Source organism: Ascaphus truei, chromosome 1 (assembly GCF_040206685.1).
Source record: "Ascaphus truei isolate aAscTru1 chromosome 1, aAscTru1.hap1, whole genome shotgun sequence".
NCBI classification, from domain to species: Eukaryota; Metazoa; Chordata; class Amphibia; order Anura; family Ascaphidae; genus Ascaphus; species Ascaphus truei.
In genome coordinates, this window is record NC_134483.1 from 479,274,096 (window position 1) to 480,427,528 (window position 1,153,433).

The window sequence follows — 1,153,433 nt, forward strand, 5'->3', positions numbered from 1 at the left end:
GGCCAAATCCCCTCCATCGCCACAGTGCCCAAACCCCCAGAACTCTGTATAGAGGTTCAGTGTCTTTCCCACCAGGTATCAGGCAGCGAGAGAATTTTTTTTTAAATACTCAGCGCTTGAGGAATAAAAGCGGCTGTGTGCTAACTTTGGTTAGAAAGCTCGCAGCGCACTGAAACTTGCTGTGCACGCATTTCAGGGAGAAACATGAAAAACACCCATAGCGTAATTTTTATAAGTTTGTATAAAAATTGATGAATGAAAGTCCCCTTCAAATAGTGTATCAAATATGTTAGACACATTTTGGCTTTTCTTCAGACCACCGGGGACTGGGAATTACGCATTTATTGTAGCCCCCACTTAGTATGCATCTAGTGACTCACTAAAGCAGATAAGAATGTGCAGCTCCGGACTTCTAAGACATCCCCCTGGCTTGCCCTGATGTCTGTAAAAGCCCAAAGTTGAAAGGGCTCAGTATCCCCAAGGTGTTAGTTGGGGAAGGGATCCTTAAGTATCCCATCCTAGTGTAAAGTCCGGGCAGTTTGGCAAAAGGTGGCCTGCCCTGACTTAGTGTCGCCAGGGAGCGGGGCTGGGTCTCATATGCTAAGGAGCAAAGGTGCTAAGTTGGCACATGCTCTTAGCAGAATGAGAAGCCCCTCTGCCAGGTTTCCAAAGTATTGGCAACTCCAGAATAGGTGGGAAAACTTATAACTACAGAGGGAATGGCTGCACTAAATAGAGATAGGGATTTAAACTCTATAAGAATGCATGCAGCCCATCAAGAATAAGATTAATCTAAATTTCTACAAGATTAACAAGATTCACCTAAGATTAATGCAAGGACCCTCTAAGATTTCGTAAGGGTTAAAGATTCCAAGTGCCATTACAGTTGAGGCAGAATGAAAGAAGCAGCTCCGTTGCAGTACAAAGCAGTTGCAGGTAGCGCTGCTGACCGAAGACCGTTTCAAGCCATTTTGCGAGCAACTCCCGCTCCTGGGAAATTGCTCCTAGAGACTTTGTTTTTCAAGATTTCGTTTTGGGAACAATTTATTCCATTTGGCCCCATCCCAATCATTGTATTTTGATTGTAATTGTGTAACATTGTGTGCATGTCCATTCGTGAAATAAATTACAATTTATTTTATCTCCTTGCTTTGCTCAATCATATGATCCCCGTGTATAAATCTGTTAAAAGTGCTGGTCTCCCGTGACAAGGATGGACAGCAGCAGGTTACAATAGTCGAGACAGGAAAGAATGAGGGCCTATGTCAGAGTTATAGCAGTAGAGCATCAGAGGAAAGGGCATATCTTTGTAATATTGTGTAGGAAAAAACGACAGTTTTTAGCAACCTTTTGAATATGAGAGAGGAGTCGAGTGTGACCCCTAGGCAGCGTGCTTGTGATATTAGGTGTATAATAGTGCTTCCAACAGAAATGCAGGAGGAAGTAGTAGGGCCAAGTTTGGGAGGAAATGTGAGGAGCTCAGTTTTTGACATTTTAAGTTTAAGTCAGCGGAGGGCCATCCAGGATGATATAGTGGATAAACATTCATAAACTTTCGTCTGTACAGCAGGTGTAATGTCAAGGGTTGAAAAGTAAATGTGTGTGTAATCAGCATAGAGTACAGAATAATAATAATAAATAATAATAATAAATAATAATAAAAGTACAGAATAATCACAAACAGTTTTCAGGAACACTCTACTGTATCTGAGTAACAAATAATAAGTACAGGCTTATATACAGGTAGTAGAAACTCTGATGAAGGTCCTATTTGACCAAATGTCAGTTTACAATGAATTAACATTTACATTAACTTCTTTCTGCTCTTAAGATTCTGTGTGCTTAATTACTTTTTCTAGGCATTGTACTGTCAACTTGTTTACCAACTAACTAAAATGTTGAAATGATTATATAAAAACAAATATAGCAAGTCTATTTCAAACATCTTGAAGCTGATATTTATATTTTGACATCTAAAGTTCTATAACTATATAAAACAGGCAACACTGACCTTGACCTTTTATTAAATTAAACTAATGTGTTGAAGAGCTTTAGGGATTTTTTGCAGAATATCAAGTCTGACCTTTTAGCACAAAGTACAGAATTTGATATGCAAAAACATTGGGATAAAAAATGGTAATATATGTATCACAGATTTTCACTGAATTTTCATTTATTTCATGAAAAAAAAATCAATGCAAATCAGTCATCTATATTTAGAATAAAAAATGTTTTATTCTCAGATGTTTGTTATTCTATAATATACTGTAGATGTTTCAGCCTTTAAGCATTAGTTGCTTCCAGCCCTCTCCAGATTTAATCAGTCCAGCAGAGTTTTTAAAGGCAGCCTCTCTCCAGGCTTCACCACCAAGTGTTCCAGGTTCAGCCTTTTATCTCCAGTGATTTATCAACACACAGCAGTGCACCTGTGCTGTGCTTGTGCATCCACATATGCTCTGTGACGGTAGGGGTTGATGGCATCAAAAAACTGTTATGAAGCCCAGCTAGTTACCCCTAAATCTATGTAACTTGGCCACCTTTGTAAGGCTTACTTTGGCCAAATGTATTTAACATATGGGGAAGAACAGGGAATGTAGAAATGTATTTCCATGTCTATAAGAATGTATTTCAAAGTCTGTATTTGTTATCCAACAGTTTAGCGAATCAACATTCTTCTGTAAATGTGCTTTGTGCATCAGCCCTGCAAGAAAGCAAAAGAGATATTGCATTGTTACTGTCAATTTTATGGAGAATGCAATCCATTTAGTTGAAGCTTTCTATAGAAATGATAGGATTAGGGACAGCTAGGTGTCGGGACTCCTGGGGGGAGGTGAAAGACTGCTGATCAGATCTGGAAGTAAGAGCATTGTATTGCACAGACTCTGATTTAATCAGGGATGGGTTTTAGCATGCCCTCTGGCTGTTGTGGCATTAACTTCATCTGTGCTTAATCTGAGCTTTGATTATCCAGTAGAATCTCCCATGAAAAGGATAGCCACAGAGGGCTATATAAGGGGTGCTGCTGATCAGAGAATCAGTTCTGCCTTCAGAGAGTCTCAGAGCAAGAGAGGCTAACAGACAGAGACACTCTGGGAAGGAGTGTGGAGATCTACTTTCAGAGAGACACTCTGGGAAGGAGTGTGGAGATTCCCTCAGAGAACCATCTGAGAGCTACCTTCAGAGAGACACTCTGGGAAAGAGTGTGGATATCTCCCTTCAGAGAGCATCTGAGAGCAGAGAGGCTTACAGGCTGAGAGACACTCTTGGAAGGAGTTTTGAGATCTACCCTCAGAAGACTATCTGAGAGACAGAGAGACATTCTGTGAAGGAGTTTGATCTTTACAGTGACCAGCTGGAGAGATATCTCAGAGGGGCTGCTGTGTGTGATGAGCACTCTGAGATCCTGGACGAGATTCGGCCCCTGCACCTAGCGAGGCTAGAGTCTACTCCCCAGGCCCCCAGTTGGTATTGTATCGTGTTTTGTACATCTTTTTTTGTCTGCTGGCGTGCTAGAATAAACCCAATTTTATTCTACAACTTTGTTCTGCCTGGTGCTAGTGATTCCGGTGGTTTTGGTGTTAAAGTACTGGTCTCCTGTGCCATGCCCCTCATTGTAATGTAATTTAAGTCTTTATTAATAAAGCACCATTAATGTATATAGCACTTCACAGTAGTAATACACGTGACAAATAATACAAATAACAGATCATTGGAATAAGTGCTTTAGACATAAAAGAAACATTTTGGAAGAGGGGTCCCTGCCCCAAAGAGATTACAATCTAATTGGTAGGTAGGAAGAATGCACATAGAGAGTAGGAGGTAATTCTGGTAAGTGCGTCTGCAGGGGGCAAAGGTTTATGTATCATGTATAAAGTCTTCGCCACAGTGCTACTCATATGCTTCTTTAAGCAAGTGTGTCTTAAAGGTGGGTCTTAAAGGTAGATAGAGAGGATAGAGAGGGTGCTAGTTGGGTATTGAGGGGAAGGGCATTCCAGAGGTGTGTGGCAATCAGTGAGAAAGGTTTAAGGTGGGAGAGGGCTTTAGATACAAATGGGGAAGAGAGAAGACATCCTTGAGCAGAACGCAAGAGTCGGGATGGTGTATAGCGAGAAATTAGGGGTAAGGAGGGGTAGAAGAGTGTAAAGCTTTAAAAGTGAGGAGGAGAAATGAGTGCGAGATGTGGGATTTGATAGGAAGCCAGGAGAGGGATTTCAGCAGGGAAGATGCTAAGACAGATTTAGGAAAGAGTAGAGTGATTCTGGCAGCAGCATTTAGGATAGATTGTAAGGGAGACAGGTGAGACGCAGGAAGGCCAGACAGCAGGAGGTTACAGTAATCGAGACGGGAGAGAAAGAGGGCCTGCGTCAGAGTTTTAGCAGTCGAGCAACAGAACCTGGGTGAATGATAGTACTTCCAACAGTAATGTGGAAGAAGGTAGTAAGGCCAGGTTTGGGAGGAAGTATGAGGAGCTCTGTTTTTGCCATGTTACGTTTAAGTCAGCGGAGGGCCATCCAGGATGATATCGCAGAGAGACATTCAGAAACTTTGGTCTGTTCAGCAGGTGTAAGGACAGGGGTTGAAAAGTAAATTTATGTTTCGTCAGCATAGAGGTATTGTATTGTATGTCTTTATTTATATAGCGCCATTAATGTACATAGCGCTTCACAGTAGTAATACATGTGGTAATTGAATAAATAACAGATAATATAAATAACAGATCATGGGAATAAGTGCTTTAGACATAAACATAACATTAAGGAAGAGGAGTCCCTGCCCCGAGGAGCTTACAATCTAATTGGTAGGTATGGAGAACGTACAGAGACAGTAGGAGGGAGTTCTGGTAAGTGCGTCTGCAGGGGGTCAAGCTTTATGTATCATGTGTTCAGAATATTCACAGTGCTATTTGTATGCTTCTTTAAGCAAAAGTGTCTTAAGGTGGGTCTTAAAGGTGGATAGAGAGGGTGCTAGTCGGGTACTGAGGGGAAGGGCATTCCAGAGGTGTGGGGCAGACAGTGAAAAAGGATTAAGGCGGGAGAGGGCTTTAGATACAAAGGGGGTAGAAAGAAGACATCCTTGAGCAGAACGCAAGAGTCGGGATGGTGCATAGCGAGAAATTAGGGCTGAGATGTAAGGAGGGGCAGAAGAATGTAAAGCTTTAAAAGTGAGGAGAAGAATGGAGTGTGAGATGCGGGATTTGATCGGAAGCCAGGAGAGGTATTTCAGGAGGGGAGTTGCTGAGACAGATCTAGGAAAGAGTAGAGTGATTCTGGCAGCAGCATTTAGGATAGATTGTAGGGGAGACAGGTGAGAGGCAGTAAGGCCGGACAGCAGGAGGTTACAGTAATCAAGACGGGAGAGAATGAGGGCCTGAGTCAGAGTTTTAGCAGTCGAGCAACAGAGGAAAGGGCGTATCTTTGTTATATTGCGGAGGAAAAAGCGACAGGTTTTAGAAATGTTTTGAATGTGAAGGGCGAATGTGAGAGAGGAGTCGAGTGTGGCCCCTAGGCAGCGTACTTGGGCTACTGGGTGAATGATCATAGTTCCAACAGTAATGTGGAAGGAGGTAGTAGGGCCAGGTTTGGGAGGAAGTTTGAGGAGCTCTGTTTTAGCCATGTTGAGTTTAAAGCGACGGAGGGCCATCCAGGATGATATAGCAGAGAGACATTCAGAAACTTTGGTCTGTATAGCAGGTGTAAGGTCGGGTGTTGAAAAGTATATTTGTGTGTCGTCAGTATAGAGGTGATATTTAAACCCAAAAGATGTTATTAGGTCACCTAGAGAGAGTGTGTCCAGAGAAAAGAGGAGAGGTCCCAGGACAGAGCCCTGGGGTACCCCCACAGAGAGATCAATAGAGGAGGAGGAGGTGTTAGCAGAAGAGACACTGAAAGTACATTGGGAGAGGTAGGATGAGATCCAGGATAGAGCTTTGTTCCGAATACCAAGAGTATGGAGAATGTGAAGGAAAAGAGGGTGATCCACAGTATCAAATGCTGCAGAGAGGTCGAGTAATATGAGCAGAGTGTAATGACCTCTGTCTTTGGCAGCATGGAGGTCGTCAGTTATTTTAGTGAGGGCTGTTTCCGTGGAGTGAGCAGTGTGGAAGCCAGATTGTAGAGGGTCTAGGAGAGAATAGGTGTTGAGAAAATGGAGCAAGCGAGAGAATACAAGACGTTCAAGGAGTTTGGAGGCAAAAGGCAGGAGGGAGACAGGTCGATAGTTAGAAAGACAGGTAGGGTCAAGCTTGCTGTTTTTGAGTAATGGTATGACTGTTGCATGTTTGAAGGAGGATGGAAAGGTTCCAGAGCAGAGGGAGGAGTTAAAAATGTGTGTGAGCATAGGGATTATAGTAGGAGCAAGAGGTTTTAGGAGATGAGAGGGCAAGTTGTAGAGGGAGAAGAGGCGATCAACAGCGACACATCCTCCTCTGAGACAGTGGAAAAAGAGTCAAGGAAGGCAGGAGGAGAGTTAGGAAGAGGTGTAGGATGGGAAGAAGAAACAGAGGGGATGTTCTGACATATGGATTCCACCTTTTCCTTAAAATAGTCAGCAAAGTCCTGAGCGGAGATGGAGGAAGGAGAGGCAGCTGAGGGTGGTTTGAGTAGAGTATCAAAGACAGAGAACCGTCGGTGTGGGTTAGACTTGTGCATGTTGATTAGTGCAGAAAAGTAGGCTTGTTTAGCTTGCGAGAGGGCAGAGTTGAAACAGGATAGCATAAATTTGTAGTGAAGGAAGTCTGCGAGAGTGTGAGACTTCCTCCAGAGGCGTTCAGAGGAACGAGTGGAGGAACGCAGCATGCGTGGGAATTTAGCCAGGGTCTAGGGTTAGAAGGGCGAGTGCGGCAGAGAGAAAGCGGGGCATGTAGATCAAGAGAGGAGGACAAGACAGAGTTGTAGTTCCTGACCAGGTTGTCGGGGTCTGTAGCAGAGAGAGGAGAGGGAGGAGCGTAAAGTGGACTCAAAGTCAGGTAAGTGAATAGAGCGCAGGTTTCTGCAGAACCGGGGTGTAGATTGATGTGGAGAAGGGGAGAAGTGAGAGAGAGAAGATGAAATGAGGTGATGTCAGAGAGAGGAAAAGGGGAAATGGAGAAATCAGAGAGAGAGAGAAGTTTCTAGTGAAAACCAGGTCTAAGTAGTGGCCATCCTTGTGGGTGCTGGCTGCAGTCCACTGTTGAAGGCCAAAAGAAGAGGTTAGAGAGAGAAAGCGGGAAGCCCAAGGGAGAGAGGTGTCATCAAGGTGGCAGTTGAAGACCCAAGGAGAAGAACAGGGGAGTCTGAGGAGAGAAAGAAAGAGAGCCAGGATTCAAAGTGTGAGAGAAAGGCAGAAGGGGATGAGTAGAGATAGGTGGGCGATAGATGACCGCCACATGGACAGGGAGAGGAGTAAAGATCTGGACAGTGTCAGCCTCAAAGGAGGGAAAAGCAAGAGAGGGAGGAATAGGAAGGGTTCAGTAATGGCAGGGAGAGTAGAGGAGGAGCCCCACGCCTCCACCCCTGCCATCAGGGCACAGAGTGTGGGAGAAAGGACACCATAAGAGAGGGCAGCTTCCAGAGCAAATTCAGACTGAGTGAGCCAGGTCTCAGTTATAGAAAATAGGATCAGAGTGTGACAGAGAAAGAATTCATGCACAGAGAGGAACTTGTTAGAAAGGGAACAAACATTCCAAATGGCACAGGAGAAAGGGAGGGAGATGGAAGAGTGGCAGGGGATGGGTATGAGGTTGGAGGGGTTGACATCAGAAGGAGTAAAAGTTGCATTTGACAGGCGAGGGCGAGAGCATTTAGAAACAAGGCAGGGACCAGGATTGGGAGAGATATCCCCAGATGCAAGAAGGAGAAGTATGGATAGAAAGAGAATTGGGAGGATGTTTTGTAGGAGTGTGTTTTAAAGCAGGGGTGAAAACAGAGTGTAGTGAAAGAGGGTGCAGGTAATAAAGTAGTTCATGTGAACTGAGGAGTGGAGAAGGAAGGAGAGATGGAGATATATGAATAGAGTTGGAGACATAATGAGGCTAGTTGAAAGAAGTTCATAATTTGAAAGGAAGTGAGGCCAAAGCAAATATAATTAGTAAAGGTGGCATTACAGCAATAGTAAAGTGCTGAGAAGTGCAATCTGGGCTAGATAATATTCTCCTTTCCAGCGTAGATCAAATTCAGGAATCAGGGCCAGTAGGTGTTGTCCACTTGTTCATTCCTTTTGAACTCACTTTTAACCTCTAGTACTAACATGATACTTTATACCTGGCTACTTCAAACATGGCTGCAAACAGCAAGGCTGCTGTGCTTTGAGTTTTATACCTCCCACATACCCGATGTTGTTGTGACCAGCCTTGCTGCTACCACTGGCAGTGAGTCGCTTGTTTTCTCTTCATATCCCCACTGGGATCAAGCCCAGAAAGCTGCGGAGCTGTACCTGCGGCGTCAGCAGGAGATGTGCGAGGCCTGCGCTCGCGCACTCTCCTACATGTGAGCTGCTGAACGCCACTACGACGAGATGCTGTTGCAGGGTCCCCTGACGGGAGAAGTGCCGGCCGGCACCACCCCTGATGACTGCATCCACTCTTCTACCGTTGCTGCTCCACCACCGGGAGATGAGAAGGCCGCCGAGTGGCCCGTCCGGGGGAGCTCCAGTGATATCCAGGCCGCTCCGGTGAGTGCTAAAGATATGAACGTTCCTTTCCTCCTACGCTGTAGGGAGAGGAAGGAAACCCGAGATGCTCGCCAGGACCAAGAGCTGGCTGTAGCCCGCTTCATTAAGGCCAAAGGGAGGGGCAAATTGAACTTGACCCAGGACTGTGCCATTGCTCCTCCTGGGCAGAGTTCCCTGAATGTGCCTGTTGCAGCGTATATGCAACTACACATGTGGGTTTCTTGACAAGGCTTATTTATTTAGCCTTAAAAGATATACAGCACACAAAACAAAAATAGCTTTTCATCAGCAACAAACGAAAATGGCTTTTTCTTCAGCAAACCAAACAAAACAGTTTCTCTTTAGCAGACAGTTTATATATAAGGTAGCTACCCTTTTTCTATGCAGGGGACAGACAGTTCACAATTCAACTACTTTGCTACTCAGACCTTGTTTCAGTAATCTCTTTTAGCAGCTTACTCCTCTCTCATCAACAACCAGGCTCCATGTGTCTACAGCCTGGGTTTTTAACACACCTTGATTAGGCAGCTGGGATCCAACTAATTGTCCTGAGGTTCCCAGCTGAAGTTAACCTAGTCAGTGCTGCACTGCAGACTAGACATAGGTTTTCCAGGCATATAACTGGTGGCTTTTATTTACCCTGTCACAGTGCCCCCTCGAGACTTTGGTGAGGCCCCCTTGTCAATGGCGGCCCCAGTACCTTTGTCATCTACCCCTTCTGCCCCGCTCTCCCCATCAGTCACTAGTCCCAGGATACGACCCCTGACCCCCAGGACTTTATCACCAGTGAGTCCTGTGGCTCCAAATGAACACTATGATTTATTGTCTAATATGCCTGTGACACTTTTGGAGGGGTCTGTTCAGTGGGGGGATTGTGATGATGAGGGGATGGGCTTAGTAAAATCCGAGAATGTATTGTCTCCTGTTAGGGAGGAGGCAGAAGGAACCCCTATGTGGGAAGGTCCTATTTTCTGGGTGCTACCAGGCACCGCTACTGATAGAAGCCTGGTGACGTTTTGCCGTGCAGCTCGAGTAATAGTACACAGGTTCAGGAAGATGGGATATGAGTTCCCATATCTCCCTGAGAAATTGATGCGCAGTGTCGAAACTCACCGCCTAGAGTGGGTGAAAGAAGCCATTATTGCCCATCTAGAGACCTATGCTAAATACCCTGCTTATTTGGATCTAGATAGAGCTCCACAACTATTAAAATTATGGATGGTAGACCGAGATATTTACAGAGACAGGGTGGAGAATATTTCAGAGTATGGAAAACACAGGTGCTACTCCATAAAAGTACCTGATGGCAATGGCAGAATGGTCAGGAAGCCCGACCCAGCTCATTATTATTAATGTATTTCTATTACTACTGTAGTATCAAATGGTTCTGTTCTATTCATTCACTGTGTTGCCATAATATGCCATGTATCTGTGTCTATGCTGTGTTTATGCCGGTCCTGTTATGCTGAAGTGCATTTCAGCTCATGTTAAATTTACAGGTGTTGCACAACAAGGCAAGGTTATAGCTGCTGTAGTCCAAGCCGGGATGGTTGGAGTTTTACCAGAGGGAGAATGTACTGTCACGGCCAAGCTGAGTCTCACACTCACCCGTCTTGTCCCGCGGCTGTTTTCGGGCTGGCACCGAACTTGGCCGCGCGCCAGCTGGATCTTTCCCGGTCGTTCCTCTCCCCTCGCGACCTCTGTCTCTGCTTCTCCAGGTCCCCCGGGTCCCCCTCTGCCTTCCCACATCCCCCCTTACCCCGCCACCACCTTCGGGGAGCCCTGGGCGTGCGCACCACGTGCACACGCACCCTGTACCGCGTGACCACGCATCAGTGACACGAGGCACGCAGCGGGAAAAAAACAAACAAGCCGCGTCTTCCCGCGAATTGCGGTGGTGGCCGAATAAGACTCAGCTCGGCCGCCACTGTAACATAGGATAAAAGGGTTACACATTTTTCAACTGCTTTTTTGTCTGTGGAACCACACATTCTTTTACAGACTCTACTTTTTTTGTTTTTGTTTAGCATGTTCTTGTATAGCGTTGCTAGTTTTACATAGCGCTTTACAGAGACATTTTGCAGGCACAGGTCCCTGCCCCGTGGAGCTTACAATCTATGTTTTTGGTGCCTGAGGCACAGGGAGATAAAGTGACTTGCCCAAGGTCACAAGGAGCCGACACCGGAAATTGAACCAGGTTCCCTGCTTCAAGCTCAGTGCCAGTCAGTGTCTTTACTCACTGAGCCATTCCTTCTCCCTACTTTCCCAAGAGTAGTCCTCAGTATCCCATTGCCTATCATGTAGCCTAGGTACTGTACCTTTATTCAACCAAAAAATCACTACAAGGGTGTGCTGACAACTTAACGAGATGACTCTCCAAATATGTACTATAGATAACAGTGTTATCTAGGTAAGTAGCAGATAACTCAACACCTATAACACTTTGTCAATCAGCCTTTGAAATGTTACAGGAGATCTGTGTAGCTCAATTAGCATCCTAGTGAAGTGAATATCATTCAAGGTGTACTGTAGCAAATGCTAGTTTGGGGAAAGTATAGCAGGGCAGGTAGCACTTAAAGTGTTCACATTTTAAAGTGACAATTTATAAGTGTCTATGGAGTTATACAGGAGTTAGACAAGAGGTGGACTTCAGTCTGTCTGGATTCTTCAGTGACTTAATCTGCATGAGGATATTACTGGACAGCTTTCGTGAGCTCACTTCTCTACATTAATATTCTACACTTGTTAGCATGCACCATTAACCCTCTCACTCCCCACTTTCATCTACTGCAGTCTCTCCGATACTTCTCCTTGTTCACACACAACCATCGCACCTTCCACTCCTGACTGTACAGTCTCCCAATTCATTCTGTAAGATCTTTTAACACATCCTGGCACTGACTAATGCGGCAGGATTTTGGCAGCAGCCGAAGGACAAACACACTTTGCTTTTTGTACACATGCCAATTGGTAAAACTACAGCTTCATGTTAATTAATGACTATCATGGGAGACAGGCGACCTGCACAGGGATCAAAGCACCGAGGCAGAGTAAGGGGTTAAATAAACAGGGCCTTATTTTGGAAAAAGTCAACAGTGAACACCACAAACATAAACACAATTAAAAACAGACAACAACTGTTAAACACTTAAAATAGTCAGATTCATCATTTACGGAGTTAACTCAGGGTTCCTATCTTTCTAATTTCTGGCCACAACATAAACCATCTTACCCAGGTTATCTCCCACAAATCAAGCCTAATCTACAGTCTCCCTTAGACCCCACACTACCAGACCAAGGATTAGGCTGAGGCCCCAGTAACTCCGCTGCACGCGCGCCCGCGAGACTGGCGGTGCGTGCAGCCGATTCCCCGGTCTGCAGGGAGTTGCAGACCAAAAGACGGGGGGGGGGGGGCGCGTGACGGGGGAGGGACGCGGGCGCAGCCGTGACATCACCCGGCAGGTTCACCCTCATTGGCTGAATCGCCGGGGGGCGTGGCTTAGCGCTCCGTCGCGACTCCTGATCACAATTCTCTTGTGAGCAGGAGTCACTGTCGGCAGAGCGCAGCGCCCCCCCTCGCAGCGGGCTCAGTCCCATTGTGCAGCAGCTATTGTCCCTGCAGCGTCACCAACAGCAGGCGCTGCAGTAGCCAGTGGGGACCTGGCCTTAGACAGGATGAAGGAGATTGCATACTACTTTTCCCATGCTGCAAATTTCCTGTCACTCCCCCCTTTCCCACCCTCTCATTCTTCAAAGTTCACAATGTCCGTCTATTCTCCCCCCTTTCTCTCTGTAACTATCATCCTGGACCTAGATCTCAATTTCTTAACAACTTTTCCACCTGGCTCCGCCACTTCCTCTTTTCTGATACACCTACTGTCTCCCTGGTGACATTAACATGCCTATTGACAATCCCAATGCCACATCAGCTGCCCATCTTATCTCTTTAACCTCCTCCTATGGTCTCTCCCAGTGGACCACCTCTCCTGCTCACTCCCTTGACCTAGTGTTGTCCTGCTTCTTTATTGGTCTATAACCCAACACTGATGGTAATTGAACAATTTCTATAGTGACACGTGAATCTACTACTAGAATGGCAGCCAAAAGGATGATAAAGCAAGTCTTCCCAGTGACGTGCACTGTACAATAATGCAACAGAAAAAGAGAACTAAGTCCTTGGCGCAAAAAGTTAATAATTCCAGTCCCGAAATTAATGCTCTGACCAGTCCCAAATGATTATCGTTGATCCTGAATATTCGCTTCAATAACTGGTAATTCTGTGGGTACAAAAAAGAGAACAGACCATTGCGCAGTAACTTCCACAGCACAAATTGCTGCACAATTCAAATGCCTATTTACAGCAGATGAATGAATCATGTCAATGGGTTTTGTCTTTCAATTCAATCAGAGGGATGAATCCTCGAGTCTAACGCCGTCTCCAATAGATGTGTACAAACGAACGAATAAAATAAACATAGCATGGTACAAAAGATAACATTTATTAAAATGAGAAGACCAAAAATAAGGAGATCGGCGCTAGCAGCTGGGGTCGGCGTTTCGGGCGAGTTCGCCCTTTCTCAATGAGAAAGGGCGAACTTGCCCGAAACGCATGGGAGGAGGTCTTTTTTGTTGTGTTCTAGTATCTGTTTTATGTAGACTTAATAAATTGATTTTATTTTACCTACCTGGTGAGTCTGTCATCAAAGGAGCAGCGCTGACATCGATCATCTTCATTCTCGTTTATCTCTGGATCGTGGTTGTGCAGGAAGTGCGTCATACATCACTTCAGGTACCACATGACCACGAGACACAGAGGGGACGGACTATCGTGAGCTGCATGAGCTCTATCCGTGGGCTGCTGAGATTGCGGCCGCTGGCCCCACATGGGAAGCGGGTCTGCAAGTGGCTCTTACCCCGCATCTCCAAACGGTCTTTTCCTGCTCCGCATATATTCTTCATCTTGCTAAGACAGCTATGGGAGTACCCTTGAGTGGACAGACGGTTCCCTTCGATATATGTTTTTCTAGCCAATCAGCTTTTCCTTTTTTCAGAAAAGTTCTGAGACAGGGCAGGGGAGAGTGTGTTTGTAGCTGCAAATAAAGTGTCTGTCTGCAGAGTTTGTTTGTGTAAGGAATCCGCTGCTGGGTTTGGCTGGAACTCTTCCTTAAAGAACTGTGAAGTTTCCAGACGAACCCTTCCCAGCTGCAAGCAAGTACACTCACTTGTTCTCCTGTGCCTTGCAGCCAATCTCAGTCTCTGCGGAGGCCGCACCTCTACTCTACCTCTCAATCCCAGTCATGCATCTCTCCTATTTAAACCCTGCCCTTTCACTTCCTCATTGCTCATTGCTGGACATAGACTTTGCAATCCGTTTGCAAGTAACTGTGCCTGTCACAGACTCCCATGCCTGGCCTGGCTTGGCTTAGTTCAAGTTTCCTGTTCTCTACGGTGAAGCAGCACAGATCAAGATCCTGTTCACCATGCTGAAGTGGTGCAGTTCAAGTTTCCTATTCTTTACGCTGAAGCAGCTCAGTTCAAGTTTCCTGTTCTCTACGCTGAATCAGCTTCACCCAAGACTTCCGAGGATGACCTCAGCTCGTGACCATCGCTCCTATGCTGCCTGCCCTGACCCCGGCTTGTCTCTTGATTATTCTACGTTCTCCAACCATGACCCAGCTATGTTTGACGACGGACTGCGCAACCCTGAACCGGCTTCGAGGTCTAAGTTCGGTGTTTCCATATCCCCACCTCAGCCCCGCGGTCTGGTCCTGGTTTGTGGCGAGAACGCCTGTTACAGTTTGTAGCTGCAGTTTCTATCTAGTGTGTCTCTGCTGCAGAGTTTGAGTGTGTGTGGCTGCTGCAAAGTTTGTGTGTGTGTGTGGCTGCTGCAGAGTTTGTGTGTGTTGCTGCTGCAGAGTTTGTGTGTGTGCGTGTGTGTGTGGCTGCTGCAGAGTGTGTGTGTGTGTGTGGCTGCTGCAGGGTTTGTGTGTGTGTGTGTGTGTGTGTCGCTGCTGCTGCAGAGTGTGTGTGTGGCAGTTTCAGAGTTTTTGTGTGTGTGGCTGCTGCAGAGTTTGTGTGTGTGTGTGTGTGGCTGCTGCAGAGTGTGTGTACATGCAGTTTTTGTGTGTGTGTGTAGCTGCAAAGTTTTTATGTGGCTGCAGAGTTTGTTTGTGTGGGTGTAACTGCAGAGTTTGTGTGTGTGTAACTGCAGAGTTTGTGTGTGTGTAACTGCAGAGTTTGTGTGTGTGTGTGGCTGCTGCAGAGTTTGTGTGTGTGTGTGTGTCGCTGCTGCTGCAGAGTGTGTGTTTGGCAGTTTCAGAGTTTTGTATGTGTGTGCTGCTGCAGAGTTTGTGTGTGTGTGTGTGTGTGTGGCTGCTGCAGAGTGTGTGTAGCTGCAGTTTTTGTGTGTGTGTGTGTGTGTAGCTGCAAAGTTTTTATGTGGCTGCAGAGTTTGTTTGTGTGTGTGTAACTGCAGAGTTTGTGTGTGTGTGTGTGTGTGTGTGTGTGTGTATAGAGCTGCAGTGTGTGTGGTGCTGTGGTGTTGTATGTGTGTTTAGCAGCAGAACAGTTTGGATGTAACTACAGAGTTGGTGCGTGTGTGTATGTGTGTGTGTGTTGTGTGTGTGTATGTGTGTGTATGTATGTGTGTGGAGCTGTTGTTTGTGTGTAGAGGTCGTGTGTGGTATGTGTGTTTAGAGCTATTGTCTGTGTGTGTGTTTGTGTGTACACAGAGGGGGCGGCAGTGTGTGGCTATAGATTGCTCCAGTGTAAGTGTATATAGAGGTGCTTTAATGTATTTACCATTTTATTTTATTAAAAAAATCTATATAACTATACAAAGTGTCTATTTATGAAAAAAGCCTACATTTAGCCTATTATAGTAATAATCCCCTCAGAACAGGGTATTACTGGCCAATAATGCCCTGGAAGAGATGAAGGCCCGAGGTGAAGTTTAATTTGTTAGTGGAAAAAATACCCTTACGCAAAAAATCTAGAAATACTATACCCTTAAATTGTTAAGTGGTTAAATGGTACCTAAAATAAAAATGCAGTTGCTAAAGTGTAAAAAGTTTATTTTTAAAAATAATTTAATTTAACACGGTTATACAAATAATAATAACAACGACAAATACCAAACTATAAATTTATTAAACCTAAAACCCTGTTCACTCTTGTACCATAAACCCTAATTATATTCAACACTTTATAAAACATAAATATTAATCAAAAAAACAATTTTTTACACACACTAATTAATTAATGCAGTATTTTGACATTCCAGGAATATATTCCCAATCAGTGTGTGTGTTTTCAAATAAAGTGATAGTACAAATTGAAACACCATAAATATCTGCAAATAAGTATGTTTAAAGCAACAGTTCATGCACTACATGTGTGTTTTTTTTTTTTAAATAAATCAGTTTTGTACTATGAGAAAATACTTGTAGCATTTAAAAAAAATGTTTTACAGACATTTTTAATGTTTCTAATGTTGGAAGCATTTCCAAAGTGACAGCCCCCTTCCCATTTTGATAGTCTGTGGCTCTTGAGCCCATCCCTCTCTCTAGCAGTGAACCAATTGTATCTAGTAACTGCCTAGTCAATCATATTCTAGGAACTACATTGCATAAAATGCTGTGCAAGAACTGAATTAAATAACCCTGAGCAAGCAATCTATTACAGTCGATTACAAGAGAATGAATCGATCTGCAGCTTAGCTAATCACTTGCCAGTGTGCAGATTGTATTGATGCACATATTGAATGGGAATATATATATATATATATATATATATATATATATATAAAAACAAGTTTAAAGACAGCGCACTTTCTCCAACACACACAAAATGCTGCCCCGCTGGTGACGTGTGGCAAAATGTTGCACCAGATACCAGTAATGATTGTAGAATGTTACATGAAACAACCAGTGTTAACCTGTAAATGCCAATAATAATTGATTAATAAAAAATGAAAAAATAAAAATATAATTATATATATACTAGACAAAAAGTAAAAATGTGCCAAAAAATGTAAAAAAAGAAATTGCAATAAACTTCTAAACAGTACATAAAAAATGTATAGTAAAAAATCAAAAGTAGAACTATAAAAGGAAAAAATATATATACTTAAGTCCAAATTAAAGTCCGTGAATGAATAAAACAAGGGTCCAGGCAGCTTCTTCTTGGGCTCACCAAGTTCCCATGGTACCTATTAGAAAAAGAAAAGAGAAAAAGCGCCCGATCCTTGTGTAAAATCAGATGAACATTTTAATATAACACGGACAAGACAAATGCACACTTACAATTTGTCTATTAAAAACAGGCATTTTATGGGACCTGCCCATGCACCAAACGAAGACTCCACGGTCACCTCCGCTCTGTGATAGCCAGGATGGTTCTGTAGCCAGTGTCTGTGAACGCCGTGAGCTCCAGGATAGATGGAATCCACTTGTATGGAGCTGTTAGCAGCGTGCGTCCGCCATTCCTCTCACGCATGTGATGCCGGGACCCGGAAGAACTTCACTTCACAATATCTCTCTGGTGCTATAGCAGGTCAACCACGTCAGCCACCGTAGTTCCAAATGTAACTATCCCTACGCGTTTCTTCCGCGTAAGCGGATTTCATCAGGGGATGGACACCAATGGGACTGTCTGTTGTTAAATAGTCCCTCACATCAGTAAACATTATGTGACTCACAGGTGTATTAAATTCATTGGGTGTCATTAAATCAAGTTGATATCTGGTGCAATGAAGTTGATGACTAAAACATATTTGGACATAACAGAATTTAGAACATAAATGCATTTATTAACAGTAGAAGAGGATAATGCTGCAGATAGGCTTCATACACAATTCATATGCAAATTACATATTGACATGAAAAGGATGTGGAATTCACGACTTGTTCCAGCATATGTGCATTACAAACAATTATATAACTAAGTGAATGAAATAAAATAAATGACATATAAAATGTGCCAATAATCTTTAGACCTTAATTCTATACACATCCTAACTATAACTAATACATTAATATTTTAGTTGTGTAATTATAGATAAAAAACGTGCTGATACCTAAAAAACAAACAATAAATAATTAATTTCATACGCAGTGCTTTATATAGTATGTAATTGTAGTAAACCTAATTAAGCTTGAAAAAGAGAGGATCATTTAGTAGATCCCTCCATATATAGACTAGAAGGAAGAGATGAAACAGTGGTTAGCGATTGCAAGATACAAGTCTATGTGGCTATAGATTGATATATCAAATCTAGACTTGGTTATTGAGAGACCTGATTGATTGAAGATAGAAAATCCTAATGTATATTTGAATGTTAAATATTAAATGTAGAGAGATGAATAATGTGGGTATAACTAGGGGCAAAAAATAGCTATGTATGTTCTAACATACAGAAATAAAGGGGACTAGATAATAACCAATCCCAATAAAATTATTTGACTAGTGTTAGATCTAAGTGTAATTTCTGACCTATGTGAAGAATTGATATATATTTCTGTATTGTTATATACATATAATGGAATATTAGCCATATGGCAAAGGAATGGAGCTCAATTTGAGCTTCAAAACGAGAAGTACTAGCAAGCTAAGAGGCAGCAGTCCAAGTGAGTTATAATAAGGCATATTTAAATTAATGTGAATATAAGTGGGTATTAAATATAATGTATTATTTGTGACTTATGTGAACTAGTAATTATTTGTACATTAATTTGTGAACTATGTTTTGTTGTGATGTGTCAAAAACAAATGTTGTGTGTAAATGAAACAGTGCTGACCAAGGGTCCCCCATAAGCACTGACTGGGAAACCCGGAGGGAGCATGGAAAACATGCTCAACCCAGACCTCTGGGATCCCGTCACTGATGGTGGATCTTAATTATTACACTATAGTACTTGTGTCGATGCAGTCATTTAGACCCCCTGGACTCAATGTCTCTAACATGTAAATCCAGAAGGTCTCCCTTAAGTTCAATTTTTTGACTCTGTCACCACTTAATAATGCTAGAGGGATGTGTTCTAAGCACATAACCGTCAATGATGATGGATCCTTGTTGTGTATTTCCAAAAAATGCCTAGATAGGTTATGAGTAGTAAATATATATATATATAACAATACAGAAATATATATCAATTCTTCACATAGGTCAGAAATTACACTTATATCTAACACTAGTCAAATAAATTTATTGGGATTGGTTATTATCTAGTCCCCTTTATTTCTGTATGTTAGAACATACATAGCTATTTTTTGCCCCTAGTTATACCCACATTATTCATCTCTCTACATTTAATATTTAACATTCAAATATACATTAGGATTTTCTGTCTTCAATCAATCAGGTCTCTCAATAACCAAGTCTAGATTTGATACATCAATCTATAGCCACATAGACTTGTATCTTGCAATCGCTAACCACTGTTTCATCTCTTCCTTCTAGTCTATATATGGAGGGATCTACTAAATGATCCTCTCTTTTTCAAGCTTAATTAGGTTTACTACAATTACATACTATATAAAGCACTGCGTATGAAATTAATTATTTATTGTTTGTTTTTTAGGTATCAGCACGTTTTTTATCTATAATTACACAACTAAAATATTAATGTATTAGTTATAGTTAGGATGTGTATAGAATTAAGGTCTAAAGATTATTGGCACATTTTATATGTCATTTATTTTATTTCATTCACTTAGTTATATAATTGTTTGTAATGCACATATGCTGGAACAAGTCGTGAATTCCACATCCTTTTCATGTCAATATGTAATTTGCATATGAATTGTGTATGAAGCCTATCTGCAGCATTATCCTCTTCTACTGTTAATAAATGCATTTATGTTCTAAATTCTGTTATGTCCAAATATGTTTTAGTCATCAACTTCATTGCACCAGATATCAACTTGATTTAATGACACCCAATGAATTTAATACACCTGTGAGTCACATAATGTTTACTGATGTGAGGGACTATTTAACAACAGACAGTCCCATTGGTGTCCATCCCCTGATGAAATCCGCTTACGCGGAAGAAACGCGTAGGGATAGTTACATTTGGAACTACGGTGGCTGACGTGATTGACCTGCTATAGCACCAGAGAGATATTGTGAAGTGAAGTTCTTCCAGGTCCCGGCATCACATGCGTGAGAGGAATGGCGGACGCACGCTGCTAACAGCTCCATACAAGTGGATTCCATCTATCCTGGAGCTCACGGCGTTCACAGACACTGGCTACAGAACCATCCTGGCTATCACAGAGCGGAGGTGACCGTGGAGTCTTCGTTTGGTGCATGGGCAGGTCCCATAAAATGCCTGTTTTTAATAGACAAATTGTAAGTGTGCATTTGTCTTGTCCGTGTTATATTAAAATGTTCATCTGATTTTACACAAGGATCGGGCGCTTTTTCTCTTTTCTTTTTCTAATATATATATATATATATATATATTTTAAACGGCAGCTTGAACTGCAGCTTTAATTAGTTAATTATACTGTATTCATTTTAGAACAGCAAGAACATGTCATAAAACATTATTAAATCTATTCCTGCTGGATTTTCCAGAGACATGGTTTTCTTAAAATAGTATTTCTCCATCTTTGTTTATAATATTTTACACTATTCAGAATATTTGGAAGAGAAGGTAACATTACAATGATGGACTGAAACAGACTTTTAGCAATCTTCTCTTACAGGGAGCTCTGAGTCTAGACATAATTGTAACTCGCTTTTCCCTGTGGCAAGAAAGTTAAATGGCTTGGATGCCCTCCAATGATCTATATGAGACTGCTGATTTTTTCTATGGTCTAGCTAAGCAAGCAGGCCATAATCTATGAATGCAGAATATTTTTGTGAAGGTGACATTCTTTGTTCTGTCATTTTTATTGTCTATAAAACCATACTGATAGGGAAGCTTTACTGCACCTGTTTCATTAGTGAAAAAGAACAGTATGCTTGCAATCAAAACTGCAGGCATTGATTGACCGTTCTGGGAATATAAAGCATCATAATCACAAGCAAAAATAAAGAGCAGATACTAGAACACATTCTTATACATTGAAGTAAACTGATATTAAATATTTCCTCTAACAAGAGTACTGCAAATTTAAGATCGGGGTCCCTATTTTATTATCAGTAAGATTGTTCTTGTTAAATCCCACAATATGACAAGGCAACAAGGTGCAAGGAGAGGTGGTGCTGGGGGTGGAGGGGGTTGGATCTCAACGTATTCTGGAAGATCTTTCACGCCTAAAAAAATCACATATTGAAATCTAACATTCCATGCGAACATACATACAGCAGAAACCACACAATGTCAACTTATTTTCATTTCAAAAGAAGGAATTTAACATCAGGAGATTACTCTTCACAGCCACACTACTTAACAAGCATACTCCAATGTACATCCAATACCACCAATTATTTAGTTTATTTCTATATTTTTTTCTTCATGTAGGAAACACATCCAGCGATTAAGTAATAATCCCTGAAGAACAGGGCATTACTGGCATCTCTAACAAGCGATCCCTTAGGCCTCGTCCAGGGTTACTGCTTGCTAGCGGAGGCGCGCTGAGGCGCTCTTCCGCTCGGCACTAAGCCCCTACAGCCGCAATTAGAGCGGCTTTAGTAGGGGCTCGCCTACGCTTTCGCAAGCGCACGGAAGCGAAGGTCTTAGGAAAATGTAAAATTTTCCCGCTTGCCGGAGCGCAGGGCCGATGAGGGCGAACCAGCTCCGTGACGTTACTGGCCTGTCCCCGACACGCCCCCAACACGCCCCCGGACGGCACGCTGTCTTAGGCCAGGGAAAGCACCCGCTTTCCCTGAGCCTCAGCACGCCTCTGCACGCCAGCAAGAAGCTTGGCCGAGGCCTTAACCTGACATAATCCACCAGCCAGGATCAGACCAAAGAAGAGAGGGGGAGGGAAAATGGAGAGAGAGACACACACACAGGCAGAGAGGGGACTGGAAGAGGGGTAGGGAGGAGAGGAGAGACATACGAGAAACGTGAAGTGACAGAGAACTGGGAAAAAAACATTTATTATATGAAACAGAAACAGAAGTGAGTTCCCCCAAAACATAAAACTCCAGAACGGGGTAAATAAAACCAGAGTTATGGTGGTAAAAGAGCCTAGGGAGGGGAGGATGGGAGAGGCATCATAAGGATATATATATAGATGTAGCCAGATATATTATCCAGTATTCTGCCAGAAAACCACCTTTGAAAGCACTCCTCCTCGTAGCTTCCCCACAGCCAGATTAATTGCCCATCAGGATTAAAACAACAGGGGTCCCTGCTTCTGAATGCGACTCCTGATGCGGTAATCCTACCGGGCTGCACCAGTCCATAGGACAATAAGAAAGTGCATATATTCTGTGTAGGTACCTGCTAAACTGCGTTTTCTGGTTGGCAGGCTTGAATCATGTTTTGATCAAAAGATGCAACCAAATGACTCTTTTGTTATCCAGATTTAGGGTCTAAATGTAAAAATGTCACTAGTATATTTTAGCCCAATTGGAATGAGCGCAGGAATTGTTCTTTGTTTTTCATAAATGTAAGGCAAAATCCTTTACCAGCAGCATACTTCACACTTATTAACAGCAGGGATTAAAAAGAACAATCATTATGTAAACTCAGATCTTGCAGCCTTTTTAAGTAGACACAATTTAATTAATTATCTCCCACTTTCAAATTGAGACCCATGATTAACTTTGGTCACTTTTCTTTTTACAAATTTATAGTGCATCTTTTGTACCTGATGTGTAAAATCAAGTTTGCTGCAATTTCTTTAGTCTTTTTAATTAGGCATTCAATAGTTCATTTTGCAGACTCATAAACTGCAACATTTATATGTAGCCAGGTATCCCCAGGGCTACTAATCTGCCCTGCCAAACACACAAGCCCTGGTACCAGCACAGGCAGTGATAGGGTTATAGTCTCCTTGCTGCAGCAGTAAACAACTCCCTTGAGTGACAAGGGGGGTGAGCCTACGGCCTGGGTGCTGCTTATCAGGGGCTCAGACCTAGGACCCTCCCCTAGGTACAAAAGGGTCTGCAACCTAAATTTAGTCTGTCTCTGCAGAGTTGGAAGTGTGGAGCCAGGGCTCTGGTTTTCCTTCCTTCCCCTCCCTCAGGGGAGTGGGAACAGCTACCCCATATTCCAACAGGGGATATGGGAGTCAGGGATAGACCTGTAGGGCCTCAAGCCCTGGGGTTTAAGTCCTGTGATCAGAGAATGAAGAGTATGGTGTAATGTATGCTGTGTACGGCTGTACAAGAATAATAAAAACCGTTCCTGTTTTTATACTCCTCCCTGAGGCTACAGTTCGTTGGGGAGGGAGTGTTTTCCACAGGGGACTTCAACTATCCATTATAGGACCTGTGGAAATGGAGTTGCTGCACCCAGAAGAGAAGGTACTAAGCATGAAAAGCCTGTCCTGATTATCCCCACTACCACCGGCGGAAGCTCAGACCCTCCTGTGAACCATACAGGTAGCACCATCACCAGGTAACAGCAGTGAATCTCCCTTAGGGTGGAGGAACATGGGTTACATATAGAACAACTCTGTTTGGGTAACTCTATCCACTGGGTCACAATTCTCATGCTAATGTTCTCTTATGATAGCTATTATAGAAAAGTTATAGCGAAAAAGGTAGAAGGCGGTCACAGCAAAAAAGTCTAGTTCAGGAACAGGTAGACTTAAAATCAGCTTTAATAGTACATGCTGTACATCTCAGAAGGGGCGCTCTGATGCATTTCGTCCCTCTCCGGGACTTTATCAAAGAGTATAACACCCTTATCACACAGACTCCTTAAATAGGTGGAGACCCAATCTGATTGGTAGTTCAGATTGCAAGGGCTTGTAAGGCTCAATTAGGTTAATGCTGAACCAGTGTGAGGGTTTAACCTATTCATTGAGTCTGCATGAAATACATGGTTAAAACATATATATATACAATAATATACAAACATAATTAAAAACAATGATATACAATTGGAAGTAAAGCACGGACCAATATATAATATAATTTTGTAGCACACATATGGTTGTGTAGACAAATGGTTATACATACTCTAATATGATGTAACAAAAGTTACAGTCTTAGTTGCAATATTTCTAAATAGACAATATATAATGTATAATAAGAATAGCTACATAGAATCACTAATAGGTTAATGTACTAATTAGTAAAGATTATATTGCAAACAGTGTATAATATCCATACATGGACATATGTTGGAGATATACTTAGTACAACAATTTAATCATAAGAATTTAGATCTTGATTTATGTCATATAGATATAATTATAATCCAAATCGCAATATGTGGGATCACAGTAGCGTGGACACACACCCTCTCTACCCCTCACTCCTCAATCTACATGGCTAGAGGAAATGTTTTAACTCCCAATCGATATTTATGCCATGTGGGTGAAGGGTATCGAGAGTGTATATCCAAAACATCTCCTGCTTATTTAGTGTATTCTCCCTATTACCCCCTCTAGGGTGGCAATGTATATGTTCGATAGCAGAAAAGGTGAAATTTCTAATGCCTCCCATAAGGCATTGTGTAAAGTGTCTTGATACTGGATGGAGTAAATCGCCCTTCCTAATAAGGCGGACATGTTCTGCTATTCTTGTTTTTAGCGGCCTTGTTGTACGGCCCACATAGCTTAATCCACATTTGCAATGAAGTACATATATGACATAACTGGTATTACAATTTAGAAAAATCTTAATTTTATATTTATTTAGATTATATTTACACATGATGCTGTTTGTTGGGGACGCATGTTGACACATGGTACATTTTCCACATTTGAAAAATCCCTTTGGAATACTGCCAATATTGGGGAGACCACACCTACTATCATACATGCTAGGTGACAAATGGAATGCCAATGTTTTGGCTTTTCGATATGTGAACCTAGGTCCACTTTCAACAATTGGGCGTATATCTTTATCCAGTAATAGGGTGTGCCAATGCTTATGAATGATGTCACAAATCTGTTTGGATTGTTGATTAACTGTGGTAATAAAGTAAGGACTTTTTCTTTCATTAAAGGCATTGGCATTCCCTCTAGTGGGGACTGGTTTCTTCCTTTTACAGATAAGGGTTTTTCTATCTGTCGCATTTGCTTTGTCAAAGGCTGCTCCAATGTCTTTGGCGGAGTACCCCCTGGCGAGAAATCTTTTAGACATCTCTCCTGATCGAGACAGAAACACCTCATCTTCAGAGCACAGCCTTTTTAATCTCATAAACTGAGCTCCAGGAATATTTCTAATCAAAGATCTTGGATGGCAACTTTGTGCACATAGGAGTGTATTCCTGGAGTTCTCCTTTCGGTAAATATCTGATTGTATATGCATGTTGTTGTCAATGTACAGGACCAAATACAAATAGTGAATGTGGTTAAGATTTTGTTCAAAAGTGAGTTTAATATTTAGGTCATTAGTGTTTAAATAATCCATAAAAGAAAACAGTGTTTGTTCATCACCTTTCCAAATTATTATAAGATCGTCAATATACCGCTTGTAAAAAACGATATTTTGACGAAAAGAATTATCACTGTGAAAAATAAACCGTGATTCCCAAAAACCCATAAATAAATTTGCTTATGATGGTGCAAAACTCGTGCCCATTGCGGTACCCAATAACTGTAAATAAAAAAGTGAATCAAACATAAAATAATTGTGCGTGAGCAAAAATGAAATAGATTCTAATAGAAAAGTGCAATGTGAGGAAGATAGAGTGGAAAGTTCCAAGTAATATTCAATGGCTGCAAGTCCATGTTTATGTTGTATAATAGAATACAGGGAGGCCACATCAAGTGTGACCCACCTGTATTCCTTGTGCCAAGTGCAGTCCTGCAAATTGACAATCAAATCCGCTGTGTCTCTGACGAATGAGGGCAACTGTTCCACCAGTGGCTGCAGAAATTTGTCGACATACCGTGACAATCCATCTCCCAAAGATCCAATGCTCGCTACTATTGGCCGACCAGGAGGGTCGACCAGCGATTTATGGACCTTTGGGAGATGGTGAAATATAGGAATCACGGGGTGTATACAGTCAAGGAATTCAAATTCCTTACGACTGATGACATTTAAAATTCTGCCAAACTCTAACAACTCCACCAATTCATTATGATATTTAGATGTTGGATTACCCCTGAGACGCCGATAAGAGCTAGTGTCCTGTAGCTGCCTTAATGCTTCTTTTTGGTACTGACTAGAAGACATAATTACAAGGGCACCCCCCTTGTCCGCATGTTTAAGTACAATATCGTGTTGCTTTTTTATACAATCAATCTGTTGAACCTCAGTATGACTCAAATTACCAGAATTAACGTTCGAACAGGTAAAACCTTGAGCTAATAAGCGTAAGTCCCGTTCCACCAAATGTTCAAACATAGAAATGGAAGGCCCTCTGTTATAATTTGGGCAAAACAATGACTTCTTACGATAGCCTGAATCTTCATGACCAAAAAATGGTTGGTTGAATGTTAGTAAACGTTCACCCTGTGATTCAAGCAATGTGTCCAGGTCAGAGAGGGCACAACATTCATGAAATGTCAATAAGTCTGTTTCTTTGGTGGGAGACAATTGAGAATGAGTGCTCACGTCCGAATTATCGGATTGGATTTTTGAACCAAATATTTTCTTTAAAGTAAATTTTCTGGTAAATTTCTGGAGGTCAATTACTGTTTGAAAAAGCTGGAAGTTTTGTGTCGGTGCAAACCCAGGTCCCTTATTGAATAGTGTCAATTGATCAAGTGAGAGATCTGTACTGGACAAATTGATTACATTACCCGGATCATTTATTCGTATTTCTTCCGCTTGGCCTTGCCTCGTCCCTCGTTTCCTTTTGGATCTCCTGGTTCTCCTCGCCCTTTTGGGCCTGCCTGTAAAAAAGCTGATGATGGTTGACCAGAAGTTTTAGACATTTTAGTTTGGGAAAATGATGTTGAGGCTTTTTGATAATAGTTAGAGGTTCCGCCGTTCTCTCTTGTATAGTCAGCAGTCCTATCGAATGAGACTATACTGCACCGACACACTTTATTCGAGCAAATACCCAGTATGTACCTGGCAGATACCTGGAATGCGCCGCTCCTCACCTCTGACAAGCCCCGTTGCGTTTGCCTTCCCAGCCTGGGTTCATGCCTGGCTGACGGGCGGCTGATCTGTTAAATGATAATGATTAGGATTTAATAGGCTGCAATGCTTCGTGTGTCTACCAGATGGCATAAATTCATGAATTGTAATGCATTATATATATATATACTGTGCAGTTTTGCAGCCAGCGGGAATAAAATGCTTCAATCCCTGCTTGGAAAATACCTCAATGCACTCGGGCAGAAAACAGTCACAAACCTCAATACACCCGGGTATACCCGAATTCGTGGGACTAGCCGAGCTCGAATAAAGTGTGTCGCCAGTGTATGTGGTCTATATTCTTGATCAGAGACATCTGAGTCAAAACTGGAGGTCTCTACTCTGGAATTTTTTAGAATGGATTTATTTGAGGGATTCTTTTGCCATCCTTTTTGACGGCGTTGGCCTTTAGGTGTGCTTGAACTCGTAAATTCTTTTATAATTATAGGTTTCTGACAACAATATACTTGTCCCTTAGTGTAATCAATACGGTCTCTTTCAAATTTAACATGTTTTTTGTCACTAATATTGTCTTCAATCACTTCAATATTGGACAATAAAGTCTTATCATTTTTGACAAATTGCTCCATTTTTGATATATATATATATTCGGTGCCTATTTTTTACATTGGCCAAACACTATGGAAGAATCAAGTGGAGATGAAAATGTTATATCTGATGTGGAGAGTACTACTTATGTACATATGTGTAGTGACAACACACGACGATCTAGAAAGGCTGCACATTTATTTGACGGAATCTCTGACATTGTATGTGACGAACCATCTGACCTAACCCATTATTTTGTCAAATTGGAAAAGCTTTTGGTTCAGAACCTGAGACTCTGGTGGGATATTACCTCACTAGAGAACTACATCAGATGTAATAGAATCCCTAGAGGACTGCGAATCAAAAAAGTACCATCATTTGGGTTTCTAAATAAACAGTTTGAACAGGACTGGGTTAAGGCCTAAGATACGTGTTCATTACAATTAATGGATCTAATTATACAACAAAAAACTGCAGAAAAATCACTACTAATGTCAGAGATCACAATTCTTCAGCCAAAATTGCAGCCATTTTCAAAAATGGAGCAATTTGTCAAAAATGATAAGACTTTATTGTCCAATATTGAAGTGATTGAAGACAATATTAGTGACAAAAAACATGTAAAATTTGAAAGAGACCGTGTTGATTACACTAAGGGACAAGTATATTGTTGTCAGAAACCTATAATTATAAAAGAATTTACGAGTTCAAGCACACCTAAAGGCCAACGCCGTCAAAAAGGATGGCAAAAGAATCCCTCAAATAAATCCATTCTAAAAAATTCCAGAGTAGAGACCTCCAGTTTTGACTCAGATGTCTCTGATCAAGAATATAGACCACATATAGTCTCATTCGATAGGACTGCTGACTATACAAGAGAGAACCGCGGGACCTCTAACTATGATCAAAAAGCCTCAACATCATTTTCCCAAACTAAAATGTCTAAAACTTCTGGTCAACCATCATCAGCTTTTTTACAGGCAGGCCCAAAAGGGCGAGGAGAACCAGGAGATCCAAAAGGAAACGAGGGATGAGGCATGGCCAAGCGGAAGAAATACGAATAAATGATCCGGGTAATGTAATCAATTTGTCCGGTACAGATCTCTCACTTGATCAATTGACACTACTCAATAAGGGACTTGGGTTTACACCGACACAAAACTTCCAGCTTTTTCAAACAGTAATTGACCTCCAGAAATTTACCAGAAAATTTACTTTAAAGAAAATATTTGGTAAAAAATCCAATCCGATAATTCGGACGTGAGCACTCATTCTCAATTGTCTCCCACCAAAGAAACAGACTTATTGACATTTCATGAATGTTGTGCCCTCTCTGACCTGGACACATTGCTTGAATCACAGGGTGAACGTTTACTAACATTCAACCAACCATTTTTTGGTCATGAAGATTCAGGCTATCGTAAGAAGTCATTGTTTTGCCCAAATTATAACAGATGGCCTTCCATTTCTATGTTTGAACATTTGGTGGAACGGGACTTACGCTTATTAGCTCAAGGTTTTACCTGTTCGAACGTTAATTCTGGTAATTTGAGTCATACTGAGGTTCAACAGATTGATTGTATAAAAAAGCAACACGATATTGTACTTAAACATGCGGACAAGGGGGGTGCCCTTGTAATTATGTCTTCTAGTCAGTACCAAAAAGAAGCATTAAGGCAGCTACAGGACACTAGCTCTTATCGGCGTCTCAGGGGTAATCCAACATCTAAATATCATAATGAATTGGTGGAGTTGTTAGAGTTTGGCAGAATTTTAAATGTCATCAGTCGTAAGGAATTTGAATTCCTTGACTGTATACACCCCGTGATTCCTATATTTCACCATCTCCCAAAGGTCCATAAATCGCTGGTCGACCCTCCTGGTCGGCCAATAGTAGCGAGCATTGGATCTTTGGGAGATGGATTGTCACGGTATGTCGACAAATTTCTGCAGCCACTGGTGGTACAGTTGCCCTCATTCGTCAGAGACACAGCGGATTTGATTGTCAATTTGCAGGACTTCACTTGGCACAAGGAATACAGGTGGGTCACACTTGATGTGGCCTCCCTGTATTCTATTATACAACATAAACATGGACTTGCAGCCATTGAATATTACTTGGAACTTTCCACTCTATCTTCCTCACATTGCACTTTTCTATTAGAATCTATTTCATTTTTGCTCACGCACAATTATTTTATGTTTGATTCACTTTTTTATTTACAGTTATTGGGTACCGCAATGGGCACGAGTTTTGCACCATCATACGCAAATTTATTTATGGGTTTTTGGGAATCACGGTTTATTTTTCACAGTGATAATTCTTTTCGTCAAAATATCGTTTTTTACAAGCGGTATATGAACGATCTTATAATAATTTGGAAAGGTGATGAACAAACACTGTTTTCTTTTATGGATTATTTAAACACTAATGACCTAAATATTAAACTCACTTTTGAACAAAATCTTAACCACATTCACTATTTGTATTTGGTCCTGTACATTGACAACAACATGCATATACAATCAGATATTTACTGAAAGGAGAACTCCAGGAATACACTCCTATGTGCACAAAGTTGCCATCCAAGATCTTTGATTAGAAATATTCCTGGAGCTCAGTTTATGAGATTAAAAAGGCTGTGCTCTGAAGATGAGGTGTTTCTGTCTCGATCAGGAGAGATGTCTAAAAGATTTCTCGCCAGGGGGTACTCCGCCAAAGACATTGGAGCAGCCTTTGACAAAGCAAATGCGACAGATAGAAAAACCCTTATCTGTAAAAGGAAGAAACCAGTCCCCACTAGAGGGAATGCCAATGCCTTTAATGAAAGAAAAAGTCCTTACTTTATTACCACATTTAATCAACAATCCAAACAGATTTGTGACATCATTCATAAGCATTGGCACACCCTATTACTGGATAAAGATATACGCCCAATTGTTGAAAGTGGACCTAGGTTCACATATCGAAAAGCCAAAACATTGGCATTCCATTTGTCACCTAGCATGTATGATAGTAGGTGTGGTCTCCCCAATATTGGCAGTATTCCAAAGGGATTTTTCAAATGTGGAAAATGTACCATGTATCAACATGCGTCCCCAACAAACAGCATCATGTGTAAATATAATATAAATAAATATAAAATTAAGACCTTTCTAAACTGTAATACCAGTTATGTCATATATGTACTTCATTGCAAATGTGGATTAAGCTATGTGGGCCGTACAACAAGGCCGCTAAAAAAAAGAATAGCAGAACATGTCCGCCTTATTAGGAAGGGCGATTTACTCCATCCAGTATCAAGACACTTTACACAATGCCTTATGGGAGGCATTAGAAATGTCACCTTTTCTGCTATCGAACACATACATTGCCACCCTAGAGGGGGTAATAGGGAGAATACACTAAATAAGCAGGAGATGTTTTGGATATACACTCTCGATACCCTTCACCCACATGGCATAAATATCGATTGGGAGTTAAAACATTTCCTCTAGCCATGTAGAGTGAGGAGTGAGGGGTAGAGAGGGTGTGTGTCCACGCTACTGTGATCCCACATATTGCGATTTGGATTATAATTATATCTATATGACATAAATCAAGATCTAAATTCTTATGATTAAATTGTTGTACTAAGTATATCTCCAACATATGCCCATGTATGGATATTATACACTGTTTGCAATATAATCTTTACTAATTAGTACTTTAACCTATTAGTGATTCTATGTAGCTATTCTTATTATACATTATATATTGTCTCTTTATTTAGAAATATTGCAACTAAGACTGTAACTTTTGTTACATCATTATACATCACATTAGTATGTATAACCATTTGTCTACACAACCATATGTGTGCTACAAAATTATATTATATATTGGTCCGTGCTTTACATCCAATTGTATATCATTGTTTTTAATTATGTTTGTATATTATTGTATATATATATGTTTTAACCATGTATTTCATGCAGACTCAATGAATAGGTTAAACCCAAACACTGGTTCAGCATTAACCTAATTGAGCCTTACAAGCCCTTGCAATCTGAACTACCAATCAGATTGGGTCTCCATCTATTTAAGGAGTCTGTGTGATAAGGGTGTTATACTCTTTGATAAAGTCCCGGAGAGGGACGAAACGCGTCAGAGCGCCCCTTCTGAGATGTACAGCATGTACTATTAAAGCTGATTTTAAGTCTACCTGTTCCTGAACTAGACTTTTTTGCTGTGACCGCCTTCTACATTTTTCGCTATCGCTTATCATATGGCTGGTGCACGCAAGCACTTCATCGTTGGATTTCCTAGCCCGGAGGGCTGACGTCATCACTCTTCCCCCACACACGTGGGCATGCCGGAGCGCAGTGAACGCAGAGACACGCCAGCGCTCCTCCCCTCAGCTGGAAACAGCGTGTGCGCGGCGGATAGCTGAACCCTACACGTACCTCGTGACGGCGTCCACATCAGAGGGAGGACACCTCGGCTACACGCGTAGGGAGCGACAACACGTCAGTGACAACACTCCAGCGGGTACCTGGCAGCACATTGTGGATAGCTTACGGCGACCACAGAGAAGATATCTGAGACACCGGGTCGGGTAAGGGCAGCATCTCTGGCCCAAGGAGGTTCATGAGTGGAGTGTTCCTGGATGCTTCATCTCCTGCACCCGGTCACAGTCTGCACAACGGGCCCCCACCCAGGGTGAGTTCAATCATAGTATCTTTCAACAATTGATTTCAATGGCGATTTGCTATATACTTTTTAGTGGATTGTGGGTTAAATTCCCAAACTAAGATATACAAGACTTTGGCAGCATCAGTTTCTTCGGGTTCACTCCCTTAGTTTTTTTACATTATAGAAAAGTTGAAAGGATATCAGCTTGAAAGGTTGCTTATTTCGCCTATCGACTTTGTAAGAAATAATAACGTGCTGTGGTATTCTTATACTGTAGGTGACACTTGTCACTGCTAGACATTGTATTGAGCAAAATAGAAGCAGATGTGTTATTATATTGGATGAGACACAGATGAATCATCATTGCACATTTGTCTATTTCCAGTATAAGTACTAAATGCCTTTACTGTAATTGAAATAAATTAAAAACATTTTAAAGAGTTCTAAATGTTTTTTTCATTTGAAGATATGCCTATTTACATTTTCATAATGGAGAACATTGAAAATTGAAACAAGAACTATCGACCTTGTGATTCAAAAACAGCATCCCTTTGGGTCTTTTTTAAATATTAATATAAACTGCACTGTATTATTTGCTTTTCTCATTTTCAGAGATATACATGGATTTATTACATTATAGTCATTACATTACATTACATACATTACATACTGTACATATTGTACATTACATTATAGTCATATATTACAAATGTATATGACCCCAAGTAGGAATGTTTTCTTAGCTAAAGATTGGGTCAGCCTGATAAGGATACCTCATGTAGAACAAGTTGTTTAAGTAGAAGATTCCTGAATATACTAAGGAATAGTATGCAACCAGGTTTATCTAAACATGATCAGTATTGAACATACACATTAGATGCATGTAAGGAATCGGGGAGCGCGTCCCCTGTGGCGCACTCCCTCCTTACCTGATGTCTCGCACAACCCCACTCTCCTTACAGCGCGCGCGCTCCCGCAGGAGCTTTTCTGATGTCACGGAGTCTTGCTCCGCCCCAGCGCTTGCAACGCGCATCAACTTCGTGCGGAGAGCACACATGACGCATGTGCACCCCTCCCAAGCTGCGTGTCAACTGTCTTTATTATGCCCTCCTGTGTTTCTCCTCCTATCCATGCCTCCGCGGAGGCCGCGCCTCCGCTTCACCTCCCTCTATAATTTGTCATGCTCTCCCATATATGCTCAGCTGTGCCACTTGCACTTTGGCTGAGCATTGTTCCAGTTAGCGCTGTTCTCCCACTTCCTGACTCCTTGTCCTGCATTGTCTTGTTCCCTGCTGCCTTGCTTTCAGATTGACCACCTGTGTACCGACCCGGCTATTACTTTGGACTCCTCACTTCTGACTTACCGACCTGGCTTACCTCAGACCTACAGCATCTCTCCAATCCCGACCACGGCTTCTACTGGCTCCAACCCCTGGCCACGGCTAAACGGACACTGACCATTCTACCAGCTCCTACCTCAGACCTCGGCGAGTGCCTAACCATTCTACTCTCTCCAATCGTGACCCGGCTGCCTGACCACCCACACTCCGGATGTGCCCCTGTGGCTGTGGTTGCATTTGTACCCATTCCCACCTCAGTACCGGGGTTCCGCCTTGTTTGTGGTGAGGACAGCGTTACAATACAACATTGCAGTGGACTTAAAACACCCAGGTCAAGAGATAGTGGATGCATGTGAATTACATAGAAGCTGGACTAAGTGAAGCTATAAAAGACAACCTGATATTAGAACATTACCCTATTCTAGTGGCTCTTCCATTTGGACTTTTGAATAAAAGACTGCCTTTTCTTTTCAACCTTTCACTCGGTACCATCTATCCTGTGTACGATCCCCTGCTGAAAACTTTTTAGGCCATGTTAAATCTGCTTTTTGTTAATAGATGTAGCACGACTATGTTTCTAGAGTCTGCACCCAGAGTCGGTAGCGCACAAAACCGCACATACCCTTAGAAGGAATGGAAAAAAGGTTTTTCTTCAAATGTTGTATGGCTCTGGGAACAGTGAGTAGAGATGATCGAATTTGGCAAAGATGAGGTATAGTTTCATTTCCACTTCCTGCTCGGACTTGAGAAGAATTCCAAGAGAATGGGTATTATTGCTGTATTTCCTTGCTTAACTTTCCCCCTGCCCCTAAATGGTCCCAACTACCTCTGGTACTTTGGTAGAGTCCGCAGGGGATTGTACTGCTGAACAGACCCTTCTGCATTGCTCTGTGTCTAATGCATATATTATATATGACATACTGTAGTAAACATATTTAATTATTTGAAAGAAACAAACCAAAAGTAAATGTATTGAATAGTGTACATATTAATTAAATAACATGTTACAAGAGACCCAAGTATAATTTTGCCAAATTAATATTTCAAATGTAATTTGTATTTATAAAACAACCAAGATTATGCCAACACTGCAGAAGGAGGACCGCTGCACATGAGCAGGAAGAAGCAAAAATCTAACTGGATCCCACAAAGTGGGCACAACCCCAAACTGGACCGGTACATCGAAAGCTTTAGACACAGAGCCAAATCCACCATCCTGGACAAAGTAAGGAAACAAACGTATTAGATTGAGTAGAGAGCTATAGAATCGCTAAAGGCCAACCACAACATAACAATCAAACCTGCAGACAAGGGAGGAGCAGTGGTCATAATGAACATGACAGACTACCTGTGGGAAGCACACAAAAAACTCTCTGATGTAAAGTATTACACCAAATTGCAGGAGGATCCAACAAAAAAATACATGTGAGAACTCAACAGTATCATTAAAACACTCCCGATCCACACAAGAGAACAAATTCTGGACCTTATACCAGCTAACCCAAAACTTGGCACATTCTACATGCTCTCTAAAATTTACAAAGAGGGTAACCATGGGCGCACTATTATCTCTTGATCTGGCACACTGACTAAGAATATTTCTGGCTCGGTGGAAGGCACTCTAAAACCGCTTGTCAGGAACACACCCAGCGATATCCAGGACACCACTGACCAGCATAACAGACTTAGGGCCTCATGCAGTAAGCGTTGATAAGGGAATTATCACCATTTTATAGCCAAAATTGGGTTTGAGATTCAGTAAGCGCCGATAAGTGCTTGATTTCGCCAGGTTTCGGAGCCGATTATTTTGTTATGGCCAGTCGGCTGCCGATAAGCCTGTTTTCGCCACTGATCGACACTTTTTTAAATCGGCTGGATTCAACAAAAAAAAACAGCTTATCGGGCCTGATCGGCACTACGAAATTGAGATGTTATGGCCAATTTCTCCCGCCAACTAAAGTTGGCAGTTTGGAGGGGAGAACGATCGCTAAGGCTGCCGCAACGGCACTTAGAAAAAAAAAACTTCTGTACATCAATGGAGTCAATGGAGCGGGGACGTATAACAGTATAGTACTGTTTACGTTTCATTGCTCACAATACAAACGTCATTTGCATTACAGTGTGGGGGCATTCCCTGCATTGTGTCACAGCTGACGTGTATTATTTGCATAACATTATACTTTTACATGTTTGCAGCATTTGCGGGTCACATTACTCATCATGTGATGATGTGCCAAGGGAAAATACTATACTCAACTCTTAAAGGAGAACCTCACATCATATCACACATTTTAATGAACTGAGCGACAATTATTTACATGATGTTACACATGTCACACATGTCACACATACACAGTATATTCATCTTCCTTTACATTACACAATGCTAGTAATGTGTCACGCATCTTTAAACGTACATGTACATCTGTCTTCTCATGTTTACATATAGTTTTGGGTCCTCCCTATTTTCATGACGTCACTTATTGGACGCTCAATCACATTGCATGTTTAGATTGTAACCGTAACATTACAAGCACTTCAACCTAACTTATACACACATGTACAGTAATTCAGCATTGGGACACCTTGTTAACTCATTCTATACCAACTATCCTCCTTACAGAAATGCATGCATATGCACACGCCTATTCATTGTTGTCAACATGTCACAATAACATGCCTAATTACACATGTTACACAAAACTTTTCCCACGTCAATCTCAGCCTTTTTGCCTAATTACATGACTGACTGTTGCGTTCACAAGTGTTACATGCATTGCACATTACACTATTTATTTGCAAGCAATGTTTCTACAAAGGTTCACGTCACATCATTGCCAAATATCATCATTCCCTGCAGAATACACACAACAAATACTTATAACAAGAACTGCACACAGCTTGCCACAGAAGTACTTTATTATGTTAATGTAACACCTTGCATTTTACTATGTCACCTGACATCATCACATACCTATTTAAAGGACGCCCATTACCTGATCATTCACAGCTACTCATTTCAAAATGTTGAGATTGTTTAGGAGACGGAGGAACATTCTTTTCTATGACATGCTTGATGATGAAGACAATCATATAGGGCAAGGGAGGGACACACCGAGGGACAGTGACAGTGACAGGGACAGAAACGCGGATACGACAGAGACAGGGAGAGGGACAGGAGATCAGAGGAGAAGACAGAGGAGACAAGTTGTGCCTCGTCCGCGTCTGTACAGGGAGAGAACCCTGTTAGATGGGATGAGTGAGGAGGAGATTGTAAGTCGCTATCGTTTGAGTTCAGCAGCAATCTTAGCTCTTTATCAGGAGATAAGGGGAGATTTAGATTTTTTCACAGCCAGAGGTCGTGCAGTCCCTGGGCTTGTTAAAATGCTGTGCTCATTACATTATCTTGCTTCCGCGTCATACCAGACAACTGTGGGCATAGTGGGCGGGGTCTCGCAATCTACATTCTCGCGGGCCTTGACCCAGTTTCTCTATGCACTCAATAGACGCGCTAGGAATTATATTCATTTTCCTACAGAGGCGACAGAGTGGCTGGAAGTCAGGACTGGCTTTTATAATATAGCAGGGATACCATGTGTGCTGGGTGCAATCGATTGCACACATGTTGCTTTGATTGCACCTAGTCAGAGTGAGCATGTGTACCGCAATCGGAAGCACTACCATTCACTCAATGTACAGGTGGTATGTGATGCCACGATGAGGATAATGCATGTGGTACCCAAATTCCCTGGTTCCAGTCACGATTCCTCCATCCTGAGGAACTCTTCAGTCTTCCATGCGTTCGAAGAGGGACATTTTGAACATGGTTGGCTGCTGGGTGAGTACACATTTACATGTTATAACACAAAACACTTTTTTATTTAGGAATGTTGGCATTGTACAATTTGATCACTAATGTCAGCTTATGTGTGCTCCATTCATTATAGGTGACTCAGGATACGGAATTAGGCCGTGGCTCTTGACTCCGGTGCTAAACCCTCAAACTGAAGCAGAGGAGAGGTACAATGCAGCCCATATCTCTACAAGATCTGTTATAGAGAGGACATTTGGCCTACTCAAGACCAGATTTAGGTGTCTGGACAGAACTGGTGGGGCTCTTCTATACAAGCCTCAAAAAGTGTCTGATATTATCCTTGCCTGTTGCATTTTGCACAATGTTGCACTGAGGCACAATGTACAGTCAGACCTAGCTGAGCCTGTGGTAGACGAGCATCCCACCCATGTAGCTGCTGAAAATGAACAAACAGCCAGTGGTGGCCAGACACGCCAGAATCTCATCAATTCATTTTTTTCTTGTAAGTACAAACATATATGTTCCAAGTTCTACTTTTATACTTACATTATGTTATCTTAACAATAATGTTTTTTTATATACCCTTCTGGTAGGACACAGATGAAGATGGGTTGCACACCTTTCTTCTCTCTGCTGTGTGCACAAAGGGATGTGGCACCGGTATGTTATTGTTGCACAGGTTATATAATCCCTCTTCAATTTTACTTTAGTTGTGTGTATGTGAATACAACTGGGGTAACAAAGCACTAATATTTTAGCATTGTGTTGTTCCTTATGCTAACACAATACACATATTATGCCCATACTCATTCATGCTTCTAGTATGCTTACATACAATGTTATTGGTGCAGTGTAACATGTACATCCATATGATGTGTACACCAGCCTGATTTACATTTTGAATGTCATGAAATATACATGGTGTTGCACATTTAACACCAAATACACACTTTGCTGTGTTGTTTACGGTACTGAAGATGGCATGTCAATGTTTGCAATTTATATATTGTTCCTTTGCATTATAGGTATATCTCCAGTATGACTGATCATGGTATGTATATTTGCTGACATCTCTCATAAGATGTGCCTACATCAATCTTCCTATAATTATTTGAATTCAAAACCCAACATATTGGTTTAAACACAAATGTTACATATATGTACTTTCTGTATCATGTATATGCATTTAGCTACTCTTGAGCTTTCATGTGCATTGTATTAGAAAATGATTACTCCCATTTCATCACATTTTATGTATGTTTCCTTATAAATTCCATTCATGTAATATAGAGGTGTTTGGAGACAAGGGGATAACTGTAGTTATTTCTTTACTTACGGGAGATCATTCATCACGGATGAAATTGACTGATCATAACACTCCATGCATAAATGCCTGCAATCACAACAATGCGTACTACATCTTATATTTAGCAATGTTGGTGTTTTGTAATGCTAGGAATTAATAGTCAACATTAATTTACATTTGTGACATGTGTATGTATAAGTCACACGTGTGTGGATGTGTCCTACATGTACCAAGTGTTAAACTGTTAACAGAGAAGACAAATTTGTCACTAATGTTACTGTCATTTAGCATTTCTAATTTACCAATATGACAATGTTGGTAATATTTTTGCAATATAAATCACGTCACTTCATCATTATCATGATGATAATTATCAAGTATTGTCACAATTGTAACGTCAATCACGTGCACATTAGCATAGACACACTTTGTAAGACAACTGTTTGTGTCTGTATCAATTTGTGTAGGATCCATGTATAACACCGACAAATGATAACACCAGCTTTATTATGGTAGCTTATATCATCATATTGACTATACTATGTATTTTTAGAACGTTTAATAAACACAGTAAACTATAGTTAGTTAGGTTAATGAAATATACACAGAAACGTACTTCATTACATGATGTTGATGTCATAATCAGAACATCATGCATTGTAGGGGACCACAACATCTGGCCAATAACATTATTTGCTACAGTCCCAAACCATTTTATCAACATACCCATGTAACAAGAGATTTTTAACAAGAAATGGCTAGTTGGTTGTAAGTGTCCTTTACATTGGGAGAAGGAGTGGCTCAGTGAGTAAAGACACACACTGGCACTGAGATTTTGAAGCAGGGGAGTCTGGTTCAATTCCCGGTGTCGGCTCCTTGTGACCTTGGGCAAGTCACTTTATCTCCCTGTGCCTCAGGCGGCAAAAAATACATTGTAAGTTCCACGGGCCAGGGACCTCAGCCTGAAAAATGTGTCTGTAAAGCGCTGTGTACAACTAGCAGCGCTATACATGAACATGCTCATATTATAATTATTATTATTATTATTATTATTATTGTTACATAGTTTCGACAGTCATACGTTCCATTACACAATAGAATTCACAAATGTGTTAGCAGAGTGGGAATGGTTGTTATATATAAAACACACCATGCCATAAAATGATAGTAGTCATTAAAGAACACTCAATAAAAATTCATGAGGCACTATTTTGCAACATCATTATGTTAATTAAGTGCTTATGCAATATAGGCATAAGGGTATCACATTTTTAATTGTTTGTTAATAAGCGCTGCAAGCAATATAAAATTAGTTCCATATGTAGTATAGTAGTCGGTGGCTCCTCCTCACAATCATCTCATATAAAAGTAGACTCTTCTGAAATCATACATTGATCCGATTGTATCTTCCCCGACATCTCTGAAATACAGCAAACACATGAGGGTCAAATATGGCACCTTACTATATATGTATCCGTGACAACGCATTACACAGCTCTATATGATTGTGTACATACACACGTCACTCACTTATATGTTAGAAGTACAAGTGTACATCAGTATGTAATGTTTCTTTAAATTTGTAGCAGGCATAACTATGTATATGATGTGAACGTTGCCTGTATACTGAAAAATGTGCGCGCACATCTTAGTGTGCGCACGCACTTCACGCTTGGCTGCACTAACTGTTAGCGCATGCGCAAAACAAAGCGTACGTTGTGCGTTCAATACATCTTGAAAATACCATTAAACATAAAATCTTTATTTCAAATACAATGAATACGAAACTACATTCGTTCTAAACGAGTACATCTGTATTCTTTTTAAACAGACGTGTTTGGACAGAAAGGACGGCCGATAACACAATGCGCAAATGCAATACGTGTGACGTCATGTTAAACCAGCGTGAAACGCACGCTAACACTCCTCCCACTCAATTAACATTCAGCTAACGCCCAGTTGACGCCTACAAACACTGAGCCGCACACATGACACACTGCAGTTACCGTTACTATAACAAAACATGACAGCCAATAGGCTTTGAGGCGCGCACGTCGCTTGGGGGCGGGACTTACATCCGTAATCCTTTTTAAGGACGCCTTGGGCCATGACAAGAGTCCCACGTCATACGTGGTGGACCCGCTTTTAAATGTTGTAGATGTAGCATGATAACAAAACAGGTATGTGTTAGAGTTATGGTAAAATGTTGCTAATATGGTTAAAGGGATAGGAAAGTACGTATATTTATTCCGTCAGCAATGTGTACTACTCTTTCAGGTTATACTATATTGTATTCGGCAACAATTTCTTTGTGATCGCTACATGTTATGCAGTCTGCAATGTTACGCTGTATCCACGCATTGGAAGGGAAAATGGTGGTTAAAAAAAAAAAAACATTTAAACGCACAGTCAACGCATAACGGTTGTTATATTTACCATTCTTCTAGAATTAACTGTTCGTCTGGCTGCAACTGGTCGCTCCAGAAATGCAAGGCATTTTCATCCACGCTTGACCCACCCGCTGAATCCAGTATGACACACATCTCCTCCATGAAGCGCTCATAGGAATCGCCACTGCTTTCTTCAAACAATTGGTCGGGAGGTAGGTTCATTTCTTCTGGTTCCCATTCCAATGCATTTTCAGCTGAAAGGCTTGGTACATAATCATAGTACTTTTGTTGTTGTACAATGTGGGTTTCAGGAATGGAGGGTGCAGATATTGCAGCAGGTATCGATTCACACGGAACAGTAGTAGCGGATCCATTGCTATTGGCATTAGGAATAAATATGCCTTTCACAACAATATATGTGCCCTCTTTCAGGGTAAAATGCTTTTCCTTTGCAATCTTCCAGAAACCATAGGTGTGTTCTAGCTTATCCTGCACACGTTCAAAAAAGTCATTAGTTGATAAAGTGAATCTTATTGAGGAATTTAAATTCCGCGCATGCCTACGGTCTTGGTAATAAGGATATTTAGCTCGAATCAAATCATAGATTTGGCGTGTGCTTGCTTTGTGTCCGCGACTGTTTAAAATTGCTTCGGAAACCATGTACTTATAACCTAAGAGGGGATTCATATTGTTAACGAATTCATCAGCCATGTCAGAGTAGCACAAAAGATGTGTGCAGTTCTGTCTTCTTTGCTCATCAAAATGATTCTGCTCAATGGCTAACAAATTCCTGTGTTTCGTTTTCAAGGTCAACAAAAGTAACTACTTTTACTCCTTATTTCAAAGGCCAATTGGATGTGTCCTTTTAATTGGTTTAAGTTTTGTGGTTAGTGATAGGCGAATGTGGGAAAAACATGTATCATTTTTTTATCTCGTTTGTGAAAACATTCCTACACTTATTTCAGTAACATTGAGTTTTCTTGCAAAATAACAAAGAGCAGTGTGTGAAAATAGTGCTTAGACAGCCATATCAGTAAATACACACACCTGCAAAATGAAATGTTTTTTTCCCACATACATTTGTGTGTATTTGAAATTCTGGTTAACTACCTGTCTGCATGAGTTTAAATACGTGTGTATCTATATATATATAATTATATCTCTCTCATAAAAATATATATATATATATAAAGTGTATATTGTACTATATGTATATATATATATATATATATATATATATATATATATATATATATATATATATATATATATATATAATGTATCTTTTTTTTTTTTTTTTATATTGCAGGAGTACACACAACATATTGATGGCAGTAAGTAGGCCTTGTATGAAACCTATTTAAATGGTGATAAACATGAGTGAATTAAGTAATAAACATTTGTTTGCACCCAATAATGTTAGAGGCTCACACTTAGTATAGTTGTCAAACATTAGGCCTGTATTATTAAAATAGTGTGTTTTCACAAGGAAGCATGAAGTGTATGTTTTTTGTAAATACATCTATACCAGTTTAGATAGTACTATATATACACACACACACACACACACACACACACACACACACACACACACACACACACACACACACACACACACACACACACACACACACACACACACACACACACACAGTGTGTGTCTGTGTGTGTGTGTGTGCATATATCAATACATACTACATATATATATTAGTATCAATTCAGAGATGTTCTTGAAACAAGAACACATAAATGATTAAAGGACAAATTACAATGGCCACCAAAGGTAAGTAATATTTAACACAAAATCCTGCTGTACACGTACAAGAAAGATGTTTGCAGTTAAATTGGTGCTTTTATAATTGCATGAAAATAATATGCACATGCAATGATTACATCAATTAACACACCCAAATGCAATGTTTTGCTGCAAAGTCAATGTCAGCTTCTCTAAACTTAGCAACTGGCTCCTGGTGGACCATTACTGAACAGACGATTAAAACATAAATATTTATAACACTATTCATTAATTAGGAGTGTTAACATTTCCAAAACTTCACGTGTACAAAAACATACTTGAAAGTTTGGAAACAACACAGTCTTCAGCATACATACAATAGTAATTAGATAATCTGAAGTCAACAAAACAAGGCCAAAGACATATTTTCTGAATTATAACATTTATTTTTTTTGTTCCTTTTGCGAGCGAGTAACAGGCCTGCTTGTTGTCTCTTGAGCTTTCCTTTTTCTTTTGCCACCAACTTTAGGCACAACAGAGCCACTTTGAGTGGCCTCTGGCACTTCACGGGCAGGGCTTGTGGCCAGTGACTCACCTACAGGGCTTTTGGGCAGTGACTGTTCACCTACGGGGCTTGTGGCCAGTGACTCACCTACAGGGCTTGTGGCCAGTGACTCACCTACAGGGCTTTTGGGCAGCGATTCACCTACAGGGCTTTTGGGCAGTGACTCACCTACAGGGCTTTTGGGTAGTGACTGTTCACGGACAGGGCTTGTGCCCACTGACACATGTGAGCAAGTTGGTAGACACTGCACAAGTGATGGTTGGTCTGTTTCATGTGTGTCTTTTGTTGTTTTTGACCAAAAACTGGTCAGTAGTAACTGCTTGTGTTTTCTTTTTGTGGCCTCCTTTGTAGGTGTCAGCTGCTGAATTTGTACAGATGGCAGCGGTAGGATGTCGTCAGGAACCTGCACAGCAATGTCTGCTACTTGACCGGTAACATTTGGGCCTGGTGAATGAATATCAGATGAATGTGGTGAAAACTGACCTGCATGAACAGATCCTGGCTGTGAGGTGTTGAATTGTGGTACATTAGTCATTCTCCAGTAATTAGCTTGTGTTTGCTGAACAACTAATGCTTCGAATGAGGTGTTGATTTTTTGCAACTGTTTAGGCACTTCAATGAAGACTCTGTGGAGATGTGCCAATTGTGAAACTGTTTCTTCCTGCAGTGCAATCATCCTTTCCAGCACTGTCATCAGGTCAGAATGGCGACGATTTTCTGCTTCCACAATTTTTCCCTCAGAAGCTACAATTGCATCATATGTGGTATTTGCTGGACGTTTTGGCGGTAAAACAGTTTCAATTGGAACCTCTTCATGGTCACTTGCTTGTATTTGTGTGTCTATGGCGGCGGCGGCGGCATCATCATCATCATCATCATCATCATCATAATCCTCTTCATCATGTTCTACAAATAAATGTACACATTATTAAATGGCATGTTAATCTCTGCTGTGTTACTATGTAATTGTACTGTGTCATAAGTAACAACTAACATGTTTCCATACGTTTTATAACCTCACATTAAAAACTACCTTGACTTAAGAATAATGTTTGGACTCAGTATGAAATATGAGTGAATGAAAACTTGCTGTAAACTCACAACTCCTACATGATAGTTAACATCACTAACACAATACAAGTTGGCTTACACTTCATTTTCACTGACACTAAGTAATCCTATTTAAAGAAGATGTGCAAAACAAATAATGAACATGACAACATAACATATAGAAGAGCACATATTATATGGCCACCAACTGATACACTCACCTTCTAGGTGTGTTGAGCTGGCTGACCCAGGTGAAGACACTTGTTCAGTCTCAGGTGACACATGTCCTTCAGGGGCAACTATATATAACAATAACATAAGTTTTACATTTACATGTGTAAATATTGAACAAACAGTTATTGTATTTTCTGTATTTATGAGTACCTAACAGCATCATTTCCTTAACCCAAAATGTGTGTGTGAAAGTGAACATAAATAGTTGTAATAACAATGTACATGCCTGTGTACTTAGAACTTTTGAGTTCCCTAACATAAAACATACTATGTTCCTGCAGTAATGCGTGAGGATAAATAGATTAAATTTGAACATAAAAATCATATGTTGTGTAGTGATATCAGTATCATAATGTACATAACTATCATGAGATGACCATTCACAATGGTTATCATGAAGGTGGTCATATTGCACAAAGTGTTGTTTTTGGTAGAGGATATGCGTGGTACATTAATATAAGATGTGGCACACATGAATGTGGCTGTGACTAAACAAGACAACACATGCAGTGTGTGATAATGTGTCGTTGATAGTAGTAGTTCAACTATAGATATGAGTGAACTAATGTGTGACGTACGGTTTGATAAGTAATGAGTTGTTGGGGCATTTAGTAGCTAAAGTGAAGCTTTCAAATGAGTGTGATTAACTTCAGTTGTGCTAGTCAGGTTGTAAGAACGGTATTCCCTTCCCCAAAAAGCCTAATCAGCCACACCTTTCAATGACTTGAAACAGGTGCAAATGGTGTGAACTAAGTTGACCCTAAAATGAGGCTGTAATTAGTGTGTGTGCTGAACCCCACCCCCTCTGTTGAAGTGTATGCTGTGATGAGATATTAATTGCAGCTGCTTTAACACAATGGTAGATGAGCTAAATAGTCGTGTGCAGTTTTTAAGTTATGAAAACAATGACATAAAATATGATACGTGTGCCTCATTATGCTGTCTGTATATGAGTTAAAGCAAAAATGGACCTTTTCATAAACAACTATAGATGTGTTAGTGCAAGTGATGTTTGTAGGCCGTTGCATGCAATATATTTGATGCATGCTTAAATAGGCAGTAATGTCATGTTTGTCGGAGTAAAATAAATAAAATACACAATAATATTCTACATATTTCTGTTCTGTACCTGTAGCTAGTAATAATTTCTGATTAACATGTGTTACACATGTGTACTACCCTGTTGTTCCCCATCTTCGCCCACCATCAATTGCTTCCACTGCAGCAATGCATTTTGGGAATTCACATGTAAATGAGCACGCAATGGCACGTGCTATATTAGTTACTGCTTTTAGTAGGACTACAACATATATGTCTATTTTGAGATATATATATATACAGAATCAGACATATACATATATAGATGCAGGTATGCTTATATTGTGAAGACAGTATAAAAAGCAGTGTAACTATGCAAAATAACTGTAAGCAACGACACGCCTAGTACAGTAATATTTCTCACCTGGTGGAAATTGTGAGGGGTAAATTCCTATATCACGGTCACCAGGTAAGCCTTCCACGACGACGGGAAGTAATTTTGCCCGAAGCAGCTCCTCCAATGGACTTAATATGAGACGTTGTGGTGTCGGCCCACCTCCAGTGCCAGTAGCATGCACGCGTTGGTGTTGTATTTTCTTTTTCAATTTGGACCTAATATCATCAAATCTCTTGTGACAATTCCGCTTGTCCCTCACATGATTCCCACACGCATTGACACCAATGACTATTGTGTCCCACATTTCTTTTCTGCTTGCTGAACTTGTCCGCCCTTGAAAAACATATAAAATATATGAGGTAAATGATTAATAATAGAAGCACCAGTTTCCTACACTGCTAGCTGTTCCAAGAGATAGCAAACATGCTGTTTTATGTGTAATATGTGAAGCACATGAGCATTCACTACTAAACCTATACATGTAAGCAAGGTTGCATTCATATTGTATGCAGTTATGGCAAATTGACCGCCTGTGTTTAGTTGTCCTTGTAAGGCATGATAAAAAGCTGTGTTTCCAGACTAATTAACATAGAAAGATATTGTGAACCCATATTTGCATATGAACAAAACTCAGATGACCTAGGATCCCATGTATTTGAATAATAAATGTAAAGGTACACTTACCTAGTAAATGTCCAACTGTCACAGTGCTCCAGAATGCCAGTGACAAGAGCTGTATTTTCCTGGTCATTGAAGCGAGGATTACGTGGCTTCTCCACACGTTTCTTCCGAGCAGGTTTAGGGTCAGAGCTTGGCTGGTGCTGACTGGACTCTCCTTCTTCCAATGGAAGAGCCTCCAAAAGCTGCCCACCAGCAAGCACGCCACCACCATCCACCCCATCTGCAACTGCGCCACCAGCAGCACTCCCAGCACCAGCACTCCCACTCCTAGCACCAGCACTCCCACTCCTAGCACCAGCACTCCCACTCCTAGCAACAGCACTCACACTCCTAGCACCAGCACTCCCAGCACTCCCACTCCCAGCAACAGCACTCCCACTCCCAGCAACAGCACTCCCACTCCCAGCAACAGCACTCCCACTCCCAGCAACACCACTCGCAGCACCAGCACTCCCACTCCCTGCAACACCACTCTCACTCTCAGCAACATCACTCCCCTGAACAGTACGTTCACTCCGACGTGTACTCGCACGAGTAGCACTCCCACTCCCACCGGCATCACTCTTCCCACGCTTTGCGGGCATACTTCCAGCACTCACAAAAAACAGACAATAAATGTACAGGCAATCACACGAAACACTTCCACATATAAAACAAGACAAAGATGTAAACAAAACAACAAAGGACAAAGCTCACCCAATACACAACAAGTCTCTCAGTCAATATGCAAATCTTCAATCGTCCAGCTCTGTGCGTCTCTCTCTCTCTCACTCCCAACAACACAGAGAATGATTAGCAGTACACGTTGCCTTTAAATATGGCGCGCAATCAAAAACATGCTTGTTTCGCCTGATTCAGCAAGATTTGTGATTGGGCAACCTAACAGCACCGCGCCACGCACGCCGATACACCTGTGTGTGATCGGCTAATCATCGTGAGAGTGGGCGGATTTTTTTCGGGTTGATTTTGAATGTATTCGGCACTTACTGCATACGGAGAGGAAAAATCGCCAATAACATGACTAATCGGTAAGATTGCCGATTTCACATAATCGATGCTTACTGCATGAGGCCCTTAATGCCATTGGCCACCTCCCAACAGTAAAACTACTAGCAACCATGGATGTAGAATCATTTTACACAAACATACCCGCAAAGATGGAATTTCAGCCTGCAGATACTTTCTGGGACCGCAGGAGCCACTCAAAGAGACAGCGACTAAAGGCATCAAATTTATTCTGACCCATAAATTTTCACATTTGAAAATGACACATACCTCCAGACAACCGGGACCACTATGGGCACTCGGATAGCGCCACAGTATGCCAATCTGTTCTGCGAAAAACTGGAAAGTGACTTTCTTTCCACTTGTTGTCAGGAAGCAGGGCTCACGCAACACCTCCTTACCTGCCTCGGAGGTTGTTGCTGCCTCCCCTCGCTCCCTGCTGGTGTGTCCCTCGCATGGTGCCCGGCGGTCGCGATCGGCGCTGGCTCTTCCGGCCGCCATCTTGTCGGGGCGCGTGCAGGAGGACCTTACACAGCGCGCGCCTCGGGCAGTAATTTATTCACCTCTCTGGGCTTCTGTCAACGCCCCCCGTCTACATCTGCAGCCCCGCTCCTGCCTTTATGCTCCACAACTGAACACAGTCAAGGATAACAGCCTGCACCAATCGCAAAGCGCTCCATGGCACCCCCCCACTCTGCCTCCTTCCCTGATTGGTTCCCCCACATATATTACCCCTGTTCTCCCTGGGAATCATTGCTCTGCATAGCTTCTGCTAGTTGGGCTGGTGTTCGTTTGTGCTCTTGTTCTTTCGTGTACTTCTGGTTTGACCCGGCTTGGCTTTCGACTCTCCCTCTGGCTCTGGACCCCGGCTTACTCCTCACTATGCAGTCTCTCTCCGCCCCGATCTTGGTTTGCTCCTCTACCTCCCGGACCTCTGGCACCCTTGACCCCCGGCTATGGTAACCACCACGATTCTTCTATCTCCGGACACGGCAAGTACCTTTGGTTACCTTACTAAAGACTCCTGGCCTGGCAACGTATCTACCACACTCTGGACACGCTCCTCTGCTGCGGGTGCGTGGTATTATACTTTCCACCTCAGTCTAGGGACGGGTCTGGTTTGCGGGCAGCACTACCGTGACATTATGCAGAGCCCAACCGATGCAGACCAGATCGAGACTGATGAACCTACCTTAGACCAAATTCTCTCGGCCCTGGTGGTACAGAATCAAACCATGTCTACCCAAATCTCTGACTTAGCTCAACGGCTAACAAACCTTTCTCTCCAGGGTGCACCACCTAGCGCTTCCTCTCCGTCTTAGCCCGGACCTCTTGGCGCAGCCGCACCAGAGACCAAGATACCCGCGCCGAAGCCTGGTGATCCGCAGGCCTGCCGCAGCTTCCTAAACCAGTGTGAGGTCCAGTTCGAGATGGCGCCTCTTCAGTTCACAACGGGACGTAAGAAAGTGGCGTATGTTTACTCCCTCCTGACTGGTGGCGCTCTAGCATGGACTTCTCTGATTTTGGAATTACGCCCAGAGATAACCCAAGACTTCGCTCTCTTTCGACAGGAGTTTCAGCAGGTGTTTGACACTCCCGCAAGTAGGGATACGGTTTCCTCTTCCCATCTTCTTTGATCACAGGGGCACCGTTCTGTGGCGCGATATGCTCTGGAATTCCGGACCCTAGCAGCTGAGACCCGTTGGAACCAGGAGGCACTCATCGCCGTTTTCAGGCAGGGGTTATCGTATACAGTAAAGGATGAACTTGCTGCTCACCCCAGGCCAGGAGCATTGGAGGAATTGATTGCTCAGGCTATTCGGATGGATCAACGCCTCCAGGAGAGAGGCTCCGAATGCCAACGCCCTCGTTTTGTGCCTTTGGTCTCCCCCTTTCCAAGGTTTCTCCCAGCTCCAAGACCTCTGTCGTCCCGGTTCCCAGCCCTGGAACCCCCGGAACCCATGCAACTGGGGGCACAAGAGACCCATCCACCAATACAACAACTTCACAGGGACCGCGGGTTGTGCTTCTATTGCGGATCTCCTGAACACCTTATTCGAAATTGTCCCCTGCGTCCGGGAAACAACTCCACCCAGTGAGTATGAAGGGGCTCTCCCTGGGTGCCATTTCTCCTTGCCCCTTTCCAAAGACAAGCTCCCCAAGAAGCTTTTGATTCCGGTCACTCTTTCAGGTCCCCCATTCCGCACCTCTGCGGCCACCTTTGTTGATTCCGGTGCAGGAGGGAACTTTGTGGATCAGGAATTCACAAAGCTTAACAATATCCCATTCACCAGGAAGAGAGTACCCATCGGATTAGAAGGGATCGACGGTCGACCCTTGAACCCGGCCTTCATTTCCCTTGAGACGATTTTCCTCACCTTATCTTCCACCGACGGTCACACTGAAACCCTTACGTTGGATGTTATTCATTCCCCCGGGATCCAGGTCACCCTTGGCCTACCCTGGCTCCAGCATCACAATCCCCGCATTGACTGGCGGTCGCACACTCGTATACAATGGGAATCAAGACCGAAGGAGTTACTCATCTCTAGCACCATTCCTCCCATGCAACACGTGGGGATTACGGTTCCGTCTACTCCTATGATCAACCTACCAGAGCCCTACTCCGACTTCCTGGACGTCTTTTGCAAGACTAGAGCTGAGGTATTGCCCCCCCACAGGTCTTACGACTGCCCTATCGACTTGATTCCTGGCGCTACACTTCCTAGATCCAAGTCCTATCCTCTCTCCGTACAGACCAAAGCCATGGACGAATACATTCATGAAAACCTCGAGAAGGGTTTTAAACGCCATTCATCTTCCCCCACCGGGGCCGTTTGTTTTTCATTAAAAAGAAAGACAATTCGCTTCGACCTTGCATCACTACCATGGCCTCAACCGGATCACGGTCAAAAACCGGTACCACCTCCCCCTCATATCCGAACTGTTTGATAGACTGCAGGGGGCTAAGTTCTTCACGAAACTGGACCTCCGTGGGGCGTACAACCTTATTCGTATTCGGGAGGGTGACGAATGGAAGACCGCCTTCAATACACGTAGCGGTCACTACGAATACCTGGTGTTGCCTTTCGGGCTCTGTAATGCCCCAGCGGTCTTTCAGGATTTCATAAATGAAATTTTTCGAGACATACTCAATTCCTTTGTTATCGTGTATCTAGATGATATTCTCATCTTTTCCAACAATCTTCAGGATCATGTTCAACACACCAGGCTCGTTCTTTCCCGTCTCCGTTCCAACCACTTGTACGCCAAAATGCAGAAATACCTCTTTCATCAGTCCCTTCCTTGGGTACATCATCTTGGACAAGGGTCCCGAGAAACTTAAAGCCATTCTCAATTGGCCGCAACCCAATTCCCTCAAAGCCATTCAACGTTTTTTATGCTTTTCGAATTACTATCGAAGGTTTATTCGGAATTTTACCACCATAATTGCGCCCATCACCGCTCTCACGAAGAATGGGGTTGACCCCTCAGCTTGGTCTCCTGAGGCAGCCTCAGCTTTCGAAACTTTAAAATTAATTTTCGTTTCTGCTCCCATTCTTCGACATCCTGACACGAGTCTGTACTTTATCCTGGAGGTTGATGCGTCGGGTTGCGGAGCAGGTGCCGTGCTCTCACAAAGATCTTCCCCGCAAGACCAATTGCACCCCTGCGTTTTTTTCTCAAATTTTTTTTCTTCTGCTGAGAGGAACTACGATGTAGGCAATAGAGAACTGCTGGCTATTAAGATGGCTCTTCTGGAGTGGAGGCACCTTCTGGAGGGGTCTAGAGAGCCAATTTCTATTCTTACTTACCATAAGAACCTTTTATATATCGAGACTGCACGTCGCTTGGCTCTCGCCAGGCTCGCTGGGCACTCTTCTTCTCCAGATTTAAGTACACTTTATCATAAATCCCAGGCACCAAGAACGTGAAGGCGGATGCCTTATCCAGACAGTTCTCCCCAGAGGAGAAATCCGAAGAAGTTCCTGAGACTATTCTACCCAAAGGACTCATAATTTCTGCGGCCTCGTTCAATATACTGGACAAGACCCTTAGGGCTCAAAGGAACATTCCGGGTGGTCTAGAGGTACCAGAAGGGAGGCTTTATGCTGCCCGTGAATTTCTTCCCAAGATCTTGTAATGGGGTCATTCTTCACGCTCTGCAGGACATCCCCGCTTCAGGAGAACCCTTGATCTTATCCAACGCACCTTTTGGTGGCCTAATATTGCTAGAACCATCCGGGAATTCACCAGCGCCTGTCCCACTTGTGCTCAAAGCCCCCTGACAGAAACCCTCTGGCTTACTTATGCCTTTATCTATTCCGGAACCCCCCTGGTCCCATATCTCTATGGACTTTAATGTTGAATTACCCAGATCTAAGGGGATGAACACCATTTTGGTAGTAATAGATCACTTTTCTAAGCAGGTACACTTTATTCCCCTCAAGGGCGTGCCCACTTCACCCGCCCTCACGGACATTTTTTCCAAGGAGATTTTTCGGATTCCCACTTCTATAGTTTCAAACTGGGGCTCCCAATTCGTGTCCAGGTTCTGGCGAGCCTTCACCAAAAGACTCGGAATTTCCCTATAATTTTCCTCAGGATATCATCCTCAAACAAATGGACAAACGGAGAGAGTCAACCAGACGTTAGAGCAATATCTATGTCTGAGAACCAAGATAACTGGTTGGAACTGCTGCCTTGGGCAGAATTCGCTATTAATTCCATGAAGAATGAATCTACCCGTGAGTCCCCATTTTTTATAAATTAAGATTCCATCCTGCTCGTCTTCCCATCTCCAACATTCCCTTGGGAGTGCCGGTTTCAGTCATCTCTCCAGGAGTCTGCAGGAAAATTCAAACTCCAGGCTGATCGACGTCGTCAAGCTTCTCCCAGATACAAGCCAGGGGATAAGGTCTGGCTTCCGGCAAAAAATATTTTACTAAAAACTCCTACCCAAAATTGGCACCTAAATTTCTGGGACCCTTTTCCATACTGGAACAAATTAACCCTGTCTCCTTCCGTCTGCAACTTTCACCAGCGATGAGGATACCCAAAGTTTTTCATACCTCGTCATTGAAGTCTTTTGTACAGAGTACTCTCTTTCCAGATTATACCCGTAGACTTGACCCTGTGATAGTTCAAGGAGACGAGGAGTACGAAATACAGTCTATAGTGGACTCACGTCTCTCCAGGGGGAGTGTCCAGTTTCTCGTACACTGGAAGGGCTACGTTCCGGAGGAACACACCTGGCTTCCCGAGGTCATATTCACGCCCCTACACTCTTGAAACGTTTTCATAAGAAGTACCCTTTAAAGCCTTGGAAGGATAGTCCAGAGTCCAACCCTCGAGGGGATGGGTACTGTCAGGAAGCAGGGCTCACGCAACACCTCCTCACCTTCTTCAGAGGTTGTTGCTGCCGCCCCTCACTCCCTGCTGGTGTGTCCCTGGCGTGGTACCCGGTGGTCCCGCCCGGCGCTGGCTCTTGCGGCCGCCATGTTGTCGGGGCGCGCGCAGGAGGACCATACACAGCGCGTGCCTCCGGAAGTAATTTATTCACCTCTCTGGGCTTCTCTCTATGCCCCCCGTCTACAGCTAGAGCCCCGCTCCTGCCTTTTTGCTCCACAGTTGAACACAGGCAAGGATAACAGCCTGCACCAATCGCAAAGCGCTCCATGGCACCCCCCCGCTCTGCCTCCTTCCCTGATTGGTTCTCCCACATATATTACCCATGTTCTCCTGGGAATCATTGCTCTGCATAGCTTCTGCTAGTTGGGCTGGTGTTTGTTTGTGCTCTTGTTCTTGTTCTTGTTCTTTCGTATACTTCTGGTTTGACTCGGCTTGGATTTCGACTCTCCCTCTGGCTCTGGACCCCGGCTTACTCCTCACTACACAGTCTTCTCCCCCCCCCGATCTCGGCTCGCTCCTCTACCTCCTGGACCTCTGGCACCCTCGACCCCCGGCTACGGCAACCACCACGATTCTTCTATCTCCGGACACGGCAAGTACCTTTGGTTACCTTACTAAAGACTCCTGGCCTGGCAACGTATCTACCACACTCTGGACACGCTCCTCTGCTGCGGGTGCGTGGTACAGGCAGTCCTCGTTTTACAACACTTCATTTTACAACGAATGACTTATCCAACGCTATGCAATGCATACCTATGTTCATTTTTACAATGCCAAAACAGCTTTTTGCAACGCTCTTACGACGCTTTGCAAAGTTGTTTATGTGTATATAATATATATTATACTATATTATACTAAATAATATATTATATTTTTATATTCAATTATATATTATGTTATATTATATATATATAAGACAGTATATGCACTATATAATTTATGTGTGTGCTGCATATCTTATTGTCTGCATAAAACATTTTGTGTATTTTAGCATTATTAATGCCTTCAGGAACGGAACCTTTCATTTAAACAGTGTTCCTATGGGAAAACGTGTTTCGATTTACAACGTTTCGCTATCCAACGCCATTTTGAGTAATGCATTGTGTCGGATAACCGAGGACTGCCTGTATTATACTTTCCACCTCAGTCTAGGGACGGGTCTGGTCTGCGGGCAGCACTACCGTGACACTTGTCACTTGAAACCCTTTACATACCTTCGGTACATCTATGACATCCTCATGATTTGGACCTCTTGTGAACAGAACCTCCTACAGTTCCATGAGAACTTCAATACATTCCACCCGACCATCAACCTCATACTCACCCATTACCTGGACGAAGAATATTTCATAGACACCACCATTACTATAAAGAACAACCAACTACAGACTTCTGTATACATCATAATAAACATCAGGGACAACATCGCATCCACCGGCACAGTCAGGCAGCAGAAACATGTAACCATGACTTAATAGTTAAACTGCTGGCTGCTTGAAGCCAGATCAGGAGTATATATGGTAGGGAGGGACAAATCTAAAGCGTGCAAATACATCTTGATACATAAAAAACAAGGGAAGTGAGTTTGTGCAGGGGAAGTGGAGCTATGGTGAACATTTGAAATCACAGATGATAGAAAATAGTTGATGTTGATTATGACTAGTGCGCATACGCTAGCTGTTCGCTGGCGTCTGAGGTTGCCAGTGATGCTGCCTGTGTCCTGATTCAGCCCGCAGCTTCGTTTTTTCCACTGGCTCCCCGGCTTACAGCATTCTTGGATGCGCATGCGCGATAGGTGATGCGCCGCGAATAACGGCACAAGTCGCAAGACAATGACGTCAGAACGGGCCGTTCTGATTGCAGAGGGGTATATATGTGGGTCACTCACACTTGGTGTGTGCATTGCCCTGAGGAAGATCTCCCTGTGGGACCGAAACGTTGGCTTTCGTGTAACTGTTTGTTTTCAATACAATTGCTTTTTGGATTACTCCCTGCTGTATGCTGTCTCCTTGACCGGTTCTTGGACTGGTAACTATGCTGTGTGTTCTCCTATGGGACTAGCATCTGACTTATGCTCTACATTAGTGTGCTGACTGTCTCCGTGATACTATATAGATATATAGATATATATTATATCTATAGATATCTATAGATAGATAGATAGATAGATAGATAGATAGATAGATAGATAGATAGATAGACATACTAGTTACATCACTGGTCACCATGTCTACAGGGGAAGTGGTTTCGATTTTACTTAGGCTAGCCACCTTCCAGAAGGTTGGTTTGGCTAGGTTTCTGCCTAGTATCCCTGTACCATCTAATGGGAGAGGGTCGTTACACTTTCTGAGCACATAATGTTACCCCTTTAAGGCCCTTGTTTAAGTAAAAAATAGTAATATCAAAGGTGAGTTACATGATGTTCTAGTAAGATTTAGTATTATCAAAGAACACAGAATTCCAAGTCACTGTTTTATCAAATCTGCTTCCAGCCTGATATCAAACTTCAGAGCTAAACACTAAAGAACAATGTGAGTGTTATTGGTTCAGAGATCATCCACATAAAGTCAGTAACTATGCTACTAGTTACTCTCAGTCATGGAATCCTCTGTAGTGCCTGGGGGAAAAGAGAACAGCTTCTAACAGCACGTTTAGCTCCTTTTTCAATTAGTGGTGGATATTAAAAGTAAAATAGTTACTAAAGATGGACAGATAAGTGAAAAGATCATCTACACACACAAATCCTAAAAGGCAATAAACAATTTGGGTGGAATCCGCCATAGGATTCCTTCCAAATGGATTTTTTAAAATCTGCTATTGGATTTAATATTAAATCATATTTGCCCAGACCTTGAAATATGGGTTTTGCTGGAGATGGAGAGATACTTATTTGAATATAGTCGCAAGTGGTATATATATCTCCTTAACCTCCCTTCGAACAACATGTGGAGAGACATCTATGCTCAAAAAAGAGCACACCTGCAAGATATATTAGTGGGATATGCAAAGTATATTTGTAATGATACTCATCTCAAGAAAGAAACCGACCCACAGGGCTGAGGTAGGAAATTAAATCGCTGCCCAGAACCGTGAATCCTAAATTGAGTATAGAGTACTTGGGGTCACAGGCAGTGATCAAGGCATGTGGCAGAGGTGCAAGGTCGGGTTACAGGCAGAGATCAATAATGGGTCTAAAAAAGAACCCAGTAACCCTGGAGTCTAACCGGAAACCATGCCCTGGCAGCTTTCTGGAAGGTCCTGCCTTTTTATGGGCAGGATGCCAATAACCAAGATGGCCACTGTAGATACAGTGTGGGAGGAAGTGAGAAACAGATTGCCAGGAAACAATATGGTTATCAGAGCTTCACTGTGGGGGCTAACAGCACTGAAGCCTCATCGTACTCCCCACACCCTCCTCCCCCTAAGGAACAACCTCCGGGCGATCCAAAGCAAACTTGACAGGATTTTTTTAATGGAAACCCTGGACCATAGAAAGGGAACGGATGTTCTTGGAATCAACCCAAGATCATTCCTCAGCGCCAAACCCCTTCCAATGCACCAAATACTGGAGCTTACCACGAGCGTTACGGGAGTACGAAATTCATTAAATTTCGAATTCCTACTGACCATCCACCATTACAAAACTGGGAAGAGAGAGAGGGGAAGAGAAGGAATTTTGAAAATAGGGTTTGAAGAGAGAGAGAGATATGAAAAACAAACTGTATTCTTAGTCTGGCATTAAGTTACAATTTGAAGGCTACAGGGTTAATTTGCTGCAGAAATACCGATGCATTTGGGATCGAGTTTGGCCAAGGGTAGCTTTATGTGAATATTTCTGGTTGAGAGCCAGACCTGATCACCTACAGTGAAGGGAGGAAGGGGTCGCCTGCGTTTACCCACATGTACCTTCTGTTGAACAACTGCTTTAGCAAGAGAGGTGTGGGCCTGTTTTCAGAGGTCCTGGAATTCCTGGATCTTGAGGTCCACCACGGGAACCCTAGAGGGCATGACAGAGGATGGAAGGATGACAGGGTGGTACCCAAAGCCACAGAAGAATGCAGACTCTTGAGAGGAGTTGTGTTTTAAGAAGTTTCGTGCAAACTTAGCAAAAGAGAGCAGTTCCGCCCAATTATCCTGCTGTTGAGATACAAAGCAATTAAGGCACTGTTCAAATGACTGGTTGGTCCTTTCAGTTAGGTCACTTGACTATGAATAGTAAACTCAGGAAAAATTACGATTATGGTACAGAATGCTCTCCATAACTGGGAAACAAACTATGATACTGTAAGTGTAACCACTAGATATTGACAGACCGCTCTACCTAAATTCAATGGTATTGTTAGTATATACAGTATATAGAATACAGTGGTGCAATGAGGGGAATCAATAGCAACAGAAATGGTGTGTGGATAAGGTATTCACACAAAGTCCCTCAAAAATGCATTCAGTGTATATCAGTAATCAATTATTTACATAGGACTCAGTGACTCTAGGGACACCAATGTCCCTACAATATCAGTATCTAATGTTTGGCCCTTAGAGTACAGATCAGAAAATGACAAGTAGTGTATCCCACTATTATCAATAAAAATGAAAACAATAAAATGTTATTTAATTATCATAAAAATCATCGGCAAAAGTGATATATACACAGTGAATAATGGTTAAAAATCCCCACAAATGGGGATATAAATATATTTGACCATATATTGGTATATGAAGGAACCATTAGTGCAATGGCTAGTAACCAGATCAAGTGTTAATAATGAGTTTTTTGATATGTGTGGTAATTCCCTTTATATTGGGGATGGGTGTATCCAAAGGTAATATGACAGCTAAAGATCCTTTGCTACAAGTATCTGTGGTGTATTGGAACAACAGTTCCTAATACAATGTAATGTATATCTGTAAATACAAGATGGTTTTATGTATATATCACACTGAGAAGATATCACAGTACAGTATATATCACCAAAGGTGATCACAGGTGTATCTCATTGTAAATGGATACCCAGTATAGCACTGAGTGTCCTTGTTAGTTCACAAAACAATTGTGTATGTATGAGAACACTAAATGCTGATCCATATGTTACATACGTAACCAATGACCAAAAAAACAAAATTGCCACAACTAGGTATCCCATTATCATCAGTAGGTAATCTTCTCAAAGTAAGTACTGTAATATGGTATATAGTAATAAACTCAGCAGTGCTTCAGATCTATGCTCTTAATAATATTAGCATGTTACACCTTGCTGTGTTAATCCAATGGTCCATTTAGTCTGTAGCGGATCATCTTGGACCACAACGCAATATATTGCATTTTTCAAAAAGAGAAATGGTCTTATAATGTCCGCAGCATCTGTACCACAACGTGGCCTAGTCCAGCCAGCTAGAGTTCTAATCCAGCCCACAGATGCTGGATGGCTTTGGAAGCCGACCAGGTCGCCCCGGTCGAGCTGAGTAATCTGCTGTGGTCCCCTGTGAGGAAAAGGCTTGATATCATCCAGATCATTCAAACTATACAATAGCTCACTCTCTCAAATTTTGGGACTGGTCACAGTTAGATATCTTCTTACAACACGTAGCTTTCTAATTATCCCACTCTATGAAAATCCAGATTTTGGCCCAGGACTGGGTTGTAGCAGATTTGAGAGCTGGAAAGTAGCAGGTGTTACGAGATTGAGGGATTTGGGTCCAGAGTGGTTCCCCAGGCCCTTCGAATATTTTAACAAAGAAAAGGCTATGCCAAATAACCAGTTACTTCAATATCTTCAACTAAAGGCCTTTTACAATAAACCCCAGCCCCCTGATTCTGTAAAAGAAAATGAGACTCTCAGCCTGGGGGACAGAGACATGTTAGGTCTTATATCAAACCTTTTATGATTGCTTTATTAGCCCCTCCCCCGATGCATCAAAAACAGAAATGTATGTCCCAATGGGAACAAAACCTGGATTGGATTTGGAGAACTAGGATGGCATTTTCCTGTCAGTGGCTAGATCCTCCATGTGTGTCACTATCAGAGAAAATGCCTACAATGTTCTGATGAGGTGGTACTTGACCCCCATGAGGCTAGCCAAGTTCATCCCAGGATATCTTTGAACATGTCCAAAGGGATGTGGGGAATAGGCCACATTCCTGCATATGTGGTGGAGTTGCCCACTTGTGTCCACTAACTGGGCTAAGATCAAATAGTCTGCCCAAAGATTTTTTGGTCTTGATCTCCCACTGGACCCCTGGTTGTTTCTACTTAACAAACCATGCCAACTTCTCACGAGACACAAGAACAAATTATTGTGCCATATGTCCTCAGCCGCAAGACGCGAATTGGCAGCAGTTTGGAGACAGTCAGTTATCCCATCGGTCTCCAAAATTAAAAATAAAGTCTGTCAAGTCTGCTGCATGGAGAAGTTGATTAGTCTTAAGAACGACACCTGCACAGAGTTCCAGAAGGTCTGGTTGCCTTGGATTCTGGGTGCAGGCCACCCAGGTGTAGACTCAAACTCAATTCTGCTGTAAAATGGAGGTCGGGGAAGCTATACTGTTTAAACTCTCCTTCCAAAAAACCTCAGGTCAAGTTAAACCTCGGTTCGGGCTCTAGCTCTAGGCTTAGGGTAGAGATTTGCTAACTAAACCGACGGTTGTTAATTTCTCTCCCACCAGACTGTATTCTGCTCTTCATCTGCTATGTGAATATTTGTGATGAGGCATTTTGCTCTGTAAGGCCCCGGACATGTTTGGCTCTTGCTGGCGGAAGCGTGCTGACGCGCGCTCCCGCTTAGCACTGAGCCCCTACAGCCACAATTAGAGCGGCTTTAGTAGGGGCTCACCTGCGCTTCCGCGCGCTTGCGGAAGCGCAGGTCTTAGGGGAATTTTACATTCCCCCGCTTGCCGGCGAGACAGGCCGGTTACGTGAGCGGTTCGCCCAATGAGGGCGAACCATCTCCGTGACGTCACTGGCCCGCCCCTGGCCAGTGATGTGCACGCCCCCGGCCCGCCCCGGCCCACCCCCTGACGGCTGCTGACAGCGCATGCGGTAAGCAACCGCAAGGCCAGGGAAAGCACCCGCTTTCCCTGCGCCTCAGCGCGCCTCAGCACGCCAGCAGGGACCATGGACACGGCCTAAGAATGAACCTGGATATGTACTGTACACATCCCTGTTTTATTTTCTGTACCCCCCCTTTTGATTTATCCCATCCCTTCCCTCCCTTGAAAAACTTCAATAAAAATTTGAGTTTCAAAAAACAAAAATACAGATTCTTCCCTAAGGGAAATGACAATGCAGTATACAATTGAAACAATTATTCAGTTCTGAGCATAAGAATTAATTATTTTAAATACTGAAGGTTTAATTATATTTGTATAGATGTATTCATTCTTCACAGCCTACCCTAATGTCATGACACTGATGTGTCACTTACAGTAGTAAATAGTTGTTGCATACATAAGGGTCTTTAACTGACCATGGATCACATCTAAATAGCACATACTGTAACTACTCAAGGCATATATTTAATTAGTAAAACAAGGCTTTTGAAATGAACAGAAATGTGCTTATCTGATTTTTATGAGACTGATTATCCTGCCTATGAGTTTGCTTTAACACAACTTTTACATTAAACTGTGCCCCAGTTTCTTCCGATCTGGCACCTGGCTAAATTCCAGGATATAATACATAGAACAAAACAAAAAATACTTCCTGGAACACTTTATGGTTTGGTCTTCCAGCATTTTTTAGACTAGTAATTATTCTGATTTAGTTGAAGTCAATTATTTGGCAAGCATAAAGCACTATGAAATATGACATCATCCTTTCAATGATTAGAATTTATTTATCGCTCTTGCAAATTATAGAGGACTTTGTCATGGAATGATAAACTTAATGATGTTTCAAGGCATTTATTTCTGTGTTTTTATTTAGCTGCAAGATTTTAAAATACAAATGCATTCCAGCAAGCATTAATAATAATAATAATATTTTTTTTATAGTGTGTTGGCGGTGTTCACAGCTCCCTACAAACTGATACATTTCCGAGCACAACACATTCTTCTCCAGAAAACCTTAGCAAACAAATGTTTGATGTGTAGCCCCCCTCCAGGATTAGTAATTCTATAAGGGGCCTTAATGGGTTAACCAGGTGGGCTCAATCTGGTATTATCCCTCCCCAGTATGTCTTATGACCAGTGATGTCCGCATACAGAGATAGAAGGGTATATATAGCTCCACCAATGTTTTAAAAACAGGTTCTTCAGAGTTCTGACTGAGATCCTCACTGTGAGTCCCGGAATATAGGTTTGTGTGGGTGTGTATAGCTAAGTGTATTTAAAAGTGTCCTGTCACAGTTTCTTGTTTTCAGTTAGGAAACATGTCCTTTAAGTAAGCACAGTAGTAAAGATCCAAAATTGTTCTCACTATTGAAAAGGAGGAAACATGCTCTTGATATGAGTTATTGGCATAGTAATTCCAGAACATGTTTGGATCGACCCAAGTGGAAGGTTCCTATTGTAATCCTGATCACACAGATATGGAATACGTATGAGTTGCTAAACCTACAGCCCAAAGTGTATTCCTGAAAGGCCCATTCGTTATGGGGCATTACTAACTCTATGCAAGAGACTGCCAATTTATCCCTTACTTTGGGTAACAAGTACTTCCCCAGTGTAGGAGTGAGAGATGGCGATAGAAAATGCCCGGGCGCTACCACTGAATTGAATGTGTGGGGAAATGAAAAATTATTTTTAGAACAAAACAACCTTATAGAGTAAATAAGGTTCCCATCTACTTTGAACTCTCTTCCTGCGGCTCAAGACCCCAAAAGGACCTATCCAGGATCCTTGATAGTGCAGAAAAACAAGAAGAACAGGGGGAGCACAGATTGAGGGACAATACAAATGTTTATAACACTTTGATGGATTTTAAGGTCATGTGATCCTAGACTATTGTATGTAATGAAGTGTAAAATATCATAAACACTTACACTGCCTTGTGTAAATGCTTTCACATCAAGGTTTCTTTGCTTTACTTCTTTATCTTCTATGTTCTCTCGTGCGGTCATTTCTTCTCCTCTGGTCCAAAGGAAGGCTTCTCCAATCTTTCTGAAGGGCTGACTTGCAGTGTTGTCCTCAAAGTACAAAAAGAGTACAAAACAGATTTGTGAGGGACAAAACAAATAGGATATAATAATTTCTGAAACCGACGGTTTAATAAATCAAATGCAGAGAAATACTGCATACACTCACACGGGCAAGTGTGAGTGTCCTCTGAAGGGAAGTGTCTTTAATTGCACTTCTCTGCAGAGCTGTCATATGAGGCTCCTGTTTTTCACACTGAATAATTGAGAAATTGAGAAAACAGAGGTGAGTGGGGATATAACCAAAAATAATTAGAAAATTACTCACACGGCCATGTGTGAGTATACACAAGAATTGGTTTCTCTTCCTCCCTCTTTGAAACTCCAATAGGCTTCAGCTGGATGGGAATCACTCAGAGTGCCTTGTTAACGCAGTGGATCCAAGGTAAGGTAATCGTGATCTTTATTAAACTAAAAACACTAACAATACACAAAATCACAGTATAAAAGGTTTAAAAAGCGCTCAGTCAAAGCGACATGAGAGCTGGGTGAATGTAAAAACAGCCAGTCTGTCAGGAAAGTTCTTGCAGGATGCTTAAGTGTGCAGCTAACTCTCCGCGTCCAGGTGTTGTGTTGCGCTCCTACTGTATCTCCTGCTCCTGACGGTGGCTGAGATGGTTCAAAAATACTCAGGGATTGTAGCAACGCGTTTCACCCTTCTTGGGCTTCCTCAGGCTCTGTAGAAAAGTATGGCAGGGCTCATAGCAATATATAGGCAAGAGCCAGCCAATCTAATCCTGTCCCCGAGTAACTCCCTTCCTGCTTTGTAGTGAGTCCATTTAATCTTCTTGATGGTTGTGAAATATAAACAGTGAGCACACAAAGATCGTGCTTGTGTGGGTATCAAATTAGATTAATTGTCACTTGGTCAATATACTGCCATAATCGTAATAACAATAAAGTTTTAAATTCAATAAAATTTTAAATTCAAAACATGGATAAAATAAACTCTATGTTCATAAAATCGAGTCTTTAACTTTAAATGTACTCTGCTATCAAAATCCCAATGGGATGCAGAAATGTACACAAAAGATATTTCACAAGCATTAGTCTATTGGTTACAAATGGATATTTAAAGTTACAGTTATAAAACATATATAGATAACTATTGCAAATTTAATACACACAAATTAAAATCATAAGAGCATAAAAATCAAGTTATCATAGTTCCTAATCGAACTCCTTATCTATATTTTATATTTTAAAAATACTAAAAACACTGAGTTCATAAAAATCAACCCTTTATAAATGCATACATATGTATGGTAAAGAACCCATATTGTTAGTTCTGATAGTTGGGGTCATCTGAAAAAGATCACGACAAAAGAGAATAAGATCAGTATATTATGAACAAAAAATTGTTAACAATATTACTAATAAAAATGCCGGAATTTTTTTTAAATTCAAACCAATATAATAGCACTAATGCCACTTGGAGACTGTAAATCAAATATTCAGGGTAACAACCCAAAACAAATTTCAAGTGTTCCCTATGCCTGCGAGACATACTGGCATTTAGATGAAGGCCCCGAGGTCTATATCATTATTCAGACCCTTCGGGGTTAGAGTCCTCAATTTGTAAATCCAGTATGTCTCACGTTGGCAGAGTTTCAGGAGTCTATCCCCACCCCTCCAGTGTGGATCTACTCTCTCGATCCCTTTATAGCTCAGGCCTTCAGGATTTCCTCCATGACACAGACTAAAATGCCTTGATACGCTATGCGTCATCACCTGCCTGCGTATGTTGCCCATTTGCTCCAGTATTCGGACCCTTAAAGGTCTTGACGTGCGGCCCACGTACTGGAGTCCACAAGGGCAAGCAAGCAGGTAGACAACATATTCAGTGTGGCAATTTATCATTTGTTTTATTTTAAAGTCCCTTTTCGTGGTGTTCGAACTAAAAACTGCTCTGTCCCCTTTTATCGCTTGTTTGCATGCCTTACAATCCTGGCATCCAAAGAAGCCTACCGGGGGGGGGGGGGGGGAGGGGGTAACCACTGTTTCTCGTTCATTGTTTTAGTTTTCTTAAATGTGCTGGGTGCTAATTTGGCTTAAAGGATGGTGCTTTTCTAAATATTACTCTAGGTATATCTGGAATATGTCCTTTTAAAATGGGGTCCTTCTGAACCACATGCCAGTGCTTTCTCACAATATCTCTTACTCTATTTGCATCCATACTGTATGTTGTGATAAAAGCTGTGTTAAAACTGGTGTTACTCTCTTTTATTTTTGTTTTTAATAAATCGTCTCTTGGGATTAATTCTGTTTTCTTTACTGCTGCACTTATGATTTTAGGCTGGTATCCTCTTTCCAGAAATTTCCCCTCTAGTGTCAGTGTTTGTTCATTGAAAGTTTCAATATCTGAGCAATTCCTTTTGATCTCCTGAACTGACCATAAGGGATATTGTTAAGCTACTTTGGATGGTGGCAACTTGAGGACAACAAAAAATTGTTGGCATCAGTGGGCTTGAAGAAAGTTTTTGTTTTGATTTTGTTTTGTTCTATATAAATCGTTAGGTCTAAAAAGTTGATTGTTTCTTTGCTATGTTCAGACGTGAATTCTAAATTAATCTCGTTTTTGTTTATATAGTCAATAAAATCTCCTAATAGTTTTTCGCTTCCTTTCCATAAAAACAACACATCATCGATGTAGCGATGCCACGAGACCAGGTTGGCACTGAAAGGATTGTTCTTCTTATTTTAGGAGTGAGAGATACCAGGGTGATGAAGTCCACAGTAATATGTTTTGCCTAGAAGCAAAGAAAAGAAATACATGCTCCCATAGTGCGATCTATTTTATTTGTAATTAGATCAAAATTATCTTTGTGCATGAGATGCACTAAAATATACTAGCATAGGTATAAAACAAGATAAAAAACATATGTGAGAACAAATGAATAAAATAGCAACAATCCAGGCGCTGATGAAATGCGTCCTTACTTGATGTTGCTTGTTCATATGCATGAACTGGAAATCTTTCTCCAGTACTTTGGAATTCCCCGGTGGTGACCAATATCGCGGCATCCCAACATCTGTATCCCACGGCCGCCCTGTTAAACACTCAGCATCTCGTCATTTCGGTGTCTCGTGACTGCCTCACCAGACGTTTACAAGGAAACGCCCTCGATCTCCATGGTTTAGGGGTGCGTCAGCTTCAGTGACGTGATACATAATGAACGTCCCAAACATATTAATCTGGACAACACATTCTGTGACATGTGAGCAAGGACACCTTTAAAGTAAAGGGCAGAATTAACTGTCTGAGTACCCCTGTTATGTTCCTATTATATATTTCCTGTGGCCCACAATATGTGGAACGTACAATATGTACTTTAGGCACCAGATTTTTAGAGCAGAGGTGAAACTTCATGAAAGGCCTAAGTACACATACTGTAGCATATCTAGGCATTTTTTGTCTAAACACTTAACATTTTTTGTCCCTTAAACATATTTCCCCCACTATTTTAGGGGGTGAATGATTTAAGGCACTGTGCAGGAGTTAATCCTGTGGAATATATCATTTAGGTACTTTAATTCCAGAAGGATTCAATGAATGCCTTGACACAAGCACTTTAATTTAGTGTCACATGGGTTTACTTTATGGTATCCTTTCTTCGTTTTTTTCTTTCCTTTTCATTCCTTTGGATTATTTATGGGTTAATTTTCACCAAGTTTTATGTTATTTAGTTAATTTAGTATTCATTATTGTGTTCTATTTTATTACAGCTTTATTTGTATTAGTAATATTTATGTTATATTTTAAATATCTACTGTGAAGTATTTAATTAATAAAATATATACTTAATAATAATATTATATGTTTTTGGGGCGGTTTAAGTACTTTTAAATCCAATTTTTAGATTATGACTCATCATGTGGTTAATTATATACCACTTACTTCTGTAATAATCTTCATTGGTATCATTCTGTATAGGAGTATCTGACTCCTGTTTATTTATTCATGTTGCTCTGCCCTTCATTGTTTAAGTTTTTAGTTTTGAATTGTGGTGTTGCTGTTTAGCAACTATGGACTATTTAAAGGATTAGGAGTTTTGATTTGCAACTCCTGATGAAGTCACGTGTTGTAACGAAATGAAAAGGACAACGACACTGCGTTCACCACATTCTCCGCCCTGGGACAGAGTTTTCGTGCCATGGCCACTGCCACTGCTTTTACTGTGAACTTTCAAAATTATGGACTTTAGTCCAATTCCACTGACCATGTGAAAAAGGGTAATTTACATAAACAGAAAACAAAAGCGCAATAATTATGTGATAATTAATAAATGTGCAAGTCTAAGTGATGACTAATATCATTGACTCAGATGCTGCCCAAACACCTGCTGTCTCCCAAACCGCAACGAAACAGAACTTAGCAACAAAGTGATAACTGTGCAACTGAAAGTGAATAGGATACAATGCAGTGAATAAAGTGCTATAACCAGTGAATATAGATAAAAGACTAGTACTGTATCACATGTAAACTGCAGCTCCGTGGAACAAGATCCTCAGAAAGTGGATGCTCCTTGGAAACATCATATAAAAAATAAAGCACAAATGCATGCAGTACATTTTACTCTCAGCAGACAAACAACACAGAGGGGAATAGGACAACTCACAATTTCCCCACTAGTAAAAAAAAACCAGAGAGTGACTTCGGGCGCACTCCAACCCTAACTCCGGACTCTGCAGCTCCTCGTTGTGGCGCGCTCACATGCATGTCTTCTCTGGTTTGCGTCTCTCACTCGCACATTCTCGGTCGCCTAGCATCAACTGGTCGAGTTCCTGGTAGAGTGGTAGTATACTACGTGGCCTCAGAAGTCCAAAAAGCCTAATGTGCTTTGCCTGTGTGTCAGCTTCTTCTGGGGTTGGACTTCTGAGGTCACTTTATCAATAACTTATTATTTTTATAAGTCCCTGTTATTCTTATCTTATTATTGTATTTGCCTTAACATTAGTTGCGCATATATATATATATATATATATATACCAGCACAGATAACATTCCAATAGACACTGTTTATAGTATAGCTTTTGCTTGCTTCATTCATTGTAACATCGCCGGAAGAAGAGATCAGTGTATCTCGAAAGCTCGCACAATTAAAAGCATTTCGTTAGCCACAGAACGGTATCATCTATTTATTTTTTGATTATTGAAGCTCGGCTAACACGGTACTGATACCTCTACATGTATATATATATATATATACACAAATCATGAATATCTGTCACTCCTGTAAGGATACAATGACCTGGTGCTTATGTCATAAAAAATAATTAAGCATACGTTACCAGCAAAGGTAAGGAGACAACAGCACTCAAAAGGTATAAGCAGCTATAAACTGTATTAAAGAAACTTGCACATACAGTATATCCAACGTTTCGGTCCACTGAACGGGACCTTCCTCGAGGGGCTGCACCCTCCTGAGGAAGGTCCCGTTCAGTGGACCGAAACGTTGGATATATGTGCAAGTTTCTATAATACAGTTTATAGCTGCTTATACCTTCTGAGTGCTGTCGTCTCCTTACCTTTGCTGGTTATGTATGATTATATATATATATATATATATATATATATATATATATATATATATATATATATATATATATATTTACACAAATGTAAATACAACTGTATGCTCATATGCATGTCTTAGGCAGGTCTGCAACCCCGCACTTTTTTTAACTCACCATAACTTAACTCAGTATATATATATTTAAATTTAATAAAAATTTGATAATGCAAAATTTTTCTTAAAGATGAAGTGAACACACAAAAAGATATACTTGCTTCAACCTTAGTATTTCAGGTGGGTGCATAAATCCACCAAAAAAAAAAAAACTCCAAGTAAAGTTGAGAACAAAGCCTCTTCATGTGTGCACTCAATACCCATTAATCACTAATTCATATAAATGTAGCCGGGATCCCATTTTCTCCCTCCAATTGTTGTTGTGCAGTGGGAGATGTTGCACCTAGGGAACGCTCCGATAACGGAGGTTCCGCGTAGAGGGAGCCGCCATGTTTAGGTTGGCGCCGGCGCAGACCTGGTCCGGCAGGAGGTTGCGCATGCGCAGAGCAGGGTAACAAAACCCGCGAAGGAGGAGAGCTCGGGGAGGAGGGGAGTTAGGGGACTACGGGTCCCAGCAGCTCCCGCAGTCCCCCCATGACGCGCCAGAACCAATCAGGTACGAGGATAGGGAGGAAAAGGAAGTGGTGGGGCGAACAAGGAGTGAGAGCTAGCTGTCGGAGGAAGGAGAAGGAGCTCCAGTGTAGGGAGGCCGTCCGCCCCTACCTAGGCCACATGCCCCAGTCCCAGTTAGGCCCTGAGCCCCAGTAGAGTGCAGCTGAGCTAGGGACTGGCCAGAGTCAGGTTCCGGATCCCCTTAGGTGATACGATTGCTACCAGGACAATTCTAAATCAGCGGGAAGCCTGGGATCAGGCCCCGCTACTAAGTCGCAGCGTGTCTGGGTGGGATCGCCCCGGACACCTACGGGTGACGTCATCTACGCCCATGCCGATCCTTTGTGAAGATAGTTGCAGAACCGGGTACAGGACACGGTGGCTGTGCAGTCACACACTTATACATCCACTGACTCACTTGGGGGTGGGGGAACGTATTCCAAGTGGGATCACCCGGTGAAGGGAAAGGGAGAGTGAGCATTCAGCAGGACGCTGGTAGTAGTGTCTCCTCTAGAGAGGGACACCTGTTAATTAAGCTGTTGGTTGCTACAAGTAAAGTATATTGGTTAAGGTATATCGCTGTGTGTGTGTTGTGAAGGTACTTGACCGATTAGCTCAAGAAGGACTCAAGCTCTCCTTAGATAAATGCCGGTTCTGCCGGACATCGGTGACTTACGTGGGACACATAGTGTCCGCTGAGGGAATTGCCACGGACCCAGCCAAAATAGAAGCCGTCGTCAATTGGCCCCGACCTGACAACGTGGGGGGGGTTGCGATCGTTCCTGGGGTTCTGCGGATACTATTGCAGGTTTGTGGAGGGGTACTCCCGACGGGCCAAAGCCCTCAACGGCCTCCTCAAAATAGTGTTTCCAGAGAGAGCGGAGGTTGTGATTGGTGGCTGCTGTTTACACATAGGGCGCATCCACCCCTTAAGTTGGATGACTGTCTAATTTGATTACTTAAAATGTGAGTAGTCATTTTGGATGAATTTTCACCTTTTTCACTGTTCAAACATTTTTGCACTATGATATGTTTTTCTATTTTATGACTTCGAGACGAACTCCCCATACGCTTTGAAAATTATCCACGAGAAGACAAGGGAAACAGTCTTTTTTCAAGGGTTGTAGTTTATTTTGAGGTTTTTTTTCACCTTACATATGCACTTTAAGTAGGCACGTGCACTATCACTGATTTTTTGCACTGTCACTGATTGTATTAATCACACTATCACTGCCACAATAGTGGTCGTTATTATTATATTTTGGGTTTGTTTTGAGCGCTATTGTTATTGTTTTCCTCATCATGGTATGTAGAAAGCCCTAAATATCTGTGATAGCAACATTTTTTTAAATGGCGAGTAGCTGGCGGTGTGATGATCGTCTCTGAGAACTAGGAAATGGCATGGCGTGTTTAACAATATTATTGTGGCATTGGGCGATAATCTCGTGAGACAAACAATTTCTCAAGCTACCTATTTAAATGCTCCATTTATTTGTAATCTTTCTCTGTTGTTGGGAGTGAGTGAGAGACATACATAGCTAGGCATTTGGAGCATTTGTGATTGCTACAGTTGTTGTGTATTTTGAGAGATTTGTCTTGTTGTTTTGTTTACACATTTGTGTTATTGTGAGTTTGAAAGTGTTTTGTCAGTGTCGTTTAATTTGTTTATCTGTTATTTGTGAGTGGTTGAGGTATGGACGGGAGGCTTGGGAGTCAGAGGAGTGATGATGGCATGACTGCTGGGGTGAGTGGTGGTGCTGAGGTGAGTGATGTTCGGGTAAGTAGGTGTGGAAATGCCCATGTGAGTCAGGGGAGTGATGGTGGTGTCACTGGTGGTGTCACTGGTGGTGGTTGTTTGACTGGTGGTGGTGGGGTGACAGTGGTGGTGGGGGGAATGGTATTGGTGGAGTGAGTGCTGTTGATGTGGTGAGTGGTGGTGCTCAGGTGAGCGGTATTCATTTGAGTAGGCGTGGGAGTGCACGTGTGAGTCAGGGTAGTGATGGTGGGGTGACTGATGGTGGGGGGACTGGTGGTGGTTACAAATACATAATATATGTGCATCAATACTATGAGAATACTGACAAGTGATTATCTACATTATAGAAAGATAAGTTCACCTACAATCGATTGCTTACAATTCAGCATGTAATAATATCAATGCAGCGTCATCATGTGATGTGGGTACGTGGTCATGTTACGATGCTGACTTGACACTATGCGAAGCTACATTAATATGCCCAGCTCACGTGCGCGCGCAACAGAGCTTGCGCGGGGACAGAATGATGGCCTCTGTGAAATACGCTCAGAGCTAGATAAAGCCGTGCAGCATTTTGTAACACATATTACAATGTTCAAATGTTGACATTGCAATGATCTATAAGCATATGTCTACGTTCTGCGTTAACCTCTAAAGTAATAGATGCATAATATTACAGGGCACGCCTGCTTAAAGCAGCATATTCGTATTTGTACAACATTTTCTGAATATCTTATTTATATTTTAGATATCTACTTTAGAGATCGACTGTCCCAAGATATGAATTGACGTCGAAAAAAACAACTTCAAATCATAATTTAAGAATGCTTTCAAACACTGTAGCGATGATTTATGCAGTGATGCTTATTTCCGCCTGTGGTAAATGTGTTACGAATAACACATAATCTACGTAATTATTCCAAACAAATTATGTACTCATACTCATAGTTAAAAATATATTCATACATAGCAATGCTAATATGTATTTGAGTGTGATATGATATTTAGAAAACTTACACAAAAATATGTTAGATATGTATATCCACGATAATGTTGACAACATTTTCATTATCTATATTAAAAATAATTTTAATCCAAATTAAATATGTAAAATTAAAATATAACAACTAGATATAATGTTTTGTTTAAAAACAGTATTATGTGTTGTGATAAATGGTGGTTTAATATCGTACTATATACATACCATTAATGATATAATATTTTTGAGGTAAGGATGATAACTAGGCAAAATTGTTTGAACACACAAACATCTGTCATATGTACATTTAAAAAAATGAAAAGACATTTTATAAAGTAATCAATTCACATCTCATGTCAACAACAAAGAATTTAATTCATGAAGGATGCTCTTAAATATAAATAGCGGTACATTGTCAGGCTTAATACATTGTCTAATAAAGTTGGGTTGGATTGTGTATATATATATATATACAGTGGTTGACAAATCACCAAAAAATCTACTCGCCACACAAAAAAATCTACTCGCCACCTAGTACCAAACGTGTGCTGCTTGGGCCAATATTTACTCGCCCGGGGGTTAAATCCACTCACCCGGGGCGAGCAAATGTATAGGTTTGTCGAACACTGTATATATATATATATATATATAAAAATATATATATATAAAATAGAAGAAAAAAGCGCCCAATCCTAGTGCATTACTGTATAAAAAGGTATTTAATTCCCAAAAAGGCTCATAAAATGAACTCACAAACATAGAATATAAAAAAGCATGTTATGAGATAATACTCATGCTCCAAAGGATCAGGAAATGCCGCAGCTCTGCTACACTGCTCCGTGATTGCACTACATCCGATTTGGCCCTAGTGAATCACCGCACGCATGAACTCACGACATCAGGCTCTCCACAGATTTCCTTCCCCGGGAACACACCTCCAGATGATTTAGGTTCCCACCAGGGACACTCGATGTGGCGGAACAAGCGGTTGATGTCACACGTTGGATAAAGATGCCGAGCAGGTCTTGGAGCGATGCTAGGAGATCCACAGCACACCTAGCCCTACGCGTTTCATCAGCTAAACTGATTTCATCAGGGGATGGACTCTGGGTATACTAACCCCATCTATATACCCACGAGTCCAATTAGCTATATTGAAGGTTATTAAAAGGTCATGTGCAGACAATTAACTTAATAAAGATAATATAAAACCACATATATCTATAAACATCATTAACTAATATATGAAAAGCAAAAAAAAATCACAATTATACTTAAACAAAACGTAAACTGTGTATACAATGCATGACATGGTTAACTATCATAGATTCTTTGCTCTCCAAGATTATAGACCATGATATATGTGTAAATACCTGAAATCAACTGAGTAAACAGTGAAAACCAATAGATGATATTTAAAAAATAATAGCTTTAGGAGAACGGACTTGATATTTATAGTATATAAAAAAAATCATCATAATAACAAATATATTTAAACATGTCTTATTGTCAAAATGATTAATACATGAATAATGGACATGTTATAATTGGAAAGAAATTGAACCCGAAATGAAAAGAAGCCAATTAGATACATAAAAATAAAATAATAAATGATAAATAAATTAAACCAATATGTTCTGTTAAACAAATTAAAGATAAATCCCCCTTGGCCTCTATTTTTGATAATGCAAAAAAAACACATACATATGTATGTATACATTATTCCAATATACATATTAAAATGTATCCAAAAAGAAAGGGAAAAAGAAACAACGAGGAAAAAAAACAGGAATGTATGCAGAGACTAGATATCTGCCGAAATATTACAAAGAAAGATACTGTATGTGCGCAGACCAGACAACAATCCAAGGCCACTAGTGCCTCCAACTCAACCAGACTGTGCAATACAGCCAATCACACCCCACCTCTCACAAGGGAAATGTCATTAGGTAGTGATATGAATTGAACAAAATGAATGGATAATTAATATAAATTAAATCACCAAATAATTGTGAGAAATAATTGATCATAATATTATTTATATGTGAAAAATGCCTATACATTATTAATAAACTACAAATACCCATACCCATTTGTCTAATATGGAATAAAATAAACTCCCCAATGTGGATGGACACGAAGGGAACATGTCTAGCATGTTCAACCCAGATCTCCGTGTCCATCCCACATGGGGCAGGAAGACAATGAGAAGAAAGGAGGGGAAAGTAGGGAAGGGGGAGGGGGTGGGAAAGGGAGGGAGGGGGAGGAAAGGGGAAAGGTTTACATTCGAAATGAACAAGTGCAAAATTAATTTTTTGGATTTAGAATTGATGGTCAATACTGAAAATCGGAATATTACCAAAACATTTTTTAAAAAAGTGTCCACTAATGCATATTTGCATCACACTAGTAACCACTATCATAAGTGGTTGGAGAACGTCCCCAGGGGCCAATTTCTTAGAGTCAGGAGAAATTGTTCTCTTGACTCTGACTACTTGGCCCAGGGGGACATTCTGGTAAATAAATTTTTAGCTAAAGGATATGATAGACATACGGTTCTGGAGACTTTTAAACAAGTGGGTCAATTGGAGAGACATACCCTGTTGAAAAAATCAAAAAAGAATACACTTTTTATGAAAAAGAAAACACCAGTACAGAATAAAGATCAGATGGGTTCTCCCCTCTTTATTACACAATTCAACTGTGCCTCTCAGAAAATAAAGAACATACTCAACAAACATTGGGATATATTGCTCAATGATCCTACAGTATAGGGAAGAAATAACCTTCAAGAATACCAGTGGTCTTTCAAAAGGCAAGAAATATAAAAACCATTGTGGCACCTAGTAGAATAAAACAACTAAAAAACCCTGCTGATGACAATACCAATATGAGAATGAAAGATGGTAATTTTCTATGTGATCGTCCGAGATGCCTCACGTGTAAACATTTGAATAAATCCAACATTATCACATCCTATTCAAATGGATCTATACACCAAGTAAAGGGCCATATCAATTGTTTGTCCACCTTCATTGTTTATGCTATCACATGTCCCTGTGGGATTCAGTACATTGGTAGGACAAAAAGGGCCCTGTCTACACGATTCCTAGAACATAGGCGAAATATTATTCACGGATTGCAAACACACAGCCTATCTAGACATTACAAACTTAAACATAATAAAGATCCATCCTCTCTGACAGTTATGGGTATTGAGGCCATCAGTCCGACACTTTTAAGTGGAGATAGGTATAAACTTCTTAATCTGAGAGAGACATACTGGATCTACGAACTTAATACACTTAATCCAGAAGGTTTAAATGACTGTATCGACATCAGCACCGTTGTATATACTTCAATACTCACCTTCTCCCTGTCACCCCTTAATCCCCTTTCCTCCCCCTCCCTCCCTTTCCCACCCCCTCCCCCTTCCCTACTTTCCCCTCCTTTCTTCTCATTGTCTTCCTGCCCCATGCGGGATGGACACGGAGGTCTGGGTTGAACATGCTAGACATGTTCCCTTCGTGTCCATCCACATTGGGGAGTTTATTTTATTCCATATTAGACAAATGGGTATTTGTAGTTTATTAAAAATGTATAGGCATTTTTCACATATAAATAATCCTATGATCAATTACTTATCACAATTATTTGGTGATTTAATTTATATTAATTATCCATTCATTTTGTTTAATTCATATCACTATCTAATGACATTTCCCTTGTGAGAGGTAGGGTGTGATTGGCTGTATTGCACAGTCTGGTTGAGTTGGAGGCACTAGTGGCCTTGGATAGTTGTCTGGTCTGCGCAGCTATCTTTCTTTGTAATATTTCGGCAGATATCTAGTCTCTGCATACATTCCGGTTTTTTTTCCTCGTTTTTCTTTTTCCCTTTTTTTTTGGATACATTTTAATATGTATATTGGAATAATGTATACATACATATGTATGTGTTTTTTTTTTGCATTATCAAAAATAGAGGCCAAGGGGGATTTATCTTTAATTTGTTTAACAGAACATATTGGTTTAATTTATTTATCATTTATTATTTTATTTTTATGTATCTAATTGGTTTCTTTTCATTTCGGGTTCAATTTCTTTCCAATTATAACATGTCCATTATTCATGTATTAATCATTTTGACAATAAGACATGTTTAAATATATTTGTTATTATGATGATTTTATTTTTATACTATAAATATCAAGTCCGTTCTCCTCAAGCTATTATTTTTTTAAATATCATCTATTGGTTTTCACTGTTTACTCAGTTGATTTCAGGTATTTACACATATATCATGGTCTATAATCTTGGAGACCAAAGAATCTATGATAGTTAACCATGTCATGCATTGTATACACAGTATACGTTTTGTTTAAATATAATTGTGATTTTTTTTTGTTTTTCATATATTAGTTATTGATGTCCATAGATATATGTGGTTTTATATTATCTTTATTAAGTTAATTGTCTGCACATGACCTTTTAATAACCTTCAATATAGCTAATTGGACTCGTGGGTATATAGATGTGGTTAGTACACCCAGAGTCCATCCCCTGATGAAATCAATTTAGCTGATGAAACGCATAGGGCTAGGTGTGCTGTGGATCTCCTAGCATCGCTCCAAGACCTGCTCGGCATCTTTATCCAACGTGTGACATCATCCGCTTGTTCCGCCACATCGAGTGTCCCTGGTGGGAACCTAAATCATCTGGAGGTGTGTTCCCGGGGAAGGAAATCTGTGGAGAGCCTGATGTCGTGAGTTCCTGCGGGCAATGATTCACAAGGGCCAAATCGGATGTAGTGGAGTCACGGAGCAGTGTAGCAGAGCTGCGGCGTTTCCTGATCCTTTGGAGCATGAGTATTATCTCATAACATGCTTTTTTACTTCTTATGTTTGTGAGTTCATTTTATGAGCCTTTTTGGGAATTAAATACCTTTTTATACAGTAATGCACTAGGATTGGGCGCTTTTTTCTTCTATTTTCTATGCAGGTGGAGAGGGAGGTCGTTGTGCCCTTTAAAGAAGCTGCCCTTATCCTGATAGTGCCTTTTGTTTCCCTTGTATTGGACATATTTGGACTTCAAATGACTTAATATATAGTATGGTATTGAGTGGGTCCACAGCACATCTCTATGCAATTATTCATGCATTTTTTTATTTAATATCATTGATTTCACAGTTAGTTAGTATTATTGTTTTATAGATTATTATTTTTATTTTGTATTTTGTATTTAACTTTAATTTTTTGCTGTCATACTACACCCAAGCGCTATCCTTAATTGTGTATATATATAAATATATATATATATATATATATATTTGTAGCGGGTGTACCCCTAGGGTACTATAACTACTGGTACTGCTGTCACTTGTGAGGCTAACAAGAGGCCTGAACCTCCGCTACTGGGAGCCTGGGGTATACTTACACTCGGTGCAGCGCCTCCACTGATGAGGGATCCCAGCATGGTGGGAGTGTGCCCTCACCAGACCAATCATACAATAAATACACACAGTGGAACGAACCAGTATTTACTAGGCAAACTTATCAGTGCATAACATCAATACATCAAAAGCATCAGAGTATCAACCCACATGTCAATCATGGCATTACATCACATATCAGTCCTTGCATCACCCTTTGTCATCGGTGTACCAATGTGCCAGGGCACTTAACCTCTGAGTGTCCACCAGTTATAAAGTTAATGTGAATGTGAGGGATAGCGCTTCCCTGTGTTGGGGGCCGTTGGGGCACTTATACTACCTTCCTGATTACTGTCCTAACCAGGATGATCCTTATGTAGCCAGGGTCCCTCCTGTCCCCTTGTCTGCCGGTTTCTTTCCCCCTTGCGTGCGTGCTGCTGCGGGGGCAAGCGCGTTCCCGGGGGCTCCCAGTGGCAGCTGCGGCAGGACGCCGCCATGTTTAATGTGTTAGCGCATGTGCGGAGGCTTGCGCGTAAGCGGAGCTGTCGTGGCGGCCATGTTGAGGTTGGCGCGGGAGTTCGCGCCTGTGCAGTGCAATGCACAGAGGTTGGCAAGGGTAGCGGTGGCCATTACATGTGTGCAAGAGCTCTTGGACGTTTCGCATGCACAGTTAAGAGTAGCGGTGGCCATTACAGCTTCAGACATGCGCAGTAGAGATCGCGCACGCGGCGCTAATAGAGAAGAGGTCCTGAGTGGACTACAATTCCCAGCAGCCTCTAGGGACAGCCCTTTCACCCCTATCACCTGCTGCATTGAAGCCAATAAGGCTGACAGATTCTCATGCTGCATTTTTAGATACATTGTTGTGTGCAGACAGGGAGTGTCAATTAGGAACTGGGACACAGAAAGGGGAGGGTGTGTTTGTGCAGGGAGGAAAGTAGCCTCCTGCACTAGGCCAGAAGTCTCCCTTTAGGCCCCAGTTAGGCCCTACTCACCTCAGCTTGTGGTTTGCTGCAGGGACTCCCCTTAGGATAGGGACAGGGTCCTGTAGAACCAGCATAGTGAGGGTTACAGCCAGGAAGCATTACATCCTGGCCCTTGGAAGCAAGAGTGAATCATTCTCTGCGGCTGCAGAGATAAGAGACTTTCCAAAGGTGGATCACTCCAAGCAGGAGTTCTTGTTCAGTTCTTATTCAGTTCTTGTTCAATTCTTGTTCAGCTAGTCTTAACTGATTGGAGGGTGGCAACCTCCTACCTAATTGAAGCTCACCTCCTCCCACATATAAATGGTTAAAATCTCACTCCGTAGCATATCCCACTCTCAGGGGAACTTGCTTGCTTGAAGTATGATTGTGACAAATCTAATACAGGGTGCTTTTCCTGGTAATGTACATGTTAATAAAAGCTTCAATCAGACTTAGAACTATGCAACTAATTTTTATAGATTTATTATAAATCATTCTTCCTGGCAATGCACAGGTTATTAAGAATTTATATTAGTGTTAGGGACCCTTGAGATGTGGTCTGCCGTGTAGTGGCTCAGGGGCTTACAACAATTTGGCCAAAATGTAAAACTAAAAGACCATTTTATTTTATTTAATAGATATCTATAGATATATATTTAGGCACTGTACCGTATATAGGTTTCACTGGATGTGCACTTAGCTCTGTCTGTGTTTTATGTTCTGTCTCTGGTTTTAAATATATATTGCCATGCTCAGTAGCACTCCTCTGTGACACTTATATGATTATATATATGTTGTGGTTTTTTGGGGGTTCAATATGAGCTTGTAGGTGTCCTGTATGTTTTACAATTCTTGTTCAGATTGTCTTAACTGATTAGAGGGTGGCAACCTCCTACCTAATTGAAGCTCACCCCCTCCCACATTTAAATGGTTAAAAGCTCACTCCACTGCATCTCCCACTCTCAGGGGAACTTGCTTGCTTGCAGTATGATTGTGACAAATTTAATACAGAGTGCTTTTCCTGGTAATGTATAGGTTAATAAAAGCTTCAATCAGACTTAGAACTATGCAACTAATTTTGACAGATTTATTATAAATCATTCTTCCTGATAATGCACAGGTTATTAAGAATTTTTATTAGTATTAGGGACCCTTGAGATGTGGTCTGCCGTGTAGTGGTTCAGGGGCTTACAACAATTTGGCCAAAATGTTAAACTAAAAGTCCATTTTATTTAATAGATATCTATACATATATATTTATTCACTGTACCGTGTATAGGTTTCACTGGATGTGCACTGAGCTCTGTCTGTGTTTTATGTTCTGTCTCTGGTTTTAAATATATATTGCCATGCTCAGTAGCACTCCTCTGTGACACTTATATGCTTATATATATGTTGTGGTTATTTTGGGGGTTCAATATGAGCTTGTAGGTGTCCTGTATGTTTTACAATTCTTGTTCAGATTGTCTTAACTGATTAGAGGGTGGCAACCTCCTACCTAATTGAAGCTCACCCCCTCCCACATTTAAATGGTTAAAAGCTCACTCCACTGCATCTCCCACTCTCAGGGGAACTTGCTTGCTTGCAGTATGATTGTGACAAATTTAATACAGAGTGCTTTTCCTGGTAATGTATAGGTTAATAAAAGCTTCAATCAGACTTAGAACTATGCAACTCATTTTGACAGATTTATTATAAATCATTCTTCCTGATAATGCACAGGTTATTAAGAATTTTTATTAGTATTAGGGACCCTTGAGATGTGGTCTGCCGTGTAGTGGTTCAGGGGCTTACAACAATTTGGCCAAAATGTTAAACTAAAAGTTCATTTTATTTAATAGATATCTATACATATATATTTATTCACTGTACCGTGTATAGGTTTCACTGGATGTGCACTGAGCTCTGTCTGTGTTTTATGTTCTGTCTCTGGTTTTAAATATATATTGCCATGCTCAGTAGCACTCCTCTGTGACACTTATATGCTTATATATATGTTGTGGTTATTTTGGGGGTTCAATATGAGCTTGTAGGTGTCCTGTATGTTTTTCATCTCCCAGCAGGCAGTAGTCCTTCCTTCCTTCAGAAGCAATCCAGTCATTCCATTGGCTCTCGTGAGTCACCAGGCAGCTTTCTCCCTAAGCATCATGGGAGTTGTAGTCTCTGAGCTGCCTGATTAACATTGTGACCGCGTGCGCATAGGATACTGCGCATGCGTGACTCTAATGGCCACCGCGACCTTGCCCCGCTCATGCGCAACCTTCTGTGGCTCTTTCAGACGCTCGCTGCTTCTGCACATGCGCTACTCTGCGTGCTTGCGTACGCCCAACATGGCGGTGCCCTGGGGCGAGAACCACCGGCAACTCCTTTGCCCTGCATAACATACTGAGGGCAAGGAGGGGGGAAACGGGAGTCCGAGGAGACCTGGGAGAGTACCTGGCTACATATATATATATATAGCAAATGGAAATATTACTGTATGCTCATTTGCATGTCTTAGATAGGTCTGCAACCCCGCCTTTCACCATTATCACCCAGCACTTCCACTGCAGCAAGGGATTCTGGGAAATGACATGCAAATGAGCACACTGTGCAACCTTTTGCTTCAAAACCATTTTTAACATGGTTCCCTATAGGCTTTAGCTTGCTGCATGGTCACAGCTTTGAGCACAGCCAGGATTAATATGCATAGCCAGTAAACCCACCCACAGACAGCCGTTTTGACATTCATGGGTCTCATCAGTGTGGGGTTGATTATACCGGCTATGCAAAAATGAAGCAATGAGTATGGGATTTACCATATTTAGTTAGTTGTGGTGGGTAAAAAAAGTGACAAAAACATCCACTGCAAAGCATATAGCAAATGGAAATATTACTGTATGCTCATTTGCATGTCTTAGACAGGTCTGCAACCCCGCCTTTCACCATTATCACCCAGCACTTCCACTGCAGCCAGGGATTCTGGGAAATGACATGCTATATATTGTAGTACTTGGTCCAAGAATTCTGAGATCTTGTTGCATGACCAGAGACAATGTTTGAGTTATTTAGATCGCATTTTGGACATTTGGTTGTGTCTGTCTCAATGCATTTTATTTGTCTGACAAGGGAACATATGCTCTGTGCATTATACTACATTGCATTTCTCTCCAAATTCTCTGAGACTATTATTTTGCATGTTCTTTCATATCCCATCACTACATACTCCATTCTCTGTACTTCCTGGAAGTCCTGTTGTGTGTTGTAGTAATGTATAATAGTACAGCACAGTAATAACCTGATGTAAATTACAACATGATAACAATAACAACAATAACATATGTTGAACTTGATCCACGCATGTCTTTTTTCAACCTCATCTACTATGTAACATGTCGATATTCCTTACAGATTAGTGCATCTGTACTTCTTTGTGGGTCACCCCTCACTTCTAAACCCCTTGTGCCTTTTGCTTTCTTGTTGGGTGGTCTGGAGAGTTACATAGTTACATAGTAGATGAGGTTGAAAAAATACATAGGTTCATCAAGTTCAACCTATGCTAAATTTAGACTACAGATACTTTATCCTATATCTATACTTACTTATTGATCCAGAGGAAGGCAAACAAAAAAACACATTAAGGGGAAAAATTAATCCTCACTTCTAAACCCCTTGTGCCTTTTGCTTTCTTGTTGGGTGGTCTGGAGAGTAACATAGTTACATAGTAGATGAGGTTGAAAAAGACATAGGTCCATCAAGTTCAACCTATGCTAAATTTAGACAACAGATACTTTATCCTATATCTATACTTACTTATTGATCCCGAGGAAGGCAAACAAAAAAACACATTAAGGGGAAAAATTAATTCCTTCCTGACTCCAAGAATTGGCAATCGGATTAATCCCTGAATCAACATCCTTCCCATGGATACTTATTTGGTATATCCCTCTATACCTTTCCCATCTAAAAAGATGTCCAACTTAAGCAAACAATTAGTCAAACAATCGATTACCTAATTATTGGGGTATTTTGGTCTGTTGATCTATTAGTCTGTTGCTCTATTGGGGGAGGTCAGATCTTGTCAGCCTTGGCGTTGGATGTTTTTCTCGTCTGATTTCTTTCCTCTAACTCCACACTCCTGCCTCCCCTTCTCAATTTCCCTAAGCTCATTTGTCCCCTATACCCGTCTTTAATTTATTACTTTCTCAGGGGTGCTCTCCCCCCAACCCCCATCACCCCTTCATACTTCACTCGCTCTTCAGAAATCCAGGCTCGCCTCCTCCCCCATCCCTCCTGACCTTTTCTCAATCTCCCCTCCCCTGGTTAGCTATCGTTCCTCTCCCTTTTATCCCCACAATATCCCCTACCGCCCTGTAGCCCAGTGTCATATCACATCCAACAAGTCCTGGCTCCCAGGTCCACTTCCATCAGATAGGTCTGCAGAGGGCATGTAGGGCCCCCAGCTGCGGCATATCCCTGTGCATCACTGACTCAGCACGCCTAATCAGCGTCTCCGGAAGATCGGCATCCTGCCCATAAGAAACTAAAAAAAGGTAAGTGCTGTGGCCCACCCCTCCAAAAATCCCACCCTCTCGATCCCCAGCCGAAAAGTCTGAAGAGTCTCGAGAATCTCCCCTCTCCCCTTCGATTCCCTCCCCTCTTCTCCGGGAGGCCAGTTTAGGCCTAGAGGGATTGGTCATCAGGGAGGAGAGAGAGGAAAAAGAAAGCAAAAAGGAAAAGTCAGGTCAGATACTTGGGATTATTCCCTTATGCCGGCGATACTGCTCTCATGAACTCTTCCTCTCCTCCTCTCATAGCAGTTGTCATTCAGGTTGAGGATGGTGATCTGCCATCTCTCCTCTGAGGATCTCCGCACTATTCCACTGCTTCAGCCATGACTCCCACGATCCCTTCCGCCTTTTCGTATGAGGTAAAGAACTTAGTTTTCATGTCAGTAAAGATTTTTAGCGTGGCTGGGTATGTCAGAGCATATTTTCTCTTTTGGTTGTAGAGTTTTGTGCATACAGTACCCACCCAAACTCTTTCCTTTTTTGGGAGATTGTGGTGGAAAAGTCCTGGAAAATGATCAGTCTCTTGCTATCATACTGCAGCTGTTCATTATCTTTGAAGGCTCGGATAATATTAGTTTTGTCGTTGAAATTGAGGAATCTAGCAAAGATGGGGCTAGGTTTAAAGGTTTGCTCTTCTTAATGTTATCCTAGTCTGTGGACTCTTTCAACCTTGATGTGTTCCTATTTGCTTTTTAGTCCCAATTTTCTGGTAGCTATTTTTGGCAGAAATTTTGTAGCTCGTTTTGTTTTATTGTTTCTGAGACTCCTAATATCTGGATATTATTCCTCCTAGACCGATTTAGTTTTTCTTTCTCAGGTCTTCCACTTTCTTATTTAAGGATCCCAGGTCGTCCTCCACTGTACTCACCATGTTCTCCGCTTCCTCCACTCTAGAAGCATGCGAGGTGAGTTCGCCTCTTTTGTCGTTTATTGCTTGCAGAATTTTTTCAGAGTTAACCTCTATTTTGGGCATTAATTCCTTGGCTACTGCTTTAGCAATAACTTCAAAGTCTATGCCCTGCAGGTGTGTTCAGGGTTTGAGGATTCTGAGCTCTCTTCCCATGAGTCAGATCCCCATTCTCAATCCTCTGTTGTTTTGGGGCCATATCTCCAATTTTCAAGAGATATTTCTCCATAAACTGGAGCGTGATTGTAACACCTCTGTGGTGGTTGCTGTTTTAGGCGAATTTTGGCTGATTATCTGCCGATATTTTGATTGTCTCCTTAGGAGCCACCGGAGCTAAACAGCAACGTGATTCACTGCCCTGGCATTATACCAAAAGTCCCCAGCCAATTTTCTTGATCTAGCGACACACAGTATGGGCACAACCTATAATCTAGACAATATTAACACAAATTCACCCAGTGCAACCTCCCTCCTGTTCCACACATTGGCCTACTGGCAAAAACATCTGCACTTAACTTTTTCCCAAGGGTCAGGCTGTTGTCCTTGGCCCCAGTTATCCTGTCTGTTCGATCTCCTGTTGATCTCCAATCCAGGCCTATTTAGATACCCTTCTTTATAAACTCCATCTTCACCAACCTGCCCAGACTGATAGGCTTGCATATTCCCCACCCCTGTACATAACATTTGCCAGGTATTGACAGTAACCTGAGTTTGTACTAATGTGAGGTAAAATCCCCTCCAAAAGGAATAAGTACAGATCTGCAAGTGATTAATAGAGATGGGTGATTTTTTTTGGCGAATTTGGATCCCTAGTATATTCGCCAGTTCCTTTAGTCCACAGATTTCAGTGGATAAATGTCAAAAAGGGCAATTCAAATTTTGCAGATTTTTTATTATTATTACAAATACACTCCACAGATTATGTAACTGTGGACAGATTTGTTTAATCCAACCCACGGATTCAACAATTCATTGGCGAATTCTTAAGAATCCACCAACAGATTGCTGAATGGCGGATTGGATTCTACAAACCGTCCACGGATTGTATCAAATGGTGAATTTTGATGAATCCACGCTGATTGAAACTGCCGAAATCCATTTGCTAATTTTACACCATGAAACAGATTTTGGGGGTAACAGCAGCAAAAATCAGAGAAATGGATTTGGGCAGATTTGCCAACCTCTAGTAGTGACCTTGCAGCAAGTCCTCATATGGAGATACCACTCTTTGCTCAAGAAAGGCTTCTTACAACTCAGAGAATATTCAGTGTCCTCACTTCCACTCAAGAACTTGCTGGGGTCCATGTCATGGCTGAATCCTGGACTCCAGCATCCTACCCACTTAACTCAACAACTCGCTGTGAACATTTCATTGCTTAATCCTTGGCCTCACCACCCTCCCCAGACCCTGCTACCTCTTGCCATCTCCTTAGAAGGTGTGGACAACCAATCCAAAGGTTTATTTCCATTGGGGGAAACGGACAACAGGCACCTGTTTCTGCTCTCTGATACTGCCTGGGTCTATATGCCAGGATACTGAGGGGCTTCTTCAGACCCTGTTATGAATGTACAGGTATTAAAATATCACTAATTGCAAGAACAAATGTGCCTGATATAGCCTGGGCAGTGCTATTTCCCTATCAATGTTCTAGAACTGACACATGAAAAACGGAAAAGAGTGGCAATTAAAGATACAGTAAAATGTAAAAATATTACACCAAGCAATTCTTTCACTATGTACTCCTCTTACACATCCACTACATATAGTTATAGAGTGTGCTAGTATAAGTGATAGAGACAATTCAGCATCTATCCCTACATGTGTTGCTAAGGAATAAGTCTCTTCACTCTGACCCATCCCTCAAAAGTAGTTCTGATGATGTCCTTGCACACCAAAGGTTGAGGCCTGTACAGATTCAGAAAACTACTCCTCCTCATAGTCACCCTCCTCCTACTGAACCTCTCACTCATACTTCACACTTTTAAAATATCTGTTATCTCTACTGTGTAAACAAATCAATAGTAACACTTGGTCATCCCAAAAATAATCAGTAATGTAGTACTCTTATTTTACAAGTGTAGCTTGAAAGATGGTGAAAACAGTGCACACACTTTTTTTTAATATCACATACTGTATCCTTGTTGACTACACTAAGTTCAGCCCCAAAACTAGTACATTAGTACACTTGTACTTATTTTTCACCTTTTAGATTTTTTTGTTGTTGAGATTTCTGAGTACGTTTTCCTGTGCTATTTGTTGTTTGTGACTGCTTGTGTGTTAATTTTATATTGTCATACTGTATGTGTGAGTAATTTGTCTTTGTTGTTAGATACAGTAATGCTACTGTATCTAGTTATTGAGTTCAATTGTGAGTATGTGATTGTTGTCTGAGATGGAGTAGAAGAGGATCAGTGGATTGAGTGTTGGTGATAGGAGGAGTGATGGAGTGGAGGTGGGAAGAGGCGTGGTGAGAGGAGTAGTAGTAGATGGAGTGGAGGTGAGAGGGGGTGTGGTGAGAGTGGTGAGCGGAGGCATGGTGGGAGTAGTCAGAGTGGTGAGAGGAGGTGTGGTGGGAGTGATGAGAGGAGGAGTAGATGGAGTGGAGGTGAAAGGAGGCGTGGTTGGGAGTGGTGAGAGGAGGAGTAGATGAAGTGGAGGTTAGAGGAGGCATGGTGGGAGTGGTTAGAGGAGGAGTGGTGAGAGGAGGCATGGTGGAGTGGTGGGAGGAGGAGTAGATGGAGTGGAGGTGAAAGGAGGTGTGATGAGAGGAGCAGTAGATGGAGCTTTAAGGAGGATTTTTGGACAGATATAATATATAAGGAAAACAAATATATATATTCACCACGCTTCGCCATGTAAGGAGCATGCTGCTGATGAAAAGATTGGCCATACATATGTAAAAAAACAGAAAGTGAATCCTTGCGCTTCTCTCATTGGGCTAACAATAAATCGGGAATTAAATATACATAGTGAAACCTACGTCTGTAAGACAAAGGAGACTTTTGGTTACATCATTTGATCAAATAATGACAAGCCTGCAAACCAACGTCAAGGTAAGTCTCAATAGCAGGCCCCTATGCTAAATGCATACAAATGTTCTGTAAAATATACCCTGAAGGGGTTAATAAACTAAGCATAAGCTTAGTAAATTAGTGCAGTTAAAAACTGGTATATACCAGTAAAGATTCTTAAATGTATGCAAGTAAAGTGAAAAATGAATTTACAGGAACCTTACTGGGAGATTATATACCTTGAACAGAAGGGACTAACCTCCCATAAGCTCAATAAGTAGTTAAATGTGGATTGGCTAAATACATTAATCACACCCTAATAGTGGTGCCCACTGGAAGCGTGCTGCTTGGGATTTAATTCGGCCCGACAGAATTGGGCCGAATTAAATCCCTAGCAGTACACTTTCGGCCTCATGCTATAAGCAGCGATAAGCCACTTATCGCCAGCTTATCACCAAAAAAGCCTACTGCTATTCAGTAAGCCCCGATAAACTGGCGATAAGGACAAAAATCGATGATTTTTTTGGCAATAAAAAAACGCCAAACGCGTGCAGCCAGGGTACCTGAAGCTTCCGGTTACCTCCGCACTGTGTGGAAAGCTGTGTGGGGCGACCGAGTCGCTGGGGGCTCCCGGAGATATTGCTGCAGGGCGCCACCATGTTGCGTGTGGTTGCGCATGCGCAGGAGAGTGAGAGAGTTGCGGTGACCCATTTCGATGGTTCGCGCATGCGCAGGATAGAAGCGCGCAAAGCGGGACCAATCAGGTACAGGCTCTGAGCTGGGACTAAAATTCCCATAAGCCTCAGCAGGATCACGAGGTGCCAGGCATCCAATAGGGCTAGAGAGTTGCTGCAGACAGGAAAGGGAAGCAGGGGGAGAGGAGGTGCGTAGAGCAGGGGGTCAGTGATCCACTGCGTAGGCCAGGATATTCCATTAGGCCCCAGTACAGACCTTGAGTCACCACCAGCTTGTGGTACTGCAGGGAACAGCCCTAGATAGGGAATTGACTCACTTATTGATAGTGGCAGTCAGGGACACAGCATCTTCCTGAGCTGCATGGTGATCTGTAGTTTGGGATCAGACTACAGTGCTGAGTCAAGACTCGTGAGAGACCTCCCTGACCGTGAGGGATTACTCGTGAGAGACGACGCTGAATCTGCGGATCCTTTTCGAAGTATCAGCGACCGGGTGCTGGAGCGCCCGGCAGGTATTATTATAAGTGCACCAACACCAGTACCTGCAGGCACGAAGTACGTTTTGGGGGTGGGTTCTTTGGGGACACTGGGGGTTGAGTGACCAAGGAGCTGCCCAGTACATTGACACGGTGTGGGGTGCACACGGTGGTGGAAGAGGGACACTCTCACAGTGGTGTGTATTCTGGACTACTGATATACAATCATGTCAATCTAGAAGTGTATATGTTCTTCATAGTTGTACTTACCATATATGTATGTATGTTATTCTAATATCACTAAGGTTTCTGGTTAGTCATATATATATACTGTTCACTGTTATATGCAATACATGTGTATTCATGGCCACAAGTATATAGTAAAAGGTTACAGAGTTGCGGATTGTCATTCTTGTCCAGGGGAATCTCACATAGCGGGGATCCTGGGCAAGTGGAGGCGCTGCCAAGTTACTTATTGTTGCCCCAGGCTCCCAGTTAGCGGAGGCTCAGATCTCTATCAAACCCTCCACACGAGCACGAGGAGCAGAGCCACAGAGGGTTTGATTACTGTTTTCATTTGCTATTCCCATTAACCTTTTATTGACTGTTGTGGACTCCTGATGCTTTTTTGCAAGCTGTTTTTTTTGCAAGCTGTGCTCAGTCTTTTCTGTACTATTGCCAACAGTGTCTTGTGGTACTTGAAGTACTGGCATTGACTTTAGTGGATTCTTGTTGCCCTGCTATTAGCTGTATTTAGCCTACACTGCATGATTGCTATCTATTTTCAGGGGTGTCTGATTTGACCAGTTATAGGGGAAGGGAGGCTTAGGGAAGTACCTCTGGGACCTTTTGGACCAGGGGGAATGGGCCAGATGAGAGGTAGTCCCTCAAAACGTCGCCCCCCTAGCATACTTTCCGTTCTCCGTTTTTTGTATATATTCCTTGTGTTTCATTTTTTCCCCCCCTTTTCCTTCCCCCCCCCCCACCCCTCACTTTGTGACATGCCCATTTGTGACACTGGTTTCTGCAAACACATTTGATTTATTTCTGGTTTGTTTTATTATTAAATGTATTTTCTGCATTACAACTGTTTTCATCATTTAGCTAATAGACAGTGAGTGCTGGTACTTACGTATTTTTGTTAGTACTATACAGGGGAATAAGGGCCCCCTTTTGTTCCGTGCACCCTGCAATTGCATAACTTTAACACTATCAGTGTGCTGTCTATCGTCCCCTTTTACCCTTAGATTGGGGATACAGTTCTCACAATCTGATTGCCTGAAGTACCACGTGAGGACAGCCATTTTGGATTTAGTAACGTCATGTTAAAGGAAAGGAAGCGCAGCCATTCTGATTGGCTGACTTCACTTCCTTTGCATCACGTCACTTCCAAAAAAAACCAAAAAAACCTGATTCTCACAGCCAATCAGAGGCGTGTAAACCATTTTACAATCAAATGTGACATCACAGGCCATATTTAAGGCCGTGACGCCTCATTTGAGCTCAAGATGCCGTCATGTCAACATCGTGGATTTAACATAGGGTTATTGGATTGACAGATGAAGAAAAAAGAAAATAACGAAATAGTCACAGATGAAGAAAGAAGAAGACAATACAAGATGAAAGAAAGAAGATTTTGGTTACCTGGTCCAGATCTTCATGATGGATGGTGATGGATTGAGTCTCGTGACGTCAACGGGCGAGAGCTTCTTGATCCACCAGGATTCTGAGGGCCAACGCTTCTAAAGGTAAGATAGATATTGAATGTATGTACTTTAATTTTTACAGGTTTTTTCATTGGATTTTAATTTTTTAATGTATTTCATTGCCTATTGACTGCTAATGTATTAATCTGTACCTGTTTAGGGTACAGATGAATACAGTAATAGCCAATGCATTTTTTGGCAAATGCTTTTGTTCTTTTGACTGTTATATTTTCTATTTATTTTTATTGTTTAAATTAAATTCTTTTGTTGTGATGCTTGAATTTTCTTTTTATTTAAGATTGTTTTGCATTTTTATTGTATTTTCTTGGCTAATGGTTTAAATTGGTACTGTCTTGTTGTATTCATTAATTGTTTTGTTGGTTAATGCTTTTAGCTATTACATTTAATTTGGGGCTAGTGGTGTGATTTATTTAATTGATTTGTTAGTGGTTTTATTTATTTAATTGATTGACTAGTGTTTTATTTATTTAATTGCTTGGTTGGCTAGTGCTTTGAATTTTGTTTATGGGTGTTTATGTGCTTGTTGTATCTATCTTATTCTTGTGTATTTTTGACATTCATGCTTTTATATTAGTGTGACCATTGGCTGCTATAGTAGCTTATCAAGATCATATTATATGGGTATGATGTACTGCTATACCACCTTCACCCACTCCCGCTACCCACAATAAACATGGCACTGGTGTTTAACCCCTTCATTACCTTAGCGGATATCTGCCAAGCAAATGAAGTTGCTTTAATTTAATTTGTAATAATAGTGTGCGGGAGCAGGGGTTCTCCTGAGCTGAATCGCTTTGATTTCAGCCTTGGGGACCCCCTGCTTTTTGAGAAACAGGCCCCGTTGGGGGGTGCCAGTATATCCTATGCATGGAAATGTCATGATCACGTGACTGGGACATTTCATGCATACGAGATACTGGCACCCAATAAAGGGGCTGTATCTCGGGAAGCAGGGGGTCCCTGGACCTCAAATCAACGCGGTTCTGCTCTGTAGACCCACTGCTCATCTACACTATTAATAAACTTAAAATGTAACAACTTTAATTTCCGGCGAGATATGCGCAGAGAGAGAGACAGCTCCCTCTCTCTCTGCAGCAGAAACATCTCGCCAGGTGATCCCTTTTCGGAGGGGCGATCTTCTCGGCGCCGGCTACTTGCCATTTGTTGAAATGTTGCTATCACTGGTATTCAGGGCTTTCTGCATACCGTGATAGCAAACACTGGGGATTTTTTCTATCAGTCTTTAGTGCATGAGGCCCTTTCTGTTTTTTTTTCACATAATATATAATGAGCCTGCGAGGCTACCGGGTTTGTGCAGCCTACTATTCGAGCCCCAAACACTACCACTATTGCCGTTAATGATGCCTATATCCAGACCTTCAGAGTCAGATAATCTGAGTAATTTACCTTACCTCACATCACTCGCTCACCAACAATCATAGTTTGCGATGAAGAGTGGCAGACATACACAGCTTCAGAGTTTCTTTTTGAAACCTGTGATCTACACAAAGCAGTGCACATTTCATGTGGATACTGTATATGCACAATAACACAGAAATAAATCAACGAGCTATCTTTTCAAAGTTTTTATTTTGCTACAAGCCATTATAGAAATTTTAGTTTATTTTTAAAGTAATCTTGCTGCAAACATCTGTTCACAGCACTGTCTAGGATATCACTGTTGCAAAGTGGTGCTTAGTGACTAAGCATGAGGTTTACAGCAGAACAGCTTCTGTGGGGCCTTGTAGGGAAAAAATACCCAATCTGTTAGCAGAATCTCCAGAATGTGAATGCATAGTGTGACATAGTCCCAGAATATTATGCAGCTGTCTGTCCGACTTAAGGCAGAAAGTGCAAAAAAGGGAAAAAATGATCCATTCCACAGTTTCACATTTGCTGAGACGGTGGGATGGAAACTCCAGGCCAGAGTTTACAGTGGTTCTGGTTTTCACTCACCTGCTCACCTAATTGAGGAGCAGGAATATATTGCAGTTAGTTTGGCTGCTTCATTCTCTCTTAGAGCCTGGAAGCTGGGAGGACGCTGCTCCCCAGTTCGGGGTAGACGTTTTGCAGCATCTGAGTATTTATTGGGATGCTGTCCCCATCTGACAGTTAAGGAGTCAATGTTATCTATGTCTGTTATGTAACGTTGGTAACTGGCTTACCCAGCCAACATTGCAGATAGGGATATGCATGTGAGCTAGACTCATGACAGGAGTAGATGTTATTTTTATGATTTCTTTTGTTTCTTAAAGTGACAGTGTTTAAAATGTTTTGTGTCACTAATGGAAAAATAAACTGCTGAAGGTTGAGGGCTGAGTGCCTCTTGTGTGTATACACGTGTTTGCCCTCCTTTTCTACAAATTATACCCTAGAACAGGGTTCCCCAAACTTTTTTTAAAAAATTGAGCAGGGGGGACGGGAGACACCGCGTGGCCAGCCTTGCTGTGACCCGGCAATTTTGGTGCCGTGGCCCGGTGCCGGGTCGCGACCCACCATTTGGGAAACGCTGCCCTAGAAGACTGTGTCGCGAAGAGCCTGGGCAAATGGCAGAGCTACACAAAGGGAGCCGTTTCCCACAATAGATAAATCTTCACAAGTCTGAATGCATAATGCAACAAACTAATACAACATATCTGAGCACTCCCCTTGTGCTCTTTTGGTTGTGTTTTTGCTGAATGTTAACAATTCATCTTCACCTGCATGCTTATCTCTCATGGGTACCTTTCTGGACAAAAGAAGAAATCCTAATTAAACCTAAAGTTCAAAGAGAGAAAGGGAGAAAAAAAGGAAACATTCCCAGATCCTCTTGACAGATGTGGAATCACTTCTACCATCACCATATCAGGAAAATACAGGCACTATTAGTGTACCAGAAGAAACAGCAAAGGCATTCCTAACACATGATGACACCAATCCTAGAGGAAAAAACATTGAATATCAAAAACACTATTGAAGAAGCTCTAATATAATTGAATTTGCACAAAGAACATCTACTGTAAATCAAGCAGAACCCTGCACATGTGTGTGACATCAGGGTTGCTGACAGATTTCCTGGGGCCCAGGACAGAGTTTTGACTGTGCCCCCCCTACCCCCTACCCTGTGTCGGTGGCTGGTGAGCCTCCCACACTTTCACACCTCCTCTCGAGTCACCTCCTCTAGTGCCCCCTCTCCCCATGTATTTCTCCCTCTTTTCCCCCCTCTCTTCCACACTCATTCTCCCCCCTCACATCCCCCCTTCCACTCTCTCATTGACCCACCTCCCTCTTCCTCGTCTTCCCTCATTCTCCCCCTCTCTGACATCCTGGGTGTTTCGCGACGTTAGGCGCTTTATCAAGGTGCAGTCTTAATAACCCCAAATTGTTCAGGGAAGCATCTAAAGCAATTCTTGGAGGAACATTTACCTCATACAGTACTGTACATGACCAAACAAAACAAGAAAATTCATGCTAGACTAACTAATACACTTTTATATACCAAGTGCAACTTTCAAATTGATCAGACACAGAGAAATCTATGCTAAATAAACTTATATCTCAGGTGGAAATCAATGCAGCTATTAAAGACTCCAAAAATTGAAAATCACCAGGTCCTGATTGACTTATAAGTTTTTACAAAACAACCTCTCACCAAACTTCGTCACTCTTTACAATTATATCTTAACTTCTGGATGTACTCCCTCAGATTTTAATTGAGCAACAAAATTAGTTATATCCAAACTGGAAGAGATTTGGAAAATGTGAGTTCATACTCATACAATTTGACTATTAAACATAGACTTCAAACTGCTGAAAAAACCCATGGCCAGTATGCTGGCTACAATAATGCCTAATATCATCCACTAGAACAATCAGGTTAATAAAAAATTGACATTCTTTAACAAATGTCAGGGCAGCTCTAGCCACAGTGATGGTTTACCAAAAAGACCCCTCAAACTCAAATGTGGTCACAAACCTTGATTCAGGGAAAGCTTTTACTAAAATATCATGGCCTCATCTTACATATAAAGAACTTGAACATTTCAGAAATTTCGTGACAGCTTTATTAATCTTATTCAAACAGTTAAGAAACAACCTAAAGCTTTCATCACCACTAATAACCTGAACTTAAAAAAATTACACTGAAAAAGGGCATGCGGCTGGGATGTCCTCTTTCGCCTCTTCTTTTTAATCTGGTGCTACATCGTCTCATAAAACACGTGAACTCACTGGATATGTTCAAGGTCATGAAAGAGGTAAAGGTCTCATATTTCACAGATAATTTGTTACTTTCATGCCACATCCAGAAATAGTTATCTCTCATATTATAGAAAAGATTAAGGAATTTGGAGAAATCTCAGTATTCACAATTACAGTCATTTTGACAAGTCAGAGATGTTATCTCTGACTGCCCAAAATGAGCCTGCCTGCATGGAAAACTAAATCTCTATTCAAATGGAATAAAGAGTCTTTAAATAATCTGGGGATCTAGATACCTAGAAATATGTCCAACATTTATAGGTTAAATATGAATCCAACTATTGATATGGGTTAAATTGTCTTACTGTATATTGGTGCTGTAATGTAATCAAAATGGTGGCTTTTCCTAGACTTCTCTATTCAATTAGAATATTACAATTATATATAAGATCACAAGGTCTTAAAAAGCAGAACAAAAATGTTAAAAAATGAATTTGAATTTGAAACTGTAAAAAAATGAGAATTCAAATAAATAAATTGCAACCTTCAAAAGAGAGGGGCGACCTTAACTTTCAAAATGTATGATTATATAAAATCACTAATTGGGTGAGATTTGCCAGAGACTGGGTCTTAGACATGAACACTTTCTCAAATATCAAACAAGATCAATAAATGGCAGGCGAAACCAATTTAAATTGTTTTAAATATATATGCTGCTATAAGGCGTATAATGAAGGAGAATAAATACAAGTCAATCAATTTACTTCTGAAAGGTAATACTAACTTTCAGGAAGGAAAATTATATACTGTACTTCTTTTCTGCAGTGGGAATAAAAAGGAATACAAATAATTATAGATATGATCAATGTTGTTACAGATGAGATACACACTTTTCAAGAAAAATTCAATGTATCCAATAATCAGTTATTTATTAACTTACTAGCAAGACATTATATTGTGGAGCATAGAGAAACTCAATGAATCATGTTACAGTATTTGTGAGCCTTGATTCCCATCTAATTGCCTCAAATACTCTGTGAGCTTCCACTTTGTACTTTTACAAGCTCTGGTGCACAGAGGTGAACAAAACAATGATCAAAAGTGGGATAAAATCATGGGTAGGAAGATTAACAGACACAAAAGAGGAAATTATTCTAAGCAGTTTTAAAATGGATTAAGAGCTGCTCCTTCTGCTCAATTCCATGAGATGTTTATACTGTATTATATGAATTCCTTTGCCCAATCTCCCCCTCTTAGAATGAGAAGGTGAGTAGAGTAAAATCATGAATTTTGATAAGGCTTGAATTAATGTACAGTTATTCGAAATCTGCATAGTATGATGCTCCTGTAAATTATGCTAGCTGTGTAAAACCATAACAGGGTGGATGAATGACAGTAGTCATGGTCAGAGCTTGGTCGAAGGCCTTGTTTTAGATTGAATTTTTATTTTATTTTTATTGTATCGGATTGAAGCCGGGAGTCTCCGGAGCTGATGCACGTTAATACCAGCTCTGGAGACCTCCTGCTTCCATCCAATCCAATACAAACACATTTACAGGCAGCTTCATTACCGTAGCGGCTAACCGCTATGGTAATGAAGGGGTTAAACACCAGTGCCCAGATTATTGGAGGTAGCGGGGGTGGGTGAAGGTGGTATTTGGCCCATGGAGGTTGGTTAGGCTTAGCGGGAGGGTAGCGGGAGGAGTTAACCCCTTCATTACCTTAGCGGTTACTACCAGGGATAATACAGTCCTTAACTGTAAATAAAAGGCTTGATAGGTATGAAAATAAAAGGGCGGCTTTATAGGAATATTTGCAATGGCAAATTGAGGTACCAGTACTGTATCCTAAATGACAGAAGTTCCTTCTTGTATGTTTTTTTCACCTTTAATAATACTCATAGGAGGTCAGTTAGTTTAGATGCCAGTTGCTGTGTACACTCAATTTTGTGACAGGCATAATATTTAGTTTGTATAAAAAGATGACATATTTTTGAGTTGGAATATTAGAATATTTTAACATTTTAACAACTTCAATAAGGGAAACATTGGAAAGTTTTCCGGTCTTCTTTTTATTGTTATTGACAATCATCACAAAAGGAAGAACACAGCAAGAAATGTGTTTTATTCTCAAAACATGTTCATTCAATATAGAGTACAGATATTTGAATTCAGGTACTTCAATAAACAAATTAATGACAGTAGACATTTATATAATGTGTTCCTTGCTGGCAAGCATCATATTAGAGTATATCTGAAAAGAATGTGTCTGTTTTAAAAACATCCTGTGCTTATTTCTCATTCTTGTAGTGTACTTTGCATTTACAAATTAACTAATATTATTATTATCATCCCTTAATCATTTCCTATGTTTGGATGCAAGAAATTGAATGAATTGTTAAACAGATGTCTTACAATTTTCTGCCAAATCTATAACAATTGAAATGAATGCATTTGTAAATGATGTACAGTATGGGAACATTCATAGGAAAATAATATCAGTGGTAAACAATGATATAAATGGACAGGAACAAGAAGCATATCAATTGTGAACACACAACAGCCAGCATAATTACCATTGTGGTTCTAAATTGTTGTGCAGTATGCTAATTTAATTTAACTCAAACTGTCAAACCAAACATTTATCAGACACACACCAATCATGATGAGCTATTTTCCTTAAATACATGAATAAATCAGGAATGCTACAGTACCTCAAATCATACACAAGTAGAAGGCCTTAGAATGATTTTTTTTGCATTGTTGTGACTCTCTCTCCTATGATTTTCAGCCCCTTTTAGAAGCTAAAAGACTAAGAAATGTCTAGTAAAGCAGTATAGATATTTATCAAAGTACCTGTATAACACTGTTTTGTTTTATCCACCATAAGGATGACATGTCACATTGTATAGTCATCTGTTCATTGAAAATGATCTGGAGAATCTTGTTGCAATTAATACTATAATTGCTGGCAGTTTTAGAATATACCACATGGATATGCAGGGTTCAACAAAAATCTTGAGGACTACCATAAATGTTTTTTGTGTGTGTTTGAAATAACTGAAATTATTAAAATATTGAAGTGGCTGTCACTTCTTTTTGACAGTCATCATGCCTACTTTATATAAATAAGCAAAAGTATCTATTTACAGGCAAACAAGAAATCCCCATAATATACAATAGAGCTATATAACTTGGTACACAAATCTCAACTTTCCTTTGGTCTAGGTACTTAAGTCCCATTATCAGTATTCAATAGATATTTATCTGAGCTCCTGGAGTGGATGAGTACCAGGTGGTTGAGGTTGAATCCTGATAAGACCGAATTGCTTGTGTCGGAAGACTACAGGACTGCAACTAGGTCAACTAACTAGCAACTAGGTTAACTAACTAGCCTTAGCTTGGGGGTTCCCAGTTGCTAAACTCTGTCCATGTGCAGAATCTTGGTATTGTCCTTAACTGTAACTTTACCCATAAACATCAGGTGTTAGCGATAATAAAATGTTCATTCGTCCACCTAAAGAACATACAGTAGCTAGAAATAAGCACTTGATCCACCCTAGGATCTTACTATGTTTGTCCATGCCATCTTGTCCTCACACCTGCAATACACTCTACCTGGGTCTTCCAGAAAGAGAGCTGAGCCACCTACAGCTGGTACAGAATGTTGAAGCCAGGCTATTAACTAACCAGACCCATTCTAGCCACATGACACCTGTTCTCCGTTCTCTGCACTGGCTGCCTGTAAAATGGCAAATTTATATCAAGGTTGGTTTAATGACATTCACAGCACTGCATGATCAGGGTCCCGCTATCTGAAAGAGCTTTGAGTTCCTACATTCCCATTTTTTTACTTCGATCTGCAGGTTAAGGACTCCTAACAGTTCCCAGAAACTCCTTGACTTCTTTTGGAGCCCGAGCTTTTAGCCACACTGTTCCCACACTTTGGAATAGTTTGCCTCCTACAGATCGAGCAGCCCCCTCTCTGGAAATCTATAAAATCAAGATCAAGACCTACCTGTTTCCCCGGGCATTTAATTAATGAATCACAAACTTTCTGGCATTTAATAGCTATGAACCATTCCGTCTTGTATTGTATCTTTCCTTGTGTCCATCTCTTTTTACAGATGTTTCCAGAGTTACTGTTTTTGGTGCTGTGGACCAACATGTGAAAATCCTCAGCCCCCTGTCTGCGACTCCAAAAACAACATGGTTTGTGGCCCAGGAGGATTAAACAGTGTTAATCGTCCCGGGCCGACCAGTCTGGAGGAGATGCATATCTCCCCAAAAGAGCTGACGAATGTATGTGGTAGTGAGAAGTAGTCTCAGTAACTGTCCTGCCCCTTGATGACAGTATATGGTCTCCCCTCATGCCATAGGTTTCCATATATCTGGTCACCTACATCCTCAAAGGGAAGAACAGATACAAAACTGTTTTTCACCACCTCTTACACTTCCTTTGCTCCTCTAGGGAGACACCTAGCTCTGTTAGCTACATTAGCAACTAACCGCTAAAGTAATTAAGGGGTTATCTCGTTCCATTATCTCATGGAAGGCCTAACCAGTCACCCTAGGACAAATACCCCTTTCACCTGCCCCATCTACCCCCAATAATGGTAGCCACTCTGGCTAGTGTTTATAGCTTCCACGTCATGTGGATCAATAGGAAGCTAGCCAAGCTGGATCGGCTACTGGCTCCCCCCTATGGAGGTCAATATCTATGGAAAAAGGAGGTCCAGAGAGCTGACATTAATGGAATTCAGCTCCAGAGACCGCCTGCTTCAACCCCGTATATAACAATATAATAAAATAAAAAACACAGTAACAACATTAAACATACACTTAAAAAAAATGTTCTAATTATGTATTATTTAACTACTATAACCCCAGACATATTTCAATATTTTGAATGTATCCCTCCATACTGTAAATATTTTTTATTTTTGCAGTTTTATTTAAATATAGGCTATTCAATTTTATGCTTGCCAGATGTAGAAAAATTAATTTGCCTTGCATTCAAGGTAGGTAATTTTTCACTCTAAATTTAATGATTTTATCAAGTCTTTCTAGTCATCTCAAGAGAGCAATTTCCTACCATCAGATAATAGTTAGCAATTACATTTATTATAATTGAAGTCATACTATTTCACGGTATTCCTGACAAATAAATAAAAAATACGATCAAGTCAAATTAATTTTGACTTGATCACATTTTTAGTGCTAAGACTCATCTGTTGCATTATATTAAATTGTGTCTAAATTTCAGTATGACTTACTGTGTCATAACACTTTGGTCTTTATTTGTATTTGGTTTACAATTTCCTTTGATCCCATTGATTATTAAAAAGTTTTACCCCCCTTAATAAAATATATTATTACATATTCACTATTTAGAAGGGGACCCAGTAGAGTTTGTGTAGGGCCTGCATTTGCTGAAGGAGAATAGGGTCAGTATAATTGATTTAAAACAAAAAAGGGATACTTTCAGTATTGTGCAAGCCTCAATTTATGTAAACTGCAGTAGTTATAATTCCTAAAGTGCTTAAAACATTGCTACTTTTTTATCTGCATACTGAGATTGTAAATAAACATCCTTTTAGCAACTCAGATTGGGTTATACCTTCATTACACAGTTTAGAATTGTGCAAGGAGAAGGTAATACAGTATTTGGAAATAAAAATAAATATTATTACTAAGTAGCATTTTTAATTTATTTTGATATGTACATATAAGATTTATACAAAAAAATCCCAGTGTTAATAATTAACAATAATTTCCACGTATCTTCCCAACATTTTTAAAATGTACGTGTGTAAAAAGTAAAGAACCAACAATTATATAAAAGTACAAATGTGTTAGTAAGGAGTTCATTAAATGTGATAGGCCAGAATTGAGCATGTGATTCTACTGTAAGTAAAGACAATCAGCAGTGCTAGGAAATATGTTGAAAGTTATCATATATTCTGCAACTCTTAGTCACATTGACTTTTATATTTTTTGAAAACCAGATAAATTATTTTGAATAGAAAAGTGATATCCTGTTGGCAGTCATTGGGGTAAAATAATACACCATTATATGTAAACTTGTTGGGCATGTATTTCCAAACAAAAAGACCAATGATAAAATTAGAACAATGCTCATGAGATGTATGCCACCTGTTGTTTATGCATATAATTATCTTTGTAAATACACGTTAACCTTAGGGAAAATAACATCCAATACTGTTTTACGTAGCATCACATTATTTGCCCTTTGACCAGAGCTTGGTATATCTGGGCCTTAGAGAGCACCTTTGACCCTAACTCTTGCAAACATTTTGAATTTTTTTTTGCACAAGTTGGCAAGACAATTGAGAATTATGCATTTTTACCCGGGAAATCAATAAAGAGTGTTCGCTTAAATCTTGTAAAAAATGTGAAATGGAAAAAAAAAATGGCAGAATTTTTCATGAGCAGAGAAGCAGGGAAGTACCGGGATATCAACTAAGTTCTGAAAATGTTAAATAACATCTCACATGAGTGTATTTATCTCCTTCAAGCGTCAAAGCACAAATGCAAAAGAATGGTATTGCCATGATGACTAGCTCAGAAGATGCTCATCTAAAATGTCTTCAAAGCAACCATAGGTCGAGCCCGCTTTCATACTATTTACAGTATTTATAGTTCCAACAATACTTCTTTAACTTTTAACTTTAACTTTCTAAAGCTGCTCGGTACAAAAAGGTGAAGCACTTTAATCTAATTTCACATTGAAATAAATTCACAAAAGTCGATGATCTATTTCCTGTAGTTAGTATTAGTTTTTATTTATTTATTAAATGTTTAACTAGGAAGTAATGCATTGAGAGTTTCCGCTCGTTTTCAAGTATGTCCTGGGCATAGAGTTAAGATGACAAATAATACAGAACATGGTTACAAATACATAGTTATATAAATGAACAGGGTATACATTATATACAAGACATTGCATGTTAGAAATATGCTTGTTTATAGCACAATAAAGTGTTACATTATCACTGTCTGCTTGTGGTTATTGTTCCTGTTTGAATGCAAAACTATCAAACACCACTTTTTCATTTGGATATATGTTCTGTTTTAACAACATATCTCTTTTTGGATAATACTCCTTTACCCACATTAATTTAGTCTCAAGAAAAACTATATTTCGGTTCTTCCTTTAATAAAGAAAAGTACAATCCATATTTTTTAAGTGTATTGTATTGTATGTCTTTATTTATATTGCGCCATAAATATACATAGCGCTTCATAGTAGTAATACATGTTTTAATCATATAAATAACAAATAATATAAATAACAGGTCATGGGAATAAGTGCTTCAGACATAAAAGTAACATTAAGGAAGAGGAGTTCCTGCTCCGAAGAGCTTACAATCTAATTGGTAGGTAGGAGAACGTATAGAGACAGTAGGAGGGAATTCTAGTAAGTGCGTCTGCAGGGGGCCAAGCTTTATGTATCATGTGTCAGGATTATCCACAGTGCTATTCATATTCTTCTTTAAGCAAATGTGTCTTAAGGTGGGTCTTAAAGGTGGATAGAGAGGGTGCTAGTCCAGTATTGAGGGGAAGGGCATTCCAGAGGTGCGGGGCAGTCAGTGAGAAAGGTTTAATGCGGGAGAGGGCTTTAGATACAAAGGGGGTAGAAAGAAGACATCCTTGAGAAGAACGCAAGAGTCGGGATGGTGCATAGCGAGAAATAAGGGCTGAAATGTAAGGAGGGGCAGAGGAGTGTTAACCTTTAAAAGTGAGGAGGAGAATTGAGTGTGAGATGCGGGATTTGATCGGAAGCCAGGAGAGGGATTTCAGGAGGGGAGACGCAGAGACAGATTTAGGAAAGAGTAGAGTGATTCTGGCAGCAGCGTTTAGGATAGATTGTAGGGGAGACAGGTGAGTGGCAGGGAGGCCGGAAAGCAGGAGGTTGCAGTAATCGAGACGGGAGAGAATGAGGGCCTGAGTCAGAGTTTTAGCAGACGAGTAACAGAGGAAAGGACGTATCTTTGTGATATTGCGGAGGAAAAAGCGACAAGTTTTAGAAACGTTTTGAATGTGAGAGGAGAATGTGAGAGAGGAATCGAGTGTGACCCCTAGACAGTGTGCTTGGACTACTGGGTGAATGATCGTATTTCCAACAGTAATGTGGAAGGAGGTAGTAGGGACAGTTTTGGGATGAAGTATAAGGAACTCTGTTTTTGCCATGTTAAGTTTCAGTCGGCGGATGGCCATCCAGGATGATATTCCAGAGAGACATTCAGAAACTTTGGTTTGTATAGCAGGTGTAAGGTCAGGGGTTGAAAGGTAAATGTATGTGTCGTCAGCATAGAGGTGATATTTAAACCCAAAAGATGTGATTAGTCACCTAGAGAGAGTGTGTAAAGAGAAAAGAGAAGGGGTCCCAGGACAGAGCCCTGGTGTACCCCCACAGAGAGATCGATAGAGGAGGAGGTGTTAGCAAAAGAGACACTGAAAGTACGATGGGAGAGGTAAGAGGAGATGCAGGATAGAGCTTTGTTCCGAATACCAAGAGTATGGAGAATGTGGAGGAGAAGAGGGTGGTCCATGGTGTCAAATGCTGCAGAGAGGTCGAGTAATATGAGCAGAGTGTAATGACCTCTGTCTTTGGCAGCATGGAGGTCGTCGGTTATTTTAGTGAAGGCTGTTTCAGTAGAGTGAGCAGTGCCGCAGCCAGATTGTAGAGGGTCTAGAAGAGAATAGGTGTTGAGAAAGTGTAGCAATCGAGAGAATACAAGTCGTTCAAGGAGTTTGGAGGCAAAAGGCAGGAGGGAGACAGGTCGATAGTTAGAAGGACAGGTAGGGTCATGCTTACTGTTTTTGAGCAATGGTATCACAGTTGCATGCTTGAAGGAGGATGGAAAAGTACCAGAGTAGAGGGAAGAGTTAAAGATCTGTGTGAGCATAGGGATTATAGAAGGAGCAAGAGGTTTTAGGAGATGGGAAGTAATGGGATCAAGAGGGCAGGTGGTAGAGGGAGAAGAGAAGATCAGCAGTGACACATCCTCCTCCGAGATAGCAGAAAAAGAGTCAATAAAGGCAGGAAGAGAGTTAGGAAGCGGTGTGAGATGGGAGGAGGCAACAGATGGGATGTTCTGATGTTTGGATTCCACCTTTTTCTTTAAAAAGTCAGCAAAGTCCTGAGGTGAGATGGAGGAAGAAGAGGAGGCAGCCGAGGGTGGTCTGAGTAGAGAGTCAAAGACAGAAAAGAGTCGACGTGGGTTAGACTTGTGCGTGTTGATTTGTGATGAAAAGTAGGTTTGTTTAGCCTGAGAGAGGGCAGATTTTAAACAGGACTGCTTACATTTGTATTGAAGGAAGCCTGCGAGCGTATGGATTTCCTCCAGAGGCATTCAGAGGAGCGAGTGGAGGAACGCAGCATGCGTGTGTTGGAATTTAGCCAGATTCTGGGGTTAGAAGGGCGAGGACGGCAGAGAGAAAGTGGGGCATTGAAGAAGTGCATTGAAGAAGTGTTATCCGTTTTTAATATTGCTGGAATGCCATGTTTTGAGTAGACAAGTGGTTTTACCTACAGTACATAGCTAAAGAGTGCGCGTATTTAGGAAAATAAATATTGTTAGATGTATCGCAAGTGATCCACTTTTCAATGTAGTCATAGACATGTAGAGTATGGTAAAATGTACTGCTGCGGCCGAGTTTATTCGAGCATTTGCCCGTTCTCGGCCGCAGCAGTAACCTGGCGCTCTCTCCCTCCCGCTGCCGGGTCCGCCGGGTCCCCCGGAACCCCCTGCCGCCGTCCCCCACATCGCGGGACACCAGGGCTCCCTCGGGGAGCCCTGGACGCGCGTGCAGGGGGCGCTGGCACCTGATGACGCGTGACCGCGCATCGGTGACGCGCGGCACGCCGAGGGAGTGGGGCTAGCAAGCCGGGGCATCCCCCGGCTTGCGGAACTAGCCCTGCTCGGATTAAGTGTGTCGGTAGTGTATTACCAGAAACAAAGGCATTTGATATATCAAATAAGAATTGTAATGAGTAGGTTAAGTAACATTTGCATGTCATACTGCACGATTATTAACTCATGAATGTGTTGTGGTTCAAGTTTTTTATACAGTATGTAAATCACGGATTTCTGATGCATGTCGAAATCGCACAAAAATGTGAGTGAAATGTTTGCACATCTCTACTGCTCATATACTGTATAATGTATTATGAAATCTCCACTGATAATTGGGGCCTTGAACAAACCACATATCTATGATTAGAGATCTGACTACTGGTGCTGATTTTCAGTTCCCATATACATATTGTAACGACTGGGTTACATTATTGGCAATAGATTTATAAATAACCACTTCTACAGATGCAGAGGCCATTATTTTAACAAACCGCGCGGTGTATACCTCGGAATACACATATCATGGCGTGGGATTTCTTCCAACCATGACGCCTTAAGACGCAAGTGCAGGCGAGTGCATAAAATGGCATTTTAGTGTTCTGGCTTTTAAACACCTGAAATTGACACAGTAGTACAGTACTGTACATATTACAATTCATTCATTTCATTGCATTTAATTACACACAATCCCTGAAATTCAAACAAAGCAACCGCGAAAAACACGTGTGCCTGGGATGATTGGCCGCGTTCATGCCGCGTGGAGTACAGCAGCGCACACGAAAACGGCGCCGTGATTTGTTAAAATAATGGCCGCTGCATCTGTACATATGAAAAGAAAATATTTTCTTATTTTCCACAGTTTTTTAAGCTAGAAACATATGTTTAAATTCAGGAAGGAACTTTTCCCCTTCCTGTGGATATTAAACTGCCCCATCGACTTACATAAGTATCCTGCCTGCCATCAGTTGACCATTGAAGAAGCTGTTTACAGCATCCCTTGTAGTGAAGCTTAAACAATTTTCTCAGTGTAGCTCAGTAATTTTAACATTTGTTTAGTAGGTTTTTCTACTAAAATACCAGTTATGTGACAATGGTCTTATTTATAACAGTGTCGCACATCACATCAACTGTATGAGAAAAGCAGAAAAATATGTGTTTCAATAGTTTTATTTAATGGAAGGTGTATATAGCAGCTTGAGAAAACGCTTGAAAATAATATAACTTGAATCACACCTTCATGGTCATCTTTGAAATTTCCTGAACAGTTTTGCAGAATGTTGTAAATGCAATGTTTGTTTAGAATCTGGAGATGAAACAATACAGTATATATGCTGTTGTGTAAAATGTATACACATGTTTATTTTTCTCTAAACAAATATTTCTTGTTTATAGAGAAACTAGTCAGTCTGATACTTAATCCGTGGTAAAGGGGAACTCATTGTGCATGTTTTCCTAATCAGTTTTAAAAGTGGGGCTTAGCTTATCCTTTGGTCTTGTGTGCCAGGACTTACTGTACCACACTCCAAGTGCCCTCAGTTTCTTTTACATGGAGATGAGAGATGATTAAATACAATAATTTTTTTGGTCTCTTCTTAAAACAACACAGTGTTTACAATTTTCAAGGAAACAATATTTCATTTCAGAATGTCTGAATCTTTTAAATATAGTAAAGTAACATATAATAATAAGGAGTAGGTACAGTAGCATGATACCTTTAATTGGACCAGCTAAGATAAGTTAAGTTACAAGCATTAGAACATCAGATGGTTCTTCTTCAGGTTTGAATAGCAGTTGTACAGAAACAAAATATATTACACTAGCTGTACGCGGCGTAACATATGCTGATCTAGCACATCTTAAAGGTTATTAATTAAACATTACTCTTTTTTTCACCCCTCCCTGAAATGCCTTGCTGTGCCTTGTCCCCTCTTTCCTACCTTACTCTTTCTTCCATAATGCCTTGCTCCTCTTTGCACTTTCTCCTTCCCTCACTTTGCACTCCCTGCCTTACTGTGTCTGCTTCTCTCTGTGCACACTACACTCCCTCATCTAATCTGTTTCCTCCTGTCCTTTGCTGTCAATGTTTCCTCCTCCTACTCACCTGGCTGCCTCTTCTCCCCACTGTTTGCCCTTCTCCTACCCCATGTGCACACTGCTCTCCAATCCTTCCTCCTCATCATTCCTCTGTTTCCGTTTCTCCTTGCTGTCTTTTTCTATTTCCTTCTCTCTTTGCTGTCTCACCCTGCTCGGTCCGGTAGTACTGCTGCGGCACATCTGAGTCTAACACATCGCCGGTTTTTCCCTGGCTTTTTCTTGGAATGCGACGCACTTCACTTGGAGCATGCCGCATTCATTTTACGTTCCCAGCCACGGGTCATGCGCGGGTCATGTGCGGTTGACGCGCGGTTGATGCGTTTATTGAGAATGGTTCGGATTTAATAGGTTGCAATTCTTCTCGTGTCCGCCAGATGGCAGATATTCATGAATTGTAATGCGCATGCGCTTCAGTAATGTGTCAACTTGCAGGTGTTTCGTTTAAAAAAGATACCACAGTGTGCTATTGTAACTTGGCCTTGAGACTGAAGGAAGAGGTTGCAAAAATGTATCAATTTAGGCTTTTCATATTAAAGAAAGACAAAGACCAGTTTCGGTTACAGTATTGTCCAGAGACCCGCCGCCCGTCATGAGTGTTCAAGTGCAGCCCTCTTTCCAAAAGCCCGACAGAAGTTACGCGTATTTCATATGGGCCGCGATTAATGCAACAGAGGATAAGATGGCAACAGTTGTTCAAATTGATCAGTATTTTATCGAAAACTATGACTTTTACACATTTTTGCCAGCTCCTCATACATGGAAGCGTGCAATAAGGAAAAGGTTATATAGAGATCCCTGTTTTTATCGTATTGAGCCACAATTTGTTGGAGGGTATTGGTGTGTATCACCGGCTTTTTCCTGTATCTATGATCATGATGACGGCAAAACGCGAAGGGTCATGTTAAAACCAACTAAGAAATGACAGTCGCTGCCAAGCAATGCACCAGCACCGGCTTCCAATAACGGTCCCACCATCAGTGACAAGCCTGAGCCGGATTTCGCATGCAGTTTCGATCAAGCTTGCATGTACCTAAGCAATTTCCAGTCTCATCAGCTCACTACAGGTGGACTAGTCCCGCTGCAAACTATCGACGTGGATGATCAAGAGTGCTGGACTGGCAGTGGACCGGCGCTGGCGCCAGCTGAATGGGAAATTCTATGGTGAGTATTGTTAGTATTGTAGCCATATTATTTTCTGTGTTTTTTTGATTTTGACAATGCAGTATCAATATCGGTTCGATTCGAAAGTCAAGCGGTTCTCCTGTAAGAAATATCATTGGCTGAGCGGCTTCTACAGTACTGTACTGCAGATACTGAACAATTGGTGGAACGCTAGGCGCATGCGCATTGGAACCTTCTTGAAACGCATATGCGTGTCATTACATCGACGGTAGGCACATGCGCATGTGAACAGGAGACGCCCCCCGAGAAAATTATTGGTGGGACTGGCTGGGAGCGTCTTTAGGGGGCTGACCATTACAGTAAAACTTTTCTTTTTGTTTTTCCTCAGAAAAGAAAACGGCTAATGGAGGGATTTCTACGGCTAATATCGCTTTGTGTAACAATGCCTGCACATTGCTGAATCGGATTTAAAAAGCCACGTACTGGAGGTTTAGTGGCCGTTGTTATTGATTAGGATAGAATACTGTACCTGAAACAGTATGCTGATGTTTTCCGGCCGTACAGTATACAATACCTTTTTATATACAGTATACTGTGTAATAAACCTGAAAAAATAAAAACTATGCATTTATTCTACATGTATTACAGTGCCAGTACATACAGTACAGTACAGTATGTGTCTTCTATTTTTTTTTACTACTCTTATACTGAGCATGCCTACAGTATACAGTGCAGTATGCCTCGACATTCTAGAAACACTGTATTTTGTTATAGTAGCAAAGGAGCCAATGGAACAATGTAAAACAAATAAACATGTTCTTTTATTGGTGGAGTAAGTACAAAAACATTTATTTACAAATGCTGTATAATGCAGAAACATTTTAAGTGCACAGCAATTCAAGACATCAACAGGTGTATGGTTTACTGCTATAGTTGTGAAAACATTTATGTCAGTCATTAGGGTTTACAGTCACATGTTTTAAAAACAAATTCTTTATTCATAAAATAAACAAAATGCAACATCTCCTTTATTAAAGAACGGCAAGTCAAAACATATACTGTACAGTGGGATGGTGTGCAAAACAGTCTGCACCAGTACAGTCCTTGAGGGCAGCCAACAGGGCGGATTTTCAGGGTAACCTTTGAAAACCGTGCCTGTTTGTGGCCCTCAGGGACTGGAATTGTGCAGGTCCTGTGTGTGTGTACAGCAAGTTAAAACATTTCTGTATAAATACAAGTTAAAAAACACACAACAACATCTCCTTTATTTAAGTACAACAGGTCAAATCATGTAGAGTACAATACAGTTCAGCACAACAGTATGGTCTTACCTGTGATTACAAAAAAAAACTTTAATCATAAAATACAGTATACAAACGAAACATCTCCTTTATTAAAGAAACATATACAGTATAGTGTAATGGTGTGCAAAACTGTCAGTCAGACCTGCACCACTACAGTCCTTGAGGGCAGCAAACAGGGCAGGTTTTCAGGACAACCTTGAAAACCGTGCCTGTTTGCGGCCCTCTGGGACTGGAATTGTGCAGGTCCTGTGTGTGTGGACAGCAAGTTAAAACATTTCTGTATAAATACAAGTAAAAAAACACACAACAACATCTCCTTTATTCAAGTACAGCAGGTCAAAATATGTACAGTACAGTGCAATACAGTTGAGCACAACAGTATGGTCTTACAGAAAGTCCTCCGCATTGTCCGTCCATGGCCGATTCCTTGCATGGCGCAAAACGCCATTAATGCAGTCTCGAACTCCTTTCATTACAGGATCTGTAATTGGATAAAAGCGCAGCATTTCATCCAGAATGTTCTTTCTTAAATTGGCAGGAAGCACCTTTTTTACGCGATTTCCTTCGTAGTTCACTTTGAAGGCCCAGTCGCAGTACAACGAGTAGGGAACATGGTGCTTAAAAAGTAACAAGGCATACTTGTGGGGTGCACCAACACTCTTCAGCCTATACTTCTCCCTGAGCGCCGGTGGCAGATCGCACATGGTGATGTCGGGCACCATATCGATGCGAGGGAATGTAGGTCCTTTGGGAGAGGGTGTGCTTGAGGTGACGAGCGATGGTAGGTTGTCTGGGAGGATGCTTTCCTCCGGTCTTGGTCACCCTGTTGTCTCCTGGCATGGTCTTGACGGGGTTGTCATGTCCTCCTCAACGGCATACATGTTCACTACATCTTCTGGTGGAGGGGGTGCGCTTGGTGATGGAAGGGGGTCGAAGGTCCGATTCATCACATCCATGTCACCCCCCTGCTCCAGCATTGGGGAAACAGGGGCATTAACACCGAGCAAATAATGTATACCCGCCATGTCAGCCTCTATCTTCTCCATCCGTCGATCCATCCGTTGATCCATATCTAGCATCCGTTGATCCATATGTATCATCCGTTGATCCATATGTATCATCCGTTGCTCCACATTTAGCATTGTCTCCAGAAGCAAATCTATCTTTGCTAGCACAATAGAGTTCCCGGGGAGATCCACAGTTATCCCATTCAGCATCCGGTCTAACGAGCTGCTTCTTGTGCATGGCGTCTGGATATCTGGCTGGATGGGTGCAACGGAGGATGAGATGGGGGTTCCATGGAGAGAAGCGGCAGCGACGTCAAAGAAGGGTGGAGGAGGTGACCTGTGGATATCCGGTAGAGGAGAAGCGGCAGCGTCGTCGAAGAGGGATGGAGAAAGTGACTTTTGGATTTCCGGGCGAGAAGCAGAGTCGTCTAAAAGCAAAGGAGAAAGTGACCCATGGATTTCAGAGGCAGCGTCGTCGGATAGAACTGGAGAGTATAGCCTGTGGGTTTCCGGGAGGGTGGCGCAGCGTCGAGGACGAGGGGTGGAGAAGATGGGCTGAAGATTTCCGGGACAGCGGCGGCAGAGTCGTCGAAGCGTATGTGAGGAAGTGGTCTGCGGATTCGATGGGTTGGCTGCCAATCGTTTTGCGTCGAGAGTACATCACCGTATATTTTCTTGACATAATAAGGCTGACGTCTATGAAAAACCTTAGCCTTTGGGGTCAGCAGAAGGTTTTCTTTATTGGCCTTAGCCTGTAGCTTTTGCCTTGGTGTGGAAACGGCAACCGCCTTTCGCTTTTTCTGCTTGACAGGCACGGCAGAGGCGAGTGGGTTCCTGCGTCCGTAGAATCGGGGTTGATCCATGGAAGCAGATGGCATACAGTAATGCAGTATCTGGACAAGGGCAAGTTCAGATAAAGATCATCGAGTGGTGGGCTACAGTATGCAAAGTGTGTAACCTTTTATGCATGGCAGCGAGGTACAGGTGTTGAAAGTGGGCGTACTCTAATGTGAGTCATTACCGTATAAATACACCATCCATTTTGTGGATTCACTGCACATTGAATACACATCGACTAAACATCGAATAAACATTCTTGTGTTTGTATTTCTTTCTACTCACAGCAATGGTTGTTAAAAAGATTTCCAAGGATCTCAGCATGCGAATTAAGGATATGTACACGAGCGGACACCGAATTGCTGCTATCCAACGCTGGTTAGCTACATCTGGCCTCGTTGTGCCAGCAACCACCGTGAGCTATCATGCACACGGAAAAAACAGAGACCGCAAAAGGGGACCAAGGGTAACTAACGCGTAAGTATATTTATACAACTTTTTTTAAATTTTAATTTAAATCGAATATTTTTGTTATTTCTGTTGATTTATATTACAACAGTATATATATTTTGTATATTTATATTACAACAGTATATATATTTTTTATATTTATATTACAACAGTATACAGTATATATTTTGTATATTTATATTACAACAGTATATATATTTTGTATATTTATATCAGTACAGTATATATATATATTTTGTATATTTATTTATATCAGTACAGTATATATATTTTGTAAATTTATATTACAACAGTATATTTTTTTCATATTTAAATTACAACAGTATATATATTTTTTATATTTATATAACAGTATATATATTATTTATATTTAAATTTCAGTACAACAGTAAATATAATTTTTATATTGCTGCATATTAACAAAACAATATATTTTCTTTACATTGTAGGGAGACAACTCTTCTGGTGGACAAAATAAGTGAGGAGAATGATGAGAGGAGTGCATTAAGGGTCAAATACACTCTGCAGGAAAATCACAATCTCGCTGTATCCGAGACCAGCATAAAGAAAATGGGACGCAGCATTGGATGGAAATATGGACGTGTGAGGTTAGTACTGGACAGTACAGGAGGTAAAAGTGTTGTTTAGGAAACTGTACTGTACCGCTAAAATTATTTATTCCTTGTCATTACAGAGCGTACCCCATGATACGGGACGCAAACAAAATCAAAAGAGTGGTCCAGGCCCAGGCATGGATCGACAGTGGGGAAACTTTCCAGGATTGCATCTTCACTGATGAGTCTACTGTGTCGCTGGAGAGATTTGCAAGCTTTGCATTCCACAAAAAAGGCCGCATATCTTTGAAGCTGCGGCCAAAACACCCCGTGAAGCTGCATGTGTGGGGTGCCATTTCTAGGCGTGGACCAGGATGCATTGTCATCTTTGAAGGTAAAATATATCAAATATAATGTAGCCTTATGCACTGTACTGTACTATTGTGCAGTTTTTTGAGCACTTTTCTTTTCTTGCTATAGGAATCATGAATAAAGCTTTCTTCCAAGACAACATTGTCCCTGAGATAGTGCAATACATCACACGCGAGTTCCCGAATGGTCACTGCTTCTACCAGGACAACGATCCGAAGCTCACCGCGTCAACAGCGCATATCCTTGAGCGCGGTATCAACTGGGTGAAGACGCCAGCGGAGTAAGTGCGGTAACCGTGTCTCATAGTTTTCCCACTGTTTATACTGTGTACTGTATCTCTTAAACTAATTGTCCTTTGTTTCCAATGACAGACCGCCAGACTTCAATCCAATCGAAATGGTCTGGCATCAGCTGAAGGACCATATCCAGAAAGTGGCGAAACCCTCCAAAAAGGACGAGTTGTTGAAAGGCATAATGAATTTTTGGAACGATGTACTCACCGTGGAACGCTGCAATAAATATATAGACCATATTGCCACTGTGTTGCCCATTGTCATCACGCGTAATGGGCAAGCATCAGGAAAGTAGTAATGTGCTGTAGGATTGTAAGTACAGTATGATACAGGTAAGTATGGCACAGATTTTTTCTTTCCCAATAGTCAGAGTATACAGTAGTTACAGTTTTTTCTTTACAGAGAGAGCAGCACCAGCCATCAGGTTACATTACATAGTATTTAACAGTTGTCAGAGTATACAGTAGTTCCAGTATAGACTAGTTTGACAGTAGTACAGCAACTGCCTACTAACTGCTCAATTTTTTTCTTTCCAGAGAAAGCAGCACCAGCCATCTACAGTAGTACTACACATCACACAATGCCATAATACAGTACGCACATAACTGCACTAATTTTTTGTTGTCTTGTCGTTTCAGGAAAAAAGGGTGGCCTGGGGGGAGGTGGGGTTTTGTGTCCAGTCTAATCTGTTTGTACAGTAAAATGTACAGTATATAAACAGCAGTATTGATGTACACAAAACCTCTCCTCTCTCAATGAACTACTGTACTGTACACGGAATGAGGAACAAGATAAAGACGGAAAAAATAATATTACTGTGTATACTGTATATATATATATATATATATATATATATATATATATATATATATATATATATATATATATATATATATATATATATTATACATTACAGTATATATATTATTAAATAATATTCTTATAAATGTGCATAATTCCTGTTACTTCATGTTTTACAAATGTTTTCTAAATGTTTATCCAATTTCAATATGCCAGAAGAACTTAATAAAGACTGCATTATGTATTATTCATGATTATTTTTATATTTGTATTTTTTTGTTCCTGAAAAAATTAAATAAATATTTTTTTCACATTCCTGATAATCATAATCATTGACAACAACCACCCCCCACCCCTACAGTATAAGAATGAATGACAAAACAACATGAATCAGTTAATGTTTTTTTTTACTCTCAATTCTCACAATGCTGTGCAAATCAGATTTACATTTCAAATTCGAGAAGGGATTTTCCAAAGCGTTACCGTAAACAAAGCCTCAAAGGATTGGGGGGAGGGGGGGTTGGTTGACTCATGCGCAGTAAGCAGCTAGCTCCCATCTCAAAGAGGCTTAGAGTACACGCAGGCGCAGTGAGGCAATTGACGCTCGGCCAGGGACGGATTAAAAACACAATGACTAACTTCAGAAAATGAATGACTCTTTGGAGAGGGGGGGGGGTTGGGTGACTCATGCGCAGTAAGCAGCTAGCTCCCATCTCAAAGAGGCTTAGAGTACACGCAGGCGCAGTGAGGCGATTGATGCTCAGCCAGGGACGGATTAAAAACACAATGACTAACTTCAGAAAATGAATGACTCTGTGGAGAGGGGGGGGGGGGTTGAGTGACTCATGTGCAGTAAGCAGCTAGCTCCCATCTCAAAGAGGCTTAAAGTACACGCAGGCGCAGTGAGGCGATTGACGCTCGGCCAGGGACGGATTAAAAACACAATGACTAACTTCAGAAAATGAATGACTCTGTGGAGAGGGGTGGGTTGAGTGACTCATGCACAGTAAGCAGCTAGCTCCCATCTCAAAGAGGCTTAGAGTATATGCAGGCGCAGTGAGGCGATTGACGCTCGGCCAGGGACGGATTAAAAACACAATGACTAACTTCAGAAAATGAATGACTCTGTGGAGAGGGGGGGTTGGGTGACTCATGCACAGTAAGCAGCAAGCTCCCATCTCAAAGAGGCTTAGAGTACACGCAGGCGCAGTGAGGCGATTGACGCTCGGCCAGGGATGGATTAATAACACAATGACTAACTTCAGAAAATGAATGACTCTGTGGAGGTGTCTGTCGAAAAGAGTTTGTGTATGCGTGGGGGAGGGATAAAGGATTAGTTGTGCAGCAGTTCAAAGAAATTACATACTGTAGAGTAAAGTACAGTAATTTCAAAAGACAGTTCATCATAATAATTTGATCAATAAACCCCTAATATAACCCCAAATACAGTACATAAAAATCAAGTCACTTTATCTCCCTGTGCCTCAGGCACCAAAAACATAGATTGTGAGCTCCACGGGACAGGGACCTGTGCCTGCAAAATTTCTCTGGAAAGCGCTTTGTACTGTATACTGTAACTAACAGCGCTATACAAAAACATGTTATTATTATTATTATAATATCAAGGTGATGCTCTGTGCAAATAAAATTCGAGAAGGGATTTTCCAAAACGTTGCCGTAAACAAAGCCTCAAAGCTCCCGTCTCAAAGAGAATTACACTCAGGTGTAGTGAGGCTTTGTACTGTAGCTTGGCTATGGACGGATTAAGAACACAATGGCAAGATTCAGAAAATTAACGACTCTGTGGAGAGGGGGGGGTTGGGTGACTCATGAGAAGTAAGCAGCTAAGCAGCTAAATAGCTCCCATCTGAAAAAGGATTACACGCAGGCGCAGTGAGGCTTTGAAGATCGGCTATGGACGGATTAAGAACACAATGGCAAGATTCAAAAAATTAAAGACAGCCGCATGAAGTTCAAAGCTAAAGACATTCTTTAATTTCAAAAGGCAGTTCATCATAATAATACACCCCCAAATACGTTACGTAAAAAGCACACAAATCAACCATGTGCAGTAAATGCACAGGGTCGCAGACAAAAGCTACAGCACAGATTGAATATCATAATACAGTAAGATGGTTTTTGCAGGCTTGTGGAGAAAAAAAATGACAATAAAATTTTTTTTTTCACTCACTGAAGCAAGCAGTGGTGGGCGAAGTTACAGGCGCATGCGCAGTAAATTCCTGCTGTCAAGCAGGAATGTGATTGAAACCAGACACACATTCAAAGGAATGATGTGGGAGAGATGTACTGCATTGCACAGAAGATAAGAAGTTGCAATACCCTGCAGTGCAGTTAATTATCCTGAGCGAGGGGAGAGCCCTGTATATACTGAAATGTGACACTGTTACAGTACAGTGCACGCCTATGCGTTTCAACAATTTTCAAATGAGACATACTGTACTGTACTGCAGAACAGCACTGCAAATGCATGTATACTTTAAATATGCAAATTTACAATTACTGCGCGCGCGCGCACACACAGACTGTGTACAGTACTGACCTAGGTTGTAGTGGGTCATGATGTTATTAGATCCGGGTGTCTCCTTTGTGATCCTGTATGGAGTAATTGTCTGATTACTCCAGTAGAAACATCTGAGTCTGACATGGTTAGGGTGGCATATCTTCTTGCACAAGGTTACATTGGAGTGGCTTAATTACTCCAATGACATTGACAGTGTGTGATTCATAGAGGGGCAGATCCTCTCAATTTCATGATTGGTGATATCCTAATGGTGATGCCAAAAATCCAAAAGTGCACTGCCCACTTTCTAAATAAACCTAGTTCCCTCATAGTGTGTGTGAAGTCTTAAGAAGTGCTATAAATCAGAAATAAATAAGTCAAAAAGCTTAAACACACTGTATACAAATAAGTACAATATTAGATCAAAACATAAAGTTCCAATGTAATGTACACAGTGAGAGATTGATCTCGTAGTTAACAGAGCTAGCCAGTATCTACGCAAGATGAGACAAATCAAGTGTTCACCTTTGGTAAAAAACATAAACTTATCCAATTTCTGCATATTAATATGTTATATATTTATTAATAAAAGATAATAAAATATACTCACTCAATGAAATGTTAATTTAAAGGTACAACTTTGATGATCAATGAGTTATAGAGCAGCAGCAGCAGCAGTAGCAGCAGCAGCAGCAACAGGATAAAAACATTTCATGAATGGCACGACAAAACCTCACCAATTATCTATTATTTATAGATTGTCTAGTGTTTAAAAAACAACTAAATTGTAGTTATTCATTAAGGCATTGAGGGTGTAGAGAGTTGAAGGAGAAAGCCCCCAAAGCTTCTCTCACCAGTAATTCTCTTTCTCTATCTATGACCCCAGATGAATTGTTAATTTGTTCAATGTCCATTATTTTCGAAGTGGAGGCAGGATGCTGGTGTTGTATGCAGTGTTTTATTAATATTGTTTCTCCTGTACCTTTCCATATAACGCTCTTGTGTTCTATAAATCTCTGTTTCAACATCCTTGCGGTTTTCCCCAGATAAAGCAGACAACAAGGACATGTTATGATGTTAACCACATTAGTGGATATGCATGTGTGTGTACTAATCTTAAAGGTTTTTCCACCATGTGTGCGAAAAAAATCTCCTGTAATCAAGCTTCTGCATACAGTGCAACCACAGCATCGTTAGTAATGTTTGTCCCTGTTCAAGAATGTATTTTGCTCGAAAATATTAATTGTTGTCCTAATTAGTCAGCAATATTTCTTCCTCTTTTAAAGGCCATGAGTGGAGATTTTGAGCACCCTTTGCCCAACATCTGGTAATTTTGTGTAAATGCCAGAGCATGCGCACAGTGGCTCTAAGGAAACTGCTGTCCCTCGTGAATTTTGTGGCAAATAGCAGTCTTTTATCACCTATTTTGGTAGTGGTGGGTTCGAGTTTCTTTATGAGTGACTCATCAAGTGCCTCCTTGCATTAGGCTCTGGTCTCAAAACATGCTCAAAGTGTATGAGTTCCTTTTAATTCAGTCAGTCTATCTACTATTTCCTCTATTTGTACTCTTGTGAGAAAGGTGGGAAATGTTTGAGTGAATCTGGATGATGGCTAGTAGCATGTAAGTTAGAGTTTCTGTCTGTGGGTTCATGGTATGTCTGCAAAGTATGTACCCAATTGTCAATTATACTTACTAGTAAATCAAGGAATGACAATTGGCTTCTGCTCCTGATTTTAGTACATTTGAGTGGTGTTTCTAGGCCGTCTAGATATGAATATAATTCTTGTAAATTTTGTTCTTTGCGTTCCAGAGAAAAAAATATATGTTATCTATATAGTGATTGTGTCTCAGAATATGCTGGCAGTTAGAGTACAGGGTACATGTAGAGTACTTTTCTTCAAAGTCATTCATAACAAGATTTGCATGTAATGGAGCTACATTGCTCCCCATGGCTGTCCCAGTAGTTTGAAGAAATGTCAGAAACTAATACCTATTTTAGTGAGGAATATAATAGAGATCATTTTGTACAACTAAATATAGGGGTGGAAATTACGCTGTTTTCCAAAATTTACATTTTCCCATGATTTTATTTTAGAACCAGCAAAATGTGGTAGGTTTGATCTAATCTACCTGGTGACAATGCATCTACAAATAACTGCTGTTTGCTGTTAAAATGTTGGCTTGTATGTTGATTATTCTCTTATTTATGATATTTACCCATCCGACAAGCTAGGCTATGAGCCCTTTTTTTTACAAAATCATTAACACTTAATTTATTTGATTAAATCTACCATTCAGAACTAAACACTAAATACCTCGAGCTTTTTAAAAGTATGTATTTTATGCATATATGAAAACAGATTGGCTTCCTGGGAAGTAACGGTGGAAGTGCAATAGATCCAGAATGGTGTAACGGCTTATGACTATTAAATATGTCTTTTCTCAGTGGGGTTCACAAGCTACAAACAGCAAGTGTCTAAACTGTAAACAGCATTACCAGTATGATAAAAGGTTGTGAAAAAAAGGACCATTAAAATATTATTAGCAGAAGGTCATACATTTTCTGACCAACTGCTGTGTATTAACCTTTAATTCCTATGAATAGCTAAAATAAGGAATAAGGCTATTACAGAAGATCACTTCAAACACACCCTTTCTTTAAGGAGAACCAACATTGTGTAAGATAAAAATAAAAAGTATGACATTTAAAAACACCGAGGTATTTCCAAAATAATAGCAATTTATATCAGTTTATGATATTTTAGGGGCATTCCTTAATTTAAAAGGTTATACATTTATTAGATTATCTTCCTAACAAACTTTGAACTCTGCAATACATCAATGACTTTACTATTGGCTTATGTTACTTGCAGATGATTGTCTTAGTACTGTATATTCTGGATAGTTTCACTTGTTAGGAATAGTAAAGATTTACTGTATAGTATAGGACCTGCCTGCTGTGATTTACCTTAGCATTGTGGCTAGGTTTCATTTTTTAGCCACAATACTGTATATACAGAAACATCTTCAGAAAAAAATAGTTGTATTAATTAATGGTTATGTTTTTGATGAACTATCAATTCAGATTTGCGATTAAAATATTTTGCACATAAAATAACTTTTCAACCCTATCATTTATACTTTATGTATTGTAAGACAGGCTGATAACATACATCTATATTGATGAGAAATACACAACTTTAGCGCTATACCCCAAAAATAAGTACATACAATATATAAATTATATGTTACAAAATAACGTAATGACATACAATCAAATATAATAAATCATATATGTGCAAATAAGTGCTTAGTGACCACCTAATCCTCGAAGGCTGCAGCCGAGAGGTCTCTAGGATCATCCAAATCCTATAGCAAGGGTCCTTGTGGAAAAATAGTCCTCCTTTGCGCTGGTCTTCACTCGTGCTCAGTGCAATATAAAAGGTACAATTTTGGTGACAAAAACAGCTCTGCGGGTCAATGTTGCAATCTCAGCAATGTTATCATGGAAAAAGAAAAAATAACATACCTGTAGCACAGATCTACTAGGAAACTACAATTTAATAAAAGAAGAAAAACAGACATCTGGAATTCCACTCACATACTCCTTCATCCTTTCTGCGCCTTCATTAAGCCTGGTTTAGGACCCTTGGATTTACCTCCTCTTCTGCCCATTTCAGTCACCACTCTCACCGGAGCCTGTAAACCGAGTTTGAAATTGGCCTCCATGGTGAGTTCCTTCCTGTTCTTGCCACTCCCGCCTCTGACAGTGACGTCACACGTTCTGTCACGTGATGACGTGATGACGAGAATTGTCGATCAGCTGCTGGGGATAGGATCCTCTGTGTTGCTTGTATCTCGCAGGCAGTCAGTCCTCCGCTTTACATCACAATGGACTCTCACAGGCAGTTAGGTTCAGAAAGCAGGATGTAGAGTAGTGGCTAAACTCACCCTATGCATTTCGTGAGTGTCTCATTTCATCAGGGGAATAATGACCACAAGAGGGAGCTTCCTCCTTTATATAGGCTCTCAAATCAGAATTCATCACAGACATTTAAGGATACATTAACCCTTACATTGCACAAGTCTTTCTGCAGCATTGGGAACGGTGATGAGACACCGCTGTTCTCAGAGGCGCAGGGAAGAATACATCTGATACCGCTGTTCACACGGAAGAGTGTCCCTTCCTTTCATATTAGGATACTGACTAAGAGGAGGATGTCTCTTATGTAAGCCCAGAAATGTGACGCACCCACAAAATACCCCTAGTAAGGTGGAGCTGCCTGAACCATGTACGCCCCGAAAAGACAGGTCTCTACAACCATACAGTATATATGATTGGAAGAAGCAAGAGCAGGAGCAAATGAACGCTGAATATTTCCACCAGCATATGCCACTGCAAGAAAAGCATTGTGGAGGCAATGAAACTGCTGAAGTTTTAATTAAAGGGACCCCAGTATGGAGACATCCAATTTGCTTAGGAGTCATCCAAAGCAAAAAGGCAAAAACAGAAACGAGTTTGGCCGCTTACCATGGAAGGTTCAGAGAGGTCCGCAGATCCATGGGAAAAAGGGGGGCTGAGATGCCATTCAGCCTAAAGCAAAGGGTAGATTCATCCTGGGTATGATGGAATCCCCAGAGGGCCCAAGGTAGAGGTTGTGTACCCCCAAAAATTGTTTCTCAGGTCCTGATTAAGAGAAACCCTCAGTAAACAATACCAGGAAAGTGGTGCCGGACCAAGTGAGTGACGATCCCTTGATCAACCCTTAAGATGCACTGCACACAAACTAGGAACAATTGTTAAAGAGGTTCTGAGCAAGCAGACCACAAACATTGGCCAACTACAGCACCATCTGTTCCAGCAGGGTGAAAGACAGATGCAACTGTTGACATCTCTGGAGACTGCGAACACTGAAGTTACTTCCATAGATAAAAAACAGGAGAAACTGTTGATGGCACTGGATACAGTGAACACTGAACTTACCGCATGTACGAGAAACAGGAGGAGGCTCAAAGGGAGACACTCCATCTCAGTATAGAGCTGGGATGCTCTTAAAATGCAACCTCAGTACAGAGCTAGAAGTCTCTTGGGAAGAGATTCGTAGACTATGTGCAGTGCAGCAGTCTCCTAGAAAGAGTTTCACGGTTTTAGTACCGAAAGGGAGTCTTCCAGGAAGAGGTTCAAGCTTCCAGTACAGAGCTGGATGTCTCTTACCAGGAAATGAGCTTTCTCAGGACAGAGTTGGACATCTTCCAGAATGAGGTTTACACTCTCTGCATAGAAATGGAAGCCTCACACCAAGAGGTTAGCAGTCTCCACACAGAAATCAAATCTCTAAAAAGAAATTTCACAGTCTTGCTGCAGTCTTAGTACGGATTTTCAAGTTTGCGTTGAAGAAGTCACAAGTAGAATCCAGGAAGGGTCAGGCAGCAAGGAGAAGACAGGCACTAGGCAGTGAGTCACAGTGTCACACAAACAAGGTAATGCTCGGCAAAGGCTGAGAGTTCTGTGAGCATATTTATAGGACCTCCCACCAATGTGAGGCGACCAGGAAGTGGAACTGCGGTTCTTGATAGGCTGCTGGAACACGTAGGTGTGTCCTGTGGCACCGCCTATTGATATCGCATCAGAGCGTGTGCTCGCGCCACGAGCACCCTGCGCATAATGTTGGCGACCCAGTCACGCGTTGTCACTTCGCGTCACGACGCCATTGCTAGTACGGGGCGGAGACCAGAGGCGGGACCCATTGGTATGGAGGCACCGCACATGATGTCAGAGCGGGGGTGGGACCTTGGGACATAGACTGCAGACCGGCGGAGGGGTCACGCACCATGCATGTGTCGTGCTTCATGGGCGTAAGAACGGACTCGAGCATTGCGCCCAGTGACAGGAGAAGGTGAGGGAACACGCGCAGTACCCGTGCACCGTTCGTACGTGCCCCTGCTACATTGCCACTCCTGAGTACCATGGGGAACAGATGAGCGCGGGAGGGTTAAGGGGAGAGAAGCCCCAGAACGGCAAATCCTCACACAGAGATTGGTAAAAGGCTTATCCTTCCAGCCCTGAAGACAGGGAAAGTGTGAGTTAGCCCATACAAAGGGATAGGCTGTTTGTTTATTTGTGTGCTGCCTTAAAGATGTATTGGTTGAAACTATGGACTTAAAAGCCATGGTTTATTTTCCCCAAATATGTTCCGGTGGTTATACCTCTGAACTCATCTCCTATATTAACTCATCATTGTTTTTATCAAGAGGGTGATTTATTTTTACAAAAATGCAGTACGTGATGGGCACAACATTTTAACCTAGCTACGCACATTAGTTTTTAGGGGTTTGGGAGAAAAGCACCATCTGGAGCAACAACCATTATGGAGGTAACCTCGTTATGTGGAAATGATACATGGATGATATAATTTTTATCTGGAATGCAGTAGCATAGGATTGTTTTTTAACTCCTTGAATTGTATGGACTGGGGCCTTTCCTTTAACCATTGCTCCAGCAATATCAGCACTTACTTTCTAGATGTTGAAATATTTAATAATTCTGATCTCAAGATTCACAGCAAACTTAAACCATTATCAGCCATCACCTCAATTGGATCAGAAACTGTAAGGAACTGGGAGTCATGCCGCCCCCGGCGCGCTCCCACCTTACTTCCTCCCTCCTCCGCACTCCCCACTCCTGACAGCACATCCTCGGGAACCGCGCAACCTCCCCGCAGAAATATGCGTGGACGTGTGCCCAGCTCCCTGCCGGGGACACTGGCGTAAGGTCCTGGCTCCGGTTTGCACTCGTGCACCAGCACGTGATGCGTGTGCAACGCACACAAGCTCCAACAGGTATAATCTTCTCATACCCTACACCTGTCTCCTGCACTCTATCTATCCCTGCTCCCACTGAGGACACACCTCCGTTCCACCCTTTCTCCCATTGGTCCCTCACTTCCTTATATGCTCAGCGGTGCCACTGGCACATTTGCTGAGCATAGTTCATATTATGTTGCTGTTTTCCTCTTCTCTGCCTCCCCAGTCTTGCCTTGCTGAACCTTGTTTGTGTACCGACCCGGCTTGTTCCTTGGTCTCCGCACCTCCATACACCTGACCCCGGCTATTCCTGACCATCCTCTTCTCTCCTACCCTGACCTCAGCATTTGGACAACGTCAACTCTCCACTGCCCAACCCTGACCACGGCTAATAGTACCTCCAATGATCCAGACCTCTCCTACCCTGACCCAGCTACCTCGACCAACCAACACTCCAGAAGCGCCCTCGTGGCTGTGGGTGGCATTTATACCCATTCCCACCTCAGCTCCGTGGTCCCGCCTTGTTTGTGGTGAGCACAGCGTGACAGAAACCTTCCCTTTGGGCAATTCCAGAGAGTCAATCAAAATTGCTTTAGGGAAACAGGCTTCATCAGAACAGTTTGTGGAGAAAAAATATGGTTTACAACTGGTTCAGGACTCTTGAAAAAGCAGCGAAAACATACAGTAGAAAAAACACATTCAACAGAAAAAAGTTAAACATCAGAATAAGAATTTTCGAAAGATCCTTTTCATTACTAAGTTTAATGAAGGAGCAAAACAAATTGATAGGATCCTCAAAAAAACATTGATACATCCTGAGAAGTGATGCACTCTGAAAGAGACTTTACCAATACACCCTAGAGTTAGCCGGTAGCAGAAAACAAAAGGAATGTGGAAAAATGTAATCAACTCCAATCTCTGCCAAAACATTTTTTAGAATTCCACAACAAAAACCAAACAGCGTGCTTCTTAAGGGAATAGAAGTTATCACTATGAACCTTGGGGGGGTGGGGGGGAATACATTTTTAAAACTATGTCGTTGATAACCATTTTTGATACACAAATGGAATACTCTGTAATCCCATGTCCTCAATGTGGACATAGGCCTGGCGGCTTTTATCAATTGAGGCAACAACTCATGAATATTCTTTCTTGAATCTATGTTCCCTGGTATATCATTCCTGTCCTGCCGTGTCCCTCATTCCCCTCTGCACCCCCCACCCCCACACCTCCCCTTTCACATTATTCTTCCATCCATGATTTGATCACACCTTGCCCCAACCTCTTTGACGGTCCCATTAAAATTCCATCAGTATTACAATCCATAAGTTATATGTTTTGGCTCTAGTGTTCCATTTTTACATTTTAATAGTTTTTTTTTATAAATATATTTTTACTTTATTCTATAAAATCTTTATTCTATTTTTGATATATTTTTATGTTTTTTATATATATTATATACAGTATGTATATTTTTTTATATATATATATATATATATACATATATATATATATATATATATATATATATATATATATATATATATATATATATATATATATATATATATATATATATATATATTTTAGATGTCGCTTATCCACATCAATCAACAATGTGTATCCCTCATGCCCAACAGCCTCTGTGCGTTCTTTTGGTACTTGCATTTTTTTTCTTCCCCACACCCTTTTTTTGATCTTCTTGCTGGCCTCTGGTATTGTTTATGATCTCAACCTTTTTTTTTATAGTTTTCTGTATATGCCTTACGTTCACATATGATATGCTGCTGGCTTCTGTACTGTATGTTTCTCTGATTTCAAACATGTTTTTGGCAATATCACCTTTAATTGTGTTAAGGGACAATTTGTCCCCCTATAAAAACTCCCTCAAGTGCCCCACTATCCTATGCTCCTGATGAATCAAGAATAGCCTTGTAATACGCATAAAGGATATCAGAGTAAGCTGGACTACTTATTGGAAGCACGGGCAGCCAATTGACTGCCAGCTGCTTGCCGTTACAGCCGTTGTGCCTCTGAGCATACAAGCAGGGGAATTCAGAAGTGACGTCATTCCAACATCACAAGGACACTGGTGAAGACGACAGCAGCTCAGCCCAATCATCCAGTGTCAGAAATGAAACAGTGAAGGTACTGTTCCAGAGATTGATTGGTTCTTTCTATCTGACTGTTGGTTTGAGGATGGTATCTGTAACGCCTGTATGCCCGCAGACCTGGCCAGTCCCCAGTACTGAGGTGGGTAGGGTTATAACACGCACCCACAGCAGTGAGGGCGTGCCCGGAGTGTGGTAGTGCATTGCCGGGCCTGTAGAAAGAAGGTTAAGGTATACTTGCAACGCCTTGGGATTCAGAGTTCGGATAGTGATGTCCATGTGCCAGAGTCTAGGGCAATAGAGAGCAGGATAGTGATGTCCGTAAGCCAGAGTCCAGGGATAACAGAAGGCAGCAAAGTCGTATCCGTAAGCAGGGTTCAAGGGCAGGAGAGAGCAGGGTAATCCAGTACAAAGCAGAGTTCAAGCCAGGGAGATCCAGGGGTAAGTAGGAGCAGGAACAAACGCTGAAAGACACAGGAGAGCCAAGCATAGGACTGCACACACAGAGGTTACAAGAAGCTATGCAGAGCAATGAGCTAGAGGACAGACAGGGGTTATAAAGGAGGGAACACCAATGGGAGAGAGAGGATAAGTAGAGGGTGAAGTGAGAGGCAGGTAGGGATAGGTGAGAAGGAGAGAGGGAGGAGACAGGTAAACCAGAGAGGGAGATGGCTTGTACAGCATGGGAGGCAGAGCCAGAGGTCTGGTGAAGATTACAAGAGGAGCATGTGCGTGCGCCCTCTGTAAGGTTGGCACCGCCGAGGGAGGAGAGAGAACCAGAGGAGAGACTGCAGGAGGTAAGGGGACCGGAGGGGAGACAGAGGGAGGCCACGAACCTGGAGTACTGCAGAAGGGATCGGGTGTTTGAGAACATGCGCACGCACTGTGGGGAACGCAGACGCTGGGAGAGCATCAGGGGATGCCGCAGAGGGAGGGATGCAGGAGGAGGAAGGGAGAACAGAACGAGGAGGCAAGGAAGGGAGATCAGAGGCAGGGGAAAGCGCAGTGCCGGGGACACATGGAGAGGAAGGAATCCCCTGAACCGTCACACCGGATGAGAAGAGAAATATTTATTTTCTGGGCGAAGGCGCGCCAAAATTTGGATATGAACTGAGTGCCTTGGTCAGAGACTATAGATATAGGGACACCATGGATACTAAATATTTCCTTGACGTAAATGTCGGCCAAGGTGGAAGAATTAGGAAGGACTTTGAGATGTATGAAGTGAGCTTGTTTGGAAAACCTGTCTACGATGACAAGTATAGTGTTCATCCCCTGGGAGATAGGAGGCTCGACTATGAAGTCCATGGATAAGTGTGTCCAAGGCCGTTCCGGGATAGGTAGTGGGCGTAGCAGACCAGACGGTTTATTGTGTGTGGACTTATTGGGGGCACATGTGGAACAGGAGGTGGTGAGTTCTTTAATGTCCTTCAACATGTTCGGCCACAAAAAGATGCGTTGGATGAGATTAGCAGTCCTCTTGGTACCAGGGTGGTCGGTGGACTTTGAGGAATGGCCCCATTCGAGGATTTTCTTCTGGAATCTGGTGGCAGCATAAAGGCATCCATCTGGTACGTGGGTTCCTTCGGGAATGTGAATTTGATCGTCCAATATTTTATCCAAAATATCAAAAGAATTTGCGGCAAGAATATACTTTGATGGCAGGATGCTCTCGGGAATGTCTTCAGATTATCCTTGCAGAGGAATTAACGAGATAGGGTATCGGCCTTCACATTCTTAGTACCTGGGATGTACGAGATAATATAATTTAACCTTCAAAAGAAGAGAGCCCAGCGGGCCTGACGTGAACCGATGCGGCGGGCACCCTCGATATACAGCAGGTTCTTATGATCCATGAGAAAAGATATGGGATTCACGGTGCCCTCCAAGAGGTGTCTCCACTCTTGTAACTCTATCTTGATGGCTAACAATTCTCTTTTCCTCACGTCGTAATTTTGTCTGCGGATGAGAATTTTTTGAGAAAACACCCGATGATGTCATGGCTTCCTATTGGTCCATTATGTTCTAACATTACAAATCATAGAACCAATCTGCTTATGCCCATTAAAGAAAATCATCCCAGGAACAGGTGGTGAGAGAGGCAAATACTCTCTGAGATTATCATATAACATCATTAAAACAATATACAAAAAACACTATGGGGCCTATGCAGAGAGCAGCGAATTTTAAAATTGGCGAATTTATTAAAAAGTAGCTTTTTTGGAGAGTTTTAATCTCCATATGCAGAAAAGTGCGAATTCTGCTATGTTTAACATGGATGCGTGTGGCGAGTTTAAATTGGCGAGATGCGCGCTTCAGAAATGTGTTAAAACAAATTCGCGCCTTTTTTTTTCCCTTTGCAATGGCCGCGAGCGGCAGTTTTTTTTGGCGAGGCAAAACGGAGACAATCGCGCCATTTTATTGGCGCGAACAGCCGCTAGATGCCGTTCGCGCCTCTCTGCATACGGATATTTTTTAAACTGGCGAGATTGCGGTTCTCGCCAGCCGCGAGGCGAGTTTTACAAATAGAAAAGAAAAATTGGCGCGTTTTTCGGAAATCTCCATTTTCTGCTGTTTTCTGCGCGATTATCTCCAAAAAATGGCGAATTTCAAAAATTCGCTGCTCTCTGCATAGGCCCCTATATACAATTTACTCCACAAATCTACCCCACTTTTCAGGGTTACAGTGGCAATATTTTGTGAGTCCTCCCTGATATATTTGTAAACCAGTGATGGTGTTACTGTATTCAAATCAATATTGAATTTGTTGCGGCTCTCCTATGTGCATCTCTTTTTATGATACTCTGTGGAGTTGTGATGTATGGAGTCTTTCAGGATCAAATGACATACTTACTAAGTGATGCTCAGCCATGAGACACAATACACCCTAAGACATATTTAGTAACACCTTAGCACCAAATTCCTTGGCTCGGGCAGACACTAAACTTTATTGACAATCTTCCCATATAAATGTCACTGTAGGAGGAACGCACACAGAGGTATGCAAGGGAGACTGGTTATGGTGAAATTAAATAAGGCTTTTATTTCGCCTGTTTCCTTAACATCAGAAAACCATCCAAACAAGGGGTCAAACAAAGCTTCTATTCACTTGGGAGTATTTATAGTGAAACCTATGGTCCACAACTCCCTTTAGATAAGCATGTCTCTCAGCCCCAAACATATATCTTGATATAAGCAGGTATACCAAAAGTCTGATAAAAGGAAAGTCTTATCTGTTTGTAGTGGTTGGAGGTAAAGTCTTCTCTGTTCCTAGTGTGGCAGGACGGCCTCGCGGCGGGGTCAGTAAGACACTAGACATGGTGGGAAACGTTCAACTATAGTGGTTTATTAGCCACAACCAAAATAAAGTATGGGTGCACTGTCCCTTTAAGAAACTACTTTCTTGAAAATTAAAGCCTGTTCCCTTTAGGGAAACTAACTCACTTCTTGAGCCCTTACTAACAAGACAGCCAGCTAATTTGGTCATGCCCAAAACATATGCAACACAAAGTATAACCAATAAGTGTAATAATAAAGTCTTATCTGTTGCAGCTCCAAACAGCAAACAGGAACACGGTTCCGGGGAGCAGGCTGTGTCCAGCCTCGCAGCAATGTTTATCTTTATCCTGGGTTGGGGTCCCAGCTGGTCCCAGCAGCAAAGCTCCTCGCAGGACTGGGGACCAGAGCAGCAGCAGCAGCTGCTACGGCTTCCAAGCCGGGAGAGTTCTCTCCACCTTCCTGTGGAAAAACAAGCTCACCTTGTGTGAGCAACTTCCTGCTTTTTAAAACACTTGTTTCACTCATGAGTTCAGCCCCTGTTTAATCAGTCTTCAGCTGTGCTTTCTCTGTCTGAGGAGATTAACACTCAGTGATCTGGTTGCAGCATCTCTCCATTCACTGTCACAGCCTACTGAGTCAGTGACTCTGTCACACTAGGTTGCTGCCTTTTTCCTCAGGTTTTGTCAGCATTCAGGTTTAGAGGTGTTTTCCCCTCTGTCTTGAAAGCAGCTCTGCTATTCTTCTGGCAGGCTCAAGACCTCTGTTCCCATGGTCAGTCTCACAAGTTGTGAGACTCAGGAACAATCTCCCTCCCTGTCTCAAAAGACCGGCTTTCCTAAGAAGCTAATCAGGCAGGTGGTGTTGGCTAATTGGCTACCAGCAGTTAACCACCACACTGCTGGATTAGAGGCACATTTCCTGCACAGGGATAACTCCCATGTTAGATATCTCCCCTGTTTGTGGAAAGCTCGGGCTTGCCACGGCCAAAGCCCATCCTTCCACTCTCATTCTAGATATCTCTGTGACTTGAATGAGAGTGGATGGAGGAAGAGAACCCTCAGTCCTGCTGGGATCGGAGCCCTTTCTCCAGTTCATTCGTGTCTCCTCCCGAAGGTGCTTTAGATCAGCACTCCTCAGTCGCTAGAGGAGGACTTTTTCTAAGTATAGTCTTTTTGCTATGTGCACGGTCATGAGATTTCCCTCGCGTCGAGTGCTCGTTTTATTGTATGCAGACTGTATGGCAGCAGTTGCAGAGCATTTAAAAACAGCCCTTTAAGTTTTCCGCTCTTGAAGCTGTCTCTCGGCACTTTTTCCACTTAATGGAGTTGCTAGTTCAGCCTCTTTGGGATTAAGTTGCAATTCCATATCCACTTCCAGATAATGCCCAATCTTTTCAGCTTCATCAGCTAAGGATTCTTCTGGTTTTGATTCAGCATGTGTACCTTCTTTTATTGCCTGTTGGGTGGCTGAAGGTTTTGCTAGTGCTTGTTTAGATGGTTCAAATTTTGCAACCTTGTTTTTCAGACGAGCATATTCCCAGCTCTCACTGTACCCTTGTCTTCATGGGTTTTTGTGGCTGTGGGATACTGACGCTTAGTCAGGGTCAACACTTGTTCTTGCAGAACTGTAATCTCATCCGCGAGATATCCCTGTCCCTTGAGTGCATCCTGCAAGTCTCTTCTCAGGGAATTCATCTGCACCCTTTGTTCTCTCTGAGCTTGCTTCCACATTTTCACTGCATTGTGAAGCACTATGAATTTGCTCGGCCACAGTTACTTGTTTCAGTTTCTTTACCTTCTTGTGCTCCCTTTTGTGCCGGGTCACCTGGGTTCTAAGCTTGGCCTCTAGCGATGCTTTGGTGAGGCTCAGAGTAGCCTTCGGTTTCTCATGCTGCTTTGCAGGGACATACTGGATAATCAGACGTTCATGGAGCACCTGTATTTCTTTAACAGCCTGCAGATTGTCTTCCTGCAAAGTTCGCTGCTTCTCCTCAGCCATCTGGAGGTGCGTACACAGACCTTGCAGTTGTTCCTGCAGTCGGTGCTCTGCTTCAAACTTCTCACCTTCCAACAGTCTATTTATTTCTTTAAGCTCTGGAAGCTTTTCATTCGTTTCCTTGACTTCGTCTGTCAAATGAAAATTTTCTTCTACCAGTTTTAAGTTTTGTCTTTTTAATCTTAAATTTTCTCCTTTTTCAGTCTCTGTACTATTCAGGGCCTCCTTGCAGTCCTCCTTCCATTTATGCACATCTGCTTTGAGAATGACAGTCTCCTGGCGTGAGACATCCTTCTCTAGGTAGAGGGTCTGAAGCTCCTTCTGAGAGACTTTGAGATTTGTATTAAGATTAAAAATAGTTTCTTTAGAAATGTCCAGCTCCTCAGTGAGACTGTGTAGTTCCTTTCTGGAGACTTCCAGGTCTGTGCGGCAGCTGTTGGTCTCATGATGTGTGGCATCCAGTGCTCTGTGGAGTGTCTGAACCTCTTTCTGAGATATGTCCACCTCTGTCCGGACACTGTTGACCTCTTGTTGTCAGGCATTCAGCTCTACGCGAAGAGTGTGAACCTCTTGCTGAAAGAGTGTCATCTGCGTCAGTGTCTCCTCATACTTCCGCTTCAGCTTAGCCATTATTTTATCAGATTGGCTCTGCTTTTCATCCATGGCGGAAATAGTAGCGTTTGCAGTATCTAGCTCAGTCTTGAGATCGTCCAATTCTGTCTAGCCAAAGAGTAAATTGTGAGCACATCTTTCTGTAGCTTCACGTTATTTTTCTGTAGCACTGTGTAACCATCTTTCTTTTGTTTCAATTGTTCACGGAGCATATCACAGTCATGCCTGGAATTTTTCAGGGCATCTTCAGGGCTGGTCAAGGGATCGACACTCACTGGTTCCGGCTCCGCTTCCCTTGGATGGTTGGTTGAGGGTTCCTCACTGTTGGCACCGGACAGACACTTCTTTGGGGTACACGACTTCTGCCTTGGGCCCTCTGGATATTCGGTTAACCGCGGGACGAATTCTCCATTTTCTCTAGGCTGCAGGGCAACTCGGTCCCCCTTTTTCTCCACAGGATCTGTGGACGTGTCTGTTCCTTCCACGGTAGTGAAGAACCGCTTTTCTTTTTCTGCTTTTTTGTTTTGGATGACACCGTCCCATCAGGAAAACTGGGGTCTCCTTCTTTATTTGATACTTCAGCAGCATCATTATATACGCCAGGCTTTTCTTGCAGTTGCTTTAGCTGACAGAAATATTCGGTGATCTGCTGCTCCCGCTCTTTCTCTTGTCGACCATATTCGTCATCATAGAGCGCGGTCTTTTCTATTCATGCCGAGTTCAGGCACCCCCACCATTCTTGGGGTGTTTTGTGGGTGTGACTCAGTTCGGGTTTCCCGTAAGAGATGTCTTCCTCTTTATTGGACTGGAAGGGCCACTCTCCCGTGGGGTAGGGTTCATTACAGGAACGCTGCATCTTGTCCTCCATTTTGGGGCTATCAGGTGTAGTTTTCTTCCTGACCTCAGGAGGTGCTATTGTAGCTTTTGCCACTGTATTTTCTAAAAAACCCAATTGTGGTAGTCCTACAGGTGGGCATATTTTGCTTGTAGAGATCTTGGCTCTTACAGGCATCTCTGTCGACTTTTCTTTTTCTTGGGTAAGTTTTATAATATTAGCAGTATTGTGCATGCATTCTCTCCCTTTAGGTATACTGGATGTGCAGTTGCTAGGTAAAAACTTCTATTTGCTTTACACCATTTACTTGCTAGGTATAATCTCTCATTAGGTATACTGAATGTGCAGTTGCTAGGTAAAAACTTCTGTTTGGTTTACACCATTTACTTGCTAGGTACAATACCCTCCGCTTCAACCAAATAATGTGGTTTTCTGATTGAGTTCAGTAATGTTCAGTCTCAACTTTGGGTATTTATGGCATTCACTCTTCACACTTTGGGATACCTTTTACACAGCTCAGCAATTCCTTTTTCCCCTGTAGGGCAATTTAACCTTAGCACTTGTTTACTGAAAGTTCCCTTGCTCCAGCACAGTCTTGCATCAATTTTCACACTTTTCTGCATATACTCCATTCACAACTGGTAGTCCTATGCGGTGTGGCAGCCTTTACTTGCAGAATCAGTACCGCTCGTGTGTCACCATCTGTATTCACTGCGTCAGCGAAACATTTGAAAACAATAAACGCCTATCCCTTTAAAAGGGCTAACTTACTTCTTGAACCCTGACTACAGCTGGAAACCCCTATTTCAATGACCATATTACACTTTATTTGTGATAGGCAAATAAGGTTTACCTGCTTCAGCATGGTCTCTCTCTCTCCTCTTGGAATCGGGGAAAAGAGTCCATCTGTGGTTTTGTAAGTTTTAGTACAGTGTAGATTTCCTGCCTGGGTGTGTCCCTTTAATTAACTCCGGTCTCTGCTGCATGAGATCCTTTGTTTTTATGTTGCTCAGGTTGTTTGTAGGCAAAAAGCACAAAAAATTCACAGGCAAACTCCAGGCCCCTTTTAACTTCAAGGACCACCTCTCGTCCCACTTCTGACGACCATATCTAGGAGGAACGCGCATAGAGGTATGCAAGGGAGACTGGTTATGATGATATTAAATAAGGCTTTTATTGCACCTGTTTCCTTAACATCAGAAAAACATCCAAACTAGGGGTCAAACAAAGCTTCTATTCACTTGGGAGTATTTCTAGTGAAACCTATGGTCCACAACTCCATTTAGATAAGCATGTCTCCCAGCCCCAAACATATACTGTATCTTGATATAAGCAGGTATACCAAAAGTCTGATAAAAGGAAAGTCTTATCTGTTTGTAGTGGTTGGAGGGAAAGTCTTCTCTGTTCCTGGGTTGCTGCCTTTTTCCTCAGGTTTTGTCAGCATTCAGGTTTAGAGGTGTTTCCCCCTCTGTCTTGCAAGCAGCTCCGCTATTCTTCTGGCAGGCTCAAGACCTATGTCCCCATGGTCAGTCTCACAAGTTGTGAGACTCAGGAACAATCTCCCTTCCTGTCTCAAAAGATAGGCTTTTCTAAGAAGCTAATCAGGCAGGTGGTGTTGGCTAATTGACTACCAGCAGTTAACCACCACTCTGCTGGATTAGAGGCACATTTCCTGCACAGGGATAATGCCCCTGTTACAGTCACTAAGGTTTTAATTAATGTCTAGATCAGTATACAGTACCAGTAAAAGTAATTAGTTATTGCTATAAAAAAAATCAGTTGTATTAAATTTTAATGACAACTAGAGCAAAGGATGGTTCTCAAATATATCAACATCACTATGCTATGCAAAACAAATCCTGAAAAAAGGTAATTAGTATCCAGAATTTAATGTTCCCCTTAAAAATGTCTGCACAGTGTGCAACGTTCTCTACTGAGTCATTAACATAAGCTAGAGCACTAATATAAAAAAATTCTAAACAAAATGGGCCCAAGTACAATATAATTAGGCTTGTATTGAAATCCTGCAAATAGATCTACAAATAATATTGTACTGGCAGTGGCACCAAAAACACATGGGTTTGCTACATTACATCTATACAGTGTGTATCCAATAATACACTTCTTTTGAAATATAAAATTTAAGGACAAATATAATTAATCATTTAATGATAATTCTTAGTTTTTTTATTATATTTATGTAGCAGGGTAGTCCGGTCTCACCTCTAGGGGGAGCTGATGTAGCTCTTTGGACTCCTACGCAGAGGTGCGGTGGCCATGTTGGTACTCCCAAAGACTAGAGCAGTGATTCCCAAAAGGGTTCCGTGGAACCCTGGTGCTCCTTGAAGCAGTCTCAGGGGTTCCTCCTATGGACCACAGATCCCCCCTTCCTTGGGGTGGGGTTTTTTGGTATGTATTTTGTAGGGTGGATTGAGAGAGAGTGGGGTAATTGACGGAAGGTAGGGGCGAGTAAGAGAAGAGAGGGGGCAGGAGGGAGTGAGTGAGGAAAAGAGGGAGTAAGAGTGAGACTCAAGGGATAAATACATGCGAGGCGGGAGGATGGAGAGTTAGTGAGATGGATGGGAGAGAAAAACATGGGTAAAGGGTGGGAAATAGAGGTGGCTCGAGAGGTGTGAAATGTTGTGACTGACCCCTGTCGAACCTAATATGTTTTAGCCAGATAGTGGTTCCCATAGATTTTTCGAAATACTTCAAGTGTTCCTCCAAACAAAAAAGGTTGGAAATCACTGGACTGGAGATAGAGGATATCCTTGCAGGTGACAGGATATCCTGGGGACTGGAGACCGCAAGGTCAGAGCTACCTGGAACTGCAGAGGGGAAGGTTGTGTCCTGGGAGCCAGTCAGGCTCTGTTGTCAACATCCAGTGCTCCCCTAATTTTGGATATGTATGAGCCAGTCAGACTGCCTGGGACAATGCCAGAGAACACCCCATAGGCCCGAGTTAGTTCTTGAGCCACCCTAGCGAAGTTTTATAGGGATGGTCATACCTCAGGGACTTTCCCATTAGGCCAATCACTAGCGGAGTAGCAGATCAGAACAAACTGCAGGGGAGGATTCCCCAGGCCTGGAGTAACGACCGCATGGCTGCCAGACGTAAGGCAAGAAGGGATATTGTTGGGAGGCCCTGCATCATGGGATCACGGATGCAGTTGTCCTACTGCAGAAGGATTCCCTGATTGACCGGGTGTAACCAGGAAGGTACCTACATGCACCACAATACACAAGGAAGTGTAGCGCTGCCCTCCCACATACATTTGGGGATTTTCTTGCCAGGAATCTGTGGTTCTAGGGTGCCCAAGGGATAGGTGCCACCAGGATCCTTCAGGGTGTAATTGCTCCCTGGGATAGGAGGAAGGGATTGGGTACTACTGCGATTGTGTTGTATGATATATGTGTATCTGTGGGGGACCCTGCAGTAATGAGTTATTGTTTATTACCAAGTGGAAACTATGTCGAGCAATGAGTGAGTGGGAGGACAGGCAATATAAAGTGCGGCTGACCAATCGAAAGTGGAGGCAGGCCTGGAGGAGTGCGTGGAGCTATCTTGGATAGGTCCACTTGATTGGCAGGCAGGTGAGAACTCTTATTTTGGCAGGAGGTCCTATTCGTCTGCTGGGGGCGTGGTTTCACTGCTAGAGCAGTGCGGCCCGGGACACACGGCAGCCGCATGGGAGAGGGAAGAGCTAGCAGGAGCGAGAGACCACCGGGGACAGCGGGGAACCCCCAGAGCAGCAGGAGGTAAGTGGTGCCAGCGAGGGGCACGCACCTCAGCAGCAGGCGCTAAAGAAGATGAGTTGGGGCCGGGCCGTGATCCCTGAATCCTCACAGTACCCCACCCCCCTCAGGGTCGGCCTCAGGACGATCCTTCCATGGTTTGGATGGAAACTTCTTTCGGAAGCGTTTGAGGAGTCCGGGGGCATGAATGTCTTTAAGGGGTACCCATGACCTCTCTTCTCCAAAACCCTTCCAATGGACCAAGAAGTGGACCTTACCTCTCGAAAGATGGGAATCTAGTAAAGCCTGGACCTCGTACTCTTTGTTACCCTGTACAATCACAGGGTCTGTTTTAGAAGTGTGGTCCGGAAAGAGGCTACAGGAGATGAAGGGCTTGAGAAGCGAGGTGTGAAAGACATTCGGGATTCTCATGCTTTGAGGTAGTTGAAGTCGGAAGGAGACCGGGTCTACTTGTTCCACGATGGAAAAAGGACCCAGAAACTTAGGTGCCAATTTGGGGGAAGGAGTCTTGAGATGTTCTTGGAAGATAGCCAAACCATGTCCCCGGGTTTGTAGTTGGGTGCCGGTCGGCGGTGACGATCAGCCTGGGTTTTAGATGTCAAGGAGGCTTTTTGCAGTGCAGATTGAATTCTGGACCATCCTGAGTGATGTGCTCGTCCACGGCTGATACTCCAGAGGAGATTTTTGAAATAGGTAGGCGAGTCGGATGGAATCCGTAGTTGATAAAGAAGGGAGTCTCACGGGTAGACTCGTTCCTGGAGGAATTAAAGGCATACTCAGCCCAGATAAGTAATTCTGCCCAGTCATCCTGAGAGTTAGAGACGAAGCACCTTAAGTATTTCTCGAGGGATTGATTAACCCTCTCGGTCTGTTCGTTAGATTGAGGGGGATATCCAGAAGAAAAGGAAGATGAGATGCCAAGTCTCTTGGTGAAATTCCTCCAGAATCTGGAGACGAATTGAGAGCCCCGATCAGATAGGATGGATGTAGGAATCCCATGGATCCGGAAAATCTCTTTGGAGAAAATATCAGCTTGGGCGGGTGAGGAGGGTAATCCTTTGAGAGGGATAAAATGTGCCACCTTGGAAAACCGGTCCACTACTACTGCACCGACACACTTTATTCGAGCAAATACCCAGTATGTACCTGGCAGATACCTGGAATGCGCCGCTCCTCACCTCTGACAAGCCCCGTTGCGTTTGCCTTCCCAGCCTGGGTTCATGCCTGGCTGACGGGCGGCTGATCTGTTAAATGATAATGATTAGGATTTAATAGGCTGCAATGCTTCGCGTGTCTCCCAGATGGCATAAATTCATGAATTGTAATGCAGTATATATATATATACTGTGCAGTATTGCAGCCAGCGGGAATAAAATGCTTCAATCCCTGCCTTGAAAATACCTCAATGCACTCGGGCAGAAAACAGTCACAAACCTCAATACACCCGGGTATACCCGAATTCGTGGGACTAGCCGAGCTCGAATAAAGTGTGTCGCCAGTGTACAAGAATGGTGTTCATACCATTCGACCTAGGCAACTCCACAATAAAGTCCATCGATATGTGTGACCAGGGACGCTCCGGAATAGGTAAAGGTAAGAGAAGGCTCTAAGGTTTCTGACGAGGAATTTTGTTAAGTGCACATACCGGACAGGACCCTGTAAATTCGAGAATGGTTTTGGCCATATTGGGCCACAAGAAGGTGCGACGGATGAGATCCAAGGTCTTCTTGAATCCTGGATGTCCTTCCGAGCGGGCAGTATATCCCTAGTCGAGTATCTCAGGAACGAACTTGGCTCTACGTACAAGGTGTCTTTCGGAACCTCAAGACCAGTCGGAAGATGTTTTTGTGATTTGATGATCTTCTCAAGATTCTTGAACGCCGCAACTGCTGGGATCCTTTGTTTAGGAAGGATGGACTCAGTGGTCTTTTCCGGTCTCTCTTCAGAAGAGTATTGTCTAGAGAGAGCATCTGCCTTGACGTTTTTTGTGCCGGGAATATATGACAGAATAAAATTAAACCTGGAGAAGAATGACGACCAGCGGGCTTGGCGAGGACCTAAGCGGCGGGCATTCTTGATGTACAACAGGTTTTTATGGTCCATGAGAATCGTGAATGGCACTTTTGACCCCTCCAGAAGGTGCCTCCATTCTTGAAGAGCCAGCTTGACAGCCAAAAGCTCCCTATTGCCCACGTCATAATTTCTCTCCGCTGGAGAAAACTTTTTAGAGAAAAACCCGCAAGGGTGAAGTTTGTCCTGGGGAGAAAATTTCTGAGACAGAACCGCACCAGCCCCACAGTAAGAAGCATCAACCTCTAGGGTGAATGGAAAACTAGTGTTCAGATGTCGAAGGATGGGAGCAGAGACAAAGGCTTGTTTCAATGCTTTGAAAGCCGTGGCTGCCTCGGGTGACCAAGATGCAGGATCTGCACCTTTTAGGGTCAGTGCCGTGATAGGAGCGATGATGGTGGAAAAGTTGCGAATAAATTTCCGGTAGTAGTTGGAAAATCCTAAAAATCGCTGAATAGATTTGAGGGAATTGGGTTGTGGCCAATCCATTACGGCTTTCAGTTTCTCTGGGTCCATGGCCAAGCCTCTGTTGGAGATAATGTACATCAAGGTAGATCCCAAGGTAGGATCAAAAAGGTTCCCTCACAGTAGAGCACTCATTGTATGGAGTGTAATAAACAGACCAACATTGGTCTATCAAAATGATATTGTAGATAGGTCCAATTGTCCCATCTAAACCAAACTGGCCAGGAAAAACAATAAAGTTTTATTCAAATATATACATTAAAAACACATAAATCACATTCAAACATTAAAATAACCCCGTAGTGAAGTTGCAGGATCAGCAAAATCTATGGATATTTTAAATACTGATTCTAATATCAATATACTTGCAGTCAAACAAAGCATCTAATTATACAGACTCAAGTGTCTTACAGTAGGTAGGAAAACAAGCAGATAGTGTCATACAGCATGTCTCTCTGGCATAATACTATTCCTAACGTATTTGGATGAGCGGTTGTTTTTCCTTTATAGTTTATGGAGATAATGTACCCAAGAAAGGAAGTGGTAGACTGGTGAAAAAGGCATTTCTCCATCTTGGCAAACAACCGGTTTTCTCGGAGACGCGAAAGCACAAACTTCGTGTGGATGATATGGTCCTGTAAGTTTTGGGAAAAAATAAGGATGTCACCCAGGAAGACAATTACAAAGCGATTAAGGACATCCCGAAAGATGTCATTGATAAAGTCCTGAAAAACTGCAGGTGCATTGCACAAACCGAAGGGCATCACTAGGTATTCGTAGTGCCCACTACGGGTGTTGAAGGCAGTTTTCCATTCATCGCCCCCTCGGATACGGATGAGATTGTATGCCCCACGGACGTCAAGTTTGGTAAAGAGATTGGCCCCCTGAAGTCTGTTGAAGAGTTCGGAGAAGAGTGGGAGTGGATAACGATTTTTCACCGTAATATGGTTCAGGCCCCGATAATCAATACACGGTCTGAGAGTACCATCTTTCCTCTTGACGAAGAAGAATCCAGCCCCCGCTGGAGAGTTGGAAGGACGTATAAAGCCCCGCTTTAATTTCTCACGAATATATTCATCCATGGCTTCTGTCTCGGGCAACGAGAGGGGATAAGATTTGGACTTTGGCAAGGAGTAACCAGATACCAGGTCAATCGGACAATCGTAGGAATGATGAGGGGGTAAGAGCTCAGATTGCGTCTTGCTAAAAACGTCCAAAAATTCTGCGTAAGGGGAAGGTAACTCCCTCTTAGGATTAGATGTGTTAGCTAGTAGGTGGAACGGATGTTCCGTAGACGAAGAAGATTCCTCTGACCTTGACCTCCAGACAATGGGATTAGGGGATACCCAATCGATGCGCGGTTTGTGCTTCTGCAACCAGAGCAGGCCAAGCGTGACCGATGTACCCGGGGCATGAATCACGTCAAATCCCAGGGTCTCTTTGTGGGAGTGAGAAGAAAGGGTGATTGGTCCGGTCTCCAAGGAGATACATGCCGGAGTGAGTGGCCGATTATCAATCCCGACCAAGGCAACGAGGGGACTTCTTCTTAGAGAGTGGGATCTGATTTTGTTCAGAGAAGGTCTGATCCATGAAGTTCCCTCCTGCACCGGAATCGATAAATGCTGCTGTGGAGGTGCAGAAGGTAGGGCCAGAAAGGGAGATGGGAATGGTCAATTTTTTAGGGAGTTCCCTTCTGGATCGAGGACAATGAGATTTAGCATCCAGGGAGAGCCCCTTCGTACTCACTGGGTTTGGTCATTTCCCGGAGATGGTGGACAGTCACGGGTACGCTGCTCAGAAGATCCGCAATGATGGCACGACTCTTCGATTGAGTGAAATTGTCGTAAGGGTGCCCGAGGGTGCTGGACTCCGAGTTGCATTGGCTCTGGGGCTTCCAGCGCAGGCAGCAGGGAGAAGACGGGTCTCGAGGTAGTAGAGAACCTGGAGAAAGGAGCATGGAAAATGTAGACCGGGGTTGCTGACGCTGAGCGCGGTGTACCTGAAGACGCTGGTCCATATGAATGGCCAGGGTGATGAGGTCCTCCAGAAGTCCTGGCCTGGGTTGAGAAGCAAGTTCATCCTTCAGGGAGTCTGAGAGGCCTTTCCAGATGACGGAGACTAAGGCTTCCTGGCCCCAACAAGTCTCAGCTGCTATGGTCCTGAATTCCAAGGCGTATTGGGCCACAGATCGACGTCCCTGTGTAAGCTGCAGCAGGGAATCAGAAGCAGTCTCTTGTCGTGTGGGGGTATTGAAGACCTGTTGAAAGTCTCGTCTGAAGGCTGCGTAATCTCGAGTAATATTGGGGCGCAGTTCCCAGATCGGGGAGGCCCATGCCAGTGCATTACCTATGAGTACACATAAGCTACCTGTTTCCGACCAGTAGAATATAGCTGCGGAGCCATCTCGAACTGGATCTCACATTGGTTGAGAAAACCACGACAAGCGTGGGGATCCCTGCGTAGGATTTCGGAGCCAGAATCTTCGGACCTGAGGATGAAGTGGATGTAGAATCTGACTGCGCCGGCGGTGCAGCCACAGGTGGTGCCTGTAGAGAAAGGTCCTGTATCTGTTGGGAGAGGAGAGCCACTTGATCCATTAAGGCCTGGATTTGTTGGTACATGGCTGTCATCATAGAATCCACATCTGTCTGGTCTGCGTCTTGTGGGATCGACATAATGTTACGCCGGTGCTGCCCGCAGACCAGACCCGTCCCTTCTGCTGAGGTGAGGAACGTATATGGGCACGCACCCGCAGCAAAAGGAGAGTGTCCAGAGTGTGGTGTATTAGGCGTTGCCAGGCCAGGTGGTGTTAGCTAGCAATACTTGCCGGTACCGGTAAAGAAGTGCCGTCGTCGTTGCTGTTTAGCCAAGGTCAGGGATTGGAGAATTCCGGAAGGTCGTTTGTCCAAGCAGGGGTCGAGAGCCAGAGATAGACGTCCACCAAGCCAAGTCGTAACCTGAGAGAAATAAGGGAGAGAATGCCAGAGTAGTTATCCAAGTGGAAACTATGTTGAGCAATGAGTGAGTGGGAGGACAGTCAATATAAAGTGCGGCTGACCAATCGAAAGTGGAGGCAGGCCTGGAGGAGTGCGTGGAGCTATCTTGGATAGGTCCACTTGATTGGCAGGCAGGTGAGAACTCTTATTTTGGCAGGAAGTTCTGTTCATCTGCTGGGGGCGTGGTTTCACTGCTAGAGCAGTGAATAAATTATCTTCACCCGGCACGCGCTGTTCACGCGCGCGGCCGGGACACGGCAGCCGCATGGGAGAGGGAAGAGCTAGCAGGAGCGAGAGACCACCGGGGACAGCGGGGAACCCCCAGAGCAGCAGGAGGTAAGTGGTGCCAGCGAGGGGCATGCACCTCAGCAGCAGGAGGTAAAGAAGATGAGGGGGGCCGGGCCGTGATCCCTGAATCCTCACACTAATACTGCATAGGTGACAGTGAGTACATTCTTTGCAGCACATTTTTTAATATATTGTAAGGAGAAGTCCTTGGAGTATAAAGGTAAGTTAGTAGTAGGATTCAATCATCAAGATGAGGAGAAATTAGCGTTTCCACAACAGAGGTTTAAAGAAAGTGGCAGGTTGCAACACTGTCATGGAGGAAGTAACAGCAACCTATAGCAAAAGGCTGAAAGTGAGGAAAGTAAGAGAAAAAAGTACTATTGAGCATATTATCGACTTAACTAAAGGGGCCTAGGTTAGATAGACAAATGTGATACATTTATTGGCAAGTACACTATGTTAAGTAACCACAGTACATGTACCCTCTTGATAACCAAGGTCTGGACTGCTGAAGAAAGGTCAACAGAAGGTAGAAGTGGGAAAGTAGAGAAGGAAGCAAAGGAGATACTCAAGAATATATAGTTAGAGGGAAATATTAAGAGGAGAATATCATGAAGCCCAAAAGATTGCAAAGTTTGAAAAAGAAGATGAGGTGAAGTAAGAGCAGAAAAACAACAAAGGGCATTTAGAGACAGGAAATCATTTGCATTTTAATGAGTTTAGTTTCAGCTGAGTGAATAGGAAGAAAATGAAACAGAAGTGTGTCAAGATGGAAATTAGATATAGGTAAATTACTTAAACATTTCTACTCAAGCATATTGAAAATGGGAGATGAAGGGATTTTTTCAAGGGGAGTTGGTGAAAGGGTTTAATGGGATTAGATCAGTGGGGAGAAATCTTTCTATTTTAAACTCTACCTTTAAAATATAAGAGTTAAATAGATTGTAGAAAATGTCATGATCAGTTGCATACATTTCTTCTTTAATTAAGTGTAACGGCTGGACCCCCCTTGTCTGACCCACCCAATCTCACATTGGCCCATGTGGTCTAACCGGTCCCCTTTACAAGGTTGTGTGTGGTGGTGCACCTGCTAGTAACAGGACTCCTGAGTCTCCCGCTTGGTGTTATAGAGGATGGCAGCAGGACAGGTATCTGAGGTAGTGGTTACGAGTCCAACTTACTTCATGTGCAGCGCCTCCACCTCATCAGGATCTATGCTTCCGCAGGGAGATGGTCCTGGTGAGGAACTCCTTCTCGGTGGTGACTGCCACTGCAGAGTAATCTCACACTCACACAGCGGGGGTATCTTTGAACATGGCATCTTTATTGTGGTTTGAGATGTAGCAGACTGCCCCATGCAGCTTCCGGCTCTAGCCGCACATCTCGTCGTGCTGTCCCTTTGCCAGGTACGCCCTCCCATATTGAAGTGGGATTCCCTTTCTCCTAGGGAGATCACCCCTGCGCCAGGTCCCTGGACACAGTGTGGCTTAGACAGACTTGATTGTTCACTCTGCTACCGCTAGTTACAGCACTAGGGTCACAAAAGTATTCCTCCAATCCCTTATGCAGGAGCATACATTTTACCAGTTGCTTCACACAACTGCTGGTCAACAACTACTAACTAACAGTGCTGTGCCCTTTATACCTCAGGGGGCAGGCACATCTCTGATGTCACTATCCAGGGACCCAGAGCATACAGCCACTCCCTTCCTTACACAGGGCACCACACCAGGGTGTGAGGGAAAACCTCCATAACTACTGTTGGCAGGACTGTACTTACCAGGACTTACTGCCAACAGGGAAGATGTACGCAGTCATTATTATGCATGGCTACATACTCCCCCTGGTTAATACCCACCGTCCCGGCTGGGACCTAAATTTGGTGTACCTTGCGCCAGGAAACACTGCAAAAGAACACACAAATAACATGGCAAACATTATCACATTGTCATAATAATGTAAACACATCTCACTCACTGACCAGCAGGGAGCGCTAAAGAAACAGCAGACCACTATATTCTGGGACTCAATAATAATGTCGAGGGTCTGGCTTCTTCACCTCCCGCCCCGCGGCATCATGCACAGTCACGCTGTATTCCCGTGGTAACCCTCGCTCGTTGCAATATACCACTTTGTGCATGTACACACTGCGTCCTATCTTCCAGACCCGCATAAGTTGAGCCACCCTCTGCTCAGCCTGCATTCCTTTAATGGCTCCCCCCTTATCTACGATATAGTGCTGAATATCGTTTTTAAGCCACTTTTCTCTATTCTCCTCTATCTCTGTCATTAGAGGTTCCGGGACATAGGGATAATCAAGCCCATGCGACCTTCTGTATTGAGCCACAATAACCCGTTCAGCTCGGCAAGTCCTGGTCAACTTACTTCTGCCAGCCGACCCAGGCAGCACCCATGATAGGGGCTCATCGGCCTCTACCGGGTCATCCAACCCCTCGGATCCCCGTGGAGTAATAAGGCCTGCCCGGATACGGTCCCACCTTACCCTTAGGGCCCTAAGATATGCCTCGTCATCAAAGTCACCGGCAGCCCACCAGTGATCAACCACCCCTTCCCTTTCTAGGATAAATCGGGTGCGGTCGAACCAAGCGACATACCCCTCGTACAACGGGGCCCACCACATAGTCTCCTTCCGTTCTTCAGAGCTAGTTCTATCGACTCCTCTATCGACTCCTCATCAGGCCCACCCGAAGATACCCCGGACGTACCCTCAGATCGCCCCACTTGGCTCTTACTCTGTGACCAGTGTCCACCCTCCAGACCCAGCGCACTATAACTCTCGCTGACCATCGACCCACGTCGAGAAATCCTCCCTCCACCCTCCGATCCATCATCGGACGTTCACCAGTCCAAGCTTCCAGTCCGTTCTTGGATAGGACCCCGGGAATCCCCTGACGCCCCCAAACTAGAAGTGGACCCGAATGACGGGGTGACAGGGACAGGGGATTTAACTAGGGCCTTGGGGCTAACTTTGGGAGTGGATGGGGTTGAGGGACGGGACCGAACTGTAGGTATTGACAGGGTTACGACCTGCTCTCCAGCAATACCTGCCTTGACTTCGCCACAAAGTCCTTTCTTGACTCCAGCAGCGGGGCTTCTTGCTCTCCGACTCGAACGCCCGCTCCCCCTGGTAGTAGGGGATCGACTTCCGCTGCTCGACCACAGAGGCGCTAGCACCTCCCACTCGATGCCGCTCTGGTCATCCGGAATCTCCTCCGCGCACGCACGTGCTTCGACGCCATCTTGGGTTGGATCCCCAATCGGGATCTCTTCTTCCATGAGGACATCCGGCAACGCCCGTCTGCTGCGCGATCCAGTCTGGCTCTGGACTCGCTCTTCCTTCTCCTCCACCCCCTGGTTCTGCGATAGGCACGGTGTCATCTTACTACATCGCAGGGTCGGGGTGGATCGACCTCCCTCCGATCCACTAGTCACCACGGCAGTGGGACTCCGGCGATCGGGTGGTCGCGGTACTGGAGACACTCTACTCCGCGTCTCTACACCACGGGGAATGGCATCTCTCCATGGCGTACCAATAGTATGACAGTCTATCTCTCTGACCATCGCACTCGACAGCCCAGCACACTCCTCGTCCGAGGATTCCAACCCGCAGTTCGGCCTGGGCATCCCAGTAGGAGACCGGCGATGGACTCCTCGGTGATCACCTCTCCGATGGCTGGGTTTCTCCGTCGGAAGCACCAAACCTGACTCCGACTCCACGGGACCGGCACTCTCGTTCCATAGTGCTCCCGGCTGTTCGTCGATCGGCATCGGGACATTTCGTGCTACTCCCACAGCTTGTACCGGTACAAAAGTGGTCATGGGCCACATGTACTGCAGTCCACAGTGGGGGCATCGAGCCTCGCTGCCCACAGCTCCGCCCGGCAGTCTGCACTGCAGGCAAAGACACGCCACAGTCTCCACACCCTCTACACGGATGATCAGGAAGCCTCCTGGAGCCGAGTAGGGATGAGTAGAGATCAACGGACTCTGGTCCACTTTATCAGCAACTTCAGCCATATTCACCAGCGGAGGCACTCGTTTCAGAGGTCTGTACTGGTCAATGGCTCTTCGCAACTGAAGGGCAGGGCCGGGTTTGTCAACCCCTCCTCCTTCTTTCTCCATCGATATCCGGTGGAACTGCAAACCACTCCCCCTGGTTGAAACTAGGGGGATGTCTCGTAGACTTGTAGGCTGACCCAGCACAGGGGCGGAGTGAGTCATAGTCCATGAGGGCGCGGCTCCAGCTTTCGCGCCAAACTCCCCCTCGGGGTGGAGTTTTCTCGTTGGTGCCAATCCTGGCCAACAATTAGCAAACTGCAAAGTTGAAAGACTTTCTGCAGCTGGCCCACGCGGTATCCCGGGAGCGCGGGAACCGCCATCTTGGTAAGTATTGTCCTTTTTCCTATTTGAGGTAGCGTCTGGCTGTTTGTCAATTGGGGTATAACAAAGTCCATTTCGTTCCTCCCATCTGATAATACTGTCAGGCTCATTATTCTCAGGGGTATCATCCCGAGAACAAAAACATGATAAACACGGCTCAGCCACGGCTTTCACGCCATTCCACAACAAACTCACAAAAGTCTCTTCTGTAGCTTGTTCTTCACCCACGCACAGTTCATATGCGTGTTCTTCCTCTGACCGCAATCCTGGACCTTCTACTCTATGCAGATCCTCCATTCTTGCGGTTCTCTCTCCCCGCTATCCTGGACCTTCTACTCTGTGCAGATCCTCCATTCTGATGGGTCTCTCTTGATCGTTGAACGCGGGGTTCTTGTACATGGAGCTCCGCTCTGCGGGGCAGCTACCACATCCGTACAATAAACATGCCTTGTGCACCACCTTGTGTACCTAATGTAGATCTGACTCGTGTTTGCACTACCTCAGGCTAGGCTCACTCTTTCTGTGTCTACTGTAACGCTTTCCTCTAGTCTGTGCTCCTTGGTAAGTGGTCTGGAATGGAGACTAGAGTACTCTGGCTCTTCCATGCAGTACTTTGGGCGTCGACCTACTGTTGGCTAGCCTAGTGCGGACCCTTCCAGAATTCCTGCCCTAAGTTACCAGTTTACCCCTTCAGGTGTCCCCCGCTAGCGCTACCTCAAGGCGACTAGAACAGCAATAGCCCCCTGCTCCAGACTCACTAACCCCTAACAGATCCCAAGGCGTCTGTGCGGCCTGCAGCTCCAGCAGCTCCCCGACTACCCCTGGCTCCGTCCCACGCAGCACAAAGTGGCAGCAGACACTTCCCTGTTTCCTAGCATGTGCCTAGCAAAAGCCTGTCCTGTTAACAGGGATCTCAGCAGCGCCTCCAAATGTAACGGCTGGACCCCCCTTGTCTGACCCACCCAATCTCACATTGGCCCATGTGGTCTAACCGGTCCCCATTACAAGGTTGTGTGTGGTGGTGCACCTGCTAGTAACAGGACTCCTGAGTCTCCCGCTTGGTGTTATAGAGGATGGCAGCAGGACAGGTATCTGAGGTAGTGGTTACGAGTCCAACTTACTTCATGTGCAGCGCCTCCACCTCATCAGGATCTATGCTTCCGCAGGGAGATGGTCCTGGTGAGGAACTCCTTCTCGGTGGTGACTGCCACTGCAGAGTAATCTCACACTCACACAGCGGGGGTATCTTTGAACATGGCATCTTTATTGTGGTTTGAGATGTAGCAGACTGCCCCATGCAGCTGCCGGCTCTAGCCGCACATCTCGTCGTGCTGTCCCTTTGCCAGGTACGCCCTCCCGTATTGAAGTGGGATTCCCTTTCTCCTAGGGAGATCACCCCTGCGCCAGGTCCCTGGACACAGTGTGGCTTAGACAGACTTGATTGTTCACTCTGCTACCGCTAGTTACAGCACTAGGGTCACAAAAGTATTCCTCCAATCCCTTATGCAGGAGCATACATTTTACCAGCTGCTTCACACAACTGCTGGTCAACAACTACTAACTAACAGTGCTGTGCTCTTTATACCTCAGGGGGCAGGCGCATCTCTGATGTCACTATCCAGGGACCCAGAGCATACAGCCACTCCCTTCCTTACACAGGGCACCACACCAGGGTGTGAGGGAAAACCTCCATAACTACTGTTGGAAGGCCTGTACTTACCAGGACTTACTGCCAACAGGGAAGATGTACGCAGTCATTATTATGCATGGCTACATAGCAGAAGGTCTTGGGCAGGATACACAAATTGCAAAATCAGTAAGTAAATTAGCTTGGCTAGATATAAAACAAAATTGGGGAATGAGGGTGCTCAATCCTCTCTTGCACGTGGATAAATAAATATAGTTTGTATCTGAACAAAATATTGGTTGTTAGCTCCAATTTTTTTTGTCTGGCATAGGTTTTAAACCCACTGGTATAGGGAAAACAATATAAAATATTATTTTCTCTAGTGGAGTCCTTTACATTATTTTTGTGGAAAGTTTAACATTCAGCAAACAGTACAGATTTATCAATGCTAACTGTCTTCGGTGCTGCTGCCACCAGCAGTAACACAACCATGGTGGTCACAGAACTGGAGGATTAACACTGTGGAGGGTTTCTTTAGGATGCAAGTACTTACCCAGAGCAATCTACGCAGATACTGTCTCTTGCGCTGCAGACCTTTGCTGCTCTGACTGGGGCGTCGGAGACAGTGAGACTTGCTATATCTGTAAGTTCAATTGTTGACAGGAGAAATAAATCAAGAAATAGAATGAGTACAGGTTACATCTGAGTCTGCACTGAATAATGGGGAAAATAGAATGAAAGACCATGATAAGAAGTCCAAATAGCCCTCTCCATATGAGAAAAAATGCAATTATTATTTAAAGAAGAGTCACTGGACCAAAATGTTATCTTAGTCTGACTCTTGAGAAAGGGCCATTTAGAAAGAATGCATTACCGTAATTAAACACTGTGTTGCTGTGTCAGAACACCACTGTACATGCACAAACTATGTATACTATATGGAATTCATATGTGTTCTACTGAATTTGTGCACATGCATGGTACAGTACAGTATATGCTAACTGAACCAACTGAATGGAATTAATACGTAGTTCATTCAATTAAATTACTGCGCATGTGCACTCTATATCTACTGGATGGAACGCATGCATCATGAATTTCATCCACAACGCAAAGAGATGCAGAAAAGAAAGTTGTTACCTTTTAACCGTTATTCAATAGTGATGTTATGTGTCGCTGGATGTGGTTTCTACATGATTATGGTGCTGATGTTGAAAAACGTTGACAATCTGTAAAACAAGGAATGAAAACAAGGATTAAAACAATGGCATCATTGGAGCATTGCATGGAATCAACAACAAAATTATTACGTCAAAAAGTGCACACCCAATCTAATAAACTTGAACACGACTGAGTTAGACTCCTGACATAAATAAACAATAATCTGTATTTATTTAAAATGTCGTGCTTTTATCAGTTTCTGTCACTGATTAATTCAGCGCAATGTCAACAGATGTCATAATAGTCCATTAATAGTGTTTTTGACATTCTTGAATTCTGCAGTATTGTACTGCTTCACAATTGCATTTAAAATTGCACACCTCAAATTGCTCAGTATAGCCTCCTTAACATGCTAGCCTTCATAGTTCACATTTCTGTCCCACTCAGGCATAGGATGAAAAGGAACATGATGTTAGAATATTAACTGGGCCAATTGATGTGGCTTCCCCTGCAGCATGTACCATACTATAACATTCCAAAGTTTCTCTGAGTATTATGAAAAGAGGGATTTACTGTAAGCTACTGGATCAAAAGCTACAGGAGGCCACTTTCTTGCCGGTAAATTTAAGTAGGCACAATTTCATCACTGAATGGGACTATGTAGGGGTTCACAGCATCTGGGTATTGCTTAGAGGCACATGGGTGGGAAAAGACACAAGGTCAATATTTTTTATCCATTAATTATGTCCAGTCTCTGCTCCTGCTCAGGTGCATGATCAGTAGCAGGTCTGGTCACAGGTGTGCAAGGTATACCGGCATCACAATTGTAAAAATGTGTAAAAATTGTGTGTAAATGGGAGCATCTGTGTGTGTAAGTGGGAGCGTGTTTGTGTAAGTGGGCGTGTGTGTAAGTGGGAGTGTGTGTGTGCATGTGCATAATTATGTGTGTGTGTGTGTGTGTGTGTGTGTGTGTGTGTGTGTGTGTGTGTGTGTGTGTGTGTGTGAGACTGTGTGTGTGTGTGTGTGTGTGTGTGTGTGTGTGTGTGTGTGTGTGTGTGTGTGTGTGTGTGTGTGTGTGTGTGTGTGTGTGTGTGTGTGTGTGTGTGTGTGTGTGTGAGACTGTGTGTGTGTAAGTGGGAGAGTGTGTGTGTAAGAGTGTGTAAGTGGGAGTGTGTGTGTATGTGTAAGTGTAAGTGTATGTGTAAGTAGGAGAGTGTTTGTAAGTGGTAGTGTGTGTGTGTGTTTGTGTGTGTGTGTGTGTGTAAATGGGAGAGAGTGTGTGTGTGTATGTGGGAGACAGTGTGTGTGTGTGTGCGTGTGTGTGTTGTATGTGTGTAAGTGGGAGAGTGTGTAAGTGCGAGTGTGTGTGTGGATGTGTGTAAGTGGGAGTGTGTAAGTTGGAGAGTGTGTGTGTAAGTGGGAGAGTGTGTGCACGTGTGCAAGGGTGAGAGTGTGAGTGGGAGAGGGAGCGTAAGGGGGACAGTGAGGGGGAGAGAGACGGGAGATGGGGGTGTGGGGATAGATGGGGTGACAGGGGGGAAGGGGGCGAGGATTGGGGTTTCCCTTAATTTCAACATTGAATTCGGGGGTTCACTAACCAAAAAAAGGTTGAAAACCACTGTGTTAAGGTGTCAAAAGTTTGTCACTGTTAGGATCGCTGCTAGGCTCCGCCCCTCTGACGCGGCACATGGCAGTACCTGCGGCGTGTGCAAACAAGAAATACAACCACGAAGGGGTGTCCACTGGCAATGCGCTAGCCCCACGCCGCGCTCCACCTTCACGAGAACGCCGTGCGGCAGCTGATCCTAAGAAAGGTATCAGCTGTCTCTCACCTGCAGCCAATCTATTCCCCTCCTATCGGCTGAAAGCCTTTGTCTGATGTCCCTCTATCTGCAGTCTCTGGATTGTTCCCACCTCCTTTATTTACCTTCCTGGTTCCTGTGAACATTGTGAGCATAAACTAAGCTTTATGTGCTGTGCTCGCTGCTTGTGTCTTGCTTGTTTCTTGTGCCTTGCCTGACCTCTGTTGTGACCCCTGATCGACTACTCTTCTCTCTCCAACCCCGAACCACGGCAAGTACCACAACATACCCAAACTCTCCTACCCTGACCCAGCTACACGGGCGTCAGTTATACCCACCGGGTCTGGGAATGCTGGGAGAGTACTCAGCTTTCCCCCTCCGGCAGACGCGGTACCACCACAAAATAAATAAATAAATTCGGCGGCCATTTTTTTTCCGCGACCCCGTTTATAATGCGGTGGTCGCGGGTGGCCCCCGAGGACCATGCTATAACGGGGTTAAGCTGTATAATCCCAACTTCAGCCCCGTGGTCTAGCCCAGTTTGTGGTGAGCACAATTGACAGTCACTTCTTATTCATATTACAATACATGAGAAAAACATAAAAGCAGTGTCGCTTGGCGATGTTCTAAAATGGCCACATACAGCTGTTTTATAATCAAAATACTGGTATAATCCTCAAAAGAAAAGCAAAGACTAGATAATATGACCCAAATAAAAAAAACTTGGATCCATGCAAATCTCCCAATTTTTTGCCATGGAAGGAGAGAGAAGCGGAACATCTCCACATGGCAAGATGATGACAGAAGAGATCCTCAACTCGGAAAAGTCTCCTTCCTCTGAAAGAGACTCAGAGGAACCCACCCTGGTCACAAGAGAAGAGATGCACAAATTATTTAAAGAATTTAAAGTCACCCTGCAAATTGAAGTGCAGAAGGTGGTTGCCGAGCTATGAAATGACCTCACAGCTATTAGAGACTGCACAGAGGTCCTTGAAATAAAAATGGAGATAATGAAATAATCCCAAATGAATTTAGAAAAAACTTTTTTTTATTTAGTAGAATGCATGTCCAAAAAAAAGGAAAATCTCGAAAATTGGTGCAGAAGAAATAATCTTCGACTCAGAGGTTATACCATTAAAATGTGTTGTTTTTTGTTGCTGAATTCTTCAAGGCACTTTTATTTGCAGCAGAATATATGGAAATGATGATGGACAGTACCCATCACACTATACAACCTAGAGTGTCTACTAAAGAAGCCCCTAGAGATATCCTGACTCTAACTACTTCCAAGTGCAAGAAAATATATTAAATTCCATATGATTGGAATCAGAGCTCCGCGAAAGATAGAGAAAACTACAGGTTTCTCCAGATCTGTCATCACTAACTTTGGCCAAGAGAAGAAGCCATAAAGCCATAGTAGTAATTAAGAGAGAGAATCAAATGCCATTTTCTGCACTCGATAAAAACACTAGTAAACATTCATATTAACGGGGTAAAGTTTGAAGAAATCACGTACCATAACCTGGATATGCCCAGGTATACAACCCGTGTATGTACACTGTCGGCCGCTTATAATTTTTCTGCTGCGTTTTCTAAAAACGCGGGCAAATTGGGGTAAATCGCGGGATGATGCGGCCCGTTCACGGCCGTTTCTCGGCTGTTTTGTGCGCCTGCAGGCATTGCCATTGTTTAGCGCTAAGCGCTTTCTTTGTCTAGCGCTATTAGCGTTATCAGCTGTTATTAGCTGTTCCCGCGCTTTCGGGCCGCGCAGAGAAGGCCCGTGACCATCAGCAAACATGCCGTAAATTTTCGGGTATGTTGTAGGATAAACGTGATCGCAGCAGTATGTTCGAATAACGGCCGCTGCATCTGTATGTTATTTTTATTTTTCAGGGACCTTGATTGTATTTTTTATTTTTTTGCTTGCCCATTGACTGCCAATGTATTTATCTATGCCCCTATTGATAAATACAGTAACAAGCAATGCATTTCTTGGCAAATGTTTGTTTTTATTTCATTGGTATGTCTTTTTGTTGATTGTTTATTTTAATTCTGATTTATTTTTGTTGATTGTTTATTTTAATTCAAGGTGTTTGTTTATTTTAATTCAGGTTGTTTTTTGGTGTTTGTTTTTTATTGTTGTTTATTTTTGGTGATTGTTTTATTTAATTGTTGTGATTGGTTTGATTTAATTTTGTATTTCTGGTGATTGTTTTTTTTTAGGTTTTCCATTGACTGTCATAGTGGCAATTCATGCCCATATTATATTGGCATGTTTAACACTATGCCAATCAATAGGTTTCTTGGCAATTCTAATGTTTTTGTGTAATGTAATGTGTTTTATTTTATGACTGTTTTTTTTTAGCTTGCCCATTTATTGCTATAGTTGCAAAGCATGCCAATATTTTATGGACATGCTTTAACACTGTGCCAATCAATGGTTAGCGGGGGTGGAGTGTGGGGGTAGTTGCCCTTGGGAGTGTGGTTAGGCCTCCCGGTTGAGTAACAGGGGAAGGGGTATAACCCCTTAAGTACTAACCGCTAAGATGATTAAGAGGTAAGTGGCCCCTAGATTGTATTTTTTATTAACGGAGACAAGAATGGTGATGAGGACGAGGATGGCCTTTATCCTGCAGGGGTAAGTGCAAGTTTTATTTACTTTATGCTGGCTGGTTTTATTTGTAATAGGCAAATGAGCTATTATCCATATCTGGATAATAGTAATTTTGCCCATTACTGTACTGTATGTTTTGGGGTTGGGGGGGGGGGGGATTATTAGTTTGAATGTGTTTCACTGTATATATTTTTTTAATTGTTAAACGTTCTATTAGCCATGTTTGGGGGTGTTTAAGCCTTGCAGCAGAGTAGCGCGAGGGGTTAACCCCTTCTTTACCTTAGCGGTTCTACTGCAGCCTCCCGCAAGGCCTAAATCCCAACCCTGGGGCAACTACAAGTTTCACCCACCCCCGTACCAACAACTATGCAGTGCCTTCTTTTTAAACCTTTCATTACCTTAGCGGTTAGCGCTCCAAAGAGTAGTGCCGTGATCCATCAGTGCTGGAGGGTCCTTGGCCATGAAGATGGCAAGACAATCTGGACTTGAAGGGAATAAAACACATTTTTAAACTTTCAAGAAGTTGTTACAGTACATGGCTAAATGCTTTATCTAACTTTATCAGACTACAATGTTAACAACTCCAACCATAAATTAATGAAAATTTATTTTTCTAAGCAGGCTTTAGGAGCATGATTTTCAAGTCCTGTAACATTACAAAATGTGTTTATAAGCATGTTTTTTTAAGGCTTAGGTAACCTCCATTTTTTCTTTTTCAGTTTAATATTTGTGAATAGAAAGAGACAGATGGACACAACTGTTTTTTTCATTTACAGTACGTCACGTGCAATTCTTCAAACATCAATAAGCAGCAGACCATAGTACTGTACAATAAAATCAAGTCAAACCCAAATTGGAACATATTGTAAATGTATTATGTTCATTATTCATTAGTTTACAATATGCACTCTAATGTAATTAATCATCATGTTTTAAGGAATATGATTGCTTATACACTAAGTAGATTTTTTTATAGACTACATTTTATTTTGTTAATCAAAACTGGAAATCTTTTTTTAGGAAACAGATGTTCATACATAAGGCAAATGTGAGTACATTTACATAGGAACATGCAATGGTCTAGAAATTGTAACATACAGTGATGTGGATTTACAATACGACAATATCTACAGTAAAACAGTACTGTATTATATTATTATACCGCAAGGATTGTATTCCATAATATACATTATTTATTAATGTATATGCTAGTTTTATTTATGGGGTTAAGGAGTAAAAATCTTCTTTGAAGATTAGTTTCTCTATTTCTGGAAATATATCTCATCATAGCTCTCGGGAGTTTGAGACAATATTTCACACATCTAGTTCACCAACTGTTTACTGGACAGAACAAAACTAAGGTAGAAGTTATACCTTTAACTAGTTGTTAAACAGAATGCACGCTGTCATGGGAGACACAGTACGTTTAACACCTGTACCTACTGGGATCATTCACTAGGCAAAACAAGGTAGTGGAATACAATCAGGGTTATTCTGGTGAGACCAGCAGACATACAAATAGTACACATAATACAGAGAATATACACTTACTGGGGGCCTGAGGGGAGACACTAACCTAACTAGGTGCCGGGAACCTGCTTCAGGAGGCTTACCCTGTCTGCTCCTGGTCCACAAACTTCACGGAACCTTCCTCCGGGAAGATATCAGGCTATACCCCACTAACTGTGAGCAAAGCGGAAAATAGAACTTGGCCGCAAAATGCAGGACTTAGTCAATCAGAATGGGGGATCGCCGGCTGCTGACTTCAGAGAATGGGGTGTGTCAAGTCGGTTCAAAAAGTTGGGTGAACGGGAAATATAAATTGGCCAATGGAAATTGTGCCTACGAGCAGTGGCTTTCCCCAGTCAACCCATTGCCTCCCGCTGGGCAGGCTCCACCAGATCTAGCAGTCAAAGTGTCTTCCCTGTGGGAAGCCCTTGTTCTCCGCACCCAGTATTCTGCCCTTCCCCGCTCACCAAACTGTTCCGACACCTCTGGACTTCCCTTCTCCCCTGTGATCCACGATCTCTATGTAGACATTCCGTAACCATGTAGATGCCTGGGCTGACTATATAGAGATTAATACATACAGTATAAAACATAATACATTGTTTAATTTAACTTCTAACTTGTGGGGAACATTATACATATGGGGGGAATGGGTCTGAGATACTTGTGGTCGAAAACCAGGATTCTGGGGGGGACACTGTATCCCCGGTGTATTTCACCTTGTGTACACGCAGATCCTGCTTGCACGTCGGGAAGAATTACAGGACTTCAAGTAATTTTGTCCCCCGAACTCCTACACAAAATCTAAACACACTTTGACCCAAATATCCCCCCTGAAACACCAACTCCTGAAATCCTATGTTTATTGTATAAGTGGAAAAAGTAAAACACATAATCAGGACAGGTTTTTGGTATACTTACAGTGTCCCTGGCCTATGGTGCTACTTTGCTGCCAGGGACCCACGGTTTTCAGGGGTAACCAGTTGGGAAACACCTTTATTATGAAGACTGGCTACCCCCTACCATCACACACGCTTTCAGGACTACTAAGGAAAGATCCCTTCTTCAGGCAGTTTAATGGTATCACTTGTACCTTTCCTTTATTCTGTCTAATCTTTGAGCAACATGTTATCATCCTGTATCTGTTTAAACTGTTTGCTGTTGAACCCACATACATATTCAGCTTTTTCGGCATATCCTATCCTACTTTAAACAGTAAAATCTACCTCTGCCATCTTATGGTGACACACTATATAGCATTTTATGTACTTTGGGTCATATGCCTACCTCTCTATCCTTACTCACCTCACTAAAGCTTGGATACATCAAGCTCCGATAAGCCAAAAATGTGGTATTATTGGCCAAAGAAAATATAATTTTTATGGTGCGATACATCAATGTTGCAATCTTAAAAAAAACACAGATGGAAGAAATATCAGGACTGGCATTAAAATGATTAAATTCCGCTAATGGCATTAGTGCCAAAAAATACTGCATTATTTTATCACCTACTCAAGGCTGGAGGTAGCCCTATCTTGCCTATGTATAAAATGACCAATATATTGATCGGAGTCTTCTTCTGTAAGTATTTATTTTCTTCTATCTTTATTTAGTCTTCTTTTCTTTTCTTCTTTAAATCTACATCCACTGGATGTGGCATCATTGCACGTGGTCTGTGACAGCCCAGGCAACTATAAAAGGCCTGGACCATCGCAGAACATAGGAAGTTACAGAAGAGCCAACATCTGGCTGAAGATTCTAGATGGAGATAGAATACATTCAATATGGAAATATACATTAAGATATCACAAGAACAGCAAAGTGTATGTTCAGTATTTTTAAGTAGTTGCATGACCCTGAAGAAGTGTAACCAAATTTCCAAGCCAATAGAAAAAGAAAAAAGGGGGGTAAGCACACTTGAAACTCACATATTCACTGTTTCAGGATCTTAGGTCATGTAGAGAATGATCACAAAAAACTTTAATTGTTGTAAATAAATGCCTTTACTGACAAGGAATCAAGCAAACATACCAAAAAATGTGACTGTTCAGGCCCACATGGCCTTTCAAGAGGTAGGTATTTAACAAATAACATAACATGCAACATTTATACAGTACATGCCCGGCAATCGCCACAACTGCAACTGATGTCATAGTATTTCCAGTCCAGAGGGGAGGGGGAGAGAGAGACATGGAGAGGTGGGAGACATATTGAGGGGAGGGGGAGAGAGAGACATGGAGAGGTGGGAGACATATTGAGGGGAGGGGGAAAGAGATATGGAGAGGTGGGAGACATATTGGGGGGAGGGTGAGATAGAGACAGGGAGAGGTGGGAGACATATTGAGGGGAGGGGGAGAGAGAGACATGGAGAGGTGGGAGACATATTGGGGGGAGGAGGAGAGACACTGGGGGGAAGGTGAGAGAGAGACACTGGGGGGAAGGTGAGAGAGAGACACTGGGAGGAAGGTGAGAGAGAGAGAAACTGGGGGGAAGGTGAGAGAGAGACACTGGGGGGAAGGTGAGAGAGAGACACTGGGGGGAAGGTGAGAGAGAGAGACACTGGGGGGAAAGTGAGAGTGAGACACCAGGGGGAAGTGAGAGAGAGACACAGGGGGGAAGGTGAGAGAGAGAGACACTGGGGGGAAGGTGAGAGAGTGACACTGGAGGGAAGGTGAGAGAGAGACACTGGGGGGAAGGTGAGAGAGAGGGACTGGGGGGGGGGAAGGTGAGATAGAGACACTGGGGGAAGGTGGGAGAGAGAGACACTGGGGGAAGTGAGAGAGAGAGACACTGGGGGGAAGGTGAGAGAGAGAGACACACTGGGGGGAATGTGAGAGAGAGACACTGGGGGGAAGGTGAGATAGAGACAATGGGGGGAAGGTGAGAGAGTGAGACACTGGGGGGCAGGTGAGAGAGAGAGACACTGGGGGAAGATGAGACAGAGAGGCACTGGGGGAAGGTGAGAGAGAGACACTGGGGGGAGGTGAGAGGGAGACACTGGCTGGAGGGAGAGACACAATGGCTAAACGGAGGGATGAAGGTCAGGCAGAGATGGCAGAATTGAGGGGCTTGGGAGGATGAGTTTTGGGGGGCTAAGGGTTCTTCTTTGGGTCAGGGGGGTCACTTTGGAGTATTGATCTGCAGGGGAGATTCATCAGCACCCCCCTTGAGTTTGGTTATGGGGGTCCCTGATCCCTGGGAAACATTTAAAACTGGAATAAATAAATAATACATAAAACTGGTAGGTAGGAGTGGATGACACTGGGGAAAGCAAATGGGAGAAGGAAAAAAGGGAGGGGAAAAAAAGGGGGGCGGGAGAGGGAAGGGATGTAGCAAAGAGGTGGATGAATGTCCCCTCAAATGGATTGCCTTTGTGCACCAGAAAAAAAACATATTACCAGATGCCAGCAAACAATAAAATAAACAGTGATCCAATACCAGTATGCTGCCTGCGTGCGCACGCCTGCTGCCCAAGCGATTTGTGAACTTGGCTGCAGGAGATTGTAGATGCGTGGCGGACGCGTCACAAAGCTGGTTCGCCCTCATTGTGTGAGGATTCTGGAGTCACGTCGCTCACGGCGTGCTCCTCACTTACCTGCAACTCCGTCTGGGTCTCCCACGGCGCACGTGGACTCCGGAGGCAAGCCGCCGACAGCTGTTCCTCCTATGCGCGCGCGCGCACGTCTTCCTCTCTCTTCTGCTCTCGGAGCAGGGCGTGGGTCCGCGCACGCAGCCGATGGCACTGATTCACGGAGGCGCGGCCACACGGAGGCGCTCCCGCCTCTTAAAGGCACAACACCTCTTTTGATGGCCATCACCAAATACAGTCAGGCTGCTGGGCTTTATGGCTCCTCCCCTGGGACTCCTTCTGGACCTATACCTGCTGTAAACTGGCCTTTCTACACACCTCCACCTTGCTGCGCTGCTATTGGATCCTCTCTCTTATATATACCTTGCAGAGTCACTGACTCGTTGGCTGAGCATAGAACCAGTTGTTCTCACCTCTCTCTGCCTCCTTAGTCTATTTCGCAGACTTCCTCGTGAACTGTACCGGCTTCCGCTACGTCTTCCTGTACCTCTGGCATCCCGAACTCGGCATACGGCTACACGACTCTCCGCACCTCTGGCATCCCGATCCTGGCTTACGGTAAACGACAACGTCCCTCTCTCTAACCCCGGACTTGGCTAACGGCCTCTCTACCTACCGTACCTCTCCTACCCCGATCCGGAATCCCAGACCACTCTTCAATCAAGACGTGCCCTCGTGGCTGTGGGTGGCGTTATTTCCTATCCCACCTCAGCACCGCGGTCCCGTCTCGTTTGTGGTGAGCACATCCTTACACATTGGCTGAACCAGCTCACGTGCGCTGATGTCATGTGATTTTGATTACATCAGGCAGGGGGGGCGACAAATTTCATGGATGAAAAGGGGGGCTCGGCATAAAAAGTTTGCTCACCCCTGACCTAGAACAAAGGGATAAACATTCATCTGTAGACTTTATGAAATAGAGGTATTGAAGAAAGGACTATCCTTAGTTCCTTACGAGGAAAGTTCCCTCTTTCAATTACTGTACCTCTAATTTAACTACAAGGGGGGACATCAAACAGCTAGCCACAAAGAAAGTTTTTCAAGACCTGGTGCCACAAATTAAACATACAATACCATTAAAAATGAAATACAAGTGTAGCCATGGCTGGTCCAGACTGCCTCTCTGCTTCCTGCCATGTAAGTCCTGATAGCTACAGGCGGTGGCAGGCTATCCTAGGGCTTTGACCCACCCTTGTGCTACTCTCTGAGTGACCGAAGAGGTGGTACCACAATAGTCTGTTTATAGCCAATCATGTTACAGATCTTGTGCCCACACTTTTTGGAGTCTCAGAGAGGGAGTGCCAAATTATAGTGAGTCCAGCTCTCCCCCTCCTAGGGGTGAGACGTGTGAGTTCTTCTCCCACCCTCTGGGGTGAGGAGGCAGATAAATCCAAGTCCTCCATGCCAAGAGAGCCAAGCACCATTCAGAGGCCTGGAATCCTCTGTGACCCATCTGCATCCACTGTGTGTACCATCTACAGTGACTGCAAATAAAGCCCTTGGTTTTATATACCTCTGCCTGGGTCTACAGTCTATTAGGCAGAAGTGTGAAATAAGTCTGTTTTGGTGGGAACTGTCTTTGGGAATCTTGGAGCCCACTTAAGCTGGAGGCGCTGACACTATGAGCGAATTCACCAGAAGCCTGTCCTGTTCCCCACACCATCGCGGACCACTCAGCTCTCCTGGACCCTCACAGGTATGACCGCACCACAAACATCAGTAGTAACACATCTTCCAGAGAGGGGGGGCATATGCTACACAAGACATAAAAAAGACATTGTAGAGCTGTGGCACAGAGTGGAAGCCATTGAGAAAGATAAAGTCAAATCTAATAGTACACAGGAAAGCTTTGAAGTGAATAAGTTTGTTTCATGTATGAATAAATGAGTAGTTTATTTACAGATATACATAGGAACTCCTATTGCCTATTTATTGCTTGAAAAAAGTAATCCTTGTGCAAACGAGCCCATTAGTCCATAAAATAAACTCCAGTTCAATGAAAATCGTTGCAAACGTAGGATCTTATAAGTATAAAAATATTCCACTGAGTATATAAATAATTGTTTTATTTACTAAACATGCTATTGTTTGTTTAATTGAGGTTGATGAATAATAATAGACCAAGGAGCCAGGGTGCTCAAGATAATTTATTAAAACACCAGGGTCCTCCTGACGAAGCACTACATGTGAAACGTGTAGAGGTTGTTACGCCGGTGCTGCCCGCAGACCAGACTTGTCCCCTGTGCTGAGGTGGGATGTAGGGATTCCCGCACCCACAGCAAAGGGAGCGCGTCCGGAGTGTGGTGTTAGTGTTACCAGGCCAGGTATAGTAAAGAAGACAATACTTGCCGTTACCGGTAGTAGAGGAAGAGTAGTTATTGCCGTTACCAAGGTCAGGGAATGGAGAGTTGCAGAAGGTCGAAGGTATAAGCCGTGTGTCACAGATATCAGAAGTCACGAAGTCCAAGTAGAGCTGAAGTCGAGAGCCAGAGGGGGTAGTTGTCCAAGCCGCGTCGATACCTGAGGAGTCACTGAGAGAGTAGTCAAATGCTTATATACAGAACTATGTCGAGCGACGAGTGATGGGAAGCACAGGCATAATAAAGCTGGAAACAATAAACATAAAAAAACAGCGCTCACTGCATGGTGAAGTATATCAAAACATTATAATTCCATATAAAAGGTAAGTATTAGGCGTACATAAAATAGATTCCCTGATGAAGTAGCGTGAGCTACGAAACGCGGCGTAGGAATTATTGATTTTATTGTTCTACTTCTACCTTTTATCATTGGCATTATATTGCCGTTTGTTTACCACCTGGTGGTTCATTGAACTTTGTACGCTATGATTGTGCAAGTCTATCGGATCGGGTACATTGGGACTCCAATACTTGCTGGACTTACCTTACATCCATCGTTTACCACGTGGACACGGAAGCCTGTCGCTGTGACGTCATCCAGACGCGAACCCGGAAGTGCGACGGATAGACGCCTGCAGACACCGCGGAGAGGAATCCATCTCCGTGAGTGACAGCTCCATTGGATAGAGCTGCCTTCCCTAAGGACTGCGTACCAGAGGGATGTCACAGACCGCAGGAACCTCCACTGCCGAGTGATCCAGAGCCATTTCTCCATCCGTTGCCGAGTGGTAATCTGCTGTGCTATTAGCACTCAATGCGTTTGATCTACCTATTTTATGTACGCCTAATACTTACCTATTATATGGAATTATAATGTTTTGATATACTTCACCATGCAGTGTGTGCTGTTTTTTTGTGTTTATTGTTTCTAGTTCTGTTGGAGTGCTGAGCCACCCTGACCATCTACAGCTGCAGCTGCTATTATTTAACACAGATTGTATGTATTGACCCTTAGGTTAAGGGTTTTATTTCTTCTCTCACTCTGAGCACTATTTCACTGTATTTAGGGTTGTGGTTAAATGATTTATTAGTTGTGCACTATTCTTTTTATATAATAAAGCTGGGCAGGCCAATGGGAAGAGGGGGCAGGCCTGGAGGACTGCAAGGAGTCCTCCCTGATAGGAGGGAGGTGTTACAGCCCAGCTGAGTGTAGTCATTGAATTGCATGGAACCATGTGGTGCTTGGAGGTGGAGGAACCTGAGTGCTAGTGGCAGACAACGGAGGTATGTGGGAATTGCGCTGCAGGCGCTGGGACGCCTGAGTACCGACGGAGGTTGGGCAATGGTCGCGCTGACGGCGCTGAGACACCGGATTCCTTACAGAGGTTACGTGAAGCTGCCCCTGTGGACCTGTGTCCCTGCGGAGGTTGTGTTTTGAGAGTGCGGTATCCCTGCTGTTTTAAAAGTGAGTATATCGGGTCCGGACCCTATTGTTATACCAGCAGTGAGATTACTTGCCCCTCCACCTCCTCTATGTTTTTTGTTTTAATATGTTCATATCCCCATTCTTTGATTTGTGTACCATTGTTATTATTCCCTCATTGCATGACCCCCGGGGTTTTAATAAATTACTTGCCATTCAGTGCGCCATTCTGCCTGCTGTCTTCAACAGGTCAGTGTTTCTTTTGTATCGATCCTGAGCCTTCTGAAGAATCGTTTTCAAGTTGTCCTGGACCTCTTGTAGGGAAGAAATTCTCTCAGAGACAGCAAGTATTGAACAGGAGATCGGTATGTGAGGATGAATGAAATTGAGTTGTTTTATGCTATCCAGAGCATTTTGAAAGTGAATTCTGGAAGAGCCAAGATCCTGGAGATAGCCAACAAAACAATGCAAGTATTGTTCCAAGGTGCCACTTGAGCGAGAATGGGGGGAGCTGTGAGCCTGCAAGGCTTATGGCTTATCATTGCTTTGCCTTTATTTCGAGTCTGTGAGTGAGATCTATTTTTGTTACCAGTATACTTTTTTGAATGGACATATTACACTATTGGTTTATTTTTCTTCTCCTCCCCTTCTCTCCTGTTGTTTGTTTCTTATGTTATATGTTGTGTGTTACATAGTTAAATAATGTAATAATGTAAATAAATCTAATTTAGCTAGCCTCTCCTCATAAGTTAGATTGTCCATCCCCTTTATTAATTTGGTGGCTCTTCTCTGCACTCTCTCTAGTTCCATAATGTCTTTTTTTAGGATTGGTGCCCAAAATTGTACTCCATATTCAAGGCGTGGTCTTACTAATGCTTTGTAAAGGGGCAAAATTATGTTTACTTCCCTTCCATCCATTGCCCGTTTGATGCAAGATAAGATCTTGTTTGCCTTTGCAGCTACTGCATGACTTTGGGCACTATTGCTAAGCCTGCTGTCTACAAGCACTCCTAAATCCTTCTCCATCAAGGATTCCCCCAATTTATCCTCATTTAATTTGTAATTCGCCTTTTTATTCTTGCATCCCAAATGCATAACCTTACATTTTATTATTATTAAACCTCATTTGCCATTTACCTGCCCACGTTTCCAGTCTCTCCAAGTCCTTCTGAAGAGAAATGACATCCTGCTCTGATTCTATTACCTTACACAATTTGGTATCATCAGCAAAGATGGAGACTTTGCTCTCGATCCCAACCTCAAGGTCATTAATAAACAAGTTAAAAAGCAGAAGTCCCAGTACCGATCCCTGAGGTACTCCACTCACGACTTAGCCCAACCTGAAAAAGTTCAATTTATGACAACCTTCTGTTTTCTGTCCTTTAACTGTTCTTTGTCGTTGGTTCCTGTTTGGTCTGTTTCTATTGCTATAGAGTAGCCCACTCTGAGACTTTTGTCGACTTTGGACTTTTGCTCAATTGGAGGGCAATTTAGAGTGCTACACCATTGGTAAGGTTAAGGGGTTGCTAACATTTATATATTTTCTATTGCATCTATCGGTAAATATTTTTTACATATTGAGCACAGATTGTTTGTATTTTAGATTGTATTGTCATTTGATATAGATCACTTCGTTTATACTGTAGTTGTGTATTTTCACCATTGTATTCCTATTGTTAATTTGGAAGAGTATATTGTTTTATATGTGTAGCCAGGTCCCCCTTTCAGTGCGCACCCCCCCCTACGGGTACTCACAGCAGCTGCTCTTGGAGAGGTGCGGGGGCGTGTGCGAGCATAGCGCACCTCTTACTGGAATGCGGCCGCGGTCACGTTGCGGAGCTCCCGGCGGCTCTCGGTGCAGGGCGCTGCCATTGCCAGTTGCATGCGCATGCGCAGTGAGAGCCAAGCGGCGGGAGGCACACAGACAGCTTGCGCATGCGCAGTGATCGCACGAACGGCATGGCCAATCAGGAGAGGGCTCACAGAAGGGACTACATATCCCATGAGCCTCAGGAGTGCCCCACGTGACCCCAGGGAGCCAATAGGGCTACAGCATCTCCCTGCAGAGGAGAATAGATACTTTTTGCGGTGTTTGGAGCACGTTAGTCGGCGTCAGGAGCAGCTAGGGGAAAGAGGTAGGGTGCAGGAGTCAGTGACGCCCTGCACTAGGCCAGCAGCCCCCCAGGCCCCAGATAGCCCTGAGCCACCAGTAGCATTGAGTGTTGCAGGAACAGGCCCCAGGTTAGGGACCCTGCCCTTTACTATTCAGAGTCAGTTAGGGACACAGCGGACGCTGCGCGTCCATTCAGAGGTTTGGGCTCAGACCTCCGCTGCCGCTGCAGTAGCCATCCGGGTGGGATCGCCCCGGACGGTAATTCCTGTATTCGATAGTCGTCGGATCCTTTGTGAAGCTCCTTGGCAGACCCGGGCACTGGAGTGCTCGGCAGGTAACCGTCACCAAGTGCACCAATGATCCTACATTATACTCACACGGGACCAGTGGCTGCGCAGTCACACATATCATCTCACTTTAAGGGTTTGGGACATATTGTGTGGGGCTACTGGACACGGGGTGGGATCACCCGGTGTAGGGGGGAGCGTCCTGCGAGACGCAGTAGTTAGTGTCTCCTCTAGAGAGGGACACCTGTTGATATATGAATAAGTATTGCTGCAGTAAAGTCATTGGTTATTTTACATGCGGTGTGTGGAGTGATATATATATATATATATATATATATATATATATATATATATTTGTCCTGCGAGGAACCACTCCTACTCTGGTGGGAGCCATCGCAGGTGGAGGCGTTGCACCACGAGATTTTGTTATATGTATGTACCCCAGGCTCCCCGACCGGAGGCTTAGGCTCCTGAGAGCCACACAGGTATACACAGCAGGTAGTAGCATCTGTATTCACAGGGAATACCCGTTACATATGTAATCTTGTTGATTAGATTATTGAATTTATTAGATACAGTAGTTGCTGCAGAGTAGCACTACAAATATTTTTTTTCTGTATTGAGGATGACAGACAGGCCTGGAAAACCCAACAAGATCATATGCTATCCAGAATGGAGGAGCAAGATAAACAATTAAAGGACTTGCACTACCAATTTAAAGATGTTTACAATAGAGAGAGATGGAATAATATATGCATATGGGGCATACCAGAGTCCATCCTAGCCCAAGATATACAGTTGTGTGAAAAAGAAAGTACACCCTCTTTGAATTCTATGGTTTTACAGTACATATCAGGACATAATAACAATCATCTGTTCCTTATCAGATCTTAAAATTGGTTAAATACAACCTCAGATGAACAACAACACATGGCATATGTGTCATGATTTATTTAACAAAAATAAAGCCAAAATGGAGAAGCCATGTGTAACAGGGACTTACCCCTGTTAAGAAACTTGCCTCTGATCCAGCAGTGGGCCGGTTAATTGCACACCTGCAGTTAGCCAACTCCACCTGCCTAATCACAGCTCTGGGGAATAGCCTGTTCTGAGACAGGAAGAGAGATTCCTGAGCTGACATTTGGAGCTGACACAGGAAAGCAGAGAAGCCTGCACACAGGCACTGTCTTGAGCACAAAGGGGTGCTGAGATAAAGACACCCAGAGACCTATATTCCTGGACACAGGGGACCCAGGAACCTACCAAAGACTGATATGAAGGACCCCCTGCTTTAAGGTATCTCCTGAGACTTTGGAAAATAGGGTGGTAATGGGATTATCCCTCCAGCTCTGCAGATAGGGACTGGGAAAGTAAGTTAGCCCTTTCACAAGGATAGGAGTTTGTTGTTTTTGTTATTTTCATACACTGGCGACACACTTTATTCGAGCTCGGCTAGTCCCACGAATTCGGGTATACCCAGGTGTATTGAGGTTTGTGACTGTTTTCTGCCCGAGTGCATTGAGGTATTTTCCAGGCAGGGATTGAAGCATTTTATTCCCGCTGGCTGCAATACTGCACAGTATATATATATATATACTGCATTACAATTCATGAATTTATGCCCTCTGGTAGACACGCGAAGCATTGCAGCCTATTAAATCCTAATCATTATCATTTAACAGATCAGCCGCCCGTCAGCCAGGCATGAACCCAGGCTGGGAAGGCAAATGCAACGGGGCTTGTCAGAGGTGAGGAGCGGCGCATTCCAGGTATCTGCCAGGTACATACTGGGTATTTGCTCGAATAAAGTGTGCCGGTGCAGTATGTTTGCTGTGCTATTTAAGGAAACAGGCAATAAAGCCATATTTTAATTTCACCTTAAAACAGTCTCCATTGCGTACCTCTGAACACGTCTCTTACATATGGTGAGAGGTGAGAGGTGGCCCTTGAAGTTCAAAGGGGCCCCGTAGACTGCCTGTGAAAATGTTTATGCTTTTGCCTGCATAGTTCCTGCAAACAGCCTGAGCAACAAAACACATGCAGCAGTGACCAGATTTAAGGGGCTACACATCCAGGCAGGAAATCTACAGTGCACTGAAGAAAGCCACAATGCCACAGTTGGACTGGGAGGACTGTGACAGACGATGTCCCACACAAGGGACTGATGCTTGACCAGCCCTGAAGACGCCCTGAAAATTGCCAGGCGTGACTGTGATCTGCTCGGAAACAGTTGAAACTGGAGAGGGAAGATAATGCTGAGCTACAGAAGACTGTTCTCGCAATGTACTCTGAATCCGGGACAGAATTGGAGGATCTCAAGACTGAGCTAGCCACTGCAAACACTACTAATGCCACCATGGTGGAAAAACAGAGCAAATCTGGTAGAATGATTGCTAATCTGAAGCAGAAGTACGAGGAGGCACTGAAGGAGATTACAGTTTTTCAGCAGGAAGTTCACAAGTGCCATAGAGAGGTGGAAGTCTCTCAGAATGAGGTTCACACTCTCCGCATAGAACTGAATGCCTTACACCAAGAGGTCAACAGTGTCCGGACAGAGGTGGACGTATCCCATAAGGAGTTTCATACTCTCCACACAGCACTGGATGCCTCACACCAAGATATCAGCAGTTGTCGCACAGAACTTGAAGTCTCTAAAAAGGAACTTCACAGTCTCACTGACGAGCTGGACATCTCAAAAAGCTATTCTCAGTCTTAATATGGATCTCAAAGTCTCTCAGAAGGAGCTTCAGACCCTCAACCTAGAGATGGAAGTCTCACGCCAGGAGACTGTCATTCTCAAAGCAGATGTGTGTAAATGGAAGGAGGACAACAAGGAGGCCCTGAATATTACAGAGACTGCAAAAAGAGAAAATGTAAGACTGAAAGAAGAAAATTCTGATTTGACAAACCAGTCAATAAAAAGAATGAAAAGCTGCACGAGCTTGAAAAAATAAAGAAACTTTTGGAAGATGAAAAGTTTGAGGCAGAGCACCGACTCCAGAACTAAGTGCAAGGTCTGTGTACACACCTCCAGAATGCAGAGGAGAAGCAGCAAACTCTGCAGGAGGAGAATCTGCAGGCTGCTAAAGACTACAAGTGCTACAGGAACATCTGATTTCCCAGAGTGTCCCCGCAAAGCAGCATGAAAGACTGAAGGCTACCCTGAGCATAACCAGAGCTTCGCTAAAGGTCAAGCTTAGAGGCCAGGTGACTCGGCACAAGAAGGGGCACAAGAAGGTCCAGAAACTGAGACAAGTAACTGCGGCCCAAGCAAAGAAATTCACAGTGCTTCATAATATAATGAAGGAGATGTTGAAGCAATCTCAGAGAAAGTACAGTGAGGAGATGAATACCCTGAGAGGATACTTGCAGGATGCACTAAAGAAACAAGGATCTCTCGTGGATGAGATTACAGTACTACAAGAAAAGTTATTGACCCTGCCCTAGCGTCAGTATCCGACAGCAACTAAAACCCATGAGGACAAGGGTACAGTGGAAGCAGGGGACACCACTCAACTGAAAAACGAGACAGCAAAGTTTGAACCGCCTGAGCCAGCACTAGATAATCCCTCAGTGGCCCAGCAGGCAACAAACAAAGGTATGAGTGCAGAATCAAAACCAGAAGAATCCATATCTGATGAAGCTGAAAAGATAGGACGTTCTCCTCTGGAAATAGATGTGAAATCGCAACTCAATTCCAAAGAAGCTAAATTGGCAAATGCATTGAGTGGGAAAAGTAAGCCAATAGAGGCTTTGCAAGAACTGAGCAAGGGTTGCAAGGAATGGACATTTAAGGCTAAATTGGAGTCCATGGAAAAAGTTATCCTCGAGCGACTGAGGAGTGCTAACTTCAAGCACCTTTGGGAGGAGACACGAATAAACTGGAGAAAGGGCTCCAATCCCAGCGGGTCTGAGGGTTCTCTTCCTCCATCTATTCTCATTCAAGTCACAGAGATATCTCGAATGAGAGTGGAAGGATGGGCTTCGGCCGTGGTAGGCCCGAGCTCACCACAAACAGGGGAGGTATGTAACAGGTACTTACCCCTGTTAAGAAACTTGCCTCTGATCCAGCAGTGTGCCGGTTAATTGCACACCTGCAATCAGCCAACTCCACCTGCCTAATAACAGCTCTGGGAAATAGCCTGTTCTGAGACAGGAAGAGAGATTCCTGAGCTGACATTTGGAGCTGACACAGGAAAGCAGAGACGCCTGCACACAGACACTGTCTTGAGCACAAAGGGGTGCTGAGATAAAGACACCTATATTCCTGGACAGAGGGGACCCAGGAAACTACCAGAGACTGACATGAAGGGCCACATGCTTTAAGGTATCTCTTGAGACTTTGGGGAATAGGGTGGTAATGGGATTATCCCTCCAGCCCTGCAGATAGGAACTGGGGAAGTAAATTCGCCCTTACACAAAGATAGGCGTTTGTTGTTTTTGTTGTTTTCATATGTTTGCTGTGCTAATTAAGGAAACAGGCAATAAAGCCTGATTTTAATTTCACCTTAAAACAGTCTCCATTGCGTACCTCTGAACACGTCTCTTACACCATGTGTGAAAAACCAAGTTCACCCTTACTGCTTCCATAGGAATTAAGATGCTAAAGATCACCAAAAGCCTGTCCTGTTACCCCACAACACCGCGGACCACTCATATCTCCTGAACCCTCACAGGTATGTACACACTACAGACAGCAGTAGCCAGCAGTACATCTTCCAGAGAGGGGGGAAGCAGGGCTACACAGTACACTGTGACAGTAGGTAATTAGGATCTTACAATCTATAAGGAAAAGTAAGTGGAAACATAGGGTATATGGGGATGAGAAGGTTGATGTATTTCAGATTGTAACAGAACAGCTCTAACATCAGCAAATGGCAGCAAACTGCTGACACCCTTTGACTGCCATCAAAAGCTACCGCCTTTGGAGCGATGCAGATGTAAGCTGAAGAGGTTATGAATTAATTCCAAGTCATGTAGTTCAGAGCTATAAAAACATGGAGAGGATGTAGCTAAAGAAACACTGCAAGTAAACCCATATGTTAACCATTAGCACTTGATTTCTGTGCACAGGGGAGCAGCTCTTGGGGAACCCTTTTCCGATATCTTCCTTTGGGGTGATGCAGATGTAGGTTGAAGAGGTTCCGAATTAATTAAGCTATGCTATGCAAGTCCTATAGTCCAGAGCAATAAACATTGCAGATGTCAGGGCTAACAAAACCCAGCAAGCAATCCCAGATGTTTACCGTTAGCAAGTGTTTTCTGTGCAGAGGGGAGGGGAGCAACTCTTGGGGAATCCTTTCAGACATCCACCTTTGAGGCAATGCAGATATAGGCTGAAGAGGTTCTGAATTATTTCAGGTATGTTCTGCAAGTTCTGTAGTTCAGAGCTATAAAAACAGCAGATGGTGGGGCTGACAAAACACGGCAAGCAATCCCAGATGTTAACACTTAGCATGCTGTTTCTGTGCAGAGGTGAGCAGCTCTTGGGGAATCCTTTCAAACAAATCAGAGCCTTTAAACATATTCCTTTTCCAACACCTAGTTAATCAACTGATGAAAAGTGTCCTCTTCAAATGGAATAAATTAAAAATTAAGTATCTCTGTGTCAATATAACACTTCAAACTAAAGACTTGTGCATCCTCAACTATCCAATACTACTGGAAGCCATTAAAAAGATCTGAATAAATGTAACAAATTCATTATATCCTGGCTAGGCAGAATTAATGTGATTAAAATGAATGCTCTCCCAAGAATTCAATATATTTGCCAAGCTATCCCAATTAAACGACACGAAACGCGTAGGAGAGCTGTACTCTCTGCTGTTTTTTAATGCAGCCTGAATAAACAAGTTCTTATTGCCACATGACCTGATTCTTGCTGCTGTGCACCCAACACAACACTTTTGGATACTCTTGGATCAAGGATGCGGTTGCATGCCTGAGGACCTGCAGGGGAATAATAGTGAGTACATTTTATCTATGGAATTCCCTAGGAGAGGAGAAATGAAGACTCACTCACCAGATGAATCTAGGGATTGATGTGTCTACACTATATGACATTGGAATTTGTGAATTTCATTACAGCTATTTATATTTACCCTGCATGGTAACCTCTATATACATACTGACTATAAAGGACCAAGCATTTGAGCTCCTACAGGAACCTATACGTGCTGCCAATTAAACATCCCCCCATTCATCAAAAATGTACAAATCTGCCTCCACAAATCTATTTGGCAACATAATCAACCTAGAGTAAAAGCTTTAACTCTCACCGGGCCAAAGACGTCAGGAGGCCTATGTATTCATGTTTAAACTATATAATGCAGCGGCAAAACTGTCCAGCATGTTTGATTGGCATGCTAGTGAAAAACATAAGATTTAGGCACATCTCAAAATAAACATACCCAAACACATAGGGGGCGATTCACTAACAGTGATAACTGATTTTAAGTACGATAAATTGCTTTTAAGACCGATACTGCCTGCTGCGCGATTCACTGAGCAGTGATAACAGTGCTTTATCGGCCTTAAAAGTCATTTTTTCATTCCCCCCCCAAAAACGTGAAAAGAGATAAGTCCAATCAGGCAAAAACGGCAAACGTGCCGTTTTTTGCCAGTCAGCCCGATTCACTAAGCAGTGATAAGTGAATCGTACTTTAAAAGCATGCCAGATATTTGCACCAGCTAAAGTCTGGCAAAAAGAAATGGAGCCATGAATAAAATCATTGTTTACGTTTTTTTCACAAACAATTAATGCAACAGGCCGGCGGGTGTCCCCGGGTCATCCCCACTGAAGTCCGGGGCTCAGGTGATCCCCGCGGGAGTCCAGGGGCCTTCGGGTGATCCCCGCTGAATCCAATGCATTCAAAACAATCTCAAAATAAAACAAATAAAGAAGTAAACAGAACAAAATTACCACCAATCAATTAATCAAACCCCAAATAAAGACTAGAATAAACTATTAAAACACCAAAACAAAACCATGAATAAATAAAATAAATATCTAAATAAACTGCATCATTCAAAAGTAAAAAAATAATCCAACATTAAAAAGCAAACACCAATAAAAAGCCAGAAATAAATAATTTAAACACCAGCAAAAATTCCTGAACACTACATCAATACAGTATGCAATATAAATAGCATACAAATTTAAAAACAAAGAACCAATATATTACAAAAAACAAAACACAGAGGGAGCCCAGAGCTACTTCCAATATGACAAAACTACACAGTGAAATACCTATGTATCGCTTGAAAAAAGGGTAATTTAGTTTAACCCTTTGGCCAAAGCATTATAAGCCAGCGAGCCACTTCAAGGCATGACCATAACATCGCAGATCCTAACACTAACTGATTTAAAATTCTTATTTACCTGTGTAGCGGGGTACCCCCTGACTACTATTCTACCCAATGGGCTGGCAGTAAACCCTGGTACTAACAAATTGCCAGTAGTTGGAATGGGGTTTTCCCCTTCAACTTTGGTACTGCACTTGAGTGACTGCAGGGGGTGGTACATCCTGTTGTAGCTGGGACAACGGGGTGCCCGCCTTCTGGCTGTACTTAAGGGCAGGACTGGACAAAAGTTAGGAGGTTGTTCCTTCCCACTTGAGGAAGGAAGGTCACACAACTGGGAGCCTGAGACTCGGGCCTACCCATATGCTCTTCCCTACGGGGAGGAGTGAGTGTGGACCTATACCTCTGGCTCGGCTAGGGAGGTGGGGAAGTGCTAGGACAGCTGCGGGTGCCCTTTGCCTGTAGTGGCTGTCCATGGACCATCTTCAGTGATAGATGACTGACTGTATCTGGCAGAAGACTGCTGAATACCTGTTACTGCAGAAGTGTAGTAATAAACTGTTCCTGTTTGCACTATACCTCCTGCCTGGTGTGTGATCTAACTGGGGGGAGAGGAATCAGTTCTACCGTGGGAGATCATCTCCATTTCCCTGGAGCCTATGGCAGATGGAGGCGCTGCACTGCTAAGTATTATGTGGGGTATGAACCCCAGAAGCCTGTTCCTGTGTCCCCAAGTCATCACGGATGACTCAGCCCTCATGTTGCCAGCAGGTATATGCACTATACACCCTGTAATGGCCCCTATTTTTGATTGGGGGGAAACACCGTTACACCTGTATAATTACTGAAAGAATGATCTGAATTGGATCTGTCACAAACAGCTGCATGAAAAGACCTGTAAATATGGAAAGTGGGGAGGGGCAAGCTTAAAACCAGGGGAGGAGGGGCCACTAACGTCCAAAACAGCTGAGACAAGCTGGACAAAGTTAATAAGCACACAGATACCCAGTAAGCTCATATAACCCCCAAAATTACCACACAAACATATATATATATAAATATATATATGTATATATATATATATATATATATATATATATATATATGTGTATATGAGTGTCAAAAGGAGTGCTATTGAGCGTGGCACTGTATACTACAAAAAAAAAAAAACACAAAGGGAACCCAGAGCTACTTCCAATATGACAAAAATACACAGTGAAATACCTATATATCTCTTGAAAAAAGGGTAATTCAGTTTAACCCTTTAGCCAAAGCAATATAAGCCTGCGAGCCACTTCAAGGCATGACCATAATATCGCAGTTCCTAACACTAACTGATTAAAATTCTTATTTACTTGTATAAGTAACTACAGGAAGAATGATCTGCATTGGATCTGTAACAAACAGCTGCATGTTTGCTTTGGTGACGTCATGTTAAAGGGAAAGGATGCACAGCCATTCTGATTGCTGGCGTCACTTCCTTTACATGACATCACAAAAACAAACCCATGGTTTTAACAGCCAATCAGAGACGTGTGAACCATTTGCACTCAAATGTGACATCACAGGCCTATAAAAGCCTATGCAGCCTAATTTGACGGCAAGAAGCCGAGGAGGGAGGACCTCCTCCTCCAATAGGATTAAAAGGGCGTGCCTGCTGAAGATGGGTGAAGGTGAAGAAGATGAAGAAGAATATACAGAAGAAGAAGAAGAAGATAGAAGACCCGAAAGAGCCAAATTTGATTACAATTTACAGATGAAGAAAAAGAAAGAAGAAAGGGACTTTGGATTTTTTCTTCCTGTGGCCTGTTGCTGTTTGGGATCGTGGATTGGTTCGAGAGCTTGCGGTAACCAGGGGAATCAGAGGGTGAAGACATCTAAAGGTAAGGAAAAAATTGAATGTATGTTATTTTTCATTTACAGGATTTTTTAATTGTATTTTTTTGTGATTGCATTTTTTTCCACACATTAATTCCAAATGTATTTATGTAGGCTCTTTAGGGCTATACATACATAAAGTAAGAAGCAATGGTTGTTTTGGCAAATGCTTGCTTGTATGTATTTTAAATGTATATTGGTTCTCTGTTTTTAAATTTGTATGCTATTATATTGTATATTAATGTAGCTTCATTTTATATTGTGGGATTAAAAATTTCCCAACCGGGCGCAAAAGCTCACTTAGTGATCTTAGTGAATCGCCCCCATAGATTTAAATAATAGATTCCAAAAGGAAATAAGATCATAAACACTCAAATATCACCCACTGATAATGGCTATACAGCAAATTATAAAACTATTCATAGTGCTCCTCTACAAGTATCCAAGTGCTAGTGTAACTAAAAAGTAAATAGAAAATAATAAAATACAGTGTTAAAAATATATAAATGTTATACAAGTGTTAACACAAAAAGTTACAGTGGGATAATAGAATACAGACAGGCAAATATACTCAGCTGGTACTGCACAAATAATTCACCCTGCACTTAGTGTAAAAGCAAAGTCCAAATAAGTTACAAACTTGTGCGCTCCTCGCTGATGTGAATGACAAACAGACAAATTCACATATAACACAGAAAAAGGGGACTGAAAATAAAAAAGGGACGAGAAGAAAAAAAGACCCAATAGTGCAATATGTCTAATATAAAACATATAGGGGCCTATGCACTAAGGGCCGTATAAAAAAAAAATTGCCGTCCTGTTTAAATTGCCATTTTTTACAGCGTTGCAATCACAGTATGCAAAAAGCCCTGAATACCTGTGTTTGCAACATTTGCAAAATTGATGAGTAGCCAGCAGCGTGATGATCTTCTCTCTGAAAACTAGGAAATGGCGCAGCGTGTAAAAAAATTAAAACATTTTTCCCATTATGCGCCAATCTATGAGCCTATTTAAATGGTCTATTTATTGTAATCTTTCTCTGTGTTGTTGGGATTGAGTGAGAGACAGACAGAGCTAGGCATTTGGAGGATGTGGGATTGCTAGAGTTGCTGTGAATTTTGATAGGCTTATCTTCTTTTGTTTTGTTTTCTTTACAATTTTATTGTCTTGTGAGTGTGAAAGTTTTTTGTTAGTGTGTCATTTATTTTATTTCTCTGTTATTTGTGAGTGGTTGAAGTATGGACGGGAGTAGTGGGAGTAGGCGTGGCAATGCACGTTGGGAGTCAGGGGAGTGATGGTGGTGTGACTGGTGGTGTGAGTGGTGGTGCTGAGGTGAGTGGTGTTTGGATGAGTCGGTGTGTGAGTGCACGTGGGATTCAGGGGAGTGATGGTGATATGACTGGTGGTGTGATTGGTGGTGCTGAGGTGAGTGGTGTTCAGTGAGTCGGCGTGGGAGTTAGGGGAGTGATGGTGGGGTGTTTGGTGGTGGTGGTGGGGTGAATGGTGGTGGTGGTGGGGTAAGTGGTGGTAGTGGTGGGGAGAGTGCGAGGCTCTCAATCTCTTCCATTGGAAGCATGGGAGTCCAGTCAGCAACAGAGCTCAGTGGTTCAAGCTCAGCCTCAACGTAAGAAGCGTTTGGGAAAAAAAGAAATATACGTTTCAACGATGAGGAGAATAAAGTCCTTGTGACTGGTATATTGGAGCATTATGACCGGCTGTATGGGCATTTAGTAGGTAAGAAAATCATTAGCAATTAGTGTCCCCATAATGATTGCCATCTATTAGCTAACATTTCTGCATTCACATAGAACGGACGTATGTATAAATGTAATTGTTTATATAAACACATGCTATCATTAGTGTTGGCAACCAGATAACAATTATTGTATGTCTTTATTTATATAGCGCCATTAATGTACATAGCGCTTCACAGTAGTAATACGTAACAATCATAAATAACAAATAATGTAAATAACAGGTCATGGGAATATGTGCTTCAGGCATAAAAGTAACATTTAGGAAGAGGAGTCCCTACTCTGAGGAGCTTACAATCTAATTGGTAGGTAGGAAGAATGTACAGAGACAGTGGGAGGGCATTCTGGTAAGTGCGTCTGCAAGGGGCCAAGCTTGATGTATCATGCGTATAGTATTAACCATGGTGCTTCTCATATGCTTCTTAAAGCAAGTGTTTCTTAAGGTTGATCTTGAAGGTGGATAGAGAGGGTGCTAGTCGGGTATTGAGAGGAATGGCATTCCAGAGGTGCGGGGCAGTCAGAGAGAAGGGTTTAAGGTGGGAGAGGGCTTTAGATACAAAGGGGGTAGAGAGAAGACATCCTTGAGAAGAATGCAAGAGTCGGGATGGTGCATAGCGAGAAATTAGGGCTGAGATGTAAAGAGGGGCAGAAGAGTGTAAAGCTTTAAAAGTGAGGAGAATAATTGAGTGCGAGATGCGGGATTTGATAGGAAGTCAGGAGAGTGATTTCAGGAGGGGAGACGCTGAGACAGATTTAGGAAAGAGTAGAGTGATTCTGGCAGCAGCGTTTAGGATAGATTGAAGGGGAGACAGGTGAGAGGCAGGAAGTCCGTACAACAGGAGGTTACAGTAAACAAGAGAATGATGGCCTGAGTCAGAGTTTTAGCAGTCAAGCAACAGAGGAAATGGTGTACTGTATCTTTGTGATATTTCGGAGGAAAAAGTGTCAGGTTTTAGAAATGTTCTGAATGGGAGAGGAGAATGTGAGAGAAGAGTCGATTGTGACCCCTAGGCTGCGTGCTTGGGCTACTGGGTGAATGATCGTACTTCCAACAGTAATGTGGAAGGAGGTAGTAAGGCCAGGTTTGGGAGGAAGTATGAGGAGCTCTGTTTTTGCCATGTTAAGTTAAAGGCGAAGGAGGGCCATCCAGGATGATATAACAGAGAAACATTCAGAAACTTTGGTTTGTACAGCAGGTGTAAGGTCGGGGGTTGAAAAGTACATTTGTGTGTCGTCCGCATAGAGGTGATATTTAAACCCAAGAGATGTGATTAGGTCACCAAGAGAACGTGTATACAGAGAAAAGAGAAGAGGTCCCAGGATAGAGCCCCGGGGTACGCCCACAGAGAGATCGATAGAGGAGGAGGTGTTAGCAGAAGAGAAACTATAAAAGAACAAAAACACATAGTGTAATACTGCAAACACTTTTGCACTATTACACTATGTGTTTTTGTTCTTTTATATTTCATATTTGACTGCTTCCTGCGGAGATTATCCTTGGATCTGCCAGTACACCATTTGGTTGTATGAATTTATTTATTTATTTGTTGTGAGCGCCAGAGATATAATTTCCAGTTCCACTGCTTCTATCTGACCAGGGGTCAGAGCTATATTTAGGCTGCCCATTATTCATTCATATTTATTTTTCTGTTATTTTATTAACGCTACCTATTGGTTTATACAGAAGAGAAACTGAAAGTTGGGGATGGGATTGACGTAGGATTCCACCTTTTCCTTAAAATAGTCTGGGAACTTTGTAGGCAACTACGCGTGCTGCTGTACCTGTAGCTCACAGGAGGCCTAAGCCTCCACCTCTGGGAGCCTGGGGTGAGCTCTTACTCCTTACGTGCAGTGCCTCCACCTATGAGGATCCAAGCGTTGATGGGATATCCCCTCACAGGAACCAATTCACAGTAGTAAGCAATACACCACATGAAGTATATAACTAATCTTTACTGTACACACACTAAACACAGATAACACAATAAACGGTATCCACAGTATAACACAGTAACCCAACACATGGTGTTTCCACCAAAGTTCTTAGGGTGCCGTGGCACAAATAATCCCTGGTGTCCTGTCCCAGAAATCCTACCCAAATGTGATGTAGCGCTACCCCCTGTAAATGTAGATGCATGATGGGTACCTGCCTGGGTACTCCAGTACCCAGGTGCTGCTTGCCACAATGGGTTGGAGCGGGTCCCATGTAGCGGGGCCTCCAGCACAAATCTCATCTCTCCTAAAGGAGTCAGGATCCTCCTTACCGTTTGAGCTCCAGCCGGAGGGTCTCACAAAATGTCTATGGGGGTCTGTGGCCTTGTCCCAGGCCACATAGTGCCTCGTAGCCATCTGGTCACCAACGCAGTAGTATAGTGCTAGTATAAAGGAGAGCGTCCCTATCTGGGGCCTTCCCTACAACACTGTCTCTGATATGGCTCAGGGCCTAACTGGAGACTATGGGCAAGATCTAGGCCTAGCCCAGGATGCTATTGCTCCCTGGACACTACCTGTCTCCTTGGTGCGTCTGTCAGACTGATTCACAGGCTTTCTGTGTGGGGAGGATATCATCTTCCTCCAACTGCAAGACTCTATTGGCTGGGTCAGCCCCATGTGAGTTTTCCCTCCCCCTAGAGGATTCTGGGACATGTAGTCCCACGGTGGCCAGTGCGAAGCTAGTCCAAGATAGCCGCCGCACTATTATCCCGCAATGCCTTGTGGGTCTAGTAATCTCTTATGGATTTTAAAGCCATTCCAAGATGGTCGCCGCACTCCTGATACTGCGCATGCACGCCTCACCGCACAGCACATGCGCGCCTTGCAACATGACTGCAACCACTCTCCCTATTGACTAGAGCTCCAGAGGACAACCCAGCAGTTCCCCCTCACCGGAGGTAAGGAGGGGGACTCTGCTACATATATATATATATATATATATATATATATATATATATATATATATATATATATATATATATAGACAGATATAAGAAGTAGACAGAGAACATTGAATTGCCTGCAACAAGCAGTGAAACTTGGTAAATATTTATTCTAAATAATTCTAGCAATACAGTGAAATACATGTAATTTTGACTCATAAAATGAGAGAAAACAGAAGTGACGTTTTAAATAAGAGGCACAATACTTTTCATGCTCTATAATTATATTCCATTCAAACCATTGACAATCAGTTTTTACTAAGGAAAAGAGAAACAAAATATCTTGATTGAACAGTAAACCTGAGCATTTATTTCATATTCCCTTAAAATTAACTAAAGTGCTGTCTCAGCTGCCTTTAATCAATAGGGCATCTAATTAAGTGGAATGTCATGCAGCATACCTATTAAGTTGAGTGCATTGGTTGGAAGATACCACATCAAAGATGTGGCAAAGTGTCCTGCTGACTTTATGGCCATTGATAAATTGGTGCATTCCATTTGCAATCACAAATCTTATGTATTGTTCTTAAGAAATTTAATAAACTGCTTGTTAAGCATTCAAAGCATGCCAAATTATATTTTTTGGATTGCCTAAACCATTTTCATCATAAGCTACAGTATGCACATCATGAAGTAAAGCCAGTGTAATAGGATTTTCAAAGTAATAATGATAATGGAAGCTAGATGCTCAGGCATAGCTGAAAAAGATGATCCTTGCTTACCGTACATTAGCAGAATCTGGATCCAGCATTGTAATATCTTGTAATGATTTCTTATGAGGGCTAAAAATAAAGCAGACATAAAAGGATTAGTGGCTTCAAGGAGACTTTAAGATATTCTATAGAGAAAATGAATATGATATTTCCTTCGAATTTAAATATACTGTATTCTAACTACATTGTTAAACAAAAAATATAAAATAATATGTTGGATATGGCCAATGTGGTTGCACATGACTTTCATACTGTATAGTGAAGAAAAAATAGATAATATAGCTAGAACAAAGACACCGTGATTTTTGAAATAATGATTCCACCATCATTCCATGATTCATGATTCCATGAAATAATACAATTCTGTTGTACCTTTGCTGATGTTCAGTGCTTTAGTCTGTCACTTTTGCTGTCACCTTGATCACATGATCATGTACAGTATACTAATCAAGAATTACAGCACAACCTCCAAGAAGAAACAGGGCAAGTTTAAAGAGCTCTGATCACATTGTAGGTACTGTTTAAAGTTGCTTTGGGTAAAAGCTCAGAGCAGATTTGCCTTTTGTCTTTTGAAAGGCTGTTAGAGGATGCACAGACCCTGAAATATCTTCTGAGGATATCTGATCCATGTCAACTATTGTACAGCTATAGCAAGGGTTGTTGTTTCCGTTGGTGGGATATGTTGTGATATTATGTGTTATCACTACAATTGAATCCTTTGTAAATATTGTGCTATTTTGCATTATAAAGTGAAGTGTGTTATCAGCAGGTAAAATAAAGCTTGCTTTATCAATATCAGATTTTTTGCTCAAAATTTTCTTCCGCAGCAGCAGTAAGTATTTTCAGGAATGGTTAATGTGGGGGTTAGGGAAAAAGAAAATCTGCACTTTATTATAGCGTTCCTAACCCTGATCCAATTTGTATTCATATTTGTGTGAATTAAATGTACTAAGTTTAAGCTGCTCCTAACGGGCCTGTGCAAAATATTACATGGAAGAGTAATTTTAAAAAGCACATATGTACAGCTGTTTCTTAATGTAGGTCTTTTCTCATTACTAGAGAAGCTTTCCACGTGACATCAAAACGTGTATTGGATATCAGACCAACGGGAAGTCCTCGTAGCTAAGATGGTGGCAAAAGACTCTAATTTACATGTAGATCAGCGGTGCGCAAACTGGGGGGCATAAGATTATTTAGGGGGCGCAGGCAGCATACAGCAAAACTTGGGGGCGGGTAGATGATGTGCGCGGGTGGCCAAGAAGCTCAAGCTCCATGCTGCTGCTACTATGTGCTGTGGCTTGCTGTGGGGCCTTGCAGCGGGGGCGGGGCTTCTCTCTGCACACTGACAACCCCTCCTCCTGTCTGTTTGTAATATCACAGGGGGGACTTGAGCATGCGTGTACTTCCCCCCCAGGTGAAAGTGTGTCACTGTTATGATTGTATATTGTGTTGTGTGTGTTATGAATGTGTTGGTTGTGCTTTGAGTGTGTGTTATGATATGAGTGTATGTTTGTGTGTGTTGTGTCTGTGTTGGTTGTGATTGAGTACGTGTTATGTGTGTTGTGCGTGTTTGTGTTGGTTCTGATTGACTGTGTATTGTGTCTGTGTGTGTGTTGGATTGCGTGTGTGTATTGTGTCTGTGTGTGTTGTGATTGAGTGTGTGTTGTGATTGAGTGTGGTGTGTGTTGTGTCTGTCATCTGTGTGTGTGTGTTGTGATATGAGTGTGTGTTCTGTGTGTGTTGTGATTAAGCATGTGATCTGTGTGTGTTGTGATTGAGTATGTTTGTTGTGTCTGTGTTGTGATTGTGTGTGGGCGTTGAGATTGAATGCAGCAGTAGCAAACTGGGGGGCGCAAGATTATCTAGGGGGGGCGCATGTGGCATGCGGCGAAATCTGGTGTGTGCGGGCCAGCAGACGCAGATTGCTTGGTTACAACATTTCTTGCCTACTTTTTAAGCACTTGAAATAATGACTGTAGCCGGTACCCGTTTTACCACCATTGGTTGTTGTGGGGTGGGAGAGGCTCACCTAGGGAACGCTCCGATAACGGAAGTTCTGCGTAGAGGGAGCCGCCATGCTAAGGTTGGCGCAGGCGCAGAACTGGTCCGGGAGGAGGTTGCGCATGCGCGGGACAAAGTGAGAAAGCCCATGAAGGAGGAGAGCTCGGATAGGAGGGAAGTTAGGGAACTACGGGTCCCAGCAGCCCCGCGAGTCCCCGTGACATGCAAGGACCAATGAGTGCGAGTAAGGGAGGAAAAGAAGGTAGGGGCGCGCACGTTGTTTCAGGCTGTAGGAGGAAGGAGAAGGAGCTTCGGTGTAGGGAGGCAGTCCGCCCCCTACCTAGGCCTCATGCCCCAGGCCAGTTAGGCCCTGAGCCCCAGTAGTGTGAAGCGGAGTTAGGGACTGGCCATAGACAGGTTCCGGATTCCCTTATTGGTTAGGTGAGTGCTACCGGGACAGTTCTAAGTCGGCGGGAAGTCTGGGCTCAGACACCGCTACCAAGTTGCTGCGTGTCTGGGTGGGATCGCCCCGGACACCTACGGGTGATGTCATCTAAACCCACGCCGATCCTTTGTGAAGACTGTTGCAGGACCGGGTACTATAGTGCCCGGCAGGTAAACGTCAAGTGCACCAACGGTACCATCATTCACTCAGGACACGGTGGCTGCGCAGTCACATACATATACATTCACTGTCTCACTTGAGGGTGGGGGACTTATTACAAGAGGGAACTGGACATGGGGTGGGATCGCCCGGTGAAGGGAAGGGGAGAGTGAGCGTTCGGCAGGACGCTGAGTGTAGTGTCCCCTCAAAGAGGGACACTGGTTTCTGATAGAATAAAAGAGAGGTTGTGTCATTGAGTTCGTGCCAGTAAAGTTAATTGGTTAAGGTATATTGCTGTGTGTGTTTATGTACATAAGTTCCTGCGAAGAACCACTTACCCTGGGGCGGAAGCTGTCGCAGGTGGAGGCGCTGCACCAAGTTATAAGTATTGTACGTACCCAAGGCTCTCCATGGCAGAGGCTCAAGCCCTGTGAGCCTACAGGTTATACAGCATATGGTAGTGGTCTGTGTTCGCTAGGAACCAGGGCTACATTTGGAGGTGCTGCTGAGATCTTAGACCTGGGGTGCCCCTCGAGCCAAAAATACCGCCACCATGGCCCTTCCCACGCGTCAGGAAATACGCGACTTGGCACTCCAAATACGCACGCCCGCCGCGCAGTGGCGGTGACCCAAGTACCCATGGCCTTACCTTTAAAGACAGTGCAAACGGCCCTACGACAACTACCGGGTTTTGCCAGAGCCCGATTGGTAGATGTGCTCATATATCAAGATGCTAAGTGGAACCCTTGCTAGTAGATTGCCGGCGAGATCTAGTAGTCCTCGAACCTGCAGTCTCTCAATATCTGCCGCTTCCCAACTCCCCGCCCGGCGGCAGCCCCTTTGTCTATCCACTTCGGGATCCCTTTGTGGGGGAACGAGGGGACGACGACCCTACGCTCCCCTTTGCTCACTACCCCACGAGTGAGGCGGGTTGCTGTCAGTCAGAATCTAGCTATCCCGGGTCTAGCGCATCCGAAGAAGCAGGAGTGCGTAGTGACATGCTGCAGAAACTAAATGATAAGATAGACCAGTTAACCACCCCCTCAAGCTTACCGCGGTTAGTAGAAGCACTTACCCTTGCAACGCATTCCCAAAGCTACAGGAAATTAAAGGCCTTCTCGGGGACTCTACCTGTACCCACGGGGGAGGATGGGATAGACCCTTGGAAGGAGCACACTCGGGGAGTAATGGAAGAATGGACTTGTACAGATGTCGTGAAACGCCAATGGCTCATGGAGTGCTTGAGACCCCCGGCATCCACCTTGATCAGCATTCACCGAGAACAGTATCCTGACCTGACTTCTCGTATGATGATCAAATTCCTCGTCGAGGCCTACAGCGTGACCGAGGATGATGGGGCCTTGTGGGCCAAATACTATGCCATTAACCAAAAGGATGGAGATTATTTGTCTGCCTACATCCACCGCATGCAAATCTCCCTGGGACCCCTGCTGCATCATAAATATGTGACCGCCTCACAGATGGACGAATACCTCCGCAAACAATACCTACGGGTGTCCAGTCCTACTCACCCTATTGCAAACATGATTCGCGATAACCTCACTTGAGGACCTCCCGCCTTGTTTATCAAACTCTTACAGCAAGTCAAAGAGCACGAAACACATCTCATGCTTCACTCCCCACAGAAGGCTAAAGCGGCCAGCAGCACTAAACCCAAAGGGAGTGCTGAGAAGAAGGAGGATCCTCCGGATCAACCTGGCCCGGAAAGGCCGAAACACGCCGGACGAACCTCGCCTCCGTATGACCGCCGTACCCCACCCAGGGATATGTCATGCTACAAATGCGGGAAGAAGGGACATATCTCCTACGATTGTCGGATGGGAGAATCTCGCCACCGGAGCCCGTCACCCAAGAAGTTCACGCCCCAGGCCATGATATGCGGTGTTTATGCGGCCAGCCAAGAAACTCCTGTTCCCCCCCCCCCCAAGTGGCGACTGGTCCGAGGATGAGAGTAACCGCCTGGGACCGGTAGCGCTGATCCGGGTGCTAGTGGACGGTATCTACTCCTCCGCGTTACTGGACACGGGATCGCAAGTAACCATTATATATCGAGGATTTTATGACCGACACCTCCAGAAGCGGCCTCTGAAATCGGCAGGGCATATCAAAGTAAGAGGCCTAAGCAATGACGACTACTCCATCGACGGCATAGTAACCGTGGCCCTGGAAATACAACAGCTCAACACTGGAAAGTCTCACCCCATGAAGGTAGACACCTTGGTGTGCCCAGAACCCAAAGATCCACCTAAGTATCCGATCATCCTAAGCACGAATGCGGACATTGTACAAGCCGTTATCCGGACCTATCTACAAGAAACTAATGAACTGCCCATGTCCAGCCTACAGCTGCAGCTTGTCCGGGTGGATCCGGATTCTCCTCCGCCACCCTCGGAGGACTATGGACTGTTGTTCTGCAGCTGGGGGGGACTGACCAGACTCTTACCAGGAGAGACACAGAGGGTACCCACCTGGTGTGCATACGCTGAACGAGTAGACGAGGAGCAGCTCTTTTCCCTAGAGAGCACGCCAGAAGAAGATGTACGCCGAGGATATCGGCTAGTACCGGAATGCCGGGATTGGCCGACCACCATTCCCCGTTGGATTTATGTGATGGTCCAGAATCTTTCACCATTTCCCATGGCCATCAACGCAGGAAAGAGAATAGGGAGAATTTACCCCGTCAGCTCGGTGGATGAAGCAGTACAAGTAAAAGCTACCCGAGTGGAAGATCCCGGTTCGCCATTGGACTTCGACTTTGGCTCGTCCGGACTGTCCGATGCCTGGAAGGAACGGCTGCGAGTGCAGCTGAAAGAAAGACGATCAGTATTCTCTACAGGGGAGATGGATGTGGGGTGCAACCGCAGTGCCCAGAACACCATTCGGGTGACTGATACAAAGCCCTTCAGGGAACGTTCACGGCGGCTCGCTCCTAGGGACGTAGAGGATGTACGGACAGTTCTCCATGAGATGGAAGAAGCCGGAATCGTCACGGAATCACGAAGCCCTTACGCCTCACCCATAGTGGTAGTGAGAAAGAAGAATGGGACAGTGAGGTTATGTATAGATTACCGGACACTGAACAATCGAACGGTACCGGACCAGTATAATCTTCCCCGCATAGATGAAATCTTGGACACACTACATGGAAGCAAATGGTTGAGTGTACTTGATCTCAGGTCTGGCTACTACTAGGTACCCATGAGTCCCGAGGACCAAGAGAAAACGGCGTTCGTTTGACAACTGGGGTTCTACCAATTCACCCATATGCCCCAAGGCATATGTGGTGCCCCTGCCACCTTCCAGCAGCTGATGGAGAAGACTTTAGGGGACTTGAATCTCCAAGAATGTCTCGTATATTTGGATGATATCATAGTCTTCGGGAAAACCCTGGAGGAACACGAGGCTCGGCTCCTGAAAGTACTTGACCGATTAGCTCGAGAAGGACTCAAGCTCTCCTTAGATAAATGCTGTTTCTGCAGGACATCGGTGACTTACGTGGGACACATAGTGTCTGCCGAGGGGATTGCCACAGATCCCGCCAAAATAGAAGCCGTCGTCAACTGGCCCCGACCTGACAATGTGGGGGAGTTGCGGTCGTTCCTGGGGTTCTGCGGATACTATCGCAGGTTTGTGGAAGGATATTCCCGGCGGGCCAAAGCCCTCAACGGCCTCCTCAAAATATATCCGGAAGACACCGGCCGGAAGGCTATGCCTGCCCGACAACCCTTCGGGGACAAATGGATGACAGAGTGCGAACAAGCTTTCACGGACCTGAAACAGAGTTTGACCGCGGCCCCCGTGTTGACCTATTCAGACCCCGAGCAACCGTGTCTATTGCATGTGGATGTTAGCCTGGGCGGATTAGGGGCGGTGTTACATCAAAAATATCCAGAGGGACTGCGACCCATAGCTTATATCAGCCGCAGTCTTACCGTCAGTGAACAAAATTACCCCGTGCACAAACTCGAGTTTTTGGCCCTCAAGTGGGCCATTGTAAACAAACTTCGTGATTACTTGTACGGTGTGTCGTTCAAGGTGCGGACCGACAACAATCCACTTACCTATATCATGACCTCAGCCAAACTCGACGCGGCTGGACACCACTGGCTGGCCGCCCTGTTCAATTACAATTTCACCCTGAAATATAAACCAGGTCCCTTGAACATTGGGGCTGACGCCCTATCTAGATGGCCAGGGCTGGCCACAACCCCCGACGACGACCAATGGGAAGAGCTCTGTGTTTTACCGCTGCCATAGTCAATGATAAAATAGCGTTCTCTGAATTAAGGGTGGCTGATTCTCTAGGATGTGCATCCAACGCTATCCTGGAATCCTATAGAGACCCAAGTGGCATGCACGTCACTCCGGACAAGATCATAGCCTGGAAATATATGGTACGCTATCAAGAACAAGACCCGGTCGCGGGGGCAATTCGCTATGCTATCCGGCAAAACCGCCCGGCCCTCCTCAGACATGTTCCGGGTGATGTAGGAGGTATACTGATGTGGGAAGCCGACAAATTCGAAATGCGAGACAATTTGCTAGAGTTGTAGAGTGCCATAACCACCCGAATAGGAGACAATTAGTACTCCCAAAAAGATAACAGTACTTGGTACTGAGGGCTCTACACGATGAACGTGGTCATTTGGGGGTCGACAAGACTTTTGGACTAGTGATGGATCGTTTTTTCTGGCTGAAAATTAGAGAAGCAGTAGAGCATCACTGTCGACGGTGTGTGTGGTGTATTCAGTGGAAGACATTGCCAACCAAGGCCGCCCCAATGGGCCGCTTAAAAAGCACCGGGCCTATGGACTTAGTATGCATGGACTTCCTATGCATTGAACCCGATAGGTGCGGCATCGGCAATGTGCTGGTCATCACGGATCATTACACTAGATACGCCCAGGCCTTTCCGACGAAAGATCAGAAAGCAATTACGGTGGCCAAGGTGCTCTGGGAAAAATACTTCATGCATTATGGGCTTCCTCAATGACTACATTCTGATCAAGGAAGAGACTTTGAAAGCAACTTAATAAAAGAACTACTAAAAATCTTACATATCTCTAAATCCCGAACTACCCCATAGCACCCCTAAGGGGATGCACTGCCAGAACGATTCAACCGCACATTACTGGACATGTTAGGTACAACGGGGTAGAAAAGACTGAATGGAGACGTCATGTGGAAACACTAGTGCACGCTTACAATTGCACGCGACACGATTCCACGGGGTTCTCTCCGTACTTTCTCCTGTTTGGCCGAGAAGCTAGATTGCCTGTAGATATATGGTTGAGAGTCTCCACAGATGGGGTGCATAATACTACTCATTTCCAATATGTACAGCGATTGCAAGAGAATCTATAACGGGCCTATCTGCAAGCCGAGAAATCTACCGAAAAACTGAACGCCGGGAATAAACGGCGGTATGATCATAAAGTTAAATACAGAGACATTAAACCAGGCGATGCAGAACTCCACCATAACCTGGGAGTACAGGGAAAACATAAATTGGCTGACCGATGGAGGGAGGGAGTGTACGAGGTAGCCTCACAAATGCCTGGCCTTCCGGTCTACCGCATTAAGGACTCGGAGGGTCGGGTGAAGACCTGGCACCGAAATCATTTGCTCCCTATTCCCCGAGTGGAGGAGGGGGATTTGGAGTGGCCTGCATCCCCGTTGCATAGGGAGACGTCAAGGGAAGAAGACGAGCCAGGGAACTCAGTATGTCAGGAAGATTCACAAGAGGGAACCTCTCAAAGGGGCCCTCATCAGAGAGCACCTCCCGGCAGAGCTACGGGTAAAGGGCTCGGGGAGCCTCGCCCCATGGGGTGGCTCTGGAAAATTCATCACTGGACCCGCTGAGCCCGTGCTTTGTACCAAGTTCTGATCAATTAGAGACTGTAACCCCCTCAAGGGAAGAACTCGAGATTCAAGACCAAGATAGTCACTCTCCCAAGGGAGTGACCGAGCAACAGTTAAGGCGAAGTCAAAGGAGTGGGCAACCTCCAATGAGGATGACCTATGATCAGTTTGGGGCACCCCATTATGAGGCTCAGCAGTGGGCTCGCAATCGAGTGAAATCAGTGATTGTGATGTTTAGCGAAATGTACAATCTGATTTAGAGGAAAGAGAATGTTGTTGTTATGCATTTTTCATTATATAATGTTGTACCAGTTTAAAGGTATCGTCCAAGCGGGGTCGTTGGAATCCACAGGGGGGAGAATGTAGCCGGGACCCGTTTTACCACCATTGGTTGTTGTGGAGTGGGAGAGGCTGCACCTAGGGAACACTCCGATAACGGAGGTTCCGCGTAGAGGGAGCCACCATGCTAAGGTTGGCGCAGGCGCAGAACTGGTCCGGAGGAGGTTGCGCATGCGCGGGACAAGGTGAGAAAATCCGCGAAGGAGGAGAGCTCGGATAGGAGGGATGTTAGGAAACTACGGGTCCCAGCAGCCCCGCGGGTCCCCGTGATGTGCAAGGACCAATGAGGTGCGAGTAAGGGAGGAAAAGGAGGTAGGGGCGCGCACGTTGTTTCAGAGCTGGCTGTAGGAGGAAGGAGAAGAAGCTTCGGTGTAGGGAGGCAGTCCGCCCCCTACTTAGGCCTCATGCCCCAGGCCCAGTTAGGCCCTGAGCCCCAGTAGTGTGAAGCGGAGTTAGGGACTGGCCATAGACAGGTTCCGGATTCCCTTATTGGTTACGTGAGTGCTACCGGGACAGTTCTAAGTCGGCGGGAAGTCTGGGCTCAGACCCCGCTACCAAGTTGCTGCGTGTCTGGGTGGGATCGCCCCGGACACCTACGGGTGATGTCATCTAAACCCACGCCGATTCTTTGTGAAGACTGTTGCAGGACCGGGTACTGTAGTGCCCGGCAGGTAAACGTCAAGTGCACCAACGGTACCATCATTCACTCAGGACACGGTGGCTGCGCAGTCACATACATATACATTCACTGTCTCACTTGAGGGTGGGGGACTTATTACAAGAGGGAACTGGACATGGGGTGGGATCGCCCGGTGAAGGGAAGGGGAGAGTGAGCGTTCGGCAGGACGCTGAGTGTAGTGTCCCCTCAAAGAGGGACACTGGTTTCTGATAGAATAAAAGAGAGGTTGTGTCATTGAGTTCGTGCCAGTAAAGTTAATTGGTTAAGGTATATTGCTGTGTGTGTTTATGTACATAAGTTCCTGCGAAGAACCACTGCCCCTCGGGGGGAAGCTGTCGCAGGTGGAGGCACTGCACCAAGTTATAAGTATTGTACGTACCCCAGGCTCTCCGTGGCAGAGGCTCAGGCCCTGTGAGCCTACAGGTTATACAGCATATGGTAGTGGTCTGTGTTCGCTAGGAACCAGGGCTACACTACCTTTGGATTTTTGTAACCCAAGTGCTCTATTTTGCACTTTTGGAATTCAATTGTAGTTGCACACTCTTGTCCACTCCTGTACCCAAAATCATTAATCATTTTCTTTTACCATACCCTAAAGTTTCAACCTTGTTTCAGATTTTTGTGGAATCTGCAAAAAGGCATTCAGTACTTTCTCTACTACTATGCAAACCGCATGGTACAATAATAATTACGGTATATAAATCTTTTGGATATTGTGCCCTTGAGAACATTTCAATCATATACTGTACAGTACATAGCTTTCGTAATAAGCTTTATGTGCTACAAGCCATCTGTGATTAATTGTTTTAATGGATTGTTTGTTTATGTATGTAATATACTTGAGGGATAAATTTATGTGTACTAATGTTTGCTAAGTAATCAAGTGTTTTGTATAGCACACATACTTTTGTTTTTATTATGATTACATTGTTTTATTGTTGTGGAGACTCTTCTTTTTCTCTTTATTTTGTTATGAAGTAAGATTAATAAGCTACAAACATCAGCCAATGGCATAAATTGATGCAAATCAGAATGCTTGCTCTGTGTTTTGAAGCAAATTGTGTTATCTTGATACATTCATCTCTCCGGTTTAATCAATTATTGACTCTACTTAAGTTTAGTGGCCTTCACTACTTGGTGATATTTACATACATTCTTGGAGAGCTTTCATAGGTATCCTGATTGGTGTGTAACAGGATATGTCTCTTTATACCTGTTTTTCCCCTGTTATGTAAGTCCCTGTTAGCTGCAGGCTTTAACAGGTTAAATCTGTGGGATTTTGACACCCCTTGTGCTCCTCTTTGATGGACAGAGTGTGGTGATGACTCATGGGCTGTGTACGCCTATCAGGGATAGGTACAGACCATGAGCCTGCCCCTGCTTCCGGTGGAAGAGGTAGAGCCAAAACTTATTTCAGTCTTGTCCCTGCTCTGGTGTAGAGAGGAAGCCGAGCTGTCAGTCTCTCCTATGGCAGGATGAGCGTGCACACCCTCAGCTTCTGAGCTGGGGGAAAATCTGATCAAGGAAGTTGGCCCTATACTATCAGGGTCAAGCACCATACAGAGGTTGGAACCCTCTGAACCCTTGCACAGCTGTAAGACCATCATGCAGTGACTGCCAAATAAAGATCCCTTTGTTCTATTATACGCCTGTCTGGACTGAGTCAGTAGGAAGGTGTGTGAGAGTGCTTCAGAGGGAACTGCTCCTGGTACTTCCAGGATACCCACTGAAGCTGGAAGCGCTGACACCGGACTAAGATGACATCAAAAGCCTGCCCTGGTCTCCACTACAATGCAGATCAGCTCAGCTCTTCTGACCCTAACAGGTATTGCACTACACACTAGGTAGCATAGGCTGTGTGATCTCCCAGAGAGGGGGTGGGGGGGGGGCAGTGCTACAGGTGTAAACAATCTTTCCAGGTGAAGACATTGATCTTAAACTTCAAGAACGTTCTGGCAAAAATCAGGATGAAATCTGCTGCGGCTGAAGAAACGCATAGGGAGTTTCTTGCTGCTATTTGCCGTTTTATTGCATCTCCACTTGCGACACCAGAGGAAGAGGTCAGGCGCTTATCCAGACTAGGAAACTAAAAACACATGGCAGAACTAACATCATCCATCACAAGTTGCCGGTTGATCATATTACGAGGCGGCACTGCCTGCAGAGATCTCTGGTTGACATCCGACATCTGGTTCTGCAGAGTGTGAGGATTCAGGGATCGCGGCATCCGCGCCCTGGTCCCCCTTCCCCTGCGGTTACTCCCGCTACCGTGGCACGCGCCTCTCGCTGGCGTCACTCACCTTCGGCGGTCCTGGGGGTTCCCCGCCGTGCTCTGCGTCCTCGGATGCCCGCGGGATCTGCATTCCCGCATACGGCCGCCATATTCCCCAGCCGCGCGCCTGAACAGCGCGCGTCGGGTGAGGTTAATTTATTCACTGCTCTTGCAGTGAAGACCCGCCCCCAGCACACTAAGAGGACCTCCTACCAAGACAAGAGTCCTCACCTGCCTGCCAATCAAGGGGACCTATCCAGGATAGCTCCACGCAGTCCTCCAGGCCTGCCCCCACCTCTGATTGGCCAGTCACACTTTATAATGCCAGTAATTCCTCTTACTCATTGCTCGACATAGTTTTCACTTGGATTACTACTCTGGCGTTTTCTCTCTTATTCTCTCAGGTTACGACTTGGCTTGGCGGACGTCTCTCTCTGGCTCTAGACCCCTGCTTGGACAAACGACCTTCCGGAATTCTCCAATCCCAGACTTTGGCTAACGGCAACGACAACGGCATTTCTACACCGGTACCGGCAAGTATTGCTAGCTAAACACACCTGGCCTGGCAACGCCAAAATCACCACACTCCGGACACGCTCCCTTTGCTGCGGGTGCGTGCTTCTATACGTTCCTCACCTCAGTGAAAGGAACGGGTCTGGTCTGCGGGCAGCACCGGCGTAACACAGAGTAACTTCCTGGAGCATCGAATGGAGCATGAGCTTTGCTCATAAAACTCACCTTTTCCACGGATGTTTGCGAGTTTATATCTGTATCCTGTCCAGTAAATAAAAACGGTTGCACTCATTTTACACAAGGAGTGGGCACCTTTTCTTCTGTTTTTTTATCTAGGTTTCGTTGTGTCCACGAAGAAAGCTGCCAGGTTCCAGAGGACGCTCAAACTTTTTGTGTTACAGTTCAACTATTCATGCTATGCTTCTAGACTCTTTGATAAAGTCCCTTCCACTGGATAAAAAGCGTTAGAGGTTTATTCATGTTGATGTTAAAGAACCAATAAAGTTTTTTTGATACTACCACGCTTGGTTGAGACTACGGAGTGATAGCAGTGACCGCTTGGATTTTCGTCCTGCTAATGGACTTTTTATGGTTTGTATTATTGGCATAGCTGTTTACTATAGTTTTTTTTATTGTAGCCACCTTGAAGTTATTTGCACTGTTACTAGTACTGACCAGTATTTTTTTCTCCATTTTTTTTATATATTTACTAAATATCAGCCACAAGAGCCATATTAATTATGTTGCTGAAGTTGCCAAATCACATAGTTTTGCCTTAATATAGATGTTTTCAAATAATTATAAATAATCTATATATAGTTTGATTCAATAATAGAAAGCCTAAATGATTGCACACACATACAATAGTAAGCACACAATATGCTATCGATAATAAAGATATTCAAATCAAACAATTAATTGCTGTATAATTGTCAAATGTCAGATATAATAGAAAATCCAGACAGGAGCAGACTGCAGCTTCAATGATGAATTTACCACATCAAGAATATCTAAAAGAAAAAAAGAGAAAAGAGAGAAGCGCAAGCTCCATAGCGTGATACTCTATGGTAAATTTATTGGTAACAAAAATTAAAAAGTGGGGTCTCTTGGACATGCACTCACAAGAGAATAGAATAAAACAGCATATATGAGATAAAATCTCAATGGCAGTGATGTCAGTAACTGTAGAGGACTTCTTTCCAGATGTCAATCAGATATTATGCTCAATAACACCGCCTGTTGGTAAAGGGCTAATCTGTACTGTGCTACTGTCACAATACAACCTTAGTGTTCCCGGGTTTGATCGCCAGGGACTTGAATAGTGATCCACTGGAACCGCTGGAACTGCTTCACACCACACGCTGTCTGTGTAGGGTTGAAGGGACTTGCAGCATCCCGTTGTGGAAAAATATCCAGGGATCGCCAGGAGCAGTGGTTGAGTCCACGGGCAGAATCTCCTTTGTAGATTGCTGTATGCTGTGAGCTGCAGTATGATGACGTCAGAGCCTGCGTCGCAACATCCTGACGCGTTTCGTCACGTGTCGTTACATCATCAGAGGTAAACCACTAAGCGGCAGGATCACACCTAAATAGCCTGCGTTGCTGAGCAACAAGTATAGCAACGCCCAGGACGATTACCTGATCTATAATAGACACAGAAATGAACTAATGAGAGACTTATGCTCAGAGTGATTCAAAAGGGAACAACATGCTACCCAATAATCGGGAGTAAGAATGAAACACATATAGTAATGCACATATTTATCCCCCTGAGACACTGTGAGCAAATTATACTACAGATAGTGGGGTAAAAATATACCAATAATATTAAAATTATAAAATGTACTGTAGAAAGTAAATAATCTTAAATAAAGAAAATGTATCATAACAAAGTGGAATGACAGAGAGAAACAAAAATAGTTAGTTAATTAACTAAAAACTTGCAAATAGAGGATGTCATAATCTCCTAAATTGAAATCAGTTGAAAGTAATATATATATATATATAATATATATTATATATAAAACTGATAAATTAATTAAATAATCAAATAATCAAATTCATGGAACTTGAGTGAGAGGAACAGATTAAACGCAAAGCTAGACAATAAATTATGGTATCTACCCTATACCAAAGTTCTGGTATCTATGCACTCATTAAGACCACAAGGGGTCAACGTACCTAGGGTATAGATCTAAAACAATTCAGGCATACAGATGGCTTTAAACCGATCACCTCCTAATTTAGACTTGTTGATGGATTCAAGACCTATTATCATAAGTCCAGAGAGATCACTAGAATGAGCCTCAGCAAAGTGTTGTGAGACACTATGTGTAAGTACTCCCTTCGTTATTGCTCGGCGATGTTCCAAAAATTGGACATTAATGGGTCGCTTAGTGCGCCCTACATATTGTATATTACAGGTACATGACAGTGCATAGACTACATGTGTAGTAAGACAGTTGATGTTACTATTAGTCTTATGTGAGGAACCATTAGTGTGAGAGGTAAATGCACTACTGTACCTAACACAATGTGTCTACACATGAAAAATGTTGTTCTCCCACTCTTGAAGATACCTTTGGGCAAGGTGGAAAATGACCCAGGTTTCTCTAGTTGTCTCAATCTGCTAGGTGCTAATGTATTTTTAATGTTTTTCCCTTTACAGAAAACAACTTGATCAGATTTTGTCAACTGGTCCTTCAAGTGTGGGTCACAAGAAATAACATTCCAATATTTATTTAGTATTTGGATTACTTTATTTGATTGGCTGCTGTATCTGGTGATACATTTTGCACTGCTTACTTGATTGGTTTTAGGTGCTTTGTAACTACCAGTGTGGATATTACCTACTTGGTGTTTATTTTTGGATTTATCCAATAGAACTACCCTATCAATAGATCTAACCTTATGATATGACTTTAGGGCCAGATCAGAATTGTAACCCTTCTGGACAAAATTGTTGACTAGCTGTTCTGATTGTTCATCAAAAACAATATCTGACGAACAATGCCATATCAGTCTATTGAATTGGCTGAGGGGAATATTTTGAAGCAATTTTGGGTGGTGGCTGCTTTTTACATGAATGTACCCATTGGCTTCACACATTAATGCACAAGTTCAACTAGCGCTGTACGCTAAGTACTGTATCACTCCATTGCAAATTCGCCAGATGTGTTTACTCACATGTACTGTAGTTGGATTAAATAAGCAAATCCCATACTGTGGAAAACTGTGGGTCAATCTGTAAACTGCAATCGATCTCAGGGGAAAGCAGAGAATAACTCAATAGTGCTGATAGTATTAACAAATGTTATCTGAACAAATGTAAAATATGTGCACTCACATTGAAAAAAACTTTTTAAACATTGCAGAGAAAATCTCCAAAGTGACAGCCTCTCCACTATCTCACCACCTTCACTGCCTTTCGACATCTCTCTGTGTCTCACGTGACCGCGATCTACTCAAAAGTCTTTGGCGGACTCCGCCAGTTACATCCGACTCGCAATGGTGCCACACTTTCGGTCATGTGTCCGCAGTCCTTCTCACTTCTGGTTCCTCCTCTAGACTGGACTGGGTGGATGGTCATTTCCTTACCTCCAGTTCAGTTTGATCCAATGCATTTTGATAACTAATTGCTTCCTAAGGAATTTTTAGGAGGCCATTACACCCCCCAATTTTCATCTACAGTAGTATCACTATTTCATAAGAAAAAAACATTTATTTCATTGTTTCAATACATCATATTTGCCATTACTTTAACATGTTCAAAGATATAAGAAGTTAGAATAAACAGTTTTATATTTTTTAGCTGGTATATTATGCAATGGATGGTAAAATATCATTAATTGGTTTCAAAATATCTGAAGCCTAGTCTGCCACAAGCGTATCATGTATTTTCAATATCGTGACAAAATTAAAATATATATAAATAAACTATTTAAATGACTACAGTGTAAATGTTAAAATGAATTCCTATAATTAATGAAAGAGCTGCCTTCCATTAATTATATTTTCCACTGTTCACTGACAAGTTCAAAAGATGAAATGACCTGTCATTTAATTTGATATAATGAAAGGGTTTTAATTTCATTACTGTCATCAGGGCAGCTTCTTTAAAAATGTTAATGGATATCACAAACTTTCAATTGGACAAATAATAATTAGGAATGCTAGCAATTGAGATGCATTTTAATAGCTGTTTACCGGTGTGAAAATGGTCATAGGTATGTTGAATGCGAAATAATTAAAGTGACATATTTAACTTCATACAATACATTGTACATTTATTCATTGCAATGTTCATTTCACTAATCATTTTTAATTTTGAAGTTCGTAAGACTGGAGGATGTGGAATGTTAAATCATTGCGCCATTCAATTCAACGTCAAATCTTATCCATGTGAGTATGGGTTTTATTTTTGGATATTTTAATATACTTTATGAAGGGTTATATTTATTATTTATTTAAAACATGTTTTATCAGTAAATAATGCATTGAAAGCTACCTCTCATTTTCAAGTATGTCCTGGCACAAAGTTTTATTTTGACAATACATGGTTACGTTATATGAATAGAGGTTAATAGCTATATTTAAAGATATTTCATGTAGAGTAAGAAACAATAATTGTTATGGGCATAAATAACAGTTATAAACAAGATTAAATTGTGAAACAGCTGAAGTCTTGAAATAACTTAAACATATACTAATTTTGTGGCAACTACACCTTGCTATGCTCTACGTGTCACTATACTGTAATAATTCCTACATACACTTATATGGTATTATAGAAGAGGACACGTATATTACTGTCTGAGACGTACAGTACAATTCAGCAGCTAAGCGCTACATTATAGGTTTTAATAGTTCACGTTTTATGTTTTCTTCTAATATTAATAACATTTAATTATTTTGCATATTTGTGGAGATGTGTGCACCAATAGGGATCTTTCTCTCTTTCTAAACAGTCAAGCCATATACCCAAATATTTAAAACTAGTGACAGGGTCTAGGATGTTATCATAGTTGGTTCTGATCTGAGGCTTGGTAGCTTTATAAATGTAGCCTTAGTTCCAAATACAATAGTTATAGTTTTTATCAAGGTTTCAAAACAGTTTCTTTTGGGAATCCAGTATTCAAGTCTTGAAAAATCAAGGTTACCAACGATTGGGATGTGAGTCTATAAGAGATTGTGCAATCAGCATAAATGTGCATTAAAGCTGCCTTAAAAGCTCAGTAGATCATTTATGAAGGCTTAAAAGAATAGGGGCCCCAGAACAGAGCCTTGCGAAACCCCACAGGTGACATCCAAGGGGGTAGTTTAGAGCCTGAGAGACATAAATTAAGATCTCCAAAATAGGTAGGAGTGAAACTAGTTTAAAGTGTGTTCCCCTATTCTAGAGCACTGAAGCTTGTTTAACAAGATAACATGGTCAATAGTATCAAAAGCATGTGCAAAATCTAGGAATATTGCACCAGTAAGTTGTTCCAGTTCCACTCCACACTGAATCTCATTGCAAACTTTTAAGCGGGTAGTTACCATGGAGTGGTTTGGGTGAAAACTGTATTGGAGTTGGCTAATTACATTTGTCTTGTTATAGTACGGTAATCGATTGGGAGTGGTCACATTGTTTCTTGATTTTGGATAGTATTGGGAGAAGAGAGATTGATCTGTAGTTGGAGACAATTATCCCACTTTTGTAAACACATTGGTTGTTTAGTTTTAATGTAAAGAAACTTGTGTAATCTCCGCTTCAAATACTCGGCCAAATTGAAAATTGTAATTATTGCAGGGAGAGTGTGGGCTATATGGGTGCTCACAGAATGAGCTTCTTGATTATAGTTAAGGCTGTGAATTGATAGTAATGAAGTAGCACACTCCACAAAGTATTAATTAGATGTGTTTGCAATGTCAATGTTATTGGTCAGGGTAGTATAATGTTTTTATATTAGATTGTTGTTGTGTATGAGAGGCTGTAATATATTGTTAATTACCCTCTAGAAGTTTGCAGGAGTTGATGTTTTTGATAAAGATTGAGAGTAATATTTGGTTGTTTTTGCTAGTCTTACTTGCTTTGTATGTATTCCTCAGGTATCTGTAGTTATTAAGATACTTGGTAGTGTCAGTTACTTTGTATATTTTCCACAAGGCATCCCTGTAGTAAAAAACAGAAAAAATACTGTGCGCTACTATCTAACTAACTACTAGGATATGTAATAAATGGATATACACAGTGCAGTGACTAAACCATAAAAATATGTGATAAAAAATTATACCACAGCTCCCACAGTGAGATATGTAAAAAATATAAATAAATTATATCACATATCCGTGTTGAGGATACGGGCGTCTGCTGCTATAAACACAGGGGGTGGCTCAGCACCCCACACACACTATAGAAAATGGAAACAAAAGAAAACAGCGCACAACGCCAAATAGTGAAGCAAGTACAACAATATAATTCAAATTAAAGGGGTAATATATCTGCGTACATAATAATGGTTGGTTAAGTGCATTTGGTGTGTATCACACTGTTTACCACTCGGCAGCTGCTGTCAGGAGAGTCAGGTGCTTGCTTCTCTCAGCTAGTGCCACTCCGTTGGTTCTGGGACAGGGCGTCAGTCTTTTGTTCCCAAGGGGGTTTCCCTTCAAGCAGCCAGGTTCAGCTAAAGGTATTGGTGCTCAGTGAGATCACTCCGGCTTCCAGGCCGTCTGGAGCAGCTCCTGTAACTCAGCAGATGGATTCTCTGCACGGAGGTTAGACCGCAGCTTGCAGGGGCACACTCGTCGTGCCACGATGCCGCTCCGTCGCGGGACGCTGTGTGATGACGTCACTGTCTCCACAGCAGTGATGGAATCGGCAGGGAGGTGATACAGTCTCTCAGAGTCTCTCAAAAAGGCCCAAAACAGCACACAGGATTGATAAAATCAGGGCAAAGCCAATGAATAGGCAATAGCCAATATAAGCAAATATAAGGCAATAGAAAATAACATCCAACGCGTTTCGTAGAATTAACTACTTCTTCAGGGAATAATTAGGCCATTACCCAGAGATCATATATACCTCACAAAGATACCTTATTGGTTGACCAATTAAGAATCAACCAATCAACTAAAATAGGTAATGGTCAGTGTGATAGGGAAGATGTGTAATTTACTTTTAAAACAACAACTTTATTAACAAAAGGAAAAAAATACATATTAAATTAAAACTTACATATAGACAAAACCTAGCATAAATAATTAAAAACATGCTGGAATAAAAGAAACACAATATTAGTTGACTTAAAATAGACACCATCATTGATTATATAAAAAGATGTAACTAGAAATAAAGAATAGAACGAAGCAGGGAAAACAGAGATACACAGATCAATAGTACATCCCCTAGGTTCAAAGGGGCGGAGGGCTAAAGATTTAATAAAGTGCCCAAATGTCCACATCCTCATGTAACCCCTTAGGGGACATAGTATCTAACTTGTGTATCCAATATGTCTCTTTGGAAGATAGTGTTTTGACTCTGTCCCCACTTCTTCTATTTACAGGAATAAACTGAATCCCCTTAAAAGTGAGACTTGACGGATCTTTATTATGGTGTACCAAAAAGTGCCTGGATACACTATCTTTTTCGAAACCATTTTTAATATTTGTAATGGTAATGTATTCCTCAGGTATCTGTAGTTATTAAGATACTTGGTAGTGTCAGTTACTTTGTATATTTTCCACAAGGCATCCCTGTAGTAAAGCTCAATAAGGTCAGTTGTAACCCACAGAAGGTGGCCACCCCGTACTCTTATTCTGAGTTGTGGAGAATGGGTATCACAGAGTTTTAAGAACTCTGTTTAAATATAATCAAGTGCAGAATCAGTGTTGGGTATCAAGTTGAGTAGCAAGGGTAGTTGATAAGATCAGCCAGCATGTGTTGTGGGTACATTTTCTAAATGTTCTAGTTAGTAGAACTTTGGGGCTTTATTTGAGTAGTTTGATTTTCCTTACACACAGTGGCGGATTTCTCATTAGGGCCTGGCCTAGGGTAGTAAATTTTTTTGGGTTGCCCCACATACATTTGCCGCGCTCTCTCGGGCCTGATGGGAAAGCACATACATGTGGCAGTCACCTCTTTGCTGCCGCCTTCCTTCTCCTTCCGAATCGCAACATCAAATGATGTCATCATGACATCGTGTTACCATGGAAATGCAACGCAGTGTGACGTCACAATGCTAACACTACATTTCGGAAGGAGGAGCGCGGCAGCAAGGAGTCGACCGCCACATTTAAGTGCGTTGGGGCAGCGGATCATGAAAGCCTCCGCTGCTTAAACAATATACTGTTTTAAGATCACTGAAAATGTCAGGTAGGATAACAAAGGTTTGAATTGTTTTGGGACAACAGGATAAGATCCAATCTAGTATGGAATGGTTGCAATATTTTAGGTTTGCCCGTGATGGTTGAGAAATTTAGCAACTTTAAATATATCTAGAATTTGTTGTTTTTAGGGTCACACATATTGAGGTTGAAATCCCCAAGTACTCACTCTTAACATACAGGTGTAGATCTTCAGAAGTCGGTCACATTTGCGCTAATAACGATTTTTACAGAAATCTGGAATGAACGTTAATCTTTAGTTTAACGGGTATCCTCAAAGCTAATGAGATAAAAAATTATGTCTGTTAGCAAAATGACCATTGTAATGTTACCTGTATGAACTGGGATTATCATAGTGCTAAATCACGTTAAACAATACACTGCATGTGTTCATTGGTAAAAAAATCAAATTAGCACACCTGCGTTTTGATGCTATAAGCATGGGAGTTATCTAACATACAGGTGCGCCGGCGAGTATTCTAAAACTTGCCTTAAAGTTGCCTTGGAAAATCTGGGGCTATCACCAACAAGATCCAGGTTCATGCTGGGTACATGCTGGATACATGCTGCAACATTTCAGTGACATTTCTGCAGAGACTAATGGCCCATCGGATTAACAAAGCAGGGGTCCCTGGCAGTCCCATTGAGTTTGAATGGGACTGCAAGGGACAACTGCTGTTAATCTGATGGGCCATTAGCCTGTCTGCAGAAATGTCACTGAAATGTTGCAGCATGTACCCAGCTCATCTGATACCATGAGGGTCAGTCATATCTCAGCCCCGCAGCAAGGAATAAAGTAGCTCTGATACCATGCCCATGATCTCTAGACACATCTGAGTACAGCAGCAGTGGTTCCTATTTACTGGCACTCCAAAGATAATAGCACCAGTCCTGGTGCCAAGTCCAGCTTGAGGTTATAACAGTCCCCATCTCAGCAGCGCCTCCAAATGTAACACCCATATCCCCCACTAAGGGAGATTTGCAATTGTGCTGTGGTGCTCACCTGTCGGCTCACAGAAGGCTGAGTCTCTGCGATGTTGGAGGGAGTTTGGGGAATAGCATCTCTCTTAGGATGGTGCAGCACCTCCATACTGCAGGGCTCCTGCTATAGACAGGGGTTTATTCCCACAGGAACTTCCATGATGTAAAGAAATGACTCTGGAGTACCAGTATCAATGCAACAGGTTTATTGTAAAACATAATAGCATACCAGCAGTTCCATATCTTCAGATATTTTAGACCATGGGGTACCATCCCTTCCCTGGACCTAATAATAGCATGTATCTTGTACATTCTATGACTAGTAATTCCAGGGGCTTGAGGCCCCTAGGCTAGTGTAGGATTTTCTCCAAGGCCATGCAGAAACACAGCACTACACACAGGTATAATAGAACAGAACTCAGATTGAACTAAATATATTTGGATGGGAGCCATCTTTTATACCAGGTGTGTGCCCCACTCCTAAGCCCCAGGAACTGAACAGGACCACCAGAATGGGACTGTCAGGGACCTCTGCTGTGTTAATCCGATGGGCCATTAGTCTCTGCAGAAATGTCACTGAAATGTTGCTGCATGTACCCAGCATGTACCTGGATCTTGTTGGTGATAGCCCCAGATTTTCCAAGGCAAGTTTTCGAATACTCGTCAGCACACCTGTATGTGGAGTTGTCCAGGTGTGGATACTTGAAAGATAGAACCCACAAGAAGAACTGCCCATGTGTACTCCCCCACATTATACTGAACTGTTGCTGGGCTGAGACGTGACTGACAATCATGGTATCAGCCGAGTACATGCAGAGTTGCTAGGGTGTGGATGTATTGAAATTGAGAACCCCCAAGATTGGGACTACCAGCGTGCACTCCTCAATGAAAGAAAGTGCATGCGGAGTGTCCAGGAGTGGATTGTGATGGTAGGGCGTAGCTACTCTTCATAATAAAGGTGAAGACTGACAAGTTACCCCTGAAAACCATGGGTCTCTGGCAGTTAAAGTTGCACCATAAGCCAGGGACATGTTAATGTATATCTAAAACCTGTCCTGTTGTTTGTTTAACCTTTTCCCCTTTCCCAATAAACATGAGACTTTGGGAGTGGGAGTTTTAGGTGGGATATTTGGGCCAAAATGTGTTTATCTTGTTTGCAGGAGTTTGGGGAACAAATTTACCGTTAGTCCCATAATTCTCCTTGACGTGCAGGCATGATGTGCGTGTTTGTGAGGGGAATTATACCAGGTCTACACAGTGTCCCCCAGAATCCTGGTTTTCGAGCCCAAGTATCCCAGACCCATTTCCCCCACATGTATAAGGTTCCCCAAGAGATATATGTTTAATAAAACAGTGTAGTATGTTTTATACAATATGTATTAATGTCTATACAGTCAGCCGGGCATCTACATAGGTGCCGGGATGTCTGCATAGACATTGGAGTTCAAAGGAGAGAAAGGATGTCCAGATGTGAGAAGACCACTTGGTGAGCGAGGAAGGGCAAAGTACCAGATCCAGAGAACAAAGGGCACCCCGCTGGTGTACCTTTTGGACTGCCCAGCGGGTGGCAATGGGTTGTCTGGGGGAAGATGCTGCTGGTAGGTGCGTTTCCCATTGGCCCATTCATATTTCCCACACGCCCGGCTTTTTGAGCCAGCTTGGCATGACCCCTCCTCTGACATCAGCAGCCAGATGAGCTCCCATTCTGATTGGCTGGCTGAGGTACAATCCATTCTCTGATTGGTTGCTAGTCTCCTTTCCATGTTAAACATAGAACAGCAGGGCCTATGTAAGGAGACTGACCAATCGGAGAACCAGATGATCTGAGGCTTGAGTCAGTGAGGCAAAAGTGGACTTTTCAAAGTTGCTGTGTTTGCAAATAACCTGCCGAGCTCACCCAGCGGACTGTCAGACGCGAAGTCCAAGTTCTCAGAATAGACTGTAGCATTTACTGTTGAGTATTCTACCTGAAAAAGAGTACAAGTACACTCTGGACGAGGTCCAATTCAGGGTAAGCCTTGTGAAGCTGGCACCCTGTACTTATTTGAGGCTAGGTTTCGACCTCAGGTTCCCAGTAAGTGTGTATTCTGTTTGTATTTTCTGTATTAATTGTTTGTCCACGGGTTTCACCCGAATTAACCTCCTTTTATTTCACTACATTGTTTTGCCTAGTGAATGATCCCAGAAAGGAAAAAAGTGATAAAAGTGCTGGTCTCCCGTGAGATGGATGTCTTAAAAATAGAACCCCCAAGAAGGAACTGCCAGCATGCACAGTGTGAACTCAGGGTCCACGAGTAGGATCCTGATTGCTGTAAACGGTTCCCGCCAAACCCTAATTGTCACAATTATAATTCATTTGTATCAATATATTGTATGTATTTTTATTATATAAAATGCATTTTTATCACAGATCATTACAAGGTGCCAATTTGCCTATTAGTGTCCTCCAGTTGGAATTCATGCTACTGGCTATAAATACCATTTTAGCCCACCCCGGGGCTTTCCCTGATGAAGTCGGCGTACTAGCTGATGAAACGCTTAGGGTTGCGTCATCACGTTGGAATCAGTGGAACAGCTGTTGAGGATTTCCCTGAGGGATCGCAGAGAAGTTGTCTGCACAGAGTTTGAATTTTCCTCTGAGGGAGGTGTGTTTTGCTGCTGTCATGCGTCGAAGTTAAGTTTCAGCTGATCTTTGCTACGGAGCCCTATGGGACCTGCTTGTGCTGCCGGACGCCATTACCAACCTTAATTTGGATGATGGGGAGGTGTTTCACTGCCAGATGAGATCGGAGCTGAATTGCCCCAGCTGATCTGTTACAGAGCCTCACGGGACCCGCTTGTGCTTCCGGACGCCACTTCATCTCCATTTCGGCTGATCAGGTACTCTGTATTTGCACCTTCTGCTACAAACAGATTCCATTGTCTAATTCAGCAATTCTCTCCCAGCTGATGGGCGCGCTCACAGCGTTGATCCCGAATCGGCATTGTGTGGGAGTCAAAGGATCTTCATCTTCCATGTTGGAAACTGTTTGAAATTATTGCAGGACATTGCAGGAGTTAACATACTAGCTTAACTTATCACACCCTTTAGGACTCAATCTCCTTATTGACATTATTAACCCTCAAGTTTCCCACAAACCTATCCTATGAAGGACTACAGCATCCACTGATATCCATTTTTATATTGTTTCATCTCCGTTTTATATACAATACATTACTAAATACATACTTATAAATTGTACATTTAGGAGTCTGTGCTCATCATTCTTTTGTTTTACATATATAACATTTCTATATATTAGCATATTTGCTCTAAATAGATTGTAAATTACATAAATAATTACATAAGAAGCAAAAAAAATTTTTAAATTAATTTATGTTATGATAGCTTTTATCAAATTAATTTTTTTTTGCCATAATATTTTGACGAGTTTTGTCAAAACCAAAACACAGGCAAGTGCACATCTTTAGTAGATAAATGACTGAGAATTAGGTTAAAATTCCCAAAATGAAGTACACATTTCTTTTGAAGTAGGAACTGGTTAAAGGCACAGCCTAAATGTAATATAATTGTCACTAATTAACAGCTAACAGACTGATGACAATTCAGGCTGCTTTTAAAGCAAATACATCACCAACAAATTGTTAAAGAAAATTGCAATTATAGAAATTATTATTAATAATTATTAGTTATTATAGAAATTATTATTAATAATTATCAGTTATGACAATATGGAATTTTTATTTTTTTTCCCAGTAGCGCTTACATGTTCTTGAATACACACTTTAAGCGGTCTAATTTTTCCTCTTGAACTGAGATCAATCTCAGTAAGATGAATAGTATCCATTGGAGTCATTATCAGCATGATATCTATTAAAATTACATGTTTGACCTTTATCTGAATTCATAAATTATTGATCACAAAATAAATGATGGTGACAAATTTAGAAAAAGCCTCCACAGTACAGTGTAGAGCATACAGCAAATAAAAATATCACTTGTGAGCACATTCACATGTCTCAGGCAGATTTGCAGCCCTGTCTGAGACATGTGAATGTGTTCACAAATTATATGTTAATTTGCTGTATGTTATTAAACAAATTAACATTGAGTGTGACTGTAAAGCTTATGATTTTCTTATCATGTGTGCAACATACAGTAGTAGCACTTGCTAAAATCGGCTAATATTTTTAGCCAATATTTTTTGAAAAGACACCTCCTGGTCTTTTTTCCATTGTAGCCAATGAGGCCAGAAATACACTATAAAATCCCTCAGGTTAACTGGTGACTACAAAGGGGATTATTTATCAAAGTCTCCGGAATGCAAAAATAGGAGATAAAACTGCTCCAGATTTATTAAGGAGAAACATTTGCATTGAAACGAGTGAAAAATCTAGTGCAGTGTTTTTGCAAGGAGACTTTGATGAATGAACCTCAAAAATGGACTTCAATCTCTTTTTAAAATGTGTTTGAATTAGTAACTTTTGGAATTGTTTCCACAGTATTAACAATTGTACACAATATATTGAAACTTTTGATGTTATAATGAACATTTCAGTACTATTATTGCTCTCTGCCTTTTACCCATGGATTTAAACTCTGTTAATACCTTAATATCTGCTTTCTCATCTCCGTTGTTAAAAACATAATCTGCAAAATTAAACCCCTCTCTCAAAAGTTTTTTTTTACAATGAATCAAATGGAAAAAATTGAAACAAGCAGGGCTAGAAATATATTTGTACTGTATGCTCTAAGACTGGTTTGAACGGGGGAAAAAAACCTATCCATAAATCCATTTGAAATATAGTAATGTTTGCAGACACGTTTTTAACTTTAGCATTCATAACCTATAATGATTTTTATCAGCCTGTCAAATGTTATTTCAATCGTTTTACAAACATAAGGCTGTGATACACATTAGAGATGGTAAGTAGTTATTATTGTTGCCATCTGTCTCGGGAGACACCACATGCATTTTATTGATTCATTTGAAAAAATGTATTTGTCTCTGAATGAATTCTCTGAACGTTCACACAACTTCTCATTTTTAAACAGTCATCTTTGTCACCTCTAAAGCCTTAACATCACAGTCAATTTTAATTGTAAACTTTTTGGAGTGGGCATTTGGCATGACTGTAGAAAAGTGCCCAGCAAACACCAAGAATGTATATTTGATGGAAGTTAGTACTGTATACAGCACCAGAGTGAGACAGCTGTCAGCTGGAGAAGAGGATCATGTCAGCGGAGGAATGGAATTAAGACAGCGGGCGGCGGTGGCAGAAACAGCCAGGAGATGACAATCAGACCCTATGCGCAGACCCTATGCGCTCTGCTCCTGCTTCACATATAGCATCTGATGGTCTTCTCCTGCCTGCTTCTGCCGCCGCCCGCTGTCTTAACTCCATGCCTCTGCTGACATGGTCCTCTTCTCTGGCCGCCAGCTGTCTTCCTCCTGTGGTCTGCAGTCCTCCTCTTCTTCTGCCACCGGTAAGCGAGAAGGGGGGGGGGAATAATACTTTTGGTATTATCTGTCATTTTCGGTAATCCACCACAGTCTCGTTCCCGTTTAGGGGCCTCATGCTATAAACAGTGATAAGCCACTTATCACCAGCTTATCGCCAAAAAAGCCTACAGCGATTCAGTAAACCCCTATAAACCGGCGATAAAAGCTAAAATCGCTGGGTTTTTTTGCTGAGAAAAACAAAATCGCCAAACGTGAGGCAATAAGCCACTTACTGCCACTTATCGCCAGTTTCTCAAACGCACTCAATTCTAGTAGCCCCGATCAGCTTATCGTGGCTAATCGCCGCTCTAGAATTGAGATCTCCTCTCCAAATCGCCTCGCCAGGAAAAGTTGGCAAGAAGGTGGTGAAAAGCTGCCGATAAACGATGAGACGGGACATTTTTGTAAACATATGTTTTAAGCATGAAGTCTATGGAGCTGAGACATATTACTTTGCATTTGTGATTCCGTGGTCTTAAAAAGAACGATTTGTAATAAATATGTGTTTACCTAATTGACCTGAAAGTGTCACTGCGTACGTTATTTATGTGTTAAGATGACTTGTTGATGTTATGATTATATACGGGGTACATGAATATTTCAATTCAGCGGGGTCGCGGGATAGTCCTATCGTAACCTCTTAAAGGTACAGTTCAGACAATATCAAATATGTTTGTAAAGAAAAATACATACATTTTGTGTCCTGACAAAAGTGTTTCTACTAACAAAAATAAGCATTCCATACATTTTGAATGTAATTTGACAATGTTTATAATGTATAAAGCATTATTAAAGTTACATCCCTTTCCTCTTCTGATTGGTTTGTCATTTTCATCCCCAGACTCTCTCTAGCAGGGTACCAAATGTATCTAGTAACTGGCCAGTCATAGTATCTACATGGACTTAATGTCCCACAATGCTTTGCATTAAAATATTTTAATAACCCGAACAATAGAATGAGTACATGAGAATTTGTAGATCTGCAACGTTTCTAATCAATTGTCAATGTGCACCAAGTATTGATGCACATACTGCTGCGGCACATCTGAGTCTAACACATCGCCGTTTTTTCCCTGGCTTTTTCCTGGAATGCGACGCACTTCACCTGGAGCATGCCGCATTCATTTTGCGTTCCCAGCCGCGGGTGATGCGCGGGTCATGTGCGGTTGACGCGCGGTTGATGCATTTATTGAGAATGGTTCGGATTTAATAGGTTGCAGTTCTTTGCGTGTCTGCCAGATGGCAGATATTCATGAATTGTAATGTGCATGCGCTTCAGTAATGTGTCGACTTGCAGGTGTTTCGTTTAAAAAAGATACCACAGTGTGCTATTGTAACTTGGCCTTGAGACTAAAGGAAGAGGTTGCAAAAATGTATCAATTTAGCTTTTCATATTAAAGAAAGACAAAGACCAGTTTCGGTTACAGTATTCTCCAGAGACCCGCCCGCCATGAGTGTTCAAGTGCATCCCGTTTTCCAAAAACCCAAGAGAAGTTACGCGTATTTGATATTGCCCGCGATTAATACAACAGATGATAAGATGGCAACAGTTGTTCAAATTTATCAGTATTTTATCGAAAACTATGACTTTTACAAATTTTTGCCAGCTCCTCATACGTGGAAGCGTGCAATAAGGAAAAGGTTATGTAGCGATCCCTGTTTTTATCGTATTGAGCCACAATTTGTTGGAGGGTATTGGTGTGTATCACCGGCTTTTTCCTTTATCTATGATCATGCAGACGGCAAAAGGCGAAGGGTCGTGTTAAAACCAACTAAGAAACGACAGTCGCTGCCAAGCAATGCACCAGCACCGGCTTCCAATGACGCTCCCGCCGTCAGTGACAACCCTGAGCCTGAGCCGGATTTCGCGTGCAGTTTCGATCAAGCTTGCATGTACCTAAGCAATTTCCAGCCCCATCAGCTGACTACAGGTGGACTAGTCCCGCTGCAAACTATCGACGTGGATGATCAAGAATGCTGGACTGGCAGTGGACCGGTGCCGGCTCCAGCTGAATGGGAAATTCTATGGTGAGTATTGTTGCCGTATTATTTTCTGTGTTTTTTTTATTTTGACAATACAGTATCAATATCGGTGCGATTCAAAAGTCAAGCGATACTCCTGTAAGCAATATTATTGGCTGAGCGGCTTCTACAGTACTGTACTGCAGATACTGAACTATTGGTGGAACGCTAGGCACATGCGCATTGGAACCTTCTTGAAATGCATACAGTATGCGTGTCATTACATCGACGGTAGGCGCATGCGCATGTGAACAGGAGACGACCCCCGAGAAAATTATTGGTGGGACTAATTGGGAACATCTTTAGACCATTACTGTAAAACTTTTATTTTTATTTTTCCTCAGAAAAGAAAACGGCTAATGGAGGGATTTCGATGGATAATATTTCTTTGTGTAACAATGCCTGCACATTGCTGAATCGGATTTAAAAACCCACGTACCGGAGTCTACAGTTTAGTGGCTGATGTACACTATGCTGATGTTTTGCAGCCGTACAGTATACAATACTTTTTTATAAACAGTATACTGTGTAATAAACACGAAAAAATAAAAACGATGCGTTTATTCTACATGTATTACAGTACTGTACATACAGTATGTGTCTTCTATACAGTGCCAGTACATACAGTACAGTACTGTACTGTATGTGTCTTCTATTTTTTTTAATACTCTTGTACTGAGCATGCCTACAGTATACAGTACAGTGTGCCTGGACAGTAGTGTACATTCTAGAAACACTGTATTTTGTTACAGTAGCAAAGGAGCCAATGGAACAATGTAAAACAAATCAACATGTTCTTTTATTGGTGGAGTAAGTACAAAAACATTTATTTACAAATACTGTACAATGTAGAAACATTTTAAGTGCACAGCAATTCAAAACATCAACAGGTGTATGGTTTACTGCTACAGTTGTGAAAACATTTATGTATAGAAAGTAAATGTATGGTTTACAGTCACATGTTATAAAAACAAATTCTTTATTCATAAAATATACAAACCGCAACATCTCCTTTATCAAAGAACGGCAAGTCAAAACATATACAGTGGGATGGTGTGCAAAACAGTCTGCACCAGTACAGTCCTCGAGGGCAGCAGACAGGCCCGGTTTTCAGGACAACCTTGAAAACTGTGCCTGTTTGCGGCCCTCAGGGACTGGAATTTTGCAGGTCCTGTGTGTGTGTACAGCAAGTTAAAACATTTCTGTATAAATACAAGTTAAAAAACACACAACAAAATGCTTTATTTAAGTACAGCAGGTCAAAACATGTATAATACAGTTCAACACAACAGTATGGTCTTACCTGTGATTAAAAAAAATTCTTTATTCATAAAATACAGTATACAAAACGCAACATCTACTTTATTAAAGAAACATACAGTATACAGTACAGTGGGATGGTGAGCAAAACAGTCAGTCAGGCCTGCACCACTACAATCCTCGAGGGCAGCAGACAGGCCTGGTTTACAGGACAACCTTGAAAACCGTGCCTGTTTGCGCCTCTCAGGGACTGGAATTGTGCAGGTCCTGTGTGTGTGTGTACAGCAAGTTAAAATATTTCTGTATAAATACAAGTTAAAAAAAACACAACAACATCTTCTTTATTTATGTACAGCACAGTTCAGCACAACAATATGGTCTTACAGTTCCCGTGATTAATCCAGAAAGTCCACCACATTGTCCGTCCATGGCCAATTCCTTGCATGGCTCAAAACGCCATTAATGCAGTCTCGAACGCCTTTCATTACAGGATCTGTAATTGGATAAAAGCGCCGCATTTCATCCAGAATGTTCTTTCTGAAATTGACAGGAAGCCCTTTTTTACGCGATTTCCGTCGTAGTTCACTTTGAAGGCCCAGTCGCCGTACAATGTGTAGGGAACATGGTGCTTAAAAAGTAACAAGGCATACTTGTGGGGTGCACCCGCACTCATCACCCTATACTTCTCCCTAAGTGTCAGATCACGCAGGGTGATGTCGGGCACCATATCGATGCGAGCGAATGTAGGTCTTCTGCGAGCGGGTGTGCTTGAGGCAACGGGCGATGGTAGGTTGTCTGGGAGGAAGCTTTCCTCCGGTCTTGGTCGTCGTGTTGTCTCCTGTCGTGGTCTTGACGGGGTTGTCTTGTCCTCCTCAACGGCATACATGTACACTACATCTTCTGGTGGAGGGGGTGCGCTTGGTGATGGAAGGGGGTCGATGCTACCATTCATCACATCCATGTCAACCCCCTGCTCCGGCGTCGGGGAAACAGGGGCATTAACACCGAGCAAACGATGTATACCCGCTATGTCAGCCTCTATCTTCTCCATCCGTCGATCCATCCGTTGATCCATATCTAGCATCCGTTGCTCCACATTTAACATGGTCTCCAGAAGCAGATCTATCTTTGCTAGCACAATAGAGTTCCCGGGGAGATCCACACTTATCCCATTCAGCATCCGGTCTAACGAGCTGCTTCTTGTGCATGGCGTGTGGACATCTTGGTGGATGGGTGCAACGGAGGATGAGATGGGGGTTCCATGGAGAGAAGCGGCAGTGACATCGAAGAAGGGTGGAGGAGGTGACCTTTGGATTTCCGGGCGAGACGCAGAGTCGTCTAAGAGCAAAGGAGAAAGTGACCCATGGATTTCAGAGGTGGCAGTGTCGTCGGATAGAACCGGAGAAGATGGCCTGTGGGTTTCCGGGAGGGCGGCGACAGCGTCAAGGATGAGGGGTGGAGAAGACGGGCTGAAGATTTCCGGGACAGCGGCGGCAGAGTCGTCAAAGCGTATGGGAGGTGGTGGTCTGCGGGTTCGATGGGTTGGCTGCCAATCGTTTTGCGTTGAGAGTACATCACCGTATATCTTCTTGACATAATAAGGCTGACGTCTATGAAAACCCTTAGCCTTTGGGGTCAGCAGAAGGTTTTCTTTATTGGCCTTAGCCTGTTGCTTTTGCCTTGGCTTGGAAATGGCAACCGCCTTTCGCTTTTTCTGCATGACAGGCACAGCAGAGGCGAGAGGGTTCCTGCGTCCGTAAAATCGGGGTTGCTCCATGGAAGCAGGTGGCACAATGCAGTACAGTATCTGGACAAGGGCAAGTTCAGATAAAGATCATCGAGTGGTGGGCTATGCAAAGTGTGTAACCTTTTATGCATGGCGACCAGGTACAGGTGTTGAAAGTGGGCGTACTCTAATGTGAGTCATTACTGTTTAAATACACCATCCATTTTGTGGATTCACTGCACATTGAATACACATCGACTAAACATCGAATATACATTCTTGTGTTTGTATTTCTTTGTACTCGCAGCAATGCCTGTTAAAAAGATTTCAAAGGAGCTCAGCATGCGAATTAAGGAGATGTACACGAGCGGACACCAAATTGCAGATATCTAGCGCTGGTTAGCTACTTCTGACTTCGTTGTGCCATCAACCACCGTGTGCTATCATGCACACGGTAAAATCAGAGAATGCAAAAGGGCACCCAGGGTAACTAACGCGTAAGTATATTTATAAAACTTAACAAAAAAAAATATATAAAACTGTACGTGCTGTACTGTTCATACAGTACAGTACATCTACAGTACAGTTCTGTATCTACTGTAATACTGTTGTTATTTCTGTTGATTTATATTACAACATAGTTTGTATATTTATATTTATAGTACAACAGTATACATTTTTTGTATATTTCTATTTATCGTACAACGGTATATATAGGGTGTATATTTATATTTATATTACAACAGTATATATGTTTTGTATATTTATATTTATAGTACAACAGTATATATATTTTGTACATTTATATTTATAGTACAACAGTATACATTTTTTGTATATTTCTATTTATCGTACAACGGTATATACAGGGTGTATATTTATATTTATAATCACATATTTATGTGAGTCATTAACGTATAAATACACCATCCATTTTGTGGATTCACTGCACATTAAATACACATCGACTAAACATCGAATATACATTCTTGTGTTTGTATTTCTTTCTACTCGCAGCAATGGTTTTTTAAAAGATTTCCAAGGATCTCAGCATGCGAATTAAGGAGATGTACACGAGCGGACACCGAATTGCTGTTATCCAACGCTGGTTAGCTACTTCTGGCCTCGTTGTGCCAGCAACCACCGTGAGCTATCATGCACACGGAAAAAACAGAGAACACAAAAGGACACCAAGGGTAACTAACGCGTAAGTATATTTATAAAACTTTGAAAAAAAAATTTGTGCAAAAAATGTACTGTACATCTACAGTACTGTATCTAATATTTTTGTTTTATATTACAACAGTATATATATTTTATATATTTATATTACAACAGTATACAGTATATATTTTGTATATTTATATTACAACAGTGTATATATTTTGTATATTTATATTACAACAGTATATATGTTTTGTATATTTATATTACAACAGTGTATATATTTTGTATATTTATATTACAACATTATACAGTATATATTTTGTATATTTATATTACAACAGTGTATATATTTTGTATATTTATATTACAACAGTATATATGTTTTGTATATTTATATTTATATTACAACAGTATATATATTTTGTATATTTATATTTCGACAGTTTAATATTGCTGCATACTGTATTAATAGAACAATATATTGTATCCTCTTGATCTACTGTCTCTAATTTTTTTATTTACCGGAATGTTTTTCTTTACATTGTAGGGAGACAACTCTTCTGGTGGAAAAAATAAGTGAGGAGAATGATGAGAGGAGTGCATTAAGAGTCAAATACACTCTGCAGGAAAATCACAATCTCGCTCTATCTGAGACCAGCATAAAGAAGATGAGACGAAGCATTGGATGGAAATATGGATGTGTGAGATTAGTACTGGACAGTAAAGGAGGTAAAAGTGTTGTTTAGGAAACTGTACTGTACAGCTAAAATTATTTATTCCTTGTCATTACAGAGCGTACCCCATGATAAAGGACGCAAACAAAATCAAAAGAGTGGTCCAGGCCCAGGCATGGATCGACAGTTGGGAAACTTTCCAGGATTGCATCTTCACTGACGAGTCTACTGTGTCGCTGGAGAGATTTGCAAGCTTTGCATTCCACAAAAAAGGTTGCATATCTTTGAAGCCGCGGCCAAAACACCCCATGAAGCTGCATGTGTGTGGTGCCATCTCTAGGCGTGGACCAGGATGCATTGTCATCTTTGAAGGTAAAATATATGAAATATAATGTAGCCTTATGCACTGTACTTTACTAGTGTAGCCTTACTGTAAGCACTGTACTGTACTATTGTGCAGTTTTTGGAGCACTTTTCTTTTCTTGCTATAGGAATCATGAATAAAGCTTTCTTCCAAGACAACATTGTCACCGAGTTCCCGAATGGTCACCGCTTCTACCAGGACAACGATCCGAAGCACACCACGTCAACAGCGCATATCCTTGAGCGCGGTATCAATTGGGTAAAGACGCCAGCGGAGTAAGTGCGGTAACCGTGTCTCATTCGTTTCCCACAGTTTTTACTGTGTACTGTATCTCTTAAACTAATTGTCCTTTTTTTCCAATGACAGATTGCCAGACTTCAATCCAATCGAAATGGTCTGGCATCAGCTGAAGGACCATATCCGGAAAGTGGCGAAACCCTCCAAAAAGGACGAGTTGTTGAAAGGCATAATGAGTTTTTGGAACGATGTACTCACCGTTGAACGCTGCAATAAATATATAGACCATATTGCCACTGTGTTGCCCATTGTCATCGCGCGTAATGGGCAAGCCTCAGGAAAGTAGTACTGTGCTGTAGTATTGTAAGTACAGTATGATTCAGGTAAGTATTGCACAGAATTTTTCTTTCCCAATAGTCAGAGTATACAGTAGTTACAGTTTTTTCTTTACAGAGAGCAGCACCAGCCATCAGGTTACAGTACATAGTATTTAACAGTAGTCAGAGTATACAGTAGTTCCAATACAGACTAGTTTGACAGTACTACAGTAACTGCCTACTAACTGCTCAATTTTTTTCTTTCCAGAGAAAGCAGCACCAGCTATCTACAGTAGTACTACACATCACACAATGCCATAATACAGTACACACATACTGTAACTGCACTCATTTTTTGTTTTCTTGTCGTTTCAGGAAAAAAGGGCGGCCTGGGGGGAGGTGGGGTTTTGTGTCCAGTCTAATCTGTTTGTACAGTAAAATGTACATTATATAAACTGCTGTAATGATGTACACAAAACCTCTCCTCTCTCAATGAACTACTGTACTGTACACAGAATGAGGAACAAGATAAAGACGGAAAAAACAATATTACTATATATATATATATGAGAGAAAATGAGAAAAAAACAGGCGCACACCTAGTGCATTAAAGTATAACAATCATTTTATGGAACATTAAAAAATAGACAAATGCCCACTCACAAATCAAACAATAAAAAAGAGCAGTTATGAGATTGGCCCTCATAAGCCACTGGCAGCGTCTCGATCAGCAATGGAGTTTTCCTCCTCCACACGTGTAGTACAGACTCCTTCACCGGAAGTGACGTCCTCCCGGTGTGTGCCCCGCAACAGGAAGTCCCTCCGGGAACCAAAGATCTTGCCTTCTTTCTTCTGGCTGTTGTACCATCAAGAGTAGTGGAGATCTGCCCGCTGCTTCTTGTCTGTCTCGCCACTCACGATACATCCCCTGATGAAGTCATCCTTGATGACGAAACGCGTAGGGCGTGGCTGAGACGGAGGAGGCACTTTCCCACTAAACACAGCAGATTGCGGACGCAGTATCGTGAGTGGCGAGACAGACAAGAAGCAGCGGGCAGATCTCCACTACTCTTGATGGTACAACAGCCAGAAGAAAGAAGGCAAGATCTTTGGTTCCCGGAGGGACTTCCTGTTGCGGGGCACACACCGGGAGGACGTCACTTCCGGTGAAGGAGTCTGTACTACACGTGTGGAGGAGGAAAACTCCATTGCTGATCGAGACGCTGCCAGTGGCTTATGAGGGCCAATCTCATAACTGCTCTTTTTTATTGTTTGATTTGTGAGTGGGCATTTGTCTATTTTTTAATGTTCCATAAAATGATTGTTATACTTTAATGCACTAGGTGTGCGCCTGTTTTTTTCTCATTTTCTCTCATAGGTATTTCCAAGGGAGTTGTGTCCCTTTCAAACGGGCTGCCTTTACCTGGATGCACTCTATTGGAACGGGACTCTATGTTTTTTAAGGTTTTTGGTATACATCTAAAGCTATTCATTTTTATTTTTTAGTATTAAAGTTTTTTTGTTACTTTTATATATTTTTTATAGCATTTTTTATTAAAATTTTATTAGTCATTTTTTAACATAGGATCCATCTTATATTATTAACCCCCCCCTGGCCACCCCATTGGTTGTTTCAACACAGTAGCTAATTCACTCACAATTTATAGGTTGTTATAGTAGGCGCTCCTTAATGTTTTTGTTTTGTTTTGATATATATATATATATATATATATATATATATATATATATATATATATATATATTATACATTACAGTATATATTATTAAATAATATTCTTATAAATGTGCATTATTCATGTTTCTCCATGTTTTACAAATGTTTTCTAAATGTTTATCCAATTTCAATCTACCAAAAGATCTTAATAAAGACTGCATTATGTATTATTCATGATTATTTTTATATTTGTATTTTTTGGTTCCTGATAAAATAAAATAAATATTTATTCACATTCCTGCTAGTCATAATCATTTACAACAACCACAACCCCCCCCACCCCTACAGTACACCAATGAATCAGTTAATGTTTTTTTTAACTCTCAATTCTCACAATGCTGTGCAAATCGGATTTACATTTCAAAATCGAGAAGGGATTTTCCAAAGCGTTATCGTAAACAAAGCCTCAAAGGGTTGGGGGGGGGGGGGGTGATTACACGCAGGCGCACTGAGGCTTTGTAGGTCGGCTATGGACGGATTAAGAACACAATGGCAATATTCAGAAAATTAACGACTCTGTGGAGAGAGGGGGTTGGGTGACTCATGCGCAGTAAGCAGCAAGCTCCCATCTCAAAAAGGGTTAGAGTACATGCAGGCGCAGTGAGGCGATTGACGCTTGGCTAATTACGGATTAAAAACACAATGACTAACTACAGTATCTTCAGAAAATGAATGACTCTGTGGAGGTGTCTGTTGATAAGAGTTTATGTGTGTGGGGGAGGGATGAAGGATTAGTTGTGCAGCAGTTCAAAGAAATAACATACTGTACTGTACTGTAGAGTACAGTTATTTCAAAAGGCAGTTCATCATAATACTGTAATTTGATCCCTACACCCCCCAAATAAAGTACATAAAAAGCACACAAATCAACCATGTGTAAGCAAACGCACAGATTTAATATCGTAATATCAAGATTGTTTTTGCAGGCTTGTGGATAAAATAACAGTTAAAAAATCATAATTAAATTTTTTTGTGGGGGGCACTCAAGCAAGCAGTGGTGGGTGAAGTTACAGGCACATCTCAAAGAGAATTACACGCAGGCGTAGTGAGGCTTTGTAGGTCGGCTATGGACGGATTAAGAACAGAATGGCAAGATTCAGAAAATTAATGACTCTGTGGAGAGGGGGGGGGGGGTTGGTGACTCATGCGCAGTAAGCAGCTAGCTCCCATCTCAAAGAGAATTACACGCAGGCGCAGTGAGGCTTTGTAAGTCGGCTATGGACAGATTAAGAACACAGTGGCAAAATTCAGAAAATTAACGACTCTGTGGGATTGCAAATCCTTAAACTAGTGTTCGTGGGGGAGGGGGCTGCAGGGTACAGCTGCATGAAGTTCAAAGCTAAAGACATACTTTGATTTCAAAAGGCAGTTCATCATAATAATACACCCCCAAATACAGTACGTAAAAAGCACACAAATCAACCATGTGCAGGGTCGCAGTCAAAAGCTACAGCACAGATTGAATATCGTAATACAGTAAAATGGGTTTTGCAGTTTCTTGTGGAGAAAAAAAAATTACAATAAAAAATTAAAAAAAATTTTTTTGGTGAGTTACTCAGGCGAGCAAGCAGTGGTGGGCGAAGTTACAGACGCATGCGCAGTAAATTCCTGTTGTCAAGCAGGAATGTGATTGAAACCAGACACACGTTCAAAGGAATGGTGTGGGAGAGATGTACTGCATTTCACAGAAGATAAGAAGTTGAAATACCCTGCAGTGCAGTGAATTATTCTGAGCAAGGGGAGAGCGCTGTATATGCCGAAATGTGACACTGTTACAGTACTGTACACGCCTATGCGTTTCAACAATTTTCAAATGAGACATACCGTACAGCAGCACAGCACTGCAAATGCATGTATACTTTAAATATGCAAATTTACAATTACTGCGCGCGCACACACAGACTGTGTACTGACGTAGGTTGAACCGCAAAGGTATTAGACTTTCAAGACAACAGCTCGCAAACGCCCCCCTGAGTTTTTACACAGCTTTGCAGTATTGCAGACAGCGAGAATAAAATGCTAATATCACGACCGCGAAAATAACGCAGTTCACACCGGGCGAAAACGAAAAAAAACCGCACCTAACCGGGATAATCTGAGAACCGCGGATCTAGCCGTCTTAGACTCAGATCGGCCGCCACTGTATGTAATGATATAAAATCAATTTAAATTTTTTAACACGTCACTTTGACTAGCACCATTAACATATGATTTTAATTTGTGTGAGAGTGTTGACATATGCTGTCACAGGTTACAGGGACCCTGTGGGGAAATCTACGTGCATTGCCAGGTGTGGTGTGCTACCTGTCAGGCTCACCGGAGGCCTGAGCCTCCGCTGATGGGAACCTGGGGTGTATCCTAGAACGTACTCACATAAACAGCGCCTCCACCAGTGCAGAATTCTAAGTGTAGAATAACACCTGACACAGGACCCACATACAGTAACCACATACAACAGTGTATAGGTAAAACTGTTTACTATGTGCAGATAAGTATAACAACAACATTCAACACATCACAATAGTGTCCCTATATGACACTAGGCCTCACTGGGCCATAACCCCACCACCATCTACCCAAGTGTCCCAAGAGTCCTACAACCCCACCCAAGTGGGAGCAGCGCTGCCCACTAAGATAAGGTGTATAGTTGGTGCACTTGGTGACTTGATTGTACCTGCCGGGTGTGTCCACACCCGGCACGCAGATGATCTGTACTTGGGATCCCTTTCCTGAAGGACGATCCCATGTCGCGGTACGCCTCTGTGATGGATGACTCCCGCATGGAGTTATCCACCACTGAACAGTCTCTGCCTCCAGTACTACAGAGGATGATCCATCTTCAAACAACAGTGGCCAGGATATTCGCTCTTCTTGGCTGGACCCTCACTTAAGCTGCTCTACAGGACCCTGTCCCAATCCTAGGGGACGTCCCTGTAGCAGCCACAAGCTGAGGGTGAGTAGGGCTTAGTTGGGGCCTAAGGGGAGACTTCTGGCCTAGTGCAGAGGCTACTTGCCTTCCTGCACATTATACACCCTCCCTTATCTGTGTCCCAGCTCCTACTGACTCTTCCTGTCCTGAGCACACCAAATGTATCTCTCCTCAGGGGAAACTGTAAGGAGAGCTCCCTGGCTCCCTAAGCTCCCTGGTGTCAGGTGACCTATCTGCCCCTAAGCACTTTGGTTGTTGTAGTTCCACAGGGACATCATTAACATTGGGACCGCGTGCGCTATCTCCAATACGCATGCGCGATCCTGTAATGGCCCCTGCTACTCTTCTCTCCACATGTGCAACTGTGTAATGGCTGCCGCATCGCGAAATCTCCTGCACATGCGCGAACTGTCGCGGCAACCCCAACATGGCTCCCAGATGCCTTCTGCGCATGCGTGACCCTTTAAGCATGCGCAAATACTTTAAACAAGGCGGCGCCCTGTAACTGATGTCGCCGGGAGCCCCCGACGGCGCACTCGCCCCCGCAGCAGCCCCCACCGGAGCGAGGGTAAGGGAGGGAGAAAGGGGAAACCGGGGAGCATGAAGGGACCTGGCTACATACATATACAACCTTTAACCAACATGTGTAACTTATTCAATACATGTTAGATTGTTAGACTATAAAAACTATACTTTTTAGTACTATGGTGAATAGGCATATTTTGTTCCCCAAGAGTCCTTCATATGTAATTTTTTTTTATTTACAAAATTAATATTTCTGTTTTGTGTGTGTGAATTTAAAGCAGCAGTTGAAACAATATACTACATATATTTTTTTTTTAAACATCAGTTCTGTACTAAACGAAAATAATGTTAGCATTTAAATAAAATGATTTAAATACATTTGGAATGATTCTTATGTAGGTAGCATTTACAAAGTGACAACCCTGATGAAATTAGTATACTAGCCAACGAAATGCGTAGGGTTGCATCATCACGTTGAAATCAGTGGAACAGCTGTTATATTTTGCTTGTACAGGTTTTAATTATTTTTTTTAATGTGATTGATTTTTTTTTTATGTCCATTCATTGCCCCTGTATTTATGTATGTCCCTATGGATCTTCATAATACAGAGCTAATAAAAGCTTGTATTGCTCATGTTTGCTTTCTTTTTTTTAAATGCATTTTTAACTGTATTTTGCAGCTTGGTGTGCAAATGTGTTTGCAATAGTTTATTTCAGGGGGGGGCTTGCTTTTTAATAGTGGTTTTTTGTTGGTTAGATTTTGTTGATTGATGGTAAAAAAAATTCTGTTTACTTGTTTTGTTTCTAGGATTTGAATAGTGAATTGTGTAATTGATTTGGATTGTATTTTAATTGATTTGTGAATGGATTGATCAATGGTATTTTATTTTATTTAGAGCATTGCTTGGCATACTGTAGTGTACAGTAAATGTTGCACAGATTATTTGCATCATGTACTGTACACATTGTAAAATTACATTTTTTGATAGCGATTTGTTAGATAATGATTTGCCAACTGTACTGTACTGTAGGTGCTGTGTTCTTGGGAGATGAGATTTATTTTTGAAGTGAAACTTCTTTAGTGGCACCTATTCTGATGGGGCAAAACTGGAGAGATAGGGACGCAATATGAAACGGAAGTGACGTCATGGCTTCCTCCCCCCACCCGCTTCCCCCACATGCCTGCTGTGACATGCGGCGTCAGCGGCGATAGCCGCCGGCGCCGCTCCTGACGGGCGCCGCTCCCCTCACACGGCCGATCACATATGCGGCGGCGATAGCCGGCGCCGGCGCCGCTCCTAACGGCCGCCGTTCCTCGCCCTCTGCTAACCTGCTGCCATGCCGCGCATGCGCAGTTGTGATGGCTAACCCCTCCCCTCAGCCCCGGCCGCTCCAGCACATGCGTGCCGCCATTCCCCCCAGATGCATTGCTACAGCGTCTCCCCGGGGGGCTGGAGGCCGCTGACCCGGCTGCCGGAGGAAGCCAACACCAAGGGCTGCGGGGTCTGCGTGCTGCGCAACTGTTCTGCCATCTAGGGCGACTGAACGTCCGCCATTGCCGCTCCCGCTCCCATGCCGCGCATGCGCAGCAGTGATGGTGGCAGAAGAGGCTGTTGGTGTTGACTGTGCAAGGGATTGCGTCCCCCACAGCACCATCAGAGAGGGGGGGGGGGAAGGAAGAAGAGCGCCCCACGTGCATTACCGTGCCCTTCTCTAACCCCATTTTGGCCCCGTACCTCCGCCGGGGAGCTGGTTGCAGCAGGACACGCAGCTCTACCGGGGGTAGAGAATGGGGGCTGCTCCGCGGTCATGTACCTCCGGGGGGGGGGCAGGAGAGAGGGGGCAGGACACAGACAGAGAGGCATACACACCACACAAACACTGACTGACACACATACACACATACTGACTGACACACACACACACACACACACACACACACACACACACACACACACACACACACACACACACACTGACTGACACACACACACATACACACACTGACTGACACACACACATACACACTCACTGACTGACACACACATACACACTCACTGACTGACACACACACACAGACTGACACACACATACACACACAGACTAACACACACACAGACTAACGCACGCACAGACTGACGCACGCACAGACTGACGCATGCACAGACTGCCGCACGCACAGACTGACGCACGCACAGACTGACGCACGCACAGAATGACGCACGCACGTACAGACTGACGCACGCACAGACTGACGCACGCACGCACAGACTGACACACGCACGCACAGACAGACTGACACACGCACAGACAGACTGATGCACGCACGCATAGACTGACGCACGCATGCACACTCTGACGCACGCACACTCTGACGCACGCACACTCTGACACACGCACGCACACTCTGACGCAAGCATGCACACACTGACACACGCACGCACGCACACCCCCACTGCTTCCAATAAACATGACCCCACCAATCAAATTTACTCATCCTCCAAGCAGTAATATTATTATTGTTACTTTATATGTTGCTATTGTATAGTGGTAAAGTGAAATAAGGCGCAAACAAATAAAAAGTGAACACTAATAATAAGTGACTAATCAAAATCTTAAATAGGTGATAATGTGATAAAATTTAAATGAATACAGCTTCACCCCCTGCTCTGGAACCCACTGGAAGGGGTAGTCTTCACTCTTCCCCCACAGTAACAGCAAAACACACAAAATCCACGGGGAGCATGGGGAGGAAACAAAAATAAATTTAAGTGCAGCAAAAAAAGGCAACGTGGAAAAAAGCCTTCAAATGACTTGGCTCTAATGAATTAACTACTTACAAGATGTAAGAGTCAAATAGGCAGGGTTGACTCAAACAGTCACAGGTAAGTGGATGATGCAGTTGTCATCAGAGTGGATCGGGTCCCCAGGATCACGTACCCCAATGTTGAGAGAAAAACTGGCATAGAACAGATCACTCGAGATAAAATAGCTTTATAACAATAAAATATTATACTCACATTCTAACAATAAAATACGGGCATATCACACTGCATTAGTGTAGGAAGATTTTAGCCAGCTGGCTCACCGTCCTGCAACGTTCCCCCACTCCTCTGCCTCAGCCCCCGGTCAGCTGTTACACTGCTCCGACTGGCGTCTGACGTCACTTCTGGGTTCGTCGCGCGGTGAGTGCTGGATCTTCCTGCAACTTCTCTGCTGTATGCTCCGGTCTGAATGAAAACTCCTACTCTACGCGTTTCAAAAGCAACTGCTTTCTTCCTCAGGAGTGTGGAGCCTTGTGACACATTGCATGCTTTTATATCTTGGTGATCTGATTAATCAACAGGTGTAAACCATTCCTTAAAGTGCTACTGGTGTGGCTAGTACAGATACAATTGCTCATATACAAACATGGGGTTAAAATCTTGATAAACACATCTTTTGTAAGGGGATACTTGGTAAACGGGATAGGGAATGAATCTTGTTATGAGAATATAAATTTAAATATAAAATATAAGTGGTGGTACATGCTATAAATTCAAACATATTTAACTCACTGATATCACTGGGTATATATACACGATCTGCAATATGCATGATCTACAATGGCAGACAATTTATACAAATTAATTATAAAATTATGACAAACTTGCAAATGCATTTTAACAAATTAATTATAAAATCCTAAAAACCTACAATTGGATGATGATGAAATATAAATGATCATGGAGGTAATATAACACTTACTACCATACAAAGACACTTACTACCATACAAAGAAACCTAAAGTGCACAGATAATAATGGCTATTGGATAGATACTGAGGAAATTGGATGAAAAAACTCCTAAAATGGGGGAGACAAAATCCACATTAGAAACAGATACAATTATTTCAAAAATGGAAGAATATCTAACTCCATATTTAATCCCCTTGGGGTGAGACTTCCTAAACGATGGATCCAAAAGGATTCTCTCCTCAAAAGTTCATTCTCTCTATCTCCCCCTCTCCAGTGTTGTTTCACTTGTTCTATAACTGTGTAAGTCAAACCTGTGGTATCTCCTTGATGTACTGTGGCGAAATGATCAGAAACACTGTGTGTTTTTATTTGTCGTTTAATGCTGCTAAGGTGTTCTAGGATCCTAGTTCTAATGGGTCTTGCAGTCTTGCCTACGTATTGCAATTTACATGGGCACTCTAATACATATACGACGTGATCTGATCTACAGGTAAGACTTGTTTTTATGTTAAAGCGTTCATTAGTGACATTGGAGCAGAAGTTTGCGGTGTTCGTAGATTTAAACTGGCACGCCCTGCAGGTTTTGCACCCATAGAACCCCGTGTTTTGGCTCAACCAATTATTCTTACTTGGGTTTCTCTCTCTTAATGCACTGGGCGCCAACTTGGTCTTCAAATTGTCAGCTTTTCTAAACAATACATTTGGTCTCTCTGGAATCACACTTCCCAATATAGAATCATTTTTCAGAATATCCCAGTGTTTATTTAGAATCTTTTGAATGTTTTTAGATTCCTTATTATAACCCGTGATGAATGCAAACTCTAAATGTTCTTTTTTCTTTTTGCTTTTAGGTCTCAAAAGCTCGCTCCTAATTCGGCTGTCAGCTTCTACAATTGCTCTATCCAATAACTTCCCATCGTACTCTTTATCCAAAAATCTTTGTTTAATAAAATCAGCCTGTTTTACAAATTGTTCTTGGTCTGTGCAATTTCTTTTAAGTCTGTTGAACTGTCCCAGTGGCACATTGTCCATCCAACGTGGCAAATGTCCACTGGTTCTTAAAATATAATTATTTTTGTCAATTGACTTAAAAAAGGTTTTGGTCTTGATGTTATTGTCCTCTATATATATCTCCAAATCTAGAAAGTGAATCATATTTGAACTAAAGGTACTGGTAAAATTCAAATTTTTTGTGTTTGTGTTAATATAATCAAAGAAAGAGTTTAGCTTTTCTTCTCCTCCCTTCCAAATTAAAAACACATCATCAATGAAACGGCGCCAGAGCACCAGGCCCGACCCCGGTACCTCTCCCATGGGCCAGATGGTCTCCTCCTCCCAAACCGCCATGAAGAGGTTAGCGTAACTGGGGGCAAACCTGGTGCCCATCGCCGTTCCACAATTCTGCAAATAAAAATCACCACCATACCAAAAGTAGTTGTGGGTTAATATGAATAATATACTATCTACAATGAAGTCTGCCTGATCCTTTGGTAATTCTGAATCCTGTTCCAATATATATTTGATGGCTGCGCAACCTTGTTCATGATTTATTGACGTGTACAATGATGATACGTCGCAGCTAGCCATAATGAAATGGTCTTCCCATTTTAGTTCAGTGAGTGTGTTTAAAATATCCATAGTGTCTCTCAGATAAGATTTTTGCTTTGATACATATTTTTGTAAAAATCTGTCGATGTACATGGACAAATTTGCTGTGAGGGAGCCAATCCCCGAGACAATAGGTCTGCCTGGGGGATTGGCTACACTCTTGTGTATCTTTGGAAGATGATAGAAAACTGGCATTCTCGCCTTATATTTTATATTTAAATTTATATTCTCATAACAAGATTCATTCCCTATCCCGTTTACCAAGTATCCCCTTACAAAAGATGTGTTTATCAAGATTTTAACCCCATGTTTGTATATGAGCAATTGTATCTGTACTAGCCACACCAGTAGCACTTTAAGGAATGGTTTACACCTGTTGATTAATCAGATCACCAAGATATAAAAGCATGCAATGTGTCACAAGGCTCCACACTCCTGAGGAAGAAAGCAGTTGCTTTTGAAACGCGTAGAGTGGGAGTTTTCATTCAGACCGGAGCATACAGCAGAGAAGTTGCAGGAAGATCCAGCACTCACCGCGCGACGAACCCAGAAGTGACGTCAGACGCCAGTCGGAGCAGTGTAACAGCTGACCGGGGGCTGAGGCAGAGGAGTGGGGGAACGTTGCAGGACGGTGAGCCAGCTGGCTAAAATCTTCCTACACTAATGCAGTGTGATATGCCCGTATTTTATTGTTAGAATGTGAGTATAATATTTTATTGTTATAAAGCTATTTTATCTCGAGTGATCTGTGCTATGCCAGTTTTTCTCTCAACATTGGGGTACGTGATCCTGGGGACCCGATCCACTCTGATGACAACTGCATCATCCACTTACCTGTGACTGTTTGAGTCAACCCTGCCTATTTGACTCTTACATCTTGTAAGTAGTTAATTCATTAGAGCCAAGTCATTTGAAGGCTTTTTTCCACGTTGCCTTTTTTTGCTGCACTTAAATTTATTTTTGTTTCCTCCCCATGCTCCCCGTGGATTTTGTGTGTTTTACTTTATATGTTGCTGACAACACACAAAGAAGTTTCACTTACTATGCGCTTGCACAGCACACACAGTTTTTTTATTTGCATTGTGCTGTTTTTATTTGGAGATGTTACTGTATGTGTCAGAATGTATTTGCTATGTATTTTTGGCAACGGAGGACACTGTATTGCAGTGGTAAGTAGAACTGTATCTATTTTATTATGCTACGGTAGTTAATGTGTTTAATAATGGGCCATATAATCTATTATCCATATTTGGATAATAGTTAGTTGGCCAATTAATATAATGTACTGTATGTGTGTTTGGTGGTGCGGGGGGGGGGGTGATTTATTTAAATGTACTGTACTGTGTAGGCCATGTTTTAGTTTTTTTACACACACGGTTGGCACCTGTGCCTTAACCCCTTCATTGCCTTAGCGGGCATTGTATGGCCGCTAAGGTAATTAAGCTGCTTACATTTTTTTATTTTATTTATTGTGTGCGTGAACAGGGGGTCTCCTGAAATGAGCAAAGTTTATTTCAGCCTCGGGGACCCCCTACTTCCTGAGATACAGGCCCCTTTATGGGGTGCCCATATCCCTCTAGTCCCGCGGTCACGTGATCCCACAATTTTAACATGCAGGGATACCAGCACCCCATAACTGGGCCTGTAACTCGGGAAGTAGGGGGTCCTTTTACCTGAAATGAACTTTGTTCAGCTCAGGAGACCCCCCGCTCACGCACACTATGAATAAAAATAAAATGTAAGCAGCTTCATTACCTTAGCAGCTACCCGCTAAGGTAATGATTTTTTATTTGGAGGCGAAGGTGGTGTTTGATACTATTGTGGGGAGCAGGGGGTCTTCCAAGTTAAACAAAGTTGATTTCAGCCTTGGGGACACCCTACTTCCCGAGATACAGGCCCTGTTATGGGGTGCCGGTATCCCTCTGCATTGTTTAGATTCGATCCACAGGATTTTAACATGGCGGGTGTACCGGCACCCCATAATGGAGCCTGTAACTCGGGAAGTAGGGGGTCCCCAGACCTGAAATCAATGTGGTTCAGCTCCGGAGACCCCCTGCTACAAAACTATTACACAAAGGCAGACGCCGGTATGATTCACACAGCAGGGGTCCCTGCTTTGGGCATCTAATGCGCCGCGGTCATTTCTTTAAACACAGCGAATTTTGCCCCCGTTGTGATCACGGTTTCCTGCAAAAATTACCGCGTGAAGTGTTCGAATAACGGCCGCCCCATCAGTAGGAAACATTTACAAAGTGTCAGCCCCCTTCACCTTCTGATAGGCTCGGGCCCTTTAGCCCCACCCTCTGCAGAAATGGTATCTAGTAACTGACCACACAATCAGATTCCAGGAGTACATTGCCCACAATGCTGTGCAATAAGGGAATGTAATAACCCTTATCAAGCGATCGATTACAGGAGAACGGATCGATCTTGAGTTTAGCTAATCACTTGTCATTGTGCAGATTGTATTGATGCACATATTGAATTGAAAAAACAAATTATGTTTCTTTTTAAAATGCTTTTAACTTGAAATGCAGCTTTACACGTCAACATGCTTCAATGATTTAGTACCAATTATCCTTAATCACAAAATGCAACTCCTATTGCTGACTGTTGCGTATGTGACAATTAGTGCATTATAAAGATCTGTTTTACTTTGGCTAACCAAGGTATATGAATATTTATGTCACGTTATAAAAATATCAGGTTATTATGATTTAGAATGACTAATTAACACATATTCATTTTTTGTAGATACACATGGAGATTATTACATCATTTTTTTTTAACACCTTTCATTTTTTGAAATCACGTGCCATAATGACATAGCTACTTAAAGGAAGCCAATTGAACACTTACTTCGAGGTTGAAATGGCAGATTAGAGATGGAGATGAGATATATTATGATGAGAAGGAGAAGACTGGCTTTGGAGGAGAGTCAGAATAGAGAGGAGAGTAGTGGGACAGGATAGGAGAGGGAGAGGGGAGGGGAGAGAGGTGGTGCCCCGTCCACATTTATATCATGAACGAATACTTTTGGAGAGGGCTTACTGAGGTAGAAATTATTAGCAGATATCGCTTCAGTTCAGCAGCTCTTTATGAAGAGTTAAGAGAAAATTTAGATTTTGTCACAGCCAGAGGTCGTACAGTCCCTGGGCTTGTTAAAATGCTGTGCTCATTACATTTTCATGCTTCTGTGTCTTCTCAGACAATTGTGGGCATAGTAGGCGGGGTCTCGCAGTAGGCATTCTCGTAGAACAAATAGTGAGGAAAATTTAAACTAAAAGCATGTGATCAGCGCTCAAACCTATATAACTATACCTAAATATTAACTAAAATAACCAGGTGCTTAACAATAATAAAATGAATATTTAAAGTGTCCCCTATAAGGAAAAATCTAATGTGAATTCCTCACAGCCTGTTGTGGCAGGTTGGGGAATGGCTGCCTTGGGAATATAACAACCCTATCCACAAGGGCTGTATAACATACACAGAGAGATAACAAATGACACAGATAAAACACAGACAACAATTCCCTGGCGCACTATCAGATAATAAACCTGACGAATCGGAGTAGTCCCATGAATCAAAAGATGGTATAAAGAAGATCCACAGTCCACAATGTCCCGTTCTTTTACACAGAATGCTGGTCTGAAAATACAAATAAAACAACCATTGCGCAGTACCCTATGGTCAGTATTCCAAGACCCCACCGTTGCTATCTACTTACTTAAAAATAGATAAGAATGGGCCTCAAAAGGTTTCTTTAAGTCCCCCCACGATTGGCTCCGACTGATTCCTGCTGCTGGTATCACGCTTTACACTTCCAGCATCAGCATCACCATACCGATTGGGAACAGAAAGGGGCACCAATAGTATAGCACTATAACATTTATTGTTAAAAAATGACAAGCATAAAAACATGCACTCACATGCGAGAATGCCCTATGCGTGTCCTACAACGTGCCGTCCGCTTCACATGGGAGGATGTCGAGGGATTGCAGGGGGAGGCTGGAGCCGGCTTGGGTCCCCGCTTCGTGGCCGCGACTCGGAGCGCCTAGTCCCTCCTCCGATGACGTTCCCCGTCAATCAACCTCCTTTCCTTCCACAGGGTCTGCACGTTGCAGCACGTTCAACAGGCTCCACCCTACGCGCACCCTTCATTACCCCTGAAGAAGTGACGTCAGAGTCACGAAACGCGCGTAGGGTGGAGCCTGTTGAACGTGCTGCAACGTGCAGACCCTGTGGAAGGAAAGGAGGTTGATTGACGGGGAACGTCATCGGAGGAGGGACTAGGCGCTCCGAGTCGCGGCCACGAAGCGGGGACCCACGCCGGCTCCAGCCTCCCCCTGCAATCCCTCGACATCCTCCCATGTGAAGCGGACGGCACGTTGTAGGACACGCATAGGGCATTCTCGCATGTGAGTGCATGTTTTTATGCTTGTCATTTTTTAACAATAAATGTTATAGTGCTATACTATTGGTGCCCCTTTCTGTTCCCAATCGGTATGGTGATGCTGATGCTGGAAGTGTAAAGCGTGATACCAGCAGCAGGAATCAGTCGGAGCCAATCGTGGGGGGACTTAAAGAAACCTTTTGAGGCCCATTCTTATCTATTTTTAAGTAAGTAGATAGCAACGGTGGGGTCTTGGAATACTGACCATAGGGTACTGCGCAATGGTTGTTTTATTTGTATTTTCAGACCAGCATTCTGTGTAAAAGAACGGGACATTGTGGACTGTGGATCTTCTTTATACCATCTTTTGATTCATGGGACTACTCCGATTCGTCAGGTTTATTATCTGATAGTGCGCCAGGGAATTATTGTCTGTGTTTTATCTGTGTCATTTGTTATCTCTCTGTGATTCTCGTAGCCCTTAGCCAGTTTCTAAGTGCACTGACTGTGCTAGGAATTATATTAATTTTCCTAGAGAGCAGACAGTGACTGGAACTGAGAAATGGCTTTTATACCATAGCTGGGCTACTATGTGTGATGGGTGCAATAGATTGCACCCATGTTTCCTTGATCCCGCCTAGTCTGAATGAGCATGCTTACTGTAACCGCAAACACTTTCACTCCATCAATGTGCAGGTGGTATGCGATGCCAATATGAAGATTCTTAATGTGGTAGCCAGATTCTCAGGTTCCAGCCACGATTCCTCTATCCGGAGAAACTCGTCAATCTTCCATGCATTTGAAATGGGTCATTTTGGGCATGGTTGGCTGATGGGTGAGTACATATAATATACTAAAGTGGTAAAATCACGTTTTTTTAATGTGTATTTATTTTAGATCAAAAATTCTTATTATTATGACATATATAGTGTTTCATATACACATCTATATTTATAAATACTTAAAGTTAATTGGTATAATGTTCAATAGATTGTTGCTAAGACAAATGTTCATGTTATTGATTGTATCACATATATACAGACTCATACACATGCAGCAACACATTTTACATACAATGCAGCTGTTATGTGAAACATATGATTACCTAAATTTACATACAACATAGCTAACATTAAATCATGCCATTTATTATTGACTATACTATGGATGTATAGTTTAATAGAATACAATTATGTCCTAATGTTTAAAATACAGATATCTGCATGTTTTATGAGCCTCTCATATATGGATTAACACCTCACATGTGATATATAGAATTTGTTTTACAGCTATGTCATAATTGTTGCAAATAACAATATAACCATTCACAGACATGTTTCAACCTTAATGGGTATCATCAGTGTGAAGTTGGTTGCTGCAGTGGAAACACTTTATGCTGGGTGATAATGGTGAAAGGCAGGGTTGCAGACCTGCCTAAGACATGTGAATGTGCTCATAAGATAACTTTTTATTTGCTATATGCAATACGGTGGAGGTTTCTTGTTGCCTTTTTCACCATAACTTAAAACATGATGGTAAACCCTACAGCCTTAAAAATTGCAAAGCCCGCAGTACAACCAACTTCACACTGATGATACCCATTAAGGTTGAAACATGTCTTTAAATGGTTTCTCTGGCTTTGCATCTGATTCCCATGCTGTGCTTTAAAGCTGTGTTAACAGTGAGCATTAGCTTTCATGGGCTCCATGTAATAATGGTTTGTCAGGCAAAAGGTGATTAGATAGAGATCTTGATCTTTATACCAATTCAAATCCAAGAATGTTTTTTTAAGAAAGCAAAAACGATTGGGAATCATGTATTCCCTAGCCTATACTGCTCAGCTAAAGATAATGTTAAAAAACTACCTAAAAGATTTTTTGCTTGTGGGAATTGCAGTCTCTGCAGATATGCGAAATCAATAAAATCTGTTAAGAATATTTAAACTAATCAAATATATCGTATTGAGTCATTTTTGACCTGCAATACGAATTTTGTTATTTACTTGCTTAGATGTGCCTGTGGGAGTGGCTATATAGGCAGGACGATTAGAGCACTTAAAGTTAGAATAAGTGAACATATTCGGAGTATCAAAAATCATGACGATCGATTTCCCGTAGCACGTCACTTTACCATCTGCCCTCTAGGATCACTCACCACATTGTCCTATAGTGCTATAGAACACATAAACATTTCTCCTAGGGGAGGAGACAGAGAAGCTTTATTAAATTGTAGGGAGATGTTTTGGATTTATGCCCTTGGGACACTAGCACCCAAGGGCATGAATCAGGATTGGGAACGTAAGCACTTTCTTAAGTAGTGTCCCATTCATATGCATTGAATATCTGCATTAGTGTTAATCTCCCATAAAACCATATTAAAAATGAAGACTGTTTATAAATGTATTGTTAGCCTTAAAATGATTTATATTGATAACTCATTTGGGGATATCAATATGTACTATGATAATATTTTATTTATTATTTTCTAATTTTTATTGGTTATACATCTCCTTACTTTTCTCCTCTTTCCTTCCATTATTATGATGCACTTGAAATAGATAGATGTTGTTTCTCCAATTACATTTATGTGATTTTATAGATATGTGTGTTCTGGATAAGTTGCATTTATCTTTGAATTTTCCCATTGGTCCTCACCTATTCAAGAAACTGATTCGCAGATTAATTCCATTTGTTCTTTTAAATGTTTGTTATTCCTTTTTTCTGTTTTTTTATTGATTTGTTCTTATTTTATGTTAAATAAGTTTTTCCCCACTGTCAGTCTTTGTAAGACTCCTCGCACCCACTGTTTATAGAGACCTGATTGGAGGAGAGCTCCAATATTTAGATCCATTGATATGCTCCCACTCCTAATATATACAGCGTCATTGTTGTTTATGGGCGGGGAGTTGTTCGTGAGACCGTGAGGTCTGCGCGTCACTCCTCTACCATACGAGACGCACCTACCATACTTAGAGATCCTATTGGAAGAGAGCCTGTCCAATGATATTGATTCTCATGTGTTCGCGCCAAATTGACGCGGCGTCACTACTGTTTGGGGCGGGGATCCGTCTATAAGACTGTGGAGGGGAGAAGACGCGGATCACCTCTTTAATAAAGGGCGTTTTGCCTGAAACGCGTCAGAGTGTTTGTTTTTGTCCCCCGATACCATGTTCTTTAATAAATAATTTTTTAACCCACACCTCGCTGGTCCCCCACCTTCTAGCTGTGCTCCGCTCCAATCCTAGGATTTTCTTTTACATGATCATTATACCACATACGTAACACTGTATTATACTATTTGTTCATTTGGTGCTCCCCTATCTTCTGTCTTTTCTTCATGTACTGAGTATCCGGAATAGATCCTGTTTGGGGTTGACCCTCAGGAGGGGACCTATTTTTCTGGGGGCACCCTGCGCACCCGGTCAGGTAGTATCTTTCTGGTTTATATTTCCACATTCTCTATCTATATACGTCACCTACGTATAGGAGGTAGCGCCCAGGTATTTTCTTCTCTAGATCTGAATGCATCATGACAACAATACAATATTTTCTCCTAATTTGTAATGTACCATAATTGTAACTGTTATTTGAATATTTCTCTAGTGTATATTGACACATTTAAATCAAAATAAATAGATGTGGGTAAGAACACACTTTGATTAAATACAAGTTAAACCTTCATTTTTTACATATGCAGTAGATAAAGCGTACATAACATTCCTTGCAACTGCATTCAGCCATAGTCTTGTTCTCCTGCCAAGCTGCAGCACATTTAATTTTCTTAATGGTATGCTCCTGTCACCAGTATGTCAGGACCAAGGACCATGACGAAACACTTGCTTTGCAAGAAATTTTAGGTGGGCTGCCTCTGTATGAGCTCTTAAAAACAATCATATCCTTTCTTAAGGGCATCAGATAAAACAAATAACAAAATAAACCATGAAAGATGAAGATTACAAATAGTGGTATGTTAACCCTTCAAATGTTTACTTTTGATATATATTTGACCAGGAAATCCACCCTTAGAAATACATCCAGATTTCAAGCAAGAGGACTGCAATAAAATATATAGCACAGCAATAACTGGCTACTATGGCGCTCATACAGGAATAACTAAAATTAGAATATGAAGAATTTTTACATCTTTGTTTTCTGTTTACCTTTTGTATGTAGACCATCAATAGATTAGGATGATTTCTTACACATTTCTATAATTGTCGGATTTGAATTGACTTATATACAGTTCCGAATTGACGTGGTATCTATACCTTGGAGCATCAGTTAGCAGAATTGGATGCACTCATGCTTGTGTATTATATAAAGATAAGAGCTTGCACTGAGGTCTTGCCAGGATGCTTATCTATGCATGCAGCTGTAAACATTACAGCCCTATGGATATTTGAAAGCCAGGATGTGGTTCAACAAAATGTGCATGTATTTAGGAACCTACATAAATTTAATTAGAAAATATTTTAGCAGGAAAGATACAGTACCCTGTAAAGTACACTTTGCATGCATGTTCTGTGGTTATAAGTATGTTATGTTTTTGTGTGATCTTGCATTCCAGACAATAAAAATAACTTTAAACAAGGATTTGCACGTTTGTGGGTTCAAAATCCAAATTTGTGAAACTTCAGTACGAATTTTAGAATCTGAACAAAATAAAAACCTGCATTTTTTTTTTTAGAAACTGGGAAAATGTTTGAGCTCATGAATAAATAAGCTTGCAAAAATTGTGCAAACATGTTAAAAGTTTGGAAATGTCAAATAAAAAAAATCCAAAACCAGCAAAACCAAAATAGTGAATGTGCTGTATTTAGTAAAATAAATACATGGTACAATATTAGCAAAAATAGTAGAAGTTTAACAACTGCTCATGTCTTCACCATTTATATGATCATCATTAAAAATATTGATGAGCTTTGCTTAGCTGTACTTTTTCGAGTCAAATGCTTTCAAGCTCATAAACATCAATAAACATATATTCTAATAATACTTAAATCTAAACATTTTAGTTGAATTAATATATAAAAAATGTGCTTCTATGCAAATAATTTTTCCAATCATGCAGGGTGGTTTTATACGGCTGCTAAAATGATTAATAGCCTGAGCCAATTTCCATATAAAATTAGTTTAGATGAATATTTCACCACTGTTAATGGAGTTGGCTCTTAGAAACATCTTGATGTGAGTACTCCTGTCACTTGGAATTAGGATTACATATGAAAGTTATAATACATTTTGTTACTAATATAAACCGGTTGCATAGAGACTAGATGTACTTGGATTATAACAAGTATTTCTTGAGTGCCATAAGTGACAGAAAATAACACAAAATTGAAAAAAATAAGATGTAATTTAATTTAAGAGAATTAAAAATTATTTGCTTCTATGATTAGTTGTTTAAATTGATCACAATTTGGTCTTTTCTATGACACATTTGTGCAAGGCTGTTGTCACTCATACAACAGAAAATGCAGAATAACATCTCATTACCAATATAAAAATTTGGCCTGATGTTTTGCTTTTGCCTAAAGTAGGTTGTTTTTGTATTATAGGGAAAATATGAATTCGATTATAAGATAAATCACAAAATCACGTAATCTAGAGCTGTTTTTGCTTCCTATTTAGGTACCCTACCCATGTAATTCACAAACTATGTAACAATGTTAATAAAAATACATTTGTTGATTACTCTAAACAATTATAATACCAAAATAAATTAATTCATTCTCTGGGTAATAATTGTTTTCAATCATTGTCACTGTTCTGTTCTAAGGAGCATGGTGATTTTATTTTTTAATTATCACGTTGATTGATAGATACAAGTTGTCATGAATGGCACACCTGTGAGCAGGTGCCTTGTATACGTGACATGAGTTGTACACATAGTTATCTAGCTGATACATCCTTCACCTAGCAAGGTCCCACAAATTAATATCTCCCCTCAACCTGTCAACCACCCAAGAGATATGAAGATTTCCTTGCAGAGTATTTGACCCCTATTTACTAAGCAAAATATGTAATCAACGCACAAAAATCTATTGTAGCAAAAAGGGTCTGAAAATGTAATTACAATACTCTGTACAAAGCTTGCAAAGTTCAAATAAGAAAAATACTTATTACATTTTAGATTTAATACACAAAATAGTGCAGCGCTTATGTTATAGAAAAACAATATTACAAAACATGCAGGACAATAAATGCAGACAGTTTCCTAAAATAAAAAATTAACAAACAGAAATCCTATTCGTTAGCCCATAACATGTATCATATTCTTCAAAATAGGTAATTGGAGCATGAAAGATGTTGAATTCTTATTTTATATCTCAAATGCATGGTTTATAGCCTTAACTTCCTGCATTGAAACACAGCATAAAAACCACCTTCTTGGAATATCCTTAGTCCCCCTCTCATCCACCTGTAATTAAACTTTAATGGTTTAAGGGGGGGAAAGAAAACCCTTTCTATTGAACATATCAAATGTCCCATATCTTTATTCCTATAAAACGTAGAAGAACGCCATTTTCACAGTTGCGTCTGTTTAATTAAAATGCACACATGGATATGAAACTTGATTTGATCGGCAAATTGATATCTAGTCTCCACATTCTTATTTTAATGGATTGTTTAATATAATGTAATTATACTAATCGCAACTGGTACAAAAGATTCCTCTGTAATTCTCGTGAATCATTTGTTAGAACTATATTTCATATTCAGAACATTCAAACCATTCTGTGGGCTGTCTTCCTGGCCCCACCATCAGATATTTTCAGACCCCTTAAATCATGGTTTTAAGATCCATTAACAGGTTGTTTATTTATTTCCACTGTCAGAAATGGTGACGCCATATTTCAATCATCCAATTTCCAAAAACAGGCGTTTACCATGGATAACCTCATTTCTGAACAAACACATACATCTAGGCATGGTCAGTGGCTTGACCTGATATAAAAACAATTCATGTGTAACACCCCTTCCCCCCACCCCCTCTGACATGAGGGATAGGTTGTACATGTAAAAAGTGAGGGATAGAAAGAGTCTGTGCTTTGACAGGGTTAAGACTTGTTCAAAAGGGTGTTGGTGCTCAGGGGTTTACATTCTGTATCTCAGGGTAGATGGTGAATTTGTGCCCGCAAGTATAAAGGAAATAAGACAATCAACCCCAGGTCCCTACTTAACCCTGAGAATGGACTGCTCCCTACAGCAATGTAGATTTTTTCTGCACCTCTCAACGGGGCCCTTAACATTGGGACACTCTCCCTATACTGAAAACAATAAAGGGGTTGCCCGCTGCTTTCCTGCTTTACAGGCTGGGAGAGCCTGGAGACATCCCCGATGTAATTGGAATCTGGGGGTCTTCCCTGGTGTTATTGGGATCCTCCCTGGGGTCAGGTCTTCCCTGGGGGTCTGGTGGTCTGAATATAAAATTATGGATCCCCACCTTTTATACTCAGGGCATGGCCAATGATTAGCTAGCTCCACGTGGATTTTTAGCAGAGGTAAAGATGTAGATTATTTGCCGTCTCTCTGGCTCATCATTGTTCCCAGTGAACAGGAGCAGCAAACCTTGGTCATGAACTTAGTACTGCAAGAGTAATTTGTATAATCAGTGTAGTTTGATTTGGATTCGTATTAGTATACAACAAGTTGGTACTAGTCTCAGAGAAATTGGCGAATTTAAAATTTGACTGGTATTTGAACAAAGCAAAAATGGCCATAATCGGAGTAAAACTGATGTAATTATAGCCTATTAGATATGGATATGCACTGAGTGAGTAACAGGTAGGAGGTTATAATACACCAGCTTTGCCGTTGATGTTATGCCAGCTCCCCTCCTGTTGCTGACTTTGTGGCAGTAGGAGCAATAAAGTTGGTAGGCTGCCAGACGAACTCAGATACAAATAAGTCTTCTAGTTCAACTCAATCAATATCTCTGCCCTCATAGCAAGCTCTCTTAGTAAGATTGTAGTTACTATGTATAATTATATAGCTAGCTCAACTGCTTGTGTGACACTTGTAACCAAAAAATCGAAGTTAGAAGCGAGTTTCTGCCTAGGTACTGTAGAGATGCTCTGTATGTTCTGCTGCAACCTTTCTCACTCAGTGCTGACATCACTGGACAGCGAGGCGCACCAATTTACGTTCCAAGTATGTATTGCGCTTTTTCTAGTGTAGCTCTGCCTCACTGCTGGCTGCTGGTTATGTAACCGATCATCGACATGGGGATTGGAAAGCTCTAGAGCTTGTATCCCACTTAGATAGGAATCATGTGGTAGTCTAACTATTGTGGCATTGATGACCGTTGTTAGTGAGGAGGCAACACAGTTCTTCTAGTGCAATAATATGCTGGTGGTTTTATTGACAAAAATAATAGATGCATGAATTACATAACATTATTTGACAGTATCGCTGGATGTGTTTCTTGCATGAACAAGGTGTTGATGCTCGTCAGCCTGCCAAACCTGCAAAACATGAATGAAAACAAAAATTAAACAATGACTACAATATGAATTTTTCAAATAATATAATCTTTTTCAACGGAAAACTGACTTATTGCTATTTCTTTTACATGTTCAAATGTTAAATAATTATGACAATGTTATTTAGAGAAGAAATTACTGATGCTGCATGAATTACAGTAGATTGCCTCACAGTATAGCTTGATGTGTTTCCAGTGAATACAATGTTGTCATCATCCCGCCAAACCTGCAAAACAAGAATTAAACAATGACTAGAATAAACTATTTAAGTAAAAAACATTTTCTGTAAAACTGTATGTAACAGGGTATGTCCCATACTACCTCTCTTTCCCATAGTATATCTGTTATGTAAGTCCTTTTAGCTGCAGGCAGTAACAGGTTAAGATCTGTGGGCTCTTGACCCCCCCCCCCTTATGCCCCTCATGTGAGTGATTGAAGTAAGGTGGTGACTCATGGCCTGTGTAAGCCTTTCAGGGATAGGCACAGTCTATGAGCCCACCCCTTCCAGAGTCTTCCAGGAGGGTGTGGAAAATTAGCCTTTGTCTGCTTCCTGCTCCGGTGAAGAGAGGAAGAAAGAGCTGTGAGTCTCTCCTATGGCAGGGATGAGTGTGCTCCTCCTCAGTCCTTGGACTGAGGTAACATCAGGCTCAGCCACCAAGGCCTGTAAGACCCGGGCCTGCACCATCTAGAAGTCTGGGACTTCCAAGACCTTGTACCACTGCAGGGAGAACTGCAGTGGCTGCTACCATGCATACCAATAAAGACCTTTGTTCACCATACAATCCTGTCTGAGTATCAGTCCTTGGGCAGGAGGGAGAAGAATGCAGCAGTGGGGGCTGACTTCCGGACACCCTGAGACCCACTAAAGCTGGAGGTGCTGACACCAGAGAAAGAACTACAGAGTACAGAACCTAAGCCTGTCCTGGTCTCCACAATACCGCAGACAGCTCAGTATCTCCTGCTCCAAACAGGTATTGCACCACATACACAAAGCAAAGGCTGTGCAATCTCCCAATCTCCCAGAGGGGGGGGGGCAGTGCTACATTTGGAGGTGCTGCGGAGATAACAGGGCAGGCTTTCAGGCTTAACAGAGCAGGCTTTCAGAGATTGAGGCTTAGGGTGTAACTGCATGCTGGGAATGAGACTCAGTGTGTGGCAGCATGCTGCCAGCAAGGGTGCCTGTGAGAGGAGAGGCTAGTTGATAGTTGCACAGGGGGACCCTGGCATACAATAACCAGGGCCCACATTCCCCTGCCTAGTGGAACTGGAGGCTATGCTGACCGAGTAAAAGGGCACTTGAGCAGTACACAGTATGCTGGAAGGAAGTTTCATATAGCTGAAGGAAAGTGTGTATGAGCTATCTGCAGCCTGTAGAAGAAAAAGTGCAGGAGGAGTTTAGTGTTACCATTGCATATGCCATACAGGGTGAGCTCAGAGAAGCAAGAGTGTACACAGAGCAAGTTCCAGGAGGAGGGAATCTAGGGGAAGTGTTACCTCACAAAGACAACCTAGATCTCCCTAAAGAGTGAAATGTCAGGAGAAATGCGGCTATTGCTGTGTAAGTCGCCATGAGGTGGGTTCGGGATGCCTAGGGGATGGGCTGGTTAATGCAGTTAAGAGGGACCCCTAGATAGGATCTGCAATACTGGCAGACAACAGGGGCGACATAGGAGTATTGTATGGGAAGGAACCCAGAGTACTTCTAGCCAGTAACCAGATCATAGAGCCACAGAGTAGTTGCACTGTGCTGTAATTGTCTGCAGTGTAAGAATGGAGTTTTGCCTAGCTGAGGGATAGTGCTGTGTTAGACTATCTGCAGCCACAGGAACATTTACATACACAAAACAGGGTCTCAAAATGGCATCCACCGCGTGGTGGTGTGTGCATGAGTCCAAAATGGTGCTCCGGCCAAGAAAACGGGTCCGCATGGGATGGTGCGCAACATTTGCAAAAGATCTGCAAAATAGTTGCAAGCTTTCGTCGCCAAACGAAGGGTGCCGTCCCTTATGCTGATTGGCTCACGCTGAGTGAAGTCATGCTACATAGAAACGCCCTGCCTCTGATTCCATCCAGGGGAGGAGCTATCTGTCCAGCTATTCGGAGAGTGGGTGTGCTGGGAGAAGTTTAGTACTGTCTACGAAGTGATCATTCATCTGTGAGCTGCCAAAGATAGAGGAGCTGCTGTATTATTGTGCTATACACTTCAATATGGTGAAGCGCTCGACCTAGCAGTCTCCAACTACTCCCTCCCAGGTGGCTACCTGATGTGAGGGTCGGAGGCCAAGTCCATCTGCGGTGCCTATGCACGCACTGCCGCCTGCCTGGCGGCCCTGTCAGCCTCGATGCGCGGTGCATTCACTATGGCACCTTCAATCTGCGGACTGTCAGCCCATTGCCTGCGGATGTGTGTGAGCCTCCTTCAAGAGCCATTACCGTGACTGGTGCGGTCTCCTTTATCTTTCCTGCCTGTGGGCCTGTGTGCCCTTATCAATGTGGCCAGATGCCCAAGTGGTCCGGTGCCACCTACTACCTCAGCTGCTGCTGCGGACCCTGCTGTGGGCCCAAGCTTGGGATCAGTATCTACCAACGCCAAAGAGGGTGAGCTGACTGCCCCCGGGGTGTCGGGTGTGAGTCCCAAGGTGACCGTGGAGCAAGGTAGCTCCATAAGTATGGTCACCCAGGCGACTGAGTCGCCCTGGCATCGCATCCTGGAGGAGGTGTCCCCCTAGACAAGGAAGAAGATCTCTACCGGGCGGGACCTGTGGAGAAGAGCCCACAGCCTACCTGCCGTGCAGAGAGAATAACCGATCTGATTACGTCCATCCCCGAAGCTGCGGAGGTTCCGGAAAGGCCTAGAAGCTCAGCGACTCCAGATGATGCCGATGCTGCCCGTATGCTGCCTGCGGAGGAACTGGTGAATGTCCCCTACCTTGCTGTGGGTGAGCCGCCATATTCCTATTTCACAGCAGATCTGTTTGCGCCCTACCTGAATGAGGCGCCGGGTGCGACCTTGTCCAGTGCGCAGCTTTGTGACGAACTTCTGGTCTTACCGGAAGTGACATCATCACAGCCGCCAGGCATGAGCTGTTCCGGTGGTCTCGCGAGATTGTCTCTCGCGGATGACATCACTAAGTTGGCACCCACAGAGCCAGTTGCACCAACGCTGGTTCCACTTGCGGTGAGTGTGGGCCTGCATCTGCATGATGTCACCTTTAAGGTTGAGCGTGGCACAAGCATGGATCAGCGCATCCCTACACCGACACCGCTCCCTGTGGGAATGGAAAGGGGCCCTCGTGCCGCGGATGTCCCCAATCAAAGGCAAAGAGAAGCCCCTTTCCACAGGACAGATTATGGAATTGCTTAAGCCCTAGTAGTAAAAGTCACATCTCATGCTACCCTTGTGCTAGACATTTTGGACTTTTCCCAGGCCTATTCTGCCCCTGCCACTGCCCCATCCTCGACCAGTAGTTCCCAGGGGATAAAGTATAAAGACCCCGCTGTGACACTGTTTCGATTAACAAAGTTTCCTAATACAAATGTGGGAAATTGGTTATGTGGGGGTGGGAGAAATTCCAGTGTCTAGCTGTGTCAAGAGACCTGGGAGAAGAGGCTCATATCACTCCTTTAGGAGGTCCTCGGGATCTCAGTCCCTAGTATCAGACGAATCAGTATCATCTTCACTGTCTTTTCCCTCAAGAGCATTTTCACCTGTGTGTGCCAGACATGCTAGTGCGGGATCTGAATCCTTATCCCAGGAGATCTGTAAATGGTGGGATCCCATGTTCCAGGTTTATGCCCCTGAAATTAAGTACACAAGGTTTGTACTAATTAATGGCCACATACTTGACCATTGGTGGGAGGAGGGTTACTTTTCTCCAGAGGAGTCAGCAGAGGCTCTCTGTAGGAGAGAAGGAGAAACTTAGGTGTCCATATACCTAAGGGTCCTTCTATATTGCGCCAAAAGGTGAACCCTAAGGATCCCTGATTCTGGGTACTGGCCGGCCAGGGAGCTGGTCGGAAGGTTCTAAAGTTAAGCAGGGCTGATCGGACCATAAGATATTGGTACCCGCAGTCTCACGGTTATAAGCTTCCTTATGTCCCTGAGCCAATAATGCAGTAGATAGAGGATAAGTGGCTAAAGCTAGCAGTCACAGATTATCTCCAGGCCAAGACCAGTTATAAGGAGTTCATAACTTACTCCCTTATTTGTTCGATCATGAGGGAATGGCTCATAGGAACGTGTATCTATATGGATAGAGTGGAGGTTTGCAACAAGCAGGTGCCCCTAAGGTATATTCTGTTTGGGTGGAGGATTTCGATGGACAGCCTGTTCAGAAGCCAGATCCTAGATATTATATATAGTTCCACACTCTATCTGGTTAAGTTATTGTATGTTATCACTGTAGTCAGTGGATGATATGGGTTGTTGTGTAATGTATCATCTGCTGGTATATGTACTAATCTTGTGCCAAATTTGTGTCATTTTGTAGGTTCCAGAATGACAGATGGTACATCACATTTGGACCCCAAGCAAGGGCGTTTGGATTTTCACACAGGGGAGAGTGTAACAGGGTATGTCCCATAGTACCTCTCTTTCCCATAGTATATCTGTTATGTAAGTCCTGTTAGCTGCAGGCGGTAACAGTATGTAACGGGTATTCCACCCCACCCAATCGCATATATAGTGTGGGTGAGTAGAACATGCGGTGTTACCGGTGTGGTGCGTCTACCTGCAGGCTCACAGGAGGTCTGAGCCTCCGCTAATGAGAGCCTGGGGTGAATCCTCTGGAACGGATCTTCTTTCAGCGCCTCCACCTATGTAGGATTCTAGGGAAGTGTAGAATGACCCTACATAGGAACCCAATCAGAAACCACACTCACAGTGATTATATAATAACTAAGGACTTTACTTATGAACATATAAGACATTACACAACATCATAACCTTATGCAATACTGGAGCACCTTCTGCCCAATGTCTGGTGTTCCCACCCAGTGTCCTGTAACCCCCACCCAATGTCCCGTACTCCTACGGAGATCGTGGGTGACTGCGCAGTCACTAAATTAATAGGCCTGTTGGTGCACATATAATACAGAGGTACCTTCCGAGCACTCCGATGCTCGGGCCTGCAACACTCTTCTCAAAGGGTCAATCGACGAGGACGACTCCTCCAACCGAACTCCTGCCTTTGTGGACCGCTAGGGCGGTCCCCGCGGGAACACAGTCTCTGTGGACCCCAACGTGGGTCCAACCGCTTTCCGGGAACAGCAACCGCCGCTGAATCCCTATCTCTCTAATGGGCAGTAGCGTGACAGGAACCCTAACCTAGGGCCTGTCCCTGATGTACCGCAACCTGAGGTGACTTGGGGAAAACTCCTAGGGCCTGCGGGGGTTAATAACCTGCCCCACTCTCCTAGCTACCCAAGTCCCTAATCCTCCCTATAACTAGCTACTCGCTACTCCGAACAGCCTGCAGCAGACACATAGCTCTCACCGTCCGCCTGCAGACATTCACACACGCTGCACACACTGCGCCCAGCACATGCAGCGACACATGCAACACTCAACACAGCAACCTGGAACCCGCAGCAATAACCCACTGCACACACTGTGCCTATTTGCCAGTGCGCACAGCACTACCCGCTGTGGCACTGCCAAACCTGCACCTTACACACACTAAGGGTGACCTCCCTATCTAGGGCCGTCCCTTTTCAGTTACCCACTAACCTGGTGTGGGAGTTGGGGCCTACCTGGAGGGTGTGGGTACCTATCTGGATGCAGGAGCTGCACTCACTCCCTGCATCCTTCCTTCCCCTTCAGCTCCGCTGCTCCAACTGACGTGACCAAAGCCCGGGAAATGTATCTATTCTCCCGGGCTGAGAATCCTCCAGCCCTATTGGCCGCTATGAGGCACCTGGTGCCTGTCTCCCTATGCCTCCCGGGAGTTGTAGTTCCCAGGAGGCTGCTATACCATTGGGGCCGCGTGCGCGCTTCTCCCGCGCATGCACGATCTACTAATGGCCGCCTCACTGTTTCCTGCTCCTTCTCTACTCTCGCTCGACTCTTCCCTGCCTGTCGCAGCCTCCCTGCGCATGCGCGACTATCTCGGGCCGCCGGGGACTCACTGCGCATGCGCGACCCGGCGCAACATGGCGGCGCCCTATCCGCCCGGCTCCGGGAGCGCCGGGAGCCCTGAGATGCGTGTGCGGCCTTGGCAACCGGCCGCACACGTCCCCGGCAACCCCCGAGCCGGGACCTGACCGCCCTCTCCCCTGCCATCGCCGAACGGAGCCGCCATTGGACGCGGCGGCCCCCGCGATTGGCAGTCAGGTGAGGGGGGTGCGGACGTGCTGGGGAGACCTGGCTACACTCTCCCCCTGGTGGAAAATCCAACGTCCTCGCTTGGAGAACGCCATACCCTGACATAAGGTTACACAATAAAATACGGCATGTCATATTTGTTACACTTATCAGGTCGACTTTACACCTCAGATTACATGGTACATCACACTCAATAATACCCGAGACTGGCTGAGACCATGTGTGGGGCGCCCCGAACTGATCATGTGGGGGTACCTCACTTTTGCGTCCGTGAGCCTCCCCGGGGTGAATCTCTCGGAGAGCACACCCTAAAGCGACAGCTACTGGCTCTTCGCTACTTCCTCCCCCTGGTGGAAGGAGTAGCACAGTGTCTCTGAAGCAGACCTTTACCCGGTCATTCGCGGCAGGGATGCGTTAGACCAGGAGGCCAGGACCTTTCCCGCGGTCCACTACCTGGCGAATGGCACGCTCCTTTTTGGGCTTAAAGGAGGCCAGTCTCCCTGGATCTTCCTTTACACAGTCCTTGTCCCTATATTTCTGCGAGGCTTCCACTGAGAAGCGAGCACTGGACAATGTCTCGGTTTCACCTGGCAGGGGGAAAAGAGTAGACACCTTACCCCTGCGGTGATTCACGGTGGCCAACAGGTCCTCGGGGACGCTGTCAGTTCCCACCTTGGTGGTATCGGGACCTGCCCCCAACTCTTCTGGGACAGTCCGCTCACTGACTCGAACTTCGGGAGCGTTGGATCCCAGTCCTGGGACCACTTGTGTCGGAGCGCACGGGCTCACACTCCACTCAGGAACCGTAGCTTTGGCCTTCTTCACGGCCACCTCCATCGGAGTCTGTGGGGAACAAGGAGGTTCCTTACCACTCGGCTGGCTGACGATGGGCTTCCCTTCTTCCTGAAGGATCGGCGGTAGACACTGGTCCACTCTCTTCTCTGGACAGCTACCTTCTAATGAGGACACCTCCACCAGGACGCGATGCAGAGGGGAGCCCTTCGCCCGGGCGACCAGACTTAAGGAGCCATCGTGCTCCGCGGTCACCTGGAGGCTCACCCCCAACACCCCTGGGGCAGTCGACTCACCCTTGTCGTCTGTAGGTACTGGTCCCACACCTAGGACCGATGGCACCTCTGTAGTAGGTCGGACTGACCATTGTAGGGCACACGGGCCCACAGCAGGGTCCGCAACATCGGGATACACCTCTTCCAGGGTACACGGACCCACAGCAGACTCTGTATCCTCTGCATCACCGCTGGGGTGGTTTGCCGGTAGGCGCATCGCCACCGATGGGACTTCCACCTTTTCCCCGGAAGATATCATGACAGTATCCTCCGCAAGGTAGTCACCTGATTCTTCTGTAATACCGCCAGTGGTTGTGGGTACGAAGCTGGCGTGCTCCGGTACCTCCACTGCAGTCGCGCTCTTCTCCGCCAAGGGTTCACTTGGCTCCTTAGCTGGCTCTGTAGGCTGGGGTACAATAGGCATCAAGAAAATTGCACCGCAACAATCACATCTGGGCTCCCACGCCAGTGCTCCCCTAGAACAGTCACAGGTGGGGCTAAAGCACTGTGTACATGGCTCCCCATCTACCTCGGTGATCCTGAAGTCTAGTGGCACTTGGGACATGACGGCTCCCTCGTAATAGGCTTCTTGCAAGCAGGGGCACAGTAGCATAAGGAGATCTATTCCTGGCGCTCGCCAGGGCACATACACATTAGGGTGTATCCCCTGACAGTCTATCTCATCCTCATGCATCATCTCATCCTCAGAGATCAGAGTGTCTATCACAGCGTCCACTTATGGTTGAAGATAACCGTGCTGGCTCCCCCTGGTGGAATCTAAAGGAAGGGCACTTTTTACAAGGAATTGTTTTTCGCTCTGCTCTGAGTCACTCACATCACAGGGGAGGGGCTCTGACTTTCGCGCCAAACCCGGACAGAATGTTGCGACATCTTTCTGTGCAGGCTTGCAGTCAACAGCACGTGCGCTCTCCTGGTTTGGCGGGAGACGCCATTTTGCTGGGTCGGCATAGACTAGGGGGTACCCTTCTGAGGGGCCCCCGGGCATTAACAGTGCGGACGGTGCCTCTGCCAGGCATATATCCTCAGTGTGAGTTACAACAAAAAGTATGGATTTCCATATAGACTTGGGATCTTGTTCTTCCTCTAAGACACATGCCCACGGCCACCCAGGAATTTTACACATATACTCCCGGACTTTAACCGCGGGTATAAGAGCGGGAAAGCCTCCTACCGCCACTACCTGGCCAGGTTCCATATACTGCCTCAAAGCCCAGGCAAGGACCTCGTCTCCGGACTTTACAAACATGGTGGAAAAATAGGAACGGGACAATTTAGAAAAAAATGGACAGGGCACCCCAGGTGGTATCTCAGCAGCGCCTCCAAATGTAACGGGTATTCCTCCCCACCCAATCGCATATATAGTGTGGGTGAGTAGAACATGCGGTGTTACCGGTGTGGTGCGTCTACCTGCAGGCTCACAGGAGGTCTGAGCCTCCGCTAATGAGAGCCTGGGGTGAATCCTCTTGAATGGATCTTCTTTCAGCGCCTCCACCTATGTAGGATTCTAGGGAAGTGTAGAATGACCCTACATAGGAACCCAATCAGAAACCACACTCACAGTGATTATATAATAACTAAGGACTTTACTTATGAACATATAAGACATTACACAACATCATAACCTTATGCAATACTGGAGCACCTTCTGCCCAATGTCTGGTGTTCCCACCCAGTGTCCTGTAACCCCCACCCAATGTCCCGTACTCCTACAGAGATCGTGGGTGACTGCGCAGTCACTAAATTAATAGGCCTGTTGGTGCACATATAATACAGAGGTACCTTCCGAGCACTCCGATGCTCGGGCCTGCAACACTCTTCTCAAAGGGTCAATCGACGAGGACGACTCCTCCAACCGAACTCCTGCCTTTGTGGACCGCTAGGGCGGTCCCCGCGGGAACACAGTCTCTGTGGACCCCAACGTGGGTCCAACCGCTTTCCGGGAACAGCAACCGCCGCTGAATCCCTATCTCTCTAATGGGCAGTAGCGTGACAGGAACCCTAACCTAGGGCCTGTCCCTGATGTACCGCAACCTGAGGTGACTTGGGGAAAACTCCTAGGGCCTGCGGGGGTTAATAACCTGCCCCACTCTCCTAGCTACCCAAGTCTCTAATCCTCCCTATAACTAGCTACTCGCTACTCCGAACAGCCTGCAGCAGACACATAGCTCTCACCGTCCGCCTGCAGACATTCACACACGCTGCACACACTGCGCCCAGCACATGCAGCGACATATGCAACACTCAACACAGCAACCTGGAACCCGCAGCAATAACCCACTGCACACACTGTGCCTATTTGCCAGTGCGCACAGCACTACCCGCTGTGGCACTGCCAAACCTGCACCTTACACACACTAAGGGTGACCTCCCTATCTAGGGCCGTCCCTTTTTAGTTACCCACTAGCCTGATGGGGAGTTGGGGCCTACCTGGAGGGTGTGGGTACCTATCTGGATGCAGGAGCTGCACTCACTCCCTGCATCCTTCCTTCCCCTTCAGCTCCGCTGCTCCAACTGACGTGACCAAAGCCCGGGAAATGTATCTATTCTCCCGGGCTGAGAATCCTCCAGCCCTATTGGCCGCTATGAGGCACCTGGTGCCTGTCTCCCTATGCCTCCTGGGAGTTGTAGTTCCCAGGAGGCTGCTATACCATTGGGGCCGCGAGCGCGCTTCTCCCGCGCATGCGCGATCTACTAATGGCCGCCTCACTGTTTCCTGCTCCTTCTCTACTCTCGCGCGACTCTTCCCTGCCTCTCGCAGCCTCCCTGTGCATGCGCGACTATCTCGGGCCGCCGGGGACTCACTGCGCATGCGCGACCCGGCGCAACATGGCGGCGCCCTATCCGCCCGGCTCCGGGAGCGCCGGGAGCCTTGAGATGCGCGTGCGGCCTTGGCAACCGGCCGCACGCGTCCCCGGCAACCCCCAAGCCGGGACCTGACCGCCCTCTCCCCTGCCATCGCCGAACGGAGCCGCCATTGGACGCGGCGGCCCCCGCGATCGGCAGTCAGGTGAGGGGGGTGCGGACGTGCTGGGGAGACCCGGCTACAAGTATAAGATCTGTGGGCTCTTAACCCCCCCATTATGCCCATCTTGTGAGTGATGGAAGTAAGGTGGTGACTCATGGCATGTGTAGGCCTATCAGGGATAGGTACAGCCCATGAGCCCACTGTCACAATGGACGCACTTATTAACAAATTTATATTTTGTGGATCCCAATTGAGCAGAGCAAGTTGAGCAAAATAAACTGAGATGTATTCCCTTGATAGGCAAACACACGACAACTGCAGAATACACTTAATAATTACACTTACTGGTATAGGAACAGGGGATAATGTCCATAAAGTTGCAAAGCACCAGAAGATTGTCTTTTAAAATGTAGTCCTTTTGCAAGGGCATACATTTCCAGCCCAATCCTTCTGTGAATGTGCAAAGTGTTTTCTGGTCCGTTGGGGTTAATCAGATAACCCCCAGCAATCACAGTGTCCTAACGCAGAGTTTTGTCCTTGGTTACCGATGTAATAAGACTCTTTGAGTTCCAGGAATGTGCTGCTGCTCTTATCCGCTATTAGAAGCGTGTTGGAAATACGCTCAAATGGTAGAATAAAAAACGAAAGACAATGGGGATAGCCTGGGTGGGATGTATATAGGGTTTGGAAGCCTATCGCCACCATACCCACCCAATCCCCCTCATGGGAAAGTTCTCATTCCCCAATCCCCTACTTGCCCAAAGTTTGGAGAGTGGCCACTCTAGGGATTTCCTGTTCACACAGAGCATGTGCGACAATGCCTCCTTAGCTACTTAGCATAGGTGCACTCCCCTCTTTACCTGGCCCTTCTCAGGCTGGAAGGGGGAACTCAGGATGTGAGCTAGCACAAATGGTCAACAGGATTTCCTATTTAGCATCCATCTGGCCAATTCACACCCACCTGACTCTGGATCTTTTGATATTCAACTTCCAGAGAGACTTACAGGCGTGGGCCCAGCATGTTACCTTTGAAGCTTGCATAGGCAGGTGACCCAGCTCAAAGGTGTCAAAATATTTGGTTCTTGTGTGCATTTTAATGACAGGAGAAAAAAAAAACCTCCTACTGCTTGTCCCTATTTAAAACCTGTAGCAAAAATACACTTTATTGAAAATACATGTTCCCCTTAACTCACACTTATATTTTCCATGTGTGTGTGCTTGGGGTGTACTATACTGCAAGCTCATACAATCCTGCCAAATGGGGACAACAAGGGACAGAGGGAAAAATGTACAGTGCATGAAAAATTAACCTTTTCATCCCCAATACGAAATAGGGGTAACCAGACGAGCACACTGCCTTTATTAATGCGCTGATTACCCCCATTTTTGCCACACCCACCCCTTCCAGAGTCTTCCAGGAGGGTGTGGAAAGTTAGCCAGTCTGCTTCCTGCTCCGGTGAAGAGAGAAAGAAAGAGCTGCGAGTCTCTCCCATGGCAGGGATGAGCGTGCTTCCCCTCAGTCCTTGGACTGAAGGAACATCAGGCTCAGCCACCAAGACCTGTAAGACTCGGGCCTGCACCATCTAGAAAGTGGGACTTCCAAGACCTTGCACCACTGCAGGGAGAACTGCAATGGCTGCTACCATGCATACCAATAAAGACCTTTGTTCACCATACACTCCTGTCTGAGTATCAGTCCTTGGGCAGGAGGGAGAAGAATGCAGTAGTAGGGGCTGACTTCCGGACACCCTGGGACCCACTACAGCTGGGGGCGCTGACACTAGAGAAATAACTACAGAGAACAGGAACCTAAGCCTGTTCTGGTCTCCACAATACCACAGACAGCTCAGTATCTCCTGCTCCAAACAGGTATTGCACCACATACACATAGCATAGGCTATGCAATCTCCCAATCTCCCAGAGGGGGGGGGAGGGGGGAACAGTGCTACATGCATTTACTAGATAAAAACATTTTCTGTGAAACCTTATTTAGTCAGTTCATAAATTTGTCTTCTTCAATCCAAAGACTCCAGACCAGAGTTCTCTGATGCCACAAAACTGCAACAATGGTGTCTTTGATGGTCTTGAATTGTGCAGTGCTTATTTTAAACTGCTTCTTCACTACGTCTACAATGGCTTTCCTCAAATTAAGGGGAATCGCCCTCTTCCCCATCGAGTCATATAAGTTCACTTGTTTTGCACCACTGGAAATATTGCCCAAAACTGACATGGTGTTTGAAAATAAGCAGTGCAAATCGATTCTGCTGTCCTCAACTCTTTGTTACATATCTTTACAGAATTTCCGTATAATGTAAAGTGGGATGTCATCTATTGCATTCCATTTCCATGGATCGTCTCTGGTCTTTGCATCTGTGGTGCCGCAGGTGTGCTTTTCAAAATAGGCGTTGCTACAACTGTGAATAGGGTCTGCAGCTGGGGACAATGTGAATGGGGGTACCTGGTGCAGAAGAAAGGTATCGTGGACTGAAAAACTTGAGTGGAAAAGGTTTTGGCCATCTTCTTTCTCCATGCAATTCCTGGATTCTTCATTTAGGAGTTTTGGGTGCTGCTCTGTTTTCTTTCTCCACGTTAGCCTTTTTGTTTTTGGTGGTCTCCGTGCAGCTTTTATCTTTTGCTTTCTAAAATTTTTGGCTGGATCAGCAGGAGCAAGCAGGTTCTTGCATCCATAGAACTGGATTGATGCATTGTTCAAGCACAAGATAACAAGAGTTAGTTCTGAACAGGAATAGAGAGTGTGGCAAAGCAATTTATGTGAGATATTATATATAGTACCAGCTGTGTTGGGCGGGACTGCTTATATATATATATATATATATATATATATATATATATATATATATATATATTTGGATATTATTTACTGTATTGTTTGTGATATTCATTGATATGGTTTATATTACTGAATATTGTATACTAATTTTATGTATATTTTGAGCCACATTTGTTGGAGCTAACTTTACTTTTTCTTATATATTATCACATTTTTGCACATCTTTGTAGGATTTGTTGGCGCTTTTCTTTTGTTTGTTTTGTAAATTTATATTAACCTTTATTATAGGCTAAAGCTTTAAATTCCGAGCATTATTGAAATCCCTGCTCTCTGATTGGTTAGAATTCTGGGAGTTTTTCATTCAGTAATGCCCGGAATTTTTGGCAACTTGCAATTCGATATTGACTTTAGGGTGTAAACACACCCCCTGAAGAAGTGCACGTATGTGCATGAAACGTCGTTGGGAGATTATTCTGTTTTTAGAGCTGTCTGTTTGGTTGTGGAGGATATTGGCAGCAGTTGTGCAGGCTGTGGGGGGAAGGGAGAGGAAGAGGAGCAGCGATTTCAGTAACACCGCAGCATGTGATGTCACATCCACCAGGAAGTTCCGGTTTTCGTGCGACTCAACATCCATCCCCCACACGAGGCAATCCCTAGGGGAGCTCCAGTTATCATCAGAGAAGAGGCTGCCAGAACAGAGACCTCGCCTGAGGGAGCAAAGACAGACTTCAAAGGTCTTGGTTAACCCTTTGAGTGCTGCCTGAGTGCAGCAAAGCGTAGTGGGGATAATATCCTCTGTTCAGGACATTTTTAGGGTGAGCGATCTTCAGCTTTACTGCTTTTACCATCCACTGTCCTGTAAGTAGGGTTTCAATTTTACCCCTCTGGACTTAAGTGCTGTATCCTCCGGAACCCAGTATTTCTATGTTAATAAATAGCTTTTTGTTAGGATTATAGTCTTGCTAGTGTCTGTCTGTCATTGTGTGTTATGTTTGTCATGTGTGAGTTTTTAATGTTTTAATGTCAACTTTTTTGGCGTACTGCACCATTATCTGTTTGTTTTCTTCTCTTTTTTACATTTTGCACTATTATTTGGTGTGAGCCGTTCGTTGACCCCTTCACTGCCTGTTTGCTCAAGGACACTTTTGGGACTTTGCAAGAGACGGTTTGGTCTTTATTCGGATTTATTATTATTTAAAGGACTGATTTGGCGCCGGCAATTCTTTCTTTTCTCTGTGGTTCATTTTCTGACTGTACAGTCAGTATTTGCCAGGCTGCCTGCAATATTTATTTCAAGTATTGTCATTATTTATATATTTTTAGCGCTGTTTTGCACCGTCTTTTTTCGGTAAACACTACTAGTAATACTGCAAACTTTTCGAGCAGAGAACTAATCAACTGTGTAGATCTAGATCCCATTGTAAGCACATACTGTAGACCATCTCAGGGCACACAGCGGGTGTCGCTTCCTATCACACTTGCCCCCACAGACTTCTCTCTTTGCAACATTAGTCCCTCCCCTATCAAAATCCATACGGGTGGGCCTGGTTCTCTTTCTCATTAGATTTTTATTGGACAGTCCTGTATAGGTATGGCTATATTTTTGTGCCACTGGGCGTCCCCCCTTTATGAAAAAGGCTCTCCCCTGTTGGATGACACTGGCGCCTTCATGCAGACCTTCCAGACGATCTTCGATTCTCCATGTCATGCAACTTCTGCCGAATCTGCACTCCTGCAGATTAAGCAAGGCTCCCGCACCATGGGACAATATACGATTGAATTTAGGACCCTGGCAGCGGAGATTGATAGGAACAAGGGAGCCCTGAAGTGTGCTTTCCATCAAAGCATTGAGGGGAGACTGAAGGATGAATTAAATTACAGGGACATTCCCACTGATCTAGAAGGTGAAACGAAGAAAAAGGCAGAGCACTACATCTCCATTGAAAAATTATTATGCAGAGAAAACGTTTCCCAAAGTAATAGAAAATGTATTCAATCAAGGATACAGACAGACATGTAGGCCTCTAAACAGCACCTACGCGTTTAAGGCAAAAAGTACTTTTATCAAGGTAGCTAGAGGACACTTACCGGAATGTTTAAATACTGAGGTTTGGCGCCAAGCAGTCCCCTCCACTTCCTGGTTCATCAGATGACGCGTGGTCTATGATGTCAGCGCGCAAACGTCGGTATTCAAAGCAATGGAAACTTTATTTACAAATGCTATTCACAAAATGAACAAGCCCGCAGTGTCCTATGGGCAGTGATTTTAAACAACAAACAAGACATTTAGACACTGAGTAAAATAATAGAGCACTTATAGTTTCTTTAAAAAAGGAAAAATCTTACACCTATGATTCCTTAGAAAGAATAAAAACAAAGCAACTGAAAAAACAATATCTGTATGTTTGAAAAAGCCACTTTTTTTGTGTGAAGCCTATTTTTAAGAAGCAGACAACCTGGGAACTGCACTATTAATTAAAAAACTAGATATGAATTATTTAGTAGCAGTTCCATTAAGCTAATAATATTCCTAATTGAATCTAATCAATAAAGACATTAATGATCATTGCTCAAACAATATAAGAGCCAAGGCACAGAAAAAATTGCACTCTGACATGTCCTGAATTGGCAAAATGAAGAGGAATAAGAGAAAACATTGATCATAAGTATAATATATCTGTGTATAACACAGTACATATAAAAGAGAACATGAGTCATGAACTATATATATTTTTATGAACTGTGTATATTTCTGTGTAACACAGTACATACTGTGCCGACGGTTATTCTAACACAAACCAGTGGCAATCGCCAAAAAGACCCAGGTACATGCTGGGTACATGCTGGGTTTAGTTTAAGGCAAGTTTAAGGCATTTCTGCATTGACTAATGGCCCATCAGATTAACAGCGGGTGTCCCTGGCAGTCCCATTCAAACTGAATGGGACTGCCAGGGTCTCCTGCTGTGTTAATCAGATGGGTCATTAGTCAATGCAGAAATGCCTTAAACTTGCCTTAAACTAGCCAGGTTAGTAGCATGTACCCAGCATGTAACCGGGCTAGTATAAGGCAAGCTTTAGAATACTCATTGCCTCGTCTGTAAGTGGATAAAGTAAACCTAAGAATATTCATCAAAATGTTCCCTATTGTAGAGTGAAGGGGAGGAGGGGCATGGGGGAAAAAGGGGGAGGGGGAGGAGGAGGAAGGAGGGAGGGGGGGGGGAAGGGGAGGAAAAGAACCAGGTACACATTCACAGGGTATACAGTAGATTTGTAGAATACCAGCGCATCAGAATATATAAGGGTCTGCAATCGGATCACTCCCCATAAACTGTATATATATATATATATATATATTGTGACAAACGCCCCTCTTTTGTAGCGCTGACGTCTGTCTGGGTTCTTCCCGACACAGTCTTCTAGGGTTAATTATACAACAAACAGGATCATGCAAAGTATTATATTGCTTAACTCAGGCTTCTGCCTGCTTTATTTTCATCCAAGTAAGGGACTGCAGCTTTAACATGTGTAGGCAAGAGGCACTCAGACATTTTCATTCAGTGGTTTACTTATATCAGTGTCATAGCACTTCACATAGTGTCACTTTTAAGAAATAAAAACCAAATCATATAAAGAAATCCTATCCCTTTCAGGGATCTAACTACACATCAGAATCAGCCCCTAACTGCTGCTGGCCAACTTACCTGGTTCCCCAGCTTAAAACAATGCCCTCTCATTTAGGGTCACTAGATACAGCACAGTCTTTTAGCAACAGGAATAAACATTTGTTTTGTCTTATCTGTTCATGGTGGAAACTCGGTCCCAAGTGTCCAGGCAAATCCTCTGGTACTGTGATACTTGGAGGGGCCGTCCACCCTGAAACTGGAAACAGGGGAGCAGCGATACCCCCAGCCTCCAGGCTCTAAGGAGAGAGAGTGAAATGCAAACCTCTCTTTTCTACATACCTGTGTTAGTGATTAGGAGAGCAGGTGAGGGAGAACTAGACCCATTGTAATCTGTGGTCTGGATTTTCCATCCAGCTGCCTGAGTTAATGTGAAGCTGTGGAACGGATCATTTTTAACTATTCCTGCACTTTCTGACCTAAAACGGGGCAGAAAGCTGCCTAACAACTTTGGACTATGTCACATATCCCCCTCCCCAGCTCACACCTACTGGGGTGAGCGGCCATGGACCTCACTGGGGTGAGCGTCCTACCTGAAATTCTTGAGCTAACTCCGCAGTACAATATTAAACATTCACATGACCCGAATATGAACTTTTTTTTTTTTTCACGGCAATTATGGACAATAGTTTTCGTCATAAGAGACTATACTTGGCAACCATATTTTGTTGCTCTCTATTAGGGAACTATTTTGAGAAATAAATGTCTAGCACACATTCTTATAACCCAGGATATGCTAAATATACTCACAAAACTAGACAGTTTCTATTACCTCCCTGGGTTTTTCTACTCTAGAATATGAACCTCATTATATATTTACCAACCGAAAAGGGCATTTTTCCCTATATTGTAAGCTACCAATATATATATATATATATATATATATATATATATATATATATATATATATATATATATATATTATTATTTTTTTTTATAAACTACAGCCTTGTAATCTTAAGGGCCATCAACCCTGTATAGTAATTTGTAGTTTAGCTACATTTTCAACACAGAGAACCAATATAAGATTGCAATATTTCAAAATGCTTATTCTAGAGGCCTAATATAGCATAACTACACTAGCTTATTTGCAAAGTTAAGTGACATAGTCCACTCATATAACATAAAAATCGGTCATTCCCAAACATTTTACCTTTTTTTTTTTTCTTGACTTCCAGTCCATTACATCTTCTGACTTCATTTCAACACCCGCTGCAACCTGCAAATGACTGGACTGTTTCTTTAGCTTCTGACAGATCTCTGGGGCTGGATAGTCTTTGTCTTTATATTGTGGCCCAGAGTGGCGAGATCCGGAAAAATTCAAGGCCAGCGTTGACCTTCATCGCTTTTGCTTTGCAACCTTTGAACCTTTATGGTACTTCTTACTGCCATGTATTTTCTCACGACCATCACTCTCAGAGATTTGGGATTTTCCCTTTGGGGCAATTATATGGTACTTAGAAGATGAAGCACTGATTACCTGGAGCACCTTCACATTGATGGAGCTCTCACTAACTCCGGCTGTACCCTGTGGCATTTTACCTTTGCAGTCGGCAGGCATGTAGTCTTGGGCCTCTCTTTCCTGAGGCCTACATTTATTCAGGCGGAAGTACCGCTGGATAACCAGTGACGCATTTCTCAGGGTTTGATAGCGAATCCTGTTCTGTGTCATCCTAGTCAGAGACTGAATTTTTATAGTTGCTCCTTTCATAATGAGGAATCTGTTTCATACCATGCGGGCACGGTAGAATGATTGAAGAACACAGGCTACTTTATTCCGGCGATTGAACTGACGAATTTTCATCCCTCTATAGGCAGCCTGTAGAATGATAGTTGTGGCGCGTTTACGCCGATAATTTTCTCTTTCCCTTCTTCCTTGGATAAGAGCTTTGCAGTGCTTCTGAATTATTCTAATGCTTTTCTCCTTTTTCAAAACGTTAAGTTCCTCCACGAGAGAATTCTGTTTTGTGAATACATGTCGCAATTCTGTTCTCAGAGAGTCCATTTCTTCCTGGTGCTGGCTCTGAGCGTGCATCAATGCATTCTGTAGTGCTTCCTGCACTTCTAATTTTTCCTGAGTCAACTGTTTCTTTACTTTTTCTGCTTGGTCAGTCAAATTTGAATTTTCCAATTTCAGACTCTCATTTTCTTGCTTTACAGTCTCTAACTCACTTAGGGCAATCTCATGGGTTTGCTTCAACATTCCCAGCTCTGTGTTCAGGCCGTGGCCCTCCAGGCGTGAGTTTTGCACCTCTGTGCTGAGCGCGTGAACCTCTTGTAGAGCCTTCCCGTATTTCTGTTTTAGGATAGCAATCGATTTGTCAGACTTAATCTGTTTTTCATCCATGGTGGCAATTACGGTGTTGGCCTTTTCCAGCCTAGTCGTCACCTCTTCCAGCTCACTCCATAAGAGAGACTCTGTTTTCTTCAAAGCCTCGTACTCCTGTAAAGCTGGAAGTATACACCTCTGTAACTCGGCGTTCGCTTCTCGTACCCTATTGTTAGATTCTTGCTCCTTCTTCCAACATTCTCGCTCCTTCACCAAATCCTGCCACAGGACTTCATAATTATGGCGGGCAGCTTGGAGTGCAGAAACCAAAGCCTCTTTATCCTGGTTCAAGGATTCAGCTTCCCTTTGTTCCTCCTTTTCCTTTGCCACTGTTCCCGTGACAATTCTGCCGGTCTGCAGCACATCTCGGCGCCTTTCTGACGCATGTCCTGACAGCGCAGGTTCAAGTGGCTCGGTCACTTCCCCTGTGACTTGAGGAACAGTTTTCTTTTTCTTCTTCTTTCTTTTTGCTTTATTAGCTCCAGAGATATCAGTGGTACTGGGCACACAACTCACTGGTATCAGCTTCCACATCTTGCTTGCACTCATAGGGCGTTGCTTGCTTTTGCAGCTGTTTGTCTTTTAAAATTTTGGGGCACACATCTTCCATGTGACCTACTTTATGACAGGCCCAGCATACTAAATTCATCTGTGGCTCTCCTCCAGGGGCCACATACGAGTCGTCGTCATCATCATCGTATGGCCTGAAGGGACACTGTTTTTCATGATTATGTACATTACAAAACAAACATTTCTTGTCGGCCATTTTAGAAACCCAGCAGGGACAATTTGCTAGCTGCAATTTCACTCACTTCAGCAACTTACATACAGCACTTGCTAGCTGCAAATTCACTCACTTCAGCAAAAGGCATTAGCTTTACAAACAGCACTTGCTAGATGCAAATTTTTTTTTTTTTCTTCAGCAAAACATTTTGGTTTTCTGTTTGGGTTCAGGGTGCTATTGCATCCACATTTTGCACATTCTCTGTGTATGATAGAAGCACAACTGATATACACAGTGGGACAGACTTCACTCATAGCATCTGTATTTTACTTCAGCTGGGCGGCCATTTTAAACCCCCGCATTTATTTGAAAACCCACAGACTTTAGTGTCGACCCGCATTCTCCACCATATGTGACAAACGCCCCTCTTTTGTAGCGCTGACATCTGTCTGGGTTCTTCCCGACACAGTCTTCTAGGGTTAATTATACAACAAACAGGATCATGCAAAGTATTATATTGCTTAACTCAGGCTTCTGCCTGCTTTATTTTCATCCAAGTAAGGGACTGCAGCTTTAGCATGTGTAGGCAAGAGGCACTCATACATTTTCATTCAGTGGTTTACTTATATCAGTGTCATAGCACTTCACACAGTGTCACTTTTAAGAAATAAAAACCAAATCATATAAAGAAATCCTATCCCTTTCAGTGATCTAACTACACATCAGAATCATACCCTAACTGCTGCTGGCCAACTAACCTGGTTCCCCAGCTTAAAACAATGCCCTCTCATTTAGGGTCACTAGATACAGCACAGTCTTTTAGCAACAGCAATAAACATTTGTTTTGTCTAATCTGTTCGTGGTGGGAACTCGGTCCCAAGTGTCCAGGCAAATCCTCTGGTACTGTGATACTTGTGTAGCCCCGAGTTTGTTTTACCCTCCTTGACCCTCTCTGTAGCGTGGCGAGCGATTGCGGGTGCCGCTGGAGCCAGCGACGGACCCGCCGGGAGAACGTGAGGGTGGGGGCTAGTGCAGGGAGCTGTGCGCTGTTCCCTGAGGCGGCCGGTTGCCGGGGACGCGAGCGGCCCGTTGTTAGGGCCGCGATCGCATTGCCGAGGTCCGGATGGCTCGCGGAACAGGGCGCCGCCATTGCGCGTTAGTTCGCGCATGTGCAGTGACAGGCAGAAGCAGGAAAGGTCCCAGAGAAGTCGCACGAGGGTAGGGAAGCAGAGGGAAAGGTTGAGGGCAATTGCGCACACGGCCCCAATGCTTTAGCAGCCTCCTGGGAACTACAACTCCCAGGAGGCATAGCGAGGGAGACACCAGGTGTCTCATAGGAGCCAATAGGGCTGGAGGATTCCCAGACAGCCCGATTGATACATTTCGCGGGCTTAGAGGAACGGCAGTTGGAGCTGGGAGCAGGAAGGGGAAGGAAGGGTGCAGGGAGCGAGTGGCTCCTGCACCAGGTAAGGATCCCCAAGTCCCAGGCAGGCCCCAAATCCCTGTTAGGGTAGGGGGTAATTGATAAGGGACGGCCCAAGGTAGGGAGGTTGCCCCTTAGGTGTGAGAGTGTGTGCAGCGTGTACAGTGTGTTGCTGTCTGCAGGTTGACTGCGTGTGCGGTGTGTTAGTGCTGCATGTTGTTGCTGCAGGTTGTTCCTGCGAGGCTAGTGCTAAGTTACAGTTAGGATTGGGACTTAGTTAGTTAGGGGAGTGGGACAGGTATTACCCCTGCAGGCCCCTAGGAGTTTCCCCAAAGCCACCACAGGTTGCTGTGCTATAGGGACGGCCTGTAGTGTAGCGAATGCCACCTAGATAGTTAGGGACTCAGCGGCAGCTGCAGTTCCAGTGACGGAGTTCGGACCCACGTTGGGGTCCACGGAGAATATCACCAGGATAGGATCAGACGGATGCATCGCACGTCTGACCCTTTGTGAAGATCGTTGCAGGCCCGAGCACCGGAGTGCTCGGCAGGTAACTCTGAATTATAAGTGCACCACCGGGCCCTTAGCTTAACTGTGACTGCGCAGTCACCCACGATCTCTGCGAGAGTGCGGGACATTGGGTGGGGGATTACCGAACACTGGGTGGGATCGCCGATATTGTGTGTAAGGTTATACAGTTATAGTAAAAGGTTATGTTGTGTTATGTTTTCTATGTACGTTAGTAAAGTATTAGTTATTATCTATACTGTGTATGTGTTTATTGATTGTCCTGCGAGGAACCACTCCCCCTTCGGTGGGAGCCATCGCAGGTGGAGGCGCTGCGCTATGTAAATGTGTGAGTATTACCCCAGGCTCCCAGCTAGCGGAGGCTCAGATCTCCTGGAGCCGCAGGTGTTATACAGCAACCAGTAGTCCCTTAGGAAGGTGTTCAGAAAAAGGGCTACATTTGGAGGCGCTGCTGAGATATCAGACCTGGGGTGCCCTGTAAAAAAAATTCGAAATTGTCCTATTTTTGTTTCACCATGTGGGCGCTCTCAAAGCAGGAGGTCTATGCATGGGCCTTGAAGGTTAACGTGCCTCCCAACCGCGCGGTTGCCGTCGGGGCAGTCCCTGCTGGCGTGTCTCTGCAAGATGTCCAGACGCAGGTTCGAAAACTCCCTGGGCTAGCTTGTACGTGGGTCAGAGGGCGAAGGTATGATGTCACCTTGCAATGGAGTACCGTACTGATGCATGTGGGCCAGGCCATAAGCGAGGAAGACGGCCCCCAATTCTTGAATCTGCCCGGGGGTATGACCGATGGATACCCCTTTATTTACCCTGACTTGACAGTTTCCTCCTGTATTGATAGCCCTAGTGTAGTTGACGGGGTTGTAATCAAAATGGAGACTCCTGCAGCAAGGGATGCTAACAGTGAGTCCCACCTAAAATGGCGGCTCCCGCCAAATCAAAATGGCACATGTGCGGCTGACTGCCAGCCAAGCACAGCAGAATGTTGCAAGCCTCTGTCCAATACTGGCGGGAAAACCCGAGCCCCGCCCCCACACTGTGAGTGAGCACCGTGAACAGCGATCAGCCATGTCTGTTCACCATGATGAGAAAAGTGACGGCTGCAGTAAAATACACCCTCAGTTGCATAGAGCCTGGCGAACAAGAGGAGTCAATGTAACCGTTATTTTGTGTCCATGCTTACAAAGGGACGTGACTATACCTGGTAGTGAGGACTTTGATGCCTATCAGCTACCGCGTGGGGTGTTCGTGACACAAGTGGAAGGGAAGAAGTGTCTCCAAGGTCCCTGTTCTAAATGTGATTTCCCAGGTTGTGAATTGACCTGGGGACCCCAGTGTGCCTGCTGCGGGGCACAGTTCCTGCTTCCTAAGCTGCTGCAGCCTACAGAAACCGCAAAGGAAGAAGTGGTCGATTTCAAGACTGGATCAGTCAATACAGGTACTCAATCTACCCATCTCACGGAAGTTTCGGAGGGCTCGTGCACTCTAGCCGTGGTTCCAGAGTCGGATCTAGAGCCGGAACCAGAAGAGAAAGGTGTGATTGGCCTCCACACACAGAAGGGGGGTACCACCTGCTCTGACTTTCACCCCCAGCTGTATAGAGTCATACGGGCTCCAAAGACAAGCTTGCCAATGGTAGTATGCCCGTGTACCTTAAGAGACTGGAATGTGACTGGTGGCTGGACGGACGGGTCACCTATGTTACCCGTAGCGCTCACGACGACAGTGGTAGATGGGGAAGAATGCCTGCACTGCTGCCTGAGCGCATGTGATTGCCCCGGGGTGAATTGACCCAAGGGCCCAAGTGTCCTGACTGTGAGGCGCAGTTCCTGAAACCCAGACTGCCGCAGCCTACAGAACCGCCAGAGGAAGACGAGGAGGAGCCAGACCCTCTCAAAGGGGACATCCTAATGCTAGAGCAGGAACCTCTGATTGTGGAACCCGCAGAGAAAGAGACGCCTGATGTCTCCACCCTGCCGGCCCACGCCGTTGCTAGTCCACCTACCTCAGCTGTGGAGGTTGTGGAGGGCCCATGTGCCCAAAGGGACATTCCAGACCCGGTTCCCGAGCAGGAACCACGAAGCCCAGAGCCAACTATTTCAGCTGATACAGAGCCTGCTGTGGGTCCGTGTGCCCTAGAGGAGGTGTATCCGAATGCTGCGGACCATGCTGTGGGCCCGTGTGCCCTGCAACGGCCAGTCTGGCATACCACCGAGGTACCAGCAGTTCCAGGCTTGGGATCAGTACCTGCCAACGATGACGGGGGCAAGTTGACTGCCCCAGGGGTGTCGGGTGTGAGCTCCCTGGTGATCGTGGGGCCTGGTGACTCCAAAGGTAGGGTCACCCCGGCGATGGGCTCACCCCGTCATCGCGTCCTGGTGGAGGTGTCTCCCCCAGAAGATCTCTGCAGACCCGGGAGCGGATTTGACCTCATCAAGGTATCCGGTACAGCGGCCCGGAGCGACACTTACTCCTGCGCGAGGAATCTCCAAGCTTGGCCTTCTCAAGACACGGGCCTGCACGATGAGGTTGTGCTGTCCACAGAAGATGTTACCGTTAAAGGGATTGCTGGAGCGGACAAAGACTGTGCTGAAACCGCTCTGGTAGTTGTGGCCTCTTCCATGCGCACGATGGAGCGTTTTGTTCGCCATGTGGTGGACCGAGGCAAGAGACTGAACCTCCCTGTCTCCCGTGAGATGAAACCGGAGAGTCCGGCGAGGGTCAATACCCAGGACCCCTTACTATTTTTTCTACGAGGGGGAGGCGGTGGTTTGGTGGTAGAGACTGATATTGAGTTCCAAAAGACTCACAGGAGTCAAGGTGGGATACCCTCACCCAATCAGTTAGGGGCACTCCACTCTGAGACTCAGCTGGCCTCGGGTATCAATGCAAGTATGTTAGATATCGGTGAACAAATGCATTTTTCATTATATAATCCTCTGTTGCATGGTTGCTACCCAAGCGAGGTCGTTGGGGTTCTACAAGGGGGAGAATGTAGCCCCGATTTTGTTTTACCCTCCTTGACCCTCTCTGTAGCGTGGCGAGCGATTGCGGGTGCCGCGGGAGCAAGCGTCGAACCCGCCGGGAGAACGCAAGGGTGGGGGCTAGTGCAGGGAGCTGTGCGCTGTTCCCTGAGGCGGCCAGTTGCCGGGGACACGAGCGGCCCGTTGTTAGGGCCGCGATCGCGTTGCCGAGGTCCGGGCGGCTCGCGGAACAGGGCGCCGCCATTGCGCGTTAGTTCGCGCATGCGCAGTGACAAGCAGAAGCAGGAAGGCCCCAGAGAAGTCGCGCGAGGGTAGGGAAGCAGAGGGAAAGGTTGAGGCGGCCCCTAGGCGTTCGCACATGCGCAGGGCAAGTGCGCACGCGGCCCCAATGCTTTAGCAGCCTCCTGGGAACTACAACTCCCAGGAGGCATAGCGAGGGAGACACCAGGTGTCTCATAGGAGCCAATAGGGCTGGAGGATTCCCAGACAGCCCGATTGATACATTTCGCGGGCTTAGAGGAACAGCAGTTGGAGCTGGGAGCAGGAAGGGGAAGGAAGGGTGCAGGGAGCGAGTGGCTCCTGCACCAGGTAAGGATCCCCAAGTCCCAGGCAGGCCCCAAATCCCTGTTAGGGTAGGGGGTAATTGATAAGGGATGGCCCAAGGTAGGGAGGCTGCCCCTTAGGTGTGAGAGTGTGTGCAGCGTGTACAGTGTGTTGCTGTCTGCAGGTTGACTGCGTGTGCGGTGTGTTAGTGCTGCATGTTGTTGCTGCAGGTTGTTCCTGCGAGGCTAGTGCTAAGTTACAGTTAGGATTAGGACTTAGTTAGTTAGGGGAGTGGGATTACCCCTGCAGGCCCCTAGGAGTTTCCCCAAAGCCACCACAGGTTGCTGTGCTATAGGGACGGCCTGTAGTGTAGCGAATGCCACCTAGATAGTTAGGGACTCAGCGGCTGCTGCAGTACCAGTGACGGAGTTCGGACCCACGTTGGGGTCCACGGAGAATATCACCAGGATAGGATCAGACGGATGCATCGCACGTCTGACCCTTTGTGAAGGTCGTTGCAGGCCCGAGCACCGGAGTGCTCGGCAGGTAACTCTGAATTATAAGTGCACCACCGGGCCCTTAGCTTAACTGTGACTGCGCAGTCACCCACGATCTCTGCGAGAGTGCGGGACATTGGGTGGGGGATTACCGAACACTGGGTGGGATCGCCGATATTGTGTGTAAGGTTATACAGTTATAGTATAAGGTTATGTTGTGTTATGTTTTCTATGTACGTTAGTAAAGTATTAGTTATTATCTATACTGTGTATGTGTTTATTGATTGTCCTGCGAGGAACCACTCCCCCTTCGGTGGGAGCCATCGCAGGTGGAGGCGCTGCGCTATGTAAATGTGTGAGTATTACCCCAGGCTCCCAGCTAGCGGAGGCTCAGATCTCCTGGAGCCGCAGGTGTTATACAGCGACCAGTAGTCCCTTAGGAAGGTGTTCAGTAAAAGGGCTACACTTGGAGGGGCCGTCCACCCCGAAACTGGAAACAGGGGAGCAGCGATACCCCCATCCTCCAGGCTCTAAGGAGAGAGAGTGAAATGCAAACCTCCCTGTTCTAAATACCTGTGTTAGTGATTAGGAGAGCAGGTGAGGGAGAACTAGACCCATTGTAATCTGTGGTCTGGATTTTCCATCCAGCTGCCTGAGTTAATGTGAAGCTGTGGAATGGATCATTTTTAACAATTCCTGCACTTTCTGACCTAAAACGGGGCTGAAAGCTGCCTAACATCTTTGGACTATGTCACTATATATATATATAGTTGCCCTAATAGGGTAATGGACTAGTACCTAATGCTACATATACAGCACCAATAAACAGTACAAACATTGTACTTACACTCATTGTAAGTTGTGTGAATTTTCAATAAAGTTACATTCGTTGATGGAATCATTAACCAATCAGAAGGTCCCTCCTAAACAGCTTACACATAACTGTTGAAATACATGGATGTGTTAGTATCAATAAAGCTTTTTCAATATGACACTACTCCCTTAGCCAATAGGAGTAGGTGCACGTAGGAGATGGCAGCCGATTGGATAACGATTTTCTTTTGCATCCGTGGGCCTGCTCCTGTTTTTTCAGGCAGTGCACTGCCTTTTTCCACCATCTGTTCACACATTCACCAGGCCATGTGTGCTAACTTGCAGAGCTATAGTGACCACTTGTTCTAATGGAGTGCCTCATAAACACATATACAAATAAATGAATAATCCTGGCATTTTCAGAATATATATGAACAGCTATATACACTTTAGTGCAAAAATGGGCCAAGGTCCCAATCTGAGTTGAGACCCTATGGGATCCCTGTTTGGAGAGTGAATATACAAAACAACTCACGTCTGTCCAAGATATTCACTCTATTGCCACCCCTTACAGGACATGGTACATGCTCTATGCCAAATATATGCAAATGTGTCCAAGTTCTCCAAATTGCAATTTGCTAACTGTTGGGAAACGGGATGGTTAATATCACGTTTGGTGATGAGATGCATGTGTTCTAATATGCGGACCTTGAGAGCCCTCGTGGTGCGTCCCACATATTGTTTGCCACATCCGCATCTTAAGAGATAGATAACGAATGTGGTATTATAGTTGATAAATGATTTGACACTATATTTTAGTCCTGTTGAATTGGATGCAAATTCAGAGGTAGAAAACATATGTTTACATGATTTGCATTTAGCACATTTGAAACTGCCTTTAGGCAAGCTACTAGGAACATTCTTCTGAGCTTGAAAAAAACTAGGTGAGACATGATTGGCAATAGTCTTTGCCTTTTTAAAGACAAACTTGGGGCCTTCCGTATATACTGATTTTAAGACAGGATCTGTGGATAAAATCCCCCAATGCTTATCAAAAATCTTTTTGATTTGATTAGTTTGTGTATTATATTTTGTGATAAAGAGTGGGGATTTGGAAACTTAGCTTTTTCTCTGCTTGTTTTGTAACAAGTGTTCTGTCCATGGCCTTAACCTCTTCAAATGACCTCCTGACATTATGAGCTGCGAAGCCCTTGGCTTCAAAGCAAGCTAACAGATCCTGGGACTGTTTAAGGAAGTCATCATTATTCAAACAGCTGCCCCTTGGGGATCCCCTTCAATAAGGGTTTGGGAGGGAAGCTGTATGCCCTTACAAAATGTTTCTAGAGTTGCATTTGTGGAACACATCTGTGTTAATAATCATGTGCATATTGATAAACAAATATAAATCTAAATAATGGATGTGATGAGGGTGATAAGTGTGAGTGAATCGCAAGTTTAAGTCATTATTATTGAGAAAATCAATAAATAATAAAAGTGTATCAGTGTCACCACCCCAAATAAAAATGAGATCATCTATATAGCGTTTTTAAAAATAGATGTGCTGTCGGAAGAGGTTTCCATCTCCAAACACGTGGACCGCCTCCCACCAACCTAGGAACAGGTTGGCATTGGAGGGGGAAAAACTGGTGCCCATGGCGGTCCCACGTGTTTGGAGATAGACAACCCCAACAAACAAAAAATAGTTGTGAGTGAGTAAAAAGTGTATGGCATCCAAAATAAAAGTGCTCTGTGCAAGTGATAAGTGAGAGTGTTCTAAATAAAACCTGACAGCTGCCATCTCATGATGGTGTGCTATGAAAGTATATAAGGATGTTACATCCATCGTGAGCCAAATATATTTCCTTTCCCATTGAATGGAATTTAATTGTGCCTGAAGATCCCCACTATCTTTGATATACGAGGGCAGCTCATGGACAATACTTCTAGATAATGATCCACGTATCTCGATATACCATCTCCCAAAGATCAAATGCTGGAGACCATTGGCCTCCCAGGAGGGGAGACCAACGTCTTGTGGATCTTCGGGAGATGGTGAAAAATCGGGACCTCATAGAGAAAATCCAATTCATTTGCATCCAACACTCCCAAAATGGAACCCTCTTCTAACAGGCCTTTAGTTCCCTTAAAAAGGGGGCTGTGGGATCTCCATGTAAGATTGAGTAAGAGGACATGTCACTTAACTGACGGAGTGCCTCATGTTTGTAATCTGTCTTATTAAGGAGGACAATAGCACCCCCTTTATCAGCACTTTTTATCACCAGAGAGGTATTATTTTGAAGAGTGTTTAATGCAATTTTTTTCAGCTGGTTAAATGATCAATTTTGTGCTGTAGAGGTAGTGTGTGAAATATGTAACCCCTAGACAAAAAGAATAAATCATGTTATATGAGTTTCTCAAAAGCTGCCAAGCAGTTGCCATTCATATGTATAGGGTAAAAAGCGGACTTGTTTTTGAACCCAGAGGCTTGTCTGCACATTAGTGGAGAATTGTCAGGTGTATTAGTGTGTTCATTGAGTAACTCATCCATGTCCTGTATGACACATAATTCACTGAAACTTCACTGAACATCATATTCAATAGATGCAGGAAATTCCTGGTTGTCCTTCATAGATTGTGAACCATAAGAACTAGATGGTTCAAATTGACTCGAGTTGCCTTTGAAGCCAAAAAAACGTTTTAGGGTCAATTTGCGCACATACTGTATCTATGAAGGTCAACAACTGTATCAAACAATTTGAACTGAGTATCCGGTGCAAACGTGAGCCCTTTATTGAGCAAAGAGAGCTTTGCCTGTGTAAGAAGAGCACTTGATAGATTAATGACTCCTGTGACATCAAAAAAAGTAATTTTTCCTCTTCTGAGGGTTTCTTGTGTCTTGTTTTCTTGCCTCTCCTTGTGAGCTTGAAGTGGCCGGGTTTTTTGAAAATCCAAAGAAAGTCCTTGTTTTGTATTCTCTATCTCTATTTCCATCCTGATTTTGATGGTCACCATCATGCCATCCTCCTTGTTGTAGATCCTCTCTCTGGGCTAATTCTTGTCCTCCTATATAAAGAGAAGTGGTTGCGTGGGAGAAAAAATCACCATCTGAAAAATCGAATTCACCACTAGCTGAGTGTGAGAATGAGATGTTCTTTTTTAATATTGATTTCTGTTGCTGTTCTTTGGACTTCAAGGGTTTCTGAGGAGTTGAGGAATTACATTTCATAGCTGATGCTATTTTTTGCCATATGTACACCTGATTCCGCAAATAGTCTTGTTTGTCCCTTTCAAATTTTACTTGCTTTTTAAGCATTCGATTTTTTTTTTCATTGAAATTATGTCCTTCGCAAGAGTTTGGTCAAGATCATTAAATCCTTCCATATCTTTATGTATATATGTCTTTATTTGTATAGCGCCATTAATGTACATAGCGCTTCACAGCACTAATAGTTACAATTATATAAATACTAAGATATAAATAACACATAATGAGATATAAATAACACAAAGGGAAGTAGTGCTTCAGACTTAAAAGTAACATTTAGGAAAAGGAGTCCCTGTTCCGAAGAGCTTACAATCTAATTGATTGGTAAGAAGAACGTACAAAGACAGTAGGAGAATATACTGATGTAATTCTTTATGAAGGATTTTAATTTCCTTTTGAAAACCTACTATACTTTTTCTTTTGACTTCAATTTTATGATTGTCCACTAATTTGAACGAGCAAACATGTAGGACCTCTTTCCATTTATTTTCAAACTCAGGGTCACTAAATTCAAATGTTGGGGACTTCTTGACACATAGTGCGTGGGGTATTCTTTGGGACTTCACATAATTCTCCAATGTAATTATATCCCACCAGACCCGTATATCAGTAGACAAAAGCTTTTCAAACTTGGTAAATTGTATCTTTAAATCTGAAAAGTCCTCACATTTTGATTCTAGTGTGTTGTCAAAGACCTATTGAGCCTTTTTGGCTTGTAAAGAATTGTCTGAGCAGATGAAAGCATATAGTGGGAGGTTGTGATAATAGATTGGAATTAACCCTAACTAAACAGCGCTTAACCTGTGATGTGTGATTACACGTGCAACAAATAATATAATACCGTGCATAAACAAATTGTGAAAAAAACAAATGTGTTAACAAAAGGAATGAGCTGCCACAGGCTTCCCACAATGCAAGTTACCTCCAACCTGCATACAATGATATGGTAAAGAAAAAAGGATACCTGGCGCTTAAAATTACACTGTGTCCATAAGAACTAAAAAACAGTCTCTTGAAAAATCCCCCAGAGTCCAAATCTTGAAGTTGATGTCTGAAGATTATCTTCAATGCTGCAACATCCCAATCTACCTGGAAATGATAAAGAGGCACACCATTGCGCAGTACTCCTGGTCTTTAATAGCTTCCCCTTATATAATATAGTTCCCAATGCAGACTGTGCCTACTTACAGGAATGCCTCTTTCTGGATACAGTTGAGACCATCTGTGCTTTAACCCCTTGCGTGTCCACTTGTATCACGAATCCCCCGAATACTTCCTCTATCCCTTGACTCGAAGGGTGAGCTCACCCTTCACTGATTTCCCCCCTTTCTCTGCAAAACAAACAGACATATGTCAGTGACTCGGAGGTGTGTGGACCCCCTGCTGAGTGAAGGACACATGAAGACCCTTGAATCACGGAACTTCAAGGGATAGAGGAAGTATTGTAGGAAGTACACCAAACCAACAAACATAGAAGCACAAACAAACAACCTGGGGGGAAAGAACCACAAGAAAACACACAAATAATCGAAAGAGATAATAAGCTAATTATTTAGGCTACCTACTCCTCCCCCTTGAGAAAGCGCGTGATGACGCGCGAAACGTACGTCGGGGAAACGTCGTGACGTCATTACGCTGACGCATGTGCGATCTGTGTTCTGGAGTAACGGCAGCCCCCAATGGTATACGGAGCTTTTAGGCTGCAGGCTGCAGGAGATTCAATGCTATCAGGTTGTATTGCGCTCAATTGGGACCCACTCTGAATGAATATTTTGTTTCAGGGATATGCCATTCTTCTCCTGTAGTGTGCCTTACCTGTTTAACATCAGCTTCATGCGGGTATCTCTATGATCCACTGCATACTCTATTGAGTACATGCTGTAGTACATACTGCGTTTACTCACACAGTCTCTGCTGGGTACACTCATACACAGCGGGTTCCTTCTCCCGCTCCCGTTTGCCTGAATGTTTAATCTTGCAGCAGGGACTTATATTACTGGGGTTATATGGCTTGAGCCGTGGGCTTTGTTGGGATCCCCTGTCTGCTGTGACACTATTGAGTTGGTCTAATGATCCTAAATGTATAAGCTTATTATTACATACAGGGGTTACCATATTACTGGGACCCTCTATTTATTGTGACCTTATTGAGCTGGTCTAAGGATCCTAAATCCTAGTAAATAGGTTACCCACAGAGGCTCTATAAGGTGTATTTCTACACCACAATACCCATTTCCTTTGAGCTCACCTGTAGCATCTAGTATGCAGCCTAATACATAGCGTTTATTACCTGATAGCTATTTGGACCACATACTGTTCATCTAGTACCGTTACCCAACACATTTGGGGATTTTATGTATGCACGCTTATGCATTTTTATAGTGTTTCGTCGGTTTTTATTATATAGATTATTAAAGTTTTGTTATTTTTTTTATATAGTAGTTTGACCCTTTTGTTTGAGTATCCTATACTGGATTTGGCTATTCATTGCCTTACATTTCTAGTGACATCACGTTCATTGTGTCACCTTCCTTGAGTGCAATTATAGGGGGCTGCTATAATCTTTCGATTATTTGTGTGTTTTCTTCAAATGTGAGACAGCCTTAGTTTTGAAAGAACTTAAACTGGTGGTGGATGTGAGAGTCTCCGGTAGGTTGTTCCAGTTTTGGGGTGCACGGTAAGAGAAGAACGAGCGGCCGGATACTTTGGAGTCAGATCTCAGATGATAAGTGCTGTATGTGGTAGGGATGAGGAGCTTGTTCAGATAGATGGATAGCTCGCCCAGAAAGTATTTGATGGCAAGACAGGAAAGGTGAACTTTGCGCCTAGACTCGAGTGATGACCAATCTAGTTCTTTGAGCATTTCGCAGTGAGGTGTGTTGTAGTTGCATTGGAGAACGAAATGACAAATTGAATTGTAGAGGGTGTCAAGTTTGCCAAGGTGGGTTTGGGGTGCCGAGCCATATACTATGTCTCTATAGTCGATAATTGGCATTAGCATCTGCTGTGCAATACGCTTTCTGACCAGCAGGCTTAGGGAGGATTTGTTCCTGTAAAGTACACCTAGTTTGGCATAGGTTTTGGATGTCAGGGCATCAATGTGCATTCCGAATGTTAAGTGGGAGTCAAACCATATGCCCAGGTATTTAAAACTAGTAACAGGAGTTAGGGTGGTGTTAGCGTTGGATCTTATCTGGAGCTCAGTCACTGGAAGCTTTAAAAATGTAGTCTTTTTCCCAAATACCATTATTACAGTCTTGTCAGTGTTTAAAAAACAGTTTGTTTAGGGAAATCCAGTTTTCGAGTCTCAAAATGTCAGACTGAAGTATGTGTTCAAGGTCAGAGAGGCTATGGCTGTGTGCATATAGGATTGTGTCATCTGCATACATGTGTATTGAAGCTTCCTTACAAGCTGTGGGAAGATCATTGATGAACACTGAGAAGAGTAGGGGCCCCAGAACAGAGCCTTGCGGGACCCCACAGGTGATATCCAGGGGGTTGGAGTTAAAGCCTGATGGACACATATTGGGATCTACCTGATAGGTAGGACTGAAACCAGTTTAAAGCATGCTTTCCTATTCCAGAGCTCTGGAGTTTGTTAAGCAGGATAGCATTATCAACAGTATCAAAAGCCTTTGCAAAATCTAGGAATATTGCACCAGTGAGTTGACCACGTTCCATTCCACACTGGATTTCATTGCAAACTTTTAGCAGGGTAGTTACGGTAGAGTGTTTGGGACGAAAGCCAGATTGGAATTGGCTAGGGAAATTAATGAAGCTATCCAAAACATCTCACGTCTGTTCAATTGAGCTATCCTATTACCTCTTCTGATATGTGGAGAAATATGTTCTAATGCAGAGAAGGAAAAGGTCTGTGGATTGGCTAAATTGCACTGTGTCCAGTGGCGAGATACTGGGAACCTTAAATCATTGTGTCTAATAGACCTGAGGTGCTCTAATATTCTCAATCTCAAAGGTCGAATGGTACGACCTACATACCCCATGCCGTATGCACGGCGTATTAGGTATACAACATTAGATGTGCTGCAATTGATGAAGGACTCGATCCTAAGTGTCTGATTTGTATTTACATTTTTTATAGTCTTCATCTGATTAATAATATGGATGTGTTTTAATAAATACATTTCCATGTGTTAAATATCATAAATGCTAAAGACCAGGTAAAATGTATACCCAGGCCTTGGTTTGGCATGAAAGGTGAATAATTGTCTTTATAATCCTTTACCTTTTATTCAACCCTGACAGGGATTAATAACTACATATACCCAACCTTCAATATGAGCATATGAGGTTCAAGTGGGTACAAAAAATATTTGAATCTTCAATAAAAACTTTCTTTTAATATATGTTTTATTTAGTTTTATTAAGAATGTGTGGACAACATGGGTATTTCTTGTTTTTGCAAATACTTATGTTGAATCTGCATTTACCATTGCTAATTTTGTTTTGTATAGTGTCAATGTTTGTAAGCACAATAAAGTTTGTTTCGTTACATGGGTTTGTATGGCGCAAATCTGGGGAGTTACTTCCGGGTTCTGCGATGATACAAAAACCTGTGCAGGAAGTAAGATTCTTATACATTTTGATAAAGCTCCACGGAGCGAAACATGTCAATGTAATTTTCTCCCGTTTTTTGCTTTAAATAAATCGTTTTATTTTTCGCCCTCTTCACTTATTTATTCAAGTGGTGCAGCGTTTTTGCCATTTTTTCTCCTGACTTTATCTACCCTCAGTACATTGCACACTAAGGACTACACCCAGCAAGTGAAGACTCCTGACTAAGTGGATTATACCAGGAGGGGACTTTCATTCATTCAAGCTGTGAGTACTCTTCCATTCAATTTTGGACTGTCAAGAAACTAGGAGGGTGCCCTTGGATATTGGAGCATTCATTACTCATTGTTCTTTGCATTTCACATTGAGTGGGATTCCATCCCTATCCTCCAAAAGACCTACTCTAGAATGAACTTATCATAAGACTTGCATAGGGTGCATTCCATATTTAATTTATTGATTACTGGAGGGAACACATTGGAAGTATATCCAGTCCAGAAGTGTTCTTTCTCCATCTAGTGTATCCCACACTTTTGAGCCCCATTCCCTCCCTGCTAGGAAGATTCTATTGTAAAAACAATATGGGACCACGCTGCTGAGGTGGGGTAATATATATAACACCAACCCACAGCCGCGTGATCGTGTCTGGAGTGTAGAGTAGTCGAGGTAGCCAGGTCAGGGTAGTAGAGGTGAGAATGGGCGTGATACTTGCCGGGGTCAGTAGTGGAGGGGTACGGATCATTGTGGGTGCTTTAGCTGAGGTCAGCATTGGAGAGGTGAGGATCGTCGAGAGTAAGCCAAGGTCAGGGATGGAGCGATGCAGATGGTCAAACAAAGCCGGGTCAGGAGAGGAGAAGAGCGGAGTCCGAAAGCAAGCAGGGTCAGGTAACAAGGCAAGGCCGACAAGGCTGGAACAGAACAGACTGTGGAGAGGCACACGCACAAACAGAGATTATGCTCAGCCAATGAGCATCTGGCTCTGCTGAGTATTTACAGGAAGCTGTGATGAATCACAGCAGAGGCGTGTCATCGAGCAGGTTCTGATAGGAAGCTCCGCTGCAGGAGGCAGGTGTGCGTAGTCTTCCTGATGATATTATTAATGTGATACAGGTGCATGCTGCATGCACGCCGTGTGCTAATGACGTCATCAAGTGGACGCAACCGAGAGGCGGGGCCAGAAGAGTTGGCATTTAGGTCAGCGTGCGCTCCTATGATGATAACAGGCTCCGGGGTGAGGTTTGAAGTGATGTTGGTATTTAGATGTATGGAGGATAAGTTTTGCATGCGCCGACTTACAACACTCCAATGACACACCATCACCATACACCTCATGGACACACACAACTTCACCAAACACACCTCATGGACACACACACACACACAAACGTTCCCTGGGGACTGCATTATATACAGGGACCTAAGTGACATTTATCTTCACCCCACACACCTCAGTACACACCTCAGTAACACACCATCACCACTCACCTTATGGACACACACACACCTCAAGGACACTGAGGGACCCCAGTGACATCTACCTTCACCACACATACTGCACACACACACCTCAATGACATATACCCCATACACACACACCTCATTGACAAATACACCCCCCCTCCCACACACACGTATTCCCTGGGGACTGCAATATATACAGGGACCTCAGTGACATATACCTCCACACACCTCAGTAACACACCTTCACCACACACACCTCATGGACACTGACATTTACCTTCACCACCCATACACACACCTCAATACCATATAACACACACACACACACACACACACACACACACACACACACACACACACACACACACACACACACACACACACACACACACACACACACACACACACACACACACACACACACACACACACACACACACACACCTCATCCCAATCCCCTCCCCCCCCTTGGGTATATATATATATATATATATATGTGTGGAAATACCAAAAATGTAATAAATGGTGCATTGTAACTCAAACGTCTTTGTATTTTTCACTAAAATACTACTATGATTGTTATGATTCTGATGGAATGAAAAGCTTTTCCAATTTATGCAGGGAAAAAAATGAATGCAATCAAATTCATTCATTGGAAAAAAAAAATTACTAATTAGATTTTCGCTATAAAAGTTACCAAGAAGTTTCACTTACAACGCACGTGCTTGGCACACACACCCTTTTTTTATTTACTGTACAGTACAGTATGTGGATAAAATAAGTAATTACTCATTTTCCTACAGTGTTTATATTGGAAGGCAAAATCTATACATTTTAATTTTCATGTGGTTGTTTTTTATTTTATTCTGACATTTGTTAATCTGAAGTAATTTAGTGCTGTATTAGAAGTGACACACAGTATTTGTGTAGATACTGTACACTATGTAAGGCTATGAGACGTTACAGTATGGTGACACTCTGGTTGTTTTAAATTGAGTGCAAGAAATTGAAGTGACAGTTAGTTTTTCACCCCAAGCAAAGTTATAGCGACACACATATTTTCATCTCATATAATGTGGACATTAGACGTCATTCCGAGGTGTATGTAGATGACTCCACGTCATATTGAATAAAAAGACTGTTGTGTTGTGGAACAAAATGTAGTAGTTAGCTCATGGTGTCAGTTCCTTATATAATTGATGTTATATTAATTGAGTGATAGAAAGTAGTTCTATTTTGATAATCAGAAACATGCAGTAACTTGTCAAGAAAAAATACAAATCACAGATAAATATTAGAACACAGAACAATTTAATTTCTGTACATTATGTGCTGTATGTTCCCTGTAGCAGTAACCAGTAATAAAAACAGAAAAGTATGCTATCAAGAAACAGTATTCTGAATTTACCAATGGTGGGCAATTTGACTTGTGTTTTGGTTTTGTTTCTAAAAAAAAACAATATTTTGTATATGTAAACATTTTTATCTGCTCTTGGTTCTGGTTTTGCGGAAACTCAATTTGTTTGGTTTGGGATTTTTACAAAATGTTAGAAAAATACAACAAAGATGAAAACAATAAGAAAAATATTTAAATAGCTGTTAAAGTTTGAAAAATTCTTAACATATATGGAATCATGAAAACTGTTGGGAAACTATAATATAACGGAATAGCTTAAAATTATTTAAGAAGAAACACCTCCACACACACCTACTGTAGATATCCGCTTTCAGCCTGATGTTCTGGATTTTAATTTTGAGGTTTTTGTTCTAAATAGGGTTTGGTTTTGGAATGTTCAGTACATTTTTGGTAGGTTCCGTTATCAGACACCTATTTTTTTTACAGTTCTAGTATTCACTCCACAATGACAATGGGGAGCATTTGTAACATTGCAGTATATTGTATGTAATAATTTAAATGAGTGTGTTACAAGTATGTGGGATAAATATGAAATTGCAGATGGTACATTTCATGATCCTTTAACTAAACTAATGAAATTTCTTATATCTTTATTTAGAGCCCTTTCCTTTTCCACTGTCGGTTTATAAAACATCAAATAAGATTGAAAGAATGGGAATATTTGTAAATAGCTATAAATAATTTGTAGTATTTATTCTCGTTCCCTAAAATTGCACTATTATTTTGAATATTATAGAAAATATTACCAATAGTGGTTTATCAAAACATATTCTACTCTTTAATATTTCTACGGTGAAAATCTACTCTTTGTAGTCTGTACTATATTTACTGCAAGCTTGCTAAGAAATACTGTTATAATGCCTTTTTATACTGCCATTATCAGTTTCTTTGAAGGTCCATTTCAACAAAAACAGAAGAATAAGGTAAAATTACAAAGACCGTAAAACTGTAAGACATATAGGATCCCCAGGATAATAATGTACCTCTGCTAAAAACTAATTATTTGCTGAAGAGACAAATAACCATCCCCTGAGTGTTAACTCTCAAGTCTACTGAAGAGAAAAGGTTAAATCTGTGAACTTGTCATTTAAGTGACTACATGGTATATAAAAATACATTAAGTTACAATGTAAAGGCAATTTCTGGTATATGTAAAATATATTTTGCCAAATTTAGGAATTTTGCAAAATAGCAGTGTACAGAGATTTTAAGAGAGGAGACGTGGTTTTTAGAGGAAATAAAAATATACTTTTATCAGCCAATGAGCTTAAACAACAAAAACACTGCTTACTGTGTGTTACTGTAACAAAAACATGGCTTACTGTATGTTTCAGCAAACAGGGAGCAGCAAAACAAAGAGTCTTTGCTCCTATTATATAGGGAGCTCTGACTAACATCAGTGTTTAGTCACTAACTGTGGTTTGGAGGCTAAGCCCTTTTCCAACAACAAAAATACAATAGTTCAATGGAAGGTGAGTTTTATCTTTGGGTCCCGGCTTTGTCCAGGCTGGGGTAGTTCAAAGGCAGGGTGCTCTCTACAGTGGTTCAGGGTCGAGTACCTTTGTGGATCAGAGTGACGTGGTTCCTGTGTGATCTCTCTAGCAGAACAGGATGTCTATATAGCATAGTATAGGTCCCTATGTGTTTGTACTCCTCACTTTATATTGTACTGCTGCGCCAGCCTTTATTCTAAAACTTGCCTTGGAAAATCTGGGGCAATCACCAACATGACTCAGGGACATGCAGGCGGATGGATGCATATTTCGTGTCTTCATCTGCGATCGGCCTCCTGTTGTATGAGAAGCTGTAGGTGCATGGCTCCACTCCGTGAGTGGCTATTCTCTTTCTTATTTCCCATATCTCCCTACCTGTACAGTCGCTATGTGGTCGTGGACCCAGTTGGTTACCGGAGAACGCATTTCAAACGATCATTGCAAAATTGTAGTGGCGTCTACCCCCGGGATGTCTGTCTGGGCCAGCCAAGGCGACCAGACTTTTAGAAAATTAGGGCCGGTGTCTTTGACCATACTCGTCAACTGCTCCATCCGGCACACATGCCAAATCCTGTTCCTGATTTTGGGAATAATTGTAAAATCTGTTTGCTTCCACAATGCTGCAATCTCGCACCTGGTGGCGGTTGCTAAATGTTCTATCAGTTTATGTGTTGCGTTCGACAACCCCCGGACCCATCTGCCCAGCAAGAACAGCCACGGGTCCAGGGGGATCTCCACGCCGATCAACCTTTGCAGCCAAGCTCTAATTTTCACCCAAATCGGTGCCACCCTCGTGCACGACCACAGCATGTGACGCAAGTCAGCACTTTCCCCGCACTGTTTTGGGCAGAGCGGGGAATATTCTCTGACAAATTTAGATAATTTGATTGGGGTATGGTACCATCTCATCAGGACTTTGTATGCGTTCTCCTTTAACGTAGTACACATAGAGCTTTTAGCAGCTACCTGCATGATCCTGTCCCATTCCTCGTCCTCTAACGTCTCCCCTAGGTCTGCTTCCCACTGTCTCATGTAGCTAAGTCTGGGTTCGTCTATTGTCTCTGGACAGATCACTTCCCTTTACATTCTAGAGATTAATCCCCTTGTGCCCGTACCTCTAGAACACATCTGCTCAAAATTTGTTCTGGCTGGCCGAATTGGGGCTTTGTTATAAAACGCTCTGATCTGGAGGTATCTAAAGAATTCTGCATTTGGCATATTTTTTTCTTCTTTGATGTGATCAAATGTTTTGATGAGTTTTCTACCCTCCAGATCTTTTAGTTGCACGTAACCTGACTGAATCCATCTTGAGAAATTAGAGCTGTTCAAGCCCGGAGCAAAGTCTGGGTTACCTATTAGAGGTGTCATCAAGGAACGGGATGTTGTGAGAGAGGAGTTTGAGATGGCCTGCAGCGGCGTCCGAATCCTGGACCTACTTTTTTTTGGAAGCCAAATTAGATTATTCAGCTCCACTGGTGTGCAACAGGCTTTTTCCAGCGCCACCCATCGCCGGAGACCCGGGTCTGAGTGCTACTGTACAATTTGGCTCTATTGGGCTGCTTTGTAGTAAGCGAACAGGCAAGGCACCCCTAATCCTCCTCTCGCGGTCGGCCTCCTCAAGATATCTTTTTTTATTCTTGGGCATTTTTTATTCCAGATAAACTTCATTATCCTTGACTGCAAGGAGAGGATGTCATCTTTCAGCAGGGGGATCGGGAGGGCCTGAAATAGGTAAAGCACCCTTGGAGGGAGATTCATTTTCACACTGTGAATCCTCCTGATCCAAGATATGCCATACTCTGCCCATCTCCTGAGATCCTCTCTCAGCGTTTTGAATAACCTGGGATAATTCGCTTTATATAATGCCTTGTAATCTTTTGTTATGTTAACCCCTAGGTATTTGATCATGGAGGGTTGCCACTTAAAATTAAAGTTTAATCCAATTAGTTTTTCTACCGCTTTTGGTAAATTTATGTTGAGGATTTCTGACTTGGCCTGATTAATTTTGAACCCCAATATTTGCTTAAATCTCCCCAGTACAGCAAAGACATTGGGCAAGGAGGTAAGTGGATTAGATAATGTCAGTATGACATCATCTGTGTACAGAGCCACATTGTCGGCTTGTTCTTTTAACGCTATCCCTGTTATATCTGGGCATAGTCTCACATGTGCAGCCAGGAGTTCAATACAAGGGCAAACAGCAACGGGGACAGTGTGCAACCCTGCCTCGTACCACTACGTATTTGGAATAGCTCTGATGGGAAGCCCTGATGTCGCACCCTCGCTGTCGGCCCGTCATACAGTGCCATAATAGCTCCCAATAGGCGTCCCCCAAAGCCAAACACTCTGAGCGTCTCTTTCAAATAGGGCCAGTCGATCCTATCAAAGGCTTTTTCCGCATCCAGACTTAATACCATTGACAAAGTATTTTGTTTTTGGGCCAGATCAATCAAATCTATTATTCGTCTGGTATTGTCTGATGACTGCCTTCCCCCTATGAACCCGACCTGATCTGGATGAATCAATCCGGGAAGAAAGCTACCCACTCTGTTAGCTATGAGTTTAGAGAAGATTTTTATGTCCGTATTGATCAGAGAAATAGTCCGGTAGCTTTTACAGTCTGCCGGGTCCTTTCCCGGTTTATGGATCAGGGAGATAGTGTCACGACTGTGCTCGCCACAAACCTGGGTCGGACCGCGTGGCTGAGGTGGGGTTGTAAAAGCACCGACCTTAGACCGCGCAGGCTGATCCGGATTGCGCAGTTCGTAGTCGTACGTAGCAGGATCAGGATAGGAGAAGACAGCATCGTCGGTGGACACGCCAGGGTCAGGACTGGAGACATCAGGGTAAACGTTGTTCAAGCAGGAGTTTGGCAACAGGTAGTCAGGAGAGCCCCGCTTCAGCTTAGGAGCGCGGGAGTGGCCTCTGCGCGTGCGGCGACCATGGCCCATGGTACTGGTCTCAGGAGGTGGTAGACAGACCAGAGTAGCACACCGCCTAGCTGCACTGGTAAACCAGTGCTTCAGCGCAAGAGTCCTGAGAGGGCTGGGGAATCCTCCGTTTCAGCGTAGGAACCAGGACGCGGCCTCTCTAGATTAGGGAAAGAGTAGGCCCCAGGAACCAGGAAGCTGAAGATACACAGGGAAACCTCCGCTTCAGTGCAGGAAACCAGGAACAGACCGCTGCATGAATATAGCAGCCGGTCACAGGAAACAAGGAGCTGAAGTAACAAGGAGAGTACTCAGCTTCAGCACAGGAAACAGGAACTGACCGCTGCATGAGACTAGCAGCCGGTCACAGGAATCAGGGAGCTGAAGACAACAAGGAGAGTACTCCGCTTCAGCACAGGAACAGACCGCTGCGTGACACTAGGTCCCAGGAACCAAGGAGACAGACAAGACAAGGCTTATGGCAGAACACAGAGACATCCAGGAAGGACTATGCTCGGCAGGGAGCATTGTGGGAAGGCAACACTTAAAGGTCAGAGAACCAATGGCAGAAGGGGCGTGTGGCAGTATTGCTTTGGTGAGTGAATCCAGGCTGCAGTAAATATCAGGGGAAGTGTTCCGGGACTGCAAAAATCTGCAAGGTAAGGCAAACATTAAACCGAGGAGCGGATTCCTTACAGATAGACGCCTGAAATATCTGTGCAGGGAATGAGGCCCCTAATAGGATCGAGTTAAATAGTTTTAACAGGTATGGTTAACAGGTTGCGTGTACTGATTGATCTGTGTGGTTGATTGAAGTGCTGGTTGGTTAAAGTGTGTGCAGTTAGAACCAGAAGCAGTTTGAACAAGGAAGCAGTTAAAGAAGGTATAGTTTATTGAAGTACAGTTTACTGTTAGTACTTCTAAACTTCATAGTTGCTAGAATGAGCAGGATTGAAAATGCCACTCAATGCACATCTTGCCACATGTATGTGCACTTGGAGCAGCTATTCCAAGGAGCATACCGCTGTGAGAAGTGTGAGCAGGTGGTCTCTTTAGAATCAGAGATTGCTGATCTGAAGAGGCAACTTGCAATATTGAGGGACATTGGCAATCTTGAAAGGGAATTAGAGCTCACTGAGCAGGCCCTTGCTTCGACTAGTGGTGCAGATGGTGGCGCTTTTAGTGAGGAGCAGGTAGGTAGCTTAGTTGCTGTTAGTGAGGAGCAGGTAGGTAGCTGGGTGACAGTTAGAAGGGGAAGCAGGGGCAATAGGGAGAGGCAGGTCGTTTCTGAGCTGACACATCCCAATAGATTTGCCATTTTGAGTGAAGATATTGGGAATGTTGGGGCAGAAATGGCAAGGCTGGGGGAGACTAATTCCTCTAGCAGCCAGGGGAATAGTTCCTCCAGCACAGTGGGGACTCAGGATGCTCAGATGCAAAGAAAGATTGTGGTGGTAGGGGACTCCATTATTAGGAAGGTAGATAGGGCTATCTGTTACCGGGACCGCATGAACCGAACAGTTTGTTGTCTCCCGGGTGCTCGGGTTCGGCACATTGCGGATCGGGTAGACAGATTGTTGGGGGGGGGGCTGGGATTGACCCGGCGGTCTTGGTACATGTTGGCACCAATGACAAAGTTAGAGAAAGATGGAGGGTCCTAAAAAATGATTACAGGGGTCTAGGCCAAAAGCTTAAGGCAAGGACCTCCAAGGTAGTATTTTCTGAAATACTACCAGTGCCATGCGCAGGGAGACAGTCAGAGATCGGGGAGGTTAATGCATGGCTAACAAAGTGGTGTAGAAAGGAGGGGTTTGGGTTTTTAGAGCACTCTGACTCCTTTTCTGAGAGGTGCCATCTATATTCTAGGGACGGATTGCACCTCAATGAAGAGGGATCTTCTGTGCTAGGGGGGAGAATGCTAAAAAGGTTGGAGGAGATTTTAAACTAGGATGGAGGGGGGAGGGGAATGAAACAGATAATGAACTAAATGGAATAGATGAGGATACAAGGTGGTATGGAGGTAGAATGGGGACAAGTGCAAGTTTGACAAGCAGTGAGATACCCATAGTAAATAGAGATAATACTAGAAAACTTTTAAAGACTAAACCAAGTGGAAGCAGAAAGGAAGGAGCAGATAAGATAATAGTACAGGCTGAAAAATCTTAAATGCATGCTTGCTAATGTAAGAAGCCTGACAGATAAAATGGGGGAGCTTGAATTAATAGCTACAAGGGAGCAGTATGATATCATAGGCATTACTGAAACATGGTGGGATGAAACTCATGACTGGACAGTTAATTTAAAGGGGTATTCTCTTTTTCGGAAGGATCGAACAAATACAGTAGATGGGGAGGTGGAGTGTGTCTATATGTTAAACCAGATCTAACACCTATTATAAGGGATGATGTCTATGAAGGGAATGATGAAAATGTAGAGACCTTGTGGATAGAAATTAGCAGTGGAGGTAAAAGTATAAAGAAAATGTTTGCGGGAATATGCTATAAACCACCAAATATCTGTGAGATTGAGGAAGCTAAAATACTTTTGCAAATGGAGAAGGCATCAAAACTGGGTCATGTTTGCATAATGGGGGATTTTAATTATCCAAACATAGACTGGGGCAATGAGATTAGCGTTACAACAAAAGGAAACAGGTTTTTGGGGGTGCTTAAAGATAATTATATGACCCAAATTATTGAGGAACCAACCAGGAGAGGGGCAGTTCTGGATTTGGTCATATCAAACAATGTAGAAGTAATAACAAATATTGAAGTCCTGGAACATTTGGGTAACAGTGATCATAACATGGTCTCATTTGAAATAAATTATCAAAAAACAGATTACTTGGGTTCAACAAAGACTTTAAACTTTAGAAAGGCAGATTTTAATAAACTGAGGTCTAATCTAGTAGTAATACAATGGGATGGTGTTTTTGCAGGGAAAAATGTAGAAGATAAATGGGCAGTCTTTAAAACATTGTTAGAAAAGCACACTTATCAGTGTATACCCTTGGGTAATAAGTATCAAAGAAATAAGTCAAAACCAATGTGGCTAAATAAACAGGTAGGGGAGGAAATGGACAAGAAGAGGAAGGCGTTTAGATTCTTTAAGTCAGAAGGGACAGAGACATCGTATCAGAATTATAAGGAATGTAACAAAAATTGCAAAAGGGCAATTAAATTAGCAAAAATGGATAATGAAAAAAGGATTGCAATAGAAAGTAAGGTCAACCCTAAAAAGTTCTTTAAGTACCTTAATAACAAAAAAACGAGAAAAGAAAATATAGGACCCTTTCAGTGTGAGATGGGTAGGCATATTATTGGAGATAAGGAAAAAGGAGAGGTATTAAGCAAATTCTTTGCCTCTGTGTTTACCAGGGAAGAATCAAGTTCAATAGTAGCACCACAGGATTAAGCCACAACCTCCATATTAATGACCAATTGGTTAACTGAGGAAGAAGTTCATAAGCAACTTGAAAAAATTAAAGTAAATAAGGCACCTGGCCCCGATGGCATACATCCAAGAGTTCTCAAGGAGTTAAGCTCAGTAATAGCAAAACCATTATATTTAATATTCAAGGACTCCATTTCCACAGGCTCAGTACCACAAGATTGGCATAAAGCAGATGTGGTGCCTATATTTAAAAAGGGAGCTAGATCACACCTGGGGAATTACAGACCTGTAAGCCTGACTTCAATAGTAGGGAAACTACTTGAAGGTTTAATACGGGATAATATTCAGGAATACCTAATGGAAAACAAAATTATTAGTACTAGTCAGCATGGATTTATGAAGGATAGATCTTGCCAAACTAACCTTATTTGTTTCTTTGAGGAGGTAAGTAGGAATTTAGACCAGGGTAATGCAGTTGATGAGGTCTACTTAGATTTTGCAAAGGCTTTTGATACGGTTTCACACAAGAGGTTGGTGTACAAAATAAAGAAAATTGGACTCAGTAATAATATATGCACCTGGATTGAAAACTGGTTAAAGGACAGACAACAGAGGGTTGTCATAAATAAACTTTTTCAGGTTGGGCTAAAGTCGTGAGTAGAGTACCTCAAGTATCGGTACTGGGACCCCTGCTTTTTAACTTGTTTATTAATGACCTTGAGGTTGGGATCGAGAGCAAAGTCTCCATCTTTGCTTATGATACTAAATTGTGTAAGGTAATAGAATCAGAGCAGGATGTAATTTCTCTTCATAAGGACTTGTAGAGACTGGAAACGTGGGCAGGTAAATGGCAAATGAGGTTTAATACAGATAAATGCAAGGTTATGCATTTGGGATGCAAGAATTAAAAGGCGACTTACAAATTAAATGGAGATATATTGGGGGAATCCTTGATGGAGAAGGATTTAGGAGTGCTTGTAGACAGCAGGCTTAGCAATAGTGCCCAATGTCATGCAGTAGCTGCAAAGGCAAACAAGATCTTATCTTGCATCAAACGGGCAATGGATGGAAGGGAAGTAAACATAATTATGCCCTTTTACAAAGCATTAGTAAGACCACACCTTGAATATGGAGTACAATTTTGGGCACCAATCCTAAGAAAAGACATTATGGAACTAGAGAGAGTGCAGAGAAGAGCCACCAAATTAATAAAGGGGATGGACATTCTAACTTATGAGGAGAGGCTAGCTAAATTAGATTTATTTACATTAGAAAAGAGGTGTCTAAGAGGGGATATGATAACTATATACAAATATATTCAGGGACAATACAAGGAGCTTTCAAAAGAACTATTCATCCCACGGGCAGTACAAAGGACTCGGGGCCATCCCTTAAGGTTGGAGGAAAGGAAATTTAACCAGCAACAAAGGAAAGGGTTCTTTACAGTAAGGGCAGTTAAAATGTGGAATTCATTACCCATGGAGACTGTGATGGCAGATACAATAGATTTGTTCAAAAAAAGGTTGGACATCTTTTTAGATGGGAAAGGTATACAGGGATATACCAAATAAGTATACATGGGAAGGATGTTGATCCAGGGATTAATCCGATTGCCAATTCTTGGAGTCAGGAAGGAATTAATTTTTCCCCTTAATGGGGTTTTTTGTTTGCCTTCCTCTGGATCAATAAGTAAGTATAGATATAGAATAAAGTATCTGTTGTCTAAATTTAGCACAGTTTGAACTTGATGGACGTACGTCTTTTTTCAACCTTATCTACTATGTAACTATGTAACTATGTAATATGGGGCTAGAATTTTCAAATATTTTTTATAGTACAAGTTTGAGAAGCCATCTGGGCCTGGTGCCTTGGCTGGTTTGAGTGACTTTATAACCTCCGCTAGTTCTTCTAAAGAGAAGTCCTTTTGTAACGTCTCCCTCTTCTCCCTGCTCAATGTCGGCAGCTTCGCATCTTTTAAAAATTCTCTCAGATTGTCCCTCGTTTTTTGGTTGTGTACGACCTTATCTCCATCATAGAGCGATTCATAGTAGGCTTTAAACTCCTCTACATTTCGCCTAGGATTTGAGGTAAGATCCCCCCCCCCCCCTGCGTGCGTATAGATTGGATATGATAGTCTGGTGTCCTATTCCTAAGCTTGTTGGCAAGAAGGATATCCGGCCTGTTCGCTTTCTCGTAATACCTACGTTTAGTCCAGCTCATCTTCTTTTCAGCCTGGGAGGATAGTAACAGGTTGAGTTGATGCTTAGTGTCTAATAAATCTTTCAGGGTATCGTTCTGTTTGAGGGTTTTATGGAGCACAGTGAGGGATGCCAATTTTTCCTGTAGCTCTTTAATTTTTTGTTCTTGCTCTCTTTTGCGTCGTGACGCTAGACACATCAGAGTACCCCTGAGGGTAGCCTTATGGGCCTCCCACAACGTCGAGTGTGATGACACGCTACCCTCGTTCTCTTTAAAATACTCTCTGATCCTCTCCCCCACCTCCCTCTCAATGGCTGGGATTTTTAGCATTAGCTCATTGAGTCTCCAGTTTGCTCCAGGCTTGTCCAGTAAATTTAAGGAGCACCGCAGCTCTATCGGTGCGTGGTCTGATCACGAAATATCGTGTATCCCTGTATGGGAGACCACTGGGACCATTCTATTGGATACAAGAAAGCAATCTATCCTGCTGTATCGGTTATGTGGATGGGAGAAAAAAGTAAAGTCTTTAACTGTTTGGTGTTGCTCTCTCCAAATATCTACCAGTTGGCAGTCTCGTAGGCCTTGGGTAATGTTTAGTATGTCCTGTCTAATGGGAAGGTTAGAAACAGTGCACTATCCAGGTCAGAGTTAAGCGTCCTATTGAGGTCCCCCGCTACTATCGTGTTACCCTTTGCTTCGTTACGTAACTTCCGAAAAAAGAGGGAAAAAAACTCTGGCGCTAGTTCGCATGGTGCGTAGATTGAAGCTAGAGTGAGTTGCTGGCCTTGAATGGACCCTACTAGGATTAAGAATCGTCCCTCTTTGTCTGATACTCTCTTCTCAAGTTGGAACGTGATTCTATTATGTATTGCTACAGCTACTCCTCTCTTTTTCTCTCTAGCTGATGCCATGTACACTGATTGGAAGTCTTTATCTATGAAGTGGGGATAGCTGACAGTGGAGAAGTGGGTCTCTTGAAGAAAGATAATGTCTATGTTGTGTCTCTTGTAATCTTTCAGAGCCAACTTACATTTAGCTGGGCTATTGAAGCCTTTGACGTTATGTGATATGCACCTGATTTCTCTACTCATCTTGACTTTTTCGAACTGCCTTTCTCCCGATGTAATCTACAGATGCGATGTTCTTCTTATTCGATAGATGTTCTGCCTCTTCCTCCTCTCGACAGCCCACGTCGCTCTACTGGGGTGGGGTGTGGAAGGGAAACCAAGAGGGGAAACATGACATGAAAACATAAACAGGTATAACAAATACAACTTGTCGTCGGCGACAGGGCCTACATGCCCTGCAGCCAAGTCCAGTGCCTTTGGGGTGAGGTCTATAGTGACAGCGCTTCCCTCCTGCCGCCTTCCTCCCATCCCCTGACCCTCAACTTGCCCCCAAAGGACTTTGCTGGTGTCTGAGGGAGCCATCCTCCCGAGATCCATCCGGAGGCCCATACAGACTCCGGAGTATGTGTCTCCTCCTCTCCCCCAGCCACGCTTTCTAACTGAACCCACAAAACTTTCCTGACATAAAGTTACCCACGCTTGCCCTCTGTAATGGCTACTTCAGCTTGCTGCCTCCTTCCCTCCATGCTTATGCCCGACTAACTCCTGGTCCAATATATCTTCTAATGCCAAGATTAGCTGAAGTTTCTGTCTTTCTGCCCTTGTCCTGGTAATTGTTAACTGTGGTCTCTGCACCTCTCCTCTCTCCTCCCTCTGATTCCTTATCCTCTCACTGACATCCTATTTTAGTTCGGAGTTGTCCATCTCCCTACTGTGCATGAGCACTGCTGTTCTGCCCATCCCCTCATGTTACCAGCAGTCTCCTTATCTCCTCCCCCTGACCCATACCTGTCTCTCTATTAGAACATTCCCGCCCTTTCCTCCTTCCCCCCTTAACCCCCTCCTCTCTCTCTATCCATATGTATTTACGGTTTGTGCTCCCTCTCCCCCTTCGCCCCAAAGATATTGCTTCTCCACCCGCTCTCTGGATACTTGTGCTGATCCCCTCTCACTTTACACCCCCCCTCTCCTCCCTGCCTCCGTCCAGTCTCTCCACCCCGCCTCCTTCATCTCCCTTCTCCCCTTGGCATTCATTGTCTTAACTTCCGGCGCATCCCCCGCCACCCTCTGGGGTCTTTTCTCTCCGTGTGTCGCGTTCTGACGTATGTCCGGGAGTCCTCCGTTGCTCCTGCCCACTCCAAAATGGCACCGCTTCGCCTGCCCCTGGCTATGACGAACTTCCGGTTTCCGGCGGCCGCTATTTTGGATCCGTCGGAGCTGCGAAGAGGAGGGGAGCGCGCGCTCTCTTCCCGCACTTTCTGCTCTTCCGGGTTCTGCGTCCCACGCTGGCTCCGAGGGGATTCTACTGCCACCTCCATCTTCTTTTCTCCTTTAAGGTGAGGGACAAAGGTAAGTTCTGTTTTCTTTTGGCACAGGGGCCTCTACAGGTCTGCCGAAAATGCCGGGGCTCTTTATAGGCAGCATAGCAGCTTCTTTTTCCCATCAGGGCATCAGGGACTGTCCATTTTGCAAACTATCCAGGCCTAAAACGACATCAGGCAAGGTAACTTGTGTAACTTTTATAACTTTAATACAAATGGTAACTCAGAGACTTGCATCTGCGCCTAGTTTGGCCTTTCATTTCTTACTCCCTTTCGCTTTGGGTGGACCTGCGCCCCCGGTCCACTCGGGCTCCAGTGGGTCCTCTGCCTCTTCCTCTCTGACTGGGGCTCCCTTGAGGCCCAGTTTGGCCATAAACGCCGCCCCCTCCCCCGGGTCCCTCATCGTGATGGGCCTCCCGTTCCTCACAACCATCAGGCCGAATGGGAAGGTCCATCTGTAGCGGATGTTCTGCTATCGTAAGACCTTGGTGACAGGGAACAAGTTGCGACGCCTGGCCAAGGTGGCTGGCGTCAGATCCTGGAATATCAGCATCTTGTTGCCTTCAAACTCCACCGTTGGTAGGGCTCTCGTCTGGTGAAGTACCGCTTCTTTAGTGGTGCAATAGTGCAGCCGGACTATAACGTCCCTGGGCTGCTCCGTCTGCATCGGGCGGGATCGGAGCGCTCTGTGACATCTATCCATTGCCAGTGCCTCTTTGGCGATGTCAGGTAGCAGGGACTCCAGCCATCTTGCTGTGAATTCTTCACAGTCCCCTATTTCTTTGGAGACCCCCCTGATCCTTATATTGTTCCGCCTTTCGTGGTTTTCCGCATCCTCCTGGCGTTCTTTTAGCTCATCAATTTGTCTCTGATGCTCTCCCGACCTCTTCTCTGATTTTTTTCACCACCTTTATTGTTTGATCAACTTTATTTTCTAAATCATCAGTTCTGGCCCCTAGCTTGCCGACATCTCTCTTTACTTCCTTTATTTCGGCCTGCAGAAGTGACTTGAGATCGTTGTATAGCCTCTCAAAGTCACATCTCCTCACTGGCAGCAGGGCTTGATTTCTGGCCCCTTCCTCTTCTCCCTCCTGCTCAGTGTCAGAGCCGGGATTTGAAACGAGTGCCATTTCCTCTGCTGCACTGCCCACTCCTGCGCCGGCAAAATAGTCTCGAACGTCCGATCGTTTCTGTTTCTTTTGGCTCGTCGGCTTTCTCAGAGCCATCTCTGCTGGTTTATTGATTTAATTGTGCTCAACTGAGGCAAAATGACTGAGTTTGTGGGTGGTATTGCTATTGTTTACTTATAGTGCGGCATGGAGCTAGCTGATCAGACCTCCATACTCTCAGCCGTCGCGCATGCGCCAGAACATGCTATTATTATTATGTCTCGCTCTTACTACGTGTCTCTTACAGACGGATGAATTCACACAGTGCGAGTCCCATTCAGACGCAGGTACCCACTGCTGTGTTAATCCAGATGGGCCATTACCGACTGCTATTCACTGCGTCATGGACGATCAAGGCTTTGCACACTGTGCACCAGTACATAATCAATAAACACAAAAATAGATACAAAACCTGGCGCATACTGTATGTGTGTAATGAAAAAGTCCCAAATGAATAAGTGATAAGGTGATAGTTCCAATTTTACAACCTTGAGTGGCTTTTGAGAAACGAACCCAGTTCACAGTTCATAGGGGCAACAAGCAGTTCTTCTCATGGGATGGACTTGATCCTGCATATGTGAAATATCAAGCAAAGAGAACACCAGTACATGCTCTACGACAGCTGATACATACAAGATGATATATCTGTAGCATCTTTTCTACAGACGCTTCCTACCGTTTGATCGGACAAAAATTACACATTGCTTCAAATGTTTATACTGTATTTCTTTGTTATTGCATTCAACATATTTATTCTGGCGATAAATGCGACAAGTTTTCTTTCCTCTGTAGGCAGAATGTATGACGACCATTGCAGAGCTTTTATGTTAATAACTTTCTCTCACCAATCTTTCTTCATTGGATAAGAGCTTTGCAGTATTTATAAAGTGTTAGAATACTTCTCTTTTTTTCTTTCAGGGTCTGATCTGATCTGTGAAAGTTCAAATTGAAGACATAGGGATTTGGTATTTTCCTGCCACAAAAGCAACCTCTGCTTCTATCGGTGTTAACTGTTATTTGAACTTTTCTTGTTGTATTTGTTTGTTCACCTTTTTTCATGAAGCATTTAATTTCCTATACTGATTTGATAAATCAGATCTGAAACCTCCTCTTTCAGGTTTCTGTTCTCTCTTTTTGAAGTCTCTATAACACCTTTTCTTAGTCATCCTTCTATTTACACACCTCTGTGCTCAGACAATGGGTTTTCTGATGCAAGACTTCTAGTATCTGTTGAGATTGTAAAGCTCTTTCTGAGGGACTTACAGACTAGTACTAAGGCTAAGGTCCCGTTGCATGCGTCCGCACGGCTGGCTTGCTTGCCGGCGGCGCGTGCAACTCGCTGTACCACGATCTGCGGTCTACAGGAAACTTCAGTAGTAGAGGGGGGGCGTGGCCAAACGGGTCGGGGGGAGGTGTGGCCATGACGTGAGGGGGCGCGGCCATGACGTGGGGGGCCGGAGCGGGAGGTGGGCGGGAGTGGGAGGATTGACAGGGAGGGGGGGCGTGGCTTGAGCGGAGGGACCCGCTACTCTTCCCCCCCTCCCTCCACGGGCTGCCACGGGCTGCAGGTAAGTAAAAAAAACACACACACGCAGGCACTCATACATACATACATACACACACACACACACACACAGACAGGCACTCACGCACTCATACACACACATACACACACACAGACAGAGACAGGCACGCACGCACTCAGGCACACACACACAGACAGGCCCGCACGCACTCAGACACACACACAGACAGGCACTCGCGCTGCTTTCACTCCACACTCCTCCCCGCTCCCCGAAGCCTCTCCTCCTCCCGCAGCCTCCCCTCCCCATTGGCTCACAGCCACACCACGTGATGCGTCGAAGCTAGGAAACACCAGTCTCTTGTGTCTCCTAGCGGCTGACGCGCCACAGCGTGTAGTCAGCTGTGCCGCCAGGGGGGACCAGGACCTGCTCGCGAGGATTCCCCTGCTGGTGGGGAACTCGCGACATTGCCGCCCGTGCCAACGAGCGCAGCGGGTCCCAGGCCTAAGACTATGAACCTCTTTCTGAGAGATCTCTAGCTCTATACTGCAAATCTCTTTCTGAGAGACTCCCAGTTCGGCACCAAGACTGTGAAATTCCCTTTGAGAGATTTAAACTGCTGACTTCCTCAGGAGTGACATCCAGCTCTATGCTGAGAGTGTGAACCTCTTTCTGAGAGATTTTTTTTAGCTCTGCACTGAGACTATAAATCTCTTTCTGAGAGACTCCCAGGTCTGCACTGAGATTGCAAACCTTCTTTTGAGAGATTCCCAGCTCTGTTCTGAGACTCTGAGATTCCTTCTGAGAGAGTTCAGATTTTATACTGAGACTGAGGGCTTTTTTTCTGAGTCTCCTAATGCCTCGGATTCCAGTCAGCAATAACTTCATCAGGGCTCCTATTTTTCTTGACCATTGCGGTAATAATAGCGTTTGCTGTCTTCAGCTCAGTTGTCAGGTTTTCAAAATCATTACACAAGTGATACTATCTATTCATCAACGTCCCACACTCAAAGGCTACTGCAAATAAATTCCTCTGTAGCTTGGCGTTAGCTTCCATCTCCTTTTCCAATCGTGCACTGTCATGCCTTGCAGTTTTCAGTGCATCTTTGGTATCGGTCAAGGGATCGTCACTTATTTGTTCCGGCGCCGCTTCTCTGGTATTGTTTGTTGAGGTACAGACAATTATTTGGGGGACACAACTTCTTGCTTGAGCCCTCTGGAGATTCTGACACTTCCGAGACGAATCCGGCAGCAGTTACTCTAGGCTGCAGGGTCTCTTGGCCCCTTTCTGATGTTGCAGGATCTTCTGCGGATGTGTCTGCAACTTCCACGTAAGCTGAGAAGCTCTTTTCTTTTTCTTTCTCTTCATATTTACTTTGGAAGACTCTGGCGCATCAGGGATACAGATGTTCATTTTTAGCCTGAAATAACTGCAGTTTTACTGAACCCGCCATGCTCTTCTTGCAGTTGCAGTAGCAGGCAGCAATATTTGGCGTTCCGCTGAGCCTGTCCTTGTCGTCAATGTTCATGTTCTCGTATGTGGGGACATGACTCTTCCATGTGCTTAGGCACCCCCAATATCCCAAGAGTGTTTCGCTGATGGGTCTAGTTTCTGGGACCATATAAGAGACATCCTCATCATCAAAGGCCTGAAAGGACACTCTTTTATGTGACCAGGTTCATTACAGACAAAACACATTTTGCCCATTCTGGCACTTTCAGGTGTATTCTTCACACTAATCTCGGGAGGAGCTATTGTGCCAATATTCTCTGTATACAATATGCTACAGTTGGTAGTCATACAGGTGAGGCAGACTTCACTTGAAGAGTTTGCTGCACTTGCACAGTTTGTAGCTCTCACAGATGTCTGTAGACTTTTTATTTTTGTTGAGCAGCCATTTCAAAACCCATGTGTTTTTTTTTCTTTCTTTACTTACACGAAAATGGGTAGATTTTCTTAACAGAATCAGTACCTTGTGTGGATTACCATCTGTAGCAGTTCCTCTAGTCTAGTCAGAATGTGGCATTTGTGGCTTTATCCAGCGCAGTGTAGCTTTGTTTTCTACCTGGATCTGTAGCACTTTATTTCTGGTCACCTCTGCACATGGTTCATTTGTTTTGCTCCTGTTGCTAAAGCTGTTGCAGGAACTGTTGCAAAAAAAGCATAACAAATGTTCCCTTGTGGTCTCCAGAGCCCTTTTGAAATTCAAGGGACACCCCTCATCCCACTTCAAAAACAATATGTAGGAGATGTGTACAGAGGTTTTAAAGCTGCAGTTCAGTCAATATCCTGCATGTGTGTTTTTTTTAATAAATCAGTTCTGTAGTAAGAAAAAATACTTTTAGCATTTTCTGTTTTTAAAAAAACAACTTTGAAAGACCAATTTTCTTGTATTCTATTTTAACAACCATTTGCTAAGGCACTGCCCCTTCATGTCCTGTCACAAGCCCTGGCACATCCCTTTGTCAGCCCTGCCCTCCCTCTTGCACATGTAAGTGCAGGATTGCTCATGAATATTCATGAGCTTCCACTGAGTAACAGAAGCAGAAGAAAAACATATGCCATATCTAAAGATCTTGTCAAATTTTGCAGATCAATACATGGAGAACGAATTGACTGGCAGCTATACAGTTATTTAGGTAATTAGAGATTGCCCACATGAAACTATTGAAGTAAAAAAATTAATTAAAAAAAAAAAAAAAAAAAAGACTTAGCTGCAGCTTTAAAAGAGGAGACAGTTTTTTGGGGAAATACCATTATGCTTTTTTTAGCCGACGGGTTTAACCAACAAAAATACGGCTTATGTTTCAGCAAACAAACATTCCTAGCTCCTACAGTATAGGGAGCTCTGACTAACATCATTTTTCAGTCCCTATCTGAGGTTTGGGAGGCTAAGTCCTTTTCCAACAACAAAGACCCAATAGTTCAATAAAAGGTGAGTTTTACCTGTGGGCCATGGCTTTGTCCAGGCTGGGGTAGGAGAGGAGTCCAAAGGCAGGGTGCTCTCAACATGGTCCAGGGTCCAGTACCTTCATGGATCAGAGTGAAATAAAGTAGTTCCTGTGTGATTTCTTGAGCATTACAAGATGCCTCACTGGACTAGGATGTCTACTTGGACTAGAGATCTCCCTGGAGTAAATGCTGCAGGCTTTTTAAACTCTGTTAATGAGCCAGTTGGCTGCTGGTTATTGGCCTCATGCTGATATGAACCAGCTCCCCACTTGACTCAGTAGCCAGATATTGGCTTTTTTTGCAAAGCTATTTATACAGGGAAGGCACCCTGTTACAAGCAGTATATAAAGGGCCAATGCACATTAACTTTAAATGCTTGGCAAATTGTGGTGAAGTTTGCTGGTTTCTGTAAATAAGTGAAAAAAAAAGGCTGTGAATTACCAGGAATGTACAGAAAAGATATATAGTCAATTTCAATGTAATATTAACCAACAGAGCAAAATGTAGAGTTATAGGCACTATTGTGAGGTTAATAGAGGGTGAAGGACTGGGTGGACCCACAGTTACTTTACTGTATGCCGACACAGAGATATGTTGTCCATGGTAGTCAGCTGCAGCTATCACAATAAACCTGTGTCGTATTCCTTCCATTGTGGAGTAATAACACAAATATACTCATAAGGGTTCACCGTCCCCTCTCCTCAAGGCCATGCAGTAACTTGGTAAGTATACAGCATCCCTCATCGGCATCTTTCCGATCCGTGTACCATCCAAGTAAAAGAGAAAAGATCCGAGGCACTGCCGCTCCATACAAAATCGGAACTCACCAGCCAAAAAAGTAAAAAACTATTTATTTAAGCTACATAAAAGATACAGCTTCCATGGACACACAAAATCCTCCTCCCACACGATTCACGCCCACTCAGGTGCTTTCTCAAGGAGTAACTTAATTCTGTAAATAGTTTGCAAAAAATATGAGCACAGTTTGTGGTATTTGCAAACTTTGGAGAACATGTTGCACATTTCTACTTCTGAATCCACATGTTCATGTATATTATTAACGTAAACACAATGATTACCTCCTCAAAATAATTTATCATCCTATTTTGGATATATAGTAGATTGAGATAAACACACATGAGTCATCACGCTCCGGTGCAGGGTATGGCATCCAAACCGGCATTAACTTAGATTCAAACCATTGACTGTTAATGCCGGATCAGGGAGTTTAACCCTGCATCAAAACTTGATAAATCTGCCCTAAAGTCACTTTCCTAAAGTGAAAAAAAAAATCTGACTCTGGGATTCAAACCTGATGCACCTGCCTATGACAGTGACATACCACCAGGCAACACCATACCACCATACCACCAGGCACCATCATACCACAAGGCATCACAATACCACCAGGTACCACTGGTGCACTCCCATACACCACCATACCACACCATACCAACAGGCACCACCATGCACACCATACCACACAATAACACCATGCACTACACCATACCACCATGCACCATCATACCACCAGGCATCATCATTCCACCTGGCACCACCATGCACCATCATACCACCAGGCATCACAATACCACACCATGCACACCATACCACCATGCACACCATACCACCAGGCACCACCATGCGCCACCATACCACTATGCACCACACCACCATCCACCACCATACTACCATGCATCACCATACCACCAGGGACCACAAGGCACCACCATACCATTAGGCACCGCCATACCACCATGCACTGCCATACCACCATGCACAACCATACAACCAGGCACCACCATACTACCATGCACTGCCATACCACCATGCACAACCATACCACCAGGCCCCACTATACCACCAGACACCACCATGCACCACCACACCACCACCACACCACCATGCACCACTATACCACCAGGCACCATCATAGCATCATGCACCACCATACCACCAGGTATCATCATACAACCAGGCACTACCATACCACTATGCACCACCATACCACCAGGCACCACCATACCACCAGGCACCACCATACCACCAGGCACCACCATACCACCAGGAACCACCATACCACCAGGCACCATCATACCACCAGGCCCCACCATACCACCAGGCACCACCATACCACCAGGAACCTCCATAACACCATGCACCGCACCACCATACCACCAGGCACCACCATACCATACCACCATACCACACCATACCACCAGACACCACCATACCATACCACACCATAGCACACCATACCTCCAGGCAACTCCCACAAAGTACAGTTTAGAATTTGTCACACCAAACCAACATCACCAAAAAACACCCGACAAAATACTACTCAGCAAAATAGAAAAATAATAATTTAATCCAGGCACTAGGACAAAGCAATTTAAGTCAGCCAAGAAAATAACATTGAACATTATACTGATGATACTGGTCTTCAAGACGAGGACTTAAAACAGTTTGAATGTGTATGGCAAATGTGTAATAATAATAATACTATAGTTGTATTTCTTGACCAACAGATAAAAGGTAAACACATTACCTGTTGCATTTAAAATGCAAGGTAAAACAACATCATTCAAATGGTATATATTTTTTAAGGCAACAGTATGTCTAGTGCATTCATGACAAAAGTGGTAGAATTACACTACAAGTAATTTCCATAACTATGTGCCTTTGCTGTACTGTAATGACCCATTTTTGTCTCCCGACCTCACTGTTAAGTAGAGATGAAAAACATACTAAAGTGGAAGCTATTCATTATATTACATTTAAATGAATCTAATGTACAGGAGATTTATACCGGTGCGGGTATCACTATTAAATATAGTATGTATTCAGGCAATAAAAATGTGTGCATTGAATGATTGAACCAGCCACTTTATTTGAATAGCCTTAGAATATTGATTTACTGTGAAACTAAATGTATGGATATCAAATAATACTACCAATATGTATATATATTTTAGAAGAATATTAATGCGTATCAGTGGCATATTTGTATATGTACAGTAATGAAAAGGAAGCATTGGTATTCATTAAATTCAATCCATGTCAGTGTTTGTGCAGCAATGGCATATTACATTTTTCCTGTCAAATATTGATATAATTTTCCTATATTTAGCCTTTTTATTTTGACCTAAAAAAATGTGTGAAGCATTCCAACTCAAGCTTATCATCTTTATTATAATCTGTCAAAAGTGAATGTATCTCAAGGACCATATAAACATTTAAATTCAATTTGAGATGGCATATTTCTTTGTTACATTTATTCTGAAAGGTCTTTCATTTCACAAGAAATTATGGAAAACCTCAATCATGTTCTCCTCACTTAAAGGTATATCAAGACTTAAAAACACATTTCCCATTATTGCTACTACTGTACACTACACATGTCTCCTTTTCTGTTTTAAGTCTGCCCTCTCCCATATAATATTTTATACAAGTTCTCTTTAGTTCACATTAATGATTGAGTTGTAGGATTCCATATATTTGACTACTCTTCCATGTAAATTATCTGACCTAATTATTTCTCCAACTGTTTTATTTAATGATCCCAAAAATTATAATCTATTGGAGGTAACAATTGGTTAACATATGAAGTACTCTATGCTCTTGATGTTCAACCTCGTTGACAGAGTATAATGGTGCTCATCTCAGATCAGAAAGGGGACCCGCAGGGCTATGGTAGGGATATATATTCCCTGACCAGAGCCAAGGGACAGAGTCCTGTTAGAGTAAATATAGTCAGGTTGCAGTCAGAAGATCAAAGCAGGCATCAGAGGTGCAGAGTTGCAGGCTGGGTCAGCAACAGGGAATCCACAGACAAGAGGGCAGGAGATACTGAGGAACAAAGCTAGAACTGCAATAGAAATAGAAACCTTGCTCAGCAAATTCCTGAAGGAAGTTCAGCCTTAAATAGCAGGTTGCTAGGAAACAAAATGGTCAAAACAGCAAGTGAGGGCAAGCTCCAGACAAAAAGCAGGACTAGAGTGCTTGAAACATGCAGAATCCTCACACAGAGATATTGAAATGGAATGTTATATATTTTGGGGGAATTTGATCATGTAAAATATCTAATGTGTAGATATCTCAAAAATGCAAAGTTTGCCATTTTGAATTCAACATGAAAAGTTTCACATATTTTAATTGTATTGGTAGTGGCTAAACCAGCCTGCTTGTTTCCAGAGGCTAAAAGCTTCCGAATGGATGTCTTGATTAAAGTATAAAGTAATATACAGGACAGTATATTGGGATTAGTAGAGAAGGGAAACTACTTAGCCTATAAATGGAAACAAAAGAAAACAGCGCACAACGCCAAATAGTGAAGCAAATTCAACAATATATTATAGAATTAAAAAGGGGGTAATATATCTGGGTACATGAAAAAAGTTGGTAAAAGGCATGTAGTGTGTATCACACTGTTTACCACTCGGCAGCTGTTAGCTGTAGATTCAGGTGCTTGCTTCCCTCTGCTGCTGCAGCTCAGTTGATTCTGGGGCAGGACGTCAGTCTTTTCACTCCCAAGGGGATTTCCCTTCATGCAGCCAGGTTCAGCAGCTGGTACTGGGGCTCGGTGAAATCGCTCCTGCTTCCTGGCCGATATGAAGCTGCTCCTGTACCTCGGCAGGTGTATCCTCTGCACAGAGGTTAAAACGCAGCTTGCTGGGGTGCCCTCAGCGTGCCACGATTCAGCAGTGGTGGATTCAATAGGGAAGTTTGAACAGTCTTACAAAGTCTCTCACAAGTGTCCAAAACAGCACAGCACAAAACAGGGAAGAGGCCTGGCTGTTTCTCCGATAAACCCTCTGGAAACCTGCTGCCTTGCAGGCTTGCAAATCTCTTCTCAGGGAGCCTGCTGACTTCCTTTCAAACCTCTAGTCCATATCAAGAGTTGATTGGCAACAATCTAGCCATCCTAAAAGCTAGGGCGTGGTCTCCTGGACCTGGAAAAGTGGGGAAGCTTAACCCCTTCACTCCCGATCTTCCTAGATGCCCTATACAGTCCTTCAGATAGCTCCCCCCTCAGAGTGTTGCTCCACGCATACACGGGGACTCACTTTATTCAAAGTACATGTTTGGATTCATGATTGGAAGCTTGTTTGAGTCACCCACCTTTAAATCATAAACAGGAGAAAGGGATGTACTATTTACTTTTTTTTATTTTTGGGAACCGGACAGAAGATGGGGTTCATCCCCTGAAATATTCCCCCCCTTATTTAATTTGCTCCATTTATGTTTGCTCCCTCCTACTCTGTTTGTATAATTCAATACTCCCTTTTGCTTTTCCTTATGGGACTGTTTAATGATGGTTCGAGAACAGATTTGCTGAGACCCGAGGCACTCGCTTGGCTGGATACTGTACTGTAAATATCTCACCATATTACCAATCCTCCCCTTTTTTTTTTTAACCTTATGTCCTTTTTTCTATTTTTGGTTCATAATATCACAATCTGAACATCTATGCATTTTGTGATTGTTTATTCACTTCTCACTTCTGTATATTTTGATTGCTTCTTTCCAGTATATTCTTCTTCTTTGCAATTTACTTGTTTCTTCAAATATTTTTTCGTTGGGGTGCTGTGAACTTCACTTATGTTTGTATGACATTTTAGAGAGGCTAGGGCCTATCTTTTGTTCCCAGAGCACCATACACAGACTATTGCTGTAAATCTATGTTTTTGAGGGTAGTGCTGAATCTCACACCTTTTAATTAACCTAGATACCTAGTTTCATTGTTTAATTTTTCTCAATTGGGCATTTTGCCAGATTGGCAGTTAGTCCTGACTCTCTAAGGGACTTTAACACTGCTCCTACTTTGGCTAAATGTAATTCCCAATCTGTGGAATAGATGACTATGTCATCAAGGAAGGCCACCACATACTTGCTACGGGGTAACAATGCCTTATCCATAAGCCTCTGGAACGAAGCTGGGGCACCTTGTAACCCAAAAGGCAGGGTCCAAAAATTTAACAAACCTAAAGAAGTGTCAAAAGCAATTCTTTATGTGACTTTTTTGTTAAAGGTATCTGCCAATACCCCTTAGTCAAATCCAATGTTTTGATACACTTGAACTTCTTTGTCTTCTCCAACAATTCCTTAACTCTGGGGAAGGAGTTAGCGTTGAATTTAGAAATTGAATTAACTGTCTAAAATCGATACAAAATCTTGCAGACCCATCAGGTTAAGGAACTAATAAAATGGGGCTACAAAAGGGGTAGCCAACTCCTGTCCTCAAGGGCTAGCAAGAGGTCAGATGTTTAGGATATCCCTTTCCTCAGCATAGCTGGCTCAAACAGTGTCTCGGTCTTCAACTAAGCATCTGATTGAGTTACCTGTCCTGAAGCAGGGATATCCTGAAACCCTAACCAATTGCTAGCCCTTGAGGGCTGGAGTTGGCTACCCCTGGGCTACACCATTCACTCTTTGATCAGTCTACCATACCCAATTTGAGCATATTTCTTGTTCTGTTTTTACTACTTCCCTTAATTTTTCAGGAATACAATAAGGTCTTTTTTTTACTTTCTTACCTGGTTCAGTTTTCACATGGTCTGCAATTACAGGAGCTTTCCCTGGCAACAGAGAGAACACATCAGAAAATTGTTTAACTGTATTTTGTGCTTGAATTTCTGATCCAACTAAAGATTCTACCCTAGTTGGACCCTCTCCCGTTTTTGTACGGGGTCTGCCTTTGGCCCCAAATCTACCTCTTTATTTCCTACTGTAATAAATAGATTTTCTTGAGCCATCCCGGCTTCAAAAGATGATATTTTCCCTGGTTGTATGTAATTTAGTCCACAGTCCCTAAGGTTTGGGTTATTTGAAAGCGGTCTTGCCATTTTGCCAGTAATTTTGACTCCGAAGATGTGTCAGAAGAAGGGGTAGTATCCTATCTCCTCGCTGAAATTCTTTTACCAGGACCCATATGTTATAATGCATCACCTGTGCCTTTTGTGCTTCTTGCAGGTTTTTCTTAGCAAACACCCATAGACTATTTACCCTTTCGCTTAGATTCAACACATACTGTATTGAACAAGACTATCCACTCTTGTATTTGTGCTTTCCACATTTCTTTTACCAAATCCAGGACCCCTCCTGGTTGTCTTTCATAAAATAATTTGAACGTTAAAAACCCTGTGGAAGACTGGGGAACTTCCTGAATAGCAGAGAAATGTTGAAAGTAGTTTATCCCAATATTGTGGATCAGTGGAGATAAATTTCCTTAACATATTCTTATGGGTTTTATTGAAGCACTCAATGAGAACATCTTTTTGGGGATGATAAACACAGGTTTGTATCAACTTCAATTTTAACTGGCCACAGACATACTTTATTTATTTATTTATAAAATGTTTTACCAGGAAATAATGCATTGAGAGTTACCTCTCGTTTTCAAGTATGTCCTTGGCACAGAGTTATAATGAGACACAACGTGGTTACAAATACATAGTTATAATGAGTGAAAAGGGTTATACATTACATTGTATACAAGACATTGCATGCACAGTTAAAGATAATATATACTATAGGCTTATATAACAGTTACAGACCAGATTAAAATGTGAGGCAGCTTTAGTTTTGAAAGAACTTAGACTGGTGGCGGCAGTGAGAGTCTGCGGTAAATTGTTCCAGTTGTGGGGTGCACAGTAAGAGAAGAAGGAGCGGCCAGATACTTTGTTGAACCTTGGGACCATGAACAGTCTTTGGTCAGATCTCAGATGATAAGTGCTGCATGTGGTAGGGGCGAGGTGTTTGTTCAGATAGGTGGGTAGCTTGCCTAGAAAGTATTTGAAAGTAAGACAGGAGGTTAATTTTGCGTCTAGACTTAAGTTCTTTCAGCATTTCGCAGTGATGTGTGTTGTAGTTGCATTGGAGGACAAAGTGGCATATAGAGTTGTAGATGATATTAAGTTTGCCAAGGTCAGTTTGGGGTGCCGTGCCATATACTATGTCCCCGTAGTCTAAAATTGGCATCAGCATCTGCTGTGTGATGTGCTTTCTGACCAGAAGATTTAGGGAGGATTTGTTCCTATATAGTATACCTTGTTTGGCATAGGTTTTGGATGTCAATGTATCAATGTGCAACCCAAATGTTAAATGGGAGTCAAACCATATGTGCAAATATTTGAAACTAGTAACAGAGGATAGTATTATAGTTGGTTCTGATCTGTAGCTCCTTCATTGGAAGCTTTACAAATTTAGCCTTGGTCCCAAATACCATTGTTACAGTCTTATTAGTGTTTAGAAACCGTTTTTTTGGGGAAATCCAATTTTCAAGTCTCAAAGTCAGATTGAAGTACGTGTCCAAGGGCAGAGAGGTTAGGGCTATGGGCATATAAGATTATGTCATCCACATACTGTACATGTGTATTGAGGCTCCCTTACAAGCTGTAGGGAGATCAATAATGAACAATGAGAAGAGTAGGGGCCCAGAACAGAGCCTTGCGGGACACCGCAGGTGATATCCAAGGGGTTGGAGTTACTGCCCGAGATAGACACATGTTGGGATCTACCTGTAAGGTAGGAATGAAACCAGTTTAAAGCATGTTTCCCAATTCCAGTGCACTGGAGCTTGTTTAGCAAGATAACATGATCAACGGTATCAAAAGGCTTTGCAAAATCTAGTAATATTGCACCAGTAAGTTGTCCCTGTTCTATTCCACACTGGATCTCATAGCAAACTTTTAGGAGGGTAGTTACTGTGGTGTGTTTGGGGCAGTTCCCTGCCGAAACGTTGGACCTTTTGGTGGCACATTAAATATTCTTTGCATAAGACCGTGTGCCTGCTTTCATTCTCTACACTGTTCTCCACTGGGATGTCTGGACCTCCCTGTATCCTGTGCACCGGCAGATAAGTACCCCCCTCCAGCAACATATTGCAGAGTGCATGTACTTTCCTCTATGAGTGTTTTGGGCAGAAGCAGATTGGAATTGGCTAGGGAAATTTGTCTTGGTATAGTAATCGCTTAATTGGGAGTGAACACATGTTCCATGAATTTGGATAGTATTGGGAGACGAGAGATTGGCCTGTAGTTTGAGACAGTGGTTTTGTCCCCACTTTTGGAGATTGAGACAACTCTGGCAGTTTTCCAGGTACTAGGGATATGGCCTGAAGACAAGATACACTGGCGACACACTTTATTCGAGCTCGGCTAGTCCCACGAATTCGGGTATACCCGGGTGTATTGAGGTTTGTGACTGTTTTCTGCCCGAGTGCATTGGGTTATTTTCCATGCAGGGATTGAAGCATTTTATTCCCGCTGGCTGCAATACTGCACAGTATATATATATATACTGCATTACAATTCATGAATTTATGCCATCTGGTAGACACGCGAAGCATTGCAGCCTATTAAATCCTAATCATTATCATTTAACAGATCAGCCGCCCGTCAGCCAGGCATGAACCCAGGCTGGGAAGGCAAACGCAACGGGGATTGTCAGAGGTGAGGAGCGGCGCATTCCAGGTATCTGCCAGGTACATACTGGGTATTTGCTCGAATAAAGTGTGTCGGTGCAGTATAGGGCTCTATGCAGTAAGCGCCGATAAGGCTTTTTTCAGCATTTTTTGCCCTCCCGATTCAGTAAGCGCCGATAAGTGGGAACTGCATTAGGCAGTGAGGCATTTAAAGTGAGGTTTTTAAGTGAGAAATAGAGTTAGACTACAGTTTGACTAGAGGTGACTGGGGACTGGATCTACTGCACACTCTTTAACTCAAGACAACAAACGGTAAGCTACTCAGATCACACTATGATACTAAGCTTGCTAACCTGCCTATTTCAACCCCCACCCCTTTACAACTTATTTACTGCAGTCTCTCCCAAAACTGACTGCACAATACACTGAAACCCTGAACTGACTCTAGCATTGCAATGCAGCTAAACATTTGACAAGGAACAGGCACACACCTGCTGTTAGTCTGCTCACACTCACTCTGCTCACAACAGCTCCTTGCAGCACTGCCTACCTCTGGCATCATGAACCTGCTATGTATTTTAACTTTTTTCTTTCTCCTGGCCTCATGGAGATGTTACTCCCTCTATCCACTACAAACTCCTCCATCCTGGCCCACACCCAACATCACCATACACCCTGGACTACTCAAAAGCCTTGCACTATCTAATGAATGTTGGTGGAGAACTCTAAAAACCAGCACACCAACCACTGCTGACTCTAATGGCAAACACCACAAATCTACAACTTGCAAACAACTAACCAAATTTCTACTCATACTATTACTCTCTTTAGTAGGTGATATTGAACCTAACCCAGGTCCTCCCATTTCAGCTCTGTCCCATGCCCCTGAGAATTCCACCTTTAAATTCCAAAAAGGCCTATCTGTCGCCCATATAAACATCCGGAGCCTGCTGCCCAAACTGGATGAACTAAGGGCATGGTGCCTTATGCATAAACCGAAAGCCATCGTTCTTACAGAAACATGGCTAACCCCTAAAACTCCTGATGCATATATTGCCATTCAGGGATACTCCATTTTTAGGAGAGATAGGTCAAAGAGAGGAGGAGGGGTGTTATTTTATATTGCAGACACCTTACAATTTCCACTGTTAAATTGCCCACCAAGCCCACCCTCTTTTGAAACTCTAGTTGGCAAAATCTGCCTCCCCTTTTCTAAGCCCATCTTGTTCGCTGGCATCTACCGCCCCCCTAAAGCCCCTCTACAATCCCTGACTTATATCACCCAATTGCTTTGCTCCATTTCCTCGTTGAATGAGAAGAGTGAGCTGCTAGTTCTTGGGGATTTCAACTTCAATTGGCTTGACCCTAAAAACCACAAAATCCAGATACAACTCAAGTCACTTAACCTATCACAACTCATTTCCCAACCCACACGGATAAACCTGAAATCACATAACCATTCCTTGCTAGACTGGATTCTCTCCTCAAACCCCAGCAGAATCCAATCCTCTGGCATCCTCCTGACATTTTCAGTGACCATGCAATAGTGTACTGTGTAAGGAAAATTAAACCGCCCCAATCATGCCCTAAAGTTCTCCTCACTAGAACATTTAAAAACTTTAACCCACAACAGTTTCTGGAATACCTTACCAACTGCCCATGGCACAGAATCGATTTAATTCCCGACCCTGATTCTGCGCTCGACTATTTCCAATCCGAGTTCTTAAAACTCTGCGATACCCATGCTCCACTACGCAAAATAAGAATACGGGGGGCCCACCTTCCATGGGTTACAACTGACCTTATAGCACTCTACCAGTTCAGGGATGCCTTGTGGAAAAGCTACAAAGTAACTGGCACTACCAAGGATCTCAATCACTACAGATGCATGCGGAACATGTGCACAAGGCAAACAAGGCATGCAAAAGCACAATATTACTCTGACAATATCCACCAAAATACATCAAACCCAGCTAACTTCTGGAAGGTTATCAACAATATATTCCAGCCTCCTAACCATCAACAACCAAGTAATATCACTAAGGGGGATATTACTCTGACAAACCCCACTAACATTGCAAATGCATTCAATGATTACTTTGTGGGGTGTGCCACTAACTTATTAGCGAAACGCAGCACAATCCCCAAACATGAATCTCATCCTGGGAGTATCCCTACAGTCCCACCCCCTCCCAACACTGCCCACAATTTTCAATTTAGCCCAGTATCTGAAGAGGAGATTACACAAGCGCTCCTCAAACTAAAACTAAGCAGCCAATGTGGACCCGACTTACTACAATCTAGGTTCCTACGACTTGGTGCCCAAGCCATTGCCAAACCAATTGCGTCCATAGTCAACTCTATCCTATCTGCAGGCCATATCCCTAAGACCTGGAAAACTGCCAGAGTTGTCCCAATCTTCAAAAGTGGGGACAAAAACACTGTCTCAAACTACAGGCCAATCTCACTTCTCCCAATTCTATCCAAAGTTATGGAAAAATGTGTCCACTCCCAATTAAGCGATTTCTACACCAAGACAAATTTCCCTAGCCAATTCCAGTCTGGGTTTCGTCCCAAACACTGCACCGTAACTACCCCGCTAAAAGTTTGCAATGAAATCCAGTGTGGAATGGAATGGGGACAACTCACTGGTGCAGTATTCCTAGATTTTGCAAAGGCTTTTGACACAGTTGATCATGCTATCCTGCTTAACAAACTCCAGAGCTCTGGAATAGGGAAGCATGCTTTAAACTGGTTTCAGTCCTACCTATCAGGAAGATCCCAACATGTGTCCATTTCAGGCTCTAACTCCAACCCCCTGGATATCACCTGTGGTGTCCCGCAAGGCTCTGTTCTGGGGCCCCTACTCTTCTCAGTGTTCATTAATGATCTTCCCACAGCTTGTACGGAAGCCTCAATACACATGTATGCAGATGACACAATCCTATATGCACACAGCCATAGCCTCTCTGACCTTCAACACATACTTCAGTCTGACATTTTGAGACTCGAAAACTGGATTTCCCAAAACAAACTGTTTTTAAACACTGACAAGACTGTAACAAGGGTATTTGGGACCAAGACTACATTTTTAAAGCTTCCAGTGACTGAGCTCCTGATTAGAACCAACGCTAACACCACCCTAACCCCTGTCACTAGTTTTAAATACCTGGGCTTATGGTTTGACTCCCACTTAACATTCGGGATGCACATTGATACCCTGACAACCAAGACCTATGCCAAACTAGGGGTACTTTACAGGAACAAATCCTCCCTAAGTCTCCTGGTCAGAAAGCGTATTGCACAGCAGATGCTAATGCCAATTATTGACTATGGAGACATAGTATATGGCTCGGCTCCTCAAACCCACCTTAGCAAACTTGACACCCTCTAAAATTCAATTTGTCGTTTTGTTCTCCAATGCAACTACAACACACATCACTGCGAAATGCTCAAAGAACTAGATTCGAGATTCCTAGAGTCCAGGCGCAAAGTTCACCTTTCCTGTCTCACCCTCAAATACTTTCTGGGCAAGCTACCCAGCTACCTGAACAAGCTCCTCACCCCTACCACATGCAGCACCTATCACCTGAGATCAGACTCCAAAAGTCTATTCATGGTCCCAAGGCTCAACAAAGTATCCGGACGTTCCTCCTTCTCTTACCGTGCACCCCAAAACAGGAACAACCTACCAGAGACTCTCATATCCACCACCAGCTTAATTTCTTTCAAATCTAAGGCTGTCTCACACTTTAATCTGGTCTGTAACTGTTTCATACGCTCATAATATATATTTTCTTTAACTGTGCACGCAATGTCTTGTATATAATGTATACCTTGTTCATTTATGTAACTGTACTTGTAACAATGTATTATTTGTTTTACTCTGTGCCCAGGACATACTTGAAAACGAGAGGTAACTCTCAATGTATTACTTCCTGGTATAATATTTTATAAATAAATAAGTGGGAATTATCGGCAACTTTTCTTCCCGATAAAAAATTATCGGCATCCGGCTGCCGATAAGCAACTTATCGGCACTTTTTGAACCCGGCTGAATTCAGGTAGCTGGATCAGCTCTTCGGTGCTAATCGGCACTCCAGAATGGAGAGTTTATCGGGAATCCAGCCCACGAACTAAAGTTGGCAACTTGGTGGAGGAGAAGCATCGGCAAGGGCGACACTTAGAAAAAATCAGCCCTTTTTCCTGCCTGTGATTGATGCCGGGGGTCTCCGGAGGTGATACCCGCACCGGAGCCCCCCGGCATGCATCCGAGGCAGGAAAAATGCATGTACAGCCCACTTCATTACCTTAGCGGCTAACCGCTAAGGCAATGAAGGGGTTAACCCACCGTGCCAGCTTTATTGTGGGTAGCGGGTGTGGGTGAAGGGGGTATTTTGCCCTGGGTGTGAGTTTAGGGCTTGCGGGGGGGGTTGCGGGTGCACTTAACCCCTTCACGACCGTAGCAGTTAATACCGCTACGGTCATGAAGGGGTTAAGCCCTCCCACTACCCACCCGCAAGCCCTAAACAACCACCGTTGGGGCTAATATCCCCTTCACCCACCCCCACTACCCACAATAAAAAATAATAACACACACCAGCCCCACAATAAATAAATAAATAAATATCTCTATATAAATAAATAAATAAATAAATATATATATATATATATATATATATATAACCCCAACAACCCCTAACATACACATATATGCACATCAATGATACTATAGGCCGGCGGGGGCCCTCGGGTGTTACCCGCAGGCCTGCAGTACCAATTATGTGCCCCCCAAATTAATGTCTAAACACATAAATACTTATAAAGAAATAACCCCCCCCCCTTAATACATACAGTATAGTAATGGCCACAATTACTAATATCCAAAAAGGGATAATAGTGAATGTGCCCATTTTAAATACATAAACAGCAATAAATACATTAAATACATATAGTACTCACCACCCATCTCCGGCTGCCACGATGAAGGCCATCCTCCTCTTCATCCTGCCCATGGCCCCCTCCGCTGCTGCAAAACAGACACAAGAATGAAAACATCCAAAGTAATGTCCCCTAACCCCTTAATCAGCATAGGGTTATTAACCCCTACAGTCATTAAGGGGTTAACCCACCCTCACCCACCACTCGGGATGCCTACATACCCTCCCACACTAACCCCCCACCCCGTGAGGCCTAACCACCCTCACCCACTACCCACAAGGGAGGCCTACCCACATACCATTGGGGGACCCCCCCCCACCCCCATTTCCCACAATAAAAACAATACAGTGACACATAATAAACATCATTATATTTATTAAATACATTACCCACCCCCTGTGCCCCCCCATAAATACAAGATTTATCCTTTTACATACAGGGTTCATAACGCAGCCCCACGCGAGTCCCCGGTGGGCTGGCGGGGCACCTGACAGACCTACAGGGTACCAGCAGCCCTTTTCAAACAGGTTCTGGAGGCCTGTTGGTGGGTCCCGCCAGCGCCATGGCCCCCAGGTGGTCTCCTTGGGTCACCCTGGGCCACAATTGGGTCCCCACGGTAGGCCCAAGGATGTCTGGGAGCCCCGGGTCAGACCCACAGGTGTCTGCGGGGCCTCGGGTGGTTCCCACGGGAGTCTGGGGAACTCACGAGTGCTCACTATGGGTTCGTTGTGCCCCCACGGATGTGGGACCACTGCTTCATCCCCGCAGACTACGGGTCCGCGGTGCCCCCACAGATGTGAGGCCACCGCTTCATCCCTGCAGGTGTCACCCATGGAACCACCAGCCTGATACCCGTGAGATACCCGAGGAGACCACAGGTGGTCTCCAGAGGTCTCACGCAGAACCACGGAACAAACCCTGAATGTAAAAAAAATAAACCTGGCCTATACATTCAATACATACACCCTCCCCCCCCCCCAACACCTACAGTACAATAATGTGCAAAATAACTATTATCCAGATAGGGATAATAGATTATTTGCCCATTATTAAACACATTAACTAGCATATTCAAATAAATAAAGTACTACTGACTTCATCAATAAGAAGCCCCCGTCGCCAGCAACATCCTGGTCTTTCGATGCACACCAAATACATAGCCAATACAAAGCCAATACATTGCAATTACATTCAGATATCAATTAACCCCTTAAACACTGTATCGGATAATAACCGCAAAGGTAATTAAGGGGTAAAGCCACGCTGGCCCGATACCCACCCTTCACCCATGAATGTGTACAGTGGCTTCATCATGCAACTATATATATATATAATATATATATATATATATATATTATATATATATATAATATATATATATATATATATATGTATATATATATATATATATATATATATACATGTAGAGGTATCAGTACCGTGTTAGCCGAGCTTCAATAATCAAAAAATAAATAGATGATACCGTTCAGTGGCTAACGAAATGCTTTTATTTGTGCGAGCTTTCGAGATACACTGATCTCTTCTTCCGGCGATGTTACAATGAATGAAGCAAGGATTACTTAAAAACAGTGTCTCTTGGAATGTTATCTGTGCTGGTCTTTCCCCCGGTGTGGATGTGTTTTATGGCTAGAGGTGTCAAAGGGTAACTGAAAGCAAGTGAAGAAAGAGTGTGTATGTGTATCAGTGTGAATAAAAATGAATGGAGAGCCCACAGTATAAACAGTGCTCTACACAAGGTGTGTGTGGAGTGAGAGGGGATATAAATGGTGTGGGTGGGTGTGGAAATGTGAGAGTTTATAGCACAACTAAAAGTGTGTGTGGATACTATGTGGTCCCTATTGGTGTATAGGGATGGAAAAATAAGGAGTATTAGTATGTGTGAGAGACAGCTGTGTGTGCATACATATAGCACAGTATGTACAGACACATTAACTAGCATATTCAAATAAATAAAGTACTACTGACCTCATCAATAAGAAGCCCCCGTCGCCAGCAACATCCTGGTCTTTCGTTGTACACCAAATACATAGCCTATACAAAACCAATACATTGCAATTACATTCAGATATCAATTAACCCCTTAAACCCCGTATCGGATAATAACAGCAAAGGTAATTAAGGGGTTAAGCCACGCTGGCCCGATACCCACCCTTCACCCATGAATGTGTACAGTGGCTTCATCATGCAACTATATATATATATATATATATATATATATATATATATATATATATATATATATATATATATATATATATATATATATATATATATATATATATATATATACACACACATGATGAACCAATATACAAATAAATGTAGAAGGGCTATCAAAAACATGCTGTACTACAAATAACACTTCGGAGCCGAGGAGGAGAGGGGGTGCGAGGCAGGATTTAAGGAGGCAGGGGGGTGCAAGTTAAAAACTTTGCATACCCCTGCACTATTGAATGGTCACTGGAAATGTCTGTGTGAAATGAAATGTCAGGTAGGAAGCCAGAGGATTGGATTCTGCTGGAACTAGAGGAGAGAATCCAGTCTAGGAAAGGAATGGTTTTGAGATTTCAGGTTTGTCCGTGTGGGTTGGGAAATTATTTGCGTTAGGTTAAGTGACGAGTTGTATCTGGATTTTTGTTGTTTTAGGGTCGAGCCAATGGTAGTTGAAATCCCCAAGAGCTAGCAGCTCACTCTCCTCATTCTGGGAGGAAATTGAGCCAATAAACTGGGTGATATCAGTCAGGGATTGTAGTGGGGCTTAAGGGGGTCGGTAGATACCAGCAATAAGAACAGGCTTAGAAAAGGGAGGCAGATTTTGCCAAGTAGGATTTAAAAAGAGGATGGGCTTCGGAGGCAATTTAGGAACGCAAATTGTAAGGTGTCTGCAATATAAAATACTGCCCCTCCTCCTCTCTTTAACCGGCCTTTCCTCGAAATGGAGTATCTCTGAATTGGGATAGTTGCATTGAGGGTTTTAGGAGTTAGCCATGTTTCTGTGAGAATGATGACTTTGGGTTTATGCATAAGGCACAATGCCCTTAGTTCATCCAGTTTGGGGAGCAGGCTCAGTATATTTATATGGGTATTTATGTGGCTGACAGATAGACGTTTTTGGAATTTGAAGGGGGTATTCTCAGATGTATGTGACAGAGTTGAAAAGGGAGGGTCTGGGTTATGTTCAATATCACCTGCTAAAGAGAGTAACAGTATCAATAAAAATTTGAGTTGTTTGCAAGTTGTAAATTTGTGATGTTTGCAATTTGAAAGAGTTGTGGTTGGTGGACTGGTTTTCAGAGTTCTCCACCAACATTCAGTAGATTAGATAGTAGAGTAGCTTTTGAGTAATCCAGGGTGTATGATGATATTGGTTGTGAGTCAGGAGGGAGGAGTTTGTAATGGATAGAGAGAGTAACATTTCCATGAGAAAGAACAGAGTTGAGAGAACAAGCATGTTCATTATCACAGAGGTAGTATTGTTGCATGAAGCTGTTGTGAGCCAAGTGAGTGTGTGCAGAGTAAACAGCAGAGGTGTGCATTTTCCTTTGCAAAATGTTCTGCAGCATTTGTAATGCTAAGGTCTGTTCAAGGTTTTCAGAGGGATTTGTGGGGAGGGGAGGGGATGGGAGAGCCAGTCAAGTGTTGGGAGAGGCTGCTGTAAATAAAGTATATAGAGGGGTTAACTGTGCAGACTAACAGCATGGGATAATAGTGTGGTCAGATAGCTCACCATATGTTGCTTTGTGTCAAAAAATGTGCCTAAAGTTTCAGTCTCCAGTCCACATCTAGTCCAACTACATATCCACTTAAAATACCCACTTTAAATGCAATGCTCACCCAGCAATACTCTCCCTTAAGTGATTTCAGATTTATACATCTAACAGTCACATGACCTCCCTCCAATAAATCTGCCTATTACAACTTGGACAAATAACAGCACACAATTAATAAATAAAGTTTGCTATTCTAAACATACCAGAGAACTAATATAGGCAAGGTGGGGGATGAGTCCTATATATGCAGGGGATCAATGAATTAAACATACCCAGCAATGCTCTACCTTAAATTGTGTCCACTGGTCTGTTCAAATGACAGCTCCTGATATATAGTAGAGTCAGGTTACTCAGGATATATAGAGGTGTGTGTCCCTGCAGGTAACTAATCAGAGAGCAGAAAAAAAACACTTGGGTATTAACCCGTTGAGTACCGAGTCTCCTGAACCGCAGCACTATTGAATCTGCATGTGTCCCATAAAGCTTGGAGCTGACACCACTGATATATAAGCCATACAGTCATTAGTTTTTGAGGAAAGCAGTGATAATGCAGGCAGTGGGCTGGTCAATCCATAGAGATACAGCGGAGCCTCTTCAAAGAAAAGACCCCAAAGTAAATCACAGTGCGGTGCCAAGTAGCCTCACAACTGCCTAAAACATAACTGCATGTATTAATGTGTACTCACGACACCCGTTCTGCACTGTAGCTACAAGAACGCTCCGGTGGCCATCTCTGCTCCTCGTGGTGTCGGCGTGCTCCTATCCGGATATGACGGTAATATGTATTTGGTCCCTTTAATAGGATGACGTCCAAATCTGACTTTGTGTTAAGATATGGGAGGCCCTTGCCAATTAGGGAGGTGCCTATTGTATACGTCATTTCCTATATAAGATCCGGTACTGTGTGAGGATCTTCACTCTTTGAAAAAGTCTTTCTATAGACGAAACACGTCAGAGTGGTGCTATGTATGCTCACTGTGGAGCTTAATAAAGTTTTTTGAATTTTCCAAGCGTTGGTTGTGTGGAGTGCTGTGACCACGGTTACCAAATCCTCCCTAATCAGAGAGCAGATAGGTAGCTTCTGCACAGAGTTTAATGAGCATCTGGCACATGCGTGGAATTAAAACACAGTAACTGTTTGGTGTTAATCAGGATAGCAGCTAATCTCATATTAGTACCTGAAAGTCCATAGATACATAAATTATAGTAAATACTAGGTTCCCAGGTATGTAGACTGCAGGGATCAGTACCACTAGATCATGGGTGCGCAAACTTTATGCCCTGCACCCCCTGTCTGCTCTCTTCCATTTCTCGCGCCCCCCTCACCTTAAATCAAGTGTCAAATGATGCCGTGGGTCATGCGCCACCCCGCAGTGTTGCCCCAAAGCCGGCTTAATCAAGGTAAGTGAATTACAGAGGCCTTACGCAGTCCCCCGACATTTAATTTAAATGCCTTGGAGAAGAGTGCGGGGCCTCTGTAAACGCCACGCCCCCCCAAATAATCTTGCACCCCCCAGTTTGCACACTCTTCCTCCAATATGGTCTTGTTCCCCTGACATATATTGAACATTACTGCTTATGCGCTTCTCAGTGTTGCTGTTACTAAGCCTATCCTCCTTATACCTTTTTTTTTTTTTTTTAGTTTTATAAATGTTAAAAATAAAAAATAAGAGGAGACTTCCGGGTACGTCAGACCGGATGGTTGCCTGAGGAGTTAGCTCCTGAGTCCCCACGACATTAAGCACCCAGAAAAGCAAAATTACCAAACCCTTGGAGCATAAAAATACACCAAAGTGCAGGGGAAACCAGGGAGATGAATTCCAAGCTCAGCAAAAAGAACCCGCCGAGTGTTTCATCCTATTTCTCGCCCGGCCCAAAACTTCCCCCCCCTCAATGAGGTTCCACAAGATGGCGCCGCCGCGTGCTCCCTGGGGGGCCTAGAAGATGAAACTATGCCGGAGCCAGAGATGGACAGCAGGTCCCTGAACATGGAATACATAGAGGACCTCTTTGCTAGGATGCGAAGAGGTTTTCAAGAGGACCTGTCAGTGGCACAAAGAGAGATAAGAACTGAACTGACAGAGCGCACGGAAAGTGTGGAGCAAAGGGTGGAGGAGGTTGCGGGCTCACATGCCTCCATGGAGGAGGATATGAATCGTATGGGATTCGAAATAAGGCATTTAAAAGACCACATAGAGGACCATGAAAATAGGGATAGGAGACAGAACCTCCGTATACGTTTTCTCCCCGAAACAGTCCCGCCTGAATCTCTGGAGGCTTACCTCAAAGACCTGTTCATAGAGCTAGTCCCTGAACTAAACACAGACCCCATTGTAATTGACAGGGCCCACAGAGCTCCTGGCCAGAAATCCATGGATCCAAAGAGAACCCGGGACATTCTGGTAAAATTTCTCCCTAAGGAGAGGATTCTCACAGTAAGTAGAGGGAAAAATGAAATGACCTTTTGGGGAGCGAAGATCGAGATATACAGTGACCTCTCCAGGGTTACGATCGATCGCAGAAGAGAACTGAGACCCGTTACCGAACTGCTGAGGAAGAAGAACATCCGCTACAGATGGGGCTTCACCTTCAGACTGATCAAGGCGAGGAATGGAAAGATTACCTCGGTATCCTATCCAGAAGATTTGCCAAGGTTCCTCAACGATCTTGGCTTGTCTCCGCCCGAAGCACCGGAGGAGGAGCAGGGGGTTAGCGGTCCACAAGAGCAGCAAAGGCAATGACGAGCATCAGAAAGGATCGCAGGGATGCATCCCTCCAAGCAATGAAACTAACCTGCCCGAGTCCAGCTGAACAGCCTCGCAAAAAGTTAATAATTTTATACAGGCTTGGGCCGCGGTTCCCACCCCATCCCCCCTCTCTCCCTTCCCCCCCATCCCCCCCTCTCTCCCTTCCCCCCCTCTCTCTTCCCCCCCTCTCTTCCTTCCCCCCTCCCCCCTCTCTTCCCCTTCCCCCCTCTCTCCCCCTTCCCCCCCTCTCTCCCCCTCTGTCCACCTTCCCCCCTCTCTCCCCCTTACCTTCCCCCCTCTCTATCCCTTCCCCCCTCTCTCTTCCCCCCCTCTCTCCCTTCCCCCTCCCCCTTCTCTCCCCCTTCCCTCCTCTCTCCCCCTTACCTTCCCCCCCTCTCTCTCCCTTCCCCCCTCTCTCCCTTCCCCCCTCTCTCCCATCCCCCCTCTCTTTCCCTTCCCCCCCTCTCTCCCTTCCCCCCTCTCTCCCTTCCCCCCCTCTCTCCCTTCCCCCTCTCTCTCCCTTCCTCCCTCTCTTTCCCTTCCCCCTCCTTTCCCCCCCACCCCTCCCCCTCTTCGCCTCTTCCCCCCATCCCTCCCCTATTCCCCCTGCTCCTCCCCCCACCCCTCCACCTCTTCCCCCACCCCCTCCTCGCGCCCATCTCCCATCCCAGCCTGCCCCCCCTCCCCCTCCTACACCCCCGCCCGCCCCTGGTCCCCCCCTGCCCTTTGGTGTTCCCCCAGCCCTTCCCGCTCCCTCCTCCCCCTTCCTGGGATTCACCCCCCCCTGCCCCCTCCCTTCTGTCCCACCCCTCTGTCCCTCCCTGCCCCCTCCCCTCCATCCCCCTCGCTCCTCCGGTTGCATCCTTTTCTCGCCCCCCCCCCTCCTCATGTCCCCCACCCGGGTTGCGGCCCCCTCCTCGGCCACCCCCTGAGACTTCTACAATCCAAACAGTGCTTGTCATGTTGATCTGACAGAGGGGACGCACAAGCAGGATCCTCACCAGCGTAGAAGAGATCCGAGATTCGAATAACTGTGTACATGCTTAAGTTGCCTATAAAATATGTTTCTGGTTTGGTATTAATATTAGAAAGTTGGGACCTGGTTCTTCTCTTGAGTTCTCCAGTTTCGGAGCGTACAGGAAGGTCTTCCAGGGTAATAAGCCCGTTTCCTTCACCACTAGGGCTATGAAGGATTTTTGGATGGGGCTCTCCAAAAGCCCTTCTATTTCACTCTCTCTATCTCTGTCTCTCCCACCCTCCCTTCCAAATTCCCTCCACACCCCTCCCTGGGTCCTCTCAGGTTCTCTTTCAGGATCTCCAATTACACTGGTGAACATATACGCGCCTAACGAGGGCCAGAGAGCATTCACCAGGACAGTACTGGAGATCGTGAGTAAAAACCAACACAAGTCAGTTTTAATAGCAGGAGATTTCAATATGATCAGTTCCCCAGACCTCGATAGAGGATGTGCCCAGGGTATCAAACCTCCCAGGTCCACTCTCCTTGGTGCTTAGGGCCTTAGAGATATCATGAAAGACTTCTCTCTGTTTGACATCTGGGGTCCCAGCACCCAGGACAGAGAGACTTTACATTTTTCTCCAATCCACATCAGACCTACCCGAGGATTTACTTTTTCTAGGTTCCAGAGATGTTCTCCAGGTGTCCCCCCAGTCAAATATTGGCTCAATTTCCTGGTCTGACCATGCCCCCAGCGATATGCTGCTTTCTTTGCCCTTCTCGAAAAATTCTCTATCAGTGGAAACTAAACGACTCCTTACTAAACTCCACGGAAGTGGTAGATTCGATTTCCCAAAAAATCCCTGAATACTTTGTCATAAACAAGGGCTCAGTGAACTCTCCGGCCACGCTGTGGGAAGCCCATAAGGCAACAATTTGAGGTTCCCTCATTTCCATAGCGTCCAATCAAAAGAAAAAAAGGAGAAAATCTATAAGGAACTATTAGAGAGAGTCCGAGTGCTGGAGGCCGAACACAAAATCAAACCTACAAAAAAATTATATAAAAACCTAGACAAAGCAAGGTCGGAATTAAGAACCGTCCAACTTGAGGAGGTAGAACGGGCACTAAGGTGGACAAAGCAAAGGTTTTATGATAAAGGCAATAAGGCGGACCGGATTTTGGCCAATAAACTTAGAGGTCTAAGGGTAAAATCCCAAATTACAGCAATTCGAACTAAAGCTGGATCCAAAACATTTAAGGAAAACGAACTTGCCCAAGAATTTTCGGATTATTACACAAAATTATATAACTTGAATCCCCCCAAAACGCTCAGTCTGGGTTGATGGCTATCTCAAAATATCTAGAGGAGTGCAGCCTACCGGCCCTCCCGGAAGAAACCGTCCTCAAATTGAATGAAAAAATAAAAGATGAGGAATTAGTGGAAGTTTTAAAACAGTTAAAAACAAATAAGACCCCAGGCCCAGACGGTTTCTCCATTTTATATTACAAGAAGTTTAAGGCGGTGTTAGCCCCCACCTTCTAGCAGTTCTCAATTCTTTCATGGAAGGGGAAGCGATTCCTGCCTCGATGTCCTCATCGAACCTAGCGATAATCCACAAAGAGGGACGAGACCCGTTGAACTGTGGTAGTTATAGACCAATTGCTCTTCTTATTTCGGACCTAAAAATCTATAGCAAAATATTGGCTAACAGGTTAAACCCAATAATACCGAGTTTGATCCACAAAACCAGGTGAAATTTATTCCGGGCAGACAAGCCTCGGATAATACTCGCAAAATTATAAATATTGTCGACCACGTACATCTCGCAAAAACAAAAGCTTGCTTACTGAGCTTAGATTTAAAACCAGAGACATAACATAAAACACAGACAGAGCTCAGTGCACATCCAGTAAAACTTATACAATGTACAGTGCCTAAATATACATGTATAGATATCTATTAAATAAAATGGTCTTTTAGTTTAACATTTTGGCCAAATTGTTGTAAGCCCCTGAGCCACTACACGGCAGACCACATCTCAAGGGTCCCTAACACTAATATAAATTCTTAATAACCTGTGCATTACCAAGAAGAATGATTTATAATAAATCTGTCAAAATTAGTTGCAAAGTTCTAAGTCTGATTGAAGCTTTTATTAACCTGTACATTACCAGGAAAAGCACTCTGTATTAGATTTGTCACAATCACACTGTAAGCTAGCAAGTTCCCCTGAGAGTGGGAGATGCTATGGAGTGAGCTTTTAACCATTTAAATGTGGGAGGGGGTGAGCTTCAATTAGGCAGGAGGTTGCCACCCTCCAGTCAGCTAAGACTAGCTGAACAAGAATTGTAAAACATACAGGACACCCACAAGCTCATATTGAAACCCCAAAAAGTCCGACTTCTGTTGGAGGGGCTGTGGCCAGAAGGGAGACCTGGTACATATTTGGTGGCTGTGCCCTGGTATTCGGCCGTTCTGGAGTATGATACAGTCCCTGGTGGAGGAGACGTTGGGATTAGAGGTTCAGCTGAGTCTACTGACAATCTTATTAGCAAAACCTATGGAGGATCTCCCCAACTTATCCGAAAAACTGGTATCGTTCATCCTAACAGCAGCTCGCTGCGCAATTGCTGCAAAATGGAAGCATATCAAACCGCCTAACAAACAAATGGTACTAGCTAGAATAAGGGAGGTCAGATCAATGGAGCTGCTATCAGCTCTTTTGAAACAAGATGTTGATAAAATCAACAGAATCTGGGACGAATGGCCCCACGACTAAAAACGAAAATGCTGGATGTTGGCGTCATTAAGAAACGTCCTGGAACTTGGCCGGGGTGGGCATCCAGGGGGGTGTCTCATCCCCCTCTCATCCTCCTCCCCACACCCATCCCTTTCCCTCCCTTCCCCTTCCCCTTCTCGTCTCTTCTTGTTCTCCTTTTTCCGTTTCTTTCCCCCTTTAGTCCAACCTTCTATCCCTCTCTTTCTCGTAAAAAAGGGAAAACATAGAACTGGCTCCTTGGGTGCGTGCCCGCCCGGCTGTGGGGGTGCGCGGCAAGGGGGCATGGTCGTTAGATCTGGGGAAGAGATGCGCTTCTTCTGAAATCACTCAAGCTATGCCTCCTCCACTCTGCATATAGCCATATGTCGTGTCGATTTTCCACCCTCTACCTAGATCTGTAATATATTATCATGTATGCTTTTCCCTGTAAAATCTCAATAAAAAAGTATGAAACAAAAAAATAAATGTAAAAAAATATATTCAAAGGTTTAATGTTACAATGTTACCATTTTTTATTTTAATCTTGGTTACTAAAACTATTCAAGGGAATACTGCGTCAATGACCGTTATTCCAATCACATTTGTAAAATTAGATTAATAACGTTTTTCAATTTCAAGGCTGCGTTATTGGCCTTTGTTTTAAATTCATATCTAATGTGCCAAATTGCATCTATATACATTTTAAGTCTCCTCCACAATTTGGCATGCATATTGGATAATTATGATTATGAAACAAAGGTCATACAATAACACTGCCTTTGCTGAAATCAAATAATGTGATTGATGATAGAGGAAAATCGTAGATATAGTTAATAATTACGACAACTCTTTAATTATTTATTACATTAGTGAAAGACCGCTTTAGAATTTGTTTCCAAATCATATGCCAAATTGCATCTACTTTTTCCTTCATCATTAATCCTAGCCATAATTAATAATAACAACTCATCATTACATTGTTATTATGGTTTTTTGTATTTCAAGTTTGAGTGAACAGTTTTTAATAATTTAAATTAATATGCAATATGCCAAAGTGCATAATATTTAATTAATGAATGAATCCTAGACATATTTGATAACAGTAAGAACTACAGCTTAACCCCGTTATAGCGTGGTCCTCGGGGGCCACCCGTGACCACCGCGTTATAAACGGGGTCGCGGAAAAAAAATGACCGCCAAAATTTTTTTTTTTAAGTTTTTTTTTTTTATGGTGGTACCGTGTCCGCCGGAGGGGGGAAGCTGAGAACTCTCCCAGTGTTCCCAGACCCAGTGGGGCAGCGGCAACAGCACACAGCACTTACCCAGCATCTGGCAGCTCTTCTCCCTGTCTCTGCTTCCTGCTTCTGCTTCCGTCTTGCGAGAGCAAGCTCCCTTAAAGAGATAGTGTCTGTGTGTGTGTGTGTGTGTGTGTGTGTGTGTGTGTGTGTGTGTGTGTGTGTGTGTGTGTGTGTGTGTGTGTGTGTGTGTGTGTGTGTGTGTGTGTGCAGTGTGCTGTGTGTGTGCAGTGTGCTGTTAGTGTGTGCAGTGTGCTGTGAGTGTATTCAGTGTACTGTGAGTGTGTGCAGTGTGCTGTGAGTGTGTGCAGTGTGCTGTGAGTGTGTGCAGTGCGCTGTGAGTGTATGCAGTGTGTTGTGAATGTATGCAGTGTGCTGTGAGTGTGTGCTATGAGTGTATGCAGTGTGCTGTGTGTGTCAGTGTGTGTGTGTGAAGTGTGCTGTGAGCATGTGCAGTGTGCTGTGTGTGTGTGCAGTGTGCTGTTAGTGTGTGCAGTGTGCTGTGAGTGTGTGCAGTGTGATGTGAGTGTGTGCAGTGTGAGCAAAAAAAAAATTGAAAAATGTTTTTTTTTTTTTTAATTCGGGGTCCACGCTCAAACCGAATTATAAGCGGATCCGCGTTATAGCGGATCGCGCTATAACGGGGTTGAGCTGTACTAGTAATAGAAGTAGACTAGTTAAATTACTACTACTACTTGCATTATTTATTACAACAAACACACTGTAGTGGTACTCTTAAAAGTAATTGATTAACAATTATGTTAAAAACCAAAGAATAGGCGCATGCGCGAGGACAAGGTGCATGGAAGCCTAGAGTGTGAGTTCCGCATCCCTCGACAACTAATTAAACACTCAAACACGTAAATCTCACCCAAAACCACGCAAAATACAGAGATTGCAGCAGGGGAAGCACTCGCAATGCCAACTAAACCAAGATCAGGCCGTGCATCCACGGTACTCACCAAATACTTCAATAAACATGATGCGGCCCGCAAAGATGGAACGGGATCCCCGACGCCACCCACAGGCTCAGATTCCGAGGAAGATCAGGCACCGGAGGACTGCACGGCCCCAAAAGATACAGAATCGATCACCCGCAGAGTGATGCGAGAATTCTGCAACGAAATGAAAACATATATGCACAACGAACTTGCAGAACTGCGACGCGATATTAACAACATTGGCGCCAGAACGGACGAAATGGAGACAAAATTAGATTCCACAATAAAAGCTGTGTGCAGACAAGATAAAACCTAGGCCAATCTCCAGGAGCAAATAAACGAGATAGCCAGTAGGCAAGAGGACGCCGAGAATAGAGACCATCGTAATAACATAAGGATACGAGGTGTCCCTGAAGAGATTGCAGACCACGAGGAGTTTGTCACAAAATGGCTGACCAGCCTCTTCCCTGACAAATCTGAAGCAGAGCTACACTTGGACAGGTGCCATAGAGCCCTGAGGTCTAAGCCGCAGCCTAATGATCCCCCAAGAGACATTATTACCCGCCTTCATTATTTTCGAATAAAGGAATCGGTTTGCCAAATCGCCAGAGCAGCAGGCACAGTAGAATTCGAGGCAATTAAAATGTTAATATTTCAGGATCTGGCCCCCCACTACCATGGCGAAGCGAAGGACCCTACTGCCAATAACCAGGATGCTGAGAGACAAGGGGGTACGTTATCGCTGGATTTTCCCCTTCGGTCTTATGGTCCTCCGGAATGGTGCTGCCGTTACCCTGCGATCGATTGAAGAAAAGGGCCAATTTCTGAAAAAATTGGGCCTACGGGGCGAAAACACTGACCTGGAGGGAGCTGCTGCGTCCATGTCCTCCCCTGAGCCGAGCTGGAGCAAAGTGACGACTTCGGCGCGAAAATCCCAAGAAAAGACACACAATTGATACCAATTAAGGATCAATTAAGGCTTAAAAGGGCAATACCAGTAGACTGTCCGTTTGTTCGCAAAATGGTGGAATAAAGTTGGTCAATTCAATCTGACATCCAGACGTGGCGGCCATCTTGGTACACCCAGCCGGACTTCCAGGTACCAGCTATAAGCCATTTAGACTTACCCTAGGAGGCAGGAGAATCGACAGACAGCACAACGAGGAAGAGGCACAACACCACCCCCTCATCCCCCTCATCCAACAACCGGGAATCTGCTGGAGGATCGACGAAAAGCTGCGTTGCATACCTAGACCCAACAGGACAGATACCTCTACATAGAGTTATGGACACTTAGAAAATAAAATATTGCAAAGGAATACAGGCCCCCCAATTCAGGACTATAATGTGAATGTAGCAGTTGTATATAGATCCCTATTTTGTCAGAGTAATAAAAGGCAGGGGTTGAGGATAATACAGATCTATGCCACGTAGTCAAATTTATTAAGATATATAAATAATGAGGGAAGACATATAGGGGAAGGGGAGATCATGCCCCAACGTTAATGCCAATTCTAATTCTTAATATAAGGCTATGGGGTAATAACGGTATATAAAAACCAAACGGATGCCAGGACACATAGATCTAGCCATGTAACCGGGATGATCAGAGCTGACCAGGACAGTCTACAACAAGAGATGTACCTGTTATAGGGACACATTCTGCCATATATATAGCCTTAGATATGTTATGTTAGCACAGTTAACCACGTTGGTTCCAAAATAGTCTTACCCACCTAATGAGTTTTTAATAGTGATGTTGCTATTTCTCTGTGACTGTTCTACGAGTGTTATTTAACGTTTTTAAATTAAGCAAAGTCGAGGGAGGCCGGCTCCCATCCCCGGCCCTCGCTATGTTGCCGAAAGAGAATGTCCTGGATAGAAACAGGACACTCAACAAAGTCCTTTGTGGTGAAAAAGACTGGTCCTACCCGGTCACCCTTGCGCCAGACATTGGCATATGGGCTGCAAACTTTCACCCAAAGGCAAGAGATCCGACGGGGACGTTGATCCCAAAAGGATCTCCCAAGTTTTTGTATTTTGTGTCTTACCTTGTGTTTTCTTTCCCTACCCCTCCCTATCCCAGTTGGCCATGTGACTCACAATACTTCAAAGGACACCCCAGCCGTCCATCTCCAAATCGGTGGGTCGAAGAGAAGGTAATACATAAACACCCACCCCTCACACTCAAAGATATGGTTACGACAGTTCAGACAGAGATATTAAAATGGGCCTGATAATCCTATCACATAACGTAAAGGGACTAAACAGCCCAGGGAAACGTCGCATTGCTTTTGCTGACTATCAACGTAAGCAAGCAGATATTGTACTCTTACAGGAGACTCATTTTAGCTCGACTAGCGCCCCAAAATTCTTAGACAAAAGATTCCACCAATTCTATCTCTCATCATCCACAAAAAAGACAAAGGGTGTAGCAATTATATTCCATAATAAATGCCCATTTAAAGCAGATAAAATATTCAGAGACACAGAAGGTAGATACATAATCTTAATCGGCTCGATAAATGGACAGATTCTTACAATAGCATCCATATATGCACCGGGAGATATTGAACCTAAATTCTTCACTTTAGTATTTAATAAATTGAGCAAAGTCGCTAAAGGTCCACTAATAGTAGCAGGAGACTTTAATACAACCCTCAATCCCAAGCTAGACAGATCGGGCTCACAGCTTCGCAACACGAAAACCACCTCCCGCACACTCCGCTTGGGCCTAAAAGAGAACAGTCTCCTAGATATATGGCGGGAACAACATCCCCATGACAGAGATTATACCTTTTACTCGCACCCTCATTCTTCCTATAGCAGAATCGATTACTTCTTTGTTTCTAGTAGACTGGTCCCGAAAATCTCCCATACTGGGATCCATGATATTTCATGGTCAGATCATGCGCCTATAGAGCTAAGGTGCTCCCAGCTAACCCTAGACAGACCTAGATCAAATTGGAAACTAAATGAATCCCTATTAAAAAACCCTGAGACAGCCCAGGTAATAGCCGAGGAAATTGATCAGTTCTTCATCCTAAACAAGGGATCTGTTAACTCCAGCCTCTCACTGTGGGAAGCCCACAAGGCAACGCTAAGGGGCGTTTTAATTAGTATCGCCTCAAGACGGAAAAAGGAACGAGAGGCAAAGATTAAGCTCCTACAATCCAAATTAAAAAACCTCTTGGATTCCCACAAACAGTCTAACGACCCGGGCTTACTCAAACCAATTAAAGACGCCAAAATTGAACTTAACTTACTTTTAACTTCCCAGGCTGATATTTCAATGAATTGGTCAAAGAGGAATTTTTTTGATAAAGCAAACAAGCCAGATACTATGCTCGCAAACATATTAAGAAATAGACCCCCTAATTACAGTATACAAGCCATCAGAAGACCATCTGGTGCCATATCCGGTAACCCTTCCGTAATTGTCGAGGAATTTAAGCTATATTACGAGAAATTATATAATGGAGATAAAACGGTACAAAATAAGACTACAGAGCAAGCGCGTGACTCATTTCTCGCGAGCTCAAATCTGCCAAAGTTGACAAGGGAAGAGAGAGAGGAATTGAACTGCGATTTCTCCATGGAGGAACTTATTAGCGTCATCGATAATCTAAAACCCTCAAATGCCCCGGGCCCAGATGGCTTAACAGGCCTTTACTATAAGAAATTTAGCGAATCCTTGGCCCCGTACCTGCTTACCATGTTTAACGCGGTGTTAGCAGGAGATCCATTCCCTGAAAACATGCTCCAAGCGTCAATCTCTATAATTCACAAACCTGGCAAAGACACATTAGATTGTAAAAGTTACAGACCCATCTCGCTTATCAACACGGACATAAAGATCTACGCTAAATTGATTGCCAATAGATTAAGTCAGATCCTACCTAACCTAATACACCCAGATCAAGTCGGTTTTTATTAAAGATAGACAAGCGGGAGACAACATCCGACGAATCATTGATCTGTTAGAAATAGCCAATTCACAAAAAGTACAAATTATGGTGTTAAGTCTAGATGCAGAAAAAGCTTTCGATAGGATCGACTGGGCATACCTAAGGACCACACTTGGAGCATTCGGTTTCGAGAATAAATTAATACACGCTATCATGGCGCTGTACGCAGGGCCGACAACCAAAGTCATACACCAAGGCTTTCCTACAGAGCTATTTAAGATTAAGAGTGGGACGAGACAGGGCTGCCCCCTCTCGCCCCAACTCTTTGCCATGTGCATGGAGCCGTTAGCAGCCAAAGTTAGGGACAATCCTGATATTTCGGGACTCCAAATCGACAACCAATCACATAAAATAGCATTATATGCGGACGACGTCCTGCTGGTTCTGTCGAGGCCACTTACCTCTCTCCCTAACCTCTTCAGCCTATTAGACCAATTTAATAAAATATCCGGGTTTAAAATAAACCAGACAAAATCCGAGGCCCTAAATGTAACTATACCAAAATCAGACGAAAAATTAATCTCCCTAAATTTTAACTTTTGCTGGCAACGCACAGCAATCAAATATTTAGGAGTATTAATCACAAACAACTACCGATCACTATATAAAGCAAACTACCCTAAACTAATCAAAATAATGAAGGAGGATATAAGGCGCTGGGTGAAATTCAAGATCTCATGGATCGGCAAAATATTTAGTGTAAAAATGAATCTCCTCCCGCGCATCTTATACTTGTTCCAAACTCTCCCGGTACCACTGAATCTGAAAGATATTAGCGAGTTACAGGCCTCCATCCTTAACTTCATTTGGGGGGGGCAAAAAAGCCAGAGTTAAAAAGCAGACCCTACTGAAACAACCAACAGAGGGAGGCCTAGCAGTACCTTGCTTGTTATCCTACTATCAAGTGGCCCAATTATGCCAACTCTCCCAATGGCAGATACACCCAGAATTGAAAAGATGGGTTGCATTGGAGAATAAAGCTTGCTCCCCACTGGAGCTAAGCAACTTATTATGGATCCCAAAAATAGCAAGGAAAAATGCTATACACCCACCGCTATCCTCAATGACCAATTCCCTAGCAATCTGGGATGCCACTAAATTCAAATGTGGACTTACAACTAAAAATACCTTCATGACATCCCTATGGGGGAACCCTCATTTTGCTCCAGGGATGCTTAGCTCAAATTTTCAAATCTGGAAACACAATAATATAACAAGATTAAAGGATCTGGAGGACGACAACAAAATTATAACATTTGAACAAATTAGAGAGGATAAAAATATCCCACACTCAGAATTCTATAGATACCTCCAGGTTAGAGCCTTTTACTCTAAACCACATCCACCGTTGACAACATTCGAAAAGCTCTGTCTCAGAAAGACAAATACAAAAGGACTTACATCGCAGTTGTACAGAGAAGTGATCGGTTCTAGCGTTAAAGTAACACACAAACTAGGCTATATGTTAAACTGGGAAGCAGACTTAGGAGAGAACATAGATATGGAGGACTGGACCCAAATCGCAACCTCTGCGGCAAAAAGCTCGATTTGCACAACATTAAAGGAGAACGCATATAAAGTCCTTATGAGGTGGTATCTCACCCCGCTTAGATTATCTAAATTTGTAAAGGGAAGCTCCCCATTGTGCCCTAGACAATGTGGAGAACCCCGTTGTGGGAAAAGATCAAAGATTGGCTGCAAAGGATACTGGACATAGAAATTCCATTTGATTCCGGACTCTTCTTATTAGGCAGAGCAATTCGGAGTATCACAAAAACAGAACTCAAACTAATAGCTCATTTTGCTACAGCCGTGAGGTGCGAGATTGCAGCATTATGGAAACAGAGTGAAATTCCTATAATCCCCAAGATTCGGAACAGAATTTGGTTTGTATGCCAGTTGGAAAAATTAACGAGTTTAGTTAATGACACTGGCGAAAATTTCCTAAAAGTCTGGACTCCTTGGCTGGAACAGACAGACATCCCAGGGGTAGAAAGATCCACAATACTGCTTTAATAATCAGTAGATGCGTTCTCCTATAATGCGGTTGCTAACGAAAGTCCACAGTCTGGAGGGCTGTTAGAGATTACTAATCAATATATTAGTAATACACTACTCTCGATCTCCACCAATGCGGATTGACAAATTCAGGAACCACAGATTTAGCAGGAGTTCATGGCCCCCTCTTCCCTCCCCCACCCCTCCCTGGCTTCCCCCTACCCCCTCTCCATTGTCTTATATTATTTAATATATACTATGTAATACTTGTTGTATATCTTTTTGTTTATACCACCCTGTTAAACTTTGATTAATGTTTGCATTCTGCTAAGATGCACATATGTTATTGATATTGCATGACGCAGTACTGTTTATAAGCTGTATCTTGGCTGTGCCTTCAAAAATAATAAAAATTACAAGTTAAAAAAAAAAAAAAAAAAAGAATAATAACAAATAAAAAAAAATTGTTAAATTGCAAATCATAAATATATATAAATATTTGAACATTATTAATGGAAAAGATTTGTAACACCTGGCAGCCTGCTGTAAACTAATAAGTACTCACTCTCCTATATATATATTTTTTGGAGGGGACGGGGGGAGGTCATAGTTATGTTTTTGTAGCTTATTGAAATAATAATATGTTGTAGTCTGATATCAGATTTCATGATAAGGCTTAGGAAAGATGGACTAAGGATTACTTTGAATCATTTTTTAAGTCTATCTCTCTCTGTGAATGTGTGCACTGGGAATTGGGCATTACAAACTGAGTGATTTGATGATTAATAATCCTTCTGTTTGTTTCAGTCAGTACAGTACTGGATAGAGACAAAATCACTGTAGCCGAATGACACAGAGTAATTCTGCTGGTAAAAGTTGACCTGACCCCTGAGCCCCTAATAGAAACCCACTCTCTGTCTCAAACAATTAGGCAATAGAATTAAAATGCAAAATCATATTATTTGATTCTGACATCAGAATAATCAGATGTAGCCAGGTTCCCCTCTTACCTCCAGGCTGCGTGAGGGGGGCGGCTGTGTTGTTGCTGCAGGGAGATTGTGAGCCAGCGACTGCCATTACAACCATAGATCCACTGGGAACTACAAGTCCCAGCAGCCTCAGGGGCTGCAGACCACATGTTGACAGGCAGCCAATATGGCTGCTGCATTTATAACAGTTAGAACAATGATAACAGTTAGGGCAGTTGGTCAGTTGGGACTAGGCCAGTTTTCCCCAGCAGGCCCCAGTTAGTCCCCAACACAGTAGGCACCTGCAGCTGTATAGGGAAGCCCATAGTTAGGGACCCTTTTTCCTGTGTTGTGCAGTATCAGGGATACAGTGTCTATGCCACGCGGTGCTGCGTAACTTGTGGTCTGGGATGTGACCACCTACGTTCAGAGACTGTCCATGGTGGGACACTCCTGCTGGAGATTACCCCACGCAGAGGCGGAAGGCATCGTTAGAGCAGACTGCCCGTTGACTCTTGTTCAGCTACACCAGGGGGCTGTAGCGACCGGGAAGGTATCCGCATAAGTACACCAACATTTACGTGTGCAGTGCTGTCTCACATTTGGGGGTGGGAAAGGCCATTGGGGTCTGACACTGGTGCACCTGCACCCAAGTAATGTGGGGATATTCCGTGAGTTGGTATACACATATGTCTATTGCTGTTCCTATTGATGTCATTGTTTATTACCTACCAGTAAATACTGTTTTCATACTCTGTGTATGTATTACTGGGCATCTTGTCTTGGGAGGGGTTATCCTACTATGTGAGGAACTGTCTCAGGTGGAGATACTGTTTAGTAGGTATACATACACCCCAGGCTCCCCAGAGGATCAGGCCTCCTGTTTGCCACACAGGTATAGCAGCACACATAGGGCCTCATGCAGTAAGCACCGAAAAGCCCTTTTCGACATTTTCTCGCCAATATTGCCTCTCCGATTCAATAAGCGCCGATAAGCTCCAAAAACCGGCATTTTTTCAGCTGAAATTTTTTTCCGCCAGCCGGGTGCCGATAAGCCACTTTTCGCCACTTATCGGCACTTTCTGAAACGCGCTCAATTCTAGTAGCCCCGATCAGCTTTTCACTGCTGATCGGCACTCTAGAATTGAGATTTGTATAGCAATCCAGCCCGCCAACTAAAGTTGGCAAGTTGCTGGGAAAGAAGCATCGGCAAGGTCGACACTTAGAAAAAATTAGGCCTTTTTCCTGCCTGGGATTGATGCCGGGGGTCTCCGGAGCTGATACCCATTAATACCAGCACCGGAGCCCCCCGGCAATGCATCCGAGGCAGGAAAAATGCATATAAGCCCACTTCATTACCTTAGCGGCAAACCGCTAAGGCAATGAAGGGGTTAACCAGCCGTGCCAGGTTTATTGTGGGTAGCAGGGGTGGGTGAAGGGGGTATTTGGCCCTTGGTGGCTGTTTAGGGCTTACAGGGGGGTTGCAGGTGGACTTAACGCCTTCATGACCTTAGCGGTTAATACCACTATGGTAATGAAAGGTTTAAGCCCTCCCCCTACACACCTGCAAGCCCTAAACAACCACCAAACAAAGAGAGATAGTCCTTGGTGCACCACCAGGTATTAAACCTGATGTATAAGTTCCCAATTCTCTAAATGGAGGAACAGTTCGTAGAAGTCACAGATGGTCTTTCAGAATTTCTTTGTTAATGAATGTGTATCTGAAATCAGACAAAATGAAAAGACCATTGAGCAGTACTCTCTGATACTGAAGATCACACCCACACAGCTACTAACTACTTACATAAAAGTAGATAGAATAAGGCCTTGAAAGGTATCTTTAGCTGGTACTCTGGTATATGGGACTGGAAAGCAGTGGGTCTTCGGATAGTAGTAGCCCTCTTCATCCCAGTCACAGAAGGTACATAAAAATAAAAATGCCAATGGTGTAGTACCGTAACAAAATTTAATAAAACAAAGGACCAACAGCAAATACACTCACATGCTAAAGGACCCTGCAAGCAGATTACAACGTGCCGTCCGCAGGCTTGGAAGGACAGCTGCGTTGTGTGTGCAGAGGCTAGGTCCCGCAACAAGCTCCTACTCGCGGCCGCGACTCGGGGCTCCAGGTCCACCTCAGATAACGTCACTGATACACTGCTGCTACTCTCCTCAGCCGGCTCACGCACGTAGCACCACGTGCAATCTAGACTCCACCCTACGTGCGTTTCGTGACTACTGACGTCGCTTCCCCAGGGGTAATGGAGTGATAGGGTAATGGACTCCACCCTACGTGCGTTTCGTGACTACTAACGTCGCTTCCCCAGGGGTAATGGAGTGATATGTGATAAGCACATAGAAAACCAGTCCCAGGGCCCTCATTGGATGGCTAAATCTAAAAGGGACCAGCTGACTGTATATAAATTGGATCCACAATTAATATAGGGGTGGGGATTATGATGCAGGGCTATGCCAAAATCAGAACCCCCCCCTCTTAGGTACATAGTAATCATACATGTTACACAACACTTAATAAAATGCATAATATACACGAATACATAAACAATAAAATAAATGCTTCTAAGTATGTATGTGTTTTTAAATTAATTTGGGGGGCCACAGAATTGGTACTGCAGGCCCGCGGGTAACAAAGAATGGATAATAGTGCATTTGCCCATTTAAAATACATAAAGAACAATACTGCACCGACACACTTTATTCGAGCAAATACCCAGTATGTACCTGGCAGATACCTGGAATGCGCCGCTCCTCACCTCTGACAAGCCCCGTTGCGTTTGCCTTCCCAGCCTGGGTTCATGCCTGGCTGACGGGCGGCTGATCTGTTAAATGATAATGATTAGGATTTAATAGGCTGCAATGCTTCGCGTATCTACCAGATGGCATAAATTCATGAATTGTAATGCAGTATATATATATATATATATATATATACTGTGCAGTATTGCAGCCAGCGGGAATAAAATGCTTCAATCCCTGCCTGGAAAATACCTCAATGCACTCGGGCAGAAAACAGTCACAAACCTCAATACACCCGGGTATACCCGAATTCGTGGGACTAGCCGAGCTCGAATAAAGTGTGTCGCCAGTGTAAATACATTGAATACATATTGCACTCACCCTTGTCCGGCTGCCACGATGAAGGCCATCCTCATCTTCATCACCGTCCATGCCCCCTCCGATGCTGCAAAACAGAAACAAGAATAAAAATAGCCAATGTAATGTCCCCTAACCCCTTAATCACCATAGCGGTTAGTAACCGCTACAGTCATTAAGGGGTTAACCCACCCTCACCCACCACTCGGGAGACATAAATACTCTCCCCCACTACCCTCCCACCCCGTGAGGCCTAACCACCCTCACCCAATACCCAGCCGGGAAGCCTACCCACATACCCTTGGGACCAATACCCCCTTCCCCCACTCCCAGTACCCACAATAAAAACAATACACAGCCCCACAATAAACATCATTATATTTATTAAATACATAACCCACCCCTTGTGCCCCCCCACAAATACATGATTTATTATTTTACATACACGGTTAATACCCCATGCCCACGGGAGTCCCCGGTGGGCCTGACGGGTCACCTCACAGACCTCACAGTAGCCCAGCACCAGGTTTTAAACAGTGTCTAGATAAGAGAGAGAAATGGCAGAGCACAACCGGAATCATCCGAACTAGAAATTTGAATTTATTCCCCCCCCCCTCCCCACCCTCCCTTCTTTTCTTTCTTTTTCTCTCTTTTTCCTTTTTAGTTTTGTTTTTTCCTTTTTTCTTCCCTCTTTTTCTCTCTCCCCCCTCCCCCCACTTCGTCGCCTCTTTCTCTATTTTCTTTTTCTGTTTCTCCCCCCCCCCCCTACCTCAGGCAGCGCTCACCGCGGGACCACGGGGAGTCCACGGGTTGCTACTGCGCAAGCGCGTTCACCCGGGGCTCCTGTGTGTGTACTGGCAGGCGCGCGGCAACAGGGAGGGGCTTACGGATTTCCTCTTTCTTTCCCCCTTCTCCTTGGTGGTGCGTGCGCACCAGGATGATGTGGTGGATGACGCCGACGGGCGCGCTCGCATTCGGCGCGCTCCCCTGCCCCAGAGACACGCTCCATGGTCACCATGGTAAGGAAGCCCTTTGCTGGCTCTGCGCAAGCGCATTTTAGCTGGGTTTTTTTTCCTATCCCTGCTGGCCCAGGATTGTGTGTGGGAAGCCGGGGCTGCCTGCAGGGGCGCGTGTGCACGCTCTGATGACCCCACACCAGAATCTCATTGCCCAGAAAGCAGGAAAGATCCCAGATATGGTTCAGGATTGGTAAGCCAATTATTTCTTAGTCTTTAAATATGTTAATGATGATTGGATGTGTATGCCTTGATAAAGTGCTCTGTGTAGCACGAAACATGTTGGTAGGGTAATGCCTTGACCTTTTTCCCTCCACGACTATTAATTTTGTTATGGATAACGCACTTTCCTCCTAATTTCTTGTTCAGATGATTCCGGTTGTGCTCTGCCATTTCTCTCTCTTATCTGCATCCATCTCCAAGGACGGAGGCACACCCAGAGGTCTGGTGGGATCAACGTGGACGCTGCAGCAGACTCGTGAGTTTTCTTGCTTGCAGCATGGTCATATCATTATTCCACAAAAGGATTAGGGTACTATTCATTGGGGTGATCATTAGCCTTTGGGTTCCTGGACAATTTGGGTGCCATCTATGGTGGTTTATCAACTAGGATACCGCAGCCAGTACCCCCTTAAAATCAAGAATATATCCCAGACCTCATACAGGATTCATTATCTTCATAACATTATCATTATAGCTGTATACAGTTCTTAGCACCACGCATTATACTTCTGTTCAAACAGGGTCTGGAGGCCTACCAGTGATCCCCGCCAGGCACCGTGATCCACAATGTGGTCTCTGCGGGTCACCGTGGGCAACAATGGGGTCCCCACGGGTGGGCCTGCGGATGTGGGGAGCCCTAGGTCAGACCCACAGGTATTTGAAGGGCCTCGGGTGGTTCCCACTGGGGTCTGGGGGCCCTCGGGTGGTCCCTACATGTCCACGGTGCCCCCACAGCCGTTTACCCGTGTCCTCCGTTGCCAACAAAATACATAGCCAATACATTGCAATTACATTCGGATATCAATTAACCCCTTAATCACCTTATCGGATAATAACCGCTAAGGTAATTAAGGGGTTAAGCCACCTTGGCCCGATACCCACCCTTCACCCATTCATTTGTACAGTGGCTTCATCATGCAACTATATATTGTATATATTATATTATATATATATTATATATATTATATAATATAATATATTATATATTATATAATATATTATATATACATAATACATATACACATGATGAACCAATATACAAATAAATGTTTAATGGTTAACAAAAACATGCACAAATAAAAATACCACTTCTCCATATCAGCCACAGTAAAACAAAATCCTATTTCCTAATCAAATCATTCTCATCTTCCAATCAAAAGCATCAAATGCCAATCAAAACATTGAATTTACATTGTATACATGATACATAAAATCTGTGCACCATGTACACTCTGCCAATCAATGTTAACAATAAAATATTCCAAACAAAATACCATGAAATCCAAACAAGTATACTATTTAAACCAAGCAAGGCAACATAAATAAATTACCATTAATTAATCAAATCCCAAAAGAATTAAAATACCATCCAAATCAATTACACACGTAACTATTGTAATCGTTAAAAGGACCAAATATAATCCACTATAAAAAAACAAGCATCACCCTGACCTAAAGTACAGCATACAACACCAAAAATTACATCTATCTAATTAAAAATTACATTACACACATTTAAGCATATCAGCATAGCAAAATACATTTTAAATACAGCAAAACAAGCATTTCCAAACTCGGGAAGCAGGGGGTCCCTGATCCACAAATCAATGCGGTTCAGCTCAGGGGACCCCCTGCTCCCATACACTATTATTAAAAATACATTACTGCTGCTTCATTACCGTAGCAGATAGTCGCAAAGGTAAGGAATGATTGTTTATTTATATGTGTGTTTTACTCATAGTGTAGATGTGCAGAGGGTCTCCGGAGCTTAACCGCTTTGGTTTTAGGTCCCGGGACCCCCTGCTTCCCGAGATACTGGCCCCTTTATGGGGTGCCGGTATCCCTCTGCTTTGTTTACATTCCGCAGTCCCGTGATTGGGACATTTAAATGCAGAGGGATACCGGCACCTCATAAAGGGGCCTGTATCTCGGGAAGCAGGGGGTCCCCGGACCTGAAACCAATGCGGTTCAGCTCCGGAGACCACCTGCACATCTATACTACACTGGCGACACACTTTATTCGAGCTCGGCTAGTCCCACGAATTCGGGTATACCCGGGTGTATTGAGGTTTGTGACTGTTTTCTGCCCGAGTGCATTGAGGTATTTTCCAAGCAGGGATTGAAGCATTTTATTCCCGCTGGCTGCAATACTGCACAGTATATATATATATACTGCATTACAATTCATGAATTTATGCCATCTGGTAGACACGCGAAGCATTGCAGCCTATTAAATCCTAATCATTATCATTTAACAGATCAGCCGCCCGTCAGCCAGGCATGAACCCAGGCTGGGAAGGCAAACGCAACGGGGCTTGTCAGAGGTGAGGAGCGGCGCATTCCAGGTATCTGCCAGGTACATACTGGGTATTTGCTCGAATAAAGTGTGTCGGTGCAGTATGAATAAAAATTGATTTTAAATATTTGTTATTTTGCCGATGTTTGCGCAGAGAGAGCAACGGATCTCTCTCTGCTACAGACACATCTCGGCAGGGGACGGCCTATCACCAGGTTATGGGCAGACAGACTGTCTCGCCACTGGCTACTCGGCGTGTTGCTTTCGCAGTGATTCGTCAGGAATTCGGCCCTTCATGAATACTGCGAGGGCAACACGCCAAAATCATGCCAATATTGAACCCCTGCCGAGAGTGCTTTTTCGGTGCTTACTGCATCGAGCCCATAGTTGCCCTGACACAGGGGGAAAGGGGGCTACACAAAGGGGGCTACACAATCATGAAGGATTACATTGAATTTTAAAAATCTGAATCTCTCTCTGTCTCTCATCTACTCTGGTCATGTCACTCAAATCAGATGTAACCCTACTCCGATTACTGTCTGTGTAAAGGATTTTAAACAAAACTGTGTAAAGTGATGCCAAGTCAAGAGTCTGCTAACAACTCAACAAGTGCAAACTAATAGCATGTTTGACAACCTACTGTAGATGTCCCATTGTTTTCTGTTCTACACACAAAGACGATAAGAAACTGATATTTAATGAATTATCATCAAGTGCACTGTAAGTGGAATATACAGTGCACTCAATCATGAACTGTGAGCTAAATGAAGAATGCTAAAAGTCAAATAATACAAATGGGTGTTTAACATCTACACTGCCTATGATATACACTGGAAGGGAGGAAAACTGACTGTAATCCATCCCAGTGCACTCTGCGTGGCTAGTCTTCCAAATAAGGGACAGGCCCAGTGCCCGCAACAATTTTCATCATTACGCAGCTCACCATTCAAAGCAATACTCTTCTCATTATCACTGACTACTGTATGAGCTTCAATTATCTACATTTCATGCCATCATCACCCGTCATCACACTACTTATTGCTGCTACTTGGTGCTACTACTTTTCATACAGTGACGTAGTTGTCAATATGATTGTCAAAGCTAACAGAAAATGTGCCTTAAATTTTGATAAAGTGACAGCGAAAAACTGAACAACTCAACAAGTGTATTAGGTGTCTGCTCATGATGCTAAGAAGGCACTTTGTCTAACACATGCGAATCAGCCCCATTGTCCTTACACCAAAAGCCTGTATTACAGAATGAGGTAAGGTCAAAGTGTTGGTGGGGACAGCTACTGGTTTAAAAAGATTGAGCTGCACAAGATGCACCCAGCTGGTTTCAAAGACAAAGAAAAATTATACTCACAGAGTAACACCAAGAGATGAAATGGTGAGCATTAATAATTGTTTTTATAAGAGGCTAAGGGGCCTATGCAGAAAGGTCCGAAAAATTGCATTCACCAGGGTTTGAATTCGCCATGTTTTGGCGTGTTAACTTCGCTGTATGCAGGAAGGGCCGAATACCTGGCGAATGAATGCGCCACCACCATTTGATAAAATGGCTAGTAACTGGTGGCGATACGGCTGCCTGGCGAGAAACTGCCGAGAAGACATCCCCTGGCGAGATGTGTTTGCAGCAGAGAGAGATCCGCTGCTCTCTCTGCGCAAACATCGGCACATTAAAAATTATTTCAAATACATTTTTATTCATAGTGTACATGTGCAGGGGGTCTCCGGAGCTGAACCGCATTGGTTTCAGGTCCGGGGACCCCCTGCTTCACGAGATATAGGCCCCGGTATGAGGTGCCGGTATCCCTCTGCATTTCAAGGTCCCGATCACGTGACCGCGGAATGTAAACAAAGCAGAGGGATACCGGCACCCCCTAAAGGGGCCTGTATCTTGGGAAGCAGGGGGTCCCCGGACCTAAAACCAAAGCTGTTCAGCTCCGGAGACCCTCTGCACATCTACACTATGAGTAAAACACCCATATCAATAAAGACTCGTTCCTTACCTTTGCGGCTATGTGCTACGGTAACGAAGCAACATGAATGTATTTTTAATAATAGTGTACTGTGAGCAGGGGGTCTCTGAGCCACAAATCAATGCGGTTCAGCTCAGGGGACCCCCTGCTCCCACACAATATTATTAAAATACAGAAATGCTGCTTCATTACCATAGCGTATAGCCGCTAAGGCAATGAAGGGTTAAGGCAGAATAGCATGTTTATTGGGGACAATTGCCCCCAATAAACATTGCAATAAACAACATACACCCCCTGTGTATTTAAAATACATAAACAACATTAAATACATTAAATACATCTAGCACTTACCCATTTCCGGTTGCCACGATGAAGGCCATCCTCATCTTCATCCTGCCCATGTCCCCTCCGCTGCTGCAAAACAGACACAAGAATGAAAACATCCAAAGTAATGTCCCCTAACCCCTTAATCACCATAGCGGTTATTAACCGCTACAGTCATTAAGGGGTTAACCCACCCTCTCGCACCACTCGGGAGGCCTACATACCCTCCCACACTAACCCCCCCACCCCATGAGGCCTAACCACCCTCACCCACTACCCACAAGGGAGGCCTACCCACATACCGTTGGGGAACCCCCCACCCCCAGTACCCACAATAAAAACAATACACTGCCCCACAATAAGCTCAATTCTATTTATTAAATACATTACCCACCCCCTGTGCCCCCCCATAAATACATGACTTATCCTTTTACAAACAGGGTTCATAACACAGCCACACGCGAGTCCCCGGCGGGCTGGCGGGGCACCTGACAGACCTACAGGGTACAAGCAGCTCATTTCAAACACGTTCTGGAGGCCTGTTGGTGGGTCCCACCAAGCGCCATGGCCCCCAGGTGGTCTCCTCACCGTGGGCCACAATTGGGTCCCCACGGTAGGCCTGCGGATGTCTGGGAGCCCCAGGTCAGACCCAGAGGTGTCTGCGGGGCCTCGGGTGGTTCCCACGGGGGTCTGGGGAACTCACGAGTGCTCACTATGGGTCCGCGGTGCCCCCAGGGATGTGGGACCACCGCTTTATCCCCGCACCTATGGGTCCACGATGCCCCCACGGATGTGGGACCACCGCTTCATCCCCGCAGACTACGGGTCCGTTGTGCCTCCACAGATGTGAGGTCACCGCTTCATCCCCGCAGGTGTCACCCATGGAACCACCAGCCTGATACCTGTGAGATACCCGAGGAGACCACAGGTGGTCTCCAGAGGTCTCACGCAGAACCACGAAACAAACCCTGAATGTAAAAAAAATAAACCTGGCCTATACATTCAATACATACACCCCCCCCCCCCCCAACACCTACAGTACAATTATGTGCAAAATAACTATTTTCAGATAGGGATAATAGATTATTTGCCCATTATTAAACACATTAACTAGCATATTCAAATAAATAAAGTACTACTGACTTCATCAATAAGAAGCCCCCGTCGCCAGCAACATCCTGGTCTTTCGTTGCACACCAAATACATAGCCAATACAAAGACAATACATTGCAATTACATTCAGATATCAATTAACCCCTTAAACACCTTATTGGATTATAACCGCAAAGGTAATTAAGGGGTTAAGCCACACTGGCCCGATACCCACCCTTCACCCATGAATGTGTACAGTGGCTTCATCATGCAACTATATATATATATATATATACATATATATATGTATACACATATAATATATATTAGCCACAGAACGGTATCATCTATTTATTTTTTGATTATATATATATATATATATCTACAAAAACACAGAAAAAACAGGCGCACTCATAGCGTAAAATTGTATAACAATAAATTTATGGAATAAGGGATAAAAATACACACTCACAAACAGAGCTGAATAAAATGCATTTTTGAGTACAACTCAGCCCGTTCAGACGCAGGAACCCAAAGAGGAGGACTTCGGTGTGATGTCCGCGGTGTGTCTTGCCACAATAGCCCCTCTATGTCCCAGCCCAATCAGGGCCGTGGGAACCATGACGAAAATGTGACGTCATAGGCCTTTAAAAGCCAATGTCGTCTCATTTTGAAGCAAGACGCCGAGGAGGAAGGACCTCCTACAGAAGAAGAAGACCAGGGCGTGGCCAAAGACGGGAAGAAGACCCGGAAAAAGATAGAAGAAAGAAGAATACAGATGAAGATGGATTACAAATAGAAGACCCGTGGATTGATTTGGATTTTTAGTGTAATGTTTATTTTTTTATGTTTTTTATTTTATGGGTTCCTGTGCCTGGTGGATTGGTTCGTGAGTAAGCTGTTCAAGGGGAGTCGGTGGGGTCAAGTACTGGTAAGTGAACTAAAGAAATTTATTTTATTTAACTTGATGTTTATTTTAAAGGCTTTTTACATGTGTATATTTTTGATTCTTTGCTTTATCATTTCTTGCCACTGTATGTATGTATGTATGTCTAGAGAGATATATACATACAGGGTAAGAAATGATATTCTTTTAAAATCTTTATTTGCTGTGTTTTACATTAATTTGGCTATGCTGCTATGCTTAAATGTGTGTATAATGTATTTTACAATTAGATAGAAGTAATTGTTGCTATTGTATGGTGTAGTTTAGGTCATGGCGAGGCTTGCTTTTCTATATTGTATTCTTGTTGGTACTTACATTTTTTCACAGGATAAATTGTTCTGTTCAACGCTTGAATTAGTTAATTGTTTAATTGTTAGGGATGGAATGTAAATTGTTTAGGGATGTAATTAATGAATGCTAATTGATGTATGTTTACTGGAGTGGTTACAATAGTACAGTATACTTGTTTGGAGGTATTATTATTTTGTGTTGAATGTTCTTGTTAACATTCATTTGCAGAATGTATATGGTGCATAGATGTATGCATCATATATACAATGTAAATGCAATGTTTTGATTGTCATTAGAGGTTTTTGATTGGCATTTGAGGATTTTGATTGTAAGATCAGATAGGATTATTAAAGGAAATTGATTTTATTGTAGTGTATCTGTATGGAGAAGTGTTATTTGTAGTACAGCATGTTTTTGATAGCCCTTCTACATTTATTTGTATATTGGTTCATCATGTGTGTGTGTATATATATATATATATATATATATATATATAGTTGCATGATGAAGCCACTGTACACATTCATGGGTGAAGGGTGGGTATCGGGCCAGCGTGGCTTAACCCCTTAATTACCTTTGCTGTTATTATCCGATACGGTGTTTAAGGGGTTAATTGATATCTGAATGTAATTGCAATGTATTGGCTTTGTATTGGCTATGTATTTGGTGTACAACGAAAGACCAGGATGTTGCTGGCGACGGGGGCTTCTTATTGATGAGGTCAGTAGTACTTTATTTATTTGAATATGCTAGTTAATGTGTTTAATAATGGGCAAATAATCTATTATCCCTGGATAATATCTGGATAATAGTTATTTTGCACATTATTGTACTGTAGGTGTTGGGGGGGGGGGGGGGGTGTATGTATTGAATGTATAGGCCAGGTTTATTTTTTTTAAATTCAGGGTTTGTTCCGTGGTTCTGTGTGAGACCTCTGGAGACCACCTGTGGTCTCCTCGGGTATCTCACGGGTATCAGGCTGGTGGTTCCACGGGTGACACTTGCGGGGATGAAGCGGTGGCCTCACATCTGTGGGGGCACCGTGGACCCGTAGTCTGCGGGGATGAAGCGGTGGTCCCACATCCGTGGGGGCACCGCGGACCCGTAGTGAGCACTCGTGAGTTCCCCAGACCCCCGTGGGAACCACCCGATGCCCCGCAAACACCTGTGGGTCTGACCCGGGTCTCCCAGACATCCGCGGGCCTACCGTGGGGACCCAATTATGACCCACGGTGAGGAGACCACCTGGGGGCCATGGTGCTTGGCGGGACCCACCAGCAGGCCTCCAGAACCTGTTTGAAACGAGCTGCTGGTACCCTGTAGGTCTGTCAGGTGCCCCGTCAGCCCGCCGGGGACTCGTGTTGGGCTGGGGTATGAACCCTGTTTGTAAAATGATAAACCATGTATTTATGGGGGGGCACAGGGGGTGGGTAATGTATTTAATAAATAGAATTGAGCTTATTGTGGGGCAGTGTATTGTTTTTATTGTGGGTACTGGGGGTGAGGGGGGGGTTTCCCCAAGGGTATGTGGGTATGCCTCCCTTGTGGGTAGTGGGTGAGGGTGGTTATGCCTCACGGGGTGGGGGGGTTAGTGTGGGAGGGTATGTAGGCCCCCCGAGTGGTGGGTGAGGGTGGGTTAACCCCTTAATGACTGTAGCGGTTAATAACTGCTATGGTGATTAATGGGTTAGGGGACATTACATTGGATGTTTTTATTCTTGTATCTGTTTTGCAGCAGCGGAGGGGACATGGGCAGGATGAAGATGAGGATGGCCTTCATCGTGGCAGCCGGACATGTGTGAGTACTAGATGTATTTAATGTATTGATTGGTGTTTATCTATTTAAAATGGGCACATGCACTATTATCCATTTGTGGATAATAGTAATTGTGGCCATTACTATACTGTATGTGTTAAGGGGGGGGGTTCTTTATAAGTATGTATGTGTTTTGACATTAATTTGGGGGGGGCACATAATTGGTACTGCAGGCCTGAGGGTAATCATTGATGTGCATATATGTGTATGTTAGGGGTTGTTGGGGTTATATATATATGTGTGTGTATATATATATATATATATTTATATTAATTTATTTATTTATATTCATTTATTTATTTATTTATTTAGATATATTTATATTTATTTATTTATTTAGTGTGGGGCTGCTGTGTGTGAGTATTTTTAATTGTGGGTAGCGTGTGTGGGTGAAGGGGGTATTAGCCCCAACGGTGGTTGTTTAGGGCTTGCGGGTGGGTAGCGGGGGGCCTTAACCCCTTCATGACCGTAGCAATATTAACTGCTATGGTTGTGAAGGTGTTAAGTGCACCCGCAACCCCCCCGCAAGCCCTAAACAAACAACAAGGGCCAAATACCCCCTTCACCCACCCCCGCTACCCACAATAAAGCTGGCACGGTGGGTTAACCCCTTCATTGCATTAGCAGTTAGCCGCTAAGATAATGAAGTGGGCTGTACATGCATGTTTCCTGCCTCGGATGCATGCCGGGGTTGCTCCGGTGCTGGAATTAATGGTATCAGCTCTGGAGACCCCCAGCATCAATCCCAGGCAGGAAAAGGGCCTTTTTTTTTTTTTATGTCCCCTATCGCCGCTCAGCTCCAGCTTTTTGCCAACTTTTGTTGGCGGAGCGATTTGGAGAAATTCTCTCCATTTTATAGCCGCGATCAGCGCCGACATGCTGATCGGGGCTACTTGAATACGGCGGGTTTTAAAACTGGCGAGATATTGCTTCTCGCCACCACAAGGTGAGGTTTTTTTCCAAAAAACAAAAACTGGCGGATTTTCCTCATCTCGCCAGTTTTTCGCCATGTAATAAATTGCTTTAGGCATATTTGGCGAAACACTGGCGAGATAGGGCTTCTCGCAGCTCTCTGCATACACCCCTAAGACTCTATCATTAACCTGGAGTGTGGTATATATGATATACAGACCTGACTAATATGGATATATTATACACCTCTACTCATGGTCAATAAAGAAATATTGTGGCAGAATAGCTTTCTTTCAGATTGAGTGGATAGCTTTTTTTCTTCCTTCAAATTATTCTACTAATATTCCAAGATATTGCAAATTTGTTTTGTATTATTTGCAGGAGTGATATGCTTCAGTTTTAATATATATATATATATATATATATATATATATATATATATATATATATATATATATTGTGATGCCGTCACTGCCCTCTAAGGGCTAGAATTGGGCAGTTGTGGGACTTTACAGCTCTCATAGAGTTAATCCTCCTGGAAAGGTCTGTTCAGCTAGGCTAATTAGCCTAGCCTGTATAGTCAGGAAGTGATACAGAGACTTCCCCCCCCCCCCATGCTGCCAGAGACACACTGTTGAGTGACACAGAGAGGGTGAGAGACGCTGCTGCTATACTGATCTGAAGGCACACACAGACAGCCCTGTGAGAGACTGAAAGGGGAGCTGCTGCAGGTACACAGGGTAAAGTGGGGAAAGAGTTTAGTTCTCCCACGGTTAGTTAGGGACTAAGCAGTATTAGTCAGTACTCCTGGAAGGAGTTAGGTCTTTTGTTTCTGTTTTGTGTTATGAGTTAACCCCGTACCTGCTTTGTACTCTCTAAATAAACCCCTGCTTAGAAAGTACAGTGTTTCCTGCTTTTGATCTGGTCAAAAGATCCGGCGCTGGGACTGAGACGTCACAATATATATATATATTACGTCACCTATGGCAATAACAACAAGAAGCTGATATCTTAGCACATGCGCACTTGTGTGGGAACCCAGAGTAACTACATCAGCTGGGACTTCCTGCATCTGATGCATCAGCAGTAATCACCTCATCTCAGGCACCGGTGCGAGTGACGTCACTCACTGAGCAACGCGATCGTGACTGGCTGAGAGGATCTTTGGGCAGTGCAGTAAATCAAGGGAAATCCTTTAAAGACTAGCTGACCTCTACCTGTCTGTATCACTCCGGGATGAAGCCCACCCACGGGCGAAACGCGTAGAGTGGTGTCCTTCTGGCAGCTCCCCTTTAATTTATTGCTGACATGACTCTCACTGCATGCTGCGGTCTCTGTGGACATTTGATCTTTTAAACCAGCACGCATTGGAATGCCTACTACCAGCAACCGACCTCCCTTGTCACGACAAGACAGCTGAGTATCTTTCTCTCCTGTTCTGGGAGTCAGGGTTTCTCATGGCATTCATGCACACCTGTGTTGTTTCAATTCCAAGCGCATTGGCTATCAATATCTTTATTCTCTACCTAGACATTTGTATTTTGTCTGCCTCTGTGCCTGGATCCCAGAGACTCTATATATCCATGCTGTGTATATATATTTTTTATTTTTTGCATTTGCTGGCCAGGGTGTGAGTCTTGCATACATCTTTTTTCTCCCCTGTGCTTTTCCCTTGGTATTAGTTTCATTCATGTTTTGTTCTAGACACCATTGCATGTGTCTAGGTTTATTAAATGATATATTTTTCCCTGTGCATCTAGATGTAGCATTCTTTAGTTAGCAAGGGTTTGTTTGCTTTAAGGTTTTTTTTCTGTGTATTTAGTAACTTAGATTTTGTGTAATACTTTAATAATTTGGACACATCATAGTTATTAGATTATCAGTTAGCATTTAATATATATTTTCCAGTGAGTCATTGTTTGTTTATCTTTTGGAGCTGCCATTTGTGTGTTTATGTTTTTAAGGTAGTACTTATTGTTGTTCTATTAATAAAATCTTTTTCATTTTCTGCACTTGAGAAGCATCCAGTTCTTTTCACCAACAGTTTTACATTAATATTCTTGTGGTATATTTTAGAGTGCTATTCAAGGGATTGTCTTTGTTCTTCTCTGTGTGTTTTATATATATATATATATATATATATCAGAAAAATATGTAAAAAATAAAATATGTAAAAACTATATTCAAATGGTATATTTGCATACAATATTTACCAAAATAGTGCAAATGGTCTACCATCATTTAGGCAGTGAAAACTGTGGCTTAAAAGGGCAGTCTCATGTACAGTGGCGGCCGCCCTTAGTCTACGGCGGCCGCCTCCACAGTTAATTTTCAAATGCGTTTAGACAATGATCTATTTGGAGGTCTGTCATGTCAACCTTTGATTGTAATTTCTGTGCCTAACCATGGTAATGAGTTGATCATGAGTAGTTGGGAATCTAGGGGCTCCATGACATAGTATTTATGTCCTAAATTAATCTTTCTGGTCATTTTTCTAGGGGAAAAAGTGAGGAGCACAGAAATATGAAGTGAACAGAAGAAGGACAACTTCTCCCGTTTTATCATCGATCCTTTGGCGAGTATAGAAAACCTCCAGGTGATTACACATGCCCTTGACAGCGTCGCCTACGATCCATTTCAATATCTGTCTTATCCACTTTTGACTGTACGTTCTGTGCCTAACCATGGTGATGACCACGGATAATGGGGAATCAGGTTTCGATTCTAGAGAGAGGGAGACATTAGATAAACAGCTAATACATCCAAGAAAGGCATCAGGTGCGCAAATTACCCACTCCATACTCGGAGAGTTAGTGAAAAAAAAGCTGTGTTAGGATTTGTGTTGCCTCTTTACCTCACTGCCTGTACCAAGATGACCACCTATTCAGTAAGCAAGCTTGAAAGGGCAATTGATTGCACCTAGCTGTGCTCTTTTTAAAAGACTATCATTCCCAATTAGTATTTGCCCTTGCAAAGTACTATTTACCTTGTCTCCTACTCTGTTTCCTGTCTGTAGTTCTGCTTGTCTTTGATACCTGCCTGCCTTTGGACTACTCTACCTCTCTCTGGCTCAGATCTTGGAACTGTGATCTTGATTACTCTGCCTCTCTCCTTCCCCAACCTTGGAACCGTGAAATTGACTAAGCTGCCACACCCTACCATGACCTCGGAATTGGACCCCACTATTTATACTCATTTAGGATCCAGATTCAAGGTATGGGTTGGACTATACTCCCCACCTCGTCCTAGCAGGTTTGTCTCCTGGACACAGCAATGTACACAAATGTAAAAAAACATATTTGAGGTACATTGTCAATCAGTGGTTGCTATAGAACTGAGGTTCCCCATGCCCAGGCAGGCAAAACATTCCACTCCTGCTGTGAGAAGTTATCCTGTTGATTCTCTGCCCATTTCATTGCCTGTGGAACCTCCTCCTTCTTGCCCACATTCACCTCTATCGCCCCAGAGACAATGTGGCTAGGAAGTGAGAGAGAGACCTAATCAGATAGCCAGGCTTAAGCATGAGACCGGATATTGTGCCACACAATAGACACTGATACCTTCTCATAGCATTATGTGAGAGTCCAATGTCTGTATTTTAGCTCTGTGGCCATGTTGTTAGTAGTGGTGAGGGATTTGAGAGTTTAAACATAATTGAAAACTTTCTGACTCATGTCGACCCCAGGGATTACCAAAGGCAACTGACATGTCTTATCCAGGTTTTTTTTTAAAAGAATCAGGATTTTACTTCAGGACGACATTACTGGGAAGTGGACTAGTTAATCAGGGATCTGAAGGGTAGGGAGGAATGTCCTTTCCCAGTATTGAAAGGAAGGTAGACCAGTCCTTCCTTGGGTTTTATAAGAAGTCAAGGTGTTTGCGCATTTGTGATAAATAGCATTCAGTGATACAATACATGACTAACAAACACAGATATATCCTGAACCTCCCTTGCAGAGATTAGGAATATACCTGGACTATGAGGCTGGCAAGATGTATTTTTATCAGTTGTGTTACTTGATTAGACATTACAGTACACACCTTCACTGCCACATTCACTGAGCCTCGTCTGCTGCATTCTGTGTATATAATTATGGCTGGGTCAGAATCATGAGGTTGGAATACTGATCACTGACCAGCAGAGGAAAGCCATATAAAAAGTATATATGTAGTTGCTGGATCTATCTGAGCACTGATTTCAGGGGTCTCACCTAAAATTCAAGGAGTCGAATCCCTGCCTGAAGTAACAGTATCCGCTTACAAACTGCGGTGATGCTAAGGCTCTGTGGAACCAAGACTATAGATTTTGGGCATCCTTCATGCTAATTCAAGCTTCAATATTGTATATTAAAATGCATGCAGTTAAAAAACTTGTATTTGGATCTTGGGATTAAGATGGTGGTCCAACGTGATGCAAAATACTACATGTCCCAATTTCCAGAGGTCCGAACCATTTACTTTGAAAAATGAGATACTTCAGCTTTTTCTGGGGTTTCGAGCCAAATTCAGCAGGAGTCTGATCCCTGGAGTAACTTTACACTACCCCATACCCTCATCATGCTAGGGCTCGGTGGATTCAGGAATAGGGACTCCTAGTTTCTCAAACCTCATATTACACGTGGCATTGGAGATTAATTGGCCCACTTAATATAAATTAAATAAGGACTGGTAAGACAACAGGAGTCACTCAGAAGTGAGGAACAAGACTCAAGAGTCAGGAAAGGCCAAATGATACAGTAATTCTAAGTAGGAAAATGAAAAAAATCACATGAGATAGAAAAGATTGAAAAGTTCAGAATTGTTTTATTTTTGTTATTTATTGTTATTTTATTGGCACAGGTTCAGCTAACTGAGCGTCATGCAGAAAATGAGAAGGGAAAATGAATTAAAAGGCGTACAGAGAATAATAAGTGATTTGGGGACTACGACTGGTCCAAACTCCACAGCGGAGTACAATATATTGATTAATTTAATAGAAGTTAAAAGAAATATATTGATTGTTGCCACCGTTGATTCAGCTAACTGAGCCTCATAGATTGATTGAAGGATGGGAAAAGGCATTAAATAGTAACTGAGCAGGGGTTTAGACTAAGAGAAATGTTCTGGACTCAGCAGTGGAGTACAAAATATTGATTATTGATGATAAATTGAATTTGAAATTCGAAGAAAAAAATTGATTGATTGCAAATGCTGGTTCAGCAAACTGAGCCTCGAACACAAATTGAGATGGGAAAAAGCATTGAAGGAGTATAGGGTAAATGAGCAGGGGTTTAGACTAGGAAGACTGCTCTGGACTCCGGAGTAGAGTACAATATATTTATTATTGATGATTAATTTAATAGAAGTTAGAAGAAAAAAATTGATTGTTTCCACTGACAGTTTAGCTACAGTAAGTAAGCCTCATATATAAATTCAGAAGGAATGTGTTTCAACCAAGGTCCATAGAAACACCCTTGTCTAGGAAATAAAGATATGAATATGCGTTTCATTTAAATTCTATAGTACACGCATGCACATAAAATTCTTCTCAATTATTAATAAATAACATTCTCACAATTATTTTACAGGTGAAACTGCACAAGAGCCAGCCCGAAGAAGATGTTAGTTGAAGAATATTGTTTATTTGGAAGAATATTGACGAACATTGTACTGTATTATTTCACAAAGTTTTTTTTTTATTTATCTCAAAATCGTAATTTTCTGTAATCTAGTATAAAATGTCATACTTTAAAAACTCCCTCACGGGAGATGGGGAGCAGCACTGAAGAGGGAATCTAAAGAAAAAGAAAATTGCAGACGGCCAGCGCGCATTTTATACTATACTTTAAAAAACATTTAGTCATCTGAAGTTTTTAGGGGAATAAGTGGTGGGTTACTTTGAATTAAATGGAATATCATATGAACGTGAATAAGGGATGGGTTGTATTGCATTTAGATTACTACTAGCGCCACCTATAATTACTGCAGAGAACTACGACTGATGCTAAAAACTACATTTTTTGTGGTCACGGCATTGAGTGACTTTCTCACTGAGTTCAGTAATTGATATTTAACACAAATAGTGGTCACAGAGTCTGACTGTGTCTGAAATTAACTCAACGTAGCTAAACTTTGCAGCAGCATCATTTGACAGTTATTTTACAGAGTGTGACATTTCTCATTTATGTTACTCAGCTTCAGGTTCCTCTGTAGTGCAGGATACTCCTGGACCTGTGCTCTGCATCCAGGATAGGTATAAACTCAATATCCCTCCTGGGAAGCCAACCAACACATTACTAATTTAGTCCTGGCAGAAGTTATATGTTTAGAAGAAAAATGCAGCACTCTCATGGTCTTCGTGCAAAGGCTAATTTAATCACAGATCAATGTTTCAGTCCTAAAATGTGGACCGTTCTCAAGATATGGAAAAGCAAACCACAGAAATATCCAGAAACCCTCAGGAAGGGGAGGAGTTCATCAAACAGTGGTTGCTAAGAGCCCTGTAAACACTCACCGGGTTCCAATCTAATCACCTATCTATGGAGTGTATGGAGTTATGCTTCATCTACTGCATTTAATGTTAGTGAATTCTGTAAGCTTAATAAAACCTGTTTATTCACAGACACATTTTGGCATTTTTATCACATATTATAATCTAAATAAAAATAACCATTAAATTGGGTTTTACTTTTTAGAACAAATTACTCTGTGCAAGATTACTCCTGTTCAATATATTGTGTCTTTTTTCATTACAATAGTATTAACCAATTTTGGCTCTTGAGGAAAAGTAAAATACAAATCCTTATTAAGATGAGGACTTATATGAATTCCATTTCACAGTCCATTGCGATCAAGCTGCTTAAAATCATAACACTGACAAGAGCATCTTTCCTTAAAATTATTATAATTGTAATAACATGCTCCTGCTAAAGACTTATTTAATTAACAGTACTTCTAGAATTGAAGTAGGTGCAAAAAAAACGTTGTTTTTTTTTTTTTGTAACTTAGATTTTATTGCATTGTTCCAAACAAGTGATACAGAATACAGTATACATTACATTCATTTTTAGTGTTAATCTCCGCTATAGACAGTACCGTATGTCAGCTCGTGAGACATATCAAAACGTTGTTTTAATGGTTAAACAGCATTGTGTATATTTAAATGTAACATAGGTCTCCCCCCCTCCCCCCCACACCCATTCTGTGAGATGTACTACTGGTTAGTGCTGTTTGTGGTGTGGTCATACCTTCCAGGAGAGCTGAGTGGTCCGCGATGGTGTGGGGAACAGGACAGGCTTTTGGTGAACTTTTGTGTACACTCATGGGTGTCAGCGCCTCCAGTTGTGGTGGCTCCAGGATTTCCAGAGACAGTCCCCACCAGAACAGACTTCTTTCACCCCCCTGCCCAATAAATGGAGAACTCTGGCAGGGGTATATAAAACAAAGAGCTTTTTTTGGGCAGTCACTGCAGATGGTATACAGCGGATGCAGATGGATGTCAGAGGGTCCCAGGCCTCTGGGTGGTGCTGGGTTCTCTGCGATCTCTTTTACCAGCCAGCCCAGGAGGGACTGACTGACATGTCTCACTCCCAGCCGGGAGGAGCAGCACACACCTCCTCTCCCTAGGAGGGGTGGAAGAGAACTCTCTATATTTTGGCACTTCCTCTCTGAGACTCCAGAAGGGGAGGGCACAAGGACTGTACCATGATTGGCTGTACACAGACCCTGAGTCACCACCACTTGTCACTCAGAGAGTCAGCATGAGAGGGGTGGGGGGGGGGTCAATGCCCCTAGGATAGCCTGCCACAGCCTGTAGCTATCAGGGCTTACATGACAGGAGGCCCAGAGGCAGTCTGGACCAGCCATGCTACATAAAATAGCAGGCTGATATACATATTACACAATCTATTGTTGCAACTTTATTTGTGCCGATTATACATACTGAATCAGTACTTGCTGTACACAGAAATATCTTAGTGTTACTTTAGCACTAGTAATTTCTATATATTTTGGGAGCTAAATAAAATAACAATTCCAGCAAATGTTTCCTACTACTGTATATGTTTTTTTTTAAGAAACAAAAGGAAAGTAACCTTTTATCTGACAAAACCAGTAAGAATATATGCAACAATTCACATAAATACATTTGTAGTTGATGTTGTCATACAGTATATTCTGATGCATAAGGAAATTGTATCCAATAGATTTTTTACACTGTATTAGTTCTGTACATACAAAGTACAATTTCTTTATCACTGGGACTTTCAACAACTTCATTTTTTAAAGGCATTATAATGCAGACAAACAACTTTGTTACCCACTTTACCTTGGCAACTGATTTTTCTTTTGTCCATGGCTTAATCTGTAGATTGCTGGTGCTGATTGATCCCAGCAGCATCCCACACAAAAGCCGCCTGCATCTCAAATACTTGCCGAAAGAATTCCTGCTCAATTGGGTAATTTGCCACTAAAGCGATGTTCACTATATTTATTTAATATCATAGAATGAAGAGAAATTGCACACAACATTTTGAGGGGATGACCCTTTCTCTGACAGGTGTAAGAGAGGGCCACCCCACAAAATATTGTGTGCAATTTCTCTGCATTCTATAATGTGAAATAAATACAGTGTTTATCGCTTTGATAGAAAAGTAGCCAGTTGTACAATGATGCTTTTGTAAGGCATTATAATGTAGCCTGTAAAAAGTGGCACATGGTTAGAGTAACAATAATTAATCAGAAGAATATACATAATTGTATGTGTAGCCAGGACTGGTTCTTGGCTACAAGTCTGCACTCACTGGCAGTAAGCACTGGTAAGAGCAGGCCTGCCAGTACTTATTATGGGTTTACCTCACTCCCAGCAGTGCCCTTGAGTGACAGGTGAGGAGGTACAACTAGGCCTGAGTTCACCCAATCCTGGGTCGGACCTTGTGCCCTCCTCCTGGCTGTACTTAAGGGGATTGCCGCCCAAATTTAGTCAGTGCCTCTCCCCACTTGAGAGAGGCAGGTCACACACAGGTTGACTGAATACTGGCATTCCCTGTTCCTCTTCCCCTTGGGGGAGAGTGAGTGTGCACCTTTCCCATGATCCTAATAGAGGATCAGGGAAGAGTAAGGACTGTTGTGGGGGCCCTTGACCCATAGTTTAGGTCCAGGTACCATCCTACTGCTGTATATAACACCAGAGACTGCATAGGGAAGAAACCTGCTGTGACTGCATTGAGCTGAACAGAATAAACCATTCCAGTTATTATACCTCCTGCATAGTTTGTGATCTTTCTGGGGAAGGAGAGGGGATTGTATTCTACCGTAGGAGATCGCCTCCATATATCTGGAACCTACGGCAGATGGAGGCGCTGTACCACTAGAGATCTATGTCGGGTATGTACCTCAGAAGCTTGTCCTGTGAGCCCACAAACATCGGCGGACAACTCAGCCCTCCTGTTTACCAACAGGTAGCATGCACCAAATACCATTACATATGCATATTTATATATACAGTCAAATAATAGGGCATTGACTTAATTTGCAAAGAAATTCAATGAAGGGTGAAAGCTGTCCAGATGTGGTTCAGTACAAAGATAATTAGATGAGTCACTATGGCAATTTAGAAGCAGGGACCCCCACTGAGTTAATCCTCCCAGGCAGTTTACTGCTTTCTTGGTCACGATCGACCCTGGCCTTGCCGCGTTTTGGCGTTGCTACCTCGCGCACCAACAGAGGCAGTAAGTCTTGATACATCTTTCTACACACGTGCTGAAAAGTAATCTATTGCATCTCGAACAAACTTGTTCCTTTTGCGTGACTCAATTTCCCTGCCAAATTCACAGTTTAGTATCTAATTGCTGTCAAAAGGTATTAATCTCTATCTCACATAGATTTGATGTGAGTATCGTCAAGATTCATAATCCGTACCTGTTTTGAATGTTTTTTATGGTTTGTATAATTAAATCAAAGGAACATTTATTATGTATTTCTTTCCATTTAGTACAAAAATTCTTCTGGTCAGCAAAAAATATTGGCCTCAACAAGAGTTGCTGCATGCAGTTCTAAATTTGTTCTAAATCCCTAGGGTTATTGGGACATGATCCTCAGAAATAAAATATGTCTTGCACCCTTACACAAAGTGGCTATCCTAGCCTTATCAACATCTGTATATTTAAACATATGAGTTTCAGTATCACACATACTACTGTACTTTTCCGTGACAGGTCACTTCTCTTGATTTGGATTATCTCCTTGTCCTCAGATCTCAGTATTTGCCATAGGTTATACTTCACTTGGTCTATACTCACTTGGGACCATGGAGACCTCATGAGTCTTTTCCTATGAACATTCCACTCATGTTTCAGTACCCTGTGTTAAGTCATTCCCTTTGCAATCAGAATTTCACTCTCTGTCCCTGCATCATATTGCATATTACAGTATATTCTATGATACTCCTCTAATGTTGTGTTGTCCCTTATGATCTGGGTAATCTCTCATGTTCTAACCATGGACAGCTGTCTTCTCTACAGTATATGGTGACGGGTTTTTATGATTTGATGTTTTTGACTCCCTTTACCTATTTTTTTTTGTCTTGGACTTATCCATAAGAGTATCAACTTTTCCTTTTACCCTCTACCAGTGGGTCAGGTATTGTCCACGTATATCCTTTATCCTCACTTTATTCCCTTTTAGTACATTTAAGTCTACAACTTCTATGCAACATTATATTAATACCATTTTCTGTTTTGTCCTGTTTCCTGTCTGAGTCCCACCCTTGGATTTCGTGACGGATCGACTCTGCTAGTGTCCTTATGCATCTACCTGTTGCTTTGAATACATTTGAATCTAAGCAGCCACCATCAATAAATGAAAGAAAAAAATGTGAAAAAGCGCCAATGTGATATATCATAAATAATAACTTTAACATAAAGGTAGGCTGCCTGGTACCTACTGCTAGTACAAACAGATAACAATGTGAAAAAGAAAAAAACCTGGCGCCAAAAGTTCAAATGGAAAGTCCTGTGATCCTCAAGGAATCTACACGCATGCTTGACAGGCCATGGAATGAGAAAAAGAAAAACAAACACAAATCATTGCGTAAAATAGTACTACACTAAAAAACATAAAACAGTGAGACTCCTAGTGACAATTATAATATAAACAATTTATTAAAACTAGAACTATGCTATAAAATAAGCACTGAAATAACATGAGAACAGCTGGTCATCCGGTGGTGGAAAAATCAGAGCCCTACTTACAAAAAGCAGGGTGAAATCACGCGATGGAATAACAGAGTCCTCTCGGCGCAGGAGGTATTCCTTGCAGAGTTTGAGCTCTGTTCCGCCGGTACTCACGCCCGAAATCCCTTCAGAGGTACACAGGAACAGTGCCGGTGATGGAGGCTGGTCTTCAGGGTGCACAGCGCAACAGCACGTGTGGCCGGCTCCCCTCACTTCCTCCTCATGGTTCACAGGCTGTCTCAGCGCGCCCGCGCGCGAGTGTGCCCATACACTTAAAGGGACAGGGGCTGCGGTCTGATTGCCGGGAGCTACCAGAATTTGAAAGCTCCAGACCAAATGTCCAACATAAAATTCAATGCCAAACTCAGAGTGACTGTGTCACCTGCCCTACGCGTTTCGTAGATGTGAATCTAGTTCCTCAGGGGCTACAAACTGATACCTCATGACACACTAATATACCCTATCCAATTAAAAATTAATTAGCCATTTAAAGCGACATCGCCTACATGTCATAAATATCAAATCACTATGCTCGCTTAACTCACACAACCTGACAGACATACAGTACATAAACATTACATAACATAAAATAAATGACCACATACCATTTTAATATCAGAACATAGTGCCTAACTATATACAATTTAAATACCAAAAATTTGGAATACCAAAAACTGGCCAAGGAACATTCAAAACTCCCACTGTGTTTCTAATCCAATGATTCAAACCCTCAGAAATTCCAAATGCCCACTAGTTGGACTGGGACAGACAGGTATGATATTACCCAATTTACTTGAAGCAGCACATACTACTAATTATAACCTTTACATATATGTTAATAATACTTCATTTACCCAAAAAGGAACCCAGATCAAAATCAATATTAAGCCCATTAGGGGAAAGAGTTTTAAGTTCATATATCCAAAAGGCCTCTCGTCTATTGATGTGTTTAAACTTATCTCCACCTCACCAATTGGGTGTACACAATTCAATAGGTTGACAAAAAAGGCCTTTGGGATTTTTATCATGGTGAACCAAAAAATGGTGGGACACACTATGTGTCGTTAAACCCTTCTTAATGTTATAGACGTGTTCATAGATACGTCTTTGAAAGGTTCGACCTGTGCGTCCCACAAATTGCAAGCCACAAGGGCACTGCAATACTTAAATTATAAACTCAGACTTGCATGTAATATGGGACATAATTTTATAGACTCTTGCAGTAACATTGGATTTAAATTCTGTACTGCAAGTGCTATACTTGCAGGCTATGCATTTTCTGCATGGTCTAAACCCATTTTTGTCTTGAACGTTTTTCACTTTTCTATATCCTTGATTTAAAGGGCAGCTGGGTGCCAATTTATTCCTGAAATTATTTGCTTTTTTAAAGACAATAGATGGATGTGGCGTTAATATCTGTGATAAAATTGCATCTTGCAATAATATTGGCCAGTGTTTGGCAAAGATATTCCTAATCTTAGGGGCCATGGCACTGTATTGTGTAATAAAGGACATTTTATTGTTTCCTTGTCCATCCCCATTATCTCTATATTCTAGGAGTTTATTCCTGTCCATTTTTTGAACTAAGATATAGTATTTTCAAGTTCATCCACTGGGTAATTTCGTTCAATAAATTTGTTCTTCAGTTCATCCGCCTGTTTGGAAAAAGATTCCAAATTGGAACAGTTTCGCCTCAGATGGATGAACTGTCCTTTAGGAATATTCCGAATCCATTGTGGATTATGATGACTATTGGCCATAGTCTTAATGTTATAGACGTGTTCATAGATACGTCTTTGAAAGGTTCGACCTGTGCGTCCCACAAATTGCAAGCCACAAGGGCACTGCAATACTTAAATTATAAACTCAGACTTGCATGTAATATGGGACATAATTTTATAGACTCTTGCAGTAACATTGGATTTAAATTCTGTACTGCAAGTGCTATACTTGCAGGCTATGCATTTTCTGCATGGTCTAAACCCATTTTTGTCTTGAATGTTTTTCACTTTTCTATATCCTTGATTTAAAGGGCAGCTGGGTGCCAGTTTATTCCTGAAATTATTTGCTTTTTTAAAGACAATAGATGGATGTGGCGTTAATATCTGTGATAAAATTGCATCCTGCAATAATATTGGCCAGTGTTTGGCAAAGATATTCCTAATCTTAGGGGCCATGGCACTGTATTGTGTAATAAAGGACATTTTATTGTTTCCTTGTCCATCCCCATTATCTCTATATTCTAGGAGTTTATTCCTGTCCATTTTTTGAACTAAGATATAGTATTTTCAAGTTCATCCACTGGGTAATTTCGTTCAATAAATTTGTTCTTCAGTTCATCCGCCTGTTTGGAAAAAGATTCCAAATTGGAACAGTTTCGCCTCAGATGGATGAACTGTCCTTTAGGAATATTCTGAATCCATTGTGGATTATGATGACTATTGGCCATAGTCTTAATGTTATAGACGTGTTCATAGATACGTCTTTGAAAGGTTCGACCTGTGCGTCCCACAAATTGCAAGCCACAAGGGCACTGCAATACTTAAATTATAAACTCAGACTTGCATGTAATATGGGACATAATTTTATAGACTCTTGCAGTAACATTGGATTTAAATTCTGTACTGCAAGTGCTATACTTGCAGGCTATGCATTTTCTGCATGGTCTAAACCCATTTTTGTCTTGTATGTTTTTCACTTTTCTATATCCTTGATTTAAAGGGCAGCTGGGTGCCAGTTTATTCCTGAAATTATTTGCTTTTTTAAAGACAATAGATGGATGTGGCGTTAATATCTGTGATAAAATTGCATCCTGCAATAATATTGGCCAGTGTTTGGCAAAGATATTCCTAATCTTAGGGGCCATGGCACTGTATTGTGTAATAAAGGACATTTTATTGTTTCCTTGTCCATCCCCATTATCTCTATATTCTAGGAGTTTATTCCTGTCCATTTTTTGAACTAAGATATAGTATTTTCAAGTTCATCCACTGGGTAATTTCGTTCAATAAATTTGTTCTTCAGTTCATCCGCCTGTTTGGAAAAAGATTCCAAATTGGAACAGTTTCGCCTCAGATGGATGAACTGTCCTTTAGGAATATTCTGAATCCATTGTGGATTATGATGACTATTGGCCATAGTCTTAATGTTATAGACGTGTTCATAGATACGTCTTTGAAAGGTTCGACCTGTGCGTCCCACAAATTGCAAGCCACAAGGGCACTGCAATACTTAAATTATAAACTCAGACTTGCATGTAATATGGGACATAATTTTATAGACTCTTGCAGTAACATTGGATTTAAATTCTGTACTGCAAGTGCTATACTTGCAGGCTATGCATTTTCTGCATGGTCTAAACCCATTTTTGTCTTGTATGTTTTTCACTTTTCTATATCCTTGATTTAAAGGGCAGCTGGGTGCCAGTTTATTCCTGAAATTATTTGCTTTTTTAAAGACAATAGATGGATGTGGCGTTAATATCTGTGATAAAATTGCATCCTGCAATAATATTGGCCAGTGTTTGGCAAAGATATTCCTAATCTTAGGGGCCATGGCACTGTATTGTGTAATAAAGGACATTTTATTGTTTCCTTGTCCATCCCCATTATCTCTATATTCTAGGAGTTTATTCCTGTCCATTTTTTGAACTAAGATATAGTATTTTCAAGTTCATCCACTGGGTAATTTCGTTCAATAAATTTGTTCTTCAGTTCATCCGCCTGTTTGGAAAAAGATTCCAAATTGGAACAGTTTCGCCTCAGATGGATGAACTGTCCTTTAGGAATATTCCGAATCCATTGTGGATTATGATGACTATTGGCCATAGTCTTAATGTTATAGACGTGTTCATAGATACGTCTTTGAAAGGTTCGACCTGTGCGTCCCACAAATTGCAAGCCACAAGGGCACTGCAATACTTAAATTATAAACTCAGACTTGCATGTAATATGGGACATAATTTTATAGACTCTTGCAGTGACATTGGATTTAAATTCTGTACTGCAAGTGCTATACTTGCAGGCTATGCATTTTCTGCATGGTCTAAACCCATTTTTGTCTTGAATGTTTTTCACTTTTCTATATCCTTGATTTAAAGGGCAGCTGGGTGCCAGTTTATTCCTGAAATTATTTGCTTTTTTAAAGACAATAGATGGATGTGGCGTTAATATCTGTGATAAAATTGCATCCTGCAATAATATTGGCCAGTGTTTGGCAAAGATATTCCTAATCTTAGGGGCCATGGCACTGTATTGTGTAATAAAGGACATTTTATTGTTTCCTTGTCCATCCCCATTATCTCTATATTCTAGGAGTTTATTCCTGTCCATTTTTTGAACTAAGATATAGTATTTTCAAGTTCATCCACTGGGTAATTTCGTTCAATAAATTTGTTCTTCAGTTCATCCGCCTGTTTGGAAAAAGATTCCAAATTGGAACAGTTTCGCCTCAGATGGATGAACTGTCCTTTAGGAATATTCCGAATCCATTGTGGATTATGATGACTATTGGCCATCACATAATTGTTGGCCTGTACAGGTTTAAAAAATGTTTGGGTCTGAATAAGATCATCAACAATACTTATATTCAGATCCAAAAGTTGATAGCAATTTTATCGTATTCGCATATGAATCTCAAATTTTTTTGGTTATCATTAAGGTACAAAATGAATTCATCCAATAAATCCAGACTACCATCCCAAATGAATATAACGTCATCAATGTAGCGCCGCCAGAGCACGAGGCTTGCACCAAATGGGCAGTTGTTCCAAATGGCTTCCTTCTCCCATTGGCCCATAAAAAGGTTCACATAACTTGGTGCAAACCTCGTGCCCATGGCCGTACCACAAATCTGCAAATAATATTGTAAATTAAAACAAAAATAATTATGAGTAAGTATAAATCTAATCCCATCCATTAGAAAGGCCTTAAGAGCAGTTGACATAGTGTGATCTTCCTCAAATGCCTCATTAATAGCCTGACATCCCAATTGGTGGTCTATTATTGTATAAAGGGATGTCACATCCCCTGTTACCCATACATCACTTGAGTTCCAATCAATCCCACGCAGGATTTGTAAGACTTGCGTAGTGTCTTTCAAATGTGATTTCAACTTAACTACCAGTGGTTGTAAATAATAATCAATAAACTGGGATAAATTAGATGTAAGTGATTGAATACCAGAAATAATGGGGCGACCAGGTGGGTTGTGAAGGTCTTTGTGAATTTTAGGAATAAAGTGAAAGAGTGGTGTAGCCCCCTGTAAAAAGTACAAGCTATACCTAGCTTCCTTCTACTGTGGTAAGTCCTGTTAAGATCAGGCGCCAGTAATCATTATGGGTTTTCCCCCGTCATAGCCCTAACCTGAATGGTAGATGCCGGCCTGGACTCTGCTGCAGGCGTGAGCAAGAGGGAGGTTCTGCTGACACCAGGAGGGGAGGGGCTAGCTCTATATTTAGCAGCCCACTCCGGCGAGTGAGAGTAGTTCTTCACGATTGCTGTGTGCCATGTTGGTTTTTATTGAGTGTCCGCTAAGGAAGAGTTCGAGCGAGCAGAGAGACCAAGGGTCTAAAGCTGCTGAGTATTAGGCCGTAAGCCATGAGTCCTGCAGAACGGTCCGAGGAGTATCGGGAGGATACGGGCTATCCAGCGCAGCATGCCGGTTGAGAGCGAGAGGAACCAAACCCATCAACGTCTGTAAGTAGAGCTGATAGAACCATAGACTGGTGGACCAATGCCCTCACCCCGCTGCCAGGGGTGATGGGAATCGAAATCCAGACCCACCCCAAGAATAACCTCGGGGGTGGGCCACGGGGGATTGCCGCCCTAGCTCAGACCATCCTGTCGGCCGAGGGACTTGGAGGGAAGGAGAGGGGAGGTTGTGGGGAGTTGAGCAGGTTGTACTTGGCTCTGGCGATTGTTTTGTGGCTGCTGGAAGCCTTATCGTTGGGATATCGTTGCCCTGTCAAATAAAAAGACTGTTCTGCACCCGTAAAGACTGTGTGTGATTTGGAGAGTATAACCCTGGGACCCGAGGGGTTCTTTTATACCGGTCCTATCCCATTACCCTGGAAGTATAGAAGATGGAGGCGCTGCACCACTTAGATAATATGGAGGCTACCACCCCAGAAGCCCGGTCCTGGCTCCCCCACAACATCACGGGAAGCTCAGGCCCTCCTGTTCCTCACAGGTACGCACCACTACATCTGTAACCAGCCGCCATGCATCCCTCACACTCCCGTAGAGATTGGGGGGGGAGGGAAACAGGGTTACATTTGGAGGCGCTGCTGAGATCGATATCTATCAGACAAGGGCCGGCTTATAGGGAGGCGGAACAAGTAACAGACTAAGATGCACTCTCCCGGCAAGTGATAGTAAGCAGGTAGCGTGAGGCAACTGGGGGGGTCATAGCGGTAACCAATCCGGGGACCATGGCCCAGGGCCGCGTTATGGTGGGGTGGATAGTTGGAGCTGATCAGTCCCTTGAGGCGGGAAGCGTGAGTCACTGGGGGTTCAGCCTGGTAACCAGATCAGGGACCATAGCCCGGGGCCCGCTTCAGCGACCAAAAGCAGGAGATGCCCGTACCTAACCAAGAGGTACCTTAACTATCACCCACACCACCGAGCATTTGCAAGTAGATATGGGGAGTACAGTGCATAGGAAAGAAGTTCCATTGAGCTTGGGGTACCAGCCACCTAAAATTAGTGGGTCACACACAGTATGAAGATGCAGAGTTCACATTTGGAGGGAAAACATGGTCTAGGTACGAGATACCCGTTAGACATGGAGAGTAGGGCACAGGTACATTTGGAGGGAGTATCCAAGAGGGCGGCCATCCCTACATGTGCTCCGCGGAGAGGCGAGCTAAAATGGCGGTTCCCGCCGAACCTGGAGCAAGCACGTGAGGTTTGCAAAAGGACTGTGAGACAGTTGTGGCAGTAAATGTGCAGGAGTCTGGCGCCAAACTCGGATTCCTTGCAGGAGGAGCTGAGTGGCGCGAAAGCTGAACGGCCACGTCATGCTGACAAGGAAAAGACCCCACCTCTGGATTCCACCAGAGGGAGGGGGTCCACCCAGAGCCAATCAGGAAGGTTCTCCCCCGTGAAGGGAGGGACCGGAGTCCTGAGCGAGGAGCGTGACTTGTTTCTGGCACTCGAGGAACAAGGAGCTAGAAACTTGTGTGTGTCTTCCCTCTGATCGAACTATGTCAGAAGTAAACACCGCTATTCACCAAGTACCTGGAGGCCTACTGGTCGTGGCCGTAGCGGAGCAGGAATTTGTCCGGTGCTTGTGTGTGCACTGCGGACTGCCTGGCGCAGTACCGAGTACCAAGGCCCGATGTGCCAAGTGTGGCACGTTTTACTTGTGGCCAACCGAGCCGCGGGATTTGTTCGGTACGCCACGGGTGCCTCTCCCGGCACTTTGACGGAGTTGGCGGATGACAAAGACAAGACTGCCCTGGAGCCCCGTTATACCATATCGGGAGGAACAGAGGCTCAGCTAGTTATTGAACTAAGCAAGCTGGCCACTCCGGCAAGCGCGACCACGGTGGAGGTACCCAAACGAGGACATTTTGTACCTATATCCACTGGTTGTATCACTGAAGGGCCAGGTGACTCCCCAGCGGTGGAACCGATCGTAACCGAGGAGGAAGAGATGGGTGTGACTTCGGTGGCGATGCGCCTACCGGCGAACCACCACAAAGGCATCAAAAGAGAACAGACAAGTCCGGGGGGCATCCGACGGCGAACACTGGTGCGGCCGGAGGCCCGTACGAGTCCCACCGCCGTGGTGACTCCTAGTGCAACGGAGACCGAGGCGATCCTAGCGGAACCAGATGTCGTCAAAAAGTAGCGGAGTGGTAAGGAGACCCCACCACCCCCATTACTCCCGCCAGGCACCGGCCGCCATCACGGTGAACGAGAAAGAGAGGCTTGAGGCCTACTTGTTCGACCGTGTACCGGAGGAGTCACCGCCGCCCCCGCCGGTCCTCGACGCACGGCCGGTGCGTGACCCTGGGGAGGGTGGGAGCTCTGCAGGTGATTCAGATAACATCAGCTCCGGTTCCACTGAACAAAAGACCAGGCCTGAGGGAATGTTCTCCTCGCAACAGAGAGCCTTTGCCATGGCGAGGGCTATCCTACAGAGTCGTAGCCCCTCTCGAGAGACCCAAAGCCTGAGGGGGAGTGCCGCTAAGAAAAAGTTCATTGGGCGGGGTGTTACCCGTTTGCTGGACAATGCTCTGGACATTTCCACTACCCCGGCCCTTAGCCCCCCTGCCCCGGCCACTGCCCTTGTCCCGTCACGAGTGGTTCCACCGGGACCTACCAGGGATAAATTATGTAAATCCCCCAAATACGCTAATGACTTGTGGGATTGGGAGTTGTGTGAGGAGGGCTCTGAAGGAGAGATACCGTATTCAAGCGTAATACCTGTGTCTAACCCTGTACCATTTTGTCCTACAGCTAGCGGGAAAGCCCGTGGGTCACCTACTCCAGCAGAGGCTGGGTCTCCTAGTCCAGTGTTGTCCAGGATGAACCCCACCCGGTATTATAATGCCAAGGGACGGAGAGACTGCTCGCGATCTACTGATGCGGGTACATCCGGGGTATCATCACAAGTAGATTCGGATGCCGAGCGCACTAGTCAGGTTGCTAAGTAAGAGCACCGCGATAAATGGTGGGCGCCTTTGTTCACTGGTTACCACGAAGGGATGGATCGTACTCGCTTCTTATTAATTAAGAACGATGTAGTAGACCACTGGTGGGCGGCTGGTTCTTTCACTCCGCAGGAGACGGGGGATGAGTTGGATCACCGGTTGAGGGAGATAGAACAGAAACATATAGTACCTCAAGGTCCTAGTATTAGTATATTGTATGACGAAATAGCCCCCGAGGAACCATTGTTTTGGGTACTGCCAAGCAGGGCAGGGCAGCGTACGCTTACCAAGCTAAGTCGAGCTGACCAGGCCATAGTCGCCAGATACCGGCAGTCACACGGTTATGAATACCCCTATGTGCCGGAGCCCATCATGAGAGAGGTTGAGGATAACCGAGACAGTTGGGAGGCAGTTCAGGAGTACCTACGGACCAAGTATGGTCGGGCGGGGTATCACAATGAAGATAAGATTAGTGAGCTAGTGCGTATATGGAGCATAGGGAGATGTATTTATATGCATGGTGTCACCTACAGGCCTGAGCATGGGGCGGTTCAGTCGTTCGCAGTGACTGTCACTGACCACAATGGACAACGGGTAAGGAAGCCTGATCCAAGGCACTATCTGTAGGGTTCTCCATATTGGGAGTACCCGGATTGTATGTACAATTTCTACCTCATGCATGTATTATATGGTTATTTGTGCTGTTTTCTAGGTGGTTCGCCGCAGGATGGTACTGCTAAAAGATAGGTCCAAGTGGGGACCATTGGATTCCACCATAGGGAGAGTGTAGCCCCCTGTAAACAGCACAGGCTATACCTATCTTCCTTCTAATGTGGTAAGTCATAGCCCTAACCTGAATGGTAGATGCCGGCCTGGACTCTGCTGCAGGCGTGAGCAAGAGGGAGGTTCTGCTGACACCAGGAGCGGAGGGGCTAGCTCTATATTTAGCAGCCCACTCCGGCGAGTGAGAGTAGTTCTTCACGATTGCTGTGTGCCATGTTGGTTCTTATTGAGGGTCCGCTAAGGAAGAGTTCGAGCGAGCAGAGAGACCAAGGGTCTAAAGCTGCTGAGTATTAGGCCGTAAGCCATGAGTCCTGCAGAACGGTCCGAGGAGTATCCGGAGGATACGGGCTCCCCGGCGCAGCATGCCGGTTGAGAGCGAGAGGAACCAAACCGATCAGCGTCTGTAAGTAGAGCTGATAGAACCATAGACTGGTGGACCAATGCCCTCACCCCGGTGCCAGGGGTGATGGGAATCGAAATCCAGACCCACCCGAGAATAACCTCGGGGGTGGGCCACGGGGTATTGCTGCCCTAGCTCAGACCATCCTGTCGGCCGAGTGACTAGGAGGGAAGGAGAGGAGGAGGTCGTGGGGAGTTGAGCAGGTTGTACTTGGCTCTGGCGATTGTTTTGTGGCTGCTGGAAGCCTTATCGTTGGGATATCGTTGCCTTGTCAAATAAAAAGACTGTTCTGCACCCGTAAAGACTGTGTGTGATTTGGAGTGTATAACCCTGGGACCTGAGGGGTTCTTCTATACCGGTCCTATCCCATTACCCTGGGAGTATAGAAGATGGAGGCGCTGCACCAGTGAGATAATATGGCGGCTACCACCCCAGAAACCCGGTCCTGGCTCCCCCACAACATCGCGGGAAGCTCAGGCCGTCCTGTTCCTCACAGGTACGCACCACTACACCTGTAACCAGCCCCCATGCATCCCTCACACTCCCGTAGAGATTGGGGGGGGGGGGGGAAACAGGGTTACAGTGGTAAACGGGGGTGCAAATTATTCAAAAAGTCATACTCATCCTGCGTGATAGCTTGATTGGCAAGTCCCTTATCCAAAAGGGTAACTAATTCAGAATAGTAAATGTCCGTGGGTCCACCATCAATAGCTCCAATCCAGGTTGAGCTTTGACTTCATCCACAACCACGTTTATCTACCTCTGCCCTTACCTTATTAAAGGTGGGACTTCTTCTGAGCAACAACAGATACAGACACTCCTGATATCACAAATTTCTGCTATTGAAGGGAAATACTACGGTTATATAGAAACTGAGATAACAGGCCTGAAGATGGGGGGTTTCCATGTAACGTTCCCCACTTGTCTCTGTTTTTGTATATTTTTCCTAATTTTCATGTTATGTAAGTTTTGTTTCTTTTTTTCTCCTGTTTTTTCTATTCATGCCTTTTTTTTAGCCAGCTCTTGTGTCACCACACTTGATTACCAACTTTTTGGTGTTTATGTACAGTATATACCAGTTTTGGAGCTCTAGATAAGTACTCTCAGTTTTTGATCTTGTATTTTTGATTATACTTTCTTTGATTTGAGCTCCTGTGTTGCCTTTAGATTAGTTTTTTCATATTGCTGTATTTTTTTCATTTTGAGTAAAACTCCTATTCTGTTCATCACTATATGGATCTCTTTTACTGTAGTTCTTTCATTAATAAGTACGTTACCACTATTTTGTCTAACATTTACTCCAAGGGATATAGGAGTTACTTTGGTTCCCTCGCACCTACTGTATTCATACATACTCCTATCTGCTGATTTGCCGAATCCTACATTATTTGTGTTATTCTAAATTATTGTTTTCGTATCTCTTTTTACCTAACCTGCAGAAGGGATAATATGTGGAAAAGTTTCAATATTACACTGAGGCATGGCTATTTCTGGAAGTACTACAATTTATTTTTAAGAGAAATTGAACCTCAGGGGGAGGGGGATCTTGCTTTCACATGAATGAATGCCTGCAAATACTGTAGGAACATTTGCCTCGTCTGTCTGTGTTTGCTTTTACTGTAGTCGCGGGAGATTAGAAGCACAATGGGAGGGGGAGGGTATTTACTTGACTAGAATATAAAGTGCAAGTTGCATTATGCATGTTACTGTACAGTAGGTTAGTATTGTGTCCAAATCCCTAAGTTCAAAAATAACAAAGAAGGACACTAAGGCTTAAAGATACAGAGCTTTAAACTTTTTTATAAGCTTTGTTTAAGTGAAACATCCATAATTTTGTATCTGCCAGAATTTTATAGTAGAAAAGTATAACATTTCAGTAGTGTCAATTAGAGAATAGAGTTAAAAAAAAGATGTCAACCGACATCTACTTCTTGCTTCTGTATTTCTTGTATAGATTCATTCTGTAAAAGAATTGATATTGAACTGTGCTCCTGTATTTACGGGTATGTGAACACTATGGAACGCTTGTGCCCTGCCCTTCATTGAATATGTGTGCATGCACATGCGTATGCTTCCAGTATGTGAACTGTATTGAATGCGCTTCATTTGTGTGCATGTGTTCTATCTAAACTGAATTTACCTAACTTATCCATGGATAGAGACAGTAAATTATGTGGCAGCATGCCATAGTTGTGAGTCATCGCATTATAGAAGTTATATGAGTTGTGTTTCGAGGAGTGTAGTCGATCATGTAGTTGTGTTTCATCGTTTTCAGAGTTGGTCTGGCAAAATTCATACTGAGGCAGTACATACTTGAATATGGCGGATAGGCGGGAGAGGTTCGGAAAGGCCTATTCAATCGCTTTCATTAGTTGAAAATGCAGAGATGAAACATCCATCCAAGAAGGGTGTAATGCCCAGAACATATCGGATTACGGTATTCTTAAATCGCGGTATGCTTAAAGCGTGTGTAAAATATTTTTTCCATCTTGTTGTGCTACTGTCATAGAAAGGATAGTTGCCACTGATTTAGAGATATATCCAAGAGAGGTCTACCCTCTTATCAGAACTTTCCGGAATTACAAAATATATCAGCAACATGTCGCTAATAGGTTGTATAATCAGTGGTTCCTCATTGCATTTCCTTGCCATGTAAAAAAAGGTCTAAGAAAAACTGTAGCTTATTTTGATTAAAGTATATACCTATAGCTTTCTTTTTTGACAGTACAAGGTCAGATTGAACAAAGAAAAACTGTCTCAAACAGACATTTCTTTCTGTGCTGTTCCATTGTATCTTGTAAAGAAAAACATGTGACGTTTTTGGCAGGTGCAACACGGCATGGGTAAATATACTGATTTCAGTGCGCTATCTGTCGTATGCAATAAAAGAATCATACAGGATTCATACTGTGCATTCATACAGGATTCATACAGGATACAGTGCACGTAGGCAAATATATTTAGTGCACCATCTGCTGGGCACATACTTAATTGCAGTTTCATAAATAACCCCACAAATAATTCTGACGGTTGAATTCGGTCGGCAGGTGGACAAGCCACATTGAACAAATTATTGAAGAAACTGGCATTCATTAACTAAAAAATATATCTACTATAACAGTGTGTAAAAAAATTAATTAAACTAAACATAATTATATGAAAGAAAAAAATGTGTTAAAAACAAATGAAAACAGAACAAAAACATACTGCATAAGGACATAACAATAAATATATCTTCAACTATATATATAATATATCAGTGTACATTAATTATGATTAAATATACTCCATTACCTAAGAAGTAGGAATAGATATCTAAATGAATACTTCAATTGTTTGGGGGACACCAATATAAAAAACACAAAAAATATGAAAAAATAAAAAATGAAAATAAAATATATAATACCGTCTGGGACTAAGTTTTTTAAGGAAAAAATCCAAAACATCTCTTGGCGGTTTAACCGAGCAATCCTATCACCACCTCTTAGGTGGTGAGATATGTTCAAGAGCAGAAAAAGTAAAGTATTTACAGTAGGATCTCCTAAAGGACAATTTTTCCAGTGTCTAGACACAGGGTATCTTAAATCCTTGTGACGGATAGATCTAAGATGCTCCCTGATGCGAGCATTTTATTGTCTGAATGTACATCCTACATAACCTTTTCCACATTGGCAGCAAATAAATATACAACGAAAGACGTGTTACAATTTAGGAAAGATTGAATTTTGTAAGATCGCTTAGTATTTATGCATTTTATCACTTTAATCTGTTTCATATATGGGCACACTGAACATGTACCACATCTGTAACTCCCTTTTGAGATATTAAATTTACCCCTATTGCTGCCTGAATCAAAAAGACTGGGTGAAAGGTCAGATCCTAATGTCTTTGCCTTAGTGACCACAAATCTTGGACTATTAGACACAAAAGGTTTCAATTCATCGTCCAATTTTAGAATGTCCCAGTGTTTTGCCACTATTGCCTTGATTTGATTGGCTTGTTTACTGTATTGTGTAATAAACAACAGGGGGAAATGTACACTATGAGCACTTGTTGAAGCATTGAGTCTGAGCTTTTTATTAGTTTTGGTATTTTTTTGAACCGATTGTATAAGATCAATTCTATTCAGCTGATTTGCATGGTCAAATGCTTTTTGAAGATCTTCCTTTTTGTAACCTCTTTTTATTAATCTTAATGTGAGTTCTTTAGATTGAGCAATAAATGATGGCTGATCTGAGCACAGTTTCTTAAGTCTTAGAAACTGGCCTTAGCGATGCCTCTTAGTGGACATCCTCAAGCTCTCCTAAGAGACCATTTACATTTTTAGTTTAGCAGAAATGTTGCTAATATTTTATATATTGCTAGTGTTTTGTATTGGATGTCCTAATTCAAACTTGTCAGGACTGCAACATGTCCCACATTTAAAGCCAATTGTGTTTGCTGGATATTGATTACATTTAGTAATGTTCCAGTGTGAACTGTGCATATAAAAAGAAAGTAGTTAGATTAAATGGGGGTGGGAGGATGGAAGGCGGGTCACTTTTTTAAGGTTTGAATTATCAGACTTGGCACTATACAGTAGATACATTTACATCAATAATCTTACAAAGTCCACATACACTGTAAATTATGAAACCAGTTCCCAGAGGAAACTATTCACTTGAAATGGGTTTAGTATATTACTACTACATTTAAAAGTAAATATCATTCAGTTAGTTCCTTATACAGTACTGTACTCAAGCTCAAATCAGTATAAAAGGTTATTAACCTAAAGTGAATTTACTGCAAATAATGTACTACATATGTGTATCCATTATCAATTTACATTCAAGTCAAATTAGCTGGAAAGACTTTGGAACATTGTTACAAAGAAATGGTATTTAGACCCCCTAGGGCAGCTATAAAGGATGGTATGGCTTTGCAAGAAAAGCTCTGTATGGTCCTTTTTTATGAATAAAAGCACAATATTGCTTTTGATATGATGAGTTCATTATGAAGTATGTTCTACTTTTTCCAGATAAAGGACACTGCTGCTGTACAAGTAAGAATCATTCATATTTAAGTAGTTGATTTTTTCCTGTAATGTGAGGATTTTATGTTTTTATAATAAATTAAAGCTTTCATCTTTGAAGTTTTTGTTGTATTAATGTCTAAATCGCATACTGGTAATGTTTTGACTTAATTTATTTGTTAATCGCTTTAGAAGTTTCAGTTTATGAAAAGTATGATAAATAAACATTCTAAAATGCTTACTACTGTAATACCACCTCATGGGAGATAAACACAACCTTGCCCTTTCAGTTAATAAAAATGGTGTTATTTACAGAGATGTAGGTTATTCTGAGTTCAATAGAGCAACCCCCATGATAACCACATTTTATGATAGTCATAACTTATATAATATTTTCACATCTTATACTATATTAGTGAAAGCACTGTATGCCTGCCTGCCTGCCTGCCTGGATGTCCGGTGTCCCAGGGGAAATCTCATTGGTCCCTTGGCCCGCCCCCGCACACCTCTCATTGGCCTGAGGCGGAGTGACGGGCCAAAGGACACACAGGGACACACACACACACAGGGACACACACACACACGGACACGGACGGGGACACACACACACACAATCCCCTCCCGGTGCCCCTCACTCTCCCCCGTCAGCTGGACCGCACCTCAACTTCCACACCCCCCCACCCTCCCTGTACCCGAACTTACCCGGAGTCCCGTGTACACACACACACATTCCCACCCCCCCCCAAGCTCACACACACCTCACTCCCCCCCCCCAAGCTCATCCCCCCCCAAGCTCACACCTCCCCACCCCCCCAAGCTCACACCCCGGCGCCGCTACAGTCAGCGGGGGAGCGGAGCGAGCGCCCGGGACACACGCGGGGGAGCGGCCACAACACGCGGCCTCCCGCCTCACATCCACGTGGGAGCGGCCGGATGAGTGAGGCAGCGGCCGGATCAGTGAGGCAGCGGCAGGATGAGTGAGGCAGCGGCAGGACAGGTGAGCTCCCCCACCCTCCACATGCTACGTGCTGCTCTTGCCCCTCCACTCCCGGCTCCCCCCTGTCACCGCGTGACAGACCGCGGGACGTGAGATGGGAGGGGGGATGCCCCTCCGGTCCCGGCTCCCCCCTGTCGCCGCGGGACGTGAGATGGGAGGGGGGATGCCCCTCCGGTCCCGGCTCCCCCCTGTCGCCGCGGGACGTGAGATGGGAGGGGGGATGCCCCTCCGCTCCCGGCTCCCCCCTGTCACCGCGTGACAGGCCGTGGGAAGTGAGATGGGAGGGGGGATGCCCCTCTGGTCCCGGCTCCCCCTGTCGCCGCGGGACGTGAGATGGGAGGGGGGATGCCCCTCCGGTCCCGGCTCCCCCTAGGCCGCGGGACGTGAGATGGGAGGGGGGATGCCCCTCTGCTCCCGGCTCCCCCCTGTCACCGCGTGATAGGCCGCGGGACGTGAGATGGGAGGGGGGATGCCCCTCCGGTCCCCGCTTCACCTTCTCCCCACCGTTGTCCCCGCTGCCTGCGCAGGAGGAGGGGGGGGGAGCGGGTGTTGGTGCTGGTGTGTGTAATTGTGTGAGACTGTGTGTGAGTGTCTGTGACTGTGTGTAAGTGTCTGTGACTGTGTGAAACGGTGTGTAAGTGTCTGTGACTGTGTGTGACTGTGTGTAACTGTGTGTGACAGTGTGTGTAAGTGTTTCACAGTGTGAGAGTGTGTGAGTGTGTGTAATTCTGTGTAAGTGTCTATGACTGTGTGAAACTGTTTGAAACTGTGAAAGTGTGTGTAAGTGTGTGTGACTGTGTGTGAGTGTGTGTAACTGTCTGTGATTGTCTGTAACTGTGTGTGTGTGTGTGTGTGTGTGTGTGTGTGTGTGTGTGTGTGTGTGTGTGTGTGTGTGTGTGTGTGTGTGTGTGTGTGTGTGTGTGTGTGTGTGTGTGTGTGTGTGTGGTGCACTGTGCAGTGTGAGCAATGAGCAGTGTGTCAGTGTGTGCAGTGTGAGCAATTACCACTGTGTGTGCAGTGTGAGCAGTGTGTGTGCAGTGTGCAGTGTGTGTCAGTGTGAGCAGTGTGTGTGCAGTGTGAGCAATGAGCAGTGTGTGTGCACTGTGTGCAGTGTGAGCAATGAGCAGTGTGTCAGTGTGTGCAGTGTGACCAATGATTAGTGTGTGTGCAGTATGCAGTGTGTGTCACTCTGAGCAGTGTGTGTGCAGTGTGCAGTGTGACCATTGAGCAGTGTGTGTGCAGTATGCAGTGTGTGCAGTGTGAGCAGTGTGTGTGCAGTGTGCAGTGTGTCAGTGTGAGCAATGAGCTGTGTATGTGTGTGTGCAGTGTGAGCAGTGAGCAGTGTGTGTCAGTGTGACCAGTGTGTGTGCAGTGTGTGTCACTGTGAACTGTGTGTGCGCAGTGTGCGTCAGTGCAACCAATGAGCAGTGTGTGTGCAGTGTGCAGTGTGTGTGTGCAGTGTGCAGTGTGAACAATGAGCAGTGTGTGTCAGTGTGAGCACGGTTCACATCCCGGGCAACGCCGGGTCTCTCAGCTAGTATGTAATAAGAAACACTTATGTTTCAAATCTGATTTATGGTACATATAACAATTTAAAAGTATATTTAGGTCTCTGAGGATATATGTATTAAATGAGATACTGTTTATCAACTTCCCTAATAAAATAACTTTCTAACCCATAGCTTATTGGTCTTTGGGCCCTAAGCTATTCTGTAATTCATAGCCAATATAGAAAGCTGTTTGGTTAAGAAAAAGTAGCATTTTAAAAATGATTGTTAATAAATGTACTATGTAATTTCATAAATCTATCAAATGTAATTAAAACGGGAATATTTATTAGGGAATAACCAATTTATCAGAATTATTGTTATTCAGACCACTCATATACAGTTATATAGTTTAATTAAATCAATGTATTCCTAGTAGGAAAAGCTGCAGAAGGTGATATGAAAATGTAATGATCAAGGTACAGTTGTAGGAAGCATGCTAATTGGCCAATAAGTTTAAAGTATAATTAACTGGTGCACTATTCCTAGATTTTGCAAAGACTTTGATACTGTTGACCACACTGTTATGCTAAACAAGCTCCAGTACTCTGTTATTGAACCACATGGTCTAAACTGGTTCAACTGTTATTTATCAGATTCTTGACATGTGTCTCTTTCAAGCTTCACGTTCCAACTCTAACCCTTTGGATGATACCTGTGGGGTCCCCCAGAATCGGTTTTGTGCCCTTAGTTTTTTCTGTCTTTATAAATTACCTGTAGAAGAGAGCCAAGCACACCAAGCAGTAGAAAAAATCAAAATGTAGCAAAAAAAGTAATTTAATGACTAAAGAGTCAGAGTTGCATCCCTGCTTTTTTTTTTTCAATTGCTAAATAAGGACTTAGAGGAACTAAAGAAAAAAGAAAAAGATTAAAAATGAAAACAAATCTAAATGAGAAATTAAGTATTACAAAGTTTGGTGGAAAATAAGAAATATAGTAATAAAAGACGCTGATAAGGGTGGAGGATTAACCTTATGGACAAATGCAAATATATGAAAGAGTCTATTAATATTTTGGGAGATGAGAAACATGTAAGCAAATTATTTTCTGTTTGAGCACAAATTTTATTTACAATTAAAAGGCACAGCAATGGGGATGAGTTTTGCCCCCTCATATACAAATTTATTTATGGGGTGGTGGGAAGCACAGTTTATATATAGCAGCACTAATCACTTTAGAAACAATATTATTTTTATAAATGTTATATTGATGATTTAATTTGGAAAGGGGATTCCAAAACTTTAAACACCTTTTTTGAGTACAGTATATTAATACTAACACTTATGATTTAAGATTCACTTATAATTATAATATACAACAGATACAATTTCTGGACCTTCTGTTTTATATAGATCTTGACCAGCAGATCCAAACAGATACTTATAGGAAGAAGAACTCAAGGAATATGTTTCTCCGAGCCGACAGCTGCCACCCCCGGTCATTTGTATCTGGGATACCTAAAGGCCAGTTCCTCAGACTAAGGCGGAATTGCTCCACTTTGAAGAGATTCCTCGCTCAGTCTGAGGAGCCGAAAAAACGATTTATTGAGAGAGGTTACAAATCTGAATTATTGCAAATAGCCCTAGATGAGGTCTTGAATATCGATAGGAAATCTCTTATCGGGCCCAAGGATTCTGGGATTAAGATGGTCAAAGAGAGGAATAAGAGGGGTACAAATTCAGACAATCCTGATAAACCATTGTTTATATCGCAGTTTATTAAGAAGAGCATTAAATCAATCTTATGTAAACACTGGAGTCTCTTACAGATGGACTCGGGCCTAAAAGACTATGTTAAGTCAGGTCCCAAGTGCGTTTTTCGGAAAGCAAAAACAATAACTGGTTATGTCTCTCCAAGTGATATTTCAAAGGCTAATAAACAGGCCAGTGTTTTTGTTACCAAGGGCTCCTCCTGCTGTGGTACATGTAGTGTATGTAGATATATGAAGCCATCAAGTTCTTTCTTTTCCTACACTCCACATAAAAAGTATAAAGTTAACAATTTCTTCAATTGTAAATCCATATTTAATATTTATTTACTTACATGTGGATGTGGGAAAAAATATGTTGGCAGGACAACGAGAAACTTAAAAATGAGAATACAGAAACACATTAGGTTGATCAAGAAAAGGGACCTACTACATCCTGTTTCAAAGCATTTCTGTAATTGTAAGGATGGAGGCATTGCAAACTTTAGCTTCATGGGAATTGACTGAATTATATTGAAAGAATGAGGAGGGGATATTATTGGACCGCAGGGAGGCACAGTGGATTTTCCTATTAAGGACTCGAGCCCAAGAGGGCATTAATATTGAATGAAATCTGAGACACTTTTTAAGATGAACTGTGGTCATTAATATATATCTTTTTGACCTTCTTCATCCTTTTTTCCTCTTCCCCTTCCTCCCCTTCCCCCCTTCTTTTCATTTCCCTTTACCTTTACTTTGTAGAAGTGTTCGATTTAGGATTTTTTCACATATATTGCCTTTCAGAATTTATTATTAACAAATTCATACTATAAAAATGTTCGATTTAGGATTTCTTCAGATATTTGTTTTCCATGAATATATACTATTCCCATATTTAAGGTATGTTATAGAAATACACTAGACCAAATTTGAACCCTTTGCATGCACACTGTATTCATATTACATGCATTTTGTCTTTCATCTCTTCTCATGCCATTGTCTCAGGTCTATATGTGTATGATGAACCATACTTGATACTCCTTAAGGTTTAAGAGGCAATTGATCACTGAGGCTTATTATAAATGAAATAATGTAATTATGTTGGATATGATGACCCTTGCCGAATTATTCGGATGACAGAACTTTTAGATGTTCTGTTTGAGAGATTATCTCTCATATACATGCTGCTGTGACTGGAGTATTACTTTGTAGGCATACATGCAGCTACCTATAGAGGAATAATCTATTATAGTTGGAAGATACATTCACATAATGGTAGTTAATTCTGACCCTTGGGCTAAATAGACAAAGTAGTTAATAAAAGTAGATCTAGTATAGACTTTTTTGTATTTTCATTTGGAAACAATTTTCATTAGAAAATATTTCATTAGAATATGTTACACTTATTCATATTTAACATTTTGCAAGTATAATTACTTAATTTTTCCTCTATACTGTATGTGTCTGCACTTTTGCTGTTGAGGTTGCTTTTCATTTTGATCATAGTTATATTCATTTATTATTGCTTAATTTCATATAATTGGTCAATTTGGTTCATTAGGATTATAATTGGTATGATTTATGAGGGTTAATAACAACTTCAGAAGGTTAAATGTTATCTTTATAGTTTTGTTAAGTTATGATTCTAATGTAATAACTGACTGTGTCTTAGGAGGTATAGTTAGGTTCATAGAATCTGTTTTATATTTATTTATTTCTGTGTCAAGGATTTTCATTACGGGTGTTTGTTAGAAAAGTTTTCTGATTTTATTGAAAGTTTTTTTCTACCTCTGGGTACCCAGAGACAGAATTTAGTTGTTTACTTGGCTGTTTCCGTGGGAACGAGTGATGTCATAGGAGGCAGGTCCCGCTCGAGCATGCACACTGATCCCTTTGGACTCAACTGAGGGCAGATTATGAACATTCTGTTTGCCCTTAATGGATTTGGATCCGTGAGCATGCGCTGTTGTACGTGGCATCATCGCGCATGCGTGGGATGCTCTGGCGTCGCTGCGTTTTTGAGCGAAACAGGCAATTTGAATATTTACTTAAAGGGTTCTATGTACATGTCGTGGTGACTCTTTGATAAAGTGCTGTACACATGAAACGCGTAGGAGGGTGTTTACCTCTGTTTTTTTTAACCATGGACCAATAAAGTATTCAATTTAACTTATTCCATTTTTGTGACCCACTCTTTTGGCTGTGCGCCAAAAAAATTCTATTTTTGTCCATCGAGTTGAGAAACATACCTAAAACTCAAACAAAATCCAACATCAAATTTTGAAAGGGATATTAAAAAAATATTATTAGAAGCCAAGGAAAATGGGATAATAACAAATGATGAATATAATTTCCTACATATTAAAAACCCTAACATAACGGTTTTCTATTTTTTACCAAAAGTGCACATTGCCTGCCAGGACACCATATTATTTCAGGGATTGGTGCAAGTAGCTCTAATCTGTCCCAATATGTTGACTTTCTCTTGTAAAAATATGTGCCAAATCTCAAATCTCATCTAAAGAATAGCACTCATTTATAAATGTGTTAAAGGATATAGAATAGAATTCTATTGGGCTAGACTTTCCCCTTAGACCCCAGCTTGGCCCTGAGTCAGTTGAGTAAAGTGTGAAAAACAGAAAGTGAATCCCTGGCCTTCTGCCTTTGGGATAGCAATAATTGGGGAAAATATATAAATATATGGTGTAAAAATCTATAAGATAAAGGAGACTTTTGGTTTACATCCTTTCATCAAATAATGCCAAGCCTGCTAACCATGTCAAGATAAGTCTCTATAGCAGGTCCCTACACTAAATGCATACTAATGTTATGTGAAATAAACCAAGAAGGGGTTAATATAGCCAAGCATATGCTATATAACCTAGTGCAGTTAAAAACTGGTATATACCAGTGAAGATACTCACATGTCTGTAAGTAAAGTTAATAGTGAAATACAGGGACCTTGCTGGGAGATTATATATCTAGAAGAAGGAGGGTCTGGCCTCCCACAAGCTGTAAAGTGTTGTAGGGAAGGCGCCAGAGGGGGATGCTTTCCCATTAGTGCACAGCAGTACTATTGCCTCGGTGACCGGACGGCCACGCGGTGCTCTGTGGTCTGGGACCAGGCCATAGGCCTACATAGACATTCTGGTGAGACACTCCAGCTGGATCTCACCAGGAGGATCAGGACTCTTAAGGGGTGAGGGGATTGTTATTGGAGGCCCCATTCTATTGGACCTGACTTATATGACAGCGACACCTGGGTACAGGAGTGCCCATGCAGGTATCTTAAATGCACCAATGGCTCATAACACTTTGGGGTAGCGCTATCTCACACTTTGGGTGGTATTGTTCTGTGGACACCGGGTGTTTAGGGGCCCATTGCACCCTCAGTACTTTGAGGGACCACCACGTGTTTAGACATTGGGCATACACTGTGGGTACCAATGGTAATGTTTCTATATGTGTTCAGTATATGTTATGGTGTGTAGGTACAGTAAAGATCCGTTATATACAGTGTATGTGTATTATTACTAAGTGGTTATTGATTCATATGTAGGACCATCCCGCCCTGCTGGTATACCTCATAGTGGAGGCGCTGCACCAAACAGAGAGATCGAGCTCACCCAGGCTCCCAGTGGTGGAGACTTAGGCCTCCTGTGAGCAACAGGTATAGCACACATACATACATACACACACATACATACACATACACACACATAATCAAGAGAGATAAAAATATTTTACAATAAGGTTGACTGCAATTGTTACATTTTTTCATCAAGCAACCATCATTCAAGACGGATTAGAAACATCCCTTTGTGAATTTAAAAGTATCCGACAAAATTGTACAAAAAAATAAGTAATTATAGAACAATCAAAAGTTTGATGAATGAAAATATAACATTATTAATACAGCACAAAAACAAGCTTTAATAGAGCATAAAAATAATAATAATAATAATAATAATAATAATAAATAGAGAATTATTATTAGAAAAAAGAGCAAGAAAAGATTTGGATATGGGTGGATTGGTTCCATTCAGCACCCAATTCAATTGTCAGGGTCTCCAAGACATCCTGCTCCTAGCCATAGTTCCTTTCTCTGTCCACCGGGTATGCACTGGTTTCTGTCTGCTCTGGGGTTCCTCTGTCTGTCTCCTCTTGTTGTACCTGTCCTCTGTCCTTAGTTTCCTGTTTCCTATTCCTCCCTTACCTTTGTTTTGTGATCTTGACTCCTTCTGCTGCTGCCCTGATCTGACCTAACCTAACCTGTTCCCTGTATCCTGTATTTCTGATTAGTTATTAAAAGGCCGTTGCCAGGATGTCTTATTTAAATTCTTCTCCTTTCCCCTCCCCTTGCTAACAAATGGTTAACACCCTCATATCCTGGATGGCCTTTGAAGTCCAATTATATATGCTTTGCTCACCTCACAGGAATCTCCTGCTGTACACGTCTAAGCCCAGTACTTAATACTTAATAGAAGTTGAAATCCAAAGATTCCTGCGGTGCACAGCAAAATAGGGTAGAGGACCAGCAAGGTGTAGTTTAAAAATATACTTTATTGAAACAGCATGGTACAGGGGACACACACTCTGACGCGTTTCGGACTGGTATTGTCCTTAGTCATAGAGCTGATCCGCGCCATTCATCCCCACTGATTTAAAGGGCTAAGCCCGCCCCCCTACGTCATCGCGCTCCCCGTTTTTGGCGCGAAAATCGCTGATATGTGATCCAATTGGCTTGGACTCCCAGCGCATAGAATGACTACCTGCCGTATGTATGTTTGAAGGGGAGTGATGTACATACCCCTGCGTCATCGCGCTACTCATTTTGGCGCGAAAATCGCCACACTATAGCCTCATTGGCTGAGACTCCCAGCCAATAGGAACACTGACTGCCCTAGGTATGCCTGAGGATAAGGGGAATGACGCGCATCTAGCTTCAGCGTCCAGACCCCTCTGCCGACATGTAACGCGTCGTTGCTGGGCAACGACTATAAACAATAACAAAAGAATCCTCAATTCTCCCAGAGCGATACCAGGCTATATAGTACTAATGGGGTACCCAGGGAGGCGAGGAAGGAAAGGAGGGGAGGGGAAGAGAGGGAGGTGAAGGGGAAGGGAAGTGGGGGGGAGGGAAAGGGAGGGGGGGGGAAGGGGGGAAGGGGGAAGGGAGGGTAGGGGGGGGGAAGGGGGGGGTAGACTTGCAAGAAAATCATGTGGGGATGAACTAAACAGGTTAAAACTAACATAGTAAAAACATATTAAATAAAGTACAACAAAACATGAATAACATACAAATACATAATGTAGCGAATCTAAAATCTGAAATGGAGGTTACATGTATAGATTGAGGAAAAAAGTTGTTCAACAATATTTATCATATTAATGTATTCAACTAATGTTATTGTTGATAATTAACTTTTAGTAATGCATAAGTTTTGATCTATGAATAAACATATGTAATAAAAACATATACAATATTATAAAGTATCCATTTGAGACAGTTATTTTCTAGCTGTGTGAACAATAGACCTGGTTTCTAACGCAAGGCAAGCAAAATTGTTATATGAGAATACAGTGGATATTAGATATTCATATTACATGTTATCTAATACATTTAAATAAACGAAAGCTACTCTAATTTTTGTGCTTTTATACATTTTTTGACCAAAAACTAGGGCAAATCAGTTAATAGAATGGGCTCATTCATCCCTTTGAATCAAGTTAAAAAATGTTTGAGCTCCCAATCTTGGTTCATGCCCCTGGGTGCCAATGTCCCAAGGGCATAAATCCAGAACATCTCCCTGCGGTTTAGTTTAGTTCCTTTCTGGAGGAGGAACTTTGAGGCCAGATAACTCTGTATGAGATGGAGTATGAGGCGGTCCAAAAACTGAAGCAAGAGCTAGAGGAGCAGAGACACTGCTCCCTCTCCAACAGTCAGTACACCCAGGAAGAAAAAAACCTGGAAAAGGCTAGCTGCTGGGACCCTAGCAAAGGAATTGGCAGAGCTCAAAAAAGTAATGTTGGATGCATGGAAGCAAGCTCAGAGTGAGCACAGTGAATAGATGAAGATGGAGATATGGAGATGATGATGATGATGATGATGATGATGATGATGATGATGATGATGATGATGATGATGATGATGATGATGATGATGATGATGAAGAGGCCTGGCAGAGGCCAGGCAGTTAGTGCTAAATTGAAGTCTGAAAAGATGAAGTTAGAGAGATTCCAAAACTAAAAGAGATATGTTGGTCACAAAAAGAGACCACGGAGAGTGAACTCAATGTCCCCACTGACACGTATTGCGAGTCTGATGCAACCGTTCCTGATGCCCTTGTTCCTGATGTCCATGCCCCTGCATTTAAGTTAAACACAACCATCAGGAAGTAATGTCAGGGTCTCCTAGAATCCTGCTCCTAGCCATAGTTCCTTTCTCTGTCCACAGGGTGTGCTGCTTGTTTCTGTCTGCTCTGGGGTTCCTCTGTCTGTCTCCTTGTTGCTCCTGTCCTCTGTTCTTATAGTTTCCTGTTTCCTGTTCCTTCCTTGCCTTTGTTTTTTTTATCTTGACTCCTTCTGCTGCTGCCCTGATCTTACCTGAGATCTGTACCTTGTATCCTGTAGTCCTGATTACTTATTAAAGGCCCTTGCTATTGAAAATAGATGGCCCTAGTCTGTTTCCTGCTAGCAAGTCCTGTATATGCTTCCTAGTCTCAGTCCCTGCTCCCCTTCCTTGCTCCTATCTTCCTGTTGCTGTCCCTGCCCATGACTACGATGATCCTGCTTGCTGCCTGCCACCGAACCCTGCGTGTGACTCTGATGATCCTGCTTGTGACCACGATGATCCTGCTTGTTGCCTGCCACCAAACCCTGCTGTTGACCCCAACAACCCTCGCCTGCTCCCCACTGTTGTGGCCACCGAGGTCCTACCCACTCTAGGAGTCTCCCCTTGACAACAATGTGCTTTATAGAAAATAGAGGGAATTTTGAAAAAACACCAGCACATCTTACATCAAACACTTTGCTGCAAAAATGTATTACAGAAAAAAGCCAAGATAATATACTCAAAGGCCGATAATGTAAAAAAAGAAAATGGCACCTAGCATTCCAAGAATGAAGGAAAAAGATAAGTGCTGGCTAACAAGTAAGAAAACAGTAGATTATTACAATTGTCGTAAATGCAGATTCTGTAAATATGGGGGGGGGGGAGGAGGGGGAATGTATCGGTATATGTTTTAATCTAAAGTAACAGGAGAAGTATTTGAAATAAAAAAAAGATCAATTCATTACTTGTGAATCACTGTCGGGTGGCCGAGTGTTCTTGTATTGTATTGAACATGGAACATCAGAGAATATCTCGTATGTTTAAGAGACTGTATACTTTTGATCTCTTATCAAACCATTTCAAGACCATGTACTGCATATAATTGCATGGGTTGCTACAGTTATGATTCTCCGCAACAATAATGGATGAAAGGCAACTTAATTGCAGTGTTTCACTATTGCTACAAGTTGAAGGATCTGCATCCCACACAAAGCTTTACCAAATGCTGCTATTCTTAGCTCTATGTATTTTTCCTTGACACAACTATCAGACAGACGAGGAGAACTGGCAGCTATTGTACCACTGCTTTAATGGAAGGGAATTAGGAGTGTCCTGGAGACCAGGACATCTGCATCCAGTTCACTGAATGGCTGTAAACAGGATTGCCGACCAATACCCGACCCTTTTTATCATCACATGGAATCCATTTATTAACTGTAGGACCCATTTCACTGAAAATAATAACAGACTTTTGTTTCATAGTTATAGCCAGGTAGACATCGGTATGAATAGCTGTTCTGTGTGTATGTCTACCGCTTATGATGATTTGGTTGCATTAACCCCTTGGTTATATAAGACTATGCTACACTTCCTATGAGTTATCTGATTGTCTGATTACCTCCTTATTACTCCTACAGTATACATTCCTACGAATATCAGTTATATGTATTGTATAGTGAGATTTCTTATGGTATCCTTTAGGGTAGCCTTCTCATAGATTACTGTACACATAGGTATTTTTCCCTTACCCCATTCCTTCAGTAGGCACTGTTGGTTTCAGCATACACAATTTGTGGGTTTGTGGACTGAGTTTTGCTAGGCAATGGAAAAGCTGAGCTCCATGGCCCCTGTGATTTGCGGTCTTTTCTGCACCATACACATCCATGTTAATACATTGTATATAGGTTTGCACTGTCTTCGTAAGTGTACACTACCCTGAGTAAGGTCTCTGAATGGAGCGAAACATCGTTTTTTGTTTGGACTATAATATATTATTTTTTTAACATCTTTCTGCAGTGCTGTGTATTATTCATTGAACCTTCATTGGATGAAGTATTTATTTTATTGATCTTGTTTTTGCATGCATGCAATGGCCATTTATGATTTCATACATGCTTGGAGTGCCGGTTATTAGCTATGTGTTAAAAGAGAAAAAATTCCACAGCAGTCCGTCTCATTTAAAAGTAACAGTTCAATTGAAATCATCAAAACAAAATAGAACATCAAACACTCATTCATGTTAAAAAAAAAAAAAAAAAACATAGATAGATAGATGGATAGATAGGATAGAATAGATAGATGTAGGCAGGTCCCCCTCTTACCTCCGAGCTGTGTGAGGGGGCGGCTGCCGAGATGGCCTCGGTGGGGATTGCGGGTGGCGCTGGGAGGTTGCAGCTGTTCAGGGAGCTGCTGGAGCTCCGGGCAGTTTGGCACAGCAGGTGACGGTCATCTTGGTTGCAGGCGCATGCGCAGAAGACATCGCACATGCACGGTGAAGTTCCCAAGTTGCGGCAACCATCTTTGTGCAACTTGCGCATGCGCAGTATAGCGCAAACGGCAGCCATTACACCCATGGCTCTGCAGGGGAACTACAGGTCCCATGAGCCTCTGGGTTGCAGAACACAAGGCCCACAGCAGCCAATAGGGAACCCGGAATCCCCCTGCAAGAGATGGATACATTTAGTGCGCTCAGGGGGACCATGCCAGTTGGATGAGGGAGCTGAATCAAGCAGATAGTGTCTCAGAGCCAGTGACTCTGAGACTAGGCCTTGTATATCCCCCCTTAGGCCCCAGCTACTGTAGGCCCTGACTCACAGTAGCTACTGGTTGCTGCATGGAAGGCCCCTTAGATAGGGATGCTTCCCTATTTACTGTCTAGTGTCAGGGACACAGTGAAAACGCTGCACGATAATTGTTGTAAGAGACCCTGTATGGTGATATTATGCATGCCGGAATTTACCCCACGTGGAGGCAGACACCATTGCAGACAACTACAACATTGGATAAGACGGATCCCCTTGTTAATCTGCATTACCCGGGTGCTGGATCCGTAGGCAGGTAGCCAAGTGCACCAACACAACAGGATAGTGCTATCTTCTACACTTCTGGGTGGGTCCTGACATTGGGGGGAAAAGGAAAAGGAAATCAGCGTATTGGTGCCAAGCACCCTATGTACTTTGGGGACACTCATTGGTGGTACGGGGCTGGGCCTATTATACTGTGTGGTACAGGGTTCTGTTATGTGTGTTCAGTAAAGGTTGTTATCATATAGCTGAGTGTGTGTATTATTGCTACTTTTCTTGTAAGGGGCTTATCCCACCACGTTGGGATCCCTTCCAGGTGGAGGCGCTGCACCGAGACAAATCAAAATCACCCAAGGCTCCCAGTGGTGGAGGTTCAGGAATCCTGGTTGCCAAACAGGTAATTGCAGCATTGGTAGTTCCTTCCCTGGTATGGGGGAACAAGGGCTACACATATATATATATAAAAAAAAATATATATATATATATATATGTATATATAACATATGAACCAGCCCAAAGACCAGTAAAGAGACAGCAACCAGCAAGGAGTAATCCAAAATAAACTGTATTGAAGCAAACAGTTACACGAAAGCCAACGTTTCGGTCTCACAGGGAGACCTTCATCAGGGCCCTCAGGAAGGTCTCCCTATGAGACCGAAACGTTGGCTTTCGTGTAACTGTTTGCTTCAATACAGTTTATTTTGGATTACTCCTTGCTGGTTGCTGTCTCATTACTGGTCTTTGGGCTGGTTCATATGCTATGTGGATTCCTATGGGACTAGCAACTGCCTTTTGCCCTACATTAGAGTGCTGACTGCTTGTTTTGTGTTATATATATATATATATGTATATATATATATATATATACAGTGCTTGACAAATCACCACAAAATCTACTAGCCGAACCAAAAAATCTACTCACCACCTAGCCCTGCCCCTAGCCCCACCTCCAGACACACAGACACAGGGTGGGTTGAGACACACAGACACAGGGTGAGTGGGTGAGTGAGACACACAGACAGAGTGGGTGGGTGGGTGAGACACACAGACACTCGAGACACAGACACAAGGTGGGTGGGTGACACACACAGACACAGGGTGGGTGGGTAAAACTCACAGGCACTTCGAGACACAGCCACAGGGTGGTTGGGTGGGTGGTTTTGAGACACAGACACCGGGTTGGTTGAGACACACAGACACCGGGTGAGTGTGACACACAGACACACATTAGACACACAGACACACATGAGACACACAGACACAGGGTGGATGGGTGGGTTAGACACACACATGAGACACACAGACACAGGGTGGGTGGGTGAGACACACAGACACAGGGTGGGTGAGACACACAGACAAAGGGTGGGTTGGTGAGACACAGACACAGAGTGGCCGGGTCGGTGAGACACACAGACACTTTGTGGGTGTGTGGGTGGGTGAGACACAGGGTGGGTGGGTGAAGCACACAGACACAGGGTGGTTGGGTGGGTGAGAGACACAGACACAGGGTGGGTGGGTTGTTGAGACACAGGGTGGGTGGGTGTGTGAGACACACATATGAGACACACAGACACACACACAGGGTGGGTGAGACACACAGACACACTGAGACACACAGACTCAGGGTAGGTAGACACACAGACCCAGGGTGGGTGGGTAAGACATAGACACATGAATTGGTGGGACAGAGACATTGAGACACACAGACATAGGGTGGGTGGATGAGACACACAGACACAGGTGGGTAGGTGGGTGAGATACAGACACAGGGTGGATGCGTGAGACACACAGACACATCGTGGGTGGGTGAGACAAACAGACACATGTTAGGTGGGTGAGACACACAGCACAGGGTGGGTGAGACAAGGGGGGCCATGTGAGGTGGGGGGACTATCAGGGTCAGTGGGGAGACCATCGGTGGAAGGGTGGGAGGACCATCGGCGGCAGGGAGGTGTTTTATCAGCGGCAGTTGAGGGGGGTACCATCGGCGGCAGGGGAGGGAGGTATCATCCATGTGGGGCAGGGGGGGCTATCAGCAGCAAGGAGGGGACTATCGGCAGCAGGGCGGACTATCGGAGGCAGGGGGGCCATGTGAGGCAGGGGGGCCATGTGAGGTGTGGGATGACCATCGATAGCAGGGGGGCCATGTGAGGCGGGAGATGATCATTGGCAGCAGGGGGCCATGTGAGGCAGGGGGACTATCAGCAGCAGGGGGAGGGACTATCGGTGGCAGAGGGGTCCATGTGAGGCCGGGGGGACCATCAGAAGCAAGGGGGCCATGTGAGGCAGGGGGGGGACCATCGACGGCAAGGAGTCTATCGGCAGCAGGGGTAACTATCGGCGGCAGGGGGGGCCATCGCTGACAAGGGAGAGAAGGGAGAGGCATGGGGCAGCTTATCTCCTTGCAGGATCTCGGCTTCACAGCGCGCAGAATAAAATCCTGGCAGCGTGCCAAGTCTTCTTCCCAATCAGGAAGGGGATATTATTTTTATTTTATTTTTTTATCGGCGCCAGCAACCGCGTGCACTGCCTTGGCCATGAGGGTCGCCACCGGACACAATCTTGTCGCCCATGGCGACTGGGCGACTGGGTTTGTCGACCACTGTATATATATATATTTGTTTTATACATCCTCTTTATTAGTATGTGTTTATGTTAGCACATGGTATTTGATTGTTCAATTTGCCTTTTAATATATATTTTATAATATTATATTCTCCTTGTCCCTTGTTTTTTTGTGGTCACATTTATTTTTGGTCTTTTGTGATTTTTTTGTAATTGTTTATGTTTGTCACTACTCACTCTATCACCCTTATCCCCGAAGACCCACTCTGAAGGGTTAACTTCAAGTGTGCTATTGATCTAGCATAATTACCAGGGAGTATATAAGAGAGTGTAGTGCTTCTATATTTTATCCCCTGATGAAGAAGGAACCCTGCCGACGAAACGCGTAGGGTGTTTGGACATTCCATAGTGTCATTGTACTACTGTTGCTGGGGGAACCAGGATATATTATAATATATTATTATTATTATTATTTTTGTTAATGTGTAAATTACAATAAAAATAAAAATCTTTTGCACCTTGAAATACATCACATTGTTTTTATTCTGTCCATCTGCATAAAAGAGGAAATAAAAGTTTGATGCATATTTTTTTGATCCAGATAGATGTATGCCACCTGGTGTAGCTTTTTTTTTTAAAAAAAACATCAAAGACAAATTATGACCCAGGCTGCAGCAAATACAAATATCATGTGAGTACATTCACATCCGGACAGGTCTGCAACCCTGCTTTTCAGTATTATCTCCTAGCATACAATGCTTTCACTGCAGTAAGGGATTCTGTTAAATGAAATGCAAATGAGCACACAGTGTCACCTTTTGCTGCAAATAAGTTTTGACATGGATCCCCTAGCTGCAGAACCTGTTAATTCCATCGAAACGAAATCACGTTACCCTTCATCATCTCTGTTACTAAGTATAACTACTTTGCAAATCATTCACACAAGAATGGCTGTGAAAATTAGCAACAATTACCTCTTGATAAAATACATGTATTCATAATTACAGTACTCTCTTAGTATTACTCGATAACAATTTTAGGGCATTTACACCTACCGTAGTATGTATTAGCATGAGAGTTACATACTGTACCCTATACTGTATGTAAGCTAATTATTTGAGAACCTTTTTAACAGCTTTATCCGTTTAGTTTTCTCCTTTAATATTGGAAACATTTCTAAGGAATGTAGGATGAAGGGTGGTATTTTCAATTTAAAACCAGATAATAATTGAAAAAATATCTATTTTACTCAGCTCTTTACATTAGCCTTATTATTGTGTTTTTCTTATCAGCAAAGCTTTTATTATCTGCTTCTATTGCTCCATGGTTCTGTTCAATTTGTTTTTTTCCGTTTGAATATCAATCAATGACCCAATTTACACCTACTGTCTATTGTGAACTGCACTACTCTGATTACATTTGAAAGAGGTTTCAGTTTTAAAAATGCAGAAGAATGAATAAAAGTCCTAGTGCACCATCTACTGGTCAAGTAGCCCTAATTCCAACAGTAATAAAGGTCTAAAAATTATTGTGGAATGATAACAGAAGACTGCAGCAATACAGGAAATGTATTACTTGAAATTTGTAAACTTGCCTAAGTTTGATTTGCAAAGGTTTTTCTCACATTTTTTTAAAGTTGAAAAATTGCAACCAGACACAAAATAAATAATGGTGAGTTAAAAAATGTGACAAAAAGGGAAAAAAACCTCCACCTTACCATGTACACCAAATAAAAATATCTCTTGCGAGCACATGCACATCTCTCAGATAGTCTGCAACCCTGCCTTTCACATTATCTCTTAGCTACAATGCTTCCACAGCAGCCAGGGATTCTGGGTAATAACATGCAAATGATCACTCAAAATTTACATAGAACTTTTAAGCCCAGGAAAAACTTACATTTTGGCCAAACTTTGTAGTTTAATAGTTTCAGAGGTATTTTGTAAATTTGGTCCCATCAATTGTACTTGTTAGTGGCATTATCTGATTTTTCTTTTTTTTTGGCACACATGGAGACACCTGAGAATGTAAATCACTTGAATATACATTGCAAATTTAAATGAGCATATATACCTCTATTGGGAGGTATATGTCAATTGGGACTCTTATAAAGAGGTCTCTTTCTTTGCCTCTATTGTTTGTTAACTTTGTGAATCTCTTGCAAATCCAGTCAATTTCACCATAATAAAAAAAACATTTTGCCCTCTTTCTGAACTATATAACAAATTGGCACATTTATATATACATTACTTTATGTAACTGTGTTTCCCCCGCCCGGTGGGAGATTTGTCCATTACTATGGTGTATGGAGCATATACGTGCTGGTAACAGGAGTCGTCCGCCGGTGGTAGTGGGGCACAGGACTAGGCTTCTGGGGTTCATACCCTACATCGCCTCCATCTTCCGTAGACTACAGGAACTGAAGGTGATCTCCCACGGTAGAACTATTACCTCTCCCCCCCAGTAAGGTCATGCACCAGGCAGGAGGTATATAGGAACAGGAACAATTTATTGTCTTCTGCACAGCACAGTTACACGGCAGGCTTCTGCCCGATGCAGTACTCTCAGCTCTCACTGAAGGATGGTCCCTGGACCGTCACTACATGCCAAAGGCACCCTCAGCTGTCCTAGCTCATCCCCACCTCCCTAGCAGTGGCAGAGGTATGGTCCACACTCACACTCCCCCTGAGGGAAGAGCACAAGGGAAGGCCCCAATATAAGGCTCCCAGTTGTGTGACCCGCCTTCCTCAGTGGGGGAAGGACACTACTAAATTTAGGGTGGTCCTGCATTTATGTACTGCCAGGAGGAAGGCACCAGGTCTGGATCATGATTGGTCATGCCCGGGCCTGATGTCACCGCCTCCTGCTGTCACTCAAATGCGGCTCCTTGGAGGGGGAAAACCCCATATCAACTACTGGTAACCTGATTGTACATGGGTTTACTGCCAGCCCAAGGGCAGAATAGTAGCCATCAGGTGACCTGGCTACACATATTAAACAATGCTTTAACATTACCTTGATTTTATAAATGTTTTACTTTGCATAGTGAAGATGTTGTATAGCAGTACGTTAGCATTCATTAAGCAAAAATGTAGAGAGAGCATACATATTTATACAGCAATATCATCGCTATAAAAAAATCAAGTGTAACTGGTTACTCGTTAAAATCAGAAATGCTATACTGAATACTATACCACTTCCAAGACTTCTAATGAAGACCATTAAAACATAATAAACAGAGACTTCCGGTGACGTCAAGGAGTATGGCGGTTTGAGAGACGAGCTCCAGAGCCCATCCAAAAGAAGATAATAGCACAAGCACATACCACGTCAAAAACACACCAAAAGTTGAGAAATGTTTAATTAAAGCTTCCAGGACATAATTCTACAACATCTTTCCAGGTTGTAGGAGCGATTTTGCTCTACCCCCCAAAAAGAGGTGGTCGGCGCCGAGGAGGGAAGAAACCGCCATTGCACTGCGGAGAAAACTAACAGCAGTATAAGCTCTCACAGGGTGAGCTGAGTCGACATCGCAGCGCTGCAAACCCTGCGGCCCCTCCTCCCTAAGCTAAAATAAATTAATTAACATACACTACATATAACTAACCTACGGAGCAAGCTGGACTGCAAACTTGTGGAGCATCACAGAGGGAGATCGCAGAGAAAACCAGCAGGTTGAGCCGGATCAGCATTGCAGCGTTGTGGACCCCGCGGCCCCTCCTCCTTCCGGTGCATATTTAAATAAATAAATAAACAATAAAATAATAAAACTAACCTGGATCTAAGACGGGAGGAAGGAACTCTGGACCAACTCCAATTAAATAAAGTCCCTTCCTATCCCGGTCGCAGGGCTGAGGAGGAGGAACCACCATTTTGAGCTGCCCCAACCAGTAGTGGCCTGTATCTTTTCCCTGGTAGCTCCGTGGGGGGTGCTGGGGAGGAGCCTTGGGGCCTCGTTGATTCCAGCCTCCAAACTGAGAGGGGGGGGAGTGTCAATAAATAAATAAATAAATAAATTAAAAAAAAAAAAAAAAAAAAAAAACACAACAGTAAAACCTTTAAAACACAAATTATTTACTTTAAAATACACTGAACAGGAGCAAGGAGTGAAGATGTCAAATAAACATAAAAATAAAACGCCAAGTGTCTCCACATATTTTTCGCCGGGTCCACGGCTGTCCCACCTCAATGAAGCCTCACAAGATGGCGGTTACGAGTGTATACCTGAAGAGCCCGCTGAGGTCTCGGTGATAGAGGGAGGCGGATTGAGGGGGGAGATCAATCGAGAATACATGGAGAGGTTATTCTCCAGAATGAGAAAGGGGTTTCAGGAGGACCTAGCCTCAGCAATTAAAGAGGTGAGGTCTGAGATGCACTCCCTTACAGAGCGCACAGATACGCTAGAACACAAGATAGAGGAGGTGGCAGGAGCACAATCCTCCATGGAAGATGATATGAGCCGGATGGGGTTCGAAATCAGAGCACTGAAGGATCAAATTGAAGACCAGGAAAATAGAGACAGGAGGCAAAACCTCCGTATCCGGAACGTTCCTGAAAATGTTTTAATGGAGGCCTTGGGGCCATATCTTAAGGATCTCTTTATAACAATAGCTCCAGAACTAGCTCTAAAGGACATTGAAATAGATCGAGCACACAGGGCGCCTGGACCAAAATCCCCGGATCCAGGGAGAATAAGAGATATCCTGGTAAGGTTCCACTCTTACACTGTTAAGGAGAAAATCCTAAATGCCAGCAGGCAAAAAAGTGTCATAACTTTTCGAAGTGCCCAACTCCAGATCTTCAGTGACCTCTCCAGGGCCACGATAGAGCGAAGAAGGGAAATGCGTCCAATTACGGAAACGCTGAGAAGCCACAATATACGCTATCGTTGGGGCTTTCCCTTCAAGCTAATCGTATCCATCAATGGCAAATTCCACTCAATTACTTATCCAGAAGACGCACCACGCTTCCTTAAGGATATAGGCCTGCCCCCAACGGCGGTCGCAGAGGAGGAGCAGGGGGTGGACGTGGACTCGGTGCAAACGAGGAACAGGCGAGCATCTGTTCGAATTGCATTCAGGAATAACTCCAGGCCTGGGGGCTGGCAGGGGAGGGGGGAGAGGTTTGGGGACCCCACGCTGCGATGAATTGTGAAACCACGAAGGCTAGGCGCCAAAATCCTACTAAAAGAATGAGAGTCCAACACATGAAGAAACCAGATCTGGCGTATAGGAAGCAATGGTGGACAATGAGGGTCAATTTCGGGGTTGGGGTAATAGGCTGAATATTTTAAGTCACATATATGTTGAAGAGTTAATTTCGTTTATAAGATGTTAATTTGTTTAAAGTTAAAAAAAAAGGGGAAAAACTGCAATGCACAGATGCCTCCTAGGACCTGGAGACAGGGAAAATAATATGTATGCTAGAAAAAGTTAAAGTGCCTTTATTAATTAGTTTATGTACATAACTGGTAGAAATGAAGCACGAAAGGAGGGCTCGGAGTCCTCTCTCAGGGAGCCGTTGCGGGGGCGCACAGGAAGTTCTCCAAAGAGCAATAAGCTCTTACCTTCGGCCACTAGGGCACCGGAGGATCCAATGTTAGGGCTCTTTAAAAGCCCATCTGTTTCCTTTCCTATCTTCTTACTCTATCTCCTGTCCTATACCCCTCTCCCTCCTTCCCTCCCCATCCCAGACCTAAGCTGCCTTGGGAAAGCGGCCGAGTCAAGGGTCTCAAATCCAACAGCCATGAAATGACTAATACAACAACATTAAAACTTATATCCATGAACGTGAAAGGTTTAAACTCAGTGAGGAAACGAAGATTAGCTCTGCAGGAACTGAATAAGCTCAAAGGAGATATCCTTTTCCTGCAAGAGACACATTTCAACTCTATTTCACCCCCCAACACTTTTAATAACACATATCCTCAGGCGTACTATGCATCAAGCTGCAAGAAGAAGAGAGGAGTGGCCATTTTATTTCGTAGTAACACTCCTTTAGCGATAGATAAATCCGTTGCAGACCCGGAGGGAAGATATTTAATCCTATTGGGTTCTCTTTCAGGGGTGCCGATCACCATGGTGAACATCTATGCACCAAATGAAAACCAGGTTCCTTTCCTCGAGACAGTGTTGGAGATAGTAAGTAGACACAATCACACATCAGTAATACTTGCAGGTGATTTTAATATGATCAGTTCCCCGGAACATGATAGAGCCAATGATCATGGCACAGTCCCACCCAAGACTACTATCCTTAATGCTAAGAAATTTAAGGAAATAATGAAAGATTTCCCACTGTTTGATATCTGGAGGTCCCAACACCAGGGACAGAGAGATTACTCCTTCTTCTCAACCCCACATCAGACCTACTCGAGGATTGACTATTTTCTAGGTACCAGGGATGTTCTCCAGGCGTCCTCCCAGTCGAATATTGGCTCAATTTCTTGGTCTGACCATGCCCCCATCGAAATGGAGCTCTCTTTGCCTTTTATAAAGAATTCCAGCTATAAATGGAAACTAAATGATTCCCTGTTAAATTCCCCTGAAATAGTGAGCACATTTACTCAAAAAATAGTAGAATATTTTGACCTAAACAAGGGGTCAGTCGAGTCTCCGATCACGCTGTGGGAAGCCCATAAGGCATCTATTCGAGGCTCTCTCATTTCTCTAGCGTCATATAAAAAGAAAAAAAAACAAAAAGAATATAAAGAATTAATGGACAAGGTCCAGGCTCTGGAGACTGAACATAAATCCAAGCCTACTAAAAAAATATATAAGACCCTAGTTGAAACAAGGACTGAATTTAAAAGAGTCCAATTAGAGGAGGTAGAGCGGGCACTTCGATGGACGAATCAACGTTTCTACGATAAAGGAAACAAGGCAGACCGGTTATTGGCCAATAAATTAAGAGGTCAAAGGGTCAAAAACCAAATTACAGCAATCCGAACCAAATCTGGTCTCAAAACATTTAAAGAAAGCGAGATTGCCCAAGAATTCTCAGAATATTATACGAAACTCTATAATTTAAATCCCTCCCAAAATACTCAGTCCGGATTGACGACCATCTCAAAGTACTTAGAGGAATGCAACCTTCCGGCCCTTCCAGAAAAAACTATCTCACAATTAAATGAAAAAATAACGCCCAAAGAACTATTTGAAGTAATAAAACAATTAAAAATAAATAAGACTCCAGGGCCAGACGGGTTCTCAAACCAATATTACAAGAAGTTTAAGGCCGTGCTGGTTCCTCACCTAGTGGAAGTTTTCAATGCATTTATGGGGGGTGAAGATGTCCCGGCCTCTATGTCTACAGCCAACCTGGCAATAATTCACAAAGAAGGTAGAGACCCACTGCAATGTGGCAATTACAGGCCGATATCTCTCCTAAATTCTGATCTAAAAATATATAGTAAGATTTTAGCAAACAGACTAAACCTGATTCTTCCGAGCTTGATTCATAAAGACCAGGTTGGATTTATTTCGGGCAGACAAGCTTCAGATAATACTCGGAAAATAATAAACATTGTGGACCACGTGCATCTCTCAGGTACAAGAGCATTTTTGTTAAGCTTGGATGCCGAAAAAGCATTCGATAGAATTAAGTGGGACTTTTTAGACCAAACATTGATTAAATTCGGCTTCAGGGGCCCCTTCTTAGAGGGGATCAGAGCTCTGTACAAAAACCCAACAGCGGTTGTAAAACTCCCGGGAGGAGACTCAAGTCCCATAAAAATTACGAATGGTACAAGGCAGGGTTGTCCCTTATCTCCACTTCTGTTTGCATTGTCGATTGAACCACTAGCGGCCACAATTAGAAATGACGATGATATAAAAGGGATTGTTATTGGAGAGCGAGAATACAAAATATCTCTTTTTGCCGATGATATCATTTTGTCATTGTCGTCCCCAATGACGACTTTACCTAACCTCCAATCACAGCTGGAAAAATTTGGCCGGGTATCAGGGTATAAAATTAACAGCGATAAATCTGAAGCCCTGAACCTATCTCTCCTCGACCCCGAGGTAAAACTATTGCAAATTAATTTTAGTTATAAATGGAGCCCTAACAACATTAAATACCTAGGGATCAGAATCGCAAATTCTTATACTACCTTATATAAATATAATTTCCCCCCCTTATTTACAGAAATTAAAAAAAACCTCCAGTGCTGGAACAAGTACCACATTTCATGGCTCGGAAGAGTGACATCTGTTAAGATGAACATCCTTCCCAGGCTACTATACGTCTTCCAGACACTCCCGGTCTGTGTTCCGCTGGCAGACCTCAAAAGCATTCAAAATAGTATTTTCCAATTTATCTGGAAGGACAAAAAGCCGCGGGTGGCTAGATCGGTAATGTTGGCACCACGGGAGTGTGGAGGTCTGGGAGTACCAGATATAATTAATTATTATCAAGCGACCCACCTAAAACAAGCGATAGTTTGGAACAACGATCCAGTGTCTTGTGGCTGGTTGGAAATTGAGTCCTCCTGTGTCGCTCCCCTCTCACTCGGGGCAATACTTTGGTCCGGAGGGGGAGAGAAGATAATATCGGACAGAACAGGCCTGGGAGCAATGAGATGCACGTGGAAAATTTGGACAAAAACAAGAAAAAAATATAAACTGACGTCTTCACCCTCCATACTCACTCCCATTTTTGGTAACCCAGAATTCCCTCCGGGTTGTGTCCCAGGGAACCTTAAAGCATTTAGTTTGGCTAATATGAAATCAGCAAGAGATCTAATAGACAAAGGGACTATTATTCCGTTACTTGATTTACAGGAGAAATGCCTCCCCTTGAAACTCCCACTTTATGGTTATCTTCAGATCAGACACTTTCTCCTAACAATTTCCCAAACATCCAAATTTGAAGGTCCAACGTCTTTTGAAAAGATGTGTATGGTAGGCACATACCGGAAGGGTCTGATCTCAGAGATTTACGCGGGGCTAGCACGGTCCAGGAGTCCCGTCAACCACAATTATATGATGAAATGGGCTGAAGACCTCAATCTTGATATAGACAGAGATGAATGGGAGGATATTTGGGAAGCAGCAGCCAAAACTTCTATTTGCACTACTACTAAGGAAAATATATATAAAATTCTATATCAATGGTACTTAATCCCGAGTAGGCTGAGCCGGATCTTCCCTGGCTTGTCTGACCTCTGTTGGAGGGGGTGCGGCCAGAGAGGAGATATGGTGCATATATGGTGGACATGCCCAAAGATCCAGACTTTCTGGAATATGATATGCTCATTGGTTGAGGAGACGGTAGGAGTTGAGATACGGATGGACCCGCTGATATGCCTACTCGCGAAACCCATCGAAGATATCTCTGTCCCTCTTAAAAAATTGGCTTCGTTCATCCTGACTGCGGCTCGCTGCTCAATAGCAGCTAACTGGAAAAAGATTAAACCCCCTTCGAAGCAAATGGTCCTTCGCAAGGTAAGCGAGGTCAAGCTTATGGAATACCTATCGGCGCTCCTGAAACAGAATATAGTACAATATGAGAAAGTTTGGGCACAGTGGCCTTATAATTAAAGAGATTAAAAATGAGATATGGGTTCCCCGTTCCTATCCCGTCTCTCCACTCTCCTTCTGTTTTTCTCTCTTTTCCCCCTCTTTCTCTCTGTCTATCCTTTACAGTACTAATATAAGGGGTTTGATCTAAGATCCTCCTATAACTGTTAATTCTCCCGGATGGGGATCTACATAATAGAATCTAAATGCATAGGAGGTTACAAAATACTAGGAGCAGATCGACTCTTCTTGATCAATCAACTTTGAGATGCTTCGGGTTGTTCACTTTTAAATGTATATGTTAATTAAGTTTACTGTCTATAAACAACCATGTGATGTGAATGTACCCCTGTCAGAAAACAATAAAAATGTTTGAAATAAAAAAAAAAACATAATAAACAAATATAAACACTTTGCATTGGCTGTTTTATCTTTGCTGATAGTTTTTTGTTGATTTATCCGTGATGACTCAATGGGAGGGATTCACTAAACTCCCATAAAACGTATGTGAATAAAAGGCTCAAAGTTCAATCCAGCATTAAACTGCCATACAAGTGGGATAAGGGTTAGGCTTGTGAAACCAATCATGGGTTATAAATTATAGGGTACTGTAGCTCTCCTCAGTGGGCTACCAGGGCTTAAACCTTGTGAGGTACAGTAGCTCCATCTGAGGGCTACATAGTATTAACGTCTATGAGGATAATCATGGATTCAAAATAGCATCCTTAATCTTGCCCTTCTAGTAAGACAATATGTTAAGGGATGGAGGAGCTAGTTAGCCCTCGACCGAAGAAATAGTTCCACCTGAGCTGCAGTAGGAGTTCTGAGTTTTTCAAGAGCTCTTCCTGAGATATTCAGCTACTTTAGTTATGAGTTAATATTCAAGTTAGTAAATGCTGCAGCAATGACAAGATGGAGGCTAACCCAGTTAGGACTTGACTAGAGTAAGATGGGGAAGTAACGCATGCTACAAGGCTGTGTTTCAGTCCTAAGACTACGGCCCTAGTGCTCCCTGCCGCACGCATGCTCGCCAGCCTTGCGACAAGTGCACAGACTACAGCCACGATCTGCAGTCTGCAGGGGAGCTATAGGATGCGTGAGGTGGCTCAGCCATGATGGGTGCATGGCCATGGCGGGGTATATCTGCCCTTCCATTGGCTACCCGGCGAGCACATGACCACATCGCGGAACGGGAAGACAACATTCTTGTCTTCCGTGCCAGCGAATGAGTCACAGCGCTTTGCGCGCCACACACACGGCCACTGGTGCCTGCCTCATAGAGTGCTGTGCTGTGGTGTTTGGCACTCATGCCACAGCACGCGCCGCAGCGGCCACTGGGGACCTGGCCTAATGATTGCTCTTCTGGAGGAGTTTGGGATCAATCTGGGAATGCCATAGAGAATGTATCCCTGAATCCTAGTGTACAGTGCCAACATCCATAAAATTACTAGCCCCTATCCATCAGAGAAAAACAAGTGCTCCCTCTGGTTTGATGCCCAGGGAGTAACTGGATTAATGGAGGGAGTGAAAAAAATAATTTACATTTGCTGGTGTTGAAGAAATCACTGTTTGTGTTACCTAAAGACTGTTCAATAATTTTTTTTTTTTTTATAAAAAAACTCCTAGGTGCCCAATATCTTCTTTGGTCCTCTGTATGCTCACTAGTCCCTGCCCTGCAGAACCTGCAATAGAGTGATAACGTCACCCCTGGGATACACCTGCAGAACTGGTTGCAAATATCACCTACCTACACTGAGCGTAGCCCCTAGGCCAGAAGAAAGGTGTCTAAGCAAGACAATGGCAGGCAATGCTAGAAAGAAAAGTATTGAATTTGAACCAGGGACAGCATTTGTACGTGCTGTAAATTGTGGAGCTCTGGGTTCTGCCGTGTGTTAAACATTGCTAGGGAATATCACATTTATCTTTTTCACCCTTTTTACTCATTAATTTTCCACTGACTGTAAAACTACAGCGGAGCAAATTGTTATGGCTAAAACAATATCACAAAACCATAAGGAAAGCACATCGTTAATAAATTCCCTGCTACAAGATGGATCATTTTTACCACAATATTGAAATATATCAAGTAAAACGTGGAAAGGACACTATATTAAAACTTCCCAAGACAGTACAAAATCCTGCCTTCACTAAATATCAATTCTACCCATTGAACTGTATTAAATATGTGACTTTGGGCATTGGGTTTCATGTCATAGCCACTAGGTAGCAGAATGTAAATTCTATAAGGAAATAAAACTCACAGGACAAGCGCAAAACTGAAAATAAATGTTGCCTAAGGCAGCGGTGCGCAAACTGTGGGGCGCGACCCCCAGGGGGGGCGCGAGACTGCAGACGGGGGGCGCGGGGTTTACAGAGGCCCCGCGCGCTTCCCGAAGGCACTTAAATTAAGTGCCGGGGGGAGCTGCAGGGCCTCTGTAAACCTAACTTACCGTGGCTCCGGCGGCTTCCTCCCTGCGTCGCCATGGCAACGCGGCATTAAAATGACGCTGCGAGGTCATGTGACGTCCCGTTGCTATGGCAACGTGACGTCATTACGCCGGAGCGCGGGTAAGTTGGGGTTGGGGGGGGGCGCGGGAGTGAGGGGACAGCCGGCAGGGGGGCGCAGGGAAAAAAGTTTGCGCCCCCCTGGCCTAAGGAACGGTGGCATAATTAAGGTTGGCGGCTCAGCATCGAGGTGGTTAGGGAAAAGCTATTACAAGAAGTTGAGTTTGATAGAATGGCAGGCCCCTTTGAGGAGACCCCAGTGAATAAACTGAGGGTGTCCCAAATAAAGTTGTTCTAAAGATAAAAAAGCAAAGTTCTGCATCTTTCAACATTTATCATACCCTCTAGGTGGGCATGGTTAATGATATTGACAAAAAATTGGGCAAATTGTGTTATACTATCAATAGGGCAGTGCAACTTTTGGGAGAAGTGGGAAAATGGTCCTTGTTTCCCAAAACTGACATTGAGACAGACGTTTATTTGTTTGTTGGAAGTTCATCCTGAATGTCTTGTGGGGCTGTCAGTTTGGTGATAGCTTTTTTGTTGTTGTAGATATTTGTTTAATTTCTTCTTTTTATTCTGAGGTGTTGGTTCTTTTATGGATGGGTGGTTAGATTTTAATTAGGTTGTTATTCAGTTATTAACTAACTTGATGCTTTGTTGTGCATCGTGCTTGGGGGATCCATTTGTGTTTTTGTTTGCTGGAAAAAAGAAATTAGGAAGTTGCTAAATGTAGTATACCCATGTAACGGGAGAAAACAGAAGGGCCAAAGATATCAGACATTTTCGGGTATTGAAACTGATTACATGGAAATTATATATCATTTACCACCACAAAAAAATGTGCATTGAAGGGATTTATTTGGACGCCTAGGAAAGCAAAGAAAGTGACATTAAGGAAGCTTCAGTCCTTGTTAGGCAAATACAATTTTGCTTGATGTTTTTTACCCATGGGTGGGATTTTCAACATGTGATTAAAGATGACATCGATGGGGATAAAGCTGCAGTATCATTTTTATCAGATTGAACAAAGGTTTGCAGGAAGATTTGGATGTCTGGGAGTCTTTTATTTAACCTCATACAGATGTAGCATACATTATTTCGCCAATTATTGCACATTATAGGCTAAAGCAGTAAAATTCTGGGCATTACTGAAATCCCTGCTCTCTGATTGGTCAAAATTCTGGGCATTATTTATTCAGCAATACCAGGAATTTTTGACAACTTGCCAACTCACATCAAAGCAGAGATGCAGGGGCTTACGCTGAGAAAAAAAATGGCAAGTTTAAAACTTAACTGCAGCACCTCCGCTCCTCTCCTCACTAAGCACACTGAACACGGCAGCACAACCAGCCTCTCTCCCTCTCTGACAGCTGCTAGTGCTGTCAGAAGCTGCTGGTAACTTTGTTGCTTGCAACAAAGTAATATTTCTCAACACATCTATTGCCTGTTCTACTGTAAGGTCATTTGTATTTCTTTTTATTTAGTTGCAGTTAATATCACAGTCCCCCCACTTCTCTCCCCCTTCTCTCACACATCTCCCCTCCCCCACCTCTCCCCCTCCATTCCCCCAATTCTCCCCTTCACCCCTTTTTTTCCCTCACCTCTCTCTTTTCTCCCCTCACCTCTCTCTCTCCCCCACCTCTCTCCCCCCTCACCTTTCTCCCCCTTCACCTCTCTTCTCCCCTCACCTCCCTCTTCCCCCCTCACCTCCCTTTCCCCCCCTCACCTCTCTCTTCCCCCCCTCATATCTCTCTTCCCCCCCTCACCTCTCTCTTACCACTCACCTCTCTCCCCCCACCACTTCTCTCTTCCCCCCTCCATCACTTCTCTCTATCCCCCCTCCTTCACTTCTCTCTTTCCCTCCTCCTTCACCTTTCTCTCCCCCCCGCCTTCACCTCTCTCCCCCCTACACCTCTCTCCCCCCTAAACCTCTCTCCCCCACCCCTCAGCCCTCTCATCTTCTACTTTACTTCTTTTTCCTACACAGGTATATACACTGATAAAATCAATGACTACAAAAATGTATCTTTTTATGAAAAATTCAAAACAATAAGCCTATATTTAGCCTATAATAGTAATAATCCCCCCAGAACATGGCTTTACTGGCCAATAATGCCCTGGCTGGGTTAAAGTCCCTCGGTTTCGCCTCGGGCCTCCAACTCTTCTAGCCAGGGCATTATTGGCCAGTAATGCCCTGTTCTTCGTGGATTATTACTTAAATATTATGATATTTATCGTGCAATTGATTGCAGCTCCATTGAAACAATGGAGCTGCCAGTAATAATATTGTTAAATATTGTTCAATTTCTCAAACAAATTTGTGGTAATGGGTCACACCAGATAACATCTGTCACCACTGCAATGGCAGGTCATAATGGGAAATCCTGTATGTCTAACTTGGAGCTGGAACTTTACTCCGATGCAGCAGGTGCATTTCTGAGAAGGCAGTGGTGCATACTGTAGAAGGTTTGCTGGATTGGTGGGTCACGTCCCGTTTAGTTTAGAATGTGACATTCCTGTAATCATTTCCGATCCTTGTTGAGAAACAGGCAGGTTGTCATTTATTCGGACAATATGGGAGGCCATTAATAAGCCATTAATTATCTGATAATAGATTATACTATGTAGGATTACACACAGTGACATATTTTATTATAATCATCACCATCTCCTCTTGGTAGCTGTAGAAATTTGAATTGTCATGATGGGAGATTTATATATTCTTAATCATTGACATTATGGTTCTGATTTGCATGCTGAATATATAATTATGTTGGTTTTCTTTGCAAGTGTTGGCATCCATCTGATGTTGATGCTAGGACGAATAGTAGTCAGGATAACCAAGCCCCGGGACTAAGGAGCTCATGCAGTAAAGTCCGATAGAAAAAATCACCAGGGTTTTTAAATCACAATTTTGACAGCGTTGCTATCACGGTATACAGAAAGCCCCGAATACCGGTGATAGCAAAATGGCGAGTAGCCGGCACCGAGATTATCTGCCCTTCTTAAAAGGGCTCACCCGGCGAGTTCTTTTTGCCACAGAGAGAGAGAAACGCCTCTCTCTCTCTGCGCAAATCTCGCCCGAAACAAAAATATTTGAATTTTAATCTTATTACTAGAGTAGATGAGCAGGGGGTCTCCAGAGCAGAACCGCGTTGATTTCAGGTCCGGGGACCCCCTGCTTCCTGAGCTACAGGCCCCGTTATGGGGTGCCGGTATCTACTATGCATTGGAATGTCCCGGTCACGTGACGCAAGACATTTAAAGGCATAGGAGATACCGGCACCCCATAACTGGGCCTGTAACTCAGGAAGCAGGGGATCCCCAGAGCTGAAATTAATGCGCATCTGCTCCAGAGACCCCCTGCTCATCTACACTAGTAAGAATATATAAATTAAAATATGTAATAACCACCAATAGACAACCCACCCCCTGTGACCCCACATAAAACCATTATCTATTATTTTACACACAGGATTAATACCACAGGCCAGTGGGGGTCCTGGGTGGTCCACATGGTTGTCCTCAGGCCACATAGGGCACCCCATGGGTGTCTGTGAGAGCTCCGGTGATCCCGCTAGGCTCCGTGGACCTCCATGTGGTCCCCACGGGTGTCCGTGGGCCCAACGGGTTCCAAGGGTAGTCCCTGCGGGTGTCTGGTGGTCCCCGGGATATCCCCACAGGTATCTGCAGACACCCGTGGGGACCACCTGGAGGCACAAGGAGCCTAGCAAGGACCACCAGAGGGCCCCCAGACACCCGTGGGTACCTTTTGGGGTGTCCTGTGGGGCCTGCGGACACCTGTGGAGACAACATGGCGACCCCCGCCGGCCTGTGGTATTAATCCGGTGTAAAAAATAAATAATGGTTTTATGTGGGAGCACAGGGGGTGGGTTGTGTATTGTTGTTTATTAAATATTGTCATGGTTTTTTGTGGCCTAGGAGGTGGGTATTAGGGTTGTTGTGTGTATTTGTTTTTATTGTGGGTAGCGGATGTGGGTGAAGGGGGTATTTGCCCCAAGGATGGTGTTTAGGCCTACCGGGTGGGTAGTGGGAGGGGTTAACCCCTTCATTACCTTAGCTTTATTAACAGCTAAGGTAATGAAAGGGTTAAGTCCACCCGCATGCCCCCCGCAAGGCCTAAAATCCCACCAAGGGCCAAATACCACCTTCACTCACCCCCGATACCCACAATAAGCATGGCACTGGTGTTAACCCCTCCATTGCCTTAGCGGTAAGCCGCTAAGGTAATGAATTTGCCTGTAAATGTATTTTTCATGCATCAGATTCATGCCAGGGTCTCCAGTGGTGATATTAATGGGTATCAGTTACACCTACTTGCCAACTTTTTGTGGCGAGATGATTTGGAGAGGAAATCTCCATTCTAGAACGGCGATCAGCCTCGATAACCTGAACGGGGATTCCAGAATAGAGCGAGTTTGAGAAACGTGCGATAAGTGTCAATAAGTGGTTTATCATCGCACGTGTGGCTGTGCCCCTATGACCTAAGCATCCTGTAGTAAGGTTTGGGAAGAATGGTTCGATCTGATTGATATATTCATTACTGTAGAAAGCCGTTTTCTATGACTATATTAAATGGTTTAATGGAGGAAACCGTTCAGGTCTGCAGTTTACATTTTGAGCTTGCTTTATATAAACTTGATTGTTTTCCATTTTTTGGTGTGATGCATATTAGGGTACTGGTCATCTGGTACTAGTCAGCTGGTAAGCTTTACCCAGATGGCATTTAAAGGAATCATGTTATTCTGAGGACTGAGTACAGCTTTAAATATGGAAATCAAAACTGATCAGTGTGGAAAATGAATTTGAATGTCTTTGTTTAAGATTAGGGATTTGTAATTTTGTCTAGTTTCTCTAATGAAAAACTATTTTGGGGTACAGGTGCAGTGTTATCTAAATTGGATGGGGGTAGTAAATCAGTTATTTATATGTTACTGTGTTGTGTTAGAAGCTGTTAAGAGAATGCTGGGGCCTCTTCACTCAAATAATGGTTGCTTGCTTGATAATTGGGTTGGGGCTTATGTCAAGAGAAAACAGAATACACACTGCACTAGTCATGGCACAATGTCTCCTTTCAATCAATTTCTCCAATACTTACATTAGTGGTCCTTAGTTCGCCTCTTAATGCCCAGCTGTGCAGCTCCTTGTCATTGTTGATTCAAAAGAAATACTGCTCCAGACAATAGAGAGGCACAATTGACTATGTTCAATATCTGAATTTATTTGCACAAAAACCTCAGACACTTAAATGGCTTTTATTTATTAATTTAATTGTTAGTATGTAATGCAGTGGTTCTCAAATAGTATCTTTTCACAAGGAACTACTGTTCATATGATCTAATTCTCAAAGTCCAAATGATAGTTTATGCAATTATACATTTCTATGAAACTAATACCGCTGGGTATATGTCTGTAGTACTGATTTGAGGAACTACAAGGAGGCACCCTGATTGGGAAACATTGTTCTAAAAGAAATACGGAGGTATTGCTAACAACTGCTGAAAGCACAGAGGTTAAGACAATGCATTTGTAGATGAGAAAAGTCAGATAATTTCCCTTAAAAGGGAAAAAAATAGTGTTGTGTAACTGTATTTAAATCTGATTCTCTCCTTTATAAAATGCACAAGTCTTCTTAGGAGTGCACGTACAGTAGGTGTTAAGAATATTTGCATTATAATAGACATTATCTTACACTACATTAACTTAATAACTTCTGTGTTAGAACTTATAAGGTATGTTTTTTTTATGCCTGTTACAGAAGCAATACTGTCAAATACAGTTTTATTTTAATATGTCGAGAGTATATATTTTGTATTATTTTAAATATGAGATCATACTGGAAAACAGTGATACAAATAATACATTTATCTAATATCTAACTGGCTAGCAAATGGGATTTACACTCTGTTCAGAATTCAGGTGTGACAAAGTACAGTATGTGTACTTTATGTCTGCTAAGTGTTGTATGGATGAATAATATGGAACATTCGTTTTTGGTATTTCTAATAATGCTATTCACACTTTTGTTGCTGGAATGAACACCTTGTTCTCCCACTTAAATTTAAGCTGCTCAAGCAGATCACTTCGGCCACTTTTGCGCAAATGACGAGCTAAAAGACGTAACTTGTCTGCTGATGTCGGGAGGCTCTTTTTCCAAAAGCTCAGGAGTTCATAGATCTGATCAGTTAGGCTCTCTGGGCTTTTCAGTTTTACAAGTTGAATAGTGCTGCGGCGAATAGGAAGAGAAAGTACTAACAATGAAGCATCTTCTTCTGATAGCTCTTGAGCCAACCAGTGCAGCAAATTGGACCATAGGATATCTGTTATTCAAATGAAAATAATACAGTGCAGCAGTCAAACTCAAAAAAAAGGAAATCATTCAGTAAACATTTGTTTTGAGTTAACAAAATAATCACATTTTCTACTATTTTAGAGAAGATATAGTTTATATATGGGAGCAAAAGTTACATTATTATCCCTGCTTCCTGTTTGCCTTTTTGCAATTGAATTTACAAGATTCAATGTTTTAATTTATTCTCTTGAAAATAAAAAATGTACTCTAGCTCAAGCCGACGTTTCGGTCCCCTATATTATTTGATACCGCTCAATATCTTTTGGTGATTTTTATACAGAATAGGGTACTGTAAGAGACGTAAAAAGCTGAAATAAAAATGCTAAACATCTCATAATATACTTGTTGCCGTGTCCCCTCTTACTTCCGGTGCCAGAGAGGGGGACGGCTGCGGTGCATGAGAGCGGCGGATCACCCTGGCATACCCGGCAAGCGGGGGCCACCATCTTGTAGTTCGCACATGCGCAATTGCAGCCGTGCGCAAGCGCAGAGAGGCGAGAAGTTGTGGCGGCCATTTTAGGTTTGCACACACGCAGTAGAGTCTTTGCACATGCGCAGTCCCCAGAGTTGCGGTGGCCATCATAGGAGAGGCTCCGCAAGGGACTATATGTCCCAGGAGCCTGAGGGACATGCAGGTAGAATGTTGACACAGTTTGGCAATTACAGGCAGTTAGAGGCAATTGCTGGAGTTGCTGGAAGTTACTGGCAGTTGGAAGAAGGAGAGAACAATGGAGGTAGTGTCCAGGGAGCAATGCTCCCCTGGACTATGTCAAGACTTGTCCCTTAAGTCCCTGCTAGGTCCTAAGTCCCTTTCTAGATTGTGGCTGCTATAGGGTAGACCACAGACAGGGACGCCACCCTTTAGCCTTTTAGTCTCAGATGTAGAACCAGTGAAGAGATGCCACGTGGTAAGCTGCAGCCTGCGGTTTGGTATCAGACCACAGGCAACTATAGACTTTGGGGGGGGGAATGCCCTCCAGCTGGAGCTCCATCAAGAGGCGGACGCCTATGCGGACCAGAGAGAGGATTCAGCAGATGTTGTGGGATGAGACGGATCCATTTAGCTCATTCAGCGGTACCTGGGTACAGTAGTGCCCAGGGAGGTAAAGTGCACCAACGGTCCACAGGGGTAGTGCTACTACCTACACGTGGGTGGGACTGACTATCATTGGGGAGGACACAAGGGGTATTGGTGCCACGCACCCTAGGTGCTTTGGGGGACACTCACCCTGTGTTATTATTGTATTGTGTGTGTTATATTGTATGGTACTGTTATATCGTTATTCTATCGTTAGTAAACCAATTGTTATATACTGGTGTGTGTGTCATTTCACTGTAAGTGAAATGCGCTGGGCTGGGATCCCTCTTAGGTGGAGGCACTGCACTGAGGAGAACAAGAGCTCACCCCAGGCTCCCAGCAGCGGAGGCTCAGGCCTTCTGTGAGTCGTTGTTTAATACCATCTATTGCTCATGATAACAAGATTGACACTGAAGCCCCTATATAATGTGCTGTGAAGTTGTTATCTCTCTGTCAAGGAATCTTGAGTGCTCACTCAAGAGTACTTTTTGAGTACTGCACTGTACTACAAGTTTCCATGCCATAGCTTCACTGAATAGAGTCATAAGAGATACATTTTGACATTACCTTCATCAACATCAAAATTAGGTTAGAAATAGATTGCATTTGTTTTAAGGTATAATGCAGACCTATTATTTCCTCAAATATGGGTAAACCAAATGTATTATGCAATATCTACATATTAGTAATACAGCTAAACCCTGTTATAACGCGCCTCGTTATACCGCGATTCGGTTATAACGCGGTTTTCCCGTGGCTCCCGTTTTTTTTTTTTGCACACTGCACACACTGCACACACTCACTGCACACACACTGCTCATTGCTCACACTGCCACACTGCACACACACTGCACACTGCACACACACTGCACACTGCACACACACTGCTCATTGCTCACACTGCACACACTGACACACTGCACACACACTGCACACACACTGCACACTGCACACACACTGCTCATTGCTCACACTGCACACAATGACACACTGCACACACACTGCACACTGCACACACACTGCTCAATGCTCACACTGCACACACTGGCACACTGCACACACACTGCACACACACTGCACACACACTGCACACTGCACACACACTGCTCATTGCTCACACTGCACACACTGCACACACTCACTGCACACACACTGCTCATTGCTCACACTGCATACACACTGCACACTGCACACACACTGCTCACACTGACACACACTGCACACTGCACACACACTGCTCACACTGACACACACTGCTCATACTGACACACACTGCACACTGCACACACACTGCTCACACTGACACACACGTGTGAAAACAATATTTTAATTCTGGGATTTTTTTTGGAGATCAATTAAAGGTCAAAGTCTCTCTTTGGACACAGCCACAACTCCCTTCTACGCCCCATCCCCCCCACTTCACATCGCTACCATTGACTATTTCCTGCTATCAAATGTGAAACAAAAGAATATATATGGGCAGAGTGTTTGGTATAGAAGTAAACTTGATTTTAATGGGCGGAAATGGACAAGTATGGGATGCCAGATGTATTTTTTTTATATGAGATAGTTGCAAAGGAAGAATTGCATACGACGATGCAAAGTAGCCCTGATTTGCTTATCCCCTCCCTTTGACTGAGAGAGACAAGGTATCACACCAATCCATGGCCCTTTCCCTCCTCTGTGGTTTATTGTTGCTCCATACGGTGTCAGAAAGACCCAGCTTGTGTTTCCCAAGCTCCCAATCTCTGAGGCAATAACTCCTCTGTATTTACATGTACTTATCACTGTATCATGCATCATCTGAACCTGATGGCACAAACACCAGCCACTTTCTGCGCAGACAAAGAAGCGGACAGGGCTTCCAGGAAGTTGACACACACACACACACACACACACACACACACACACACACACACACACACACACACACACACACACACACACACACACACACACACACACACACACACACACACACACTAAATCCCCGGTACTAAGCCTCTCCGGAAGAAAAAAAACACTCCGGAAGAAAAAAAAAAACACATGGCTGCCGGGGGCTGAGAGAGAGGAGCCTATGAGAGGGAGGGGAGAGGGAGGGGGCTGTGAGAGGGAGGGGGCTGGGAGGGAGGAGGGATGAATCGTGCCGTTTTTTTTAAACATTTTATTTATTTATTTAACTGGCGCCCGTCATTGCGGGCCCCACAGAGAGGCCAGACGGGCCCGCATGTTGTGCAGGCCTCTTCCTTCCTTCCCTCCTCACTCCCTCCCTCCCGATCAGGTGCGCGGCGGCCATTTTTAAAAAAAATTAGCGCGACCCCGTTACTAACGCGTGGTCTCGGGGTGGACCCCGAGGACCGCGTTATAACGGGGTTTAGCTGTATTTTGTAGTGTAATCAAATATAACTTGCATATTGTTGAGTGTTTGCCTAACTGGCGAAATAAATTAAATGAAGTACTATATGCAATTTACTTTATGTACCTGAATATAACAAGGCCCTTGAAGAAGAGAGTCATTATAAAAATTGTTTTATTATCACAATAAGGGGCCTATGCAGTAAGCGTTCATAAGCCACTTTTCAACCACTTATCGCTCAAAATGCCTACTGCTATTCAGTAAGCGGTGATAAGTGGGTGATAAAAGACTGAATAGCTCAAAAAAAAATTGGTCATAAAAAAAATCACGAGGCAGCGGTGATAAGCCACTTATCAAAGCTTTTCGGCATGTTCATAAACTCACGCAATTCTAGTAGCAGTGATTAGGCTATGAACGCCTATCACCGCTCTAGAATGGTGATTTTATCACAAAATCCTCACGCCAGAAAAAGTTGACGTGAAGGTGTTGGAAACCTGCAGAGATGCGGCAATATGGGACTTAGAAAAAAAAAAAAAATTCCTGCATAGGATTGATGCCGGAAATCTCTGGAGCTGATATACATTAATATTAGCACCAGAGACCCCTGGCATGAACCCTATGCAATAAAAATGCATTTACAGTAAACTTCATTACCATAGCGGATAGCCTCAGGAACACTCTACTTCCCGAGATACAGGCCCCGTTATGGGGTGCCAGAATCTCCTATGCATTTAAATTTCCACGTCACATGACCATGGGAATAAAATGCATAGGAGATACCGGCACCTCATAACGGGGCCTGTATCTCAGGAAGTAGGGGGTCCCGAGGCTGAAACCAATGCAGTTCAGCTCAGGAGACCCCCAGCTCATCTAAACTATTATCAAAATTAAAATTTATACACATGCATTTCGGGCGAGATTTGCACAGGGAGAGACGGCTCTCTCAGAGCAGCTCTCTCTGCAGCAGATACAAATCACCGGGTAAGGCCTTTCCAGAGGGTCGTTCATCAGATCACCAGTTAATCGCCAGTTTTGTGAATTTTGCTATGACAGGTAATGAAGGTTTTCTGAATACCGTGATACGAACGCTCAAAAAAACGGTGATTTAAATGGCCTGGTGATTTTTTTTTATGAACCTTTAGTGCATGAGGCCCTAAGTGTTCATATGGTTACACACAAATTCTCTGTACCTGTGGGATTACTTGAAATAGTTTTTGTACTTGAGGGACGACTGATATTTTTTTCCATCTGGGAAAAGAACAAAAAGAGAACAAAATGTATAAACAATAATTTGCTGGTAATTTACAATAACATTTAGATTTTCAGGAGGGGGGGGGGGGACCTGGAAACAGTAATAACAAAATAACAATAGTAGAGGTGGAATAAAAGTGAGGTAAATGTGGGGTATGTGGAATATTGCACATACAATACCAGTTTTGAGGCCGTGAAAGGGCTAAAGATAATAAAAAAACAAATGTGATGAATATACACATTATTTATACCTTTCTTCCTTATAATAACTATATGCATGTGATTTGTTGAATACATTTCTCATGACAGTACATTTTTATTTCAATATGTATCAGTTTCCATTATCTGATCCCAAAAAAACCCAGAATGAATTCAAACCTTGTTTAAAAATTTGCAATTTTATGTACAGTATGTGAAAGCTATATGTTGTTTAACTGAACCTTCTAAACAACCTTTATGCATAGCCCCCTTTGTTGAGAATTGGCCCAGGAGAGTTTATCTGTCTTCTATAGCAGGGGTGCTCAACACCAGTACTCAACCAACACCCCCCACCCCACGCCACCAGGGTTTCAGGATGTCCCAGATTCAGCACAGGTGTCTCAATCAGTTCCTGCTTCAGCACCTGTGAGGCTCAAAGACTGAGCCTCTGATTGAGCCATCTATGCTGAAGCTGGGATATCCTGAAAACCTGACATGTTGTGTGGGGGCTTGAGGACTGGAGTTGAGCACCCCTGTTCTATAGCTTCAAGTGAAAAAATAAATGGGGACAATGTACAGTATAAAGCGTTTAAGTGAATCATTGTTGTTAAACAGACATACTGTACGGAAGAATAAGTTAGTGCGGTGTATGCATCAACTTCTTTCTCGAAGATAATTATAGGGGTTGGAGTTAGATTTGCAGTTTGGATGTGGAGCATACAGTGTATGTAAATGATATATAATATTAAACTTCATAGATGCGACTACTTGGATGCGCCATAAATGTTTTAAAATTGTCTGTCAGGTTTTTCTTGGTGTAAAAGACAAAACAATGTTTAATGCATTCATGTTAAAGCATGACAAACACCTTTCACAGATTAACATAAAGTGCGGCAAATGTAAGAACATGCATAAAGACATACAGTATCAACATATGCCACCAATGATGTTAGATGAGAAATGTATTTTGTGACGCAATTCACTCTTTCACTTTGTTTTCAATCAACAATTCTTTATACATGGCCCCAATGATTATTAGTTTAAAAGGAAGAATCAAAAATATAAAGCCTATCAATTCTTTCACACCACCTGCTGTCAAAAATGTATTGGAAAAACGTGCAGTTTCTTCATCTTACCTTTGGTAGAGTTAGAGCTAATTTGCAAACTGGAGCCCGTTCTTCCACATTGATATAAGTGTTCAGATCACTCTGATAATTTGCAGCAATGTCTTCTCTGGATAGTTTGTAGATTGCTACAGTACCTTTATAGTGTGGTGAACAGTAGTTGCCAAATTCATCAACAACCCTGAGATTAAGTGATAATCTTTGTTTTCTTTGAGAATGAAATATAAGTTTAAAGGTTTTCCCAAAATCTTGGCCATCTAAAATTCAAAATGAAACAATAGTTTATATTAGAAATCATATTTCAAAAATATGCTAAAGTGATATATTTGGAAAATGAAATGCTACAGTAGTTCAACAGTGCCATCAAAGTTTGCAAAACCTAAATATACAAATAGTGTACAGTATATACTGTAGTGCAATGATTTGGATAATGTATTTTATACTATTATACATGTAACGGTATTTCAGGCCCGGCCTGACCCACCCAATCTCACATTGGCCCCTGTGGTCTAACCGGCCCCCATTACAGTGTGGTAGTGTCTGGTGGTGCACCTGTTGGCAACAGGACTCCTGAGTCTCCCGCATGATGGTGTGTGGGGAGGACCCGTCCAGACAGGCAGCTGAGGTAGTGTGCTGAGTCTCACCTAGTTCCAGTGCAGCGCCTCCACCTCATCAGGGTCCCTGCGTCCGCATGGGGATGATCCTGTTGAGGAACTCCTCCGTGGTGCTCCTCTCTGTACATTCACTCCACACATGTACACGAGAGGGTTTGTGATTGAGAACATCTTTATTGTCTGAGTGGGCTAGCTGCCCCTCGCAGTAGATATCTAGCCACTCATGTCCAGTCAGTGCCTCCCTTTAAAAGGTGTATCTCTCCTTAGATAGGGATTCCCTATCCCCGCAGGGATCACTGCCCTGTGCCAGGTCCCTGGACACAGTCTCCTCTTCAGTTACTATAACATAACTAGAACTCTCAGTAACTCAGGCTAGTACTAGAACTTGAACTCCTGCCAGAACTCCTCCTCCTCTTAGCAGAACTGGACGCAGATCTAACTTTAGACTCAGTGCTGTGCCTTATGTACACTCTGGAAGCTGACACACCTCTGACATCACTAACCATGGAGTCAGAGCATGGGACCACTCCCATCCATACACAGGGCACCCCACCAGGGTGTGAGGGCAAACCTCCATAATTACTGCTGGCATGCCCACAACTTACCAGGCCTTACTGTCAGCAGGAGAGATGACTGTAGCCATTTTACATGACCGCTACATTCTCCCCCTGGTGAATCCCATCGTCCTCGCTGGGACCTAAATTTGTATACCCTTTTCCAGGAAGCACTGAAATACAACACATAATTAGGTTAACTTCACATACAAATTTCCATAATATCATAACAAAATGTCTACAGTACATTCCGCCAAGCCCGCCCCGACCAGCAGCCACGAACCCGCGTAATGCGTTAGTACCCCCTAAAAATAGTGACTCGGGTCAGGTTTCTTAACCTCCCTACCGCCCATTTCTAGGACCGTGACGTGATAGTGCCTAGGCAATCCCCTCTCGGGCCTATATGTCACCCTATGTTTGTAAATGTTCCTTCCTATGCCCCATATGCGTACTAAGTGCTCTATACGCTCCTCGGCCTTCTTCCCTACCACTGCACTTCCTCTTCCGACTAAATGCATTTCAATGGCCTCCCTAAGCCACCTCTCTCTGTTTTCCTCTATTTCATCCATAAGAGGCTCAGGGACATACGGGTACTCCAACCCGTGGGATGATTTATACCGAGCCATTATGGTCCGCTCGGCCCTACTTATCCTAGTCAGGTCAGCCTTACCTGCCCTCCCAGGTAACACCCATGATAGGGGCTCATCAGGGTCCACGGGGTCTGATAGGATACTAGGACCCATGGGTTCTATCTCCCTATGCTCAATCTGCAGCCACCGCTCTTGCAACTCTCTGTCCCTTTGCTCAGGTGTAAACTCTCCCACAGCCCATCAGTAATCCACTACATCTTCTCGCCGGATGAGGAACCGAGTGCGGTCCATCCATGCAGAGTACCCTTCGAATAGTGGGGCCCACCAACGGTTCTCTCTAAATTTATGTGACCCCCCTGTCTCCCTATCATCTTCCAGGGAAAATACCCCCAACGACCTTTCAGATCTCGGTACAGACCACCTATAAGATCCCGGGGCCTTTTTCACCATGGCAGGAACTGCAGGGGGCAACCACCGGCCTACCGCGGCCACTCTCAACTCTCCCCCTCCCCGAGAATCGCCCTCCGTAGCGCCACTGCGCTGTCTTTCCCCAGTCCGTCTCTCCTCCCCCCCCCAAAGGTATGTCCATAAGTTCCAGGCAAGGCGGGGATCACGTGGAACAGGTGACAGGGGCAGGGGCTTTATCTAGGCCAGGGGATGGGGCATAGGGGCGAGTGATAGGACCCCACGGGGTTACGACCCGTTCCTGGCTGTCCGTAGACTGGTCCAATGAGGACATCTCACCCTCCTCAGTCCTCGGATCGCCCATCCAACTTCTGGGCCTTGGAGGTGATCGGGGACCTTCCTGCGATCACCGAAGCGTCGCTGCTTTTTTCCCCAGCGGTTCCGCTGTCGCCACCGGAAGTGATGTCCTCCCCGGAACCGGAAACGCCGCCATCTCGGGTCGGATCCCCATTCGGGATCTCTTCTTCGATGACGACATCCGGAAGCTCCGCCGTCGTCTTCACCGGAAGTGATGCCGTCTCTCCACGTGCGCCTCGGGCCTAGCACGGCCCTTCTGCTCCCATACCGTCTGCTGGGGCAAGGTAAGTGAAGGGACTCCTCTTACCCGTCCGCAGGGGTGCCGGCGTCTCTTGTCCATCGCCGCCACGTTCTGAGGCGGAGGGACTACGTCTCTCGGCTCACCGATCTGCGGTGGACGTTCTGTCTTTCTGACAGCTACCACTCACCCCACGGGGTGTCGTCCGTCCTGGGTCCCTCTTGGATCCCGATTTCGCCACCGCTAGTTCACGGAGGTCCTCATCTGAGTAATCTCCCTTCCTGGATCTCGGGGTCACCGAGCGTGGCGAAAGTCTTTTCTCTGCGTGGTCGGGGAGCGACCCGACCGCCTCGGTCGATACTGACCCAGCCGACTTGGTCGACTCCAGTCCCCTTTCGCCGGGACTCGCACGGTTGAGCCATAGTGCGCCAGGGGACTCGGCGGAGCGCTTAGCCATGTCCCCCGGGGGGTCAGCAGGTTGAATGGGTATAAATGTGGGCATGGGCCACAGATATAATGTCCCGCAATGTGGGCAACGTGCCGCCGTGTTGACAGTGCCTCCGGGCAGCCCGCATTGTAGGCAGAGCCCGACCACCGTCTCGGTGTTAGCCACCCTTACTACTAGTAGCCCGCCGGGTACTGAGTAGGGCTGGGTGGAGACCATAGTTCCCACAGCGGAGGGGCAGGCCATTCTCTTTGTGGGGACCACTTTCAGTGTGGGTCTCTCCAGATCAGTGGTTCCTCGTGACTGACCGGTAGAAACTTCTGGGCCAGCCACTTCCTGCTTCGGCTCCTCCTTCCGCTGACATTGCTGGAACCCACCCCCAGGGGTTGCAATTATGGGCGGGTCCCACAGGGGAATATCATGCCCCTTAATTAAGGCCGCGCCTTTCTCAGTCCTGGTGGGCGCGGTCTGCGTTTTCGCGCCAATTTCCTCATCAGTGTGGGATTCTTGGGCGGCGGCTAGTTCCCGCCTTCTCCTAGCTGCTGCTTTTCGTGCAAAATATCCCTCCTTTTTGCACGTTACCTCCGCGGCCGGAACTACTTCTTGTAGTGGCGCCGTCTGGATATCAGTCCCTGGGCCCAGTGGGTGCATTCCCACAGGCCATAATTGAAAGTCACTCCCCCTGGTGGAAATCAGGGGAGGGTCCCATAGACTAAGCGGTTGACTCAGCACAGGGGCCGAGTGAGTCACTGTCCATGCAGGCGCAGCCATAGCTTTCGCGCCATGCCCCCCATCAGGGTGGGGCTCTGCTGTTCGCGCCATTCCCAGCCAGCTCTTTGCAAGTCCTGTATCAGCCATTTTCTCTGCGACTGGCCCATGCAGTTTCCCTAGCAAGTGGGCACCGCCATTTTGGTTGGCTTTTAAGCCCAAAAAGTCAGTTTGTTTGCTCTCCTCGCGGGGTTCTCCCCCAATTATCACAATTTCCTCACACTCTTCAAGGGTGGCCCCTCGATGTCCCAGACAGGATAAAAACGGGGCAGCCACGGCCTTCGCTCCACTCCAGAGCAGATTGGTTAGAGACAACTCGGCGACAGTTTGCTCTTCAGTGGGGCGCACGCCACAGGTGCCTTCCCCATCAGCCTCTGGTCGCCATTTTGTGTTCTCCGCACCACGCGGATCCTCCATTCTCTCGTAACAGTTATCATACGTGGGGCTCCGCTCTGCGGGGCAGCCTCCACATCAGTACAATAAAGATTGCTCAGATGCACCACCACATGTGTACCTGATCTAGGCTGGACTCATGTTGCACTACCTCAGGCTAGGCTCACTCTCTCAGTGTCTGCTGTGACTCCTTCCTCCCAGTCTGTGCTCCTCATGGTAAGTGTCTGGAATGGGCTAGAGTACTCTGGCTCTGCCATGCAGTACTTGGGGCATCTACCTCTCCTGGTCAGCCTAGCGCAGACCCTCTCCAGGATTCCTGACCATGTTAACAGGCTATCCCTTCTGGCGTCCTACCAACTAGCACTGCCTCAAAGTGACTCAGTCAGCTATAGCCCGGCTCCAGACCCCTCACTCCTTTCAGGCCCCTAGGTCGTCCCTGCGAACTGACAATATCCCGTCAGCCCCCTGACCACCCCTAGGTCCGTCCCTACGCAGCACAGAGTGGCAGCAGACTCTCTCCCTGTTTCCCAGTGTGCCTAGCTAGAGCCTGTCCTGATGACAGATCTGCTCTCAGCAGCGCCTCCAAATGTAACGGTATTTCTGGCCCGGCCTGACCCACCCAATCTCACATTGGCCCCTGTGGTCTAACCGGCCCCCATTACAGTGTGGTAGTGTCTGGTGGTGCACCTGTTGGCAACAGGACTCCTGAGTCTCCTGCATGATGGTGTGTGGGGAGGACCCGTCCAGACAGGCAGCTGACGTAGTGTGCTGAGTCTCACCTAGTTCCAGTGCAGCGCCTCCACCTCATCAGGGTCCCTGCGTCTGCATGGGGATGATCCTGTTGAGGAACTCCTCCGTGGTGCTCCTCTCTGTACAATCACTCCACACATGTACACGAGAGGGTTTGTGATTGAGAACATCTTTATTGTCTGAGTGGGCTAGCTGCCCCTCGCAGTAGATATCTAGCCACTCATGTCCAGTCAGTGCCTCCCTTTAAAAGGTGTATCTCTCCTTAGATAGGGATTCCCTATCCCCGCAGGGATCACTGCCCTGTGCCAGGTCCCTGGACACAGTCTCCTCTTCAGTTACTATAACATAACTAGAACTCTCAGTAACTCAGGCTAGTACTAGAACTTGAACTCCTGCCAGAACTCCTCCTCCTCTTAGCAGAACTGGACGCAGATCTAACTTTAGACTCAGTGCTGTGCCTTATGTACACTCTGGAAGCTGACACACCTCTGACATCACTAACCATGGAGTCAGAGCATGGGACCACTCCCATCCATACACAGGGCACCCCACCAGGGTATGAGGGCAAACCTCCATAATTACTGCTGGCATGCCCACAACTTACCAGGCCTTACTGTCAGCAGGAGAGATGACTGTAGCCATTTTACATGACCGCTACATACAGTAGTACACAAGGCACCCTATATAATATATGGAACAGAAAATGGTAGTATGAGAAAAACTCAGACTGTAGGAATAAAAATAATAATACAAAAAAATATATAACAATATTAATAAAGCAAACAAATACAATAAAATAAAAAAAAGAGAAAAGGGCCAAACACCTGAGAAATCCTCTACGTTTCAGGATACACCCCTTTGTCAAGAGGAAATCCTCAAGCTTTTTTTATTTTGCTTTGAATTATTTTTGGATTTATATAAATCTTTTGATAAAATATGCTTTATGGGAGTGCCAACTCTTATTCCTATAGTCTAAGAGTTTTTCCTATACCACTTGTTTCTGTTGCATATCTTGACTCTAGTGTGGGAGGAATTTTTGGGTTATTACACCCTCCATTTCTAAATGCCTATTTGTATTAGTTTATATCAATTAAGAGTGCAATGCTGCCTCTTTTTTCCCTACATATCTAAACATATTTCAGGTATATCGTATAAACATTTTTTCATTTTTTTTTTAACGCATTAGAATTCTAAACTTTTTCTAGTTCCAAAATGTATTTTTTATTGAGTGGTGCCCAGAACTGTACACCATATTCAAGGTATGGTTTTACAAAAACTTTATACATTGGCATAATTATAATCACTTTCCCTTCCATCCATTCCACGTTTAATGCAAGATAAGATCTTGTCTCCCTTTGCAGCTACTGCATGACATTGGGCACTATTGTTAAGCCTGCTGTCCACAACCACACCTAAATGCTTAGCCATCAAGGATTGACTTAATTTTGCCCGATTAAATTTGTAAGTAGCCTGTTTATTTTTGTTTCCCAAATACAAAGCCTTACTGTACATTTATTTGTATTAAACCTCATCTGCAATTTATCTGCCCAAGTTTCCAGTCTATTCAAGTCCTTCTGGAGAGAAATTACATCCTGCTCTAATTTTACTACCTTACATAATTTAGTATGATCAGAAAAGATGGAGACAACTTCAAGGTCATTAATAAAGAAGTTAATGCAGGGGTCATAGTACAGATAATTGAGGTACTCCACTTACAACTTTAGCCAAACCTGAAAAGGTTCCTGTAAGAGATGTGTGCAGAGGTATGCAATGGAGACTGTTTTTAAGGTGAAATTAAAATAAGGCTTTATGCCTGTTCCTTTAAACAATACTGGAAACAAAAATTTACATAAAACAATAAACTCCTATCCCTGTGTAAGGTCTAACCTACTTCCCCAGTCCATCTCTGCAAGGCTGGGAGGGGGGGAGCCCCTTACCAACTTATCAACCCAAAGTTTCAGCGGTACCTTAACGCAGGTGGCCTTTCAGGTCAGTGGTATTGTATTGTATTGTATGTCTTTATTTATATAGCGCCATTAATGTACATAGCGCTTCACAGCAGTAATACATGTGGTAATCAAATAAATAACAGATACTATAAATAACAGATCATGGGTATAAGTGCTTTAGACATTAAGGAAGAGGAGTCCCTGCTCCGAGGAGCTTACAGTCTAATTGGTAGGTAGGGAGAACGTACAGAGACAGTAGGAGGGAGTTCTGATAAGTACGTCTGCAGGGGGCCAAGCTTTATGTATCATGTTCAGAACAGCCACAGTGCTATTCATATGCTTCTTTAAGCAAGTGTGTCTTAAGGTGGGTCTTAAAGGTGGATAGAGAGGGTGCTAGTCGGGTACTGAGGGGAAGGGCATTCCAGAGGTGAGGGGCAGTCAATGAAAAAGGTTTAAGGCGGGAGAGGGCTTTAGATACAAAGGGGGTAGAATAAAAAGACATCCTTGAGAAGAACGCAAGAGTCTGGATGGTGCATAACGAGAAATTAGGGCTGAGATGTAAGGAGGGGCAGAAGAGTGTAAAGCTTTAAAAGTGAGGAGAAGAATGGAGTGTGAGATGAGGGATTTGATCGGAAGCCAGGAGAGGGATTTCATGAGGGGAGATGCTGAGACAGATCTATGAAAGAGTAGAGTGATTCTGGCAGCAGCGTTAAGGATAGATTGTAGGGGAGACAGGTGAGAGGCAGGAAGGCCTGACAGCAGGAGGTTACAGTAATCAAGACGGGAGAGAATGAGGGCCTGAGTCAGAGTTTTAGCAGTCGAGCAACAGAGGAAAGGGCGGGTCTTTGTTATATTGAGGAGGAAAAAGCGACAGGTTTTAGAAATGTTTTGAATGTGAGGGGCAAATGTGAGAGAGGAGTCGAGTGTGACCCCAAGGCAGCGTGCTTGGGCTACTGGGTGAATGATCGTAGTTCCAACAGTAATGTGGAAGGAGGTAGTAGGGCCAGGTTTGGGATGAAGTATGAGGAGCTCTGTTTTAGCCATGTTGAGTTTAAGGCGGCGGAGGGCCATCCAGGATGATATAGCAGAGAGACATTCAGAAACTTTGGTTTGTACAGCAGGTGTAAGGTCGGGTGTTGAAAAGTATATTTGTGTGTCGTCAGCATAGAGGTGATAATTAAACCCAAAAGATGTTATTAGGTCACCTAGAGAGAGTGTATACAGAGAAAAGAGAAGAGGTCCCAGGACAGAGCCCTGGGGTACCCCCACAGAGAGATCAATAGAGGAGGAGGTGTTAGCAGAAGAGACACTGAAAGTACGATGGGAGAGGTAGGATGAGATCCAAGATAGAGCTTTGTTCCGAATGCCAAGAGTATGGAGAATGTGAAGGAGAAGAGAGTGGTCCATGGTGTCAAATGCTGCAGAGAGGTCGAGTAATACGAGCAGAGTGTAATGACCTCTGTCTTTGGCAGCATGGAGGTCGTCAGTTATTTTAGTGAGGGCTGTTTCCGTGGAGTGAGCAGTGCGGAAGCCAGATTGTAGAGGGTCTAGGAGAGAATAGGTGTTGAAAAAATGGAGCAAGCGAGCGAATACAAGACGTTCAAGGATTTTAGAGGCAAAAAGCAGGAGGGAGACAGGCCGATAGTTAGAAAGACAGGTAGGGTCAAGCTTGCTGTTTTTGAGTAATGGTATGACTGTTGCATGTTTGAAGGAGGATGGAAAGGTTCCAGAGCTGATGGAGGAGTTAAAAATGTGCGTGAGCGTAGGGATTATAGTAGGAGCAAGAGGTTTTAGGAGATGGGAGGGAATGGGGTCAAGAGGGCAAGTGGTAGAGGGAGAAGAGGCGATCAACAGCGACACATCCTCCTCTGAGACAGTGGAAAAAGAGTCAAGGAAGGCAGGAGGAGAGTTAGGAAGAGGTGTAGGATGGTAGGAAGAAACAGAGGGGATGTTCTGGCGTATGGATTCCACCTTTTCCTTAAAATAGTCAGCAAAGTCCTGAGCGGAGATGGAGGAAGGAGAGGCAGCTGAGGGTGGTTTGAGTAGAGTATCAAAGACAGAGAACAGTCGGACTGGGTTAGACTTGTGCATGTTGATTAGTGAAGAAAAGTAGGCTTGTTTAGCTTGCGAGAGGGCAGAGTTGAAACAGGATAGCATAAATTTGTAGTGAAGGAAGTCTGCGAGAGTATGAGATTTCTTCCAGAGGCGTTCAGAGGAACGAGTGGAGGAACGCAGCATGCGCATGTGGGAATTTAACCAGGGTCTAGGGTTAAAAGGGCGAATGCGGCAGAGAGAAAGCGGGGCATGTAGATCAAGAGAGGAGGACAAGACAGAGTTGTAGTTCCTGACCAGGTTGTTAGGGTCTGTAGCAGAGCTTAGAGAGGAGAGGGAGGAGTATAACGTGGACTCAAAGTCAGGTAAGTGAATAGAGCGCAGGTTTCTGCAGAACCGGGGGGTAGATGGAGGTGGAGAAGGGGAGAAACGAGATAGAGGGAATGAGATGAGGTGATGGTCAGAGAGAGGAAAAGGGGAAATGGAGAAATCAGAGAGAGAGAAGTTTTTAGTGAAAAACAGGTCTAAGTAGTGGCCATCCTTGTGGGTGCTGGCTGCAGTCCACTGTTGAAGGCCAAAAGAAGAGGTTAGAGAAAGAAAGCGGGAAGCCCAAGAGAGAGAGGGGTCTCAATGTGGCAATTGAAGTCCCCAAGGAGAAGAACAGGGGAGTCTGAGGAGAGAAAGAAAGAGAGCCAGGATTCAAAGTGAGAGAGAAAGGCAGAAGGGGGATGAGTAGAGGTAGGTGGGCGATAGATGACAGCCACGTGGACAGGGAGAGGAGAGAAGATCTGGACAGTGGGAACCTCAAATGAGGGAAAGGCAAGAGAGGGGGGAATAGGAAGAGTTCGGTAACGGCAGAGAGAGGAGAGCAGGAGCCCCACACCTCCACCCCTGTCATCAGGGCGCGGAGTGTGGGAGAAAGAAAGGCAACCATAAGAGAGTGCAGCTTCCAGAGCAGAGTCAGACTGAGTGAGCCAGGTCTCAGTTATAGCAAAGAGAAGCAGGGAGTGAGAGAGAAAGAAGTCATGCACAGAGAGGAACTTGTTAGAGAGGGAGCCAGCATTCCAAAGGGCACAGGAGAAAGGGAGAGAGGATGGAGGGTGGCATGGGATGGGTATGAGGTTGGAGGGGTTAACACCAGAAGGAGTAGAAGTTGTATGTGGGAGGCGAGGACGAGAGCAAGTAGAAATAAGGCAGGGACCAGGATTGGGAGAGATATCCCCAGAAGCAAGGAGGAGAAGCATGGAAAGAAAGAGAATGTGTGCGGATGATTTATAGGGGTGTGTTTTAGTGCAGGGTGTATAGCTGTGTGGTGACAGAGGACACAGAGGACAGTGAACTGAGAAGTGGGGAAGAAAGGAGAGATGGAGATATATGAATAGAGTTAGAGACATAAGGAGACTGGTATCCGGGTAGGTGTCTGCTTGAGGGTCCAGGCATAGAGGTCTGGTCCCCTTTTGTCTTGCTCCCAGAACACATCCCTCCTTTTCCTAATGTCAGCTCCCTTGTGAGCTAAGAAATCTCTTTCCTGTTTCTCAGACCAGGCTTTTTCTAAAAGTCCTAATCTGCCAGGTGGAGTCTGGTTGATTGTCAATGTGCAATTAACCAGCACACTGCTGGATTTAGAGACAGTTTCTCTCCAACAGTGATAAGTCCCTGTTACAGTTCAATTTATGACAACTCTCTTTTGGTTACCCTTCAATCAGTTTTCAATCCAGGTGCAAATATTTTTACAGAGACCAATTTTACTTCATTTTATTTTATTGTGTACACTAACCATTTGTGTTTAACCGTATCAAAAGCCTTTACAAAATCGAAGTAAAACAATGGAAAATAAAAGAAAAAACGCGATGCACCACCAGTAAATGATGAGCAAGAGGGTGACTTCAAAAATAAGAAAGATTATTGGATCAACAGCAGTAAGACCAACATGTTTTGCGCAGACTGCGCTTTCTCAAGGTCCCTCAAGGTCATTTAGTGGTGGTGCGTCGCAGTTTTTTTTTTTTTCATTTTTTTTCTAAAGCAACCTCATTGTAGACAGCACACGGACCACAATCCTGCCTGGACCAAGGAGGATAAAGAGTTACTTCACATGCAGCGAGTTACTTGGTGCAGTCATTATTGGGGAGTTTGTGTTAGGATAAGAATATCGGGCGTCATTCATCATGATTCCTGGATGTTGCTGGCTCTGATTAAAAGTGAGGCCAGGTAGGCACCAGCTTATCTTCATTTTCCAATATTGGACACCCCCAGGCTGACACCCTCCCACATTTGAAATACAGGTAATACAAACTATGGACTTGATCGGCTTCTTATTTTAATATATATTTTGCACATAGAGGTGAGACCTTATTAGTCTATTCTTTGTTCGATTACTTTTTTGAGACCCAGTCTCCTATGGACTGTTCACAAAACTTAAGTAGACCAAATCAACTGCATTTCCGTGTTTTACATTTCTTCTTAACTCCTCAAAGAAGCTAATAAGGTTAGTTGGGCTCGACCTATCCTTCATAAATCCATGCTGACTATTACTAATAATTTTGCTATCCATTAGTTATTCCTGAATAAACCATTAGTTATTCCTGTACTATTATTAAACCTTTAAGCAGCTTCCCCACTATTGATGTCAGGCTTACAGGTCTGTCATTTCTTGGTTGAGATCTACTGTAGCGCCCTTTTTAAATATAGGTACCACAACTGCTTTAAAACAATCTTGTAGTATTGAGCCTGTGGAAATTGAGTCCTTGAATATTAAATATAATGATTTGCCTATTACTGAATTTAGCTTCTTGAAAACATTTGGTTTGAATGGTTATAACCACAAGTCCCAGCACTCACTGACTTATAGAAAAATATAGTACCACGGATTATGCCACTAGAGAAAATATTTAATATATGCACAGGATAATGCAAGGAGCAATGCAGCAAAAAAGCAAATGAATATACACACACAACAATAGTGATTGGGGTGAATACACTAGGGAGAAGGGAGTGAGACAATACACAGACAAAAAAAACTTAGGACAAACCACAGCAGGGGTAGGGTAATCAGGGGGGAATGTTTCGGGGGACACCCCTTTCTCAAGCCCGTTCCCTCAGGTCTTGGATGACCATAAGGTACTTCTCTTATACCCTAGTGCCCCAATGACCAAAGCAGAACTCAGAGACCTAAAGAATATCAGTACAAAGCTTAAATCAAGCAGAATCAATCCTGGGTGCATCAGAGAGAGTATGAATGACAGAATCAGGTAAAAAGACCATGAATCACTTGCAAGTTTGCTGTCTGCCTCCAACGGTGTGCTGCACACAGAGAGACCAGTAATCCAGAATACCTACTCTATAGTAGAGAGTAGTTCCCTATTTTAGGGTTTCAAGAGGAAGTCCTGGAAGTCTGATAGGAGTTTCAGAGGGTAATCCCTGATCTGTCCTGGGCAGGGCAAGATACTCTAAGGCCAGCTCATACACTCCGCTTGCTTGCGAGAGTGTGAGCTCCTTACCTGCCGTGCTGCTGTAGTACAAGCAATCTGTGATCATATTGTTTCAGGCGATTGGGGGGCATGGCGGAGGCATGGCTATGATATCACGGAGCTGGTTTACCGTGATTGGCAGAACCACTCACGTGACATGGCAGCGGACTGAAAAGACAACATTTATTGTCTAATCAAAACACTGCCACGTCAATGCGCTACTTCGCTTGCAGGCACTTGGCAAACAAATAAGGGAAACTACTGAAGTATGTTTGACGTGCATGCACACGCACGCAGCAACTCCTGAACTATGAGCTTGGCCTAAGGGACAGTGAGCCATTACAAATCTCATAGCAGGAGGAAATTGGTGTCCAGAGTCCCAGAATACTGAAAAACAGTCCTGTTATGATCGGAGTTTGCTATTCAATTAAACCAGTTGAAAAGTTCCTGGCGCCCTCTCTATTTATTCATCATTCCTTGTACAAGGCAGCGCGATCCATCTATCCTGAGATGCAACCAGGTAACTGCTAAGCACCTACACAGGTTTTTGCTGGCACAAACCCTGTTTAAAGTGACAGAGACACTTGAGACTGTTTATAATTCTTCCATTTTCACTGTACACCCTATCCTTCATGCTGGAGGGGTGGGAGGTAAGGGGGTAAAGTTACTGTATACAGTAATGCTAATCTCATTGCTCCCGTCTATGTCTGGATAATTGAAATGACTCATTATTAAGACATAACCTAGTTTTTCTACCTTCTCCATTTGCAAAAATATTTTAGCTTCCTCAATCTCACAGATATTCAGTGGTTTATAGCATATTTCTCCAAACATTTTCTTTGTACTTTTATCTCCACTGCTAATTTCTATCCACAAAGTTTCTACATTGTCATCAATCCCATCATAAATGTCTTCTCTTATAATAGGTTATAAATCCGGTTTAACATATAAATATACTCCACAACCTCTTCTACAGTATTTGCTCAATCCCACTTCAAAAAAGAATAAGCTTCAATCCCACTATGTTTCAGTAATACCTATGATATCACATTGCTCCCTTCTCACTATTAATTAAAGCTCCCTAATTTTATTTGTGCTGCTTACATAAGAAAGCATGCACTTAAGTTTTTTTTACCAGACTATGCTATTGTTATCTTATCTGCTTCTGTCTTTCTACTTCAATGAAATTTAGTATTTAGAAGTTTTCTAGTATTATCTGTATTTAATATGGGTGCCTCCATGCTTGCCAATTCCCCAGTTCCTATCTACTGTATTCTAGTCTAGTACATTACCTCTTGCTTGCCACTTCCCCTCCTTCCTACTGTAGTTTAAAATCTTCTTCAACCTTTTTAACATTCTCCCCCCCCCCCCCCCAGCACAGACAAAAATGATGTATGCTCATTTTTACTAAAATCAAGATGTGTTGTAGTTTGTGATCATTTTAGCTAAACAACATGAGAGTTCTGCCTAGGTTCAATTATAGTTTACTGAGACCTCAAAACGTAATACATTCTATACTTCTTTTTGAACCGACACTTCTCCAGGACCAATATCTCTGCCAGATCTTTGAGCCACATCATAAAAATTGAGTCATTCATGTTGTTGTATATGTATATTATATAGAGAGCATGTGCTTTTTCTCACTGTGAATTAATTTAACCTCGCCCAGCTGAACAGAGATGGTGATCATGTGTAAGACAAAAAAATATATAATTGTAAATTAATAAACCAATATAGCAAACATTGACCAAATAGCATCTCTTACTGTTGTAATGGGCAGATGACATTATCATAAATTAGATATGAATAACTCATTTTCAACATATTTTCAGACAGTGGATCTAGCATGTATCCTGTCGTGCATACTGGAATAGAAGTTAAGGACTTTATATATACTGTAGTATATTAATAAAAGTGCATCCATCATTCTAAGTTTGGATAAGAACAAACATTTTAACAAGTTGTTTTATTAGAGATGTGCAAAATGTCTGCGAGAGTTTGTGAACCAACTCTAAAAGGTTAAGCAAAAATTGGCATGCTTCGCCTCGCAAAATATTGCTCACTATCTACTAGTACTGTATGAACATTTGCTTAACTGTTGCGAACAAAACTTTAAAAAATCACAAAACAATTCACAAAGCATTTATTCTTAATTATACAATCATAACAAATTTGTTTCATTTACAAAAATATGGTATTCCTCTATGATATGCACAATCCCGTTACATTGAAGTACAAACTATATTTTTATTTTTCATTTGGAAATTAGTACATATTCTCGAACATTTATGTTTAAGAGTTCCACTTTACTAAACTTAGTAGTCTATTTAATAACAAGGAGAAAGTAAAGAACACCATGTGCTTTAATTAACTTAATTAAAATATTTACTACATAAATATAAACATTTTGTAAAATTGGCAAAAATACCAATAAGAGCATTAATGAAAAAAAACTTTTTTAAAACCTCCACTGTACAGTTTATACTACAGACAAAAATAATTGAAGGGTGTATACAGTAAGGGCTGCCAACAAGGGGGGGGGGGAGAGCCGGTACAAGTGTCCAGGGCCCGGCGGCTATGGGGGCCCAGCCGGCACTTGAAGTTGGACCCAGCCAGACTCAACTTCTGTGATTGGCTGCCGGGCCCCTTGTTGCTGGCCCCCAGGCCCCTGATCTCCCCAGCTGCTGCTGGCCCCAATCTGCCAGGCTCGGCCTCTCTCCCATCGGTGCACTCTGGAAGCTAAGCGCGACTTCCTGGCGAGGTCAGCTTTCGGCTTGCACAGGCGGAAGAGAGGCCCGGTCTTTCAGAGAGGAAGGCCCGGCATGGGAGAGAGGCCCGGCAGCAGCTGAGGAGGGCTGGGGTATCAGAGACCTCAGACCACACTATAGGTAGGTAGGGGTGTGTGTATGGTATGTTGTGTGTGTGGGGAGGGGTATTATATTTTATGTGTAAGAGGAGGTATTGTATTTTGGTGTGTGGGGGTATTGTATTTTGTGTGTGGGGGGAGGTATTGTATTTTGTGTGTGGGGGGGGGTATTGTATCTTGTGTGTGTGGGAGGGGTATTATATTTTCTGTGGGTGAGGGCATATTGTGTGTGGGGAGGAAGTGTGTGTGTGTATGTTAGGAGGGGGGATTGAGGAAGTGGGGAGGAATTAAGTGATAGCAAAGGGGGGAGAGTGTGAGAGGAGAGAGGGGCTGGAAGAGGGAAATGGGGAGAGGTGGGAGAGTGAGTGAAAGAGAAGGGAGAAGAGTGAGAGACATGGGGGGATGAAAAATAGGAGTGAGTAAGACAGAAAGGGGCACGCAAGGAGGTGTGAGGGGGTCTAGAGGAGGGGGCTCATGAGGAGGTGTAAGAAGTGGGGGTAGAGGAGGTGTGAGAGGGGAGGGATAGAGTAGGTGTGAAAGAGTGGAGTTTGCAAGGCCACCGACATGAGGGGGGGAGGGAGGCAGTTGAAACTCTAGTACTGGGCCCTGGGAAATCTGTTTGCGGCCCTGCATACAGTATATTTCGGACATATTTCACAATCTGGTTCCATTGTCTAAAACGTCTTACTGTACAGTGTTTAAACTGCAGTTATTCCAATTCTGGGGGGAGACTTGCAAATACAGAAAACACACTGAATGTGTCACAATTACCGTTATATCACTATCTCCCTATTATTTAGCAAGTACAGAACCACACATACCCACCCTGCAAGTCCCTTTTTATTCTTTACTTTTGCTGTAAAAGTAACAGACAAACATCACCAGATTCATCAAAGAGCTAAACCCAATTGATTACAATGGGATTCCCTTTCTTACAAACAAAATGGCATTATGTTTTCTTTCACATATTTGGATGTTTACCTGATGCGGTTATGTTGCCACAAAAACGGAAATCAATTTGCTCTCCTTCTCGAAGTGGTATTTGCTCAGAAGGTTCAGGAGGCCCAACATAACCTTCCTCACGCAAGCTGAGGATTGCCCAATTTAACTCCTTGGAAGGTACCACTTCAACAATAGCTTTTTGCAGATTGTCTCGCTTTCTGTACAAAACCACATTTACCATAGTACTATGTGTAGCTTCTTCTAGACTCTGAATAAAACTGATCAAATGTGCATTGTCCATAGCTGATGAAAGCCGAATTACAATTAACCTGAAACAAACAAAGAAGATGCATTCTTTTTTATGATGTAAAGAATAGAGATGTAGGTACAAACATAATTTGATAAAAGGTGTTTTTTTAATACAGTTAACAATTTGGATTTCATTTACAAAGAAAAATATTGAGGCAGTACTTCATGTACCAACCTAACTTAACCTTTTCACTGCTTTTTTCATGTAGCACCTGGCACAGCATTGGTTGAGGGGCCTTGTGATCAAAGGTTCAAAGGTTCAAGGGGCCTTGTGATCAATGGTTCAAAGTACTATGTACAAAGCCTCTCTCCTTGCAGTGGAGGAGTTAGAAGTCCATATGAGCAGGAATAATACAAAAACAATCAACATTAGGAACCTAAAAAAACAACAGCAGAGAAATTCAACTACAGTTGAAAACTTGCCTCAGCTTGCTCTAGATGAAAACACATACTTTAACAGAAATTTATGAAAAAAAGATTGGCAGCAAAAACAGGATAAGAAAAATATGAGGTGAGAAAATACAGATACTGAGGAAACACATTAGTAACGTTTAGAATACTTTATTTTGTATTTTTAACTCATTGTGTGTGTGCACCCTTTCCCCCGTTTCAAGGGGAAACTACCTGTGGTGCGTTACCTGAGTGGCTCACAGGAGGCCTGATGCTCCGCTGCAGGGAGCCTGGGTTTGTCGTTGTCTATCTGATGACAGCACCTCAACCTGGGAGGGATCCAAGTGCAGTTGGATAACCCCTTCTCAGGAACACACAGTAAAGAATAAATATACACATGGTGATATAACAACTTATCTTTACTGGCAACACATACTGGCAACCGAAATGCTCACTTAACTTCGTCAAATGTGAGTTCATTACTTTCTCTGCTATAACTGTGTATGACACAGTATTACACTATTATGTGCTTTTTTCTTTTCTCCATTCATTTCCCATTTTGATGAGATTGTGCGCGTTTGGAACCTCCTTCCTCAAACACATATAACTCTGCAATAACATACCACCAACACAATAACGCCACTGTGGTGAGACCCCCAAAGTACTGAGGTGCCCTAGGCACCTTACCACCTGGTGTCCACAGAGTCAAACCCAGCCAAGGTGTGTGGAGTAGCGCTACCCACAGTGTGTGTGGCCATTGGTGCCCTTAGATGGTGATCCCTACCCGGGCACTCCAGTACCTGGGTATCGCTGCACAACACAAAGGATCCGTCTAATCCACCGACGTATGTTGGTCCAGTCTATCCAATGAAGGCGTCCGCCTCTGCATGGGTTGAACTCCATCTGGAGTATCTAACCATAAAGAGTCTCTTAGTAGATATTGGTCTGGTCCCAGTCCACGGGCCGCAAGTCACCGCGCGGTGCTTCTCACTGCTGCTGTGCCTGTCACTATCAAGGCTAAGGTGAGCGTGTCTATCTGATGGCCTTCCCTATAGTATCACTGGGGCCTAGAGCCTGTAATATAGTTTGTGCGGCCGAGCGCACGTGCATGTCTGTGCGAACGTTTGTGCACGTGCCGCACACTTTTTTTGTGTATGCTGTGAGCGACAGTGATGTACTGTGTGTTTGTTTGTGTGTGTATGTGTGTGTGTGTATATATGTGTGTGTCTTTGTGTGTGTGTGTGTGTGTGTGTTAAATATTGTACGTTTATAATAAATAAATAAATTATTTATTAACATTGTACATACATACATACACACACATACATATATACACACATACATACATGCATACATACATACACACATACATATGCATACATTTCAGCGGCGGTAGGGGCACGAAATCGTTATTTTCCCAGTCTTCCTCCCTGTCGGCTGGCTCAACGCTCACTGCTGTGCGCGCGTGTGGCACCATTAAAGAACGGCTGATTAACCACAGCCAATTATAACTGCCACGCGCACGGCGCAGCAAGCGCATCCTCTATAGAACAGCTCTAAGGGGCAAACTAGGCCAAGTCAAATCTTGTTGCCTTCTGGTCTCCAACTGGTGTGGTGTCTTGCTTCATGTCAAATGGTACTCTCTGGAACTTGTAAATGCAGCAGCCTTATTGGCTGTGTTGCATCACGTGATCGGGCCACCCCTTGGGATCCTGAGGAGGGGTGTTACCTTGAGGAGCATTTAATAAGATGGCCACCACTACTGTGGAACCTCTGCACATGCACAAGCTTCCTGATGGCTGCCAAAATGTCAGGACACTTCTGCACATGTGCCAGTTGCCTTTGTGCATGCACGTCTGATTAAAGATGGTGGTGCCCTTACCGGCATTCCATCGAGGAGCTCCTGAAAACTAAAGCAGCTCCCTAACTGCTCGCAGCCCCCACTGGAGTCTTCCCTTTAGCCGTTCCCCTCCTGCATGCCAGGAGGTAAGAGGGGACCTGGCAACATATGCAAACAGGATTTCAAGGAGCCCTGTGTCCTCAGAGATTGCAGAGTACTCATTGGCACAAGAACTACATGCTTGTCTTTAAAGTGGCCCTGACTCCCTGTGTTTGTCTGTAGTTACCGGGAAAGGTGGGAGGTTGCCCCTGTATATCAGGAAGAAGCTATTTGGTAGGTTCCCCATCTATAGCCTGGTTGCAGTCAATGCTACCTCCTAGTGAGTTTATACTAAAATTATTCATTTGCCTGTGCACAGTGCCTGGTGGCAAGTGCAGCATTCCCTTGTTGTCTGTGGGATCAAAGCGATATCCTGGCTGGTTGAGCCTTGGTAAAGACTTCAGATAACAGGCTGTGGTGTAGAGATACCCCCCATTTTTATTAATGACAATGGTTGGAGAATCATGCTAAGTGAGTGGACGTCTTACATTTAGTCTCCCACTGAGTGGGTCTAGGCAGTGATAGCCTCACCCTAGAGTCTCAGCCAAGTAAATTCAGCAGACACCAGTAGGTCCTTTTCTCTGTTTTATCTTTCTTTGGCTTACAGCCGTAAATTGCCACAGAAAATTACAAGCCACTAAAAGACCATGACCAAAGAACTAATAGTTCACTTGTGTCAGGAGCAAGATATACCCTGTGAGGATTTTACAAAAGTGTACAGTAATGGAAATGGCAGAAAGTATTAAGTAATTTAATCAATTTGGTACACGAGAGGTTAATGTTACCTTGCAAATTGTCTAAACCAGGGGCGCACAAACTTTTTCGTCTGCACCCCCGTGCCTGGTCTCCTCCCTGCTCGCCCCCTCTCCCTTACCTTTTCTCCAGTGTTTTCAGACGTCACAATGTCACTTAATATCATGTAACTCCGCTGCGTCGCTAGAAAACCACCAGGGACAAGGTAAGTGACATACAGAGACCTCACACGCTCCCCTAACATTTAATTTAAATGCTTTGGGGAAGAGCGCAGGGCCTCTATAAGCACCACGCCCCCCATAGAAAATATCATGTCCCCCAGTTTGTGCACCCCTGGTCTACACCAATTTCTGGGGGGGGGGGGTCGTGGTGGTTAGAGAGGCCCTGCGCTCTTCCCCATGGCATTTCAATCAAATGTCGGGGGAGGCGTTGGGCCTCTGTAGCTCACTTACCTGTTCTCTTCCGGGTCTTCGGCGACGTTTCAACATAGCAAATGGCGTCAAATGACACCATGGGGTCCTGGGAAGTCATTCCTCCCATGGCAAAGTGCGTCAAATGACGTGGTGGGGTCACGTTACGTCACATAACCCGCGACATCATTTGACGCTGTGGCTTTGGGGGGGGGGGGCGCAAATGCTGTGGCTCCCGGGCTGGGGGGCGCAGCTCAAAAAGTTTGCGCACCCCTGGTCTAAACTATACAAGAATTATTTCGTAATCAGGCATGCATACAAAGTTATTAAGTCTTTTATATATGGAGACAAAATTTTAAAGTCAAATGAAAGGCTTTTTCTGGTGGCTGATTGATGAAAAATTGTGAGTTGAGGACAAATGCTAACAGGTGTGCAAATTACTTTAAGCCATGGATCAGTCTAAAAAATGCACACTCATTTGACAAATCAATTTGCAAATGTCATAATATGATAGGGAAAGAGAGATGAAGAATGGGAGAGTGCGAGAATATACTGTATGTCCCAGGTATCTGGATCAAAGCACTATACTGCCTGTCTAAGGGGCCTATGCAGAGAGGATCGGCAATAAATATCCCCTAGTATCTAAAATCTCCCAATTTTTGTGTATTTTTTGGTGCATATGCAGAAAGCTCAATGTGGCAATAAAATCTCCATGTGTCGCGATGGCGAGTATTAATCGCCGTTAATCTCGCCATCACGAACGGAGCAAACTAGAATTGCCGAGAAATAGCATTACTGCTGTATTGTCTTGCACGCGCGAGTCTTCCGAGACCTGAAATGAAATTGGCGGGCAAATTTCATTGTGTGTGTATCTGTGTATCTGTGTCAGTGTGTATCTGTGACTGGTCATGCACATTGGCAGTACACATATACACAGTACTGCTGCCGAGTGCAGGGCTTCAGATCGCGATCAGCTGCTGGGCTTGGGGGAAGGGAGGGGGGTCAGTACTGCTGCCGAGTGCAGGGCTTCACATCGCGATCAGCTGCTGGGCTTGGGGGGAGGAGGGGGGTCAGTACTGCTGCCGAGTGCAGGGCTTCAGATCGCGATCAGCTGCTGGGCTTGGAGGGAGAGGAGGGGGGTCAGTAATGCTGCGTGGAGAATGCCGGGTAAATGCGACATTGGACCTTACGTACAAAACTATGTTGTCGGAAATACTCAGACATTCGAGCGGAAAGGGATAAAACATCTAACAAGTGCTTCAGACACGTCAGCTGTTTATTTATTTATTAAACTCACTGCCAGTACTTCTCGCCATGTAAAGGCACGGTTACTGCCGCTTTTTTGTGGCGTGCACATTTGGCGTATAAAGCGCTAAAACGGACTGGCGAACTGGCGAAAACATTTGAAAGTGCCTCCCTGAATATGACCAAATTTTAAAAATGGCGATCTGCTGAAAAAAGCCACTTCTCGCCAACGCATCGGCGGATTTCTGTCTCCTATAAATTCTCCTGGTGAATTTCACAAAACTCGCCACGATCTCACACCTTTCTGAATACAGGTAACCAAATTTGGTGAATACATGGCGAACACCTTGTATTCGGAGCTCTCTGCATAGGCCCCTGAGTCTTTGTTAATACATAATATAACAGCCTGGGGGTGTAGAGATACCACCCATTCTGTAACATACAGTATATTTAACACAACCAAAGGAACATTTAAGATAATTATGTACTTTACCTCTGTAAATGTTCATCTACTTCAAATGAGACAATACCATTCTGTACATTTTTCACCACAATGTCATCAAAAACATCCCACTGATCTTCTTTGAGTGCCAGCAATTTCAAGAATTCACTGGGATTATCTCCGTGTTTCCTCACAGAAGCACTAATTGCTCTAAAAGATTATGAAAGATAATAATAATTAATAATAATAATAAATATAATAACAATAATAGTATTAATAATAATAATGATGATGCTAATTATAACGTGTTGGATTCTCTAACCTGATCATTTATATATCTACTGTAGTCTATTGTTCTTCCAAATTTAATTCTTTGGATGATCTGGAAGCTTGAACCTTTAACCATATGCACTCATGGGCAGCATTTACATAGGATAAACATTTTACCGAGTTAAATACAGAACTAACTTCAAATTGCATTATTTAACATTCTGACTAATGTTCATTTAAAATATTAATGTATTACAAGTTTTTTTGCATAGCATTCTATTTTCTTATGTTTTATGATGACAGAACCTATTGCAACACTACTGTATTTGAGATTTGTTGTTGAGCATTAGCATTAGACAATGCGTTTACCAATATATGCTACAGATGTAGCCAGACTAAGGCTCGTTATATACTGTATGTGACCGCGCGCGCGTGCCTTTGGGAAGGCACGTGCACGTGCCGCACGCTTTTTGTGTGTATACTGTGCACGAGTGAGGTACTGTATGTGTGTGTATGTATGTGTATGTATATGTATGTGTGTGTATGTATATGTGTGTGTGTGTGTGTGTGTGTGTACAGTATCTATGTGTGTGTGTATATGTGTGTGTGTGTGTATATGTGTGTGTGTGTGTGTGTGTACAGTATGTATGTGTGTGTATGTATATGTGTGTGTGTGTGTACAGTATGTATGTGTGTGTGTGTATATGTGTGTGTGTGTGTACAGTATGTATGTGTGTGTGTGTTTAAATACGTTTTGAAATAAATAAATGAATACTTTAATAATTTTTTTATTAACATTGTAAACACACACATACATACATACATAATACATACATACACACATATACAGTACATATATTTCAGTGGTGGTAGCGGCGCAAATTCTTTATTTTCTCCATCTTCCCCCCCGTCAGCCGGTTCCATGCTCCCTGCCTTGCGCGCGGCACCATTATAGAATGGCTGACTAACCTCAGCCAACTAAAACTGCCGTGCGCGCGCACACGGCATAGCGCACGCACGCAGTATAGAACCGGCCTGGCCGCATGGCCGCAAGCATGTAGAGTCTCGTGACCACGCTAAATGCGGGCCAGAAGGATTAATGCTGCTGGATGTCCCATTTAAAAGAATGGACACCTGGCAGCCACCCCTGTGTCCCCCCCCCCACCCCCCCCCCCCCCCCGGCGCCTTGGCTTTTCAGCATTTCACCTGCAGCCACACGGACGGTATGGCTGGCTACATCTGTATTAAAGTTATGACAAAAATAAAATATAGATGTAACAGATGTTACTACCCCCTTAACGCTAATAACAATAACACACAAACCAATGTTAAATGATACATGTGTTATCGCCTTATCCACTGTTTATAGCACTGCTGTTAAATAATTTGCCAGTGTTAACACAACACATTGAGTTAACGGTTGCAATTTTGTCTGCTACATCTTTACTTCCAGATAATGGTGACTGCGTCTTTTTTTCTCACTGTTGTATGTATTTATGTATGTATATACAGTTTATCTTTATTTATATAGCACCATTAATGTACATAGCGCTTCACAGCAGTAATACACCTGACAATCATATGTAGCCCCCTTTCCATATGCTTAAAGGAAATACGTGGGCAACTACACATGCTGCTGTACCTGTATACTCACAAGAAGCCTGAACCTCCGCCTCTGGGAACTTGGGGTGAGCTGTAGTTCCTTACTTGTAGTGCCTCCAACTATGTGGGATCCCAGTGTTGGCGGAATAACCCCTCACAGGAACCAATACAACAGTAGTAAGCAATAACACCCCACCAGGTATATAACTGAGCTTTACTGTACACAATATATATATCACACACATGGCAGGGCCACAACAATATAAGGCCGTGACCCCATGCAATGAGTGGTTCCCCCAAAGTACTGAGGGTGCCGTGGCACCAATAACCCCTGGTGTCCTTTCCAGCAAACCCACCCAAATGTGAGGTAGCGCGGCCCCCTGTGAATGTTGGTGCACATTGGGTACCTGCCTGGGTACTCCAGTACCCAGGTGCTGCTTGCAGCGATGTGTTGGAGCAGGTCCCTTGCAGCTGGCCTCTGACAACAATTCGCCTCACTCCTAAGGGTTCCGGTCCTCCTCGTGGGGTGACCTCCAGCTGGAGTGTCTCACCCAAGTGTCCCGGAATACTGCAGCCTGGTTCCAGGTCCCAGAGTGCTGTGTCACCAGCCGTCCACAGGCGTAACACTGGTACTAAAGGGGAGAGTCCCTATCTGGGGCCTTCCCTATAGCACTGAACTTAAGTTGGCTCAGGGCAAAGCTGGGGCCAAAGGGGCAAGATCTAGAAGGCCTATTCCAGAAGGCACTGCTCCCTGGACACTACTTACTGTCTTGCCGCCTCCTCCAGCACTAAGCACGCTGGCTCCTTGTCCCAGAGGATATCCTGTTTCTCTAACAGCTCTAATCCCATTGGTTGGGACAGTCCCATGTGTGCAGTCCCTCCTCCGGAGGATTCTGGGACATGTAGTCCCGCTACTGTGTATGCGAAGCCAAAACTAAAATGGCCAACGCACTCCTGACTGCGCATGCACGCCTTGCTGCACTGCGCATGTGCAACTAGCAATATGGCCGCCCCCATACTCCTGATCGCGCGGAGCCCCGGCCGAACCAGCACAGTTCCCCCTTCACTGGAGGTAAGGAGGTGGACTCGGCTACACATATACATAGCAAATAATACAAATGACACATAAAGAGAAGAAGTGCTTCAGACATAAAAGTGGCATTTAGGAACAGGCGTCCCTGCTCCGAAGAGCTTACAATCTAATTGATTGTGCTAATCTAATTGTGCTGTTGCACAATAATACATAGACCTGACAACACTACCTGGTACAGTATTAGCACCACGATTACAATGTGTGAATGGATTTATTGCCTAATATAGTGCAGCAGTATAGCTAATTCAGTGCTTGCTTTTGGCTATTTATAAAAACATGTACATTTTTTTTTAACATGATAGTACAGGTACAAAGGAATACATGATCTGGCAGTAGAAAATCTTAGCCCAAGAACAAAAGTGAAATATGTGGTTTAAAAATGATCTGCCATGGTGACGTCAAGAGGAATGGCTGCCTGAGAGACTTGCTCCAGGGCCCCCTCCAACGAATAACTTAAGCTTAAGCACTCAAATAAACAAATCCCCCACCAAACCTAACATACCTAAACCCCAAAGATTAGCTGCCTGCGTTCCGGAGAGGGGTTGCCGGCGTTCTGGGAGGCCTCCTGTGAGTCCCGAACCGCGGTGGAAGTCCCCACCTGACTGACGCGCAAAATCGGAGGAGGATTCTGTAAGAGTGGGCCGGGAGGTAGGAGAGGCAACGTGGCTAGGCTCTGGGTGTCCGCCGGAGTCCGGTCTAACTGCGGGGTTCGGGGATCCCCTCCCCCCCACATTCGCAGTGTCTAAAGGCTCCCGCGGCCCCGTAGGAGAGCCTGGGCAGCATCTCTCCGCTTGCCCCCCCATTCCTCCCCGAGACGGAATCAATTAAATAAATAAATAAAAAATAAATCAAGCTCCATACCCCATCAGGAGATCCCGGCAGGGGAGAGTACCCACTGGCTGAAGCACCTGCGAGTCACACCACGAGGCTGCAGAGGAGGAGGCGGCCATCTTAGAGGAGGCATCATCTCCCCTTAAAGGGGTATACGGCTGGCTATCCCAATCACCAGGAATTTGGCCCTGCTGCCTGAGCCTCAGGGTGTTACAATCTTCTACCTCCCAAGCAAATGTACAGAGCCAAATAAATAAATAAATAACTATTCAGTAGCTCCAGAAACACCCTAAAAGGACTGCAACATTCTCACCCCCCTCCTCCTCAAATAAAAACAATAAAGAGGGGACTATCAGACCACAGGTGACGTCAGGTGGCAATGCTGCCAAAGAACAAGCGGACCCAAAACACGGTCACTAAGTTCTTTGCACCCGCGCAACGCCAGATGGAGCCGGCCGCCAAGACCCAAGATGGCGTCGCGGACCCGACCACGCCAGGATAAGTGCGGAGCAGATCCAATTTTAACTCCCTGAACATGGACTGCACAAAGATTTCTTTGAGGCCCTATTTAATAAAATCAGACTGGGGTTCCAGGAAGATTTGGCTTCAGCCATAGAAGGCCTCAGATCCGACGTAGATGGCCTCACCGCACGCGCTGACACACTAGAAGCAAAGGTAGAGGAGGTCTGCCACACTCAATCGACAACAGAGGACGAGGTGAACAGGCTTGGTAACCTCGTGAACGAGCTAAGGGATGCCCTCGAAGACCAGGAAAATAGACAGAGGAGACAAAACATCCGCATCAGAAATGTGCCAGAAACAATCCTGCCGGACGCCATACAAGCATACCTGAACAAGATTTTCCTGAAGCTTGTCCCGGATCTGCAGGAGCATGAGCTACTGATGGACCGCGCCCATCGTGCCCTGGGTCCCAAATCCCCAGACCCCAACCGCCGCAGAGACATCATAGTCAAAATGCATACTTATACCGCAAAGGAGCGAATCATGGCGGCTAGCAGAGGGGTGGGTGACATCCAAATAGGTGAAGACACCCTGCAGATTTTTGCTGACCTGTCCGCTTACACAATCAACAAACGCAAAGACATGAAACCCTTATCTACTATACTGAGGGCTCAAGGCATCCGCTATTGATGGGGATTCCCCTTCAAACTGGTGGTCCCCAGAAATGGACGCTTTCTAACCATTGTGGACCCAGAGGATATCCAGGACTTCCTTAAGGCTCTCGGAATACCCTCTCCACAACCCCAAAAGCCTCCCCCAAGAGCGGCCAACAAACCCGCCTTCTCTGAGACCCCCCGTGCTTCGGAACGGCTGGCGAGCCAGAAGCAACACTAGAGCCAACTAACCTCACCTCCCGCTACGGGCTATACTGCCGCGGCGGACCCGCTGGGGACCGACGATGACTTGAGGAAGGCAGCCAGAGGAACCCCCCCCGAAGAGAGGCCAAGTCCACCCACCCACCTGATGATCCTGCTACCTCCAATCCCGGCAACTGCCGCCGCAGCACCGCATTTCCAGCGGAGAAACGCCGAGACAATCAGCGACAGATCCCCAAGCACACTGCCGTCTTGAACTCAGCCACTCCACTAACCTTCATTCCCCCCCCACCACAACCCTTCTCTCCCCTCATTCTCCCCCCCCCTACCCCCACCCCCCCAACCCTCTCCCCTCCCCTCAACCACTCCCCCCCCCGACCCACCCACCCGACCCACCCCCCTCCTGAATCCCCCCCCTCCCCTACATGTCCCTCCAGACCCCCCCCCTTCCTCCCACCACCTACCAGAGCCGCAGCGATCGTGGTACAGCCCCCCCGAGAGAAAACCCTGGCTATCGAAGAGGACTATGCAGACTATATCTCTAACCCAAGGGGGTTCCGCAACAATCAGGTTGGATCAACCCTTTTCCCACTGACCCTGATATGCCACCAATCTACTCCTACCCCCGCCCCTCCGCCACCACCACTGCCCCCCATCCCCTTCCCCCCCTCTCCGTTCCCCTGTACCCCCTCCCCCACAGAGGGGCCCAGACCTGGGTCCCCATCGCCACGCCAGCTCCTATACAATTCAAAAGAAAAATTATTTACCCCTGAAATTGCGAGCAAACCATTAGCCCCCCCACACACACACACACCCCTACCCGCAGCCCCCCCCTACCCCCCAGCCCCCCCCCCCCACCCACTTTCCACCCCCCCGCCAAAGGGAGGCAAAACCCAGGACAAATATCACGGGACAGGACGCACAGAGAACCTATCAATGTCATGTATGAAAATGCTTCCATCTATGTTAAAAATGTTGTGGTATGGATCTCTTCCCTCCCCCATTTCCCCCCCTTTTCCCCGCTCCGTTCTCCCCCCCTTTTTTCTCCCGCCCCCCCTCCCCAACCAACAGAAAGGGTAACGCAGCCTTCAAACCCCTCCCCCCACTCCCTCCCTCCCCCCCCCCCCCAGGGCAGCCGAAGGGATGAGTAGGAAAATGTAATAAAGGCTTAAAAAAAAAATTAAAAAATACGCAGCCGCAAGGCAACCACCCCCCCCCTCCCACCCAACCTCTGCCCTTCTCCCACCCACCCTCTGCTCCTCTCCCCTCCCCTTCCCCCCCAACCTCGACCCCCCCCCTACCCCCCACTACAAATCAAATTAAAGAGTACTCTACGAGAGTTGAATATACCACTAAAATATGACAAAGCAGTCAGAAAGCATAACCCCCCCTCTCCCCCCTCACTCAAAAGGGCACAGGAATATGTCACCAATGAGTCCCATAGAAGGTATTTTGAGGATGTATATAACAATTGTGGGACTAGAAAGATGCTGAAATGTTTAGAGTAATAACCTGATTAGACTACTGTCGCGGCCGAGTTTATTCGAGCATTTGCCCGGTCTCGGCCGCGACAGTAACCGGGCGGGCGCCGGGGTGTCCCGAACACGCGCCGAAGCCTCGGAGGAGCGGCCCTCCGATCGGGGCTTCTCCCTCACCTCTCCGAGTCCGCCGGGCCCCCCGGAACCCCCCACCGCCGTCCCATAGATCACGGCATACCAGGGCTCCCTCGGGGAGCCCTGGGCATGCGCGCAGAGGGCGCAGGCACCCGATGAAGCGTGACCGCGCATCGGTGACGCGCGGCACGCTGAGGGAGTGGGGCTAGCAAGCCGGGGCATCCCCCGGCTTGCGGAACTAGCCCTGCTCGAATAAATCGTGTCGGTAGTGTATGTCTGCAAAACAACAACTGTGGAAAGAAATGTTTTATATGTTTGCACACAGGTTTTTCTTCGTTTTTTCTCTCCCTTTCCCTCCCCCTCCTGCCCCCTATCCTCCCCCCCTGCCCCCCTCCGCTCTATATCCCTCTCCTCCCTAGTTAGTCCCATGCCTTCAGCCCACAAGACCCAAAGGCCACACTGCGCCGCAAATTTAGACGGGAGGCAGCTTTCCCCTCATTTTACTGGGAGTCTCCATTAAACACGGTATGTTCGAAGACACAGAGGGTGTCGGACCATATACCTGGTTCTCTCTCCCATTCCAGGCTTGGTGTCCTGGAAGGATCTCCAGGGGTGTTTGACCCCGCTACCTTTCTCACTGCCGTGAGAAAGGTTACCCTTTTGGGGCCTGGCAAAGGCCCGTATGTTCTTTTCTTCCCTTATGTGTCCACCCTTCCCCCCTCCAATCCGATGCCCAGAGACGTCCTATCCATTCCCATCCACACCGATTAGGGACCTTCGTCCTATGCCTGAAGAATGAGCTCTTGTCATGGGAAATCCAAGAGCAATAGAGCCTGGAGCTCTGGGAATACCCCCCATGGGACAATGTCTTCCATTAAATTAATCTCACTTAACGTCAAAGGACTCAATTCAGTAATTAAGAGGAAGCTAGTCCTTCAGGACCTAAAGAAATCGAAGGGAGACATTGTCCTCATCCTAGAGACTCACTTCAATTCCCCAACCCCACCCAACACATTCAAAAGCGTATTCCCCCAGGCATATTTTGCATCCTCGCCAAGCAAAAAAAGACGAGTAGCCATCCTTATACGGAATGGCGTCCCTTTTGTTTTATCCAAGTCACTCCCAGACCCCGATGGTCGGTTCCTGATACTACAGGGCACCCTGTCCGGCACCCCAATCACACTTGTAAATGTCTATGCCCCCAATGACAACCAACTCCCTTTCCTAAGAACACTCCTCCAATCCCTAGAACAGCAATCCTTCTCATCTCTGATTATCGGAGGTGACTTTAACATGGTGGCCTCACACGCGCTAGACAAATCGAACCCTGCCCCCACCCTCCTCCCATCCTCTCCCACTCCATACACCATCCAATCCCATAAGAAAGCTAAGAAATTTTGTGACATCATAGAGGAATACTCTCTAGTGGATATATGGAGGGCTCAGCACCAGGGTCAGAGGGACTATACCTTCTTCTCCACCCCTCATCAGTCCTACTCGAGGATCGATTACTTTCTAGGTACTAGCAACATCTTTCAGGCGTCCTCCCAGTCAAACATAGGCCCAATCACCTGGTTCGACCATGCACCAATTGAACTTAAAAAAGAGATGGGAGGTGGAGCGCAGAGAAAGAAAATACCAGGGTGAGATAGGGTCAATTTATTGTAACAACAAAACACAGAATTACTTACAATTGGTAAAACAGCAGCATGTAGATACTCCCACAGAAATTTGCTCTGCGTCTATTTGGTTGCCCCCGTCCTGACTACGACACACTGCTTCAGTCACACAGGGTCCCTGACCCGGAACCGGAAGTGTAGCAACCGAGTGATAGGCGGGCTCTCTCAGGTCGTGGCAAAAGCTATAGCAATAACAACAGCCACTCCAGACTGACGGGGGGATTTCCGAGCAAATACAGAAAAAAGGGAGATTCTACTGTGCTAAAAAATGCACTCCTACCCAGGAGTGCCACATAAAAGTATTCAAACAACCCTCTACGCGTTTCGCGCAGTATAGCGCTTCGTCAGGAGGTCCAATTGAACTTACCCTATCCATACCCTTTGTGAAAAACACCCAATACAGATGGAAATTAAATGATTCCATGTTAAACTGCCCTGACACAGAAATGGTACTCTGACAAAAGCATCAATGTTCTTTCAAATTAATGCAGGTTCAGTCTTCACCCCAGTCATGCTCTGGGAGGCCCATAAAGCCTCCATCAGAGGAGACCTGATTTCAATCGCATCACACAAAAAGAAAACTAAACTCAAGCTCCAAAAAGAGATCTTAGACAAGATCACCAAGCTAGAACAGCAGCATAAAACCACGGCATCTAAAAAAACGCTTAAACAACTAAATCTAGCTAGATCTGCCCTCAAACAGACCCAACTCGAGGAAGTAGAGAAGGCACTATGGTGGTCGAAGCAAAAATTCTTCGATAAAGGCAATAAAGCTGACAGGCTTCTAGCCTCAAAACTCAGGGGCACGAGAGTCAAATCTCAGATAGCCCGCATACAGACACGAAGCGTACAGACCACATACATAGAAAAAGAGATAGCACAGGAATTTGCAGACTTTTACTCGGACCTTTATAACCTTCACCCCCCAACCCAGGACCCGGTTAGCTTTAACACTATCTCACAATACCTAGAGCAATGTAACTTGCCCACCCTATCCCAGGAAGAGGTAGAGAAGTTAAATAAAAATGTCTCCCAAGAGGAACTGTCTGAAGCCATTAAATCACTCAAATTAGCCAAAACCCCGGGCCCAGACGGTTTTTCAAACTCTTATTATAAAATGTTCATGCCAATCCTTTCCCCATACCTATTAGATATGTACAACTCCTTCCTCCAAGGGGAACCAATCCCCGCTACGATTACAGCGGCAAATCTGGCTATAATCCACAAGGAGGGTAGAGACCCGCTCCTCTGCGGCAACTATAGGCCCATCTCCCTGTTAAATACCGATCTCAAAATCTACAGTAAGATCTTGGCAAACAGGCTAAATCCAATTCTCCCTAGACTCATACACATAGATCAAGTAGGTTTTGTGTCAGGAAGACAGGCTTCCGACAACACCCGCAAAATCATGGATATAATAGACCACGTGCATCTCATCGGATCCAAAGCAATGATTCTGAGCCTCGACGCTGAAAAAGCGTTCGACAGAATCAAATGGTCTTTTTTAGACCAAACAATGCTGAGGTTCGGCTTCAGTGGCCCTTTCCTAGAGGGAGTGAGAGCCCTCTATCAAAACCCAACAGCGTATGTAAAACTATCAGGCGGCTTCCCGGATCCAATAAAAATCAGGAACGGGACCAGACAGGGCTGCCCGCTTTCCCCCTTGTTATTTGCCCTAACCATTGAACCTCTTGCGGCCAAAATTAGAGCCGAAAAAAGTATCAAGGGGATCCAAATTGCGGACCGAGAGTACAAAATGTCCCTATTCGCGGACGATGTGATTCTGACCCTCGATGACCCCCTTTCCTCCCTTCCTAGCCTTCAAAGGCATCTGACTCAATTTGGGCAGGTCTCTGACTATAAGGTCAACATAGACAAATCGGAAGCCCTAAATATCTCCCTTCCACCCCAGACGTGGAAACTTATCCAAGCCCACTACAAATACAAGTGGAGCTCCACCTATATAAAATATCTGGGGGTCAAAATTTCAAACTCGTATAACTCCCTTTATCAACACAATTACCCCCCCCCCCCTATTTGATCAGATTAAAAAAGACTTGGAAACGTGGCAAAAACACCAAATGTCCTGGTTTGGAAGAAAAGTGTCTGTAAAAATGAACGTCCTCCCACGGTTACTATATTACTTCCAAACCCTCCCATTCGTAGTGCCACGCCCAGCTCTAAAGAACATCCAGTCACTAATACTCCAATTCATTTGGAACGATAAGAGACCTAGGGTCCCAAGGTCAGTGATGCTCTCATCAAGAGCAAGAGGAGGCATGGGGGTCCCCGACTTAGTCAGATATTACCTCGCTGCACAATTGAAGCAGGCTGTAGTTTGGAATTGCGACCCAGCCTCGGCCTGTTGGCTCGCAATAGAGTCACATTACGCACAGCCTCACTCCATCCAAGTGGCACTCTGGACCACAGGAGGGAGAGGGAGTGGGCCACAGAGGCTCGGCCTCAGAGCAATAAGATGCACGTGGGACGCATGGCTCAAAAGCAAAGGGAAGTATGGTCTGTTAGCTTCTCCCTCCCAGCTCACCCCACTCTTTGGGAACCCCAACTTCCCGCCTGGGTGTTCCACAAGACATTTTGACCAATTCCAGGTTCACAATATTAGGATGGTTGCCGATCTACTGCAGAAGGGAGAGATCCTAACTTTTCAGGCATTAAAGAACAAATTCCAGATCCAAGACCTTCATCTATTTAAATATCTACAACTTAGACACTTCCTACACTCACTGTCCCCAACCTCCAAATTCCCCCCGCTGACCCGATTTGAAACCCTATGTCTCAAAGACATATACCAGAGAGGCCTGATATCACAGATCTACAAAAGCACGGAACCGTCATCAGACCCCCCGAAACACCGCTATATGCAAAAATGGTCGGACGAACTAGGTCTCCCAATAGACCTGGAAGACTGGGAGGATATTTGGGAGCAAGCCCCTAAAACCTCAATTTGCACGACAATAAAAGAAAATATCTATAAAATTATATTCCAGTGGTACCTGACCCCGGCTAGGCTGAGCCAGGTCTACGCCGGCACACCGGACCTGTGCTGGAGGGGATGTGGTCAAAAGGGAGAAATGGCCCACATTTGGTGGTCATGTTCGGAGATCCAGAAGTTCTGGACCAAGATCCAGACACTAATCTACGAGATCACTGGAATCCCCCTCCCCCTTGACCCTCTGACCATGGTGCTGAGCAAACCCATTGACGACCTCCCCCCACCAATGTCCCGGCTGATCAGGGCCATGCTGACAGCGGCCAGATGCTCTATAGCGGCAGCCTGGAAACAGATTAAGCCCCCCTCGAGAGCCACAGTAGTGAGAAGGGTTAATGAGGTCATGACTATGGAGAAGCTTACGGCCATGCTCCAAAAGAAAATGCCCCAGTTCTGGAACACATGGGACCCCTGGATCGAGAGATAAACCCCCAAAAATTCAAAGCACCTAGGTCAAGCAACCACCCCCAAACAATTGGAGAGCTACACCGGCCACCTCTGGGCAAGCCCACATTCCCCCCTCCCTCTCCCCCCCCATGTTTGTCTCCCCCTTCCCCTCCTCTTCCCCTTACTCTTTTTCCCACTGAAAACGGAAAACTGTTATTGGTCCTTCTCTGAAAGTAACAAGCAGAAATGTTGTGGGCCCACGACACTATTGTATGGAAAATTATCTTTGACTGTGACCAATAAAAAAATTGTTACAAAAAAAAAATGATCTGCCACTGAGAATCATTTTCAGCAGATCAATTCTTACCGAATTTGGTGTGCAGTTGTGACTCTTGACACTGTAGCACTAGATGCCCTCTTATTTTCTGCATTATCTCCTTGCTTCTTTTTCTCTGGGTTAGGAGGGCATGGAAGGAATACTGTAGCAGGCTTCTGAAAAAGCTGCACTGAAGGGTGCTTTACATGAATCAAGGGGCTGGTAGATACCACTGAATGGTAGATATCATGTTTTACTTTTAATAATGAAATCAATGATGAATCAACTGGCTGGACCTGCATGGGTAAGAAAAATGACATTCAAACAATATCCATGATTAAGAACATTGTATAAAAAGTTATTTTTTAATTAAACTGGCGTGTATCTAGTTCCAGGCAAGGCTGTGTACCGTGTCTGAGCTGGAAATTGCTGCCTATAGCGTCTTACAAGTCCAGGATGCAAAGGTGAGTGCCCACATAAACAACGCAACATACACCCTACGCGTTTCTTCACATTACGTGAAATGAAATCACGTAATGTGAAGAAACGCGTAGGGTGTATGTTGCGTTGTTTATGTGGGCACTCACCTTTGCATCTTGGACTTGTAAGACGCTATAGGCAGCAATTTCCAGCTCAGACACGGAACACAGCCTTGCCCGGAACTAGATACACGCCAGTTTTGTTTCCGGAGGACTATCTGAACCACAGTGTCGCTTCCTGAGTTCCTGCTGGACGGAGACCCAGAGGAGCACTGCGATCCCATGCGGTGAAGACACAGAGTGAGCTGAGCAGCTGAATCCTCGTCTGGTGCATGAGTATACCTCATAAAACGCTGTTTTTACTTTGTTGTTTGTGAGTTAGCATTTTGTTGGATTTTTTAGGGATAATAAATGTGTATTTTTTGGACATATTGCACTAGGATCGGGCGCTTTCTTTTTGTGTTTTTTGTATATTATATATATATATATATATGTATATATATATATATATATATATGTATATATATATATATATATATATATATATATATATATATATATACATATATATAATATACCTGACATATAGAACATGTACAACATTTATTTGTTTTTAGGTCAAAAAAATTGATATAGAACAGATAGAACGCACCTACGCGTTTCGTACAATAGTACTTTATCAAGGTGAAGCAAGAGTAAAATAACAGCCTATTTATACCCACCTTAAACACTTCTAATCAACTGGGTTGCGGCGTCATGCGCCGACAGCTGCAAGCAGTCGCGGCAGAGTGACGCGCATTCACAGGGATCAGGGTGTATCGGGCAGTACACAGGGGCTGCCACGTGACCTCCGTCGCATCATAGGGATGACGTCATCAGCGTGCGGCACGTAGGCTAATCACGCTGACGCAGCGTCCATCACCATTAGTTCGGGATATGTCACGTGATCCTAATAGTTTTTTTACAACACAAAACTTTATTAGTGAAACATAATATGTAAACAAACAGTGAAAAACCAAATCAATGGCTGGTTAATATAATTTCACAAACCGAGTTTTACCAAGAGACTCATTAGAACATTAAGTCACAGACTCCCAGTCTAGGTATAATATATATTATTGTAAAGATTTAATCTATATACTTTCATTGAATAATATATTATAATAATAAACAGATACAATTACAATACCATACCCATTCCTGGGACCAAAATAGAACCTTGCTAGTTCATGGAGGCTTGCAAAACAGATGTATATATAGTACTATTACATCATAATCAAAAACAGTTTGTTGAAATAGAAAACTTGAAGTACAATATACATTTGAATTTATAATACATCTAAAAGATGTGATACAAAAAACAGTAATCTAAGTTATGATGAATCTATAGCTCTCAATAATCTTAAATGTAATAAATCCTTAATAATAAAAAATGCCGACAAAGGAGGAGCAGTGGTAGTACAGCATAGGGAGGACTACCTTAAGGAGGCATTGCGCCAACTTTGGGATGTGTCTTCCTATGCTGTACTACCATCTGATCCTACCATAAGATACCAGAGGGAACTCAGACATTTGTTAGACTTGGGTTCAATGCTAGGAGTCCTGAACGATAATGACATGGATTATCTGTACAAACCCTTCCCTGTCACACCCGTGTTTCACCATCTCCCGAAGATTCATAAGACATTGGTCTCCCCTCCTGGGAGGCCAATTGTCTCCAGTATTGATTCTTTGGGAGATGGTGTCTCACGGTATGTGAATCACTTTCTCCAGCCCATGGTACAAGAGCTCCCGTCCTATATTAGAGACAGTACTCATTTAATAAATACACTGGAAGACTTTAAATGGAAAAGTAATCTACTCTGGGTGACATTAGACGTTACGTCTTTATACACCGTGATATCCCACGAACATGGTTTGACAGCTGTGGATTATTTCTTAAATAAATCGGATTTATCACCAGCACAAAACACTTTTATTTTGGATGCAATTCACTTTTTACTCACTCACAATTTCTTTTTGTTCAATGGGGTTCATTATCTCCAGACACGTGGAACGGCGATGGGGACAAGCTTTGCCCCCTCTTACGCCAACCTTTTCATGGGTTGGTGGGAGCGGTTCCACGTGTTTGGAGACCTGAACATTTATAGGGAGCACATTTTATTTTATAAGAGGTATATCGATGATTTGTTGTTTGTTTGGGAGGGTGACGTCACCACTTTGCACAAATTCATTTCATTATTAAACACTAACAGCTTTAATCTCACTTTCACCTATTCGTTTCATATACAACACATCAATTATTTAGATCTCTGCTTATATGTGGACACAACTTTAAATATTCAAACTACACTATATCGGAAACCCAACTCCAGAAATACTTTTCTGAGACCCAGCAGCTGTCATCCCTCAAACATGTTCCGGGGAATACCCAAGAGTCAATTCATCAGAGCTCGGAGAAATTGCTCGAGTGAGTCTGACTATAATCATCAAGTAAATGACCTATATTCAAGGTTCCTCAAGAGAGGTTACAAAAAAGCGGATCTGGACAGATCATTAAAGGAAGTATCCAACTTAGACAGAAGTTTATTGTTGAGGAAAGAACAAAGACCGAATAGGGACAATGTTAGCCTCTCATTTATTACCCCGTATAGCAAACAAGCACCAATAATTAAAAATATCTTAAAAAAACACTGGAATGTGCTGACCCTAGATCCAGTATTGAAACCACACATCATTTTGGGTCCCAACGTTGTGTATAAACGAGCCAAAACTTTGTCCAATAGCCTGTCCCCAAGTCTCTTTGAATCTAATGATGACAAAAAAGCAGTCCCCAATTTACCCCTCGGTACATACTCTTGTACACATTGCAAGGTATGTTCAAAAATGAAAAATGGCAAACAATTTTGCTCATTTAATTCTGGTTTAAATTACAATATAAAATCTTTCATAAATTGTAACTCCACATTTGTAATTTACCTTCTGCAATGTGGATGTGGGCGACAATATGTCGGGAGAACAACAAGATGTCTAAAAGTCAGAATTTTAGAGCACTTACGTCTTATACGGATGGGTGATCAGAATCACCCAGTGTCTAACCATTTCCATAATTGCTCACAAGGTAATACTAACTCCTTTTCATTTCAAGGAATTGAAAAAATACCTATCCTCCCAAGAGGTGGTGACAGGACTAAGTATCTAGACAGACGTGAATCCTATTGGATTTTCACCCTAAAGACCAGAACACCCCTGGGTATGAACACAGAGTGGGATCTAAGTCATTTTTTATGATTAATTTTATGAATATATCATAATAATTGATCTTAATCCCCCCTTTTTTTGATTAACAAATGTATTTACCAATTAAGAAATTAATATTAATAAGTTAACAATTCTGATTGATTATACCTGTATTTTATTAATTTTTTCTTTAATAGATCATTCTCTAACTAATCAATTTTTCATTAATCCCAATTTTATAAATATTTTTTATATTGATTTCGTATATACATGTTGTTATAAAATGGGCCCTCATTGATTATAGTTATATTAAATATTGTTTGGTATTGTTTAATATTAGTTATGCAATCCCAGTCTGTGTTCATGTCGTAATTAAAGTATATAAGACACATAATAGGTATCATATTTCTCCTCTTTTAGATGTATTATAAATTCAAATGTATATTGTACTTCAAGTTTTCTATTTCAACAAACTGTTTTTGATTATGATGTAATAGTACTATATATACATCTGTTTTGCAAGCCTCCATGAACTAGCAAGGTTCTATTTTGGTCCCAGGAATGGGTATGGTATTGTAATTGTATCTGTTTATTATTATAATATATTATTCAATGAAAGTATATAGATTAAATCTTTACAATAATATATATTATACCTAGACTGGGAGTCTGTGACTTAATGTTCTAATGAGTCTCTTGGTAAAACTCGGTTTGTGAAATTATATTAACCAGCCATTGATTTGGTTTTTCACTGTTTGTTTACATATTATGTTTCACTAATAAAGTTTTGTGTTGTAAAAAAACTATTAGGATCACGTGACATATCCCGAACTAATGGTGATGGACGCTGCGTCAGCGTGATTAGCCTACGTGCCGCACGCTGATGACGTCATCCCTATGATGCGACGGAGGTCACGTGGCAGCCCCTGTGTACTGCCCGATACACCCTGATCCCTGTGAATGCGCGTCACTCTGCCGCCACTGCTTGCAGCTGTCGGCGCATGACGCCGCAACCCAGTTGATTAGAAGTGTTTAAGGTGGGTATAAATAGGCTGTTATTTTACTCTTGCTTCACCTTGATAAAGTACTATTGTACGAAACGCGTAGGTGCGTTCTATCTGTTCTATTTTTGTTCCCTGTATGTGCTTGCTGGCTTAATACACTTTTTGATAATACTACTGCGGAGTGTCCTGGTTTTGTTTTCCCTGCTTCACATTGCAGGGCGTCTGCAGCTGTGCTCTATCTTCACCAACTACCCTCCTGGACTTCCTATCTGATGGACTGCACGCTACTGATTCTGAGAGTGCCCCCCTGGATGCGCAGGTAAAGTGCCAATGTGCCTTATCTAAACCCTGCTATTCAATGGACATAGTTCCTTCCTTTATATACTGTTAGGGCGATTATTGTGTACATCACAGTGGCTGTCCCAACTGACTCCACTTGTCACTTCCCCTACAGTTATTACGCATTATTGCTTTATTGAGGGGCACTCCGTCGTCGCCAGACCACCAAGCCTATGGTCTCAATTACAATTATGTTACAGAAGTTACCGGTCTGATTCTGAGCACCACACATACCACATCTCCTCAAAAAAATTGATATGGAGTTTAACCCACTGATAACAGAATTGAAGGGGAGGAGTCATCCCCCTTCATTCTTCATCAGTGTACTGTAGATTGTGTCCTACAAGCCAAAGTACAATTTTTTAATGTACAGATGTAGCAGATGTTATTGCACCTGTTAGCGTGTGACCTCTCGTTGCCACAGTCGTGAGGTTTACCGGACTAATTACGTTATCGGGTGATCTGCAGTGCAATTCAATGAAACTGCCATTTGCCAAATCATGCAATTTGCATACTGCAACATGCCATTTAGTGCCTTAAAGCATGATACTGTAGCTACTGGGGTGCCAAACCCCATGATGTAGTATATACTTCCTGGGGCTTTCAAAGGGTTAAAAAGTCCAATATAGTATTTTATGTCCATAGGCAAAAATCAACTTTGTAAACATCAATCACGCACTGGTAGTCACTGCAGAAAATCATTTTTCATTCAAATGGCCAGTTTCAGAAATAATTTTAATTATAGTATTTTTTTTAAATAAATATGTAGCGTAAATGTCAACCATTCAGCTCTATTAATCCTCCATTTACCTTTTTCTTCTTCTTGTTTCTTAGCAAGTATGATTGGTATCTGATTATTTTGTTTTATGTGAGCTTTAATACAGAAGGATTATGAAAGTTAAAGTGTTTAAATCACTTGAGTGTACTGTGCAAAGTACTGCACAGTACACACAATATTGTTTTTTTAAGAAAGCATTCACATATTTCCCACGGGTTTGCTGTACCATACTCACTACAGAGCAGTACTTTAGCTATTACCAGTATATAATGGCCACACCAGTGAATTAAAATGGCTTTTCACTTTAATGCAAGGAAGATGTTTTAGAAATGTATAAAAATGTATGCTCCATGTGTTATAATACTTGTAGAGAAAGATACAAAAATCAGGTTTACCTTAAACTGCACAATTACTGAAGAGCTAAAGCAGCCAGGGGGATAGTTTAAAGATATCCTTGAATCCATGCTCAGCTTTAATGATAATCCTTTTTTCAGAACAGTAAAACTCTCTTTCTTCAAACATGACACCACAGAAAATATGCCAAGCTTGTAAACTTTAACCTCTGCAAAACTCCCCTGCATAAAATAGTCAAAGCAAAACACACGTCAATGTACAGTACTGCAGGTGCTTCAAAAAGTCACTCTTGGTTAATGCTAAATTCAAAATATCTAATAAAACCTTTGCTTACCTCCAATTAGTCCTCCAATTTCTAATGGGGTGAATTGTATCAAAAATAAAGAAAAAATGTATTATGAATTATTATTTGTGAAACATAAGAATTCAATCCTCGTATCTTTTCCGTCTTCCTTATCATTCTCACATGCATATCTGCTACAGTATCTTAACAGCTGTATCTACTGTACAGTATAGTCAGAAAAAATAAAATCATTATCTACTATATTGTATCAGAGTAAGCACACACTAAAACCACCTTTAACTTAACGTTAATTTAAACTTTTGGGAAAGTACAAACATTCTTTAGTTGTAACTTGACACATCACATTAATATTTAATTGGTAGTTAGGCTCACCAACCTTGTGGTTACCATAATACCCTTCCAAAGAAATGGGTGTTAAGTAACTTGAATGAAGTTTCTCATCATTTTCTTTTACCATAACATCTTTGTAGTTTCCTCTGTAGCGGGAATTGAATGGAATTGCAATGCTCAGTGGAAATGGAATTTTAAGATCAGCATCTAGGCTCCAAATACCCAAAACATTGCTGACCAGTTCTTCTGAATCAGACACCACCAATGAACTGATGTTATCCAGAAGTCGACATTGTAGTTGTTGCAAAATAAATGAAGGTGCTTTGATGACACAGCCTAACCTCTGTTCTTTTTCACCCTCCATTTGAAATAGATATCTATGAAAACAGTTTAAAGGTTACTATTTTGTATAGCATTCCCATATATTCCATAGATACTGTAAAAATAGTCATATTTATTTATAAACATTCTTAAATTACATGTGCAACAGTGAAGTTTTTCACATCTCCAGGCATTGCATATTTTAAATGTTATGCAGTTCTGTAAATTCTGATAGTGATTGTTTTTTGTGGGACTATATAAATTATGTGTAAAACTGCAAAAGTGCTGATTGGGCCACTATCGCATGCAAACTCCCCATGCCTTTCCTGGTAAGTGCGAGAGTGCCCTGAAAGGCAATATTGCAGCTTAAGGAATATCTCCTATCTACACTACCATATCGAGGGGGTATTCATGAAACTAAAACAGTGTCCTGATTTGTCACTACCTTCATTTAATGAATAACCCACTGAAATAGAGAAGATAAAAATGTTTAGCCAAAAGATGACGGGAAAGAGAGTGAATAAATGTTAAAGTAATATCATTGGCCCAAGCACTCACTTTTATTACTAAAATCAGATTGGTACAAATATGGCCAACATTATTGCAACCTGTGGCGCTTCCACAGATTAAATAGTGTGACAGCCCTCACCATTTCTTGCGTGCGGCTAATTGAAAACAATGTCTGCTTCTCCCGCTGGAGTGATGTCCTGCTACTGTGCACCACAGATTACATTAATGTTGGCTACATCTGTGGCTCTCATAAAAGTGTTAAATATGAATAGGTTTATTTGTTTTGATTCCTTCCCTTATAAAATGTACTGAATTTTCTTGGTTTTAATGTTCTTCTATATCTCCAACCTATACTGTACATACTGGTATCTTAACAATAGAAATGTCAAAGGGGAAGGTGTGGTATAGCAGATAAAGGGTTATATTGATACACAAGGTATTGAACTGTCACAAGAATCACACGTTTCTTCATCTTTTTTGGTATATAAAGAAGTCAATAGAAACATTAAAGCATGAAGATTATGTTTTGGCTAAATACATCTTCTTTAATATACCGTATTTCCTCAATTGTAAGACACCATCGATTGTAAGACACACCGTCGATTTGGCCCTTACAATTGAGGAAAATTACTTTATCACTTACCATGATTCATGAGGGGTCCCATGTCAGCAGAGGATGAAGCGGGCGGCGATGGCAGGAGAGGTCCCACGTCTGCAGATGGTTGAAGATGGACAGCTGGCGGGAGTGCGGTGGCGGCATGACAGGTTTCAAGTCTGCAGGTGAATGAAGATAAGACAGAGGGCGGTCATGCGGTTTTGGTGAAGACAGGAGATCATAATAGCAGGAGAGAGGAGCAGAGCAGCATAGGGGAACGGCTTGGGAGGTGCACATTGTAATTGGAAGTCAGACACCAGTCAACTTCCAGTGTTACAGTGTGCACCTCCTAAGCCATTCCCATATACCACTCTGCTCCTGCTATTATGATCTCCTGCCGCCGCACGCCTGCCCGCTGTCTTCTTATCTTCATTCACCTGCAGACTTGGAACCTGTCCTGCCATCGCCGCTGCACACTTGCCGCACTCCCGTCCGATGTCCACCTTCAACCATCTGCAGACGTGTGACCTCTCCTGCTGCCGCCCGCTTCATCCTCCGCAGACATGGGACCTCTCCTGAAACATGATAAGTGAAAAGAGGGGGTTAGTACTGCAGACACTTTTTTTTTTTACATTTATTAATACATCTATTCTAAGACGCACCCTGATTTCAGACATGTGAAAATTGGAAAAGAGTGCGTCTTAGAATTGAGGAAATAGGGTATAAAAAATAATCAAGCTGTTTAAAACCATAAAAGTTACTTATGCTTTTTATCAATGTAGTAATGTCCTCTGTGCATCCACTGACAACCAAATCGTGTTTTGGGCTTGAAGGACTTTCATGATGGTTGATGTTTAAAACCAAATTAATTTACAAACTAAAAGAACATAGCTTGGGATTCACTATGCGCTGATGCAGGGTAATTCAACACATAAACTGCCATTAACTTGAATGGCATTTAACAAAGTATCAGAGTGGGAAACCGTGCATCCGAGCTTAGTGAGTTACTTACTGAGCCTCATAAAAAAAAACTAAAATCTTAGTCAAGCAACAACATAAAACATAGAACTTTTTCTTACTCTTTGTAGGTCCAGCTGTCTGATTGCAATAAATGTTCTACTGAAAGATTTAACGTTGTTCCTTTACAGTAAACTTCAGAATTAGACAGTTCTATTCTGTCTACTATACCAGAGTCCAAAGTCCTACAGTGTTCCTTATGTTTTTTTCCAACTTTCAAGTCATGGTTATGATTGTCTTCTTTTTTCATCATTGTCTCTGTTTGCTCTTCACCTTTTGATTTGTGATCCTTGTTTTCTGTATGCTTTACAACTTGATGTGAACCGTCACCCTTTTCTACCTCATGGAAAGCATAGTTTGCATTTCTTATAGATGATTCTTTAGCCATTTGTAAGGTGTGGTCAGTTTCTTCATCTTGTGCATTGCTTGCGATTTCACTTTTGTCTTTGCTTGTGCACTCCTGGAGTTCAAAAGACTGCGTAATATTGCTGAACACTTTATGATTCATGCTTCCATCAACATCATAATTATTAGTAACATTTTGGACAACATTGGCTGTTTGTGTTTGAGCTCCAATGTCTTTGTATTGGGTGTTGATATTGTTCAGTTGTTCTTCGACCAGTTTAAGATGTCTTGCTGTATCACAAAGTAGTTGGTTGAATGTGATAAGGTAATTGATATGTGCTGCATTTACAAAACAAACAATTAAACTTTCTTTTAAAAGATAAGTAGGTGAAATCAAATAGTTTAAAACATACATATTATTTACAGATTGTGCTTATTCATGTATTTATATACTATTCATACCTGCTCTCATATTTCAAGTAACACACCACAGCGTTCCACTGCACATAGAAAGACTCGGCAAAATAGCCTCCAGGCAAGCAGAGCAACCTAAGGGGTGTTTATAGAACAGCGGCTAAAAGTAGAAGTCCTATGGAGTTCCTATACTAACCAGCTGAATACAACTACTTTGAGATATTTGGCTACACTGTTCATGTATACCTATCAACAGAGCCAGTTTTTCAAGTGGACACATTCATGGATACTTAGTATAATGGATCTGCTATTATATTATATATACTTCGGGAATCATCATTATACTATACAGAATATTGCCACCCTTTAAGGGGTTAACATTTGGTGTTAGTAGGTTTGCACCTAAACCCCACTATTTCCAGCAATAGAGATCATATGGGTACCAGGCAAGAACTACTATTTTATGATGGCTAATACATATGATACAGTACACAGACTACCATGTTATTATACTAGTGGCATTCAATGATTGAACCCTATAGGGCTATGCAGATTTACCCTGGTACATTGACCAGGAATAACCTCAAGAGAACTATAGTTTGTGTATTAACAACCTGCATTGCCTTAATAAGTATGATCTACGTATAGCTACTAAGATTAGACACTATTATAGGGACCTCACTTTGACCTGTGCCTATAGGAATAGGACATACAGTATAGTTTATTTGTCCAGGTTGATTTGATTTTGGACTATTATAAGTCTTGATCACATGATACAACCAATGGTATTTTGAGTACTAAGAATTACATTATGACTTAGCTGGTAACATTTTAAACAAACATCTGTATGCAGCAATCAATTGTCAAACAGTCTAGATTACTCTAACTTGGAACTACTATACCGAGTCCTTTAACCCTTAGGCATTTTTGGTAATCACACTCTCATATCCCTGCCCTCATAGACGGGATATTAGGCTAGCAACTACTGGTTATTATTCCTAAGGGGATGAGCATTATAATGCACTTTACTCCTTATCTCTGTATAGATTCCAACACTTACAAAGGTGATTGAGGAATCCAATTCTGCGTCGTTTTTATACTGTACCACCATTATTTTAGAGGAATTATGTTAATAAATTAGTTTTTAATTATGTCATAATACATTAATTTAGGGGGATTTGAGTGCCCAAAACTGGGTTTACTTGTCTTGCTGTAGTTCTCATTTTACATACAGTACAGTCATTGATAACATATTGGTGGAAAAACAGGTTTATTCATCAATGTAAATTATTTTGCCCGCGTCAGCAAACTTCAACCCTTTTGGTTTGGCAAAAAGTTTGCATAATGTTTAAAGTTAATGGGCATCACTGTTGATTAATTTTTATTATTTTCCAAGTTAAAATTCACCAATCTAAAAAGTTAAATAGTACATTTTGAACAATTTCGGCTGTTTCACTGGAACTTTTGGAAAGTTTGATCGAAACAGCAGCGAAGCACGTCTTAGTCTTCACTTTTTTATTTTTCAGCAAATTACTGTTTAGTTAATCTCCCTCTAAGGGAAACCTCAGAATATTTTTACCCTTGTTCGACCCACCTACCAATATCTCCCTGCAGTAAGCCAGTAGAAAATGTGTGAGCCGTTGCAACAAGCTAACAAATATGGTGTGAGTACCTTACAGTAGCTTGTGAATAAAACTGAAACTTAAAAAGTTCTGCATTCGTTTTATTGATAGCATTGTCAATATTCTAATTATATTGACTAGAAAACAAGGTACTGTATGCCATTCTAAATGTTACACTGGAAATGGGAAAATATCAGATCTCTGCATAAATTATCTAATTAGAAATAAGACAGTTTAGAGTTGCAGTAATTTAGTATTTTCTTACCATCATTTGAGTCAAAATTCTTGAATTTGTTCTGAAGTCCTTTTAAAAGATTAAATGTGGACTGTAAACTTTCTGTAGTTTCAGATAACTTCTCACAAAAGGTCCTGCTAAGGTCATGAATTAAGAAGGTTAATGAGAACATCAATTCCTTCAGGTCTTCATTATTTTTAAAATCAGATCCTTCAAGAGCATTTTTCACACTCTGGTTGTATTGTTTAATCTGTGTCAGAATCAGAATGAGATCATCTTCAGCACCAGTGGGTTTAGTTGCTGCTAATTCCATTCTTACCATCAAATATTTTATCCTGATGCCACTCTATTTTTACCCAGATTCCAGGTAAATATAATGCTATTTGACACAGTTGTGCCTATTAAAATGAACCAACTATGCCTGCTTCCCTACCTGCAGCTCTTTAGGTTACTATTGACTTCATGTTACCACAGCAACCTAAAGGTGTGGCAGGGACTGCACAGTATACTAAGTTAATATGAATTCTGCTCTTAGATCTGTTCATTTGATTGACATAAGCTTTCTCCTGGGTGTTTACTTTTACATTGCAACACTGGAAACATTGCGGAATACATGTTTTTGTAAACAGAACCAAGTAAGTTTATTTATTTATAAAATGTTTTACCAGGAAGTAATACATTGAGAGGTACCTCTCGTTTTCAAGCATGTCCTGAGCATATAGTTATGATGACAAATACATGGTTACAAATACATAGTTACTTTAAGTGAACAGTGTTATACATTATATACAAAACATTGCATGCACAGTTAAAGATAATACATCTTATAGGCATATTTAACAGTTACAGACCAGGTTAAAATGTGAGACAGCTTTAGTTTTGAAAGAACTTAGACTAGTGGCAGCTGTGAGATTCTCTGGTAGATTGTTCCAGTTGTGGGGTGCACGGAAAGAGAATGAGGAGCGGACGGATACTTTGTTGAACCACAATAGTGTCTGCTCCAATGACAATATCCGGGGGTTTAAGGTGTTTCACGTGCATTCTCCCAGCCACTTAAAGGGCCTCTGTTTAGCTGTTTCTACTGCATATTCATGAGGTGCTGAGAAATATGACTTCTCAAGCGTTTCCTTAAACCAAGATGGAACCACCTCAAACCGAAGCCCCACAATGGAGAGTGTATCCTGTCTTCCAGGAAATCCACTTGCCAACACTACCTTTTTTCCTGCCAGCTTAGAGAAGAGTGGGTTCAGCAACATATCTCTTCTGGAATGGAGAATTCTAGATCCTAAACAGCCTGCTGAAGTGTTCAGTACCCAGGACACCAACTAATTAATCATAAACTATGACATTATTATGATGCTTTCTGTTGGTAACCTATTTAATATACTTTTGTTGCATACTGTTTTTGTGTTGAGTTATGTTGCTATATTTTGTTTTGGTTATCATTTTTCTCATTGCAAGTTCACAAGCAATATAAGAAGGGCTATCTTGACCCATTCCCTCCCATCCCCTAAAACATCTTGTTCCTACTATAACCCCTGTGCTCACACACATATTTACATCTCCCTCTATTCTTGTACTTTTCCCTCCTCCTTCAAACATGCAACCGTTATACCATTACTCAAAAACAGCAAGCTTGACCCTACCTGTCCTTCTAACTATCAACCTGTCTCCCTCCTGCCTTTTGCCTCCAAACTCCTTGAACGTCTTGTTTTCTCTCGCTTGCTCCACTTTCTCAACACCCATTCTCTCCTAGACCCTCTACAATCTGGCTTCCGCACTGCTCACTCGACTGAAACAGCACTCACTAAAATAACTAATGACCTCAATGCTGCCAAAAGACAGAGGTCATTACACTCTGCTCATATTACTCGTCCTCTTTGTAGCATTTGACACCGTGAACCACCCTCTTCTCCTCCACATTCTCCATACTCTTGGTATTCGTAACAAAGCTCTATCCTGGATTCCTCTTACCTCTCCCATCGTACTTTAAGTGTCTCTTCTGTTAACACCTTCTACTCCTCCATAGATCTGTCTGTGGGGGTGCCGCAGGGTTCTGTCCTGAGACCTCTTCTCTTTTCTCTGTCCACACTTTCTCTTGGTGACCTAATCACATCCCTTGGATTTAAATATCACCTCTATACTGACGACACACAAATTAATTTTCAACCCCTGACCTTACACCTGCTGTACAGACCAAACTTTCTGAATGTCTCTCTGCGATATCATCCTGGTTGGCCCTCCGCCTACTTAAACTTAACATGACAAAAACAGAATTCCTCATACTTCCTCTCCAAACCTGGCCTTACTACCTCCTTCCACATTACTGTTGAAAGTACCATCATTCACCCAGTAGCTCAAGCACGCTGCCTAGGGGTCACACTCGACTCCTTTCTCACATTCTCCTCTCACATTCAAAACGTCTCTAAAACCTGTCGCTTTTTCCTCTGCAATATTACAAAGATTCGCCCTTTCCTCTGTTGCTCGACTGCTAAAACTCTGACTCAGGCCCTCATTCTCTCCCGTCTCGACTACTGTAACCTCCTGCTGTCCGGCATTCATGCCTCTCACCTGTCTCCCCTACAATCTATCCTAAACGCTGCTGCCAGAATATCACTCTTCTCTTTTCTAAATCTGTCTCTGCATCTCCCCTGCTGAAATCACTCTCCTGGCTTCCTATCAAATCCCGTATCACACATGCAATTCTCCTCCTCACTTTTACTGCTGCGGCCGAGTTTATTCGAGCATTTGCCAGTTCTCGGCCGCAACAGTAACCTGGCGCGCGCCGGAGGGTGCCGGGCGCGCCGAAGCAGCGGAAGAGTGCCCTCCGATCGTGGCACTCTCCCTCCCGCTGCCGGGTCCGCCGGGTCCCCCGGAACCCCCTGCCGCCGTCCCCCACATCGCGGGACACCAGGGCTCCCTCGGGGAGCCCTGGACGCGCGTGCAGGGGGCGCAGGCACCCGATGACGCGTGACCGCGCATCAGTGATGCGCGGCACGCTGAGGGAGTGCGGCTAGCACGCCCGGGGCTTCCCCCGGCTTGCGGTGCTAGCCGTGCTCGGATTAAACGTGTTGGTAGTGTAAAGCTTTACACTCTTCTGCCCCTACTTACATCTCATCCTTAATTTCTCACTATGCACCATCCCGATTCTTGCGTTCTGCTCAAGGATGTCTTCTCTCTACCCCCTTTGTTTCTAAAGCCCTCTCCTGCCTTAAACCTTTCTCACTGACTGCCCCGCACCTCTGGAATGCCCTTCCCCTCGATACCCGACTAGCACCCACTCTATCTACCTTTAAGACTCCCTTAAGACACACTTGCTTAAAGAAGCATATGAGTAGCACCGTAGATATTACTAGACACATGATACCTAAAGCTTGGCCCTCTGCAGAAGCACTTATCAAAATACCCTCCAACTGTTTCCGTTCGTTCCTCCTACATACCAATTAGATTGTAAGCTCCTTGAAGCAGGGACTACTCATCCTAAATGTTATGTTTGTCTGAAGCACTTATTCCCATGACCTGTTATTTATATCTATTTATTATTTGTTATTTATATTTATATTTATTTATATGATTACCATGTGTATTACTATTGTGAAACGCTATGTACATTAATGGCTCTATACTTGTATTGTATTGTATGTCTTTATTTATATAGCGCCATTAATGTACATAGCGCTTCACAGCAGTAATACATGTGGTAATCAAATAAATAACAGATAATATAAATAACAGATCATGGGAATAAGTGCTTTAGACATTGAGGAAGAGGAGTCCCTGCTCCGAGAAGCTTACAGTCTAATTGGTAGGTAGGGAGAACATACAGAGACAGTAGGAGGGAGTTCTGGTAAGTGCGTCTGCAGGGGGCCAAGCTTTATGTATCATATGCTTCTTTAAGCAATAGTGTCTTAAGGTGGGTCTTAAAGGTGGATAGAGAGGGTGCTAGTCGGGTACTGAGGGGAAGGGCATTCCAGAGGTGAGGGGCAGTAAATGAAAAAGGTTTAAGGCGGGAGAGGGCTTTAGATACAAAGGGGGTAGAATAAAAAGACATCCTTGAGAAGAACGCAAGAGTCTGGATGGTGCATAACGAGAAATTAGGGCTGAGATGTAAGGAGAGGCAGAAGAGTGTAAAGCTTTAAAAGTGAGGAGAAGAATGGAGTGTGAGATGCGGGATTTGATCGGAAGCCAGGAGAGGGATTTCATGAGGGGAGATGCTGAGACAGATCTATGAAAGAGTAGAGTGATTCTGGCAGCAGCGTTAAGGATAGATTGTAGGAGAGACAGGTGAGAGGCAGGAAGGCCGGACAGCAGGAGGTTACAGTAATCAAGACGAGAGAGAATGAGGGCCTGAGTCAGAGTTTTAGCAGTCGAGCAACAGAGGAAAGGGCGTATCTTTGTTATATTGCGGAGGAAAAAACGACAGGTTTTAGAAATGTTTTGAATGTGAGTGGGCAAATGTGAGAGAGGAGTCGAGTGTGACCCCAAGGCAGCGTGCTTGGGCTACTGGGTGAATGATCGTAGTTCCAACAGTAATGTGGAAGGAGGTAGTAGGGCCAGGTTTGGGAGGAAGTATGAGGAGCTCTGTTTTAGCCATGTTGAGTTTAAGGCGGCGGATGGCCATCCAGGATGATATAGCAGAGAGACATTCAGAAACTTTGGTTTGTACAGCAGGTGTAAGGTCGATTGTTGAAAAGTATATTTTTGTGTCGTCAGCATAGAGGTGATAATTAAACCCAAAAGATGTGATTAGGTCACCTAGAGAGAGTGTATACAGAGAAAAGAGAAGAGGTCCCAGGACAGAGCCCTGGGGTACCCCCACAGAGAGATCAATAGAGGAGGAGGACATGTTAGCAGAAGAGACACTGAAAGTACGATGGGAGAGGTAGGATGAGATCCAGGATAGAGCTTTGTTCCGAATGCCAAGAGTATGGAGAATGTGGAGGAGAAGAGGGTGGTCCACGGTGTCAAATGCTGCAGAGAGGTCAAGTAATATGAGCAGAGTGTAATGACCTCTGTCTTTGGCAGCATGGAGGTCATCATTTATTTTAGTGAGGGCTGTTTCCGTGGAGAGAGCAGTGCGGAAGCCAGATTGTAGAGGGTCTAGGAGAGAATAGGTGTTGAGAAAATGGAGCAAGCGAGCAAATACAAGACGTTCAAGGAGTTTAGAGGCAAAAGGCAGGAGGGAGACAGGCCGATAGTTAGAAAGACAGGTAGGTCAAGCTTGCTGTTTTTGAGTAATGGTATGACTGTTGCATGTTTGAAGGAGGATGGAAAGGTTCCAGAGCAGAGGGAGGAGTTAAAAATGTGCGTGAGTGTAGGGATTATAGTAGGAGCAAGAGGTTTTAGGAGATGGGAGGGAATGGGGTCAAGAGGGCAAGTGGTAGAGGGAGAAGAGGCGATCAACAGTGACATATCCTCCTCTGAGACAGTGAAAAAAGAGTCAAGGAAGGCAGGAGGAGAGTTAGGAAGAGGTGTAGGATGGGAGGAAGAAACAGAGGGGATGTTCTGACGTATGGATTCCACCTTTTCCTTAAAATATTCAGCAAAGCCCTGAGCGGAGATGGAGGAAGGAGAGGCAGCTGAGGGTGGTTTGAGTAGAGTATCAAAGACAGAGAACAGTCGGCGTGGGTTAGACTTGTGCATGTTGATTATTGAAGAAAAGTAGGCTTGTTTAGCTTGCGAGAGGGCAGAGTTGAAACAGGATAGCATAAATTTGTAGTGAAGGAAGTCTGCGAGAGTATGAGATTTCCTCCAGAGGCGTTCAGAGGAACAAGTGGAGGAACGCAGCATGCGCGTGAGGGAATTTAACCAGGGTCTAGGCTTAAAAGGGCGAGTGCGGCAGAGAGAAAGCAGGGCATGTAGATCAGGATAGGAGGACAAGACAGGGTTGTAGTTTCTGACCAGGTTGTCAGGGTCTGTAGCAGAGCTTAGAGAGGAGAGGGAGGAGTGTAACGTGGACTCAAAGTCAGGTAAGTGAATAGAGCGCAGGTTTCTGCAGAACCGGGGGGTAGATGGAGGTGGAGAAGGGGAGAAGCGAGATAGAGAGAATGAGATGAGGTGATGGTCAGAGAGAGGAAAAGGGGAAATGGAGAAATCAGAGAGAGAGAAGTTTTTAGTGAAAACCAGTTCTAAGTAGTGGCCATCCTTGTGGGTGCTGGCTGCAGTCCACTGTTGAAGGCCAAAAGAAGAGTTTAGAGAAAGAAAGCGGGAAGCCCACGAGAGAGAGGGGTCATCAATGTGGCAATTGAAGTCCCCAAGGAGAAGAACAGGGGAGTCTGAGGAGAGAAAGAAAGAGAGCCAGGATTCAAAGTGAGAGAGAAAGGCAGAAGGGGGATGAGTAGATGTAGGTGGGTGATAGATGACAGACACGTGGACAGGGAGAGGAGAGAAGATCTGGACAGTGTGAACCTCAAAGGAGGGAAAGGCAAGAGAGGGGGGAATAGGAAGAGTTCGGTAACGGCAGAGAGAGGAGAGCAGGAGCCCTACACCTCCACCCCTGCCATCAGGGCGCGGAGTGTGGGAGAAAGAAAGGCCACCATAAGACAGGGCAGCTTCCAGAGCAGTCAGACTGAGTGGGCCAGATCTCAGTTATAGCAAAGAGAAGCAGGGAGTGAGAGAGAAAAAGGTTATGCACAGAGAGGAACTTGTTAGAGAGGGAGCGAGCATTCCAAAGGGCACAGGAGAAAGGGAGAGAGGAGGGAGGGTGGCATGGGATGGGTATGAGGTTGGAGGGGTTAACACCAGAAGGAGTAAAAGTTGTATGTGGGAGGCGAGGACGAGAGCAAGTAGAAATAAGGCAGGGACCAGGATTGGGAGAGATATCCCCAGAAGCAAGGAGGAGAAGCATGGAAAGAAAGAGAATGTGTGCGGATGATTTATAGGGGTGTGTTTTAGTGCAGGGTGTATAGCTGTGTGGTGACAGAGGACGCAGGTAAGAAAGGAGTTCATGTGAACTGATAAGTGGGGAAGAAAGGAGAGATTTATACAAATAAAGACATACAATATAATACAATACAAAAGGATTTGCAGTTTGTGGCTCTAATAAGATTTTAGTGTGTGTGTGTGTGTGTGTGTGTGTTCCCTCCCCTGAACTTTCAGATTTTTTGGGTATTATAGCCCCTTTCTCACTCACTCCCTCTCCTCATCCTCTTTTTCACCCCCACTCCTCCACTTTTGTCTCACCCCCAACTCCTCAACTTTCGTCTCACACCCAACTCCTCCACTTTCATCTCATCTCATCTACCACTCCTATCTTACCAAACCCATCCCCTCCTCCTCTTCTTCTCCCACCCCCTCCTCCTCTTCTTCTCCCATTCCCTCCTCCTATTTCTCTCACCCTCTCCTTCTCCTCCCCCCCTACTTCTCCTCTTCCTCTCTCCCCCTTCCTTCTCCTCTGTCACCCCCTCCTTCTCTTCCTTTTGCATCCCCTCCTTCTCTTCTTCCTATCTCATCCCCCTCCTTCTCCTCTCACCCCTTCCTCTTCTTCTCTCACCACCCTCGTCCTCCTCTCTTACCCCATCCTCCACCTGTCGTCCTGGCTTCGGTAGTCTTAGGTGGAGACAGAAGGAGCAGGGCAGTAGAGGAGGAAGTTGGTGGGCTTGGGCAGCAGGAAAAGAGGACGGATAATGGCAAGAGCAGAGGAGGACAACGTCAGACAGCGGGAGAAGAGGACAGAGGACCAGAGCAGTACTGCCAGGGAGGAGCTGCGCTGTAGCATCAGCAGACACCGGAAGTCAGTGAAGACTTCAGGTTCAGACTGCTGACGTCCTCTGTCCTCCTCCTCTTCTCATGCTGCTGCCTGCCATCCTTCTCTGCTTCCACCATCCTGTACTTGCCACCCTCTTCTGCCTCCCCCCAAAATGTGTCACCATAGGCGCCCGCCTAAGTCGCCTAATGGTTGAACCGCCCCTGGGTGCCATTATCTCCTGCTCAGGTTTAGCTGTACCATCAATGGGCCGGCTTTAAAGCGGAGCTGATAACGGCACCCCCTAGGTGGTAAGACTCTCAGGAAGCAGGGAGTCCCCGGAGCAAAAATTAATGGGGTTCAGCTCTGGAGACCCCATGCTTCAAACCTACATGTATTTTTTTTTTTAAATCCCTGAAACGTGCCACCCCTAGGTGGTGCCTTACCTGCTTACCGTTTAGGGACGGGCCTGCATGTGCCCCTTTGTATGATATGTTAGGGTGTGCATTCTGATGAGTCAGCAAACATTCTCAGCTTTTCAATTCCTAGCCCTCATACACTATGCTAGGGGTGCGCAAACTGGGGGGCGTGAGATTTTCTGAGGGGGGCGTGGCAGTTACAGAGGTCCCGCGCTCTCCCCCAAGGCATTTAAATGAAATGCCAGGGTCCACGCAAGGCCTCTGTAACTAACTTACCTTTGCATCGTCATGGTATCCTAGCATCAAATAACACCGCAGGGTTACGTGACATCACGTTGCCTTGACAATGTGACATCACATGACCCCACCGCGTCAGTTGAGCTGGGGGGGTGGGGTGGGGAGGGGAGCAGGCAGGGGGGCATAGGGGGAAATGATTGCGCACCGCTCCCTGCACTATGCTGTTGTTTTATTCCGGCAGGGAACATGGAGGTTTAGCGTCTATTGCAATGTTGGTGAAGAGTTTAGCACAGCATACTGTGCAGCTAGCTAATTTAGACTTCCCAAATCACATTTCAATTAGAATTACTCAACTGAAACCTTTTATTTGTATACAAATATTTTCACATTTGTATTTCACATAACACTAAGAGGCCTGATGATGGCAGCTATGACATTGTAAATATGTTTCAGTGTTTAACCCTTTCACTTCAAGAGTGGTCAGCAGAAGGGGAAAAAAGCATAGCATACTGTAGCATTGTTTTCCATGTAACAGAAAATGTTAGCACTTTTTTGCTTTATGGTGAATTATATTTGTGTAAAGCAACAATCCCTTTCTGAAGTCCATTGTGGTTTTTTAAAGCAGTAGTCCACACTGATAAGCATTTGTTTTACATTTTACTCCATTCAGGAGATATAAGCTTTTCAAATATTAATTAGCTTATTCTATATCTTACTATAATGCAAACTTCAGTTGATAACCAGACAGACCGGTCACTTTTGGCAATATACAGTACAGTAGAGGCAACGTTTATTCTAACATTTGCTGTAAACTAGCCGGGTTACATTCTGGGTATGTGCTGGGTATGTGCTGGGTATGTTCTGGGCTAGTTTGAGGCACGTTTAAGGCATTTCTGCATTGACTAACGACCCATAGGATTAACACTGCAGGGATCCCTGGCAGTCCAATTCAGTTTGAATGGGACTGCCAGAGACCCCTGCTGTTAATCTGATAGGCCATTAATCAATGCAGAAATGCTGGGGCTAGTTTAAGGAAAGTTTAAGGCATGTATTCAGAATGTACCTGGGTGTTTCCTGTTTTTTTGGGGGAATTGCCACTGGTTTTTGTTCGAATAAGAGTTGCCTCTACTGTAGAAACCCCCTAAGTGTCCGGAGGTTAAAATTGAGCTCTCCCCAGAGCCCAGTGTAGTGTAAAGGTTACCATGGAAAACTCAGATGCTAGGGATTAAGAAAAGCATGATTATTAACACTATACTGTATATTTTTTCTTTTTTTAATGAAAATGGCTCAGGGGTCAGATACTAACAATTAACTGAATCACTCGATTTTCACGTGCTGGAAGTCACCAGCTCTCAAGATAAAAACAAAAACAGTAAAAGCTGAAAATAGCATAGCAAATATGTCATGCTGCTTTCATGAGACCACTTATATTTAAAATTAAATTGGGATGTAGCCATATTGGTCCCTTATTTCATGTGAAATCATTGACACCCAAAGGGGATTTTATTTGTAGCTTGTTAAAACATGTAATAATAAATAGTAATATACAAAAGAGTTAATGCACAATTCTTTTGGCCCAAATTTACTAAAAGACCATCATAGAGACAATTGGTTTTCCATTAAATTGCTAAAATCTGAAGAATCGTTACACACAAGTAAGCCCTCGGTGCTCATTTTAATAAACATTTGTACTGCCTAGAAACAGTGCTCTTTTTCACTAAATTAGTTTTATTATATTAATGCATATTTATTAGAGAGTAATCCTATTTTTTACTACAATTGTTTAACTTTGAAAAACATTTATAGAAATAATAACCTTAACATTAATCATTACTGTCTACAGTATTTTCTATTTTATTTTTCTCTATTGCATACAACTGTTTTACATTTTTATTGTCTGCAAAAATGAATAGTCTTATAAAAAAAAATAACTTACATTTTTACTAAATTTCTGAACAGAGAATACATAACATAACATTTCATTCTTTCCACCAATATACATTGGTAAAATTGAACAGAGCAAATAGTATGTACAAATCATAAAGAGGGAAAGGGTGGGAAGGGGAGGGGGTGCATGGATGGTCTTTTTGTAATTTTTGTTTATGTCTCCTTTGGTGAATTCCAGGATATAACCTATTTACTTTGTCGCGGTCAGCCCGCACTAGCTCTCGTGCGGCCCTCTTCCCGCTCTGTTCCCCTTATGTTCCTTGCAACTAGTCAAAGGAGAATGTATCTAGAACTATCAGAGCAATATTGTGGTGGCATTGTATTGGTCTGTTTAATAAGAACAGCCAAGTATCTAAAGAGATGTCGAGTTCCAAATTACACTGTAGCCAATTTTTAATTTATTCCCATAAGGGAGTCAGGTGAGGGCAAGACCACAGCATGTGCAGCACGTCCACTGGCTCTCCACATTGTTTGAAGCACAATGGGGAGTAACCTGGGATGAATTTAGATAGTTTAATGATTATAATAGCATGATATATTAAGATATTAAAGATCGATTAATCTCGTCTATACAAAAAATGGATGGATGTAGATAAGTCGGTTAAGAACAATTTAATTAATCATACCAAAAAGTGTTTAAGCTACCAGTCTGTATTCATACCTGTTGGGGCAAGAGCCCCAGGTTATAAATCCAGTACATTTCGTGGCAATTCAATATGGCTTCTCTGTCACCCACTCTAATAGGTACAGGAATATGTTTGAGTGTACTGAATGAAAATCCACTCAACGAACCCAAATGACAAGCCATGAAATGTCTGGAGTCTGGGTATCTCTGATCAACATTTCCTATTGATCTGAGATGTTCTGTTATCCTAATATTTAAAGGTCTAATCGTTCTACAGACATACTGTATCTACCACATGCACAATTAAGCACATAAACCACATAATTGGTATTACACGTCATAAATGACTTTAGTTCATGTTTTGTTTTTGTGTGGTGACATTTTACTGATGAAATTGGAAAGGTATATTTACAAACTGTTCAACATCCATATTTGTGAAAGTCATTCGACGCTGTAGTCATCTTTGTATTGGTATCTGTTTTCAGTAAGCTCGGGGATTAATAGAGACCAATAGTCTTCGCCTTGCGAAAAACGAACCTAGGATTGCTACTAGTGAATTTCTTAAGATCTTTATCTAATCTTAGAATCCCCCAGTAGGGGGGATTTGGTTAGCTTGTTTGCTAAAATTTGTAATAAACAGTGGGGCTGTATCTTGGTAATAAAAAGCACTCTGTTTTTTCCTGGATATAATCTTATTAGTACATAACAGGTCTGATCTATAGGTATCCAACTCTTTTTCAAAGGCTGGTTGAATCACCTGGTCACCATATCCCCAGGCTTTAAATCTTTGAGTGAGCTCCTCAGGCTATTTAAGGAACGTCTCATTGTATGAGCATATTCTTTTTAATCTTAAAAATTGGCCTTTAGGTATACCCCTCAAAAGTGGTTTAGGGTGTCCACTATTGGCCATGAGGAAGGAGTTGTGGGTATTAGATTTACGAAAAAGATCTGTTTGAATATGACAATCCATATCAATATATAAATAAAGATCTAAATAACTAATATGATGTGGATGAAAAGAATACGTAAACTGTAAATTATGATCATTGGTACTAAGATAATAAAAAAATAAATAATAATTGTGTATCTCCCTGCCAAATGAATATCAGATCGTCAATATAACGACGATAAAAAATGATATTCTGTCGATAAGGATTGATGTCACCAAAAATATAAATAGATTCCCAGAAACCCATAAAATATTTGCATAGGAAGGTGTAAATGAAGTGCCCATAGCAGTCCCCCATGTTTGTAAATAAAATTGTTTATCAAATAGAAAATAATTGTTTTGTAATAAGACCAATATGGAGTCCAATACAAAAGTGCACTTTGCTATAGAAAGATCTGCTGAGTTAAGAAAATGTGAAATAGCTTTAATGCCCAACTGGTGATCAATGATAGTATATAAAGATGTGGCATCTAACGTAACCCATGTGAATTGTTAGACCAAGTGAGACATTGATTAGCAGTGAGCAAATCTAAAGTGTCTCAAAGAAGTGAAGGAAGTGATTTAACCGGTGGTTGTAAATAATAATCGACATACCTAGATAAACCATCTCCCAAAGATCCAATGCTAGATATAATTGGTGTGCCAGGAGGGCATACCAGAGACTTATGGATCTTTGGGAGTGTAGACGGACGTTCACAGAGGTACACAATTGGAGGCTTTTATAAGGTGAAATTATAATAGGCTTTATTGTGCCTTTTCCTTTTTCTTCAGGAAATCATCCAAACACAGGGGGGGGGGGGGGAACAAAGCTTCTATTCACTTGGGAGTATTTCTAGTGAAAATACCATGCAATTAATTCACAACTCCCTAAGTCAAGCATGTCTCGCAGCCCCAAAACATATAGCATGAAATAATCAGATATAAGCAGTCTCTTAATAATGAAAGTCTTATCTGTTCCTTGGAGGAAAAATCTTCTCTGGTTCAGCTCCCTTCCCTCAGGGTGTATCAGCATTCAGGTTCAGAAGTTTTCCCTGTGTCTTGTAAGCAGGTCTGCTGTTTCTTCTGGCAGGGCTCAAGACTGTTGTGAGAGTCAAATACAATCTCTGCTCTCTCTCCCAAGTTCAGCTCTCAGTCACAGCTAAGGAGTTACTTCCTGTCTCAAAGGCAGGCTTTTTCTACCACCTCTAATCAGGCAGGTGGTGTTAGTTAATTTGCTACCAGCCGTTAACCACCACACTGCTGGATTAGAGGCACATTTGTGAACAGGGATAAGTCCCCTGTTACATACCTCCCCTGTTTGTGGGAAGCTCGGGCTTACCACGGCCAAAGCCCATCCTTCCACTCTCATTCGAGAGCTTTCTGTGACTTGAATGAGAGTGGATAGAGGAAGAGAACCCTCTGTCCCGCTGGGATTGGAGCCCTTTCTCCAGTTTATTTTTGTCTCCTCCCGAAGGTGCTTGAGATCAGCACTCCTCAGTCGCTCGAGGAGGACTTTTTCCACGTAAAGTCTTTTTACCGCGTGCGCGGTCATGAGATTTCTGTTGCGTCGGGCACTCCTCTTTTTGTAGACAAAGTGTATGGGAACAGTTGTAGAGCAGATAGGACTAGCCCTTAGAGTTTTCTGCTCTTGAAGCGGTCTTTCTGCAGTTTCTCCTCACCACGGAGTCGCCAGTTCAGCTTCTTTGGGACTGAGTTGCACCTCCACCTCCTTTTCCAGAGAACGTCCTATTTTTTCAGCTTCCTCAGCTAAGGATTCTTCTGGCTTTGATTATGCACTCCTACCTCTGTTTGTTGCCTGTTGGGCAGCTGTAGGTTTGGCTAGTGCTTTCTTAGGTGGCTCAAACTTCATAATTTTGTTTTGAAGTTGCGTGGAGTCCCCAACTCTCACTGTACCCTTGTCCTCACGGGCATTAGTTACTGTGGGATACTGGTGCTTGAAGAGCCAATACCTTTTTCCGTATTGGAGGAATCTGTAAGTTACTGGCCTGCAGAGTCTCAACCTGTTTGAGTGCGTCTTGCAAGTCTCTTCTCAGGGAATCTATCTGCGCACTTTTCTTCCTCTGAGTCTGTATCAGAGTCTCCTTCATGTTCTGGGGCTCTGTAATTTCTGTCGTCAAGGTTGCCGCTGCGTCTGTTTTCTCCTTGGTGTACTGACTCAAGGGAATGGAACAGTCTCTCTGTCTCTCCAGCTCTTGCTCCAGTTTCTGAGCCTTCTCACGCTCCCTCTCATACAGAGTCACCTGGTATCGAAGCTCCGCTTCCAATGATGCTCTGAAGACATGCAGCGTGGCCTTTAGCTCCTCATACTGCTCTGTGGGGACGTACTGGGTATTCAGACGTTCCTACAGCGCTTGTACCCCTTTAGCAGCCTGCAGTTTTTCTTCCTGTAGCGTTTGCTGCTTCTCCTCAGCATACTGGAGGTGTGTACGCAGACCTTGCAGTTGGTTCTGCAGTCGGTGCTCTGCTTCAAACTTTTCCTTGACTTCTTCTGTCAACTGAAAATTTTCTTCTTTCAGTTTTAAGTTTTCTCTTTTTAATCTTGAATTTTCTCTTTTTTCAGTCTCTGTATTCTTCAGGGCTTCTTTGCAGTCCTCCTTCCATTTACGCACATCTGCTTTGAGAATGACACTCTCCTGGCGTGAGACTTCCTTCTCCAGGTTGAGGGTCTGAAGCTCCTTCTGAGAGACTTTGAGATCTGTATCAAGATTACCAATAGTTTCTTTGGCAATATCCAGCTCCTCAGTGAGACTGTGTAGTTCCTTTCTGGAAACTTCCAGGTCTGTGCGGCAGCTGTTGGTCTCATGATGTGAGGCATCAAGTGCTCTGCGGAGTGTCTGAACCTCTTTCTGAGATGCGTCCACTTCTATCCGGACACTGTTGACCTCCTGTTGTGAGGCATTCAGCTCTATACGAAGAGTGTGAATCTCTTGCTGGAAGACTGTCATCTGCTTCAGTGCTTCCTCATACTTCCGCTTTAGCGTAGCCACCATTTTATCAGATTGGCTCTGCTTTTCATCCATGGCGGAAATAGTAGCCTTTGCAGTATCTAGCTCAGTCTTGAGATCCTCCAATACGGTCTTGGCCGCAGAGTAAATTGCGAGCACAGTCTTCTGTAGCTCAGCATTATTTTCTCTCTCCCTTTCCAATTCTTCACAGAGCAGATCACAGTCATGCCTGGCATTTTTCAGGGCATCTTCAGGGCTGGTCAAGGGATCGTCACTCACTGGTTCCGGCTCCACTTCCCTGGGATGGTTGGTTGAGGGTTCCTCACTGTTGGCACCGGACAGACACTTCTTTGGGGTACACGACTTCTGCCATGGGCCCTCTGGATATTCGGTTACCCGCGGGACGAATTCTCCATTTTCTCTAGGCTGCAGGGCAACTCGGTCCCCCTTTTTCTCCACAGGATCTACGGACGTGTCTTTATCTATTTCCGCTTTTTTGTTTTGGATGACTCCGTCCCATCCGGAATACTGGGGTCTCCTTTATTTGATACTATAGCAGCTTCATTATATACGCCAGGATTTTCTTGCAGTTGCTTTAGCTGACAGAAATATTGGGTGATCTGCTGCTCCCGCTCTGTCTCCTGCTGATCATATTCGTCATCACAGGGAGCGGTCTTTTCTGTTCGTGCCGAGTTCAGGCACCCCCACCATTCTTGGGGTGTTTTGTGGGTGTGACTCGGTTCGGGTTCCCCGTAAGAGAGGTCTTCCTCTTTATTGGACTGGAAGGGCCACTCTTCCGTGGGGTAGGGTTCATTACAGGAACGCTGCATCTTGTCCTCCATTTTTAGGCTATCAGGTGTAATTTTCTTCCTGACCTCAGGAGGCACTATTGCAGCTGTTGCCACTGTATTTGCTAGAACCCCCAATTGTGGTAGTCCTACAGATGGGCATATTTTGCTTGTAGAGGTCGTAGCTCTCACAGGCATCTCTGTAGACTTTTCTTTCTTGGGAATTTTTTTTTCAATATCAGCAGTACTGTGCATGCATTTTCTCTTATCAAGTATACAAGATGTGCAGTTGCTAGGTAAAAAAAAGTCTATTTGCTCTACACCATTTATTTGCTAGGTGCAATCTCTCCGCTTCAGCAACAGAATTTGGTTTTCTGCCTGAGTTCAGTAATTTTCAGATTCCTCTTTGGGTATTATGGCATTCACACTTAACACTTTGGGTGTCTGTTTTTGCTCCCAAGATATATATATAGGCAGACTTTTTTTTACTTGCAGAAAAAAAAACATTCTCTCATTCCCGGCAGGGTGACTCAACACTCAGCATTTGTTTGCTAAAAATTCCCATGCTTCAGCACAGTCTTGTATCAATTTTCACACTTTTCTGCATATACTCCATTCACAGCTGGTAGCCCTATGCGGTGTGGCAACCTTTATTTGCAAAATCAGTACCACTCGTGGGTCACCATCTGTATTCACTGCTTCAGCGAAACTTTTGGAAACAACAAACACCTATCCCTTTTTAAGGGCTGACTCACTTCTTGAACCCTGACTATGGCTGGAAGGCAAAACCCCTATTTCAATTACCATATTACACTTTGTGATAGGCAAAATAAGGTTTAGCTACTTCAGCAGTCTCTTCTTGGTTTTTGTAAGTTTCAGTGCAGTGTCTATCCCTTTAACTCTGATCTCTGCTGCATGAGGGTTTTTTTTCTTCAGACTGTTTGTAGGCCAAAAAGCATAACAAAAAATTTCACACAAAAATCTCCGGTTCTTTTTAACTTCAAAGACACCTCTTGTCCCACCTTGGACACCAAATGTAGACGGACGTTCACAGAGGTACACAATTGGAGGCTTTTATAAGGTGAAATTATAATAGGCTTTATTGTGCCTTTTCCTTTTTCATCAGGAAATCATCCAAACACAGGGGGGGGAACAAAGCTTCTATTCACTTGGGAGTATTTCTAGTGAAAATACCATGCAATTAATTCACAACTCCCTAAGTCAAGCATGTCTCGCAGCCCCAAAACATATAGCATGAAATAAGCAGATATAAGCAGTCTCTTAATAATGAAAGTCTTTTCTGTTCCTTGGAGGAAAAATCTTCTCTGGTTCAGCTCCCTTTCCTCAGGGTGTGTCAGCATTCAGGTTCAGACATTTTCCCTGTGTCTTGTAAGCAGCTCTGCTGTTTCTTCTGGCAGGGCTCAAGACTGTTGTGAGAGTCAAAGACAATCTCTGCTCTCTCTCCCAAGTTCAGCTCTCAGTCACAGCTAAGGAGTTACTTCCTGTCTCAAAGGCAGGCTTTTTCTACCACCTCTAATCAGGCAGGTGGTGTTAGTTAATTTGCTACAGCCGTTAACCACCACACTGCTGGATTAGAGGCACATTTGTGAACAGGGATAAGTCCCCTGTTACAGGGAGATTGTGAAAAATAGGTATGACGGGATGCACAGGTGAAAGAAAAGATAGTTCCTGATCATTCAGTACCCACAACTCGTTACCCATCTGGAGATAAAGTCCTCTATGTCGGTTATCGCCTCAGGGATCCCCCTTATTCTGACATTATTTAGTCTATCTCGATTTTCAGCATCCTCCTGCTTATCAATGATGCCTGCCTTCTGCATTTTGAGGTAAGCGGTTGTTGTTTTCATTCTTCCTTATCGCTTTCACTTTGGCATCCATTTTCTTTTCTAATTTTTCAGTCCGTTCCCCAATAAGATTAATATCCTTCATTAGCTCTTGGAGCTCAGATTGAAACAGCGATTTTAGGTAATTAAACAGGGACTTTAGGTCACTCTTAAGGTCACTCCATGTAACTAATTCTCTGTCCCCACTGCCGCTTCTTTCTCGCTGCGATTCCATCTCTGAACCACAGTCATAGCTAGTTCTCTGTGCTGGGACCTTTCCAGCTCTTGCCATTTCTGAATTAGCAAAATAATTCTTCAAATCCATTGATGTCTTCCTTTTTTGGGCTCTTGTTGTCATCCTTGAGCACTCAGCTATTGAGTCCTATATTCAAGGAAGTACTATAAATCACCCAGTAGCCCAAGCACGCTGCCTAAGGGTCACACTCAACTGCTCTCTCACATTCTCCTCTTACATTCAAAACATATCTAAAACCTGTCGCTTTTTCCTCAGCAATATTACAAAGATACGCCCTTTCTTCTGTTGCTCGAATACTAAAACTCTGACTCAGGCCCTCATTTTCTCCCGTCTTGATTACTGTAATCTCCTGCTGTCCGGCCTTCCTGCCTCTCACCTGTCTCTCCAATAATCTATTCTAAACTCTGCTACCAGAATCACTCTACTCTTTTTTAAATCTTCCTATCAATTCCCACATCTCGCATTCAATTCTCCGCCACACTTTAAAGTTTTACACTCTTCTGCCCCTCAGCATTAATTTCTCGCTATGCAACATCCCGACTCTCTACCCCCTTTGTATCTAAAGCCCTCTCCTGCCTTAAACTTCTCACTGACAGCCCGACACCTCTGGAATGCCCTTGCCCTCAATACCCGACTAGAACCACTCTATCGACCTTTAAGACCCACCTTAAGGCATACTTGCTTAAAGAAGCATATGAGTAGCACCATGGCTAATACTATACACATGATACATAAAGCTTGGCCCCCTGCAGACGCACTTACCAGAATGCCCTCCTACTGTCTCTGTACGTTCTTCCTACCTACCAATTACATGGTAAGCTCTTCGGAGCGAAAACAAGAAAACGAGCACAAAAAATACTGTGAATATAAATAGGATACTTATAGTCCCAATTTAAAGATGTAGGCAGAAACTGGTGGGTGTAGCAGATTGTGATAAGTGGGTTCTTCAACCACTAGGAAATGGAACGGGGACAACTCACTAGTGCAGTATTCCTAGATTTTGCAAAGGCTTTTGACACAGTTGATCATGCTATCCTGCTCAACAAACTCCAGAGCTCTGGAATAGGGAAGCTTGCTTTAAACTGGTTTCAATCCTACCTATCAGGAAGATCCCAACATGTGTCCATCTCAGGCTCTAACTCCAACCCCCTGGATATCACCTGTGGTGTCCCGCAAGGCTCTGTTCTGGGGCCCCTACTCTTCTCAGTGTTCATTAATGATCTTCCCACAGCTTGTAAGGAAGCCTCAATACACATGTATGCAGACGACACAATCCTATATGCATACAGCCATAGCCTCTCTAACCTTTAACACATACTTCAGTCTTACTTTTTGAGACTCGAAAACTGGATTTCCCAAAACAAACTGTTTTTAAACACTGACAAGACTGTAACAATGGTATTCAGGACCAAGACTACATTTTTAAAGCTTCCAGTGACTGAGCTCCTGATTAGAACCAACGCTAACACACCCTAACCCCTGTCACTAGTTTTAAATACCTGGGCTTATGGTTTGACTCCCACTTAACATTCGGGATGCACATTGATATACTCTACTACAGTTTGGTTAAACTAATTAACCGAGATGCCTGCTTAATCTTGCTAAATGTGAGTGCATTACCATCATTATCTATACCGAATATATACAGAATCACAAACACTATTGTGTTTTCTCTTTTATTTTTATATCATCTGGATGTGAGTGCGCATAGGTTCCTCCTACTCTAAGCTCTTCGGAGCAGCGACTCCTCTTCCGAAATGTTACTTTTATGTCTGAAGTACTTATTGCCATGATCTGTTATTTGTATTATTTGTTATTTATATGACGGTCACATGTATTACTGCCGTGAAGCGCTATGTACATTAATGGCGCTTGTAAGAGACATGTACAGAGATACATATAATGGAGACCGATTGGGGTGAAATTATATCTTGGCTTTATTGAGTCTGTTCTTTAATGCAGGCTAAATATACAAAAATACAAAATAACAAACGCCTATCCCTGTGTAAGGGCTAACTTACTTCCCCAGTCCCTTTCTCCAAGGCTGGAGGGATAATCCCATTACCACCCTATTCCCCAAAGTCTCAAGAGATACCTTAAAGCAGGTGGCCCTTCATGTCAGTGTCTTGTAGGTTCCTGGGTCCCCTGTGTCCAGGAATATAGGTCCCTGTGTGTCTTGATCTCTGCAAAGCCTTTCTGTTCAAGACCTCTGTGTGCAGGCATCTCTGCTTTCCTCTTGTCAGCACCCTTGTGTACTGAGGAAAAATCTCTCTCATGTTTCTGGGAACAGGCTTTTTCACAGGGCTGTGATTAGGCAGGTGGAGTGGTTGATTGCAGGTTTTGCAATTAAGCAGCACACTGCTGGATTAGAGGCAATCCTGTTAACAGGGATATGACCCTGTTACAGCGCTATATAAATGAAGACATACATACATATTTTGGTGAGGGTTTTGATAAAAAAAATTTTTGTCGTTTTAATGCGTTATTTTGCTGGGTATCGGCGGAGATTTTACACTAAGCTGCCATACCCGTTGCTGCCGCGCATTCGCCTCTCATGAATAGTCTTATTTAAATAAAAAATGCCAAACTTTACCGCTCTATCAAGTAATTTCCTTTTTTAGAATTACAAGTTTCTCCCTGTGAGATGTGGATATGAATCTTCTTCTTGCAAAACTCTCAAAGCCATCTGTTTCTAATTATCATTTATCCCAACACATGACGCAGACTTTGTATCTGTTTGTTTAATAAGTATTTGATCATTAACCTTTAATTCACAAACTTCGTGTTCTACATCAGCAATGATTTTGTGTTTTACTGTTTTCGTTTCATATTTGAAGTACCAATGAAACTGTATAACTAGTCTCTGCAAGTCTCATAAGTATCTGCAGCTGTTCCTTCAAATACTTGCTGCTAAAAGGTAGATTCCATTTTTAAAACTATTTGCATTGATATTAGCATGCTGGTTATGTTCAGTCCTCCATTCATCTTCTTAAAAATGTAGATGTTAGAGCATGCAGATTGTACATTGCATATTTCAAATTCTTTACAATTATATTTTTTTAGATAAGAATTTAAAAGGATAAGAATATGTTTATACACAGTATACACATGGACAACCTAAAGTAGTGCAACTCTACTGTAATTATTCTCTACTGTATCCCATGCTACCGCAGGTAAATCTTTGAGAGAAAAAGAGTTTAGTTGTCAGTTTCTGAGGATTGGGGTTCAGAAAGAAGAAACGTAAAGAGCAGGTACAAAAAGAAGTACAGAGAAAGTGTTACATTGGTATGGCGCAATTTCCATGTTATTCTGTATCGGAGTCATGTTCAAAACAATACACAATGCAAAATGTTAAGGAGTGGGAAAAGAGATGCCGGGAGATTTTCAGATTATCCTGAATATGAGTTAAGCAGGTGTAAGCAGTAAGGTCCCTTCTATGGACAAAGTCCACAGTGAGAGAGTGGAACATTTTAGGACTTAGTTTATTTATTGGGATCTGTTCTCTCAGAAACTACATGATGGAGAATTTGAAGGTGACTGGATCCCGAGTACTCAATTTCAAATCGGTGCTGGGACTGCTAGTCTATCAATTGACTAATATGCACTGCTCTGTATTACCATGGTAGGGTAGCATTTTTTTTGGGGTGACAATGGAACTCTTGTTCAGATGGATCAGGAGAGTCTGGATGAGGCAAAAACAAAAAAGAGAAAATGTGTATTGGGTAGCTAAGAGACACATTTTACAGGATTCATGATCCTTTATCAGAACTCTAAGCAAGAAAATTATTTCTAAAAGGATACTGTAGGAGAGTGACCAAGAATCCATTTTCAGATGAAGTGGTGTAAACTTCGAGATGCGTAGGATTGGATTGAAGGAGCAAAGATACAGGCAGCATCTAACAGGTAACACAAGGAGCTGGAAGTTACATTAGCCACTGTGTGCGAGCAGTCAGAGAAACACCAGGCCCCCCGTTGAATTGAAGGAGCAGAGATACGGAAAGCAGCAAACCAACACAAGGATCCGGAAATTACGTTGGACGCTCTGTTTGGACAGCTGGAGCCATACCAGGCACTCTTAAGAAATCATTTGTTGCCAATAAATCTGCTACTTTCTTTATAATGAGATATATATGTAGTCAATCATTTTTATTGTAAGTGTTAGTAATCCCGGAACAAGCTTTTTTTATCATTGGTAAAAAAAAAACTATTTCCATATTAGTGCATTTTTCTTCCCTTTTTTTCTTTTCTCTGTTATGGTAAACTGATTGAAGAAGCAGTGATCATTGGATCCAAAAACCCTGCAGTTTTCTGAATCCCTACAAGTCAATCAAGGAGTTTGGAGAACTAGGGGCTCATGCAGTAAGCGGCGAAAAGGCACTTCTCGCCCGTTTCCCGCCAAAAATGCCTACCCCTATTCAGTAAGGGGCGAGAAAGTGGCGAAAATAAAAAAAAACGCCAGTTTTTGTGGCGGGTTTTTTTTTCCGCCATTGGCGAGCGAGAAGGCACTTTTCGCCTAAAATAGTTATGTTTTCCGCCACGCTGTATTCTAGTAGTGGCGAGTAGCTTTGCGCCGCTATTCGCCACTCTAGAATGGCGTTTTTTTATGCCGAATCAGCCACGGCAAAAAAAGTTGTCTAGTTGATGGTGAGAGGCTGCTGATGAGTGACGGATCGGCACTTAGAAAAAATTCTGGCCTTTTTCCTGGCTGGGATTGATGCCGGGGGTCTCCTGAGCTGATACCATTAATACCAGCACCGGAGCCCCCCGGCATGCATCCGAGGCAGGAAAAATGCTTTTAAAGACCACTTCATTACCTTAGCGGCTAACCGCTAAGGCAATGAAGGGGTTAAGCCACCGTGCCAGCTTTATTGTGGGTAGCGGGGGTGGGTGAAGGGGGTATTTTGCCCTTGTTGTTTGTTTAGGGCTTGCGGGGGGGTTGCGGGTGCGCTTAACCCTTCACGACTGTAGCGGTTAATACCGCTACGGTCATGAAGGGGTTAAACCCTCCCGCTATCCACCGCAAGCCCTAAACAAACCACCGTTGGGGCTAATACCCCCTTCACCCACCCCCACTACCCACAATAAATATATATATATAGTGTTCGACAAACCTATACATTTGCATGCCCCAGGCGAGTGGATTTAACATCGTGGTGAGCTCCTAGTGGCCCAAGCAGCACACGTGTGGTACTAGGTGGCGAGTAGATTTTTTTGTTCGGCGAGTAGATTTTTTGGTGATTTGTCGACCACTGTATATATATATATATATATATATATATATATATATATATATATATATATACACATATATATATATTACACCAACAACACCTATACCCCCTAACATACAGTATAGTAATGGGCACAATTACTATTATCCACAAATGGATAATAGTGAATGTGCCCATTTAAAATACATAAAGAGCAATAAATACATTAAATACATATAGCACTCACCCATGTCTGGCAGCCACGATGAAGGCCATCCTCATCTTCATCCTGCCCATGCCCCATCCGCTTCTGCAAAACAGAAACAAGAATAAAAACATCCAATGTAATGTCCCCTAACCCCTTAATCACTGTAGCGGTTACTAACCGCTACAGTCATTAAGGGGTTAACCCACTCTCACCCACATACCCTACCCCACTACCCCCGCACCCCATGAGGCCTAACCACCCTCACCCACTACCCACAAGGGAGGCCTACCCACATACCCTTGGGGCCAATAACCCCTCCCACCACCCCAACACATACAGTACAATAATGTGCCAAACAACTATTATCCAGATAGGGATAATACATTATTTGGCCATTATTAAACACATTAACTAGCATAGTAAAATAAAGAAAATTCTACTGACCTCATCAATAAGAAGGCCCCGTCGCCAGCATCATCCTTGTGGTCCGTTGCCAAAATAATACATAGCCAATACATTGCAATGACATTCACATATCAATGAACCCCTTAATCACCTTATCGGATACTAACCGCAAAGGTAATTAAGGGGTTAAGCCATCATGGCCACATACCCACACTTCACGTATTCCTTTGTACAGTGTCTTCATCATGAAATAAAAAATTACAATAAAATAAAAAATTATATATATATATTTATATATATATATATATATATATATATATATATATATATATATATATATATATATATATTATATATATATATATATATATATATATATATATATATATATATGTATATATATATATATATATATATATATATATATATATATATATATATATATATATATATATATATATATATATATATATATAAAAATATATATATATACATGATGAACCAATATACAAATAAATGTCTCAGGGTTAACAAAAACATGCTCCAATATAAATACCACTTATCCATAACATCCTCAATGAAATACAATGCTATTTCCTAAACAAATCAAATGTAATCATCCAATCTAAAGCATCAAATTCCAATCCAAAGCCTCAAATGCCACTTAAAACATTGCATTTACATTGTATACATGCTGCATAAAATGTAAGCAACATGTAGACGCAGCAAATCAATGTTAACAATACAATATTCCAAAGAAAATACCATTACCATAGAAACATGGCCGGCCTCACATGGTACAGTAGCCAATCAGAGCGTGGGAACTCCATCCCAACTCTGATTGGCTCTAGTAGACCATGTGACCATGTGACAGAGGTTTGGGGGAGAATTGATATGACTTCAGTGAAAGTCTGTAACATGGTATTAGAGCCAATCAGAGTAGGGATAGACTTCCCACGCTCTGATTGGCTACCATACCATGTGAGGCCGGCCATGTTTCTTTTCATGACGTCATCTTAAAGGCAATTGAAGCAAAGCCATTTTGATTGGCTGTGCTTTCATTGCCTTTAAATGACGTCATCATTTTTTTTAGTATCGGCCAAAACACATGGTTTTCACGGCCCAATCAGGGCCGTGGAAACCATGATGAAAATGTGACGTCATAGGCCTTTAAAAGCCTATGTCGTCTCATTTTGAAGCCAGACGCCGAGGAGGAAGTACCTCCCGAAGAAGAAGAAGACAAGGGCGTGGCACCAAACGGGAAGAAGACCCCGAAAGAGTGCCGCAGCTGAAATAAAGAAGAATACAGATGAAGATGGATTACAAGTAGAAGACCCGTGGATTGTTTTGTTTTATTATTTTAATGTTTATTATTTTATGGGTTCCTGTTCGTGGATTGGTTCGTGAGTAAGCTGTTCAACGGGAGTCGGTAAGTGGGTCAAGTAATGGTAAGTGAACTAAAGAAATGTATTTTATGTTACTTTTTTTTTTTTGCTTTTTACATGTGTTATTTTTTTGTTGTACATCATTTCTTGCCACTGTATGTATGTATGTATGGCTAGAGAGATATATACATACAGGGTAAGAAATGATAGTATTTGAAAAGCTTGCTTTGCACTATGTTAAATGATTTTGGGTATGCTGCTATGCATAGATGTGTGTTCAATGTATTTTATAATTAGATAGATGTAATTTTTGGGCTTCTATGCTGTACTTTAGGTCATGGTGAGGATAGCTTTTGTATATTTCAATTTTTGGTGTCCTATTTTGTATGATGGTACCTTGTTCTCTTTAACGGTTGCTATAGTTAATTGTGTAATTGGTATGGATGCTATTTTAATTGTTTTGGGATGTAATTAATGTATGCAAATTGATTGATGGTGAATTTATTGGATTACATAGTAACTTCTTTTGATGTAATGGTATTTTCTTTGGAATATTGTATTGTTAACATTGATTTGCTGCGTCTACATGTTGCTTACATTTTATGCAGCGTGTATACAATGTAAATGCAATGTTTTAAGTGGCATTTGAGGCTTTGGATTGGAATTTGATGCTTTAGATTGGATGATTACATTTGATTTGTTTAGGAAATAGCATTGTATTTCATTGAGGATGTTATGGATAAGTGGTATTTATATTGGAGCATGTTTTTGTTAACCCTGAGACATTTATTTGTGTATTGGTTCATCGTGTGTATATATATATAATTTTTTATTTTATTGTAATTTTTTATTTCATGATGAAGCCACTGTACAAAGGAATGTGTGAAGGGTGGGTATGTGGCCATGATGGCTTAACCCCTTAATTACCTTTGCGGTTAGTATCCGATAAGGTGATTAAGGGGTTCATTAATATGTGAATGTCATTGCAATGTATTGGCTATGTATTATTTTGGCAACGGACCACAAGGATGATGCTGGCGACGGGGCCTTCTTATTGATGAGGTCAGTAGAATTTTTTTTATTTTACTATGCTAGTTAATGTGTTTAATAATGGCCAAATAATGTACTATACCTATCTGGATAATAGTTGTTTGGCACATTATTGTACTGTATGTGTTGGGGTGGGGGGGCGGGTATTGGCCCCAAGGGTATGTGGGTAGGCCTCCCTTGTGGGTAGTGGGTGAGGGTGGTTAGGCCTCATGGGGTGCGGGGGTAGTGGGGTAGGTTATGTGGGTGAGGGTGGGTTAACCCCTTAATGACTGTAGCGGTTAGTAACCGCTACAGTGATTAAGGGGTTAGGGGACATTACATTGGATGTTTTTATTCTTGTTTCTGTTTTGCAGAAGCGGATGGAGCATGAGCATGAGCAGGATGAAGATGAGGATGGCCTTCATCGTGGCAGCCGGACATGGGTGAGTGCTATATGTATTTAATGTATTTATTGTTCTTTATGTATTTAAATGAGCACATTCACTATTATCCATTTGTGGATAATAGTAATGTTGCCCATTACTGTATTGTATGTTGTGTATTGCAATGTTTTTTGGGGGCAATTGTCCCCAATAAACATGCTATTATGCGTTAACCCCTTCATTGCCTTAGCGGCTATCCGCTATGGTAATGAAGCAGCATTGCTGTATTTTAATAATATTGTGCGGGAGCAGGGGGTCCCCTGAGCTGAACCGCATTGATTTCTGGCTCAGAGACCCCCTGCTTCCCGAGTTACAGGCCCCGGTTTGGGCATCAGTTACAGTGTCAACGCCATCTTTATTGCGGGCACGTAGCGTATGGGACGCTATAAACATGGCGGCGACACTGCCCACCCGATCACACATACCGGGGCCTGTAACTCGGGAACCAGGGTGTCCCTGGTCCTCAAAGCAATGCGGTTCAGCTCAAGGGACCCCCTGCTCACTGTACAGTATTATTAAAAATATATTCATGCTGCTTCGTTACCATAGCAGATAGCCGCAAAGGTAAGCAATGATTGTTTATTGATATGGGTGTTTTATTCATAGTGTAGATGTGCAGAGTGTCTACGGAGCTGAACCGCTTTGGTTTTAGGTCCGGGGACCCTCTTCTTCCCGAGATACAGGCCCCTTTATGGGGTGCCGGTATCCCTCTGCTTTGTTTACATTCCGTGGTCACATGATCGGGACCTAGAAATGCAGAGGGATACCGGCACCTCATAAAAGGGGTCTGTATCTCGGGAAGCAGGGGGTCCCCGGACCTGAAACCAATGAGGTTCAGTTCCGGAGACCCCCTGCACATGTACACTATGAATAAAATTGTATATAAAATAATTTTTAATATGCCGATGTTTGCGCCGAGAGAGCAACGGATCTCTCTCTGCTGCAAACACATCTCGGCAGGGGACGGCTTCTCGGCAGCTTCTCGCCAGGCAGCCGTCTCGCCACTGGTTACTCGCCATTATATCAAATGGTGGTGGCGCATTCATTCGCCAGGGATTCGGCCCTTACAGCATACAGCGAATTTAACACGCCAAAAACATGGCTAGTTCCAAAACTGGCAAATGGTTTTTTTTGCTGCTTACTGCATAGACCCCTAGTATCTGATACAAATGACTTCTAATTATTTTCCCTTACATCAATATTGGCTGCCTTATAAAGAATATCTGGGACAGAACACATAAGTCGCCCCAAAGGTGTCTCCCTAAGAGAGACTCCCCAAAATGCCTTCATTGCCCCTGTCCACTAAGCCAACGTGGATGGGTTAACATCATGAGGAAAAGAGATGCTTCAAACACCATCTGCAACTCATCAGTCCCTACCCCTGCATGTGGCCGTGAGATCCAGTACTGTGCTATACTACTGTATCATTCTACCAAAGAATCTCTGGGATTACTCTTTATTTTGTCTGTTTCGTAAAGAAAATAATTGGCCTCATGCAGAATCTGATGAATGAATTTTTCTTTCATAGTGAATTTTATGTTAGATTTTATTAGTGGATTTGGAATTAACATTAAACCCCAACCACAGTCCAAATTCATCGAGTCCTACCACGTCCTTCAACATGTTTTAGTAGATGAGTGAGAAAAAAGACCTAAAAAAAGTTTTATTGCTACTGTATTTTAATGGGGGCAAAGTACTCATAAGCAAGGGGCGATGGCTTTACAACAGAGTAGAACACAAATAGAATATTGAATACTCTTGGCACACCAAGATGATAATGGTACTGTACTATCCGCAATATTTCCTATTTTTTTTATATTATCATCTTCACTACACAATATATTACTTGTTATTTCATCCTCCGGGTAAGGCTCTGTACCCTGTTGTAAATGCATTTGACTATTTGTTGCTCATACAGATGTAGTAAACATTATTACATCAGTTATCGCACAATAAGGAGATATCACAAGTTAAATTCTGAGGTTTTCTGTGACTAATTTCAGACAAATGGAGCCACAATTTAAAGCATTGTGCAATCTGTTGCCATTCTATGTAATAACACATGCAATGTCATCATCTGTATACTGTATATAGTTTTAATGTTGAAATGTCATATTTTGGTGTGCTTTGACTTGTTTCACTGCATATTGCACAATGGCCATCAAGCAAGGGGGTTGGCAACTCCAGTGCTCAAGGGCCACCTGTGCTGAAGCAGGTATATCTTGAACACCTGACCTGTGGGTGGCCCTCGGGAACTGGAGTTGCCCACTCCTGCCATAAAGGGATATTTTTAATATGCATCAAGTTAAATAATGTTGTGCAGAATCTTTTATGAAAATACTCCACAATGTCCCATCATATCATTTTAACTCTCATTGCTGCATCTTTATTACCAATCTTCTTTTTTTTTGCTACATTCTTGATGTAGCATAATGCCTTCAAATAAAAAAATTTCAATAACCATTCCCTGTTTCTTGGTGGAAAGAATTATTCTTTAGTTGCATACAGATGTACACTACCGACACACTTTATTGAAGTGTGGTCGGTACCGCAAGCCGGGAAATCTCCCGGCTTGCTAGTGGCCGCCCCTCGGCGTGCCGCGCGTCATAGACGCGCGGTCACGCGTCATCGGGAGCGTGCGCCCCCTGCACGCGCGTCCAGGGGCTCCCCGAGGGATCGCGGGACAGCGGCAGGGGGTTCCGGGGGACTCGGCGGACCCGGCAGCGGTAGGGAGAGCGCCCCGATCGGAGGGCGCTCTTCTGCTGCTTCGGCGTGCGCCCGTCACTCTCGGGCGCGCGCCAGGCTACTGCTGCGGCACAGAACGGGCAAATGCTCGAATAAACTGTGCCGCAGCAGTAGGCAACATTGTTGCATCCGTTAACGCAGGGGTGGGGAACCTTTTTTCTGCTAAGGGCCATTTGGATATTTATAATGTAGGGATGTGTTAGTTGCCTTCTGCTGCTGCAGTGCGTCTCGGGAGGGAGTGGTGGAAGGTTCCGCGGCGGCTCGACAGTATAGGGCGCCACCATGTTTATTGCGCAACTGAGGGCACTGTCAGAACAGAGAGGTCGCGCATGCCCAGTGCAAGCGTGCGAACGGCTGGCCAATAAGATAGAGGCTCAGCCAGTAACTACAACTCCCAGGAGCCTTAGCGGAGTCACCTGATGCCATGTTGCCAATAGGAGGGCTGGATTCACGGGAGGCAGGAAAGGAAGGTGGGGGAAAGACCACGCTAGCCAGAGGCCACTGGAGGAACGGGGAAGGAGGTAGTGTGAGTGCAGGGGGTCCGTGGCTCACCTGCATAGGTTAGATATTCCCTGAGGGCCCTAAGAGATTCCCTGAGTCACCGTAGGTTGTGTGCTGCAGGGAAGCCCAATAGTGATATCCACCCCTTCACCACCCCTTACTGTACAACAGACAGGGACAAAGTGTGCAGAGCAAGGTTGTTGCGGGTCGTCTGGGACCAGACGGCTGGACATTGCGACATAGGAAGCAAGGCGTTGGATCGACGGATCCTTTTCAAAGCTGTTACCGGTCACCGCCGTGACCGGAAGGTATTTACAACAAGTGCACCAACACCGGTTAACAAGCGCTGATCCCGCCTTAGGGAACACTCTTTGGGGACACTAAGGGGAGTGGCCAAAGGTCTGAGCCTATATACAAATACATTAAATGGACACGGTGTGGGGCACGCGGTGACGGGACAGAGACATTACTCCTTATGAGAGTGGCCGAGCCACTAGCATTATAAGTATAGTATAAGATAATGAACGTGCCATGATAAAGTGATAAGGGTTATTTTGTGCATTACAGTAAAAAGTTCAAAGCATATGTGTGTTGCTATGGTACTTGCCCAGGGGAATCTTACATGATGGGGATCCTGGGTAAGTGGAGGCGCTGCCGTTAAGATAAGTGTTACCCCAGGCTCCCAGTTAGTGGAGGATCAGATCTCCTGGAGCCACAGGTGTGTGCAGTAGCCGTAGTCTCTCTAAAGCGTAGGAAAGAGGGCTACATTTGGAGGCGCTGCTGAGATCTCAGACCTGGGGTGCCCTATAATTTTTTTTCTCTCAACTGTGCTCTATTTTTGTTCCGCCATGTTTGTGCCCTCACAGCAATAGGTGCGTAAGTGGGCCCAGCGGCATGAAATCCCCCTGACCCGTGCCCTTGCCATTGGACACGTCCCCGCCGCCATCTCCCTGGGCACGGTGACTGATCAAGTAAGGAAGCTTCCGCTCCTGGACACTGCCGAGTGCAAGACCATCACTATGACAGGGAGTATAACTGGCGTAAAATATTATCCGTTACAGACGGGATATATGCACTGAAGCCATTCCCTCAGTATTAATCCTGCCCAACGCTCTGGCATTCATTGCCCGCTAGTACAGGTGGATCACGCCGAACCCCTGGCTGCGTCCACACCTCAGAGGGGTTATCCTGGCCCATCAAGCACAGTCACGACCAACCCTTTCCGTACACCTGAGAGCAGTTTGAACCCCTGATGGCCCGCTGCAATGGTCTAGGTGCTTCGTTCACCCCCTCCGCCATTAGGCCAGTGCTAAGTAGAGCCAACATGTCTAGACTGGATGCCTTCTCCCCTGCTGGGAATAGTCTGCCTGATAACGTGTCTCTTCCTGTGCTAGCAGAAGCCATACACCACTGCACACAATCCCATCAATACCGGAAGCTGAAGGCGTTTTCTAGCGACAAACCCACCCCTCTGGGAGAAGTCGGTTTTGAAGAGTGGTTTGATCATATGGAACAGGTACTTCCTGAATGGTCCTGCACGGATGCCGTGCGAAGGCAGTGCATAATCGAATGCCTGCGACCCCCAGCTTCTCACATAGTGCACTGTTACAGGGATGACTATCCGGAAGCCGTTACAGCTGGCATAATTTATGCCCTTAACAAAGCGTATGGGATCCCAGTGGACGCATTTGCACTGATGGCCAAGTTTCATGCCCTGGCTCAGAAGGAAGGGGAGATGGTGTCTGACTTTCTTAGGCGTCTACATTTGGATCTGTGGACCCTGGTAAGAAGGAATGTGGTGCAGAAGGTGGATGCTGACGGACTGCGCACCACCCAATTACTGAGAGGACTCCTCCCACTGCATCCGGTGTCCGTGCGCGTCAGTGGCTGCCTAGTGCCGGGACAAGCGCTGACGTTTGATGACCTGATGGATCGAGTACAGGCACATGAGACTGTGTTGTTAGGACGTGACTTGACCCCGGTAAAGAAGACAGGGTTAGTTGTCAAAGAAGCTAAGAAGTCAGAAGCTAAAGTTGAGGTGACAGGGGATGTGAACCCGGAGAAGGAGGACTTTGAAGAACCTGCAGCTGCCCGGGAGGGCCCCGCGTCGGGGCAAACGTCTCCGACCTTCCGAGATAGTTCCTCCCACAGCCATCTCCAGTGTTACGCCTGCGGAAAGATGGGGCATATTCAAGCGTAATGCCCCACCTCACGGAGGACGGTGTCCCGACCGGCCAAGTCCATGCTGTGTACCCCTCAGGCCAGTGAAGCAGCGGGCCAGTCCCCGATGAATAGTCGAATTGGACCGGCGGCCATCGTCAAGGTGGTGATTGAAGGCATCTACGCCTCTGCACTGATGGATACTGGATCCCAGGTGACCATAGTGTATCGACCCTTCTACGATCAACATTTGCATCGGCTGCCGCTACTATCCGCTGACTCCCTGAGGTTGAGAGGGCTGAGCCATGAGGACTACCCCATTGATGGAGTGGTGAAAGTACACCTGGATATTCCCCAGTTGAACACCGGCAAGCATCATCCCATGGAGGTGGAAGCGTTAGTATGCCCGGAACCCCAGGATCATCCCAGCGCCCCGATAATCATGGGGACCAATACAGACATTGTACAAGATGTGATATGCATGTACTTGCAGGAAGCGGGTGAACTACCGTTGCTGGCTCTAGCTACTTGCCCAGCGTTACAAGAGGCTTGCGGTAGGATTGCGACCGAAGAGGAGCATGGGATGCTGTATAATCAAGAGTTTGGGGTGACCGAGATCCCTCCCGGGGAAGGAAGAATGATGGTCACAGCCTGTCATTATCCTGCCAGACGTCCGGAGGATCGACTATTCTCATTGGAAAGCACGATACGTGATGACCAGTGACTCGGCTACGAAGTATTGGCCTCGGTGAAGAAGTGGTCAGGAAAGATTCCGGCTCGAACTCAGGTATACATGCAAAACCTTTCTCCGTAGCTCATGTGCATTGACCACCGGCAACCGTTGGGTCGAATCTATCCAGTGACCCCTGAGAGAAAGGCAGCAGGTGAACGCCTGGTGGCCACCGTCCATGCAGTAACTCCAAGGTTGGTGTTTGACTTCGGAGACTCGCCGTTGACGGAGGAATGGAAAGGGAGACTACAGACCAAACTGGAAGACCGGCGGGAGGTGTTTTCCATAAGTGATATGGACGTGGGGTGCAGTCGCAGTGCATGGATTTCTTGTGTATCGAGCCCGACACGCGGGGTATCATAAATGTGCTGGTGATCACAGACCACTATACAAGATACGCTCAAGCTTTTCCTACCAATGACCAACGGCAGTGACAGTAGCCAAGGTAATGTGGGAGAAAGGGGGGGTCATGGGGTGCTCCAATCTTATGACAACTATATCAATAGTTCACAATCTTCATGGACTCCAATAAAGCAGTGTGGGTCATAACAGCCTAAAGGATGATGTCCTCATGGAAATAAAGGCAGTCCCAGTTAGAGTACTCCACTATAATGGTCAAATATGAAGAAATAAATCATTACTTACTTCTGCTGTCTGTAGGAGTCCACTGTGGCGTGCCAGCCATGGGAGAAATACAAGTACAAGTAGAACAAAAAAGCACAGGCGCACTGCCAGGGAGTCAGGTGGTGTAAAAGGTAAAATCCGTTTAATTCAGAACATATCTGATGACAAACATAGCCCCTGGGGTAATGTGGGATGTGGGTAATAGGTAATGTCGGAGAAATATTTCATTCACTATGGACTGCCGAATCGATTGCACTCTGATCAGGGCAGGGACTTCGAGAGTACCCTCATTTGGGAACTGCTGAGGTTGTTGAATATCGCAAAGTCAAGAACTACTCCGTACCATCCGGAAGGGGATGCCATGCGCGAACGATTCAACTGAATGCTACTTGACATGTTAGGCACATTGAAAGGCTCTCAGAAGACTGAGTGGAGTAAACATGTAGAGACGTTGGTGCACGCTTATAACTGTACTCGACATGAGTCTACAGGGTATACTCCGTACTTCTTAATGTTTGGAAGAGAAGCTAGGCTGCCCGTGGATGTGCGACTGCGGATATATACCGATGGGGTATCCAACCGGACGCATTTTCAATATGTGCAAAGGTTACAAGACAGTCTGCAACAGGCCTATAGGCCAATAGGAGGGCTGGATTCGCGGGAGGCAGGAAAGGAAGGTGGGGGAAAGACCAAGCTAGCCAGAGGCCACTGGAGGAACGGGGAAGAAGGTAGTGTGAGTGCAGGGGGTCCGTGGCCCACCTGCATAGATTAGATATTCCCTGAGGGCCCTAAGAGATTCCCTGAGTCACCGTAGGTTGTGTGCTGCAGGGAAGCCCAATAGTGATAGGAACATCACCACCCCTTACTGTACAACAGACAGGGACAAAGTGTGCGGAGCAAGGTTGTTGCGGGTCGTCTGGGACCAGATGGCTGGACATTGCAACATAGGAAGCAAGGCATTGGATCGACGGATCCTTTTCAAAGCTGTTACCGGTCACCGCTGTGACCGGAAGGTATTTACAACAAGTGCACCAACACCGGTTAACAGGTGCTGATCCCGCCTTAGGGAACACTCTTTGGGGACACTAAGGGGAGTGGCCAAAGGTCTGAGCCTATATACAAATACATTAAATGGACACGGTGTGGGGCACGCGGTGACGGGACAGAGACATTACTCCTCATGAGAGTGGCCGAACCACTAGCGTTATAAGTATAGTATAAGATAATGAACGTGTTCTTGCCATGATAAAGTGATAAGGGTTATTTTGTGCGTTACAGTTAAACAGTTCAAAGCATATGTGTGTTGCTATGGTTCTTGCCCAGGGGAATCTTACATGATGGGGATCCTGGGTAAGTGGAGGCGCTGCCGTTAAGATAAGTGTTACCCCAGGCTCCCAGTTAGCGGAGGCTCAGATCTCCTGGAGCCACAGGTGTGTGCAGTAGCCGTAGTCTCTCTAAAGTGTAGGAAAGAGGGCTACATTTGGAGGCGCTGCTGAGATCTCAGACCTGGGATGCCCTATAATTTTTTTTCTCTCAACTTTGCTCTATTTTTGTTCCGCCATGTTTGTGCCCTCACAGCCCAAGGTGCGTAAGTGGGCCCAGCGGCATGAAATCCCCCTGACCTGTGCCCTTGCCATTGGACACGTCCCCGCCGCAATCTCCCTGGGCATGTAACTGATCAAGTAAGGAAGCTTCCGCTCCTGGACACTGCCCGAGTGCAAGACCATCAGGTGTGTGCAGTAGCCGTAGTCTCTCTAGAGCGTAGGAAAGAGGGCTACAATAACATCAATTGCGGGCCATACAAAATTATCAACTTAAACATTAGCCTGCTATATTTGGTCAAACATTTAATTAACTCACCCCTAATGTGATGGTGGGAACTGCTTCTCTTTGGTGAGGTGTGTGATGTTAGCTGGTATTGGAGTGGGGGGGGGGGAAATCACACACACAAACACACACACACTCTCTCTCACACACACACACTCACACACAGGGGGGGGGAATCGGAACGCAGGGGGGAAATCACACACACACACACACACTCACACTCTCTCAGACACACACTCTCACTCAGACACTCTCACATACACACGGGGGAAATTGGAGCAGTGGGGGGATCGGGGCAAGGGGGAAGCATGGGAGGTATGGAGCAGACTTACCACTTGTTCCATTCAGGAAGAGACGGGCCTCGCTTTGCAAGCTTAGATATAGCTTGCTGCGGGCCAAAATAAAAAAATCTTGGCAGCGTGCCAACACGCGGCAGCCAATCAGGAGAGGGGGATGTTTTTTATTTTTTTTTATTTGTGCAGGTGCATCGCGAGCGCGCTAAAACCTGTCACCCAGTGGTAACCGGACGACAGGATTTATCTAGGGGCACGGCCGTGCAGGGGGCCCGGACCAAATGATTTCACGGGCCTGATACGGCCCGCAGGCCGGACATGCCCCACCCCTGCGTTAACGCAATGAAAATAGAAAGGCCAGCGCATCACACAAAATGACAAAACATATAGTGCAATACCTCAGTGCTTATCTGCTCATGAAAAAGGATAATTTAGTTAAACCCTTTGGCCAAAAGGTTATAACCCTGCAGCCACTTCACGGCATGCCAAATCTGCAGGTCCTAACACTACCTGGAACAATTCTCATGCACCTCTCTTTTCTGCTGGAGGGAGAAAGACCATACTGGGTCTGTGATACACAGGATCATGATAAAAACTGCTAGGAAAGTGGGCGGGGCGAGCTTTAAAACATGGAGAGGAGGGCCACACCTCCAAGCAACAACAGCTGCATAACTCGTCAAGCTCCAGAACCCGAAACCCCCCCCCTCACATCATATATACAGCATATATATTAGTGTCAAAAAGCAGTGCTACTGAGCGTGGGAAGATATACAAACAAAAACAGAAAGGCCAGCGCATCATACAAATTGATACAACATATAGTGCAATACCTCAGTGCTTATCTGCTCATGAAAAAGGTGTTCCCCTGCACTAGGCCAGATCTCCCCCTTAGGCCCCAGCTAGGCCCTGACTCACTGAAGCTTGTGGCTGCTATAGGGAAAGCCCATAGTCAGGGACCTTCCCTATAAGCAGCATATAGTCAGGTACAGCACCAGTGAAACGCCACGCAGTGACTGCGGCCTGTGCTCCAGGACCAGACCTGTCATGGAACAGAAATACCCCTGTCTGCCTTTCGGTTTCAGACCCCCTTCCCTTGGCAGTTCCCCCTGCTAGCTGCACTAGGATGTCACTTTCCTTGCAGTTCTCTCTCAGTGCAGATGGAATGGATACATTATGTATCTCTTTTTCCTTCCAGTCTGTCATACCCCTGGTTGCTCTGGCAAATTCTCCAGTCCTCCCAGTTTTGGGCTTTCCCATTTCCCCCCTGTCTTTTGCTGACAGTTAGTGCAGTCTCACTGAACCTTTAGTGTGACCCTTGCCCCTCACTTCCTTTTCCACCATTACCTCTGGATGAGTGAGCACTGCTGTATACTCCTGTGTGGTAGGACTATCTTTTCACCTGCTCTTAACTACAAAGGCACCCACAGAGAGACACTATTCATACATCAACATCTCTTCACAAGTGACTGTATTTTATGCTACTTTCCCCAAATAAAGTAAAGAAAAGAAACAGAGCTTGTTGTGCTTGGAAAAGAGGGCCGAGTTGACACTATCTGGGCTAAATCATCTTACACGTGACCCCTGGCTTTCAGAATAGTGAAAAGATACCGTGTGCCTTACAGACACTTACAGGAGCTGCTACTCCAGACTCGATGATAAAACACAGCAGTCTCTGCAGACAAAGAAGCACCAAGTAGCTCAAACTGCACACAGCCTGCAGCCTTAACAGACAAGCAGCAGCTTACACTGCACTGCAGCTTTGCAAACAAACAGTGCTTCTTACACAAAACCTAATTGCCTTTCTCTGTCTGAGTTCACCCTCTGCACAGCCGCATAGTGAGGAGCCACCATCTCACCTACCCCTGCGCACGTCCCCACGGCTAGCACCATCAAGGGCCACGCTACCGGACACCCGCCAGGACACGGGTCAGAGCCACCGGACACCTGTGAGTACAGCTACCACAACGCTGAACGCTGCAGGACACCGCTCGGCATCATCTGAGACAGTCGCCCATCACTGACACAGGTAAAAGACCGCACGCCACACGCACTGGCTAAAGGCCTACACACACCTACAGCATGGCAGAACTCAGAGCCTCACCAGACATCATGCAGGAAAGCGATCACTCAGAAACAGAGACCGCTGTGCAACTGCAACAGGCGCAGGCAGGCGCATGGCCCAAACGGGCAGTCACACTGACACAAAAGGCCCGCAAAAAATATGAGACTGACATTGAAGCACACCGCACTAAATTAGAGTTGGCCTGGAACACTACCACACTTGGGATACGCAATGTCGCCGCCACTGGCAATTCTGTACAACAGCTCTAGCAGGCAATAACTCAATTAAAGATAGACCACTTATGCTACCAAGGGCTGTCAGAGGCATACGTCATGTACTTGGCCAGGGCTAATACCGGCAAAAGCCTACAAGAAAGGGACTTACAGCACAATGTTGACTTGGCACGTGACAGCCGCGTGCGAACCGCCATCGCAGACGCCCCAAGCGAGAGAAAAGAGCTCCTCCTGGAGACCGCATCGCAGCTCTCAAGCACGTGCAGGCACTCATTAAGGTCAGCAAGATCAGCGCAACCTCACGCGTCTAGCGCAAGCACAAACGCTACCAAGGCGCGAGGCACCGCAGAGGCCGCACGTGCCAGGGCCGAATATGGTCGGAGAGAGGCAGCCTTAAGGGCAGAAAAGGCGCGCATAGAAGAGGAGGAGCAGGTCGCCGCCACCGCCTCCGCCGCCAATGCCGCCGCTGCTACCGCCACTGCTGCCAATGCCGCCGCCGCTGCTACCGCCGCCACTTCCAATGCGCGTAGAAAGGCCGAATTAGACGCGGATCTAGAGGCTCTAAGCAAAGAAGAGGACGCAGCTGCCGCCATAGCCCAAGCCGAAGTCTTAGAAGCAGCTGCGAGACAGGACGGCAGGGAGTTACCGTACAGACGGATAGCCTCAGAGGATCCAATCCAACGCACTGAAGACTACGTAAGGAGCCTCTTCAGTTTGAACACCAGCTCACCATCTCAACACGGAGGGAGTGACTCCACAGACACCGAAGACTTGCTAGGTCCATGAGGAGAAGACGCTGTTCCTTCAATGGTACACGCTGCCTGGGATAGCCACAGCCACAACAGTGGTCCACACGCCAGCGCGCACACGGATGCACCACAACAGGCTCGCAATCCAGGTACACCCACAGGGGAGAGAACGGCCCCTCACACTGGCCAGCAGCCATCACGCGTCCACGCCAAGGAAGAGGCGACCGCACAGACCCTCCCAGCAACTACCTCAGAACGGGACAAACACGCCGATGCCTCAGGCCTGACAGACATAGTCAAGTACATGATCCGGCATGACCTGGTGCAAGCAGGACTCACCAGCTTCGACGACCGCCCTGAGAACTACCAGACGTGGAAGTTCACGTTCAAAGACGCAATCAGCAGCTTGGACTTCTCAGCAAGGGAAGAGCTGAACCTGCTATTCAAGTTCCTGGGGAACGAATCCAGGGAGCACGCAAAGAGACTTCGGGCGGGAAACACGCACCAACCCCAAGTAGGTCTTGACCTAGTGTGGGAAAGGCTAGAAGAGTCCTACGGCAGCCCCGAAGCAGTCGAGGATTCGCTCTTCAAAAGAGTCGACAGCTTCCCCAAGATCACAACCAAAGACTACTCGAAGTTACGAGAGCTCGGGGACCTGCTGCAAGAATTGGAGTTCGCAAGGAAAGACCATTCCTTAATAGGTCTCAACGTCCTAGACTCAGCTCGGGGAGTGAGACCGATCCTGGAGAAGCTACCCTTCAACCTCCAAGAAAAATGGATCTCACAAGGCTCCAAATACAAAAGGGAGAAGCAAGTCATCTAACCCCCATTCTCAGTTTTCTTGAGCTTCATTCGCGAAGCAGCAAGGACGAGGAATGACCCCAGCTTCATCTTAGGGGCGCAGACTACATCCAGCGCCAGCCACCCGAGGAATGAGAGACCAGTGGCGAGATACGGTAACACTCAAACACCCATCTCGTTCCACAGGACGGACGTGCCTCCCACGACCCAAACTACTCCCGATCAGCCGGTCACCGGAGACGAGAAACCGAGGGACCCAAACAGGGAATGTCCCATACACAAGAAGCCACACCCACTTAACAAGTGCTTTGGGTTCAGGATGAAGTCCCTAGAGGAACGCAAGAAGTTACTTGGAGAATTTAGAGTTTGCTTCAGGTGCTGCGGTTCCACGACTCACCTAGCCAGGGACTGTAAAGAAGAGATCAAATGCACAGTGTGCGAAAGCGACAAGCACGTGACATCGTTACACCAAGAGGCGCTGACACTCCACCAACTCAAGAACCCATCCTCCGTAGCGGAGCATGGCGGGGAGGAAGGAGAAGGAGAGTCAACATCCGTCACATCTCAGAGCGCACTGAGGTTTGCGGAAAGGAAGGTGACAAAATATCCTGCTCCAAAATATGCCTTGTCGCAGTACACCCCCAGGGACAACCTCAGAAGGCTATTCGGATGTACGCAATCCTCGACGACCAGAGCAACCGATCGCTGGTCAGGTCAGAGTTCTTCGACATGTTTAACATACAAGACGGTGCTTCTCCTTACACCCTCAGAATGTGCGCAGGGCGAATGGAGACCACAGGGAGAAGAGTGAATGGCTACACCATATGCTCAATAGACGGCAAAGTGAACATGCCCCTTCCCACACTCATCGAGTGCAGCCACATGGCCACAAACAGGGACGAGATTCCCACACCAGACATGGCGCGCCATTACGCGCACCTCAAAGGAATAGCCAACTACCTCCTGCCGGTAGAACAAGGCGCCAAGATCTTGCTGCTGCTCGGCAGGGACATAATGAGGGTACATAAAGTCCGTAAACAGCATAACGGACCCCACAACGCGCCATACGCCAAAAGTCTTGACCTAGGATGGGTGATAGTGGGCAACGCGTGCACTGACAAAGAGCACGGACAAGACTATGTTGATGCCCGCAGAACGGTGGTAACAGAATGTGGACACACATCTCTCTCTGAACCATGTCTTGGCCACCTCCAAGTGACCGAAGGGCCAAGTAAAGAGAAAAGACAAGGTCATACCGCTGAGATCAACAAAACCATCCTCACATCGGGAGGGTGCGACAATGGCCTAGGATGCTCAGCAGTTCAGACAACTAAGGATGATGAGTCGATTCCACCAAGGGAAGGAAGTAACCTCCCAAAGGTGACCGACAAAGGGATCGTCCAAAAGACAATAAACAATCAAACGGTCCTCTCGCGAGCAATGGCACGACTAAGACGTACAGTTGTTCCTCTCCACAGAGTATCAAGCGACAAAGCAGCCAGCTGCCACGGCTGGCATAGCCGCAAAAGATTGCGCCCTACAGTTGAAGCCATAGTGTCAAAAAGACTGTCCTCTCACACGTCTAAAAAGAGACAGCCACAGAGACATTTCATAAAGGGACTTACTAGGGAAAAAGAGACTGTTCTTCGTTACGTCCAGGGAGAAAATAACCTCCCGATGGCAGTTAACAAAGTGACACAAAAGTGTTTCACCAAACTACGGGGAGATGTTCTCGTGCAAGAGGAATGCACCAATGACCTACGGTGCACAGCGTTCCAGACAACAAGGAACGACGACAAGCAAACACCATCAAGGGAAGATAGAGGATTCCCGAGGTTAACAGTCAAAGAGCTCTCTAAAGACGGACTAGGCAGTTGGGTGACTCCGCTACCATTCCATTCACCAAAAGGACGCCTCCCGAACAATGGAGAACCTGCCATCCCTACGCTCACTTCGCTCGGCCACAACCCACAAAGGGAGCTGGAGACCAAGAATAAAATTGCGGTCTTCACGCGGAAGAGATTCCTTAGCGGACACGCAGAACCAGAGCCTTCACCGAAGGAAGATAAAAAATGCCGGCACCTCCCATCATCTGGTGTCCACCACCGTCAGAAACCTAGCCAGATCTGGATAACGTTCAACTCCAATGCTCAGCACCAGGAAGTTTCTCCAAACGGGGCACTACTCACTGGACTAGATCGGACAACCAATCTTCCAGGGGCGTTGATCCGCTACCGCAAGGAGCCAAAGACCATCTCCTTCAGCCAAACGCCAGGTGATAGGATGACAAACTACCACAACTGGCACTCCCATGAGGCTATGCACTCTGTAGAGAAAACTACAGAGTCAAAGGGACTGTTTTCTCACAAAGTTGAAGGAAAACAGTGCAAGGGACCAGTTAAACAAATACGCTCCGATTGTGGCACCAATTTCGTTAGAGCATGTAAGGAATTACAAATAGACACTAAAGATAATAGAGACAATAGTATCCAAAGATACTTGCGCGACCAAGAGTGCACGTGGACATTCAACCCTCCTCACTCCTCTCACATGGGCGGAGCATGGGAATGCATGATCGGGGTAGTCCGGCGTATCTTGGACTCTATGATGCTAAAAACTGACCTGACTCGACTCACTCACGAAGTGTTAACCACATTCATGGCCGAAATATCAGCGATAATCAATGCTAGGCCTTTGATTCCAGTGTCAACAGATCCAGAATCGCCAAGCATTTTGACACCAGCAATGCTGCTAACCCAGAAAGTAGGGAACATCCCCACCCCAGTCGAAGGTTTCCACTCTAAGGATTTGTACAAACGACAGTGGAGACAGGTGCAGCGCTTGGCCAACACATTTTGGGATCGCTGGAGACGCGAGTATCTGGTGACACTCCAAGAACGCCATAAATGGCAAACGGTTAAACCAGATATCCAAGTGGGAGATGTGGTTCTGTTGAAAGATAAACAGGTGGCAAGAAACGAATGGCCCATGGGACTTATAATCAGAACCATCCCAAGCGAAGACGAAAGGGTTCGCAAGGTAGAAGTTCGGGTGACCCAGAATGGGATCGTTAAAACCTTTTTAAGACCTATCACAGAGACTATCCTCCTAATGCCCAAATCGGACTATGATAGGGAAGAACTGAGTACCAGTTCTATGGACTCTGAGAGACATTGTGGTGCATCAAGCTGACCTAGAGCTGTGCATCCACCTACCTTACCGAGATGGCAAAGGACGTCAAGCAGGTGGTACCGGCCGGTATCCCACCGTTATGTGGACATGAAGTTGTTATGTTATGTTATATTGCACATATGTTCCACATACACCTTAAATAGTGGTATCTCCAGATACCAGACAGGGAGTGTCATGGAACAGAAATACCCCTGTCTGCCTTTTCTGTTTCAGCCCCCCTTCCCTTGGCAGTTCCCCCTGCTAGCTGCACTAGGATGTCACTTTCCTTGCAGTTCTCTCTCAGTGCAGATGGAATGGATACATTATGTATCTCTTTTTCCTTCCAGTCTGTCATATCCCTGGTTGCTCTGGCAAATTCTCCAGTCCTCCCAGTTTTGGGCTTTCCCATTTTCCCCCCTGTCTTTTGCTGACAGTTAGTGCAGTCTCACTGAACCTTTAGTGTGACCCTTGCCACTCACTTCCTTTTCCACCATTACCTCTGGATGAGTGAGCACTGCTGTATACTCCTGTATGGTAGGACTATCTTTTCACCTGCTCTTAACTACAAAGGCACCCACAGAGAGACACTATTCATACATCAACATCTCTTCACAAGTGACTGTATTTTATGCTACTTTCCTCAAATAAAGTAAAGAAAAGAAACAGAGCTTGATGTGCTTGGAAAAGAGGGCCGAGTTGACACTATCTGGGCTAAATCATCTTACACGTGACCCCTGGCTTTCAGAATAAGACCAGTGACGCGGTAAAGACAGTAGGATGATATTATCCACACCGGAATTCACCCCCACACGGATGCCAACGCCATCGCGGACGACAATGTTGGATCAGACAAATCCTCCTTGTTATTCTGACATACCTGGGTGCTGGAGCCCCGGGCAGGTTCCTAACCAAGTGCACTAACACTCCATGGGATAGCGCTGTCTCCAACACTTTGGGTGGGCCTTGAAATTGGGAAGGGACATCAGGGAATTGGTGCCTGGCACCCAATGTACTCTATGGACACTCACTGTTGGTTTCAGGTTGGGGTCTATATTACTGTGTGGTACAGGTTACCAATATTATTGTGTGTAGTAAAGGTTGTCAGCATATATTTATGTGTGTGCATCATTAGTATTGTTCCTGTAAGAATATTATCCCACCCCATTGGGATCCCTTGCAGGTGGTGGCACTGTCACCCGACCAATCAGGTACGCCCCAGGCTACCAGCCTCGGAGGTTCAGGCCTTCTGTGAGCCACAGGTAACGCACCAAACACACAGTAGCCATCACATTATCCTTAAGGGGGGGAGGAAGTGTGTTACATATATAACAGAGGTTAGTGCTTCTTTAGCTTCCAGTACTTTTTTCTGTACCTAGAAAGCATTACAGTTGCAAGGGAGGTTACCTATTTGCCTCTAATTTGTCATTATGTTGATCCTCATTATTGTGCTGTATGTTCCTTTGTAAAATGTCTTATCTACATACATTTTTCTTACATTAAATAAAGTTAACCTTTGTGTGCTACCTGGTATTGAGAATCAATTTAGGGAAGTGGCTAAGTTTTATTATCTGAAAAGTTCAGAGTACAAACACCTTCTTTGTTAGTATGCATAACATATTGTTTCTAAAAATAAGATATCATCCATAAAATAGCTTTTAAAGCTCATCGAGTTGTAAAATCATAAGATAAAGCTGAGGGGGAAGAAGAAAAAAACCTCTTTTATGACTAGTTATGCTTCACAGGCAATGTTCCAAGGACTGGAATTTCCACCAGGTTTCCCCTCCCAGTATCAACGGACTTGAAAGCCCCTCCCCTTTTACACCTCCTTGCTTTCATCCCTGTATATTCCCCCCCCACTCCCATGTATTTGTGTCCCCCCTCCCTCAAACTCCTTCCTCTCTCACTTTCCCACCTCCCACTCCCCCAACTACCCCCTCTCACTTTCCCCATCCGCTATCACTCAATAACCCGTTTTACTTAATCGCACACCCTAATTCTCCCTCCTCACACTCATTCCCCCCCACAATACATATAATAATACCCAACCACAATACACTCAATAATACCAATCCCACACAATACACAAATAAGTCCCCACACAATACACAAAATAATATCCCACACACAATATACAATAATATCGCCCACACAATACACACAATAATATCCCCCACACAATAATACCCCCACACACCACACAATACACACACTAATACCCACCACAATACCCCCCAAAACACAAACAATAATACACACACACACACTACACACAGCAATACCCTGTCTCCCGCCAACCCTACATACACACAAACACACAACACATACAGATAGATTTACCTTGGGGTTGTTCCTAGGTCTCTGGTGCCGTCCAGCATGTGCACAGACGCAGAAATTGGGCCCAACTACTGGGAAGGCCCAGCTTCTGACACGCACCGGCGGGAGAGTCAGGCTTAGCGGGGGAGACAGGCATGCAACAGCTGGTGAGAGCTGGGCCTCTGGCTGGCACCTGGACAATATTCATAGTTTTTCAATGTTTTGTTTAGAATTGTTCAACTTCATATCAGAAGCATATCTGTAAATAATAGATATTTATTGAATAGTTTTGATTAAAATTATTGTTTTGGTTTAAGTATAAAATCATTTCCTTACAATATTCACTTAATACAGGAACTGCAGTTAATCCACCAAGAACATTCCTTTCCTATGACTTATTTTCAGTTTAGTGTGTGTACAACTGGGTGCGACTTTATACTCTTACATAGTTAAAAAAAAAGAAAGAAAAAAAGAGCTTTCTGTGGGCGTTAATTAATAACCACGTTTATGTGAACTTCTCCTTTAAAAATGTATGGGTGGAACAAAGTCTAAAAAGGAAACGGCAGTGAAAAATAAACAAGAGAAATACTGTAGGACCAAATGAGCATGTAGAAACCTGTGAAACCAGGATAGCGTGCATGTGCTTTAGTAGCACTGGATACAGTATTCATTGCAAATTCGTGTAAGAAAAACACAAGAATGATTTTTTGGCGTGTGATCTATATTAAGGTAAGTAGAATTTAAGACAGAGAGTGAGGAAAATGGAATGGAAAAATGTAGGTCTGAATGTTAACATCAGTTGTGATCTGAAAGGTGACATAGCAACATGGAAATCAGTAAATACTGTAGATCTTATCCTGACTGGGTTCAGTGCAGCACATACTGTATGGTAGGAAAATGGACAGATAACATGAGCAACGTGGTTCTTATATGTCATTGTCTATTTGTTGAAGAAAATGTAATCTTAACACTTTCATTATGTAATTCTATATTTACTGGAGCATTTTAACACTAAGTTATTGTTTTTATTTTATTTTTACTTTAGAGATGTTAAATTATATTGTTCAATATAATTCTCAAGATCATGTCTAAAAGACAGAGGCTATGTTTTATCTTCCTCTGTTTTTGACGACTTTTTCTTATAGCTACCTTTTCTTTTAAATATCTATCTTAACTTGATCTAAAAGCAGGATATGTTTTTGAAGTAATTTTATGTACTGTATAGAGTAGGTCAGAAAGATATAGCAGCATTTAAATTAGCTATGTGTATCCAACATATGTTATATATCATAGTAATCCCGTCCCAAATTATTTCTGTTGCCTGTGCATTGACAAAATCATATGCAATTGTTTTTCCTCGTGATTTGTCAATAGTTTTGCAATACAAATACAGCATAAATCATGTTTCTTATATTTGACACAGTTCTCTAAGCAGAAAGATTTATTGCAACTGAAACTATGCTTAGGAAAGCGGGGAATGGTGGTTACAGAATAAGAATTTGATCTATCTTTCTATAATGTATGTTTTGCTCAACTCCATAATTCCTCATATTACCAAAATCTAAAGCCAAGATGATATGAACCTAACAGAACACAATTAAACAGCTTAGTGCATTGGCACAAAGAACAGTATGATCACAATGCCTTCCGAGTCACTTTAATCACACAACACTTCATTTAATTTCTTAATGTACAGTATAGTAACTACTGAGTCATTAAAATGGGTTAAGATTTCTTCGCAGCATAAAACAAATGTTACCTTTAAAAATATCCCATGTATCCACATAGTACCTTACACTTTGTACACTTAATTTACATAATGTTTTCCATCAGATTGTTATTTTACAATATACTCTGGTTTCATGCAAGTCTGGAAAAATATGGGCTAAAGCTTAAACAGGTCACACATCTAATACCAAAGGAAGTTTGAGAAGTCCACAAATGAGATTTTTCTCTCTACACCATGTAAATTCCTTTATAATAGAAGCTGCATTGAAAACCTATTGGGGCTCATTCTAGTAGCTTCGATAAAATCACTGCCAAATCAAACGTTTTCGCATGACCCTACTGTACCTCACTGTCTGACATTTGTGTTATCACGGTATTCAGAAAGAATCAGAAAGCTTTACCGCAAGTCAAAAACTGTGAGGTAGGAAAATGCCAATACCACTCCGGTTAGCAGTGACATTATCTCAGCCTTTGGCTAAGTTCTACTGCTGCGATCTTCCTGCAGTCTGTAAGAGCTGCGCAGAGAGCTGTACCTCCCTGCACAGCTCTTACAGGTGATTGCACTGTTTTTATTTACATTTTAATAACAGAGTATTCTAGCAGGGGGTTTCCGGAGCAGAACTACATTAATTTCAGCCTCCGTGACCCCTGCTTCTCGAGATACAGGTATGGGGTGCCGGTACCTCCTATGCGTTTAAATGTCCCAGTCATGTGACGCGGGAGATTTAAATAATGCAGGAAGCTACCGGTACTTCATACTGTAACTCGGGAAGCAGGGGGGTCTCGAGGCTGAAATTAATGCAGTTCTGCTCCGGAGACCCCCTGCTACAGTACTCTGATATTAAAATAACTTAAAAACAGCTTCATTATCTTAACGGATAGCCGCTAAGGCAATGAATGGGGTTAAACCCAAGTACCTGTTTTTTTTAGGGGTAGAGGGGTTGGGTGAAGGGAGTAGTTGCCACAGGGTGGGTGGATAGGCCTACTGAGAAGGTTGCAGGAGGAGTTAACCCCTTGAATACCATATCAGTGGTAACCACTATGGTAATTAAGGGGTTTAACCCTTTCGCTAACCACCCAGTAGGCCTAAACACGCACCCTGGGCCAAGTACCCCTTCACCCACCCCTTCTACTCCCAAGAAAAATTAAAATACAACAACCCTACTTCCTTCTTCCCCCCCCCCCCCAACACATACAATACAATATTGGGCAAAATTACTATTATCTCGATCTGGATAATAGCGCATTTGCCCTTTAAAAATAAAACATTATCCAGACAGCATAAAGTAATTTAAAGTTCTACTTAACCATGCCAGGAAGAAGGCCATCCTCATCTTTCTACCCATTCCCCTCATCCTCTGTGGGCAGCAACATTCTATTAAAATAAAAAATAGTAATGGCCACTAACCCCTTAATCACCTCAGCGGTTATTAACAACTATGGTAATTAAGGGGTTAAACTCCTCCCACTACCCACTTTGGAGGCCTAACCACCCTCCCCAGGGCAACTACTCCCACCCCTTTACCCATTGATTGTCACAGTGGTAAACCATGTCCATAATATGGGCATGGTTTGCCACAATTGCAATGAATGGGCAAGCTAAAAAAAAGCCACAAACTAAAACACATGACATTTAAATATAAACAAGCATTTCACAATAAAGCCATTGTTTGTGACTGTGGTAAACCTTGCCCATAATATTGGCATGGATTGCCACCCTGACAATGAATCGGTAAGTAAAAAAAAACCATAATACAAAATTCAATACATTATAATGAAATTAAAACAAACATTTCCCAAAAAATGCTTTGCTAGTCACTATGATTAAATAAACCCAGAAAAGGGCATAGATAAGCACATTAGCAGTCAATGGGCATCCTAACAAAATACACATTTAAATAACATACAATCAATGTGTCTTCACACTCCGAATCCTTCTCAGTCAGCAACTCTTGACCCATGATGCAATGCTCCTCAAACAGCTGATGCAAGGAAGTCTATCATGATCATATGTTGATTGAAGAGCCGTCTCTGGCAGTTCTTCCTTCTTCTTTCTTTCCTTTTTTTCTTCTGTCTTCTCTTCTTTGTAATCCGAAAGGGGCAGAGATGTTGTCCCATCATCTTCTTGGCTTTAAATGAGACGGAACAGGCCTTCTATAAGCCTGTGACATCACATTGAGTGTCAAATGGTACACCCCCAATCCAATTGGCCAGTACACATTGGTGTACAATGTGACACGTTCCCTTTTTTTAAAGGACGTGACGTCATCAAAAAGGGAGAGAAGCCGGCCAATCAGGTAGTTTATGCTTCCCTCCATTTAAGATGATGTCACGAGAAAACGAGAAAAAAATAAAATGGCAGCAATCACATACTGTAGTGCCAACGAGTATTCTAAAGCAAATCTGGGGCAATCAACAACAAGACTCGGTTAGCCACTAAGGTAATGAAGCTACGTGTAAATGTATTTTTATTACATAGGATTGAAGCAGGGGGTCTCGGGAGCTGATATTAATGCAGGGCAGCTCTGGAGACTCACGGCTTTTGTCTGATGCAGTAAAAATACTGTTTTTCTTCTAAGTCATACCGCAAATCCAATACTGCCACCCTTGAGGTGACGAGATTAAATCTGCGAGTTGCTTGTTAATTGTAGGCTCGATGAGATTGTCGTAGCTAGTAGAATTGGGTGATTTAACAAAAAATGCAAGTTTTAGCTGTTTTTTACCTCCTGCTCAGTTTATCTGTGAGGGAGCAGTTCGTGAACGATTTTGGCATGTTATCGAAGCTTTCTGAATAGCTACACATAACAAATCGTTTGAGAAGTGCTCAAAATGCTCGATGACTTAATTAACGAAGCTACTAGAATAGGCCCCATTGACAAAAGTATTGAATCTTAAGGAAAATATAATTTTTATGTGAAGTTTAGCAATGCCACATGGGGTTCAGAGAATCAGAATATGCATAGACATTAAATATCCAAACATTGTTTCAGATTCATGAGTCTCCAGTAACGTGAACTACGGTGATAATACAATATAATTGTAGCAGCCCCACACATCGTGATTGATCATAACCCCTATTCAAATCAAATGGTGTTTTATGATCCGTCACTTCAGATCATATTGAATTAAGCCCTTAGTTTGCACCAGTTAATGATGGACAATTACACCAGTTACTGTATATTACTGGGATAATTGTATTCATAAGGAAACTTATGGTAATAAAAACATTGAAATTAGTAAATAAGTGTGTTTTCTTAAATAAAAAAAATGGTCATATACAACCTTAACTTTCTGCCTAATATTATTATAGTAGATACATTAACAATTAAAATGTGGTGTATCAATTTGTATAACTTATACATAATTAAACATGAAATGTGTCCATGGGTCGGTAATGTATTTAGGATATTAGTTAGCTCCTGCATATCTATATTTTAGTATATGGCCTAGCATATGATACTGTACTTAGTATGTTCATATACAACATGGCTTTTTAAAATACCCCACCACTATGTTACTGACTAGGTGCTGTTCAGCTTCCATATTAACATATAGTATATGAATATTTACATCTGCGCTAACACTTAGTTACTGTATGCAAAATAGTTACAAAACAGCTAGCTAACAACAGGTGTTGTTTTCAAGTGCAATTTCCTATTCAGTATGCGGCTACATTTTGTGCATGACAAAGGGATTGAATGTCCATCTTAGTTTTCATTCTTTAGTGAATTCAGTGCTAATATCACAGTATAATTCCATTAATAAAACATACAGTACACATCTAAAAAAAATACTCCAAATGTGTGTTTGTGGAGATGGCTTAGTGTAAATAACTTAACTTAGTGGTAGGAAAATGTTCATCCAAAGGCTGTATGAGGCATTGAGTCAACAACCTGTGGCCCTTGCAGCATGTATTCAATATTACAACTGTTCCTTCTGTGTTTCTATTGTTAGCCCTTGCTCTTCTCCTGTCAACCTGTCTGTTTGTGGGCCTCAGGGCTCTGTCCTGAAATGAATAGAGAGACTCCCTTGCTACAGCCGAGGTTAAAGTAAAATATATATTTATACAAATCAAATATGTAGTTATACATATGTATAGGATGGTGCACAGCAGGTGGTATATATGGTAGAAAAGAAAAAGCAAGAGCACTGCTCTAATTGCACTCTGTATCCTATAATGAGTGTGAAGTGATGTCAATGGTTAAAAATAATTTTAATTAGAACTATTTAAAATAAGTGTACATGGAGTGAAGCAACAGCAGGGAATTTAAAACTGCTAGCAAGCGGGAAGCAAGCCAGTGCTACCCATACTACCGAGGACAGCGGCGCAAGTAGGGAACGCATATTGGGGTAAGCTTCCAGGTGGATGTCCCCACACCTAAGACTTTAGGTTGTTCCCCCAGTTACGGCCGGCAACAGATTTCCCAGGGTCCAGGACTAAAGTTCTAACAGGGTCCTTCCGTTGCGGCGGTCATGCAAGCCCCTCCCATTTCACACCTCTCCCCCCTTCTTCCCATGTAGTTCTCTCCCTCTATTTCACTCTTCCCACCTCTCCCTCTTCTCTCTTCCCCACTCCCTATTTTACACCTTATCTCACACTCCGACCTCCAACAATTACTCCCCTCACACTCATTCCCGCCCCATCCCTGAGCCATACACACTACTCCCCCCCCACAATAATTACCCCCCAAAAAATACAAAAACCCACTCCCAAATACATTTAAAAAAAACAACACCCCAAATACATACATACCCCTCACCCCCAGGGCTGCCAACAGAAATCGTGGGCCCAGGACAAACATTTTAAGCAACCCCCCCGTGTCAGCAGTGTTACGATCCGCCCCCCCATTTCACACCTCACAATCCCCCTCTCTTCCCCCCCTCTTCCCATGTATTTCTCTCCCTTCCGTCTCCCCCCCTCTCACTCCTGCCTCACATGTATTTCTCTCCCCTGCATCTAATTCTTACCCCCTGTTTTCCTCACTCACCCCCTCTCTCCTCTCTGTCCGTCAAGTCAATTACCCCATGCACACTCATTCCCTCCCCCTCACACAATTCCCCCCACAAGATATATACCAAAAAACTTGCCACCCACAAATACATACAAAAACAATCCCCACCCCCCAAATATATACAACCACCCCCACCCTTCAAATACATACAAAAAACCCACCTACCCAATACATATAAAAAAATTAATGTAACCCCCATACATACATATACACACATATATATACACATATACACACATATTCATATATATACAGTATATATATATATAGTATATATACACATATATCCAGTATATATAAACATAGACACACATATATATATATATATATATATATGTGTGTGTCTATGTTTATATATATATACCACTCTGGGAAGAAGCCGTAAAGGCGAAACACGTTAGTGGTGTTAACCTGACGCTATACCACTGTTCTCATCTGGACTTGTACAATATCTTTCAGGACTGTTTCTATTGACGTGTACTGTTGCATCCTGCTTGGGTCACCTATATTTGGACAATTCATTCATTCATTCATTGCGATGAACGTTCAAGAGCTGAGTATATCTACCTCTGCTGTTTCTATGGTGCACTAGCATGCTATAGCAGTCATTAGTATGCTGGTTGCATGTATACAGCCATATTAGTTAGTTAATCTCCAAACACTACAGCATGTCATATGATTATCTGTGTGGGTTTTATTGGATAGGGTTATTTTCTTTCTCTGACTCAGGCAATGTTTGCAGCCTCCGGGAATGTAGGAGGTTCTGTTATTTAATCCATGTGTGTTTTTGGATGTGTTTGGTGACATGAGTGTTCTCTTTAATTTATGTTTATGCATGTCCCTTAAAGTGCTCTCATATTAATTATCTTTTGGCTTCATCATGAGCCACAGGTTTTTGCAGCTAGATAGCATACTGTAGGTGTCTAGATCACCCCCCTTTTGGTTGATTAACCGGCCGGTTGTAACCACATTTGGGTATTTTGTACCCTGTGTGGTTTAATTAGATAGAGGGTTTTTTTTTGGTGTATGGTGTTGAGTCCTGATCATTTGTCCTTTTTATTTAGAGTTCAGTAGATTTTGTTTTCAGTCAGTCCTGTTTGTTACTTTGTATGTGTTATTGCTTTGTATTGAGTTTTTGATTTAATTGATTTAATACATTTTTCGTTGATATTTTATTATGTCTGAGTGCTTTATGTGAGGGTTCTTTTTTCTTGTTGTGGTTCTAATTACACACACACACACACACACACACACACACACACACACACACACACACACACACACACACACACACACACACACACACACACACACACACACACACACACACACACACACACACACACACACACACACACATACACACACACACACACACACACACACACACACACACACACACACACACACACTAGATATATACACACACAAACACACACTAGATATATACACACACATACACACACCATATAAAAGAACAACCCTCCCCAATACATTTTAAAAATACCCCAACCCATAGAAAAATTCCCCAAGCCCCCAAATACATAGAACAATTTCCCCACTCCCCCAATACATAGAAAAATTCCCCCACTCCCCCAATACATAGAAAAAGACCCCCACTACCCCAATACATAGAAAAAGACCCCCACTCCCCAATACATAGAAAAAGACCCCCACTCCACCCAATAAAAAGAAAAACACCCCCACTCCCCCAATACATATAAAAAGACCCCCACTCCCCCCCAATACATATAAAAAGACCCCCACTCCCCCCCAATAAATATAAAAAAAACAGTCCCCCAATACATATAAAAAGACCACACTCCCCCCCAATACATACAAAAAAAAGTAGACCTTGGGTATGGTCGGGACCGGTGGCTGCGGGGGGTCCAGTGGTGGCTGCTGGTGGTCTGGCAGTGGCTGCGGGGGGACCGGCGGTGGCTGTGGGGTGTCCGACAGTGGCTGCAGGGGGTCCGATGGTGGCTGTGTGGGGGGCCGACGATGGCTGCGGGGGTGCGGCGTTGGCTGCGGGGGGCGGCGGTGGCCGCGGGGTCCGGCGGAGAATCAGGGGCCTGTCCTCGACCGGCCATCAGATGCAGGCCTTCTAACTCTGTGTTCAACACCGAGCTTCCAGTCAGCACACACCGGAAGCTGAGGTGCGCTCACGTCAGAGGCTGGGACAGGAATACCTGCATTTGATGCAGAGTGGGGGCCCGGTCACGATCCGCAGCCATCATCTTTCCCCCCACCTTGGCGGCCCTGATAGCCATACAGGGGGCTCGGGTGGACGGGCCCCCTGACCCACGGGGCCTGGGACGCCAACCCCAGCAGACCCGCCCTCTTGGCGGTCCTGCTCACCCCACACAGTCATATAACCCCCAAAATACCTAATGAACCCATTCCCCAAATACGTACAAGAAAAAACAACCACCCTCAAATACATACAAAAATAACCCCCACTCCCAAATACATACAACCATGTCTTTGAGTGCCGGAAGCTGGGCCAAGCTTCCATCATGTGCTGACGTTAGAGAGAGGCCCAGCACATGCAGGAGTCAGAGGGAGGCTCACATAGCACAGGAGGCCCGCAGCTGGGGAGAGCTGGGCCCGGCAGCCAGACTCGACTTCCAAAACTGGAAGGCCGAGGCCCCCCGCAACCACCGGTATCACAATCTGTATTTGGCTCGGTTGCAAGCAGAGAAGATTGATACTATTATAGTTACAGAACTGCAGTATATAACTGGCAGCTGATACAAGAGTTGCATTCTCTTGGTTGTCTGACTACTGACTGCAGTTGTAAATGAGTATAAGTAAAAGATCGCTGGAGGTAAGGAAAGAGGTTGAATATAATGATATGATTATATCCTCAGTGAGAGAATGTCAGTACCTTAAGAGTATCCACCTCCCAAGCTTTTAAAGCACAGAATACCCCCACCCTCTCCCTCTCAGGAACAGACGGAGCTCTGTGTGTAATGGAGATCTTCCCCTAAGCTCACCCATGTCAATTACAGATTATTTTGGTTAAACCTCACTGCTAATTTTCTTGGAGTTAGAATGGCAGGTTTTCTTACAGTTTACAAAGCTGTAATTCCTGGCAAGATGAGGCACAAAATGTATTCTCGCTGGATCCCATGGTCAATAGAGTGCCTATTCGTAATGACATCAAAAATTATTTCAATAATGTTAAGAAACTCTATAGACAACAATAAAAAGCATGGTGGGAAGTGACTATTTTAGAACAAAGAATGAGATTATACCGAGGAGTTTGAAAATTAATCTATTCCCAGCCTACCAGGTCCATGAAGAGGCCTTTACAAAGACATGGGAACAAACTTTGTATCAATCCTCTTTGGATCTCAGGTATCTATTAATAGAACACGAGAAAGTGAAACCAGAAAAAATCAATGTTGAATTGTAGCACAATTACAGGAAGTCACTAAGTGGCAACCCAGCCCTGATTTTGATCAATTCTAACTAAGACTTAAAGGTGCCTTTAAGTCCGCCTTGTCTCCCATTCAGCAGAGTCGAATACGGACGCCGTCAGAGAGCCACTTATAAACTGCAAGTTCTCCTCCACGCTAAACAAGCCATTCCCGGGAAAACAAAATGGCCACCAACACGGGTTATAGTGCCCTCAGTAGTTACCATCCAGGATTTTTGAACTACTGAGGCTACCATACCCAGTGTTAGTGCCAATTTTGTTTTCACGGGAATAGCTTGATTAGCATGGAGGAGAACCTGCAATTTACAAGCATCTCTCTGACAGCGTCCGTATTCCACTCTGCTGAATGGGAGACAAGGCGGATGGGGTATGCCGTATACAAACAACCCAAACGGGTTATTTTCAAAAGACCTCCTGTGAGTACAGTACACCACTTAGTAAACATAGATTTACACTGCCTGCTCCATCTTTCTGAAGCTATTTAGAATAATCGTCCAGTATTTTCATTAGAAACACTGATTGGTACTTCTACTGTGTTCAATATACTCACCTAGTGTGAATAGTATTAGACATTCTCTCTGACCTGCTCTAGCTGTTCTATGTTCAGGTTTATTCCCCCTATATTATGAACTTGGGAGTCACTCTGCAACTCAACATCCATTCATAGAATTACCCTCACAAACGGAAGAAGAAACACCTGATTTGAGAGCTGCAGACCAACCCAATATCAGTATTATTTATTATTGTATTACCTCTATCACTTTAAGTCGCTTATTGTGTTGTTTATTTAGAGCGCATTGAATTTTCTTTCACTCAAGTCATTGATTGCCTGTTTTCTATAACATGCTGAATGGCCCTCCGTCACCTTTAAACCTAACATTTCTTAAACTACGGGCTCAGATATACCATTTCTGTACATCAAAAGGCAGCACGCGCGCAGATTCCTTCACTTCTGTCACTTTCTTAAACTGAGGTCATAATAATCCCATCTAAACCCAATTGTTCCATTTTCTGCCACAGTCAATCACGTTACCTTTCATACAGTTGGAGATAAGAGACAAGGTGGGTTTTATGGACTCATCTGGTTAGGTAGCTAGCAAGGCTTCTGTAGTTTCCTGTCTCAGAATAGTATTGCATTTAATTAAGCAGGAAGTATGTCCGATATAGTTCACAAGCAGACATCCACAGTGACTGCTTTTCCACAACAAGCGATTCTTCAGAGAGACAGCAACCACTGAATGACTATATACTAATGGGATGTGTTATTTATACATCTCCAGGCATTGGCAGCTTTAATTCATATATAAGTAACACGTATTGCATGTCTGAATTGAGAATCAGCATGTACACATGGGTGGTCTCACTGAGTAATATATGCAAATGAGGCAAATCAAATATTAACAGCTAAAGACACACAACCGTGCCTGCCCCGGCCCCCAAGCATTAACCGAGCAACTGCAGTACAACCGTGGCAGTCACGGTTTTCCAGTCGTTGCTGTATGTGTAGATGCAATAGTGATGTCATAAACAGCTACTAATTATTACTGGCAACATTATTGTGGGACACAATATTGTATCTAGGGCATGAAGTTACAATATTAGAAGCTGAGTGACACCATAGAGAGAATACTGTACATTATCTGTGATAATCAGTATGTTGTCCCCAAGATAGCAATTCTTTATAAATACTATCGGGATTCACCACACCAACTGGATTCATAGTAAACAATATGCATAGGTACATGCTCCTCACTGTTATTGATACAAGGACACAAGATTTGTAATGTACCTCCTTTTATTTTAAGTTACTGATCTCATTGGGCACCATTGTTTTAAATATATATTATAAAATATAGATTTTTTTCTTTATAGTGTGCACCAGTCAAGTAGGCACTGCATTGTGATCTGCAATACGGTTATTAATTTGGCACAACTTTTATATTTTGTTGCTTCTAACATTTAAGGCACTTGGAAATTATATTTTCATTTAATAATGGCTATGTAGACTGTTTTACGGCAACATTTACAGTACATTTTGTGTCACAATTCTAAACAATTTTATACCCGATAATATGACTGCTACTGGAATTTATTTGATGCAATCATATTAGAATTTGCATATAATTTATTGACAAGCTCACATTTAGAAAATCCAACCATTTTTTGCTTTTTGCCATTTTTTATTTCATTCACGCTTTGTATTTGTGAACAGGCGTAAGTTTATTGAGACTTTTTTGCATACTACAGTCTATCACCTTGACAAAATGACAAGGCAAATACATGCATTAATAATCTTTCTATTTTCCATTTTAAAAGCCATCTATAATGCATTCTTTTCAATGTAAACAGTTTCTGAACACAAAAAGTAGATCAAGCACTGCAGAGAAAAACATTAAACTGATTAAAATGATTATCTGCTTAAGGGAATGAGAATCATATTTTAAGCAATTGTAATGACTGAAATGTATTGCGTTTACTTTATCCTAAAAATGTGTTACACATGTTCCACCCTTTATGCGGCCATGTACCAACCACTGGCACAGACACTTACTACCTATATACTTATTACCAATTACAGTAGCAGTAAGCATGATGTTGTAACTCAGTTTTTAATGATTTTTAAGTTGTGATGCAACACTGTACAATGTAGTAAATTCATTATTATTATTTCTTTTTTTTTTTTAGGTGGATGTTTAAGAATAATAAGCATTCATTTCAAAGTCTGTGCTCTGGTTGAACTATAACCTTTAATCCTGTTAAAAGATTATGAAATAATACAAACTGCATTATGTCCTCATACACTGAGAAAAACTATGACATTGGACAGATATTAGCTGCTATTTATTTAGACAGATATCACCCCGTATTTCAAAAGTGTGGCTATCACACTGTTTTAGATTGTGCAAAATTAAATCATGAAATGCTACAAGAAATTGGAATATCTCTAACTGGACACCGGAAGCGAATTCTAAAGAAAATACAGAGTTTACTTCTGAAAGGGCTGAAAGAACCTGGACATCCTGAAAGTTCTCCTACTGAAATAGAAGAGGAAGCCGGTGGCATTTTGTTCCTGGAATCTGCGGATTTTACAACTCATAACTTAAATTCACTTTACGCTACCAAACTGCCTGAGGAACTGCCAGAGAATCCTGTTTTGGAATTAGGCAGCGTGGGAGCTGGCTGTTGTACAGGAGAAGCGTACTATCGAACACATCAATATTTTAATCCAGAAGACTCAAATGATCCTATACAAAGGGTGCAGCATCCCTTAAACCCCTTTGTTGAATTGGCAACTTGGTCTTGTGTAAACCATCCTGATAGACATGAAGTTTCACTTGGTAACGAGGAGCAATTAGATTCCCAGAAGTCTAGTTTTTTTGTATTTCAAGGAAACATGGTTGAAAATGAAATATATGATGAAATCACGGATCATGTGCACAAATTTCAAACAAAAGTTACTCCATCACGATCATTCATACTAAGAAATAGACCCGTTCCTCAGTTGCCTCTTTCAGTTGATGGTACATTTTACAAAAGGTGAGATTTAATTGCGGAAATGTTGGCACAATTGATAGACAGATAGATAAAGATAGATTAATGGATATGGCTAAGAAATTAGAAATTAATGATCAGAAATGTCCTTTTATTCCTATATTCTTTAAACGGGTCTGAATATACATTATCTGCATTGGTATATACAGCTCAACCCCGTTATAACGCGATCCGTTACAACGCGAATCCGCTTATAACGCGATGCAAGCGTGGCTCCCAATTTTTGTATTTATGAATATTTTACAACACGATTATTGGTATCTTACATACTTTATTGTACAATTCATACAATTGTACATTATTTCTAAAGCGATCCGCTTATAGCGCGATGTGATTCTTTGGACCCTAAGCACAGCGTTATAAGGGGTTTGAGCTGTAATAATGTCAATGTAAAGTTGCATATTTATATTACTTATTACTTTTACAGCATAGAAAAATCAACTCATTTAATGTTTTCTAAACAGACCATGAGGTTCAGATTTACAGTATGATAGTTGCTTACCTAGGAATAGAAATGTATAAATCGTTCACCAGAAAATATAACTCTGGCTAATTTTCAAATTTTTCAATGAAACTGAAAATGTATTAAAAAAATAATACATTTAAGGGACTGTCCATTCCTGCACCAAGATCAAACTATTTGCCAAGTAGGATTAAATAGATTCAATTAAGGTGACTGGCACCTTTAAAAAGTACAGGTACTGTATACTGTAAGTATTTTATGAAACGTTTAGTGTTTTCATTATTATCTACTCTCATGATAAGACGATTTGAGGTAGATCCTCAGAAGTCGATAATGTGTATCGATATGTCAAATGGTGTTAACGTGATGATAAGTCGTAATGCATATCCACAAAAGTTTCTTCTAGGTAGGAAGCAGGAAAACTCCGGAGCTTAACCGCCTTAATTTCAACTCCGGTTTCCCCTGCTCACCGAAATTCATACCTCTGTAGGGGGTGTTGGTAGCAGCTCTGCAGGTTTAAATGTTTGAGTCACACGGGCCGATGGAAAGCTACAAGGATACCCGTTAAATGGAGGAAAACTAACATCCGTTACCTAATTAGGTAACGTCACGTTAGTAGCCCAAATTTAACGGGGCTTTGAGTATCTTCCCCTTTGTGCGTTTTAGAAGTTTTTCCATTAAACGGCGAGGATGGCATTTCAATGCACATTTTTTTGCATCGAAACATCTTGCTGTATTGATTAAATAGCTGTCACATTTGAAAAGCAAAACCTTGCGCAAATGGCATTCAAATCCATGCAATATACACATTTTGTATGCACTTGAAGAAATCTTGTAAAATTAAGGCTTCCCATGTTTTTCATTAAATTGTGAGATTATATTTTGAACGGGTAGAGAGTCTGTTATGTGACTATGTCCCTCTTTATTTATAAACAACAAAACTACTTAACTACAGTATTCAACTCATTATAATATGTTTCCAATTATATATGCAAAATTATGCAACCGTTTAAACTATTTAATTACCTTGAGTTGAATAGGTTAAGTACTTTCCTGCTACAGTACAGTATATAATGAAATAGGGATACTGTAGTCTCTACTCCCAGTGAATTCATTTTCCTAAGGAAGTCAGAAATATTCTGCATTTTTTTTGCCAACTACTGCATGTGAAATTCCCTTCTTAAATATATTCAGTGGAAGATATTCTTTGAAATTAACTTTTTTTTTTTATAAATTTCAATTTATTATAATTTTAACAAATATTGCTAAAAATGTCCATCTGATCATTGATTCAAATTGCAATTTAGTATCTCTAACTATAGGTACAAATCAGTAATCGGTACCTGGAAATGTTATGACAACGGCAACTACAGTACATGTTATCCGTAATCATACATTTACTAAGAACGTTTAGCGTGGGGTATAATCATTATTAAGAAGTTTTCTTCCATCACATACGTAGTACAGTTAAGGTTTTTTTTTATTTATTTAGAAAAATGTAGGCTAAACAAGAACATCAAATCCACTGAAATATACTGAATTGTCGATAACATTTGGAAAAGGACACTTGGGGTTCATATACATTATGGTACATAACAGTATATCTTAGCAAATCAAATTAGATATTAATCAAACACTGTGGAGTTTGTAAATATTGTCAAAAAGCAATGATGATCTAGACTTTAAAGATGCTTAGTAAATGCCTAATAAATGTTTTCATTACCATTAGATTTTTAAAATCTAAATGAATTGTTTCATTTCTTGCAGTCCCCAAGAAACAAGAAGTGCTGCTACTTTTAGTGTTCCACCTTATAAAGGAAACCCTATCGTCAACATTCAAAACAGCGAGTCGTCACTTGGTAGGCATTATCATTTTTTTGGGGTAAATTAAATGCTCTTGTTTGCAGTAGTATAAATGATATGTTTTTAGCAAAAGAATAATCATATCTGGGTAAGATTTTGTTATGCCTTAGCCAACCAGTGACTAGGCCAGGGGTGGCAAACGCAAGTCCTCAAGGGTCACCGGCAAGTCAGGTTTTCAGGATATCCCTACTTCAGCACAGGTGGCTGAATCAGTGACTCAAATGAGTAAGCCGCTGATTGAGCCACCTGTGCTGAATGAGGGATAACCTGAAAACCTGACCTGTTGGTGACCCTTGAGGACTTGCGTATAATTAAAAAAAATACACATACTGTAATTATGTTTTAATTTAAATTGTATCAACCAGGCCTTCAACATGGGGGGTGTGTCAAAAATAATTTCAAACAACAAGTTATACGTCATATACAGCATACATTTCTGAAGGTTTTAATTACTTTTTAGAACTGACATTTTAACACACAACAAGTATAATATACAATCTTGGTACGTAGAGTATGCCCTTATAACATTGATGCGTAACCTCTTTTCAGTGCTTGTTGAACATTTGCTCATTATATGGGTGCAAATAAATGTCCCACCTTTCAATATAGATCAAATACTCCACGGTCCGGTTCTTCTTTCAATTTATTCAGAGATAAATAGAACACATCGTTTCCAGCATCATTTCATACAGTTACATCAGGTTTTCAGGCATATAGAATTTAGTTATAGAGCAGAGAGTCCTTAGCTTGGTTGTTATATTATTCTGAATTATTCTATCAATCCAGATACAATCTTTCTACCTTTTCTTTAAGCAATCTTTAACCTACCGGAGCAATCACCTGTTTTTCTCACTGTCAGCTAAATCTTCATAGTCAATCATCAACATTAGAACACAGTTTCCTCATTTAGCAACAATTACTTTGATTTACAAAACCCTCTTGTTTCTGTCACCAAGTAACTATAGGATTAACTGTGTTCCTAATCTTTTAAGACCATTCTCTATTGCATTGTGTTCTTTTTTGTCTCTATTTTGTCTCTTATTGTCTCTATTGTATTGTCTTATTATTTAGCTAACCTTTGATTCAAAACTCACGACCCTATACTATTCAACTCAGCTAACATTAAACATACCAAGTTTTATACAAAATGGAAATTTATATAACAAGATTGATTCTTAAGTCACATACAATCTTTCTACACCTGCCTGTCTTCTGACTGATTTATGCCTTCTTATCTTTGTAGAAGCAGCTAATAATTTTGCAATATCATTTTTAACTTAATAATAAATTACTTATTTTAACTAGTTACATGCTGACTATATATGTATATAGACAATATAGCATAATTATTATTTAGGCTTAAAATCGTCCCATCTTCACTCTTGCAGTGGGATAGGTGGGCCTACAACGATTAGATTGTAAGCTCTTTGGGACAGGGACTCCTTTTCCTAAATGTTATTTTTATGTCTGAAACGCTTCTTCCCATTATGTGTTCTTTGTATTATTGGTTATTTTTATATGATTATGTCACGTGTATTACTGCTGTGAAGCGCTACAGTATGTACATTAATGGTGCTATATAAAGATATACATATATACAGTACATACATATATTGCTTTGCACTGAGTTGCCCCATAACATTCAATGCGTTAATACATGAGTACTGCAGGCCAAATATTACTAACCAACCTTTAATAGTATGATTTGTTATAGTTGGCTTGCCGTACTCATGTATTAACCCCTTCAGTAGTAGGGGCATAGATTAAAAAAAGTAAAGCAGACTGCTGCTTAAACTGCTGTGATGTTTTAAAAAAAGCAAGATAAGGTACAAATGTGTTTTTTTTTTTGTACGTCTACTAGTAGAGTAATTATTAAGTAATACAAATAGTATTAAAAAGTTATAGTTGTGTCCAATTAAAACTTAAACTAGTGTAAATAATGTTACAACTAAAGCCTCTGCTGTACTTTTAAGCTGGCTTATACTAAATATTTATACACACAAAGTGATATTTACTACTTTAGGCATTGCTACTCTATAAGACACCTTCTGGCACAGCTTAGTAAATGTGGCCCCCTTATGTCCTATGTAAGTGGATTTTTGGACGATGTCTTCTGGCATTGGAAGGTGTCTTCTGGCATTATAAGGTGTCTTCTGGAGTATCCCTGCTTCGTATATATAGGCACAAGGCCACATTTTATAAGCCGTGCTAAGCCATTACATAAGCTCATACAGGCACAGTAAGACACATTATGGCCCATTTACTTGAGTAAGGTGTGTTACAGTGCTTTACAGTGTCTTAGCACCACTTAGAAAAAACTGTATATACTGTACCCTACAGTCTTTTGTACCATGCAGTAGTTGTTCAGTTAAACTCTACACTGACCAGGAAACAAACATACATCCTTGTCATGTGGGTGGCATTAGAAAGTACTGGTACAGTATCTCCTTTGATGTAAAGACGTGCCACATCACATCCATTGTCAAAGATGACCATCGTAGAAAGTATTGTACGTGGGCAAGGACTCATTTATTCAATGTTAACTCTTATGTTTAGAGCGCTCGTTCTCAAGATGTTTCATATTATTTTCATACATCTATTACTGCTGTGAAGCACAATATATATAAAGAGACATATACAAATAAAGATCATATACATATTATGGATACAACTCTATCAGATTCATACTGTGTCAGTGCTATGAAAGAGAGGAGATGAAACTGTATAGTACTCTCACATTACATTGTACTTTTTTACTTGTCTGCTAATCTTCTTCTATAAAATGATTTGGTAATATATAAAATGATAGACTAGAAAGTTGCAAGTAGAGGAAAGTATAGATGAATTTCATAATGATATAATTTCAGCACTGCAGTAGCATTACTGGACCCTTTGGCAATGTAAGGAGTAGATTTAAAATTCTAACACATTGTGCTGAGTTGTGCTAAAAATAAATGTGGTAGTATGATGTATTTCTTCATGAGAAAGTACTGACATGTAATAAAATAACAATGATGTTAGAGAATCTTATCGTGCTGAAATCCTTGAGTAACCATAGATTTGAAATGTAAAACACAGATCGCTATCCAAGCACTTGATATTCTAATTTGTTCCAAATCATTTTTTCATTTTCTATTAATAATTGATTTAGAATTCCTTTCCAAGCCCTTCTGTAAATGTAACTGTATATGCAAAAAAATATTTAGGCTAATTAAATTACCCGCAAATTATGATATCATGATAGAGCTATTTTTACAGAACAAATATAGTCAAGGTTAAAAATATTTCCCTAACTCATAAGGTACAGTATAATATTGGCTTAAAAAGTGAATAATGAAATCTGCTCTCGGCTTTGCCTCAGGCCTTTAAGTGCTTCACCTGGGGAATTAATGGCCTGTTCTTCATGGATTTTTAATAAATAAAGAAGACATATGTACATATCCTTTTCCACTCGACCAATTATTGCTGAAGAACAAGAAGGGAATTGCAACGATTGAAAGAATCAGCCTGCAACTCATAAAATTCCTCCTGCTACATAGGTCTAGTTTTGGTTTAATAAAGTGAATAGGAAGCCACAGTTACATGGCCCATGTGCGCTGTTTTGCTTGTCTGTCCAGGATCCTTGTGTGCAGCTTAACCACTGTAGGATGGGACAATTGGGTTCACAAAGCAAGTTTGGTGTCCTGTGAAAGACATACAGATAAACTCATGGGTATTTTATCTTTGGTTTAGTATAGGAAACGCTACTTTTGTAATGTTTAACTATTGATTTTATAATGTATACAGAGGAATCTGCAGAGAAAGGCAATCCAATCTCACCATACGAAGAAACCTTCTTTTTCAGCAATTCTGAATTGAAAAAGGTAAGCTAAGTTGTATCTTTAAATGTAATGTTCTTTCAAATAGAGACATCTCAATTAACGATCTGTGAAGGACACTATCAATATTATTAATTAATTTGTCCAACTTGTGAACCATGCATATTTTGCTACTCCCCCAATGTTCTATTATGCTAGGATGATGGAAAATCAGTCCTAGATAATATTTTAATGTATAGTTCTTTATTAAACATGCTTTAAAAATGTACACTGTGGGCTGAGTCGCAACTCACACCTGATTCACAAATTCGATGCATGAATGAATAATCTTCAGAATGCTCAGGATGGACGGATCATTAATTTAGATTTTGTATTTGTATATGCTAATGTTGAAGATAAAACCATTATTTATCCTTTATTGTGAATTATTGTGTCATCGTCACCATTATTGATATGTTATGCAGGACTGAGGAATAAAGAAAAGCTAATATGAACAGACTTTATAGTTTTATTATTTGATTTATGTTCCCATTACTGAAACAACAATTCATTCATTAGCCTGCAAAACACGCACAAGAAAAAATCAATGTACTCTTGTATATCATGTATGACATGCCACTGCCAGCAATGTGGCAAAGCTTTCACTCAGTCGCTGCCATTTAAAAAAAATTCAATCTTGTACACACTTTAAGTCCAAGTTGTTCATAACATGCAAAAATAAATTATATTTTTTCTCTCCTTTAAGGCTATTGAGGAGGGGGAAGGGAAAGAGCAGAAAAGTGACACTGTCAGACCAGGAGGGGGGGGTCTCTTATGTGGCCCAAGAAATTGACATGGGGATAGAGTAACATGAAGGGACACGAAAGTGACAGGGGGAGAGAGTGAAATTAAAGGACAAAAAGTGACAGGTGGGAGACCGTAACCAGGATGGAGAGAGTGACATGAAGGGACAAGAAAGTGACAGGGAGAGAGAGGGGCCAGTGGAGAGAGTGATAAGGGGGAGGAGCGTCCCTACCTCCTCCTGTATGTATTGTCAAGCATCCTGTGTCATGCTGGCCCATCTCCTTTGCTGATTGGATCAGGGTGTTACACGAGACTGGCCCGCAAAATACAGGAAGCATCATACAGAGCTGCAGTAACCCCATGCAGTCCCTACAACTGCACCAGAGGAGGTAGGAACCCACAGTAGTGAAGCATTTGAAGGGAAGGGTTCCTTCTCCCCCTCCTGACATCTGATCAGGGCATCAGATAGTCAGGAGTGGGAGGAGGGACATGAATCTGAATTTGATGCAGAATTGTGTTTTAGTTTGTTTCTGTCCTAGATTTGCATTCTAGATACAAAGTCACGGTCCTGATGAATCTGTTCTTGTTTGAATTTTGGAAATCTGGACAACTCAAGTTAAGTGTGTTTTGGATGTGCCCATCCTTACATTTTTCCAGTATTCAGAAGTAAGCTGAGCGATTGATGTGTACGAATACTGAGAGAAAGAGTCCTATTTAGTAAAGAACCTTTTGAGTTGTGTACATTCCAAAATACTTATTTATACTGTACAACACTTGAAGAGAGCTCTATCTCTCACTCCTTTACAGCCAAAGCCACACAGTATGTCAGGGTTTGGTTTTCTCAGTCTTGCAAAATGTATTCAATTACTGTAGCATATACCCCCCCCCTACCTGTGTCCGGCGTCTTCTGACATCACAATGTCATGTGACATCCCTGTTCGTTTGACAGAGACCAGGTAAAGGAAGTTACAGATGCCTCATGCACGCTCGCCAGCATTTCATTTGCCTTGGACAAGAGCGTGGAGCCTCTGTAACCACTGCCCCACCCAGAAAATCCTGTGCCCCCCAGTTTGCGCCCCCCTTGCATACAAGATTTCACAAACAAATGTAACATTGTGGGGCTTGGCAAAACATAGTATTTAGAGACTACTCGATATTAAAAGAATATTGTGTCCAAATTTGTGAGCACAGTTGGGACACTTTCACATAATAATAATAATAATAATAATAATAATAATAATAATAATAATAATAACTAAAATAAGTTCATGTTCATAGACAAAAATAAATGATTTTACCCTGGAATTAGATATACAACATAATAAAATGGTGATGATTATCGCTACATATTTCTAGTCTGACAAATTTTTATTTTTTTAGAAAAAAATTAAATTAAAGTACTTTGTACAGATTCTGCTTTTACTTACCCCCTACTGATGTCTAATCTACTTTTCAAACACTAAACATTTGTATTGCTATTTTGATGGGGCTATAAACAATGATCAATGTGTGAAGGTATAAAGCAGGGGTGACAAATCCATTTTACATGAGGGGCCTGATTAGAATTCATTCAGGCCATACTTACTTTCACGCATGGTGAAAGTTCTGGCACCACTGCGCATGACAGACTCCACAGGCTCCCGGATGGATTCAAAAAACTTTATTGGCACAACAGCAACACACTAGGGCTACACCACGAAGCCCTAGCAAGAGGGTGAAACGCGTAGAGGGGGAGATCGTGGTGTAGCCCTAGTGTGTTGCTGTTGTGCCAATAAAGTTTTTTGAATCCATCCAGTGGCGCCAGAACTTTCACCATGCATCTGTTTCCATATTGATGGCTGCACGCAGGAGCTGAATACAGAGGACAGCGGGACTAAGATCAGGAGCTGAGTTTAAAGTAAGGGTCATTGCCTTACTCAGACACTCCAGTCACCCTCGTGGCCCTTTACTGCTTCCTCTATACAGCCCCACATGACGACCTGGACACCTTTGGGTGGGTTTGCTATACACCGAAGCGCTTGACAGTATTTTCTTTGCATACTTACCACACATTTTAAAAATATGCATATAAAACTAGTAGTACGACTGTATGCTTCCCCTCTCACACTTTTTACTTTCCTCTCCTAACACTCTCTTAAAATCCCCACCCATCACATACTCTTAATATCCTGACTCCTCACACACTCAACACCCCCCACACACTTAATATTACCCCCACACTCTCTAAATATCTCCATCTGCTCACACACTTAATATCCCCCCTCACACTCAATAGCACATACTTTTAAAATTCCCCCTCACACGTAATATCCCACCCTCACACATTCTTAATTCTTAATATTGAGGAACAAACTAGCAGAAGAGCAATACTGGGTTTGGTAATATCAAACAATGTAGAAGTGATAACAAATATTCAAGTCCTGGAATCAACATGGTCTCATTTGAAATAAATTATCAAAAAAACAGATTATTTGGGTTCAACAAAGACCTTAAACTTTAGAAAAGCCGATTTTAATAAATTGAGGGCTAATCTACAAGTAATACATTGGGATGATGTTTTTGCATGGAAAAATGTAGAAGATAAATGAGCAGTCTTTAAAACATTGTTAGAAAAGCACACTTATCAGTGTATACCCTTGGGTAATAAGTATAAAAGAAATAAGTCAAAACCAATGTGGCTAAATAAACAGGTACTGTAGGGGAGGAAATGGACAAGAAGAGGAAGGCGTTTAGATTCTTTAAGTCAGAAGGGACGGAGACATCGTATCAGAATTATAAGGAATGTAACAAAAATTGCAAAAGGGCAATCAAATTAGCAAAAATGGATAATGACAAAAGGATTGCAGTAGAAAGTAAAGTCAACCCTAAAAAGTTCTTTAAGTACCTTAATAACAAAAAAATGAGAAAAGAAAATATAGGACCCTTTCAGTGTGAGATGGGCAGGCAGATTATTGGCGATAAGAAAAAAGCAGAGTTATTAAACAAATTCGTTGACTCTGTGTTTACCAGGGAAGAATCAATGTCAATAGTAGTGCTGCTGGAGGAAGCCACAACCTCCATATAAATGAACAATTGGTTAACTGAGGAAGAAGTACATAAGCCGCTTGTAAAAATTAAAGTAAATAAGGCACCTGGCCCCGATGGTATACATGCAAGAGTTCTCAAGGAGTTAAGTTCAGTAATAGCCAAACCATTATATTTAATATTCAAGAACTCAGTTTCCACAGGCTCAGTACCTCAAGATTAGCATAAAGCAGATGTGGTGCCTATATTTAAAAATGGGGCTAGATCACAACCGGGGAATTACAGACCTGTAAGCCTGACTTCATTAGTGGGGAAACTACTTGAAGGTTTAATACGGGATAACATTCAGGAATATCTAATGGAAAACAAAATCATTGGTAATAGTCAGCATGGATTTATGAAGGATAGATCATGCCAAACTAACCTTATTTGTTTCGTTGAGGAGGTAAGAAGGAATTTTGACCATGGTAATGCAGTTGATGTGGTCTCAAAAAAGGATTGGTGTATATAGCGCTAAAAAATGTGAACACAAAATAATAATACAATGTGATACAAATAAAAATAAAATCAGCAAGGCTGCCAGGAATAACTAACCCAAACACAGTTAGTGAAACATGAGAAAAAAACAATACAGACCGGCGCCTTAGAGTCCAAATAGTGGGATAAATAACAGTCCAATGGGTGGTTTAGGATATCCAAAAGATGACAATCAAGTCCAGTGGACAGCAGATTCCTCAGCAGCAAACAATGTGTGATATGCAGGGGAGACAAAAGAACAAGATCACACTATGATCTTGTTCTTTTGTCTCCCCTGCATATCACACATTGTTTGCTGCTGAGGAATCTGCTGTCCACTGGACTTGATTGTCATCTTTTGGATATCCTAAACCACCCATTGGACTGTTATTTATCCCACTATTTGGACTCTAAGGCGCCGGTCTGTATTCTTTAGTTGATGTGGTCTACTTAGATTTTGCAAAAGCTTTTGATACGGTTCCACACAAGTTGTTGATGTTCAAAATAAAGCAATTTGGACTCAGTAATAATGTATGCACCTGGATTGAAAACTGGTTAAAGGACAGACAACAGAGGGTTTTCATAAATGGAACTTTTTCAGGTTGGGCTAAAGTCGTGAGTGGAGTACCTGAGGGATCGGTACTGGGACCCCTGCTTTTTAACTTGTTTATTAATGACCTTGAGGCTGGCATCGAGAGCAAAGTCTCCATCTTTGCTGATGATACTAAATTGTGTAAGGTAGTAGAATCAGAGCAGGATGTAATTTCTCTCCAGAAGGAGTTGGAGAGACTGGAAACGTGGGCAGGTAAATGGCAGATGTGGTTTAATAAAGATAAATGTAAGGTTATGCATTTGGCATGCAAGAATAAACTGGTGACTTACACATTAAATGGGGATAAATTGGGGGAATCCTTGATGGAGAAGGATTTAGGAGTGCTTATAGACAGCAGGCTTAGCAATAGTGCAAAAAGTCATGCAGTAGCTGCAAATGCAAACAAGATCTTATCATCTTGCATTCAACGGGTAATGGATGGAAGGGAAGTAAACATAATTACGCCCCTTTACAACGCATTAGTAAGACCACACCTTGAATATGGAGTACAATTTTGGGCGCCACTCCTTAGAAAAGATGTTCTGGAACTAGAGAGTGCAGAGAATAGCCACCAAATTAATAAAGGGACAAACAGAGTAGGGGGAGCGAGGGATAAATAGATACACATATAAACAATTGTGGACGATAGGTTTTACATATAGTGAACCCAGTACAGTGGGGGTGGGATAGTGAAAAATAAATAGAGATAAAGTATATAGTAGATACTTACACGGCCGTGTGTAAGCACAATCCAAAGATGGTATCTTTGTGATAAATGCTGACCCTTCCACAAATGGGTGCAGGGGGGTCGTAGTACTTTAGAATATAAATAAATACTCACATGGCCCAGTGTGAGTAGAGGTGTGGGGCAGATGTCTTTGTGGTTGCATTAGTCCGTGCAGAATAGTTGCGGGCCGGTCACATCAGATTGTGCCCAACAAGGGCTAAGGCCAGTCTGCCCTCCTCAAGTGCTTGTAGTCAAGCAGGTTAACTCCCCAGCGGTATATAGGGATAAGTGAGGCACAGGTTCAGTGATAAAAATTTAACGGGTGTTTATTATCAAAGACAAGTACAAGTATCACACTCACATAACATAAATATTGTCCCCTGGCTTCTCCGTGTGGTCCAACTTCAGCAGTAAACTGCTCCGGCCCCCGCGTCCGAGGTGCAGAGAGCTGGGGCTGGTCTGCCCGGCTGCAGATGCTGCTGGAAAGGATGTCTACGGAAGCCTCCGTGGGACAAAACAGGAACAGGATTTTGAGCAACGCGTTTTGCCGATTGGACGGCTTCCTCAGGCTCATTCAGTGACGTGTGGAGGGTCTGATGAGCTTATATAGACCCTCCTTGCTAATTAATTAAATAGCGGAAAAGGTTTGTGGGGTGAATACAGTTCCCTGCAATAAGTGCCTTATTCTCAATGCAAATTGCAAACTCCCTAGTATGTTCCATAACACACTACCATTATACCAATAAATTCACTAATGCTCATTTCAATCTTGTGCACCCTTGTGTTTGTCAGTGTCTTGGGTATTTTAAAATAACCTTTTGGTCTATGTTTCCTCAATCGTGGGTTAAAAATAGTACTGGCGCCTATTAACAATCTCCTAAAGCATATATCATCTTACATACTTTTTCATAACATTCAATCATTTAGTTTATACACTGAAGTCTAAAAACAACAATCTTTATACAATTCACTTAAATACCTCACACATAATTTATTTCTCTATGTTCTTTAAAAATGATATTAAAACAATGATTAAAATGCAATCTCTACCTCTAGATGCATGTCTAGCTGATAGTGGGGTTAATATGTGTATATTCCCAGGTTTTATTAAATTTAAGAATTTCTCATAAAATCACGATAAAATAATTCAGATTTAATAAAATTTCAATGTACATAAGTATATGTCAAAACATAAAAATGCCATCTTAATGCAAAGAGAAGAAGCGGGGAGAGGGGGAATGGATTGGAGATAAAGCAAAAAGGGGGGGGAGGGAGGGGTAGGGGATGGAGGATGGGGAACAAAGACAAGTATTAGTATTAGTACCCAGTAAAATTTAAGACAAGGTATATTTAGGTTAAGTTGCACTCTAGTAATTGTAAACATGTCTATAAAAACGCTGGGATATCCAAATCTGCATTTAGGCCATTTGGTGTTAGAGTTTTAAGTTGATAGATCCCGAACGTTTCTCGCTGTCTTAAACGCCTGAGTCTATCACCACCTCTCCAATTCTCAGCAACTAGCTCTATTCCCCTATAGAGCAGGCCCGATGGGTCTCCCCTGTGGGCCAAACTGAAGTGTACTGGTACACTGTGAGTTGTGAGGCCTCTTCTAATGTTGCCTATGTGCTCCAGTATGCGGACTCTAAGACTTCTTGAGGTCCGGCCCACATACTGGAGTCCGCACGGGCATTCAAGCAGATACACCATGAAAGAGGTCCTACAATTTATAAAGTGCTTAGTTTTAAAAACCTCTTTCGTAACGTTGGAACTGAAATCTAATGTCTCTTTTCCCGCATGTTTGCAGGCTTTGCAATCAAAACATTTAAAAAAACCTATTGGTTTTGGTAGCCAGCTCTCTTTCTGTGTTTTTACCTCTTTTCTAAATGTGCTGGGCACTAGCTTGTTCTTAATATTGTCCGCTTTTTTAAAAATGACTCTATGTGCCTCCGGTAAATATTCTCTTAGAACTGTGTCTTTGCACAGAACATGCCAGTGTTTTGTTAGAATTCTTTTAATGTTCTTGGCCTCATCATTGAACTTCGTAACAAAGGGTACTACATAGTCTGACTTCTCTTTCTTTTGCTTGGGCACCAACAGTTCGTCCTTACTGAGTTGTGATGCTCTGGTCAAAGAGAATATTTACCGGAGGCACCTAGAGTCATTTTTAAAAAAGCGGACAATATTAAGAACAAGCTAGTGCCCAGCACATTTAGAAAAGAGGTAAAAATTCAGAAAGAGAGCTGGCTACCAAAACCAATAGGTTTTTTTTAAATGTTTTGATTGCAAAGGTTATTTTAAAATACCCAAGACACTGACAAACACAAGGGTGCACAAGATTGAAATGAGCATTAGTGAATTTATTGGTATAATGGTAGTGTGTTACGGAACATACTAGGGAGTTTGCAATTTGCATTGAGAATAAGGCACTTATTGCAGGGAACTGTATTCACCCCACAAACCTTTTCCGCTATTTAATTAATTAGCAAGGAGGGTCTATATAAGCTCATCAGACCCTCCACACGTCACTGAATGAGCCTGAGGAAGCCGTCCAATCGGCGAAACGCGTTGCTCAAAATCCTGTTCCTGTTTTGTTCCACGGAGGCTTCCGTAGACATCCTTTCCAGCAGCATCTGCAGCCGGGCAGACCAGCCCCAGCTCTCTGCACCTCGGACGCGGGGCCAGAGCAGTTTACTGCTGAGGTTGGACCACACGGAGAAGCCAGGGGACAATATTTATGTTATGTGAGTGTGATACTTGTACTTGTCTTTGATAATAAACATCCGTTACATTTTTATCACTGAACCTGTGCCTCACTTATCCCTATATACCGCTGGGGGAGTTAACCTGCTTGACTACAAGCACTTGAGGAGGGCAGACTTAGCCCTTGTTGGGCACAATCTGATGTGACCGGCCTGCAACTATCCTGCACGGACTAATGCAACCACAAAGACATCTGCCCCACACCTCTACTCACACTGGGCCATGTGAGTATTTATTTATATTCTAAAGTACTACGACCCCCCTGCACCCATTTGTGGAAGGGTCAGCATTTATCACAAAGATACCATCTTTGGATTGTGCTTTCACATGGCCGTGTAAGTATCTACTATACTGTATACTTTATCTCTATTTATTTTTCACTATCCCACCCCCACTGTACTGGGTTCACTATATGTAAAACCTATCGTCCACAATTGTTTATATGTGTATCTATTTATCCCTCGCTCCCCCTACTCTGTTTATCTCTACATTTCCATAAGGGCTTTGGATCATCCCTTAATAGGGGTAGAAGCAGAAGGGATCGCAAGACCATCTCTACACTAATAGAGAGAAACCACATTTATTGGTTTCACCGCTCCTCCAAAATATCTGACACTAAAGGTAAGCGCCTGGTTCCTCCATACTGTCTATTCCCTAAATTAATAAAGGGGATGGACAATCTATCTTATGAGGAGAGGCTAGCTAAATTAGATTTATTTACATTAGAAAAGATGCGTCTATATCCGTAACTATACAAATATATCCGGGGACAGTACAAGGAGCTTTCAAATGAACTACTTATCCCAAGGGCAGTACAAAGGTCTCGGGGGCATCCCTGTTTGGAGGAAAGGAGATTTCACCAGCAACAAAGCAATGGGTTATTTACAGTAAGGGCAGTTAAAATGTGGAATTCATTACCCATGGAGACTGATACAATAGATTTGTTCAAAAAAAAGGTTGGACATCTTTTTAGAAAGGAAAGGTATACAGGGATATACCAAATAAGTAAACATGGGAAGAATGTTGATCCAAGGACTAATCCAATTGCCAATTCTTGAAGGAAATTATTTTTCCCCTTAATGGGGTTTTTTGTTTGCCTTCCTCTGGATCAATAAGTAAGCATAGACATAGGATAAAGTATCTGTTGTCTAAATTTAGCATAGGTTGCACTTGATGGACGTATGTCTTTTGTCAACCTCATCTACTATGTAACTATGTAACTATGTAAAACCCCACACACAAACCCCTGCACTTAATATCCCCCTTGCACTTAATATTCCCCAGTCACACTAAATATACCCCTCCTCACACACACATACTCTTACTTCCCTCACACACTCTTAATACTAAGGCCGCGCTTATAGTCCAGGCAACGCGACAAAACAAATGTATTGAATCCATCGTGTGCGTCTATGAATCCGTCGTGTGCGCCTATAGTAGGAGCGATGCGATGGAGCGGCAGCTTGGTCGCGATTGCTGGAAGTCAATGAAAATTTAATTTTTAACGACTGCCGCATGACGTCAGCGGCCACGTGAGTGGTTCAGCCAATGAGTTCGAACCGCTCATGGCCATGCCCCTGCCACGCCCCCTGGTCACCATTTTGTGTCTCTAACACTATAAGCAAGAATCGCTGCTACAACGCGACGGATGATGTCATGCCGCCGCATCGCTGTCGCAAGACTATAAGGGAAGCCTAACCCCACACACACACCCCTAACATCAACACCACCTCCACACACTCTCAATACCACCTCCACACACTCTCAATATCACCCCCCACACACACTTTCTACCCCCCCACACACATTCAATACCACCCCTCCCCCCTCCACATAGAATCAATAACATCCCCTCCTCACTCTCAATCCACCCCTTTCATGCTGCTACCACAGCTTTCTATAGCAGGATGCCACACAAAGGCTAACCTGGCACTCCAATTGGCCCGGCAATCCTCTCAAGAATTTCTGATGCGGTAAAGTGTAATCACATAATTGAAGAGGCAGCACAACTCCTCCCCCCCCACATCAACTCCCCCTTCATGTCCTAATACCTGGTCTGTTGGTCGGCCAGAAAGGTCCAGTGGCTGCATGTTTTACAGCCCTGGTATACATTGTATTTATGGAGCTGAGCAACTCAGCTAGCCCTCTCAAAAATGTGACCTGATTGGTGCATCCAAAAAAAATAATAGTATATATATATATATATATATATATATATATATATATATATATATACATACATATATATATATATATATATATAAAAGGAAAGAGAAAGAAACAGGCGCACACCTAGTGCATTACCATAATAAAAATTGTATTAAAGGAACATAAAATCTATCAAATGCCCACTCACAAAGGTACAGCAATCAATAGCGTGTATGAGATAGGCTCTCATGTGCCAACAACTCAATCATCAGCGTCCGGCTCAGGTCAGTGGCGTCGTCACGTAAACCTCCTTCGTGCAGCTGGAACCGGAAATGGAATCCCTCGCCTTTGGTGTTCAGCGAGACAGGTCCCACCAGGAAACGATGCCTTGAAAGTCCTTAGTGTAGTTGAGTAATGGCCGTGAAAAACGCACACGAGAGCCAACGATCTATATGCAAGCAGCAACAGTGTTCTTGGGCAAATGGCGGCCGCAATCTAACCACGCCCATGAAGAAGTCATCATCGATGACGAAACACGTAGGGCGTGGTTAGATTGCGGCCGCCATTTTCCCACGAACACTGTTGCTGCTTGCATATAGATCTTTGGCTCTCGTGTGCGCTTTTCACGGCCATTACTCAACTACACTAAGGACTTTCAAGGCATCGTTTCCTGGTGGGACCTGTCTCGCTGAACACCAAAGGCGAGGGATTCCATTTCCGGTTCCGGCTGCACGAAGGAGGTTTACGTGACGACGCCACTGACCTGAGCCGGACGCTGATGATTGAGCTGTTGGCACATGAGAGCCTATCTCATACACGCTATTGATTGCTGTACCTTTGTGAGTGGGCATTTGATAGATTTTATGTTCCTTTAATACAATTTTTATTATGGTAATGCACTAGGTGTGCGCCTGTTTCTTTCTCTTTCCTTTTTTCTAGATATCATTAGGGACTGGTGATCCCTTTGAAACGGGCTGCAGGAACCTGGAGTCAATGCCATTGGAACAGGACTTTATGTATTAAAGATTTTTTAATCTTCATTTTTATTTTTTGCCAATTTTTTCTATTTTTTACATATTAAATATATTTTTTAGATTTTTATCCACTTATTTTTTTATAGGGTCACCCACCTCTCTGCTGCAGGAACCAGCCGGTTCTTAGCCCTTGCATTACTAGGGTCTATGTTAACAGCACCTATATCGGGAAGCCGACACTATGACCTCTACTATGCTCATTTATTATCAATGTTAATCGCGCTTTGCTCACGGTGCACTGGTACAACACTAACCATCTGTGAAGGCTCTCTCTAGTGCTCCACCTATGCCAGAATTATTATTTATGGATGCGAATCTCACTACGTCTATACTGCACCTGTTTGCCCTAAACACTCCCTGTGCAAGGGCTATGAGGGTTCACATTATATACTAAGTATCTCCTGTATTGGAGACCAGTTGTATATCACTTCTGGGGTTTGTACCACTATCTCCTGTTTTTACCTTACATTAGCCAGAGTATATACTAGTACATATCAGGTTGTCACTTTATGTATGATTACCCTACTGTGAGGGTTACCGTATTTACCTTATTGTGCACAATATATTATCCTCTGTAGGCTTATTGGTGTAAGGGGAGAAACAATTCCAAGTGTTTCTCTCTAGTGGTATCCTCATAACCTTACATCTTGCAAAGCAGTCAATAAAAGGTTACCTCTGATTTCAATAGGACCATTTACTATAGGTAGTCACATAGATTGGATCTAACTTCGCTACCCTTGCCAAGGATCATTAACATATTTACCAAAAGTCTAAGATTACAGCGCGTTTACAAATTATACGCTCTGATATATTTTACTGGTACCAGACTTTATCTACACAGTGGTCCCACCACGGCCCCATTCCTATATCTATAGGCAGCTACAGTATATTAATAGCACAAGATCCTGAACATCAATCAAGGATCTCCATATGTAAAATCAACCTAACTACCCAGAGTTACGTTACCAATGACAGTCACGTGCTGTTTGACACACATTTTATTTTAAACCCCCTTTTTTTATTCATTGGTTAATAATAAAGTATTTTAACACATTCATTATACATTTAGTTGTGACGGAGTGCTTGTTTACTAGGTTTCCTTTATATGATACATTCTTGTTCCTACCTAGTCAGCACCTCACCTTGGTTCATCGATCAGCTGTGCAGGTGTTCTCTTACGTGTAGTCCTCTGAGATGGAAACAGATGTGCTGAAAAATGTAATACTTTATTTTCAGTAATATACTATACGGTCACAGATTGCTTTAAAATCAGAACCTATTGATATGCTATATACAGTACATAAGTACCTTTTTTCTATAATACAAATCCTGGTTTGCCAATGTAATAGTACTGATGTATACATTTTAGATAGTAACGGGAAAACTGTATACTTCTGTATTATGTTGTTACTTCTTTTGCTAAAGTGTTTATTTTGCAGGAAACTTCTGGGGATAACTTTCCATTAACTAAAGATCATGAACGAAATGAAGAAGACTTGAAAAGCAATGCATGGTATAATTAAACTATATTTGATTCATATATAGGATTATAGAGATGTGCGAATCTCAAATAAAAAAGTAAACTGTGGTGCATTTCTCCTATATTTTCAATGATAGCAATATCTTTGTGACAAGTCACATCTCTAAAAAAAAAATCTCCAATAATGCCAGAATTCTACCAGTTTTTGCGTGATTTTTGCAAACATTTCAGGATATAAACGGCCATGTGACCTCAAAACTTACTTTTTATTATTTCGAAAAAAAATTGTGAACTTTGCCAATTGTACAGCAGCTAAATTTTGCCTAGTTGGTGAACTCCAGTGAAAATGTGGCACAGCTCTATACAGTATACAGGCATACCCCGCTTTAAGTACACTCACTTTAAGTACACTCGCGAGTAAGTACATATCGCTCAGTAGCCAAACGGCAGCTCACGCATGCGCCTGTCAGCACGTCCTAAACAGCAATACCGGCTCCCTACCTGTACCAAAGCTGTGCGCAAGTGGGGAGACTATAGAGCCTGTTACAAATGCGTTATTTACATCAGTTATGCACGTATATGACAATTGCAGTACAGTACATGCATCAATAAGTGGAAAAAGGTAGTGCTTCACTTTAAGTACATTTTCGCTTTACATACACTACCGACACACTTTATTAAAGTGTGGCCGGTTCCGCAAGCCGGGAGATTTCCCGGCTTGCTAGTGGCCGCCCCTCGGCGTGCCGCGCGTCACCGACGCGTGGTCACGCGTCATCGGGAGCCTGCGCCCCCTGCACGCGCGTCCAGGGCTCCCCGAGGGAGGCCTGGTGTCCCGCGATCGCGGGACGGCGGCAGGGGGTTCCGGGTGACCCGGCTGACCCAGCAGCGGTAGGGAGAGCGCCCCGATCGGAGGGCGCTCTTCCGCTGCTTCGGTGCGCGCCCGTCACCCTCCGGCGCGCGCCAGGATACTGCTGCGGCCAAGAACGGGCAAATGCTCGAATAAACTTGGCCGCAGCAGTACATGCTCCGGTCCCATTGCGTACGTTAATGCGGGGTATGCCTGTACAGTAGTATGCCTCTAATACATTGTATGGCTAATCAAAAAGAAATGTGGAAGATGTGTTATGATTCGAACAGAGTAATATTTTTTATATACTGTAACATTAACCTATTTAAGAATCATTTTGTTTTTTTAGAATGAAGCCATATTTACTAAATGGTACTAGTAATACCATCAGAGCCATACAATGTTTCATGGCGTATCTACTCGATTGACCTTTTAAAGCTGCAGTTCCACCAACTGCCAATGTAAAATATTAACATTGCAGTTTTATAGCTGAAATATGCATACAAATATAATACACATATTAAATATATAGCACTGAGTTCTAGGAAACAAAACTAAAAATAGGGCTATGTGCTCACTATCAAGGTAGATAATGTATGGGGACTACACAGTTAATGAACATTTAATTGTAGGCACATATTTTATTCCCCTTAGGGTTTTAACCTTTTGAGAATCCCAAATTGAACAGGTTATAAAAAAAAATAAAAAAATCGATATTCACAAAAATCAAAGAAATAATCATGAAATATTATACGTCCTGTGCAAGTGTCCCATCACATTTCCATGCACAGCACATCACCTATAGAAAGTTTCCTCATACAGGCATAGCAGCCGTTATTACTCCCGCTGGCACATTGCACCAGAACACACACAATGCGCCAGCAGGAGCAGACACCATTTAAAAGGATTAACTACTCGTGATAAAAAGGCTACCGGGCGATTGCACTGGCTGGTGCATACCACAATTGCTGCATCTGTAATATGATAACTAATATTTAATTGGCATTGTTTTATTATAACCAATACATATAAATGTTGTTGGACATTACATAAACAAAGGGTTAATTAATCCTGGCTAGAAAAGTGTTGAAAAAACTAAAATATATATTGAAGACATGCTCTTGAGAAAAATGTATTGCATCTGTTATTCAGACTTTGATTCGATTTGATTCGCTAATCTCTGGTACAGGATAACGTACTGCAATCCCACTTCAACTGCCATTCAAGTCACAGGCTATTATTGCAGGATAACAGTGCGTTAACCATAATGGAGGATAGTGAATCTCCCACTTTGAGCCTCCAGTTGCTCTGTGTAAATATCATGACTTCAGAATTATAATAATGGTTATTATACCAAGTAATAATATTAAATGTGTAAAATATACAATTACAGTATATTGTAGTATCTATGCTATCAATGATTATTTTAAATGCAGAATATAGCCCAACATTTTGAAACTCCTCTAAACTCCTACACTAAATGGCCAAATACAAAAGAGATCGACAGACAAAAGTACACAAATGCATAGAGGACAAATGAAACATAATTACACAGGCTTAGCTGTAAAAATTATTCAGTGCAAGGATTGACTTTTTCTTTTATCTCCATAATTATGCAGTGTGCATATTTAAATTTCACATTTTTCCTCATTTTTAATTCTCTACATTGTTAAATTCTAAGGTGCTATGTATATAATAATCAGAATGTGACTATATATTTATAAATAGCTATTAACACTAATAATAAAAATAATATATATATATCACCAGATATATACAATCCTACCTAACTATCATGTTTTTGTAATCTGTAATATCATTTTGATTTTCAATAACAGCACATTAGATGATTCTCCAAGCAAAACTCCTCCAAAACATGCATCTGTACATGTGGACCTGACTTCAGAGGAATCTGTATATTCAACAGTGGAGGAATGTACCAGCAAGATTGGAGTGAATAAAACTAAGGACCTGAAAAGTCAATCATTCCCATCATCCAGCACCCAAAATAAAAATGTCAGCCATAAAATGGAAGGACCAATATATGAAAATACCAATGATAGTTTATCAATTTCACCCTATGCATGCTTTTATGGACCATCAACAGTGACAAGTAAACTAGGATGGTTAGATAAACTTTCGCCTCATCGGTGAGTTTAAACAGTTGTCAGATTTTGACTGTATTAGTATTTTGTTCATATTATTTTTTACTTAAGCAGATGGGATCATGTAAAAATGTTGTAATTATTTCACATGTCTGTAATATCTTAATGAGCACATTTGTTTCTTTTTGCTATATTAAATAAGCTATTTCCAATTTTTTTATTTTTTTTAACTGGGTTTTCCTGGGAGCTGAACTAATTTATTTCTTGCTCTTCAGACCCCTGGATCTCAAAATATTTAGCTCTTTGTGCCAGTGTTTCTGGTTCCTTTTGGCAAAACACAGATCATGACATCGTGGCTCGCTATTCGCTGACCCACGTGGCAGACTTCAATCTTACCTCAATTTTACTGGCACATAAGAGGCAAATATCTCAGAAACTGAAGCTACCAATAGCACAGTTCAGCCACAGGGAACACTTTTATCAGTATGTGCTAGAAAAAGAAATATCATATATACAGCTCAACCCCGTTATAACGAGATCCATTACAACGCGAATCCGCTTATAACGCATGGCTCCCAATTTTTGTATTTATGAATATTTTGCAACACGATTATTGGTATCTTAAATACTTTATTGTACAATGCATACAATTCTACATTATTTCTAACGCGATCCGCTTATAGCGAAATGTGATTCTTTGGACCCCAAGCACAGTGTTATAAGGGGATTAAGCTGTACAGTATGTATATATACAGTACCTAGATCAAGTTAATCTAGGTCATATTGATTCTTGTCTATATATGTATGTAGCCATGCCGTAAAATGGCATACAGTTTTCTCTCATGCTGGCAGTAAGCCTGGTAAGTTACAGGGTTGCCAGCATCAATCATGGAGGTTTGCCCTCACACCCTGGTGAGGTGTCATATGTATACAAGGGGACTGGTAACATACTCTCCAGCAGAAGGCACCACCAAGAAGGAGTTCCTCATCAGAACCATCTCCTTGCAGATGCAGAGATCCTGATGAGGTGGAGGCGCTGCACTGTATGTAGGTAGGACTCTAGCACACTACCTCAGCTGCCTGTCTGGGTTGACATTCCCCATACACCATCATGCGGGAGACTCAGGAGTCCTGTTGCCAACAGGTGCACCACCAGACACGACCATGTAATGGGGACTGGTTAGACCACAGGGGCCAATGTGAGATTGGGTGGGTCAGGCCAGTCAGAAAATCCGTTACATTTGGAGGCGATGCTGAGATACCTGTCAACCGTACAGGCTTTTGCTAGGCACACTGGGAAACAGGAGAGTGTATGCTGCCAGTCAGAGCTGTGTTGGGACGGAACCTAGCGGTAGTCTGGGAGGCTGATGGAGATGTCAGACCGCAGGGACGACCTGGGAGCCTGGAAGGAGTTAGTGGATCTGGAGACAGGGCTATAGCTGTCCTAGTCACCTTGAGGTAGTGCTAGTTGGTAGGATGCCTACAGGGATAGCCTGTTAACAAGGTCCGGAATCCTTGAGAGGGTCTGTGCTAGACTGACCAACAGTAGGTAGACGCCCCAGTACTGCATGGAGATGCCAGAGTATTCTAACCCATTCCAGACCACTTACCGCAGGAAGCACAGACTGGAGAGAGGAGAGACACAGCATACACAGAGAGAGTGAGCCTAGCCTGAGGTAGTGCAACATAGTTAGACCTACATTAGGTACACAAGGTGGGGCATCGGGCAATCTTATTGTATCGGTATGGCAGCTGCCCCGCAGAGAGGAGCTCCATGTACAATAACAGTAAAAACAGCAACCAAATGGTGACCGCAAGAATGGAGGATCCGCGCGGCGTGGAAGGTCCAAGATGGCGGACGGAGGCAGATGGAGACAGCGCACGTGGTGTGCGTCCCACGGAAGAGCAAGCTACTGGAGTAACTTTGACTAGCCTGCTGTGGAGTGGCGGGAAAGTGGTGGCCGCACCGTTTTGGTCCTGCCTAGGACCGCGGGGTATTACCCCTGAGGACAGTATGGAGGACATTGTGGTGGTGTGTGGAAGTGAAGGAACTATGTGCCAGCAGGTAGAACAATCTACCTCAATTGCGATTGTGAACGGCCGGGCCAACCAAGATGGCGGCTCCCGCTTCCCTGGGAGACCGCGTGGGCCGATTGCAGAAAATGCTTCAAATGCAAAGCTTGCAGAGAGTTGGCCGGGAGTGGCGCCAAAAGGAAAACCCCACCCTGATGGGAGGTATGGCGTGAAATCTGCGGCCGCGCCCTCATGGACAGTGACGAGCTCAGCCTCAGTGCTGGGTTATCCTATCAACTTGTGGGACCCTCCCCTAATTTCAAACAGGGGGAGTGGTTTCCAGCTGTGTCAGATGAGGGTGGAGCTGGAAGAAGGAGGTGTTACCCTACCAGCCCCTGCCTTTCAGTCACGAGGAGCTGAGCTATTGGGAAGACCACTGCAGAAGGTGTCTCCTGTGGTTAAGATGGCCAGCAAAATCGATGAGGATTCCGGCATCTCTGCCCTCCCTTATTCGGCTCCAGGAGGCTTCCTGGTGCTAAAGGCAGGCGGCAAGGAGACGGTGACGTGCCTGTGCATGCAGTGTCGGCTACCGGGTGGTACCGTCAGTACCACGTCCCGATGCCCTCAATGCGGCATCCACTATCTGTGGCCAGTGCAGCCCTTCATACCAGGGCAGGCCGTGGAGGTGGGAGCAGACACAGCTTAAGCCCTGCCCCAGTCAAAGTGGAGCCTGTGGACCACGGAGCATGGGGGTCGCTCTTTATGACAACTACGGAGCAAGAAGAAAAAGGGACTTGTACGCAGGGTGAGAGCGGAGAACCTAATCGGCGGTCCCTGATGGGAGTGCCACTCCCTGAGTTGGAGTTCGACTCCTCAGACGAGGAGCAAGCGACCCCGACCCTGGTGGTGACGCGCCAACCTGTAGACCACTACAGCGGTGCTGTAAGAGAAACGGCACTCACCTGTGTCGCAACTGAGCGGAGTCGCATGTCGCCTGTGCAGAGGACGGAGTCCCACGGCCGTGGTGACTGGCGGAACCAACGGTGGAGGAAGAACCATCCCGAGCCGACGGAGCGATAAGAGACGTCCTTGCCCTTCTCAGGCACCGGCAGTGGCAGCGGCGGAGGAAGGCCTAGGCCAGGCCCGAGCAGAGCAATGAGAGGAACCATCACTTCCGGATGTCGTCGTGGAGGAAGAGGTTCCGGTTGGGAACCCAACACAAGATGGAGACGAGTCCCGCGAGATCGATGACCTCACTTCCGGTGGGCACAGCGGAGCCGGATGGAAGATGGCAGCGTCCTCACAACTGAGCAGCGGTACCCGGTCGCCTGGATCCGGGAAGAGCTGGCAGGCCCAGCGGATGCATGGGAACAGTGAGACAGGAGAACCGGAGGGCCAGTCCGATGGCACTGGACAAGTTAGCGGCGAAGTGCGGGTCGTTGCCCTGCAGATGCAGATAGCCCTTCCCTATGCCCAGCCCCTGGCTGTAGCTAAAGTCCCTATCCCCCTCACCTTTTCCCACGGGTCATCCTCGAGCCAAGGGTGGTCTGGTTAGTCCCGAGTCACCTCCGATGAAAGGACTGGGGAAAGCTTGGACTTTGCTGAATGCTTCACATCTGATGATGGATCTGGAGGGGGGAGGTACACACGACAGGTGTCTGTCTCCAGTGAGTGCCCCAGTAGTGTCCGGGTTAGTGTCACCAGTAGGCCAAAACAGTTGGGGTCCAAATCTAGATCCACTGGCACCTCGGGGATATCCTCTGGTGTGGAGGTGGAGGAAAGTGAGGGTTCCGTGGTGGCCCCTGAGGATGCTAGAGAGACCAGGTGATGGGCGCCCAAGTTCGAGGGATATGAGGCCTGGCTCGACCGCACCAGGTTTGTCCTCCGACAAGGGAATTTACGGAGGAAGGCCGTCTGGAGGAGCTGAGACTGCGATTGTATGACATCGGGTCAGGGGCGGTGGATCCAAAGGGATCAAGTAGGTTGAGGGATCCTGTAGAGCCAGACGAGCCCTTGTCATGGGTGCTGCCAGGAAGGGCAGGCAGCGCTAGACTCATTCGGACAAACCAGGCCGAAAGGGCCATAGTGACCCGTTACAAAAACTCCCACGGGTTGGAGTACCCCTATGTCCCTGAACCCCTCATGCAAGAAATAGAGGACCAGAGGGATGGGTGGCTAAGGGAGACCCTAGAGATGTATATTGTCAACAAAGGTGGCGGATGCACTGGGCGCCGGGCAGAAGAGAGGATTTCACAACTCATGGGAGTATGGAGCATAGGGCGCAGTATATACATGCATAAAGTATTGTATAGATCAGAGAGTGGGTTACCCTGGGAGTACAGCGTGACTGTAACAGACATGGCTGGCCGGGAAGTAAAGAAGCCAGACCACAGCCACTATTATTAAGTAGGTAGGATAGTGGGGTCTGCTTAGGTACAGTGGCATCTGCTGGTCAGTGAGCATTGTAGAGTCAAAATATCATGAAAACTGTATGATATAAATTTGTTGTGCATAATTATGTGTTATGTTTTGCAGTGCTTACTGGAAGAAGGTACACCAAATTTAGGTCCCAGACGGTTCGTTGGGATTCACCAGGGGGAGAATGTAGCCATGCTGTAAAATGGCATACAGTTTTCTCTCGTGCTGGCAGTAAGCCTGGTAAGTTACAGGTTTGCCAGCATCAATCATGGAGATTTGCCCTCACACCCTGGTGAGGTGTCATATGTATTCAAGGGGAGTGGTAACATGCTCTGAGTCCACCGTTAGTGACATCAGAGATGTGCCTGTTCCTGAGGTATATAAGGCACAGCACTGCCCAAAGTTAGTGTGTCAAGAGTGTTCTACAAGGCTGAGTTCTGAGCAGAAGGCCAAGGTGTCCACTAGTGAGTTAACTAGTGACACAGTTCTAACTCAAGGGCCAGCAGCAGCAAGGCTGGCCGGGCCTACACTGTGTCCAGGGACCTGGCACAGGTGGTGATCTCCCTGAGGGGAGAGGTGATCCAACTCCATTTGGAGGGCAGACCTTTGGAAGGGAAAGCACAGACAATGATCGGCTAAGCTGCTAGCTGTGAGGGGCAGCATGCCCATACCAACATCAATAAAGATGCCCTGTTTCAAGACAACCCCACCGTGTGAGACTGAAGTTACTCTCCAGCGGAAGGCACCACCATGAAGGAGATCCTCATCAGAACCATCTCCTTGCGGATGCAGAGATCCTGATGAGGTGGAGGCGCTGCACTGTATGTAGGTAGGACTCTAGCACACTACCTCAGCTGCCTGTCTGGGTTGACATTCCCCATACACCATCATGCGGGAGACTCAGGTGTCCTGTTGCCAACATGTGCACCACCAGACACGACCATGTAATTGGGACTGGTTAGACCACAGGGGCCAATGTGAGATTGGGTGGGTCAGGCCAGTCAGAAAATCCGTTACATGTATATATATATATATATATATATATATATATATATATATATATATATATATATATATATACACACATACATATATCTATACACATACATAGGCAAGAATCAATATGATCTACATTAACTCGACTGAAATATTTACTTGAACATTGAAGACTGTAGAAAGGAAGTTTACATTGTCATGGCTCCTCTACTATGTTAATGCTGGATCTTGAAAAAAAAAAATCTGTTGCCAGGTAATGAAGGAAACACCTCCAATGCAGTTACCTATATTGAGTGTGAATGAAAACATAGATGGACAAATCTGATTCCAATGGCGGTGGGGCTGTCACATCCTTTACATAATAATGAGTACTTTATCATTTTCCTGGCCGTTGATCAGATGCAATTTTCTAACATCATCTTATGACAGATGCAATTCCCTAGAGAACCATAATCAATTAAGGGCACTGTTAAGTTGACAAGGTCAAGTCTCGTCTTGAGTTGCAGAAAAAAAACCTGTAAAGTTTGCCCAAATAAATTTCCGGCGGCATATGACCCTGGTGCGCAAGCATCATGACCAATGTGCAGATCACCTATCACGTAGTTTTAAAAAAAAGTTAATCTAATGAAACTTGTTGAAAATGGTGACATGCCAATTCTGCAAAAATTGCCTTTCTTAAATGGGCAATATTTTGTAATTTCTTTTATGAATAAAAAACATCAAAAAGTTTTGCATCTGTGTTAAATTAATTTTTTTAGTTGCCTTGGAAATATATGTATACATTTTAAATTGAAACTTGGGAGTTGTTTTGCCTCTAATTTTTACCATTCAAATTTTCTGACTGTATGTGAAGTAAACACCAAAACCCTTGTTCAGTTTTCTGAAGTCCTGTTCTTGGCTGTCAAGATTTCCTCCCTGTAGAGTTGTAGGGCACCCCAAAGAGTCAAGTTTAGGCTCAGAGTTGTTAGCAACTGGAATCTCACATGAGTCCAACGGCCATCTTATCTTAGGATATATAAACTCCACCAAGCCTGCTACTGCACAGGTAGTTGTCAACATTTTTGTTCCAGAGCAGCAGTCTTGCTATTCTCTTACTCCCTGCTGTTTTGTATTTCCCTGGCTATCACTACTTGTATCTAGCTCTGCAGACTTTTCAGGTACCTTTTTGTTTTGCCTTGTATTTCCCTTTGCACTTCTTGCCCCCTGCTATTTTGTCTTTACTTGGCTACCAATTGCTTTTGCATGTAGTTCTTCAGTCTTTGCAGACACCTTTTTGTTTTGCCTTGCTTTCCCCTTGTACTCTTAGTATCCTGCTCTTTTACAGTATTTTCCCCTGGTTATTATTGCTTTTTCATGCAGCTCTGATGACCTTGCAGATACCCTTTGGTTTTACCTTGCATTTCCTTTGTAATTCTTGTCCCCTGCTCTTTACATTTTCCATGGCTACAGTACCATTGCTTTTGCATGTAGCTCTTCTGACTTTCAGATACCTTTCTTTCTTTTTTTTTTGCCTTTTGTGTTATTACCTTGTGATTCCATGTTACCTCTGAGGGTTCCACATCCCTGAAAGATTGACAAGCCAAAGTAATCAGTTCCTCCTACATTGATCCCACCAGAATATTGCTGGCTAATCTAGTCAAAACCTTGTGAGACATGCGGGGTGAATTGTCAGTGGCAAAAGTAGCTTCTGTATAGATTGGGTTAACTGCTAGATTGGAAGTTTGCAGGCTCAAGTAACACCATTATCTATTGGAAGGGTGCCATAGACTGTTCCTACTTCCCCCTCATTTATTCCATGGGGGCCCCTGGCCCTCAAGCACCCAGGGAGGCACAACCCATTTCGCATTGCTGTCTCCATGCTATTCCTTTACCGTTACCAGAAAGGTATTTTGGGAATCACCAGAAGTTTCAGATTTTGTTGACCCAGTTAACTTCATTTGTTAGGCAGGCCTATGTCTTTTCCTGAACCCCAATCAATAGTAGTCTTTATTATATCTTATTTGGGAGGGGATGCGGCCACATGGGCTAACCAGTTAGTGAATTTAGACTTCCTACTGCTATCTAATTTACTGTAGATCAGTTTAAAGCCGAGCTCAAATGAATATTTGATAGATGAGCTATCACACAATCAGGGGATTAGTATCTGCTAGAGCATAGACAGGGCAACGAAGATATTTTAGCATATCTTACCCAGTTCAACTGACTAGTGCATGGACCCAATTGACCTTAAGTTAAAATGGCTTTGCTGTTTTAAAGAGGTCTGAGAGATAATATTAAAAATATTTTGGCTCAGGTTGATCTGAAACACACTACATACTAAAAGTTAGTGGACTTGGTTCTTCAATTGGAACACTGCTTAACAGAACATAAGAGACAAAAACATAGGAATCATTCCAAACCTATTTATGACGTGTAGATACAGTCCAACATTAGAAAACAATGTTGGTCGACTAAAGCAACCCTCACCTAAACCCATGTAGATAGGGGGAATGCAGGGACCCCTGTATAAGCATGAAATGGAAAGAAGGTGGAATCTATATTTGTTTTTTATATTAAACAAGTCATGTGAATATCCAACGAAACTCAAGAATTTGCTCCAGAGCGCCAACTTGACTATAGAGGGAGTTGACCTGCCGAGTATTAAGAAACCAAGGACTACACTTTGTTCTGCTAACACAATACAGACAGCCATCACACTTGAGCCTTCAAGCTATTATAGAGTATGAAGAGATGACGTTTCCATTTTCCTAGATTCAACAGTGACCAGGAACTTTTTGGACTTATCCCTCACTATAAGGATAACAAAAACATTGCAAGAAACAGGAAGAAATTGTCAGAGCAGTGAATGGGTCAGTCTTATCTTCACATTCTCTGAAATGGCATACTCCTCCATTGAAATTTACCTGCAGTAACGGACCTTTGGGAATCCTGCAGTTTGACCTCAATGATGAGCCTCCATTCCATGTTATCCTAGGAATGCACTGGTTGACTGGTTGACTGAAGATAATCCAACCATTCACTGGGAGGCACATTCTGTGAAGTTGTCATTCCATGTTTATATACTACTGCCATGCCCAGTAGCACTCATTTTTGACATTTATATACATATATATATATATTGTGATAACTTTTTGGGCTTGAATGAGCTTACTGGGTATCTGTGTGTTTGTTAACTTTGTCCAGCTGGTTCTCAGCTGTTTGGGAGGTTGGCCCCTCCCAGGTTTAAAGCTTGTCCCATCCCACTTTGCATATGCACAGGTCTTTGCATGCAGCTGATTGCGACGGATTTAATACAGAGTATTCTTCCTGTTATTGTCCAGCTAAATAAGAATTTCAATCAGATTTAGAACTATGCAGCTGATTATGACTGATCAATTATGATCATTCTTACTAGTATTGTACAGGTTATTAAGAATTTTAATCAGTGTTAGGACCTGTGAATTATGGTCATGCCTTGGAATGGCTCACAGGCATACAATGCTTTGGCCAAAGTGTTAAAATAAATGACTCTTTTATTCAAGATATATATAGGTATTTCACTGTGTATTTTTGCCATTGGATGTAGCACTGGGCTCTGTTTGTGTTTGTTTGTAGTATATATTGCCATGCCCAGTAGTTGTAAAGAAATTTTTGGCCAAGTGAAAGACGAATCCCTGCCCCTCCCGCCACCCTTTTGATTGCAGATAGATTTGGAAACTGATGCTAATATCCCTTGCAGCAGAAACATAAATTCTGTTCTAGCAACATTTGGCCATTGCTTTCAATCTAAATCTACAGAAGCTTCACCTTTGTTTTTCGTATCCCCCAAAAAACGGGGAACTGAGAACTTGCATTGATTATCGAGCGTTAAACAAGGTAAGCATTAAGAACCGATATCGACTGCATTTATTTCCAGTCCTTTTGGATCAAGGGAAGACGGCTTTGATTTTCTCTAAAATGGATCTCCATGGGACATATCATCTGGTGCGGGTGCGTGAAGGAGACAAGTGGAAAATGGATTTCCATACTAAATTTGTAATCTGAGCATCAAGTGATACCATTCAACCTATGCAATGCACCCGCTTCCTTTAAATAAATTTTTTAAGTGAAGTATTGCGAGAGTTCATCGTTATCTGTGTCATAGTATACATCGATGACATCTTAATCTTCTTTTCCTCATCTTTGGATGAACATGTACACCATGTAAAGGCAGTTTTAAACATACAGTAAACTATTTGTAAAACAAATACTGTAAATATTACCTGTGCTCTTCTCTTTGTAAAGTAAAAGGATTGGACTTACATTTATGGAAAACCAAGAAAAATTCCTGTGCTCCTACAATACCAATCAGGCTAAAATATACACTAGTGACAGTTTTACATTTAGAACCTAAGTCATTTGGTTGCATCTTTTAATCAAAACATGATTCAAGCCTGCCAACCTCATCAAGGTAAACTCTGTTTAGTAGGTACCTACACTCAACATATGCAATTTCTTATTGTCCTATTTTATAAACTTTGTGAAGTATGGGAATGAGCCCTGAAGGGGTTAAATAAATGAAGTATATGCTTATTTGTGATTTAGTGCAGTTAACACTGGCCACATCCAGTACCAAAGTTCCCTTATTATAAAGGTAATCTGTGGGTGGTCAAATACCCTAGTCTGAAGTATTAAGTCTTACACATATCTCTTCTTTCTTTCTGCCATAAACACTCACCTACTCTTCAGTGTAGGGTGAAGTGTAGACTGACAATGAGGTATATAATACCTTTATGCTACTTGTCAAATTGGTAAGGAGCTCTATTCTGAAGGGAGGAGGCATACTCCTCCAAGGAAATGTTTAGTAAAACAGAAACCAAGTGAGCCACAATCTACCCCTATAACGGAATATATAATTAACACTATATTTAAATGACCTTATGGTGTATACAGCATGGAAAATAATTGGCCTAACATTTATGAAAACAAATAATGTGCATATTACATGGGCTCATCCCTTTGTGAAGTATGCAGCTGATAAAAGGATTGGCCTTCTATTTATGGAAAGCAAAGAAAAAGTCCTATGCTCCTACCAATATGGCTAAAATATACTAGTGACATTTTTACATTTTGAATCTAAGTCTTTTGGTTGCATCTTTTGAGCAAAACATGATTCAAGCCTGCCAACTAGTATATTTGAGCCCAATTGGTAGTAGAGCAGGAATTGCTCTTTGTTTGCATTAAGATGGTGCCACAATTTAACGCTGGCAGGTCATCCATGAATTGCAAAGACCTTGGCTTTGGTACAAACACATTTCTGGTTGCCATTCATGAACACTACAGTAAAGGATTATGTGAGTTCTTGTTACATCCATTTTGAAGCAAAATCTGACAGCATGCCTCGCCAAGGTCTATTGATGCCTATAGCTCCACCACCTGCTCTGTGGAATACCTTGTCTTTAGGGTTTGTGGTAGAACTCCCCAAGGAAAGGTGTTACGGTACTATCTTTGGTGGTCTTCGACTTGTTCACCGAGATTAGTCATTTTATTTTCACTTAAGGAATGCCATTCACGGAACTGCTGGCACAACAGTTACTACAGATCATAGTTCACCTTCATGGAATGCCATCTATCTTGAACTTGGACTGAGGTTCACAATTTTCATCACGGTTCTGGAAAGCTTTCAGTTTTATGGTTGGCTTTGACTTACATTTCACCTCTAGCTATCATCCTCAATCAAATGGGCAAACAGAGAGAGTGAACCAGGCCCTGGAACAATATCTGCAATGTCACCTGGCACAAGGAAGTTTCAACTGGGCAGAGTTGCTATGGATTGCAGAATTCATGAATAATAACACTGAACATTTCACTTTAAACTATTCTCCATTCATTTGCGCCTTTGGGTTTAATTTTAGGAGGATTCCAGAATGAATGCCGGATAATCCACAATATGCTCGGTAGAGGAACGCCAGAGATGCATGCTATGGTTATTCTCAACTGCTCGAAAAAATTTAACTAAATGAGTCCTTCCCAAAATATTCTGATAAAAAGTGAAAAACAGCTCCTTAGTATGTTGTGGGTGATAATGTTTGGTTATCTTAAAAAAAACTTCAATCCAACGGGTTCCAGGAAATTTCACCAATGTTTTATTGGCCCATTTCCGGTTAAAAAAAAAGGTATCAACCATGTAGCTCTCAGACTAAAACTCCCAGTTGCAATGAACATTCTTCCTGTGCTCCACTTTGTAAGGTTAACCAGCCCCCTACCCCCCGACCCTGAGGTCTTGTCTCTAATCTGGAGTACGAGGTTTGGAACATCCTTGATTCCAAGTATCAGAGGGAAAAATTATTTTATTTATTGAATTGGGTAGGTTATGGGCCAGTGGAAAGGTCAGTGGAACCAGTTACTAGGCTTCATGCCCCCAACTTGATGTCCAGGTTTCTCCTCAGACACCCCTTAAAACCTTGCGGTAGGGGAAGGGGTAAGAGACTTAATACTATCAAGATTCACTCCCGCAATACACCCCATAGACTTGTAGGTGTGGACAGAAGAGTCAAGGTCATGTCCAGGGCTGGTAGGAAGTAGAATCTCCCATGAGTCCAGCGGCCATCTTCTCTTAGGGAATGAAAACTCCACCAAGCCTGCTACAGTAGTTGTCACTTGACAACTTTTTTTATTCCAGAGTAGCAATCTTGCCATTACCTTGCCCTCTGCTCTTTTGTATTTTCCTGCTACCAATACTTGCATCTATCTCTGCAGACTTTTCAGGCACCGTTTTGCTTTAGGAAAAAGGAAACAAAGCGCAAAAAACTCTCATGGTGTAGTACTTCAATAAATGTATTGTACAAAATGGTAAGGGATACAAGTTCAAAATCAATAATTGTAAAACAGTGGGTTAAAAAACGTAATTGGCCCGGGTGGAACCACGATCTGCCGCTCCAAGGTCCAAATCAGCCATATGGTAGAAGGATAGCTGGGGCATCCCCTCCGCATGGAGGCAATAATCAGTGAAAGCCATATAGGTGCCCCTCTCTGCATTCGGTCCTCCACGGGGGCTGCTCACAAGTCCTCCAATGGGAAATTCCCAGAACAATGGAACCTCCAAGCTATCGGCACACTTCCAGTGATGTGCCAGGGGTGTAATCAGGACCTCCGGACTGGCAAATTCAAAGATGCTATGTTCACAAAGGTGGAGGAGACTACAGCAAATCCGGTTTGCCTATTCTAGTAGCTTTGATAACTTTGCTGACATCTCAAATGGTTTGGCATGTTTCCACTGAACAGTTTGTCATTTGTGTTATCATGGTGTTCAGAAAGAATCTGAAACCATTTCCACAAATTTCAAACCGTGAGCTAGGAAAATGCCAATACCACTCGGGACAGCAGAGATGTAACACCTGCATAGAGTGCTGCACAGATAGAGCCGTCTCTCCCTGCACAACTCTTACAGGCGATGGTAGTGCTTTTATAAAAAATGTAATACTAGTGCAGGGTGTCTCTGGAGCCGAACTGCATTCATTTCAGGTCCAGGGATCCCCTGCTTCCCGAGTAACGGGCTCCGGTATGGGAAGCTGGTATCTCCTATGTGTTTAAATGTCCCCAACACGTGGCGCGGGACATTTTAACATTGCATGGGAATACCGGCATCCCATACCAGGGCCTGTAACTCGGGAAGCAGGGCATCCCTGAGGCTGAAATTAATGCAGTTCTGCTCCGGAACCCCTGTTCCTGTACACTAGTATTAAAATGTAAATAAAAACAGCTTCATTACCTTAGAGGTTAGCTGTAAAGGCAAAAAACGTTTTAACCTGCATACCCGGTTTGTTGGGGGTAAAGAGGGTGGATAAAGGTGTTAGTTGCCCCAGTGTCGGTGGTTAGACCTGCTGGGAAGGTTGCGGGAGTAGTTAACTCCTTCACTAACATAGCGGTTGGAACCGCTATGGAATGAAGGGGGTAACCACCCCTGCTACCCACCCGGGAGGCCTAACCACTCACCCTTGGGGCAACTAACCCCTTCATCCAATCCATCTAACCCCCCCAAGAAACATTAAAATACAACAACCCTACTACCCACCTAACTACCCCCAACAATCCCCCTCAACAAGTACAGTACAATAATGGTCAAAATTACTATTATCCAGATCTGGATAATAGCTCAGTTGCCTATTAAAAATAAAACATTATCCAGCCAGCATTAAGTAAATTAGAGTTGCACTTCCCCTGTGACATTTTGATGACTGCAAGGCAGGATACGGACTTTCAGGGCAGAAGTAGGGAGTAATACACCAACCTTGGCCTGGGATCAGAGGCCTGGGATGTAGGGGTAGTCAGGTACAGTTCCAGGGTCAAGGCAGGCAGCAGGCAAAGGGAACTCAGGTCCGATTCCAAAGTCGAGGCAGGCGGCAGGCAAAGAGTAGTCAGGTCCGTTTCCGAGATTGTGGTGGGCGGCAGGCAAGGGACAGTCAGGTTCAGTTCCAAGGTCAAGATAGGCAGCAGGCATAACAAAGGCAAGGCAGAGCTCAGACAGGACAAGGTAACAAGTACTTTGCATGAGCAAAAACTAGTAGCAACTTCCTACCTTTTAAAGGCCAGAGTCGGCTGCTGGCAATGAGAACCAAAGAGAGACTGCTTTCTTGTCAGGGGAGTAAGGGCAGGATTTGCCAGAAGCAAGATGGCCGTGGTGGCTTCGGACAGATGATGTCACTTCCTGTCAGCTTTCATCCCGAATGTTCAGACAGATCCCTTATACCATGCCAGGATGAAGGCCGTCCTCGTCTTGCTCCTCATCTTCCTCCCCGTCCTCCGTGGCAGCAACATAACAATAAAAAAACAACTAATGGCCACTAACCCCTTAATCACCTTACCGGTTAGTAACCGCTAAAGTAATGAAGGGGTTTAATCTGCCCCCTACTACCCACCCAGGACACCTAACCACCCTCTCTGGTGCTACTACAGTACCCCCACCGTCTACCCATTGATTTGCCAATTGGTACACCATGCCCATATACAATGGGCATGATTTGCCACTATGACAGTCAATGGGCAACAAAAAAAAAACAATCACGAAAAGTACAAAGCAATAAAGAAAAAACAAGCAACAAAAACACAAAGCAATTAAAAAAACAATTGGGAACAAAATGTGGAGAATAAACTTTGCCTTATTGAATTTTGGAGCATATGTATATATATATATATATATGTAGAGGTATCAGTACCGTGTTAGCCGAGCTTCAATAATCAAAAAAATAAATAGATGATACCGTTCTGTGGCTAACGAAATGCTTTTATTTGTGCGAGCTTTCGAGATACACTGATCTCTTCTTCCGGCGATGTTACAATGAATGAAGCAAAAGGTAAACTTAAAAACAGTGTCTCTTGGAATGTTATCTGTGCTGTTCCTTCCCCTGGTGTGGATGTGTTTTATGGCTAGAGGTGTCAAAAGGTTACTGTGAAAGCAAGTTAAGAAAGAGTGTGTATGTGTATCAGTGTGAATAAAAATGAATGGAGAGACCACAGTATATACAGTGCTTTACACAAGGTGTGTGTGGAGTGGGACTGGATATAAATGGTGTGGGTGGGTGTGGAAATGTGAGAGTTAGTAGCACAACTAAAAGTGTGTGTGGATACTTAGTGGTCCCTATTGGTGTATAGGGATGGAAAAACAAGGAGTATTAGTATGTGTGAGAGACAGCTGTGTGTGCAAACATATAGCACAGTATGTACAGACATGGCCTTTAGCGCTTATGGGACGAGCGTTCACTACTGTCAGTAATGACTCATAAAATTTCGATCTCTGTTTAGGCCACTGCTAAGTGTCCCGAACAGTTGCATAAATTTGTATTCATGCAACCGTCTCTCTTTCGGGGTTTTAAGATTACCTTTGAGTATGGCAACCCTCAGATCGTTCATCTGATGGCCAGAGGCAGAGAAATGTTAGCCAACAGGACTGTCTCTTGTACCGCGTGTGATGCTGTGGCGATGCAGGTTCATTCTCTTGTTTAGCCCCTGCCCTGTCTCACCTATGTAGTAGCAGCCCCCTGGGCATTTCATGCACATGATGAGGTACACGACATTGCTGGAAGAACAGGTGAACCTTCCTCTGATTTTGTATTCCCGATTCCTGTGTGGTATTTGTATTGTGTCCGCTGTGTAGAGCATTGCGCAGGTTTTGCATCTTGGGTCCTGGCATGGTTTTGTCCCGCATTCAGTTGTACTGCTGAATACTTTACTCCTCACCATAATATTCTTGAGATTATGGGCTTGTCTGTATGATAATAAGGGTGCTTCAGGGAAGACCTGTTGCAGTCTTGTATCTTCCTGGAGGATGGGTTGTAGTTTCCTGGCGATCTTGCGTAGGGCTCCTAGGTGTGGGTTATATGTGACCACCAAAGGTACCCTGTCGCTTGTCTCCTTCTGTTTGTATTCAAGGAGATCTCCTTGAATACAAACAGAAGGAGACAAGCGACAGGGTACCTTTGGTGGTCACATATAACCCACACATAGGAGCCCTACGCAAGATCGCCAGGAAACTACAACCCATCCTCCAGGAAGATACAAGACTGCAACAGGTCTTCCCTGAAGCACCCTTATTATCATACAGACAAGCCCATAATCTCAAGAATATTATGGTGAGGAGTAAAGTATTCAGCAGTACAACTGAATGCGGGACAAAACCATGCCAGGACCCAAGATGCAAAACCTGCGCAATGCTCTACACAGCGGACACAATACAAATACCACACAGGAATCGGGAATACAAAATCAGAGGAAGGTTCACCTGTTCTTCCAGCAATGTCGTGTACCTCATCATGTGCATGAAATGCCCAGGGGGCTGCTACTACATAGGTGAGACAGGGCAGGGGCTAAACAAGAGAATGAACCTGCATCGCCACAGCATCACACGCGGTACAAGAGACAGTCCTGTTGGCGAACATTTCTCTGCCTCTGGCCATCAGATGAACGATCTGAGGGTTGCCATACTCAAAGGTAATCTTAAAACCCCGAAAGAGAGACGGTTGCATGAATACAAATTTATGCAACTGTTCGGGACACTTAGCAGTGGCCTAAACAGAGATCGAAATTTTATGAGTCATTACTGACAGTAGTGAACGCTCGTCCCATAAGCGCTAAAGGCCATGTCTGTACATACTGTGCTATATGTTTGCACACACAGCTGTCTCTCACACATACTAATACTCCTTGTTTTTCCATCCCTATACACCAATAGGGACCACTAAGAATCCACACACACTTTTAGTTGTGCTACTAACTCTCACATTTCCACACCCACCCACACCATTTATATCCAGTCCCACTCCACACACACCTTGTGTAAAGCACTGTATATACTGTGGTCTCTCCATTCATTTTTATTCACACTGGTACACATACACACTCTTTCTTAACTTGCTTTCACAGTAACCTTTTGACACCTCTAGCCATAAAACACATCCACACCAGGGGAAGGAACAGCACAGATAACATTCCAAGAGACACTGTTTTTAAGTTTACCTTTTGCTTCATTCATTGTAACATCGCCGGAAGAAGAGATCAGTGTATCTCGAAAGCTCGCACAAATAAAAGCATTTCGTTAGCCACAGAACGGTATCATCTATTTATTTTTTTGATTATATATATATATATATATATATATATATATATATATATATATATATATATACAGTGTTCGACAAACCTATACATTTGTTCGCCCCGGGCGAGTGGATTTAACATCGTGGCGAGCTCCTATTGGCCCAAGCAGCACACGTTTGGTACTAGGTGGCGAGTAGATTTTTTTGTTCGGCGAGTAGATTTTTTGGTGATTTGTTGACCACTGTGTATATATATATATATATATATATATATATATATATATATATATATATATATATATATATAGCTTTTATGGAGCTTATATATATATATTAAACAAAAAAATGTACTGCTGCACCTACTTAATATACCCCTGTGAGAGACTGTGCAATATATTAAAATGGTATAAAATACCTATAGGTGATAGACAAACAACACATTTGCCAAAACAAACAAAAAAACCAAACAGACAAAAAAGAAAAAAATAGGCAAACAGTTCCCAAAGCAGATATTACCGAGATATTGCTGCAGGAATGCCGCTGCCAGTCTTCAGGAACAACCGAACTCCTCTTCAACCTATAGAACAAAAATAAGACAGCGCGGCTCCCATAGCATAATATTGTACCAGTAATTTTAATAAACGTTGAAATACTGTACACGGATCACCGCCACTCACAATTTTAAAAATCAATATATGCAAAATCTTTGAAACTTCACCCAATTCCTCCGTCTACTGTGCCGCAGCCTCGTGTAGGTCTGCGCCGATAGACTTCTGTTCCGGGTTGTCAGAAGTGTGCGTCCACACAATAGTCCTTCCCAGGTCAAAATTTTGCGATAACAGTCTCTGGCTACAACAGTTCAATGCACCTAACACGGGCAGCAGATTCACCACGGAGGAGTTACCGGGTAAAATACATCAGCATAAATTATATTATGCACTGGATACACACGTCCATAATTTCAAAGAGAGTCCTTAATATTAACCCTACGCGTTTTGTCGTGAAACATGCGACTTCTTCAGGTGCACATGCTGCCCGTGTTAGGTTATCGGCGCATCTACACGAGGCTGTGGTACAGTAGACGGAGGAGTCGGTGAACTATGCTTATATTGAATTTTTAAATTGTGAGTGGCCGTAATCCGTGTATTTCAATGTTTATTAAAATTACAGGTACAATATTATGCTATGGGAGCCGCGCTGTCTTCTTTTTGTTATATATACATATATGATTTTACTTTTTCTGAGAAAAAATATATTGTAACTATTTTGCTAGAAGCGAACTGTTGTACATTTATATTTTGATTAATTTACAGTATGCACAATATTTTCTTGATTTTTTAGCAGCGGCATGTTTCAGAAGCGCTGGGTAAAATGTGATGGACACAACATTTCTTACTACCATAATGACAGGGTAAGTATTTAATAGAAATATAATTATCAGTGTTATCAACATTATATTGGATATGGCTCAACACATACTGTATCTTTTATTATGCTATTTTATTTGCCTATGTTTTTGATGGGATATTCGAGGTGACTGGTAGATTGCTTGGAACTTGGTGCTATAATATTGTATATCTCACACTCAGGACCGCCAACATGGGTTGGTGGGGGGAGGGCAGACTGACATTCAATAGTTTGCTTTCAAGCAACTGACACGAAGGACTTAAAGAAGTGAATAAAAGCACTCTGACTCTGAAGACATTGACACTGATTTTGAAGCAGTGTAGCCTGGCTTGAATCCTGGTGTCAGCTTGTTGTGACCTTGGGCAAGTCATTTTTATCTATCTGTACCTCAAGCAATAAAATTATATTGTATGCTTAAATATCTAAATAAATAAATATAAATATATATATATATACACAAGTGGCGACCGGGTGTATATACATACAGGACTCAACAAATACACTCGCCCAGTCGCATTTTGGCAGCTGTCAACTGCTTACCTGCGGCGGTGTCCCCCGGTCTTCTTCTGCAAATTAATGTTTTCTCCCGGAAGCTCCAAATAAAATGGCCACCATGGCAACTGGACGCTACGTGATGTTGTGACATCACATGTAGCTACGTTACTAGACTATGCGTGATGTCATCACCATGTCCCGTTGTCATGGCAACACTGCGTCATTTGGCGCCACAACAATTTTAACTGGAGCTGCAGGGGGAAAAGATGAGTTTTCAGGGGAGAAGACAGAGATGGCAGCACCATGCCATCGGACCCTGCAGCCGGACCTCACCACAGGTGTCATGGGGGGACGGGACAAATGTGTGTTTTGCCCAGATTGTCGGGCCCTGTGTATGTGTACTGTATACAGTTGTGTGAAAAAGAAAGTACACCCTCTTTGAATTCTATGGTTTTACATATCAGGACATAATAATAATCATTTGTTCCTTAGCAGGTCTTAAAATTAGGTAAACAACCTCAGATGAACAACAACACATAACATATTACACCGTGTCATGATTTATTTAACATAAATATAGCCAAAATGGAGAAGCTATATGTATATACATATCAACTGTATATATATAATCCAATGCACAGACGGCACACCATTTGCAAGTAAATAAGTTTTGGTGCTTATCCCGTAAAGCAATAACAGACCATACGATACCGGTTGCAACACGACATCAAGGGACAGCAAGCTGGTAAGTAGATCATAAATGTTCTATATTTGATAGAAGACACAAAAAATGACGTTTTCGGTCCCCCAGTGGGACCTTTCTTTACGTCGGGTTTTGTGTCTTCTATCAAATATAAAGAAATTATGATCTACTTACCAGCGTGCTGTCCCTTGATGTTGTGTTGCAACTGGTATCGTATGGTCTGTTATTGCTTTATGGGATAAGCACCAAAACGTATTGCAAATGGTGGGACTCTGTGCATTGGATTATATATATATATATATCATCTATATATATATATCATATTATCATATTCTCTGTTAGTTATCCTAATAGAAGACAGATCATCTTGAAGTAACAGCATGTAATTATAGCTTTAAAGTGTAATGCTGTATATGTTTATTTACATTTCAGGATGTGTACTCACAAGGGATAATTTCACTATCAGCCATAACTAATATCCAAATGCTGGGAGAGAGCAAATTTGCCATTCTTACATCCCAACGGACATTTGTGTTTCGAGTAGAAAAGGAAGGTATGGATAAGATACTGTTTTCATTGTGGGTCACTCAGATGGCAATAGCACAATAAGGTATCATTGACAACTTCAAGAGCACTTTAAAGGGCAGCTGTTGAATGCAAGTACATGGGCCTTATTATGCCTTGAAGCTTAGTGATGCTTTGCAAATTTGGCCCTAAATGTTTGTTGGAAGGAAGGCCATTTTATCTAGCCATAATATGCATGTCACATTCTACAATAATGCTGATCATCTATATTTGTTTTCAATGTTTCAAAGTTCTTTCTTCATAGGGAAAATTTTACAGAAAAATTAGAGCATTGTCCTATCAGAAATGTTGATTTTGTGTTGTGCAAGTCTTTGCTGCCTCTTAGACTTAGACTACCACATTTCTCCAATAGCAATTACATATTGTTAGAACAGGGGTGCACACAAAGGTTTGCATTTTTGGAGAATTATGTTTTTGACATCACTAGTGTGTTGAAGAAGCTTTTAAAAGATTAAAGTGTGCAATCATACTCAAGTTTAATCAATAATGCAACATGTTACTTTTCATGTTATGGTTCTGAAATGGTTTTACTTTGTGTTAGGCAAGCAGGTTATTTTACTATCTGAATTTAAAATGAATACATTAGTTTTATTTGATGCCATAAACAATCTACTAAACTGTTTTTGTAGCAATGTTTATTCATTTTGGTGCATCTCTTTGCTGAAACTCTTTTTATTTGTTTGATTTCACCTATTAGGTGACAGACACGATTGGATTAGCACATTGCAGCTGGCCTTAAAATCGCAGTCCAATATATCTCCAACTCTCAGTCTCAGCGATAAAAGTGGATATCTTCAGTTGAGAGGCTATAAAAATAAAATCTTTACCATGATAAATGGAAGCAAATTGTGGCTCAGTAAAAGCAACCAGGTAGGTGTAATATTATTTACATTGCTATTGTTTTGATAAGAGTGATAAGCACCAAAAAGTGAAGGAGTTCAAAATAGGAAACATTTGCAAAGGCTCTAATGAGTAGCAATTATTACATAGTTACACAGTAGATGAGGTTGAAAGGAGATATATGTCAACCAAGTTCAACCTGTTAAATTTAGATGACTAATAATAAATCATGCCAATACAATATAGTTTAAGGAAGATTTTGTTTTTGTATCTAACAGTGTATATATACTATATGCCTATGGTTTGAGGCAATCATTTATTCTTGCTTAGTAAGGACAGGAGATGAGTGAACATTTCAGTAGTTTGTAAAGAAAAAGGGAATGAGCACTGTAAATATAGAAACTAGGCTGGCAGCAGGTAAAAAAATATATTATTTATTAGTCATAACAGCCAAAATCTAAAAACAGCTGTAGAATTCTCACGCTGCAACATACTGTACAAGGTCAGCCCATTCACAAGAATCCCGGGCAGTTTTTTAAGTGATTATACACTGTTACATGCACCACACAATACTTGGCTACCGGATTTATTGGATTGAAGAGTTGGCTTTAAGTACTGTTCCATAGTAATGATTCATCCCTGTCTGGGACTTATTGTTTTTTTCATAGGATCCACACCTATGCTGTTCGCTATTAGAGCACCCATTTGGATTCATTTCCCTCACTTCTACTATTTCAGTAGTTTGGGAGCCAGGCAAAATGTTCCCTTTTTTTTGCAAGTCATTTAAAAATAAAAAACAATTATTTTATTTGTTAATTATGCGTTAAAAGTTGATGTAAAGGTCACATGACCTTAAATTCAGGTCACATGACCATAAATTCAGGTCACATGACCCTTTGTATACAGGCATTTTTTGCAACACTGATGGAAAGTATTAAAATTATGGTGAAATTGCCACATTTAAATACATTCACATATCTACTAAGGAAAGTGTATTTATACTAGACTTTTAAAATGTGATGACAGAACAAATGTCGTATTTAAAAACCTCTGTTTTGTTTGCTGCTTGAAGCCAAATATACTGTGCTATGAGTTTAAAACAGTGTTTTTAGTATTTAAATATATGTGCCTTTAGCATTTTGACATTCGTTCTCAAATTGTGGTCCTTTGTAAACTGGTGGTTCCTAAAAACGTTGGTATTACAAAATATACCTATAGTTATTGATAGCTTTCTCCTTCGGACTGTCTATTGTTTATCACTACTAAAGGTTGTTTTTTTTAGATACTTCTCCATTAATTTTAAAACATACAGTAGTGTATATTCACATAAATAATTTGACAGGAACAGACTTACAGTATATACAGTATAAGTGGAATTATTAATATTAAAGTGGCCTACGATTCGGAAGCGTTTAGGAATCTCTGGAGATGTTAACAAGGGATAATGTACAAACTACACAGGAAAAGTAAGTGCATGAGTAAATAATTCCCTTTTCAAAATGATTTCATATATATTTGAAGCTCTAATTGCTTTGTCCCCTTTATTGAATAGATCTGGGAATCTGAAAGTGTTGGAAATGTACATTGGTGTCTGTGGTACCTAAAACTTCTTGTAACATAATTGACCAAAGAGTAAACATGCCCCCTATTTTATTTATTTTAGTATAAGATATAAGCATTTTTTTAGGATACAAGATGTGCATGTCAAATTTTGGGAGTAAGGTAGTGAGTGCCTCTGTGTTCTTCCCTATCTGGCTACATACTGTACTGTACTGGTAATATAAATAGCATCAGAAAAATGTTTCTGTATTCTCAGTCCTACAGTAACTAGAAAGAGAATGTCGGGTGAATGCTCGTGTACAATGCGCCATAAAAAATATATGCTCTATTAATATAAAATCAGTCAATAAAAATACTAGTCTAAACTCTAAAATACAGGATAGATTTCTAAGGAATGTTGTTCTGTTTTGAGATTAAACTCTGAAATGTAACACCAAAACCTTTAGAGGGCACTGTTGTATTGAAAAAACAGTTGAATATAGAAGATGACTGTAATAGCACATCAAATGCACAAAGGGGTGACCCAATACCATACTCATATTGGCAGTCACATCCACACTAGATCTACTACCATTGCGATTTATAGAGCTTTAGCATGATTTAATTGCTGAAACGTACCTATGATTTCTCAGTGTTAAAAAAAGAACACATCACACTGAATTGTATTAAATCTAATGAAGAAAAATCTCGTGACTCCTAATATTGTGTTCTGTGAAGATTTTCTCAAAGAACTCTCAAGAAACCTGCTCTACTTTATTTTCGTTTATGTGAGTGTAATTCTCACCTTCTGTTAGACCCCTATAAACTATTTATACAACTTCATTATTTTGATCGTTGATGATTTTTTCACGGCAATACATTGGCATTAAGAGCTTAATTATTGTCATTTTTATAATAATTTATTGTCATTTTGAATCTTGTTTACTGTACATCAACAAGATAAAATATTATGCAACTATCTCAGTATTTGGATTATCTTTATCAACTGCCAATTAAATATTTTGTTAAAGAAAAAAAGAGTCTACAGTACATTCCCAGACAGTATTTTGTAATGACCCAGCAGGATTGGTAACTGACCTAGTAGGATTTCTCTCTGAGGCTACCTACACAATGATATGCTACAGCATATACAGTAATGTGATGCAATAATTATTTGTTATACCCTTCTGGGTGCAATTTAGATGTAACTACAATACTATGTGATATGGTCTGATACTCAAGGGGCCCCATGACGTAGTAGCTAGGTCATAAAAAGCCTCCATGTTTCTAGGGGAGATTGCATTCTGTGATCCTGTGCCCTTGCGGCATGTACCAAGGGCATCTCATCACCATTGTAATGATGTCACATACTTTTGTTTGCTTTTAAACCCATTCATTATTTTTCCTGTCTCTATGAGTAATACCCAGCATTCATCTGTCCATACTTTGAGTTTTCTGAAGCTTGTGAATTGTCTTTGCATTTAAGGTCCAAGTTTCAGATCCTGAGAACAGGCAGGATACAGTAGCAAAACACCTTCTTTTTTGTGGCACAGTAGAAGATTCTCATGCAAGATTGTCTTCTTTCTTCCAAATGCACTCCGTCCCATTTTCCTTCTATTGGTTCAATTCAAGTAGACATACATTAGTCTTCTAGTTCTATCTAGCATTTAGACAAAGCAATGGGACAAACACAATAAGGCTCTGGTTTTATGCCCCTACGCCAGTTCGCTGCTCACACAGCCTACACACACAATCTCATTTCCAAGACAAATCTCCTATAGGCATCGGGACTGCACAGAAACTCTATGTGTTTCACTCATGATAGAGCGTTCTCAGAGGTGGGAGAGACCTTTCATTTGAGAGAGTGAGAGAGTTTTTACATTTAATAAGTGTATTTAGATGTATATATATATATATATATATATATCCCCTCAAATTGTTACGCCGGAGTAGCTCGCAGACCAGACCTGTCCCTAGAACTGAATTGGCAGGTATGAATACACACACCGACAGAGCGAGGAACGTGTCTGGGTTGTGGTATTAGATGGTGCCAGCCCAGATGGGGAGTATTGCGTGAATACTTGCCGGTACCGTTTTTTCCAGAAGAATGGTCGTTGCCGTTGACGAGATCAGGGGTTGGTGAAGTATGGAAGGATCGAGGTGAGAGCCGTGGTCGAAGGGAGCCAGAAGGTATGTAAACAGGAACAATCCGAAGTCGAGAGCCAAAGGGGGAAGTCTGCCAAGCCACATCAAAACCGAGAGAATCAAAGAACAAGCACTGTGAAACACCCATACAAAAACTATGACGAGTGAGGAAGCACAGAACAGAGAGGGTATATAAATCTGGAACAGCCAACCAGGAGAGGGGGCGTGCCTGGAGGAGCCCAGGGAGCTTCAGCGCATTGGCTGCTGTTCTTAGAGCCCAGGTGACACTCAGCAAGAGCCAGATTGTAACCGTGCGGTGTTTGGGGGTGGAGCCTGAGTGGGGATAAGTTCAGGGGCTGTTGTGTGTGCGCTGTTGTGTGAGCGGAACCCAAGACCTCTCCTCGGGTCCGAAACCCCTCCAGTGGACCAAAAACTGAAGCTGCCCCCTGGAGATGCGGGAGTCCAGTAAGGCTTGTACCTTGTATTCTTCATTATTGAGTACCGTGACTGGATATGGCTTTCTGGTCTGTTTAGAAAAGAAACGATTGGCAATGTGGGGTTTTAATAGCGAGGCATGAAAACCGTCTGGGATCCTCATGGAGGGTGGTAGTTTAAGGCAAAATGCCACTGGGTTAATCTGCTCCACGACGGGAAAGGGAGTCAAAAATCTAGGAGCCAATTTAGAGGAAGGAACTCTCAAGCGGATGTTTCTTGAAGAGAGCCATACTACAGTAGCGGCATACTTTATTCTTACTAATGCCGGTGGCATACCAGGATCTACTCTGGCTGCCGCCAGTCAAGACCGCGCACCGCCGCGGTTCCACCATGCACCCCCCCTCCGCTTCGGGCACATTTTGGCCCCCCTTCCCGACCCCGAACCCGGCTCCTGCTCTGCCCCTCTGCTTCTCCGCACCCCCGCTTACCTCAATTTACACTCCAGGGGTGTCGGGGGAGCCGGGGAAGCCAGGGAAGCTGGGGAAACAGGGAGCGTCACGTGACAGTGACGTCACAGTGCGCCGCAACTAGCCGCGTCACCACACTTCCCGCACGCATCCTGCCGTGCGGGAAGTGTAAGAATAAATAATGTCGATACTGTAAATTCCCTGGCGTGTAGTTGGGTGCCGGCCGACGGTGGTGATTGGCCTGAAGTCTAGCAGTATCGGCGGCCTTGTGTAGAGATGATTGTACCTTGGACCAAATGTCTTGGAGAGTGGAAATCCATTCATCTACCGCCGGTACCCCAGAAGCAACATTGGAAATAGGTAAGCAGGGAGGGTGAAACCCATAATTGACAAAAAATGGAGATTCTCAGGTGGATTCGCTTCGGGCCAAATTGACCGCGTACTCTGCCCATGGAAGGAGTTGGGACCAATCGTCCTGGGAATCGGAGATGAAACATCTGAGATATTTTTCCAGCAACTAGTTAGTTCTCTCTGTCTGTCCATTGGACTGGGGGTGGTATGCAGAGGAGAAGGAAGAGACAATTCCCAGTCTTTTACTGAAGGTCCTCCAGAACTTGGAGACGAACTGGGGTCCTCTGTCAGAGACAATGGGAGACGGATTACCATGGATCCTAAAGATATGCTCGGAGAAAATGTCTGCTAGGGTGGGAGGGAAGGGCAGTCCCTTGAGGGGGATGAAGTGGGCCATCTTTGAAAACCTGTCTACGACAACTAAAATGGTGTTAAAGCCCCTAGACCTAGGGAGATCGACTATGAAATCCATGGAGATATGGGACCATGGACGAGCAGGCACTGGCAATGGGAGGAGAAGTCCCTGAAGTCTCTGTGGAAGTGTCTTGTTCTGGGCACATACAGGACAAGCGCGAGTGTATTCCGCAATGTCTTTAGACATACTGGGCCACCAAAAGTTCCGACGAATTAAGTCTAACATCCCTGTGAAGCACGGGGGACCTGCGGGTTTAGAAGAGTGTCCCCAATCTAGGACCTTTGGAATGAATCTGGGCGAGACGAAGAGCCTGTTAGAGGGGATCGCCATGTTTGAAGCATTGGCTGCTGTTCTTAGAGCCCAGGTGACACTCAGCAAGAGCCAGATTGTAACAGTGCGGTGTTTGGGGGCTGAGCCTGAGCAGGGATATGTTCAGGGGCTGTTGTGTGTGCGCTGTAAGTCCGACGTGCACATGAGAGGAAGCAACGTGGGGTGCGTGCGTGCGCCAACAGCTGCAGCGTAGAGCATGGAGGAAGTACCTCGTGGAGCGTCCCATCATGCCGAGGGGTAAGTGATCCAGCTGAAGGGAGCTTGCATGGTAGTAGTGGAAGGGTCTGAGCAGTGTAAGGAGAGAGCCGTGAGCACCGCCTGTGGTGCAGTGTGCTCACATTCCTAACACAAATACATTAGGGAGACATGCCTGTGCTGAAAAGGGATCACAACTGAGGTGCCCTGCTGGGAAATATACTATGCAAAGTATATTTCAATACAGGATAGTTCTACCCCACACTTCCTTAAAGGGTTTCCATACCAATTTTCTGAGTTGATAAGACTAATGCACCAACCTAATGACTGGAATGGTGTCAGACCCAACAGGACAAGAACCCACTACCAATGTTTTACTCTAGCTCTAGCAGTGTAAGCTACACCAGCTGATGGCTAGCAGCACACTGTCTACTAATAGCATACCTCCAAGGGATATCTATGTTGTTTATTGTAACACAAAGTAATAAAATGTACTGAGGGCTATGAGTTATTGAGGCCAAGTTAGATTAAATAGAAGATTAGCAGAAAACGGGCTTCCTTGCTATACTGGGTTAGAAGAAAATGGGTGCCCCTTCTGCTGCTCTAAGGATTACACCGTTACGATTGCGGTTCAACAAGCAAGCACTATTATTATTTGAAGACTTATATTCTTGGTACTTTCTGGATTTTATACATTTTCATCTTATTAGACCAGACTATGCACTCTCGTTTATATAGATTGTACAGGGGGCATTAAATCTCTTCTATGCACCTATATATTTAAGCGATAGGGTCTATTTCAGGGTAACTGCATCTCTGAATAAGCCCACCTGTAATTTAATGTATTTTAATTTTCAATCTGCATTATTAAACAAGCTCTAAATCAGGAGTCTTTGGTTCAGTAAATATAAATATACAGGCTTCGTTCATTTCTTATCTTTTTGCTTAAATTACCACTAAGTACTAGGTCTCACTACTACGACAAGTACACATTGTGGTTTGGTCACCCTCTTATCTTGTACTTTATATATTCATGTTGTCTTTCATTATTCACTTCATTCTGTCTCTTAATAAATGTACAACCTTTCAACTCAGTTTGGTTAATATATCGTAGATACATTGTATTATGTTAATGTATCCTATCTTTTAGAGGTTCTTTCTCATTCTTTCTAATTATATAAAGTTACTTTGCCCAGATCATTATACCTCACTAAGGAGTATTTTACCTGCTTGGAGTATTTAGGTGTACACCTTTTCTCTCTCTTCATATTCTAATAGTGATTAAATAAAACACATGTTTTCTGATACACAGAAGTAAAAACATAAATAATATAAAAAAGTGATCTTGTGACTTGAGTTAGTTCTTCTAATCTTATAAAGTATAAAGACAGTGGGCCATATTTACAGTGTTCTACCATAAGGCACCATTGGTGCTGAAATGCATTATAGCCTATTCAAATAAATGTACTGTACTGTATGGGGTCTTCTCAGGTAAGAAGGTGTCTCATGGCAGAAAACTACATATATTTGCTTAGATATGCTTCTCAGTCCCAGAAGAGTGCTCTGTACAGGTACTGTATGAGCACTCAGTGAAACGTGGAGCTCAAAACTAAGTATACTGTGACAATGGTTCTAACCATCAGCTGGTTTTGCTCACACTGGTAGAGTTGTTGTTTTGGTCAATAGAGATGTTGTGGGTTCAACTTCTGATCCTGTTAGGCCTAACGTCTAAGTTTGTAGAGTTTTATTTATTTGAAAATAAAGTATTTAAATTCAGTATGTGTCTGGCAGATGGAACAATTAATATTTTTCCCTATTCTGTTATATTGTAGCCATCTTTGAGCATAATAGAAAAAACAGGCTCCAGGGTACTCCTCAACCAATCTGATTCCTTTTTGAGTGTAAAGCAGGCCTGCACAACATACGGCCCGCGGGCTGCATGCGGCCCGTCTGGCCTCTCTGGGCAGCCCGTGATGACTCTGGCCGAGCGCCAGTTAATTAAATTTTAAAAAAAAAAGTTTAAAAAAATGGCGGCGATTCATCCCCCCCCCTCCTCCCTCCCTTCCTCCCCGCCCCCGGGTTTTGCGGTGTGCGGGGGCAGCAGCAGCATGAGGAGATGCGGCAGCCGTGAGTATTTTTTTTTTCAATAGCAGGATGCCGGGGGGGCGGGTTGGAGTTCAGAGCATGCCGGGGGCGGGGCTTAGTATCGGGGAGGATGTGCTGAGCTGAGGTCTCCTGGTAGTGAAGGTAGAAGGGAAGAGGTACCTCAAATGCCTCTGTCCCAAGGGCGATTTCTCAGGCGACGACTTGATATGGGGAACCAAGTGTGCCAGATGCGGAGAACGCTTCTTAAAGCCCACGCTGCTGCAGCCTACGGCTTTTGCAGAAAAAGCTGTGACCGACCCTAATACCTTGGCAATCAATGCTGCTTGCACAAATACATCAACTATGGAGGTTCCTGAGGGCCCAAGTGCCCTGACAGATGCACCAGGTGGTCCGAGTACCCTGATGATCCCAGAACCTTCTGAGATGGTTCCAGACCCGGTCCCCACAGAGGAACCAGAGATGGTCAGCGAGCTGGAACCAACACAAGAGCAACCGGGTAAGGTGACTGCCTGGGGTGATGAGGAACCGCTGTTGTTAGACGTGCTGGAGCTGGAATGAGCCCTGCTGATTGCCATGGACGACTCAGAAATTATCCATTACCTCTCCCCCGTGGTAGTGTCCCTACTCTCTTCCAGTACCAGCAGCTGTCGTTCATCTGTGGTGTTTCGGCCGGTGCCGAGAACTCCTACCGATTTGGCCGAGGAACAGACACTTACCAGTGGCTCCAAACAATGTTGGAGTCTGGTCCTGATGACGGTGACCGTGAGACCTGAGAGGCGGAGGAGCGTCCCATGGTTGGTGGTTCCTACCGGCCTGATCGGCGAACCAGCATCCAGATCGGTGAGTCCAAGGGTTCCGGAGAGTCAGCGGAGCGGTGAGAGCCCACATCCTTACTCCCAGCAGGAACTGATGGAGACTTCCGGCAAGAAGGTACAGGGCGACAGCGACTTCTACGCGGAGGAAGACGACGGCACACCCATTCAAAGACCGGATGTCGACACACTTCTTGTGAGGGACATCGACCTCTATCAAGATCCCGTGAGACCGGAACCCGATGACATCTACAGGACTGCCATGGCGGACGAGGAACAGCCGATTCCCTCTCCGGTGAGTACCGCTACAGCTACCCCTGGGGTAAGACACTTTATGGACTATGTGCGGGCCCACTTGGAGCGGCAAAAGACTGTGGCTCCATTGAGCATTAAAACTCTTACCCCGAACAGCAGGCCTGTTGCCAGCACCATATTATGGGGTGTAGGCCTCAACCTGCGGTAGAACAGCATATTGTCAGTATAGCACTGGTAACTAGTCAGGGTGGACATCAAACCAATGACTCTGACCGAGACTTGAAAAACTTTACTGCCCCAGACCCTACGATTAGTACCACCTCCATTAGTGACCCTCTTTTTGATAAACCCTAAACGGAGGGCTCGGAACTTGTTAAAACCTGCCACCCCTTCCCAGGACTATTGGGATTGGGCCTTTGGGACAAGCATGATGAGTATGATGATGATGATAATGAGGATGTTGCTTGTAGTGTAACTAGTGGAGATAGCAACTATGCAATGTTAGGGAATTCTGACACTTCAGGGTTTTCTTCACATATGACCTCTGGGTCTGAGTCCACTAAGGCAGCTCAGATCAAGTCACGTCCGTGGTGGCACCCTAGGTTCCAGGGGTATGTCCCCTACTGTACATGCACCACACAAGTTTTCTGCTAGAGGCGGGGGACATAGTAGACCACTGGTTGGTGGAAGGAGAGTTCGGCCCAGAGGAATCTGCAGAGGCTTTAAGACGCAGGGATTATGAGATCCGCCTGGAATAGTGCAGTCTAAGGCGGGTGATTTACAGGTACTGTGAGCCACTCATGCCGGAACCTTTGTTCTGGGTTCTGCCAGGCCAGGCTTAAAGCCGTAGGCTGACTAAAATCTGTAGAGCAGAAAGACATGTAGTTCAGAGGTATAGGCAGTCCCATAGATTCGAATACACGTATGTGCCAGAACCTATCATGTGGGAAATCGATGAGAAAAGTGGCTGGAAGATGTTATCAGGGATTACATCTAGGTGTACAGTAGGAGTACCTTCTACCAGCTAGAGGAGTGGGGGAAATACCTCATTAGAGTGTGGAAGTTAGGCATGTTCATCTATATGGACAGAGTCAAATATGTGTCAGAGTGGCACCGAAAAAGGGTGTTCTCAGTTACAGTGCCAGATAGTACTGGGGCACTAGTTAGGAAGCAAGACCCTCAGCATTACTACTGAGTAATAGGTTCTCCATGTTTGGAGGGACCTGGGTTAAAATTATGGAATGCTGTGATGTAATCAAAGTTATATGCACCCCAGTGTCAGTCTGGACATCACCCTCCATTGAATGGTACTGTAGGTGAATGTGTAAGGCTGACAGAGAGACGTATATGTGTAAGTTGTATTATATTCACACCAGGGAATTTGTGCACCGTGATTACCTTTATAGCAAAGGTAAGTATGTTACTGGCTTTAGCCAGATTTTAATTGCACTACTCGCATTAGCTCATGCTTTATTTAACCCCTTCAGGGATTTAACACTTTTTTCACTAGTCCATGGGACAATTATTACATATATACAGGTAAACCCCATTATAACGCGCCTCGTTATACCGCGATTCGGTTATAACGCGGTTTTCCCATGGCACACACTGCACACACTCTCACTGCTCACTGCACACACACTGCTCATTGCACACACACTGCTCATTGCTCACACTGCACACTGCTCATTGCTCACACTGCACACACTGCACACTGCACACACACTGCTCACACTGACACACACACTGCTCACACTGACACACTGCTCATTGCTCACACTGCACACACTGCACACTGCACACACACTGCTCACATTGACACACACTGCACACACACTGCTCATTGCTCACACTGCACACACTGACACACTGCTCATTGCTCACACTGCACACACTGCACACTGCACACACTGCTCACACTGACACACACTGCACATTGCACACACACTGCTCACACTGACACACACTGCAAACTGCACACACACACACACACACACACACACACACACACACACACACACACACACACACACACACACACACACACACACACACACACACACACACACACACACACACACACACACACACCCCTCCCAATACACATATACATAAATCAGCCTTACCTTGGGGATGATTGGTGAGGCATGTGGCTGCAGGGGGGGGGGCGCTGTGTTCCGGTCGGGGTGGTGCTGCGGTGGAGGGGGTGATGGCTGCGGGGGCCCCTGATGCTGCGGGGGCTGGTGGGATGGCCCGGTGCAGCGCGGGGGGGCAGGTAGGTGGGGGTAGGTTTGTGGTATGGCCCGGGGCGGGGGGTGGGACGTCATTGTGCTGTGGGGGGCTGCGGGGCCCTGCGCTGCGGCGGAGTGGCAGGACGACCCTGCGCTACGGCGGGCCCTTTACTGCGGCGGGGGGGGTGAGCGGTCTTCCGGACACTGTACTATTACCTGTCTCTAAAGCAGAATAGGATAGCAGCACATCCCGACAGCGATCAGTTCACAAAGTTATGCAGGCACCCCTCACGTTCGCCGTGCGTGTGCGCATGCGCATGCGGTGACAGGGGGAAGCCGGGACCGGAGGGGCATCCCCCCTCCCAGCTCCTGTCCCGCGGTGACAGGGGGAAGCCGGGACCGGAGGGGCATCCCCCCTCCCATCTCCTGTCACGCGGTGACAGGGGGAAGCCGGGACCGGAGGGGCATCCCCCCTCCCATCTCCTGTCACGCGGTGACAGGGGGAAGCCGGGACCGGAGGGGCATTCCCCCTCCCATCTCCTGTCACGCGGTGACAGGGGGAAGCCGGGATCGGAGGGGCATCCCCCCTCCCATATCCTGTCCCGCGGCCTGTCACGCGGTGACAGGGGGAAGCGGGGACCGGAGGGACATCCCCGCTCCCATCTCCTGTCCCGCGGCCTGTCACGCGGTGACAGGGGTAAGCGGGGACCGGAGGGACATCCCCGCTCCCATCTCCTGTCCCGCGGGGTTAATATGCGCTGATGCGGCGGCCATTTTTTTTTCCGCGACCCCGTTACTAACGCGGTGGTCTCGGGGTGGACCCCGAGGACCGCGTTATAACGGGGTTTACCTGTATATACAATATAGTGTAGGTACTGTATCTGCATTAAACGGGTTGACTTGATGTGGCATGCAGGCTTACAAATGCTTTGGCCAAAGGGTTTAACCAAATACCCTTTTTCATGAGAATATTATTTTATCTTAGTCTAATTGGTAGGAGTGCAGGATTCATTCTTTTTGTTTTTATATATATATATATATATATATATATATATATATATATATATATATATACACACACATACATACAAAGAAAGCAGTAGGCACACAAAACTCAAGCAAAACACAGATGCTTATCCCATAAAAATAATGTAGAGATAATAATTACCAGAGGGGTATCCGATAATAAGAAACAGCACACTGGGTTAAATCCAAAACAAAGTCGGTATTGTATACAAGAGAGGCATTGCAACCAATATTTCGGTCACCGTAACGGGACCTTCCTCAGTATGACCCTGAGGAAGGTCCCGTTATGGTGACCAAAGCGTTGGTTGCATTGCCTCTCTTCTCTACAATACATGCTTCATTTTGGATTTAACCCCCAGTGTGCTGTCTCTTATTAACACTACATAAAGGTCCAATTAACCCTTGTCATCACCTGACTGCTCCTTATTTGCCCATTAGGGGATCTTTTTAGTTTATGTATAATAGTTGTAATTTTATGCATTTCGCCGGGTTTTATTTTGTATTAAAGTTATCATTATTGTCTGTTTTACCATAGAGTAGCTTAGTGGTTCTTCTTCCTGTTGGTCTACATCAATTGAGTATATTATTGGTACCAGTTAATTTAACTGGCACTTAAAGTTACATATTAGACTAAGGAATGAGTGCAGTTGTGAGGGACTTTTGTGACCTCTCTTGGTTACTTTGTATGTTTTTGCATCTGAACAAACTACAAGACTTCTGGAACAATGTCCTTTGGACAGATGAGACCAAAGTGGAGATGTTTGGCCATAATGCACAGCGCCATGTTTGGCGAAAATGAAACACAGCATATCAGCACAAACACCTCATACCAACTGTCAAGCATGGTGGTGGAGGGGTGATGTTTTGGGCTAGTTTTGCAGCCACAGGACCTGGGAACCTTGCATTCATTGAGTCGACCATGAACTGCTCTGTATACCAAAGTATTCTAGAGTCAAATGTGAGGACATCTGTCCGACAGCTAAAGCTTGGCCGAAATTGGGTCATGCAACAAGACAATGATCCCAAGCACACCAGCAAATCTACAACAGAATGGCTGAAAAAGAAAAGAATGAAGGTGTTGCAATGGCCCAGTCAAAGTCCAGACCTCAACCCGATTGAAATGCTGTGGCTGGACCTTAAGAGAGCTGTGCATAAACAAATGCCCACAAACCTCAATGAACTGAAGCAACGTTGTAAAGAAGAGTGGGCCAAAATTCCTTCACAACGATGTGAGAGACTGATAAAGTCATACAGAAAACGATTACTTCAAGTTATTGCTGCTAAAGGTTTTTCTACAAGCTATTGAATCATAAGGTACAGTATACTTAGTTTTGCACACATGGCTTCTCCATTTTGGCTTTATTTTTGTTAAATAAATCATTACACGGTGTAATATGTCATGTGTTGTTGTTCATCTGAGGTTGTATTTACCTAATTTTTAGACCTGCTAAGGAACAGATGATTGTTATTGTGTCCTGATATGTAAAACTATAGAATTCAAAGAGGGTGTACTTTCTTTTTCACACAACTGTATATTGTGACATAGTCCAAAGATGTTAGGCAGCTTTATGCCCCATTTTAGGTCAGAAAGTGCAGGAATAGTTAAAAATGATCCGTTCCACAGCTTCCCATTAACTCAGGCAGCTGGATGGAAAATCCAGACCACAGATTACAATGGCTCTAGTTCTCCCTCACCTGCTCTTCTAATCACATGAACAGGTATTTAGAGCAGAGAGGTTTTGCATTTCACTCTCTCTCCTTAGAGCCTGAGGCTGGGAGTATCGCTGCTCCGCGGAATCCAGTTCGGGGTGGACGGCCCCTCCAAGTATCACAGTACCAGAGGATTTGCCTGGACACTTGGGACCGAGTTCCCACCACGAACAGATAAGACAAAACAAATGTTTATTGCTGTTGCTAAAAGACTGTGCTGTATCTAGTGACCCTAAATAAGAGAGCATTGTTTTAAGCTGGGGAACCAGGTTAGTTGGCCAGCAGCTGTTAGAGAGACTGATTCTGATGTGTAGTTAGGTCCCTGAAAGGGATAGGATTTTGTTTATATGATTTTGGTTTTATTTTCTTAAAAATAACAGTGTGGGAAATACTGTAACACTGAAATGAGTGAACTGCTGAATGAAAGTATCTGAGTACCTCTAATCTACACTTGTTAAAGCTGCAGTACCTTACTTGGATGAAAATAAAGCAGGCAGATGCCTGAGTTAAGCAACATAATACTTTGCATGATCCTGTTTTTTGTAATAATAAACCTAGAAGACTGTGTCGGGAAGAACCCAGACAGACGTCAGCGCTACAAAAGAGGGGCGTTTGTCACATATGGTGGAGAATGCGGGTCGACACTAAAAGTCTGTGGGTTTGCAAATAAATGCGGGGGTTTAAAATGGCTGCCCAGCTGAACTAAAGTACAGATGCTATGAGTGAAGTCTGTCCCACTGTGTATAACAGTTGTGCTTCTAGCATACACAGAGAATGTGCAAGGTGTGGATGCAATAGCACCCTGAACCCAAACAGAAAACCAAAATGTTTTGCTGAAGAAAAAAAAAAACAAATTGCATCTAGCAAGTGCTGTTTGTAAAGCTAATGCCTTTTGCTGAAGTGAGTAAATTTGCAGCTAGCAAGTGCTGTATGTAAGTTGCTGAAGTGAGTGAAATTGCAGCTAGCAAATTGTCCCTGCCGGGTTTCTAAAATGGCCGACGTGAAATGTTTGTTTTGCAATGCACGTAATCTTGAAAAACAGTGTCCCTTCAGGCCATACGATGATGATGACGACGACTCGTATGTGGCCCCGGGAGGAGAGCCATACTGCTGCGGCACAGTTTATTCGAGCATTTGCCCGTTCTGTGCCGCAGCAGTAGCCTGGCGCGCGCCCGAGTGTGACGGGCGCGCGCCGAAGCAGCGGAAGAGCGCCCTCCGATCGGGGCGCTCTCCCTACCGCTGCCGGGTCCGCCGGGTCCCCCGGAACCCCCTGCCGCTGTCCCGCGATCGCGGGACACCAGGGCTCCCTCGGGGAGCCCCTGGACACGCGTGCAGGGGGCGCACGCTCCCGATGACGCGTGACCGCGCGTCTATGACGCGCGGCACGCCGAGGGGCGGCCACTAGCAAGCCGGGAGATTTCCCGGCTTGCGGTACCGACCACACTTCAATAAAGTGTGTCGGTAGTGTACCCACAGATGAATTTAGTATGCTGGGCCTGTCGTGAAGTAGGTCACATGGAAGATGTGTGTCCCAAAATTATCAAAGACAAACAGCTGCAAAAGCAAGCAACGCCCTGTGAGTGCAAGCAAGATGTGGAAGCTACCAGTGAGTGTGTGCCCAGTACCACTGATATCTCTGTAGCTAATAAAGCTAAAAGAAAGAAGAAGAAAAAGAAAACTGTTCCTCAAGTCACAGGGGAAGTGACCAAGCCACTTGAACGTGCGCTGTCAGGACATGCGTCAGAAAGGCGCCGAGATGTGCTGCAGACCGGAGTGACCGGCAGAATTGTCACGGGAACAGTGGCAAAGGAAAAGGAGGAGCAAAGGGAAGCTGAATCCTTGAACCAGGATAAAGAGGCTTTGGTTTCTGCACTCCAAGCTACCCGCCATGATTATGAAGTCCTGTGGCAGGATTTGGTGAAGGAGCGAGAATGTTGGAAGAAGGAGCAAGAATCTAACAATAAGGTGCGAGAAGTGAACGCCGAGTTACAGAGGTGTATACTTCCAGCTTTATAAGAGTACGAGGCTTTGAAGAAAAGAGAGTCTCTCTTACGGAGTGAGCTGGAAGAGGTGACGACTAGTCTGGAAAAGGCCAACACCGTAATTGCTAGCATGGATGAAAAACAGATTAAGTCTGACAAATTGATTGCTATCCTAAAACAGAAATACGGGAAGGCTCCACAAGAGGTTCATGCGCTCAGCACAGAGGTGCAAAACTCACGCCTGGAGGGCCATGGTCTGAACACAGAGCTGGGAATGTTGAAGCAAACCCATGAGATTGCCCTAAGTGAGTTAGAGACTGTAAAGCAAGAAAATGAGAGTCTGAAATTGGAAAATTCAGATTTGACTGACCAAGCAGAAAAAGTAAAGAAACAGTTGACTCAGGAAAAATTAGAAGTGCAGGAAGCACTACAGAATGCATTGATGCACACTCAGAGCCTGCACCAGGAAGAAATGGATGCTCTGAGAACAGAATTGCGACATGTTTGCACAAAACAGAATTCTCTCATGGAGGAACTTAACGTTTTGAAAAAGGAGAAAAGCATTAGAATAATTCAGAAGCACTGCAAAGCTCTTATCCAAGGAAGAAGGGAAAGAGAAAATTATCGGCGTAAACACGCCGCAACTATCATCCTACAGGCTGCCTATAGAGGGATGAAAATTCGTCAGTTCAATCGCCGGAATAAAGCAGCCTGTGTTCTTCAATCATTCTACCGTGCCCGCATGGTACGAAACAGATTCCTCATTATGAAAGGAGCAACTATAAAAATCCAGTCTCTTACTAGGATGACACAGAACAGAATTCGCTATCAAACCCTGAGAAATGCGTCACTGGTTATCCAGCGGTACTTCCGCCTGAATAAATGTAGGCCTCAGGAAAGAGAGGTCCAAGACTACATGCCTGCCGGCTGCAAAGGTAAAATGCCACAGGGTACAGCCGGAGTTAGTGAGAGCCCCATCAAGGTGAAGGTGCTCCAGGTAATCAGTGCTTCATCTTCTAAGTACCATATAATTGCCCCAAAGGGAAAATCCCAAATCTCTGAGAGTGATGGTCGTGAGAAAATACATGGCAGTAAGAAGTACCATAAAGGTTCAAAGGTTGCAAAGCAAAAGCGACGAAGGTCAACGCTGGCCTTGAATTTTTCCGGATCTCGCCACTCTGGGCCACAATATAAAGACAAAGACTATCCGGCCCCAGAGTTCCATCAGAAGCTAAAGAAACAGTCCAGTCATTTGCAGGTTGCTGCGGGTGTTGAAATGAAGTCAGAAAATGTAATGGACTAGAAGTCAAAAAAAAAAAAAAAAAAAAAAAATGTTTGGGAATGACCGATTTTTATGTTATATGAGTGGACTATGTCACTTAACTTTGCAAATAAGCTAGTGTAGTTATGCTATATTAGGCCTCTAGAATAAGCATTTTGAAATATTGCAATGTTATATTGGTTCTCTGTGTTGAAAATGTAGCTAAACTACAAATTAAAATACATGGTTGATGGCCCTTAAGATTACAAGGCTGTAGTACAAGGAAAAAAAAATAGTGGTAGCTTATAATATAGGAAAAAAAATGCCCTTTTCGGTTGGTAAATATATAATGAGGTTCATATTCTAGAGTAGAAAAACCCAGGTAGGTAATAGAAATTGTCTGGTTTTGTGAATATATTTAGCATATCCTGGTTGTAAGAATGTGTGCTAGACACTTATTTTTCAAAATAGTTCCCTAATAGAGAGCAACAAAATATGTTTCCCAAGTATAGTCTCTTATGACGAAACCTATTGTCCATAATTGCTGTGGAAAAAGTTCATATTCTTGTCATGTGAATACTTAATATTGTACTGAGGAGTTAGCTCAAGTATTTCAGGTAGGACGCTCACCCCAGTGAGGTCCATGGCCGCTCACCCCAGTAGGTGTGAGCTGGGGAGGGGATATGTGACATAGTCCAAAGATGTTAGGCAGCTTTCTGCCCCATTTTAGGTCAGAAAGGGCAGGAATATTTCAAAATGATCCGTTCCACAGCTTCCCATTAACTCAGGCAGCTGGATGGAAAATCCAGACCACAGATTACAATGGCTCTAGTTCTCCCTCACCTGCTCTTCTAATCACATGCACAGGTATTTAGAGCAGAGAGGTTTTGCATTTCACTCTCTCTCCTTGGAGGCACAGTACCAGAGGATTTGCCTGGACACATGGGACCGAGTTCCCACCACGAACAGATAAGACAAAACAAATGTTTATTGCTGTTGCTAAAAGACTGTGCTGTATCTAGTGACCCTAAATAAGAGAGCATTGTTTTAAGCTGGGGAACCAGGTTAGTTGGCCAGCAGCTGTTAGAGAGACTGATTCTGATGTGTAGTTAGATCCCTGAAAGGGATAGGATTTTGTTTATATGATTTTGGTTTTATTTTCTTAAAAATTACAGTGTGGGAAATACTGTAACACTGAAATGAGTGAACTGCTGAATGAAAGTATCTGAGTACCTCTAATCTACACTTGTTAAAGCTGCAGTACCTTACTTGGATGAAAATAAAGCAGGCAGAAGCCTGAGTTAAGCAGCATAATACTTTGCATGATCCTGTTTTTTGTATAAATAACCCTAGAAGACTGTGTCGGGAAGAACCCAGACAGACGTCAGCGCTACAAAAGAGGGGCGTTTGTCACAATATATACATATACACATAGATGTAGAGGTATCTGTACCGTGTTAGCCCAGCTTAATAATAAAAAATGTCTAGACAATACTGTTATGTTCCCTGAAATACCCTTATTATCATATAGACAACCTCATAATCTCAATTAAATGATGGTGAGGAGTAAATTATTCAACAGTACAATTGAATGCAGGACAAGACCATACCAGGATGCAAGATGCAAAACCTGCGCAATGTTCCACACAGCAGGCACGATACAAATACCAAACAGGAATCTGGCGTACAAAATCAGGGTAAGGTTCACCTGTTCCTCCAGCAATGTGTGTACCTCATCATGTGCATGAAATTCCCAGGGAGCTGCTACTACATAGTTGAGACGGGACAGGGGCTAAACAAGAGAATGAATCTGCATCGCCAAAGTATCACACAAGCGACAGTCCTGTCGGCGAACATTTCTCTGACTGGCCATAAGATGAACGATCTGAAGGTGGCCATACTCAAAGGGTCTTAGAACACCGAAATAGAGATGATTGCATGAATACAAATTTATGCAACTGTTAGGGTCACTTAGCGGTGGCCTAAACCGAGACCGCAATTCCATGAGTCACTACTGACACAGAGAACTCTCTTCACATAAGTGCTAAAAGCCATGTCTATACATACTGTGCTATATGAATGCACACACAGCTGTCTCTTACACATACAAATGTACAATGTAATTCTATCCCTAAATACAAATAGGGACTATATATATATATTTATATACATATACATACATAAAGTTATTTTGCGCGCCTTCCTTGTTCACATTAAAAAACAAGTGTACTAAAACAAGCGCAGGACCTGATAATAAGTGCAGTGCACAAAAAGCAGCCTGGTGATCTAATGTGGGTAAAATCTCAAATAATGCCCAAAAAACAATTAAAAATACAAAAATAGAAATATACCTGGCGCATGTGAAAGATAATCAATAAACAGTGACAACATATAAATTGTGTGACCATAAATATATAACCAAAAGTGGTGATGATTATCTAGAGTCCAAAAAAAGGATATGATGGTATATGGAATGAATAGAGTCATTTTCTTCAGTGATAATCAAAGATAGACTCAGTCCTCCAACCATGTGAAGAAATTCCTCCCTGCAGCAGCTGTTTCTAGAGGTAAGAAGGCAGCATACAGTTGAGAGAAACTGTGTCTTGGGTCTTCTAAATCCACACCCTTTCTGGGTGCCACGAACCCCCCGTGACCTTCCTGGTCCGATTGGATTTGGATGGAAAAAATACCTTTTTCCCAAGGTAAACTGTTTTCTGCAGATGTCTTAGAGACCTAAGCTCAAATCTCCATAATGGGGAATAAGAGAGAGGAAAGGGATAGCGCAATACGTCTGTACTTTAATAAAACATCCTACACTAAAACAACAAGCATACAGTATCGACATTATTTATTCTTACACTTCCCGCACGGCAGGATGCGTGTGGGAAGCGTGGTGACGCGGCTAGTTGCGGCGCACTGTGACGTCACTGTCACGTGACGCGCCCGGCTTCCCCGGCTTCCCCGGCTTCCCCGGCTTCCCCGACACCCCTGGAGTGTAAATTGAAGTAAGCGGGGGTGTGGGGAAGCAGAGGGGCAGAGCAGGAGCCGGGTTTGGGGTCGGGAAGGGGGGCCAAAATGTGCCAGAAGCGGAGGGGGGGTGCGTGGTGGAACCGCGGCGGCGCACGGTCTTGACTGGCGGCAGCCGGAGTAGATCCTGGCATGCTGCCGGCATTAGTAAGAATAAAGTATGCCGCTACTGTACTCACATTACACTTGTGAGTTAAAAAAAAATTAGAAGTGCCCGGGCTGGCTGCCAGCTGCAAACCATCTCTAGCAATCCTGATGACAACGCGTGCACTCCTTGCTGTTCCGGCGCACCAAGATGATGTCACCAGCTCTGTGCCAGATGGATCACCTGATCGGCACTTCGTTAGGCTCCTCCCTAAGCGTTTCGTGACGGGGAACGTCACTTCGTCAGGGGATTGTGCAGCCTCATCAATCCCATGGATTTAAATAGTCCCTAGTTAACCCTTAAGGTACTGTACTGTACAGTGTTTCATTTCAGTTTGCTTGAATTATTAAAATACAAACCAGTAGATATTTTGTAGCATTTTTATTAAAAGGATTTTTTGTGAATGAAAGAAATTTATTTTGTAGTCATCAAACTAAGGGCAAGATCCAGAACACTATGTTAAGTGATTAACATCATGAAAAGCCTTACCACATATTTTCAGAGGCTAATAAAGAAATTAAATCATAGTTTCTCTTTGAAAAGCATTGTGTTTACTATAATGGCCATTAGTGATGAGATGGGAAAGAGCTGTTCCTTTCAGGCATATCCACTAAAGTCCATTAATGTTAACGCAGGTACTTAATGTTACATTAATGTTATATTAGTTACATAGTTACATAGTAGATGAGGTTGAAAAAAGACATACGTCCATCATGTTTAACCTATGCTAAATTTAGACAACAGATACTTTATCCTATACTGTCCCGGCTAGCTTTATTCTAAAGCTTGCCGGGTTAAATGCGGGCTAACCGCGGGGCTTTCCTCCGATTTGAATCAGAGTTTCCCGCGCGGCGGCCGCTTCAATAGATAAGCGCTAATGGCGCTTATCATTGAAAGCACCCAAGGCGCGGGAAAACCGGCCGAAAACGGCCGAAAATAACCGCGCGCTGTCCGCGGGTTAAAAATACCCGCGGAGGCAGCCGTTTTAGATTAAATCTGGCCGCCACTGTATCTATACTTACTTATTGATCCAGAGGGAGGTAAACAAAATAACCCCAGTGTTATATCATCCAATGATATCTCATAAGGGGAAAATAAATTCCTTCCTGACTCCAATAATTGGCAATCGGATTACTCCCTGGATCAACATTCTTCCCAGGTTTTCTTATTTGGTATATCTTTGTATACCTTTCCTTTCTAAAACGATGTCCAACCTTTTTTTTTTTAACAAATCTATTGTATCTGCCATCACAGTCTCCATGGGTAATGAATTCCACATTTTAACTGCCCTTACTGTAAAGAAACCTTTCCTTTGTTGCTGGTGAAATCGCCTTTCCTTCAACCTTAAGGGGTGGCACTTTGTATTGCCCGTGGGATGAATAGTTCTTTTGAAAGCTCCTTGTATTGTCCCTGAATATATTTGTATATAGTTAACATATCCCCTCTTAGACACCTCTTTTCTAATGTAAATAAATCTAATTTAGCTATTCATCCCCTTTATTAATTTGGCTTCACCCAGACGAAGCCGTTGGGCGAAACGTGCGCATTGGGACTTCCACCTTTAGCTGAGGCTAAGTATATGCCTGATTCATCATACACCTTATAGTTTTTCTCAAGAGATACTCAAGAGACTTCAAGCTGTGTGGAGCTTCCCCCTATAAAGTACCTTTAATATACTGTACTCTCACGAAGTGAGTTCATTGCAATCCTTCACTCCCCAAATTAGGAGGGGTTCTTTATTTGTAACATTGTGATCTTGGGATGTGTTTATTCATAACATCTATTGTATTATAGTCTATTTAACTTAGGTTATAAGCTTTAGGGGTTTATTTTATGTTCAACCAGGTTTTATGCTCAGACCGGCCGGTCATACAGGTGTGAGGATACTTGTCTGCCTTTTTCACCTGCGGTTAGTGTTTACTTATGCGAACCATATATAGTAGAGGTGCAGAGGGATTATGTGATTTAATAGAGGTGCCAGCCACATACTTTATTGTTAGTGACTCAGGACTCTTTTATTCTTTGTGTTTTCTGTGATGTTAAGACTAATACATTTGATATTTTTGTACATTGGAGTGCTTTTGGTGGGATACTTTTTCTTTTCATATTATTATTATCCCCAGCACCGTCAGCAGCTGTGGTTTTGGTAGTTTGAAATAGCTGACTTGAGTACATTCTATTTGTTATATCTGTTGCAGGCTTTTATTTTTGTTATAAATATATATATATATATATATATATATATTCCCTATTTCCTCGATTCTAAGACGCACCTTTTTTCCGATTTTCACATGTCTTAAATCGGGGTGCGTCTTAGAATCGATGTATTAAAAAAATACAAAATAAAACGTGTCCACAGAAATAACCCCCTCTTTTCACGTACCATGTTTCAGGAGAGGTCCCATGTCAGCGGAGGATGAAGCGGGCGGCAGCAGGAGAGGTCCCACGTCTGCATATGGTTGAAGATGGACAGCGGGCGGGAGTGCGGCGGCGGCGGCAGCAGCAGGACAGGACCCAAGTCTGCAGGTAAATGAAGATAAGACGACAGCGGGCGTGAGGTGGAGATGGCGGCAGGAGATCATAATAGCAGGAGATCTGAGCAGGAGCAGAGCTTCATAGGGGAACAGCTGGGGATGAGCACACTGTACCCGGAAGTCAGACACCGTTCAACTTCTGATGTTAGTGTGCTCCTTCCCAGCTGCTCCCCTATGAAGCTCTGCTCCTGCTCAGATCTCCTGCTATTATGATCTCCTGCCGTCACAGCACGCCCGTTGTCTTCTTATCTTCATTCACCTGCAGATTTGGGTCCTGTTCTACCGCCGCACACCTGCCCACTGTCCATCTTCAACAATCTGCAGACGTGGGACCTCTACTGCCTCTGCCACCGCCGCTTCATCCTCTGCTGACATGGGACCTTTCCTGGAACATGGTAAGTGAAAAAGTAATTTTCCTCGATTTTAAGGGCCAAATTGATGGTGCATCTTACAATCGATGGCGTCTTAGAATCGAGGAAATACGGTATATGTATGTAACACCTCCCCCCCCCCTACCAAGGGAGATCATGTTGCTAACTAATGGGTTCTGGTGCTGGTGCATACCTGTTTGTGTAAGAGAATGCCTGAGGGCTCTGCAATGTTGTGGGGAGACATCAGGTCAGGCTTTCAGCTGGTCGTTCTATAGTCCCTGAATGTTAGTGATGTAAGAGTGTGTATATGTATGTATGTATGTAAATGTAAATGTATAAAGCATCCACAGTGTATACAGCGCTTTACAAAAGGTGTGTGTGTGTGGAGTGGGTGTGTATACCAATAGTGTGGGTAGGTGTGTAAGATGTAAGAGGGTGTTGCATTACTAAAAGTGTGTGTAGATACTATGGGGTCCTTGTTGGTATATAGGGATGGAATTACATAGAGTGTTTGTATGTTAAGAGTCAGCTGCGTGTGCAATCATATAGCGCAGAATGTATAGACATAGCCTTAAGCACTCATGGGAAGAGAGTTCTCTTGTGTCAGTATTGACTCGTGAAACTGCAGTCTTGGTTTAGGCACCGCTAAGTGTCCCAAACAGTTGCATAAATTTGTATTCATGCAACCGTCCCTATTTCGGTGTTCTAAGATTACCTTTGAGTAATGCCACCTTAAGAATATATATATTGTCATGCCCACACTACGTTGCAGTATCTTTTATCCCAATTTAAGGCTGGACACTGTATTTTCTAAGCAGGGGCTTATTCACAGGGATTAAATCAAACAACAGGCCCACCGTCCCTTTAAGAAAATAACAAATAATAAAATCAAATCCTATTCCCGTTAGAGAAACTAACTCACTTTCCTTCAGTGCTCTCTAAAGACCGCTGGCCAACTATACTGTTTCCCAGCTAAAACATGCCCTGGCATTTACACCAATGTAACACAGTCTTTGCATACAATAGGGGTTTTGCTTATCTTTAGTCCTTATGGAGCAGAAGTCACTGCTTCAGCACGATCTCTCCTCCTTTTCTACCTTAGGGAACTCCACCCCATGTGAGCTCAGAAACACTCCTATAGGTCCTCTGTAACCAGATGTCACTGCTTCAGCACGACTCTCTCAGCAGTGTATCTCACTCTTTAGTAGAAAAAATGCTGTATGGTGCTCTAAAAACAAATGCAGTATGTTTATACTCCAAAATATAAGCAAAGTCTTAAGTGGAGTATCCCTCCAATAATGACTGGATTGGATAAAGCTGTCCCCAAATGATGTCTAGCTGGTACAATGAAAACCCCACGTGCACTGAGGTAAGGAAAAACATACACCTGCCGGTGTCCAGCATGAATAGAACAGCAATGTATATAGGGGAAACATAAGCACAATAAATCCTGATGCCAAGTCAGAGGTAAATAACAGTGGAATGGACACACATGGTAGCAATTCCTCCAGAAGAAGTGAGAACCATACACATCCACTGTCCAGGGGTGCAGTGTGCCTCCGTCAGATAGAATCAAGGAACAAGAAGGAGAAAAAACGGAGCACTACGTCCAGTGCTTGCTGACAAAAAAACCAAGGATGCGGACCCACAATAAAAAATAAAGTTTAATGGACAGATGAAACGAACAGCACACCTACGCGTTTCGGGCTACAAGCCCTTTATCAAGTGCCCTTTATCTTGTTCTCTCACTCTTTACCAGCTTCTTTAACCATCTTCGGCAGCTGGGAAGCACTCCTGTCTCCCCCCTTCTCTGGGGAAAAACAGTCTCTCTGTGCATGGCAGCTTTCAGTCTTTTAAAAGACTTCCTGACTATTCAGAGCAGGCTGATTACCTTCATTAGTTAGCATCTGATGGTTTCTCTTTAAGGAATTAACTCTGCGCTGCAAAAGACCTATAGATGTCCTATTCAGACTCTAGAGGACAGCGATGGCATCACAATCTATCTATCTATTTATCTATCTATCTATCTATCTATCTATCTATCTATCTATCTATCTATCTAGTGTGTGTGTGTGTGTGTGTGTGTGTGTGTGTGTGTGTGTGTGTGTGTGTGTGTGTGTGTGTGTGTGTGTGTGTGTGTGTGTGTGTGTGTGTGTCAAAAGGAGTGCTACTGAGTGTGGCCAAATGTATACAGCAAAAGACAGAAAAGCCTAATTCTACATCCAGTACTTTGTCTTTTTCATGTTCCTGTATTTGGAAAGACCCACTGTGGTCATTCTCCCTCCAAATAGAGGTAAATGAGAATCTTATCAGGTAATGTTAGGACCTGCTCACTGGTCATGCCTTGACATGGCTTGCAGGCTTACAATGCTTTAGCCAAAGGATTTAACTAAATGACCCCTTTTCAAGAGAATATATAAGTATTTCACTGTGTATTTTTGTCACATTGGATGTAGCATTGGGCTTTTCTGTCTTTTGTTGTATTTATGCACATATTAAAGGAAAAAAAACGGTAGCTTGGACTACTGCTTTAAACACTAAAAAGACTGGGGCACTTGGTGTTTTTTTGCAAATGTTGATGTTTTCATTAGGTTGTTGAGGTGTGAGAATGTAAAACATTTACCATATTTAAGAAAGTCGAAAAATATTTCAAAGGGCCTATTCATCATTCTGTGGTACTGGCATTTCTGTGTGAAAACAGTCAATATTGAATAAAACTTTATCTCACTATATTCATGAAATTATTCTAAAATCGTGTACTGTTGCGACATCCTTTATTCTTACACTTCCCGCACGGCAGGATGCGTGCGGGAAGCGTGGTGACGCGGCTTGTTGTGGCGCACTGTGACATCACTGTCACGTGACGCGCCCGGTTTCCCCGGCTTCCCCGACTTCCCCGGGTTCCCCGGCTTCCCCGACACCCCTGGAGTGTAAATTGAGGTAAGCGGGGGTGCGGGGAAGCAGAGGGGCAGAGCAGGAGCCGGGTTCGGGGTCGGGAAGGGGGGCCAAAATGCGCCCGAAGCGGAGGGGGGGGGGTGCGTGGTGGAACCGCGGCGGCGCGCGGTCTTGACTGGCAGCAGCCGGAGTAGATCCTGGCATGCCGCCGGCATTAGTAAGAATAAAGTATGCCGCTACTGTATAAACAATATTTTAAGATGCAATTTGGTTCTGCCTGAGCACTTCTGTGCAATATGCAAATTTTGTGAGCAAATGAAGCAAACTCATTATTCATATGGTATTCAATAAGATGCTAGATTGCGCTTTGCACGGAAAGTCTCAGGTACCAGAGGAAGAAAGAAATTATTTTTATTTTACTTCGCCTGCATGTTTGAGTATATGAACTATCTCTCTTTCTGCGCAGACTTTAGAAATGAAAAGAATTAGATTGCAAAAGCAGTTTTACAACCAGATTGTACTCTGTCCAATTAACAATTATTATATCTTATTGCAAGTTACAAGACCCTGCTGTTCTTTTAATGTTAAATTGTAGAGGTCTTTAATCTTGGCGTAATCATGGTGCAGATAACATGACTGACTGCTTGTTAAAAACTATCCTTTTACATGGACAAACAATGGGCCATAGACGAGTTTGTCAGGTTGTTTCTTTTGCTGAATGTTAGAAACCGAGGTGGTAGAAAGAATTTCAAGCCAGTTTTATAGGGTCTATTTAATCTTTCTTAGAGGTAATAATAGGGCTGTATACTCTAATCAGCACGCCTATACCGAAGTATCTCTGACCTGCCCCAAGATGCATGCTGTGCTTATCCATGTAATGCTTGTTTGAGCCTTACAATTCAAGGCACAGTGGTTCTTATTGTAATGTCTGTCTTCTTTTCTGTCTCAGGCTCAAAAAAGTCTGAGTGTAGAAAAACATGTATTTTTTATGTTATATACAATTAAATATTAGGAGAAGGAGTGTCTCAGTGAGTAAAGACACTGACTGGCACTGAGTTTGAAGCAGGGGAACCTAGTTCAATTCCCGGTGTCGGCTCTTTGTGACCTTGGGCAAGTCACTTTATCTCCATGTGCCTCAGGCACGAAACACATAGATTGTTATGTCAGTTCTGTTAGCTGCAGGAAGTAACAGGTTAAATCTATGGGCTCTTTACCCCCTTATGCCCCTCTTATGAGTGATAGAAGTAAGGTGGTGACTCATGGCCGGTGCAAGCCTATCAGGGATAGGTATAGACCATGAGCCCGCCCCTTCTTGAGTCTTCTAGGAGGGTGTGACCAAGTTAGTCAGAGTCTTGCTTGAGCTCTTGAAGTGCTACATTATTATTAAGTATGTACTGGTTCTATAAATGGTAACGTGGTAGTCAGCCGGCAAAGAACTGAATAACTGGTGGAGCTTCATTTGTCAGAATGTAGCTCCTTTATCCTCTACATTTACTGCACCGACACACTTTATTCGAGCAAATACCCAGTATGTACCTGGCAGATACCTGGAATGCGCCGCTCCTCACCTCTGACAAGCCCCGTTGCGTTTGCCTTCCCAGCCTGGGTTCATGCCTGGCTGACGGGCGGCTGATCTGTTAAATGATAATGATTAGGATTTAATAGGCTGCAATGCTTCGCGTGTCTACCAGATGGCATAAATTCATGAATTGTAATGCAGTATATATATATATATATATATATATATATATATATATATATATATACTGTGCAGTATTGCAGCCAGCGGGAATAAAATGCTTCAATCCCTGCCTGGAAAATAACGCAATGCACTCGGGCAGAAAACAGTCACAAACCTCAATACACCCGGGTATACCCGAATTCGTGGGACTAGCCGAGCTCGAATAAAGTGTGTCGCCAGTGTATTACAGTACACATCATGGGCTGAAACATCACTAATAAGATAAAATCAAGAACAATTACATGTAAACAAGTATGGAACACAAGGCAGATACAGATTTAAATTCCTCAATGGCAGAGGCTTTGTGTAGTTTCTCTATTTTTAAAATCGACATTATGTCAAATATATGCCCCTCATTTCTTTAATTAGATCAAAGAATACTAATAAATAGAATGCATTTCTTTTTGCAAAACTTTTTACAAGCTTGTATGAATGCAGAGAATACTCAAGTGCATCCCACATCTCACACAGGTTCCTCGAATGTGTTACTGTCTCTGAAAAAGTACACCATATTAAAATGCAGATATTGAGATTCTTGTGAACTTGAAAAATAATACTTTGATTATGTCAGTTGAAGCTGCTTTGGGGAAGTATGTGGGCTCTGCTGTGCATGAGGTAAAACAGAGAACACAGACAAACATCAATGGGACAATGTGGAATATCAATGGGAAGTTAGAAATACCAGAGGCAAGAGACAACTGCAAGGTGGAAAGGGGGAGAGAGAAATACAGGGATGGAAGTGGAAAGAAAACAGTACACAGAGAAGAGGAGAAAAACATTTATATATTTTTAAAAATATATAAAAGTGTATATATATATATATATATATATATACACAGTATATAACATGTATCAGTGCTTTAGATGTCATGCAGGTGTCAGCCAATAGACCATTGATAAATGTCCGAAGGACAATAAAATCCCATGGGCAGTCGCCATATGAAGTTTTAAGGTAAGCTCTTTAGCCATACCTTGTTCACCATTCTAACTCCCAAAAAATGTAATATATAAAATTAAAAAAAAGTATCCTAAAAGATGATGAATTGCAGGTTTTAAAAATGAAACAGCTGGCTCGATGCCTGATAATCTCCCTGTGCCATATATATTAACAGAGATGCATATACTTTTGATATAAATTATCCCAGACCACACTCCTGATGTCATACTGTATCATTTTAGATGACCCCTCCCTGACTAAAATGTAACATCGTAGTCATAGACTATGTAACATGGTATGTCTCATGTACCTGTCTTTCCCTGCATAGAATGGTCTGTTACGTAAGCCCTGTTACGTTTCAGGCAGTAACAGGTTAATCTATGGGCTAATGATCCCCCTTGTTCTTTCCTTGAAGATGAAGGAAAGGAGGTGGTGACTCATGGCCTGTGTACAGCCCCTTGGAGGTGGGTACAATCTATGAGCCCACCCCTTCTAGATTCTTCTGGGGAGGATCTAAATTGAGTTGAGGTGGACTGTCCTTCAGGAGAAGGTGAAGGGAGTTCTACTCTAACCTCCCAGGAGAAAGGGTGTGGGAGAGGAGGTCCAGCACTACCCTCCAGCGGGAGAGGTTGTGCGTAGAAGAATGGAGTTCTTCCCTGCTCTAGGAGTAGGTGTGGAAGAAGAAGAGGTCTGGCTCTGATCCTGAAAGGGAGTAAGAGGGCTATGAGTCTTCCCCATTGTGGGGAAGCATGCCATTCTAGGCCGGCCAGCCTAGAGACTATCCAGACCAGAATGCCCCAAGAGAAAGGGCAAGCACCATCCAGAAGTCCTGCACTGCAGGAGACTATGCTGCTCTAAAGAAGGAGAGAGAAAATAAAGATGCTTGTGCACCTTGCCTCTGTCTGGGTGTCAGTTACTGAGCAGGAGGTAGATGGACTGCAATTACATGAGCTGTTGTCCTATTCTTAGGATCCTGTCATGGCTGGAGGCGCTGTACTATGAGTGTGATTAACTAAGAGATGTCCCTAAAGCTTGTCCCATTGCCCATACCATCGCTCAGTTCAGCTTCTCCTGACACCACAGGTAGGCTTCAGCACCATACCAGAAGCAGTAACCAGAGTTGTTTGCCAGAGGAGGGGGGAAACAGGGCTACTACTACAAGGAGCTTTACTCCATGTGAGGGAGTCGCCTTATCTCTCTCTATCTCAGGCACAATTGTAGGCACTTTGGGACAGTGCCTGTAAAGTTCTATGTACAGTGTTGTTAATTATCTGTGTATTGTTAATGCTGTAGAATATAAGAAGGAAAAATAAGGATAAGCACCTTCACTCATGTTTTAATTGCAATACAATGTGGTTGTGAGCAAGATTTTTGTTCTAAAATATTTCTATGTTTTGGCAATACTCAATTTGCTTTGTTTTTTTATTTTTATGAAATTATAGAAAAACTCAGTGTGTCTTATTTTATATTGTCCAAAGTTGCAGTTCTGGCTGTTTTTTAAATTACCTGAACACACTCTTTGGATTATATAGAATAATCCTCGTAATAAGCAGGAAAATAGCATAATAAAGCACACAGATGCAGTGGCCGTTATTGAAACACTTCACGCGGTGTATACCTCGGAATACCCATGTCATGGCATGCGATTTCTTCCAACCGTACCGCCTTAAGACGCAAGTGCAGAAAATATCATTTTAGTGTTCTGGCTTTTAAGCACCTGAAATTGACACAGTAGCTCAGTACTGTACACATTACAATTCATTCATTTCATTGCATTTAATTGCACACAATCCATGAAATTCCAACAAAGCAACCATGATAAACACGTGTGCCTGGGACGATTGGCCAGGTTAATGACGAGTGGAGTACAGCAGCGCACACGAAAACAGCTCCATAATTTGTTCGAATAACGGCCGCTGCATCTGTACAACATTCTTAAAACAAGTCTAAAATGTTAACAAAAAAATAGGATAATAATATTACTGAAAATGTTTAAATTTAAAAATATATGATGTGAAACAGAGTATGGCACTTTGCCTTGCATTTTGGTTGTAAATACATTTTGGATTTTGATCTTCATTCAAAAAATCTTAAGGGTTTGGGTTTTGTATTTGTTCTGGAATGTTCTGGTCAGTTCTAAAGAAATACAAAACGTAATCATGAGGTTACGAATCATTTGACATTTGCCCTTTTTCATCAGTGAAAATAATGCGTCTGAGTCAGGGTTTTCAAGCAATTTGCAATGCATTAAGTCAATTGGCCTTATTAACATGCATTGCAATTTTATCCAATTATCCTAAATTCCTAAAGTCATCACTGCCACTATACTAATACAGATTTGTGAGTCACAAACATAATATCTAGGTTTGCACAGAGCCTGGCTTGTGAATCTATAACTATCACATCTGTAATACAAGGTAGGAGGGCCCATGGACATACAGTACTTCTTTATTTTCTTTTTTGCACCATGGCAAGAAACTCGTAATACAGAATAGTATTTTTTTGTAACCACTGCCACAGCTGCAGTGTCGTGTGAGTGAGAACTTCAGTGAGAAGTGACAGTCTATTTGAGACAAGTATAGTTGTTGTGGATGACTGAGGTCACTGACTGACATACCACCATCTGTGCCATTCTGCCCATGGAATAGATATTATCACCACCACCAACTGGTAATAGTGTGCATCACCTCAAAAAAAATCATCCTTACCAGTTAGCAATGGCAACATTTTAATGTATTACGTTCTTTTTTGTGAAGGCCCAAACAAGCCAGCACTCATACAGCTTTGTCAGTCACAAGCGTCACATCTAGGTTGGTGAGACACAGTGCTTGTTCATGAGTGTAATTCCTGACTATTGTATTTCAGTAAGAAGTGAAAATCTGACTGAAACTGAGACAGGTGAAGCTCCTGTAGTTTACTGAGGTGACTAACTTATCATCAGTGTTATCCTGCTATGGCATAGATATTAATCACCACTACCAATTAGTTTATACCACCACCATCGCATCATCATCATTATTCTTGCCAGTTGTCAATTACATCATTTAAATGTTATTTCTTTGTACCATTGTATGGGGGCAAACAATAGCACTCCATTATACAGTATGTGAAATTCATGTTGGCTTGGAAGTGCTTGACTTATTGAGTGTATGTGCTAACTGTTCCATCTGTAAAACAAGGTTTGTATAAGGGCCCAAGGACACTCTTTCTATTAAGATTGTTTTTCCTGTGATGAAAAACTCTTTATTGTAGAACATGTTTTTTATTATGTGTGACCACTGCTACAGCTGCAGGGTCTTCAGAGAGAGAAATCTATTGGGAAATGAGAGTCTAACAAGTTGCTGTTGCTGCTGCTGCTGCCTGACTGACTGACCTGCCATGAATGCTATCCTACCCATGGCATAGATGCTATCACCACCAACAACAACTAGTGTCCATTACCACTGCCATTAGGATCACTGTGATCATCATTTTTGTATGCTCCATTTTGTGTGGGTCCAAACAAGTCAGCACTCATACAGGTCTGCTAGCCACACCATTAATATCTATGCTGATACAGTGCTTGGCTTCTTGAGTCTATAAACTATCTGTTCCATCTTTAATGTAAGGGTGGGAAGAAGGGTCCAAGGAAATACTCATTCTATTTTTCCCCTTTGATGTGAAACTCATTAATGAATATAGAAGAGTATTTTTTGTGTTCATGTTTGCAATGTGATGAGAAACTCTTATTACAGAACACTTTTTTGTCTGTGAACACTGCCACAGATGCAGGCTTTAATGAGATAACAATTCAGTAAGAAGTGAGAGTGTGACTCAAATAAGTGATAGAGAAATTCAGTGGAAGTGAGAGTATTACTGAGACATAAAAAGTTAAGATGCTGCTGCTGGTTATGCTAAACTGCTCACTAAGCTGTCATCCTCTAGTGCCATCCAGCGTTTATGAGATATTACCATAACCATTCATCTGTAGTAGCACCTAAGATTTACCTACTAGTGTACACTATCACCACTAGAGTCATCACCTTCAATTACCATCAACTCAGTGCCAGAAGCTACATTGCCAGTGGCAACATTTCATATTTTAGTGCTACAGCAGTTTTAGGAGCAGTACAGATCTGTGACGTGAATGACTACATCATGGAGATAGCACTACAAGCACATTGAGGGAGTACAGATTGTTGTACAACCAGTGACATCTGATAGAGGAGCTATGTGGGCTACTAAGGCCATTTGAGGAGGCTCCAGTTCTGGTCAGCAGCCTTGACAGCAATACTGACTCAACCAAGTTATCACATTAATATTTCTACTAGATAGGACCATTTATACGAATGAGTAGGAGGCTAATCGTGATGTTAAATTTGTGAAATTGGCTGTGAATGGTAAACTCAACTGCTTAAGATATGATCCCAGTGTAGTATTCATGAAACTAAGATCAACTATGTTTCCACCAAAACCAGTACCCACTTTCCAGTCTCCAACACCACCTTTATTAGTAGTCCCACCTGAGACTTGCTGGCCAACATATACAGTACCAGAATAACCAATATCTACACTTGAGGAATGGGGATGAGAGCCTAGCTGAAGAAGAGAACTGATACTGGAAGACCACATGTCCGATAATGAGAGTGAGAAAACCTGGCTGAGCTCTGACGATAACCAGTGCCATTGTGACACCTGCAATAGTGCCAACCACCACCAGCACCATCTGTAATTTTTGTCAATCAAGATGGAGGAGAGTATCATGATGATTACAATGAGGAGGATTAGGGAGGTGTATCTGTGTGTTCCTGTGTGTCTCTCCCACATGGGCTGATACCCCAACATGTGATCTTTCAGTTTAGTATCTCTTCTTTCAACCACACTTTCGCCCTTATTGTTTCTAAAATAATATGTACTCTATTCTAAACAATGCCTTTAAGTAAGGCTTCAATGGTCTCCAACTCTTCGTCTCTGGACTTGCCTCTGTTATCACCCACAGACTTTCCTGTGATGGTGGTGATACGATGTGGTGGTGAGATTGGGGAATGTTGAGACAGCACTGGTTCAGGGGGACTACTACCTATCTGAGCAACCCTAGGCCTCCAGCTCTTCCTAGTTCTTGTGATCATGCTTGTGGCAGTGAAATGGGGGGAGGTGATGAGTCCTGTCTAGAGAAAAACTGCTGCTAGGTGTGTCTCCAGATCTTCCTTTGATGACAGCACAGGTGGCTGTGTAAACAGGTGGTCCCAAGGTGGGCCCCTTCCTTCCCTCTATGAATGTTGACACCACATATAGTGAAGTGGACCTTTCCTGAGCCATGCACAGTTCCTTAGGGTGACAGAATAAAAAATATTCATACCCAGGATGATGGAGCCTTCTTCTTACTGGTCTTGAAAGTGTTTTCCCTTCCAAACTGTTTGCCCTCCTGTCTCCCCTCATCGTTCTCTTCATTATCATCATCACCAGCAGAACCTTGAGTAAAAACAACACTACTCACCTCAGTAGTGGCCTTAACTTGTCCCTTCTTATCTGCTTCCCTGCCTGTGCCTTCCTCCTCCTTAACTGTCACAATATCAGAGACAGCAGCAAGAATGCAACTGGTGCCACCATGCTTAGGCACTTCCAGCATGGTGTATACTGCCTCACTCTCAGTCCTTGAGTCTGACCCTTATTCTGGGGGTGTCTGCCACTTAAACATGGGCTTGAACAATGATGAGGTTGAGGGTTAAACCTCCACCAGTGTCTTCAGTTCCTTATCAGCTAACATACAGTAAGAGTACTCATAAAACGTTATGCACTCTATGGCAAGCTTAGAGAAAAGAGTGGGAATGTACCCTCTCCCACTTCTTCCACTCTTTTCCCTGCTGCTCCTGATGTGGTGGTGGTAGTAGTGGAAGCAGTGGTAGTGGTGATGGTAATTATATGCAGGTTGCTGGAGTAACTCGGCCCCTTTGCCACAGCCCACCTAGCTTCCAGTTCTCTCCGCTCCTCACAATTCACCCCTTCCTCCTCTGCTCCATAGTAACAAAATATAATGAAAATAACAAAAAATATTTTTAAATATCTAAATTATAAGGACACTATAAAATTGAACAAATAACTACACTAACACAAAAAACGAAAAACATCTACCCAACTATAAAAAATGAGTCAACTAAATAATATCAAATGATAACTAAATGTAAGTAGCATAATTAACCTTTAGAGTGACTTTATAACATACCTGGTACACCATATGTCCTGGCATACTATTGGTTTATTGGGTACATAATGGAACAAATGCTTGTTTTCTAAGGGAAGATCAGGCTAATTGACCCAATGATGAAAAGTTCAGTCCGCGCTCTGGCTCTTTAAACTTGGAGTGTTGGTCCCTCTCAGTTCTCTTGCTGCTTCTGTGTTTATGAGGTGTCTCCCCCACCTCCAAATGTGGTCTCCACCGGAACCCCGATGGTGATACCAATATCAGCAAAACAAGAAAAAACACAAAAGCGCACCAAGATGAGAGATAGATATTGTATTAGCAACAAATAATAAAATTAGTAACTAACATATAAAATTTCTTTAATAATCCCCGATTCTGGTGTCTATCACAGGAGTAGGGCATCACATAGGAAGTATGAAGGGTAATCTCAGTTCTGAGAGATCAGACCTGCGCGCTGGGGCTGTCTCTGTTCACTCTCCTGTCCTCCACGTGTGGTAGCGTGGTGCGGAGTGTAGCGCGCATGTGCAGGAACCGGGGCCTTCAATAGGTGTCCTTAGGATGCCTGTCCGTTTTTGATAGCATAGAAACGATCGGAAATAAGCAGGAACGGTACACTTGAGTGTGTACTGGTGGTGGGTAGTAAAACCGCCAGCCACAACAGTCGCTTCTTCAGGCGAAGTTTACTTTGTTAAACGAAACGCGTCGCGACTGTTGTGGCTGGCGGTTTTACTACCCACCACCAGTACACACTCAAGTGTACCGTTCCTGCTTATTTCCGATCGTTTCTATGCTATCAAAAACGGACAGGCATCCTAAGGACACATATTGAAGGCCCCGGTTCCTGCACATGCGCGCTACACTCCGCACCACGCTACCACACGTGGAGGACAGGAGAGTGAACAGAGACAGCCCCAGCGCGCGGGTCTGATCTCTCAGAACTGAGATTACCCTTCATACTTCCTATGTGATGCCCTACTCCTGTGATAGACACCAGAATCGGGGATTATTAAAGAAATTTTATATGTAAGTTACTAATTTTATTATTTGTTGCTAATACAATATCTATCTCTCATCTTGGTGCGCTTTTGTGTTTTTTCTTGTTTTAATTGACCCAATGGAATAGTCATCCCAACTCTGTAGTTCTGCAAAACGTTTATGCTGCCATTTCACTCACTGCCACTGGCGCTATTTTGCTGAAGAAATACTGACATTATTAGCCCTTTAATGCTTGGAAAAACATTTTGCAAGGAATTGAATAATAAAAAAAAATGCTAAAAATGTGCTGATTCCATTTGGGGTAGTTTCCCACATCTTTAGTAGGTTCTGATTTAAGAACACTCCGTTTTACCTATCTCTCTCTAAAAAAAAATAATTTTAAAACAGAGTGGGGGGGAAAAAGAGTGATTTTGACACCATACCGAGCGAAACCTTTTGCAAGGTTTGGATTGGTAAAAATAGTGATATGTTATGCGGTATTATCTAGTCTCACTTAGTTATGATATTACTAAATCTGCACTTGGAAGCATGAATAATCTAACAAAATAATAAGATAATGATACGTTAATTGGAAACTCATAAATTTAATTTAAGTCTTTTTTCGACACGAATGGAATTTATTGGAATATATTGTACCTTACCATATTGAAAAGGGGCCAATGAATTGCATACAGTGCTAGATAACAAGCAGGAAACGTGCAACATTATTCTACTATAATAATAAAAAAAACTACACAATCTAAAAGCAAGTACAAGTACATAATACATTGTATTATGAGCATACACCTACACAAATATTACTAAATAATAAATAAATGAGTATACAAGTAAGTGTGAAGTATGTAATATGTGTATACAAATATAAAAAGGAAGCTGGGGAATATCTTCATGACAAAAATGTCCCACCAACCTTGCTAGCCTGGTAACATGGTTCCAGTAAATAATATTTAATTTAATATACTGTGCCGTGTGATAAAAAATACCTTGTACAAAACAAAAGTCCTCATATGGCCTTGTGGGCAGGTGTGCTGCGACAGCCAATAGAAAGCTGTGAAGTCATAGTAAGATGGTGTTGCTACTTTCTATTGCTGTCACCAAAGCCAAACAGTATTTGTAGTTTTTCGTATGGTTATTTTTAGTTTATTTTGTGAGCATGCAGAGTAGTGTAAAATATACTGAAGTATACAATGTACTTTTATGTTACTGAATATCAGTATCTTAATTAAATACGTTTCAATTCCAGGATGCCAATGCTGGGATTACCATTACATATATCATGATGACTATGGCAACCATAAAAAGCATAGACCGGAAATGTTTTGAAATCATCACACCCTATAGAACTTTTTGGTAAGAACGTTTTTATTTCTAAAATGTTAACATTTAAAGCTTTTCATCCTTTAAGGTTATTGTATTTTATTGTATTTCAGGGCTTTGTGTGTATAAAAAACGGCAGTTATCGAGCTTTGTTGGCAATGACTTAACCTATATTTTGTTTCTGTACAAAAAAATATTTCATGTTCTATTGCCTTATTGCCTACAGTAAATGTTAAAATAAAATGTATTTTGAGGAATTGGCTTCAGCACATATTATGGGGGGAAAATATCTCCATTGCAAATAGGGATTTAAGAAAGAGATCAATAATACAACAAAATCCAATTGCTACAGCTTTACAGCAGAGTCAGAAAGAGAGAAACAAGAGTGGATTGAAGCAGTGCAGCAATCAATAGCAGAAACTCTATCTGATTATGAAGTAGCTGAGAAAATCTGGTTCAATGAGTCGAACAGGAGTTGTGCAGATTGCCGTGCTCCGAATCCTGACTGGGCATCTATCAACCTAGGTGTTGTCGTTTGTAAGAACTGTGCAGGTAAATAAATAATGCAATGCACGATTGTTACCAAACATCATTTTTATGTATTTCAGTATGTCTCATCTTGTCATTGCTGATTAAGTGCACATCTCCTCTGTGACAGTGTTAGTCATAAAGCCTTTTATCAGAAGATTGGAATAGTGTGACAAAATTGAACACTGTGTCTAAATTTTTGATCAAGAAGTAATGCTAGTGTCTTACACTGATATTGCACAATTCATGGGCTGAAAGTATTACAATATGAATATGACATTACGTATATGGTACACAGCATGAAAGCAACTTTAAATTCTACAGAATAAAACAGTACGAAAAGATATTCCCTTACCCAGTGATTTTACAATCTGAGCCATGTATTGGGGGACAGAGAAAATGGAATTGCCTGTTCAGAATAGATTTATATGCAAGTGTATGTGATATTTCAGTAGTTATATTTCAGCAAAGAGGCATACAGAAATGTAATGTTATGGGGTTACATATCAAAACCACTTGACTGCAAAACTAGGACAAAAAGCGGTTGAAAAAAGCCACGTACCGGTTTTTATCAAGGAATAAAATCTCATTGAAAACTACAAACGTTATTTAGTTTAATACATCTGGAGCTATTTTATTGCCCAAGATCAGCAGCAGGGACATTTTCATACATAACCCTCAAAATATAATAAATCAGATAGATACAGGTAGTCCTCGTTATCCAACATTTCACTTTACAACGAATGGCATATCCAACGCTATACAATGCAACCTAAGGGCCGTTTTTTGACGCCTGAATGCGTTATCCAACGCTCACCGCCACTGATTAACACGGGACTCACTTTACACCGGTTTCACTATCCAACGCTATTTCCAGAACGGATTCCGTTGGATAACCGAGGATTGCCTGTAGATGATAAATAGATGGATAGAAAACAAAAAAAGAGTTGTGTTATGCAACAAGATTGCGAAATCAAACTAAAGAACAAAAGAGGCAGTGATGCCATGAATATCTCTGATATAAATAATATCTAAAGCTGGAGGACTGGAGTTGGCCACCACTGTATGATAGTGGAATCATAAATGACAGCTTGATTTGTGAATATTACTTACACATAGTAGCGTAGTTTAATCAATTTGTTTTCCTGAAACTTAGTTAGGTTGTCATCTGTGATTCCATTTGTTTCTTCTTCATTATGGTATTTTTTTACCTGTGCTTTGGCATCATGTCTTGTTTGACTTGATCAGGCACTTAGTTTTACATCATGACATTTATAGAAGTTATAAGTAAAACAAGAAAAATTATATTTAGAAATATAGTTATATAAATAAAATATAAGTGTATAAAAAAGTGAAATAAAATTGGTAAGAGCACTCAATATAAATCTTGTTTTATTTAGGTGAATATTTACCAGTATTCATCAGTATTCAACAACCTTTTCTCAAATTTTTTTTGTGAAAGTTGGTGTTAAGTATTTTTGAAAGTAAGTTATGAACAATTGGCACTAGTAACTGTAACGGTTTACAAAGGGTTAACTCTCTTCTTATGAGATGTACTTCCCACTCTTCCCACTCTTCCCACAACCCTACTTAAACACAACACCCAACACGTAATATTAAGACAATTCGGCACAATAATATTTCAAAATAAATTCCTATTTTAATTGGATTTATTTGATTTCCTTAAACGGCTCCCGTTCTTTACCATATATTTGGCATCTGTTGCAGTTGTGCCACTGACAAATGCCCCATAGCACAATAACTATCTGAAAATAGGAATATTTAAGGGAAGGAAGTTTCAAGAAAATTGTAGTTGCTGAATTAAATTTTACATGTATTTTTAAATAACTTCATAAAGTAATAAAGGTTGTAGAAATACATAATTGGAGAGGAAGTATAGAAGATATTTGAAAGACTAACAAGGACAGGTTATGTTTGGAAGAAAGGTGTTCTTATTATTATTGAGGTTGAAACATACATTTAAAGCCCATGCCTATTTGTGGTACAAGGATTTCCTTAGGTGGAACGAGTATATTTAAAAGGTCAGTTACTATGGTAATTATGTATACATACAGTAGTACTCCAGCAGGTAACAATGTTGCCAAGTTTTGGTAACATCCTTATGTCAACTCTGTATCATGAAAGAAAATTGGGGTCAGCTCTTCCTTTTAAAGATAAATCAATAGGTTTGGGTTTAGTAAGACAATAATGCTTGCTACATTCTGGGTCTATTCATCAAACTCTTCTATCTGCAAATCTAGGAGAACATTGTAGCTACAACAAAAACAAGTACCATATTTATCAAAGAAAAACAAACAAATTTGCTTTCAATGGGGCTATTGTTTGCTTAGTCTGGTAACATGTTTTGTTCCATTTCACCATAGTTTTGCATCCAGGAGCCTCAAATAGATAGATAAGGTGCCTTATCCGCAGGTGCCTGAATCTCTGCTGGAGGAGCTACCAGAGCATCACTAGCCATCAATACACAGGGAACCACAGGAGTACTCACTATGGACTGCGATCGAGTGCAGTGTACTAGGAAAGAGCTTTGCCTAGCCTGGGGTAGATTTACTCTCGGTTGTCAGCTACACTATGTGCTGTGGAGCATTAAGAAGAGTGAATTCCCGCAGGAATCATGAGGACTTTGTAGTCTTGTATGGGATTGCACTTAAAATGGTGGCTCCCCTGCAAGGGAATGCACCTCATGACTTTTGCTGATAAAGATGGCGGCTCCCGGCAAGAATGGAAACCGCGCGTGCTGACTGCAAAAAGGTTGCACGAATTTTCATTGCAAAGTTCTGCAAAGGCTCGGCTCAAAAGCCAGAGCCAAACCCACCTGCTCTGAGTGGCCTGGCGTATAGCCATGGTCACGCTCTTTTCCAGCGTGTCCCTTCTCTAAATTCTACCAGAGGGTAACAGCCAATGCCAAAAGACTGCCTATCAAAGGGCAGGAGCTGGATACGTGCTGCTGCACCCACAGTTCTTCTGAGCCTCCAAAGAGAGAGGAGTTACCGAACCAGTTCTTCTATCTCTGCACACCCAGCCAAAGTGAAAAATGGCCAGTTGCAATTTATTTCACTAACAGCTACCAGGGGACCTCCTGGTAGTTGAGGTAGATAGGAAACACTTTCTAAAATGCTTGTGTCCCAAATACAAATTCCCCGGAGGGGATATCACCTGGGATGCCACGTGGCCGTGGTGTGGGGCTTGCTTCCTAAGACTGGCACTGATGCAACCTACGGCTTTCGCTACCAAAGATGCGGCTGACCCCAAGACTTGGGTGGCCAATGAGATGACTACTACTCCAATGGTAGTTGGAGTGGCCCGTGTGCCTAGAGAATGCTCCAGGGGGCTCGTGTGCCCCGATGCCAGACCCTATTCCAGAGATGGCTCCAGACCTGGTCCCAGAGACGGTCTGTGAGCCAGAATCCACCCAAGAGCACCCAGGTAAGGTGACTGCCCGGGGTGAGGAGGGGCCACTGCCGTTAGTGGTGCTGCCTGCTGATTGCCACTGATGATAGTGAGATGCTCCGGTATCTCTCCCTCGCAGATGTTTCCCTGTCCTCATCAGGACAAAGCAGTGGTCGCGTGTCCATGGTGCTTCAAGAGCTTACCTGTGATACCGAGCGACGGCAGAGTCCGGTACCGATGACAGCAATGGTGCGGCCTGAGTGGCGGAGGAGCGTCCCGAACGTGGCGGTTCCCAGTGACCTGGTTGGCGAACCTACGGCATATCCGGAGAGTCCCAGTGTTCCGGCGAGTCAGCGGAACGGTGAGAGCCCACCTCCTTACCTCCAGCAGGACCCGATGGAGACTTCCGGTGAGGAGTTACTGGCCAGTAAATTCTCCTATGTGGGGAGCAGCAACACACCTTGGCAGAAACAGGATTTCGACGCACTTCCAGCGCAGGACGTCGATCTCTATACAGATCCCGTGAGACCGGATGATGTCATCATGGAGGCGACCGCCATGGCAGAGGTGGACCGGCCGATGCCCTCTCTGGTGAGTACAGCCTTACATAATGCCAGCATGGACCATTTCATGGATAATTTTAGGGTCCTGGGTCTCAGGAAATCTGTGGACCCAGAGATTGCAGCTATCTTTGTAGTACCTGGTAAGGGCAGGCCTCCGATAGGGGATTCTGTCTGAGATTTGCGGGACTTTAAGGCAATAGCAGCTACCAGTACCACATCAGATATGTTGGAGAGGCCCAAATACTCCAAGAAAAGAGCTCATCGTTGTAAGAAGTCCCTAAAGCCTTCTCAAGACTGGAAGAACTGGGACTTTGACGTGTGCTCTGAGGGGGATGAGACCACAGAAAGTGTGATCTCTTATGCATGCAAATCCACTGTTTCTTGTAGTTCAGAGACTTTGGGGGTATCATCTAAAACTACTGCCAGTTCTGAAAACAATATAGGGAGCAGACAGCAGCACTCAAAAAAGGAAGAAAAAAAAACCACAGATAATCTGCAATGAATATGTAATGAATATTTAATGTGAAAGCATATGATATCAAAATATACAGAATGTGGGAGTAAACTGAACTCAAAGTGCTAAATGGCACCTCAGGGAAAAGGATATATAATGAAGGATGTGCATAGGGGAAGGTAGGGGGAGGGAAAGGTGAGAGATTGTTTGAAAGGCTGGAGGGGGGTAAACAGAGAAGCTAAGGAGGATAAAACGAAAGGTAATTAGAGAGGGGCAATGCTTCAGGGATAAACCCCTTCTTCTGGCCCGTTCCCTAGGGTCTTCCCTCTCCCTAGATCCTAGCCGCCGAGCAAATGACCTCAACTAGCTCAATATAGGGATAATTTACTCCTTGATAAAGGGCATTTGTGTCTGAAACGCGTAGGAGATGTTACACCTCTTGTGGGTGATGTTTTGTGTTGAATAAACAGATTTTTTACTTTTATACCACCTGACTCCCGGGCAGTGCGCTGATTTCTCCTTTTTTCTACAATATAGGGATAAGCCCAAAGAGTGCAAATCACACAGCTGCTAAATAAGAAATTAAGCTCAAACAAATAAGATTATCACACAGAGTCCAAAGGCATAAGGCAACTTAAACAATGAGTCAAAGCAGGACTAGGCTTAAATGCAACAAGCTCACGATTTGACTGGAACACTGGAGAACTACAGTCAACACAGCTGACTGCAGTTCTCCAGTGATCCCGTCGAATCGTGATCTTGTTGCATTTAAGCCAAGTCCTGCTTTGTCCCTTTGCTTGGGTTGCCTTATTCATTGCAGATTATCTTTTTTTTTCTCCTTTTTTGAGTGCTGGGAACCATATTATTTATTATTACTGCCGGTTCTGGTTCTACCCAGGCTGCCCCGGTAAAATCACTTCCATGGTGGGATTTCATGTTTCAGGGATATGTATGTACCCTACATGCACAGGACTTGGTTCCTGTTAACAGATGGAGACATAGTGGACAATTGGAGGGCAGAGGGGGAGTTTAGTCCAGAAGTGACGGTCAAAGCTTTCAGACGCAGAGAACATGAGATACGGTTGGGAATTATACAACCCAAGGGAGTAGTACTTAGGTTCTGTGAGCCACCCATACAGGAACCACTGTTCTGGGCATTGCCAGGCCAGGCAGAGGGTCGCGGGCTTACTAAGATCAGCAGGGCTGAACATCATAAAGTACAGAGGTACAGGCAGTCACACGGGATCGGATAACTTTATGTCCCAGTACCCATAATGAGGGAGGTAGAGGAGAACAGGGAGCAGTGGTTGATAGATATCATCAGTGCTTACATTATGTCCCATAGTAAGAGCACGTTCTATCATCTAGAAGAGCGTATTGCATACCTTGTAGGGGTATGGGAGGTGGGGAGGTCGATCTCTATGGATAGGGTTGAAAGACATCCCAAGAGAGTGTTCTCGGTAACTGTGCCTGATATTACTGGTGCCTTAGTTAATAAGCCTGACCCACTGCACTACTATTAGAAAGCAGTCTGGTCCTCCATGTTGGAAGGGACCAGGGTCATTACTGTACTACAGTTATATGATTGTTATTGTCATATGGATGTTGTAATGCCAACAGTGCTGTATTGTTACATGTGTTAAGTTGAAGGAGGGTACATCAAATTTGTCTCCAAGTGGGCACCATTGGATTCCACCAGAGGGAGAGTGTAGCCATGCCTGGTTTTTGCTACCATTCTGCCCTCCCTGTCATGCAAGCCCTGGTAACTGTGCAGGCAGTGACAGGATCAATCATGGGTTTTCCCCACAGAGGCAGCTCCCTTGAGTGACAGGAGAGGAGGTGGGACAAGGCCTGTGTTCTTTCCAATCCTGGGCTCAGACCTTGTACCTTCCCCCTTTGTACTAAGGGAGTTGCACTTCCTAAATTTAAACAGTGTCACTCCCCTCTTGAGAGAGGGTGATAGCACACAGGGTTGCTCTTGCATTAGCATTCCCTGTTCTGCTTCCCATTGGGGGAGAGTGAGTGTTAATCATTCCCCTGACTGCTAGAGGGTCGGGGAAGAGTAAGGACTGCTTCAGGGACCCTTGACCTGCAGTGGATGTCCAGGGCTCATCCAAAGGCTGACGGCCACAAAGAGAGTTCTGTATGCTAAGTGAGCAATAAAGAAACTGTTCCTGTTCAAATATACTCTGGCCTGGTGTGCAATCAATCAGGGAGGCCGCCCGGAAGAGGGTATGGGTTTGGGTTAAGCCCCTTTATTATTTTAGCGGTGAGTAATGCAATGCTTTACTAGCCATGAAGGTAGGCAAGGGGAGTAGTTAGTGTATTTTATTATTTGTTAGGTAGTGGAGTTTTTATTAACCACAGGCATCAAATGGGTTAATGTTATTTCTATCACAGGGTTCTGTAATAATATATGTTACAGAAGCCTATGAAATAAATATTATTAAAACGATCGTGATGTGGTATTTAATGCATTATTAATGGTCACATTAATTCCCACATCAAGGCTTTAGGTATAATATTGCACCTAGTAAATGATTACTGCAATGTTGATATATACCATCTTAAAATCGCAGTAATAAGACACATTTTTTTGTTTTTAGTGGGTGCGATATTAACTCAGTTTTAAAAGAGTTTGATGTATCCGGGCCACTGTCTCCACAGTTTAGAGAGTCTCCTTGCTACAAAACTTGTATACTGTAGACATGTAAAACTACAATACCTGGTACTCTGACAAAATTATTGAAAGAATATTAAAGATGTTTATGCTATTTTGAGATGGCACAAGAAGTTTTCCGTTCTATACCAGTTCTTTTAAACTGAAGATTATGGAATGATAAAACTATTTGATGTGCAAATCCATTTTGCTGTAGAGCACACGTGGATTAATTTTTTTGAATATTATTCTATTTGTCATTTTATTTTATGAATATATTTGTATGAGTATTGAGCACAAAGGAACAATACTTATTACTAATATAAACACATTAATAATATGGTAATATGTTATGCAGGACATGTCGAGCATTAAACGTGTGTATAGAGTAACTCAAGAATTCTTTATTTCCTTTGAGCATTTGTTTAACTGAACTGCAGTGACAATACTGTCTCTTGGCAATATAAAAAGTTGTTCATTATCCATATATCATAAAATAAAATGACACTGCATTGCTTAGTGTCATGTCTGTAATAAATGTGTGCACAGCTTGCTTTTCAAGTTTTTACATTGTATTGCTGCTTTGAAAACAATGTCTGGAGTTGATGCCAGTGTCTAATACTGTAGCTTTGTCAGCATAATTTATAATTAATACATATATTTCTCTGCTAAATAATCATTAATAGAAGGCATGCAAACTTCAAGTTCTTAGTGATAATCCAGCCCTGCCTCCTCACTAGAGATGTGATAAACTGTTCCAACTGAGTTTGGGAAATTATTTGAAAGATGTACTGTATCGCCAAGCTTTACAAAAAAAATAGTGAAATCATTCTTAGATGCTGCAGTAATCTAAAAAAATATTACAACACTGAAAGAGGGATACTGTAGTGAGAGGGAGAGACCTGTTTAGTAAAGTACCCATTGACATCTATATATCCCCCAAACACTCCTCTGTTGTTCAGATCAGTGTAGATATGCAAAGCTCCGTTAAAACTTGCCTATTAACGTGATGTTACTTAATTAGGTAACAGACGTTATTTTTGCATGATTTAATTGATATCCACAAAGGTAGTAGTAGCAAAATGAATGGCTGTTAGGCCATTCATTTGCATATGCTAACGTGGTATTATCCAGCTAATGCAGCATTAGACAGCTATTGTTGGGTTAAGCGCTATCCCAGCGCTAACTGGCTGTAACGCTGGCTCGCATTAGTTAGAGGATAAGAAAGATGTCAGGTATATATTGCAATGCAATATGGACCAGGTATCTTTCTTCCCAATACAAAAATACATAAATGAACCCATTGGAATCCACTTTGGTTCTGAAGGCATACATTATGCTTTAACAAGTTGTGTTGTCGTGAGATATACTGGATCAATACATTGCACACTCAATCATCAAAGCGCAAAACAACCACCAATGGAAAAATATATCTGCAATGAATATAACAGTCCCCATCCAGGACTATATATTAATATTAAATGTATCAAAATATACTTTGATACGCGATACAAATAACCTTGGGAAAGATGTAGCTCAAATCAGGATGTTTCCCAACATCTACAGGATCAGATAGCAGCAGAATCACAGTGCAAACTTATTGCAATGTATATGTGAAATAAAAAGAAAAACATTGCAAAATAAAGTGCAACACAGCTGCACAATATAACATAATTTAATCCACAATTTATGTTATATTGTGTAGCTGTGTTGCACTGTATTATTTCTTTTAGCAGGGTTTTTTTTAAAATGAAAAATGGTATTTGCAAATGTAACACAGTTCCCCCCCTCTCTGAAAGATGTACTACTGGTTACTGCTGTTTGTGGTGCATTCATACCTGTGAGGGTCCAGGAGAGCTGAGTGGTCCACAATGGTGTGGGGAACAGGATACGCTTTTGGTGATCTTTAAACTTCACTCATGGGTGTCAGCGCCTCCAGCTCCAGTGGGCTCCAGGATTCCCAGAGACAGTCCCCACCAGAACAAACTTATTCCACACCCCTGCCTAATACACTATAGACTCAGTCAGGGGTATATAAAACAAAGGGCTTATTTGAGCAGTCACTGCAGGTGGTATACAGCAGATATAGATGAATGTCAGAGGGTCCCAGGCCTCTGGATGGTGCTGGGCTCTCTGGTAGTCTTGAGGCCTCTGATCTCTCTTTTACCAGCCAGCCCAGTAGGGACTAACTGGCATGTCTCACTCCCAGCCGAGAGGAGCAGCACACACCTCCTCTCCCTTGGAGGGGTGGAAGAAAACTCTTTATGTTTTGGCACTTCCTCTCTGAGACTCTAGAAGGGGAGAGCACAAGGTCTGTACCATGGTTGTCTGTACACAGACACTGAGTCACCACCACTTCAGTCACTCAGAGAGTCAGCATGAGGGGGGTCAATGCCCCTAGGATAGCCTGCCACAGCTTGTAGCTATCAGGGCTTACATGACAGGAGGGAGAGAGGCAGTCTGGACCAGCCATGCTACACTAAGTAGTTACATACTTTTTAAATAATAACAATAAATAACATTTATGTCCATATATATTTAAATATGCTTTTATCACCCCACCAGTCATGATGTAGATTTCATCACTTCTACTAATACATCCTTTTTTATCCCATTTGTCCTATTTTTTTCTCTGGTTTGAGTAGTATTATTTTATTTCATTCATATTTTTTAGTATATATTTTTATATGATTAAATTATTGACCTTATTGTTATCAACACTATGTAGAATTTAGTCATCCTATACTGTATAAGTACTCTCTACAATTCAATTCAGTTTTACTTACAGTATCTGTTTTTTATTTTTTAACAATTCATTCTAATTTTTATCATATTTTCTCATATTGTTCCATAAAGTGAATATTATACAAATTAGAGTATTGTATAGATACATTTGTATCATATACAATTGTATTACTCAAATTATCTTCAAATTAAAAAAAATACAAATGTTTATACAGCTCAACCCCGTTATAACGCGATCCGTTACAACGCGATTTCGCTTATAACGCGATGCAAGCGTGGCTCCCAATTTTTGTATTTATGAAAATTATACAACAAGATTATTGGTATCTTAAATAAGTTATTGTACAATGCATACAATTGTACATTGTCTCTAACGCGAGCCGCTTATAAGGCATTGTGATTCTTTGGACCCCAAGCACAGCGTTATAAGGGGGTTGAGCTGTACCTACAGTACTAGACTAAATGTACAGTAAATTAGAAACTGATTTGAAACGAGTAATAAGTGCACTAAATGAAATAAAACATGAATTTTTACTGTCTTGTGTCCTTTTTTATTTTATTTTTTTGGAAAGAAAGAGTTTTTTTCGAACCCAGAAAATGAAATCTACATTGCTTACTTATAGCACCACTGTGACTAACAAAGAAGCAGTCTGCTCCCGACCATTTCCCTGTAGTTAGTGATACTACATTTTGCATCCCCAAAAAGGGGATACTATGGGCATCATAAACAAAATAGTGTCATCAGTATACACGCACACACACTGATAGACTGGCAGTGACAGACACATGCACTGACCATATTACACAGACACAGTCACTGACAGAATGACAGTGACACACACACACACACTGACTGACACAGTGTTGTCCACAGTCACTGACAGACAGACTGACAGTGGTGCACACGCATAGTCACTGCCATAATGACTGAAACACAAAAAGTCAAACATAGTGACAGACACACAGTCATTGACAGTGAGAGACATTTGCACACAGTCACTGACTGTGACAGACCCACACACGCATGAAGACCGACACACATTCACTGACAGACTGACAGCAACAGCACACATATGATGCAGCACAACCACTCTTAAATGTGTTAAACTATTGTAGCCCTTGTTCTCCTGTACCTGGGAAGGAACTACCGGTACTGCTATTACCTGTCAGGTAACCAAGAGGCCTGAGCCTCCGCCACTAGGAGCCTGGGGTGATATCTGGGTCATTTTGGTGCATATCCACCTGTAAGGGATCCCAACATGGTGGGATAGGCCCCCTATCGGAACAATAACAATAATACACACAGTCAGGTATATAACAACAACCTTTACTGAACACAGACCACAGTACCCTGTACCCCACAGTATAACAATGCCCAAACCTGTGTAAGGATCCGTGATGGCCTGTGTCCCGCTCTCCGCAGTGCTCACCCACCTCAACCCGCGATTGGGTGCTCCGTCGCCCCTTCCTCCCGTGGCACCTCCTGCGGTGCAGCAGGTGTTGCCCATTGGTCTCACTTCACGCGTGGTCCACTGCTGGGGGAAGTACTGGTACTGCTGGGCCCGCCTCAGTCTCTGTCCTCACGGTGACATCAACGGCGCGCAGCGCGCAAACGCAATGCGCAGACGTTGCATGCACATGCTGAATCAGGGCCTGGCGTCTGTCCATTATTCCACAGCTGCTGAAAACACCGGTCCTGCCTATCACAGCGAGGGATACTGGTGAGCTCCTTCCTCTGAAGCTTCCCTAATGGTCCAGGGTACTATTTATGCTCAGACAGCCCCTTGGCAGCCATCTGGCTGAGCATAAGACTTCATTCAGTGTGAAGTGCTTACTGAAATCCTTGCCTCCTTGTCTTGTACCTGTTACACCAGTTTCTGGTTCCTGCTTGTCTGGCCTTGGCTTCATCTGGACTCCGTACTTCTCCTCTCTTGACCCCGGCATTACCTTTGACGATCTGCACCTCTCCAACCCTGACCATGGCAAGTGCCTACAACGATCTGTACCTCTCCAATCCCGACCATGGCAAGTACCTACAATGATCTGCACCTCTCCAATCCTGACCACGGCAACTACCTTCGACAATCTGCACCTCTCCAACCCCGACCTCGGCAAGGACCTTCTACGACTCTGACCTCTATAAGCCTGACCCGGCTACCCGCTACCAATCTACATTCCGGATGCGCTCTCACTGCTGGAGGTAGGTGTCTTCACAATCCCCACCTCGGACCCACGGTCAGGCCCTGTTTCTGGTGAGCACTCCATTACAACCTGATACCACCAGTGAGTGTCCCCCAAAGTATATAGAGTGCTTGGCACCAATACCCTGATGACCTTTTCCGCCAATGCCAGGGCCCACCCAAAAGTGTAGGCAATAGAGCTATCCTGTGGAGTGTTGGTGCACTTAGTTGAAGTACCTGTTGAGTATTCCAGTACTCGGTGTAGCCGAATTAGCAACAGGGATCCGCTGATCCAGCAACGTCATTGTCCGCGATTGCATCTGCCTCTACGTTTGGTGATATCCGGTAGGAGGGTCTCACCTTTGAGAGTCTCTCATGATACAGGTGATCTGGTCCCAGACCACAGGCCGCAATCACCGTGTGGCGTCTCACCGATGATATAAATTAACTATAAGCAACTAATGGGGAATGTCCCCAATAATGGACTTCCTGGTAGCAGCCGCATTCTATTGGGGAGTCGGGGCCTAGCTGGGGCCTAAGGGGGGTGATCTGGCCTAGAATGGGTGCCACTGACATTCAGATCCTACCTTCCCCTTCTGCATCCCTGCTCCGACTGGCGTGGCTCTGCTAGCGTGCCAAATGTAACTATCTTGCTGCAGGGCATCCTCACATCCCTATTGGCTGTTGAGCATCATGTGGTCTTCGACCCATGGGGATGCTGGGTCTTGTAGTTCCCCTTATGGAGCTTTGGGTTTAATGACCACCGCTGCAGGGTCTCCTGTGCATGCGCAGGGTGTAGCAAGAACACCGCCACACTTGATGCACCTACTGCGCGTGCGTGATTGCTTCTGCGCATGTGCGGCATAAAACAAAATGGCAACGCCCTGTCTGAGGTGCCGTCGAGGAGCTCTGGTGACCTGGTTGCCCCTGCAGTATCACCTCATCCCCCGCACCCACAACGGAGGTAGGGTAAGGGGACCTGGCTACACTATTTTATTTATTCAACATCAATGTTTCAGTGTACTTGTCCTGATGAAGATGTGACAAAACGTTGATATTGAATAAATAAGATATTTGAACAGCATTTAAGACTGTGTGCTGGATATGGTTTGCAGCTGCAGCGACTGCAGATAAAAGCACCCGGCCACAAATATAGAATAGCCATAGATGGGTAAGGTTTGCATCTCCTGCAACTGTTTTTTTTTAAGATGGACAGTGTGAGACACGCATACACACACACTGACAGACACAAAACACTGCCAGCCTAACAGTGACTGGCTCCATGAAAGAGAACAAAAAAGATAAACGGGCACACACCGGACTATGATAAGGAAGGATGGGATCCTGGATGCCCTAGGGCTGTAACCATACCACAAAGCTATCCTGAAACACTGCAAATACAGTTTGAAAATGTCTTACACTACAAAAATACAAATCCAAATATATAAATTGTTGCAATAAAAAAACATATCTATTACAAAAAAATCAAGTGATATTTCGGGTTCTAGTTAACATTTTTTATTGGTTTGCATAACACCATGAACCATGTTGTTTTGCTTATTAAAATGTCTACATATGGATTTTTATTTGTAGCGTGGGTCCTTTTCAAACATTATCTCCAGATACACAGACACCTTGACACACTGAACTGGGCTGCAGAGGGTGGATGGGCAGAATGTTGCATGGAGGCTAAAAGGAGAAGGGCTGTGGCGGGTGTACATAGGGGAGCTGTGAAAGGTGAATGGAGAGTGGCTTTCAATCACCGCTACAATAGGGAATTTCATGCCTTATTTTACACGTATTGTACTAGAGGGAGAAAATGTACTCTTCTCAGAAGTAATTGACTGTTCCCTTTTCCGTCAATCAGGATGGCATGCTTCAAATGAAGGCGTATTTGGGATCTTGTGGGGTTATGGAGACTGGATCCTGTGTTTCTCTTCAAGGTCCTACTGAGACTTTCACAAAGCCTTGAAAATAGGACACATTTGTGTAAAAACTGACTTTGGGTAACCTTTCTGGTAGTGGCATGAAAATTATTTCCGCTATGAATTATTATTTATCTAGTAACTTAATTTGGAATTTTCGGGCAAAACATCATCCAACTATTTTTAAATTGAAAAGGGCCAACTTCCTCCTTCTCTAATTACTGAACTAAATGATAACGGGCATTATTTTAGGGATTCAGAAAATTCCACTTAGAATCTTTTCACTATTTCCATCTTTTGATAGTTGAATCATTAGTAATGAATGGCACTGGATAACGTGTTTTACTCTTGGACTGAATGTGTTTGTTACACCTTTGTGTACAAAATGTGTGCATATAAATCAACATTGATGAAAAAACAAAAGACCATTTATTATATCATTTTTACATTCAGAACTAGACATGCTGCACAATGGATAATATAAACAGTTATCAACATTCCAATTACAGGCATGCAATTATCACAACAGTTATATGAGACCACGACTTAAAATGTCTCGCTGAAAATAAAGGTCATGTTCATAACAGATAATGCAATTAACTTCAGGTTGCAAAATGTTAACCTCTGCTCTTTAAGGAAAACTAAAAGGTTATATTTTGTCAGACTTTTGTGTATTATGGTCTCCAGGTTATAGATTATGTTTAATAAAAAATAAGCATATATTTACGGTAGCTAGAGAATTGTTCAGTTTTTTTTTTTTTAATGAACAGACAATTTCTAATTATTGCCCTTTCCTAAAATAATTAGCCTGTAGCCAAGAAAGAAAGCCTTTTATTATTGAGGTTAGTATGTTAAACAACGGATATGCCAAATCTTATCTATCACAGGCTCACAGCCATGTATCTGAGCGTCTTTTTATGTGCCTTAGGCACATTATTTCAGTAAGTTGCACACGCTAATGACTGATTGTAAAACACCTATTTTATCTTTTCAATTTATTATTTTTTATAACATTACTTTAATTTATGAATATGTGAACAAATGAAAGCACCACGTCTCCTGTTCATGTTCTTATTGATATGAAAGCAATTTGACCATTACACGGGGTGTGGTGCATACCTGCTGGCTTACAGTAGATCTGAGTCTCCGCCGATGTTGTTGGCAAGAACAGGACAGATTTCTGGGGTAGATTACCATTGTCTATTTCTGGGTACACAGCGCTTCCATCTACTGTAGGCTCCAGATGTATGAAGGCAATCTCACACAGAAGAACGTACTCCTCTCCCCCCCAGTAAGATTACACACCAGGCAGGAGGTATCGATAACTGGAACCGATTTATTGGTCTTCTGCTGACACAGTATCACAGGCTACTGCCCAATACAGTCCACTGCAGGTCTCCAACTTCTGGATGGTCCCTGGACCTCAACTCCGGGCCAAGGGCACATGAAGCAGTCCTTACTCTTCTCTCTAGCAGGGACAGGGGAAAGGTAATCACTCACTCTCCCCCAAGGGGAATGCCAATGCACAGCTATCCTGCGTGATATCTGTCTCTCTCAACGGTTGAGACACTACTAAATTTGGATGGTGCAACCCCTTAAGTAGAGTGGGAGGAAGGTACAAGGTCTGAACCCATGATTGGGCAGAATCCAGAACTTGTCCCACCTCCTCCCCCTGTCACTCAAGGGAGCTGCCTCTATGGGGAAACCCCATAATTGGTCCAGACACTGCTTGCTCTTACCAGGGCTTGCATGACAGGGCAGGCAGACTGGTAGCCAAACCAAGCATAGCTACAATACAATAAGTCAATAAAGGGAATACACATTTTCTTGATATTATGTTAATATTTCAAGAATAAGAGATATACTGTATAGCACATTTATATAACACAGGTTATCCATCAAGCTACCTTAGAGAGTACATCATTACGTCCGGATCTTAAGCAACAACCAGTGGCTAGACATTTTGTGGAATTTGGACATCAGCTGTCATTTGTGTTTATGCCAAATGACTGTGTGTTGTGCTCTAATAGTGGTGGAAACCGTGATATGTTTTTATTACATTGGGAAGCTCACTGGATTTTTCATTTTAAAACTACAGCGACCTTTGGATTAAATGACGAACTCAGTCTGGCATATTTTCTATGAACATTGCTTTCACATTTGAAATATTTCCCTCTGGACTGTTGACAGGGTGCATTGTAGTCCTTTTTGGCTGTATCGTCACCTAGAACTCATATTGAAGTGGTCCTTGCTGCTTTATGTATGTATGTATGTATGTATGTCTTTATTTGTATAGCGCCATAAAATGTACATAGCGCTTCACAGTAGTAATACATGTCATATAAATAACAAATATAAATAACAGATCATGGGAATAAGTGCTTCAGACATACTGTAAAAGTAACATTAAGGAAGGAGTCCCTGCTCCGAGGAGCTTACAATCTAATTGGTAGGTAGGGAGAACGTACAGAGACAGTAGGAGGGAAAACTAGTAAGTGCGTCTGCAGGGGGCCAAGCTTTGTGTCATGTGTCCATGATTATCCAGTGCTACTCATATGCTTCTTTAAGCAGATGTGTCTTAAGGTGGGTCTTAAAGGTGGATAGCGAGGGGGCTAGTCGGGTATTGAGGGGAAGGGCATTCCAGAGGTGTGGGGCAGAAAGTGAGAAAGGTTTAAGGCGGGAGAGAGCTTTAGATACAAAGGGGGTAGAAAGAAGACATCCTTGAGAAGAACGCAAGAGTCGTGATGGTGCATAGCGAGAAATTAGGGCTGAGATGTAATGAGGGGCAGAAGAATGTAAAGCTTTAAAAGTGAGCAGTAGAATTGAGTGTGAGATACGCGATTTAATCGGAAGCCAGGAGAGGGATTTCAGCAGGGGAGACGCTGAGACAGATTTAGGAAAGAGTAGAGTGATTCTGGCAGCAGTGTTTAGGACAGATTGTAGGGGAGACAGGTGAGAGGTAGGAAGGCCGGACAGCAGGAGGTTGCAGTAATCGAGACGTGAGAGAATGAGGGCCTGAGTCAGAGTTTTGGCAGTTGAGTAACAGAGGAAAGGGCGTATCTTTGTGATATTGCGGAGGAAAAAGCGACAAGTTTTAGAAACGTTTTGAATATGAGAGGAGAATGAGAGAGAGGAATCAAGTGTGACCCCTAGGCAGCGTGCTTGGGCTACTGGGTGAATGATCGTATTTCCAATAGCAATGTGGAAGGATGTAGTAGGGCCAGGTTTGGGAGGTAGTATAAGGAGCTCTGTTTTTGCCATGTTAAGTTTCAGTCGGCGGATGGCCATCCAGGATGATATTCCAGAGAGGCATTCAGAAACTTTGATCTGTATAGCAGGTGTAAGGTCAGGGGTTGAAAGGTAAATTTGTGTGTCGTCAGCATAGAGGTGATATTTAAACCCAAAAGATGTGATTAGGTCACCTAGAGAGAGTGTGTAGAGAGAAAAGAGAAGGGGTCCCAGGACAGAGCCCTGGGGTACCCCCACAGAGATCAATAGAGGAGGAGGAGGTGTTATCAAAAGAGACACTGAAGGTACGATGGGAGAGGTAAGAGGAGATCCAGGATAAAGCTTTGTTCCGAATACCAAGAGTATGGAGAATGTGAAGGAGAAGAGGGTGGTCCACGGTGTCGAATGCTGCAGAGAGGTCGAGTAATATGAGCAGAGTGTAATGACCTCTGTCTTTGGCAGCGTGGAGGTCGTCAGTTATTTTAGTGAGGGCTGTTTCAGTAGAGTGAGCAGTGCGGAAGCCAGATTGTAGAGGGTCTAGTACAGAATAGGTGTTGAGAAAGTGTAGCAATCGAGAGAATACAAGACGTTCAAGGAGTTTGGAGGCAAAAGGCAGGAGGGAGACAGGTCGATAGTTAGAAGGACAGGTAGGGTCAAGCTTGCTGTTTTTGAGTAATGGTATAACGGTTGCATGCTTGAAGGATGAAGGAAAGGTACCAGAGTAGAGGGAAGAATTAAAGATCTGTGTGAGCATAGGGATTATAGAAGGAGCAAGAGGTTTTAGGAGATGGGAGGGAATGGGATCAAGAGGGCAAGTGGTAGAGGGAGAAGAGGAGATCAGCAGTGATACATCCTCCTCTGAGATAGCAGAAAAAGAGTCAAGAAAGACAGGAGGAGAGTTGGGAAGCATTGTGGGATGGGAGGAGGCAACAGATGGGATGTTCTGCCGTATGGACTCCATCTTTTTCTTAAAAAAGTCAGCAAAGTCCTGAGGTGAGATGGAGGAAGAAGAGGAGGCAGCTGAGGGTGGTCTGAGTAGAGAGTCAAAGACAGAAAAGAGACGGCGTGGGTTAGACTTGTGTGTGTTGATTAGTGATGAAAAGTAGGGTTGTTTAGCCTGAAAGAGGGCAGAGTTGAAACAGGATAGCATAAATTTGTAGTGAATGAAGTCTGCGAGCGTATGAGATTTCCTCCAGAGGCGTTCAGAGGAACGAGTGGAGGAACGCAGCATGCGTGTGTGGGAGTTTAGCCAGGGTCTGGGGTTAGAAGGGCGAGGACGGCAGAGAGAAAGTGGGGCATGAAGATCAAGAGAGGAAGATAAGGCAGAGTTGTAGTTCCTGACCAGGTTGTCAGGGTCTGAAGCAGAACTGAGAGAGGAGAGGGAGGAGCGTAAAGTGGAATCAAGAGCTGGTAGGTTAATAGAGCGCAGGTTTCTGCAAAAACGAGGGCGAGATGGAGATGGAGATGGAGAGAAGCGAGAGAGAGAAAATGAGATGAGGTGATGGTCAGAGAGAGGAAAAGGGGATATGGAGAAATCGGAGAGAGAGAAGTTCTTAGTGAAAACCAGGTTTAAGTAGTGGCCATCCTTGTGGGTGCTGGCTGCAGTCCACTGTTGAAGGCCAAAAGAAGAGGTTAGATAAAGAAAGTGGGAAGCCCAAGGGAGAGAGGGGTCATCAATGTGGCAATTGAAGTCCCCAAGGAGAAGAACAGGGGAGTCTGAGGAGAGAAAGAAAGAGAGCCAGGATTCAAAGTGAGAGAGAAAGGCAGAAGGGGGATGAGTAGAGGAAGGTGGGCGATAGATGACCGCCACATGGACCGGGAGAGGAGAGAAGATCTGGACTGTGTGAGCCTCGAAGGAGGGAAAAGCAAGAGAGGGGGGAATATGAAACTGTTCTGTAACGGCAGAGAGAGGAGAGCAGGAGCCCCACGCCTCCACCCCTGCCACCAGGGCGTGGAGTGTGGGAGAAGGAAAGGCCACCATAGGAGAGGACAGCTTCCAGAGCAGAGTCAGACTGAGTGAGCCAGGTCTCAGTTATAGCAAAGAGAAGCAGGGAGTGAGAGAGAAAGAAGTCATGTACAGAGAGGAACTTGTTAGAAAGGGAGCGAGCATTCCAAAGGGCACAGGAGAAAGGGAGAGAGGAGGGAGGGTGGCAGGGGATGGGTATGAGGTTGGAGGGGTTTACACCGGAAGGAGTAGAAGTTGCATGTGGAAGGCGAGGACGAGAGCAAGTAGAAATAAGGCAGGGACCAGGATTGGGAGAGATATCCCCAGAAGCAAGGAGGAGAAGCATGGACAGAAAGAGAATGTGTGAGGATGATTTGTAGGGGTGTGTTTTAGTGCAGGCGGCATAACTGTGTGGTGACAGAGGGCGCAGGTAAGAGAGGAGTTCATGTGAACTGAGAAGTGGTGAAGTAAGGAGAGATGGCAAAATATGAATAGAGTTAGAGACATGATGAGGCTGGTGGAAGGAAGTGCATAATTTGAAAATAAGTGAGGTTACAGTAAATATAAAAAGTAAAGGTGGCATCACAGCAATAGTAATGTGTTGAGATGTGCAGTGTGGGATGATAACCTCCTTTCCAGCGTAGTTTAAATGCAGGAATCAGAAGCAGTAGATTGTGTCCACTTTTTCCACTTCTTTTTTAACTTCCCTTTTTAAACTTCCATACTACTTAAAGATTTCTACTTAAAAGCATTTCTGCTTAAGAGCAAAGGCTGCAATATCTGTATACTATACTATGATGACTACTCTTAATGCCAATATGTCTTTTGTATTGATGCTGGTCCATACGCCTCAATAGGTCTGTGCATAACATTATGTTCTGTGATAATGCATATTAGCAGTCAGTCCTGACCCCTGCCATTATAAAGTGTGTGTTGTGTATAATACATATAAAAATTTACATCCTGGTGATTGATGGCAATCCCAGCTGAATCCCCACTATCTATTATTAGGTATTTTCAGGGCACATATATATATTATTTTTATATAGGCTTTTATTTAAACAAGGATACGTCCCTATTACAATGCACATGATAATTAATTTGGGAATCATGTCTGTGAATGGTTTCTCTGCCTTTGCATCTGATTCCCATGATGTGCTCTAAAGCTGTGTTAACAGCGAGCAGTAGCTTATATGGGCTCCATGTAACAATGGTTTTTCAGACAAAAGTTGACATATTGTGTGCTCATTTGCATGTCATTTCCCAGAATCCCTTGCTGCAGTGGAAGCACTGTATGCTGAGGATAATGGTGAAAGGCAGGGATGCAGACCTGCCTAAGACATGTGAATGTGCTGAAAAGTGATCTTTTTATTTGCTATATGCAATACAGTGCAGGTTTTTGTTGCCTTTTCCACCCACCATAACTTAAAATGTTATATAAATCTATATAACTGTAAATCTATATAAAAAAAAAAAAAACGAATAGACAATACCATTCTGTGGCTAACGAAATGATTTTATTTGTGCGAGCTTTCGAGATACACTGATCTCTTCTTAAGGCGGTGTTACAATAGATAAAGCAAGAGAAGTTTTTAATTAAAAACAGTGCATCGTGGAATGTATCTGTGACTGAAGCCTATCCCTCGCCCCTGTGCAGTATGCAATTTATGACTTAAGGTGTTAAATGGTCCCTGAATGTTAGTGATGTAAGAGTGTGTGTGTGTGTATGTGTGTGTATGTGTGTGTAAATATAAATTTATAAAGCGCCCACAGTGTATACAGCCCTTTACAAAAGGTGTGTGTCAAGTGGGAGTATATACCAATGGTGTGGGTAGGTATAGAAATGTGAGAGGGTGTTGCATTACTATTAGTGTGTTTAGATACTATGTGGTCCTTATTGGTATATAGGGATAGAATAACATTGTACATTTGTATGTGTAAGAGACAGCTATATAGCGTAGTATTTATAGACATGGCCTTTAGTACTCATGGTAAGAGAATTCTCTTGTGTCAGGGTACAGTGTAGGCCAGCGCTAAGTGTCCCAAACAGTTGCATACATTTGTATTCATGCAACATCTCTCTTTCGGTGTTCTAAGATTACCTTTGAGTATGGCCACCTTCAGATCGTTCATTTTATGGCCAGAGTCACAGAAATGTTCACCGACAGGACTGTCTCTTGTTCCGCATGTGATGCTGTGGCGATGCAGATTCATTCTCTTGTTTAGCCCCTGTCCCGTCACACTATGTACTTGCAGGCCTCTTGGCATTTCATGCACATGATGAGGTACACAACATTGCTGGAGGAACAGGTGAACCTTCCTCTGATTATGTACTCCAGATTCCTGTGTGCTATTTGTATTATGCCCGCTTTGTGGAGGTTTTGCATCTTGCGTCCTGTCATTGTCTTGTCCCAAAATCAGCAGGGGTGATCCATAGTAACAAAGCGGAGCACAGCTAGGAATCAGTGGGGCCAAAACACCAAAATAATGCGGTTAAAAATATGCTTAATTCATGGTTGCGACGTGGGGGGACACAGGAGTAATACTCTGACGTGTTTCGGGCAAGAGCCCTTTGTCAAAGAGTAAATTCGCTTCTGTGAACGCTCACGCTATTGAAGACGTCCCCCCGCCCCAAACAGTGGGGACGCGCGATGGATTGGCGTGAAAGTCTGAACGGGCAGATCTCATTGGACGAACCTGTCAGCCAATGTACTGCCCGCAAAACTCTGACTACTCCTGTCTGTGCGAGGGTCGTCAACAACCGCGCTGGAGCGTCCCTAGTGATACAGTAAATGTGTCAATGGAGACAAAGTGAAATACATAACTTGACAAATAGAAACAGTAAGGGTGATTAAGAACAACAAATATTTTACAATGGTACTGTGGTAGACACCATAGGGGAAGCCTATTAGCAGCAAAAAGGAGAGAGACTGCACAATATAAATATCCTCTCTACTGATAATGGATCAGTAATAACAATGTGACAGAAATATAATAAACTGATGAACCTTTAGTTCCTCACTGTTAGCCGATCTTTGTGTCCCCAATAATTACATCACAATCTTGCCTGCACTCTTAGAGATATATGTTGTTTATAGTTCATCAGTTTATTATATTTCTGTTACATTGTTATGGCTTCACCAATCTGTTATTGGAATTTTGTTCTAAACTTTATTACCAATTTCAGTATTTAGTTAAGATATTGAAGTGTGGACCAAATGAATGGATTTATTTTTAAGTATATAGGTCTATATATATATGACTACGTCATTTAAGATGAAAGGGAAATTATTACTGTATGACATGTGTCCTCCGAGTGCTTAGATATCCTTATGCCACTCATTTCTATTTGTATTATTTGTAGTGTAGTACTGTTGGGTTATGTATTGTATGTTCTATGCAGTTTGTTTTAGTGTTTTAGTGACAGGCTGATATGCAAGCTCGTATGTTATGTATGTACCACTTTAACTATCAATTGACTGTTGATTGATAGGTGTATATTGGAGTAGTTTTGCATATCCTGTTTGTAGCCCCGGAGGAAGTAGATCACATTTACGAAACGCGTAGGGCGGGTGCAAGTTGTTACCCTTTGGACTTATTCAGTGAAGAACTGTGTGTTGTGAGATAAGCATTACAAGCGGAGAGGTCTGTGTGCCTTTAACCCCGTGGGTGTACATGTGCGGGCGCGCGTTGGATGCCGGGTAGAGAAGGAGGAGCAGCGTGAGGAGGGGACTAGCCACACGTGTTATCGGCGTGAGCACCCCAGCGTGTCTGTGTCCCCCAGCCCAGTGTTCCCCGTGACTGCAGGGAGACTTTGGTGACGGCTTCGGTGTCACAGAGTTGGAGCTCTGCGGGACCAGCATAGGGATATCTTTGGACATTTACCTCATCTTGTTACTGCTTGATATCACCCTGCTTCTTGTAAGTAGGGTTTTGATTTTACCACCTCCGGATCACCAGTTATTTCTCACTGTCTATTGTCCTTTTTTATGACATAGTTCATAATGTTCTAATAAATTATTTTAGTCTGTTACTTTTGAGTTTGTATGTAGTGTCTTTAGCATAGGCTGTCATTACCCAACCGTTATATGCTATGATTTGTTTTTGTTTGTCTTCTCTATTTTTACATGACCTGTGAGCAACAGTGCGGATTCTAGAGGATCACAGGACTCATCTTTTTGGACATTATCTGGTGCCAGGTTTATTTTGTTTCATGTGTTATTCTGTCTGTACTGGACAGTAGTTATCAGGCAGCCTATCTTTATTTAAAGAGTGTATTTTTGATTTATTACTAGTTAGTTATTTAGTCACTTTAGCGCTTTATTCACAGCATTTTTTCTGACTGTCTTTATTTATATAGCGCCAAAAGTGTACTCAGCGCTTCACAAAGAATTCAGTACAGGGAATTATAATAATACAATAAGTACAGCAAAAATCAGACAATGGGAAAGGAAATCCCTGCCCCGAAGAGCTTACAATCTAAGAGATTTGAGGGGAAACTTACAGAGACAGCAGGTGAGACAAAAAGTGCTGTAGATGGGTGTGCTTGGCCACAATGGGTGGTATAAGTGACTGTGGGACAATAGCCATGAGTGCAGGCTATTGGTATGCTTGATTTGTGGGCAAAGTTTTCAGGTTAGTCAGTGTTAACCTTTTCATTTCACACCATTTACAGGAGAAGAGATGGCAGGGAGCCGTGGATGAGATCAGGTGTGTACAGTATGTCTGGCTTCAGGCTTAGGGTGCTCATTTGCATGTCTTTGACAGGTCTGCAACCCTGCCTTTCACCATTATCGCCCAGCATACAGTGCTTCCCCTGCAGAAAGGGATTCTGGGAAATGACATGCAAATGAGAACACAGTGACACCTTTAGCTTCAAATCCATTTTGACATGGACCCATTTAAGCTTATGCTTGCTGCATTGCACAGCTTTTCAGCACAGCATATACAGTACAGTGGCGACCGCTTTTAGTCTAAATCGACTAGATCTGCGATTTTCAGATAATCCCGGTTATGTGCGGTTTTGTGTCGTTTTCGCCCGGAGTGAATTGCGTTATTTTCGCGCTCGTGATATTAGCGTTTTATTCTCGCTGTCTGCAATACTGCAATGCCGTGTAAAACTCAGGGGGGCGTTTGCGAGCTGTTGTCTTGGAAGTCTAATACCTTCGCGCTTCAACATACGTCAGTACACAGTCTGTGTGTTCGCGCGCAGTAATTGTAAATTTGCATATTTAAAGTATACATGCATTTGTAATGCTGTGCTGCTGTACGGTATGTCTCATTTGGAAATTGTTGAAACGCATAGGCGTGTACAGTACTGTAACAGTGTCACATTTCGGCATACAGTATACAGTACAGCGCTCTCCATCCGCTCAGGTTAATTAACTGCACTGCAGGGTATTTCAACTTCTTATCTTCTGTGCAATGCAATACATCTCTCCCACACCATTCCTTTGAACATGTGTCTGGTTTGAATCACATTCCTGCTTGACAGCAGGAATTTACTGCGCATGCGCCTGTAACTTTGCCCACCACTGCTTGCTTGCCTAAGTGAAAGACCAAAAAAAAATTTTTTAATGAAATTTTTTTTTTTATTGTAATTTTTTTTCTCCACAAGCCTGCAAAAAACATCTTACTGTATTACGATATTCAATCTGTGCTGTACAGTAGCTTTTGACTGCGACCCTGTGCATTTGACTGCACATGGTTGATTTGTGTGCTTTTTACGTACTGTATTTGGGGGTATATTATTATGATGAACTGCCTTTTGAAATTAAATCATGTCTTTAGCTTTGAACTTCATGCACCTGTCTTTAATTTTTGGAATCTTCCCATTGTGTTTTGAATCCGTCCTTGAAAGCCTCACTGCGCCTGCGTGTACTCTAAGCCTCTTTGAGATGGGAGCTAGCTGCTTACTGCGCATGAGTCACCCAACCCCCCGCCATCTCCACAGAGTCATTCGACAGACACCTCCACAGTCATTCATTTTCTGAAGTTAGTCATTGTGTTTTTAATCCGTCCCTAGCCGAGCGTCAATCGCCTCACTGCGCCTGCGTGTACTCTAAGCCTGTTCGAGATGGGAGCTAGCTGCTTACTGCGCATGAGTCACCCAACCCCCCCCCCCTCTCCACAGAGTCGTTAATTTTCTGAATCTTGCCATTGTGTTCTTAATCCCTTCATAGCCGAGCTTCAAAGCCTCACTGCGCCTGCTTGTGATCCTTTTTCAGATGGGAGCTATTTAGCTGCTTAGCTGCTTACTGCGCATGAGTCAGCCAACTCCCCCTCTCCACAGAGTTGTTAATTTTCTAAATCTTGCCATTGTGTTCTTAATCCTTTCATAGCCGAGCTACAGTACAAAGCCAAACTGCGCCTGCGTCTAATTCTCTTTGAGACAGGAGCTTTGAGGCTTTGTTTACGGCAATGTTTTGGAAAATCCCTTCTCGAATTTGATTTGCACAGAGCATCAGCTTGATATTATAATAATATTAATAGCATGTTTTTGTATAGCGCTGTTAGTTACAGTATACATAGCGCTTTGCAGAGACTTTTTGCAGGCACAGGTCCCTCCCTGTCCTGTGGAGCTCACATTCTACTGTTTGTTTTTGGTGCCTGAGGCACAGGGAGTTAAAGTGACTTGCTTTTTATGTACTGTATTTGGGGGTTGTATTTGGGGGTTTATTGATCAAATTATTATGATTAACTGCCTTTTGAAATTACTGTACTGTACTCTACAGTGTGTAATTTCTTTGAACTGTAGCACAACTAATCCTTCATCCCTCCCCCACGCACACACAAACTATTTTCGACAGACACCTCCACAAAGTCATTCATTTTCTGAAGTTAGTCATTGTGTTTTTAATCCGTCCCTAGCCGAGCGTCAATCTCCTCACTGCACCTGCATGTACTCTAAGCCTCTTTGAGATGGGAGCTAGCTGCTGATTGCGCATGAGTCACCCAACCCCCCCCTCTCCATAGAGTCATTCGACAGGCACCTCCACAGAGTCATTCATTTTCTGAAGTTAGTCATTGTGTTTTTAATACGTCCCTATCCGAGCGTCAATCGCCTCACTGCGCGTGCGTGTACTCTAAGCCTCTTTGAGATGGGAGCTAGATGATTACTGCACATGACTCACCCAACCCCCCAAACCCTTTGAGGCTTTGTTTATGGTAACGCTTTGGAAAATCCCTTCTCGAATTTGAAATGTAAATCTGATGTGCACAGCATTGTGAGAATTGAGAGTTAAAAAAACCATAAACTGATTCATGTTGTTTTGTCATTCATTCTTATACTGTAGGGGTGGGGGGGGGGGCGGTTGTTGTCAATGATTATGATTACCAGGAATGTGAATAAATATTTATTTTATTTCATCAGGAACAAAAAAATACAAATATAAAAATAATCATGAATAATACATAATGCAGTCTTTATTAAGTTCTTCTGGCAGATTAAAATTGGATAAACATTTACAAAACATTTGTAAAACATGGAGAAACATGATTATGCACATTTATAAGAATATTATTTAATAATATATATACTGTAATGTATAATATATATATATATATATATACTGTATATATATACAGTATACATAGTAATATTATTTTTTCCGCCTTTATCTTGTTCCTCATTCTGTGTACAGTACAGTAGTTCATTGAGAGAGGAGAGGTTTTGTGTACATCAATACTGCTGTTTATATACTGTACATTTTACTGTACAAAACAGATTAGACTGTACACAAAACCCCACCTCCCCCCAGGCCAACCTCTTTTTTCCTGAAACGACAAGAAAACAATAAATTAGTGCAGTTACAGTATGTGCGTACTGTATTATGGCATTGTGTGAGGTGTAAGAAAAAAATTGAGCAGTTAGTAGGCAGTTACTGTAGTACTGTCAAACAAGTCTATACTGAAACTACTGTATACTCTGACTACTGTTAAATACTGTGTACTGTAACCTGATGGCTGGTGCTGCTCTCTCTGTAAAGAAAAAACTGTAACTACTGTATACTCTAACTATTGGGAAAGAAAAAATCTGTGCCATACTTACCTGTATCATACTGTACTTACAATACTACAGCACAGTACTACTTTCTTGATGCTTGCCATTACGCGCGATGACAATGGGCAACACAGTGGCAATATGGTCTATATATTTATTGCAGCGTTCCACGGTGAGTACATCGTTCCAAAAACTCATTATGCCTTTCAACAACTCGTCCTTTTTGGAGGGTTTCTCCACTTTCCGGATATGGTCCTTCAGCTGATTCCAGACCATTTCGATCGGATTGAAGTCTGGCGATCTGTCATTGGAAAAAAAGGACAATTAGTTTAAGAGATACAGTACACAGTAAAAACATTGGGGGAAAAAATGAGACACGGTCTACTGCACTTACTCCGCTGGCATCTTCACCCAGTTGATACCGCACTCAAGGATATGCGCTGTTGACGCGGTGTGCTTCGGATCGTTGTCCTGCTAGAAGCGGTGACTATTGGGGAACTTGCGTATATGATATATATATCTCAGGGACAAAGTTGTCTTGGAAGAAAGCTTTATTCATTATTCCTATAGCAAGAAAAGAAAAGTGCTCAAAAAACTGCCCAATAGTACAGAACAGTGCATATAGTAAGGTTACACTAGTAAAGTACAGTGCATAAGGCTACATTATATTTGATATATTTTACCTTCAAAGATGACAATGCATCCTGGTCCACGCCTAGAGATGGCACCCCACACATGCAGCTTCACGGGGTGTTTTGGCCGTGGCTTCAAAGATATGCGGCCTTTTTTGTGGAATGCAAAGCTTGCAAATCTCTCCAGCGACACAGTAGACTCATCAGTGAAGATGCAATCCTGGAAACTTTCTCCACTGTCGATCCATGCCTGGGCCTGGACCACTCTTTTGATTTTGTTTGCATCCCGTATCATGGGGTACGCTCTGTAATGACAAGGAATAAATAATTTTAGCGGTACAGTACAGTTTCCTAAACAACACTTTTACCTCCCGTACTGTCCAGTTTTAACCTCACATGTCCATATTTCCATCCAATGCTGCGTCTCATCTTCTTTATGCTGCTCTCGGATACAGTCAGATTGTGCTTTTCCTGCAGAGTGTTTTTGACCCTTAATGCACTCTTCTCATCATTCTCCTCACTTATTTTGTCCACCAGAAGAGTTGTCTCCCTACAATGTAAAGAAAATATATTGTTTTATTAATATGCAGCAATATAAAATGTATATATAAATGTAAATATACAAAATATATATACACTACCGACACACTTTATTGCGCATCGGCCAGATTTCCCGGCTTGCTAGTGGCCGCCCCTCGGCGTGCCGCGCGTCATAGACGCGCGGTCACGCGTCTTCGGGAGCCTGCGCCCCCTGCACGCGCGTCCAGGGCTCCCCGAGGGAGCCCTGGTGTCCCGCGATGTGGGGGACGGCGGCAGGGGGTTCCGGGGGACCCGGCGGACCCGGCAGCGGTAGGGAGAGCGCCCCGATCGGAGGGCGCTCTTCCGCTGCTTCGGCGCGCGCCCGTCACTACTGCTGCGGCCAAGAACGGGCAAATGCTCGAATAAACTTGGCCGCAGCAGTATACTGTTGTAATATAAATATAGATATACAAAATATATACTGTATACTGTACTGATATAAATATACAAAATATAAATACTGTTGTAATATAAATATAAATATACAAAATATATATACTGTACTGATATAAATATAAATATACAAAATATATATACTGTTGTAATATAAATATAAATATACAAAATATATATACTGTTGTAATATAAATATAAATATACAAAATATATATACTGTTGTAATATAAATATATATGTACAAAATATATATACTGTACTGATATAAATATACAAAATATATATACTGTACTGATATAAATATAAATATACAAAATATATATACTGTTGTAATATAAATCAACAGAAATAACAAAAATATTAGATTTAAATTAAAATTAATTTTATTTTTAAGTTGTATAAATATACTTACGCGTTAGTTACCCTTGGTGCCCTTTTGCGGTCTCTGTTTTTTCCTTGTACATAATAGCTCACGGTGGTTGCTGGCACAACGATGCCAGAAGTAGCTAACCAGCGTTGGATAGCAGCAATTCGGTGTCCGCTTGTGTACATGTCCTTAATTCGCATGCTGAGCTCCTTGGAAATCTTTTTAACAGGCATTGCTGCGAGTAGAAAGAAATACAAACACAAGAATGTATATTCGATGTTTAGTCGATGTGTATTCAATGTGCAGTGAATCCACAAAATGGATGGTGTATTTATACGGTAATGACTCACATTAGAGTACGCCCACTTTCAACACCTGTACCTGGTCGCTTGCATAAAAGGTTACACACTTTGCATAGCCCACCACTCAATGATCTGTATCTGAACTTGCCCTTGTCCAGATACTGCATTGTGCCACCTGCTTCCATGGAGCAACCCGGATTCTACGGACGCAGGAACCCACTCGCCTCTGCCGTGCCGGTCAAGCAGAAAAAGCGAAAGGCGGTTGCCGTTTCCATGCCAAGGCAAAAGCGACAGGCTAAGGCCAATAAAGAAAACCTTCTGCTGACCCCAAAGGCTAAGAATTTTCATAGATGTCAGCCTTATTATGTAAAGAAGATATACAGTGATGTACTCTCGACGCAAAACGATTGGCAGCCAACCCATCGAACCCGCAGACCACTTCCTCACATACGCTTCGACGACTCTGCCGCCGCTGTCCCGGAAATCTTCAGCCCGTCTTCTCCACCCCTCGTCCTTGACGCTACAGCCACCCTCCCGGAAACCCACAGGCCATCTTCTCCAGTTCTATCTGACGACGCTGCCTCTGAAATCCATGGGTCACTTTCTCCTTTGCTCTTAGATGACTCTGCTTTTCGCCCGGAAATCCGAAGGTCACTTTCTCCATCCCTCTTCGACGACGCTGCCGCGTCTCCTCTACCGGATATCCACAGGTCACCTCCTCCACTCTTCTTCGACGTCGCTGCCGCTTCTCTCCATGGAACCCCCATCTCATCCTCCGTTGCACCCATCCACCCAGATGTTCACACGCCATGCACAAGAAGCAGCTCGTTAGACCGGATTCTGAATGGGATAAGTGTGGATCTCCCCGGGAACTCTATTGTGCTAGCAAAGATAGATCTGCTTCTGGAGACAATGCTAAATGTGGAGCAACGGATGCTACAAATGGATAAACGGATGATACATATGGATCAACGGATGCTAGATATGGATCAACGGATGCAACATATGGATCAATGGATGGATCGACGGATGGAGAAGATAGAGGCTGACATAGCAGGCATACATTATTTGCTCGGTGTTAATGCCCCTGTTTCCCCGACGCTGGAGCACGGGGGAGACATGGATGTGATGAATGGGACCATCGACCCCCTTCCATCACCAAGTGCACCCCCTCCACCAGTACATGTATGCCATTGAGGAGGACATGACAACCCCGTCAAGACCACGCCAGGAGACAACACGGCGACCAAGACCGGAGGAAAGCTTCCTCCCAGACAACCTACCATCACCCGTCGCCTCAAGCACACCCGCTCCCAAAAGACCTACAGTCGCTCGCATCGATACGGTGCCCGACATCACCCTGTGCGATCTGCCACCGGCGCTCAGGGAGAAGTATAGGGTGAAGAGTGCTGGTGCACCCCACAAGTATGCCTTGTTACTTTTAAGGCATCATGTACCTACTCGTTGTACTGCGACTGGGCCTTCAAAGTGAAATACGATGGAAATCGCGTAAAAAGGCGCTTCCTGCCAATTTAAGAAAGAACATTTGGGATGAAATGCGGCGCTTTTATCCAATTACAGATCCTGTAATGAAAGGCGTTCGAGACTGCATTAATGGCATTTTGCGCCATGCAAGGAATCGGCCATGGACGGACAATGTGGAGGACTTTCTGCAAGACCATACTGTTGTGGTGAACTGTATTTTACTGTACATGATTTGACCTGCTGTACTTAAATAAAGGAGATGTTGTTGTGTGTTTTTTTACTTGTATTTATACAGAAATGTTTTAATTTGCTGTCCACACACACAGGACATGCACAATTCCAGTCCCTGGGAACCGCAAACAGGCACGGTTTTCAAGGTTGTCCTGAAACCTGCCCTGTTTCCTGCCCTCGAGGACTGTAGTGGTGCAGGTCTGACTGACAGTTTTGAGCACCATCCCACTGTACTGTATATGTTTCTTTAATAAAGGAGATGTTTCGTTTGTATACTGCATTTTATGAATATTTTTTTTTTTGTAATCAAAGGTAGGACCATGCTGTTGTGCTGAACTGTATTGTACTGTACATGATTTGACCTGCTGTACTTAAATAAAGGAGATGTTGTTGTGTGTTTTTTTTACTTGTATTTATACAGAAATGTTTTAACTTGCTGTCCACACACACAGGACCTGCACAATTCCAGTCCCTGGGGGCCGCAAACAGGAATGGTTTTCAAAGGTTACCCTGAAAACCCGCCCTGTTTGCTGCCCTCAAGGACTGTACTGGTGCAGACTGTTTTGCACACCATCTCACTGTACAGTATATGTTTTGACTTGTCGTTCTTTAATAAAGGAGATGCTGCGTTTTGCTTATTTTATGAATAAAGAATTTGTTTTTAAAACATGTGACTGTAACCTATACTGACTGACATAAATGTTTTCACAAATGTAGCAGTAAACCATACACCTGTTGATGTTTTGAATTGCTGTGCACTTAAAATGTTTCTACATTGTACAGTATTTGTAAATAAATGTTTTTGTACTTACTCCACCAATAAAAGAACATGTTGATTTGTCTTACATTGTTTCCATTTGCTCCTTTGCTACTGTAACAAAATACAGTGTTTCTAGAATGCCAAGGCATACTGCACTGTATACTGTAGGCATGCTCAGTATAAGAGTATTAAAAAAAATAGAAGACACAAACTGTACTGTATGTACTGGCACTGTATACTGTAGAAGACACATAAATTATGTGATACATGTACAGTAATTTTTTCGGGTTTATTACACAGTATACTGTACTGTATATAAAAAAGTATTGTACAGTATACTGTACGGCCGGAAAACATCAGCATACTGTTTCAGGTACAGTATTCTATCCTAATCAGTAACAACGGCAACTAAACTGTAGACTCCGGTACATGGGTTTTTAAATCCGATTCAGCAATGTGCAGGCATTGTTACACAATGCGATATTATCCATCGAAATCCCTCCATTAGCCGTTTTCTTTTCTGAGGAAAGACAAAAAGAAAAGTTTTACTTTAATGGTCAGCCCCCTAAAGAAGTACCCAGCCAGTCCCACCAATAATTTTCTCAGGGGGGCGTCTCCTGTTCACATGCGCATGCGCCTACCGTCGAAGCGATGACATGCATATGCGTTTCATGAAGGCTCCAATGCGCATGCGCCTAGCGTTCCACCAATTGTTCAGTATCTGCAGTACTGTAGAAGCCGCTCAGCCAATGATATTGCTTACAGGAGAATCGCTTGACTTTTGAATCGCACCGATATTGATACTGTATTGTCAAAATAAAAAAAACACAGAAAATAATACGGCAACAATACTCACCATAGAATTTCCCATTCAGCTGGCGCCGGCGCCGGTCCACTGCCAGTCCAGCGTTCTTGATCATCCACGTCGATAGTTTGCAGCGGGACTAGTCCACCTGTAGTCAGCTGATGAGGCTGGAAATTGCTTAGGTACATGCAAGCTTGATCGAAACTGCACGCGAAATCCGGCTCAGGCTCAGGGTTGTCACTGACGGCAGGACCGTCTTTGGAAGCCGGTGTTGATGGATTGCTTGGCAGCGACTGTCGTTTCTTAGTTGGTTTTAACACGACCCTTCTCCTTTTGCCGTCATCATGATCGTAGATACAGGAAAAAGCCGGTGATACACACCAATACCCTCCAACAAAGTGTGGCTCAATACGATAAAAACAGGATCGCTACATAACCTTTTCCTTATTGCACGCTTCCACGTATAGTCATAGTTTTCGATAAAATACTGATAAATTTGAACAACTGTTGCCATCTTATCCTCTGTTGCATTAATCGCGGCCCATATCAAATACGCGTAACTTCTGTCGGGTTTTTGGAAAGCGGGCTGCACTTGAACACTCATGGCGGGCGGGTCTCTGGAGAATACTGTAACCGAAACTGGTCTTTGTCTTTCTTTAATATGAAAAGCCTAAATTGATAAATTTTTGCAAACTCTTCCTTCAGTCTCAAGGCCAAGTTACAATAGCACAGTGTGGTATCTTTTTTAAACGAAACACCTGCAAGTCGACACATTACTGAAGCGCATGCGCATTACAATTCATAAATATCTGCCATCTGGCGGACACGCGAAGAATTGCAACCTATTAAATCCGAACCATTCTCAATAAACGCATCAACCGCGCATCAGCCGCGCATTACCCATGTCTGGGAACGCAAAATGAACGCGGCATGCGCCAGGTAAAGAGCATCGCATTCCAGGAAAAAGCCATTTGTTAGAATAAAAGCTGCCGCAGCAGTATATATACATACACATACATAATATATATAATTCTATTTTATTTATTTTCTTGCTTGGGATTTCACTCTATATTGGTTTTCTATTGGCAAATTAGTCCTATTAATCAACTTTGGCTGGTAGGACTAATGGCTAGTACTGTAGAGGGTGGGGGTAAGGGATGGTGGGTTATAGGGGTAAGTGCCATGGGAGGGAGGTTAGGCCACCAGGAGGATTTAGGGGGGTGGTTAAAACCTTGCAGGCTATAGCAGTTTAAACTCTATGGCATGCAATGATTAGTAAGATAGTTAGGGTGTTGATATTAACCCCCTGCTGCCTTGGTGACCAGGAAGGCATGCATAATGATACCTTCATCGCCACTATGGATTCCAAGGGGTTAATATATAGGTTTGCCTACATTTTTTGGTATAGTCCAGGGTATTAATTTTGGCCAAAATGCCAACTTTAGCACACAGGACAAGGGCAACGAAAATGATATGACCCGGAGACAAGTACCTACAGTAATGCCAGGTATTGCCATGAACTAAAAGAACCCAGTGTTGAGGTCCGAGCTAACTATAATGGCCTGCTGTGTATATGCATAGAGGAGTTCCTGCCTCATTTGCATATCATTACCACTAACGGACATTAAAGGGTCATCTTAGATTGAAGACAGGCATGGATGCTGCTTTAAAGGTCCCTGTTATCACTTAATGAGACGTTAACTTAAATGAACATCTTGCTAAATTACTAATGGAGCTCTGTTGATCTGCCCCAAAGTATCTTTTGACACTTTCCCATAGTAAGTAGATATGGGCATATGTGCTCCATCCTTCTCTGCATTTTGATTTTTGTTGTAAAATTAACAAAAAAAATTGCAGACAAACTCTGTGACCACTACAAATCTCTTTCTCTCGACTATTGGCAAATACTCACAGCTGACAACTGATGTGATTTAAGTGGCTATAAAATTATGAAGAAATGTGCGACGATGATATAAAATACATTAAGTACATAGCATTCAGAATAAAATGATTACAGTAAATGACATTCAAGTGCAACATAAATCAAATACATATATTGCTGAGATAAAATGAGCATGATAAGGATTAATTCCCTCTTAAAAATATTTGCAAGGTACCTTCGTCTTGCAATTTTTCACTCAAATACATTTAACAAATCAGGTCGCAGAGCTTAAGGAGCTTTAATCTGCCAAAACGGCTAATCAGGCCATTTGTGTCAGAAATTTACCATTGATTTTAATGGGGAATTTTGCCAGAAATGATTCAATCAGCCACATTGAGGGATTATAGATTATTCCCCTTATTCTCCATGGTCTTGAAGTTGCCTTTTTCTCCCTTGATTTTTTCGTGAATCCAAACAATGACCCTAAATTATGGGTGGTACGATACTGTATGTGTACAAAAAAAAAAAAACACAGTGGAGGCAGCAATATTACACTGGCGACACACTTTATTCGAGCTCGGCTAGTCCCACGAATTCGGGTGTACCCGGGTGTATTGAGGTTTGTGACTGTTTTCTGCCCGAGTGCATTGGGTTATATTCCAGGCAGGGATTAAAGCATTTTATTCCCGCTGGCTGCAATACTGCACAGTATATATATATATACTGCATTACAATTCATGAATTTATGCCATCTGGTAGACACGCGAAGCATTGCAGCCTATTAAATCCTAATCATTATCATTTAACAGATCAGCCGCCCATCAGCCAGGCATGAACCCAGGCTGGGAAGGCAAACGCAACGGGGCTTGTCAGAGGTGAGGAGCGGCGCATTCCAGGTATCTGCCAGGTACATACTGGGCATTTGCTCGAATAAAGTGTGTCGGTGCAGTATCCACAAAAAATAATTGTGTTAGTTTTTCACACAGGGTTTTCAGTGCTTTTTCATTAATAAATAGTACAGAATAGTACAGAATATTGTTACAGAAAGCCAAGTTGTACTGCATATTGGTTTGAAAATGTATTTTTACATTAGCTCATTCTTTGCATAGGACAACAATTACCAATATGGGGCACACAAATGGAAGTACTTTTAGTCCTACTGTCTGTACTGTGAAATGTTAATTATAACTTTCGTTGTATTCCAGGGGGAGCATGGAGGGAAATAGAACAGAAAAGACAAAAAACAATCTAAGTGTAGACAGTTTTTAGATAGTGTAAAATTAAATGTCTTGTCTTGGCTCGTATGTTGTGCCTACTTACAAGATGTAAGTTGTATTCAAGCGATTTAGACACACAATGGTCTCTGCTAAGGATGTTGTTCTCCACTCTATGAAGCGGTCTCCAATTGTCAGCTCAGCAACCAAGTGTATGTGAAGAAAAATGATACCATAGTGCAAACCAATACAATGATAAAACTAAACTTTATAAATTTAAAAATGAACACACAATAAAAATGAATATATTATGCATTGTTCACAATCTTAGTGATCAGGGAGAGAAGAGTGTGTTAACTTCAGGCTCACCCGCCTCTTCCGATGGGACCTGATGTAATCAGCCTCTCTCTGCGACTCTGTGTCTCCGGTGGTGGACTGTGTAACCCCGGCTGTATCCTCCCGTGGGCTGTTGGACTCCCCTTCAGTGTTCATTTTTAAATTTATAAAGTTTAGTTTTATCATTGTATTGGTCTGCACTATGGTATCATTTTTCTTCACATACACTTGGTTGCTGAGCTATTTCCCTCCATGCTCCCCCTGGAATACAACGAAAGTGATGATTTGTGGGACTAGCGAAACCAGTCCCTACCAGCTGGGTTTGAGCAGGGGGTTTGAACCTTTTAAATATTATTATTTGCACGTTATTTGAGCACGTCTTCATTATTGTAAAATCAATTGATTTTGTTAAAATCACTCACTGTATAGTTTTTAGTGAAACACTAATAGAGTTAGCGCCGTTTTTTCACCTTCACTTAGCAAATGTTAATTATAAAACATACAGTACTTTTCCATGAATAGGCATAACCCTATATCATTAGAAATGCATGTATGCAGTGGTGTGGGCCAAACTACTTGCCATTTCATGTACAATACACATTTCATAGGTATTTTACTATATTAATGCAATTTGAATGACTCTATCTACCAAATAATTAAAATGATAATAACAATATTTTGAAGGGGTTCACATATTAATCTTGTAAAACTAAAATAACTTAATATTGTTAATAATTCTGTTTTTTTTTATAACAATTTTTTTATTTGAGAACAACAAACATTTTGCATGAATACAACAGTGTCATAGGCACATGACATGGTTCTTGACTAAATAAAGCATGTTGTAGTCTCAATGAGGGTGTGTTTTCCTGAGTGGGTGGAGATGAAGTGGGGGAAGGATGGGGGGGGGGGGGAAAGACATACTGGGGAGGGGGGGGAGCGGTCGGAGTTTCGGGCCTTTTTTTGGGGGGGAGGGCGGGCTACAGCAGATCTATTCCCGTCGGGCCACTCCAGGGGCCCCAGGTGTTATGGAACTGTGGCATTTTCTTATGTAACATTGCCGTTAGTTTGTCCATGGACATCACTTCATCTATTCTTCTCAGCACCGTGTTTCTTGCAGGGACTTTGGTGTTTTTCCAAGCCACTGCAATTGAGCATCTCGCTGCGGTTAGTATAGCTGCTATTAGTCTACTCATGGGTGGGTCTAGGTTGTCTATTGGTTTGCTCAGCACAAAGGTCAGGGGGTCCAGAGGGAGGAGGAGCCCCGTGGTCTGTTGTATGATCACCTGAATCTTGGTCCAGTATCTCTGGATCTCCGGACATGACCACTAAATGTGGGCCATGTCCCGCTTTCGACCACATCCCCTCCAGCACAGATAGGGGGTGCCGGGGAAGATCTGGCTCAGTCTAGCCGGAGTCAGGTACCACTGAAAAAGTATTTTATATATGTTCTCTTTTGTCACTGTGCAAATTGATGTCTTTGTAGCCAGCTCCCAGATGTCCTCCCACTCGTCCATGTCTATCTGGACGTTAAGGTCCTCAGACCACTTCTGCATATACTGGTGGATTGGGGGCACCATTACCGACTCCATCCCCCTATAGATCTCTGATATCAGTCCCTTCTGATAGGAGCCTTTGCGACACAGGAATTCGAATCTGGTCAATTTGGCGTTCGGGGCTAGGGAGAGGAGGAAGTGTCTAATTTGCCGGAACTTGAATAGTTGGAGGCCTTGGTAGTGATATTTATCTCGTAGTTCCTGGATGGATAGTAACCCCTCGCTCTTCAGCAGATCAGCAACCAGGCTTATACCTAGACCTTGGTCAAATTGTTTTTTGGAGCACCCGGGAGGGAAGTGCGTGTTTCCAAATATAGATGTAAGTTGAGATGGGGTAGCTAACAGGCTATACTTCCCTTTGTTTTTGAGCCATACTTCCCATGTGCACCTCATTGCCCCCAGAGCGAGTCTCCGTGGTCCCCCCTCCCTTCCTGCTGGGGACCAGAGGTGGACCTGGAGGGTGGCCGGCTCGGCATGGTGGGTTTCGATTGCCAGCCAACATGTAGTGGCTGGGTCGTAGTTCCACACACAGCCTGTTTCAGCTGGGCTGCTGAATAATATCTGATCACGTCGGGGACCCCCACCCCCCCTCTTGTTTTAGGGGACAACATTACTGATCTGGGTACTCTTGGGCGTTTATCGTTCCAGATAAATTTGGACATTAAGGCCTGAATATTTTTTAGAGCTGCGATGGGAACGGAGATAGGGAGTGTTTGAAAAAAGTAGAGAAGTCTCGGAAGGATGTTCATCTTAATTGAGACAATTCTTCCGAACCAGGAGATTTGGAACTTTTTCCATGTCTCCAGGTCTTTTTTAATTTGGTCGAATAGGGGGGGGGAGTTGTATTGGTATAGGGAACTGTATGAGTTAGATATTCTTACTCCTAGATACTTAATGTGTGTGTTGCTCCATCGATATTTAAAGTTAGTTTGAAGGAGCTGCCATTCTTGAGTTGGAAGGGATACGTTGAGTGCCTCTGATTTGTTCATATTGACTTTATAATCAGAGACCCTGCCAAATTGGTGGAGGAACCTTTGGAGATTGGGGAGGGAGACGTGGGGGTCCGCGAGGGTCAGTATCACGTCATCCGCGAATAGAGAAATGTTGTATTCCGTTATTGCCTATTCGAATGCCCTTAATGCTCTTATCCTCTCTTACTGTAGCCGCAAGTGGTTCAATTGTGAGGGCGAATAAGAGAGGAGAGAGGGGGAAACCCTGTCTGGTCCCTTTTCTTATCTTGATTGGGTCAGAATATCCGCCCGAGATTTTGACATGTGCTGTCAGGTTTTGGTATAGGGCTCTGACCCCCTGCAGGAAGGGACCGCTGAACCCAAATTTCAGCATTGTTTGGTTTAAGAAGGACCATTTGATTCTGTCGAACGCTTTCTCTGCGTCGAGGCTAAGAATCATCGCCTTGGTTCCTGTGAGGTGCACATGGTCTATTATATCCACAATTTTGCGGGTGTTGTCAGATGCCTGTCTGCCTGACACAAAACCTACTTGGTCTACAGTATATGAATGAGTCTCGGGAGAATTGGATTGAGCCTGTTTGCCAAGATTTTGCTGTAGAGTTTGAGGTCGGTGTTTAGTAGGGATATTGGTCTGTAATTGCCGCAGAGGAGGGGGTCCCTGCCTTCTTTATGAATAATCGCTAGGTTTGCTGCTGTAATTGTGGCGGGGATCGACTCTCCCTGCAGAAAGGAGTTGAACATTTCTAGGAGGTAGGGGGACAGAGTCGGCAAGAATGTTTTATAGTAAGCATTGGAAAAGCCGTCTGTGCCGGGAGCTTTACCTACTTTTAGTGATCCTATTGCTCCAGACAGTTCCTCCTGGGAGATTTCTTTATTTAGGTTGTCTAGTTCCTCGTCCGTGAGGGATGGTAGGTTACACTGCTCTAGATACACAGGCGGCACACTTTATTCGAGTGCGGCTCATTCCGCAAGCCGGGAAATGTCCCGGCTTGCGAGCCGCACTCCCTCAGCGTGCCGCGCATCACCGATGCGCGGTCACACATCATCGGGTGCCTGTGCCGCCTGTACGCGTGCCCAGGGCTCCCCGAGGGAGCCCTGGTGTCGCGTGGATGTGCTGACGGCGCCGGGACGTTCCGGGGGACCCGGCGGACCCGGTAAGGAGAGGGGGAAGCCCCGATCGGCGGGCCTCTCCTCCGAGGCTTCGGCGCGCGCCCGGCACCCTCCGGCGCACGCCAGGTTACTGCTGCGGCCGAGAACGGGCAAATGCTCGAATAAACTCGGCCGCAGCAGTAGTTCGCGATTGTTTCCAAGGATACTGGGTCTTGGCCCGGGTGGTGTAAATTGTAGAGGTTGGAATAAAACTCGGCAAATTCCTGTGCTATCTCCTTCTCTAAATAGGAGATTTGTCCGTTTTAAGTGCGGATTTTTGAGATTTGGGATTTGACTCGGGTTCCTCTAAATTTTGTAGCTAGGAGCTTATCCGCCTTATTGCCCTTGTCAAAAAACTTCTGTCTAATCCATCTCAGTGCACGCTCCACCTCTTCAAGTTGTGTGTGTTTGAGGGTTGCCCTGGCTAGGTTTAATTGTTTAAATATTTTTTTGGAGGCTGTGATTTTGTGCTGTTGTTCGAGTTGAACAATTTTGTCTGTTAGTTCTTTCTGGAATTTAAGCTTCTGTTTCTTTTTGTAAGCCGCCACTGAGATTAGGTCTCCCCTGATGGAGGCTTTATGCGCCTCCCAGAGCATTGCCGGGGCTGACACTGAGCCATTATTAATTTGGAAAAAAGTAGAGAGTTTTTCTTTAATTAATAGCTCTGTTTCTGGGCAGTGGAGTAGTGAGTCATTTAACTTCCATCTATATGGATTATTCTTTTTGAAGGGTATGGTGAGAGTGAGTTCAATGGGGACATGGTCGGACCAAGTGATTGGGCCTATGTTTGAGTGGGAGGAGGCCTGGAAGATGTTGTTGGTGCCTAGAAAGTAGTCGATCCCCGAGTAGGACTGATGAGGGGTGGAGAAGAAGATATAATCCCTCTTACCCTGGTGCTGAGCCCTCCAAATGTCTATAAGGGAAAACACTACCATTATGTCCCTGAATTTTTTGGCCTTCTTTTGGCCTTGGGTATGGTGGCTGGTGGGTAGACGTGTTGGGGGTGGGCCTCCTGGATTTGCTGATTTATCCTGTGTGTGGGAAGCTACCATTTTGAAGTCCCCTCCAATGATTTGGAGGAGAGAGCTTGTTGGTCCAAGGAGTCAAGTATGTTCTGTAGGAACGAGGTTTGATTATCTTTTGGGGCGTATATGTTGAGCAGTGTAATGGGGGAGCCCACTAGGGAGCCTTGAATAAGCAGAAAATGCCCATCTGGGTCAGCATTGGCTTTGGTTAGGATAAAGGGGACGTTGTTCCTTATCAGGACAGCGACCCCTCTCTTTTTGCTTGGGGAGGATGCAAAATATGCATGGGGAAATATACTTTTAAATGTGTTTGGAGGTGTAGGGGAGTGAAGGTGTGTTTCTTGAAGAAAGATGAAGTCTCCTTTTGATTTTCTAAACTCTAGGAGTGCCAGTTTTCTTTTCCTAACTGAGTTGAGGCCCTTTACGTTGAGCGAGATTAATTTTATAGCAGACATTTGTGATCCAAGAGTTTTCCAGGAGCTGACAGCTCCGGGGCTCTTGGATTTCCCATGACAAGAGCTGGGGGACCTGGGACCTCCGAGGAAGCCCGGGAGGGAGGGGCGCAGTATGTGGGATTCTGAACCCTGGGTCTTAGGGGCTGGGGAGGTTCAAATGGGCTACGAGGCAAGTGACGAACCGTTCCTTCCGCAGGGGGGATGTGGGTGAGGGGTTGACACATGAGGGAAGGAGGGGGATAGCGGGCCTTCGACAGGTCCTAAAGTGGGAACCTCTCTCATTGGGTCGAGGATGGTGGAGGGGTTAAACACCCCTGGAGAAATTTCCGGGGCACAGAACATGGATCGGGCTCGGACAGAGGGTCGAACACCCTCACTAGTGTTTGAAATGAGCACCGCTTGCATGTGAGCAGAGCTCGGTGGGGTTGGATTGGAATTCTTGGGGAGTCTTTTGCGGTACTGGGTGTAGGGTTGGGCCTGGGGGCTGTTCCCGGTGTGGGTGGTGGGGGAGGGATGGGTGGGGAGGGGGAGGGTGGAGGGGGGAAGGGGGAGGAAGGGGAAGGGGGGGATGGTGGAGGGGGAGGAGGGGATGGGGGGCGAGGTGGTTTAGGGTGTGCGTAGGTGTATCAAAGCAATACCGAGACATTTATACATTGAAGACAATTGTTGTCGTAGTATGGTTTGCACTCATTATCATTAGAATCCTTTGCATTGTATGGCTTTTTATTCATGACTTTTATCTAGCAACCTACGCAGTGCCCATGTATCTTGGGCTACTGGGTGGGGAAGGGGGGGGTGGAGGAGGAGGGGGTGAAGGGGGAGGAGTGAACTAGAATAGGGTGTGTGGGTATTACATAGAGTTATAGAGACATTTGTACAGTATTGACATTTGTTGCTGGAACATGGTTTGCATTCATTATCATTACAATCTTTTGCATTACTGCTCTTGAGTCTTAGGGCACCGGGTGGGGAGGTGGGAAGAGGGGAGGGAATGGGGAGTCAGGGGGGAAGGGAGGGGGGAAGGGGATGAAGGGAATAAGGGGGGGGGAGGGGATAGGGAGGGGGCGATGGGGAGGGGGTGGCGAGGGGGGGGAAGGGCAGGAGGTGGTGGGGTGGGAGGGAGGGGGGGTGAGGAGGGAGGGAGGAAGTGGGGTGGGGTGTGTGGGTATTTCAAAGCATTATAGAGACGTTTATACAATGATGACATTTGTTGCTGAAATGTAGTTTGCATTCATTATCATTACAATCCTTTGCATTACAAGGCTGTCTCTTCAGCTCTTTTAACTAGAGACCTGTACGCTGCCCTTGGGTCTTAGGACACCGGGTGGGGAGAGGGGAAGGGGGCGGAGTGGGGAGGGGGTGGAGTGGGGGAGTGGGGAGGGGTTGGAGGGGGAGGGAGGTGCGGAGGGGAGGGGGGAGAGGGAAAGGGGGGAAGAGAGGGGGGGCAGGTTTTGGGGGTGTGCGAGCATGACAAGGCATTTTACAGACATATATGCTGGAGAAACAGTTGTTATCGAAATGTGATTTGTGCCCCCTTATTATTACACATCGTAGCATCCTAAGATTGTCCAAACATTTCTTTAAGTTAAAGTCCTGGTCGCTGCTTACTTATCTTTGAACCCCGAGTGGGGATAGAGGGGAGGGGGGGATGGGATGTAGCATAGCGGGGAGGCCTGAGTGTGATTATGGCCTAATCTGGATTCTTTGCTGGTTTGTGAATCCCTGATTGTGTCGCTTTTGCATTCTACTGACCTGGGGGAGGCTATGGGAGTGTGGTCGGGGGGGAAATAGGGGGGTGGGGTGGCCAGGGGGGGTGTTGTGAGGGGGGTGCGTGATCTTGCTAGCTCTGCGGGTGTATGCCGAGTGGGGGTTATTGGGGGGGGGGAGGGCCCTAGTGGTCCTTGGTGGGAGGGGGGGGGATGACCTGTGAGTGCGCGGGGGGGTTTATACGACCTTATTCTCCCGGTCTTCTGGGAAGCGGGCCAGGGGGGGCACCTGGTGGGTTCCGGATGAGGTGGTGGGGGCCTCCTCTGGCAGCTGCCGTGGAAGCCGCCCAACGACATGCGGCCCCTTTGTCTCCGCTCTTGAACGATCGTCGCGGCTCTGCGAGGGGGCGTCTCTGAGAGGGCGGCGAAGTGGTTATGTTCCGCCAGCTGCCCCTTGTCACCAGGTCGGCCTCCGAATCCACCGGAGGAAGCTGTGAGAGCGGAGCTGGGCCCGGGGGGGGGGGGGGGGCATTGGCCAGGAAACTTCTTCGAACAGGAACCAGGTATTTCTCTGCGATAGTTCGGGGGAGGACGGGGGGGTAGGTGTCAGGAAGGTGTCGGGATGCAGGGGGGATAGGTGGGTGGGAGGGTGGCGCGGTGGGTGTATGCTCTGGGGGCGGGAAGGTATGGATGGGGTGGGGTGAGGGTGAGGGGAGAGTAAGGGGAGGATATGGAGGAGATGATGGGACACCGGGGAGGTGGGGTAGGTGGGAGTTAATGTTTTCTGCTGGTCATGCATCCATTTGACCGGCGTTGTTTTCTGCGGCGAGGAGGGAAAAAGTCGGACGATATGCTGCAGGTATTGTAGTCATCCTTCTTAGGTTGGGGGGTGGCGGCTGTATGTCAGTCGGCGTCGTGATGAGATGCTCGGCCGTGTCGATTTCTTCTCCTCCTCATGGTCCGCGGGTGAGGGCCCAGAGGGCGGGTATGATCTCCGTCGGGTATTAGCGTGTCTGTAGGCTCTGGTCTTGATCTGGAGCGCTAGGGGCCTTTTGGTTTGCTATGCACTCGGAGGCTCGCGGTACTTCCGCCTCATCTTGGCGCGCTGCAGCCTTAGAGGTGTCTCTGCTGTCCTGTGGTGGAGTTAGCCCTAGAGCTTTGAGGAAGGAGGGAGAGTCCTCTGGCCTGGAGATGGTGTGATGGCGGCCATTTCTTAGGACGATCAATTTGAAGGGGAAGTAATGCTTCGTTCTTTCAGTATGTTTATAAGGGGCTTCATCTCCTTCCGTCTGGTCACAGTGACCCTTGATAGGTCGCTGAAGATCTGTATTTTATATTTGTCTATGTGAAGGTCTCCTGCTTTCCTGCTCGCAGACATAATGCGTTCTTTAGCATAGTACATATGGAATTTCATTATCACGTCTCTGCGACGATTTTGGTCTGTGGATTTGGGGCCAAGCGCCCGATGGGCCCTGTCTATTTGGATATCGTGCTCCGTCAGGTCAGGCACCAGGGACCGGAACAGCTTGTGGAGGTAGGGCTGGAGGATCTCAGGGGTGATTTCCTCAGGGATATTTCTTAGTCGTAGGTTTTGTCTTCTATCCCTGTTTTCTTGGTCCTCGAGGGTGTCTTTAAGTTCCTCTATGACTCGGCCCAATCTTATCACTTCTTCCTCTGTGCTGTTTTGTGACCCTATTATGTCTCTTATTTTGTATTCTATTTTATCTGTGCGCTTCGTGAGGCCGTTGATATCAGATCTCAGGTTTTCTAACGCTGCATTAACATCTTCCTGGACTCCTCTCCTCATCTGGAGGAATAGTACGTCAAAGTACTGCTTGTTAAGGCCAAATTCTGGCAGTTCGCGGTGAGCTGTGTCTGTGTCCTGCTCCGCGTTTGAGGTCTGCATGGCCTCCTCGGCGCCATCTTGCGAGTCGCAGTTCGGCTCCGGCAGTCGCATTGCAGGGGTAAAGTACTTGGTGACCGCTTGGTTCTGCGTTGCCATTCCTTTTGATGGCATAGTCCCCTGTTCTTTAGTGTTTTGGGAGTTTTTTGGGCAAATTTTGGTGGCGATGGGTGCTATATTTGGCGAGTTATCAGCGAGGGTGTTCAGGAGCTCCTCTACAACCCGACCATGCTCTGTGACGTCACCGGAAGTCCAATAGTTCTGTTTTTAACTTTGTGTAGCCAGGTACCTCTTTTACCTCCTGGTCCTCGGGGAAGGGGATGGCTGCAGAGGCGCACAGGTGTCGCTGGAGCAGCAGGCGGACCCGGCATAGGTGCAGGGAGCCTTCCAGTGAGAGCTGTGTGCCGAGAGGGTCGCCGGAGATCTGCGGCGGCGCCGCCGATATGCTTGTGACGCCATCTTGGTTGGCTGCACATGCGCAGTGCAGAGTATAGTGCGGTGGCCATTGAGCAGGCTCCGCAAAGGACTATAAGACCCAGCAGCCCCAGGGGCTGTGTACTACGTGGGCCCGACAGCCAATAGGGCTGCTAGATGCATGGAAGTCTAAGGGTTACATTTGGCACGCTTGGTACCACGTTTTAGTCCGTGCTTGGACGCAGGAAAAGAAGGTAGTGTCCAGGGAGCAGTGCTCCACTGGACTAGGACAGATCTCCCCTTAGGTCCCAGCTAGGCCCCGATTCCCCACAGGTTGTGGCTGCTGCAGGGAAGGCCCATAGATAGGGACACTTCACCCAGTAGCTGGTAGAGTGTCAGTACAGCGATGATGGACACCATGCGGTGTGCTTGGCCTGTGGTCTGGGATTAGACCCCGGCCTATGTATCAGAGACTCTAACAGTGAGACCCTCCAGTTGGAGTTCACCCCACATGGTGAACCGGATAAGGCAAGAGGAGTGAATTACAGATCCCACGTCATGGTACCTGACTGATCCATTGCCTGACAGGGACACCTGGGTACTGGCGTGACCAGGGAGGTATCATACACATGCACCAATGGAACACAGGGGTAACGCTAATCCCTACACTTGGGTGGGATTGACATTGGGGATGGATATCAGGGATATTGATGCCCCCTCACCCTAAGTACGTTGGGGTTATAGACCCCCAGGGTTATTATTGTGTTGTACTGTGGTACTGTATTATATTGTGTTGTATTGTATGTGTTCAGTAAATACCCCTGTTATATACTCTGTGTGTGACATTACTGACCATATTAGTTCCTGTCAGGGGTTATACTGCTGCACTAGGATGCCTCCCAGGTGGAGGAGGTGTAAACCGAGAGACAAGACAACCCCAGGCTCCCAGCGGCAGAGGCTTAGGCCTCCTGTAAGCCACACAGGTAATCAGCAGAATGCGTAGTTCCCTTAGACAGTGGGGAAAAGGACTACATTTGTTTTACAGCAACCCATTCTCTGCAGTGATTACTCAAAGAAATAAAATACATTGATACATATTTTCAATAGTTTTTAACAAGTGTCACAAACAGGAGCAATGCTCCAAAAACAGGTGCATATTGAATGATTTTGACTCTGCATCACTGTGTCACTGTATGAAGGTTATGTTTTCCAATTGTGCTCCACTAGCACCAGTTAGCATTTTGGGAAGTGGTGATAGGGAGAGATATATCAACATTTGTCACAATAATAATTTAGGCAGTTATTATAGTAGATCTTTTTCAGTGCTCTTGAGGAAGGCTATATAACATATATTAAGAAAAATGCATCTATATTAAGAGTAGATTCAGGTACTCATAATAAACCTCCAATACACATGGGGAATGCCATCCATTTCCATGTTCTGTTCAGGTGCATTTAGTGGTGATGAATGAAAGAAGGAGTTTAGGAGACCTGGTATCCATTTCTCATAAAAACAAATGTATAAAATACATGGAAAATAGATGCCCAGTTTCAGAACCATGTGAGCCATTTTCAAGTTTCAACAAAACATGGCTCCTGTTTTGTCACATGGAAGCATCTGTTATATACTGTACATCTTTGAATAAACGTTATTGTCAGTTAGCAATGTTTGAATCATTCAAATTCAGTGAAAGGTAATAGAGTACTTGCTTGTTCATAGAAGTATCTCAAACCACATATTACATAACAAAATAATTCCTATAAATGAACAGCACATTGCAATAGGATTACAGAGAACCACTCAGTTTACATTCTTTGTTTAATCCAAATGGTCCCAGAGCTTCCAAAGTTTGTTAAATGGATTTCTGCAGTAATTGTTTATTATGATTACTTCCTTTAGAATTTTCTTTTCTTCTAATTTTCTGTAACTTCTATCAAAGACACCTTGTGATTTTGATTTGCAAATCCCAATATCCTCTTTGATCTTAGAAATGTATAATTGTAAATTCTCAATAATTTACTGTATGTTATCAAATCTAAACTATACTTATTAAGGATACATTCCCAATCATGTATATACAGCAGTTGAGTTTTTCCTACAAAAGATGTGTCACAGGGAAATCCTCAATCCTCTATTTATTAATTTATTTTATTTATAAAATGTTTTACCAGGAAGTACAGACATTGAGAGTTACCTCTCATTTTCAAGTATGTCCTCTAGGGATCCATGTAGTCCTAAGATATTTATACAAGGGTAGAACTACAATGTATGCAGTGAATAATTGACTTATTTTTTTACAGAGATATTGAAACCTCTTGGATAGTGTTTCCCTAACATCAGTAGTCACAGAAAAAATCTCAGGTGTATAAAATGTGGCCAACAATCTATCTACATCTGCCTGAGAATAAATCAGGGTGTCAGCCTTTTTGTTGCATAAAACAGTTATTTCTTTAAATGACATACAGTAATGTGATGAATACTGTATGTGAGAGAAAATCAATGAATTCAATAAATAAATTATAACATTACTGGGTTCCCAACTGGTAATATATGGGGAAAAAAATAAAGAATCAAATAGGAACATATATAAAATGACAATTGCTCATAAAGATATTATCTCTCAAATCTATCATAAGTATATAATCACTCAAAGCGCTATGTACATTAATGGTGCTATATAAATAAAGACATACATACCTACATACAAAGAAAATGAGCAATATAAAGTAAAAAAAGAAATACCAAGACACCAAGAAGGATGTTCAAAAAAGTGTATTGGATCTGATACTCATTGTAATAGGATCACAGTCATAAAAACAAACAATCACAAAGTTATATACATGTAAAAGAAAGTGACATTACAACAATATAATCAACAACTCTGAATATACCGTATAAAGGTTAATATCTTATCAAAAATATTTTGTAGAAAAAATAGAAAATGTACACCTAAGATGCCAATTTTTTTTATAGGTCAATCAAGTGATTTGAATCTCTAACTTATGATTCTTAAGATACTGTACAATACAAAATGATAGATATATTTGGGTTTAGGATCTAGTATGGAAACATTCCATAAAATGATGTGGCAACCTGGTGGTCGAAATTTAAGCTCATGAACCTTAAATATAGTGTAAAACAAAGAGATTATGGGAAAAGGTACTGTTACAGTATACTGCACGACACACTTTATTCGAGCAAATACCCAGTATGTACCTGGCAGATACCTGGAATGCGCCGCTCCTCACCTCTGACAAGCCCCGTTGCGTTTGCCTTCCCAGCCTGGGTTCATGCCTGGCTGACGGGCGGCTGATCTGTTAAATGATAATGATTAGGATTTAATAGGCTGCAATGCTTCGCGTGTCTACCAGATGGCATAAATTCATGAATTGTAATGCAGTATATATATATATATACTGTGCAGTATTGCAGCCAGCGGGAATAAAATGCTTCAATCCCTGCCTGGAAAATAACGCAATGCACTCGGGCAGAAAACAGTCACAAACCTCAATACACCCGGGTATACCCGAATTCGTGGGACTAGCCGAGCTCGAATAAAGTGTGTCGCCAGTGTATAAGATAATTATTGTTTGGAAAACCATCCCTTTTAATACCCTTCATTAAGTGTCTCTGGAATTATAGTTTTAATTCCTAATTTTGGATCTTATCTAGGGGGTTGGTACAATAACATATCACCCAAATGGATGGTCTTCTCCACATGTATCTGGAGGTGGTATTAAACTCTGCTTCTAAAATATGTATGTGTGAGAAACAAGATTAACAACCGTTATACATACTGCATGTCTTTGGCACAAATTGATGGTTGATAATGCCTGGTCTGTATTTTGCAACAAATGACACCATATTTAAACTTATCCCCCTTGGTTACTGTATGTCTTAGTTGTAAATGTCTGTTTGGAATATACTGTACAGTACACTACCATATTACTTTGGACTACACTGTATGCTCTTACAGACTTATTTTTTATCGGACACACTACTTCAAGATGACTGTTGGGAGAGCTGTATAGTATTGTATATATTTTAAGAAGCAAATTAAAAATGACATATATAAAAAAATACATGCTGTAAAGACTATGGGCCGTATACATCAAGCTGCGATAATTGTAAAAATGCAGTATTAGCACCAACAAAGTGCCTTATTTTTATCGTGCAATACTTCAACGTTACACTGCCAAAAATAAAGCACTTTTTATTGGATCCGTTAAAAACATTGGATTCGATAAGAAACAGGCATAATATCAAATATTTAGGTAAAAACTGCCATAAATCAAGTTCCAATATTTTCTGAATGGGCGAATGACAGAAATACTGCAAATAATGTATCACCTAGTCAAGGCTGGCGTTAACCCTGTATTTTCTATGTATATAATGTCCAATATATTGGCCATTATATACATACATAGACACAAAATCCCTGCAAGCTCTGAGCCAAACACCCAGTGTGTGTGTGTGTGTGTGTGTAAAGGAGTGCTATTGGGTGTGACCAAATGTATTGTATACAACAAAAAAACTAAAAGCCTTAATGCAACATCCAAAAGACAAAGAATACAGTTAAATACTTATCTGTTTCTCTTTTCATAAGTATGGGTCATTTACTGTAGTTAAACTCTTTGGCCAAACCGCTATACGCCTGCAGCCACATCACAGCATGACCACTCTGCAGGTCCTAACACTACTGTAACTAATGGAGGGACAAATGTCTTAATAGACCATTTTTCCACAAGGGCATGACAAAACAAGATACTTATATATATATAGTCAAGATAATCTAAACAGATGATAAAATAGTTATTACAATACATGACAGTTCATATTAACCTCTCAGTAGCCCACAGGTCAACTAATCATGGGTTTCCATGTCTAGCTGACCACAAAGAGCTACAAAGGGGTTAATATATGCATAAAACTACAGTACATAACCCCCTTTCCCCCCTAAGTGGCTAGTAAAGCATTGCCATGCAATGCTTTAAAAACTAATAAGATAATAAAGGGTTTAACCTGTCCCACCACCAAATGTAGCCAATAGTTGTTTTGGGCATGAAGCATTAAAAAAAAATTTACAATAACATTAAAAATACATTTTACATATAAAATAATTAATTGTCACTGAGGATAACCAGGTCCTCTCAATAGAAGGCTTAGATAGCCACATTGGTTATAAATCGTCAATAAATCGTCAGCAATTCTAAAAAAAAAATACATGAACAATATTAAAATATATTAATTATTCCTCTTCCCTACCTTAGTGGCTAACCGGTAAAGTAATGAAAGGATTAAGCCATTCCCCCACCCCCCTCCAGGGGCCTAACCAGTTCCCCCCTCTACTCCTGCCTGCCTCTAGACTAATGCTTAATGCCCAAAACCACTCTGATAGTAATACGAATCTTTGACATGACTCTAGAGGGGGTGGGTAGATTTGTTGGGGGTGGGTTAAGGGGTAGTTACCCTTGGAAGGTTGGTTAGGCCACCCAGAGAGGGTGGCAGAATGGGTTAACCCCTTTGCTACCTTATCCGTTTCCTAGCCACAAAAGTGGGCAACAGGGCTAGGTAGTGCATTTTTTAAACATATTAACCCCTTTAGTATACCTTGGTAACCACAAGCATCAAATAGGTTAATGTTATTTCTATCATAGGCTTCCCTAATAATAGTTATTACAGAAGCGTATGATAGAAATATGATCGCTATGCAGGGGTCATTAACACAACCAACTTCAAATTACGGTAATAACGCTCATACATTTGGGTTTTGCAGGTTTCGATATTAATTATATGAGGCATACACTACTACTCATCTAGCAATGGTAACCATTTGCGAATTTGCAACCAGCAATAAAAACTGATCTTGTGTTACTGGAGAAACGCTACTGCACACAAATACAGTATAGCCAGTCATGCACTACATCTATAGAAAATCTGCCCCTAATTCATCATTCAATACATCATAATTACTCTTGCTGCTAATATCAACCATGAAGATTGAGTAACATCTAATGCTTTTTAGTGAATAATACCAGTTGCTACATTATGCTGATATATACTGTACAGTAACTGTACCTTCTTCTCTTTGAAAAGGTCAACATAGATCATTGGGAAGCAATATTTCAAAAGTGCACAGCTTGAAACTAGATTCCAGTATCTGGAGCAATGAACTTGTCGAGGTATGTACATGAAAGCTTGTGTTAGTTTATGTAAGATAAATAAGAATAACCTATATGTACAGGAAAGCTGATCTTCTATAGGATTTAATTGCTGCATTTCCTCTCAATTATAAAAACAGAATGTGTAAGGAATGAGGCAAATGATTTGTAGAAGTCTGGGCTAATTCTAATCTAATTACAATTCAGCAATAGGTTAAGGTGTAGTGTGCACTCATTTATCCAGTATCTCAATATATCAGTCATCTCTAGTTGAGATAGAGAAAGAGAAAAAAATAGCTAAATTGCACTATGCACACAAGTACCAAAGGAGATACTATGTATAATGTAACATTGATATATAATGGATGTAATAAATGATTAGAATGGTCTGCTATTGAAAGTTCGTAATCATGGTAGTAAGAACATAAAATTAATCTTTAAGGGTAGCAACAGAAAAAATACTATGGGGACATTACAATATAGAAAACTTAGCAGTCTGTGAAGGTACACTGCTGATCTGGATGAAAATGTTTCCAATGTAAATAAAAAGAATGGTAACTAGAGCAATGTTCGCACTTGGAAATGGCCCGCGGATGTAAGAGGTGCCGTTTGAAAAATGGAGCCTCTATGTCTATATGTACCCACATCAAACCGGAGGAAAATGTGAAGGGGGACAGAGGTAGCCTTGTTAGCAAGGCTTAGGAGTATTTCAGGGATCAAATGGTTAGTAGCGACCACAGATAAACATAAAAGTGCCTTACCCCATACATACATATCCTTATATTACTGAGGGTGGGGTGGGGAGAAAGGTAAGGGTAGCACTCTCATTGTGGCTTACCTATCCCTATTTTATATCAAGGCATATGAATAACACTGGCGTCTTTGTTCAAAATCTGTATCAGGAGCTAGGATTGTAGCGTGCAGTCTCCAGTCAGCTGTGCAGTTTGAATGTACGTGACATCAGTGACGTTAGCGCAACCCTGATGTACATTTCGCTTTAAGCTTTCTCAAAGGGTTAGCAACATCCCTTCTGGCTCCATTCTTTTTGTAGCCTCTTCGTGGAGGAGTGGTTTAATTTCTGATGCTGCACTGACTTATCATAAAATTCATTTGGGGCAGACTCATAACAAAATAAAGCTGTTGAGAATGAGGGTGAAGATACATATAGAGGTGTATGTTGAGACATGAATTAATTCTGTGTTAAAAATGGATTTAGTACATAAAAGGTATATATGATTTTGCCTCAAGTGCACACCTGAACTGTCTGTGAATAGTGCTACGTATAGACAAATCTATGTCCACTGTTGAAACCATGAATTTTCAAGGACAATTTGTAATTGACTGGGAGGAACTCATGAAGGCAATGTATGGGGTAGAATATACAGTAGTATAGAACATACTAAGATATATACACTTATGGGTATATTACATTCTGGCCCAATAAAATACAAGGTAAAATCCTTGAGTACTATAGAATATGGTGACCAATGAGTCCATTGGCAACCACTATTGACCTGCAAATACATAACCCAAACAAAATAATCTGGTTTGTCGCGAACATTTAATAACAAATGATCACGCATTAAAATATTCTCAAGGACCATTGGCATCTTCTTCTTGAAGATGAAGATCTGAGACAGGTCCTCAAACCTATACTGACGCTGGTCAGCTGGAGAGCCAGCAACCTCAAGGACTGCTTGGTCCAAAACCACCTTGATAATTTCACCCCAGGGACATGGCTCCCCAAAATAACACGGATCTTTCAAATGCAGTAGCTGTAAAGCCTGTCCCCACATGCTTCCTGCAAAAACATTTTTTTAAAGTGGAATCATTCTAGGAAATTTGCCACTTTATCAATTGCAGGACAACCAGGGGTGATCTACATGGTGTCATGTGATGGTGGCATAAAGTATGTGGCAAAAACTTACCGCCAACTGAGATGGCGTGTCCTTGAACATTTTGGATCTGTCAGGAATCATATTGAGACCCCACTAGCCTGAAACATGAATGATGCATACCATGGCGATATCAAGGGGCTTACATTTTTAGCATTGACCTTTTTTACCACTGGATCATGCAAAGAGGACTGGGATTGGATCCTCCTTCAATGAAAATACCGTTGGATCTATGATCTGCATATCCTGAGCCCCCATGCCCTAAACTAAGGGTCCCTCTGTGCTGCCTTCCTTTAACAATTAGGGGCCTAGGCATTAAGCGCCGATAAGCCACTTAGAGGCCTTTTCACCAAAAAGGCCTAATGCAATTCAGTAAACCCCAATATGTCACCGATAAAAGCTCTTTAAGGCATTTTTTTCTGCTAAAGTGATGTCACATACTTTTGAATTAATGTAACCTATCACATGATACAGCAACCAATGGGATTGTCTTCAATCCCATTGGCTGTAAAACCATGTGCTATAGCCATGTGCTTTAAGGATGTGATGAACTTCCCTTGGAGATGACGACACATCCTTAACAAAAAAAGAGGAAATGGGCACATGATACCATGACTAATCAGATTGGAGCTGTACCATCTGACCTGAAAATGTGACATCACAGGCCATATATAAGGCCTATACGTCTCATCTAAAAGGAAGGACGACGAGAGAACATCCTGTTCTAGATTTACCATTGGGTTTTGGATTGATGGATAAAAATAGAAGATTAAAGAAAATAAAGAAATAATGACAGATGAAGAAAGAAGACGGTGACAGAAGATAAAAGAAAGAAGAATTGTGTTACCTGTTCCGGATCTTCAAGGTGGATGGCTTTGGATTGACTATGATGACGTATGATGACGTTGACTATGAGGCGGTATGAGAGTTTCCTGATACGCCGGGATTCGGGGGGTTATCGCTTCTAAAGGTAAAGAAAAATATTGAACGTATGTAATTTTATTTTTACAGGTTTTTTTTATTGTATTTTTTTATTTTTATGTTTTTTATTGCCCAGTGACTGATAATGTATTTATCTGTACCCCTATTGGGTACAGACAAATATAGTGATAGCCAATGCATTTTTTGGCAAATGCTTGTTTTCTATTGACTGTTATTATTTCTATTTCTGTTTATTGTTTGGATTAAATTGTTTAGAATTTGGAAGGCTTGTTATTAGTACATTTTAGGATTGGTTAGCGTTTAATTATTTATTAGTTATTTTGGCTACTGGTTTAAATTCATTAATTGATTTGTTGGCTAGTGTTGTAAATTAATTATTTGTTTTGTTGGCTAGTGGTTTTATTTGGATAATAGTTTGCTTGGATAGTTGTTTATTTAATTGTATTGTTTGGGAATAACATAATTGTAATAATTTTGCTATTTTGGTGATAGATAATTATTTGTTACATACGTGTTCTATTAGGCTATTTAGTTATTTTATTGTTGGGGTGTTTAGGTGCTTCTGTATTTATGTGATTATTGTGTATTTTTGGCCTTAATTATTTTTATTAGGTGAACCATTGAGTGATATCGTGGCCTATCATGCCCATCTTATATGGATATGATAAACCACTGTGCCAATCAATGGGTACAGGGTGGGTATAGTGGGTCCGGGGTGGGTGGATAGGCCTCATGGGTGGGTAGCGGGAATTGGGGTTAACCCCTTAATTACTATAGCGGTTATTAAGGGGTGATTATATTGTTAGGGGTCATTAGATTGTATTATTTATTGTATTCTTTCTGGCAATGGAAGACGTTAAAATGTCCCTTGATTTCTGCCTCAGGGACCCCTTGCTTCCCATGTTACAGGCCCTGTTATGGGGCATCGAGTGGTATCGCCGCCATTTTAAATCATCCACATCACATGACCTGAGGATTTAAATAATGAAGGAGATACCAGCACCCCATACCAGGGCCTGTAACTTGGGAAGCAGGGGGTCCCAAAGGCTGAAATCAATGCGGTTCATCTAAGGAGACCCCCTGCTCCCGCACACTATTAATAAAACTTACATTAAAGCAACTTCATTACCAAAGCGGATAGCCGCTACGGTAACAAATGTGTTCAATTTTTTATTTGGGTTTTAATACTAGTGTATTGTAGCAGGGGGTCTCCGAAGCAGAGCCTTGTTGATTTGAGGTCCGGGGACCTCCTGCTTCCCAAGATACAGGCCCCGCTATGGGGTGCCGGTATCTCCTATGCATTTAAATGTCCCACGTCATGTGAGAGTGGGAATAAAATGCATAGGAGATACCGGCACCCCGTAACGGGGCCTGTATCTTGGAAAGCAGGGTGTCCCCAGACCTCAAATCAACGATGTTCTGCTCCAGAGACCCCCTGCTACAATACACTATAATTACATTTTATATTAAAAACTTTTGATCAATGGGCATCATGCAGTAAGTAAGTAAGTGGCTTTTGAGGCTTTAGATTGAATGATTACATGAGATTTGTTTAGGAAATTGGTTTTTAATTCATTGAGGATGTTATGCATAAGTGGTGTTGCCATTGCAGGATGGCTTCACCCCTTAATTACCTTTGAGGTTAGTACCCGATAAGGTGATTAAGGGGTTCATTGGTATGTGAATGTCATTGCAATGTATTGGCTATGTATTATTTTGGCAACGGACCACAAGGATGATGCTGGCGACGGGGCCTTCTTATTGATGAGGTTAGTAGAATTTTCTTTATTTTACTACGGTATTTAATGTGTTTAATAATGGCCAAATAATGTATTATCCCTATGTGGATAATAGTTATTTGGCACATTATTGTACTGTATGTGCTGGGGGGACGGGGGTATTGGCCCCAAGGGTATGTGGTAGGAATCCCTTGTGGGTAGTGGGCGAGGGTGGTTAGGCCTCAGGGGGTGGGGGTGTTAGTGGGGGAGGGTATGTGGGTGATGGTGGGTTAACCCCTTAATGACTGTAGCGGTTAATAACCGCTATGGTGATTAAGGGGTTAGGGGACATTACTTTGGATGTTTTTATTCTTGTGCCTGTTTTGCAGAAGCGGATGGGGCATTAGCAGGATGAAGATGAGGATGGCCTTCATCATGGCAGCCGCACAGGGGTGAGTGCTACACTGGCGACACACTTTATTCGAGCTCGGCTAGTCCCACGAATTCGGGTATACCCGGGTGTATTGAGGTTTGTGACTGTTTTCTGCCCGAGTGCATTGAGTTATTTTCCGGCAGGGATTGAAGCATTTTATTCCCGTTGGCTGCAATACTGCACAGTACATATATATATACTGCATTACAATTCATGAATTTATGCCATCTGGTAGACACGCAAAGCATTGCAGCCTATTAAATCCTAATCATTATCATTTAACAGATCAGCCGCCCATCAGCCAGGCATGAACCCAGGCTGGGAAGGCAAATGCAACGGGGCTTGTCAGAGGTGAGGAGCGGCGCATTCCAGGTATCTGCCAGGTACATACCGGGTATTTGCTCGAATAAAGTGTGTCGGTGCAGTATATGTATTTAATGTCTTTATTGTTCTGTATGTATTTTAAATGGACACATGCACTATTATCCATTTGTAGATAATAGTCATTGTGCCCCTTACTGTATTGTATGTTAGGGGGGTATAGATGTTGTTGGGGTCATATATATATATATATATATTTATATATATGTATTTATTTACTGTGGGGCTGGTGTGTATTTTTTTTTATTGTGGGTAGCGGGGGTGAGTGAAGGGGGTACTAGCCCCAACGGTGGTTTGTTTAGGGCTTGCGGGTGGGTAGCGGGAGGCCTTAAACCCTTCATGACCGTAGCGGTATTAACCGCGACGGTTGTGAAGGGGTTAAGTGCACCGCAACCCCCCCGCAAGCCCTAAACAAACAACAAGGGCCAAATACCCCCTTCACCCACCCCCGCTACCCACAATAAACCTGGCACGGCTCTTTAACCCCTTTTACCTTAGCGGTTAACCGCTAAGGTAATGAAGTGGGCTTTAAATGCATTTTTCCTGCCTTGGATGCATGCCATGGGGCTCCGGTGCTGGTATTAATGGTATCAGCTCCGGAGACCCCCGGCATCAATCCCAGCCAGGAAAAAGGCCTGAATTTCTTCTAAGTGCCGATCCGCCACTCATCCGCTGACTCTGAGCAGCAAATTGCCATCTTTTTCTTGCGTGGCTGATCCGCCAGAAAAATGCCATTCTAGAGTGGCGAATAGCTCCGCTTAGCTACTCGCCTCTACTAGAATACAGCGTGGCGGAATTTTTTTTATTTTTTGGCGGAAAGTGCCTTCTCGCCTCGCCACAGGCGGAAAAAAAAACCCGCCTGCCATAGTTCCATTCTGGTGAGACACTCCAGCTGGATCTCATCAGGAGGATCAGGACTCTTAAGGGGTGAGGGGATTGTTATTGGAGGCCCCATTCTATTGGACCTGACATATGACAGCGACACCTGGGTACAGGAGTGCCCATGCAGGTATCTTAAATGCACCAATGGCTCATAACACTTTGGGGTAGCGCTATCTCACACTTTGGGTGGTATTGTTCTGTGGACACCGGGTGTTTAGGGGCCCATTGCACCCTCAGTACTTTGAGGGACCACCATGTGTTTAGACATTGGGCATACACTGTGGGTACCAATGGTACTGTTTCTATATGTGTTCAGTATATGTTATGGTGTGTAGGTACAGTAAAGATCCGTTATATACTGTGTATGTGTATTATTACTAAGTGGTTATTGATTCATATGTGGGACCATCCCGCCCTGCTGGTATACCTCATAGTGGAGGCGCTGCACCAAACAGAGAGATCGAGCTCACCCAGGCTCCCAGTGGTGGAGACTTAGGCCTCCTGCGAGCAACAGGTATAGCACACATACATACATACACACACATACATAAACATACACACACATAATCAAGAGAGATAAAAATATTTTACAATAAGGTTGACTGCAATTGTTAAATTTTTTCATCAAGCAACCATCATTCAAGACGGATTAGAAACATCCCTTTGTGAATTTAAAAGTATCAGACAAAATTGTACAAAAAAATAAGTAATTATAGAACAATCAAAAGTTTGATGAATGAAAATATAACATTATTAATACAGCACAAAAACAAGCTTTAATAGAGCATAAAAATAATAATAATAATAATAATAAATAGAGAATTATTATTAGAAAAAAGAGCAAGAAAAGATTTGGATATGGGTGGATTGGTTCCATTCAGCACCCAATTCAATTGTCAGAATACGGATAGGCTTTTTTGGCGGAAAAGTGGCGAGAATTGCCTTTCCGCGGCTTACTGCATGATGCCCTATGTCGAGATTTGCGCAGGGAGAGACGTCTCTCTCTCTCTGCAGCAGAAGGAAATCAGCAGGTAAGCCCTTTTCAGAGGGGTGATCATCACGTGGCCTGCTACTCTCCAGTTTTGCAAATGTAGCTATCACAGGTATTCTTGGCTTTCTGCATACCGTGATAGTAATGCTGTCAAACCTGGGGATTTAAACAGTCCGGTGTTTTTTTTCTTTCTGGCGCTTGGTGCATAGGCCCCTTAATCTTTTACTTGGTCAGAGTACAGGCCAGTAGTGGTTGCCTATAGACTCACTGGTCACAGTATTCTGTAGTACTCAAGGATTCTACCTTGTATTTTCTTGGGCCAGAATGTTATATACCCATGTGTGTAATGTATATATCTTAATATGCCTTATACTATATTCCACCCCATACATTGCCTCCATGAGTTCCTCCCAGTCAATTACAAATTGTCCTTGACAATTCCAGGCTTCAACAGTGGACATAGATTTGTCTGCGCATAGCACTATTCCCAGGCAGTTCAGGTGTACACTTGAGGCAAAATCATATAGACCTGACATGTACTACTGTAAGTCTATTTTTAACACCTAACTAATGAATATCTCAACATACACCTCTATATATATCTTCACCCTAAACAGCATTATTTTGTTCTGAGTCTGCCTCAATTAATTTTATGATAAGAAGGTAGTGCAGCACCCTTACCGTTTCCCCACCCCAACCTTCCTATATAATATAAGGATACGTATGTAGGAAGGTATGTCTTATGTTCATCTGTGGCCTCTACTAGGCATCTGATTCATTAAATACTCCTAAGTTCTGCAAACAAGGCTTTCTCTGTCCCCCTAGACATTTATCTCTGCTATGATGGGGGTAAGTATAGACATGGATGCTCCATTTTTCAAACAGCACCACTGATATCTGTGGGCTATTTCCCAGTGCAAGTATTTCTCTAGTTACCATTATATTGATTGACACTGGAAAAAATTTCATCTACAGTAGATCTGTAGTTAGACTGACTGTTTTGTGGGTGCTCTGTGATCACGCAGATCTTCTGGCTGCACTTTAAAAACAAATCAACCTGACAGTATTGCATAAAGCCTGTCATAGAGACTACAGAGATATTTTTCATATGTTGAAGTGTACCTTTGCAGATTGATATATATATATCATATAACAGAAAAAGAAGAAAAAGAAAAGCGCCCGATCCTCGTGTGATACCAAAGTAAAAAGGTTTAATAAAATAGAACTTAGACAAATTCAAGCTCACACTCTTGCCAAAGCATAAAAGCGTGGTATGAGCTGATCTCATGCGCCAACGTGGGAGGAGAAAAACGCTGTCTGCCCGCTCTGTTGTGTGATGTAATTTCCTAGAACTCACTGCAGGTGTCACTGTATTGGAATCCACCAGCAACCCGAGTTTGCAGAGTATTTTTTCCTCGTTTAGCACGTTCTTGGTGCCCAGGGGCAGTCTCAACAGCTTCTTAGCTCAAGCTCCTCCATGAATCACTCCCTGGGGTCTTCTCAATCAGCATTGCTCCCTTCCTCCGTTAACACACGAGAACACTGATCTGCTCCCAGGATCACAAACCTAGGTTTGGATCAAGTGTCATCATTGCCTTTTTATTATTATTTTTTTTATATAGTTTATGATTATTAGTTTATATTAGTTGTCATTAGCTTATCCATTTGTTTTAGGGCAATGGTTTATTTTATAGTCAATATTTGCTAACATTATATTGGATTATTGATTTTTAGACTTATTTATCAGCATAATTCAGGACAGTTTATACATTGGTATCACCATATATAGGCATCTTATCATCACTGAAGGTAGAAAAAACAGGATATTCAGCGCTCGTGCTGTGTGATGGTGTGGATGATCCCTTTGCAGCATGTACATAAAGCGTCTCCCCAGAAACTCTCAAATCTAGGTGAACCCCCTTTAGAAAGGGGGGAAGGCACCCTGAAAAACAAGATAATAAAAAATGCACAAATGCGCACCAGGGATTAGTGGAAGGTAATTTATTAAAAATACACAAAAACTGAGGGGATCAAACCCCACCTCAGAACAGCTGTGCAGCTGGACGGCTAAGTACTACCAAGGAGAACACCTAATGGTGACTAAACCCTAAGCTGCACAGTATACAAATACAGTAAAATTTATATAAAAAACATGAAAGAAAAAAACAAACATGAAAACAACCTATCAACAGATTTGTATAGAAACCGCCATAGGGTTGGGCACTGGCAAGGGGAAACGGACACTCACACTGAGACAGTCAGCAGACTCGCGGTGTCTGCACAGGATCCGGATCTCGGCACCGCGGAGATGGATAAAACCGCTGCTGTCTCCTGCAGGCTCCGTCTCAGCTTACCAGCATACACGCGCAGGATGACCTGTCGTGACCTCTACGCGTTTCGTACCAAGTACTTCGTCAGGAGGTCACGTACAGCGTCATCCGCGCGTATATATAGGCGGCAACTGATTGAAGAAACCAGCCCCCTCAGAGAAACACCCTTACTTTGCCTAATTGCTACGCTGATTGAAACACCTTGAAGTAAGGTTACTAGGCAACAGGGTGTATAGCAACTCATGTGGGGGATGTGTGCAAGTATAAATTAATCATTGCACTCACCCCTATGAAAAAATACAGGAATAAGACCTCTAACAACATGAATAATATACTATGTAAACAAATCATGCTGAAACCTGTATATGAATAAAAGAAAAAAGAACAAATGATTAAATAAAAACAAATAAATATAAAAACATACATGAATGTTAATGCAAATAAATGTTAATAAATTCATTTTATTACAAAAGGAATACCTTATCTTAAAAAAGGAGTCAATTCAATTAATTCATTGAAACCATAGGGATGTCTGGTATGCATTTCATAAATCCAAAATTGCTCCCGTTTCAATAAATGATTATCTCTATTTCCCTGTCTACTACCTAGTGATACACTTTCAAGTCCCTTAAATTTAATACAACCCGGTTCACTGTTATGCACTTCTTTAAAGTGTTTCAAAAGCGGAGTTAATGGCATACCCTTTGCTATTATTTTTGGTATGTTTTTAACATTTCTCAGGTGCTCTAACATGCGCATTTTAAACGGTCTTTTTGTCTTACCAATGTACTGTAAATTACAGCTACACTGTAAGGCATAGACCACATGCGTTGTCTGACAATTAATGAAACTTGTAATATTGCAAACTTTGTTAGTAACTCCTGATGTAACTGTTTTCCCTTGACAGATATGGTTACACGCTTTACACTTTCCGCATTTGTACGTGCCTTTAACTCCTAGGCGAGTTTTAATATCTCCAGATACGATGGCCTCTCTGGAGACTTGACTTGGAGCCAGAATGTGTTTAAGGTTAGGTGCTCGTTTGAACACTATCCCTGGTTTGGACTTTAGTTGGGGACCCAAAATGGGATCAGCTTTTAATATCTCCCAATGTTTTTGCAGAATTTTTCTAACATTGTAATGGGTGACACTAACCAGTAATGGGATCTTTAACTTATCTTCATTGATTATAGATAAAGATCTCTTTCAAGTGCTTAAGAAGGGCTTTACGTTTGCCCCTTCTAGAGAATCAAATGAATTTGATCTCTATATTGATCTTCAAAAATATTTAAGAAAAATGACATTACAGCGTCATTATAGTAGCAATAAGGCTACATCAGATCAAATTTCTCACAATGAGGCAATTGATATTACAGTTGATCAGATGGCTATTATTGAAGATCTAGAAGCACTACTGAAAGAAAGTGATCCTGACTTTGTTAACTTTGGAAGTTACACACATACTGGTTTCAAACCAAATTCTGTATTTTTTCCATATGCCTCAAGAGGACACAATATAGAATTATTTGGAAAACTGGTTGAACAGGATTTTAGAGATATGTGTAAGAAAAAACAACTAGGATTATATTCCAATTTAACTTGGGATGAACCAAAAAGTATTAAACAACTAAAGTCCAATCCTGACATTGTATTAAGGTCAGCTGATAAGGGAGGCGGAATAGTCCTCTTGAATACTGAGGACTATTTTAAGGAAGCTCATCGCCTTTTACAGGACCCCATCTCATATGTCACATTAAAGAGGGACCCCACAAAGGAATTTTTGAGTCTCATTAAAACGCATTTATATGGAGCTCTGGAACTTGGTATTATTTCTAAGTTGGAGTATCAGTATTAGTTCACGGAGACTCCCACTGTTCCAATATATATATATTTAACAGCTATATAGAATTGCGCTTTTTTCTTTTTCATATGAAAAAGAAAAAAGCGCAATCCTATATAGCTGTTAAAAATGAGGAAAAATTTAATAAAGGCAAAAAAAGCTTGGTTGCTGGACAAACAGATATAACAAACACAGAATAAGCATAAATAACAATAAATCAATACAAATGGGATAAATGAATGGAGTAAAAAAATATATATTGAAGATGCTGCAGTTGGATCACTGTATGCTTGGTGTTAATGGTTGAAAGGCCGGGTTGCGATCCTGTCTAAGACATGTGAATGTGCTCACAAGTGATATTCTTTATTGGCTATATGCTAACGGTGGAGGTTTTTTGTCGCCTTTTTCACACACCATAACTTAAAATGTATATGGTAAACCTACCCAGCCTAAAAGTATTTCAAAGCAAGTATTAACCAACCTCACACTGATGATACCCATCAACTTGAAACATGTCTGTGAGTGGTTTGTACTTGCTTTGCTAGTCCCATGCTGTGTTTAAAAGCTTTGTGAACGGCAATACATCAGCTTAAATGGGCTCCATGTGAATGGATATTCCAGGCAAAAGGTGACACATTGTGTGCTCATTTGCATGTCATTTCCCAGGATACATTGCTGCAGTGGGAGCACTGTATGCTTGGTGATAATGGTTGAAAGGCAGGGCTGCGATCCTGTCTAAGACATGTGAATGTGCTCACAAGTGATATATATATATATATAATAAAGAATATCACTAACAAGAATGTTCAGGTCACTCAAAGGGAAAAAGTAAAAGGAAAAAAAACCTTATCTGATCAGTCTTGGTGCTCACAGTGCGGCCAGGATAACCATCCAGCAACAAAAAATAGATAAATACCCAATATCAAAGAATCTGGAGCACTCACAAATTCAAAAAATACAATTCAATGTTATAACACGATCCGTTACAACGCGAATCCGCTTATAACGCGATGCAATCGTGGCTTCCAATTTTCGTATTTATGAATACTTTACAACACGATTATTGGTATCTTAAATACTTTTATTGTACATTGCATACAATTTACATTATTTCTAACGCGATCCGCTTATAACGTGATGTGATTCTTTGTACCCCAAGCACAGCGTTACAAGGGGGTTGAGATGTAATATATATATATATATATTCGAATAATTTATTACACCCATTATATCAATGTATATTATATATGGTATCTCCTTCTGTACTTGTGTGCATAGTATAATTTAGCTCTCCATTCTCTCTATCTCAACTAAAGAATACTGATATTTTGAGATAGTGGGTTGCACATCACAGGGGTCTTCCTACCCAGCTCTCTACCTCTGGAGAGTTCTCTGGTTAGGACTTAGGGCCTCATGCAGAGAGCAGCGCTAACAGGAAAAGCGGCATTTTTTGGCGAAATCTGCCTTTAGAAAGGCAGGTAATGTCGAGTGTAGAAAAAAGCGCCATTTTTTTTTTTTTTTAAATCTCGCCGCGCGGCTGGCGAGAACCTAAATCTCGCCAGGTTTTAAAACGGCCGTATTCAGAAAGGCGCGATAGCCATCTAGCGGCTGATCGCGCCATTAAACTGGAGTTAAATTCGACAATTAGCCCCGCCAACAAAAGTTGGCAGGAAACTGGAGCTCAGCGGCCAGAGGGATAAGGGAAAAAAAAACGCGATTTTTTTTTACACGTTTAAACAGCGCGCATCTCTCCCTTTCAAACTCGCCACACTCATACATGCTATTAATTGCAGATTTCGCCCCTTTCTGAATAAAGAGAAAAAAACACACCATTAAAGGTAAAATTTATTCCTCTCGCCAATTTTTCCCAGCGCTGCTCTCTGCATAGGCCCCTTTGTTTGTTATCCTCTCTCATTCAATCTGTCAAGTGGAAGCAAGGAAGAGCCTCCTTTCACCCCAGTCAAACAACTATCCAGTACATTCCTCTGGTAAGGCCATTTTTCCACCAGCGAGCCCACCACCAAATAAAGTAATGTCCTTCAATAACGCCCCAGTCAATGTTGTACTGCCTTTGATTGCTCATAATTTCACAAGAACTTGCCTTAATGAAATCAGGACATAATAGAGGCCATGATTCACATAAATGGAAGTACCTAAATTATGTATTCTTTGTTCTGCAGCCCAAATAATCACACACATACTAAACTTTCCATGTATCCTTTGGATTCCATCCCCTCACACATAGACCCTACATGCCTTACTAACTTCCGCCCTGTATCCTTCCTGCCTTTTGCCTCCAAACAGCTAATGTAGAAAGTTTTGTGTTCTCCCATACTGTTTGATGAACTGTCTTAATTTCCATGCCCTCCTGGACCCTTTACAATTGGTATTTTCTACCGCTCACATAACAGAGACTGTGATCACTAAAGTTGCCAATGATCTACATTAGGGGTGCCCAACACCAGCCCTCAAGGGCCACCAACAGGCCAGGTTCTAAGGGTATCCCTGCTTTAGCACAGGTCGCCCATTCAGTGGCACAGTTATTTTGATTGAGCCATCTGTGCAGAAGCAGGGATATCTTTAAAACTTGGCCAGCTGGTGCCCTTGAGGACTGGAGTTGTGCACCCCTGATCTACATTAGGCTAAATTTCATGGTAATTTCTCCCTACCTATCCTACTCAATCTTTCTGCTGCCTTTGATACTGTTGATCAGTCTGTTATCCTTCATATTATAAACTCTCTTGGTATCTGCAACAAAGCTCTATCCAAATTCTCATCATACCTGTCCCTTCGTACATTTTTCAACTCTGTTGCTAACTTGTGTTTGTCTCCTGTTGATCTGTCTGTTCGTGTGATCATATCTGTCACTTCTAGGACGTCTCGTTTTATCTCTTTACACACTATCACTTGGTGACCTCATCAACTCCTTTGGCCTTAGGTATCACCTTTATGCAGATGATACACAAATATATCTACACTGGCGACACACTTTATTCGAGCTCGGCTAGTCCCACGAATTCGGGTATACCCGGGTGTATTGAGGTTTGTGACTGTTTTCTGCCCGAGTGCATTGAGGTATTTTCCAGGCAGGGATTGAAGCATTTTATTCCCGCTGGCTGCAATACTGCACAGTATATATATATATATACTACATTACAATTCATGAATTTATGCCATCTGGTAGACACGCGAAGCATTGCAGCCTATTAAATCCTAATCATTATCATTTAACAGATCAGCCGCCCGTCAGCCAGGCATGAACCCAGGCTGGGAAGGCAAACGCAACGGGGCTTGTCAGAGGTGAGGAGCGGCGCATTCCAGGTATCTGCCAGGTACATACTGGGTATTTGCTCGAATAAAGTGTGTCGGTGCAGTATTCACCTCTGCCGTCACATCTGAAATCCAGTCCCAAGTCTCTTATTTTGCCTCTTGTCTTTATTCACATGGATGGTTGTCTACCACTTTAAACTTAGTATGTCTAAAATTCAGCTCTTCATATTTCCACCTAAACCTAGCCTAATATCCCCCTTTTCTATCACAGTAAACAGCACTACAATCAATCCTTTCACCAAAGTATGTTGCCTAGGAGTGACATTTGACTCCTTATCTGCCCTCTCCTCTGTTAATCTACTGCTAAAACTCTAATGCATGCCCTTACCCTTTCCCGTCTTGGCTATTGTAGCATACTACTAACAGACCCCCCTGCCTCACAACTTTCTCCTTTGCAATCTATCCAAACGTATGCTGCTAAAATAATTTAACTTTCTCCTAAAACCGTTTGTGTTCACCTTCTCCTTAAACCCCTCTTCTAGCTCCCCATCAAATTTTGGATTACCTACAAAGATCCCCTCCTTACATTCAAGGCTCTCCACCCATCTGCTCCTCTCTACAGCTTTGATCTCTTGTTATGCTCCTGCTCAAATGTTTGTACTCTACCCATAACTTTCTCTTTTCCACCCATTTTACATCTAATGCTCTCTCTTGCCTTAAAACTTTTGTCTCACTGCCCCTTACATGTGGAACTTCCTCACACTCTGTATAGGCCAAGCACCTTCTATGCCCACTTTTAATTCACACCTTAGAACTCATCTCTTAAATTAAATATTTAAATAGCCAACACTGATGTCTACTGTCCGAAATCTACAGTGACTTCTACTAACCATTGTTGCCAAGCACTGCCATCTATTGCACTTATTCCCTCACCTTCTGTCTCTAAGGGGCCTATGCAGAGAACTACGAGAATGGCCATTCGCCATACTTTAAACTCTGCATGTTTTTGGCGGATTCCCCTCGCAGTATGCAGGAAGGTGCGAATATCTGTGAGAGGAATCCGGCAGAGAGATGGCAAGCCCTGGCGAGAAGGGCTCCACTGGCGAGATCTGTCAGCAGAGAGCGAAATCCGCCTCTCTCTGCACAAATCTCGGCTGGAAAAAAAAAAATGTGTACATAACAATTTAATTACTATTGTAGATGTGCAGGGGGTCTCCGGAGATGAACTGCGTTGGTTTTATGTCCGGGGACCCCCTGTTTCCCGAGATACAGGCCCCGTTATGAGGTGCCGGTATCTCCTATGCATTTAGATAGCCCGATCACGTACGCGGGACATTTCCATTCATAGGAGATACTGGCACCTCATAAGGGTGCCTGTATCTCGGGAAACAGGGGGTCCCCGGACATAAAACCAACACGGTTCATCTCCAGAGACCCTCTGCACATGTACACTAATAATAAAAATACAGTAATGCTGCTTCATTACCATAGCGGCTATCCATTAAGGCAATGAAGGGGTTAAGTTACAGTAGCATGTTTATTGGGGACAATACACAACACAATCAGGCTCTGTGCCCCCAACAACACCTAGACCCCCCTTTTATACATAACCCATAGTAATTTTTTTAGGCACAGGAATGGTACTATAGCCTGGCAGTGGCCCTCGGGTGTTGCCTGCAGTATCAAATCTGTGGCCCCAAAAAATTATTATAAAACACATAAATACTTTAACATTAATACACCCCACCCCACTACCCAGCCCTGTGAGGCATAACCACCATCACCCCCAACACACCGGGAGGCCTACCCTCCGTCCCTTTGGGACAATACCCCCTACCCCCAATACCCACATTCAAAACAATACACACACCCGCAAGAAACATAACAATTTTTAATAAACTATACATAACCCACCCACAACATATAGCAAATATATTGTGGTGTTACTTAACCCCTTAATACCAATAACGGTTAATACGCGGTAAAGTAATTAATGGGTTAATCCACCCTGCACCCATTCATTTGTAGAGTGGCTTCATCATTGTCATATATATATACATATATATATATACATACAGGTAAACCCCGTTATTGCGCGGTCCTCGGGGTCCACCCCGAGACCACCGCGTTAGTAATGGGGTCGCACTAATTTTTTAAAAAAATGGCCACCGCGTGCCTGATCGGGAGGGAGGGAGTGAGGAGGGAAGGAAGGAAGAGGTGGCCGGAAGCCCTACATGTCCCCTAGCAACGGCTGGGCAACCTGCTTTTTTCCTCCCACCACGGCGGAGAGAGAGACACTTGGGGGGAGAGCATGGGGGGATAGAGATGTGTGTATGCTGCCTGTGTGTTTCCTGTGTGCAGGGCCTCTTGTCCTGGGCCCAATGAGTAATGGGAAAGGTGCCAGACCCCTCTCAGCAAAACTAATCTGTCTTGATCCGCAGAGCTGGCCTGTTGGAAGGTGTCCATTGAGATGCCTGTCCAGACAGCATGCTGCAGACTGCTCGGCAGCCCCCCTCCACAGGCCTCAAACAGGCCCCCTCAATCCTCCAGGGGGCACTCTCACAATCTCTCCACTTCCAGTGTCCCTATCCCCCTCTGTCTCACATTTCCTCCCCCCCACGGCCCCCACACCTACCGGCCCTCCGCGGCATAGCCCATGCGGCCTTCCGAGTCACAGCCTGCTCCTCACTAACCCTCCCTCCTCCCGACACCCCCACCTCGTCCCAACTCCCCCCCTCCTCCCAACACCCCCCCTCCTCCTGATGCCAGCTCCACTCCGATCTCAGCAGCCGACACCAAAGGTAGGGAGGGGGAGTGGGAGGTGTGGTGTAGTGTGTTGTGAGAGCTGTGTGCTGTGAGTGTGTGCTGTGAGTGCTGTGTGGTGTGAGAGCTGAGTGCTGTGTGAGCTGTGTGCTGTGAGAGCTGTGTGCTGTGTGAGAGTGTGTGCTGTGAGAGTGTGTTCAGTGACAGTGTGTGCAGTGGTGCAGTGAGAGTGAGTGCTGGGAGTGTGTGTAGTGTGCTGTGAGCAGTGTGCAGTGTAGAGTGTTTGCAGTGTGTGCAGTGAGTGCTGGGAGTGTATGCAGTGTGCTGTGAGCAGTGTAGAGTGTGTGCAGTGCTTGCAGTGTAGAGTGTGTGTAGTGAGTGCTGGGAGTGTGTGCAGTGTAGAGTTTGTGCAGTGAGTGCTGGGAGTGTGTGTAGTGTGCTGTGAGCAGTGTGCAGTTTAGAGTGTGTGCAGTGTGAGCAGTGTAGAATGTGTGCAGTGAGTGCTGGGAGTGTGTGCAGTGTAGAGTGTGTGCAGTGAGTGCTGGGAGTGTGTGCAGTATAGTGTTTGCAGTGTGTGCAGTGTGTGCAGTGTAGAGTGTGTGCAGTGTAGAGTGTGTGCAGTTTAGAGTGTGTGCAGTGTGAGCAGTGTAGAGTGTGTGCAGTGAGTGCTGGGAGTGTGTGCAGTGTGTGTGCAGTGTGCAACAAAAAAAAAACGGGAGCCACGTGAAAACCGCGTTGTAACAGGGGAGTAATCCCTGTTCAAGTAAAGTGCCTTTAATCTAGCAGTGTGGGGGTTAACTGCTGGTAGTCAATTAATAAACACCACCTGCCTGATCTAGTTTGCTTACAAAAGCCTGTCTGTTGAGACAGGAAGTGACTCCTTAGCTCACTTGTGAGCTGACCTTTGGAGACACCACATGTCTTGAGCTCTGCCAGAAGACACAGCAGAGCTGATTTCAAGACACAGGGAAAACTTCTAAACCTGGATGCTGATATTTTCTGTGCACGCACGTGTGCGGTTCCAGGACAGCAGAGAAGCTTACTCTACAGCAAGAAACAGATAAGACTTTCATAATTAAGAGACTGCTTATATCTGCTTATTTCATGCTATGTGTTTGGGGCTGGGAGAAATGCTTAACTAACGGAGATGTGAATTAATTGCATAGGATTTCACTAGAAATACTCCCAAGTGAATAGAAGCTTTGTTCCCCCCCCCCCTGTGTTTGGATGATTTCCTGATGAAAAGGAAAAGGCACAATAAAGCCTTATTATAATTTCACCTTATAAAAGCCTCCAATTGTGTACCTCTGTGAACGTCCGTCTACACGCGTTATAACCGATTTCGCGGTAAAACGGGGCGCACTATAATGGGGTTTACCTGTATATATATATATATATATATATATATAATTTTACATATATCTTTATTAATGTATGTAAAATATAAGTTTGATTAAGCAACCTACAAAGATATGGGAAAGGATATGCATGTAGCTATTTAAAACATCCGATCTGCAATTGACAACATCACTGCCAAATTAAAAACAAAGCCAAATGAAAATAAAAACACATCTCATAAGAGAATAAAGCAAGCACCTATCCAAAGCAGTAAAGACTAAATTGGTATAAAACTTACTATAGAACTATCTGTACATGAAGCAAATAATATTTACATCATGTACACAATTGCAATCAATGCTCCAGAACAAATACACGCTTGAAAGTAAACATTCTATATAAACAAAGCATGTCGACAATAATAAATTAACACACAATTAATGCCATCCGAAATACATTACAAGCAAATCTAAACAAAAATCCCTATTGAAGATTGCTAGACAAACACAAAACCAGTGCAAAAACAAATTAATTCCTAAGTAACACGATCATAAACAATCTAAATGCATCAAATAAGTCACATTAAACCATTAAGGCAGGGTCCCAACATATACCCATGCAATCATAATCATCTGAAATGAAAGAAGTAATTCTACATTACACTGCACACACAAAATAGTAAGCAAACAGGGAAAAGACTTGTAGAAGACATGAAAAAATGCAATAAACATTTGAAAAACAACCCTTTAATAAACATGTATGTATATAGCTCAAGAGGGATATATATACATACATGGGCATGAATAGAACATTAAAAAAATAAATCCGACTTGTGAGAAAAAAACAAAAAAACAACATTACAACTTAAATAAAATACATTTCTTGACTTTACTTACCATTAGATGACCAATGACCGACGTGAGGGAAAACCGCTATGTCTGCAACACATCCAAAGACAGGAACCAGCAACCCATAAAATAATAAACCTTTGTAATCCAATGTGGTGTCTTCTTTCTTGTCTTAATAATCCATACCGTCTTGTGGTCTTCTTTTCGGGGTCTTCTTCACCGTCTGCGGGGTCTTCGGAGTCTTCTGGCTTCTTCTTCTGTGACACAGGTTCATCTTCTTCAGAGGGGATGTCCTCTCCCCACGGCGTCAAGCTGGAAAATGAGACGACATAGGCTTTTATAGGCCTATGACGTCACATTTTGCATCAAATGGTTCTCCCGGTCCTGGTTGGTCCGTGAAAAGCATCTGATTTTGGATATGGCTAACACAAATGATGACGTCATTTAAAGGAAATGAAGCCAGCCAATCAGAATGGCTGTGCTTCATTTCCCTTTAACATGACGTCAACAAAAAAAACTGTGCCCCGTCACATGGGACTACAGCCAATGAGATCGTGGAAACTAAATCAACGATCTCATTGGCTGTAGGTCCATGTGATGGCGCCATGTTGGTTTTGTTGACGTCATGTTAAAGGGAAAATGAAGCACAGCCATTCTGATTGGCTGGCTTAATTTCCTTTAAATGACGTCATCATTTGTGTTAGCCATATCCAAAATCTCATGCTTTTCACGGACCAATCAGGACCGTGAGAACCATTTGATGCAAAATGTGATGTCATAGGCCTATAAAAGCCTATGTCGTCTCATCACAGAAGAAGAAGCCAGAAGACCCCGAAGACCCCACAGACGGTGAAGAAGACCCCGAAAAGAAGACCACAGACGGTATGGATTATAAAGACAAGAAAGAAGACACCACATTGGATTACAAAGGTTTATTATTTTATGGGTTGCTGGTTCCTGTCTTTGGATGTGTTGCAGACATAGCGGTTTTCCCTCAAGTCGGTCATTGGTCATCTAATGGTAAGTAAAGTCAAGAAATGTATTTTATTTAAGTTGTAATGTTGTTTTTTTGATTTTTTCTCACCAGTCGGATTTATTTTTTTAATGTTCTATTCATGCCCATGTATGTATATATATCCCTCTTGAGCTACATACATACATGTTTATTAAAGGGTTGTTTTTCAAATGTTTATTGCATTTTTTCATGTCTTCTACAAGTCTTTTCCCTGTTTGCTTACTATTTTGTGTGTGCAGTGTAATGTAGAATTACTTCTTTCATTTCAGATGATTATGATTGCATGGGTATATGTTGGGGCCCTGCCTTAATGGTTTAATGTGGTTTATTTGGTGCATTTAGATTGTTTATGATCCTGTTACTTATGAATAAATTTGTTTTTGCACTGGTTTTGTGTTTGTCTAGCAATCTTCAATAGAGATTTTTGTTTAGATTTGCTTGTAATGTATTTCGGATGGCATTAATTGTGTGTTAATTTATTATTGTCGACTTGCTTTGTTTATATAGAATGTTTACTTTCAAGCGTGTATGTGTTTTGGAGCATTGATTGCAATTGTGTACATGATGTAAATATTATTTGCTTCATGTACAGATAGTTCAATAGTAAGTTTTATACCAATTTAAATACTCTTTACTGCTTTGGATAGGTGCTTGCTTTATTCTCTTATGAGATGTGTTTTTATTTTCATTTGGCTTTGTTTTTAATTTGGCAGTGATGTTGTCAATTGCAGATCGGATGTTTTAAATAGCTACATGCATATCCTTTCCCCTTTCTTTGTAGGTTGCTTGCTTAATCAAACTTATATTTTACATACATTTATAAAGTTATGTAAAATAATATATATATATATATGTAAAATAATATATATATATATATATATATATATATATATATATATATATATATATATATATATATATATATATATATATATTGTGGTTAGCAGGGATGGGTGCAGTGTGTGATCGCCCCCACAGTGGTTGTTTATGGGTTGCGGGTGGGTCGCTTGCGGGCTTAACCCCTTCATGACCGTTGCTGTATTAACCACTATGGTAATGAAGGGGTTAAGTTGACCAGCAACACCCCCGGAAACCATAAACACCCCCCAAATTCCAAATACCCCCTTAATCCACTGCCGCTCCCCACAGAAAGCATGGTAATGGATGGTTAACCCCTTCATTGCCTTAGCGGTTGGCCGCTAAGGTAATGAATTGGGCTGTTAATGCATTATTCCTGCTTCGGATGCATGGGGAGGGGCTTCGGTGCTGATATTCCTGGGTATCAGCTCTGGAGCCCCCCTGCATCAATCCGAGGCAGGAAAAGGGCCAGATTTTTTTTTTATGTCACCTATCGCCGCTCAGCAGCCGCTTTTTGCCAACTTCTGTTGGCGGAGCGATTTGGAGAAAATCTCTCCATTTTATAGCCCCGATCAGCGACGAGATGCTGATTAGGGCTACTAGAATACGGCAGATTTTAAAAGTGGCGAGATATGGCTTCTCGCCACCCGCGCGGCGAGTTTTTTAAGAACACATACAAAACTGGCGGGTTTTACTCAGCTCGTCAGTTTTCCGCCATGTTCTGAATTGCTGTAGTCAAATTTGGCAAATTACTGGCGATATTAGCCTTCTCGCTGCTCTCTGCATAGGCCTCTAAGTCTCTCAATACCCCTTAGATTGTAAACTTTCCAGGGCAGAGATTTCCTTTCCTATTGTCTGATTTTGTTTGTTGCACATGCCGTATTATAATTCCTTGAAGTGTATTGTCTCCTTTTAAAAGTTCTCAGTACAGTCTGTGTGCTATATAAATAAAGATATGCATACATACAGTACATAATGTCACAAACGTTTATTTTTCTTTCAACCCCATTCATTCTTTTTCCTGTCTCTTCGGGATTTACCAGCATTAGACATGGGTGAAAAGGTCAAAATTCAGTCTGTAAATTCCTTTTTTGACAAAATTTGATTCGCTGAAGAATATTCAAATGGGAAGATGGTGTACACACATTCAAGTGAATGTATGCAAATTCACCAGTGGCCACAATTTGCACATTAAGTGCACCCTCACAGACTCTCTCCCTCTTTCCTTTAATTGAGATTCCTTTTTCTTCCCAATTAGATGTCTTGTACAATTACTCAAGTGTTGCTGTGAAAAGCTTTGATGATACAGTATGGTGTCTCCCTGTAACACACCCTTGTTAATCTTTATCTTGCTCTTATATTCATGCAATCCACTGTAATGGTTGATGTGGCATTCTTGTAAATGCTCCTTATAATATAATTATTAGTATTGTTTATTTGTTCATTTGTTCATATTCCACAATGCGGTACAATGGGGGTACATAATTATGTAAATGACATAAACAGAACGACATACAAAATAAGGACAAACAATATACTGCATATGTAGGCTTCGTTAACCACTTTCTCTTATTAATGTCTTTAAAACTTTGGAGGTGTAGACAGAATCAAATATGTGGTAGATCTACTCCACCATTTCTTCCATTTTATGTACCTAAAATGTGTCCGCTGTTGAGCTCAATTAGGCCTTCCTCTTTTCTTCTTACTTTACTAAAGCAAACAATATCCCCTTTAATCTTTCCAAACTCATTTTCAGTTTTTGCACTACTGCTTTACTGGAGAGAGTGTGGCAGTTTTAAATAGCTAGATTAAGGAATGAAAGCTTTTGTTTAACCTCCGGAGGTTTCCTTGCACCCTCTTTCTTCATGCCTTGCTGCCATATCCAGGGAAAATCTGGCCTCCAGAGATTGAAGGCCCTTGATTTTTGGTTTCTTGCCATGTTGACCTAAATTGATGTTGGCAAGTACTTTTCCCAATTTAACCAGGTATATTATTCAAGCTTTGAATACATAGTTGAACCTACCAACATATTTACCACTCTGCATCTTCTTGCCTCTTTCTGCCACTTTGGTGCAGTGAGATAATATATATATATGGATCATTGCTGTGATCCAAAATAACAGCAAAGCACAATAGTAGAAAAAATAATAAATGTATTGAGTCCAGCAATCAAACATTAAGGGGCCTATGCTAGTAGCCTTCACAAACCAACTTGCTGGTCCTGTTCCGCCACCTGTTTTTACAGCGTTGTTATCACGGCATTCATAAAGCCTTGAATACCTGCGATAGCATAATGCCAAAAACTGGCGAGGAGCAGCGATGTGATGTCTGCCTCTCTCTAAAGGGCTCATCTGGTGATCTGCAGCGATGTAGCCCAGCTGCAGAGAGCTGCATAGAGAGAGCTGCCTCTCCCTGCACATATTCCACCAGTGATTGCAGGCTTTTAATACAAATTTAAATACTAATGTACGTGAGCAGGGGGTCTCTGCAGCAGAACCCCTTGGATTTCAGGTCCGGGGACCCCTACTTCACGAGGATACAGGCCCCGTTATGGGTTGTCGGTATCTTCTATGCATTTAAATGTCTTGCGTCATGTGAACGTGGGATTTAAATGCATAGGAGATACCGGCACCCAATAACGGGGCCTGTATCTCAGGAAGCAGGGGGTCCCCGGACCTGAAATCAATGCGGTTCTGGTCCGGAGACAAACTGCTCACGCACAGTAGTATTAAAGTTGTTATTAAAATAGCTTTATTACCTTAGCGGCTATCCCCTAAGGCAATGAAGGGGTTCAACCTCAATAGCCTGTTTATTGAGGGTGAAGGGGGTGGATGAAGGGGGTAGTAGCCCCAAGGTGGGTGGTTAGGCATGCCAGGAAGGTTATGGGAGGAGTTAACCCTTTCACTACCATAGTGGTGGGAACCACTATGGTAATGAAGGGGGTTACCAGTCCTGCTACTCCCCCCCCCAACCCCCAGTAGGCCTAAAGACCCACCATTGAGGCAACTACCCCCTTCACCCAATCCCTCTACCCCAATAAAGAAAAATAAAAACAACAACCCTACTACCCACCTCCTCTACCCCCAACAACCCCCCTCCCCCCAACACATTCATTACAGACAGCATAAAGTAAATAAAACTTTCTACTTACCCCTGCCATCATGAAGGGTGTCCTCATCACCATACTGGAAGGTCCATGTCCTCCGTTGGTAAAAAGGAAAACGAGCGCAAAAAAATACTGTGAATATAACTTAGGATACTTATAGTCCCGAATGAGGATATAACAGAAGTTGATGGGTGCAGCAAGGGATAATAGGTGGGTTCTTCATAAAACAGAGTGTAATTCTATGTGTGATCGGTATAGGTAAAGGTGGTAATGCACTCACATTTAGTAGGATAAAACATACATCTCGGTTAATCAGTTTAACCAGACTGTTGTTGAACGTCTGATGTCAGGACACTTCTTATGGTATATATAATCTCTGATGACAGGATACTCCAGATATCTCCCAGGCTCACAGGCAACAGGATATTATGGGGATATAGAGAGGTAGACACACATAGTGTAATACTGTATATGTAGATATATTCTATAACTATATATTATATCCAGGAAATAAGGTAATGTAGTTGCCTGTAAATACATTTTTCATGCATCTTATTCATGCCAGGGGCATCCCGTGCTGATATTAATGTGTATCAGCTCAGGAGACCACCGGCATCAATCCGATGCAGGAAAAATGCATTTTTTTCCCTAAGTCCCTCTCTCGCCGCTGCCTCTGAATCTTCTTGGCAGCTTCACACCAACTTTTTCTGGCAAGAGGAATTTGGGAGTAAATCGCCATTCTAGAGTATCGATAAGCCTTGATAACCTTATCGAGGCTACTATAAATGCACGAGTTTCAAAACTTCCTGATAAGTGGCTTATCGCCGCTCACTTGGCGATGTGTTTATGACGGCAGCAAAAATGTACGATTTAGCCCACTTATCGAGGCTTTCTGAATCACTGTAGGCATTTTTGGCCGACAACAACTAAAAAGCCTTTGTATGTGAGTTATGAAGGCTACAAGCATAGGCTCCTGAGCCAGATGGCAAACTAATGACTTTCCCAAAGTGCTGACAATTTATAATAAACTATCAAAGAAGCATATGTAATAATGTTTGTCAAGCAAATTTTATGCACATACTAACAGAAAGAAGGATTTAAAAAGTTTAAAGCGCAACAATAAACACTATTTGGGGTACAGATAAATTGACACCATACAGTAGACGTCAAAACGACTTTTATTATGATGCTCTTTCTTGTACGGTTTTGCTTTCCTGGAGTTTAAAATCTAATAATGTAATTGTATATTATTATTTATTGAATACAAGCTGCACTGTCAGATTGAATACTTTAGGTACCGCTAAATAACGTTTTTGTTTTTTTATGGTAGCTTTTCATTGTTGTGGGGAATGAAAAGGTTAATAGCTTCTGGGAAGCAAATGTTTTTCCGGACAACATGCTTGATATGGATTCTACTGTAAACCAGAGGATACTTTTTATTACACAAAAATACAAGGAAGGAAGATTTAGAAAAACCTATTCTCCTTGCCTATCAAAACCACAACTAAATGAGGTAGGTACTTTTTTAAGTAATTCAATTGAAAATGCACATGATCTTGTCCCCTCAAATAACTCAACATCTCAATTTAACACAGCTTATTACCGAGTTTCCATAGGATTCAATTACTCTGTAGATTCCTAAAATCTTCATATTCCACTATAGGGAGCAATGAAGCCCACTGTTTCCATATAGCAGTGACAAATATAGAAAATCGATTATCACATTTTTTTTTTACAGGTAAACTATTTACTATTACTCTACAGTTCACTAAAATAATTGTGTTTTAGCCCTGGCACCTATTTACTGTACTAATCAAACATATTCTCTCTCGGAATAATGTCCACTAGCAAAGTGAACATATCATTTAAATCGGCATTGATGCATTATACATAACTTTGAGGTATACATAGTATGTATACCATGTGAACCTCCACAAACTGAAACCTGTTACTAACTATTTTGTTTTTAAATATACTTTATGCCAATTGAAAAAGAACACAAACCACACCGGAGGTAAATATAAAATTATATTGACAATAATAAAAAGATCTAGACACTTACAAAGAGATGATATGTGGTGAGAAAGTTACTGCTTGCTACTCGCCAGGCCAGCTGGATGTCCAGATTAGTGCGACGCTGAGCAACCACTAAAAGTCTAGTAAAAATAATTCTACATGTGGCAGCACTAGAGATGGGCAAATGTTTTGGAGGATTTCGATCCGTTGTGGATCGGTTGTTTCCTTTGGTCCGTGGATTTCAGCGTATAAGTCTCAAAAATGTTGATTTGCCATTGTAGATTTTAAGAATCCAATCAGAAGATTTTGCTGAATCCACAGATTCGATTCTTAAACTCTGTCAGCGGATTGTAGCCAATGGCGGTTTGGGTAACAATCCGTCCTCGGTTTTTACATGGCGGAATGGATTTTGAATGACAAATTTGGAAAAATCCGAGAAACGGATTTGGACTGGTTCGCTCATCTCTAGACAGCACCCCGTATACAAATTACTAATAGGAGGCTCTCAGAATGTGCTCAGATCCAGTAATCTGGTTTTAATTAACTTTTGGGTTTGGGGATGCAGGTTTGAGGATTTTGGCCCCTATTTACTAGCAGTGCTCACTCTAGCAGCAGCAAATACCTTACTGAATGACCAGAAAGGGTCTAACAGTAGGTTAAAGGTCTTCTGACACCTGAAGGTGTTTTATGTAACAGTACAACAAAGTAAGTAAATATTGCCATTTATCTTAATGTTAAGTAATATTGTAGGTTTTTCCACAGTTCATGGAATGTGGACCATTATATTCTAAAGTCCCCAAAATTTCCATGTTAATTCCAAATATAATTTTTTTGCCTGCTAAAGTATGGTAAAGCCTTAAATTAGAGGTGGTTAATTACACATTTTGTGTGATTGACACGTCAGGAAAATTATTATCACATATTTAATTAAAATATTGTGATATCCAGGACATACCCAAATTGTTTGAAAATCTAGAGCAAAGACGTGAGAGTTAAATTATCTTTGTATTATTAGTTTTACTGACATATTGGTCTGCAATGCGTTGATCTGCAATATATTTATGGCCCCATTTGGAGCAAATGAGTTAAATGTGATTACATTGGGAGAAAAGCACTATTTGAAATAAAGTTATTATTAGTACAGTATTAGTATTATTTGTTTGCATTTATTAACTGAAGTGTTATCATTGTGTCAGAGGCATGAGTGTTTTCTACCTTAAAAGTTTCATATACAGTACTTACACAATTTATAATGACAATATAATTTATTAGCTTACTCACTTTTCTTTATTCTTCTAGGCTTTATGTGCTGCAGTAATTACACCTGATGTGTTGGAAACTATGATATTAGTGTTTAGTGGGGCTGACATCATGTGCACGACAGAGGATCTGATTTACAGCACCCCTTACCTTTTAGCAAAAATGGCTGGACAGTGTTTGCAAATGGAGTTCTTGCATCACAATAGGTTCTCAGGTATAGTGATATAAAATATACAATAATTTTACTTTTAGAATATACATTGTGTGCTTTAAGGAAAACTTCCTTTTTAGGCTTTTGAATGACACTAGTTTTTACTACTGTTTAAAAAAAATGCTGAAATGTAAAATGTGCCGAACATTGAATACTTACAGTATTTTTCCACATTGCCATGAAATTGTTTAAATGTCCGGTTTATTTATTTTTCTCTGACCTTAACAAACATGATTGTTATTTCATGAAGATTCTGATTTGGTCATAGATGCAAAGTTGTGATATATAATGTTTTTTCTGGGAAGAACATTTGTTGGAATGCTTTTAATCTTAAATCAAATAAATGTTTGCTGACTGGCAATTTTAATTGAACCACATAAATGATCGGAAATAAATTGCCGTTATGAATTCATTGCTTTTATTTAGATAAAAATGTGCTTTTCAAATGTATAGTTTTATCATTTCATTTTTAGTATATTCTGTACTAATTTTCTGTGTTTTTGTGATAGATTATAAATGTCATGATTATCACACAGAGATTGGGACCAGTCCAAATTCATTTTATTGTGGATTTTTATATAAAGCTTCTTCAAGCTCTTCTAAGCTGTCCACCAATAAGAAATTACAAGAAGGTACTTTCATTTCTATTATTTTTCTATCAATCATATATACAGAATCTGCAGAATCAATAAGTCTGTTTCCTGTTCTTGTGTTTTGCTTTATTAATTTCTTTTTAAGGTAGGTCTAAATTTTTCTTAAACATATTCTAATTTATTTTTATTTCTCTTGTTATTTCCATCTGACTGATTTGCCCAGTAAAGAAAACGTTATTTTAAAATTAAAGCATTTAATGTGAGTGACTCTGGATCACAAATCAAACTTCAGGCCCTGAAGCTTCCTTCTGCCAACAAATCAACACTTCCTGCTAAAATAACTATCTGCTGAGATTTAAAACGAACAAATTAGATTTGCATGAAAAGGTTTGAAAAGGCTGGTTCATTCTTCATGAGGATCAATTATCTTCTTTTAGGAAGAAAGTTGATATTTGTGAACACAATTTAATTGAATATTTTTTCTAAACTATAATACTGTATGTACTGTAATACAATATGTACAGCATAACAGGTTTTCATTAAACATATACAGTACAGGCATACCCCGGTTTAAGGACACTCACTTTAAGTACACTCGCGAGTAAGGACATATCGCCCAATAGGCAAACAGCAGCTCGCGCATGCGCCTGTCAGCACGTCCTGAACAGCAATACCAGCTCCCTACCTGTACCGAAGCTGTGCGCAAGCGGGGAGAGTATAGAGCCTGTTACACATGTGTTATTTACATCAGTTATGCACGTATATGACGATTGCAGTACAGTACATGCATCAATAAGTGGGAAAAAGGTAGTGCTTCACTTTAAGTACAGCAGCGGCAGCTCTTATTCGAGCAAATGCCGCTGGCTGAATGAGGCTGGGAAGCGGGTAGCCGCGGCGCGTGGCGGCGCACTGTGACGTCACGGTCACAAGTGCGCCCGGCTTCCCCGTCTTCCCCGGCTTCCCCAGGCTTCCCCGACACCCCTGGAGTTCAAATCTAGGTAAGCGGGGGTGCGGGGAAGCAGAGGGGCAGAGTAGAAGCCGGGTTCGGGGTGTCTTTGGGGGGGTAATTGCGCGCGATGTGGAGGGGGGGTGCGTGGGGGAAACGCGGCGGCGCGCGTTTCTGACTGGCGGCAGCTGGGGTAGATCCCGGCATGCCGCCGGCATTTACTAGAATAAAAGATGTCGCTACTGTACATTTTCGCTTTACATACATGCTCCGGTCCCATTGCGTACGTTAATGTGGGGTATGCCTGTACTTCAAATGTCTCCAATGTGAGGCATAAAGGTCATTTGAAGATAGAAGCATTAGGTATTTTGTGACTTCAGATGTAGCAGACATTATTACCCCACTAGCGCCACAAATAACAAGTTAAATAATGCATGTGTTATCTCGTAAACCAGGGATGCAAAAAATATCACCCGCACAACCGCTCCATCCGGTTTCCCACAGGTAGGGCCCTCCTCTCTCCACACCTCGCTACTGGGCCCTACCTGTGGTGCAGGTTTTTACCAGGTATGGGGCATTATGCGTCGTCTGTGGTAGCAGCAGCAGAAGCGAAGGGAGCTCACACAGGTGACCTAACACAGAAGCTAGGCCCCATTGGAAATCAGGCCCAACATCTGCAATCACTGCCTGGGTGGGTTCCCTCCATCGCCTCTGCTGAGCACCATGACCCGCACCACAGGTAGGACACCAGTGGCAGAGGGTGCAATAAGTCTGCGACATCTGTACTTCATTGTTTACTTAAACATGTGAAAGATACAGTATACAATGTTCAGAGCCATTAAGCAAGTGATTACACATATGGTCTAATGACAGTTTATATTTATTCTATAAGTTACTGGCAAATAACTCACTTTACGAAGGGAAAACATTTACCTAATGCAATTGTTTCGCTACTTAAAAAAAAATATGTCCAACATCCTTTTTATATCTTTTTGTTCACAAAAAATATTACTACACCAGTATGGGTTGTATATAACACCCAAGAGCATTAATGATTTAAATTTGCTAGTCCAGTTTTTGTAAGTTCTGTATTTCCTTTTCAATTATAGACATGAAGAAATGGTGGTGTACCTTAGAAGACAGTTTCCTCCACTATTATGAAAGTGAAAGTTCTTCTACCCCTAATGGCGTGATTGACTTAAGTGAAGGAACATGTCTGGTTGTTCATCCATCTGATTCTGCCTTGAATTTTGGGTAAGTTTAGGTGAACAATAAAATTACAACATAGGAACAATTATTGTATATTTCACAAATGTTGCTCTTGCAAAAATAACCACTGAGCAAAATCACCGCTTCTTACTTCGCATATATTATTACATTTTCTCCAATCCTGTTACACTGCTTGGATATATTTTATTGACTCCAGCTACTTATGTTGGACTAAGTGAGATATTTAATGAAAAAAACAGATTCTCATGATCTACATGAAATATATATTCTTGTTAATATAATATTTTACTATATTAAATAGGCATAAAAAAGTATTTGTAATACAGTAACTAGCAATTCATAGTGGTGAAAAATTAAGTGTAAATAGCGCTCGTGCAAACAATATACAGTGATTACAATATAAATCTGTGATACAGAGTTGGTAAGGTAGTCCTTGAGCTGCCTGAAAGGTTGATCTGGTATCTCCCAACCAGATATGAAGTCTGTGTGGATAAACCTCCTATGGCGCTGAGGAAAGAATGGACGTGGATTCTTGTGCAAAAGTTCTTTTCTTGAGCTGAAAACCTCAGAAAGGGAAGACAAAAAAAAGGCAAAAAAAGGCAAAATATCTTCCTTAAGCACAAGCGCTTGGAAGTTTTACACTTCTAATCTGATTGATCAACTGTTTTATTAATTGTTTCATATTCATTGTTATACAAATTGTTTTATTAAATAAATGCTCTCATTTTATATACTATAGCATGTCCCTGGGTAATACACTATTGCAGTGTTTTTTGCCTTTTTTTGTCTTCCCTTTCTGAGGTTTTCAGCTCAAGAAAAGAACTTTTGCACAAGAATCCACGTCCAACTAGCAATTCATCATTACACAGCCAGTAACCAACACTTGACCTGTATTAAATTATTTAAAAAGTATTGAAATCATAATAAATATTTATATTTGACAGTATAACAGGTCACCTCATTAACCCTGCTCTCAAAGAACCCCAATCCCCCTGTTTTATATAATTCCTAATATTTCGAGGCACCCTACTTTCAGAGTATCAATAACTATGAGAATAGGCCACATTGGTGCAGTATAGTTTGTTTCATGCAAAAATTACCTCAGTTCTACATGCCTGTAGGTAATTAATGTAATCAAGCTAATGAAACATACTGTACTGCAGGTGGATTGGTGTCTCCTAAATAGAACAAAAAAAAAATGGTTGTCCAGAATGTACCCAGAAGTTTACATGTCTGTAGTATACTAAAAAGGGTAATTCAAGTCTTTATAGGAGAATTCCAAGGATGATGTCCTGCTGTTGTGCATTTGTTGTGTTAACATCTTGCAACTCGGTTATACAGTACTGTATATGTCTCTTATGTATCATTCTGCCTGTTGTATTATCTATACCTACAGTACAGGTCATAAATAATATCTACATTTGAATGTACAGATACAGTCAGCTTTATTAAGCAGTTTTCCTGAAGGAAATTGCAAGTGAAACTCAGCCTACTGCGGTCAGATCACGGCATCCCCAAGACCAGACTAATTGCCCCTAAGGATTAACACATTGATGGGTCGCTGCTTCTGAACTCGACTCCAACTGTATTAATCCTACTGGGCTGCCACCAGTCTTGAAGAGCTGCGCAGTGAGAGCAGAACAGGTGATCGCAATGTTTTTACAGGGTCCCAAGACCTAAAATTAATGTGGTTCAGCTCCGGAGACCCCCTGCTTCAATACTTTGCCATTAAAATAATAATGAAATTAGCTTCATTATCTTAGGGTCTAGCTGCTAAGGTAATGAAGGGCTTTAAACAGAAGTAACCAGTTTGTTGGAGGTAGAGGGGGTAGTTCCCCAGGGTGGGTGGCTAGGCCTCCTGGGAAGGTTGCGGGAGGGGTTAATTCCTTAATTACCTTTGGGTTAACCCCTCCCATTAGCCACCAAGGAGGCCTAACCACACCGAGGCAACCACCCCCTTCACCCACCAAATGCCTATCAGCCAAATATGGTTACTAGCGCTCTTTTGCCCATTCAAATATACAATAAACTACAAATTAAATTAATACATGTTTAACTTACCCCTGCCAGGATGAAGGCCATCCTCTTCCTCCTCATCATCATTGAATAAAGAAAGAGCCGATGCCCAACCATTAAAACAGCAGTAACACCTTCATTACCTCAGCGGTTACTATGGCTAAGGTAATTACAGGGTTACTGGTGTTTTAATGTGGTGGGTGAAGGATATAATGTAGTTTCCCCAGGATGGGTGGTTAGGCCTCCCAGGAGGATTGCAGAGGTGTTAACTCCTTTATTACCTTAGTGGTTATTACAGCTAAGGTAATTAAGGGGTTAATTCCTCCCGCTAAGGTTATAACCATTAAGGTAATTAGTGGGTTACTGGTGTTTTAATGGTAGGGCATCATCCCTTTCTTTATTCAATGACGGGGAGGATGAAGAAGACATGGAGGAGGAGGGTCTTCATCCTGGCACGGTAAGTTAAACATTAATTAATGTATTTTATTTTACTGTATGTTTGAATGGGCAAAAGCACTAGTAGCCATTTTTGACAACTAGGTCATGTGCTTATTTCTGTGGGTGTGGGGAGTTCATGGGATGGGTGAAGGGGGCAGTTACCCCTGGGTAGGTGGTAAGGCCTCCCGGGTGGGTAGCGGGAGGGATTAACCCCTTAATTAACTTAGTGGTTGCTACTGCTAAGGTAATGAAGGGATTAATCCCTACAGCAACCTTCCCGGGAGGCCTAACCACCCGCCCTGGGGCAACTACTTCACTCACCCCCTCTACCCCTAAAAAAACAGGTTACAGCTAGTTACTAAGGTAATGAAGATACTTTAATTATTATTTTAATTACATGGTATTGAAGAAGGGTGTCTCCGGAGCTGAACTACATTCATTTCAGGCCAGGTGACCACCTGCTTCCTGAATTACAAGCCCCGGTATGTGGTGTCAGTATCTGCTGCATGTTTAAATGTTTCGGTCATGTGGGCCCGTAACTCTAGAACCAGCAGGCCCCCGAAGCTGAAATTAATGCAGTTCAGTTCTGGAGACCCCCTGCTTCAATATTATGTAATTAAAATAAAAGCAGAGCAATCGCCTGTTAGAGATACTCAGAAAGAGGGACTGTTTCTCACTGCCCAGCTCTTCCAGACTGGTGCAGTCCTGTAGGATTAACACAGTGGCAGTCCCATTAAGATCCAGGGACACCTGCTGTGTTAATCCTGATGGGAAATCCCCCCCCTGGTCTGTACTTGGCTGTGATCAGTCTGCACGTGGTCTGTGGTTCACCTGCTCAAGTACAGGGCAGGGCGAAATAGGTCTGACTGCATCTGTAACACTTTGGCTTAGATGGTAAGTGTATGAAAAAAACAATATCATTTTATACCTACAGTATAATGCAAAGATTATTTTATTAAACCAAGGAGAGTAAGGAGTAGAATCTACATAAATACAGACTGATCAATGGAACCAGAAATTCAAGTAGGACCAGCCTGAAGACTTTTATCTTGAAGGTAGACATAACTACACTGGATACTGGAGCAAAGATGGAGACTGATAGCAGAAAAGGAACCTAGAATCTACAGCAAGGAGCAGGGTCCAATGTATCACAAAGGAAAAAGACCAGACATCATGAGGCAAGATTTTAGCAACAGAGCAACACCACAAAAAAGTTACTGTTGGTATTTCTCAGAAGCTAAAACAGCAGCAAGTTATGTAAGAATCTACGCCCTCCACTTAATCGGCAGCTATTCAAAGTGCTCCGGAGGCACAATGCCACTTTCTCTGACTGCTATCCAAAGTTCTAAAGAGCAGGGCTTCTGACACCTGGAGATTAATCCTGTAACATGGCATGAGCAGGAAAAGGTGGAAGAGTAGTAAGATGGAAGCACAATTCTCTTCAAAGGAAAATTACATGTAGCCCTCTTTCCCCTTGACTCATGAGACTACCGTTACTGCCTTTACTTGTTGGCTCACAGAAGGCATACGCCTCCACCTCTAGGAGCCTGGGGTGGTATAATAATTGCCTCATGCAGCGCCTCCACCTGCCAGGTATCCCAGCGTAGTGGGAGGAGCCCCTCACAGGAACCAATTGTAATAGTAAACGCACACAATGTATAATAACAACCTTTACTGACAGAACATATAATATAACACCACTACACAGTATAGTGAACACCCAGCCCAGTACCACCAGTGAGTGTCCCAAAGTACATTGGGTGCTAGGCACCAATACCCTGATGTTCCTTTCCCAATATCCAGGCCCACTCAAAAGTGTAAGGAGTAGCGCTACCCCGTGAGCTGTTGGTGCACTTTGTTGAGGTTCCTGCCGAGTACTCCAGTACTCGGTGCGGCCTACTTAGCAATGAGGATCCTTCTGATCCAGCGACGTGGTCCTCCATGATGGCGTATGCCTTTGCGTTGGGTGGACTCTGGTAGGAGGGTCTCACCTTTAAATGTCTCTGATAACACCGTAGTGGTCTGGTCACAGACAAAAGGCCGCGATCACCATACAGCGTCTTCCTTGTGTCCCTGACACTACAGTAAAATGGGGAAGTGTCCCTATCTAAGGGGCCTTACCTGAAGCAGCCACAAGCTACACCTGATTGGTTTAGAGTGGTTCCCACGGTGAGAAGAAATGCCGGTGCACAACAATACAAAAGTAGAATGGGATGACCAAAAAATAAAGTGTTTATTGAAGCTTGGCAAACATATGAAATGGTTACCACAGCGGACACTCTAAAATGTTTCACACGCAAACTGCTTTATCTTTGATAATAATCTTTGATAAACACTTTGCGTGTGAAACGCGTTAGAGTTTCCGATCTGGTACCATTTCATATGTTTGCCAAGCTTCAATAAACACTTTATTTTTGTCCTGAATCCTGGCAGCCCTATTGGTTGAACCTCACCGTGTGACTGCAGACTCCTGGGACATTTTGGGAATTAATGGCCGCCGGGGTGTCTGAACTCCTCTGCGCATGCGCGACTGCTTCTGCGCATGTGTGGCAATTACAAGATGGCGGCACCTTGTAAGAGGTGCTCCCGCAGAGCTCCAGCGACCCGGTCACCCTAGTGGCATACTCTCCTCCTCCCACAGCCGCCCTGCATCTTGCCACCCCCAACAGAGTAAATTTCTGGTGTATAAAAGCCACAACACTAAAATGCAATTGAATGCACTCACCTGCACTCACGTCTTAAGGCAGTACGGTTGGAAGCAATCTCGCGCCATGACATGGGTATTCCGAGGTATACACCACGTGATTTGATAAAATAATGGCCGCTACATCTGTATATGCAGCAAAAATGTGCATTTTCTCTTTATATACAACCATCTATCATATATTGTATGTAACACCTCTATCCCCCCAAGGACGATCTGCTGGTATACAGAGTGTTAGTGGTGTGGTGGTGCATACCTGTTGGTTCTCAGGAGGTCTCTTCAGCTGTAGTAGGGAGTGAGACAACAGGACAGGCTTTCAGTTCTCTTGTGCAGCACCTCCATCCTGCAGGGCTCCTGCCAAAGACAGGGGTTCTCCCCACAAGCACTCCTCCAATAACCTAGTCCCAGACCATGGACGGTACAACTTGTTTATTGAAACCAGCATACAGCATATACACTCCATCTTCCCTGAACTAGGCCCCAGAGGCTTGAGGTCCCTGAGAGTAGTCCTTTACCCCATACCCCCTGATGGGGCAATGTAGAATCATGTCTTCTCCCCAAGGAGCAGGTTGCACTGGGTCAACCCCCAAATGTGGGTATGGAGCCATCGTATATACCTGGGTAGGATTTATTAACCCTGCTCCAAGACTGGGCAGTTTTAGAGGAATGACAGGAATCACACCATACTCATGTGACCCATTTAGTATCCTCCCCCAGACATGATGCTCCCAATTGCCATTACGCCTGCCACAAACTAACACGCCAGTGATTGAACTCACATGCTGGCCCATGCGAAAGGAATTTAACCCCAGCACTGCCTGCTTCTTACCAGGACTTATATTGTTAGTGTCAGAGAGCTTATAGTCAGCACCCATGGCTACATGTATATCTACAATAATTGTTTAACACTTTTCCATGATATTAAAGTTTCTTTTCAAAAACTATTTTCTCTACATTCTCTATATGTGTTGTGTTATAGATTGCTATATATCCATGATGCTGGCACACGATAAAAAGCAGTAAATATACTGGATAATTTGTATGCACGTACCCTAAACATTTTACATTTACTGTAGCATAGGTGCTGTTTCTATTTCTGTTTCTGCTAAGCATACACAAAATCAAATAGGGATACTAGTCCAAGTACCAGGTAAACATTGAAGTACAGTAGAGATTGAAAACTCATGCAACAAAACTGTATTGTGGTTTCAAACATACATTTTGGTCCCTGTTTGACGCTCTACTATTACAAGAAAATAAAACACTCCTATTTATTTCATTCAAGCCTGTCTTAAATTAAATGAACTGGAGTCTTTTATTTTCTGGTATTAGTGAAACAGCGAACAATGAACATATAGCACACAAAGTAAAGTGGGGTCCCTAAGGGGAGGACTCTTATGCCACTATCCTTTGACCCCATTCTCAAGATTCACAATAGGCAGACATTCATCCTGGCCCTTGACAGCAGATCAATTTTAAACAGCAAGCAAGAAACAGTCACCTTGTTATTCTTTGGATCAGGCATCAGATGCATGTGAATGTCTAGAAGTTCACTTTGCAAATCTCTTTCTACAGTAAGTCTCTCAAGAATTAGCATATTCGCAAAAGGGTTTGTGAAGTTTGTATGCAAAGATGTTAACCATTTCCCATAGAGCTCACAAATGGGAATATAAGCATATATATGTGCTGCTAGAACTAGTTTAACATCCATTTTTGTTTTGCATTTCACGAGGAATTAGATGTTTCTCTATTTGCACTGTAAATGGTGGAATAATCCCTGTCAATTGTGTATTGTGTAAAAGTAGCCAAGGGCCCCCGCTATGCCTGCCGGGGGAAGAGGTAGAAGGTGCACCTGCACATTCAGCGGATTTGAGGCCTGCTCTCCTGGATCTTCTACCTCCCTTTCACGGTGTAAAATAAGTCTAACCATCATTATCCAGTCCAAAGCTGATTGCTGAAGACTTGAGAAAACTGTATAATCACTGTACTTCATATAGTACACTTCCTCGCCTGTTATCTTGATGTTATAGATCTGATTAGAGACAGATAGACAGTCACTCTGGGGATAATTGATGCACAGCAAGGAAATTACAAGCATTATCTGCCTGCAAACAGTAAATTCCAATTCCCATCCACAGACAGCACATCACAGAAACACTCACACTAACTGAAACGCAATAGGCTAATGGAATATTTTTTTTCTCTGTTTACTATTTATAGTATTTTCCGTAAAGAATTTCAAGAACATTTCTGAAGAGGGCACTTTTCTCACCATCACTTATAGTGCATAATTAGTTGCCGAAGCTTAGAAAATGTTTGCAAATGTTGCCTTCATGAAAGTTTCACGAGCAGTGAAAGTCTATAATGTGCCTCTTTTCTAAACCATGAGGTAGCATGCTGTCACTTAATTAATGAAATAGCTGTACATTTTGCTCACTGGTGCTCAAAATGCTTTAAAATGATCAATAAGGATGTTTCAGTTTTTCAAAATATTTGTTTGGTTGTTCTGGCTATGTGCCCCTTAATACAAAAGGGGCGATTCACTAAGCAGTGAGCTTTTGTGCCCGATTGGGAAATTTGTAATCCCAAGATAAAAAATGAAGCCAGACACGGGATTCACTAAGAAGTGAAGCGCAATTAGTTAGGTGCGGGCAAAAATATGCCCGATCGCGCAAGCTGTTTTCTTTTCCCCCTGCTATCGTGCCTAAAATTCTAAACCGCGATAGCTGATAGAGAAAAAAAAACAGCCTGTAAGAGCTGCATGGAAACGCTGCGTCTCCATACACGGCTCTTACAAGCGATCGTGCATTAAGAATATTCATTTTAAGGTATCCTTAAAAAACAATCACAAACAAGATCCAATGCATTCAAAACAATTGAAAACTAAAAACAATTAAAGAAGTAAACCAAACAAAATTACCACCAATCAATTAATCCAATCCCAAAGAAAGACCAGAATAAACAATTAAAACACCAAAACAAAACCATGAATAATTAAAATAAATATCTAAATAAACGGCATCGTTCAAAATCAAAAGTTAAAAAATAATCCAACATTAAAAAGCAAACACCAATCAAAAGCCAAAAATAAACTATTTAAAACACCATTAAAAAAATCCTGAACATTACATGAATATGCAATTTAAATTTAAAATCAAAGAAGCAATATACATTGGAAATACATACCAGCAAGCATTTGCCAAAACAACCATTGGTTCTTACTGTATGTGCGTACATATGTATGTATGTACTGTATGTATGGCCCTAAAAGGCTATAAATACATTTGGAATGAATGTGTAAAAAAAAAATGCAATCACAAAACAAATGCAATAAAAATAACCTGTTAATGAAAAATAACATACCTTAGCATAGAGGTAGGAGGAGCGACTAATATTGCTACCCCATCCCACTAGCCAATAGCAACAAGGGCTCAACTCTTGGCTGACATCAAAGGAGGGGGCATTCCAAGCAGGCTCGGTATGCCCCGTGGGCGTGACATACGAATTGACCAATGGGAAACGCACTGACATTCTGCCGCTTCCCCCAGTCAACCCATTGCCATCTACTGGGTAGGCTCGACGGAGTCTGGAAAACTAGAGGGTCCTCCCCGCAGGGGGTCTCTGTTCTCTGGACCCCGTCCACTTAGCACACCAACACCTCTCAGCATCCCGTCTCCTCTTTGAACTATGTACTCTATGCAGACTTGGTGACACCTTAAGCAGATGCACTGGCTGATTGCCTAGGGTCTTATAATAAATGTATATAACACAGAAAACATATTTTAATACATGGAGACTTTGGGGGGACTCCTGACTGTAAGGGAAATAGGACTGAGATATCAGGGCTCGAAAACCAGGAGTCTGGGAGACACTGGGCAGCCTCAGTGTAATTCCATCCGCATACCGGCAAATCATGCCTACTCGCCGGGTAGAATTAAGGTACTACTTGTAGCTCTAGCCTCTGAACTCTGGGAAACAAAATAATTGTATTGTTACCCAAATATCACACCAAAAACCTACTCACAGAAAGTTTAATGAGTCTGGGGTAAATGGAACATGGAAAGTGAAAAGGCATGGGACACTTTAACTTTTCATGTAATGATAATAGTGCTTATAGTGCTAGGAAGCTACAAGGGACCCACAGGGCCCAAGGGTAACTGGAGGGCTTAATCTTTATTATATAGCCTGGTTACCCTTGCCCATTACAGTACTTACCCTTGCCGCGATCAAGACTGTCCTCCACATACTCAGGGGCACTATCAGATAAATCCAATAAAGGGCAGATGCCCAACCATAAAAAAAACACAGAAACAATCCTAGACCAATCAATAGATGGCCAATAAAAAAAGATAACATAACATAAAAAAGAATGCCTGCCCAATGGCACAAAAATAAACAAAAACTGTTAAACAGGTCAAATAGATCCATCCCTGCTGATTGTTCCTCAACTTTACCCAAAGCAATGGATCCTCCATTGATTGAAGAACAGTCTCTGATGAGTAGTTCTTCTTTCTTCTTCTTTTCTTGATTTCTTTTCTTCTTGCAGATATTGACTCATCTTTCACTTCCAATCAAATGGGACGTGACAGGCCTTATTTAAGGCCTGTGACATCACATTTGACAGTCACATGGTACATCCACCAATTCTATTGGTCCATGTGCCATGCTCACAGCCTCAACCAGTCTAACTTCTTTAAAAACTAAAGTTGTCTCACATTTTAACCTGGCCTGTAACTGCTACATACATCTATAATATATATTTTCTCTAACTGTGCATGCTATGTCTTGTATATAATGTATACCCTGTTCACTTATGTAACTGTATTTGTAACCATTTATTATTTGTCATCTTAACTCTATGCCCAGGACATACTTGAAAACGAGAGGTAACTCTCAATGTATTACTTCCTGGTAAAACATTTTATATATAAATAAGTGTGCATCCATCAAATTTGGCTGAGAATGACCGATTAACCAAACTTGATGGTATCACATGGTACTTCAAGCAAGCTGATTGTTTGTTGTACCATATTATTCCTTCCCTTTTTTGGGTGCTTTGAGAGCACCTTAAATGGAAGGAAACAAATGGTAAATGATTGGTTGGTATGCATCTTAAGTCCATCCCTTTAAGGTGACCTCAATGCACCTACAAAGGGAAGGAATAACCCGGTACACCTAACAATCAGCTTGCAGTGCCCTGTTGAGGGCATAGATAAACATAGTGACAATCAATGGTTTAAATAGATAATGTTTTTTTTATTGTATTGTAATTTGTATTTTATTGAAATGTAATGTATATTTGAATGGGGAAAAGTGCTATTAGCCATATTTGTCTAATAAGGCTATTGCCCATTTCTGTGTGTAGCTTTAGTAGTAGAGGGGGTGGGAACAGGTAGTAGTTGCCCTGGGGTGGGTGGTTAGGCCTCCCGGGACAATAGCGGGAGGGGTTACCCCCTTCATTACCATAGTGGTAGTACCAGTAAAGGTAATAAAAGGATTAACCCATTCCACAACCCTCCATGGAGGACTCGCCCAACCCTGGGGCAACTACAACCTTCACCCACCCCCTCCATCCCCAACAAACTGGGTACTGGTGGTTAACCACTTCATTACTTTAGCGGTTAGCAACTAGAGTAATGAAGCTCAGTTTTAATTTTATTTTTACCACATAGAATTAAAGCATGACTTTAAGGTCTGGGTACCACCTGCTCTCCAATGTATAGGCTGCAGTATGGGGTGCCGGTGTCTCCTACAAGTTTAAATGGCTTTGTCATGAGACATGGGACCCGATACGGAGGCATGTACTTCCTGAAATAGGGGGCCCCTGGGACTAAAATTAATGCTGTTCAGCTCTGGAGACCCCCTGCCTCAATCCTATGTATTAAAAATTAAAGCAGCGCAATCACCTGTAAAAGCAGTGCAGGGAGATGCAGCGTCTTTCTGCTCTCTCTGCACAGCTCTTCCAGACTGATGGAGGGAAATCGCATGTTACGCTCATTTCCCTGTTAAAGCAAGTACAAACTAGTGCGGTATGTCATTTGTGTAACATGCGGTGGAGGAAATGCGATTTGCTTTAGTGAAAAAAATCTTTATCACAAATTTCATACAGTGAGCTAGGAACATGCCTACATGTTCGATGATGCAATAAAGTTATTGAAGCTACTAGAAAAGGCCCCTTAGTGTCTCCGGTGACATTGCCTAAAAAGTGAAAGTCTGCAGTGCTGGAGACAGTTTCTGCCATGATCGTGCTGTGGGGGGGTGGGGGGGGAGAGTCCATGCTTCTGAATGGGACTCCTTGCAGCGTTAATCCTCTGATGCAGTGATCATCGCAGTTGTATGACCGCGGGTGAATGCTGCACCGAAGAAAGTTCATATAGCTACATCTGTAACTGTAAAAGAAATTAAAAAGAAATAAAAATGCTTAATCTTGTTCATAGTTTTTATAAAAAAAGTAACCAAGGAATGTTACATTATTACACCTGTATTACTGAATTTGTAAGTGGTAAACATGAAGAACAAGGTGGTTCTGGCGCAGCAGCCAAAAAGTGGGTCCCAAACAATGAATATTAAAAATAATTCTTTATTAATCCATCTAAAAAAGAGGAGGCACTAACCCTAATGGAGGGTTAGTGCCTCCACTTTTTTAGATGGATTAATAAAGAATTTTTTTCTTTATTATGTTTATCATGTTTACCTCTCCACTCCAGGCTGCATGCCTAACAGGACTTCAGTATTAAGAGATTTCTGTGAGTACTTTCTTATTCATGATTGCTCAATGTGAGTCCAGGGACCATCCCAATGAGGGTTTGATGGGTTTTTTTTAGCCTCACATCTTACACATCAGGGTATGTTGGCCCATCTGGGGACTTTACTATCTTCAAGCAGTTATCTATATCTTTATCCAGTCCTGTGTCATGAATATATACATCTAATGGCTTCAGTGCTGAAGCGCCTTTGTCACTTGGAAATGGAATTTGTAAGTGGGACTGCATCTTTGCTGCCAGCTGGCTGCTTATCTCTTCTTTGGGGTTTCTAAAGTACAGTTCCACTTCTTATAAATGAGGCGGTTTGTCAGTGCTAAGGCAAGATGAGGTTGTAATGACTTTGAAATGGGGTAGAATAGCTATGTTAATGACTTTACAAAAAAGTTGCTTGTTTGCATGCATTAAGTGCCTTTTTGACATTTTACAAATCACACCATTTCTTTGCAACTAATTTGAGTCTGTTTTAAGAAGCATTTATTAACTTCCACCCGTGTCTTTTCCTACAGGAATGTTTCTTCAAAATGTGAACTTTTTTTTCAAAAGCAGTACTTATTCCCTATGGTTCCTGTTTTTGAATAAAATTAAATTATATTACCAACAGTACAGAGTCAGAGACCATTAGAGGACTCTGATACTACAGATACAGCCAGTTGTATCTCCAACCTGCCACAGCACATGTGCTGGTGAACCGCAGACCAAACATGGAGCATTCACAGCAAAGTGCACAGCAGGGGGGAATTGCCCATCAGAATTAACACATAGGGGGTCCCTGCTTCTGACTGGGACTCCCGCTGTGTTAATCCTACCGGGCCGCATAAGTCTGGAAGAGATGCCCTATGAAAGTAGATAGAATCAGTCAACCTTTCTAAGCACCTAAAACAGGCGATCAAGCTGCTTTGTTTTCATTTTAATAACATAGGATTGAAGCAGGGGGTCTCCAGAGCTGAATAGCATTAATTTCATCCCCAGGGATCCTGTGCTTCCTGAGTTACAGGCCCCGGTGCGGGATTCTGTCTACTCTCACTTCGCATCTCTTACAGATTGCAGCCCGGTAAGATTTACACTGTGGCAGTGCCATTCTGAAGCAAGGTCCCCCACTGATGGGTCATTAGCCTAGTCACAGGGATTCCGCGAGAAGGCAGTGGTCAGGAAGTTCCCATCTGCAGATTCCTGGCCAACTATGCGGTCATCAACCATGTTTGGTCATCAACGTTATCAAGGGGCAGAACAGATACAGCACCCTCGTCAGAGCTTCTCTGGGAGAAAAAGAGGGTGACTTCTTCTCTCTGGGACTCCTTTGCACAGCTCTTCCAGTCTGGTGTCTGGCCCGGCAGGATTAACCCTGCGTAGTTCAATTGAGAAGCAAGGATACCTGCAGAGTTATCTCTCCCAGGCTGTTTTCTATTTTCGGGCCCGTGATCATGCATGGCTGCACTGCTGTCTGACGACCGCATGCAAATGCGGCACCAAGAATAGTAAGTGTTGCTACATCTGTCTATTGCGTCACGGACGTATGTAGCACTTTACAGAGTTAGGCTGGGGCCATGGTGCCTTCGCCAGCGCGGAGGCTGGGAAGTGACCAGCGTTAAGCGAGTGCTTTCCCTGGCTGTGGGGGGTGTGTCTAGGGGCATCACAGAGCTGGTTCGCCCTCATTGGGCAAATTGTTCACGTGACTGGCCTGTCGCGCCAAGAAATCAGTTTCAACAGATTTCTTGCGCAACGCTCGCCCCCTCCCGCTTCCGCCCACACGCTTCCGCACGCCGTATGGCCGTGATCACTGCCTTAAGGCACCATGGTCCTAAGCCTAAGAATGCAGACAGTAAAGGGGATACTATACAAAGTTACACAATCATGTTAAATAAGAAGTTGAACAAAAATAAATATGGAGTTCATGGCCTACAGAGCTTCCAATCTAAATGGAATTATGGAATAATGGGAGATTTATATAATACAATAGGAATATTTGTACTGGAGAACAAATTTGAGGGGGCAAGTACGTGCATCTGGAGTAGACTCAGGCCTAAATTAACCAAGTGTTTCTCTGAGGAGGTCATATTTTAGACATGACTTGAAGATGGGGTGGAAGGTGGCTTGAGAAAACCAGGGGGAGGGTGTTCAACAGGCAGGGAGCCAAAAGTAAAAAAAAGGTTTGAGATGTTAGAGTGCTGTAGAGACAAAGGAAACAGAGAGGAGACAGCCTTCAGCAGAGCATAAGAGACGAGAAGGGGTATAGCAGGAGATTAGAGCTGAGATGTAAAATTGGGTGAAAGAATGTGGAGCTTTGAAGGAAAAAAGTGCAATCTCGTAGTTAATGCATAGTTTATTACTGTAGGTAGCCATTGAAGGGATTTCAGGAGAACTGAAGCTAAAGCCTTGTTAAGGACTTAACTGAGTTCTGTAGATCTGGCCTAAGTGTCTTTGCCTTTTTAAATGTGATTGCTAAAATAGCAGATGTCAAACTGCCCAATAAATCCGATAAGCCTGCTGAAAAAGGACATTTTGTGCAGCATAACACACACGAAAAACAATGCATGCTTTATAATATAGAAAAAAAGGATATTTAAAACAAATGAAATTGTTGCAATAATGCATACTGTAACTCTTGCCTTTTAAATGTTTCATGAACTTCTGTTCTACATCTCCTATAAATGTAATAGCTTGCTTTTTCAGAAATTATGGATTTTAAATTCCACTAGCTCTGTTACCTACATTTTCATCCACTTTCTGATGTACTGCAAAGCATGCTTGAAAATTGATCACATTAATCTCTATTACATTTTTATTCTGCAACTGTACTGTTCATATGAGCTTAAATGATTGGATAAATATTTCCTTTGAAGAATTTAATAAATCTAAACGGCAATTATCATTACAGTGAAGATAACACTATGTATTAATTTGAATTATTTAAAAGGTAATTTGTCACTATATCAAAATTGCGGAAACAATAAAGCTGTACTAATATTTAGAGGTACTTTCCTATGGTTTTAGGAAATTAGCTGTAAATCTACACTATAAAATAATTGCACAAAATCAATCACTGGTAGGAACAGCAAATTTGAAGAAGAAAAAAACATAGCCAGTATGGTGACTATTTGTATGATATCTACTTAAGGATACTTCAGTGGAAACTAGGTCTAATTGTCTATTATTTCCTTTGTAAAAAACAATAAGACCTCAAAACCATGGTACAGTACACAACATGTCAAATAAATACAGTAAGTAATAAGGCCTGTAAAAATAACAATTTTAAAGGTTTCAATTTATCATGTTAGTAGCTATTTATTCTTTGGTAACATAAATGAATAAGTATTCCACTAAGACATGAAATACCAAATGCTTTTGAAGAAAATGAAGCCTTTGGCTATGTTAGATTTTAAAATATAAATACAACAGGTTTTTTTTCTGTTTGCTCTAGGGCCATCTTTACCTTTGAGATCTACTTACTGTCAGAACGTATGTTTCTTTTTGGTGCAGAAAATGTAGAGTCTCAGAGAGAATGGACCAGGGCAATAGCTAAGGTAAGGCTGATAATTATCTGATAAAACTAAGCCTAAGGCTTTAGCATAAAAATAAATTGGCATTGTTAACGCTGGGTTCCCATAGGAAGCAGCTTTAATGTGTTTTTTTTTTTAAGTGATATGCATAATGAGGGAATGTTGGTTCTTTGCTAAAGGCAAAATAAATGCACAACTTGTGTAATGAAATGCTAATGCAGTAAAAATTGGTGCATGGTTTTCCTCACCAAAAACATGTAATATTTTTTCATTTGTTGAGTATTTTTATTACGTCGATCTACGTATAACCTGTCAAAGTTATACTGTATATTACTGTCAAAATGAAATAAAGATGTACATTTCCTAAAAAGCTGTTGATGAAAATCTCAGTGTTGTTTGTGCTGGAAGAAATAATTTTTGTTCAAATTATGATACCTTTTCTTGGACAAGCATAAATAATATTCAATGATGTTATGCTTGTTTTATATCAAGTTTATTCCCAAATATTCTAATTAATATTAATGGTGAAAGTCCCATGTCTAAATTGTCCCAGTAAGGACAGTGGTAGTGGCTTGAGGGATCAAGTGGAACCATGTGGGAAATAGAGTGACGTACAAGAGAGTAAGACATCAATCCTCCTCTGTAGGCCTCTCTTTTGTCCCAGCACACTGTTTTAGAGCCCTCTAAAGAGAGAGACATAGAGATGATGATGATGCTTTCCCTTCTGGCCCTGAAGGGAATATTGTGGATGTCTGTGTGTGCTCAAGGGTTGAAATGTACATGGTAAAGTTTTGCCTTGAGTTTAAATTGAGTTTGTTTGTGTATGCTTTAGTGCCAATCTGTGTGTTTGTACAGTACATGCTTTACTATTAATACATTTTGTTTACTATATTTAAGTCTACTATGTGTGCACTTGAGAATGTTAATTTGTGCTTGAATGTGATACTATAAGTATTCTGTATCATCCGTATTTAAATTTGCTGGCGATTTTTTTTTTATGACTGATTATAGCATAAGCCCCTTTGTGTCACAGCTGACATCGTAATTGCAATAATAACATTAACATTAAGGAGATAAAATTAATTACTATAAAAGATTGGGTGAAGGGGATAGGGGATGGCCAAATATAACATATTAGGTTTGGTAAATAGCATTAGAATCCGTTAAAAAATACCCCCAGAGATATACCATAGTTAATTGCAGGGCTGTCTTAACATATGGGCATGCTCGACAGTTGCCCGGGGGCCCCACAGCATAGGGAGGGCCCACACGCCTGGCCCATGCGTGCCCACCAATGCTCGCCCCCCGCCCGGCACCCCGGCTCGCTCTCCCCCCGCCTGGCACCCCGGCTCGCTCTTAGGGTTGCCAGGTGTCCAGTATTTGGTTACCCTGTCCGGTAAAATATGAGAGATAATACCGGACATGGGATAGAGCAGGGCTGCTGCTGCTGCTAAGAGGCTGGGAAGCTTCTGATTGCGTGGCTGCTGTGTAATTCAGCCAATCAGGAGGTGGCAGGAGCCTGGGGTGGGTGGGGCCAAAAAGCAGAGGAAAAGCATGCAGCAGAGAGGTGAGGCTGTGTCTGTGTCTCAGTGTCCTGCCTGTGTGTGTGTGTCTCAATGTGTGTGTGTATGTGTGTGTGTGTGTGTGTGTGTGTGTGTGTCTGTCTGTCTTTCTGTCTGTGTCCTGTGTCCTGCCTGTGTGTGTGTGTTTGAGTGAGTGTGTGAGTGAATGTCTCAGTATGTGTGTATCTCAGTGTGTGTGTGTATATGCGTGTGTGTGTGTGTGTATGTGTGTGTGTGTGTGTGTGTGTGTGTGCGTGCGTGCGTGCGTGCGTGCGTGCGTGTGTGTGTGTGTGTGTGTGTGTGTGTGTGTGTGTGTGTGTGTGTGTGAGACAGACAGTGCATACAGTACTGGCAACTTTGTTTAATTGCTCACTCACCCTTACCTTTCTTTTACTATACAAACAGTCTTTCCATTTTCAAGATCTATTAAAAATAACCACCATTGTAAATTTTCAGAAAGGCTCCATAACTCAGCTCTCATCACAGCAGCATTGCAATCTTTGCAGCACTCTTACTTACAGACCATCCCCAAGAAGGCAGAGCAGGTTACTTATTCAATGGCATGATTTAATATGCAATTTAAAGCCGGATAGTGAAGTCTAAATTTGAAAGCTACTGTACTGATAATGACAGGGAGGGGAGGGGGGGGGGTGAGAGGATGAATGAATAGGGTTAACAGAGGATGAAGGTGTTACGCCGGTGCTGCCCGCAGACCAGACCCATCCCCTGAGCTGAAGGGGAAGTGGTACACTGGCGACACACTTTATTCGAGCACGGCTAGTCCCGCGAATTCGGGTATACTCGGGTGTATTCAGGTTTCTGATATTTTTCAGCCAGAGTGCATTGCGTTATTTTCCGGCAGGAATTTAAGCTTTTTATTCCGGCTGGTTACAATACTGCAATGCCGTCAAAATACACATGGTGGCGCTTGCGAGCTATTCTCTGTGAAGCCGTCCCCTATAATGAATTGTAATGCAGTATACAGTATATATATATATACAGTACTGTATAACAACAACCCCTGTAAGCCCTAACATACAGTACTGTACAGTACTGTACTGTATATGCACATACATAAATGATACTACTGTATGGGCGGCGGGGGCGAGATGTGTTTGCAGCAGAGAGAGATCCGCTGCTCTCTCTCTGCGCAAACATCCACACATTAAAAATTATTTGAAATACATTTTTATTGATAGTGTAGATGTGCAGGGGGTCTCCGGAGCTGAACCGCGTTGGTTTTAGGTCTGGGGACCCCGTGCCCCCCGAGATACAGGCCCCTTTAGGGGGTGCCGGTATCCAGCTCTGCGTTAAAAGCTCCGATCACGTGACCGCGGCCTGTAAACCAAGCAGAGCAGAGGGATACCGGCACCCCCTAAAGGGGCCTGTATCTCGGGGGGCACGGGGTCCCCAGACCTGAAACCTGTGCGCTTCTGCTCTGGAGACCCTCTGCACATGTACAGTATCAATAAAACACATACAATATACAGTATAAATAAACACTCGTTCTTTACCTTAGCGTCTATGCGCTATGGTAAAGAAGCATTATTTTAATAATATTGTACAGTGAGCAGGGGGTTCCCTGAGCCAGAAATTAATGATTAATGCTCAGGGAACCCCCCCCCCCTGCTCCTGATCAATATTATTAAAAATACGGAAAATGCTGCGTCATTACCATAGCGGATAGCCGCTAAGGCAATGAAGGGGTTAACCCACCGTGCCCGCTTTATTGTGTGTAGTGGGGATGGGTGAGGGGGGTATTTGGCCCTTGGTGTGAGTTTACGACTTGCGGGAGGGGGGGGGGGGGGTTGCGGGTGCACTTAACCCCTTCACGATCGTAGCAGTTAATACCGCTACGGTCATGAAGGGGTTAAGCCCTCCCGCTACCCCAACCCCCCCCCCCCCCCCCCGCAAGCCCTCCCCAACCATCGTTGGGGCGAATACCCCATTCACCCACCCTCCCGCTACCCACAATAAAAAAATACACACACACAGCAGCCGCCAAAAAATAAATAAATAAATGACAATAAATACATTTGAAATACATTTTTATTGATAGTGTAGATGTGCAGGGGGTCTCCGGAGCTGAACCGCGTTGGTTTTAGGTCTGGGGACCCCGTGCCCCCCGAGATACAGGCCCCTTTAGGGGGTGCCGGTATCCAGCTCTGCGTTAAAAGCCCCGATCACGTGACCGCGGCCTGTAAACCAAGCAGAGCAGAGGGATACCGGCACCCCCTAAAGGGGCCTGTATCTCGGGGGGCACGGGGTCCCCAGACCTGAAACCTGTGCGCTTCTGCTCTGGAGACCCTCTGCACATGTACAGTATCAATAAAACACATACAATATACAGTATAAATAAACACTCGTTCTTTACCTTAGCGTCTATGCGCTATGGTAAAGAAGCATTATTTTAATAATATTGTACAGTGAGCAGGGGGTTCCCTGAGCCAGAAATTAATGATTAATGCTCAGGGAACCCCCCCCCCCCCTGCTCCTGATCAATATTATTAAAAATACGGAAAATGCTGCGTCATTACCATAGCGGATAGCCGCTAAGGCAATGAAGGGGTTAACCCACCGTGCCCGCTTTATTGTGTGTAGTGGGGATGGGTGAGGGGGGTATTTGGCCCTTGGTGTGAGTTTACGACTTGCGGGAGGGGGGGGGGGGGGTTGCGGGTGCACTTAACCCCTTCACGATCGTAGCAGTTAATACCGCTACGGTCATGAAGGGGTTAAGCCCTCCCGCTACCCCAACCCCCCCCCCCCCCCGCAAGCCCTCCCCAACCATCGTTGGGGCGAATACCCCATTCACCCACCCTCCCGCTACCCACAATAAAAAAATACACACACACAGCAGCCGCCAAAAAATAAATAAATAAATGACAATAAATACATTTGAAATACATTTTTATTGATAGTGTAGATGTGCAGGGGGTCTCCGGAGCTGAACCGCGTTGGTTTTAGGTCTGGGGACCCCGTGCCCCCCGAGATACAGGCCCCTTTAGGGGGTGCCGGTATCCAGCTCTGCGTTAAAAGCCCCGATCACGTGACCGCGGCCTGTAAACCAAGCAGAGCAGAGGGATACCGGCACCCCCTAAAGGGGCCTGTATCTCGGGGGGCACGGGGTCCCCAGACCTGAAACCTGTGCGCTTCTGCTCTGGAGACCCTCTGCACATGTACAGTATCAATAAAACACATACAATATACAGTATAAATAAACACTCGTTCTTTACCTTAGCGTCTATGCGCTATGGTAAAGAAGCATTATTTTAATAATATTGTACAGTGAGCAGGGGGTTCCCTGAGCCAGAAATTAATGATTAATGCTCAGGGAACCCCCCCCCCTGCTCCTGATCAATATTATTAAAAATACGGAAAATGCTGCGTCATTACCATAGCGGATAGCCGCTAAGGCAATGAAGGGGTTAACCCACCGTGCCCGCTTTATTGTGTGTAGTGGGGATGGGTGAGGGGGGTATTTGGCCCTTGGTGTGAGTTTACGACTTGCGGGAGGGGGGGGGGGGTTGCGGGTGCACTTAACCCCTTCACGATCGTAGCAGTTAATACCGCTACGGTCATGAAGGGGTTAAGCCCTCCCGCTACCCCAACCCCCCCCCCCCCCCCGCAAGCCCTCCCCAACCATCGTTGGGGCGAATACCCCATTCACCCACCCTCCCGCTACCCACAATAAAAAAATACACACACACAGCAGCCGCCAAAAAATAAATAAATAAATGACAATAAATACATTTGAAATACATTTTTATTGATAGTGTAGATGTGCAGGGGGTCTCCGGAGCTGAACCGCGTTGGTTTTAGGTCTGGGGACCCCGTGCCCCCCGAGATACAGGCCCCTTTAGGGGGTGCCGGTAGCCCTCTGCTTGGTTTAAAGGTCCGATCACGTGATCGCGGCCTGTAAACCAAGCAGAGCAGAGGGATACCGGCACCCCCTAAAGGGGCCTGTATCTCGGGGGGCACGGGGTCCCCAGACCTGAAACCTGTGCGCTTCTGCTCCGGAGACCCTCTGCACATGTACACTATCAATAAAAATGTATTTCAAATGTATTTATTGTCATTTATTTATTTATTTATTTATTTATATTTATTCATTGTGCTGCTGCTGCAAGTCGTAAACTCACACCAAGGGCCAAACACCCCCCTCACCCCCAATAAAAAAAATTCACGCACAGCAGCCCCACAATTAATAAATAAATCTAAATAAATAAATAAAATCTATGTAAAACCCCCTCCCCTATTCTCGCTTTTAAAACGCCCTGCCTTCTCTCTAATCTATGTAAAAAACCCTCCCCCTATCCCCCTATTGTGTGTGCGTTAAACTTCCCTGCAAGCTATGTAAAAAAACCTCCCCCTATTGTGTGTGTGTTTAAATCTGTCTGGCCTGTGTTTCTGAGTGCTGAGTGCTCTGCGTTTAAAGGTCCCGATCACGTGATCGCGGCCTGTAAACCAAGCAGAGCAGAGGGATACCGGCACCCCCTAAAGGGGCCTGTATCTCGGGGGGCACGGGGTCCCCAGACCTGAAACCTGTGCGCTTCAGCTCCGGAGACCCCCTGCACATGTACACTATCAATAAAAATGTATTTCAAATGTATTTATTGTCATTTATTTATTTATTTATATTTATTCATTGTGCTGCTGCTGCAAGTCGTAAACTCACACCAAGGGCCAAACACCCCCCTCACCCCCAATAAAAAAAATTCACGCACAGCAGCCCCACAATTAATAAATAAATCTAAATAAATAAATAAAATCTATGTAAAACCCCCTCCCCTATTCTCGCTTTTAAAACGCCCTGCCTTCTCTCTAATCTATGTAAAAAACCCTCCCCCTATCCCCCTATTGTGTGTGCGTTAAACTTCCCTGCAAGCTATGTAAAAAAACCTCCCCCTATTGTGTGTGTGTTTAAATCTGTCTGGCCTGTGTTTCTGAGTGCTGAGGGCCAAACACCCCCCCCACCCCCAATAAAAAAAATTCACGCACAGCAGCCCCACAATTAATAAATAAATCTAAATAAATAAATAAATAAAGACATGAAGAGAAATAAATATATACTGTACAGTATATACTTTGTATATATATATACACTGTATATATATATATATATATATATATATATATATATATATATACATACAGTATACATATATACACTGTGTATATATATATATATATATATATATATATATATATATATATCATACAGCTATATTTATATATATATATATATATATATATATATATATATATATATATATACTGTATATATATATATATATATATATATATACATACTGTATGTGAGTGAAAAGAGAAAAAAGTAACCCGTATGGGAGCACTCAGGTATGCAATTGATATATTTGTTTATTTATTTGACACAGTGCAAAAAGGGATGAATAAACAGTACATGATTTAAAAACACTTAAAAAAGAGGCATGGACCCTTAAACACTAATGAACAGCACTAGGGAACGACACACACTGTCAACCATAAACATGAAAAGGATAGTGACTCAAAAAACACTAGGGAGAATCAAAGTGAATCACAATACAGTAGGTTACTGGGTTTAAAGGCACCTACTGTATACAACGCTAAGGATAATGCACACTACACACCAAAAGGTAGACTTGTCAAAGTATAAATGACAGTCTCAAAGCATCACACATCTGCATTAGCATACAGTAATATACAGTAACCAATGCCTACAGCACAAATCATGTGTAGGAAAGGTGGTAAGGTGGAATGAAATCCCTAGATGTGTAGAGCAATGAAGTTAATGAATAGCATACTGTACAGTATAAAACATAACATTACAATCCACACAGTACATTGCATTTACAGTACATTGTATACTGTAAATGATGCATAGCATTAAATCTATGCACCATATACAGTACTGTACATTCTGCAAATGAATGTTAACAATATAATTGCAAGCTACTCTACCAGTAAATACTGTACAAACACTTCCAAACAAGTCAACTTAACTACAGTATTTTAACCAAGCAAGTAAACCAAAATCAATATATACTGTAAGTAACAACCAGAAAAGACAATTTAAAAACAAACTAACCCTTACAATACCAAGGATTACATCTATCTAATTGTAAAAAACCTTATACATTATACACAGCAGCATTGTTTAAAAACCCCTTCCCCCCTAATGTTTGTGTTAAGCAGATTACACTGAAGGGAGAGAGATATAAAGGCCTAAAGCCCCTTCCCCCCCTAATGTTTCTGTTAAGCAGATTACACTGAAGGGAGAGAGATATAAAGGCCTAAAGCCTTACCTGCATTGGTAAACCCTCCCTGCATTGGTAAACCCTCCCTGCATTGATGTCGTGTAGTGTACAGTATGTAAATGTGGGGAGGAGGGGGGCCCAATGTGCATAATGTACTGTGAGGTCTAACCACCCTCACCCCCTACCCACATACTGTACCGTTACCCCCCCCCCCCCCATCCTGGCCATGGCCCCTCACGCACAGCAGCTCCACAATTAATAAATAAATATAAATAAATACATGAAGAGAAATAAATATATACTTTATATATAAATGTGAGTTTATAAATAAAATAAAGAATATTATTTCTAGGGGCCCTAGAACAGAAGTTCCCACGCCAATTTCGCGCTCATTGCTCTTTTTTTGCTCTTTTTTTACAATGTTGCTGGTCTTGCGGCTTTGCAGTATGCAAGCAAAAAGCGCAGTGTATGAAGTCTGGGTGAGCGCTTTCCACATTTGATGCCTACGGCACCTTCCCATTTCTACACACTTCAATACCTGCACAGTTGGTAGCGCTTTCCATCCCAGCTACCATTCTGGATATTCACCTCTCACAGGCCATTCTTGCCCGAGTCTGTCCTATCAGACAGGGGCATTAACCTGTATCCACACCACCTGGACAATTTCTCTCTGTCAGAGACTTGTGCTATTTATTTTATATATTTTTGTGTAATTATTCATGCAAATTTATGCTCATTTCATATGTGGTTTTCAACATAAAGTGGCTGCTGGGCCTGATCCTAACTCATACAGTATACAGTAGCGCTTCCCTGTTTGTTTGTTTATTGCAAGCAAAAAGCAGTTTGTAGTACTGAGTGTGAGATAAATTACTGTATTTATCAGTGTTGATCAAAGAGAGTTGATCAGAAGGATTCCCCTTATATACAGTACGTAGAATTAATAAAATTGTATTATTTTCCGATATCCGCAGTGATTCTGGTCAACCTGACAGATTTTTAGTAATACAGTATACTGTACTGCAAGACCATGTGTTGTCTACCTTTTACTACAGTATACTGTACTGTATGAATGACAATAGAGTGCTGTATACTTTATAAGGGGAATCCTTCTGATCAATTCTCTTTGATCAATACTGATAAATACAGTATCATATTTATACCCCTTTAGCACCTGTCGTTCCATCCTATGCACCCATTTACTGTACAATGGTGATTGCGGTCGTATTCACGTACTTTATGTGAGATAAATTAACCAGTTCTTTTATTGCTGAAGTCGCCACAAAATACTTTTATTTACAAATACAGTACAATACAATGGTGAAACTTTTCAAGTTAACAGCAATTCAAAACATCAACACACAATAATACATACTTTACAGTACTGTACAGTATACTGTACTAGTATATTTGGGCCTTGTCTTTGGGGGTTTATTCATGCAATTATTAGGGTGACCTGGCGTTGGAAATACTGACACAGTACAATCCTACAGCTACACCACCCACCCCCTCCCTTAGAGTTTTTAATCCCTCCCTGGCCAAGCATCAATCGTCTGGCTAATCCAATCCAAGCCATTGTTTTGTTAATCTGGCCCTGGGCTGTTCAGAACAGCCACTGCTTCTAAATTACTGAAAATATACAGGATAAATATACAGTGATGTGAAATAATCCTTTCTGTGTGTCTGAGAGTGTTGAAAGTCACCAGGTCCTCATCTAGTAGAGTACATTCTCGAATACCTTTAGAATAAAAATACAGTATATATAAATATACAGTATAAATATTGCACAGTATACTGTAATGTTAAATAACCCATCCTGTTCTTTTTCCCTTAATACTGTAACAGTATCCTCATTGTGTCTGCGGTACAGTAGTTCATTGAGAGAGGAGAGGTTTTGTGTACATCATTACTGCTGTTTATATACTGTACATTTGACTGCACAAGCAGATTTGACGAACACAAGGCCCCCCCTCCCCTCTGGTGCACCCTTTTTCCTGGAACGACAAGAAAACAAAAACTTTGTTCAGTTACTGTACTGTACTGTATGTGCGTACTGTATTATGGTAGACCTACTGTACAGTAGGTGGCTGGTGCAGCTTTCTCTGGAAAGAAAAAATGGAGCAGTTAGTAGGCAGTTACTGTAGTATGTCAAACTAGTCTACTGTACTGTATACTGGAACTACTGTAAACTCTGACTATTGGGAAAGCTAAAATCTGTGCCATACTTACCTGTATCATAGTGTACCTACTGTACAATACTACAGCACTGTACTACTTTCCTGATGCTTGTCCATTGCGCGCGATGACAATGGGCAACACAGTGGCAATATGGTCTATATATTTATTGCATCGTTCCTCGGTGAGTACATCGTTCCAAAAACTCATTATGGCTGTATACAACTCGTCCTTCTTGGAGGGTTTCGCCACTTTACGGATGTGGTCCTTCAGCTGATGCCAGACCATTTCGATCGGATTGAAGTCTGGTGATCTGTGATTGGAAAGAAAGGACAATTAGTTTAAGAGATAGAGTACACAGTAAAAACAGTGGGGAACATATAAATGGGACACGGTCTACTACACTTACTCCGCTGGCGTCTTCACCCAGTTGATGCCGCGCTCAAGGATATGCGCCGTCGACGCGGTGTGCTTGGGATCATTGTCCTGGTAAAAGCGATGACCATTGGGAAAGTCTTGTGTGATGTATCGCACTATCACGGGCACAATGTTGTCTTGGAAGAAATCTTTATTCATGATTCCTATAGCAAGAAAAGAAAAGTGCTCAATAGTACAGTACAGTGCATACGGTAAGGCAACACTAGTCAAGTACAGTGCATTAGGCGGCATTATATTTGAGAAATTGTACCTTCAAAGACGACAATGCATCCCGGTCCACGCCTAGAGATGGCACCCCACACATGCAGCTTCACAGGGTGTTTTGGCCGTGGCTTCAAAGTTATGCGGCCTTTTTTGTGGAACGCAAATCTTGCAAATCTCTCCAGCGACACAGTAGACTCATCAGTGAAGATGCAATCCTGGAAAGTCTCACCGCTGTCGATCCATGCCTGGGCCTGGAGCACTCTTTTGATTTTGTTTGCGTCCCGTATCATGGGGTACGCTCTGTAATGACAATGAATAAAAAATGTTAGCGTCACAGCGCAGTACAGTTTGCAAAACAACATTTTTACTTTACAGTACAGTACCTCCTGTACTGTCCACTACTAACCTCACACGTCCATATTTCCATCCAATTCTGCGTCTCATCTTCTTTATGCTGCTCTCGGATACAGTCAGATTGTGGTTTTCCTGAAGAGTGTTTTTAACCCTTAATGCGCTCCTCTCATCATTCTCCTCACTTATTCTGTCCACCAGAAGAGTAGTCTCCCTACAATGCAAAGAAATTATATTGTGTTATTAATATGCAGCAATATAAAATGTATATTGTATACTGTACATGTAATGTTGTAATATACAGTAAATATAAATATACAAAAAATGTATACTGCTGTACTATAAATATAAATAGACAAAATATACAGTATACAGTACTGTTGTAATATAATAAATATACTATATAAATACGGTATACTGTTGTTATATCATAATAAATACACATCATATACTGTATATTTCGTTGTAAGATGAATTGCAATATACCAAAAGTGTATACTGCTGCACAAAAAATATAAATTGACCACACATACAGTACACTACAGTATATACTGTTGTACTATATAAATACGGTATACTGTTGTTATATCATAATAAATACACATCATATACTGTATATTCCGTTGTAAGATGAATTGCAATATACCAAAAGTGTATACTGCTGCACAAAAAATATAAATTGACCACACATACAGTACACTACAGTATATACTGTTGTAATATAATAAATATACTATATAAATACGGTATACTGTTGTTATATCATAATAAATACACATCATATACTGTATATTCCGTTGTAAGATGAATTGCAATATACCAAAAGTGTATACTGCTGCACAAAAAATATAAATTGACCACACATACAGTACACTACAGTATATACTGTTGTAATATAATAAATATACTATATAAATACGGTATACTGTTGTTATATCATAATAAATACACATCATATACTGTATATTTCGTTGTAAGATGAATTGCAATATACCAAAAGTGTATACTGCTGCACAAAAAATATAAATTGACCACACATACAGTACACTACAGTATATACTGTTGTAATATAATAAATATACTATATAAATACGGTATACTGTAGATGTACACTACAGTTTTCTATATTTTTTTTGGTTAAGTTTTATAAATACAGTATACTGTACAGTACTTACGCATTTGTTACCCTTGGTGCCTTTTTGCGGTCTCTGTTTTTTCCTTGTGCATGATAGCACACAGTGCTTGATGGCACAACGAGGCCAGAAGCAGTTAACCAGCGCTGGATATCTGCAATTCGTTGTCCGCTCGTGTACATCTCCTTCATTCTCATGCTGAGATCCTTTGAAATCTTCTTAACAGGCATTGCTGCGAGTACTGTAGAAAGAAATACAAACACAAGAATGTGTATTCGATGTTTAGTCGATGTGTATTCAATGTGCAGTGAATCCACAAAATGGATGGTGTATTTATATGTTAATGACTCACATAACAGACCACCCACTTTCAACACCTGTACCTGGCCACCATGCATAAAAGGTTGTACACGTTGCATAGCCCACCACTTGCTGATCTTTATCTGAGGCATTGTCCAGATACTGCATTGTGCCTCCCGCTTACATGGAGCATCCCCGGTTCTATGGACGAAAGAATCATCTCACCTCTGCTGTGCCTGCCACACTGAAAAAGAGAAAGGCAGTTACCGTTCCCAAGCCAAAGGCAAAGCGACAGGCTAAGGCCAACAAAGAAAACCTTCTGCTGACCCCAAAGGCTAAGGCTTTTAAAACACGTCAGCCTTATTATGTGAAGAAGAAATACGGTACTGTGCTCGGTTCGCAAGACGCATGGCAGCCAACTCACCGAATCCGCAGACCACTTGCTCCCATATGCTTCGACGACTCTGCTGTAGCTGTCCCGGAAATCTTCAGCCCGGCTTCTCCACCCCCATCTTCTCCGGTTCCATCTGAAGATGCTGCTGCCTCTGAAATCAACGGGTCACTGTCTCCTTTGCTCTTGGACGACTCTGCTTCTCTCCCGGAAATCCAGCGGTCACCTTCTCCATCCCTCTTCCACCACGCTGCAGCTTCTCCTGTACCGGGCATCCCCAGGTCACCTCTTCCACTCTCCATCGATGCCGCTTCTCTCCAGGGAACCCCCATCTCATCCTCCGTTGCACCCATCCCCCCAGATCTCCAGATGCCATGCACAAGCAGCTCGTTGGACCGGATCCTGAATGGGCTAAGTGTGGATCTCCCCGGGAATTCTAGTGTGCTGGCAAAGCTAGATCTGCTTCTGGAGTCGGTGCTACATATGGAGCAACGGCTGGATCAACGGATGCTACATATGGAGCAACGGATGGATCAACGGATGGACAAGATAGAGGCAGACATAGCGGGCATACATTATTTGCTCGGTGTTAATGCCCCTGTTTCCCCGACGCTGGAGCAGGGGGGTGACATGGATGTGATGCATGGTACCTTCGACCCCCTTCCATCACCAAGCACACCCCCTCCACCAGAAGATACAGTGTACTATGCTATTGAGGAGGACATGACAACCCCATCTAGACCACGCCAGGAGACAACCCGGCGACCACTACCGGAGGAAAGCTTCCTCCCAGACACCCTACCATTGCCCATCGCCTCAAGTACACCCGCTCCCAAAAGACTTCCTACACCCGCTCGCATACAAACAGTGCCCGACATCTCCCTGTGCGATCTGACACCGGCGCTGAGGGAGAAGTATAGGGTGAGGAGTGCTGGTATACCACACAAGTATGCCTTGATCATATTTAAACACCATGTTCCCTACACATTGTACTGCGAGTGGGTGTTCAAAGTGAACTATGATGGGAATCGCCAAAAAAATGCCCTTCCTGCCAATTTAAGGAAAAAGATTGTGGAAGAAATGCAGCGCTATTACCCTGTTACAGATCCTGTAATGAGAGGCGTTAGAGACTGCATTAATGGCGTTTTGCGCCATGCAAGGCATCGGCCATGGCTGGAAAATGGGGAGGACTTTCAGTGAGACCATACTGTAATGTTGTGCTGTACTGTACAGTACATGTTTTACCCTATAGTACCTGCTGTACTTAAACAAAGGATACTGAATGTTGTTGTGTGTTGCACGGTTTTTGTACTGTATTTGTAAATAAAAGCTTTTAGTGGCGACTTCAGCAATAAAAGAACTGCTTAATTTATCTCACACTCAGTACTACAAACTGCTTTTTGCTGCCAGACTGCAAACCCGCAAGACCAGCAACATTGTAACAAAAGAGCAATGAGCGCGCAATTGGCGTGGGAACTTCTGTTCTAAGGCCCCTATAAATAATATTCTTTATTTTATTTATAAACTCACATTTATAAACCCCGTCACCCACCCCCGCTAAACACAATAAAAAATAATCACACACAGCATCCCCGCAATAAATAAATAAATAAATACAAATAAATACATTTGAAATACATTTTTATTGATAGTGTAGATGTGCAGGGGGTCTCTGGAGCTGAACCGCACAGGTTTTAGGTCTGGGGACCCCGTGCCCCCCGAGATACAGGCCCCTTTAGGGGGTGCCGGTAGCCCTCTGCTTGGTTTAAAGGTCCGATCACGTGATCGCGGCCTGTAAACCAAGCAGAGCAGAGGGATACCGGCACCCCCTAAAGGGGCCTGTATCTCGGGGGGCACGGGGTCCCCAGACCTGAAACCTGTGCGCTTCAGCTCCGGAGAACATCTACACTGTGAATAAAACACACACATCATTAAAGAATCATTCTTTAGCTTAGCGGCTATGCGCTATGGTAAAGAAGCAGCATTTCTGTCTTTTTAATAATATTGTAGAGTGAGCAGGGGGTTCCCTGAGACAGAAATCTAATCTCAGGGGACCCCCTGCTCCTGCACAATATTATTAAAAGTTCAGAAACGAGGCTTCATTAGCATAGCGTATAGCCGCTAAGGTAATGAAGGGGTTAACGCATAATAACCAATAAATACATTCAATACACTACCCACTACCCATGGCAACCTCCGCTGCTGTACAGTAAAACAGAGAAAAAAAATAACACTTTCAAAGTAATGTCCCCTAACCCCTTAATCACCATAGCGGTTATTAACCGCTACAGTCATGAAGGGGTTAACCCACCCTCACCCACCACTTGGGACGCCTACTGTACATACCCTCCCACTCTAACCCCCCACCCCGTGAGGCCTAACCACCCTCAACCCTCACCCACTAACTACCCACAAGGGAGGCCTACCCACATACCGTTGGGGAAACACCCCACCCCCACCCCAGTACCCACAATAAAAACAGTACAATCACCCACAATAAACAGCATTCTATTTATTAAATACATTACCCACCCCCTGTGCCCCCCCCCCCATAAATACAAGATTTATTCTTTTACATTCAGGGTCCATAACGTAGCCCCACGCTAGTCCCCGGTGGGCTGGCAGGGCACCTGGACAGACCTACAGTTTACCAGCAGCATTCCACAGGTTCTGGAGGCCTGCTGGTGGATCCTGCCAGCACCATGGCGCTCAGGTGGTCTCCTTGGGTCACCGTGAGCCACAATTGGGTCCACACGGTAGGCCCAAGGATGTCTGGGAGCCCCGGGTCAAACCCACAGGTGTCTGCGGGGCCTCGGGTGGTTCCCATGGGGGTCTGGGGAACTCACGGGTGCTCACTACGGGTCCGCGGTGCCCCCACAGAAGTGGGACCACACATCATCATCCCCGCACCTACGGCTCGGAGGTGCCCCCACAGAAGTGGGACCACACATCGTCATGCCCGCAGACTACGGGTCCGCGGTGCCCCCACAGAAGTGGGACCACACATCATCATCCCCGCATGTGTCACCCGTGGAACCACCAGCCTGCTACCCTTTAGGATACCCGAGGATTCCCCGCGGGTGGTCTCCAGAGGTCCCACGCAAAACCACGGAAGTAACCCTGAATGTAAAAAAAATAAACCTGGCCTATACATTCAATACATACACCCTCCCCCCCAACACCTACAGTACAATAATGTGCAAAATAACTATTATCCAGATATGGATAATAGATTAATTGCCCATTATTAAAAACATTAACTAGCATATACAAATAAATAAAGTACTACTGACCTCATCAATACGAAGTGTCCGATGCCAGCGCCTTCCTTCTCTTGCCCACACAAAACATAGCCAAAACCAAGCCAATACATTGCAATTACATTCAGATATCAATTAACCCCTTAAACACCTTATCGGATAATAACCGCAAAGGTAATTAAGGGGTTAAGCCACACAGGCACGATACCCACCCTTCACCCATGAATTTGTACTGTGGCTTCATCATGCAACTATATATATATATACTGTATATATATACATACAGAGAGACAGAGAGAAAGAGAGAGAGAGAGATATATACAGTATATATATATACACACGTTATATACACACCCATGATAAACCAAATATACAGTACAAATAAATGTAGAAGGGTTATCAAAACCATACTGTTCTACAACCAAACACTTCTCCATACAGACACTACATTAAAAATCAATTTCCTTTAAAAATCCTAACTGATCTCACAATCTACTGTACTGTATATGATCACAAACCAATGAAAAAAGTCACATTCCAAAATGCATAAAATCTATGCACCATACTGTATACATTCTGCAAATTAATCAACGTAAACAAAAATCAATTAGCAATCATTATTTAGATCTCTAAACATTTCACACTCAATCATGAACAATGAAACCATTAACAGATTCACGCCTAGAGCAGAACAATTAAGCCTTTGAAAAAATATAAGTACCGACAAAAATACAACCTTTCCAAACCAAGCCTACAGTACCTACAGTATCCCTGACCTTCCTCAAACACACAATACAATACCAAGGAATAATACATCTATCTAATTTTAAAATACTTTAAACTCACAAAATAATTAAAAACACATCTAATCCAGCTTTTAAAACATCATCATTTCTTACCCTGAATGTATACTGTACAGTATATCTCTCTAGACATATATATTGTACATACATACATACAGTGGCAAGAAATGATATACCACAAAAAAATAAAAATACACAGGTTAAAAAACCTTTTGAAAAAATTAACAAGTTAAATAAAATACATTTCTTTACTGTAGTTCACTTACCATTACTTGCCCCCACCGACTCCCGTTGCCCAGCTTACTCACGAACCAATCCACGATCAGGAACCCATAAAATAATAAACCATTGAAAATAATAAACATTAAACTAAAAATCCAAACCAATCCACGGGTCTTCTACTTGTAATACACCTTCATCTGTATTCTTCTTTCTTCTATCTCCTTCCGGGCGGGGCAGGGCGTGGTCTTCTTTCCATCATCGGCCACGCCCTTGTCTTTTTCCTTCTCCGGAGGTCCTTCCTCCGCGGCGTCTGGCTGCAAAATGAGACGACATAGGCTTTTAAAGGCCTATGACGTCACATTTTGCGTCATGGTTCCCACGGTCCTGATTGGACCGTGAAAACCATGTGTGTTGGCCGATAATAAAAAAATGATGACGTCACTTAAAGGGAATGAAAGCACAGCCAATCAGAATGGCTTTGCTTCAATTGCCTTTAAGATGACGTCATGAAAAGGCACATGGCCGTGCACACATGGTACTAGAGCCAATCAGAGCGTGGGAACTTTATCCCTACTCTGATTGGCTCTGGTATACCATGTGTCAGGGGCTTGGGGGAGAAAGGATGTGACGTCAATAAGGATAAAGTTCCCACGCTCTGATTGGCTACCGTACCACGTGACAGGTTTTCATTGACGTCACATCCTTTCTCCCCCAAGCCCCTGACACATGGTATACCAGAGCCAATCAGAGTAGGGATAAAGTTCCCACGCTCTGATTGGCTACCGTACCACGTGACAGGTTTTCATTGACGTCACATCCTTTCTCCCCCAAGCCTCTGACACATGGTATACAGAGCCAATCAGAGTAGGGATAAAGTTCCCACGCTCTGATTGGCTCTAGTACCATGTGTGCACGGCCATGTGCCTTTTCATGACGTCATCTTAAAGGCAATTGAAGCAAAGCCATTCTGATTGGCTGTGCTTTCATTCCCTTTAAGTGATGTCATCATTTTTTTATTATCGGCCAACACACATGGTTTTCACGGTCCAATCAGGACCGTGGGAACCATGACGCAAAATGTGACGTCATAGGCCTTTAAAAGCCTATGTCGTCTCATTTTGCAGCCAGACGCCGCGGAGGAAGGACCTCCGGAGAAGGAAAAAGACAAGGGCGTGGCCGATGATGGAAAGAAGACCACGCCCTGCCCCGCCCGGAAGGAGATAGAAGAAAGAAGAATACAGATGAAGGTGTATTACAAGTAGAAGACCCGTGGATTGGTTTGGATTTTTAGTTTAATGTTTATTATTTTCAATGGTTTATTATTTTATGGGTTCCTGATCGTGGATTGGTTCGTGAGTAAGCTGGGCAACGGGAGTCGGTGGGGGCAAGTAATGGTAAGTGAACTACAGTAAAGAAATGTATTTTATTTAACTTGTTAATTTTTTCAAAAGGTTTTTTAACCTGTGTATTTTTATTTTTTTGTGGTATATCATTTCTTGCCACTGTATGTATGTATGTACAATATATATGTCTAGAGAGATATACTGTACAGTATACATTCAGGGTAAGAAATGATGATGTTTTAAAAGCTGGATTAGATGTGTTTTTAATTATTTTGTGAGTTTAAAGTATTTTAAAATTAGATAGATGTATTATTCCTTGGTATTGTATTGTGTGTTTGAGGAAGGTCAGGGATACTGTAGGTACTGTAGGCTTGGTTTGGAAAGGTTGTATTTTTGTCGGTACTTATATTTTTTCAAAGGCTTAATTGTTCTGCTCTAGGCGTGAATCTGTTAATGGTTTCATTGTTCATGATTGAGTGTGAAATGTTTAGAGATCTAAATAATGATTGCTAATTGATTTTTGTTTACGTTGATTAATTTGCAGAATGTATACAGTATGGTGCATAGATTTTATGCATTTTGGAATGTGACTTTTTTCATTGGTTTGTGATCATATACAGTACAGTAGATTGTGAGATCAGTTAGGATTTTTAAAGGAAATTGATTTTTAATGTAGTGTCTGTATGGAGAAGTGTTTGGTTGTAGAACAGTATGGTTTTGATAACCCTTCTACATTTATTTGTACTGTATATTTGGTTTATCATGGGTGTGTATATAACGTGTGTATATATATATACTGTATATATCTCTCTCTCTCTCTTTCTCTCTGTCTCTCTGTATGTATATATATACAGTATATATATATATAGTTGCATGATGAAGCCACAGTACAAATTCATGGGTGAAGGGTGGGTATCGTGCCTGTGTGGCTTAACCCCTTAATTACCTTTGCGGTTATTATCCGATAAGGTGTTTAAGGGGTTAATTGATATCTGAATGTAATTGCAATGTATTGGCTTGGTTTTGGCTATGTTTTGTGTGGGCAAGAGAAGGAAGGCGCTGGCATCGGACACTTCGTATTGATGAGGTCAGTAGTACTTTATTTATTTGTATATGCTAGTTAATGTTTTTAATAATGGGCAATTAATCTATTATCCATATCTGGATAATAGTTATTTTGCACATTATTGTACTGTAGGTGTTGGGGGGGAGGGTGTATGTATTGAATGTATAGGCCAGGTTTATTTTTTTTACATTCAGGGTTACTTCCGTGGTTTTGCGTGGGACCTCTGGAGACCACCCGCGGGGAATCCTCGGGTATCCTAAAGGGTAGCAGGCTGGTGGTTCCACGGGTGACACATGCGGGGATGATGATGTGTGGTCCCACTTCTGTGGGGGCACCGCGGACCCGTAGTCTGCGGGCATGACGATGTGTGGTCCCACTTCTGTGGGGGCACCTCCGAGCCGTAGGTGCGGGGATGATGATGTGTGGTCCCACTTCTGTGGGGGCACCGCGGACCCGTAGTGAGCACCCGTGAGTTCCCCAGACCCCCATGGGAACCACCCGAGGCCCCGCAGACACCTGTGGGTTTGACCCGGGGCTCCCAGACATCCTTGGGCCTACCGTGTGGACCCAATTGTGGCTCACGGTGACCCAAGGAGACCACCTGAGCGCCATGGTGCTGGCAGGATCCACCAGCAGGCCTCCAGAACCTGTGGAATGCTGCTGGTAAACTGTAGGTCTGTCCAGGTGCCCTGCCAGCCCACCGGGGACTAGCGTGGGGCTACGTTATGGACCCTGAATGTAAAAGAATAAATCTTGTATTTATGGGGGGGGGGGGCACAGGGGGTGGGTAATGTATTTAATAAATAGAATGCTGTTTATTGTGGGTGATTGTACTGTTTTTATTGTGGGTACTGGGGTGGGGGTGGGGTGTTTCCCCAACGGTATGTGGGTAGGCCTCCCTTGTGGGTACTGACTGGGTGGTTAGGCCTCACGGGTGGGGGGGGGGGGGGGGTTAGTGTGGGAGGGTATGTAGGCATCCCGAGTGGTGGGTGGGTGAGGGTGGGTTAACCCCTTCATGACTGTAGCGGTTAATAACCGCTATGGTGATTAAGGGGTTAGGGGACATTACTTTGTATGTTTTAATTTTTGTGTCTGTTTTGCAGAAGCGGAGGGGCCATGGCCAGGATGGGGGGGGGGTTAACGGTATGTGGGTAGGGGGTGAGGGTGGTTAGCAATGCAGGGAGGGAGATTTACTGGTAACAGAAACATCTATCTCCCTTCAATGTAATCTGTTTAAAGCCCCCTCCCCCCTAATGTGTGTTTCTGTAAAATCTCTCTCCCTTCAATGTACTGTAATCTGTTTAACAGAAACATTAGGGGGGAAGGGGCTTTAGGCCTTTATATCTCTCTCCCTTCAGTGTAATCTGCTTAACACAAACATTAGGGGGGAAGGGGTTTTTAAACAATGCTGCTGTGTATAATGTATAAGGTTTTTTACAATTAGATAGATGTAATCCTTGGTATTGTAAGGGTTAGTTTGTTTTTAAATTGTCTTTTCTGGTTGTTACTTACAGTATATATTGATTTTGGTTTACTTGCTTGGTTAAAATACTGTAGTTAAGTTGACTTGTTTGGAAGTGTTTGTACAGTATTTACTGGTAGAGTAGCTTGCAATTATATTGTTAACATTCATTTGCAGAATGTACAGTACTGTATATGGTGCATAGATTTAATGCTATGCATCATTTACAGTATACAATGTACTGTAAATGCAATGTACTGTGTGGATTGTAATGTTATGTTTTATACTGTACAGTATGCTATTCATTAACTTCATTGCTCTACACATCTAGGGATTTCATTCCACCTTACCACCTTTCCTACACATGATTTGTGCTGTAGGCATTGGTTACTGTATATTACTGTATGCTAATGCAGATGTGTGATGCTTTGAGACTGTCATTTATACTTTGACAAGTCTACCTTTTGGTGTGTAGTGTGCATTATCCTTAGCGTTGTATACAGTAGGTGCCTTTAAACCCAGTAACCTACTGTATTGTGATTCACTTTGATTCTCCCTAGTGTTTTTTGAGTCACTATCCTTTTCATGATTAGGGTTGACAGTGTGTGTCGTTCCCTAGTGCTGTTCATTAGTGTTTAAGGGTCCATGCCTCTTTTTTAAGTGTTTTTAAATCATGTACTGTTTATTCATCCCTTTTTGCACTGTGTCAAATAAATAAACAAATATATCAATTGCATACCTGAGTGCTCCCATACGGGTTACTTTTTTCTCTTTTCACTCACATACAGTATGTATATATATATATATATATATATATATATATATATATATATATATATATATATACAGTATATATATATATATATATATATATATATATATAAATATAGCTGTATGATATATATATATATATATATATATATATATATATATATATATATATATATATATATATATACACAGTGTATATATGTATACTGTATGTATATATATATATATATATATATATATATATATATATATATATATATATATATATATATATATATATATATATATACAGTGTATATATATATACAAAGTATATACTGTACAGTATATATTTATTTCTCTTCATGTCTTTATTTATTTATTTATTTAGATTTATTTATTAATTGTGGGGCTGCTGTGCGTGAATTTTTTTTATTGGGGGTGGGGGGGGTGTTTGGCCCTCAGCACTCAGAAACACAGGCCAGACAGATTTAAACACACACACAATAGGGGGAGGTTTTTTTACATAGCTTGCAGGGAAGTTTAACGCACACACAATAGGGGGATAGGGGGAGGGTTTTTTACATAGATTAGAGAGAAGGCAGGGCGTTTTAAAAGCGAGAATAGGGGAGGGGGTTTTACATAGATTTTATTTATTTATTTAGATTTATTTATTAATTGTGGGGCTGCTGTGCGTGAATTTTTTTTATTGGGGGTGAGGGGGGTGTTTGGCCCTTGGTGTGAGTTTACGACTTGCAGCAGCAGCACAATGAATAAATATAAATAAATAAATAAATAAATGACAATAAATACATTTGAAATACATTTTTATTGATAGTGTACATGTGCAGGGGGTCTCCGGAGCTGAAGCGCACAGGTTTCAGGTCTGGGGACCCCGTGCCCCCCGAGATACAGGCCCCTTTAGGGGGTGCCGGTATCCCTCTGCTCTGCTTGGTTTACAGGCCGCGATCACGTGATCGGACCTTTAAACCAAGCAGAGGGCTACCGGCACCCCCTAAAGGGGCCTGTATCTCGGGGGGCACGGGGTCCCCAGACCTAAAACCAACGCGGTTCAGCTCCGGAGACCCCCTGCACATCTACACTATCAATAAAAATGTATTTCAAATGTATTTATTGTCATTTATTTATTTATTTTTTGGCGGCTGCTGTGTGTGTGTATTTTTTTATTGTGGGTAGCGGGAGGGTGGGTGAATGGGGTATTCGCCCCAACGATGGTTGGGGAGGGCTTGCGGGGGGGGGGGGGGTTGGGGTAGCGGGAGGGCTTAACCCCTTCATGACCGTAGCGGTATTAACTGCTACGATCGTGAAGGGGTTAAGTGCACCCGCAACCCCCCCCCCCCCTCCCGCAAGTCGTAAACTCACACCAAGGGCCAAATACCCCCCTCACCCATCCCCACTACACACAATAAAGCGGGCACGGTGGGTTAACCCCTTCATTGCCTTAGCGGCTATCCGCTATGGTAATGACGCAGCATTTTCCGTATTTTTAATAATATTGATCAGGAGCAGGGGGGGGGGGGGGTTCCCTGAGCATTAATCATTAATTTCTGGCTCAGGGAACCCCCTGCTCACTGTACAATATTATTAAATCTCTCTCTGCTGCAAACACATCTCGCCCCCAGTATGTGCAGTAATTTACTGAACATATACTGTAGAATAAATGCATAGTTTTATTTATTCGGGTTTATTACACAGTATACTGTATGGCCGGAAAACACCAGCATACAGTACAATATAATCCATCGAAATCCCCCCATTAGCCGTTTTCTTTTCTGAGGAAAAACAAAATGAAAAGTTTTAATGTACAGTAATGGTCAGCCCCCTAAAGAAGTTCCCAGCCAGCCCCACCAAAATAATACGGCAAAAATACAGTACTCACCATACTGTACAGTATTGTACTAAATTTCCCATTCAGCTTGCGCTGGCGCCGGCCCACTTCCAGTCCAGCTTTCATCATTTTGCAGAGGGACTAGCCCACCTGTAGTCAGCGGGAAATCGCTTAGGTACATGCAAGCTTCATCAAAACTGGCTGCGAAATCCATCTCAGAGTTTTAACCGACGGCGGGACCATGATGATAAGCTGGTGCTGCTGCTGGTTCTGGTTCTGGTTCTGGCGCATTGCTTGGCAGGGACTGTCGCTTCTTATTTCGTTTTAACACGACCCTTCGCCTTTTGCCGCCTCCATTATCATAGATACGGGAAAAACCCTGTGACACACACCAATACCCTCCAACAAATTGGGGCTCAATACGGTGAAAACAGGGGTCACTACATAACCTTTTCCTTATTGCATGCTTCCACAAATGAGGAGTTGGCGAAAATCTGTAAAAGTCATAATTTTCGATAAAATACTGATAAATTTGAACAACTGTTGCCATCTTATCCTCTGTTGCATTTATAGCGGCCCATATCAAATAAGCATAACTTCTGTCAGGTTTTTGGAACACGGGCTCCACTTGAACACTCATGTCTCTGTAGAATAGTGTAAGTGAAAATGATCTTTGTCTTTATTTAATACATTACTGTATGTAAAGCCTAAATTGATACATTTTTTGCAACTATTCCTTCAGTCTCAAGGACAAGTTACACAATAGCATACTGTACTGGGATAAAGTAACTTTTTTTTGGAAACGAAACAACTTGCAAAGGCCACACATTACTTAAGTCATGAGTTTATGCCATCTGGTGGACAATCGAAACATCGCAGCCTAGTAAATCATTCTCATTATCATTTAACAGATCAGGCCCCCGTCAGCCAGGCATGAACCGTGGCTGGGAAGGCAAACGCAACGAAGCATGCAAGAGGTGAGCAGCGGCGGATTCCAGGTTTCTGCCAGGTACAAACCAGGCATTTGCTCGAATAAAGTGTGTCGGTGCAGTAATACACGCACCCGCAGCAAAGGGAGCGGTCCGGAGTGTGGTATGAAGCGTTGCAAGGCCAGGTGTACTGTAGTAAGGTAGACAATACTTGCCGGTACCGGTTGTAGAGATAGAGTAATGAATGCCTTGCCGAGGTCAGGGAGTGGAGAGTGGAGATAGGTCGTAGTCCAAGCCGTGTTCAAGGGGTTACCAGAGTGAGCGTTGCCCAAGGAGTGCCGAGATCGAGAGCCAGAGGGGGTAGTCGTACAAGCCACGTCAGAACCTGTGAAAACACTGAGAGAATCCAGAAGTACTTCCATACAGAGACTATGTCGAGCAAAGACTGAGAGCAGAGAGGAGCTAGATAAAGCAGGAAGGTCTAATTAGGAACGGAGGCGGGACAGGAAGAGCTACAGGGAGACACTGCAGATTGGTGCAGGCATAACAGGCCAGGTGAGTCTTGTTGGTAACCTGAGTATGCTCGTGCAGTGTGCGGGGGGGGGGGGGGGAGCCTGAGGTCCGGGGGATGGGAAGAAGAGTGTGCAGACTGAGCGTGCTCCGTAACTCGTGTACGTGCGTGAACCGAGCTAGTGGATGGTGCAGGTGTGCGTGCAGGAGGGCATGGGCGCGCGCGGTGCTGTACAGAGGAATCGCCGAGGGCAGTGATCCCGCGATGGAGGCTGGGGCGGGGAGCCATGGAGACCGGTAAAGCAGGATTGTTTTGTGTGTCCAGGGGCTCCCTGCGGGGAGGGAGTGCTCTGTGTGAGGAGCGTGGAGAACGCCGATTCCTGACAGTACCCCCCTCTTCAGGAACGGCCTCAGGACGGTCCAAGAACAGTTTCTCTGGAAACTTTTTCCTGAAGGACTTAAGAAGAGCCAGGGCATGAATGTCCTTTGAAGGAACCCAGGATCTCTCTTCAGGGCCAAAGCCCTTCCACTGCACCAAGAACTGGAGCTGACCCCTGGATAGGCGAGAATCCAAAAGAGAGTGAACCTCTTATTCCTCGTTATTTTTTACAGTAATGGGATCCGGTTTACGAGTCTGATCCGGAAAGAAGTGACTGGAGATAAATGGTTTTAAGAGGGACACATGAAAGACATTGAGAATCTTCATACTGGGTGGTAGTTGCAGCCAGAATGCCACAGGATTGATTTGTTCACAAATAGGGAAGGGACCCATGAACTTGGGTGCCAGTTTAGGAGATGGTACCTTGAGGTGGATATTCTTAGAGGAGAGCCATACCAAATCCCCTGGTTTGTAACTGGGCACCGAACGACGACGACGATCGGCCTGTAGTTTCGACCTGCGGGAGGAGTTGAGAAGGGTAGACTGAATCCTGGACCATGCGGTTTGGAGGGAAGAAATGCGTTCATCTACGGCTGGTACTCCAGAAGGAATGTTGGGGATGGGAAGACAGGGTGGACTCGTTTTTGGCAGAATTGACGGCATACTTTGCCCAAGAGAGGAGTTGAGCCCAATCATCCTGGAAATCAGATATGAAACATCTCAGATACTTCTCAAGGGATTGATTGATTCTCTCCGTTTGTCCATTGGACTGAGGATGATAGGCGGAAGAGAAAGAAGAAGAGATGCCCAATCTCTTCGTAAAAGCTCTCCAAAATTTGGATACGAACTGAGAACCTCTGTCAGAAACAATGGACGAAGGGATCCCATGAATCCGGAAAATCTGCTCCGTAAAGATATCAGCAAGGGCGGGGGAGGTGGGTAATCCATTAAGTGGAATGAAATGGGACATCTTTGAGAACCTGTCCATGACCACCAAGATAGTATTCATTCCTCCGGACCTGGGCAACTCCATGATGAAGTCCATCGAAATGTGGGACCAGGGGCGGTCGGGAACTGGAAGGGGTAACAGAAAACCCTGAGGCTTTTGACGGAGAGTCTTGCTTTGAGCGCACGTGAGACAGGCGCGGGTAAACTCCAGAATATCTTGAGACATCCTTGGCCACCAGAAATTCCGACGAATGAGATCAGTAGTCTTCTTAAAACCTGGATGACCTGCAGATTTAGAGGAGTGACCCCAAGACAGGACCTCTGGAACAAATTTGGAAGGTACGTGAGACAGGCGCGGGTAAACTCCAGAATATCTTGAGACATCCTTGGCCACCAGAAATTCTGACGAATGAGATCAGTAGTCTTCTTAAAACCTGGATGACCTGCAGATTTAGAGGAGTGACCCCAAGACAGGACCTCTGGAACAAATTTGGAAGGTACAAAGAGTAAGTTGTCGGGAACGAACAAGTCCTTGGGAATGCGTTTCTGGGAGTGCAAAATCTTGTCAAGATTCTTAAAAGAAGAAGTGGCGAGAATCCTCTCATGCGTAAGGATAGTCTCCAAAGATTCCTCTGGCATCTCTTCAGAAGAATGTATTCGGGAGAGTGCGTCTGCCTTAACGTTCTTGGTCCCGGGGATATAGGAAAGGTGAAAATCGAATCGGGGAAAAAAAGGGCCCAACGAGCCTGTCGTGGACCAAGGCGTCGAGCGTTCTCTATGTAAAGAAGGTTCTTTTGGTCCGTGAGGATAGTAAACGGCTCTTTCGACCCCTACAGCAGGTGTTTCCACTCTTGAAAAGCCATCCTCACGGCCCGAAGTTCCCTGTTACCCACATCATAGTTCCTCTCGGCAGACGAGAATTTCATGGAAAAATATGCACAGGGATGTAACTTATCTTGTGGCGTGGGTCTCTGAGAAAGAACGGCACCAGCGCCGCAATCAGAATCGTCGACCTCCAGGACGAAGGGAAGTTCAATGTTGGGATGACGGAGAATAGGTGCGGATATAAAGGCTTCCTTGAGTGTCTCGAAGGCAGAGATGGCCTCGGAAGACCAAGCAGAAGGATCAGCTCCTTTTTTGGTGAGCGCTGTAAGGGGTGCCACAATGGTGGAAAAACTCCGTATAAACTTACGATAATAATTAGCGAACCCTAAAAAACGTTGTATGGCCTTGAGAGAGTTGGGTCTTGGCCATTCAGTGACTGCTTGAAGTTTACCGGAGTCCATCATAAATCCCTCATCGGAAATTATGTACCCCAGGAACGGAGTAGACGTCTGATGAAAGGTGCACTTCTCCAGTTTGGCGTACAAATGGTGTTCCCGGAGACGGGAAAGGACGTAGGAGGTGTGGCGTATGTGGTCCTGGAGATCTTTGGAAAAAATCAGGATATCATCCAAGTATACAATAACAAAAATATTGAGTACCTTACGAAAGACGTCGTTGATGAAATCCTGGAAGACAGCAGGAGCATTACATAAGCCGAAAGGCATTACCAGATATTCGTAGTGTCCACTACGCGTGTTGAAGGCCGTCTTCCATTCATCCCCCTTCCTGATGCGCACCAGGTTATAGACACCACGCAGATCCAACTTGGACAAAATCTTGGCCCCCTGTAATTTATCGAACAGTTCGGTAATAAGGGGAAGGGGGTACCGATTTTAAATAGTTATCTGGTTTAAACCCCTGTAGTCGATGCAAGGCCTCAACGACCTGTCCTTTTTCTTGACGAAGAAAAACCCAGCCCCTGCTGGGGAATTGGAGTGACGAATAAAGCCTTTCTTGAGATTCTCCTGGATATATTCATCCATAGCGTGAGATTCTGGTAACGACAAGGGGTAGGTCTTGGACTTGGGTAGGGAGTAACCAGGAACTAGATCGATTGGACAATCGTAAGTCCTGTGCGGCGGCAAGAGGTCTGACTGTACCTTATTGAAAACGTCCCGGAATTGATGGTAAACGGAAGGTAGAACAGAGGTATTGGCCAGCAGTTGATGAGTCTCGCCTGACCTCGGCCTCCAGGAAATGGGAGCGGATGAAGTCCAGTCAATAAGAGGATTGTTAAGCTGTAGCCAAGGAAGACCAAGGGTGATGGGTATCCCAGGAGCGTGAATGGCATCGAAAACTAAGGTCTCCTTGTGCAGATGTGAAGACAGAAGCAAGGGAGCCGTCTCTAAGGAGATGTGGGCCGGGGTAAGAGGACGTCCATCGATACCGATGAGTGCGATGGGAACCTTCTTTCTCACTAGTGGTATGCGGTTTACCCTGGCGAATTCAAGATCCACGAAGTTTCCTCCAGCTCCTGAGTCAATGAAAGCGGCGGTAGAAGTCTTGAACTTATCGCCTGAAAGGAAGACTGGAAATGTAAGTTTCTTAGGGAGTTCATCTTTATGAAGGGGACGTGGAGACATTACACCCTGAGAGAGCCCCTCTGTACTCACTGGGTGTTCCCGTTTCCCGGACACAGTGGACACTCCCGAACCAGATATTCCATGGATCCGCAGTAGAAACACAATCCCCCGGCGTGGCGGAACTGCCGTATCGGTGTGCGGATGCGTTTTACCCCCAATTGCATTGGCTCTGGCAACTCCAGTGCAGAACGAAGAGGTGTGGTAGCACTTGGGGGAGCAGGAGTGCTGCTGAGAGTACTGGAGAACGGAACTTGAAAGTTATGGAAGCGAGTGCGCTGACGCTCTGAGCGGCGTAGCTGGATGCGTTGCTCCACTCGGACGGCCAAATCAATCAGGAATGCCTTGCCGAGGTCAGGGAGTGGAGAGTGGAGATAGGTCATAGTCCAAGCCATGTTCAAAGGGTTACCAGAGTGAGCGTTGTCCAAGGAGTGCCGAGATCGAGAGCCAGAGGGGGTAGTCGTACAAGCCGCGTCAGAACTTGTGAAAACACTGAGATAATCCAGAAGTACTTCCATACAGAGACTATGTCGAGCAAAGACTGAGAGCAGAGAGGAGCTAGATAAAGCAGGAAGGTCCAATTAGGAACGGAGGCGGGACAGGAAGAGCTACAGTGAGACACTGCAGATTGGTGCAGGCATAACAGGCCAGGTGAGTCTTGTTGGTAACCTGAGTATGCTCGTGCAGTGTGCGGGGGTGGAGCCTGAGGTCCGGGGGATGGGAAGAAGAGTGTGCAGACTGAGCGTGCTCCGTAACACGTGAACCGAGCCAGTGGATGGTGCAGGTGTGCGTGCAGGAGGGCGTGGGCGCGAATGGCGCTGTACAGAGGAATCGCCGAGGGGAGTGATCCCGCGACGGCGGCAGGGGCGGGGAGCCGTGGAGGCCGGTAAGGCAGGATTTTTTTGTGTGTCCAGGGTCTCCCTGCAGGGAGGGAGTGCTCTGTGTGAGGAGCGTGGAGAACGACGATTCCTGACAGAAGGTAGGGGGTGAGAGAGGATGAAGGGAGGGGGTTGGGGGGAGGAGAGAGGATGAAGGGAGGAGGTGAGAGTACAAGGGGGGGTGAGAGGACAAAGGGTTGAGAGAGAGAGAGAGGATGATGAGGGGGTGCAACAATCTTGGAATTTGTGGGAGAAGCAGTAAGATCAGTATTGCTCGCCATGTACAGTATGACTGCAGGTCAGTTATTTATAAATGATCTGACCATTAAGTCATTTGTTCTAAATTTCACTCCAAGCATCACCAATTTGCACTATTTCATATTCTATTTCCTAAAACAATCCTCGGAAGGGTGCTCCCTCCCAAGACTCCTCCCCAGATTTTTTACGAAATAGAATGTAAATTGGTGCAAATTGGTGAACCCTTGGAGTGAAATTTAGAACAAATTACATAACAGTCAGGTAATTTATAAATAACATTCTTCCCCACCAACGATTCTCTAGTGCGTCGCACCTTTAACTATTGTGTCCAGTATTTTTGGACAAGCCACCTGGCAACCCTTCTGGATCTCCCCCCGCCCGGCACCATGGCTCTTCTCGCTCTCCCCCCGCCCGGCACCCCGGCGCCGCTCGCTCTCTGCCCACCCGGCACCCCGGCTCGCGTCACAACCACTCACAGCCTAGCAGTGCAGCACTTCCCGTGCCTGCTGCTAGTGAGCACGTGGGAGGCTTGGAGCGACAGTGTAGGCAGGGCCCCGTGCTCTGCTTTGCCCGGGGGCCCCTAATGTTGTTAAGATGGCCCTGGTTAATAGCCAGAGAATTCATTGGAATATTAAGAAGAGATTTAACCCTTACCCTATAGCAGAGTGTTAGTGTCCGATTCTTAACTAGAATGTAATAACAACATACAGCAACTTCTGTATAACTAGGGAAAACAAAACAAACATGTACTGTATTGTATTGTTGTTGCCAGATTTATTGATTTATTTATTTATTTTTATTTATAAAAATGTTTTACCAGAAAGTAATACATTGAGAGTCACCACTCGTTTTCAAGTATGTCCTGGGCATAGAGTTAAGAGAGATTTAAAGTCAGGAACCATAAATATCTGGATTTTTTCACTGCTTTGTCGACAATAAGATTTATCTGACCAAACTGGTTCTGATCAGATTATTCTCATTTATTTTCATCCATCTGAGTATGTAAGATCTTGGAGCTCTTCCTTGGTGGTGCTTTGAATTTGACTGAGCAGATAAATAGAAACCTAGAGCTCATCTTTGACAGAGCTGTATAATTTAGAGATAGCCCCCTCTGTTTCCTTTGCAAAGTTTGTGGTGTAGTCCTTATTTTGACATTTAAAAGTTTTGACACTGGCTGATTTATAAGGAAAAGATTTAGTGCAAATATCTTCATAGCATTCAAAAAATCTTGTGTCCTAAAATTATTAATATTAATATAAAATCTATAGATTGAACGCAACTTTGAATAGTCAGACTTTCAGATAATCCCAGGTATAAAGAAATAAAAAGCAAAAAATGGCGCAATACATTGTGTTAAAAAAAAAACATTTTCCAGTTCATTCTCAAGTGTAGATGTAAGTCAAGCGGTTTCAAGGGTGAAGATCTTCCCTTGTCTGCAGAGTAAGGTATATCCTCAACAAATGCTTAAAAAAAATCAAACGAAAAATGACCATTGTGTAGAACAGCTTTTACTGAAAATGTAAAAATTAAAACTCGCATAACAAACTCCCAAACAAATGGGAGTCAAAAGCATTGGGATGGATAAAGGTCACCCTGAGCCTCAAGTCCGTGGTGTCAGCATTGTTCTCTTGGTGCTCTCTATGACGCTTCAGCTCCAACCTCCTGCAACTCCCCAGTCAACGTGCACTTGCTTTCATAGGTCTGATGTTGGAATCCCCAGTGCTCGGTGCTTCCTCATACAGTAGTTTCCGTCCACTCCAATCACACTTGTTATCAAATTCTTGAAATTGCTCACTAGTGTCACTCCATAGAACCAGCATGCCCTTCATATATCTCATCCCTAGCTCTATATATTGTACATATTTAGACTCTCTTTAGGCAGCACTTATCTTCTGTCATTCTTCTTTGCATTTTTACATGCACAAAATTATTCCTTCTTTATTCTGTCACTCGCTTCTTTCATCACTCACTCACTTTTTTTTATCCAGTTTAGTTGTTGTCGAAAGTAAAGCCCTTTCAACCTGTAGCATAAGGCTGCGCTTATAGTGCCGGCGACAGCGACGCAACGTCGCGGCAAAACAAGTGCATTACTGCCGTCGCGTGCGTTTATAGTAAGTGCGATGCTACGGAGCGATGGAGTGACGGATTGGTCGCGATCGCTGGAAGTCATCTCTATTTGATTTTCCAGCGACCATCGCCTGACCGTCGCGTTGCCGTCGCCGGCACTATAAGCGTAGCCCAACAGTTGAAAAAATCAACAATCAGGAATATTGTAGTGTTAAGACTTTAGTAAACTACAACTGCATTCCCCTCCTTACGTTAGACGCAGGACAAATGATATAGGTAAATCTCATTAAATAGGCATAACTGATATATATCATGGAAAGTTTTAATGAGAGCCATGTTCAGATGAATTTTGCAATGAAGTTTCCCACTTCATTTGTGCAAAGGTCTCTGTACACTTTTAAGTGTGAGAGTACTGAAGATCGTGCAACACTTAGCCAGGTTTTTCAGAGAGTTCTTATCAGGAGATAGCTAAAGTAGTAATACTGTGGATCACGACGATCAGCACCTTCAGTGAATTAGTTGTGTCATGCAGGCTGTACATCTGAGTGCTATGTCATGCTGATTACTCATTACTGAGATCCATTACTGATTACTCTGGACTCCTAGGAAACAGCATCACATTTGGATATATTGGTCCTGTTGGAAAGCGATAGCTCTGAGCCACTCTATATCATGCAATTTAAGCTACCATTGTTTTGAACCAGCAGATGCTAGGGGATATAGAAAAGATTAGGCAGGAACTCGAAACATGTGTGGCTATCTTGAGTTTCCACTTCCAGGAATTCCCTGTTAAATCATTAAAGCTTTTCATTTGTGAAAGCATACTGTACACACAATGTTCGTAAAGGAGCAATACAAGCAGCAATGTTTAGGCAATTTTGTAAAAAAACATGAACATAGGATTGAAGGGGGTCTGAGGAGCTGAACCCTTTAATTTAAGCTCCCGGCTTCCAGAAATACTTACCTCCATAGGGGTGCCAGTATATCTGCTTTTTAAAGCTCCCGTGGGGCAATGGGAAGCCACACTGGATGACGTTACAGCTTCCTATTGGACCACAGGGTGCGGAGCTTAGAAAAGTAGCCATTACAGACGCAGCAGCCGTTATGCGAACAAATCTTGAATAATTTTTCACTTGCTCTGCTTTATTCCATGCGGTATTCACGCTGCATTCCCGCGTTCATGCTGCCTTCACGCCACCTTCACACCGCCAGGCACCCGCGGTTGATCTGTTTTAATTTAATGGTTTCAGATTTATTTGGATGCAATTCTTTGCGTATCCGCCAGGTGGCAGAAATTAATGAATTGTATTGTGTACAGTTCTGTCTGTGCTACTTTGCAATTTGCAGGTGTTTAAAAAACAGATAAAAACCAAGTCTATCACAGTGGTTCATTGTTTTTCGAATTTGAAGACGTTATCAAATTTAGGCGCTTCATAATAAAAACTTATACAACTCAAAGCTGTGTTCTTTTTTTCTACATTCCTACAGTATCCTTGCACAATTGATGACTGGACTGGACACCATGTGTACACCGTACATGTATCAAAAAACCTGACTGTAGTTATGCATTTTTAATATTTTCTGCAATTAATGCTGCAGCAGATAACATGGCGACTGTAGCAGAAATATATGAATATTTAATTTCCAACTACGATTTTTAAAATTTTTCCCCTGATGGGTGGAAGCGTTTGATAAGAAAAACCTTAAGTAGCGATCAGTCTATTTTTGCATCGCCCCTCCTGACGGAGATACAAGAGGGTATTGGGTTGTGGTCCCAGATTTTTACAGTATGTTTGATCATGGCAACTTCAAAAGGAGAAAGGTCGGGTTTAATCCATATAAGATTCGTCAATCCCAATCCAGCAATGTGCCAGCACAGGCAACAGTGCCAGCACCGGCACCAGCACCGGCTTAGAATAACGGTCTGATCATCAGTGAAAACCTGGTGAACGGCAATCCTGCTACCTGTCCCAGCTGGAATACCTGCAAAATTTACAGCCTGAGCCTGATTTCACGTTCAGGTATTAGCAAGCTTGCGTGTATCAAAAAGATTTCCAGCTTTATCAGCTGTCAACTACAGGTGTAGCAAGCCAGCTATCACCTGTCAACTATAATGCAGACTACGGGAGTGACAGTGGCTCATCTCCAGCTGTTTGGCAAAGTTTATAATGAAGGTAAATATAATGTTGAACAGGTCATTAAAATGTTTTGAACCCCACCACCCCCAAATAAAAATTACAGTACGCCACCCACCTCATAAAGTACAGTATACATTACTGTAGAATTAAGAAGCTAGTGATTGATTGTAAGAATGGCAAAAATTGTTAAGGCCATGTCGAGAAAAAAAAAGGGGGGGGGGTCCTATGTTTTTTTTTCAGACTTGAATGAGAAGTCATTCTTGCCAAATCCCCAAAAAGGATTTACAATATCCCACTAATCCGGGTGTGCAGGATTATACATGTACCTGTAGTTCATAGACATACACGCATGCACCTAAATGTGATGACACGCATATGCGTTTCAATAAGGTTCCAATGAGACATACACGCATGCGCAAAAAATAAAAACAGTATGAAAAGAAGAGCAAGCCTACAGTAGCAAAAGTTGAAAGTATTGAATAATAAATAATACATATAGAATAAAATATATACATTTTTTATTTTTGGGGTTTCTTACAAGAGACATACTGTACATGCATGAGCGGAAAAAATATTTAACATTCGGAAGAAGAAGCGACGTTTTATTTTTGTATTACTCCTTTCCCCTGTATTGTCCAAATACAACACTTAATTCGTACACAATACTTCTTTCCCATGTACACCGTACAGTATGAACTCGTAACGTTAATCTTACAATTACAATTACACACACACACACACACTTGCAGAACTGTACGGCAATTAAAGACAGGTTGAATTGCTATTTGATTTTTAAGACAACAACTTGCGATTGCCCACTTGAGTTTCTCGACGGTATTGCAGACCGGGCTAAAATGCAATTTTCTGAACCTGATAAAAACCCGAGTCAACACGCGTCTTAAGGTGGTACAGTTGGAAGAAATTGTGCGCCATCACATGGGTATTCCGAGGTACACACCACGCAAAGTATTCGAATAACGGCCGCTGCATCTGTATGTTATCCCTGCTTGCGGAGGCATGCGGCTACTGGTAACCCCTAATGAGGTAAATATCTCTTGAAGCAACGGGTCCCCGGAGCTGAAATTAATTGTATTCAGCTCTGGGGAACATCCTGCTTCAATACTATGTTAAAAAATAAAAACATTGCTAAAAACAAACGCCTTTTGGATTGCCTCTTTAAATAACTACTACGACTACTTAGTATTTGGAGAAATGTACTGTATAAAACAAAAAGCTTTATCTTAAATTAATCCAAAAGGGGTAGTGGAAGGCTATGCACTATTAACAATTTAGAAAATGCCATCCTAAACTTATGAAAAGGTATAATTCAGTCTTATGAGTTGTTATAGCCTTAGGTTAAACTTGATTTTTTGTTAAACTCTTACATAATTGATGCACTTCAAGGTAATTCTTTTTGTTTCATTTTTTTTTATATATATAAATGGAGTTATTAGGTTAGAGGGAATTGTTTCCTAGTTAAAAAAAATCATGGTTTTATTATATTTGCATTTTGTAATATATTTTTTTAAATGAAATAATTGGTGAGTGGTATATACATCTGTCGTTGTGTACATTTACATCAGGGTGTACACCAAATAACATTTTGTTACTTATCACAACTTGTTATTTTGTCTCTTGTTGTTTTGACAAATTACTCTGATACTGAGATAGAATGGCTAGAAATGAAATACCTTGCAGACAGACTCTGTATAGATTTTTACATGTGACAAGCCATTATTTAAATAATAGGACATTAACTGATTAATATTGAGATAGTCATCTTCCAACTATTATTATACCAATAGTTGTCTATACTATCCTATATACTAGAGTGTCTCAGCACCACTCGGGGGATTTTAAGATATCACTGTATATATTTATCACACTGTAATATTTGATTTCTGTAATAAAATTGTATTTTAAATGCTGATCCATTAGTCAATAGACTTGCCTTTATGAGATATTACATCTCGGGGATATTTTGAATGTTGAATTCCTATTTCATACAATATATACACTGGCACGAGTCCAACTTTTGGGGTCTCTTTCTTATCCTTCTTGGATCAACCTTATTAATAATAAGTCGTATAGTAAGCAGTTTGAATTTGTTATAATAAAAGCATCACATTTTACTTGGGAAGTGTTTCCTGCAACTGTTAGGATGGAAGTTCAGTAGCACTGAAACAGTGTACCAGAAAGTATCATACACTTGTTTAGTGAAAACAGGAGAAACATAATTCTCTTCTCCGCATTATGATGCCTATTTTATCTAATTTTACAGAATTTTGTACCTACTGTGGAAGAATATTTAGTGGAATTACATTTCAATGTAATTGGTCATCTATATTACAAAGATTCCTGTAGTCAATGGAAAGAAAGTTGGTTTGCTTTGGACAAGGCATATCTACACTTCTGTCATAAACAAGAGAATGTTCATGGAGACTTCGTACAATTAAAGAAACTACAAGAACTTAGTAAGACATGTTTTAATTGTTCTTCCTGTCCTAACTGTCCTACAGTACCTACCTCTTTTTATGCTCTATACAGAATTCTAATTGTTTTGGTTAATATCATGCAGATGTGTATCCATTTTGCTACATTACTGTCGCTCTTGGGGCTGACCCCTATGACGTCACAAGTGGGACACTAATGTAGGATAGACCAAATACCCCCGATATACCCATTGTTAATAAATATTCAATTGTAACATAAGGATTACGTAATGGACAACATGTTAGCCTTAACTATTTTGCTAACATATTTTCTTTTTGATAGTTATGGCAATTACGTCACAAGTTTAGCTAGTAGACGAGGCTGGTTTAAAGTGCTGCACCTATTCCACGAGGGCTATGGTATTGTATGTAATTTAAAGACACTCATTCTACCCATCATATACACATTATTGCTGTTAATCACTAAAATCCAAGACGCTTACGTGTGCGCACTGCGCTTACGTGTGCGCACTGCATGCTCTTCAGTGGTTATTATTCATACAGTGTCTTAAATGGTTGTATAAAATGGTCGTTGTTTCTACATACTATATGACTCCACGCAATACGACATACTGTACTGTTTGATCTTTTGTGAGCTGAGGTCAACTTCATCCACAGATACTTGTCAGACAGCACAATATTGTAGTAGTCATAGCTCTGCAAAGTTATTTCAGTAATCAGAGGCAATTAAAGACTACATCATTGGCACTGATTGCTATATTAAGTAACACTTGTAATCTTCAAAGCAGTCACAAACCCAGAAGAGCATTGATACTGCATCTGATGAATTACTTCCGTGTATTTACCCTTATGTTAATTGAGATCAGATTGATATATATACATGGCATATCTTATTATAAATATAAATATCACCTATAATTCTGTTTTCTGACGTCAATACTCTGAGAGATCATATTCCCTTCTATTTTTATTTTAGGTTAATTAGCTTTTCCTTATTTAGGATTCCATTTGAATAAGTACAGATGTAGCAGACGTTATTGCTCTTGCTGATGACTTGTAGTGGGAAACACACACAACGCACTAGTGGGAGGAGATGCCATTGTAATTTCATTAGCTGTGAGCGACAAAGGAGCAGGGCTACCATACTGTTTCACTCACTGGTGCGTGTCCGAGTGTGCCATATTGTCGGCTTAATCTGTGTATTAAAAGTGATGTTTCACATGTATAAATTTTCTCTATAGCGTGCACCACTTTTAGAAGGTATTTTGGATTATCCTGATCTCCTATTGTTACAATATTTCGTAAATATTTGCAGTGGGAATGTAGGTTAATGCAGGCTATTCAGGCATCAAAAACATACCATAACAGCAGCAAACAGTCAATTAAATATCGGTTTCTAAAATCGGACCAATTGCACTTTCGTGCAGTGGTTTTGCTAATGTTTGTAGCTGCCTCTTCCCTCAAAACATGTGCATATAAATTTGTATTGAATATGGTGATATGCAATAACTTTTTTTTCTGGTTGGGGAGTCACAAATTATGTGGCAATATCTGAAGGGCTTTTTTCAATTTTTTTCGTTGGCTATCTTTAATGACATTGAAAAGAATACACACTCATTTAAACAATGGATCCATATAATCCAAATACATTTTGTCCTGAAAAAAAAAAAGATATGTCTTGTATAACTACAGGGCAACCACTGAACGTTGATTAATATAAAAAATTTTTTTTTTTTTTTAATTATCATGACAGTAATTTAAAGAGATGAATTGTTTGCTATTAACAAATTCACAATACTGTTTTATTTAATGTTTTTCTAGCAACAAGCTCATCCATGCTGGATGGCGAAAAAAGAAATATACTTTTGCTGGTAGAAAATGGAAGGTAGAGTTTCTAATATACCGTACTTTTATCATACTTTATTTTATATAGGTGATGTATAGGTATGATACTTTGTAGGTATTCATCTTTTGACTTTAGTAGAATTTCTCTTTAAGTGGTAGAGTAAGTGGCAAATCACACTGTGATTGGCCGAAAACTGGTTTGACAGTAAATGCAATCAATGCATGTTTGAACTCAGTCTTATCACATCCTGATTTAAAGCAAGCTATAATCTTTTCTATTAGTTGCATATCTAAATGTGTACAGAACATTACATATTTACTGTGTGGTGCTAATCCATAACACACCTTTCACCTAAGTGATCCGTAAATTGCCTTCAATTTTGACACTACATTTTGTTGAATGCCGTTGGTAGGACCAGAATGTAAACATAACAGAGAATAATGAAAATTCCTAGTGTACCATATGATGTATTTCAGACACTGTACATAAACAATACTGTATATGAATTATATGGATAAAAGGTAAATGCTTGGTGAACAATAAATGGAAGTTCACGACGTAGGGTGCTGTAAGACAGAATGCCTGGGAATTTCGTAGGCAGTAAAGGATGACAGAGGAGGTGGCATGAGAAAGAAGGCAAAGGCAGGGGAAAAAAGATGCAGAGAATTAGATTTGTGGATACTGATAAGAGAAGAGACGTACTAGTATAACCGTTGTAACCAACATTTTTTATTAACATGGAGAAGGTAACAAAACATAGCTAATGAAGCTATACTAATGAGGGAAGCAGACTAATAGTGAACCAGGATGTTTGCATTAGTCCTTAACCAAATGTATGTTTTACAAGTAGTTATCATAATTTTCTATTTAGGTGTTAAAATCTGTGTTTTCTTCCCTATTCACATTTTATATTAAAAGCCGTATTTAACACCATTGGATCCCTATGAGTATTTTGTATAAATATTTCTTAACTTTGTTATTTTTCAACTTTGCAGAACATTATATATCCATGGACATACAATACTGGATTTCATGGTCTGGCATTCTGCAATTGAAAAAGCAGCAGGTACAGATGGTAATGCACTGCAGGATCAGCAGCTCAGCAAAAATGACATTCCTATTATAGTGAACAGCTGCATAGCATTTGTTACACAGTATGGTAGGTATTACAGAATTGATATTCAGTAGATTGCATTTGAATTATATTAGTTATTTGTAAGCAATTTAAAATATATATATTTATGATATATTTATATTAAACAGGTGACTGCATGAGTACATGTACCTATTGTTCCTTTTAATCATATCATCTACTGTATATCAGATAATTACAGAAATATCATGTTGGCTTTTTAAATCCTGTTCCTACAGTTATTTTTATAGGCCAGTTTTATAATTACTGCTACATTTCCATATTCTGTCGTTTTTATTCTACAGCTTTAATATTCATTTACTGCCTGACCACTATATCTATGATATGTATAAAACTAGAGCTATGAACTTAAATTTAATGGGCCTATTTTTATTTTCTAAATTTACCATTAATCAGAAACTGTGTCTTCTAGAAAATCTGTTTGCTTTGTTTACAAATACATTTTATAAAGCTAAGAATTATTATTTTCTGTACCTTGGCTACTTCCTGAATAAAGTAACAATGTATTTATTTAAATTTGTGCAGGCTAAATGATTACTTCATTATTACCGTATGTGATACCTTTTTTTAATTTGAACTAGCAACTGATATTATAAGACAAGCATTCGAGAGTTATCTTTCTCCCTCCAGTCAGGTAATACTAATTTACAAAAGATCCCATGAGTTTAACACAGATGTGAAAACCAAGATAACATTCTATGCAGATGATGTAGAGAAGGAAACAACCACATCGCCATCAAACCAGCAGATAAAGGAGGTGTAGTGGTGCTTAAGAACACATAAATACATAGAACACAACTCACAGAAAACATCTACTATAAGAAACTGACCCATGATCAAACCCAGGAATATGCAAAGCAACACAGGAATCTCATCAAATCATTCCCGAATCACCTGCAACCAGAATTGGAGCAACTAATATTTAACAACTCAGGAGTTGGTATATTTTACATGCTTCCTAAACTCCACAAACCAGGAAACCCTGGCAGACCAATTATAACATGTATGGATACACTCACTGAACCAATATCAGGCCTAGTGGAGAATGTTCTAAAACCACTAGTCACAAACACCAACTGCTTCATACAGGATACCACTGATTTCCTCAATACATTTAACAGCATCAAACAACTACCATCCAGCACACTACTAGTTACCATGGATGTAGAATCACTATAAAGTAATATCCTCCCCAAGGATGAATCTACACACACACACACACACGCACACAATAACACACCACAAAGAAGGAAGATACTGCACTTCAGTGAGACACCACTTCTCACAGTCAGATCACTCCTCCTGTATGGGGATATTTAATTTTAGAAGATAAGTGGTGTGTACAGTGGGCGTTTAGATCCCTTTCATTAGGGATCTAATCGGGTTTGAATATCATTATTTGAGATAACGAGACTCTTTAAGTGTTGCTTAAAGTAGTTTTATTGTGATTAGTGAGCAGTTTTATGGGCCTGATATACATAAGCAATGGATCACTTGATACTGATTGATCCCTTACTGCAATGTGGAATGAAGTGTTCTTGTAATCTTATGAGGCACACATGTGAGCATGTCACATACCTTATTTAGCTAAGTAACCTTCACCTGTATGTGTAAGTGCACTGCAAATAAGACAGTAATGTTTGTTCTGATGTTGTAGGATTTGTCTAAAATGATATGTATACATGAGATTGATATCTAGTATTTTATATATGTACTGTAGTGTCACTTACCAGGTATTTCATGATCCATGGAGTCCATAAGCCCATGTAGTCCCACAACCTGGGAGTATTGGCTCACTGAGCTGACCTGCTCCTCCATCTGGGTCAGGTGTCAGGGGGCAGATGAGCCTCCTCCAGTCTTCCTTGTCTCTGCAGCATGATCTGCCAATGTTTTTTTTTTTTACTTTGGCCATACTGTTTGCCCATTGGTTTTTTAGCATATCGATGGAGTGGGCAGTATTTTCCAGAGCATTAAAGTGCTCAAGCATGCAGTCCCTAATGCGCTACTTTTCAGCAATGCTGGTCTTCAGGCAAAAATCCTCAATTAATTCGGTGTGGTTTGGCACCACACCTATTAAAATCTCCAGCTCCTCCTCATTAGACATTTGACTTCTAATTCTGTCTTACTAGTCAAAAATGGCTGAGGTTTGCAGTTGGGCCTATATATTTATTTGAAATTGTTACATGTTCATTCATAATGCGTCACTAACGGACATTCACAAATAAAACGCTTTCCCAATGCGGATTTTAAGTATATTTTTTCAGGATGCTAGGATAATCCCTGTACAGCCAGGTAACATTATGATGGTCGTTTTGCTAACACACATTATTTTTGCATCTCATTAGCTTTGAGGATCCCCATTAATAGGAAGAAAAATAATGTGTGTCCCCTATTCAATGAACATCACGTTATTAGGTAGAAAGTACAACCTGAGCATCTACCCTTTAGTTTGTTACAGTATCTTGGTTTCTACATCTGTTAAACTCATGTCATCAGTATTGCAGAACTGAAGAAGAGAGAGAACTCTCAAAGCTTGTTCTAAAATATCAATTGTTGGTCAAAATAAATAAGGTATCACGTACTGTAATACTGAAGTACTCATTTCCTCACAACTTGACCAACACGCTACAGTATTTTTTTTTTCATTTATTATTTAAATTGTAGCATTGTAAAACAGATTTGCAACAAGGCTTATACAAAGCAAAGGTTTGCATACTTCAATATATATGTTCTTTTAGCATACATTATTATAATTCAACTAGACATGTTTATTTTAATGTCTCTTTATATTAAGGTTTGGGAAGCAAATCTCTATATCTGAAGAATGGAAACCCGTTGCATGTGAGGGAGTTACTAGAAGATTTTAAAAAGGATGCACGGAGCATTAAACTAAGAGCCGGAAAGCATCAACTGGAAGATGTGACTGATGTGCTGAAATGTTTTTTATATGAAATAGATGATGCACTTCTGACAAAAGAACTTTATCCATATTGGATCTCTGCCCTAGGTAATAACAGTGTTCTAGAAATAGCTGTTTTATTATTCATTTGAACGGATGCATCTACTAAGTAAAAGATGTTTATTTAAGTGAAATACTTTTGCCTAAAATCCCCTGAGACCACTGGCATAATGCTATTAGGGTAAGCTGCCTACGTATGCTGTAAAATTAAAATGCGGCGTCCAGCAGTCACTGAACACCTTAAACACATCGCTCTATAATGAACTGTTAACATCAGCAATTAATATAACATACATTATTAGATAAAAATAAGCACGTAATTGGTACAGCGGGCTATTTTGTTTCCGCTTGTTAAACTCTTAAACATTATTTAATCTGCTCTTCTCTTGCACATAAAGAATTGTACTACAAAAAACACAAAGTATGTCCATATATTTCAGACTCTTTAAAGTTTCTTCTGTCTTTATTATTTTGATATTAATTATATTATATTTTTAATAACTACAAATCTAGTGACGGTGTAACATAACTGTATCAGTGATATAATTATAGCTATGTGGCATGAGAGGAAATGGCTCCGAAAGAAAATGAGAGCAATGAAACAACGGATACTTGGAAGATTATTAGCTGCTTTTGATTTCTTTTATTGTTTGGGATGCTGCAATGCACAGTACATTATTGGTAATGCAAAATACCTGTATGCACCTGATGCACCTGAATAGGTTGATTGAAAGAGCTCTCCTTGTTAATGTTAATGCATTGAGCACTGTTAATGCTTGATATATTGGCACAATGTTAACTTAACTCAAGGTTAACTGTGTAAAAGAAAAAATTGTGTAAAATTATGTGAATTATGATGCAATATTTGTATTCATTTAGTGCAGCTAAAAGGCATTGCAGACTATTATGGCATTTAAGAGGTTAATACTTACGTACCTGTAGTTTAGTGAAATGAAACTTAGATTTTGGTCATTATGGAGCCTCCAATTTAAGCAAATTCCCAATGAAATTTAGCACATCCAACATCGATGTGATTTATTAGAATTAGTATCGCAGAGATACTATTTGTATTTACAATAGTTGCTACATGTATAGAAATACTGTACCTACAGTAATACTGCATTCCAGAGATAGGTAATATTTCAAGTGTGGCCTGAGCAGTAAATGAGATCGAGGAAGGATAAGGCTGCGTCCCCACTAGCGCTGAGCTCGCTGAGTGGGCGGTGCTTGGCGAGGTGACTTGCATATATATATATATATATATATATATATATATTAGAAAAAGAAAAGAGAAAAAGCGCCCGATCCTTGTGTAAAATCAGATGAACATTTTAATAAATCATGGACAAGACAAATGCACACTTACAATTTGTCTGATAAAAACAGGCATTTTATGGGACCTGCCCATGCACCAAATGAAGACTCCACGGTCACCTCCGCTCTGCAATCTCCAGATTAGTTCTTTGTCCAGTATTTGAGAACGCCGTTTTCTCCAGGATGGATATCAACCACTTTTAAGGAGCTTCTCAGCAGCGTGCGTCCGCCATTGCTCACACGCATGTGGTACTGGAACCCGGAAGGACTTTGTTTGCGTCTCCACGGTCTCTCTCTGGTGCCAAGGCAGGTCAGCCACCGTAGTTTCAATGTAAACCGTCCCTACGCGTTTCTTCCGCCTTTGCGGATTTCATCAGGGGATGGACACCAAAGGGGCTGTCTGATGTTAAATAGTCCCTCATATCAATAAACATTGTATGACTCACAGGTGTGTTCAATTCAATAGGTGTCATTAAATCAAGTTGATATCTGGTGCAATGTGGTTGAGAACTATAATATATTTAGACATAACAGAATTTGGAACGTTAGTGCATTTAATAACAGCAAACGAGGATACTGCTGCAAATGGAGTAGTTACACAATTTATATGCAAATTACGTACTAACATGAACAGGATATGAAAATAAAACTCATTCCAACGTTTGTGTAATACTAAAAAATGAAAAATATAAAAAATATACAAAATATAATTAGATTAAATAATAAATAAATAAAATAATAATAATATTCAAGATGAGTGACATCTAACATGTGCTAGTCTTCTTTGGAACGTGAACAAATTAATTATCATGTAATATACACATACCCTACCTATAACTAATGATATGAAAATGATATCTTTAATTGTATAAATCACATATATATAATAAATCTAAATAACGTAATGATCCCTAAAAAACAATAATTAATTAATACATAGTGCTTTATATAATAAATAATAAGAGAATATATACATACTTAAGCTTGAAAAAGAGAGAAACATTTAATGTATCTCTCCATATGTAAACTAGAAAGAAGAGATGAAACAGTGGTTAATGATTGCAAGAGACAAGCCAAAACTTCTATGTGGTTATAGATTTATATATCAAATATAACCCAAATTTGGGTATTTGGAGACCTGATTGGTCAAATTACAATTGTTCCTAAATGATAATTGTTTTTTCTATATCATTATAGAGAAATGATCCCTATAGATATAATTAGGGGCAAGAAATGATCTAGCATAAGGATAAAAGGGACCTGGATTATAACCATCCCAATAGTATTGTTTGAATATATCAATATGACGACTAATATTGGTGCTGATTCTAGGTATAATATCTGAACTGTGTGAGGGATGAATATGTATTTGTAAATATCTATGTTTAACTAATAGACGTTGAGTAATAGGGGAAAGAAGCGGAGCTCTATTTTGCTTAAGATGAGAATTACTAACAAGCCAAGAGGCAGCAATCCAAATGAATTAAAATAACTAATATTTAAATATTTAGAAGTGAATGTGAATTTAGTGTGTTATATTGTGTCTTATGTGAAACTGAACGTAGTTTATACATTAATTTGTGAACTTTAATTCTAAATATGATTGTTATATTGTAACTTAATAGGAATAATAAAGGAATGTGATTGTGTCAAAAACAAATATTGTGTGTTTGTGATACAGTGCTGACCAAGGGTCCCACAATCGCACCGACTGGGAACCTCGGAGGGAGCATGCTATACATGCTCAACCCAGACCTCTGAGATCCCGTCAATGGAAGTGGATGTTGAATCTATATTACACTATAGTGCTTGTGTCAATGCAGTCGTTTAGACCCCCTGGACTCAATGTCGCTAACATATAAATCCAGAAGGTCTCCCTTAGGTTCAGTTTTTTGACTCTGTCGCCACTTAATGCTAGAGGGATATGTTCTAAGCACATAACAGTCAATGATGATGGATCCTTGTTGTGTATTTCCAAGAAATGTCTAGATAGGTTATGAGTGGTAATACCATGTAGAATGTTTCTTCTATGTTCTAGAAATCTTGTGCTTAGAGTCCTTGTGGTTCTCCCCACATATTGGAATCCGCATTTGCATGTAATGACATAGATCACGAATGAGGATAGACAATCCATATGACTCTTAATTGTATGTGTAGATTTGTTGTAAAAGGAAGTGACTTGGTTGGTTTTGCACATATGTTTGCATGTTATACATCTATTTCTACCACAAACAAAGTTGCCATTTATTGTCGGTTTTAACATAGAAGGATCCTTAATCTGTTTAAGGCGACTAGGTGCTAGGATAGTTTTCAAGTTTCTGGCTTTTTTGTATATAATGGGAACTTTAGTTGGTAATTTATTTCCAATTATTGGGTCCCTTAACAATATACTCCAGTGTTTGTTAAGAATTGTTGAAATGCCTTTCACTGAATTATTAAATGTCGTAATAAAAAGTGGTGACTTGACAGAATTGACCCCAAAATCACCATTGGTCCCTCCAACCTTGTTTGATTTGGATAATAAAGATTTACACTCCAGGAGACCTACCTGTCGAAATGTCTCATATATGATGTGTTTGTCATAACCTTTGGCCAGAAATCTTTCAACCAATATTTCCCCCTGGGCCAAAAAATCAGAACGTGAAGAACAATTCCTCCTAATTCTGAGAAATTGGCCCCTGGGGATGTTGGCCAACCATCTTTTATAATGGTTGCTATTGTTGTGTAGATAGCTATTGGTGGCCACTGTTTTAAAGTGTGTTTTGGTGATGATTTCTCCATTTAAATTAGCCTCCAGTTCTAGGTCCAGAAACACAATCATGTTCTTATTAACATTATAAGTAAACTTCAGATCCATGTCATTGTTGTTAAATGCCTGTAGTTTATGTTCCAGGAGTTCCTGATCACCATCCCATATTAGGATGATGTCATCTATGTAACGGCCATAGTACACAAGACTCGCCCCCAGATCTGCATCACCCCACACATGTAGTTCCTCCCACAAACCCATGTAGAGGTTCGCATAACTGGGGGCAAATCTCGTGCCCATGGCCGTCCCACAGATCTGCAAATAATAAATGTCCTCAAATAAAAAATAATTGTGTTCTAGTATGAATGTAATGGCCTGCAAAATAAACATGGATTGCGTGTTGCCTAAACTTGTGTCCAAATTGAGAAAATGTTTTACTGCTTCTAAACCTTTATTATGTTTAATGCAAGTATACAAAGATGTTATATCACATGTTGCCCAGATGTATGTGGGTTTCCAAATTATTCTATATATGCAGGTCCCCGCTCACACTATGCGCGCCCGTATATGCGCGGGCACACACGCTCACCGGCGCTCTGCGCGTACATAAACAAATTTTTCAAACTTACAAGCGCGCTCAGCTTCCCCTGCATTGTCCCCCCCGGCCCTCCCCGCTAGCGCTTGTAAAAATTTAAAGGACACCCGTGCTCATGCTTGGAGAGCCCTCCAAGCATGAGCGCGCTCAGCGCCAGCGGGGACAAAGCCTAAGGGGATGGGGCGAGCAATGAAACAAAACAATGTGTTGGGGTACTCAGGTAGCCATTGTGTGGAAGATTATTTATTGGCATAGGGGGTAACCTCACCAAACCAAGTTTTAAGTACGTATTTTTTCTTGATGGTATCTCAATGGACTTTGCAATATACTGTACTGCATGCACAGTAGTAATTTGCTTTTTTACATTAACTCCTTTTGATCCCATGGAATACATGCAATCTTTCCCAGATTTGTGTTGTAAAAGATCAAACTAATTGTTATTGCCAACCTTCAATTGCCACATTGATGACCCCTCTCTCCCTTGGGCTTCCTGCTTTCTTTCTCTAACCTCTTCTTTTGGCCTTCAACAGTGGATGGCCACTTCTTAGACCTGGTTTTCACTAAAAACTTCTCTCTCTCTGATTTCTCCATTTCCCCTTATCCTCTCTCTGACCATCACCTCATCTCATTCTCTCTATCTCGCTTCTCCCCTTCTCCACCTCCATCTACCCCCCGGTTCTGCAGAAACCTGCGCTCTATTCACTTACCTGACTTTGAGTCCATGTTACACTCCTCCCTCTCCTCTCTAAGCTCTGCTACAGACCCAGACAACCTGGTCAGGATCTACAACTCTGCCTTGTCCTCCTCTCTTGATCTAAATGCCCCGCTTTCTCTCTGCCGCACTCGCCCTTTTAACCCTAGACCCTGGTTAAATTCCCACACGCACATGCTGCGTTCCTTCACTCGTTCCTCTGAACACCTCTGGAGGAAATCTCATACTCTCGCAGACTGCCTTCACTACAAATTTATGCTATTCTGTTTCAACTCTGCCCTCTCGCAAGCTAAACAAGCCTACTTTTCTTCACTAATCAACATGCACAAGTCTAACCCACGCCGACTGTACTCTGTCTTTGATACTCTACTCAAACCACCCTCAGCTGCCTCTCCTTCCTCCATCTCCGCTCAGGACTTTGCTGACTATTTTAAGGAAAAGGTGGAATCCATACGTCAGAACATCCCCTCTGTTTCTTCCTCCCATCCTACACCTCTTCCTAACTCTCCTCCTGCCTTCCTTGACTCTTTTTCCACTGTCTCAGAGGAGGATGTGTCGCTGTTGATCGCCTCTTCTCCCTCTACCACTTGCCCTCATGACCCCATTCCCTCCCATCTCCTAAAACCTCTTGCTCCTACTATAATCCCTACGCTCACGCACATTTTTAACTCCTCCCTCTGCTCTGGAACCTTTCCATCCTCCTTCAAACATGCAACAGTCATACCATTACTCAAAAACAGCAAGCTTGACCCTACCTGTCTTTCTAACTATCGGCCTGTCTCCCGCCTGCCTTTTGCCTCTAAACTCCTTGAACGTCTTGCATTCGCTCGCTTGCTCCATTTTCTCAACACCTATTCTCTCCTAGACCCTCTACAATCTGGCTTCCACACTGCTCACTCCACGGAAACAGCCCTCACTAAAATAACTGACGACCTACATGCTGAAAAAGACCGAGGTCTTTACACTCTGCTCATATTACTCGACCTCTATGCAGCATTTGACACCGTGGACCACCCTCTTCTCCTTCACATTCTCCATACTCTTGGCATTCGGAACAAAGCTCTATCCTGGATCTCATCCTACCTCTCCCATCGTACTTTCAGTGTCTCTTCTGCTAACACGTCCTCCTCCTCTATTGATCTCTCTGTGGGGGTACCCCAGGGCTCTGTCCTGGTACCTCTTCTCTTTTCTCTGTATACACTCTCTCTAGGTGACCTAAAAACATATTTTGGGTTTAATTATCACCTCTATGCTGACGACACACAAATATATTTCTCAACACCCGACCTTACACCTGCTGTACAAACCAAAGTTTCTGAATGTCTCTCTGCTATATCATCCTGGATGGCCCTCCGCCGCCTTAAACTCAACATGGCTAAAACAGAGCTCCTCATACTTCATCCCAAACCTGGCCCTACTACCTCCTTCCACATTACTGTTGGTACTACGATCATTCACCCAGTAGCCCAAGCACGCTGCCTTGGGGTCACACTCGACTCCTCTCTCACATTTGCCCCTCACATTCAAAACATTTCTAAAACCTGTCGCTTTTTCCTCCGCAATATAACAAAGATACGCCCTTTCCTCTGTTGCTCGACTGCTAAAACTCTGACTCAGGCCCTCATTCTCTCCCGTCTTGATTACTGTAACCTCCTGCTGTCCGGCCTTCCTGCCTCTCACCTGCCTCCCCTACAATCTATCCTTAACGCTGCTGCCAGAATCACTCTACACTTTCCTAAATATGTCTCAGCATCTCCCCTCATGAAATCCCTCTCCTGGCTTCCGATCAAATCCTGCATCTCACACTCCATTCTTCTCCTCACTTTTAAAGCTTTATACTCTTCTGCCCCTCCTTACATCTCAGCCCTAATTTCTCGTTATGCACCATCCAGACTCTTGCGTTCTTCTCAAGGATGTCTTCTTTCTACCCCCTTTGTATCTAAAGCCCTCTCCCGCCTTAAACCTTTTTCATTGACTGCCCCTCACCTCTGGAATGCCCTTCCCCTCAGTACCCGACTAGCACCCTCTTTATCCACCTTTAAGACCCACCTTAAGACACACTTGCTTAAAGAAGCATATGAATACAGTAGCACTGTGGCTATTCTGAACACATGACACATAAAGCTTGGCCCCCTGCAGACGCACTTACCAGAACTCCCTCCTACTGTCTCTGTACGTTCTCCCTACCTACCAAATAGACTGTAAGCTCCTCGGAGCAGGGACTCCTCTTCCTTAATGTCTAAAGCACTTATTCCCATGATCTGTTATTTATATTATCTGTTATTTATTGGATTACCACATGTATTACTGCTGTGAAGCACTATGTACATTAATGGCGCTATATAAATAAAGACATACAATACAATACCTAAAGGTAGGGCAATGCTGCTAAACTCTCATGGCTTCCTCCATCTAAATCACTTTTGCCATGCTTCTTTGTTGATCATGATCCATACAAAATATTTTTAAAGGATCATTTATCAATGTCTTCCATCTGCAAAATTAATAGTACCAGATATTCTGCACAAATAAATTCCAGTTACATTATTTTTCTCATCTGTACTACAATAATTTTACAGAAAAGAGACTTTGACAACTGGTCTTTTAGTTTGCACTGCTCCTGGACTCATAAATAATTTATGCTTGATTATTTATTTGCCAATGTTATTTACCAATTTTGTTTATTGTACATGTTTGCATACTGTATATATGTTTATTTTCTTTATATAGCATCAACACAGTGTGCAGTGCTTTTAAAGAAAATAGAAAATTTAGTTTAAAGTACAAACATTGATGGTAAAAGCACTTGGAGACTCCAAAGAACTTACAATCTATGTGATATATTAATAGATATACAGAAACATTATGAGTAAAAGTGCATGTATTAAAAGTGTAAGTCCTGGAAGTCAAGTGCATCTGAAGTCAGTAGTGTAGGTGTACTGAAGTCATTTAATGAGATACTATATTTAAGAGTTGAATTTTCAGGTGGAATTTAAAAATAGGGAGAGAAGGTGTTTGTCTAAGTGAAAGAGAGATCGATAGGTAGGGAGAGATGAGTCAAAAAGTTAAAGGGCTGTGAGGTGAAAGGTGCAAATGAGAAATGCTTGGTGTAAGCCTAAGAGGCGAGTAAAGATGTAATGAGAAATCAGAGTTGAGATACAGTATATGAAGCTGCAGAGGAATGTAGAACATGAAAGGACAGGAGGAGTATTTTGTAGTTTATATGGATATTAATAGAAGAAAAAAAACCCAGGAATTCAGAAGCAGATACGAGTCTAGAAGGGTAGGCGTTTAATTCTTTCAAGGGTGTAAGACAATGAGGCCAGAAAAAATTATGTTATAATTATTAATATTGAAAATAATGAGGGAATGCATTAGTGTTTTATTAGTCGAGGAACAGAGAAAGGGACATATTATTGCAATGATGCAAAATAAGAAATGTCAGGATTTACCAATAGCATTTACTGTATATGAGGGGAAATACACAGTGGATGGGTCACATTTAACTCCTAGGCAGTATACTTGTGACACTGTGTAGATAGTAATGTTATTGACTGTAATGGAAAAATAAACTATAGGGCGTGGTTTGGGAGGGAGTATGAGAAGCTTTTCTTAGACATACTGCATTAACCCCTTGAGCACTAGAGGTACACATCTACAAAGGTTCCAATATTGGCCACTCCAGGGTGAACAATATGAAGCTTTTAAGCTCCTGTGTTATGCGGTCCAATAGAAAGCTGCAATATCATCTGACACAGCTTCCACATAGCCCACATGATATGGGAGAAGAACTCCTCCCACAGGTGGCAAGTAACAGCGCACAGCCATAGGACAAAACAGAGGAATAGCTTCTGATGGTGACTAAAAAATGTTTATTGTGAACAGAGTATACAGCTGACGGATCCTCTGACGCATTTCAGCCCTCAGGCCTTTGTCAACAGCTGTGCGCTGTTACTTGCCTCCTGTGGGAGGAGTTCTAACCAACGGACCGCACGCCGGGTTGCTGTTTTGCTGTCCCTTATGACGTCACCACCGCCGGTCATGTGACCGCCTTGTGCAACGGAAGCGTTGCTAGACGGGTTGGCGGTGCTACAAGGATCCATGAGGCTCGGCATTATCCACTCTACCAACCGTGAGTCTCTCTAACTCAATGTTAATCGTGCCCTATACGGAGCCAATTGCTGGGAGAGACTTTACATCATTCAGTGAGAGTGCTGCCTTGACCTGCTGCACATGTTTTATTTTTACACAATTCAGTGACTGTTAGCTTCTAGAGCACCTGGTGGGTTAACTTTTGTTTACCCGTTTCTCTACACATGATATGGGAGCTTTAAACCTACATGAGATACTGGCAACATATTTGTAGGGATGTATACTATCTTGGAAAGCAGTGGGTCCCCAGAGCTGAAACTAATGAGGTTACTTTAAGGCAATGAAGGGCAAATTAGTCAGAGATTGCTGATAGACAATCTGTGATTAGTGACTGGACTGTAGGTATTAAGTCAGGGGCAAATTAATATAGTTGTGAATCATCTGTATAACGTTATTATCTGATGCCAATGTTAAAGAGGTCACCAACTGAGAACTTATATAGAGAGAAGTGGAAGGGACCTAAAACAGAGCCTTCACTGACAATCTTTAGAGGTCAAGGAGTTTACAAAAAAGAACCAGAGGAGCAGTGAGAGAGGTAGGAGGCAAACCAGGAGAGGGCAGTGCCACAGATGCCAAGAATATTCAGGGGAAGAGGATGATTAATAGTATAAAAAGTAAAGGCGGCAAAGGCTCATAATGGAGTATGATACATTGAGATTTGTCAATATGGAGATGATTAATAGTATAAAAAGTAAAGGAGACAAAGGCTCATAATGGAGTAGATACATTGAGATTTGTCAATATCGAGGTCATTATCTATTTTGATGAGTGCGGTTTCAGTAGAGTATGTTATGTGGAAGCCTGATTGTGGAGGGCTAATAGGATGTCTGAACTGAGAAAATTAAACAACTTTCATAGGAATTAAAAGAAAAAATTCTGATGTAGTTAGTAGGGAAGGTAGAGTATTTTTCTTGAGAATAGGTTGGACAATTGCATTGTGAAAAAGAAATAGGAAAGTGCCAGAGAAAATAGATGTTAATGATACAGTATGCATGAGGATGGTGACCAGGTCGAAACAAAAGATCTAAGGAGATGGGGATAGATCAAGGCATCGTGTGGCAGAGGTTAAGGACAAGAGAAGATGAGACACTTTGTCTCCAGTTGCAGATCAAGAAGAGCCAATGGTAGAAGGAGGAGGACTAGGAATAAGAGGTGTGGAAGGGTCAGCAGCGAATTATCTGCTAACAGCTACCACTTTGCCATTGAAATAATCAGCAAAGTCTTATGGTGTAGTGGAAATAGCAGAGCATATGTTAGCGTGAGGTTATAGAAGGGTGTCAATGACAATGAGGTAGCATGGATTTGATTTTTGCATATTTTTTGAGAGGTAATGTACTGTAGCTCTGTTTGGTAAGAAAACATGCTGAGTTAATGTAGGACAGGAGGAATATATAGTGAAAAAAATCTGTTGCAGAGTGCAACTTCCTCCAAGGGAGTTCAGCAGAACAAGTACAGAAGCATAGAATGCATATATACTTATTTAGAAATGTTGTTAGCCCTCTAGGTAACGTCACATTTAAATGGCCAAATAAAACTTAGTATATTTGGGACCAAGAGAAAAAATGTAATGGTGATAATTTTTTCCAAAATTTGGTAAACATAAAATAGTTGCGTTGTAATTTGCAGAAAAATCATAATATATGTATTTATTTACAAACTAACAAATAGTATTCAACCAAACTGTTTGCAGTTTCACAAAATGTCCCACAACATTCTAAGGTACTTTTACTAATCAACTGGAACTGATTCACACATCAAAATATAAAACTTTTATGACTATTCCTTAATATTCCATGAAGTTACACTGCTACAGTACACTAGAATGGTTTTATATATATATATATATATATGTGTGTGTGTGTGTGTGTGTCCTGATTTGTTTAATAGTCTTTAAGTCGTTATTTTTTCTATTTCTTTATCTCCATAAACCGGAGCTATAGAATTTTACAAAAGAATGTAAACTAGCTAAACTACTAAATACTGAAAACTCAAACTTTTGTGCTAGATTCGTATTCATATTTGTTTCATGGGAAAAAAAAGATACAGTCTATCATTTTTGCTGTCTTACTACTTCAAATTCATAACCTCATTTAACTTGATCAAATGCAACAGACGACAGTAAAATAGGAGGAGGGCAGAAGTGAAGAAGAGAAAAACACATCATACCAGTAGAGTACAAATAACCAAAGGGCTGTCAACAGTAATGCCCCAGGAGTTTGATGCCATGTCAAGGGATCATGTGGCACTTCAACCACAGGCTGAGGATGGAGATTTGAAGTCCTTGTCAACAAATTTCTTGACAATCATGCTGTAACTTTCATGGCATGGAATTTTCAAGAACACGAAGTAACACGGCAAACACATTGCAATCTAGACAGAATAAACAGTTCATGTGTGCCAGGAGAGCATGCTCATGCAAGAAAGTGCTTCCAGATTGCAAATGGTACGGTATGTGAAAGGAAGACTGCCCAAAGAATATGGCTTGTGGAGATCCAACTCTGAACACCTACATTACCAGAATAGAGGAAAACATTAAAGACCTGAGATCAATAATTTCATTGCGGCTATTCAAGGGGGGATCAAAGAAAAAAAAATGTATTACTGATTTTCACGTATTGCACTTAGCATTTGTATTATACAGTTTTAACCATAACTACAGCAACAAGGTAGAGCTTTTCAAGAGAAAGGAATGAATGAATGAATGTGGCTTCTTGCAGTACTCAAGAATTGTTTCTTAGAACCATACAGTATGCCAAAAATGAATTGTATGTTGCAAGAAATATAAGAAAATAAAGGTTGTAACCGCAAAGGTTATGAAGGGGTTAACCGCTCCCTGGTAGGCCTAACCACCTTCACCTCAGGGCAAATACAATGACCCCCCACCCCCTCTACCCTTAATAAAAACTAAAATACAATACTGTACATGTTTAAATATTCTGCATCACGGGACCGGGACCTTTAAACGAGCAGGTGATACCGGCACCTCATACCACGGCACCTCACACAAGGGCCTATAATTCAGGAAGTAGGGTCCCCGGGCTGAAATGTATGCAGTTCAGCACCGGAGACCCCCTGCTTCATAAATATGTTATTAAAATAAAATAAAAGCCGCACAGACTGATGCAGTCCGGTATGATTCACACAGTGGGCGTCCCATTTAGAAGCGGGGACCCCAGCTGTGTTAATCCTAATGGGCCATTCCCCCCGGCCAAGCACTGTGCTGCGCATGCTCGACTTTTGGTCCATGGTGCACCAGCACATGTCTTGTTGTAGTATAGGTTAGACATACAGTACAAGATGCTGCATCTGTACACTACATAATCTTTGTGATTATTAGTTTACATTCGTGCAAACATACCACTTCATGACAGCTTATATGTCAAATCAAATACAAGGCTAGTAATATACAGAAAATAAAAATAGTTTTTTTTTTAAAGTTGCATAACATTTAAAGTTGTACAAAATAGTTTCTGAACGCGTTGCATTGCACAATTATAATGAGAATGTTTATACATTTCTAATATGACCTTACTACCTTCTGCATTCAGAAAACAGAACTGAAAAAACGTAATACTTTAATAACAAGATATAATTAGGCACAGTTAGTGAGTAATAATAACAGTAATAATATATTTTGTCTCTGTTCTGTAGAATTTATCAAATAAAAATATCCAATTTGAAGCAATAGAATAATGAATGTGTGTTTGGAGTAGTATTTAAGCCATTTGGGACTCTAGAAAACGTACTTTTTAGCCCTGAAACTTTGACACAAAAAAATGTAAACTATAATATTAGTGTAACAGTGTTTACCCCGCCCGCTGGGAGATCCCCCTAATACCAGGTGTATGGTGCATACTACCTTTTGCTTCACAAGAGGCTGAATCTTCCGCCGATGTTGTGGGGACTGCAGGACAGGCTTCTGGGGTATATATCCAACATTTAGTCCATGGTACACAGTTCTTCCATCTGCCGTAAGCTCCGGATGTATGGAGGCAATCTTCTATGGTACAAATGGTTACCCCTCCCCCCCAGTAAAATCACACACCAGGCAGGAGGTATAATATACTGGAATGGATTTATTCCTGTACACTCACAGCACACAGCAGTTCTCTGCCCAAGACAGTCTCTATTCTGGTCTCCAGACTTAGGATGGTCCCTGGACCTTCACTACAAGTCAACGGCCCCCGCAGCAGCGCCTGCTCTTCCCCAGCCCTCTTGCAGGACCAGGGAAAAAGGTAATCACTCACTCTCCCCCTTAGGGAAGCGGGCCTGGTCCTGCCAGTGCACAGCAGCCTGCGTGATACCTTGTCTCTCTCAACATTAGAGACACTACTAGGTAAGGTACTACGTTTGAACCCAGGATTGGGCAGAACACAAACCTAGTCACACCTCCTCCCTTGTCAGTCAAGGGACTGCCTGTGTGGGGAAAACCCATGATTGGTATTGGCACTGCCTGCTCTTACCAGGACTTGCATGCCAGTGAAGGCAGAATGGTAGCCAGAAACCAGCCATGGCTACATTAGTATATACGCCCCTTGGGGAGAGAGCAATTATTTTACTAAGGAGCACACTTACTACAGCAACAAGGTAGAGCTTTTCAAGAGAAAGGAATGAATGAATGAATGTGGCTTCTTGCAGTACTCAAGAATTGTTTCTTAGAACCATACAGTATGCCAAAAATGAATTGTATGTTGCAAGAAATATAAGAAAATAAAGGTTGTAACCGCAAAGGTTATGAAGGGGTTAACCGCTCCCTGGTAGGCCTAACCACCTTCACCTCAGGGCAAATACAATGACCCCCCACCCCCTCTACCCTTAATAAAAACTAAAATACAATACTGTACATGTTTAAATATTCTGCATCACGGGACCGGGACCTTTAAACGAGCAGGTGATACCGGCACCTCATACCACGGCACCTCACACAAGGGCCTATAATTCAAGAAGTAGGGTCCCCGGGCTGAAATGTATGCAGTTCAGCACCGGAGACCCCCTGCTTCATAAATATGTTATTAAAATAAAATAAAAGCCGCACAGACTGATGCAGTCCGGTATGATTCACACAGTGGGCGTCCCATTTAGAAGCGGGGACCCCAGCTGTGTTAATCCTAATGGGCCATTCCCCCCGGCCAAGCACTGTGCTGCGCATGCTCGACTTTTGGTCCATGGTGCACCAGCACATGTCTTGTTGTAGTATAGGTTAGACATACAGTACAAGATGCTGCATCTGTACACTACATAATCTTTGTGATTATTAGTTTACATTCGTGCAAACATACCACTTCATGACAGCTTATATGTCAAATCAAATACAAGGCTAGTAATATACAGAAAATAAAAATAGTTTTTTTTTTAAAGTTGCATAACATTTAAAGTTGTACAAAATAGTTTCTGAACGCGTTGCATTGCACAATTATAATGAGAATGTTTATACATTTCTAATATGACCTTACTACCTTCTGCATTCAGAAAACAGAACTGAAAAAACGTAATACTTTAATAACAAGATATAATTAGGCACAGTTAGTGAGTAATAATAACAGTACTAATATATTTTGTCTCTGTTCTGTAGAATTTATCAAATAAAAATATCCAATTTGAAGCAATAGAATAATGAATGTGTGTTTGGAGTAGTATTTAAGCCATTTGGGACTCTAGAAAACGTACTTTTTAGCCCTGAAACTTTGACACAAAAAAATGTAAACTATAATATTAGTGTAACAGTGTTTACCCCGCCCGCTGGGAGATCCCCCTAATACCAGGTGTATGGTGCATACTACCTTTTGCTTCACAAGAGGCTGAATCTTCCGCCGATGTTGTGGGGACTGCAGGACAGGCTTCTGGGGTATATATCCAACATTTAGTCCATGGTACACAGTTCTTCCATCTGCCGTAAGCTCCGGATGTATGGAGGCAATCTTCTATGGTACAAATGGTTACCCCTCCCCCCCAGTAAAATCACACACCAGGCAGGAGGTATAATATACTGGAATGGATTTATTCCTGTACACTCACAGCACACAGCAGTTCTCTGCCCAAGACAGTCTCTATTCTGGTCTCCAGACTTAGGATGGTCCCTGGACCTTCACTACAAGTCAACGGCCCCCGCAGCAGCGCCTGCTCTTCCCCAGCCCTCTTGCAGGACCAGGGAAAAAGGTAATCACTCACTCTCCCCCTTAGGGAAGCGGGCCTGGTCCTGCCAGTGCACAGCAGCCTGCGTGATACCTTGTCTCTCTCAACATTAGAGACACTACTAGGTAAGGTACTACGTTTGAACCCAGGATTGGGCAGAACACAAACCTAGTCACACCTCCTCCCTTGTCAGCCAAGGGACTGCCTGTGTGGGGAAAACCCATGATTGGTATTGGCACTGCCTGCTCTTACCAGGACTTGCATGCCAGTGAGGGCAGAATGGTAGCCAGAAACCAGCCATGGCTACATTAGTATATACGCCCCTTGGGGAGAGAGCAATTATTTTACTAAGGAGCACACTTAACATACCTGAGATATTTGCAAATGTATATACACTAATTTCAATGTACTGTACTTTGCATATCCACAGGCTTTGCACGAGCCATGTTATTTGAAGCTAACACAGGGTAGTACTAATGTCACCCGACATTGAGCCAGTATGTTAATGAGTTAAATAACTGTTTGGTTTTTTTTGCATGTAAAAACCATTATAGATATATGTTAAACTCAGCAGTAGTAACATCTGCTATTAATTTACGGTAGGCAACCTACAGGGTTTTACCATTATTTAATTAATCTTAGTGTATCTAGCTCTATATTCCCTGAGTTAATGTCTTATTCACTAAGATAATTATATGCAAAAATAACAGATTTGATTGCATTTATTAGCATTGGCTAAACATAAAGTTATTCATACATTTACGTGTGCTTCTGCTAGTGCATGTTTTAACAAGTTATTGTGCAATTTGCAATTCAATTCAATGGAGCCACAAGTTGCACAATCATGGTATTTGCACACCAAATCGCACAATTGAATGCTTTACCGCATGATAACGAGAGCTATAACATTGGCTACATCTGTAATATGGCATTATAAAAGTGTTACTTTGATGCTCGAAGAGGGCTTTTGCAGAAGTAGAGAAAGAGAGGAAAGGGAAATAACATCGGGAATAATGACACAGTATGCTAGTTAAATCATACCTAACCTGGCGTTACACCTATGCAGACCCTGCAATAGCTCTATTTCAAGGTCTTGATGGGATTAAAGCCATGCTTAGCTCTGACTCAAGTACTGTAACTTAATGTTATATACTTCCCATGTTAACTTTAACAGTGTAGTGCATAGGGGATGATATGTTAACTCTGAATTTGCATATCATTTGCATCTAATTATCACTAACATCTGTTTTATGTAACATCATGCTCTTTATGGGAAAAACATAGCTAATGTTACATTATAATGTTATTTTACTTAGACAATACAATGTTACTTTTAAAGTGATGTTGACTTACTATACACAGATATTGCCATGGTGCCGAGGTATGACATAAGCACTTCGTTGTCCGTGGCATCGCAGCACTGAGACGTATGCACCTTGTCTGCGATCAGCTGGAATTATTTTTTGTGTTGTTGCAGTTGTGTGCGGCCGGCAGGTGGCGCACTGAATATCTTCACCTATTGCATGATATTCTGAAAGCTACAATTCAGTTCAGTAATAATGTACCAGGTGTCTGAATAGAAGATAAAATATACACGTCTCTTTGTCTAATAACCATCTCTACTGTTGCAGTTTCACACTTTATTAAAACTCACTATGCATTAACTTAATCTGTCTCATAACATTTGTTCTGTGCTATACATGGTATGGGAAATGGCACTTTGTCCATGCCACACAAGAAAAGCTTGCAGTTACACCTATATGATATATTATACAATAAAAGTTGGGATAGAAAAGAGTGCAACTTTATCTGAGATCTATCAGTATATTGTTGACAAGATACCCATTCTATCCATAAGCACCAAATAAAAAAACATGAGGAATTCTATTCAACACAACTTAAGCATTAATGGTTGCTTTATTAGTACACCAAGCCCCGGAAAGAGAGGTGGGTGCTGGACACTGCACACATCATGGATGGGTATGTTCGATGATGGCAACTTTCGAAGGAGAAAGAAATTGAATAATAGACCTTCCCGGACCGATTCCTCCAATCTTCCCCCACCCGAGTACCTGCTCCAACCTGAGTAAATTCTTCCACCCAAGTATTGTACCTGCCCCAATACCATTACCACTATGAATCAAGCAATTTTGAAAACGATGAACCTACATCCCAACTACAGTACGTGTAATATTTTAAAAATTCTAATTGTAGTCATTGTTTAATTCTTTTTTTTTTCTTTTTTGCTAGTTTGGCAGGCTGATGAGCATTAACACCGGGTTCGTGTAGGAAACACATGCAGTGATTCTGTCTGGTAATGTACTGTAATTCATGCATCTACAGTATTTTCTTCTCTAAATAACATTCTCACAATTATTTTACATTTGAACATCTAACAGAGTCAGCAAGTAGAAGATGGCGGTTGAAGAAAATTGTATTATTTAAAAAAATTATATTATAGTCATTTGTTTAATTCTTGTTTTTATTCGTGTTTTGCAGATTTGGCCTACCGATGAGCAGCAACACCTTGTTCGTGCAGGAAACACATTGAGCGATACGGTCAGGTAATGTTATGTAATTAATGCATCTATTTTTTTCGTCAATGCCTGTTCTGCGCATGCGGTCAATACAATTCTTACATACTGTACACTCTCATGTGAAGAAATTCAATGACACGCATATGCGTTTCAACCAGGTCCCATAGAAACACATTATATACCACAGAATGTAATTCCTGCATCTATTACTTATTGATTATTAATATTTAACATTCTCATTTTACAGGTGGAAGTGTCCAAGAGCCAGCCTAAAGAAGATGCTGGTCGAAAAAGATTGTAAATTTGGAAGAAGATCAAAGAAAATTGTATTATTGTATTTTCAGAAAGTCTTTGTGCATTATTTTAAAACTGTCATTTATTGGAATCTAATAAAAAAAAATCATATTTTAAAATACTTTGTACTCCTCTGAAGTTTTTAGGGGAATAAGTAGTGGGTTACATTTAAAAATCTGAGATATCATAGTGTACAAAATGAATGGGAATAAGGGACAGGTTACATTACATTTAGATTTTAAGACACGCTAGCAAACTAGTGCCATCTATCATTACTGCACAGTATTGCAGCCAATGTTAAAATTCAATTTTCCGGGTCGCGGCGAAATATGAATGCGAGCAGCCGACAAAACATCGGGAGATCAGACACAATCTACAAGACTCCGACGAAAGTAAATTATGCCGTATCAGTATAAATATTAGTGGCCTAAGGGCTATCTATATATTTTTGTTGTTTCGCTGTCAATTCTTTCCTTATTTTCGGCACTTTAAATGTTGCTACTTACAGTAAATACATGTTACCAGTAATGATTCAAAAACAAATATACAAATCCTGTGATCCTCGCAAATTGCCCTGCCCTTCATTAATGAATTTTGTATCCTAATTTAAATAACAATGGAGTCACTTACTGTAGTTACATCTTTTGATCAAGGAAATAAGCCAAAAGCCAGAAATAAGGTTCCCTTAGCATTATGACGGAAACATATGCGTGTACCATTTCCTTAGTGAAAAGTAATAACATACATATATACTGTATATATTTTATAGTACATATATTATTAGAGTCTGCTTGATAAAGAGATCCAATAGTGCACTTTTAAGGATAATTTTATTTTTGTCTTTACATGGACATTATTAATGCATAATGTGTTTCTGTAACAGTTATACAGGATGAGAAGGAGCGAATAAAACAGTATGAGACCATAATTGACACACTTCCAGCATTCAACAAAACAACTTTGGCTGCCTTGATTCAACATCTTTACAGGTCAGTTTGCCGTTACATGCTATATATTAAATAACGGAAACCTCAAAAAACATGACTTATTGCTTTTGCCTTAAGCAGTTACCATAACAATAATTTTATTTCTGCATACCTTGCATGCTTTTATTATCTTTCAGGACACATTTTTTTGTGTTTACATTGTAAATTGTTTCTATAATTCAATATTTCCATCTTGATTTACTTGAATCCTTTTTAAAATGAGGAGTTGTAAGGAGTTTGTAGAGAAGTCTAACTACTCCTGATCCTGAGAACCTTTGCAATCATGCATTTGGTTCACTGATTTCCTTGTCGGTTTGGCAAGCAAAACAATAAAAGTGCAGTCCCATCAGAAAACAAATACATTTCAAACCTGCAGACTGTGGACTGAGAAAACAGAATACTCTGAACAGCACAAAGTCTTGCAAAATGATGCCTTCTTTGTTTCCGAAGGTAAACTAATATTACTCCAGATACCAATGTACTATAACGTGTTGAGATAGATCAGCAAAATCCAACCCAGCACACATCTGTTTTAGGAATTGCCTGACATTTGATGTTTCCACAACTGAGACTGCTACCGAAAAAAATTAGTGACCAGTAGTAAAAGATTTACACAGATCAAGGTATTAAGTGAGATTGTGAGATACAGTGTATATATACTGTACACTTTATATAAAGTAGAATACATGTCAGGCTCTTTCCACATACAGTAACCCTTAGTCAGCAAATTCTCCACCTGGCAAATCAGAAAAAAGCATTGTAATAATAAACTGAAACAAAGCACTTTATATTTCTCTTGCAAAGCTATACATATGGATATATTATTGATGTAAGAGAAATATATTATTGTTTATTTATATCCAACCAGATACCAGTTACAGCACGCAAAGAAGAGAAAACGGAGTGCCTATTCCTCATGACTTATTTAAAAGTAGAAGAAGACTGCACAATTTACAATTTTAGGATGAATACTGAGGAAACTGCTGCTTTGTGCATTGTCTTAATCTTCAGATACTGTAATAGTCCACACAATTGCCAACGGATAGTATGGAACATTGTCTACCTCAATGTGTGTTTTTAATTAGAGTAGAATACAATATGGGAAGCAAAAGAAAATCACAGTTATACAATTTAAAGCTGCAGTTCAAGATGCCTTTAAAAAATATATATATATATATATTTTTTCTCTTTCAATATGTGCATCAATACAATCTGCACACTGACTAGTGATTTGCTAAGCTGCAGATCGATCTGTTCTCCTGTAATCAATCACTTGCTCTGGGTTATTTAATTCAGTTCTTGCACAGCATTTTGGGCACTGTAGTTCCTGGAATATGATTGACTAGGCAGTTACGAGAATGTGATGGTGAATCGGTACCCAGGCCATTAATAATGGTATTTGGCCCGGCTGGGTGCCCCTGAGCCATATTGGGGAATTGTAAAATGTCAGCTCTGCAACCCAATCATGGCATAAACATTGTGTTTTGTGATAAAACTGTATATGTGGGTCTTATTATTCCAGGAGTGTTAAGCATAAGACATTTTCCTGCTTCAGCAGAGACCAGAATAGTAAGACCGGGCAGAGGAATGAATTACATTCAGGTCCCCCGGTATATGCCCGAGAATCCCAGAACAAGGGGGGTTCAGAGTAAAGTAATTTTTAAGATTATGGGGATCATGTACTAAGCTCCGTTAAGCCACTTTTAGAGCGCAAATTGCTCTTAGATCGTGTTGTTGCGCTGAACACGATGCACTAAGCCACGGAAACAGGCAAGTCCAACTTTGCTCGTTCGTTGCCCTGTTTGCGTTAAATTCTGCCCTTAAGCGGGATGCTCTAAGAAACGCAACCTTAGCGTACGCGAAAGTTGCGTTGAACAGAACACGTCAGCTCAAAGTAGACGCAAAAAAAGCTGGACTTTGAAAAATTTCCTGCTTTACATTTTTGCATGCGCAACACCCATACAACAGGCCAGCGGGTGTCCACGGCTGACCCCGCGGGGGTCCCCGAGGGAGGCCGGGGGTCGCGCGGGTGTCCCCAGCTGACCCTGCGGCCGTCCCGGGCTCCAGGGTACCCGTGGGCATGCGGTACAAATGTTGTGCCTACAAAAATAATAAACATTATTTCTAACTAAATACACCCCCCCTAACACATACAGTACAATAAGCACCCACCCTGAACTGACTATACCCACCTTGTACCCATTGAGTAGTATAGTGGTACATCATACCCATATAATAATAATATGGGCATGATAAGCCTCTATAGCACTCAATGGGCACCCTAATTACAATACATTAATACACCAGATACACAATAATAAAATCTAACTCCAAAAAAACATACTTCACTAAATAAAAACAGTAGCCAGCTAATCCAATGAATACAAGCAATAACAACATCAACAATTAATTAATTAAACCATTAACCAATGAAAACCAATTAATTCCTAAACTAACTCAAAATGAATAGTAACACTAACCAATCAAACCAATGAATTACTACAACATTAATGAATGTAACCATTAAAAGACAAAGAAATACATTCAAACAATCTCTGAAGTAACCATAAAACACATTAGCTAAAATAATACAACATTAACTACAAGCGAACACCAATCGCAAACATTTTATTACATTAAGCAGGAAAAAAACAAACAATGAAATCCCAACCGATGTTGTCTCGTCGTCTTCTTGGGCTCAAATGAGTCGTCACAGCCTTAAATAGGGCTTGTGACGTCACATTTAGCCTCAAAATGGTTAACATCCACCTGATTGGCTGTTCAAACCATGTTCCGACTTTAATTGTTTTTTTTTACATGACGTCACTTAAAGGGAATGATGCCAGCCAATCAGAATGGCTGTGCTTCATTTGCCTTTAAGATGACGTCACTAAATCCAAGATGGATGGCGTCACTTGGTATTTCAGCCAATCAGAGTGTGGAATTGTTTCTCACGATCTGATTGGCTGAAATACCATGTGACGCCGGCTTCGTGACATCATCTTAAAGGCAAATGAAGCACAGCCATTCTGATTGGCTGGCATCATTCCCTTTAAGTGACGTCATGTAAAAAAAAAACAATTAAAGTCGGAACATGGTTTGAACAGCCAATCAGGTGGCTGTTAACCATTTTGAGGCTAAATGTGACATCATAAGCCCTATTTAAGGCCGTGACGCCTCATTTGAGCCCAAGAAGACGACGAGACAACATCGGTTGGGATTTACCATGGGGTTTTTTGGATTGACAGATGAAGAAAGAAGATAAAGAAGATCAAGAAATGGTGACAGATGAAGATAGAAGAAGGTGATTAAAGAAAGAAAAAAGAAGATTTGGGTACCTGATCTGGATCTTCATGGCGGATGGCATCGGATGCTGTTGGAGGCCTTCAAGGTACGTGAGCTTCCTGTTACCCCGGGAGTCGGAGGACCACCGCTTCTAATGGTAAGTAATATATTGAATGTTTGTAAATGTCTCTTTTTACAGGTGTCTTCATTGGATGTGTTTTTTGATTTTTTTGGGGAGACACATTGACTGATAATATATGAATCTAAACCAATTTAAGGTACAGATTAATAGATTATTATGACAATATTTGGGGGGCAATTGTGGCTTGGTATTGCTGTTGGTGTTTTTAATGTCAGTTTTTTATGTGGATGTCATTGTTTATTTTTTTCCTGCTTAATGTAATAAAATGTTTGCGATTGGTGTTCACTTGTAGTTAATGTTGTATTATGTTAGCTAATGTGTTTTATGGTTACTTCAGAGATTGTTTGAATGTATTTCTTTGTCTTTTAATGGTTACATTCATTAATGTTGTAGTAATTCATTGGTTTGATTGGTTAGTGTTACTATTCATTTTGAGTTGGTTTAGGAATTAATTGGTTTCATTGGTTAATGGTTTAATTAATTCATTGTTGATGTTGTTACTTCTTGTATTGATTGGATTAGCAGGCTACTGTTTGTATTGACTTTATTTAGGTATGCTAATGCAGTGTTTAATAATGGGCAAATAATCTATTATCCATATCTGGATAATTGTAATTTTGCACATTATTGTACTGTGTGTGTTAGGGCGGAGGGGGGGGGGGGAGGTGGGGGTTGTGTATTGATGTTTGTTAAATCTTTTTTTAATATACATTTGATTAATGGTGTACATGAGCAGGGGGTCTCCGGAGCTGAACAGCATTGGTTTCACGTCCGAGGACCCCCTACTTCAGGAGATACAGGCCCCGTTATGGGGTGCCGGTATCCCCTGCACTTTCAAGCTTCCGAGTCACGTGACCGGGACATTGAAATTCTACAGGGGATACCGGCACTCCATAATGGGGCCTGTATCTCCTGAAGTAGGGGGTCCTCGGACCTGAAACCAATGCTGTTCAGCTCCGGAGACCCCCTGCTCATGTACACTATTAATTAAATGTATTTATTTAGTGTACGATCGCCTATAACAGCCTTGCATGGAGATGGCAAATCTCCATGCAAATGTTACATGCGGCTTTTTTTTCAATCAGCTAGCAAATGTGAAGTTTAAGAACGCTAGCAGGGGAAAAAAAACCAACCCGTACGCTGTGGGTGTTTTGAGCAGGTACAGTAAAAAATGAGCTAAAGGCCTTAGTGAATTGCGTCCCTGGCCTCACTTTTTAACGGACGTGCTTTTTTTGAACATCAGAACGCAAAGTCATTGAGCTTAGTGCATAGCCCCCTATGTGTATAACTGTGGCAGTGTTTTCGTGTAAGCTCGTGAAAAGAAAAATGGTTTTAAAACCCAGCAGTTAGCAGCATAGCAGGCGGTTTTTGCTAACTTTCGCTAGGAAGCTCCTAGTGCAGTGAGATTTGCTGTGAACACTTTTCAGGTAAAATCAGGGGATATCATATCGTGCAATTTTTATAGCGTTATATAAAAATTGATGAATTAAAGTCCCCCTATTTTAAGTGTAACAACATGTTAGGCATATTCGGATTTTCATTCAGGCGCCTGGAACAGAGGGAACGGTTAATTTACAAGTATTGTCGTTTAGAAATGTATGGCAGGACATTCCTGCAAGGTAATGGCACATATTCAGCCCTGGACTACTAAAGCATCCCACTGGTTTGAGGCCAAGATGTCTGGAAAAAGTCTGTAATTGAAAGGCTCCCACTCACCCAAGGTGTTAGTCAGGGAGGGGATCTCAAGTAACCCCATCCTAGTGTAAAGTCTGGGCAGTTTAGCAAATGGGGGCTAGCCCAGACTCAGCATCGCCATGTAAGGGGGTTTGGTCTCATATGCTAAGAGGCAAAGGTACTGTTGACTTACTATACACAGATATAGCCAGGGTGCCGAGGTATGACATAAGAACTTCGTTGTCCGTGGCATCGCAGCACTGAGACGTATGCACCTCGTCTGGAATAATTTTTTGTGTTGTTGCAGTTATGTGCGGCCGGCAGGTGGCGCACTGAGGTGGCGCACTGAATATCTTCACCTATTGTATGATATTCTGAAAGCTACAGTATATAGAAGAGAGGGGGAGAGAGGGGAGGAGGGTGAGCGTAAGTGTGAAAGTGTGAGGTTGAAGGCTCGTATAGGGGACAATGTGAAGGGGGAGAGACACAAGAGACAGGGGTGAGAGGGGGGAGAGAGATGGGGGGGCAAGGGTTGGGGTTCCCCAGAATTTCACAATCTAATTATGGGGTTCCCTAACCAAAAAAAGGTTGAAAACCACTTGTGTAGATAAAGGTGATATAGGTTTAGAGGTTGAGAGGATAACCATATAATTTCTATTAATCTAGCAACAGAAGTCATTCCATGCTAAAACAGAGAACGATTACAGGTGTGACTGAGATTCATTGTTTAAGGAGATAGGGAGAATAGTGAAGTTGTTAAAATGAATTTAGACAATTTTTTTTCCCTTTTTCTGTCATGGTGTAAGAAGTGTGGGTCATTTTTTAATATAATTATCGTGTTCTATCAGAGGGGCACCCAGGAGTATATGGCTTTCAGCTCTGCATTATATTCAACTACAGTACAACTTCTAGGTCATGAATGTACATCTATGGCCCAGATTAATTAAACCCTTTTAGCTTATATAGCGGGAAGTTAATCCTACGGCCATTAATCATAACACAGTACAGTATTCTGTAAACCTAATAACCTGATGTTAAACAGGATATACGCAAGTTTAAGCATGGTGTTAATTAAGAATGAATTACATTATTCTTTAAGGTGAGCAACAGAGTCTAATAGATTATCCTTTCTTTACTAACCTCCATTTAGATTAACACCAGGAACTAAGACAACATAATTTAAGTAATTCCTAACTCTTCTGTTACTTCAATCTAATACTTAAAATAGAGCTTGTAGGGGAAAGAGAGAGATTAGGGAGGATTGATGATTAAAGTTTACTGAAAACAAAGTACTTAAATAAACTTTTTTGTATATTAACCTCTTTCTACCCCAAGTACCCAGCTAGTCATGGGCAACCCATGGCTAGTCTGTCAAAAAGTTTTATAAAGGGTCTATTTTATTCCTAGCAATAGAGCAACTAATACCCTTACATACCAAAGAGGCTAGAAAGGCATTGCAAACAAATACAGTAGTTAGCCCTGTAGTCCAATTCTTAAGTCCCCCTCCAGCCCTCTGAATATTTATTGTTCTGCTCTGTCAGCTTGACAATATTAATTTCCTATAATGGGTGTGCCCCTTTTCCCCTGCCTGCCCTCTTTAACAATGCTCATTTCTAGACAGGAAATGACCCGCAGGGCTGAGGTAGGATATAAAATCACTGATCTGAACCGTGAGATAGAGTCCTGAATTGAGTATAGTGTAGTCAGGGTCACAGGCTGGTATCAAGGCAGATGGCAATGGAGCAAGTTTGGGTAACAGGCAGTGGTCAAGGCAGGTGACAGAGGTGCAATGTTAAGGTCACAGGTAGTGGTTGAGGCAGGCGGTAGAGGGGCAAGGTCGGGGTCACATGCTGGGATCTAGGCAAATCTAGGCTCTACAGACAAACAGGAATGCAGGAGTCTGACAGGAACAAACTGAAACCATGCTCTGGCAGTTTCCTGGAAGAAGTCCTGTCTGTTTGTAGACAGAATGCCCGTAACCCAGAAGACAACAATATCTTCAGTGTGGGCAGATGTGAGGAAGGATGTCAGGGAATAGCATTGTTGTAGGAGCTTCAGTGTGGGTGCTGACAGCACCGAGTCCTCATGCCCTCCAACTCCCACCCTCACCAACCCCTGACCTCCGACTCACAATACCATCCCCAAAACATTTGGTTGTTATGTACTTAGAGATACATGATTTGCTATATTCAAAGTTTATGGTTATGATTTATTTTGTGTATCCTCCTGCCCTAAGTATATTGTGAAACACCAAATAAAATAAAGTGATTTAAAAAAATTGCCTTTAAACAATCAAGATTTCTGGAGGTATCAGCTAATGGATATTGAAATATTGAAATTAGATGCATTGGAGACTTGGTATGTAGACCTGGAGACGAGCTAATTTGGCTGTGCTCATTCTAAACAATGTAACATCAAGCGCACTGGTGTTTTCAACAGGCTTCCAGAGGTTCACTCCCCAGTCTATGACATCACATAGAGATGGACCCATACCTAGTGTCCTCACTTTATACAGCTTAGACAGATTCCTCAAAAAGTCAGTCCATACAATATCTCGCCCATGAGTATTCTCAACCGGCTTCGGAGTGTCTGCTTCACCACCTATGATGTCTAAAAGGGCAGCACCAAACAGCTTGCATTTTCACTCAAGGAAGCCTAGATAGAGTCCTCACTTAAACAATCCAACACGTTTCATCAAATATGGTGACATCCTCAGTGGTATGCCGTCTTAAGATGGAAGATGACATGTCTATATATGGGACAATTACAATAATAGCATACAGTATACCTAGTAATTGACTGATTTATTAAAAACTGCAGACGATGCGCATGCGCGACAACGGACTGAATGGACACTTAAGTTCATAGCTCCGTTCTCAGCCGACAAGAAATAAATAATAAATGCACTAAAACCTACCCGATTTTTGCCAAAACCGCTCACATAGCCCCCGGATACCCCCAGGATGTCGAAGGGGACACGCTCAAAGCGCCCCTCCACGGTGCTGACAGACTACTTTGGAAAGGGGGAACAGGCGCGCGCCAAAAGCCATGAAGGCCCCCCGCCAAGCGGATCAGACTCGGAGGAAGAAGGGGACAATGACTGCGGAAATCAGATTATGCAGAGACGGGACATGCAAGAGTTCTGTGCGGACATTAAAAAATGCCTACAATCGGAGGTGGCAGCCTTTGCGAGCAGACATTGGCAGCATCGGAGCCCGGACGGACTCCCTAGAAAGGAAGCTAGACTCAACCATTAAGTCCATCCATAAAACAGACAGGCAACTGTCTCAAGTCAAAGACACCATCCGCGACCTCCTAGACAAACAGGAGGACTCAGAGAACCGGGAGCGACGCAACAATGTAAGGATACGGGGGGTCTCAGAGGAAGAGCCCGATCCGGAAGACTTTGTGAGCCGGTGGCTGACCCAGCTTATGCCTGACAAGTCGACACAGGAGCTTCAATTAGACTGCTGCCACAGAGCCCTTAGATCCAGGCCACAGCAGGGAGACCCCCCGAGAGACATTATTGCTCGCCTCCACTACTTCAAAATAAAGGAATCCTTTTGTCAAATGACTCGTAACAATCCCTCATTCGGGTCACATAAAATCCAGGTATTCCAGGATATCTCCCCCACCACCCTGCTGAAAAGGAAGCAATTGACCCCAATCACTAAAATCCTCAGGGATGAAGGGGTTAAATACTGGTGGATTTACCCGTTTGGCCTCCTAGTCTCCAGGAACGGGGCATCTACGACGATAAGGAGGGTGGAAGATGGAGGGGACTTCCTCACTAAGCTGGGCCTACAGGACAAGATCACAGAAGAAATGGCGGGAAGCAGATCAGCACCAGACCCAACATGGCGTGAGGCAGGTAGATCTGACAAAAACAGGCAAACCCGCAGCCCCCGTTAAATGGACTGTCAGAGGCACTCTGCTCACTACCAGTTATAGTTGACCCCCCCTCCCCGCTCGAACAGGCCACCCGTTGTGGTCCCCCTTAAATCTCCCCATCAGATACACCAGCTACATCCCTCACGACATCCCTAACAATGTCCCGAAGCGCCTAGGCCCAAATCCAATTCTGCCACACTTACCTCGATCCCCGACGGCAGCAGACAGAGACTAGCGGCCATCTTGGAGCAGCTCCGGAGTCCAACTGCGAAAGAGGCGGAAACGGATGACGTCGGAGGGGAGGAGGCACCACATCTCGCGAGAGGGACAGGAACCCAGAGCGGAGCCACATCCAGGATGGCGACCACCGCGGATGAGCCGGAAGGGGCGGGAGCTAGAGGAGGGAGGCGGAAGTGAGGCAGCAAAACACACCGAAAGCAACAGGCAGCAGCAGGAGAAGGAAGAGGACTTCAGATACGCTGACAGAAGCGGCACAGGCACTGGCACTATGTGTAGGAGAGCCCACAGGATAGCAGTAGGAGAGGCGGAGGTCAGGCTGCAGAAGAGAGAGGCACCACTAAGATAGAAGTTTGGACTAATAAAGATATTGGATTGTCGGCTGGGATGGCGGTCCCAAAGTCACCGTGCGCGTCTACTCTCGGGCTGGGGCAGTTGCCCTAGATCCTGAGGAAGTCCTAGGGAAGAGGTGGCTCAACACGGCCCTGTGGAGGAGGCGGAAAACAGAGGGCGAGATCCAGAGACCCACCAACCCACAGGCAAGGGAGAGAAAGTGGTTCCATGCCACTGACTACTCTCCCACATTGATGTTTGTGTTTTATGTGTTTTTTCTCCCTTCTGTGTCCCATGTACCCAATGTGTCTACCCCACCCCACACTGTCTCCTACACAAATGGTCCTCCGCTGATGCCCCGCAAAGAGCTGGGTACTGCAGAGGAACAGAAACGGCACCGTAGAAGCCCGACATATCAGAAAGTGGCATTCGAAGCACAAGGTCAGTACCCTGCAACACAATGCCTTTAACTTTTATATCACACAACACTAAGGGCCTAAACTCCCCATGTAAAAGTAAGCTAGCACTCACAGACTACAAAAAAAAGGGGGCAGACTTTATACTACTCCAGGAAAAACACTTCAGCACCACTAGTTCTCCCAAATACTTTGACAAGCAGTACAAACAGGTCTTTCTATCCTCTGCTACAGAAAAAAAGCGAGGTGTAGCAATCCTGATCCATAATAGGGTGGGACTAGTGGTGGACAGAGTGAAAAAAGATCAGGACGGCAGATTCTTGATGCTCATAGGATCCATTAATGCACAACCAATAACAGTAGCAACGATATACACCCCAAGTGCCCATGAGTCAGATTTCTTCACGAGGACATTCAACGTCCTAAATGTTTTTAGCAAAGGGGCTTTAATCCTAGGAGGAGATTTCAATACGGCTATGAATACAGCCCTGGACAGATCAGGTCCCCATAAACACAAGACCAAAACACGACCTTCAGCACTAGAACAAGGATTAAAGATCTACAATTTATAGACGCTTGGAGGGAGACTCACCCGTTAGAAAGGTTATACACGTTCTACTAACATCCACACGACTCATTTAGCAGAATCGATTACTTCTTTGTAACTAGTAGACTGGTCCCCGCGATCACCATCTCTGGGATCCATGATATTTCATGGTCTGATCACGCACCGATCGAGCTAAGGTGCACTCAGATAGGACTGGAAAGGCCAAGAGCAAATTGGAAATTAAATGATTCCTCCTAAGATCCCTGACTTTGAAAGAAAGATCAAAGAGGCGATCAAATACTTCTTTAGTGAAAATAAAGGTAGCGTTGACTCACATATAACCCTCTGGGAGGCACATAAAGCAACACTAAGGGGGGTTTTGATTAGTATGGCAGCCCAAAAGAAAAAAGAAAGCAACGCAAAAATTATTAAAGAACAAACAGAGCTAAAGCAGCTTTGGGAACAACATAGACGAACACACAATGCGGCAACTCTGCAGCAAATTAAAGACACTCAGATTAAACTGAACCTACTCCTCACCTCCCAGGCCGAGAAATCGTTAAGTTGGTCAAAGAGAAGCTTTTGTGAAAAAGCAAACAAACCAGATACCTTGCTAGCTAACATGATTAACTCCAAAACAAGTAATTATAACATACAAGCCTTACGGCGGGAAACGGGGGGGGGGGGGTTACGGCCAATCCCAAGCAAATTGTAGGGGAATTTCAAGCCTTCTACGCAAAATTATATGATGGGGAAAAGGTTGCCAGATCTACTGGGACCTCGGAGGCCCTACGGAGCTTCCTGGAAAATTCAAACATACCCGGTTTGAGCAGGTCAGATAGAGAGGTGATAGGTAGAGATTTTACAATGGAGGAATTATCAGAGGTTATGAAAAACCTGAAACCCTCTAAAGCCCCGGGTCCCGACGGATACTCGAATCTTTATTACAAAATGTTTAGGAAACAATTGGCCCCATATCTCCTCCGTATGTTTAATCAAGTGCTGAACGGGTACCCATTCCCTAGCCAGATGCTCCAAGCATCCATTTCAGTAATACATAAGACAGGGAAAGACCCCCAGGACTGTTAAAGCTAAAGACCTATATCCCTGATTAATTCGGACATCAAAATTTACGCCAAATTACTGGCCAATAGATTGAGTCTCATCCTACCCAGACTGGTGCACCCAGATCAAGTCGGATTTATCCAGGGTCGACAAGCATCTGATAATACCCGACGAATTATTGATATGATAGAGATAGCCAATTCCAAATCTATACCAGTTATGGCGCTCAGTCTGGATGCGGAAAAAGCGTTTGATAGGATAGACTGGCCATATCTGGAAGCCACGCTTGGGGCGTTTGGCATGGGAGACAAATTGATAAAAGCTATATTCGCTCTCTATTCGGCCCCGTCGGCAAGGGTTACCCATCAGGGATTCGCTTCGGATCCCTTCCAAATTAAGAGCGGAATGAGACAGGGATGCCCGCTCTCCCCCTCCTCTTTGCACTGTGTATGTAGCCGCTGGCGGCCCAGATACGGGATAGCAAAGACATCACAGGTATTGCCATCGGAAACCAGTCGCATAAGGTGGCACTATATGCGGATGATGTATTCCTGACGATATCCAAGCCCCTTACCTCCCTACCAAACCTGCTCGATCTATTGGGGCGTTTTAATAGGGTCTCCGGGTTCAAAATTAATCAGAGCAAATCGGAGGCTATTAACATAAATCTCCCCAAGCATGTTGAAAAGCTAATTGCCCTCAACTTCAACTTCCGCTGGCAACAACAACAAATCAAATACCTAGGGGTTAATATCACCCGGACATATAACACAATTTATTAGGCGAATTATCCGCGACTGATGCGGACCCTGAGAGAGGACATCAAAAGGTGGGCTAAAAATAAAATCTCATGGATTGGCAAAATCCACTGCGTTAAAATGAATTTGCTCCCTCGCCTACTGTATCTTTTCCAAACCCTTCCAGTGCCATTAGGCTTGAAGGACACTCTCTCCCTCCAAACCGAGATAGATAAATTTATCTGGGGAGGAAAGAAGGCGAGGGTGAGCAAACAAATAATGCGCAAACAAACGGGGGCGGGAGGGCTAGTGGTACCTTGTTTGTTGTCATATTACAAGGCGGCCCAATTATGTCAAATTGTGCAATGGCACACTAACCCAGACTCTAAAAGATGGGTCGCGTTAGAACGAGAGGCATGCTCCCCATTAGACCTGGAGCATCTGATTTGGTACCCCAAAAAGGTGCGTAGAGGGACCAAACTGCCGCTATCCTCAATGACCAACTCGCTCTCGATTTGGGAGGGTACTAGGCTCAAATGCGCACTGACTAGAAGGGCGTCGGGCATGACGCCACTTTGGAACAACCCACTCTTTGCTCCGGGCCAGTCCAATATGGAATTCTCTATCTGGAAACAAAAAAATATAACGAGATTGGTAGATCTGGAGGGGAGACAAGGCATAAAAATATTCGAGATAGTCAAATCGGACCATAACATCCCTAATGCCGAGATCTTTAGGTACCTCCAGATCAGGGCGTTCTATCAAAAAGTTCAGCCACAGACACCCATGACGAATTTCGAAAAGCTCTGTCGATCAGGGACATCACATCGCAGATGTACAAAGAGGTAACCGGTTCTAGCACGACAGTGAAGGACAAAACAAGATACTGCTGCGGCACAGTTTATTCGAGCATTTGCCCGTTCTGTGCCGCAGCAGTAGCCTGGCGCGCGCCCGGGTGTGACGGGCGCGCGCCGAAGCAGCGGAAGAGCGCCCTCCGATCGGGGCGCTCTCCCTACCGCTGCCGGGTCCGCCGGGTCCCCTGGAACCCCCTGCCGCTGTCCCGCGATCGTGGGACAACAGGGCTCCCTCGGGGAGCCCCTGGACACGCGTGCAGGGGGCGCACGCTCCCGGTGACGCGTGACCGCGCGTCTATGACGCGCGGCACGCCGAGGGGCGGCCACTAGCAAGCCGGGAGATTTCCCGGCTTGCGGTACCGACCACACTTCAATAAAGTGTGTCGGTAGTGTACATGACTAACTGGACAAAAATAGTGACGGCGACCTCCAAGAGTTCTATATGCACAACCTTAAGGGATAACGCATATAAGGTAATGATGCGATGGTACCACACTCCCACAAAGCTAGCTAAATTCCTGCCCAGTTACTCCACATTGTGTCCGAGACAATGTGGACAGCAGGCAGACCTGTTACACATGCTGTGGTCCTGCCCCAAAATCGCTCCCCAGTCTGGGATTCAATTAAGGACTGGTTGAATAAGATTACAGGTAAACCCGTCCCATTAGACCCAAGGCTGTTCCTCTTGAACAGACCAGCAGACGGGTTCACCAAAGGAGAAAACAAACTGATAGCTCACTTTGCTATGGAGGTGAGGGGAGAGATTGCAGCACGATGGAAACAAAACATAATTCCCCCAATTACAAACATTAGAAACTGAATTTGGACAGTATGCCAGATGGAGAAGTTGACAAGTTTGGTCAACGACACTGGTGAAAATTTTCAAAAAGTCTGGCTACCATGGTTAGCACAAACAGACATCCAGGGAGTGGAAATGACCCCAATTTAGCTATAATAGGAGAAAATGCGTTCTCTCATGAGGGAGCGCCCTGGGACGACATCCAAGACACACATAGATAATCCCCCCCAGGGAACCCCGGGAACCCCGTGAGCCCCAGAGGAGACCTATAGGAAAGCGAGTAGGGCATAACAGCTGATATGCGGCTGCCCTACGGGGTACGCAAAGATTCCCCAGACGCAGAGAACCAGCGAAGGTGAGGCAGAGGCGGAACCATCTGAGGAGAACCCCACCCCGCACCCCCATCCCCCCCTATAGTCTCCCCCCTCCACCCCCTGGCCGGAGGCCCCCCCTGTCCATCTGTCTGTTTACCCAGTCTGTCCATAGTTGTCTATTCATTCACAATCAGTAATAACACATGCAGTAAGCCGAATCTGTACTTCGCCGTTATCTTACTCACTGTATGTAAATTATTATCTGAACAAAATAAAAAACTTAAGTTGCAAAAAAAAAAAAACTGCAATACATAATGGAAATTGTTACTCAATAACCACTTCGTGATGAGGGGTAGTCAGAAGGCTCGTATATAAGAGATTATCTCTCCTATAGATATGAAAAATATTTAAATAATATAAATTCATAATGCTATCAATTAGTTGGATTAAGGGACTTTATAATATATATGAAGTTCACATGGCATTAGTACCATGCAACTATTACACAGAATATCGTTAAAAGTATAACAAAATAAAAAAGAGAATTTTAATACCTCTTCTGACAGAATTCATCTTTAACACAGTGATGGCCAAATATGGCAACACATTGTATTTATATAGGGATATAAAGATACCTTCAACCCAATTATTTTTGATTGCAAGGTAGCCGTAAAATAACAACAAGATGCCATTTATAAGCTCTAGTGTTAGTGCATATACCATTTTTCTGTTATTTTATGGCTACTTTGCAATACAAATTCATTTTATTGAAGATTTCTTTATGGTTTCATGTATAATCTGAATATGGCCAGCACTGTGTTACCGAAAGATACTGTCAGAAATGTTATATTAAAATTCTCTTATACATTTTTAATCATTCCTTTATTACATTCTGTGTAATAATTGTATGGTACTAATGTCATGGTAACTTTAAATATATTATCCATAATATATATATATATATATATATATATATATATATATATATATATATATATATATATTTATATTTGTACATATATTTGATTTCATTATTAATTTATATTAGAGATAAAAGTGAATGTGAACCGCGCACTAGATAGTGGAGTGAAATAACATGTGATACAATTCATATACTGCACATACTGTATAGTTAAATAAACTACTATGGTGAATAATTATATAACATATATAGTGCTGTGTGTGTAAACCAACAAGTACAAAATAAACCTGTTACTTTCAAGTGATAAACTTTGAGGCTGCCGCTGTTGCTTTAATGGGATGGCTCCGCAAACCATAACACTAGTGAAAAAAACAAAAGAAAAAACACCGCAAAACCTCATAGTGTAGTAAATAAATATATATTGTGATAACATTTCAGCAGGTGAGTATTGCACGTACATTAATTAAAATGTATATAGACATGACATGTTAGGGACATGTTACCACATCAACAGCTCTTCTACACCGGATCGTATCAAACACAGGCCAAATAGGGGGACGGAAATCCTAATCTCCCAGGCAGCTGTCTGTAGTCTCTCTTAAGGTGAAAAAATAAGAGAATAATCTCCTATGCAATGCTCACAAGGAACGTCCATGTAGAAATTTATGACACAATTGTCTTTTCAAAAACACACAGCATACTTAAATTCAGACCTTCCATGTCACTTGTAACCCTTGAAAGCAACTCTGTGTGGACTCCCACTAACCTGTGAAGACAGGTATAGTTTGTATGTGTGTCGCTGGCTGGAGGTACAGTAATGCAATAAATGATAAAAATAGGAATAAACTCACAAATTGCTGGAGGTCCAGGTGCTGTGGGGCGTGATCCTACCGAGGAGATGCAATGCAGAAAGTTCGTGGGTGGCTGTGCATCTGCCTTGGAAGAAAGCGTGGGACCAAAATTGCAAAATACTGGGTACAAAAAAAGTTTATTGGCACATAAAAAACAGCACAGCAGGTACTCTGACACGTTTCAGCCGCAAGGGGCCTTTGTCAAAGAGTAAAGTATACAGGACAAATCATCTAGTTTAAATACCCACAGTTCCTTCCTTCCACAATGACGTATCAGCGCTCTCAACCAATGAGAGTCAGCACGCCCCCTCTCACGGACGGGGTGTAATGTTGACACTAAAAACAGCTGATTACTACGAACAGGCAGGCAACACAGGGAGGTGAAGAATCTTACCTCCCCTGTGACGTGACGGCTAAGACACCAATGGAGGGTCTCGATTGTATTATTGCTTAGCTTAACTGATAGCCTGCTAAATAAACGATACTACACGAAGAGGTCAGGAACCTAGGGCATTTTACAAACACACACAGTAGATAGAAACAGCCTGGAAGAATTATACCTTTTATAATAATTCATTCCTAACGGTCAAATCCCAGAGTAAAAACGAAGAGCTCTGAATTCTAAAGACTGCTTACCATAGACTGTGTGATAATAAAAACTCACTCCCATGTGGAGTGATTTGAATGTTAAAAACAAAACATTTGCTGAATATTAAATTATCACAATATATTGAAACTTGGAAAAACTGGCATAGAATTAATATATCTAATATAGGCATTAATTTCTTCTCATGTAGTATATCAATCGTAGGTAATACTTCTTTATAATAATAATCCATATATATATATATGAACGGAGAGATAAATCAGGAAGCAATATCTATACCGATAACCATCAAGGAATCTTAGGTCACGGAATAATACAATTCAATTTGATAATAATAATAATACTATTCATATAATGCTAAATATTCAATGATTGTGAATGTCCAAAATGCTTAACAATATGTAAACCTAAAGTCATGAAAATAAAAACAAAGAAAAAAAGAAGAAAAGAAAAAAAAAGAAAAAGGAAAGAAGACAAGAGAGAAAGAGAGGGGAGGGAGAGGGGGGTGGGGAAGGGGGTGAAGGGAGGGGAGGATCTGGAAAGGGAAAAATAAATGTGCCAATTTTTTTATGTGCCAATAAACTTTTTTTGTACCCAGTATTTTGCAATTTTGGTCCCACACTTTCTTCCAAGGCAGCTGCACCGCCACCCACGAACTTTCTGCATTGTAGTCTCTCTTAATCCCAGTCTTTACTCGTCTGTTTGGTGCCGGCCTCTGTGACATCATAGTACATAGGTGGATCTAACTCTCCGAAGCTAGTTGAGAACGAGATACTGAACAGACTGTTTCAGTGATGGCCCTACCTAGCTTAGCTGTCTGAAGTGAGGACGCTAGTTGCTGGGTGCTGCCTTTTGTAACATAAGAGGCAGAGTGGACCTCTGGAAGCCGGTTGAGAATGCCACATAGTTTGATACTACATCATTTAGGATCAGCACAGCCGAATCAGCTGTTCTCCCAATATACTGAGTCTCCAAGGCATCTTATTTCAATATTCATTGGCTGGTAACACCAGAGATCTTGACTGTTTTAAGGCAATTTTTTAAACCTCATGTTTGTGAGTGCCTTTTTATCTTATTTTTAATAGATTTAATATTAAAGCAATTTATTCTCTGCTTTCTTTCTATAAAGGCAGTTCTCCCTTTCTTAGAGCGGTTAGGAGAGCTTTTTACAGGTACAGTAGTGTTAGGATTTGCAAAAGAGGGGATACCTTGGCATGGTTTGCAAGCGTAAAGTGCTTTGACAAAATAATGTAACTACTGTAAATAACCCTCACTTATGAAAAGAAAAACAGATAAGTATTTAACTATATAATTTGTCATATTGGATATAGCACTGGGGCTTTTTGTCTTTTGCTATTTAAATGAGGTCATTATCACTGTAGTACGTCTTTTGACACACACACATAAATATATATATTATACTATAAAAATATGTCCAAGGATATCCACAGCCTTCCCAATGTGGATACAATATTTAGCTGCATTCAATTCATTTAAAATTCATGATCCAGGGATTAATCTGATTGCCAATTCTTGGAGTCAGGAAGGAATTAATTTTTCCCCTTAATGGGGTTTTTTGTTTGCCTTCCTCTGGATCAATAAGTAAGTATAGGTATAGGATAAAGTATCTGTTGCCTAAATTTAGCATAGGTTGAACTTGATGGACCTACGTCTTTTTTCAACCTCATCTACTATGTAACTATGTAACATTAAGATAGAATAAAGGGGGGCACACCTTTTTTTTTATCTTAATGTATTTTAAATGGATTGACTTAAGCAACATTTTGTATCCACATTGCAATGACGTGAACATCTTTCCATTCCATTTGTATGATCCTGGACAATTGTGTTGGATTGTAGCTGTCTGCTGGCACCTTGATAAGATAAGATTCACTCAACTTTGAAGTTTTAGTACTATTATAGTACCTCCAACTATTAGATCTCTTATTTGTGTGAATATATTTGAACAGGTATGTCTGTATGTATGTATGTATTTATGTATTTATGTATAACTTTACTTATATAGTGCCATCCAGGTGCATAGCGCTTTATAGCAGTATACAGTACGTGTGATAATATTATTGCACATAATGGAAATAATCATTTCAGACATAAAGCAATAGGAAAAGGAGTTGTTGCCCTAAAAAGCTTACAATCTAAGTTGAAAGTGGGGAGAACTTATAGAGACAGAAGGAGAGTATTCTGCTAGTTACATCTGGAGGGGCCAAGGTCAGTGAGTATGAGATATATAGTATCAGCCAGCGGAGCAACCCATATGCTTCATTAACGAGGTGAGTTTTAAGAAAGGTCCTAAAGGGGAAGAAAGATGGTGCCAGTTGGATATTCAGGGAGAAGGCATTCCAGAGGTGTGGGGCAGTATGTGAGAAGGGTTTAGGTGGGAGAGACGCTGTAGACAGAAGACAACCTTGAGCAGAAAGCAAGACTCTGGCAGGTGTATAGTGAGAAATTAGGCCTGAGATGAAACGGAGGGGCAAAAGAGTGCATAGCCTTAAAAGACAGGAGAATTTTGTAAGCATTACAGAGTTTAAAATAGGAGAGGTATTTCAGCAGGAGATATACTGAGACAGATATAGGAGAGAGTAAAGTGATTCTAGAAACAGCATTTATGATAGATTGTAAGGGAGACAAGTGAGAGGCAGGAAGGATGGACACCACTGTAAACCTTTAAACCTTTCTCACTGACTGCCCCACACATCTGGAATGCCCTTTTCCTCAATATCCGACTTGCACCCTCTCTATCCACATTTAAGACCCATCTTAAAACACACCTCTTTAACAAAGCATATGAATAGCTCCGTTGCTGATACTTTACACCTCATACATCGACCTTGGCCCCTTGCAGACACACTTACCAGAACACCACCTTCCTACTGTCTCTGTACTTTCTTTCCACTTAACAATTAGATTGTAAGCTCTTCACGGCAGCGAGGCCTTTTCCTAAATATCACTTTTATGTCTGAAGCACTTCTTACCATTGTGTGTTATTTGTATTATTTGTTATTTATATGATTTTCAAGTGTATTACTGATGTGAAGCGCTATGTACATTAATGGCGCTACATAAATAAAGATATACATACATACTTCTAGTAAAAGCTTACAATAGTCAAAACGAGAGAGAGAGTGAGGGCTTGCTTTAGAGCTTTAGCAGAGGAAACGTGTATATGTTTGCAATATTACAGAAGAACAAATTGCAAGTTTTAGCAACATTTGTAATGTATGGGAGGAGTCACATGTGACACCTACGTAGCATGCTTGTGAGACTGGGTGTATGATACTGCTGCTAACAGTAATGTAGAAGGGGCAGTAAGGCCAAGCATGGGAGGATGTATGAGGAGCTCCGTCTTTGACTTGTTAAACTTGAGTCGGCGGAGCGCCATCCAGGATGATATAGCAGAGAGACATTCAGAGAATTTGGTCTGTACAGCAGGTGTAAGCAGGGCTGCCAACAGAAATCATGGGGCCCAGGAGAAATGAAAGGAGCAGCCCCCCACCCCAACCCATAGCGCACCTACCACAGACTATCCAGACTGCCTGGTTGGGTGGGTGAATGACTGCCTGGGTGGGTGGATTAGTGACTGCCTACGTGGGTGAGTGACTGCCTGGGTGGGTGGGTGAGTGACTGGTTGGGTGGGTAGGTGGGTGAGTGAGTGACTACCTGGGTTGGTGAGTGACTACCTGGGTGGGTGGGTGACTGTCTGGGTGGGTGGGTGAATGACTGCCTGGGTGATTGACTGCCTGAGTGGGTGAGTGACTGCCTGGGTAGGTGGGTGAGTGACTGACCTTGACCGGGTGGGTGCTGCTTCCTGCTTCCTTGCCCGCCAGATGCTTCGTCCATTGTTTATGCCTCGCTTCTCCCCCTGCCCCCAATCCGAGAAAAAATAAGAGACTTTGTTTAGCAGAACCCTTACCAGAACCCAAACAGGCCTAGTAATCTGCGACAAAATATTTGCCAGCTAAATAAGGGAGGCTATAAAGCCGGCTGCCTGGTAGGTAAATGGAAACCATCAGCCCAAAAAACTGTCCGATGTAAAGCCACGTGCTTTATGCATCCATAGTAAGACAAAATGGCAGGTGGTGCCACATTGAGACATTTTTCTGGTTTATTAAATGCTTGATAGAAAGCCTGGACAATACTAGTCTAGATGGAAGTGACAATCTAATGCCACCAGGACAGTTTTGCACATGCAAACAGCTCCTCTATATTTATGTATGTTAAATAAATTCATACACTGAGAGTTACCACGTGAGAAAATCCAGTTCATGAGACAAGAGGACTATACCTAGGCAGTTGAAGTCACTGAAAGGTCTTGGCAAGTATCCATGGCTCTCAAAACAAACTCATTTGGCACACGACCTTGCAGAGCTCATAACATGTCCAAATTGGCAGGAACTAAAGAAAAACTACACAACCATGCACAGAAAACGGGTTTCATAAGAGTAATGCAGCCAGCTGTTTATGGCTCTGCAACGCCACAACATGCTCGCATGTTTCCTCCCACCTTCAGGATGTAAGAGTCACAGAAGGGTTACTCTGGACAGGTTTGTGGTTAGACACTTGGAAGCAATGCTACCCTCCATATGCATAATCATCTCCTTAGGCAGCACATGATGCTTCCATTCCTAACCCTACGACTCTCCGTGTTCCTATCAGTGCTGCCTCAGGAGTCAGCTCGCTCCACTGATATACAGGGTGCGTGCTGGCTACAGGTGCAGTACTGGCTCTAATCAGCAACTCTCGCTGGCTGCCATGCCCAAAACTCTTCTTAACAACTTCCTGGCTCTGCGCATGCGCACGAGGATCGCCGGCAATAGGAGCAAGAGGATTGAGGAGGTGGAAGGGAATGGAGTCAAGAGGGAAAGTAGTAGAGGGGAAAGAAGAGATCAGCAGTGACACATCCTCCTCTATGGCAGTGGAAAAAAGAAAGTAGGACAGTTAGAGAGAGGGGTAGCCAGGCTCCCCAGACTCGCCCTATTGCTATAATGTGGGGAGAATAGGGAAGGTTGCAGCAGTGCAGAGAGCGCTCCGGCGTACCGGAGGCTCCGCAGTATCAGAGCGCGATCAGGGCGCCACCATGTTGAATGCTCGCGCAGGCGCGGCGGGCCGTGGAGGTGGCTAGGGAACAGAGGTCGCGCATACGCGGCCACAGGTTGCAAAGCCCGCGAAAGAGGGACGGCTCCTATAGGGTGGAGCGTACGGGACTACGAGTCCCAACAGGCACCACAAGACCAGGTGATGCCAGGGAGCCTATTCGGTGGCCAGAATATCGGGAGGAAGGTTAGAGGTTGCGCAGGGGGAGTATGTTGGTCAGAACTGAGCGGGAGGAGGAAGGAGAAGGAGCTCTATGTGTAGGAAGGCCAACAGCCCCTACACTAGGCCTTATACCCCGGCCCAGTTAGGCCCTGATTTCCCTTAGAGTGGAGTGGATGTAGGGACCAGCCCCAGTAAGATTACAGTTCCCCTTTATTGTGCGTCGGAGAATCATAAGTACAGAGACAGTTGCATTGTCTTTTGCAGAGGTTTGGGCTCAGACCTCCGCTGCCACAGCAGCAGCCGACCGGGTGGGATCACCCCGGAAGGTAGTTCCAGTATTCAACCATCATCTGATCCTTTGTGAAGCTCCTTGGCAGGCCCAGGCACCGGAGTGCTCGGCAGGTAACATCATCCAGTGCACCAACCATATATTCTATACCAAGACATAGTGGCTGCGCAGTCACACATACATATTTCTCACTTGAGGGTGGGGGAACACTGAGTGTGGGTACTGGACACGGGGTGGGATCATCCGGTGAAGGGGGAAGCGTCCTGCGAGATGCAGTAGTTTAGTGTCTCCTCTAGGGAGGGACACCTGTTGGTTATATGCATACTATTGGTTGCGTCAGTAAAGTCATTGGTTATTTTACATGCTGTGTGTGGAGTGATATCTAATATATATATTGTCCTGTGAGGAACCACTCCCCCTCTGGTGGAAGCCATCGCAGGTGGAGGCGCTGCACCAAGCAAGAGGTTCTCAATATTCCTGCGAGCGCCCCAGGCTCTCCGTGGTGGAGGCTCAGGCCCTGCGAGCCAACAGGTTACACAGCATTGGTAGCGTACTGTATTTACTAGGAAACAGGGCTACATTTGGAGGCGCTGCTGAGATCTTAGACCTGGGGTGCCCCACGACTATACACACACAGCCACCTGTCCACAATGACTCCACCCTCGCGTCAGAGCGTGCGAGATTGGGGGCGGCAGATGCAAACGCCTGTCCGCCGAGTGGTGGCCGTGAGTCAAGTTCCTATGGCCTTAAAGAAAACAACCAGGGAAGCGCTATATTAGTTGGGATCAGGCTCAGCAGCCAATTTTATGTATAAACCACATATAAAGCAATAGCATAAAATAGCATGAATGAATACACAAAAATATAATATATAAAATGAGTAACACAAGTCTCTGCCAGTTGGAGATTGTCCAGGTGATGTAAGTGCAAGTTAATGCCCCTGTCTGATGTGACAGACTCGGGCAAGAGTGACCTTTGAGAGGTATAAATCCAGAGTGGTAGCTGGGATGGAAAGCGCTACCAACTGTGCAGGTAATGAAGTGTGTAGAAATGGGAAGGTGCCGTAGGCATCAAATATGGAAAAAGCTCACCCAGACTTCAAACTCTTTGCGCTGGTGGCTCCTTTTGTTTCCTCCTTCACAGCCTCGCTGCAGAAACTCCGCTGCACAGCTCTCCTGGGCTTGCACACCAGGGATGGAACTACTCACAGGGCGCCGGGTTTCCGGGTATGACGTCACGGCCGGACGTGACGCACCAACCCTTCCCGGCTGTGCCTGGAGCTGCCGCAGCACACAGGGGCTGAGAGCCGAATTTCACACACCTCACACAGCTTCAAAGTTCCACAGCCTCCGCAATACACTCTCCAAGGGACTCCACGTTAGACCACCAGGACTGGGGCAATGAGACAGGGATGCACAAGAGCTGCAACCCCTCTAGACTCCTCCTCCTACGCGTTTCAGCACGTGACGTGCTTTCATCAGGGATCCTATGGCCTTACCCTTAGAGACATTACAAACGGCTCTATGACAACTATCAGGATTCTCCAAAGCCCGCCTGGTGGACGTCCTTATAGACCTAGACGCCAAGTGGAACACCTTGCTAGTTGATTGTCGCCGAGATTTGGTGGTACTCGAGCCCTCTGTTCCCCAATATCTACAGCTCCCCAACTCTCCTCCTTTGTCTACCCACTCCGGAACATACCCCCTGAGGGGCTGGGCAACAACTGTCATACTCCCACCTCAGCTCATTATCCGGCAAGTGACGCGGGTAGCTGTCGGTCGGACTTCAGTTACCAGGGGTCCAGTGTATCCGACGAAGCTGGACTGTGTCGGGAGATGCTGCAGAAACTTAATGACAAGGTAGGCCAGCTTGTCGCCCCACCCAGTTTTCCACCATTAGTGGAAGCTCTCACTCTGGCCACCCACTCCAAAAATTACCGGAAATTGAAAGCTTTCTCAGGGACCCTGCCCAACCCGACGGGGGAAGATGGGATAGACCCATGGAAGGAACACACCCGGGGTGTAATGGAGGAATGGTCCTGTACGGACGCAGTAAAATGCCAACGCATCATGGAATCCCTGAGTCCTCCACTCTGGTCGGCATTCATCGAGAGCAACATCCTGACTTGACCTCTCGAATGATGGTCGAATACTTGACGGAGGCTTATGGCGCGGCCAAAGATGATGGAGCCCTGTGGGCCAAATACTACGCCATCAACCAGAAGGACGGGGAAGACTTATCCGCCTACATCCATTGGGTGCAGTTAGCGTTAGGGCCTTTGCTTCACCATAAGTATGTTATAGCCTCTCAAATGGATGAGTATCTCCGTAAGCAATATCTGCGAGGGTCCAGCTCCAACCACCCCATTGCCAAAATGATCTGTGATAACCTCACCCGGGGAAGCCCCCCTACGTTCACAAAGCTGTTACAGCAAGTCAAGGAACACGAGGCTCATCTAATGCTTCATTCTCCGCAGAAAGTCAAAGGGGCCGCCAATCCCAAGAGTAAGGGAGTTAGTGAGAAGAAGGAAGACCCTCTGGATAAACCAGGGCCCGAGCGGTCGAAGTACTCGGGGCGAACCTCGCCCCCTTACAACTTCCGCACCCCGCCCCGGGATCTGTCCTGTTATAAGTGCGGAAAGAAAGGGCATATTTCATATGACTGCCGGATGGGGGAATCTCACGACCGGAGTCCCTCCCCCAAGAAGTTCACGCCTAACGCCATGGTCTGTGGAGTATACGCCGCTAGCGGGGGAGCCGGAGCGACGCCAGCTCTCACCGAACCCCGGGAGACCACTGACCCAGATCCGACCTCCAACCGAGATAGTGAATGTTCCCGTGACTGGAATAATCGGGTGGGACCAGTGGTTCTCATACGCGTGCTAGTGGACGGCATTTACTCCTCCGCCTTGCTGGACACGGGATCACAAGTGACCATCATATATTGGGGGTTCTATGACCAACATCTCCAGAATAAGCCCCTGAAGTCGGCCGAACATATCAAAGTAAGGGGCCTGAGCAATGAAGACTACCCTATAGATGGCATCGTGACGGTGTCTCTAGAGATTCAGCAGCTCAACACCGGGAAGTAACATCCCATGAACGTGGACGCTCTTGTGTGTCCGGAACCCAAGGATCTACCCAAGTACCCGATCATTCTGGGGACCAATGCAGACATTGTGCAAGCAGTTATCCGAGCCTATTTTCAAGAGACGAATGAATTGCCCATGTCCAGTCTTCAACTGCAGCTCGTTCAGGTGGATCCGGACCCCCCAGCCTCGGACCACGGGGACTATGGGCTGTTGTTCTGTGGCAGAGCTGGCCTGACAAAAATTCAACCAGGGGCAATACAGAGAATGCCAGCCTGGTGCGAGTATGCTGAACGAGAAGACACTGAACAGCTCTTTTCACTGGAAAGTACGCCAGAAGAAGACGCTAGAAGAGGATACCGGATAGTACCTGAATTTCGGGATTGGCCGGCTGCCATCCCTCATCGCATCTATGTAATGATCCAGAACCTATCCCCCTTCACCATGGCTATAGATGCGGGACAGAGATTGGGGAGGATCTACCCGGTCAGTCTAGTGGACGAGGCCGTCCAGGTCAAGACCGCCCGAGCTGAATGCCCCTCGGCTGGGATGGACTTCGATTTTGGCTCGTCCGGGCTGCCCGAAGAGTGGAAGGAGCGATTGAGGGTCCAATTAGAAGGCAGGCGGGCCGTCTTCTCTAGTGGAGAAATGGATGTGGGGTGCAGTCGCAGTGCCCAGCACACTATCCGAATGAATGATACGACGCCCTTCCGGGAGCGTTCACGGCGTATCGCCCCTAGGGACGTCGATGATGTACGGGTCGTGCTTCAAGAGATGGAGGAAGCCGGGATCGTCACAGAATCAAGGAGCCCCTACGCCTCACCCATTGTGGTGGTGAGGAAAAAGAATGGGACGGTGAGACTATGTGTGGATTACAGGGCTCTGAACAATATAACCTCCCGCGCATAGAGGAAATCCTGAATGCCCTCAATGGGAGCAAATGGTTCAGTGTGTTGGATCTCAGGTCCGGGTACTACCAGGTACCCATGAGCCCCAAGGATCAAGAGAAGACTGCTTTCATCTGTCCGTTGGGGTTCTATCAATTCACTCGCATGCCACATGGCATTTGTGGAGCGCCAGCCACATTGCAACGGTTAATGGAGAAAACCTTAGGGGACTTAAACCCCCGAGAATGTTTAGTGTCTCTGGACGACATCATCGTCTTCAGCCGAACACTCGAGGAACATGAGACCCGGCTCCTGAAGGTGCTCGACCGTCTAGCCCGAGAGGGGCTCAAGTTATCCTTGGACAAATGCCGATTTTGTAGGACATCTGTGACCTACGTGGGACACTTTGTGTCCGCTGAAGGAATAGCCACCGACCTGGCCAAAATAGAAGCCGTAGTAAGCTGGCCCCGACTCGATAACGTGGTAGAATTGCGCTCTTTCTTGGGGTTCTGCGGATACTATCGTAGATTTGTGGAAGGATATTCTCGTTGGGCCAAGGCCCTCAATAGTCTTCTCAAAATATATCCCGTAGATACGGGGCGGAAGGCTACTCCCGCACGACAGCCCTTCGGGGACAAGTGGACTCCAGAGTGTGAACAGGCTTTCATGGACCTGAAGCAGAGTCTGACCGCGGCCCCGGTGTTAGCCTATGCCGACCCCGAACAACCGTATATCCTACATGTGGACGCTAGTCTCAGTGGACTAGGTGCGGTACTGCATCAGAAACATCCAGAAGGATTATGACCGGTAGCCTACATCAGCCACAGCCTGACGCCCAGCGAGCAAAACTATCCCGTGCATAAACTAGAGCTTCTCGCCCTAAAGTGGGCTATCGTGGACAAGCTCCATGACTACCTCTATGGAATCACTTTCAAGGTGTGCACAGACAATAATCCCCTCACGTATATCATGACTTCAGCTAAACTGGATTCGGCCGGGCATCGATGGTTGGCAGCACTCTTTAACTACAATTTCACCCTGAAATACAAACCGGGCCCCCTGAATGTGGGGGCCGATGAGCTATCTAGACGACCGGGACTGGTCGCAACCCCCGACGACAACCAATGGGAAGAAATCCCCGGACCTGGGATGCGGGCTCTGTGCTGCACCGCAGCCATAGTGAATGATCAAGTAGCCTTCTCCGAATTAAGGATGCGTACAGGGACCCCAGTGGCATGCACATCACCCCTGATAAGATCATAGCCTGGAAAGACATGGTGCGTTATCAAGTTCGTGACCCGATAGCCGGCGCCATCCGCCACGCTATCCAGAAAAACGTCCATATCTACTCAAACACGCCCCTGGTGGTGTGGGGATATTCTGATGTGAGAAGCAGATAAATTTGAAATACGGGACAATTTATTATACCGGGTTGTGGAATATCATAACCATCCAAGTAGGCGGCAGCTGGTTCTACCTAAAATGTTACAATACATGGTGTTACGGTCATTACATGATGAACATGGCCATTTGGACGTCGACTAAACCTTTGCATTGGTGAGAGATCTATTCTTCTGGCCAAAAATGAGGGAGGCCGTGGAGCATCATTGTCGACTGTGTAACTGATGCATTTAGCGCAAAACACTGCCAACCAGGGCCGCCCCAATGGGTCATTTGAAAAGTACGGGTCCCATGGACTTAGTATGCATGGACTTCCTATGTATTGAGCCGGATAGCCGGGGAATCTGCAATGTGCTGGTTATTACAGATCATTACACGAGATATGCGCAAGCCTTTCCGACAAAAGACCAAAAAGCCATCACAGTAGCCAAGGTACTTTGGGAAAAATACTTCATACATTATGGGCTTCCTCACCGACTACATTCTGATCAGGGCAGAGACTTTGAAAGCAAACTTATACAGGAATTATTAAAGATCTTGCACATCACCAAATCCCGTACTACCCCGTACCACCCTGAAGGGGACGCATTGCCTGAACAGTTCAATCGCACTTTACTGGATATGCTGGGCACCTTGACGGGGGTGCAAAAGACTGAGTGGAGTAGACACGTGGAGATGCTAGTACACGCCTACAACTGTACCAGACATGAATCTACCGGATTTTCGCCCTGCTTCCTGATGTTCGGAAGAGAGGCCCGACTGCCAGTAGACATACGGTTGAGGGTCTCCACTGACGGAGTTCATAATGCCACTCACTTCAAATATGTTCAGAGACTACAAGAGAACCTGCAACAGGCCTATCAGCAAGCGGAAAGATCTGTGGAAAAACTGAATGCTGCTAACAAGAGACGCTATGACCACAAGGTCAAACATCGGGACATTCAGCCGGGGGATGCGGTACTTCTTCGCAACTTGGGAGTACCGGGAAAACACAAATTGGCTGACCGGTGGAGAGAAGGAGTCTATAAAGTAGAATCACAGATGCCTGGCCTCCCGGTCTATCGTATCAAGGACTCGGAGGGTCGGGTGAAGGTATGGCATAGAAACCATTTGCTTCCGATCCCGCAAGTACGGGAGGATGAAGCTGAATTACCCGCTACTCCATTGGATGGAGAGATGACCCAGGGTGGGGTTGGGTCAGAGATTGACAATAATATGAATCATGAGGACCCCCAGGAGGGAACCACTCAAAGGGGCTCTCCGAAGCAGTGAGCATCTCCCGGGGGAGCTACGGGTAAAGAGCTCGGCAAGCAAATGCCCAATACGGTGAGTCTTGAAAATTCTACGTTGGACCCGCAGAGTCCATGTTTGAATGGGTCTTGCAGCCTAGTAGGATTCCCATTCAAATGCGGGGACCCCCACTCTGTTAATCCGATGGGCCATTAGTCTGTCTGCAGGAATCTCACCACGTGCTGCTGCAGGAATCTCACCACGTGCTGCTGCAGGAATCTCGCAGCATGCTGCAGGAATCTTGCAGCGTGGGATGGATTTAAGTGCAGAATTCTCAAGGCAAGCAGTCTGCAACCGTCAGTTGCAGCTGTATATGTACATTCTTTCTTGTAATATGACTTAATTCTTGGTGTTATATAGCAGTATTTATCTTAGAAGTTTCTTAGAATGTATAATAATAATAACAACAGGACAAGATTTTTTTAGTCAAATATACTGTATATAGCTTTTACTTTTTTGTATACATACTATGGTGACATAATGAGCCCGATGTGTAAAGAAAAAAGAATTAAAGCTGAAAATGTTACACTTGGGGGTGGGTATTTTAATGTATTTCCTCACTTTTTTGTTTTGAATAGCCATCACTCTACCTGATGGAGGCGGTGACTCTCGAAATGTGTTTTCTCAGCAAAAATAAAAAGATATTTTTTTGTAATTTCCTTGTGAACATATCTAATTTTTTGAGTGCTATCAATGTAAAAACTTTTTCTTACCTAAATTGGGATAGTGAAGGACTCCCATCTTGTTGAAACTGCACTGCATGTTCAAGCAAGACGCTATATTGTGTTTATAAGACACCGTGAACCCCACTTTCACTTTTATTTATTTATATATATATGTGTGTATTTGTAATTGGCAAATGTTACTTTCATTCTATTGCCATGGCCTACAGACATACAATATTATCAATTCTGCCTAAGAGATTGGAAGTCATTTTTAGATGGGTGTTGGTTTCGTATGTGTGGGTAATGGAGTTACATGTCTCAGGTGGGGGTTGAGGCCCTTATTTCAGGATCAGGAAGAGAGTAATGCCATGGTATATGAAGATAAGGCAGTTATATCTTGAAATAATGGGATATTAACTTTAATCAATCAATGGTGGCCGCCATTTTTGCATACAATTAGTCTAAGGAATAAGGGGTTAAAGTCCATTTGTATTTAAGGTAATGTCATATTTTTGCAATGATTTAATAGAGCTTAGTGAATATACTCTAGGCCTATGTGAGAGTTACAGATGTAACCAAGGTTATTGCAAAGCTCATAATGCAGAATATCGCATTGTAATGCAGAATATCACAGATTTTCTCTAGAATTCAATGGCAATGATAACGCAGAAGGTCTCAGAATATCCCAATTAACGCGCCAGTGGGGGTGGAATAACCTTGGCTGCATCTCTATAGTAAAACGTGACTTTTTCAACTGCTGTAGGTTAGCAATTGTAAATACTGTACGATTAGTGGTCATAGGACAGTTTCCTGTGGTACACAGAGTAGGATGGCTCAAAACTTTCTTCTTACTTTATATTTCATTACTTTTTACTGATTTTATATTCCTCGTATATGTAATATTATCTGCAATCATTAAGTTTGATAATCTTTTTTTTTTCTTTTTCTAATAGAGTACAAAAATGTTCCAATATCAATCATCTGGATGCACACATTTTAGCCAGTGCATTTTCTTCGTGCTTATTTCAAACACAAGGACATAATAATGAAGAAGTATGTGTTGTAGAGGATCTAATTATTCATTATGTAAAGATTTTACATGTAAGTACAATTTAGATGTTGTATGTCTATGTGTTGTATGCAAGTGTTAAATGCTGTCTAGTCCATTTTAGTACAATTTTTAAGATAAACATTTATATTAAAATATATATGTAACACTCTCCTTACATTCCCAAAGTATGTGAAACACCCCTTCCCCGGCCATGGGGGTAAATCACTGGTTAGTTAATTGTCAGGAATGCTACTTCTCATAGACATTTGTAAATAAAAACGGAAAATGTATTTAACATACAGTATGTAGACCCGATACATAAAACCCTGTTAAATTGGAGTTAAAGCTGCAGTTCAAGCTGCCGTTTAAAAATAAATAAATATATATATATTTTTTCCATTCAGTTTGTGCATCAATACAATCAACACACTGACAAGTGATTAGCTAAGTTGTCAATTCATCTGTTCACCTGTAATTGATCGCTGAATATTCGGCTCGGGGGTTCTTTACATCACTGTTCGGACTGCAGAAGATGCAAAGTTCTATGTGGAAGATCATGTAACCAGTCACTAGATACAATTGGTGCATTGCTAGAGACAGGCCAGGTCTCAAGAGCCAGAGCCTGTCTCAGAAAAGGGAGGGGATGTGACTTTGTAAATGGTTGCTATAGAAACAAAAATGCTTGTTACAATACATTAGAATACATTAAATACATTAAAAATGTTTTGTTTTTTTAAATGCTACAATTATTTTCTCATAGTACAGAACTGATTTATTAAAAAAAAAACACACATGTAGGATATTGCTTGAACTGCAGCTTTAATATCACAAACGGTAAAAATAAATGTGACAAGCTTTATTACTGCAATTTAGAGTTGATATTCATTAACAATGTGGTAATAATTTTACGGGTGCAATATCCGAGCTGAAATTGCAATGCGGGAATTAACATGACCGTTAATAATGTGTTAATACTGCAACGCAATAATATTTCTATGCTAAGCTTCTGTAATATCTATTACAGAGCCCTATAATAGAAACAACATTAACCCGTTTGATGCCTTTGGTTACTAAGTTATACCACAAAAACAGAAAGGCCAGCGCATCATACAAAATGACACAACATACTGTATAGTGCAATACCTCAGTGCTTATCTGCTCATGAAAAAGGGTAATTTAGTTAAACCCTTTGGCCAAAAGGTTATAAGCCTGCAGCCACTTCACGGCATACCACAGGCACAAAAGGGGTTAATACATTATAAAAACACCACCTATCCCCATTGGCCACCTTAGTTACTAGTAAAGCATTACTACCGGTAAGGTAATGAAGAGATAAACCCCACTGGCCAACACCCCCAGAGGCCTAAGCACACACCCTGGGGGAACTACCACAATAACCTACCTCGCCTATCCCCACATATAGATATATTAATGGGGTTATTCATTAAACAGCAATACTGCATTAATTTACTCCAATGTGAGTGTCCATGCAATAATGCCCTGTTTAGCACTATGACACTGTAGTAAAATACCCCATAAGGAATTTCTCTTATTTTAAACAGGTAAGTGCAGAGCAAGTGCAACAAATGGATAGAGAAAACTGTTTTATTACAAAATGGAAAGACATTCAGGTAAGACACAGACATTTTTGGTTGTGAACTGACATTTTATACAAAAGGTGAAAACATATATAAAAATTCACTGCCTACATTTCTGTTGCAATTCATATTTGATGTGCCACTATTACATTGGTATGTTTTAAATTGGGTTATATTATGGTAATCCAATTCATATACTCCTTTTTATTCACATTGTGTATATTACATGCATGTTATTAATAATAATAATAATAATAATAATAATAATAATAATAATAATAATAATAACTTTACAGACTCACTGATAATGTGCATATTCTCCACAAGTAGCATCAGGGATGATCGGCCTACGAACGCTTTTCGTCCAAAAATAATAATATTTTTTTTTTGTAATATTTTTATTATAAAGTGTCAGGAGAATGTTACAGTGATACATTTGAGAAAAAACGTTTTCCTGAATCAATCATTCTTAATATGTTGTACAGTATGTAGTTTACTGAGAGATATTTTCCTCTTCCTTGTAATGCAGTTTTGCATTCACCAATGGTATGGATCTCATGTCTAGTAAAATTAGTGTCAAGTATATTCAACTACTAAATACTATGATACAGATACAGTAGCAGGTGTTATTACCCATGCTAACGCGTAATAAGGCCAAAAAACTCATGGTAAATATCACGGGCATTAGGGATATAATGCACCCATTATTGTTTTTAATGGTGCCTGCGATAAAACTAGTGTTAATTAATTGCCAGGAGTAATAATGTTCGCTGTGCCTGTACTATATCCAAAATGAATACTTTGCCTGCTTCACTACTGTATGTCCATCCAGCCAGTGTTTCAGAATAATCTCTAGGTCCCATGCATCTCATTCGTCTACTACTCTCAATGGGGGTCATGCGCTAAGCAGTGATAAGTGGGTTTTCTGGGTGCTACATTGGCGGCTAAACGAATTCTCAGGCGGCCTGCACCGCGGGTAATTTAAAACCCTGTGCAGACGCGGCCGTTTTTTTTTTCCTGGCGCCGCAGGCGCTTCCCAATGTTCAGTGCATTAGCGCTGAATGGAGAAACGGGCAGCGCGGCCGCAAGATGCAGCTGGCGCGCGGCCAAGTTCGGCGCCAGCCGAAAAAAGCCCCGAAAAAAGACAGGTATCTGTTAGAATGAAGCTGGCCGCAGCAGAATACACAAAGCAGTGATAAGTGCTTTTAAGTGAGATACATGCCTTTATAGCGTGATACTGCCTGTTGTGAGATTCACAAAGCAGTGATAACACTGCAGTATCGTGCTATAATGGCATTTTTTCCCACTTAAAAGCACTTATCACTGCTTTGTGAATCTCATAGCAGAGAGTATCGCGCTATAAAGGCATTTATCTCACTTAAAAGACTTATCACTGTTTTGTGAATCTCACAGCAGGCAATATCAAGCTTTAATGGCTTTTTATTTCACTTAAAAGCACTTATCACTGCTTAGTGCATGACCCCCAATGTATCTTCAAAATATTTTGCCCTAGCATAACTTCCTCTCTGTTGAGTCTTCTGCATGCTAATCTAGCTTTAAACATACTGTACACTAAAAATGAAGCAGAATTTTTCTTTTGAGTATTTATCAATAGTAACATTTCTCAGTATGTGGCCAAGTAAATTATCTACTTAAGTAAATAAGTTATGTATTTACTTATGTCTACAGGCTGCAAAAGTGAAGCAAGGCCAGTGCAGAAAATAGCACTGTGTTTAATAAAGAAAAGGAATCCCAATTAAAGCAATTGGAGATTTCCCTTTGATAAATCTGGTGCCATTTATTTGCCCTGTATTTGCCCCACTGTTGCAGCCTAATGGTATTGTTCAAAAAGCTCAAAATATTTAACACTATAAAGTCTGGCAATGTGTTTTCATTACAAATCATATTAAAAGACTACTATTATTAGTAGTAGAATTAAGAGGAGGAGGAGAAGGATGTAAGATAACATATTGTACGTTATTATATATAAATATAGGTACTGTATATGTTTTCCAAGCAGGGTCTTTGATCTCAACTCTCAAGGCAGGGGCCTGAGTAATTCTGTAGTTTTCTCCTCCTCAAATCGTCTTTTTCTTAATATAAAGCAAAATATATGTTTTCCTTATCTGATATTAAGCATGGAATTTGTATTCCAAGCCCAGATCATTTATGGTGTGTACGGTTAAAGTAAGAACATCTTTTTTTCACTGTGTATATTTGTAGAGCAGGACTGTCAAACTTGCAGCCCACAAAGTGTCACCATTCAGCCCACATCCACTAATCCTACTGTGGTGAGAGCTGGGACAACTATGGGCACACATGCAATGTGTATATATATTGTTAAACTAAGTAAGCTTTGGTTACCTTGCTCTTGAGAAAGGATCCAGTTAAAATGTTGAGCTTGTCTTTAAATCCACCTTTTTGACTTACTGTGCTTACTGTATATACTGTATATAAGACAAAAAGAGTGCGCACACCCCATAGTGTAAAAATGTACAACCCCTTAATAAAAAAGCAGGGGGAGGGAAACAAGTGCAATCATCAAGTGTGTGATAGTGAAAAGTAAAATCAGTGTGTGATATATTCACCAGCCAGCAATCCTGCAAATGCAGACAAATCAGTCCTCTCTGTCCTCTCATGAACGAATACTGTAAGTAGTTCTGGAGAGACAGTCTAATAAAAGGGTCCGCTATAAACTCAGACCTGAGAGTCCGAAAAGAGAGGAACACTTTTACATCAGGAGTTTGAATCTCGTGGCCCGTTGTCACCAAGAGCAGGACACAGCATCGTTGAGCTCCGATTGCATAATGAGTAGCCCAACGTGTTTCGTCACAAGATAACAACTTCAGGAGTTGTTGTTGCCTGATTATGTCTGTTTTGTATTTCACACACATTTCACTATTTTTTCTGGCACTGTTATGCGCCCTTAAATTAGCACTATTTTATTGTCTTAATATACACCACTACATTGTTTACATATAATTTTGTTTTTACCTTTTTGATGATACTTTTATATATATATATATATATATATATATATATATATATATATATATATATATATATATGGAAAAAAAATCACACTCAGTTGGCACACTGTAAACAAGAGAGAAAATGCTGATGCTTGTCCCATATGCACATGTATACAAATACTGTAGGTTTTACCAGATTGGGGGTTCGGTAAAAACGAGACAGCACACAGTCTTGTAAGTCCAAAAGAACTATATTCAGTTTAACATGGCACCACATCCAACGTTTTGATCATCTAAACGTGACCTACCTCAGGGACGTGCACGCCCCTGAGGAAGGTCACGTTTAGATGATCGAAACGTTGGATGTGGTGCCATGTTAAACTGAATATAGTTCTTTTGGACTTACAAGACTGTGTGCTGTCTCATTTTTCCCGGACCCCCAATCTGGTAAAACCTATTTGTATATATATATATATATATGGAAATGATAAAGTATCATCAAAAAGGTAAAACCTATTTGTATATATATATATATATATATATATATATATATATATATATATATATATATGGAAATGATAAAGTATCATCAAAAAGGTAAAAAAAAAATATATGTAAACAATGTAGTGGTGTACTGTATATTAAGACAATAAAATAGTGCTAATTTACATATATATATATATATATATATATATATATATATATATATATAGCAAAAAGATAAAGAACAATAGGCACTCCGTCGGGTAAATCAATATGGTGGCTGCAAATCCTGTATAGTACAAATAGGCAAAATGATACAGTGTAAGGGCGAATATCAGAGGCAGCACTCCAAAAGGTTGTCAAAAGAATATTGTATTAAGACATAATTTCCAACGTTTCGGTCCTTCGTGCGGGACCTTTCTCATCACCTTGAGAAAGATCCCGCACGAAGGACCGGAAAATTGGAAATTATGTCTTGTTAATATTGTACCCAATTGTACAGTGTGAGTAAAGTCCACAGTGTGGATGTGAGACATGGGATAAATGTATTACTAATAGCCTCTAACCAAACACATTTACCCATGGATATACTTGATACATATAGCTGCAGCGGCCGATATTCTAAAAATTCACCCGGTGCACCGCTCGGAATACCCCTGGAATGGCGCGTGATGTTTTCCAACCGTACCGCCTTAAGACGCGAGTGCGGCGAGTACAGAAAATGGCATTTTAGAGTTCTGGGTTTTAAACATCTTAAATTGACACAGTAGCACAGTACTGTACACATTGCAATTCATTAATTTCATTGCACCCAAAGAAACAGAATCCATGAAATTCAACAAAGCAATTGCGATAAGCGCGGGTGCCTCGGGCGATTGGCCACGTTCATGCTGTGTTGAGTACAGCAGAGCACACGAAATCGGCGCAATGAAGTTTTAGAATAACGGCCACTGAAGCTGTAATCAAAAATAAACAGCTATTCAAACAAATCGATAAGAATAAAGGGGTAAAGTCCAATGCCAGAAGATGATAATAAATCCGGATTGGAGCGAACTGCAGCTTCAGAAGAGATGTTGCCACATCAAAGATACCTAAAAGAAAAAAGAAGCGCAAGCTCCATAGCATATCACTGTATGGTTAAATTTAATAGGACAAAAATTTAAGGAATTCAACTAGTGTCAATTAGAGTCATTGCTGGGTGTGCTGACGTCAGGTACCAGCACCTGGCGCCGGGCTAAGTGGCGCGTCACCCGTCGGGCATGCGCAGCAGAGTACCAAGCTGAGCCGGGGAGCCAGTAGAGTACCAAGACTGCGCATGCGTCTATGCACAGAATCAGTTGGAAAATCTCTCAGGCAACCACAGACGCCAGCCTACAGCCAGCGCATGCGTAGCGCACTGCCGCGCTTACAGGAGCAACACCGAACACCCGGCAGGGCCAAGAGAATTGTATACTATAATAGAAGTGTGGCTATGGTATAACTGACCAGGGCCACAGATAAGCTGGCCAAAAAGTTGTGCATACAAACACTGCTGATCTGCAATAAGGCACAGGGCAGACAAACCCAAACAGAGGGAAGTGAGGGTGTGCAGGGGAAGTGAAAGACCCATGGATAAAAGGTGACAACCACATGTCAAGAAACACAATTATTTTTCCAGTTGCTATATGCTTTTCTGTGGAGGGTTTTTTTGTCACTTTTTTCCCCACACCATAACTTAACTAATGTGTGGTGGATACCTATTCAAACTCCAAATTGCAAAGCCAGTATAACCAGTCTCACACTGATGAGACCCAAAAGGACGAAACAGCTGTCTGTGGGTAGGTTTATTGGCTATGCATCTTAACCCAGGCTGTGCTGAAAAGCTGTGCAATGCAGCAAGCATAAGCTCATAGTGATCCATGTCAAAATGGATTTGAAGCAAAAGGTGGCACTGTGTGCTCATTTTCAAGTCATTTCCCAGAATTCCTTGCTGCATTGGAAGAACTGAATGCTGGGCGATAATGGTGAAAGGCAGGGTTGCATACCTGTCTAAGACATGCAAATAAGCACACAGTAAATATTTCCATTTGCTATATAATGTATATCTCTATAGATATATATAGCCAATATTGCCTTTTTCACCCACCATAACTTAAAATGTGTATGACACACACACACACACACACACGCACACGCGTACGCACGCGCGCGCGCACACGCACGCGCACACGCACACGCACACACAAACACACACACACACACTATAGTTAGTTGTAACAGTACTAAGGATGAATAAAAATAGGTATTTTTTTTCTTGGTATGCGAGGTTACCAAAGCTTAAAAAGAAAAAAAATGGTACAAACCAAAGCTTAATTAAAAAAAACAGGGTACACTTGACATGAATGTCTATGTACTGCAACACATCTGTCTTACAACACATGATGGATAACATTTTTATGGTTTGTCTAATAAATGATGCATTGTCAAAATGTATATCCTAGAACCCATCTTGCATCCATGAGTTTCTTTACCCTTCAACAATGGAAAGACCTGTGAATAAACTCTAAACAAAAAAAATTAAAACTCTCAACAGGAGAGCATTTAATGGGATTTTTTCCTTTGTTTAATTTTGTGCCATTTTGTAACCTTGTTTTGACACTGTTCAGCAGCTGATAGACTTTGATACATAGTCCCCATAGAATGGAATGTCAAATATAAAACTATTATTCATGTTACAATTTGACATGTTCTTAATCTTATTTACTTCAACTACATACTCTTTGAGAAATTAATATTGTACACTTGTTTTATATTTGTAAGTACTGTAGTAACATCTCAAAACTTAGATTTTAGTTGCGCCATACAGTACTTTAAGTATTACAAGACTCATTTTTGGAAGGTGTCTGTTCCTGGGGTCTCATAAGCAGCTGCTATTCAACAGATATTTTGTTCTTCCAAAAATGCCTGTACGTCAGATAGTAATCTCTTCTGAAGATGAGGCTCCAGTTTAAAACAGATGTAGTCCTGAATGATGAGATCCTTTGCGTTTCAAAAGCTCTGTACACTATACACTGTAATTTCATCTATGAAGAATGTTCACAATGGTCGCCTGTAGGAGCAGTATTACAACCAACAACAAATATATATTTTTCTGGGACCAACAAGCTTACTAGAACTGCATCATGGTACAGTATATTGCTATTATGACACTTCTTTCCGCTAATATCTGGCTTAATATATTGGAAAATAATATTCACTTGTTTCAATAATATATCCATATGCATAACCATGTAAGAGATTATATAAAGATGTTTGTTTCAATTTACTAACACAATATTTATTTCAGATTTCCCAGTCTGGGGATTTGTTACTTGAAGTTTATTTGGAAAGAAAAGTGCCTGACATGTGTGTAATTATTAGGGTAAGAATTTGAAAATAGTATATTTTATTATTATTCTTTAAAAAACCCAATTCAAAATAGCAAACCAGACATTCATGAATAAACAATTCTAATACTTGTTTTGATCAAGCACTTTTTCTGTATTGTAATGTATAACTTATAACAAATACACATGCATATTTCTTCATTTTTCTTAAAGCTGCAGTTCAGTTTTTTTTTTAGTTTTTTTTTATTTATTTATTTTTTTACTTCAATAGTTTCATGTGGGCAATCTCTAATTACCTAAAGAACTGCATAGCTGCCGGTCAATTCGTTCTCCGTCTATTGATCTGCAAAGTTTGGCGACATCTTTAAATATGGGGAATGTAAATCGTTGCTATAGGAACAAGCATGCTTGTTAAAATAGAATACAAGAAAATTGGTCTTTCAAAGTTGTTTTTTTTAAAACAGAAAATGCTAAAAGTATTTTTTCTTACTACAGAACTGATTTATTAAAAAAAACACACATGCAGGATATTGTCTGAACTGCAGCTTTAACATCCTTGTATTTTCTAAATACATACTGTAATATAGTAAATCATGTCTTTATAAGGACAGTGACGGTGAAATGTAAAAATTAAAACACTCAATAATTACATTTTTCTGAAATATTTTTGAGATATAGTAATGCCATCCAATCCAATACATTTTTATTCACATTACAACAACACTTATAAAATTATTACTCAAAATAAATTAAATACTGTAAGGTGTAAAAGGAAAAGCTTGCTTTCATTTCATTATTACTCTTTTAGAGTACTAATGAATGTTTCACTATTGAATCCTAATACAGTAGCTTGAATTTATATCTGATTAGTCTCAAAATGTCCATGGGTGCATATAGTATGAGTTGAAAAAAGGTAATACATTAAAAAATCTATAGTTAAGTACTGTTGAGTCCTGAGATCCCACTTCCCCTTGAGAAAGCGCCTAAGCGAAACGTCCATTGGGGGCTGCTGCTAATTACCCCATGGGCATTCACGTGGAGCATTACATGGACTCCATTATAGATTGAGCTTACTGTTTTCATATGTACACTGCATTGGGAGCATATGTAGGAGCTTCTTTGAGAGACCATTCACAAACGCAAGTATTATACTTTGTTATTGCTAGTGTATGGGTCTCTTATCGCCTCACCATTCATGCAGGAGTATCACACTAGCACTCCAGTGTTTTGTTGTGTGTTTAGTATTTATTGCTACTAAGCATAAACATTTGCCCTACATACCCACCCACAATATAATAGTTGGTGGGCTTGTTGTGTATATCTAGCACGCATTGTGCATCCCATTGCAGCGACCCTATGAATATATGCATTTATCTTAACATACTTATCTGATTGGTCATTAATATAGATATCAATTGTAGAGTGGTCGTGGGAGGGTGGAGTTTACTTGGGAACTCTCTTCCTCCTAGTAGGCTCACAATCCTATTTTTATCAGGCATCTCTGCCTTAGTCATTCCCCCATTTTTAGGGTTGTCTATCCAAGCTTCATTCATTGTAGCTTGGCCCTTTGGGGTATTTATAACACCCTGTGTTTTATATATTTTGGTACTATTAAAGTGGTTCAATTATTATCATCATATCACCCATTTCATTTGGATATCCAAGCTCTCATCTGTATTAATTCACATACATCTCATGTGTCTGAGTGCTGTTTTATAGGGTTTCTCACTGATTCAACCGCCCCTCTGGGACGTGTTCTGTCAGTATTTTTTGCATTACTCTCTATTCCCTACTGCACCTCTCACATTTTAATTAGTTATTATTAGGAGTGCTGGTGTTTTGCTTATTGTGTTGTGTCTGAGTCCTGAGATCCTTTGATTTGGGAATATGCTGGGAAAATAATTTGAATCACGAAGACACACGCAAGACCTTTTGATCAACTTGTGTCTCCCTGGTGCTACATCATCCACAACAACACATTATGAGAGTCACTATCTCTATATGCTGGAGTTGTGCAGCTAGTATGCTTTCCAGCATACAGCCAGTTAAGTTCTTCCTGGAGAGGCTAGATACAGGTGGAGCTAATTAATCCGACCTGAATGAACAGGGGGTTAAAGGCAGGAAGGAATCTGCCATAAGGAGATATTGTTTTTCCCCAGAGAGAGGGGAATAGAGACTTTTTCCAAACCAGGAAGGACCATGGTTGCTCTGGTTCACCAGGTCTGCAGGACACAGGGTCTGCTCGGACCAGCTGGGACACACCCCCAGGCTGGAGATTGCCACAAGGGCCACCAGGCTGCTGGATGGAGCAGATATACTAAAAACCAGCCTTCCAATCCTGCTGAGGGAACTACCTGGAGACCCTGGGAGTGATTCCCCAACAACTGTCAGATAAGGACTATATATTTTAATTACAGACATGTGCATAGTTTTGTATGTTTTGAGGCTGGTAACTGGCTTAGCTGGGCAGCCAGGCTTATAGGACCTGATGTGTAGTCAGTCTCCCAAGGGGGTGTAGGGTTTTATTTTATGGTTTGGTTTTCTTAAAGGGACAGTGTGCCTTATGTCTTGTTGTTGTAAGAATAAGCTATTGTAGTTACAGCTTAAACCACTGTCTAAGAGTCTTACTGACCCTGCCGCAAGGTAATCCTGCCACAGGTAGTTTTAGAAGTGGGATGCAATGCCACTGGGGGTCAGTAGATGAAGATGTGTTAAGTCCATGAACCCAGACAGAAAACCAAAAACAAACATTTTTGCTGACGAGTGAAATTGCAGCTAGCAAGTGCTGAGTGTAAAGGCTGCCCCGTTGGGTGTGAAAGGATCACTGTGCTGTGTAAAGCAAACACAATAAGCAAAGTGCTGAGTGTCAAGTTTGCCCTATTATGTGTGAAAGAAAGTGAAAATGGATTTGGGCAAAGATGAAGAAGAACCAAGAAGGTTCAAACATTGTAAAGCTGTTACGATTGTGCTCGCCACAAACCGAGACCAGACCGCGGGGCTGAGGTGAGGTTATATAATCACCGACCTTAGTCCGCGCAGACTTATCCGGAGTGCGAAATCCATAGTCATACATAGCAGGGTCAGGATTGGAGAAGGCAGCATCGTCGTTATTCAAGCAGGAGTTCGGCAACGGGCAGACAGGAGCTCCCCGCTTCAGCGTAGGAGTGTGAGCACAGGAGTGACCTCTGCGTGCGGGGCGGCTTCGGCCCATGACACCTGTGTCTGTAGGGGAAGACAGCAGGCTGGCCGAGGAACACCGCAGGGCAGCGCCGGGGAAAACCAGCGCTTCAGCACAGGGGTCCAGAACAGGCCTCTGTGTGGAAAGTAGAGGCAGGCCTCAGGAAACACAAGGTAACCTCTGCTAGGGGAGAATGCAGCAGGTACCAGGAACCAGTGCTGGCAAACCAATGCTTCAGCACAGGAGTCCGGGACAGGTCTCTGCGTAGAGTGAAGCAGCAGACCTCAGGATACTCAGGAACTAATAATGAAAACTAGAAAAGTTAGTAACACAAATGAAGCAAGCCAGGGGGCTTAAAGCGGAGACACTGTAACATCCAGAGAAGGATTATGCTCAGCACTGAATCAGTGCTAAGGCCTGGTATATAAAGGGCAGTGAGCCAATCACAGAAGGGAGGTGTTTGTTAATTCCTCCAATGACGGAGCACAGGGCTGATGCTGCAGTGAAAGGCAGCACATGTGCCATTGATTGCCAGAGGGAGTAATTAGAAACTGCACAGTTCTGCAATGCTATAACCAAAAGCAGAACCGGATTCCTTACAAAAGCAAATATAATTTGCGAGTGTTGTATAAATTCTGACCCGTCGGGTGTGAAAAGGAAAAGAAAAAAAAACACCCGAGTTTTTAAAATGGCTGATATGAAATATTTGTATTGCAATGCATGTAACAATATGAAACAGTGTCCCTTAAGGCCATATGATTATGATGATGAGGATGATGATGAAGACTCATATGTGGCCCCAGGAAGAGAGCTGAACCCGCAGATGAAAGCTGATATGGTGACATGTGTCCAGCGCAAAGGACCACATAACCCTGGATTCAGTGATGATTAATTTTGAGCTGTACTGTCTAGAATCAAGCCAGGGCACTATCGGAGTGATTTTAGTATGCTGGGCCTGTCATGAACCAGGATGCAGGGAAGAATTGTATTCCCAAGTTCTCAAATATAAACAGTGGCAACAGGAGCAGTACGAGGAATGTTGTCTCCCACAGCTGCAACTACAAGCAATGCGTTGTGGACACAAGGAAAATGCGGAAGACCTTTAAAGAAAGTGTACTTTCCATACCACTGATGCCTTCCGAATGTCTAAGATACAAGAAATGTAGAATGGGGACAATCCCCCCCGGGGTGCTACTAAAATTCCTAGGATAATGTAATCAACCATGAGACAAGTCAAAAAATGGATAGAGCGGACCATATATACTCCTGTAAAGACTGTACCGTGGCACTATATGATGTGGTGTAGATAAGCAGGTAATGATGTTGACTCCATTTGGGGAGGAGGGGGGAACAGGGGAATGAGATATCTGCCCAATGTAGAAAAGCAACCCCTAAGTATGCACTGCAATCCCTTACCCTCCTCCTATGTAATCCTCCTGTTCTGAAAACACTGCATAAAATCCTGTACACCCACTGGCCACTTATAACAGTATAGATACTTGATAGGTAGGTAGAATACTCACTACTATGATACTGTCCATCTCATAAGGCGTGCTTTGCTCCCAAGGTACACAGCAACAATAGGAGAGAACTGGAACGGGCACTGCAAGGAATCCGGACTGGAGGCAGGGTTAAAATAAAGGCGAATTTATTTCAGGCATGATGCCTCAAGACATATAACAAACAGCAGGCTCCTCTGACGCGTTTCTTGCCGACAGGCGCTCTTTGATAAAGTGCCTGTCGGCAAGAAACTTGTCAGAGGAGCCTGCTGTTTGTTATGTGTCTTGAGGCATAATGCCTGAAATAAATTCGCCTTTATTTTAACCCTGCCTCTAGTTCGGATTCCTTGCAGTGCTCATTCCAGTTTTCTCCTATTGTTGTAAGGTACAAGAAAAGATAAGAATTCCTCAACTTATAGAGGAAGTTGCAGAGACGTTTTGGAGGTGATCCTGGGACATCAGGAAAGCATGCGTTTGAAAGGAGTCGAGATGTACGACAGCCCGGATTGACTGGCAGATTCAGCGGGGAATTGGAGGATTCCTTGAGCCACACTGAAAAGGTGCTGCAATGTACCACGCAGGACTGTTATCTTCTCTGCGAACAATTGTATATAGAGCAAGAAGCCAAGGCTGAGCTACAGAGGGACCTGTCAGTGGCGGTCGCTATCTGTATTTCTATGTCAGGAATCGGCGTTCTCTGCGCTCCCCACACAGATCATTCTCTCCCCTCAGGGAGTCAATGGACACACAACACAATCCTGCCTTACCGGCCTCCGCGGCTTCCCGCCCCTGCTGCCGTCGCGGGATCACTCCCCTCGGCAATTCCTCTGCTCAGCGCCGGGCGTGCCCACGCCCTCCCACACGCACACCTGCACCACCCTATGGCGCGGTCCATGCGCGTACACGCATTACCGAGCGCACTCATTCTGCACACTCTTCATCCTGTCCCCCGGACCTCAGGCTCCACCCCCGTACACCGCACGGGCATTCTCAGGTTACCAACAAGACTCACCTGGCTTGTTATGCCTGCACCAATCTGCAGTGTCTCCCTGTAGCTCTTCCTTTCCCGCCTCCATTCCTGACTGGACCTCCCTGCCTTATCTAGCTCCTCTCTGCTCTCAATCTTTGCTCGACATAGTCTCTGCATGGAAGTACTTCAGGATTCTTTTAGTGTTTTCACAGGTTCTGACATGGCTCGTACGACTACCCGCTCTGGCTCTCGATCTCGGCACTGCTTGGACAACGCTCACTCTGGTAACCCCTTGAACACGGCTTGGACTTCAACCTATCTCCGCTCTCCACTCCCTGACCTCAGCAAGGCATTCTTCACTCTATCTCTACAACCGGTACCGACAAGTATTGTCTACATTACTACACCTGGCCTGGCAACACTTTATACCACACTTCGGACACGCTCCCTTTGCTGCGGGTGCGTGTATTACCACTTCCCCCTTCAACTCAAGGGACGGGTCTGGTCTGCGGGCAGCACCGGCGTAACATTATGTCGAGCCCACAAGACGCAGTCCAGACCGAACATAAACAGTTTCTCTCCAATCTGCTTCAGCAAAACCTGGCCATGGTGGATCAAATTGTGGCACTTACACGCCAGGTCGCAGGACTCTCAGCCCGAGTACCGACCGCGACCCCGCCAGTTGTAAGCCCCCACTCCGCAAGCGCAGTCAGCAGCTCCGATGTAAAGATTCCACCCCGCAAGCCTTATGCAGGTGAACCGCAAGAATGTAGGGGTTTCCTAAACCAGTGTGAGGTGCAGTTTGAAATGGCTCCCCATCTCTACAATACTGGTCACAAGAAGGTAGCCTACATTTATAACCTCCTCAGTGGCAGCGCCCTGGCTTGGGCTTCCCCGGTTTGGGAGCGACATTCTGACCTTACCCAAGATTACCCGGCATTTAAAGCCGAGTTCCAACAAGTTTTCGATTCCCCCACTCGTCGGGATAGGGCATCTGTTTCTCTTCTCCAGATCACTCAGGGACGGCGAATGGTGACACAGTATGCTGTGGAATTCCGGACTCTAGCAGCCGAGACTAACTGGGGACAAGAGGCTCTAGTCTCCGTATTCTGGCAAGGTCTGGCAGATCCCATCAAAGATGAACTCTTTCGCCAACCCAGGCCGGATCAATTGAAGGTATTCATTGATTTGGCCGTCCGAGTGTATCAACGTATCCAGGTACGCTGCTCAGAGCATGAGCGCACTCGCTTCCATAACTTTCAAGTTCCTTTCTCCAGTACTCCCAGCAGCACTCCTGCGCTCCTAAGTGCTACCACACCTCTTCGTCCTGCACTGGAATTGCCAGAGCCAATGCAATTGGGGGTACAACGCATTCGCACACAGATACGGCAGTTCCGCCATGCCGGGGGATTGTGTTTCTACTACGGATCCATGGAGCATCTGGTTCGGGAGTGCCCACTGCGTCTGGGAAACGGGAATAACCAGTGAGTACAGAGGGGCTCTCTCTGGGTGTAATGTCTCCACGTCCCCTCCATAAAGGTGAACTCCTTAAGAAACTTACATTTCCAGTCTCCCTTTCAGGCGATAAGTTCCAGACTTCTACCGCCGCTTTCATTGACTCAGGAGCTGGAGGAAACTTCGTGGACCTTGAATTCACCAGGTTAAATCGTATACCGCTCGTGAGGAAGAAAGATCCTATCGCACTCATCGGTATCGATGGACGTCTCCTTACCCCGGCACACATCTCCTTAGAGACGGTCCCCTTGCTTCTGTCCACACATCTGCACAAGGAGATCTTAGTTCTCGATGGCATTCACGCTCCTGGGATATCCATCACCCTTGGTCTTCCTTGGTTACAGCTTAACAATCCTCTCATTGACTGGACTTCTTCTGTTCCCATCTCCTGGAGGCCGAGGTGAGGCGAAACTTATCAACTGCTGGCAAATACCTCTGTTCCTGAGGTTATTCTACCTTCTGTTTACCACCAATTTTGGGACGTTTTCAATAAGGTATAGTCAGACCTTTTGCCGCCACACAGGACTTACGATTGTCCGATCGATTTGGTTCCAGGTTAGTCCCTATCCAAGTCCAAGACCTACCCCTTGTCGTTACCAGAATTTCACGCTATGGATGAATATATCCAGGAGAATCTCAAGAAAGGCTTTATTCGTCACTCCAATTCCCCAGCAGGGGCTGGGTTTTTCTTCGTCAAGAAAAAGGACGGGTCGTTGAGGCCTTGCATCGATTACAGGGGTTTGAACCACATAACTATTAAAAATCGTAACCCCCTACTCCTTATTACCGAACTGTTTGATAAATTACAGGGGGCCAAGATTTTTTCCAAGTTGGATCTACGTGGCGCCTATAACCTGGTGCGCATCAGGAAGGGGGATGAATGGAAGACGGCCTTCAACACGCGTAGCGGACACTACGAGTATCTTGTATTGCCTTTCGGCTTATGTAATGCTCCCGCTGTCTTCCAGGATTTCATCAACGACGTCTTTCGTAAGGTACTCAATATTTTTGTAATAGTATACTTGGATGATATCCTGATTTTTTCCAAAGATCTCCAGGACAGTATACGTCACACCTCTTACGTCCTTTCCAGTCTCTGTGAACATCATTTGTACGCCAAGCTGGAGAAGTGCACCTTTCATCAGACCTCTACTCCGTTCCTGGGGTCCATAATTTCTGATGAGGGTTTTATGATGGATTCCGGTAAACTTCAAGCAGTTACTGAATGGCCAAGACCCAATTCTCTCAAGGCCATACAACGTTTTTTATGGTTCGCCACTTACTATCGTAAGTTTATACGGAGTTTTTCTTCCACTGCGCTCACCAAAAAAGTAGCTGATCCTTCTGCTTGGTCATCCGAGGCCCTCTCCGCCTTCGAGACACTCAAGGAGGCTTTTATATCCGCACCTATTCTCCGTCATCCCAACATTGAACTTCCCTTCGTCCTGGAGGTCGACGCTTCTGATTGCGGTGCTGGAGCCGTTCTTTCTCAGAGACCTACGCCTCAAGATAAGTTACATCCCTGTGCATATTTTTCCAAGAAATTCTCATCCGCCGAGAGGAACTATGACGTGGGTAACAGGGAACTTCTGGCCGTGAAGATGGCTCTTCAAGAGTGGAGTGGAGGGGTCGAAAGAGCCGTTTACTATTCTCATGGACCACAAGAACCTTCTTTACATAGAAAACGCTCAACGCCTTGGTCCACGACAGGCTCGTTGGGCTCTTTTTTTTTTCTCGATTCGATTTTCACTTTTCCTATATCCCCGGGACCAAGAACGTAAAGGCAGACGCACTCTCCTGAATACATTCTTCTGAAGAGAGACCAGAGGAATCTTTGGAGACCATCCTTCCACAAGAGAGGATTCTCGCCACGTCTTCTTTCAAGAATCTTGACAAGATTTTGCACTCCCAGAGACGCATTCCCAAGGACTTGGTCGTTCCCGACAACAAACTCTTCGTACCTTCAAAATTTGTACCAGAGGTCCTGTCTTGGGGTCACTCCTCTAAATCTGCAGGTCATCAAGGTTTTAAGAAGACTACTGATCTCATTCGTCGGAATTTCTGGTGGCCAAGGATGTTTCAAGATATTCTGGAGTTTACCCGCGCCTGCCCCACGTGCGCACAAAGCAATACTCTCCGTCAAAAGCCTCAGGGTTTTCTGTTACCTCTTCCAGTTCCCGACCGCCCCTGGTCCCACATTTCGATGGACTTCATCGTGGAGTTGCCCAGGTCCAGAGGAATGAACACTATCTTGGTGGTCGTGGACAGCTTCTCGAAGATGTCCCTTTTTATTCCACTGAATGGATTACCCACCTCCCCCGCCCTTGCTGATATCTTTACGGAGCAGATTTTCCGGATTCATGGGATTCCTTCGTCCATTGTCTCTGACAGAGGTTCTCAATTCGTATCTAAATTTTGGAGAACTTTCACCAAGAGATTGGGTATTTCTTCTTCTTTCTCTTCCGCCTATCATCCACAGTCCAATGGACAAACAGAGAGAATCAATCAATCCCTGGAGAAATACCTGAGATGTTTCATATTCGATTCCCTGGATGATTGGGCTCAACTCCTTTCTTGGGCAGAGTACGCCTTCAATTCTGCAAAAAACGAAGTCACCCGGGAGTCGCCCTTCTTTATAAATTATGGGTTCCACCCTCCCTGTCTACCCATCTCCAACATCCCTTCTGGAGTACCAGCCGTAGATGAACGCATTTCTTCCCTCCAAACCGCATGTTCTAGGATTCAGTCTACCCTTCTCGACTCCTTCCGCAGATCGAAACTACAGGCCGATCGTCGTCGTCGTTCGATGCCCAGTTACAAGCCAGGGGATTTGGTATGGCTCTCTTCTAAGAATATCCACCTCAAGGTACCATCTCCTAAACTGGCACCTACGTTCCTGGGTCCCTTCCCTATTTGTGAACAAATCAATCCTGTGGCATCCCGGCTCCAACTACCACACAGTATGAAGATTCCCAATGTCTTTAATGTGTCCCTCTTAAAACCATTCATCGCCAGTCACTTCTTTCCGGATCAGACTCATAAACCGGACCCCATTACTGTCCAAAATAACGAGGAATACGAAGTTCACTCTCTTGTGGATTCTCGCCTATCCAGGGGCCAGCTCCAGCTCTTTGTGCAGTGGAAGGGCTTTGGCCCTGAAGAGATATCCTGGGTACCTTTAAAGGACATTCATGCCCCGGCCCTTCTAAAGTCCTTCAGGAAAAAGTTTCCAGAGAAACCGTTCATGGACCGTGCTGAGACCATTCCTGAAGAGGGGGGTACTGTCAGGAATCGGCATTCTCCGCGCTCCCCACACAGAGCACTCTCTCCCTTCAGGGAGTCCCTGGACACCCAACACAATCCTGCCTTTCTGGCCTCCATGGCTCCCTGACCCTGCCGCCGTCGCGGGATCACTCCCCTCGGCGATTTCTCTGCTCAGCACCGGGCGCGCCCACGCCCTCCCGCGCGCATATCTGCACCACCCTCTGGCACGGTCCACGCGCGTACACGCATTATGGAGCGCGCTCATTCTGCACACTCTTCTTCCTGTCTCCCGGACCTCAGGCTCCGCCCACGTACACCACATGGGCATACTCAGGTTACCAACAAGACTCACCTGGCTTGTTATGCCTGCACCAATCTGGCGTGTCTCCCTGTAGCTCTTCCTGTCCCGCCTCCGTTCCTGATTGCACTTCCCTGCCTTATCTAGCTCCTCTCTACTCTCAGTCTTTGCTCGACATAGTCTCTGTATGGAAGTACTTCAGGATTCTCTTAGTGTTTTCACAGGTTCTGACACGGCTCATACGACTACCCCTCTGGCTCTCGATCTCGGCACTGCTTGGACAACGCTCACCCTGGTAACCCCTTGAACACGGCTTGGACTTCAATCTATCTCCGCTCTCCACTCCCTGACCTGGGCAAGGCATTCTTCACTCTATCTCTACAACCGGTACCGGCAAGTATTGTCTACATTACTACACCTGGCCTGGCGACACTTTATACCACACTCCGGACACGCTCTCTTTGCTGCGGGTGCGTGTATTACCACTTTCCCCTTCAGCTCAGGGGACGGGTCTGGTCTGCGGCAAGCACCGGCGTAACAGTCTATGGAGGAGTCCTAAGCAGCTTTTGCCATCATAGTTGAAAAGCAGAGAAAGTCTGACAAAAGGCTTGCTGACTGGAAGCACTACTACTATGAGGTCTCTCAGAAATAGGTTCATAATCTAATCACAGAGCAGGGAGTCTCCCAGGAACAGGTCCACTCTCTCAGCACAGAGGTCGTTAAATTGAAGGATGCAGAGGAAAAGATATTGACACCTTTAGAGACTGCATACTGCATTCTTTACATCTTTATTTGGTTGTTCATTATCTATCATTTTATTGGTGCCTCACATTTCAAAATATCATTACATTAACAACTCAATTTATGATATAGCATCTATCTTTTTACAAGTTCACCCTCCATTTTTTTTTACTGTAAAGCATTTGCAGCTCATATATGTTATGGCAATACAAAGTGTTTTTCACTGTAGCTACCAGGGGGCTCTCATGTAATTCACACTGAGCTTCTCCTGTTTGGCTCTGCTCAGTAAATACAGTAGGTAATGCCTATTGGACCATTTTCTCATCCGGTTAGCTATTTAAATCATTCACTGCAGGGAGGAGGAACTTACCTTTGAGAAAGCGACTCTACAGCCTAAGTGAAACGTACGTTGGTTACCCGCTGATGTCACTAACATCAGTGCCATGTCCATACCGGAACACAACGAATCAGGAAGCTAAGTATACACGGTCTCCAATGCTGGCGCTTTTTTGTTTTTTCACTAGCGTTTAAACTAATTTCATTGGGGTACATTACCATAGGTAGACTCACCATTCTCTCACCCACATTAGTAGGTTTTTACAACTGTATGTAGACATACTGTAGTGCCGACGAGTATTCTAAAACAAATCTGGGGCAATCACCAACAAGACCCCGATACATGCTGGGTACATCCTCGGTACATGCTGGGTACATGCTGCAACATTTCAGTAACATTTCTGCAGACAGACTAATGGCCCATCGGATTAACAGCGGGGCTACCTGGCAGTCCCATTCAATATGAATGGCACTGCCAGGGACCCCTGCTGTGTTAATTCGATGGGCCATTAGTCTCTGCAGAAATGTCACTGATATGTTTGCAGCATGTACCCAGCATGTACCTGGATCTTGTTGGTGATAGCCCCAGATTTTCCAAGGCAAGTTTAAGGTAAGTTTTATAATACTTGTCGGCGCACCTGTACATATACAGTGCACACCTCCATTACTGGTAGGGATATCAGAGAGATGCCCACCCACCTACTTGTCCTTACACTGATTATCCCTATGATTAGGGTGATTCGGGCGACCGGATGAAACAGCATTCTACTAGAACAATCACAACTCAGCCTCAGGGACTCTGCAGGGATTCACATCTACTTGCCTGTCCTACCATAGTATAGCCTTAGATCTAGGGTAAATGTATGTGTTTGCTCCGCTGTTCATGTTAGAAGGCAACATCTATTATAGCCTTATAGTTAGGGTGAATGTATGTGTTTGCTCCATTGTTGTATTGTATTGTAATGTATGTCTTTATTTATATAGCGCCATTAATGTACATAGCGCTTCACAATAGTAATACACGTGACAATCATATAAATAACAAATACAGACAACGGGTCATGGGAATAAGTATTTGAGACATAAACGTAACATTTAGGAAGAGGAGTCCCTGCTCCGAGGAGCTTACAATCTAATTGTTATGTAGGAGGAACGTACAGAGACAATAAGAGGGCATTAGGGTAAGTGCTTCTGCAGGGGGCCAAGCTTTATGTATCATGTGTTTAGTAATATCTACGGTGCTACTCATATGCTTCTTTAAGCAAGTGTTTCTTAAGGTGGGTCTTAAAGGAGGATAGAGAGGTTGCTAGTCAGGTATTGAGGGGAAGGGCATTCCAGAGATGCGGGGCAGTAATTGAGAAAGGTTTAAGGCGGGAGAGGGCTTTAAATACAAAGGGGGTAGAGAGAAGACATCCTTGAGCTGAACATAAGAGTCGGGATGGTGCATAGCTAGAAATTAGGGCTGAGATGTAAGGAGGGACAGAAGAGTATAAACTTTAAAAGTGATGAGGAGAATTGAGTGCGAGATGCAGGATTTGATAGGAAGCCAGGAGAGGGATTTCAGCAGGGCAGATGCGGAGACAGATTTAGGAAAGGGTAGAGTGATTCTGGTATCAGTGTTAAGGATAGATTGTAGGGGAGACAGGTGAGAGGTAGGAAGGCCGGACAGCAGGAGGTTACAGTAATCGAGACGGGAGAGAATGAGGGCCTGAATCAGAGTTTTAGCAGTTGAGCAACAGAGGATAGGGCGTATGAATGTGAGAGGAGAATGTGAGAGAGGAGTCGTGTGACACCTAGGCAGCATGCTTGGGCTACCGGGTGAATGATGGTACTTCCAACAGTAATGTGGAAGGAGGAATTAAGGCCAGGTTTGGGAGGAAGTATGAGAAGCTCTGTTTTTGCCATGTTAAGTTTAAGTCGGCGAAGGCCCATCCAGGATGATATTGCAGAGACATTCAGAAACTTTGGTCTGTACAGCAGGTGCAAGGTCAGGGGTTGAAAAGTAAATTTGTGGGTCGTAAGCATAGAGCTGAACATAAGAGTCGGGATGGTGCATAGCTAGAAATTAGGGCTGAGATGTAAGGAGGGACAGAAGAGTATAAACTTTAAAAGTGATGAGGAGAATTGAGTGCGAGATGCAGGATTTGATAGGAAGCCAGGAGAGGGATTTCAGCAGGGCAGATGCGGAGACAGATTTAGGAAAGGGTAGAGTGATTCTGGTATCAGTGTTAAGGATAGATTGTTGGGGAGACAGGTGAGAGGTAGGAAGGCCGGACAGCAGGAGGTTACAGTAATCGAGACGGGAGAGAATGAGGGCCTGAATCAGAGTTTTAGCAGTTGAGCAACAGAGGATAGGGCGTATGAATGTGAGAGGAGAATGTGAGAGAGGAGTCGTGTGACACCTAGGCAGCATGCTTGGGCTACCGGGTGAATGATGGTACTTCCAACAGTAATGTGGAAGGAGGAATTAAGGCCAGGTTTGGGAGGAAGTATGAGAAGCTCTGTTTTTGCCATGTTAAGTTTAAGTCGGCGAAGGCCCATCCAGGATGATATTGCAGAGAGACATTCAGAAACTTTGGTCTGTACAGCAGGTGCAAGGTCAGGGGTTGAAAAGTAAATTTGTGGGTCGTAAGCATAGAGGTGATATTTATACTAAAGAGATGTGATTAGGTCACCTAGAGAAAGTGTGTACAGGGAAAAGAGAAGAGGTCCCAGGACAGACTATCTGAGTATTACACTCAAATCTGCGAGCTATCAGCCGATGTTTGTGATTTGAACCCAAACTGATTTTATTAGTGTAATAAATTGTTCAAGCAATATTACACTAGGAGAGTGCGCCTCTCTTTTCAATATATATAGGATATAAATATATATATCTATCTATCTATCTATCTATATATATATATATATATATATATATATATATATATATATAAAGAAACCCTATAAAGCCCTCTGGTATACTGAAAAAGTAAATCACATCACGAGAAAAAAAACACTCAAAAACATATAAATAGCAAACCTGCAATCCTCAAAATCACATATAATATGACTGGCACCAAAATAAGTATAGAGTAAAAAAATGCTGCTAAAGATCTTGACATTTAATAAACACACATGTACTGTATAACAGTGTGTAGAGGCAAACAATTAGCCTCACACCACTGAGACCTGCCGGTCTATTATACAAAAACCTGCTGGAACAGCACAATCCCTGTGTGATACAATGTAAGCAGATATATGTGAAAATAACACAGAATAAACATATTACTAGATGGTAACAAGTACTATAGTGAAGCAACTAATTCCCAATAAACAGTCCTCAGGTAAGTACTCTGGATATAAGATATATACTCAGCCTAGGCCACGAGTATAACTTTTTTAATCTAAATTTGCTTATCTCATTTTCATATTGTTGCTCAGTTTATGTATTTATTTTTTTATCTTATACTAACATTGCACTTTATACTATTTTTTCTATTACTAATACCATTTATTATTTATACATATGAGTTTAAAGAGCCATCTGATCCAGGGAATGTAGAAGTCGCCTCTCTGGCTTTCTATTTTTGCTAACACTAGTCATCTTGAATTAGTCTGCTTTAAAAAAATTGTTCTTTAACAATAAAAATCAGTTCCAGATGCATAAAATAATCACTCATAGCCACGAATGAGTTTCGTCAATTTTGTAGAGTAAAAAATTCTGAACACTGGATTAAAAATCTCCCAAATGTTGTGTTCGTATAAAATTTACTCATACTGTATTTGCTCAAATTTCTCCTAGTTTCCAGATATGAAAAACAAAGCAAAGGTGTGAGATTTGTGACATTCTATTCTTCAGCAAAGGGGAAAAAAAGTTGCAAAACATCTGTTTTATTAGTAAAACATGAGAAAAATGTGCAAAATGTAAAAATTGAAAAGCGCAATAAGATAAATTCCCACAGCTCTAATCACGATATCAGAGGCGTAAAGAATTGTGAATTAGATTAATTTGTTTTTTATATTTCACTTCAGTAGCAAATTCCTTTTTGGCTAAACAGGCTGTGTTAAAAACATAGTGAAGTGAATTATCACAACAGTATATCTTACCAGTGATGTATGTGATAGGTATCATCTACCATGGAAGCAGAGGAACTGACTATGTGTGCTGCTGGAATAAAAAACATCACTCCCACAAAGGAAATGATTTGGACTACATTTGAAGTAATTGAAAATGGAGAGCTTGGTATGTATTATTTATTATTTAATTTGATACAAATATTGTTTTTACTAGATTATTTTTCATTTTGAATGTTGTGATCATTACACATGTGCCAAACGTCCGTCTAATCTACTACCAAATTACTGTGATTATTTAACAGTGATTTTGAATTATATCACACTTCATCATGGCCAATGTGTTATGATAAATATCTTTATTATTTTAAGATTACAGATGTAGCTGCACTTAATATTCATGTGACCACGAGCGTATGCAGTCTCAAACCGCACCGAATAATAACCAGGAAGGTTAAAACTACGGGAGGTCAAATTGAAAATAATGCTCTCCCCACTGCATCGCGGTTGCTGTAGTCACCTCCTTCTACTCCTGTCAACTTTCAGAGTAGTGTAAGAAAGCATCAATTTTTATTTGCAGTATTTATGATAACATAATTGATGGTGCATTTTTTCTCACTAAAGGCACAAACATATAGTAAATGTATTAATGGTTAAAAAAAATTAAAGGAGAAAGAAAATCACTGTAAATCACTGTATATTTGCCATGTAACAGAGTTCTTCTGGACACAATTTGGATAACCATACTACATATTGCATTGCTATGCTTCAAAGAAACATCCCATTTTTTTTGCATACCAGTTAGATTGGTAAGGTCATAAAGGATGACCATGTTTGTGCATGACCTACAGTACACTAAAATAATATAATTTGTTCGGAAATAAAAAATATTGACAGGCAGTGAACTTAGTGGGAGCATTTAGTCCAGGGGCCACTCCAAGCCCTTTGATCATGTTAAAAAGCCCTGGTCGATGGTTTACAACCACCCCCACAGGCTATAAGGATATTTATGGTAATATTGCTGAGTGCCCTAAAGTTTAGGACTTAACAATGTTAAAGACCGATTACTAAGTTCTGCTTGAATATTGAAATCTTATATTTATAGTAGGCCTTTCATACAGTATATTCCCTGGCCACGCAATAAGACATATTTGTCAAAATATATTTGTCATGATGGGAACTTCCCATATAGTTTCTCAGTACGGCTAAAAAGCGGGAATACAGTAACTAAATATTGAAGTTATCTCTGCCAATACGAGAAAGACCCACAGTATATACTTGCAGTAATACAATAATATACATGAATGATTTGCCAATCTGATTAAAAAGGATGCCAATCTGATCTTTTGTTTCCAATTTCTAATACTTTTCTTCCGCGCTCTAAATATATTTTTTGTTTTCTGGGCCGTTTCTTGAATTGCTGGCGGGTGCATCACATAGCATATAGTCAGATGAGAGGAAATCATACAAATGCATTAACCCTTTTCATGCTAGTGTACAAGCCACAATAATGATAATATTCAACATCAATAGATTGCAAGCTTTTCAGGTGGTTACTTATTGTGCCTGCAAAATTCCACGTAGAGTACTCTATAAGAAACAAATATATTATTATTATTATTATTATTATTATCTATTAAGAGATACTAAAAACTGTAGCAATACTGCATTTTTATTATAAAGTTATATTTATTGCTTGTAGGGTAACACATGAATGTATGGAATGTTAACTTAAAGTGATCAATATTTGTATGATGTGTGATATACATAAGTGTACATTTACTTTACTGTACATTTTTATTTTGTTCTCAGAACGTCCGATGCTCTACAAGGAAAAAGTATTGAAAACAGTACTTGAGTGGGGCTTGCTCTCTGACCCTGGAGCTGCATACCTACTTGTAAAACCATTTTGCACAGCTGATATGATAAGTCAACTCAGTATGTTGTTTATAACTTACTTTTAAGTTTACATTATTAATGCAGATGCAGAAGGCTTCCTCATTCCCACTAGTGGGATCTATTATGATACAGTACTGTGCCCACATTGGCATTCAATTCTATGGAAACTTTGTGTTATTTTGGGGAACAATGGGTAGATCCTCAGAAGTGCGCTATTTGTTTTAATGTTATGTTATCTCATTTTAATGTAACCAAATCCGTAACGCATATCCTCAAAGCTGCTTAATGCTATGTTATTCAGCCATTTTCCTTAAACATAAGGCAACCTTACATTTTTTTTAATATCTCTTTATTTGTAATTTCATATGGTTTTCAATTTTAACAGAATATATTTTCATCTTTGAATATCGTTTAACACAGACCAATAAAATTGAGCATCCATATTACGATAGTTGGAAACACTATGAAAACAGAAAATGAAGAAAGATGGGGGGAGTGGGGAAAGGGGGAGAAAGGGAAGGGGGGGAGAAAGGGGGGGGAGGGAAGGGGGGATGTCACCGCATTTGCATAGACAACATTTTCAATATAACACTTCAGTGTACATAGTCTTCTACCTTCTCACTTATTCGTACCATCTCTAACAATCCATCAAAATATTAAACATATATAGAGACCATATTTCACTGTTCTTATCTTTATTTATTGAAATACATATGTAACATGATAGAAGGGGCTCCAAGACTTTCTGGAATCTAGTCAAAGTGTCTTCTGGATAACTCATCAAATTCTCCATGAACATGACATGGGATATTTTGTTCCTGATCTTTCTGTAGGTGGTCTGCCTCCAGCATCTAGTGACTAGACATCTGGTTCATTGAGTATGTGTACTATTAGTTTTAAATCAGTTTTGTTCACACCTTCTAGTGGCTTGTTTAGGAGTAGAAACCATGCATCTTTGAGTACTTTGACCCCAGTAGTTTCCAGAATAAACTTAAATATATTCACCCATAGGGGCTGCATCTGAGGGCAGTCCAGACAGATTTGAGACAGGGATCCTCTCCGACCGCAACCTCTCCAACATAGTGGGGAGATATTTGGGTCTATTAGATTTAGAATAGTCAGGGTTTTGTACCATATATAAAGTAATTTATATGCATTTTCTTTTATTAAAGTAGTGGTGGAACCTTTGGCCACTGCTTCACAGATGTCTTGCCAGTCCTCTCAATCGAGTTCTTCGCCTAATTAGTTCTCCCAAGCCAGCATATATCTAGCCTTTTCTTGGGACCCCAAAGTAGTGATATAATAATATAAAGATGATAGTAAACGTTGAAAATTGAGGAAGCACACAAGAGACTTTAAGTTGAGTGCAAAGACTTCTGCTGTACATAGTCTATTCTGGAAAATGTCCCATGGACTTTAGAAAAGAAATGGTAATCCTTTACCTCAGGGTTGAGGATTCTCCAGGAGTCTAGGAGAGAAAAATCTTTAAATAGCTTTCTAAGATTCTTGTTTGTTAAAGAGAGTGTTACTGGGCCTGTTTTGTCTATTTTGGGGTTGAGGCAAATTGAAGTCTCCTGTCATTATTAATTTTCCTTTTTGGAATTTGTCAATTTTGACCATTACAGTACCTCCTTGAAAAATGTGAGTTGGTCAGTATAAGGGGCGTAGACATTAACTAGAGTAACCTGTACCAGGTTTAGTAGACCTGTAACCATGACAAACCAGCCTTCCCTAGCCACTTCAATCTTATATGGTTGGAAATTTAGTTTTTTATGTAGTAGTATCGCTATCCCACTCTTTTTTGTTCTGGCTGAAGCTTGGAATATCGAGGGAAAATATTTACTTGCTAATCATTTTTGGTCTTTAGGTAACATATGGGTTTCTTGCAGCATGGCAACCTCAACATCTGATCTAGTAATTTCTGCAATTACCAATCTACGCTTTTGAGGGGTATTCAAGCCGCTAACCTTTTGGGATATCATTTTCAGCCCCATTCAACTTGGTGGTTCAGGAATGTGAAAGTGTTGTTTAAGTTTTCAGACCTTGAGCAATATTGCAGAGGATGACTTAGGAGTAAGGGGGTGGAGGGAATTCCTAGACTTACAATTAGTAGAACTGGTCCAGGGTTGCTAGCCTCATAGGGGGAAAGGGAAATTGGGTATGAGGCTAAGATCGGGGGCTATAGGTTCAGCTGCGTCGGGTAGGTCAGTCACAACATTCTACTCTCTACCCTGCTCTGTCTCTGGCCGTGGCCTTCTAGACAGATATGTTTGTGTTCTGGATGAATTGACCTTTTACTTTCTGCACTCTGTACCTGTTTTTAGGAGTGACATTGTATACCTCTTTTTGATCCATCTGGCTGTGTTCAGTACTCTAAAATCTTCAGCTCATCCAACAGCTATATGAGGGCACCTTCAAACATAGAACTATCATGTTAAGTAACATTGCAAACTTATAAACTTTTTAACTTCTTAACATTCAACATTACCAACATTTGGAGCATCTAAGAGTCAAAAAACCCTTAAACTAAAAAAAAAAGGGGGAAACTTAATAGGCTCACAGCCTTTAGCATGTGAAAAACAATCCCACATGGTTAATGTGAGACTTTTAAGAATAAGAATAAGAAACTTTACTCAATTCAGGAGGAGTCGATCTTGCTTGGTTGTGTGTCTGCTTGTCTCTGGCAACCGTAAACCAGTCTGACGGTCGAGGTCTACCACGATCCGGGGTTTATGGTTGAGTGCACTCACTTGGATCCTGGCCTTGCAAGACCAGATGTTATAATAGAGCTTTGCCCTCATTGTTGGTCGCTGCGGATTTGGATTGTCCATTTTGCGTGACTATCACCCGGCCAGGGAATCCCCATCTATATCTTATTTGATGTTTTCTCAAAATGGAGGTAATGTCGACGAGATTCCGCATTTTCTGGAGTAGCTGGTGCCAGGTCTGAAAAGATTTGTAGGATGCATTCTTACCAGTGAGGCCTCTCTTGCAGTTTTTAAAATGGCCTCTTTGGATTTATAGTAGTGAAGCCTGACCACTATGTCCCTTGGTTTGGAAGGGTCAGCATACCTTGATTTTAACGCCCTATGTGCTCTGTCCATAGCCAAATGGTCGTCGTCCATTTCTTGTAGAAACATTTGAAATAAGCTGGTTAAATATGCCTCCAGTTTAACTGTGTCTATTTCTTCCGGAATATTTTTAATACGTAGATTATTACGTATTCGCTATTTTTGGCTGTTCGGCCCCCGTCTGGAATTCATGTACTTTTTCTAAACTGTGTTCCACAGCATCAGTTTTTTCCTCCAATGCTGTAAGGTCTGTCTTAAATTTCTCCATAGATCTGTCAAGCTCAGTGTGGAAAGTCTATCTTAATTCTGCTTTAAGGTCCTGCATTAGGCTAAGCATATCTTGCCTTGTCAGGGGTTGTCCTCCCTCCCCGTCTGGCTCCCGGTCTCGCAGGTCCCATGGGGAGCCGCCATCTTGTTTAGCAGCTGCATCAGCCAGTGTTGGCTTCTTGAAGAAGCTGGATGCTTCTTGTGCGGTCGCGCATCTTGCTTTCGCCACCATTGTTTGTTCGGAGGTTTGGACAGGTGTCACACTTGTTTAATTCACAGAGATATTTCTATGTTCTTATGTTCCTAATCTCTGGATTGCACGGCTGTCAGTGGAGCTCCAGTATATCACAGCCATGTTTAATGTGGTTCTCTCTTCTTTTTTCTTAATAGTTATTTGTCAACAGTGTGTGGTGCCAGCAATGTGTGCATGAGGAGGCTGCTAGCAGAGTCTTTCCCCTCACTGTCTCTGTGCTTGTTTCACAGCCCTCCTGCAAAACTGCCTCACTATGATGGTTGCTGTGGGGTCACCGGAACCTTACATTTTAATTGACATTAGGCTTCTTCATATGCAAATAAGATGGTTATGAGCACCTACTCTGACCTCTGGTACAGTTAGCCTTATGCAAATAACACAAGCTAATTAGCACCTGCTGAAAGCTGCCCTTAATGTCCAAGTGTTATGTCTATAAATAGCCTTCAACGGAGAAGAGAAGGTTTTAAGTGGTACTCATGTGAATGGAGTGAGTGTTGGAATTAACCATTTAATGACATGTTATACTAACAGATATATTATGGAACATACAAATGGCTGAAAAACAACCAATTAATATTATTATTTTTTTTTGGGAGGGGGATTAAGTGTAATAAATTGTTTGATGATGAAAGTGAATGTTATGTATGTTTATGTGACCTACTACTCTATATCTAATTTATGGAACAAAGTATGAGATTACCAGAAAGAATGTACATACAGTATGAGAAAATTATTTTCAAGAAGACAGAAGTAACTAAAATAATATTTAAATATATACAGTTCCAGCAATTTTTATAAAAAAATAAATATAATAATTTAAGATATGTATATAGTTATGTTTGTTGAATATTATATAACAGGCACTGCATCTTGCACTTGACCCACTGGTACGGGTTTTCCACAGTGAACAGCTATTGGCAACACGGCTGTAGCCATCTCCTCGGAAGAGAGATCAGAAGGGGTGGTATCAACTATTGGGGTTACCCCTTATGTTGCCAGTGACTCAACCTATTTGACTGGTGGTGTTGGTATAGCAGTATTAATACTCTCCTACAGTACATTGCCCAGGTCTGGATATTCATTGATCCCATTCACTGGGTAATTCTCATAGTTACCACAGTTGTGTGCAGCCTTATATCCTTGATAATTAGGTGACCTTGCCTAGGAGCAGCTTGTTTCCAAGTTTTCTCCTTCATGTGGGCATTAATGGCGGCCCTGAACTCTAGATGTGCAAGGTGCCCCACTAAGTCAAGGAATCTGGCCCTTTGGATGTTCATTAATTCCTGCTACATCTCCATTATTAGGGTTGATATAGGCACACGTGTAAGCATGTCACATACGTTATTTAGCTACCGTAAGTACTCCTCACCTTTATTTGTGAGTGAACTGCAAATAAGATGGTAATGTTTATTTGGATGTTCAAGGATGTGTCTTAAGTGACATGTATACATGAGATTGATGTATAGTGTGTTTTAAATGTACTGTATTGTCCCTTACAAGGTCTCTCATGGTTCCCTGAGTCCACAAAGCCAGGTAGTTCCACTACCTGTGAGCGGGAGATTGCTGAGCTGACCCGCTCCTCCATCCAGGTCATGTGCATGGACTCATGTGAGCCTCCTCCTGTCCTCTTGGTCGCAGCAGCATAATCAGCCAATTTCTTTTTAACTTTAGCCTTACTGTCTGCCCATGATCAGCATCTCACTGGTAAGGACAGTATTGCTCAGAGCATTAATGCACTGCAGAATGTGCACCAAATATGCTGCTTTTCTGCAGTCATTGTTTTCTGGGATATACTCCCCAATAATTTGGAGCTACAACTCCTTTACTGAGGATCTCCAGCTCCTCATCGTAAAATGTTTGGCTGTGGATTCTACCTACTCAAGCAGCTATACAGTAGTAGTAGCCCCAGCAGTGGCAGTAGAAGCCTGGGCAGCCGTCCCTGCTGTTTAGCAGTAAGAAATTGGCTGTTAGGCAAGTGTTTACATTTAAAATTGTAACATACTTATGGGCGCCGTATTAAGGTCACACTAATACGTAACGTGCCCTAAGACAGTTCTTTTCCAATGTGCATGTGCAGTGTATATTTTTAGGCTACGGTAATCCCACTCCCGTGTTACGTTGGTCGTTTTGCTAACAGTTCTTTTGCATATAATTACTGTACCTTTGAGGATGCCCATTAATAAGTAAGAAATTAAGGTCTGTTACCAATTTCGAAATTGCTACGATATTTGCACGAAATTAGCGCACTTCTGAGGATCTACATCAATGTTATATACTACATTTATTACATGAATGAAGCAGGGGGTCTCCGGAGCTGATTTGTGTTCATTTCAGTTCCAGAGACGTGCTGCTTCCAGAGATTCTTACCTCCGTAGTGGTGCCGTTGTCTCTGCGGAGTTTAAATGTCCCGGTCATGTGGATCAATAAGAAGCTGCACCGAACAACGTCAGGGCTTCCCATTAGCCCGTGTGGTATGGGACATTTAAACACTGCCATTTTGTTAGGCACACAGTTCTCTAGCTGCATTGATACCGGTACAGCTAAGGAGGTAATCAGCCGGTCCCTGGAGCTGAAATTAACACCGTTCATCACTGGAGTCCCCTTGTTTCAATCCTGTAATTAAAAAACAAACAAACAAAAAAAACAGTCAATGAAACCTGTACTGCTGCTTTAATGTTAATATAACTTGCAGACTGTTTCATCTGAGAATAACTAACTTAAAAAAAATGTGTAGCTAAGCAGTCATATTTGCAGCCACTTACTTTATATCACAATAGAAGCCTATTTTTAGGAGAAGTGTTTACAATTATTATGAGATATCCCATGGAATGTGGCTTGGCTAAATGGAATATATTAAATATAAGAAATATGTGTCCAGCCAATGTATTATATAACACAAATCAATAGGATCAAAGCACAAAATATGACTCACAAGAATGATGACCACAGTTATTGACGTATGTGTATTGACACAAAGAAAAGTTCCATATGTTTTTGTGCCCGTTGCACTAATTGTAAGACATTTGCTAATCATGTTTATTGCATCTGACGCAAGTTGTTGGCGAAGAAAGTATTCTCCACTTTTGACCTGGCAGGTTATTAACTCAAGAAAATAGCACTCAAAATGTAATACAATATGTGCTGGATAACTCACCCTAACTCTCCTATCGTAACTCTGCCTACAGTATTTATACTAACCAAACTGCAAGCAGGTGAAACCAAAGTAAACGTTTAAGCTACTATCTGTATCTTAATACACTGAAAAAGACACACAATGAAACTTTCTCTCTCTCTTCCAGTTATCCTTCAAAGCAACCTTTTTAGTTTTTTATTATTATTATTATTAATAAAGTTTTATTTTATTTTAGGTTTTATTTATTTAAATGACTTCATAATATGTTAAAATGAATGCACACTTTCCAAAATTAAACATAGATTATTTTTGGATGAAAAGGTTAAAAAGTATTTATTTGGAAATATGCACTTTATTAAAACCTACTGTATAAACAACAAATACAGTATAGAAGTAACATAGTAACAGTGCGGAAGAGATATATAATGTTTAAAAGTATATTGTGTGAAAGTGTGTAAAAGCAATCATAATGGTTAAAGAAAATCTTACAGTATTTGTGACAAATTAAAAAGAAACACACTGAAGAAAAAAAATCATTAACATATAACAAATATAAAAAATAATGTAACACCTTAATGAATAAAAAATTAAAAAAGCACAAACAAGGGTTAACATAAGTATATATAGTACAAAAGTAATTAAAAAGTCTCATCACAATGGTTACTATGTCCAGACTCCCATCTGGTGCTACAGTATATATGATGAATGAAACCTTTAAAGGTAAAAACCCAAATAACACAGAACCCAATATCGTGCAGTAATTGTACAGTATTGCATCAGGGTGGCCAGAATGAAGTAATTAGTACTACTCAAAAGATACTATAGCTCAGTGAGGGCCAAAAAGAGTATGAGAGCATACAATCTGTTGAGGGTGCAGGACACGCATATGTCGGCACTACTGTAGCTGAACGAAGCTCCTACTCATGACCCCCAGCCCTCCTAACCACATCGCACTCACCGCTGAGACTGCCTGTGGTGATGTGATCAACAGCATAATGTGGTGCAGGTAGGAGTACCGGGGATCACACATAAGAGGTACGTCCAGTTGCAGCATTGCCAGGGTCTCTTGTCACTATTACTAATTATTGAATTCTGACCATCCAGATGCATTAACATTAAAGGGTTTATTCTGTAAGGTGTGATAAGTGCAGATGACGTGCTATCGCATGAAATGCCACATTAAAGTCAATGGGACATTTCATGCGATAGCACATCATCTGTCCTATCACACTTTACAAAATTAGCCCCTAGGGCTCTTTTTTTTTTTAGCTCTTTTATCTTCTAAGGTTTCATTTATTAAAATATATACTGCTTTTAAAAGCATTTATTAATATGTTCTTGTACAGCGCTGCTAGTTTTACATAGCGCTTTACAGAGATATTTTGCAGGCACAGGGCCCTGCGGAGCTTACAATCTATGTTTTTGGTGCCAAAGGCATGGGGAGATAAAGTGACTTGCCTAAGGTCACAATGTGCAGGTGAATTGGATCAGACAAAAACGTCTGCAGAGTATCTGTCCCCGTCCAGATTGGTTTCCTACGTAGGTTGTGCACTGAGAAAAATAACACTGACACAAAGTTCAGAATGATAATGCTTCTCTTTATTGCTACAGCCCGCGTTTTTTATATAGGGGCTAAGGGGAGAGATTGTATGCAAAAGGAGCTCTCTGAGGTCTAAAGGTTGTGTGCCAATGCACAGGTCAGTGTCTCGTTGATTTTTGTTAGGTCATGTCCTTGTATGGTCTTGTTATTGTAGTTTCAGTGGACACATCAGCTTTTGGTTTGGGTGCCATTTTCCATACTTGATGGGAGGGGTAGCTGTGGTAGCCATTTTGAGTAAGGAACATAGCTGGTATTACAGATGAAGAAATAGGCATTTTATCCAATCCATCACAATCCCCCCTTGAAATGTCTATTTCTGAGTCTGTCCCTAGATGTATACTAACTCATCTGTCCAGATGTGACTGGGAACTCTTTTGTGCTGTTAGTTAGACGAGTCATGGCTTGTCCATGACCCCCCTTGCCACAGACTTTGCACATAAGGAAGTCAGATGCTGTCCCTATTAGTTTATACTATTGTACTTAACTGGGAGGGACCGTAACGGGGTAAATGGACCATCTTCCGAGGATGGTGTACTATTGTCTGACTGCAGAAAAAAAAGGTAGGAGTGCTATTGTCAACAGCTTTGATCATAAGCTTTTTTAAAACATGGGAGAACACAACAGACAATAATCACAAGCAAGACAAAAATAATAACTATTGTGATGCCTATTTGGGCGAGAATCTTTTGCCATCCTGTCTTTCCTTGCTAGACCATTTTGTGGTCGGTATCCCCAATCTGCTCCCGTGTTCCATTCTACTGCTCCCCAGTAATCACATTCCTGTCCCCAATAACTGTCTGTGATATATATATATGTAGCCCTAGAGTTTGGAGTGTCTCAGTACATATTACACTGCCAATGCATTGAGGGGCAGCTGACAATATTACAATAATCAAAGGAGAAGGTAGCTACATGAGTATTGGATGAATTATACCATAACGTGACTACCCCTTCATGTTGGGTGATAGCAAACTTTTGTGCCCCCCCCCCAAACCCAACAAGCAAAAGATATATAGAATCATTTTCCTTCTGAGGTGTCCTCGTTGGGAGCTGGAACCTTCTTGCAATGAGAGGCGTGTATCCAGGTGTTCTTGCCAGCTAGTCTGACTGATGTGGCTGTGGTCAACAGAACTTGGAAAGGACCATCATATCTGGGCTCTAGGGAGTGTTTCCTTACAAATTTCTTCACGAGTACCCAGTCTCCGGGCACGAGTCTGTGAGTCCCGGTATCTAGATTTGGATCTGGAATGGAAGAAAACACTCGACCATGTATATTGGTTAGTTCTTGTGCTAGGGCAGTTACATATTTGGTCAAAACATCAGACTGCATTTGTAACTGCTGTGGGTAGTAACAACCAAGTTTGGGGGCAGTACCAAACAGTATCTCAAATGGGGATAGAGCATGTTCCCCTCGTGGGGTGCATCGAACACTGAACAAAGCAATGGGTAGACTATCTGGCCAGGGCATATTTGTTTCCTGGGCCATTTTCAACATTCTAGTTTTCAGTGTGCCATTCATTCTTTCTACCTTTCCGCTACTCTGGGGATGGTATGGGGTGTGGAAATCAAGGGTTGTCCCTAGCGCGGACCAAATTTCTTAAGCTAGCGTAGCAGTGAAAGCGGGGCCTTGGTCGCTTTCTATTACTTCAGGTACCCCATATCTACAAACCACCTCTGTCAGGAGTTTTTTTGCTGTTGTTTTCGCAGTGAGATTGGTGACAGGATAGGCTTCTGGCCATCCTGAAAACATATCTACAATTACTAACGCATATTCAAAACGGCCTGACTTTGGCATCTGAATATGGTCAATCTGGATACGCTGGAAAGGGTATAAGGGCCTTGCAAGGTGTTTCTGCGGTGGTTTTCCCACACGTCCTGGGTTACACTTTGCACAAATTGTACATGATTTGCAGAAATTACTAGTCATTGGGGTAATTCCAGGCGCCACATAGTATTTGTCGATCAGTGCATTCATAAGAGTCTTCGAGAGATGTGCTGCTCCATGTGCCCATTGTACCACAGCAGGATACAGTGCCCGTGGCAGACAAAGTTTCTTCTTGTACTCGTAAATTCCTTCTTGGGGCGATGCACCTCTTTTCTTCCAGATTTCCTTTTCTTCCTTTGTTGCAGATTCTTGCAACTTCTTCAGATATTCTCGATTTACTGGGAGGTTCTGCATTAACGGAACCATCCTTGTCGTGTCCACTCGATCTTCTACTTCTTGTATCCTGCTGGCAGCTTGTTTTTGCCGCAACATGGTTTCCTCTGGCTTCTTCTGTGTTCAGTTTCCCATTGGCTTTTACCTTTAGGATGGCCACATGGCTTGGAAGGAGTAGGGCGTCCATCAGAGCTTGTATGGCTGAGCTGTGTTTCACTGGTGTTCCTACTGCTGTCAGAAATCCCCTGGTTTGCCAAATGACGCCAAAATCGTGTGCTACACCAAAGGTATATCTAGAGTCAGTGTAGATATTCGCCGTTTGTCCTTCTGCCAGTTTACACGCTGCAGTGAGAGCTTGTAGTTCGGCTTCTTGTGCAGATGCTGTTGACGGTAGTGTGCTTGCCAGTAGGACCACAGAGTCTGTGGTGACAGCATAACCCGTATGGTAGGTGCCTTGTTGATCAGCATATCGAGAACCATCCACAAACAGGATTAGATCTGGGTTCTGTATCGGCGTTTCACTCACCATGGGCAGATGAGCTGTTTCTAGCTTCATGAGTTCGAAGCAATCATGGGGTAGGTCGGCTCCAGCTGTGCTTTGTTCTTGTTCGTGTCCCTGCACATCTCCCCCCTCGGGAAGTGGAAGAAGAGTGGAGGGGTTAAGCACTTTTCACCGGAGAAGGGTGACATTGTCTGGAATGAGAAGCGAGCATTGTAACCTGAGGTGTCTGGCAGCGGACAGATGTCTTGGCTGTGTCTGATTGGAATAGCAGCAATGTCATGTGGTGCCAGGAGAATGAGGTCATGCCCTAGAACAATGTCCGAAGTTTTATCCAGCAGTGTTTGAGCAGCAAAGACAGCACGAAGACAGGATGGTCCACCACGAGCCACAGCATCGAGACGCCTGGAGTAATAACCAATAGGTCGACATCGGCCAGCATGTGGCTGTGTTAACACTCCAGTTGCATGTCCATTTCGTTCTGATACGAAAAGCTTGAAGGGTAAATCATAGTCTGGGAGGCCCAAGGCAGGGGCCGAAGATATTACCTGTTTGAGAATAGTGAAATTCTTGGAAGCCTCTGGGGTCATCTGGAAGGGATTTGTTGTTAAGACATCGTACAATGGTTGCATCATTTACTGCTCGAAGATCTTGAACCATTCTATACTTATCAGGTTCACCCTTCGCGGTGCGTTTCTTCACAGGGAAAAGAGGGGTATTGCAGGGTGAGGTGCAAGGTATTAATGTGCCATTTGCAAGAAGAGCCTTAACATGTTTCGTGATAGCATCAGCTTGTGCTATCTTTAGTGGGTATTATAACCTGGGCTAGGGGACCTTCTCCTTCCCGGGCGGCTACGGCTAGAAGGGGGGTTGACACAGGCCGGATTCCTAGCGGGGCTGGTCCCCACCATGATTGGTGGGCTGAAAGGGCATTTGACAGGGAGGTAGCTGATCATCGGGGTAGCGGTTATCCCTGCCCTGATTCCACTGGGAATTACTGTTTCCGGGGTTATATTGATTCCTGCGGGGGCGTCTAGGTGCCGTGCAGTTCCTTTTAAAATGGCTGGGCTGGCCGCAATTAAAACAAGTGGGAGGTGGTCGTGTCTCATACTGCACATGATTGTAACCTTGGCCATAAGTGGGGGGCAGAGACATTCTCCACCAACATTATAGGGGTGGTTTTCTTCAGGGCCTGGCTTGATTCAAGACCCTTCGCTACCAACAAAAGCGTATCTAGAGGGAGTACCCGGAATTCTGGTCATGCCATAATTAAAACTTTCCAAATGGGTGCCTCGAGTCCGGCTACAAATGCAGCAGATAACATCTGACTATGGGCTTTGTTGTAGGTGGTAAAACCTAAATCGGAAAAAACCTGGGACAATCTGAATTTCTCCACTGATTCCCCTTTTTCCTGAGTCACATCCTGTATATTGATGGCTTGGTCAGCCAGCTTTTCCCTGGCCCAGTCACGTAATTGGTCACAAAAGTCCATCCCGGAGGCATATGTATCATCACCTGTCACCATAGCGTCCGTCAGGCTTTTTTCCATTATGGGCCAGTATGCTTCCCCCGCCTTAATTTCGCATAAGCTAACCAAATCCCGTCGAGCTGCTGAGTACGTTTTTTGAATCGGGGCCACTCTACGATAAAAGGGCATAGGTTGTTTCTCTGGGTTTGGTAGGGTGGTTACCAGGGAGGAGGCTTGAGGGGGGGTGAAGGTGACATACATTATTGGGGCGCCTTCTACTTGCTTGGGTGTCTGCCCATATAACCTTGGGCCGCGGTCGGGTACTGGGGGGGGTCTGGGGTTGGTTTTCCAGGTCATGTTCGCCTCCTGTGCAGCGGCCTGTGACTCAACATCTGAGTCAAAACTATCGGGCGCACTGTAGTGGACACTGCTGCTGGGTCTGTGTGCTATTGTTGTGTCAGGGTAGACTTGAATCCCTACCGCTGGGGCAGTGGTTGTTTGGGGTGAAAGGACTGGAATCAGGGGCATTAGGGGCGCAGTCGGGGTGTAATAGGAACCGTCCGCCTGCAGCACAGGATATAGTTGTGCTACATGGGCAGTCAAGGTTAGTTTGTCATTCGTGGGCGGGGTAGTGGGTTGTATAGGTGGGGGTGCTGTTGGAGCTGGGAGCGAAGGTAACAAAGGAGTGGGTACAGGTGAATCAGTCACACCGGGGCACTGCTCACCACAATTATAACAATCTTCCCTGCATTGGGGGTTTCAGGTGCCACACCTTAAACATGTCCAGGGGGGTGGGTCAGCACCAGCATAGGGTGGGGGTTTGTCATTTTCAGGGGGGTTTCTTGTACAGTCACCGCAAGGGTGATAAAGAAATACAACCTTCCCTCCCTTTTCTATCTCCTGCTCGGTCCATTTTTCTCTGTGGACAGCCTTGGTGACATTAAACCAGGCTTCCGCTGTCTTCAGCAGGTTGTTATCACTCAAAGTTCCTCACTTTTCTTTCAATATATTTCGTCTTCTGGCTGTAACCTGCCTTTTGCTGCAGTTATTCCACATACTTTAAACAGGCTACTTGCTTTCTTTTTCACTTGTTATTATATTAACTTCTGTCCTGGCAATGGTGAAAATAAATGCAACGGGACCCTTCTGTCCCTCAACAGAATTCTTTTGACCCAAATTTTAACGTAAGGTGTGTTTCCCTGTGGGATTCATAAACACACGAGATGGCGCTCACTGAGCTTCTCACTCCCACAGAAAAAAGACCCGTCTTTCATTTAAACATCTGCGCAATTTCCGTATCTTTTGCACATTCCTTTGGAGGTAAAAGGGGGGATTTTGGCGCGGTCTGTGCTGCTATTGTTCTGATTCTTTTTCTAGTTGCCATTAGAACAGAAGGAAAAAGAATATTTTCTGGTTTAAAAGACCCATTCATATGGCCAGTACGAACAAACCTTTTAAAAAAATTTACCAGTTACAGGGCTATTTCCATTCTTTTCCGTTCTCTTCTCTCTCTTAAAGCTGCACTGCAATTACTGGCAACATGTCCTGCCTTTTTTCCACTTATAACACTTTCTGTCCCTTTCAAACAATATTCACAGTCTCTAATTGTATCCCAATTTCTGCATATAAACCTTTCATAAAAAAATAACCCTCAATACCTACTTCCTCAACACATCATATGCCTTGATTATCTATTGGCAAATTCACTTGCTATTTCTTTCCTATTCACTTTCTTTTTTACTGCAAAGCGTACGTTAACGCTGAAAAAACAGGAGTTCGGGCAGTTTAACGTCTAGGGGTTGTTGCCCAAGTACCTGTGGGCTATATACTCTCAACAATCCCCACCCGTCCTCATGAAATCTCAACATTAATACACAAACACATTTTGGACATGACATACCACTTGATTACGAGAGAGAGGAAAAGGTTGTTCAGGAATCAGTCGGCAGGATTCCGCGCTGTTACCAACCGTAACACGCACCTCAACACCCCTCCCTCCGCAACGCGCACACCGCGCAGTCACTACCGGGATCCCCGTGTTCCTCTCTGAACCGACTTTTCCTTACTTCCCCATTCCCCTCCTTTCACCAAGTTTACAACATACAATAACAAGACCCCTAGTCGGCCGGCAATTATCCCACTCCACTTCGGGCTCCCACTTGCGGCACCGACTAACACGTATAAACATATACCGGGTGACAGATAGTCTAGGTAACAGGTTCGAGTTTAAAACAGGCTCCGGGCAAGATATTTACCTGTCTTAGGTGACCTTCGGAGAGCCGTAGGAGACATAGAAATATACCAACAGCGGAGACAGTGCGTATCGGTAGATAATAAATGTTATCTTACCGTACTCCAGAGGTGATCAGTCTCATGCCGCGTCCGCATTTGGTCCACCTCGGTCCATCTGTTCACGGCTGTCTGTTGGTTCACAACCCAGAGCCCCACGTTGGGCGCCAGATGAATTGGATCAGACAAAAACGTCTGCAGAGTATTTGTCCCCATCCAGATTGGTTTCCTACGTAGGTAGTGCACTGAGAAAAATCACACTGACACAAAGTTCAGAATGATAATGCTTCTCTTTATTGCTACAGCCCGCGTTTTTTATATAGGGGCTGAGGGGAGAGATTGTATGCAAAAGGAGCTGTCTGAGGTCTAAAGGTTGTGTGCCAATGCACAGGTCAGTGTCTCATTGGTTCTTGTTAGGTCATGTCCTTTTATGGTCTTGTTATTGTAGTTTTAGTGGACACATCAGCTTTTGGTTTGGGTGCCATCTTCCATACTTGATGGGAGAGGTAGCTGCAGTAGCCATTTTGAGTAAGGAACATAGCAAGGTATTACAGATGAAGAAATAGGCATTTTATCCAATCCATCACACAGGCTCTAGGAATTGAACCAGGTTCCCCTGTATCAAACTTGGTGCCAGTCAGTGTCTTTAAACACTGAGCCATAAACAAGCATAAAACTAAATTGTGACAACGTGGGGAGTCACTTGTTATTTTTTTCCTTTGGTCCATGGATTTCAGCGGATTAATCTCAAAAAGGGTGATTCACATTTTGCATATTTTTTTATTATTATTGCCAATACACTCCACGGATTCTGCAATCTGTTGATGGATTTGTCGAATTAAATCCATTGGCGGCTTCTTAAGAATCCACCAAAAAATTGCTAAATCCGTGGGTTGAATTCTACAAATCCTTCCATGGGTTGTATCCATTGGAGTTTTTTGATGAATCCGTGCGGATTAAAACCGACCAAATACATTTGTGGATTTTACACCGCAAAACAGATTTGGGGTTGAAAATGCGAGAAAATCCAGAAAACGGATTTGGGCGCATTCGCCCATCTATACTTTCAGGATAGGAGTCCCTATACTAGATTTACTAACTGTATGTCTTCAGCTCTTACCTATATATTGACCATTAGCTTTAAAGAGAACTATCCACTAATCTATACCAAATTAATAAAAAAAACAAAAGGCCCAAATGACAACCAGAGTCCACTAGCATAATTGCATAAGCAAAAAGAGTTACAATAGTAAATGTATACCATGAGCAGTATTCTCTAAAGACTTTAAACATCAAAGCTTTAAACTGTATTTCATCTTTGTACAGATGAAATAGTGAGCATGGTTAACAATTGGTTGTGCTAGAAAATGATACCAATTTAGAGATCTGCAACATTTTCACCAAGTGCCAAACTGACAAATTTTTTCCTTAAAGTATATCAACATTTTTTTTGTTTTCCCCAAATTTCGAGAGAGAGCTTTCTCCTCTCTCTCTCCTCTTTGCCAATTCCTGCAGCATCTAAGATGAATTTGACACGTTGTTTACACCCTTGATGTTAAAGCACAAGCAGTATGTCATGTTGTCTAGTCAGATCTACAGCGTATGTCTCACTGACTTACAGTAAATCTTAAAATAGATAAAGTGTTTTTAATTACATCTCGCATTAGTACGTTATCACTCCTAAAATAAAATCTCACATACATGCAATAACTATTCCTGAATTTAGCAGTTCCAAATAAAGAAACATTGTGCTTCTTAGGTTATAGGAAAAGGAATATACAGGTTATAAGGTCAACTAAAAGTGGCTTAGCTGCCAGCTGTTTGCATACAACTTTAGAGCAGCAAATGCTAATTTATATTAAACATAACTATACTGTAATACAACTTATGATTTTTGTGTGTGTTGTAGTTTGCAATAATTTGATTAATGTACACAGATAAAAGTTTTTGTGATTTACAATTAGCATCACATGCTCCTCCTTAAAATATACTGCGGTCTGCAGATAAGTTGATGCCAAGAAAGCTACATACTTATCAGATAAATATACTTTAGGCAGAGAAATGAATCATTAAAACATGTAGATTATGAATGATAATTACATTTAACACCTAACAAATACAGTTATTCTCACTGTTATGTTTGGAAGGTTTAGTTTGCCAAAAGTAAAAAAAAAAAAAAAAAAAAGTACTTAACACCCTCCATGCTTTTGCCATTTTCAAATCCTCTTGGGTGACAATTCTATTACAAATTGAATAACAGCAATTTTAAATTATAAACTATACAGGTTAAACATTTTGTAATGACAACAACTTTTGTTCACCTTGATGCCCAGTGTATGACTTATTTCTACTTGTCTAAACTAAAGATGTGCACATTTTTGACAGCACATTGCAAACCATGCAAAATCAACCATTGATTTTGTGCTAAATATTTGGCAACATTTTTCTGTCTTGCCAAAATTTGCAACATTGTTGCAGCTTTGAGAGAGAGATTGTCCAGGCTTCTCCAGTGGCCAATACTGTAGGATGGCCATTACATCATTTAGAGATTTGGGCACTGCTTTCAAGTAGTGTCCCTTGCAGTTTTTGTGTCATTATCAATACAAAAAAACTACAAAGATCTCCGGGAATGGGGACATCCTGGAATGTCAGGGGAACCCCGGTTCAGATAAAAAAAAAAAATCCGGAAAAGGGAGAGGGCTTTTAATAATATATTATATGAACATTTTGTGAATATAATACAAACTATGATTATTATTTAAACCTACAGATAAGGGAGTTACACATGACTCAAATGGAACTGATTGACTGTCTGGTATAGTTATGTTTTATATATACTGAGAGATAAGGACATTTCAGGTTTGGGAAATCCTACCGTTTTCATATATTCTGAGTGTATTGGACATATCGGGTTTGGGAAAACTGGACCCTGCAGCAGATTGGTTATTATATATGTAAAAAGAAGTCGTTTATAAAATATATCATTAAGACTAATATTGCTTTTAATTTATGATAAGGCATTATTACTAGAAGTATATACTGTACATATGTTTTTCTTTTAGGCAGGAAACCTTTACATCACATGCAATCTGGTTATTTGAAATGCAAAGAGGATCCGTCAAAACTACTCACTGGGAATAAATTTCAAGAGAGATATGTTGTTTTGCGAGAAAGACATCTTCTTCTTTACAAAGACATGAAGGTATAGTTATACACTCCTATTCTTGTACAAACTTTTGACAACATAGTATCTATTAATATATACAGTAAACCAAGGTATTATTAATAATATACTGTATCATATTGTTCATGCATCACTGGCATAACAGCATATTTACCTACAGTATCTATCATCTATCTGCCTGGCTCTGAATTTCTTCAAGACCTGGCTTCTATACAGAAATTACATTATGCATCATTATATAAATCTACACAATTTAGTAACATACTATAAAGTCTGTCTGAAGAAGCTCATTCAAGTTTTTGGCTGATTGCAGTGCCATCCTTTATAGAATGTGCCTATATATATATATGAACCTTTGTATGGAAATATACCAAAGCATTATATATATATATATATATACAAAGGTTCAGCTGTTACAGGGTTGCTAAGCGATGACAGCAAGGAGGGGAGAGGAGACAGAGAGCAAGGTGAGGAGGAGACAGATGGATGACGAATAGGAGAGAATGGAGAGCAGTGTGCACACAGGGCAGAAGGGAGTATAGTAATGACAACAAGGAGGGGTGGAAAGACAGCAAGGAGGGAGAGGAGATGGAGACAACAAGGGAAGGAGGAGAAAGAGAGAGACAGCAAGGAGAGGAGGAGACAGATGGATGATAAGAAGGGAATGGAGAGCAGAGTGCACATAGGGGCAGTGTGTACCCTGGAAGGATTCTCAAATCTTTATTGTGTAAATAACATGTGGGCTGCATTATTAAGCTTGAGTTTTTCCATCCAATTTTGTGCATTTTCCTGTTTCCATGAAAATGTTTCTGAGTAGTAGTCACAACACTCTTCAAATATTTAGCTCTCTGTTTTTATTTGCTCCTTCTTTGGTACCATACGTTTATAGTTTTAGTAGACATACTTGCTTTAAGAAAAAATAATATATATACTTTTTTACACTTAAATTACAAAAAAAAAACAAAGCAGATATTTCTTGAGTGCAGTATGAATAAAGAAAGGAAATACTTGCTACAGAGAACATACAATGGTGTGCTAGAAGGCAATGTGAACAATAAATGTGTTTTTAAATGAAGTATAATCAATTACATAAATATATCAAATATGTTTACACTAATTTTGCCAGGCCTCAAACAGTAAGCTATTTGGGGAATGATTACTTGGTGAATATATATTTAAAAATATTTTCAAAAGGGATTTTGACAAAAGCACTGTCATACTCTAGATGGTTATTCACATCTTTAATGTATTGTTGCAGAGAAAAGTTATTTGTCTTAAACATCGATCAAGTGTTTACTGTATCATTTCCTTAGATATGTTTTTAAAACCACGATGTGGCATTGGAAGACATTCTGCTGAAACTGCTAAATAATTTTCCAAAAATTTCCAATAAGAGGTTTATCATTAAGCATAGCTCTTTATGCACCTGGAGAGCAATACATTATAAATGTGTGTATGATGTAGTAAAACGTACAGTTTTTATTATGCTGAAGTATAAAAACTACAACAACAAGAACAATTACTCAAGAATGTACAGAGACACTAGGAAGGTGTTCTGGTAAGTACAGTACCTCTGCCAGGGGCCAAGGTTGATGTATGAAGTGGTGTCAGCCATGGAGCTCCCCATATGCTTCGTCAAGGAAGTGGGTTTTTAAATAGGTTTTAAAGGTGGCTAGAGAAGGTGCTACTCGGATATTGAGGTGCAGGGCATTCCACAGTTGTTGGGCAGTGAGTGAGAAAGGTTAAAGACAGAAGAGAGCTTTAAATACAAAAGAGGTAGAGAGAAGACATCCCTGAGCAGAACGCAAGAGTCTAGGTGGGTGTATAGCGAGAAATAAGGCCTGAGATGTAAGGAGGGGCAGAAGAGTGTATAGCGTTAAAAGTGAGGCAGAGAATTATGTGTGTGATATAGGATTTGATAGGAAGTCAGGAGAGAGATTTCAACATGAGAGAGGCTGAGACAGATTTAGGATAGAGTAAATTGATTCTGGCAGCAGCGTTTAGGATTGATTGTAGGGGAGACAGGTGAGAGGCAGGAAGGCTGGACAGCATAAGGTTGCAATAGTCGAGACGGTAGAGAATAAGGACTTGCGTCAGAGTTATAGCAGTAGAGCAACAGAGGAAAGGGCATATCTTTGCAATATGGCGGAGGAAAAAACAGGTTTTAGCTACATTTGAATGTGAGAGGAGAATGTGAGGGAGGAGTCAAATTTGACCCCTAGGCAGCGTATGCAGAGTATGATACTGGATGTTTGATAGTGCTTCCAACAATAATGTAGACGGAGGTAGTAGGGCCAGGTTTGGGAGGAAATTTGAGGAGCTCCATTTTTGACATGTTACGTTTGATTCAGCAGAGGGCCATCCTGGATGATATAGTGGAGAAACATTCAGAAACCTTGATCTCTACAGCAGGTGTAAGGTCAGGGGTTGAAAAGTAAATTTGTATGTCATCAGCATAGAGGTGATATTTGAACAGAAGAGATGTTATAAGGTCACCTAGAGAGAGTGTCTAAGTGAAAAGAGAAGAGGTCCCAAGACAGACCCCTGGGGTACCCCCACAGAGAGATCGACAGAGGAGGATTATGCATTGGCAAACGAGACACGGAAAGTACGATGGGAGAGGTAAGACAAAATCCAAGATAGAGCTTTGGTATGGATACCAAGAGTATGGAGAAGGTGAAGAAGAGCGCTGTCCACGGTACCAAAGACTGCAGAGAGGTCAAGCAATATGAGCAGAGTGTAGCGACCTTTGTCTTTTGCAGCATGGAGGGTCTAGGAGAGAATAGGAGATGAAAAAATGGAGGAAGAGAGAGAAGGCAAGGCAGTCAAGGAGTTTAGAGGAAAAAAGGAGGAGGTACAGTAGACGGGTGGGTGAAAGAAAGGCCACCATAAGCTAGGACAGCTTCCAGTGCAGAGTCAGACTGAGTGAGTCACGTCTCAGTTATAGCAAAAAGGAGCAGAGAGTGAGAGAAAAAGAATTCATCACAGAGAGGAACTTGTTAAAAAGGGAGCGAACATTCCAAAGGGCACAGGAGAAAAGGATAGAGGGGGGCTGACAGGGAATGGTTAAGAGGTTTGAGGGATTGACGCCAGAAGGAGTAAACGTTTTATGTGGATGATGTGGATGAAAGCATGTAGAAATAAGGCAAGGAGGAGAAGCATGGAAAGGAAGAAAATGTGTTGGGAGAATTTATAAGGGTGTGTTTTAGTGAAGGAGGTATCGCTGTGTAGTGACTAGGGGTGCAGATAGGGAAGGAGTTCATGTGAACTATGAAGTGGAGAAGAAAGGAGAGATGTAGATATATTAATAAAGTTAGAGGAATAATGAGGCTGGAAGAAATAAATGTGTATTTTGAAAAGAAGTGAGGTCAGAGCAAATATAAATATTAGAGGAGGCATGGCAGTGATAGTTTAGTGTTGAGAGGTGAGTGAGGACTAGGCAGTGAAAATTACGTTAGGGTGAAGATAAAGTGGAAGTTGTGAGAAAGCAATATATGAATGGAGACGCTCTAGAGTAAAGAGAGCTCTGTCTTGAATCGTTGAGAGGAAATGTCCTCATTTCCAGAGCAGAACAAATCCAGAATTCAGGGCCAATAGGTGTTCTGTTGTTCACTTGTTCCACTACTGTTGAACTCCCTTTTAAATTCAACACTGCATGCCACATAAAAAAGGGACACTTTAAGGATGGGCTTCTTTACATGTAGGCTGCTGCCCCTGCAGTATAGTATACTGTAGTAATACAAATAAAATATGGAGAATGTGTGAGGAAACGTGATGTTATTTACTTTAATAAATGTTATATACCATATGCTGTTTAATTGCGTAGTCATACTTACAGTATTTTCCCTGGAGCTGTGGCAAAGAGAGGAACATGCCACTTCACTTGTGAAGGTAAAAGCCGCGAACAGCAAGGGTTGGTCTGTGTTATAGAGATGTGTGAACCTGCCATGATTCGCTTGCCACTGTTTCAATGAAACTTTCCCAAAAGTTTGAAAACCCACAAACATTTTGCTAAAGTTCTAGTAAAATTGCTCCAAACTTTCAAAATTCACTGAAGTGTTTCACTTTTTATAGTAGCAAAATAGCTGCCACAGTACTTTTTTTTAAAATGTTTGTTTTAAACTCCAATTGAATTTCAAAAGCAAAGATACTGTAATTGAAATTAATCGAACATGATAAGCCTTTTTACTTTTTAGCTTTAAAAGAACTTGTGGAGAACTTTTTTATGAAAGCAAACTTTTTCATCAAATCGAAAATCGGTGCACTTTGCATGAAAAACATTCATCTTGTAAGGGCTAAAAATATATATATATATATATATATATATATATATATATATATATATGAAAAAATCACACTCAGTTGGCACACTGTAAACAATAGTAAGATGCTGATGCTTGCCCCATATGCACATGTAAAAAATAGATTTTACCAGATTGGAGTCCGGAAAAAACGAGACAGCACACAGTCCTGTAGTTCCAATGAAGCTGTATTCAAAGTAACATGGCACCACCTCCAATGTTTCGATCCACTCAACGTGACCTTCCTCAGGGTGGTGCCATGTTACTTTGAATACAGCTTCATTGGAACTACTGGACTGTGTGCTGTCTCGTTTTTTCCAGACTCCAATCTGGTAAAATCTATTTTTTATATATATATATATATATATATATATATATATATTATCTGTGATGATGTAGACATTGAGTGTAGTCAGGTAATGGCATTCAAATATTTAGCAGCACAAATACTTGTGTAATTCTACATTCAATTTGGTATTGTACTTTACACGTTCTATGCACCTGAAATGATGTACTGTAGATAAAGTTTATTCCAACTGCTTTACAAAACAGTAGATACTGTATGACACATTAATAATCATACATGTTTTGTAGATAGAGCTGGACAAATGTGTTGAAATTTGAGCCGCAAATTCTTCGCAATGTTTTGATCAAAATTTGATTCGCAGACGGCTATTCATAGGCAGGGAGGACAATAACAATTTTGGATGACTGCTCTTAAAACTGCTGGCTTTTCCCCTTCACCCTCTCTTTCTGTGAATAAAATCTGCCCACAAATGTTTATACATTAAATTCATTTGTGAATGTTAAAACATTTGATTTGTGCTAAGCTCCTCCCACTTTCCCACTATTGTTCACATTGTGATTGTGAGGAGAGTGTGGGGATAGATAGGCAGGCAGAGGAGGTGACAGACAGGCAGGATTGACACAGGTACGAGAAGAATTTGTTTTGGGTTCATTGTTATATTTGTTATGGAGAGTAGTTGCAGGGGCAGGAGGGGGTTCTGCTGGTGTCCCTCCTAGGAGAATGAGGAGGTTTTTTTCAACAGGCTGTTAGCAGTGTAGGTAGAACATCAAGAGCAGCAGTAGATTTACCAGTTGATTTTCTGATACCTGCAATAGGAGTAGCTACACCCCCTATAGTTGTGTCCTTGTCTTAGGAATCTGCTGCATTTGCCTGTTCAGTCTGTATTAGAGGAACAGACTGTGTCTGTATTGAGCTTGGGAGAAGTAATAATTTAATCTTCTGCTTCAACTTTGCTTTCTGGAAGTAGCCCTGTCTTATAGGAAGCAGGTAGTAATGAGGATTTAGAGGCTATTGCCTATTTGTGGGAGAGTGAGTTACGGTCAGAGTCACCTTTGTAGGCACCTATTTCTTCTGTCATTGATTCTGTCTGTGTAGTGACAGAAACTGTTTATGCTTTCATTGCTCAAAACCCATCTGTTGTTTGAACAGGTGTACAGGAAATACAGCAGTATTTTGCGTGCGCATGCAGGTCAGACTGGTGTCAGGGTTGCTGGAGCAGGAGACATACAAGAGCAGGACCCATTTCTAGCCTGTCATAGTCCACATGGGTATGGTAGCAATAATGAGTGCTTCAAGCACTGATGAGGTTGTGACTGCTGTAACACAAAGATTCAAAGAGTCATCACAACAGGAGTGGTGTCCAAGTATTTGCAATCTGTGCATTGAATCAATCATATGCAGAGTGAAAGAGCAAGCACTATGCTTCAGGGGGATACAATATCCATTCCTCAAGTACCATACATGCATTAAGTAGTGATTGCACAGGGAGAGAAAATGGAGTTTCTGATATACAATTTTGGCAAGTAAGGAGAGTGCTAGTAAATAATGATTATCGCGACTGCTGTTAGCCTGCCTGGGTCAAGGGGTACGTCAGTCGAGGTCGGAGAGAGGGTGACATTGGTGGTAGTGTTGGTGGTTCTTCTGATTAAATTAGTAAGGAGTGTCTTGGAGAAAAGTAAGGTGGAGGTCTCTGACAAGCCTCTCAAAGATGTTTTGTTGGTAGTCCCTAGGCTGACATTTGTGGAATTCATATTGCATTCTGTGAGGGTACAATGCATGTGGGCATGTTAGTATGGGGTAAGGTAGTTGACGAGATGCAGACATGGACTATTGGCGAGCATTTGAGGCTTGACAACTATTTGAAAGCAATTGGCTCCTTCCCAATTCTATTCCTATGGCCCACGTTTTCTTATTCTCACTTGAGCTTGTCCTTTACTGTCAGGATCTGTCACGGTTCTTGGATAGTAGCCCTCACTGTAGTATATTCTGCAATGGGTGAACATTCAACTGAATCCACAAACCAGGAGGGATCCCAATAAATATTATTTGCAACACAAAGGTTTAAGCACTCCTGGGGACTTCAAACAAAAAAAAAGTTAATTCTTTGGGTTAAAAGGGGGTGCAAAAATACAGAACAGGGAGTTATTTGACAGTCATCATGACAAAGATGTCTAGAAAAGTTTGTTACACTTACATTTTTATGGTAGAATAATCATGTCTTTCTACTTCCAATTGTTATACATTTAATTGCATTTATTAATCATTCACATACTGTATGTAATAATTGTTAATAGTTACTTATTACTTAGATATTTTAGTACTGCTAGATTAGGTTGAAAGAAGAAAAAAATCCAACAAGCTCAACCTATGTTAAATGTAAAACATGAATGATTTGAAGTGATGAATAATGATGGTGATGAATTGGATGATCTGCCAGTTGACCCCTCACGCTCCAATTTTTTTGGTTATCTTTGTGAAATCCAATTATATGAGTCTGACATTAGATTCATCATGAAGGATTACATTGGATTTTGATATTATTTTATCTCCCTGCCTGTGCTGAGACGTAGTGTTATCAGTGTACAGTGCTGCTGCTTTTGATGCTGCTACTGCTTCTCCTGAAGGGAGACAAATGTATGTGTCTGCCAGAAAGATGGCTCAACCTTTACAAGCCAACTAGCCAAGCTTGGTCCTTTAGCTGCTGCTTTCTGCAGTGTCACTGCTTAGCATTATAGCAGATCTTGTTCCTTCAACCTATGCATTACTGCAAGAGGGAACAGTTACTAGTAGTTAGGTTAGAGGACATACTTCATACATTCAATAAGCCATGCACTAGTTTGCAAACCTAGATTTTACATTGGTAGCTGCTGGGCCTAGGTTCATGCTAACTTGTCAAATAGTGCTGCTAGTGCTAATCCCTTGAAAACAGGAGGTAACTCTCAATGTATTAGTTCCTGGTAAAACATTTTTTATAAATCCCAATTCCAACATACTGTAGGTGATGTGGTTTAACTTGCTTTACACTGGTATGGGCTGTCAAAGCAGTTTATGTACTGGACCTGACTCGTTTGGGCCTCAACAAATGGTCAAAACAAGAATATATCAATTTGATGCAATTTTCAATCTTTGGCAATGAGATAATAATTATGACGGTGGTGATGGTGTTAGGGTGGTGTTGTTGTGGACACACACAATTTACCACTGGCAGTGCCCATGAATGAGAGTGTCAAGTCATGGAGTGTAGTGTCAGTCCATGGCTGTACCTTACTTAATTCTGCAGCCCCAAAGATTATCTATCTAAAGTTTAAACAAACACAAACTAGAGAGAAGAAAAGACACCATATTTTTGTGGCAGTCATTACTTACAGTATAAGATGGAAATCCTTACTACACCAATTAAAACATAACATTTAATTACCAATAAAAAATGTGAGTATTAAAAATGTATACACACTGATCATTAATTAAAATAAAGGGTTAGTAATGTATAGTAATTATTAATGATAAAGAGCATAGGTAATGCCTGCCTCATATAGCCTCCCCAGGTTTAAGTGCATGAAGATAGATTGGTCAATGCTCTTTAACAGGAAATGTCTCCACACCATAAAATAATTATTAGGACAAACATTTATCCTAAACTTAGTTCAGCGGTAATACACTGAAATCTATTTGTTCATTATACAAAACCCTCACATTAAGATATGAAAATTGGTCTTGGCAAACTACAACTCACATATATGCCTATTTTTACTCACGAGAGCATGCATCACTCATTATTTGAATTTGCAGGTGGTAAACTTCCCTAATTATATATCTCCCACAAGCTATAACAAAAAAAAGATAAACAACTAATAAATACTAAGTAACCCCTTATGTGTTTGTGTGGAGGCAGAAAAAGGTATATGTTAAACATAATTAGGGTTATAACTCCAAACCAGGGATCTGCTAAATTTTCAGTATTAATAAAACACTCAGAAGGGGATCCTATGTACTGTACAGAACTATTACATTTCAAACCATCTGATATTAGGAAGGGGGACAAGAATGCAAAGTGCAGCAAGCACATTCGTGAATTGTAGTCCACCAACACTGACAAGAACCCACAACCGTTAAAAAATATATTTAAACCCTACAGTATGTGCTGATCTGGGGAGAGAAATGCAAACGCACGGTGTCGGACACCATAGAGGAGTGGGCTCTCACTCCCAGCACCTATGACATCCTGTAAGGTGACTACCAACATCTGTGTCGCGTAATCACGCTTCTTCCTAGGTATGTCTGATGCTACATTCCATATATAAAGGGGTATGCAGTTAATGGGATAATTTATTTGAACCCTTTTGTGTCAAATAACTAATTTAAACCGTGGCAAAGTTAGAAGTTTTAGCAGATTATAATTGACCAAAGATTCTCAACAGGGTTTTCGAACCTAGAAGTTCATGAGGTATGTCCAAGAGGTTAGCCAAACAAAAAATGGAATTGTTGATCCCAGTTATTATAGTGAGTTCCTGAACCTATGTGTGACTGCACACATGGTAAGGACACAAACTGCACATTAAAATGGGTGGTATAGCTGTCAACAACAGCAGGAGCTTCCAAAGTTGCACCCCCCAATGTTTTGCATTCACAGCATAAAGACATATAAAATCAAAATTGGCAATCATGGTATATGAATTGGAGTAAGGGATGGTTTTTAGCTAGTGTGCAGGATTAGATTCTCAGTAGTGGTTGAACTACCACTGGTTCAGCCGGCTATGATGCACCAGGGCAACCGACTTTCAGGGGCCCATCCACCCACCCACATGAAAGTATTTATTTTAGCAATCAGATCAGTGTTCTGGGAGTTTTACAGGCTCCCCGCTTCCCATCTCCCTCTCTACCCCTCCCTACCTTTGGTGTGGTACCTTAGCACCGAAGGGAGGCAATCCTAACATGGAAGTTAGGCCCCATTATTAGTCTATAATTCACTGAAAAAACTTAGAACAATAGTGTGGTCCTCAACATTAAAAAAAAACACACAAAAGCACAACATTGTTGTTGCTTATGTTAGTTTTGATTACATATTGATTAGTGTATAAAACATGTTACAATCTCTCTGTAGAATAACAACTATACACAATCAATATCTACAGTATGTACAGAATTCCCACCAGGTACAGATGCAGTTAGCCTTACTGTTTTTGGCGCCGCAAATGGAACTCAGAAAAACGCTGGGTGAGGTGACAGCCACGACGGCACTGCTGGGGGTCCTCAGTGTTAATCCTCCTGGGCCGCAATTAGGGCCATCACTGGGACACAATTAGGGCCATCATGGACCACATGTTATTGCGGCACCAAAAACAGTAAGGATTACTACATTTGTATAGTACATTCATTATTCAGTTAGGGGTTATTATTGCACTACACCTGTTTTGAGTTCTGTACGTACTGTAGATATTGATTGTGTGTAGTTGTTATATCACAAAGAACTTGGTGAATACTTTTAGTGGATTTGGTTCTGCCTTTTTTGGGAGTTTTTTTCCATCACTGACAATCCACATGGCGTATTAATAATCATTGGTCGGACTGCTAAAAATCCGTATTTAGATTAAATCCATATGAGGGGAATCTCTCTCTCCCTCTCTGCATATTAATCTGTGTGAGCAATGGGGTTCCCTAGGTTAGGGAGAACTGGGGCTCAAAGAAAAATATGGGATTCACTATAAAGAAAGAATCCACTGGTGTGAATCTAGAATCCTTTCTATAATACGATATGGTATATAATAGGAAAAAACCCTTTTGCAAGCCTTGACAATATTAGTCCTTATTATTTACTTGTAGAGGATTTAGCATTGAACTGCGGTCATCTGACTATATATATACATATGTAGCAATATGTAAAATTGGTGTACATATCTCCTTCATGCTGGCAGTAATCCTGGTAAGTATGCAGGGCTGCCAGTAACAATCATGGAGGTTTGCCCTCAAACCCTGGTGAAGTGTCATATGTAGCAAAGGAAGTGACAACATGCTTTGTGTCCACTGTTAGTGACACAGAGGTGGGTCTGTTCTAGAGCCTATATAAGACACAGCACTGCCTAAAGTTAGGTGTTCTGACTGTTCTGTCAGTCTGTTCAGTGAGAGTCATGTGGAGTGTCTGCAACAGTGTTGCAGGGTGACAGAGCAGAGCCCGACAGTACAGGTGTCTGATGCAAGAGCTGTGAGGCTGTGCAGCTGAAGTGGCAGAAAGACAAGCTGTTTACACACTGTGTCCAGGGATCTGGCACAGCTGTGCTCTCCCTTAGGGGAGAGGTGGAATAACCAAGCTGATTAGAGTGGAGGAGCAGAAGGAACCTTCCTCAAGATGGTCAGCCTGATAATGCTTGGCTAAGTACAACCACTATGATGGGCAGTCGGCCTATGGAGATGACAATAAAGATGCCCTGGTTCCAACTACCCCTTCTGTGTGAGAGTGAAGTTATTCCACAGAAGGATGCACCTGGGAGGAGTTCCCCATCAGATACTTCCCCTGCTGCCGCAGAGATCCTGATGGGGTGGAGGCGCTGTAACCGAATGTGAGTAGGACTCCAAGCACACTACCTCAGACGCCTGTCATGGTGATATTCCCCATACCAACCAAGAAGGAGACTCAGGAGTCCTGTAAGCCAGCAGGTGCACCACGGGCCTCCAACATAAATCCCCTCACCCCTTATCCAGGCACATTCCACTGTGAAGTCTCCAGCTGGAGGGTTCTGCTTCTCTGCTGCCACATGCAGCACTTGTCAAGGCTGCAGGTCGCCGCTTGGATGTCCGTCCACTGGCGCAGTAGTGCTACTATAACAGGTAGCTATAGATGGAAACCTCGCTCAAAAACCCCTAGTTTGAAAAGGGCGTGCTGCCTAGGGAGTAAATCATAGACATATGACAGGTGTATCTACAGAGATACACAGAGAGAGAATCCCTTTGCAGGCGCACCACATACCTTTATAAAATAAATGTGGTCAGGGTAGATATAACGTGTATAATAGAAATTTTTTTAATTCAAATACGTGATGGTGCAATAAAAATAGCAAATGTATAGGAGTTAATATTTACTATGTTAAAAGACACTAATGTCACAACAAATGGTCCAAAGAAGCTACTTTGGGCCCATTCAGCAGATGAGTATAAATGATGTTGATACACTGTCTAAAGTATTAACATATATCTGAAGTATAACAGTATATGTCTTGAGATTTGTGTCTCTCAAAACGAGGTGACAAAACGTTTTGGAGCATAGATACACAACAGCGAGAAACTAGACCCTGGGTGCAATACATCTCAGCACCACCAGGTGTCACCTCGTTTTGAGAGACACAAATCTCAAGACATATACTGTTATACTTCAGATATATGTTAATACTTTAGACAGTGTATCAACATCATTTAAACACATCTGCTGAATGGGCCCAAAGTAGCTTCTTTGGACCATTTGTTGTGACATTAGTGTCTTTTAACATAGTAAATATTAACTCCTATACATTTGCTATTTTTATTGCACCATCACGTATTTGAATTAAAAAAAATTCTATTATACACGTTATATCTACCCTGACCACATTTATTTTATAAAGGTATGTGGTGCGCCTGCAAAGGGATTCTCTCTCTGTGTATCTCTGTAGATACACCTGTCATATGTGCTACTATAACACTAAGGGGAAGGGTCCCTATCTGGGGCCTTCCCTACAATACTCCGCTGTAGCTGGCTCAGGTCTGTGGCCTAGGAGGCAAGGTGAGGGCCTAATGCAGGAGCTACTGCCCCCTGGACACTGCCTTCCTCCTTGGCGACTCCGTTAGCACTGGTTCGCGGGCTCTCCGCACAGATAATATCCTGTTCCAAGGACTGTATGCATCCCATTGGCTGGGACAGCCCATGTGATCACCTCTCCCCCCCGAGGATTCATGTATTCCCATTTCAGTCCATGCAGGCCACTATCTCCCCGATTGCGCGGAGCTCCGCCGACTGCTGGAAAGCTGAGCAGTTCCCCCTCATCTGAGATAAGGAGGGAGATTCTGCTATATATATATATATATATATATATATATATATATATATATATATATATATATACCTTCTTGGAATTATTGTTGTTTTTGTATTATTATTATTATTATTAATATTATTATTGTTCATATACTACTATAATATAATAGACAATAGACATAGACCCCGTGCAGTAGAGTCTAGCACAGGCCAGACCCCAGCCAAGGGAATGGACATAGATAGAGGTCAGTCCAGTTACATTAAATGCTAATAGTTTTATTAAGTTAATATTATTATATAATAACATATTTGAGCCCACAGCACTACTAAAGCAACAGCAGCAGCCCAAACACTGTGCCCCTATTTCTACCCCTCAAAAAACAATTATTCTATCCATTTGTGAATGTGCAGACATTCACACACTATGGTAATGTCTCGTGATAGATTAAAATATCTGCAATGGCAAAGAAATGCTACATTTGCGGTGAATTTTGGCACCTGGTAAAGAAACAACATTTGCAAGATTAGGTCATGCATGAAGTGTCACAAATTAGAATTTTAGCATCAGCAAGCAATAAGAGGAATAACTATACAGTATAATACACCTGTATAAATATGTTGGAATTATTATGCAAACGTGATAATGGTACTGTATGAATACATTTCCCTTTCTTCTTCCTTTTTGTTGATGTTAATACAATTGAATATTTTATATTGGGTTAATGTGCATGGAAATTTGTGTCAAATTATATAAAATATGAACCAACATTTATCAAGATCGCCACGAAAACAAAAAGATGAAATAGTGAATAATTGCCACTCAACACAGTTTTATATAGATAGAAAGAGATGTGTTAGGTAGAGGAAAAAACATATACAAAATGATCAATTATCATTTTATAGTATATTACATTATAATGATATATAATGTAATGAAATAATAATAATAATTATCTTTACTGCCTTTTTGATGGAAAAGTATAGTGCCATATTTATTATTATGATTATTATTGTTATTTAGAGTGTGCAAATGAAGAAATCTTGCAAAATGAGTTATTCACATAATATTCAGTAAGCTTTGCAATTTCATTTTTTCATTCACAGAAATGTTTGCCCATATTTTTTTTTTCTCCCCCAGGCATGTGAGATTGTGGATTTTTCAGAGGATTGAGCATAAGAAGTGAGGCAAGAAGATAGCTATTTATAAGTTTTTTTTAAAGTCCATCTCTTCCTCGGTTTCTTTTAGGAACCAGCTTTCTGACACAAAATTTGAATTCATTACTCAAAGCTAGTACAGTACCATTTTTATACAAAGTAAAGTATTTTTATTCAGAAGTATTCCTTTATCCGTGTCTTTAAACATCTACTGTAGTACTGTAGTTTCCCCAACATATAATTTATTACATGGAGACCAAAGGAACATAAATTACATATTTGGTGATGAAATGTATAAAATCATTTAATCCCTAATTTTTTCATTAATAAACACAGATTTGTGATCCATAATTTGCACATGTGGTATAGAAAAAGTCAATCAGTTTTAACCACTTTAACCCCTCTCTGTCTTCTCTCCTTATTGTTGGATGTCTGGCTGAGTTGGAAAACACATATTGCTTTTACTATAACACATCTGATGTGGAACGTGCATGCAAATGAGATTTTTTTTATTGTAGCAATCTCACTGCAATTATAATTCTTCATGAATACGGCAAAAATCCTTGATTTTTACTGCATTCAATTGCATTCTTTTTTTCTGGAAATTTTGCATAGGAAAACGAACAGTTTATTGAATAAACACTTATGACTTTGTTTTGTCAATTAATTTCGGCAACATTTTTTTTGGCAGTTTTAATTTTTTATTTGGCAGGTTCATTTGATCATTTAATCGCAACAATAGCTGTTCTGTTGCATGAACTGTCCAAAAACAGCTTTATGAATAGAACATGCTAAGCACAAAACAATATACTGTACTGTAGCCCAGCGGTGCGCAAAGTGGGGGGGTGCGAGAATTTCTAGGTGGAGCACGGTGGTTACAGAGGCCCTGTGCTTTTCCCCACTGCATTTAAATTAAATGTCAGTGGAGGCGTGAGGCCTTTGTAACTCCCTTACCTGGTCTCTGCAGGATCCAGCCAATGCATCGCCATGGCAACGTGGCATCAAATGACGCAGCAGGGTCATGTGATGTCGTGTCATCATGGCAACTAGCGTCAAATGACGCTGCGGGTCACGTGACGTGAGGTCACATGACCCGCGATGTCATTTGACGCTGAGTCCTTAGGTGAGGGGGGCGCGAATGCTGCAGCTCCCGGGAAGGAGGTCGCAGTTCGAGAAGTTTGGTAGTCTATTTGCTTGTGTAGCAGAGTCCCCCCTCTTTACCTCCGGGGAGGGGGAAGCTGCTGGGTTGCTGACAGGAAAGCAGGCGCAGCCATATTGTTCTTCGCATGCACAGAATGAAGAGGTGCACATGCACAGAGATAGATGTGTGGTGGCTATGCACATGGTGCAGTCCCAGCCAATAGGGCTAATGTGAGCAGGAGAGACAGGATAACTTCCGTGGGCTGAGAGCCCACAAATCAGTCTGACGGAGGGCGGCAAGAGAGCAGGTAATGTCAAGAGAGCAGTGCCCCTGACTAGGCCCCAGATAGGCCCTGAGTCACCCCAGTGGAGTGTTGCAGGGAAGGCCGCAGATAAGGACTCTTCCCCTTCGTGCTGTTGCTCCTGTGACCGGACGGCAATGCGGTTATTTATTTATAAAATATTTTAACAGGAAGTAATACATTGAGAGTTACCTCTCGTTTTCAAGTATGTCCTGGGCACAGAGTTAAGACAAATAATACATGTTTACAAATACAGTTACATAATGAGCAGGGTATACATTATATACAAGACATTGCATGCACAGTTAAAGATAATTTATATTATGGGCGTATGAAACAGTTACAGACCAGATTAAAATGTGTGACAGCCTTAGATTTGAAAGAACTTAGATTGGTGGTGGATGTAAGAGTCTCTGGTAGGTTGTTCCAGTTTTGGGGTGCACGGTAAGAGGAGGAGCGGCTGGATACTTTGTTGAGCCTTGGGACCATGAACAGTCTTTTGGAGTCTGATCTAGGTGATAGGTGCTGCATGTGGTAGGGGTGAGGAGCTTGTTCAGGTAGCTGGGTAGCTTACCCATAAAGAATTTGAAGGCAAAACAGGAAAGGTGAACTTTGCGCCTAGACTCTAGTGATGACCAATCTAGTTCTTTGGGCATTTCGCAGTGATGTGTGTTATAGTTGCATTGGGGAACAAAACGACAAATTGAATTGTAGAGGGTGTCAAGTTTGCTAAGGTGGGTTTGAGGTGCTGAGCCATATACTATGTCTCCATAGTCAATAATTGGCATTAGCATCTGCTGTGCGATACGTTTTCTGACCAGGAGACTTAGGGAGGATTTGTTCCTGTAAAGTACCCCTAGTTTGGCATAGGTTTTGGTTGTCAGGGTATCAATGTGCATCCTGAATGTTAAGTGGGAGTCAAACCATATGCCCAGGTATTTAAAACTAGTAACAGGAGTTAGGGTGGTGTTAGTGTTGGTTCTAATCTGGAGCTCAGTCGCTGGAAGCTTTACAAATTTAGTCTTGGTCCCAAACACCATTGTTACAGTTTTGTCATTGTTAAAAAAACAGTTTGTTTTGGGAAATCCAGTTTTCGAGTCTGAAAAAGTCAGACTGAAGTATGTGTTGAAGGTCAGAGGGGCTATGCTGTGTGCATATAGGATTGTGTCATCTGCATACATGTGTATTGAGGCTTCCTGACAAGCTGTGGGAAGATCATTGATGAACACTGAGAAGAGTAGGGGGACCAGAACAGAGCCTTGCGGGACGCCACATGTGATATCCAGGGGTTAGAGTTAGAGCCAGAGATGGATACATGTTGCTTTCTACCTGATAGGTAGGACTGAAACCAGTTTAAAGCATGCTTCCCTATTCCAGAGCTCTGGAGTTTGTTGAGCAGGATAGCATGATCAACTGTATCAAAAGCCTTTGCAAAATCTAGGAATACTGCACCAGTGAGTTGACCCCGTTCCATTCCACACTGGATTTCATTGCAAACATTTAGCAGGGTAGTTACGGTAGAGTGTTTGGGGCGAAAGCCAGATTGGAATTGGCTAGGGAAATTTGTCTTGTTATAGTATTAGCTTAATTGGGAGTGGACACATTTTTCCATGACTTTGGATAGGATTGGGAGAAGGGAGATAGTTTGAGCCTGTAGTTTGAGACAGTGTTTTTGTCCCCACTTTTGAAGATTGGGATGGCCTGGGACCAGGTCACAGGATTCGGTGATTCAAGTGAGACACTCCAGCTGGAGCTCACCCATGAGGTGGATCAGGATCCTAAGGAGCAAGGGGATTGATGTTGGAGGCCCCGCTGCGTGGGACCTGACTGTTCCTTACTTCACCAGCTGCACCTGGGTACAGGAGTGCCCAGGAAGTTATAAGTGCACCAACGGTTCACAAGGATAGCGCTAACTCACATTGGGTGGGACTGACTGGGCAGGACACCTGGGGTATTGGTTCTACCGCACCCTAAGTATTCTGGGGATAATCACCCATGTTACTGTATTGTTGTATTGTATTGCATATGTGATTTATGGTTATAGTGTGTACAGTAAAGAAGTTATATCATATTCAGTTGTATAGTGTTTATTGGGTCCGTTGAGGGGTTATCCCGCCAACGCTGGAATCCCTCAAAAGTTGGAGGCACTGCATGTAAGGAGAAAGAGCTCACCCCAGGATCCCAGTGGCGGAGGATTAGGCCTCCTGTGAGCAAAAAGTTATACAGATGCAGCGGCCATTATTTTAACAAATCACGCGGTGTATACATCGAAATTCCCATGTCATGGTGCGGGATTTCTTCCAGCCATACCACCTTTAGACGTGAGTGCAGACGAGTGCATAAAATGGCATTTTAGTGTTCTGGCTTTTAAACACCTCAAATTGACACAGTAGCACAGTAGCACAGTACTGTACACATTCATTCATTTCATTGCATTTAATTCCACAAAATCCACAAAATCCATGAAATTCAAACAATGCAACCGCGATAAACACGTGTGCCTGGGGCGATTGGCGGCGTTAGTGCCACGTGGAGCACAGCAGCGCACACAAAAACGGCACTGTGATTTGTTAAAATAATGGCCGCTGCATCTGGAGCAGCATGCATAGTTTCCCTTAGGCATAGGGAAATTGGGTACATCTGCATATATGAATGCTACAGTATAAGCAACATTTGTGTGCTACACATATACTGTATTACACATGATCATTTTATACAAAAAAAAATCTTTTGGTGTCAGATCTAAGATGATAAGTGCCACATGTGGTAGGGATGAGGAGCTTGTTCAGATAGATGTGTAGCTTGCCCAGAAAGTATTTGAAGGCAAGACAGGAAAGATGACCTTTGCAACTAGACTCAAGTGATGGCCAAACTAGTTCATTGAGCATTTCGCAGTGATGTGTCTTGGAGAACAAAACAGCATATTGAATTGTAGAGGGTATCTAGTTTGCTAAGGTGGGTTTGGGGTGCCATGCTATATACTATGTCCCGATAGTCTATAATTGGTATTAGCATCTGCTGTGCGTTGCGCTTTCTGACCAGCAGTCTTAGGGGGGATTTGTTTCTACTGTATAAAGTACACCTAGTTCCCTCCCTCAGGCTCATTACCTCCTTATCTCCCCAGGCCTATTAACTCTGTATATCCCCCAGGCCCATTACCCTCTGTACTGAAAGGGTTGCTTATCCTCCCGACTACGCCAAATGTGCTGACAGGAAATACTTATTCAAAATGTACTGATAGAAATGCTTTTTTGGATTGTTAATATCACCCACGAGTACACACATGGACACACACACACACCAATTTTTTTTCAAATATTATCTGTTGAAATACTGAGCTGCGGACAGTGTTAGCTATCAGGATAGCACATGCAGGGTTTACCAGGAGAATCACAACATCCTGCTCAGGTGCCTGGCAGTTTGAGCTATTCTCCTGCGATCACACATGCCCAGACACAAAAAGCACCGCTTGACCATTAGCCTTGTTCACAGGCGAGGTTCTGCCCCTCCTCCCACCCCCCCCCCGCTCCCAAAACAACAAAGCTACAATACTCACATCAGGGAATGGTTTGGGATATCCCACACTACGCAGTTGATGCAGACATGTCCCTGCAACACGAGAGATTAAGGTACTGATACAGGATCTGAGCAGAGGAACAGCTACGAGATGCCCCCGGGAACTTACACTGAGATACCATAATGAAATGCTGTTTATCTAGCGTCACAGAGTAAGGGCACATTTTATAAGCTTACGTCATTGGATTTGTTTCCTTTTTACTATAATCTACTAGATCTATTAAAATACAATTTGATCGCACTATGGGAGCATGCGCTTCTTTTTCTGCTTTTAGATTTCTACTATGCATATGAGTATTATCTTATAAAGCGGCAGCTGACCAGCAAAAAAATTCTGGTGTTCCAGTTTGTTTAAATGGACATCTGACCCAAGAGGACTTCCATAACTGATAACTTTTGTAACTATAACATTCCTTTGATACTTTTATTTACTCTTGATCGAAAGACTTTCTATTTGTAGCGATACACAATCATTTCTTTGTTACATTGAGCACTGTGTGTGTTGAACTTCAAAGGGATTTTTCATCAGGTGATTTTCCATCAAGCCTTGCAATGTACTTGCCAGTGCTCACTGTGCATCATTCACTCACATGTATTATATATATATGGAAATATAGATGGAAAATCACCTGATGAAAAATTCCTTTGCAAGTTCAACACACACAGTGCTCAATGTAACAAAGAAATTATTGTGTATCGCCACAAATAGAAATATTGTAATATATGCACTTGTCTATATATATTCACATGGTCTGTCACCATCACTTCCTTGTTTATTTACACTGTTTATTTTTTTACATATATCATAGATCATCCCTTTAGTTGTATAGGTAGCACAGATTGTTTCTTTTTCTGCTTGTTGTATATTAACCATATGTTTTGTTCATAAACCCTTATATTTATTTTATAGCATAGCATGATTTGTTTATCTCAAGATTTCACATACACAGGAGTGGGCATATCTAAATATATATTTTTGTGTCCAAAAGACTTCATTTCACAAATGTGAGCGTACAGTATATTGTTAATGTTTGTTTTTCCATATATATTTTAAAGAGAACAATTTTAGGTTATCAAAGCAAGTATGTAATTATGTAGCACTGCCGCTAAAAGATACAATTTCCACTCCAGTGTACACAAATTACCTCAAGCTTCATTAGCACTTTGTCAAGATTTTAAGGCATGATTAGTATAAGTCATTAAAGCCTTTCTTTTCAAAAGGTGTGTTTTAAACTTGGTGTGTTACGTGACATAAAACCAGAGGGAGTTTCTTTAAAAAAAGGTGAAAATACTGGATAGGAATTTTGCAGACTTGAAACATTGTTTTAAATAAACTGCAAAACTGCTAATATCTGTTGGCAGGTATGCAAATTTTCTGAAAATAATTTTGAGGAGCTGCAGAGCACTATTGAAACTGCATGTAAACAAGTTCATTTTATATGACAATAATTATAATTAGATAGAAACTCTGAACACTCTTAGGCAACCAATTATGTACGGTGAAACCAGTGTGTATTTTTTTTTTTTCATCTTGATGGGAAATGCTAATATGAAAAATGTTTTAATTAGATTTCTAAAAAAATATAGTTTCCACACAAGGGCAGCAATAACTATTTCCAAGCCAGTTTAGCAGTCTCAAACACATAATTATCTACTGAATCTCCTCCTGGTGCTGTTGATACTATTTAATAAATGTATGTTTAAGTTGTTTGTGACAGGGAAAATAATGTGCATATTTAGCTTTCCCTGTTCCTTTACTGTATATTAGGCTTTTTCTGGAGCAGCAGAGCTACTGTAATGTCTTATTCCTATGTACAGTACACTTGATTAGCTATTTGTAAGGTCTGAGACAGAGTTTAGATTCTGTAGATTATAGGAGAAGGTTGTGCCCATCCCCTAGACCAGTGTGAATGGTGTTACACTACCGACACACTTAATCCGAGCAGGGCTAGTTCCGCAAGCCGGGGGATGCCCCGGCTTGCTAGCCCCACTCCCTCGGCGTGCCGCGCGTCACCGATGCGCGGTCACGCGTCATCGGGTGCCAGCGCCCCCTGCACACGCGTCCAGGGCTCCCCGAGGGAGCCCTGGTGTCCCGCGATGTGGGGGATGGCGGCAGGGGGTTTCGGGGGACCCGGCGGACCCGGCAGCGGGAGGGAGAGCACCCCGATCGGAGGGCGCTCTTCTGCTGCTTCGGCGCGCGCCCGGCACCCTCCGGCGCGCGCCAGGTTACTGCTGCGGCCGAGAACGGGCAAATGCTCGAATAAACTCGGCCGCAGCAGTAAGATCATGAGGAAAGAGACGCTTTAAAGACCACCTGGAGTTCATCAGTTCCTCCCTCCTACATGTCTGATGTGAGCTCCACTACTGTGCTATGTTGCTGTTTCATGCTACGAAATAATCTCTGGGATATAACACCTGAGTTACCCCAAAGGCATCTCCCTTATAGAGACTCCAAAATGTGCTTTTACTGCCCCTGTGCACTAAGCCAGTGTGGATGGAGTTAACAGCATGATGAAAAGAGATGCTTCAAAGACCACCAGAAGCTCATCAATACCTCCCCCTGTATGCCTGCCATGAAGTTCAGTACTGTGCTATACTGCTGTTTCATTCTACCAAAAAAAACTGGGACATAATAGCCGAGTTGCCCCAAAGGCATCTCACTAAGGGAGACTACCCAATATGCCTTCACTGCCCTTGTCCACTAAGCCAGCATGGATGGTGTAAGAGCATGAGGAAAAAAGATTCTTCAAATACCACCTGGAGCTTATTTGTCCCTCCCCTCTGCATGACTGCCGTTAGGTCCAGGTCTGATCTACTGTATACTGCTGTTTCATTCTACAGAACAATCACTGGGATATAACACCTGCGTTGCCTAAAAAGGTGTTAGCCTTTGGCAGCAGCTAAAGGGTGTCACCATTTGATGTCGTTCGCTGATGTTTGGTAATCTTGCAGCTGTTCTATTGCATTCTGAAACTCTCCAGCACCTCTCATCCCCTGTACCAATGTTTCAACCTAGGCTGCCTATAAATTGTAAGCTCTCTGAGGCAGGGCCTCTTCTTACAACACATTGCAGACCTATCCTACCTCTTATAACAATTTTAATCTTGTCTGTAAATGTTACTTATGCCCATAATCATGTCTCTAACAGTCCATTAAATATTTGCAAACTGAATGTATAACCTTTGTTCATTTAATACAACCATGAATTATTACAATTCTGTTTTTTTCCTTTCTCTCATGTGTAACAAATGTAATTAAATTTAATTGTAGTTGTTCTCAAACTGACTGTAAAGTATTGCGATGCCTCCTTAAGTGGAGACCTGTATTTACGTTAAAAATGATGACAATGTGTATGCACAAGCAGTTACTCTGTTGGACTGTCTATTAGAATGCGGCTTTGATATGAATTGTTGGAAAAAGTGCTAAATCCAGTTCCTCTATTCTTCACCTCTAATTCGACTCCAATTTTAACGCCACAGACACTTTATATGTGACACGTAAGATGTTATACAGCCATATGGCACATGACATACAAATTAAAGGAGCGACTGTGCCTAATCAACTCAGACAGACATACTAAAGAGATGTTAATGGGATAATAGTTCTGTTGCAGTTGGGATTAAATTGATTGAAGGGAAATCAACGCAGACAGACATACAAATAAGATGGTTTTTTTTTTAATCTTTTTATATTAGAGAACCTACAAACGTATTATACATTTGAATTTTACATAATGAAGCATACATATTAACAATACAGTTTGTTTTGTTTCTGTAATTTCACATTTTGTAAGTTTTCCTCTTGATTTTTTTTTTTTTATTATTATTATTATTAACACTACAAAAATGTATTGTCAAACAAACTGATTGTATATACAGTAGTCAACCAGATTATAACATAAACGTAAATACTATACTCCAGTTAAGTAACCCAACACTGCACAACATCCACTCTCATAACACCGTCATCCTGTAACAAATTAGATGTTAATGTGAAAATAGTTCTGTTGCAGAAAATTGAATAATCAATGCAGTAAGCTGCATTGTTAACAAGAGATGGAGAAAATACATATTTAAGTATGGAAGCTCATCAGAAGGAGCAGCTAGAATATTATTCAGTTGACAAAGATATAGAGGCTTCAAAAAATTCAAGTGTATGCCCCAACATCAAGTCACACAGACAATGAAGTGGAAGACTTCAACATATCATGAATCAACCAACTTAGCAACAAAGGAAATTGTCACCGCAAAATCGTTATGGGAGACTTCAATGCAAAGGTTGGTGCACAGCAGAAAGACAAAGCATACATTGGTAAGTATGGTTACGATAACAGGACTGAACGTAGAGACAAATTGGTAGAATATGCAGGATGTGAACATTTCTACATTAATGCATTCTTTAAAAAAATCCAAATTGAAAATGGACATGGGATGGAGCCAATGTAATCAAGAATGAAATTAATTGTGCATTTATCATAAAAAGAGTGGAGGACTTCTACATTAAATATTACAAGAACACAATTAACACAGTGCATAATCCAGAAGAGGAAGAGCCAGGAGAACCCACATGCATCCTTCCAAAAGAATTGGCAAAAACATTAAATCCATGAAGAATGAGAATGCCCCTGGGAAAGATGGAAATACAGCTGAAATCTTGAAAGCAGCTGAGGAACAAGTAGAGAAAATCCTTGAAAAATTCTTTACCTGCTGCTTGAAGAACAGGAAAGTTCTAGAATAATGGAGCATTGCCGTAGTTATCCTTATCCACAAGAAAGGGAAAAAAGAAGACCTCAAGAACTACAGACCTATCAGTCTACTTCAAATCACTTACACAATTTTTACAGAGATACTGACTAATCCGCGGCTACAGACCCTGGACTTTGCCCAGTCCAGTCTAGAAAACAAGCATGATTTTGCAGTGAATATAACACAATCGACCATATCCAAGTTGTATATGAATTGATTTCCTGAAGTAATTAATATGATCTGCCACTCATATTAGGATTCGGAGATTATGAAAAAGCATTTGATTCTGTCTACACCTCAGCAATTCTAAATGCATTAAGAAGACAAAGTGCTAAAGAATAATACATGTGCATGTACATTCATATAATAAAGATCATTTAAAAGAATACCACATCATCTATTAGGTTACAGAAAGATACAAGGAAGATAAGGATCAGCAATGGAGTGCGACAGGGAGACACCATGTCACCAAAGCTTTTCATTGCAACACTTGAAGAATTGTTCAAGACATTGCATTGGGAAAAAAATTATCAAAATCAACGGTTAATACTTTTGTTACCTACGATTTTCAGATTACAGTACATGGTTATTTTTGCCACAAGTCCAGAACACCTCCAGCAACACATAAGCAAAATTGCCAGTTAGTAAGAAAGTGGGCCCCCATATGAATCTCAGCAAGACTAAAGTGATGTTCAACAATGTATCAAGTCTGCAAAGATCGAAATAAATGAAATAGAATTAGAAGAAGTTGAGGAACCTTGGCCTTCATTTAGCAATGGAGCCACACGGGATGAAGATAAGGATGATGATATACAGTATGTACATCTACAGTACAGTGGTCAAAATGTGATGGTTCTAGTGTATATGGGGCACCGCTGCTTTTTAATTTACAACCATAGAGTTCCACTACTTTTTTATTGATAGACTTATGGTTCCACTTTCTATATGAAGAAAAACAGAATTATATAATATGTGTGTGTGTGTGTGTGTGTGTGTGTGTGTGTGTGTGTGTGTGTGTGTGTGTGTGTGTGTGTGTGTGTGTGTGTGTGTGTGTGTGTGTGTGTGTGTGTGTGTGTGTATATATAACAATGGGTTTTCAGACAAAAGGTGACACATTGTGTGCTCATTTGCATGTCATTTCCCAGAATCCCTTGCTGCAGTGGAAGCACTGTATGCTGGGGATAATGGTGAAAGGCAGGGGTTGCAGATCTGCCTAAGACATGTGAATGTGCTCACAAGTGATCTTTTTATTTGTTATATGCAATACGGTGGAGGTTTCTTGTTGCCTTTATCACCCACCATAACTTAAAACATGATGGTAAACCCTACAGTCTTGAAAATGCAAAGCCAGCAGTACAACCAACTTCACACTGATGATACCCATTAAGGTTGAAGCATGTCTGTGAATGGTTTCTATGGCTTTGCATCTGATTCCCATGCTGTGCTATAAATCTGTGTTAACAGCGCACATTAGCTTATAGCTGTTTGCTGGGGATAATGGTGAAAGTCAGAGTTACAGACCTGCCTAAGACATGTGAATGTGCTCACAAGTGATCTATTTATTTGCTATATAAAAAGATGCATTAATGTTTGCTAAATTTGAATTGCCATTTTTCTAAAAGTATTGTTCAGAACTGAACACACACTACATCTATATCCATCTATATATATATATATATATATGGTTTTCTGGGTAAGCACCTTAACCCTGGCTGTGCTCAAAGCTGTGACCATGCAGCAAGCTTAAGCCTATAGGGAACCATGTTAAAAATGGTTATTGAGGCAAAAAGTGACACTGTGTGCTCATTTGCATGTCATTTCCCAGAATCCCTTGATGCAGTGGAAGTGCTGTATGCTGGATGATAATGGGGAAAGGCGGGGTTGCAGACCTGCCTAAGACATGCAGATGAGCATACAGTTATATTTGCATATATATATATATATATATATATTTTAAAAAATCTGCACTTTTGCACTTCCTTTGTCCTTATATATTATGGTGATGCTATGCGCTCCTTGTGCTCTATACCTCCATCTGTCCCCCTGTGGTTCACCTTAACGCTCTGTGTATTACTATTCTGTTTAGCCCATTATTACTGTCAGTGTGCGGGTAACTGTGCACCGAGGCGGTTTTTCAGACTGCGCATGTGCGTTTTGCGCTGCCGGCGTCCCTGGTGGCCAGGGAGAGTTAATGAGGCGTCTGCTCACAGCTGTGATGCACGGCGCACTCGCCCTGCTGGCGCTCCGGCAGTCAATATGTTTTGGCCCACTGCACAAGCGCGGCGCGCGACTATCCCCCGCAATGGCAGTAGACCCTGGGACCAGTGTCTAAGGGTGTCTCTCTCCTAATAGTTTAAGTGCCTACTCTCATGTCATGATGAGTCATTTGGATAATCAGGTAATAGGGGAGGGGGCACGGAGCACAGCTATGTTGCATATTTTGTCTGATTGCATGTTGGTGATTGGTTCCCTTTGTTTGCATTGCACTATGGGTGAGGGTATATATGTTTGGTCACTTGCACTTGTGGGTTGCATGCCCTGAGGAAGGTCTCTCTGTGGGACCGAAACGTTGGCTTACGTGTATTTCATGTTGTGAATATAGATTTTTGGATTAACCCCGTGCGGTCTGCTGTCTCTTTACTGGTCTTTGGATTGGTTCGTATCATATATATATATATATATATAAAATCAAAAAATAAATAGATGATACCGTCTTGATTATTGAAGCTCGGCTAACACGGTACTGATACCTCCACACACACACACATATATATATATATATATATATATATATATATATATATATATATATATATATATATGTGGAATGTGTTGTTGCGTTAATGATGGCATATTATTTAACAGTAGTTCTATTGAAAATAATGGTGGAGGAGATATGACACGTTATTTAGTGCGTTATATTGTGCGTGAACTTGCATTAATGGGAGTAATAATGCCCGCTACATCTGTACAGAAGTTCATGATTTTAATCATGGTTTTCTTCATTATATGGAAACACTAGGGGACATATGCATCCCAAAAGAAAGGAAGGAGATATGAGAGAAACTTTTGAAAAAAACTGAATTCAGGAATTATTTTTTAGTTAGATTTTTCTAGCAATCTATCTTCTCTTCAATACTTGCCCGTCTTCTCTCAGGCATCTAGCCTAGAGAAAATTGTACTTTAACGGCCTCATACAAGATTTAGTCAATGCTGTTGTCTTTTCCACCTTCTTTCAGAAGATGCCTCCCACTTACAAGAACATTTAAGGGTGATAAACAAGTTTCTTGGCATAAAGGGGGTTATTCTTGAAGCTCCGATAAACGGCACTGGAGCTACATCAGAATTAACTGTTAATTACATTCCAAGAATTCCGAATTCAAGTGAATGGGCATTAATGTAATGTCAGATCAAGCTCTGATACCCCTTACCAGAGTTTCATGAACCCCAGTAAAAGAGTTTTAAATGTGGCTCACACTGATTCTTCAGTACAAGTACAAAGATTTTGAAAATGAAGAAAGAGATATTTGGGGGTTTTTTTCCCAGCATTTTTTTTTCTATCCATTTAATTTTTTTTAATAATATGTTTAATAAGTAGCTTTATTGATTAAGAAGTTCTCTCGCAGCTCCTTACCTTGACTTCTAGTAAAAACCTCAGTAAAAAGTAGTTTTTTATTTTTTAGTTGTGTGTAGGAGCTTCTTCCTGCCCAGGTTTCATTTTTAGTACAGTTTATACAGCCAATGCTAATAAAGGGAATGTTCACGTTTTCTTCTGTCACTTGGTTTTGTTCAATTTCATTTTTTATATACAGTATACAAGTATGTCCCAAGTGACAAACATTCCTAAATCAGGACCTGTTTTTTCTGTCCTACGGGGTCATTTGACTCCTAAAGATTTGTCGTCCACTGCTTAGTTATGAATGTATTTAGCATTGCAGTCCTTAGGGAACTTGAAAGTGAAGATACTAGCTTTTCCTGAGCCTTCTGAAAATTGTGATTCAGGAGTTTTAACCTCTTTAGTAAACACATCTGAATTTATGCTCAGCATTGCTCATTTTAATGTCCTGTTCTGTTTTATTTTTCTAGACCGCATTTTCTATATTAATCTTTACCTCTTCTCCCTTAATACATTTTATGCAATCAGCAACATGATCATTTAGCTAAAGCCAAGCTCTGGAAAACAAATTCCTTAAATACTGTATTCATATGGAAGTTTATTTACTCATTTTAGGTGTACATATTTGTGTAATGATGTTTTAATATTACCGAAGAAATAATATTTCAGGCAGACTTTCTATTGTTTTTACGCAGAGTATTAAGCCGGAGAAATTATTATCCGTTGCTTCATCCAAGTTTTATGTTGGAGTGAAAAAAAAGATGAAGCCACCAACAAGGTACAGTACTGAATATAAGGATATGTATTTACTGTGCTCATTCAAGCACCTGTAATCCTGGCAACAGATTATGTACTTACACTTTGCTTGGAATTGTGTGATAAGGTAGCTGTTCTCTAGGAGTGTATCTTATGTAGTAGGAATCCATAACTGCTAGATGCTGACACTGCAGCTATTTGTCTACTATACATGTTCTGTCAGGTTAACGCTGAATATGTTAGTGACTCTTTTAATTCAGTAAATACACTACACTAGTCTGTGCTCTAATTTTTTTTAAAAACAGTGGGAAATTACCACCTCATAATTGACAGAATCTAAGTGATTTGCATTCTGCTGAATTTGCTAAAAGATACAGTACTGTATATATAATGTGATATGTCTACGATTTGCAACATTTTGAATGTGCTGTAAATAAAATATTTTAATTGTTGGGATAGACAGTGCAAGTAAATTCTGATACTGTAAGAATTTGCTAAAACATACAGTATATATAATGTGATATGTCTACGATTTGCAACATTTTGAATGTGCTGTAAATAAAATATTTTAATTGTTGGGATAGACAGTGCAAGTAAATTCTGATACTGTAAAGCTGTCAACAAACTAGCACTTGTCTTTAAACAACATTTACTAAATGGTGGTAAAAAAAACTGCTTTAAACATAACACTTTACAGGTAACTCCTGCTTGTTACAGATGCAGCGGCCGTTATTCAAACAAATCACGGAGCCATTTTCGTGTGTGCTGCTGTTCTCCACGTGGCATTAACGCGGCCTATCGCCCAGGCACACGTGTTTATCGCGGTTGCTTTGTTTGAATTTCATGGATTGTGTGCAATTAAATGCAATGAAATTAATTAACTGTAATATGTACAGTACTGTGCTACGGTGTCAATTTCAGGTGTTTAAAAAAACAGAAAACTAAAATTCCATTTTCTGCACTCGCCTGCACTCGCGTCTATAGGCGGTACGGTTGGAAGAAATCATGCGCCAGGACATGGGTATTCCGAGGTATACAACGCGTGAAGTGTTTGAATAATGGCCGCTGCATCTGTATATAAGGTGTTTTGCTGTGCTGAAAAACAAAGGCTTGGATTCACTAAACTCCTCAAGTATAGTTTATAACGCTTCTAGTAAAAAAAAAGAATATGGATTTCATTAGCTATAAGGTAATTGTAAATAATGCCACCATGAAAATAAGCATTATTCATCACTACGAATGCAATTGTTGGGGGTGGGTGATATCACAATATTTTTTTTACCAAAGGGTAATGTAATATCATTTATTATAATACCTTCTAGCAGAAACTTATTTAATCTTTTTATCTCTTTAAACACCCTACCTATCCTCATATACATACCAAAGAGGCAAGTAAGGCATTGCTTTGCATTGCCTTACCCACCGTATGGCAAACAAGATCGCTAACCTTTACCTCTTACCTATTGTGGGGCAAAACTACCCACCCCACCAATGTATTTTTTACATTGTGTTTTAATTTCTATTTTTATATAAAGATGCATGGGAAAAACTCAACCTGAATTTATTAATTTTTCTATTTTTGTATTCAGTATTTTTATGTAATTAATTGCAATTATCACTTCATTCGTATATGTATGCTGAAATACAAATGCATATTTGTTTTGAGACTGGTGTCCTCTCGTTCTTAATAACATTAAAATTAAGATTTTCGTGGGTACATCTGCTGGAGGGAGAATGACCACAGTGGGTCTGTCCTGCACAGGTACATGAAAAACACTGCTACTTAAAAAGTAGGGTTGGTGAGTTTAAACCCTGGGAGGAGGGGACACTAACCTCCAAATAACTGATACCAGTAGAAAATTAAAATGAATAAACACACAATCCCAGTAATCTCTAACCCCAGAACCCACCACATTATATATATATATATAAATATAAATATATATATATATATATATGTAGAGGTATCAGTACCGTGTTAGCCGAGCTTCAATAATCAAAAAATAAATAGATGATACCGTTCTGTGGCTAACGAAATGCTTTTATTTGTGCGAACTTTCGAGATACACTGATCTCTTCTTCCGGCGATGTTACAATGAATGAAGCAAGCAAAAGCTATACTATAAACAGTGTCTATTGGAATGTTATCTGTGCTGGTCCTTCCCCCGGTGTGGATGTGTTTTATGGCTGGAGGTGTCAAAAGGTTCCTGAAAGCAAGTGATGAAAGAGTGTGTATGTGTATCAGTGTGAATAAAAATGAATGGAGAGCCCACAGTTCGGGACACTTAGCAGTGGCCTAAACAGAGATCGAAATTTTATGAGTCATTACTGACACAAGTGAACTCTCTTCCCATGAGCGCTATATTCCATGTCTGTACATACTGTGCTACTGTATATGTATGCACACACAGCTGTCTCTCACACATACTTATACTCCTTGTTTTTCCATTCCCATACACCAATAGGGACCACATAGTATCCACACACACTTTTAGTTATGCTACTAACTCTCACATTTCCACACCCACCCACACCATTTATATCCACTCCCACTCCACACACACCTTTTGTAAAGCACTGTATATACTGTGGGCACTCCATTCATTTTTATTCACACTCTTTCATCACTTGCTTTCAGGAACCTTTTGACACCTCCAGCCATAAAACACATCCACACCAGGGGAAGGACCAGCACAGATAACATTCCAATAAACACTGTTTATAGTATAGCTTTTGCTTGCTTCATTCATTGTAACATCGCCGAAAGAAGAGATCAGTGTATCTCGAAAGCTCGCACAAATAAAAGCAATTCGTTAGCCACAGAACGGTATCATCTATTTATTTTTTGATTATATACATATATATATATATATATATATAGAGAGAGAGAGAGAGAGAGAGAGAGAGAGAGAGAGAGAGAGAGAGAGAGAGAGAGAGAGAGAGAGAGAGAGAGAGAGAGAGAGAGAGAGAGAGAGAGAGAGAGAGAGAGAGAGAGAGAGAGAGAGAGAGAGAGGGAGAGGGAGAGGGAGAGGGAGAGGGAGAGGGATCACTATATATAGTCATTTCCCAGAATCCCTTGTTGCAGTGTGCTGTGTGCTGGGTGATAATGGGGAAAGGCGGGGTTGCAGACCTGCCTAAGACATGCAGATGAGCATACAGTTGTATTTACATTTGCATATTTGCTTTGCTGTGGAGGGTTTTTGTCACTTTCTTTACTCACCATAACTTAACTCAGTATTATGGTTGGCCCATCCTTTAGCTTCTTTGCATACCCAGCCAGTGTAATCACACGGATTAGACCCAAAGGGTCGAAACAGCTGTCTGTGAGTAGGTTTACTGGCTTTGCATCTTAACCAATGCTGTGCATAAGCTTATAAGTCTTACAAAATTTCAACACCATTTAAATAGGCATAGAGGTCATGTCAGATGCCTCCTTTCATGCTGTTAGGGTCATGGCTGGCTCCACAGCATGATAATTTTCAGCAAGAAGATCACATAAAATATGGAATGTGGATTAAACATCAAAAAAAACCACCTGATATCACTTCCATTCTGAGGTGAAAGTTTATTTGGAGAAGCATTAGTCATAATTATATTTAAAGCTTCTGGATGAAAGGGATAGGGATAAGAGACAGACATCCTCAATACATTTTTGTTCCTACAGGCTGGCTCTTTCCACAACCTGCCTTCTTCTTAGATTTAACAGACTCTGTCCCTGACGATGCTTCCTGTTGTGGGAAGAGGTTTATTGTTTAAGGGATGTCTGTGTCAAAACAACTTCAGATGCATAGGTGAAACAGATTTTATACTGTATAGCGGCTACGCACTCAAAGTTTTAAAGATACCAAACAAGAACAAGTTCCCAGATATCCAGAAATAAACATGCATTAATGCATTAATGCATTAATGGAAGATATTGAGGCCATTTAATACCAAAGTTGTTCAGAAGGTTCCTCGGAACAAAAAAGAAAGGGTATATATTGCCACCTATTCATGGTTTCAGGGAAATATTTCTGGAGGTTTTTGTCCAGTGCTAGCATGCAGTACGTAAATCAATTTATTATGATAATTCAAACTGGAATTATTCAGATCCATAGTCAATACCTGTACATATGACACTCATATAGACCTGAAAGATGTATATCTACATAGTTCCATTACAACATCCCACCACAATTACTTCAGGTTTTATCTAATGTACAAACATTATCAGTTCTCCAATCTTCCTTTCAATCTGGCTACCTCTCCAAAAACCTTCACCTATTGTAGATCCTGTCAGTAGTGATTGCCCATCTCCGAAGGCGACATTTACGTTATTCCCTACCTAGGCATTTCTATTAAGAGATTGTACTAATTCTACTTTCTACACTGCAACATCATGGATTGATAGTGAATACAAAGAGCTCACTCGTGTACATCCTCACACACCTTTTTGGGGATGGAGTTCGACACTGGATTAGACAGGTTCTTTCTTCCTCAAATGAAGGCTTTCAAGATCAGCTCGCCAGCACAAGGTATCTGATCATCCAGACCAGTTTAAACAGTTTAAACAGAGCAGTCTGCAAGGCTGCTAGGCTTCTTTACATCAATGATAAAAGTGGTACCAATGGGCGCAATGGCACCTCAGGCCTCAACAAATAAACTTGTTAAGATCAAAAATTATCTAGAGTTCCAGCACTCACTGACTTATGGAAAAATGAACAAAGCTGGGTATATGCCAAAAAAGTAGATAATTTAATGGAAGCACAAGATAATATAACAAAACTTGGAGTGATGTAGCACAAGCGGGTAAACAGTGGACCCTACAGACAAGGTGGTGGGGGTGAAAGAACACAGGGAGTGGGATAGACAATAGACAAGGAGAGTGAGTGGGGAGGTAAACAAAAAATGATGGAGGGGAGGGTAATCAGGGGGGCAACATTTCAGGGAAAGACCCCTTCCTCAGGCCCGTTCCCTCAGGTCTGTAAGGACCACAAGGTACTTCCCTTGACCCTAACACCTGAACAACCAGAGCAGCACTCAGTAATCACAAATTAATGCACAATGAAGGCTCAAAAGGGCAAAGCCCAGAGTACACTTTGTTATATTATCTTGTGCTTACATTAAATGATCTACTTTTTTTGGCGCATACCCAGCTTTGTTTATTTTTCCCTAAGTCAGTGAGTGCTGGAACTCTAGTTAATTTTTGACTATTGGTTTCAGGGGAATTTGGGTCCCCCTGGTTCCCTGAGCACCCTGCGCATTACTACTTATACTGATTAAGTGAGTACTGTCTATCATCTTTGTTTTGGTAAACTTGTTAAGATGTTGCAACCAGAACACACTGAATTGTTCCCAGACAATTCATCTGTCGCCTCTCGTCAGAGAGAGGCTGAGATGGTGAGATGATCTCTCAAATTTGAGAAAAGGCAAAGAAATAATGATCATGTGTGAAATTTAGTATTTACAGAAACTAGCAGTAGAGAAAGGAGAGCACAATTTCAAAATGACTGCACCCAAAGAAAAGGGTTAGGAACAGAAGCGACCCTTACCATAAACTATGTGCAAATTTAAACAGTATCTCGAGCAATCTTGCATTTTAGCCATCTCCTAAGAAGAGTTGCAACAAATGTTTTCTAAGACAACGTCTTAACAGTAGCATATCTAAACAAGCATTGTGGAACAAAGAGCTCTCATGCAATGAAAGAGATCTCAAGTTTTCTCTTTTGGACAGAGAAGAATGTGACTCACATCAAGGCAGTACACATTCAAGGGAAATTAAATCTCTTCAGACTTTTTACGTCATCACAAGATCCATTTGGGGAATGGTCTTCAATCAAATAGCAGACAGATGGGGTTTGCCAGATCTCATGACAACAGAGAACAAATAAAGGCCGAATTCCATAAAGGTCTGTTAACTCAGTGTTGATATCTGGATATTACCAAAATCATCAATGTCTATTATTTTCCCAGAGGTTAAAATGTATCCACAAAGCTAATTATACATTATGCAAATACAAGGTACGATGTACATCCCACGAGAGCAAGATTTTTTATTAGAGTACCAAGTGGCTTCTATACCTCCCCAAACATACTTTTATACAATATGTAGAGAGATGCTTGTGCACAAAATTCAACACACCTCAGATACCTAGTGTGAGGATCAGCGCAAAGCCCTGTCCCGTCATGCAACTCACGACGTTTATCTGATGTTTTATATCCGACACCCAGGACAACTGGACAGATCTTCTACCTTGAGTGGAGTTCTCTCACAATAATTGACGGAACGAGTCTACGATGGATTCGCCGTTTTTCATCAATTAAGACTTTCACCCATCAGTCCTTCATCTGACAGGACCCAGATCTGGGGTACCAGCAGTGGATAACAGGCTCCAACAATTACAGAACTCATGGGAGAGGATTCAAGTGAATTTCAAGAAAGCAGTTTCCCTACAGAAGAAACCGGCGGACCAAAACCAACGAGGAACCCCAGCATACAAACCAGGGGATAAGGTGTGGCTTTCTATCAAGAACATTCGACTAAAAGTGCCCAGTGAAACTAGCACCCAGATTCATTGGTCCATTTACTATCTCCAAGAGGATCAATCCAGTGGCCTATCGCTTACAATTACCATCTTCCATGCACATCCCATCCGTTTTTCACACATCCCTCCTGAAACCATGTACTGCACCGACACACTTTATTCGAGCAAATACCCGGTATGTACCTGGCAGATACCTGGAATGCGCCGCTCCTCACCTCTGACAAGCCCCGTTGCATTTGCCTTCCCAGCCTGGGTTCATGCCTGGCTGATGGGCGGCTGATCTGTTAAATGATAATGATTAGGATTTAATAGGCTGCAATGCTTTGCGTGTCTACCAGATGGCATAAATTCATGAATTGTAATGCAGTATATATATATATACTGTGCAGTATTGCAGCCAGCGGGAATAAAATGCTTCAATCCCTGCTTGGAAAATAACTCAATGCACTCGGGCAGAAAACAGTCACAAACCTCAATACACCCGGGTATACCCGAATTCGTGGGACTAGCCAAGCTCGAATAAAGTGTGTCGCCAGTGTATACAGGATCCTCATTCTTCTGCCTCATCCTCACCACCAGAACCACTCCTTATAGACAGACAGCAAGAATTCGAGGTGTAGTCAGTACTGGATTCCATGTTATCCGTGGAAGGCTGCAGTACCTCGTCCATTGGAGGGGCTTTGGCCCGAGGAGCGATCCTGGACCTCTCGGGATCAGTTACACGCTTCTAGGCTTGTCCGGGCATTCCACTCATGGTACCCTCTTAAGCCATTCCTGAGACACCCAGAAGTCGCCCCTGAAGGGGGGGTACTGTGAGGATCAGCACAAGGCCCCGTCCCTGTCACATATCTCGCGATGTCTAATGAGGCGCGCCTGCCACAACCTGCACCCAGGTACTGTGCTGCTGGAATGGCAGACACCGCAGGGACTGTTCTCTGGCTCCGCCCCCGTGACACATCCCACAATGTCACAGGTGATGCACGTCAGCCACACCCACTAGGAGGACTGACACCACGGGGACCGCCTCCAGGTCCCACCTCCATGATGACAGGGGCAGCGCACGCGGATACGTGCAGACGCCGTGCGGACACAGGCACTCAAGGGGTTAACAGGATCATTTATTCCACAGCTGCTATGGGCTCCATCCCTGCCTATCACTAATCATAAACTTTTCTCTTGTGTGCTTACCTCCTTGTGTGCTTACCTCCTTGCTTCCTGTTGCCTTGTGTTTTTGACCATAACTTGCACTCAGACACCCGACTTCTCTGATCCCTGGACAACGGCTACATACTCAACTATTCTCCCCTCTCTACCCCTGGACTCTGGCACCGCATCAACTACTAACCGATCTCTCCTCTCCTTGACCACAGCAAGAACCTAGACCATTCTGATCTCTCCTACCCTGACCCGGCTACCAGACAACCACTCTGCACTCTGGACATGCCTACTCAGTTTTAGGTCGGTGGCTATCAATATCCCCACCTCGGCCTTGCGGTCCCGCCTTGTTTGTGGTGAGCACTCATGACACCTAGGATATATGCTAATTTGGGTACATAATGTATATTCAAACGATCTCTCGCTCTATTTCTTTCTCCTCTTCAGCAAAACCTATATATTGTGTTAGATAGATAGAAGAAAGAAGAAAGAAGAACACAGATGAAGATGGATTACAGATAGAAGACCCGTGGATTGATTTGGATTTTTAGTTTAATGTTTATTATTTTATGGTTTTATATTTTATGGGTTCCTGATCGTGGATTGGTTCATGAGTAAGCTGCGCAACGGGAGTCGGTGGGGGCAAGTAATGGTAAGTGAACTACAGTAAAGAAATGTATTTTATTTAACTTGTTAATTTTTTCAAAAGGTTTTTTAACATGTGTATTTTTTTTTTGTGGTATATCATTTCTTGCCACTGTATGTATGTATGTATATATGTCTAGAGAGATATACACATACAGTACAGTACAGGGTAAGAAATTATGTTGTTTTAAAAGCTGGATTAGATGTGTTTTAAATTATTTTTTGTTTGCTGCTATGCTTTATTGTGAGTTTAAAGTATTTTAAAATTAGATAGATGTATTCCTTGGTATTGTATTGTGTGTTTGAGGAAGGTCAGGGATAGGCTTGGTTTGTAAAGGTTGTATTTTTGTCGGTACTTATATTTTTTCAAAGGCTTAATTGTTCTGCTCTAGGCGTGAATTTGTTAATGGTTTTATTGTTCGGGATCTAGTGTGAATTGTTTAGGGATATAAATAATGATTGCTAATTGATTTTTGTTTACTTGGTTGATTAATTTGCAGAATGTATATGGTGCATAGATATTTAGGCATCATTTATATTGGAATGTAAGTTGTTTAAATGGCTTTTCAGAGGTTTAGTGATGATTTATATTGAGAGATCAGTTATGAATATTAAAGGAAATTGATTTTAATTTAGTGTGTATGTATGGAGAATTGTTTGGTTGTAGGACAGTGCTTTTGATAACCCTTCTACATTTATTTGTACTGTATATTGGTTTATCATGGGTGTGTATATAACGTGTGTATATATATATATATATATATATATATATATATATATATATATATATATATACTGTATATATATCTCTCTCTCTCTCTCTCTCTTTCTCTCTGTCTCTCTGTATATATATACAGTATATATATATAGTTGCATGATGAAGCCAAAGTACAAATTCATGGGTGAGGGTGGGTATCGAGCCTGTGTGGCTTAACCCCTTAATCACCTTTGCGGTTATTATCTGATAAGGTGTTTAAGGGGTTAATTGATATCTGAATGTAATTGCAATGTATTGGCTTTTGATTTTTGTTTACTTGGTTGATTCATTTGCAGAATGTATATGGTGCATAGATTTTATGCATCATATATATTGGAATGTGAGGTTTTTCATTGGTTTGTGATGATATACAGTAGATTGTGAGATCAGTTAGGATTTTTAAAGGAAATTGATTTTAATGTAGTGTCTGTATGGAGAAGTGTTTGGTTGTAGGGCAGTATGCTTTTGATAACCCTTCTACATTTATTTGTACTGTATATTGGTTTATCATGGGTGTGTATATAACGTGTGTATATAATATATATATACTGTATATATCTCTCTCTCTCTCTTTCTCTTTGTCTCTCTGTATATATATACAGTATATATATATATAGTTGCATTATGAAGCCACAGTACAAATTCATGGGTGAGGGTGGGTATCGGGCCTGTGTGGCTTAACCCCTTAATCACCTTTGCGGTTATTATCTGATAAGGTGTTTAAGGGGTTAATTGATATCTGAATGTAATTGCAATGTATTGGCTTTGTATTTGCTATGTATGTTGTGGACAAGACAAGGATTTTGCTGGCAACGGACACTTCGTATTGATGAGGTCAATAGTACTTTATTTATTTGTATATGCTAGTTAATGTTTTTAATAATGGGCAATTAATCTATTATCCATATGTGGATAATAGTTATTTTGCACATTATTGTACTGTAGGTGTTGGGGGGGAGGGTGTATGTATTGAATGTATAGGCCAGGTTTATTTTTTTTACATTCAGGGTTTGATTCCGTGGTTCTGCATGGGGCCTATGGAGACCACCTCCGGGTATTCTCGGGTATCCCAAGGGTATCAGGCTGGTGGTTCCACGGGTGACACATGCGGGGATGATGATGTGTGGTCCCACTTCTGTGGGGGCACCGCGGACCCGTAGTCTGCGGGGATGACGATGTGTGGTCGATGACGATGTGAAGGGGTTAAGTGCACCCGCAACCCCCCCGCAAGTCCTAAACTCACACCAAGGGCCAAATACCCCCCTCACCCATCCCCACTACCCACAATAAAGTGGGCACGGTGGGTTAACCCCTTCATTGCCTTAGCGGCTATCCGCTATGGTAATGAAGCAGCATTTCTGTATTTTTAATAATATTGAGCAGGAGCAGGAGGGGTCCCTGTGCATTAATTTCTGGCTCAGGGAACCCCCTGCTCACTGTACAATATTATTAAAATACAGAAATGCTGCTTCTTTACCATAGCGCATAGCCGCTAAGGTAAAGAACGAGTGTTTATTTATATATGTGTTTTATTTATACTGTACATGTGCAGAGGGTCTCCGGAGCAGAACCGTGTTGGTACAGGTCTGGGGACCCCCTGCTCCCCGAGATACAGGCCCCTTTAGGGGGTGCCGGTATCCCTCTGCTCTGCTTGGTTTACAAGCCGCGATCACGTGATCGGGCCCTTTAAACCAAGCAGAGGGATACCGGCACCTCATAAAGGGGGCTGTATCTCGGGGAGCAGGGGGTCCCCCGACCTGAAACCAACGCGGTTCAGCTCCGGAGACCTCCTGCACATCTACACTATCAATAAAAATGGTTGGGCACATAATTGGTAGTGCAGGCCTGCGGGTAACACCCGAGGGCCCCCGCCGGCCTATAGTATCATTGATGTGCATGTTAGGGGTTGTTGGGATATTATATATATATATATATATATATATATATATATATATATATATATATTTATATATATATATATATATATATATATATACATATATTTATTTATTTATATAGAGATATTTATTTATTTATTTAGATTTATTTATTTATTTAGTGTGGGGCTGCTGTGTGTGATTATTTTTTGTAGCGGGGGTGGGTGAAGGGGTATTAGCCCCAACGGGGGTTGTTTAGGGCTTGCGGGTGAGTAGCGGGAGGCCTTAACCCCTTCATGACCGTAGCGGTATTAACTGCTACGGTCGTGAAGGGGTTAAGTGCACCCGCAACCCCCCCCGCAAGCCCTACAAAAACAACAAGGGCCAAATACCCCATTCACCCACCCCCGCTACCCACTATACACCTGGCACGGTGGCTTAACCCCTTCATTGCCTTAGCGGTTTGCCACTAAGGCAATGAAGTGGGCTGTACATGCATTTTTCCTGCCTCGGATGCATGCCGGGGGCCTCCGGTGCTGGTATCAGCTCCGGAGACCCCCGGCATCAATCACAAACAGGAAAAAGGCCTGATTTTTTCTAAGTGTCGCCCTTGCCGATGCTTCTCCTCCACCAAGTTGCCAACTTTAGTTGGCGGGCTGGATTCCCGATAAACTCTCCATTCTGGAGTGCCGATCAGCACCGAAGAGCTGATCGGGGCTACCTGAATTCAGCCGGGTTAAAAAAGTGCCGATAAGTGGCTTATCGGCAGCCGGATGCCGATAATTTTTTATCGGGAAGAAAAGTTGCCGATAATTCCCACTTATCGGCGCTTACTGAATCGGGAGGGCAAAAAAATCCGAAAAAAGCCTTATCGGCGCTTACTGCATAGAGCCCCTAGTCAGGATGTCGGTAGACAATCCTTAGAAACTCCTTTTTATCTCAGATTTCATTACACATTCCAATATACACCTACTGGCTTTCATGGCATAGAGATTGAAAGGCCACATTTAAAGAAAACATTTTTTTTATTAAATCAGATCATTAACGCAGAAATAATGCTTTCCAACTTTTCTTTTTTTTTTTTTTTAATTATTTTTAAATGTAAAGCATGTGACAATGTATACATCTACATTCTTACCTAAGCTGGCAATCGTTTGGTGTTCCTGTTATAAATCTGTAAAAAGCCTGATTGTGTGCCTAAACAATGGCCACTTCAGTGTAACATAGCAGCTACAATGCTACGGTAACATTATCTATTGTTACAGTTTACAGATCAAAGTGCTGAGAACATTTGCAACAAATTATCCTAAACAGGAAAGTTTTTCAAAGATCTGCACTGCTAGGGAGGTGGGTTTAAACCTGCTATAAAAATCAAGGGATGCTTTAAAACTCATTAAAAATGGCATTAAGAGTTGTGAAACTTCTCTTTTACCTCTGTTATTGAGAGAATAACTGCAGTGAGCCTGTCCATACAGCAAAATGAAAAAAAAAACCTTCCTTACTTTAAAAAGTGTGGAGGGGTGAGCTCTTCTTGATAAAATATTTAAAAAAATGCATCACATTATGTTTTCTTAAAATCCCTCATTTATTAAGCCCTTGTCGAGAAATAAATAAATTTAAAAGATATCCTTTTTTTTTTTTTTTCTGACTTGCAATTAACATTGGCCGGGAAGTCATTCTTGAGAAATCACATTGTAGGAATTTATTTATGTATTAATATTTATGTTTGGGGTTTCTTATCCTAATTAATTACACATGGAAAGTCTAATTACTGTATACTGTAAAATGCAACATCATTGATAAAAGAAAACAGTAACATGGAATACTGTAAAAGCAAAAAACATCTCATAGTGACATTTTAGTACAGGCTGTGGCATGTGCAGTAATTGAATCGATCACATACTGTACAGTACTGTACAGTACTAAAGTGCATACTGAGTGTGTTGTCAAAAAAATGAGCGTGGCAAAGTTTTAAAAGCGTAAAGCTAGTAATAAAGATGGACTGTATAAAAGTAAAAAGGCAACATTTAAACAAATTAAATTAGAGTTCCATCGAACTTCATCCTTAACTTTTGCTGCTCGATTTCAAAGTTTATTTTCTGAAAAAAAATTATGTTATTATTTCTGGTACTGCTCATGCATCAACTTGCGCTATATTGTGCATGTCTACAAGCATACTGTACTCTTATGTCATTGGAAATTAAAGCCAAAACTGTATGGTGTAACACAGTACATTATATTTACCTTCATTATAAACTTTGCCAACCGGGTGGAGATGAGCCAATGTGCGTAGAAACTGGGGTCACTCATGTCATCTGCATTATAGTTGACAGGTGACTGCTGGTAGTTATACGGGGCCAGGTTGCAATGATTGTAATTGGGCGTGGCCAGGTAGCAATGATTGTAATCAGGCGGGTTCACTAGGTTTTCGTGATGGTCGGCCAGCTATTGCAATCGTATTGGCAAGCCGTGGTGTATTTTGCATAGAAGCTGGGATCACTCATGTCATCTGCATTATAGTTGACAGTTGACTGCTGAAGCTGGTAGTTACAGGGGGCCAGGTAGCAATCCTTGTTGACAGGTGGGGTCAGGTAGCAAGGATTGTAATCAGGCGGGTTCACTAGGTTTTCAGTGATGTCAGTGACGATTGGCCCATTATTGCAATCATATTGGCAAGACGGGGTTGGTAAATTGCAGGGACAGGAAATAGGAATCTTAAATGGATTAAACCCGACCTTTCTCCTTTTGAAGTTGCCATCAGCAAACATACCGGCAAAACCTAGGAGCACAGACCAATAACCCCTGCTATCTGCATCAGGAGGGGCAGTGCAAAAAAACCCAATCCTCATTAGTTAAAGTTTGCCTTATCGAATGCTTCCACCCATGATGGTTAGGTGAAAATTTGAAACAATCATAGTTCTCAATGATATGATTATATATCTCTGCTAAAGTCGCCTTCTTATCTGTTCCAGCATTAATTGCAGAAAATATAAGATATTGGTTTTGAATAAAGACTTGGCATGATGTTGAGTGTACAGGTTTGGTCTATTTAGCAATTGTGCGGGAATAGCAATTGAGAATAATGTACCCAACATTGTGTTTAGATACTGAATTATGAACATGCCTAAATATGACAGCATCTTCAGTGACCAAGGTTATTTTACAATGGACAATGCAGTGTACGTGTGCAGCGCACAGCCAAGGAATATAGAAGATGGTCTGGCAAAAAATCTTTTATTGATTAGGAGATCATAAAAATAGAGGGTGGTGAAACCTTCTACGCGTCTCGTGCAATGGATAGCACTTTATCAAGAAGTGTCGTAAAACATGGTACACATACCTTATATACAGGAATATCCGCCGATTTGACGCCAAAATCAGTACCACGTCATAATTGGGTCCCCAATCCCCGGTAGACGCGCTGCGTAAGCGCTATGCCAGCGAGTATTCTGCCGAGTCCCCCCGTGTGACGCAAGCCTACACGCCCCCTCTAGATGACACGCACCCAGTGGGGAAGCGAGCGGCGAACTCTCACGAGATGCGGCTCAAGTGAATCTCGCCTGCTCGCGCATGCGCAGACGCATCACCTCATTGCCATAACAATGCACAATCTCGCGAGGAGTGGCTAAAATGCGTCCACCTCGCTCAGAATGCGCTGTATAGCGCTTAAACATACTAGTAGTATTATGTACCCATAAAGAATTAAAATATGCATCCAACTGCCTCAGATTGGCCATAAATGGGTTCTTCTCATGTGAAACACAGACAAGAACACACACATACTGACCAACACTAGAGGAGGGGATAACATAATGGTTGTGTACATATATAAAACGGGGACCAATGACTGATGGTGGCCCAAATCAGACAGACAATACTATACAAAACCAAACATACAGTGATGTAAACTTAAACCAACCTACACAATAAACCTATACATTAATCTATAGAGAAAAGAATATTAATTATATATATCTATCACTATACCTATATTAAAAATCTATGTACAACCCTCCAATGATGCAGAGGATATTATTTCTTCAATATAATCACAAACACAGAAATTAATTAATTAATTAACTATGGGAATTTCCTACTTCTCTAGTAATGAATAATTTTGATTGCTTATATACATTTCTTGATCGTGTGTTAGATATGACTATTAAATTGTCAGTTTAAACATTCCATCACAACCTTAATCTAAAAAATCTAGGATCGTTAAGGATACATTGTTCTTACTAAACAGAGCAAGGAATTGACGAAAATCTACTTAGATAGATCAAAAGATGTCAATGAGCATGGATTTCCCACAGCCCCCTATCTGAAAGAATTATTGGATCTTATTGACTTAGGGTCAGCTACCCAGGTTCTTAATAAGAAATAAATTGAATTTTTGGTTAATCCTCACCCAGTTATTCCCATTTTCCACCATCTCCCAAAGATCCATAAGACATTGGTCGACCCTCCTGGTCGACCAATTGTCTCCAGTATTGGATCTTTGGGAGATGGGTTATCTCGTTATGTTAATTCCTATTTACAGCCTTTTGTTAGAGCACTGCCATCCTTTATTCTGGATTCAGGGGATCTATTACTTCAATTGGAGGGCATCACATGGAAACAAGATTTCCTATGGGTGACCATGGATGTGGTCTCCCTGTATTCAATCATAGAGCATGATCTGGGGTTAACGGCTGTCCGCCATTTTATTGAATGTCCAGGGAGCTCAATTCTAATGACTACGTTTATCACAGAATCCATTCTTTTTCTTCTCACGCACAATTATTTTCTTTTTGAGCACCGCTTTTACTTACAACAGCGGGGAACGGCAATGGGGACAAGTTTTGCCCCCTCCTATGCCAATCTCTTTATGGGGTGGTGGGAACATACTTTTATTTATAATAGCACCAATAAATTTAGACACAATATTGTTTTTATAAACGTTTTATTGATGATTTACTTATTATTTGGCACGGGAGCACTGACACACTAAAGTTATTTTTTGATTATGTTAATGACAACACTTTAAATATTAAATTCACCTCAAATTTCAATGCACACCACATTAGCTTCTTGGACATTTTATTATTCATTGATATGAACCAAAATATACAAACTGATATTTTCAGAAAAAGTAATTCAAGAAATTCCATTCTTAGGGCGGACAGTTGTCACCCCAGATCAGTGATTACTGGCATTCCAAAGAGTCAGTACCTCAGACTGAGAAGGAACTGCTCCACTCACAGTGGGTTCCTGACTCAGTCTGAGGCTCTTACCAATCGTTTCATCCAAAGAGGCTACGACAGGGAGACCCTCCAATCCATAGTAGAAGAAGTAGCCAAAAAGGAAAGGAAGACATTGCTTCCCATCAAAGGATCTAGAGTGAAGGATGGCAACCAAAAAAGAGATAGGAAAGAGATGGGTAATACATCTCCCTTATTTATTTCTCAATTTAGTATGGCCAGTGGCCAGGTAAATAGAATTATTAATAAACATTGGGGCCTACTACGTATGGACCCCATACTTAACGAATACACCAAAAAGGGACCAAAGATCGTTTATAGGAAAGCGAAAACCATAGCCAACTATGTATCCCCAAGTGTAATTTCTACCCCTATGAGTGATCCAAATACCTTTTCCACCAAGGGATCCTTTAGATGTAACAATTGTAACATGTGTAATTTCATGAAACCTTCCAGATGTGTCTTTTCCCATAGCCCACAGAGACGTTTTAACATCAATAGTTTTATCAACTGCAATACGTCCTTTGTAATATATGTTATCAATTGCGGCTGTGGGAAAAGATACGTTGGAAGGACTACAAGGGCCCTCAAGATCAGGATGCAGGAGCACTGCAGACTGATTAGGAAAGGAGACTTGATGCATCCAGTTGCTAAACATTTTTCTGAATGTGCTAAGGGGGGCATTAAAAACTTTTCTTTTATGGGTATAGAAAGACTTATGCTTAAGGAAAGAGGTGGAGATCAGGTCAAGAGGTTAGATTGTAGGGAATCTTACTGGATATTTATGCTTCAAACGAGATTCCCAGATGGTATGAATATTGAATGGAACATCAATCACTTCCTGACCTGATCATCCATCCTTACAGATTGACCCTTGCTGTTGATTATTTATGTATTTATATGTTTGCAGTTTCAGATATAAATATTATTGTTAGTTTAATTATGTGAATTTACATTTATCACTAGGAACTAGCTAGTGATTTATATTCCACCGAAATCCATGCTCATTGACATCTTTTGATCTATCTAAGTAGATTTTCGTCAATTCCTTGCTCTGTTTAGTAAGAACAATGTATCCTTAACGATCCTAGATTTTTTAGATTAAGGTTGTGATGGAATGTTTAAACTGACAATTTAATAGTCATATCTAACACACGATCAAGAAATGTATATAAGCAATCAAAATTATTCATTACTAGAGAAGTAGGAAATTCCCATAGTTAATTAATTAATTAATTTCTGTGTTTGTGATTATATTGAAGAAATAATATCCTCTGCATCATTGGAGGGTTGTACATAGATTTTTAATATAGGTATAGTGATAGATATATATAATTAATATTCTTTTCTCTATAGATTAATGTATAGGTTTATTGTGTAGGTTGGTTTAAGTTTACATCACTGTATGTTTGGTTTTGTATAGTATTGTCTGTCTGATTTGGGCCACCATCAGTCATTGGTCCCCGTTTTATATATGTACACAACCATTATGTTATCCCCTCCTCTAGTGTTGGTCAGTATGTGGGTGTTCTTGTCTGTGTTTCACATGAGAAGAACCCATATATGGCCAATCTGAGGCAGTTGGATGCATATTTTAATTCTTTATGGGTACATAATACTACTAGTATGTTTAAGCGCTATACAGTGCATTCTGAGCGAGGTGGACGCATTTTAGCCACTCCTCGCGAGATTGTGCATTGTTATGGCAATGAGGTGATGCGTCTGCGCATGCGCGAGCAGGCGAGATTCACTTGAGCCGCATCTCGTGAGAGTTCGCCGCTCGCTTCCCCACTGGGTGCGTGTCATCTAGAGGGGGCGTGTAGGCTTGCGTCACACGGGGGGACTCGGCAGAATACTCGCTGGCATAGCGCTTGCGCAGCGCGTCTACCGGGGATTGGGGACCCAATTATGACGTGGTACTGATTTTGGCGCCAAATCGGCGGATATTCCTGTATATAAGGTATGTGTACCATGTTTTACGACACTTCTTGATAAAGTGCTATCCATTGCACGAAACGCGTAGAAGGTTTCACCACCCTCTATTTTTATGATCTCCTAATCAATAAAAGATTTTTTGCCAGACCAGCTTCTATATTCCTTGGCTGTGCGCTGCACACGTACACTGCATTGGACTTTCCCTTACGGACACAGCAGCACGCCTAAGGAGAGAGGGACTGGAGGAAGCATCAAGTGTGAGTACGTTTACCTGGGGCCATCCCAATGAGGTTAGGGGGGGTGTTTTCCTACATTTCCCCCCTGCCTTCAGGGTAATTGGAGCCTCTATATAGGTTTAGTACCATTACAATACAATTCCCAGTACCATCTCTCTCCCATTACTATCCATGTCAGGTCCGTGTACTTGAGCACCATTCTTATCACTGTATTTTACAATGGACCACTGTGGTGGACTCTCTTCTTATCTGTTTTTTAAACACCTGCAAATTGACACATGCAGTACAGTAACTGTGCTACAATATGCTCTGGATAGTGCGAAGAAGATTCATTTTGTGACCTGGCGGATACGCGAAGAACTTCACCCAAACAAATCAGATTCCAGGTAATTCAAAGAAATCAACAACGCTAAACACAGATGTGATTTGTGTGATTGGCCGCGTTAATGCCAGCGTTCGCCGAGAATAATGAGTGAATCACGTGTGGAATACAGCAGACATTTTACGAAAACGGCACAGATAAATGTTCGAATAACGTTCGCTTATTTATTTTTAAAAGCCATTTCTTCTGCCACAAGAAGTGTAGCAATTCAAGCTTTTTGTACAAAGTTAAATATTTCATAGTCCACAAATATGAGGTGGCTATGCATCCAGCATGCATCCAGTTTCCTAGTTTCCTCCACAAGTGGTCTCAACCTACCATATAAAACAAGGGATTTATATAGTGAGATACAGATTGCGTAATAGGTTTTTTTTGTTGAGAGGTTATGTTTCCTCTGTAGAGTATCTTCTATCACAAAATGTATTAAACATTGTATCAAAGAAGCCCATAAAGCTTTCAATTGGATTGGCCACTGAATATTAATGCACATTCTATAAGACCAATGGCAACTTCCTTGGCCTGGATAGCACAGGCGGTTCCATTTGTTTGTATTGTGCTATTTTGAATACTGTGTTGTAAATCCTGTTAGTGAAATTGCATGACAATGTGCTCAAGTTTAGAATAATGGGTGCTACATCTGAATGCAAGGCAGTCACATGGTCGTCTCATTATACATTCTTCTGGTACTACTATATGAACTGGATGTTTTAGCCTCCAATGAGGCTAAATTTGGAAGGAAAGTACTATAAGCAATTGTTTTAGATGTCTGACACCCTAGTTAAAGAGACTGCTTTGGGACATACCCTTTGCTGTCATGGGGGATGATGCAGATGTAGAACATTTCCTTACAGTTTATTTCTCTGGATCCCTCTACAGCAGTGCACAAACCTGTCCAAATAGAGTTTTTTGAAACCTACAGAATGCAGCTTGGATAGACAAATACTAGAAAGGAGGAGCCTTTTAACAAACTATAAGTTGGTCCTATGCCAGATATGGGGTGCTAAAAAGTTATTGGTGTGCACTGTCATGTAGGGACCCAGAGAAAGAAATATAATGGTAACTATGTTTTTGCCTTTTTTGGATTTTTACTTTGATTGTCTGCAAATTAAATGTAATTAAATCAATTGATTTTTTTTAACAAGGTATAAATACATTTCTGAGTGTATTTTAGTGGATTTGTATTCATTTTGATGTCATTTTATTCAATGAAAACCCAATGAATATTTGTATATGTTTAATCCAGTGTGTTATTCAATTACAGTATAGCATGATCAGTAATTTTGTTATACTGTATGCTTTGTGCATTCATCCATTACAGCTTGATTTTGACATTTGTTTTTACAGATGGGGCATAACAGCTTACTCTGAAAAATACCAATGGTAAGTTCAATCCACCTGAATTTTAGGATCTTAAAATATAGACTGTGTAACATTACTATTTTTTATTTATTACAGTTCAAGATAAAAGTTTTGACAAAGTGGTATCTTAAATTATACCAACAATTTAAGGAGAAAACTGGTGCTTCAGAGATGAATTGTGTCCATATGATGACATAAAAACTCCTCAATAGGACTCCAGTTAGATTCTTGAAAATAACAGCATCCCATAGCCAGGGAGTGGGGAACTAGTACCTAGTGCCGCCAATGGCATAAACACAAAAGATAACAGTACAATATTTGTCCCCAGACTGAATAATATGTCATAAATATGGAAAAAGGGCTGAAATAACTCACTCAGTGTGTATCCATGTATCGTGTCCATCAAAGGAGTCCATAGGGAAGATCAGATGGAGTGCAGAATCTGCCAGAGAGGTTAAACAGGCAAAAATAGAAATAGGGCAGAGCACTGCCATAAATAAATCTGGAGAAGCCTCACATTAAAAAAATAAGAAGCTTTATTGGATCATTAAAGATGCCTAATACAAAAAAACACACCTACAGTACATGTTTCGGGCCATGCGCCCTTTATCAAGGTTTATAGACAATGGTTAAAAAACGGCATTAAAGTACCTTCATCATTCGCGTCAATGAATGACGTCACACATCGCCATCCAATGAGCCTCACACTCCTCCATAGTTAGAACCAGCGCCGGCTCCCATTGGTTGCTGATAATTTGAACAAGAGCAACTTTATTAACTAAAACAGAATATAAAATCATAACCAAATGATCGGCGAAAGCGTGGTGTCATGCGCATACTACCACTCATGCACTCCATAAGGGGGCGCGAGTACTAGTATAACCCTAGGGCAACCATTGAAAAGGTAAAAACTTTAATTAACATAAAATATGTATAAATAACAATGCTTGCCCAATATAAGCAGAACAAAATGCCGGGGAAAACATTAAAACCAATTATAAAAGTAAAACACAGTAATAGAAGCAAAAAAGAGAAGAAAAAAAAACAGAGGGAACTTATATGTATATATGTGCACAAATGAATAATAACATTAACTAAATTCACTAACCATTAATATTAAGAAGAAAAAGAAAAATACAATTTTTAACCAAAATAACTGTATTTAAGTAAAAAAAATTAGATGACAAAACTTTATTAATAATGTCCCTCTAATATAGTAATATACTGTGTATACACAAATAGTATCAGGAGAATCAATGCATACAGTAATTGACAAACCATATTTTTATAGAGAGATTTTCAGACTGTATAACATAATATCCATTCCTTGAAAATCTGTAAATAATTATATTTGGACAAAGAGAGGTTAAAAAAAATATATATATATATATATATATATATATAAAACAAAAAAATTGGAGTAGCGCCTTAGGAAGCTTGATAAGGAAAAATCAGCTGTGTAAATCAGATAGAGTTAACAAGGCTATTGACCAAAGAATCCCCAAAAGGGCGAATTTGTGATAAAAACAACTGAAATCTATAGCAAAAAATAAAAAATATGAAACATAAAAAATAAAATAAAAACCAGATGTCAGTTGAAATTTCAAAAAAATGTACTTAGTCCACTGGAGTTTTGCTGCCCGTATATAAGGATCACCAAATCCCAAGGATATCTACAGAAAACAAGAAGAAAAAACAGGCGCACTCCTAGTGTGATAAAGTATAAAACAGTATTTATGGGATTGTAAAATATAAAAAGTGCACTCACAAACAGAGTAAAAATAATAGCATTTATGAGATATACTCGAACGCCTTGAAGCTGTGAAGGGAATGTATCAGCCTGTCCCGTTGGTGTTACCTCTGGTGTATCCATTGGTTCAGCAAGGTGCACTGGAGCCACCACAGCCAGATGATGTAATAATCAGCAACATGGTCAGAGACTCCCTCCAGATACACCTCCCACAGCTCTCACTGCTCACCAGCAGGCAACTGCAAAACTGGAAGTGACAGCAGTCCCAAGCAAAATAGCAACAGCTCCAAGGTACTCTCTCCATTCATGCAGTAATGTCAGCCACAAACTCGCCTCTTTGGGAAACGCCCTATGCGTTTCGTCACTAAGGACTTCATCAGGGGTACTTTTATATGGGATTTTTTATATTTTACAATCCCATAAATACTGTTTTATACTTTATCACACTAGGAGTGCGTCTGTTTTTTATTCTTGTTTTCTGCATATATATATATATATATATATATATATATATATATATATATAAAACAAAAAAGAGAAGAATAAGCGCCCAATCTTCGTGTGATAACGTACATAAAATTTAATAAAACATGGACAAGACGATTAAAAACTCACAAAAATCCAAAGGTAACAGGCATTGTATGAGTACAACTCATGCTCCAAGGCTGCTATGAACCGCCACTGCTCCGCTGGTAATGCTCCAGAATGACGTCACACCTCTTTCCTGTTGGCGGTGTTACACACTAAGGTGTCCTCCGGCAAATCTCTGCCTAATACACAAGTTCCTTTTGGATGTGTCTACTTCAGCAATCAGGAACGGAACGCAACCTTGATTCTCTAGCAAGTGTTGTGATAGCACACAGTCCTTTGCAATAATACCATTCCTGGATTTCATGATCTGCCTGGTAAGGAGCCTTTCATTTTATATATATATATATATATATAAAATGAAAGGCTCCTTACCAGGCAGACCATGAAATCCAGGAAATCCAAGGAACACAAAGTAAGGAATAGGCAGCACACTTGGTAATGACAAAAATTGTATTCAAAAGCAGGAACAGTCACCGACGTTTCGGTCCTAAACACAGGACCTTTATCAAGGGAGTGCTCACGACGCAGTGACTCCCACCACCTAAAAATACCCACCACCACCTATAATTAATGATCAATTAACTAACACCAAAACTATACACACCTGTGTAGCTGCAGCCATCTCCGTCGAATGAGGAGATGACATTACTGCTATGCGTCTCTCTCCCGCGCTGTCAACAGTCAGGAGCGTCTGTAGTAACTAAGGCAACCCACTACTAGAAAAAAATCCCTCTATTGCGCATGCGTGGCGCTCATGCCCTGACTGCTAAGCAATAATGGACATAGTGAGGGGAGGAGGGTTTGCCGAAGTGTCCGTGAGAGCTGCGCAAAAGCGCATGGAGTGAGAGGCAGCTGTGACAGGCAGCATAAGAGTCATGTCACTGATCAGTACACCAAGGGTGAAATGTGAATAAAGTAAAATCACCAAAGCTGGGTAGGGGGAAAGGGGGAATAGACAGGAGAAAGGGGAGGGGGGAAAGAGGGCGGGAGGGGTAAAGGAATAGAAAGAGCAAGAGGAGGGGGAGGGGGAAAGGGAGGAAAAAAGGGGGGAAGGGGGATGGGAAGGGAGAAGAGGACACATGAGGGGAGGGAGGTGGAAAATGGGGATGAAAGATATAATCACAAGGGTAAACTGCTAAACTCAGGAGAAAACTGAAAGCAGATAAGGACAATGGTTAAAATCTAGGATGAAAGACTGAAGTGCAACACAGTAATCACACATGGGGGACAATGAAATCAAAGTGAACACTTAAATGAAACACCCGAGTCTGAAGTCCTCATTGAGGCCAAAAGGGGACATAGTTTTAAGGTCATGAACCATTTTAGCCTCCAACTGCAGCAAAAGTCTGTTGCGGTCCCCACCACGGGTAGAGGTGATGGCTTGTAGGATGGGCATGCATCTTAGTGTTGACAGACTGTGTTTCTGCTGCCTGAAATGCCTAGCCACCGGAAACAGTTTGAAGTCCTCCTCTGTATTCTGGTCCATTAGTGCTTTTCTAATGGTGGACCTGTGGACAGCCTTGCGCTCTTTAAACATGCGGCTAGTTTTGCCTATATAATAAAGCCCACAAGGGCATCTGATGAAGTAGACAACAAACCGTGTCTCACAATTCATGGAAGTTTTAATGTGTATTGGTTTCCCATTATGGGGATGGGCATAAGATTGACCAATCTGCAAAAAAACGCAATTAATGCACCCATGACATTTATATACACCAGGCTTCTTTTGTAGCCACATTGTTGTAGGTGCATATTTCATAGATAGATCGGCCTGTATCAGGAAGTCCTAAGGTTCCTTCCCCGGCAGTAGCACATCCTTGGTGGTATCCTGCAAATACTGCCAATTTTGGGATCATTACCCAGAATGTTCCAATTCTTTTTGATACTGCATTTAATCAGATTGGATGCAGTTGTATAGGTGCTACTGGTATTAATACATCTGGCCTCCATTTCAGCTGCATGCGGTGTAAGGAGAGATTTCCTATCCACAGCACGGCTTTGGTGAGAGCCACATCAACTTCTGTTCTAGAGTATCCCCTGTCAAGGATCCTATTAGTCATTTTACATAATGCACCCTCAACTTGCTTGGGGTCGCTGGTGATACGCTTAACCATCAGCATCTGGGAGTAGGGAAGACCCCGTTTAAGGGACACAGGGTGTTTGCTCTTTGCACAGAGCAGGGTGTTTTTATCAGTCGGTTTCTGAAAGATCTCTGTTGCAGGTGGTCCACCACTTTATACACCACTGTGTCAAGGAATGGATTCCTATCCATGCTATAATTCGCCGTGAAGCGTATTGTGGACGGGATCGTATTGAGGGAGATGAGTGTTACTTGATAAATTCATACAGATAAAATGTAAAATCAACCATATAATAATGATATAATAATAATAATAATAATAATAATAATAATAATAACAATAACAATAATAATAATAATGATTGCATATATAAACCACAACTAGAATGACAAAGCAACAACGAGAAAAAACATAATACTAAAAATAGTGACAAAGGAAAATAATAAGACAGATAAGTATTAGTTGATACATAAATAATGATAATAGATATTAAAAGACAAACATGGACACAGACATAATATGGTAACTAGAAACAATATCAAATATCATCATATAATATTATATTTCATAGTTGAGACATACAAGAGTTTAACCAATACCATACAGTAGGAATATATGGCAAAAATCAATTGAATTGTAAATACAGTATTATAGAACAATATATATCTAATACCATTTTAGTAGTAGATCGTCCAATATATGACAAATCAAACAATTCAGATGGAGGGTTACAGGATCCGTGTTCAAACTGAACAGGACCTGGGTTTTCAAAATGAATATCCAGTAAGCCTCCCTCTGGTCAAGTTTCTTAATGCGATCACCACCTCTAGTAAGGGGGAGGGATAAACGCAATGCCTCAGAATTTGAGATGTTGATTATTTCCCCTAGCACAATACATAAAGTGCTTCAGGACCGGATGATTAATGTCTTTTAAATTTATGACTCTTACATGCTCCATAATTCTTATTTTCAAACATCACGTAGTCCGTCAAACATACTGTTTGCCACAGCCACAGGTGAGTAGGTATATCCCAAAGGTAGTCTTGCAATTGATAAAGTGATGAATCTTAAAAATATCATTGGCAACCGTGGACTGAAAGGTTTTAGACGTGTCATAAGACGATCACAAACTTTACAGCAACCACATCTGTATGACCCTCTGGTCGATTGAGACTGTCTATGTATCTGAGAACAAGTGGTGATAAGATGTTGGAAATAGTTTTGCCCTCCTAAAAATCACATTAGGGACTGCTTGTAGACCCGGTCCCAAAACAGGATCCAGGCGCAGGATGTCCCAGTGCTTTTTCATCATCTGCTTGATTTGATTAGCCTGCTTGCTGAATTGAGTAATGAATAACGGACCCTGAAAAGAAGATGTTTTCTAACTAGTAACATATCTCTATTCATGTCACTCACCTCATCCCAAGTATCAAGCAGGTTTTCCGACCTATACCCCCTGGCTGGGAATCTTTCATACAGATCTTTACATTGTTTTTGGAAATCGTCTTCGCTCGAGCAGGTTCTTTTTGGTCTCACAAATTGTCCCTTTGGTATTCCTTTAATAAGGGCCCTTGGGTGGCAGCTGTCTGCACTCAACTAAGTATTCCTTGAATTTTCCTTTTTGAAAACATCAGTGTGTATTTTAAGAGATACATCAACATACAGTATAACAATACTGTAGATCCAAATAATGTAAATGTTGATAATCATGTGTGTGAAGTGAAGGTGATAATTATTATTGTTTAATAATCCTATAAAGAGTGATAATGAAGTGACATCACCCTCCCAAAAAAAATAAGATCATCAATAGAGCAACGAAAAAAATAATGTGATCTGTATATGGGTTTCTATCTTCAAACATGTGGAACGACTCCCACGAACCCATGAACCAATTAGCATACTTTGTTACTATTTTTATTATGTTTTTTCTCTTTGTTGCTTTGTCACTCTAGTTGTGGTTTATAGATGTTATTATTATTATTATTATTATTATTATTATTATTATTATTATTATTATTATTATTATTTCTATCAATATTTTAGTTGATTTTACATTTTATCTTTATGAATTTATCTAGTAACACTAATATATATCACCTATTTTTATAAATAAATATTCATCTTCCTACTGTGAAGATAATGCACTAGGGGGTGCGCTTTCTCCTTTTCTTTATATATATATATATATATATATATATATATATATATATATATTTACTGTACCTCTCTTTGTCCAAATATAATTATTTCGAGATTTTCAAAGAATGGATATTATGTTATATTTAAATTTCTCGATATGGATTGTCAATTATGTTTTGATTCCCCTGGTACTATTTGTTTATACACAGTATTTTACTATATTAGAGGGACATTATTACTTTGGTCATATAATTTTATTTATTTATATATAGTTATTTTGGTTAATTCATGGTCTTTTTCTTCTTAACATTAATGTTTAGTGAATTTATTTAATGTTATTATTCATTTGTGAACATATAGACATATATTTTCCCAGTTTTTTTCCCTCTTTTTTCCTTCTATTACTGTGTTTAACTTTTATAATGGTTTTAATGTTTTCCCCGGCATTTTGTTCTGTTTATATTGGGCAATCATTGTTATTTATACATATTTTATGTTTATGTTTATTAAAGTTTTGACCTTTTCTATGGTTGCCTGAGGGTTATACTAGTACTCATTACTACTTAGGGCGTGTGCGCGAGTGGCAGTATGCGCATGACATCGTACTTTCACTGAAGTTAATAAAGTTGCTCTTGCTCAAATTATCAGCAACCAATGGGAGCCGGCGCTGTCTCTAACTATGGAGGAGTGTGAGGCTCATTGGACGGCAATGTGTGATGTCATTCATTGGTGCGAATGAATGAAGGTACTTTAATGTCGTTTTTTAACCATTGTCTATACACCTTGATAAAGGGTGCACGGCACGAAACGTGTACTGTAGGTGCATTTTTTGTATCAGGGGTCTTTAATGATTCAATAAAGCTTCTTATATTTCTAATGTGAGCCTCCTGCAGATTTATTTGTGGCAGTGCTCTGCCCTACTTCTATTTGTATTAAATTATACTAAAACGGCAATAAATATATCGCTATTTTAATTCTTAAGAAAATAGACTGAAATGTGGATGACCTCAACTTTTCACATATATGTTAGCACAATGTTGAAAGCAATATACGGTACCCTATATGGACATATGCCACAAAATATGACAACACCATAAAAATAAACCTAATTATTTTGCATTCATTCTAGTATACAGATAGGAGGCATTATTGCACCTGTTAGAACATGATAACTGATCAAAACGTGCGATTGTTTTTTTTTTTTTTTTTAAATGATTGAGCAGGGGTCTCTGGAGCTGAATCCAATACATTTTTGCTCCAGTAAACCCCTGCTTACGGAGATGCTTACCTCTGTAGGGGGTGCTGGTAGCTGCTCCAGCTCGATAGCATGGATCACGATATGAACAAAGAACTTTAAGCGCTACAGTGAAAATGACCTATTGTGCGTATAACCACAGTGTATAATTATCAATTGCTTACAACATCAACCAAAACTAAATAAAGGGGAGGTGTACCCAAAATTACCTGTCCCTAAAACAAATGCAGCCAACAAGGTCCACGACCCCACAAAGTGCAGAGTAGAAAAGTATATGGAAGAATGACCTAGGCGCAAATGAAAGAACAAGGGAGAGGGAGTACAGAAAACATGGGGTAGTATGTCTAATCAAGCGTCAGAAGCAAATGGTGAGAGATACACTCACCCTTAGGTGGTTAATATAAGCCTTTATCCACACATTTGGCATCTGGAACTTTGAGTTAACTATAGTAGAGATGTCAGTTGCCTTCTTTCTTGGTTGAATTTTGATCTCAGATGAATACCATATCATGAGGATAGAGAGGGAACATATATAGTGCAACACAGTTTTATTAAAAAACCTAAAAAACACACATGAATAAAATACTCACACTCTGTAAGTTTAAAAACAGGCAATTGGAGAGATTTTAACCAAACTGAGTCTCTCACATTCAGTGTGTGCCCCGACCCGCTGATGTCCAATAGCATAGACCTGATTTGGAGTCCTTTCCACACTGTTTTGCTCCGTGTACTGGCGTCTGACCACCGCACACCTCCGCATCATGTGCTCACACCTCCGCATCATGTGCTCCAAGTCTCGCGAGATTTCACAAACTCTGCTCACTCGCTCTGTAGCTAATCTCATCCAAGGGAACTCCTCAGCTGGGTCTCTCTCCACGTCTTGCCTCTCACTGTGTCGCCACCAACAGTAATCACACAACATTACACCAGATACGGCTTCTTCAGGGTTTCTGAAAAACTGAGTTGCACTATATATGTTAACGAAACAACAAAGAGTGGGGAGTGATCACAGGACCATACTAATTGAATAAAGTGTTTAAATACATAGGTGAGGTAATCAAGGGGTGGGTGCAAACTGTGAACTGAAAGTGAATCAGAAAAGGGGAAGGGGGAAACACAAATTGGATGTGCCCCCAAAAGAATTCACTTAAATGCACACCACCCAAGTATAAAAATTAACTTTTAATAAATCCTTAAAACATATATTACCAAAGTAACGTGTAATGTGAATTAAAAAGGTATTAAATCGTGGCTATCAAGCAACCGTGTCATTAGTTAATCATACTACCCCAGTATCAATTGATACGATGGGATGTTGAAGACAGGGAATGCTATAAGTAGGGTATAAAACCCCTCTGGGGTAGCGGTAAGACCAAATATAGAGTGTTATATAATTATATACAGGCAAGTGGCCACAGGATTAAATATCCTAATGCTGCTAAATATAGCCCCCTGCACATTTACATGGAGATTGGTCTAAGTAATAACGCTGGTATGTGATGGTATAATAGCTGTATTGTGAAGCTTCCAAATACCGCAGTAGTGGCTTAAATACACAGCAATATAATATGAAGACGCCTCACATTAAGTGCAGGGATAGCAGGCACACTGACCATGAATTGATTAATAAATAGTTAGCTCATATGGTCTTTTCAGTTACACCCAGGATACTGCAAACACTACTAATGTACTACTAATGTAGTGTTTGCAGTATCCTGGGTGTAACTGAAAAGACCATATGAGCTAACTATTTATTAATCAATTCATGGTCAGTGTGCCTGCTATCCCTGCACTTAATGTGAGGCGTCTTCATATTATATTGCTGTGTATTTAAGCCACTACTGCGGTATTTGGAAGCTTCACAATACAGCTATTATACCATCACATACCAGCGTTATTACTTAGACCAATCTCCATGTAAATGTGCAGGGGGCTATATTTAGCAGCATTAGGATATTTAATCCTGTGGCCACTTGCCTGTATATAATTATATAACACTCTATATTTGGTCTTACCGCTACCCCAGAGGGGTTTTATACCCTACTCATAGCATTCCCTGTCTTCAACATCCCATCGTATCAATTGATACTGGGGTAGTATGATTAACTAATGACACGGTTGCTTGATAGCCACGATTTAATACCTTTTTAATTCACATTACACGTTACTTTGGTAATATATGTTTTAAGGATTTATTAAAAGTTAATTTTTATACTTGGGTGGTGTGCATTTAAGTGAATTCTTTTGGGGGCACATCCAATTTGTGTTTCCCCCTTCCCCTTTTCTGATGCACTATATATGTTCCCTCTTTATCCTCATGATATGGTATTCATTTGAGATCAAAATTCAATCAAGAAAGAAGGCAAATGACACCTCTACTAGAGTTAACTCTACAGTTCCGGATCCCAATTGCATGGATAAAAGCTTATATTAACCACCTAATGGTGAGTGTATCTCTCACCATTTGCTTGTGACGCTTGATTAGACATACAGTACTACCCTATGTTTTCTTTCCTCCCACTCCCTTGTTCTTTCATTTGCGCCTAGGTTATTCTTCCATATGGATCATGATATGGCTGTTTTTCAAATCTCCCGTAGCCTGTGGGCCGGCTTCCTATTGGCCCACGTAATGCAGGAGATGTAAAAAGCAGAGACATACCGTAACCCCCTACGGAGGTAAGTATCTCTGGAAGAAAGTAGTCCGCAGATCTAGAATTAATGGGGGTTAGCTCTGCAGATCCCCTGATTCCATACCATGTTAAAAAAAAAAATCACAAAATAAAACCGCCCATTTGGATTGGTCCTTTAATGCTATTGTGTAATTTGCAATTCAATGGAGCTGCAACTTTGTGTGAATTGTGTGCCATTTAGTGCTTAACCGCATGATAACAGGTGTAGTAACGTCTTCTACATTAGTATTTGAAGTTGCTCCTTGAGTTAATTTGCTAATGTAAAATACTCTAAGAACTTAACCACCACCACTACATGTGGGAGATGGCAGAAACCTTCCTTATTTGGATAACATTCTGGAATTTCAACTTAAATTTAAACAAAAAATAATGGCACTTGCAATGCACTAAAGCTACCCTTAATGCACCCTTAAATGACTGTAACATCAGTGCTTAAAAAGAAGAAAGAAAATGAGTAAAAGAAAATTGGTGGGATTACATTTCCTATAATTTAAGGATTAGGGTATTTATCAAACGTACATCTGACAAAGGTAAACAATATTTAATGTACTTATTTACATTACAAATCCAGTGTTAAAAAGATATATAGCAAAACTTTGTTTTTTAATTGTAATTATAATTTTTTTAAGGCATCTATCTTGTGATACTGAAGAAACACAAACTGAATGGTTGATCAGTATTCTCAACGTACAGGTAAATGAAAGTCATACCATATAACATATCTGTAAATAATAAATGATAAAATGCAAATCCACCAGCATGTTTCAGCATCCACTGGCATCATTTTTTTATTGTTTTTGCTCCAATCGTATACACATCATAGGTTACACTCAAATTAAAATGCAGGGAATAATTATACAATACTGACATTAAAGCACTATTCATAAAACTTTGATAGAACGTATTATGTCCTCTAAATTTACATCCAGGGTAAGAAAGTTCAGTTAATATTCTTTTGATTTTGCAATTATTAAAAATCTCAAAATTAAACTTTACTGTATGTCCCTCTTAAGTACGAATATAAAACTCTATGACATGTATGTGTGTATATATATATATATATATATATATATATATATATATATATATATATATATAATCAAAGGCTCCTTACCAGGCAGACCAGAGAGTCCAGGGAATCCAGAGTAAGCACAGCAAGGAAGAGACAGCATACTTGTTAGCAAAAATAATTGTATTAGAATAACAGGAACATACACCAACGTTTCGGTCCTAAGAACAGGACCTTTATCAAGGGAGTGCTCAACATAGATAAACCATCACCACCTATATATACCCATAACTAACTACCTTAATTAAAACCAAAACTGCACACACCTGTGTGACTGCAGCCATCTCCGGCGAGGAACCGATGACGTCATCGCCTCACGTCTATCACATGTGCTCACAGCAGTGAGGAGTATCATGGGTAACTAGGGAAACTAAGGAAACACCCCCTCAGCCAAAAAAAGGGCTCTACTGCGCATGTGTGGCGCTCAAGTCCCAGGTTGCCGCGCAATGACAGGCAACAGGAAGGAGAGGGGAGGAGGGAGGAGGGAGGGGGGGGCAGAGTGCTCCGTGACAGCAGCTAGAGAGCGCATGGATATAGAGGCAGCAGCCAGAATAGCATATAAACAATAAAGATGCATAGAACACCACCAAAGTGCAAACATATATATATATATATATATATATATATATATATATATATATATGTATGTATGTATGTATCTATATACACACACACACACACACACACACACACACACACACACACACACACACACACACACACACACACACACACATACATACATACATACATACATACATACATACATACATACATTCATACATTCATACATACATACATATATATATATATATATATATATATATATATATAGCTTAACCCCGTTATAACGTTGTCCTCGGGGGCCACCCGCGACCACCGCGTTATAAACGGTGTCGCGGAAAAAAATGGCCACCGAATTTCTTTTTTTTTTTTGTGGTGGTACCATGTCCGCCGGAGGGGGAAAGCTGAGAACTCTCCCAGCGTTCCCAGACCCAGTGGGGCAGCGGCAACAGCATCTGGCAGCTTTTCTCCCTGTCTCTGCTTCCTGCTTCTGCTTCCGTCTTGCGAGAGCAAGCTCCCTTAAAGAGACATGGGATGGAGCCAATGTAATCAAGAATGAAATTAATTGTGCATTTATCATAAAAAGAGTGGAGGACTTCTACATTAAATATTACAAGAACACAATTAACACAGTGCATAATCCAGAAGAGGAAGAGCCAGGAGAACCCACATGCATCCTTCCAAAAGAATTGGCAAAAACATTAAATCCATGAAGAATGAGAATGCCCCTGGGAAAGATGGAAATACAGCTGAAATCTTGAAAGCAGCTGAGGAACAAGTAGAGAAAATCCTTGAAAAATTCTTTACCTGCTGCTTTAAGAACAGGAAAGTTCTAGAATAATGGAGCATTGCCGTAGTTATCCTTATCCACAAGAAAGGGAAAAAAGAAGACCTCAAGAACTACAGACCTATCAGTCTACTTCAAATCACTTACACAATTTTTACAGAGATACTGACTAATCCGCGGCTACAGACCCTGGACTTTGCCCAGTCCAGTCTAAAAAACAAGCATGATTTTGCAGTGAATATAACACAATCGACCATATCCAAGTTGTATATGAATTGATTTCCTGAAGTAATTAATATGATCTACCACTCATATTAGGATTCGGAGATTATGAAAAAGCATTTGATTCTGTCTACACCTCAGCAATTCTAAATGCATTAAGAAGACAAAGTGCTAAAGAATAATACATGTGCATGTACATTCATATAATAAAGATCATTTAAAAGAATACCACATCATCTATTAGGTTACAGAAAGATACAAGGAAGATAAGGATCAGCAATGGAGTGCGACAGGGAGACACCATGTCACCAAAGCTTTTCATTGCAACACTTGAAGAATTGTTCAAGACATTGCATTGGGAAAAAAATTATCATAATCAACGGTTAATACTTTTGTTACCTACGATTTTCAGATTACAGTACATGGTTATTTTTGCCACAAGTCCAGAACACCTCCAGCAACACATAAGCAAAATTGCCAGTTTAGCAAGACTAAAGTGATGTTCAACAATGTATCAAGTCTGCAAAGATCGAAATAAATGAAAAAAATTAGAAGAAGTTGAGGAACCTTGGCCTTCATTTAGCAATGGAGCCACACGGGATGAAGATAAGGATGATGATATACAGTATGTACATCTACAGTACAGTGGTCAAAATGTGATGGTTCTAGTGTATATGGGGCACCGCTGCTTTTTAATTTACAACCATAGAGTTCCACTACTTTTTTATTGATAGACTTATGGTTCCACTTTCTATATGAAGAAAAACAGAATTATATAATATGTGTGTGTGTGTGTGTGTGTGTGTGTGTGTGTGTGTGTGTGTGTGTGTGTGTGTGTGTGTGTGTGTGTGTGTGTGTGTGTGTGTGTGTGTGTGTGTGTGTGTGTGTGTGTGTGTGTGTGTGTGTGTGTGAATTTGACTGTGTAAGACTGTGTGTGTGTCAGTGTGTGTGTGTGTAGTGTGCTGTGCGTGTTTGCAGTGTGCTGTGAGTGTATGCAGTGTGCTGTGAGTGTATGCAGTGTACTGCGAGTGTGTGCTGAGTGTGTGCAGTGTGCTGTGAGTGTATGCAGTGTGCTGTGAATGTGTGCTATGAGTGTATGCAGTGTGCTGTGCAGTCTGCCGTGTGTGTGTCAGTGTGTGTGTGTGCCGTGTGCTGTGAGTGTGTGTGTGTGTGTGTGTGCAGTGTGTTGTGAGTGTGTGCAGTGTGCTGTGAGTGTGTGCAGTGTGCTGTGAATGTATGAATTGTGCTGTGAGTGTGTGAAGTGTGTTGTGAGTGTATGCAGTGTGCTGTGAATGTATGCAGTGTGCAGTGAGTGTGTGCAGTGTGTGTGCAAAGAAAAAAAACTTACATTTTTTTTTTTTAATTCGGGGTCCGCGCTCAAACCGCGTTATAAATGGATCCACGTTATAGCGGATCGTGCGTTATAAGGGGTTGAGCTGTATATATATATATATATATATATATATATATATATATATATATATATACACACACATACAGTATATACAGTGTTATGAGTACATTTCAGTTTACAGTAAGTGAATACTTACAGAATGCTTGTTCATTTCTTATTGGGAAATATTTTTTGTTAAATACGTATTTCAACTATATTTCTGTGTTCACATTGATTTTTATTTTAAATAATTGAAAAGAGAAGAGATGTGTGGATATCTTGCAGTTTACTTGATGAACATTTGTGCAAATTTTAGATATTCGCAATGTTTGCCTCTCAAGTTTATACTTGAATTGGCCATCCCTCGATCCGGACCCTCGCCCAATAAGTCTCAAAATGTATAAAACTATGTTTCTGGGTGGAATAACAGGTCACAGCTTTATTAACAAAACATCTCAAATGTGAATATAAATTGTAAGTCTTAGCAAGCCAGTGACCAAGTCAGACAGCACCATCATCAGCACTAACCAAAAGGGAATCCGCCTTTAGAAGATTGCAGTTGAAAGAGCAGAAAAAAATGAGGAAAAAGACAGGGTAAGAAAATATCAGATGAGACAAAGCAGGTACTGAAGAAACACCATGGAATGAAGGAAACCCAAGATGCAAGAACAAAAATGTAATATACAGAGCTAGTCAAGATGATCCGCTGTCCCAAAGATAACAAAAGTTTCATGAATATGAAGCAGCAACTTATTATTGAGAAGATGCAAATCATTGCATGTAAACAAGAAAATGGATCGACAATAAAAAACAAGAACAGAGATAGCACAGGACATAATAGTGGGAAGAAACAACCAATGATGTGTCATGTGTCATTCCAGAAGAAGTGGCTTAATAAATACAATCTAGGAATAGAGAGAACAATGCCATAACTATCCTCATCCATAAAAAAAGAACAAAAAGAAGATCTCAAGAACTACAGACTAATCAGTCTACTTCTAATCACTTATAAGATTTTTACAAGGATACATACTAATTGGCTGCAAAAGACCCTGGACTTCGCTCAGCTTAGAGAACAAGAGTGTTTTTTTGGAGTGGATACAATCCAATGGACCACATCTATGTTGTACAAGATATGATTTGCAAACGTAATTAAAAAGCAGAGGTGCACAACTTTTCCTTCATGCGCCCCATGAATCCTCTCCCCACCGGTTCGCGCACCCCCTTCCCTGCATGGGTCCGGCATCAAAGGACGTGATGGGGTCATGTGACATCACGTTGCCATGGCAACAGGACGTCAACTGACCCCGCGGTGTCATTTGACATCGGGTTGCCATGGAGACTCGGCGCTGGAAGGCAAGGTAAGTAAAAAGTTACAGACGCTTCGCGTGAACCGAGCATTGATTTTAAATGCCTTCGTAGAAACATGGGGCCTCTGTAACAGCTGTGCCCCCCAAGAAAATCTGGCATCCCCCACTTTGCGCACCTCTGGATTAGAGTGTCAATCTTATTTATTGATTTTTTTTCTGTTTATACTAAATTTCATTCAAGATTTGACATACAGTACAGTCGGAGAAGACAATCATATATTAAAGTGTGTATAGACTAAGGTCTGCACAAGAAAGTTGAAATGTGCACCAAATCAGTACAATTGTTATCTCATAAAAGCCAGACAATTAATACTTTTGTGATATTATACTAGCTTATAAAGATTTTAGATACAGTCTTTAAATGTTTTTTGAACAAGTGCCTTTTGTAGGGAATACATATTTTGTACCGTGTATTTGGGAACAGGGACTGTACAGATTTGTGTATAAACAATCTTACTGTTCTCAAGTTTGTGCAGTTTTATAGTATGTAAGTTGGATATATTCAGTGTGAGTTCTTGTAGGGGAAAAAAGCACTGGACCCTTAAGTAATTCATTTAATCTATATAATTCTGCTTTAAATAAAGAAATCTAGTTTAAAAAAGCATGTGTTGACTGGTGTTTCTTGTTCCCTAAAAACAAAAGTGACAGAATTCAAAGAAAGTTGTTAAAATTTAGTTCCCATGAATTCCCCCACAAAAAAACACTGTGTAGCATTCATGGCCAATTTGAAACATGAAAAAATAAGTATTTTGAATGTTAGGGCAATCATGCAAAAAACATTAGTTAAGTACTTACAATAAGGCTAATAACATCCGTACTCACTTAAAAAAATTTAAAGGGACAATTTTTCCTAAGGCTTTGTCTATTAATAATAGTGACATGTTTAAAGTTAAGGGTTCCTATCTGGATCATTGATGCCTGTTTAACAAAATCTGACACACATAAGTTTTTTTAAGATATATTTTATTGTAAACTTGGTGACCTGAGGCCTGAGAGGAGTTGATCTTCTCTAGCTAATCCCTTTTGTAGGATATCAAGAGTTTGCATAAGTAACCCCCAATCTGGTTCCCTCTTCTTTGCTCTTTATTGATACCCCTAAGAAATGCAATTTGTCATTAATTTCTATAGATTTCCTATAGAAACAAAAGCAGCCACCTCCATCCCAAACCACACTAAATGACTTATACCAAGTACATTGCTTGCCAGCAACCCCTATGGCTAGCGTCTCTCTGTATAAAATGTTTAAAAGCTTTGTAAACTGCTAATAGTAATATGGAAATTTTTGATTTCCATAGCATGCTGGTGATATATTTCCGCAAAGAAGAAAAGATGAAAAAATAGTAACAACTAAAAATCCACTGGTGGGAGGAATTCCTTTTAAACTGGAGAAGCAAACTATTAAACCAAAAGAAATGACAGAGGTAGGCCTGCTTTTTAATATGGATACGGTTTTCAAACGCTACGGTATATTTGAATAATTATACACTTAGTTACAAAAATTCAGTCAAATATACTGTACAGTATAACGGGCGTTATTCGAACATATCACACGTTGTATACCTCATAATACCCATGTCATGGCGCGTTATTACCGCGTGTTGACTCGTGTTTTATCGAGTGCAGAAAATTGCATTTTAGCGTTCTGGTTTTAAAACACCGGCAAATTGACACAGTACTGTACTGAACACATTACAATTCATTCATTTCTGCCACGGAAACGTGAAGAATTGCACCCAAAGAAATCGGGATCCATGGAATTCAAACACATCAACCACGTGATTAGCCCCGTGGAGTATAGCAGCGCACACGAAAACGGCTCTGTGGTATGTTCTAATAATGGCCGCTACATCTGTATATACTATAGTGGGGATAATAATCTTAATTAAATGTCTAAAGACTAAACAATATGCTACTTTTGCTTGGTGCAGAAGCAGTAGACATAATTGTGTGACTTTTTTTAATATGCCTACCAGTATTTTATGCAGGGCCAACTACATTAGTTATATTATCAGGTCAAACACATAGATATCGATGTAAATTTATCCTGCTGGTATGTTGTGTACAGTATGTCCCACTGCAGCATGCCACAAGCTGCAATAACGTTGACTGCATCTGTACTGTATATTCTTTTCAATTTATTTTAACGTTTTTACATATATTGTAGTATAGTTAAATGTTTAGGCATCCTTGTACAATGCACAGAATAATATGAAAATATATTCTATATAAAATATACTATCTGGATCACATTCCTGATGATAATGGAGATTGGTTTTACTATATATATATATATATATATATATATATATATTATACAGTGTTCGACAAACCTATACATTTGCTCGCCCCCGGCGAGTGGATTTAACATCGTGGCGAGCTCCTATTGGCCCAAGCAGCACACGTTTGGTACTAGGTGGCGAGTAAATTTTTTTGTTCGGCGAGTAGATTTTTTGGTGATTTGTCGACCACTATATATATATATATATATATATATATATATATATATATATATATATATATAAAACAAAACACATAAAATCACAGCGCCTATTGATAAGTGTTGGAAATTGGTGAATAATAGGATGAGGGAGAAGTATATTAGCAGATAATGATAATATTACTCAACCTAAACAAACAAACAAACAACATATATAACCAGTGGTTGACAAATCACCAAAAAATCTACTCGCCCCACAAAAAAATCTACTCGCCACCTAGTACCAAACGTGTGCTGCTTGGGCCAATATTTACTCGCCCGGGGGTTAAATCCACTCGCCCGGGGCGAGCAAATGTATAGGTTTGTCGAACACTGTATATAACAACAAGGAAGGAGGAAGTGGGTAAGGAATGGGAAACACTGGGAAAAAAACACAAGGAAATAAAGCCAAAAAGTGCAAACACTGGAAAAATATAAAATAAAACCTGAAAAGATAATAAAAAACACTGGAACACCCGAGCAGCTATCCACAGGAAACAACCACCTTCCACGATTCTTCTATAAAACAAAAGGGGACAGCACAGGCTCCATAGTGTAAAATAGTACAGGTTTATTAATCATGAGCTGAAATAAAAAAACTCACAGCAATGAGATAGGACATGCGCATCGAACAAGAACACCAATGGTCATGCTGTTAATCAGGAACAGTAGTCTCGTGCCTGCAGCGTGTAAATCTTTCTCTGTGCCGCCGGGTGTTTCCGTTGTGATGTGCGCTGGACTGGAAGGGAACTGTGGTGCTGCAGAACGAAAGGAGCGTGAGCTGTTTTAGCCAGGGGGGCCGCTGAAGTGGACGCAGATCACGACGGAAACACCCGGCGGCACAAAGAAAGATTTACATGCTGCAGCCACGAGACTACTGCCCCTGACTAACAGCATGGTGTTCTTATTCAATGCGCATGTCCTATCCCATTGCTGTGAGCTTTTGTTTTATTTATATATATATATATATATATATATAGCTTGCATTCGGCACAATAAGAAAAAAGAGAGTCCTTTATAGAAAAAGTCCCGTTTAGGAGAGGGACTAGAAATATAATGTTGATTGTAGATCAGATAATGTCTTGAAATAGTTGCATTATGCAATAGAAAATGTCAGTGTAACCAGAACATGGATACATATTGTATAAAAGATGGAAGGTTATAGCAAACAATGTTGCTTTCAAATTGTTGATACAAAGTCGCATTGTGATGTGTCTTGTTGTATCTCGGCTTCTGTGCCCAACTTGTAAGTAACCTCTTAATTAGAGTCCAGCAAAGTATATGTGAAGTGGGTGTCTGTGTCTTTTAGTAGGAGACAATGTAATGAATACCTCGGGCTGTAGACTGCTCGGGAACCAGGTACTGTAAGTTGTAGGAAATTCACACTGATTACAGTTCACCTTATGTCAGTTGTACCTCAGCACCTCAGTTTCTCCGCCAAGTCTTCCTCTCACAATACACCCCGTCTTAGCATCTCTCTGCCGAACCTCCACACGGACTGCCAAACGGAGTTATCACTCAGTCTGCCAGGTTGTTATCTCAGCTTCTGTGCCCCACTTGCCAGTAACCTCTTAATTAGAGTCCAGCAAAGTATACTGTATGTGAAGTGGGTGTCTGTGTCTTTTAGTTGGGGACAATGTAATGAATACCTCAGGCTGTAGACTGCTCAGGAATCAGGTAATTTACAGGAAATTCACGCTTATTAGACAGTTCACCTTATGTCAGTTGTACCTCAGTGCCTTAGCGTCTCAGCCAAATCTTCTTCTCACAATAAACCCATCTTAGCGTCTCTCTGCCAAACCTCTATGCGGATCGCCAAACGGAGTTCTCGCTCAGTCTGCCCAGTTGTTACACAGCACACTGCACCTTCCGCTCCGACCAGCCGTGCCTCACCTTATCTGTCACGCCGTCCTCCGACCAGTGCACACAGACAGGTGTGCAGATTTCACCTATACACAGCGTCTCTCACTCATGCCGGAAACGGAATATTTCACAACACCAAGTCTGGAGCCTCGATCTCAGTGCGCGTATATTTTAAGCGCAGCAAATTTCAACTTGCACACTCCGACTTCCTTTAAAATTGTATATTGAAAAATTAGACCACACAGGTATACAGGAACATAGATGTACGCTGCGCGCGTAGCGTCTTGACGTCATCAGGTTCCAATTTTTGGTGCGAAACGGCCCACAGGTAAGAGGGTATATAATGGATGTCATTACATTGTGTTTTATCCTTGAAAAAGAACGCTGTGACGTTCGAAACGCGTTAGATGGGTCTTTTGTCACATTAAAGTGCCCTTTTAATTATTTTCCGTTTTGGGTCCTTCCTGCTCCGTTTGTGCTGGTGCGCTTTTGGTCTCCTTTTTTCCTGCACACAGGTATACAGGAATATAGATAATAGGTGCGCTCAATAAACCCTAAGCGTTTAGTCTAATCTAGACTTTGTCAGGTGTATAAAGGTGTATGAATTAACATGTTTAATAATAAACACAAAATAAAAAATATAAAATATATAATAAAATGGTAAAATTAATCTAAGCACATACTGTATAGATAATAATAAAGACATATATTTGTAAATATCACAAATATTATACAAAAGCAGAAGGAAGACACAACATAAGATATATGGATATAATGAATATTAAGCAGATGGATATATAGACAAGTATCGCAAATTAGTTCTGGACAAAGTAATTATTTAAGAAGAAAATCTCCTATATCAATGTCCACATTGTGCTCTGATGGCACTAAAGATTTTAAAGTGTGGATCCATTTGGTCTCTAACTTCGAGATTTGGTTAACCATATCACATCCCCTCCAGTTTTGCTCCAACCTATCTATACCAATACATTTTATCCCAGCTGGATTTTGACCATGACACTCTTTATTATTAGTTCAAAGATATCTGTTGAACAGTTCATCAAAATGTTGTGACCCCCCGCACCCCCACCCCTCAAATAAAAATTACAAAAAACTACAGAATGCAATGCAGCCATTACAAAGAAGATAAAGTCAAGATTGTAAATTTGGAAGGAGAGGCGACCTACTGTATTTTCGTATTATTCATTTTTCCATGATTATCCTGTACAAATAAAATTGTTTCTTCTTTAAATTCATGAGAATCATTTCAACCCTCCACCCCAAAGAAAAAATTACAGTAATATACTGTACAGTACAGTATACATTACCAGTGGTCGACAAATCACCAAAAAATCTACTCGCCGAACAAAAAAATCTACTCGCCACCTAGTACCAAACGTGTGCTGCCTGGTGCCAATAGGAGCTCGCCACGATGTTAAATCCACTCACCCGGGGCGTGCAGATGTATAGGTTTGTCGAACACTGTACATTACAGTACAATTGCAAAGTAAGTGAGTGTAAGAATGGCAACAATTGTTAACTTATCAAAAAGATGGTTCACATAATGGTTTATTTAAATTAGTCCTTCAAAAAAGGATGTCTCCTTTTTTTTAACTTGAAATTCAATTTGAATGTGTGTGTCTACACAGTCTGTAACAAAGCCTCCCCAACATAATGAATTGCTTTGGGGGAGGTGTGGATAAGCATTTAAATTCACGTTTGTTTGTTTGTTCACATAAAGGTTTATTTAAATCAGTCCTTCAAAAAGGGATGTCTATTTTTTTTAACTTTAAATTCACATTGAATGTGTGAGGAGTTATTCTCGCGCCAAATCATCTCCAAGAAGGGCTTATCACACGTGCACATGCGTGTGTGAGAACGGCCTCAAGAAGACTCTGTAACACTGTTACTGTAAACAAAGCCCCAAAGATTTTCATGAATGACTCTCGGGCGGAAGGTGGCAATAAGAAGTTGAAAATACCTTTGGCTTTAGGCTTTGTGTGTGTGTGGGGGGGGGGGGATGTGCTACTACTCACACTTTCAAGTTGCTTTGCAAGGCCGAGTGTGTATGCAGGATTATTATTTCCAATAAATCTTTTGAACAGTTCATCAAAATGTTGTGACCCCCCCCCTCAAATAAAAATTACAAAAAGAACTACAGAATGCAATGCAGCCATTACAAAGAAGATTTAACTTGAAATTCACTTTGAATGTGTGTGGAGTAGTCATGCTAGAGTAGCAGTGTGTGCAGGATTATTAGCTCAGCAAAATATTTTGAACAGCTCATCAAAATTGTGTGATCCGCGCCCCCCCCACCCCTCAAATAAAAATTACAGTATGCCACCTCACACAGTACAGTATACAGATAAAGTATCAAAGACATATAAGAATTCACATAATGGTTGGTTAAAATCAGTCCTTCAATAAGGCCATATCGAGAAAAAAAAAAGTTGAATGTTTAAAAAAAATTTTTTTTAAATCCCCAACTTGAAAATTCACATACACACATGCGCCTAAAGGTGATAACATGCATATACATTTCAACAAGGTTCCCATGAGACATACACGCATGCACCTAAATGTGATGACACACATATGCATTTCAACAAGGTTCCAATGAGACATATGTACAGTACACGCATGCGCATAACATAAAAACAGTATGAAAAAAGAGCAAGCCTAGCAAAAGTATTGATTAATAAGTAATAAATAATACATATAGAAATGTGATGACACGCATATGCGTTTCAACAAGGTTCCAATTAGACATACTGTACATGCATGAGCGGAATTATTTTTTTACATTCGGAAGCAAAAGCGACAATGTATTTTTTTATTACTTCTTTTCCCTTTATTATCCTGTATACAGTATGTGTCCTCATTTTTTTTAATCTGTGTATGGCTAAGGAGCCTCAGAAAGGACTTATTTCCCATGTACACTATACAGTATGAACTCGTAATGTTAATCTTCAAATTACAAATACACACACACACTTGCTGAACTGTACGGCACTAAAAGACAGGTTGAATTGCTATTAGATTTTTAAGACAACAACTCGCGATTGCCCAATTGAGTTTCTCTACGGTATTGCAGACAACTCTAAAATGCAATTTTCTGCACCCGATAGAAACCCGAGTCTACACATGTCTATGGTTGGAAAAAATCATGCACATTTACATGGGTATTCCGATGTATACACCACGGGAAGTTTTCGAATAACAGCCGCTGCATCTGTGTGGTCTACTTTTTCAATATACGATTTTAAAGGAAGTCGGAGTGTGCGAGTTGTTATTTGCTGCTCTTAAAATATATGCACACTGAGATTGATGCTCCAGACTTGGTGTTGTGAAATATTCAGTTGCGGGTCTGAGTAAGAGACGCTGTGTATAGGTGAAATCTGTGCACCTGTCTGTGCGCACTGGTCGGAGGATGGCGTGATGAATAAGCTGAGGCACGGCTGGTTAGAGCAGAAGGTGCAGTGTGCTGTGTAACAACCGGGCAGACTGAGCGAGAACTCTGTTTGGGAGTCCGTGTGGAGGTTCGGCAGAGAGATTCTAAGACAGGTTGTATTGTGAGAGGAAGACTTGGCGGAGAAGCTGAGGCGCTGAGGTACAACTGACATAAAGAGAACTGTCTAATTAGTGTGAATTTCCTACAACTTACAGTACCTGGTTGCCGAGCAGTCTAAAGCCCGAGGTATTCATTACATTGTCTCCAACTAAAAGACACAGATACCCACTTCACATATACTTTGCTGGACTCTAATTAAGAGGTTACTTACAAGTGGGGCACAGAAGCAGAGATACAACAAGACACACCACAATGCGACGTTGTATAATCGATTTGAAAGCAACATTGTTTGCTATAACCTTCCATCCAATATTTATACAATATTTATCCATGTTCTGGTTACACTGACATTTTCTATTGAATAATGCAACACGTTCAAGACTGTATCTGATCTACAATCAAAATACTATATCTAGTCCCTTTTCTAAACACGGTTCACCCACCATAACTTAAAACGCGATGGAAAACCCTACAGTCTTGAAAATGCAAAGCCTGCAGTACAACCAACTTCACACTGATGATACCCATTAAGGTTGAAACATGTCTGTGAATGGTTTCTCTGGCTTTGCGTCTGATTCCATTGCTGTGCTTTAAAGCTGTGTTAACAGCGAGCATTAGCTTATATGCGCTCCATGTAACAACAGACAAAAGGTGACACATTGTGTGCTCATTTGCATGTAATTTCCCAGAATCCCTTGCTGCAGTGGAAGCACTTTATGCTGAGGGTAAATTGTGAAAGGCAGGGTTGCAGACCTGCCTAAGACATGTGAATGTTCTCACAAGTGATATTCTTTATTGGCTATATGCTAACGGTGGAGGTTTTCTGTCGCCTTTTTCACCCACCATAACTTAAAACGATATACAAGGAAAAATCAGTGCTAGGACTAGCACATGGGTGATTATATATAGGTGAATTATAAGTGAATAATTTAAACAATTCTCAGGTGCTGACCATGGAGAAATGAGCTAACAGGATGCAGCCCTAATGAGGATATGCTTATCCGGGATAATGTTAAAAAGAAGAAAAAAGGCACAATCCTGTATAGCTATAAAAAAATGGATAATTTATTAAGCAAGAGAGGCTGGATTGCTGGTCAGAAAGATAAAAACAAACACAATAGTGCAAAGTAACACAATATATGACAGTGTAAAAAACACAACAGGAGATATCATAAAGAGGAGAAAAAATATGATATATATCCAAAAAAAATGTCCAATAGATCTATTGTGGTTGCTGTAGATGAAATATCACTTGATTAGGTAGTCAGTGACTATAGCAACAACTGGGGAGTAGAGGATAGCCATAAAGTGAATCAATGTGGATATAAAGGTGGTGATAGCAGGCTGATGGGTGTCTTCTGTTAGATGGAATATTAAATGTCAGCAAATTAAGCAGCAAGGGGTAAAAGAATGGTCTCACCAGATAGTGTATCCGTCATGACCCCAAGCGGTCTCCGCGTCCCTCCGTCAGCTACACCAACAATACAACGCTGGAGATGATCAAGTGATGCTGATCCGGATAACACGAGATGCTGTTCAACTTCCTATTAACCCCCCTCACACAGCAGCTGTAATTCTTCCGTCTGGAAAGTTTCACACCAGGTTAAGTGATCTCTGGTGTATCCACTAGGTGCCAGACTCAGTTCCACATGCAGAAAAACTGCAGCCTTCCACTTTGTTCTGCCGGTATACTCTTGAATATTGCTCTCCACTCCTCTCACGTTGCTCAGCACTCCTCCCACAAGACCAGGTCTACGTCATCCATGTCCCCTTGCTGCTTAATTTGCTGACATTTAATCTTGCATCTAACAGAAGATACCCATCAGCCTGTTATCACCACCTTTATATCCACATTGATTCACTTTATGGCTATCCTCTACTCCCCATTTTTTGCTATAGTCGCTGACTACCTTATCAAGTGATATTTCATCTACAGCAACCACTACAGTACTTCCTCACAATAGATCTATTGGACATTTTTTGGGGTCTATATATCTTATTTTTTTCTCATCTTTATGATATCTCCTGTTGTGTTTTTTACACTGTCATATATTGTGTTACTTTGCACTATTGTGTTTGTTTTTATCTGTCTGTCCAGCAACCCAGCCTCTCTTGCTTAATAAATTATCCAGTTTTTTATAGCTATACAGGATTGCGCCTTTATTCTTCTTTTTCATATATATATATATATATATATATATATATATATATATATATATAAAAGGTAGAAATGTATATGTATTATATATGTGTATCAGATTTGTGCCTTTGCTTAACAAGTGTGTATCTTTTTCTTTATGAAGAATTTGAAGGCAGAGTCAGGAAATATGAAGTTCAAATTAAGACATGCAGCCTCCACACAAGAAGTCAACTCTTCATTAAAACAACGGTCATCTATGGTGGCTGAAGTCTTAGAAGAAAATGTTATTCGCAAAAAGAAACATTACAGCATGGTTAACCTTGATGATCCTAACAATTATGGTGATAGCTCAAAAGAAATACACAGTATTGATTCCAAAACACTGATCCAGAATTCCAATCAATCAAACAAAATTCTGCTGGGACCCTGTAATAAATTGCCTCCAGACATTATTGAGGAGTTAAACTCAGTGCTTCAGAAAAACAGAAAAGACAAGGGGGAATAAGTATAATTAAATGGCTTATTCCCAAGCAATATTAACGACAAAAAAATTACAATGTTTACAGTAACATGTTAAGGTTTTGTTGTGGAAGAATAATTGCATTTGACATAATGAAAGAATATTAGTTTATATTTTTATTATCATTTTGATTCTAAGGTGTCTATGTACTAGGATCAAATATATATTTGTTTTAAATTTGCGTCACAATTTTAGTGGTAAAAAGTAATACATAGCTTTGTTTGTGGGAAGACTTCATACATATGATGCATACTTTATTCTTTCATAGGATATTTGACGCATAGCGTCATGTTGAATACCTTATTGTCTCTCTTTATATTGAAACATAATTCTGTATATTTTTAATGTAAAACTAATGTTAGTAACTACTTTATTAGTATAATATTATTGTCTCTTGTAAAGCACTGCATATATTTTTAGAGATATATATTCTGTAACTAAAAATAGGTTATACGCTAATCCGAAACCAGGGTTAAAATCTTCTTGCTATTACTGTATGTCACTGAAATATTTTTTTATGGATGTACACAGAAGTAATGTGAATTAGTAAATCCCATCACTGTTTGTTTTTGTTTGCATTTTTTAACCTAAATATGCTGTGACAATTGTGCCACTTAAAATGGAAACTTGTAGGTACTTTATGGGAAAATTATACTGTATATAATTGATTTTATAACTAAGTTATCAACATTTGAACAGTCATATTGTTATCCTGCAAGGGAGCCTGATAGCATCAACTACCAGATTCATTATTTCAGGAGCTATGGGAACCTAGGTACTGAATATAGCTTGGTTTAGCACCAAAATCTCTTGGTTCCTATTAAATACAGGTAGGTCCGGAAATAATTGGATACTGACATCATTTTCATAATTGTGGCTCTATACGCCACCACAATGAATTTGAAATGAAACAACCGAGATGCAATAGAAGTGCAGACTTTCAGCTTTAATTCAAAGTGTTGAACAAAATTATCGTATGAAACGTTTAGGAATTGCAACCATTTTCATACACAGTCCCCTTATTTCAGGGGCTCAAATGTAATTGGAAAAATTAACACAATCATGAATAAAATGTTAATTTTTAAAACTTTGTCGAGAATCCTTTGCAGGCAATGACTGCTTGAAGTGTGGAATGCATGGACATCACTAAACGCTGGGTTTCCTCCTTTGTGATGCTGTCTTCAGTTGTTGTTTGTTCGTGGGACTTTCTGCCTTAATTTTTGTCTTCAGCAAGTGAAATGCATGCTCGATCGGGTTGAGATCAGATGAGTGACTAGGCCATTGCAGAATATTCCACTTCTTTGCCTTAAAAAAACTCCTGGGTTGCTTTCACAGCATGTTTTGGGTCATTGTCCATCTGTAAAGTGAAAGCGCCGTCCAATCAACTTTGCTGAATTTGGCTGAATTTGAGCAGACAATATATCCCTATACACTTCAGAATTCATCCGGCTGCTTCTCTCTTCTGTCACATCATCAATAAACACTAGTGACCCAGTGCCATTGTAAGTCATACATGCCCATACCATCACACTGCCTCCACTGTGTTTTACAGATGATGTGGTATGCTTTGGATCATGAGCCATTCCAAGCCTTCTCCATACTTTTTTCTTCCCATCATTCTGGTACAGGTTGATCTTAGTTTCATCTGTCCAAAGAATGCTGTTCCAGAACTGGGCTGGCTTTTTAAAATATTGTTTGGCAAAGTCTAATCTGGCCTTTCTATTCTTGATGCTTATGAATGGTTTGCACCTTGTGGTGAACCCTCTGTATTTGCTCTCGTGAAGTCTTCTCTTTATAGTAAACTTAGATAATGATATGCCTACATCCTGGAGACTGTTCTTCACTTGGCTGGATGTTGTGAAGGGGTTTTTCTTTACCATGGAAGGATACTATGATCATCCACCCCTGTTGTCTTCCGTGGATGTCCAGTCCTTTTTGTGTTGCAGAGCTCACCCGTGCGTTCTTTTTTTCTCACAATGTACCAAACTGTTGATTTGGCCACTCCTAATGTTTCTGTTATCTCTCTGATGGATTTTCTTTTTTTTTGCAGCCTAAGGGTGCCCTGTTTCACTTGCATTGAGAGCTCTTTTGACCGCATGTTGTGTGTTCACAGCAACAGCTTCCAAATGCGAATGCCACACCTGGAATCAACTCCAGAACTTTTACCTGCTTAGTTGATGATGAAATAACGAAGGAATAGCCCACACCTGTCCATGAAACAGCTTTTGAGTCAATAGTCCAATTACTTTTGGCCCCTTGAAAAAGAGGGGGCTACATATTAAAGAGATGTAATTCCTAAACCCTTCCTCCAATTTGGATGTGAATACCCTCAAATTAAAGCTGATAGACTGCACTTTAACCCCATATTCATTATTTAACTGTAACTTGAATTTATTTTGATACACAGCCAAAATAACAAAACTTGTATCAGTGTCCAATTATTTCCGGACCTAACTGTATATATATATAAAAAAAAATTCTTTACATTTTCTATAAATTTAAGTTTACTGAAATTAAACTTGTTCTTTCTGTGTCCAAAATATGCCATGGCAAACAATAACATGTATTGTTTTTTTTTTTTTTATATATTCCTGTAAAGTAAGTTCCACAATGTTAATGCACCATTAAAGTGATAAAAGTAGAAAGCTACTCACACAACATACAAATTATCACCATACCATAATTAATTTCCAATGTGTAATTAATTTCTTCATCTTTGTCATACTGTATGGCACAATCAAAATCAAAACAAAATATTTTAAATATTTATAGAATATCTACATGGGTATTGGTTATGGAAATGACAGAAATATAAATTATTATTGGGCATAATCCTAATGATTGTGTCCATATTTAAATGAGCAATACCAGTTGATATGTGAAAATGATGTGGGATTACTTATACTTGCCTTTATTAGAAGACCTAGCTGCAAATCTAATTCCCACATTAAAAGTAAATGTTCTAAACCTTAACAGTCTTTGGCACCAATTCATTACACTGTGAACAGAGCATTTCTGGGCAAAGTCCATTTTCACACGATTTGCATCTAGCAATATTCATTAAGCCTTTCTTGCATGTCTTCAATTTTTTTATGTAGTTTGTTTCTGGCTGTGCAATCATATTTCTAAATGAATAAAGTGAAAATACGAGACATGTTGGTTGTTATTATACAGTAGTAAATTATTACAGGTGTAGTATACAGTACATTATTGCACCTCCTGACACATTTTAGCATGTGCTATAATCTGTTATTTCCATCCTCTTTTTGCTCATGGCCAACTTTATTTAATAGGCGCTTCTACTGTACCACTGGCTCGTTATGCATGTTCCACTGCAACGAGTCAGAGGAGTAATACTATTTTCGACATCTGTATAGCATCAGAACAGCACAATTGACTGAATTTATTATACTGGAACCTAGTGCTTATAAATGACTAAAATGTATCATACCATGGGAGAAAGTAAATCCTAAAACAAAAAAATGACGTCCTGAAGCACTTTGGTGCCTGCTCAAGCTATTTAATCTGTAATAAATCTAGATAGAAAGTATCATTCAAACATTCCTGTTAAGCAACTGCAGCAGAGTTACAATTTGGTTTGCTTTCATCTCCTAAAGATTTTTCCACCATTTGGCAGCAGGCTAATCCATGCTTCTAAAATGTTCTGTAACACTATGTATAAGACAGTTCAAATATTGTTTAAGCACAATAATATACTTTTTATGAATTCAGTAAATCTAATTGAAACTACAATAAACGTTTGTAAAGATGCAACGTTTATTGTTTTGCTAATTTAACACAGATAACAAATGCAGGTCACATTGAACCAAATAATATTAGCTCCCTGTTGATGTATTATAAAATAATTATATAGATAATAATCATAACACCTATAGAAATACAATCTAAAATTGCAATAATCAAACTAAAGTTGTACTGTATCTGTCATAAAAAGGGTTGATGTATACAGTATATGCAGCCTTTAAATGACATTTCAAATGGACACATCCCAGGATTCCTGTGATTGCCTACTTTCAGAAAATGTACAAATGTAGCAAGACTTACTGTTTGTGTTGTTTGTCCACCACATGGATCTATAGGAAGATATGCAGAAAACAACACTAAAACTGCTTTTATAGCAAACAAGATGCACAGAAAAATAGCATGTCTGCACCAATGTATAAAATACATGTATGTGTTTTCCGGTATGTGCGGCAACATCCTTTTCAGAAAGAATAAAATTACGCTTGTGGGTGGAATAAGAAGGATAACTATGAGGTTGTGTGTGGTGCACAGTGTAAATGAGATTAAATCTTAAACTACAACACTTTTCTTAAATACAACAAAGTTGTCAATTTTGCACGGTGTAAATAAAAGCAGGTCGACGCAAACATTTCTTAGAGCATCATACTTGGTCTGTTGATAATTTAACAGTCAACAATGTATGTATTGATGGTATACTGTATGCTTTTGATTAATGGTAAGAGGGAAAAAATATGATATCTTCATAATTCACATACATTTTTCATTTGATTTCATTATGACATTATATTAATGTACATATAATTTAATTTAACACGCTCCATGCAAATACTAAGAAGGCATGCATTGAATGTAAGAACATGAATACAGGCCTCCGTAGTCTGCTATGCTGTCTGCACCACCTGACTTGCCATAGCCTATAAGAAGGCATCTGTTCTGTCCTCCAGTGATTCACAACAAGCTTGCTGCTCATAAGGCAGGTTGTACTGTTTTTCATTGCTGCTTGGTGCTCCCTGACTTTCTTCTGACTATTGCTATTTCCTGGCACATATTTCGGCTAGTCCTCACTCTGTTGCCTGCTCTCTGCTCTGACCTTTGCTTGATCAACCCCTCTGCCCTAACCTTAATATACTAGTACTGTATATAGTGAGTTGACATCAATGGTGGTTTGGATTGCATTTGGGGGTACTTGATTGATCGCCTGTAGATTCCTCAGGAAGTCTTTGTTGTCTTTGATTAAGCTTATGTTTGTTGTTACCAGAAGTTTCCAAATGGTTTTAATGAGTCTTGAAATATTTTCTGTCAAAATGTTAATGCTAGAGATGATGGGTTGGCCAGGGTTGCCAGATTAGGGATTGTAGGAAGCATGTAGAAATTTACTAGGCATGAAGAGTGCGGGATATGTTTCTTCAGTTGTTCTTGGATGTTGCTGGAGGCAGATGGAATTAGGACTTCTAAATCCTTTCTATAGTATTTTCTTAGATTGTTGTCACATTCCTTATAGTATGTAGTGTTCAGTAGATGCCTGTGTGCTTCCTTTACAGTATGTAGGTCTCACAACACCCTTCCCTAGGATTCTAGCTATGTCTCCTTAACTGTTCTCTCATTGATGTTCCCCCTTCGATCTCTCTGACCATAACATCATCATTTACTCTCTTTCAATAATGTAGGGATAGCGCCATATACTGTACTAACAACGGGACTTTGTCATCTCCTATACCAACGATGGAGTACTTTCAGTTTGTATTTTTGAAGGCTGCTACATTCTCATTATGGGATTTTGAAAATTGCTGCAACAGTATTTTTTATTTCAAATAGTTTTATTAGTTTACCGCATAGTATAAATCACAGACATTGGAGCTCCAACAATAATTAATACTGAGCGAACATTCTTATACATTGAGTAGGAATAATATCAAAGGAATACTATAGAATAATCATACAAACACTCTTAGCTATGTAATTATATTCTTGTTATGCTTAACTTGCAGATGATTAGACATTAAATTCACTTTAATATGGCGACTGTTGTAGGCTCAGTTCTATTAGGGTGATTTATATACTATATTGCGGGGTAATAAGTACAAAGAAGAAGAACACAGAAATGAAGAGGAAAGAGGACAACCAAGAAGGATGGGGGGGGGGGGAGGAGGTGGAGGGAAAGAAGGGGGGAGGAGACCTCCTCCTTCCCACGACCGTTTCGGTTTTCTGTTTGGCTGTTTTGTATTAAATTTGGTATTGCATTTAGTGTTTTATGCTTGGCTGCTCTTAAGCATGGTCAGAAATACCTCAATTTTCCACTTTCAGGTGTATTCCTCAACTTGATCTTTGGAGTCGCTATTCCATCAACACTTCATACTGGTATCCAAATAATAATAGAATACTAAACTCACCCTTTAGCACAGAGGGAACAAAAAAGGTCTAGGGCTTTATATAAAATATAATGCCCAAAGCTACAGTGACTAGAATATATGCTGGGCACTTCGGACACATGAAAGAAAAGCACCATAGTAGGACATCATGTTCATAAGACCCCAGACCAGCTCCTTCTCCTTAATTTCTGGTTTCTCTTCCACTTAATTTCTGGTCGATGGCTGGAACCATGAAGGAATCGCTATAAAGAGTGGTAAATCTCTGTTTACTGCAAGATAATGCAGTATCTTATTCGATTTTTCACCCTGACATTGGACACAGCATTAGCCTGCTGTCTACAAGCACTCCTACATCCTCTTCCATCAATTATTGACCTAACTTGCCCCATTTAATTTGTATGTAGCCTAATTATTCTTGCTTCCCAAATGCATAACTCTAACCATAACATCATCATTTACTCTCTTTCAATAATGTAGGGATAGCGCCATATACTGTACTAACAACGGGACTTTGTCATCTCCTGTACCAACGATGGAGTACTTTCAGTTTGTATTTTTGAAGGCTGCAACATTCTCATTATGGGATTTTGACAATTGCTGCAACAGTATTTTTTATTTCAAATCGTTTTTTTTTTTATAACTTTGGTTTTATTGGGTGAGATACATCTTACATGGTAACACCATCCATTGTCTACAAATATATCACCATATTTAAATCCTTCAATTTTTTTATATAAACCTTCCAAAAATTTGACAAACTAGACTCACAAGACGAACAGGGGGGGGGGGAGACACGCTCATTAACTAATGGAGCAGGACAAGGGAGGGAGGGGGGAGGAAGGGGAGGGGGGGGTGAAGGGTGGGAATGCTTGATGGATGGTCCAAAGATCCTCTACCAGACGGGCTTCGTGTTTGTGCTTCAAATTGAATTAGGCCGTTCACACCGGTGGCATTAATCCTTTTGCACGCACTGTGACGCCTCCGGTCGCCTCCATCTCCATGTGTCTCTCGTGGCCTGGATCCCTCTTCTACTTTGGGCTTTCGGTTTCTAAGTTGTCAGGGATCCCTTTCATTATCGGAGAATGCATTTGCCGGTAATCATTGCAAAATCGTGGTGATATCTATTCCCGGGATGTCTGTCTGTGCCAACCAAGGCTCCCAGACTTTTAGAAAATTTGAGCCGGTGTCATTGACCAAACTCGTCAACTGTTCCATCCGGCACACAAACCAAATTCTGTTTCTAATCTTTGGGAGAATTGGAATCTCTGCTTGTTTCCATACTGCTGCGATCTCGCATCTGGTGGCGGTGGCCAGGTGTGCGATTAATTTGTGTGTGGCGTTTGATAGCCCCTTGATTCGTCTACCCAATAAGAATAGCCACGGGTCTAAGGGGATCTCCACTTCTAGCAGTCTTTGAAGCCAATCTTTAATTTCCTCCCAAATCGGGATCACCTTTGTACAAGACCACAGCATATGGAATAAGTCTGCTCTCTCCCCGCACTGTTTGGGGCAGAGCGGGGAGTAGCCTTTGACAAATTTGGATAATTTAGCGGGCGTATAATACCACCTCATCAGGACTTTATATGCATTCTCCTTTAATGTGGTGCAGATGGAGCTTTTGGCTGCCATCTGCAGGATCCTATCCCAGTCCTCGTCTTCTAATATCTCGCCTAGGTCCGCCTCCCACTGTCTCATGTATGGAAGTTTGGGTTGGTCGTCCGTCTTCGGGCATACTACTTCCCTGTACATTCTAGATGTTAGTCCCCTTGTGTCCATGTCTCTTGAACAGAGCTGCTCAAAATTTGTTCTCCGGGGCCGAATTGGGGCTTCGTTGTAGAAGGCCCTGATCTGGAGGTATCTAAAAAATTCTGTGTTGGGTAAATTTTTCTCCTCTTTAATGTGATCGAATGTTTTTACGTGCAACCTGCCCTCCAGATCCTTTAAACGGAGATATCCTGCCTGGATCCATTTTGAAAAAATCGCACTATCCACCCCTGGAGCAAAGTTTGGGTTCCCCCAAATGGGAGTCATCAGAGAGTGTAGGGACGTGAGATGGCATTTGAGCTTAACTGCGTCCCAGACCTTCAAGGAGTTAGCCATGGTCCGTAGAGGTGTCTGCATAACGGCCCGACTTTTTTGGGGCAGCCAAATCAGATTCTTAATCTCTATTGGTGAGCAACATTCTTTTTCCAATGCTACCCACCTACGAAGATTCGGATCGGTGTGCCATTGCACTATCTGGCACAATTGCGCTGCTTTATAGTAGGCGAACAGACATGGCACCCCCAACCCTCCTCTCAAGGTCGGCCTCCTCAAGATTGCTCTGTTAATTCGTGGGTTTTTCTTATTCCAGATAAATTTTGTTATCAGGGACTGCAGCGAAAGGATATCTTCTCTTATCAGGGGGATCGGGAGGGCCTGGAAAAGGTACAGAACTCGTGGCAGGAGATTCATCTTTACGCTGTGAATGCGGCCTATCCACGAGATATTGCACTCCGCCCATCTTTTGAGATCCTCACGGAGAGTCCGAAACAACCTGGGATAATTCGCTTTATATAAAGCCTGATATTCTTTTGTGATGTAAACCCCTAAATATTTTATCATAGAGGGTTGCCATTTAAAATTGAAATTGAGATCAATCAGTTTTTCTACTGGTTTGGGCAAATTGATATTGAGGGCTTCCGATTTGGCCTGATTAATTTTGAACCCGGAAATTTGTCTAAAGGTACCCAGGATTGAGAAGACACTGGGCAGGGAGGTGAGAGGTTGTGATAATGTCAGGATCACATCATCAGCGTAGAGCGCCACTTTGTGTGATTGCCCTTTTACAGTTAGTCCCGAAATGTCCGGGTTGTTTCTAATATGTGCCGCCAAGGGTTCCACGCATAGGGCGAACAACAAGGGGGACAACGGGCATCCCTGTCGGGTGCCGCTCTTAATTGGAAATTGCTCTGAGGAAAAACCCTGATGCCGCACCCTTGCCGCTGGCCCCTCGTAGAGTGCCATAATGGCCTCCAAGAGGCGTCCCTCAAAGCCGAATGCACCAAGCGTCTTCCTCAAATAGGGCCGATCGATTCTATCGAAGGCTTTTTCAGCGTCCAGACTTAATACCATTGACTGGATGTTTTGTTTTTGTGCCAAATCTATCAGATCTATTATTCGTCTGGTATTGTCTGCCGCTTGCCTTCCTCCGATGAACCCTACCTGATCTGGGTGAACTAACCTGGGAAGGACGATACCCACTCTGTTAGCTATTAATTTGGAGAAAATTTTGACATCCGTGTTAATCAATGAGATGGGCCGGTAGCTCTTGCAGTCTGCCGGGTCCTTTCCAGGTTTATGAATCAGGGAGATTGACGCCTGAAGCATTTGGGCTGGGAACGAGGCCCCATGTAGTATGGAGTTAAATAGCTTCAATAGGTGTGGGGCTAAAATTTTCAGGTACTTTTTATAGTATAAGTTGGAGAAGCCATCTGGCCCGGGCGCCTTGGCGGGTTTAAGTGACTTTACAACTTCCGTTAACTCTTCTAAAGAGAAGTCCGACTGTAACGCTTCTTTCTCCACCCTGCTCAGTGTCGGCAATTTGGCCTCTTTTAAGAATTCCCCGAGATTATCCCTCGTCTTTTGATTGTGTATGACCTTACCCCCATCGTACAGCTTCTCGTAGTAGTTTTTAAACTCCGTTACGATCCGCTCAGGATTGGACGTAAGGTCTCCCCCTTGTGTGCGTATAGTTTGTATATGGAAATTTGGAATTTTGTTTCTCAGTTTGTTTGCTAATAGGGTGTCCGGCTTGTTCGCCTTCTCAAAGTACCTACGTCTGGACCAGCTCATTTCCTTTTATGCCTGGGAGGCTAGCTTGATGTTCAATTGCTGTTTGGTCTCTGCTAATGCCCGCAGGGTGTCCGTGGTTCTATATACTTTATGCGCCTCTGATAGGGTCGCCAGCTTGTCCTGTAGTACCTTTATCTGTTTCTCCTGATCCCTCTTGCGCCTAGCAGCTAGGCACATGAGGGAGCCTCTGAGAGTTGCCTTATGGGCCTCCCATAGGGTAGTGTCGGACGAGACACTCCCGACGTTCTCAGAGAAGAATTCTGTAATCCTGTCCCCTATCTCTCTCTGTATGTCTGGGATTTTTAGCAACAACTCGTTAAGCCTCCAGTTTGCTCCAGGTCTGTCTAGTAAATTTAGAGAGCACCGCAGCTCAATGGGTGCGTGGTCAGACCACGAAATATCGTGGATCCAAGAATGGGAGACCACCGGGACCAATCTATTGGATACGAGGAAGTAGTCCAGCCGGCTGTATCGGTTGTGGGGGTGGGAGAAAAAGGTGTAGTCCCTACTTCTGGGGTGCTGTTCCCGCCAGATGTCTACTAATTGACAGTTTTTTAACCCTTGTGTGATTTGTTGGATATCCATTTTAGGGGGGGCTTCTGTCGGTGTGCATCGATCTAACTTGTGATTTAGAGTCCTGTTAAGGTCTCCCGCTATTATCAACTTTCCCTTTGCCTCTTTATGGAGCTTTTGGAAGAAAAGGGAAAAGAAATTCGCCGAGGCTTCACATGGTGCCTAGACCGACGCTAACGTAAGCGGATTCCCTTGTAGTGACCCCACTAAGATTAAAAATCTGCCATCTTTGTCTGCTAATTTCTTCTCAACTATAACATCTAATCTATTGTGTATGGCTATTGCTACACCTCTCTTTTTCACTTGGGCGGATGCTAGATGTACTACCCTGAAGTCTTTGTCCAAGAACTTTGGAAAACTGTCTCTAGAGAAGTGCGTCTCCTGGAGAAAAAGGAGATCGGCTCTGAGACGTTTGTAGTCTCTCAAGGCCAGCTTGCGCTTTGCTGGGCCATTGAAACCCTTAACATTATGTGATATACACCTGACCTCATTATTCATAGTATGTTATTGGTGACCTGATTCTGTCGGTGATTTCCTGAGCCATTCTGAGCCCTCTGGCATGTGTGCGGATCCCGATTTCAGCATCTTTATTTCCGGCGCAGCTTTTCATCTGCGTCTTGTTGGGTGGATAGGGTGTGTGGGGAGGGAAAGTGGAACAGAGGGAAAAAACATTAGGGGAAATTACATACAAGTCAAGACACATATACATATAAACGTGTACAAATATGGCATAGGAACCAGGACTTCCCTGTCCTGCGTGCCCTATCCTTGCCTTTCGGATCGGGGACCTGGTGAGTCCGAGACCCTGCCCCCCTCCCCCTCTCCGAAGGACTTTAGGTGGTTCTGGGGGCCCCTCCCCCATCGCCTCCTCATTTAGGCTTATGCTGACTCCGGGGTAGACCAACTGGTTCCCACCTCGTGTCCGCGCTTCTCTTACACCCTAGGTGTTGAATGGGGTTATATCCCCTTAACTGTATAACTTGGAGTGTCGGAACCTTGAATTGCCTATCACTCTAATATTGTTTTACTCCCTGGCATATCGCCTCCTGCCTTGCTCTCTCTCTATTACCCTGACTCTGTTCTTCAAACTCTAGACCTACTCCACTTGACCCTGATCCGCCCTAACTGTGCTACCTTCTTCCTATACTCCTACTTCCCCCACCCTGTGTCTGTCTATCCCTGACCCTCAGCTGCCCACTCTTTACTCCCCTAGCGCCCCCGCGATCTATATCTTGCTCCTGTCTCTATGATCTAAACCTCTATATTACCTTGTCATTCCCACCTTCTCCTCAATCTGTCTTCCCCTATCTCTAATTAACTTTCACCTTCCTTTTCCCTTCTCCCTCGACTCCCCTTCCTTATTCCCTTGTCTTGTCCATAGCTTACCTCCCTTATACCCTCTCATCCGTCTCCGGCTATCGCTATAACTATTTCTCCCTTTATCTACAAATTTCCCTCTTATCTGCTGACTATCTCCCCTTTCTTGCGTTTTCCATGGCCCAGATTTCTCCGCTATGAGCCGGTTCTGTGTGGGAGACCCTCGCGGTTTCATAGCGTCCTTAAGCCTCCTCCTGCCTGGTGTGTCTCAGCGTGTTGATGTCCTCTATCTCTTATGCCACCTCCAAGATGGCGTCCGTCGCTACACATCCGCTCGGAGCTGCTAGCTGATATCCTGTTTCCTGTTTCCGGTCGCTATCTTGGGAGCTGCTCTGCCACGAGGAGGTAGCGCGCGCTTCTTCTTCCCGCCTTTGGATTTCTTCCGCCTTCTGCGCCTCACGCTGGATCTCACCATACTCCGGCCTCGTCGCCATCTTTTGCTGAGTGAAGGTAAATCCCCAGGGATTTTTTTTACAGGGTTTAAGCCTTCATCTTGTCCACTGTGGATTGGCCATCCTCTGTTCCAGGGCGGATTTGCTCCACAGGCTGCCGCTGTTGTCTTGCAGATTTTTGAGGAAACCTGGGGTTGGCAGGTCAGGAGCGGATGCGGGTCTGGGTGAACCTGGGCTGTTGAACGGCCGTTTTATTTTTAATTAATTTCCCCCCCCCCCAACCATGTTGGGAATCCCGGGAGGTAGGTAGATGCCAGGCAGTGGTACTTATGTATAGTTTTAATAACTTGAAAACTTTGGACATGCGCAACCGTGCGCTTGTATAGAGACAACGGAGCTGTATTTCAGCGATGTTTGCCTTTTGTCTGAGGGGAACCAGGCCCTCCACTCCGGCTCCAGCACCTCCGGCTCCTCCACTGCCGATGCTGGGGCATCTCTGAGGCCCAATTTTATTAAGAACTCCGGGCCCTCTGCTGGGTCTTTCATATGGAATGACCTCCCGTTCCTGGTCACTTGTAACCCGAACGGAAAGGTCCATCTGTACCTAACATTTTGCTCTCGGAGGACCTTTGTAACGGGGAACAGGTTGTGGCGCCTGAGAAGAGTGGCTGGGGACAGATCCTGGAAGACCAGCATTCTATTCCCCTCAAATTCCACGGACGTCAGGGGCCTTGTGTCTTAAGATGGCTTCCTTTGTGGTGAAGTAATGCAGCCTAATAATAATGTCCCGGGGCCGGTCATTTTGTACTGGGCGTGCTCGGAGGGCTCTATGGCACCTGTCCAATGCTAGGGCATCTTTATTTAAATCGGGGAGAAGGGACTCAATCCAGCGGGTGATGTAGTCACTGCAGTCCTCTATCTCCTCTGATACCCCTCGGATCCGAAGATTATTCCTTCTATCTCTGTTCTCCGAATCTTCCTGCCTCTCCCGCAGCTCGTCAATTTGCTTCTGCAGGTCCCCAGTTTTTTTGTCTGTCTTTTTTATTACTTTAATAGTCTGGTCCACCTTTCTTTCTAGATCATCTGATCTGGTGCCCAGCTTCCCCACGTCCCGTTTAACTTCTTTTATATCTGCTTGTAGGAGTGATTTGAGGTCGTTATATAACCTCTCGAAATCACATCTCCTAACCGGTAAGAGTGCTTGGTCTCTGGTGCAATCTTCCTCACCTTCCATTTCATTATCCGTGTCAGGATTTGAAGCTGGCGCCATTTCTTCTCGGCTCCCGCTTGTGCTGGCGCTGCCAAAGAAGTTCCTCGCATCGGCCGGTTTCGGGTTTTTTTGGGACACCGGTTTCTTTGGTGCAATCCTGGGATGTTAAGAAAGGCTGCCTGTATTGTTTGTTGTAGATTACTTTATTTTCTGGGTGTTTTTATGTTGTCTTATGTTTCGCGCGGCACGGAGCTAGAAACCTATGCTGCCATCTCCTTGTCCGTCGCGCATGCGCCTCTATTTCAAATAGTTTTATTAGTTTTCCGCATAGTATAAATCACAGACATTGGAGCTCCAACAATACTACTGAGCGAACATTCTTATACATTGAGTAGGAATAATATCAAAGGAATACTATAGAATAATCATACAAACACTCTTAGCTATGTAATTATATTCTTGTTATGCTTCACTTGCAGATGATTAGCCATTAAATTCACTTTAATATGTCTGCAATTTACCTGCCCAAGTTTCCAGTTGTGCCAAGTGCTTTTGAAGAGAAATGACATCCTGCTTTAATTTTCCTACCTTACATAATTTAGTATCATCAGCAAAGTTGGAGACTTTGCTCTTTATGTCCACCTGAAGGTCATTAATAAACAGTTAAAAAGCAGGGGTCCGAGTACCGATCCTTGAGGTACAGTACTCCACTTAAACTTTAGTCCAAATCTGAAAAGATTATCTGCTCTCTAGTTTTCAACCAGTTTTCAATCCGGATGTAAATATTTTTACAGAGACCAATTTCATTTACACTTACCTCTTGTGTGGCACCTTATCAAAAGCCTTTGCAAAATCTAAGTAAACCACATCAACTTCACTGCCCTCGTCTACATTCCTACCTACCTCCTCAAAAAAACTAATTTTAGTTTGGTTAGTTTGGTATGACCTATCCCTCGTAAATCTACATTGACGTTTACTGATAATTTTGTTACTTATGATGTATTCCTGAATATTATCCCTAACTAAATTTTCAAGTAGCATACCCAGTATTGATGTCAAGTTTAAAGATGGGCAAATCTTCCCAAATCCGTTTCCCGGATTTTCTCGCATCCTTCCCTTAAAATCCTTTTTGCGGTGTAAAATCCACAAATGGATTTGGTTGGTTTTAATCCACGCGGATGTCATTGGATACAATCCGTTGACGGATTTGTAGAATCTAATCCGTGGATTCAGCAATCCGCCAACAGATTGCTGAATCTGCCGATTGGATTTCTACAAATCGATCATGGAATTGTGGAATCCTCGGAGAGTATTGGTAATAATAATAAAAAATCTGCAAAACTCAAATCTCCCTTTTTGAGATTAATCCGCTGAAATCCGTGGACTAAAAGAACCGGCTGATCCACTGCGGATCCAAATTTGTCAAAAAAAACTACCTTCTCTAGTCAGGTTTACAGATCTGTAACTCCCTGGTTGTGGGGGTTCAGCTCCTACGGAATTTATCTCCTTAAGAACCTTTGGGGCATGCGTGATGGTAGGGGGTAGCAAGGCTATACAATCAAGTTCAAGCCCCTCTGGTTACCCCTGAAATACGTGGGGTAACATAGCACCATAAGCCAGGGGCCATGTAATGTAACATGCAAAAGTTAAAGTGACCCCTCCTTTTCCAATTTTCATGTTCCTTTGCCCCAGATTCATGAAACTTTCTGAGTGTAAGTTTTAGGTGGGTTAATTGGGTAGAAATGCCATGGTTTTGTTTGCAGAGTTCAGGGGCCAAAGTTACCTGTAGTCTCCTAATTCTCCCCGCCGTTCAGGCAGGATTTGCTGGTACACGGGTTGAATTACACCGGGGTTGTCAGTGTTCACCACACTCCTGGTTTTCGAGCCCAGATATCCCAGTCCTATTTCCCTCACAGATATGTGTCTCCCCAAGGCATATCTTATATTCAACCATATTTTATTGTGTTGGTGTATTTACTATAAATATCTATTCAGCCCAGGCATTCATATAGGTGTAGGGAAGTCTGGATAGACATCAAGGTTCAAAAAGGAGATGGGATGCTGAGAGGTGTCGGGGATCTAAGTGGCCGGGGCAGGGCGGAGTTCTGGGTCCGGAGAACATACAGTAGACCCCTGTGGGGTGGACACTCTAGTCTGCCAGACTCTGTGTAGCCTGCCAAGTAGGTGGCAGTGGGTTGACTGGGGGAAGCCGCAGAATGTCTGTGCATTTTCCATTGGTCAATCCGTATGTCCTGTCCACGGGGCATCACGAGCTGGCTTGGCATCTGACCTCTGACGTCAGCCAAAGGACGAGCCACTATTCCTATTGGCTAGTGGGCGGGAATTCCCACGCTCTGATTGGTCGCTCCTCCTACCTCCATGCTGAACATAGAACATCAGAGGGTATGTAAGGAGGTAGCAGACTCAAAGAACCAGCGCGGGCAGGCTTTTCAAAGTTGCTCTGTTATGAATAGCAGAGCAACTGACTTCATATTTGGTGTTAAGAAAGCCTGCCTTGCAGGGACTAAGTCAGACGTGAGGTCCAAGTTCTCATTTTAGAACGTAGCAGCCGCGGCCAGAATCTTTTGCTGGAAATAGGACCAAGAAGCCCGGGTGTACATCCCGGTAAGGGTAAGCCTTCCGAAGCAGGCGCCCTGCACCTATTTGAGCCTAGATTTCACCACCAGACCCCCAGCAAGTGTGCATTTCGTCTGTATTTTGTGTATTAATTGTGTGTACGCGGGTTTATCCAAATAAACTTAATTTTGTTCTACTGCCTGAATTTCCCGACTTTGAAGTGCTGACGTCATCCCCCTCGCATGTGCAGTCGCGCCGGAGCGCAGTGAATGCAGGGACGCATTGGCGGCTCCTCCTCTCGGCAGGAAACGGCGTGTGCTGGCTTGGAATCAGCTGTTCTCCACATGGATGCTGTGTCGGCGTGCTACTAGCAGCTAAGACGCCACCGCTACCCACTTCGTTGTGGGAAGGACGCCAGAGAAGACGCTTCAGCTGGGCACTTGCTATTTGATCACGTGAACGGCTTACAGCAAGAAATACAAGGATATCACAGACACTGGGCAGGGTAAGGGCAGCAGCTGGCGGCTCTAGTGGTTCAAGAGTGCTGTGTTCCTGGACACTTCATCTCTTGCACCCTGCCTCATCTTGCACAACGGTCCCCCCACCCTGGATGAGTGTTATTATATTATCCTTATATGACTTTTTAACCATTTTTCAATAGTGAGTAGTCATTCCTTTTCCAATGGATCGTGGATTCATATTCCAATTAACCCTTTCATATACGTGACTTTGGCAGCATCAGTATCTTGGGTTCATTCCCTTGCTTTTTTGTACTGCCTTGTTTTGCCTAGTGAATGATCCTGGTATAAATTTGTAAAAGTCTCCTGTGACAGGCTTTTTCTGGTGGGATTATTAGGCTTTGAGCTATAAATTCCTGCTGGGATTTATAGCACAAAGATGAACTCGTAGATTGCAAAATCTCAAAACAAGTAGTAGCGGACACACGTTACTGAAAGGTCCGGGGGAACACCTCTCCCTAAGGGGGTTCCTCCCGCGACCTCACTTACCTCTGCTCCGGCTCTCCCCCTTCGCCGCCGCGGGCGGGATCTTCCTTCCCCTCCGCTCCTTGCGGAGGCTACTGAACACGCGCATGCGCGCGTACGGCCGAGGACTTTTACGTCCTCCCTCAGGGGGAGTTCCCGTCCCCAGCTGAGGCCGCGCGTGCCTCTCCCGCGCGGCGCACATGCCTGATGCGCGTGCACCGCTCACAAGCTGCACATCCAGCGCAGCTGTGGAAAGTTTTTCCCTACCTATCTCAATCTTCGCTGGGGCCACTCCCTCGTTACTCCCCCTCTCCCTATTGGTCCTTCCTCCTACTTATACCCTTCTCAGCCATTCATTCTTTGGCTGAGCATAGCTTTGTATGACCTGTGTTAACCACGGTCGTGCCTGCCTCAGTTCATGTCTCTTTGTCTCCTTAGTGATCCCTTGCGTACCGAACCGGCCTGGCTGTGGATCCGCTCTGGTCTTCTACCCTTGGTTTCTATCCTGACCTCCTGGACTTCCCGACCCCTTCAACTCGGTTTGCGGATTCCTACCTACCTCCCGGCTCTGGACCTCAGGCTCTCGGTACCACCTATCTTCTGGAATCTCCCTTCTCGTCTGGCGAGTATCTAACTTTATCTTATACTCCCAGATGGTTCCAGACGCCTATTTTCCACTTTCCAGGCGTGTCCCCGTAGCTGTGGGTGCAGTTTGTTACCCATCTCACCTCAGTTTCGGGGTCCCTCCTTGTCCGTGGTGAGCACAGCGTAACATTATGCTCAGCCCAACAGACATGGACCCCGAAGAGGTTGAGAAACCAAGCCCCATGCAGCGACTTCTCCAGCTAGAGGCGCAGCTTGCCTCCATGACGCAGGAGCTTTCTAGACTCTCCTCATTGCAGCCTTCCCCAGGCTCCTCTGCCATGGCAGCTGTGGCGTTTCCCTCCCCGGTTCTTCCCGTGGCTGTGGATCCTCGTCTCCCGGCTCCCAATCACTATGCAGGGGATCCCCACGAATGCAGAGGGTTTCTTAATCAGTGCGAGATGCAATTTGAACTATCTCCTTTGCGCTTCCCCACTGCTCGTTCAAAGGTGGCCTATATTATGTCTCTCTTGAACAGAAAGGCCCTAGCCTGGGCATCCCCCATCTGGAAGTGGGACCCTGCCATGACGCATGACTATTCTCGCTTTCTTCTAGAATTCAGGCAAGTATTCGATACGCCTGGTCGTCAAATTACGGGCTACCTTACCCAAGAGCCGTTCTTACCCCCTATCCATACCCGAGTCCAAGGCCATGACCGAGTATATCCAGGATAATTTAAGGAAGGGTTTCATCCGCAATGCTTCATCTCCAGCTGGAGCTGGAGTTTTTTTTGTTAAGAAAAAGGATGGTTCCTTGAGCTCCTGTATTGATTACAGAGGTCTTAACAAAATTACGATCAAGAATCGTTACCCCCTCCCACTCATTTCCGATCTCTTCGATCGTCTACAGGGTGCAACGATTTTTTCCAAACTTGATCTCCGTGGAGCCTATAACCTTGTCCGCATCCGTCAGGGCGACGAGTGGAAAACCGCCTTTAACACCCGGGATGGGCATTATGAATACCTGGTCATGCCTTTCGGCCTGTGTAATGCCCCGGCGGTCTTCCAGGAGTTTGTCAACGAGATCTTCCGTGATCTCCTCGACAGCTTCGTCATCGTATACCTTGATGATATCCTTATTTTTTCCAAATCCCTCTCTGACCACATTCAACACGCCAAATTAGTCCTGTCCCGCCTTCGGGAGAACAATCTCTCTGCTAATCTAGAGAAATGTTCTTTTCATCTTTCTTCCATTCCCTTTCTTGGATATATAATTTCCAGCACTGGCTTCTCTATGGACCCAGTCAAACTCTGTCTTAGAATGGCCACAACCCACCTCCCTGAAAGCCATACAGCGATTCTTGGGATTTGCGAATTACTATCGTAAATTCATCAAGAATTTTTCTTCCATCGTGGCCCCATTACTGCCCTTACCAAAAAGGGAGCTAACACAGCAGTTTTGTCTCCTGCAGCTCTCCAAGCCTTCGACTCTCTCAAAAAATCTTTCGCTTCTGCTCCTATTTTGCGTCATCCTGATCCCGGGCTTCCCTTTACCTTAGAGGTAGACGCATCCGACGTCGGTGCTGGCGCCATTCTCTCTCAGAGACAGTTCCCACAGGCCAAACTTCATCCCTGTGGGTTCTTTTCAAAAAAAAATTCTTTGGCAGAACGGAACTATGACATCGGAAACAGAGAGCTCCTGGCCATTAAACTTGCCCTTCAGGAATGGAGACATCTCCTGGAGGGAACGGAGACCCTCATTTCGATCTTTACGGATCATAAAAACTTAATCTACATTGAGAGTGCATGTCGCCTTGGTGCACGTCAAGCTCGATGGTCTCTTTTTTTTCCGAGATTTAATTATCTCATATCTTACATTCCTGGCTCAAAGAATCAAAAGGCAGACGCACTTTCACGTCAATTCCTGTTTGAGGACAATTCTGAAGTAATCTCCGAAACAATTTTACCCTCCAAATATATAATTTCGGCTAACTCTTTTGATATCCTGGATCAGGTCATGGCAGCACAATCTAACCTCCCGAGGGGCCTTAAGGTGCCGGTCGGCCGTATGTATGCAGCTCCTCGCTTCCGTAAGAAGATTCTTGACTGGGGCCATTCTTCTAGGTCAGCCGGTCATCCAGGCATTAGCAGAACTTCTGACCTCATTGGTCGTACCTTTTGGTGGCCAACCATGTTACAGGACATTTCGGAGTATGTAAAGACCTGTCCAATCTGCGCCCAGGTTAAGACCATTCGTAAAAAGCCGTACGGTCTTCTACAACCCCTCCCTATACCTGAACGCCCATGGAGTCATCTCTCCATGGACTTTGTGGTGGAACTTCCAACCTCTAAAGGGATGAACACCATTTTGGTTGTTGTGGATCGTTTTTCCAAACAGGCCCATTTCATCCCTCTCAAAGGCCTGCCCAATTCCGCCACTCTGGCAGACGTTTTTGTTAAAGAAATATTCCGCCTTCACGGAGTTCCTCTTTCCATCGTATCCGATCGAGGTACACAATTCGTCTCAAAATTTTGGCGGGCCTTCGCTCACAGGATGGATATCACCCTCCACTTTTCTTCCGGGTATCATCCCCAAACTAATGGGCAAACCGAGAGAACGAACCAGACTTTGGAACATACTTCATCGCGGACAGCCAGGATAATTGGGTAGATTTACTTCCGTGGGCAAAGTTCTCCCATAATTCTTTAAAGAACAGTTCCACGCTGAAATCCCCCTTTTTCATTAATTATGGTTTTCACCCAGGTCAGCTACCCATCACCTCAGTTCCTTCCGGTGTTCCAGCGGCCGATGACCGAATCAAGGATCTTCAGGAATCCTGTAAAAAGATCCAAGAGGCTTTGAGAAAGGCAACCTACAGACAAAAGGCACAGGCAGATCTTCACCGCCGTCAGGCACCAGTCTTCAAGCCAGGGGAGAAAGTCTGTCTCTCCTCCAAGAATATTAGACTGAAAATTCCGAGCCACAAGCTGGCCCCCAGGTACTTTGGCCCAATCTCAGTACTGGAACAGATCAATCCTGTGGCATATCGTCTGGAACTTCCTCCATCCATGAGGATACCCTCTGTGTTCCATGTGTCACTGCTAAAACCTGTGTCCCAGAGTCCGCGGTTCCATAGGACTCTGGGTCATAAACCAGTCATAGTTCAGGGGCAAGAGGAGTTTGAGATTCAGTCTATTCTGGATTCCAGGAGGACGAGGGGTTCAGTGCAGTACCTGGTTCACTGGAAGGGCTTTGGTCCAGAGGAGAGATCTTGGGTACCCTACCATCAAATACATGCTCCCAGACTGCTGAGACTCTTCCACTCTAAATTTCCCCAAAAGCCATATTGGAGTCGTCCTGAGGCCGCTCCTCAAGGGGGGGGTACTGTAAGGTCCGGGGGAACACCTCTCCCTAAGGAGGTTCCTCCCGCGACCTCACTTACCTCTGCTCCAGCTCTCCCCCTTCACCGCCGTGGGATCTTCCTTCCCCTCTGCTCCCCGCGGCGGCTACTGAATGCGCACATGCGCGCGCACGGCCGAGGACTTTTACGTCCTTCCTCAGGGGGAGTTCCCATCCCCAGCTGAGGCCGCGCGTGCCTCTCCCGCGTGGCGCACACGCCTGATCCGCGTGCTCCGCTCACTAGCTGCACATCCAGCGCAGCTGTGGTAAGTTTTTCCCTACCTATTTCCAACTTCCCAGGGGCCACTCCCTCGTTACTCCCCCTCTCCCTATTGGTCCTTCCTCCTACTTATACCCTGCTCAGCCGTTCATTCTTTGGCTGAGCATAGCTTTGTATGACCTGTGTTAACCACGGTCGTGCCTGCCTCAGTTCCTGTCACTTTGTCTCCTTAGTGATCCCTTGCGTACCGAACTGGCCTGGCTGTGGATCTGCTCTGGTCTTCTACACTTGGTTTGTATCCTGACCTACTGGACTTCCCGACCCCTTCACCTCGGTTTTCAGATTCCTTCCTACCTCCCGGCTCTGGACCCCAGGCTCTCGGTACCACCTATCTTCTGGAATCTCCCTTCTCGTCTGGCGAGTATCTTACTTTATCTTATACTCCCAGACGGTTCCAGACGCCTATTTTCCACTTTCCAGGCGTGTCCCCGTAGCTGTGCGTGCAGTTTGTTACCCATCTGACCTCAGTTTTGGGGTCCCTCCTTGTCCGTGGTGAGCACAGAGTAACAGTTACACAAAGCTGGAAATCATACTGTTCTTCTATCATTGAGTTTAGTGCCAAAGGTGAAGATGTCTCTTGGTTCAGGACGATATAGGTTCTGGGATTGTCAGAGTGTCACAACCTGGCATTAGAGTTACAGACTACCTATGGACGGTCCGGCTAAGACCCAGCTCGAGGAGGATCTGGAGCAACATGAAGCCGGCATGGCTTCCCCTATTGATGCAGGGGCAACCGTGACTGCCCCAATCCAGGACATAACTCTATACATCTATGTGGATGAGAATGAAGATGAGGACACAAGTGAGGGTGAGGATGAGCCCGAGACTGTACCTGTGGTAGCCCCAATAACTACCAGTACCACTCCTATGGACCTTACCACATCATCACCGCCATGGCTGTCAGGGTCACCTTTGAGTAGAATCTGCAGCTGATCGTGTATGCCAAGGGTGTTCTGCCACCCAGACAATGGCTGGAACTCTGGCCAGCCTGACCCCTGAGTCTGTCACACCACAGCTTCGCCAAGTTTGTTGATGGGACCGATGATATTGATTGCTTTCTGAAAGTCTTCGAGGACCAGTGTGTGCGGTTCTGTGTCCCGGAGAAGAACTAAATCAAACACTTGTCACCCCTGCTGACCGGGAGAGCGCTGACATCTTTGCAGGGAATCTCAAGGGCGGACAGCCAGGACTTTAAGTATGTAAAAGCTATTTTACTTGAGCGGTATGCTCTCACCCCAGAGGCTTACCGGGGAATGTTCCGTTCCAGAGAGATGACCGCCCGGGACACCCACAAGAAATTTGTATCCCGGATGGCCCAGCACGGTACACGGTGGATCGAAGGGTGCAAGGTTACCAAATTCCGCGGACTGCTGGACCTTGTCTTTCAGGAGCAATTATTCCAGAAGTGCCTGCCTGAAGTGAGGGAGTGTGTTATTGACCACAAGACTAATACCAATACCCTGCTGGGGTCACCCCGACCCAGGCCCCCAAGGTGGCTGAGGCTGCTCACCCAACCACAACCTGGAGGACCAAGCCGCCTGCCAGGAATGATCAGCCAAGCCGGTGTAATTCACCCATGAGACGCTGTGCTATCAGTGCCACCGGACCAGGCCCAAGAAGCTGGTTTGCCCCGACTTACATCGTACCAGCAACTCTGGGGCAACACACTCAGCAGCGAGACCAGTCACCTACATGGGACTGGTATCAACCAAGGAGCAGCAAGCAGCCACCCACCAGGTATAGCTGAGGACCCAGGTGGCGGTCCCTACTCCATTTTCAGTCAGCAAAGTGGAGGAGACAAGTGGGCATCCTGTTGCAGCCGTCGGGTTGCAGGTGAATGATGTCCGGAAAAGCATTTGCATCCACTGACCATCGGAGATCGCCAGACAGCTGGACTGATGAACTCCGGTGCTACAATCACTCTGGTGTGACCTGATATGGTCAGCCCAGAGTTCCTGCTCCCAGAGTTCCTGCTCTCAATCAAGCAAGCAAGCAGTGGTGGGCGAAGTAACAGGCGCATGCATAGTAATCACCTGCTGTCAAGCAGGAATGTGATTGAAACCAGACACACGTTAAAAGGAATGGTGTGGGAGAGATGTAAAAAAAGCCAGGAAAAAAGCGGCGATGTTTTAGAATAAAATGAGATGTAGCAGTAGGAAGTTTGTCCCCAGTACAGCACCCTGGCCAAACCCCTGACTGACTTGATCCAGAAGAAACCCTTTTTTTCTGGTCACCTTGTCTCCCGCTTGTGAGGAGGCATTCCAGGCTCGGAAATCTTCCCTGGCTAGTCCTCCCATCTTGTCAGCACCAATTACAGCAAGTGATTCCTGGTGCAGACCGATGGTTTGGACTATGGTGTCGTGCTGTACTGAGCCAGGTAGTCGAGGACGGGTGAGAAAACCGATCGTCTACCTGAGTCGCAAGCTGTTGCCTCGGGAAGTGGCTTATGCCACCATTGAGAAGGAATGCCTGGCAATTGTCTGGGCACTGAAGAAACTTCAGAAAATAAAGAAATAATCACAGATGAAGAAAGAAGAAGATTAGAGGATTAAAGAAATAAGTATTTGGTTACCTGTTTCAGATTTTCACGGTGGATGTGTTGAATTGAGTTTCATGACGTCACGGTACGAGAGCTTGCTGATTCCCCAAGGAATCGGAGCACCAACGCTTCTAAAGGTAAGATAAATATAGAATGTATGTACTTTTATTTTTACATGTTTTTTTGATTGTTTTTTTTTTTTAATGTCTTTCATTGCCCATTGCCTGCTAATGTATTAATCTGGGTCTGTTTAGGGTACAGATTAATACAGTGGTAGCCAATGCATTTTTGGCCACATGCATTTCTTATATTGATTGTTATATTCTCTATTTCTGTTTATTGTTTAGATTAAATTGTTTTGAATTGTGATGGCTTGTCTATTGTTTTTTTGACAGATTTGTTAGTGTTTTTATTTAATGATGTATAAGGTTGGCTACTGGTTTTAATTTATGTTTTGTCTAGTGGTTGTATTAAATGATTGTTGTGTTGGTTACTGCTTTTATGTATTAAATGTATTGTTTGGCTAGTGGTATGATTTATGTAATTGATTGGCTGGTGGTTTTATTTAGGTAATTGCTTGGTTAGCTAGTGCTTTTAAATTTTGTTTCTGGGGATTTAGGTGCTTGTTGTATATGTTTTATTAATGTGTATTTTGGACATTCATGCTTTTGTATTAGGGTGACTATTGACTGCTATAGTAGCTTATCATGCCCATATTGTATGGGTATGATGTACTACTATGCCAATCAATTGGTACAGGTGGGTGTAGTGGATCCGGGGTGGGTGATTAGGCCTCCCGGGTGGGTAGTGGGGGAGGGTGGGTGATTAGGCCTCCCAGGTGGGTAGTGGGGAAGGGTGGGTTAACCCCTGAATTACAATAGCAGTTATTACCCTCTAAAGTGATTAAGGAGCTAGGAGCCATTAGGTTATATTTTTTATGTATTATTTCTGGCAACAGAGGACATGGCCCTGCAGTATGCTGACGATGATGCCCTTTATAATGGCAGGGGTAAGTAGAACGGTTTTATTTACTTTATGCTGGCTGGCTAATGTTTTTTTTAATAATGGGCAAATTATCTATTGTCCGTATCTGAATAATAGTTAGTTTGCACATTACTTTACTGTATGTGTTTTGAGGGGGGTGGTGGTGTATTTATTGAAATGTAGGCCAGGGTTTCCCAAACTTTTTTTCCGTGACCCGGTTATTTTATAACTTCTTTTTCGTGACCCACTAAAATTTTTATCGCCTATACTGGCCTATAGGGCCTGCACATACACACACACAGCCACCGATACACACACACACACACACACACACACACACACACACACACACACACACACACACACACACACACACACACACACACACACACACACACACACACACACACACACACACACACACACACACAGCCACTGATACACACACACACAGCCACTGACACACACACCCAGCCACTGACACACACGCAGCCACACAGACACTGCTATACACACACACACACACACACACACACACACACACTGATATACACACACAGAGACACTGCTACACACACACACACACACACACACACACACACACACACACACACACACACACACACACACACACACACACACACACACACACACACACACACACACACACACACACACACACACACACTGATACAGATACACACACAGACACTGATATACACACACCCAGACTCGCTCTCCCCTATACGCACACAGACACAAACAGTGAATTACAGGCAACGACGGATGTGAGTGACTGGAGGGGGGGCCAGGGACACTTCGGTGGGAGAGGGGGGCCAGGGACACTTGGGTGGGTGGGTGGGAGGGGGCCAGGGACACTTTGGTGGGTGGGTGGGAAGCAGGGGGCCAGGGACACTTGGGTGGGTGGGAGGTATTTGGCCAGGGACACTTTCTGGGGGCCAGGGACACTTGGGTGGGTGGGTGGGAGGTTGGTGGCCAGGGACACTTGGGTTGGTGGAAGGGGGCCAGGGACACTTTATGGAGGGGGCCAGGGACACTTGGGTGGGTGGGAGGGAGGTATGGAGGGGGCCAGGGACACTGGAGGGGGCCAGGGACACTTGGGTGGGTGGGAGGGAGTGAGGGGGCCAGGGACACTTGGGTTAGGGGGCCAGGGACACTTGGTGGGTGGGAGGGAGGGAGGGGGCCAGGGACACTTTTTAGGGGGCCAGGGACACTTGGGTGGGTGGGAGGGGGCCAGGGACACTTGGGTGGGTGGGAGGGAGGGGGCCAGGGACACTTAGGGAGGGAGAGGGCCAGGGACACTTGGGTGGGTGGGAGGGAGGGGGCCAGGGACACTTGGGTGGGTGGGAGGGAGAGGGCCAGGGACACTTGGGTGGGTGGGAGGGAGGGGGCCAGGGACACTTGGGTTTCGCCAGGGACACTTGTAGGGGGCCAGGGACACTTGTGGGGGCCAGGGACACTTGGGTGGGTGGGAGGGAGGGGGCCAGGGACACTTGGGTAGGTGGGAGGGAGGGGGCCAGGGCCAGGTGGGTGGGAGGGAGGGGGCCAGGGACAATTTGTGGCCAGGGACACTTTTAGGGGGGCAGGGACACTTGGGTGGATCGGATGGAGGGAGGGGGCCAGGGATACTTGGGTGGGTGGGAGGGAGCGAGGGTGCCAGGGACACTTAGGGGGCCAGGGACACTTTGGGAGGGGGCCAGGGACACTTGGGTGGGTGGGTGGGAGGGAGGGGGCCATGGACACTTAGGGGGCCAGGGACACTTGGGTGGGTGGGAGGGAGGGGGCCAGGGACACTTGGGTGGGTGGGAAGGAGGGGGCCAGGGACACTTGGGTGGGTGGGGGGGGCAGGGACACTTGGGTGGGTGGGGGCCAGGGACACTTGGGTGGGAGGCAGTGACTGGGTGGGGTGACTTACCTTGCCGCCGGACGCTTTCCCCTGCTGCCCCCGATATCCCCTGCTGCCCCCGATATCCCCTGCTGCCCGGGACGGGAGGTGGGCTTGGGGGCACGGGAGGTGGGCTCGGGAGGGGGTGCCACGGGAGGTGAGCTCGGGAATCTGGCTGCGGGGGGGAAGTGGGCCGCGGGGGGAAGCGGGCCACAGTAGGAGCTTGTACTTCCACCCTCCCCAATGTAACGTGCGGGCCACAGAGGAGCTGGTACTTCCTCCTCCATCCCACGTTGGGAGCGGGGGGGAGGAAGGGAGCGGGCCCTGCCTGCCCTGCGCAAGCGCGCGGGACCGCAGGGGGAAACGCCGCCATTTTTTTTAACTTGATGGTGGGGGGAGGGGGGGAGACACCGCGTGGCCAGCCTCGCTGCGACCCGGGAATTTTGGTGCCGTGGCCTGGTGCCGGGTCGCGACCCACCATTTGGGAAACGCTGATGTAGGCCATCTTTATTTTTTTTACAACATGAAAGGTACCGCAGGCCAGCGGGAACCCACAGGGAACACTCCAGGGTGCCCACGGGGACCACATGGGACCCCCGCAGGGCTGTGTTATCAATCATGTGTTCAAATAACTAAATAATGGTTTTATGTGGGGGCACAGGGGGTGGGTTGTGTATTGGTGCCTACTACATATTTTAATTTAAATGTTATTACTAATGTAGATAGATGAGCAGGGGGTCTTCGGAACAGAACCGTGCTGTTTTCAGGTCCGGGAGCCCCTGCTTCCCAAGATATAGGCTCAGCTATGGGGTGCCGGTATCTCCTATGCATGAAAATGTCCGGCATCACGTGACTGGGACATTTCAATGCATAGGAGATACCGGCACCCTATAACGGGGTCTGTATCTCGGGAAACAGGGGGTTCCCGGCCCTGAAAAGAGCATGGTTCTGCTCCAGAGACCCCCTGCTCATCTACACTAGTGATAGCATTTGAATAAAAATGTTTTTATTTCGCACGAGATTTGCGAAGATAGATGCGGCTCTCTCTCTCTCTGCAGCGGAATCAACTCACTGAGTGAGCCCTTTTCAGAGGGCCTATCATCTCATCACCAGTTACTCGCCATGTTTATAAATGTTGCTATCACTGGTATTCAGGTCTTTCTGCATACCGTGATAGCAATGTTATAAAAAATGGCAAATTAAAAACCCGGGCGATTTTTTCTATCGAACTTTGCTGAATGAGGCCCTAAGTCAGAAGCAAGGTCAAAGTTCTCATTTTAGAACGAAGTGGTCGCGGCCAGGATCTTGAGCCAAAAAGAGGACCAGGAAGACGGTGTATATCCTGGTTAGCCCTGCACCTATTTGAGCCTAGATTTCAACCCCAGACCCACAGTAAGTGTGCATTTCATCCGTATTGTGTGTATTCATTGTGTGAACACGGGTTTACCCGAATAAACATCATTTTGTTCTACTACCTTGTTTTGCCTAGTGAATGATCCTGGTATAAATTTGTAAAAAGTCCTGGTATCCCATGACACCAAGCCATCACAGGTCAGATGTTTTATTTTTCCTTAATGTTTTCAAGCCACCTTTGCACTTCTTCCTTTGCTAATGTGTAAAGTAAATTTATAATTAACACATATTAGCACATACTTTCATTACTTTGGTCTGTCTAAAGCATAACGTTTTAATATAAACATCTTACTTACTTTATTCTAGGTTACCTCCTTAAACAAAGAACTAATTATACACATGCACATTATAGAGAACATTTTCTACATTCTACTTCAAAAACCAAGACAAAATTGAGGCAACAACAGTGCACCAAAGTTTTCAATCAACAAAATCCTATTCAATGTACCGATGCAGCGATTTGTATCTATCAGCTGCCACAGAGCATATACTGGTGCACAGCACGCCAAGTGTTGACCGTCAACAGCACAGTGATTAGCAGGGGGTAATGGCGCATCAGGATTAATACAGCGGGTGTCCTGCTTCTGAATGGGACTCCTGCTGTGTGAATACTACCGGGCTGCATGAGTCTGTAAGTTATGCACATTGAGGGTAGACAGAATTAGTCAATCTCCCTGCGCACTTCTAACAGGCCATCTTATTTCTTTTATTATAATAATATAGTATTGAAGCAGGGGGCCTCCGTTACTGAACCGCGTTAATATCAGCCTCAGGGACCCCTGCTTCCTGTGTTACAGGCTCCGGTATGGGGTGCTGGTATCTCCGCCATGTTTAAACTTCCCGGTCACATGACAAAGAATGCAATGAGATACCGGCACCCTATACCGGGGCTTGTAACTTAGGAAGCAGGAGGTCCCGAGGCTAAAATTCATGCGGTTCAGCTCCGGAGACTTCCTGCTTCAATACTTTGTTATTTAAATAAAATAAAATCTGCGCTATCGCCTGTTAGAGGCGCGCAGGGAGAGTGACTGATTCTGTCTACTCTGAATGTGTGTCTCTTACAGACGGATGCAGCCCGGTAGGATTCACACAGTGGGTGTCCCATTCAGAAGCAGGGATGCCAACGGTGTTAATCCTCATCGGCCATAAGTCTCCTTACTGGGACTCTGCGAGCACACGGAATTAGAAACGTGCCCATAGTGGATTTCGTGAGGGCAGCACGACCAACCATGTGGCTAGATCGGTAATGGCTAGTGTCTTTTGCCTATATCTGCAGACATTTTTTTCAACAGTTTTGCAGTCACAAGACTTTTGTAATTAAACCCAACACTTGAAAAAAAGGCTTCTTGCTTTATTTTCCTGCGGCACATGGACAACTTTTTTTCTATAAATCCGGCTAGCGCCTGCTATCTTTTGTTGGCTTTGTCTAAATCTTCTTTTAAAACATATTGCCCTTTCAAAAATTTGACAATATTTTGGTATAAAAAAAGCATTTGATTTATAGAACATTGTACTATATATTCCTAATTATTAAATGTTAATAATTACAAAAAATTAAGAAAGTCACCTATCCTACAACCAACTTTTTTTGTATGATTCATCTATTACTAGGAACTAGACCCAGTTTTGTCCTCATTACACTTAACTAAATGGTCCACAATTCTTTCTCAATTCCTTTACTCCATTAACCTTTAGTTCCTATTTGTGCCACTGTATGGTGTGCATTTCTTGTTGGTATTTCAGCTGTAAATCTTTGATGACTAATAAAGCTATTAGGATAGTTGTTATTAGATTATTTTAACATTATGCAAAGGGGTTTAGTATGTAATATATCAACAAAGCTGCAACCCAGGTACAAAACCTAATGGGAACAAAAAACAGATTTAACTAACACAAAAATGCTCGTGAAAGCATTTTGAAAATCTAGTTGAATTCAATTAAAGTGCTTTATCCATAGTGTTGCAGCAGTGAAAATGTATTACATAAACCCCAATGTGATCGTTAGAATTTGCAAAGTTATGAATAAGAATGAATAATTCTGTTAAGTGTTTTGAAATGTGATGGTACACTTTAAACTGGGAATTACATATTTTTTTTTTGTAAGTGATAGTAGTTCTCCTCTAAGGGAGTGGCTACTCACACCTGAAACAAATCCAAGAAATCCAGCTGAAAACAATGATTATGCTGCTCATCGTTCAACAAGCTCAGTTCTTGAATGGACTTTGGAATTCTTAAAAGTCACTTTCAGGTGTCTAGATTGATCAGGAAGCATTCAGTAGTATTCGCCATAAAGAGTGGCACAACTTATTGTTGCTTGCTCCATTATGCATATCTTGACACTAAATAGAAATTTGGACACAGAGATTGTCCTTGATATTGAAGCCCCACGACTGTGCCACCTATTTCACAAAGTTAAAACACAGAATCTGGATGATACTTTACAGACGAGAACACGAGTATTCTAAAGCTTGCCTTAAACTAGCCCGGTTACATTCTGGGTATGTGCTGGGTGTAACCTGGCTAGTTTAAGGCAAGTTTAAGGCATTTCTGCATTGACTAATGACCCATAGGATTAACACAGCAGGGGTCCCTGGCAGTCCCATTAAATTTGAATGGGACTGCCAGGGACCCCCGCTGTTAATCTGATGGGCCTTTAATACAGAAATGCTGGGTCTAGTTTAAGTCAAGTTTATGGCATGTATCCAGCATGTACCTGGGTGTACCTGGGTATTTTTAGCGATTGCCACTGGTTTGTGTTAGAATAACCGTGGGCACTACAGTACATCAGAATGCAATTGATTGACAGATATTTCACATGTAAGGTTATACTGTAATACATTAGATAGTTACATTTGTGACCTATGAGTGAAGTAAAGGTAAATGTTACAGTTTTGGAAGGGCCCTACCGCCCCTTAAAATGAAGTGGTGGGCCCAAGATAGCATGAATATGAACTACGAGGCTGCTTGAGCCCATTAGGTTTTGGGCTGCCCTTGGGGAAAATGTATCTTCATTTTCTCTGGATGTCAATTTCTCTGTCTGCATTGAGAAGTACAACTTCGCTCTCTGTGCAGCCACATAAGTACGCCGTGATATTCTTGTAACCTCTGGGATCTGTGTCAGGCTCTACAAAGGAAAGAGCATCAGTGTATGAGTTCCTGTCAGAATAGTGACTGGACAGCCTTGAAAATATATGTCAACGGGTGTATAAGTACTCAATTTTCAGGGTGAAGAAATCCTGCATTGCCCTGAGGATCAGCTCCACAATAAACTGTCAAGCATACCGCTTCAGGATTGTGAGCAGCCTGGTTTTTCCAGCTCACTCCTTAACAGTGCTTTGTCCAATTGAGGAAATACTGTATGTGGTGAGTTTAATTGATTATTTGACAATAAGATCGCCACATCCATACCACTATTCATGCCCCACAGGCAAATTTTGTCTTGGAAGTGTTTAGTCACATCTCAATTATGGATTTCTTCTCAATCACAGCTGTGATGAACTGGACTACATGTGACTTGGATCCGTGTCCATCATGGCTCCTGAAAGAGACCACTGATGCAGTGGATCCATGGGTTAGTGGAGATCATGGAAAGTGGTTGAAAAAGGCACTAATTCATCCCCTGTTGAAGAAAGTGGGGCTAGATGTTGATGTTTTCACCAATTATCATCCAATCTCAAACCTTCCCATGAAAAGGAAAGTGTTAGGAGAGGGTAGTTTTTATCCAGCATGAAGATTGTCTGGAAAGGGACGGCTTCTTCAATCCCAGGCAGTCTAACATTAGAGTGAGTCATGGAATGGAATCAGCACTGGTCTGTGTGGTAAATGATTTATTGATGGCCATGGACAAAGGCTGTATTTCTGTCCTTGTTATGTTGGATCAATCAGTGAATTTTTACATGATTGATTGGAGTATTGCTGCATTGCCTGAGGGACTGGTATTGGTTGGATAGTACTACAATGGATTGTCTTGTTCCTGCAGGGCCAGAGCATGTTACTTCAATCCATTGCATTCTGCACTGGCTTCCAGTGATCTTCTGTGTTTGATTCAAGTTGACCATTATGGCTTTTAAAACCTTGCAAGGCCAAGGGCCTGGCTATCTGCAGTCTCTTTTAATGCCTCGGAGGGATACTAGCTATGATCTCAGGTCCTTAGGGGGGTCCAATATTTCTGTGCTATGGGTACTGCACCGTACGCTGGGTGGGGCGAGCCTTCTCTTGTGCAGTTTAAGAAGTCTGGACCTTACTACCACCAGAGCACAAATGTATATTGACTTTACCACTGTTTCGTTCATTGTGTAAGACTAATTTCTTCCTTCTGGCTTTACCTTACCTATCTAACAAGATTATGTGTAATTGTGTATAATTTTTGTTTGTTTTTAAACTGACTATAAACTATTGTGGAACTCCCTTAACTGTAGGCGTGCTTTTAGTTAAAAAATAAATGATGATCAGCATTTTTTTTTTAAACAGTGCAATGTTTCCTTTTATAGATCTTTTTGACAATAAGAGTGTGGGCTTCAGTAACAAATGAACCCTCTGAGTGCCCCAAGACATAGCTACTATATTATGCATTGTGGCACTTGGGGATGCATAAAAAAATGCTTGTTTTCTTAGGGGAGATAATGTCTATGGATCTATGGAGCACAGGATGCAATCTGCAGTGAGGAAGGACAGATAGTGGATGACTCGTATCCTTCCATTCCACATGATAATATGGTCATGTGATCGCAAGTACCAGAAGGGCCATGGATCCCTCTGACACTCAAAAGGTTAATGAACACAACCACTTTCCCCCCACCCCACCAAAAATAATAACTGTATAGCTAAATCAAGGAAGAGTTGGGATTAAAGATGAAAAACCATTTAAAAGATCAGGCATATAGAACATTAAAACAAAATCTAAAACTTCACTCGACACTATCTCTAGTACCACTGTATTTATATTATTTTTCTAAATCTATTTTGATTGGCCGGGTGAAGTCAGAACTCGCCTCTTAAATAGCCTGCAGTGGCTCTGATTAGGCATTGTTTTGTTGGTTTTCTAAGATACTGTGCAGTACCGTATACTGTACTTTTTTGATGCAATATATGTATTAATTGTATTGAAAATTTCAATAGAGTAAACATACCATATGAAAAATACTTTTTACAGTGTTTACAGTGTACAGTGCCATACAAACATTGAACAATTCTGTATAATCTCATATCTGGTTGCAGCTACTGACAAGACAAAGTGCATGTGTAGAAAATGTGCTAGCTTCTCCATTGCTTAGTCTCAGTGCACATGCATACCCCTGCTGTATGTACAAGGGATGTAACATGCTTTACAGTCGCCATTAAAAATACAATGCATGAGCATTACAGTTCACTCACAGCACCATCTTGTGACTGAAAGTGATTAACAAATGTACTGTAAGTAACACTGTGTTGAACCATTAATATGCTATGCTAACGCACTATTTTGAGCATTAATGGGACATACAACATGCGAAATCCCACATTTAGAGTTGCGATAACATTGTCTACATTTGTAGGTTCATCATCTGCAAAAGACAATTTACAAAACCAATCAAAGTTAAATATAGGTTATTTTTTGCTAAAACTCAGTTTTACATAAATGTAAATATTTTAAAGAAATCTAATGCTGACATTATAAACACATATTAATGATATTCCCTTACATATAAGAATTCCATTTTATTAATACAGTTATCAGATTTTGACAAATCTAATTTTTTACATACTGATGCAGCCACGAGTATCCGAACACTTGCCTGGGAAAATCTGGGGCAATACCGCAGTAATACTGCAACATTTCTGTGACATTTCTGCAGACAGACTAATGGCCCATCAGATTAACACAGCGGGGGTCCCTGGCACTCCCATGCAAACTGAATGAGACTGCCAGGAAGCCCCGCTGTGTTAATCTGATGGGCCATTAGTCTGTTTGCAGAAATGTCACATAAATGTTGCACCAATGTTACCGTAATATTAAGCTGTTAGCACCAATGTTGCAGCATTACTGGGAGATTGCCCCAGATTTTCAAAGGCAAGTGTTCAGATACTCGTTGCTGCATCTGTAGCTGGCGGAATTGGTTTTCCCTCCATGAACGAATTATACATTTTTAGTAGATATGGTGAGAGTATGGGCAGGATTGTTTTGTAATAAACACCAGTAAAGTCATCAGGGCCAGGGGCCTTTGATATTTTTAGTGTCTTAAAGCATTGAATGTTGTAGTTAAAAAAAAAAAACAAAAAAAAACCATGGAGGTGTTTTTAAATTGTGAGCCACGCTCAGACCGCGTTTTAAGTGCATCCGCGTTGTAGCGGATCACGTTATAATGCGGATGAGGTATACTACGAATAATAGACCCATCTGTAGGAAATTATGTAATGGTTGGAATGTTTCGTTTATTTTATTTTAGTTAGCCATGCATTTTGATAAGCAATTCAGAGAACAATGTATGTGTGCAATCCTACAAACAAAAAACAATAGATGGTAAGACATTCAGTCGAACTTGAATGCAGCTGGGTAGAACAGAGAAGCATAACAGTGCTAACAAAATAGTGCAAACACAAATGGCGAACAGAGTCACCCAGGTCCCTATTAGAACACACTCATAGTGCACAAGTACAATTGACAAGGATTCATATCCATTGATTTAACCAAAATCCCACTACCCCAATGAGGGTATAACAACAATAACAGACAGACAGTCTGTAAAAAAACAGATAATAACAAAACTTTAATGTTGACAGATAGTCACGCTAAAACAAGTAAAACCAAGGATAGGTTCGGTTGTTGTAAGTTTGGTTAGTCTATATGCCCCGAATGAGAATACATCTAGATATATGGAAGACATCTTTCATGCTGTAATGCAACATAATAGGGACCACCTGATTTTGGGAGGTGATCTTAACACCATCCTGGACCATACAAGAGATAGAGCAAACACACCTAACAAGGACCTCTACAAAAAACTCCAGAATATTGATGGCGATGTGGACAAGCAATGCTCTCCTAGAGAGTTGGAGAATAGCTAATCCAATATTTAGAAGCTATACATACTTCTCTGCCCCTCACAACCAATATACTTGTATTGATTACATTTTAATATCACATGATCTGGCGGGAAACATTGTTAGAAAAGACATCGAAAACTGTACTTGGTCCAACCGTGCCCCGGTAATCACTTGTCTAAAAAACATCAAACATACTGTACAATATGTAACTTTAGATGGGGGATTAATGACCTCATGCTGGGAATTCTCGAGGTTAGAGAGTCGATCTCAGAGGCCTTGAAACATTATTTTAGTATTAATGACAACGACCAGGTTTCTACGCCACTCTTTGGACTGTCCATAAAGCCATGATACAAGGTAAACTTATCAGTATATCCTCTTACAGAAATTGAACGAAAGAACTGAAAATCCAAAGTTTAAAAGCTGCTTTAGAAAAACATGCAGATTTAAAGAAAATGATACCAGCGCAAAAACATGTTCTAAAATAGAAAAATAGAGCAAAACATGATCAATCGCATCGGAAATCGCCTTTAGTCTCCACTAAATGCAAAATTGATATGACTAGAACTGGGCACAATGGCATTCTAATAGAAAACACAGAAAAAAGCTACAGTATGCTCTGAACAAGCAGCTATTATATAACAAGGAAGACAACGCCCATCGAATCTTGGCTACAAACTTATGTAACAAAATCAGCAGCACAAACATATTTGCACTAAAAATATCTAATAATATCCTAACATATAGTCCAATTACATAGTTACATAGTAGATGAGTTCAAGTTCAAGTTCAAGTTCAACCTATGCTAAATTTAGACAACAAATACTTTATCCTATATCTATACTTATTGATCCAGAGGAAGGCAAACAAAAAACCTCATTAAGGGGAAAAATTAATTCCTTCCTGACTCCAAGAATTGGCAATCGGATTAATCCCTGGATCAACATCCTTCCCATGTATACTTATTTGGTATATCCCTGTATACCTTTCCCATCTAAAAAGATGTCCAACCTTTTTTTGAACAAATCTATTGTATCTGCCATCACAGTCTCCATGGGTAATGAATTCCACATTTTAACTGCCCTTACTGTAAAGAACCCTTTCCTTTGTTGCTGGTGAAATTTCCTTTCCTCCAACCTTAAGGGATGGCCCGAGTCCTTTGTACTGCCCGTGGGATGAATAGTTCTTTTGAAAGCTCTTTGTATTGTCCCTGAATATATTTGTAAATAGTTATCATATCCCCTCTTAGACGCCTCTTTTCTAATGTAAATAAATCTAATTTAGCAAGCCTCTCCTCATAAGTTACAATGTCCATCCCCTTTATTAATTTGGTGGCTCTTCTCTGCACTCTCTCTAGTTCCATAATGTCTTTTCTTAGGATTGGTGCCCAAAATTGTACTCTATATTCAAGGTGTGGTCTTACTAATGCTTTGTAAAGGGGCATAATTATGTTTACTTCCCTTCCATCCATTGCCCATTTGATGCTAGATAAGATCTTGTTTGCCTTTGCAGCTACTGCATGACATTGGGCTATTGCATATTGCTAAGCCTGCTGTCTACAAGCACTCCTAAATCCTTCTCCATCAAGGATTCCCCCAATATATCTCCATTTAATTTGTAAGTCGCCTTTTTATTCTTGTATCCCAAATGCATAACCTTAAATTTATCTGTATTAAACCCCATCTGCCATTTACCTGCCACATTTCCAGTCTCTCCAAGTCCTTCTGAAGAGAAATTACATCCAGCTCTGATTCTATTACCTTACACAATTTAGTAACATCAGCAAAGATGGAGACTTTGCTCTCGATCCAAACCTCAAGGTCATTAATAAACAAGTTAAAAAGCAGGGGTCCCAGTACCGATCCCTGAGGTACTCCACTCACTACTTTAGCCCAACCTGAAAAAGTTCCAATTTTGACAACCCTCTGTTTTCTGTCCTTTAACCAGTTTTCAATCCAGGTGCATATATTATTACTGAGTCCAACTTTCTTTATTTTGTACACCAACCTCTTGTGTGAAACTGTATCAAAAGCCTTTGCAAAATCTAAGTAGACAATATCAACTGCATTACCCTGGTCTAAATTCCTACTTACTTCCTCAAAGAAATAAATAAGGTTAGTTTGGCAAGATCTATCCTTCATAAATCCATGCTGACTATTACTAATAATTTTGTTTTCCATTAGGTATTCCTGAATATTATCCCGTATTAAACCTTCAAGTAGTTTCCCTACTATTGAAGTCAGGCTAACAGGACAGTAATTTCCCGGTTGTGATCTAGCTCCCTTTTTAAATATAGGCACCACATCTGCTTTACGCCAATCTTGAGGTACTGAGACTGTGGAAATGGAGTCCTTGAATATTAAATATAATGGTTTTGCTATTACTGAGCTTAACTCCTTGAGAACTCTTGTATGTATGTCATCGGGGCCAGGTGCCTTATTAACTTAAATTTTTTCAAGTCGCTTATGAACTTCTTCCTCAGTTAACCAATTGTTCATTAATATGGAGGTTGTGGCTTCCTCCTGCGGCACTACTATTGAACTTGATTCTTCCCTGGTAAACACAGAGGCAAAGAATTTGTTTAATACCTCAGCTTTTTCCTTATCTCCAATAATCTGCTTACCCATCTCACACTGAAAGGGTCCTATACTTTCTTTTCTCATTTTTTTGTTATTAAGGTACTTAAAGAATTTTTTAGGGTTGATCTTACTTTCTATTGCAATCCTTTTTTCATTATCCATTTTTGCTAATTTGATTGCCCTTTTGCAATTTTTGTTACATTCCTTATAATTCTGATACGATGTCTCTGTCCCTTCTGACTTAAAGGGGGCTATGCACTAAGCAGTGATAAGTCGTTTTAAGAGCGCAAAGTGCTTTTAGAATGTGAAGTTCCGCCGAGCGCTATGCACTAAGCCGCGCAAACAGGCAGTTTGCGCTCTAAAACGGGCTTTTCCTTGAAATTGTTTCTAAGTCCAACTTTGATCGTACGATCAGCTGTTTGCGCTGAATCCTGCCCTTCTGCGGGATTCACAAAGCAACGCAAACTGATCGTACGTTAAAGTTGCGCTGAATAACGCTCACCAGCTAAAGGCAGGTGATAAAAAAAGCTGTACTTAGAAAAAATTATTTGTTTACCTTTTTGCAGGCACAAAACCAATACAACAGGCCGGCGGGTGTCCCCGGCTGACCCCACAGGGGTCCCCGAGGGAGGCAGAGGGTCGCGCGGGTGTCCCCGGCTGACCCCGCGGCCATCCCAGGGTCTCCGTGGGAGTCCTGGGATACCCGCGGGCCTGCGGTACCAATGTTGTGCCAACAAAAATACTAAACAATATTTATAACTAAATACACCCCCCTAACACATACAGTACAATAATGTGAAACATCCAGATATGGATAATAGATTATTTGCCCATTATTAAACACTGCATTAGCATACCTAAATAAAAAAACAGTAGCCAGCTAATCCAATGAATACAAGCAGTAACAACATCAACAATTATTTAATTAAACCATTAATCAATTAAACCAATTAATTCCTAAACCAACTCAAAATGAATAGTAACATTAACCAATCAAACCAATTAATTACAACAACATTAATGAATGTAAACATTAAAAGACAAATAAATACATTCAAACAATCTCTGAAAGAACCATAAAACGCATTAGCCAACATAATACAACATTAACTACAAACGAACACCAATCGCAATCATTTTATTAAATTAAGCAGGAAAAATACAAACAATTACATCCACATAAGAAACTGACATTAAAAAAACCAACAGCAATACCAAGCCAGAAATGCCCCCCAAATATTGTAATAATAATGTATTAATCTGTACCCTAATGTGGTACAGATTAATATATTGTCAGTAAATGTGCCTCCCCCAAAAAATCAACAATCACATCCAATGAACAAACCTGTAAAAAAAGACATTTACAAACATTCTATATATTACTTACCATTAGAAGCGGTGGCCCTCCGACTCCCGGGGTAACAGGAAGCTCACGTACCTTGAAGGCCTCCAACAGCATCCGATGCCATCCACCATGAAGATCCGGATCAGGTACCCCAATCTTCTTTTTTCTTTCTTTAATCACCTTCTTCTATCTTCATCTGTAACCATTTCTTTTTCTTCTTTATCTTCTTTCTTCATCTGTCAATCCAAAATACCCCATGTTAAATCCCAGCCGATGCTGTCTCGTCGGCTTCTTGGGCTCAAATGAGGCGTCACGGCCTTAAATATGGCTAGTGACGTCACATTTAGCCTCAAAATGGTTAACAGCCACCTGATTGGCTGTTCAAACCATGTTCCGATTTAAAAAAATTTTTTTTCATATGACGTCACTTAAAGGGAATGATGCCAGCCAATCAGAATGGCCTTGCTTCATTTGCCTTTAAGATGACGTCACGATATCCAAGATGGCCGGCATCACATGGTATTTCAGCCAATCAGAGTGTGGAATTGGTTCCCAAAATCTGATTGGCTGAAATACCATGTGACGCCAGCTTCGTGACCTCTGCCACTTGTCATACAGAAGCCACCTGCTGAGTTAGGCTCCTCAAAGTCTGGTTTGGGGTAAATGGTGGTCCGATGACTTCCATTCCCCCCAGGACGTTAGTACGTGAGGCTATCTCCGGTACCCAAATGGCTTTCACACTTGGCAATCTCTGAGTCTTTCATGTCCGGGACCCAAGCAGACTTGATGGCACCAAGCTTGGTAGCCAAATGGTGTCTCGGAACCCTGGACCTGGAAGTCCCAGCTCATATTAATGTGCACAAGCATATATACACTTTAAATATACTTTTTAAAAAAATATATGCTGTACTTTATACTTTTGTAAGTCTAATGGTTATGGGGAATAGAATAGGAATCCTGCACTTTTATTCTGACTAGCCATATTCTCCACACACTATACCGGACTTAGACTTTAAAAACTCTTTGCAACCTTATGTTTGGTTGGAGTATCCCCCAGAACCCCTATACCAGATTCTGGGTGACCTGGGCATTAACTGGGCATTCCTTCTTATACTAGGGACCCCTTTTATTGTTCTAGGGATCCCTATGCCCCATTTAACTTGCTGGTATGTGCTGAAGCAGGAAATGCTAGTGGTGAGTCGCGCAAGCGTTTTCAAGGGGAGGTTTTGTCAGAGCAATGTGTCTCAATGTATCCAAGAATCCATCCTGATTCCCGGGTACATTTTTGGGGTATCCAGCAACTCTGAAAACCAGCTTGCTAGACACACAATCTTATCAGATTTTCTCTGGTAACCCCCCACCCCCCCTTGAAACTCATAGCCCAGCAATCTCTGATTTCAGGCACACCTGTAAAGGTAAAAACACATACATTCTTTATTTTTATAGAATGCATTAACAATCACTGGGCTCAAGAGCGTAAACTCCCAAACCCCAATACATGGATCAAAGGTATCCAGACAGGTTTAAACTTTATTGTTGAGCCTGGTTACCCCTTCGCCATAGGGAGAGGGAGTGAAGTAAGTAAAAGTGAGTAAAAGACACTGAGTGGCCCTAAGAGTTTGAAGCAGGGGGGCCTGGTTCAATTCCTGGTGTCGGCACCTTGTGTCTTTGGGCAAGTCACTTTATCTCCCTGTGCCTCAGGCACCAAAAACATAGATTGTAAGCTCCACGGGGCAGGGACCTGTGCCTGCAAAATATCTCTGTAAAGCGTTACGTATAACTAGCAGCGCTATACAAAAACATGCTATTATTATTACTATTACCATCACAAACACTGATATTATTTTTTACTAAAAAACTGGCAACACGTCTTAATAAATGTATGCCCACCCTAGTCCACCCAGACCAGTCATATTTTATACCACACTGCCCCTGATCCCCCACAAAATATACATCTATATAAGTGTCAAAAAAGAGAGTATTGAGCGTGGCAATTGTATACAACAAGCGACAGAGAAGCCCAATGCTACATCCAATATGACACAAATACACAGTAAAATACTTATATATTCTCTTGAAAAGGGGTCAGTTTAACCCTTTGGCCAAAGCATTGTAAGCCTGTGAGCCACAACAAGGCAGACCCAGTTCACAGTTCCTAACCTAACCAGCACAGGCTGGGCATTTTCAGCAACTGGTTGACTGTGTGATGCTCCTGTTTAAGGAATACATTGTATACATTCATAAAGAATGTGGGTACATGTAAGCACATTTGGATAGATTTGTTTTGCCAAAACAGCCATTTGTGAGTATGTCTCTTTATTTGGAGAACATTTTAGCAACAGAATATATAGAGGTCCTGATTCACAAACTGTTGCAAAACTTTAGAAGGCCTTTAATCCCATTTACATGAGTGAGAGCTGAATAATGAAACTGAATAGGCGGCACAGCAGATGACCGGGGGCTCGGCCTCCCCAAATCGGATTGTCCGCATGAGCGGTCGGGGGGCGGAGACGGGGAAGGGGTCTTAGGGTATAAAACTGGCAGCCAGGAGGGAGGAGCAGCCTCTTGCACCTGGCTTGCCGCAGATTCCCACCCACCCATCCTTAGGCTAGAGTAAGAACTGAAGTTTGGATGGCATGTTAACATTTCTTTATAAAAATAAATCGGTCGTACATAAGGGAGGACAAAAAAACCCTGACGGAGTGGTCATGGCGGGGCCAATTTGCTTTGTCGCGGCGACAGTTTGGGGGGGGGTAGGTGCTTGTCCTGCCAGAGGGGGCCCGGGGCTGGTAAAGCAGGTTGAAGCGAGGGGACAGATCACCGGGACGTACTTCCGGGTGTCCCCTCTTGCATTACCCAGCACCGAGCACTTTCTGGAGCTGACTGGCGGCACGCTATCTCCAGTTATTATTATGTTTATTATTAATAAACAAAGCCACGGCCATTATACCTCCAGACTGTGTCCCCTCATTATTAGTACGTTACATGTAAATAATACTAGGAGAGGGGGGGAAGCTCGCGCCTCCCTGATCATGCTATTGTTTATCACACTTTTGTAGAGCAATGACATTTAGAGTGAATGCTCATTTTCAGTGGTTGACAAATCACCAAAAAATCTACTCGCCACACAAAAAAATCTACTCGCCACCTAGTACCAAACGTGTGCTGCTTGGGCCAATATTTACTCAACCGGGGGTTAAATCCACTCGCCCGGGGCGAGCAAATGTATAGGTTTGTCGAACACTGCTCATTTTCATGTATGTGCTGGACACAAAGTTATGTTAAGTACTTTAAAACACAAAGAACATATACAGACCAGCGCCCACAAAGAGCCCAAAGTAACACTATTATTTCTTTTTGTTTCTGTCCCTATGTCACGGACCCCCGGATTGGAGATCTTCCAGTGATTGGACTATTTGGATTTTCTTCTCTTCCATCTGTTTGGACTCTATTAGGGACTTTGGACTCTTTTTGGGCGCTGGTCTGTATATGTTCTTTGTGTTTTCTCTGGTGTTGTTCTGCTAGTATTCCTGGCTGCCCTGTACATATGTTGTTATTATTGTTAGTATTATATTTAATTGTTTATAGCGCCTAAGCACTTTCTTTTGTGTTATAAGTACTTTAAAAGTGACTATTTCTAACATGTTTGCGATGGTTAACATCAGAAGTCTACTCTGGAATGCAATTAGACAGGAAGATGATTTGAAGGACACAGGAAAATAGCTATAGTAGGGGGGGTTATTGTGGAGACAGTGCTCATCTGTAACCAGGAGGCTGACCTGCGGCTTAGGTAGGATACATAAATAGGCCTTGGGACTGAGTTCGGATTGAGTAGAATATCCGGGTCACAGGACAAGGTCAGGATGGGGTAAAGAAGTGTAGTTGTGGTCACAGTATATAGATCAGGGCAGGGTGCAGCAGCAGTGTCAGGGTCACAGATCCAAGAGCAGGGCGGTGTGAAGCAGCATAGTTGGCATCATGGCCTAAGTTCAAGGGCAGGGTGCAGCAGCATAGTCAGGGCCATGGTACTACCTTAAGGCAGGATGTAAGTAAGCAGAAGTCTGATTTAAAAGTAGGTAAAGTACTACAAAAGTATACTGTCATGGGAGACCAGTACTTTTAACACTTTATACCTTCCGGGACCATTCCACTAGGCCGGGCAACATTGTTGAATAAAATGGGGTTTATTCAGGCAAGCAAGCAAACATAAAATAATGCACAAATACATGGTAATACATAACAACTGGGGGTCTGGGGGGAGACACTAGCCTCAACTAGGTGCAGGGTGCCTGCTTCATGTAGGCTTACCCTGTCCGCTCCATGTACAGGAATACACCGTCCTATTCCCGCTGGTTTCAGCTCGGTCCAATTCTCAGAACTTGGTCCAGAGAACTTGGACACAAGAACTTGCTCCAAGCACTTGTCCACCACTTGGCTAGACTGCTCCGGAACCTCTATGCCGAGCACCTGCCGGTCCCGTCAGTGGACTGAGCCTGGAACAAGATAAAACGTTCCTGAGATCTTGGCCGCATTCTCAGAACTTGGCCGCACTCTGAGAATTTAGCCGCGACTATAGAACTTGTCCTCAGAAGCAACTCTGTGCTGATTGCTTTGCTATTCGGAGCAAAACACTTTTGAAAAGCCCACCAGCACCACTTTTGACCAAGCCCTAGGATGCCCTCGTTCTCTGATCGGGCAGTCCCCTTACATAGACCTCGCTGTGGTATGTTTAACATGTATTGGCGACCAATCAGAGAGTGGGTTGGTCCATAGCAGCCAATCATGAGCCAAGGGCTCGCCTGGCTGTAACCAATGAAAGGAGGGGGTGTGCTTAGGCTCAGGTTGCCGGTAAGGCGGGAAATATGAACTGGCCAATAGAAATCGCCAGCCCATGGCCGCCAGCTGGGTAGGCTCCACAGAGTCTGGCTACAACAAAGGGTCTCACCCGCTGAGAGCCCATCCGCAGACCTGTTCTGACAGCTAGTAGATGGTACAGTGAATTTCTATTGTATTAGCTGACCGTGATGAAATAGTTACACAATATTCATTTTAGGAAGCTTTTTTCCATTTTGCTACAGTATCCAAGTATTTTTTTTGTATCAATCTTTGAAAGATATGAGCTGAATACCTTTGCTTAAATGTTTAACTCTTTGGCTCAGATCCACAGAACTCAGTTAAGTCCTTAACGAAGCACTGACTTCCGTTAGCACCCTGTTAAGTGCTAACAGGGGATTTTCAAAACTCACAAAATTAGGTTTAAGTCCTTCTTATAACTAAGATGGACTGTGGTTAACCTTATAGGCTATCAGTGTTAATGTGCTGCCAAAGATGTGTGAAATCCTATATGCATTTCAATGGTAGGCAGTTGAAGGTAACACGGAACTTAACATTCTTTTTAGGTTATAACTAAACCTTCAAGCACCTTATGCTGGTTAAAACAATTTTAATATATTTCTGCAACAGCTACAGTACATTTATTAAAACTAACTGATCAATGACTCTAGCTGCTGTACTGTGACTGTGACTCTGCTACTGTATGCATTCCAAGTTGTACAGTGCTTCAAAGAGTACTTAGCTACAGTATTTATTCTAAGTCCCACATTGAAATGAAAAGATGCTGAGCTGCAATCTCAGAGATTTAGCTCCGTCCCTTAAGAAACTGAACTTTTTAGTAGAACTAACAAACACTTAGGCACGCTCTCAGGGCTGTATATCTCTTTTCTTTCCTGTGACTAGGACTTACGTTTCACAAAACCTCTCCCAACCTCATATACGTATATGAACCAATTTTAGTTTATGTGCATGGTTCAGTGAAATGCTGTCACATACTATAGGCAAAGTAATACAAATAAGGAAATTAGATTTAAAGGAGGGCTTGAAACACGTGCACGTTGCATACAGTACACAAAAAGACACATTAATGGCCTATGAGTAGTAACACTGACTCTAGGTAACAAAAAATAGGATACTTCTACATATATATATATGTTGTGGGATAAACAGGGAATATCAATTGCAAAAAAGACAAAATCATGGATCGCCCTCTACTAATAATTATCAATGTAACATTTTCCATGGGAAAAGCCGTGGATCAGATTTTGACAGGTTCGTTCATCTCTAGCTGTGATGTTAATTTGTTGTCAGAACGTATGTAGTAATTACAGTACTTACTAAAGCTCAAAAGTAATTTGATATTCCTTACCAGGTGTACTCTGAATGGGCAAACCTGGTTTATTTGGATGGCTACAGTATGAAGGCAAGAAGGCAATCACCATTAATTTAAGGAATACTATATATTCTTTTACCCTCTCCACAAACCTAGAGTAGAAGAGGATAAGAGACACATTAAATGCACTACTGTTTAGAGAGAGTGGATGGTAATACAAATTGTTTTACATGTATTGTTTATACAGATGTAAGGGGGTCACCCCCGGTTCCCCTGACCTTTCTTTGCCCCCTGCCTTACCCCTGTGGCAGTGGGGGAAGGGGACGGCGACTTCTCCCGGCGGGCACCGCCATCTTGGTTGCGGCGCGAGGTTCGCGCAATCCGCAGAGGTTGGCCAGGGTAGTGGTGGCCATCGCCAGTGTGCCGGAGCTCTGGGAGGTTGCGTAGGCGCATGTTAAGCGTAGCGGCGGCCATTACAGCATCGCACATGCGCAGTAAAGATCATGCACGCGGTCCCCATAGGAAAGAGCTGTGCCAAGGACTACAATTCCCAGCAGCCACTGGGGACTGCACTTTCACCAAGGTCACAGGCAGCATTGAAGCCAATAGAGCTGGCAGATTCTCATGCTGCAGAGTTGCAACAATGTTGTGTGCAGACAGGGTTTTTGTCAGTTGGATCCAGGAAGAGATTGGAGAAGGTAGTGTACACAGAGCAGGGCTCTGCTGTACTAGGCCAGAGAAACCCCAGGCCCCAGGTAGGCCCCAATGAAAAGGTAGGCATGAAAAATATTTAAAAAAAACACAGAATAGTGAGACCAATAGTTTATTGTGTTTTGAAAGACGTATATATGTGTCAGTTTCACTCACAAATTTGAGAATGGTTTAGGGTGTGTAACGGGTTTTCAGGTTAATGGGTAAGTTCATACTGTAGGTAAGGCCCCTAGGTTAGGGACCCTGCCCTTAGGTGCTTGTGAGGTGCAGCCTTGTCAGTGTCACGGCTGTCAGTGCTGTGAGTGCTGACAAGAAGGCATAGTGAGTTTTCACAGGTGGAGCATGAAAAATATTTAAAAAAAACACACAATAGTGAGACCAATAGTATATTGTGTTTTGAAAGACGTATATATGTGTCAGTTTCACTCACAAATTTGAGAATGGTTTAGGGTGTGTAACGGTTTTTCTGGTTAATGGGTAAGTTCATAGGTAAGGCCCCTAGGTTAGGGACCCTGCCCTTAGGTGCGTGTGAGGTGCAGCCTTGTCAGTGTCACGGCTGTCAGTGCTGTGAGTGCTGACAAGAAGGCATAGTGTGTGTGCAGCCATTTGCTGCAGGTACAGTTAGTGCAGTGGGTTGCTGCAGGTGCTGGGAGTATTAGTTAGCAGTCAGGACCAGGAAGAGCTAGGGGAACGGATTAGGCCAGTAACCCCCCTAGGCCCCAGATAGGTCTTCACTCCCCAGCTTGTGGTGCTACAGGGACAGGCCCTAGGTTAGGGACCCTGTCACAGTAGTACTAGTGTTAGATAGGAACACAGCGGACGCTGCGCTCCCAGAGAACAGACTTGGGCTCAAGTCTGTGCCCCCAGAGACAGAGACTATCTCCAGGGTGGGATCGCCACTGGCGGACCCGTGCGAGGAAACACAGGATCAGACGGAATCACCAAGCGACAGATCCTTTGCGAAGTTGCTTGCAGGCCCGAGTGCAGGAGCGCTCGGCAGGTATCCCCATAAGTGCACCAACGTATACCATACTCATTATCAGTGTTCGACAAACCTATACATTTGCTCGCCCCGGGCGAGTGGACTTAACCCCCGGGCGAGTAAATATTGGCCAAAGCAGCACACGTTTGGTACTAGGTGGCGAGTAGATTTTTTTGTGTGGCGGGTAGATTTTTTGATGATTTGTCAACCACTGCTCATTATCCTTACACATAGTGGCAGCGCTGACCACGAGACAAAGGGGTTAGGCTCTGGACACGGTGTGGGGATACACGGTGGGGGGGTAAGTACACTCCTAGTGGAGTGAGAGACACTGTGAGGACTGAGTTACATGGTGGAGTTACCCCCTAGGGGGAGTGTTAGTAGTGTATGTTATTAAGAGTGTTATTTCCTGCACATATAAACTGGTTATATGCATTCCTTTGTATGTGGTTATTGTATATGCGGGTCCTGTGTAGGCAACCTTCTACATCCCTAGAACCCTACACAGGTGGAGGCGCTGAAACCGCAAACGTTCCAGAGGATTCTCCCCAGGCTCTCACTGGCGGAGGCTCAGACCTCCTTTGAGCCTGACAGGTATAACGCACCACACATGGTAACATATACTGTAGGTTCCCCCCACATTCACTGTATCTGCGATTGGGGGTGGGGGAATACCCGTTACACAGATGTGGCAGACTTTATTGCACTTGATGGTAAATTCCAGTGGGTGCAATAATGCATTAGCCCTGTCCCTTTTTTGAACATGCCTAATTCAAAGACAATGGTGGCTGCTCTGGCGGGCTCGTTCTGTGTTTATCTTGCTACAACGGGTTGGAAACGTGTCCGTGGTAAATAAATTTGAGGCCTGTGCTAATTTTAAAGGAAACATTTATATAATTACATGATTTATCTACAGATGCAGTCAGATCTATTGTCAGGATTTCCAGATGGGCGAGCGCAGAGTTTTCACAGGTGGAGCATGAAAAATATTTTAAAAAAACACACAATAGTGAGACCAATAGTATATTGTGTTTTGAAAGACGTATATATGTGTCAGTTTCACTCACAAATTTGAGAATGGTTTAGGGTGTGTAACGGGTTTTCTGGATCGGCCTGACCCACCCAATCTCATATTGGCCCCTGTGGTCTAACCAGTCCCCATTACAGTGTGATGTCTGGTGGTGCACCTGTTGGCAACAGGACTCCTGAGTCTCCCGCATGATGTTGTGTGGGGATTGCCAACCCAGACAGGCAGCTGAGGTAGTGTGCTTGAGTCCTACCTAGATCCAGTGCAGCGCCTCCACCTCATCAGGATCCCAGCGTCCGCTTGGGGATGGTCCTGGTGAGGAACTCCTCTATGGTGCAGCCCCCTGTGTAATCACTCCACATTTACACATGAGGGTTTCTTTTATCAGATTCATCTTTATTAGTACGGTGGGCCAGCTGCCCTCCACAATGGGTGAACTTAGCCCTCCATTGTTCACCGTACTTCCCTTTGAAAGGTATTGTCCTCCTAATGTAGGGATTCCCTATCCCCGTAGGGATATCTATTCTGCGCCAGGTCCCTGGTCACAGTCTCATTAGTCCTGTAGTGTACCAACTCTGAACTCCTCCAACTACTTAGAAACAATCTCTGAACTAACTTTTGATCAGTGCTGTGCCTTATGTATCCTCTGGGGGCTGACACAACTCTGACATCACCAACCAGGGAGTCAGAACCTGTGACCACTCCCATCCATACATAGGGCACCTCACCAGGGTGTGAGGGCAAACCTCCATAATTACTGCTGGCATGCCCATAACTTACCAGGCCTTACTGTCAGCAGGAGAGATGACTGCAGCCATTTTACAGCATGGTTACATTCTCCCCCTGGTGAATCCCACCGTCCCCGGCTGGGACCTAAATTTGCAGTACCTTTCGTCAGGAAGCACTGTAAAATGGAACATACATCATTATTAGAACATCATCTCTTTATAACATAACAAATCACATTGCGCCAAGCACGCCCTGACCAGCAGCCACGAACCCGCGTAATGCTACCCTGTACCTCCTAATAGTAGTGCCGTGGATCAGGTTTCTTCACCTCCCGACCCCCCATGTCCAGAAAAGTTACATGGTAGCTACACGGCAACCCCCTCTCATTCCTGTATACTACTTTGTGTTTGTATACACTTCGCCCGATACTCCATACCCTTATCAGGTGCTCAATCCTTTCTTCTGCCTTACTACCAGTAATGGCACCCCCTTTGTTGACCATGTACTCCTCTATGGTCTCCCTTAACCACTGGTCCCTGTTATCCTCAATCTCCTGCATGAGGGGTTCAGGGACGTACGGATACTCCAATCCATGGGAGTACTTATATTTTGCAATGATCGCCCTTTCAGCCCTACTACTCCTAATTAGGTTGGCGTTCCCTGCTCTTCCTGGTAATACCCAGGATAAGGGCTCATCTGGGTCTACAGGGTCTGACAATATGTCAGGGCCCATGGGTTCTATTTCATTTCTGCCTATCATGAACCACCTGAATTGCATCTCCTTTTTCTTCTCGGCGGGCGTGAACTCCCCTTTAGCCCACCAGTAGTCCACTATGTCAACCTTCTCTAATAAGAACCGCGTGCGGTCCATCCAGCCCACGTACCCCTCAAATAAGGGCGCCCACCAACAGGTCTCCCTAGGCTTCTCGGGCCCAGACTCTAGAGAGTCTCCCTCATCTGTACCCCCCCAGGAGCATACCCCAGAGGTCCCTGCAGAATGGGGCCGGGACCATCTCTCATGTTTTGAGGCCTCCCCAGAAGGTATATCCGCCTCTTCAGGTACCCACCGGGACTTTGATACCTGTCCCAATTGTCCTCCTCCCCTTGAGCCACCCTCGGAAGCAAAGCTGCTCAGTCTTTCCCCAGTCCGGTTCTCACCAACCCCCAAGGATTCTTCCGACACCCCCAAGCTGGATGATGATCCCCGGGAACAGGTGACTGGAACAGGGGCATTATCTAGGGCGTGGGGTTGGGCGTAGGGATAGGCAGTCGGCAGCCGCGGGGTTCCGACCCGTTTGCCTTCATGGGATTGTCCCGTACCACCGGACAGCGGTATCGCCGGTTGCGTCTCACCCTTCTCGGTCCGCCGCTTGCTCCGGGTCTTTTTAATCGATCGGGAACCACCACCCGATCGCTGAGACGAGTGTCCTCCACTTCCGCTGTTTCCGCCACCTCCGCCGGAAACGCCGTCATCGCTGGAGTCGGATAAGCCGCCATCTTGGGATGGATCCCCATGCGGGATCTCTTCCTCCACGATTAGGTCCGGAAGTCCTTCTGCGTCCACGTGCGCCGTCCTGGCCTGGCACGGCCTCCCCTCCTCGAGCGGTGGTATCGGAGCCTGGCAAGGACAGGGGCTATCCTTACCAGTCCGTAGGTTGGGCGTGGATCGCCCGTTGCTACTGGACCCGGCGGTCCCCGGAACAGATGGGCTCCGCCTCTCCGGTCTCCGCTCCACCGGTGACACTCGACTCCTTCCACTGTCACTTCCGGTAAGTGGCCTTTTCATTCCATTCCCTCCACAGGACACCGCCACCGGCCAGACCAGGGTACTAGTTAGTTCTTTGGGTCCCTCGTCCGAGGGATCCGCACTAAGGGTACTTGGGGTCGCCGAGCGCGGCGACCGCCTTCTTTTCTCTCGGTCGGTTGCCGGACCGACCACTTCACACTCTTCTGGGTCCGCACCCTGGGTCCATAGTGCACCGGGGGACTCGGCGGACAGCCTAGCCGTATTTCCCCCTGGGTTATTGCTCTGAATGGGCACAAATGTGGGCATTGGCCACAGGTATTGTGTGCCACACTGGGGACAGCGCGCCGCCCATGCATTGCAGGCAGAGGCCCACTACTGTCTCCGCGCCCCCCACGCGTATCACTAGTACCCCGCCGGGTACTGTGTAGGGCTGAGTTGATACCATCCGGTTCACATGTGGGGAGCAGGCCATTGTCTTGTGGGAGCCACTCTTAACACTGGTCTGTTCTGGAAGCTGGTTCCGCGTGAGTGACCAACAGGGGTTGAATGGTCAGCCACTCCTTGGTTCAGCTCCGCCCTCATCTGACATAATTGGAATACGCCCCCAGTAGTAGCGATTATGGGCGGGTCCCACAAGGGAATAGGATGTCCTTTTATTGAGGCCGCACCTCTTTCAGTCCTAGAGGGCGCGACCACAGCTTTCGTGCGCTTTTCCCCAACAGGGTGGGGTTCTTCTTTTGCCGCCAACTCCAGCCGTTGTCTTTCAGCTGCCTTGCGTGCAAAGTATCCTTATTTCTTGCACACAATTTCAGCTGCCGGAACTACTTCTGGTAATGGGGCCGTCAGCGCACCAGCTCCTGGGCACTTGGGATTCATACCCACGGGGCATAGCTGGAAACCACTCCCCCTGGTTGATATTAGAGAAGGGTCCCACAGACTAAGTGGTTGACTCAGCACAGGGGCTGAGTGAGTTACTGTCCATGAAGACGCGGCCGCAGCTTTCGCGCCATACCCCCCATTAGGGCGGGGCTCTCCTGTTGGCGCCGCTTCTGGCCAATTCTTTGCAATCGTTGCAAAATCCAGGTGTGCTCTCCCCATCAACCTCCGGTCGCCATTTTGGACTATCCGCACCACGCGGATCCTCCATTCCTGCGGTCGCCAATTGCCCGTTGTACTCAGTAATATTGTACATGGGGCTCCTCTCTGCAGGGCAGCCACCACACCGGTACAATAAAGATTTCCCTGATGCACCACCATGTGTACCTAATGTAGGCTGGACTCATGTATGCACTACCTCAGGCTAGGCTCACTCTCTCAGTGTCTGCTGTATCTCCTTCCTGCCAGTCTGTGCTCCCTACGGTGAGTGGTCTGGAATGGGCTAGAGTACTCTGGGGCTTCCATGCAGTACTGGGGCGTCTACCTATCTTGGTTAGCCTAGCGCAGACCCTCTCCAGGATTCCTGACCACGTTAACAGGCTATCCCTTTTGGCATCCTACCAACTAGCACTACCTCAAGGTGACTAGGACAGCTATAGCCCGGCTCCAAACCCCCAACTCCTTTCAGGCCCCTAGGTCGTCCCTGCGAGCTGACAATACGCCATCAGCGCCCTGACTACCCCTAAGTCCATCCCAACGCAGCACAAAGTGGCAGCAGACACTCTCCCTGTTTCCAAGTGACGTAGCAAAAACCTGTCCTGTTGACAGGTCAATCTCAGCAGCGCCTCCAAATGTAACGGGTTTTCTGGACCGGCCTGACCCACCCAATCTCATATTGGCCCCTGTGGTCTAACCAGTCCCCATTACAGTGTGATGTCTGGTGGTGCACCTGTTGGCAACAGGACTCCTGAGTCTCCCGCATGATGTTGTGTGGGGATTGTCAACCCAGACAGGCAGCTGAGGTAGTGTGCTTGAGTCCTACCTAGATCCAGTGCAGCGCCTCCACCTCATCAGGATCCCAGCGTCTGCTTGGGGATGGTCCTGGTGAGGAACTCCTCTGTGGTGCAGCCCCCTGTGTAATCATTCCACACTTACACACGAGGGTTTCTTTTATCAGAGTCATCTTTATTAGTACGGTGGGCCAGCTGCCCTCCACAATGGGTGAACTTAGCCCTCCATTGTTCACCGTACTTCCCTTTGAAAGGTATTGTCCTCCTAATGTAGGGATTCCCTATCCCTGTAGGGACATCTATTCTGTGCCAGGTCCCTGGTCACAGTCTCATTAGTCCTGTAGTGTACCAACTCTGAACTCCTCCAACTACTTAGCAACAATCTCTGAACTAACTTTTGATCAGTGCTGTGCCTTATGTATCCTCTGGGGGCTGACACAACTCTGACATCACCAATCAGGGAGTCAGAACCTGTGACCACTCCCATCCATACATAGGGCACCTCACCAGGGTGTGAGGGCAAACCTCCATAATTACTGCTGGCATGCCCATAACTTACCAGGCCTTACTGTCAGCAGGAGAGATGACTGCAGCCTTTTTTACAGCATGGTTACAGGTGTATCAGAGATCTCTCTGATGGGAGCTTTGTTGAAACTTGATCTTGCATCCAGATACCCAGGATACTCCCAGACATTCATAGAAAATAATTGAGAACATTCTCATGGAGTAGAATGCTTTCAAAACTTTTATTGCCCTGAAAAGTATATAGGAAATACACTCACATTTTACAAGTATTGTACACACAATGTACAGGGTCTTCTCTTTAAACCAGGTCCCTCAGTGGTGTGGCGTCTGCTACCTCTGCGCAGTCTAGCGCAAACCCGGAAGTGACGTCTGTACCGGGCGGCAGCAAGAGAGGAATGACGCAACTCCAAACAGCTGGGACTTTTGGTAAAGCATATGCGTGGTACAGCAAGTGGCACAGGAACAGATTCTACGCATTTCGCTAATTGATTCTTCAGGAATCATAATTGGTGACGGGCTATGCTGATTAACTGTACAGATGGTATAGTGATAAAGTGAACACCGGCGCAAACAAATAAAAAGGAAACACTAATAATATGTGACTTAATAAATACTTAAATAAGTGAATAAATAGTAATATTTGTACAATACAGTTTCACCCCCTGCTCAAAACCCACTGGAAGGGGCAGTCTTCACTCTTCCCCCACAGTAACAGCAGTGAACACAAAATCCAGGGGGAGCATGGGGAAGAAATAGAAATAAATTTAAGTGCAGCAGAATAGCAATGTGGAAAAAATGTTTCCAAACGACTTGGCTCTTATAGAATAACTACTTACAAGATGTAAGAGTCAAAAAAGCGGGGTTGACTCACACAGTCAGTGGTTTAAAAAGTGGTAAAGTTGTCATCTGGGTGGATCAGGTTCTCAGGAGGATATGGCCCAACACACGTGATCACTCAGCTGTTCGGTATAGACTAGAAACCAATGAGGCTCCCCACCGGCGATTTTCGCGCCAAAACACATGCGATGACGCAATGGGGAGGAGTTTACTGCATAAGACAGGGGGAAATGAAGACGCGAGTCAGCTCTATGATTAAGGACTATGCCAGTCCGAAACGCGTCAGAGTGTGTCCCCCATACCATGTTTTTTCAATAAATATTTATTTTTAATCAACACCTTGCTGGTCTTTCATTCCTACGAGCTGTGCACCGCTGGAATCTTCGGTTCTCTTCTACAATTACATTGCCTCAGAGATAGTTAGGCCTCCGGAAGGTCTGTGGGTGGGGTTAATCCCTTAATTACCTTATCAGTAGTAACTGCTAAGGAAACTAAAGGGTTAACCCATCCCGCTACCCACCCAGGAGGCCTAACCCCCCACAAGGGGCAACTACCCCCATCTTCTCTACCCCCCCACCCCCACACACACAAATGGACAAAATCACTAGTAACCAAATGGTTAATAGCTCTTTTGCCCATTTGCGATGCAATGAAAAATACACGATTGAATAAAATAAAAACTACAACACAATCCAAAAATCACACCAGTCAATACACCAATTGATTGCCCTGTTGTTACCTATGCCCTCAATTGGGCAATCAATGGGGACCATAAGAAAAAAATCTCAATTAAATCAACATTAAAATACAATACCAAAAACAAACTTGCCAAAACACCCATTGATTGTCCTTTTCTTACCTATGCCCTTAACGGGGACACAAATTGCCAATGTGGCTATCAATGGGCACCTTAATATCCACCCCCAACAACCCCCCTTCCCAACACACACAATAATGGGCTAAAGCCCTATTAGCCATATACTGTATGGCTAATAGTGCTTTCACAAATGAAAAAATAATTAGTAGCCAACAACCGTATAGTAAATAAAAGCTCTTCATCATTTTAGGGGTTATTCTAATCACTATTCATGTAAGTGTCTAGTGTGCGAATCTCAGTCCATTTACTGATATCTTTAATTGTGATATCTGCTAGTCTTAAGAGTGCAAGTTACTGGGTGCTCCATATACTCTCCTTGCCCATGGGGAGAGAGACCTCTTCTGAGTTATATTCATTGGCACCAGAATTAAATAAGAAAACTAGCTACAGGCAAGTAACCCATTAATTACATTAGTGGTTATAACCGCTATGGTAATTAAAGGGTTAACCCCTGCCACTACCCAACCACTACCCAACCATGAGGCCTAACCACCCTCCCCGTAGCAACAACCCCCATCCCCCACCACCCCACACAGATGGCAAAAGCTGTATTAGCCAAATATGGTTATTAGCGTTTTGCCCATTTGTGTTAATACACAATAAAATACAATTGAAATTTCAATACATTAAAATAAACAGTAGGCAATAAATCCATTGATTTTCACTGTGCTTATGTACTGTATGCCCTCAAAGCTGTATGCCAATTAATAGGCAACAAAAAAATAACATTAAAAAATTACAATAAAAGAGAAACAATCAAAAGCCATAAAATGCATTGATTTTCACTGTGGTTATCTATGCACTCAGCAGGGGGCATAGATAACCACATTAATTATCAATGGGCATCTTAAAAAAATACACAATTAAATCAAATACATCCTCCTCATCCAACTGCGGCACCAACAACTCTTGACCCACAAAGCAATTATCCTAATTTTGAAAAACAGCATGATGCGCAGAAGTCCATGATCCTCAGACGCCTTAAGAGGAGTCCTGGATGAGTAGAACTTCTTTTTTCAACAGGTCCAGGATGGGATGTTGCCACGCCATCTTGTGCTGTCAAATGAGATGACAGGCCTTATACAGGGCCTGTGAAATCACATTTGACAGCACAAGATGGCGTGGCAACATCCCATCCTGGACCTGTTGAAAAAAGAAGTTCTACTCATCCGTGTGTCTAGGCATTAAGAATTACTTCTGTACCAAACTAGATGGAATGATATGGTACATCCACCAATCCGATTGCTGGACATACCATGTGATGCCTTTCCTTTTTGGAGTGATGTGAGCACCGGACTACTCCAAAAAGTTCCTAGTGTAGACCGATGCCTCCGACTACGGTGTCTGCACTGTAGTCAGCCAAGTGGGGGAGGAGGGGGGTGAGCATACTGTGGTGCACCTAAGCAGGACACTTTTGCCCTGCGAAGTGGCTTATGCCACTATTGAGAAAGAGTGTTTGGGCTTTGCAGAAACTGCAGCCCTATCTGTATGGCAGAACCTTTACCGTGGTCACGGACACAATTCTGTGAATTTGGCTACAGCGGGTGTCGGGGGAGAACGGCAAATTGCTTCACTGGAGTCTTGCATTGCAAGAGTTTGACTTTTCCATACAACACAAGAAAGGCTGCAAACATGGAAATGTGGATGGACTCACGACAGGGGGAGGTGTGACGGTAGGGGGTTAACCAGGCTCACTAATAAAGGTCAAGCCCTCTTGGTTACCCCTGAGTCACGTGGTGGTGTCCTAGAGTATCAGCTCTTAGACCTGGTTGTACTGCTATGCATTGTATGAAAATATGCGACAATAAAGAATTTTTGTGTTTTTGCCTTTCCAGGAGTGCCCGCAAGCAGGAATAGCTAGGCTATGAGTTTCAGGGTGGGTTTGATGGAGAAAGTCATTACACAGTGTGGCTATGTACCGGGGTTCCTGAGTTACAGGATACCCCAAAGATGTACCCGGTAATCAGGTAAGATTACACTCAAGTACCCACGTCCTGACATGAATAAGGACTATCCAACAACCATTTGGTAGGGTGCCCATTGATTGCCTATGTGGCTATCTGTGCCACCCATTGATGGCATAGGTAACTACTGTGGCAATCAATGGATGTATTAGCTAGAGGTTTTTTTTGTATTGTATTATAATGTTTATTTTATTTAATTTTTTGGTTTTTTTCCATCATAAGTGGGCAAACGTGCTATTAGCCATTTGGTTACTAGTGCTTTTCCCCATTTTTGTGTGTAGTGATGGGGGTAGAGGGGGTGGGGATGAGGGTAGTTTCACTGGGGTGGGGGGTTAGGCCTCCCGGTTGGTTAGCGGGTGGGGTTACCCCCTTAATTACCTTAACCTCCAACTAACCCCTTCGCCCACACCCTCTACCACTAAAAACTGGGTACTTATTTTTAACCCCTTCATTACCTTAGAGGCTAGACCCTAAGATAATACATTTCAGTCCTATGGACCCCCTCCTTCTGAGTTAAAGGCCGGAGTATGGGGTTCCGGTATTTCCACCATGTTTAAATGTCCCGATGCAGGGGGTCCCTGGACCTGAAATTAATGTGGTTCAGCTTGGGGAAATCTGCTTCCATACTATGTAATTAAAATAAAATAAAACAGCACCATCGCCTGTTAGAGCTGTGCAGGGAGAGGGACTTGTACTCTCACTGCACAGCTCTTCCAGACTGGTGGCAGCACGGTAGGATTTACATATTGGGAATCCCATTCAGAAGCAGAGCCCCTCGCTGTGCTAATCCTTATGGGCAATTAGTCTGGGAAAGCCACAATCTAGTCACGACAGGCTGTGTTTCATTTGCAGTTTCCTTGATAAAAACTGCTTAATAAAGCTGACTGCATCTGTATGTATATCTTACAATTGCAATGTGAGTGGGCCAGATCTGGCATCTACTGGTCTCCAAAAAACAGTAGAGTCAAGATTCTTCAGTCATTATGGTTACTGTAGAATCTTGATGACAGTTAGAAAAAGAGGCTTTGTTGTCCAATCAGATAAAATGTTAGCCAGCTACAGTATATTCAATGTTGTGCGTGTTTTTCACCTCACTCCGGTGGGTAAACAAACATGCACAATGTGGTGCAGAATTTAAAAAATAGATTGTTCAACCCAGCTTGGGAAAGATAATATTTTATGTTCGAAAGACCCACAGATTGTTTTATGGAGTGCGCAAGATGTGGCCAAATGATGAAACAGCTTAAGTAAACAGTAGCTCATTACCATGCTGAAATTGTGCACTATTTTACGGGTTGAACAACTAAATGACATAACCACCCTACCACTAAGTCCAGAAATTTTGTAAAGTGTTCATTGTGTAACATTGTGGAGTCTACTCCTTCACTAAAATGCACCAGTGGGAGCAAGATCCATCTGCTACATCAGTTCATTTCTTAAAAACACACAGATGTTTATTATATAAAAGGCATGTATTTAAGTTAATAACTTGATTCTTTTTAAGGTACTGTTTCAGCTTTCAAGTATGAACTAAGATGATGTATTGTAGTTCCACTAAAATTGTCCTTTCATAATTTCTATGTTTAGAAAAGGCAGTGTATATAAAGTTATTAATAAATAGCATCACTTCTGCTCAAATAAACTTGTTATTGCCTTTGTAGATACTATATTATCTTTAATGCATAATAATGCTATTAAATGAGAGGTACTTTGTGAGTTAACTTCCTCCAATGAGATATTTTTTATAAACAAAAAATAACATATGAAACTACACCAAACTCACAATTCTCCACCCAAAAACAGCCCCATATTCCCAACCCTTCACCCGCCAAAACAGCCTTCTATTCAAAACTTGATCCATCAATGCTTCAGTTAGGGATGACAGAACAATTTAGACAATGGTTAACTCATTTTAATGCTACATTGAGGTTGGCAGGGTTTTCGCGGAATCAAACCAATATCAAGAGAATCAAAGTTATGCATGACAGGGAGAAGATCATTGATATGATCTCCAAATTACATAAAGATGTACAGTTGTCATGGTTTGAAATGCATTTTGGATATAGTCTAACAGCCACTAGTGTGTTAAATTTTATGATACAGATGCAGCAACGAGTATCCGAACACTTGCCTTTGAAAATCTGGGGCAATCTTCATGTAATGCTGCAACATTTCTGTGACACTTCTGCAAACTGACTAATGGCCCATAGGATTAACACAGCAGGGGTCACTGGCATTCTCATTCAGTTTGAATGGGACTGCCAGGGACCCCCGCTGTGTTAATCCGATGGGCCATTAGTCTGTCTGCAGAAATGTCACAGAAATGTTGCAGCATTGCTGGGGTATTGTCCGAGATTTTCAAAGGCAAGTGTTCAGATACTCGTGGCCTCATCAGTACATCCAATCACGGCTTCATTAGTAGGAACAGTAGTAATGTTTGTTATTAAATTATACTTGTATTGGAAATTGAAGTCGTTAATTGGTATTACCCGATGACTTATTGAAAGGCATACAAATCCTAGAAAAATCTTCTGTTAAGACTGCACTAAGAAGTGCCATCAGGTTAATTTTAAGGCTACAGTAAAATCATTACTGTTACATCAGAGAGAAAAAAAAAAGTTTGTTGTAATCACAATACAACTACATTTCTAGTTGCAGAAGAGCTTACACTCTTTTTCATGTTCATTGTTACAAAATGAACGAGTGGAAAGTTAAACAAGGGATAGCGATGTCATCAGAGAGGAGAAGGTTAATGTGAATGTGTTGGTTGTATCAGACAGAGTAGACACAATTCAAAACAACCAATTAGTGTCTAAAATAAAAGTAACGCTATAACACCAAAGAGATTGATGTATACCAGACAATAATATGACAACACAGATAGGTGTTGGGATAAGTTACAATTTATAATATATTCTATTTGTATTTACGCTGTATATCAGTAGCATTTTAATATTAGATTTATCTGAATCACATGAGTCTGAATAAAATCTTCTATGTTTTTTGGGGGGATTTGAAGATGGCTTTCTATGATTCAGAGTCCCTTATGGACTCTATTTGATTTATTGTATTGTATTGTATGTCTTTATTTATATAGCGCCATAAATGTACATAGCGCTTCACAGTAGTAATACATATAATATAAATAACAAATAATATAAATAACAGGTCATGGGAATAAGTGCTTCAGACATAAAAGTAACATTAAAGAAGAGGAGTCCCTGCTCCGAGGAGCTTACAATCTAATTGGGTGATGATTTATATCATTCAAATTCTGTGCTGTCTGCTATAATCCATTATGTTACCCAGACTTTATTTTGTAATGTTGGTTTGTAAAACTGATTGTGGGGTATGAGAGAGAAGCACATTTAGGGTAAACATTTTCTTGTTCATGAGAACATAAGTTGGTACATATAACATCTCATCTACCCAAGGTTTAGATAAGAATATGGACTGTACGCCCAGGCCTTTATTTAGTTTTATTCTTTTTCTTATAATATGCAGCTTTCAGCTTTCTAATATAATTAATGCCTAATAATCCATGAATAGATTAATTTAGTAGCTAGGAAATAACTGAGTCCTGTTTGAGAGTACATGTGTCAGAACAGAATAAAAATACATAGCCCAAGACTGTTCTCCATTGTTAACCTGTTCTCTGTATTTGCCTGCATTTATTTGAAGCTTGTAACTGCCTCTAGGAAGAATCCTTTGGAAAGTTTATTTTCACACTGTAAGCCAGGGGTAATTGATAGATTGCACTCTAGTATTCTATATGTATTAAATGTCTGAGCTTTTAGTATAACTGTTCATAAAAACTGTATTTCTAATTCTGGGGGAAAAAACTTACCGTAAGTCAAGAGTGCCAAGATGTTTTAAAAAATAGTAAGTGTCTAATTACTTAATTTCTCAAATACATACTGTACATAAGAAAATGCAATATGACAAGAAGTAATTATAAAACAAAACTAACAATAATGCTCCCCATAAGTGACATGAGGTAGATCTCCCAGCTTGCTGGCAGCAAAGGTTGTTTACCTGGTTTCTGATTTTTAATTGAGTGTCTAGCTTTCTAAGTAGCAGCTGGTCTTTAATTAGTTAGAAAATTATTGTCACCTTTTTTTCTAAAAAAGGAGAACAAAGCAATTAAATGTTGCATTCCATATGGTGAAATATTGTTGTTAGCTTCTGATTTTTCTATCTTTTATTTCACCTTTTCATAATGTTCAGAAATGTAAAACTAGATCACTAGCAAATTTGCTCTACTTTATGCACAGTTCTGAAATTATGTGAGGGTATAGGCTTGAAAGGAGCATGCTAAAGATTAGTATATAAATAAAGGGCAATGGTTTAAATCAGTTGACAAACATGTTTAATACAGAAATAATAAAATACCTACTTACAGAAATTATTTAACATCTCTAAAAAGCCCAAGTAATGTTAAATATTCATATACAGTATCAACATCATGTATTACATATACAAATATATCACATTGCTGCTGCTAGGAAACTATGTTCAAAAAAGCATTTTTTCAAATCTCAAGACATTCAACGCTCTACAGTACAGTATACCTATTTTTTACTGCTGGGACTGCTGTAGTGTACAGTATGCTGGCGTTAAAATGACTATATTATCCCACGAATAATTCACATGAAAATAATTTTAACTGTAGGGTATATTAAAGTCACTCTTCCTCCTTCTACGTCCGACAAGAAACTTGTCACACGATGTCAAGAAAAGAACGTGCCAGCTGCTATATTCATGACAAGCAGCCTCAGGCACAGTAACCATAACCCTTCTTTGACAACAACATACTGTACCTGTATTGCTTTCAAAAGTTTCTCAGTAGATGAAGTATTGCACAAATGTCAAACATTATGGACTTTACCTTCTTTATTACTATACACATGAAAACAATAATATTGAACCTGATAAGGCAGAGCAGAGCGTCATGTGTTAGGCCATAATGTTAGATAAGGTGTGTTACCGTAAAACATTCATGGTTTTGTACAGTATTTAATGAACAGATGAAACTTGAAAAAGGAGAGAATCCCTTATGATGCACTCAACCTCTACAAGAAATAAAATAAACACATGTTAATCATATTATATAGAAACATAATATCAAAACCTAAATAGCAACTGAGGGGTGTCAGTGAACCTGCTGTAAATTCATGGAAACATGCCCATATTGAACACTATTGAATCAATAGCATTGAGAAAAGACACATGTTGAAAAACTCAGTAAATACACACACAATCAGTCAAACAGACTTCCTACAGCTTGTAAGGGAGCTTCAATACACATGTATGCAGATAACATAATCTTATATGCACACAGCCCTAGCCTCTCTGACCTTGAACACATACTTCCAATTGACTTTTCGAGACTTGAAAATTAGATTCCCCAAAACAAACTGTTTTTAAACACTGACAAGACTGTAACAATGGTATTTGGAACCAAGGCTACATTTTTAAAGCTTGCAATGACTGAGCTCCAGATCAGAACCAACGCTAATACAACCCTAACTCCTGTTACTAGTTTTAAATACTTGGGCATATGGTTTGACTCCCATTTAACATTCGGGATGCACATTGATACCCTGACATCCAAAAAAAGCCAAACTATGTGTACTTTACAGGAACAAATCCTCCCTAAGTCTGCTGGTCAGAAAGCATATTGCACAGCAGATGCTAGTGCCTATTATCGACTATGGGGACATAGTTTACGGCTTGGCACCCCAAACCCACCTTAGCAAACTTAATACCCTCTACAATTCTATACAGGAATACATGTATTCTCTGTGGGGGTACCCCAGGGCTCTGTCCAGGGACATCTTCTATTTTCTCTGTACACACTCTCTCTAGGTGACCTAATAACATCTTTTGGGTTTAAATATCACCTCTATGCTGACGACACTCAAATGTACTTTTCAACACCCGATCTTACACCTGCTGTACAAACCAAAGTTTCTGAATGTCTATCTGCTATATCATCCTGGATGGCCCTCCACCGCCTTAAACTCAACATGGATAAAACAGAGCTCCTCATACTTCCTCTCAAACCTGGCCCTACTACCTCCTTCCAAATTACTGTTGGAACTACGATCATTCACCCAGTAGCCCAAGCACGCTGCCTAGGGGTCACACTTGACTCCTCTCTCACATTCGCCCCTCACATTCAAAACATATCTAAAACCTGGCGCTTTTTCCTCCACAATATAACAAAGATAAGCCCTTTCCTCTGTTGCTCGACTGCTAAAACTCTGACTCAGGCCCTCATTCTCTCCCGTCTTGATTACTGTAACCTCATGCTGTCCAGCCTTCCTGCCTCTCACCTGTCTCCCCTACAATCTATCCTAAACGCTGCTGCCAGAATCACTCTACTCTTTCCTAGATCTGTCTCAGCATCTCCCCTCATGAAATCCCTCTCCTGGCTTCCGATCAAATCCCGCAACTCACACTCCATTCATCTCCTCACTTTTAAAGCTTTACACTCTTCTGCCCCTCCTTACATCTCAGCCCTAATTTCTTGTTATGCACATCCAAACTCTTGCGTTCTTCTCAAGGATGTGTTCTTTTCACCCCCTTTGTGTCTAAATCCCTCTCTCACCTTAAACCTTATTCACTGACTGCCCCACACCTCTGGAATGCCCTTTCCCTCAGTACCCGACTAGCACCCTCTCTATCCACCTTTAAGACCCACCTTAAGACACACTTGCTTAAAAAAGCATATGAGTAGCACTGTGGATATTCTGAACACATGATACATAAAGCTTGGCCCCCTGCAGACGCACTTACCAGAACTCCCTCCTACTGTCTCTGTACGTTCTCCCTACCTATCAATTAGACTGTAAGCTCCTCGTGGCAGGGAGTCCTCTTACTTAATGTTACTTTTATGTCTAAAGCACTTATTCCCATGATCTGTTATTTATATTATATGTTATTTATTTGATTACCACATGTATTACTACTGTGAAGCGCTATGTACAATAATGGCGCTATATAAATAAAGACATCCAATACAATACAATAATATATATTATCTCTAACTCTAATATATAATATATATTATCTCTAACTGTTCAAAGAAAAAGAAGACAGAAGTACACAACTCTCACAGTATAGTATATAAAATATGTGAAAAATTCAAATGGTGGTAATAAATGCACGTACAACAAAGCAATTAAACAAAAGCAGGGCATGATTGGGGTTCATGTTACCACTAAAGCAAGTCACGGGTCAGCATGCCACCATCAACATCACATGGGTCCTCCCTCAGTGGAATAGCAGATCTTTACATGCTGGCACTTTCGGCTCCTCTCTCCACCACGACGTTCGCTTGCGCTGTATTGGCATTCTCCCCCACACACAGGGACCACCTGATGTCACTGGGAGAGTTCTTATTAGAACAGTAATGTGAACAGCCCCGTACTGGTGTTCTCAAACTTGCAGGATCCAAGCTGGGGGCTCTCTCTCTCTACCACGGCGCTACAAGGCGCTGGCAGTGACGTCATCAAAAGTGCCGAGATTCACCGTACACATACATGGGCAGCCAATGCTCAAAGATGGTCCCATCAGTAAGAACACCACAGTACCCAGGAGAAACAACAACAGCTGCGTGCTGAAAAATCCTACGCGTTTCGTAGAGCTTGTCTACTTCATCAGTGATGTTTTAATGTGCAAATGCACACAATATTTAAACCCTCAGAGTGCTAGTGATTGGCTGCTCAGGGGATAAATAATCAACCAATCACAGGCACTGTGACACATATATATATATATATATACATAATTAAAATCACATAACACTCTTTAAATATAAAACGGGTTAAACAGATATAATAATATCAATAAAACATTCAAACAGGGCATGTACTCAGGAAACAGGGGGTCCCGAGGCTGAAAATGCAGTTCAGCTCCGGAGACCCCCTGCTACAATAATATATTATTAAAAAAAATAAAAGCAGCTTCATTACCTTAGCAGTTAGCCACTAAGGCAATAAAGGGGTTAAGCCAGACTGCCTGGTTTATTGGGGGTAGATGGGTGGGTAAAGGGGATAGTTGCCCCAGGGTGCGTGGTTAGGCCAGCCGGTAAGGTTGCGGGAGGAGTTAACCCTTCATTACCTTAGCGGTAGTAACTGCTACGGCAAAGAAAGGGTTAACCCCTCTCTCTACCCACCCGGTAGGCCTAACCACCCACCCTGGGGCAACTACCCCCTTCACCGACCCCCTCTAGCACCAATAAACATTACAAAACAAACACTAATACAACCCCCCCGCCCCAACACATACAGTACAGTAATGGGAAAAATACCTATTATCCATTATCCTAATAACCCATTATCTGGATAATAGCTAATTTGCCCATTAAAAAATAAAACGTAACCAAAACATGACCCAGCCAGCATATAGTAAATAAAATGTGTACTTGATCCTGCCAGGAAGAAGGCCATCCTCGTCCCCCTCGTCTTCATCTGCTTTCTCATCTTCAGTGGGTACCGACAGTAAAAAAAAAAAAATAACTACTGGCCACGAACCTGTTAATTACCATAGAGGTTATTAACCACTATGGTAATTAAGGGGTTAACCCCATTTCCGCTACCCACCCGGGAGGCTTAAACACCCTCCCCAAGGCAACTACCCCCACCTCCTCTACTCATTGATTGGCACAGTGGAACTCCATGCCTTATAGGCATGGTTTGCCACTATAGCAATGAATGGGCAAGCTACAAATAAAAAAACAAGCAGCAAATAAAATACATGACATTTCAATTAAAAAAAATTCCCTTAAACCAATTGATTGGCACAGTGGTACACCATGCCCTGTGGGCATGGTTTTCTACTATGGCAATGAATGGGCAAGATACAAATAAAAAAATAAGCAGCAAATAAAATACATTACATTTCACTTTTTTTTTTAAATTGCTGCTTTTTTTATTTGCTTCCCGAGTTATAGGCCCCATTATGGGGTTCCGGTATCCTCCTGCTTTGTTTAAATCTTCTGATCACGTGGGCCATGACGCAGGATAATTTAAACATGTTTGGGATTCCGGCACCCCATTCTCGGGCGTGTAACTTGAGAAGCAGGGGGTCCCCAGACCTGAAACTAATTCAAAACAGCACCGGAGACCACCTGCTACAATTAAATGTTATTAAAATAAAATAACAGCCATGTGATCACCTGATAGATCCGCGCAGTGAGTGTGACTGATTCAGTCTATTCTTACTGTGCGACTCTACAGACCGGCACAGCCCGGTAGGATTCACACATCTCAAGTCCAATTCCAACGCAGGGAACCCGCTGTGTTAATGCGATGGGCCATTAAGTATCCCTAACTGCACTGCATGGTGCGGCTTCAGTTCAACCGTGGTAAGTGCCAGGCTGAAGCGACGGAACCTAAGACTCCATCTGTAGTTAGATGCGATTGAAAAAAGACATATGTCCATCAATATTTAACAACTTTTGGCAGCCACAATGCCACGTCTAAATCAATAAATTCTATAATTGAAAACTCAAATTCTATTCAACTTTTAAAATTATAATCTATGTGCCAGGAAATCAATTTGCTAAACTGGGCCACTTTATAGTAAGGATATAAGCATGGGGGAGCTAAGTCATCTGTATCTGAAGTTTGCCATAACATGTGTTTGCCTAACCTTGGTTTCTTACCATGCCAGATACATTTTTTGAGATGTAAGATTTAAGATCCTGTAAAATGTTAATGAAAATAGGAAATAGTAAAGTTTGAAAAAGATAAAGTAATTTCAGGAGTACAAATATTTTTAGCCCTCAAAATCTACCAATCCAAGAGATATGGAACTTGCACTATCGTAGAAGGTCTTTTTTGATAGCTTTAAACAACGGGGCATTTGATTAATATACGGTAGGGTCTCATGTTTTTTCGATAATAATAGATATTTAATTGTGTGACTGCACCATTTAAAATCGAAATGTTAGGAGATTAGTTTCCCGTTGAATAATAAAGTTAAGGGATTTCAATTTGTTATTATTCATTTTAAAGCCTGCTAATTTATTAAATGTATACAGTTTGTTAAATTAGTTTGGTAGAGAATTAAGGGTCTGATAATAGTCAGGAGAACATTATCCACAGAAAGCCATAATTTGTACTGTGGTGTACTACAGTACCTGGATTCCTTTAATATCAGGGTTAGATCTTGTGTAGCGCTGCTTCCTCCCCAACCCTCTGGGAGATCTGGCTGTGGCTACAGGTGTCATGGTGCTAAATACCTTTGAGGGTCCAGGAGATGCGGAGGGTCCGCAATGGTAAGGGGAAACAGGTCAGGCTTTTGGTTAACCTTCAGGCTCTTCTCATGGTGTCAGCGCCTCTAGTCATAGCAGGCCCCAGGTGTACTGGAGACAGTACCCACCACGACAGTTCTCAAGCATACCTCTACCCAATAGACTGTTACTTAGGCAGAGGTATATAAAACAGGATCTTTTATTGAGACAGCCACTGCAGTTGTCATTACAGCGTATGCATTGGTTTTCAGAATCAGTCTCAGGCCTCTGGATGTTACTGGCCTTCTTGCAATCTTGAGGCCTTGCAATCTGGTAGGTCTCCTACCCTCAACCCCTTAAGGAGCTGAGAGCATGTCTCCTCCTGGCCTGGAGGGACACAGCTCCACTCCTCCTCAGACCAGACTCACCACTAGACTGGCTATATTTTAGGACACTTCCTCCCTAAGGCCTCGTTCAGGGTGCTGGCTTCGGAGGGAGGGCGTGCTGCCGTGCGTGCTGCCGTGAGAAACAAAGTATTCAATTTGAATACTGGTTTTCAGGGTAGCAACTGCCCTGTCTCCGAAGCCAGGAGTTGAAGCTGACTACAGTTTCAATAAATGAAAATTTCGTTTTTTGGAGCTGCAGCAGCGACACAGGGACCAAGGCAGCCAATGAAATCATTCTTCAGAATGATTTCATGACTGCAACTTGGATACTTACCCTGCCGTGTGTAACCCCGCCCCCTCCCCAACGCTGAAAAGTCTGCTGGGGGATAAACACAGATCGCCCAGCAAACTGCAGCACTGCCTCCCTCACGCCCTCCCTCCGAGTCCTGCAGCTGACACCCTGAACGAGGCCTAAGGCACAGAGGAGGAGGGCACAGTGTCTGCACCAGGATTGGCTGTACACAGACAGTTTACCTCCACCCCTGTCACTCAAGGAGGCAGCATGAGGGGGGTAAACCCCACAGGACAGCCTGCCACTGCCTATAACTACTTGGACTTACATGACAGGAGGCAGAAAGTTATGCTGGACCCGCCATGGCTAAACTTGTATGGACTGCTAAGGTCTCTAACAATAAGGTTAATAGGAGCAGAGAGAAAGGGCAGTCTTGGTAGGTCTCGCCTCTAAAAAGAATTAAGTTTGACATTGCTTCAAAGGGATTGGACTACATGTAGGAATTTGCACTGGAAGCGAAAAGAGTTGTGGTCAATTAATTCCAATCTAGGTGATTGAAAACCGTTTTTGCGTTCAACACATGGAGGAGAGGTGAATAATTGTTTTTTTTAGAATACGCTATTAAATCTTTAGTTCTCCTGGGATTGTAAGCGGACAGTCTTCAATTGACAATCACCACGGGAATGGGGTGAATTAGTTTGGAAAGGATTTCATTTAGTCTGGTACAGTAGCTTGTATGTTGGAAAATATATTAACATCTATGTTAATATGTAGAAACCTGTTTATTATGGCTTCTTAAGAAATTTGTAATTTAATCATTGAAGTTATGGCGGCAAAATCATTGGTTTCCAATTTGAAATGTCTAACCACTGGCATATTGTTCATGCTATCGATGTAGTAATATCAATAGACATTCTATACTTCTCAAAAGCATTTTCTTTTTATTAATTTCATTACTACAGTAACTACAGTATTAAAGCCAAAGTGCAGTATTAAATGCAGCTGTAAGTGCATTAGTAAAAATCTAGCATGCTCCAGAAAATGTTTATACAATTATATATTACCAAGAAAAGAAACTTGCACTCATGTCAAATGGTTATGACAATCTATTCAGCTGAAGAAAATATGTTCCTCAAAGAAATTGACTCAGGGCTTCCATACCTTATGCCTTATTACAGTCATTTTGTTTTTCACAGACTTCTTTTGGTTTCCTTAGCAACAGTGAGGTTGTTGCTGAATTAATAAATGAAATTAAGTATGTGAGCAGAAAAGGCCAAACCTGAAAAAGTATTAAGATATGTTAAAAAAAAATGACCAAATATTTTACTAGTAGTAAAAGTAATAATTCACTTCAGTGTCTTTTTATTTCAGTAATTTTCTTTATTGTTTATGTAATTCTAAACACAATCAGAGCTATATTGCAAGTAGAACCTGCTAAGGCAAATCCTATAGTGCATACATGTATTGATTTAATAATGTAAAATAAATATGTTTTAGTTTGTGGAATATAAACCAAATACTTACTAGGTAAAACAATTAGATATATTTAAGTCCTGACAAAAAAAAAAATTTTTGGTAATTTCTTAAAATTATTTAATTTACTTCCATAATGATGAATATATTGTTTCTATACCTACATTCCATTATACATACAGATGTAGCAGACGTGAATGTTCCCACTGGTGCATTGCAACGGAACATACAGATTGTAATGGGTATGTTAGTTAATTGATCACCTCATTGGTTTGTGTGTCTGTTCTTCAAACAGAAGCTTGTAATGAATCATTGAGCCTGTGAGCACTGAGCTATGTGACTGGATTGCAGTGTGCTTCATGTCCAGTTTGGATTAAGTGTGGAGTAAAAACAAGGCAGGTGTGAAAGAAGGAATTCAGAAGTACAATAAAATGTAAGCACTTAATACTCCATAGTTGCAACATTGAGAAGAACTGAGGATGCCACTCAATGCACATCATGACACATGTATATGTACGTGGAGCAGATGCTCAAGGAAGTGTACTGCTGGGGGATGTGTTAGCAGGTGGTCTCTTGGGAGTCTCCGAATGGTGATCTGAAGAAGCAATTTGCAACATTAAGGGTGATTAACAATTTTGAAAGGAGTCTATTGCTAACTGAGGCCCTAACTAGGACTTGTGGTAAAGAGGGTAGAGCTGAGACTGAGAACAAGGAAGAGGTAGGTAGCTGGGTAACAGTTACAAGCGTAAGCAGGGGGAAGAGGAAGTGGCAAGCCAGTTCTAAGCTGACCCATCTCAAAGATTTGTTAGATTTATTGAAGATATTGGGGGCATCATGGCAACAATGCCAGGGCTGGCGGAGACAGATTCATGTTGCAGCCAGGAGAATATTTGGCTACTAGGGAATTTGCCCATTCCGTTGTGGGATGGGGGTTTTTGGGAGTAAAGAGAGTGGATGAAGGGGATAGTTACCCCAGGGTGGGTGGTTAGGCCTCTTGGGTGGATAGTGGGAGGGTGTAACCTTTTCATTACCTAACCACTAAGGTAATGAAAGCTTTAGCTCCTCCCACAACCTTCCTGGTAGGCCTAATCACCCACCCTGGGGAAACTACCCCCTTCACCCACCCCCTCAACCACCTTCACCCACCGCTCTTCCCCCTTCACAAACCTCCTCTAACCCCTTCACCCACCACCTCTCCCCCAGCAAAACAGGTAGTTTGGTTTAATCCCTTCATTAACTTAGCAGCTTGCCGCGAAGGAAATTAAGCTGCTTTTATTTTATTTTAATGACATCTTATTGAAGGAGGGGGTCTCCGGAGCTGAACCACATTAATTTCAGCCCCAGAGGCCTCCTGCTTCCTGGGTTAAAGGCCCCGTATGGGGTACCAGTATTTCTCTTACTATTGCACTTAAGACCTTCCCTTTTAGCTTGTAGGCTATTCCCTGAAATAATGCTATGATAATGATGGTCTAAATGTGAGTTATGGCAGTTTTTTATGTGACCTAATTATCGCAACGTTATTTCCATGCACTAGCATGAACGTAGGTTTGTGAATCTGTGTTGTTAGTTTAACGTCTCATTTGCATATGAATAAGCCAGACATCCTTTAAAAGTTCACAAACCAACTTTTTTAAGGTTAACATAAGGGCATCGTAATGTCAATAACATTTATGGATATGCGTTACGACTACCGTTATGTTAAATCGGGGTAACGTCACGATAAATTATTTAATGGACTTCTGAGGATGTAAATGTAAGAGTGGGAGGATTCTCTGCTACGTTTGGCCACACAGGAGACCCGTACTGAGCTGCTCTAACACCGCGGGAATCGAAGCAGGTGTGACGTCACAAGCTCCGATGGACACTAAGGAGCAAAGAAACAGTCCCCGCAGAGTATCCACAGACAGCTGGAGGCATCTGATTGAGAGGAGGCGGTGAGATACATATCGGTGCAGTGACACTGTAGTACCCTGATGAGTGTTACAGCTGCGCCAGCCTTTATTCTAAAGCGGCGCACGCCGTACCGCTCTGAATACCGGGTCACGACGCGCTTTGTTTTACAACCGTATAGCAAATGACTCGGGATTCTATCGGTCTTCTATCGCGTGCAGAATCCATTTATCGGGCGCTGAAAATTGCATTTTAGCGTTGTCTGCAATAAAGTGCAAAGTGTAGGTGCTAAGTTCGAAAGATCCAAGAAATTTTTGATAGAAGTAGTACCCTGCTCGTGTCTTATTATAGAATACAATTAAGTCACATCCATCGTAACCCATCGGAAATTTGTCTCCCATTTGATGGACTGAAAATCTTTAATTAAGTCATTTGAATCTTTCAAAAAAGATGGTAACGACTGTACCAGAGTTTGTAAAAATGTATCGATGTAACGTGAAAGATCATTTCCTAAAGATCCAATGCTTGACACAATAGGCCTACCAGGCAGATGTGTCAGTGATTTATGGATCTTTGGGAGATGGTAGAAGATGGGCACGACTGGATGTACAGGAAACAGGAAATCCAACTCTTTTTTGTTAAGTATATATAGTATTTGCCCCATTTCTAGAAATACCCTAAGCTCCTATTGGAAAACACTAGTTGGATCCTTTGTAAGCTTCTTGTAACACTTGTGCGAGCCCACAAACAAGACCTGACCCCGGCATTGAGGTGGGAAGGACTATGCCACACACCCACAGTAGCGGGGGCGGGCCCAGAAGGTGGTTTGTAGCGTTGCTTGGTCTGGGTATGAAGAAAGGGTTAATCCAATACTTGCCGGGGTCCGCAGGTTGGAGAGGTACACGGAGTTGAAGTTCGTAAGCCTGTGGTCTGTGGTTGGAGAGGTACTCATAGTCGTTATACGTAAGACAGGGGTCAAGAGCCAGAGAGAATCCAAAAGCAAAGCCTGGTTGGAACACGAGAGGTTAACTGCAGAGAACAAGACAAGACTGGGCTGGACAAGACAGGCACACGCAAACGCTACACAAAGTTATGCTCAGCAATGAGACTGAGCACTGAGCAGGTTTTTATACAGGAAGTGACCAATGATGCAGGAGGCGGAGCAGAGGCGCAGCCCCTGTGGAGGCAGGGATAGGCTGCAGGAAGATCAGGGCTCATTGCAATCTAAACTCGCAGCTGGGTCTCGTTGCGCGACGTCACACGTGTACACCGCGCGCAGTGGAGGCGTGGCCGAGGGGGCGGAGCTAATGTCCATGACATGGTAGAAGAAGAGCGGTTGCGCGCGCTCTATAAACAGAGCGGGGGTGCGCACACCAGCGGGGGGGCGGATCGGAGGCAGCAGCCACTGCAGTACTGATATGTAGAGAGTAGGGACCGCGCCGCAAGGGACGCAATCCCCGAATCCTCACACTTGTTATATGAGCTTGTGTCATTAAGTTGTCTCAATGCCTCTTTTTTGTAATCTGCGGAGGACTGCACTACTATCGCCCCTCCCTTGTCCGGATTTTTTATGACTCCGGAATTGTTGTTTTTAAGGGTATGTAGTTCTCTTTGCTCATCCCTCGTTAGGTTTACCCCTGTATTGGGACTGAATGTGTACCCCTCCGCAAGTATTTTAAGGTCCCTCTCCACCAACCTTTCAAAGGTGGTGATAAAGGGTCCCTCAGAGGCATTAGCATAGAAGGTAGATTTTAGTCGAAAATCTGAGTGTTGTTGACTAACGAAGTCTTCTGGTAGAGGTATACCCAAAGAGTCCACATCATCACCTTGCTCTCTCTCCAGTCTCTCCATGTTGGAAAGTGCACAATAATCTTGAAATGTATCCAGTTGTCTCGTGACAGGTAATGGCAAAGCATCACCTCCATTAGTCAACGGAGACGGCTGTGATACATTATGACCACTACTAAACTCATTCTGATCTTTAATATCAAAAAACCTTTGATGGCATAGTTTGCGTGGGAAACGCTGCAAGTCTATAATCACATCAAATAATGAAAAATCGTTATATGGACAAAATGTAACCCCTTGATTGAGGGACATTTGGCCTGTGGTAAGTTAAAAATCCGAGATGTTTATCACGTTATTATCCATGGCACCTAAGCATACTGTATTTCTTCCTCTTCGTGGCACCTCATTTGTCTCTTCTTTCTTTTGGATCTCCACGTCCTTTTCCTAAAAAAGACCTTGCCTCTTGATCCCTCCTAGCTTGAGTCAAGGGTCCTGCTTTTCCCGTGTTGGAGGCATCCCTCTGGAGACTTCTTGTGTCACTTCTCGTTATCCACACATCCTCAGTCGGATCAAACGATACTGAGGGACTCCTACTCTCTCCACCTGACACGTCTGACTCGAAACTCGAGGTATCAGCGTAGCGTTGTTTCAGTGTCGATTTTTGGGGTTTTAGGAAAGGAGATTTCAGGTGCAATAATGCCTGCTACATCTGTATAGCCAAATAGCCGGTATTTTGAAGGAAATAGCATTACGAAATGCAAGAGGTTGTTGTTCTTTCATTAGTATTAGCAGATAGATCAATCTGATAATACAGAAAAGTCTAAAAAAAAAAGAGAATAGAACTTCAAACACATACTGTATGCTGCAAGGATCTATTTCCCACGGCCTTATGTCGGATTGCTTTCACTAAAACACTCAGGAGTTATGTAAAATCTCAAAGTGTGTCATGTACATAGTTTTCTTTGTTGTCAAAATGTCATAATGAGTTTACTATTCCCAAAATGTTTTATTCAAAACAATATGCATAATGAAAAAAAATAATTAACTGCATACATTATAGCTTCCATTACAATGAAAGATGTGAGGTTAATTACAGACAAGAACAATATATAGATTGAATTACAAATAAATTTATGCACCAAGAACTGTTCACAGTATCTCAATTTTTACATTTCCTGTCTTTATACTTATATTTGTGCATGATACTTATTATATTACCTCATTTGGGATTTGTGCTGGTTCTTGTACCCTTATAAAAACAAGTTTTAAATATTTTAGATGGAAAAGTGCAAGATTTCTGGGTCAAACAATTCAAATTTGTATTTATTTATCATTGTAAGAACTGCTTTCATCTTTGAGGCCCCATTTGGCTAGGTGATTAAGAGGTAATTACTAAGATGAAGGTAAAGAAGGAACCAACTCAAAAATGCATCTCCCAGTTCCTTCCCATTCATTACCTTTCTAGGATAAGATATGGTCTAAGGGGAGGCCAAATTTCATCAAAGCCTTCGGCAATTTTCTAAGGCCTAGATGCGCTTGGCTTCTTTAGGGCCATTAATGTAATGTTAACCCCAGGTAACATTAAGTTAATGTGGTATGCAATAATGCAGTCATTTTGTTGATAAAATAGCCTAAAGTTCATTTAGCCACCTTTTGCTAACAGGGCTGTAAGCCATTTCTTTTGAGGAGGGTTAGGTGTTTGGGGTCAGGTGAGGCTATAACTTATGGCTTATGGTTTGTATCTCCCGGGAGAGAGTTTGTAGGATTTACCCCTTATCTGCCAGTGTGTTTAGTAAGGCATAACTCTTTGGTAGGCAAGGGGAAGTAGATAGTGTAGTTTGAGGTATATGTTAACCCTTTGCAACACTTAGTTGCTGTGACAGGGTCTTAATAGGGTTTTAATAGGGTTCCAAATACAAAGCCTGTTTGATGAGTCTGGCAGGGAGCTGGTTAATTGCAGCTACATCAGTCAGGTAGAAAAGCATCCTGCTTAAACTGCAGGAGATCTCTCTAGCACTGAGGAAGTAGGTGCTGACAGAGAGAGATCCCAGGGGACAGGACCCTATTTTCCATGACGCTGGAACCTGTCAGAGGAATCACCACATGAACACCAACCCAGACCCTGGACTGTGGGAAAGAGCACCCTGATAACAGGTACCTCTTTGGATATTGGGGTCAAAGGTTGGCAAGAGGCCTAGCCTCATAGACCTGTAGATAGGGAGTGGGAAGTGTGAGTCAGCTCCTGCAAAGGAATAGGCCTGTTTTAATTGTTTATATGTATGCTATCTTGTTTGCCGCTACGGGCTGAATAAAGGCCAAGGATTATTTTCCCTATTATATGTCTCCCTTCTTATATCTCTGCACTCATGTCCCACAGTGCATTGCTCTTTGCTGGATGGCCATGGGTAGGGTTGCCAGGTGTCTGGTATTGAACCGGACTGTCCTGTATTTGGACACACTGTCCAGTAACAAATGAGAGGTACTGTAATACTGGACATGTATATGTCCGGTATTTTCCTCCCTGGACATAGTAACCTGACGCACCTTTCACCATTGAGTCCGGTATTTTTGGAGAAGCCACCTGGCAACCCTAGCCATGGGTAGAGATTAGCAAACCTTTCGCCAAACTTCGAATCCGCTTTAAAAATTGTGTTTCTTTGTAACTTTGACTTCTGTGATTTCTTCCTAAAAGGTTTTGTTCACCTAACTTAAAATAAAACTTCTCTCTCGCTCTCCTATATAACACGCTCATTACAGTGAACTTGTTATGTGGTGTAAGGACAGCAACAAAAGACAAAAATAGCCAATGCTACAGTACATCCAATGTGACCGAAAATACATAGTAAGATACTTAAATGTTTATATTCTCATAGGTAAGGGCAATTTAGTTAAACCTTTTGGCCAAAGCATTATAAGCCTGCGGCCAATTCACGGCATGACCAATATGCAGGTTCTAACATTACCTGTAAATATTTTCATTTACCTCTACAGTGGAGGGAGAAAGGTCTCAATAGACTAGTCCTGCACAGGTACAGATTTAGCAGCATTTATCCGACCACATCTCGTTCTAGATATTGGTACATTTGCCAAATACCACATGTGGTAGTCTGCGGCAGACTAATGGCCCATCAGAATAACCATCAGCGTTCCCTGCTGTGTGAATCCTACCGGGTTCTACCTGTCTGTAAGAGATGTACACTAAGCTATGTTTATTCATTGCTGTTTGTTTAGCTACATATATGTTCCATATCTGTGCTTAGGTTCTTGTCCCTGGCTATACACTGTCCGAATTGGAGGTTACTTCACACGTGATTCGTGACGTAATGCTGGCGACGCCATCAAATATTCTGTCTCTGTTCTGCACAGAATAACACTTCCGGGAAGAAGCCGTACGGCAAAACGGGCATCAGAGTTCCCAGTCCAGACCACATCGCCCCTCTACTCATCAGTTGCCTGCCGCCGCAGCCGCCGCTGCTGCTAATGATCGCTGCCTCATTGATATTACAGATACATATATATATACAGTTACAATAAATCTTCTTTCCTTTTAGCTTTTTTTGGATCACTTATTTTTTGATTAACCTCCATTTCAATTACATACAGTACATATAAAATGCTTGTTGTTTTCCACATAATTCTTATATTAACTAAATGTTATATACTGTAGCTTGCTGTATCATTGTGAGTGTCATATGAAGTACTGTATATGTCCCATCTAGCTGATCTCATTATGTTTTTTTCACACATTTTTGCAAACCATAAACTATAACTTATACAGGCTAACTATTTGTGTGCTGGTTTACAATCGTATATCTCTTTTTGAAGTTAGTACTGTATCAAACTATACACAGTGGCGGCCGAGCTGAGTCTTCAGCGGCCGCCACCGCGATGTGGGGGCAATGTGCGGGCAGACGGCGGCTTGTTTTGTTTTTTCCCTGGCGCGTGCCGCACGTCACTGTGGTGCCGGTCACATGTGCCAGGGTTCCCCGGCATCCCCGAAGGCTGCAGAGGAAGCAGGGGTAAGGGGAAGCTGCGCGAAGCTGCGCAAAGCTGCGCAAAGCAGAGGAGCAGCCAGAGGGAGCAGCCAGGGGGTCGGAAGGGGAGGGGAACAGCATCCTAATTTTGCACGCGGGGAGGGGAAGATGCGGATGGCGCGCAGCCAAGTTTGGCCCCAGCCGAAAAAAGCCCCGGTCAATTACGGGCAAACGTTAGACTCACGCTGGCCGCAGCAGTAGTTAATATTGGGTATTTTTTTGTATGTTAGTCTATTCAATATGCCTCGATGAGTTTGCTGCTATCTCGCAAGGTTTGGCATGTTCTCGGTGAACGGCTTGTCAGTTGAGTTACAACGGTATTCAGAAAGAATCTGACCCCAACTCAAACATTGCAGCAGGAACATGCCTAAACCGCCCGGCGAGGCAGAAAACCCACCGCAGCCTCTCTCAAATTTTTGCTGTGCAATCTGGCTGCAGAGCTGCACAGAGAGAGAGAGCCGCCTCTTGCCAGGGATCACAGTGTTTCAATAAAAATGTAATACAAGTGTACCTGAGCAGGGAGTCTCTGTAGAAGAACCGCATCGATTTCAGTTCTGGGGACCTCCTGCTTCCTGAGATACAGGCCCCGATATGGGGTGCCGGTATCTCCTATGCATTTAAATGTCTTGCATCATGTGACCGTGGGATTTAAATGCATGGGAGATACCGGCACCCCATAATGGGGTCTGTATCTTGGGAAGCAGGGGGTCACCGGACCTGAAATCAATGCGATTCTGCTCTGGAGACCCGCTGCTCCTGTACACAAGTATTACATTTTCTTATTAAAAGCCTGCGATCGCTGGTGAGATATGCGAAGGGAGAGGCGGCTCTCTCTTTGCAGCTCTCTATGCAGCTGGGCCAGATCACTGCAGATCACCGGATGAGCCCTTTAGAGAGAGGCGGACATCACATCGCTGCTCCTCAACAGTTTTTGGCATTTTGCTATCGCAGGTCTTCGGAGCTTTCTGAATACCATGATAACAACGTTGACAAAACTGGCAGCGCAACCGGCCCAGCGAGATGATTTATGAAGGCTACTAGCATAGGTAGTCAATTGTCATTGTTTTCAGTCAGCACTTTTACTATGATGAAAGGTCTAAGGATGGACCTGAAATGTTGTATACTCTGATATTTCACCGATAAACTTCAAGATTTGTAAGTAGAGTTCTATTAAGTTTTTTTTTTATAAACAAGCTTTTGAAAAGTGTCTCACGAAAGGGTTTAAACTTGTTCCTATTTATAAGATCAGTGCTTTCTTCAGCCAATTATGTTTTCTTTAACTTGCTGCTCCCTCTTCCCCCCAGTATTTGTACTTTATCAATTACATGGGATGTAATGAATCATCCAGCATGGAAGGTGTCTTATGGAATGAGCAACGAGGAGAAGAAAAACAGGGGACGGAGCAAAGGCACTACCACCCGGATAAGACCCTTTATACTGCACTAGAGATCTGTGGAAGGAGAGTGCCCCGTCTAATTAGAGATATACAGTAGGAGACAATAATCTGGTCCTGTATGTAGTGAGAAGTGGGTAAATTAAAACTAAATTTATTATGTATATATTAAAATATATCAGAACCAGATTAGTACAGAATAAGTGCTATAAATGCTTAAAAATAATAAGTTGTGCTATATCCATAAAGTGAAAATGTAACTCTAATGATGGAAGCCTGTGTAGTCAGCACAACCAGCAAGTAATCCGGTAGAAGCACAGGTAAGTGGGTGCAGACAAATCGAATAACAACTTGCTGACAAGTGCTTCTAATGAACGTCACATACAGTGCCAACAACGAACCATGTAAATGTAATCAATTGTGATTGTAGCAAAATTTTTGCTTTGAGCCACTAATGAGAACCTGCATGTGTAAATACTCAAACATACAATAATGATGGTAAGTAACCACTGCTCACCCTACATATTAGCCGTATTATCCTATGTAATAAGGAACATACTCTAGACAGTAGATGGGTGAATAGATGAGTACACAAAACCCACTGACTGTCTTGCATAGACAGCCCATTGATCACGTAAGACCCTAGTGCAGATGGAACGTTAACACAGGGCTGTAGGTTCCTATAGGCTCCGCAAGAAAAACCACCGCGGTGTACACACATTAGCCATATCAGCATATATCACAGAAAATATCACATTATACATCCCAGCATAGTACTGCTGATCTGGGTACAAACAAAACTGTAAATGCTAACAGGCGGACATAGGCTGTAAGCAATAATGACAGAGACCCCTGCGTAGTGATGGCCCTGGCTGTTGTAACTGCACACAGGGAAGGGAGAGAAAATGTGGAAAACCGTACACACCAACATATACTTTCCCTGCAGAGTTAAGTAGCAGTGTACTAAAATCTGCTAAGCGGATATTCAGCTCCTATCTGCTGTCCCTCAAAAACATACCCGTACTTCACAAATGGGGGAGAGGGGTGGGGGAGAGGAAAGAACAGAGGGAACAAAGACCCTCAGCATTCTACAAGAGTATCTTTTGGTGGTTTCGAATTTGCTGCTGCTATCTTGGCGCTTAGAATCTCTCGTCAGGATTGACTGAGGGTTTCTTAAAGTATTTCAGAGTTCATTCATTAAATACTCCAGCCAATCCGAGTGGGGGAAAAATCCTACCAGCCTATTACAGCGCTGCCTGTCTATCTAAGCTGGGCAAGCTCGGATTCGGAATCTGATAAGGCATGTGCCAGCCTAGCTAACCTCTGCACTTGTCAGTCAGAAGCCACCCGCGGAGTTAGGTTCCTCAAAGTCTAAGCTGGGCAAATGGTGGTCTGATGATTTCCATTAATCTCAGGACGTGAGTACTTGAGACTAACTCCGCTGGCCAAATGCCTTTAACACCTTGGCAACCTCTGCGGCTTTCAAGCCCGGGACCCGATCAGACCTGTTGACACCAAGATTGGCAGCCACATGGTCTCTCGGAACTGTGGACCTGGAAGTCCCCAGCTCATACACTCATACAGTATACCGTGCACAAGCATATGTACTTTTATACCCTTAAATAAAATGTACTTTCACATATTTTTTCGAAGTCCTTTGGTTATGGGGAATATAATGAAAAGCAACAAGAAAGATGATCCAGGGCTCCACGGGTTTCTTTAGGAAAGAATTTATTCAAGATACACAACGTTTCGGCCTCACTTAGGCCTTTGTCAAGTGACTTGACAAAGGCCTAAGTGAGGCCGAAACGTTGTGTATCTTGAATAAATTCTTTCCTAAAGAAACCCTTGGAGCCTTGGATCATCTTTCTTGTTTCTCTATACCTGGATTGCTGCAGATAGCCATCCCTGAACCAGGAGCTCCGGCATTGCGCAAGTAACGCATTTATTTGCAATTTTTTGGAGTGCTACACACCCATATATCTCTGAATATAATGAAAAAGCATGCAGGTTCATTTTCACCAGCCTTATCCCCACACTGTGAAAACTGGACTTAGGGCTTGATGCGGTAAGCACCGAAAAAGCACTCTCGGCAGGGGTTCAAAATCGGCATGTTTTTGGCATGTTGCCCTCGCAGTATGCAGGAAGGCTAATCCCTGCGAGAGCTACATGCCAAGTAGACGGTGGCGAGACAGTCTGCCTGCCGATAATCTGGTGAAACACCATCCCCTGCCGAGATCAGCCTGCAGCAGAGAGAGATCCGCCACTCTCTCTGCGCAAACATCGGCAAAATAAAAAATATTTGCAATCAATTTTTATTCATAGTGTAGATGTGCAGGGGGTCTCCGGAGCTGAACCGCATTGGTTTCGGGTCCGGGGGCACACTGCTTCCAGAGATACAGGCCCCTTTATGAGGTTCCAGTATCCTTCTGCATTTAAATGTCCCGATCACGTGACCGTGCAATGTAAACAAAGCAGAGGGATACTGGCACCCCATAAAGGGGCCTGTATCTCTGGAAGCAGAGGGTCCTCGGACCTAAAACCAAAGCGGTTCACCTCCGGAGACCCCCTGCACATCTACACTATGAGTAAAACACACATATCAATAAAGAATAATTCGTTACCGTAGCGGCTATCTGCTATGGTAATGAAGCAGCATTAATGTATTTTTAATAATAGTGTACTGGAGCAGGTGTCCCCGCAGGCCTGCAGTACCAATTATGTGCCCTTCAAAAATAATTAAAAAACACAAATACTTATAAATAAATACATCCCCCCCGCCTAACACGGATGTGAGGCCACCGGTTCTTCCCCGCAGACTACGGGTCCGCGGTGCCCCTGTGGACCACGCAGCCTGATACCCATGAGATACCCGAGGATACCGCAGGTGGTCCCCAGAGGTCTCACGCAGAACTAAGGAACAAACCCTGAATGTAAAATAAATAAACCTGACCTATACATTCAATACATACATCCCCCCCCAACACCTACAGTACAATAATGTGCAAAATAACTATTATCCAGATAGGGATAATAGATTATTTGACCATTATTAAACACATTAACTAGCATATTAAAATAAATAAAGTACTACTGACCTCATCAATAAGACTAACACTATGAGTCTGTAGAGCATTTTTAATGTTTCTAATATGTTCCTGAATGCGGAGTTATTGGCATTCAAGAAGATACACAACATGTGTGGTGTTACAATTAATATATTCAGTGATATCATAAGATTTAGAGTCAGTTTGTGATTGGAAAGTTTTCCTTACAGGATGAAGGTGTTTGCAGACAGAACATTTTCCACATGGAAAATTCCGGACCGGTTTACTACCAAGCCAGGATAGACTCAATGTCTGAATATTGTCCCTACCGATGTCGCTGGGAGCCAAGGCATCTTTTAAACTTCTTGCTTTCTTATAAATAAAATTCGGAAAATGACTAATATGACCACTCAATATAGGGTCCGTAGAGAGTATCCCCCCAATGTGTTTTAATAACCCCCTCGATTTCCTTATTCATGGAATTGTAATTTGTAATAAATGGAACAACAATTATCTTATCAGTCTCACGTATTTTTTTGTTTTTAGGTAACAGCATACTTGTACGGTCCATAATCCTGACCCTGTCTAATTCTGCCATTAGTCTTTTGTAATTATATCCCCTTTCCATGAATCTCATAAAAAGAAATTGAGCATGCTTTTAAAAATCTGATTCAGTTCAGTTCCTTTTAATTCTCATAAATTGGCCCCCAGGTATGTTGGTTATCCATGATGGTTTATGGTTACTGAGGCCAACAAAAGATTGTTAGTATCTACTTTCTTGAAGAAAGTTACTGTATTGATACCATGTTACACTGAAGCTGATAAAACTAAATCCCAGTAATCAATACTATCACTATTTGTAATATGGGAAAATACCAAATTATGTGTATTTGAGTTAATATAATGTGAAAATTGATTAACTGACTCTTCATCACCCTCCCATATGCACAAAATGTCATCAATGTACCGACACCACACTATTATATTCACACTCCGCATTCAGGAACATATTAGAAACATTAATAATGCTCTACAGACTCATTGTGTTAGTTGTCACTTTGCACTATATCATGGTAGGGATCCATCTTCCTTAACCTTCAAAGGGATAAAATATGTTCCAAGAAATAGAAGGGGAGGAGACAGAATCAAGGATGTCTCTATTCAATAGACTTTCTGGATTCATAAACTAGGTACCTTGGCCCCTAGGGGTTTGAATGAGAATATAGATTTATGGTGTCTCTATTGATACACATTTATTGTGTGATTTGCGTTATTCCTGTGCTTTGTCTTCCAATTGTTACGCTGTGCTCACCACGGACAAGAAGGGACCCCGAAACTGAGGTGAGATGGGTAACAACTGCACCCACAGCTACGGGGACACGCCTGGAAAGTGGAAAATAGGCATCTGGGACCGTCTGGGAGTATAAGATAGAGTAAGATACTCGCCAGACGAGAAGGGAGGTTCCAGAAGATAGTTGGTACCGAGAGCCTGGGGGCCAGAGCCGGGAGGTAGGTCGGAATCTGCAAGCCGAGGTAAAGGGGTTCGGGGAGTCCAGGAGGTCAGGGTGCAAGCCAAGGGACGAAGTCCAGAGCGGGTCCACAGCCAAGCCGGTACGGTACACAAGGGATCACTAGAGAAGACAAAGAGACAGGAACTGAGGCAGGCACGACAGTAGGTCACACAAAGCTATGCTCAGCCAAAGAAGGAATGGCTGAGCAAGGTATAAATAGGAGGAGGGACCAATAGGAAGAGGGGGAGTGACGAGGGAGCGGCCCCAGGGAAGATAGGGATTGGTGGGAAGGATATTGCCACAGCTGCGCTAGATGTGATGCTTGTGGGCGGCGCACACGCATCAGGCGTGTGCACCGCACGGGAGAGACACACGCGGCCTGAGCTGGGGGCGGGAACTTCTCCTGAGGAAGGACGTAAAGGTCCTCGGCCGTGCGCGCGTTCAGTAGCCACCGCGGGAAGCGGAGGAGAAGGAAGATTCCGCCCACGGCAGCGAGGAGGCAGAGCCGGAGCGGAGGCAGGTAAAGTCACGGGAGGAACCCCCTTAGAGAGAGGTGTTCCCCCGGACCTTACAGTACCTCCCCCTTGAGGAGCGGCCTCAGGACGACTCCAATATGGCTTTTGGGGAAATTTAGCATGAAAGAGTCTCAGCAGTCTGGGAGCATGTATTTGATGGTAGGGTACCCAAGATCTTTCCTCTGGACCAAAGCCCATCCAGTGAACCAGGTATTGTACCGAACCCCTCATCCTCCTGGAATCCAGAATACACTGAATTTCAAACTCCTCCTGCCCCTGAACTATGACTGGCTTAGGGTCAATCGGTGTCCTATGGAACGTGGACTCTGGGACACAGGTTTCAGCAGTGACACGTGGAACGCGGAGGGTATACTCATGGATGGAGAAAGTTCCAGACGATATGCCACAGGATTGATACGTTCTATTACTGAGATGGACCCAAGAAACTGGGAGCAAGCTTGTGGCTTGGAGTCTTCAGTCTAATGTTCTTGGAGGAGAGCCAGACCTTATTCCCTGGTTTGAAGACTGGTGCCTGACGGCGGTGACGATCTGCCTGTGCCTTTTGTCTGTAAGTTGCCTTTCTTAAAGCCTCTTGGATCCTTTTCCAGGATTCCTGAAGATCCTTGATTCGGTCATCGGCCGCTGGAACCCCGGAAGGAACTGAGGTGATGGGCAGCTTACCCTGGTGAAAACCATAATTAATGAAAAAAGCGGATTTCAACGTGGAGCTGTTCTTTAAAGAGTTATTGGAGAACTATGCCCACGGAAGTAAATCTACCCAATTGTCTTGGCTTTCTGCGATGAAGCATCGGAGGTATTGCTCCAGAGTCTGATTCGTTCTCTCAGTTTGCCCATTAGTTTGGGGATGATACCCGGAAGAAAAATGGAGGGTGATATCCATCCTGTGAGCGAAGGCCCGCCAACATTTTGAGACAAATTGTGTACCTCGATCGGATATGATGGAAAGAGGAACTCCGTGAATGCGGAATATTTCCATAACAAAAATGTCTGCCAGGGTGGGGGAATTGGGTAGGCCTTTGAGAGGAACGAAATGGGCCTGCTTGGAAAAACGATCCACGACAACCAAAATGGTGTTCATCCCTTTAGAGGTTGGAAGTTCCACCACAAAGTCCATGGACAGATGACTCCATGGGCGTTCAGGTATAGGGAGGGGTTGTAGAAGGCCGTACGGCTTTTTATGAGCGGTCTTAACCTGGGCGCAGATTGGACAGGTTTTTACGTACTACGAAATGTCCTGCAACATGGTTGGCTACCAAAAGGTACGACCAATGAGGTCAGAAGTCCTGCTAATGCCTGGATGACCGGCTGACCTAGAAGAATGACCCCACTCAAGAATCTTCTTAAGGAAGCGTGGAGCTGCATACAGACGGCCGACCGGCACCTTAATGCCCCTCGAGAGATTAGATTGTGCTGCCATGACGTGATCCAGGATATCAAAAGAGTTGGCCGAAATAATATATTTGGAGGGTAAGATTGTCTCTGAGATAACTTCTGAATTGTCCTCAAACAGGAATTGACGTGAAAGTGCGTCAGCCTTTTGATTCTTTGAGCCAGGAATGTAAGATATGAGATAATTAAATCTCGGAAAAAAAAGAGACCATCGAGCCTGACGTGCCCCAAGGCGACGTGCACTCTCAATGTAAAGTAAGTTTTTATGATCAGTAAAGATGGAAATGGGGGTCTCCGTTCCCTCCATCAGATGTCTCCATTCCTGAAGGGCGAGTTTAATAGCCAGGAGCTCTCTGTTTCCAACGTCATAGTTCCGTTCTGCCGAATATTTTTTTTTAAAAAAGAACCCACAGGGATGAAGTTTGGCCTGTGGGGACTGTCTCTGAGAGAGAATGGCGCCAGCACCGACGTCGGAGGCGTCTACCTCTAGGGTAAAGGGAAGCCTGGGGTCAGGGTGACGCAAAATAGGAGCAGAAGCAAAAGATTTTTTGAGGGAGTCGAAAGCTTGGAGAGCTGCAGGAGACCAGACTGCTGTGTTAGCTCCCTTTTTGGTAAGGGCAGTAATGGGGGCCACGGTAGAAGAAAAATTCTTGATGAATTTACGATAGTAATTCGCAAATCCCAAGAATCGCTGTATGGCTTTCAGGGAAGTGGGTTGTGGCCATACTAAGACAGCCTTGAGTTTGACTGGGTCCATAGAGAAGCCAGTGCTAGAAGTTATATATCCAAGAAAGGGAATGGAAGAAAGATGAAAAGAACATTTCTCTAGCTTAGCGTAGAGGTTGTTCTCCTGAAGGCGGGGCAGGACTAATTTGGTGTGCTGAATGTGGTCAGAGAGGGATTTGGAAAAAATAAGGATATCATCGAGGTATACGATAACGAAGCTGTTGAGGAGATCACGGAAGATCTCGTTGACAAACTCCTGGAAGACCGCCGGGCATTGCACAAGCCGAAAGGCATGACTAGGTATTCATAATGCCCATCCCGGGTGTTAAAGGCGGTCTTCCACTCGTCGCCCTGACGGATGCGGACCAGGTTATAGGCTCCACGGAGATCAAGTTTGGAAAAAATTGTTGCCCCCTGTAGACGATCGAAGAGTTCGGAAATGTGTGGCAGGGGGTACCGGTTCTTAATCGTAATTTTGTTAAGACCTCTGTAATCAATACAGGGGCGCAACGAACCATCATTTTTCTTAAAAAAAAAATCCAGCTCAAGCTGGAGATGAATAATTGCGGATGAAACCCTTCCTCAAATTATCCTGGATATACTCGGTCATGGCCTTGGTCTCGGGTATGGATAGGGGATAAGAACGGCTCTTGGGTAAGGAAGCACCGGGAAGGAGATCAATAGGACAGTCAAAGTCTCTATGGGGAGGTAACACCTCAGAACGTACCTTATCAAAAACGTCCGCCAGGTCCCAGTAGACCGTAGGAAGGGAAGTTTTATACTCCGGCTAACATCCGTTTGGGGGGAAGACAGGTCTTAAGGTACTGGGGTTTCCATCGTATGGGTTCTTTATTAACCCAATCTAGTTGTGGGTTATGAAGTTGCAACCAGGGGAGTCCCAGAATCACATCTACCGATGGAGTGTGGATCACGTCCAAGATAATCTTCTCTTGGTGACCATCCTCCGTGGAGAGGAATAGAGTATAAGTCTCCAGGGAAATAAAAGCTGGTTGGAGTGGATGCCCGTCTATGGCCTCCAGACCAACTGGAACAGCCTTAGATCGGAAGGGAATCCCATTCCTATAGGCAAAACTCTGATCAATAACGTTTCCCTGAGACCCAGAATCTATAAATGCGGAGGCGGGGATCAGGGAGTTATTCCAGGCCAGATAGATAGGCAGCATTATTCGAGTGGGAAGTACTTTAGAAGAAGAAAGAGGAGAAGAGATTACACCCAACGAGACCCTCTCATACTTTATTGGGTCTTGGCGTTTCCCGGCCGCAGAGGACAGCTTACCAGCAGATGACCGGGATGACCACAGTAATGGCACAGTCCACCATCTCGTCGATGCTGTCTCTCAGACGCGGATAGCGATGACCTCCGAGCTGCATAGGTTCAGGTTCATCCATGGGTTGGGGTACATAATGGACGAGACTGCGGCTGGTAGACCGAGAGGATGTGGTACGAGGAAGAGCACGTTCAAGTCTTCTCTCTCGTAACCGCTGGTCCACGCGGATGCAGACCGCAATGAGATATTCCAATTTGGTGGATCTCTCCATAGTGGCCAGCTGGTCTTTGATGGCGTCCGACAGACCCTGCCAAAAAGCTGCGGAGAGTGAGTCATCGTTCCAGGAGGTCTCCGCCGTGATGGTCCGTAAGTCCACAGCATACTCGGCAACAGGACGGGTACCCTGGGAAATATGGAAAAGAGAAGAATTGGCCATAATTTGGCGACCAGGCGTATCAAATACTTGCCTGAATTCTCGAAGAAAGCGAGAATAGTCACGCGTCATGGGGGATGCCCAGGCTAGGGCCTTTCCATTCAAGAGGGACATAATATAGGCCACCCTTGAGCGTGCAGTAGGAAAGCGCGAGGGAGATAATTCAAATTGAATCTCGCACTGATTGAGAAACCCTCTGCACTCGTGGGGGTCTCCTGAATAGCGGTTGGGAGCCGGGAGACGAGGATCCACAGCCACGGGAAGACCTGGAGAGGGAAATGCCGCAGCTGCCATGGGAGAGGGACCTGGGGAATGCTGCAATGAGGACAGTCTAGAGAGCTCTTGCGTCATGGAGACAAGCTGCGCCTCTAGCTGGAGAATTCGCTGCATGGGGCTTGGCTGCTCAACCTCTTCGGGGTCCATGTCCATTGGGCTGAGCATAATGTTACGCTGTGCTCACCACGGACAAGGAGGGACCCCGAAACTGAGGTGAGATGGGTAACAACTGCACCCACAGCTACGGGGACACGCCTGGAAAGTGGAAAATAGGCGTCTGGAACCGTCTGGGAGTATAAGATGGAGTAAGATTCTCGCCAGACGAGAAGGGAGGTTCCAGAAGATAGTTGGTACTGAGAGCCTGGGGGCCAGAGCTGGGAGGTAGGTCGGAATCTGCAAGCCGAGGTAAAGGGGTTCGGGGAGTCCAGGAGGTCAGGGATCACTAGTGTAGACAAAGAGACAGGAACTGAGGCAGGCACGACCGTGGGTAACACAGGTCACACAAAGCTATGCTTAGCCAAAGAAGGAATGGCTGAGCAAGGTATAAATAGGAGGAGGGACAAATAGGAAGAGGGGGAGTGACGAGGGAGCGGCCCCAGGGAAGATAGGGATTGGTGGGAAGGATATTGCCACAGCTGCGCTAGATGTGAAGCTTGTGGGCGGTGCACACGCATCAGGCATGTGCGCCGCGTGGGAGAGATGCGCGCGGCCTGAGCTGGGGGCGGGAACTGCTCCTGAGGGAGGACGTAAAGGTCCTCGGCCGTGCGCGCGCATGCGCGCGTTCAGTATCCACCGCGGGAAGCGGAGGAGAAGGAAGATCTCGCCCGCGGCGGCGAGGAGGCAGAGCCGGAGCGGAGGCAGGTAAAGTCACGGGAGGAACCCCCTTAGGTGTTGCCCCGGACCTTACACCATTATATCTATTTTTTGGTTTTATATAGTTATACATTTATGTGATTCATCATTTGTAAAAATTTACCATACTAACTGATGTTTATTTCATTTCAGAGTTCTACTCCAATTACATTTATTATTTGTATTATTTATATGATGTTGTTTTAATTAAAAGTTTAGTATACCAATGATATATATATTTTATAATATGTCTGCTATTAGCTTGTGAAGGGTTAAGTGGGAGACATGATCTTATCCTCTCACATAAACAAGCAGCATAGTCTGCACGTTCATCACGGGCGCTAATTGATATTGATAGAATGTGATTGGATGAGGATGTCGTTCCAATTGACCAATCACATGTGACCCTGGGGTTTAAATACCCATTAGTCACGATCATTAAATCATCCCTGATGAAGTGGCTTTTGGCTAAGAAACTGGTTGGACTAACGAGTGCTAAATGAGTGACTCCAGAACTAACTCTTGGGTGCCTTCAGTCACTGCCCATATCGCTCTCTGGAAGCTTGTGTTATTGCGAGTGACGTCATTCCTGCTTGACGGCTGTCCTCGCTTGACGGCGTGTCGCAAAGCTGTATCAAGGAACTGCATTGCAGGTGGGTTTGCACTATCTGTTGCCCCTGCTGGTTCTCTTTCTCCCCTCCCGACCTCACGGACCAGCTGATCGGAGGGCTACACACTGGAGGGAGACCAACTGATGCGAGGATAAGCCGAGTGATCTGTATCCAGATCCACTCCGAATGCCCAGTTGTACTACATCAGAGGGACTGAATACAAGAGTGTTCCTTCTCCCTACGGCGGGTGGTGCTTGTAACATATGCCTACTGTAAGTGCATGACATGCCTGATATATTTTAACCTGATGTACGCAGATACTGTATATATTTTTTTATGTAATATACCAATTTTGAAAGTACTTCACTATTGCGTTTGCGCTGTTTTTTTTTCTGTTTCACCACCAATTATGATGTCTGCATCACTTCACAGTATCTTTTAGTCCCAGATTGAGACCAGAAACATTGTATTTCTCTACACTGGGTTTATTTACAGGGTTAAATTATACTCCCTTAGGTCCACCGTCCCAATGCGTCAAAACAAATCATAAAAATAACACCTACTCCTTCATAGGAATCTAACTACACAGGTGCTGCAGCCCTCTCTAACGGTAGCCGCCAGCTAAACTGCATGTCTGCTCAAAACATGTACTTGTATCTCTAAACAATATACACAGTCTCTGAGACACTTGAGAATAGGTATTTGTGAAATTTAGTGTCTACTGTATATGCATAAGAATTTATCCCATAGGTTCCTATCTTTATGTCTATGTTGTCAACATTTATGTTCAATATGGTGTATTTGTGCAGATTTTGTTTTCATTATATAATTGATGATACTATATAAACTGGTCAGTAGAGGGGGAGGCATTCTCCTGATGAAGCTTGGAATAGCGAAACGTGTTGAATGTGAGCCTCCCAGGCACATGTAGAGACAGATAGATGCGTAATCCAGCCTGAAGTCCGCAACTGGAAGTGACATGTTGGGACCCAGGGAGACGCCGAGGCAGCCTGATACCAGTGAGGCTAACCGGGGTACATCCATAGAGATGCCAGGGAGACGCCGGAGACCCTGAGGTGACCGACCAATGTAACTGGGGACCCAGTACTGGTATCAGCAATACACCATGGAGCGGAGGTGGTGAGAGTTTAGTGACGAGACGCCAAGCATTTTTACACTTATTGTGTTACACGCTTTAAAATCATGTAAACCATGTAAGTGCATTGCTTATCTGTTTTACATATAAAATACATTTATTACGATCTGCACAATGGTCCCTGTTCTCTCTTTCACTGAGGTATCAACTTCTTGATACTCCTGAGGAAATACTGTCACATTTGCGATTTGCCCTTATGATACTACAGTACCACATTGTGAATAGTAATTACACAGGAGGATTTTTGAAGCAATGTTGAATCCGCAGGGACCACAAGGACAGTCCCCACCAGTGGGGTTGAGCAGGGAGTAGTACTTAATAATATGTGCCCAGTGGAAAATAATAATAAGTGTGCACTTGTCACGTGATTTATTATACAAAGTCAATCACTATTATATTCACGTTTATTATTATTGACATTTGAATATACCACGTTACATATTTGTCTCTATAGGAGCGCCTAAGAGTTTCACCTTTTTGTGTACATAGTATGCGCTATTCAAGACATTGAGATGTAGATACTCTAGTGTTACTGTAATTATGTTTGGAAAAAAACAAGTCAACATTGTGCAATTGGTACGGTATGTTAATTCGCATAGAAAGTTAGATTTAAGTAGACGCAATTTTTCTGAAGCGGAAAATCTTTTGAACTTCGACACGATCACAATTCTTTCCCCAACTACCTATTGTTTTGTCAAATGGCGTTATTTGACAAGAAAAACCTTACAGGAAATGTACTAGAATATGCATCGTAGTGCTGATCTGTAATAAAAATAATGCAAAACAGGTTACGCAATATACGTAGCGCTTTGATAGTAGTAAACTCATGTTCTTTTTATAAACTGACTGTGGAATTTAAATATTGGAAACTCGTAACAGAGCTTGAAAAATAAGTTACCTGATAAAGCAGTGCTAACAGACCTACGGGTTAAACATACATTTGATTATAGACCAAGTACTGTAGTAAAAACCTGAAGTGATAGTGTATTTGATGTTGTTGCAGTACCAATACATTTAAAGTAGGACTGTAATGTATTTAATGCAAGAAAGGTAACCAACTGAAATCAACAACATAATTATGGCATTAATTAAACAAACTTGGTTAGAATAGAGTAGGCCTGCACAACACGCGTCCCGCACTCCTTGTGTGGCCCGCTGCGGCTTTCCCCGTCCTCCTCCCTCCCGAGCCTCCTCTCCTGCCCGCGACCCGAGAGCCTCGAGCCACAAGCCGCTATCCTCCAGGCCGCAAGCCCCCCTCCTCTCCCGGACGTGATCCCCCCCTCCTCTCGAGCCCCCCCTTCTCTCCTGCCTGGGAGCCGCGAGCCCCCTCCTCCTCCTCGAGCCTGCTCTCAGGACTGCATGAGTGTGCTAGTCCTGCCTGCTCCATGACGTGCCATTGGGGGGGGGTGAGGTGCAATGGGGGGGTGAGGTGCAGGGGGGGAGGTGAGGTGCAGGGGGAGGGGAGGTGAAGTGCAGGGGAGTGAGTGAAGTGAGTTGTGGGGGGGAGGTGAGGTGCAGGAGGGAGGTGTAGTGGGGTGATGTGAGGTGCAGGGGGGTGATGTGAGGTGCAGGGATGTGATGTGAGGTGCAGGGATGTGATGTGAGATGCAGGGGGAAGAGTGAGGTGAGGTGCAGGGGGGTGGAATATTTGTGGTCTGCAAGGGGGTATTGTGTGTTATGTGGAGGGGTGTATTGTGTATGGGTGAGGGGGAGAAATGGTGGTATGAGATAGAGGGTGAGTCTTGCAAAGCTTGATGATGAGGGGTGCAGGGGGAGATATGAGGATGAGGGGTGCTGGGGGAGATATGAGGATGAGGGGTTCTGGGGGAGATATGAGGATGATGAGGGGTGCTGGGGGAGATATGGTGAGATGATGATGATGAGGGGTGCTGGGGGAGATATGGTGAGATGATGATGATGAGGGATGCTGGGGGAGATATGGTGAGATGATGATGATGAGGGATGCTGGGGGAGATATGGTGAGAAGATGATGATGATGATGATGAGGGATGCTGGGGGAGAGATGGTGAGATGATGATGATGAGGGATGCTGGGGGAGATATGGTGAGATGATGATGATGATGATGAGGGATGCTGGGGGAGAGATGGTGAGATGATGATGATGAGGGATGCTGGGGGAGAGATGGTGAGATGATGATGATGAGAGATGCTGGGGAGAGATGGTGAGATGATGATGATGAGAGATGCTGGGGGAGAGATGGTGAGATGATGATGATGAGAGATGCTGGGGGAGAGATGGTGAGATGATGATGATGATGAGGGATGCTGGGGGAGAGATGGTGAGATGATGATGATGAGGAATCCTTGGGGAGAGATGGTGAGATGATGATGATGAGGGATGCTGGGGGAGAGATGGTGAGATGATGATGATGATGAGGGATGCTGGGGGAGAGATGGTGAGATGATGATGATGAGGGATGCTGGGGGAGAGATGGTGAGATGATGATGATGAGGGATGCTGGGGGAGATATGGTGAGATGATGATGATGAGGGATGCTGGGGGAGATATGGTGAGATGATGATGATGATGATGAGGGATGCTGGGGGAGAGATGGTGAGATGATGATGATGAGGGATGCTGGGGGAGAGATGGTGAGATGATGATGATGAGAGATGCTGGGGGAGAGATGGTGAGATGATGATGATGAGGGATGCTGGGGGAGAGATGGTGAGATGATGATGATGATGAGGGATGCTGGGGGAGAGATGGTGAGATGATGATGATGAGGAATCCTTGGGGAGAGATGGTGAGATGATGATGATGAGGGATGCTGGGGGAGAGATGGTGAGATGATGATGATGATGAGGGATGCTGGGGGAGAGATGGTGAGATGATGATGATGATGAGGGATGCTGGGGGAGAGATGGTGAGATGATGATGATGATGAGGGATGCTGGGGGAGAGATGGTGAGATGATGATGATGATGAGGGATGCTGGGGGAGAGATGGTGAGATGATGATGATGATGAGGGATGCTGGGGGAGAGATGGTGAGATGATGATGATGATGAGGGATGCTGGGGGAGAGATGGTGAGATGATGATGATGAGGAATCCTTGGGGAGAGATGGTGAGATGATGATGATGAGGGATCCTTGGGGAGAGATGGTGAGATGATGATGATGATGAGGGATGCTGGGGGAGAGATGGTGAGATGATGATGATGATGAGGGATGCTGGGGGAGAGATGGTGAGATGATGATGATGATGAGGGATGCTGGGGGAGAGATGGTGAGATGATGATGATGATGAGGGATGCTGGGGGAGAGATGGTGAGATGATGATGATGATGAGGGATGCTGGGGGAGAGATGGTGAGATGATGATGATGAGGAATCCTTGGGGAGAGATGGTGAGATGATGATGATGAGGGATCCTTGGGGAGAGATGGTGAGATGATGATGATGAGGGATGCTGGGGGAGAGATGGTGAGATGATGATGATGATGAGGGATGCTGGGGGAGAGATGGTGAGATGATGATGATGAGGGATGCTGGGGAGAGATGGTGAGATGATGATGATGAGGGATGCTGGGGAGAGATGGTGAGATGATGGTGATGAGGGATGCTGGGGGAGAGATGGTGATGAGGGATGCTGGGGGAGAGATGGTGATGAGGGATGCTGGGGGAGAGATGGTGATGAGGGATGCTGGGGGAGAGATGGTGATGAGGGATGCTGGGGGAGAGATGGTGATGAGGGATGCTGGGGGAGAGATGGTGATGAGGGATACTGGGGGAGAGATGATGATGATGATGATGATGATGATGATGATGATGATGATGATGATGATGATGATGATGATGATGATGATGATGATGATGATGATGATGATGATGATGATGATGATGATGATGATGGTGATGGTGATGGTGATGGTGATGATGATGATGGTGATGGTGATGATGATGATGATGATGATGATGATGATGATGATGATGATGATGATGATGATGATGATGATGATGATGAGGATTTTACCAATGCGGCCCGAATCTGTTTTCCTTGGAGCAGTTCGGCCCTTCTCGCTTTACAAGTTGTGCATGCCTGGAATAGAGATTAAAATAAGGAAATGTGCAAGATGGCAACAAAGTGAAACACAAATGAAGCTCAGAAAAATCTGTAAAAGGCAGTGTGTATTTGAAGCAGTTTTAGATAAGAGAGACAACTAGTGAATTATATGGATGCTATGCAACAGGGTAACATATTATTTAAGTAAAACACTACAGGATAAAAAAAAGAGAAAGGTAGTGTAAGAAAAACAATGAGTGTGAAAAGGTTTTTGACTGCGGAAATGCAAAAAAAATGACTGGAAAAATAATATTTCAATGTGATTGCACGATAGGCCTTTTGAACTATACAGTAGCTCAATTCTACTGCACAATAATACAACATAATATATTGCAAATCTCTAAAAATCTGACCTCAAATTCAGTGACCTCAATTGGCACTGTACTGTATGTAGGTGCCCATTTATTAAACATTCATGTCCAGCATTCTGGGAAAGAACACTATATTTCCAGCATGGCTACAGAGTACACCATCTGCTAAGCTAAAGTATAAAACATGGATAACAGGACACCAAAAGTTATTTAGAACTGCAGCTAACCTGCAATAGGAAGATTACTAAGGACCCATGCTACACGTTGTTACTGTTAAATTTGGAGATTCAATCATGCATATATATTGGTTTCATAGAAATATAAAAGAATATAAACTGCATATTTTTCCCATTCCTATTTCTTTAATTCATGTTAAAGCATTTTTTCTCTGTTACTATAAAAAAAATACATAATCCACATTGCAAAATAAAAGGCTTTTTAGAGATAGTGATAATAATTACCGTTCCAACATTAAAATACATTTTACTGTAACATAATTTGATGCCCATGCTCTATAAATTTAAAGTTTCAGTGACCTTTCAGGAAACGTATAAAAGCCTAACACTGCCTGGAGCTTACATGCAATATTAATGTGCTGGTGTTTTATTTTTGTAATATCAATTTGATTAAATATTAATTTCAAAGGAACCGAAAGGTGCCATGTAGCATAAATGATTACTTTAAAGGAAAAACATAAACAGTGGCTAAAGAAAGCAGAAGAGAATGCCAGAAAGAATTAAATAAAATGCTGTGGTCAGAGGAATTTTGATATTAATAATTTATGCCTTGTTTGGAGAAGTGCACATATCCTAATTTATTGTTAGAGTTCATCCTAGAGACTACAAAATAAAATATAATACATTTATCGAAGTGAAACGTCTTTGCTGGTGTCTATAGGGTTTTCATGGGAAAAAAACCTTACCTTATAACACGGGTGACGTCATGCTCCTAATGGACACACTCCCATCGCGCGTGCCCTTCGTGCTCGTGCATGCACACAAAATCAACATTTCAGGCCACATGGAAGTTAAAAACACTGCCGGGTCTCGCCGCACATGCGTAATGGCGACTGGACTCGCCGCACATGCTCAGTAGTGCCCAGAGTCTGACACACATGCATAGTGGCATCCGGAGTCTGGCGCACATGTGCAGTAGCGACCGGACTCCGCGCTTGGGAGACAGAAGCACCCAAAGGCACACACACACACACACAGGCAGACACACAGGCAGACACACACACAGAGGAAGGCACACAAACACACAAACACAGAGGCAGACACACATATACACATATACAGATAGGGTTGCCAGGTGGCTTCTCCGAAAATACCATTTCAATGGTGAAAGGTGCATCAGGTCACTATGTCCAGGGAGGAAAATACCGGACAAATACATGTCCAGTATTACAGTACCTCTCATTTTTTACTGAACAGAGTATCCAAATACAGGACAGTCCAGTTCAATACCGAACACCTTGCAACCCTACTGTATATACAGAGGAAGGCGCACACACACACACACACACACACACAGGGGCACCAGAGACACACACAGAGGCACCAGGGACGCATGCACACACGCACAGAGATGCATGCATGTACACACACACACACGCAGAGACAGTTAGTGTAACTACAGTATATAAGTGCAAATAGCTAAAACAGTGGTGTGTGCCGAGCACGCTTGTTCTAAGTTAAACTTCTTTGCGTTTTCCCACTGACACTGTATTTTGAATTTTAATTAACAATACCATCACAAATACAATATCTGTGACAAAACAGTGACCAAAGACAAAGAAGTTTCACTTAAAATGCACGTGCTCAGCACACACAACTTTTTCTCATATTACTGTGTCTAGTGCTGGTTTTGACTGTCCTTTTTGGAACATGCGTATGTACAGTATGTATGTATGTATGTATGTATGTATGTATGTATGTATGTATGTGTATATGTATGTATGTAGTATATGTGTGTATATACAATCAGCTACCAAATGTTCTTGTTTATCTAGGGCACTCCATGTTGGCACAGATCTGTAAAACCGCACATATAGGTCAAGAAGAACTAAATCGTATAACATTTTATTTTTTACAGTAGATAGAAGAGAAAGATAGAACAAAATATATCACATTTTCATACTGTATTTTCATTTTACTGCTTGCAACTGCTGATTCTGACTTTGAATATATAACCCTTAATGTACTAAAGAAAAATGGTGCCACTAGCAAGAAAACACATCTACATCTCTAATAATCATACTAATCAGATGCATATAAACTTTGACAAAAGTTATAGGAAGGAAAGAGATCATTTATTATACAGCTGGAGCAAATATCCACCAGCATTATATGACAGAATATCTTCTGCAGAAACATGCGTCTTCATGTTGGGGAAATAGTTTATACATTTTTTAAATAAAATTATTCTAAGGGTAGACACTTACCAATCAATAAAACTTCCTATTTTTATGTTCTACGTCATTTTTCTCACAAATCTCTCTTATGGACATTTGCCAGCTTCATTATGTACAGTATTATGAAGTACAATATTCGTCTTCAGTGTGAATAACAAGCACATTACACAGTATTTAGAAAATATATATACATACAGTACATATATAATTTCAGTTCACAATAAGCACTGACCTCCTTACAGGCTTTGGGGGTCAAGATGCCAGCTATAAGGTAGGTGACTGTTAAAGGATACTTGAAACTGCCAGACTGGAAATTTTTGTTCAATTGATAATGCCCAAATGTGAAGATATTCTATAATATTCAATTAACAGAGTCATACTGTAGTGTGTAGAAGCACCAAATAAATTGCTTCTGGATTATAGAATATGGGGAAAAAATCTATAGAGTTCATTCAAGGATTTTAGGTAAAATTAAAGGCTATATACTCTATAAGTAAAAGAAAAATGACCAACAATACTGAAGCTCACATGGATGTTTAAACATACATGATTCAAGAAAAGCAAAAGAAACATTTCAAGTGTGGCCAGGTCTCCCTCTGGGTTCCCTCTTGGCTGCTCCTTACCTCCGCTGCAGTCTGGCGGGGAGGGTGAGCAGGTCGCCGGGGGTCCGCGGTGGCTCACCAAGATGGGCGCTGCAATGTTTGGATGTGTGCGCATGCGCAGTGAACCTTGCGCATTCCCAGAGAGGCCCTGAGGCCGGTGGCCATTACAAGTAGGGCGCGCATGCTCAGAAGCTTGGTAAAGTTGCGGCCATGTTAAATATAGCACCGCAGGGGAATTACAACCCCCAGCAGCCACTGGGGCTGCAGGAACATGTGACCCACAACAGCAAATATGGCTGCAACTAGCCCCTGCTCCTGAGAGTTGATACATTTGGCACGCTGTGAGCCACGCCAGTCGGAGCTGGGACAGAGTAGGGTAAGGGTGTGCTCAGGGTGTCAGTGGCCCCTGAGCTAGGCCAGAGACCCCTCATAGGCCCCAGATAGGCCAATATCCAACTAGGCCAAGGAAAGTTCTCACTTTATTCTTAGTGACTGGCCGGGGCCAATTCCTTATGGCTTCCACTTTGGCTATTTGAGGTTTCACTTACCCTCTACCAATAGAATATCCTAAATATTTGGCTTCCTCTAAGCCAATTGTACTGACTTGGGTTAGTTGTTAACCCCGCAAAGTAAATCGAGTTTAACACTGCTTGTACTTTTGGAAGGTGGGATTCCCAATCTTCCGTATGTATCATTACATTGTCTAAATATGCAGCTGCATATAATGTATGTGGCCTTAATATTCTGTCCATTATCCTTTCAAAGGTGTCAGGAGACCATGCAGACCAAACGGCAACACCTTACTGTATATTGGAAAAGACCATCAGGAGTAGAAAAGGCAGCCTTTTCCTTTGCCTGCTCTGTGAGTGGAACCTGCCAGTAACCCTTGGTCAAATCTAGTGTGCTGAGGTAACAGGCTTTCCCAAGTCTCTCCACTAACTCATCAGCCCTTGGCATGGGGTAGGAATCAAATTTTGAGATAACATTCAGCTTGCGATAATCGTTAGAAAACCTTACAATCCCATCAGGCTTTGGTACAAGCACAATAGGGCTGCTCCAGTCATTTTGTGACTCCTCAATCACCCCAAGTTCTAGCATTTTCTTAACCTCTGCTCTAATTGCCTCTCTACGAGCTGCAGGTATTCTATAAGGCTTAAGATTTACCCTTTTCCCTGGTTCGGTTATAATGTCATGCCTAATAACCCTAGTCCTTCCTGGAACTGCGGAGAATACCCTTTTATTTAATTTAACAAATTCTTTGGCTTCCCGTGCCTGGTGTATAAACAGGGCCTTTGATATGTTCACTTCTGGATCTGGGTTTTCTCTAGCAGGGGAGGCAGTGGTTTCCACAGTAATTAGAACCTCCTTTTCTTTGCAGGGCTTGAGTAAGTTCACATGGTATGTTTGTTCAGGCTTTTGTCTGCCTGGCTGTCTCACTTTATAATTTACCTCACCCATTTTTTCAATAACCTCATATGGTCCATGCCATTTTGGCAGAAATGTATTTCCTACTGTGGGGATTAGCACTAGGACTCTGTCTCCAGGTTGAAACCTACGGACCCTAGCATTCCTATTATAGCTATTCTGCTGGTTACTTTGGGCCTTTTCCATATGTTCCCACACTATAGGCATAATGGCTGCCATGCATTCTTGCATTTGTGTTATGTGCTCAATTACACAGCGTTGGGGCGTAGTCTCATGTTCCCATGTCTCCTTGGCTATGTCAAGTAACCCCCTAAGGTGTCTACCATACAACAATTCAAATGGCAAAAATCCAGTAGATGCTTGGGCACTTCCCTAATAGCAAACATTAAATAAGGTAACAGAAAATCCCAGTACTTTCCGTCCTTATCAATTACTTTCTGCAGAATTGCCTTTAGGGTTTTATTGAACCGCTCCACCAAACCATCAGTTTGTGGGTGGTACACAGAGGTTTTTAACCGCTTTATGTTGAGAAGTTTGCACAACTCCTTGGTTACCCGTGACATGAATGGAGCACCCTGATCTGATAGGATCTCCTTGGGAATCCCCACCCGGCTACACATCATCAACTCTTTAGCAATAGATTTTGCTGAGGCAGTGCGTAGAGGGATTGCCTCAGGATATCGGGTCGCATAGTCTAATATCACCAGCATGTACTGATGCCCCCTGGCTGGCTTCACTAAAGGGCCAACAAAATCCATAGCAATGCGTTCAAATTGGATTTCAATTATTGGTAAGGGTACCAACGGACTATGGTACGCTGGCAAAGGGGCAGTGAGCTGACATTCAGGACACGATGAACAATAATCTATTTTTGCTGCCATCACCCCCAGCCAATAAAATCTCCTGAGAATGCGCTCTTTCGTCTTTTCAACCCCTAGGTGACCACCTAGTACATGGCTATGCGCGAGGCTTAACACAGTGCGCTGATACGCTTTTGGCACTAACAGCTGTTTTACTCTAACAGACTGTTTTTCCTCAAGGCGATACAACAGATCGTTATCCACCTCAAAGTAAGGATAAGACATGGTTCTGTCTGGATTAGTAGGGGTTCCATTCCTTACTGAAATGGAATTTCGGGCTACTGTCAAAGTGGGATCAGACCACTGGGCACTCTTAAAGTTACCTGGGCTGACCCCTAAATCAATAAGGTCAATGTCTGGTTCCGGACTATTAGATGGTCCGGTGCCACTTTGTTCTGGGTTGTCGCCCACTAGTGCTTTTACAGGGTATGGCTGTTTACTCCCAGACTCATTTGTGCTATCTAGTTCGTCTCCCAAAATGTCAGCAAATGGGAAATCATCATTACATTCATCTGACGAACTAGTGACAAGTTTTTCAGCAGCTGGCCATAAATTTAGAAAATGAGTAAAATCTCTACCAATAATCATGTCATGGGCTAATTTTGGTACAAGACCAACTCGCGAATTTACAGAGCCACACTGAGACTCAACCTGTATTTCAGCAGTGGAGTAGTTACTGTATGTACATCCCCATGTATACAGGAAATATCAATCTGTTGGGAGTCATCTACCTGAATACCATTTTCCAAATCTGGGTCTATGAGGGTAACCATACTCCCTGAGTCTAGTAATGCCTGAACTCTTATCCCCTCTACCTGCACGGAACACCAAGGGTAACTATTCAGACAGCCATTTTTGTTTGCGGAACACACAGTTTGAGCATACAGTGAGTAATCATCCTCATTATTACTACCCACATTACATTCCATGGGTTCAACCATTCTGGGACAGTCCTTTGCCATATCTCCAAACTCTCGACATTTAAAACATTTTACAGCATAGTCCCTTATAGGTTCTTCCCGCTTAACAAAGTTCCTTTCTCTTGTGGTTATGTCCCTGGGGTGATAGATCCCAACCTGTTCATCAAAATTCACCCTTTTCCCTGTAACAGTCTTACCAGTTTTACTGGGCTCTGGACCTTTCGGTTCTGAAGCTGCCCTTGGATAGGGGGTTGAAGCCATTCTCCAGCTGCAATGTACCGTTCTACCAATGCGACTAACTGGTCAGCTGTTTGGGAATCACTCTGAATGACCAGTGACGAAGGGCAACAGGTAAGCCTCTCAGAAATCGGTCCATAACTAGTTGCTCCACAATGTTGCTGGATGTGTTGATTTCCGGTTGTAACCACTTTCTGGCAAGATGTATTAAGTCAAACATCTGTGATCTTGTGGCTTTATCCAGGTCGTAGGTCCAGGAGTGAACCTCTGGGCATGGACAGCCGTTGTCACCCCTAGGTTCGCCAGGATCTCCTTTTCAGCTGCTGTAATCACTGGCTTGAGCCAGTTCCAAATCATAGTATGCTTTCTGGGCCTCCCTTACACAGGAACGGTGCTAGCAGACTTGCCCATTCAGCCACAGGCCATTTTTCTCTCTCAGCCATCCTCTCAAACGCCCTCAGGTAGGGCTCTACATCATCTGCAGCCACCATCTTTTGCAGGTAGTTACTCACTCTAACCACCTTAGGATGTGCTTCTGCGGCATCCTCGATAAGCCTCTCAGATAGGCCCTGGATCTCCTGATGTAAGGCATGGGCGGTATTTTGCTGCTACTCTCTGAGCAGTTGATGAGCTTCAGCCTGGGCCAGCCCCAGTCTCTGCAATATTGCCATGTTTTCCTGCTGTGTGGCATAACCCTCAGCCAGCCTGTTGTTGATTTCATGTTGTGTACTGTAGATGTGGATTGGACATGGGCTGTGACTACTTCCTCTATACCCTTTTGCATCTTACAGGCTTGTCAGTGTGTTGCCCGCATTCTCTACCATATGTGACAACGTACCATCTTGCTCTTTTCCTTTTGTCCAGAGATCAGCACATTCACACAGCCTTCCAAGTAGAGAGACAGTCTTCTGACACACAGGTGAAAAGCTTTGGCCTGTTTATTTTTCCATACAAATGCTACAGCAGATAACAGGAGTAAATCAAACAAACAAAACAAAAGTCTTTGCTTTTTCCTCAGCATCACACAGCTTTTCAGCACACACTTCTCTTGAGAGTAAAACAGCTCTGTCTTGCTCTGTTAAGAGTAGCCTTTTAATCATCTCCCTGCTCAATCAGCTGCTCCAGTCCTGTGAAAGCAGGGAGAGCTAGAAGTCCTGGTCTGGATTCCCTTTGGTAAATCTCCAAACCGTGGAGTGGATCAGAAACCCTGCACTAATTGAGGGCCGTAATATCCTCTTTTCACTACCGTTCCCTCATATCTGTCACAACGTCTGTGCATAATTATTGTATTGGGTCCTGTGAAGGGGTTATCCGGCGCCGTCAGAATTCCTCACAGGTGGAGGCTCTGTCACCGGAAGATCCGGGTACACCCCAGACTCCCAGCAGCGGAGGTTCAGGCCTCCAGTGAGCCGCAGGCAAAGCACCATATACACTCAGTAGTCACCACATCTTCCAGAGGGTGGTGGAAATAGCGGTACACAAGCAATGCAATAGATTGGTAATGGTCAGATTATTAGACCTACAGAGAGGCGTCTCTACTGAGGTAACACAGGCCTTTAACCCTTTCTGGTCGAATGTCGGAGTATATCTGACACTAGTCTTTGCCACTTGCGGTCCAATGTCGGACCGGGTAGAGGGAGGAGGGAGGAGGGAGGAAAGCTGAAACCTGTGGTGTGGAGTGAGGTGCCCGCAGCACATCCCCTGCATTCTCCTTGCACCGCACTGATGCGCCCATGCGTCCCCCCCCCCACGGCGATCCATCCCCCCCTGCACCGATCCATCCCCCCCCTTTGCGCTGATCCGCCCCCCCTGTGCTGATCCGCCCCCACCTGCGCCTATCCGCCCCCCCCCCTGCGCTGATGCGTCCACCCCCAAAGCCCTGCGCCGATCTGACCCCCCAGCCCTGCGCCAATCTCATCCCCCCCAGCGCCGATCTGACCACCCCTCCAGCTCAGCGTTGATCTGACCACCCCTCCAACTCTGCGCCGATCCCCGCAGGCAGCCCCACGATGACTCCCAGCAGCTGACACCGGAGGAAGGGAGGCAGGGGGCTGTGAGTGTGTGTGCAGTGAGTGTGTGCGCAGTGAGTGTATGTGCAGTGAGTGTGTGCACAGTGAGTGTGTGCACAGTGAGCGTGTGCGCAGTGAGTGTGTGCGCAGTGAGTGTGTGCGCGCAGTGAGTGTTTGCGCAGTGAGTGTGTGTGCAGTGAGTGTGTGCACAGTGAGTGTGTGCGCAGTGAGTGTGTGCACAGTGAGTGTGTGCACAGTGAGTGTGTGCGCAGTGAGTGTGTGCGCAGTGTGTGTGTGCGCAGTGTGTGTGTGCAGTGAGTGTGTGTCGTGAGTAGTGCACGCAGTGAGTGTAGTGTGTGCAGTGTGCGCAGTGAGTGTGTAGTGAGTGTGTAGTGTGTGTAGTGTGTGCAGTGTGTGCAGTGAGTAGCGTGCGCAGCGAGTGTAGTGTGCGTAGTGTGTTCAGTGAGTGCGCAGTGAGTGTAGTGTGCGCAGTGAGTGCGCAGTGAGTGTAGTGTGCGCAGCGAGTGTAGTGCGTGTAGTGCGCGCAGCGAGTGTAGTGCGTGTAGTGCATGCAGTGAGTGTCGTGTGGGCAGCGCGTGTCGTGTGGGCAGCGCGTGTCGTGTGGGCAGCTCCTGTCGTGTGGGCAGCGCCTGTCATGTGGGCAGTGGGCAGTGGGCAGTGTGCTGTGAGTGTGTGCTGAGAGTGTGTGCAAAAAAACCCAAAAAAAAGCTGTATGTGTTTTTTTTTCCCTGAAAATTAAATTAGACCTTCTGGCGCACTTAATGAAAAATAATTGGACCGCAAAGGGTTAAGATGCCAAAATATTGCATAATTATTATTTTTGAATAGCAAGTCAGTTAATAAATTATTTTACATGGCCACAAACATATGGGACTTTTCTATGCTCTCAACACAGTTTACAGACATATTTGCTTCTATTTTTAAAGAGAAAACTCACTCTAATTTGAACAAACACAACAAAAAATATAGATGGCACAACATACCAGTATTGTAAAGTGGCTTTAGGTCTGTATTTATTGTGTGGGGAACAGTTCCACTTTTTCTTTACCTAATACTGTACATGATGCTTTTGTGTTGCATAAAGCCTTGTCATATTCTCATGTCAGTCTTGGTTGGCCTTAAACACCTAGAACATTAATAGTTTTTTTCTTGTATCGTACATTGCATGTTACTTTACATTATGTACACTACCGACACACTTTATTGAAGTGTGGTCGGTACCGCAAGCCGGGAAATCTCCCGGCTTGCTAGTGGCCGCCCCTCGGCGTGCCGCGCGTCATAGACGCGCGGTCACGCGTCATCGGGAGCGTGCGCCCCCTGCACGCGTGTCCAGGGGCTCCCCGAGGGAGCCCTGGTGTCCCGCGATCGCGGGACAGCGGCAGGGGGTTCCGGGGGACCCGGCGGACCCGGCAGCGGTAGGGAGAGCGCCCCGATCGGAGGGCGCTCTTCCGCTGCTTCGGCGCGCGCCCGTCACACTCGGGCGCGCGCCAGGCTACTGCTGCGGCACAGAACGGGCAAATGCTCGAATAAACTGTGCCGCAGCAGTACACCAAAATTATCATGTTGCTTATGTTTTAAATATTTATTGCATGAGCCAGTATCTAAACAGTTTCCTCAATGACATGCTGTACTTACTGCTTGTAAGTAATGCATATTTTAGATTAATGTGGAATAGTGTTACTGGAATATTAAATGTGTGAATTAGTAAACAAGCAAAATCAAAAACGTGAAGAGCAAAATATAAAACATTTTATATCTGGGTGATGATCTTAACACCCCTGTGATTTCAATCCTTATCGAGCAATGAATGTACAAAAGAAGAGGATTAGTTTACTATGTCAAAAAATTATGATGAAAAGTCCTGGCATTGATAAACTGAAACTGCCTTGGTGTTACCTAAGTACTGTAGCGTACAGACGTTATTTTCCCTGCGTTTAACGGGTATCCACTAATCTAATTGTATGCAAAAAGCATGTCTCACCAAAAGCAGTATCATAGTGATAAATGGAGTAATAAATATGTTAATAGGGCAAAGATGTGGTAACCAATACAATGCACTTGAGCATCAGAAAAAAATCTAATGTGGGTGCCAAATAATGCACTACTGCGTTTCAGCAGTATACCTAAATGTAATGCTCATGCTTACGTTAAAATTCAAATAAATACATATCAAATAGGGAAGGTTTTAAGTCATTTTAACTGACCCGACAAGTGTGAACATGGCACAGGAGGTTCCAGCTCCTGTTGCTGCTGGTCAAGGCTCTAGGCTTAAGACTATTAAGTTATTGACACTGAGGGCCTCATGCAGTAAACGCCGATAAGCCACTTATCTCCAGCTTCTCGCAAAAAAAGCCTACAGCGATTCAGTAAGCCCTGAGAAGCTGGCGATAAGAGCAAAACTCTGCGTTTTTTTTCCCGTAAAAAAAATTTCAGCAGCCGTTTTGCGATAAGCCACTTTTTGGCACTGATTGCCAGTTTCTCAAACTCGCTGTATTCTATAAGCCCAACAAGCTTCTCACAGATGATCGCTGCTCTGGAATGCCAAGTTCCTCTCCAGATCGTCCCGCCACAAAAAGTTGGCAAGAAGGTGGGGAGAAGCAGCGATGATTGGCGAGAGAGGAGTCTTAGAAAAAATCAGGCCCTTTTCCTGCCTCGACTGATGCCGGGGTCCCAGAGCTGATACCCATTAATATCAGCACTGGAGACCCCCAGCATGAATCAGCTGCAGGAAAAATGCATTTACAGCCCACTTCATTAATTTAGCGGCTAACCACTAAGATAATGAAGGGGTTAACTACGTGCCAGGCTTATTGTGGATAGACGTGTGGGTGAAGGGGGTATTTGGCCCTTGGTGGGTGTTTAGGCCTTGCAGGGGGGGTTGCGGTTGGACTTAACCCCTTCATTACCTTAGCGGTTAATCCCACAACAAACCCTATAACCCCCTAACATTGATCAAATATCTGGGGGGTTTTGATGCACAGTAATTATACTAGAGGACGGCTGTGGCCCTCGGGTGGGCCGATTGGCTGTAGTAGAATCTGATTGGCTGTAGTTGACCATGTGACAGAGTTTTTGGGAGAAAGGATGTGACATCATCCAAAGGGAGTCACATGGTCTACTACAGCCATAAGATTGGGGATATAGTTCCCACCATCTGATTGGCTCAAGCACCATGTGACGGTGACCATCTTCTTTTGATGATGTCATCATAAAGGGAAATGAAGCACAGCCATTCTGATTGGCTGGCATCATTCCCTTTAAATGACGTCATAAAAAATAATTGGAAATTCACATGGTTTTCACTGGCCAATCAATTCCGTGGGAACCATTTGATGGAAATGTAACATCATAGGCCTATAACAGCCTATGTCGCCTCATTTTAGAGCAAGAAGCCAAGGAGGAAGGACCTCCTCTCCCAAGAACAGGACAAGGGCATGCCGGAAGAAGATACAGATGAAGAAGAAGAGACAGATGAAGACCCTGAAGACCCCAGAAGGCTGACGTATTGGATTACAAATATACAAAAGAAGAAAAAGAAAGAAGATAAAGGGGGTCGTGCACTAAGCAGCAAAAAAGTGCTTTCGGCAGGGGTTTGAAATCACCATGTTTTTTGCGTGGTGCCCTCGCACTATACAGGAATGGCCGAATCCCTGGCGAATCCCTGCGAGAGCAACATTTACAAACATGGCGAGTAGCCGGGGGAGAGACTGTCTGCCTGTCGATAACATGCCCATAAGTCATCCCCTGCCAAAATCAGCCTGCAGCAGAAAGAGATCTGCCACTCTCTCTGTGCAAATATCGGCAAAAAATATATATTTGTAATCAAAATTTTATTCATCATGTAGATGTGAAGGGGTCTACGGAGCTGAACTGCGTTGGTTTCAGGTCCGGGAACCCCCTGCTTCCCGAGATACAGGCCCCATTATGGGGTGCCGGTATCCCTCTGCATTTAAATGTCCCGATCATGTGACCGTGGGATGTAAACAAAGCAGAGGGATACTGGCACCCCATAAAGGGGCCTGTATCTCGGGAAGCAGGGGGTCCCCAGACCTGAAACCAAAGCGATTCAACTCCGGAGACCCCCTGCACAACTACACTATGAGTAAAACACAAATATCAATAAAAAATCATTCATTACTGTAGTGGCTATCCGCTATGGTAATGAACCAGCATTAAGTATTTTTAATAAAAGTGTACAGGAGCAAGGGGTCTCCTGAGCTGAACCGCATTGATTTCTGGCTCAGAGACCCCCTGCTTCCCAAGTTACAGGCCCCGGTATGGGGCATCGGGTGCCAGTGTCGGGGTCCAAGACGCGACGTGGCCGCTATAAAGATAGCGGCGACACTGGCACCCAATGCCCCAAACCGGGGCCTGTAACACAGGAAGCAGGGGGTCCCTGAGCTAGAAATCAATGCGGTTCAGCTCAGGAGACCCCCTGTACAATCACAATATTATTAAAAATACATTAATGCTGCTTCATTACCTTAGTCGGCTATCCGCTAATGCAATGAAGGGGTTAAGGCATAATAGGATGTTTATTGGGGACAATTGCCCCCAATAAACAATGCATTATACAACACACACACTGTGCCACCAACAACCCCTATACCCCCTAACATACATACATATATGTAATTTTTGGGATGCACAGCAATGATACCATAGGCCGGCGGTGGCCCTCGGGTGTTCCCCGGAGATGTCCCCGCTTGCCTGCAGTACCAATTCTGTGCCCCAAAATAATAAAAAAAACACATAAATACTTATAAATAAATACACCCACCCCCCGCCCCCTAACACATACAGTATAGTAATGGGCAAAATTACTATTATCCACATATGGATAATAGTGCATTTGGCAATTTAAAATACATAAAGCAGAATAAATACAATAAATACCTATTGCACTCACCCTTGCCCGGCTGCCACAATGAAGGCCATCCTCATCTTCATCACCGTCTATGTCCTCGGGTGCTGCAAAACATAGACAAGAACAAAAAGAGCCAATGTAATGTCCCCTAACCCCTTAATCACCTTTGCGGTTATTAACCGCTATAGTAATTAAGGGGTTAACCCACCCTCACCAACCACTCACTCAGGAGGCCTAAATACCCACCCCCACTACCCACAATAAACATCACTATATTTAATAAACAATACATAACCCACCCACCCCCTGTGCCCCCCCATAAATATATCATTTATTCTTTTACATACAGGGTTAATACCCCAGGCCCACGGGAGTCCCCGGTTGTCCTGGCAGGTGTCTGCTGGCCCCACAGTGTACCAGTACTCTGGGTCAGAAGGCCTCCGGGTGGTCCACACCAGGCACCGTGGGCCTCCAGGTGGTTCCCGCGGGTCACCGTGGGCCCCAAATGGGGTCTCCCTGGGGGGGGCCCGTGGGTGTCCCTGCGTCAGACCCACAGGTGTCTGAGGGTCATCAGGTTGTTCCTACGGGGGTCTGGGGCCCTCAGGTTACAGAGTTACATAGTAGATGAGGTTGAAAAAAAAGACTTCCGTCCATCAAGTTCAACCTATGCTAAATTTAGACAACAGATACTTCATCCTATATCTATACTTACTTATTGATCCAGAGGAAGGCATACAAAAAACCCCATTAAGGGGAAAAATTAATTCCTTCCTGACTCCAAGAATTGGCAATCGGATTAATCCCTGGATCAACATCCTTCCTACTGTATGTATACTTATTTGGTATATCCCTATATACCTTTCCCATCTAAAAAGATGTCCAATCTTTTTTTTGAACAAATCTATTGTATCTGTCATCACAGTCTCCATGGGTAATGAATTCCACATTTTAACTGCCCTTACTTTGTTGCTGGTGAAATTTCCTTTCCTCCAACCTTAAGGGATGGCCCAAATCCTTTGTACTGCCCATGGGATTAATTTTTCTTTTGAAAGCTTCTTGTATTGTCCCCTAATATATTTATATATAGTTATCATATCCCCTTAGATGCCTCTTTTCTAATGTAAATAAATCTAATTTAGCTAGCCTCTCCTCATAAGTTAGATTGTACATCCCCTTTATTAATTTGGTGGCTCTTCTCTGCACTCTCTCTAGTTCCATAATGTATTTTCTTAGGTTGTCCCTATGGGTCCGTGGTGCCCCCACAGCAGTAGGGCCCACGGTTCTTCCCCGCAGGTGTCCCCCGTGGGTCCGCAGCCTGGTACCTGTGGGTGTCCGTGGGCCTTCAGGTGGTCTCCATAGGTCCCCTCAGACCTAAAAGACCAACCCTGTATGTAAAAAAAATAAACCTGGCATATACATTTAAATAAATAAATACCCCCCCCCAAACAAAACACGTACAGTACAGTAATGTGCTAAATAACTATTATCCAAATATTGAAAATAGATTATTTGCCCATTATTAAATACATAAAACAGCATCAATAAAGTAAATAAATAGAGTTCTACTTACCCAATGTGATGGGCGTCCGGTCATCAAACGGCATCCGTTGGCAAAAAAATACATAGCAAACACTTTCAAATGCCAGTTAACCCCTTAATCACCTTAGCGGTTAATAACCGCAAAAGTTATTAAGGGGTTAACCCACCCTTCCCCGATATCAACCCTTCACACATTCATTTGGACAGTGGGTATATATATATATATATATATATATACATATATATACATATATATATATATATATATATATATATATATATAAATATATTTACATATATATATATATATATATATATATATATATATATATATATATATATATATATAATACCCATATCACCAATATACAAATAAATATACATATAAATGGTTGAGGATTACGCAAACATGCAGAAATAAAAACATGCAATCTCAATGTCAAAAACAGCAAATGGCATTTGAAAATTGAACCAGCACCTTGTATCTGAAAATTAAACCAGCACATTGCAAAATAAATTATATCTCATCGCCCAACAAAACAGCACCTAGACAAATAAATATATACCAAATGGCAATCATACAATTGCATTTTAGTGTGCACATGATGCAATTAATCTGTGCATCATGTAACACTATGCCAAATCAATGTTAAAAATAAACAATTACCAACAAGATACAATGCCTTCCAAACAATCAAATAAAAACAAAGCAAGTAAACATACATTTTTTTTACCATCAATTAATCAAATCAAAAATCAATTACAATCAAATCCAAATCAATTACACAATTCACTATTCTATTCCTATAACCAAACCATTGTTAAAACAATTCCACTTCAAAGTAACCACCATCATACTAAATCTAACTACCAAAAATAAGCCAATATTAAAAAACAAAGCCCCTGAAATAAACTATTGCAAAGACCATGACAAATTACATGAAACTAAATAAAAATTTCATTACACACACCAATTTGTAAAGAAAACCTCAAAATACATTTAAAAACATCAAAAGAACCTAAAGAAACATTTGCAAAACAATCATTTATTATCCCTGTATATCTAGCCATATAGATATACATATATCTATGCAAGGGCAATAAAAGAGCATAAAAAACAATAACATTAAATCAAAAATTTAAATACAATACAACCATTCAGTGTCCCTGTATGTATGTATATCCATAGGGACATACATAAATCCAGGGCCAATAAATGGACATAAAAAAAATCCCATTAATTTTTTTTTCAAAAACCTGTAAAAGTTAAATAAAATACATTTCTTTTGTTTACTTACCATTAGATGGCCCATTCAGCGACTCCCGGGGAACCGCATGCTCTCGAACCAATCCACGCACAGGAAACAGGTAACCATAAAATAAAAAACCATAACAATCCAAGTGTTTGTCTTCTTTCTTCTATTTGTAATCCATACCTTCACGGGGGTCTTCATCTGTCTTCTTCTTTCTTCTTCCGGGGTCTTCTTACCTTATTGTGCCATGCCCTGGTCCTCTTCTTGGGAAGGGAGGGCCTTCCTCCTCAGCGACTGGCTTATAAATGAGACAACAAAGGCTTTTATAGGCCTATGACGTCACATTGTCGTCATATGGTTCCCACGGCCTTGATTGGGCCGTGAAAAAAATATGATTTTGCAAAAATAAAATAAAAAATTGATGACGTCATTGAAAGGAAATGATGCCAGCCAATCACAATGGCTGTGCTTCATTTGCCTTTACAATGACGTCATAAAAAGCAAGATGGCCACCGTCACATGGTACGGGAGCCAATCAGAGCGTGGGAACAAAATCCCAACTCTGACTGGCTGTAGTAGACCATGTGACAGAGGCTTGGGGGAGAACAGATGTGACGTCATCCAAAATCTGTCACATGGTACTTCAGCCAATCAGATTGGGGATTTAGTTCCCACGCTCTGATTAGCTCCCATACATGTGACGGCGGCCATCTTGCTTTTGATGACGTCATCTTAAAGGCAAATGAAGCACAGCAATTCTGGTTGGCTGTCGTCATTTCTTTTCAATGACGTCATCATTTTTATTTTGCAAAATCACATGGTTTTCACCCACCCCCGCTACCCACAATAAACCTGGCACGTGTGGTTAACCCCTTCATTGCCTTACCGGTTAGCCGCTAAAGTAATAAAGTGGCCTGTAAATGCATTTTTCCTGCCTCGGATGCATGCCGGGGGGCTCCGTTGTTGATATTAACGGGTATCAGCTCCGGAGACCCACAGCATCAATCCAAGGCAGGGAAAAGGCCTGATTTTTGCTAAGTGCCGTCCCTCCGCCCTTGCCGATACTTCTCCCCAGCAACTTATCAACTTGAGTTGCTGGGACGGATTGGCGTGAAAATCTTAATTCTAGAGCTGCGAGTAGCGGCTAAACGCTGCTCGGGGCTACTAGAATTGAGCGTGTTTGAAAAGCTGGCGATTAGCGGCAAAAAGTGGCTTTTCACCGCGCCTCTGCCGGAAAAAAAATTTGCGCCAAAAAAAGGCTCTTTTTTCGGTTTTCGGCAGCTTCTCGGGGCTTACTGAATCGTAGTAGGCATTTTTTGCGCAAAACGTGCAACAAGTGACTTTTCTACGCTTAGTGCATGACCCCCAAAGACTTGGGATTTTTTTTTCACCTGGTTCCTGTTACATGGATTGGTTCGAGAGCATGCGGTGTCCCCAGGATTCAGAGGGTGAAGTCATCTAAAGGTAAGTAAAACAATTAAATGTACAGTATGTTATTTTTCTTTTACAGGTTTTTTTTTATTTTTTAATGTGATTGAATAATTTTTTATGTCCATTTATTGCCCCTGTATTTATGAATGTCTCATACATACAGGGACAATAAATTGTTATTTTGGTAAATGCTTGTTTTGCTGTATTTTGAATGTATTTTGCTTGTTTGTTTAGAAATGTTTGGCCAATGTAATTTGTATTTTTTTTAATAAGATGTATTTTTAGTGGTGTTTTACATAGTTTATTTTAAGGGGGGCTTGCTTTTTAATAGTGGCTTCTTTTTGGTACTGTAGATAGATTTTGGCTGATGGTGGTTACTTTGAGGTTTCATTTCTTTCATAATGGTTTGGTTTTGGTGTTTAAATTGTCAATTGTGTAATTTATTTTCAATTGGATTAATTGATTGTTGTTAATTTATTTCTATTTACTTCTTGATTAGTTTTATATTTTTTATTGTTTGGATGGCATTGGAACTTGTTTGTAAATATTTCTTTTAGTTTGAGCATTGACTGGAATAGTGTTAAATGATTGTGAAAGGTTGCGTCCCAGCCTTTTTATTTAAAGAAGCAGCAGCATCAGACCCTGGGAAGAATGAAAGAGGCTTTTGCTGTTCTCTGAACCTTCTTTTTATTAGGTATTCCACTTTCAGGTGTACAACAACGAGTCCCCCCATTGCTTTATGCCCAGTATATACACTAATCAATGCATTGATATCCAGAGTGTGCTCCCCTCCTTCCTATATATAGTACACTTTGAGCACCTTACTCCACCAAACCTCATTTCACATATCACATATCACATAGCAGCAACAAGGAGTGCAGAAGGAGACCAGGGAAAGAAACCCCTCCTTTTTATTACTGGTTAATTAGGACAAAACCAAATAAAGTAAACCACAAGGGGAGTTGTCTCCCAAAACTTACACAATTAGCAAACATAATACACTTCACACAACATACAATTTTCTATAGCAAGCCCCAAAAAACAGTACCTTTCACAAACATCTCATGCATGTCTTTACTCTGCAAAATAAATGACATTCAGTATCACTTACTTTAAAGCTGCAGTTCAGTCAATATCCTGCATGTGACAGCAGAGAAGGGGAAGGATCGTTACCGAGCCTTCTATATTGCAGTCCTTTAACCCGCCACCTGACATCCCGGTGTCAACTCCATTTATTATTTATTCATCATTGACTTTGCCCTGCTTGGCACCCATTACCTCTGCTCTTAGAGCTTATACACGGTTGTTGCATTCTAATATCCTGCATGTGTGTTTTTTTTAATAAATCAGTTCTGCAGTAAAAAAAACCTACTTTTAGCATTTTCTGTTTTTAAAAAACAACTTTGAAAGACCAATTTTCTTGTATTCTATTTTAACAGCCATTTGCTAAGGCACTGCGCCTTCATGTCCTGTCACAAGCTCTGGCACACCCCTTTGTCAGCCCTGCCCTCCCTCTAGCACATGTCAGTACAGGAGTGCTCATGAATATTCATGAGCTTCCACTGAGTGACAGAGGTAGAATATAAACATATGCCAGCTCTAATTATGTCACCAAATTTCGTCCTATCAATACATGGAGAACGAATTGACCTGCAGCTATACAGTTCTTTAGGTAATTAGAGATTGCACACATAAAACTATTGAAGTAAAAAAAATTAATTAAAAAAAAAAAAGACTGAACTGCAGCTTTAATTCCCCGCCCCCCCCCCATACCATGGTATAATCTACCCTGGATGGTATGCAGGAAGGAAACGCCCTTTTCCTTTTTAACAGAGACTGCACATGGCTGTGTAACATCAAACTGTGTTTAACATTAACCATACCTGCACTATACTGACTGACGTCAGGACACCACATTAAAGGTTAGTAAAGTTTCAGGTAAAGGAAACAAAAAAAGATCGCTGGGCCCAGCAAAAAGCAAAACAGAAAAAGAAAGTGGTGCACTATGATGCCAGAAAGCAAACATGCATTTAACTTACACAATAGTACAAGCAGCCCTGTCACATATCCCCCACTTTAAGAGGAAAACAGTAAGGATTTTTCTCCAACATACTTTTTTAAGAGACAAGGATGCTGCAATTTTTCTCTCTCCTATAATGAGAAATAGGGATACTCATTTAACTTTCGAAAATCTACACAGAATCGTACTGTTCCATCCTTTTTAGGTACCAACACAATTGGGGAACACCATTCTGAGGTGGAAACCTCAATAACCCCCATTTCCAACAATTGTGCAGTTCTTTTTCCACTATCTTTTTCTGCCTCTAAGGGATACGATAGGGACGGTTATGGATAGGTCTTGCATCCCCAGTCTCTATCCTATGAACTGCTTGTGTAGTGCGTCCTGGCCTTTTCGTAAATACATGTGCATACCGAGTAACTAGTTTCTCTAACACATCCCTTTGCTTTGTTGAAAGTTCCTCCCCAGACGTTGCTGCGTCTTCCTTACTTTCCAACTGCAATCTCTGATATGCCTCACCTGCCATATCAGGTTCACACTCTTTTAGGACCATCAAAGACAATTTTTCTCTCTCTTTCCAACCTTTTAACAAATTAACATGGTATATAGACTGGTCCCTTCTTCCTGGTATGCTTACTTGGTTGTTCACAGCCCCCTTTCTTTCCACAATGGTACAGTATATGGACCTTGCCATCTAGCTACCAGTTTATTCTCTCTATCGGGCAACAAGAGGAGCACTTTATCCCCAGGAAGGAATACCCTATCTCTGGACATTTTGTCATACCACACTTTCTGGTGTTGTGGAGCCTCCCCCAAATTTTCATTAGCCAGATCCTGCATCTGGATAATCCTTTCCCTCATCTGGGTAATATATCCAAATACATTATCCCTCACAGGATCCCGCTGCACCCATGAATCTTTGATTAATGCTAGCAGACACCGGGATTGCCTTCCATAAAGTAGCTCAAACGGGGAAAATCCTGTTGAGGCTTGTGGTACTTCCCTGTATGAGAACAATAAATAAGGCAACCACTGGTCCCATTTGTTAGGCTGCTCACCTACCACCTTTCTAATCATCCTTTTTAGTGTCCCGTTTAGCCTCTTTACTAAACCATCAGTTTGGGGATGATATGGGATGTACGTAGGGTCTGGATTTCCAACAACTGGTACACCTCTTTCATTAAATTTGACATGAAATTTGACCACTGATCCGTGAGAATTTCACAAGGGATTCCTACCCTTGCAAATACTTTAATAAGAGCTTTTACCACATTCTTAGCAGTAACACTGGGCAAGGGAATTACTTCTGGATACCTGGTGGCGTAATCACATAGTACCAGTATATACTGATTACCTTTAGGACTTTTTTGTAAAGGACCCACCACATCCATGGCCACCCGGTTAAAAGCTTCCCCAACTACCGGTATAGGGATCAATTTCCCCCGATCCATGAGGTTTACTAGGGCCACCTGTTGGCATATAGGGCAAGAGGCACAATATTCTCCCACATCATTATGTACTTTAGGCCAAAAGAAATGCATTAATATTCTACATAAGGTCTTGTCTCTGCCCATATGACCCCCCATGGGAACATCATGTGCCAACCGCAGAATCTCCTTCCGAAATACTTTTGGCACCATGACCTGCTCCACCTGCAAAGAAGACTGAGGATCGTTGCGGACCTTGGTTAATACACCCTGCCATAATACATATGATGGTATAGGCCTAAACTCACTCATCTCTTCAGTCTGGGATACCACCTGCTGAAAAAAAGGGTTAAGTGAGCTGTCCTGCTGTTGCGCCTCTACAATATCCTTGCCCCAAACATTATTGACCTCGTCCAAGTCCTGCAGCCCTAATTCTCTAGGACCGAGTGCTTTGTCCTTTCTTTTTTGCCTACGGGATTTCCTGCCTCTCCCTTCTTCACCAAAGATCTCTGGGTGAAAAGGAAAAAGGCCCACCAAAGAAGTTCTCAAGGACATGTCCTTCTCCTTTTCAGCCTGCTTCTTCTCTTGGGCTCTTGTGGTAACTGCTGAACAGTGTGTCAATAGTCCTAACAGACCTGGAAAGTCCCGTCCCAGAATCACCATGTAGGGCATATTTTCTACTACCCCTGCCTGTACTACATGTGTAACTGTACCCACGGTGATAGGTAGCGGAATGATTGGACACCGCTTATAATGTCCATGGACACATTGTATGTCCAGAGAGCCCACTAGTATCCCTTTGGAAAAGTGTCCTTTCTTTACCAAAGTACTTTCACTCCCAGTGTCTATGAGGGCCTTCACCATTTTCCCTCCAATGATCACTTCCTTATTGAATCCATCAACATTGGTGATCATAGTACTTGGCCCATTCTTACCTTGTCGGCAATATCTGGCTATGTGTCCTGGTTTCTTACAGAGATAGCATATTCGTGTATCCTGTACATGTGAGCTCTGACCTGCCCCATGTCTAAATGAAGAATCCCGCAGTGGTGTATATGATGGGGGAGGAGGTCTTACCACTGGTCTTCTCTCACGTCCCTGATGAGCTGCCAAATAGTCCTCTGCCAGGTGTATACAGAAGCTTTATCCCCAGTTTTGGGTCGATGTTCCTGCACCCACAGTCGTGCACCTTGTGGAAGGATCTCCAGGAACTGCTCAAGGACAAATAGCTCCAAAATGTCCTTTTTTGTCTCTCCGTCGGCTTAATCCACTTATTCATAAGATCCATCAAATTGGTGTAAGTCTCCCGTGGTCCTTCTGAATGATTATAGCGGAGGTTGCGGAATCTTTGCCTGAACGTCTCCGGGTTGATTTTATATCGCCTGTAAATGACCTCTTTCACCATCTCATAGTCTTCGGCATCCCTTGGACTTAGAGCACTGTAGGCCATCTGAGCCTTCCAGGTCAGTGTGGGCACTAGCCTCATTACCCATTGTGATCTTGGCCACTCACTGGCTCTTGCCACCCTCTCAAACATGACGAGAAAAGCTTCAATGTCATCCTCAGGGCTTAGTTTATTTAAGCGGATCTCTTTGAGGATGATTGGCTCAGGTGCCAGTGTTTTGGTTCCTGCTTGAAGGAGCTTCACCAAGTCTGTCATCTGCTGCATCTGTTGCCGCAGCATATCATCCATCCTTCTCTCCTGTTGCTCTACTTGTGTGGCCCATCGCCGCTCCTGTTCCTTACGGCGGTTCTCTAGTTCCCTCTGCCGTCTCTCTTCCATCCCCTGTCGCCGCTGCTCTTGTTCTGCCTGTTGGACCACCAGCCACTTCAGAAGGTACTCCTTTCCTTCCACTCCAGTCTTAATTGCTTCCATTGTATGGGTCTTGGGCTTGGCTCCAACGTCCCCAGTGTCCTTAGTGGCCTCCAATCGCTCGTCATCCTCCATAATTACCTCCACGCCCAGCACCAATCTCCTCTGCTCGATCAGCCCTTGTCTGATCAGGACACATGGATATCTTCATCTCTTAGGGCGAGCTGCTACCTTCCTTTGTGTCCTTTTCATCGGGGACCATAGGGTTTAGATGTTGGGTACAGCATCAATTATCTCACTCTTGCCACCATATGTGAAAGGTTGCGTCCCAGCCTTTTTATTTAAAGAAGCAGCAGCATCAGACCCTGGGAAGAATGAAAGAGGCCTTTGCTGTTCTCTGAACCTTCTTTTTATTAGGTATTCCACATTCAGGTGTACAACAACGAGTTCCCCCAGCGTGATGTCTCCAGCCACAGAGTAGCCAGTAATATCTGCATTAGAAAGTTTGCATCCTTTCACTGAAGTTCCACAGACATCCTCATATCACAGAGCAGCAACAAGGAGTGCAGAAAGAGAACAACCTCATATCACATAGCAGCAACAAGGAGTGCAGAAGGAGAACAACCTCATATCACATAGCAGCAACAAGGAGTGCAGAAGGAGACCAGGGAAAGAAACCCCTCCCTTTTATTACTGGTTAATTAGGACAAAACCAAATAAAGTAAACCACACAGGGGAGTTGTCTCCGAAAACTTACACAATTAGCAAACATAATACACTTCACACAACATACAATTTTCTATAGCAAGCCCCAAAAAACAGTACCTTTCACAAACATCTCATGCATGTCTTTACTCTGCAAAATAAATGACATTCAGTATCAATACCACGGTATAATCTACCCTGGATGGTATTACACTAGAGTATTGCTTACAGAAATGCTTTTCATGCAGGAATCATAAACTGTCTTTGGAAGTAGATACGCTATCTTCACCTGGATCAACATTCCAGGAGAGATATTTACAAACAAAAGATTTATTTACGTCACGCCCTGATAATAAATCTTCTCTTGTTGATTATCAGGGTCTTCAAAACAAAACTTGTGTTTCCTGAATTAACATCTAGACCCCCAAGCAGAAACAGCTGCTATTTTTCCATTCAGTATTGTGGACCTGTCAACCAGTTATTCCAATCATATAATAGATAAGGTATTCCTAGGAATTCCCATCATCTTCAAAGCAACACACCATTTAGTTTGAGCACACTTTTTCAATCAAAACCTCCTACATGTTCAGCTATGGGTTTAGAAACACATTTAAACCAGACAGATTATTAGATAGGAGAAGAAGGGGAAGGAGGGAGGACTCCGTGAAGGTAATTATGATCATAATTCTTTTGCACTGTGTATATATATATCTGTAGAAAAAAGAAACATACAGCGCAATCACACAGGGATATCTAACAAATTATTACCACATATAGATATAGTAGGGGGTATTTAACCCTTACAATCTACCTGTCCCTGTCTCTGTCTGCTGCCAATTAGGTCTACAGCTCCACATGCTTGTAAAGGAAAGATACGCATAGGGCGTGGACTATACAGTGTTTAGTGGCACATTAGTGGATGGTAGTGCTAAAAGCTACACGTTTTTTAAACGTTTTTAAAATTTTTTTTAACTATGTTTGGTATACTATTGATCCCGGCATCAGCGACGCCCCACGTGGGAGTGCAGTGCTCACGTGAAAGCTCAGTGATGTCATCACGTCTGACGGAGGTACTGGAGGAGCATAGAGGATGGAGGAACCGGTTGCTGAATGCTGGAGAGCTGGAGAGCTGTGGCAGTGACACACGCCGTGTATGGAAACAAAATTCTAGGACTTTAAAGTCTCGCAAGTACCGAGACTTGGCTGAAAAGAAGTGTCGTAGGATCCAAGGACACAGATTCAAAGACGTTCCTAATATACTGACAGAGTTCCAGATCCCAGGGTGGATAAAATGCCTGAATTAATTCAACACGCTGTCAGTGCATATCTTACCATTTATTGGTTAAAGTTCTAAGACATAGTACCCTATGTTTTTTCTCTCTTTTGTCTCCCCGTGCGCCTAGGTCATTCTTCTGATATATATATATCTGTGTTTTATATCAATGTATTGTTAGATAGCATGAACTATATTGTATTGTTTTGTTAGGCCTGTAATAAGTACAAACCTTATATATGTAGTATAACCATGTAAGTGTTATATTTTGTTGCTGTTCTAATAAATTATTGTTTACATGATTGAATTAATCTTTATCGTGTCATAAATCTCATAAACCAGGGTGTGCATGTGTGAATGTGTTTCTTATTGGAACCCATATCTACACATTCATCTCCCTAAGTAATAGATTGCTATATAATTATATTAATTCTTATAAGCCAGCAATACTTTTATAGATGAATACGCTATAAATCCATCAATATTTATATTTCTGGATAAAGCTAAACATTATCAGTAACATAGCCCCTTCTTCCATCCCCTGTATCCCCAACAAACTGGGTTTTCTGGTTTAACCCCTCATTGCCTTAGCTGCTAGCTGCTAATGTAATAAAGCTGTTTTAATTTACATTTTAATACTGGTGTACTGGAGCAGGGGTTCTTCTGGGCTGAACTACATTGATTTCAGCCCCAGGGACCCCTTGCTTCCTGAGTTACGGGCCCCGGTATGGGGTGCTGGTATCCCCCTCCAATGTTTAAATCTCCTGCATCACGTGACCGGGACATTTAAACGCACAGGAGATATTTCACCCCATACTGGGGCCTGTAACTCTGGAAGCAGGGGGTCCCCGGAATTGAAACTAATGTGGTTCTTCTATGGAGACCCCCTGCTACCGTACACTGTTATTAAAATGTAAATAAAAAAACTGTGATCACCTGTGAGAGCTCTGCAGTGAGATGTGGCATTCTCTATGCAGCACACTATGTTGCTCTTACAGACTGCAGCCAGATCTTATGACGGAGAACTTTGAGGGAGGCTGAGATACCATTGCTTCTGTCCCATATGGTATTGGCATTTTCCTACCTCATGGTTTGAGACTTTTGGAAATGGTTTCAGAGTTTTTCTGAATACCGTGATGACACAAATGACTAAGCCACATCATTCGAGATAGCAGCAATTTTATCAAAGTTTCTAGAAGAAGCCCCATAAACTGGGGCAATGAGATTAGCATTACAACAAAAGGAAACAGGTTTTTGGGGTTGCTTAAAGACAATTAAATGACCAAAATTATTGAGGAGCCAACAGGAGAGGGGCAATAGAGGATTTGGTAATATCAAACACTGTAGCAGTAATAACAAATATTCACATCTCGGAACATTTGGATAACAGCGATCATAACATATTCTCATTTTAAATAAATTATTAAAAAAACATATTACTTGGGTTCAACAAAGACCTTAAACTTTAGAAAGGCTGATTTTAATAAACTGAATACAAATCTACAAGGAATATATTGGGATGACCTTTTTGCAGACAAAAATGTAGACGATAAATGGGCAGTCTTAAAACATAGAAAAGAAAAGATAGATAGATAGAAAAGCACACTTACAGTACCTGTGTATTCCCTTGGGTAATAAATATAAACTAAATAAGTCAAAACCAATGTGTCTAAATAAACAATTAGGGGAGGAAATGGAAAAGAAGAGGCAGACTTTTAGATTCTTGAAGTCATAAGGGACGGAGCCATCATATCAGAATTATAAGGAATGTTACAAAAATTGCAAAACGGCAATCAAATTGGCAAAAATGGATAATGAAAAAAGGATTGCAATCGAAAGTAAGATCAACCCTAAAAAGTTATTTAAGTACCTTAATAACAAAAAAATCGGAAAAGAAAATATAAGACTCTTTCAGTGTGAGATAGACAGGCAAATTATTTGAGATAAGGAAAAAGCAGAGGTATTAAACAAATTATTTTCCTCTGTGTTGACAAGGGAAGAATCAATTTCAATAGTAGTGCCGCAGCAGTAAGCCACAACCTCTTTTATTATTTTTTTATTTATTTATAAAATTGTTTTACAAGGAAGTAAACAATTGAGAGTGCATGGTTACCTTTAAAGAACAGGGTTATACAGTTAATTTCATGGACAGAGTTGGAAAATTGGGTACAGGGGATAAAGGGCTTGTGAGTTTCAGATTGAAAAATAGCAGCTTTAACATCACTTTAACATTACCAAACATCAGCGAATGGCAGCAAACAGCTCACACCCTTTGGCTCCCCATCGCTTCGCCAAAGGCTGTTTGGCTTTTCGGGCAATGTAGACGTACTGTACACTGGAGTGGTTGAGATTGAATCTGTTTCAGCTGTGAACAAAATGTTATTTGTGTCCTCTTGGAGGGGGGATGGAAAAAAATTATGGGTTATATCAGAGCAGGAGATCGTGACCTCCATATTGCCAAGAGAGAGAGCAATTTTGGATTTATATATTACAATCCAAACATCTGGGAGGTCTTAATGATTATATTGAGCTCACCTCTTTCTTGAGATAGCTGTTTATTGGTTAATATCATTTTTGTTCCAAGGTCTTCCATCCCTTTTCCTCAATCCAGTTATCCCCTCTCCCCCACATCCATTCCCCCCCCCCCATTTTCCCCTCCTCCCCCTCTTTTTCATTCTTCCCATGCACTCTGTACCTCTTCTTTTTCTTTAATGTCATACATTATCTATTTTGTTTTTATGTCTATTTGTTTATATTGATTGTGTAAGTTTGGTTTGTAGTACCATATATAGGTGGCCTTATTTAGTGTTTATAGAATTAATTAATCAACATTATACCAATTGTTTTTATATATTACTTGGTATTTTTTAGATAATAGGGTCCCTACATTTTCCCTTTTTGTTTTTTGTATTGACATATACCATATACCAGCAAATAAGCAAATTAGTATTCATTGTAGAGTCATAGAACTTAAGGCCCCCTATAGGTGTCCCAACCCATGCCTGATGAAGCACCTGATTGTGTGAAACGCGTTGCGGAGCTATCATTGTCCAGGAAAGGCGCTCAGCTGTTGAGTTGCCACTGACTTTTCCACGGAGCTTAGAGTTGCTTTCACCTAGTCAGCTCCATTGGAGGTAGTTGTTTAGCTGCATAGACACGGCGATCATTTTAGACTACTCCTTACGGGTATCGCGAGAGGACGCAATCCGGAGTACTGCAGAGCCAATTGGTCCCTGTAACAGGGGACTTATCCCTGTTCACAAATGTGCCTCTAATCCAGCAGTGTGGTGGTTAACTGCTGGTAGGCAATTAACTAACACCACCTGCCTGATTTAGATGGCTTAGAAAAGCCTGTCTTGTGAGACAGGAAGTGACTCCTTAGCTCACGTGTGAGCAGAACTTTGGAGACAGAGCAGAGGTTCTTGAGTCTCCCAGAAGAGACTGACCAAGAGAACACAGATCTCTGGAGCTGACAAATAAGACTTCAAAACCTGGATGAACAAACAATATAAAGTCCCCAGCGCTAAAGTCCAAGATACCGTGATCTTATAGGCAGTCTCTGGTCTTTAAGATGGTAATTGGCCTTTTGGTATAGATGCTTCAGATGGAATATAGTCCTTGTAAATGGATACACCGTCTGGAATGACAGATACAAGACACACTTGATTGCGCAGCGTATTTCTGCAATCAGAGCCCTATCTGAGAGTGAGAGGAATACTACTCACATAATGGACGCCAATGCAGAAAGTTGAGAGGATCTGTGCTTGCTCCCCTTCTCCTCTGCTCCTCTCACGAACCCCACGTGGAGACTGCTTGCTGGAGGCGACCACAATCTTCAATCTCGTCAGGGGTTAACTCGTTGCGAAATCCCACCGATATGTGACAAGGATAGGCACAATATAGTGTAGTATGAAGTGACCTTTATTAAACTAAAAACACTTTTAAATGATAATAACACTCACATGGTGCAATACTGGACCGTATTGCTCAAAATGCCGTCCGCAGCTTGTATACCCTTCTGCCGCAATGGAGAGGATCCCTGCACACTGACACGCTGTCGACTCGGCGTGTGACGTCAGTGCTGCTGGAAGCTCTCCCTGGGGTCAGGCTACGGGTGCTGAGATGGCTCAAAGGACTAAGCTCCTCCTCCCTACGCGTTTCGTGACACGTGGTCACTTCGTCAGCAACGAGTTAACCCCTGACGAGATTGAAGATTGTGGTCGCCTCCAGCAAGCAGTCTCCACGTGGGGTTCGTGAGAGGAGCAGAGGAGAAGGGGAGCAAGCACAGATCCTCTCAACTGTCTGCATTGGCGTCCATTATGTGAGTAGTATTCCTCTCACTCTCAGATAGGGCTCTGATTGCAGAAATACGCTGCGCAATCAAGTGTGTCTTGTATCTGTCATTCCAGACGGTGTATCCATTTACAAGGACTATATTCCATCTGAAGCATCTATACCAAAAGGCCAATTACCATCTTAAAGACCAGAGACTGCCTATAAGATCACGGTATCTTGGACTTTAGCGCTGGGGACTTTATATTGTTTGTTCATTGTATTTATCAGGTTTGGAATAACCTGTCTTTATTGTTACCTAGCCGCTTAATTCACAGTATTTTTGTTACTCACCAGTTGTTGCACTAGCAATTTTTATTGTTTCAGCACATTTAGCACATACTGTTAGCACTCATTATTTTAGTGTAGGTTAGCGCTTTTGGAGGGGTTATCATTTTTGTTTTGTTCGTTCGTTCTAAACCTGGATGCTGACAATTCTGTGCAAACACGGGTACGGTTCCAGGAGAGCAGAGAAGCTTCCCCTACAACAGCCAGCTAACAGATAAGACTTTTATTAACAAGACTTTTTATATCTGTTTATTACATGCTATGGGTTTGGGGCTGGGAGACATGCTTATCTAAGGGAGTTGAGAATTAATTGCATAGTATTTCACTAGAAATACTCCCAAGTGAATAGAAGCTTTGTTCCACCCCCCCCCCTGTGTTTGGATGGTTTCCTGATGTTAAGGAAAATGCACAATAAAGCCTTGTTATAATTTCACCTTACAAAAGTCTCCAATTGTGTACCTCTGTGAGCGTCCGTCTACATATGGTGTCCGAAGTGGGACGAGAGGTAGTCTTTGAAGTTTGAAAGGACCGGAGATTTTTTCTGTGAATTTTTTTTTATGCTTTTTGCCTACAAACAGTCTAAGCAACTTAAAAAAAAAAAAAAAAAAAACTCTCATGCAGCAGAGACCAGAGTTAAAGGGATACACACCACTGAAACTTACAAAACCACAGATGGACTCTTTTCCCCCAAACCCAAGAGGAGAGAGAATGCTGAAGCAGCTGAACCTTATTTGCCTATCACAAAGTGTAATATGATCATTGAAATAGGGGTTTTGCCTTCCAGCCATAGTCAGGGTTCAAGAAGTGAGTCAGCCCTTAAAAAGGGATAGGTGTTTGTTGTTTTCAAAAGTTTCGCTGAAGCAGTGAATACAGATGGTGACCCACGAGCGGTACTGATTTTGCAAATAAAGGTTGCCACACCGCATAGGGCTACCAGCTGTGAATGGAGTATATGCAGAAAAGTGTGAAAATTGATACAAGACTGTGCTGAAGCAGGGGAATTTTGAGCAAACAAATGCTGAGTGTAAAATTGCCCTACAGTGGAAAAAGGGATTGCTGAACTATGTAATAGGTATTCCAAAGCCAATTGCTGAGTGTTGAGTCACCCTGCCGGGAGTGAAAGAAATATTCCACTGCAAAGAATGTTTTCACTTTCTGCAAGTAAAAAAAGTCTGCCTATATATATCTTGGGAGCAAAACAGACACCCAAAGTGTGAAGTGTGAATGCCATAATCCCCAAAGATGAGACTGAAAATTACTGAACTCAGGCAGAAAACCAAATTCTGTTGCTGAAGCGGATGGATTGGACCTAGCAAGTAAATGGTGTAAAGCAAACAGAAGTTTTTACCTAGCAACTACACATTCAGCATACCTAATGAGAGATTATACCTAGAAAGTAAATGGTGTAAAGCAAATAGATGTTTTTACCTAGCAACTGCACATCTTGTATACCTGATAAGAGAAAATGCATGCACAGAACTGATGATATTGTAAAACTTACCCAAGAAAGAAAAGTCTACAGAGATGCCTGGGAGAGCTACGACATCTACAAGCGAAATATGCCCACCTGTAGGACTAACAAAATTGGGGGTTCTAGCAAATACAGTGGCAACAGCTGCAATAGCGCCTCCTGAGGTCAGGAAGAAAATTACACCTGATAGCCTAAAAATGGAGGAAAGATGCAGCGTTCCTATAATGAACCCTACCGCACGGAAGAGTGGCCCTTCCAGTCCAATAAAGAGGAAGACATCTCTTACGGGGAACCCGAACCGAGTCACACCCACAAAATACCCCAAGAATGGTGGGGGTGCCTGAACTCGGCACGCACAGAAAAGACCGCCCTCTATGATGACGAATATGGTCGACAAGAGAAAGAGCGGGAGCAGCAAATCACCCAATATTTCTGTCAGCTAAAGCAACTGCAAGAAAAGCCTGGCGTATATAATGAAGCTGCTAAAGTATCAAATAAAGAAGGAAACTCCAGTATTCCGGATGGGACGGAGTCATCCAAAACAAAAAAGCGGAAAAAGAAAAGCGGTTCTTCACTTACCGTGGAAGGAACAGAGATGTCCGCAGATCCTGTGGAGGAAAAGGGGGAACGAGTTGCCCTGCAGCCTAGAGAAAATGGACAATTCGTCCCGCGGTTAATCGAATATCCAGAGGGCCCAAGGCAGAAGTCGTGTACCCCAAAGAAGTATCTGTCCGGTGCCAACGGTGAGGAATCCTCAACCAACCATCCCAGGGAAGTGGAGCCGGAACCAGTGAGTGATGATCCCTTGACCAGTCCTGAAGATGCCCTGAAAAATGCCAGGCATGACTGTGATATGCTCCGTGAACAACTGAAACAAAAGGAAGATGGTTACACAGAGCTACAGAAAAATAACGTGAGGCTACAAAAAGATGTGCTCACAATTTACTCTTTAGCCAGGACAGAGTTGGACGATCTCAAGACTGAGCTAGATACTGCAAATGCTACTATTTCCGCCATGGATGAAAAGCAGAGCCAATCTGATAAAATGGTGGTTATGCTAAAGCGGAAGTATGAGGAAGCACTGAAGCAGATGACAGTCTTTCAGCAAGAGGTTCACACTCTTCGCATAGAGCTGAATGCCTCACAACAGGAGGTCAACAGTGTCCGGATAGAGGTGGACATATCTCAGAAAGAGGTTCAGACACTCTGCAGAGCACTGGATGCCTCAAATCATGAGATCAACAGCTGCCGCACAGACCTGGAAGTTTCCAGAAAGGAACTACACAGTCTCATTGAGGAGCTGGATATTGCTAAAGAAACTATTGTCAATCTTGATACAGATCTCAAAGTCTCTCAGAAGGAGCTTCAGACCCTCAACCTAGAGAAGGAAGTCTCACGCCAGGAGATTGTCATTCTCAAAACAGATGTGCATAAATGGAAGGAGGACTGCAAAGAGGCCCTGAAGAATACAGAGACTGAAAAAGGAGAAAATTCAAGATTAAAAAGAGAAAACTTAAAACTTAAAGAAGAACATTTTCAGTTGACAGACGAAGTCAAGGAAAAGTTTGAAGCAGAGCACCGACTGCAAGAACCAACTGCAAGGTCTGCGTACACACCTCCAGTATGCTGAGGAGAAGTAGCAAACGCTGCAGGAAGAAAAGCTGCAGGCTGCTAAAGAGGTACAAGCGCTGGAGGAACGTCTGAATACCCAGTACGTCCCCACAGATCAGTATGAGGAGCTAAAGGCCACGCTGCATGTCTTCAGAGCATCGTTGGAGCCGAAGCTTCGATACCAGGTGACTCTGTATGAGAGGGAGCATGAGATGGCTCAGAAACTGGAGCAAGAGCTGGAGAGACAGAGAGACTGTTCCATTCCCTTGAGTGAGTACACCAAGGAGAAAACAGACGCAGCGGCAACCTTAACAACAAAAATTACAGAGCTCCAGAATATGAAGGAGACACTGATACAGACTCAGAGAAAGCAAAGTACGCAGATAAATTCCCTGAGGAGAGACTTGCAAGACGCACTCAAACAGGTTGAGACTCTGCAGACCAGTAACTTACAGAAAAGGTATTGGCTCTGCCCAAGCACCAGTATCCCACAGTAACTAATGCCCATGAGGACAAGGATACGATGAGAGTTGGGGACTGCACGCACCTTCAAAACAAGATTATGAAGTTTGAGCCACCTAAGAAAGCACTAGCCAAACCTACAGCTGCCCAACAGGCAACAAACAGAGGAAGGAGTGCAGAATCAAAGCCAGAAGAATCCTTAGCTGAGGAAGCTGAAAAGATAGGACGTTCTCTGGAAAGGACGGTGGAGGTGCAACTCAGTCCCAAAGAAGCTGAACTGGCGACTCCGTTGTGTGGAGGAGGTGCAGAAAGACCGCTTCAAAAGCGGAAAACTCTAAGGGCTAGTCCTAACTGCTCTACAACTGTTGCCATACAGTTTGTCTACAAAAAGAAGAGTGCCTGATGCAACAGAAATCTCATGACCGCGCACTCGGTAAAAAGTCTTTACTTGGAAAAAGTCCTACTCGAGCGACTGAGGAGTGCTGATCTCAAGCACCTTCGGGAGGAGACAAAAATAAACTGGAGAAAGTGCTCCAATCCCAGCAGGAGAGAGGGTTCTCTTCCTCCATCCACTCTCATTCAAGTCACAGAAAGATCTCGAATGAGAGTGGAAGGATGGGCTTTGGCCGTGGTAAGCCCGAGCTTCCCACAAACAGGGGAGGTATGTAACAGGGGACTTATCCCTGTTCACAAATGTGCCTCTAATACAGCAGTGTGGTGGTTAACTGTTGGTAGGCAATTAACTAACACCACCTGCCTGATTTAGATAGCTTAGAAAAGCCTGTCTTGTGAGACAGGAAGTGACTCCTTAGCTCACGTGTGAGCTGAACTTTGGAGACAGAGCAGAGGTTCTTGAGTCTCCCAGGAGAGACTGACCAAGAGAACACAGATCTCTGGAGCTGACAAATAAGACTTCTAAATGTAGATGCTTACATTTTCTGTGTACACACGGGTGCAGTTCCAGGAGAGCAGAGAAGCTTCCCCTACAACAGCCAGCTAACAGATAAGACTTTTATTAACAAGACTTTTTATATCTGTTCTTTTCATGCTATGGGTTTGGGGCTGGGAGACATGCTTATCTAAGGGAGTTGTGAATTAATTGCATAGTATTTCACTAGAAATACTCCCAAGTGAATAGAAGCTTTGTCCCCCCCTCCTGTGTTTGGATGGTTTCCTGATGTTAAGGAAAAGGCACAATAAAGCCTTGTTATAATTTCAACTTACAAAAGTCTCCAATTGTGTACCTCTGTGAGCGTCCGTCTACAGTCCCAGCAAGCGGGACCGATCTGTGAGCTCGGCGTCTACCTCTGGGTCTCGTAACAGCTTGTGCCAGATGATTCTGAACCTTCACTACTGGAATACCTTTTTTACATGTAAGTCACTACTTGCATGTGTTATTGTATTTTTGAATACACAGTACCACAAGGTTGGCGTAAAGCAGTGGTGCCTATATCTTAAAAGGGAGCTAGATCACAAACAGGGAATTACAGACCTATAAGCCTGACTTCAATGGTTGGGAACTACTTGAAGGTTTAATACAAGATAATATTCAAGAATACTTCATAGAAATCACAATTATTAGTAATAGTTAGCATAGATTTATGAAAGATAGATCATGCCAAACTAATCTTATTTGTTTATTTGAGGAAGTGACTGGAATTTAGACCAGGGTAATGCAGTTGATGTGGTCTACATAGATTTTGCAAAGGCTTTTGATACGGTTCCACACAAGAGGTTAGTATACAAACTAAAGCAAATTGGACTCAGTAAAAATACAGTATATGCACCTGAATTTAAAACTGGTCGAAGGAAAGACAACAGAGAGTTGTCATAAATTAAACTTTTTCAGATGTGGCTAAATTTTGAGTGGAGTACCTCAGGGATCAGTATTGGGACCCCTGATTTTTAACTTGTTTATTAATGACATTGAAGTTGGTATAGAGAGCAAAGTAATTTATCTCCAGAGAGAAATGGAGAGACTGGAAACTTGGGCAGGTAAATGGCAGATGGGGTTTAATACAGATAAATGTAAGGTTATGCATTTGGGAAACAAGAATAAACAGGTGACTTACAAATTAAATGTGGATAAATTAGGGGAATCCTTGATCGAGAAGGATTTAGGAGTGCTTGTACACAGAAGGCTTAGCAATAGTGCCCAAAGTTTTGCAGTAGCTGCAAAGGCAAACAAGATCTTATATTGCATTAAACGTGCAAGGGATGGAAGGGAAGTAAACATAATGATGCCCCTTTATAAAGCATTAGTAAGACCACACCTTGAATATGGAGTACAATTTTGGGCACCACTCCTTAGAAAAGACATTATGGAACTAGAGAGAGTGCAGAGAAGAGCCACAAAATTAATAAAGGAGATGGACAATCTGACTTATGATTAGAGGCTAGCTAAATTAAATTTGTTTACATTAGAAAACAGGCATCTAAGAGGGGATATGATAACTATATACAAATATATTTGGGGACAGTACAAAGAGCTTTCAAAATAACTATTCATTCCAAGGGCAGTACAAAGGAAATGGCGTCATGGACAAGGGATCATCCCTTAAGGTTGAAGGAAAGGAGATTACAACAGCAACAAAGGAAAGGGTTATTTACTGTAAGGGCAATTAAAATGTGGAATTCATTACCCTTGGAGACTGTGATGGCAGATACAATAGATGTTTTAAAAAAAAAGGTTGGACATATTTTTAAAAACAAAACGTATACAGGGATATACCAAATAAGTAAACATAGGAAGGATGTTGACCCAGGGAGTAATCTGATTGCCAATTCTTGGAGTCAGGAAGGAATTTATTTTTCCCCTAAAGAGATATCATTGGATGATATTTCACTGGGGTTTTTATGCTTGCCTTACTCTGGATCAAAATACTGTAAGTACGAATATAGGTTAAAGTACAGTATCTGTCATCTAAATTTAGCATAGGTTGAATTTGATGGATGTACATATGTATTTATTCAACCTCATGTATTATGTAACTATGTAACATACAGTATTATGTCTTACATTTCTTCAATGAAATCTATTTTTCCACTTAATAACTCTATTAATAGTAGAATGGGAAGGTTGTATTAGAAGATAACACACATCTGGGGGCTTACAGTATTATTAAACTGCAAATGTGCTGATTGGGGCACTATCGCTCAGAAATTTTCATTATCTTTAATGGGAATTTCCATAGGATATTGCTCAAATCTAATGGGAGTTTCTAAGCTATACTGCCGTGATCAACACTATCTCAGTTTAATGAATAGCCCCCTTTATGTTTGTGCATTCATTCACTTGAAGGAGTCTGTAGAATTTCTATAATTGTGCAAAAGCTCAATTTAAAATGCATCCAATTATAGCAAATAAATAAAATTGGAGTGCGCTGCCTAAGGACAGATTTTAATTTTAAACAGTTGGCTATTTTTTATCAATATTGAAAATAGGGCTGTTTAATTACACAGATTTGTAAGACTGCAAAAGTGCAGTCCTAATTGGTAAATTAACTTGTAAATGTATCCCAATTTAGAAACAAATCTAATAAAATTATAAAATCTAATTCTTCCATTTAATTTCAGAGATAGGTTTTAAATAGCTAGAGGTGAAATACAAAGATGAAGGGTGAATTTATAAGATTTTGAGTTAAATAATTATTTTGAAACACTATATCTCTAAATAGAAAGTTATAACTTGATAATCTTTGTAATAATTATTGTACTGCTTATATGTATATAAAAATAATTATCAATAACCTCCAGCATTTTCAACTGTTTCGCTCCCCTTTTGAATCATATTGTCAACAGTAGATTGCAATAATTTATTTATTGAAGCAAATCAATTTAGAAATGAAGTAGTTCCTTAACGGCACGATTCAGGCCTAGAAACACCAAATTCTGAAATGTGAGTTAATATTGCATTCTGTTACAAGAAAGAGCACACATTAATACTGCAAAAATCTGTTGACATACCTCAACATTTTAAACGGTTTAAAAGTCACCCAATACAATGAAAATGTAGTTAAATATCGCATGACCATTAACAATGGTGGCAAAATCTCAGATCACTGGTAAAATGCAAGTAAAACTTTGCAAGACTATCCTATGCAGCAGCCTACATAAGCCCATGCTTTTATGACACACTGTGGCAGTGCCGTTCAGAGGGAGAGAGGACACACTAATTCATAAGAAGTTTGAGGTTTCAGTGCATTTTTGTTCTATTTATTTGCAATTTTTTCTTGGGTTGTCGTGTTCTATTAGTGATCTGTTTGTTTGGCTTTGGTTGATTTTATGTACTGTACTTTGGGATTTTGTTGTCATGAGTCTGTATCTTGCTGTTTGTTGTGTGATTGTTTTGAACAGTGTGCATTCAAAGAGGCTGTGATTTTTGTCAAAGATGGAAGCTATCAGGACTGCAGTGAGTGGACTGAATATGAGAGGTGGAGGAAGTGTGAGGAGTGCTTCTGGGCAGTGGAGTGAGGAGTGGAGCAGTGATGGGCAGGGGTGTTAGGAGCAGAGGAATGCCAGGCAGAGAAGTGGGGAACCAAGCAGGAAGTGGAGGAGTGAATACCAAAGGAGTGTTGGATGGTGGAGTATGGAGAGGTTTAGTTCTGGAGAGGAGATTAGAAGTGGTAGAACCCAAGTGAGGCAAGGATTCAGATAAGTTAGTAGGCCTGGGTGGGAGGAGGAGAGAGTATGAAATTGCAGTCAAACAGGGAGCAGTAAGTGCCAGTTGAAGCATAGTTACAGCCTCCACATATGAAACATGGCACAAAGTTTCAGAGAGGCAGCAGCAACAGGACACACATAACTTTTTGTTCACATCTGCATTTAAATTCAACTGCCCCAGTGTACATCTGTGTTGCCCAAAAGACGGACAGCCTGATCGGGCTCCCCAAGAGCTGCTCCCCTCTGCACAGGACAGCATGCTAAGGGTTAACATTTGCTTGTACTTTGTGGAACGTAAATCCCACCCACTGGAATGTTAATGAGCCAAGAGGACACAAATAAATTTTTGTTCACGGCTTTATTAAATATCAACCAGCCTTTGGCACAGCCGAAGGGCAGTTAAAGGGTGTAAACCATTTGCTGCCTTTCGCTAATGTTTGGTGATATTAAAGCTGCTCTATATCAATTGGAAAATCCCAAGCCCTTTATCTCCTGTACCCAATTTTCCAACTCTTTCTGCCAATGAAATGTCTGGGAATTCACTGTTTAAACCCTGTTCTTTTAATGTAACCATGTATTTTTATAACTCTGTGCCCAGGATATACTTGAAAACGAGAGGTAACTCTCAATGTATTACTTCCTGGTAAAATATTTTTATAAATGAATAAATAAAACAGAACTTGACATTTTCCAATGATGAAAATCAGTTCCTTATAGAGAAAATTGCCATCGCATATGATTAGATTGTTGGTAACCTACTGCAGCATCCAATACATTGATAGGATCAAATAATTGCCTGTGGTGCGCAGTAGCAAATGCTGTAAACAGTGTTGAGGTGTTTCCAAGGACAGTACAGCACTGCAAAAAAAAATTATTCCAATATATAAAGAAAGGTGAAGGAGAAATGACACGAGGATTCACCCAGAATAGGGATGGATGGGGGATCCCCCCTGACAATAACATACAACCCATATGAAGAACATCTCAAAAGTGTCATGCATACTGTATGGATGTGTTTTGGATCGAAAGTGTCTGAGACACTCAGAGACAAAAATAGTAAGAAGAGAAAGCAGGTAAGAAAAGTACATAAACTTGCCTGTAAACGACACAAATAAAAGTAAAATGTATTTGACACATAAGAAAATATTGACAGGCATGTTACATACTGTATATAGTATTGTGTAATATATGTTGCCAAACTCTTTTGCCTACGACATTACAACCTAATATATTTCATGCCATGTGATTATGCAAAACGTTAAATAATTAACTACAACTTTTACCTAGGTGGTACTCCACATATATATTTTGTGAAATAACATTAATAACACATAAAAATACATCGCTACCAGTATATGTTTTCACAACAAATTAAAAGGAGCATTTGTGTCATTAGTACAAAGGTGTTTTTTTTTACATACATCTTACATTTTCAAGGATCCTTTATGGTGTGAAGAACCATAAAGGACCACATCCTCTAACACCTTCAGAGGTTGAAGCTAAAAGTAGCACTCCAGCAACTTCTGCAGAGTGTCACCATAATTGTAGAGCCTGTGACAATGGAGGTGATATCTCAACAAACAGCAGTGTCTCCTCATGAGCAGCCATGAAGTCCTCAATGTCCAACCCAACAGACTCGATCCAAAGAAGCTATGTGCTTACATTCAGTTCAAGTAATCCACTGGAAAACACTGACACATCAGCTAAAGAAAAAAAGAAACCTGAGACTACTGAAAAACAACTGCAGGCCACCACAGAAAACAATGCAATGCTTCAGCAAATAAACACGGCTAAGAAAAATGTCCATAAACTTGCAGCACATCTCTTTTCAAATAGCAAATTGCCCTAACCATATCTGTGGTATAATGAATCAAGCGATGGCTACCTGGAGCCCACAAATGCCACCTAACCTGACCAGGGTGGCACCACATCTTTCCACTAACACAACACCAGGAAGAAGCTGGATGGCCCTCCGTCGCCTTAAACTCAACATGGATTTAACAGAGCTCCTCATACTTCCTCCCAAACCTGGCCCTACTACCTCCTTCCACATTACTGTTGGAACTACGATCATCCACCCAGTAGCCCAAGCACGCTGCCTAGGGGTCACACTCGACTCCTCTCTCACATTGGCCCCTCACATTCAAAACATTTCTAAAACCTGTCGCTTTTTCCTCTGCAATATCACAAAGATACGCCCTTTCCTCTGTTGCTCGACTGCTAAAACTCTGACTCAGGCCCTCATTCTCTCCCGTCTTGATTACTGTAACCTCCTGCTGTCCGGCCTTCCTGCCTCTCACCTGTCTCCCCTACAATCTATCCTAAATGCTGCTGCCAGAATCACTCTACTCTTTCCTCGATCTGTCTCAGCATCTCCCCTCCTGAAATCCCTCTCCTGGCTTCCAATCAAATCCCGCATCTCACACTCCATTCTTCTCCTCACTTTTAAAGCTTTACACTCTTCTGCCCCTCCTTACATCTCAGCCCTAATTTCTCGCTATGCACCACCCCGACTCTTGCGTTCTGCTCAAGGATGTCTTCTTTCTACCCCCTTTTTATCTAAAGCCCTCTCCCGCCTTAAACCTTTTTCACTGACTGCCCCACACCTCTTGAATGCCCTTCCCCTCAGTACCCGACTAGCACCTTCTCTATCCACCTTTAAGACCAACCTTAAGACACACTTGCTTAAAGAAGCATACGAATAGCACTGTGAACATTCTGAACACATGATACATAAAGCTTGCCCCCCTGCAGACGCACTTACCAGAACTCCCTCCTACTGTCTCTGTACGTTCTCCCTACCTACCAATTAGATTGTAAGCTCCTCGGGGCAGGGACTCCTCTTCCTTAATGTTATGTTTGTCTGAAGCACTTATTCCCATGATCTGTTATTTATATTATCTGTTATTTATTCGATTACCACATGTATTACTACTGTGAAGCGCTATGTACATTAATGGCGCTATATAAATAAAGACATAGAATACAATACAAATGACATTGTTGCATCAACTCTTTGAGGTGTGCGCACCTGAGGAGGGATATGATGGAGCACTCATTAGACAGTGGAGGGCACATCCCAGAAAAAGTTCCATGTTCTAAAGTTTCTTGTTTTCGTTCAAATTGTGTGGCACAATTTGTATTATAAACAAATATAGTATATTGAAGATACACAGATCTTGTTCATTCTTTTTTTGGTCTTTGTTCACAAGGGGGATAGGGTCAGTGGAGACTAGGGGGTGGAAGGTGGGAAGTCCTGCCCCTGGGGATGAATGTTGGGGTACCTTCCACTACCCCTCTACAATGTAACACAGTGCCTGTAGAGGTTTATCAGTGCATCTACCGCACCAGGTATTGCTATCTTCAGAGACATGGGAGTACGTTGCGGTCCCCTTTCAGTTGTGCCATATAGGACTGAACCCTATTGATGACACTGGGGGCAGGTTAAAGGGGGTTGTTAGGGGTATGGGTGGTAAAGAGTGAGAAGCATTATGGAGGAGGTGTTATGGTGGGCATAACAAATTATATCAGGGTGACATCTGTTGAAGTGTGCCTTCTGTGTCCCATTTCAGCACTTTACAGGAGGTGGCTGTGAAGTGACTTTTCCCCATGGGTTGCTTGCCTAGGGCATCACACACCCTTATCCCTATGACATTCCATCTGCCTAGGCAGCAATGGAGGAAGCAGTAAAGGCACTGCATGCCTCTATTTCCCCCACTGTCAGGGAAAAACATCCTTAATCCATCAGCAAGCATGTACCCCAGTGTCACACCAGAGGGGGGCCATCTTATGGCAGGTTTAACTAATGCTGGAAAGGGTGAAGGCTTTTAGGTCCTAAATTAAAAGGAATCTGGGGAGTTGTGGGCTGACTGAGGGCACCACAGAGTCAGTTGACCCCTCGGCCCCTGTTATCCCTTACAAGGAACTATCTGAGTTCCTAGATGGTAGTCTATGGGCTTAGAAAGGCCTAGAAATATTAAGATGCAGTTGGCCTTCCAGAGGTGGAAGGAAGCCTTGTGAGTTAGCTTGACCAGTGTCCCTCTAAAAAACATAACTAAGGGCCTCATGCAGTAAGCGCCGATAAGCCATTTATCGCCATTTTATCACCAAATTTGCCCTCCCGATTCAGTAAGCGCCGATAAGTGGGAAAAATCTGCAATTTTTGTTGCCAATAAAATCTTATCGGCAGCCGGGTGCCGATAAGCCACTTATCGGCACTTTTTGAACTCGGCTGAATTCAAGTAGCCCAGATAAGCTTTTCGCTGCTGATCGGCACTCCAGAATGGAGAGTTTTTTGGCAATTCGTCCCACCAACTAAAGTTGGCAAGTTGGTGGAGGAGAAGCATCGGCAAGGGCGACACTTAGAAAAAATCAGCCCTTTTTCCTGTCTGTGATTGATGCCGGGGGTCTCATTGATACCAGCACCGGAGGCCCCCGGCATGCATCCGAGGCAGGAAAAATGCATGTACAGCCCACTTAATTAACTTAGCGGCTAACCGCTAAGGCAATGAAGGGGTTAACCCACCGTGCCAGTTTTATTGTGGGTAGCAGGGGTGGGTGAAGGGGTATTTGGCCATTGTTGTTTGTTTAGGGCTTGCGGGGGGGTTGTGGGTGCACTTAACCCCTTCACGACCGTAGCAGTTAATACCGCTACGGTCATGAAGGGGTTAAGCCCTCCCGCTACCCACCCGCAAGCCTTAAACAACCACCGTGGTGGCTAATACCCCCTTCACCCACACCCGCTACCCACAATAAAAAATAATAACACACAGCAGCCCCACACTAAATAAATAAATATATCTAAATAAATAAATAAATAAATGAATATAAATAAATATATATATATATTGTGACATAGTCCAAAGATGTTAGGCAGCTTTCTGCCCCATTTTAGAGCAGAAAGTGCAGGAATAGCTAAAAATGATCCGTTCCACAGCTTCCCATTAACTCAGGCAGCTGGATGGAAAATCCAGACCACAGATTACAATGGCTCTAGTTCTCCCTCACCTGCTCTTCTAATCACATGCACAGGTATTTAGAGCAGAGAGGTTTTGCATTTGACTCTCTCTCCTTGGAGCCTGGGGGCTGGGGGTGTCGCTGCTCCCCTGCATCCAGTATCGGGGTTGACGGCCCCTCCACGTATCACAGTACCAGAGGATTTGCCTGGACTCCACGAACAGATAAGACAAAACAAATGGTTACTGCTGTTGCTAAAAGACTGTGCTGTATCTTGTGTCCCTAAATGAAAGAGCATTGTTTTAAGCTGGGGAACCAGTTTAGTTGGCCAGCAGCTGTTAGAGAGACTAATTCTGATGTGTAGTTAGATCCCTGAAAGGGATAGGATTTTGCTTATATGATTTTGGTTTTATTTCTTGAAATAACAGTGTGGGAAATACTGTAACAATGAAATGAGTGAACTGCTGAATGAAAGTATCTGAGTACCTCTAACCTACACATGTTAAAGCTGCAGTACCTTACTTGGATGAAAATAAAGCAGGCAGAAGCCTGAGTTAAGCAGCATAATACTTTGCATGATCCTGTTTGTTGTATAATTAACCCTAGAAGACTGTGTCGGGAAGAACCCAGACAGATGTCAGCGCTACAAAAGAGGGGCGTTTGTCACATATGGTGGAGAATGCGGGCAGACACTAAAAAGTCTGTGGGTTTGCAAATAAATGCGGGGGGTTAAAATGGCCGCCCAGCTGAACTAAAGTACAGATGCTATGAGTGAAGTCTGTCCCGCTGTGTATATCAGTTGTGCTTCTAGCATACACAGAGAATGTGCGAAGTGTGGATGCAATAGCACCCTGAACCCAAACAGAAAACCAAAATGTTTGCTGAAGAAAAAAAAAAAAAAAAATTTGCATCTAGCAAGTGCTGTTTGTAAAGCTAATGCCTTTTGCTGAAGTGAGTGAATTTGCAGCTAGCAAGTGCTGTATGTAAGCTGCTGAAGTAAGTGAAATTGCAGCTAGCAAATTGTCCCTGCCGGGTTTCTAAAATGGCCGACGTGAAATGTTTGTTGTGTAATGTACGTAACCATACAAAACAGTATCCCTTCAGGCCATACTATGATCACGACCCTGGAGGAGAGCCGTACCCACAGATGAATTTAGTATGCTGGGCCTGTCGTGAAGTAGGTCACATGGAAGATGTGTGCCCCAAAATTTTCAAAGACAAACAGCTGCAAAAGCAAGCAACGCCCTGTGAGTGCAAGCAAGATGTGGAAGCTGATAACAGTGAGTGTGTGCCCAGTACCACTGATATCTCTGGAGCTAATAAAGCAAAAAGAAAGAAAACTGTTCCTCAAGTCACAGGGGAAGTGACCGAGCCACTTGAACCTGCACTGTCAGGACATGCGTCAGAAAGGCGCCGAGATGAGCAACAGCCCATAGGGCCTGGCGCAATTGTCCCAGGAATGACGACACGCCTAGAGATGACAAAGGCTACTGCTACCATCATAGGCAGAGAGCCAAGCGAATCAAAGAAAACAAGAACTGACTGGAAACTATGCTATGAGATGTCCCAGAAAGATGTGCAAAACTTCATCACAGAGTTGGGGGTTTCTCGGCAAGAGGCTAGCGCGCTTAAAGCAGAGCTGGAACTCTCACGCCATGAGGTCTACGCTCGCAGCACAGAGCTGTGTACATTGAAGAAAACCTATGAGAATACCCTGAGTAATTTAGAGACTGTAAAAAGAGAGAATGAAAGTCTGACACAGAAAAATTCAGACTTGACTGACCAGATCAGTGAAGGTGATGAGAAGCTTCACCAAGCAGAAAAAGTGGAGAAGCAATTGATCCAGGAAAAGTTAGAAATGCAGGAAGCACTGCAGAATACAGAATCAGCGGCGATCCAGGCGACACAAACTGCAGAGCTCCAAAAAATGGAGGCGCTGATGCAAACCCAGAGCAAGCACCAGAAAGAGGTGAAGACCCTGAGGGAGGTCTGGCACGATCAGGTTGAAGAGCTGCAGAAGCAGATGGCTGAGCGCGAGATACAGTGCGCCAAGAGAGAGGAGGTGTCCGTCCGTCAGGTGGTTTGCCTGACACTGCGCTATAAAAGCGAGATGGCCGATATCTACAAGCAGCTGGACCACACGGCAAATGAGGGGGCCCGGCTGCAGCTGGAGCTGGACAAGACCCGGAAGGAGCACCTGCAGCTGCAGGTCAAGAATAGAGAAAATGAAACAGAGTTAAACCTCGCTCTGAAACAGATGACGGACATGGGAGAAGCGGCTAAAGTGGTTCAGTCGGGCTATCAATCCTACCTCCTAACCAAGCAAGCTGTACGTTCCTATACGTGTATCTTCAATGCTGTTGCAATATTACGATTTGCTATAAAGATGAAGTTGGAGAAAGAGATTCCAAGGCTAAAAGAGACACAGTCACAAAAGGAGACCAGGGAAAGTAAACTCAATGCCCTCACTGATGACAAAGAGGAAGGAGAAAGAATTGACTTTGATTGTGCTGCTGTTATTCCAGAAACAGATAGGCACCCTCCTGAGAATATACTCCCTGATCTGGGATTCAAAAATCCAGATCCTCAATTTCATTTACGTTGTCCAGAAGATTATCAAACTAGTGGACACACCCAGGACAACACAGAAGATGTTTTAGCCAAGTGGGTGGCAGTTCCTGAAAAAACAAACTTGTTGACAGATCCTGATGACATGGTTAATATGGACTACGTTTGTACAGAGGCAACTAGGTCTCCAAAACCCAAAGGCCTGGTAATGGCCACAAAAGGGAAATCAAAGATTGAAAAGAAAAAACAACGAAGGTTAACACGGCGCCTGAATAGTTCCATATCTCACCAATCTGGACCACACTGTGGAGCCAAGGAGAATCTGGTTCAAGGGTCTCATCAGAAGCTAAAGAAACAGTCCAGTCATTTGCAGGTTGCAGCGGGCTATGAAATAAAGTCAAAGGATGCAATAGACTGGAAGTCAAAAAAAATATGTTTGGGGGAACTGACCGATTTTTTTTTTTTATTACACGTGTGGACTATGTCACGGACACTTAACTATGCAAATAAGCATTTTGTCAATATTACAATGTTATATTGGTTCTCTGTGTTGAAAATGTAGCTAAACTACAAATTAATATACAGGGTTGATGGCCCTTAAGATTACAAGGCTGTAGTATAAGAGAAAAAATATTGGTAGCTTACAATATGGAAAAAAAAAAAAATGCCCTTTTCGGTTGGTAAATTTATAATGAAGTTCATATTCGTGTCATGTAAATACTTAATGTTGTACTGAGCAGTTAGCTCAAGCATTTCAGGTAGGACGCTCACCCCAGTGAGGTCCATGGCCGCTCACCCCAGTAGGTGTGAGCTGGGGAGGGGGATATGTGACATAGTCCAAAGATGTTAGGCAGCTTTCTGCCCCATTTTAGAGCAGAAAGTGCAGGAATAGCTAAAAATGATCCGTTCCACAGCTTCCCATTAACTCAGGCAGCTGGATGGAAAATCCAGACCACAGATTACAATGGCTCTAGTTCTCCCTCACCTGCTCTTCTAATCACATGCACAGGTATTTAGAGCAGAGAGGTTTTGCATTTGACTCTCTCTCCTTGGAGCCTGGGGGCTGGGGGTGTCGCTGCTCCCCTGCATCCAGTATCGGGGTTGACGGCCCCTCCACGTATCACAGTACCAGAGGATTTGCCTGGACTCCACGAACAGATAAGACAAAACAAATGGTTACTGCTGTTGCTAAAAGACTGTGCTGTATCTTGTGTCCCTAAATGAAAGAGCATTGTTTTAAGCTGGGGAACCAGTTTAGTTGGCCAGCAGCTGTTAGAGAGACTAATTCTGATGTGTAGTTAGATCCCTGAAAGGGATAGGATTTTGCTTATATGATTTTGGTTTTATTTCTTGAAATAACAGTGTGGGAAATACTGTAACAATGAAATGAGTGAACTGCTGAATGAAAGTATCTGAGTACCTCTAACCTACACATGTTAAAGCTGCAGTACCTTACTTGGATGAAAATAAAGCAGGCAGAAGCCTGAGTTAAGCAGCATAATACTTTGCATGATCCTGTTTGTTGTATAATTAACCCTAGAAGACTGTGTCGGGAAGAACCCAGACAGACGTCAGCGCTACAAAAGAGGGGCGTTTGTCACAATATATATACACATACAGTGTTCGACAAATCACCCAAAAATCTACTCGCCCAACCAAAAAAATCTACTCGCCACCTAGTCCTGCCCCCAACTCCGCCCATAGTCCCGCCCCCAACTCCGCCCATAGTCCCGCCCCCAACCCCGTTTTAAAATAAAGAATATAAATAAAATACATTTAATAAATTCCTAGTCAGAACAACATTCGTTTTTGACATAAATGTATTTATTGTATTACATTATACTACAATTAGTCGTGTGTGTGCGCGTGTGTGTGTGTGTCAATGTTGGATCTAGAAATAAAAGCCAGGTGTGAATGACTAGTTTCCTGAACCCCGTAACCAGTGTCTTGACGTCGGCGCTTCACAGAGAGAGAGACAGACAGACACACACACACACACACAGAGAGCGGCACACACACACACACACACACACACACACACACACACACACAGACACACACAGACACACACAGACACACACAGACACACACAGACACACACTGACACACACAGACACACACAGAGACACACACAGAGACACACACAGAGACACACACCCACACACACACAGAGAGAGAAAGAGAGACACACAGAGAAAGAGAGAGAATGAGAGACACACACACAGAGAATGAGAGACAGAGAGAGTGCGACAGAGAGCACGAAGGAGAGTGCGACAGAGAGCGCGAAGAAGAGAGTGCGACAGAGAGCGCGAAGAAGAGAGTACGACAGAGAGAGCGAAGAAGAGAGTGCGACAGAGAGAGCGAAGAAGAAAGTGCGACAGAGAGAGTGCGACAGAGAGAGCGAAGAAGAGAGTGCGACAGAGAGAGCGAAGTAGAGAGTGCGACAGAGAAGGCGAGGGAGAGGGTGGGTGACAAAGGAGAGGGTGACACGGAGAGGGAGAGGGAGGTTGACAAGGAGAGGGAGAGGGAGGGTGACAGGGAGAGGGTGACATAGGGAGAGGGTGAGGGAGGGTGACAGGGAGAGGGTGACATAGGGAGAGGGTGACACAGGGAGAGGGTGACACAGGAAGAGGGAGGGTGACACAGGGAGAGGGAGGGTGACACAGGGAGATGGAGGGTGACACAGGGAGAGGGAGGGTGACACAGGGAGAGGGGGAGGGTGATACAGGGAGAGGGGGAGGGTGACAGGGAGAGGGTGACACAGGGAGAGGGGAGGGTGACACAGGGAGAGGGGAGGGTGACACAGGGAGAGGGGACGGTGACACAGGGAGAGGGAAGGGTGACACAGGGAGAGGGGAGGGTGACAGGGAGAGGGGGAGGGTGACACAGGGAGAGGGAGAGGGTGGGTGACACAGGGAGAGGGGGAGGGTGACACAGGGAGAGGGGGAGGATGACACAGGGAGAGGGGGAGGGTGACACAGGGAGAGGGTGGGTGACACAGGGAGAGGGTGGGTGACACAGGGAGAGGGGGAGGGTGACACAGGGAGAGGGGGAGGGTGACATAGGGAGAGGGGGAGGGTGACACAGGGAGAGGGAGGGTGACACAAGATGAGGGAGGGTGACACAGGGAGAGGGAGGGTGACACAGGGAGAGGGGGAGGGTGACACAGGGAGAGGGAGGGTGACACAGGGAGAGGGAGGGTGACACAGGGAGAGGGGAGGGTGACAGGGAGAGGGGGAGGGTGACAGGGAGAGGGAGAGGGTGGGTGACACAGGGAGAGGGAGAGAGGGTGACACAGGGAGAGGGAGAGCGGGTGACACAGGGAGAGGGAGAGAGGGTGACACAGGGAGAGGGAGGGTGACACAGGGAGAGGGTGACACAGGGAGAGGGGGAGGGTGACACAGGGAGAGGGGGAGGGTGACACAGGGATAGGGAGGGTGACACAGGGAGAGGGAGGGTGACACAGGGAGAGGGGAGGGTGACACAGGGAGAGGGGAGGGTGACACAGGGAGAGGGAGAGAGGGTGACACAGGGAGAGGGGGAGGGTGACACAGGGAGAGGGGGAGGGTGACACAGGGAGAGGGAGGGTGACACAGGGAGAGGGAGAGGGTGGGTGACACAGGGAGAGGGAGGGTGACACAGGGAGAGGGAGAGGGATGGTGACAGGGAGAGGGTGACATAGGGAGAGGGAGAGGGTGACACAGGGAGAGGGAGGGTGACATAGGGAGAGGGAAGGTGACACAGGGAGAGGGAGAGGGTGGGTGACACAGGGAGAGGGTGGGTGACACAGGGAGAGGGTGGGTGACACAGGGAGAGGTTGGGTGACACAGGGAGAGGGATGGTGACAGGGAGAGGGTGACATAGGGAGAGGGAGAGGGTGACACAGGGAGAGGGAGGGTGACACAGGGAAAGGGAGGGTGACACAGGGAGAGGGAGAGGGTGGGTGACACAGGGAGTGGGTGGGTGACACAGGGAGAGGGTGGGTGAAACAGGGAGAGGGAGGGTGACACAGGGAGAGGTTGGGTGACACAGGGAGAGGGTGACAGAGGGAGATGGTGGGTGACACAGGGACATGGTGGGTGACACAGGGAGAGGGAGGGTGACACAGGGAGAGGGAGGGTGACACAGGGAGAGGGAGGGTGACACAGGGAGAGGGAGGGTGACACAGGGAGAGGGAGGGTGTCACAGGGAGAGGGAGAGGGTGGGTGACACAGGGAGAGGGTGGGTGACACAGGAAGAGGGTGGGTGACACAGGGAGAGGGAGGGTGACACAGGGAGAGGTTGGGTGACACAGGGAGAGGGAGAGGGATGGTGACAGGGAGAGGGTGACATAGGGAGAGGAGAGCGTGACACAGGGAGAGGGAGGGTGACACAGGGAGAGGGAGGGTGACACAGAGAGAGGGAGAGGGTGGGTGACACAGGGAGTGGGTGGGTGACACAGGGAGAGGGTGGGTGACACAGGGAGAGGGAGGGTGACACAGGGAGAGGTTGGTTGACACAGGGAGAGGGTGACAGAGGGAGATGGTGGGTGACACAGGAACATGGTGGGTGACACAGGGAGAGGGAGGGTGACACAGGGAGAGGGAGGTTGACACAGGGAGAGGGAGGGTGTCACAGGGAGAGGGAGGGTGTCACAGGGAGAGGGAGGGTGACACAGGGAGAGGGAGGGTGACACAGGGAGAGGGAGGGTGACACAGGGAGAGGGAGGGTGACACAGGGAGAGGGTGGGTGACACAGGGAGAGGGAGGTTGACACAGGGAGAGGGAGGGTGTCACAGGGAGAGGGAGGGTGACACAGGGAGAGGGAGTGTGACACAGGGAGAGGGAGGGTGACACAGGGAGAGGGTGGGTGACACAGGGAGAGGGTGGGTGACACAGGGAGAGGGAGGGTGACACAGGGAGAGGGGGGGCGACACAGGGAGAGGGAGGGTGACACAGGGAGAGGGAGGGTGACACAGGGAGAGGGTGGGTGACACAGGGAGAGGGTGGGTGACAGAGGGAGAGGGTGACAGTTTGAGATGGTGGGTGACACAGGGAGAGGGAGGGTGATACAGGGAGAGGGTGACACAGGGAGAGGGAGAGAGGGTGACACAGGGAGAGGGTGGGTGACACAGGGAGAGGGTGGGTGACACAGGGAGAGGGTGACAGAGGGAGATGGTGGGTGACACAGGGAGAGGGAGGTTGATACAGGGAGTGGGTGACACAGGGAGAGGGAGAGAGGGTGACACAGGGAGAGGGTGGGTGACACAGGGAGAGGGTGGGTGACACAGGGAGAGGGTGACAGAGGGAGATGGTGGGTGACACAGGGAGAGGGAGCGTGATACAGGGAGAGGGTGACACAGGGAGAGGGAGAGAGGGTGACACACTCACAGACACACAGACACTCACACTCACTCAGACACACTCACTCAGACAAACTCACACTCACAGTCTATCACTCACACACACAAACACTCACCCGTAAGGCAGGGGGCCTCCGCACGGCAGGAGGGCCTCTGCAAGGGGCCGCGCCCCCTCCAGAGTGGGTCGCCGATTCCGCAGTATTCACTGATAGATGTAGAAGGGCCGGAAGGGGATTCCCCCTGCTTAGAGCAGGGAGAGGCTCCGGTTAGGGGATTTCCCCTGCTTAGAGCAGGGAGAGGCTCCGGTTAGGGGATTTCCCCTGCTTAGAGCAGGGAGAAGAGCCAGTTAGGGGATTTCCCCTGCTAACAACTGAGCTGGCCATCAGGGGTTTCCTTAACAGCTGACAGATCGGCAGACTGTCCTTAGAGTCGGCACACCGACGCAGCGTGGGGTGAGGGGGGGGTTCACGGAGGTCGGGAGAGATTGGTGTGAGGGAGGGGTGGCGGATGGCCCGTTGCGAGGGGGGGGGCTGATGGCCCGGTGCGAGGGGGGGCGGATGGCCCGGTGCGATGGGGGGGCGGGTGGCCCGATGCGAGGGGGGGGCAGATGGCCTGATGGAAGGGGTGACAGATGGCCCTGCAGGGGCCTGAGGCAGACAGGCATGGAAGCGGCTGGCTGCCGGAAGGGGGAGGAGTAGAAGCGCTGAGGAGGGAGGCGGGGTAATCTCCCCCAACAACATGAACCCCCCTCCGGCTTTTTTTTTTTCTCCAGCGCGTAAAAACAGCAGCGCGAGCGCGGGAAATTTAAAAAACACACGTGTGCTGCTTGGGCCAATATTTACTCGCCCGAGGGTTAAATCCACCCGCCCCGGGCGTGTAAATGTATATAATTGTCGAACACTGTATATATATAACCCCAACAACCCCTATAACCACTAACATACACATATATGCACATCAATGATACTATAGGCCGGCGGGGGCCCTCGGGTGTTACCCGCAGGCCTGCAATACCAATTATGTGCCCCCCCCCAAATTAATGTCAAAACACATACATACTTATAAAGGAATAACCAGCCCCCTCCCCCCCCCCTTAACACATACAGTATAGTAATGGCCACAATTACTATTATCCACAAATGGATAATAGTGAATGTGCCCATTTTAAATACATAAACACAAATCAATACATTAAATACATATAGTACTCACCCATGTCCGGCTGTCACGATGAAGGCCATCCTCATCTTTATCCTGCCCATGCCTCCTCCGTTGCTGCAAAACAGACGCAAGAATGAAAACTTCCAATGTAATGTCCCCTAACCCCTTAATCACCATAGCGGTTATTAACCGCTACAGTCATTAAGGGGTTAACCCACCCTCACCCACCACTCAGGATGCCTACATACCCTCCCACACTAACCCCCACCCCGTTAGGCCTAACCACCCTCACCCACTACCCACAAGAAAAGCCTACCCACATACCGTTGGGGCCAATACCCCCTCCCCCCACCCCCAGTACCCACAATAAAAACAATACACTGCCCCACAATAAGCATCATTCTATTTATTAAATACATTACCCACCCCCTTTGCCCCCCCATAAATACATGATTTATCCTTTTACATACAGGGTTCATACCCCAGCCCTACGCGAGTCCCCGGCCGACTGGTGGGGCACCTGACAGACCTACAGGGTACCAGCAACTTGTTTCACACAGGTTCTGGAGGCCTGTTGGTGGGTCCCGCCAAGCGCCGTGGCCCCCAGGTGGTCTCCTTGGGACACCGTGGGCCACAATTGGGTCCCCATGGTAGGCCCGCGGAAGTCTGGGAGCCCCGGGTCAGACCCACAGGTGTCTGTGGGGACTCGGGTGGTTCCCACAGGGGTCTGGGGAACTCACTAGTGCTCACTATGGGTCCGCGTTGCCCACACGTATGTGTGACCACCGCTTCATCCCCGCAGACTATGGGTCCACTGTGCCCCCAAAGATGTGAGGCCACCGTTTCATCCCCGCAGGTGTCACCTGTGGAACCAGCAGCCTGATACCCGTGAGATACCCGAGGAGACCGCAGGTGGTCTCCAGAGGTCTCACGCGGAACCAAGAAACCAACCCTGAATGTAAAAAAAATAAACCTGGCCTATACATTCAATACAACCCCCCCCCCCCCCCCCAACAACTACAGTACAATAATGTGCAAAATAACTATTATCCAGATAGGGATAATAGATTATTTGAACATTATTAAACACATTAATTAGCATATTCAAATAAATAAAGTACTACTGACCTCATCAATAAGAAGCCCCTGTCGCCAGCATCATCCTTGTCTTTCATTGCCCACAAAATACATACCCAATACAAAGCCAATAATTGCAATCACTTTCATTTATCAATTAACCCCTTAAACACCTTATCGGATAATAACCGCAAAGGTAATTAAGGGGTTAAGCCACACTGACCCGATACCCACCCTTCACTCATGAATTTGTACAGTGGCTTCATCAATCATGCAACTATATATATATATATATATATATATATATATATATATATATATATATATATATATATATATATATATATATATATATATATATTGTGACAAACGGCTTACTCCGGGGCTCCGTCGTTTGTCCGGGACTGTTTAGAACACGGTCTTTTAGGGTAGGTTAAATGATGAGGCGTCACGTACTGTTCCTTTAAACAGGCTATGCCTGGTTTATTCAGTCCCAGGCACTGAGACTGCCACAGTGCATACAACAGAAAACAGATCAAAACAAAAGCTGCTCACCTGAGCGATAACTTAACTTAGATATCCCTGACTCAGGGTTGGAAGTGGCTTTCCACTTCCAACATCAAAACACGGTACTTTTGCAGTCTTACACAAATGAACAGAAAGATTGAACCTGTTTGGGGAAGAGGCTTCTCCCCTCTGTTGTTCAGCAGCCTTCCAGCCTCCTGGCTCTTGTGGGGAGACCAGAGCAAACAGGAAATCAGTCTTTCATACCTGATTCCTAATTAGCATGACAGGTGACAGAAATCAGGCAGCAGACAAACTCTGGTCTGGATCTCTCATCCCTCAGTTCCAGCGCTTGCCAAACTGTGGGATGGAGTGTATGTATTATAAGGCTGCACTCCCAGGCCAAACAGGATAGAAACTGTCTAGTATCCTGGGAGCCCTATATACGGAATTTATTACCATCCCCTGGTTTCTGTCACATATCCTCCCCCCCAGCTCAGACCTCGAGGGATGAGCGACCATGGATATTAGGGAGTGCATCCTTGACAACCCGTCAGCATTGCCATGTTTGTGCCCTGACCTGTGTTCCACAGAAAATTTAAAGGGTTGTAGGCTTAGGAACCACCTGGTCACTCTAGCATTCTTTTCCCTGTTTTGACACATCCAGGTAAGGGGTGCATGATCTGTGACCAACCGGAATTTTCTCCCCAACAGGTAGTATTTGAGCGTCTCTACAGCCCACTTTATTGCGAGACACTCTTTCTCTACTATGGAGTAATTTTTCTCCTGGGGATTTAGTTTCCTACTTAAATAAAGGATGGGGTGCTCCTCACCTTGAGACTCCTGGGAGAGTACCGCCCCCAGCCCTACCTCAGATGCGTCGGTTTGGACTACGAACTCTTTGGAGAAGTCAGGTGTGACCAACACTGGTTGGGCACAGAGAGCTTCTTTCAGGCTTCTAAAGGCCTGTTCGGTTTCGGGGGACCACTTTACCATTAGCGGTCCTCTTGCTTTTGTGAGGTCAGTTAGTGGGGTTGCCTTAGTTGCAAAATTGGGAATAAACCTTCTATAGTACCCAATTAACCCCAAAAAGGTCCTTACTTGTTTTTTTGTAACTGGCCTTGGCCAATTTTGTATCGCCTCCACTTTGAGTGTTTGGGGTTTGAGTAAACCTCTGCCAATAGAATATCCCAGATACTTGGCCTCCTCCAGACCAATAGTGCATTTAGCGGGGTTAGCAGTTAGTCCAGCAGACCGGACTGCGTCAAGCACAGCTTGGACCTTTGGAAGGTGGGATTGCCAATCTTCACTATGGATTACCACATCATCCAGGTAGGCGGCAGCATACCGAGCATGTGGTTTTAAAATTTTATCCATCATTCTTTGGAATGTGGCGGGAGCTCCATGTAAGCCAAAAGGCAACACCTTATACTGAAAGAGGCCGTCTGGGGTTGAGAAGGCTGTCTTTTCTTTTGCCCTTTCTGTGAGGGGAACCTGCCAGTACCCTTTTGTTAGGTCTAGGGTTGTGAGATATCGGGCTTTGCCCAGTCTCTCTACAAGTTCATCTACCCTGGGCATAGGATAAGTATCAAATTTTGACACCGCGTTTAGTTTCCGGTAGTCATTACAAAACCTTGTTGTACCATCTGGCTTTGGGACTAAGACTATAGGGCTGTTCCACCCACTTTGGGATTCCTCAATTACACCTAGTTTTAGCATTTTTTTAACCTCTAAACTTATAGCCTTTCTTTTGGCCTCTGGGATTCGGTACGGTTTAAGGTTAACTCGGACCCCCGGTTCAGAGACTAGGTCATGTTCAATTACGCTAGTTCTACCTGGCCGTATAGAGAAGATTTCTTTGTTTCTTTTCACTAAATTCTGAACCTCTCGTTTCTGATGAACAGACAGGGTTTCAGCTATGCTAACCTCTGGGTCAGTTTCTTGATTCTCTGACGGACCTGGGGGTACTAGGGTTAACAAGACTTCTCTATCTTTCCAGGGCTTGAGTAGCTTTATATGGTAAATTTGCTCAGGTTTCCTCCTACCTGGCTGTCTTACCTTATAATTTACTTCTCCCACTCTTTCCAAGACCTCATATGGCCCATGCCATTTAGCAAGGAATTTACTCTCCACGGTGGGAACCAGAACTAGTACCCTATCACCTGGAGAAAAAATTCTGACCCTAGCACCCTTATTATATGTATTCCTCTGTGCTTCTTGAGCTTTCTCCATGTGTTCCCTCACTATGGGTAGGACTGCAGCAATGCGGTCCTGCATCTGGGCAACATGCTCTATTACACTTCTGTAAGGGGTAACCTCGTGTTCCCAAGTCTCTTTGGCTATATCCAGTAAGCCCCTTGGGTGTCGGCCATACAATAGTTCAAACGGGGAGAAGCCTGTGGATGATTGGGGAACTTCCCTAATGGCAAATAACAGGTACGGTAACAAACAATCCCAGTTTTTCCCATCTTTATCAACCGCCCGCCGTAACATGCTCTTTAAGGTTTTATTGAACCTTTCCACTAAACCATCTGTTTGTGGATGATAGACTGAGGTTCTGAGATGCTTGATTTTTAGGAGTTTACATAGCTCTTTCGTTACTTGGGACATAAATGGTGTTCCCTGGTCAGATAGAATCTCTTTAGGAATCCCGACCCGGGAAAACAGAACTACTAACTCTTTTGCTATGTTTTTAGCTGAGGTGCTACGTAGGGGAACTGCCTCCGGATATCGGGTGGCATAATCTAATATTACCAATATATGCTGATGTCCCCTAGCAGACTTTATTAGGGGTCCTACTAGATCCATAGCAATCCGGTCAAATGGTACCTCTATTATGGGAAGGGGTACCAATGGGCTGCGGTACGCCTTGAACGGGGCGGTGATCTGACATTCTGGGCATGAGGAACAATAATTCGTAATTTCTGCCAGAACCCCAGGCCAATAGAAGCTTCGGAGAACCTTTTCTTTTGTCTTTTCCACCCCTAGGTGTCCCCCCAATGGATGACTATGTGCGAGGTGTAATACTACATTACGGAATGTCCGTGGTACCAACAATTGTTTAGTTGTAACTGATTTCCTTTTATCAACCCGATATACTAGGTCGTTCTCTACCTCGAAGTAGGGGTAAGCAAGTGACCTATCTGGTTGGCCAGGAGTACTATTCTGGTCCCGTATATTTCCCCTTGCTACCGCTAATGTGGGGTCCTCCCACTGGGCCTTCTTAAAACTCCCAGGACTGACCTCTAGGTCAGCGAGGGTCTTATCCGGTTCTGGGGTGGTAAGTGTCTGCTCAACATCTTGATTTGGGGTATTCCCTACCAAAGTAGTGATGGGGAAGGGAATTTTACAGCACTCCTCCTTTTCCCCCTTCTTATTTGGGCCCTCGTCAACCTCCATTTCTGAAAAAGGGAAAGGATTTGTTTCTTCTAATACTTCGTTATGGTCCGCTATTGAACTCTGGGCGCTATTCTGAGCGGGGGACCACATTTTTAGAAAATGGGGAAAGTCGGTCCCTATTAACACATCATGTGCCAGTTTGGGTACAATACCCACCTTGAAATCTAAAGAACCAAACTCTGTTTCAAAAAAAACATCAACAGTGGAATATTCATGATTATCCCCATGTATACAACAAATTGCCACTCTTTGTGAACTGTTTCCCTGTTTCTTCTTAATGGGCAAGAGGTATTCGGACACTAGTGTGACCATGCTCCCAGAGTCAAGAAGTGCCCGAACCCTCTTACCATTAACCTTTACAAATGCCCACAGATGGTTATTCAAGGGGTCCTCTGGGCTAGGGCCCATACATTGGGACAACAGCGAATAAGGTTCCACGCTGTTGCATTGCATGGGCTCATCATTTAGTGGGCAGATTTTTGCTGTGTGGCCCCTCTCATGACAATTTACACATTTAGGTACATAGTCTGTGTCCCACTTAGAGCCTTTTCCCGGCTCCCCATGTTGGCTATTGCCCTTAGTGTGCGAACCACTGTTGCTGGTGCTGCGTGAAGGTGGTCGCCGCTCTTCAGCGCCCCTTAACCCCGGTACCCTTTTACCGTCTCTGGAAGAGTCCTGGAACCTCGGGTAGTGGGGTTGCTCCACGACTGTGGGTTGCGGGTGCTCTTCTGCTGCATTGTACCTTTCTACGAGGGCCACAAGCTCATCCGCATTGTGGGGGTCACTCCGACTGACCCAACGGCGTAAGGCAGAGGGAAGTTTCCTCAAGAACTGGTCCATGACCAACCGTTCCACGATGTGGCTGGCTGAGTTGATCTCGGGTTGTAGCCACTTCCGGGCGAGGTGGATGAGGTCATACATCTGGCTTCGGGTGGCTTTATCCATCGTGAAGGACCATGCGTGAAACCTTTGGGCGCGAACAGCCGTGGTTACGCCGAGGCGGGCGAGGATCTCGAACTTCAATTTTGCATAGACGTTAGCTTCGGCTGGCTCTAGATCAAAGTAAGCCTTCTGGGGTTCGCCGCTTAGGAAGGGTGCGATTAGACCAGCCCACTCAGCTTCTGGCCATCCCTCTCTCTGTGCCGTGCGTTCAAACGTGAGAAGATAGGCTTCCACATCATCCGAGGGTCCCATCTTCTGAAGGTAGTGGCTTGCCCTGGTCATTTTCGGAACTGGGGCTGCCGCTGCCAGTGGAAGGTTACTGATAGTCCCCCTCAGGATCTCGAGTTCCTGCTGAAAGCCCTGAGCGAACCGCTGTTGCTCCTCTCTCAGCAAGCGGTTTGTCTCTTGCTGGTTTGCATTCGCGTTTTGCAGGGCTTCATTCGTCTGTTGCTGGTTTGCATTCGCCTGTTGCTGGTTGGCATTCGCCTGTTGCTGGTTGGCATTAATCTCTTGCTGGGCTATTAGCAGCTGTTGCTGGGCTGCATTCGTCCGCTGCTGGTTTGCATTAGTTTCTTGCTGGGCTATTAACAGCTGTTGCTGGGTTTCATTTGCGTCTTTCTGGGCAGCGACATTGCGTACCAGCGCACCCACCACGTCTTCCATCTTGTTTGCAGAGGATGAAAAAAACTTTTTTTTTTTTTTTTTTTTTTTTTTCAAAGTTCTTCAACCCGCAGACCCCCTAGTGTTCTGCCCGCATTCTCCACCATATGTGACAAACGGCTTACTCCGGGGCTCCGTCGTTTGTCCGGGACTGTTTAGAACACGGTCTTTTAGGGTAGGTTAAATGATGAGGCGTCACGTACTGTTCCTTTAAACAGGCTATGCCTGGTTTATTCAGTCCCAGGCACTGAGACTGCCACAGTGCATACAACAGAAAACAGATCAAAACAAAAGCTGCTCACCTGAGCGATAACTTAACTTAGATATCCCTGACTCAGGGTTGGAAGTGGCTTTTCCACTTCCAACATCAAAACACGGTACTTTTGCAGTCTTACACAAATGAACAGAAAGATTGAACCTGTTTGGGGAAGAGGCTTCTCCCCTCTGTAGTTCAGCAGCCTTCCAGCCTCCTGGCTCTTGTGGGGAGACCAGAGCAAACAGGAAATCAGTCTTTCATACCTGATTCCTAATTAGCATGACAGGTGACAGAAATCAGGCAGCAGACAAACTCTGGTCTGGATCTCTCATCCCTCAGTTCCAGCGCTTGCCAAACTGTGGGATGGAGTGTATGTATTATAAGGCTGCACTCCCAGGCCAAACAGGATAGAAACTGTCTAGTATCCTGGGAGCCCTATATACGGAATTTATTACCATCCCCTGGTTTCTGTCACAATATATACACACACACATGATGAACCGATATACAAATAAATGTAGAAGGGTTATCAAAAACATTCTGTACTACAAATACCACTTCTCCATACAGACACACTACAATAAAATCAATTTCCTTTAATAATCCAATCTGATCTTCCAATCAAAATCCTCAAATGCCAATCAAAAACCTCAAATGACAATCAAAACATTGCATTTACATTGTATATATGATGCATATAATCTTTGCACCATATACATTCTGCAAATGAATGTTAACAATAACATATTCAAAACAAAATACCAATACATCCATACAAGTATACTATTTAAACCAATCCAGTAAACATAAATCAATTAGCATTCATTAATTACATCCCTAAACAATTTACATTCCATCCCTAACAATTAAACAATTAACTAATTCAAGCGTTGAACAGAACAAGTTATCCTGTGAAAAAATATAAGTAGCAACAAGAATACAATATACAAAAGCAAGCCTCACCCTGACCTAAAGTACACCATACAATAGCAACAATTACATCTATCTAATTTAAAAATACGTTATACACACATTTATGCATAGCAGCATAGCCAAATTAATTTAAAACACAGCAAATCAAGCTTTTAAAACAACAACATTTCTTACCCTGTATGTTTATATCGATCTAGACATACATACATACATACATACAGTGGCAAGAAATAATATACCAAAGATAAATAAATACACATGTTAAAAAAGCTTTTTAAAAAATTAACAAGTTAAATTAAATACATTTCTTTAGTTCACTTACCATTACTTGACCCACTCACCAACTCCCATTGTACAGCTTACTCTCGAACCAATCCACCAGGCACAGGAACCCATAAAATAAAAAACATAAAATAATAAACATTAAAATAAAGATCCAAAATAATCCACGGGTCTTCTATTTGTAATCCATCTTCATCTGTATTCTTCTTTCTTCTATTTGCGGCTCTCTTCCGGGGACTTCTTGTCTTCTACGGCCACGCCCTGGCCTTCTTCTTCTGTAGGAGGTCCTTCCTCCTCGGCTTCTTGCTTCAAAATGAGACGACATAGGCTTTTAAAGGCCTATGACGTCACATTTTCGTCAGGGTTCCCACTGCACTGATTGGGCCGTGAAAACCATGTGTTTTGTCCGAGAAAAAAAAATTGATGATGTCACTTAAAGGCAATGAAAGCACAGCCAATCAGAATGGCTTTGCTTCAATTGCCTTTAAGATGACATCATTATAAGAAACATGGCCGTCCTCACATGGTACGGTAGCCAATCAGAGCGTGGGAACTCCATCCCAACTCTGATCTGGCTCTAGTATACCATGTGACAGAGGCTGGGGGGAGAACGGATGTGACGTCATTGAAAGCCTGTCACATGGTATTAGAGCCAATCAGAGTAGGGATAGACTTCCTACGCTTTGATTGGCTACCGTACCATGTGAGGACGGCCATGTTTCTTTTAATGACGTCATCTTAAAGGCAATTGAAGCAAAGCCATTCTGATTGGCTGTGCTTTCATTGCCTTTAAGTGACATCATCATTTTTTTCTTTCTCGGCCAAAACACATTGTTTTCACGGCCCAGTCAGGGCCGTGGAAACCATGACGGAAATGTGACGTCATAGGCCTTTAAAAGCCTATGTCGTCTCATTTTGAAGCCAGACGCCGAGGAGGAAGGACCTCCTACAGAAGAAGAAGGCCAGGGCGTGGCCATAGAAGACAAGAAGACCCCGGAAGAGACCTGCAGATAGAAGAAAGAAGAAGACAGATGAAGATGGATTACAAATAGAAGACTCGTGGATTGTTTTGGATTTTTATTTTAATGTTTATTATTTTATGGTTTGTTATTTTATGGGTTACTGTGCCTTGTGGATTGGTTCGAGAGTAAGCTGTTCAACGGGAGTCGGTGAGTGGGTCAAGTAATGGTAAGTGAACGAAAGAAATGTATTTTATTTAACTTGTTAATTTTTTTAAAAGCTTTTTTAACATGTGTATTTATTAATTTTTGGTATATCCTTTCTTGCCACTGTATGTATGTATGTATGTATGTATGTATGTCTAGATCGATATATACATACATGGTAAGAAATGATGTTGTTTTAAAAGCTTGATTTTCTGTGTTTTAAATTAATTTGGCTATGCTGCTATGCATAAATGTGTGTATAATGTATTTTAAAATGAGATAGATGTAATTGTTGCTATTGTATGGTGTACTTTAGGTCAGGGTGAGGCTTGCTTTGCATATTGTATTCTTTGTTTGCTACTTATATTTTTTCACAGGATAACTTGTTCTGTTCAACGCTTGAATTAATGTAGACAAGGGAAAATCCCTAATTGGGTGCTCTATGTCTTCATTGTTGCCTATATGTAAGCATGACAATAATGATACACAAACAGGGTTACATCCTTTTAAGCCATAAATCACATATGATCCCAGCGTGGAGTGAATAATAAATGCAATAGTCCATGCAGTGAGGGGAGAAGCTGTCTAACCTGTTCCCGGTGAGTATGTCGCTCCACCTGGCGGTCCCCCTCTGGGCAGGCTTTTCAAACCTCCCGTTATCTCACTGGATGTGAGAATGTGTACTCACGGTTCATAATTGAACTCTGAGCCACCGCTCCGGCTGGGGGGTTAAGGTTGGTCCTGTTCCGCTGCGTGCCTCTCATTCCAACGTAAGGTAAGGTAGAAAAAAAGTGGGATGGGCACTGCGAATTACAATAGGCTGGAGGCAAAGTGCTATAGAAAAAAGAACTTTATTGCGGCATATAAGCCACTTTAAAAAACATGAGGAGGGTCCTCTGACGCGTTTCGTCCCTGATGGGGACTTTATCAAAGAGTCTCTTTGATAAAGTCCCCACCAGAGACGAAACGCGTCCGAGGACCCTTCTCATGTTTTTTAAACTGTCTTAAATGCCGCAATAAAGTTCTTTTTTCTATAGCACTTTGCCTCCAGCCTATTGTAATTTGCACTGTCCGTCCCACCATTTTTTTCTACCAACGCTTGAATTAGTTAATTGTTTAATTGTTAGGGATGGAATGTAAATTGTTTAGGGATGTAATTAATAAATGCTAATTGATTTATGTTTACTGGATTGGTTTAAATAGTATACTTGTTTAGATGTATTGGTATTTTGTTTTGAATATGTTAGTGTTAACATTCATTTGCAGAATGTATATGGTGCATAGATTGTATGCTGCATACACTGGCGACACACTTTATTTGAGCTCGGCTAGTCCCACAAATTCGGGTATACCCGGGTGTATTGAGGTTTGTGACTGTTTTCTGCCCCAGTATATTGGGTTATTTTCCAGGCAGGGATTGAAGCATTTTATTCCCACTGGCTGCAATACTGCACAGTATATATATATATACTGCATTACAATTCATGAATTTATGCCATCTGGTAGACACGCGAAGCATTGCAGCCTATTAAATCCTAATCATTATCATTTAACAGATCAGCCGCCCGTCAGCCAGGCATGAACCCAGGCTGGGAAGGCAAACGCAACGGGGCTTGTCAGAGGTGAGGAGCGGCGCATTCCAGGTATCTGCCAGGTACATACTGGGTATTTGCTCGAATAAAGTGTGTCGGTGCAGTATATGCAATGTAAATGCAATGTTTTGATTGTCATTTGAGGTTTTTGATTGGCATTTGAGGATTTTGATTGGAAGATCAGATTGGATTATTAAAGGAAATTGATTTTATTGTAGTGTGTCTGTATAGAGAAGTGATATTTGTAGTACAGCATGTTTTTGATAAACCTTCTACATTTATTTGTATATTGGTTCATCATGTGTGTGTATCTCTCTCTCTCTCTCTCTCTCTCTCTCTCTCTCTCTCTCTCTCTCTCTCTCTCTCTCTCTCTATATATATATATATATATATATATATATATATATATATATATATATATAAACAGCCTGATGAAGCCACTGTACAAATGAATGGGTGAAGGGTGGGTATCAGGCCAGTGTGGCTTAACCCCTTAATTACCTTTGTGGTTATTATCCGATAAGGTGTTTAAGGGGTTAATTGATATCTGAATGTAATTGCAATGTATTGGATTTGTATTGTGTATTGTATGTCTTTATTTATATAGCGCCATTAATGTACATAGTGCTTCACAGTAGTAATACATGTGGTAATCAAATAAATAACAGATAATATAAATGACAGATCATGGGAATAAGTGCTTTAGACATAAAAGTAACATTAAGGAAGAGGAGTCCCTGCCCCGAGGAGCTTACAGTCTAATTGGTAGGTAGGTAGAACGTACAGACACAGTAGGAGGGAGTTCTGGTAAGTGCGTCTGCAAGGGGCCAAGCTTTATGTATTATGTGTTCAGAATATCCACATTGCTATTCATATGCTTCTTTAAGCAAGTGTGTCTTAAGGTGGGTCTTAAAGGTGGATAGAGAGGGTGCTAGTCGGGTACTGAGGGGAAGGGCATTCCAGAGGTGTGGGGCAGTCAGTGAAAAAGGTTTAAGGCGGGAGAGGGCTTTAGATACAAAGGGGGTAGAAAGAAGACATCCTTGAGAAGAACGCAAGAGTCTGGATGCTGCATAACGAGAAATTAGGGCTGAGATGTAAGGAGGGGCAGAAGAGTGTAAAGCTTTAAAAGTGAGGAGATGAATGGAGTGTGAGATGTGGGATTTGATCGGAAGCCAGGAGAGGGATTTCATGAGGGGAGATGCTGAGACAGATCTAGGAAAGAGTAGAGTGATTCTGGCAGCAGCATTTAGGATAGATTGTAGGGGAGACAGGTGAGAGGCAGGAAGGCCGGACAGCAGGAGGTTACAGTAATCAAGACAGGAGAGAATGAGGGCCTGAGTCAAAGTTTTAGCAGTCGAGCAACAGAGGAAAGGGCGTATCTTTGTTATATTGCGGAGGAAAAAGTGACAAGTTTTAGAAATGTTTTGAATGCGAGGGACGAATGTGAGAGATGAGTCGAGTGTGACCCCTAGGCAGCGTGCTTGGCAGCGTGCAGGGTGAATGATTGTAGTTCCAACAGTAATGTGGAAGGAGATAGTAGGGGCAGGTTTGGGAGGAAGTATGAGAAGCTCTGTTTTAGCCATGTTGAGTTTAAGGCGGCGGAGGGCCATCCAGGATGATATAGCAGAGAGACATTCAGAAACTTTGGTTTGTACAGCAAGTGTAAGGTCGGGTGTTGAAAAGTATATTTGTGTGTCGTTGGCATAGAGGTGATAATTAAACCCAAAAGATGTTATTAGGTCACCTAGAGAGAGTGTGTACAGAGAAAATTGGCTATGTATTTTGTGGGCAACGAAAGACAAGGTGATTGCTGGCGACGGGGGCTTCTTATTGATGAGGTCAGTAGTACTTTATTTATTTTAATATGCTAGTTAATGTGTTTAATAATGGGCAAATAATCTATTATCCGTATCTGGATAATAGTTATTTTGCACATTATTGTACAGTAGGTGTGGGTGGGGGGGGGGGGGGTGTATGTATTGAATGTGTAGGCCAGGTTTATTTTTTTTACATTCAGGGTTTGTTCCTGCGGTCTCCTCGGGTATCTCACGGGTATCAGGCTGCTGGTTCCACGGGTGACAACTGCGGGGATGAAGCGGTGGTCCAACATCCGTGGGGGCATTGCAGACCCGTAGTGAGCACTTGTGAGTTCCCCAGACCCCCATGAGAACCACCCGAGGCCCCGCAGACATCTGTGGGTCTGACCCGGGGCTCCCAGACATCCGCGGGCCTACCCTGGGGACCCAATTGTGGCCCACGGTGACCCAAGGAGATGACCTGGGGGCCATGGCGTATGGCGGGACCCAACAACAGGAATCCAGAACCTGTGTGAAACAAGTTGCTGGTACCCTGTAGGTCGGTCAGGTGCCCCGCCAGCCCGCCGGGGACTCGCGTGGGGCTGGGGTATGAACCCTGTATGTAAAAGGATAAATCATGTATTTATGGGGAGGGGCACAGGGGGTGGGTAATGTATTTAATAAATAGAATGATGCTTATTGGGGGGCTGTGTATTTTTTTTATTGTGGGTACTGGAGTTGGGGGGGGGGGGTACTGGCCCCAACGGTATGTGGGTAGGCCTCCCTTGTGTTTAGTGGGTGAGGGTTGTTAGGCCTCACGGAGTGGGGGGTTAGTGTGGGAGGGTATGTAGGCCTCCCGAGTGGTGGGTGAGGGTGGGTTAACCCCTTAATGACTGTAGTTGTTAAAAACCGCTATGGTGATTAAGGGGTTAGGGGACATTACATTGGAAGTTTTCATTCTTGCGTCTGTTTTGCAGCAACGGAGGAGGCATGGGCAGGATAAAGATGAGGATGGCCTTCATCGTGACAGCCGGACATGGGTGAGTACTATATGTATTTAATGTATTTATTGTTGTTTATGTATTTTAAATACACAGGGGGTGTATGTTGTTTATTGCAATGTTTATTGGGGGCAAATGTCCCCAATAAACATGCTATTCTGCCTTAACCCTTCATTGCCATAGCGGCTATACGCTATGGTAATGAAGCAGCATTTATGTATTTTAATAATATTGTGCAGAAGCAGGGGTTCCCCTCAGCTGAACCACATTGATTTGTGGCTCAGAGACCCCCTGGTTCCTGAGTTACAGGCCCCGGTTTGGGGCATCGGTTACAGTGTCGCCGCCATATTTATAGCGGACACGGCGCGAATGGGACGCTATAAAGATGGCTGCGACACTGCCACCAGATGACACATACCGGGGCCTGTAACTCGGGAAGCAGGGGTCCATGGTCCACAAAGCAACGCGGCACAGCTCAGGGAACCCCCTGCTCACAGTACACTATTATTAAAAATACATTCATGCTGCTTCGTTACCGTAGCACATAGCCGCAAAGGTAAGGAACGAGTCTTTATTGATATATGTGTTTTACTGATAGTGTAGATGTGCAGAGGGTCTCCAGAGCTGAACCACTTTGTTTTTAGGTCCGGGGACCCCCTGCTTCTCGAGATACAGGCCCCTTTATGGGGTGCCGGTATCCCTCTGCTTTGTTTACACTTCGCGGTCACGTGATCGGGACCTTTAAATGCAGAGGGATACTGGCACCTCATAAAGGGGCCTGTAGCTCGGGAAGCAGGGGGTCCCCGGACCTGTAACCAATGCGGTTCAGCTCCGGAGACCCCCTGCACATGTACACTATGAGTAAAAGTTGTTTATAAATCATTTATATTTTGCCGATGTTTGCACTCTCTCTGCTGCAAATACATATCGGCAGAAACGGCTTATCGGCAGGTTATCGGGAGCCAGGCTGTTTCGGCACAGGCTCATCGGCAGTTTTGCTTTTGCATTGATTCGGCAAGGATCGGCATGGATTCGGCCTTTACTGAATACTGCAAGGGCAAATCGCCAAAATAAGGCCTATCGGCAACCCTTGGCGATTGCACTTTTTCGGCGCTTACTGCATAGAGCCCTAATAGACAGTTAAACAGTAAAGTATATTGTGTACAGATGCCGCGTTATGGTCGGCTGCGAGAATGTGCTGGTCAACCATGTGCACTGACAGTCCGCAGTGCACTGCATAGCAGTTGGTAATGGCCCATCAGGATTACCACAGCAGTTTTCCTTGCATCTGAATGGGACTCATTCTGTGTGAATCCTACCCGGTTGCACCTGTCTGTAAAAGACAAGCAATAATAGTGAGACTGAATCAGTCACTCAACCTGCGTGCTTCTAATAGGCAATCATACAACTTTAATTTGAATAACATAGTATTGATGCAGGGGGACGCCGGAGCTGAACCACATTTATTTAAGCGCTGGCGACACCCTGATTCTTGATTTACAGGCCATGGTATGGGGCCAGTATCTCCTGTGCGTCTATATGTCCGGGTCACGTGACGTAAGTCACGTTAACCCCTTAATTACTATAGTGGTTATTAACCGCTAATGTGATTAAGGGGTTAGGGGCCATAGGAATGTATTTATTATGTATGTATGCACTCTGCCAACGGATTGTAGGACCTGCTGTATCATGATGAGGACGGCCAGCATATTGCTGTGGTAAGTAGAACTGTATTTATTTACTTTATTTATGCTGGCTAATGTTGTGTTTAATAATGGGCAAATAATCTATTATCCATATCTGGATAATAGTTATTTTGCCCAATATTGTATTGTATGTGTTTGGGCAGGGGGGTGGGGGGGATTGATTGAAATGTAGGCCCATGTTTTATGTTTTTACATACAGGGTTGATACCTTAGGTCTGCGAGGACTTATGTAGACCACCTGAGGACCCCCGGACGCCCACGGGTACCACCTGCTGCGGACCCACGGGGACAACTGCGGGAAGAACTGGGGGCCCCACAACTGTGGAGGCCCTGCAGACTCACAGGGACCACCCGAGGGCCCCAGAACCCCATGCGAACCTTCCAAGGGCCCTCAGATACCTTTGGGGCTGACCCGGGGACCCCCAAACACCCACAGGCTCACCAGTGGACCCAATTTGGGACCCACGGTGACACGGGAGGACCACCTGGAGGCCCATGGCACCTAGCGAGGACCACCTGGATACCCCCAGACCCTGTGGGCACCCCCCTCTGGTTCACTGTGGGGCCTGCGGACACCCGTCGGGACCACCGGGGAATACCATAGGCCTGGGGTATTAACCCTGTACTGTAGTGCTAACGAGTATTCTAAAACAAATCTAGGGCAATCACCAACAAGACCCAGGTACATGCTGGGTATATGCTGGGTACATGCTGGGTACATGCTGCAACATTTCAGTGACATTTCTGCAGACTGACTAAGGGCCCATTGGATTAACAGCGGGGGTCCCTGGCAGTCCCATTCAAACTGAATGGGACTGCCAGGGACCCTTGCTGTGTTAATCCGATGGGCCAATAGTCTATGCAGAAATGTCACTGAAATGTTGCAGCATTTACCCAGCATGTACCTGGATCTTGTTGGTGATAGCCCCAGATTTTCCAAGGCAAGTTTAAGGCAAGTTTTAGAATACTCATCGGCGCACCTGTATGTTAAAAAATAAATAATGGTTTTACATTATGGGGCGCAAGGGGGGGTGTGTGTATTGATGCTGAGTAAATGTTTTTTAATATACATTTAATTCCTAGTGTAGATGTGCAGGTGGTCTCCGGAATAGAACCGCGTTGGTTTTATGTCCGGGGACCCCCTGCTTCCCGAGATACTGGCCCCGTTATGGTGTGCCGGTATCTCCTATGCAAGGAAATGTCCCGATCACGTGACGCGGGAATCCAATGCATAGGAGATACCGCCACCCCATAAAGGGGCCTGTATCTCAGGAAGCAGGGGTCCCCGGACCTCAAACTAACACGGTTCGGCTCCAGATACCCCCTGCACATCTACAATAAGAATAAAATGTATATTAAAAAAACATAATTTTCGGGCGACATTTTAGCTGTGATAGGCGGCTCTCTCTTAGCAGCTCTCTCTGCTGCAGAAATGAATCACCGGATAAGGCCTTTTCAGAGGGTCAATCCTATCGCTAGCAGCAAATCGCTCGTTTTGGGAATTTTGCTTTGAATGGTAATGAAGGCTTTCTGAATACCGCGATAGCAATGCTCCAAAAAAACAGCGATTTATATGGGCTGGTGATAATTTTTTCTCAACCTTTACTGAATAAGGCCCTTTGTCTTTTTGCATTCTAGAATTTTAAGTAATTGTATAAATCTGTGGTTTATTGTACACTTTTTTTGTAGGGTGTGATCATGTAGGTCCACTCTGAATTAATAACAGCTGGTGTTTTAATTGTTCTTTGACTCTACGAATAGGAAGTGAGCTGTTTAAATTAGTTCCTAAACATCACATCCAATTCTAATTCCTTTTTGGGTTTAAATAGCACACTGTTCCATAATCAATCATTCCCTGATTAAGGGGGTCATGCAGTAAGCGGCGGAAAATTGCATTCGCCAGGGGATGAATTTGCCATGTTTTTGGCGTGTTGCCCTCGCTGTATGCAGGAAGGGCCGAATCCCTGGCAAATCACAGCGAGAGCAACATTGCCAAACATGGCGAGTAACCGGTTGCGAGACAGTCTGCCTGGCGAGAAGCTGCTGAGAAGCCGTCCCCTGCCGAGATGTGTCTGCAGCAGAGAGAGATCCGCCACTCTCTCTGCGCAAACATCGGCACATAAAAAAATCTTTTAAATACAATTTTATTCATAGTGTACATGTGCAGGGGGTCTCCGGAGCTGAACCGCATTGGTTTCAGGTCCGTGAACCCCCTGCTTCCCGAGATACAGGCCCCGTTATGAGGTGCCGGTATCCCTCTGCATTTAAATGTCGTGATCACGTGACCGCGGAATGCAAACAAAGAAGAGGGATACCGGCACCACATAAAGGGGCCTGTATCTCGGGAAGCAGGGGGTACGCGCACCTAAAACCAAAGCGGTTCAGCTCATCTACACTATGAATAAAACACCCATATCAATAAACAATCATTCCTTACCTTTGCGGCTATGTGCTATGGTAACGAAGCAGCATGAATATATTTTTAATAATAGTGTACTGTGAGCAGGGGGTCCCCTGAGCTGAACCGCATTGATTTGTGGATCAGGGACCCCCTGCTTCCCGAGTTACAGGCCCCGGTACGTGTCATCGGGTGCCAGTGTCGCCGCCACCTTTATAGCGTTCCATACGCGAAGTGTCCGTTATAAAGATGGCGGCGACACTGGCACCGATGCCCCAAACCAGGGCCTGTAACTCGGGAAGCAGGGGTCCCTGAGCCACAAATCAATGTGGTTCATCTCAGGGGCCCCCTGCTCCCGCACAATATTATGAAAATACATTAATGCTGCTTCATTACCATAGTTGATAGCCGCTAAGGCAATGAAGGGGTTAAGGCATAATAGCATGTTTACTGGGGACAATTGCCCCCAATAAACATTGCAATAAACAACATACACCCCCTGTGCCCCCAACAACCCCTATACCCCCATTACATATATCACATTATTGGGATGCACAGAAATGATACTATAGGCCGGCAGTGGCCCTCGGGTGTTCCCTGCAGGCCTGCAGTACCAATTCAGTGCACCCCTAAAAAAATTACAACACATAAATACACCACCCTTAACACATACAGTATAGTAATGTGCAAAATTAATATTATCCACATATGGATAATAGTGAATTTGCCCATTTAAAATACATAAAGAACAATAAATACAATAAATACATATAGCACTCACCCATGTCCAGCTGCCACGTTGAAGGCCATCCTTATCTTCATCACCGTCCATGCCCCCTCCGATGCTGCAAAACATCAACAAGAATAAAAACAGTCAATGTAATGTCCCCTAAACCCTTAATCACCATAGTGGTTATTAACCGCTACAGTCATAAAGGGGTTAACCCACCCTCACCCACCACTTGGGAGGCCTACATACCCTCCCCCACTACCCCCACCCCGTGAAGCCTAACAACCCTCACTCACCCAATACCCAGCCGGGAGGCCTACCCACATACCCTTGGGGCCAATTCCCCCTTCCCCCACCCTCAGTACCCACAATAAAAACAATACACAGCCCCACAATTAACATCATTATATTTATTAAATACATAACCCACCCCCTGTTCCACCCTATAAATACATGATTTATTATTTTACATACAGGGTTAATACCCAAGGCCCACGGGAGTCCCCGGCGGGCCTGACGGGTCACCTCACAGACCTACAGTAGCCCAGCACCATGTTTCAAACAGGGTCTGGAGGCCTATGGGTGGTCCCCGCCAGGCGCCATGGTCCACCAAGTGGTCTCCGCGGGTCTCCATTGGCAACAATGGGGACCCATGGGTTGGCCCACGGCTGTCTGGGGGCCCCCGGGTCAGAGCCACAGTGGTCTGAGGGGCCTCGGGTGGTTCCCACAGGGGTCTGGGGGACCTCGGGTAGTCCCTACGGGTCTGCGGTGCCCCTACACATGTGGGGCCACCGGTACTTCCCCGCAGGTGTCTCCCGTGGACCCGGCAGCCGTTTACCCCTGAGAAGCCCGAGGAGACCACAGGTGGTCTCCATATGTCCCCCGCAGACCTGAGGAAATAACCCTGTATGTAAAAAAAAATATGTCCTATACATTAAATACATCAATCCCCCCCCCCAACACATACAGTACAATAATGTGCAAAATAACTATTATCCAGATAGGGATAATAGATTATTTGCCCATTATTAAACACATTAAGTAGCATAATAAAATAACTAAAGTTCTACTGACCTCATCAATAAGAAGCCCCCTCGCCAGCAAAATCCGTGTCCTCCGTTGCCAACAAAATACATAGCCAATACATTGCAATTACATTCTGATATCAATTAACCCCTTAATCACCTTATCGGATAATAACTGCAAAGGAAATTAAGGGATTATGCCACCCTGGCCTGATACCCACCCTTCACCCATTCATTTGTACAGTAGCCTCATCATGCAACTATATATATATATATATATATATATATATATATATATATATATATATATATATATATATATATATATATATATATATATATATATATATATATATATACACATGATGAACCAATATACAACAAAATGTTTAAGGGTTAACAAAAACATGCACAAATAAAAATACCACTTCTCCATATCAGCCACAGTCTAACAAAATCCTATTTCCTAATAAAACCATTCTCATCTGCCAATCAAAAGCATCAAATGCTAATCAAAACATTGAATTTAAATTGTATACATGATGTATAAAATCTTTGCACCATGTACACTCTGCCAATCAATGTTAACAATAAAATATTCAAAAGAAAATACACTGAAATCCAAACAAGTATACTATTTAAACCAAGCAAGGCAACCAAAATAAATTACCATTAATGAATCACATCCCAAAACAATTAAAATACAATCCAAATCAATTACACAATTAACTCTTTTAATAGTTAAACAAACCCATTATCCAACAAAGTTAACATCTGACAAAATAGTAGTACCAAAAAAAAACCACTATAGAAAAGCAAGCCTCACCCTGACCTAAAGTATAGCATAAAACACCAAAAATTACATCTATCTAATTAATAATAACATTACACACATTTAAGAATAGCAGCATATCAAAATACATTTACATAGTGCAAAACAAGCATTCCCAACCAAATCATTGCTTACCCTGTATGTATATATCGATAGAGACATACATACATACATACATACATACATACATACATACATACATACATACATACATACAGTGGCAAGAAATGAGAATGGAATTTTTTTTATCACATATAAAAAATTACAAAAAAACAGTTAAAGTTAAAAAAAATAAATTATTTTGTTAACTTACCATTAGCTGCCCCACTCTCCGACTCCCGTTGAACACCAAGCTCTCGAACAAATCCACGCACAGCAACAGGAACTCATAAAATAAAAAAACATAAAATAATAAACCATAAAATAATAAACAAAGCTTGTATTTTATTTGTAATCCATTCTGTCACCATCTTCATCTGTGTTCTTCCGTCTTCCAGCTTCTTCTGGGGGTCTTCTGGGGTCTTCTTACTGTCTGCTGCCACGCCCTCTTCTCTTCTTTCTTCCGGAGGTCCGTCCTCCTCGTCGTCTGCCTTCAAAATGAGACGACATAGGCTTTTAAAGGCCTATGACGTCACATTGTCGTCATATGGTTAGAATAAATGCTGTGTCACACTCTCAGCAAACATTGCCACAGGTGGATCTTGACTGCAAGGGACCTGAGGTGTCTGACACATTACAATGCACCAAATACGTATGGTTAATGCAACAGCATACATAGAAAGTGAAACAATGCATCAATGTCTTGCTAGTAGCTAGTTTAACACAAATAAGGATTCACTACAGAAAGAAAAGGGGTGATATTGGCATTCATTTGCATTGGATGATATTTCACATAGTTGCCACATTGTTTGTGCAAATTATTATGCTTTGATGCATTGTTTCACTTTCTATGGATGTTGTTGCATTAACCATATGTATTTTGTGCATTGCAGCATGTCAGGCACCTCAGGTACCTTGCAGTCAAGATCCACCTGTGGCAATGTTTGCTGAGAGCGTGACACACAGCATTTATTACTAGTTTCTCTATGTGACAGTGTCTGCATTATGTGTTTATGTTGGTATTTAAGGTGTCGCTTCCTGACAGGATACATAGTCATCAATGCATTATCATTTCTTACGTTACGCATTATGCTATCAGCATTTATATACTGACTTTTTTGTTTGTGCAAATTATTATGCTTTGATGCATTGTTTCACTTTCTATGTATGCTGTTGCATTAACCATACGTATTTGGTGCATTGCAATGTGTCAGACACCTCAGGTCCCTTGCAGTCAAGATCCACCTGTGGCAATGTTTGCTGAGAGTGTGACACAGCATTTATTCTAATTAATTACCAGTTTTTCTATGTTACAGTGTCTGCATTATGTATTTATGTTGGTATTTAAGGTGTCGCTTCCTGAAATGATGCATAGAGTCATCATTGCATTATCATTTCTTACACTACACATTATGCGTTATATGGCTGATTGCTTTCAGCATTCATATACTGACTTAGATTTCAGTCAGCCACGCCATCCACATGTGTGTATATATGTTTTATTCCCTCACATTTGTTTGCACATTTACGGTGAGCACATCAGGTGTTTCATATGTTTTGCTTCACTTGCAGTTACAATGTGTATTTTGCACGTCCCTGCAATAGTTAATCTATCCAGGTATCAGCTCCAGATCAGTTTAGTCCATGCGCACTCTCTCCGGTTACCTGAGATATCGCCGGATCCGGTAGACTTATGCGGTCTCTCAGCATTAACATTATGCAATCCCTGAGCCTTTTGCGCATGCCCAAACACATATCAGGTTAACAAATATAAAGTTAATATATTCAAAACGGCCGCTCTTTACCTGCTGATACTGTGGATGCATGACACATAGGCAGGTGAGGCTTATTAACTGTGATTGGCATTGTTGAATTACACTGGGGTTTGGGGTATATATATATGTATTATGCACTGCATTCAATTGCACCACCTTGAGAAAGGTCCCACTGGGGGACTGAAACGTCGGTTTTTGTGTCTTCTATCAAATATAGAAAATTTATGATTTACTTATCTGCGTGCTGTCCCTTGATGTCGTGTTGCAACCGGTATCGTATGGTCTGTTATTGCTTTATGGGATAAGCACCAAAACTTATTTACTTGCAAATGGTGTGCCGGCTGTGCACTGGAATATATATATATATATATATATATATATATATATATTTGTATATATGTATATATGTATATATGTATATATATATATGTATGTATATATATATATATATATATATATATATATATATATATATATATATATATATATATATATATATATATATATATATTCCAGTGCACAGCCGGCACACCATTTGCAAGTAAATAAGTTTTGGTGCTTATCCCATAAAGCAATATATGTATATGTGTATATATATACACTTAGAAAAAACAAAAAGTAGCGCCAACAAGCAAATAAATATGAATCGAATAATATTAATAATGGTTAGAAAATTAATATATATATACAGAAATTCAATAGATACTAATTGCAAACATATGGATACACAAAATAACAAAAATAAAAATAAAAGTCCAATGTCCAAACCACACAAAAAGTTCTGACAGGTAGCACCAGAATAATGTACAGAGTCCAGGGGCCCACGGCAGCTATCTCATGGAATAACCAGTTCCACAGCAAAATCTATGAGAAAGACAAAACAGAGAGCGCACGCCCCATAGTGTAACACTGTAACATTTAATGTGGGGCAGGGTGGATGGGGGGATTAAAAACACTCACAATAGACAAGTAAAATATATGCAGTATGTGATATATAATCACCACCAAGGCGTGTCCAAACCGCAGCAGAGAGTCCAAAACAGGCTGGAGTTGATCTCACGAACAGCGCAATCCCTTCGGTTCACTTGAAATCATCCAGGTAATTCTGGCATCAGAGTAAGGCCTTCAAATCACTACATGTGCTCCCCGGCCGTAAAGGATGCACACAGCGTGATGACGTAATGTCGTAAAGTACGTCCCTGACGCGTTTCGTCGCAACAAATGCAACTTTATCAAAGGGAATGTCCCTGAACAAGGATAGCAGTGTATAAATACTGGAAGATCCCTATTATGATTGGTGGAAGTGCTAAGTGTTAGTCCCTCCCCTATAAACAAGCCGTGGCTTACTATGAATTATATAATTTGACTATAATTACCCAAATACAAACTGTCTATAGTGATTACCATCTAAAATATATCTGATGATGATTAAACCATATAGATTTAACAAAAATCTATCCAAAGGTGAACTTGAGGCATTACGTGATTTGAGGGAAAATAGGGACATTGTCATTAGACAAGCTGACAAGGGCGGGGGCATAGTCATCCAGGATAGATCGGCTTATACACTTGAGGCCGAGCGACTGCTGGGTGACTCTGCCTCCTATATTCCCTTGTCAGATGACCCCACTTCACAATACCAGGTGTTGCTGAAAGAGCATTTGTCTTCAGCCTTAGAGGAGGGCATTCTCACTAAATTTGAATTTAAATTTCTATATTCTGAACACCCCCGCACACCCATTTTTTATCATTTGCCTAAGGTCCACAAGTCCTTGGTTGACCCCCTGGGAGACCTATTATCTCGGGGATCGAGTCGATGACGTCCGGCCTATCCCAGTATGTTGATTATTATCGCCAACCCTTTGTAGCAAAGCTCAGGTCACATATTAGGGATACGCTGCATGTTATCGACTCGATCTCTGAGATAAAATGGAAGCCCAACTATTTATGGGCTACATGTGACGTGTCATCATTATACACGTCAATAGATCATTCCAGGGGGGTCAGAGCCATTGACTTCTGGCTCAACACGGATCCTTCCTTTCCCACCAATCACAAAGAATTTATATTAAGTAGTATTAAGTTTATTTTAACTCACAACTATTTTTCATTTGAGGATCTTTTCTACCTACAAATCTGTGGAACGGCCATGGGTACGAGGTTTGCCCCCAGCTACTGTATGCCAATCTCTTTATGGGATATTGGAAGGAAACATCTATTTGGCCCAACCCAGAGCTGGGGGCGGGCCTTGTATACTATGGTCGTTTCATCGATGATATTATTATTATTTGGGAGGGTGATATCACTGTTTTTTCCAATGTCCTCACTTCCTTCAATCACAATGCCTTGGGTTTGAAATTTACCTATGAAATTAGTCCCATCTCAGTGGTATTTCTGGATATGGTTTTGACTACAGATCCAGAAGGTAATATTATTACCACCACACATTTCAACCCTGTTGCAGTGAACAATTATGTTCATGCCACAAGTAATCACCATGCACAGTGGCTCAAGAGCATCCCCCTGGGACAGTTTCATCGTCTCAAAAGGAACTGTTCCAGGGAGAGTGATTTTGGCCTCCAATCCAAAGAATTGACTGATAAATTTCTGCTGAAGGGTTATAACCCTGATCTGGTATCTGACTCTCTCAACAAGGTGATGCTATCTGATAGGTCATCACTATTAAAAAAGTGTACAATTAAAAATAAAAATATCAGTTACAATACTCCAAGAACTGGATCATCACAAGTAGATGGGGTTTCAAGGTTTATTACCACTTTTAACCAGTCCCACAGATCCATTCAGGGTATATTGAATACCCATTGGAGCATTTTAAAATGTAATCCCCATTTGAGGAATATTATTCCTGAGAAGATTCCAATTGTATATAGGAAAGCTAAAAATATTAAAAACATTCTTGCTCCAAGCAAACTTAAACCCATAGTTGCGGCTGCCAGTGCCACTTCAGTGAATCTTATGGGGAATCACAGGTGTGGCAGGGGACGCTGCATCACGTGCAAACATCTTAATACCAAAATGGAGTTTGCCTCCCTTCACAAGGATGAACGATATTGTATGAGGGGTAATATCAACTGCCTCAGTACATTTATCGTTTATCTTATACAGTGCGGATGCGGCCTACAATATGTAGGGCGCACCACTCGGCCCCTCAGTACCAGATTCCTGGAGCACAGGAGGAATGTGATAAATGGTGTCACTACCCATAATTTACCGAGACATTTTATCAACAAACATAATAAGGATCCGGAGTCCTTAAAAATTATGGGTATTGAGCCCATTCCTCTGAGTGAGTCAGGAGGGGACCGCTTCAAGGCACTTTGTAGAAGGGAGACCTTTTGGATACACCGATTGGGGACACTTACCCCCGGTGGTCTAAATGAATGTTTAGATACCAGTACTCTGGTATAAGCTTATTTTAACATCTAGGTTGCTGGTTCTCTATATCATTCTCTCTGCTGCTCTGTCTGCCCATCCTTTCTTTACCATCCCTATCCACTGCTGCATTTCCCCCCTCCCTCCCCCCCTCCCCATACCCATATCCCCCTTTTCACTTCCCCCCCCCTCCTTCCCCTTCCCCCCATCTTCCTCATCCCCCCCCTCCTCCCCCCTTCCTCATCCCCACACTTTTTCCCACACATCCTACAATCACTTCCCAACCCATCATGTGATGCTTTTGATCCTTTCCTTCCTTTTCAGAACTATATCAATTTATTTGATTTATGTGGACATTTTAATGACAATTTTATAATTTTATATATTTTTACTATATGCAGGAATTACTGTTTGTGTTCACTACTAGTGAAACTCTAAATATGCTATTGGTCCTATATATATAATTATTGTTTGTGGAATATTAACAGTTAAACAGATTATATATCATTCAAGTGTTTATACAAAAGTTTATTTAACTAATTATAGTATTTAGTAATTAATCAAGCATATTCCATTTCTGGTATATATGTATTTTGTATGACTATGTGTAACACATGAGGTATTTTAATTTTGTAATGTAATTATAATTTGTATGTATACCTATTGAAGCAGTATAAACTTAGTTCTTATGCTCTACATTGTTAGCAGTGAATTTCTACTGGAGAATCCGTTCTAAATTAATTAATTAATTATACACATGTTTAATCATCATCAGATATGTTTTAGATGGTAATCAATATAGACAGTTTGTATTTGGGTAATTATAGTCAAATTATATCATTAACAGTAAGCCACGGCTCGTTTATAGGGGAGGGACTAACACTTAGCACTTCCACCAATCATAATAGGGATCTTCCAGTATTTATACACTGCTATCCTTGTTCAGGGACATTCCCTTTGATAAAGTTGCATTTGTTGCGACGAAACGCGTCAGGGACGTACTTTACGACATTACGTCACCACACTGTGTGCATCCTTTACGGCCGGGGAGCACATGTAGTGATTTGAAGGCCTTACTCTGATGCCAGAATTACCTGGATGATTTCAAGTGAACCGAGTGAACCGGAGGGATTGCGCTGTTCGTGAGATCAACTCCAGCCTGTTTTGTACTCTCTGCTGTGGTTTGGACACGCCTTGGTGGTGATTATATATCACATACTGCATATATTTTACTAGTCTATTGTGAGTGTTTTTAATCCCCCCATCCACCCTTCCCCACATTAAATGTTACAGTGTTACACTATGGGGCGTGCGCTCTCTGTTTTGTCTTTCTCATATATATACACTTATTAAGGTTATGGTGGGTAAAAAAAGTGACAAAAACCCTCCACCGTAAAGCATAAAGCAACTGTAAATATTCCTGTGTATTCATTTGCAACCCTGTCTTTCACCATTATCACCAAGCACACAGCACTTCCACTGCAGCAAGGGATTCTGGGAAATGACATGCAAATGAGCACAGAGTGCCACCTTTTATCTCAAGCTCACATTACATGAACAACCCTTAGCCAATGCATGCTGCTTTAGACACAGCTTTTAAGCAAGGGCTTGGTAGATGTAAAGCCAGTAAACCCACTCACAGACATGTTTGAACCTTGATGGGTATCATCAGTGTGAGGTTGGTTGCTGGCATTTGCTCAAATGAGATAAGAGTCGGTAATCACCACACATTAAGGTTATGGTGGGTAAAAAAAGTGACAAAACCCTCCACAGTAAAGCATAAAGCAACTGTAAATATTCCTGTATATTCATTTGCATGTCTTAGACAGGTCTGCAACCCTGTCTTTCACCATTATCACCCAGCACACAGCACTTCCACTGCAGCAAGGGATTCTGGGAAATGACATGCAAATGGGCACACAGTGTCACCTTTTGCTTTACCATTTGTCACGTGTGACCCCCTGCTAGCACGCGACCTGCGTACGGGACAAGGGTTAATACCGATGCTCGCAAGCGCACCCACTCTTCACCTCCGCAAAGGTCTGTCAAATGGACAGTATCCCCTCTTACAGGATCAAGGATCAATGCACAACCCGCAAGCTTCCCCACTCTTCACCCCCTCAAGGGCACCCCCTCTTCACCCCATACAGAACACAAGTGAGCACGTGACTTTAGATTTGCAACCAGGGTTAATACACAAAGGCTTCTCTAGCAACCCCCTTTTCTCCTCTGCAAGGAAACAGCGAGCTAGTCTTAACCCCTACTCAATTGCACATCATAACCATCCACTTCCACCACCTGAGGTTATGCAGATATGATAAAAGATCTTAGACTAAAATATCCGCCAGGGTCTCAGGTCCCTGTTTATTATACAGTGGCGGCCAGCATAAATCTATTGCGGCTCCCCGTTCAAACGCGGGCTTTTTTTTTTGGGCGCCACAGGCGCCTCCATTGTTCAGCGCATTAGCGCTGAATGGAGAAACGGGGCCGCGGCCGGCCGCAAGATGCGGCTGGCGCGCGGCCATTTCCGGCGGGAAAATTAAAACAGCAGCGAAAATTGCGGTCTAGCTTTAGATTAAGCTTGGCCGCAGCAGTAGGAAAAACTATGCACTCAAACACAAAATCAGTTGTAGTAACATGTGCCCGAATTCGTAAGTTATTCTCTCCAGAGCGCGCATTAGTTCATTCAGAGCCCAAAGCATTACTTATTAAATGTTTTAATATATATAAAAATACAGTGCTTAGATTACAGAAAAGTTATTACAAAATAAACACACAGTCATTACAATATAAGGCAGAACAGCTTCTTAAAATAAAATGATAAACATAAAAGAAAATCTATTCTTCACCACATGACATAGATTTTCCCCAGAGAGGTCGCTGGTAAGAAACATTGAAATATCCCATATCTGGTCTCAAATACTCCTCCGTAGATATATATATATATATATATATATATATATATATATATGTAACGGGTATTCCACCCCACCCAATCTCATATATAGTGTGGGTGAGTAGAACATGTAGTGTTACCGGTGTGGTGCGTATACCTGCAGGCTCACAGGAGGTCTGAGCCTCCGCTAATGAGAGCCTGGGGTGAATCCTCTGGAACGTTTCTTGGTTCAGCGCCTCCACCTATGTAGGATTCTAGGGAAGTGTAGAATGACCCTACATAGGAACCCAATCAGAAACCACACACACAGTGATTTATATTATAACTAATGACTTTACTACAAAGAATAATAATAACCTGTGTCCCTCTCACGAGGGGACACTGACAGTGACGTCTCGCAGGACGATTCCCCGACACCAGGTGATCCCACACAGTGTCCCAAGAACCCCACCCAATGTCCCGTACTCCTACAGAGATAGTCACTGGGTGACTGCGCAGTCACTAAAACCTCTAGGCCTGTTGGTGCACATGTGATGACATAATACCTGCCGAGCACTCCGGTGCTCGGGTCAGCAACAAGCTTCTAAAAGGATCAGTCGAGCGATGCCTCCTTCTGATCCTCCACTGCACTCCTTGAAACGTGGACCGCTCGAGCGGTCCCACTCCGGAACAGTCTCTGTGGACCCCAACGTGGGTCCAACCGCTTTCCGGGAACAGCAACGTGACACACCCTGCACTATAGGCCGTCCCTATAGCACAGCATCCTTAAGTGGCTTAAGGGTCAATCTCCTAGGGCATTCGGGGTTGCCTATCCTATATAGGTAGGTCTTGTACCCACCCTACTCATAATACAGGCCCTGGGCCATGGATCCTCGGACTGGTTACCGCTATGAACCCCCCCCCCAGTTGCCTCGTACTACGCTCAACGCCGCCCTGGGCTATGGCTCCCCGGACTGGTTACCGCTATGAACCCCCCAGCTGTCTCATGCCACTCGTTCACCTAAATGCCTGCCGCAACGCTCTGCAGACTAACCTCAGCCCCCTTTAATCCCTGGCTATTCCCCAGCTCTGACTACCATGAGTGACAGGGTCCCTCTCTGAGACTATCCCTGGCAACACTCACTAACCTGGGGTAAAACAGGGTTAACTGGGACCTTAGGGCCGCTGGCCTAGTGCAAGGAGTCCCCGGCTCCTGCACCCTACCTCCTTCCTTTGTCTGCCTCCTTGCTCTGCTTCTTCCTGACTGACACGCAGCTCCAGCCCACCAAATGTATCTATCTCCCTCCAGGGCAGTCCTGCAGCCCTATTGGCTCCTATGAGGCACCTGGTGCCTCCCTCGCTAAGCACTATGGGAATTGTAGTCCCTGGGCGCCTGTAATAACATTGGGGCCGCATGCGTGCCTTTCCTACACCTGCACTAACCCCTAATGGCCGCCGCAACCTCTCTCTGTCTATCCCTACTCTCGCGCGACCCTCTAAAGGCTGGCTGTATTCCCTACCTACTTCTGCGCATGCGTGACTCTCCTGGCCTGTTCCTGCCCTTGCGCGACTCTCCTGGCTGGCTCCTACACTCGCGCGATCACTGCGCATGCGCGAGTGGTGGAGTAATGGCGGCGCCCTGCTCTGCGGCCGCCGGGACCTTAGAGACACGATCGCGGCCTTAGCAATGGCCCGATCGCGTCCCCGGCAACCGGCCGCAGGCAGAAGAAGCCGCGCTGCTCCCTGCTCCAGCCCCCACCCTTGGAAGCAGCCGTCGGGTTTTTCAGTACCCGCGATCGAGCTGCGCCAGGGAAGGGGGGTCTCCAGGGAGAAAAAGGTGACCTGGCTACATATATATTTAGTGTGGGGCTGTTGTGTGTGTATTTTTTTTATTATGGGTAGCGGGGGTGGCCGAAGTGGGTTTCAGCCCCAACGGTGGTTTGTTTAGGGCTTGCGGGTGGGTAGCAGGAGGGCTTAACCCCTTCATGACCATAGCGGTATTAACCGCTAAGGTTATGAAGGGGTTAAGTACACCCGCAACCCCCCCGCAAGCCCTAAACAACCACCAAGGGCCAAATACCCCCTTCATCCACCCCCGCTACCCACAATAAACCTGGCACGGCTGGTTAACCCCTTCATTGCCTTAGCGGTTAGCCGCTAAGGTAATGAAGTGGCCTTTAAATGCATTTTTCCTGCCTCGGATGCATGCCGGGAGGCTCCGGTGCTGGTATTAATGGTATCAGCTCCAGAGAAACCCGGCATCAATCCCAGGCAGGAAAAAGGCCTACATTTTTCTAAGTGCCGTTCCGCCGCTCATCCGCTGCCTCTCCCCAGCAACTTGTCAACTTTTTGGGGCGAGACAGATTGCCGTGAAAATCTCAATTCTAGAGTGGCGCAAAGCTACTCGCCACTACTAGAATTGAGTGGGTTTCAAAACATGGCTAGATGCAGCGCAAAGTGCCTTTTCGCCGTGTCGATGGTGGAAAAAAAAAAACGCCAACAAACTTGCCCCTTGTTTTTGCCCCTTACTGAATCGGGGTATGCATTTTTGGCGCAAAACGGGCGAAAGGTGACTTTGCTCCGCCTATTGCATGAGGCCCTAAGTATCTTTTATGTTACGAAATGCATTGGATAGGAAATAGATTGTGTGCTTTTTATCTATATATTCTTCATTCTATCATCTATACTTTGCGATTTAGTGATTTATTGCTCGTTTTTAGTGCTCTTTTGCATTAACCACTTAGAGGACGAGGCTGAGTGGTGTTATATTATATTGCTGCAGCTCTAGTGTGAGTGTTTGAACTTTTCGCAGTGAAATCACGTGACTGCTGAAATAACAGACCGGGAGCGGGTGTATCCCCTAACCAGTACTAACTAGAAGCGCTAAATCTGGAGCGGATATATTCTCTATCCGGTATTGATTGGAACCAGACGTGGAGCGGACACTTACCTGCAGGAAGCTGAGTGAGCTGATTCATTCCCCTACCTCTGGAACGTGAGCTACCTACACTGATGAGCTGAGAGTGGGTGCTTTCCCTATCAGCAGTGTCTTTACCTGCCCCTCAATGTGAACTGCTACAAAGTTGCTTTTCCATCGGTTACTTTTGAAACCTCTAAGAAGCCTCTGGTAATTTTGTATCATTCTAATTTTAAACTTAATTGTCTAATTCTTTCTATAGTGTTTAGTGTGTTTTTTGTATGGCACCCATTTGTGCTTTTTTTATTTAATTGATTTTATAAATCCATTATCATCTCCAAACATGTTCTTTGCGCTTGTAGTTTTCCTATAACTTCTGAATTGAGTATGCCCTCTGCAACAAATGTACTATACATGCAGGCAAAACACTGATTACATGCATTGTACAGAACCATAATTGTTCTGTCTGAGTACCGTATATTCTTCAGGCATTAATATTGATCAGGAACTACAACATCTCCTATAAATCATACCATATGTGAATTGGTATATATATTGGTAAATTGGTATATAGATATACTGTATATTACAAACAATACACACAAATAGTAGCACTGGCATAGTTACTAATTATATAGAAATAAGTATATGTGCGAATATATTAGTGTAGTGAATATTATTAGTAATAATTATGGTGATTAATGGTTATATATAAAAATGGTGATGAATAAATCACAATACCTTGAATATCACAGTGATAGCAAACACAATATACAGTGAAAGTGGAATAAGTTCCAACAAGTTCCACAAGATGGTTTTGAAGAGAAGAAAATTCAGTTTCTGACAAGTAGATCCTTTGTAGCACACTGCAACTTCTTTAGTTGTACAGTATAGCCAACCACAAGGCTACCTATAAACAAAGGAAGCACAAGCTCCATAACGTGACTGTGTGAAAATCTGGGATTTATTATTAAAAAGAGAGAAGCACGGTCTTTTGGACCTGCACTCACAAGAGGGTAAAAATAATGAACATGTTAGAGAAAATCTATGTGCAGGAGACGTCACCAGACGGGAAAGGGATTCCAGAGCCTTGCAGCTGGGCACCTGGGGACTGGATCGTGTTGACCATCATCTCCTACTATGCGTAAAGTACACCTTGTGAGGTGAAATCGTAGCTGTACGAAGCGGTTACCCTAGTCCTGCATCATGTGGCGCTAGTAAAAAACAGCTGTTAGCTTTCAGGAAAGGTCCCGTAACTCCTCAACGTGGTGACGTCACTTCGGCATCTTGGCACCTTACGTCCCAACACGTTTCATCACATGAGTGACTTCTTTAGGTGATATATATAGAGCTTCTATCAACCTTTGTATCTTTCATGTTCATTTAGATGCATTTAGTAGCATTTTGTCTTTTTTTTGCAATATGAGAATTATATTATATGATAGTTAACTTTTTTGCCCATGTCTATATATATGGATGTGGATAACTTCAAGAGATGGTTTAACCTATCGATCATTTATGCCCTCTACTCTTGGTTTTCTTCTTTTTACTGTATATACTTTTATATTATCTAATAAGTCCTATTCTAGTTGTAGATGACCTTATTTAGCCAAGATTTCATTATAGGGAACATTTTTTCTAATGAGCTGCAACTAACTACTGTACAGTGCATGTGAATACTCCTTAAAGCTTTTAGGTGGAGCCTTCAGAGTAGGAGTACTATTTAACAGCTCAATTCATATACAGTATGGTATGTTCTCTTCTACAAAGTGCCAACAGAGGCGCAAAACATGTTAGAGGTTTTATATCCATCATTGCCGCACAAGGTTTGTTGAATAAACATTTTTTTATCAATATCACTTTGTACTCAAGCTCTTTATCCTCAGCAATGCTCAGCTACTTCTTTTTCTTCGCTGTACAGTACAGTTTCCACTGTTCAAAGCACTGAAACGAAAATGGGTTTACCTTCAATTATAACTATAGGTTCTGGTCTACTTTTAGAGATTGCTCCACACACACCAAGTTTGAGTGGGTCGTTAGGTTGAATTTCCAGGGATCATTGATTTGTTTCCCTGAATGCAATAGTGGAAAATATTTCCATGGATAAGATATTTCCATCTCAAACAAAAAGAACGATTCCTGCGCTCCTAACAATTAGGCTAAAATAAAATAATATTCTCATGAAAAAGGGTATTTTGTTAAACCCTTTGGCCAACGCGTTTGTAAGCCTGCATGCCACGTCAAGGCAACCCGCAATCCATCTCAAACAACAACAAATGTGACACCAGCACTCCCTAATTAATATAAATATATGATAGAAAAGTGAACGTTGCAATAAGTGTAAAAGTAAAGCGAAAAAGAAAACACTGGCAAACACTAGTCCCAAAAGAGGGTGTCAGTGGTCCAGTAAAGTCCCCTAGGTAATAAGAAAACTAGGGTGGTAGACCCCAAATGACGAGTGCTACAGAGCTATTGGTGTAAACACATGATGTCACATATCAAATGTACGATTTGCTTATTGTCTCCGGTTGAGGCAGGTCTGTTAATTTGTGTAGCAAAACAAAGTTAGGCTACTTCTGGGAGAAAGACATACAACAGGCTTTTGAATATGCATTTTTTACATCAAGATCCGATCTCTTGAGGAATAAACAAAAAATTGTAGGACAACACAACCAGAATACACCATTGTTATTTATTACACAACACAGCCGACAGGCCAATGCAATTCGCTTTATTGTTGCGAATCATTGGAATGTCTTAAGACTTGATACTAAATTAACAATGTGTTGAAGACACACTAAAATGTATGTTTAGAAAAGCCAGAGATTTGTCAACTCACCTGTCACCCAGTTTATACACAACGTCCTCTGTTAAAACAAGAGATTTTTCTCCTCCTTCTGGCTTTTTTAGCTGTGGTCATTGCAGTGTTTGCATTTATGCCATATCTAAACAAATTATGCATTCAAAGAAAAACAGAGATAGAATAAAGATCAAAAGCTTTATAACATGCAATACCAATTATGTTTTCTATGTTCTAAATTGTGGATGCGGTAAGAGCTATATTGGTAGAACTATATGTTCCTTAAAGATACGCATCATGGAGCACATAAGATCTATTAAAAACAAGGATTTGAGGTTCCCGATCGCTAGACACTTTACAGATTGTCTAAAGGGGAGACCGCCAGAGCATTTTAAACAAAAAAGAAATGTTCTGGATTTTTACCTTGGGCACTCTGGTACCTAATGGTATCAATGTCGACTGGGAGATCAAACACCTTTTGTAACTTGTTATGCTCCTTGATGCCTATATACATTGATGAGGACTTTCCTAAATTGTATCTTTGTAGTGTGTCTAGGCATGATGTTTCCTGATGTCACAAAATAATGGTACTGAATTATAAATTACGCATTACTCTATTTATCATTAGTCATTAGATTATTTTGAGATTATTTTGGACCTTTGATATGCAATATCTTTGTGCTATTATATTGTACTTCTTTGAATGTGCTTTTTTGAATATGTCTTTTGTCCGTCCCTTGCATGTTTCCCACGAATTATCTTAATATATATCTATTTCATCTTGAAGCATTTATACTTTGGAGAACATGGTTTTTTTTGTTGGTCCGTCTAGATTAGACAGAATATGAGCAGTGTGTCCGATTTATAGATTTATATCCTATTACAGTTTGAAAAGATGATATTTCTACTTTCTTGCGAGTTTAACCCATATATTGCTCTGTTTTTTTTGCACTCTAATATGTTTATACATATTTTAATGTTATGGTTAACTTGGTTAAGATTATACATTGGTTATAATTATTGCTTATGTTTACTTTCTCCCAGGATCCTTTTCTATTGATATAAATCTTTTTAACATTGTATGTTTTGTTATGGGATCCGATCCGGATGCGTCACCGATCCATTTCAACACTGGTAGCTATTGCTTCCCTCCTTCCTGATGGAATACCAGGGGTAGATGGTGGATTGACGTCACATCCGGTTTTCGTTTCCCAAATAATCAGCTGTATACCAGGTGACATTACTCTTTGATAAAGCCTGAGTGCGGGGGAAACTCGTTATTGGTACTTGTAGGGTTATCCCCTTTTTTTTATCAATTTTGCCTATGGCCCACTAAAACTTTTTTATACCATACTGCAATCCAGCCTTCAAAACATTTTGCATTGCTGTGCACCGCCAAATTATTTCCCCAATGAGACTTCTCTTCAAGTCCCCTATGTATCAGCCCTCAATAACGCTGAAGTCTTTTTTTTCTCCCCAAAGGAGGTTATTTTTAGACACTCTCCACAGTTGCGCTAATATTTTAGATTTGTAATGGGATAGTACCTATTAATTATAATAGGCATATACAGTACTTAGTTCCATCCCTGTTGCTCTCTACTTAGCGTTACATTACAGGGAGCCCCTACCTAGTGGCCGCTTAAACTATCCGCTACTGCAAGTACACTTGTTATAGTTCTGTCTCAGTGAAACATTTGTATTCACTGATATACTTGCATCTTTCACAGATAACTCTACAGTAGATATTTTGTTATTACATGTTCCTACCTGTTCAACTACAGTATGGTTGCTTTAATATAGTTATCAATAGTAGCGTGGTTGTGGGAGGGGGGAGTTGATTTAGCAGCTCCCGAGGAAGGTAACGCTAAGTAGAGAGCAACAGGGATGGAACTAAGTAGGCTCAACTTCTATTTTTGTTGGGCTACCTTGCCCTGTCCTCAAAAAATATTTTTATCAGGGGCAGTTGCTCTAAAGATTGTGTAGAGGTTCATATTTCTGAATCTCATTGTGCTCCAGGGAGTTTTTAATACCCTATTTTATTTTATTATATTATATATTCATAAAAAGTTTTTTTAATATATACATCATATCAATTCATCATCATTTTTTCACCAAATGACGTTCTGAGTTCCGTCTTTTTTTCCAGTCACTATACGACATATAAGTTATTATACAATATGCTATCAACTTCAGTGTTATTGAGTGCTTTTACATAAGGAACTTTACTGGACCACTGACTCCCCTCTTCTGGGACAAGTGTTTGCCAGTGTTTTCTTGATCGCAATTGATATCTCATCCGAAAATATCGACAACCTCAATTTTTCTCCACTCTCAATCCACATGCTTGGTCAACTCCTATAGTCTTGTTAAGATCCCTTATCATGGGATACACTCTACAATAATAGAAAAATGTGGTTAGAACAGTAATATGGTACAATGTTCATACATACTGTATTACTTGCCATGTTTATAAACAAACTGTACAGTAAAGCACTTTACCTCACACGTCCAAAGGTCCAGCCCTAACCATGTGTCATTAGTCTGAGGCTGGACTCAGATACTGGAATATCAGATTTTGTGATGCTAAATATTCCAACCTTCTTCAGCAGATTGTCCATCATTTTCGATGCTGATCTCAGTCCCCAGCTAAATGTCTGCACTGTGATACGACAAAATTAAGAAGATGAAAAAGAGCACAGAGGCATAATGGACATACTACATACTGTATGAAAGACACATGAGATTAACAACGGTATACAGTAGTGTACTTACTCTGTTATGACCGTGCAGACCATACTACAACTTTTCTCCTCCCTTGGACATGATACCTAATTAAGAGTTGTGTCACCTGGATGCCCACTTCCCAATCTGTTCTTGTACATCTGCATCATTTTAATGCTCGTTCCTTTAAAACATTTTGGTCACCATTGCTATTCAGAATGTACTGAACTACTACTGTATGTGTAAGGCAGCTTTGTTATTCATGTTTTGTACAGGTGATCGTGTATACAACTTTTGTTTTGGGCTGGTTTCTCCAAATGTAATTGTATGGAAACTTTTTTTATTAGAATGAATATGCACGGTATATTTTCTATATTTTTTCTATTGATCTTTGGTTAGAATTGCATGCAAACCTTTGAGTAGATTATGTTAATGCGCGTATCTGCTATAAAAACTCAGACTCTATTTGATACTTGGCTTTCTTTAATATTTAGAAGAGCCTTATATCTATACAAAGCATGTTGGAATTATCTTACAGTATTTGCAACCCCCCACCCCCCTGTTGAATAAATAAGTGTTTTTAGCCTCCATGCTGGTGAGTTCAACTTTATTTTTGAAGTGGCTGGACCATCGATCCTTCCCCCTCTCTGCTGTCACATGACGGGATCAGCGTTCACCATCGGATGCGGATGCAGCCGCAGACACTGAGGGAGACGCTTCCGCATTCACAGCGTCAGGACCGGAGCAGCAAGCAAGTCGAGCAGAGTGGTGATCTGGTGAGTCGCGTGGACTCCACACCGGGCACAACTTGGCCAGGGCTTGGGACTGAGTAAGTACCTCTTGTTCCACTTAGCATATAGCCCTCTCTTGCTTGACCCGTCAATCAGTCCATTTTCCCTCATCCCGGTGTCAACTACATTCATTACTTATCATTGATTTTGCCCTGCCTGGCACTTAATACACGTGCTCTTAGAGCTGTTACACGGTTTGTTGCTTTCCAGTACCAGTTGTTTACCGTTGTTTGCTCAGAGCACAGTGTTTCATTTTTTTCCTATGTGAATTCACCAGCATTAGACCTGTCAAAGGTCTTTTAAGGTTTTTTCATTTTTTCATATACATTTTTTCATTTATTTATCAGCGTTCTTTTTCTTTTTTACTTTTTTCTTCCTTTTTTCCTTCATCCCTGGTAATATATTTATGGAAGTTCAAATGGCAGACTCCTGTCCTGTTAGAGTCAGGCCCACACACTTTGCTTTCAATTACTCAGATCACACAGCCAGATCTAAGAAAGCAGGCTCTGTGTTTGATAAAGACTGTGCTCTTTAGACAGAAAGAAAACAATGTTGATATAGGGGGGTCTCTCAATCTACCAACTTTGGATAATCATCAGCCCAAGACAGTGCCTGTTTTTGACATTAATGCCCAACTTTCATTCAAAGAGCAATATCACTTACAAGACCTCTCTGAACTTTTTCGTGAACAAGAACCTACTAATGAGGACTGTATTGAGAATTTCCTGGGAAGAAAAGACTCCGGGTTGAAAAGGCAGTCTACTTTTTGCCCCACTTTCCTCAGAGGCCACGCCATAGATGTGTTTCAAGCATCAGTTCAGAGAGATCTGAGACTTTTATCACAGGGCATTTCCACCATGTGTTCTAGTAGACAAGCCACTGCCAATCTTACCCCTGTTCAGCGGGATGCACTTAGAAGCATTCAAAATAACAATGCTATTATAATCAAAAAAGCTGACAAGGGAGGTGCGGTAGTGGTTGTTGATTATGATTATTACATCAATGAGGCCCTGCGCCAGTTAAACGATCCTGATTCTTATGTACTGTTAAAATCCAACTCTACTATTGCCTTTTCACGTGAGCTTGATGAACTCTTGGATTTAGGCAAAACACTTCAAGTCTTATCTGCCAGTGAGTTCGATTTTTTGAAATGCAAATGCCCTGTTACCCCAATCTTCCATCACTTACCTAAGATACATAAGTCTCTCTTGGCACCACCCAGAAGACCTTTTGTGTCTAGTATCGGGTCTCTAGGTGAAAACCTTTCAATTTATGTTGACCATATTTTCAGCCTCTGGTTTCTGCTCTCCCCTCTTATCTTCTTGACACATCCCATGTACTCTCTATATTTTCTGACTTCACCTGGGCACCTCATCATTTATGGGTCACATTAGATGTGACCTCACTTTACACCAGTATTGCACATGCACATGGCCTCACCTCGGCACGGTTCTTTTTGGATACACATTCTGATCTTTCACCTGCACACATCACGTTTTTGCTAGATAGTATTTATTTTCTTTTAACACACAACTATTTCATGTTTGCGGGGAGTTTTTACCTCCAAACACGTGGCACAGCAATGGGAACATGCTTTGCCCCTTCCTATGCCAACCTTTTTATGGGTTGGTGGGAACAAAGCCACGTGTTTGGAGATGAAAACCCCTTCAGACATCTCATAGTTACTTATCACCGCTACATTGATGATTTGATTATAGTTTGGAAGGGCACTATCACTCAATTGCATGCATTCGTTTCACACCTTAATAATAACCCTTTTAATCTTACATTCACAGCCCAGCACCATCACCATCACATTTCTTATCTTGATCTTTGTCTTTATGTTGATTTAGACATGAGAGTACATACAGACATCTATAGAAAACCCAATGCTCGGAACACTCTACTTCATGCCAAAAGTTCCCATGATAAGAATCTCTTTAAAGGCATACCTCGGGGCCAATTTTTGCGCCTCCATAGGAACTGTTCAAGCATTGAGGATTTTGAGATTAGATCACTAGAGATGATAGAGAGATTTGAGGCGAGGGGTTATAACTCCTCCATTCTTCAAAAGGCCTATCAAAGTGCTAAGGTGGGGCCAAGAGAGAATCTTATCCCAGTGCAAGGTACTGTCCCATCTACTTACCTTAAAAAGAATATGCTCCGTAACAAAGAAATTAATATTTTGCCAACGTTTTTCATAACCAGGTTTAGCAACCAATCTTATGACATCAAAAGGATTACCCTATTTCCTCAATTCTAAGACGCACCTTTTTTTCGATTTTCACATGTCTGAAATCGGGGTGCGTCTTAGAATCGATGTACACTGCCGACACAGTTTATCCGAGTGCGGCTCATTCTGCAAGCCGGGAAATGTCCCGGCTTGCGAGCCGCACTCCCTCAGCGTGCCGCGCATCACCGATGCGCGGTCACGCATCATCGGGTGCCAGCGCCCCCTGCACGCGCGTCCAGGGCTCCCCGAGGGAGCCCTGGTGTCCCGCGATCGCGGGACGGCGGCAGGGGGTTCCGGGGGACCCGGCGGACCCGGCAGCGGTAGGGAGAGCGCCCCGATCGGAGGGCGCTCTTCCGCTGCTTCGGCGCGCGCCCGTCACCCTGCGGCGCGCGCCAGGATACTGCTGCGGCCAAGAACGGGCAAATGCTCGAATAAACTTGGCCGCAGCAGTATTAAAAAAATTTTTTCAAGTGTCTATAGTACTAGCCCCCTCTTTTCACTTAACATGTTTCAGGAGAGGTTCCATGTCAGCAGAGGACAAAGTGTGCGGCGGCGGCAGGACAGGTCCCAAGTCTGCAGTTGAATGAAGATAAGAAGACAGCGGGTGTGCGGTGGCGGAAGCGGCTAATTGATTATAAAAGCAGGAGCAGAGCGGCGTAGGGGAACGGCTTGGGAGGTGCACACTGTAACACCGGAAGTTGACCGGTGTCTGACTTCCGTTTACAGTGTGCACCGCCCAAGCCGTTCCCCTATGCCGCTCTGCTCCTGCTCAGCTCTCCTGCTATTATGATCTCCTGCCGCCGCACCCCACCGCACACCCGCTGTTTTCTTATGTTCATTCACCTGCAGACTTTGGACCTGTCCTGCTGCCGCACACCCACCCGCTGTCCAACTTCAACCATCTGCAGACGTGGGACCTCTCCTGTCATTGCCGCCGGCTTCATCCTCCGCTGACGTGGGACCTCTCCTGAAACATGCTAAGTGAAAATGTATTCTTCCTCGATTGTAAGGGCCAAATCAATGGTGCGTCTTACAATCGAAGGCGTCTTACAATCGAGGAAATACGGTATTAAAAAATATTGGCACATCTTGGCTACTGACCCTCTTCTGAAAGACATGGCGACCCATGATCCTCGCATGGTCTTCCAAAGATCCCAAACAATGGGCAATTTAATATCGCCAAGTGTGCCTAGAATAATCTCTAAACCTAAGGAATTTTTTCCAAATTTTGTTGGTTGCTATCCCTGTCACCATTGTAAAAATTGTAAATATCTTGTAAAGACTAAAACGTTCTCAGGGTCTGATGAAACCAGGATGTTTAAAATATTGTCATGCATCACATGCAATACTAATCATGTTATTTATATGCTCATGTGTGGTTGCAATAAACGATATGTGAGACTTACTACAAGACCACTCAAGCAACGCATACTTGAGCATATGAGACTAATTATCAAAAGAGATCAGTTGCACCCAGTCTCTAAGCATTTTGATGCATGTCAAAAAGGGAGTCTGACGAATTTCAGATGCATTGCACTGGAGTCTGTAAGGTTACATTATAGAGGCGGAGATAGAGCCAATCTCCTTCACAGACGTGAGGCATTTTGGATATTCACATTAAATACTCTAATACACAATGGGTTAAATATAGATTGGGATTTGAAGAGATTTTTATAACATCGCATTATAGTTTTTTTCCATCAGTGTATTCATTTGGACTTTGCATTAATACAGCTACTATTTAACATGCCCACTCTCTTCAGTCCCTTTCTTTTATTTACCTGCCTCCCTCTGTGTTATATATATATATATACAGACTCCAGGGTTACTATACTTTAAATATCTTGATCTTTTATTTTATTGCCAGGTTGAAGTATTGTTTTTCCATTTTTTGTTATTAACATTAATTGTGCTTTCCACCTTATATCATCCCCAGAAAGTATGTGCAAAGAACCTTTTTATTGCAGTCATGTGGTTGTTATTGAATCCACAGATGAATGAGTTAACTTTGCACATAATCCTTTTGACAGGCCCATCTCATGGCGCCAGTCACTCTGTGTGAGTTGTGATTGGATGCATTATTGACTTAATATGCCTAATTAATGGAATGCCATCTCTGTACAATAATATATATGCAATCTTTATTCAACATATTTTTTCATTTTTATTTTTTCATTTACTTGTGTCATATCATTTATATTCTCAGCTGACGTTTCTATTTTTTTCTTTTCTTTTCTTCTTTGCTTTGATCTGTTCTTCCTGCAAAACACAATTAATTGATTAATTATCACAGCTGTTTTATATGACGGGGAGTGTGTTAAATACCCAGGGCCTCCCCCTTCTCTGTACTCCTTGAAAAAGCGCCACAGTAGGCGTGAAACGCGTGGGAGAGATTTTTGTGCTGTTTGTTATTTTGATTTTATGTAGTCTAATAAATTAGTGTTTTTAACCTCCATGCTGGTGAGTTCAACTTTATTTTTGGAAGCGGCTGGACCATCGATCCTTCCCCCTCTCTGCTGTCACATGACGGGATCAGCGTTCACCACCGGATGCGGATGCAGCCGCAGACACTGAGGGAGACGCTTCCGCATTCACAGCGTCAGGACCGGAGCAGCAAGCAAGTCGAGCAGAGCGGTGATCTGATGAGTAGCGTGGACTCCACACCGGGCACAACTTGGCCAGGGCTTGGGACAGAGTAAGTACCTCTTGTTCCACTTAGCATATAGCCCTCTCTTGCTTTACCCATCAATCAGTCCATTTTCCCTCATCCCGGTGTCAACTCCATTCATTACTTACCATTGATTTTGCCCTGCCTGGCACTTAATACACGTGCTCTTAGAGCTGTTACACGGTTTGTTGCTTTCCAGCCACTGTTGAGAGAGTATTCCAAAAATCCCCCACCCTTTCTGGGAATAAGTACTACGTCACATTTCCCCTTAACCTGCCACTCTCCAGCTTCAGAGCATGAACCTTTGTTCTAGCACGTCTTTTTTTTATGAAATATTATTTCCTCTTATACTTTGTTGAAACCCCTTACAGTACTACTGTATATGTACTGTAATTGAAAGGTTTTTTTATATTCCCCATCTCCCTACTATACTGTATATTGTATGCATGTATGTACAGTATATCTTTATTTGTATAGTGCAGTCCATACACATAGCATTCCACATCAGTAATACACATAAAAATAGAAGACATAATGGGAATAAGCACTACAGACATAAAAGTAAACATTAAAAAAATCCCTGCCCCTAAGAGCTTACAATCTATCCTCTAAGCTGTAAAGATACAGTATAGTAGAGGTTATTGCACCATTGTCGTGTGATTTCGCATAACTGCAGTCATGAGTGTTACCTGGCGATTTGTGTTATTAGACAATTTGAAACTCAATGGAGTCGCAAGTTGCAAAATTGTGCAGTTTGTTAACCGTAACATGCAATTTAGAGTATTAGTGCATGATAATGAGTGCAATAAAAGCTAGATCTGTACATACAGTATCAGGATAGACTAGACTAGGCTAAGATACCAATTTATTTATGTCCTTCCGGAATTATGGTTGTCACAGAATTTAAAACGTTATTTTTGTTGAGGTCTCATCAATGATCTATAAAGTGGCACCACCACCCTGCTACACGAGCTCATTGATGCTACACGAGCTCATTGATACACAATCTAATGGAAATGTATCAAACTTACTTCTGTACTGTAGGTTTCTGGACCAAAAAAGGTCTGGTATGTTAAACCGCTAGAAAAAATGACAGTAAAAGTACAATCAACAAATTTGATAACATTTTGTTTTCTTGGTTATACTCATGTGGTGCATAGTTTTAAAGGGGTTCTTAAGGTATATAAGAGTCTTGCTGTGGTATATTTTTATTTTACCATCTTCTTAGGGCAGATGCTTATACAAATATTTCCTCTGTACTCTCAGTGTGCGGTGTAATCCAGCGAATTACTAGCTACGAACTGTAGATTTTGTCCTTGAAAGGATACAGAAGAACTGAAAGCTGATTTATTGAACAGGATGTAAACAGTTAACAGCTTCACCCTGGTCAGTCCACTCCAAGGTCACTCTGTAGGGGCACAGACCGTAGGGTGTGTGGAATGGGATACCCAGTGGGCAGATGTTGAGTTTAGATGTTGAGAGTAGTGTAAGGAGGGTGAGGTTTTGCGGACGCACTTTTGCAACCAGACCAAAAATGAAGGAGAGGGTCCACCCCTTCAGTGTAGTCAGCAATTAGTGCATGCCACGGAAGCCCGATAAAATTAGTAAAAGCCATGAAGTGCAGCGCACGTCATAAGGACCTCTAGGGTAGCCCATTTTATGATATACACTGTACATTAATAGGTCAGGGAAGGGTTTTATTTTTAGTATTCTCCAAATACTTTCTTACACACCAAACAGTTTATCAATTTACCTTGACCCACCTGTAGTTCTACACATTCTTCTTCTATTTGCATGGATTATGAAAACTATAACTTACATAAATCATGTTACATGAAATATCTTAAAGTTATTAAACAAAGTAAGTGAGTTATAGTGTATAAACCAAAATTAAATGCATTAAACTATATGTAACATGTTTAATCTGCAAGTATTCTCAAACTATTTCTTTTAGAGATGTATTTTTCTAACTGGTGTACATTGGGCTATACAACTTTATGATGATGTACTGTATGTTTAAAAATAACAATTCAAAAATGAAAGAGCGGATCAAGTAATGTATAAATTGACCTAATGTGGGTATTTGAACAAAACTCCGGAAAAGAAAACTCGATTTGCCACAATAATGTGGAAATTATTCAGATTAAATAACGTAAGCAGAATTCAGCAGTATACATCTTCTTAATTTACATCAAGGGGTCTATTGTGTATGTTTTATTGCACTCACAGAACTTATATTTGCAGAATTTTGGAACACCACCAATCCCAGAAGTAGTGCTAAACATGCTGGAGGGAACATTCAACCAGAGTAAGGCATGGGGGATTTTTCTAATTAATGTTAAATTATCATATATTTGTGATCCTCATTTAAACAGTTGGGTCTACTAAAAAAAAGAAATGCCAAAATAGATTTGAATACTATCATACAGAAATGAATACTACACTGAATAATCCAATTGCTTAAAATTAAACGAGCTTTCTCTTGTGAAATGAAAATACAGTCAGCAAAAATTGTCATTTTAAGATTTGATTAAAATAATTTGGAATATTTTAACATTAATGTACAGTACAAGCACAGCACATATAGTAAGTATTTTAAATTGAGGACAAATGCATAACATTGTTCCAGAAAAAATAACAGACACATTTCCACTAAAGGCAACTTTTGTAGATTGGAAATCCTTTTTTTTATTAAATTATGATCCATTCAATTTCAGGATGGTTGAAAAAGGTTTTTGGAATTTTCATTGTATTAAAATAATATATATTTGTTTTGGTCTTGAAAAGGTTCCCATTAGCACATTTCATTACTGTGAGAAACGTTTACCCAACAACTGCAATAATGGCAGTCTTAGCACAGAAAAGTAGTCAGGATGAGAATCCTAGCTAGAAATAGAAACCCACAATTGCACTCTATGGGGACAACATTAGGTGGGGCAAAATATAAACCCAAGCTAGAAGCCTAAAGTGCCAAAAGACGCAACACAAAAAAAAGTTTATTAGCATATAATAGGGAATATACACGTGGAGGTATAGGAAAAATGTGTGAAAATATTACAATTATTATTAAAATAATGCATATTCCTATGCATTATATCACACACATTCAGGGATTCCTTCACCCCTGTATGTCAGGTGCCCCTCGTGGGCTTTAGAGGAGCCTTATATCCTCAGGAATATTGGGTTCGCACCCCCTAATTTTAATATTTTCATTGCACAAAAGCAGAAAAGTTGCGAAGCAAGGAAGAGACTGTAAGGTGATTTCTTATAGGCCAGGGAAATCAGATGCTGCAGTTGGCACAGCTGATAGCTGAGAGGCTGTAGACCCCAAAGCAGACCTTACTAGTTGAGCCCTGACATATACCTGACAGAGTCATAGGGGGTCATGCACTAAGCAGCGGAAAATTGCATTCGCCAGGGGTTTGAATTCGCCACGTTTTTGGCGTGTTGCCCTCGCTGTATGCAGGAAGGGCTGAATGCCTGGCGAATCACAGCGAGAGCAACATTGCCAAACATGGTGAGTAGCCGGTTCGAGACAGTCTGCCTGGCGAGAAGCTGCCGAGAAGCCGTCCCCTGCCTAGATGTGTCTACAGCAGAGAGAGATCCGCCGATCTCTCGGCGCAAACATCGGCACATTAAAAATTATTTTAAATACAATTTTATTCATAGTGTACTTGTGCAGGGGGTCTCCGGAGATGAACCGCATTGGTTTCAGGTCCGGGGACCCCCTGCTTCCCGTACAGGCCCCGTTATGAGGTGCCGGTATCCCTCTGCATTTAAATGTCCCGATCACATGACCGCGGAATGTAAACAAAGAAGAGGGCCTGTATCTCGGGACGTAGGGTGTCCCCGGACCTAAAACCAAAGCGGTTCAGCTCTGGAGACCCTCTGCACATCTACATTATGAATCACGTGACCGCGGAATGCAAACAAAGAAGAGGGATACCGGCACCACATAAAGGGGCCTGTATCTCGGGAAGCAGGGGGTCCGCGGACCTAAAACCAAAGCGGTTCAGCTCATCTACACTATGAATAAAACACCCATATCAATAAACAATCATTCCTTACCTTTGTGGCTATGTGCTATGGTAACAAAGCAGCATGAATATATTTTTAATAATAGTGTACTGTGAGCAGGAGGTCCCCTGAGCTGAACCGCATTGATTTGTGGATCAGGGACCCCCTGCTTCCCAAGTTACAGGCCCCGGTATGTGTCATCGGGTGCCAGTGTCGCCGCCATCTTTATAGCGTTCCATGCGCGACGTGCCCGCTATAAAGATGGCGGCGACACTGGCATCGATGCCCCAAACCGGGGCCTGTAACTCGGGAAGCAGGGGGTCCCTGAGCCACAAATCAATGCGGTTCAGCTCAGGGGATCCCCTACTCCCGCACAATGTTATGAAAATACATTAATGCAGCTTCATTACCATAGCGGATAGCCGCTAAGGCAATGAAGGGGTTAAGGCATAATAGCATGTTTATTGCGGACAATTGCCCCCAATAAACATTGCAATAAACAACATACATTCCTTGTGCCCCCAACAACCCCATACCCCATTACATATATCACATTTTTGGGATGCACAGCAATGATACTATAGGCCGGAGGTGGCCCTCGGGTGTTCTCCGCAGGCCTGATGTACCAATTCAGTGCACCCCAAAAAAAATTACAACACATAAATACACCACACTTAACACATACAGTATAGTAATCTACAAAATTAAAATTATCCACATATGGATAATAGTGAATTTGCCCATTTAAAATACATAAAAAACAATAAATACAATAAATACATATAGCACTCACCCATGTCCGGCTGCCACAATGAAGGCCATCCTCATCTTCATCACCGTCCATGCCCCCTCCGATGCTGCAAAACATGAACAAGAATAAAACAGCCAGTGTAATTTCCCCTAACCCCTAAATCACCATAGCGGTTATTAACTGCTACAGTCATTAAGAGGTTAACCCACCCTCACCCACCACTCGGGAGGCCTACATACCCTCCCCCATTACCCACCACCCCATGGAAGGGGAAGGGAGTATTAGCTCCAAGGGTATATGGGTAGGCCTCCCGGATGGGTATTGGGTGAGTGAGGGTGGTTAGGCCTCACGGGGTGGGGGGTTGTGGCGGAGGGTATGTAGGCCTCCTGAGTGGTGGGTGAGGGTGGGTTAACCCCTTAATGACTGTAGCGGTTAATAACCGCTATGGTGATTAAGGGGTTAGGGGACATTACATTGGCTGTTTTTATTCTTGTTCATGTTTTGCAGGATCGAAGGGGGCATGGACGGTGATGAAGATGAGGATGGCCTTCATCGTGGCAGCCGGAGAAGGGTAAGTTCAATATTTATTTATTGTTCTTTATGTATTTTAAATGGGCAAATGCAGTACTATCCATTTGTGGATAATAGTACTTGTGCCCATTACTATACTGTATGTGTTAGGGGGGGGGGGGGGTATTTCTTTACAAGTATGTATGTGTTTTTACATTAATTTGCGGGGGCACAGAATTGGTACTGCAGGCTCGCGGGTAACACCCGAGGGCCCCCGCTGGCCTATAGTATCATTGATGTGCATATATGTGTATGTTAGGGGGGTATAGGGGTTGTTGGTTGTGTGTGTGTGTGTGTGTCTTTATTTATATATTTCTTTATTTATATATTTCTTTATTTATATATTTCTTTATTTATATATTTCTTTATTTATATATTTCTTTATTTATATATTTCTTTATTTATATATTTCTTTATTTATATATTTATTTATTTAGTGTGGGGCTGTTGTGTGTGTATTTTTTTCAATGTGGGTAGCGGGGGTGGCTGAAGTGGGTATTAGCCCCAACGGTGGTTTGTTTAGGGCTTGCTGGTGGGTAGCAGGAGGGCTGAACCGCTTCATGACCGTGGGCCAAATACCCCCTTCACCCACCCCCGCTACCCACAATAAACCTGACACGGCTGGTTAACCCCTTCATTGCCTTAGCGGTTAGCCGCTAAGTTAATGAAGTGGCCTTTAAATGCATTTTTCCTACCTCGGATGCATGCCGGGGGGGGTCCGGTGCTGATATTACTGGTATCAGCTCCGGAGACCACCGGCATCAATCCCAGGCAGGAAAAAGGCCTGATTTTTTCTAAGAGCCGTTCCGCCGCTCATCCGCAGCCTCTCCCCCGGAACTTGTCAACTTTTTGGGGCGAGACGTATTGCCATGAAAATCTCAATTCTAGAGTGACGCAATGCTACTCGCCACTACTAGAATTGAGCGGGTTTCAAAACATGGCTAGTTGCGGCGCATAGTGCCTTTTCGCCGCGCCAATGGCAGAAAAAAAAAACGCCAACAAACTTGGTGTTTTTTTGCTTTTCGCCAAGTTTTTGCCCCTTACTGAATCGGGGTATGCATTTTTGGCGCAAAACGGGCTAAAAGTGCCTTTGCGCCGCTTACTGCATGAGGCCCATAAAATATATACTTGGCTATAAAGTATAAAACTTTACTATTTTTAGAGAAGACTAGAGACAAAACGGCATGAGAGTAGGTAATGATCTTGCAAGCTTTTGGACTAGATAATAAAAAAATTTATATAAAAAACATGAAAGAAAAAAACAAACATGAAAACAACCTATCAACAGATTTGTATAGAAACCGCCATAGGGTTGGGCACTGGCAAGGGGAAACGGACACTCACACTGAGACAGTCAGCAGACTCGCGTGTCTGCACAGGATCCGGATCTCGGCACCGTGGAGATGGATAAAACCGCTGCTGTCTCCTGCAGGCTCCGTCTCAGCTTGCCAGCATACACGCGGATCCTGTGCAGCCACCGCGAGTCTGCTGACTGTCTCAGTGTGAGTGTCCGTTTCCCCTTCCCCTTCCCAGTGCCCAACCCTATGGCGGTTTCTATACAAATCTGTTGATAGGTTGTTTTCATGTTTGTTTTTTTCTTTCATGTTTTTTATATAAATTTTACTGTATTTGTATACTGTGCAGCTTAGGGTTTAGTCACCATTAGGTGTTTTCCTTGGTAGTACTTAGCCGTTCAGCTGCACAGCTGTTCTGAGGTGGGGTTGGATCCCCTCAGTTTTTGTGTATTTTTAATAAATTACCTTCCATTAATCCCTGGTGCGCATTTGTGCATTTTTTATTATCTTATTTTTCAGGGTGCCTTCTCCCCTTTCTAAGGGGGCTTCACCTAGATTTCAGCGTTTCTGGGGAGACGCTTTATGTACATGCTGCAAAGGGATCATCCACACCATCACACAGCACGAGCGCTGAATATCCTGTTTTTTCTACCTTCAAGCTTTTGGACTAGATGACATATCAACAGAAGCACAAAGCAAAGAGAGATAAGATGGTGTTTTTGTCACACTTGTTTCTGAAATATGCAGGAGCAGTTGGCATAATAGAGTGCAGATAATGATAACAAAGAAGAATGGTAGGAATCATATATATATATAAAATCAAGAAGTGGAAGCACAGATATAAGCTGTAATGAGTATTTGCCAGACTTTTCTTATTCTTATTCTGTTTTATGCATGACTAGTTGGTATAAAGTGAAGAAAGCAGTGCAGCAAAGTGTGGAGGTGAGGAGGTAACATTAGATGTACATGTAGATCAAATTGGAATGCTGGGAAAGCTGAAATGGAAATAAGAATTTTATAGTAGAAAGTGAATGCAAAATTAAACAACAATGGTGTTGGAATATCAAAATTGGTTTAAGGAGAGAATTGAAAAAATCAGCAGGAGATCACATAAGATTGTGGGAAGGTCCACATAAAACACGTAGCACAAAGTTGACATCACAAAGTATCAGGATTTTAAACAGGTTTACAGGTAATATAATATATACTTCACAGTGAAATTAGTACTTTAAAAATATGGGGTTGTCATAGTAGTGTAACCCATATTCCCCCACCCAATCGCAGATAGGGTGCATGTGAGGGGAGCTATATGTATTACCCAGTGTGGTGCTTTACCTGTTAGGCTCACAGGAGGCCTGAGCCTCCGCCAATCAATGAGAGCCTGGGGTGTATCCTCCTGAACAATACTACAGGCATACCCCACATTAACGTACATGTAGCGGTCATGTAAAATGCCTACAGTCATCTCTCCTGCTGGCAGTAAGGCCTGGTAAGTGTGGGCATGCCAGCAGTAATCATGGAGGTTTTCCCTCACACCCTGGTGGGGTGCTCTGTGTATGGCTGGGACTGGTCACATGCTCTGACTCCATGGTTAGTGATGTCAGAGGTGTGTCAGCCTCAGAAGCTTACATAAGGCACAGCACTGTGTTCTAAAGTTAGTTGCTGGAAAGTTCTACCTGAGTTGTTGTTCTGCTGAGAAAGGAGTTCCAGCTCTTGTCAGAGCTGAGGAAGGAGTTCAAGTTCTAAAAGAGTTCTGTCAGTTATGTTATAGTAACTCCATGGGAGGCTGTGTCCAGGGACCTGGCACAGGACAGTGATTCCTGCGGGAATAGTGAATCCCTGATCTAGGTGATATACCTAACTAAAGGGAGCACTGGCGAGATGAGCGGCTGAAGATACTCCTTGTGGAGGGCAGTTGCCCTGCCGTGTCAATAAAGATGAGTTCAGCCAGAAACCCTCTCGTGTATCTATCTGGAATGAGTGTACAGAGAGGAGCACCACGGAGGAGTTCCTCGCCAGGATCATCCCCTTGCGGACGCAGGGACCCTGGTGAGGTGGAGGCGCTGCACTGGAACTAGGTGAGACTCAGCACACTACCTCAGCTGCCTGTCTGACGGGTCCTCCCCACACACCATCATGCGGGAGACTCAGGAGTCCTGTAGCCAGCAGGTGCACCATCAGGCATATTCACACTGTAATGGGGTCCGGTTAGACCACAGGGGCCAATGTGAGATTGGGTGGGCCAGGCCGGGCCAGAAATACCGTTACATACACAATGGGACCGGAACATGTATTTAAAGCGAAAATGTACTTAAAGTGAAGCACTACCTTTTTTCCCACTTATCGAAGCATGTACTGTACTGCAATCGTCATATACGTGCATAACTGATGTAAATAACGCATCTGTAATAGGCTCTATAGTCTCCCCGCTTGCGCACAGCTTCGGTACAGGTAGGGAGCCGGTATTGCTGTTCAGGACGTGCTGACAGGCGCATGCGTGAGCTGCCGTTTGCCTATTGGGCGATATGTACTTACTCGCGAGTGTACTTAAAGTGAGTGTCCTTAAAGCGGGGTATGCCTGTATAGGGTGCAGCGCCTCCCCCTGCGATGGCTCCCAGCAGAGCGGGAGTTGTTCCTCACAGGACAATAATATAATACTACGCACACAGCATATAAAAGAACAGTGACTTTACTAACAGTAACCATAACCATGCATGTCATACATTGAGTGTCCCTCTGTATAGGAGACACTATAACTAACGCGTCTCGCAGGACGCGACCCCTTCACCGTGTACCCACACCGTGTCCAGGTTCCCCACACAACAATCCCACCCCCAAAGTGCAGCATGTGTGTGTGACTGCGCAGCCACTATGTTCTGATTTTATAGTTGGTGCACTTATGGATGTTACCTGCCGAGCGCTCCAGCGCTCGGACCTGCAAACGGGCTTCACAAATGATCCGACGATGAAGACACTCCAGGGATACCTTCCAGGGCCATCCCACCCGGCCGGCTGCTGCTGTGCGTGCAGAAGTTTGAGCCCAAACCTCTGTTATAGTACAGCGACAGTCTCTGGGTATAACACTTCTCTCGCTTGCTCTAAAGGGGCTGGTTCCTATCCTAGGGCCTGTCCCTGCATCAACTTCACTGACTGTGACTCAGGGTCTAACTGGGCCAGGGGTATAGGGCCTAGTGTAGGGGCTACGTGCCTCCCTACACGCAGAGCTCCTTCTCTTTCCTCCTCCCGGTCCTCTCTCCCAACGTGCTCCCCTGTGACCACCCACCCTCACTAGTGGGAAGTCAGGGCCTCAACTCTAGCCTGGGGATTTCTGGCCTAGAGCAGAAGCTCGCAGCTCTCTGCCCCCCTTCTTTCCCCCTCTGTCTCCTAAGTCTCACTGACTCATGTGCTCCACAGTCTGCTTCCTGACTCTGCACACAACAATGTAACCAATTCCCTGCTGCAGAGAATCTGCAAGTCTCAGTGGCTGGCTGGCTGCAGGTGACAGGAATCATAGGGCATTCCCCAGAGGCTTCTGGGGGATGTAGTCCACTCAGGACCTCTTTCATATGGGGACCGCATGCGCGATCTCTACTGCGCCTGTGCGAAGCTGTAATGGCCGCCACTATGCTTAACTACGCCTGCGCAACCTCCCAGAGCTCCTGCACACTTGTAATGGCCACCACTACCCTTGCCAACCTCTGCGCATTGCGCGAACCTCGTGCCAACTACAACATGGCCACCGTGGCTATCTGTGCATGCGCGAGCATCAGGACCCTGACGGCCCCGGGAGCCCCCGCAGCAGCGAGGGAAAGGGGGACCAAGGGGGACCCTGCTACAGTAGTAATTGTGGAAGTGTGAATTATGTTATTTCAGCAGTTTCATACAAGAACAAAAAATGATCTAATACGACTACTACATGTCTCATAAACCTTGACTCAAAAACAGAAATGATGAGACCTAACCTGATATATAATTGTTTTCCAGTCCATAACACAATCTGAAATGACATAAATAATTTACTGAAAGTTAAAAGCCAACAGCTCACATACACCTTCCAATGTATACAGATGTAGCCAGCGTTACTGTACCCACTGGTGTATTTTGGTCCGATATTCTGTGATATTCTGCATTATAAAGGCCATTGAAGCCTATTGAAAATCTGTGATATTTTGCGTTATTACTGTGTACAATAAACCTTGTTAAATCAGTACCTTCCAATGTATACCTCTTTGATTTGACAAAAATCAGCAGTTTGACTTGTTTCATCTCATATTTATTTGGAAATTTATTACGAGTCATACTAACTAATAAGAACATACTGTATTTTATGATTCTGCAGCTGGGTGAATTTTAGACAGGATAACCTCTACGATTTTATGTTCATAAAACACAGAAGTCTTTTGTCATGTAGAATATGTTAGAGTTTTTCTCCAGAGAGCAGTCTAATATATAGGCCTTTCAATGTGATATCATTAATATAGAAAGAACATTTTGTCACCAGCACATTAGAAGGAAGTTGTCATTTCACCAGTGTTTGTAAGATTTGCAGGATAGCAGGAGGCGGTTGTTGAAAATTTAACACAGCATATTGCAAGTGAAAAAAATAATATTCAGCTGTGGAATAATACATCAAAACATTGTGAAGAAACAACAACAAAATAGGTACATGGAGGCACTACACAATAATTCAGAATAAGCATCAGAAAAAGGGGGGGAAAGGAAAACACAGAGTGGATGTGTCTCCCAAAAGAATTCACTATAATGCACTCCTACTTAATTTAAAATTTAACTTTTAATATATTTCCATAAAACATATATTACCAAAAACGTCGTGTATTGTGCATTAAAAATAAATTAAATTGACAGTAACTAGCGTCTGTGTCAGTGAATGTGTGTTGGAGTGATCTCAACCGACAATTGGTAGTAGAAGCTACAGGACACAGAACGCTGCTTAGTCAGGGTATAAACCCCTCTGGGTCACCTATGAGATCAGGTACACAAGTAATAGTAAATAAATAAATAGACATGCACACTCAGTGACTAGGATGTGTCGTAAGGCTACAGCAGTCCTGCTTAGACTTGTAAACCACAGAGCACTTGAAGATGTTAATTATACATGTATTGCCATCCAGTATATATAAAAGTGCTACTGAGGGTATAGTGATGGAGGGTGAATGATTCACAGCATAGTGAATTTGTCCCTGAGGAAGCTCCTTTGCTGGAGGGAAACGCGCGTTGGACGCGCCATGTTGTCAGTCTCCTACTTGGAGCTGCTTTTATGTAGTGTTCTGTAGTCTCCTGGATTTATCTATGTAGATCTGAATTGGGTACTCCACCTACACTCAGTGTGCAAGCATTCCTGCTCTCTATATGATTTAACCATTTGGAGTGTGCTGTAGAATGATTCAATGATCAATATGCTGTGAACATTTGCTTCACTATGCTGTGAATCATTCACCCTCCATCACTATACCCTCAGTAGCACTTTTATATATACTGGATGGCAATACATGTATAATTAACATCTTCAAGTGCTCTGTGGTTTACAAGTCTAAGCAGGACTGCTGTAGCCTTACGACACATCCTAGTCACTGAGTGTGCATGTCTATTTATTTATTTACTATTACTTGTGTACCTGATCTCATAGGTGACCCAGAGGGGTTTATACCCTGACTAAGCAGCGTTCTGTGTCCTGTAGCTTCTACTACCAATTGTCGGTTGAGATCACTCCAACACACATTCACTGACACAGACGCTAGTTACTGTCAATTTAATTTATTTTTAATGCACAATACACGACGTTTTTGGTAATATATGTTTTATGGAAATATATTAAAAGTTAAATTTTAAATTAAGTAGGAGTGCATTATAGTGAATTCTTTTGGGAGACACATCCACTCTGTGTTTTCCTTTCCCCCCCTTTTTCTGATTCACTTTTTAGTTCACAGTTTGCACCCACTTTTTTGGATTACCATTTATTTACTCATTATTTGCTTCAATTAGTGTGGTTTTGTGATCACTCCCTAACCCTAGTGTTTTTTCTAGAATAAGCATCAACAGCAAAACTATGTCTCATACAATATACTAAAGTCTAATAATTAAAGACATAAATGTAGAAATATGAATTGCAAAACAGGTTTATATGAGTTAAAATGTTAAAAAATCACTACATGATAAAAAATAATTACTACAAATGAATTGCAAAAAAAAAAACTTTCTGAATAGTGGGTAAGAGACTGGGCATTTGTTGTGGTTACATTTCTACATTTCTTCATATTCAGCAGAATTTTTATAGTAATTGTCTTGAAAAAATATTCATATTCGTATTGACAATTACCATAGCTGTGGCATTGTATAAAATTTTAATATCTTATTACAAAATCCTTAACTCTAAATAACTGTGTATATATCCAGTGGACCTGAAACCATGTTAAATATTTATATTGAGATTAATGATTGACCTCTAAAACTACTAGTTTTGTTTTTTATCCATGTACTGTATTTTTCAAAGTTATTTAAAGAAAAATAAAAACCCTTATTTTGACATTTGCCTGCTTATGTTTGCGGGAATAGGTTAGCTTCAGAATTTGCATGTATCCTGTTTATCCTGCAGAAATTGCATTTATTTTACTGCTTACTTTTATTTTATCTTTAAACTGTAAAATGAAAAGTTCTTTATAGAAAAAGGATTCAATTGAAAAATGAGTACATAGATGGAATTCAGGCTGGAACTGATGCACTGGGTCTCCGGACCAGAACTCCATTAGGGGTCGACACTCCTGCTAACCGAAACTCACACCTTTGCCTACTGCTATAGAAACCTGAATCTGGACGAGTACAAAAAAAGTTTTGTGTATAATACTGTTCAATTAATTTTTATACTACAGTAAAATCCCCTTCCAGTGGCCAAACTCAAAGTTTAAAAAACTATGGGTAACACATAATTCATATGATTAATATAATTTCAAGTTTGGATACTTAGGGGTCTATTCACTAAACTTCGATAAACTCATTGCATTACCGAATGTGTTTTCATGTTCCTAGCGAAAATATAATGAAGTTTGTGTAAAAACAGTATTCAACAACAGACAGAGAAGCCCAATACTACATCCAATATGACAAAAATAAATAGTAAAATACTTATATATTCTCTTGAAAAAGGGTAATTTCGTTTAACCCTTTGGCGAACGCATTGTAAGGGTGATCTTAAACCCTGGGAAAGAGGGGCCACTAACCTCCAACAGCTGAAAATAAGTTAACAAACAATACACAGAACCCAAGCAAGCTCATTTTAGGAACCCTTGAGCCCCCACAAAATATATATGTACAGTATATAATTGTCAAAAAGGAGAGATATTGAGCGTGGCAAATGTATACAAGAAGCAACAGAGAAGCCCAATGCTTCATCCAATATGACAACAATACACAGTAAAATACTTATTGTATATATTCTCTTGAAAAAGGGTCATGTAGTTTAACCCTTTGGCAAAAGCATTGTAAGTCTGTGTCATGACAAGGCCGACCCAGTTCGCAGGTCCTAACACTACCAGATAAAATACTAATATACCTATATCAGGATTTAAATTCTCATTTACCTCTATTAGGAGGGAGAAAGACAACATTGGATCTGTATCCAGTAGAATGACAAAGACCTGCTGACTTGAGAAGTGGGGAGGGTTGAGCTTAAACCCTGGGAAAGAGGGGCCACTAGCTTCCAACAGCTGGACTTTATTGAGGACATAATACCATTCTGGTAGCAGTGGATCGACACATGGCTCACTTAATTGCTGCACAGAGCGCTATGAAACCGAGATGGCCGATATCCACAAGCGGCTGGACCACACGGCCAATGAAGGGGCCCGGCTGCAGCTGGAGCTGGACAAGGTCCGGGAGGAGCACCAGCAGCTGCCGGTAAAGAATAGAGAAAAGGAAACAGAGTTAAAACTTGCTCTGAATCAGCTGACAGATGTGGAATCGCGACTCAACTTCAAAGAAGCTGAACTAGCAGCCGCACAGAGTGAAAAAAGACATACAGAAGGACTGGTACAAGACCTGAGGAAGGACCTGGAGTCTGAGCGTGCTGAGCGTGCTGATGGCAGAGAAACAAAAGCTTGACCTGGGCGAGGAGCTCGAGGCTCTGAAGACTGAGCGGGACGCTACGTTGGACTCTACTGCTGCCCAGCAGGAGGTTTCTTAGCCGACGTTGGAAGAAAAGGTGTTGGCCCAGCCCAAGCATCTGTATCCCACAGAAATTAATGGCCGTGAAAACAAGGGTACAGTGAGAGCTTGGGACACCACTCAATTGAAAAACAAGATTACTAAGTTTGAACCATCTGTGCAAGTGAGGTGCTCCATGATGCAGTACTGCAATAACTTTGCAGTACTACAGTCTACTTTCCACAAGGCATGGAATGGGAAGACCAAGTTGCAATGGAGTAGCACAGTATGAATCCAGTCATACTGCAGTGCCCATGGGACCCAAAGTGGATTCCTTGCCGTAAGGGCCGCCACTGTGAAGAGGAAGTTGCGAATAGGATGGAAGTGTGGCCATGATCGTAAGATGGGGAAGACCTCAAAGATTGTCCAGCAACACTCCCAACAGAGTAAGTTAAGGAATCAAGACAGAAAGACCCAAGCCTACGAGTATGCAGAGTGTAATAGAGAGGTGTCTTGGGGTGCATTTGGGGTTAATAAGAATCCCTCCAAAGTTGAAGTACAGAAGATAAATGGTGTAGAACCCAACATTGAAGGCACGCTGATGGAGAAAGGTCCAAAGCCATCACCGCTAAAGTGGAGTTGCTGTCTTCACAAGAGAAGGCCAAACTGTCACTGGCGAGTGTACGCAAGGAGCTGACCAAGGTCAAGGCTCTTCTACAGAGTAAGGGAGACTCTGAGCACAAGTGGAAGGAGACAGAGATATATATTTAGGATATGCAGATCAAGGTCACAGAGTGGCATAGAGTCCTGGCAGAGCGAGCAATAAACAGCAGGTTGCTGTTTGCAAAAGGGGACACAATAAAGGCAGAGCTTCAACCCTAGACTCCGGACGACACAAGATAAAGAGGTAGCGAAGGACCAGTCTGCAGGCCCAGAAGGCCTAGTACTTGCCCCAAAGGAGAGACTCTTCAACTGTAGAGTAGAGGTAGAGATGTTATGATTGACCACCACGGGGTCGAAGGTGCTTCTAGGTCTAAATTTCATGGCATTTCCTGTGACATCAGTCTGTTCAATAGGATTGTTGAATTCCATAGTCCGACTGAAGAAGTTCTTCAGTTTAAATTGTCGGTTCAACTTGCATAAGTCCACCTCCCAGTCAAAAGACTTTAAATGCCCTATTTTATGGTGTGGACACTGCCTCCGTGGTGGCTCTTGGAATCCCTCAGTTGTGTTGTGGACTTGCTGTGTTTGGGTCTGTGACCTGGGTTCATATCTGTTCCTACATCTGTCCGCATTTTCCTACCCTTTCCCTCACGTCCTTTAGCTCCCATTTAACACTCCCCCCTCACCACCTTATGGGTATTGATATGCATGTGTAATTGTTTGGCTTTTGCTTTCTTTTGTGCCATATACCGGGCATTATCTTAACCTTAGTAGTTCACTCACTGATGGACCCTCAGGTTTTTATTCAGCCTAGCCTCTTAGTTAGGCTGCAGGATACTTGTTGTTTGCCACCAGTAGAGCCATATGACTGACTGACAGTACTGGTTGCCAGTCGCAGACGCCAAGCTTTCAGTGCGGAGGTCACGTGACTTTATTTACACAGAGATTCACGCTACCGCGCCAACTAGCTCCAATCTGGAGCATGTACTAATACATTTCACATTGCGGTTAACTTAGACGGGAGACCCTTCCCATTTCAGCGCCAGGAATTTATGCCAGTTTTGCGCTATTTACACAACAAATCTCTGCTCTATTGACTCCACGTTGGAGTCCGCCCTTGGTGTTATTGCACATGGGTAATCCAGTAACCTAGGCTTCCAAGACACTACCAGTCTTTGCCTACATCAGCACATTGACAGCACACTGATTACACACAGCTGTTTCTACTTGGTTCATTAGTAGATTCTAGGACAGGATTCACCTGCACTTTCACACCTTTTTTAAATTGATTTATTGGTCTATGGGTGTGTCTGTCACTGTGGTTCAGGGTATATAAGGTTTTCACTGTCTCAGGTTCTTTGCACACCCCCCTTGAGAAAGATCCCTCTGGCAGATCGAAACGTTGGATTTTTGTGTCTTACCTTTGGAATACAAGTTTATTTGCTCTACATCTGAGTGCTGTCGTCTCTTTTACCATCTGCATTGGTGGTAAAGTATGTTTTATATATATATATCTATATATATATATATATATATATATATATAGATATATATATACACAACCTGCGCATAGTCAGAGCACGCTGTGCGCAGGTTGTGTCTGTCACTGGAGACCAGGTTTATTAACACATTTATACCGGGATCATATGATTGAGTAAAGCAAGGAGGTAAAATAAATTGTAATTTATTTCAAGAAAAGACATACACACAATGTTCCACAATTACAGTTAAAATACACTTACTGGGACGGGGCAAACGAAATAACTTGTTCCCAGAAGAAAATGTTGCAAAATAGTAGTCTCTACACACATACTAAGTGGGATGCTCTAATAAATTAGTGTTTCTCTGTCTCCGGTGTTCTGAGTAAAAGTCCAACTATTCCTATCATGTTTAATACACTAATTTAGGGGGACTTTCATTCATCAATTTTTATGAAACATTATAAAAATTGAGTTATGATCATTTTATATGTTTCTACCTGAACTATGCGAGCGGCCAGTTTCAGAGCGCCAGGAGTTTTTTAACAGGAGTTAGCAAAAGCCACTTTTTATTCTCTATGAACTGGACTTAAAAACATTTTCACTCTCACCACCTTATACCTGGAACTCTTATACTGGGTTCTGGGGGCTTGGGCATATACCGGGAACCCTTGAATGTGATTTATCTCCCTGCCCCATCTTACTTTTCTGGTCTGTGCTGATGCAGGGAGACCTGGCAGTGAGCCGCCTAACTGCTTCCTAGGGAGGATTTTGTCCGGTGGTCTGTTTCTTCATGTCCCCAAGAATCTGGTAGGATTCCGGGGTACATTTTCGGGGTAGCCATCATCTCTGGTCCCCTTCTACCTAAACACACCCTGACAACACCTTTTCCGTAAAATCCTTCCTGAAACTCATGCCATGCGAATCTCCACTGGCTTGCACTCCTTGAACAGTGAAACACACATAAATCTTTTATTACAATGCAGTTTACAGTACATGCCATAACTAGGTTGATGAGCTGACATTTCAAACTTCCCAATATGGCTCAGGGGCACCCAGCAGGGCATAATAGCTTTATAATTGGTCTGGGTTCCCCCTCACCATCACAGTGTCTGATGGGCATAACAAGATGTGTGATGGGGTCAGCACCTTACGCTGATCCACACAGTACCCCCTCTTCAGGAGAACATCCAGGCGTCTCAAGGATGGTTTAAGAGGGTACTTCGAGTGGAAGGCCCGGATGATTCTGGGGACATGTACTTGATCCTGAGAGATCCAGGATCGCTCCTTGGGACCAAAGCCCCTTCAGTGGACGAGATATTGGAGGCCTCCCCTGGAAATCCTGGAATTCAATACCGACTGTACTTCAAACTCTTGTTGTCCTTCTACTGTATAAGGAGGGGTTCCGGTGGTGAGGCCAGGGCAGGAGAGTGAGAGTCTTGTATGCACGGTTTCAGAAGGGATGTATGGAACATGGATGGGATACGCATTGAAGTCAGTAATTGTAGGCGATAGGCCATCGGATTGATCCTCTCGGAGATGGTAAACGAGCTAATGAATCTTGGTGCTAGTTTCGCTTAGGATACCTTAAGCCAAATTTTCTTAGTGGAAAGTCATACTTTATCCCCTGGATTGTATGCTGGGGCTCTTCGTCTATTTCAGTCCACCTGTTTTTTCTGTAGGACAACTGCTCTTTTGATATTCACTTGAATCTTCTCCAATGAGTTCAGTAATTGTTGGATCCTGTTATCTGCTGCTGGTACCCAGGATCTGGGTCCTGTTAAGGGAAGGACTGATAGGTGAAAGCCATAATTGACAAAAAAGGATGACTCCATCGTTGAATCGCTCTGTAAATTATTGTGAGAGAACTCTGCCCAGGGTAGAAGATCTGTCCAGTTGTTCTGGGTATCAGATATAAAACACCAAATAAACTGTTCTAATAATTGGTTAGTCTGTTCTGTCTGGGGATGGTAAATAGAAAAAATGAAGAGATATCCCCAGTTGCTGGCAAATGGAACACCAAAATTTAGAAATAAATTGGGATCCCCGATCTGAGACAATAACCTGAGGAACCCCATGGAGATGAAACATTTCTGTGACAAAAATTTCAGATAGCTTGGAAGCATTCGGCAGGAATAAAGTGAGCTTGCTTGGAGAAATGGTCCACCACTACGATAATGTGTTCATGCCTTTAAATATTGGTAGTTTGGTAGAAAGTGCTAAGTGCCAAATTGGAGGAGCGCTGGGAGGTGTTCTCCACCAGCGAGATGTATGTGTGCTGCAGCAAGAGCGCCCAGCACATGATCCGGCTGAATGATGGCCGCCATTCCGGGAGCATTCAAGATGCATCACTCCCAGAGATGTGGAAGACGTGAGGGACATCCTGAAGGAGATGGAGATTTGGGGGTCATCGTAACAGAGTCCCATAGACCCTATGCCTCCCCGATTGTGGTTGTACACAAGAAGAATGGGTCCGTCCACCTGTGCATAGACTATCGGACCCTGAATCATAGTACAGTACCGGACCAATATACCCTGCCATGGATAGAAGAAATCCTCAGCGCCATGTCAGGAAGTCAGTGGTTCAGCGTACTGGACCTAAGATCTGGTACTACCAGGTACACATGAGCTCCGAAGATAAGGGTAAGACAGCGTTTGTCTGCCCCCTCAGGTTGTATCAGCTCACCCAAATGACCCAAGGCATTTGCGGTGCCCCGGCGATATTCCAGAGGTTGATGGAGAAGACCATCGGGGATATGAACCCCCGGGAATGTCTAATCTACCTGGGTGCCATCATCGTGTTTGGTAAGACTCAAGAAGAGCACGAGGAACACCTCCTGAAAGTACTAGATAGACTGGGTAGAGAAGGCCTGAAGCTGTCCCTGGACAAAAGTAGGTTCTGCCGACGTCAGTCACCTATGTGGGTCACATAGTGTCTGCAGACGGAGTAGCTACAGACCCCGCTAAGGTCAAAGCCATAGAGAACTGGCTCAGACCCAACATGATGGAGCTGCGGTCCTTCCTGGGATTCTGCAGACACAACCATCGCTTCATAGAAGGCTATTCCAGCAAAGTCAAGGGTCTCAATAATCTTCTGATGATCTACCCAGAGGAACCACGGCAGAAGGCCACATCTTAACGGACACCTTTCAGAGATAAGTGGACGTGAGCCTGCGAGAACGTGTTCACATGGCTCAAGAATAGTCTCACGGAAGCCCCGGTTTTGGCCTTTGCCGACCCAGAGCAGCCATATATTCTACATGTAGATGCCAGTATCAATGGACTGGGAGCTGTACTGCACCAGAAGTATCCTGCTGGCCTCCGTCTAGTGGTGTATGTGAGCTGAAGCTTGACACCAAGCGAACAAAACTACTCGAATCAAAAACTGGAGTTCCCCGCACTCAAGTGGGCGGTAGTTGATAAACTCCATGACTACTTATACGGAGTCCCTTTTGAAGTATGGACAGACAATAACCCATTGACGTATATCTTGACACCTGCTAAACTGGATGCCACCAGACACAGGTGGCTGGCGGAACTCTCAAATTACAGTTTACTCTAAAGTACAAACCAGGGCCATTAAACATCAGAGCCGATTCCTGTCCCGAAGACCTTGTCTGAGTACCATGCTGGACGACGGCCCGTGGGAAGAAATCCCTGGACCTGAGATCCGGGTAATGTGCTCAACTGCCACCATAGTGGAGGACAAGGTTGCATTCTCGGAACTACAAATAGCCGACTCGCTGGGGTGTCAGTCCAAAGCACTCGTGATGCCTTCTGCCACCCCAAAGGTATGTCAATCACCCAGGATACAATCATCACTAGGAAAGAATTGGGAATTTACCATATGTGGGATCCAGTGGCTAGAGCTATATGCCAGGCCATCCAGCAAAACAGCAGAGCAAGAAAATGGATTAAAGTGACTGCCGCTCCATAGGTAAAATGGGGAAAACTCACCAGCCGTGAAGAATTAAAAACACTTTATTGGACTACATAAAAAACATGTGCAAACAGAGAGCACTCTCCTCCCACAAGTTTAATGCCTCCTATGGGACTTTCTCACTCCATGATTTTTATGTAGTCCAATAAAGTGTTTTTAATTCTTCACGGCTGGTTAATTTTCCCCATTTTTTCCTGTGGAGCGGCAGTCACTTTAATCCATTCTTTTACTCTGCTTACCTATTCCACTTGAAGAGATGCCGTCGGGTGATTTACAGAGGATCCACGCAGCACATAAACACTCTACATATGCCGTGTTAGCTGGAGGGTAGCACGGTGCAACATTGTGAGTAGTGCTTACTCTACACCGGGCATACCGGGTACTGAGGGTTCTATCCATGGGAGGCATACAGTAGCCCACCCAGGGTATTACGCTCTCACATATGTATTTATTCTAACCCTTTCATGTCTCCTCCTGCCTTCCCTTAAGAATTTAGACAGCACAGCTGCATTTATTTTCTCACTAACCGGTATCTGCTCCGGTTATTTTATGTGATACTCAATACCATACTATGATCGTTTGTCCACTTAGAGCTTATACTCATTTTTTCTACATGTACCATCCAGCAGAACAAGCCCTCCTTGGTGAAGTGTGCCCTTATCGACACAGTCACAGTCATTATGAGGGAATGGGACAAGTTCCGCATCGTGCATGGATTCCTCTACAAGATCGTCCCATACCATAACCATCCCGATACGAGACAACTGGTACTGCCCCCATGCTTGGAGTACCAGGTTCTATGATCACTGCATGATGAGCATGGACATCTAGGCATAGACAAGACCTTCAGCCTAGTGAGAGACCTGTTCTTCTGGCCCAAAATGAGGCAATCAGTAGAGCGCCACTGATTAAAAAGTGCCTGTGGTGTGTACAGCGGAAAACACTGCCCACACGGGCAACCCTAATGGGCCACCTAAAGAGCTCTGTCCCATGGACCTGGTCTGTATAGACATTCTCTGTATTGAGGCAGACTCAAAGGGCATCAGGAATGTCCTGGTAGTGACAGACCACTACACCCGATAAGCCCAATCTTTCCCAACCAAGGACCAGAAAGGTCTAACAGTAACCAAAGTACTGTGGGAAAAATATTTAATCCACTACGACTTTGAGAGAAAGATGATCAAGAGCTTCTCATCTTGCTCAACATCAAGAAGTCTCGGACCACTCCATACCATCCAAGGGAGACACTCTGCCGGAGAGGTTTAACCGATCCCTGCTTGACATGCTCGGCACCCTACAGGGCTCCCAGAAAGCCAAAAGGAGCAAGCACATTGACGCGCTAGAACATGCGTAACTGCACCAGGCACTAATCCTTGGGGTTCACACCGTACATCATGTTGTTCGGGCAAGAGGTACGACTGCCTGTGGACATCCGTCTCTGGATATCTACCGATGGGGTACCCAACATGACTCACTACAAAAATGTGAGACGGCTCCAAGATAGCCTTCACCGTGCGTACCAGTTAGCTGAGAAAGCCACCACACAACTGAATGCATGCAACAAGTGGAGTATGACCACAAGGTCCGCTATCGGGAACTTCGGCTTGGAAATGCCATTCTCTTGAAGAATCTAGGAGTCCATGGCAAACACAAGCTAGCGGACCGCTGGCGCGACAGTCCCTTTAAGGTAGTCACAGATGCCAGGCCTCCCTGTCTACAGAATTCAAGATGCAGGTGGCAGGGTAAAGGTTTGGCCCCACAATCACTTGCTGCCCATTCCTCAACTGGGGGACAGTGAACCCGAACCCGCATCAACAGCAGCAGCCAGTGAGCCCGAAGAACCCACAGAGACTCCAGCTTCAGTAGTAGAACAAACCCAAGATCGTTTGGAAGGAACCTCCACCAACTCCAGTGGAGACTGGTGGGCAGCACCCAAGGAAGCATCGGTTAATGGGCCAATGCCCCAAGTACCTTCACCAGTGGCTTCAACAAGCCATTCCCTTGACCCAAGAAGCCTGAGCTACTGTATGTCCCTTCCAGAGACTTTGTAAAGACTGGTTCTCAACTTATGAGAGGGTCAGGGCCTCAAGCCAATGATAGTATCTCCAAGAGGAAGAAACTGCAAAAGAGACTTGCAGAAGTAAGCGAGTGAGACACCCTCCAACTAGAGTGGCATATGATTCATTAGGGGCACCCACTATGAGTCTCAGCAGCTGTCTCGAAAATGGTTTGCCTCTATAATACAGTAACCGTGCTCACTGAAGTTTTCAATATTGTTTAAAGTTATTTACACTGTGTTAAGTTGTATATTTGTTATGCATTTTCATTATATTACTTCTGTGTGGAATACGTTGTTCCCAAGCGGGGTCGTTGGTTTCTCCAGCAGGGTCTGGATGTAGCCATGCCCCCTTTTCCTCTACCTTAGGTGTGGAGAGCTGGCGGCCATATACCAGAGTCCCGCGTGTTTGGTGAGCTACCTTGCTTTCTCGCGCATGCACAAGACAACAGATTGTGCATGCGCAATGGGGATTAAGTGTGGCGGACATTGCAAGGGGCTCCACACACATGGCCATGGGACTACATGTCCCAGAAGCCCCAGGGGCTACACATCATATGGAGGAGCAGAACCAATAAGGCTCATGAATGCACGTCAGTGTAAAGATACATTATTGGCGAACGGAGGGATCACACCAGTCGGAGGAGGAGCCCCAATGAAGCAGGTAGTGTCCTTGGAGAAGTGATCCCCTTTGACTAAGCCAGATTGCCCCATAGGTCCCAGCTAGGCCCCGACCACCATAGCTTGTGGTTGCTGCAGGGAAGGCCCATAGATAGGGACGCTTCCCCAGTAGCTGCCTAGTGTTAGTGCACCAGTGACGGACGACACATTGTGCGCATGACCTGTGGTCTTGGACCAGACAATAGGCACGTTATCACAGACTTTAAGGGACACCCTCCAGCTTGAGCTCCCTCAAGAGATGGACGCATCTACAGAGAGAGAGGATTCAGTAAACTGCATCGTGGGATCATTATAGATAAATATGTGTCAGTAAAGATAAGTTTGTTATACCAGTGTGTGTATATTTATTATCTGACTGTATTTGGTCCTGTGAGGGGTAATCCAGTTGTGCTAGGATCCCTCTCAGGTGGAGGCACTGTAACCAGAGTAAACGCGATCATCTCAGGCTCCCTGTGATGGAGCATCAGGCCTCCTGTACGCCAGACAGGCAGACAGGCACATGTAGTTCCCTTAGACATGGGGGAAGGGGGCTACACTTAGTTTTTTCCTTTTTAGAGATAAACAGAGTGGAGTAACTGTGGACATCTTATGAATTTAGTGTTTATTGACCGGTATTCCTTTTCTATATGAATAAAATATCTAAATACTTCTTGTTTATGAGCAAATGTTATAACCTTTGCTACATCTGAAGGTTTGAGAAATAAGATCAATAAAGGGGAAGGAGAGGTTGAATATTTAACTTTAGAAGTTAATTTGGCCCAGACAGTGAGAGAATATGAGATTTTTTTAGAGCAATAGTATATGCCTCCGTGGACTTATCTTGTTTTGGGAGTAATAAAAGTCCTGAAAAATATGATTCTCAATGTCAACAAAACATTGATGATAAATGTGAAACTGCTAGTTTAAAAGGTGACTAATACAGCTGCAGCTGATGGTGTTAGACCACTTGCCTTGAGAATTATGCACTAAAACCCATCCAATTTCTGCAGCAGGCTGTGAAATTTCTGCAGTCAGACTAATGGCCCATTGGATTAACACAGCAGGGGTCCCTGTATTTGAATGGGACCCCCGCTGTGTTAATTTAATGGGCCATTACAGCGTTCTGTTTACAATCTCAAGAGCTACTGAAAGGTAGTCACAGATTTTCCAGGACATGTGGTCCAAAACCAGCAGCTGCATCTGAATGTGCAGTGATACAGTTTGGATAGGGGCTACACAGATCTTATAACGTTTCCATCTCATCAGCTAATATGAGCATATAATACTAAATATTTCGAAACATTTAACTTTGGTTATACTGTATATATACTATACTTCATTAGCAAACCTTTTGCTTTTCAAAAAGTACTATTCCAGATAGTAATTATGTTTATGCAAGATGTTATAGACAAGTCATTTTTTTTTATTACATTGTTAGCATTTTTATTCTTGCACTATTTCACTGCACTAGTTTTGTTTTACTGGTCCATTCAACCACTAATAGAGTGGGAATATAACATTAACTATGGTATATTTTATGTGCTCCGGCAACCAGTAAGGTGTGGAGCCTTGCATTGGTGGGTAGTTTTACATGTTGTCATTACTAAAGATGTCGCTGTGTACTATGTACTTGATGTTTTGTTGAAGGTTTGAAGTACAGTAACACCAAAACATTGGCAGACACATTCATAAAAAAGCATTTTTTTTTAATACTCGTTGCCCTGCATCATTTTTTAATTTGGTTCCTCATCCACTGTATCTTAATACAGTTCTAATCATCAAAACATTGATATTCCTCACAATAAATTGTATATGTGAGTGCCTATATAATAGGAGATACTCTATTAATTAGAACAGAAATTCAAATACACTAAGCCGCAGGGCACCAGTGTTACCTGATACCTGTTACCTGTATATTATCAAGAGTTCTTCCATTACTACTTGATGCAAAGGTTGTAATCTTCAACTGCATAAAATGTAACATAAGGTCACATGATTCATGTTAGAAATGCCTAGTATTAACAAGAACAAATATAAACTCCTAAGTAAAGTTCTGAATATTTAACTTTATTTTAGTAAAAAAATGAAAAGTTTATTGCAACCTATTCTGTTCTTTTGAAAAATACTGTAGCTACAATGTATGTACTTAGAATGCAATACCATATTTGAAATGAAGGTAGTGAATAAGATAGAGAAAAAATGAGTGGAATAATTCAGTACGTGCACTGCACAAAACCTAAATGATAAACTCATACAGCTGACAAATGAGCATACATCTGAGAGGCTTAAACATGTACCAGACACTCAGGCCTTCAAATAAGAGAAGAATATAATTTTAAGCTACTTTGCCATTTAAGTATGATATTGCAAGCTTTACTAGCAATACACATTTTAACAACTCTCCATCATACATGGAAAAAACATATGATCTGAGAATAGTCTAATGAATACATTTTTGAGCTGACAATAGATCTTATATAATTGAATCCAGGATATTTGTACTTGACAAGAGCATATATTGTACAAAATCTTTCTGTGAGGAAAATTAGTAATTTTTTATGAAAACGGGAACTTATATCTGAATAAAAAACTCTTCTCTTTAACGAATTTACAGAATTACCTTATTATAACATGTATAATTTGTGACAATAGGAAAATAAACAATTACAATTATTTGATTTAAATAATTTTCAATGTAATTTAAGGATTATATTGCAAAATTATTTAAATATATGCATAAATACCATTAGCACAAGGATTACTTGACTGCTGCCTAGTTCAGTGTAGCCAGATTAGGGAGTTGCAAGTTTTTAGAATGATGTTTTAAAGGAGTGCAACCTTGTTTGTCATTTGAATTCCTTAGAAAGCCATTATGTAACAATTTTATCTATTTGTATAATTTATCCAGAAACTATAAATTCAAGTAAATCACCTACATATTTTAAGCATGTTTAGGTTTATTTGCTTGACTAATGATGGTATCATTGCTATATAATTACTTGCAAACAAAGAACGCAAATAACAAATTACCTGTAGCATGCGCCTACATGTGATGACACGCATATGAGTTTCAACAAGGTTCCAATGAGACATACTGTACAGTACGCGCATGCGCCTAGCTGTCCACCAATTGTTCAGTATCTACTATAGAAGCTGCTCAGCCAATGATATTGCTGGACTACATTTTCTCGAATTGTGATTAAAAAAATAGAACTAAATAACCATAAGCAAAGCGATTGATTACAGGAGAATGGACCGCTCTGCAGTAACTAATCGCTTGACTGTGTGCATAATGTATTGATATTTAAAAAAAATAATAAAATACGGCAGCTGTACTGTACCCTCACCATAGACTTTGCCAATCGCTTGGTGCCGAGCCACTGCCACCAGTCCCGTATTCTTGATTATACACGTAGTTGACAGGTGACAGCGGGCATGCTACACCTGTAGTTGAGAGCTGATGAAGCTGGAAATCTTTTTGGTACATGCAAGCTTGCTGGTATCTGTACGTGAAATCTTGCTCAGGCTGCAGATATCCAGACGGGGACAGATATTGTAAGCCGGTGCTGGCACTGGCGCCGGTACTGATGCTGTTCCATTGTTGGCCTGGGACTGACGAATCTTAGTTGGTTTTACTATGACCTTTAACCTTCTGAAGTCTCCATGATCAAAGATACTGGAAAAATCTGGTGCAACACACCAATACTGTTATGGATTACAGGTAGCTTACGACATATATAGCATAATTAATACAGGTCACAGGTACATATAGAGTACATACAGGTACATATATAGTATCATTATATGGCTTAGTACAGCTTAGAGCATATTGTCAGAATGTTAGCTTTGTCTTGTCTTAGAAATAAGGGTTGTTTTGCTAAGAAGTGGACAGGATATTGGTACACAGGTACATACGCATAAAAGCAGAAGTGGATCAAGTCAACACGATGTGGTCAAACTGTAAATGCTGGTAAACACACGTCAGTAGCCACAGAGTATGGTCACATATCACACGTCAGGCACGTACGCAGTAAACAATAGACACCATATAAGTCTGCGTTCCACAATATTAAATCAGAACCGAAGTGGTAAACCACACTGAGAAGAGACCTAGATGAGACTGGCGTGACCTATCATAATATCTTTGGGTTCGTGATTATGGCAGGCATACTAACTAAATAATCTCTGCATAGTGTGGATTGTTAGTTCACTATTAGCTATTAGCTTACAAAGTTAGCTTGTTATCTTTGCAATTTTGCTTGTGATATTTCTGGTTATTTTTGTTGTAATACAATACTGTAAACAACAAACCTTATCTTATACAAACTCTGAGTGACCTTTCTTTATAATAATCTCACAATACCCCTCTTAGGGTGTGAATCCGAGTCTACAAGTAAAACATTGTGATATGCGTTTCTGCTTAGTGCAGAATATAACTTATCACGAAGCATTACTTGGGAGAAGAAAGTTTGGCATCGAGCCCAGATTATTTGGCGCCCAAATCGTGGTTAATACTCATGAGTTGTATAAATAAGTCATAAATCTTATGTTACCAATTTAATCTTTAAAGTACACGTGTATGCTATTTCCTCTTTATAATAGAGAAGGTACAAATTTCAATCGTATATCATGGCTGTTATGGATTTTGCACGAGTTGCAGACCTAAATGTTTTGATGAGAACTCAGTATCATAGAGATCTGATTGACGGTGAAACTCTGGCATTTGAAATTCAATTTGGCCCGTGGGGACCTGGTGCGAAATACTCCTATCTAACAGTAGACACCACAGCTGACCCAGTCACATATCAATACATACAACAGGCATATAACCCGTTGATACATACTATCATTAATTTGACATACTGCACCGACACACTTTATTCGAGCAAATACCCAGTATGTACCTGGCAGATTCCTGGAATGCGCCGCTCCTCACCTCTGACAAGCCCCGTTGTGTTTGCCTTTCTAGCCTGGGTTCATGCCTGGCTGACGGGCGGCTGATCTGTTAAATGATAATGATTAGGATTTAATAGGCTGCAATGCTTCGCGTGTCTACCAGATGGCATAAATTCATGAATTGTAATGCAGTATATATATATATATATATACTGTGCAGTATTGCAGCCAGCGGGAATAAAATGCTTCAATCCCTGCCTGGAAAATACCTCAATGCACTCGGGCAGAAAACAGTCACAAACCTCAATACACCCGGGTATACCCGAATTCGTGGGACTAGCCGAGCTCGAATAAAGTGTGTCGCCAGTGTATAATGCAGCGACTGTCATTTTGGGGCAATAGCTTGAAATTGCTACAGGCATAAACAGACATGGTCCTATTAATTCTGGCTCAAAATGGGGAGAGAATCGCACACACTTATTTACACCAGTTACATTACCTGAGTTAACACAAGCTGCACGGGATGTTATGACAGAGCGTGTTAATGCTATTGCAGAAATCACACTGCTAAGAGAAATTATTAATGCCTTATTAGCAACAAGAGGAGCTCAAGCGTTAATTGACGCGCCAGCTCGGGTACAAATCTGTATCCCTATGGCCAATATTAAAGCAACCATTGGTCAGTTACCTACTAATCCAAAAGACATTGCATTGTGGCTTAATGAAAGAACACATTCATTAGATGGCGTTTATCCAACACCCACACAACAACATAAGCTTGCTTTGGTAAATGCTTTGCTCCCGGCAGGTTTGTCAATCACATTGGCTGAAGCACGAGACTGGGATTCAGCCATCAGCAATGTGTATGAGAAAACCCACGGGATGGTTACTATTTCATCACTGGCAGATACGCTAGGACAGGTTAATAAGACTAGTTGAATTGTAGCTGCTTACATTTTAGGGCTACGTTTTACACAAGGCAACCATGAGATTGTTTGGGGTTGTCTTAAGGCATTGATTAAGGGCCCAGGCCTACTGTTAGACCTTGAGAGACAAATACAAGGTTTACCAGTAGAACAAAAAGCGGAAAGGGTTCCTGAAATATTAAAGAATACGTATACTCTCGTAGGTAGAACTTTAGAGAGACCACAGGCTCGCCTAAATCGCAAACCAGTGACAGGAAGCCTGAGCGAACTGATACAGACAAAGGGAGAAACTTTCCTACACCAAACAGGAAGTGGAGACCATCATTCAATCAATATCAGACTCCAGTTTATCCTAGAGACGAACAGTGGGACAGAAAAGGTAATTTTCAGAGAAACTGGAAGTCAGACAATAGGGGTTTTCAAACCCAAACGCAGAGACAAGACACTCCTACACCACAAACTAGACATTATGAACAGCCACCTCGTTATGAGGGTGGAGCATCCAGATATAATCTGAGAGAGTACACTAGAACTCCTGACAGGTACGGTCAGAATAAAGCTAGCGAAATAAGATTTCGTGACAAACGCACAGGTTATAGTACACAGACCTCTGGACTGACTAACAGTCAACGCAAGGTTAAAAAGCAGGCTGCCACTCCAGCAACCACAAAAAAATCTGTTGGTAAGATTACACAACTGCCAGCAGAGCCTTATGAAGAATGAGTAATTTAAAATTACTCATTCAATACAAGGGAAAAAATTATGACGGCTTTTAAGACACACAAGCAGACATAACCCTTGTAAGAACTGATATTTTAATTGATGAGGGTTATGTACAAGACATCACAATACAGACAATTGAAGGACAGGGTACTTATCCTTCGTATTATTCAGAATTAAAAATCAATGGTAGAAAGGTTTTTATTGAATTAGTTGAACATATTAAATTAGATTGTGATTTTCTAATAGCTTTCAAGGATGTCACTTCCTTCATTCAAATAAAAGAGGAAGTGGCAACAAAACCACAAGCAGTGTTGACTGTGAAATTTGACTTGGACGCAATCATCACAGATCAAGTTAATAACAGTGCTTTTATTGATAAAGCAAAGTTATATAATTGGTTAATGACACACAAGTATATTTTTCAACAATGGGAAAATCAAGTGGGTTTAAGGAAAGGTATTGTACATGACATTAATACATGTTCTACACTTCCAAAGAAACAGGCCCAATACAAAATTATTCATGCCGCCTTACCAAGCATACAAATTGTAATCAATGATTTGCTTAAACAAGTAGTACTGATTGAACAGTATAGTCAAATGAATACTGCAGTATATCCTGTGCCTAAAAAAGACGGAAAATGGAGAATGGTGTTAGATTATAGGGAAGTTAATAAAGTGACACCTTCAGTGACAGCACAGAACACACATTCACCCTCAATCTTAAAAGGATTACAGCGTAAACGATTTAAAACCACATGTGACTTGAGCAATGGCTTCTGGTCGCACCAAATCACGCCTGAGAGTTATTGGCTAACGGCATTTACCTGGAAAGGTAAACAATTAATTTTTACACGTTTACCACAAGGTTTCGTAAATAGTCCAGCTTTGTTCACAGCAGACGTAGTCTCACTATTGTCTAAGTTTGACAATATTGAAATTTACGTTGATGACATTTTTTGTCACATGACACAGAATCAGAACATTTTAAAGTTCTGACAGAAGTATTGCTTACATTGACAGAGGCTGGTTGCCTCGTTTCCCTAAAAAAATCACAGCTTGCAAGAGAAACTGTGACATTTTTAGGCTTTGAAATAGCTGAAAATAGCAGAGGCCTCTCTAGTAATTACAGAGAGAAAGTCTCTAACATCAGTGTTCCTAAAACACTGAAACAGTTAAGGAGCATTATCGGGTTACTGAATTTTTCAATGACGTTTATCCCAGATTTTAATGTACTGATTGAACCATTGCATCACGCAATATCACGCGAGATCAAGTCAGAACAGACTAGGCCGAAAACACCTTTTAAATGGTTAACTGTTGAGGATAAGGCATTGCGAAAGTTATTAGCAGCAGTTAATGATGCTTCCTACTTAGCGCAGCGCGACCCAACACAACCATTGTCAGCATATGTAAACATTTCACCACTAGCTGCATACATTTGAATTTACAATGCTATGGAAACTGTACCAATTACACTTCTATCTTATGTATTCACAAATACAGAGAAAAGATATTTGCCGCTTGAGAAGCTGTTATCAGCGGTTACACTTACTGTGTTTAAAATCTAGAGACTTGGCACAGGGACAGGATATCTATATATACACTTCAGTAGCTTCACTAGCAACATTGCAGAAACAGACCATTCCGGACAGGAAGGCGTTAAGAAGCCGCTGGCTAAAGTGGTATACTATTATAGAAGATCCGTATATACATTTTATGCATGAAAAACATTAACGACATTGGATGATTTGCCAATTACCTTTTGAAGGAGTGAAATGGGAAACACAAAGACATCCGAACGATTTTAACACATGCATTTCTACACAGATGGTTCAGCTGTAGACTCAAGCAAAGAAGGAACAAACAAATCTGCAGGTTCAGGAATTGCTAAATATGACGCAGATATGAATCTGCTGCACAGTTGCCAATTACCTATAGGAGATCACTCTGCACAGTTTGCAGAGATTCACGCATTAGCTTTTGCTATGAAAGAAGCACTTACAGTTAAAGACATGTACTTATAGTTACAGATTCCGCATACTTAGCACGATCGGCACTACAGGATCTCCCAATATGGAAATCAAATGGATTTTTGAATGCCAAAAGAAAACCACTAACACACATTGCTAAAGTGGAAGGCCATTGCGGCCTATTTTGATCAAAAGCCTGATATTGAAATTGTACATGAACTAGCGCATAGATCGCTTGGTTCATCGGTTCATACTATGGGTAACCAGTTTGCAGATAGTCTCGCGCAAACTGTAAGTAAAAATTTGCCGTTAACAAAGTGTTGACAAGGGCACAGTCAAAGTCAGCCAGTCTCGATGCAGAGTTGTATGCTTGTCTGGATACTACCAGGCCTAATCCACCTGGTTATCCTAAGAAATACTCATTTAAACTAGTCGACAATAATTGCATGATTGTAATTGATACTAATGAATTCATTGTTCCCCCTGTAGCAAGCAGAATGCAGATAGCTACGCAAGCACATGACAGTGTGGGACACCCTCACCTAGGGAGAGAAAATGTTTTGTTGACACTGAAACACAAATATTGGTGGCCGAATATGAGAAAAACGGTTAAGTCAGTTTTAAGAAACTGTAAACCATGTCAGTTGGTAAACAGTCCGAATCATCAGACACCACCATTTATTATTAATGCAATACCGAGCAAGCCGTTTGATTTAATATATTTAGATCATATTGGACCATTACCTACATCACATTCATACAAACATGTTTTGGTTTGTGTTGATGCTTGTACAAGGTTTACGTGGTTATACCCCGTTGGTAGTACGACAGCTAGCTGTACGATTAATTGTCTCAACTCCTTAGTAAGCATAGCTAAGCCCAAGGCCTTTCATTCAGATGGTGGACCTGCTTTCACAGCAACAGAAACCAAGGAATGGGCCGCAATATTAGGTAATGAGTGTGCCTACAGCTTGCTGTCTCACCCCGAATCGTCGGGTTTGGTTAAACGTAAAAATTACGAGGTGAAATGACTTTTAACCAAAATGCTATCTAATCGTCCTACACAGTGGTACCCACTTTTGGTTACTGTCCAAATTGGTCTAAATAATATTCCTAACACAACAACTGGTAAAACACCACATGAACTGTTATATGGTACTCCTATGAATACACAGTTTAATGATGATTCTATTTCTGTCCCAGGGAGACTCGAACAAATATTAATTGTACAAGAATTGAGGGATTCTTTTTCCCATACAGCCCACACACCACGTAATCCTAAAGCTTGGACGCCGCAGATTGGACATTTGGTCCAGGAGAGGGTTGCTAAGGTAAAGCCGTTGCGGCCTAAGTGGAAGAAACCAACCACAATACTGAAAAAGTTAAACGAGCGTACCTTTGTTATCCGAGATACTAAAGGCAAAGAAAGGACTGTGAGTATCGACAATCTTAAATCCACAGCTCACTGCAGTGAAAAAACTGTTAAAGATGGAGGAGACACCATATCTGGCACAGACTTCGATGGAGCTGCAGTCTCTCGAAGCACAGACTGCACGGCCACAGGATGTGGAAACTAATCACACAGGTGAGGTCCAACAAGCTGAAGCTGACTTCCCTGACCGTGACCAAAGACATACATATGTGTTACCTGCCATACCGGATCAACGCAATATTTTCCGGGAGGCCTATCAAACAATGGCTAAGGTAATCACGAAGAAAAGACTGTTTAAGACTATTTTGTGTCTCTCAATCTGTTTTGCTTTTCTAGCAATTTCCGCCAGCGTTATTTTCAGGCTACAATGGCATTTTGTGACTCAACAAGAAGGCGAGATCATCAACTGGCAACGCACAGCTGCACACGGTATTACCACACCAGACTCAAGAATTGTGAAACGAGGACTTCACTACGATGTGAAACCGCTGGAGGTACAGTCGGTGGGTATACCTCAAGGTGTGTATTGGAAGCCGTTTCCTAAACCTATCATCCAGAAACGAAAGACTTTGGGGATTTCACAGGTTGTACTGTTTGATTCAACTGTGCTAGCTAAAGAGGCTGGTATAACTACGCCGGAAGGAAGGAAACTGGTGACACGACATCTGAATGCCCAGATGCAACAGCTGCAATCTACAAGCCTGAAATATGATCTACCCCTGCATGACCATTGGAAGCAGCAGAGCTACCGTGAACAACGTTGTTATGCTGAATTTGGACATTGCTATTTCATTGACTTTCAAGGAACACATATATGGCCAACGAAGGAGCTGAAAGCTGATCATTGCCCTCGGCCTGGTGTAACCATTGACAATATAAGGTATAAGCAATACCCCATTTTTTATCTGAATACAGGACAGAATACTCAGAAAGGATTTGTTCCCAACGGACAGACTGATCCTAGAGTGGCATTCTGGGAGGGTGCTGAAGAAGAAGAGTACAGAATACCTGGAGGGGTAAGAGCCTATAATTCTGCTGTTTTCTGCTCTGACAGTATCTACTCAGTATGGTGGGACCAATCTACAACCGCTGATGAACTGTTACTCAAACTTCAAGCTGTGATGGAAGATGCGAAAACTGGACAGCTAAAGACAGCAGCACTTCCGAAAGAATGGAATATAAAAGGTGATGGTATGTTGTTTCGTGAACCTACAGCATGGGACACTTGCACTCAACCACGCTTTGCAACATTTACCAATACTACATACTACAGCCATTCATGTAAAGGTTTCCAGAATGCGTGTGGTATCACATTGGAGAAATTGATCAATGAAGGAATCTGTGATAAGGACAATACAGTATTCAAATACGGGTGTACTCCCTGTTCTTTTTATTATAATTTCACGGAAGGCTATTTTAACTGGCAACCGAAAATGATTGATCAAGGATTTTTAAAATTTTCTGGGTTACGAGGCTTTTGGTGTGTGGAGCGAATAATGATTATGAAACCTAATTATAAAGTCTACTCCCTGTTCCAGAAATGTCTCAATGATAGTTTACATATTAATGTAGACACGGTAATCAGGGCAATGAGCGATTTGATGAATGTACAAATAGCTCCAGATGATAAACCCTGTGAATATGACACGCGCACCACACATAATATTGTTAACATGCCCTACTCAGAGGCAATGTGGGGTACAAATGCTACAATTAATACCATAGTGTATTATGAAAATTATACATATTTCATGAATGAATGTAAGGTTTCAAGTAAATCATCTACAAGGAAATTGCTTACTAACGATGATATTCTTATTACCACAGGACACCTGCTGAGTGATTCTGTTTCTGTTATAAGCCAAATCTCTGACTCAAATGATGAAGAATTGAGGAAAGGTATTTTGGTGTTAAGGGATCATCTGATAACATTTGTTTCATACACAATTTCAGATATTACAGTGTTATCTGAAGAAATTAAAGCTTTGGTTATTCTTAATCACATCACTTCTATCAGGTTAACATTGCAAAGTCACAAGATTGACATATCACTTTTAAATCTCATATGGATCAAACAGGATCTCAATTTAAGTCCCAAAGAATCTGAGATCCTAGCATATGTTTCACAAACCACAGTATATGACATACAGGAAAGAAACCACAGACGAGTTCCTAATCCTGATGACTCGTTATTGGAAATTTTTCTATACTACGAATTATTTATCCCAGGAGATGTTTATACAACAAATTGGGAACTGCTTAATTTTGGACACTTAACACACACAGGTTCTTATTTCGCAAGGGTGCAGGTTGCTCAACCATTTCAATACATGTCTGTCAAATGTGATCAAGAATTTTTCATCAGCACTTTACGATGTGTTGATGAAGGTTATTTAGTATGTGATGACATCATACAGCACATGCCTTGCAATGATCAGATGCAAGGTAGCAATTGCCCAATAACTGCGACACCAATTCAAACTCCTTTTACATTAATTCACAGTCTAGATAATGGGAGTTACATAGTATTGTCTACAGAAGAGGATTGTGATATACCTCCTTTTCAGGCATCACTTGTCACAGTTAATAGGAGTATACAGTGTTATGGTACTACATTTATTCCACCTCTGATACATAAGACAGTTACATCTGCCGTACATTTCCAAGTACCAGCTATCACACTGAGACTTCCTCACATGACAGCCTTTTTGGCTAATTTAAAGAACATGAAGATAACTATAGGGTTCACACATGAGATGGTGCATACACTCTTACAGAGAGTTCACAGTGAATTACTACGTGTAGATTTACACCCAGGTGATTTTCCACAGTGGTTAACTACACTACTGCACCGACACACTTTATTCGAGCAAATACCCAGTATGTACCTGGCAGATACCTGGAATGCGCCGCTCCTCACCTCTGACAAGCCCCGTTGCATTTGCCTTCCCAGCCTGGGTTCATGCCTGGCTGACGGGCGGCTGATCTGTTAAATGATAATGATTAGGATTTAATAGGCTGCAATGCTTCGCGTGCCTACCAGATGGCATAAATTCATGAATTGTAATGCAGTATATATATATATACTGTGCAGTATTGCAGCCAGCGGGAATAAAATGCTTCAATCCCTGCCTGGAAAATAACCCAATGCACTCGGGCAGAAAACAGTCACAAACCTCAATACACCTGGGTATACCCGAATTCGTGGGACTAGCCGAGCTCGAATAAAGTGTGTCGCCAGTGTAGGTGAGTCACTGAAAACTTTTTGGCCAATGACGGGCAAATTCTTGTCAAACATAGGTACCAGCCTACAAACTACTGGAAAATGTATTTTTTTTTTTTCAATGTTTTTATTAGGCATTTAGGCAATACAACAGTCATGACACATATCATGGCCTAACAATTTTCCAAACATATTTTTGGGGGGAAACAGAGTGGCAACCTAAGTTGTCAGAGAGAAGGGGGAGTGCCTTCAGAGAGAGAAGGCAGAGAGGAGGGGGTGTGAGAGAGGGGGGGGAGGGGTAGGGGGGATAGGGGGAGGTTGGTTGTCCCATTTGGCTGTTGAGGCTTCTCTAATTAGAGCAGTTTGAGTTTTCCCTTATGGGGAAAGGATAGGCCTCCCTCCCGCCAGGTTTGGTTGGCGCTCTCTAGTGAGGTGGAACCAGGGTTCCCAGATATCCTCGAAGGCAGGTATTTTTTGTCTAATGGTGGCGGTAAGCCTTTCCATAATCATCACTTCCCCAATTCTTTTTTTGATTGTGTTCAGCGCAGGCGTAGTTGTTTTCCTCCAGGAGGCCGCAATACAGCATCTCGCCGCGGTAAGAATGAAGGATATTAATTTCCTGGTGGGCCGAACAATATTCGGCATGGGTGCGGCCAACAGGAAGGTCAGTGGTTCAATAGGAACTTCTAGGTCAGTGACCTCTTTTATCAAAATTTGGACCTTGGCCCAGTATTTCACAATTTCTGGACAGGTCCACCAGATGTGGGCCATGTCCCCTCTATTACCACAGCCTCTCCAACATTGGTCTGAAGCCAGAGGGTAGATCTGGTTTAATCGTGCTGGGGTAAGATACCAGCCGAACATGATCTTATAAATGTTCTCCTTAATTGTGGTGCACAGGGAAGTTTCTGAGGCTGCCTGCCAGATTTCTTCCCAAGTCTCTCTTTCGATATTAATATTTAGGTCAGCTGACCATCTGAGCATGTAATCATGCTGTGTGGGGGACGTCGAGTGCATTAGTACATTGTATATATCCGAGATAAGTCCCTTCTGGTAGGTCTTGACCTCACACAGGTGCTCAAACGTAGTGAGAGTGGGGTATTCTGGTAGAGGGCAGGTAATCCTGACAAAATTTCTAATTTGGAGGTATTTGAAGGTGTCCAATTCTGTGATTTTAAATTTGTTCCTCAGTTCTTGGTAGCTCAGGAGCTTCCTTAGGCTCAGTAGATCGGCAATCGCCTCTATACCCCGTGTGTTAAGGTGGGCGAACAGTTTAGATCCGCAACCTGGAGGGAATTTGGGGTTATTAACGAGTGGGGTGAGTTGTGAATGTGTGGAGGAGAGGTGATATTTATATTTGCATCTTGACCAGGTGTCCCACGTAAATCGTGAGGTCTGCAGTTTAAGATTGTGTAAGTGGCCATCTCCTCTGTCCAGGCTCCAGAGGCAGGCTTGCAGAGAAGGCAATTTGGCACATTGAGTCTCCATTTTTACCCAGCAACATCGGGTCGGGTCTGAGTTCCACATTACTACCTGCTTGAGCTGTGCGGCTAGGTAGTATTTATATAGATCAGGTACCCCCATCCCTCCTCTGGATCTAGTGGTCATCAGGACCGATCTGGCGACTCTGGGTCTCTTACCCTGCCAAATGAAGTGGAGTAATCTATTCTGTATATATTTTAGATCGGCGGCCGGAACCTGGATCGGGAGTGTCTGGAAAAAGTACAACATTCTTGGGAGTATATTCATCTTGGTAGAGATCATCCTCCCGATCCATGAGATCTGATAACCTTCCCACCGATCTAGATCTTTTTTGATCTGGTCCCATAGTTTCGGGTAGTTATCCCGGTATAGGTCCCGATAGTGCCTAGATACATTAATTCCCAGATATTTAATGCATGAGGGACACCATCGATAGCTAAAATTTAGTTTAAGGAGCTTGACTACGGGGTCGGGGAGACTGAGATTTAGGGCATCTGATTTGTCGCTGTTTATTTTATAACCTGATACCTTTCCAAACTCCGTCAGTTCCATCTGGAGGTTGGGGAGGGAAGTTAGGGGCCTGGTCAAGGTCAGGATGATGTCATCAGCGAATAGGGACATTTTGTAATGTTCGGTGGCAATGGGGATACCCTGGATGTTCGGATTTTGTCTTATTTTAGTCGCCAGTGGTTCAATCGTGAGAGCGAAGAGGAGAGGGGAGAGGGGGCAACCCTGTCGGGTTCCATTTCTAATGTGGATTTGTTTGGATCCTCCGCCTGCTAGTCTTACTGAGGCTGACGGATTTTGGTAAAGCGCTTGGACACCCTTCAGAAAAGAATCCCTGAATCCAAATTTTTTCAATGTTTGGTCTAGAAATAGCCAGTCAATTCTGTCAAATGCCTTCTCTGCGTCTAAACTTAATAACATAGCTTTTGAGTCTGAAAGGTGGGCATGGTCAACAAAATTAATGATTTTACGGGTATTGTCTGAGGCCTGGCGGCCCAGGACAAACCCGACCTGGTCCATGTGTACTAGTCTCGGGAGGATTGGATTAAGTCTGTTCGCCAGTATTTTACTATATAGTTTTAGATCATTGTTCAACAGTGAGATTGGCCTATAGCTTCCACATTGGGTGGGGTCCTTCCCTTCTTTGAGTATTATGGCCAGATTGGCGGACGACATTGAAGATGGGATAGGACTCCCTTCTAGAAATGAGTTGAACAATTGTAATAGGTGGGTGGACAGAATGGGGAGAAACTTCTTGTAATAGGCATTTGTGAAACCATCAGGGCCCGGTGCTTTAGAGATTTTTGAGGCCTTGACGGCCCTTTCTAATTCTTCCGCCGTTATTGTGGCATTCAGGAGATGGCTTTCCTCCTCTGTTAGTGAGGGGAGGTCGCAATCAGTGAGGTAGTCAATGGCAGCCGATAGCTCCTTCGGGTCGGGGATAGCAGAGTGGGCCCTTAGGTTGTATAATTTAGTATAGAATTTAGTAAATTCCTCTGCAATTTTTTTTTCGTTGTATAAAAGCTCACCAGCACTATTCCGGATCGCCATTATTTGTGACCTTTTTTGTATGCCTCGTAACTTGCTAGCAAGAAGTCTGTCGGCCTTGTTCCCTTTATCATAATACCTCTGACCCGTCCATTTAAGAGCTTTTTCTACGTTTTCCATTTGAATTATTCATAAGTCGCTTCTAGCTGAAGTCAACTGTTTATAAATTTTACGGGAAGGATTATTTTTGTGTTGCTGTTCTAAGCTGATTATTTTGTCTGTTAGCTCTTTGGTTTGTTTGAGTTTAGTTTTTTTCCGATGGGAGGCAATCGAGATGAAATGACCTCTGATTGTCGCCTTATGGGCTTCCCACAGGCTTGCTGGAGAGGCGGCGGAGCCTGTATTTATCCGGAAATATTCCTTAAGGGATTTTCTGAGCTCCCATACTGTCCCAGAGTGATTCAGTAAGGAGTCGTTAAGTTTCCAGCAATATGAGATCGTTTTCACGAATGGAATGGATAGGGTCATGGTGATAGGAGCGTGATCTGACCACGTGATTGGGCCGATATCTGAGTCTAAGGTGGCTTCTAGAATGTTCTTGGTAGCAAGGAAGTAGTCTATACGGGAATATGTCTGGTGAGGGGCCGAGTAAAAGGTGTAATCCCTTTGCCCCTGATGTTGTGTTCTCCAAATGTCCAAAAGAGAAAAGTCTCCCATAATGTCCTTAAATTTTTTCCCCAGTCTTTGTGACTGGGTGGAGTGTTGTCGTCCTGGGAGGCTCGATTTATCCTCCTTGGGATTGAGAGCCATATTTATATCGCCTGCAACAAGTAGTGAAGATAGGTATTGTGGGTCAATTTCATCCAGAACTTTTTTTAAGAAATCTGTCTGGTTCTCGTTTGGGGCATATAGGTTAATAAGGGCGACTGCCGAGCCTGAAAGTGAGCCGTAGACCACAATAAATCTTCCCCCTGGGTCTGCCTGGATTTTGGTTAGATTAAATGGGGTGCCCTGACGAATCAGAATGGCAACCCCTCTGCGTTTGAAGCTGTATGAAGAGAAGTAGCTCAACGGGTACGCATGCTGGAATGTTTTTGGCGGTTCTTGAGACGTGAAGTGTGTCTCCTGGAGGAAAACAACACCGCCCCCATACCTCTTAATCTCCTGTAGGGCCAGGCGTCTTTTTCTAGTATTGTGTAGGCCCTTGACATTTAGGGAAACAAACCTTAATGCTTTTTGATGGGACATTCAGTCTGTTATTAACGTTCGCTGCGTGTAGTCTTTGAGCTAAAGTTAGAGCTGGACAGCCAAATGGAGCGGGGGGTTAGGGTGGGAGGGGTCCGCTGGGATAGGATCAGCGGGGAGAAGAAGGAAGGAAGGTAGACCCTATTGGGGTCTAGAAAGTTTGAAACCGGTCTGACCTACAGGCCGGTTGGTGTGGTTTAAGACCCTTGGGGGCGGGTCCGACAACAGTCTCCAGTAAAGGCGGGCTAGGGAGAGACTCTTAGCTACGGGGAGTTACACCCGGGCCACCTGACTCGAGGGCGTCCCAGTTGGTTGGGCTACTATCAGGTGTTGGCGTTGGGGAGGGTTAGGGAGGGGGAGAGGGAGTAGGCGCAGAGTGGCTCAGTTTTGAGGTTGGGTGGTGGGGGGAAGGGGTGAGTAGGGAGGGTGGAAAGGGGGGGAGTGGGGGATGTGTACAGGGGGACAGGAGGGGGAGGGAGGGGGGCAGGGGGGGGAGAGTTCAGGGGTAGGAGGGGGAGGGGACAGTTCGCATACAAATCCTGCTTAATATTCTTTTCAGACACTATACCGCTTGTCGGGCGAACAGTATGTATACATTAACAGTCCGGTTAGGTATATACAAGATAAAGATAAACCTGTAATCTCTTGGGCTCCTTTGGAGCGGTGAAGTTCGGGTGTGTCTCATCCGGAGGGTGTTCCTTGGGGGGGGAAAGAAGGGAGAGAGGGGCGGGAGAGAGGGGGGGGACTTGGGGAGGAGGGGAGGGGGGGAGGGGTGTGGGAAGCCAGGAGAAGGAGGGTGGGGGGAGGGGGAGCAGGGGTGGGAGGGGGAGTGAACAGTTCACACATATTTCCTGCATGATATTCTTTTCAAACATTATACCGCTTGTCGGGCTGGCAGTGTGTATACAGTACCAGTCAGTTTAGGTATATACAATATTGAGCTAAAACTGTAATCTCTTGAACTCCTTTGGAGCGGTGAGGTTCGAGTGTGTCTCAACAAGGGGGTGGTCCTTGGGGGGGAAAGAAGGGGGAGGGGGGGGAACGATTGGTTGTAGGGGGGGGGCTGGAGGGATGGGAGAGGGGGAGGGGGGCTGGGAGGGGGTAGGGAGGCGGGGAGGGGTGGGGGGGAGAGAGGGGGGGACTGGGGGGCGGTGGGGGGAGGGGGGGTGGGTATGGGGGGGCCGGATAGGGGGGGGGGGAAGTAGAGGGGGGGAGATAGGGGGTGGGGGGGGAGGGGACAGTTCACATACATATTCTGCATAATATTATTTTCATCCAATATACCGCTTGTCAGGCAAACAGAGTGTATACAATAACAGTCCGGTTAGGCATATACAATTCGGAGAGAAAACTATAATCTCTTGGGCTCCTGTGGAGCGGAGAAGTTCGAGGGTGTCTCAACAAGGGAGTGCTCCGCGGGGGGGAGAGGAGGGAGAAAAAAAAGGGGGGGGGGAGGGATAGGTGGGGGGGATCAACCTCCTGAGAGGATGCGGTAACATACCGACCCGCCCCCCTTTCACCCACCTTGGGCAGTGGCCCTGCGGAGGCATTTTCTTTTGCGGCGGAGAGGTTGGCCTTCCGAGGGATGGGGGGGAGGATGAGGCCTTGGGGGTAGTAGGGGGGGGGTTCTGGGATGGGGTCCGGGAGGGGCAAGAATCATTTTAGGTGGAGGCCTCAGATTACCTACAGGCTGTGTGTAATGTCTTCACTTAGTCGGTAGGAGTTCAGAGAGTGTTTAGGCTCCATCCGGCCAACTGCCCCCTGCAGTTATCCTGGTGGCCGGCCCTCTTTGCTCTGTGTAGGTGAAGCAGCTTTTGTAGGGGAGAGGGGGTAGATTCTTGAAGGGGGGGAAAGGGGGGAGGGAGGGGAGGAGGAAGGGAGTGAGAAAGGGGGTAGGGGAGGGAGGGGGGTAGGGGGGAGGGGGGTGGGGGGGGGCGAGGGGGGAGGAGGGAAGGGGAGGGGGGGAGGGTGAGGGGGCGAGGGGGACGGGGGGGAGTGGAGGTGAGGAGGGAGGAGTAGAGGGGGGGAGGGGGTGAGGAGGAGGGGAAGGGGGGGGAGGGGGGAGGGAGTTCGGGGTGGGGAGGGGGGGGGCTCAGGGTGGGGGGGGAGGGTAGAGGCCTCGACTAATTAAACTTGCTATAGGGGCTGCGAGGGGAAACATTTCTGAGTTTGGTGCATTGAGGTGCATCAGCTGTACCAACCCGGTCTTTCGGCGATCGTCTGCTGGGTGTCCGACCAGGCTTGTGCTGTCTGGGTTCTCGCGGGGGGGGGGGAGGGGGCAGGGATCCGGGTATCGCGGGAAGGGGTAGGCAAGTTGGCAGAGCCCCGCGGTCGAGGGGGGGAGAGTGCTGGGGAAACCGGAACCGGGAACCAGGCGGGGGCGGAAAAGGGACCTCCAGGGGGTAGCTGTTGGGAAGAGCCTGGTGGTCCTCGCGGGCTGCCGTCGCCCTGCTCTGGTGATGCTGTCGTCGCCGGCGGAAACCTGTCGCGCCTTCTGATGACGTCAGCCGGGGCTCGTCTGGGGCGGCGGGAAGCGTCTTGATGGTATGAGTCCTCCCCCGGCACCATTTTGTGGAGGTAGCCGAGCAGCCGCGGGGCGAAGAAGATCCACGTGGAAAGGAATGGACTCACCCGCCGCCATCTTGAGGGGTCCTGGGGGATCCTTGGAGTTAGAGGCGGCGTTCGACTGGATGGGTACCGTGATCCACTGTGTGGCGCCGGAGTCAGCTATTCGGAGTCCCGCTGCCGCTGTGGTTTCAGTGAGGTGGATGGGGTTTGAGACTGGACCTGTGCCTGGATGCGGTCTCAGGCGATCTCTGGACCGAGGTGTGGCCACGTGGGAAGGTATGGATGCTCCCGTCGCCATTTTGAGGGGTATATATTTTCTTTTTGATATTGTTTTGTATGTTATTTTATTTTGTGAGTTAGGGGTCCCCCGGGTGTGAGCCGTGGCTTGTACTGAGCAGTCCTTTATTTTTCTCGGGACTGCCTTTGACCCGTGATCCTCTCCAATGCTCTCACAGGGATGTCATCCTTCTCTCGTGGCTGGCCATCAGGTAGGTGCTCGGACTGGAAGGGCTCCGCTGGGAGGCCCAGGACTTTGGCAAGGTGCTCCATGTCCTCGGGGTGTCGTAGTGTTAGGTATTTGCCCTTGTGGGAGACCACCAATTTGAAGGGGAACCCCCATTTGTATGTTATCCCTTTCTCACGGAGGAGCAGTGTCAAGGGGCGGAGGGATTTGCGGCGGTCCACAGTCCGCTTTGACAGGTCATTATAGACCTGCAGCTGCTCGCCTCGGAACGCGATCGTGTTCCTCCCTCTGCTTGCTGCGATCAGCCTTTCTTTGGTTGAATAGCTGTGTAGGTGCACGATCGCGTCCCGCCGGCGGTTAGGGTCTTCAGCGCGTGGGCCCAGGGCTATATGCGCCCTGTCCATCTCTAAGTCCCGCGGTTCAAGCTCAGGGCATAGGAGGAGGAAGAAGTCTGTCAGGTAGTCCCGTAGGTGCGCGGGTAGCACAGCCTCATGGATGCCGCGGATGCGCAGGTTCTGGCGGCGATCCCGATTCTCCTGGTCTTCCAGGCCGTCCTTTAAGGCGTTTATTTCGTGGCCCAGGCGTATGATTTCGTCGTCAGCCTCCGATTGATGGTGTAGGGCCTCGTCTAGCCTGGTTTCCAACGTGGTAGCACGCTCCTGCAGGCCATGGATATCTTGCCTGATTTCGGCCACCGCTTCTTTAATGCTGGTTTGTAGGGAACGCTGGAGCTTGGTGAGCAGCCCCTCCAGATATTCCTTTATGATGCCTCCGTCCGCGGGTAGGGTGGTCTCGGCGGGGCTTGATGGATCCGGGAGGCCTTGTTTGCCTCGCTGGCCTGGAGTCTGGGCGCCATCTTGCCTCTTTCCTCCCGCCTCAGCGGGCCGCTTCGCTGGTGTGAAGAAGCTGCCCACTCCCTGGATCGGGGGATTTTTCCCCTTGGTTGTCATCCCGGCGGGTTTGGGGACTTATTATGGGCTTTTGAGAAGTTTTTGGTCAGGGTAAAACTCCTTAAAGTTAAGGTTTAGTCGGAAGGGTCTCTGGAGCTCTTCCTTCACCCGACCCTCCTGTGTGACGTCATCGACACGCCCCCTGGTAAATGTATTTTTAGTGGACTAGGAAATGTGTTTGGAATCCTAGGGTATTTGAAACCACTAGTGTTTTTTATTTTAGGGGTAATAATCCTTGTTATTTTACTTCGTGTTTTCTCTTTTCTTCCGAAGAAGAAGAAGCAGTCTGCTTAATCGCATTTTTTTTTTTACTTCTAGCATATAATCATATATTTTTACCTAGATACTAATATACTGTTTTAAGCACACAGGTCAAATCTAACCTGCTGCAATTCTAGGAATTGTATTTGATTTTTATTATATGTATGGGTAAATCTCAGGTTTAATGTGTTTACTGCCAGGTATTCAAAGAACTTCAAAAGCTCCTCCTCCCCCCCACTCCAGATCAAAATCAGATCATCAATGTAGCGCTTGTAAAACGCCACATGATGTCTGAATGGATTGGAATCTCCAAACACGTGGGACATCTCCCACCAACCCATGAACAGGTTGGCGTAGGAGGGGGCAAATGAAGTCCTAGATTTGAATTTGTATGTTGATATTGAAAATAATATTCAATCCGATATCTACAGGAAGGAAAATGCCAGGAATTCACTGCTTCACGCAAAAAGTTGTCACGCTCGTCCTCTGGTCAGGGGCATTCCAAGGGGGCAGTTCCTGCGTTTGCGCCGGAACTGCTCCACCTTGGAGTGCTTCGTCCAGAGGGCGAGCGAGATGAGAGAAAGATTCCTGTCGAGGGGATATGACAGCTCAAATTTGTATCTGGCGTACCAAAATGCACTAGATACTGACAGACAAGGGCTTAGCAGCATGACAGATAACCGTATGAGGCAAGACAAACAAGCCGAGGGCACGGAAGCGCCATTCTTTGTCACTAATTTTAGTGAACAAGCTAATAGTATAAAAGCAATTATACACAAACACTGGGCCACACTATCTTTAGACCCCTTGCTAAGCAAAATGGTCTGTGTAGGCCCTAAGGTAGTATTTCGAAAAGCGGCTAAACTTGGTAATCTTTTATCTCCTAGCATGTTAAAATCAACCAATCAGAATAATACTAGACGGTCCTTTTTTCCAAAATTAATTGGTTCATTCAAATGTGGACATTGCAAGATCTACCCGAATATGATCAAAACCACTGAATTTTCAAACCGTGAGGAAACACGCAGATTTAATATTAGAACGTTTATGTCGTGTCAGACAAGTTTCGTTGTATACACACTACAATGCGGATGTAAAAAACAATACGTAGGGCTAACCAGTAGAGCCCTAAAAATCCGCATTTTGGAACACTTGAGACTTATAAAAAATAATGACATGACACATCCAATACCAATACATTTCAATACTTGTCCATTGGGCTCTATAAAGAATCTTAAATGTTGTGCCATTGAACATGTTGCTCTTCCCCCACGGGGAGGGGATAGAGTTAAGATCTTACATCAGCGAGAGGCCCATTGGATCCATACACTGAATACTTTACAGCCCAATGGACTTAATATTGAATGGGATCTGCGATGCTTTCTTTAGTTATAGGTAATGTGTTGATTTTGAGTTGCAATAGTATTGTGTCCTCCAACTAAAGTTTTAGGTATTTTAATTTAATAACTATATTAAGTTATAGCTTTGCTCTGTTCTATTCCTACTTTTTCCATCTTTTTCCCTTTCCCCCCCCCCTCCTCTTGTCTTTCCCCCCCCCCCTCCTTTTCTTCCTTTTTCCCCTTTCCAGGTATTTGATCCTACTGTCACACAGTATCATGTAATAGCAATCAGATTTGTTTAATATATGATGTTGTATCGGCATAAGAGTTTACATATCATTATGCATTTGAAACTGTGTTCAAGTTATTAGACATAGACATAAGGAACCATTCACATCTTTGCAGTGATGAGACGAGCTTTTTATAACACTTATTTACTGTCAATACATTGCCTGATGCTACATCCTAAGTGTATATATATATGTATGATACACACACACATATATGTATGATACATACAACATTCATAGGTTTAATGTATCAGCATGACACAGGAAAGCAATAATTACACTGGCAATGGTAATGAACAGGTTAAATTTTTAATTAATTTTCGCGGGCTTTTTGAGTGTATATAATCTGGCAGTCACCGCTTCTCCCCACTCCGAGACGAAGCCCTATCTGTAAGGGTGAAACGCGTAGAGGGGGAGATTGCGGTGTAGCCCTTGTGTTGTGGTCAATAAAGTTTTTCAGAAGAACATCCGGGAGCTTCATTTCTTCAGACATGCGCAGTAGCGCCGTTTCACTTCTTCGTTCGTTATTTATAGGCTTGTATAATACCACACAATAGTGTGCGAATTAAATTGGCCAGACATTACCGTTATTAACTGAAGTTTGGGACTACTTGGACAATTTGATGACAAAAGCCAAAAATGTATGTTACTTTAAAAGTTTCTCCTTTCCCGTTTTTATTTCATGTTATGAATCATTGTCCTATTAGGTTTACTCACTCGCCACATAATATGGTATACAATATAGCATTTCCTTATTAAATAAACAAGAAAAAGGAGTTGGAGCGCAGAGAAGAAGAGATTCCAGGGTTAAAACAAGTCAATTTATTATTAAATAAACAATTGTCTAATAAAGTAGGATCTAATACAATTAGTTTAACTCTCATTAGTTAACCTAGGGGGAGATTATCAATTAAAGAGAGGGTGAAAGCTATGCCCCATCAATAAATTAATCCATGTCCCCAACATAGATATCAGTGGCCAGCCAGGGATCCTTTTTCTAATCCATAATATCAAAAATGCCAAAAATGAATTTTTGCATAATCTGCCGTCACTGTAAACTTGATGGTCGAGTGTGACTGATTCAATTTAATTACAAATCTGACAAGAGACTCTTTAATGACCTGCCATAGAACAGAGACATCTTTGATATATATTTTCCAAATAATGCAGTGCAGCATATCGTCTCGGTCTACATTCAGTATAAACAGGTAGAAATTTTTTTTGGCAGTGCACTGCCAGAAGGAACAGAAGGAGGCTCACGGTATGCAGATGCAAAAATGATTTATTACATAAAAATGTGGACCAAATGTCCCCCCCAAGCCACAGTAAAGGTCCACCAACGCGTTTCGGGCAGTCTGCCCTTTCTCAAGGTGTACATAACGCCATAAGAAGCCAAAATTTATACCCTGGCGCCAATCGGGTGACGTCCAGGACAGTCCAATCAATCGGATGGCATCTCCTCCTAGACGTATCCTTTTTGGATAATAGGATCGCGTCATATCAACAAACTTTATTGTAACGAACACATCCCTCCCTACAATGCAAGGGACATGAGCTTAAGGGTAATGCCCTCCAATTGGTGCACTAAGCCCTAGAACAAATACAACTTTATTAATTATAACACTTAACAGCTTATCTAGTAAAGAACATCCGTGACGTCAAAAGACGGCTTCATACCCTAGTGCAAAAAAGAAAAAAAGAAAAACATAACAAACACAAATGTTTTTCAAAAGAACTAATACTACTACTACTACTACTACTACTACTACTACTACTACTACTACTACTACTACTACTACTACTAATAATAATAATAATAATAATAATAATAATAATAATAATAATAATAATAATAATAATAATAATTAATATGCAAAAAGAATAAAAACAGAAGTTAAAAATTAAAACTAAAAATTAAAAAGTGCTATTTCATCAAATAATTAGAAAATATATATATATATTGATTCCAAAAGGGAAGGTATTATTACCCTAAGAAGCATGACATTTAGAAAATAGCACATTTGCACAAAACAACACTTACAAGAAAGAGAAAGCACAGAGAGAGTTGAAATATAAACTTTGGTATAGAATTTTCTCCTTCATAACACCTGAGCACACAAACCAACAATTAACCATAATATAAAGAGAGGAAAACCTCAGTTCAGTATATAAATTATAATAGTTACAAATATAGTTATGTGCAGACCCAGGTTGTCTAAAGAAGAAAGATAACAATATTATACTTCGAACAGTGATAAAGATCAATTAATGTGATACAAAAATCTCACATTAATTGCAGAAAACTATCATCATGAAATGAAAACAGCATAAAGAATCATGTAACATTAAACCAGTTATTAAATATAAAATATAATGATTTCAATTGGAAAACCAATTAAAAACCATTAATAGTTATCTGTCAAGATTCATTATTTACTTGAAAGAAATTGGTCAACATCAGGATGAAACAGAAATACATTGCAGAAAAAATATTTACAAAAGAGAGAAAATACTAATAAAGAAGTCAGAGAAAATGACCCAGGTCCCAATCTGTATTAAGTTCAAATGGAACCTGGGTTTTTAATGTGAATATCCAAAAGGCCTCCCTTTGGTCTAGCCTTTTGATACGATTCCCACCTCTTTCATGACAGAAAATAGACTCGATCTCACAAACTTTAAGCAATCTACCATCTACCTGTGGGCAGTGGGCACAGTGTAGTGGTACCGGATGATTAAGATCTTTTTTCTTAATGAGCCTAACATGCTCCATAATGTGTATTTTAAGGCTCTTTGTGGTCCGGCCCACATACTGTTTCCCACACCCACAGGTGAGAAGGTAGATTACAATTACAATTACAAAAGGTTGTTTTACAATTAATAATGCTACGTATATTAAATACTGCTTTAGTATACTGTATGTGCTCTGGAACATTTTAGTTGGAGATAAATGAACACAAATTTTACACGAACCACATCTATATGAGTCTTTAGTGAAAGAACTCTGATTATGTGAGTGATGTGAGAACAGGCTAGGGGAGAGCGAATTAGATATAGTTTTGGCCTTTCTAAAGACCAATTTGGGTTTTTGTGGCAGGTCTTGTCCCAAAATTGGATCAAGGAGCAAAATGCTCCAATGTTTCTCCAAAATTTGTCTCACTTCTTGTGCCTGTCGACTAAACTGAGTGATAAACAGTGGGATATCTAATTTAGATGTCTTTTTTGATTTCCTTTTTAACAGTTGGATCCTTTCCATAACCTCAACTTCTCCCCATGCTTTATTTAAGTCAAGGGGGTCATGACCCCTGGCAAAGAATCTATTATATAAGTCATCTTATTGTCTATGGAAGTCAGCATCTTTAGAGCAGTTTCTTTTAATTCTCATAAACTGCTCCTTTGGTATTCCCTTTATAAGTAAGTGGCAGCTATCGGCTCTTAAGTAAGTATTTCGTGAATTTTCCTTTCGAAAGATATCTGTGTGAATAGTCAAGGAGTGATCAACATACAATAATAAATCTAAATATTTAAGGTGATGGTGATCAAAAGAAAATGTGAACTTTAACCCATAATCATTATTATTAAGTGAATCTATAAATAATAACATAGTGTTAGTGTCACCCTCCCAAATGAAAAACAGGTCATCTATAAAACGGCGATAAAAAACAATGTGATCCCTAAATTTGTTCCTATCTCCAAACACGTGGAACGACTCCCAAAATCCCATGAATAAATTTGCATAGGATGGGGCAAAGCTGGTTCCCATGACAGTTCCATGTGTTTGGAGATAGCAAACACCATCAAACAAAAAAAGTTGTGGGTTAATAAAAAGTGAATAGAGTCCAAAATGAAACTTCCCTGTGCTGGTGATAAATCAGAAGAGTCCAAGAAATAACTTGAAGCTGCCATCCCAAGGTCATGTCTAATGATAGTATATAATGATGTAACATCCATAGACAACCAGATGAAGTTCGGCTTCCAAGTGAAACCTTCTAACTGATTAATCAAATCAACACTGTCTAAAATATTAGACGGGAGAGCTAACACCAGGGGTTGTAGATAGTGATCCACGTACCGTGATAGACCATCTCCCAAAGATCCAATACTAGAGACAATTGGCCTCCCTGGAGGAGAGATCAATGTCTTGTGGATCTTTGGGGGATGGTGGAACACGGCTGTGGTTGGAAATGGATTATATAAGAACTCAGTCTCATTGGCATCTAATACGCCCCAAATTTTCCCTTTTTCTAAGAGTTTCCTTAAGTCAGACATAAATTAACATGTGGGGTCTGCAGGAAGTACAGCATAGGAGAGAGTATCACCAAGTTGGCGTAAGGCCTCTCTGTGGTAGTCACTCTTATGCTGCACCACTACCGCCCCACCCTTGTCCGCATTCTTAATGATCACCTGTTTATTCAATTTCAAGTTTTTCAATGCTTTAGCCTCACCACTTGTTAAATTATTAATCAAGGGTTTATTTGAATTTGAGGAGAATGTATACCCTGAAGCCAGAATAGAAAGGTCTCTTTCTACCATTTTCTCAAAGGTTTTTATTGCATTACCCTTGACAAAAGTGGGGTAAAAACTTGATTTATTTTTAAACCCTGAGGCTTTCCTTCCCAAGAAATCTTGGTAATTATATTGAGAATCTTGATCTAGGAGCAATTCATTCAAATCCTGTAAGTGACAGAACTCTTTAAAGGAAAAAACATTTTCATGTACATCAATAACATCAGAAACATGTGAACTGTCAGTAATCTCAACACATGGCAAAGAGTGGACCTCATCCGAGATATCTTGTGAATTAGAGTTTTTCTTGAAAAATGTTTTCAGAGTTAGTTTTCTAATAAATTTGTGTAAGTCCACAACTGTGTCAAAAAGGTTGAAATTAGATGAACGGGCAAATTTAAGTCCTTTTTTCAGAAGAGATAGTTCTTCATGATTAAGTTCCACATTGGATATATTAATGACTTCACTTAAATCTTCTAATTGGCCTTTTTCCTCTTGGTTGAGGACCCTTTTAGATCTGCCCCGTCCGCCTCTTCTTGTCCTCGGTCATTTTTTGACATTGTAAAAAAGGTGGATCTCTGGCTCTGCATAAACTCTCTTTGTTCATCTGGTTTTTTACCCTATCAGACTTTGATTTTGGCCCTTTCGGTTTCTTTGATTTTTCAGAATATCTTTCTTCATTTTCAGATTGTGTATGGAATGAAACAGAATGTCCTGAAGCCTCATTGTCTGAGGCATCCGATTCTTGACTAGTGGTAAACTGACCAGACTTATTTTCAGAATTGATTTTTGAAAAAAAGGTTTTCTTTTTCTTTTTGCAGGACCGGCTGTGGCGGAATCAGCTGCATTACGTGACGTGACGTCACCACGTCACAAGGCCCCTGACAAAGCTCCGCCTGGAGAGGAACGCGTAGGGCATTGGTATTGTGACGTGGTGACGTCACGTAGTGCAGCTGATTCCGCCACAGCCGGTCTATTGCATGAGGTTTTGAGCAGCGCTATGTATCGCCAAGGAAGTAGAGTTCAAGCTGCTATCAGCTAAGTATTTTGCAGAGATTTGCGGTCACATTACGAAGTGTTTGGATGCCAGTTGTGAACTATTCCATTTATACAGCATCTCACTAGATATAGGGACTCCCAGTACAAGTTGATAGCGATGTTGGAGCTGTGCTGCTTGAATGCAAGCAGCGTTTAAATGGTAGTTCAGTTGCTCAGGGATTCCCCTTAATTACTGTTCATCCTAACTTCTCTGATGAGTATTTTACTTATGTTATTTCTCTAGCTACTTTGGCTCACACAGTCTGCTATGCTATTACTCCATTGTGGCATAGAGAAAATCCATCAATACATGCATTGACATTGTACTAGTAATTTAATTGTATGGGTGACTTCATTACTACCATCTGTGAGGTGTACATCTTGATTTGATTATATCTACCAGGAGGATTAAACTGTGATTGTCACATTATAGTATTTATACCTCACAGTGTTGCGGATTCACATCTGCTATTGTTAGGATACAAGTTGGCTGGAATTAGTAACATCAGCACTACAGTACGTGTTAGTTTTAATAATATTTTATTATCATTTTTTATTTTTTCACCTTGGTTTTGCACTATATGTATTCACAAAAAATTAAAAATTGTTATTGTGATGTGCACCAACATGTACCCTTTCTGAATGATCTTGTGACCCTGTCACGTCTTCATTCAATCTGTTATAATTATAAACGTTTTTCAAAAGAACAGTCCAACCAATCGGAAGGCATCTCCTCCTAGACGGATTTTTTCTGCGATGTATTTCTGTTTCATCCTGATGCTGACCAATTTCTTTCAAGTAAATAATTAATCTTGACAGATAACTATTAATGGTTTTTAATTGGTTTTCCAATTGAAATTATTATATTTTATATTTAATAACTGGTTTAATGTTTCATGATTCTTTATGCTGTTTTCATTTCATGATGATAGTTTTCTGCAATTAATGTGAGATTTTTGTATCACATTCAATTGATCTTTATCACTGTTCGAAGTATAATATTGTTATCTTTCTTCTTTAGACAACCTGGGTCTGCACATAACTATATTTGTAACCATTATAATTTATATACTGAACTGAGATTTTCCTCTCTTTATATTTATGGTTAATTGTTGGTTTGTGTGCTCAGGTGTTATGAAAGAGAAAATTCTATACCAAAGTTAATATCTCAACTCTCTTTGTGCCTTCTCTATCTTGTAAGTGTTGTTTTGTGCAAATGTCATGCTTCTTAGGGTAATAATACCTTCCTTTTAGGAATCAATATATATATATATATATATATATATATATATATATATATATATATATATATTCTAATTATTTGATTAAATAGCACTTTTTAATTTTTAGTTTTAATTTTTAACTTCTGTTTTCTTCTTTTTGCATATTAATTATTATTATTATTATTATTATTATTATTATTATTATTATTATTATTATAATTATTATTATTATTATTATTATTATTATTATTATTATTATTATTAGTAGTAGTAGTAGTAGTAGTAGTAGTAGTAGTAGTAGTAGTAGTTGTAGTATTAGTTCTTTTGAAAAACGTTTGTGTTTGTTATGTTTTTCTTTTTTTCTTTTTTGCACTAGGGTATGAAGCCGTCTTTTGACGTCACAGATGTTTTTTTACTTGATAAGCTGTTGTGTTATAATTAATACAGTTGAATTTGTTCTAGGGCTCAGTGCACCAATCTGAGGGCATTACCCTTAAGCTCATGTCCCTTGCATTGTGTTTGTTACAATAAAGTTTGTTGATATGACGCGATCCTATTATCCAATCAGGATCCGTCAAGGAGGAGATGCCATCCAATTGGTTGGACTGTCCGTGATGTCACTCTATAGCGCGAACGGCACCAGGGTATAAATTACGGCTTCTTATGGCGTTATGTACACCTTGAGAAAGGGCATACTGCCCGAAACGCATTGGTGGACCTTTGCTGTGGCTTAGGGGGGACATTTGGTCCACTTTTTTATGTAATAAATAATTTTTGCTTCTGCATACCGTGAGCCTCCTTCTGTTCCTTCTGGCAGTGCACTGCCAAATTTTTCTACCTTTTCCTACTGCTTACCTGTGAGATTGCATGCCTATCAAAACATCTGATGTTGGATACTCCAGGAGAAATAAAGTGATTGTACTTTATGGGTCACTGTACCCTTTTTTCTCGTTCTACCACAATGGGACTTTGGTCTGTACTAATTATTAATGGTGCCTGTGGCATTAGGTACTAGTCCCTTAACCCTATTAGGGCAACGTTATGGTATATCCTTATAAAGGAGTTTATTCCAACTGCAGTTTATTATAATAAACAGGACTTGTTTTTCTGATGCATTGGCATTCTACATATTCCTACATACAGTATAGCAGTTTGTTTTCAAATTCTGAGATTAATATATTGGCTCCCATGGCAAAGTTTGCTTTTGTTGTTAAAATGTTTCCTCAAATCCAAAACAGTTATTCTTCAAAATGAATTCCAATGTATCAAGTTGTCCCTTTATCTTTGTATTCATTTGGTGTAGTGCACACCTACAGATATAGCGTGATTTACTGATGCATATGTCTCGCGGATTGCGTTTGCAGCCCCAATCTTTTTTCAGCTGTTCACAGCTGACTCATGAGTGCGCCGTAGATGGGAAAATGTAGTTTTAGCTTTGGTTGTAATACGCCGCGAAATTATAGTAGGCACTAGTGTGCTAGTGAAACTGCAAAATCGAAATGCAATGTAACCCGTCCCTTATACCCATTCATTTCATATGATACATGTGGCCAAATAACACAGCACTAATATGAACACTGAATACTGTACCTGCACATATTACAGAACAAACAAGTCACTTTGCATTTGCAATGTTTTGCAATTACAATGTTTTATTTCAGTGAAACACCCAAACAGTAGCATAAAAGAATAATAATGTATACAGTATATCTCTATGGGCCCACTACAATGAAAATATTTAAAAAATTAGAAACCCCTGTATTACAATATATATAGTTACATAGTTACATAGTAGTTGAGGTTGAAAAAAGACGTAGGTCCATCACGTTCAACCTATGCTAAATTTAGACAACAGATACTTTATCCTATATCTATACTTACTTATTGATCCCGAGGAAGGCAAACAAAAAACCCCAGAGTCATATCATCCAATGATATCTCATAAGGGAAAAAATAAATTCCCTCCTGACTCCAAGAATTTGCAATTGGATTAATCCCTCGGTCAACATCTTTCCCATGTATACTTATTTGGTATATCCCTGTATACCTTTCCCATATAAAATGATGTCCAACTATTTTTTTTTTGGCAATGAGTCACTGTGCAATGCATTTGCTATGCTTTTTTGGCAGCCCGTCTTCATTCAGTGAAACTCTCCTAGTATAAAAGTGTGTAAATAATGTAAATGATGGAATTTGAAATTCAGAGGATGTGGGAAGAAAAGGGGTCTGCCGGGAGGGAAAGGGTTAGCTTCTTTACACATGAGAGAAAGGCAGATAAAAAGTGAGAAGGAACCTTGGCCACCGGTATTTCGCCAGAGGCTTGGGGTATACTGCTTGGTTGTATAACATTGTGGCAAGGGGGACTGCTTTGTGTATTCTATGTATACATCCAGTCACACAGCACTAATGTGAACACTGCGAGTGGAGGGGGCTGAGTTTATGCTTCCTAGGAGAGCGTAAGCCGCTTCCTCCAAGTTCTCCGACTTCCTGATTCAGTGACAGCTGCCTGACCTAGACCCTTGCCTGACCGGTGTCCTGTGTCATGAGCCATAGGTCCCAGGTTTTCCAAAACTGAGGCATTCTCTTAAGGAGCATGGCTGTGAGCTTCTCCATTGTCATGACTGCGTTTATTCTCCTGACCACTGTGCTTCTGGCGGGAGCGTTGACCTGTTTCCATGCCACTGCTATGTAGCATCTAGCAGCCGTCAGGATAGAGGAAACCAGCCTAGATATCGGAGCGGGAAGGATCTCAATGGGTTTACCCAGCACAACGGTCAGAGGGTCCATGGGAAACAAAATTCCTGTGGTGTCACGTAGAATCGCCTGGATCATGGACCAGAACTTCTGGATCTCTGCACATGACAACCAAATGTGGGTCATGTCCCCCTTGTGCCCACATCCTCTCCAACACAGGTCTGGTGTGTTGGGGAAAATCTGGTTCAGCCTAGTCGGGGTCAGGTACCACTGGAAGATGATTTTATATATATTTTCTTGTGTTATTGTACAAATTGAGGTTTTATCTGCTGATTCCCAGATATCCTCCCACTCGGTCACATCAATTGCCAGATTGAGGTCCGCTGACCATTTTAACATATATTGGTGGTTTGGAGGGACAGAGGATAACTCCATCCCCCTATAGATCTCTGAGATCAGTCCTTTCTGGTAGGTGCCTTTGATACATAGGGATTCAAATATTGTTAGGTTGGGGAAATTTGAATTTTGGGAGATTGACAGAAGAAAATGTCTAATTTGCAGGAACTTGAACACATGCAAATCTTGGGCTTGGTATTTGTCTCTGAGTTCTTGGAAGCTTGACATGTTTTACCCATGGCACAGTAATACTTAAAAACAATTGTCATATTGGATGTGCATTGTGACTTTTTTGTTTACTATGAAAAAGAAGTAAAAATAAAGAAAATATGGGATGAAGAGAATAAAGTATTCTGTAAAAAAATTTTTTTTTTACAAGTTGAGATAACATTAAACATACATGATGATGTTCCCTGTTATTATCCAAAGCTTTGCTGATTAGAAACTTCTACCCTTGATTTATGCAATTTACATCTCATTATTGGTGACAGGCAGGAAAAAAAATCCTGCTGTGTTTAGATGTAATTTGCTTGTAAGCCTTATTGTAAAGTCCCTTATTTCATGCTAATTTCCATTTGCAACACATCATTTATTTTACAGTATGCTATACATTTCTCTAGAGATCATTTATACTATACAAGATGTTTTTTTAAAGAATTCTGATCATAATCTTGTATGCTAAAAGTAAAAGTCGCCCTATCGTCCAAAAAATAAACATCTTAACAACTTTATGAAAAACGCAACGGGGGCTTTGTATCAAAGTCTCCCAGATTCAAAATGGGGATGACACTTGAAACAAAAAGATAAACTTAATTGCATTTATCACAGAAACATAGAATTTGCTTGAAAATATCAAACACTTGCCATTTCCTATCTGCCATAAAACCCAAACTCTATTTGATAATTAAGTGATTAATAACCTTAAGTGACTATATGTAAGAGATGATATACAAGATGATCTTACAGCTGAGATCACTTAAATCTCCATATTATATTTGATTGTACAGATATAGTGACATTTACTTTCGCCTGGGTATCGTGGATTGCATCTGCAATCTCTCAGTCTTTTTTTGGCTTCTCTCAGCTAACTCTTGAATACATCGCAGACGGGAAAATTGAGTTTTAGATTTTGTTGTAATACACCGCAGAAATGATTGTTGGCTCTAGTGTGCTCGTGTCTTCAAATCAAAATGCAATGTAACAGACCTCTAATTCCCGTTAATTTTTTATGATACAGTATGATATCCCATATATTTAAAAATAATCCACCACTTATTGCCCTAAAAACTTCAGATGACTACAAAGTATTTTGAAATATGAAGTTATTTTTTATTAGATTAAAGTAAATGACTGCGAAAATACAATAATAAATATTTCTCCAATCTTCTTCCAAATGCACACTACTCTTCAACCGGCATCTTCATCGGGCTGGCTCTTGGGCACTTTCACTTATAAAATGAGAATGTTATACAGTATACAGTGGCGGCCGCCTTTATCCTAATGCGGCCGGATCTGCGGCACTCTGATAATCGTGGGCAGATGCGTTTTTTTTGGTCCGGAGGGAATTGCGTTATTTTAGCGCTCGTAATATTAGCATTTTATTATCGCTGTCTGCAATACTGCAATACCGTCTAAAAACTCAGGGGGCGTGCGCGAGGTGTTGTCTTGGAAGTCTAATACTTTAGCAGTTCAACCTACGTCAGTACATAGTCTGCGTGTGCGTGCATAGTAATTGTAAATTTGCATATTTATACATGCATTTGCAGTGCTGAATGTCTCATTTGAAAATTGTTGAAACGCATAGGCGTGTGGTGTATGCTGTAACAGTGTCACATTTTGGCATATATAGTACAGCGCTCTCCCCTCACTCGCCCCCGCACACACACAGGATAATGTACTGCTCTGCTCTTTATTAAGTTCTTCTGTCAGATGGAAATTGAGGGCCGGTGGATAATCATGAGTAATGCACATTGATAATAATATTAATTAATAATATATAATATATAATAATATATAAATATAGTAATATCATTTTTTCCGTCTTTATCTTCTTCCTCATTCTGTGTACAGTACAGTAGTTCATTGTGAAAGGAGAGGCTTTGTATACATCATGACTGCAGTTTAGATACTGTACACTTAACTGTACAAACAGTCCACAGACTGTACACGATACCCCCTCTCCCCCAGTCCATCCTTTTTTTTCTGAAAAGACAAGAAAACATAAAATTAGTGCAATTATGTGCATAATGTATTATGGCATTGTGTGCTGTGAAGTACTGTCAAACTAGTCTATACTAGAACTACAGTATACTCTGACTACTGTTACTGTAAATCCTTTGTAACCAGATGGCTGGTGCTGCTCTCTCTGGAAAGAAAAAAATTGAGCAGTTACTGTAGGTGCATACTATATTATGGCATTGTGTACTGTATATCTACACCATATTGGACTACAGTATGCAGTTAGTACTGTCAAACTAGTCTATACTGGAACTACAGTATACTCTGACTACTAGGAAAGAAAAATTCTGTGCCATACTTACCTGTATCAACCTGTACTTACAATACTACAGTACTATACCATACTACCTTCCTGATGCTTTCCCATTATGCGCGATCACAATGGGCAACACAGACGTAATATGGTCAATATATTTATTGCATCATTCCACGGTGAGTACATTGTTCCAAAAACTCAGTATGCCTTGCGCCAACTCATCCTTTTTGGAGGGTTTCACGACTTTTCGGATATGGTCCTTCAGCTGATGCCAGACCATTTCGATAGGATTGAAGTCTGGCGATCTGTCATTGGAGGGGAAAAAAAGGACAATAAGTTTAAGAGATACAGTACACAGTAAAAACAGTGGGAAAAAACGAGACACGGTTACCGCACTTAATCCGCTGGCATCTTCACCCAGTTGATACCGTGCTCAAGGATATGCGCTGTTGATGCAGTGTACTTCGGATCGTTGTCCTGGTAGAAACGGTGACCATCCGCGAACTCACGTATGATGTATTCCACAATCTCAGGCACAATTTTCTCTTGGAAGAAAGCTTTATTCATGATTCCTATAACAAGAAGAGAAAAGTGCTAAAAAAAACTGCACACTAGTACAGTGCAGTGCGTAAGGCAAAAGCATGTGACATACATTTTACTGTACCTTCAAAGATGACGATGCATCCTGGTCCACGCCTAGACATGGCACCCCACACATGTATCTTCACTGGGTGTTTTGGACGCAGCTTCATAGATTTGCGACCTTTTTTGTGGAATGCAAAGGTGGCAAATCTCTCCAGCGAAACAGTAGACTCGTCAGTGAAAATGCAATCCTGGAAAGTTTCTCCACTGTCGATCCATGCCTGGGCCTGGACCACTCTCTTGATTTTGTTAACGTCCCTTATCATGGGGTACGCTCTGTAATGACAAGGAATAAATCATTTTAGAGGTACAGTACAGTTTCTTAAACAACACTTTTACCTCCTGTACTGTCCAGTACTAACCTCACACGTCCATATTTCCATCCAATTCTGCGTCTCATCTTCTTTATGCTGGTCTCGGATACAGTGAGAGTGTGATTTTGCTGCAGAGTGTATTTAACCCTTAATGCACTCTTCTCATCATTCTCTTCACTTATATTGTCGACCAGAAGAGTTGTCTCCTACAATGTACAGAAAAACAACCATCCGGTAAGTTATAGTGCAATAGGCCACAAGCACAGCACATCATTTGCAGTAAAAATAGTATACAATGAGATAGATCTACACAATATATTGTTCTATTAATATGCAGAAATATAAACAAGATATATACTGTTGTTATATAAATATACCGAAATGACTATAAAATTAGATAGATCTACACAATATATTGTCCTATTAATATGCAGCAATATAAACAATATATATACTGTTGTTATATAAATATACCAAAATAACTATAAAATTAGATACTGTAGATCTACACAATATATTGTTCTATTAATATGTAGCAATATAAACAATGATATATATACTGTATTATATGGTTATATAAATATACTTACGCGTTAGTTACGTTGGTGTACTCGTGCGTTGTTTGGTTTTTCCGTGTGCATGATAGCACACGGTGGTTGATGGCACAACGAGGCCAGAAGCAGCTAACCAGCGTTGGATATCTGCAATTCGTTGTCCGCTCATGTACATCTCCTTAATTCTCATGCTGAGATCCTTGGAAATCTTTTTAACAGGCATTGCTGCGAGTAGAAAGAAATACAAACACAAGAATGTATATTCGATGTTTAGTCGATGTGTATTCAATGTGCAGTGAATCCACAAAATGGATGGTGTATTTATATGTTAATGACTCACATTTGAGTACGCCCACTTTCAACACCTGTACCTCGTTGCCATGCATAAAAGTTTACACACTTTGCATAGCCCACCACTCGATGATCTTTATCTGAACTTGCCCTTGTCCTGATACAGTACTGCATTGTGACATCTGCTTCCATGGATCAACCCCGATTCTACGGATGCAGGAACCCACTTGCCTCTACGGTGCCTGTCATGCAGAAAAAGCGAAAGGCGGCGGCGGAGGCGAAAGCCGTTTCCAAGCCTAGGTCAAAGCGACAGGCTAATAAAAAAAACTTTCTGCTGACCCCAAAGGCTAAGGGTTTTAAAACACGTAAGCCTTATTATGTCAGGAAGAAATTCGGTGATGTACACACAACGCAAAACAAATGGCAGCCAATCCATGGAACCCACAGACCACTTCCTCCAATACACATCGAGGACTCTGCCGCCGCTCTCTCTGAAATCTACAGCCCATCTTCTCTACAACTCGTCCACGACTCTGCCGCCCGCTCTCCTGAAAACCCACAGGCCATCTTCGCCACTGCTCTTCGACGACGCTGCCATTGGTGCCCCTGAAAGCCACGGGACACTTTCTCCATTATGCTTAGATGACTCTGCTGCTTCTCGCACGGAAATCCACACGTCACTTTCTCCATCCCTCTTCGATGACGCTGCCGCTTCTCCTCTCCCGGAAATCCACAGGTCACCTTCTCCACCCTTCTTCGGCGACGCTGCTTCTTCTCTCCATGGAACCCCCATCTCATCCTCCATTGCACCCATCCACCCAGATGTCCACAGCACGCCATGCACAAGAACCAGCTCGTTAGACCGCATGCTGAATGGGTTAAGTGTGGATATCCCCGGGAACTCTATTGTGCTGGCAAAGATAGATCTGTTTCTGGAGACCATGCTAACTGTGGATCAACGGATGCAGAAGATAGAGACTGACATAGCAGGGATACATCATTTGCTCGGTGTTCATGCCCATGTATCCCCGAAGCCGGAGCAGGAGGGTGGCATAGATGTGATGAATGGGACCTTCGACCACCTTCCATCAGCAAGCGCACCTCCTCCACCAGAAGATTTTGTTTACATGTATGCCGTTGAGGAGGAGGATAACATGACAACCCTGTCAAGATCACGCCAGGAGACAACACGGCAACAAAGGCAGGAGGAAAGCTTCCACCCAGACAACCTACCCTCGCCCGCCGCCACAAGCAAACCCGCTCACAGAAGCACACCCGCTCCCAGAACCCAACCTACATACGCTTGCATCGAGACGGTGCCCGACATCATCCTGCGTGAGCTGCCACCGGCACTCAGGGAGAAGTATAGGGTGATGAGTGCTGGTTTACCCCAGAAGTATGCCATGTTAATTTTTAAGCAGCACGCGTCCAACTTGGTGTACTGCGAGTGGGCCTACAAAGTGAACTATGAAGGAAATCGCGAAAAAAAGGTGCTTCCTGAAAATTTAAGAAAGACTATTGTGGAGGAATTGCTGCGCTTTTTTTCAATTACAGATCCTTTGATGAAAAACGTTCGAGACTCCATTAATGGCATTTTGTGCGATACAAGGCATCGGCCCTGGAAGGACAATCTGGTGGGGTACGCATTTGCGTGAGTGTTCAACTGTTGTTTATGTTTTTGTAAATGTTTTGTTCCAGTCCCCGAGGGCCGTAAACAGGCCCAGTTTTCAAGGTTATCTTGAAAACCGGGCCTGTTTGCGGCCTTGAGGACTGGAGTTGTGCAGGCCTGACTGACTGTTCTGCACACCATCCTACTGTAAATGTTTTGACTTGCTGTACTTTAATAAAGGAGATGTTGCGTTTTTAAATTTTTCTGAATAAAGAATTTTTTTTAATAACACCATACTGTTGTGCTGTACTGTACATGTTTTGACTTGCTGTACTTAAATAAAGGAGATGTTGCGTGTTTTAACTTGTATTAATAAAGAAATGTTTTTACTTACTGTACACACAGGACCTGCACAATTCCAGTCCCCGAGGGCCGCAAACAGGCCCGGTTTTCAAGGTTATCCTGAAAACCGGGCCTGTTTGCGGCCCTCAAGGACTGGAGTTGTGCAGGCCTGACTGACTGTTCTACACACCATCCTTCTGTAAATGTTTTGACTTGCTGTACTTAAAAAAGGAGATGTTGCGTTTCTTTAATTTTCTGAATAAAGAATTTTTTTTAATAACAACATGTGACTGTAAACCATACTGACTGACTGTAAATATTTTGACTTCCTGTACATAAATGTTTTCACTAGCAGTAAACCATACACCTGTTGATGTTTTGAATTGCTGTGCACTTAAAATGTTTTTACATTGTACAGTATTTGTAAATAAATGTTTTTGTACTTACTCCACTAATAAAAGAAAATGTTGATTTGTTTTAAATTGTTCCATTGTCTCCTTTTATACTGTAAAAAAATACAGTGTTTCTAGAATGTACAGTACTGTCCAGGCATACTGTACTGTATACTGTAGGCATGCTCAGCACTGTACATCACAACAGTATTAAAACAATACATGCTGTACGTGTATAGAATACACATATGACTGGAATACATGTAGAATAAATGCATACTTTTTTTTTCTTGGGTTTATTATACAGTATATATAAAAAAGTATTGTATACGGTCTGAAAACATCAGCATACTGTTTCAGGTATTCTATCCTAATCAATATAAACGGCCACTAAACTGTAGACTCCGGTACGTGGTTTTTTAAATCCGATTCAGCAATGTGCAGGCATTGTTACACAAAGCAATATTATCCATCGAAATCCCTCCATTTGCCGTTTTCCGCATGAGGTGACAAAGTTTTCTTTTCTGAGGAAAAACATAAAGAAAAGTTTTACTGTAATGGTCAGTCCCCTAAAGAAGTTCCCAGTCAGTCCCACCAATAATTTTCTCGGGGGGCGTCTCCTGTTCACATGCGCATGCGCCTACCGTCGATGTGATGACATGCATATGCGTTTCAAGAAGGTTCCAATGCGCATGCGCCTAGCGTTCCACCAATTGTTCAGTATCTAATGTACTGTAGAAGTCGCTCAGCCAAAGATATTGCTTAAAGGAGAATCGCTTGACTTTTGAATCGCACTGATATTGATATTTTCAAAATAAAAAAAAACAGAATAAAATACGGCAACATTACTCACCATAGAATTTCCCATTCAGCTGGCGCCGGGCCACTGCCAGTCCAGTATTCTTGATCATACACGTTGACAGGTGACAGCGGGACTACTACACCTGTAGTCAGCTGATGAGGCTGGAAATCGCTTAGGTACATGCAAGCTTGCTCGAAACTGTACGCGAAATCCGGCTCAGGCTGCAGGTATCCGTGCGTGGACAGACAGCAAGGGTTGTCACTGACGGTCGGACCGTTATTGGAAGCCGGTGCTGGTGCTGGCGCATTGCTTGCCAGCGACTGATGTTTCTTACTTGGTTTAACATGACCTTTCGCCTTTTGCCGTCTGCATGATCATAGATACAGGAAAAACCCGGCGATACACACCAATACCCTCCAATAAAATCGGGATCAATACGAAAAAAACATGGATCGCTACATAACTTTTTCCTTATTGCAGACTTCTTGCGAAAATTTGTAAAAGTCATAGTTTTTGATAAAATACTGATAAATTTGAACAACTGTTGCCATCTTATCATCTGGTGCATTAATAGCGGCCCATATTAAATAAGCGTACATTCTGTCGGGTTTTTGGAACACGGGCTGCACTTGTACACTCATGGCGGGAATCTCAGGACAATAACCAGACCAGAAACTGGTGCTTGTCTTTCTTTAATATGAAAAGCCTAAATTGATACATTATTGTAACCTCTTCCTTCAGTCCCAAGGCCAATTTACAATAGACCACTGTGGTATCTTTTTTAAATGAAACACCTGCAAGTCGACACATAACTGAAGCGCATGCGCATTACAATTCATGAATATCTGCCATCTGGCGGACATGCGGAGAATTGCAACCAATTAAATCCGAACTATTCTCAAAAAACACATCAACCGCGGCTGTGAATGCAACATGAATGCGGTATGAATGCGGCATGAACGCGGTGAAGTGCGTGGCATTCGAAAAAAAATCCCGGAAAAATGCAGTGATGTTGGAGAATAAAAGGGGCCGCAGCTATATTAATAATCGAGAAGAACTACAGTACTTTTGTGCATGAATTACATTGTATGGTATACAGTAGTACGCGTGTTTCTATGAGACCTGGTGGAAACGCATGTGCTTCACATTGAATTTATGTGCATGCTGGTATTACGGGTATTGCAACAAAAAAAATAGTGCGTAAATCGTTAAGCCCGCTAATATGGAGGAACTAGTCGATGGCATATTTGAGTTCTGGGAAAAAAATCTTTCTGTAGAACGATGCAACAAATATATAGACCACCTTAAAAGTGTTTTGCCCATTCTGATTGAGCGTCA

The 1,153,433-nt window shown here is 42.8% G+C and overlaps 3 protein-coding genes and 2 long non-coding RNA genes across 8 annotated transcripts; 3 read left to right on the forward strand and 2 right to left on the reverse strand.

The window, feature by feature from the left end:
• Positions 1-43,062: 43,062 nt before the first annotated feature.
• Positions 43,063-44,560, reverse strand: LOC142503545 (uncharacterized). The gene is made up of 2 exons (XM_075615962.1): positions 44,464-44,560; positions 43,063-44,098 (listed from the first exon to the last, which is right to left on the reverse strand). The coding sequence occupies exons 1-2, from the start codon at positions 44,558-44,560 to the stop codon at positions 43,071-43,073; spliced, it is 1,125 nt and encodes a 374-aa protein (XP_075472077.1). The 3' UTR covers positions 43,063-43,070.
• A 296,450-nt stretch (positions 44,561-341,010) lies between these two features.
• On the forward strand, positions 341,011-345,104 carry LOC142472048 (uncharacterized). Its single transcript, XR_012789578.1, has 3 exons — positions 341,011-341,110; positions 341,531-341,728; positions 344,082-345,104. It is a non-coding gene; the product is annotated as an uncharacterized LOC142472048 (long non-coding RNA).
• Positions 345,105-398,015: 52,911 nt separating this feature from the next.
• DTHD1 (death domain containing 1) lies at positions 398,016-496,018 on the reverse strand. Of its 3 annotated transcripts, XM_075568041.1 has the most exons (12): positions 495,962-496,018; positions 495,650-495,818; positions 451,073-451,179; positions 448,489-449,110; positions 446,030-446,360; positions 445,391-445,570; positions 439,207-439,451; positions 427,069-427,227; positions 421,569-421,858; positions 405,152-405,396; positions 403,757-403,814; positions 398,016-399,100 (listed from the first exon to the last, which is right to left on the reverse strand). In XM_075568041.1, exons 2-12 carry the CDS (start codon positions 495,685-495,687, stop codon positions 398,796-398,798), a joined length of 2,580 nt encoding a protein of 859 aa, XP_075424156.1. In that variant the 5' UTR covers positions 495,688-495,818; positions 495,962-496,018; the 3' UTR covers positions 398,016-398,795. The 3 variants fall into 3 exon arrangements, with proteins under 3 accessions (XP_075424156.1, XP_075424165.1, XP_075424147.1); XM_075568050.1 differs by lacking the exon at positions 495,962-496,018 and having other exon boundaries at positions 495,650-495,875; XM_075568032.1 differs by lacking the exons at positions 495,650-495,818; positions 495,962-496,018 and having other exon boundaries at positions 451,073-451,497.
• A 153-nt stretch (positions 496,019-496,171) lies between these two features.
• ARAP2 (ArfGAP with RhoGAP domain, ankyrin repeat and PH domain 2) lies at positions 496,172-902,552 on the forward strand. Of its 2 annotated transcripts, XM_075568062.1 has the most exons (33): positions 496,172-496,354; positions 508,493-509,344; positions 511,590-511,681; positions 515,472-515,548; positions 528,527-528,600; positions 531,253-531,564; positions 549,837-549,906; positions 551,533-551,653; positions 552,383-552,555; positions 589,856-589,962; positions 590,282-590,481; positions 641,835-641,920; positions 667,840-668,022; positions 669,825-669,999; positions 670,506-670,628; positions 672,645-672,789; positions 688,106-688,208; positions 724,601-724,793; positions 726,594-726,657; positions 727,614-727,777; positions 730,566-730,778; positions 750,099-750,204; positions 780,723-780,870; positions 782,383-782,451; positions 789,199-789,273; positions 805,147-805,264; positions 806,908-807,033; positions 824,795-824,934; positions 852,756-852,838; positions 872,912-872,947; positions 884,062-884,125; positions 890,133-890,258; positions 899,051-902,552. In XM_075568062.1, exons 2-33 carry the CDS (start codon positions 508,596-508,598, stop codon positions 899,390-899,392), a joined length of 4,857 nt encoding a protein of 1,618 aa, XP_075424177.1. In that variant the 5' UTR covers positions 496,172-496,354; positions 508,493-508,595; the 3' UTR covers positions 899,393-902,552. The 2 variants fall into 2 exon arrangements, with proteins under 2 accessions (XP_075424177.1, XP_075424185.1); XM_075568070.1 differs by lacking the exons at positions 852,756-852,838; positions 872,912-872,947; positions 884,062-884,125; positions 890,133-890,258; positions 899,051-902,552 and adding an exon at positions 841,814-842,079.
• Positions 748,520-749,295, forward strand: LOC142472052 (uncharacterized). Its single transcript, XR_012789579.1, has 3 exons — positions 748,520-748,698; positions 748,884-748,943; positions 749,169-749,295. It is a non-coding gene; the product is annotated as an uncharacterized LOC142472052 (long non-coding RNA).
• Positions 902,553-1,153,433: the final 250,881 nt, after the last annotated feature.

Excerpts from the sequence above, each read along its gene's own strand:
- LOC142503545 (XM_075615962.1), bottom strand. The coding sequence starts at position 44,560 with ATGTTATTGTTATATATAGTTGCCCCTGAAGGACATGTGTCACCTGAG. Across the intron at positions 44,099-44,463 it reads CAGCTCAACACACCTAGAAG|AACATGATGAAGAGGATTAT; the intron begins GTGAGTGTATCA and ends ATTTATTTGTAG.
- DTHD1 (XM_075568032.1), bottom strand. The coding sequence starts at position 451,364 with ATGGTAAGAATGGAATTAGCAGCAACTAAACCCACTGGTGCTGAAGAT. Across the intron at positions 445,571-446,029 it reads GGTATTATGGTAACCACAAG|GGGAGTTTTGCAGAGGTTAA; the intron begins GTTGGTGAGCCT and ends TATTTTATGCAG. Across the intron at positions 439,452-445,390 it reads CAGTAATTGTGCAGTTTAAG|GTCCAGCCAGTTGATTCATC; the intron begins GTAAACCTGATT and ends TTACCCATGCAG.
- ARAP2 (XM_075568062.1), top strand. The coding sequence starts at position 508,596 with ATGTCCTCATACACTGAGAAAAACTATGACATTGGACAGATATTAGCT. Across the intron at positions 730,779-750,098 it reads ATATTGGATCTCTGCCCTAG|TTATACAGGATGAGAAGGAG; the intron begins GTAATAACAGTG and ends TTTCTGTAACAG. Across the intron at positions 805,265-806,907 it reads AATTGAAAATGGAGAGCTTG|AACGTCCGATGCTCTACAAG; the intron begins GTATGTATTATT and ends TTTTGTTCTCAG.